General features: G+C 36.6%; 55 protein-coding genes, 3 long non-coding RNA genes and 1 other non-coding gene across 153 annotated transcripts; 24 read left to right on the top strand and 35 right to left on the bottom strand.

The window, feature by feature from the left end:
- Positions 1 to 18,010: 18,010 nt before the first annotated feature.
- On the top strand, positions 18,011 to 21,834 carry LOC123314599 (tubulin beta chain-like). Its single transcript, XM_044899977.1, has 4 exons — positions 18,011 to 18,067; positions 19,446 to 19,830; positions 19,999 to 20,661; positions 21,211 to 21,834. Exons 1-4 carry the CDS (start codon positions 18,011 to 18,013, stop codon positions 21,438 to 21,440), a joined length of 1,335 nt encoding a protein of 444 aa, XP_044755912.1. The 3' UTR covers positions 21,441 to 21,834.
- Positions 21,835 to 22,663: 829 nt separating this feature from the next.
- On the bottom strand, positions 22,664 to 25,732 carry LOC123314598 (actin-binding protein IPP). The gene is made up of 8 exons (XM_044899976.1): positions 25,235 to 25,732; positions 24,827 to 25,110; positions 24,481 to 24,749; positions 24,167 to 24,407; positions 23,872 to 24,048; positions 23,582 to 23,760; positions 23,287 to 23,504; positions 22,664 to 23,222 (listed from the first exon to the last, which is right to left on the bottom strand). Exons 1-8 carry the CDS (start codon positions 25,439 to 25,441, stop codon positions 22,992 to 22,994), a joined length of 1,806 nt encoding a protein of 601 aa, XP_044755911.1. The 5' UTR covers positions 25,442 to 25,732; the 3' UTR covers positions 22,664 to 22,991.
- A 2,235-nt stretch (positions 25,733 to 27,967) lies between these two features.
- Positions 27,968 to 32,783, bottom strand: LOC123314597. Of its 2 annotated transcripts, XM_044899974.1 has the most exons (10): positions 32,027 to 32,782; positions 31,496 to 31,910; positions 31,233 to 31,446; positions 30,263 to 30,384; positions 29,968 to 30,210; positions 29,657 to 29,841; positions 29,244 to 29,445; positions 28,964 to 29,096; positions 28,634 to 28,912; positions 27,968 to 28,262 (listed from the first exon to the last, which is right to left on the bottom strand). In XM_044899974.1, exons 1-10 carry the CDS (start codon positions 32,587 to 32,589, stop codon positions 28,096 to 28,098), a joined length of 2,523 nt encoding a protein of 840 aa, XP_044755909.1. In that variant the 5' UTR covers positions 32,590 to 32,782; the 3' UTR covers positions 27,968 to 28,095. The 2 variants fall into 2 exon arrangements, with proteins under 2 accessions (XP_044755909.1, XP_044755910.1); XM_044899975.1 differs by lacking the exon at positions 29,657 to 29,841 and having other exon boundaries at positions 30,108 to 30,384; positions 32,027 to 32,783.
- Positions 32,784 to 33,044: 261 nt separating this feature from the next.
- LOC123313420 (zinc finger protein 729-like) lies at positions 33,045 to 37,016 on the bottom strand. Of its 2 annotated transcripts, none has more exons than XM_044898295.1 (4): positions 36,249 to 37,016; positions 35,845 to 36,132; positions 35,010 to 35,372; positions 33,045 to 34,920 (listed from the first exon to the last, which is right to left on the bottom strand). In XM_044898295.1, the coding sequence occupies exons 1-4, from the start codon at positions 36,823 to 36,825 to the stop codon at positions 33,491 to 33,493; spliced, it is 2,658 nt and encodes an 885-aa protein (XP_044754230.1). In that variant the 5' UTR covers positions 36,826 to 37,016; the 3' UTR covers positions 33,045 to 33,490. The 2 variants fall into 2 exon arrangements, with proteins under 2 accessions (XP_044754230.1, XP_044754231.1); XM_044898296.1 differs by having other exon boundaries at positions 35,010 to 35,309.
- Positions 37,017 to 37,435: 419 nt separating this feature from the next.
- On the bottom strand, positions 37,436 to 44,189 carry LOC123313419 (zinc finger protein 709-like). Of its 3 annotated transcripts, XM_044898294.1 has the most exons (6): positions 44,051 to 44,189; positions 41,827 to 42,729; positions 41,464 to 41,766; positions 40,129 to 40,632; positions 39,206 to 39,999; positions 37,436 to 39,118 (listed from the first exon to the last, which is right to left on the bottom strand). In XM_044898294.1, the coding sequence occupies exons 2-6, from the start codon at positions 42,701 to 42,703 to the stop codon at positions 38,522 to 38,524; spliced, it is 3,075 nt and encodes a 1,024-aa protein (XP_044754229.1). In that variant the 5' UTR covers positions 42,704 to 42,729; positions 44,051 to 44,189; the 3' UTR covers positions 37,436 to 38,521. The 3 variants fall into 3 exon arrangements, with proteins under 3 accessions (XP_044754229.1, XP_044754226.1, XP_044754227.1); XM_044898291.1 differs by having other exon boundaries at positions 37,436 to 39,999; XM_044898292.1 differs by lacking the exon at positions 44,051 to 44,189 and adding an exon at positions 43,563 to 43,695 and having other exon boundaries at positions 37,436 to 39,999.
- Positions 44,190 to 44,498: 309 nt separating this feature from the next.
- On the top strand, positions 44,499 to 45,855 carry LOC123313423 (protein artemis). The gene is made up of 2 exons (XM_044898299.1): positions 44,499 to 45,355; positions 45,460 to 45,855. Exons 1-2 carry the CDS (start codon positions 44,503 to 44,505, stop codon positions 45,798 to 45,800), a joined length of 1,194 nt encoding a protein of 397 aa, XP_044754234.1. The 5' UTR covers positions 44,499 to 44,502; the 3' UTR covers positions 45,801 to 45,855.
- Positions 45,856 to 45,996: 141 nt separating this feature from the next.
- Positions 45,997 to 55,067, bottom strand: LOC123313424 (transmembrane protein 47). Of its 5 annotated transcripts, none has more exons than XM_044898301.1 (6): positions 54,841 to 55,067; positions 52,963 to 53,017; positions 49,036 to 49,222; positions 48,752 to 48,901; positions 48,454 to 48,516; positions 45,997 to 48,331 (listed from the first exon to the last, which is right to left on the bottom strand). In XM_044898301.1, the coding sequence occupies exons 2-6, from the start codon at positions 53,011 to 53,013 to the stop codon at positions 48,171 to 48,173; spliced, it is 612 nt and encodes a 203-aa protein (XP_044754236.1). In that variant the 5' UTR covers positions 53,014 to 53,017; positions 54,841 to 55,067; the 3' UTR covers positions 45,997 to 48,170. The 5 variants fall into 5 exon arrangements, with proteins under 5 accessions (XP_044754236.1, XP_044754238.1, XP_044754237.1 ...); XM_044898303.1 differs by lacking the exon at positions 54,841 to 55,067 and adding an exon at positions 54,656 to 54,759; XM_044898302.1 differs by lacking the exon at positions 54,841 to 55,067 and adding an exon at positions 54,415 to 54,622.
- A 126-nt stretch (positions 55,068 to 55,193) lies between these two features.
- On the top strand, positions 55,194 to 57,171 carry LOC123313422 (general transcription factor IIH subunit 2). Its single transcript, XM_044898298.1, has 7 exons — positions 55,194 to 55,325; positions 55,379 to 55,500; positions 55,573 to 55,774; positions 55,885 to 56,187; positions 56,242 to 56,495; positions 56,573 to 56,822; positions 56,951 to 57,171. The coding sequence occupies exons 2-7, from the start codon at positions 55,445 to 55,447 to the stop codon at positions 57,077 to 57,079; spliced, it is 1,194 nt and encodes a 397-aa protein (XP_044754233.1). The 5' UTR covers positions 55,194 to 55,325; positions 55,379 to 55,444; the 3' UTR covers positions 57,080 to 57,171.
- LOC123313421 (dynactin subunit 2) lies at positions 57,168 to 59,111 on the bottom strand. Its single transcript, XM_044898297.1, has 6 exons — positions 58,906 to 59,111; positions 58,376 to 58,848; positions 58,062 to 58,294; positions 57,809 to 57,972; positions 57,573 to 57,675; positions 57,168 to 57,480 (listed from the first exon to the last, which is right to left on the bottom strand). Exons 1-6 carry the CDS (start codon positions 58,939 to 58,941, stop codon positions 57,296 to 57,298), a joined length of 1,194 nt encoding a protein of 397 aa, XP_044754232.1. The 5' UTR covers positions 58,942 to 59,111; the 3' UTR covers positions 57,168 to 57,295.
- A 394-nt stretch (positions 59,112 to 59,505) lies between these two features.
- Positions 59,506 to 67,036, bottom strand: LOC123312860 (WASH complex subunit 2-like). 3 transcript variants are annotated; one of them, XM_044897413.1, is made up of 8 exons: positions 67,019 to 67,036; positions 66,274 to 66,700; positions 66,060 to 66,203; positions 65,731 to 65,834; positions 64,908 to 65,519; positions 64,566 to 64,782; positions 61,928 to 64,454; positions 59,506 to 61,741 (listed from the first exon to the last, which is right to left on the bottom strand). In XM_044897413.1, exons 2-8 carry the CDS (start codon positions 66,445 to 66,447, stop codon positions 59,799 to 59,801), a joined length of 5,721 nt encoding a protein of 1,906 aa, XP_044753348.1. In that variant the 5' UTR covers positions 66,448 to 66,700; positions 67,019 to 67,036; the 3' UTR covers positions 59,506 to 59,798. The 3 variants fall into 3 exon arrangements, with proteins under 3 accessions (XP_044753348.1, XP_044753350.1, XP_044753349.1); XM_044897415.1 differs by lacking the exon at positions 67,019 to 67,036 and having other exon boundaries at positions 59,506 to 60,560; positions 60,741 to 61,741; positions 66,274 to 67,005; XM_044897414.1 differs by lacking the exon at positions 67,019 to 67,036 and having other exon boundaries at positions 59,506 to 60,789; positions 60,880 to 61,741; positions 66,274 to 67,005.
- Positions 67,037 to 67,483: 447 nt separating this feature from the next.
- Positions 67,484 to 69,320, top strand: LOC123312779 (RING finger protein 37). Its single transcript, XM_044897266.1, has 2 exons — positions 67,484 to 67,498; positions 68,071 to 69,320. The coding sequence occupies exon 2, from the start codon at positions 68,102 to 68,104 to the stop codon at positions 69,299 to 69,301; it is 1,200 nt and encodes a 399-aa protein (XP_044753201.1). The 5' UTR covers positions 67,484 to 67,498; positions 68,071 to 68,101; the 3' UTR covers positions 69,302 to 69,320.
- A 155-nt stretch (positions 69,321 to 69,475) lies between these two features.
- On the top strand, positions 69,476 to 85,004 carry LOC123312777 (vacuolar protein sorting-associated protein 13B). Of its 3 annotated transcripts, none has more exons than XM_044897265.1 (41): positions 69,476 to 69,794; positions 69,845 to 70,022; positions 70,079 to 70,163; positions 70,213 to 70,394; positions 70,496 to 70,706; positions 70,883 to 71,019; positions 71,076 to 71,239; positions 71,419 to 71,650; positions 71,740 to 71,974; positions 72,031 to 72,346; positions 72,595 to 72,952; positions 73,203 to 73,337; positions 73,484 to 73,730; positions 73,792 to 73,973; positions 74,033 to 74,196; positions 74,252 to 74,381; positions 74,490 to 74,651; positions 74,711 to 74,973; positions 75,282 to 75,476; positions 75,529 to 75,749; positions 75,799 to 76,391; positions 76,473 to 76,689; positions 76,916 to 77,222; positions 77,278 to 77,478; positions 77,527 to 80,092; positions 80,178 to 80,439; positions 80,496 to 80,703; positions 80,761 to 80,925; positions 81,017 to 81,181; positions 81,238 to 81,434; positions 81,506 to 81,686; positions 81,751 to 82,045; positions 82,095 to 82,243; positions 82,296 to 82,391; positions 82,457 to 82,813; positions 82,868 to 83,102; positions 83,175 to 83,529; positions 83,591 to 83,775; positions 83,824 to 84,008; positions 84,059 to 84,245; positions 84,298 to 85,004. In XM_044897265.1, the coding sequence occupies exons 1-41, from the start codon at positions 69,708 to 69,710 to the stop codon at positions 84,936 to 84,938; spliced, it is 11,631 nt and encodes a 3,876-aa protein (XP_044753200.1). In that variant the 5' UTR covers positions 69,476 to 69,707; the 3' UTR covers positions 84,939 to 85,004. The 3 variants fall into 3 exon arrangements, with proteins under 3 accessions (XP_044753200.1, XP_044753199.1, XP_044753198.1); XM_044897264.1 differs by having other exon boundaries at positions 70,478 to 70,706; positions 73,795 to 73,973; XM_044897263.1 differs by having other exon boundaries at positions 70,478 to 70,706.
- Positions 85,005 to 86,231: 1,227 nt separating this feature from the next.
- On the bottom strand, positions 86,232 to 103,225 carry LOC123314209 (mycosubtilin synthase subunit C). Its single transcript, XM_044899347.1, has 14 exons — positions 103,058 to 103,225; positions 94,376 to 94,514; positions 93,827 to 94,111; positions 91,569 to 91,733; positions 91,275 to 91,501; positions 89,691 to 89,753; positions 88,793 to 89,003; positions 88,299 to 88,549; positions 87,893 to 88,193; positions 87,622 to 87,834; positions 87,429 to 87,564; positions 87,035 to 87,298; positions 86,649 to 86,832; positions 86,232 to 86,557 (listed from the first exon to the last, which is right to left on the bottom strand). The coding sequence occupies exons 2-14, from the start codon at positions 94,509 to 94,511 to the stop codon at positions 86,417 to 86,419; spliced, it is 2,577 nt and encodes an 858-aa protein (XP_044755282.1). The 5' UTR covers positions 94,512 to 94,514; positions 103,058 to 103,225; the 3' UTR covers positions 86,232 to 86,416.
- A 27,298-nt stretch (positions 103,226 to 130,523) lies between these two features.
- On the top strand, positions 130,524 to 235,158 carry LOC123313042 (QRFP-like peptide receptor). 2 transcript variants are annotated; one of them, XM_044897729.1, is made up of 4 exons: positions 130,524 to 131,196; positions 137,538 to 138,007; positions 211,245 to 211,425; positions 231,050 to 232,480. In XM_044897729.1, exons 2-4 carry the CDS (start codon positions 137,584 to 137,586, stop codon positions 231,939 to 231,941), a joined length of 1,497 nt encoding a protein of 498 aa, XP_044753664.1. In that variant the 5' UTR covers positions 130,524 to 131,196; positions 137,538 to 137,583; the 3' UTR covers positions 231,942 to 232,480. The 2 variants fall into 2 exon arrangements, with proteins under 2 accessions (XP_044753664.1, XP_044753665.1); XM_044897730.1 differs by lacking the exon at positions 231,050 to 232,480 and adding an exon at positions 233,063 to 235,158 and having other exon boundaries at positions 130,525 to 131,196.
- On the top strand, positions 235,016 to 237,567 carry LOC123313044 (mitochondrial enolase superfamily member 1-like). Its single transcript, XM_044897737.1, has 8 exons — positions 235,016 to 235,157; positions 235,214 to 235,315; positions 235,835 to 236,053; positions 236,113 to 236,386; positions 236,487 to 236,644; positions 236,698 to 237,004; positions 237,059 to 237,240; positions 237,330 to 237,567. The coding sequence occupies exons 2-8, from the start codon at positions 235,220 to 235,222 to the stop codon at positions 237,444 to 237,446; spliced, it is 1,353 nt and encodes a 450-aa protein (XP_044753672.1). The 5' UTR covers positions 235,016 to 235,157; positions 235,214 to 235,219; the 3' UTR covers positions 237,447 to 237,567.
- Positions 237,463 to 241,718, bottom strand: LOC123313037 (WD repeat and HMG-box DNA-binding protein 1). Of its 2 annotated transcripts, none has more exons than XM_044897711.1 (14): positions 241,455 to 241,718; positions 241,153 to 241,396; positions 240,852 to 241,098; positions 240,507 to 240,791; positions 240,206 to 240,436; positions 239,854 to 240,142; positions 239,469 to 239,758; positions 239,214 to 239,386; positions 238,897 to 239,154; positions 238,557 to 238,739; positions 238,406 to 238,505; positions 238,315 to 238,352; positions 238,052 to 238,261; positions 237,463 to 237,668 (listed from the first exon to the last, which is right to left on the bottom strand). In XM_044897711.1, the coding sequence occupies exons 1-14, from the start codon at positions 241,529 to 241,531 to the stop codon at positions 237,573 to 237,575; spliced, it is 2,721 nt and encodes a 906-aa protein (XP_044753646.1). In that variant the 5' UTR covers positions 241,532 to 241,718; the 3' UTR covers positions 237,463 to 237,572. The 2 variants fall into 2 exon arrangements, with proteins under 2 accessions (XP_044753646.1, XP_044753645.1); XM_044897710.1 differs by having other exon boundaries at positions 238,315 to 238,356; positions 238,410 to 238,505.
- Positions 241,719 to 242,451: 733 nt separating this feature from the next.
- LOC123313043 (C-terminal-binding protein) lies at positions 242,452 to 313,025 on the top strand. 5 transcript variants are annotated; one of them, XM_044897733.1, is made up of 7 exons: positions 242,453 to 242,751; positions 265,646 to 265,701; positions 300,703 to 301,763; positions 305,333 to 305,683; positions 308,445 to 308,617; positions 308,824 to 308,877; positions 310,882 to 313,025. In XM_044897733.1, the coding sequence occupies exons 3-6, from the start codon at positions 300,977 to 300,979 to the stop codon at positions 308,863 to 308,865; spliced, it is 1,353 nt and encodes a 450-aa protein (XP_044753668.1). In that variant the 5' UTR covers positions 242,453 to 242,751; positions 265,646 to 265,701; positions 300,703 to 300,976; the 3' UTR covers positions 308,866 to 308,877; positions 310,882 to 313,025. The 5 variants fall into 5 exon arrangements, with proteins under 5 accessions (XP_044753669.1, XP_044753668.1, XP_044753670.1 ...); XM_044897734.1 differs by lacking the exon at positions 308,824 to 308,877 and having other exon boundaries at positions 242,452 to 242,751; positions 308,445 to 308,652; XM_044897735.1 differs by lacking the exon at positions 308,824 to 308,877 and having other exon boundaries at positions 305,333 to 305,632.
- Positions 313,026 to 314,772: 1,747 nt separating this feature from the next.
- LOC123313041 (facilitated trehalose transporter Tret1-1-like) lies at positions 314,773 to 317,473 on the bottom strand. The gene is made up of 3 exons (XM_044897728.1): positions 317,340 to 317,473; positions 316,461 to 316,686; positions 314,773 to 316,399 (listed from the first exon to the last, which is right to left on the bottom strand). Exons 2-3 carry the CDS (start codon positions 316,672 to 316,674, stop codon positions 315,051 to 315,053), a joined length of 1,563 nt encoding a protein of 520 aa, XP_044753663.1. The 5' UTR covers positions 316,675 to 316,686; positions 317,340 to 317,473; the 3' UTR covers positions 314,773 to 315,050.
- On the top strand, positions 317,088 to 319,248 carry LOC123313052 (sugar transporter SWEET1-like). Of its 2 annotated transcripts, none has more exons than XM_044897745.1 (5): positions 317,088 to 317,222; positions 318,100 to 318,324; positions 318,380 to 318,662; positions 318,810 to 318,929; positions 318,991 to 319,248. In XM_044897745.1, the coding sequence occupies exons 2-5, from the start codon at positions 318,152 to 318,154 to the stop codon at positions 319,096 to 319,098; spliced, it is 684 nt and encodes a 227-aa protein (XP_044753680.1). In that variant the 5' UTR covers positions 317,088 to 317,222; positions 318,100 to 318,151; the 3' UTR covers positions 319,099 to 319,248. The 2 variants fall into 2 exon arrangements, with proteins under 2 accessions (XP_044753680.1, XP_044753679.1); XM_044897744.1 differs by lacking the exon at positions 317,088 to 317,222 and adding an exon at positions 317,652 to 317,794.
- A 491-nt stretch (positions 319,249 to 319,739) lies between these two features.
- LOC123313053 (sugar transporter SWEET1-like) lies at positions 319,740 to 320,771 on the top strand. Its single transcript, XM_044897746.1, has 4 exons — positions 319,740 to 319,999; positions 320,055 to 320,337; positions 320,395 to 320,514; positions 320,588 to 320,771. Exons 1-4 carry the CDS (start codon positions 319,830 to 319,832, stop codon positions 320,663 to 320,665), a joined length of 651 nt encoding a protein of 216 aa, XP_044753681.1. The 5' UTR covers positions 319,740 to 319,829; the 3' UTR covers positions 320,666 to 320,771.
- A 567-nt stretch (positions 320,772 to 321,338) lies between these two features.
- On the top strand, positions 321,339 to 323,025 carry LOC123313045 (protein CNPPD1). The gene is made up of 5 exons (XM_044897738.1): positions 321,339 to 321,516; positions 321,601 to 321,694; positions 321,755 to 321,960; positions 322,012 to 322,140; positions 322,200 to 323,025. Exons 1-5 carry the CDS (start codon positions 321,475 to 321,477, stop codon positions 322,947 to 322,949), a joined length of 1,221 nt encoding a protein of 406 aa, XP_044753673.1. The 5' UTR covers positions 321,339 to 321,474; the 3' UTR covers positions 322,950 to 323,025.
- A 342-nt stretch (positions 323,026 to 323,367) lies between these two features.
- LOC123313050 lies at positions 323,368 to 327,197 on the bottom strand. Its single transcript, XM_044897743.1, has 5 exons — positions 326,731 to 327,197; positions 326,315 to 326,440; positions 325,704 to 325,745; positions 325,409 to 325,476; positions 323,368 to 325,342 (listed from the first exon to the last, which is right to left on the bottom strand). The coding sequence occupies exons 1-5, from the start codon at positions 327,041 to 327,043 to the stop codon at positions 325,007 to 325,009; spliced, it is 885 nt and encodes a 294-aa protein (XP_044753678.1). The 5' UTR covers positions 327,044 to 327,197; the 3' UTR covers positions 323,368 to 325,006.
- Positions 327,198 to 327,706: 509 nt separating this feature from the next.
- LOC123313040 (nudC domain-containing protein 1) lies at positions 327,707 to 329,974 on the bottom strand. Its single transcript, XM_044897726.1, has 4 exons — positions 328,932 to 329,974; positions 328,538 to 328,736; positions 328,097 to 328,387; positions 327,707 to 328,039 (listed from the first exon to the last, which is right to left on the bottom strand). The coding sequence occupies exons 1-4, from the start codon at positions 329,855 to 329,857 to the stop codon at positions 327,773 to 327,775; spliced, it is 1,683 nt and encodes a 560-aa protein (XP_044753661.1). The 5' UTR covers positions 329,858 to 329,974; the 3' UTR covers positions 327,707 to 327,772.
- Positions 329,975 to 330,169: 195 nt separating this feature from the next.
- LOC123313047 (COP9 signalosome complex subunit 5) lies at positions 330,170 to 331,512 on the top strand. Its single transcript, XM_044897740.1, has 5 exons — positions 330,170 to 330,397; positions 330,450 to 330,684; positions 330,739 to 330,933; positions 330,989 to 331,256; positions 331,310 to 331,512. Exons 1-5 carry the CDS (start codon positions 330,249 to 330,251, stop codon positions 331,495 to 331,497), a joined length of 1,035 nt encoding a protein of 344 aa, XP_044753675.1. The 5' UTR covers positions 330,170 to 330,248; the 3' UTR covers positions 331,498 to 331,512.
- Positions 331,513 to 331,746: 234 nt separating this feature from the next.
- On the bottom strand, positions 331,747 to 369,215 carry LOC123313039 (actin-binding LIM protein 1). Of its 13 annotated transcripts, none has more exons than XM_044897714.1 (16): positions 360,664 to 360,805; positions 353,830 to 354,164; positions 344,591 to 344,811; positions 342,965 to 343,148; positions 339,911 to 340,167; positions 339,152 to 339,388; positions 337,888 to 337,956; positions 337,550 to 337,742; positions 337,150 to 337,413; positions 336,841 to 337,048; positions 336,616 to 336,785; positions 335,929 to 336,005; positions 335,064 to 335,130; positions 334,478 to 334,518; positions 333,581 to 333,760; positions 331,747 to 333,238 (listed from the first exon to the last, which is right to left on the bottom strand). In XM_044897714.1, exons 2-16 carry the CDS (start codon positions 354,014 to 354,016, stop codon positions 333,125 to 333,127), a joined length of 2,469 nt encoding a protein of 822 aa, XP_044753649.1. In that variant the 5' UTR covers positions 354,017 to 354,164; positions 360,664 to 360,805; the 3' UTR covers positions 331,747 to 333,124. The 13 variants fall into 13 exon arrangements, with proteins under 13 accessions (XP_044753649.1, XP_044753647.1, XP_044753651.1 ...); XM_044897712.1 differs by lacking the exon at positions 335,929 to 336,005 and adding an exon at positions 335,552 to 335,649; XM_044897716.1 differs by having other exon boundaries at positions 339,911 to 340,131.
- Positions 369,216 to 369,565: 350 nt separating this feature from the next.
- On the top strand, positions 369,566 to 387,353 carry LOC123313033 (vacuolar protein sorting-associated protein 13D). Its single transcript, XM_044897696.1, has 49 exons — positions 369,566 to 369,751; positions 369,895 to 370,081; positions 370,168 to 370,358; positions 370,413 to 370,595; positions 370,824 to 371,246; positions 371,315 to 371,656; positions 371,728 to 372,029; positions 372,080 to 372,560; positions 372,664 to 372,850; positions 372,903 to 373,641; positions 373,700 to 373,980; positions 374,093 to 374,380; positions 374,434 to 374,646; positions 374,699 to 374,867; positions 374,950 to 375,159; positions 375,259 to 375,513; positions 375,568 to 376,025; positions 376,093 to 376,229; positions 376,281 to 376,667; positions 377,029 to 377,182; positions 377,244 to 377,496; positions 377,633 to 377,985; positions 378,043 to 378,261; positions 378,323 to 378,477; positions 378,542 to 379,111; positions 379,167 to 379,337; positions 379,389 to 379,518; positions 379,647 to 379,819; positions 379,900 to 380,120; positions 380,176 to 380,579; positions 380,645 to 380,796; positions 380,856 to 381,003; positions 381,058 to 381,271; positions 381,331 to 381,517; positions 381,589 to 381,771; positions 381,822 to 382,037; positions 382,094 to 382,318; positions 382,383 to 382,561; positions 382,626 to 382,976; positions 383,029 to 383,240; positions 383,293 to 383,457; positions 384,395 to 384,843; positions 384,992 to 385,135; positions 385,188 to 385,360; positions 385,414 to 385,633; positions 385,689 to 386,176; positions 386,253 to 386,372; positions 386,450 to 386,587; positions 386,641 to 387,353. The coding sequence occupies exons 2-49, from the start codon at positions 369,988 to 369,990 to the stop codon at positions 386,891 to 386,893; spliced, it is 12,360 nt and encodes a 4,119-aa protein (XP_044753631.1). The 5' UTR covers positions 369,566 to 369,751; positions 369,895 to 369,987; the 3' UTR covers positions 386,894 to 387,353.
- Positions 387,354 to 388,076: 723 nt separating this feature from the next.
- Positions 388,077 to 389,202, bottom strand: LOC123313049 (E3 ubiquitin-protein ligase MARCHF3-like). The gene is made up of 2 exons (XM_044897742.1): positions 388,992 to 389,202; positions 388,077 to 388,937 (listed from the first exon to the last, which is right to left on the bottom strand). Exons 1-2 carry the CDS (start codon positions 389,112 to 389,114, stop codon positions 388,122 to 388,124), a joined length of 939 nt encoding a protein of 312 aa, XP_044753677.1. The 5' UTR covers positions 389,115 to 389,202; the 3' UTR covers positions 388,077 to 388,121.
- Positions 389,203 to 389,499: 297 nt separating this feature from the next.
- On the bottom strand, positions 389,500 to 391,140 carry LOC123313048 (sin3 histone deacetylase corepressor complex component SDS3). Its single transcript, XM_044897741.1, has 4 exons — positions 390,909 to 391,140; positions 390,244 to 390,801; positions 389,853 to 390,076; positions 389,500 to 389,773 (listed from the first exon to the last, which is right to left on the bottom strand). Exons 1-4 carry the CDS (start codon positions 391,000 to 391,002, stop codon positions 389,681 to 389,683), a joined length of 969 nt encoding a protein of 322 aa, XP_044753676.1. The 5' UTR covers positions 391,003 to 391,140; the 3' UTR covers positions 389,500 to 389,680.
- Positions 391,141 to 392,055: 915 nt separating this feature from the next.
- LOC123313046 (SH3 domain-binding protein 5 homolog) lies at positions 392,056 to 399,139 on the top strand. The gene is made up of 4 exons (XM_044897739.1): positions 392,056 to 392,480; positions 392,563 to 392,740; positions 392,799 to 392,917; positions 397,685 to 399,139. The coding sequence occupies exons 1-4, from the start codon at positions 392,364 to 392,366 to the stop codon at positions 398,426 to 398,428; spliced, it is 1,158 nt and encodes a 385-aa protein (XP_044753674.1). The 5' UTR covers positions 392,056 to 392,363; the 3' UTR covers positions 398,429 to 399,139.
- Positions 399,140 to 399,531: 392 nt separating this feature from the next.
- LOC123313036 (integrin alpha-PS2) lies at positions 399,532 to 503,226 on the bottom strand. Of its 3 annotated transcripts, none has more exons than XM_044897707.1 (22): positions 502,763 to 503,226; positions 476,384 to 476,505; positions 461,555 to 461,652; positions 440,374 to 440,494; positions 424,866 to 424,927; positions 407,002 to 407,050; positions 406,774 to 406,848; positions 404,976 to 405,361; positions 404,821 to 404,923; positions 404,499 to 404,769; positions 404,257 to 404,423; positions 404,053 to 404,204; positions 403,772 to 403,998; positions 403,489 to 403,714; positions 402,968 to 403,405; positions 402,539 to 402,911; positions 402,058 to 402,484; positions 401,837 to 402,006; positions 401,474 to 401,784; positions 400,961 to 401,413; positions 400,677 to 400,904; positions 399,532 to 400,435 (listed from the first exon to the last, which is right to left on the bottom strand). In XM_044897707.1, exons 1-22 carry the CDS (start codon positions 502,930 to 502,932, stop codon positions 400,343 to 400,345), a joined length of 4,722 nt encoding a protein of 1,573 aa, XP_044753642.1. In that variant the 5' UTR covers positions 502,933 to 503,226; the 3' UTR covers positions 399,532 to 400,342. The 3 variants fall into 3 exon arrangements, with proteins under 3 accessions (XP_044753642.1, XP_044753643.1, XP_044753644.1); XM_044897708.1 differs by having other exon boundaries at positions 401,474 to 401,781; XM_044897709.1 differs by lacking the exon at positions 406,774 to 406,848.
- Positions 459,458 to 459,541, top strand: Trnal-uaa. The gene has a single exon. It is a non-coding gene; the product is annotated as a tRNA-Leu (tRNA).
- Positions 484,466 to 597,312, top strand: LOC123313034. Of its 9 annotated transcripts, none has more exons than XM_044897699.1 (11): positions 484,466 to 484,527; positions 485,129 to 485,252; positions 510,697 to 510,896; positions 561,595 to 561,823; positions 584,852 to 585,043; positions 588,878 to 591,302; positions 592,708 to 593,250; positions 594,262 to 595,393; positions 595,454 to 595,599; positions 595,652 to 595,822; positions 597,006 to 597,312. In XM_044897699.1, the coding sequence occupies exons 4-10, from the start codon at positions 561,653 to 561,655 to the stop codon at positions 595,807 to 595,809; spliced, it is 4,767 nt and encodes a 1,588-aa protein (XP_044753634.1). In that variant the 5' UTR covers positions 484,466 to 484,527; positions 485,129 to 485,252; positions 510,697 to 510,896; positions 561,595 to 561,652; the 3' UTR covers positions 595,810 to 595,822; positions 597,006 to 597,312. The 9 variants fall into 9 exon arrangements, with proteins under 9 accessions (XP_044753634.1, XP_044753635.1, XP_044753638.1 ...); XM_044897700.1 differs by lacking the exon at positions 484,466 to 484,527 and adding an exon at positions 484,601 to 484,617; XM_044897703.1 differs by lacking the exons at positions 484,466 to 484,527; positions 485,129 to 485,252; positions 510,697 to 510,896 and adding an exon at positions 517,885 to 518,087 and having other exon boundaries at positions 592,741 to 593,250.
- On the bottom strand, positions 571,020 to 588,990 carry LOC123313054. The gene is made up of 3 exons (XR_006537709.1): positions 588,854 to 588,990; positions 574,817 to 574,895; positions 571,020 to 571,150 (listed from the first exon to the last, which is right to left on the bottom strand). It is a non-coding gene; the product is annotated as an uncharacterized LOC123313054 (long non-coding RNA).
- A 270-nt stretch (positions 597,313 to 597,582) lies between the features above and the next one.
- LOC123312952 (cyclic AMP-responsive element-binding protein 1) lies at positions 597,583 to 606,539 on the bottom strand. Of its 14 annotated transcripts, none has more exons than XM_044897566.1 (8): positions 606,386 to 606,539; positions 605,261 to 605,450; positions 604,836 to 604,982; positions 604,553 to 604,679; positions 602,950 to 603,021; positions 601,156 to 601,284; positions 600,713 to 600,847; positions 597,583 to 599,203 (listed from the first exon to the last, which is right to left on the bottom strand). In XM_044897566.1, exons 2-8 carry the CDS (start codon positions 605,429 to 605,431, stop codon positions 598,977 to 598,979), a joined length of 1,008 nt encoding a protein of 335 aa, XP_044753501.1. In that variant the 5' UTR covers positions 605,432 to 605,450; positions 606,386 to 606,539; the 3' UTR covers positions 597,583 to 598,976. The 14 variants fall into 14 exon arrangements, with proteins under 14 accessions (XP_044753501.1, XP_044753506.1, XP_044753500.1 ...); XM_044897571.1 differs by having other exon boundaries at positions 605,351 to 605,450; XM_044897565.1 differs by having other exon boundaries at positions 606,254 to 606,392.
- A 1,424-nt stretch (positions 606,540 to 607,963) lies between these two features.
- On the bottom strand, positions 607,964 to 610,251 carry LOC123312951 (glutathione S-transferase LANCL1). Its single transcript, XM_044897561.1, has 8 exons — positions 610,073 to 610,251; positions 609,859 to 610,023; positions 609,278 to 609,420; positions 609,072 to 609,219; positions 608,802 to 609,016; positions 608,640 to 608,748; positions 608,430 to 608,576; positions 607,964 to 608,238 (listed from the first exon to the last, which is right to left on the bottom strand). Exons 1-8 carry the CDS (start codon positions 610,220 to 610,222, stop codon positions 608,056 to 608,058), a joined length of 1,260 nt encoding a protein of 419 aa, XP_044753496.1. The 5' UTR covers positions 610,223 to 610,251; the 3' UTR covers positions 607,964 to 608,055.
- A 369-nt stretch (positions 610,252 to 610,620) lies between these two features.
- On the bottom strand, positions 610,621 to 708,804 carry LOC123312948 (serine/threonine-protein kinase tousled-like 2). Of its 15 annotated transcripts, XM_044897547.1 has the most exons (14): positions 708,379 to 708,804; positions 703,785 to 703,846; positions 668,369 to 668,601; positions 665,521 to 665,606; positions 630,149 to 630,239; positions 626,597 to 626,835; positions 620,607 to 620,735; positions 620,227 to 620,307; positions 619,638 to 619,978; positions 617,821 to 618,321; positions 615,949 to 616,096; positions 615,507 to 615,757; positions 615,226 to 615,445; positions 610,621 to 614,424 (listed from the first exon to the last, which is right to left on the bottom strand). In XM_044897547.1, the coding sequence occupies exons 3-14, from the start codon at positions 668,403 to 668,405 to the stop codon at positions 614,191 to 614,193; spliced, it is 2,358 nt and encodes a 785-aa protein (XP_044753482.1). In that variant the 5' UTR covers positions 668,406 to 668,601; positions 703,785 to 703,846; positions 708,379 to 708,804; the 3' UTR covers positions 610,621 to 614,190. The 15 variants fall into 15 exon arrangements, with proteins under 15 accessions (XP_044753482.1, XP_044753483.1, XP_044753486.1 ...); XM_044897548.1 differs by lacking the exon at positions 668,369 to 668,601; XM_044897551.1 differs by lacking the exons at positions 665,521 to 665,606; positions 668,369 to 668,601 and adding an exon at positions 642,192 to 642,241.
- On the top strand, positions 679,133 to 679,587 carry LOC123312954. Its single transcript, XR_006537707.1, has 2 exons — positions 679,133 to 679,352; positions 679,449 to 679,587. It is a non-coding gene; the product is annotated as an uncharacterized LOC123312954 (long non-coding RNA).
- Positions 698,222 to 699,489, top strand: LOC123312953. Its single transcript, XR_006537706.1, has 2 exons — positions 698,222 to 698,773; positions 699,429 to 699,489. It is a non-coding gene; the product is annotated as an uncharacterized LOC123312953 (long non-coding RNA).
- On the bottom strand, positions 704,896 to 707,918 carry LOC123312950. 2 transcript variants are annotated; one of them, XM_044897560.1, is made up of 3 exons: positions 707,710 to 707,918; positions 707,599 to 707,653; positions 704,896 to 704,997 (listed from the first exon to the last, which is right to left on the bottom strand). In XM_044897560.1, the coding sequence occupies exons 1-3, from the start codon at positions 707,842 to 707,844 to the stop codon at positions 704,981 to 704,983; spliced, it is 207 nt and encodes a 68-aa protein (XP_044753495.1). In that variant the 5' UTR covers positions 707,845 to 707,918; the 3' UTR covers positions 704,896 to 704,980. The 2 variants fall into 2 exon arrangements, 1 of the variants encoding a protein (XP_044753495.1); XR_006537705.1 differs by lacking the exon at positions 704,896 to 704,997 and adding an exon at positions 706,277 to 706,299 and having other exon boundaries at positions 706,391 to 707,653.
- A 514-nt stretch (positions 708,805 to 709,318) lies between the features above and the next one.
- Positions 709,319 to 713,713, bottom strand: LOC123314549 (late secretory pathway protein AVL9 homolog). Of its 2 annotated transcripts, XM_044899897.1 has the most exons (9): positions 713,648 to 713,703; positions 713,496 to 713,587; positions 713,196 to 713,393; positions 712,511 to 712,736; positions 712,249 to 712,438; positions 711,400 to 712,112; positions 710,917 to 711,088; positions 710,768 to 710,856; positions 709,319 to 710,710 (listed from the first exon to the last, which is right to left on the bottom strand). In XM_044899897.1, the coding sequence occupies exons 2-9, from the start codon at positions 713,562 to 713,564 to the stop codon at positions 710,442 to 710,444; spliced, it is 1,926 nt and encodes a 641-aa protein (XP_044755832.1). In that variant the 5' UTR covers positions 713,565 to 713,587; positions 713,648 to 713,703; the 3' UTR covers positions 709,319 to 710,441. The 2 variants fall into 2 exon arrangements, with proteins under 2 accessions (XP_044755832.1, XP_044755831.1); XM_044899896.1 differs by having other exon boundaries at positions 713,496 to 713,713.
- Positions 713,714 to 714,065: 352 nt separating this feature from the next.
- On the top strand, positions 714,066 to 726,469 carry LOC123314548 (diacylglycerol lipase-beta-like). 2 transcript variants are annotated; one of them, XM_044899893.1, is made up of 11 exons: positions 714,066 to 714,431; positions 722,410 to 722,522; positions 722,578 to 722,903; positions 722,988 to 723,169; positions 723,783 to 723,978; positions 724,034 to 724,326; positions 724,454 to 724,802; positions 724,859 to 725,013; positions 725,069 to 725,215; positions 725,908 to 726,020; positions 726,087 to 726,469. In XM_044899893.1, the coding sequence occupies exons 2-11, from the start codon at positions 722,428 to 722,430 to the stop codon at positions 726,289 to 726,291; spliced, it is 2,061 nt and encodes a 686-aa protein (XP_044755828.1). In that variant the 5' UTR covers positions 714,066 to 714,431; positions 722,410 to 722,427; the 3' UTR covers positions 726,292 to 726,469. The 2 variants fall into 2 exon arrangements, with proteins under 2 accessions (XP_044755828.1, XP_044755829.1); XM_044899894.1 differs by lacking the exon at positions 714,066 to 714,431 and adding an exon at positions 715,001 to 715,149.
- A 65-nt stretch (positions 726,470 to 726,534) lies between these two features.
- LOC123314550 (leucine-rich repeat-containing protein 40-like) lies at positions 726,535 to 730,068 on the bottom strand. Its single transcript, XM_044899898.1, has 11 exons — positions 729,797 to 730,068; positions 729,548 to 729,744; positions 729,296 to 729,499; positions 728,722 to 728,845; positions 728,494 to 728,663; positions 728,015 to 728,157; positions 727,669 to 727,875; positions 727,468 to 727,611; positions 727,224 to 727,412; positions 726,970 to 727,155; positions 726,535 to 726,895 (listed from the first exon to the last, which is right to left on the bottom strand). The coding sequence occupies exons 1-11, from the start codon at positions 729,954 to 729,956 to the stop codon at positions 726,787 to 726,789; spliced, it is 1,833 nt and encodes a 610-aa protein (XP_044755833.1). The 5' UTR covers positions 729,957 to 730,068; the 3' UTR covers positions 726,535 to 726,786.
- A 945-nt stretch (positions 730,069 to 731,013) lies between these two features.
- On the bottom strand, positions 731,014 to 746,523 carry LOC123313477 (verprolin-like). 7 transcript variants are annotated; one of them, XR_006537743.1, is made up of 10 exons: positions 739,442 to 739,620; positions 738,240 to 738,430; positions 737,662 to 737,808; positions 737,045 to 737,232; positions 734,053 to 734,290; positions 733,819 to 733,995; positions 733,484 to 733,731; positions 733,104 to 733,299; positions 731,997 to 732,067; positions 731,014 to 731,463 (listed from the first exon to the last, which is right to left on the bottom strand). XR_006537743.1 is itself a non-coding variant. In XM_044898377.1 (9 exons), exons 1-9 carry the CDS (start codon positions 739,468 to 739,470, stop codon positions 731,381 to 731,383), a joined length of 1,497 nt encoding a protein of 498 aa, XP_044754312.1. In that variant the 5' UTR covers positions 739,471 to 739,619; the 3' UTR covers positions 731,014 to 731,380. The 7 variants fall into 7 exon arrangements, 6 of the variants coding, with proteins under 6 accessions (XP_044754312.1, XP_044754313.1, XP_044754314.1 ...); XM_044898377.1 differs by lacking the exon at positions 731,997 to 732,067 and having other exon boundaries at positions 739,442 to 739,619; XM_044898378.1 differs by lacking the exons at positions 731,014 to 731,463; positions 731,997 to 732,067; positions 739,442 to 739,620 and adding exons at positions 732,266 to 732,419; positions 746,335 to 746,523.
- A 267-nt stretch (positions 746,524 to 746,790) lies between these two features.
- On the bottom strand, positions 746,791 to 748,230 carry LOC123313254 (40S ribosomal protein S15Aa). Its single transcript, XM_044898052.1, has 3 exons — positions 748,072 to 748,230; positions 747,489 to 747,788; positions 746,791 to 746,920 (listed from the first exon to the last, which is right to left on the bottom strand). The coding sequence occupies exons 2-3, from the start codon at positions 747,785 to 747,787 to the stop codon at positions 746,827 to 746,829; spliced, it is 393 nt and encodes a 130-aa protein (XP_044753987.1). The 5' UTR covers position 747,788; positions 748,072 to 748,230; the 3' UTR covers positions 746,791 to 746,826.
- An 845-nt stretch (positions 748,231 to 749,075) lies between these two features.
- LOC123313543 (protein sidekick) lies at positions 749,076 to 797,211 on the top strand. Of its 3 annotated transcripts, none has more exons than XM_044898473.1 (29): positions 749,076 to 749,622; positions 777,067 to 777,162; positions 784,753 to 784,929; positions 785,268 to 785,484; positions 785,557 to 785,760; positions 786,147 to 786,476; positions 786,535 to 786,662; positions 787,398 to 787,517; positions 787,571 to 787,726; positions 787,819 to 787,945; positions 788,001 to 788,302; positions 789,153 to 789,338; positions 789,397 to 789,575; positions 789,628 to 789,863; positions 790,007 to 790,227; positions 790,286 to 790,506; positions 790,561 to 791,001; positions 791,058 to 791,286; positions 791,345 to 791,641; positions 791,702 to 791,885; positions 791,985 to 792,397; positions 792,478 to 792,674; positions 792,733 to 792,972; positions 793,027 to 793,157; positions 793,216 to 793,430; positions 793,488 to 793,766; positions 793,829 to 794,149; positions 794,236 to 794,549; positions 795,271 to 797,211. In XM_044898473.1, exons 1-29 carry the CDS (start codon positions 749,472 to 749,474, stop codon positions 795,511 to 795,513), a joined length of 6,555 nt encoding a protein of 2,184 aa, XP_044754408.1. In that variant the 5' UTR covers positions 749,076 to 749,471; the 3' UTR covers positions 795,514 to 797,211. The 3 variants fall into 3 exon arrangements, with proteins under 3 accessions (XP_044754408.1, XP_044754407.1, XP_044754409.1); XM_044898472.1 differs by having other exon boundaries at positions 789,138 to 789,338; XM_044898474.1 differs by lacking the exons at positions 749,076 to 749,622; positions 777,067 to 777,162; positions 784,753 to 784,929; ... (2 more) ...; positions 786,147 to 786,476; positions 786,535 to 786,662 and adding an exon at positions 786,915 to 786,936 and having other exon boundaries at positions 789,138 to 789,338.
- Positions 797,212 to 797,336: 125 nt separating this feature from the next.
- Positions 797,337 to 805,568, bottom strand: LOC123313545 (retinol dehydrogenase 14). Of its 3 annotated transcripts, none has more exons than XM_044898476.1 (5): positions 805,409 to 805,568; positions 798,505 to 798,785; positions 798,210 to 798,446; positions 797,864 to 798,148; positions 797,337 to 797,639 (listed from the first exon to the last, which is right to left on the bottom strand). In XM_044898476.1, coding segments are annotated over exons 1-5 (1,011 nt in total). In that variant the 5' UTR covers positions 805,411 to 805,568; the 3' UTR covers positions 797,337 to 797,433. The 3 variants fall into 3 exon arrangements, with proteins under 3 accessions (XP_044754411.1, XP_044754413.1, XP_044754412.1); XM_044898478.1 differs by lacking the exon at positions 805,409 to 805,568 and adding an exon at positions 804,356 to 804,517; XM_044898477.1 differs by lacking the exon at positions 805,409 to 805,568 and adding an exon at positions 803,986 to 804,115.
- Positions 805,569 to 806,302: 734 nt separating this feature from the next.
- Positions 806,303 to 807,811, bottom strand: LOC123313548 (sperm flagellar protein 1-like). 2 transcript variants are annotated; one of them, XM_044898482.1, is made up of 4 exons: positions 807,608 to 807,811; positions 806,956 to 807,255; positions 806,746 to 806,855; positions 806,303 to 806,476 (listed from the first exon to the last, which is right to left on the bottom strand). In XM_044898482.1, exons 1-4 carry the CDS (start codon positions 807,768 to 807,770, stop codon positions 806,342 to 806,344), a joined length of 708 nt encoding a protein of 235 aa, XP_044754417.1. In that variant the 5' UTR covers positions 807,771 to 807,811; the 3' UTR covers positions 806,303 to 806,341. The 2 variants fall into 2 exon arrangements, with proteins under 2 accessions (XP_044754417.1, XP_044754418.1); XM_044898483.1 differs by having other exon boundaries at positions 806,971 to 807,255; positions 807,608 to 807,809.
- A 116-nt stretch (positions 807,812 to 807,927) lies between these two features.
- On the bottom strand, positions 807,928 to 810,207 carry LOC123313544 (SET and MYND domain-containing protein 4-like). Its single transcript, XM_044898475.1, has 3 exons — positions 809,622 to 810,207; positions 808,613 to 809,568; positions 807,928 to 808,497 (listed from the first exon to the last, which is right to left on the bottom strand). The coding sequence occupies exons 1-3, from the start codon at positions 810,012 to 810,014 to the stop codon at positions 808,158 to 808,160; spliced, it is 1,689 nt and encodes a 562-aa protein (XP_044754410.1). The 5' UTR covers positions 810,015 to 810,207; the 3' UTR covers positions 807,928 to 808,157.
- Positions 810,208 to 810,488: 281 nt separating this feature from the next.
- On the bottom strand, positions 810,489 to 812,988 carry LOC123313547 (leukocyte surface antigen CD53). The gene is made up of 5 exons (XM_044898481.1): positions 812,804 to 812,988; positions 811,791 to 811,979; positions 811,566 to 811,736; positions 810,944 to 811,183; positions 810,489 to 810,789 (listed from the first exon to the last, which is right to left on the bottom strand). Exons 1-5 carry the CDS (start codon positions 812,873 to 812,875, stop codon positions 810,616 to 810,618), a joined length of 846 nt encoding a protein of 281 aa, XP_044754416.1. The 5' UTR covers positions 812,876 to 812,988; the 3' UTR covers positions 810,489 to 810,615.
- A 393-nt stretch (positions 812,989 to 813,381) lies between these two features.
- Positions 813,382 to 814,782, top strand: LOC123313546 (ubiquitin-like domain-containing CTD phosphatase 1). The gene is made up of 3 exons (XM_044898480.1): positions 813,382 to 813,643; positions 813,703 to 814,232; positions 814,433 to 814,782. Exons 1-3 carry the CDS (start codon positions 813,484 to 813,486, stop codon positions 814,700 to 814,702), a joined length of 960 nt encoding a protein of 319 aa, XP_044754415.1. The 5' UTR covers positions 813,382 to 813,483; the 3' UTR covers positions 814,703 to 814,782.
- A 465-nt stretch (positions 814,783 to 815,247) lies between these two features.
- LOC123312823 (protein phosphatase PP2A 55 kDa regulatory subunit) lies at positions 815,248 to 819,826 on the top strand. Of its 6 annotated transcripts, none has more exons than XM_044897326.1 (4): positions 815,248 to 815,422; positions 816,491 to 816,843; positions 816,910 to 817,512; positions 817,690 to 819,826. In XM_044897326.1, exons 1-4 carry the CDS (start codon positions 815,317 to 815,319, stop codon positions 818,056 to 818,058), a joined length of 1,431 nt encoding a protein of 476 aa, XP_044753261.1. In that variant the 5' UTR covers positions 815,248 to 815,316; the 3' UTR covers positions 818,059 to 819,826. The 6 variants fall into 6 exon arrangements, with proteins under 6 accessions (XP_044753261.1, XP_044753262.1, XP_044753266.1 ...); XM_044897327.1 differs by having other exon boundaries at positions 815,249 to 815,422; positions 816,500 to 816,843; XM_044897331.1 differs by having other exon boundaries at positions 815,281 to 815,561; positions 816,500 to 816,843.
- Positions 819,827 to 821,230: 1,404 nt separating this feature from the next.
- Positions 821,231 to 822,718, bottom strand: LOC123312822 (transcription initiation factor IIA subunit 1). Its single transcript, XM_044897325.1, has one exon. The coding sequence runs from the start codon at positions 822,482 to 822,484 to the stop codon at positions 821,468 to 821,470; it is 1,017 nt and encodes a 338-aa protein (XP_044753260.1). The 5' UTR covers positions 822,485 to 822,718; the 3' UTR covers positions 821,231 to 821,467.
- A 1,255-nt stretch (positions 822,719 to 823,973) lies between these two features.
- Positions 823,974 to 826,010, top strand: LOC123313634 (BTB/POZ domain-containing protein KCTD9). The gene is made up of 4 exons (XM_044898601.1): positions 823,974 to 824,128; positions 824,196 to 824,949; positions 825,201 to 825,424; positions 825,484 to 826,010. Exons 1-4 carry the CDS (start codon positions 824,075 to 824,077, stop codon positions 825,598 to 825,600), a joined length of 1,149 nt encoding a protein of 382 aa, XP_044754536.1. The 5' UTR covers positions 823,974 to 824,074; the 3' UTR covers positions 825,601 to 826,010.
- Positions 825,879 to 827,509, bottom strand: LOC123313633. The gene has a single exon (XM_044898600.1). It carries the CDS (start codon positions 827,405 to 827,407, stop codon positions 825,980 to 825,982), a length of 1,428 nt encoding a protein of 475 aa, XP_044754535.1. The 5' UTR covers positions 827,408 to 827,509; the 3' UTR covers positions 825,879 to 825,979.
- Positions 827,510 to 827,748: 239 nt separating this feature from the next.
- On the bottom strand, positions 827,749 to 829,216 carry LOC123313635. Its single transcript, XM_044898602.1, has 2 exons — positions 828,937 to 829,216; positions 827,749 to 828,744 (listed from the first exon to the last, which is right to left on the bottom strand). Exons 1-2 carry the CDS (start codon positions 829,079 to 829,081, stop codon positions 827,780 to 827,782), a joined length of 1,110 nt encoding a protein of 369 aa, XP_044754537.1. The 5' UTR covers positions 829,082 to 829,216; the 3' UTR covers positions 827,749 to 827,779.
- Positions 829,217 to 830,124: 908 nt separating this feature from the next.
- LOC123314466 (VIP36-like protein) lies at positions 830,125 to 831,962 on the top strand. Its single transcript, XM_044899776.1, has 7 exons — positions 830,125 to 830,157; positions 830,228 to 830,395; positions 830,470 to 830,585; positions 830,860 to 831,057; positions 831,111 to 831,273; positions 831,329 to 831,495; positions 831,634 to 831,962. Exons 2-7 carry the CDS (start codon positions 830,260 to 830,262, stop codon positions 831,847 to 831,849), a joined length of 996 nt encoding a protein of 331 aa, XP_044755711.1. The 5' UTR covers positions 830,125 to 830,157; positions 830,228 to 830,259; the 3' UTR covers positions 831,850 to 831,962.
- Positions 831,963 to 832,271: 309 nt separating this feature from the next.
- LOC123314465 (inositol polyphosphate-5-phosphatase A) lies at positions 832,272 to 839,134 on the bottom strand. 7 transcript variants are annotated; one of them, XM_044899772.1, is made up of 10 exons: positions 838,791 to 839,134; positions 838,528 to 838,738; positions 838,205 to 838,435; positions 837,349 to 837,516; positions 837,049 to 837,297; positions 836,670 to 836,846; positions 836,207 to 836,449; positions 836,104 to 836,140; positions 833,601 to 833,780; positions 832,272 to 833,465 (listed from the first exon to the last, which is right to left on the bottom strand). In XM_044899772.1, the coding sequence occupies exons 2-9, from the start codon at positions 838,588 to 838,590 to the stop codon at positions 833,632 to 833,634; spliced, it is 1,317 nt and encodes a 438-aa protein (XP_044755707.1). In that variant the 5' UTR covers positions 838,591 to 838,738; positions 838,791 to 839,134; the 3' UTR covers positions 832,272 to 833,465; positions 833,601 to 833,631. The 7 variants fall into 7 exon arrangements, with proteins under 7 accessions (XP_044755707.1, XP_044755706.1, XP_044755709.1 ...); XM_044899771.1 differs by having other exon boundaries at positions 832,272 to 833,780; XM_044899774.1 differs by lacking the exon at positions 832,272 to 833,465 and having other exon boundaries at positions 833,562 to 834,046.
- Positions 839,135 to 839,257: 123 nt separating this feature from the next.
- LOC123314468 (calcium-binding protein E63-1) lies at positions 839,258 to 841,819 on the bottom strand. 2 transcript variants are annotated; one of them, XM_044899777.1, is made up of 5 exons: positions 841,335 to 841,819; positions 841,241 to 841,292; positions 839,976 to 840,119; positions 839,433 to 839,690; positions 839,258 to 839,378 (listed from the first exon to the last, which is right to left on the bottom strand). In XM_044899777.1, exons 1-5 carry the CDS (start codon positions 841,362 to 841,364, stop codon positions 839,356 to 839,358), a joined length of 507 nt encoding a protein of 168 aa, XP_044755712.1. In that variant the 5' UTR covers positions 841,365 to 841,819; the 3' UTR covers positions 839,258 to 839,355. The 2 variants fall into 2 exon arrangements, with proteins under 2 accessions (XP_044755712.1, XP_044755713.1); XM_044899778.1 differs by having other exon boundaries at positions 841,241 to 841,280; positions 841,335 to 841,777.
- A 1,491-nt stretch (positions 841,820 to 843,310) lies between these two features.
- On the bottom strand, positions 843,311 to 844,345 carry LOC123314110 (magnesium transporter NIPA2). Its single transcript, XM_044899227.1, has 4 exons — positions 844,196 to 844,345; positions 843,695 to 843,999; positions 843,504 to 843,641; positions 843,311 to 843,375 (listed from the first exon to the last, which is right to left on the bottom strand). Exons 2-4 carry the CDS (start codon positions 843,921 to 843,923, stop codon positions 843,311 to 843,313), a joined length of 432 nt encoding a protein of 143 aa, XP_044755162.1. The 5' UTR covers positions 843,924 to 843,999; positions 844,196 to 844,345.
- Positions 844,346 to 896,753: the final 52,408 nt, after the last annotated feature.

Here is an 896,753-nt window from a genome sequence, read left to right as displayed (position 1 = left end):
CATATTTATTTTAGCAGTCGGTTGGCCATGATCATGAAATAATTTTCTCAAGTTTTTGTAACTAGAACGGAGTAAGGTTGGTTTTTCTATTTTTCATTTGACTTGTCCTATACATTGTAAATGTCTGAAGCTACCAATAAATACCTTATTACATATTATTATTATATCAATGCATTAAGAATGACAGCCACAAATACGCGCCAGTTGTCCTGTTGATTGTTAATTCATGTGAAATTTTTGTGCAAAGATGAAGTTCATCTTGACTTGAAATTTCCTTTAATTCCTTTTGCTTTATTGATGCAAGATGATTTTTGTTGAAGAATTTAACATTCTTGTAATTATCTGTTAATTCCTTCGGGAGATACCCATTCCCAACCACTGCATCATATGCATTTCATCTTCGGGTTAATATTTTTGAAATCTACAACTGATTTAACGTATTCAAACCTTAGCCAAAGAAGATAACGAACATTAGTTCTCCTCAAGCTAGTGCATATTATGATGTTATACTGATCTCTTGTATTTTCCATGCAAATAACTGGATTTATATGCCTTCAATCAGTTTGTATAAACTTCAATTATGTTCCTCACATATTTTCCGAAGAGATTCAACATTGCGATAAAATAGGTAAAAACAGACACTTTCACGTAGAACGGGCAACATAGCGTTGATTTAAAACCCAAAAATGTTTTGACAAGCTTCATAACGCCACTTTTTCGTACTATACAGAGTGAAATGTGTCCAATTTCCATGGCCACCCGAGTGCTAAAATTAAAGTGAATGGAGTATATGTACCCCATTATGACAAACATTTGACTTGTACATATATTTGAGCAGAAAATTCCTCTGGTCAAAAGAAACACTTTTTCCCTCCACAATTTTTTTCAAATCGGCTCAGTTGAATACGTAAAGGGTTGAAAATCCATAAGAAAATGTAATTTTCAGTTATATCGAATTGAATGATTTTCAATATAGTTTCTCATTGATTTGATGTATCTTCTCCGAACACAAAATCCTATCCACATCCTCCAGTTTCTCATTATGACCATTACATACTGAAAACCTCTTTGAACTAACTAATTTTTCAAAAAAGTACCACATGACCCATTTACCCTATTAAAAAGTTTAGACGGTTGATGGGAATGGCAAAGGGTGCAACAAAAATACTTCAAAAATGCCTTAAAATTTGGTAAAAGTGAAACAGAAATTGACATGTTTCAGGATTTTTCTCTTGAGAAAATGAATTTGTTCCATAATTTTGACGGGCACTGTATATGATAAGAGTACGTACTCATTAAACACATTACAGTGAAATAGAAGAGTAGTTTAGGAGAGACGCTCTCTCAAAATACCGAATCCTCACACATATCTGTATGTTGAACCCAAAAGAGAAGAATAACATGAAGGTCACACTAATTACACCATAAAGATAAAGCTCAACCCTTTTATGGCTCCTTGGGGCTTGTAAATCATAAAGAAAGGATTGTCCTTCGATTTTATTGAGGTTGGACTTTACTTCAACCCGATTTCAAGCGGAACGTGCGGCGTTATTCAAAGGGTTTTAGGTGAAGGACCTTCGTCCTCAATTTGCGTATTTGGGGTGTATATATTTCTAACTCTTTTATTTCGGGAAAAATTATGCACAACCTTGAATTGCGTTCAGGATCAGTAGAACGGTCGGCGTCTGTATTCTCAACTAGAAAGTGATGTGTAGTCACGAAAGGATTGTAAATTCTTCGATTTGGGCTTGGAGTTGAAGGGAGGATTGTAAAAGGAAGAAGTCAAAGTCAGTCGTTGTGCAAATAATACTTGTACCATTGTTTGTTGTCATTATAATGGTTCTAGGATTCCTGGAAAGGTTTATGAGGCGAACTGGAAATTTCAGATGAGAAAAATATGATCTTCAGGAATTTATTTTCTATTTCGAATCCCTCCGGATATAAAGGGTGAATTTTTGACTCGCACGAATATTTCAACAGTAAATTCTTGAGGTCAAAAGATGCAATTTTTTCGTTAACCATTTTTTCCGAATCGGGTCGGGTTAAGAAATACAGGGCTGTTAAAAAACCATAAAAAAATATCACAAACGGTTTTATCGAATGAAATGAATTTCGAAATATGGTTTTTCAATTACTTGATGAATCTTTTTCGAACACAAGATATCACACATGTCTTATAGTTTTCTCTTTATGACCATTACGTACCATAAAAATACCAAAAATTCAACGAATCCAACTCTTGAAACTAAGTTGGACGCTATCTAATGAATATTTGAACGTTTTGTGAAATAAAAGTATTCTTCATATTGTCTCGTATAATGCGCCATTTTCGAGTAATTTAATGTTCAAAAATCAAAAGTATATCTGTGAAATTTTAAGAATTGGGTACTTTGGCTGAATACAATTATGTTTGAAAGATTCGCAGATGTGTAGTGTTACAGATTTATCTAGTTTTTCTGATGGTAATTTTGCTTTTCCAAGGGTGGCAGAGCTCATTATGAAAACTTAAAATGGCTTTATCTTTTTATCAGGGCAGAATCGGAAAAAATGATTCAGGAAAACAGTGTTTCTTCTGACTTCAAGAATTTACTGTTAAAATATTTGTAGGAGTCAAAGACTGACCATGTATAGGCTCTTGAACTTATTATTTTCGTTTATTTTTATAAATTCTAAACGACTTGAAATTAAAAAGTAGAATAACCATTGAATTTTTTTACTGAATTTTGGGATACCCTGTATGAACGTCTATGAATTAGGCAAAATAATATAATATAATGCACATTTATGCTTCTAATATACCTTCAATTTTAAATTCATGGCAAATTTCAACAAATAGATGCAGTATCATTCAAAATAACCACTTTCAGGTGATATATTTTCAAGGATTCAAAATAAAAACTCGAAGAAGCCCATGATACTGATCAATAAAATTTAAATTGTCGAATATAAAAGCTTCATTCCATTTTTATACCGCCAAAATTAAGCGTTTTCAAAAAATCAAAGAAGGAAAAATTCTGATTCCATACTTTGCTCTCACTGTTCGAGCAGGTATGGTAAATCAAAGTGTAATATTCACACCATTTTCCCTTTAATTTCACCTAGGTACCAAAGAAAGCCGACGTCACAATTTTACCGTAATAAAAACGCACAAATATTTATCCTTGTTATTTTATGAAGGTGGCCTCCATAATCTGAGCGCAAAATACCATAATTGCCTCTAATGGCCCCTTATGTCTGTTTATTTTTACGTATTTTTCCGAAACTTCATTTTATGACAGGGTCGTCACCGAAATATGAAGACCACGTGTTTTAAACAATAAAAAGGTCCAGGAATGGTCTGAAACCTACAGGGTCAGGTCCTGCCGACAGTGGGAAAAGATCATTCGCTTCAGGCTATTGCCGAAATATCTAAAAATAATTTCAGGAATCGTACAGATGATATACAGGGTGTAACAACTTTCTAAGGTCTTCTCAAAAATAAACCTGTTCCATGACTCTCAGAGAAAACAATTTTTTGACGATATACAGTCCCTGGCCAATTTATTAGACGCACTGAGGATTTTTTTTATATTTACTGGTATTGCTCGAGGAAAAAGCAGAATATTTGAATTTCATTTCCACAGAATGTTAGTTTCATCTACGACTCTCATTAAATTGTTCTATTTGGCATTTATTTTTGATGTTGTAGTATTAGTACTTGAGTATGAATCAGTACTATGTCTTCCAGTGGACGTCTTGCATTCTGCAGGTTCGGACGTTATTTCGATAATCCACATATGAAATCATTATCTTCGAATGCAGCAAACCGAACAATTCTGCTTTGATAGTATGAAGCTCTCATAGCTACACAGGGTGGCTCAGCAAAATATTAGAATTTCATGTTCAATCATCAATAAATCAATATTTTTTATTGAATATGATATATTATATGTGAAAACCATTTACAGATGAAGTATATGTAACATATACATTCAATTCAATAATTAAATATTGAGATTTTGCATCGAATCAATGCGTCTAATAATATGGCCAGGGACTGTATGTTCAATTTTTGCTCTGGGGTAATGGACAATCATTGTATGATGGCTTGGACAGGGTGTTCCGAAATTAATGCACCCAAATTTATTCACAGATTCTCTAGACAAGATACGATACCCCTTTTTTATATTTGCCAGCAGGCAAAGTCACAACCCCCTCAAAAAATACTCTTTTCCTTTTATCTCAGAATCCGATCATACTAAAATCACTAAATTTGGTACTCAGTATTCTGATGATATGCAAAATCACACAGTGTGGCCTATTATGGCGATGGAATTTCTTAAAATACTTCTAACTGATCCACAATGTCTTTGGAAACCGCGTAGGGGTAGTGGATTCCTTGAAAATTGTCAAACTGTTAGACAGCCCAGCTCATTCAAATGAAATACTTCCTGTCTTTTGCTATTTTTTCATGATCTATGGATCTTTTAAACATAGTTGTATTCAGCCAAAGTACCCAATTTTTCGAATTTCACAGATACTTTTTAATTATCAAACATCGAATTACTCAAGAATGGCGTATTATACGAGAGAATATGAAGAATACTTTCATTTTACAAAACGGTAAAGTATTCATTAGATAGCGTCCAACTTAGTTTCAAGAGTTGGGTTATTTGAATTTTTGGTATTTTTATGGTAATGGTCATAATGAAAAAACTGGAAGACGTGGGTGGAGACAACTATCCGTATTCTTCTTGTTACTACAACTATCCAGTTGTTACCCCATTTTTAGTTCCAGTACTCAACCAAAACCTCAAACTGCACCTCCATAACCTTCATGCTTTCATCGCTGGGGAATTGACTTCTGGGAATGAATTTATGGCGGAGACTATAAAGCTTTTTCAACGTCAGCATCCTTGAGAGATGCGGTTATCCTACCACGGGGTTGTAAATTCCGGTTGACCGCATTCAAAGTAACCACCTAACAATAAGGCTAGACACCCTGTAGAGCAACTCGGCAGTAGCGGAACGAAAGTAAATGTTTTCGAAACGTGACAATCGGTTACCATTGTTGATGCTTGCAACAATATGAAATGTTGGGAATGTATTAAGATGCCTCCATTTGTCGTCAGAAGACGTTGTCAAATTGAGGAAAAAGGTACATATAAAGGGGTAGTACTGTACTAAAGTCAAGCGGGGTAGTTATATGGGGTCTGTAAACTTCAAGAAGTACCTTGTAAATTCGTTTGGCTATAGGTATTAACATTCTATGTACCTAACGTTAAAATATGAACAACCAGTGAATATAAAAGATTTCAATAATGTTTCTTCTACCAGGATAAGGGGAATCTATGACTAGTGCATGGAAAATCAATTACAGAATTTCTCCACTTGAATGAAGACGCAAATAATCTGTTTCTGGGAGAAAAACCAGGTGATTGGGAAGTTTAAAAGTAGCTTTGTGGTAATTAACAAGAAATATTGGGAAAAATTACACTTTCCTTGTTTTTTCAAGAATATCTTAAGAAGTATTACCATCTACTTTAGGGAATTGGAAACTCATTAGATTCTTGGTCTGACAGAAAATCAGAAAAAAACCAGTAAAAAAGGACATTTTTCAGGAATCCTTAATTTGTGTCCATGAATCTGGGGAAATAATCTCAACGGAAATGACAGATAATATTAGGACTTACATGTGCCAATTGAAAAATATTCATTCATTTGAGAAAAAAGTACAAAACGAAATCAAATCAGATGAAACGATAAATGAAAAACACATGACATAATAAATGAATGAAAAAAAAAATTTACAACAGGTCAAAATTGTCTGTCTCGTGTTAGATATCTTGTATCTATTCGGAATTTTATAATCCATTACTATTGTGATTATGAATGAATACAAACTTTTCTCATTTTTTTTTTTTTGGAGATAATGCCTCATCTTACGAATGTTGCTTTGGAGTTTGTTAGCTAGACAATGTTTTCAAAAAAGTGCTTCTGTGAAATGGCAAACTATAAATAATATCATAAAAATTAATCATGTGTGGGGTCACACGTCAAAGAATGTTAATATAAGGCAGAGTTTGTCTCTGTATAAGGCTATAAAAGCCTTATCCACAGCATCCCTTGGTGCTACGCCACTGCGAATAAGCAATAAACATGTCCCGCTTCAATTGAAAGAACTTCATGACAGTAACACCTACCCTCTTTCATTGAAAATAATAAACCGATGGGCAAGTCAATAAATTCTTGAATGTCTAGAAAGACCAAGAAAAAAATTACTAATCCACTAGTACCCTTGCCAATATAATAATAACTGGACGTTCCAAGAAGAGTGCTTCAAATCTTCAACTAGGAAGTCTGGTTATATTACCCGAAGGTTCCCCAAACACAGACCACATGGGACAAAAACAGAAATTATGACTGGGGAGAAGCCATAAAATATGACCTCTACCAGTAGCAATAAAATTTCCGAGACAGTGTGTCAAATCGTCTAATCCCAAAGTTATTTGAAGTTTCCTGGAAGGCTGTTGAATTATTTTCGGTTGTTGGTCGTTCAGCCTTGACTTCAGTCTGACTAAATGATCCTAATATGTCCTCACAGATATAAGCCGTTCAACAATTCCTTCATAAATCAAGAACCTTCAAAGTTATACATAGTTACTTTGGTTCTATACAAGCGTTGTATAAATGCTACTTGTAGTAATCAATACAATGATAATTTTTGCTGGAAGACTCATATACCTGAAGAGTTTCGAATTCGAAGTCAGAACAGTTTGTTATAATTAGAAATGAAGTGAGGAAATAGTGGAATTTCATTTAATTTTGCCACAAGAATTTTCAATGACAAGTGTTGAGATGATTGATAACTATATAACATCATTTATCATGAATAGTTTCATGCTGTACAATGATAGGTAAATCCAGAATAGGTTGGAAATAAACATATTTGTTTTTCCATTTGGTTCCAGTCGTTATAATGATGAATATTGATTCACACTCTCGCATTGATCACCTGATATTTTTCCATCACAGGTCTGTCTGAAAGATGAGGGTATTTCATCCACGGAAGGTAGGTAATTGCTTTTTTGTATACACCCAATTAGGTAAGGTGAAACTGCATCCCATATAAAAAGACCCGAGACCTGGTTAACATAACAATACCACTAATCATGGTGTCTGCAAATGACTAGGTGGCGGACGATAAAAAGGTGAAGTCATCTGTTTTTTGCTCTGTTTGTTAAACTCCCATTTTTTCAAACAGGTCCGTTAATATTCGCTTATTCGCTCTTTATTCATCGCGGTATTTTTTTTATTATAGGCCGTAGCGGTTTGAAGAAACGCAGAAAGGATCTCGTAAAAGGGTTCGACGGAGCCAATAGGTTCGGAGGTAGTTTGGGAACGGTGCGAATACAGGGTGAGACATAGATGCTCGATAAATCTAGGAGAATGATACAAACTTTGGCAGAATCGACTCTAGATAGCACATAAGCTGAAATTACAAATCCAAATGGTATGCCATTATGGAAAAATTATATACAGGGTGCATTTAAAAGTGAGGATTCTTTTCAACAGAAGGTAGAACTGGTCTAAATACAGCGTTTCACAAAAAATCACCTATACAAAACTTTCAAAATGCCGAAGTTGAAAAAAAATTTAATATGATTACTGAAATAGATACTAATACGACCCTAGATCATTTGTTATCTGAATTATAGCAAACAAAGCAATGGAAAAAAACGTATCTCGTGATGACTGACTCAACAATATGGTTTTTACGTGGGAATGAAAAAAGGAACTTAGGAGAGCCGAATTTTTCTCATAATTTGAACTTTAACGATTTTATGAAATCGATTATTTCGATACCAACTTTCAGAAACAGACTCATCACACAAGGGTTAAAAAAATAAAATATTATTTCGAAATCTCACCAATAAAATTCGTCTGAATTATTCACAAATTTTTTCACAATGGTAATCACAATCTTCTTTTGTTCGAACCCTCTAACAATCGTCTTAAAAATGGGATGAAATAGGGTAACAATAATAGCACTTTGTTAACATAAACACTTTCAATAAACAGTCTCAATTTGCTACACATCGCACAATACAATAATTTTTTCAAGTGACCTGATGCCACTTACTAATCACGTAGACTAGGATGTACTGAACCATTGTCCAGGCATATGTTGTGCTTCGTTTTTCCGATGCCGTAGTCTTTTTCCACAGTCCCGTACTTGAAATTTAATGAAATTTTGACGAAAATGAATATTTTATATGGACAATTTTTGACTCATTTTGATGACTTCTACCTTCTGTCAAAAAAAAAGCCTCACCTTTGAAAATACCCTGTATAAAGGGCGAGTCTTGACAGTAAATTCTTGAGGTCAAAAGAAATACTTTTTTCCTATACCATTTTTCCCGATTCGGTCCTGATAAAAAGATATAGATATATATATACTTCATTCACTTTTATTTTAGCAGTCGGTTGGCCATGGAAATTTGACACATTTCACTCTGTATAGTACGAAAATGTGGGGTTATGACGATTGTCAAAACATTTTTGGGTTTTAAATCAACGCTATGTTGCCTGTTCTACGTAAAAGTTTCTGTTATTACGTATTTTATCACAATGTCGAATCTCTTCGGAAAATATGTGACGAACATAATTGAAGTTTATACAAAATGATTGAAGTCATACCAAATCCAGTTATTTGCATGGAAAATACAAGAGATCAGTATATTATCATAATATGCACTAGCTTGAGGAGAGTTAATGTTCGTTATCTTCTTTGGCTTACATCATTTGTAGATTTCAAAAATACAAACTCGAAGATGAAATGCATATGATGCAGTTGTTGGGAATGTGTATCTCCCGAAGGAATTAACAGATAATTACAAGAATGTTAAATTCCTCAACAAAAATCATCTTGCATCAATATAAGTAAAAGGAATTGAAGGAAGTTTCAAGTTAAGATGAACTTTACCTTTGGACAAAAATTTCACATGAATAAACAAGTAACAGGGCAACTTGCGCGTATTTGTGGCTATTCATCTTAATACATTAATGTAATAATAAAAATTATAGGTATTTATTAGTACCTTAAGACATTTACATTGTATAGGACAAGTCAAATGAAAAATAGAAAAATCCATTTTAGGGAACTTATTCTCCGATGACATTTATCGAAAACCCTGTGGTAAAGTTTTCTCATTAATTCGCTCAAACATAAAATTCTCAAATGCTACCACTTTTTTGGGTCTCCCAATAGAAGGAAATTCTTTGTCATCCTCTTCATTCACAATCTTTCTGATTGTGGAAATATCCAGCTGAAATATATGTCGTTTAGATTCAGATGAAACATTATATAAATTCTCTTACATTGAATATGTTCGCTACCGTCTGACGTATTGTGGATTTTAGAATATCAGGGTATAACTATTTGAATGAGCGGATCTGAATTCTAAATAGTACTTCCTGAAACCCTGTCGTTTTTTTTCAATCACTTTCGGCATTTTCGTAATAAAAATTGATATTAGTTGTGGCAACGGCGTTATGACATTAACGACATTTCATGAGTGCCAACCTAACTTCGTTCTAGTTACAAAAACTTGAGAAAATTATTTCATGGCCAACCGACTGCTAAAATAAATTTGAATGAAGTATAGTTTTCATCTTGAGCTATGCCACCCTGGAGAAACAGAATTCCCTAAATCTATGACAATACACATCTGTGAATCCTTTAAACTCAGTTGCATTCAGCCAAAGTAACCAATATCACAGATATTTTTTATCTTTGAACATCAAATTACTCGAAAACAGCGCATTTTATGAGAAATGAGAATACTTTCATTTTACAAAACGTTCAAATATTCATTAGATAGAGTCCAACTTAGTTTCAAGAGATGGATTCTTTGAATTTTTGATATTTTTATTGTAGGTACGTAATGGTCATAATGAGAAAACTGGAAGAAGTGAATGAAGATTCAACAAATGAATGAAAAACTATATTCCGAAAGTCATTTCATTCGACAAAACCGTTTGTGAGATAGAACTAAAAATAACATTTTTTTTATGATTTTTCAACCGCCTATATCTTTTGAACCAAGCCGATTCGGAAAAAATGGTAAAGGAAAAAAGTGTTTCTTTTGACCTCAAGAATCTGCTATCAAAATATTCGTACGAGTCAAAGACTCCCCTGTACATGAATTCGAGGAAATATTATATACCAGTGGTGGATCCTTTTTATTGAGACACCCTGTTCATTTCTATGAGATAATATAATTGAATTTTTCCTCTCATTATTCTACAGCAAAGTTCAATATCTCGGAATCAAATCGATCATTTTTTGGTGATTCTTTTCACAACTGAAACCATATAAAACAAATTCCTATCATATCCTTCTCGGCGCCTTTTCCATACTTATTCAATCTGAATTCCTATAAAAAACTCTGCATAATCAACCCTATACGTTCTAAAGAATAAATCGTTTTTCAGCATCCCTAGTAGTCCTTCATCGTTTCTTTGCTGATTTTTTGCGAAGATGGAAGAGACAATACCATTCTTTCTTCTGCGAATTAGCATCTCACACTAATCCTCAGCGACAATGAGATCTGATTGTGTTAAAAATGAGCAGGTAACGGATAGAAACTGTCAGGACCGTATCGAAAGACAAATTACATACTTTTCCCAATGCCTATCGAATGATTGAGGTGAAATAAAGGGAGGATTTTCATACAATATAAGGATTAACGTATGGGTAAATAAAAAACATTCTTTGTCACACAAAGAAACAAATTTTGGATCTTCGAACAGTAAATACTGCAAGAGATTGGAGATTTCAACATCTCTTAAAAACAGGGGGATTAGAAAAATTTGGTTATGAGTATCAATGGTATTACCAGTTCATGTTTGAGGGGTATATGTTACATTGTTCTACGACATTAAGGTCTTTTATGCCCAGCATCAAGACTAGGAATAATTTTTTTCACTACCAAATTTCTTTCTCGAAATGGTGCTCAGTTATCGCACTAGATTGAATCGAGTGGTTCTTGAGGAGGAGCAGTTGATGTGAGATAAGGAGTAGGTACTTCGTCCCCATTTTTTACAGTTGTTTACCCGTAGGCAATATTCGGAATTTTCATAATTGTTCGGAGAGATAAAACCGTGAATACATACCTGTAGATTACGAATTAAGTTAAATGGTCTTTCCTGTTAGTAATTTCGCAGAAGGTAGACCAGAATGATTAGCACCTCGCCGGGTCCAGGTAGGAAGATGATCTCTTCGAGATATCACCTATTCACCTATCCGAGACGAGATCTTTCGGTAGCCGTCCTTCCAATGTTACACCGACGTAGTTGGCCGTGAAGAAAACCGAGAATATTTGTTTTAATAGACTTATTCATGTGCCCAGCTCAAAAACTGAAGGATCCACTTGAACGCTTCAATTTTCGTTAGGTACATATTTTTCGATATCGAGAAAACATTTTTCTTTATTCACCACTGTTATACAGGTTGTCCCAGGATTAATAGGAATATATTCAGAAGAAGAGTTACGTTGCTCCGAAAATTACGATTTGATTATGAATTTATTCAATTTTATTTCTGTCCCTCTGAAAAAATTTAATAAATAAAAAATACAAATAGAGATGCACCTAGAAGTCAATTTTTCACTCATCCCCCATAGCTACAGAACACAATGTATGTAGTTCAAATCCGAAACAAAGGACTTTTTTACGAAAGCAGCAAAATGTGAGATAATAAATTAAGTTCCATACTTCATATTTGAAGTGAGGCTTTTTTTCAACAGAAAGTAGAAATGGTCAAAATGAAGCGTTTCACCATTGAGTATCAAACCCACTCAATACTCAATGGCTTCACCAAAAATCGCCTATACAAAACTTTCAAAATGACAAAGTTGAAAAAAAATTGGAAATGATTACTGAAATAGATCCTAATACGACCCTAGACCGTTTGTTAGCTGAATTATCGCAAAGCAGTGGCAAAAAACTTATCTCCTGATTCGACCATGTGGTTTTGTTTAGGATATTGGCTCGTTCGATATTCACGTAGTAATGAAAATGGAAACTTAGGATTTCCGAATTGTTCTTTTTTTTAGTAACTTACACGATTTTATGAAATGGCTCATTTCGATACCAACTGACAGAAGAGACTTAGGACACAAGTTTTAAAAATAGAAAAATACTTCAAAATCTCACCAATAAAATTCGTCCAAATTATTCACGAATGTTTTCACAATGGGCATCACAATCTTCTTGTTCGAACATTCCAACAATCGTCGTAAAAATGGGATGAAATGGGGAAACATCATAGCACTTTTGCAACGTAACTAACATAAGCACTTTCAAGAAACTGCCTCGATTTTCTACACTTTCTTTTCACCCTAAATTGCACGATACAACAATTATGATTCTCTCAAAAGTGACCTGATTCATCTAACCCGATGAACATTGTCCAGCCATATGCTTATGTTTTGTTTCGTTTTTGCGATGCCGGAGTCATTTTCCACAGATGGATATTTTACATAGACAATTTGTGGTTAAATGACTTATTTTGATGAATTCTACCTTCTGTCAAAAAAAGCCTCACCTTTGAAAACTTCCTGTATATCAAATTGACCCTTAATTCACAACTCCACTCAAAACAGATTCGGAAACTGCATGAATAGCTGTAAAACCATCCTAAAATGAAAGGGACAATGATTAACCAGATGATTTATGGTTTCTTCTGGTTCTTCGCATTCACAACTGAATAGGTACTATTGCAACAACCGTGACCTGTAACCATAGAATAGGTGAAGATCTAATAGTTCCAGTTATAGTTCTGATAGAAAGATTTAGCTGTGCGTCAATTTTTTGCACATGAGCACTATCAACCCAAAAGGGGCAACAATATTCAGCAGCCGAAAAAACCAAAACTAGTAGTTAGAAGAGTAGTTGCATCAGCACCCTATGAAGTACCAGCTAGTTTATGCAAGATCCAAGATATAATTCCTAGTTTTCAACTTCAGACGCATATTTTCCAAATGTTCTTTGAAATTCAGCGAGGAATCCAGGTTAACTCCTAGTTATTTTGGATTATGGTTATGTTCCAAAAAAGAATTACCCAAAACACTTAATTCCTCAAAATTACTAAATCTCCAGATAGATTATTCTCTATACATCTAAAATCAGAATGACGGAATGGATGGCAATATCATCAGCGTATATGAATTTCTCAGAAGAAGTAGTAGGGATATCACACAGATATAAATTGAAAAGAGGAGGTGTTAAACTGATCCTTGTGGAAGACCATTATTCAGAGTTTCGAAATTACTGCATTATAATCAACAAAAACACGAAACCTTCTATCTGACATCTTTCCACACTTCACATGTGTATATAAAGTTCGAAAATCACACCATACTATGTCATAAGCTGCAGAGAAATCCACAAATGCAAATATTCGACTTAAAATGTCTCTTATTTTCCATTCAAAATTTTCATATGAAATAAGAACACCAACTAAATATACTCTAGAATATCTGATAAAAAATAAACAAGGAAATAAGGCTAGTCATCCACATCAATTGTTGAGCATTTTTGCCGTATCTACAGATACGGTTTATTACAGTAAACACCCTGTATAATCTGTATATTCTCCATAGATAGAAAATGCATCAACGGACCTTGTAAACCTGCTCAATGCACCTCTCCCAACTAGTCCCTCGACTATTTTACCACTTTGAAATAACAGGGGATGTTAACCAAAACTAATTACGCCAAAGAAACACCGCTTCGAGAAACATCACTCATAATCACGGGGTGCCTCCAAATTTCGAGCCCAAGGTGCTGCAAATGTGTTATGTATAGCCGTCGAAGTGTAGAGATCCTCATAGCCGAAAGCCCGAAGAGCAGGTGCTCTGAAAAAACAAAATCATAATTGCCGATCTCCATCGAAAAAGCCACGGGGAAACGTATAATTTACAACGTGTAAATAGTAATTCCTAAATCCAATAAATTAACGTTCGGGTTTTAAACCAACATTAATGACAGATTGATGGTTTTGAATTTTGTTTGTTTTGCCTCCAGATCGGACCTGAGGGATGAGATGAGATGATACGAATGATAAGATTTCGGAAATTGGAAAGCAGGGAGAATTTACATAATTTCGTCGCCAGAAGTATGAACTGTGCCAAGTTGTCGACGAAGGTTCCCATTAAAACAGAGCCTCTCTAACTTGTAATGAATTCATTAAATCAAACACAGTTTTTTTTGTTATGAGTATGCTCAGACAGGCCCTTTTTGATGTAAGAAAATGCTATACAGCTCGAATAAACGATAATATCTGCAAAGAATTTTACCAAAAATTGAATTGAAGTGAAATTTATATCAAAAACCTAGCACTTATTCGAAAACTATTTTTCTACACTACTTTACTAAAAGAAATAAAAGTGGAGAATATTAAAGAGATTACATGACCGAGATCGATGAAATTTGCAAATTTATTAATGAGCAGAAGAGTTGGTCTTTTAGAATATGTATCACATTTAAGATCCACTTTGATATTTTCTGGGAGGTACAGTGTCAAAAATTGGTCTTCGAAAATTTCCAAAAAAGATGGGGTCAGTTAAAAATTCGTCAAGACTGAACGGTTGCGCCGAGTTGGATGAAATTCTCAGATTTATTACTAGAAGAGTTGTTCTTTCAGAATATGTATCACATTTCTATCTGCGGTTTCTTTTATTGAAAGATAAACTACTCGACAGCTGACCTTCGAAAAATCCTGAAAAAGGTTCAGTTAAAAATTCGTCAAGTCCGAACAGTTGCGCCGAGATGGATGAAATTCTCAGATTTATTACTAGAAGATTTGCTCTTTCAGAATATTTATCACATTTCCATCTACGGTTACTTTTATTGAGAGATAAAACGATAAACGACTCGAAAACTGACCTTCGAAAAATCCTGAAAAGGATGGGTTCAGTTAAAAATTCGTCAAGACTGAACAGTTGCACCTAGATGGATGAAATTTTCAGATTTATTAATAGAAGAGTTGCTCTTTCAGAATATGTATCACATTTCCATATACGGTTACTTTTATTGTGAGATAAACGACTCGAAAACCGACCTTCGAAAAATCCTGAAAAAGATGGGTTCAGTTAAAAATTCGTCAATAACGAACGATTGCGCCGAGATGGATGAAATTTTCAGATTTATTACAAGAAGAGTTGCTCTTTCAGAATATGTATCACATTTCCATCTACGGTTACTTTTATTGAGAGATAAACGACTCGAAAGCTGACCTTCGAAAAATCCTGAAAAAGATGGGTTCAGTTAAAAATTCGTCAAGAGTTGCTCTTTCGCAATATTTTATAATGTTTTCATAAAAATGAATGCTTTTCGCCATGGTACCATCAGGCATAAGAGTCATACCATTCGAAATCATACACAATTATCAGAAAATTGCAGTGTTTTCTTGAAAACACTGAAGTGTGATGATGAATCAATTCATCATAAAACGAAACACTTGCCCTGAACTAGATAAATTCTTCAGCATTCTATAAAAAAACAATCTTTTGTGGTAAACGCACCTGCCCACCTTTACGTCCTACGTCCATCTACCTGTGAAAAAACTTTCCAAACTACTTATTAAAAACCAATCTCACTGAACAGCATCTTTCCATTTGTCTCAGCTAGATAAAACATTCCGCTCGAAAGGTTTCTGTATTCGGAAATCGCATGCTGTTGACAGCATAATCGTGGTGTGCCAAAGTCAACACGAAGCAGATGCCGTAAAATGTTTTTGTCTAGACGAATTAGGGTGGATGATTTGATTATACGATGATTGAGAAATAGGCTCGTGTTTTTTCGTTTTTGATAAGCGCATCCGCCCTAACTCGTGTCTTATAATACATATGGAAAAGTCTCATCTTACCGGAAATATACCAGATGATCCTGAGGAGAAACAGCGAATTTTACACAAAGTAAAATGCTAAATGCTGAGTAAATGGCAATTACTCAATTTTTGTTCGTAACTCAAAATCTAGAAGTGATAGGCCGATTCTGTTTTCAGATTTGGATTGGTCAGAAAAAAAGAATGTATCATCTGCTCTCTTTTAGCTCGTATAGTTCTCGAGATCCCCTCAGTAGACAACGAATTTTTACCCTATACATATAAGAAAATTAAGGAAAAGACAAAGAACATTCTATACTTCTGTACACGAAAATTCGTAGAAAACGAAAATTTTAGATTGAAAACAAGAAAGAGTAACTGAAAAGGTTGAAATAAATATATATTGATCTGTTGGAGCATTTCTCTAAAACTCTAAAGATTAGTTAGTAAATACCGATGATATGATTTTCTTGCGTTAATTTTCACTGACTCTGTTAACTTCACATGACTGTTCTAGTGGATTATTATCGGAAATAATAAACAATCAACACCCTTTCACATAATCAGTGATTAAGTTGATTCGGACTCGATTTATCTTTTCGATCTACAAAACATGTGGGCGGTACCTGTTTACCCACCCCTATACAAATCCTACCCCGCTATAAGTCAATAACCACATCACTTTAACCCCTTGGAAGTCATTCAGATTCTTTCGACGCATTTTCTAGCCCATAAATATAGGCCCATTGAAGTCTATTGACTGTATGATTACCGAAATGGATGTTTTCACAGCTTGCCCTTATTGGTTTTGTGTTCTCTAAAGACCGATTAGCCCAGGGTGTAGAGCAGGTGTAGAAATGCATTAAACGTTTCTCGTTAGTTCAGATCGGAGCTTCCACGGAAGCAGCGGGAGTTAGAGGTAACAAATTCCGCATTGTGTTTTCTCTGTTTGTTGCCGAAGCAAACACACGATGTCCGAGAAAAAGTATGAAGCTGGACCAGGTATTTTCATCCTATGGAAGGGTTAATAAGGAAAAGGAGGCGCAGAGACTTAAATAGGACAATGAAGTGATTTTTTTATGTTACTCGTAATAGATTCAGCGTGTTCGAAAACCCATATTTGTATACCAAATTTTCAGATCTAACACACTATACTTCTAATCAACATCGTTTATGCGATTTCTTTTATTTCCTATTTTTAACGAATCAAAAAATTCCTCTTTTCTTTCATTTCCACCAAATCCAAACCAAAATCTAATCCTAAGCAGGTGTAAGGCACAAAAGTAAGGTCATTTATCTGCCGATTTAGACTGGTGCAAAAAGAGAACACATAAAGACCCCCATTATCACTTCGAGTGATGGATATTTCGCTTCAAGTGGTAAGTTTGCCTCCGTTATTTCGGTAATGAATGGTTTTTGAGGTATAAGAATTCCTGGTGGCTTGTAATTTGGCGATTTTGCTTTATTTGCTCACCGTTCTGGAAATGAGAGGTTGGTCTCTCGATATAATCTTGTCTTCGGCAAATGGGGATCGAAATAGGTTTTTATTTTTAAATTTGGTGGAATGACGAGATTCGAAAATGAGAATGAATCAATTCGTTGCTTCAAACTTATATTTCGAGTCGTTGTAGTGCCCTTTTAGATTAATGCTCTTATCAATCAACGTAGACAGACGTATGCGTATCCTTACGATAATATTCCATTTGAGAAAGGAAACACTTGGCAGGATGTAAGAATACCATAATCGGTAAAAAATATTCCAAGGCACGTTCGATAAATAAGAGCTCAGAAAGCATTCTTCCTTTTGATCAATATTTTGAACTGTGAAATTCATAGCTCAACCTAAGAATAAACGTTCTCAGTGTGGTGTGAAATGAACAGGATAAATAATAACAGAATGAATGTTTACTTTCACCAGACACCCAACGATAAATTTCGTTCTACAGGCCCACACGTTGGTACCTGGATCAAGTTGAAAAATATGGAACTCACAATTTGACTTGAATTAATGGACTGCGCATTCCCCATAGAGAATAGTTTTTTCTGTGGCCTTTTGTTCGAAATGTCTTTCAACAACATAAGAGAAGTTAAGAGATCAAACTACAACTTCAAAATTCCTCGTGAAAACAGTGTGTTAAGATGCGGGAAATTGTACATTTGCAATTAGGACAAGCAGGAAATTCAATAGGTTGCAAAGTATGTACCGACTGATCTAACATAACTTGGCCAATGTATTGCCATTACCTATATCTTCTTTGAATCTTCAGAGCTTCAGATTAAGAGAGAAGCTACAAATTCAACACAAAAGTTGGATATTCTCAATAACGCTCTCCAAACAATATTCCATCGAATTATTATTCATATTATGTGCGTTTAATGATTTTCAATATATTCAGAAAGTTTTCACAGATGGAATCACACTCGCAAGAAAAAGAAAATAATAAATAGTTTTCATAATACTGGATGGAGCTCTTCATCTTTATAGACGAAATTTTTGAGACTATTCGAGTGATTGAACAATGTAGACGAACTGAAGGAGCATATCAAAAGTACTGATGAAATATTTCATGATCGGAATGATATTACTACCGATTTTTACACCATTTTACCCAAATCTACAGTGACTTCTGTTAGAGTCACTGTACGCCGGTTTAGAGTGACTATACTTACTCTACAGAGACTATAACACTTGTTTGAGTCACTGTAAGCCGTTCTACAGTGACTACACTGACACTACAGAGACTGTAACTCTTGTTAGAGTCACTGTACGACGGTCTACAGTGACTACACTGATTCTGCAGAGACTCCAACTCTTGTTAGAGTCACTGTAAGTCGGTCTACAATGACTACACTGACTCTACAGAGACTCCAACTCTTGTTATAGTCATTGTACGTCGGTCTATAGTGACTACACTGACTCTACAGAGACTCAAACTATTATTAGAGTCACTACAGAAACTCCAACTCTTGTTATAGTCATTGTACGTCGGTCTATAGTGACTACACTGACTCTACAGTGACTCCAACTCTTATTAGAGTCACTGTACGTCGGTCTACAGTGACTACACTGACTCTACAGAGATTCCAACTCTTGTTATAGTCATTGTACGTCGGTCTATAGTGACTACACTGACTCTACAGAGACACAAACTATTATTAGAGTCACTACAGAGACTCCAACTCTTGTTATAGTCATTGTACGTCGGTCTATAGTGACTACACTGACTCTACAGAGACTCTAGCTCTTATTAGAGTCACTGTACGTCGGTCTACAGTGACTACACTGACTCTACAGAGACTCCAACTATTATTAGAGTCACTACAGAGACTCCAACTCTTGTTATAGTCATTGTACGTCGGTCTATAGTGACTACACTGACTCTACAGTGACTCCAACTCTTATTAGAGTCACTGTACGTCGGTCTACAGTGACTACACTGATTCTACAGAGACTGTAACTCTTGTTAGAGTAACGGTACTCCGCTGACCTCTAACTAATGGTGATAACTCTCTTTCTCCTCGAAAGCTTCAGCAACCCAGTGTTTCAGCACTTCAAAGAGAATTTTTTCCTCAGTTTTGGGAGGTTATATCCGACGAGCATGGCATTGATCCTACAGGCCGTTTCCACGGCGATTCGGAACTTCAGCTGGAGAGGATCAACGTTTACTTCAACGAGGCTATGGGAGGAAGATTCGTGCCCAGGGCCGTACTGGTAGACTTGGACCCGAGCTCTATGAATTCGGCCAGATCCGGACCGTTTGGTCAGCTGTTCAAACCGGATAACTACGTTTACAGTCAAGCGGGCGCTGGTAACAACTGGGCGAAGGGCAGGTATACGGAAGGGGCTGAAATAGCAGATGCTGTACTGGACCTGACGCGCAGAGAGGCTGAGGGATGCGACTGTCTGCAAGGTTTTCAGATGATCCATGCCCTTGGAGGCGGTACTGGTGCTGGCTTGGGTGAATATGAGTGCATTATTATACTGAATCTTTCTGGTGCCTTTCAGAAGCTCTTTAGGTACTTCTATAGTATGAAGAAGTTAAATTTTTCTACGTGTAGGCTTTCTTACTATGTCCTCGTCCTCACGCCATCTTAGGAGCTGTTTTATGATACAAATTTGTTCACAGGTAGTTTGCTGATAGATAAAATGAGAGAAGAGTATCCAGACAGAATTTTGTGTACCTATTCCGTGTTCCCCAGTCCACGTACCTCAGACACAGTAGTAGAACCGTACAACTGCGTGATGACACTAAGTCATCTGGTAGAAAACACCGACGAAACGTACTTAATAGACAACGAAGCGTTACACGATATATGCTACAGGACCCTCAAGCTAGCTGCCCCATCCTTGGGAGACTTGAACCACTTGGTCTGCGCCACCCTGTCGGGTATAACCACCTGTATCAGGTTTCCAGGTCAGCTCAACGCGGATTTGAGGAAAATTATGGTCAATATGGTGCCGTTTCCGAGGTTGCACTTCTTCATACCCGGGTTTGCCCCTCTGTACTCAAGAGGAAACGCTCCCTACAGGGCTCTATCGGTGCCTGAACTGGTTTGCCAGCTCTTCGACAACAAGAACTTAATGTGTGCCTGCGATATCAGACGAGGGAGGTATTTGACGGTTGCCTCGATCTTCAGAGGGAGAATGTCGACCAAGGAGGTGGACGAGCAGATGTTCAACATCCAAGATAAGAACAGCAGCTATTTTGTGGAGTGGATCCCGAATAATTTGAAGACTGCCATTTGCGATATTCCACCGAGGGGGTTGAAGATGTCGGCTACCTTTATTGGTGAGTTGGAGCCATCAAAGTTTGAATCCAAGCTATAATTTATTTCTTTTCGAGGACTTCTCAAGTCCTCAAGGAGTTAAACACTCCATTTACTTGTTACCAAGAGAAGTAGAGAGAAGAGAGAGTATCCTCTACTAACTACTTGCTGCTCTTTCTTAGGTTGAAAACGAGTGGTTCTGCATTTGCTCACGATTAGAATATCCATATCAATGGGTTTAACAGTCCAGTTCACTTCAGGAGACCTGTGAACACGCATATCTTGGCTTTTCTCATATTTTTTCAGATTCACACGATGCTGGATGATCGTTTTGCGTCAGGAGTTCAAAAACCAGTCTTCATTCTCCACTAAGAAGTAAAACACTTCATTTGTTTGCTACCCACAGAAGTTTTCTCAGCATAGCTATCGATCAGAGTATCCTCTACTTGCTGATCTTTCTCAGGTTAAAAATTAGTGGTTCTGAACTTGCTCGCTAAGATTTGAAATCATTCAAAGCTAAATTGATGCTATGGTCTAGCCTCACTCAATTATTTTGTCTTGTCACTCGCTAGGAAACTCGACTGCAATTCAAGAGCTCTTCCGAAGAGTGGGAGAACAGTTCAGTGTGATGTACAGGAAGAAGGCTTTCCTCCATTGGTATACCGGGGAAGGAATGGAAGAGATGGAATTCTCGGATGCGCTAGGCAATCTGAACGACCTCATTTCGGAATATCAGCAGTATCAAGAAGCTCAAGTCGACGTCGGTGATGATATCGTCGTTGAAGACGAGGAAGATATGTAACTGCGCCTAACAAATATGATGATTTTGTCTGAAGACTTCAGAAAATGAAATACACTGAATAATTATCAGAAAGTTAACAAAAATTTATTTTTTATTCTAACCATACAATCATTTCCTTAAGTAACACTCAACATATAATTGTCTAGTATCCACACATTCCCCATCAATAGAGAAAATGGAATGAAAGGATGTCGATGTTGGATTGATAGATATTTCTCGAATTAAAGTAAAAAAGCAGCACAAAGTTTCTGTTGCTTTGGGAATTCACGCCACTGCACACCTGAGAAGTCTCGAGAATTTTTACCTAACTATTATTTACTGGTAAATAAATGAAAAAACTGAGAACCCTAAGATTAAATGAAAGTATTCCAGATACAACTTAATCCATTGTCATGCAGGATAAAAAAAATTATAACAAATACAACTGAGAACTTCATTTTCAATTAGTAATTATTCACTGGTAAATTTAAAAAAATTCCAAGATTCAATAAATATATTCAGGATAGAACTTTATCTATTGTTGTGCTTGAGCAAAAAAAACTATTGAATGATTGATTAATTTAAAAACTGAGGGAATTCTAAGATTCAACATTGAAATTCATCTATTGTTAAGCACTATGAAAAAAATTATAAATGATAAAACTGAGGATTTAATTTTAGAATAGAAATTACTCACTGGTAAATAAAATACAAAAAAAAATTCAATAAATATATTCAGGATAAAAATTCATAAACTGTCATGCAAAATTATAGAAATAAATTATAGAATAAAAAGTTGAAAGAGGAATAAAACAAAAAAATATAAAACCGATAATTCCATCCTTTGATGAATCAAAAACAAGAAGGAATTTCTAAGATTCGATAAATATATTCAGTATCAAAGTTCATCCATTGTCATCAAGCATGATGAAAAAAATTATAATATATAGAACTGAGAAATCCATTTTTAACTGGATATCACTCACTGAAAAATCCAAAACTGAAAGATATGTCAAAACTTCAACAAATATATTCAGTATAGGAATAAATCTATTGTCATGCATGATAAAGAATTATATCAAAATAAAAAATATAGAATATGAAATTGAGAATTCCATTTTGACTAGTTACAAGATTATCTGGACATTAAAGAATAGAAATATATTTCTAAAATTCAACAAATATATTCATTTATCATTCATCTATTGTGTGGCATGAGGAAAAAAATATAAAACAGAAAGTTCTGTATAGAGATTCATCTATTGTCATGCATGTTGAAAAATTTAAAAAAAATGACAATATGTTAAAAAATATTTCTAAACATTAGTGAATGCAAAACATTCATTACAGTTAATATGATATTCTTTTCTCTGTCAGAAGAGTTCATTTTTGTACTATTTGTCGTGAGTCCAAACTAAATTCTGATAAATACAGTGGAAGCGACATAAAATTAGTTTGGTTAATTCAAACAAACATACAATTTGTTAACTTAGCCACATAGCGAAAATATATTGGCACTTGGCAGTAACAATATAAAAAAAATACATCACAACATCTGCTGAAAAAATAATATTATATCACAGCTGCTCGTCCCTCAGCTCTCGATTCTGTTAAGGGTGGACACTCCGACCAAGTATTAGTGATCGGATCGAAAGACTCTACTGAAGAAATTGTACACTGCATCCTATAAAAATCTAATGCATGAGTTCTAGTTCCCCCAATTACATAAAGAAGACCATTTAGTGATACAACAGCAGCTCCACTTCTGGCTGTGTTCATTGGAGGTATTAAATCCCATTTATTCTAAAAAGGGTGCCAAATTTAAAATTGCACTGTAGTGTATGATTGTAAAGAAGTGCAATTTTACCTGTTTTATATCATATCGTTCAACAGAATTAAGATACTCCTCTTTATTAGAACCTCCAACTACGTACAAATAATCTCCCAAAACAGCCACCCCCATCTGCCATCTGGGGGTACGCATACTAGGTAATTCCCTCCATTCTCCTGTAGCGGGGTTGTAACTCTTCAAGTCTTTCAAGATAATTCTGCTAGATGAACAACCACCCACTAGATATAAGAGATCTATAAAAAAAAAAAATTTTGCACTGGTCCACTGGCCAATTAGCTTATGCTCTTATGCATTATGAAATTGTACTTACCATCATGGGATACCAGACCCATACTGAACCTAGGTTCTGATAAATGTCCTATAACCGTCCATTGATCTGATTTCGGATCGTAACGTTCAATCGAATCACACATGTTAGGCTCTTTATCATTTACCCAACCACCCACAGCATAGAGATATCCATCTAAGGCACAAAGTCCGAAGTCGCATCTGCGAAAGACGAAAAAGTCAAACCGAGCACAAAAGTCTGAGCTGCAAGCTCAAGTTCAAAAATATAGGTACCAATCACACAAATGACACTTCTTCTATTTCTATGCCCACCTTGGTGTATGCATATTAGCAACATGATTCCATTGGTTTGTTAACGGATTGTATGTCTCACAACTTGATAAAACATACGAGTATGTTTCTCCCCCCACCACATAAATTTGGCCATTAAGTGTGGCTACCCCAGGCATGAGTCGGTCAATGGACATATCTGGCACACGTATCCACTTTCTGAAAACGCACTATATACAACTTCATTGCCTCATGACAGTTTTTAATGTGAAGATTGGAAATCCATCCCAATATTAATCAAAAATATTAACAAAATACTATTAATTTCATGACTCACTTGGCTGATATATCAAATTTTTCTAATCCTAAATAATCCACTATGAGTCCAGCTTCGAAAAAACTTTTCATTTCCCTTTTGGATCCACCAAGTACATAAATATATCTATTAGCCCATTCTCTAGGTTCTGAACTGCCTGACACTAAACAGAATTTTTTTTCCAGAATATCATTATAAAACGATTTGAGTGCTACCCTTACGCTACTATCAGAGCAATCCGTGAATGTTTTCTTCAGAATTTCTGGAAAAAATACTCATAAACACAACCTGAAAATGTCTTCTAAATCTAGTTGAGCCATAAACTATAAACATACCAAGGGGAATGAGGGATAACCTTATGTGCTTTAATATTTCAAAAACATACTGCCTTCTGTTCTCAATATCATGATTGATCCAACGCAGAGCAAAATCAAAAACTTGCTGCTCGGAATCAATTCTAAGGTATTCAGTTGATATGAATTTTATCAGTAGATCTTTAGATAGTTGTAAAATTTCATCCTCTCCACTGACTTTGACGAAATTCAGTTGAATGTATTTTTCAGACTCTGATTTGAGTTCTTTGGCATTCAGATCATCAGCGAATCTATAAATTCAAAAGACTTATAGATATCAAACTAAAGGCATAATAAAATTTTTATCAGAAAATAATTGTTGTAATACCTATAAAATCCTATAGCATTTTGGGGTTGCAATTCCCTGACTAGGAACTTAGTGCAGCTTTCAACAATATCTGTAAGTCCCAACATATCTCCAGCGAAAAAAACATCTTGTACATTATTTTGATTGATATGAACTGAACCAGAATAAATAAATTCAAGCAGGACTTCAAAAATTTCAGCTGAAATACCATGCAGTTCAATCTCATTTTTATTTTTCTCTGATAATTCACCAGTGAACATAGCTTGAAAGTAAGGACTACTGGCTGCTAAAATTGCCTTATGCACCTGTAATCATGGATAATTAATAATTACAGAGTCGTAGCAACTTTATAGAACACCTAATGATGAAATTTATGTGTAATTAAGGGGTATTCAGATGTTTTCAACATAAATGTATTGGGGAACAGACCTTGAAGGACTTTTTGCCAGCAATGATTTCCAGGTCACAGCATTTGCCATTAATTCTCATGGAATTCAAATTATCGAGTATTTTACATATGTATTCCTGTTGAAAAATCTCAATATCATCAACTTCCTCAACCATGCTAGAGAGATAGTGTTTTTTCTTCACATCTGAGTTGGAACTACTATTCATGAAAAATTTAAGGGGAGCCATCCTCAAAGAAAATACAATAATTGCCAAGTAATGAAATACCAGCTCTTTAGGGATTGCCTTCAAAATCAAACCCCTTGGAGAAAACGCCTATATTTTGGGCATCCACTAGGCAAAAATCTTGGTTGTTCCTTCTCTAACTTGAAGAAATATGTCCATTTATTTTGATAATTTAAGAATTTCACTTTTTTAAATTATTGTAATAATAATTATTGAAGCCCTGTTAGTGGAGGCCCAGGCAAACCTGTCAAATATTTGTTTACAAATTAACAATTAGTCATAGATGGTGCACAAAAAGAACAGGGAATTTGGTGTCACAGAACAGACCATTGACTTACTTTATGTTTGGTGTGATTAATTATCAATCACTGATTGACCCTTAGGGATGGGTGAAAAATATCGATACATCGAAATTTTTCCAGAAAATGGTCGATATCTGCAATTCCGATAATACTAATCTAATCTAATAATATCGATTATGGATATTTTTTTTGAAAGACGTAGATCTGATGACAGTGGTACAAACAGTTTGTCCATGGTACACCTATGTAACTGCGTTAAAGGGCATAGGCCCTTTTTCATGCTTTTTTCTTATTCACTATCACAGTGAAATAGCGATTTCGATATTAGTCATAAAACATATCGATATTTTTTCACCCTTGCCCATCCCTAATGAACGCAGATGTCAAGTCCTTTTCTTCTTCAGTTGTGCGAGCGACATGAAGTTAGCTATCCCGGACCATAAAGTAAGTCAAGTAAGTCATCGGTGTGTTCTGTGTCCCGGACGACCAGTGGCGTCGACCAACATTGTTCACCGTTATAGATTACTCGAAATTTTCGACGACTACAAATAATTTTCGCTATTAATGATATGAATTGAAAACGAAATATCTAGAATTTCTAGACTATATATGATTTTACATTTTTTAACAACGGTGTACATGGCTGCTTTGAAATAAGTTTCCTCAACTTTCATTTCAAGCACTAACGTATTTAATATGCCCTTTTGGAATTACATTCGGCCATGGGTTGTTATAGTGCCGGGTATTTTGATACAGCAATATTTCAAATCAAACACTTAAAAAAACAGGGAAATTTGAGCGAGACACGAACTTGCACAGGCCCGTTTATAGTCCATCAATACTTGCATCTCTGCATCACACAAGCATCAGAAAGAAATAGCAGGCGTATTTTCCGTACCATTTGGCAAAGTGACTCTTACCGATTACCGACTTGAAATCCGTGCGGAAAAGGTTTGAATGCGTACCCTTGTAGAACGATTGCAATGGTTTGTTATTAAAAATAATAAATCGAAAATTTTTCCATCCACTTCACGACAAAAACCGAAGGTAACACAATGAACTTTCTGATGGTTAGCGAAGAAAGATGTAAATAAGATAAGATACTGATTCAATAAGTTGTTTGTTATTTCTCAACGACTGAATCGCAAATAAAAGTCTCACATTTTGTCTTGAGAAAATGAAACGGTCATTGGTATCTGTTTTTATTTCTGAAATCTATAAAAGAATGCTGAGCAAATATAATAAATTTTTATATCAGAAGTTGGCACACTCGTTCAGGGAACAATAGCCAACGACATACATAAATACGAAAGAATATTCTTCAATACTCAGTAACTACACATCTTTCAATATCAAAAAGTCAAAAGCAGAAGATGTTCACTGAATCACTTTGTTGCTTGGTGTTAGTTATGATCATGAACTTTTACGTTCATGGTCAAGGACCAGAGTGTCGTCCAGGTTATTGTGACACAGTACCATGTGCATCAGAGGAAAACTGCCAGAAACCCAACCAATACATACAGGAAACTCCTTGTGGCTGTTGTTCTGTATGTTTCACACTCCTAGGTAAATATTCAATCGAAAACTGATATAAAATAAGACCGGCATTCGCCGCGCTCATAATGTTGACCACAAAAATCATTTCCAACATAAGCCACTATCCAGGGATGGATATGGAAATTAAAAAACTTCCATACCTCATAACGCAAATTTGACTGTCAACAGTCGATTCAGCGCAGAATAGGGAAGAAGGGGGTATATAGATGTACTTTAGAATGAGTAAAAAGTAACGCACATAATTCATATGTTCGGTATTTACTATTTTGTAGAAAAATAGTCCGGGGTAATTCTCTTAATTCTAACTGAGAGATGGTGTTGTGCTAGTTCAATTTAGATCGTAACATTGGTTGATTTATTAGCAGGTGTTTTGTATCTGAATTAGTTTCGTTTATTAATCACCAGAAGGCGCAATACATTTGAGATTTTTTTTTTATTTCAGACGAAGGGGAATCCTGTCCACCTATTCTTCTAGGAGGACCACCTGCTACTTCCGCATGTAACGATGGTCTACGATGTATTGATGGTATTTGCAGAGCGACAAATAATTGAAATTCCTTAACGAATTTAATAACGATTGTTGTATTTCTTATAACCTACAGGCTCTTAAAAATATCAGTATAAGGGAGGAATTAAAATTTCGGAAAAAATTTAATCAAAACAAAAACCATAAATCTTTAACATTTTAATAAACTAAAATAGAAATTGTAATAATACAATAAATACGTCTTTTTGGTGAGATATGTTAGAAACTATAATTCAATACTATTCAAAAGAACTACTGGAAAAACTCTGTTATTAAGTTAAGAGATTATTCTTGGAGTTATCTTCAATCAATCTAAGGATCAGAAATTCAAATATTTGTAAAACTATATCTTTGTTACATTTTTTCATTTGCAATGATAAAATAAAAGTACTCAGAGCATCATTAAGTATTGAATGGCTCGCTATTAGATTCACAGCATCTGTAAGAAAAATATTTTTCATAAATGGAAAATGGAAAGCCGTACTTGACATATTCCTTTAGATCTGGACTGAATATATTCCATGATATGATGGCACTTCCTAATAAACCTTAGAAGCGTTTTAAATTAATGATATGAAAAGCATATGCAAATATTTCATTCTGCAGTTGAAATTAAAAAATTAAGCTTTCAATGAAGATGAAGAAATGTAACAAAAAAAAAACAAAAATGGAACCTGATTAAATGAAAAATACTCAAATTATATCCCATATGTTACCCAAGTAATGAGGATGATAGAAATGCACAGTTCTAAAAGCAATCCCAAACCGATCAATCAAAGAAGTTCCAACCAATAAAAAAACTAAACTCACCTGGTAATACTGACATCAATGATTTCATATAAACATCGAAATCCATCGTTAAAACTTTACGCTCTACGCTCTTTGGAACTTCCGTCAAAGAAATATTTCTGAACAATTCCTCAACTTTCAAAATAATGATTTCATCAATGGATTTACCAAAAACTAACAGTAGAAATTTGATAAACGGCTCCTGCGTAACAAGCGAATCCGAATCGGCTATCAATTCGCAAATAATATCCGTTACAGTCCTGGCCAATGGCACTTTGGATTCAAAATCGTCAGTTTCCTCTGGAAATTTAGTCTATCACAAAAACGAAAACGATGTGTAGACTGACTTACCGAAAGAAACGTCTGAAATGAACCTTTTTACTTGTGGTTCTTGGGAGTCAAAAGCGTCGTAAGCTGTTTCAATCATGCAGAAATCTTTTCTTTCTTGTAGCAACTTACTCATTCTTGTCGTTATGCTCATCCCCTATAAATCAGTGGTAATGTATCAAAGAGCATCATATTCAAGTGGAACACTCTTTATATTTTTGCAGAATTTTAAAAGATTGAAAAATGGATTATTGCTTACTCATTCGAAGTAAAATGAATTATTCTTCTAATGTTAGTTGCTTACCTTTTCTTCAATAGTCTCAAACTCCCATTTTTCAAGTCCATATGTGATCATTTCATCGTCTGTTGCCGGCAAAGCAGTTTTGATTGTGTTTAGGGTATTATTAAAAACACCTGTTGCAGTTTTAGCACATACTTTATAGATACTGGGTATGAAACCATCAACTTCTTCTAAGTCCAAGAGAGACTTACTGCTATCAGCCATCCTAAAAGAAAAATATGTAATTTCTTCCATAAGATGTATTAAGGAATCAAACTTATTCGAGGAAAACATAAAAAAATTTATTTGACTAGAAGTGATTGATCCCTATCTTAAACAACATTTTTTTTTTGATTCAGAGCAAATTGGTGAGTTTTTTGTGGTAACAATTTCAATAGAGATCCAGCACTACAAATTGAACATAAAAAAATGCACACATGGGACTTGCAACAGGGGTTGTAGAAATAGATTCTGATGATTTTTGTTGGAGAAGAGACCTAAGTTTTGCTATAGTGGTCGCAAAATCAGCTCCTTCTTCATACTCAGGATCTGGGCTACCATACTCTAAACTATCCATCAAAATAGATGGTACATGATCAACTTCATCAGTATCTCCCATTACCTGGAAAAAATTTGGGCGATATCTGATCGAACCTATACAAAATTAGTTGAAATAAAAACACCATTCTTACAAACTAATCAGCATGCATATCTCTCTCAGGAAATATAAAATAATCTCGAAACTCACATCATCTTCGATATTGTGTTGTAAAGGATTCATCCACACACACTCCTCGGCAACTTGGTTGTTAGAATGGGATTTGGCTTTTTTGTTAGTGACGCTGGGACTAATCAGCGAATGTTTATTTTTACTCTCCGATATCATACCTTCTTGTGTAGAATTTTCCTGCAAACCAGTTAGCTTCAAACCTTTCCGGATACCAGCCATTCCAAGATCGAACAAACCCTCCACCATTCCTGCTGCTTCGTCCTTGTGGGGAAGACAATTCAGTGATTGTGTTTTGATCGACTAAATGGCCTACCTGAAAATCGCCGATTTTGTGCAAAGCCTGGGAAGTGGCATGTGAAACGGGTTTCACGACGGTGTTGACCGTGCTTTCTTGAAAATCTTTGATGTCTCGAAGAGTGTTAACAGTTGCATCGCCTGAAAAACAATTTTGATATTGTCGACCTTTGAAGATACAATGAATTGGGCACATTGATACATCGAGGTTCTAGCAGAGTGAGGAAAGAGTTTCATTTTGAGGTGTATCAAGTACATCATTTCTGAAGTTTTGGTAGAGAGGAAAGTATAAAGCTATTTGGAGTTACAATAAATTCGAACAGTCCATCTGATATCTGCATAAGACACAGATTGCTAAGAAATTGATCACCCAACCAACATACGATTCTTTGGAGACTAGAAGTATTTTTATTCAGCGCAATAGGAAAAAATGTTATACGACAAATACTGTAGCAAATTAGTTGTAGAATACTCTACTAGACGGATATCAATTTTAAGCCTGGACACCCTGTATATGTAGCCATCTTCTGGAATTTATGAGTATCGTGTCTTGTGTATCATAAATCTTATTTGGTTCCATCAAAATGCAACTAACATTGAGAAATACCAAAGCTGGGAAGTTTGTTGCCAACTACATAGTTCTATCATGTGGAAAATGCAAGTTGACACAATAATCCAGTTCATGCTAACTAATTTTTTCTGATACTAACCCATACACTTACTGAACGGTTTCATCGTACTTTTGAACCCCTCCATCGAAGTCATATGTTTCATCTCTCCCAATATTGTTTTGTTATTATTTGTCCTATTCACTGTACCTTCACATATTATAATAATAAATGGTATGAATTTCTCGAAGAAGAAGTCACAAATAGTTAAATAAAATTCATTACTTCAAAAATGAAAAAATACGGTATGAACATTTTTTTCCGCTCGATATAAAAGTGAAACGCAAGGAAATTGGACTAAATCAAATCTCCACAATTTACCTGCTCTCGAAGTTGCATCGCTTTTCACATCTTTCAAAACATCTATAGCTTCACTAATATTTTTTTTCTGGCTGGGACTCTCTAAAGGATCTTCACCTAAGGTAACTGTTGCCAAGTCTATAGTTTCGCTCCATTTTTCATTTGAGCTTCTAGGTTCGTAGACCTTTACTTCTTTTCTTTTTTTGAAAGGAACTTCTATGGCTTCACATACTTCCTGTAATAGCAAACTTTGGAATGGAAAATTGCATCGAATTTATTTCTACCTCAGATTCTCCGCTAGGCTGTATTCCACTATCACTACATGAAGGGACTGTACTTTTATGTTCATCAACTGGAACTGACTCTTTCTCATGAATATACTCCTCCTGTAGAACTTTTTCCTTTAAATCTACATTGATACAAGAAGGATTCAACTTGATATGAGTGTACTGGTGTAGAGTCAACTCCAATGCTTGTTCTTCAGGAAGTAAAATCATCAGCAAGTAATAATTTAGAAATTCAGGATCCGAACATACATCTATTAAATATGATAGTTTATTTGAAATGATAGATACTACCAATTTACATGGAATAGAATTCCACAATTCCCAATGAATAAAGTTCACTAATAACTTCTTCGTCATTTGATCTATGTAATACTCGCAACTCTTCTCATTTGGTATTGCAGAGAAAGAGTACCTGAAAGAAAACTCCTCAGGAACCAAAAAACATTTTTTTTATTAAATAAAAACTACCCCTATTGTCATTGGTTTAACTTGAGAATGATTGATTTTCTTTCATGTTTCTTATCTTACCTATACATGTCAGAGATTTTATCTCCATTCTTTTCCTTAAGTTTTAGGGTTCGTTGAAATTCTTTGAGATGCTTCAGAAATACATTAGTAACCACATAAGCAAAATGCTTTTTATCTATAGAACCTAGTGCTTTGCTCAGTAGATTAAGGGTGCTTTCAATTATTATCCTACTTTCAACAGGAAATTTATCATCTTCACTTATCTCATTGTACCATATTTTGACAAATTGATTCACTACATCCTCGGAAAGCTTATGTGCATTATTTCTATCACTTTGAGAACAAGTGGGAATTCTTTTAGTTTCCTCGAATATCTTCCAATTGCAAAGCTGGTTTTTGGTGAACAATTTCCTAAGAAATGATACTGTAACCCACACAGTAAATCCCCACAGAGAAATGATATAAACGATGGAGAGGATAATAGCAAACGTCGAAAAAACTTGACAAAAGGCTAGAATTCCGAACAGTATTATCATCAGAATCGCATAAGCAATTAGAAATTTCCAGTAATACTTTGAGTTGTGGGTTAATAAAGTGTAAATATATTTTTTGTTTGAAAGCATCACGAAGATATTAATAGTAGCACATCTGAATTATTCCTAAGAATTACACCAACATTTGGGATTTTTCATGACTTTATAGCCTCAGATAATTTCATTATCCAAAGTTAACACTATCTTGGTTTATTTCCATCCTTATCAGATGCTTATCATAAAAGATCTCTGCTTATCAATCTGTCACATCATTTGTTTATTTTGGTAAATTACTATCAACAGTGTCAAGTTTCAAATTTGACGTTTCTCATCACAGAGTACAAGATATCTTCTTGATCAGAAAAAGTACTCGACAGATAAAAAGTTGTCCCGCAGTGGCGTAGCTATCAAAGGGTAAGGGGGTGCCGAAACAAGGATGTAAGATGTAATGTTCTTGGTTGAACTCTAATATATTTGGGTTTTATTTCATTTCGAATTCAACGGGCGTTTTTCCTGAAACTTTTGAAAATAAACATCTCTATTTGTTTCCTCAATTTATTATGAATATTATGTTACATAAGCAGCATATTCAAAGGTGAATAAGAAATATCACAAACACTTTCAATCCTTAAATTACATCTTGTGACATTTGCTACTTCAATGAAAATATTTCTCCTTATTTTATCATGTACTTATTCTAGAATGGGAACAACAAATTCAACTAGAAATAAAAAATCAGATGGATTTAATTAAAAGATATTATCAATGCTTAAATTTTTTTGAATAAAAGTATATTTTAGTATAAAAAGGTACACACCAATCTATCGATATATTTTGAATATAATGAGAAAAAATCTTTGAAACCCTAAAATGTCAAGAACCTCAAAAATAATTTAATAATAAAAAATATGATCATTCCAAATATACGATGTCCAGAATAAATAAAAATAAACATAAAATTACATAGTTTTTGTTCAATTTCTTTTTGAAATCATATATGAATACGCACATGAGCTAATAACTGAGATCTTTCTAAAAAGACTGCGCTACACATTTCACATTGGAAAAGGCTCTTCGCATGTTGCATAGAAATTTCCGCAAACTCAAGGAGAGGATCAATATTTTGTTCCATATTATTAGTCACTGGTTCTAAAATTGTTTCTTGAGTTTCTTCAACATTGGTATTACCCTCGGAAATTGCATAGTATTCAGGCGTTTCATAAACTACTTGTTCTTCGCACTGTTCAAATTCCTGTTTGGTAATGGATTCATCTAGACTTCTATCCCTTGCATGTTTTCCCCTTTTTTTCTTTCTCGAAGTAGATTCTTCCTCGTTATCGCCATCAATAAAACGATTGCGTGAAGATAAACCTTTAGTCTTCCTCGAAGATCTCCGCGTAACAATTTCCTCCTTGAAGACATCAGTGTTATTGTATTCTATAGTTTGTTCCACAGCCACTTCCGGTGTTTCCATTTTATATGAGTTGAATAGCTCATTGTTCTCTTTCTCAAAAGGCTCACACAGTTTCAGTAGATTATCAGCGGCATTCACATCTTCATCGAATTTAGCGATTGGTGGCTTATCAGGAACCGTAATAAGATGACTAACATTTTTCGTCCTCGATTTTATACTACCATCTCCTCTTGCGGACGATTCTATGTAAGAGCTTTTCATGTAATAATGTGTTTTTCGCTGCTTTTGTTTAATTACAGGGGGTTCAATATTTTTTCGTTTTTTCTCTGTGTGAATCATTTTCGCTCTTGATTTATTTGCCGAGGTGTAATTTTTCGACTCTTCCCTAGGTTCCATCATATAATGTGTTTCCGAATAAGTGGGATTTGTTTCAGAAAAAGTACAAGGTGATTCCTGAACTGAAGTTGGGGGAGAAACGGTTTCTTTATCACTGTATTCCTCATACTGCATGAACGCCTGCTGTGGAGATTCATTTTTCATTTTCTTCGTCCATCTAACATCCATGTCTATTTCATATTTTGGTGGTATTCCGCTCTGTGGTAGTTGTACCTCTTCTTCGGACTCTTCTTCCTGAACATCGAAACAAAGTGCATCTTCCTCATAAGGTTTTAATTTTCTACGACGCGTGTATTTTCTTGGACCAATTCTGGGTGGCCTCTTCATCGCGGTATTGGTATCGCAATGTTCAATGAGATGCACTATAAGTTCTTGGGAAGTACCAAACATGTTCGGACACACAGAGCAACAGTAAGTATTTGAATATTTTGGATCAGGTCCAGAATGATGCGATCTTATATGTTCTCTCAAAACAACTCTTTGATTGAAAGCTTTAGGACAAATTACACACGCATATGGTTTCTCACCGGTATGAATTCTTTCGTGTTTCCTGAGGGTCCCACCATCGGTGAATGCCTTGTGACAAAAACTACAACCATAAGGTCGTTCACCTGATGATACAAGAAATACATATGTATATTAACTATCGAAAAATAATAAAATGAGATAGATACCAATAAAATGTATCGATCTATCTTACCTGTATGTATTCGCATATGAATTTGTTGCGAGCTTCTGGTAGTAAATTTCTTTCCACATTCTGAACAGGAGAACTGCTGATCAGAAGATTTAACATTACCATTTGAATATTCTTCATCGTGGCCATGATATCTGTTTCGACGAGATCTCACGTTTCTCTTAAATTTCTCTTTGGTCTTGCAATGCAAAACCTCAATTTCAGGATGGTGTTCTCGAACGTGTTCTGAACGTAAGTCTTCATCTATGAAGCTCTCCCCACACATCATGCAACGGTACTCAAATCCATCACTATGAACCTCATCTGTATGGGATAGAAGATCCAGAGAATTGATAAATGATTCACCACAGAGGTTACATAAATGTACTGTTGGAAAAACGACATTATTATGAAATGAAGACATGTGGAATTATTATTTTTTTATTGTTGTGATTCGACAGTGAGAAATTATAATCGCTTTAAGGATTATATTATTGATATCAAAGCAGACATAGAAAGACGCAGCTCAATATTTGGTTAAACCAGACATTATTTCCTATAATGTCTATACTCAAATCATGCATGTCAATAATCCTTGAAGGAAGTATAACTAACTAATCAACAGAGGTCATTAACTACATACTTAGTATAACTAACATTGGGAATTTTTTTTTTCAAAAAACCACTTTTACCACTGCTTATGTCTATTGTTCTTGGTTTTGAGATATTCACGAGTTTATAATAGAAATTTCAATCTGCTCAATGTATCTAACCAATTTCATTCATTACTGTTGATTGAATTTCAACAACAAATTTATCAAAGAAATAGCTCATTTTAAAAATTTCAAATATAACTTACCCGATTGCGAGTCATTGTTTTCTTCCTCAGCATGACTTTGGTGATGTCTCTTTAAATCATCTTGTCGATAAAAAGATATTCCACAGATACTACAGGAGTAATTACCATATCTGCCATCTTGCTTAGAACTAGTTCCATGAATATCATATATATTGCTGTGAATCATTTTCCAATGTTCCTCCATGGAACTCATGTCCCAAAATGTTCGATTGCATTTTTTGCATGCTAATGGTGAGTCTCCCTCATGTATCCGGACATGAGATGTCAATGCTTTCTCCCTGGAAAATCCTTTAGGAAAAAGAATACATAAGACCCTATATTTTCATACACGATCAATTTTTGACCACTTGGTTCCTCGATGAATCTGGTCTAATAATCAAAAAACTTTTAAAACATAAACTTACCCACTCCACAAAGCTGACAGACAAATGACTTTTTATGATCCACTTTCTTCCTAAGTGTTCCCGGTTCCATAGGATCATCATGATTTTTTTGATGGTCCAATAAATCGCTATTATTTATAAACCTTATTCCACATACGAAACATTCATAGTATCTATGGGACCTCTGATGAGCAGCCATATGATTTATGAGATTAACTTTTTTCCTGAATCTTCTGCTACAAAAATCACACGGATAAGGCCTTGAAGCAATATATTCATCTTGATTTGTTGGAAGCGGAATATCTACATCTCCTATATTATCCTGTTCGGAACCAACAACTTCTTCAGCAACACTTCCATCCCATTGCTCTATTACTACTTCATCGGTTAGCGTATTCTCCATCATATCTACAGCAACATTATCATGAATTGATACTTGTTCTTCTGTAATAACTTTATCTGCTTCACAGTCTTGAGGTATGAAGTCCAGTATTTCGTATTCTTCAGAAAGCCCCGTAGTTTCCGAACTATCTATGATTACCTCATCTTTTACAACATTCGTTGAATTTTCCCAAGTAAAGTTAAAACATTCATCCATTTTCAATGGTACACAGTCTCGTCAACATGAATCTTAACTCTTCAAAATTAATCTCGAATGTGGATTTCATTCAACAGTAAATAGAACTAGATATCTAAACGAGAATTAGGAATTAACGTTAACTACTTATTTATATTATTTATTTCCAATTCTGCACTTTTTAAAAAAAGTTAGGTAAAGCTCACACAGAATCTGACAGATGACATTTGACATAATTTTTTCTGCGATTGAAATGTCATAGTTCTCTTCTTCTTCTCGATAAATCATAATGACAATGAGATTGACCCAGAGACAACTCTGGATTGACTTCATTTTTTTTGGAATTTTTCAGAGGTCCACTTTCGACACGCGTATCTCCTAGAAAAATCATCTTTGATCTAAATGTGATACATATTGCTCTTCTAGCAATATACCTCGGAATTTTACTATGCAACAAACTGCTCAAACTACACTCCAACATGTTTATTACAAATCTCCCTTAGCAGTGATCTTTTAGGGGTCAGAATTTCGAAATTCAAATGAGCAAAATCTGTCTGTCCTAGCCTAAGCTTTTACGCGAAACTGCTCAAGATGGTTCATTAAAAATTCTGTACATCACTGAAAAAATTCATTAAACCTAACCAAATATTTATTTCCATCAATAAACGTACAGTAGACAGTTTTAGTACACTTCTACAGATTTTTACATTTTAAAAATTACTGATAATGTCAAATATATAGGGACACTTCAACTGAAATAGTATCAACAGACTAATTCTTGAAATGCAGAATTATTTACAATCTTTAACAAATACATTCCAAAATGAAATGCAAGGCTAGAATTTTTTCTTAAATGAGAATAATCAAATACAGAAATTCCATTCAAAAAACATTTCAAAATATTCCGTAAAGTACAATATATCTAGATATTAAAAATATAATGTGGAAAATTCTACCAAGGTTATATTCCTTCCTTTTGAAGTAAAACAGAATCTGGAATCGTCCACATATGTAAATATTTACAAATCAGTGAAATGTGATTATTCTAAAATCCTACCTATTTTCATGTAACATTATAAACACTGCAGGAAAAAAAACTGAAAAATTTACACACTGCTTCAAAGAAAATTATCTACAGATATTCCTCAATGGATAAAAAAATTCAGCCGCAATTAATTGAGGAGATATTTGTTATCCCAAACATGTTTTCATCAAAAATAGAATGTCTCGCAAAAGTTTCATTCAATGTTGATTTCCATCAGAAAAAACCTAGAAAATTGAGCAAAAAATGGTTAAGGGCAACTGATTTAAGTAGTACGGGTTTCTATAGAGCTCAAAGGTTTCATTTCCGTAGTTTTCAAGGTATGGGATAAAATTGTGAACTAAAAGTTCTCATCCAACTGCTATTGCCATTTATTGATTGATTGTAATTTTCGTTGAGCGTATAACTTCAGATGTTCACTTATCAACCAAGAGCCAGCTCAACATTCACATCGACCTGAAATTTTTTCTCAAACGTGACCAAATATTTCAAAATATACTTTTTTCCACCTGTCATCACATTCGCTTTTCAGTCAATCAATAAGAGGCATATCAATTTTCAACTTATCGATAACACAGAACTGGATAAAGTGAGGAATCAGAATACCTGTCCAAATCGGATCTGAAATTCCATTCAATCGATTCATTCTTCATGCATCGAACTCTTCATTCGATATCAGATATGTATGGGTACGTGTACCAGCAGCTGTGCCCTATCTGAAAAAACAGCACTGCACATTTCGCATTTAAAGAGGCTTTGTGCATGTTGCATTGAAATCTCAGCCAACTCGTGAAGTGGACTAGAATCCATTATTTCCTGTTTCATCTTAGCATCTTGGTCCAGAATCGTCTTCTCACTTTCCGATTCCGGCTCCTGCTGAATAGTTGTTTCTTCGATAACCTGATTGCCTTCAGTGATGACATATTCATCGGGAGTTTCGTGTACTATCTGTTCTTCATGCTGTTCGTAATCCACCTCTTGTTTGACGTTAAGATCGTCGACAATTTTCTCCTCTTTAACTTTCTTCTTCACGATCATTCCACTTTTAACGAGTCTAACCTTGCTTCCAGGACCAATAATGTGTCTACCGGGGGATAAACTATTGGTTTTTCTAGGAGATTGTCTTGTCGCTGCTTTTCGACGAACTCTGATCAAATTCGTGGGAACAGGTTCATTGAATTCTATGGTCTGCTCGACGGCTACTTCCGGCGTTTCGACCTGATCTAAATACAGCAGACCATTTGAATTATTTTCTTCTTGAGCCGCCTGATCCTGTTTCAGTAAATTATTGACAGCAGTTACATCTTCAGGAAAAGTGGCAATAGGTAGCTTTTCAGAGTTGAAAATATGATAACTTACATTTTTGGTCCTGGGCCGGATTCTTTCTCCCGAACTGGCTGCTTTAAATTCGGTCGGTTGCGTTCTTGTGATAGTGGTTCTTGTTTTATGCCGCACCCGTCCGATTTCACCCGGTTCAATGGGTACTCGGGTTTTTTGCGTATGAATCATCTTTGGTCTTGAGGGAACTGCACCCCCATCGTTTTTCAACTTTTTCTTATTCTTCAGGACGTTCTGGGTCTTAGAAGGTGTAGGGGGTGATTCCATGATGGAAGTTGTTGGAGGTATGGGTTCTTGATCGATATAGGGTTCTTCGAATTGTAACGGTTCACGTTTTGGGGAGGTCTTCCTCACTCTCTTCCGTCTCGTGTCCATTTCTATCTCGTATTCCGGAGGTTGCTGTGGCACCTCTTCTTGTTCCGGTTCATCCTCCATTCTGTAAGACAACAGATCGATTTCGTGCGGTTTCAATTTTCTTCGTCGTTTATATTTCCTCGGACCGATTTGGGGTTGTCTCTTCATCGCGGTGTTCATATCGCAATGGTGGATCAGATGTACTATTAGATCTTGAGATGTGGCGAACATATCGGAGCATACGGAACAACAGTAAGGGGTCATACTGTGTGTGTACTTAGGGTCGGGTCCTGAATGGTGCGATCTTATGTGTTCCCTCAAAACGACTCTCTGGTTGAAAGCTCTGGGACATACAGCACACGCGTAAGGCTTTTCACCAGTGTGGATTCTTTCGTGTTTTCTCAGCGTTCCCCCATCGGCGAAAGCCTTCCAGCAGAATCGGCAACCGTACGGTCGCTCACCTGTGAAAAAAGTGGCAAAATTTCAATCGGTGTAACACCTAGGCAGGTTCGGAAAATAATCGAATAAGAGAGCGAAAATCGGTCTGTTCTAGAACAAAAGTTTACTGTTAGAAATAATTCTAGTCTTACCAGTATGGATGCGTATATGTATCTGTTGAGAACTTCTCGATCCAAAAGTTTTTCCGCATTCCCTACACGGAAACTGCCTTCCGGAGACGTTACTATGGCTGTGTCGGTGATTCATGAGCGTCCTACCATCTGGAAATTCTTCTCCGCACACATCGCAAGAAACAACTTTGTTTCGATGCGACAACATGTGCCTCTTCAATCTGGCTTTGTTGTGAAAAGTTTTGGCGCATTTCGAGCAAGAGAACACCTTCTCCTTTGAATGCTCCCAGGAGTGTTTCAGGAGAGCCCTACGATCTTTGCACTGCCTGCCGCATAACATGCAAGTGTTGGGGGGTAGATTGTCGCCGTGTTTTTCTTGAACGTGCACAGCACATCCCTGGTCGTCTTCGAAGTCTTCACCGCAGATCATGCAGCGATGCTCGGAGCCACGTGCATGTACCTCCGCATGAGCCAGCAGCTCCAGAGCTTCAGGAAAAGATTCTCCGCAAACGTTGCAAATGTGTCCTATTGGAAGCGAAGTGAAAAATTAAAGACTGACATAAACTGAGGGGCTTTTGCGCGCTTGTTTAAATTCATAACCGACCACCCATTCCCAATATTTTGTACCAACGAACGGATTATGAACATCAACAAACTTAACCAGCACATTCGGACTATCAACCTACCCAGAAAATTTCAAAGCCCCAGCTCTTTTTCTTTGGACACACAAACGAAATTGAATTTGAACAAGAGAACTCTTCATCCAACCTTTTGGGGGCATTTTCGGTACAAAATTCCAATATTACAGATCTTTGGGCAAAATCATAACACTCTTGTTCCTAGAAACAAACGCGCAAAAACGTATGCAAGGTCAGAAAATCACACAAAAATTTTGATCGAACTACTGTCTCTTTTACTATCTACTCTCTAAATGCCGTCTTGTACAGTTTTTATAAATCCTTGTAACATTGTAGTAAGCGTCGATTCTATAATTCTGTATTTATTTTGAACACAGAACAATTCAAAGCCAACTATGATGCCACAATTATTCATAATGACAGTTTATGAATTGGTAGAAACATTTGTTTCTCATGATGGCCATATTTTACAGCCTCTTCATGCCATTGACATAGCCAGAAATACATAAGCATAATATCGGCATAGGACATCTTCTGATATATATTCATGCACCACAGTCTTTAGCTTGAAATTGTCATTAGTGTTGTGTCATTAATGTAATGTCAAGTGTCGTGTCATTCAGTATAGTGAAAATTTGATTCTTGTTTATTTATAGAAATGAAAACCAATTAAGATGATACATGTCAATTTTTGTAGATATCGAATTGCAATGCTCACCTAGGTCAGGATTATTTGTTAATTCTTCCCTCATATGAACCCGCTGATGCCTCTTCAGGTTATCTTGTCTATGAAAAGAAATACCACAAGTGGTACAATAGTATGTTCCGTATTTGTGATCTTCCTCTGAGTAATCCTCGTCTTCATCATCATCATAATCTTCCATATCGCCGTGCTTGGTCCGCCAGTGATCTCTCATGGATTTCATATCCCAAAACATCTCATTACATTTCTGACATTCGAATGGAGAGTCTCCACCATGAATTCGTGCATGGGAAGCCAGGGCTTTTTCTCTAGCAAACCCTAATAAAAATAAATATCATGTGAAAAGAGTTCGTCGAAATTTTTATTGTTTCAACTAACCTACTCCACAGTGTTGACAAACAAATGGTTTTCTATGATCTGTCACAGGATATTTCAATTCTGTAGTTTCTCCACTTTCAGCTGGAAGATAATCATAACTTTTAACCTCCAGCATTTCTTCATTGGAATAGTAACTTCTGGAGCTGGTGGCGGCCATTTCATCAGTTTCATAACTGGGGAATTCCTCCTTGACCCTTTGTCTCTTTCGTTTTTTATTGAACCCCTTCCTACTCTTCCTGAATTGTTCAGAATCAGAAACTTCTGGTTCTTGCTCTTCAGGTTCCATACCTTCTGCTTCAGGAATGTAAGCATGAATTTTGAGGTGGTTCATCAGGTCGCATTTCCTAATGTACCTGACCCCGCATAGGTTACATCCATGGGGTCTGTCTGTCTGATGAGCGACCATATGATTCATTAGATTAGCTTTTTTTCTGAATCTCCTGCTGCAGAAGTCGCAGGGATAGGGTCTTGCTGCAGTATATTCATCTTGGTCTGTCGGCAGTGGGATCTCGACATCTTCTGTAGAAGCTTGCTCCCCTGATAATCCTACTGCCTCCTCTGATCCAACAACTATTTCTTCTGGACAGCTTTCTTCCCACTGCTCTGTAACCACCTCTTCGGTTACCTGACAATCCATGAAGTGTTCGGCAAAGTTATTTTGATTCGATTCTTGCATGACCAGGACATTGTCCTCGGTAAAATACATGATGTTTCCATCTTGAATTTCTTCCCCATTTTGGGAAACTACGACGTCTGTTCCTTGGAATTCTTCTGTTTGACCTGGTAATATCTCTGTTTCTTCGGTGCCATATATAACTTCCTCATTTTGCACAACTGCACCAGAATCCTCCCAGGTTAAGGAAAAAGATTCCTCCATATTTAATTTGGTAAGGGCATTCTGGGCTGAAATGTCAATGTGAACCTTAGTGCCCTATCGCTCAGCGGATAATGATAATCATTATAACTAATGTAAGTAGCAACAATTTTACCAAAGCAACAAGAATTTTTGGAATACCTATGAATTTTTACGAAGAATTCTTGAACTTGCTTTTATTTCATTTGTCATTCTTCTAAATTGAAGAATGGAATAGGAAAAAAGTTGACCTGACACAAGCATACAAGTACTTCAAAATTTTCCGAGAAAAAAAATAGAAACTTTCGTGGGTCGTGGGTTAATAAAATAACTCCTTACTACTGAGGATTATTTGTTTCGATAATAAACTAGAAGAAAATTTCAACTCTCCTATAATACATCTGAAAATTTGAATTTTCAACCCATTTCTTGATTAGTTTCATCGCCTCTTTTTTTGAAAATTAAGGGAAACCAACGGTTGTACAATAGATTATAATAGAATGGACAATAAATATTAATGAACTTAAAAAAAGCAAAAACAATGGACTAATTCTTTTTTAATTCATTCAACAAGGTTGTCATGTCCCATTCAATCAAAGAAAAATTGTTATGAAAGTTCTGAAAAGAAACAACTCGCAATCTTTTTATCATTTTTTGAATAAAGGCTCTTTTGGAAATTCCAAGATGGGTTTTTCTTCTTCTTATTAGAGACCAATACATTTGCTATTGAAAATAAATCAATATTAGTTTCAAAATAACACCGAATGAAGAGTTCGGAACGATTTATTTTCAGGAAATAGGTAATAAGAAAATGCTGCACATATGTTTGAAAATCGTTATCATCTATTTATATGTATATTTCGTAATATTAAATTAACTACACCTAAATTATGTGGCGAATTCAACTCTAAATATCTTCGTTACTGAAGAAACCAATCTTTAGCAGTATTGCAGCTTATTTGCATAATATCATGATAAAACAATGATCCATCATAAAATGATAACAAATTTTTTCATTATACGAAATTATTCTAGGTTAACAAAAATTTTGACAAGAAGAGGTTAGAGAAAATTTATTGAGGTTAAGAATTTACAATTTTTGGAAGCAGTAAACAAATAGAAAACACTGAAAAATGAACCTCAACAAAAATTTACCTCATACTTGTAAGTTAACGCTACAAATATGGAATGAAGTATTCCGCGAATTTGGCTAAATACGTCCATTACGTCGGATGTGCTTCTAAAGGTTTTCCGTACGAAATCAAGAATATTAATTGAAGTGTGGCTCATGCAAATATAATGAGTAAAAAAATAATAGATTCGCAGTGGAAAAATGGAATGTTGTTGTAAAATAGCAAAAATATAACTTACAACAAAATTATTTGACACCTAACCAAGCAATCTTCGAGTTCAGCGTCGACCAACCTTCACTTCGGAGCGTAATGGCTGCCAATGTCGTTTTGTGAACGATTACAAAGAAAGTAACTAACAATTTTTGATAGATATCAATCACCTTAATTGAATTAAAAAATTCCTTTTTTGATTTGGAAATATTTAACACTATTTTTTCATTCTGGAAATTTCAGGAATAACCTATTTGTTCAAATTAGGTTAAGCGACTAACCTAACATCAACTCGTAGCCGCCAAAACAGTTGAGATTGTTTCCGCTTTGTTTGGCGGGAAATTCAAATTCGAATTTTCCTTTTCCACATCTGAACTTGGAAATATTGTGTAATATAGCTAGAGCTATTAAACAATATTTATACCAGTTTAGAAAAATAGAGTTGTTTTCCCCAAGTATTGGGGTAATTCTTATTGCAATATGAGTACATTCAAAGGAAAAATTGAAGAGATACCTGAAATAAGTGTGGACAGATTCGAAGAGGGAAACTTAGATTCAGAAGCTTTTTTTTTATCTCATTGCCACACAGATCACATGGTTGGGATAAATACCCCAGAATTCCGAGAAGTATTGTTGAAAAGAAATCGCTTTATTTATGTTTCACATGTGACCAAAGGTATCCTGAAGCAGATGCATCCATATTTAAAAGATCAAATTAGGGAACTCGATTTTCATACACCTACTCCAATATATTTGAAAAATAGATGTATATCAGTAATTCCCATTCCTTCAGGACATTGCCCGGGATCTGTTATGTTTTTATTTGAAGGAAGTAAAACAGTTTTATATACTGGTGACTACAGAATAAATCTGAAAGATATTAAAAAGATCAGAGCATTTTATGATGATCATGGTAACATGAAGAAAATTCATACAGTTTATTTGGACACAACTTTCTTTTTGAGGGATTATATGCAATTTCCTACACGAGAGGAAAGTTTGCACCACATTATTAGTTTGATTGAAGAATGGATGTCATTAGGTGAAGAGCACATAATTCATATAAGTGTTAGTGCTAAATATGGATATGAGTATGTTTTCAAGGAAATTTTCGATAAAGTCAAAATGCCAATTCATATCAATGAGAAAGCCTTTGATTTCTACAGTTTGATACCTCAATTAGATGGAGCTATAACACTTACAGGTGAAAACACAAGAATTCATTGCAGTTGTGGTGACTCTTTCAACAAAATATGTAAAAATAAGGAAGAGTATAATATCAGAACTATTAAGATGTCAGCTATGAGATGGAAGAACAAGGATTTGGAAGAAGGTATAATGAACTAATTTACTATTCTGAATTTTATTATTAGATGTTTGAAAAATGAGCAAGACCTTAGTACTTCAACGTTAATTTTCAAAGCCTAATTTTTTCAGGTTTCACTACAAACGAATCTGAATCCCATTTTGTTTGCTATTCAACTCATGCATCGTACACAGAAGGTGTGGAATTAATCGAATTCCTTAAACCTAAAGCCATTGAACCATGCGTTTTAAGATTTGATGAAGATTTAGACAACCAAATTTACTCTTCCATAAATGAGTTGTTGAACAGGGATAATGAACCCAAGGCGAAAAAGCCAAAGTTATTTGATTTGAAGAAACTTAAAAACACTCAGGAAGCGAAAACTGAAAAGTTTTCAGGGGTGGACCAAAAGTACAACGACATTTTTGATGAGGCATTAGATTCACCTCCAGAGATGACAATTCCTGATTGAATAATATTTAAGTGCACAGGCTTAAGATTTTTTTACCTAAAAATAGAATTTTTATGTGAGTAGGCAATAAACAGTTGTTTGAAATTTATATTGACTTAGTTCTTATTTACATATAAAAGACGGTATTTTTTCACACCAATTAAGTTGTTGAGCCATTAAATTATCTGAGAAACATGGGAAAATAAAAAAATATAAACAATTTTGAAATTGTATTTTATGCATTACAAATAATAGGTATAATGTGCTCAATTGGTTTTGAGTATTTCATCTATATCGAAGACATTATACTCAATATACACTTTGTTTTTGAACATATAAAAAACCATCATTCCACAAATGAGAAGCTACCTATTTTCTCAGAAATTGAATCCATTCACTTATGTACTATGTTGGTTTGATAAAAGGATTTCTAAAACATTTTCTATATTATAAATAATAATTTGGATGAGGAAACATCGCAAACATACTTTCATTTGAGTATTTTCAAGAAATTCAACTTTGTGCTGCTTAATATTTTGAATACTTATGTAAATCATCATGACACAACCTAGTTCTAAATAACGAAAATATTGAACAGAGTATATTCCAATAAATAAGTTAAAATTAATGAATAAAACACATTGAACACATGCAGATAGAATAATATTAATATAAATTAAAAACGTTAGTAAGAAGTGTTACATACTGGTTATGATATAAACATTAGTATCTATTTGTTGGAAGGAAGTTATTGATGATAATGATTCCATATCCATCAATGCTTTCATAATTATATTCAACAAACCTATCAGTTTACATTCAGTATTTACAAGTTATATATCACAAAACTAGGGTTAATATGCTCCTAATGTTTCGAAATTAAATATTTACAAGCGTTATATTTGGGATGAAACCGAAATTTTAATTCCCAAACAATCAGGAAAGATTGAAACCTTTATTGGGTTTCTTTTGTGAGTTATTAATGCAATTTCAATATTGGTCCAATAATTACATAATATTCGATAAAATAAATTATAGTTGAATCATTACAGGAATATTATGAGAAATTGAGGCTACGAGTGCAATAGCGGATAAACCAATCCTGAATTCGAAAAAAATGGGCTTGAAAACGCTGCCACTTCAGAAGAATAAAAATGACAAACTGAGTTCTGGCTCAGAAATAAAATATATTTTCTATTGGTCAATTCACTATTGCGTTATTAGACTCAATCATGAATACATTAAAAATTAATGAAAAATTTGAACAAGTAAAGTCGACTCAGCGATGAACTTATAAGTTGTCACTTAATAGAGAGAATGTCTAAGAAACATCATTTTTTCACTGTACATTTTAAATATACTATCAGTTAAAGTTCATTTCAAACCATTTGTGTTACTTTATGACAAATCACAATCTGCTAGGGTTTACGGAATCTTAATAATATTTCATTATGTATTAATTGATATTCAATTTTATATTCTTGCTGAGTAGAGGTTCAAGATGCACGAAATAGATAACCATGAAGCACCTTCATTAAATAAATTAGAGTTGAATAATTATTTCGATATGCCGGTTGTTGTGACTTGTCTTGAAAAATATTTGTAAATTAAATAACTCAATGAACCTCAAGGAAGAGGTTATCTATTGAATGTGGGATGATAATGCTTGCATATTTAGTAAAAAAAAGCTATGTAAGTACTGAAATAACAAGCATTACTCTTGCTTTCTCATAAGGATTGATTATGAATTGAACACTAAAAACAGAAATTTTTTAGGTTTCAATACGTTTTTGGGTTAATATTAGTAAAAAAAACCATATCATCATTGAAATCTCTTTTGTGATGGAAATGCTTAAAATCGGATATTAACAAAATCAGCCTCAATCCTTATGGAAATGTTTTAAATTTATTAGCAAAATATGTATTATTCTTTGATAATCTTTCAAACAATATCGACGATAACGCCTCGTAACAAATATTACAATCATACATCAGTCCTTAATTTACCTTAAAGTGTATTCGAGTCTTTTTTATCACGCACCATCAAGCCTACCCGGGTTGTCTCTCATGCACACCACATCATTCACGCTCAACAGAAAATACAACATTATACATCGGGCCGATAAATAAAATTTCAGTAATGAACATACCGAAGAATTTTCATCTAAAGCAAATTGGCAAATAATCGAAAATCCAGTCAGTTTGTTTTTGTATCATTGCCTTGTTCGAATACTCGATCAGATTTAACTTGAAAGTAATCAAACTGACCGGGAAAATTTTGATCACTCATGCATTTACACGAATCTTTCATTCTTTGCATATTCTCGGAGAGAGATGACGTCATTGCGTCCCTTACGATCAGAGAACAACATCGGGCAGACTTTGTGGCCACTAGGCACGAGAATCGTTATCTTGCACTATTTTCCTTTCCTTATAGTAAATCTCTTCACTTTCTTTATCACATAACAGCAGAATAACTCCACCGAATAAGAAGATAGCTGCGCCCCAACCCACTCCGTAGGCCCAGCCAAATTCCCAGACCGTTCTGTTACCTACGAGAAAATTTATTGAGTATATTGTTGACTGGTATCTGGATAAACATTTTTTTGGCGATTAACGAACTTTCGTTTGATGTTTTACCACGTAATGTATTTGAATATATAAATATGCTTACCTAGATTCAATTCAGCTGCAAAACAGACTGGGTATATGATGAGGGCTAAGATGATGGATACAACTGCAATAAAATAAAAATTGATGTTCCTTATTCTATTCAAATATCTCAAAATTATGAATTTGAGAGACTAAAACGGTAGTTTGGTGAAATGCTTTGCTAAATTCAATGTTCAAAAAAATACAATAAGAGCTGGTCTAAAGTTAAGGTTATTGAATGAATTTGTGTTTTCTCGTTAGAAATCCCCAATTTCCTTTTGAAATATTTATTTATGGGGTTCTTTAGGTAGATAACTTACGTGCAAGGGCCATAACAATGACGGCGAAACGGTAGTACTTGAATTTGGTATGATGGTCTTTCGATCTAAGACCTAATCCTGTTAGAATGGTGGCAACAAGGTCAGTCAATAATGTGATAACACAAAGTGCTGCCGCAGTTCTGATATATGCTGAAAAAAACAATAAATGAAACAGGCGAGCTTGAATTAAACGAAAATCAATTTTAACACACAGAAATAATTCATCAACTGCTAGAAACAAAGATGAATCTGAGATATGTTAAATATTCAACTCAAATACATACTTGCGTCTCTAGATTGGTAACAACCTGGTGGTTCTTGCATATTGAAGGGCAAAGGGTGTTTGGCTCCTTCCTCGATGCAATGCAAGAACAAACCTTGCCTCCAACCAGCTGCCATTAGCCAGTCTGTCGATGCCAAGCCCATTATCATCAGTATAATAACTATCAGTCCACATATAAAAGCAATAACCTAGAAGGAAAAGAAAAAAATTCTATATGAGCAATAAACAAAAGATTTAGAATTCTCAGAATAAGAAAATCTGCGGTAGTACTCAAACAATCTCCTTAGAGGAGGCATGTTTTTTTTTCAATTTGTTAAACCAAGAGGATAGATTAAACCTCGATAGTTTCTCATGTTTTTGGATTATCCAATAACTAATAATACAAAATCATTTCCAAGTGGACAGGATTCATTCCAACTGCGAATGAAGCAATCTGTAACTATTCAGTTCAGTAAAAAACGAATGATTTTTCACTCATTTGTTCAAGATTATACACACAAGTGTGCCTTGATGCACAGCCTGTATACGGGAGACCCTTTGTTCCCAATCAATTCATGGTGAATTATTTGTTTTCGAATAGAAGACTAGGAGTATCATCAAATGGAAACATTGAAAGTAAGGGATGCTACATGCCACATGGGGATTTACCCAAACATCGTGGGTTGTTAAGATTGGATGTTGGATGAAAGAAATAAGGTATGTCCTTTCATAAGTGGGGAGAATGCCTACAGGGGTTAAAAATACTTGAAGAAAAAAGTCAAGTGGACATACTCGAGCGGGTCAGATTTTGATACCGTTTATTCCCCACATGTCTCTGAGATGCCCCCAACTGACTAAACCAAAGCATGTACTATAGACCTGCCTTCGCGATTTTATGGATGACATTCATTGTCATGTATCTCGAAACGGATGAACGTTTAAACTTGTAGAGAATTTGAAGATATACAACTTTCATCATGAATGCAAAAATGATTGGAGGCTCATATAGAGGGTTATTTCAGACTGACTGATTTAAGTGAATTTCATTCGCGTTTTCTGTTGCTTCGTATATATTTTACGTTATTCTTGAATCGTGTCCTTTTCAATGAAAAATTCCAACACACTAGAGAATGTCCAGATAACTTTGTTTTTGCAAGTTTGGCTCACTCCATCTCCCTTTCGTAACGTTTAAATTATCAGATTTTCGGAATATACTCCTGTGATTAACTGGATGTATCTTAATCTGACACTTTCTAGTATTCGTTGACTAAAAAGCTAGTACTTGGTAATTCTAATAGATATTATGATAGTAGGTAGATGTAGTATGATAGTAAGTTTGGTGATATTTTTGCTTTTTGAAATTTTACAAGGTCCAAGACACTCGAGTGAATTATTCTAAATCTACTTCATGGGCTCCCAAATCAGAAAAAAATTCAGGTATATTTGCACAAAAATCGATCGCACCTGGCGTCGACATAACTCAATGCCTTTAACAGAAGGTCACCTCATAGGATTTCTTCGTAATCCCACGTTACCAGGCCGAAAGATACGGCACACCTAGCAATAGCATCCGATTGACCCAAATCCCCAAATAGATACACCGAACCACCCATTTTTTACCTGTGCTATCTGATTCTCCGCCATGGAAATTTCATCAACTATCATCATTCTGAATGCAGCGGCGACCCGTTCTGCCAAACAACATCAACAACCCCTATGCGAACGTCACAACGTATCAATATTTCCCTTTTGTATCAACACATGGCGGTCACATCAAAGGTCTCTCAGCATTGTCCGCGGAAATGCTCTCTGTTCGAAACCAACGAACCGGTCTGCACGTGTTAATAGCGAAATGAATGGCGGACCGTCACTAGTTTTTTATCGATACCCGGATAGGTAGCTTTCGGAAGGATCGGAAATGATATTTGGAGGGTTTAGTGAACCTCTCTTCCCTTGGTCGAGGGGCAAAATCGATAGAGAGATGCATCTTGCGCCGCCGCCCAAGCGTAGGGGCAGCTGCGTTGCATACGAAGAAAGGATCTGTTGTATTTGGTCCTTAGGAAATTTCGAGCATCGGCTTGCAAAGACTCCAAAGATTTTCCTTACAACATTCAATATTTCAACCCCAAAATTGAGAAATTGATTTTTTATTCATTCTTATTGGGTTTAAATTCAGAATTCTTATCTTATAAATGGATTAGGGTTCAAGTTGCATATATACAGGGTGACAATTTGAAAACTTGCCAGTCCAATTATGGCACGACAAGGATGATTTCAGAGAAAATGCCTGAACAGGTCAATTTCTATTCGTAGGGGGACATATTTTGAGCAGAATTGTAAGCCGAAATCTCCTCAACCCTAGGTGTAGGAGCTATGACCCCTAAATTCTTATTAGGGAATAAGGGGTGAGATTCACCTCAGTTGAAAGATCACTTATCCCTCTACATGAATACTTTGGTTTGCAAACTTTTATTGAGTCCTTGAAGTAGTTACAGGGGCTGACAATTTGAAAAACAGGTCAATTTTTATTCGGAAGGGGACATGTTTCTAGCAGAATTGTAAGCCAAAATCTCCTCAATCTTAGTTTTAGGGGTTGTCACCCCTTAATTCTCAATAGGGAATAGAGGGTGAGCTAAACCTCAATTGGAGGAGAATCCTCTACATAATACTCTATTCTCTATGAAGAATTTAGGGGTGATAGCCCTTGAACCTAGGTTTGAGGAGATTTCGGCTTACAATTTTGCTCAAAATATGCCCCCCTCCTTTAAAAAATTGACCTGTTCCGGCTTTTTCTTTGAAAACGTCCTAGTCGAGACATGACCTAGCAAGTTTTCAAATTGTCACCTCCTGTAACTACTTCAAGGGATCAATAAACATTTGCAAACCATAGTATTCATGAAGAGGGAAAAGTGATCTTTCAATTGAGGTAAATCTCGCCCCCTATCCCTATTAAGAATTTAGGGGTGATAGCCCCTACACCTAGGGTTAGGGAGATTTCGGCTTACAATTCTGCTCAAAATATTTCCCCCTTCGAATAAAAATTGACTTGTTCCGGCATTTTCTCTGAAAACATCCTTGTCGCGACATAATTGGCCTGGAAAGTTTTTAAATTGTCACCCTGTACAAGAGTACAAATATACAGGGCGAGTCTCTAACTTGGAACGAATTCAATGAAAAATTTAGATCGGATTCCTTGTCAAAAAATAGTGTGGGACTTTCATATAATATTTTTTGAGCAGCCCCTGCTTAGATACAGCTTCCGAAAGATGGCACCTGTAAAGCATTTTTTAATTTTCTTCTCAGAAACCGACTGAAATGAAAATTAGCAAACATTCTATGGGGGCGAGACGGTAATCAAAAAAATTTTGGTGGTGTTCCCCTACAATGTTAGCATATCCTTTCTCTACCCCTTGCAGGGGTGTCTTCTCGCTCCCATAGAATGTCTTTTCAATTTCATTCCTGATTTCTAAGAAAATTTTTTTTAAATTGCTTTTCATACTTATTTTCAAAAGTCGGTCTAATCTACAGACATGACTACAATTTTCCACCTTTAAAAAGTGCACAGGAAAATCCACCACTACAGACACTCAGAAGCGGACCTTTCTTTTGAGTAATGATTGCGGAAAGGGCCACTTAGCTTATTACGTTATTGGTAGACTCGCTTTCGTCGGTGGCCGATAATGGATTAATTTGAAATTCAATTTGGTAGAACGCTCCTAATCCATTGAATGGGGATTGATCGTGGGAAAGCTTATAGAAGTCGATGACTTTGTTACGGAATAACATCGAAATCACCCCCAAAAATGAAAATACTATGTGCAAAAACATTAAATAAGAATTATACAAATAAAATATATAGTTGCAGGTGGCACGGTAGTTCTTACAAATTCCCTCTGAGCTCTCAAGCACTTAAGGATATTTGAATGTTGTTTGAAAAAAAAGTACTTGCCTTCAAGGGCCTCACAATGGTAACAGTTTCAATCGTCGTCGTTTGCGCCATTTTTCTGAAAACAAAATAAGTAGGATATAATGTCACAATGCCTCATAAATTTTTCAATAATTTTCAAAAATAATTTACAATAAGGAGAGAGAATTTTTATTTGAAATGCTCCGTCAAAAATCAAGATCACAACACAATAACAGATGTTGGGGTTGCAACAATTCAACCACAATAAAACTTTGTTCAATTCCTCAAATCAATCGAAACAAAATAAGTATCAGCTATTCTCACTTTTTGCTCTGGCGTTCAAAAAGGACAAACGACTTCCCCATGATGAATTCGCTCCTAAACAAAATATTTTGCAACAAACTGAACCCGTCCACGACAAAAATTTATAGAAAACTAGGGAGAAAACGAAAATAATGAGGAAATAAATAGTTTCATCAGGTACCAGGAAATGGTATGATTCGATAGATAAAATTGGCATAATCTGTTTGATTTTTAATCAATATTGAATTGAAGTTAATATAAATATTCCGCGAATTGGTTAGAAGAGAGCCAGACGAAAATTTGAATATAAAGGGTGATTCTTAAATAGATGGCCTATAATTGCGTATATAAAAAATGAAGAAGAGTTTGGTTACATTTTTCAGTATATTGCTTTGCTAGAAAGATACAACCCCTCAAGTATCTATGGGTCTCAAAAAATAGTTTTTATTTTCTAAATTTCTATATATGAAACATTTCATAATTGAATTGAAAACTGAATCACACATAATTCAGTTATTAGCATCTGAATCTTTGTACAGTCTTTACCTATTTGGCAGTTGTTCGAATGATGAAACTGAAATCAAGGGGTTGTAAAAATGAGATCGTGTGGGGTTTTTAAATGAATTTTTGCCTTTCTGGCTTTAAATTATTCACTCTACTGAAAACAGTCCTCGTTACTTATTTTTGCCTTTGAGATGAGAATATCTGAAGAAATGTCAAAAACTTAGAGTTTATTCTCACTTCATTCGATTTAGAATCAAAGAAATTGAGAATATGAAAATTTCCAGTTTATCATTTCGCAAGGTTTCAACTTGAGGGACTGTATCTTCCTTGGAAGGCAATTTAGAGAAGAATTTTACTCTCCTTTTTCCAGCAACTATATGTGCTCTAAATTTTTAGATCATGTATTTTAAAATGATCTTGTAGTTAGAAAAATATAACGGAAATAATATAATAAATCATATCCTTCTCTATTCAAAGTTTATCCTGAAATGATATTTCATAATATTTGTAGCTTTTATCAAAAGTTTGGATCAACGTTGCACCTGTAGTGAGAAAGATAAACATCTTTCTTTAGTGTACATGATGATTAATAGAAGTATTTACCACAAGCTTTGAGGAATGATTAAATGTGCAAGTATTCAAATAATTTGGTGATAAATTTCTAAGAACAGTTCATGACATCCATACCTCAATTATAAAACACAAGTGGTGTTGAATAACAAAACACAGCATTCATAAGGTTACAACTAATATATACCGATTTCACAAATTCAAAACACTTAGAATTTAAGCCTTTCTCGGTTTCACAATAAAGCTACTGTTTGCTCTCTTCAAGGAATGAGGTGATATCCCTTTAATGGGTAATTTCTTATGAAAATACCAATAGTTCTCATGAACATAATATAAGTTATTCAAAAAAAAGAAACACATATGTATCAATCTCTTTCAGAGTCTCAGACCAGGAAGGAATAGATGAATAACACTCATCTTTCTCCAGATAACAAATCAATGACAAAGACTGAGTCACCCACCATACTACCCATATTGAGAAATATTTATTCGTATACATTCGTTATCTGAATTCTAAATAGAATTTGCCTATCAGTCACTCACCCAAAGTGTTGTGAACGTGAACAATATCAAAACAAACAGAGATTAGAGCCACTCCACTTCACCAAATATTCATTCTCATCGAAACCAAAACAAAAAGATTGGATTAAAAAACTAGTGAAACATTTCAAAACATAACCCTATTAATTTCTTTGTCAAAATTGTCAAAGTGAAAGTACTATGTTCAATCAAAGAGGAAGTTAATATTTTGTTCAAATGGCCATGTCATGTGAGAGCCGAGGGATTATGAGTTCATAAAATGAATGGAATTAATTACATAGATACAGAATAAAAAAAATAACCCTTTCCATCCAGAAATCAACTTTGAATCTTCGAAATAAAAATAAGCATATTCCTCGAAGGAATACATGTTATTTTTTCTTCTTCCATCTTCTCTTCTGTGAGTCAAGGTAACTTAACCTCACTTACGGAAGATAAACAAGTTATCAGAGAAAAATTCTTATTTTATTCAAATTATAAGCAGAAATGTAAGAATTATTAGGATATCATATATGAAATGATTACAAGAAATTAATTTTAGTAAATCATCTTCAAACTCTGCAGTTTCACCCGAAGAGTTAATAAATTAATCAAAATACAAAAAACCATGGATGATGGAGATCCCAAGGAATACCGCTGGGAAACCGGCTACGAAAAAACATGGTAAAATACTTGTGTATATTAATTGTATGATGTTATAAAAGAAGAGTTTGTTCATTGATATTTGGAATTCAGGGAAGCAATCAAGGAAGACGATGATGGGTTCCTTGAAGCTTCTGTTGCTGATATAATCCAAAGAGCTAAAAGGAAAAGACAAAATACAAAAGGATATGGAACTAAGCTTGGAATGATGAGGCACTTCTATATTATATTGGATTGTTCTGAATCAATGTCTAGTCAAGACTTAAAACCTACTCGACTCATTTGTACATTAAAGGTGAACAATGGGCAAAGCAAATCTAACTGTTTTGCTCCCACATTACATGTTCAAATTAATGTATACCAAGTCAGTTAAAATAGAGTATATGTGAAAGAATTGAGTTTCAGCTTCTGGAAGGTTTCATGGAAGAATTCTTTGATCAAAATCCTATAAGTCAGATTGGAGTTATCATAATGCATAACAAGAGGGCAGAAAAAATTGTTGACCTTGCAGGTAATGCAAAAAAACATATTAAAACATTGAAGACACTGAATAAAACATCATTGGTGGGGGAACCTTCCCTTCAGAATGGGTTGGAGATGGCTTTCAAATCACTGAAATTACTACCTACTCACGCAAGTAGAGAAATATTGATTATTATGGGAAGTCTCACAACGTGTGATCCAGGTGATATCAATACAACAATCAGTGTAAGGTGGCTGGAAATCCTGTGGGGGTTGCTTTCTAAAATACCCAGTTTTTAGGCCTTGAAAACAGAGGGAGTTAGATGTTCTGTTATAGGCTTGGCAGCTGAAGTACATATCTGTAAACAATTAGCAAAAGAAACAGGTGGAACATATAATGTTATTTTGGATGACTGTCATTTTAAAGACTTATTGTATCAGCAGATAGATCCCCCACCAGCTGCCAGCGGGCTGGAATCTAGTTTGATCAAAATGGGATTTCCTCATCAAATGTCTGTTGAAGGAACTGAAGAACCATTAACTATGTGTATGTGGTGAGTTCATCTTTCCTCTACGTTCTTGCATAACCAAGAACGATCATCAAACGGTACCATGATTTTTGTTTTTTCAGTCACGTTGATAGCATAGATGAGGGCAGCAAACTAACAACTGGTGGTTATTATTGCCCACAATGTTACAGTAAATATTGTGAACTTCCAGTAGAATGTCGATCTTGTGGACTAACTTTAGTTTCTGCTCCGCATTTAGCTAGATCTTATCATCACTTGTTCCCTGCAGCAAACTATCAAGAAATTGAGTATGAGAAACAATCAGAAATTTGTTTTGCATGCCAGAAGCTATTTAATGAATCGGATAAACAGGTAAATATACCATTTTCTAGAAATTATTCAGCATTGAAGTTCAAACTTTTCAAAATGCATAAATACCCATAGAAAAAGATTTTGTAAAATTACCAGAATGAAATAAATCTATCTATATTTATTTTCAGATATACAAGTGCCCAAATTGTCAGAATTTTTACTGCATTGATTGTGATATTTTTGTCCATGAGACGCTCCATACATGTCCTGGATGTGCCACAAATCCTTCTACATTCCAAATAACACAAACAGGTTAAATCGAATTGCAAGAGATTTTATTCCATCTCTACCTTTCTATTTTTCACCAAGGACAATTGTTGATTACTAGAATAGAAACCATTTGGAGAAACTTAAGTGGATTTATTTTAACTAAATAAAGCAGTATAATATTTTTCAACATAAATTAATAGCATACATAAAATTACACCTATGTTATTCATATATCCAAGTAACACACAGTAAGTATAAATAATCTATTTTTTTGCCTTCAAGGCTTTGATCCTATTATCAAGACTTAGGATCGTTTCATTTATTTCATTCAAATTATGTGCAAAACTCTCTTGGACACCTTGTAGTAATTCCTTGTTATTGACAACTGAACTAGATATTTCACCTTGAATGCTTTCCACTTTTATTAATGTTGTCATCAATTCTGCAGCTGTAAACAAAACAACACAGATTTATTTAACTGCTTTTTACACAAGAATGAAAATATAACATGAAATTGGTAGTTATGGTAAGTTATTGTACCTTTATTATGGAGTCCTTCGAGAGATTTCAATCTCTCAATAGTTTTTGGTAATAGCTTGATAATATTCTCACCACTTTTAACCATATCATACAACTCGTTCACCTAATAAAAATCATGATCAAGATTAGAATTCAGAAAGTCAACATCTTCATTCAAATTACATACAAGCATTACGGAATAATAGGTTATAATTCTACTACAGCTCAAATAATAAGTACAGTTTAGAGTGCCTCACCATTTTATTTCTTTCATCTTCTTCATCTATCTCTTTTGTCTTATCCTGAATTGCTTCTAATTTTTGCATCAGTGCTGTCAAACGACCTTCTATGTGATCTAATTGTGCCGAATCTAGTAGAGTAGCTACTGCTGCTAGATGCTGAGCCGTCTCTAGGAGACTATCTGACAAAAATTATTGAAACCGTGAGTTGAGCGTGATGTATAATAAAGATGTACGGTAATTAAAAACAAGTTAAATAACGATGGATTACCTTTAGAGGTTCCTGCAGATAGTCTATTCAATTTTTCATTAGATGCTCCAAGTACTGTTTCTAAGTGATGGACTCTTGCTTCCAACTGTGCTACTCGACTGGTTTGTTTAAGTTTAGCTAATTCAGGTTTATAATTTATATGATACACTATGCCAGATTCATCTGTCTTTTCTTCTCCTTGAGGTGGTTCCTTGGCAATTTTGGAAAATTGTTCTAGTTCGCTTTCCAATTTCCTTCAATCAACAAGGAAAGTGAGTTACATCGATATGATCTTCATTAATACAGATACTAGGATACATAAAAGGAATACTTACTTCAGAAGAAATCTTTGAGGATCATCCATTGTTGACAACATATCACTGCCAAGACTTTCTTCTAACTGCAAAGCTTTCAATTTCGACAATGCATCTTGTATTTGTGCCGGAGTAACCAAATCATCACCTTTATCACTCTTAGTAGATTGAATTTTGGTGACATCTTCCAACAATTCATTCAACTCGCAATAAAGTCGATTATATTTCTGTATAGGAGATTCATTCTGACCATCGCCAGTGAGTTCCCAGTTTCCAGAGATAGCATCATAACCTGTTCTATTTGTATTACTGATCCTATCAGAAAAGTCAGCATTTCTTTGATTCAGGTATTTCCCTTTAAATTTGTTAAACGCTTGGTCGGGTTCAATATGAATCCGTTCAATGACTTCACTGTCTTTTTCATAATAAAAATCACCTACTTGGTCCGACTCCGGAAGATCAGTCGTTTCATAAACGTCAGGTTCATCATGAGCCTAAAATTCATTAACATTATTCGATCTTATACCTCAAGTAGATTTAGGTGAACTCACAATCCCTGGTAAATCTGCATATTTAGAATCCGCCATTACTTATTTGGAAATCGAAGTATGGTGGGTATTTGAGAAAATACTAAAGAGATATTGGTGAATACTGAACCAAATGAACCTTGTTTAAGTTTAAAAACAAAAGTTTTATAATCTTTCGTAGAAAAAGGTTATTAATGACAGCATTGACAGGTGTCATTTGACGTCAAAAGAACGATCGCCGTTAGCAAAGATTTAAGATAGACATCTTACAAAGATTACAGAGTTAGGTACTCTGGCCGTTAGATGTCATCTTGATTGCGGTAGTTCAAATGTCTTAAAAAACGGAGGTGCTGCGACGGTGGGAAGAGTCGATAAAAAGCAGGAATTTTGGCGTCAAATATAAAATGAGCTGCCCTAATTTTATTAGGCAAAGGCGTCTCTAATCTTTGATTTTGTTGTTACTCTTGTTTCCATGTTTGTTATTGTCAGAAATGAGAATGCATTATCGATCTTCTTTCAGTGAACTAATAATTCTCAGTTAACTGAGTTCATACAATAGTTTTTTCGAATCCTGCTCGAATTCTAGAAAAAAATAGGGTTTGAAAATGAAAATAGAATTCTTTCCATTAATGACTGTTTCATGCTTTATAAAAATATATATTTAGATTTTATAACGCTATACAGCTGGACCATTCAATTCATTAAAGGGTATGCTAAATCTAACACATGCATAAAAATTGTGTATGCTCATATTTTACAGTGATGCTATTTCAAATACATTAAAAATCCTGTTTGATAAAGAATGATGACTCACAATAAAACATTTAAAAAAATTCTTATGTATAATCGTATTTTTCTATACATCAACATATACAACATATAAAACTAAAATATATTAAAATTACTACTTATAAACACTATCCTTTTTTCTGAACACCAGTTTTGGAATCTTCTTTTGGTGTTTGAAGTATTTCAACATCCTCGTTAAAATTCACCAATCGTTTTTTTTTAACTGGGGTATCCCATTCATCTTCGTTATATTTCTGATTTTTCCCTTTCCTGGATCTTGTACTTTTTTTAACTATTACTTTGTCATCTGTACTTTCATCATCTTCTCCTTGTGTTGTAGTTTCAGACAAATCCTTTTCATTCTTGGCTTGATTTTTCTTTTGATTTTTTCCTCTAGTATTTCGAGAAGTTTCTTTTTCAGTATCATCTTTAGTATTGGTTTTTGCTTTTTTTATTGATTGAGAATCTTTCTCTGTAATGGAATTACTTTCCTCAACCTCCTTTTTAGTATTCCTGCCTCTTCTAGTGGTTTTGGTTTCAGTTTCAATAACAGCACTTATCTCATCAATTTCCTTTCCTTTATTTCCTCTACTTTTTTTAGTTACTTCACTTACACTATCTTTGATGTTTTCTTCTTCCTCTTTTTTCTTCCTGCCTCTTCTTTTAGGAGCAGGTTCATCTTCAATGTTTTTACTATCTTGATCAACTTCTGATTTATTTGCCTTGCGTTTTTTATTTGGCTCAACTTCATCATTCAAACTCACATTAGTTTTACTTCTAGTATTATTCCTGGTTCTGGTATTTACAATGTTTTGATTTTCCTCTTTCGGAGGATTCTCACTTTCGGTTTCTTTTTTGCTTCTTGTCCGTTTGGTTGGCTTTTCCTCAATTTTGTCATTGTCATCATCCACTTGAATTTGTTTTTTTCCTCTCAATGACCTGGTTTTTGTTTCATCCAAAATTTTCTCATTTTCTTCAATTTTGTCATGGTCATCATTCACTTGAACTTGTTTTTTTCCTCTTAATGACCTGGTTTTTGTTTCATCCAGAATTTTCTCATTTTCTTCAATTTTGTCATTGTCATCATTCACTTGAATTTGTTTTTTTCCTCTTAATGACCTGGTCTTTATTTCATCCAGAATTTTCTCATTTTCTTCAATTTTGTTATTGTCATCATTCACTTGAATCTGTTTTTTTCCTCTTAATGACCTGGTGTTTGTTTCATCTGGAATTTTCTCATCAGAATCATCCTTCTTTTTAGCTTGTCTTGTGCTGCGGGTTGTTTTTTTCTCAATTGGAATTGGACTAGATTCATCTAATTTCTCGCTTACTTTTGTGGAATTCTTCTCCGGTTTGTTTCTAGTTCTTTTTGGGCTCGGTGGATTTTCTATTTTCTCAACCTGTTGTAGTTTTCTTCTACCTCTTGTTAATTTGACTTCTGTTTGAGGTTCAATTTCAACTTTCTCAGACTTTGAAACGTTTTTCTGGCGGGTTTGCCTTTTGTTAACTGATGTCTCAACTTTTGATGTCATCAGGGAATCAATTTTTTTAATTATGGGTGTAGAGGTTGGCTTTCCACTACAAGAAAGATTCAATTCTATTGATTTGTTTTGATCTTCTTTAGCATCAGCTGATCTGGTTTTAGGTGTTGGCTTGTATTTCTTATTAGGTGAGGATGAAGTTTCTTCTAATACTTCAGAGGCAACTGCCAATTTGCGCTTTCCCCTTTTAACTTCAACTTTTTCTTTTGGAGATATGTGTTCAATTTGCGATTGGTCTTCAAGCCATTTGAGAACATGTTCGGGAGTTTTTACTTCCTCCACGTGCACTTCTTGACTCTTATTGATCTTTGGAGATTTACCGTATGTTCTAACTGGCTTCTTGTCACGTAGTTTATCGAAACTGTTTTCTTGAGACTCATTAAACAAGATATCAATACCTGATAAATCATGACTCTCATCAGCAGCTTTGTTTTTTGGTGTCTTCAGTAATTGTTTGATACCTCTCACATCAATTAGGTCGTTTTTGGGTTCCTTTTGTGCTTTGGGAGTCTTGAAAATTCTTTTTATCCCTGAAATAAAATAAAAATTAAGTTAGAGGCCATTACAGACTACTAATTTCCAAATGTTTATCGGGTCAATGTTGAAGTATCAAACTAACAGAGTAAATGATTTATTAGTCAATTTTGCAGTGTTGCATGCGACATTAACACAATAAGCATTTGAGAATCTGTGGACAATGAGTCAATATGTATTACCTTTCACGTCAGCAAGGTTGTTCTCAGGCGTTTTTTGTTGTTTTGGAGAGGCCATCAATTTCTTCAGTCCAGAAATTTGAGTTAAATCATTCCACGGAGACTTTTGTTCTTTAGGTGTGGACATGAGCTTTTTGACTCCAGCCACATTTGTGAGATCATTCTTGGGTGAATTCTGAATTTTGGGAGTGGTCATCAGCTTCTTTACACCTTTGATATTAGTTAAATCATTCTTGGGCGATTTCTGAACTACAGGACTTCTGAGCAATTTTTTAACTCCTGCGACATTGGTCAAATCATTGCGTGGGGATTTTTGAACTTTAGGGGTTTTCAACAATTTCTTTACACCCTTGATGCTCGTTAGATCATTTTTGGGAGATTTTTGGACTTTAGGTGTTTTTAACAGTTTCTTCACACCCTTGATGTTTGTTAGATCATTCTGGGGAGATTTCTGGACCTTAAGGGTTTTCAACAACTTCTTTACGCCTCTAATATTGGTGAGATCATTGTAAGGGGATTGTGGGGCCTTAGGAGTTCTCAACAATTTTTTCACACCTACAACATCAGTTAGATCGTTCCTCGGTGAATTAGGAATCTTTGGAGTGGCCATAATATTTTTCACACCAACAACATTTGAGAGATCATTCTTTGGGGAACTCCTCATTCTTGGGGTTCTCAGCAATTCTCTCACACCCGCGACGTCGGTGAGGTCATTCTGAGGTGTTTTCACCCCAGCTATTTCCGTAGAATCATTTTTAGGCGTTTTTTTCCCTCTAGTTATGCTCATATTATGAGGAGTCGTTTTGCCAGCAGGAACAGATTTGAAGCTTTCACTGATGGATGTTTCTGATTCTTGATCATCTAAATTTGCCAGACTTTTCTCTAAAGAATTTGAAGAAGTGACTCGCTTTCTCGGGGATTTTTCGAGGGTTTTCTCGAATATTTTCTCCATAGAACGTACATCAGTTGGATCACTAACAGGTTTTGAAGGAGTGCCAGCGATGGCCAATTTATTGGGTGTTTTAGCTCTTGGTGATTTGAAAATTTTCCCAGGTGTGGATTTGTTTATATCCAAAGCAACATCTTCCACAGACGAAGAATCACAAAAAGAAACAGACTTGGAGACTCTCAAGGACTCAGAATCATTATCGGAAGTTATGAAAGAACTGCTGGACTTACTTTCCAAAATAGAAGGCCTTTTTGGTGTTTTGAAGACTGAAGTTGTAGTTGAATTATCTATGGATATGTCTGATTCGAGTGATGAAGTCTTGGAAGAGAAACTTTTTTGTGTTTTGCTCACCCTTGTCGATCTGCGCGGTGTTAATGAATTGACTGTGTGCGCTGATGAATCTTTGTTAGTTTCAAACAGCTTATTAGTTGAATCATTATAATCAGGTAACGAAGCATCTAACAAGGAACCAAAGAGTTTTTTGGTTGAATTTAGTGTTGAATGTTCACGTGATTTTGATGCGCTTGCAGACGGAGCTCTGCTTGAACCATTCCTCGATCTTCTCAGCACTGAAGAACTAACTGCAATCGGCGATACATTGAGAGAGGCTCGGTTGGTAGTTTTTGAGGAAACTGATAGTCCTCTCCTTGCAATTAAACTTTTTGATCTTGTTTTAAAAACTGAAGACTTGGTCTTGAAACAAAGACTTTTAGATGTAGTTTTAACTAGAGGTGTGGATGAAATTTGGCGTGCATTATCATCGGAGCTTTCGAGAGATTGGTCAAACAAAGAAGGCTGTAGGGAAGACATGCTCTCTCCATCAGAAGAAACCGGAATCAAATCATTCCCTAATGTTTTGGAGTGTTTATCAGATGATTCGATTTTTGTTCTGTCCAAGTTCAAGCTTTTGGATCTTATATTTGACTTAGTCTTCGTTATCAATGTTCTAGATCTGGACGACATGGAAGATGAGGATTCTGCATATTCTGCCAATTCATTAGATGATATCTCCTCGTCAGGCAATGTCAAATTGTCGCCCAAAGTTTTGGAATGCTTGCCAGTGGATCTGTTGATTTTTCTGTCAAAGTTCAAACTTTTTGATCTAACATCTGACTTTTCTACCTGAGCACAAGACCTCCTAGGTCGGGGTGATATAAAAGAGGAAAAAGTCATTGCGGTTTCTACACAATCAGTAGGATCATTTAATGATACCCCATGTGCCGAATCCAATTGGCCACCCAAAGTCTTAGAGTGTTTATCAGTAGATTTGCTTATTTTTCTGTCCAAGTTCAAACTCTTCGATCTTACATTCGATTTTCCCCTTGGTTTCTGAACACTACTCCTTCTAGATCTAGATGATATCGAAGATGCAAAAGTCATTGCAGAGTCTACACACTGAGTAGGATCGTTATGAGACATTTCCTCATGCCAAGAAACTATAGACTGATCTTCAAGGTCATGTCCATCTTTCAAACTATTAGAAGCTGATAAGTTTTGATTTTGATTTGAATTGAAGGAGTTATCAGACAGATTGTGTATTCCTGACAAACTTGAATCATGTAGAGAGTTCTGATCATGTTCCTGCAAATATTATATGATATAAATTTAGCTTGCTATACCAAATACATACAGGGTGAGTCAAAAGTGCTCGAAAATTATGAACGAAGATTCAGAAAATATATTTCCACTTACATCTTTATCAAATCCTTTGAAAGAGCTACTCCTCCTACGCTTTGCATTTTCAGGAAAGTCAAAAGAGCTTTCATCTCTGCTCCTTTTTCTTCCTGACAACGATGTTTCTTCTTCTAGTGCTAAATTAAAACTATCGTTATCTGATGCACTTGAAACGTTTACAGATCTTCTTTGTGTGAAAGCAGGTAATTTGAGTGAGGAATTTCTCAAGGAAGATCTAAAAACAATTGAAAATCCTAGTAATATTGAAATAAATTCATCATACAAGAATATATCGTAGGTATGAAAGAAGAAAAAATTTAAAATAAAAAGCAATGGTTCTTATTTGGACCCTTATGTTACCTTGGTAAAGGCGATGCTGGTGTGATATCTTCCACAATTGGTTTGTACAAAGAGCTAGATCTATTCATTTTAATAGCAGATTTTGGAGTAGACGAATTATCAGGAAAATCCACATAGGACAGAGTCCTACTCCTATTCATGGACTTTTTGCTTTTTTTAGATACGTTCAATGGGGTAATAGCAGCAGCAGTCACATTATTTTCTGGAGTGGTTACATTGTCAGAGACATCTGAAATATTTCCTGAATAGGTCTTGTTTTTAGAAGGTAGAGGACTTGTAAATTTTGAACTTCCAGCAAAAGTATTATTTTTCTTGGCCAAGGGACTTTCGACTCCAGCCAAAAATGAAGCCCTTTTCTTGGGAATGGGACTGGCAACGAAGTTAACCACTGGATTTTGGAAGTCATATACTTCATTTTCCTTCACAGAAGCCAGTGTGCTATTTCTTCTAGCAACCATTCTTTGAGAAAAGCGTACTTTAGTAGCACTTTGCGGGGTACTTGTGTGGCTCGAGAGAATTGAGGTTTTTTTTGTAATTTTAGGCGAACTTTTAACTTCTGTTATTTTACAACCAGTTGAAAATCTTCGTTTACTTGAGTTGGCAGCCTGAAAACTAAATAACAGAATATAAATAATAATAAACCACAGATTTGAATGAAAATGACCATTAATTAATAAGAATATTTCAAACAGTACTAATAATATAATACTTTATTGGCACAAGAAAATAAATTATAATTCCTAACCACTTTCTGGCAAATAACTAAAATGATTCTTACAATCCTACCATATTTATTCATGAACTTAAGGATAATAATAATCACCTTTTGAGTTGGATTGGCAACTTCGAAGAAATATCTAATTTTGTCCTCAAGTTCTCGGACATTCCATATTTTGTAATCAGAGTTTGCTGAGTTTGTTCTACATACTGAAACATCATAAACCAATTATTCAATAGGAGAACGAATCACAAAACACACATAATTTTAAAATTTCTTAGCATCACTTTTCCAGATGAATAAATGGAATGGGGGCTGAAGGACCTAGGTCGATGGCCATAAAATAAACTTTTTCTCTCTCTAAATGGAATGAACAGTGCTCATAATATTATATTTCAGACATTAAACTATCATCATAATAATGAATAACTTACTGTTTCTTTCAAAGAAGGATTTGAATATTTGAATTTCTTCTTTCCAAATTCTATATGATCCCCATCTTTCAATATTGTGTACTTTATAGTTGGAACATTATTGACGCATACAATTTCATTTTCGAATTCATTTATGAGAGTTGTCTAAAATTATTAGATTTTAGTGGAAATTTCAAACGATATACTGATTGCAAAATAACAATAGAATACATACCACCCCAAACTCATTGGTATCAAGCACACAGGATATTTGGTTATCACCTCTAATCCTGATATGATGATTGCTAGAAGATCCAACAGTGGTTTTTCCATAACTCAAAGAGTAAGGATCACTCAATCCATTTTTGCCATAAAATGTTAAATTTCCGAATGAAGACATTTTCTGCATTGATATTTTACTTTTATATGGGAACAATGAATAATTTCATTGATTTTGACGTTGTCTATTCGATATTAAACAATAATAATCATTTTGACATATTTTGACACCATTCTCTTTCACAACTGTTTAAAAAGCACTAACAAAACACTAAAAATTCTGAAATTTTTCCTTCGTAGGATTTAAATTACCAACGAATCAGCAGCACAGAACAACAGCCAAGACGCGTCTCTCGCGTTGTCGGTTAACGAATTCGTCAGGTCTGCCAAAACAACAAAAACAAAATTACTTATGTTTTTGGAATAAACATCAAATTTATATGTAGAAAAGTAAGATCAAAAGAACCGAGTGGTGGTTGATAGCATTATTATAGCAAGGCGAGCAAATTCTATTCATAAATATGAAACAACAAGCACTAACAGAAATCACGTTCAACAAAGATGTATGAACAAATTAGAAAAGCCGTTAAACACAAACTTCTGTGTTCTGTGAGCTGTGAATCAAATTTCAAAACGACGAATATGGGGAAGTTTCTAAGCACTGAAAATGTTTTTCTAAAAATGAGAAACTCTAATGAAACCTGAATAAAAAATATCTGAAAACTCGTTAAATATTCCCGCTCATTTTTTTTATCACATTCGCTATTTTATTGTCCATAGACTCGTCATTTGAAGTTTCTTCCGCATTGCTGCCAATAGAGAATTCTTATTTTTATTTATTACCTTGCTCCCCAAACAAAAAAGATTCGAAACAAAAAGGAAATTCTCTTTGAAAATTATTGATATAATTATTTGATTTTTCGAGCAACTCATTTCTATATATTATGTTTTGAATTCAGGAAAAAAATTTCATCATAACTTACTTTTCAACTCATTTTTGTGAGTTGACACCACAGATAACAGAGAAGACTCCTTATATTTCTCTGGTTGACACAGCTGGTTTTCGACATTTGTCGAAAAAAAAAAAACATCAACAAAACACAGCACATGAGGTTATTGATTGGCAATATTGACATATTTTGATTAATGTGTTTTAACTACCATCATATAATTATTTAGAGTTAGTGTTGTTCATAATCGGATTATTTCAATAATCGGATTATGACGATTCGAATGATCTCAATAATCGAATGATCATTCGAATGAAAAATAACCTGAAAGTCTGAAACCTGTGTTCTGTACTGAAACCTAAGAATCGAGCATTCGAATCGAATGATAAATTCGAATGGTGTCGCAGGTAGCAGCAGATTGTCGAGCAGACATTCGAATTATCTCATCATTTGAATGTTTTCGAAACGAAACCTCGAGCGAGTTTCGAAGCTCGGTAGGGACCGGACTAGAGTGGGGGGTTATATTAGAACCTTTAGAATCTAGATTTGCCCGGTTCTCGACACCATAACCTAATGCCGAGGCCCGAAACTCGAAAGGTTTCAGATTTCAGGTAATAACCTGAAACGATGAATGAAATATCATTCATCGTCCATAACCTCCATGCAACGCGGTTAAAGTTAGGTTCCGAAATCAGGTTATTTTTCATTCGAATTCTCGATTTCAATAATCGGATGAGGACGATTATTTCAATAATCGGATTACCGATTATTTTTAATTCGAATTATAACATCACTATTTAGAGTAGATCACTGGTCAATTTGTGAATAAGCAGTATGATAAACTTTTTGCATCCTATTCTCAATCCAAAAGTAATCTGTGATAAAAGTGCATTGGGTGGTTACGAGGCTAAGAATTTAATTAGTAAAAGTTATATAGAGAAGGCTAACGGATTTTTGGCTTATACAACTTTTAAGCCACCTATTGACTTGGATTTTGAATTGATTTGTCCTGTTGATATTCACTACATCATAATCAAAAGCACTGTTGGTAATCATAGATCTACTGGACTTGAAATTCTTGCGAAATGTTCCGAAAGTTTCGTTTCAATTGGTAAATCGTTTCATGATGAAGACGGAGTTGTGTTTCTTTCAAACGGTCGATACACTAAAGACAAATTGCCACCAAGTTTACCACAAAATTACCATATTTGTTTCTTGAGGAGGGTAGGAAATGTATCACATAATACTAAAAATATCAAGATCAGAATAATAAGGTCAGGTAAATTTGTACCTTGTTTAGGTTCTATAGAGGTTTGGGGACAAGTGGCAAGAAGTTGTGCTGAAGTAACAAAAAATACTGTTGAAACACTGTATAACAGACATAATACAGATTCTAGTTCCCTTTTATTGCCTCTGATAGAGAATGAAGCCAATGAAAAGTGTAAAGATACTGCTTCTGGAAACCATGATGGCATACCTGAGGATTTCAAAGATAATCTTACCTATGAACTAATGTCAGTACCTATGACTCTTCCTAGTGGTAAAACAATAGATCAAAGTACATTAGATAAACATATATCATCTGAAAAGCAATTTGGCAGAAAACCAGGGGACCCTTTCACTGGACTTAAATTCACAGCAACATCAAAACCTATTCTGAATGTTGCTTTGAAGTGTAGAATAGACATGTTTCTACTGAAAAATTCATCAGTACCTGAATATTTTAATAAACCACGAACTGTAGGTCGTAAGCAAAGTGCATCAAGTGATAATTGCTGTGATAATTATGTGAAGAAAATTAAGTTGGATGATGGGGATGAAATAACGATTGACACATTCAAATTAAAATTGAAACAATTCAAAGAAGTCAAAACTAAATGTTGTGTAGAGTGTGAAAGTTCGGAAGTACTGTTTGTTTTACCATGTAAACATATATATTGCAGAAAATGCTTAAATGGAATTTGTGTGTACTTGAAATGTAAATGCTGCTCTAAGAGCTTTTCAAGAAGCAATGTTGAAAGGCTCCATTTGTAAATAAATACTTCTCAAAGTGCATTTGAAATATATTTTATTTATTGTAATTGTACATTCGGAGGGAAATATATTTTGAAAAATTAATTTCCTACGTGGTTGCCTTGTTGTTTAGTACGCCACTGATCGTAGCTTAGGTTACCTAGGTGACGGGCCTATATAACCTTAAATTTTTTAAACTGTCAAATTTGGCAACTGTCGATGTAATTTGTTTGAAATGAATGAAAAATAACATCTAATGTGTGCCTTTTCATTGCATTACCAAAAATTTCAATGACTGAGATTCATGAAAATTTTAATGGACAAAAATGATGAAAATCAGAGAAAAAAACTGACGAATTAATTATTCAAAAGTTACTAATATTCAATCTGATTCCTTCACAATTATGTTTTGAACTCATATAAAAACATGTTCAAAATAGAATCTTATATCACACCCATATTACTGAGTTATGTTGACAAATACATCAAAAATTTTCGATTAGAAGATTCCACGGTAAGGGTATTTTCTTCGAGGCACAATATACTGAATAATGTGTTTCTTAGGTCTCATTATGGGGAGGTGATGCTTGTTTTCATAACTTAGATTTACGATTAGAAGTTTTGGAGCAAGAATTACATTTACCTGTTAGTTTTGTTTCGGGACATATAAGGGAACTTCTCATTCATGTTCCATGGACAAAATTGGCTTCTGAACCAATCACAGTAACAATAAACACTATAGGTATGGTGAACTCTGGTCCTTTCATACATACCATACATATATACCATTTTTTGTAGAATGTATTCTGAAGCTTCGTGGTTCAGATGTGAGTTCAGGTTCCTCTTCATCAGGGAAGTCGAGAGAAAAGTTGAAAGCTCAGAGGTACTGAGAAAACACTTTTTTATTTTATTTATTTATTATTTAATTTTAGTCAAGATTTAGAAGCACCTCCAGGTTATCTCGCTAGCCTTATACATAAAATCGTTGGGAATATAAGGATTTATTGTAACAACTTGATATTGAAATATGTAGAAGAAGATATAGTTTTATCGATGAATATCAAACATTTTAAATTTGAGTCTGCTAATGAAGTTTGGGAACCTTCATTTACAGGTATAGAAAAAGCAGTGGTATAATTTTTTATATAATGATATAGGTGTGAACAGATCAAGTTGCAATACCTAGAGTTTATTCAGAAGCATTGTTTTCTTCAGATCTTGGCTCTGATGAGGTGAAAATGAGAAAATTAATTTGCATAAATGATCTAACAATATGTCTTGACAAAAGAAATGCAGCTGGGAAAATTGAGGTTTATCAAGAACCTATGCTGTACAAATGTTCCATGACTATGCATTTATTGAGAACATATCATTCCGCCTCTGCATCTAGAAGTTCCACTACTCGTCTGGATATTTATTGTAATAGGTAATCCATTGGTATACACATATTTAATAAATTTATGATTTGTATTTGTATAAAATGTAGCAGATTATTTAGGTCTGTTTGTGTATAGTAACTACATTTTCTGAGATACCTTCTGTAAAATTTATTGTTCAACCAAATTCCCTACTCTGTATTGGCATTATTACTCATATTTTTAGTTTAGAGTTTGGTATGTCGGAACAGCAGTTGCCAATGTTTATTAGACTGATACTACTTTGCTTCGCTTTGAAAAGGAAAAAGAGAGAAGAAGATCACGAGCCAAACACACAGAGTTCTGGTTTGACAGAAATAAGAGGTGAATATTCAACAATATGGTGGAATAGAATAAATAATAGCTTTTCACTTTTGTAGATAACAATGATAATGCAGAAACATGGACTGGTTGGGCTTGGTCTTATGTTTCATCTGTGTTATCAGATCCTACAAATGAAGAATGGATGAACCAACAAAACGCAGAGACTGACCATATCTTACACATAGGATTTTATGTTGATAAGGCATCAGTGATATTCAAGGTAAATAATAATAAAAACTGTTCTGTATTGATGTCAATGGTCATCGACTGAAGTCCTTCAACCTAGTGAAGTACAGGAATAAAAAAAAAATACTCTTTCATTGTTATTTCACTGCAGTGTCTGTCCATCACACAAGCAAATTTTCGAGATTTCCAGTGGGACTATTCATTAATTTTCAGGTTACTGACGCTAGTAGAGAAAGAAACTATTACCAACATAAGAAACTGCGATATATGCCGGTATTAGCTCTTGAATTGCAAGGCATATATTCAGAGACAATTACCCATGGCCCGAAATGGCTCAATTCTACATTTGGAATAAGTGAGATACTCTTGAGTCCGCTGGGTTATTGTAGTTGCTCGGTAATGGAAAGTCCGGAAGGTTGCAAACCCATACCCTACCTGAGAATAGGTATGTCTTACATCAATTATTTGTTTAGTTTAGGGCTACTCGGCCATCTTTGTATCATTTGATTGATTGATTTAGCTATTATTTCTCAGGTTCTCAATCCTCTTACTACAAATTCAATTCGCTTTTTGACGCTGATGCTTTGGAGAACAAGGGGGCCAAAAAGCACTACAACAACTGCTGGGACTACCATTTGATAAATTTGACAGAATCTGTGCTGCTAGAAAGGACTCCAGCTTTTGCTGTTGATTATATCCACGAAATGGCTATCACTGAAGATCTTACACCAGAAAAACTGACTGAAATGACCTCCAATTTGGAATATAGGTGATTTGGTTAGACTTTTCTCATCTTCTTCATCTGATGTTTGCAATTTTCTTCAGTAATTTGCCGGAAAGGGATTATACAAGGATATTCATCGCACCTCTGAAATTGAGACTTTGTTCCGGATTTCACCATAGGATCTCTAGCATGATTATGGCTGCCATCAACTATGAATATGTACCATATTATATACCTGCACCAGACCCGGACTATCAAGATTTACTGCCACCCTCTGAGGAAGATTTCGATGCCCTTAACGAATTTATACCTCTAGCTTCAGTTAAGGTTACTTTCTTTGCACCAGTCATCGAATTTGAAACTGCAGATCACCCTCATTTCGTACCAAAAAAGGGAAAACTTTACAGAAAGCATAAGGTAACTAATAATGTGAATGTATATGAATATTAAAAATGGGTTTGGCGCACTGGAGCTTCACGCCTGCGCCATCGAGAATACTTCAAAATGTCAAATTTAACTAACCTAACCTATCTTGAAAGTAAGTCAACAAATAAGACAAGTTTGGCGTTTCGCAGCTGTCAGTGCATGCAGCCTTGGAAATTAGGGGCTTCCACTAGTAAGGGAGCCCCTAATAAATACACGATCAGTCAAGAATTTTGTTTCAGAAAGTTTCTGCCCATGCTCAACAGACTGTTCCACAGGCAGCTCACCAAGAAAGTGAAAATGTGAAGTTAGTTGTAGAGTTTCAGTGCTTGGATTTACTGTACATCACTCCCTTTTATGTAAACCGATTGGTTTATACCACCTGCCAGTTACCTGATCCTCCGAAGGGCTTGTTCGACGCTTGCTTCAAGAAGTTCGAACTAAAAGTTTTGGGACTCACCAGTCGACTTGTCGTGAGTTCACATTGCCAAACGACAATCCTGTTGCCGTTCAACGCTTCCTTCATGACGAGACAAATTTTGAAGCCGCAGTACTGGACAGATCCCAATGTGACCCATTTTGAGCTAACCATTGAATCTGGTGAGGCATTCTTCCTATGAATATTACAGCCAGACAACTTTTGTGCTCATATGAAAGGTTTTTTTCCTGTTTCCCTAAGCCAAGCAGCTTTAGTCTAGTTCAGTTTGGATTTAACATCTCTTGTTTCTTCATTTTATCATCTAAGGATTTATTTCTGACCCTTGAACAATTAATCAATCAGGGTTTGGTTGTATTTAAAATGACTCTGATTATTTTGAGGATGGGAGTGCATGATCTTATTTTTTCGCAGAAAATTTAACACTGAATGGAACTAAAGCCAAGATGTTACTCATATATGATTTGATTATGGCCTTGTTTCAATTGGATGGTGAAAATAGCAACTTGCAGAATTCCTCTATAATGACTGATGCCTGTAGGGATGCAGGTAATCATTTTTTAGTGATAGTCCTAAGAACTAACATGTCTGTTTCTTCATTTTATACGTACTTGGCATTAATTTGATTTTTTTCTAAGCGTATTGAATTTGTTAACTCAAATATGGAGAGACACAAAAAATGGTTACATTTGCAGGTTTTCCTTATATGGAATTGTATATAGAAGGAATAAGATTCAAAAAAGTTACAACTTACACCACAGTTTCCTTGGATATGAGTTTGGATAGTATCAAGGCTTTCATTTTCGAAACATTTGACCATGATAAATTATCAGAAAACTCTGCCGGCGCATCAAGCGCAAAAAAATATTTAAACGAGAATATTCAGCAAATTTTATTCATTTCTGGACCAGAACCTAAACACAGCAGTACTATATTCCAAAGGTGATAACGTAACTTGATTTATTCATGTTGTTGTAATGATTCGAATTGAAAACATTTTCAGTAGTTCACAAATAACCTCATTGTTTACTGCAACAATTCAGTATCCGATTAATCCAGATAATCAGGTTCATCCTACGATTGTAACTTATAACATCCAAGAAATCAGGATATGTGTTGACCCCCTAGTCTTCAAATGGTTCCTCTACAAACCTCAATTCTACAGGACCAATTCCTTCGCAAATTGTAAGGATTTATTCAACAATTTCAGTTTTTGTAATGTGATAATAAAATTCTTATTCAAGTTTCGGATACCCCATATAAAGTTAAAAGCGCAGACAGTAGCGTTTTCTGCGATTCCACAAGAAAGTCGAGTATGCTTTTGGAGTCGGTACACAGCAGTTCAGATCGAGAAAAATCTTCGATTGTCTCGAAAAGATCGAAAATATTGAAAGAGGAACCAATCGATGTGAGAGCTGATAGATTGAAGTGCATATTGGGATTTTGATGATTTTGGGTTTTAGATGCAAGAGAAGATTTATAATTTTTTGAGGGATTGGTTCAACGTGTGGAAGTCGATGATTGTTTCTGGAGAAATAAGCCAGTGCACTATTTACTTTCCCATGGTTTCACTTTCGGCTGTTGGTTCACAAGGTAGATACTGAAATTAATCTCATTGTTTAAATGATGATTTTCAAATGTATTGTTCTAAATAATATCCATAATTTTTTCCTGAATGTATTATTGTTATTTTTTGAATAGGTATTCAAGAAGCAGTGAATCATGCTGTTAACAAGAAAGATCCACCAGATATCATGGTGATAAAACTGCCAAATTTGCTAACTCATTGTACCCAGCGTCAGAATCTTAAGAAATACATGACCCACCTACCAATCAGTTTACCGGAAACTATTTGGTCGCCTGGTAAGGGAATTCTACGAATACGACTTCGACCCCTTCTCAATATTTCGTGACTTTTACAGATAGGTCTTGTTTTCCATGGACATTAACAATCAAAGACCTCAGCTGTTACACAATTCAGAATGGCTCAAAGATGGATTGCCTCAAACCGTGCTCCTTGAATGCCACAATTGGTTTATCGACGAAGAATTCAAAACCGGAGGAAAATACCTTGCATAAAGATGCACCTGCTGCTACTTCTGTATCCAAACATGATATTAGCAGTTTAGGTGTGTGTGTTCATGTCGATATGACCCCAGTTCTGATATCTACATGCGAAATTCAGGTATCTTGCTTTATTATTCTATGTGCAGGGTGGGCAAAATTCGTTGTTTACTGAGGGAAACTCTAGAACTATGAGAGCTAGAGAAAACGGATGATACATTACCGAGCTCTTTTTCAGAGAAATAAAGAATGGTGAAAACCGTAGCCTCCTACGATTCTTCGTTTTTGAGTTATTAAAAAAAAATTAGATTTTGACGATCTCGAATAGTTCTCATGAATTTTTTTGTGTTTGGAGTTACAGTCGACAGTACTATATAATAATAATAATTTACTACATTCCCGTGTACCATACACTCATATCGCTTCTAGGTTTACTTATTCGCTAGCATTCTGTATGGTCTTGTTGAAATTGCATCCAGTTTCGTTCCATCAGAAAAGAATAAACATCAACAGGAATATAACACAAGAATTCTGGAATCTATAGACAGTAAATCTGAATCAATAATGACGATTCCAGAAAATCCTGTAGACCAACAAAGCCAAAACTCATCTTCCATCAACTTGGTAAGAAAACCATCAAATAGAATCGTTTTCCTTTGACCCCGAATATTTTCAGACTGAAGCAGACCAAGATTCAAAACTCACTGCCTGGCTTCAGTGGACAATCACCAAGTTCACCATCGAACTGAATTCAATGACGAAGGAGTCGAGAAAAAACAAGCCTAAACTTAAATTAGTAATAGATACTGAAGACATTGTGAGTTCAATTGATTTTCAAAATGTTTATCTGAAAATCAAGAGTAAAGTAGGGTCGATGTCTGTGGAACATTTCAAACTGTGAGTGTTAATAAACAATTTGAAAAAACTCCTGATGATTATTTTGTAGAGTGAAAGATAAGTGGCAACCAGGTCCGTATTCAGGTCTTGTGATGAGACATCGTGATGACTACCTAAGCGAGGAGAGACACGAGGACAACGCCTTCATAAATCTAACAATAACCAGAGCTAGTTGCCGGCATACTCATACTTTATGGGGCACTCTACATCGAAAGAAGGATCTCAAACTTTCTTCCACCTCCTCAACTACCATACCGACACGTTTCATAACGGAAATTGTGGTATCAATCAAACCAACGGATTTCATACTGTCTTTTAAGACTCTCAGAAATTTCAATCTAGTTTTGGAACCCTTGTTCGCGATTCAGATGCCAGAGAAGAAGGGTAAAGGTTCGCAGAGCGTATCATACGTTACCAATCAAGCTCTCCCCTTGGCTTACTTGGAATGTCACGATGTTAGGGTTATTATTCCGGTGTCGATGTCGAAGAAGAGGGGCAATATGAAACTTGACCACGACGTGTATATGCTTCAAATTTCCAAGATATCCTTGTGTCCAAGTGCAGTGAATCCCATATGTAGGACACCTTACAGGCCGGATTTATACCAGCATGCTGCTCGTTCTAGAATATTGAATATACCAGGTGACTATAAACCTCCACTAGGTTTATGAGATTAAACATGAATATTTTGGATAATTTGGGTGAGGTTGTCATTCATTTCAGGAAGTGAGATGGAAGATCGTCAATACCAGTTGGATATCATCGGGACATCTTTGAATACAGGTGCCTGGGCGGATGTGGAACTTATTCTTAACATGCCTTCCGGTATTCTAACCAGTCTTCACGGTAGCAGCGAAAATCCGGCTGTTGAGTGGAATAACCTGGAAAAAGTTTGCATCAATTCTAATCCTAGTACGCATTTATGGGCTGTCCTCGAAAAGTATGTATATTTTTCAGTTTTTGCTTGCATCGCCTGAAAAAATTATAAAATATATTGCTGTTATGCTAACGGAAATGGATTGAAATGAATCATATACTTGAGTGGGCAAGTAAATACTTGTTGTTTTCCAGAAAATCCATCAATCATTAGCCTCATTCAAAATCGAACCTACTTGATGGATGTTATTGAATAATTTGTAAATTTGCGCCCCCTTCTTCATTTTCAGAATCGACTTATCCATTATCACCGCCCCTGCGATGGTCTACAGGGACGTATTAGTGTGCTGTAATTCAGTTGAAGTCAATATTGTATCAGATGTTGCCGTCAGCCTGTGTCTGTGCCAGATCAAGTTAGCGCTGTATCTTTTCGGGGAATTCAACGAATTTATACAGCCTGTGAAGACCTCGAGGAAGAAAATACGGTTTCCTTATTCGAAACTTGTTGGGGAACATGATGAGTCAGAGGTGGAAGCACTGAGAGATTCCGGTATAGAAAGCTCTGAATTCAAAAGTGTGGGATCGTCTTTTAAACACGTAAATAACTTTTTTCATTGGTGTTGCTGGTTAATCGACAGTGTAAAAATTTCAGGATATATATCGTTTTGATAGTGAAAAACACTTCACTGTCTTGAAAAGTTCCTCTATGAATATAGACAATGTACACCCTTTGGAAGTTCTACTTACTGGAGGTAAAATAAGTCTATCACTGTATCGAATCGGTTCGGACTATCCAGTTTATAATGAAAAGAATGCTCATGAAGATAACAGGAAACCTCTTCAGAAAATCAAGGTAAGAATTGAGTCGTATATTTTCCCTTGTGAAGTATTACTTTTGTAGGAGACTATTCTGGATGTGAAACAATCCATAAATACAATTGGCATAGTTCCGTCCATAACCAAAATGAAAAATAAAGTATCTTTGAAAGGAAAATTCAAAGGTTCCAAACAATCCCTGAGTGAAACTATATCAGAAGAAGAATTCGACAGGAGATTTATTCCTTTGTGCTACGTACTTCTATCCCAACCTAATCTATACATCTTGGATGAAAAAAACACCAGAAAAGTACACTTCTGTCTGTTTAACATCTCGATGAAAATCAGTGGTAGTAAATATTCGCCTACCACTTCAATTCCAACGGCTCAAGATTACCATGTAACTATTTTGGAAACTCTGGCAGGTATGCCACATCCGGAAACAGGCATACCACCCGCATTTCTCACTGTTAAAGTTACGACAAAGTTGAATTATAACTCGGTGCTGGATGTGGATTTCGCAAGGCCTACTAGAATCTTATGTTCGAAGGATATTTGCTACGATATATTAGGAATCCAACAGGCAATCATGGATTGTATTCAAACTGAGAATTTCCAGGTTGCTCCCATGAAGTCTAACATTTCCTTGTACAATATACCGTTGACCTTGATACCAGAAAGTTCAGAGAACTACATACGGTTTCAAGAAATTAAAACGAAAGTTTTCAATTTGAACACCATCAATATTACCTCAGATCAGTTGGTTTTGATCTGGGAAACTAATACTGATTATAAGCTGAGATTGACTGTGGGAAAAATAAAGAATAATTTCAGCCTGCTGAGCAGACCGGATAAAGTGACAAACTTCGTGAAACTGGAATGTGTTTCTTTGCTATATGAGAGTGATTACGTTTCCCAATTGGTGTTGAATCCGTGGACCATTGCCATTGACCTTTTGCTGTATTGGGAATCTTGGCAATATTTAGGGGACAATCCGCAATCTCAAATAATTGCAGAGAGCGATTCTTTGATGCTCACAGTTTGTCCGGAAAGACTGGAAGTTTTGAATGTACTAATGGATGATATAATCAGGTTTGTGAGGGACCTAAGGAAGAGTCGAGAAGTTCCTGAGCAGAGTGTAGATTTTCCCGAGACTATAATTCAACAACAGGATTCTGAACAGTATTACAAAGACGATTTGAGAGCGGGCGCTTTTCAATTTGTGGACTCTACTACTGATAACATCGATGAAATGCCTTTACCTTACCAAGTCATGTTTTGGAACAAAAATATCGCTGCTATGGCTTGGAGATATCCGCAACCCAGGTGTCTGACAAAAGTGAGGGTGTTCCCAGTGCCTCTAAAAGTGTCTATAGACGGAGAGTATGAGATTGAGATAAGTTGCAGTTTGGAGTATTGGTCAGAATGTCACGCTTCTTTCATAACATACACCCAATTTGTTTTACCCGAGGATGAAATTTTGCACTTGGAACTCCCCAAAGCAAAGCCACACCCACCTTTCGCATGCGTGTGGAGGGTGGAGCTTACGATCTCAAGGTCGAGCATAGAAGACGTCGATATATTCTCGATATTCTCCCCACATGCTTTGGCCGCATGTATGCGAATAGACTCGTATTTCAACCGATCTCTCATACCAGACTTCAGTGTAGCATTTTCCATTTCACGGTTTCGTATCGCTTTAAACACTAAATTTGACAAAGAAAGGTACACAATTCTTCCCCCATTCCTTAAGGGATACAATCCTGATATGCTGTTCCCTTCAAGCCAATGCTTCTCAGAAATAATTTTCGACAGTTTAAAACTTCATTCCTCCAGTTGGAATTTCAATACCTTCCTAGTAGACATGACGACATCACTGAAAGTCCTCGTGCTTGAATATGCCTTCTTGACAATGCAGCCCATGATCGATTGTTCCGGTTTTAAGTTCGAAACCAGTATCTCGAAGAGGTGCGATTGCAACTTCATTTCCAAATCTGTTGCCGTCAGTTTTTCACCGAGCATAGCCCACACGCTAGCCGTTAGTGCCCAGTTGTGGAATCTGAATTACTCCAGTTTCATCACTAACAAATCGGAAGATTTGAATTTCTGCGTACTAACACGCTATATAATTTGTAATGATACAAATACGGCCCTCAAGTTCGGTCAAAATGACACCGATGAAGAAATCATGCTGATGCCGAGATATTTCAATCTTTATTGTTGGAGGACGCAGAAACAAAAGCAACAAATGAGAGTGTCCTTAGAGGGTAAAGAGTGGTTATGGTCCCAGCCCTTCTCCTTGGAAGTTGGTACACAAATCGTTGAAATAAGTGAGAAAAAAAAGTTGTCTCTAAATTTGACCGTCATCGCTCTGTCTGCAACACAGCTGCAGGTCGTATTTTCTGGACAGTTGATTATTGCCAACATGTTATCGGAACATTTTGAGCTGAAGATCGTACGCGAGAACGTTACCGATAACAGGAAGATCGTGAATCAAGTGGTCGCTGGAAATTCGATGACTACGTCCATGGTAATCAATTACGATAAGGCCCATTTCCTCAGATTGAGATTTTATGGTTTGGAAACTTCTTGGAGCGGAGATATTCCTTTGATGGAGCATGCGAAGAGCGCCCAGCCTTGGCTTGTAAAAGGTAAACAATTTAATCAATTTGCTATGCATTGCACAAAAATTAGGCATTTCCTATATAACATCATTTCCGATATAACATCTTCCAGTCCCTCTGATGGAGAGAGGCCAATTTTTGAGTGTGTGGTGTCGGGTTGTGGTTCAAGATTTCTCAAATGGAAAAAAAATCTTGGCCATGTTGTGGCCACTGTTCTCTATAAAATCAAATTTGCCCATAAGCACCAAAGTTCACATTGAAACCCCTCTATTGAACTACCATGGGGATATTATGGTTAAAAGCCACGGGGAGGAACAACAGTTGTACTGCCCTGGTACTATTGACCATTCACATCAGTTGACTTTTCAATTGGAGTGAGTGTAGCTACTAATTTCCCTTTAAAAAGTTTTAAGTGTCGGTTTTTTCTTAGGAATGTCGCTCCAAGTCCAAACCCTTACGTACCTCTCAACTACAGCCTCATCGATCACGACACTTTTTTTAGAAGAATGGATAAAGTAGATATCAATGACATAATAGAGTATCTTAAAACACACAAAGAGAACGAATGGCCTTATTTCGGAGAAGAACTGAACAACGTAGAGTGGGTGGTTGGAGATCAGCCAGAAACTCATGTTCAGGTAGTTCAATCAGCAAAAATTTACCCTTCGGAAACCAAACTTCTAAACCTATTTCAGGTGAAATATCACAACTCTTGTGAATATTCAAGTACACTAATGGTTGAGCTTTTGCCTTGGTGTCTCCTAGTGAACATATGTGGTTGTATGATTGGAATCAAAATGGAAGGAGAAGAAGTGTGCACATTACAGCATAACGGAATTGTAACACCTCCCAAAATCGAGGTAAGCATGACACAATATACGTCTAGCCATTACATATTCATGAAATGTTATATCATCAGAACACTGCAAGATCAATTCGGTTGATTTCTAGGACACTTTCAACATTCTTATCTATATCAACGATGAGAAGTATACATCTGATCCTCTTCAGTTCGCAAAACCTGCAACTTGGTCTCAAAATTTCTACATGCCAAAAATTCTAGGTATAATTCCAGCAGATGGCACCATTGTGTGCAATGTGAAGTGCAAACGGCACGTAAGTGAGGATTAAGTGAATTTTCTTGCAACTTGCTGATTTCCGTTTATCTGCAGATTAGTAGGTTATCTATAAGGAGTTATATCGTCAATGACATAAGATTGCTAAAGATAGCATCCACCCATGTCCTTTGCAACAATACACGTTTTCCTATGTATGTTATATGCCTTGCCGTACCAAGTACTGATATGTATGCAATACCTGATCATTCCACATGTAATGTGGTTACTATACCTTCAGGCATGTATGAGAAGTGAGTTCATAACCTAGAATTATCAAATGCGGTTCAAGGTTTTCTGGGGTTTAATATTCAATCGCTTTCAGGAACCAAGGTGTATCTATTTTGCAATGGTTCAATCTTGAAGAAGACAAACAGAGCAGTTCTGCCGAACATGTACTTTACATGGTGTTCTCTCTGAATCCAGCTTTGGGATGGTCCAAACCTATTAGAGTAGATGAGTTTTTCGTTAGGAAAACCATATCTCTCATCAGTGAAACTGAACCAGTAGGTTAACCTTGTCAAAATTCTCAGGCACTTCAAATTTGACTTAAAACTAACCTTCTTTCAGGTACCCCTTGCCATCACAAGCTTTGAGGGTAAAAGTCAGAACTTCATCAGCGTTCATCATGATACTAGACCTCAAATATACATCGAAAACAATTCTGGTGTTACTTTGTACTGCGCTCAGTCAAGCGAAGGAGAAGGTTCAGAGATCATGGAGGAAACGGAACATTTCAAATGGTTTTGTGAAATTAAAGATGGTAACAGCAACTACTATTCAATGATGAGCTTTACAGATAAGTTCCCTGATATTCCACCCCAAGCCAACAAGGAAAATTTGGTGTTTGCGAAGGATCCTCTTGGTAATTTTTAATGATTTCACTTACCATAGCATCATCTTTGTATTTTTAGGGTTGTTACAAGGTTCTGTCTGGTCGTCAGAAATCAATTTGGCAGATGATTCTGAACAGTATGTGAAGATACCATTTCATGGAGATGTTAGAATATTTGTGAAAAACTCGTCCTGCCTCACATATATCAAAGTGGAGTCAGTAAGCAAAGTATGTTGATGAAAAAAGTTTCAGTATCAGATTTATTATGCGTATATTCCAGGTGGAGATTAATGCCAAAGATATTCGTTCAAGGCTTTTGCAATTTCATGAATTGTCTAAAGCTGGAGGTAGCAGAAGTCACAACGAACCACCAAAGGTTATATAAAATAAGTTTTCTCAAATAATGGATTTATGTGTTTATATTATTTTGTATGATTTCAGATTATTCATAGCTTCTCTGCAGAAGCTATTAAACCCTACGAGCAAGAATTTGGGGACGTCAATTATCAGACCCTATCAACGTCAAACATGAAAGATGGCATGAGTGAAATTGTAAATTTCCATCCTTTAACTAGAAGGAAGTCAGATTCTCAGATAATGATTGGACAAAAGCCCCATAGGATACTATTTTGCTCTACCATTCCGATGCTGGAACATTGGGATCTACTGAACGTAATGGTATTTGTGAACAATTTCACATTTACGCTGCTTTCGGATATTGATAAAAAGACTGCCGATGTGGATGAAATCACTTCGTTAATATGTGATAATATAGCTATATCTACAATGCAGTCCGATGTGGGTAAAAATTTATTATATTATGATCACCCTTGTATCTGAACGATTTTTCAGTGTATGGAAATGGAGTTGTATGTTCAAAATATACAAGTGGACAACCAGCTTTACTCCAAGAGAAATTATGATTTTCCGGTAGTTATGTTGATGCAAGAGCCAGTGCAATTCAGGAGGATGCATTCTTTAGATGTGCCCATTAAGAATCTTTTCGATGAAATAAGGGTTTCCTCTGCGTTGAAATTGTCCCTAACCATTGATACTTGGGTTGATCCAAGGAACCATAAAGTAACAGGTATGCATTGAATGAATAAAATCTTGCTACCTAGTAGCATGAGATTATTACACATTTTTCTCAATTTTGCAGGTATTCAAGAGCTGACTTTCAGTTTGCAGCCATTCAGTTGTTACTTGGAAGACACATACCTTCTTCTTATATCTGAATATTTGAATATATTCATGCCAACCAACCTGATTTTCATTCCTGAGTCGCCAAAATGTAAACCCACACTTGACAATTCATTATTTATTTACATTCCTGATATGGTATTGTGGCAAAGTGCGGTTCAAGCACATCCCTTGACCATACGTCGTATGCTAGTCGACCCAATTTCCGTGATGTTATCTGTACATTCCTCCATTAAGATGTATCTGGCTCTGGACCAGTCGCCTCTCTTGTTCGCCGAGTTCGAGAGAAAAAGGGTGTTTACTAATGCTTATAGGTAACCACAAAAGAAAAGTAAAGTGTACTCTAATCTTGGTATAAACTCTATTGATTTTCAGGTTAGGTCATACGCTTACAATGCACTATTTGTCTGGCGCCATATTCAGGGCAGGTTGGATGGTTAGTTCTCTTGAAATCCTTGGTAGTCCAGTGGGTTTAGCAAGAGCCATGGGTTCCGGATTGAAAGATTTTGTTGCTTTACCTTTCAGGGGACTCCTGCAAGGTCCCGTAGAATTTCTATATGGTGAGTTGTATGCAGCATAATTTCCATCAATCTAATTCCTTTCTGAAGGTGTCACGCACGGATCTGCGTCATTGATGAAACATGTAACAGCTGGTACTTTGCAATCTTTCACTAAAATGGCGTCTAGTGTAGCTAGAAACTTGGATTATTTGACACTGGACGAGGAGCATGTTAAGAGAGCTGAGGAACAGCGTAGACAAAGACCAGCAGGTGTTACTGAGGGACTCATGCAGGTGATTTATTGATTGCGATTGTGGCTTGTGTCTCAATTTCTCATTTTCAGGGTCTAACTGGTTTGGGTATAAGCATTTTGGGCGCTATCGGAGGAATAGCGCATCATCCCCTACAGTCTGTGATAGCCGAAGGAGGATCGCCCAGGTCCTTAGCTGCCGGTCTTGGTCTGGGCCTTGTCGGTATTATAACAAAACCGTTGAGCGGGGCTGCAGAACTGTTGGCTTTGACCGGACAAGGTAACTGATTTGTAACAGCCCAGTGTTTGGTTTAATCGTGAATTTCCTTCAGGATTACTGCAAGGTGCAGGCTGGAATAACCTGCCAGAACAGCGTAATCAGCCTATACTTCACAATATGTTCTCCAGTAATAGCTCAATCCTCAAATACGATTGGAAAATGAACACAATCAGCGAGAACAGTTCCAAGTTCCTTCACATGACCGATGCTACTTCAGTGTCCACGAATTTTCAATACGCTTCGGTGGCGTTAATAATAACCAACAAAAATTTGATAATAGTGAACGCAGATGAGGATGTTGTCCAGAACAGTATTATTTTATCGGAGGTGGAACCTTTGAAGAGTAATTCTGATCCAACCCTGTTGTCTTTGGAACTAGTTCCTACCAAACCGATTGTGTTGAAGGTGGAAGACGACGTGATAGTTGAAATGGATCCAGCGTCTAGAGCAAGAGTGGCGGATTACGTTAAAAATACGGTGGGAATGCTTCAAGTGGCTGGTGGAAGTAAGGGTCCTTCTGAAATGAGTATATCTCCTTTGTCTTCGCCAGGAGGAGGTAACGATAGTGAAGCGGAGTCGAAGAAAGTGCTTAGTTTCTATGTGAATCCCCAAGATCGTAACTATTTCCTCTGTTTGCTAGCGATGGCGAAACACGAGAATTTGGACATGTGCAATAACTACCCTGTATTATAAAAGTGAGACGTTTTATTCAATACCTATTCAAAGATGAGAAATAAAGAAGTTGTTTATTGTTTTTAATTTTTGTTTTATTGGAGATTTTCCCTGCGGTATTCATTTTATAGCAAAAAAATTAACTCATTTTGCTATGTTTATAGATTCTTCAGTGCATTTGGGAACACTTTCATAAAATTCCCATGAAGAACAAATTTCTGTAATTCAAGACTATTTTAAGTTCCCCGTCCATGTTTAATATCAGCGAGAGCGACATCATCGCCCATAAGGCGGATTCCGTTCAATCCCCAATGAGGCATTTCGAGATCGTATCAGTACGGTAATTTATCACTGGTAAAACATTTATTCGACGTCACCTGTACAGTGTTGGAGAAGAAACATTTTCCAACTGCCCTTGTACATAATTTCGTAAGTCCCGCCATCTAGGTTTGAACACTGAAAGTTACCTCAGGGGGTGCAGATTCCTTTTTGCTTCGGATCGCCAAGCAAATTAGTTCAAAAGAATTCTGATAGGTAGCGCCACACAATTTATAATACTCAAAGTCCTACATCGAATATACGGGGGCTAGTGAATAAGGTTTCGCTCCTAAAGAATTACAATAAGAATTTCTCCTAAACCATGGCTGTTGTAAAACCATTGTAAAACCAAAAGTAGGGTTTTTCACTTTTATTTCCCTGCAAAATTAATCACAATCACAGTATTCTATCAAAATGTAAATTATGTTAATACTCTGAATTATTATAAGTTCCCAAAAAGGGCGATCCGACAAGCAAAAATTTTGTAATATGTAATATCTTTGAACAAACCCCACCGGGGCATTCCAAAATCGCAATTTGTCTCTGGGAAAACATTTATTCGACGTCATCTGTACTGCTTTAGATTCCATATCGAAGATTATAATCTCTGGCTCATATATTCTCAGTTGCGCCCTGTATATTTATCGAAAGGAATTCGATGTGGAACTTTGAGTAATGTACAAACTGTGGCACCACCTATCAGAATATTCCTGAACTAAATGGTATGGCAATCCGAAACAAAGAGGAATCTGCATATCATAGAGTTACCTCATACGGTAGTTTTCAACACTCAAACTTAGATGGCGGCACTTACGAAATTATGTACAGGGGCAGTTAGGAAATGTTTTGCCTCTGATGCTGTAACGGTGACGTCCAAAAAAAATCTACCAAATTTGTATACACGGCGGCAATTGAAAATTTTGCTCCTTCCTCTCAACAAGAGGATTCACGTGTGAGAGGCAATCGATGGATATGTCAGATGTACAAATAAACTCCAATTTTACAAGTATTTATTCTTTGACATAAATATATTAACATTGGTCTCTTATTTCTAAAATACGTCCAAACTATAATACATCATGTAAATGTTCATAAAGAACAAAGATCGAACGACTATGTACAATAATTGAACTAACAAAATAAATAATAGATAGGAATAGAAATCGATAAAGGAAAAAGATTCAAATTACAGCTTTCCACTGCACAAGTGCTCTTTGAGAATCAGGAGCCAGACCAAACGGTTTTGTGTTATCAGGTGCTACATATTGGTTCACTTGGTAATCCAGCAGTACGTCGTATTTGAAAACATCCCTACCCAATTGCTGTCAAAAAATAGAAAAAATTTCAAAGCCTTGATCATACATATGCATATGAGGGATGAGTTGAACAATTTAACAAGTTTATATTATTCACCTGGGTAAGAGGGCTAGTGTTAACAGTCAGTATGCCTTCAAATCCTTTAATTTTAGCTAGCTTGTATACTTCTTCTTCCATAAATTGTATCACAAGAATGTTTTCTCTCGATGTCAAGGAACTGTGGGTACCCATCATATGACAATGGAGGGTCTTGTTCTGATCTTTAGGAAGTTTGGATTTCCTGAAAACGTTTGAGATTGTAGAAATTCTCACGAAGATCTCCAGAAAAAAATACAAAAAATGTTTGCATCTCAGAAAGTATTCTTCAAAAGACATTCATATTTATCGAGATAAAGACAAATAAAACGTTATCTTAGAGCCAAAAGTAACTATTTTTCTTGAAATTTAGTGGGGGAAGTCTTTAAGAATAATTGAATGAATACCTGATGGGCCCCTCAACAAAGTCCAAGAACTCGAAGATCTTGATCAGCCCAGAGTCAATCTCAACCTCGGGTTCATCCACTAGGTCGAAGTTGATGCAGGCTGCAACAACCTTTTGGTATTCATTTTTCACGATGAAGCTTAGACCTTTCTCCACCAAAGGATCCCAAATGTCACTTAGGTACTTTCTGTAATCGTTTTCAGATATTTCCGATAGAATCCACTGTTCTAAATCGGCTTTTCTGTAGAAACTCTCAGTTATTATCCTGAAAATGAAGAATTAAATAGAGGAAACTGAAATAAACAGTGTCCACTTTGATTTTGTTACTTGGTAAAAATTTTTTCATTCATTAGTAATGATGTAAAATTAGGCTAAAATATGAAAAAATTACATACGATATGACCAATTCCTTGTCGGAAGGTTTGCAAGAACGTGCTGTGAACTGTGGTGGTTGTATATTAACCACTGTCCCTGCTGTCATCCTCTCCAAAACCTCTCCGAGATCCAGGGCTGCTATAAAATCGCTTATACCTGAAATGAGAAGTGTGAAGGATCATTTAGGTATAACAATACGAACGAAATCCCTACCGATCCTGAAGCCCTTTTCATTCAACTTAGTTATAGTGTAAATGGAGTTCAAAGAATTCCCTCCAAGGCTGTAGAAGTTCGCGTCAACTGTTATAGCTGCTCTTGCGGCCCTGTTTAAAACTGCCGCGACAGTCTCAAAGAGTACCTTTGCTGCTTCCATCTGATGGGGTGGCACCCCTGTGTAGTCTATGTCGACCTGGTACTGATCATCATCTGCGGAATATATACGTAGTGAATTTCTTGAAGGTGTGAAGGAAATGGTTTCTCTTACCATTATTGTTTGTATTTTCGTACATTTTTAGCAAGGATTGCCTGTCTATTTTTCCGTTTACTAAGAGAGGAATAGCGTCGACTAGTATCACCTGTGGAATCATGTATGGTGTGAGCTTTTTCCTCAAATAGGCTTCTAGCCAACTCTCGCTCACGAGTTGTCTGGTGGTGACGAAAGCTAGGAGTGCTTGGCTCATCTCACCGGGCTTGTAGCAGAGAACCACGGCTTTATCCACTTCTTCTATGGAGGATACTGCTTTTTCCACCTCCGTCAGATCAACCCGGTGACCACGAATTTTAACCTAAAAGGGATACATTTAAGATAAAAGGATCTTCAGTGTAATCTTTCACGTGTCACTCTTATGGTGCAAAGAGTTGTTTTTTCTTCAAATTCACGGAACCTTTACCTGTGAGTCTGTTCTGCCCTCATACATTAGAACACCCCTTTCCAGTTTTGCAAAATCTCCAGTCCTGTATAGTTTTGCGTAAGTAGGGTCGATAGCAAGTGGATTGTCGAGGAATTTTTCTGGATCTCTGCCGTTGATATAGCCAGATGCAAGGTTTAAACCCGAAACGTACAACTCCCCAATTTCTCCTGCTTTCACTGGGCGAAACTCAGAGTCCAGAAGGTAGATGATGGTATTGTCGACAGGAATACCTGGTTGGAAACAAAAACTTGACAGAAGATGGTATAAAAAAGCGAAACTCTTTTAGTCGATGTAAAAAAATTAGGTAATTTAGTCATTTTAGTTGAAAAATGTAAATCATCCTAGAGCCCTTTGGTCGCAAGTCGAAAACGAGACATTTATCGGCAGTTTTAACCGTAGGCCAAGGGAAAACAGTTTTCCACAAGCTCCAGGACACAAAATTGCAATTGTACATCCATGTATTTCCAACTTACCTATAGGGACCTTCTCTATGGATTTCATTTGATCCAACCCCTTGATAACGTAGTATGTAACGTCACCCATGATTTCAGTGCTGCCATAAAAATTGCAGAGGCGATGTTCATTTTCAGGGAAGTACTTATAAAAGTCCAAGGCTGCACTCTTCACCAAGGTTTCTCCTGAACACACCCACGTTTTCAGTTTGGACAGTATTCCATCTTTTTTCTGAAAAAAAATCACTCTAATATACCCCTCAACTACAATTGAACAATTGATTTGTAAGGGAATATCCGTTTTCTTGCCAAACTACTGACCTGACGAGTTGGACTTTTCTGAAGAGGAAATTCAAAGACCTTTGAAATCAGGTGCCACAATTCAAATTCTTGGGGATGTAGCGCCCTCTCGTAGAGGGTTGCATTTTTAAGGCTTTCAAATAACTTATGAATAATTTTGAACCCGTTTCATTGAATTTAGCTAATCATTAGACAATGAAAAATATCAGGGGTGGTTCCGTTTTTTTCACTGGGACATTCTGCATATGAATTTATAGCAGAGAACATTTGAATGAATATTTATCGAAGTGAATTTAAGTTGCGAAAGCTGTGAAATACATAATTAATTCATTATTTCGCGATTATTCAATATTCCCCAACACGCTCTAGATCGACACCATTTTTAAAGAATAAGGTTATGTCGCGTGGCAAAAGTCCACCATTTTGATATAAATATTCGAGTTCGAGAAAATCGTTTGAAGGGGGGAAAATGTTTTCCGTCAATCATTTTTGCAAGAAGTGAACGCTGGATCGTTCATAGTACAGTTTGACAGTTCGGGGTCACATTTATACTACACCTACTGACTGACCTTGAGGGTCAGACAGTTGGGACTGAATCTGGTTCCTTCTACGTACTCACCTGTATTTCTAGAAACATCAGAATCGATCTCAACAAGGATGGCACCAAAACCAATCTTTCAACCTGAAAGAGATACATACTTTTGAATTTGGCGAACCTTTCTAGAACAAAGCGCAAAGGCCCAGTCATGTTGATATTCTTGCCTAGTGCACTTCTAGATTTTTAATTTTGTGTTTTGCGAAACTAGTTGTATGAGACAGTGGCGTAACTGCAGATCTAGACTCGCAAAGGTGAACATGGATATGCATGAAAGGACACAGGTGACGATGAAGAAATTATAATATATTGCAGCGCAATCCTTGCACCAGGAAAACGCTTTCAACAGTCTGGTATAATGAATATCTTTATTACGGTAAGAATCGAGAAACAGTTCCTCAATATGAAAGATATTCTTTAGCCTGTAGGTTCATTATGAATAAATAATAAATGATAAAATAAATTTTTGTCGAACATCAAAAAAAATTTCATCAAATTTTTTCGAATTTTGATATAATTTTTCAATAGAAACCACGAGAAAGGGACACTGTTTGAGTGTGCAAAAATGTTTTAAAATTCCATTGGTTTCAATGTGTCAGCGTGAGGTTTTTGGGATTCATTTTATACCTATTCATATAATCGAAATATTTCCAATTTCAAGAAGGGAAGGGAGTGCCTGCGAACTTTTTGTGATAGTACTCGAAGATTAAATCGAAATAAACCGAAAAAATTTTGGAATTAGAAAAAATTTCAATATAAAAAAATTTTCGTGTCTATTTTCCATTTTTATGAAATATTTTTCTCGAAAGAAGCTACTAGAATGAGCGAAAACATTCAGATTCAAAACAAGAATTTGATTTTTCGCTTCTGCCTAATTTAAAATTATTATTTGAAAATAATGTATTCTTCAGTTACCGAAAATTAGTTATAATATAATTGAAATGGATACCTGAACTTTAAGAGTACGTTGAATATTCATGCTTGAATTTATCATTTATTTTGAATTCGATTAGAGTTATTTTCAGCAGAATATTTAATAGTGATCATCGTTCTATGGTGTCATGCATTTTTTTCAAGTCTGAAAGTTCAAAATATGATGGTGATCAAATATCCCTTATTAACTTGCAGTATGTGAAAAATTTCGAGAACTGTATCAACTCCAATGGGTCAGCATAGAGGTTTGATGAAAATTTCGAAAAATTTGTACGACTTGAATGATCGAATACAAATGTGCTCTTTGAAAATTCCCGATTTTCTAACTTTTAATTAGTTGAACATATGCAATAGAAGATATGAAAATATTTCTAGATCGTCTCCATATTTTAATATTATTCCTAAAAATGTGATGGTTATCGAATAATCTGTCTTTGTGTGAAAAATATCGTGGAATGTATCAACACTAATGTGTCAGCGTAGTGTATTTGTCTAAAATTAGAAAAAATATCTATATGAACCACTTGACATGATATAATATTAGTTTCTTTTGCAAAAAATTTTCATATGCAACTGTTTTACGAAATGTGAAAACTCTTCACTTAGTGTAAATTATATATACTGCAACCCTGCAATCAGCAGCCACGAAATTTTTTGTCATAATCCAAATTTTACCTTATACTTCTCCAAGGCTTCTATCAATCTCTCAGGATCTTTAGTGACTTCCTTGGGTATGACAAGCAGAGACAATCCTTTCATCAGTGGTCCCCAAATTTCGGAAATGCTATCGACAAACGTCAGGGCTGTTTTGAACACACACACTTTTTCAGTATCGCTGTAGGGAAAAGCTTTGAATTGCCAGTTCAGTCGGTTCAGGATCACCTTGTGCGGTAGTTTCACACCTATGAAAAGTTCCGTTATGAAGTTTCTGTATCTGCGAAATGTTCAGCGGAAAATTGGAAAACCTACCTTTAGGTACACCGGTGCTACCTGAAGTGTACAAGGCAATGGCCAGATCACCACTTTGATGCTTGAGCCGTTCATTTTTCTTGAGCCCCAAGTCTGATTCTTTACTCGACTTTGACCACAGCTCATCGACTGGAAGTTTGAAGGCGTCTGCATAATAGTCCGAATCTGAAAACAATAGTTGTCGATGTATTTATTGTCACTCTTGAACGTAAGGTTGAGTCTTGTAGTCCTTACTGTAGGTCAGTATCAAAGAAGACCTTCAGATTTTCTGTCCCCAGTTGGGCTAAATAAAAACAATTCGAAATATTTGAGTTTATAAATCGATTTCCTACAAAATTTGGCCTTTCGAGGATAACAAGTTGGCGCAATTTTATTTGCAAAACACGTTCTGCCAACTTAATGGTGCAAAGTCACTTGTTTCGCCAAGGCTATTCAGAGTTATTGGGGTAAAAGTTGGTTGATTGCCTGCAATCACCAGAAATGGAGCTGTTGGCCTCTAAGAAGTCTCGATTTAGCATATTTGGTCTATGCCATCCACAATCCTCGAGCTCATGACTCTTTGAAATTGAGCTAAATGAAGTGGTTATTGACATTAAAAAAAATATTTTCAGTTTTATCTGATTTAAGAAGCATAAACACGATGCAGTTCATAAGGGAAATCCTTGAGTAAAATTTGGTCGTTTCATTATCCCTGTATACCCCTCTTATTCCTTAATATTCCAAAATATCCCTTTCATATACGTAGCTTTCGATTTTCTTCTTCCCTTTGATGGACCTTCATATCGTCAATCATCATTCACTGGCTCAATTTCACGGGCCAAAGCCTCGTCAAATATGCTTTGACGACTTGATGAAGCCGTTCTTATCTCGTATGGAAAACACTCAAAATCGATAGGCACTTATTATTCCTCCTGATCCTGATACCAATAAAAACGATACATCAAATGAAGTGGCGTTAATAATCTTTCAGCTGATCGAGTTATGAACTGGATGGGATAAAAGTTTAAGCATTTGCAATTCAATCATTCTTTTGTTGTGGATCTGAAGGGGTTTTAATTTTTCAACGTTCAACAACTAGGTTGTAAGTTGTTCAATACTCATTCATTATCTTTGGTGTTTATTTATGTATAACTATAGAATAAAATGTTCCAAAGTTTTCAACAATTGCAATGCAAAGTTTATCGAAAGGTAATCATAATCCACGATTAATCAAATAAACAAGATTCTGTCAGAACATAATTCTTCTCCAGCTTATCTTTCCTCAAAATCTAATCATGAATTTTCATCATTCCAGTTGTCGGTGCCAGAAATTCAACGGTTTAAATGACACCATCCATCAAAATTAAAACGTTCATGAATATTTCAGACCTCCTAAATCAATACAACCACCATTGAAACTATAATAATATGCGGTAGCAATTATTATGATTTTGACTAATTAAATTTATTCTATTGTGTTAAAGGATACGTTACCAAATCATTCGAAGGTTGATGATGAAAATTACACATGTTTACAATCATGTGCACATATCATAATATGCAGTTTTTGACATGGCGTTATCGAAACTGAGCTGAATACTTTGATTCATAATTAAATTATAAGAGGTGAGCTAATCTCCTGCTTAATATAATATCATGTATTATTATGACAGTACAGGGTATCCCAAATTTTCTGATTTTATGCTGTTTTTGGTAATTCTAGACTAGATAAGTAAAAACTTTGGGAGGAATCTTGGGCAAATTTTCGTGAAAAGTCCATCAGTGGAAACCGTTTCACGATATCTTCATTTGCCACAAAGATATAACCAAATTTTGATATTTTGTTGATTTCGAATACCTTCTTCATTTTAGAAAATATCTAAACACGATCAAAACTATCTACAGGTTTTTGTCTGGGAATACTACACTATTCATTTTGTTTTAATATTTTTTACTATGGGGAAAAAAAATTGTTTATTGGGATACACTCTACATATTTGAAGGTTTTTAGGTGTGATTTGTGTGCGATCGTTCGAATTGATAAGGTAACAAATGGATTTGAGCGGTTAAAATTGATGAATGTATGTAAATAGCGATGAGATAAGTGAAACCACCTTCAACATTAGAATTCACATGTTTTCTGCCACTTTCGAAGCAGCAGAACGTATTATATTTCAATCTAGTCATTCCAAATTGGTGAAAGGAATAGAAAATACTCTGTGAAAAGCAAAAACAACAGTTCCACAATGAATGACAAGAATTGTTGTAGAATATCTCACCTTCGTCGAAAATTACTATTGCAGGCTTAGCCTCTCTCACAATATGTTCAATTCTTGCACCTGGAAAGGCGTGGTCCAGGGGCAGGTAAGCAGCTCCAGCTTTCCAGATGGCAAGCAGGACCAGCACCAGACGATCAGTAGGCAGCAAATTCACTGCCACCAAATAATCTCCATCAAGATTTCTCTGAAGCTTCTCTTGGATGATCGTGTTTTTGATAACCCTCGCGAGCTTGTTGGTGATGATATTCAGCTCGGCATATGTGTGTTTCAGGGTGTTTTTGTCACCTGGAGAAATATTATTATGCAAAACTAGTTTTCTCTTCGAAATCATTTTTTGTTTTATTTTTCTTTTAAGAAAGAAACAGACTAGGATGCTGTCTTCGAGTGATGAAAATGATTTGGATAGCAAAAATGGTAGTAACGAAATTTGGGTTAGTCTTAGTCTTATGACTTGGTTAACAGTTTATTGGGGAGCACCTGATTGTGCCTAAACTAGTCTCAGTCGAAGAAGAGTGCAGTTGGATCATTCTATGTATCCACTCTACTCACCATCTTCAAAGATCAATGCAATTTTATCGGCTATGTTTGAGTCTGAAAGAGTAGATTCTATGATGTCGTTGATATATTCAGGATTATAACGTCTTGTAGGCCCTTTCAAAATGGAGAACTGCGGTAGGGACCCCATAGTCTGAAAAACAATAATCGACTTAAAGAAGTAATATACATAGGTAATAGATTAGGATCCAACATTTTTGAAATTTAAATTTTGATATTTTATTGTCACAATGGATTCCCTGATTGATAGGAATCACGTATAAATTTCAAGTTATCTGGATCATGTTTTATACAGGTGTTCTTTCAGGAAAAACTGGGATATTTTAAGGTGTTTTCATCATATTCTTTTTTCACTTTATCAAGCTTTTGTTCTCTGAAATCGATTAGGTATAGTAGGCTGCGGATGGTGACTTTTGTGCTAAAACTTAAACCTTCTAGCTATGAAAAACTCCTAAGCAGTTTGGTCAAATCTAATAACCTACATCACAGTTAATACGCTATCCCTTAAAAAAAAATTTCCTCAAAACCGTATTGCAGTTATCTTTCCATTCTGTAAGTGTTACTTGTTTTTTATTAACAACATAAAGAGTAAATATTCGCAATCAGAACCCTTGAGTCATAATCAATCACAAATTTCAATTCTCATGATGTTTTCAACATTTGGAAGCAAGAGCTGAAATGATGTGAAGAAATTTTGCAATCATTCTGTTGAGTACATGTACCCTGTGAGCACTTGAGAAAGTATATTCTTAGCGTTAATATTTTCCTAATTAAATTTCAAATTACGTTAGCTGCATTCAACGTTCAATAACATGTACCAATTGTTGTTATAGCCTCAAGGATTCAACTACTACGAACTTTTTCGATAAAATTTTAACCTCCTTTAGACAATCATATATTTTCATATTTCTTATTTGATTGACACGCTTTGCTTATTTACTTATGGAGGTATGAAATTAGTGGCTTAAACTATTACATCAATTTATTATTAGTACACTTCCGACAGTATATTGACCTAGACCTAGAGTTAGCAGTGTTATGAAGCGATAAAATATGTTTCTCTAGGTTATATTCGACCGTGGGTTATTTGTTAGATTTAATCGCAATTTTTTTTTGGTTGATCAACGGACAATCAAATTTTTGAAAGTATGGGACGCATGGAGTATAATGCGTTACGAAAACTATTCAAAATCAGATAAACTGAAATTAAAATATTGGTACAATTTAATTAATCTTGTAGATACACATAAATATGTATTATTTTTTAGATATTCCAATGCTTTACATGTGCCAACACTTTACATGTGTGCCTTAGATATGTGTTTTCTCAATGAAGAGACATGCCAATATTTTTCTAATATATGTTATAGTATGATATAGGATTTGATTACATTACATATACAGTACAGTACAGTGAGACTTTGACTAGTAAAAATATTTCAACAGTAGACTCGTGAGGTCAAAAGAAACACTTTTTTTCTATACAATTTTTTCCGATTCGGCCCTGATAAAAAGATATGGCCATTTAAAGTTTTCCTAATGAGCTATGCCACCCCTGAAGAAACAAAATTCCCTTCAGAAAAACAAGCTTAATATATGACACTACACATCAGTGGATCTTTTGAAAAGAGTTGGAATTTTCCGAATATCACTGATATTTTTTATTTTTGAACATCAAATTACTCGAAAACGGCGTATTACATTAGAAAACATGAAGAATACTTTTATTTTACAAAACAAATATTCATTAGATAGCTTCCAACTTAGTTTCAAGAGTTGGGTTCTTTGAATTTTTGGTATTTTTATGGTACGTAATGGTCATAATCAGAAAACTAGAGGACGTCGGTGATATCTTGTGTTCGAAAAAGATTCATCAAATAAATAAAAAACTATATTCCGAAATTCATTTCATTCGATGAAACCGTTTGTGAAATAAAACTGAAAATAAAAATTTTTTTTCACAATCATGTAGTAGTTCAAGTCAAACATTGCATCTATTTAAAATTCCATGTTTTAAAGCACGATTTTTGTTTCGGCAGTTGCGTTCAGAATTGCTCAGGCAAATAGTCAATGCTCCGGTTTAAAATCTGCTGGAGTCCACAGCTATATTAATTCGCGACATTATTAATAATAATTTCCCTTTCATCTAAATAGGTTTCGCTCAATCCATTCAATTACGTCATGAATTCAGGTCACAAATACGAAAAATTCGCCTACGAGGGCAAGAATATGTCCGTCTATTACGCTGATTTTTGACTTGCTCAAAATATATTACCAAACGAATAATATGAAACTTTTCCTGAATACGAACGCTCCAAGCATAATTGACTGAAAGTATTTCAAGGTGATTTTGCATGCATTCACCCTACAGTGGAGATAGTGAGAACAATAATTCATGCTCAATTTTATCATCACATATTGAAGAGAACATTTCAGTTAGCCTACTTGTAATTACATAGGTTGTAAAATTTATTCTCATTCTGTGGACTGTACAGAGAGCGATTAAAAATTAGAAGTGCTCCCTACTTATGCATTTCAAGGCTGCTGAAGTTGTCGTAAGGAAATTTTTTTCTTTGGCGAGGGAAAGAACAGATTCGTACTGAACCTTTCACCTACATGCCCCATTGACAATTTCACAAGCGAAGCACGACCCAAAATTGAAAAAAAAAATCTTACGACAGAGTCAATCACTGAACTTCAACTTCGATCCACCTAAACCTATAGAAAACAAAAATCATAACACCATGGAAACATTTTGGAAGATCAGTTTTGTTGAGGATTTCTTGAATAGTGAGAGGATCAATCTTCCTCCTTAGGAAGAACCTTTGTAACGGTTATCCTTCTTTAAAAGTGATATTTTTTCGATATTTGAAACTGGTCTCTTAATCTCCTCTGCTTCGAAATTTTCTACATGTTATTACTGTACTGACAAAAATAATTATATTTTATTTATTTACGCTCCTTTTTTTAATTTCGACCTCCCTTTGATTGTGATAAGACATTATCTCCCTCATAAGAGGGAGAAAGAAAGAAGAAAAAGAAAATATATAGCTCTCAGAGGAAATTGCATTTTATTTTTATCTCAGAAAGTATTTATCGCAGATAAAAACTTAAGACAACATTCTTACTGTGAATTATGTGGTAATTACGAAAGTGATTTTTAATTTGAAAAAAACAATTGGAGTACCATTTTTTCACCAAATTTGTTCTGACAGAGATCTGTACGGACGCCACTGGTGAATATATAAAAAATAATTTAAACTTGGAAAAAATTGCTGCAATGCTTACTCATAACCTAAAACTAAAAAAAAACGTTCACGGTTTCAAAAATATTCCCGAAAAAACAACTTCCAACAGCCTCTATCTCAGAAACAATGCATCAGAGACCCAGTTCATAGAATCTTTGTATCATAAAATCATCTGAGTAATTACTTAGATGATTCGGCATCTAATTAGATGACGAATTTAAGGAACCTTATTCTGAAACAACCTGTATAACTCCCTCAATAGTTTTTAGAGGCAATGCAGGGGTCAACATTTTGGTGGACTTTTCCAAATGACCTTTTGTTAAAAATCCTCCTGACCTAATTTTATTGCATTAACCAAACAGGGTGTTCCTAAATTGGAGGTACAATTAAAAAGAGGAGATTCCTTGAGTGATTTCAAGAAAAAAAATTCTAAACATGGGACCACAAACGATTTGTTTTCGAAATACAGGGTGTTAAATACATTTAAAATGTTTTCTCTTATAGTATCTACACTTCACAAGATATTCAACCGAAATTTGGCATGAATGTTAAAATTGATAGTTCACTCCATTTGACATGACAGTTTCGATAGCAAATCTACAGGGTGATATTTTTTTGGAACACTGTCCCCTTTTTTCATCGAGAACTTTTTTTGGTAAGCCACTGTTGATTTGAAAAATTGTAAAAAGAAACTTTGTTGTTATACTAAACTTTATGGTTTCTTGTAGTTTTGTCGTATATACTACCGATTTCGAGAAAAAAAATTCGAACGATTGTCTCGAAATTCTCAGAAAAAAGTGTCATAAAAATTGAGGAATTGTGGTGAATAAATTCATTGTTAGTTTTGACACATTAACTGACAAATTTAACTCGGTATTTCTAATAATAAATGTGTCTTCACAACCAATTCAAAAATTCAAATTTTGACACTCTGTATCTCGAAAACGAAACGTTTGCGATCCTACGTTAGTGGGACTTTTTTCCTTAAAATCACTTAAGGAATCTTTCCTCCTCGTTTGTACCTCCAAATCTTCAAAGGAACACCCTGTATATTGACTTTCCTGTAGGTTCTAATAAGTCCTTGTTGCAAAAACAACCTACGGCGTCATAACAATAGGAACGTCAAACGAAGCGTAATCCGAAGTGCAAAAAGCGAGTCGAAAATATCCAATAACAATAACTGGCGAAATCGTTATTGACCCATTTCGGAAATTTTAATTTCCGTCTTTTAGCGCTCTTTTGTCCTTCGTCTTGCCCAACCGAGGCAGCCTTCATTGCTGCAACTCCTCTAACCGTCGTATATGAGCCACGCTTGGTGGCTTCTGTGGTCTTCCATTGTGGCGGTCATAAAGAAATCACGAAGAACCTGCGACCATGAGGATTTCGCATTTTTTCCCACCGGGGTTATACAGGTGTGTTGTCATTATCTGTGCAGGAAGTGCCATAACTGAAGTTGTCCAGAAATGATCGCTTTTTATGGTGTTCCCTTGTTCTTGGAGTTGAAAGTGAACGTTTGGTACTTTCTTTCAATTATCTTCGCAGCTTGAAGCATTCTTCGATGATTGTAACAATACTGGGTCGAATATTGGTTGTTAGAAGTCAATCGGAAGACTTTTACTTCAGAAAATTAAATCGAAAAATAAGATTATCCAAACGTTGGCAATGTGTCTTGTACAAGAGTTTCATAATTCATAACGAGCTTCTGAAAGAACCCATTTCCATATAAATAGGGTCTTTGAGAAAGACAAAATTAGACATAATTTTGATTTTTGTCGCCACTTTCGTAGTCACAGCCATCTTGAATTTTACCCTTAAAATAGTCTTTGCTTTTTCATCTCAGAATCAGGTCATACAAAAATCACTGAATTTTTTTACACTGGAGTTTAAGATGTACGAAACCTCATAAAGAGCTACCTATTTTGGAGATGGACCGCTTTTTACTGGCTACAATATTTTTGCAACCACCGCATATTTGAATCCCATTCAATCGAAAACCTCTCTCGTCCCTTGCAATTTTTTTTTATAAGGAAAATCTAAAAAAGTAATTGACAAGTATACTCCATTCACATTTATTTTAGCAGTCGGTTGGCCATGAAATAATTTTCTCAAGTTTTTGTAACTAGAACGGAGTAAGGTTGGAACTCATAAAATGTTGTTGATGTCATAACGCCGTTGCCACATCTAATATCAATTTTTATTACGAAAATGCCGAAAGTGATTGAAAAAAGAGACAGGGTTTCAGGAAGTGCTATTCAGAATTCAGGTCCGCTCATTCAAATAGTTATACCCTGATATTCTAGAATCCACAATACGTCAGACGGTAGCGAACATATTCAATGTAAGAAAATTTATATAATGTTTCATCTGAATCTAAACGACTCATATTTCAGCTGAATATTTCCACAATCAGAAAGATTGTGAATGAAGAGGATGACGAAGAATTTTCTTCTATTGGGAGACCCAAAAAAGTGGTGGCATTTGAGAATTTTATGTTTGATTGAAGTAATGTGAAAAGTTTACTACAGGATACAGGATCTATTTTTCATTTGACTTGTCCTATACATTGTTAATGTCTTAAGGTACCAATAAATACCTAATTATTATTATTATATCAATGTATTAACATGCTCAGCCACAAATACGCGCCAGTTGTTCTGTAAATTGTTTATTCATGTGAAATTTTTTGTTCAAAGGTGAAGTTCATCTTGACTTGAAACTTCCTTTAATTCCTTTTACTTTTATTGATGCAAGATGATTTTTGTTGAAGAATTTAACATTCTTGTAATTATCTGTAAATTCTTTTGGGAGATATCCATTCCCAACCACTACATCATATATGCATTTCATTTTCGGGTTAATATTTTTGAAATCTACAACTGATGTAACGTATTCACACTTTAGCCAAAGAAGATAACGAACATTAACTCTCGTCAAGCTAGTGCATATTATGATATTACACCGATCTCTTGTATTTTCCATGCAAATAACTGGATTTGGTATGCCTTCAATCAGTTTGTATAAACTTCAATTATGTACGTCACATATTTTCCGAAGAGATTCGACATTGTGATAAAATACGTAATTAATTAGACATTCACGTAGAACGGGCAACATAGCGTTGATTTAAAACCAAAAAATGTTTTGACAAGCGTCTTAACCCCACATTTTCGTACTAAACAGAGTGAAATGTGTCAAATTTCCATGGCCAACTGACTGCTAAAATAAAAGCGAATGGAGTATAGAATTCCATACAAATCTCGAAATAACATTTTCGAACTTTTCACTTTTCTCGAAAATCTTGCTCATCTAATTATATTCTTACTCGTATAAATAAAAATCTACTCTCAAAATCGCTCTACGATGTTTTGAATTCCTTAATTAGATTATCCTTCACAGTAATAATTGAGCATTCTTCTGACTGCGCCACTGATTCACCGTTCATTCAATATTCGTATTGAGTAATTGCAATTGAAAATGTCCTCATAAAGCACACCGAAGACATGACATTTTCCATTTTTCGCAACATCAAGATATCGTGAAATCGCACGGTATCTATAAATCGACATAATAATACCATATCCATAGACGGAACACATACATTTTATTGAAAAAGTTGAAATATTAAAGAGTATAACTGCTCTTATGTCTTATAAACTTGAACTGTTTATTGTGAATCACTTTCGATAAAGTGTTCGAGGGACAGTTTTACTACCACAATGTATCGAGATCGAATGGAGATCAATCAATAAAAAAAAACTTTGATATTTTCTGGGTGGAAGAGCTAAATCGATAGACCATAATTTTCATGTCCACAGCTTATTATCGAGATCGTTCACTTTCATTTTGAAAGAATAATAGAATGTAAAATATCACTTGAAAATGGAAAAAAGTCTTAAAATTTGTATTCGAACAATTTGAATAATATCTCTATTTTTTTGAAGTACTCAAAAAACCTCCAGAATTGAAGGAATATATTCTTCCTGTTTCTGAAATTCCTTGGAAAAATTCCGACGATTGAAACCAGAGGTAGAAGTTGAAAAAATCGAAGATCAGATACAGTTTGTACTGAAAAATTATTAAAAATGATGAAAGAAAATGGCAATAAAGAGGATCCTAGAGTCGTTTCAAAAAAACGTAATGAATTGAACGAAGAATTGTTATACTGAAAAAAATTGCGATATTCAACTCAATAAAAATATTGAAAAAAGTTTCAAAAAATCAGTCAAATATCATTTATTCCAACAAAAAAGAATGAATATTTGAAACATAATCTTTAAAACCAAACTTCTCCATTTTTTGGAAAATCGAAATCGTTGTACCATAGTTTTCAATGTCCACAGCTTTTTATCGAGATCATTCACATTCAATTTGAGAAAAGATTCTAATGTAAAACACAACTTGAAAATGGAAAAACTCCCCAAAATTTGTATTCAAACAGTTTGAATAATATTTATATTTTTTTGTACTTCAAAAGCTTCCTGTACCTATATTTGTAGAAGGACATCCAATTGGAGGAATATATTCTTCCTGTTTGTGAAAATTTTCGAAAAAATTTCGACATTTTGAAACCAGAGGTAGAAACAATTTTTATATTGAAAAAATTGCGATATTCTAAAGATAAATTGGAATTGATTTATTCTCTATAATCTACGATTACCAAGAATTAGGATTGAGCAGCAGAATCGTTTTCATTGACAGACGCAAAACTCTATAAAAATATTGAGAAAAGTTTCGAGAAATGAGTGAAATATCATTTATGCCAACAAAAAAAATTAATATTTGAAACATAATCTTTAAAACCAAACTTCTCCATTTTTAGCATCAATAAATGCGTAATTATTGCGAAATAGTCAAACAAAACTTTTGAAAATACCTACTTCAAAATTGCTGTTCTAGAAACACTAAAAACTTTTTTAGAAATTAAATGCGGAAATACAAAAATGAGGGGCAAATTGCTCTGCAACTTTTCATACTGCCTTTTTCATTTCATAGCACGAAAATATTTATAATTGAAAAGATCAAAGTTAAGCCTGAAAAATATTTCGCAAAAATATACTTTGGACCAAAATATAAGCTTATCAAATCGAATTTTGGATAGGACAAAGTTGCGAAGCAGTTTGGTGTGATAGGCCGCTCATCCGTCCAATAAATTACTCAAATCAAATAAGCCCTGTTTGATTTTTATCGCCTTTATTGAATCCTTTTAGTTCTGCCCGTTCGGTTTCGATTCCGACTTGACGCAGCTGATAAGTTGCGGATCGAAAAAAAATGCCCAAAAAGGACCACCTAGCCTCATTTCTCCCTTAATGATGCCACGAGCACGGCATTTTCTCAGAAAGATCTCGACTAATGGAATAAATTTCCTGGTATCGGAATCTTAAGCGTGCGAGCAGGCAGGATCGGGATTTTTTTAATCGCAACAACTCACCGTCGTATCAACCAATTGACTACTTATTCAGGTAAATCCAGCAGTGACACCGTTGTCGGAGAAGATGCACATTCACCCAATCAATCTCCCTAAGAACAACGATGCGAGCAACACCGTTTGTTTAAAGATCCCAACACTGAATCGACATAGAAAAACGCAGCGTGGCGCGAGGGGGTTCAAATATATATATTATGCGTTTTCAAACGGTGGTATAGAAGGGGGGCAAGTGCATTGCATTATTATCCTTCCATGTCTTGACTTCCATCCATCCCTACTCTGGTTGCAGTGTTTGGGGGAAGGATGTGTTGTCCGGTAACTTGATTAAGAGCAATTAAACTACTTCCTTGATTTCATTAGGTTTGCCAGTTGCCCTTAATCGTAATTCGCTCAATTTAGAGCATAAATGATTCTTAATTCGGCGATCAAATGTTTGGAAGGACTCTCGAAAAGTTTGCCGATAGGATTCGTTTAAATGATTCATATAATAAAAAACCAAATAAAAGCCAAAGGTGCATCAGTTTCATGGTACATTGGAGGACTTGTTAATCATTTTTTTGAGAAATACTTAAATGATTTTGTGTGGTTGATATACTTCAACTATTTCTATTTATTTATACTACTACACAGAGTGAGACTTTGACTCGTAAAAATATTTTAACAGTAGATTCTTAAGGTCAAAAGAAACACTTTCAACCTACATCATTTTTTCAGATTCGGCTCTGATAAAAAGATACAGCCATTTCAAGTTCTCAAAATGAGCTGTGCCACCCCTGGAAAAACAAAATTACCTTCAAAAAAACTAGCTTAATCTGTGACACTACACGTCTGTGAATCTTTTGAAAAGTGTTGCATTCGGTCAAAGTACCCAATTTTTCGAAATTCGCAGATATTTTTTATTTTTGAACAACATCAAATTACTCGGAAACGACGCTTTAAACGAGAAAATATGAAGAATATTTCTTACATTCTTACAATTTTACAGAACGTTCAAATATTGATTAGATAGCGTCCAACTTAATATTAAGAGTTGGGTTCTTTGAATTTTTTGTATTTTCATGAAACGTAATGGTCATAATAAGAAAACTGGAAGACGTGGGTGATATCTTTTGTTCGAAAAAGATTCATAAAATAAATGAAAAACTATATTCCGAAGTTCATTCCTTTCGATAAAACCGTTTGAGAGATAAGTACCTAAATCTAAAAATAACATTTTTTAATGGTTTTTAAACATCCTGTATCTTCCAAAGAAGATTCGAAAAAAATAGTAAAGAAAAAAAGTCTCTTTTGATCTTTGTTGAAATATTTGTACCCTGTATAGATCATAAGTAGCACAAAAATATTAACCATATCATTTCCATTTATACAAAAAAAAATAAATGCAAAAAGAGGATAAAAAATCTAACATCCACACACTAACATTTCAGGAATACCAATTATAATTTAATGGTCCATTAAAATTTTAATTCGAACTTTGGCGAAATCCACTCTATTTGCAATATGAGTTAAAATTATTTTTAACTTATAGTTAAAATTTTATAAGATTTATAGGCTGGTCCAAAAGTAGTGGAATACTATCTTGCTTTTTCAAATGATAATACCAATTTTCAGATCATATTCTGAATCTACATTTGATTTCGTAATAATTCATTCTCGAAAATAATTCATCTGCGTGTTTTTGACGTAGGCCACTTTTCCAAAAAATTTCATTGTTATGATGGTTTTAAGTAGAGTTCATATCTTGAAAACTGTTCGAGATAAATGTATGGTTTTTTTTTTAATTCTCGAAGAACTTTCAGCAAATAATCGACCGATTGAGAAATACAAGGCTCTCAAGGAACGTCAATAATAATTTAATGGATCATTAAAATTTGAATCCTACATTAAACGGTGTATATACCATATATCCCATTAGGGGCCCATGATATTTTCAAAGTTTGAAAACAATTACATTCACTCTACTGATTTTTTTGTGATCAAATATTTCTTCACTTTGTCCTGAATGACTCAGTGTTCATTTATTTTACATTTCCAATTGACGTGTCATATAATTGTTTTTATGACAATATAAATAACTTATAAGTATTATTATTTATTATTTATGAGGGGCTCGAGCACATTAATGCCATATTCCATATTTTTTGAGAACTTTTTGATACAAAATCAAAGTATACTTTTCCCAATAAAACATCTATTTTGAAAAGGAGATTTAAGAATCATTTCATCAGAATTTCATACATTTCAACACTAAATACAAAGTGAACGAAATGAAACAATTATCAGGTATTAATTTTTGGTTCATTATTCCAAAAAACATAAGAAAATATTTCTTATAAATAAATAGAACGAAATTATAACACCTCCTTTAATTTTTTATGTTCCAATTTCAAATGAAGAATAAAAGGAGGTTAAAAATTTTCCTGTACAACTCTTGAATAATTGAATTCACTTCAGAGAAAAAATATAAACCCTTTTCAGAAAAATTCAGACATCAGGGATCAATAAAAATGCCGATGAACGAGTTATGTTCAAAGAAGAAGTATTAAGCACCAGACCGCAGAATTTAAGTGAACATAAAATAACCGAATGTTCCAATCGTTTTTTTATGGTACCGATATGTAGGAAATGAGAAGAGCAATTCCTTTTGATACGTCAATAAATCTTGTTTTTTTTTTTCTGAAATACTCGAGGTGAATGTTGATTCCATGAAAGACCTGTTTGTTTGACAACAATAAATATTATGTTTCCATATGATCCCCCAAAAACTTCCTGGAATGCGTTTGCATGCTCCGCTAATTACCAATAATATTTTTTCGCTTATAACATACAACCTATCTACAATTACCCTGAATGATTATGATTATCCACCTACAACTCTTTAATCTGAAAGTCGAGTTGTTTAATTTGATGTTACAACGTTCAATGAAAGTCGATTTTTAATTGCATCCGATTTTTTATTCTTGGGAATTGAATGGGTACGCCTTACCCTCAAGAAATAAACTGTTTATTGTATGGATGGTGACATTCGAATGTTGATTTCTACTGATTTGATTCCCTTAAAAATCAACAAACATTATATTTATTTTATACCTGGTTGCTTACAATAATTGTTCATTCATTATCCATTTTCTCAATTATTTTTATGAATGAATTGTATATTGGCAAATTTGTACAGACTGATTGGTTATAAGTACCCCGCTTTGTATTTTATATAGAAAGAAAATTCATGAATCATTAAATTTTTCAGAACTATTTGGAAAAAAGTTTGGTGAGTCTTAAATCTGTAGTGAAAGAACACTTAATCGAACTCCAAGAAATTCTGGCTTAAAATCTTTTGGCTGAAACTAAAAAATTCGAAACAATTACTTTGGAATTGAACAGCAGATTCCGCATATGAAATTACATGTGATCTACTGCAAAAAGCCGCAATCAGTTTAATGAACTGCTTTTCTGATGATCCTTCAGATATTCTTAGAGTTAGTAGTGAAATTATTGATCGTCAGGTATCTCTTTGCGTTGCTGTCATACTTTTGTAATAGGAATCTAGTCCTTATAATAAACCACCATAAATTTGTAAAACTGCACTACTCGCGAAGAAATTAACTACGTGTCCTGCATGGGTAAAACCAATGCTTTCTCAATGTGTAATGTGATTTAGTATTTTGGTCCATTATTTCCAATGATGAATAGGACATTACAGAACTATCCATAATGACCAATTGAAATTAATTCTGAAATGTTCCTTTTTCAGGATAACGCAGAATGACTGATACCAATGAACATAACTTTAAACCAACATGTATTTCCTTTAGCGAAAATGTCAGATATTGGAGGGAAACAGATAAAAACATGTCCGACAGGAGGTTTCAAAAATCGTTGGACCGGTTTGAACGTCATGCTCGAAATACTGTGTGATCTATTGCACCCACTTTCACATTTAAGACATATTTTCCTTTCACAAAAGTAACAATAACTTGGGAAATTAAATTCATTGTGAACAAGCTCGTTTTGGCTTTTGAAGGTTATATTGGAAATATCGGCTGTCAAACCAAATCATGAAATTATTCAAATTTTATGACGTCCATTGATTATTATTACTGACTGTTCTTCAAAGGAGTCAAGATGGGACCATTAGGATTCTGCGCATAATTCAAATCGTCCGTTCTGGAATTTTCCGAAAAAATACTGGAACCAAAGCCAACTCAAATACGGTAATGTTGATTGCGGACAATTTTATGTTGTTCTTCTAGAATTTTCAATCTCCATTACGAAATTTGGCTGATCTCCTTGGATCACCGATCTTCCACCTCCGCTATGCGAAAGCTTTCCTGACACGAAACTGGTTTGCAATGTTTGCATGCGTTTCTGGTGCTGTACTTCACGAAAAAAATTGAAGACGTCGCGGTGAAACAGTTCTCGAACTTTTTGGAAAAACGAGTCTGATTTATGGTTTCAAGTTCCAGAAATTGTCGACATTGTCGATGTCAACAAAATTCGCCATTTTCTCATTTCTGCGGTACGCAGAAACCGCTTCAGTTGGTCGGGTTCAGGTGGATTGCCTCGATTCCTTCGCTTTGATTGAACGATCCGGGGTTGCCAACATAAAAATTTGAATATGTTAATGGACGTTGAGAAATTTATCGACCGAAATTGATTTTCGAAAATTGTGGACATTTCGACATGTTTGCCAATTAAACCTATCAGTTAGAAGGTTGAACGGTGTATACTGCTAAGTAGTAGCAGTTTTATTTTCCCCCAAATGTTCTTAGTTCAATAGATTTCGCAGTGATCAAAATTGCCTTGATATCATACAGAGCTATGCTTGAAAAAGTCATGACAGCCATATTTGAAATGGCAGAAACGTCATATGCTGTCAATTTGTTCAGTATATTCGACGATTCATGAAGATTATTGAATAAGTATTTTCCAGAAACAGAAACAACTTAATTAGTGAAAATAATTGATACTTAATTGATATTGTTATGCTCGGCTTGAAGTGAGATTTGAGAGTTATTTAGATCGATATGCAAGATTCAAATGAACCTGAAGAAATCAGGAGCTACACCAACTTCAACTATGAAGAGAACCTCAAAGGAAAATTGGATCTTAATAATTCTTAAATCTCTTTCATTTACTGTTGACCCCGTGCAACCAATCTAAGTATTTATAAAATATGCATTGTTATGAAGTTATTGAATAATTTTATTAGAAATGTGGAAAGAAATTCTAACATTTCCATGATCTATTCTTTTCTGAATGTAGGATTATTGTCAAATGAAATTCACTCTTCTGCATTCATTAAATAAAAAAATTAAATTAGAACTGAATTAGAATCAAATTGAAATTGAATTAAAATTAATTAGAATTTAATTAAAATTAAATTAGAATTGAATCGAATTTAAATTGAAATAAATTAAAATGAATAAAATTAAATAAGAAACAGATCGAATTTAAATTAAAAAATTGGAATAAAATTGAATTGCAATTAAGATCAAATTAAAATTAAATTGAATTTAAATCAAGATTAATTGGAAATAAATTAAATCAAAATTAAAATTACATCGAAAATGAATTGAAATTAAATTGAAATTAATTAAAATCAAATTAAAAATGAGTTAATTGAAAATTAAAAATCAAACGAAAATTGAGTTGAAACTAAGTTAAAATTGAATAAAATTGAAATCGAATTGAAATTGAATCAAAATTAAATTTGAATTGAAATAAAATTGAAATAAAATCAAAAATTTCTCGATGGAAGGTATAATTCAGACGGAAATCGTAAACACGCTTCCCTTGTACCACACTCCTTCATTTGTATTAATCCACTTAAAATTTATGTAAAACTTTTCGACTAATAAAACATGCCTAAAAATTTTTCTTCAACTCGGGTTTTCAAAAGCGGTTTATCCCTAGATTAATATGTATTTGTATTTAATTTATAAGGCTGTTACTAAATTAATGCGAGAGATTTGAGGTGATATTTTTGTAGACAAAGCACCTCATAGGGAATAATTTTGAAGAATAAATCTAGGCTGTTAGCAAACAATAAGATTTATCATCATTGATAATATATTTGGCAGCTACCCACTAATTTTTTTCAACAAATTATAATAAGTTCTTTGAATTTTTGTAGTGAGAGTCTGAGTGTTATTTCCTTTTTGTGATTTAACTATCGATTTTAGAAGAAATAGTCGAAATATAGAATAGTTGCTGGTTGAATTTATCCAAATAAATTTATGTTTTCGAAAACTTTTCAAGCATCAAATGGTAATGGTGCAAAATATTGTAAGGGTCGGTCATTTCTCTCATTTATTTATATTATAATTCAAAAATTGTTGAAAAAAGACATTCAATTAGCGCCAGGTAACTGACAAAATTCATTCTTCTGAATTATTTCATATAGAAGCTTCTGAATTAATTTAGAAGGAAAGAGATTTACTCCAAAAAATTACATAAAATGTAATTTTCCATGAATTATCGATTCAGTGATTCTAAGTTGAAAATTGAATTCCATTAATGCTGTTATTTTTTCTCACTCTCGAATTCAAACATAATAGTGTATTCAGCATTCAAAAAAAACGTAATCGACTTCTTGTATCTGCCGGACACTCATCCGACGTCCTTTTACGCATATTCCCCTTTCGCAGATTGTTTACGACGTGAATACTTTCCATAAAAATCGCACAAGTCTGGATCCCGCATCAGAGCCAGAAAAATCAACGTTCATCTCGTTCTCTCGAATTTTCTATTTGGTCCTTCCGCGGGCCGGATCCGGCGACGGTACCCAAGAGTGGATCTACCGGTCGGACTCACTTTCCAGAGAATTCCGCCGTAACTGCAACCTTTATTATTTCGAAGTGAGCGGTTTTGTGTAATGGAGTAATAAGACTGGTCGATTTATCTTATCTCGTTCTCGAATAATAATTAACGATTGTTGGCTGGCGATACGTACAAAAAAGTAGTTGTCATTTTACACCGTACCGTAATGGTAAAATGCATGAAATTTGGTCGGTTTTTTTTACGACTTGAAATATGTTATTCATTTTTGAACGGTTGCTCGAATGGCGCTTATTTTAATGCGATAGGAAAGAGTAGTAACGGGAAAGGAAGCAAGAGTCAAAGAATGTCATTTATTCATTGACCATTCGATATTGATGATACTCCCTGCATGCAGACAAAATTTCTCATGAAAAATGCCATAATTAAGCAGTATAAGATGAATGTATCAACTGTGAATTTCACTTTACCCCCAAATGCTAATTTTAAAACAGAAAATTCAGAGTATTTTATATGGATCGTTTGACAACTTTTCTTTAACCAAATATTTCATATGTACAGGGTGGGCAAATTTCGATGTTTTAGCACTACAGCTTTTGAACCAGAGGAGATAGACAAAATCTGATACCCCATTCTCGTTCTCTTTTCCTGAGAAACTAACAAGAGAAGTAGTCATTTTTGGCCACCTTCTTTTGTTTTCGAGTTATAAGCGAAAATTGGAAAAATGGCGATTTCGAAATAAATTTATATCTCCGCTAATACTGATGATAGAGCTCTGAAATTAAAACATTATACAGGCACTTTTTTGAGTAGAATCCAGTGGCGTGCTTGCCTTTTTAGCAGGATTTTTAATTACAAAGCTATGACCCAAAGTTATGTTTTTTTAAATGGGAACACTAGATTTCTGTGCAATTTTTTGAAAGCTTAATTTTTACTGATTTCAAAAATATATAACATCATATGATTTGCATCAATATAAATAATAAAAAATGGTCAAAAACCTTTTTTTCTCAATATTTCAATGGTTTCAACTTTTGACGAGCACAGAAAAATAGAGCTTCCTATAATAAGAGCAGTCTCCTTCCGGCAATGTCATTCTTTCTATGCTTTTTACCAATTTTCATAGAATTTGAATCTTGGAGAAATTGAGTAAGAAGCATAGAAATGAAAGGACTAATAGAAGGGGACTGTGGTAATAATAAGATGCTACATTTTTCTATTCTCAACGGAAGTTGAAACCATAGAAATATTGAGAAAAAAGGTTTTTGACCATTTTTTATTATTTATATTGATGCAAACCATATGATGTTATATATTTTTGAAATCAGTGAAAATTAAGCTTTTGAAAAATTGCACAGAAATCTAGTGTTTCCATTTAAAAATACATAACTTTGGGTCATAGCTTCGTAATTAAAAATCCTGCTAAAAAGGCAAGCACGCCACTGGATTCTACTCAAAAAAGTGCCTGTATAATGTTTTAATTTCAGAGCTCTATCATCAGTATTAGCGGAGATATAAATTTATTTCGAAATCGCCATTTTTCCAATTTTCGCTTATAACTCGAAAACAAAAGAAGGTGGCCAAAAATGACTACTACTCTTGTTAGTTTCTCAGAAAAAGAGAACGAGAATGGGGTATCAGATTTTGTGTATCTCCTCTGGTTTAAAAGCTGTAGTGCTAAAACATCGAAATTTGCCCACCCTGTACACCCACAAAATCAATCAATCATAAAAAATTTGGAGTGTGAAGTTGGCACCCCCAAATGCTGATTTCGAAATGAAATTTTATCGTAGGTCCATGTTGTGAATTTTGAACCAATTTTTTTTGAATTTGTCCAGGCACCGTTCGAACGATATGGAAAAAAGTTTTTTTCAGTTTTTCCTGAGGCAAACTACAGAAAAATTTCCCAAATACATTCTCCTTTCGTCCCTCATGGGAAATTGTTTATTGTTGCTGTAATTCATCTAGTAATTTCTATTGAGGCAGGTACTCTGAACTAATTGGAGCAATCACAACTGTTCATTGATTTGACCTATAACAGACCTTACCAATTATTAAATTAAATTTGAAAGGAACTGATTTTGATTCGAACAATTATTCTAATTTTTCCATCGTACATTTATCATTGCTGTCCTTAAAAGATTTGTTTTTCATTCGAGTAGGTACATACGTAATTTGAAATCTTTTTCTTACTCGAACAATAAAGCAATAACTATATATCAAAACCGTTAATTGATAGAAATATAATTTCATTTTGTTATCAAATTATTTTAATAACTGTTGGGTATTATCTAATATCGAGAGTGAATATAAACATAGGTTGCTAAGAATTATACATGTTGAGTTTATGACTTCTATTTTAATTTTTACATATAAGATTCACACAAATCGACTATATGCAACATGGAACGCTTCAAATACCTGCGAAAAAAATGTTAAAAATACACGAAATATGCTTTCAACATTCATTAAATCATTTTGAAATTTTTTTTTTATTTTAACATCAGCATACAAGCAGTAGGTTATAAACAATAAATTTTTGTTTATTACTTTGAGCTTAAATCTTGTAATAATCCTGAGTACTTGAGAAAAGAGTGTAGGTACTTATTGCAGATATGTGTTTTTTAAAAGCCCAAAGCAAAATTGTGATGAAAATGAGCATCATAAAATTTGAAAGGGGCTTACTATCCAGTAGAATACTAAATAAAATTAATAGTTTTCTAATTAACATGCAGATGCATTCTCCATAAAACGATACTGGGTACTGTGAGTTTTATCTACTAATAACATTCTCATATTCATCGAAGTGTACAAAAAAAAGTGAACAATCACGAAGATGATAGGTATAAATTGATTACCAAGACCAAGTGTACCTTTTTCAGTTACCTACGATATCCTGTTACTTCATCCATTTCAACCCATTACCCCTTCTTGAATAAACTCAATGTATCCATGAAACCATAATATCTGTGAAAGGTCAAGCCATTTATATGAAGAATATGATTTTCCATTGTCTTCATGGTGAACGGTTGGGAAATTCTAATCAAAAGAAATCATAGGATATCGAAGAGGAAACTCCACTTCATATCATACAGTTTGTTGGAGATTTTAACTTTTCAAAACCCTACCTTCCATTTCTCCCCCTTGGAGTGTTGTAATTTTCGATGAATGTACAGAAGACTTAGCGAAATTCTCAAGAATAAGAAAAATAAATTGGAAAATAATACATATTTAAGAAAACGATGTTAGTCTTTTTTTATTTCCATTTCATCGGATTTTTCGTCATTTTCGATGACTTAAATGGTGCTCAATTTGCAATGTTCAAAAACCAATTGGTGGTCAGTCAGAGGCAAATTGTGCTACCTATTTTCCTTGATGGAACTTCAACAACAGAACGTTATAAAGAAAAATTTTCATGCCTCTTAGAGCTGGATTGAATTGAAATGAAATGATGAATAATCTAATAGTTATTTTAAACAAGTTGGAACCAGAGCACACACAGCTACAGGAAACCTAGGCTTCTCTAAGGTACTTTTTTCAGGATCAGCTCATAAGTTTCAATACCGAAAATGAATTTCCTTCAAGATCGCGTGATCTTTCAACATGTGTTTTTCCTATGGACACATTTGAAGAATTCTATCTTTCATTAAAATCATTTTATTCAGTTTCTTTAGTTTAGTTTTATTTTATTTCACCTGAATAAGTGACCTATCTTGAGCAGGTTAAATTGGGCTGGTATTTTTTAAAATTGCCTCGTCCTGAGACACAAATTCTTCAGTCATGTAACATAATTACCAGATACTCGATATCTGATTGTTCCGAACGCCAAAATCGCCTATCTTCTTGAATTAATAAAAACGGCATAAGACTGCTTTGGCCGATGCCTGAATTGAACGTGATCCGCAGATAAAAGTTACTGAGCATCGGTTCAATATTAAAAGGTGAGCTGATGGATCTGACGAAATGCCAATTTCAGGTTTCAGTTTCGATATATGAATTATAGGACATACATCTGAGGTTATGGCTGTTCATTCTAATGAGCCATAAGAAATCGATATACAACATCAACATTGGTCGTTTTATTGTGAAAATAATTGCTGATTTATGCCGTAAAACGGAACAGAACTGAATGTTAAAAGATCGTGTTTTTGCAGAATTTTCAAGGCAGCCATTTTAATGGAATTATTTTTATGGTATTATTATTAATCGTGTTCGAAACTCAGTCAATCACTTATTTAATTGTTCTTCTTTCATTTCTTTATGAGAAGGAAATCCTTCAGAAATGCATTAGCTGATATTTCACACTATCTTTTACATTACCCACCCTTATTTGGGCTCTATTTCAATAAAAATATGTGTTCCTCCCGTATTTTTCCAAAAAAGTCTCGACGGTGAATGTCTGTGGTTCCAGAAATAAATTGCAAAAATTTTAAGTTTAACTTTTTTCATTTTCAATTCCAGACTTCTTTCAAGAAATTAGAATTATAAGATGATGTATGAACTTAAATTCCTTGAAAACTTCACACCAAGAGTCTTATCAAATAATGCATCACGGAAATGTTAGATTATGAAACTCAATATTTATAGCCCCGAAGATTGCCTTGAGAATTTAAAATTACGCGAATCGTACAAAAAAAATTTGAGAAAATGGCTTACTTACATTTTTTGAATATAAACAAATATTTCAACAATTCAGGCCTCAATCAACTTTGAGTTATAGCTTCCCAGAGAAACAGTTGCATCGGGATTTACAATATGTTTGAATGAGGTAGATATAAAAAATATCAGAATGCTTCCGTCAAGGTAAAGAATTTTTAAACTTCTTAATGTTAATCCATATTCAGCGATTCTTTGATGTGGGATTAGTCCGAATTTTTTTGACCATATTTTAGTTGATCTTATCTTCTATCATCTTATTCTTTATAGGATCATTTATTTATTATTATCATTGTAATTATTTTAATTAGAGCAGAATTTATAAGACTTTTTTTTACAATTCTCAGAGCCACTTGAATATAACAATGTCTTTTATTTATTATACTGAAAAAGTGAAAACGTAATATGTATAGGTTGGGCAAAATTCATTGTGTACTGAAGGAATCTATAGCAGCTAGAAAAAAACGGATTCAAATCTGAAAACAGAACCGGCCCATCATTTATAGATACATATTGAGTAATAAAAAAAATTGAGAAATTTTCAATTATTGCTCCAGATGGAGGCAAATTCTGATTTTACTTAATCGAGTAGCTAAGAGAAACCTTGCATTAGTTCTGTTTTTTCTTTTCTATTGGAAATTAATTGGATTTTATTGTTAACAATGCTTCAACCATCAGATCTCTTGTTCCTTCCCGTTATCGGAGCATCCTTGATGAGCTGGTGTAATTTATTGGTTGAGGAGTTACAGTTGATATACCGAGATGTTCTTGGACACTCCGCAATGCATTTTAGGTTCGTTAACCTCCTTGTGTATTCCATTCTGCTTGTTTATTAATCAGGTGAAGGTCAGATAATGGAAGGTCCTTTAGACAATGAGTTCCACATCAATGATCTAATATTTGCTTGCAAAATTAAAATATTCATTTTTATGTAATTGAATTGGACCCTATTCGATATGGTTGAACACAGATCCTTCACGAAGGCTTCTTCTGTAGCTGTTTATATACAACTACAACTACGAAAGATTAGAACATTCAATGGTATATACTTCCAAAAATAGGAAGAAATCTGTAACTACTGAAAGGTTTTGTCATTTCTTACTTCAAAAAAAACTTTCGAGCAATGGATTATTCATGAAAATGGTGCATCCTAGTAACGCAAGTCTCTGTAGATTGTTCTCACACTTTAGAGCAACTAAAAATCTAAAAATTTACCTTCTAAAAGATTTTGTATTCAAATAATCGAAAATGTCCCAAGAAGGAACACGGTGTATTTTATCTCCACCCGGTATTTCTCGTCACTGATTTGATCTGTGTCAATTGTCGAATTCATTCAATAAAAGGCCAAAAATCTGGGGAGTTCACAAATTTTCAACCACTTTCGAACATCAGTTTCAAAAAAATTAAAATAACCGTCTTCAGACAATTTACAGCATCCTTTATTTGCAACAGAGCCTTTAGAATTTAGAGTGAAGGTTCATATAAAGTTTTCTTCATTTTTCGTATCTTTTGTCAACTTATTTTCTACAAGCAGTATTACCGAAGTACGGTTAGACAACAGAGTTTAGAATGAATAGGGTTATAATGAATTTCCCAGAAAAAAGTTCTGCAAATTGAGACAATTTTAAAAAATTTACGGAAGCGGAAGAAAGCCTTCCATCCAGATGACATGTAGCATAAGGAAAATCGAGCTTCTCCTAATTTGCGAATGATTATTATTATGATCAGAAGATATTATTTCTTGCCAGAAAAAAAAAGATCTTCTCTGCATCGAGAGAACCATAATTATCTCCAATCTGAATTCTGAACCATTCAAATTTCGTCATAGATCACTTAGATTTCCTTGAACTATAATGCACCTCGTACCAATCAAAAAGTCCAAATGGATATGATTTTAATAAATTAAACATTTGGCGAAGGCTGAAGATAAAAATAATGCGAATGTAAATACAAATTTGAATAGGAATACCATAATCATCATCAGAATTTTCATTTATCATAACATGAGATTGATTTTGATGATTTTTTGACAGACAATAGATTTCATCAAGAATAAGGAAAATCAGTGAAGTAAAATTTATGTTTGGGATTTCATCACAATATAAAATACGGTTATTAATTGTGTTGCGTGTGAAACATCAAAGAAAAAGAGTAAATCTTCTAGTGTTATTACAGATTTTCGTCTACTACTGCCTTTAGTTCACAAATGATAAAAATAGATAACCATCTAGATAAATTATCAAGTCACACCTGCAATTCAGATAGACCAGTTGATATCTAGGAAGCCGCCAAATACTTTATTAGGTATAAATCGATCAATTAATCACTGTTGAATTTGACATTTAACATGTTGTCTAGGACAAAAAAGCGGTTTGTCCACACTCATTACGAATGCTGAAAAAATGAATTTCTCAATCCATTTTTGCACGAAATTTTTCGAACTGACCCTTCTGGACGATATTTTTCTGGTAATGAAACTTGCTGTAGGGTAAGGTTATCCTCATGAGAAGAAATCGAGCAAGTTCGACTTAAAAAAATTAAAAAGTATGCTGAGATGATGACGAAATTATTCGTGTGTTTGCAGCATCGGTTTTATATGGATTTGTGACGTCAAGTTGAATTGATAATCCTTGTTTTATTGGGAATGGTCAGAATGGTCATCATCTAGCATGGAAAACTATGAAGTATGAATTAATACATGCTTTTTTGGGTTAGCTGCATCCATTCAGTTCAAGGTTTAAAAATTTAAGTGTTGAAAACTCGGCTAGAAATATTGTGTCTCTTGTGGTTTCTTCATAGAATTAGTCCAACTTTTTCAACGACGAAGTATACCGAGAATATATCACCTCATTACCTGAATTACTCTAAGATTTATTCCAACGCGTTTCCTGGCAACAATTCAATGAATGACACCGGCAAAAATGATATTCAAGAACATAAATAATATCCACTCGAAACTTTTGCAATTAATAAATTCTTGCATTTTGAGGATATGCATACTCTTGATTCCTGAAGACAATTAAGCCAATAATATTTCCTGTTGTGTTCGCATTGACCCAAAATTATTCAGTTCAATGAAATCGGATCATTTTCATAATCCTATCGTTTGTGAACTTTCGCCATATATTATTCCTGAAATGGGAATCACGACAGTATTCGAGTACGTACGTACCTGATAATTGATGGCGGATTTGAAAATCGATCAATAAATGAATGAATTATGCCATATAGGTGAGCTTACGAAGGCTACGAAGTACCTGCTCCTAACGTGCAGAAATAGTTGCAATTTTTATGGATTTTCCTGTACTGGGTGCCTACCCGTGATGAATCTGTTTTTAACGCGTTCTATCCTATCAACTAGAGCCTTATCGTTTAGCATAAAGTCTGAAATTTTCGGAATTTGGAACACTTATGTTCTAAAAATCATCTCTATTTTGTTTGAAGATACAAATGCATTAGGGTGTTTCACTGGTAAATGTACATACGCTAACCTGAGGTAGAGTTACCCTAGATGAGCCCAGAAAACCCTTATATGATAAGTCTAGTCAATTGCTGAGATACAGGGTGATTTATGTATTCGCCACTTTTTTCAATTGTACTATTTTCAATTGTTCATAACGTTCGAACCATTCAGTAAAATCAATTGATATTTGAAACGTGAAATACACTTCCATTGGTCAATTTATTCATCTTGGAACTGATCAAAAAATCCAGGTGCGTATCAGAAAAATATAGGACTTTTCCCAAGCTGAAATTTAACACCCTGTATGATATATTTGGAAAAGCAGAACTGTATGATATATCTGTTTATCTCCAGTAGGAATTGCTGAGAAGTTTTGGAAGAAAAAACAGGAGAAATTACGATCTCATCAACTTTTTTATCTCCAGTGAAAAGTGGTAGCATTTTCTTTTGATAGTTCATTTATCTTATTGATAATAATGACGATGGTATCGTCCGTTGCCTCTCGTTTCAGCTGAGAAGATACAAGCGGAGGAAGGATAATATGATGTGATATGTGACATGTGCTTAAGAAAGTACAGGGTCGAAGTCAGTTGAAGGTCTTTCTATTTTTGTAAATTTCGATTCTGTTTACTGAATCTGAATCAATCCTGATGTAACCTATGAAAAAGAAAACGAAGTAAGGAACTGCAAGTCGAGTTTTATTACTCTAGTTCATGATCCTACTTCCTACCATGACATCATTATTTATACTACCTTTTTCAAGATAGTTATGGAATGGTGAGGGAGTGAGAAGTAAAATGTGCCTTGAATCCTTCCTTGGAGGGACAGTCAAAGTACCTACCGTAAAATCAGTTTCGTACAAAAAGGCAGACAAAAATATCCAGAAGGGTTGATTTTGATTATGTTCAGAGAACGAACAAATAACCTCAAAAATCAAGATATTCGAAAATTTATTTATGAGTACCTATAGACATAGGTTAATTACCACAATCCAAAGCTAGAATGTCTCTTGTAAGAAATGTTCACATGACAATACGAGTGTGAAGTTTTCGAAAAATCATTTTCCACAAAGAAATCTGTTACCCATATTTTTATGTCCTTTCTTCAAATTTCATTATAAACTCTTATCTTGCCAAAAATGTGTTTAATTTTTTATATATTTATATTCGATCTGCGTCTGCTTATTTGTTTATACGAGTATTTTTTTGTTTTTTATACTAAATGTAGTAGAAGATGATATAATTGCAACAAACTTTGGCTGACATTTCTTATAATTGTCGGCTATACCTTTTGCCTCATGAATATCGTCCTATTTTTCATCCATACCCTGTACATACAGTGTGATTCTTTGACTCGTACAATTTTTTTAACAGTATATTCTTGAGGTCAAAAGAAATACTTTTTTCTTATATTATTTTTTTCGATTCGGTCCTGTTAATAAGATATAGCCATTTCAAGTTTTCCAAATTAGCTGTTCCCTGGAGAAACAAAATTACCTTCGGAAAAACTAACTAAATCTGTGACACTACACATCTGTGGTTCTTTTAAAAAGAGTTGCATTCGGTCAAAGTAGGTACCTAATTTTTTCTAGAAATTTTTTTATTTTCGAACATTTAGTTACTCGAAAACGGCGCGTTATACGAGGAAATATATATGAGGAATACTTTCATTTTACAAAACGTTCAAATATTCGTTAGATAGCTTCCATCTTACTTTCAAGAGTTGGAATCTTTGAATTTTTGGTATTTTTATGGTACGTAAAGGTCATAATAAGAAAACTGGAAGACGTGGGTGATATCTTGTGTTCGAAAAAGATTAATCAAATAAATGAAAAACTATATTCCGAAATTCATTTCATTCGATAAAACCGTTTGTGAGATAGAACTAAAAGTAACATTTTTTTATGGTTTTTCGACAGCCTGTATATTTTAAACCGAGCCGATTCGGGAAAAATGGTAAAGGAAAAAAAAGTGTTTCTTTTGACCTCAAGAATCTACCCTTAAAATATTTGTACAAGTCAAAGAGTCACCCTGTAAAGGTTTCATTGAAGTTAAGATATGTCACTTTTTTTTGTAGGACCAAATTGCCCAGGCAGTTGCATTCTCGGACTGCAGCAACATTGTGCGAGTGCCTCCCTGTATCCCGCACATCCCCTCATCGGAAATCCTATCCAGGTTACTATTTCATCGGACAAGATGAGTCGGGGTGATTCCGATGTCCAATTCATGGAAGAATTTGGGTCACTGGCCACGCAGTTTTGAAAGCGACGAAGTGTGTGCATCTCCCAACAGTATAAGGGTGAAGGACCTCACACGCACTTCCTGACATACGTTTCAGCCCACCCGCTATATTGGACGAGACAAGGCACTTCGAGTTTTCGCTGAAATTGAGATAATATAACATCTTTTTTACGACATTGCGAATGGCAAATATGAGGTTATATGAAATATTTTCAGATGCTTGGGCTCAAGCGGGGATTTTATGTGGGAGGCCTGCATTTTTTGCATTGATTCCGGGAGATTTATAGGGGTGGTCGGCAGACAAGGGTTCTTCGAGGGGTGCTTCAGTTACAAGAAGAAAACAGCAGCTTTTCTCTAATGAAATATTGGCTTTTAAAGCTTCGGAGCCTTTTTTCCTTGTTTTGAATAATAATACCCAACAATATGGTTGAATCTCACACTGTAATGCCTTTTCATTACGTTTTTTGTCTTCTACGTTAAAGTACATATGCCACAGCTGCTAATATGCTCTATGTCATTATTGTGCCATAACATAAAAAATTAAACGGTTTATTTAATAGTAGTAGGCTGCGTAAGTCTGAAAATTTGTAAATTCTCAGCACAATTTTCTAGATTCTCTAGAATTTCTCAATTACATATGTACGAATGGTTTTGTGGAAAACTTTTGAAATCTCTTTGCTCGTGGTATATATGTTTGTCGTTGCTCCTGATTGATGTGCACGATTGTGAATTCAAAAATAATAGATCAAGCTAATAAAGTTAGATGGATTCGTCCTAGAGAACAGGATCGTGTGAATCAGTCTCCATTTCAAAATTGCAGTCAAACGGCGCAAAATTGTCGAATTATCCAAATTGTTTCAATTCCTTGAAACTAATCGAATGTTTCGATTTTCGGCTTGTTCATGATATTGGAAGGAAATTTCCATACAAACGATAAGTAGGGTCATTTTCTACCAATATATTGGCGAGAATTGCAAATTGCAATATTATCAGCGAAATACTCGGAGAAAACCATTAATTTCCATAAGAACCTGACCAGATTTTCGTTTGCCATGCGTCTGGTATGGGGTAATAATTGATCAGTATCAGGAAATAATAATTGCCCAATGTAGCCGTACTGAATAAATTATAGGTCTGACATAATTGCAATCTTTGGAAGGATTAACTCAAATAAAAAATATAATTGACAAGTTGCTTTTCTAACCTACGATTGAGATGTCTGTAGTGTTAAAGGAATAAAAAAAGTACTAAGAATCTAGTTTCATATTGCAGTCAAGGATGCCATCAATCTAGAAATGTTAATGTAATGTTAATCTTATCATTTAATCGGATGATGATATATTGCAGATATGTTACAAATTTGGTATATAATTTCGCAATCAAAGAACTCAAAAGTTTTTAAATCAATGTAAGATTTTGTATGATGCTTTTTTCAGGTACTCTCACCTAGGAACAACTGTGGTCAAAAATTTTCTCCAAAAATCTCAAAATACCAAAGATGTTATTTAATTTGACTTGGCTTGTTCTTTTATCGAATATTAGTTATGATTTTATTGTAATAACATATAATTTTTTGGATTAATGAGGGTGATATCAATTTTAGGAAATAGTTTCGTAAATAATTATACAAGAATATGAAAATTCACTTGTTAATTGTAAAAGTTGGTACATTGTATACCTAGACAGAATAGTTGGGACACTTCAGATAAAGATCAAAGGTCAAATTTCAGCAGCTTTTCAATTGGATCAACAGGTGTCTTATTCGATGTTATTGAGTTCTGGTCAATTTTTCAAACAATTGAAATAATGATATTTAAGAACTACATTTTGTCATTGACATTTCGCTAAATCGTAGAAATTAACTAACCTAATTTCCTTCCATAACTTTTTCGTCATATTACCACAAATCTCGATGGTATCCTTTTTTATAGATCATACTATCCAACCAAAACAAGGGCTTCTCAATTATATACTCACCTTGAAAAGTGAACACGATAAACATTTCTGAAATGTCCGCAACTATGTTTTGAGGTATGAAAATCCAAAAAAAAAATGTATAAGAAGAATCTGTGAGTATCTAAGCTATTTTTCAGAAATTACTGATATGGTGCAAGAATCAAGTGCTAGCCAACAGTGACCCTCTTAGTCAAAAAACATTTGGATGACCGTATATGGAGAGAAACCAAAAATTTTTCATCCAAAAGTAGAAATAATGCTTGGTTGGTTCGATAAATGAATAATTTTTCCTGATATTCAATTAAACATTATTCGAAAGAAAACTAAATCAAATTTTCAATAGAAAAACTGATTCACAACAATCGAAACCTATTTTGCGAAGACTTAAATAAATAAAATATAGAAACGCAATGTCACAGAGTTTACGAGTATTTCATTAGTTTCAAAAAACTACTTGATGAAAAAGATATCGAGATGATATTTGACTTTCCAATTGAAAAATAAATACAGTAGGTTGAAATGACCCTTAAAACCGCAACTTCAAGAAATCAGCATGTTTTTTTCGTTGCCTACTTATTTATACCTTCAGTTTTAAGCACCTTCGCCATTTTGCAACTAATATGGTTTACGATTCATGAAGAGTTCGGAAGATTTTGCTCGATTTGAGATCCAAATTCCCATTTCACCAGCCACGAGAATGGAAAATTTCCTGTCTCAAAAATATTAATTCATATATCTTCCTCCAACTCGAGAACTTCTCTTGGTTTTTCAGTTCACTTATATTTTACTACCACATATCCCACATAAATTTGACTCGAATGTGAAGAATTCATAATATAATATCCCGAACAAGAAGCACATGTGTCAAAAACCGGAATCGCTTCAATAAAAATAGATTCGTAAAAGCAAAAACTTCGTAGGTCGTCAAACTATACGGAAGATTATATTTCAGACGTTAAAACGAATCCATTCGAACTTACTGGCTACGAAAGTGGAATATAAATTTCGGCAGACGACCGTTTGAAATTTATGTCCATTTAAAATTGATGCATCCGATATTTGGAGAGAGAACAGCGAGGAGATTATACTGACTGAAGAATTGTCTGAAAATCCGAATTTGAGAGGAAAAGATAGGGATAGAGGTTCACACTATGGGAAAAGTAGAAAATAATTAGCATAGTAATCAAGCAAATCCATATTACTTTGGGGAAAATCTGTTTTTTCAGCGTTTTAATAAAATGTACACTTCTTCGAAGAATTTTTTCTCAAATCGAGAAGATACTTTGACTTTAGATGCCTATAATTTTAATGAGATTCGAAAAGTGCTAACAGATTAAATATTCCTAGTATGAATTCCCCTAAATTGTGATTTGAATCAAATGTATCTAATCATTATTCATTTTTCTTAGTGAGGAAAGTTTTTCATTCGAAGAGCTCAAGTTCCAACTTGCTTCCTCAAATATTATTTTATTTTAAGATGAAAGGGAAGCATAAGATTGAAGAGACTAAAAATAAGGTCTTCATTGCCATTATACAATAATAATTGTCCCCAAATTCACAGATTTTTTTTATTTTCTTCCTCGTAAAATTTTCTTTTTTTTATGTATATGTTTACTTTCATATATAATTGTTATTTTCACTGTAGTTTCATAATCCAATAGTTTTTCATTTGGTTCTAGGAAATTGGCTGGTCTTTGGTTCTCAGAGACTCTAGGAATTTTGTAAAGAAGGCAGTTATAAGCAGTTTTGTATTAAGTAATAAAATAGACAAATTCTGTCTAAAATTATCACACGACTGTGTTGAATAACGAGAATTAGATGAAAATATTCCAATATCTGCACTCTCCAACAAGAATATTTCGATTTATATCGGAAACTATCGAACCTAAACAAGCGCATTCGCCATTTCGCATCGCAAGTAGGATAGTTACTACCTGGTGATTTCAATGAGAAAAATATTTTTCCGACAAATTCTTGAGAATCAATCAGTATTGATTGATTGAATTGACATTGTCGTTTTCTAGAAATTAGATTCCATTCTGCTGTTTAGGCGTAAGGGTTTGTTGATACATTCACCCTGAAGGATTTTGAGCTGCTTCACTACCATATGTTTGATTTATAGATCTCTCTATCGCAGGAGCCTGTCGTAGATTCGAGAGCAAGAGCTGTATAAATTGCAACTAATAGCCATCCTCTTGAGTTAAGCCTGACACAGAACGACTTTCCTAATCTTAATTGTCCCATTCTGTTTCGAATATCTACTAATATAAGGGATGCGGACAATCGAGAAAGATTATTTCTGTATTTTCCCTTTCATTTAGAGCTCGTTATCTGTTGGGAATCGCAGAAAAATAAATTATCAAAGATGCGTCTGCCCTCAGAGAGGATTTGGTTATTTCAATGAAAACTTCACAATCTTAATCAGGGTTTTTATAAATGATTGTAACTTCGCAGTGAGCGTTAATTTTAAAACCTTTTAGCCAAAAGAGTAGGGACAGACGAAGAAATCTGCAATGTTACGATAATTCATAAAAATTCCTTTAAGTGGAAAGAAAAGAAAAACCCCTGATCAAATTAGTAGTGATTGCTCTTAAAAATTCAGTATGGGAGAATAAAATACAGGGTGTAAATGACCCACACTATTTTTGGAAGGAATCACTATTACTTTATCCTGTATAACTCTAAATGTACTGAAGAGGTATATCTAAAAAATTTCCACTTTGTGTGTTTGTGTCATTTCAGACTTATTGCTCATTGAAAAACGAATCTTGTTATAATACTTAGTGCAAATTCCTTGAGTGAAGAATCAATCACCTAAACAAGTACTTAAAATACATCACCAGCTGAACCAGCTCATTTCTCTATTACAGCAGCATCTTCAGGTAGGTACATTACAAGGTACAATGATTCAAAACATTTGAAATTTATGAATAGTAGCATTATACCTACTGAACTTGAAGTTCTTATCATAACGAAACATAATGACGAAAATTGGAATTTTCTGTTGCTCTTATTGATATTTTTACAGTACGATACATACAAAAATTAGAAATGTAACGAACGAAAGATACAACTATTGGATTACCAAAACCAAAAACTGATAATAATGAGCCAGCCTTGATAATGGCCACGAAAACAAACAAATTTCACAACTCCAATTGTTTACGTCCAAAACTCCACATCTCAAACCATATTTATGACAATTCGTGTGTCGGGAATATTGGACACTTTGAAATTTGTAGAGGTCAAATTTGGTGTATGACCACGTATAAATGATGAAACTCTAATTGACTGGTATGAATCTTAAACCGGGAGAATTTCAAAACTAGCTATAAAATCTCCTTCATGATGTGTAGGGAAGGACTGTGATTGTAAACATCTCACGTTGTTTTTGTTGCTTCAGATTAAAAGAAGGTCGGAGAAATTTGATTGATTTTAGACTATCAACAAAAGATTTTACGTTGGATAAATAGCTTAGATTACTTACTCTATTTACTGACGCATATACCTTTTCCCATATTATGGGATTTCTGTAGAAAAATTACAATGCTTGCTTAGCCTACTGAATATAAGAGAAACTACAGTGTGAAATTTCCTACGAGAAATCTCCAATCTGTTGAGATTAGAGATTTCAAATATTGGGAATTTTGCGAATGCACAAAGTAGGTAGGTAGTTATTGCATGATGCAATTTCACACACACCATTTTTGAACCAGAAATGAACCTTCCATGTAAAAAAAAACAATTGGCTGTCAATATCTCCTGATTACAAAAACACATCTTCTATAACTATGTTATAGTCTAGATGGGGGTGGTTTCATGTTGCAAAGGGGGAAAAATCTCAGTTTCAAGATCGGCAATTCTGTAGCATTCCAGCAGATTCAATTCTCGACTATACGTAGTTTTCTACCGCATATTTCTGGGGCATTTCGAAGAGTCATCTTGGGACCTCTGAGTGAGTCCTCGTGCCACATAAGAAATGTATTCAAGGAAATGTATTTCCAGGCGTCCTGCAGGAGGTTGTGTACGATTGGTTTCGATCGAAAGAAAAACCAATCGTACGGCGATATCCAGCTGCTAGGAATATGGATGCTAAAGCTACAGGGTGTTTCCTGCACATAACTTCATTCAGTGTGGAACTATTTAGTACCTATAATAAATAAATAAATGTATTTTGAACAAGAAAAGTTGCTCGTACAGAAGTGGATAGTTCATTCCACTTAATATACAGGGTGAGTCCTTGATTCGTACTAATATTTCAATGATAGATTCTTGAGGTCAAAAGAAAAACTTTTTTCTTGTACTATTTTTTCCGATTTGGTCCTGATAAAAAGATAAAGCCGTTTTAAGTTTCCATAATGAGCTTGTCAAAATTACCTTCAGAATAACTAGCTAAATCTGTGACAATACACATCTGTGGATCTTTTAAACAGAGTTGTATTCAGCTAAAGTACCCAATTCTTTAAATTTCACAGATACTTTTGAATTATTGAACATCAAATTACTCGAAAACGGAGCATTATACGAGAAAATATGAGAATACGTTAATTCTTCAAAACGTTCAAATATTCATTAGATAGCGTCCAACTTAGTTTCAAGAGTTGGGTTCTTTGAATTTTTTGTACTTTTATGGTATGTAATGGTCATAATGAGAAAACTGGAAGACGTGGGTGATATCTTGTGTTCGAAAAAGATTCACCAAATGAATGAAATACTATATACCGAAATTCATTTCATTCGATAAAACCGACGAAAAATAACATTTTTTTATGGTTTATCAACAGCCTATATCTTTTGAATGGCGCTGATCTGGAAAAAATATTGAAGAAAAAAAGTGTTTCCTTCGACCTACAGAATGTACTGTTGAAATATTTGTACGAGTCAAAAACTCACCCTGCATGTATAATAGATTCAAAACATATATTTTAACAGACTGGTCCAAAAGAATTGCTTTGTCCCTTCACCAAATGAGCACCAGAGTGAGGATTCAGCGTACATTGAAAAAAAATTCCAAATACTTTCATCTTATGTATGTATATGATTTTTAGCATTTTTACGCAAATTTATGGATAAAATTGAATGTAGCCTTCATGGAACAGTTATATGCAAGACCACACAATGTACTATGTAGGATAAACGTTTTCTCATAAAAATAAAAATCCTTCAATTGGCAATGAAACAAGATTTGGGTTATCCCTAGAATGCTTCTTAATTTTGAGCAATCGTTTGAGATTATTCATTTCAACACTGTCAATTTCACGGTTTAGGACGAAAACTGATGATTCATCCATATTCTTGTTTAATTTCTTGGTTAATTTATAATTCCTAGAACAAAAAAATCAAATATATTTTTCGACATAATATTTTATCAAAAAATTCGATTCACTTTCTTATTCTTCAATTTGACCCAATAATTGTCAATTAGCCTTGCAGATTTGAAACATCCCAATGATATATCGTTCAATATGAAAATCACATCAACTCATTGATCTCAATATAATATTTGGGTTAGTGTCAACAGATAGGAAGAAAATTAGGCCATTCACCTGTTAGTACGAATCAGAGTCATCCTCTTAAATATATTGAACTGAATTTGAGAGTTGAGCTAATTATGAAAAACGTGAGAAAGTTCAGAGATAGACGAACTGTACCAGTAGATATGAGATTTCCTTCTGGAATCGTCTTAGAATAAGTCAAATATTGAAAAGATCGTTATAATTATTGAATACAATTTAATCTCAGTTGTTATTTAAGAAGCCAAAGAATTCATTAGAATTCTTAAAAGTTACTTGAATTGCTTTTATATGACAATGATTTACTTTTCAGAGTTTTTTAAAACTTTATTCCTCAACTTTAGGACTAAAAATGTAAACAACAATGGTTATGTTAGTTTACAATACTCAATTTCCGGCATTTTATAAACTAATCACAAAAGTAAGTACTCTTCCACTATTTCACCTGTCATTTGGTAGGGGTTGTGCTTAACCCTGTCCTTGGATTGAAGTTACGAGGATGAAAAAAGGGAAAAGTTGTTGTTGGACAACCCTGTATATATTTCTCATGACTTATGAGTCTCTGATCGAATCTCTGGCCATTTTCATTCGTTCATTTCTCGCTGACCATCCAACTGTCCATTACCTCGATCTCTAAACCATCAAAATTCCTCGGGAAACATCCCCCCGTCCGCCAATCTCTATTTTCCGCATTTCCCAACTCATTAAACAATCGGAAAACTCCTCGAGCAGCTGTTGGAATCCACGACAAGGGGATAAATCCCAAAAACAACGACGGTGAGCAAACTAGGCCACAAGAACGGAATCCCATACTTACGTCTACCGTAATTGATTTTTCTGGAGTACCCCCCAGACAGTGGCGTCCGGAAACGCGTGGTTTTCCGGCATAAAGGAGCGACATATTCCCGACGAAGATCCGGCCATCATATCCTTCGCGGATTTCCATAATAACCAAAAGGCGGTCGACATTTTTCATTCATAAATTGCGATGTAACGACCTTGTGCATTTGCATGAGATGTTCAAGTTGAAAGGGATGGAAAATTAATGAAGAGTTTGACTAAAATGCAGAGGTAATTCAGGGAGGGAACATTGGAATCGAATTTGGATGGAAATTCTTAGGAAATATGGAGTTTGATGAGAGGATGATTTTAAGTGAGATGGTAATTAGGAAAGACAGGCACCTATTTGCTATTTCATCCATCACTTTTTTCAAAAAATTATCTTCTATCTCTTTCAATAAGACTAAGCCCTTTGTCCTCTGTTATATCAATTCTTAATTTGCCGTTTGGGCAGTCATTTGTCATACATGCTTTTCATGTATACTCCATCAGTTGTAGATTTCAAAAATATTAACCCGAAGATGAAATGCATATGATGCAGTGGTTGAGAATGGGTATCTCTCGAAGGAATTAACAGATAATTACAAGAATGTTAAATTCTTCAACAAAAATCATCTTGCATCAATATAAGTAAAAGGAATTAAAGTATGTTTCAAGTCAAGATGAACTTCACCTCTGAACAAAAATTTCACATGAATAAACAATTAACAGGACAACTGGATCGTATTTGTAATTAGGTATTTATTGTTACCTTAAGACATTTACAATGTTTAGGATAAGTCAAATGAAAAATAGAAAAATCAATTCTCGGGAACTTATTCTTAGATGGCATTAATCGAAAATCCTGTAGTAAACTTTTCCCATTAATTCACTCAAATTCTCAAAACCACCACTTTTTTGGCTCTCCCAATTGAAGGAAATTCTTTGTCATACTCTTCATTCACAATCTTTCTGATTGTGGAAATATTCAGCTGAAATATAAGTCGTTTAGATTGAGATGAAACATTATATAAATTCTCTTACATTGAATATGTTCGCTACCGTCTGACGTATTGTGGATTTTAGAATATCAGGGTATAACTATTTGAATAAGCGGACCTGAATTCTAAATAGCACTTCCTGAAACCCTGTCTCATTTTTCAATCACTTTCGGCATTTTCGTAATAAAAATTGATATTAGTTGTGGCAACGGCGTTATGACATTAACGACATTTCATGAGTGCCAACCTTACTCCGTTCTAGTTGTAAAATTTTGAGAAAATTATTTCATGGCCAACCGACTGCTAAAATAAATGTGAATGGAGTATAGTCTCGTTAAAACTTGTTTTGATCCTTCAGAACACATCCTCTACCCCTGTTTTATCTCCAGTGTTCCTATATGAATATTGTCAACGTAATTGCAACTGGAGTTGTCGAAATTTCGAACCGCCAAATGAAAGTTCAATAAAAAACAAAGATTTTGATCAAATGTGGACCTCCCTTATTTTCTGAGTTGTCGAAAATGTTTATTAAGAAAAGTTGTATAGACAATTAAGAACGATATTCTAATTTGAAAGCTTGAATACCTACCTTACAATGTATTCTTTAATTTCCTTGGTTTAAACTTGAGACAAATTATGTATATGATTTTCACAAAATTTTTTTTTCATTTTTTCAACCAAATCTACGTTTTTATTGCAAACTTTGTGAAACTTGTTATTCTGTATATGTTAGGTTTTATTTTTTATTTAAAGTAATGAAACAAAACTTCATCTGTTTTTTTCTAATTAGTTGTTTATTCACTGAGTTAGTTTTTCATTAATGTTTTTCCATTAAATTTACGTCATAGACTTGAAAATTTGATTTTTGGTCTGAAACCATGTTGAAGTCTCGAAAGTAGTCGTCAGCCACCAGAATAAAGTTTTCGGAAAAAGGACTTTCTGTTTCTTTATTTATGAATTTTTGATGTGTCAAAAAAGCAACTGAAAAAAAAGTGTTCTATTCCACGAGTGTTGAAATTGATCAAGGAGTCGAAAACACAATCGGTATAATTGAGAGACATGAAAATTTATTGCACACCCATAATTTGCGATTGGAACCCTGAAAGCATTTTTATTTTGATACCTGTCACACCTCCAGAAGCTTTCAAGACCCTATTAATTAACCATTCCGTCGCAGTTAATAATATGTTGCAATAATTAACTCAATCTGCAGACTGTGACATAAATCATTGGAAAATCTTGAATTTCGCGGTGTACCCGCGAAATCCGAAACAAAAACAAACGTGATTCACGGCGGTCTGAATCTGAAACCGCGTGGTGGCTGAGCGTGCGCTCCCAAAACTCGAAACCCTATTGGCCGCTGATAAAAGACGAACAGCTAGATAGTGGGCTTGAATGAAAGAGCGGCTATTCAGAAAACGCTCTCCGGCAGTGCGTTTTCAAAGCTTGTTGGGCTTTAGACGGACGCGAAGGCCGCTCATAGGGCTCGAACTCGCGAACGTTTGGGCAGATTTTATCGCGAAAATTTCCCTGACAAAAATATGACTGAATTCGACATAAGTTGATGAAATTAAAATATTTTAGACTTTTTTGAAAGACTTCTATGATTTTTTAATGCGTGTGTGATTGTCTTGTTCTGATTAGTTTACGTGTTTTGATTCCTCAAAGTGCTTCGTTCTTCGAGGCTGAAAGAATTGATGTGCTTCTTCATAACCAAGTAGGTTTTGGATTGAGGAGACCAGAGGTTTTTCGGAGATTGAAATTTAACGAAAGTTTTGATTTGTTGAATGATCCAATAGATTTATATACCCATTTGTTGATATTTATTAGGACGTTCATTTATTAGCTGTCATAGGAACATTAGGTTTTGCAAGATTTGGAGAAATTCCAGCTATATATTCAGAATTGTTTCTGAATTTGAAATTTTTATTTTGAATGCTTGAAATGCAATTTTTTTTATTATTACATCGAATCCTTTCGGAAAATACTGGCTTTCCAATTTTCGAATATATCCAAGTGAAAAATCAATCTGGATATTAGATATAAAAATTTATCTTGAGAGAAATATGGATGAAGAAATTTCAAATACAAGGTGCTGTTCTTGATAATTTGCAATGAAAATATATTCTGTCAATTATCATAAACTGACGTGGAATGACTGAAATTTCATATTTTCTTTTTTCTCAATAATTTTGGATACTGTTTTGGGAGATTTTGAGGGAATGATAATGATGAAAATAAGGAATTCTATAAGCTAACTGTATGTAGATGACAAGGATTCATGAAAACACTATCATTATTATAATTTCAAATGAATCAAACTTTTTTGTAGTCAAATTTTTTTTACAAAAAGATGGTATCTCGAATGAAATGAAGAAAATGATGTATTATTATTGATTTTTAGTCAAAATTTCATGTTTAATTTGTGAAAATTTTGGAGGAGAACACAAGATCCATAACCAGTAAATTTCCCGCTCTAGGTTTATCTAATAAAATATGTAAACGATTGCGATACATTTTCTGAATTTTTTATCAGTGCTAATCTTGTTACTTCCAAATGATTCTTGATATATTCGCAATATTAGTTTCTGCCTCTCATTTCACCTTGCGAAGTAAAAGTTATTTGCTTATCTGTTTAGAATCAATGCAAAATCATAACCATCCTTTAAAAGGACTGATTGACGATTATATTTCCGCAATACAATAATTGACAGTGACAATAGCATTAATTTCTTCTCTATTTCTTGAATATTCTTTCATCTGATTAAAAAATAAATATTTCTCTATTTCTATCACTTTTTTTGTTAATTGATTTCAAAAGAAAAATTCACATGTACATCAAATCGTAACAATTCTTTGTAAAATATCAGAAAATGTGATGAGGAACTTAGCGTCTTCAGGAATGCGGATGTTGATTTTATTCATTCGTGCAGGCTGTATTTTAGGATTCATCATCCATTTATTATTTTTGCATATCTGGTATAGACGAATATTAATGACAGATTATCGATATCATTCATAAACATCGACATAGTGACATTATGAATAAGTGATTTTTTGACATTATAATACAGGAAGCATCTAGAAAAAAGGTTAAATTCATATTTTGGCAGAGAAAAATTATGAGTTTTGAAAAAGTTTCATCAGAAAATTAGGAATAATTTGACGTTCCAAAATGCTTTTTCGTTCCACTTCTTGTAAAATAGCCACAGCTAAAAAATATTTTTCCCTAATCATACATACACATTATATCGAGCATTACATTCAAGGCCAGTCACGGGGAACTGTACAGGGTGGGCAAAATTCGTTGTCTACTGAGGGCATCCCGAGATTTTGTCTCAATTTTTATTCATAACTCAAAATTTAGAAATGATAGACCGATTCTGTTATCAGATTTGGATTAGTCAGGAAAAAAGAGCTTGAGGATGTGTCATCTGTTTTCTTCTAGCTCCTACAGTTCTCGAGATCTCCTCAGTAGATAACGAATTTTGCCCATCCTGTACATATACCTACCAGGTATAGAGGGTGAAATTCAGGATGCTATAACTCCAAAACAGGGGTCTCCTGGCAAAAATGAATAAAGGTGGTCTTCTAATTTTTTTTCGAGAATCGGCGAACAAATTCTTTTCCATTAATTTCGAGGCAGCCTGTAGATTGTCCGCATCAGAAGTTATCAATCCGTTCCATTTCCCTATTTCCGATTTTAGGTCGATTTTGCAACGTTTCCTGTGCGAGAACGTCAAACATGTTAACTCTTCATCAGACCAAATGCTACCCATCAGCGACCGCAAACGGAATCTAAAATAAACACACGGTTGCCCAAAAATCGTTCAAGAAGCGACACCGAGGAAATTGGGCAACTGCAGGCCGCTAATTGATAAACGTTTCCTTCTCTAATGAGATAATAGTTTTTCTCTCGTTTGCCGCTATCAAAGGAAGATAAACAGCGATCGATTCCTTCTCCCTGATAGTTGAGAAATAGGATGGGTTTTCTAGGTTAGCGGCACGGTGATTTGAAAGGCAATTGGATTGCCTTTGAAGCTTTCCATTTCAGTTTGTTCCAGGAAAATTGGAAAAAGCTGTAAAGTTAAAACCATTATACAGGGTGAGTCTTTGACTCGTATAAATATTTCAACGGTAGATTCTTGAGGTCAAAAGAAACCCTTTTCTTCTTTACCATTTCTTCCGAATCGGCTCGGTTTAAAAGATACAGGCTGTTGAAAAACCATAAAAAAATGCTATTTTTAGCTATATCTCACAAACGGTTTTATCGAATGAAATGAATTTCGGAATATAGTGTTTCACTTATTTGATGAATCTTTTTCGAACACAAGATATCACCCACGTGTGCCAGTTTTCTCATTATGACCATTACGTACCATAAAAATACCAAAAATTCAAAGAACCCAACTCTTGCAACTCAGTTGGATGCTAGCTAATGAATATTTGAACGCTTTGTAAAATAAAAGTATTCTTCATATTTTTTCGTATAATACGACGTTTTCGAGTAATTTGATGTTCAAAAATCAAAAAGTATCTGTGAAATTTGAAAATTTGGGTACTTTGGCTGAATACAACTCTGTTTAAAAGATCCACAAATGTGTAGTGTCACAGATTTAGCTAGTTATTCTGAAGGTAATTTTGTTTTTCCAGGGGTGGCACAGCTCATTATGAAAACTTAAAATGGCTATATCTTTTCATCATGGCCGAATCAGAAAAAATGGTACATATAGGAAGAAGTATTTCTTTTGACCTCAGGAATTTACTGTTAAAATATTTGTAGCAGTCAAAGACTCACCCTGTATTAGAAAATTAAATGAAGGTCTGTACCTATATCAGAAGCTTTTGGTAAAAATCTTCAAACCTCTATTTTAGAGCAGATTTTCCTCGTTCTTCATTGCACTGTAGATTAAACAGGATCTTTTTAAAGAGATTACGAAAAATAGCGCGTACCTTGAATATTTTTCTTCCCTGAAATCAAAGTGTCATGGAAATCGGTTGGCTTCGAAGTAGGGTAGATTTCATTTGATGTCACATTCATTTTCTTATTAATTCCATGCCAGTCAGGAGTTCTCTTAAAATGAAGAATTATTTTACATTAAATTATTAAAAATGTTAAAATTGGCAATCGTAGGTTATCTTCGAAAAAGACTCATGCCCTCACAGTCTTTTTCATAGAATTTTCGAAGTTGAACTGGATCATGTTGTCCTATCTGTTATAATATCCTCCGAGGCTTATTCAGCGTCTGCCATAAAAGCTTGAAATAAATGGCTTCATTCAAGACTTGATTACGAAAAATCGATATTGTTCGTCATCATTAAAAACAATGAATTTTACTCTGGTATCTGATAAAAATATAATATTATTCGCTAAAAATATAAAATTCAAGGTCAACCACAACGCCTAACAAAATAAACAATTGTTATTGTGGTTTCACTTGAAGAATTATAGAAGTAAAGAAAATTTCTTTTTCCTCCATTACTGAAATATAACTTCATTTTGCTAGATCGTTTTTGGGTGGAACACCCCATTACTCAATTCAATACATAAATCTTGCATGGCAGAGTAACAAAAGATTGAATTTTTCGTTTCCCCACAATTCCATGAGTGATTATGTGAAATTCGTAGTAATCGCACTTAAAAAAAATTCCCCTATCAATCAAGCCATTCGCATTGGCAACTGCCACTGACATCTCATTCCTGACAACGAATTATACGATCATTGAGATTTATTTTTCCTCGCAACAAGAACCAGTCCATTCCCCAACTTTTCCTCGACATATTGCCACTAATCACACACTTGTCAGTGGTATCAATCACCGCTTAAAATCCCCCAAAAATAATCGTCTGAAAAATCTCCCAAATCGTTACTAATTAGTTCAGATATCCTTCCTGGAGAGCGAGGATTTCATCTAGTTGGCAACAGCCTGAATAACTGATGACACCGTTTGTCAAAACTTATTTACATTTCGGAATTAAAAGCTTTGGTTTCCAACGGTGTATTATAATAATTTTTCCGACGCTGGTTCGCGATTTATTTCGGGAGCCACTGCCTAAAATTAGACGTGGATGTTCGATTTTTTCGTGCAATGTTATCCGTTAATGTCACAGACTTATTATTCTAGCATAAGCTCAGGTGATTCACTCGAGGTTCTGACTTAAAATTATCACATTTTTCAATTCCCCATTTTCTGATATTTGTGCTTCTCGCACTGATCAAGAACTGAAATGGATATTCGAGAGGAAACTCATTTTTTGCACTCAAATCAAATTTTTGGTAATGCTGTACAGGGTGGGCAAAATTCGATGGGATTGAATGACAGCTCTGCAACTGATAGGGAAAAATGGATGACACGATGCCGACCTCGATTTTCAAAAGATTTTCAATGACCAAAACCGCACCCTTCTATTTTCTTTTGTTTTCAAGTTATAAGTGAAAACTCATTTTTCGGCTCTTCGTACTGATGCTTTTATTTCGTAAAGTATCAGTGATATCAAAAAACAAATGTTACATTCTATAGACACTTTTCATGTTGAATTCGTAGTCAAAGATTTTTTTCAGTCCGCCACTTCAGTCATATAGTAATAATTTTTATTTTTTTAAATATAAGCCCTGTGTTATTCTTACCTATTCCAGTTCTTTCTGATTCAGAATATGTAATATGAGTCGTCTCTCTAATTGTTCTTCCAATAAAAAAACTCAAAAACTTGTTCGGTCAAGTTGGCAGGTCATTTTCATTGATAGATAATGAACTTTATGCTCCTAAATTGTGTCAGCACTACATGCTCTTCAAGAATGTTCCTTATATACTTATCAGCATTCATAGCTCCATTATCAACGACCACTAGGTCTGTGCGAGCAGTCAAAGATATTCCACCCCATACCATAATCGATCCTTCCCCGAAACCAGTAGTATTCAGGAAATTGCACTGAGCATATCTTTCATGTGGACGTCTGTATACAAGGGAACGTCGATCACAATGGTAGAGGCAGAATCTAGACTCATCTGTGAAGAGAACTCTTTCCCAATCGGCCTCTTCCCAATGGATATGCTCTCTCGCAAAATCCAAACGCGCCCTTCGATGGGCTGGGGTAAGAGCTGGGCCTCTTGCCGCGACACGAGGCCTTTAATCATATTCTCTGAGGTGATTTCTTATCGTCTGAGTGCTAATTTCCACCTGATGAGTTTGCTCAAGCTGAATTTGAAGGAGGCGTTCTTGAATGGCAGTTGTTACCCGTGGTCTACCCTGTCCTGGTCTTCGGACATTCATACCTGTCTCCCTGAATCGCTGCAACATTCTGGACACACTTGTATGGGAAACTACAAACCTTTCTGCAATTCTTGTGTATGGTCCACCCTTCTTCTCGCAAAACTACCGCTTGGGCACATTCCTCTTGGGTCAAATTGCGTTTTTCGCGTTGCATAGCGATCGAGTGTAGAAAATCAAACGAAAGAAAAACTATTGATCACTAGAATTGATCGAGAACAACTGATTTTAGAATGGAGCCAATACATTCAAAATCTGATAATATCATCTTTTTTTATTCATGCTGGGAAAAAACATCTGTATTGAAGAAAATCGTAGAAAATGGATAACATATGCATGCATAATTCTGATAAAAATAATTATCATTGAGAACACCTTCAGTTGTAGGGGAGAGTTCCTTTGAATCGGACGGCCCATGAACCGGACGCTACAGTTTTCTACTACACTCGATAGTAATTTAGCATCCTTTACGTAAATCCTATTTTTGCAACATCGATCGATATCACTTGGAAAATGGCCGACCTTGTGGCTCGCGCCTTGTTGCAAAAATGGGATTTACGTAAAGGGTGCTAAATTACCATCGAGTGTAGTAGAAAACTGTATCGTCCGGTTCATGGGCCGTCCGATTCAAAGGAACTCTCCCCTAGAATAAGTTTGAGATATGGCCTTCATGAAACTCATGAGGGCGGAAAGTAAGAATCTATTGCGACATTTTTGGATCACTTTATCTCTATACATGTAAGACTCTATGGTCTTTAATGCATCTACTCCCTCCCTTCATCTTCCAGATGACGAACCACCCCCTCTGCGAGCCGTAACCACGAAAATGATGACATGATTTCAACACTGCTAGCCTTACCTTCGACGACCTCATCATTCAATCCAACCACCGCCTTCGACTTCAATGAGACCACCAGCAACTTCCTCTACCTGTCCACCACCGAGGATGACTTCTTCTTCAACGGCACCTTCCCCAACGGCACCAACTTGACCTTCACCAACTTCAAGACGCCGGTCTTCCCCACGTACCTAAGGGTGATATCCATGGTGTTCTGCATCATCATTATGTGTTTAGGTGTTATCGGTAACGTCATGGTGCCCATAGTTATTTTTAAGACGAAAGACATGCGAAACAGCACCAACATATTCCTGGTGAACCTTGCCGTCGCCGACCTCATGGTGCTGTTGGTGTGCACCCCCACGGTGCTGGTGGAGGTCAATTCGGCCTTGGAGACGTGGGTGCTGGGACGGGAGATGTGTGAGTACCTTTATTTTTACACGTTTTAGTGGTTGCGATAGTTTGGATGGACAATTTCATGTTCATTATTTGCTCGAACTATTTCCAAAATCAGATTCGAGTATTTGACCGTTTACTTTACAAGTTTCAACGTCAAACAATTATTATAGCATGTGTATGATATACAGTTCTAGCAGAGGTTAGCGTAACGGGGTACCATACAAATTGGAGTATGATACAAGAGCTTAGGGAGAAACCCTAGTAAAAAAAACCTTCCTTCTCGTAAGTGTAGTGGATTGAAAGAGATGAAACTGTCTACAAAATAAGCTGAAATATTTCATATTGAAGGCATCTTGCACTGCAAAAATGGATCCTTTCCTCGAAGCAAAAGAAAATCCAGGGAGTATTCTCCAAGTTACCAAAAAATTGTATCTGAAATGAAAAAAACAAGAGCAGAAAAACGTGAGATAATAACAAAAAGTTCTATATGTTAGGTTGACCTAAAATTCACAACCCAATTCAAGAAAGATGCGGAAATTTTAGGGCTATATATGCAATATAGCCCTAAAATTATCCTAGTCTTCTAGTGTCTGTTCTTGGTGAATACACATAATAATCACAAAATTCATGGTTTGAATCGAATACTACTTTCTGGTACAGAACAACATACAAAGTAGGTACCATAAGATCTTCTTTTTCCTGTTGAGTTCATGTGTTAATATGAATATTATTGGGTTGACCCCTTCTAAGGGTCCCATAACCGAATAACTGTGTCAATTTTCGGCAAGACGAAACTAATCGAATATGTAAAACGGGTATAGAGATTGAATGTGAGGGTCCCAACAGTTTGGAGATATCCTTGAAGCGGTTTCCACGATATTCCGTTGAATAACGATGAGGTTTCTCGGACAAGGGTTCGCATTGGCTCATAAAAATACTGGCTTCAACCCGCACTTTCACCCTTGTGTTATGAGTATCGAAGAATAATTTTGTCCGGTAGACAAATACTGTCGACATCATTAGACCAGGAGAATTTTTGTTTTGGTTCCTAAAAATTGCTAACAAGCTGGAAGAGATCTACGAGGATGTATTGATATCTAGTTAGCCTAGACCACTTCCATGCATAAAAAATATTGCGTTACTATAGCAACGAACAATAACTCATTAGAAGTGTCAGTGTAAAGTTTGAGGTTAAAAAAGTAAAACAGAGTTACGCAATAAATTAAAAGAAAGAAGATGTCCACCGAAATTGTGAAAATCGATAAATTGGAGTATTTAGCCATCATCAAGTACCAGTATTTAAAAGGGTTAAGAGGTAAGTAGATTTACGAAGATATGCCTAATACCCTTGGTGGTCAATGTCCTTCGTATGCGACAGTGAAAAATTGGAGTGCAAGCTTCAAAAGAGGTAAATTCTCCATTGAAAATGATGACCGATCGGGAAGGCCAGTTTCTGTGTCAGTCCCCGAAAATATTGATGCAGTTCATGACATGATTTTATCAAACCGTCGAATTGGGCTAAAACGGATATCTGAAGCACTGAATATTTCATACGAACGCTTTAATCATATAGTTCACGTCAATTTGGACATGAGAAAAATTGGATGAGACTTGGGCACATTTCTACTATCCAGAAACGAAGCAACAATCGATGGAATGGCGAAACTCTGGTTCTCGAAGACCTTAGAAGTTTCGTGTCCAAAAATCTGCTGAAAAAGTTCTTGCTTCAGTTTTTTGGGATTGCCATGGAGGAATCATAATTGATTTTTTGGATAAGGGTAGAACAATAACCAGATATTACTGTTCGACATTACTGACCAGTCTACGGGAAAAAAATTAAGGAGAAAAACACGGAAAGTTATCCAAAGGTGTTTTGTTTTTGCAGGACAACGCCCCCGCACACAAATCTCGTATTGCCATGCAAAAAATTCGGGTTTTAGGGTTTGAATTACTGTAACACCCCCCTTATTCACCAGATTTGGCTACATCCGACTATCATCTCTTTCCTCAACTGAAAAAAATATTTAAAAGTTCGTAAATTTTCTTTCAACGAGGAGGTAATGAAAGCTGTTCACGTCAATTTGGACATGAGAAAAATTGCTGCAAATTGGAACCCCAAATGTTTGAATGTTGACCAAAAGCGTGCAAGGGTAGAAGCATCGCGTTCGATCTGTGCTCGATTTGAAAACGATGTAGACTTCGTAAACCGAATTGTTACTATGGATGAGACTTGGGTATATTTCTACGATCCAGAAACGAAGCAACAATCGATGGAATGGCGACACTCTGGTTCTCGAAGACCTAAGAAGTTTCGTGTCCAAAAATCTGCTGGAAAAGTTCTTGCTTCAGTTTTTTGGGATTGCCATGGAGTAATCATGATTGATTTTTTGGATAATGGTAGAACAATAACCGGAGATTACTATTCGACATTACTGACCACTCTACGGGAAGAAATTAAAGAGAAAAGACGCGGAAAGCTATCCAAAGGTGTTTTGTTTTTGCAGGACAACACCCCTGCACACAAATCTCATGTTGCCATGCAAAAAATTCGTAATTTACGGTTTGAATTACTAGAACAACCCCCTTATTCTCCAGATTTGGCTCCATTCGACTATCATCTTTTTCCTCAACTGAAAAAAGTTTAAAAGGTAGTAAATTTTCCTCCAACGAGGAGGTAATAAAAGCTGTTTGGTCTGGTTTGCAGAGCAAGAAGAGTCTTTTTTTTTAAAGGTCTAGAGACGCAGGTTCGCTGTAATAAATGTTTCCAATTAAGAGAAGAATATGTTGAGTAATAAAACATTTTGACATTGAAATTGTTTGGTTCTATAATAAGCTAAGAATTTTTCAATATATCCTCGTATAACAAGTACGCAATTCTTCACTGTTGAGCAGTGTATTTTTGATACACGATATCTACATATCTTTTTTCATTAAGAGCCTCAAGTTTTTCCAATCCCTTCAACAGCATCCAGACATCATCCAGTATTAAATCCCAAAAGTTTAAACCCGCTTGTTTTTCTTCATTCACAACAGAAAGGAGACCGTAGTTCAGGGTGAGTTGTCTCCGGTAATGACGAGAAATAATTCATGTTAGGAATGTCCCTCAATCTTGGCGAATAAACATGGAATGGCTCTCAAGAATTCCTTGAAATTTCGTTTGGTTCTATAGTAGGCTAAGAATTTTTCAATGTATCCACGTAATGGATAACAGTTGCACAAAGCTCGTGAAATTATCGATTAAATTCATGTTATGAAAATTGGAAAGGCAGAGGATCTCTAGCTCTAGCTAATTCGAATAATCTCATCGAGGACCTCATTGCATAAACATTAATTTTTCCTGATTCCCGAGAGAACCAATCTTGAAATTCCAAGCACCTCAGACTTGAAATCCGATCGGTAAGGCGGTCAGGGGAGTACTCAAGGACAACGTCGTCTGATGCTTACATCAAGAGCCGACCCTGATTAACTCCCCGACCCCGGGGATGAATATTAGAGATAAATTATTCCCCGATGAAGGAGGAAGCTCCAGAGGGAACATCAATTCTCATCATTTTCCCGTTTCTCCGGTCCCGATGCGACGCTTTCTGACCTTGGTAACCTTTGATTCCTTGGATAGCACAGTCCGTGAAAAAAGCGTAGTCGCGGACATAAATCGCGGTTGGCCGTTGACCGAGCGAACTGGTCGCGATGATACAGAAGTTTTTCGCATCGGACGAAACTATTGCCACAAAATAAATCGTTTCCTAATCGAGATCTGATCACGCAGGGGCTCGTCGGCCTAATTTTCGGAGAGTTGGCCATATAAATCCCTTTGTTTCAATATGAGAGTATCGTTTCTGTCAGCTGACAAGGTTTTTCACTTCGTTAATCTGTTTTTTAGGGGAAAAACTGGGAGATACGAAAATTATTCGTTACTTCCGTTTGAAAAAATAATGGCACTATTGTTTGATCACCCATAGAAGATGACAGTTGAAAAAAGTGCGGCTGATAATTACTAAAGATGCGGAAACAATGTAGGTTGTGATGCCTTGCCAAAAACACTCATATTTCGTGAAGAAACATTAGGTCAAATATTCACCCCTTAATCTGAGATATGACGTGTTAAAAATGGGGACTTTTCTGAAGTTCTCGGTGATAAAACTCGAAGAACAAGTAATATTTCGATATACTTATTATTTTTTATCATTCTAAGCATAAAACTAAGCTCATCGGCCTACGATTTGCAGGTTTTGAGGTATACCGCCCCTCAAACCCACCACAACTTCTCGCAGAATGCAAATTTGCAGGTGAACTATGGAACTATGGAGTGTTTGTCAAAAAATACATAGAGTCATTCGGGGTAACTGAGCGCAGTGGGTAAGTGTGCGCAGTGCGTATATCTCGAATATGCAATGTATGAAAGAGGGGTTCATTTGGGTGAAGCAAGGGCGCAGAATCGCCATATAAGTTTTTCATAGGAGTGCCCCGTGCCACGTTTCTTCAACTTTTTATTTCGAGTCAATCAAATTTACTAGTTTTCTTGTTAATTTTTAGCATCTCTGCACATTCTGCCAGGTCCAAGTTCCGAATCCCTCAGTCTTAAACAATATTTTATTCGATCATGGGCATATTAATCTAAATATATAATAAAAAATTTTAGGTTTCTTAGCTGCTCAACTCTATAAGAACGTCAATTCAAATTTTGGCTTACTGGGGAAAGTGTGCGCGGGTAAGTGTGCGCATAGATTCATTATATGGGCATTAGTTCAGTGAGGAATAAATTATGACATTGTTGATTTTCTTGGTTAAGACTAGATCAATATTGTCCTATTTGTTCAGAAAAATATGAAGAGCCACCAACAGGGGAATGTATCAAGTGTTGTGTTCACCAAGAATTATGGCACGAACAATAATGCACTGCTTGTAAAAAAGCGCTTCTGTATTGACAAAAAACAGCATTTCTCTAATATCGTTACATTTTGATGACATTATTTTGTAATTTGTTTTGATTGTGTGGTTCACTAAGCACTGCGGTCACTTACCCCGTGAGGGTGCGCACACTTACCCGCAATACGGGGCATGTGAACGCACTCCGACTTTCTCTATTAAATTCTTTTTTGCGGAAAGAAAACGTTTTGTTTGTTTGCTTTTTGATGTTTTCTTCTAGATTAGAAAATTCTCTATCTTATGAATATGTTTTAATTTTCCTAGCTTCAATATTTGAAACAGGGTATGGCTTGAAAGGCAAAAGTGCGCACAGTTGCCCCGAATGACTCTACTCGTGCACTAAAATATGAAGTTTCCACAAAAAAGGGCCTGAAATAGTAGAAAACACTAAGCGTTTTCAACAGTTTTTTGATACTGGGTGTACATGGTGGGCAAAATACGTTGTCCACTGAGGGCATCTTGAGAACTATAAGAGTCAGAAGAACACGGATGGCACATTTCCGAGCTCTTTTTCAGAGAAACAAGAATGGTGAAAACCGTAGCCTCCTACGATTCTTCGTTTTGGAGTTATTAGCAAACAATGAGGTTTTGACGATTTCGAAAAATTGTCATAACTTTTTTGCTTTGAGGTTACAGATCTGAAACTTGAACTTTCTACAGTCACTTTTTCACGTAGGATCCACGAGCTCAAAATATTAGGCGAGCTTTCGTTTTTTGAAATGCAAACTTTAATTGAATTTGTTATTTTTAAATTGGAAAAAATGTTTTTTTCAGTAGATTTTACGTATAAAAGTGCCTAAGGAAGTTCAAGTTTTAGATCTGTAACTTCGTCAAACTCTCAATATTTGCTGATAACTCAAAAACGGAGTATCTCAGGAGGCTACGGTTTTTACCATTTTTTGTTTCTCCGAAAAAGAGCTAGGAAATGTGTCATCTATTTTCTTCTAGGTCTAATAGTTCTCGAGGTCCCCTCAATAGACAATGAATTTTGTACACCCTGTACAAACTAGTTCAGTCCGCTTTTTATTGTCAAAAATGCATTTATTCCAGAACAAATTGAATGAACATTATTCGAAGTAAAGTTTGATTCATTTTGAACAGATAAGCTCTCTTGTAGCTTCTTCTTAAAAGTAACAGTTTTGAGCTTGTTACTTTGATGTATTCAGTGGGAGATTATCATTGTGACATGTTTTTTTTGCCTTTTCTCTGGTTTATATTTAGACATAGAGACCTGGACTGAGCAATACTAGCATGAAAATTGGCTATTTTGTAGAAAGAGAGCTCGTCAGGCCAATACCTGTCTCTTTTCTGTTGACATAGACGTGAGTATGGACCAATCAAAATTCTAGAAAAAGACAACTAGCTGGCCTGATGTTCGGTTTCTCCCTGTCACTTTTTGGGCCATATTTTATGCACAGATGGAATGGGAATGCAGAGTCCATGTATCTATGTCTATGGGGTCATAAGAAAAAATATCTTAAAACTGCTTTTCAGATGTCATCTTAGAAGAGTGTATCTGAGCTGCTCAAAAAAATATATATGAAAGACCCACACTATTTTTGACAAGGAATCACCTCTTAAATTTGTTCGCAACTGATGTATACAAGGTGAGTCTTTGACTCGTACAAATATTTCAACAGTTGATTCTTGAGGTCAAAAGAAACACTTTTTTCCTCTACCATTTTTTCTGAATCGGCTAGGTTTGAAAGATACAAGCTGTTGAAAAACCTTTATAAAAATGTTATCAAATGAAATGAATTTCGTAATATAGTTTTTCATTTATTTGATGAATCTTTATCGAACACAATATATCATCCATGTCTTCCAGTTTTCTCATTATGACCATGACGTACCATAAAAATTCCAAAACCTCAAGGAACCCAACTCTTGAAATAAAGTTGGTCGCTGACTAATGAATATTTGAACGTTTTGTAAAATAAAAGTATTCTTCATATTTTCTCATAAAGTGCGCCGTTTTCGAGTTATTTGATGTACAAAAATAAAAAATATCCGTGACATTTGAAAAATTGGCACTTTGGCTGAATACAACTCTGTATTCAAAAGATTTACAGATTTGTAGTGCCACAGATTTAGGTAGTTTTTCTGAAGGTTATATGTTTTTCCAGGGGTGGCACAGCTCATTAAGAAAACTTAAAATGGCTATATCTTTTTATCAGGACCGAATCGGAAAAAATGATGTGGAAAAAAAGTGTTTCTTCTGACCTCAAGAATCTACTGTTAAAATTTTTGTACTAGTCAAAGTACTAGATCTCGGGGGTGACCTTTCCAACTTTTTTCAACTTCGAAATGAAAAAAGCTCGTTCAAAACGTTGCTGTTTTGCATTCTTTACCCTTTAAAATGTAAAATCAATAGAAAAAATATTTTTAAACCCGGCATAATCGATTTCAACCTTATCTACCCCCAAATTTTGAGATTCACCCCAAACTTAATATTTCAACAGAGTTTCTCCACATCACAAAGTAAAGGGGTGTACTATACAGTGTGACTTGAACATTGTTTCGAAGAAAACAAGGTGACGCGAAGAAGATAACAACATCGGAGCCTTCCTGTCCAAAATAAGGCTCGTATAATTCCCAGAAACCCAAATCCGAACGGCCCCTCGTTTCGACACGGTCTCAACGACCGTGAAACGCTGAAACGACGTGATTAAGTTTTACACCGTGACGTTTTAACAATCCAGAAAAGCAAAAGTAGAATAGATATCAAAGACGTGTGTGGGTATTTTTAGTTCTGGTTCTGCCTTGCAAATCCGCGCCGATTGTGTGTGTGTGTGTGTGTGTGTGTCGTGTAATTTACGACCACGCTTGAACAAACACGCATAAAAATTCGCCACCGTGAGGAAGTGCAGACCGCGATACGTTTAATTATGTAATTTCGAGAGAAAGATCGGTTCTGGCGACTCCTAAGGTCGTACGGAACCATTAGCGTGGCCGGCAAAATTCTCTCGAAGATTATGGCTAATCGTCTGATTCCACCCTTAGAAAAGCTTTTGCCTGAATCCCAGTGAGGCTTTCGACCAAATCGAGGTACGGTGGACCTAATTTCCACACTGCGACAGCTGCAAGAGAAGGCCCGTGAACAACAATCAAGGATCTATACAGCCTACATCGATTTAAGTAACTTCGACTCGGTGAATCGGAGAGCGCTATGGAAAATCATGGGACACCTTGGAGTACCCGAAAAATACCGGTGTAAAAGCCTTCATACCAACAACACTGCTAGAATACAGCATAATGGCTTTACGACCGACCATTTCTCAACCATCTCTGGAATAAAACAAGGCTGCTGTTAGCGCCTTTATTGTTCAATATTTTCGCCATAGCTGTCTCGATAATTGCTGACATGAGTATGCCTGTAAGAGGTGTTGGAATAAGATTCAGATTTGATGGAGGCCTATTTAACCTCAGAGCAGAAACCCGTTCAAAGTTTATCACGGAACTTCAATATGCAGAGGAATGCGCACTTATCGCTAGCAGCCCAGAGGATCTATAGATAATGGTGGACACCTATAAACATATATACGAAGTTTTAGGCCTCAGACTCAATATCGACAAAACCAAAATCCTGGTAAGTCCGCCAGAAAGCCTTCAAACACATATCAGCCTGGAGGATCAAATTCTAGAACAGGTCGAGCAGTTCAAATACTTGGGAAGCTTCATAAATACTAGGGCTAACCTAGACACGGAAATACACAACCGTATCAATTCGGCATCACGGGCATTCTGGAAGCTAAAGGACAGAGTGTTTCAAAATCACGACCTCAATCTGAAGTCCAAGACAGCTGTTTACAAAGCAGTGGTCCTCCCAACGCTTCTTCACGGAAGCGAAAGCTGGACGCACTACAGGCGACATATTAAACAGCTTGAACAAACGCAGCAACGTCATCTAAGACAAATAATGCACATCAGATGGTTCCATAAAGTTTCGAATGCAGAAGTCTTGCAACTCGCGAGTTGTATAACAATTGAGACTCAAGTAACGAGGGCCCGACTCAGATGGAGCGGCCACATTCTGAGGATGCAAGACACAAGACTCCCCAAAATAGCTCTGTAAGGCGAATTGACAGAGGGAGCCCGGAAACCAGGAGGATACACTACATCAATCCTTAAAATCAGTTAATGCCAATCATAACCGGGAACAACTAGCGTTAGACAGGTCACAGTGGAGGTCTATGATGCACATCTTCGAGATTATGAAAACGGTATATTATGATACCCCTGTATACATAATATGTCTTTACACCATTTATTCCCGTTTGCACCGTTTTATTTGAGGTAGACTCACTTATTTCTCTGATTTCTTGAGCAGTTAAGTACCGTAGCCCCTCTGGGTACGCCAATGCTAAGTGACCCAGATAACAGTTCAGGAACACCCACTATTAATGAATTTATTACAACAATTTTTTCGTATACACGTGTGTTACGTAAGTAATCGATCAAAATTTGATGAAAATCCAACTGAAGGAAGAAAAGGAAAATCAATAGTATGTAACAGACTTCCAAGATGTCTTATTATGCATTAAGAAACACTTCGCGAGGCATACTCCTAATGAGATGGTCGATTTCCTCTTGAGGATGAGGAATCTCAATTGGTACCTATTGTCAAAGTACCGCTAGAGTCCGTGGATCAGAAAGAATTGCAGCTAGAGAAGACCTCCACCTAACTTTTTTGGTTAGATACAAAAACCACTGTGTAGATATGGTTGAAAAACTGATCTTTCCTTATCCTGATTTGATCAAATATTATTTCTAGAAATTCCTACTAACTTCATTAATACTTGGTATTCTGTTTTCTATGTTAATATTAGTAAATTGCGAGGTCAATTGTATACTTAGTTTATCCAGGTTGAGTCTTTGATTCTTACGAATATTTAACAGTAGATTCTTGTGGTCAAAAGAAACATTATTTTCATACCATTTTTTCCAATTCGGCCCTGATAAAAAGATATAGCCATTTCAAGTTTTCATAATGAGCTCTGCCACCCCTGGAAAACAAAATAACCTCCTAAATAACTAGCTAAATCTGTGACACTATATACACATCTGTGTGTGGATCTTTCAAAAAGAATTGCATTCGGTCAAAGTACCCAATTATTTAAATTTCATAGATATTTTTTATTTTTGAACATCAATTTAGTCGAAAACGGTGCATTCATTATACTAGAAAATCTGAAGAATACTTTTAGTTTACAAAACGTTAAAATATTCATTAGAAAGCATCTAAATTAGGTTCTTTGAATTTTTGGCATTTTTATGGTACGTAATGGTCAAAATGAGCAAACTTGAGGACGTGGGTAATATCTTGTATTCAAAAAAGATTCATCGAATGAATGAAGAACTATATTCCGAAATTCATTTTATTCGATGAAACCGTTCGTGAGTTAGAACTGAAAATTACATTTTTTTATGGTTTTTCAACAGCCTGTATCTTTTAAACCGAGCTGATTCAGAAAAAATGGCAAAGGAAAAAAGTGTTTCTTTTGACCCCAAGAATCTACTGTTAAAATATTTGTACGAGTCAAAGACCCACCCTGTATAGTGATTTGACACATGAAAGAAAAGTTTATTTACCCAGTAACCCTTAAATCTTAAAACATCAACTCATATCTTGAGTTTTCTTGATCGTTTTGTTCGTAGAGCAAGGATTATAATGCAGGTATGATAAAAATTCTGTTCAGTCTTTGTCCCTCATTTCATACCAGAAAACCTCCAACTACGTGCATTGAAAAAATCCACACTTTCGTGATTCTCCCGCCCTGGTACCAAAAGATACAAACTTCATTATCCATATTTCGCGGAAGTTTGGCGGAAAAATGCAGGAAACAGTCTCTGGAGGTCTATTTTTTCTCGAACCGAATAATAAGCGGAAATTATCTCATATATTTCGGCGAAAAGCGAGGAAGCCCAACCGCTGAACGAAAACAAAATTGTAGCTATAAAGCCGCCTTTAAAATGGAAATATCCTTTGTACTTGTCAGGACCTAACTGAATATTGGCCTCAAGAGACATTAAAAAAATTATATAAATATAGACACAGAAACTTCCAAAAGTCACTGCTTTCCAGTTTTCTTATGGACACTTGGAGATCGTTTTCACTGGAGAAACTTCTTGGTAACCAAGAATGCAAATAGATCAACTCTATTATGAAGCAAAATTTCAACTCTATCACTGTCCACTTTTCAAAAAATTTTGCCTCTTTGAATAACACAATGTAAGCAGTAAATTGTATATTCGAAAAGGCTAGGAATTCATCTAACTCATACTATCTGCTGCATAAAAATTTCAAGGGCCACCAGGTACATAATATAAGTAGCAATTAATGCCCGTATTTATTCAGGTTTGCCTTCGATAAACAACTGCACCAGAACAAACCGAGAAATAAGCGAGTGCAATTGGAAAAATGGGTTAGTTATGTTTATCTCTATGCACCTGGTTCATTTGATGATTGGTTAATGTTTATGTTTGGCCAATGCATTATCTTTATCTCTCACTTGATGTTTATTTCGACACCTTCAAGTGTGTGTATTAGTTGATGCAAATCAGTTGCCTCTAATATAATTAATTGGGATATTAATTTTATGATAGCGAGTGTTCTCTGTCTTTGAAATTCGTCTTTTATTTGTGTATATTATTAATACTGCTACTTTGAATAGGTTTCACTATTTTGTGCTTCCACTAAGAGGAGATTCTTGGAAAAAATTTCGAATATTTACCACAAGATTTTGAATATTGTGTCATCTTCTAGCAAAGTTCATTGTGAATCTTGAGTCAGAGGTCATCTTCTCATCATCATCGAGCTATTAATGGGAAAACCCCTAAAAAGACTATCTTTCATTGAGAATTGATTGTGCAAATTTTCTTCGAATCATAAATTGCAGCCCACAGCTGAATCACTTTCCTCTTGCAATGTTGACGCCCCCATTTGTTGTTTTTATCGAGGTCTGCCATCAGTTCCATTGTGCCAGCTTTTCGAAATGACGTTTTTTTATCGATGTCGAAATTTATTCAACGGTAACCGCGGAAGATTTCATATTTCTCCTTGAAAATGAATTTTATATTCACGAAATTTTTAGCAATTCGAAATATATATCGTGTTATACAATATGTGTTCGGTTGGTCATTCGATGAACTGATTGGTCAATGAGAATAGACCAGTATCCGCAATTTCACTATGGATTTTAGCCATGAAATGAACAGCCAAGCTTCAGGAAGCCTCCTCGAAAGAACTATGAACTTTGTTGGTTTGATTTTGACCAGTTTTCGAGTAGATATATGATTTCCTTCTCTCGAAATATCATTCCTTCAGTATGTGTACTGAATCAATGAATTTCAAAGAAATTAACATATGTAGTCAATGGTAGCTGACAAGTCTAGTAACACAGAAAGCAGGAAATTACTTGTATGTGCATATAATCAACTTCCTCATCAACTTGCTGAGGATTGAGGCATGTTACTGCAAGATAACACTTGCTCCCTTTAGTTAATCCACCATGAAGTTCGTGGCACTATAACTTACAGCATATTCTTGATGATATTAACAGAGAACTTCAGGTTTGATGAACATATTGCTTTGTCTTTCTATTCTCAATTCGAGCATGTTCTAGCAATCTAGCGGAATTGCTTACTTACTTCGCCGGAACAACCAAAATAGAAGTCAGGTCATGGGCCCAGAAGCACTCGCGTCCACTTTCCGCGTATATTCCATTACTCCGAAGTGATGTCGCTTCGTAAAACTGTCAAATAGTCCATTTTTTAAATTGACCGTGTACCGTACGGTAAATCAGAGTTAACTCAAAACATTTGGTGTCTTGTCATTACTTAGAACACGTATATTTAGACGGTGTAGCGTTTGTGGTCCGCTAGAGAGATCGGTAATTCATCTTCGCGTATATTTTTTATGAATAGGCAGTCTTCTTTTCTATATTTGCCGACAGTACCTCAGATTTGTACCTGTTCTATTATTTGACACGTTTCACAGACATGAAATAATTAATGAGGGTATTTTTGGTGTATCATTTTCGAATTAGCATTTTGGATAGCTGAGTTTCACATATGTATTCTCCATTCACTTTCATTTTACCACTCGGTTGGCCATGGAAATTTGATACATTTCACTCTATATAGTACGAAAATGTGGGGTTATGACGCTTGTCAAAACATTTTTGGGTTTTAAATCAACGCTTTGTTGCCCGTTCTACGTAAAAGTTTCTGTTATTACGTATTTTATCACAAGGTCGAATCTCTTCGAAAAATATGTGACGAACATTATTGAAGTTTATACAAACTGATTGAAGGCATACCAAATCCAGTTATTTGCATGGAAAATACAAGAGATCAGTATAATATCATAATATGCACTAGCTTGAGGAGAGTTAATGTTCCTTATCTTCTTTGGCTAAAGTTTGAATACGATACATCAGTTGTAGATTTCAAAAATATTAACCCGAAGATGAAATGTATATGATGCAGTGGTTGGGAATGAGTATCTCCCGAAGGAATTAACAGATAATAGCAAGAATGTTGAATTCTTCAACAAAAATCATTTTGCATCAATATAAGTTAAAGGAAGTTTCAAGTCAAGATGAACTTCAACTGGCGCGTATTGGTGGATGTTCATCTAACACATTGATATAATAATAATTAGGTATTTATTGGTACCTTAAGACATTCACAATGTATAGGACAAGTCAAATGAAAAATAGAAAAATCAATTTTCGGGAACTTATTCAACGATGACATTCATCGAAAATCCTGTAGTGAACTTTTCGCATTAATTCACTCGAACATAAAATTCTCAAATGCCACCAAATTTTTGGGTCTCCCAATAGAAGGAAATTCTTTGGCATCCTCTTCATTCACAATCTTTCTGATTGTGGAAATATTCAGCTGACATATAAGTCGATTAGATTCAGATGAAACATTATATAAATTCTCTTACATTGAATATGTTCGCTACCATCTGACGTATTGTGGATTTTAGAATATCATGGTATAACTATTTGAATGAGCGGACCTGAATTCTAAATAGCACTCACTGAAACCCTGTCTCTTTTTTCAATCACTTTCGGCATTTTCGTAATAAAAATTGATATTAGTTGTGGCAACGGCGTTATGATATCAACAGCTTTTCATGAGGGCCAACCTTACTCCGTTCTAGTTACAAAAATTTGAGAAAATTAATTCATGGCCAACCGACTGCTAAAATAAATGTGATAGAGTATAGTTGCATGTTGTACTCGGGACAGCCTGTATATTAAAGGTATTTATGGGGAGTGGAGAAACAAAGTTGCTCCTAGGATATTCATGAAAATTCGGGGATTATTCGCAATTTTGCATTAAAACGGTCGTTTAAATTCTTACGTTGTAGAATCTCCAGTTCTGTATATCCTTATCTATCATCAATTTTCATATCTTCCGACATAAAACCTAACTGTCCACATGTGAACTTCCATGAACCTATTGCCTGGTCCTATCGCCAAGCCCATCAACTACTTACCCACAAAAAAATTGGAATTCGTCGAAGAATCGTACAAAAAAAAGTCACGTTTGTCAGTTCGGGCGTTATCTACGTCCCAGTTCCATAACAATCGGATATTAAATTATTAAACACCGACTAATTCGCCAGATAAGACTGCGGACAAATATTATGATTATTCATGGAGAGATAAAAGTTTTTCAGAGGAATTCTTGAGAGCCATTCCATGTTCATTCGCCAAGATTGAGGGACATTCCCAACATGAATTATTTCTCGTCATTACCGGAGACAACTCACCCTGAACTACGGTCTCCTCTCTGTTGTGAATGAAGAAAAACAAGCGGGTTTAAACTTTTGTGATTTAATACTGGATGATGTCTGGATGCTGTTGACGGAATTGAAAAAACTAGAGGCTCTGAATAAAAAAAGAGATGTAGATATCGTGTATCAAAAATACACTGCTCAACAGTGGAGAATTGCGTACATATTATACGAGGATATATTGAAAAATTCCTAGCCTACTATAAAACCAAACAAAATTTCAATGTCAAAATATTTTATTACTCAACATATTCTCCTCTTAATTGGATACATTTATTACAGCGAACCTGCAACGTCTCTAGACCTTTCAAAAAAAATGTTTCTTCTTGCTCTGCAAACCAGACCTCCACAGCTTTTATTACCTCCTCGTTGGAAAAAAATTTACGACCTTTTAAACTTTTTTTCAGTTGAGGAAAAAGATGATAGTCGAATGGAGCCAAATCTGGCGAATAAGGGGGGTGTTCTAGTATTTCAAACCCTAAATCACGATTTTTTTGCATGGCAACATGAGATTTGTGTGCAGGGGCGTTGTCCTGCAAAAACCAAAAACCTTTGGATAGCTTTCCGCGTCTTTTCTCTTTAATTTTTTCCCGTAGAGTGGTCAGTAATGTCGAATAGTAATCTCCGGTTATTGTTCTACCCTTATCCAAAAAATCAATCATGATTACTCCATGGCAATCCCAAAAAACTGAAGCAAGAACTTTTCCAGCAGATTTTCGGACACGAAACTTCTTAGGTCTTGGAGAACCAGAGTGTCGCCATTCCATCGATTGTTGCTTTGTTTCTGGATCGTAGAAATGTACCTAAGTCTCATCCATAGTATCAATTCGGTTTAAAAAGTCTACATCGTTTTCAAATAGAACACAGATCGAACGCGATGCTTCTACCCTTGCACGCTTTTGGTCAACATTCAAACATTTGGGGATCCATTTTGCAGCAATTTTTCTCATGTCCAAATTGACGTGAACTATATGATGAACGCGTTCGTATGAAATATTCACTGCTTCAGATATCCGTTTTTGCCCAATTCGACGGTCTGATAAAATCATGTCATGAACTGCATAGATATTTTCGGTTAGTGACACAGAAACTGGCCTTTCCGATCGGTCATCATCTTCAATAGAAAATTTAGCTTGCAATGCAATTTTTCACGGTCGCATACGAAGGATATTGATCACCTAGGGTATTAAGCATATCTTCGTAAATCAACTTACCTCTTAACCCTTTCAAATACAGGTACGTGATGATGGCTCGATACTCCAATTTTTCGATTTTCACAATTTCGGTGGACATCTTCTTTCTTTTAATTTATTGCGTAACTCTGGTTTACTTTTTTGACCTCAAACTTCACACTGACACTTCTAATGAGTTGTTCGTTGCTATGGTAACGCAATATTTTTTTCATGCATGGAACTGGCCTAGGCTAACTAGATACCAATACATCTTCGTACATTTAAAGGGAAATAAAAACGATTTTGTAAGACATATTTACCATTTAAGTTTCCATATCATATTGGCAATTCGGCTTTAGTTAGAGTCGATCAAGTCAGAGACTTGGGTATAATTCTTGATCAGAAACTCACCTTTATTCCACACATTGATAGTATTGTTAACAACGCCAACAGGATGCTCGGATTTCTATTTAGACAATGCAGAATTCTCAAAAGCTATAAGTCAATCCTCAGTGTTTACTACGCCTATGTGTTCAGTAGGGTCAGTTTTGCTTCGGTAATCTGGAGCCCCCACTATAATATTCATATTAATAGAATTGAACGTATCCAAAACAAAATGCTAAGATTTTTAAGTTTAAAATGTAATTTTACTGTTTGCGAAAATGAAAACTTCTATTGTCTGGCACGTAAACATTTCAATATTTTATCCCTTCAGGACAGGCGTAGATTGAACGATTTTCTCTGTATGAAAAAAATTGTGAGCGGTGAGTTGCAGGTGCCGAGTTTGTTGCAAGTTGCTAGCTTAAATGTACCAGCAGTTAATCTCAGAACTTTCGAGACTTTTTTCGTTCCTTTAAGAAGAACCAATGCATCGAAAAATCAACCTCTACTTCGAATGCTCCGTGCCTGCAATGAACTTCAGGAGGTCGTTGACATTTTTCACGGTAATGTTCTGAATTCAAAATTGCTCCTCAAAAGATACTACCTCTCAATGTGAAATCCATTTTTTTTTCTTCTCTTGTTTTTGTATGTTGAATTGAATCTAAATTTTGTTAATTAGTTTATCACTGGTTATTTCGTTTTGTTATGTTAAAATGTGAATACTGTTCATGGGTATATCCTGTTTGTATTCCTTGTTCAATAAATAAATAAATAAATAAATAAATAAATAAAAAAGTGTCATGAGGAATATATTTTGACTATGCAAATGCAGGATGTGTAAAGTAATACTGAAAATAATATTCAGTCAGTGCAAAGAGTAAATTTTCTCTCGAATATCCACATACATTTTTGAGCAGTGTATTTTTTTGATACACATCATTTGTATTCTTCATAGTTGAATACATAATTATGGTCGGTACGTAGTTTTGTGCTTGAAATTCACCTCGAATTATCTGGAAACACATAAATCAATTAGTTCGCGATTTTATGGGCTAGTTAAGACGTTTTTGGTCAGCGTTTAATGTCAGGAATTCCATATTTATGTTGATAAATCCGGATGGGAATTCACCGAGGAATTTCATAATAATTCATCAATCATTTGTTGGAATTTGCGAAATGGTGAGGCAGCGAGAAAGATATCAGACCGATTCTTGAAATATGCAAGAAATTTGCATACGTATAACTTTATCGTCAGTAGTTTGTTAACTAGCCGTTAACATTTATGTCGAGAATTCCGAGCGACTTTATAAGGAAGTGAGTAATGAGGATTGTGGCTTCGATTTACTCGTATATTCTGTCCATTGTGATGAACCGAAGAATTGATTATCGTTATGCCTTTTCTGAGGGTTCTAGCACCCTCAATAAGAGTGCTATCGTACATAAGCTCATTAGACACTTATTTTTTAATAATTTATCATTCCTATGAAGATATTGCTCGATATTTCGGATTCACCTTGTATAATTGCAACTTCTCTGCAACGTCTCCCCATCTTTTTCAGAATTTTCAACACGCATATCTCTCAGAAAAATCATCGTAAAGCTCAATGTGATATACAGGGGGCGTCTTTATACTCGTACGAATATTGTACCAGTAGTTTCTTGAGGTCAAAAGAGACACTTTTTGTCCTATACCATATTTTCCGAATCGACTCGGTTTAAAAGATACAGGATGTAAAAACCATTAAAATGGTATTTTTAGATCTATCTCACAAACGGTTTTATCCTCGGTTTTATCGAATGAAATGAATTTCGGAATATAGTTTTTCCTTTATTTGATTAATCTTTTTTGAAAGATATCACCCACGTCTTCCAGTTTTCTCATTATGAACATTACTTACCATAAAAATACCAAAAAATACCCAACTCTTGCAACTAAGTTGGACGATATCTAATGAATATTTGAACGTTTTGTGAAATAAAAGTATTCTTCATGTTTTCTAATGTAATGCGCGTTTTCGAGTAATTTTATGTTCGAAAATAAAAAATATCTGTGATATTCGGAAAATTGGGTTCTTTTGCTGAATGCAACTCTGTTTGAAAAAACCACAGATGTGTAGTGTGTAGTGTCATAGATTTAGCTTGTTATTATGAAGGGAATTTTGTTTCTTTAAGGGTGGCATAGCTCATTAGGTAAACTTAAAATGGCTATATCTTTTTATCAGAGCCGAATCAGAAAAAATGGTATAGGTAATAAGTGTTTCTTTTGACCTCAAGAATCTACTGTTAAAATAATTGTACGAGTCAAAGACTCGCCCTGCATATTGTGAATATGACCACATGTTTTTCAGAATTTTTCGAGGGTCAACTTTGGATGCACGTATCTCTGAGAAAAATCAACATAGAACTCAATGTGATACATTTTCTGAAAGGCCATCTCTTCTAGTAATGAATCTCGTAATTTCATGGACCTCAGTTCAAATGTTCGATCTTGACGAATTTTCAACTGACCCAATCTTTTCCAGAATAAACTCGGATAGCTGCATGTGTGTGTGTAGCTGCAAGCAGTAAAACCCAGATCTGTTGGAATCCCCCAAATTATCCGCTGTTCCAAATCACCCCCCCGAAGGACGCATTCATTCTTGGGAACAATTCGCCAAATCTCGCACTAGCCTTGCATTAATTTGTCGTTGGCAGTCAGCAAGGGGCTACTCGGTTCCGGCTTAGTGTCCAAACAGTGCAATAAGCTTATTACTTCACGTAATATATGAAGGCACCTACATAAACGCTGGATAGGAGAGCACTATCTCCAGGTCCGATATATCCGATCCTAATTCACTGGCCTGTCACATACAGATGGTGCATGTTTGTTGTTACCGAAATCATAATAGGCTGGGAGCAATCTCATTTCGGATTCTATCGCCGCTTTCGTTTACTGAAAGCCCTGTAGAAAATGTGGAAATGCATTTATGTAAAGCACGGACTGGCAGATATATGTGTTTAGGGGAAGCATGACTTTCGTTGGACAAAGGGGGATATTGAGTTTTTAGCCTTTTCGTTTTCTACTTCATATTCTATCAGTGAATGGATTCTTGCGATGCCCGAGATAACACCTCTAATTGAACCCTATTTTCAGTTACCCCTCAAATGGCAGTGAAATAAATGATGACATAGAAAACAGAACCAGTATCAATGAATTTTATATAATATTTGTTTATTGTGGATGAGAAACTGTCAGTTTATTAACCATTCTAAAGATTGTAGAACCATATGTTCTGCCTTATATTTTCAATTGAAGCAAAGCATGTAAATTGTCCTCCTCTGAGTGTAGTACGATACAATAGGCAGTGGGCCTTATTTTTTGTTCAAAGTAATAAAAGGCTATTAACATATAAGAAAAATTCCAATGAAATATCCCTTTCAATTTCATCAACGAAAACGTGAGAAGAGTTCTCAGAACTGTCAAATTTGAGCTGAGTTCAACTGTCTTGAACCTGAACTGTACGACCGTCCAAAGAAATATACAGAAGGTTGAGTCACCTATCGTCTAAAAGCGATAAAAACATTCTACAGGCACTTTTCCACTGGGAATATTCATTATTTTTCGATCTTTTGTATTGAGGGTGGAAAAATAACAACTTTGAACAACCTTTAAGTACGATTTGATTTAGTAACATACAAAAAAATTAGCTTTTCAAAAATATACAGGTTGAGTCTTTGACTCTTGCAAATATTTTAACAGTCGATTTTTGAGGTCGAAAAAAACACTTTTTTTCGATACTATTTTTTCCGAATCGGTTCTGTTTGAATGATATAGTCATTTTATGATTTGATAATCAGCTATGCCACCCCTTTAGAAACAAAATTCCCTTCAGAATAACAAGCTAAATCTATGACACATATGTGGATCTTTTAAACAGAGTTGCGTTCAGCCAAAGATCTCAAATTTCCGAATATCAGAGATATTTCTCATTTTTGAACATCAAATTTACTCGAAAACGATGCATCATACGAGGAAATACGAGGAATAATTTTATTTTACAATACGTTAAAATATTCATTAGAAAGCGTCCAACGTTGAATTTTTGGAATTGTCACGTGAAGGTCATAATGCGAAAACTGTGAGACGTGGGTGATATCTTGTGTTCGGAAAAGATTCATCGAATAAATGAAAAACAATATTCCGAAATTCATTTCATTCGCTAAAACCGTTCGGAGATATAACTTAAAATATTTTTTTTATGGTTTTTCAACATCCTGTATCTTTTAAACCGAGCCGATTCGTAAAAAATGGTAAAGGAAAAAAGTGTTTCTTTTGACCTCAAGAATCCACTGTTAAAATAATTGTACGAGTCAAAAACTCGCCTTATACAGGGTGTTCCTGAATTGAACGTACAAACGAAAAGGGGAGATTCCTTAAGTGAGTTTAAGAAAAAAAGTCCCATATACATGGGGTCGCAAACGTTTCGTTTTCGAGATACAGAGTGTTGAAGTTTGAATTTTTTTCAAGTTTTTTTCTCATAGTATCTACACTTCACAAGATATTCAACTAAAATTTGGCATAGATATTACATTTTAGAGTTCTCACTACGTGACATGGCAATTTCGATATAAGATCTACAGGGTGATATTTTTTCTGGAACACTGTCACCTGTTCTTCTGCAGAACTTTTTGGTGAGCAACTGTTAATTTGAAAAAATGTAAAAAGAAGCTTTCTTCTTATACTAAACTTTTCGGTCTCTTGTAGTTTTGTCGTATCTACCAACGATTTCGAAAAAAAAAATTTTGAACGATTCTCTCGAAATCCTCGTGAAAATCCAAATTATGATGGGAAGGCCACTTTGTAAGCTGTGGTGAATGAATTCAGTGTCAGTTGTAATATCTATGCCAAATTTCAGTTGAATATCTTGTGAAGTGTAGATACTATGAGAAAAAAACTTGAAAAAAGTTCAAACTTCAACACTTTTTTTTCTTAAACTCACTTAAGGAATCTCCCCTTTTCGTTTGTACGTTCAATTTAGGAACACCCTGTATAGTCTAGAAATACCAGAAGCAGCCAGAATCAAGCAATTTGTGCATCCTGTACTTTCATATTCAAGTTTTTAAGCATTCTCGAAACGCATCGAAGTTGATTTAATTTATGGCTACGCATATTACGTTCCCGAGTATCTTCCATACTTAGGACACATTATTAAATATCCTCCCTTAAGGAAAATTGGGATAAGACGATCCTCCAGTAAGAAATCTCTGAACCGGAAACGTGGCCTCTATTGTTCAGAAACTTTCTAAAAAACCGCGGCTTACCTCAGGACCCCAAATGCACACGAAATAAAAAGGAAACGCACAGATCTTATCCCGTTTCGTCCTATACAAACGACTTATTATATCGTTTTTCCGCCATGCCGCCGCTCTTATTGTTATTCCGTCTGACTCCGGTCAATAAGAAATTTCAAGTGCCGGCATCCGGCACGATTGAAGCCGAAGGCCACATATGGTCACCTCTTCTTTCTTTGGGTCGCACTCGGTCGCTGAAATTGCCCAACGGCTAGGGGTGTCCCACTTTCCTGGAGTTCATGGCGAGGATCTTCCCTGTATGTCACTCATGGCCGATTTTGTGGTCATTATTTCCGATAATGGACCTCTGAAACCCAGCACGTGAAACAAATTTAAATCTCACTGAAATTTCAAATTTTACCTTCCAGAATATTTCCCAGGAACTACTCCATAGGTTATAGTTTCCAAATATCGTAATTGTTGTTGTTTGTGGTCTGAATATATCTTTTTTCATTTCTTCACTATGTGCAAGGCAATACAGCCAACTACAAACTGAACACCTTTGTCCCAGTAGAGTACCAAAAATTAGACCTGTATATAGGGGGAATTGTCTAGGACAGCCTGTCAGAATAGTAAAAAAAAGATCATTATACATATTCGAGCGTGTCAGATTGAGATATACCTATGTGAAAAGTATATATTCTCTTAATCCGACAATTTGAGCTTGACGTAAATGTGTGGTAGGGCTCCAAACTACATTCTCGAGCGCGGTGGCTTTTTTTCTTATTTTGAAGCTAATGTTTCAAGAATAACAAAAAAAATATAATCTGACTGTTTCTGCAAGACGAAACAATAAAAATTAGCCATGAAGGTCACAAAAATCAGTTTTTTTGAATGATCTCCTCTCCTGGGCTTCAAATTGTTTTCGCATTCATTATAAAAGTTGTAGAGCGTAACATTTTCTACAAACTTTGTTCGAAACAATTTTTTCTATGTTTGAACGTTTCTGAGATATATATCGATGAATGTACCTCAGCCTGGGTTTCCACATTGACCTTGGCCTTTCGCATGTGTGGCTAAGCTCCTCGCTTTAATCACCCTCTAGCTCAAAAACGGTTGAGGGCATGAAAAATTGCTTCAGACAAAAGTTGTATAGAATTTTATTCTACAACTTTCATAATGAATGCAGAAACGATCAGAGTTACAGGAAGGGAAATATCTTAAAAAAATGCCTTGTTATCATCTTCAAACTACCAGATTAAGAAGCCCCCTCCTGATTATTGTCGGATTATTGGGTCAAAACGTCTGCAACACCGAGATTAACCATCTGTATGAAAATCTGACATGCTCGAGTATGAACAAGTAACGATTTTTTTTGCATTTTCAAAGAACAGCGGTAACCTTGCGTCACCTCCTAATTGTCAGTCTTTTGGAAAGTACCTTCCTTTGGGTCCAATTAACATATCCTCTTAAAATCTGACACGCTCGAAAAAAAAAACATTATTTTTACCATTTTCAACTCTTCTAATCTTCAAAATAGACTAGGTCACTATGACGCTCGAGTAAATCCTGATTTAGCATCGCCGGCTCCACAACTAGAACACATAAGGAAAAATGTACAGAGTGGGCAGAATTCGTTGTCTACTGAGGGCACCTCGAGAACTATAAGAGATAGAAGAAAGTGGATAACACTTAAGAGCTCTTTTTCAGAGAAACAAAGAATGGTGAACACCGTAGCTTCTTACGATTCGTCGTTTTTGTGTTATTAGCAAAAAACTGGAATTGACGATTTCGAAAAGTTCTCATAACTTTTTTGAAGTTGCAGATCTGAATATTGAACCTTCAACAGGCACTTTCTTATCCTTGATAATGAAAAAGTGTTGATGAAAAATCTATCAATCACCAAAGCATAAATTGTTTCAATACATTGACAACATTTTACGAATTATAAAGTCCTATTCCGAAATAACTAGATGACTTCATTTCAAACAAGCGGAAAATTCGAAGTTTATGGAAGTGCGGTTCTGCAGCGAGCATAACAGATCCCATTTTCAGTGGCAAACAGACCTCTCTCAGAAAACATTACGAAAAAGTTTCTTTCTGACGCCGAAACTCCAGTGAAAGTGTTATGGAACCACGGGGTGGCTGACAAGCACGTCCATATTCAACATCCTCAAACCTACTGCCGAAATTCCCCCCTCCACGTCCAACCCCCTTTCCAGGGAAAGTGAGCGTGGCAAAGGAGAAAGGAGCAGTCGGAACTTGTGGAGTGCGGTCACACAACGAAGTTCCGGCGAGGTAATGAAATTTATGAGTCGTATAATTGAAAGATGGAAAATAAATACACCCTGCGAAATCCTAACGGCAGGCCCCACCTTAATCTGCGGCTGTGAGATAAATTACGAAGATTTATCGCGGTCCGGGGCTGTAAACTAGAGCTATTGTAATTTATGTAACTTCAGATGTTGCCTAGAATTGGAAAAGTCCTTGATGTGTCAATGAAATCCAACAGGGAAAAACGTCCAAAGCCTGAAGCATTTATTTTCACCATTACATGGGCAATTCAAAGCTTGAGCTCTTAAAAACCAAAACGACAACAAAAAAATTCGACAAACATTAGATAAACAATAATACCTACATTTTTCATCGACTTAAACAACAAAGTACATTTTACGTACTGATTTACGAACGAAAAGCCGACGATTTTTGATGGCAAGTATTTTTCGTCCCCACAAACTTTTCGTCCGCCCTATTCCTCGCTTAATTATAGATGATGGAATGCCTATTTAATCAATTTAGAGAGCCAGGATTTGATATAAGCATAAGTGCCTTGTAACAATAACTGTCAATTGCACCTGTCATATTAATTCTTTATGAAAACTGTTACATTTTACACGTATTCATTATAATCAAGAATGGATGGTGATAGCTGTTAAAGTTCCATCAAAGAAAATAGGTCCCACAATAGCACACCACAGTACAATTTTTGTGTCCAAGTCTCGATGAAAAAATCTTTTAGTTTTAAGCTCCTCCACATCCTCATATTTTGAGAGTTGATTTATCTAAAAGGGAGAAACCAAGCTTCATCAGAAAAAAATTATTCAGGTTATCAATTAATTGGTTGGGAAACCAGAAGGCCATCTTCAAGGGTCAATATCTTCAATCTTTGACTCGTACGAATATTTCAACAGTAGATTCTTGAGGTCAAAAGAAACATTTTTTTCCTTTGCCATATTTTCCGAATCAGCTCGGTTTAAAACAGGGTTTTTTAACCTTTTTCTAGCTATGGACCCCTTTCAATATTTCGCATAGCTCACGGACCCTTTCTGAAAAAATAAAAAGAACGAGATTCGGATTTTGCCAGATTTTATTATTTACGATTGTAGTTAATATACATCAGTTTCAAACTTAATGTTGAGACAGAATGGTCATGGACCCCCGACTTTTGTTAAATGGACCCCTTAGGGGTCCATGGACCACTGGTTAAGAAACCCTGGTTTAAAAGATACAGGCTGTTAAAAAACCATACCATTACGTACCATAAAAATACCAAAAATTCAATGAACCCAACTCTTGAAACTAAGTTGGACGCTATCTAATGAATAGTAATTTGGTGTTAATGAAAAATATCTGTGAAATTTGAAAAATTGGTTATTTTGGCTGAATACAACTCTATTTAAAAGATCCACAGATCCGTAGTGTCACAGATTCAGCTAGTTATTCTGAAGGTTATTTTGTTTTTCCAGGGGTGGCACAGCTCATTATGAAAACTTAAAATGGCTATGCTTTTTTATCAGGGCCGAATAGGAAGAAAAGGTATGGAAAAAAGTGTTTCTTTGGATCTCAAATTTGCTAGTAATCTTGACAAATCTGGAAAATTGTACAGCAAAAGCTAAGAATTAGACTCGGAATATCGGCCTTCAAAATTCCATAGTCTACTTGACTACGAATTTTTTTGAACGCAAGTCAGAAAATAAATATTTGTGGCCAATATGGAGTTATATATGAGCTCCACTAGGTTTAGTTCGTAAAAATTAAGCCAGAAGTAATTTCGTGACTGCATTAATTAATCCTTAGCGAAACAGAGGAAAACTTCAGTAATGGCTGAATATTTGACGCCCACGCTGAACTAAAAAAACTGGTCTAGTGCTTCTGTTTTTGAAATGAGGGTTAAGCTCGCCCGCATTCTTCCTTCTGCTCTGCGCTTCCTTAACAACCTCGGTAGAAAATTGACCTCCCTGGAGCTCTTATCAAAGTGCTAAATTCAACCCAATTACGTAAATAATTTAACAGGTTCATAGGACTCATTACGTGGATGAATGATCACTCGGGTTCTGCAAGGCGTAAAACTGCCATTTTACCCTCTTTATACTTATTGGACCCATCTTCGACGCTCCTCTCGTGGCAGATAGGAAAACGACCCCTGTTGATGGGTCAACGTTTTGTAGGTTAGCGTAGACAGTGAAAATTCTTGTGGATTTTCCTTATGAATCCATCCATTCTGTGCAGTGGAGCTGGCTAATCAAATGAATGCAGAATTTTTCTTGATAACTCACGAAATTGATGATGTTATTTCGATCCCCACAAAAATGGTGTGTTCTTCAGGCAATCTGATTCTTCGGTGAATATTCATATTGATTCACGATTCATTTTTTATTCTCGTTATCTACTACTACTACTTCTACTACTTATATCGTTTAAAAGCCCATTCTCTTTTGGATTTCAATCAGCTTTTGTCCTTCACCACTTAGCAGAGTGTTCTTCACATTCGAAAAATGGGATCGTCACATATCGATTCATTACAGATAATTCGTATGAAAGAGAATTCTTTCGCCGCTTTTATTCCAATTTGTTGACCGCAAACATCAAAATGTGGGCTCATACAATCAGGGCTGTGACACTGGCGGTTCCCATTTGAGGATTATGGAAATGCAACCGAGTGGAAGCCCACAAAGGTCTCCAATATTGGGAATTTCCATTTATAAACTTATCGTTAGGGCACCGGGAAAAAATACGGTCTCTAAAGGAAAAATCATCGTTGCCATTCAGCTCCTATTACATCGTTCTATTTAATATTCAACAGGGTTTATTCAATTTGCCCTGCAGCGTGCCCTTCTACAATTATCTCGCTGTGCGCTTTCAGGTCTGGATATCATCAGGATTGAAAATTATCTATCTGTACTATTATAAAACTTTCAGCAAGCCGTTTTGGGCATTCAAATTTGAACATTTTGTGTTTGCGAGTCTCTAAATCCATATCATTGTAATGATATCTATTTACAGTCAGCTGATAATTAATTTCCCTTTAATTTTGAGGATTCCTTCAGTTTCTTATTTAGTAGGACTTAATGAAGCTTTAAAATTGTCGACTCAAAAAAAAAGGATTAAAACATTTCAGTACTACCTACAGAATGAGTCTTTGAATCGTACAAATATTTTGACAGTAGGTGCTTGGTGTTAAAAGAAACACTTTTTTCCTTTACCATTTTTTCCAAATCGGCTTGGTTTAAAAGGTACAGGCTGTTGAAAATTCTATTTCACGAACGGTTTCATCGAATGAAATGATTTTCGGAATATAGTTTTTCATTCATTTGATGAATCTTTTCCGAACACAAGATATCACCCACGTCTTACAGTTTTCTCATTATGACCATTACGTACCATAAAAATACCAAAAATTCAGAGAACCCAACTCTTGAAACTAAGTTGGACGCTATCTAATGAATATTTGAACGTTTTATAAAATAAAAGTATTCTTCATATTTTCTCGTATAATGCTCCGTTTTCGAGTAATTTGATGTTTAAAAATCAAAAAGTATCTGTGAAATTTGAAAATTGGGTACTTTGACCGAATGCAACTCTGTTTAAAAGATCCACAGATGTCTAGTGTAACAGATTTAGCTAGTTGTTCTGAAGGTACTTTTGTTTTTCCAGGGGCGTCAGAGCTCATTATGAAAATTTAAAAGGGCCATATCTTTTTATCAGGATCGAATCGAAAAAATGGTATAGGAAAACACTGTTTCTTTTGAAATATTTGTACGGGCCGAACACTCACTATCTCTCAAATAACTTCATTTTACTAATAGATTAAACATGACGATTTTCAGAGAAAGTCTTTCATTCGATAATTGCTACCCCCTCTAATGTCATAATATTTTGTTGGTTTAAATTTCAACTATAGGTACATCACATGAAACTAAATGACTGATATATGAATTTGAAAGTGTATGTGGAATGCCTCACCTCATTCCTCATTTTTTAGAACCTCCACGTAATCAATTTCATTAGCAGCTACACGAAATGCAAGAGGAAAGGGAGTTCACAAGTGTAGACATCAACGCCTAAAATTGCAGGAAGCGTTTTAATTTTCTCGGAGAGTAATTACGACAAAAATTTTTTATTCGAGTATTTAATGGAGCTCTCTGGAGCGGATGGCTAACGTGTAGGGAAAACCTGGACTAATTTCTACCGTCAGAGTAGGTGGTCAAATAATTCTGAACGGTAATTTACTGAGTGCAAAAAATTGGAAATGAATCCGCCAACTATGCGTTATCGATAATCATCACATTCAGGAGAAAGTTCTATAACAGCGAAAAAAATAATGTTTCGTTCATAATATTCGAAATCTTTATAATCCAATGAATAATGAATACTACATCGAGAATATAATAAATTTCTTTTTTCTTTGAGCCATTCAATCGAATAAAATGTACAACTGAAAACGAGATATTTTTAGTGGAAATTTAATGTGTTTATGTATCAGCATTCCTCAAATTTTTATGGATTCGCATTGGATAAACTGTTCGTGAAATTATGATCGCTAAATTAGAAAGAATCTGAAGAGAAAAATCGTTAAGACGATCATGAATAAATATGTGGAGTCCGAAGTAACTGTTCAATAATTAATTCCTCTACGCAGAATTGTCTCTATATGAACAGTCGTTTGGTCTTGACGAATTTTTAAGTGACCCCATCTTTCTTAGAATTTTTCGAAGGTCAACACGTGTATCTCCCAGAAAAATTATCGTAGAACAGAAAACCATATATATTCTGAAAGAGCAACTATTCTCGAAATTAGTCCCAAAAAAGTTTCGATGATTTCTGGCCAAATACCTATTTCTCTAAGTTCTACTCGGGCTTTAGCTAGTGGTAGAATGCAATATTCAAAGTTCGGCAATAATTTTCATAGAATCCTAACCGGTTGGCCGATTCAGATGATTTAAACACTTTTTTGCATTGTCTTGAATAATAGATTGAGGAAATCAATGAATTCGGAACAAATTTTTCAAGGTTCAGGACTTTCAATGAACTTGATCACCTTTTAGGTGATTTTGAGAAGATCAAGTTTGCGAATTCACTACGCAAAAGCTAGTCTTCGTAGATTAGCTAACCTATAAGAAACAGGGAATCAACATAAAGAGTGCCACAAAAATATATAAAACTATATGTCGACCCTTACTGGAATACGCCCATCCACTGTTTGCCAATTGCAAAGCCCCAGCAATTAAAAATCTGGAGGTGGCAGAAACGACAGCACTGAGGACCATCACTAGAATGAGGCACCCTAACAATGTTTTGCATAATCCCCCAAACCACCTGCTTTTCTCAGCAACAGGAATTGAGCCAATCAAGGAGAGGATCAATAGGCTAAATAAAAAATTTTATTCTAGATTGTTAGAGTTAGAAGAAGTGATCCCCCAATATCATAAAGATGTAAACATTTCAACTAGAAAACACCCAACAGAGACTCTGATAAACAAATTAAGTAATGTTTTATGTTAATATATAATTGTAAAATTTTTATATATTAAAGTGTAAATTTATAGGCTGAAGGACCACAGGTCGATGGCCAATTGCTTATATGCTTATATTTGCAATAAACGACTGTTACTACTACTACTACTCTTCGTAGAGAACTCTCGATTTTTTTCTGATCAGATAAACTGTTCCAGAATGTCCTCTGAAAATTTCATAGACCTCAATGACACCTTTTGGTCTTGACGAATTTATAGGTGACCCATCTTTTTCGGAATTTTTCGAAGGTAAAGTTTCGACACAGAAAAGAGAAAGAGTAGAGCTGCAAACGATACATATTCTGAAAGAGCCAACTCTTCTTGAAATAAATCATCAAATTTCAGCCATTTTCGATTAAAAAATTTACGACATTCTATAAAACTTATAGCTTTACAAGCTCTTTCAGCAGTATCCTCACCATTTTTGTAGCGAACTTTAACAATTCCGATGCATTGTTGAAGCATTTCTATGGCATAGTTGTCACCTGTCAACAAAAGACAGCAATCAATTTGACAGCTGCGTAATAGGCGGGTTATTCAAAGCCTCCAGTGGAAAAACCCTTCACAACGATCTTCAAACTGAAAAATGTGATGAAATTCAGTGTTGATGAACGAGTTCAATAAGTTCCAATGAATTTCTTTCACAGAACGCATCGATAAGAACAAGACCCATCTTTCTTCTCGCCGTTCTTTGCCGAGAAAAAGATCTGATAAGACAACCCGAGTTTTTCCCCAGCTTTTTGCTCCTTCGCAGGAATCTATCGCCCATAACTTCATCCAAATAAGTTACAGCCATCGGTCCCGAAGAGCTCCAGTCCACATAAACGGTAAGAATAGATTCCTGGGATACCTCCACATCCGAGTTGATTTACCAAGAGTTCCAGATACGTGGCTGTTAGATCAGCAATCGACTTCCCAGAACAATAAAGTCCCAGACAGGAAGGCATTAATCGAACTGCCCTGACAAAGAACAATTATCGCAAATCCACCGCAAAAAGCTTGCACGACGTGAACGACACAGCGTAATTGATCAATTTCGATAATATTTCTAGCGAAAAAACGGCTGAAATTCAATTACTCAAGTCGACAAACGATGTCAACAACTGTTGAGCGATGCTAGGAAGAGTTTCGTGCCGTTGAAGTGGAAATAGATGAATGGAAATGGAAAAACCCGCTGACGTGCAACTTTGTAAATTGTCCCGACAGTTCAGTTTGTTTACGGAGGATGATACTGCCATTCATTGGGCGTACTACGAAGATTAATTTTCGGATGTGCACGAGCATTGAGCTTTATCCCGGATAGAATGCACTTTGCGTGATGTTTGTTCTGGAATAACCGTAAAGTAGGGAGCTGACATCGGGTTTAATGACTTCTTAGCGGTGCGAAATGCTGGGGGTGTGTGGGAGGTCGAATGGACCAAAGGGGCAATGTTTACTTTGGCCCATAGGATGATGAAATGGGTCAGTACTCGGAAACGAGTGCAGCAAAAATACCCCCTTAGACATCGCTACCATTTTTACACTTTCATTCATTTTATTTCTATACTTCATTCACTTTTATTTTAGCAGTCGGTTGGCCATGGAAATTTGACACATTCCACTCTGTATAGTACCAAAATGTGGGGTTATGAAGCTTGTCAAAACATTTTTGGGTTTTAAATCAACGCTATGTTGCCCGTTCTACGTGAAAGTTTCTGTTATTACGTATTTTATCACAATGTCGAATCTCTTCGGGAAATATGTGACGAACATAATTGAAGTTTATACAAACTGATTGAAGACATACCAAATCCAGTTGTTTACATGGAAAATACAAGAGATCAATATAATATCATAATATGCACTACCTTGAGGAGAGTTAATGTTCGTTACTTCTTTGGCTTACATCATTTGTAGATTTCAAAAATATTAACTCGAAGATGCATATGATGCAGTGGTTGGGAATGGGTATCTCCCGAAGGAATTAACAGATGATTACAAGAATGTTAAATTCTCCAACAAAAATCATCCTGCATCAATATAAGTAAAAGGAATTGAAGGAAGTTTCAAGTTAAGATGAACTTCACCTTTGAACAAAAATTTCACATGAAAAAACAAGTAACAGGGCAACTTGCGCGTATTTGTGGCTATTCATCTTAATACATCGATGTAATAATAATAATTAGGTATTTATTAGTACCTTAAGGCATTTACATTGTATAGGACAAGTCAAATGAAAAATAGAAAAATCCATTTCAGAGAACTTATTCTCCGATGAAATTTATCGAAAATCCTATAGTAAGCTTTCCGCATTAATTCACTCAAACATAAAATTCTCAAATGCCACCAATTTTTTGGGTCTCCCAATAGAAGGAAATTCTTTGTCATCCTTTTCATTCACAATCTTTCTGATGGTGGAAATATTCAGCTGAAATATAAGTCGTTTAGATTCAGATGAAACATTATATAAATTCTCTTACATTGAATATATTCGCTACCGTCTGACGTATTGTGGATTTTAGAATATCAGGGTATAACTATTTGAATGAGCGGACCTGAATTCAAAATAGCATTTCCTGAAACCGTGTCTCTTTTTTCAATCACTTTCGGCATTTTCGTAAAAAAAATTGATATTAGTTGTGGCAACGGCGTTATGACATTAACGACATTTCATGAGTGCCAACCTAACTTCGTTCTAGTTACAAAAACTTGAGAAAATTATTTCATGGCCAACCGACTGCTAAAATAAATTTGAATGAAGTATAGAAACTGTTTTTTTTTATTTCTATTGCCACTAGACCAGATTATGGAAAGCTCAAGTTTCATGACATGAGCTTGCTTGGAATTATTGGAGCGAGAGGGGCATGATACCGGACACGTTTGCTGTAGAAGTCACAAAAACCCATATAAACCTCGTCAATATGAGAAAAGTCAGCAATCTATGTCAAGAGTGTGTTTTCAAAAGATGATGTTGAAGTCTTGGAGGTATTCCTTGTCCAAAAACACCAACATACAACCTTCAACACTACTTTCAATAGTAGATACTTGGAGAATCCTCAGCTCTGACCAAATGGACAAGTATAATTGAATTTGACCAACATTTCTCCATTAGTGATTTCAATACAATCGGTTTGAGACAATTTTTGGCGTATATTTTGAGAAAAATATGAGTCTTTTGCTCGGTCGTCAAGAATCTATCTCAAGGTTATCCTCTAATCTTTAACTGAAGATAATTATAGGAACCCCAAAGGTTCAGCAAAGGAAAATGATCAATATCAATAAGTGTTATAGTCTGAATTGAACTAGCCAATTTGCCAAGACTGGAACCCCGAAGACAAGAACTTCCAATCGAAGAAGAATATTAGAATAGATGCTCTTACAATGGTTTCGGTCTCATTCAACCTCGTCAGAGCAACACAACTCCCACTGCAATGAAAAACGGTTAGTATTGACGGTTCCTTAAAATAAAAACTAGTCTGTGAACATTTTACAAGAAACCATCGCCCAACAAGTGATCATTCACTATCTCATATGGAAAGTGATAGACAGTGCTCATTCTCATCTCAATGTCCTTTCCTTTAGGGTGGGGGTTCAATAAATGATCTGAATGTCCAACAATTATCCGGTCAACAGCTCTAGACGATCAATCAGCGGTCAGCGTAGGTACACATGTCCTATTTGTTCAATTTGCTCGGACGATGTAATAGATATTTCAGCGATCTGATCGATTTCGATGGGAGAAACATTTTGCGCGGAAAGAAATATCGAAAATTCCTCCTATAAATCCGCCAAACACATCAAAGTGAATCGTGAAGCGTCTCCAACCTCGGAAAGTTTAAAAATACCTACGTGGTTCAGTTTGGGGGAACACGTATCGCTGCTGTGTTTCTTGTGATGGAGCACGCCATTTCGCAAATGTTAACAACGACATAACAGTTATTATACACGACGAAACTGTTCGTCGTAATCATTTTGATAAATTGCTCGTTAGACGCTGAAATTTCGGACAATTGCTCTGACATTTACCAGCAATTCTTGTCATGAATGGAGGAGCATTGAAATTTTCGAAGAAATATCGATTTTATAATTTGTATGCAAAAATATTGTACCTTAAGTAGGCTTTAGAAAGTTGATTATTTGTGACAGAAAATAAATCTTTCCTGGAATCACTTCATGCTTCAAAAATCTATACTATACAGGGTGAGTCTTTGACTCCTACAAATATTTCAACAGTAGATTCTTGAGGTCAAAAGAAACACTTTTTTCCTTCACATTTGTTCCGAATCGGCTCGGTTAAAAAGATGCAGGTTGTTGAAAAAACATAAACGAATTCTTTTTGTTCAATCTCACAAACGTTTTTATCGAATGAAATGAATTTCGGAATGTTGTTTTTCACTAATTTGATTAAACTTTTTCGAATACAAGATATCACCTATGTCTTCCAGTTTTCTCATGATGACCATTACCTACCATAAAAATACCAAAAATTTAAAGAATCCAACGCTGTATATACAGTGTGGTCAACTAGAACTCAACACTGGTAAACTCATGTGTCGTGGTTTAAAAACTCATTTTTGTGAAAATCATATGATCTGTTTTAGGTTCAATTATGGAATTTCATCAAGTATCAGCCACATCAATTGAACAATGTTTTTTTATTTCAATGATCCCTATAATTGAAGTAGTGGCTTCAAATGTCCCCCTCTTTGCTCCAAACACTCCTCACATCTATTCTATTCTTTCTATTTTAAGTGGAAAGATGGAAAGTTAATTTGATGGATTTTTTCAATGATTCTAGCTTTTTATTTGTCTTTTACTATTCACTATGACATTTATGGTACTATCTGTACAATCTGCTCTATTCATGGAAGTCATGACGGGTGTTCCTGTTGTTATACTTGACATTTGGAATGACATTTCCAGTTATCATTTTATAAATTGTAAAATGATTTATCTTCATCACGAATGCAATGGAATTGTATCGTGGAACTCGAAGAAATTTCAATATAGGATGGGAAACTCCTGGTATACTAAATGCCTAGCTAATGTCTCGAATCAAATGGAAAACTATTCAATATTTCAACTTCAGAGCAGCAGTGATGCAAGTCTCTTGATACAGGATTTGGGTTAATTCATTCAGCCATGTTTTAACGGCCATCTTTAGCATTTTCAGATAAGATAAATTGTCCTGCTTATTCAAATAGACATAAAGGATATCTTAATGTTTAAATGGAATACCTCTTCATCGCAGATAAAAGTATGATAGCCGCCGTTTAGCATGACAGATAGAGTTAAGAGTTTCTAGGATTCGAGAATATCAGTAGCATTACCATTTCCAGAATGGTTCCTGTACGAGCATCGTTGTGTAAGTGCATTTATTATTGAAAAACACATTTGCGATAACATTTTCACATAGTAATTCCGTTGCTGGTATCGGCTTACAGGCTCGTATTCGGCGTATTCATACAGAGGAATTCAATTAGGCATACATACATGTATGTACGAGGATGTATTGATATCTAGTTAGCTTAGACCAGTTCCAGTTCCACGCGTAAAAAAAATATTGCAACGAACAATAACTGCAAAATGGATCCCCAAATGTTTGAATCTTGACCAAAAGCGTTCAAGGGTAGAAGCATCGCGTTCGATCTGTGCTCGATTTGAAAACGATGTAGACTTCTTAAACCAAATTTTTACTATGGATGAGACTTGGGTACATTTCTACGATCCAGAAACAAAGCAACAATCGATGGAATGGCGACACTCTGGTTCTCCAAGACCTAAGATGTTTCGTGTCCAAAAATCTGCTGAGAAAGTTCTTGCTTCAGTTTTTTGGGATTTCCATGGCGTAATCATGATTGATTTTTTGGATAAGGATAGAACAATAACCGGAGATTACTATTCGACATTACTGACCACTCTACGGGAAAACATTAAAGAGAAAAGACGCGGAAAGCTATCTAAAGGTGTTTTGTTTTTGCAGGATAACGCTCCTGCACACAAATCTCATGTTGCAATGCAAAAAATTCGTGATTTAGGGTTTGAATTACTAGAACACACCCCTTATTCACCAGATTTGGCTTCATTCGACTATCATCTCTTTCCTCAACTGAAAAAAAGTTTAAAAGTTCGTAAATTTTTTTTGAAAGGTCTAGAGACGTTGCAGGTTCGCTGTAATAAATGTATCCAATGAAGAGGTGTATATGTTGAGTAATATTTTGACATTGAAATTTTGTTTGGTTCTATAGTACCTAGGTTAAGAATTTTTCAATTTATCCTCGTATCTATTGAATGTAGTTTCCCAATTTCCTCAACTTTTCTATTACTGATTGCAACGGATTCGAGTTGGAAGAAAAAAATGTATGACTAACCAAGCTTCGAACACAATAACTTTATGCTGTGGGGTAAATATGAATGTACATTATCAAATCATAAACATTCGGTGCTGCTGATTTGCTCTACAAATTTAATCAGTTTTCCACATTCTCACTTGAGGGTTCAGTAGCAAATGGTGGTGAATGAACGCCAAACCTTGAATTTAGCGTTCTTCTTCTCGGCTCTCAGGTGCGCCTTCTGGCGTGAAAATTGACTCCGATAAGAATTAAGGGTGTGAAATGGGCCTAAGAAGGGAGAGGAAATGAAAGGATTTATTCTATCGTCGAAATACATGATAGGGGAGAGGGTGCCTACCGCTTCATTTTCCGAGAATGCGTGAAATGATGTGAAATAGATCGGAGGCGACAGGGCTGTATCAGCGATCTCAAAATTAGATAGTTTTTTTTTGCTACTCGATATAGAAAAATATCTACAGATCCCCAGACTCAAATATTGAAATCAGCTGTCATCAAACGCATTAGGATTTCCACAATTCGACGAAAAATAATCAGTCACATGTCTATTTGCTACAGCATATACCTATTCTCCGGAAGGATCAAGTTAATTTGGAAAAAATATAAAAAAAAACATTCTGACCATCATTTCTGAGCAATAAATTAAGATATCAACTTTTTACTTCCTTTTGCATAGTATCAAATAAAAATTCTCGTTATGAGAGATATAATATCTTACAAATTCGAAATATAAATTTGAGAAGATATTCAAGAGGCCTTTTAGATGAAGTAGATATCTTTGAACCTTTTCTAGGAAAAATTGAAATGAAAATTTCTTAATTTCTTCCCACAAATTTCACAGATTTCACAAATTTCAAAGAAAGAACTAAATTTTAATGATTCTGTTCGAACGTTATTACAAATGGTATGCTTGAATTTTCTTCGCACGTATTCCTGAATACGAGCCTGATATCGTAAAAGCGTAATTGACTTTCGATTTTCCCCAGTTTATCGTGACATAAATCCTCATGAAAAAATAGAAGGGGAGTGTAATGACTGTGTCAATACTTCTATTATTCGCAAATATTTCATTGTATTTTCGGAGACAGATTTCTTGGGTCAACACTCCAATAGAACGAGTTGACTGTCTTTGAGCTTGAAGTAGAGAATTCTTGTTTAGTTTCCTTATTTCGAGGACAATTTTTCTCTCGTAGAAATACGAGATATCATGAATTGCATGGCAATATGGAGTTCATATTTAATATGACAGTCAGGTAGATACTGTTTTCCTTTTTCGTTTCCATATTCATATTGCAGGGTCGGACTTGGAAGGCATTCAATTTTATATTATAAATCGTATTCATTTCTCATGGTATTCTACAGATATATTTGAATAAATACCTGGACGTCTTCTGAAACTTTGCTTCATTTACCTAGGAGCTTATGTAGCAAGAGTAAGTTGAACATATCAACAGTTTTTGATAACGACTTGGAATACAAATGTAATTTTTCAATAATATACCAGAAAATTGAATAAATACATAAGTTATTCAATCATATGTTATACGTAATTATTGAATTATTGCACCTCTAGTAAAAGCAGTAGTTCTAGATCTCAAAAAAGGTTTTTAACATGACCCATTCCAAATTATTTTTATGGTTTCATCCATCAACACCAACATTGATTTATCGAATTCCAAATGACGTGGAACACTGACCTGTGCTAAGAAACCGGCCTTTTTTCGATAAATTAATGACTTCACGTGACTTGAAATGAGTAATATCTGTCTGAAAATACATGCTTCCACATATTATTAATGTTTATTTCTCGAATTTACATATCGGTGCAATGAAGTCCATAGTGAAATACGCACGCAGTCGTAACGGAACAACTTTGTGTGTCCTGAAATAGTTTAAGCATCCCATTAGCGCTAATATCATGTGATGGTGGACTATGGTTATGGAGATGAAGATGATCATCTCGGTTGTATGGAGCGGAGCTAAGAAGATTAACATATACGCATATGTGCTGAAATGCTGGATAGTTGGAAGAGGAATTAGCGTGCTGGTTTTATGGATTGTTAAATCTGCATGATGAACTGATCAATAACTAATACCTTGTGATGGGTTCTCGTTAAGCGGCTTTGATTATTTGCTCTTTGTTCTCTGCAGTTCTGATTATTTTTTTGAAAAATGACTATGAGCGACCGGTGATTGCTCATCTCTTGAAATTCTAATATGAGTATTTGTTATCAAGGGATACACAGTGTACGAGGATATATTGAAAAATTCTTAGAACCAGACAACATATTCTCCTCTTAATTGGATACATTTACTAGAGAGAACCTGCAACGTCCCTAGACCTTTCATAAAAAAAATGTTTCTTCTTGCTCTGCAAACTAGACCTCCACAGCTTTTATAACCTACTCGTTAGAAGAAAATTCACAACCTTTTAAACTTTTTTTCAGTCGAGGAAAGAGATGATAGACGGATGGACCCAAATCTGGTGAATAAGGGGGGTGTTCTAGTAATTCAAACCCTAAATCACGATTTTTTTGAATGGTAACATGAGATTTGTGTGTAGGGGCGTTGTCCTGCAAAAACAAAACACCTTTGGATAGCTTTTCGGGTCTTTTCTCTTTAATTTTTTCCCTTAGAGTAATGTCGAATAGTACCTAATTTCCGGTTATTGTTCTACCCTTATTCAAAAATCTGAAGCAAGAACTTTTCCAACAGATTTTTTGACACGAAACTTCTCAGGTCTTGGCGAACCAGAGTGTCGCCATTCCATCGATTGTTGCTTTTTTTCTGGATCGTAGAAATGTACCCAAGTCTCATCCACAGTAACAATTGGGTTTGAGAAGTCTACATCGTTTTCAAATCGAGCACAGGTCGAACGCGATGCTTCTACCCTTGCACGCTTTTGGTCAACATTCAAACATTTGCGGATGCATTTTGCAGCAATTTTTCTTATGTCCAAATTGACGTGAACTATATGACGAACATCTTCGTATGAAATATTCAGTGCTTCAGATATCCGTTTTAGCCCAATTCGACGGTCTGATAAAATCATGTCATGAACTGTATCGATATTTTCGGGGACTAACAGAGAAACTGGCCTTCCCGATCGGTCATCATCTTCAATGGAAATTTTACCTCTTTTGAAGCTTGCAGTCCAATTTTTCACGGTCGCATATGAAGGACATTGATCACCAAGGGTATTAAGCATATCTTCGTAAATCTGCTTACCTCTTAACCCTTTTAAATACAGGTACTTGATGATGGCCCGATACTCCAATTTTTCGATTTTCACAATTTCATTGGACATCTTCTTTCTTTTAATTTATTGCGTAACTCTGGTTTACTTTTTGGACCTCAAACTTCACACTGACACTTCTAATGAGTTATTGTTCGTTGTTATGGTAACGCAATATTCATTTTATGCATGGAAGTGGTCTAGGCTAACTAGATATCAATACATCCTCCTATGTAAATCCAACCCTATACCACATAAAACATGCCAGGTTTATATACCCACTCCAGCCAACGTAAAACTTTTCATTCCATCCTCTATATAGAGTTCACATCTTCATTTCACGACTTACGTCTGTCTACCTTCACAATTCTCCCTCGTTCCGCCCAGACCAATCTGTCATGCAGACTGCAGGTCCAATTCTCAAGAATTCAGTTTCTAGAAGACGTAAATATGAATCGGGGAGTCTGCACGCCCACGACCGTTATCCGGGTAAGGAAGGACCTGGAAAATTTGCATGGATATATCAAGGGAGACCGATCACGAACGTTTTAGCGACTGCAGATGTTGAATTTCCCGGGGATAAATTCCACATTAGTCGAGTGTAATGAAACTTGGCAAATTTCGATGAGGGGGCGTAGAGACTGAGCTCATAATCGTCGTTTCATGTGGAATTGAGTTTGTCGCAAGAGTTGGAAGTCAACATGTCCGGGAGATTTCTTTATTGTACGAAGATGTATTGATATCTAGTTAGCCTAGACCTGTTCCATGCATAAAAAAAATATTGCGTTACAATAGAGTAACTCATTAGAAGTGTCAGTTTGAATTGAAGTTTGAGGTCAAAAAATGATACCAGAGGTACGCAATACATTGAATGGAAGAAGATGTCCACCGAAATTGTGAAAATCGAAAAATTGGAGTATCGAGCCATCATCAAGTACCTGTATTTAAAAGGATCAAGAGGTAAGCAGATTTACGAAGATATGCTTGATACCCTTGGTGATCAATATCCTTCGTATGCGACTGTGAAAAATTGGACTCCAAGCTTCAAAAGAGGTAAATTTTCCATTGAAGATGATGACCGATCGGAAAGGCCAGTTTCTGTGTCAGTCCCCGAAAATATCGATGCAGCTCATGACATGATTTTATCAAACCGTCGAATTGGGCTAAATCGAATATCTGAAGCACTAAATATTTCATAGGAATGCGTTCATCATATAGTTCACGTCAATTTGGACATGAGAAAAATTGCTTCAAAATGGATCCCCAAATGTTTGAATGTTGACCAAAAGCGTGCAAGGGTAGAAGCATCGCGTTCGATCTGTGCTCGATTTGAAAACGATGTAGACTTCTTAAACCGAATTGTTACTATAGATGTGACTTGGGTACATTTCTTCGGTCCAGAAACAAAGCAACAATCGATGGAATGGCGACACTCTGGTTCTTCAAGACCTAAGAAGTTTCGTGTCCAAAAATCTGCTGGAAAATTTCTTGCTTCAGTTTTGTGGGATTGCCATGGAGTAATCATGATTGATTTTTTGGATAAGGGTAGAACAACCGGAGATTACTTTTCGACATTACTGACCACTCTACGGGAAAAAATTGAAGAGAAAAGACGCGGAAAGCTATCCAAAGGTGTTTTGTTTTGCAGGACAACGCCCCTGCACACAAATTTCATGTTGCCATGCAAAAAATTCATGATTTAAGATTTGAATTACTAGAACACACCCCTTATTCACCAGATTTGGCTCCATCCGACTATCATCTCTTTCCTCAACTGAAAAAGTTTAAAAGGTTGTAAATTTTCTTCCAACGAGGAGGTAATAAAAGCTGTGGAGGTCTGGTTTGCAGAGCAAGAAGGAACAATTTTTTTAAAAGGTCTAGAGACGTTGCAGGTTCGCTGTAATAAATGTATCCATTTATGAGACGGATATGTTGAGCAATAAAATATTTTGACATTGAAATTTTGTTTGGTTCTATAGTAGGCTGAGAATTTTTCAATATATCCTCGTAGTAGTAGATTTTTCATGTCTTCCCGGGCAAATTAGGGTTTTGAAATTGCTAACAAGCTGGAAATGGTTTCAAACGACGGAGGACATCTCAAATATCAGTAAAGTGAAGTTTGCGACAATTTCATGCTAAGGCCTTTTATATTATGATATGGGCTTGTCAGCTCAGTTTTTAAACTGCGCAGGAAAAAATTACCAAATTTTGGCTTCTTCCATTTTCATTTATAATAATAATAATAATAATAATAATAATAATAATAAGTACTTTATTTCCTACAGGTTAAAACCCCCAATTACAGGAAATCACAATGAGAAAAAATTTTTTGATACAATTATGATACACTGGTATGGTGTACAATGTTTAGACATGAAAAGTAAAACAAAAATAAAATATCCAAAACAAATCCCTACAAAGAAAGCAAACAGCGGTGCGAATTATAGGCTCTCACTATGGACCGAGGAGAATCGTGGAAAATATCAAGTACACTGGCGAACAAATTGACAAGTCCACATGCATATTTAATAGGTGATCTCAAGCTCGCATTTGTTCTCCCCGCTTCACAGTAAAAAACCATTTCATTCCTAGAACCCAAACGGGGAACCAGAAACGGCAAACAAGACAATAGCCCGGAACAATCGATCTTATGATTGACAATTTTGTAAATGAACAATAATGCACATATGTTCACCCTATCCACAGTAGAATCAGCACAGTATTTTGAAAGTAAAACACCATGATGACAACCTATGGGAGGATACACACCTTCCTGCCTCCACATCAGAAACTTATAGAACCTTCTCTGCACCGACTCAACGCTCTTCCTATGACAGTCATATATAGGTCTCCAAACTATGTTACAGTATTCCAATCTACTACGTATTAAACTATTGAAAAGGGCTATCAATGTGCTCGAATTGTGAAAGCATTTAGTATTCCGGACTATGAATCCATAAGTTCTATTGGAGGCAAGTAACAATTGATTAATATGCGGTACAAAAGAGCAACCACTATCACACAAAATTCCCAGATCCCTTATTTCAGTCACCCGAGACAGTATTGTGCCACGGATATTATGATTGAAATTTACAACTTTATTCTTCCTGGTGTATGTCATAACATTACATTTAGATATATTAAGGTTCAATCTATTACCTTTGCACCATGTCGAGAGGCTGTCAAGTGCCGCCTGCAGCCTGAGACAATCATTCATTTCATTTATCAGTAATTGCAAGAATTTCTCTTACTGCATGAAAAGTTCAACTTTTCGCATTGCAGAACAATCGAAACAGATGATGAGGGTAAAAGTTCGTGGAGTTATCCCCGCATATGTGGTGAAAACAAGAGATTTCAGTGGTTATTTGATCCCTAATCCCTTTCTCTATGTCACCACAGAATTCATGGAATTCAACGAAAGGAAGAATTTAGTTTCAGAATCGAACAATGGTCAGCTAGAATTTGACGATGTAGAATTAATTATTTGATTACAACGGACGTTCATACAGAAACGTTAGTCATTGTCCAGTTACCGACAACAATCAAATATGTAAGTTTGTTATCTGCAGGATACACAAGGTTCAGTTTTTATCGGATTAGATCAGGAGACACCTTCGAAAAACGAATTAAGGTTAAAGTTGAGAACGTTAGGAGATTCCGTTTCCTTCTAATGAACTTAAACTTGCCGAAAAGCGTTCCCAATCTTAAACAACGACGAAAGCGAATTATCTTGGTCCCAGTTAATATGTTTCCTCCGTTTATTCACACTTCTTTGCAGTTCTGTATCTTTCTATGACATTTGCGTAGAGCAAATTGAAAATCTGAAAATACAAGCCATAACTTAACCTGAGTCGTCAAATAGGCTATGGAATTTTGAAGGTTGATGTATGGACGTATGTCTTTCCTTGAATTACTTTATATTCCCAAAATGTAATGTAATAATGATGCCATTAACCTATAGATATATCTTTATTCTGTATGGAAAGTGGAAAGGCACTTTTTAGGAAAAATAACCCGTAAACTTCACCCAACGTGCGAAAGGCATTCCTCTCATTGAGTTAGATCTCAAGAATCCAAACAATCTGCAGTCGTCAGAAAAATTCTCAACTTTTCATACGAAGAATGAGACATGAATCTTGAATGGATCGTGTTATAATGTTTTTTTTTGTGAAAAGCTTCTACCAAATCACAGTAAGAATCTCAATATCTTTATTAATTCTCTATAAATATTGAAATCCATGACTAAACTAAAGAATTTTCATAACCTCTAAGATAGAAGAACCAGAGTAAGCACAAACGGAGATTTTGCAAGGAGCTCCCAAAGCAGCAATCTCATAAACATCCAAAATTACGGAGACGAAGAGACTCCAAAGTAGATACAAATAGGCCCCAGCAATGTTCGCCACTTTCACGCCACATTAGCAGCGAAGGAATTCCGTATAAATTAAATAATTTGATACGTAGGCGTTGGAAACGCTAACAGACAGCCCTCGTAGGAATTCAAGTTGCAAAAAAATCAGCCAAAGTTTACTGCACGAAGATCGTTATCGCTCTTTCTCGAATATTTGTAGGTTGCGATATTATCAGAGGAGAGAAACATTCGGAATGCAGAGGAAATGGTAGATTGTCGAATTTTGCACCAACCTGATTCAGCTTTAGGCTCCTTGAATATGCGATCAAATGGAGATACCTACTTCTGAATAATTAGGGAAAAAACTTTCGTTTTCTCCCCCTAGTCCCTAGTTATACACATAAAGTCTCAAAATCGATCAGAAGCTAGATCAAATAGTCCTAGCGAAATTTGTAACCTTTCAGTATCCCTTAAAACCATTTTACCTCGTTCCATAAAAAAGTTTGACGAAATTGTAGACTGTCATTTTTGATTTATACTCCATTCACTTTTATTTTAGCAGTCAGTTGGCCACGGAAATTTGACACATTTCACTCTGCATAGTACGAAAATTTGGGGTTTAGCGCTTGTCAAAACATTTTTGGGTTTTAAATCAACGCTATGTTGCCTGTTCTACGTAAAAGTTTCTGTTATTACGTATTTTATCACAATGTCGAATCTCTTCGGAAAATATGTGACGAACATAATTGAAGTTCATACAAACTGATTGAAGGCATACCAAATCCAGTTATTTGCATGGAAAATACAAGAGATCAGTATAATATCATAATATGCACTAGCTTGAGGAGAGTTAATGTTCGTTATCTTCTTTGGCTAAAGTTTGAATACGTTACATCAGTTGTAGATTTCAAAAATATTAACCCGAAGATGAAATGCATATGATGCAGTGGTTGGGAATGGGTATCTCCCGAAGGAATTAACAGATAATTACAAGAATGTTGAATTCTTACATCTTACATCAATATAAGTTAAAGGAATTAAAGGAAGTTTCAAGTCAAGATGAACTCTACCTTTGAAAAAAAATTTCACATGAATAAACAATTAACAGGACAATTGGCGCGTATTTGTGGCTGTTCATCTTAATACATTGATATAATAACAATAATTAGGTATTTATTGGTACCTTAAGACATTTACAATGTATAGGACAAGTCGAATGAAAAATAGAAAAATCAATTTTCGGGAATTTATTCTACGATGACGTTCAACGAAAATCCTGTAGTAAACTTTTCGCATTAATTCACTCAAACATAAAATTCTCAAATGCCACCACTTTTTTGGGTTTCCCAATAGAAGGAAATTCTTTGTCATCCTCTTCATTCACAATCATTCTGATTGTGGAAATATTCAGCTGAAATAGAAGTCGTTTAGATTCAGATGAAACATTATATAAATTCTCTTACATTGAATATGTTCGCTACCGTCTGACGTATTGTGGATTTTAGAATATCAGGGTATAACTATTTGAATGAGCGAACCTGAATTCTAAATAGCACTTCCTGAAACCCTGTCTCTGTTTTCAATCACTTTCGGCATTTTCGTAATAAAAATTGATATTAGTTGTCGCAATGGCGTTATGACATTAATGACATTTCATTAGTGCCAACCTTACTCCGTTCTAGTTACAAAAACTTGAGAAAATTAGTTCATGACCAACTGACTGCTAAAATAAATGTGAATGGAGTATAGATCATTTATGATCTTCTGTTCCCATTGCCATTCTTAATCAATTCTCAGGGTTTCTGGTATCTCTATTTGACGACTGCCCTACATTACCGAGAGTTTTGGTCCAGCAGGTGTCAGGTACTCTTGGTTGCCATAAAAAAATGTTATTTTAGTTTTATCTCACAAACGGTTTTATCGAATGAAATGAATTTCGGAATATAGTTTTTCATTTATTTGATTTATCTTTTTCGAACACAAGATATCAGCCACCTTTTACAGTTTTGTCATTATGACCATTACGTACCATAAAAAAACAAAAACTCAAAGAACCCAACTCTTGAAACTAAGTTGGACGCTATCTAATAAATATTTGAACGTTTTGTGAAATAAAAGTGTTCTTCATATTTTATCGTATAATGCGCTGTTTTCGAGTAATTTGATGTTCAAAAATTAAAAAGTATCTGTGAAATTTGAAAAATTTGGTACTTTGGCTGAATACAACTCTGTTTAAAAGATTCACAGATGTGTTGTGCCTCATCAGATTTAGCTAGTTATTCTGAAGATAATTTTGTATTTCTAGAGGCTCATTATGAAAAGTTAAAACGGCTATATCTTTTTATCAGGGCTGAATAGGAAAAAACGGTATAGGAAAAAAGTGTTTTTTTTGACCTCGAGAATCTACTGTTAAAATATTTGTACGAGTCGAAGGCTCACCCTGTATAGACAAGTATTTCCTGCTTGAAGATTAGTGAAGCAGTCGCACATCTTCTCTAATACTCGTGGTATTCTTCCCTTTCTTTCCCCATCAGAAATAGCGGTCTCATTCAGTAATTTCGCCGAATCTGACGCAAAGCAAAGGCTGATCGGTACAGGCCGTAAATAACCATCGTTGAACTTTATTGCGCCGAGCGATCGCGAAAAATGACCTAGACGTAGCGCAGGAACTGCCAACTGCCTCCGTTTAAGGAATAATACGGCAGGAATGAGTCCTGGCAAGAGCGAAACGTCGAACGATGCCGTTTAGATAGTTTTCGAGCCGTGCATCATGGTAGGCGATTGGTTTCTGCCATCCGGAGTCTTGTTCATGATAATTTCATCGCTGGAGGAAGATGTTTATTTACAGTTTTATCATTTGATCGATTAATCTTCCGATAACGATCGGCTTGCTTGTTGGGTTCGGTGAATTCTGCGGTTTATGGAGATGACATAAACTAATGGAGATGTCGACGGTTTCTTCGGTTGGTGTGCTTTCACAGCCAACAGAGTTTGTGTCCAAAACATTCTTAATATGACACATACGAGGATATATTGAAAAATTCTTAGCCTACTATAGAACCAAACAAGATTTCAATGTCAAAATATTTTATTTCTCAACATATTCTCCTCTTAATTGGATACATTTATTACAGCGAACCTGCAAGGTCTCTAGACCTTTCAAAAAAAATGTTTCTTCTTGCTCTGCAAACCAGACCTCCACAGCCTTTATTACCTCCTCGTTGGAAGAAAATTTACGACCTTTCAAACTTTTTTCAGTTGAGGAAAGAGATGACAGTCGGATGGAGCCAAATCTGGTGAATGAGTAGGGTGTTCTAGTAATTCAAACCCTAAATCACGAATTTTTTGCGTGGCAACATGAGATTTGTGTGCAAGGGCGTTGTCCTGCAAAAACAAAACACCTTTGGATAGCTTTCCTCGTCTTTTCTCTTTAATTTTTCCCGTAGAGTGGTCAGTAATGTCGAATAGTAATCTCCGGTTATTGTTCTACCCTTATCCAAAAAATCAATCATGATTACTCCATGGCAATCCCAAAAAACTGAAGCAAGAACTTTTCCAGCAGATTTTTGAACACGAAACTTCTGAGGTCTTGGAGAACCAGAGTGTCGCCATTCCATCTATTGTAGCTTTGTTTCTGGATCGTAGAAATGTACCCAAGTTTCATCCATAGTAACAATTCGGTTCAAGAAGTCTACATCGATTTCAAATCGAGCACAGATCGAACGCGATGCTTCTAACCTTGCACGCTTTTGGTCAACATTCAAACATTTGGGGATCCATTTTGCAGCAATTTTTCTCATGTCCAAATAGACGTAAACTATATGATGAACGCGTTCGTATGAAATATTCAGTGCTTCAGATATCCGTTTAAGCTCAATTCGACGGTCTGATAAAATCATGTCATGAACTGCAACGATATTTTTGGGGACTGACACAGAAACTGACCTTCCCGATCGGTCATCATTTTCAATGGAAAATTTACCCCTTTTGAAGCTTGCAGTCCAATTTTTCACGGTCGCATACGAAGGACATTGATCACCAAGGGTATTAAGCATATCTTCGTAAATCTGCTCACCTCTTAACACTTTTAAATACAAGTACTTGATGATGGCTCGATTAATTTTATCAGAAGAAGACACTTAACATAGAATATGAATAAATAATCTAAGCTGCCATCCGGTTGGAAAAGTCAATTTTGATCATAAATATCATTAGTTTCAATGAGTGACCCTACTCTCATCCTACAAGGACCAGTTGTTCACTCTGTCAAAAACTTTCTGGAACCCTCATATTGCCCAGTTGAAAAACATCCTTGAAAGTACCCCTGGTTATCAGAGAAGTAACTTTTTAATGATGTGTTGAATAATAACGTAGTATATCCTTTCAAAACATCATAAGTGTGAGTGACGTTCGAGAAAACATTCAAGAATTACTTTGATGTTTTTATATCAGCCTGAGCTGGTGTTTACGTTATAAAATCCACAAATTGGGGTAAGCCCGAAAATATGCCATGATATATAACCAATCAGTGGCGTGACAAGAGGTATTTGGAGCTGGTAAATCCAGTGTGGAAATTTCCATATTTTGACGGATCCACACCAAAACTTTGCCAAATAATTTTCAACAAACGGTTCCGCTACTGGATGTAGTCGTTAACTATCCACTTCTACCTTTAAAAATCTGAAATAATGTCAAAACACATTCGGTGTACACCAGAAATGCTTCGCACTATCATAAAAAAAATCTCTTCTTTGACACCCAGCCAGTTCAAAGCGTAGGTTTATCGTATTAGGCACTTCCATCCTTTCTATTTGTTTCTTTCATGTGTGGAAAGGGGGACATGTAACATAATCCGAGTGTGTATTTATCACAAAGAAGTCTCGGAAGCTGGTTACCGAAGAAAATAGGGCAATATGAGATTTGTTTGCGGTTTTCTTTTTGGGGGAATCCGTCATACCTCCGGTAAAAGGTTTTTGTTGAAAGAATATACATCTTCAGTGATGTTCTCGATATAATTCGATACCCCTGTAAGGTGGGTGGTGGGATCCTGATGAGTTGACGAAAAAATTGAGATCGAAATGGTGAAAATGATATGCTTGAATGTGGCGTGAAAAAATCCTGAGGAAAATCAGTCAATATGTGATTTTCGGAGTTTTGGGAGGGTGGATTTTTGAGGTTTTATTTCCAATAATGAAACTCATTTCTTCAACCCTTTAGCCGCATCCCCTTACATCCTTCATATTTTCATTTCAAGTTATTCGTTGAAAAAGTACTTATTCAATTCTTTTGACAGCCCTTTTTTTATTCTAATTGCAACAAAACTAGAAGAAAATTAAAGATTATAGTGATATTCCATTCAAAGATTTTTTAACAGTACTAAGTTCTTGAGATCAAAAGAAACACTTTTTACCAATACCAATTTTCCCAATCGGACCTGATAAAAAGATATAGCCATTTTAAGTTTTCATAATGAGCTATGCCACCCATGAAAATACAAAATTACCTTTAGAAGAACTAGCTAAATCTAACAGTAACACTACACATCTGTGGATCTTTTGAAAAGAGTTGTATTCAGCTTAAGTACCCAATAATTCAAATTTAATAGATACTTTTTAATTTTCGAACATCAAATTATTCGAAAACGGCGCGTTATACGAGAAAATATGAAGAATATACCTTTATTTTACAGAACGTTCAAATATTCGTTACATAGCATCCAACTTAGTTTCAAGAGTTGGGTTCTTCGAATTTTTTGTATTTTTGTGGCACGTTTTGGTCGTAAAGAGAAAACTGGAAGACGTGGGTGATATCTTGTGTTCGAAAAAGATTCATCAAATAAATGAAAAACTATATTCCGAAATTCATCGCATTCTTTAAAACCGTTTATGAGATAAAACTGAAAATACCATTTTTTTATGGTTTTTCAACACGCTGTATCTTTTAAACCGAGTCGATTCGGAAAAGATGGCAAAGGAAAAAATGTTTCTTTTGACCTCAAGAATCCACTGTAGAAATATTTGTACGAGTCATAGAATCACCCTGTATATGTTTCCATTTGTAAAATCCTCAATTTAATTGCTAGAAAAGGAGGATAATAAAAAAATCATCAATTGGCGCGTTTCAGCATTTTCATTTTGAGCATTATTGGTTGAAGAAATATTAATTTTATTCCAGACTCAATCCTCCAACCCTGTATACAACAGATACTTCGAATAGCTCACTAAAATTCACACTATATTTCGAAAACGGAAACTTCAATGAAGATAGGAAATCCAGGGGTGACGTTTTCGAGCCATAACTCAAAAATGTACTCCACATAAAATGATATCTTTCTCCGTACCCGTCCTGAATATAGATACGAGGTGAGAAACGTTGCCGCCGTTCGAAAATTCGTCCTCTGGCGGCAGTTTTCCGCGAAATTTCCATGTGGGAAAGATTCCGACCACGTATCTTACACCGATAGGGATCATGCGGTTTCCCATGAGGATTTGGTATCTAATAGCCGCTGAAATCACGGAACTAATACAATATACTGCCGTAAATAAGGTTCCAATTTATTGGAAGACCGTTTGATGTATGTTAGGTCGGTTAAGAACCGGTAACTTGTCTATTTTCATCCGATTCTAGAAATATTGAAGTCTGGGTCGGTTTATTGCTACTAGAGTCCTTGTCGTGGGATTTTTTTGCTCCGTATCAGATGAAAGCGTGTGAATTGAGATGGAGATGATTACGAGGATATATTGAAAAATTCTTAGCCTACTATGGAACCGAAAAAAATTTCACTGTCGAAATATTTTATTACTCCACATATTCTCTTCTTAATTGGATACATTTATTACAGCGAACCTGCAACGTCTCTAGACCTTTCATAAACTTGTTTCTTTTTGCTCTGCAAACCAGACCTCCACAGCTTTTATTACCTCCTCGTTGGAAGAAAATTCACGACCTTTTAAACTTTTTTTCAGTTGGGGAAAGAGATGATAGTCGGATGGAGCCAAATCTGGTGAATAAGTAGGGTGTTCTAGTAATTCAAACCCTAAATCACGAATTTTTTACATGGCAACATGAGATTTGTGTACAGGGGCGTTGTCCTGCAAAAACAAAACACCTTTGGATAGCTTTCCGCGTCTTTTCTCTTTAATTTTTTCCCGTAGAGTGGTCAGTAATGTCGAATAGTAATCTCCGATTATTGTTCTACCCTCATCCAAAAAATCAATCATGATTACTCCATGGCAATCCCGAAAAACTGAAGCAAGAACTTTTCCAGCAGATTTTTTGGACACGAAACTTCTTAGGTCTTGGAGAACTAGAGTGTCACCATTCCATTGATTGCTGCTTTGTTTTTGGATCGTAGAAATGTACCCAAGTCTCATCCATAGTAACAATTCGGTTTAAGAATTCTACATCGTTTTGAAATTGAGCACAGATCGAACGCGATGCTTCTACCTTTGCACGCTTTTGGTCAACATTCAAACATTTGGGGATTCATTTTGCAGCAATTTTTCTCATGTAAAATTGACATGAACTATACAATGAACGCGTTCGTATGAAATATTCAGTGCTTCAGATATCCGTTTTAGCCCAATTAGACGATCTGATAAAATTATGTCATGAATTGCATCAATATTTTCGGGGACTGACACAGAAACTGGCCTTCTTGATCGGTCATCATCTTCAATGGAAAATTTACCTCTTTTGAAGCTTGCAGTCCAATTTTTCACGGTCGCATACGAAGGACATTGATCACCAAGGGTATTAAGCATATCTTCGTAAATCTGCTTACGTCTTAACCCTTTTAAAAACAGGTACTTGATGATGGCTCGATACTCTAATTTTTCGATTTTCACAATTTCGGTGAACATCTTCCTTTTAATTTATCGCGTAACTCTTCTTTACTTTTTTGACCTCAAACTTCACACTGACACTTCCAATGAGTTCCTTGTTCGTTGCTATGGTAACGCAATATTTTTTTATGCATGGAAGTGGTCTAGACTAACTAGCTATCGATACATCCTCGTATTTTATCTGAGCACGAAAAACTCAAATCGCTATATCCATGACAGAAGCTTGACTGGAAAATTAATAAAATCAACTCCATATAATACTGTGAAGGCCGGTTCGAAAGGGTTTAAATGAGAAAACCATATCCTTCCAAATTCTCCTCCTTTTTCAATCCTCCCAATTTCCCAATTTTCCTCAGAGCCTGAAGAGAACGGTCCTCTTCAGATTAATTATTGCTACGCGTGTTTTAATCTCATTCTCAAGGTCAGGATTTCCCCAAGAAATTGGGGCGAATACTCTTGGCGGTGGCGAAAGTCAACGAAAAGGTAATAACGCCTTATCTGAAAAGGAGCAGGAGATACCTCCACCCCACTTAACTAATTTAATATCCCTCCTGTCGTTTGGACAGAAGGTAGAAATTTTTAGCGAACGTTAATCTTGAGGACCAATTTAGGCTGAATTGGTTTCGTCATGAATAATTTTCGAACTGTGAGAAGATGGTGATCTAAAATGGTGAAGGATATAAGTGTCTCTTCTGACTTCAAGAATCTACTGTACTAATATTTGTACGAGTCAAAGACTCACCCTTCATATACACTGCGCAAAAAAATTAACGCACATTATGAAAATCTCAAACTTATTCTACAACTGAAGGTGTTCTCAATGATAATTATTTTTATCAGAATTATGCATGCATATGTTATCCACTTTCAACGATTTTCTTCAATACAGATGTTTTTTCCCAGCAGGAATAAAAAAAGATGATATTATCAGATTTTGAATGTATTGGCTTCATTCTTAAATCAGTTGTTCTCGATCAATTCTAGTGATCAATAGTTTTTCTTTCGTTTGATTTTCTACACTCGCTATGCAACGCGAAACACGCAATTTGACCCAAGAGGAATGTGCCAAAGCGGTAGTTCTGCGAGAAGAAGGGTGGACATACACAAGAATTGCAGAGAGGTTTTGAGTTTCCCATACAAGTGTGTCCAGAATGTTGCAGCGATTCAGGTAGACAGGTATGAATGTCCGAAGACCAGGACAGGGTAGAACACGCCGGGTAACAACTGCCATTCAAGAAGGTTACTTGAGAGTTTCTTCGTTGAGACAACGGTTTGCAACCGCTCGCCTACTTCAAATTCAGCTTGAGCAAACTCATGAGGTGCAAATTAGCACTCAGACAATAAGAAATCGCCTCAGAGAATATGATTTACGGCCTCGTGTCGCGGCAAGAGGCCTAGCTCCTACCCCAGCCCATCGAAGGGTGCGTTTGGATTTTGCGAGAGAGCATATCCATTGGGAAGAGGCCGATTGGGAAAGAGTTCTCTTCACAGATGAGTCTAGATTCTGTTTCTACCATTGTGGTCGACGTTCCCTTGTATACAGACGTTCACATGAAAGATATGCTCAGTGCAATTTCCTGAATACTACTGATTTCGGGCGATGATCGTTTATGGTATGGGGTGGAATATCTTTTACTGCTCGCACAGACCTAGTGGTCGTTGATAATGAGCTATGAATGCTGATAAGTATATAAGGAACATTCTTGAAGAGCATGTAGTGCCATTTGTCCCATACATTGGTGAAAATTTCATTTTTATGGAAGAAAATGCCAGACCACATCGTGCGCGCATCGTTCAGGAGTACCTTGAAGAGGTTGAAGTCTCTTGAATGGAATGGCCAGCAAGAAGTCCAGATCTCAATCCGATTGAGCAGGTTTGGGACAACCTCAATAGAAGGCTGAGAAGTTCAGAAAATCATCCAGCTACTCTTAATAACTTAGGAATCCAACTCGGAGAAATCTGGGAAGGATTAGATCAGAACATTTTAAGATCACTCATTTTGAGTATGAACCGTCGTTGCCGAGCTGTAATTAACGCAAGGGGTGGAAACACCCAGTATTAAATCACTTATCAGCATTTCAGTATTTTGAAAATTGTTCATTTCTCTTCTTTCACATAAGATTCAGTGAAATCCTGAAATTTTCTTTCATTTAATGTGTCTTGTTTCGTTCAAAACCTTCCCGAGAGAACATAAAAAATAAGTTACAAAGTCAATGTAGAGTTAACTTTCATTAAAATTGAGTTTTTCAGAATGTGCGTTAATTTTTTTGCGCAGTGTATTTCGTGTATGAGGCAGTACATGTTACATCAAATAATAAATATAAACTGCGAGTATAGTGTGTAGGACATCAGAAATATTCCATTTCTTGACTTCAACGTGTCGTGAAAGAACCACGCAAGAAACGTCACAATAATTCTTCCGGTGTTGTAGGTGTTTTTACTCTAACAAGCCGACTTATTAACGCAAAATTAAGCATGCTGGTCACATACAGGGAACTAACTGTACCCGATACTTTTCCATAAAATGTACCTACTGTCTTCCAACAAATCTCCTAGACGACAATTCAAAGAATAAGGGAATAAGAGAGCCTATTATGCCTTTTAAAGTCCTTTCAGATCTATTCAACGCTATCCTTACAGGGGAGAAGATGTATACAGGTGTACTTTTTGAGATTGTACATACTTTAAAGAAGTCTTTGCTTCATTAGTCTCATTAACGTTCGAAGTGAACCGATAGAATGCTTAGAAGTCGTTGGAAATAAAAACACGATAGCTTCTGTTGGCCTTCTCAACAAAATACTCTTTCTGATATTTTTCTGTTACCAAGTGAAAACTGGTATGTATCTTATTATCATCAATAAATAATGTGGAATGTGAGAATATACTGATTCAAATATTTTCATGATGAAAAACAGCAGAGAGTTTTAAATTATGTTTATGATTCCTAGGATTTTGAAATTTCAGTTCCTCTATACGAGGATGTATTGATATCTGGTTAGCCTAGACCTGTTCCATGCAAAAAAAAATATTGCGTTACCGTAGCAACGAACAATAACTCATTAGAAGTGTCAGTGTAAAGTTTGAGGTCAAAAAAGTAAACCAGAGTTACGCAATGAATTAAAAGGAAGAAGATGTCCACCGAAATTGTGAAAATCGAAAAATTGGAGTATCGAGCCATTATCCAGTTCCTGTATTTAAAAAAGGTTCAGAGGTGAGCAGATTTACAAAGATATGCTTGATACCCTTGGTGATCAATGTCCTTCGTATGCGACCGTGAAAAATTGGACTGCAAGCTTCAAAAGAGGTGAATTTTCCATTGAAGATGATGACCTATCGGAAAGGCCAGTTTCTGTGTCAGTCCCCGAAAATGTCGATGCAGTTCATGACATGATTTTATCAGACCGTCGAAATGGGCTAAAACGGATATCTGAATGGGAATGGATCCCCAAATGTTTGAATGTTGGCCAAAAGCGTGCAAGGATAGAAGCATCGCGTTCGATCTGTGCTCGATTTGAAAACGATGTAGACTTCTTAAACCGAATTGTTACTATGGATGAGACCTGGGTTCATTTCTACGATCCAGAAACAAAGTAACAATCGGGAAAAAATTAAGAGTAAAGACGTGGAAAGCTATCCGAAGGTGCTTTGTTTCAGCAGGACAACGCCCCTGCACACAAATCTTATATTGCCATTCCAAAAAATTCGTAATTTAGGGTTTGAATATCTAGAACACCCCCCTTATTCACCAGATTTGACTCCATCCGACTATCATCATATCATTTCTATAGTAGGAATTTTTCAATATATCCTCGTATTATACAGTCCTTATTAGTAAATTCATTCAGTCTTTGAAAGCTCATCGATTACTTTTTCCAATCCTCATAACACACAAACCGTGTGAACATTCACAGCTACATCATTATTCTGCTCATGCTCTTCCAGCACACGTGATGTAAATACTTCAACGGAATTCTCCATTAAATGGGCTATATTGCCATCCTAGACAGAGTCAAATATCTATATTTCACCACTCTGACTTCGATACCAACTGAATAGTCTCCAGTAATTAACCCTTGGAGACTGGATAGTAATTACGTGTTTCCGCATGTTGAATACTCGTGAAGGAATGCTTTTGTGAGCCTGTCCTGTTGGCTTTTCTTGAAGATGTCTCAGAATGCAAATTACCACTTGCCCTAGCATATGGGTTATATCTACTGCACAGAAGACGTTTTCGCTGTCATACTAAAATCGCAACTTTGTGAAGGGGTAGGAAACCTGGCGATACCTATAGCTCATACATGGAAGCTCCTTTCTTCGGTTAGGCATCACAAACTGGCCGAGTGAAATAATAAAAAATGTAGGTTGCAATTTTTCTCATAAGCACCCTGTACAATGTCGGTCCAAACAGCAAAGAGTGCTATATAATGACAGAATTAAAAATGGTGAAGATTTTTTCGAAAAAAACGTCCGTCACTCCTTTTTCATAAGAATTCCCATAACTTCGAAACCGTTTCCACTCAATGTATAGCATTTTGTTGAATTTGCAGTTAAATCAGTTATCTAACGATACGAAGATATAGTGGGTCTGCCATTTGAAATGAGGAATTAGTAGGCTGTTTTCGGTATAGAGGTTGGAAAATATTTCTGGAAGATAATTCCAGTACAAAATTGTGATTAGTTTTCTATAAATGTCTACTAGACCGTCCACTGAGTATTTTTGTATGCTAATAGAACGTATTTTCCTCGTCCGAACCTCTGCATTTCATTTCTCAGGCTTCCAACATACGAGGATATACTGAAAAATTCTTAGCCTACTGAATAACCAACCAAAATTTCAATGTCAAAATATTTTATTACTCAGCATTTTCTCCTCTTAATTGGATACATTTATTACAGTGAACCTGTCTCTAGAAACGTTTCTAGACCTTTAAAAAAAATGTTTCTTCTTGCTTTGCAAATCAGACCCCCACAGCTTTCATTACATCCTCGTTTAAGGAAAATTTACGACCATTTAGACTTATTTTTGGTTGAGGAAAGAGATGACAGTCGGATGGAGCCAAATCTGGCGAATAAGGCGGGTGTTCTAGTAATTCAAACCCTAAATCAAAAATTTTTCGCATGGGAACATAAGATTTGTGTGCAGGGGCGTTGTCATGCAAAAACAAAACACCTTTGGATAGCTTTCCCCTTCTTTTCTCTTTAATTTTTCCCGTAGAGTGGTCAGTAATATCGAATAGTAATCTCCGGTTATTGTTCTACCTTATCCAAAAAATCAATCATGATTACTCCATTGCAATCCCAAAAAACTGAAGCAAGAACTTTTCCAGCAGATTTTTGGACACGAAACTTCTTAGGTCTTGGAGAACCAGAGTGTCGCCATTCCATCGATTGTTGCCTTGTTTCTGGATCCTAGAAATATACTTAAGTTACAGCCTGTTGAAAATCACCTAAAAATGAAAAAAAAATCTGATCCCTTATTTTTTTTAAGTAGTGTTATTTTGTCTAGTAAGAATGTTTCTAATTTTGAGGATTTGATTTTCTCAATTCAATCCAGCAATGCATGCATAACATTTTCTTGGCCATCTCAAACAGACAGAATCATGACGCCGGCATCATGTTGAAGAGGTGGTCGAATATTTTATGGACAGAACGATAAAGTTAGGACATAAAATAAAACAGAATAAACGATCATAGTCACATCAATTTCGGTTCAAGGGCGTCCGATATTTTTCTCATTAATTCGACTCCCGATGAAATTGCGCTCCTTTTATCGGCTTTTTTGTTGTTTTTTCCACTAATACCGTAAGGAAGGACTCTCTGCAACTACATCAAATTACGGATTTTATCGTTCGAAATGTCATTAAATCTTTTTTCAGCTAACGGGCAGAATGTTTAATTTGTTTTATTCGGGGATTATAATCGTTTTTAGGACTTTTTACGGATTGCGGATTTTCAAGAATGCTCGTGAAATCACAGGATCTTTAATAACACGCAAGACATATAAGGCATTGATAGACTGTCTTAAAATCAATTTTTTTTAGAATATGAGATAATAACCAGGAATATCTCTGAGATATCATCGAGCAGAGCCACCTACCTGTGTAAACTAAGGCAATCCATGTACGAGGATGTATTGATGTCTAGTTAGCCTAGACTAGTTCCATGCATAAAAAAAATATTGGGTTACCATGGCAACGAACAATAACTCATTAGAAGTAACAGTGTGAGTTGGAGGTCAAACAAGTAAACCAGAGTTACGCAATAAAATAAGAGAAAGAAGATGTCCACCGAAATTGTGAAAATCGAAAAATTGGAGTATCGAGCCATCATCAAGTACCTGTATTTAAAAGGGTTAAAAGAGGTAAGCAGATTAACGAAGATATACTTAATAACATTGGTGATCAATGTCCTTCTTATGCGACCGTGAAAAATTGGACTGCAAGCTTCAAAAAAGGTAAATTTTCCTTTGAAGATGATGACTGATCGGGAAGACCATTTCTGTGTCAGACCCCGAAAATATCGATGCAGTTCATGACATGATTTTATCAGACCGTCGAATTGGACTAAAACGGATATCTGAAGCACTGAATATTTCATACGAATGCGTTGATCATATACAGTGCGCAAAAAAATTAACGCACATTATGGAAATCTTAAATTTATTCTACAACTGAAGGTGTTCTCAATGATAATTATTTTTATCAGAATTATGCATGCATATGTTATCCACTTTCAACGGTTTTCTTCAATACAGATGTTTTTTCCCAGCAGGAATAAAAAAAGATGATATTATCAGATTTTGAATGTATTGGCTCCATTCTAAAATCAGTTGTTCTCGATCAATTCTAGTAATCAATAGTTTTTCTTTCGTTTGATTTTCCTCACTCGATCGCTATGCAACGCGAAACACGCAATTTGACCCAAGAGGAATGTGCCCAAGCGGTAGTTTTGCGAGAAGAAGGGTGGACATACACAAGAATTGCAGAAAGGTTTGGAGTTTCCCATACAAGTGTGTCCAGAATGTTGCAGCGATTCAGGGAGACAGGTATGAATGTCCGAAGACCAGGACAGGGTAGACCACGGGTAACAACTGCCATTCAAGAACGCCAGGGCCGGCGTTAGGGGTGAAACAGTGAAGCGAACGTTTCAGGCGCCACTTTCTGAGGGGCGGCATGTAGGCTCAGTTTACCATCCGCCTTTTGGAATTTCATCTTCAATTTCAAATATTCACTAGAATTAAATTTTTTTACGCTCTTATTCAAAATTATTCATGGGAAGAAGAAATGTGTGTATTATCATCATCATTTTTTTTGTGGGGTGGGCGTTGTTAGTGATGAAGTACAGGGTGGGCAAAATTCGTTGTCTACTGAGAGGATCTCGAGAACTATAGCAGCTAGAAGAAAACGGATGACTCATTTTCGAGCTCTTTTTCGGAGAAACTAAGAGTGGTGAAATCCGCAGCCTGCTACGATACTTCGCTTTTGAGTTTTACAATTTCGTAAAGTTCTCATAACTTTTTTGTCTTTGAAGTTACAAATCTGAAACTTGAACTTTCTACAGGCACTTTTTTACGTAAAATCCACTGATGACCTCAAAATATTTTTTTCATTTCGAATCATTAGGTGAACTTTAATTTTTTAAATGAAAACTTTTATTGAATTTGTTATTTTTGAATTGGAAAAAAATTTTTGTCAGTAAATTCTACGTATGAAAGTGCCTAAGAAGGTTCAAGTTTCAGATCTCTATCTTCAAAGACAAAAAAAGTTATGAGAACTTTCCGAATCGTCAAAATCTCAATTTTTGTTTATAACACGAAATCTAAAAATGATAGGCCGATTCTGTTTTCAGATTTGGATTAGTCATGAAAAAAGAGCTCGAAAATTTGCCATCTGTTTTCTTCTAGCTGCTATAGATCCCCACAGTAGACAGCACCCTGTACAGGCTGGGCAAATTTCGATGTTTTAGCACTAAAGCATTCAAACCAGAGAAAATAGACAAAATCTGATTTCCCATTCTCGTTCTCTTTTCATGAGAAACTAACAAGAGTAGTGGTCATTTCTGGCCACTTTCTTTTTTTTTTCGAGTTATAAATTTATATCTCCGTTAATACTGATGATAGAGCTCTGAAATCAAAACATTATGCAGGCACTTTTTTACGTAGAATCCAGTGGCGTGCTTGCCTTTTTAGCAGGATATTTTATTACACGAAGCTATGACCCAAAGTCTTTTTGAATGAGAACACTAGATTTTTGTGCAATTTTCTGAAAGCTTAATTTTTACCGATTTAAAAAATATTCAACATCATATGGTTTGTATCAATATAAATAATAAAATATGATCAGAAACCTTTGTTCTCAATATTTCTATGGTTTCATTTGGACGAGCATACAGCTTCCTATACCAAGAACAGCCTCCTTCATGGCAATGTCATTCTTTCTATGAATAATCAGTAAAAATTGAGCTTTCGAAAAATTGCAAAGAAATCTAGTGTTCCCATTTAAAAAAACATAACTTTGGGTCATAGCTTCGTAATTAGAAATCCTGATAAAATCCAGTGTAAAATCAGTATTATCCGAGATGTAAATTTATTTCGATATCCCTATTTTTAAAATTTTCCCTTATAACTCGAAAACAAAAGAAGTGTGCAAAAATGACTACTACTCTTGTTAGTTTCTCTATCTCCTCTGGTTTAAAAGCTGTTGTGCGAAATTTGCCCAGCCTGTACATTTTATTATTGATATATTGATACATTTTGGCGTGGGCGCCGAAAATTTTTTTGCTTCAGGCGCCGAAATTACTCGCGCCGGCCCTGAAGAACGCCTCCTTCAAATTCAGCTTGAGCAAACTCATGAGGTGCAAATTAGCACTCAGACAATAAGAAATCGCCTCAGAGAATATGATTTAAGGCCTCGTATCGCGGCAAGAGGCCCAGCTCTTACCCCAGCCCATCGAAGGGCGCGTTTGGATTTTGCGAGAGAGCATATCCATTGGGAAGAGGCCGATTGGGAAAGAGTTCTCTTCACAGATGAGTCTAGATTCTGTTTCTACCATTGTGATCGACGTTCCCTTGTATACAGACGTCCACATGAAAGATATGCTCAGTGCAATTTCCTGAATACTACTGGTTTCGGGGGAGGATCGATTATGGTATGGGGTGGAATATCTTTGACTGCTCGCACAGACCTAGTGGTCGCTGATAATGGAGCTATGAATGCTGGTAAGTATATAAGGAACATTCTTGAAGAGCCATGAAGTAATCATGATCAAAATCGATGCACACCTTAAAAAGTTACTTTGGAGAAAAACTTCGTTTGCTAAATAGTACCTCAAATACCCTCTATGGATTCAAGCTGCCAATGGGTGGGCCTTGAACGAATATCTAGCCGCCAGTAGACAATAGCTTATAGAAGTGCGAACCGCATCGCACCAGATGAACGAATAGCACCGTATAATACGAATTCTGATAAACGAAAAGCGTAATGGTTCGTGAAATCCGAACTGAAAGGGGAAATCGAGATGGAGGACATCCCATCTCCGGTCCTAACACGTCCTGACAGTCGATCGGAGGACGTTGATGGAACGCATCAAGTTCCAACATGCATAATTCAGGGAACATTCGGATTATTCAGATTATTGCTGTTTATTTAACATGAAAAGAACGGATGCTCGCCTATCAATCCGCGATTATCGAACGGGTTCTCGTGAATCGAGTCGGTATATTCGGGAATTCGAAGAATGCCCTTCGAAATTATACAGCAATTCCGTTTTACCGGATCCGGTGGAGGATTTCCATCCGTGGAAATGAGAATGTTTAGACTCGAACGGAGTTAGGATGCTCGATTGTGAAAATGTTTGATTTGAGGTGGGTCCGGAGGTATTAGGATTCCTGGAATGTTCAATAATAGCGGAGAAAAGGCTGAAAATCCTACCCGAAATAAACATTCATATTCGAAGAAAGATATACTAAGTATACAGATTAAGTCTTCGACTCGTGAAAATATTTTGACAGTAGATTCTTGTGGTCAAAAGAACTACATTTTTCCTATACCATTTTTTTCGATTCGGCCCTGATTTTATGTTTTTATGATGAGCTGTGCCAAAAACAAAATTACCTTCAGAATAACTAGCTGAATCTATGACACTACACATCTTTGTATCTTTTGAACAGAGTTGCATTCAGCCAAAGTACACAATTCTTCAAATTTCACAGATATCTTTTAATTTTTGAGCATCAAATTATTCGAAAACGGCGCATTACGAGGATATATTGAAAAATTCTTAGCCTACTATAGAACCAAACAAAATATCAATGTCAAAATATTTTATTACTTAACATATTCTACTCTTAATTGGATACATTTATTACAGCGAACCTGCAACGTCTGTAGACCTTTAAAAAAATATGTTTCTTCTTGCTCTGCAAACCAGACCTTCACAGCTTTTATTACCTGCTCGTTGGAAGAAAATTTACGACCTTTTAAACTTTTTTTCAGTTGAGGAAAGAGATGATAGTCGGATGGAGCCAAATCTGGTGAATAAGAGGAGTGCTCTAGTAATTCAAACCCTAAATCAAGATTTTTTTGCATAGCAGATTTGTGTGCAGTGGCGTTGTCCTGCAAAAACAAAACAGCTTCGGATAGCCGTCTTTTCTCTATAATTTTTTCTCGTAGAGTGATCAGTAATGTGGAATAGTAATCTCCGGTTATTGTTCTACCCTCATCCAAAAAATCAATCATGATTACTCCATGGCAATCCCAAAAAACTGAAGCAAGAACTTTTCCAGCAGATAACTTTTTAGGTCTTGGAGAAACAGAGTGTCGCCATTCCATCGATTGTTGCTTTGTTTCTGGATGGTAGAAATGAACCCAAGTCTCATCCATCATCAACAATTCGGTTTAAGAAGTCTACATCGTTTTCAAATCGAGCACAGATCGAATGCGATGCTTCTACCCTTGCACGCTTTTGGTCAACATTCAAACATTTGGGGATCCATTTTGCAGCAATTTTTTTCATGTCCAAATTGACGTGAACTATATGATGATCGCGTTCGTATGAAATATTTACTGCTTCAAATATCCGTTTTAGCCCAATTCGGCGGTCTGATAAAATCATGTTATGAACTGCATCGATATTTTCATGGACTAACACAGAAACTGGCCTTCCCGATCGGTCATCATCTTCAATTGAAAATTTACCTCTTTTGAAGCTTGCCGTCCAATTTTTCACGGTCGCATACGAAGGACATTGATCACCAAGGATATTAAACATATCTTGTAAATCTGCTTACCTCTTAACTCTTTAAAATATAGGGACTTGATGATGGCTCGATACTCCAATTTCTCGATTTTCACAATTTCGGTGGACATCTTCTTTCTTTTAATTTATTGCATAACACTGGTTTACTTTTTTGACTTCAAACTTTACACTGACACTTCTATTGATTTATTGTTCGTTGCTATGGTAACGCAATCTTTTTTTATGCATGAAACTGGTCTAGGCTATCTAGATAGCAATACATCTTCATATGTACTCCGCCGGTTGATATGTGTAACATTGCACTTAATTGATGAGGGACAATAATCCCGAGACCGGACTACAGTTTGTGTTCATATGTTTCAGCCTCTCTGGGATTTCCAATTCTTTTAATTCGAAAAACACAGGACTCCTAAGCTCGGCAAATTCTAAAGGAAAATCAGCGTGTATTTTCATGGGCACGCTTTCAGACTTTTATGCGTCATAAATGCTTATAGTCATCTTTCGTAACAGATTGTTATAATGTGGAATTCAATTAAGGGCAAGGAACCCTTCATCGCCTATCAATTTTAATTAAACTCGGATACGGAATTGTTTCTCTGACTGTAGGATTTTCTCCGATGTCATTTGGGAACGTTAATTAATCGGAATGTCATAAAATAAAAGTCGCAATAATTGGGTTGAACGACTGCTGGATCGAAAAGAAAATATTGCGTGGGAAGAACAATTATTTAGTCGTTTATTTCAATATGCCGAGGTGTTATGTCGACCTGAATGTCGAGGATTATTGGAGATTGATCGGAAAACACTTTTAATTAGTCTTATTATGAATAACTCATGACCGTCATTTAGAAGATACGTGCAAAATGTTCAAGAAATACTCCGCTCAACAATTGATATGGATCACGTATATATTTTCGTAGCTTTTGTTAACATCTGTTTTACATGTGTTCTTTTGAGTTGTTTTTATCATTTTTTTTCACTTTATCAAGGACCTTCTCTCTGAAATTGATTAGTTGTAGTAGGCTGCAGAGGGTGGCATGAAATACTATGTGGTCTTTAGTGCTAAACCTGTTTTTTTCTCGTTTGAACGCATAAGTTCGATTTGAATTGAAGAAATTGAAGCAGTTTGATGCCAAGAAGAGGTTTGACTCTTGTGCTGCTTGACCAAATCATTGTATAAAGACCACATGTGGTCTTTATATATTTCTAATCAGAATGATTCAATTTGCATGTTCGTGTTTCAAAAGCACAAAGGCAGGCAGAGCATCCTAGTATATGATGAGTTTATGCAGAGTTACTAAGAATTAATACCTAACAAAGGGACCAATCTGATTGGTAGATGGCGTTCACATGATTTCCATCTGCCCTAAAATGAACCTAAAAATCCTACATGAACCCAGTATGAAAAAAAAATCATAATTTTCAATCAAACATTTCTCCTGCCACCCACTCACCAAAGTGCGAATTATTTTCCCTTCAAACGTCAAGAAGTTTGCGAGTTCTCGCCATAAATCCCTTCAAATTCCCACTTCTCGCCTTCGGCTTAGAAAAAAGTTCCCGAGCCTACTCTCCACCCATTCATTCATTCAGTTTTTCATTTATTTATGACTCCAGTGATGAGAGCGAAAGTTAACTCCACTTTCAGGCGCTAAGTAGCCCCCGGAGTTTCCACCCCCACCCCTAAATCAGCTTTTGGTAGCGATCTAAAAGGCTATAAATTACATTCGGCGTTTTCCTATATTAGGCGGTTTCCTTGGTTGTTTTGTGTCGAAGTTTCTATGCGAGGAAGGGTTTTGTGGAACGTTGTTTTGTTTGAGCAACTTCTAGACGATTGGAAAATTGGCTGAAGTTTTGAAACTGGATTTGGAGTTTGATCCTAGCGGGGATTAGGAAGAGATATTATGATGTTTATAATGGCTTTGATAAAAAATTAACAATCAATTAGATTGAATGAAATTTCAGCCGGGACAATTACAGAAAGTTATCGCAAAATTGGTTTCTGTGGCAGGTACAGGGTGTACCAAATTCGATGTCCAGTGAGGGTATCTCTGAAACTAGAATAGCTAAAGCAAAACCGATGACACATTTCCTAGCTCTTTTTCAGAAAAATAAAGAATGGTGAAAACCGTAGCCTCCTACGATTCTTCGTTTTTTAGTTATCAGCAAAAATTCAGATTTCGATGATTTCGAGAAGTTCTCATTACTTTTTGTAACAGATCTGAAACTTGAACCTTCTACAGGCACTTTTTTACGTAGAATCCACTGACGAGCTCAAAAAGTTTCTAGATTTCGAATTATTAGTGGAAATTTTGTTTTTTCAAATTCAAAATTTTATTGAATTTGCTATTTTTGAATTGGAAAATATCATTTGTCAGTAGATTCTACGTATAAAAGTGCCTTGTTGTTGTTAAAAATGGTTTGAGTCAGATCTGTAACTGTAACGAAAAAGTTATGACAGCTTCTCGAAATCGTTATTTTTATTACAGTTATAAGCAGAAGCTTATAACTCAAAAACGAAGGCTCGTAGGAACCTACGGTTTTCACTATTCTTTCTTTCTTTGAAAAAGTGCTCGGAAACTTGTCATCGGTTTTGCTTTAGCTCTACCAATTTTCGAGATTCACTCACTGGATATGGAATTTGGGACACCCTGTACAGGGTGGGCAATATTCGTTGTCTACTGAGGGGATTTCGAGAACTATAACTGCTAGAGGAAGACTTTTTTTCTGACTAATCCAAATCTGAAAGCACAACCAACCTATCATTTCTAGATTTTGAGTTATAAACAAAAATTGAGATCTTGACGATTTCGAAAAGTTCTCATAACTCTGTTCTGTCTTCTAAATTACATCTTCTTAGGCATTTTAATATGTAGAATCTACTGACAGAAGATTTCTTTCCAATTAAAAAATAACAAATTCAATAAAGGTTTGCATTTGAAAAAACGAAAGTTTGCCTAATGATCCTAAATAAAAAAATATTTTGAGCTCGTCAGAGGATTCTAAGTATTACAGTGCCTGTAGAAGGTTCAAGTTTCAAATCTGTATCTTCAAGGACAAAAAAGTTATGAGAACTTTTCGAAATCGTCAAAATCTCTACGGAAAAACCATAAAAAAATTTCTTTGCAGATTTCAGTGATTAAATATTTGTCTATTTCTTCTTTCATTTTAACTGACGGTTTTCTGAAATTCACAATACAGGTCGAGTCTTCGCCTTGTACATATATTTTAGCATAAGATTCCTGAGATCCTTTCAGAATCTTTTTCAAATCGGCTTTGTCGAAAAAATTCAATTCAGAGTTAGAATATCTCCATTGTTATAACTTCATTGATGTGATGAATCTTTTCCGAACACAATATTCCACCCACATTGTCCAGTTTCCTTATTATGACAGTTAAATAGCATAGAAACACCAGAAATTGAAAGAACTCAACTCTCCAAAGTGTATTAACGGAAGTTTTCAGATATATCTAGCGGTTATTCGCTGCTTAATTTGTGGCAGGGTGTGTCAACGATGTTTAAAGACCTTATCTTCAAGATAGCCCTAAAGAAAGAAGCCCTAAATGCTCAAATCTGATTACTGTGACGATGACATTTTCCTCCACGAAAAAGTACTGGTGTACGAGCTGCAAAGCCTTGTGCATTCCGGTCCAAATCATGCCGACTTATAACTACAAACCCTAAGGAACACTCAGAGTTCTTCCGGATCTACTTGCCTCCATCACAGCCTCAGCAATAACTCTTAGAAATTCGTCACTCTCTGCCTCAATATGTACTCGTACTGTGTATTGTTGGTAAAATAGTCCTCCACATCTACCAGGTTCTAATATCCGTACCAAACTCAACTCGAAATCGAAGCAAAAAAACCGCATGTCGGATTTAACCAGGGAACGTCTTCCCAGACAAGCAAGAAGCGCAAAAGTCCACTTTAAAACCTCATTAGAGCTCCGAACAAGACAAGATACGTATCCAACAACTCCAGGACACCGAGAAGGGGATTATTAAACTTATCTAATAAAATGCACTAGATACATCGCCCTTGGTCCCTTCAAGAAAAGCAATTTGTCAGGCATCTCCGCCAATTTCAATTAAACCATCAACTGTTCCAGGTCCGACGCGTATTTTTTTCCTTCTGTCCGTAATTTACAGTAGCGTCGTCGACGTCGAAAACTTCCGGGGTTTTGGCGAATTTGGGTTATCAAAATGGAGTAAGGGGGGGCGTAATGAGATAGTGCAGCTGGGAGATATATGGGGGAGCGCTTAAGCATCAATTAGCCGAGGATTGAAATGAGTTCTGGAGTTAATGCAGTTGGAGTTGGGAGGAGGAACAACGATGGAGGTGGGATAAGTTTCTCGTAAAGTGCGTCATAAGTGGCATTTTGACGAGGTTCCTTCTCCAGTGTTGTTCGTGTAAGGCTCAGTTGGAATTGCAGCCTAAATCAGCTATCATCTCTTTGAACTATCAAGGCTTTTTGACACAAATAATGACAAAGTAGGCGTATGCTCACAGCTTGTTGTTGAATATACAGTATGAGTCTCTAACATCCAATAAATTTCGGCACAAACGATGGCCTTGAGGAAATTTCAGCTCACCCCATCTTTTTGGGAATTTTTCGATGGTCAATTGTCGAGTAGTTTTTCTTCCAGAAAAATTATCGTAGATCTAAATGTGATACATATTCTGAAGGAGCAACTCTTTAAGTAACAAATCTGAGGATTTCACCCATTTCAATACAACCGTTCAGTCTTGTGGAAGTTTCAGCTGACCCCATCTTTTTGGGAATTTTTCGATGGTCAACTTTCGAGTAGTTTTTCTTCCAGGAAAATTATTGTAGATCCAAATGTGATACATATTCAGAAAGAGCAACTCGTCTTGTGATAAATCTGAGAATTTCATCCATCTCGGCACAACCGTTCGGTCTTGAAGAAGTCTCAAGTGAAATTCGCAATTTTTGAAAAATGCCATTTCTCGGATGAAAATCCAAACGATAGGAGATAGGCTTTCAAAATTGCTCGCAGTAGATTCAGCGTGTTCGAAAACCTCTATTTTCATGCCAAAATTTCAAATATCTGGTCCAGTTTAGGAGAAAATAATTTTTTTTGTTTTTCCACTTTTCATTTTCGTGTTGACTTCGAGGAGCTGTCTGGAGTGCAATTCTGTATTGAATCATCAACTGTTTGGTTTTCTAGAATCTTCAAAACAAACTTCATGCACTCCATATCCTAAGACAGTAATAGAACATCCTGATTTTCAGACAGAGTAGAAAATATTTCATTTTAGGGGGGTCTAACCCCTTGCTCATTTTTGACCCAAAAAATCGAGATTCTCGAAATTGAGTTTTTGTACTAGGGTGGAAGCCTTGGCAATGCTGATTATGGAACTGGATATCCCAATTGGATCAGGCAAGTATAACAGGAGATATCGCAGATTGAAAATTGCAATTTTTGAAAAAATGCCATTTCGGAGATGAAAATCTAAAAGAAGGGAGATAGGCTTTCGAAATTGCTCGCAATAGATTCAGCGTATTCGAAAACCTTTATTTTCATGCCAAAATTTCAAATATCTGGCCCAGTTTAGGGGAAAATAATTTTTTTTGTTTTTCCACTTTTCATTTTCGAGTTGACTTCGAAGAGCTCTCTGGAGTGCAATTCTCAAATGAATCATCAATTGTTCGGTTTTCTAGAATCTTCAAAACAAATTGTACGCACTCCATATCCTAAGACAGTTATAGAACATCCTGATTTTCAGATAGAGTAGCAAATAGGTCATTTTAGGGGGGTCTAACCCCTTGCTCATTTTTGACCCAAAAAATCGAAATTTTCGAAATCGAGTTTTTGTGCTAGAGTGGAAGCCTAGGCAACGCTGATTATGGAACCGGAAATCCCAATTGGATCAGACGAATATAACAGGAGATATCGCAGATTGAAAATTGCAATTTTTGAAAAAATGCCATTTCGGAGATGAAAATCTAAAAGAAGGGAGATAGGCTTTCGAAATTGCTCGCAATAGATTCAGCGTATTCAAAAACCTTTATTTTCATGCCAAAATTTCAAATATCTGGCCCTGTTCAGGATAAAATAATTTTTTTTGTTATTCCACTTTTCATTTTCGAGTTGACTTCGAAGAGCTCTCTGGAGTGCAATTCTCAATTGAATCATCAACTGTTTGCTTTTCTAGAATCTTCAAAACAAACTTTATGCACTCCATATCCTAAGACAGTAATAGAACATCCTGATTTTCAGACAGAGTAGCAAATATGTCATTTTAGGGGGGTCTAACCCCTTGCTCATTTTTGACCCAAAAAATCGAAATTTTCGAAATCGAGTTTTTGTGCTAGAGTGGAAGCCTAGGCAACGCTGATTATGGAACCGGAAATCCCAATTGGATCAGACGAATATAACAGGAGATATCGCAGATTGAAAATTGCAATTTTTGAAAAAATGCCATTTCGGAGATGAAAATCTAAAAGAAGGGAGATAGGCTTTCGAAATTGCTCGCAATAGATTCAGCGTATTCGAAAACCTTTATTTTCATGCCAAAATTTCAAATATCTGGCCCAGTTTAGGGGAAAATAATTTTTTTTGTTTTTCCACTTTTCATTTTCGAGTTGACTTCGAAGAGCTCTCTGGAGTGCAATTCTCAAATGAATCATCAATTGTTCGGTTTTCTAGAATCTTCAAAACAAATTGTACGCACTCCATATCCTAAGACAGTTATAGAACATCCTGATTTTCAGATAGAGTAGCAAATAGGTCATTTTAGTGGGGTCTAACCCCTTGCTCATTTTTGACCCAAAAAATCGAAATTTTCGAAATCGAGTTTTTGTGCTAGAGTGGAAGCCTAGGCAACGCTGATTATGGAACCGGAAATCCCAATTGGATCAGACGAATATAACAGGAGATATCGCAGATTGAAAATTGCAATTTTTGAAAAAATGCCATTTCGGAGATGAAAATCTAAAAGAAGGGAGATAGGCTTTCGAAATTGCTCGCAATAGATTCAGCGTATTCAAAAACCTTTATTTTCATGCCAAAATTTCAAATATCTGGCCCTGTTCAGGATAAAATAATTTTTTTTGTTATTCCACTTTTCATTTTCGAGTTGACTTCGAAGAGCTCTCTGGGGTGCAATTCTCAATTGAATCATCAACTGTTTGCTTTTCTAGAATCTTCAAAACAAACTTTATGCACTCCATATCCTAAGACAGTAATAGAACATCCTGATTTTCAGACAGAGTAGCAAATATGTCATTTTAGGGGGGTCTAACCCCTTGCTCATTTTTGACCCAAAAAATCGAAATTTTCGAAATCGAGTTTTTGTGCTAGAGTGGAAGCCTAGGCAACGCTGATTATGGAACCGGAAATCCCAATTGGATCAGACGAATATAACAGGAGATATCGCAGATTGAAAATTGCAATTTTCGAAAAAATGCCATTTCGGAGATGAAAATCTAAAAGAAGGGAGATAGGCTTTCGAAATTGCTCGCAATAGATTCAGCGTATTCGAAAACCTTTATTTTCATGCCAAATTTCAAATATCTGGCCCTGTTCAGGAGAAAATAATTTTTTTTGTTTTTCCACTTTTCATTTTCGAGTTGACTTCGAAGAGCTCTCTGGAGTGCAATTCTCAATTGAATCATCAACTGTTTTGTTTTCTAGAATCTTCAAAACAAACTTTATGCACTCCATATCCTAAGACAGTAATAGAACATCCTGATTTTCAGACAGAGTAGCAAATAGGTCATTTTAGGGGGGTCTAACCCCTTGCTCATTTTTGACCCAAAAAATCGAAATTTTCGAAATCGAGTTTTTGTGCTAGAGTGGAAGCCTAGGCAACGCTGATTATGAAACCGGAAATCCCAATTGGATCAGACGAACATAACAGGAGATATCGCAGATTGAAAATTGCAATTTTTGAAAAATGCCATTTCGGAGATGAAAATCTAAACGAAGGGAGATAGGCTTTCGAAATTGCTCGCAATAGATTCAGCGTATTCGAAAACCTTTATTTTCATGCCAAAATTTCAAATATCTGGCCCTGTTCAGGAGAAAATAATTTTTTTTGTTTTTCCACTTTTCATTTTCGAGTTGACTTCGAAGAGCTCTCTGGATTGCAATTCTCTATTGAATCATCAACTGTTTGGTTTTCTAGAATCTTCAAAACAAACTTTATGCACTCCATATCCTAAGACAGTAACAGAACATCCTGATTTTCAGACAGAGTAGCAAATAAGTCATTTTAGGGGGGTCTAACCCCTTGCTCATTTTTGACCCAAAAAATCGAGATTCTCGAAATTGAGTTTTTGTGCTAGGGTGGAAGCCTTGGCAATGCTGATTATGGAACTGGAAATCCCAATTGGATCAAGCAAATATAACAGGAGATATCGCAGATTGAAAATTGCAATTTTAAAAAAATGCCATTTCCAAGATGGAAATCTAAACGAAATGAGATAGGCCTTCGAATTTGCTCGCAATAGATTCAGCGTGTTAGAGAACCCATATTTTTATAGCAAACTCTGAGATATCTAACGCCGTATACAAGAAAATAGAATATTTTGTCTTTCCACTTTTCATTTTTCAAAAAAGATCAAATTTATGTCATTTTTGAAATGGCAACCGAAATACTTTTAAATGAAGGGCTTGTTGTCATCAAGCTCACAGGGTTGATAAAAATTGATTGAAACCAACCGTATAAAATGTCCGAGTTCCCAAATCCCTGGAATAGGAATCATCCCGATCCGTAGAAACTGAACACTACGATATATTTATATCTCCGATTTTCAAACAAACCACAAGATTGATTTCTATCGATTCTTTGTCGCCAAAACATGTCAAACAGTATGCTGTCGCCGTTCATCCCATATTCCCGGATTGCATCAGAACTTTGGGAGTTACAATGTTGGAACTTAAACGTTCCAGGTGAAATGTCATATTCGTTTATGTTCCTTGGAGAACTGCTAGATTTCAACTTGGGCAATCTCGCTGTAATGTGACATGTCTTTTATATTAACTGCTGTAATTACGTTAGCTGGTAAACATATAAATAACTGGTGCAGAATCGGGATTAAAATTAACTCGGCCAGTTGGTGAAATCTGTCGTCATTGTTACAGTAACTTATTGTGTATTGGGAGATAGATCAGCTTTTGTTTGAAATAGTTTCGACACAAGTATTGATGCTGAACAGCTGATATTTTGGCATATTGTCAGACCGGTGATCAATGTTTGGATATATCAGCTTGATTCGATTCTAGGCTCCATAAAATTGAGAGGTAACAATAGGGAATTTAAGTAGCATAAACATACAGCTCCACAAAAGTTCAGAAATTTTGCAGACTGTTTCAGAGGTTTCCTTTTTTCAACAAAGAGTATGGCCTCCTCTAAGATCAACCACAGCATGAACACTGCATTATTTGCAGGGTAGGATGACTTATTTTTCAACACAAGGCAGTAAGAAAAAACTTCCCTCATCCCCCTTTGAACAGAATTTTGCATTTATCGATTCATAAACGATAAAAAAGGCTATCCTCAAGTTTACAATCTACTTCCCTCACCCGTCATATTTTATTGAGATGAATCTAACATAAAAACTACGTTCAAAGTACCAGTTGATGTAAACATGTAAACTTTCTTAATGAAGGTTATGAACTGAAATATAGCATATTGATTAATGTCCCATAAATAGTAAGGTAAAGATGGTTCAGGCGAATTTCTTTATTCACAAAACTTACCGGGTCGAATCGTTTTATGGGATTCCTACAAATCTACATCTTCCTTGATCTCACTCGACATTTCACTTGAAATAGTCTCCCCTGATGTATTTACCTCATCTGCTTGAAACATTGTTTCAGTTCACTCCATCAAAAGTACGCAATGTAAATAAGACCATCGAAATAAGATTTATTTATGAATCGTACAACTCCCTCCTTGTTGGATACAGCAAAATTGACTTGTTCAAATATTTGATGGAGTTGAGGAACTAGAGATCTCACTGTGAAGCATCTAAAAGTTGATGAACGGTTGGTGAACTGTTTTAAGGCAAGTTTTTCTGCTCATCCTGGGTCCGATACACTCGGTTTTCAACGAAAAATAAATTGTTACTTCAAATGGAAAATGAGTAGAGAAATGGTGAAGTGAAACTTTCTACACGATCTGATCTGATTCTTTGAATTGGTTCATCCTGTATATCGCAGATTGGACGCAGGTACAACATGTGGGCACAACTAGTAATGAAATAAAAGTATATTTAGGTACTTTTTCATCTGACCGTATTTACATGGTAATCATCAAATTCCAAGGCGAAATTAGCAAGAGCAAAATGCATTCTGGTGAAAATTCGAGCCCATAAATTCAGTTCTAATTACCAAGCATCGGCCGTAAATCTTTCAAGAAAGGCGATTCCGATGGTAGGAACATTTATTCATCCAGTATCTCGTGTAGCTTTTCAAATTCTCATGAAAAATGGTGACAGTATGCGGCGTGGAGCGTAGATCAAACGTATGATATTTAGTATGGTGTTTTTTAGGTTTCATGCAGATGCATGATGTCTTCTTTGTGAATAATATCAACGGGCGAGGGTTGAATATGATTAATTTACGTTTTGGTGAAAAATATTGGCCTAGATTTATGCCTTCGAAATATTCTGCAAATCGGTGTGAAAGGCATTATGTATCAATCCCAACTTTTATTGATAAACTCGTTGACACAATGCCCAATCGAATAGAAGCAAAACGAAGAGCTAAAAGATGACCCACCAGGTGTTAAACTTTGTTTTAAAGGTGTTTCTAGCGGACTCATATCTCTTCTATTATGTTGTTGCTCTGAAGTAGTTGCTTACTGTTGCCAATTTCTAAACGACCACTATTTTCAATAAGTTTTTCGTTTCAGGCAAGGCAGTTCCATTTGTCGAGCTCACAGTAGCCCATGCTTCGGTGTTGACTATCCTAGCTATAAGTTTCGAGCGATACTATGCCATTTGCAAACCTCTAAAAGCTAGTTATATCTGTACTAAAGCAAGGGCGTCTCTCATATGCCTTCTTGCTTGGATCATTGCTGCCGTCTTCACCAGGTGAGTATTTTGCCTTCCAACATGCATGATTTACTTATTTCGGGTATATATTACTACAAAACTTGGTTATCCTAACACTAATGTTCAATAAATGACATGTTCTTCACTTACGGAAGTAAAAAACTAGAGCTTCACATACCTCTATATTCGAAGCACAAAAAAGGTCATTTTTACAGAGAAAGTCAGAATCAAATCGAAATTCAGGAAATTCAGCGTAAATCCATTTTCCATAAGGATGGGTTTTATATTGAATTGATTCCTCCCCCTCATATTTCATCACACAAAACGTAATTATGAGTTTTATGAAGGCATCAACCGATCAATTGTTGTAATATATACCCGTATCGGAAAAGGTGTATAAATGGCGTATAAAAAGTGATCACCATCATTAGCGGCGTATAATGATAACCTTCCTTCAATGAACGCAATATCAGACAAAATGGCAAAAAGCACCTTGTTTACAAGCAACCTTCGCAGTTGTATGGATTATATTAAATGCAAAATTTTGCATTTTATCTTCTTCCTTGAAACTCAGACTTACTTTTGGATATTTAAACACATTCGATGTAAAAACGCTTCTAAATTTTCGATGTCAAAGTGAAACAAAGAAGCTTGAGCGTTTTTGTAGATGTTGAATATTTTTGCATTCGACATTGAATCTAAAGGACTCCATAATTTTTTTTCTGAGACTCAATTCCTTCCTGTATTCACTGTCAGATATTTTGTATTCCTACTTATTCCTATGTAGCTCTTTGTATCTATATTCTCAAGAAGTATAAAATAAAGAAATTTGATAAAGATTGACTGAAATATATTTTTTTTAAGTTTAGATTTGTTAGTGATTTATATGAACCCAACGAGCAGTGTAGAAGTCATTGTCACTCGTATTTAATTTTATAAGAATTTGCACAATTAATTCCCAGAATACATAGAGATGTGTAAAAAAAAGCAGAGAATATTGAACAGAATATATAAGCTATATGTTTTCTGATAATTCATTTTATGTTTTGGTTTTTGAAATAGATTATTCATATCAAAACTTGTCTGAGCATTCTGTCCTTTCTGGTGATCATTGTGGAAATTATTCATTCTACACTTTAGGCAGGCTGCACACTGACGAAACTGGTTTTATGAAACCGGTTTTATGAAACTAGTTTCATAAAACTGGTTTCATACTCGGCAGTACACTGACGCAACTGCCACATAAGCAGTTTCTGAGATGTCGTCGGATTATGAGGATGTTGTAGTGTTGTGGTGGTGGTATGGAAACAGAAAAAAGAAGCGGAAGTACTGGGTTCATCCCCTAATACAGAACAGATGTCACAGCAATTATGTAGTGGGCAAAAAACTGCATCAAAACCCAGTGAAATTTCAAAATTTTTATCGAAAGTCGGAGTCTGCTTTTAATCACTTGCTACAGTTAGTAGGTCCCCTTCAGGCATCGCTTTTTGCTGCAAATATTAAATACACAACTCACGCCAACGGAGGTTTACAACAAACTGTAGTTACATGCAACCGTGCTAGCGGAGTTGCGTGAAATGCAGTTGCGCAACGTTATGAAATTATAGTTTCTTAAAACTCAGTGTACTCATCTTTCAATTTTCTTATCAACTGGTTTTACGAAACTTGAGTTTCATCTCTCATGAAACCGGTTTCATGAAACCAGTTTCGTCAGTGTGCAGCCTGCCTTAGGCTCACAGTTTCATATAATGTTATGAAACCCTATAGGATACTTCATAGACGTGGTGAAAAGAGTTCAACCCTCCTCCAAGTGTTATTATGTGTATGATCGTGCAGAAAGATCGTAATTGTTTATTCCAACCTCTCGTAATAGCATAGACTCTTCCAAATTTCCTGGGGGAGTTTTCTAATAAAAATTCGTATGCAAATATATAGGCGGGACAATAAACTTCGTAGGTCCTTCGTACCTTATTGCAGTATCGCACCCACGTACTATCTTACGTGAAATGTTGGTGATCACTTGTGCATTATATTTATTTATTGTTGAATTAGTTAGTTTTGGCTGTAAGACTGCTTCAGTGCATGCGTTTGAAATCGAGTTGATTCTTGAAGCTTATGGATGAATTTTCTTTCTTCACTCTACACTTCACTGTTTTATATTTTTATTTCGCCACAGTTTACTTTTTTTTACACTTCATCACTGTTTTTCAGTATTTGTATATTTTTCGGTAGGACAAATTCATTAGAGATATTTATATTGTGCTTTGAAAGACAATATTTGTAGGTATTTGCTACTAGTTGTATAAACTGATTAAAGAGCCTCTTTCAGGATGATTAGATTGGCTTTAAAATGATTCCCCATCACCTGATGATTCTTAACCTGATTGCTAATAGGTGTTGGAAGATATAAGACTTAGAAAGTCCAAAAAAAAATTTTACTCCGACAAGAAGCGAAATATCAGCTCCAACCTTTGGGTGCTCACTGCACTGAAAAATTTACGTCCAGTTGCATAATCAAATTTAAGGTCACTTTAAGCTTCCTTTACTGTCACTTTTAGTAGGGTTAAAGGAAACTTTAAAATTGAAGGAACTTTAGGTTTGATTATGAAACCGACCTTTAGATCTTTCAGATACCCTAAACAAATGAAATCAGGTGAACCTAAACAGCTAGCAAAATTTTGAAAAAAAGGCCCTTCTCTGTCTTCTCGAGCTAAAGCTAAAGCATTTATCACTGAAACATTTATTACAGCGAATCTGCAACGTATCTATACCTTTAAAAAAAATGTTTCTTCTTGCTCTGCAAACCAGACTTCCACAGCTTTTATTACCTCCCCGTTGGAAGAAAATTTACAACCTTTTGAACTTTTTTTCAGTTGAGGAAAGAGATGATATTCGGATGGAGCCAAATCTGGTGAATAAGTGGGGTATTCTAGTAATTCAAACCCAAAATCACGAATTTTTTTGCCTGGAAACATAGGATTTTTGAGCAGGGGCGTTGTCCTGCAAAAACAAAATATCTTTAGATTGCTTTCCGCGTCTTTTCTCTTTAATTTTTTCCCGTAGAGTGGTCAGTAATATCGAATGGTAATCTCCGGTTATTGTTCTACCTTTATCCAAAAAATCAATCATGATTACTCCATGGCAATCCCAAAAAAATGAAGCAAGAACTTTTCCAGCAGATTTTTGGACACAAAACTTCATAGGCCTTGGAGAACCAGAGTGTCGCCATTCCATCGATTGTTGTTTTGTTTCTGGATCGTAGAAATGTACCCAAGTCTCATCCATAGTAACAATTCGGTTTAAGAAGTCTACATCGTTTTCAAATCGATCACAGATCGTACGCGATGCTTCTACCCTTGCACGCTTTTGGTCAACTTCCAAACATTTTGGGATCCATTTTGCAGCAATTTTTCTCATGTCTAAATTGACGTGAACTATATGATGAACGCTTTCGTATGAAATATTCAGTGCTTCAGATATCCGTTTTAGCCCAATTCGACGATCTGATAAAATCATGTCATGAACTGCATCGATATTTTCGGGGACTGACACAGAAACTGGCCTTCCCGATCGGTCATCATCTTCAATGGAAAATTTACCTCTTTTGAAGCTTCAATACAATTTTTCACGGTCGCATACGAAGGACATTGATCACCAAGGGTATTAAGAATATCTTCGTGAATCTGCTTATCTCTTAACCCTTTTAAATACAGGTACTTGATGATGGCTCGATAATCCAATTTTTCGATTTTCACAATTTCGTTGGACACCTTCTTTCTTTTAATTCATTGCGTAATTCTGGTTTATTTTTTTGATCTCAAACTTCACACTGACACTTCTAATGAGTTATTGTTCGTTGCTATGGTAACGCAATATTTTTCTTATGCATGGAACTGGTCTAGGCTAACTAGATATAAATACATCCTCTTATATCGAAAACTGTCAGAATCTGGTTAATAATCCCAACAAATCTTCTCTTAATCTATTTCAACCCTTACTGAGCAACCCTTCACTACTTCGTATGAAGTAAGTAAAAGTTTCCGTCGATCCCCGTAACCTGGAACGTCAAATCGTCCAAGGAGCAGACACATAGACTCTCACAAGCGATTAACTTCCGCATATTCATGTCCACCTTTCTCTTTCATTACGGAAAAAGGAACGCGGGAGAAAGGAGCAAGGTGCTACAGTCGACAAATATCCCCCGCAATGAGTTCTTGGCACCCCATCAGCCCGGTGTAGGGGTCGACAGCCCCGTTTTCTTTTCAGGTTCTTCAGAAGGGGCACTTCCATCCAAATTAACGGAGGGGATGCACTCCGGCGCGGCGGTTTGTGTAATTGGGGGTGGTTGTGTGCAGCTTCGATTTCGTTTTGCCGGGGGTAAATTCTGATTAAACGATACCGATCGTGGGAACAATAGGATATTGGACAGATTTGTTGTAATGGGATATTTTAAGGCTCTATTGGTTTAATCTTTCCATTAATCTCTTTGGAGATTCTGGACTCGTGCATAAAGGAAAGAATACTGCAAAGTTTCACATACTGACGAGGATATATTGAAATCTGGTGAATAAGGGGGGTGTTCTAGTATACTGCATTCAAATTTATTTTAGCAGTCGGTTGGCCATGAAATAATTTTCTCAAGTTTTTGTAACTAGAACGGAGTAAGGTTTGCGCTCATGAAATGTCGTTAATGTCATAACGCCGTTGCCACAACTAATATCAATTTTTATTACGAAAATTCCGAAAGTGATTGAAAAATGAGACAGGGTTTCAGGAAGTGCTATTTAGAATTCAGGTTCGCTCATTCAACCCTTCTAAAATCCACAATAAGTCAGACGCTAGCGAACATATTCAATGTAAGAGAATTTATACAATGTTTCATCTGAATCTAAATGACTTATATTTCAGCTGGATATTTCCACAATCAGAAAGATTGTGAATGAAGAGGATGACAAAGAATTTCCTTCTATTGGGAGACCCAAAAAAGCGGTGGCATTTGAGAATTTTATGTTTGAGTGAATTAATGCGGAAAGTTTACTACAGGATTTTCGATAAATGTCATCGGAGAATAAGTTCCCTAAAATGGATTTTTCTATTTTTCATTTGACTTGTCCTATACAATGTAAATGTCTTAAGGTACTAATAAATACCTAATTATAATTATTACATCAATTTATCAAGATGAATAGCCACAAATACGCGCAAGTTGCCCTGTTACTTGTTTATTTATGTGAAATTTTTGTTCAACGGTGAAGTTGCATCTTAACTTGAAACTTCCTTCAATTCCTTTTACTTATATTGATGCAAAATAAATTTTGTTGAAGAATTTAACATTCTTGTAATTATCTGTTAATTACTTCGGGAGATACCCATTTCCAACCACTGCATCATATGCATTTCATCTTCGGGTTAATATTTTTGAAATCTACAAATGATGTAAGCCAAAGAAGATAACGAACATTAACTCTCCTCAAGCTAGTGCATATTATGGTATTATACTGATCTCTTGTATGTTCCATGCAAATAACTGGATTTGGTATGCCTTCAATCAGTTTGTATAAACTTCAATTATGTGTTCGTCACATATTTTCCGAAGAGATTCGACTTTGTGATGAAATACGTAATAACAGAAACTTTTACGTAGAACGGGCAACATAGCGTTGATTTAAAACCCAAAAATGTTTTGACAAGCGTCATAACCCCACATTTTTCTACTATACAGAGTGAAATGTGTCAAATTTCCATGGCCAACCGACTGCTAAAATAAAATTGAATGAAGTATAGGTTTGTTGACTATTAGAGTATAGAAGACCCAACCAAATAAAGACCAATCACATGATTCCCAACGATGTATAAATTAATGACATCGTGCATTCCGAACATCGAACACTGCAGAAATTGATTGGCCAACCTTTGCTTGGAAGATATCAAAACAAGATCTACCATGATCTGTGTCGAACTACTGGTTGTTTCCCGAGACAGAGGGCTTCACATTGCCATCCAGGATCAAGTGATTCCAAGAAGGAACTATATACCAGGATATATTGAAAAATTCTTAGCCTACCCAACAAAATTTCAATGTCAAAATATTTTATTACTCAACATATTCTCCTCTTTATTGGATACATTTATAACAGCGAACCTGCAACGTCTCTAGACCTTTAAAAAAAAGTTTCTTCTTGTTCTGCAAACCAGACCTTCACAGCTTTTATTACCTCCTCGTTGGAAAAAAATTTATTACCTCTTAAACGTTTTTCCAGTTGAGGAAAGAGATGATAGTCGGATGGAGCCAAATCTGGTGAATATCTAGGGTGTTCTAGTAATTCAAACCCTAAATCACGAATTTTTTGCATGGCCACATGAGATTAGTCTGCAGGGGCGTTGTCCTGCAAAAACAAAACAACTTTGGATAGCTTTCCGCGTCTTTTCTCTTTGATATTTTCCCGTAAAGTGATGTCGAATAGTGATTTCCGGTTATTGTTCTACCCTTATCCAAAAAATCAATCATGATTACTCCATGGCAATCCCAAAAAACTGAAGCAAGAACTTTTCCTGAGTGTCGCCATTCCATCTATTGTTGCTTTGTTTCTGGATCGTAGAAATTTACTCAAGTCTCATCCATAGAACCAATTCGGTTTAAGAAGTCTACATCGTTTTCAAATCGAGCACAGATCGAACGTGATGCTTCTTACCCTTGCACGCTTTTGGTCAACATTCAAACATTTGTGGATCCATTTTGCAGCAATTTTCCTCATGTCCGAATTTACGTGAACTATATGATGAACGCGTTCGTATGAAATATTCAGTGCTTCAGATATCCGTTTTAGCCCAATTCGACGGTCTGATAAAATCATGTCATGAACTGCGTCGATATATTTGGGGACTGACAAAGAAACTGGTCTTCCCAATCCCATCTTCAATGGAAAATTCACCTCTTTTGAAGCTTGCAGTGCAATTTTCACCTCTTAACCTTTTTAAATACAGGTACTTGATGATGGCTCGTTAGTCCAATTTTTCGATTTTCACAATTTTCATAAAATTTGATTGGTTAAGAAGTCACAACAGTGGATTCACACTTCATTTCGAAGATCTTTCAAACTCATTGACAGAAATGTTCAATTCGAGACTTTTATGTCAGTATTTTGGCAAAGAACTCTTCTGATCGTCTTATTTTATTTTATACAGAAATAATGAGAAATGAATCAAACTGAATGTTCGAATTGGACTCCTTTCGCTTCTATACAATAATACAAAAGCGAATCGTACTTTTAACACACGTTTTGAAGGACTTCTGGTGTTACTTGATGGCCTTTCTGAATTATTATTTCTCGTAAGTCTTTGACAGATTTCTTCATTTATTTGAACTTTTATGAAACTCGGGACTTTTCTCCATCCTTTTCCAATCACACCTTCCTTACTCTCCGAAAGTTACCCCCAAACGGCCCTTTGAAGAACTTCACAATCACAAAGAGGGTTAAAAGAAGCCAAATTCAATCATATCGATACAACACCGACCCAAATGAATACCTGCGACAGAAAAGGCGAAGCAATAGGATTGCAAATTCTAAATTGAATTCGCAACAGGTGATTCAACAGCTATTCCTCCTCAAATTGAAATAATAACCTTGCGACGACGTTATAATAACCTCCGAATAACCCCCGTTTTCAATCAGCCCCGATGGAAATCGAATCCAAGATTTCAAATCCCATACCCCCAAAAGCCCTATAGACCGCCAGCAATCGGGCAAACACAATCTTGGTTCTCCATTCTGAAATTGCGAGAATTGATTATGAGAGGACTTTTTGAGAGATGTTATAGATCGCTGGTTGAATCTATGTACCTATACAGGGTGAGTCTTTGACTCGTGCAAATATCTCAACAATAGATTCTTGAGGTCAAAAGAAACACTTTTTATCTTTATCATTTTTTCCGATTCCGCTGTGATAACAAGTTATAGCCATTTCAAGTTCTCATAATGAGCTGTGCCACCCCTGAAAAAATAAAATTACCTTCAGAATAACTAGCTTTAACTGTGACACTACACGTATCACATTCAGGGTTTTTAATGACATCATTTATTGCGAAGGTTGATTTGTCATACATTATCCAAAGCTCTCTGATCCAGAAGTTCTGTAAACCATCAGCTGCAGGTGTTTTCCTCCTTATATCATTATGATTATCCCTTAGAATTAATGAAAAAATGACTAAGTGAGAAATTACACTGGATTAGGACATAAATGAAGATGCCAGCAGATTTTAGTATCGTATTATAGTATAGTATACTTCATTCACTTTTATTTTAGCAGTCGGTTGGCCATGGAAATTTGACAAATTTCACTCTGTATAGTACGAAAATGTGGGGTTATGAAGCTTGTCAAAACATTTTTGGGTTTTAAATCAATGCTATGTTGCCCGTTCTATACAAAAGTTTCTGTTATTACGTATTTTATCACAATGTCGAATCTCTTCGGAAAATATGTGACGAACATAATTGAAGTTAGTTACATACAAACTGATTGAAGGCATACCAAATCCAGTTATTTGCATGGAAAATACAAGAGATCAGTATATCATAATATGCACTAGCTTGAGGAGAGTTAATGTTCGTTATCTTCTTTGGCTTACATCATTTGTAGATTTCAAAAATAATAAATCGAAGATGAAATGCATATGATGCAGTGGTTAGGAATGGGTATCTCCCGAAGGAATTAACAGATAATTACAAGAATATTAAATTCTTCAACAAAAATCATCTTGCATCAATGGAAGTAAAAGGAATTGAAGGAAGTTTCAAGTTAAGATGAACTTCACCTTTGAACAAAAATTTCACATGAATAAACGAGTAACAGGGCAACTTGCGCGTATTTGTGGCTATTCATCTTAATACATTGATGTAATAATAATAATTATAGGTATTTATTAGTACCTTAAGACATTTACATTGTATAGGACAAGTCAAATGAAAAATAGAAAAATCAATTTTAGGGAACTTATTCTCCGATGACATTTATTGAAAATCGAAAGTAAACTTTTCGCATTAATTCACTCAAACATAAAATTCTCAAATGCCACCACTTTTTTGGGTCTCCTAATAGAAGGAAATTCTTTGTCATCCCCTTCATTCACGATCTTTCTGATTGTGGAAATATTCAGCTGAAATATAAGTCGTTTAGATTCACATGAAACATTATATGAATTCTCTTACATCGAATATGTTCGCTACCGTCTGACGTATTGTGGATTTTAGAATATCAGGGTATAACTATTTGAAAGAACGGACCTGAATTCTAAATAGCACTTCCTGAAACTCTGTCTCTTTTTTCAATCACTTTCGGCATTTTCGTAATATTAATTGATATAAAATCTGGCAACGGCGTTATGACATTAACGACATTTCATGAATTCCAACCTTACTCCGTTCTAGTTACAAAAACTTGAGAAAATTATTTCATGGCCAACCGACTGCTGAAATAAATGTGAATGCAGTATAGCTTTAACTGTGACACTACACGTGTCACATTCAGGGTTTTTAATGACATCATTTATTGCGAAGGTTGATTTGTCATACATTATCCAAAGCTCTCTGATCCAGAAGTTCTGTAAACCATCAGCGGCAGGTGTTTTCCTCCTTATATCATCATGATTATCCCCTAGAATTAATGAAAGAATGACTAAGTGAAAATTACACTGGATTTCGACATACATGAAGATGCCAGCCTTGACATGTTCATAGAAGTCTCAGTGGCTGTTCTGTTCGCTTCCTTCCCATACCCATTTCAATATTCCAACAGATCGTGAAGACAAATAGCTCAAAGATCATGTACATAATCTCCATCGGTGCAAACTATCGACGTTAAATTTCCCACTGCATTAATAGACACATAAAGTCTGCCATTCGGGCACGGTTTCAGAGTTCGTTAACCTGTTCGAATTTCGCGCTGAGGAATCGTTAACTTTGTTGCGAACATTGTCAATTTGGCATGGTTTCAAGCAATCATCGGGGATTGGATGCAGCCTCAGACGTCGCTAAGACTTTTAAAAGGCTTGACCTATCCAGGGGACAGATGGTGAATCGGAGATTGGTTCTAAACTGTGCGGAAAGTTTATATGGGTGTGCGTGACATCCATAAATAGGAGAGGAAGGGTCTCAAGGAGGAATAGATGAGGATCTGGAGTGTGGGGTGTTATAGGAGGAAGATTGAAACTTGTGGAGTGGGTTTTCAGTTGTGATACATTTGCTAGTCGAAAATTGTTGTTTGTTACAATATAGTACGTGACTTGAGTTATAGTAGAAATATTTTTGTTACTCAAGAAGAATCAGATGACACTTGTTGATTTTCGTATCAGCGTGGTATATCTTATTATTGTATTCTTCGCCTCACTGATATAGATGTTCTTATTCAGCAGAAAATATGTTGTGGCCAGCCTTAAAAGCACACATTTGGATCACTTGTCAATCCTCACTTGGGAGACCCATGGTTTCTGGAGAAAATGTCAGATCTGTTAACACCATAGACGATTTTCTGACTGATTGAGCTTGAAATTAGAGCGAAAGGTCGAAATAGTAGCTACTCTGAAAGGCTCCAAATTATATCTTATCCAAACTAAGCAGAATGCAACAAACCCTGTACCAAGATACGAAGTCAAGGGAAACCTTATCAGATTTAAGAGGGATTCTAGGCATTTCCAAATTCGTTTGGAGATGTGTCTAACACACATATGAGGATGTATTGAAATCTAGTTACCCTAGACTAGTTCCATGCATAAAAAAAATATTGCGCTACCATAGCAACGAACAATAACTCATTAGAATTGTCAGTGTGAAGTTTGAGGTCATAAAAGTAAACCAAAGTTACGCAATAAATTAAAAGAAAGAAGATGTTCAACGAAATCGTGAAAATCGAAAAATTGGAGTATCGAGCCATCATCAAGTAACTGTATTTAGAAGGGTTAAGAGGTAAGCAGATTTACGAAGATATGCTTAATATCCTTGGTGATCAATGTCCTTCGTGTGTGACCGTGAAAAATTGGTCTGCAAGCTTCAAAAGAGGTAAATTTTCCATTGAAGATGATGACCGATAGGCAAGGCTAGTTTCTGTGTCAGTCCCCGAAAATATCGATGCAGTTCATGACATAATTTTATCAGACCTTCGAAATGGGCTAAAACGGATATCTGAAGCACTGAATATTTCATACGAACGCGTTCTTCATATAGTTCACGTCAATTTGAACATGAGAAAAATTGCTGCAAAATGGATCCCCAAATGTTTGAATGCTGACCAAAAGCGTGCAAAGGTAGAAGCATCGCGTTCGATCTGTGCTCGATTTGAAAACGATGTAGACTTCTTAAACCAAATTGTTACTATGGATCCGACTTGACTTGGTTACATTTCTACGATCCAGAAACAAAGCAACAATGGATGGAATAGCGACACTCTGGTTCTCCAAGACCTAAGAAGTTTCGTGTCCAAAAATCTGCTGGAAAAGTTCTTGCTTCATTTTTTTTGGGATTGCCGTGGAGTAATCATGATTGATTTTTTGGATAAGGGTAGAACAATAAGTGGAGATTACTATTCGACATTACTGACCACTCCACGGAAAAAAATTAAAGAGAAAAGACGCGGAAAGCTATCCAAAGGTGTTTTGTTTTTGCAGGACTACGCCCATGCACACAAATCTCATGTTGCCATGCAAAAAATTCGTGATTCAGGGTTTGAATTACTAGAACAACCCCCTTATTCACCAGATTTGGCTCCATCCGACTATCATCTCTTTCCTCAACTGAAAAAAAGTTTAAAAGGTCGTAAATTTACTTCCAACGAGGAGGTAATAAAAGCTGTGGAGGTCTGGTTTGCAGAGCAAGAAGATACATTTTTTGTGAAAGGTCTAGAGACGTTGCAGGTTCGCTGTAATAAATGTGTCCAATTAAGAGGAGAATATGTTGAGTAAAAAATATTTTGACATTGAATTTTTGTTTGGTTCTATAGTAGACTAAGAATTTCTCAATATATCCTCGTATATCACGTAAAATTCTGGATATTGTGTCCAAGTGAGTCTCGAAGAAACATAAAGCTGTGACGTACTTATCGAAGAAGTTCGATATTTAAATCACACAAATTCTTTTCAGAAGGTTCAGACATATGTCTGCGTTAATTCTGTCCATTTAAGAACAACAATACATTCCATATTTGGCCACTTTCTTAATATGATACCTGCAAAAAAAACTCCCATACTCAATCAAGTCCTCAGAATGCAAATTCCTCCAGAACACTCATTAGCGAAGAGAAATCGTAATAAATCTTCTCGGTATGAAAAGATAACTGACGATGCTGTCTGCGTAAATTAGCCAAGTCGCTCTTCTACCAAAAGCATATCTTGCACCGATAAATAGCTCTTAATGAGGAAGCCAAATACGTTGGCACTACAATAAGAGTACAACTGAATGTCTGCTATCTTTCGGCCCATCGGAATTCTCCGAGAAGGCATTCCTGACATTGTTACAAATGGCTTCAAGATGAGCATCGATTTTGCTTATGCTTACTTGTACCGAGGATAACGAAAAAGTTTGTTCTAACTGAGATAGACCCACAGTGAAGCAGTGGAGGTTCCAGGAGTTATTTTGGAGGATGCCATAATTTTATATTTGAAATTCTGTCAGGTGTTTGTTGATATAGAATAGGTTTATCTTTATATACAGGGTGTCTGTAAATAAATGTGAAGGGCTTAGGGAGATCATTCCTCGATGAAAATAAGCAGGGGTAGTAGATATTTCGAAATCGACCTCCTTTCCAAGATACAGCCTTTTTCTGCGATGATGAGTTGACACTTTTCAATTTTTTTTACGGGTTCTAAAGAGCACTGAGTCGTAAAACTATACATAATATGAAGCACTTAGTAGATGTTACTCACACAATTTTTTTAGATCTAATAACTTTATTATTAGGGATTGAAAATAACAACCCCTTGTGGTTTTCCTTCAAAAATTGTTTTCGTGGGATATATTTTCGAAAAATAAAATTCTTTCACGGTTTCCCATTCAATTCTAGAGAAAAAAGTCTTTTGCAGAATTTCGATACAGTCGATACTTCTCTCGGAATAAATAAAAACTTGCATGCAGTTGTGATTACTGTTCAGTCCATTTCATCGTATACAGCTTGTAAGTTTTAATTTATTCCGAGAAAAGTATGGTCTGTATCGAAATTTTGCAAGAGACTTTTTTTGTCCAGAATTGAATGGGAAACTATAAGAGAATTTCATTTTTCGAAAATCTATCCCACGAAAACAACCAAAGGCTTTATCTTGGAAGGGATGTCGATTTCGAAAAAAAATTATAGGACTACCCCTGCTTATTTTCATCGAGGAATCATCTCCCTTAGTCTTTTGTATTTTTTTACAGACACCCTGTATAAATCTCGAAATTTCTTCAAGCTCTTTGCAGTGGCAGTTTTGGGAGTGATGTTGGGTGGAGGCATCATAGTTTCAAAGAAACCTTTTTTACTCCCACTCTATCAAAACGTATCGTCAAATCCAGCTTCTCCTGATTTCCCAAACGATCGAAACAATCCATTCTCGACTTGGGAAAGTTTCATTATCCGAATTATCCTGTTCGCGTCTCAGATTAAGCTGTTACCTGAATTTTCCTAGCGCTTACTAGGGATGCAACCCAAAACTTGGCAGATAAAGTTGCCTCAGGCCCGAAGTTTTCTTTGAGCTCCATAACTTTTTCATGTACAGTCGGAAAAGCGTAATTGAAAACCGTGTTTCCCGTGGGATATCTGCTTTGTATCGGATGGCATCGTTTCGGAAGTGTGGAAATGATTATTTTGGGACTAGGAGCATTGGCGCCCGCTGAGGGGGCCAGCAGGAGATGCTCTCCCTTCTTCGAACTCGAAATTCCGAATATGAAAAATTGTACCAAGAGAAGACTCAGGTTTGAATACCATTCATTTACTGTAATTTGAAATTGTTTCAGGATATTGAACAAATACGAATGGTCATAATGAAACCTACAAAAAAAATCTTCGGTACAAGATATTTCATTAATTAATAAACCATACAAATGAACTTTGCTACTAATTATGTAGTAGCACATATTATCCCAGAGTGTAGAAGAATTGAAAGTGACATCACTCCGATAAATTCACTTGAAGTTTTACAAAGCAATTAATGATTCATAAAGTATCGATAAATTCGTATAATCATTACAAAAAATGTATTACTACAATCTCTTACTTCAACACCCTGTATCTCGAAAATAAATCGTTGCCGTCCCATGTTTATGAGACTTTTTCTCTTAAAATTACTCAAGGAATCCTCTTTTCGTTTGTGCATTCAATTTAGGAACAGCCTGTATTTATATCAACAAAATTTCCAATCTCTAGTGTTCAGTGATAATTACTTTTAGGAGAAGAAGTTCACTTTTAGAGACCAATCTATAGGAAATGGATGGAAAAGTCGAGTCAAACTGATGTGAACCAATAGCTGAGCTTCAACGTATATACAGGGTGGGCAAAATTCGTTGTCTACTGAGGGGATCTCGGGAACTATCAGAGCTAAAAGAAAACGGATGACACATTTCCGAGCTCTTTTTCAGAGAAACAAAGAATGATGAAAACCGTTGCCTCCTACGATTTTTCGCTTTTGAGTTATTAGAAAAAAGTGAGATTTTTACGATTTCGAAAAATCCTCATAACATTTTTGTCTTTGAAGTTACAGATCTGAAACTTGTACTTGCTAGAGGCACTTTTTCACGTAGAATCCACTGAAGAGCTCAAAATACTTTCGTTTTTTTGAATGCAAACTTTTATTGAATTTGTTATTTTTCAATTGGAAAAAAATCATTTGCCAGTAGATTCTACGTATGAGAGTGACTAGGAAGGTTCAAGTTTCAGATCTGAAACTTCAAAGACAAAAAAGTTATGAGAACTTGACGAAATCGTCAAAATCTCATTTTTTGCTAATAACGAAAAACGAAGAATCGTAGAAGGCTACGGTTTTCACCATTCTTTGTCATTCGTTTTCTTCTAGCTCTTATAGTTTTCGAGATCCCCACAGTAGACAACGAATTTTGCCCACCCTGTACAGGGTGAGTCTTTGACTGGTACAAATATTTTAACAGTAAATTCTTGAGGTCAAAGGAAACACTTTTTTTCTATACCATTTTTTCCGATTCGGCCCTGATAAAAGGATATAGCCATTTTTGGTTTTCATAATAAGCTATACCACCCCTGGAGAAACAAACTTCCCTTCAGAATAACATGCTAAATATTTGACACTACACATTTGTGGATTTTTTCAACAGAGTTGTATTCAGACAAAGTACCCTATTTTTCAAATTTCACAGATACTTTTTAATTTTTGAATATCAAATTACTCGAAAACTGCGCATTATACGAAAAAATTCAAAGAATAGGTACTTTCATTTTTACAATTTAGTTTCAGGAGTTTGGTTCTTTGAATTTTTGGGTATTTTTATGGTACGTAATGGTCATAATGAGAAAATTGGAAGACGCGGGTGATATCTTGTGTTCGAAAAAGATTCATCAAATAAGTGAAAATCTATATTCCGAAATTCATTTCATTCGATGAAACCGTTTTCGAGATGGAACTAAAAATAACATTTTTTATGTTTTTTCAACAGCCTGTATCTTTTAAACCGAGCCGATTCGGAAAAAATGGTAAAGGAAAAAAATGTTTCTTTTGACCTCAAGAGTCTGAATATTTGTACAAGTCAAACACTCTGAACGAGCGGGAAATTCAAATGTGTCTTGACATTCCCCAAACTATTTCCATCAACCGATCAGAAAACTCCAAATGCGACCACCAATTCGACAATTCACCCTTGAATTCCCCCTCATAATCGAATCAAAGACCTTAACCAGGACCCAGCACGAATCGTTGTAAATCAGAAAACTGAAACTTCCCACAGTTGGCCACCCTGAATGCGTAATAAAATAAGGAAATAAAACCGACCAGATCGGGGCTACCAACAATGCAGAACGAGAGTAGAAGACCGCTGGAGATCTTGTTTTATGTGGAAAACCTTTTTGCGAATACCGATTCGATTAGGATGTGTTCCAATGGAATTGATCAAACCTAATGGGTCTGATGGTGTATACCGGGTGCGCGTTATACAGCCAGTCGAAATAAATGAATGAATCAAATATAATTTCATGAAAAACGTTATAATTGGGTTTTCCTGAAGAGATAAAACAAATTAATTCAATATCCTCAACTTTTGAATGTTAAATTTTTGTGTGCCAGTCATGTTTCAACAATTCATTTATCGCCCACTAAGGAAGAAGTGTTCGTTCTATATTTTGATCCTCCCTACCACCTAATTTGCAATTACTCATTGTAATTTCACACTAAATCCTGGTCGATTTCATCACCCTAATGAAGACAAACCATAACTGCCACCTTCTGTGATAAAACAGGGAGGGGGAGTATCACCGGCCAAACTTTCATATGAAAACTTCGAAAATATATCTCGTTACATGATTCGGCAAATGTTAATGAGGTAAGAAAGTTTCGACCCACTTCTGAACACACCCCAATAGCCCAATTAACGGACAGGTCTCACGTTCTAAAGCCATTTCAAACTTTCCAAAATGAGAGTGTGAAAATGACACAATACTCTTCCAGTATTAGGCCTGAGTATGTGGTGCAAAATGGCGAATGCCCTTCGTACCTTCCTTTAATACACTGCGCAAAAAAATTAACGCACATTCTGAAAATCTCAATTTTAATGAAAGTTAACTCTACATTGACTTTATAACTTATTTTTTATGTTCTCTCGGAAAGGTTTTGAACGAAACAAGACACATTAAATGGAAGAAAGATTCAGGATTTCACCGAATCTTATGTGAAAGAAAAGAAATGAACAATTTTCAAAATACTGAAATGCTGATAAGTGATTTAATACTTGGTATTTCCACCCCTTGCGTTAATTACAGCTCGGCAACGACGGTTCATACTCAAAATGAGTGATCTTAAAATGTTCTGATCTAATCCTTCCCAGATTTCTCCGAGTTGGATTCCTAAGTCATTAAGAGTAGCTGGATGATTTTCTGAACTTCTCAGCCTTCTATTGAGGTTGCCCCAAACCTGCTCAATCGGATTGAGATCTGGACTTCTTGCTGGCCATTCCATCCGAGAGACTTCAACCTCTTCAAGGTTCTCCTGAACGATGCGCGTACGATGGGGTCTGGCATTATCGTCCATAAAAATGAAATTTTCACCAATGTATGGGGCAAATGGTACTACATGCTCTTCAAGAATGTTCCTTATATACTTACCAGCATTCATAGCTCCATTTTCAACGACCACTAGGTCTGTGCGAGCAGTCAAAGATATTTCACCCCATACCATAATCGATCCTCCCCCTAAACCAGTAGTATTCAGGAAATTGCACTGAGCATATCTTTCATGTGGACGTCTGTATACAAGGGAACGTCGATCACAATGGTAGAGGCAGAATCTAGACTCATCTGTGAAGAGAACTCTTTCCCAATCGGCCTCTTCCCTTTGGATATGCTCTCTCTCAAAATCCAAACGCGCCCTTCGATGGGCTGGGGTAAGAGCTGGGCCTCTTGCCGCGACGCGAGGCCTTAAATCATATTCTCTGAGGCGATTTCTTATTGTCTGAGTGATAATTTGCACCTCATGAGTTTGCTCAAGCTGAATTTGAAGGAGGCGAGCGGTTGCAAACCGTTGTCTCAACGAAGAAACTCTCAAGTAACGTTCTTGAATGTCAGTTGTTACCCGTGATCTACCCTGTCCTGGGCTTTGGACATTCATACCTGTCTCCCTGAATCACTGCAACATTCTGGACACACTTGTATGGGAAACTCCAAACCTTTCTGCAATTCTTGTGTATGTCCACCCTTCTTCTCGCAAAACTACCGCTTGGGCACATTTCTCTTGGGTCAAATTGCGTGTTTCGCGTTGCATAGCGATCGAGTGTAGAAAATCAAACGAAAGAAAAACTATTGATCACTAGAATTGATCGAGAACAACTGATTTTAGAATGGAGCCAATACATTCAAAATCTGATAATATCATCTTTTTTTATTCCTGCTGGGAAAAAACATCTGTATTGAAGAAAACCGTTGAAAGTGGATAACATTTGCATGCATAATTCTGATAAAAATAATTATCATTGAGAACACCTTCAGTTGTAGAATAAATTTGAGATTTCCATAATGTGCGTTAGTTTTTTTGCGCGGTGTAGTTTAACTTTTATTCATTATTTTAGCTTTGAAAATGTTAAAATGGTACAGGAGAAAAATTTGAAGCACTTTTTCGCTCTTCTCTATACCAGTAAAATAGTTTTTAAGCGCGAGGGTAAACATTTGTATGTACTAAAAAAGCATTTTTGTAGAGGCAATTGAATAACCTTCAAAACAAAATCAAAGGTGATTCCTTTCTGAAATCGACATCGCTGTAGATTTTCAGATTATAATTTTTCTTCGATTAAAAATATTCATTACTAGGAATAGTAAACCAAAAATGGGGTCTAGTTTTCGTTCCATTCTATCCTTTAATCTCACCATGTATTGTGAAAACTTTTTGGAAAATAAATTTCCAAGGAAAATAATCCGAATTGAACGAAATGCTCGCTGAACTTTCCGAAGCCAGCGCATCTATTTGCCCTGCACTTAAGTTCATCACATCCAACATACTATCCTCGTATTCCTCGTTGGTAAGACGATCTCGATTCAATTCCGCGACTATCCTAGAAGATATGCAAGGGGGCTTTCGGATCTGTCCATCTTATTGAGCGGTTGTATTTTCCCAGACTGGGTAAATATTTGAGGGAATGGGGATTTATTGTTTTTCTTGGAAAGTCGCCGGGGGAAATTGAAATGCTACGTTTGGGGAGGAGTAAATGACCCTATGACAGTGATATATTCTTCTGATATTGAGACAATATTTTAAAACACATCACATTTCTCTTAATACTCATAACTTGGCTATTGAAAAAATTTTGAGTCTTTCCTTGAAAGCACGAAGAAATGCAAATGCATTAAACTGAACTTTTCGTCAAAAGTTAAGGATATTAAATTAATTTAATAATTGAAAGTTCGATAAACTTGTGAAAAATGGCTCATAAATCACGAGCGATTTATGAATGTCATATGCTGGAGGAAAGATAGATAATGATCGTTGAAAAATCAAATTATACACACTCAGAAACCTATAACTCTGGAAATAATTTCAAAATAAAAAATGTAAAAACACCACAACACAAGAAATATAAATAAGTAGGTACACATTGTAAAAAGCCTCTTGTTACACTGTACATATACCTCTGTTTATAATTCCCACCTTAAATTTTCCACTCGTTTGTGGTGTTTTATCTAACCTCTGTTTGTGGTTGTCTTGTGTTTATTGAGCCTATACGCCTTAAGCCTCTGTCCCCTTCTCTCCTTAACCTCTGTTTATAAAATCTTTCTGGGTAAGCTCTGTACGAAAAACAAGAATAACCTGCTGCGTTATAGAAAATTTCGATCGTTAGACTTTGGTGAAAAAATTTTTCGAATATTTTTCATGCAGAGCAGATCAAATCCTCGGGTTGGTACTGGAGAGGATGCCCTTTACGCCTTTGGCCATCTGCTTTCATTTCTCGTACGCATAACAACGTGAAGTTTTCATTTGCAGCCCAATAATCATCATAGCAGAGTTCAAGGAGCAGGAATATCGTGGAGGATATGTACCAGTATGTCACACCATGGCAAACTCCGTTTGGTCCACTGCGTACTTCTTGGGGATCATAACATCCTTCTTCCTCATTCCCCTGATCATCCTTATCGTTTTATACTGTATAATCGCGAAAAATCTGATGACCAACGCAGTGGCGCTGACCACGAACAAGCACATCGACAACTACTCCATCAGGGCCAGGAAACAGGTCATACTGATGCTTGGTTCTGTAGTTGCAAGCTTCTTCATCTGCCTGATTCCCTTCCGAGTGTTCACCTTATGGATTATACTAGTCCCCCCCGAGAATATGCTCCATTTCGGCATGGACAACTACTACAACTTGCTGTATTTCTGCAGGATACTTGTCTACCTTAATTCAGCCATGAATCCGGTGCTGTACAATCTCATGAGCTCCAAATTCCGCAACGGCTTCATGATCTGTTCCAGATCCAAGAGGAAGTTCCGGAGGACCAGAAACGGCACCTTCAGCACCACCATGAACTCCTGCAGGAGCAGCACGCTGAGGAGCAGCAACAACGATTACAGGGTATCCTACAGACCGTCGAGAAACAACTCGCTGCTCATCAAGGGTAACAGCGAATCTCCCGAGTCCGTGAAGAGTACGGATTCTCCCAGTCATTTTAGGGAGATAAGAAACGAGGGTTTGAGGTTGAACGATGATTGCATCGATGAGGAATGCGAAACTGACAACTCGGATTGCACCACCAGGAAGGACAGTTTAAATTTGAACATTTTCACTGAGGAGGTGATTATTTGTGACGAGCCTTCTAAAAGGAGGATTTTTCAGCCTTTTGGGGAGCCTAAGAAGAGTGGAATTCAGAGTATTTAGAGTATTTGAGCTTGGCGTATGCGTTTATAATGGATTGTAAGGGACGTTTTGTATGGTTCGGCTATTTCAAGTTTTGTGAGCGATTAATGTCATATTAAAACAAGATTGATGCCCTAAGAGACTGTTCCTCTTCAACGAAAGTCATGAATATGAAGAACGAAGAAAGTGTGCCTCATAATTTTTTTGGAACACTCTGTATGACTCAGAATTGTGCATTTTCGTAAACCCATTGGAAATAAGGGTGTGATTCTTTCAAACCGCTTTTTTTATTGATTTCTCAATCGATAGTATTTTCTTGATGCTCATGGCTTTCTTCGAAGTTGAGAAAATAGTTTGGGCATTGTTTTGTCCCATTAGGCAACATATTCCCCCATGTATCAGAATGTTAGGAGAGATTTGGGGACAAATATCATTCTCTGCATGCTACACCCATAATTTCGTGATGAGTGGGTTTTTATCATAATCATAATTATATTGTATTTATCTTCGTCTGCTACCAAAGATTTAAATGTTAGTTGTAATAATAAAACAGCACTGTAGAGTTTGTTTGATTGAAGCCCTTCTCCATAGATAACATAACACGATTCAGAAACCTTCAGAATAATTTCGTTGGAGTAAGATATTCATTCATAGGTTTGTTTGTAGATTACTATGGAAAAAGTTTGAACCCAATTATAATATAAATTATCTTGATGGAAAACGGTGAGTAAAGTACCTGCACCTCAGGAAATTGAAAGTGGAGTAAGAGACTAGTATTTTATGTTGTGTAATTGATCAGAAAATCCTTCGTATCGCTACAACCAATGAATGACTTCACAAACAAACTTTCATCTGAGCTAGATTCAATGTTTTTGAAGAATGCCTCCAGAATCAGCTTAAACGATTCATTTTATCCATGTCATATTTCCTGTCAGCAAATGAAAGAATTCTTAATGAACACATGAGATATTTGAAGGTTTTCAACAAGTGTCTCAGAGAATTTTTTTCACCTGAGCCAAACAAATTGGTAGAATACGCTAGATTTCAGTGTTGCACAAATTTTCAGTGACCATACACTAGAAGCACCTAGAAAGCATGCAAGGGCCGATATTGGAAATATCTAACATGTTTTCATTTTACAGCCCAGTATTATCCATCACAAAGTACACCAGAGAGCCATATTTCGATGGTACACCAGTCTACGTTTGCTTCAGCTCCGCTATGGAACTATGGCCCTGCATCTTCTTCGGTAGCTGCATCGTGATCTTCTTCTTGATACCCCTAGTCATACTCATCTGTGTATACGTAATGATAGCCAAAACCCTGATAACCCATCCTACCTCGATTGCTTCCCTAAAGATGTCCTCAACATCCAACCAGAACGTTTTGAAATACAGGAAACAGGTCATCGTGATGCTTGGTACGGTCGTCTTATCGTTTTTCATCTGTTTGATGCCTTTCAGGGCTTTAACTCTCTGGATCATAATCGGTCCTCAAGGGTCCACTTACAGGTTAGGCGTCGAGAACTACTATAACATCCTCTATTTCTCTCGCATCATGTTCCATTTGAATTCTGCCATCAACCCCATCCTGTACAACATAATGAGTTCCAAGTTCCGTGGAGGCTTCTTCAGGATATGCGGGTTGAAACATTTCAGGAAGAGGTTCAAGAGGAAGCCGGAGATCCTGAGGAAGAGTACCACGAGTTCATCAGCCCACACGTCTTCTCAGCAGACCTCGGAAAGTTTTCTGAGCAGCAGCGGTAGACGCAAACGCAAATTTTCTACTAGTCTGAAGGAGGTTAAAGAACAAACTTCGACACAGGGCGCTGACACTACTACGGAACAAGGGAATTTGAAGGGCACAAATAGTTGCAAAGATTGTTATATCCGCGCACCTTTGTACGAACTGAATGGTGAAAAAATGCCATGTAATGAGATATTTGTTTGAGGGTTACATGTTCGAAAATAGGCGTAGCAAGCCATATCTAGTGGCTGTCCAGTCATTCCTTAATGTCAAAAGTTTCAAGAGAAAAACGTACAAGAAATGAAATTTTTTTAGGAGATTTATTCCTACCAAAAATTATTAATTTCTTCATCTTACTTTGAAGATTATTCGGCGAAATAACACACTGTGTTGGCCATTAGAGAATTTTCAATTTCCCTTAGATGCCGAAGTAAACTAATTCGTCAGGAATGTGTGACAAACACAAAAAAATAATACTGCAAAAAGACTGTTTGGTTAACTCCAAAACCTTGCTACGCTTATGTGTAATGTGGGTGTATAATATATATTCTTTGTATTTTGAGAAAATTTAACTGAACGTTAGGGTAACAGAGTTACTAGATTAATTTTCAGTCAAAAACATCGCAAGAATAAGGATATGAACCTTTAAATTAATTATTTATTTCATAGGTTAAATATTTACTTTTTTCTTCACGAATCAGGTCGAATGCATGGACAGAACATGTTTCAGATGAAAATTGTTAAAGAATACAGAAGAAATATTTATTTTTGCATAACAAAAAATTGATCCAGACATATTTCGTTGATAGACAATAACTGGAAATATATCATGTTCATCCGATAAAGAATCTAGGAGTAATATTTTAAATTCAATAAATCTAATAAATGGTTTGAAAGAATGACTGATTAGCAATATTGTTAGAGCAGCGGACAAAAGACGAACCTTGCAATGTTTTGGTCTAGTAGAGAATCATATTATAATATTCGAAAGACTTGTGATAATCAAAAATAGAAAAATGATCAAAGACAGTGGTATCAAAAGTTGTTCAGTGTATACATTTTAATTCGAATAACCAATACTGTTATCGAATGTTATATGTCTTCTAGTCATGAATATGTACCTTTTTATACTTCGTTTATGTATATCAATTTTTGATCAATGTTTAATAAAAAATGTGAAAAGATTTTGCATTTTACGCTTCATCAAACCCATCCTTAACGCACGCCATTGATTTTTAGCTCACTACTTCAAATTTGGTCATTGTTTTCAAATTATCATGTTGGAAAAATTATACCTTCTAAAGTAAAACTAACAGTTTGAATGTCACTGAGTATATTTTACATTACAAAATCACTTAACGAAAGCAATATTTAGCAGTTTCGGTTGGAAACGAGTCACAAGATAATATCACGAGATGTTTTGAATATGTGTGTGTTTATTCATAAATAGATAATAAAGTTTTAGTAATTTATGGCAGAAAATTCCAGTTGGTAAGAATCGGCGGACGAGAAATATCCTTAGGAAACAATTTAAGTGGTTCTTTAAGGACAAAATGAGTACTACAGCCGAAAAATTGAAAATTGTGGGTGTTGATGTGCAAGACATTAGGTTTCCCACCTCATTATATGCCCATGGATCTGATGCTATGGTAAGCAGTGAACTTTTTCTAAGTCACTTCAGGGCTCTACCTACCTAATACAATTGGTTTTGCGAGTAAAAGATTTCGCACACCATACAATTGAACTGTTAGAGCTACTTTTTCATTGATTTTACTAGTTTGCAAATTAAATAATACATTTTCAGAAACAACTGAATTATTTGCGTTCCTATAGTGGAAGATTTTACCTGTGTCCTAGGGTTGTATAGGATAGCACTATTAATAAAGGCATTCTCCCTTAGCCTCAAATATTCCCTAACTACAAAAATAAATAAATGAATTTCAATACCCTTTCGTCTCGGAATTGAAAAGTTACCTATGTTAGGACTCACTCCATGGGCGTAGACAGGTAGTGGCCAGGGTGGGCAAGAGCCCCACCAGAAATTTCCGTACCTCCACAGACCATGGGCTTTTGAAGCTTAGAAGCATATTACAAAAATGGTCAAAAACTGCGTAATCCATTTCAAAAACAACGAAATACTAAACAACCCCTGGTTTTTCCTTCCTCAGCACACAGATCCTGATTATTCAGCAGTCTACGTCACCATTAAACTCAGAAATGGTATGGAGGGAAACGGTATGACCTTCACTTTGGGCCGTGGGAATGAGATTGTGGTAGCAGCAGTAGAATCCTTGAAAGACATCGTGTTAGGTCAAGTGGTAACTGATATCTACAAAGACTTCGGCAACTTTTGGAGAGCGCTTACTAGCGATAGTCAACTGAGATGGGTGAGATTCAAATCAGTCTAGAGACAATATACACGCCGATAGCTACGAATTATTCACAGGTTGGTCCGGAAAAAGGAGTCATCCATCTGGCTACAGCAGCCATTGTGAATGGGCTATGGGATCTTTGGGCTAAGCTGCTGAAAAAACCACTCTGGAGACTATTGGTAGATTTGGAACCTGAGCAGTTGGTGTCTTGTATAGATTTTAGGTACTTGTCTAATGTTTTGACCAAAAACGAAGCCATAGAAATACTGAGGAGGGGTAGGGAAGGTATGGAATCCAGGATAGAGGAGTTGGAAGCAAACGGATATCCAGCCTATACCACACAGGCAGGTAGGCATAACAGATCTCAGTCCTTCAACCTTCTGCCAAACATAATCCCGTAAATATTTACCCGCAGTGAAACAAGATTTGACGTAATTCCTTCTTACAGGTTGGATAGGATTCAACGACCAGCAAATCAACGACGCAGCTGCCAAATACTTAGCTCTGGGATTTACAGCATTCAAGGTAAAAGTGGGGAGAAATCTGTATGAAGACGTGAAACGCCTAGAGAAAATAAGGGCGCTCATCGGCTGGGATAAAACTCTGGTAAAACAATATCTTCTCCTTCAAAGTATCTTGAACACAAACAGGTTTTCTAGATGGTAGACGCCAATCAAATATGGGAAGTTCAAGAAGCCATCGACTGGATGACTCAACTTGCCGTCTATAAGCCTCTTTGGATTGAAGAACCGACCTCCCCAGATGATGTATTGGGCCACGCAACCATTGCTTCGGCCTTGAAACCTCTAGGCATAGCTGTAGCTACTGGGGAGATGTGCTGCAACCGAGTTCTGTTCAAGCAATTCTTGCAAACTGGTGCAATGGAATACTGTCAGATCGATTCAGCGAGGATAGGAGGGGTGAACGAAATTCTTTCAGTTTACCTCATGGCCCGAAAGATGAAAGGTAAATAGTTATCATGGTTCACGTATGAGAACTCTTTATTACTTTTTGTTTCAGTTAAAGTTTGTCCTCATGCTGGAGGAGTAGGTCTATGTGAAATGGTTCAGCATCTACAGATGTGGGATTATGTAGCACTTTCAGGTACTAAGGAAGGAAGGATGATAGAGTATGTAGATGAACATCACGAACATTTTGAAAACCCCCTGGTCATGAGAGACGCCTGTTATATTCCACCTAAAGTAAGGGAAAACTTTAATAAAGTTCATGAAATTGTGTTTCATTACTTTCTCACACTTTCCAACTGCTACTTTTACTATTTTTTTCTTAGGCTCCAGGTTACAGCTCTACTTTGAAGCAAGAATCAGTCCTGAAATACAGCTACCCCAACGGATCGGAATGGTTGGAAATGTTCCAAAAAGGTTTATTCCCACGAGCAAAAAAATAGATAGAAAAAAAATAGATAAAAATAGAAATATATATTTACAACTAACGTACTTACATCCATGTAAAAAGTTACAAAATAGTTGGAAACAGTATTTGTGAATATTAAATAATTGTTCAGCTTTCTTTTTTATTGTCGTTTACCGAACATGAAACGATCCAATTTCCTTTGTTTAGCTTTCTGATTTTCCGTTTCAGATTCAGGCTGCTTCCTCTTTTCTGCCGCCTGAAAGACACCATTATAAAATATTAAAAACTAAAAATGATAGTGATCACTATCAATTATTAAGTGGTGTATAATAAATAAACTGAATGTTATATCTTGATGAAAACCCCATAATTTTTTAAAAAGGTTCGAGTCTCGCAGGAGAATAGCTATAGACCAGTTTCACTCTAATTGGAGCTCATCAGTAACACATAAGCAAAGCAAATGGAGGGCCTTATGTTGGACGCCAGACGCATCGAAATATTAAATAAATCCTTGCGACACCTAGCAGCCAATGACCTAAGTTTTCTCACACAATGCCACTCAAAAGAAGATCTCTGGATAAATTTCTTTTCACCCCTCACTATTTTAATATATACTCTGAAGTTAACTAGTGGACTCACCTCTTCTTTTCTGCCATTCAGTTTTTCCGTGCTGAAGCTTACTCCAGCTTTACTATCCAATAAACTCAAAGGATTTTGATCTACAGGTTTAGTTTTTTTCAAACTCTTCAAAAATGGATTTCTCGGAGCCTCCGCTAAGACCATAGATTCCTGTGAATTCAACACTATCGATGAATTCATCGAATCATTTATGGAACTTGACATCGAATCCTGAAAATAAAAAGATAGAATCTCGCTAAAAAAAGAGAGCTAAAAGCACTAACCGATAGTAAAGAGTTGTGTGTTTCTTGATTTTTCGACACTACCTGAAATTTGAAAACAAGAATTAAATAAACAGTATTTTGTATTATGAACTTACTTCTTCACTTCCATTAGTTATCTGATTTCGAGAAGTATTTTTCATGTTCAAAGTCAGTCTTTTAACTGGTTTTATGGTTTCAGGAACTTCATTATCCTAAAAAATAATGAAGTCAAACACTTCCAGTTTAAGAAATATTTTACTCACATTCACTGTGGCAGTTTCACTCTCCTGATCTGCTAATCTTGCAACTAGATCCGTTAATCTTTCAACTAAACGTTTCTTATCCAACTTAGAAGCATACTTAATTGCTAAATTGATAATGCCTGGATTTGCCAGTATCTCCATAACTTCTTGGGCTCTCTGATCTAAATTCGTTTTACATGCCAACTGAAACAGTAAAAGAAATCCATAGAAATCACAATTAAGAGTATCGATCAAAATAAGAGTTTTAAAAAATGAATCTGAAAATACCCACAACACCTGACAAATTTATCATTTTCACCTATTACAATATGTTTGTTATGTATATCTTTCAAGTTCTTACCGCAAAAGTTTTCAGAGCAGTTTCTTTCAACTTCTTTTCAGTATTGGGAATTTCCAGGGCAGACCATGTGAACATACTACTCTCCATTTGTCCCTTTTCAGTTGTCATTTCTGCAAATGGTGCCTCAAGTGGCACTTCGCACATGGTAGGCCTTGGTGTCACAGCTGGGTACATGGTACCCCTGCATTTTATACCACACAAAGTCTGGTTCGATTCCAATATGGCGGTGACGAAAAATGCATCAGATAGCCCTTTTTTCTGAAATTTAAGGGTGATTCGTCAAGTAGGGAGCACTTAATTCTCTCTTCTTTACTAACGTGTTTGTTGACATTGCAAAAGGGAATCCATGTATTGCAATGCAATGGATGCATGTGGAGCAAACCGCATGAATCCAAAACACCTGGAGTGCCAGAATCTGAAAATCCCATCCAAAGTAAAGTACTTTGGGGTCCCAGAGTACCTCCCAAATCTTGTCCTTGGAAACTCATCGCTAGTAAAAACAGATATTTTTTTAACACAGTTTCATAAGAAAGATAAGATAGAGAAAATTTAAGTGATTGAAATTTGCCTACCATCTAATCTTATATGCTTGAAACAAATATTTTGGTCTCCATTTCTCACTGGCCCAGAATGATAAGCAACTAAAATATCTTCCCTGAATGCAGATACGCAGACTATAGGTCCTGGTACTGAGAACACTGCTCTTTGGGTACCGAAAGGGGAGCATACTCTTATGATGTAATTTGCTAAAGCAATGCAAACTAATTGTTCTGAAGCAGCCACAGCGACAATTTCTTCATTATCATCCATCGTCAGAGTCCATTCCTTAGTACGGGAAGCAAGTGGAATAACATTGATCTGACTAAGAATAACAACCAAGTACACATTAATGACAAGTTTAAACAGGAAATGACAATATAACGTTGAAAATATGAGAATCTAAAATTCGACACTCACGTAGAGTTGGCTACAACAAGTGCAGATGTACTCAAAGAGCCCATCATATAATTTTGGAAGTTTTGCATCATCATACTGCTATGAAAGGTGGAATCATGAAAATCAACCTCAATTGATTTTGAGGTACTTTCATCTTCATCCAAAATACTGCCGTATCCTCTAACAATGCCCACTTCGTTCCAACAAAGATACCTTGGATCTAGGTGAGTTGGGGTCGATGACGGCATAAATGCTGGTTGTAATGGTATTTCAGGTGTTCTAGGTCTGGGTGTTGGACTCCTAGAGGCAACTGAAATGCAAAGTAATCCATCACATTCATCTGTTTGAGAACAAAAATTCACAAATTCCTTACCAGACCGGAGTTCCGGTTCATCATCATCAGCATATTGCTTTTTCAGTTTTTCCAATGAAACAGCATTTTCATTGTCTTCATCATCATCTTCAAACTGATAATCACCAAAATCTACATCGTTATTTTCAGCCTCCTCGGCACCACTTTTCTCTGCAGATTGTTTTTCACTTATACAATCTGACATCACCCCCAATTGTCCTTCTACATCTGTATAAACTATTTGATTCAATCCTGCAATAAAAAATATATTAAGGCTATACTTCTAAATAGTGTTTGCAAAATTCTAGTTTCAATTTTTCACCTGAGGGATTCCAAGCGAATGCGGATACTCTAGTTCCGTTGGGGTGTTTAGAAACATTGTGCACAATTTCTTCAGCAACATCCCAAATAACAAAATCTCCATCTACAGAAGATGCTGCCAAATATTTCCCGCAGGGTGAATACTGAACAATAGAAAATGGCTTTGTAACGTCATCACAGCTCAAAGTACAAACTTCTGACCAATCTGAAGTATTCAAAACAACAACGGATGACCCATCTGGATAACTAAGTTGACAGCCATTTGTTGGATTAAAATCAATTCTACCTGAAGAACATCGACAGTATTAATACTTTATGGGATGAAAGAAATAATAGTTGTACATACATAAAACTGTTGCATTAGAGAAACTATTAACTTTAGGGAAACAATTTATTTCTTTAACAAGGTTTTTATCTGAAACATTCCATATACGAAGCTTGCCATCCCCACTAGAAGCTGCTATCAATTTTGCTGTTGGACAAATTGCTACACTTAGATAAGGAGCAGTACCCTCAATACTTGAAATCTTTTTTTGTTCTCCTTCAAATTGAATGAGCTTTACTTCCATTTGCTCGGCAGCTAATGCAATCAGCTACAAAAAATGAACTGAATTCTTCCTGAGACAACCATATGTTCTCGAACTTACTTCACCACTTTTGGATATGGCAATATTATTAATTGGAGCAACAAATCTATCGAGTACACCTTCTCGGTCTCCATCAGGAAATGTGATTATCTGAACGTCATTATTGCTGGTTGCAATGTAGAGTTTGCTTCCTTTTTGCCTAACGGCTAGGGCCCATTCACCCACACAGTTGTGAACAGGGTCTTCATATAAATCTTGGGACCATATTCGAATGTCTCCATCAGATCCACAAGTAACATATTTTCTACGGAGAGTAAGTGATAATAGAGTACTATATAATACATCGGAATATATGTACTTACTGTCCATCTTCAGAAAAACAAATATCAGTATGTCCCTCATTATGTGCATATCTAAAAGGTACATGAGAAATAGGCATTTTTAGATCAATAATCAATTTTGTACTAAGTAGGTACGATGTCGGTTAGATAATTATCAAGAAATATTTGAATCAAATAATTTCTGTATTGTTATTATTACTTGAAATTGATATTTTCCCTTTTTTAATTCTATTTATTTTCAAATTGACAGGCAGAAGATTTTGGCGGGAAAGCGTTAATCTATGGTTATGACAATCTATGACATCTATGGTTAATGACACTAATGTCGACTACAGTGTTCTGTTATTAACACAAAACTTGAATTTTTTAATGTAAACTGTATTTCTTGTCATTGCCATGGACAATATTGGTTGAAATTTTAATTTACAATCAATGAAAACCCAACTGTGAAAATTGCATTTCACAACATTCCACAGAATTCTCTATGAATAAAGTTTAAGATATCCAACTTCAATATTCAGTTCATAGATGGCAGTCATACAGCAAGAAAATTTCAAAACTGAAATTTTATAAATTTTTCTCTGATATAAAAATAAATTAAACTGAATTGAATTTACTCATTCCGGCCGAAAGTTAGTTTAATATTATTCTCAATTTTTTCGAGTTCGACTCAGTTGAATGAAAATTTCTCCCGATATCGAAGAATGAAATGTTAAAAATTGAATTAAATTTATTTTTATGGGTTTTTTAGTTGTGCGATAATCAATACAATTTTTAATTGTACCGATAATCACATCAGCTAAAGATTGCGTAGGGCTAATTTATCTAACAAATGATGATCACAATTGAAAGTAATAATTCATTAGTGAAAGTTTTCAAGATTTTGATATGCGCGAAGAGGCGTGGTTAATCAAACACCACTTTACAAGTGCATTCTATTTCGACTTTTGTCAACAATTTTGAATGTGGTAACTTTTCAAGTCGATGGTGGGGGAAAGCGCCGTCTCTAGACCGAACACGGGCAAGCGAAAACAGCAAACGGTATACACAATCCAGTGCCGCGCCGCCATCTTGGAGTGGAATGAGTGGGGGCTACAGCTTAGTGAGCACCTAGCGTTGTACAAGAAATTACGAAAGTGGCCTATAAGACTGTAAATTTAAGAAAATAGTGTTTACAAATTGAAAATATACCTCATTGTGTCATATGAAAACCGAAACGTGTTTTAGTTTGTGTGTTTTTCCTTTGGCGGACTTTGCAGATCTGAAAATTTAACAGCGTGGCTACACTCTACAGCTTGTCTTTGTTTCTGTTATTAAGGTAAGCTTCTTCTCAACTTTCACATTCTATTTTAGGCAAATACTATTTGATTGATAACATTCGAGGTTTCATGCAGATTCATTACGTTGTATCAATCAAGATTAACCTTTTTGAGCAAGCATTCCGAGTCCCCTAATTGAATATGCGAATCATGTTTTTTACCGGCTTTCCACATTCGACTATAAATAACCCTGAAAGAACTCCAAGAGAGTTATAATTTCTCTTGAGACATCTGAAGCTTCACGAAATTAAACATTAACTGAACAATCTCCCACTTGTACTAAAATAGGTTATATTGTCCATTCTAGAAATTGATTCAATTAATAACATGGCTGCTTGTTACTTGATAGGTTCACGTATAATTTCAGTACGCTATTGACACTGACCGATTTTCTTGTTTAACGTTGTGTGACAGACAAAAATTACATTCACCATAATTAGTTGCCTCACTTTCTCTCCTGTACATCATCATATTTTATTTGATTTCACTCTTCCTATTTAACTGTTTACTTTGGGAATGAACAACCAAAAATTCATTAGCCCAATTTTGCCAACATGACCTTGATTTCTCATTCGAAACGTTTTCGCTCGTAATTTCGACGATCGAGTGTTGTAGTAGGCATCTTGAAAATGCAAGCTCGACATTTGATTACTTTACATATTGTGTCAGTAGGTAGGTTTTATATCGAATTGTTTTTGCACGGTCTCAAGGTCATTCTGATGAAATCTTGCTTCTGGCAGGAGACGGATGTATTGCGATCAATTAACACCGCAGAATAACGATTTTATATATATTTCTTTTCCTTATATCAGCAATTATGAACATTGAATCCATCATTCGCATAGAATTCGTGCATATGACAAATGTAACTGAATTCTTCCACAAGGAATATATTTATGATACAGAACTACTCATCTGTATATCAGTCCATGTAAGCATGTGATAATTACATACTTGATGACTGAATAACTTGAAATCAACCGAATGCGTAATTTCCTAGATTTGTGATGAAGATATTTGTCAATTACCTGTATGAGTCTAAATCAAGTTAGGTTATGTTATGTTTTATGTTATCCTGTTACTACCACATTGACCACTTTCATTATAATTATTAGTAACTGTATGAAATAGGATATAGCATGGTATAAGTACAAATATGAAGCTCCAAAGAATATTTGGCAAATTATCGAAATAGGAGACTCTGATTGTGTTACTCAGTCTCACTGATTTTTTCATAAGTTATTCGAAAACCAATTGAGACCATTATAGGTAGTATGCCTTTTGATTGAACATATTTGTTTGGTGGAAAGTATTTCGATACTTTTTCTTATCATTTTTAGTCGAAAACATCAATATAATGATGTTTCATGTCGAAATTTCATGACTGTCGGAATCATAGAATAACATAGAATCATAGACATAACACCTTTGAGTATAGAATAGTCTATGCATAAAAAAGCATAGATGATTGAACTTGTCATCATTATGTTTGAATCATAGACAAATAATCCGTAACAAGGATTCCAAAGGATCGATGATGATAAATCCGTACTCTGCGAAAATTCGTCGGACTTCATCCCCCACTAATAATTCAAATTCAAGAGGGGAGTCCGATAGCGGTTCGGGAAAAGGGCGTCGGAAGATCTTAAATGCATTTTTAATGATTCGGTACCCTTTTCCCGTTCGGAAAAACAATTAAACTTTTTTCGCGCGGGCTCTGGCAGTCGGGCCTGAGAAAACTTGTGGATTTATAACTTTGTTCATACTGCCGGTATAAATTTTTAACGAATTAAAACTTTTCGCATGGAACACAATTTAAACTTCGTAACTGTCCCACTTGGTTGAGCGGTGACGTTTCGGTTAATCCCGAAGTTCGTCCGTAATGAGTACTTGGAAAGTTCGCAAGGAGGCAGATCGAGCTCATCCGTTACCTCCGATATTCTCGATCTTCTCGGAGGTAACGGCTCATCGCTTATGGTTCTTCGACGACAAAAGTGAAATAGATGGCCTCTCGTCCGGCGTATTGATTAGCCGGTCGTTCGGCGACTGGAGGATCGGCTCGGCGTCGTGGCCATTCCGCTGGAATTTACATAATTCAATTGTGGCAACCGGTCTGCCGATAGTATCGACGATGGAAATGGCGCTAAAATCGCCCTGCGGAGTCGAGTGGGGTCAGCTGCGGATCCCAAGCCGATCGTCTCTTTCATTCTGCTTCGTTCGCAAATTATTGTCCGTGTCTTAATAATTAAGACATGTAATATGAACTCAATAATTATTATTGAGTTCATATTACATGTCATTACCATAGATATATGTAGGTCTATGGTCCAAATGGTTACCTCGTTCTATGACTTATCATAGAAATGTCACAGGTTTTTCAAACATAGAATATTATGATTTGATGGTGTTTTACTCAAGATCAGATATAATATCCATAAAATGGATCAAACAATTTTTATCCTACTGATAAATTACCTCAAATATCAGTTTTGTATTGTATCATCAGGAAATTATTTGCTTCCTAGCATCTCTGGGTGAGCACTGAATAAAATATCGAAGTCATCCTACTGATAAATTCAATGGACGCATAAGCTGATGAAATTCTCAACTTCGGCAACATTTGTTGATTTTAATCGACCTTTTAGGGAATTTGCAAGTTGCTATTATATGTATCCATCGAATGAAACTACAATTCTAGATTATACATATTATGTAGAAGTGGAAATTCCAGAAGGGATGAATTACACCACTGAAACTGTTCAAGCAGAGAATTTTGGTTAATTATTATTATTGTGTAGGAAAATTTCCATTTACGTAGCAAATGTTTTGCACAAAAGTGCAAGAAATGCATTTTTATAAAAATGAAAGCATTCAGTGAATATTCCAACACTTCCTCATCATTGCATTAGTGTCGTGATGAGTTCCTTTCAGGTGATAATAGTTTCAGTGCATGACGACGTGAGTAAACATAAGATACGAATCCTTAAAATATGTCCACTCCTATTTCCAAGTTTGAACTTGCTCAATTCTGAGCCTCGTTCCTTTGCGAATTCGAGGTGTATAAACAAACGAATTTCTGGAAAATTCCCACGTTCTCGGCTACGTGCTATAAATAAAAAAAAACACTCAAAATCGAGGTCATACATGGATTACTCATTACATTAGATAAGTCAAAGGAAAATTCAATAAACATTACCTTTTCGATAAGTGGTGCAAGTAAAAGAACTCTGTATCGCAATGCAAAAACATCAGTGATAACGTCTGAATTATTGAGAATCGAGTATATTGGGAATCTGCTCGAACTTTTCAATCATTGGAAATATCTATTCATATAAGGATTGAGGGGAATTCTGGAAAGGATAATTCTTTAAAATTTTATTCTGATCAGGAAGCGATAACGCTGTGTTTCCTTTCGTATCTCTCATGTATCTCTATGGTTTTTACTCTGTATGTGCATATTGATTTTATACGATTTTTCGGTCCCATGTGTATGTTCCTTCATTTTCATTGCCTAAAGTTCGAAGGGTAAATACTAAATAAATAGTATAACTTCCGACGAAGTCATGTGAACTGTGTCGTGTCGAAAGTGGTGTATTCCGAAATGATCGAAATAACGCAACCCTCGTTGCATAACTCCCTGTGAAAACGGCCAACTAAGCTTTGGCAACGATAATATAGTTTCCGCTGACTGTGCCTTTGTTTATCACCCAATTATTCCGTGAAAAACCCCATCGCAGTTTTATAGGTTCGACGTTTTTCATCCCGGTGGACTCAGCACTTTTTCCTGGCTGACTAGCCTCAACGAATACGCCTGTCGATGCGCTACAAGTGATGGCCGCTGTCACGGGTTTTTCCCCTCCGTCGAGTCACTGGCGTCCCCGGGATTAGGACGAAGATAAATCTTATCGAATTTTCATTAGATTGATTTCTTGTGATTTCTCCATAACTGATCAATATTATTTCTATGATCGTTCATCATAGAAATAATCTATGGTTGTACTCCATTCGAGTCCTAGACATAGAGATTGTTGGTGTATGTATGAGCATCGATAACTTTATTCGAAAAGAAGAGAGGAAGATATAAGTAATTTTTCATAATCTTTATTGAATAACGGGTACAAAAGTCGTCGACACAACTGTCCTCTTACATCCTAGTTCTAACTTCTAACTACTGACGCTAACCTCTGTTGGACGCGTCCCGCAGTTCGCGCCAAAATCGAATTGGAACATAGAGTTGTTTTGACTTACTGTCATGTCATATACTAAATCTAACAAAGAATAATTTTCTTTTCATTGGTGACAATCTGTTGACATAACTACATATGTCAGTTTTCTATGGTCAGTTATGTCGGAAATATTCTCCGGGTAGCTATCGAACGGCGCCACTGATTTGCTTTTCGAAGCTCTCTTCCCAACCCCGGCTGAAGGCAGAGCTACGTCAGCGATGTACGACCTCCACTCCAGACGGTTTTTCGCTTCGTTGACGCCACTTCACGTGTCAATTCCGAATTTCGCGATCAGCATTTTCGCATGCCGAATTTATCAGCCGCGATCATAATCATCTCGTGATCGGGATGATTTCAATTATGGAAACGGATTCCATCTACAGGAAAAAAATCTATTTCTATGAACGAAGGTATTTGTTCGGTCATAGAATATAATTTTCAATAGAATTCCGCGAGTTGGTAACCATGAAATATATCATAGAAATTGATCTTAAATGAAGGCGCATAGATTTCCATTGCCTTTGTTTCGAATTGAATCGATCCTTCTTGTTTTCCCAAGCATTTTTCATCTATGACTTGTGCTAACAAGTGTGGCGTGACGTGAGAGATTCCGAGAAGCGTGCCATCAAGGGTGTGACCGTGTGAAACGGTTGAAAGGTGTGAAATTATCATATCTTCACCGATAAAAGAACGCAGGGTGAGAGGCGTCGAGATAAATATAGCAAAATCGATAATATACGTGTTCTAACTGCCGATTTATGCAAATGTTATAAATAGGCACTGCGGTATCTTCGCATAATGTCGACTGAAGAGAGGTTTTAGATATTAATAGAAACACCTATTCGACATAATTCGTTGCGTGCAAATATAAAATTGCCGCGTATTCTACCTAGCATTCGTGGGCGCGAATATTCATCAACGAGATCGGAATAATTCAATCCGTTTTTGCGTTAGCGATTTAGAGGCCGTTTTCTTCAACAGGAACTGGATTTGGAAGGGAATTTGAGGAAAATTATGCAATATGGATGATTATGTGATCTCCAATGGAATTGACAGCTATCATGAACATAGATTTTGTGTCCGATCATAAAATGAAGAACAATGTGAAATGATGTCATAGAAATATCAGTCTTGCACATAATTCTTTATTCTCTGGTCGAGGAAAATTTAGGGTTAACAACAAAGAAGACATATTTATCGAATTCTATGTTGAAATATGTCGAAATACGTATTTCCTCTGGATGAGTTGAAGCCACCGAGAGAGTCTTATCTCCCACCCCAACTACATTCCTCAATTTCAATCCCGCAGAACTCGGCAGCAGGGCTCCATAAATTCGGACTAGAGTCGAGGAAAAAGGGGGATGAACGCAGCTCGGAAAAAGAGTTGTACCTTATTCCGGAATAACTTCGAACAAATATGGACATCGTCGATGTTCGGGGGAGGGAGGGGGGTAGTGGAGTGATCTCGGGGATCGATGACGTTTGACCTCAAACCGTGCTCCATTCCGTCGATCCCTCCTGGTTAACGCGGCCCGAAAGCGACCCTTGCGATTCCCCGTTTTGTGTCTCGGCAAATTGGGCGAAACCGGGAAAATTCACCAGTTCGGCAGGGCCGGACTGCAGAGTTTGGGGGAAAACCGACGTGATTTTGAATTTGTTAGCAACGGTCTAAATCTTTGATAGTAATGTAAGATACATTAGATATCAAAGTCTAGGAGGCCAGGATATCCATATTTTCGAGACGATTTGTCGTAAAAAAATGTTAAGAAATGAATTTCATACCGAGGCCAAAAACACTACTCTTCGATATCGATGAGTGAAATCGGTACTACCCACCCCTGTCTGTGATCCTCGCTCGTAGACATAGAGACGTATCTCTATGTCTAGACATAGAGACGTGTCTCTATGTCTATGTACTCACTCTTGTCACTTATCTATGGTTTGAGATTCTATTCAAGCAATAGAATGACGTTGCCAGATTGCCAAAATATTCCTGTTACTGCCTGCATTATCCATTTAGCGAGCATTCGTCTTATGAAATGGAAATTTTGTGATTCTATCTCGAACTTTCTTTTGTATACTGGAAGATTAATTGTGTTTTTTTTTTTTATTACGAATATACGAACGAAAAAAAACGCACAAGCAGAATCGGCAACCTGGCAAAGTGTCGACAACAGAAACGTTAGAAATTGCTCAGTTTTGTGAGCGGTGAGCTAATCTTTCCGCAGTGACGTCCTGCTGCTGTCAGTTTGTGATATAAAATTGGGTTCTTCTGAAGAAAAAACAATATCGTCAAGTTTCGACGAGCAGTTTAATAAATGGCCTGGTCTGGCCCTGGTGTATCGTCACGCACAACTCCGGAGGGCGGTTTATCCGGGACTTGGGTCTCGTCTGCCGAATCTCTCCTCTCCGATTTAATTTAAATTCAAATGCACTGTTTCTCCTAACCTCGCCTCCTCCTTCCCCCGCCGCCCCGCTCGCGCTAATCGTTACGAAGTGAATTATTGTTTTGCAACTTTATACGCTTCCGCCTCTTACCGGCCCGTCGGTTGGGCACGGTGAAGAGGGTTGGGGGAGTTATCGGACGGACACACGTGGAGATATCGTAATGAAAAAAAATTGTCGGGGATGTTCACCCTCGACGGGGGCCGGACGATCGGGAAATTGGAACGTGGGGGTTGTTTCGCGTGGGACGGGGATTTATCTCGACGTTGTTGGTTTGTAAATAGGGCGATCGGATCGTAACGAAGGGGGGATGGTAATTGTGGAATTAGTCTGACGTGATTTTGTACAAATGATACTTGAGGAATTGTGGTTGGAAATATTGCCCTTACTGACAGATCTAATCAGTCGGTAGATTCGTCGTCTGTCGATTTACCCATCCCTTGTGGGACCACAGATTTCCATACCTTCCTTCTGTGATATCAGTATAATGATAAGTGTCTATGATTCTGACATTGGTCTCATAGTTGCCAATATAGAGAATAGGGAACTCTTACGATTTGTCAAAATCAGCTGAGCGTTCGCTGTCGTGGGGCACACAAGCTTTTCTCTCCATTGATTCACATGCTGTTTTAGTCGAGTATTGTGTTTTGTGCATGTTTTTGGAAAAAATGTTGTTCCCTACGTTAGGTTAGAGTGATTAGACTATAACTTTCTAAGAAATGCCTCTTTACACTGATAATAAAAAGCTTTGTGTGCCCCACGGTAATGAAGGGTCAGCTGATTTTGACAAATCGTTAGAGTACTCTATAGGAGAACGATCGCCGTTCTACAAATATAGACATAGAGAAATGGACTGACGAATACCAGCATAAAATTGGCTATGTGAGTGTGGACCAATCAAAATTCTAGAAATTGACAATCAGCTGGACTTTATGTTCTGTTTCTCCCTGCCACTTTTTCTGGTCGTATTTCATGCACAGGCGAAAAGGAATTGCTCACTCCCTTTCTCTATGTCTGACCAAAACAACATGGGGAAAATAAGTCGCGGTCACTGGAAGTAAATTGTGGATTTCTGTGATCGGAAATTCTAATGTCAGTTTGGAGAGAACTGCTTTCAATTGCAGGTTAGGTTAGTTGTTTCTGATGAATTTTCGAATAGATTCCTCCGATTAAAATGAATTGAAAGTCAGACAAAGTCGATAAAACATCAGTATGAATATAGTAAAGGTAATCATTAGCTTCATTCATAACAATCAAGAAATGGATGAAATTCTCAGGAAATTTCTGAATTCAACAAATAGATTCTTCATTGCATGAAGTATGTCCATAAAATAATGAAAATAATGGCTTAATCTTCATGATCATATATGTACATATTTTGAGGAGAACACTTTTGGTATATGAAAAGGTCAGAAGGTGTTAGGTTAGGTTTGGTTTGGTTCAGATTTTCCACTAGATGGAGAAGATTCTGTTCCCAATAACTCAAAAAAAAATATAAGACCTTCCCTCCCCTTGAAGTTTTCCGCAAATATTCAGTACACCCCGTATACGAACCCTTGATTTCTTCATCAATTCGAGCGTAAAACATTTTTCACTAGGATAATAAATTAGCCTAAAATCATGGCCAGAAAAAAGCCTTTTCACCTGTGATAAGATTGTACATTGGTCACTCAGGAGCTCAAAAATTCATTTGGGGAAAGTCTAACTAAACTTCTGAAATCTTTCAAATTGCAACTTCCCACGTACTCGATCAATTTCCAGAAAACATTCTTCACGGTTGGAGACAAGCTTTAAATTTTCATGAAATTACTGACTGATTATATTCTTGGTATCCATTTACATAACTAATCAAACAATCGCTAATTCAACTTGTTAACCTCTAGATTTAAACTCCAGAAACAATTTATTGCAAAATAACGCCATCTAAATGAGCTGTGTAGAAAGAAAACCCTTGTACAAGTGAAAATATTGTACCAAAAATTGTTATTCCATTTCTGGGTATTTCTTTATCTAAGAATAGTTGGACATGATGATCCTGACAGAGAATCCCGACGCTTAGAAGTGTCACTCTCCCCATAAACTATGTCAAACATAAAACAAATCGCATTTCCCCAAACTAGGTTCGATGATGCATGAAATTGTATACAAAGGATGTAGCACAAGCCAATTAACTTCAGAAGGCGTCATAGGCGAGTATTTTCACTTTCGTCAAATGCCCCAGTTTCCAGCAGCAACGATTTACGACACAGATTCACCAGCTTCCAAATTATCAAACGCTAACCGGTCTAGAACGTGTCATGTATTTACGACCGCCGTAAAAAGTTTTAATATAATTTTATGATAGAGGCGAAGATGCCGGAACTTGTCACGATAAATTTTAGCATATCCATGGTGGAAACGGCGTTTCTATTGGGAAATTGAGGATTATGGATACTGTAGCTGGTGTCGACTGGAAAATTGTGGAAATTTCTGGGAGATTATGTTATTTTTCCGTGTTCTATTCCAACGGCTTGTTATTGTAAGTAATGATGCTGTGATTAGGCAGTGGAATCTTTCCTCAAGGACTTTTGTCCCTGGTACTGTTGATAGCAAAATAGATCATGTGTAAATTTCCAGCTCAAGCGAGTTTCTACAGTGAAATTTACAGAATTCCTGAATGCAGGGTATCTGTTAATGAATGAGAAGGAATCACAAAAGGAATCATGTCCTGAAGTCCTTTGCATTTATTCACAAACACCTAGATTCACCTCTCTCAAACGTCGTCTGTAGGGTTTGTTCTTGCCGAAACGGTGATGAAAACGATCCTGAGCAGGTGTTGTTTTTCGTCGCCCAACAAGCCCTGTTCTTTCCAACATGGAACCTGTCTCCCTGAACCTATTCCATAGTCGCGATATCACACTTTGGCTGACTACAACAACCTGAGTTAGGCCACCCTGTAGCATTCCGATAGCCCTATTAGCCTCAGCGTTTGTTAATTTACGTCTTGGCATTGTCAGAAAACTCGTTTCAAATCGAAGCCGTTGATAAACTGACTTCATTTCAAAATAAGAACATTCATGAAGCATATGCAAAGATCCAAGCCTCAGAAAAAGGGTGACTAGATTAACGAAATGTCTCATAATGATTTTTATTGGATCGATTCAAGTTGTTATTGAGTTTTAAATGATTTTACAGCGATTTTCTCGAAGATTACGTACTTTTATAAACGATTGAATACGATATCCCCAACTCTTGTGGAGCAGTTTATTTGGGCATATTTTCCATCCAATTTATCACCTTATGTCGATCGATATCGAAAGCCAAGAAATCCAGACACCTAATCGAGTTATTTCCGTCACCTCATAACGCCAAAACTCGAGAAGTGGCGATCGAAATGAGCACCCCCAACCAACCCCTATCGTAGCCGGTCGATACCTGTCTCTCTTCCCTTGTTACCGCCTGTAATGAAGCAAAATTGCCAAGTTTTGTCAAACTTTCGACGCGTTAGGGGAACTTTACCCGAAGTTGACACAGAGCTTTATGGCGGACGCGCATAAAACGGAATGTTCAATAAAGTTGATGAAAAGCTTCGTCGAGTTCGCGAGGAATCGGGATACTTGAAATTGTTTGCCAAGAAGCGTAAAGTTTGTTCCGTATATATCCGGTTTGGCGACGGGACAGGGCTCAAGGGGTCCAGATGGAAGCTGCCCTAACTTCACGTCGGTCAGGGGTGTTTTGACGATTAAAGTTGTGAGGAGTGTAGAGCGTTTAAGAAATTATCTCCTTCGACAGTTCTCCATCGATCAGGGTGTTATTATTTCATGTGAACTATACATATATAAAACCACCATAATGCCCATCAAGCTCAACCCCTATATGTATTTTGAATAGGGAAAAGAGGTAAGTGATAATAACTCATTTGAAAGGCCTTTCTATTCAGAGTCATAGTTAATTTTTTTCATTCAATCCTTGTTACATGCTATGTTGGAATGAATTTTCCTGGCATTGGTAATTTTTTAACATAAAGAAATTATTTCAATTCTTTCTGCCAATGTATGAACTATTTTTAACTCAATTGTTAATAAAAGAAAAAAAACGGTGATATTTTCATGTCTGGTGTATGGCAGTTGAAGGATATCGTCGAAAAAATAAATTACTGAATACTTATTTATTGATTCACACATTGGATTTGACCAATTCTTTACAAAATTTAAAATTGAATATCTCAAAAACCAATCGATCGAATGAAAAAAAAATTAAAAATGCTGGACTCAGAATAGGAAGGCCTTCCAAATGAGGCATCACTTACCCCATCTTTCCTATTCAAAATATGGGGGTTGGGGTTGTAACACTAAGGGTTGAAGCGATACGGTTTTGAATTTGTTCTTAGATTCTCTGTGGAATCAAAAACCGACTTGTCCGAGTCTTTTTATATATTACGGTTTTGTTGACTTACAGAGCGGCTGATTCGTTTTAGAGGAATGTTTATACTTATTTCTTAAGTAGCTAGTGGGAGGGGAAAAATCAGCTGATTTAGAAGGTTTGGAAATTGCTATATGTGAAGGAACCGCTAACCTCTACACATTGAGGGCCCAAAATATTTGAATGAACGGAATTCGTGACACCCTGTATAGAACATCAATAGAATTATTGATCAAAAAATTTAGTTATATAGTTGCCTACACAGGGGAGTCTTTGACTCGTACAAATATTTTAACAGTAGATTCTTGAGGTCAAAAAAAAAACACTTCTTTCCTGAACCATTTTTTCCGATTCTGCCCTGATAAAAAGATATAGCAATTTTAAGTTTTCAAGTTTTCATAATGAGCTGTGCCACCCCTGGAAAAACAGAAGCACCTTCAGAATAACAGCTAAATCTGTGACTCTACACATCTGTGGATCTTTTAAACAGAGTTGTATTCAGCCAAAGTACCCAATTTTTAAAATTTCACAGATACTTTTTTATTTTTGAACATCAAATTACTCGAAAACGGCGCATTATACGAGAAAATATGAGGAATATTTTTATTTTATTCATTTATTTTATTTCCTATATCATTTTTTCCGATTCGACCCTGATAAAAGGATATATCCATTTTAAATTTTCATAATGAGCTGTGCCACCTCTGGAAAAACAAAATTATTTTCAGAATAACTAGCTAAATCTCTGACTCTACACATCTGTGGATCTTTTGAACAGATTTTTATTCAGCCAAAGTTCCCCTCTTGACAAATTTCACAGATACTTTTTAATTTTTGAACATCAAATTACTCAAAAACGGCGCATTATACGAGAAAATATGAGGAACATATACTTTCATTTTACAGAACGTTCAAATATTCATTAGATAGAGTCCAACTTAGTTTCAAGAGTTGAGTTCTTTGAATTTTTGATATTTTTATGGTACGTAATGGTCATAATGAGAAAACTGGAAGACGTGGGTGATATCTTGTGTTCGAAGAAGATTCATGAAATAAATAAAAAACTATATTCCGAAATTCATTTCAATCGATAAAACCGTTTGTGGGATAGAACAAAAATGACATTTTTTATGGTTTTTCAACAGCCTGTATCTTTCAAACCGAGCCGATTCGGAAAAAATAATTAGGGAAGAAAGTGTTTCTTTTGACCTCAAGAATCTACTGTTATAGGTATTTGTACGAGTCAAAGACTCACTCTGTAGACCTGATGAAAACTAGAACATAAAAGCTGCTGACTCTGGTCAGAGCTTCTTTCCATTTTTATTAATGGAGAGCGTCGGCAGTTCCAAAGCTTTCTATCCCACTATCTAATGGCCAGAATCCTGCCCCGTACCTGCTCTTCGTACCCGATCCCTCGCTTAACATATTTCGAGGAACCGACGAACCCTAAACATTCGCCGAATTCGTCCGTTTCCGAATATCCCGGCAACGATATCATGATGTATTTTCCACCTGCTCGGTGCCGTTTCTATTTTCGTGAGTGAATACGCCTCGGATCTCTCTCGGTCGACGTGCGTTCTTTCCTTTTTTTTTTTATTTCTCTCGAGTTACATAACCTACTTCAACGCGAACTTTGTTGACAATGTCATTAGTTGGAACGAAGATAAATTCCGGACGTATCAGGGGAAAAGTTTGTGGAGAAACTTGGGAATTCTACCGGTAATGATAGCTCGGGTGGACTTGGAGGAGTTGGAGACAGTTATTAATTTTTTTTCACTCGGTCGGAAAATACGCTGCATTCTATATTATTCTTCTGTTCGAAAACGTGGAGTTTCGCCTTATATGGAAGTAGAACTAAATATCAAACAATTCATTGAGTTTTTTAAACGTTCAATGTGTGTGTAGATCGAACGTAAACTAATATTTCCAAAAGTTTGTTGATGGACTTGAAGAACTCGAAGCATTCCAAACTTTTAACGATCCCTTATATCCTCCTGCAGTATCTCGGTGAATAGTTGTACTTTCGTTGGTTTTTTGACCAGTTCCATGCAAAAAACAATATTGCGTTACCATAGCAACGAACAATGACTCTTTAGAAGTAGAGTTTGAGGTCAAAAAAGTAAGCGAGAGTTACGCAATAAATTAAAAGAGAGAAGATGTCCAAGGAAAAATATATTTCATACGGACGCGTTCATCATATAGTTCACGTCAATTTAGGCATGAAAAAAATTGCTGCAAAATTGATCCCCAAATGTTTGAATGTTGACCAAAAGCGTGCAAGGGTAGAATCATCGCGTTCGATCTGTGCTCGATTTGAAAACGATGTAGACTTCTTAAACCGAATTTTTACTAGGATGAGACTTGGGTACAGTTCTACGATCCAGAAACAAAGCAACAATCGATGGAATGGCAACACTCTGGTTCTCCAAGACCATAAGAAGTTTCGTGTCCAAAAATCTGCTAGAAAAGTTCTTGCTTCAATTTTTTGGGATTGCCATGGAGTAATCATGATTGATTTTTTGGATAAGGCTAGAACAATAACCGGAGATTACTCTTCGACATTACTGACCACTCTACGGGAAAAAATTAATGGGAAAAGACGCGGAAAGCTATCCAAATATATTTTGCTTTTGCAGGACAACGCCCCTGCATACAAATCTCATGTTGCCATGCAAAAAATTCGTGATTTAGGGTTTGAATTATAAGAAAACCCCCCTTATTCACCAGATTTGGCTTCATCCGGCTATCATCTCTTTCCTCAACTGAAAAAAATGTTTAAAAGGTCGTAAATTTTCTTCCAACGAAGAGGTAATAAAAGCTGTGGAGGTCTGGTTTGTATAGCAAAAAGAAAAAAAATTTTCTGAAAGGTCTAGAGACGTTGCAGGTTCGCTGTAATAACTGTATCCAATTAAGAGGAGAATATGTTGAGTAATAAAATATTTTGACATTGAAATTTTGTTTGGTTCTATATAATAGGCTAAGAATTTTTCAATATATCCTCGTACAGAGTAGGTGAGGCTTGGTCCATAGGTTGGACAAGTGACGCGTTGTGATGAGGATTGAAAAATATCCCTCGTGGCGGGCCTCCTTTCTCGCTTAGAGACACCGTCCTCCGGTTGAGATGTTACACTGCACTGTACTGATGAGGGACAATAATCCCAAAATCAGTCTACAGTTTGTGAATACATATATGTTTCAGCCACTCTGTGAAGTCATTCTTCGAATTGTCGTCTACATATAAATTTTCCTATCATTTGTCAAACTTCTTCATCTCAGAGAATATTTCCGATTATTTTCAAACGGTTCAGTTCGAAATTTTTGAAGTCAATATAGTTCGGTCCGTTTCAAAAGAACGGCTTCGACTGTTATTAATATGTCATACAGAGTGGACCATTGAAAAACAGCGACTCAACCTTAAGTGTTACAATCCCAACCCCTATATTTCGAGTAGGTAAGTTCTTTCGAAAGGCCTTTCTATTTTGAGTTCAGCATATTTATTTTTTTCATTCAACTTCATATGAAGCCTATTTCCGTGGCAGGTTCTTGAAATAAAAATTTGAAGTTGTCTTTCATAGGTCTTAGGTTTGGGCTCTGAAGTTGGCTAGAGCTGAAACATATGTCAGTGCAAATCAATAATTAGAAGTCCAATAATTAAGACTCTTCTTCTTCTTTTTTACATCCATTTTCATTCCACGAGGAGGTAATAAAAGCTGTGGAGGTCTGGTTTGCAGAGCAAGAAGAAACATTTTCTTTGAAAGGTCTAGAGACGTTGCAGGTTCGCTGTAATAAATGTATCCAATTAAGAGGAGAATATGTTGAGTAATAAAATATTTTGACATTGAAATTTGGTTTAGTTCCATAGTAGGCTAAGAATTTTTCAATATATCCTCGTACAGAGTAGGTGAGGCTTGGTTCAGTCTAGGTTGGACAAGTGACACGTTGTGATGAGGATTGAAAAATATCCCTCTTTTCTTCTTCTTTTTTGCATCTTTTTTCATTCCAATTCGAAACTGTTCTAAACGAGAACATATGGTTGATAATAACCGTACGGGTTTGAGGAGGAGGCAAACGTATCCCAAGGTGTATCGTTCACGACACACTCGCTTACCACAACTTAACTTTTACGGACAATAAAAGTTGGCGGAGACGACAAAGGCCCAGCAACAGCCAATTCAAAACTTCCACCGCAATCTTCTCGTCCTATTCGCGCATAAACCCAATTTCCTCCCGTGCCGACGTAAAATAACAAACTCATCTAACTTTCGCAAATTTTCAAAGTGGAATCAACAATTATTATCATTACGTGCGGTGTAACGCATGCGATAATTTCGATGTCGCGTTGCTGCGCTCGCTCGTAGTAGACGATGTTGGCGAGCCACTTGGCCGGAAAATGGCAATTTATCAACTGCACAGTTGAATTACAAACGACGCAAGGGACTATCGCTTTCGAAAGCTTCGAAATGTCACAATTTTCACCATTGCAGATCGAAATTGGATTAGGAAAGTATGTAATTTATGAAGAGACCGGTTTTAACCTCACTTTTGTCGGTTCTATGGAACTGACGTGGATTTGTTTACATTGGCGTTGTTGGGGCTGTTTCACACCATTTTTACGTCGGGTAAGATTGTTGGAGGGTTGGAACGAGAAGAATATTGTGATGACAATTGAGAAAAAATTCCTGAATAATTTAGACGAATTTTATTGGTGAGATTTTGAACTAATATTTTATTTTTTTTTTTTACTCTTATGAATGGACTCTTCTTCTGTCAATTTCTATCGAAATGAGCAATTCATAAAGTCTTCAAAGTAACTGATCAATGAGAAAAATGCGAGAATCCTAAGTTTCCATTTTTATCACTTGGTCTAAACGAAACCATAAAGGATGTTCTTAAATGGGAAGTACAGACGAAAAGAGGACATTCTTCGACAAATTTTAAGAAAAAAAGGTCTCACAAATATGGGAGCACAAACGATTCGTTTTCGAGATACAGGGTGTGAAAGTTTGAATTTTTTCGAGTTTTTCTCTTATAGTATCTACAGTTTACAAGATATTCAACTGAAATTTTGTATAAATATTATAATTGATATTTCACACTATGTGACATGTGATATTTTTTTCTGGAACACTGTCCCATGTTTTCCTTCAAAACTTTTTCTTGGTGAGCCACTGTTAATTTGAAAAAATGTTAAAAGAAGCTTTGTTTTCATACGAAACCTTATGGTCTCTTGTAGTTTTGTTGTATCTGCCTCTGATTTCGAGAAAAAAATTCTGAACGATTCTCTCGAAATTCCCAGAAAAATCCAAATTGTCATAAATATTCAGTTGGTAAGCTGTGGTGAATGAAATCATTGTTAGTTTTGACACATCAAATCAAACTCGGTATTTGTAATAATGAACAGCTTTTCACAACTTGTTTTGATACCAATCTAAAAATAAAAAATACCTCGTAAACGAAACGTTTGCTATACCTGTTTGTGGGACTTCTTTTCTTGAAATTACATAGGAAATCTACTCTCTTCGTTTGTACCGCCAATTTAGGAACACCCTATACATATATGGTTGACTCGGTCATCATTAGGTGAGTTGTTTTCTTGTTGCTTGGCGATAATTCAAATCACAAATGATCTAGGGTCGCATTAGGATCTATTTCAGTAAATATTGTCAAGTTTTTCTTCGTCATCTTTAAAGTTTTGTCTAGGTGGTTTTTTGTGAAATGATTGACCAGTTCTACCTTCTGTTACAGAGGCCTCATCTTTAAATACACCTTCAAATTTATACAGGCTGACAATTTGTAAACTTGTCAGTCCATAATGTCACGACAAGGATGATTTCAGAGAAAATGGCAGGTTAATTTCTATTCGTAGGGGGGCATATTTTGAGCAGAATTGTAAGCCGAAATCTCCTCAACCCTAGGTGTAGGTGCTATCACCCCTAAATTCTCAATAGGGAATAGGGGGTGAGCTATACCTCAATTGAAAGATCTTTTGACCCTCTACATGAATACTATGGTTTGCAAATTTTTATTGAGTCCTTGAAGTAGTTACAGGGGCTGACAATTTGAAAACTTGCCAGTGCCGGAACAGGTCAATTTTTATACGAAGGGGGACATGTTTCTAGCAGAATTGTAAGCCAAAATTTCCTCAATCTTAGGTGTAGGGTTTGTCACCCCTAAAATCTTAATAGGGGATAGAAAGTGAGCTATATATACCTCAATTGGAAGACAGTAGTGTTATGTAGAGGGACATATTGTCTTCTAATTGAAGTTTAGCTCACCCTCTATTCCCTATGAAGAGAAGGGGTTTGAGGAGATTTCAGCTTACAATTTTGCTCAAAATATGTGCCCCTCCCTTTAAAAACTGACCTGTTCCGGCTTTTTCTTCAAAAACATCCTTGTCGAGCTATAATTGGCATGGCAAGTTTTCAAATTGTCACCTCCTGTAAATACTTCAAGGAATCAATAATAATTTACAAACCATAGTATTAATGTAGAGAGACAAGTGATCTTTCAATTCAGGTAAATCTCACCCACTATTTCCTATTAAGAATTCAGGGAGTAAAGCCCCTACACCTAGGGTTGAGGAGATTTCGACTTACAATTCTGCTCAAAATTTGTCCCCCTCCGAATAAAAATTGACCTGTTTTGGCATTTTCTCTGAAAACAACCTTGTCGCGACATAATTGGTCTGGCAAGTTTTTAAATGGGGAATTCTCCTCAATTTCAAATCGCTTCGTTTCAAGTTTACGATTTGGCAACAGCGCCTACTAGAAAATAAAAAGAACAATGGCTTGTTCATAAACTGACAACTGTTGATGTACAGCCATCATAATGCGCGTATTCACTGGCGAGCCTCAACAGCAACCAGCCATAAAAATCCCATAAAATTTTACGACGTTCCTCGTTCGTCGCAGACTTCATAGACAGCCATCTTTGTCTATCTCATCAAGATAATGCATTTGTTGACCTTTATTATCAAGGCATATTTCAGTCGATGTTGCCAACTTGTGCAATAGTAACGAAACGCTTTAAATTTTAAATATCCATTTTTATTTTTAATTTTTAAGTGATTAAAATAATTTTTTTGGGGAAACGGTTGAAATGGTTATTTCAAAATGTGACGTTTCAAAGTAATTTAATAAAAAATACATCATTTTCGTCAGAAGGACTATTCCCTATTGTCACCCTCTTTGTATTTTGATTAACTGACCTACACTCAGGTGTTGAAGGAGAGGAATGTCGTAATATTTCAGTAATTTCGTAATTAATGATCCTCTGTCTGAAATGTTTCATGATTAAACGGAACTCCAAAGAATACTGTATTATCAACGTTCAACATTTACATACCCACCCACCCTTACAATCCCCGACGTTTTCTTCCAGCCTTGGTCCGTTGCTTCTTTCTTTCACCCCACTTACCTACCCCCGTTTGACATTAATTTCCACCGGATTCGTTCCTCGTTCTCGAAATCAATCCCGGACCGAGAACAACAAAGCGATCCGCCTCGCCTTTGATCTCCGAATGTCTTAGCCGATTTTCCCTTTTCCGAGGCAATTTCACCTCTCCCTCCTTTTTTTTTTCCCCGCCGGTTCCCGTTAACGAAGAACCCCATCGATTCAATTAAAAAGTGGACGAAATCCGTGGCGTTTTCATTACGGAGTTACGACTGCAACGGAATGAATTATCAAGTTTTCCCGGCGTGATCGTAAATTTAAAAACTTTCCCAACTTCACGGCACAACGGACAATAACTCGGAACGGGAGGGGGGGTGTGCGGGGGAGGGAGGCGTAGGAATAAATGCGCGTATTAAACGATATTAAAAGTAAACAAAACTAGTAAAAGTTCGGGATATCAACGGCGGGAGGGTGGGAGGGGGGTTGGGGCAGTTCAAATCGGAAAATTCCCGTGGAAGATAAACAAACGGGGGGAGAAGTTCGAGACGGGAGATAAGTTTCGTTCGGACTGGGGAGAAGTAATGAAATATACGTCGGTTCTGGCGCGGGGTAGTTCGGGAAAGTATTTTACACGGCTGACAAGTGGGAAAGTTTCGCTTGTTGTGGGAGTCCGAGGGACGTTTTCCGTTCCTGCGGGACCCTGAGGCCGTTTCGCACGTTTTTTCCGGGTTTAAGGGAAAATTAAGTGCTTCGTCATTTTTAATCTCATTCCTAACCACCCTTACCCACAGATAAACAAGGTAAAAGTTGGAAAAAACAATTTTGGCAACATCAGTCCCAAAACAGCTGATCAAATTTGGGCTGTGTGGGCTGTAGCCCCATCCTGATTTACCACCCCTTTTCCACACATGCATAGGATCAATTGATGATTTTCAAAGGGCTAAAGAATGTTAAAGTTCGAGGAAAACGGTTTTGGGAATGTCAGTCTCAAAACACTCAAAAAACTTGGCTGTCGCCCCATCCTTCTGGAATCAGAACTTACCCCACCCTTGTCCACAATTACAGAGGATCAATTGACGATTTCAAAGGGTAAAAGTTGGAGAATAACGGTTTTGGCAACATCCCCCTCAAAACAGCTGATCAAATTCGAGGCTGTGTGGACTATGTCCCTATACTATGTCCCTATCCTGCTGAAACCAGATATTAACCACCCTTGTCCACAAATGCGCAGGATCAATTGACGATTTTCAGAGGGTTAAAAAAATGGTAAAAATGAGAGAAAAACGGTTTTGGGAACATCTGTCTCAAAACAGCTATTGAAATTCGAGCTGTGTGGGCTGTAGCTCCATCTTGATGTTACCACCCCTTTTCCACAGATGCACAGGATCATTTGACGATTTTCAAAGGGCTAAAAACTGGTTAAAGTTGGAGGAAAACGGTTTTGGGAATGTCAGTCTCAAAACAGCTAACGAAATTCGAGCTGAATGGGCTGTAGGCCCATCCTGCTGGAACCAGAAGTTACCCCACCCTTGTCCACAATTACAGAGGATCAATTGACGATTTCAAAGGGTAAAAGTTGGAGAATAACGGTTTTGGCAACATCCCCCTCAAAACAGCTGATCAAATTCGAGGCTGTGTGGACTATGTCCCTATCCTGCTGAAACCAGATATTAACCGCCCTTGTCCACAGATGCGCAGGATCAATTGACGATTTTCAAAGGGTTGAAAAAATGGTAAAAATTAGAGAAAAACGGTTTTGGGAACATCTGTCTCAAAACAGCTATTGAAATTCGAGCTGTGTGGGCTGTAGCTCCATCTTGATGTTACCACCCCTTTTCCACAGATGCACAGGATCATTTGACGATTTTCAAAGGGCTAAAAACTGGTTAAAGTTGGAGGAAAACGGTTTTGGGAATGTCAGTCTCGAAACAGCTAACGAAATTCGAGCTGAGTGGGCTGTAGGCCCATCCTGCTGGAACCAGAAGTTACCCCACCCTTGTCCACAATTACAGAGGATCAATTGACGATTTCGAAGGGTAAAAGTTGGAGAATAACGGTTTTGGCCACATCTCCCTCAAAACAGCTGATCAAATCCGAGGCTGTGTGGGCTGTGTCCCTATCCTGCTGAAACCAGATGTTAACCATCTTGTCCACAGATGCGCAGGATCTATTGACTATTTTCAAAGGGCTAAAAAATGGTAAAAGTTTGAGAAAAACGGTTTCAGGATCATCTCCCTCAAAACAGCTTGTGAAATTCGATTTGTGTGGGCTGTAGTCCCTTCCTGCTGGAACCAGAAGTTACCCCACCCTTGTCCACAGTTACAGAGGATCAATTGAAGATTTCAAAGGGTAAAAGTTGGAGAATAGCGGTTTAAGCAACATCCCCCTCAAAACACCTGATCAAATTCGGGCTGTGTGGGCTGTAGCCCCATCCTGCTGAAACCAGATGTTAACCATCTTGTCCACAGATGCTCAGGATCAATTGACGATTTTCAAAGGGTTGAGAAAATTGTGGAAATTGGAGAAAAACGGTTTTGGGAACATCTGTCTCAAAACAGCTATTGAAATTCGAGCTGTGTGGGCTGTAGCCCCATCCTGCTGGAACCAGAGGTTACTCCACACTTTTCCACAGATACACAGGATCAATTGACGATTTTCAAAGGGTAAAAGTTTGAGAATAACGGTTTTGGCAACATCCCCCTCAAATCAGCTGATCAAATTCGAGGCTGTGTGGGCTGTATCCCTATCCTGCTGGAACCAGATGTTACCCACCCTTGTTACATATGCATAGGATCAATTGACGATTTTCAAAGGGCTAAAGTTGAAGGAAAACGGTTTTGGGAATATGTCTCAAAACAGCTAATAAAATTTGATCTGTGTGGGCTGTAGCCCCATCCTGCTGGAACCAGCTATTACCCAGATTGTGTTCTCCATCAAGCTCATCCAATTCATGCTGTAGGGAGGTTTCCAACATCGAAACGTAACGCTGAGAAGTTACTGTGGCGGTGAAATTTCGGTAAAACGTACGACAGTCAAAGCCCTGACGCATTTAGGTCCAAATAACGGTGCCGACTAAAAACTACAGACCCTAAGGAACACAAAGAGCCCTTCCGAATCTACCTGCCCCTACTACAAGCAGAATTTCATAATGCCCGAGGTCTAAAACACTGCTCTTTGCTGTCTCCATCTTCATAATGCTTAGTTTCAACTATTAGAAGTGTCTGCTGATTATATGTTATAGAAAAAAGAGAACCATAGTCTCTGGCTTTTTGATCCTCTCATAACGTTCTTGGATGGCCTCATGGGTTATCTGTACTGATCTCAAGTTAGACATTTCTATTTTTTCCACAGTTTTCCTGCATACCGCACTACTGCCCCATAGTATGTATACAGGGTGAGTCTTTGACTCATACTAATATTTTAACAGTCGATTCTTGAGGTCAAGACAAACACTTTTTCCTATACCTTTTTCCTTTTCGGCACTGATAAAAAGATATTAAGATTTTAAGTCTTTATAATGAGCTTAAGAATTTCGAGACTTTTGACGTTCACGTCAATTTGACAAAACTGACCTTTCTATTTCTATTTCAGACAGGGGTGGGTAGTACCGTTTCGCAGAGAAGTGTTTTTGGCCTCTGCATTTTAGGGTAAATCGACCGTAAAGGTAGATCTTAAAGCTCGTTTGCAACAGCCGAGAATTCTCTGGAGAATTCTCTACAAAATTCTCGCAAGAAAAGGGCGGAGACTGAACAGAGAATTCTACCGAAAGTGCGTATGTAACGGTACATAATTCACGGCGCATGAAATCTCGAGTAAATTTTCTAGAGAATTCTCGGCTGTTGCAAAAGGGCTTTAGAAAAGAATTTTGAAAAAGAGCTTCGTTTATAACAAAATTTTGTTTCGATTATTTTTTCTTTGTTTCATCATTATTATTCGGTTCGATCTGTTTTTACCATATTCACTCATTAATTCATACATGTTACGAATTGAATTACATGTACAAATATTTGCTGGAATGGACCTGCTCAAACAGCTAGGCAGTTGTGGACAAAATCTAGTAAACTTTCACAATCGGCTGTCCGAGAGCATCATAAATATCTTGTTACCTTGAATTTACCATTTGTACACGCATTTGCAACCCGCTCAATGGATTGAAATTTCGACCTCCCCACTGGCCTATGCTCATTGTCAAAAACCCTCGAAAATTAGCCTGCGTTACCGTTAGTTCCGAGAACCAGTCTGGGGTAAAAATCGTGAAGGCAGATGTGGACTGCCTTATCTGTATTCACTGCGAAGTTGAAATCAGATAGTGGATTTGTGCGTGGGGTTCCGCCTGAAGTTTCGAAGGGTGTTGCAGCGTGCTCGGAAGTTTTTTTCTTATTGAAATAGTTTTGTGGTTCGATTTACAACGATCTACTTTTGTTTGCAGGTTTCAGTATCGGCGTAACTCACAAAACTGGTTGGACTGACCGAAGTGTTGAAAAGGTGAGATAAAAATTGTTGAAATCTATTTAGGTACCACGTTTTAAGAGTATTGAGAAAGCTTCTTACAATGTTGAACTAGTGTGTGTAGAATTTGTGAAAATGGTAGAGGTAATGACCAAACAGTCGATATCCTTTAAATATGTAAGTGTTCGACTGTGTAAAAATGCTCATTTTTTTCTGAACGCATATCACCACACTACAACGACAAAATGAAGTTTAACAACTCTAAATTGCGCATTATTGCCATTATTCACTCAGTTTTGTAGTTCTGTCATCATTCTCATTATTTTAAGTTACTGCTTGGAAATTAGACGTTTCATGAATAATTGATATCGGATATATTTCAATGTTTATATGTTTTAATTATTGCATTTTGCGGATTGTTTATTTATTTCCTATTTTTATAGCGGTTTCAGCGTGCTATGCATCATACAGTAGGTTTCACCATACTTTTCGGCAACTATAAGTACACTTTCGCAGCTATGTACAGGATGTCCCAAATTCGATGTCAAGTGAGGGAATCTTGGAAACTAGAGTGGCTAAAGCAAAACCGATTTGTGAGTAACAGTAACGAAGAATGTTGAAAACCGCGACCTCCTACGATCCTTCGTTTTTGAGTTATTAGCAAAAAATGAGATTTGGACGGTTTCGAAAAGTTCTCATAACTTTTTTGTCTTTGAGGTTACAAATCTGAAACTTGAACCTTCTGCAGGCACTTTTTTACGGAGAATCCACTGACGACCTAAAATTTTTTTCCTGTTCCAGATTTCGAATTATTAGACACACTTTGGTTTTTTCAAATGCAAACATTCATTGAAATCGTTCTTTGAATTGAAAAAAAAATCGTTCGTCAGTAGATTCTACTTGTGAAAGTGCCTGTAGAAGCTTCAAGTTTCAAATCTGTAAATTCAAAGACGAAAAAGTTATGAGCACTTTTCAAAATCGTCAAAATCTCAATTTTTGCTAATACATAACTGTGAAATGAAGGATCGTAGGAGGCTACGGTTCTCACCATTCTTTGTTTCTTTGAAAAAGAGCTCAAAAACGGTTTTGCCCTAGCTCTTCTAGTTTCCGAGATTCCTTCACTGGACATCGAATTTGGGACACTCTGTACATTGTGATTCTTCAACCTTTCACCAATTACTGACACTTAAAAATATGCCCCAACAAATAGTGATGTATGGATAATACAATAATCATCTCGAGAGATTGAAAAAATGTTCAATCAGAATCCCTAAAGGTGCCCATACGTGGTCATACCTAAAATAATGAATGTTACAGATTTTATTCGTTATTATCTCTAACCGTGGGCATGTTATTGGGCCCCCATTGTTCTATAACTTCCGAGCCACCGAATCGATGCGTAGTATGTTATTTCGCCAATCGGCAATGTGGAATTTCAATCATTAAACCATATAATAGATGTAATTACCACAGGTAACATTTCAACAACCGTGAATAAATGATAGCGGTTTCGAATTTCTTTTCATGCTGAAACTTTACGACCTTCCTCGAAGATTCTCGGCGTGATATTGAGAAGAGAAATCCCTCTTTTCTTGGTCACGTGACATGGGAATTATGTACGGTGCAGAGGTCAATTTTTTTTCTTCGACTAACGGAGTGGTTTGGTCATACGGCTATTTCGCCATAACACGTGTAATGTGTCTATGGAGGCTCTTTTCGCAATAGGATTTTCATTCGACTAGTGTATGTAATTCAGAGGGGTATTGTGTGGCTGAAATATTTTCAGACCTCTGCAACTTCCGGTTATACCGGAAACAGCCTACTACTTTTTCATTGCAAATGGCACACCCAGTGTTCTGTCTTGTTAGATAGCTGATTTGATGGATCTAGACACTATGTCATACCTTGGATGAAGTCTCAACGGTTTATGTGTTATTGAGATTCTTATGGGAGGGGAGATACCTTGGACCCTGTAGAGTACCTTTTCCAAAAATTTCACCTGTATACAGGGTATCTGTAAACAAATGCGGTGGTCGTAGGGAGATGATTCTTCGATGAAAATTATCAGGGGTAGTTCCTATAAATTTTTTTCGAAATCGACCTCCCTTTCAAGATACAGCCTTAGGAAGGCGATGACTAGTTGATTTTAATTTTTTTTACGGGTTCTAAAAAACACTAAGTCATAAAACAATACATACTATGAAGCACTAATTAGATGTTTCACACACAATTTTTTAGGTTCCACAACTTTATTATGAGGGGTTGAAAATAACATCCCCTTATGATTCTCCTTCAAAAATTGTTTTCGTGGGATAGATTTTCGAAAAATAAAATTCTCTTATGGTTTTCCATTCAATTGTGGAGAATAAAAGTATCTTGCAAAATTTCGACACAGTCGATACTTTTCATACGGTGAAATGGACTGAACAATGAACACAACTGCTTGTAAATTTTTATTTATTCCGAGAAAAGTATCGTCTGTATCGAAATTTTGCAAGAGTCTTTTTTTCTCCAGAATTGAATGGGAAACCATAAGAATTTTATTTTTCAAAAATCTAACCCACAAAAACAATTTTTGAAGGAAAATCACAAAGGGTTGTTATTTGTTAATAATAAGTTATTAGATCTAAAAAAAAATTGTATGAGTAGCATCCACTTAGTACTTCATAGTATGTATAGTTTTACGACTCAGTGTTTTTTAGAACCGTAAAAAAAAAATAAAAACTGTCAACTCGTCATCGCCTTCCAAAGGCTGTATCTTGGAAGGGAGGTCGATTTCTACCCCTGCGTACTTTCATCGAGGAATCATCTCCCTAAGTCTTTCGCATTTGTTTACAGACAACCTGTATAGGGGGAATTGTCTAGGACAGCCTGTCAGAATAGTAAATAAAAAACGATCATTGTACATACTCGAGCGTGGTGTCTGTATTTCTTATTTTGAAGCTAATGATTCAAGAATAACGGAGAAAATGTAATCGGACAGTTTCAGAAAGCCGAAACAATAAAAATTGGCCATAAAGGTCACAAAAATGAGTTTTTTTTTATTATCTTCTCTCATGGGCTTCAAATCGTTCCTGCACTCGTTATAACAGGTATAGAGCATAATATTTTCTACAGAATTTATGTCCGAAGGATTTTTTTTTACGTTCGAACGTTTCTGATATACATGGCGATGAATGTACATTAGACTGGGATTCTACATTGACCTTGGCCTTTCGCATGTGTGGCTAAGCTCCTCGCCGTCTAACTCGAAAACGGTTAAGAGTATGAAAAATTGCTTCAGACAAAAGTTGTACAGAATTTTATTATCTGCAACTTTCATGATGAATACAAGGAAGATTAGAGGTGAAGGAAGGGAGATATTTTGAAAAAATGCATTGTTATCATCTTCAAAATCGACTTGGTCTCCATGTTTCGAATAAATCTCGATTTTAGCATCGTGGGCTCCTCAACTATAAGACTAGTGTGACTGGAAGACTCTCGTTAACTGAATGGAGTTACGGAGGAGATTGCTCAAGTAAAATACACATTCTGAAACAAAGTAAAAAGATGAATTTGAGTTCTTTTCCATGCAATGTTTACCATTCTATTTGAAGGCTATTTAGAACGATACTAGCCTCCAATAGAGAACATTCTCCTAGTGAGCTCTCTCGCCTAGGTGGAAAAACTACTTCCCGTGCCTTTCACGGTTCAACAACCGCCAAACAACGCAAATAATCATCTCATTAACAGCCCTCGATATTTACTCTATATAACCGAACTTACCGGGGCTGAGTTCGGAGGGCACGGCGGGATGTCAAACGCCAAAACCGAAACTTTAATAACTCAATTTGAGAGATAGCTCCCGAGTTTTTCCACCCCGGGGAAACGGCAAGACTACGGAGAGACGTAGGCGAAGGACAAGAGGGGTGAGAGGGATGGACGCGGAGAGAAGGAAGCTCGCAGATATTTAGTTCTTAATTAGGAAAAAGTTCCGCTTTGAGCGGGGGAACTGAACTTTTTGACGGTTTAATTTGAAGTACGAAATTATAAAGAAATCAACAATTCAGATGCCGTTGCGGTCGATGTCCGAGATTAAAAAGTTGGGGAATATGCCCGGGGGGTTTTGTAAAGGGGTGCGATGCAGGAATCGATCAGGCGTATCGAATTGGGATACCTGAAATAGTTGGGAGATGGAATTCTGATGTTTTCCGCCGTGTTGGCAAGATGAGAAGGTGTTGATCATTTGTTGTTGATTATACATACATTTAACAGAAATAACGCAAGAAACACTTTTTCTTTGGCCTTTTTTCCGATTCGGCTTGGTTGAGAAGGTACAGGCTGTTGAGAATCCATAAAAAATGTAATTTTCAACAACGATTTAATCGAATTCAATGATTTTCGGAATATAGTACTTCGTTGATGTGATGATTCTTCTCCAACAACAAAATGCCACCCACGTCTTCTAGTTTTCTCATTATGACCATGTCGTACCATGAAAATACCAGAAATTCAAAGAACCTAACAGTTGTAACTAAGTTGGAAGCTATCTTATGAATATTTGACCATTTTGATGAAAGTATATTATTCATATTTTCTCGTTGAATGCGTTTTAGAGTAATTTTTTATTAAAAAATAAAAAAGCGATTGAAATTCGAAAAATTGAGTAGTTTGGCTGAATACAACTCTGTTTAAAAAATCCATAGATATGTAGTGTCTTAGATTTAACTTGTTCTGAAGAGAATTTTGTTTTTCTAGGGGTGGTATAGCTCTTCCAAATCTGAAAAAAATGGGTATGGAAAAAAAAATTTCTTTTTACCTATAGAATTTCCTATTAACGGTAGATTCCTTGAGGTCAGCAGGAACACTTTCTTTCTTCACCAATTTTTCCGATTTAGCCATTTTAAGAGTTTATAATGAACTATGGAACTATAACAACTAGGTACACATTTTTGGAAAAAGTTGCCTTCAGCCAAAGTACCAAATTTTTCGAGTTATAGACTTGATATACAGGGTGGTCCGCAATTGGAGGAACAAACGAAAAGAGGAGATTCCTTGAGTAATTCTAAGAAAAAAAGTCCCATAAACATGGGACTGCAAACTATTAGTTATCGAGATACAGGGTGTTGAAGTTAGATTTTTTCAAGTTTTCTCGTATAGCATCTACTTCATGAGATATTCAACACAAAAGTTTAATTTGGTTTGTCAAAACTAACAATGAATTTATTCACCACAGCTTACCAACTGAATTTTCATGACAATTCGGATTTTTCTCAAATTGTGAAAATCGAAAAATTGGGAGTATCGAGCCATCATCAAGTACCTGTATTTGAAAGGGTTAAGAGGTCAGCAGATTTACGAAGATATGCTTAGTACCCTTGGTGATCAATGTCCTTCGTATGCGACTGTGAAAAATTGGACTGCAAGCTTCAAAAGAGGTCAATTTTCCATTGAAGATGATGACCGATCGAGAAGACCAGTTTCTGTGTCAGTCCCCGAAAATATCGATGCAGTTCATGACATTATTTTATCAGACCGTCGAATTGGTCTAAAACGGTTATCTGAAGCACTGAATATTTCATACGAACGCGTTCATCATATAGTTTACGTTAATTTGGACATGAGAAAAATTGCTGCAAAATGGATCCCCAAATGTTCGAATGTTGACCAAAAGCGTGCAGGGGTAGAAGCATCGCGTTCGATCTGTGCTCGATTTGAAAACGATGTAGACTTCTTAAACCGAATTGTTACTATGGATGAGACTTGGGTACATTTCTACGATCCAGAAACAAAGCAACAATCGATGGAATGGCGACACTCTGGTTCTGCAAGACCTGAGGAGTTTCGTGTCCAAGAACCTGCTGGAAAAGTTCTTGATTCAGTTTTTTGGGATTGCCATGGAGTAATCATGATTGATTTTCTGGATAAGGTTAGAACAATAACTGGAGATTACTATTCGATATCACTGACCACTCTACGGGAGAAAATTAAAGAGAAAAGACGCGAAAAGATATCCAAAGGTGTTTTGTTTTTGCAGGACAACGCCCCTGCACACAAATCTCATGTTGCCATGCAAAAAAATCGTGATTTAGGGTTTGAATTAGTAAAGCACCCTCTTATTCACCAGATTTGGCTCCATCAGACTATCATCTCTTTCCTCAACTGAAAAAAAGTTCAAAAGGTCGAAAATTTTCTTCCAACGTGGAGGTAATAAAAGCTGTGGAGGTCTGGTTTTCAGAGCAAGAAGAAACGTTTTTTTTTTTTGGAAAGGTCTAGAGACGTTGCAGGTTCGCTGTAATAAATGTATCCAATTGAGAGGAGAATATGTTGAGTAATAAAATATTTCGACATTGAAATTTTGTTTGGTTCTATAGTAGGCTAAGAATTTTTCAATATATCCTCGTACAGACTAGTACAGAGTAAATAAGGCTCGGTTCAGTTTGGGTTGGACAAGTGAAGCGTTGTTATGAGGATTGAAAAATATCTCTCGTCGCGGGCCTCCATTCTCACTTATAGGTACCACTCACGAGGCGTTTTCTCGGGGGTTTCAGGAAGGCAGCATCGTATTTTCGCCCTTTCTCAAGCTATATGGAGAAAGAAAATTTTATATTTTGGCGACAGTTTCTTGGACATAATTTTCCCTAGTTTCCGCAAATTTGTTGAATATTACGTGGAACAGTAAAATAAATTATATTTCGAGAGGAGGTATTCGTGAAACTCGACAGTGTCACATTTCGGCGACAGTTTCGAACGTTGAAAAATCGCCAAAGTTTCCCCCGTCGATAAAATCGAGGACAGCTCGAGAGAGGGTGGGAGACGTGCGCCATCTCCCAGTGGCGTGAGACGAAACAAAAGTTACGAAGCAGCAGACAGTCCCGGAAAAGTTGAATGAGGACCCCCGCCGCCTCGATCGCGGGCACACTCCCGCGCTTGTCGTCGACGAAACTCCGTCTCGAAACGAAATTATAGCCGAAACTGTGAAAAGTCGAGCAGAGCCGAATAATACTTACTCGAGGGAGTTTCGCAGGGGAAAAGTTCCGTTCCGCAGAAGTTTGGCGGTTTTCCCGAAGTTTCCCCCCGGAAGTTTTCCGGCGCGAGGGAAACTTTTCCAGTTTGTCCTACAAATCATATTAAATAAACCGGGCTCCTCTCTTAAGGACGTCGCTATCGTTCGCCGATTAATTGCAACGTTGCTGGAGGATTGAAGTTCGCGGAGGAAAAGTCTGGTGGGATGGGAGATACGCGCGCGCAGCCTTGCTCGCCCCTCGGCCGTCTACGATGATCGTGTTGGGTGATTGATTGCGATTTGAGATGTGACAGATCGGGGTTCGGAAGTTTGTCGCACCACAGCCAAATCACCCCAAGCCACTACGATTTGTAACATTTTTATTACAATAAGTCATTACATCAGGTCCGAATTTTATTACACTTGCCGTTCCCCAGTTATGCATGTTCCATCTGAAGTCACACCACCCACTTGTAACTTTCGAAGAGAATGTTATAACGAAATGGGATTTGGACTAGAATTTATCACAAACTAGCTGACCCGGCAAACCTAGTTTTGCCATTTAAATTATTTCTAGGGTAGATAATAATAACTAACTCATCGTGATTGCTCGATTGGTCGTAAGAAAAAGGAATGCCTTTTTTTCTGTTTTGTACAATTTTTTTGGGAATATTTTGTTATATAAACCTTGCCCTAACAATAATAAACACAACAAAAAAAAGAATTGTCCAATTTGGTGCGATCGTTTGAACAACAAAGCATTTTGAAGTAAACCATAGATCCTCTTACATTAATATAGATTTATAACAACTAACTGCACTGCGCAAAAAAATTAACGCACATTCTGAAAATCTCAATTTTAATGGAAGTTAACTCTACATTGACGTTATGACTTATTTTTTATGTTCCCTCGGGAAGGTTTTGAACGAAACAAGACACATTAAATGGAAGAAAAATTCAGGATTTCACCGAATGCGGTAGCAGTACCTTCCTACTAAGTCTTGCTTTAGTCATACCTCATGTACCTTGTGCCTCTAGTCTTTGCCAAATGAGCGTGGCCTGGCTTTCCGTTGTGATGTATACACAAGGATATACAGCTAATGTATCTTTCTGTGAAATACACTGCGCAAAAAATTAACGCACATTCTGAAAATCCCAATTTTAATGAAAGTTAACTCTACATTGACTCTATAATTTATTTTTTATATTCTCTCGGGAAGGTTTTGAACGAAACAAGACACATTAAATGGAAGAAAAATTCAGGATTTCACCGAATCTTATGTGAAAGAAGAGAAATGAACAATTTTCAAAATACTGAAATGCTGATAAGTGATTTAATACTTGGTATTTCCACCCCTTGCGTTAATTACAGCTCGGCAACGACGGTTCATACTCAAAATGAGTGATCTCAAAATGTTCTGATCTAATCCTTCCACGATTTCTCCGAGTTGGATTCCTAAGTCATTAAGAGTAGCTGGATGATTTTCTGAACTTCTCAGCCTTCTATTGAGGTTGTCCTAAACCTGCTCAATCGGATTGAGATCTGGACTTCTTGCTGGCCATTCCATTCGAGAGACTTCAACCTCCTCAAGGTACTCCTGAACGATGCGCGCACGATGGGGTCTGGCATTATCGTCCATAAAAATGAAATTTTCACCAATGTATGGGGCAAATGGCACTACATGCTCTTCAAGAATGTTCCTTATATACTTATCAGCATTCATAGCTCCATTATCAACGACCGCTAGGTCTGTGCGAGCAGTCAAAGATATTCCACCCCATACCATAATCGATCCTCCCCCGAAACCAGTAGTATTCAGGAAATTGCACTGAGCATATCTTTCATGTGGACGTCTGTATACAAGGGAACGTCGATCATAATGGTTGAGGCAGAATCTAGACTCATCTGTGAAGAGAACTCTTTCCCAATCGGCCTCTTCCCAATGGATATGCTCTCTCGCAAAATCCAAACGCGCCCTTCGATGGGCTGGGGTAAGAGCTGGGCCTCTTGTCGCGACACGAGGCCTTAAATCATATTCTCTGAGGTGATTTCTTATCGTTTGAGTGCTAATTTGCACCTCATGAGTTTGCTCAAGCTGAATTTGAAGGAGGCGAGTGGTTGCAAACCGTTGTCTCAACGAAGAAACTCTCAAGTAACGTTCTTGAATGGCAGTTGTTACCCGCGGTCTACCCTGTCCTGGTCTTCGGACATTCATACCTGTCTCCCTGAATCGCTGCAACATTCTGTACACACTTGTATGGGAAACTCCAAACCTTTCTGCAATTCTTGTGTATGTCCACTCTTCTTCTCGCAAAACTACCGCTTGGGCACATTCCTCTTGGGTCAAATTGCGTGTTTCGCGTTACATAGCGATCGAGTGTAGAAAATCAAACGGAAGAAAAACTATTGATCGAGAACAACTGATTTTAGAATGGAGCCAATACATTCAAAATCTGATAATATCATCTTTTTTTATTCCTGCTGGGAAAAAACATCTGTATTGAAGAAAACCGTTGAAAGTGGATAACATATGCATGCATAATTCTGATAAAAATAATTATCATTAAGAACACCTTCAGTTGTAGAATAAATTTGAGATTTCCATAATGTGCGTGAATTTTTTTGCGCAGTGTATTTTATTACTCACACCAGACCACCTGATGGTGATGGGTCACAACACTCCACAGGATGGGTCTTGACTTCTACAAATATTTTAACAGTTGATTCTTGAGGTCAGAAGAAACACTTTTGTATGATAGTTAGATTACACGAGCTCAGAATATTTGTTTACGAGGGTAGGACACCTTTAGAAATATCGATGTTGAATTTGAGTTCTTTAGAAAGATCGATGTTGAATTTGAGTTCTTTAGAGTCTCTCCAGTTTGGAATTCATCGCAGGGTAGTGAATTTTTGTACGGAATCCCATCGTGCTACCTCCAGTAGGTATGCATGTGCGAACAGGACACACTTCATGTCACAGGGACCCATCAGGGTGACTTTTTAATCACGCAGATAAAGCTGGCCGCGGAGTCGAGAAAAAACAGGAATAATGAAAGGGGCATGTGAATACACGGATCAAACAATGGATCCCTCTCCCCATTAGTCCTTCGTGATACGGCCCTAACCCACCGGCGAATCAACGAATAAAAATAGAATCCGAATCGTTATCGAGATCTTACTTCTAAACTTTGAGTTATTCAAACTTCCCGTCTAATAATTTATTCAACGTGTTGTAATCCAACCATTACGCGAAGTGCAAGGCGATCGACAATTTTTTTCTATCGACCGAATTCCCCGAAAACGTATTTGTCGAAAGATTAACCCACAAACGAAACAGGAAATTGCCCCTTATCTATAACGAATTAATATTGATCCAGAATGAAATTCTCGTATATTCCGACTCGTCGGCAAATATTTACACAATACGGGCAAACATCGTAGATTAGCTGCCGTCAAAACGATGAAACAAGTTGAATCTAAAAGGGGGAGGGGGAAAACGCCTATTTTTGCCGGATGAAAAATGTGGATTAGTTGGCGCGGTTCATTTTCGTGAATGGTTCGATAACGTTATCCGTTCTAGGAAATCGAACCGTTTTTCGTTGATTGCCGTTAAGGACGGTCCACACTACTCGTGGTCGTCTATCGAGGGCTGGTCTGACTCGCGGCCTGGTTCGTTCTATCATTGTTCAATTTGTCTCAGCTTGCTTTGATGTACCGACTACAAGCGTACCACTCAAGGCAAAGGGTCTCGCACTTGTCTCGGCTCGAGCCATATTACTCGCAAGTGTAGACCGGCCTTTAGGAAGGAAGAGTTGCCGAGAAATTGCCAGTCTTGTCATGTTTGGACAGGTATAGAACTTGAAACCAGAAGGAATTCCTTAGGGATGAGTTGTAGGGGGAGAAATTCCTGTGGTAGACTGAAAAACAGCATTCTCAGCGTTTAAGATTTTTGAAAATTAACATGACGCTTCTGGGAAGGGCTCAATCAATTTTCAATAGCAACAAGGGTGGATTGGAAAGTAGTTGAGTTTTTTAAACGGCAATCTAACTTTTTCCGTTCCAGACATGGATAGACCTATTGTTATACTGATGAAAGGAAACAACAAATGTCAGGAATTGGACAGTGTAATTTTATTCTCCTTGATGATTTACTTCAGGCCGACGTTTTAAAACGAAACTGTTCCTTGTTCAAGGCTATAAATACAGGATAGTCAAAATTTGGGACATAAAAATTGGAAATTTCACAAATATACCTCTTTTACCACCTTAGATCCCTAGATATCGAATATTCTGATTGCACAATAACTTCAAATACTACAAGTGGGTGGTGTAGCTTCATATCCCTAGTACTAAAAACCGACTATTTTTTGGTGAGTGAAAACACATTTGACAATGAGATGGCGCTGAAAACGTACTGTCAATACAAAATACTGTCTACCAACACTTTTCTGTTTTATAATTGAGGAGCGCCAAATTAGAATTATATTCCTTGTATTGAAATTCAATATCCATATTGTTGAAACCAGAAAACAAACATCATGAGCGACTTTTTTTATTTTCCAAACCACAATTTGACAGTCATTAGATTTCCAAATCGGAATCAATAAAACCTTTGTATTTCTGAATATACAGGGTGACAATTTGAAAACTGTCCTGTCCAATTATGTCACGACAAGGATGATTTCAGAGAAAATGCCGAAACAGGTCAATTTCTATTCGTAGGGGGACATGTTTCTAGCAGAATTGTAAGCCAAAATCTCCTCAACCCTAGGTGTAGGAGCTACCACCCCTAAATTCTCAATAGGGAATAGGGGGTGAGTTATACCTCAATTGAAAGATCACTTGACCCTCTACATGAATACTATGGTTTGCAAATTTTCATTGAGTCTTTGAAGTAGTTACAGGTGCTGACAATTTGAAAACTTGCCAGGCCAATTATGTCTTGACAAGGATGCTTTCAGAGAAAATGCCGGAATAGGTCAATTTTCATTCGCAGGCGGACATGTTTCTAGCAGAATTGTAAGCCAAAATATCCTCAATCTTAGGTGTAGGGGTTGCCACCCCTAAATTCTTAATAGGGAATAGAGGGTGAGCTATACCTCAATTGGAAGATGCAGTATTATGTAGAGGGACATATTGTCTTCCAATTGAGGCTTAGCTCACCCTCTATTCCCTATTAAGAATTTAGGGGTGATACCCCCACACTTAGTTTTGAGGAGATTTCGGCTTAGAATTTTGCTCAAAATATGTCCCTCTCCCTTTAAAAATTGACCTGTTCTGGCTTTTTCTTTGGAAACATCCTTGTCGAGACTTAATTGGCCTGGCAAGTTTTCAAATTGTCACCTCCTGTAACAACTTGAAAATTTGCAAACCATAGTCATAGTATTCATGTAGAGGAACAAGTGATCTTTCAATTGAGGTGAATCTCACCCCCTATTCCATATTAAAAATTTAGGGGTGATACACCTAGGGTTGAGGAGATTTCGGCTTACAATTCTGCTCGAAATATGTCCCCCTCAGAATAAAAATTGACCTGTTCCGGTATTTTCTCTGAAAACATCCTTACCGCGACATAATTGGCCTGGCAAGTTATTAAATTGTCACCCTGTATTGAAACAGTAGCAATTGAGAATCATTGAATGGACCTATAGAGGTCATAATTTCCCCTGAATGGACCCTTCATGCAAGGGATGCTTCACCATGCAATAATTTGGAACGAGATTTTGAGGTTTTCACTGAGAAATTAGACGAAAAAAATTTTAATAATCAGCAACTAGAAGGAGCAAACATTCAAAACCTCTTTGGTCAAATTGGCCATCTGAAATCTCACAAAATTTCATCTGTTTCTGCAAACGGCCCTCAAATTAATATTTTAATCAGACTTCGTCCAGTTTCATAATCAAATTTAAAGTCACTTTAAGCTTAAAGGTTCCTTTAGTGTCACTTTTACGGCCGGTTTCATAATCAAACCTAAAGTTCCTTTAATTTTAAAGCCTCCTTTAACCCTACTAAAAATGACAGGTTTAAGCTTAAAGTGACTTTAAATTTGATCATGAAACTGGACGTTAGGGTCTCAGGAACACATTTGAAACACGAGATGGCGCTACCATCACATTAGTCTTCAGTCGCTTCGTTTCCCATTTTTCTACTTTATAATCTTTGGGTTTTTTATTACTGTTTGTCAAACGTGATTCGCTTGGAGGAACTGAAGTGCTGAAGCTTCTGACATTGAATTGAATTGCTTGAATTTAGATTGCCGTTGACGTTCTGTTCGTCTGTGAGTACTCGCCTCTACCTCACACCCTTTAATTTTTGTACCCTGAGTTTTCCTACCTATTGAGCCATACCTTTAACTTGTGGCGGCGCGTGTTCTTGTTTTCCTTTGTCTAACCACACTTCAAAACAGGCCGCGCCCGTCCCTCCGAAGTTGGGCGTCCTCAACCGCGATCCCGACGACCTTCGTGTACCCCTGTCGCCATCCTCAAGAGGCAGGTGAGCGATAAAAGCGATCGCTCTCAAAGCGCTACACACACGCATCTCACGTATGATCTCCCCGGTGGTGGTGTTGCCGCCCCCCTTTGAAACGTTCATTCGATTTACGGGCGCCATTTAGGCCCGAAATTTGATTGTTACTTCCCGGGCGTCGGTCGGGAGAGCACACGCGCGCGTATTTTCGCTTCGCGATCGAATCCTTCCGCTCGGAACGGGGATCCCGAATTACTTGTAGCCGATGTTATAATTAATCAATTTATGGCTACTTCGCCGAGCGCTGTTGGGGCGAACGCGTCCCCGATTGGTATCGTCGCCGTCCCTTTTCTTGGTTGGCCCTTGGACGGGGCGTCGTTATCGGAGGACGCGAGCGTCGGCCGTTGGAGGCCGATAACGTTGGATTTATTAGCGGATGTCGCATCGGATTAAGTAATTTCTCGACGGACAGCGAGAACTGTTTCGGTGGACGTTAATCGTTGGGCATCATTGTAAGGGGGTCTTTGTGGATGGAAAGGGTTTCGGTGGTGCTATCTCCGGCGCTTGCAAGTTATTCGAAAGTTTTCCCAAAAGAAGGCAACTTATTTCCTTCAAAATTTTTGCCAAATCGGCCTAGACAAGAAGATATACCTATTTTGAGTTTTTATGTTGATCTATGCCTAACCGGAAAAAATAAAACTGCAACACTACACATCTGTGGATCTTTTACAGAGTTGCTTTCAGCCAAAATACCCCATTTTTTGAAAATGGCTCATTAGATTATTGCAATTTTTACTTCCAGGCATACACTTTCTTATATCTATGAAAACATGGTATAATTTTGGCTTATTTTTCATTTTCGCTGTTGGTACTTGTGTTCATCTGAATTTCGAAAGAATAACAGAATTTCCTTTTGTCATTATTGCCGCTAGTACCTACCATTATCTTGCATTGGTGAATGCTGCTGCTTTTTCCTTTCACTGCCGTTTTCGCAGCTACGGTTTAAGATTAAGATTTATCATTTTCACTCTCATTAGTCGAAGTCGCTCTAGTTTAACTGGTCAATTTACGAGGATATATTGAAAAATTCTTAGCCTACTATAGAAAGAAACAAAATTTCAATTTCAAAATATTTTATTATTCAACATATTCTCTTCTTAATTGGATACATTTATTACAGCGAACCTGCAACGTCTCTAAACCTTTCAAAAACAATGTTTCTTCTTGCCCTGCAAACCAGACCTCCACAGCTTTTATTACCTCCTCGTTGGAAGAAAATTTACGAACTTTTGAACTTTTTTCCAGTTGAGGAAAGAGATATGATAGTCAGATGGAGCCAAATCTGGGGGGGTGTTCTAGTAATTCAAACCCTAAATCACGAATTTTTTGCATGGCAACATGAGATTTGTATGCAGGGGCGTTGTCCTGCAAAAACAAAACACCTTCGGATATAGCTTTCCGCGTCTTTTCTCTTTAATTTTTTCCGGTAGAGTGGTCAGTAATGTCGAATAGTAATCTCCGGTTATTGTTCTACCCTTATCCACAAAATTAATCATTATTACTCCATGGCAATCCTAAAAAACTTTTAAGAAACTTTTGTGGCAGATTTTTGGACACGAAACTTCTTAGATCTTGGAGAATCAGAGTGTCGTCATTCCATCGATTGTTGCTTTGTTTCTGAATCGTAGAAATTTACCCAAGTCTCATCCATAGTAACAATTTGGTTTAAGAAGTCTACATCGTTTTCAAATCGACCACAGATCGAACGCCGCGATTTTTCTACCCTTGCACGCTTTTGGTCAACATTCAAACATTTGGGGATTCATTTTGCAGCAATTTTTCTTCTGTCTAAATTGACGTGAACTATATGAGAACGCGTTCGTATGAAATATTCAGTACTTCAGATATCCGTTTTAGCCCAATTCGACGGTCTGATAAAATCATGTCATGAACTGCATCGATATTTTCGGGGACTGACACAGAAACTGTCCTTCCCGATCGGTCATCATCTTCTATGGAAAATTTACCTCTTTTGAAGCTTGCAGTCCAATTTTTCACTGTCGCATACGAAGGACATTGATCACCAAGAGTATAAAGCATATCTTCGTAAATCTGCTTACCTCTTAACCCTTTTAAATACAGGTACTTGATCAATACTCCAATTTTTCGATTTTCACAATTTCGGTGGACATCTTCTTTCTTTTAATTTATTGCGTAACTCTGGTTTACTTTTTCGACCTCAAACTTCACACTGACACTTCTAATGAGTTATTGTTCGTTGCAATGGTAACGCAATATTTTTTTTTATGCATGCAACTGGTCTAGGTTAACTAGATATCAATACATCCTCGTATATGTTTACTTACTATTGCTTGTCAGTGAATATTCTGAGTCAGAATCGCTCAGCAGACGTTCAGTTTACTGAAAACTCATTGTAACTTATTGTAAAATAAGACTTCCACTTGCACTTGGTGATAATCAATAGTAAGTATAGAAAGAAGTTGCAATTCAGGTCAATGCCGATTGGGTGATGACGTAGGAGGTAGCAAAGTCATGTTCAATTGGCCGAACTGGGTCCGTAACCAGTGGCATATCGATAGATAATAATTGAAAAAAAGATAATTTAAAATAATTACAACTATTTTCTTGGTGATAATAACCTCACTTAACTAAACGGCAACTCCGTGACGTCTTTTTGAGGGTGTCGTCAAGACAAGAATTTTTGTCATGTCGAACCCTATGTGCAAGTGGAAGACTCACCGTGTATAGAAATATCTCTAACCTCTGTCTGTGTTTCTTAGCATGCAGTTTGATGACAAATGAAAAGCCCCATAAATCACAAGTGATAAACGAATATTTGCTAGGCAATCAGTGAATAATTGTTCGTTTATGCTAAGTGATTCATAGATGTATAACTCGTGAGGTAATTCATAGATTATGATCACTTTGTGTGGATAAAACAGTTTTCCATATAGTACAAGGTCTTCGAAACGCTCCTTAGCGATATTTTGAAATTATGACACTCTGACCTTTTGATATGCACTCTACGCGGTTCGGTTAAACTTAGAATTAGCTATAACGAGTTCCATTAGTAAAATTGGTTCTAGATATTCCGGAATTATTGTAGTCTAGAATATGTGCTGAGTGCGAACCACTTTCCGTCATGAAATTCACTGCGACTGAAAATTTTAGGAAGGATTCTAATGTTTTTTCGGTATGTTCGATACCATAGATTCGGCATGTTTTGTAAAGGCTTAATAAAGATAAATTTACAGCTCTAAAGAAGAACTGTTCTTGGCTTGACATAAAGTTCTGTTAACGATTTTATTGTCGCATTTATGTCATAAAATAACATCGAGAATTAAGCAGATCGTATTTCTTCTGATTGCGTTATAATGATCATAGTGTTCAACTCGTATTGTCATACTTTTGAGGTATCATTCTTACCTGCACATTATCCCCCATCAATTATCCACGATTATTTTAACCATTCTCTTCTTCGTTGCCCCAAATCGCAGTTAATTTTCTTCTCGAGGCCGATGTCCCTTTTCAAAGACGTTCGCTTTTTTCCGACGAAGCCAAGTAAGCTTTTCCTCCTCCTCCTCCCCCTTTCTCTGGCATCTCCCTCGGCCCCCAAATGTCTCGGCACCGTTTGTCGAAAAGCGAACGTTACGGTCGGTTACCATGGAGCCGGTGCTGCGTCCGCGTTCTCAAGAAACCGAGAGGTTTTAACGGCCCACCGAATGGCTCCGAGCTTATCGGATGACGTTTTACGATCGGAAAGGCAGATAGGTTATGGTCCGCGTGATTTTTTCCCGAGACGGCGTCGCGACGCCTCGGGCAGGCGGCGTAGACGGCAGCATCTGGGCCCGGCAATTACCGGCTGAATTTTCCGAGTTTACCCGGAATTTCTCGGTCGTAGGATTCTCGAGGACGATGCCAATATTGGGTGAATATCTCCTCGTCCGTAGAATTTCCATGGTGGAAAATGGGTCGACTGTGAGGCGTCTTTGAAAGCACTTGAAACCGTACGGATAAACTGCGAATCTGCGTTGAGCCGTGCTTAGGTCTTGAAAGCAGGAGCCAACAGACTGAAGTGACGCCAGTGTGGAGAAAATCTGGAAAATGGGGAGAACAGCAAACTAGACAATCAGGGCAGTCTTCCCGTTTAACAAGCGAAGAAAAGGACTCAAAGTTAGTTAGGAAAACCAGGCAGAAAATACGCAAGAATGCTTCGAAACGAAAGTTAGATAAAAGGACCTTGATAGTCAACTCATCAAAAGGAAATTATTGTAAGTTACGTAAGCTCTGTTGGCATTTTTTAAATGCCATTGTCAGATAACGAAGTCAGCAGTTAGGAAGCACTGAAAATCAGATTCTCTGACTCCTAATTGCCAATCTAACAAGGCTTCTTGATTTCTTCGTGGGGAATGTCATTCAGATAGGAACAAGTAGGGATTTATCTTGTGCAAACTACTGTAGGTTTCAGAGGTATCAGTGGAGATGAGAGAGTTTATTTAGTGATGGCGAAAAGAACTCTGTTATCGTGCTATGATAACTTGCCTTTTGTTTTTGTCTCGAACTGTGGTGAAAGCAGAAATATGCTGATAACCATTGATTCATTTTCACGATATATTCTTGATTTGGCTATTTGAAGTGGCCGCCAAGTTCTTCTGCTTTAGCACTTGTGGACTTTCGAGTGTGGGTGCTTCAAATCAAGAGCGAATTTACGAGGGAGGTAATGGGGGTAATTTTCCCCAATGAGTATCGAAATTAATACGATCTGTGGTCGCGTGAACTTTATTTCAAAAATTATCAGAGTTTATTAATTATTATTCTCGTAATAGTGTTCTATGTTTGTTAATTTGACGAAGGGGAAGAACGTTCAGTGAACATATCATTTAGGATATGGAATGAAAGATTGGATGGGTTATATTTGAATCTAGTAACTCTTGTACGAAATGAAGTTAACATAACAACAGTTAACGATGAAAAACGAATTACATCATATATTGATAGCCAACGGAACTACGGTAACTCATTAATTATACACTGCGCAAAAAAATTAACGCACATTATGGAAATCTCAAATTTATTCTACAACTGAAGGTGTTCTCAATGATTAATTATTTTTATCAGAATTATGCATGCATATGTTATCCACTTTCAACGGTTTTCTTCAATACAGATGTTTTTTCCCAGCAGGAATAAAAAAAGACGATATTATCAGATTTTGAATGTATTGGCTCCATTCTAAAATCAGTTGTTCTCGATCAATTCTAGTGATCAATCGTTTTTCTTTCGTTTGATTTTCTACACTCGATCGCTATGCAACGCGAAACACAAAATTTGACCCAAGAGGAATGTGCCTAAGCGGTAGTTTTGCGAGAAGAAGGGTGGATATACACAAGAATTGCAGATAGGTTTGGAGTTTCCCATATAAATGTGTCCAGAATGTTGCAGCGATTCAGGGAGACAAGTATGAATGTCCGAAGACCAGGACAGGGTAGACCGCGGTTAACAACTGCCATTCAAGAACGTTACTTGAGAGTTTCTTCGTTGAGACCACGGTTTGCAACCACTCGCCTCCTTCAAATTCAGCTTGAGCAAACTCATGAGGTGCAAATTAACACTCAGACAATAGGATAATCGCCTCAGAGAATATGATTTAAGTGTGGCGGCAAGAGGCCCAGCTCTTACTTACCCCAGCCCATCGAAGGGCGCGTTTGGATTTTGCGGGAGAGCATATCCATTGGGAAAGAGTTCCCTTCACAGATGAGTCTAGATTCTGCCTCTACCATTGTGATCGACGTTCCCTTGTATACAGACGTCCACATGAAAGATATGCTCAGTGCAATTTCCTGAATACTACTGGTTTCGGAGAGGATCGATTATGGTATGGGGTGGAATATCTTTGACTGCTCGCACAGACCTAGTGGTCGATGATAATGGAGCTATGAATGCTGATAAGAATATAAGGAACATTCTTGAAGAGGATGTAGTGCCATTTGCCCCATACATTGGTGAAAATTTAATTTTTATGGGCGATAATGCCAGACCCCATCGTGCGTGCATCATTCAGGAGTACCTTGAAGAGGTTGAAGTCTCTCGAATGGAATGGCCAGCAAGAAGTCCAGATCTCAATCCGATTGAGCAGGTTTGGGACAACCTCAATAGAAGGTTGAGAAGTTCAGAAAATCATCCAGCTACTCTTAATGACTCAGGAATCCAACTCGGAGAAATCTGGAAGGATTAGATCAGAACATTTTAAGATCACTCATTTTGAGTATGAACCGTCGTTGCCGAGCTGTAATTAACGCAAGGGGTGGAAATACCAAGTATTAAATCACTCATCAGCATTTCAGTATTTTGAAAATTGTTCATTTCTCTTCTTTCACATAAGATTCGGTGAAATCCTGAATTTTTCTTCCATTTAATGTGTCTTGTTTCGTTCAAAACCTTCCCGAGAGAACATAAAAAATAAGTTATAAAGTCAATGTAGAGTTGACTCTCATTAAAATTGAGATTTTCAGAATGTGCGTTATTTTTTTTGCGCAGTGTATTTATACGAGTTAAAGACACTTTCGATATCTCTTCAGTGCTTTATCGAAAGTGCAGAATACCCCGTTTATCATCTAGCTGATCTCCAGAGAAAAAGAACTATCGCGGAAGGTCCTGCCCCCCGCTAGTAGGACGCGTTAAAAACTCGGCAGAAGTCGAGAGAAAGCTTTATTGCCAACACAAAACATTTCGCAGTCGCAACTTTTCCCAACCCCGACCGACCGTCAGAAACTTTTTATCTGGTAAAAAGTTTCGGGGGCGATTACCCATGTATACGCCGGAGTTTGAAAAGCTTATTACAATATTTCAGAAAGTTGCCGCGCGCCGAACTCGCATTTTATACTTTTTCGAGAAACTTGTTCGGTAGACAAACAAGTTAATAAACCTATACATGCAGGGGCATATCCCGGGATTTTTGGAGCGGAGGGTTAGGGTCGGGCGGCGTTTTTTTTTTTCACCCCCGCCCCCGCCGGCCTGGAGGGATTGTAAACATGTCGTTGTCGAATTCGGGGCGGTGAAATATGGAGTAGATACGTGTACCTTGTCAACTTGGGAAGTTGGAAGGTGAGTTATATGGTATCGGGAAGTGGCAGTTTCAGTTGGAACGCGTGGTTTTATCCAGGGGTAGTTTCGCGGTTAGTTTAGGGGTTGAATGAGATGAAGGTATGCTGGGAAGTGTAAGCAAACGCCTAAACAGGGAGGCAATGAAGAAATGGAGAAAAAATATGGGGTATATGCTATTGTCTTCATCTGGGCTTCTAAACTTCATTCAAATTTATTTTAGCAGTCGGTTGGCCATGAAATAATTTTCTCAAGTTTTTGTAACTAGAACGAAGTTAGGTTGGCACTCATGAAATGTTGTGAATGTCATAACGCCGTTGCCACAACTACTATCAATTTTATTACGAAAATGCCGAAAGTGATTGAAAAAAGAGACAGAGTTTCAGGAAGTGCTATTTAGAATTCAGGTCTGCTCATTCAAATAGTTATACCCTGATATTCTAAAATCCACAATACGTCAGACGGTAGCGAACATATTCAATGAAAGAGAATTTATATTATGTTTCATCTGAATCTAAACGACTTATATTTCAGCAGGATATTTCCACAATCAGAAAGATTGTGAATGAAGAGGATGACAAAGAATTTCCTTCTATTGGGAGACCCAAAAAAGTGGTGGCATTTGAGAATTTTATGTTTGAGTGAATTAACGCGAAAAGTTTACTACAGGATTTCCGATAAATGTCATCGGATAATAAGTTCCCTAACATGGATTTTTCTATTTTTCATTTGACTTGTCCTATACAATGTAAATGTCTTAAGGTACTTATAAATACCTAATTATTATTATTACATCAACGTATTAAGATGAACAGCCACAAATACGCGCAAGTTGCCCTGTTATTGGTTTATTCATGTGAAATTTTTGTTCAAAGGTGAAGTTCATCTTAACTTGAAACTTCCTTAAATTACTTCTACTTATATTGATGCAAGATGATTTTTGTTGAAGAATTTAACATTCTTGTAATTATCTGTTAATTCCTTCGGGAGATTCCCATTCCCAACCACTGCATGATATGCATTTCATCTTTGGGTTAATATTTTTGAAATCTACAACTGATGTAACGTATTCAAACTTTAGCCAAAGAAGATAACGAACGTTAACTCTCCTCAAGCTAGTGCATATTATGATTTATACTGATCTCTTGTATTTTCCATGCAAATAACTGGATTTGGTATGCCTTCAATCAGTTTGTATAAACTTCAATTATATTCGTCACATATTTTCCGTAGAGATTCGATATTGTGATAAAATACGTAATAGCAGAAACTTTTACGTAGAACGGGCAACATAGCGTTAATTTCAAACCCAAAAATGTTTTGACAACCTTCATAACCCCACATTTTCGTACTATACAGAGTGAAATGTGTCAGATTTCCATGGCCAACCGACTGCTAAAATAAAAGTGAATGAAGTATATCTGGATAAATAGATAGATAGGAGGGGATTGAATCGGATATCGTTTCAAACTGGGTGGCGCTCTGTGTTACTGTATAGTACTCAGTAGCGCTTGCCAGTATTGAATAAGAGTCCATCAATTCCAAACGTTCTCCATCGGAGAAAAAGCTATGTTGTTCTGATGAGGTCAAATGAGACCGAAACCATCGGTTTCATGGTCAGCATCTTTTTTTATTCGATGGAGCTTACTCCATTTAGGGCGCCCTGACGATGACAAATTGGCTAGTTCAATTCAGATCGGAACACTTGTTGATGTTCATATCGGCGGATGGAATGTATCTGAATTAATCCTTATCCAATTACAATTCGCAGTCGAGTAGACGTGTCTAAACGTAATTCTTGTGCTCTACGATTTTCCAGGTTAAGTTGGCGTTTTGGATTTTTATTGTATTAGAATCGTCAGCAAATTATAAAGATGGTTTTTACAGACCTGTAAAAAGCATTTACTCTTAAGCCCGTTTGCAAGAGCCGAAAATTCTCGTTTGACGTTTAGTCACAGAACATCGACTTTTAAAATTCCATAGCCTTTTTAGAATTTTTTTGAACGCACGTTAGTTGTGAAATAACAGAAATTGCTATGGGTAATATTCTTCATCCACTTCCTGTATTCCCAGAAAAACCAAAAACAGCCTATAATTTTTTGTAATAAGTATACAGGGTGGGTAAAATTCGATGGGATTGAATGACAGCTCTGTAACCGTAAGAGCTAGGGAAAAATGGATGGCACGTTTCGGACCTCGATTTTCAAAAGATTGTTAATGGCCAAAACCGCATCCCTGTATCTTATTTTGTTTTCAAGTTATAAGTGAAAACTCACTTATAAACTCACACTGATACTCGTAAAGTATCAGTGATATCGAAAAATAAATGTTACATTCTACAGACACTTTTTCATGTAGAATGCAGTGGCGTAGTCTAAAGATTTTTTTCAGTCCGCCACTCCAGAGATATAGTGGTAACTATATATCTGCTATATGGCAGGTCATTTTCATTGATAATTATGATTATGAACTTTATGCTCTTATGTTGTGTCAGGTCACGAGAGAGAGAAGATGCTCGGGCGGGAAATGAGGAAATTATGAGAATTTCCATGACTACTTCATATTTACCAATTAACCTCTACTTGTAGTGGCACAGCCTTATTTGTGAAGGTGTTTGAAAAGGGGTTGGTACTGGTATTTAGATTATTTACTAGTCGAAAAGGTTTCGGAACATATTCAGTTGAATCCAGGTTTAAAAAATTTCCTGAAAGTGATTCATCCCATATTGGAATATTTTTTCATCCTTTCAAATATCCGGAATGAAAGTGATCTTCAAAGTCTCTCATAATAGTAATAATAATGAGGTTTATTCTTTGTAATCTACAAGGTTGTTACAATTTTAATATCTGCAAAATAAACCTAAGGAAATCCACTAAAGGCAAAGCCTGTGTCATTTAATAACCTGACACAATTTGGGAGCATAAAGTTCATTATCATATTATCAATGACATGGCCTGTCAACTAGACCGATCTAGTTTTTGAGTTTATAATTGGAAAAACAATCAGAGACAGGACGTATGTTATGCATTCTGAATCAGAAAAAAATGTGGGATTGGAATATGTAAGAATAACACAGGGTTTATATAAAAAAAATAAAAGTTATCACTATATCACTGAAGTGGCGGACTGAAAAAAATTCTTTGACTACGCCACTGCATTCTACATGCAAAAGTGTCTCTAGACCGTAACATTTGTTTTTGTATATCACTGATACTTTACGAAATAGAGGCACCAGTACGAAGAGCCGAAAAATGAGTTTTCCTTTATAACTTTAAAACAAAAGAAGATAAAGGGATGCGGTTTTGGCCATTAACAATCTTTTGAAAATCGAGGTCGGAAACGTGCCATCCATTTTTCCCTAGCTCTCACGGTTACAGAGCTGCCATTAAATCCCATCGAATTTCGCCCACCCTGTATACGTATTCTATATATAATATAATATTAACTTGTGGCCGATGAACTTAACCGCGAGGCTAATTAGATCGGGGCGAGTCCGGACCTGCGAAAAGTTTTAACTACCCATCCCGAGCGGGCGCACGACAACTGCAAACTTGATCGTCGAACCAAAGTTGTTACAAAAGTGTGAGTTTATATACTTTATGGCTGAAGTTAGTTGAGGGGAACTGGATCGATCTCGGAAAAGTTCCGGCGGTAGTTTCTAGTTGGCAAAGTGTCGGAATCAGGTCCGTAATTCGGATGGCGGAGTTGGGAGTTTTGATCTTTTTGGAGGAAGTTACTCCGCCGGAGATAAGTTGAGATGTCTGGGCTGAAATGACGACTGGGGCGAAGAAGGGGTGGAAGCTTCACGGGGAGGGTCATTCGGAAGTTCTTCATGTCACTGTGGTGACAAGAGCAATTGGACATCGAGTTTGTCACCTCATGACTCAGATGAAACATATCTGCATTTGGTAACAATGATATTCATAGATCTGACCCTCAAAGCTCCGTAGGTCCTGAAAGATATGGTCTAAAACCATCGGAGAATAACTTCACCCTTCAGGTAGAAAAAGGGAGTAGTCTGGCACAGGTCTATGAACCCATTGGGCAGGTATAACAAGCCAGAATCACCAGAGAGAGAATCAGTATCAATTTGACAAGTTACCATTCAGTCAACTGTTTCAATGATACCCGTGAACGTAATACCCTGAAACACTAACTGTGACAACACTACAACCTGTAGCGTTATTTGCCATGAAATGTTTTTTAGGAAACTTCCTAGCGATACAGGGTGTCCCGGCACTACGGGACTCTTTCTCAGGTGTGAATAAAGTATATAAAGATGAGTTAGGAATGTTTTAATTTTCCCCCCTAGCTCTCGAAGTTATTTGAATCGTCACATCGCATCTGTACCTCGGCGAGGAACAAAGCAGAAGAGAAGTGTTTGAGGGCGAAAAGTGAATGAGGACGAGAAGTACTTTCCTTCAAAAATAGTCTACTTCTCGTTGGGAACTTAATTCGTAAAGTGTCATTTTTTGTTTGAGTTGACGAAAAATCTTTCTTCATTTATATTACAAGCTATTTATTGGTGTTTATGATTACTACCACTTCTTTTTCTGTGATTGTTCATTTATCTTGAACTTCCATCGACAAAAAGGGAACAAAGAATATGTAAATATGATTTCAATATGCAGGTTTGCATTTAATTATCAGGTTAGGGCAACGGAGTTCTACAAGGAACACTTCTCAAAGAGAAATTTGTCGAGTGAAAATACATTCATGGCTGTGGATCCAAGACTTACAGAAACTGGTTAATGATTTCATAATTCTTCTAGATAAGTATCTATCTAGAGTCTTTTTAAGGGAGTATTTCACCAAAAAAGAGGAGGTGTAGGAGATATGGAATCATTTACCAGTTTTCACAGCCTCATGTATTTTTTCTTGACAAATTTCTGCTTAGGGTGTGTTGCTCTAACAGAATAACGAACCATTATATTATATTAATATTCACATATTCGTTGTCTTCTTTCTGACCATGGAATTTCAGAGATAAATGAATAATCACAGAAAAAAAGTTCTAGTAACCATAAAAAAATAAACAGCTTGCAATAATAATGAAAAAATATTCTGATATTCGATAATAAAAATCCATATAACTCGAAATAGGTGGATTTTTCGATGAATATCAATTTTTCTGCAGATTGATGATGAAATACATAGATCGAGGAATTTTTCCGATATCTTTAACCAAAAAAAAAAAAATTTCTCATCATTAGGTTCTGGGTCAGTCCGTTTCTGTCGATCCGGAAGACTTATGGGGTCGGTGTTGGAAACTGTAACAGTAGATCCTGTAGGTCAAAAGAAGCGCACTTTTTTCTTGTAGCATGTCTTCCGATTCGGCCCTGATAAAAATATATAGCCACTTTAATTTTTCATAATGAGCTGTGCCACCCCTGGAAAAACAAAATTACCTTCAGAATAATTAGCTAAATATGTGACACTACACATCTGTGGATCTTTCAAACAGAGTAGTATTCAGCCAAAGTACCCAATTCTTCAAATTTCACAAATACTTTTTAATATTTTAATATCAAATTACTCGAAAACGCAATTATACGAGAAAATATGAGGAATATTTTTTTTTACAAAACGTTCTAATAGTCATTAGATAGCATCCATTTTAGTTTCAAGAGTTGGTTTCTTTGAATTTTTGTTGTTTTTTTTTTATGGTTCGTAATGGTCATAATGAGAAAACTGGAAGACGTGGGTGATATTTTGTGTTCGAAAAAGATTCATCAAATAAATGAAAAACTATATTCCGAAATTCATTTCGTTCGATAAAAGCGTTCGTCAGATAGAACTAAAAATAAGTTTTTATGGTTTTTGAACAGCCTGTATCTTTGGAACCTAGCGGATTCGGAAAAAATGGTAAAGGAAAAAAGTGTTTCTTTCGACCTGAAAAACCTACTGTTGAAATATTTGTACGAGTCAAAGACTCAACCTTTATACTTTATACTTATAATGGGGAATTCTCCTCAATTTGTGTTATCACAGCATATGCAAGTTTAAACTTAATAATTATGAGTTTCATTCATGAATTTTTCAAATACACCGCGGAAACTAATCAAAATCATTTTTCAAATATGAGGTTTTAAAATTCAAATGGTTTCGTTTCTAGTTTACGATTTGGCAACAGCGCCTACAAGAAAATAAAAAGAACAATTGCTTGTATATAAAATAACAGCTGTTGATTTACAGCCATCATAAGTCGCGTACTAACTGGCGAGCCTCAACAGGTCGCTTGATCATTTACCAGACCCATTTTCACAAGGCTTGATTGGCTAATCAACGCTTGATTGACGATTTATTTTAAATCGATAATTGAGTTCTTAGCATTCAGAATATCGTTCTTGGAATAAATTAAGATCGATATAAGTTCACTTGATTCTCAATTGCTACTTTATCGATATACAGGGTGTCTGTGAATACATGCGAAGGACTTAAGGACATGATTCCTCGATGAAAATTAGCAGGGGTAGTTCAAATGATTTTTTTTTCAAAATCGACCTCCCTTCCAAGATACAGCCTTTGGAAGGCGTCAGAAGGAGTATTCCCCATTCACTCATGAGAAAGTAGCGCCGGGACACCCTGTTTAAAGTGGTTTATGGGTGAAAACAGGCGGAACACTGACCTAGGTTTAATCGGAGCTCGCTTTCCTCGTTGTTATCGTTGTATACCTTAGTTCGAAAGATTGAAAAATCTCCATAGTCCCAGGGCCCGGATTAGAAGCCCGCTTAGTCCCGCCTAATATCCAAGCAAAACAAGGGCGACCCCCCTAAGCCGTAAGTAACAAACTTGCGGCCGTAAACAGTCGGACACAGAGGAACGGCGGCACCCGTACGTGGATGGCCCTGGGGTTGGAGGAAGGGGGGCGGCGGTTGAAGTCAGTTTCCCCGGACAAGTAGAGTTAAACTAATTCCAACTTGGGGGGGCTGCTCTACGACTAACCGGCGGAAGTTGCAAACTATTATTGCGCGATGTTTGCTTTACGGCGGCGGGGGGAAGGGGGTGGTTGAGGAGGCGCGCGGACTTTGGGGGTTGTTTAAACTCAAGTTTGGAAATGTGTTTCGGCATAATATGGCGTATGTCGACATCTCTGTCCCATTTTATGGAACTTCCGGCTTGTTTGGCGCAGGGCCGGACCGGATGCCCCGATACACTGAGGATATTTTAGAAATAATGTCGATGTTTAAGTTGTAAATGTTCCGGGTTTTGACCAGGGTTTTCTGGGGAGCATGACCTGTCCGCCTAACGGGTTGTTGAACTAATATGTGTTTTAATTTCAGTAAAACTCAATGGGGAATTCTCCTCAATTTGGGTTATCACTGCATATGCAAGTTTAAACTGAATAATTATGAGTTTCATTCATGATTTTTTAAAATTCACCGCGGAAACTATTCAAAATCATCCTTAAAATATGGGATCACTCATTTTTAGAGAAACAAAAAAATGGTGGAAACCGTAGCCCCCAGCGATCCTTCATTTTTGAGTTATTAGCAAAAATGGAGATTTTGACCAACTTGAAAAGTTCTCTCTTTTTTGTCTTTGTGGTTACAGATCTGAAACTTGAACCTTCTTCTACAGGCACTTTTTTACGCAGAATCTCCAATGACGAGCTTGAAATAATTTTTCATTTCAAATCATTAGGCGAACTTTCGTTTTTTAATTTTGAATTTGTTATTTTTGAATTGGATAAAAATCTTTTGTCAATAGATTCTACTTATAGAAGTGCCTAGGAAGGTTGAAGTTTCAGATCTGTAATTTCAAAGACAGAAAAGTTATGAGAACTTTTCGAAATCCTCAAAATATAATTTTTTGCTTATAACTCAAAAACGAAGAATCGCATGAGGCTACGGTTTTCACCATTCTTTTTTTCTCTGATAAAGAGCTAGGAAATGTGTCGTCCGTTTTCTTCTAGCTCTTAAAGTTCTCAAGATCCCCTCAGTAGACTAAGAATTTTGCAAACCCTGTACATATATTTCAATAGTAGATCCTTGAGGTCAAAAGAGACACTTTTTTCTTTACCATTATTTCCGATTCGGCATAGATGAAGCGATATAGCCATTTTGAGTTCTCATGATGAGCTATCCGTTGAAACTTTATACTTTACACCCATCTTTTTCGGGATTTTTCGAGGGTCAACTTTTGACACGCGTTTCTCTCAGAAAAATCATCCTAGATCTGAATGTGATGCATATTCTGAAAAAACAACTCTTCTAGTAATAAATCTGAGAATTTCATCCATTTTGGCACAACCGTTTGGTCTAGAGCAAGATTCAACTGACCCCATATTTTTGGGAATTTTTCGATGGTCAATTTTCAAGTAATTTTTCTCCCAGAAAAATTATCTAAGATCTAACTGTGATACATATTCTGAAAGAGCAACTCATCTAGTGGAAAAACTGAGTATTTCATCCATTTCGGCACAACCGTTCGATCTTGAGGAAGTTTCAACTGGTCCCATCTTCATAAGAATTTTTCGATGGTCAACTTTCGAGTAGTTTTTCATCCAGGAAAATTATCGTAGATCAAAATGTGGTACATATATTCTGAAAGAGAAGCTCGTCTTGTAATAAATCTGAGAATTTCACCCATTTCGGCACAAGTTACACTTTTTGAAAAATGTTATTTCCAAGATGAAAATCTAAACGGATCTTCGGAAAACATCCTCAACCTTTCATTTCGCAATTGCAAGAAAAGTGTGTCCAAAGACTCTTTTCAACACACTAAAACCTAAACTTTTGACGCTAAATTAGATTATCCAAAGAATTGTGCAAGAATCCCAAGAAAACGAAACCTATTGGCTTCCAATTGTACGAGAAAGTTTTCCTATAAAAATAAGAACTGTCGTTTTGGTTAGGTTAAAAGATGTCAGCTTCCACTGTTGAATATTTGAAAATATAAATATTTTCACTTGATAAGTTGACAGGATTGATATAAATTACCTGTGATTTGCACTACAATCGGAGAAACCGAAGCTTAAATATGTAGATAAATGAATTAAACATGAACGTAGTTAGTGATTCATGATTGTGGAATATTTACTCCAGATTGAAAGCCCCACTATACAAAACGATACATATCTACAGGTTCACTTGTGTAGGCCGTTTTAGAAGTAGCTAAAGCATTTCGACTAGCTATCATAGCATTTCCATTAAAAGAACTTCACATTTTTTGATCAGAAGTGTTAGTCTTAGCTTTTCCAGTCTTTTCACTTCATATTAGCCCTGGTATTAGCCTTTGTGGCCTCCTAGAACTATGAAGTATGTTATACATGGACTTCTAGAGAACGGGTTCGAAACAAGGTGAGATTTTTGAGCGTATTGACAAAAGAAGAAGTCATCATTTCAAGGAAATATTGGAAATTATGGTCCCATGCGTCAAATATGCATCGTTTCTATTGTTGACTGTTGAAACCTTCCTCGAACCACGCTCGCATGTCCGATCAGCATATTTGTGAGGGAAATTGGTCATTGAATTAATGAATTAGCCAACAATTACGATGAGAACAGCTCGAGAAATGTATTCATTTTATGGGCTATTAACACGTGAATATTCGCTTATTACATTTTACGGAAGCTGTTCAGGAATTAATGCGTGGTTGGATAATTCCCCATATACGCTGTCGATGTTATTTCATCGGTTGTTGGAAACTGCTTGCTTTTGTTTCAAGTATAATTCGTGAAAGAAACTACCGTTAGCTGACGGTTCATTATTGGCAATGAAGAACTTCTTTGATTGATCCAAAATATCGAAAATTTCGAGCAAACATTAAAAGTCTTATATGAGGGGTTCAGAGCTGAAGTGAACATTGTCCATTGAGCCTAGTTTCGAGATGAATGGCTTAGAAGTTGTATATCACCCATTAATTCAAAAGTGACTTCTTCAGATTTCAAAAGGTTAGAATGTAAGCATATGCTTACATAAGAATAATAATAAATGAAGAAGTCACTTTTGAATTAATTGGTGATGAACAACTTCTAAGCTATTCATCTCAAAATTAGGCTGAATGGACTAAGTTCACTTCAGCTCTGAACCCCTCATATAGATCTCGAAATGCTCTCAGTGAGGACCAAATTGGAACACCTGTTGTATGTTGTATTTTTCATCTTTCTTTTTCAGAAACGATGATCAATATCTGTATCTTATAGCCCTGAAGAAGCAATTATATAAATATGTTTTCGAAACGTTGGCATTAGATAAAATTGTTATTACCAACTAGGTACATAATGTAATTTTCCTATATTATTTGCTTTTATTTACAGTGGCTTGTTTAGAGGTGCAAACGCTGTAAAACAATGCGCCATATTCTGATCATCTTGTGACCTTCACGAAACGCTATTCCTTATCCAGCTCGAAGGACCAAACATCGGATAATAACTCAGAATGGGCGAATTCATCAAATCCGCAGTTTCTTACGGATCATCTCTATCCCCCCCTCTCTCTCCCTCGAAAAGTTTGGACGAACGTTCGAAATTCAAAGCGACGAAACGAGCAATCGACGCGCGATCAATTTCCAACGGAAAGTTCCGGTGTCTCTCTCTCTCCCCGCCCGGACCTCTTCCGAACTAAGTCCGGCCGTATTTTCCCGACCCGCCTTTATCCGGGTTTTCGCAATTTCGCCGGATTCGGCGATCTCTCTCTCCCCCCTTGCCCCGTCCGTCGTCCACCCCATTACGCCGCGTTGTATCCAGTTTCTGGCCCTGCTTTCTCTTCATTACACGGTCGGGCGGAAAGTTAGAGCAACTCCGCGATTCAGGGGGTTGTTTTTGTTGCGTTCGCATGATAAGAACGCGCGAGACGCGTGTCGCGGGTTATGAATGATCGGGGGTTGGTGGGCGATCTGTCGCCCGACTTTGGGAGTTTCGGGAAATGGCTCTGGCTTTTTTACAATAGTTGGGGAACCCAAGAAGGAACTTCAATTTGCAGACGACTGCGCACTGCAGATTGATAATGTTGTACACTCATAAACATATATACGAAGCTTTAGGCCTTAGACTCAATATCGACAAAACCAAAATCCTCTTAAGTCCGCCAGAAAGCCTTCAAACAGATATCAGCCTGAATAATGAAACTCTAGAACAGGTCGAGCAGTTCAGATACTTGGAAAGATTCATGAATACTAGGGCTAACCTAAACACGGAAATACACAACCGTATCAATTCGGCATCACAGGCATTCTGGAAGCTAAAGGTCAGAGTATTTCAAAATCACGACCTCAATCTGAAGACCACGACAGCTGTTCACAAAGCAGTGGTCCTTCCAACGCTTCTTTACGGAAGCTAAAGCTGGACCCCTTACAGACGACATATTAAACAGCTTGAACAAACGCAGCAACGTCATCTAAGACAGATAATGCACATCAGATGGTTCCACAAAGTTTCAAATCAGAAGTTTTGCAACGCGCGAGTTGTACATCAATTGAGACTCAAGTAACGAGGGCCCGACTCAGATGGAGCGGCCACATTCTGAGGATGCAAGGCACAAGACTCCCCAAAATATCTCTGTACGGCGAATTCACAGAGGGAGCTCGGAAACCAGGAGGCCAGTATAAGCGGTTTGAGGATATACTGCATCAATCCCTAAAATCAGTTAATGCCAATCATAACTGGGAACAACTAGCGTTGGACAGATCACAGTGGAGGTCTTTGTTCCACAATTATAATAGAGAATCGAGAAGAATACAGCGGCTGCCAGATCTGTCCCAAGAATCAGTTTTCTTTTAATTGTCTCCTGTCCTGGGCTTCAAATTGTTTTCGCATTCATTATAAAAGTTGTAGATCATAATATTTTCTTCGAATTTTGCCCGAAGCATGTTTTTCTACGTTTGAATGTTTTGAGATATATGGCAATGAATATACATTAGACTGGGTTTCTATAATGAACTTGGCCTTTCGCATGTGTGGCTGAGCTCTTCGCCCTCATCACCCTCTAGCTCGAAAACGGTTAAGGGTATGAAAAATTGTTTCAGACAAAAGTTGCATAGAATTTTATTGTCTACAATTTTCATAATGAATACAGAAACGATTAGAAGTACAGGAAAGGAGATATTAAAAAAATGCATTGTTATCATCTTCAAACTGTCAGATTAAGGAAACTCCCTCCTGATTAGTGTCAGTTTAATGGGTCAACATGTCTGCAACACCGAGATTGGCCATCTGTATGAAAATCTGACACGCTCGAGTATGTACTAGTTACGACTCTTTTTTTTGCATTTTCAAAGCACCTCCTTTGGGAGGATATGTAAACCTGACGATTTTTTTTTGCATCTTTTAAAACCTGCAGACCCTTTCCCCACCGCTGAAAATGCATAGATCATAGAACCTTTTTTTTTCTTTCTACCATCAATCTTCAAAATCCACCAGGTCTCCATGACGCTCGAGTAAATCCCGATTTAGTATCGTCGGCTCCTCAACTATGTTTTCGTATCAGATTGCTCGATTTTGGCTGTTTCTCGTACTTCTAAACGTGATGGACAGAAATTTTGAAGGGACTTCCGTGAAATCCGGGTGTGAAATCCGGGTGTGAAATCCGGGTGTGAAAACCGTGGCAATTCAGTCCAGAGTCGGCGATATTGAGCGATAACTTGTCTCTGCAAAGGCAGAGACGAGTCAGATTCGTCAGGAAAAGTCTTGACGAATTCATGGTGTTTCATCTGTGCCACGCTGAATGCTATCCCCAGCGGATATAATGTCACACCGATGCGATTTGCATTTCATAACCTCAATTAAATCGTTCCAATTCCGTTTCGATCGCGAGGACGTTGTTTACTTTCAATTGTAGGCGGCTTGGATCGTTGTTTTTCAATATTATTCCAGTTCCTATGCTCCATACGTGATGTAACTATTGCTACAAAGAACTCGAACTACAACAATATTACACAATTCGAAAATAATCCACGACAGATAATTTATTATTTTCGTTTCTTTGCCGCAAACAATGTTTTCGCGACTTGTCATAAGTATATCGATCGATGATAGTGTTATTGTGATTGGAATTTTTCGAAAATAGTATCGGATATTATGATTTTATGTAAGTTTCATTTTCCGCTCATTTTTTAATGTGCTATCGCTTTTGGAATCCCCAGGGAGCTGTATACAAGGCAAGTCCGTAACTTGGGATGAATTCAGTAAATACATTTTGTAAATTCGTAGAGGTTGAATCAGATTCCTTCGTCTTGGAGTCAGTGAGTTTGTTGAATAGCTTTTCAAAGACAAGGAATAATAATTTAATATGCGTTTAGCATATGTCGTAAAGTTCTCATAACTTTTTTGCCTTTGAAGTTACAAACCTGAAACTTGAACCTTCTACAGGCACTTTTTCACGTGAAATCCACTGATGAGCTCAAAATATTTTTTCATTACGAATCATTAGGTGAACTTTATTTTTTTTAAATGCAAACTTTTGTTGATTTTGTTATTTTTGAATTGGAAAAAAATCTTTTGCCAGTAGATTCTACATATAAAAGTGCCTAGGAAGGTTCAAATTTCAGATCTGTAACTTCAAAGATTAAAAAGTTATGAGAACTTTTCGTTCAAAATCACGATTTTTTTTTATAACTCGAAATCTAAAAATGAAAGGCCGATTCTCTTTTCAGATTTGTATTAGTCATGAAAAAATAGCTCGAGAATGTGTCATCCGTTTTCTTCTAGCTGCTATAGTTCTCGAGGTCCCCTCAGTAGACAACTAATTTGCCCACCCTGTACATACAGAGTGTACCTGATTTAAAGGTACAAACGAAGAGGGGACATTTCTTGACTAATTTTAATTTAAAAAAAAAGCCTCAAAACAGTGGGATCGCAAAAGTTTCGTTTTCGAGGTATAGGGTGTTGAATTAGGAATACCAAGTGTCAAAACTAACATGCATTTATTCACCACAGTTCACTAACTGAATTTTTATGACAATTTGGAAAATCTGTAGCAGATACGACAAAACCACAAGAGACCATAAAGTTTGGTTCAATAACAAAGAGTCTCTTTACGTTTTTTCAATTAGCAGTGGCTCAGCAACTTCAACACCCTGTATCTCGAAAGCGAATCATTTGTGGTCCCATGTTTATGAGACACTTTCTCTTGAAATTACTCAAAGAATCTTTTTTTGTTTGTACCTCCAACTAAGGAACACCTGTACTGATGAACCATATTTTGTTATTGAAGCAAACAATCCTCAGTTCCAATTTGTATTTCAGAAAATATTCGCCTGATGTCGCTCATATTTCTCAGGAACCACCAAAAGGTTATTTCAGAGGCAATTGCTAGTTTTCAACTTCATCTGATGTGTATTTTTGAGAAAATTTTGAAAATATATATTTTTTTAATCAAGTAGCGTTGAGTGTGTTTAATACCTGGATGGGTGGAAGTTCGGTGCTTTTGTTATCTTCCTTTCTCGCTCAATTTCTTGGGTTTTTCATGTTGTATTGTATATTTATCGTTTTCATAAATTTTATTGTTATTTTTGTTGTTGCAGGTAGTCCTTATGGTTTACAATGGATCAAGAACGTGGTCGCGTAGTGTAACTTAGTTCTGGACGGAACGGTCCGCTGTGGGACAGGCGAGAGAGCAGCAGCAGCAACGGACCGAGTGTCGTTTGAACGGGGCCGTGTGAAGACGGGTGTGGTGACAAGGTCGCGTGTGTGCGTTGTGCGTGCGTGCTTGTTGTGTGTTGGTGTTGTGCCGTACACGTTAACTGAGAGTGTATGTCGCAATAGTGTCGTCTCCTCCAACAAAACGTTAGTCAACAAATGGACAAGCGCAAAATGATGCCAAAAAGGCCTCGGGTTGCTGGACCGATTTCCAACGGTCCCATGCAAACGCGTCCCCTAGTCGCCCTACTAGACGGCAGAGACTGTTCGATAGAGATGCCGATATTGAAGGATGTCGCGACGGTGGCATTCTGCGACGCCCAAAGCACTAGTGAAATACACGAGAAAGTGTTGAACGAGGCGGTCGGCGCCTTGATGTGGCACACGATCATACTCACGAAGGAGGATTTAGAAAAGTTCAAAACGTTACGAATTATAGTCCGTATAGGTAGCGGCGTGGACAACATCGACGTTAAAGCCGCCGGCGAATTAGGTATAGCCGTTTGTAACGTGCCAGGATACGGTGTCGAAGAAGTAGCCGACACGACGCTGTGTCTCATTTTGAATCTGTACAGGAGGACGTATTGGTTGGCGAACATGGTACGGGAAGGGAAAAAGTTCACGGGACCGGAACAGGTCCGGGAAGCGGCCCAGGGTTGTGCCAGAATACGTGGAGACACGCTTGGTATAGTGGGCCTCGGCAGGATCGGTTCGGCGGTTGCGCTCCGTGCCAAAGTGTTTGGTTTCAATGTCATTTTCTACGATCCCTACCTGCCAGACGGTATCGAGAAAAGTTTAGGACTTACGCGCGTCTACACGCTGCAGGATCTGCTCTTCCAGTCGGACTGTGTTTCTCTGCACTGTACGCTGAACGAGCACAACCACCATCTTATCAATGAGTTCACAATCAAACAGATGAGACCGGGTGCCTTTTTGGTTAATACAGGTACTATAATATTACTTCATTTTTATTCTAATCTAAGATTTCTGCCCGCTATCTACTCAATAGTATTGAGCAGTTGGGGAATTCCCTTGGGCTTGTTAGCTCATAACTTGCCCTGTGTACTTGCCACATATCACAGTAAAGGCTCAAGACGATTTAACAAGCCAACTCGTACGAAATGTCTTCATTGTTATCTAAGGTTTCTACCCGACATCTAGTTGGTTACTGAGCAATAGGGAATATTCCTTCTGAAAAAATGGTGTATGTTTTATTAAATATCTTTGAAACGTCACATTTTTAACTAACTATTTCAACCGTTTCCCAAAAAAAATATTTTAGGTACTTAAAAATGAAAAAAAAAAATGGATATTTAAAATTTGAAGCGTTTCGTTTCAATTGGCCAAGTTTTCAACATCGACTGTAATATGCGTTGATAATAAAGGACAACAAATGCATTATCTTGATGAGATAGACAAAGATGGCTGTATATGAAGTCTGTGAGGAACGAGGTGAGGAAGATCGTGAAATTTTATGGGATTTTTATGGCCGGTTGCTGTTGAGGCTCGCCAGTGAGTACGCGCCGTATGATGGCTGTGAATCAACAGCTTTTATTTTATAAACAAGCCATTGTTCTTTTCTTCTTCTAGTATGCGCTGTTGTCGAATCGGAATTCTCCTCAATTTGGGTTAGCACACCATATTCAAAGTTTTAACTGAACAATTGTGAGTTTCATTCATGAATTTTTCAAATGTACCGCGGAAACTATTCAAAATCATTCTTCAAATATTAAAATTTAAATCGCTTCGTTTTTAGTTTATGATTTGGCAGCAGCGCCTACTAGAAAATAAAAAAAACAATGGCTTGTTTGTAAAATAACAGCTGTTGATGTACAGCCATCATAAGGCGCTCACTGGCGAGCCTCAACAGCAACCGGCCATAAAGATCCCATAAAATTTTACGACCTTCCTCGTTCGTCGCAGACTTCATAGACAGCCATCTTTGTCTATCTCATCAAGGTAGTGTATTTCTTGTCCTTTATTATCAACGTATATTTCAGTCGATGTTGCCAACTTGTGCAATAGAAACGAAACGCTTTAAATTTTATATTCTGACGAGTCGTCTAGTGCGCTAGTAGTTGCGTATACCCAAAACTTTCCATTTGCTCACTACCCAACTATCAGGCTAGTAAAAAGTACGTGTGGCTAAAGGGTCAAATACACGGTACGACTCTACTAGACTACTAGCGCACTCGCCTACTTGAGGGCTTTTTAATAAAAGCCCACTAGTTTTCTTGTAAACTTGCCCGGTGTACTTGAGCCTTAAGAGGACTTTATAACACTGGACTTTCTCGTCATCCTTATAGGGCGTAAAAGGGGAAAGACTACCAGAATGTGGGGTGTTGCCAGAACCCTTGAACGATAAGTAGAATTTACGAATATTACAATAGTTTCCACTTTCGTTGAAAAGATGACAGCACTTATTTAACTAAGGTCTTCTTTCAATTTCACCAGGATACGAATTGTAGTCAATGGCGAGACTTTTCGACGAATGTTTTTATGTGGAAATTCATAGAAGACTTAATTTCACCTCGGAAAGTTAATAGCATTAATAAATATTTCGTTCTTCAATGAAAAAAAAAATTCCGTTTGACGAATAAAAAAATTTCTGACTTTGAGAAATGACGAACTGATTGAATTGAATTATAATGAAAACCCCATATGAATTAGTGGTTTCTGACGTAAGATATTCATTTTCTCTTTTTGAACTGACCACCAAAATGGTGTAGACCCCTCTTAAGCTTCCTTTGTCACGTAAGAGTTCTTTCGTTAAACTTCTCGATATGTTTACTGTTTGGTTTAGAGCATGAGTACCTTTTTAGGCAAACGTTCCAAGGTTTCAGGCAGTGAGGTTTACAGTTACTACAAGCCTATGGCTTGAAATTTTTTGTTGTTCAGAATAAAGAAAGACTTAAATTATCTGAAATTTTAATGAAATATATTCACCTTCCAATGTTCCAGACGAAAACGTGAGGAAAATTCACATTTTTAGCATAATCTCAAAAGGGGTTCATATTTATCCGCATATTTCTAATACAGCGTATTCCTTAATTGAAGGTACAAACGTACCATGTTGATGAGTCTTCTTTTCTTAAAATCACTCTAGGAATCTCCTTTTTGCGTTTGTACCTTCTATTTGGGAACACCTGTATATTTATATTGGTGCCAGGTCTCGGCCATACGACCAAAGAACCATTATTTCTATAATGTTGATCTCGTTAACGTCCATGAGAAAATTCTATTGGCTATGTTGGAACGTGGACCTAAAAAGCTGTCTCGTTTGTCAAATCTATCGATTACATCAGCGACCTTTCGAAACACGATCGTTTTTTTCAAGGCTTCCGGTTGTACCGGAAAGAAGACAGGTAAACACGCAGGTAAATTACCTCGTAATCCTCACGATTCAACACTATTCACATGCAAATGTTGGTTAGACCATCAAGGATCAACACTCCACGATAATCTCTGATAAAACCTCAAATCGACCGTGAACCATGAGAGAATTTGAAGGATATTCTGTGTAGGTCCTATAAAAGCTTATTTTTTTAGAAGATTGCGTCCAATATTCAATTTCTCCTGATTGATTCAAGAATTATCGAACTTCAGCATTAGCATTTAATTGTGGGACATACTGTATAGTATAAGTGGTTGTTTGGATCTGGAACTACATTTCTGTGTATGGAATAGTATTTTGCTTATATTGCGTCTTCATTATATGTACATATCTCCATCTCATTAATTATTTATTCAACCAAAACTGTAATTCACCTTCTATACTGTCATCAAAGTTGAGAAAGGAATTCCATTCACTGGAATTGAATAGATAAATTCTTCTTGGTATCATTCGGGAATATAGAGTTGTATACATACAATCCATTCTTTCAATACCTGCTGCAATTGAAAGTGCAAATTGAAAAATAATTGGTCAATGGTTTCCAAATATTTTTCACGCGAGAGTATGTATGATGAAATTATAGGGTTGCTTGATAGCAACCAACCCTATATAGGGAATACTCCTTCTGACGAAAATGATGTATTTTTTATGAAATATCTTTAAAACGACACATTTTGAAACAACCATTTCAACCGTTTCCCAAAAAAATCATTTTAAGTTCTGGAAAATGAAAAATGAAAATGGGTATTTAAAGTTTAAAGCGTTCCGTTTCTAATGCACAAGTTGGCAACATGGACTGAAATATGCGTTGATAATAAAGGACAACAAATACACTTCTTGATGAGATAGACAAAGATGGCTGTCTATGAAGTCTGCGACGAAGGAAGATGGTCGTAACATTTTATGGGGTTTTTATGGCCGATCGCTGTTGAGGCTCACCAGTGAGTACGCGCCTTATGATGGCTGTGAATCAACAGCTGTTATTCTATAAACTTTCTCCTTTTTTTCTCTAGTAGGCGCTGTTGCCAAATCGTAAACTAGAAACGAAGCGATTTAAATTTCAAAATCTCGTATTTTAAGAATGATTTTGAATAGTTTCTTAATTCCGTTCGATTTTTCAGCAAGAGGCGGCCTTGTGGACGACGACGCCCTGGCGCAGGCCCTGAAACTGGGTAGGATACGGGCCGCGGCGCTGGACGTGCACGAGAACGAGCCCTTCAACGTGTTCTCGGGGCCCCTGAAGGATTCGCCGAACCTGCTGTGCACCCCTCACGCGGCCTTCTACAGCGAGGCCTCTGCCACCGAGCTCAGGGAGATGGCTGCGTCCGAGATAAGGCGGGCGATCATGGGAAGAATTCCGGATAACCTGCGGAATTGCGTGAACAAGGAGTATTTCATGGTTTCCGGTGCTTATCCGGAAGGTAAGGACGCCTACCTTCTTACCCCCAAATTCGGAAATTCAGAGTTACCTTGTAAGTCTTGGTTGATGTCCACTGAACAACAAACGGCCTCTAGCTTTTGCGACAGTCACGATTTTTTTTGATCGGCTTCCAAAAGGGAGAGGTTATGCATATTTTCTTTGATATTTTATACAGGGTGCTCCAATTAGCTTGACCTACGAAATGTCACTTCTGTTATCTATGGTTTACAGTTTACTATGGTTTTGACGTTTATCGTACACAAATGTCATAGACAGGTAGACATGGACTGTGCCTTCCCTTTCTATCTATGCTTGAAATACGGTCAAAAAAAGTGACAGAGAGAAACTGAACATCAGGCATGCAGTTGTCTTTTTCTACAATTCTGATTGGTCCACACTCAACTCTATGTGAATAAAAAAGAGACAGGTAAATGCCCAACGATCATTTCTCTCTTTCTATAAAAAAGCCAATTTCATGCTGACATTGCTCAGTCCATGTCTCTATGTCTATGACAAATGTTAACAAATCACAGAATAATCTCCCTTCCATGATTCTTTCAAATACTGATTAACGGTAAAAATCGATGGGAGTTATTTGAAGCATCCTGTATATTTACGGACTCTGTCAACGGTTCGTCTAAGGGTCGGTATTATAATATCAAGTTGACCAGCATCCACACCAGGTGAACTGGAAATTTTTATTCAATAAACGTCACTCTAACAAAAATGTATGGTTAAATCAAGTCCTGGTTGAAGGAGGTCAATCATAATTTTATAATACTGTCCCTGAGTAAACTTTCCTTCACGAGTGATGTTCTCTCTTTGGGCGTCCTCAGCCTTCTGACAGTTGACATTATTGAAAGAAAAGTCCTTTTCTAACTTTCGTCGATTTACTTTTTCCATAGTTAATTTGTTAAATATGTATTTACAAATTTCGATTATATCCATTTCCCTACTAGTAGAAGGTTTTATATTGCTTCAGCATTGTACAAAGTCAGGATGAGTCTTCTTGTTGAAATCGATTTTAGAGATATAACCGTTTTATTAAGATAATGTACGTTCCTGAATACAGGTCTCATTGTAATATCATTAGAAATGCAAAAATGATGATTCATTTGATCTACTCATTAGTTGTTTACATGATCAATCACATTGCAGTACTTTTTTATTTACCCAGAAATAACAAAAACGTTGTCACGTTGCCAGATGTCCGAATAAATCTGAACTTTGATCGGTAATGTAACACGGGAAAATCTACAGAGTGAGTAAAAAAGAACTCACAAAATTCATATCTTCGGTTTTCATGATTTTTAGAAAAATGCTCGAAGAAGTACATTTAATTTTGAAATTGAGCAATTTTTTATGTATAATCGAGGTTTTTTTTTTTGCAAGCACCCTCTACGAGGGATGGAGTGAGGTTCCTCAAAACATATACAAAACCACACACATTTAGTGGGATTAGTCAGAAACGGTGGCTTACTAAGAGCCAAAGAAATTGATATAATCGAAGGTAGCTTGTGAGAGTAACGTGTTGTTGTACACAAAACTATGGAAATTATGCACTCGTGAAGGGTTGACTCCCCCTTATTTATTATGTTACATTGTAAAGTACAATTAGAGCTTCAGTCAGTGCTTGGAGGGACCTGAAAATCCCAAAAATAATGTGAAATGTTTAACATATTTTCTTTCAAATCGATCATGAAACCTGATAGAAATTCAATGAATATTTTATCGAAAAATAAAGTTAATGCCAATCTGGTTCGAAAAGTTTTGGAGTCTTCTAATAGGTAGAGAAATATTTTTTGTTGTTTGAAAAATTTCCAGAAGTGAATGTATTCTCTTTAAAACTTAGTCCTAATCCATTTTTCACAAGACTATCATGAATGTTTCACCAAGCATTGAAAAAGCTGACCCATATCCATAATTAAGGATTAAGAATTAATTATACATTTCTGAAGATACATTCTTCAATAAAGCGACAATTTTTTCCATGTACAAGTCTACTAAAACACGCAGGACTCTTTGTATTCTATAATTAGGGTCACAATTTCAAGAATTAGTAATAGGGAATATGAGTCGAGTGACACATTGTTTCTATCATGCATTAGTCATGTATGTCTGTTTTCTCTTGGGAGGATGCAGAGAAAAAACGTTTTAAAGCCATCTGGGCTTCTTTATGATGAATTGAGAAACTTGATTTTAAATTCTGAAACAGTTCGACTTCAATTACAACAGAAATAAAATAAAAACGTAGCTCAATATGTAAATTTGAAAGATTATCTATTTTTCTTCACTATCTACTAACAAGGACCCTCATTACCAGTATTAATGTCTGAGATGGTAATATGGGTCAAAAGCTTTAAAATCAATCAAATTAATACTGAAATTTTGAAACAATTAAATTATCTGAAGAAGTATTTCATTTCACTACCATAAATCAAAGATAATTTGTGATAGTTATGTTAATAAAAACATGGATGACCGTTCACAGTTAGGAAATGCTTTGTTTTCATACATGGCTAAGGTCTTCTTGAGTTTCAATTCTTGGAAATTATTGCTAGCAATCCCATCAGAATGTAAAATCATATTTATGTGTTTCTCGACCCGCATCCCCTGATCAAAAACATTGGACTCTTGGGGAATGGAATTGAACTGATCTCCTTATCAAGACACGTCACTCTCTAGAATTGGCTGCTCTAGGGGCTTTGGGATTTAGAGGCTTGTTATAAAGAGTGACCTGTTTTCGTTGGGACACCCTGTATAATATGACTATGTATTTTTTTAAGAGGCTCTTAATTTTTTCTTATCTGCAGTCACTCCTGCCGGCGTTAATGGTGGCTACTACCAAACAGGCGGCGCACTACCAGTGCAACAGGCGCATTCCACGACGACGCACGAGGCTCCACACCCTGTAACGCCGAGCGCGGCGCCACCTACCCCGCAGCCAGCCCCACCGGTGGGGCCTGTAGTTCCGCCCCATGCTCTAGTGAGTACTACCACAGCCATAAAGTAATCAAAGGTGTCAGTTTTCTTTTATTTTACATAGTTTAGTTAGTCATCACTTTCTCTTCACTTTTTCTTTTATATCAGACTAATTTCATTGTGAGGATCAGACTTATCTGGAAAAGAACTGACGTCTTATGACGAGTTATTGGCACAATGGGCGATCATTCTTCAAAATTAATTTTATAGGGCAATTTGGAATATATAAATTTACACCCGGATCAGTTTTGAGTTAACAATACGGTGAGTAATTGTATATGGACATCTGCCGAAAGACTTCTTCATCGAATACGATGAAGCAAGAGGATGTTTGACTGTTATCAAGCTCCCATAGAATATAGTTTCCTTGGAGAAATTTTCTCACGAAAGTCGTCCTTGTTGAGGTATGAAAATTACATGATTACTAAGGGTATTCTTGATACCATTCAATTTTTCTAAATTAACAACTACTTGGAATGGAATTTTATGTTATTTTATTTATTTTTTAAAGATTTTTTAACAACATTACAGTATGTTCGTATAATTCATCGCTCTTGATGAATACATATCGAAAATTAAATTTTGAACTCTCAGAAATGACCAAATTCAATACTGTGTGAGGTAAGTTATTCGAAATTTGAGACGATATCCTTGCCAATCATTTTGGAACAAGTCTGATCTTTGCGAACGAGTAGTTACTAATTCATTCTTCCTATCCTTGGTTAAGTAGTTGAGTATGGTTATTTCTAATCAGTGAGTAAGAATCTTCAGCTTTGTATGATGGATAGCCCAGTATATATAGAAATTTTCAGGACAAAATTTGCATAAATCATATTTTTCGATTAAATATTTTATTTTTTGAATATGTGTGTGTTTGGCATGTATGTATTGAGGTAGTTGAATTTTTACTCAAACAAAAATTGCTTGTATAATTTTACTATTCAATTTTCAAAAACTGTGTTTTCACAGCTCATGTTCATAGGTTTTTTCTATATTTTTTATAAATTTGATTATAGTTTCCATATGCTTTCTCTCACTTTCAAAAATCAATCAAATAATTGCCTCCATTGGTTCTGCATGTTTGCATTATAACTTGTACTTCGTGTTCTTTCAGCATGTTGTTTATATTTTTCTTTACCTTTTCTGTTATCAAAATTTATATTTCGCAATGCTTCTTTCACTTGATAAGATGCGTACAATATGAAAAATCAAGTGATAAATGTAAATGAACCTGATTTTTGTACATTTGAGATTCTTCCGAAATGTACAGGGTGGGCAAAATTGGTGATACCTGAACCACAACTTTTTAACCCAACGAGATAGAGAAAAATGAATGTGTAATTCATTTTTCAGAAACTACAACTACATTCCTCTATCTTCTTTTGTTTTTGAGTTATAGGCCAAAATTTAAAGTTGGGCGATTTCAACTTTGGTCATTATCTCCGTTTCTGTTTGTGCTAGGATGTTGAAATGAAGACACAATACAGACACTTTTTTGATAGCAAGTGGCGTACTATGATTTTATCCTACAGGTTTATTTGCTGTGCTATAAAATAAAGTTGTGTGTTTTCTTATGAAAACAGTAGTTTAAAATGACTTAGAAAGATTCGCCATTTTTTTACCTGTTCAGAAATATATTATACATCACCCTCAGTCTTTCTAAGTCATTTTAAACTACTGTTTTCATAAGAAAAAATACATCTCCACAGGATTGCTATAAAAAAGTGTCTGTATAATGTTTTCATTTCAGCATCCTAGCTTAAACAGAAACGGAGATTATGACCAAAGTTGAAATTTTAAATTCGACCTATAACTCGAAAACAAAATAAGATAGAGCAATGTAGTTGATGGCATTATTAGTTTCTCGAAAAAAGACGACCGTGATGTACCATGCATTTCCCTCTATCTCGTTGGCACCATTTTTGCCCACCCTGTATATTTGATCAGGACTTTGTGGTAGAGAAAATGTTGGGATCTCGTATAAATTTCTCTTTATTTGTTGGAATACCTGTTATACAGCATAATAACTATGAAATTTTTGATTATGTTCAAAATTTTAACGATTGAATGTAAAATGACATTTTTGTTTCTTCGATCTTTGCATATTTCATTATTTTCAATTTTTATTGGTAATATTTGAGCTTTGTGTAGTGAACATCTTTGAAATCAATATTATTCTACTTGTATATAGCCAATCTGTAGACCTGTCGCTTAGATCATTGTTGTCTGAATTAATTCACTAATAACCGTTTAAACGAACATCCACAGCCTCTAAGCACAGCGGATCCAGCCAATCATCACGTCCCCAAACCGGAGCCATCAGAAGTACATTAGCAGCAGCACCATCAACGCCGTTGTAGATGAGAAAAAACGTTTCTCCTCACCTTACGCCTCCTTCTTTAACAATTTCTTCGTATATTTCCAAAAAAAAAAACTGGGCTGGTTGGCTGCTGGTTGACTCGTTGACGAGAACCGAGATTCCGCCAATGTTGTCGCCCCATATGTGAGTGTGTATGTGTGTGAAGATACGGTCGACGAATAAATAAATTTTTTTCTTAAATCTTATTTGAGTTTCAGTGTTTTACAGAAACCATTTAGTGTTATACATATCGTGACTTCAGTAGGTTATCTGCGTGGAAGTTTGCTCGGAAAATTGAAAGATCCAATGTGGAGATCTTCGATGTTTTAGGGACTGCAACTCGATATAATTTCAGGAATTCTTCTCCTTCTTTATACTTGATTCACTTGAAATTTCAATCTGGCATGTTTGTTAGCATTGTTTTCACATTGATGAATTGAAAATGAAAAATTACTTGGATATATCCATTTTCTGAGACAAACCCATCGCATTCTTCTTTCTACATCACAAAATATTTTGTAAGCACTTGAAACGCATTTTTAGAATCCCTTGCTGTCCGATTGACTTTTGTTTAAAACTTGTTTTTTTAGTGATCTAAATCAAAATAATATTGGTGTAAATATAACTTAGGATTTTACGATGTATTTTTTTTTATTTCGGAATTGACAAGAGGGATTCCTTGAAAATGAGCTATGTAAAGTATATCTTGATAATATGACTTCCTGCTTCCAAACAATATCCTGGTGCCTAAACTAACAATTTGATGTAAATTTGATAGTTTAAACAAGAAACAGAGAGTTTGTTTATTTGAAAGAAAAATACTATTTTCGATTAAATAACACAAGCTATGTATTGTAAAATTAATATTTTTCTCAATTTGGAAGAAGGAAGTGATTCCATACAATTCAATCCTTTTTTGTAAAGAATGACATCTTAGCTTTTTATATATATACTCTGTTCTTGAAGTTTCGAACGATGCTCCTCATCTATCCAGATTTTTTTCAGTTTCTTTTTGTTCTGTGCTGGAGCACCGTTAGAAATTCGAAGTTTTAGCAACTTAGGTTAAATACTGAAATTTCATAAATAGTTATGTAAATCTTCCTTAGTTTTAGATCTTTTATCAAACAAGTGCATTATTTTTGAATGGAAAATGTATGATTAAGAGCCCTGCGATATTTTCCATCTGTGAATATTATAGCAACAGGTTATGAGGCAATTTCACTAGGAATCGCCGGTTTCTTTGCTCCCCCGAATTTCATTGCATATATTCCATTCATCGATAAGTTCATTACTTTATCTTTCAATTTTCTGTTTTTTGAATGATGGAAAATGTCGCAACTTGAGCGAATGAGAGAGTAGCCCATATTTTCTGTTGAAAACACTAGAAAAGATAAACTTATTATATTGATTGGTAATATATGAGATATATAATGAGACTTGTGTTTTAAAAATGTTGTAAACCAGTGTGGAATTGGTTTTGAAAGTGAACTTCTAAAAAAATTGAACAATTTTCAGGTGAAGTGCAGTTAAGTTTCCTTTCGTAAATGTAGAATAAATTTAGTGATAATTGTCGATGATTTCAGTGATATCTTTCAAACTGCTTCAAATAAAAATGCATACTTTTATTCGTTTGCTTTTTCTACAATTATTTTCAAGTTGGTTGGTGAAATTTTGAAAACTCATTATGTTTCGAAAGCTCAATAAAAATTTATTTGTCTTCTAAAATTAAACACAATTTCTTTAATATCCTTTGAATTTCAGGAAGACCCAACTTGCCGACAGAATATCTAATTTCGAACATTCCAACAGGGTTTCATAGATTAAAAAAAAAACAGTTATGGTGTGCTATTTGCTAAGTATATTTTTATATAAATCATTATTAATCTCGAAATGTAGAAAATGGTCCACCTGTGCTGATTAACATGTAAAAACCTAAAGAAATAAGTACGAACAAAGGTATGCATTTTTTTCAGGTACACAATAGATCAGCATGTCAAAAAAATGTAGGGCTAATGGACTTCCACATTTTGAAAATAAATATCTTTAAAGTGAACGATTTTTGCAGTGAATCCTGTTTTTCTTGACCATACCATTTTAGGTAGTTACAAAATGAACGCTTCAAGAGTGGTTTGAAGAAGAAAATGAATATTTATATTTTTGTTCACCTGAATTAGTTGATGAAAATGATACAAGTGAATTTTCAAGAACCTATCTACACCGATACTCAAGAACTGAATCAAGAAAGGCGAATTTTTTATTAGCCCAAACAAGAACACTCATAAAACTGAAAAAAATTAGAATATACGAATAGACTCTTTTTTTCAGGACCAAATCATGTTTCACCAATTTTGTTTCAAAGTTTTGTGGATGGAAACCCATTTGCAAATGTTTTTCAAATTGGTGGATGTTTTCAGTCCATATTGAATGAGTTTTTTGTTATACAGGGTGTTTTTTGAAGTGAGGTGTCCGTATTTTTTTAATCATCTTGTACCTTGCACGATTTTTTATGAAATGATTCCCTTCAATACGTTCTACCTAAAAAAAAAAATATCGAGGCAAGCATTAAAGTACTAGTTGTAATCATTTCTTGGTCCATCCCGTTTAACCAGTAATATTTGTAGGTAGCTCAGATTTTACTTCTTTTTGGAAGACAATCAAGAGCAGTTTCACAACAATGCAGCATTAATCAATACTCAATAGGAAGATGGGATTTCTTCTGGAGGTATGTAAGTTGTTCATCCACATTGCCTTTCGCCCAACTATACAGGGTGACAATATGAAAACTTGCCGGTCCAATTATGTCACGACAAGGATGATTTCAGAGGAAATGCCGGCACAGGTCAATTTCCATTCGTAGGGAGACATATTTTGAGCAGAATTGTAAGCCTAAATCTCCTCAACCCTAGATGTAGGAGCTATCACCCCTAAATTCTCAGTAAGGAATAAGGGATGAGATTTACCTCAATTGAAAGATCACTTGTACCTCTACATGAATACTATGGTTCGCAAATTTTTATTGAGACCTTGAAGTACTTACAGCGCTGACAATTTGAGAACTTGCCAGGCCAATTATGTCTCGACAAGGATGTTTTCAAAGAAAATGCCGGAACAGGTCAATTTTTATTCAGAGGGGGACATATTTCCAGCAGAATTGTAAGCCAAAATCACCTCAATCTTAGGTGTAGGGGTTGTCACCCCTAAATTCTTAATAGAGAATAGAGGGTGAGCTATACCAAAATTGGAAGACAATAGTATTATGTAGAGGGACATATTTTCTTCCAATTGAGGTTTAGCTCACCCTCTATTCCCTATGAAGAATTTAGGGGTGGTAGCCCCTACACCTAAGTTTGAGGAGATTTCGGCTTACAATTTTGCTAAAAATATGTCCCCCTCCCTTCAAATATTGACCTGTTCCGGCTTTTTCTTCGAAAACATCCTTGTCGAGACATAATTGGCCTGGCAAGTTTTAAAATTGTCACCTCCGGTAACTACTTCAAGGAATCAATAAAAATTTGCAAACCATAGTATTCATGTAGAGGGACAAGAGATCTTTCAATTGAGGTAAATCTCACCCCCTATTCCCTATTAATAATTTAGGGGTTATAGCCCCTATACCTAGGTTTGAGGAGATTTCGGCTTACAATTCTGCTCAAAATATGTCCCCCTTCTGAATAAAAATTGACCTTTTCCAGCATTTTCTCTGAATACATCCTTGTTGCGACATTGGCCTGGCAAGTTTTAAAATTGTCACCCTGTATATATAAAGTTAGTGTTGATGGTGTTATATAACGAACATTCACTTCATGAAATATAAACAGCATTATTTATTATCTGATGCTTATTAAATTAATCCATCTGGAAAAATGTAGAAAAAGCGAAAAGAATTTACTGCAAAATATAAACACGTTAAAAATATCACAAAATATCGTAGTACATAGTTTATTATTCAGATTCCCTAGGTTTTAAAGCCATTTTTGTTAACGAGTATAAACTTAATCTAAATCTTTTTGGTACATCTGCATTTTTTCTGAAAAAAAAAATTTCTTGACAACCTTTTTTCAAGAGTCGACAATCGAACTTAGATATCGTCACCTCCAGTTCTCATGCCAATAGCCGCCCTAGTTCCCACTGGATTCCCACCGATATCTAGTTGGATCTGAACTAAACTTCTGCCTTTTATCTCGACCACAAATAAATACACGTAAAGGGCGCCAAAGTATAAAAATATTGAAGCTATTAGAAACAGCAACCAACTTTCCATGTTAGTATGCCAGAGTCCATTAAATTTTATAATGAAAAATACTAAAAACCAGAATATCGAATTGACAATAGTCAGGGCGGTTTGATAAACCTGGAACGGAAGGTAAGCATACACCAAAATACCAGTGTAATGGTTCAAACCCATCTCGAAGCCGAAAATCACGAAAAAACAGCATACAAAACAGCACCATCGGAGATAGTCTGTTGATACACAGATTTTGAAGCTGAGAATCAATAATATGGAAGCAAGCATCAACTGACTTGTAGCTACTATAGTACAACTAAGGATGAGAGGAGTTCTTACTGGTAGTTTCAGCTTTAAGTGCGCTATAGACCAAAACAGTCTTGAGAAGAGAAGAACACACCCTAAGATTATCACATCTGCTTTCTCACTTATGAGAGGTACAACAGACCATATTATGGTGCCATAAAAAAGAAATAAATGGTACCCTGATCCTACTTGAAGAATTATAATCCCTATTATTATAACCATGCCTTTTTTAACAACATTGGAGTTCAACATGTATTTATCTTCTACATTCATTCTTCTATACTCGTAATCTCGTCTTATTCTTCTCATATTATCCTGAATATTCTTTCTACCAATGTACCAGCTCAAAGAGTCTTCTGCAAGCTTTTCTCCAAATTTATACATGTGCACAGGGCTTTCAGGCATCATGAAGAGCATAAGGAATGTGAGTGCGGTAATGGCGATACATGCAAGACCTCCATTTCTTGACTCGGCGAATATTCCTGTGAGTTGCACTAGGAATACTCCCATCAGCATGAATAAATGGGGTACAATTCTCATATATTTCAGTAGAGCTACGTGAATGGTGTCGTTCATTAGCATCTGACCACATACCACGTAACCTATACCAAAAAAACCTAAGAAAAACCTCCCAGCTTGTATAGACGCCTTATGCTTGACAAAAAAGAGGGTTAAACATAGGGTCAAGTAGATGAGGGTCTGTATTAGTAATGTTTTTCTTGGTCCATTTTTGTATCCCATAACTGTCCATACTCCAAATCCCATACATGCTCCTAAAGGTACCAATGCAGTCATCCAGGTGTAAAAGCTCGCAAAATCCTCATGTTTTTCTTTGTGAAACATCATAGGCGAAGCCCAACCTAGGCAAGTCCCAAAGCATAAATGCCCTGTTGAGACTGAAAGAAAAATAAGTAGTATAGGTATCCTGGTTGATTGTGTTATTGGTAACATGCTTACCAACAAGACATGAATAAATCTGAGTGCTTTTCCTCCCACTATCTGTTGAGGTGATCAAACGTTTCTGCAAATCTTCTTCTGTTATGGAATAAGGACTGGGCTTGTCTGGATTATCCTCAGAGTTTCCACCTTTGGATGAAACGCCATGGCTGCTTTCTAATCGGACCGACTTTCTCAATTTTTTGTCCGATTGGTGTTGGTCATCTTTGGACATTTTTTGATGCCACTAAATTTATAGATCCTCTCAGTACTTCACCTATCATCGTTTTGTCATTGTGATAGCTTTCAATTCCTAAATTTCGAAATTTCAAGAGGAGATTTCCAGAAATCAGGCAGCTATATAGCAAAGAAAAAATAATTCCGTATGGAAGGATAAATATTTAAAAATGGGTGCAATTTGTAATGCACTGCAAACATTTTTAGAGCCTGCCTGAAGACGCTCTTAATTAGGAAAGAATGCGAAATGTATCAAAATTTATTTCATTTCACACTCACAATAAACGACAATTTAGGAGTAATGAAGTGAGTCTTCAAAAATTTTTTAGTGCATATGTATATGCATAAAGAGAACATTTTGCATGTTGTATGGTTAATCTCTATTAGCATATAAATTTCAACCTTCAAAAGAAAATGCTTGCAAGCGAAAACCTGATTACAAAATTGTTTATTCATTACTCAATCACATAGCAAGGGGAAATGAAGAATATTTGATTGACAAATATGATCTAACGCAAGTAGTTCAGTGTCGATTGTTTTTTAAAGGTAATTATGATTTGATATATTCTTGCTGACTTTAAATTATTGGGTTTTTTCCTCAATACTGAATTATATTCTACCCTGAGCAAGTACTCTCCATAGTAAACTCAGTAGATAACTTACACACGTTAAAAACGATAGGTTCTCTGAAGATGACTGTCGAATATTCGACGAAACGTTGGATAGAAAAGTCCAAAATAATGAAAACGGTTCAATAAATCACTTTATGAGACAAGACATATTTGAAAGTCATTCCTCAATCATGCTTCATCCAAAGTTATCTCATTCTCAATGGTATTTAACTTTAAAATGATATGATTGAGTTTGAGCCTATACAGGCAAAGCTTATCAATAAAAAAAATTATCCGTTTTCGTTTCTTATCAATGAAATAGTATCCGCTTATCCTTGACCTTTTACATAACCTAAAATTAACTGATAGCCAAAAATTCAAGTGCCAATATTTTCTTTTAAAAAAATTAATGATACAAATTTTCTGTTAATGCGATTGTAGATTATTATTGTACAGAACATAAATTTATGCAAATGCGAACAAATTTTCGAATCTTTTTTACTATTGGTAAGAATTTTTCATTTATTTTTAGTGCAGGATTCATCTATAAAATGCTTAGGGGCCCCAATAAAAATTGTCCGAGTGAGCAATTGTCACATATATACTTCTTCAGTACTGTATTTTTAAGCCACTATGTATCCGAAGAACCATATTTAGCACTGATATAATATGTGGACTTTCAAAGGAAACCATATCATATCTCTAATCGCTGAGGGCCTTATCAAGTCTCAATACGGCCCTGTTTATTTTAGTTGAAATGATTGCGAGTCCTAATTTGGCTTTCTTATCAGTTCTAATATTATTTATTTTAGGATCAATCAAATTAAGTGAGAGCTGCAAACATATTAGAAGTTTCGACCAGCTATGATGGAGTCTCTACATGATCTCTTATTACCTTACAAAGAGGAAGTTGGAAAACTGGCTGGTATAGTAACAATTGCTCAGTTTTTTTCAGGAATATTCATCTGTCGAGACATTTACAATCAGGGAAGTACTAAAGGAATTAGTTCTATACCATTTGTTGGAGGTATAACAATGTAATGAACATGATTAACATATACAAGCATCAAATCTGATATTTGTTGTTTCCAGAGGAGTACTGAATCTGAAGTATGGGTTTTTATTACAAGACGAAGTGATGAACGTTGTGAATACTGCAGCCATAATACTCAATTTACTATACTTGTCATTTTATTTCTTGTACTCAAATAATACCTGGGGAGATATTTACAAACCAGGAATTTATGGTGCTCTCCTTGTATCAGTGTGTCTGGGATACACAGAAGTGGAATCTCCTGATCTGTTAGAATACAGATATGGCTTATTGGTCACAGTGCTAATGTTGCTTCTGATGGGAAGTCCTTTAATAGACATTGTAAGTATTGAGGTCAGGTGCTTGGGGTTCCCAAATTTTGAATAAACAATACAAATACACCATATGTAGAATTTATTTTTATATTGTCTGCCAGATTTCTACCTAAACTTTATGCTCTATAAAAATTTCCTTTTTTTTTTTTTCAAGAAAACAATCATATCTTCGAAAGATGCTTCATCAATCCCCTTCCCTCTGACTTTTATGGCAGCTATCGTTACATTCTTATGGTTACTGTATGGCATTATATTGGATAACACTTTCATGGTGGTGAGTATTTCTTTCCTATAAATTCAAAAAGAGTGCCTAACAGGTAAAATTTGATTTTTAGGTACAGAATGTTCTTGGTTTCTTGGTATGCTTTGTACAATTGGTGTTGATCTTCCTCTATACTCCAGTTCCCAAAGAAAACAAAGAAAAAACGAAAAAGAAGAAGTGAGATTGAAACCAAGGTAACTACGAAGGTCAAAATTTTATGGAAATCATTTAACTAAAATTATTTTTTAATAAATTTTCATTTTCATGAAAACTTCTGCATTCCATGCTGTGCATTTATATTTTTTATAACATTTCCATATAATTTAATGGATATGATAGAAACTGGTAATTTATAGAAGACTTTATAGAGAAAATATTAAATTAAATTTTATTTAATATAAAACAAACGATTATTTCATTGTTCATCCTGCTCAATTGTCTATTCAGCAATATTTATTAATTTATTTGCAGACAGGGTTTGTCTTTGCCCCTCTCAATGCAATTGACATTTTTTTTTATAAAAGATAGAGTTAGATTGGGTTAACTCTATAATATTTGATTATTTGACGTTCTGTGGGCATTACACCGAACAAAGATGAAGTACAAGGAAAGAAAGGCTAGTCATTCCAGCTCAGTTTAAACACGAGCATTCAAATTTCAAAGAAATTCGTCATCAGATAGCTTCATAGTGCCTAGCTTGGATCACCCCATCTTTTCATTATTGTTAGATTTAAAATTCGTACCGAAATATTATTAGCTCTATGTCACCTATTAATTCACAGATAAATCCTAACTCTGCTTTTTTCTTGCTCGATTTTGAGCATTTCAAACTGACTTTTCGGAATATTCTGTTTGAAATCAGTTGATATGTTCAAAATTCGAGGGTAAAAATTACATGTACTTCCTTGTAAAATGGAATCATTACATAATCAGTTATTGCCCTACAAGGAACTGGTCGGTAGTATTGCAAGTGTTGTAACAATAGCACAATTTTTTTCTGGGGCTGTTATGTGTAGAGATATTCATAAACGACAAACAACTAAAGGGGTAAGTGCAGTTCCATTTGTGGGTGCAGTAATTATGTGAGTATTCAAAAGAAATTGAAATGAAAAAATGCACGAGTAACCGAATTTTCAGAGGTATTCTTGTGTTCAAATATGGATTATTGCTAAACGATGACGCAATGCTTCGTGTGAACGTAGCCTCCGTAACGTTGAACATGTGCTACATAGCGGTTTTTCTATATTATTGTGAGAACTCGTGGGAAGAAGTTTACAAACCCGCTTCCTTCGGAATTCTTCTTGTGGCTATAATTTTGGGATATGCCGAATGGGAATCATCTGACAAGATTGAGTATAGATATGGTCTTTTGGTCACCATTCTTCAATTATTACTTTTGGCTAGCCCTTTGAGAGATTTGGTAGATATTGAAAAAAACGTATTGTTTGGTGTAATGAGCATATTACATTTGTTGTAGGCCAATATCATAGCCACAAAGGATGCTTCTTCTATACCCTTTCCTTTGGCTTTTATGGCAGCAATAGTCACATTTCTTTGGTTTATTTACGCCATTATTTTGAATAATATTTTTATGCTGGTAAGCTCACTGCAAAATATTTTATTTGATATACATAAGCTCAATGTTTCTAAAGTACAGATATATATTTCAGGTCCAAAATTTTATAGGATTTGTACTTTGCATTGTGCAGTTGTCTCTGGTATTTATATATGGATCACATTTAGAGTGAAAAAGAGCTATTTTGAATATATTATCATTTAAGGTGTCTGTATACAAAAATTTATTGTGAATATCGTTACATAAACACATTAAAGGACCTTTGGTAAATGAGCCGCTTATGGAAACTTTCATTTGAGGGTTTTGAGTGTTTGAAAACGCTCTTGAGATAATTCAGATATTTGATCTTGTTATAATGAAAGTCTTTATTTTAAATGAAGAGGATTGCTCATAGGGTGGTTCAAAACGGTTTTGAGCTGTACAAAGCAGAGCAGATAGATTTTCCTTACCCTAAAATGGAAATGCGCTTTTTCTGTACAGTTCACAACGGCCGCCACACCCTTAGTCCGGCTCTGTCAGAGTTTACAGTGCCGAAATGCCCCAAATGGGGTGAGATGTGTACTTTCAATCGACCATTCGATTCTCCAAGGGGTACTTTTCTCGAAAGGTCGAAAGATCCTCTGCTTTGTGCTTTATCAATTCCCAAATAAGTTTTGGGCCTGTTCCGATATTGCTGTTAGTACTGGCCCGCAATCGAATAACAATAGAACTCGAACGACTGGGCCAATAGGCATCGTTTCTGAAATACTGACAGTACTGTTCAGCAATATCGGAACAGGCCCTTTTTCTAAAGATTGCTGTGAATTTTTATTTGACGTCCTGTCACTGCTTTCTATGCTTCGAGTTTCGTTCAACAAGTGGGTTGTTTTTCGTTCTGTGGTTCCGTGCAACTGGCTTAATTTCGGGGCAACATTCCTTTATTTTTTGTTGATGTTTTTCTGGTAAAAATAAACTAACAGCATCTGTTACTTTTTTCCCAACATGTCGACCTTCTCCTTGAAATGGTCAAATAAAAATTGCGACGTAAGTAACTTGTCCTATTTTAAACTGAAATATGGGATTCAATGACTCATGTGAGTAGTTTACGGTAAATGTTCATTCTTTCAGGGAATCGATCATCAAAAGTACGTACATAGGATTACGAAAACGCTTTATTATGGAAAGTTGCCGAAAACCGAACGGCTCAGCTTGCCCGTAACAGGTAAGGTTTCGTTGGTAGACGATTTACAGTTTTATATGCTTAAAAATGGTATCGTTCTAGAGCTCGCCGCAGAACTATTTTCTGAAGCTCAACGTGGAAACTCTTTGAGCAGGCTTCATTTGAACACTGCGTCTGAAATATCGAGAAACGCCTGTGTGTCACCTTGTTCCCTTATACTTGCTATACTATATTTGGAGAAGTTGAAAATATGCAATCCAGAATACTTGCAACGAATAAGTCCCTCCGATTTATTCCTAGTTTCTCTGGTAGGTGTATGCTGATGTTATCCCAGCTCCAGAATTAATTTCTCATTTTAGATGGTATCCAGTAAATACCTTTTTGATGATGGTGAAAATGATGAAGTTTTTATGGATGAATGGGCTGCTTCTGGAGGTATAGCTGTTCCTGAACTTGCTAAGCTTGAAAGAGAATTTCTCAGTGCAATTGTATGTATAATGATTTCAGTTATTCTGTTCATTTGTCTTGAGAAGAACAATGTTTCTAGGGATGGGAAATTTTTGTGAGAGATACAATGTTTTGGAAGAAATTGAATCAAATTGAGACGCACTTAGCAGAACGGGAAGGTAAACAAAGGGGATTTTTCACTTACACTGAACTGATGAATTTAGCGAAAATTATTGAACTCCAAGCATTAATCCAGTGTATTGTTGCAATGGTGGCCATACTAACTATGACATATACTTTGGGTGTTTTATCTGTTGCTGGCTCATTTCATGCTGTTAAATTTATCAATGAAAATTCACTTAAGGAAGTTCAGATGAAAACAGAGGTTGTTAAGATGGATAAAATCTGTAAGCAAGAGTGTCTCAATGAAACGGGGAAAAATTTTTCACATTTTGAATCAAAAAATACAGAAACAGCACAGGTTTTGAGAGCTTCCTTATTTCTGGCTTCCATCAACACTTTTGTGATGCCTTATTGCGACTCCAACTGCTCTAGCGAAGAAAATGTATGCTTGGATGAAGTTGAACACAATTCTTGGGAATGGTGGAATATACCTACTATGAAATGGCTTACTGAGAACTCCCAAGAACTTTTCTACATCTCCGATATAAATTATATTTATAAATACTTCATAAGATACTTAGAACTATTATTCATAACATTCCACGACTTGGAAATTGGAAATCACATAAATATGAAAAAATCTACTAAAACTAGGATACAGGATCAGATGGAAAGTTCCTGGCACAAAGAATGGATTGATAGCTTGAAAAATGAAGCTTCCTACTGATCCCACTTTGTAACCCCCAGACAGAATAATTTTTTATAAAACTGTATCCATATCCTAAATAAAAAAATTCAACCTATATAGGGTTTCCTTAACTGTTCTCGGTGCGCTTTCCGCACTCGTTCGGAAATTTTTCATTACAGTGTCCAAAAGTTCCAAAAACCTTGCAACATGATGTTCTTCGCCTCATGACTTCTGAAGTTCAAAATTAGTTTTTGAGTATTTCCACCATAATTTAAGTAAAGAACACAAATTTCACTCCAGAAACTTTTGTTGCACTTGTGTAGCGTTTATAACATTACTATCATTTAAAAATTAGTTCTCAAGTATTGAAAGTTCTAATGAACTATAATAGCTTTAGCAATTATTGAATATTCGTTCAGCCTGAAATGGTGAGTGATTTGTGAATGATAGACAAACATAAAATTTGCAGCGTTTTATTTGATCTAATTACAGCATGGTAACACTTAACATTGCTAACGAGGAACAATATATAACATGAAATTACAGGGTTCAATTGTTTTTCGAATGGCTGGATTCATATGGCTTTGAATAACAGTACAGCATGATCTAAAATACATGCCTATCAACGAAGTCTATTTTAAAAATCTTCATTCGGTATTTACGGTACCTAGTGATTATCTCCATCTAAAATTCAGCATAGAGATAAACAATTACATTTTTAAAAAGAGCAATCTAACACGAATGAGAAATTAAATATTCCACAATACATTGGTTTAATTCCTTACATGTAAAATTAATAAGAATATAGTGCACCAAAACAAACTTTTTCTACAATCAAACAAACAGGTAACATCCTAAAATTCATTTATGTCATCTTGAGAAATATATCACATTCAATGAAGAAGGCAGAAATAGTTATCACAAGAATATTAGAATAAGAATTTGTCAACTAACTTTCATCAAGTATAAACAGAATATGTTTTGAAGCAAAATTGATACAGTCATTTTCTATTTGGTCTTTTTACTATCTTCTATGCAGCAGCCTTCCTTAACTTGCGACGCTAAGCTTTTTTGTGTGGTCCTCGTTAAGTTTACTTAAAGTGAGAATCTTCTTTGGGAAAAAGTGAATACGACTGATTCAATGTGAGTAAAAAAGATGATAAACATTTAGAATAGATAACACATAGTGGAAAACATATGCAGGGCATTTTCAAAGTCTTCTCAAGGTATCATTGAAAGAAATCCTACTAGGTTCGATTATGTATTTATAATCCCGTCATTCAGTTCATTTCCTAATGTAATTGCTAAAAACCATTTGGTAACTGATTCTTCTAGAATCGTAGAAATAAACAGCGGATACAAAATGCATTTCAAATTGTTGACAAAGTTTGCTTTATTGAGACTCAATGTTGCGGTGGATACACAAACTTTTGCGATTAAACCAAAGAGTTAATCTTGAACAGACTAGATCGTAACAGCTAGAATTTCATAATTGAAAGCTATGTAATGTTAAACAACTGTTGTCAATCAAAATAAACTGTATAAAAATTACATAACAAGAACGGAAGACCAAATATGAGTCTTACATACTGCCCCTGTGATGGATGAAGTACATGTTTCAAACATTTTTGATATTTCCCTCAAATTATAAATTTCGATTCCGTATTTTTAATTTCTATCAACACGTTTTGTACCTAAATCGCAAAATTCTTTAATGTATTATTATCAATCAATATGTCTGCTTGTGTATAAAAACAATTTATTGCACAGTAATTCAGTCAACATTACGCTGAATGAAAAAGAATCAGTACATTGAGCAAATCAAAAACAGTTATTATGATCACAAAGAGTTCAAATAATTGCAAAGAATCAAAAACTGACATATTCTACAAGAAATTCATATAAAATTGATAAATAAATAAAACAGCATAAAAATAATACAAATCAAAACATAATTATTAAAAGATTAATATGGCTTAAAATATATCGACTAGCACAAAATCGATATTAAACTAAGTGAAAAATCGATAAATTATTTTCAAGTTTCAGACGTCAAAATAGGAATCCATCATAGTTCCTTTGAAAATAAAAGTTGATCAATTTTGAGGATCAACCAGCAATGATGAGGTACTTTTTTTATCATCAGTTGTTTCTTCCTTTTTGGGCCTTCTGAAGAGTAGAGGCATCATGCCAAGCAAACATCCTAAAGTTACCCCTAGAACCCGACCAAGGTTCGCGAAATTTCTAGAGCAAGGCATGTCCATTTGAATGGGCGATAGCTTAGGTGGAGAAAATCCAATTCTATTGGCTATACGTTCAACGTAAAAGGCTGAACCTATTCCCAGAATATCGGACATCGTATTACCTAAAGCTGCAGCAGCCATTGTAGAAATACACAGATAGGAACCTAAGTACATGTCAATATAATCGCCCTGAAACAAAATATTCTCTCGTTGATTTTAATGTAAAAATTACGGAAGAAATAGAAAAGTACTTACAGCAAGGAGCATGAAAAAATTATCCAGGAACCCAAATCCTACGAATGGAATTGAATTGGCAATTGCAACTGCAAAAAAAGTTGTATGAAATTTATGAATTGGTAGTTTTGAAATGAATAACTGCTTCATTAATTGGAAAGCTTATGCTTTTTTCAACAATTGTGAGAAGAATGTATATCACTTTCAAAACATTGTATGTATAATGGACAAAACATGTTATTATTCAAGCAAGTACTAATTTAAAGTAAAATTTTTTGATTAATACGACTTTGTGGCAAAAATGAGCTATACTCACTATCAATTAAATTTTTGGTGGACGGCCTGGGAACTGCATCAGCTATATAAAACAGATATTTGCATAAATTATCAAAGATGATTGATATTATATATTATAATTTCATTCTACGAAAACCATATATCAATGAAAAAAATGTACAAAATAATATAATAATGAAGATCGAGAATATATAGTAAAACACTCAACAATCGTATCAACACCTAAGTGCATTTTATAATGCCACATTGATTACAACACAAAAAATGAAAAAGGAGAATGTGGTTAAATGGAACAAAGAAACAGAAATTACCAAATATGTTAAAATATTAGTAGCTGTATTGATAAAGAAAGCTTAGGATTCAACAAGAGAAAATGAGGAATAATTGTTTCCAGATAACATCATTGAACCACATTCTATTAGTTCTACTGCAGTGAACATCTATACACATTAGGACTAAACAAGGTGCTCTTCAAATGTGTTTTGGAAAGTAAAATAAAATAGGGAGTTTATACCTTCATACCTCAATCTATTATCATTATTCTGAACCTACAATGATGTTTAATGTCAGTGAATGAAGAATCAATGAAAATTAGACTGAAAAATTCTCCTAATTAAAAAATCTGCATACCACATTTTTTTTTGAGCCAGTCTTCTGGGACTGGACAATAAGTTCCAGTGGGATCAACATCGCCCAAAGTTGGTAATTTACTGGGTCTGCCAAATCTGCTTCTCCATCTTGATGCAGCTAGCTGTCCTTAAAATTTAAATTTACTATGTAAAGTAAAATTCGATTTGGCTGCAACCTTTTCAACCCCCAGCTGCACGATTAATTCGAACAAAACATGTTTGATGGAAATATGTGAATAAACATATGGTATTTAATTGAATATCACCTTAAAAACCATACAAAGATCAGAGAAAAAATACCACTAATATGTTAACTGGTTGAGGCACGAAAATTGAAACCAAGGGCTGGGTAATGCAAAATATATCCACACTAAAGCTGTATCTGGGGCACTATATACTACCATTCAAAGCTCCTACCTTCGTATTCTTCCTTCACTAATTTAGACTGATATTCTTGAAGTGCATTCAATAGCATTTGCCTTTCCTCTTGGTTCAATCTGAGCACCAATTCTTGTGCTTGTAATTTTGATAAACCCTGTGTAGTGCTCGTAGTTTCCGCTCTAGCACCACTTCCATAACATATTAAACTACCACTTATGTTCCTACTGTGATTTAAACTGTGTTTATTAACGAAAGAAACCGAAAACATCGGTTTATTTATGTACTTAAGTTGTCTAGTACCAACTAGGTTAGAAAAATATATACAATTTTTTAACACTTTATTTGCCATTCTATAACTGATGAATATTTACAAGTTGGTGATATGTAAATATTAAGAAGATTCACGTTACCTAAAGAATTTGTATCTCTTTAATTAGATTTAAAATCAAGACATTGCCAAAAGAAATTGCAACCTGCTGCGCGAATCGAACCAAACTAATCTATGATCAAAGTTAATGACGTAAAATGTGACCTTGAGCCACAGAGAACTATTCAACAGCTGATTAAAAATTTTTTTTTTCAACTTCCAAAGTTCCTCTTTGGAACTTCTCATCTTTCAAAATAAAATTACTGATAGTCTTTGGGTGGCTTTTTTTCCATACATTTCATACTTAGTTTACAAAAGGGGGCAACAAGGCCAATACAAAAACAGAAATTCTTAATGCTTAGTTAGTAAGGATAAAAAATAAAAATTTCTTTGATAATACCGTCTTTGCTTGCCTACTTGATGAATTTCGGTTGCCATTCAAAATTTTCGATTAACGTTTTTGTTATTGGTCCATTTACGCCGGCCGTTGCAATTGCAAAGTTTCTTATTCATAAGCACACAGCACAGTGCTTACAATATCATGAATAAATTAATGCATAAAAGTGAAACTATAGATGCTATAAAAACTAGTTGGGAGTTGGAATAGGTATGGATTGCAGAGGTATGTCAACATAAAAATTGAAGTATAGCTAAATAGTAAATTTTATTTGAACTTCAAATTTCAATAAAAAAAAACATAATACACAAATCTTAAGCCTCAATATACATCAAATAAGTTTCCCCTAATATATATATTCCCAAGGGAACTGCATATACACCTAGAATTTCTTCATTTGGAACAGAGAATACTCTCTGTTCAGCTTTTTTTGGCCTTGAACCGGTTCTACGATTTATCAATTCTCCTGATTCAATACTCCTGTTCTGTCTGTACAAGAAAATGTGTCTACTCATATCACAAATAACTGTAAATTCAAAATTTGAGGGACAGCACAGGAATTTTTTCCTTTCTGTAGTTGCCTGCAGAAAAAAATGATATAAGGCTTCTTGATAAAATTAAAAATAAAGAGAGCTCACTTGAATATATCCTAGTGCTAGAAGGGTTGTTGTATGTTTCAATTCAAAGTTGTTATCTTCAAAACAGGGTTCCCAAACACATAAATCCACATCATAACGAACACCAAAGCTGGGAGCTTTTCTGTTATTAGGTTCCATAGTCAATAGAACTGGGCTTGTGCCTAAACTACACCTATGAGTTATCTTATGAGTATTAGCACACATTCTTTCCAGAATTGTATGTTCACTATTAGCAAAATCACATTCTTCAACTGCATCTTTATTGAACAATGGAACTTGCTCTGGATTTTCCTAAAGAGAAAGGTGTGAAATTTGGTAACAACAAAGGCAAACAAAAAGTAAAAGAAAAATTTCTTCAACTCATGAGATTCAAAGCGAAAAACTACTTTGAATGGACAAATAAAGGGCTGCAAATCCGCTTGAATTCAAGTGGATACTTACACTCTCATCACTTGCTGAATGATCCAAGTTTTCACTTATTCCTCCAACATATTGCTTGCTTGTTTCAAAATCTCTAAGTAAACTTGACCATTCATCCCCTTCTTCAGTTTTGGCCATAGTAATTTCTAACAAATTTTTAGAAATAGAAATAGTTGTTAACTCAGTATGTATAACTGAATACAAGGCACCGTCTAGAAGACTGTAAAATGAGTGTTCATAAGCTAAATATCTATACTACAGAAGTCAACGAACACAATATTTTAAGTCAGCATTAAAGAAATTGCCAATCACCTTCTAGATAAAAAGGGATCTCATTATGACATTGATCTAACTCTAATTTTATGATAATTCTTCAGAAGGCTATTAAATATCTAAACCATCTCAAAATTTTTACCTTGAATTCTTATACTCCACTGTAATGTATGAGCTTGTACAGCTAACCTTCACATCCTCTCTTTCAATATCATTAGGCATAATAAAATGTATAGCTACATAGTTTGAATCTTGACTCCATTTGAAATTTAGTTTTGAAACTTGTTCTCTTTGTGCATCACTTGTATCCATTATAATATTTTCAGAATCAAAAACAAACCTACAACTAATAGTACTTGCAACATAAATTGCTTCACAGCTTCTCTCTAAATAGATATAACGTGCATTTCCTTCCACACAAAGCTCTTTCAATGATTTCTGCCTCCAAATATTGCTTTCATTGATCAATGTTATCCAATGAACAGCAAGATGACTTCTTTTACCGAATTCGATACTACACAATAAAACATGAAGCTCTAAATCTTTCAATACAGCATCTTGTATGTAGAAGCCTTTTCCTTGTAGTAATTCTTCAGAATGGAGTATTTCCCATTTGTTGTCCGTACTTCGATCACCAGTTTCTAATAAGAAAAAAGTTCTAACACCATCACTTGCTATAGCTAAATTTTCCGAGATTAATTTGATGGAAGGGTGATAAATGATATTATCATTATTAGTTACTTCTTCATGGTCAGGAAATTTCCATAATTTGCATATTTCTAGTTTGCTCAGAATAACATCCAATCTAGCCTTTCTTAAATTTTTATTCCTATCGAAGAAGTAGACATTTTCATATGTGTTTGCTTTCTCACCAACCAGACAATTATGCATGTCGAACACCATACCATGGAGGAGAGTGTAGTGTTTACGGCCGGGTATAATTCTTAAAACTGGGGTACTCAGTTGAGTTGTGATAATTTTTGTATTGTGAAGAGTTAACTTATAGCCTTCAAAATTATGGTCCAGCAGCTTTCTGTCAGGCGTAGGATCTAAGAATTGTGTTTCCATTCTGATGAAGGCGCAATCAAAGTTGGAACAATTAATAAAATGAGAATTCTAGAAATTCACTCTGCCCAATTTTGTTATTTTTTTCAGGTTAAATCTGTCAAGAACCACTTTTTCATTTGGTCAGGGATGTACAAACATCGATAAGTCCAAAAGTATCGCATCGAGTTACTTTCATTCATTTCATTTCATATTCATATTTCCTCTAGTGAGAATAAAAATTCGAAAAAAGTAATATCAAGCTTTTGGTAATATCTACTAAATCAGCATTATCAAATATTCTCTTTGAAAGCACAGAATCTTAGTAGCAGTGACAGTTATCAAAGGCATAAACAAAAAAGCGAAGATAAATTAAAAACAGTCTGTTGAAAAACATTTCTTCCACTTTTTCAAGATGTCGAAAGCGGAAAGTCAAAAACAAATTGCCCAAAAAAACTGGGAATTAACGAATAAAGTTGAAGTCATCAATACAGTAGATGAAATTTATCGTTATGACAAAAAACAGCAACAAGATATTTTGGCTGCTAAGCCATGGGATAAAGAGTAAGATTGTTTTCAATTTGTTGAATATTCATCTTTAATGTATACCTTTTAGTCCTCACTTCTTCAAAGATATCAAGATATCTGCTTTAGCCCTTCTGAAAATGGTTATGCATGCTAGATCAGGGGGCACGTTAGAAGTTATGGGTCTGATTTTGGGAAAGGTTGATGGAAATACAATGATTGTTATGGATTCCTTTGCGTTACCTGTCGAAGGTACTGAAACCAGGGTGAATGCTCAAGCTCAAGCCTATGAATATATGAGTTCCTACATTGATGCTGCAAAATTAGTAAGGTGCTAAGTGTTTTCTTCTTGCGTTTTATTACTGGTAATTTTTTCATAGGTTAAAAGGCACGAAAATGCTATTGGATGGTACCACAGTCACCCTGGATATGGCTGCTGGCTATCAGGAATAGATGTGAGCACACAGATGCTAAATCAGAACTTTCAAGAGCCTTTTGTAGCTATTGTAATTGATCCAGTTAGAACTATATCTGCTGGAAAAGTTTGTCTTGGGGCTTTCAGAACTTATCCCAAGGTATTTCAATTTGCCACCTATTCTCTAAGATAACACTACAATGATTGTTTTTTAGGGATACAAACCACCAAATGAAGAACCATCTGAATACCAGACAATCCCCCTGAACAAAATTGAGGATTTTGGTGTTCACTGTAAACAGTACTATTCCTTGGAAGTGTCATACTTCAAATCTGCCTTAGATAGAAGATTACTTGATTCATTATGGAATAAGTATTGGGTTAATACTCTGAGTTCATCTTCTCTCATAACTAATGCAGATTATACTACTGGACAAATATATGATTTGTCAGAGAAACTTGAACAAAGTGAAGCGGCTATAGGTAGGATATGATAATATTTGAATAATATGTTTTGATACACCAATTATTTCAAGGACGTGGCAGTTTTATGGTTGGAGGAAATGATCCCCATGAGAAGAGAACTGAAGATAAGTTATCAAAGGCAACAAAAGACAGCTGCAAAACTACAATAGAAATAATTCATGGCCTGATGGCTCAGAAGATCAAGGATAGACTATTCAATAGTACTTCCCTTAATGTGTGTTCTCCAAACAATAATTAAATTTGTATAATTATTTCTTTCAAATAATTTATATAATAGATTCCCCTTTTTTTCCCTGAAAGGAAGTGGTTTGATTCTAATTAACAAAATTCTATACCCTGCGTAGTGAACTGGGCAACTCAGCTAATGTTATGAATGGGGCAACACTTACTGAATATTTATTTCAGATTTGTGAAAGAAATATTGCCCAGCTTTTCAAGATTGCGACCTTTTCCCTCTACTAAGCTGTAGAATATAAATGAAATGATCTAGAAATCAATATCTGTTTATTGAAGGAGTGCTTGACAAATTTGAAGATTTTAGGTAGCATTCAGAATGATATAAGTATGTGTATAACAGATTTAATATCATTTACAGTAATAAGGACATCAGGAAAGTCTTCTGTAAACTCAGACACAAAACAAAACATAAAAAAACAAAAAGGTCAATGAAGTTCCATCCAAAGATTCCTCATGTGTCTTACAAAGTAAACGAAAGACTTCTGTTTATTATTCCAGTTAAGAGGACCTTTTTTATTTATCTGAAATCTGAGGAAAAATTTCACTGACCATTAAGAAACAAAATTTTTGAATATATTAAGATATATTATCAGTATAAACATAAATATACACCATAATACTAAATCAGTTACCTTTTACAGTTTTTTCTTCGACTAGCCCAGAAGCGAAAAGTACGATGAAAGCAATGCAATGGCAGAACTTCAAAAAAAAATTTACACTTATTGCTAGATACAAGTAGTACTTATACTAGGAGAGCAATGAAATATTTCGTACAAACTTGAATAATAGAAAATCTACTAGTATCAATACAGACACCTTCAGAACTTGAGTTTCTGTTTTGATATGGAATGAACAATTCTGTACAGCACCAAAAAACTTGTTTTAACTGGAAACTCAAATTTTGAGACCTAAGAAAAGTTTGATATATTTTTTCAATATAAATATCAAAAACCTTTTCATCTGCCTTTAGAAAAATGTTTGGTCAATATTGCACTACAATGGAAAAAATTTTGTCTCTTGAAATATAATAAATATGAAAATGTTTAGACCTCTGGGATATCAATAGGGTTAAGACTGTTTAGAGTTTCACTCGCTGAAAATATCAGTTTTTAAAGGTTTCATCTAGATATTACAATTTGGATAAAGTATCTCTTTCGATATCACTCAATTATAAATAAGTGTATACTGCAAAAAAATGAGTATAAAAATATCTCCAATCAACATTACATATATAGTAATAATAAAATAGTACCAGACAAAAACTAGATTAAGAAAATTTACCGACTAATGCTTCATCAACATTAATATATCTAAAATATACTCTATGTATCGTTTAGATACCATTATAGCTTGCCTTGGTGTTTTTGTTTCGTCCCCTGATCTGAATCATGCGAATAAACTTTACAAAACGTATTCTAAAATCATAGTTTCTTTTGATTACTTCCAATTTTGAGATCAAGCGACAAAACTTCCGTCATTAAAACTGATGAGTCACATATAGCTGCTTCTGACCCGAGTGAATGATGATTTTTTTTGTTTTCTATTTTATCAGCGTGAACATATAGCTCTGAAAGCTGTAGACTATAGTAGAGGCCTATGAATCTAGAAGAAGCGTGATGGTATGCATCTTAAAATAATCTAGCCCTTCTTTTCAGTTCGTTCCGTCGCCACTGGGGCAGCCTGTAGAAGTCCGTCCTCGACAGTTGGAATAGCGCCTCAAACTCGGCGTCCGACAGATGTCTCTGCAAAAGTTTGAAAACAATCAATCAGGTGAGAAAATTAGTTATATCACCAAGGAAGAAGCTGGAAATTGAAAATAAAATCAGTACCGAAATTAGTGTTCAATTTGGCATGGTAGCAAACCGCTCATATACAGTTTGATTCATAATGTCGTCTAACAAACTATGTGTAAACCAATGGGAGTAATTTATATGAATGACGTAACTGTTAAATCTGAGCGCGGTCATTTCAAAGATTCCATTTTCTTGTTTTCAAATCGTCAAATATGCCTCTTTGTTCATTCTAGCGTTTTATTCTTTTACCAAGTTCACACTTATGTTAGTCGTATTATACATTTAACCTACCTCTAAATTACACCTGTCGACATCAGATGGCAGTCTGTAGTTAGTGATCACAAGCAGATGGTAAGGGTAAATTTTCGCCGGTTCGTTTATCAGCATCGAGTGGGCCATGTTGGGTAACGATCTGCGCACTTGATATCCGCACCTTCCCGGGTAGCGTCCGTACGCGGGAGATTCGGTGTTCTACACAGACAGATGGCGTTAGAGGTAAATATACAGACTGGGTTATACAAAGACGAGACAAATATTACAGAGATTTTTTTGTCAGCTATGATCATTTTGTGTTCTGCTGATCCAAAACTATGGCATTGATTGAATTCTCCAACAACTTTCTTGCAAGAGTAGAATTGTAAGATTGAAAAAAAACTCTGTAATCCATGTCCCACCGTTTTTATACACAGAAATTCGACAACTAACTTTCGAAGCATTACTTTTGGAAAAAACAGAAGCTTGATACGATAAATTTCCGTTATGTACATAAGCCTTCACCAAATAGCGGAGACAATTAGTAGAAGTTAGTGAAAGAATTGATATAATTATACATTATTCGTGTTTTGAACCCTTTTTGAAAGCCAAACGAAACTTTTGCGATTAATGTAACTTTGAAACAACAGTTTTTCATTTATTGATGATAAAAACATGAAATCGCAAAAATTTCAATTGGCACCAGGAATAAATTTCAGTTCTTCCTCATGTCCCTTCCATCTCATAGCATCAACACACCTATAAAATGTTTGAGGAAAATAATTGAATACATATACTATGACGGCAAATCCATTGTGTTACGCTGAAAATGAAAAGCAGAATACACAGTGGGCAGCCATCAAAAGCAAAATATACAAATAAACGAAAAAGGTTAATAGATACGAAAAAAATTAGAAGCGTTTGATATTTACATACCATAACACGTCTTTCGACATCAGTGATGGATCCAGTGGAAACTAGAGGAAAAAGCATTATGTTTAACACGCCTCACTTCGACTATGATTTAATACTAAGAAATTTCACATGTTAAAGAGCCAAAATAGATATCAGGAAAATTTTAGTCTCAGCACACCGTTATTACAGCATGCAGAAGCCGTCAAATCGATTATAAAAAGCTGCATCACCACAGGAATTTTGAAGGCAATATTGCATATCTTTGAATGGAAGACGAAATTCAGAGGGTGTAATATATTATCCCATAGTTGGAATACTAGAGAGTTGTTAACTAATATTTCCAACTTTATTTCGATTAGAAATACCACTATAGGTGAGTAATCAGCAAAGAACTCTTCTCCCACAAAAAGAACCATTTTATTCAAGTCACGAGACTACAATCAATAATTTTCGAACAGTTAAAATGTTCCAACCCTATCACCACTTTCAAAACGAGTAACTCTCTTATTTCATGAAAAATCTTATAAATCTTACAAATACCCTTCAATCCCCTTTTACCTTGGGCAATTTGCCTTCGAAGCGAACATAAAACAAAAAATTTACTTACTATCTGATTTTCCACAACTGTCGGTACTGTGTGTTTTCATGCCCATTCCACTAAACGAGTAATCACCCTGTGGAGCATTTAAATTCGAATGAAATAATACCAGAGTACCAATTAGTTTGAACACACAAAACATGCTGCCACTACAAGTTTTTCTCAAAAAAAAAAAATAAATAAGGATAAACAATTCTTTTGATTCGCTACTAAAAAAAAATAAAATACCAATGTTGCTAAAATTAATTCTCATTCAGAACGATATCCTTCGAATACCGATTATTCGAATTAGAAAACAAAACTAGTACATCTAAATCAAAGTCACAATACTTTGTTGATTTGCTTAAATGCTTGGGTTAGTATGTATTTGAATAAATAAGTCAACACTAAACAAAGTCATGCTAGAAAAAATAAGTTAGAACACGAATGTTGAATATGATTGTTAGGTTCAAAAATTAAATTTGGGAAAAACTGATCCTACGTTCAGAAAAACTTACTGGAATTTGGGGGTAGCTACCCGCAGATGAGCTGAAAGTGTGCGATCTTGGGGCTAAACCGTAACCTGGCTTTGGTACATGACGGAGAGCACTGACAACTGAATAAAGATATAATGTACACTTAGGAGAAGTCATTACAGTCTTTTACAATTTGGGCGCATGGTTTTGTGTGTTTTTCGAAGTCAAGTACGTTTAGGAAAATGGGAAAATATGGCAACTAGATTATCAAATTATTTGTGTTGATGTGAGTCTCTAAGAATAATCGTCTGCTGGTAGATTAAAAAAAGATCACATCAAAAATTCTTGTTCTTTGCTGAAGATTTCTAGGACAATTGCCATATCAACACCAAGATTCCCAATTCACTGAAAATACTTACGTAACCGTTTCTGAGCGGTAAAGTTGAGGACTTCAGGCCATATCCAGGCTTAGGTATATGTCTCAAAGCTGACACAACTATTCAACACGCAAAAATAAATAAAATGCACTATCAAAAAAAAAGTGTGACAAAAAGCTCATCATGCATAAAAAAAAAAACAGTGACATTTATCCAGAGTGCCGACAGCAAAATATTCCCCGAGCTTGAAGTGAAAATCGTAAAAAACAGGTTATTATTTCCCTCAAAAATTATTCCTTCTCATGCCTATCATCAATCTAACAATCCATTTCATTGAGAAAAAAGTTGAGAATTGTTTCCCAGAAATAGACAGTATTTTATAAAATTTTGAGTCCATGCAATCCTCACCTGGTTGTTCGAAAATAGCCAATTAATATTCAAATGTTTGTTTGATTTTATAAAGATTTATTTATGGGATTAGGAACATTATTCATAATTTGAAAGAGCTGAGATATCCCTTAGGTGTAAACCAATACGAAAATATATGTTTGACTAACTTAATTTCGTTGACTTTCATCCGAATCTTCAAATAATCATTAAGAATAAATGAATATTTTCAATACATTTTTGAAGAAAACCAATATTGCATATATAATTTGTTGAGATTACAACAACAGAATGGATATATCAGCTCTTAATCTGCATGTTATAAGTTAGGATGTAACTCACCATTATAATTGGTTGAAGATCTACCACCAGTTGAAGATCGACCACTGTAAGACCTATCAAAGTCGTCATCCTCATACAGTTTGTGATGGTCCATATTCCTCGAAGGACTAGCACCAATTGGATTCTCGTACCTTAATCTATAGGTTGGCTCCTTATTTGCAGACGGTGTTCTAGGACAATTGAAAATCTTAATGTTACAAACAAAAATTAAATGGGAATATTCACCTGGAAGCATTCCTAGGATCTAAATGCGCAGCTTTATACAATTTAATCTTCTCCCTCTCCTGTACCTCCTTCAAAAATACTTTTCCCATACCACTAGCTATCTTGCTGAGTTCTTCCTCTTCTTTCTTCAACTTTGGATCGATTGCTTCTTTACTGTTAACAGCATCCACCTCGTCTTCATCAGAATCCTGTACACCTTTGTAAGAGCCTGGAAAAAACGAACTCTAAACGTTTTTCTTTTGCATTTGCACCACCTTCCAAAAGATGCAACTGTTGCAGCAGTTCTCGAAGAGTTGTTTCGTCTCTTACCTGACCATCTTTTCCTCCTCTCGGGATCGGTGTAAGGATAAGGGGGTGCTGGAAAATCGTCACGTTCTATTTTGGCTTGCTCGCCTGGTTTCGGAGGGTGCGCTGCAGGGTAATGCGAGAGCTCTATGGGCTCCTCATTGTTCATATGGGGCGATTTGGGCCTCGGAGTTTCTGACCTCATGGAATCCACCATGGCCTTCATGGCCGAGCGAGAACTGGATCTTTTACCGCCGGCTCCGATGCTACTCCTCAACGAGTTTTGAGCTGGAAACGATGTTAAATTACTAGGGAAGTAGTCAGGGCGTGAGACAACCACCCTAACCGGCAGGATATAGAAAGAAGAATTAAAGTTGAGGCGATCAACATAAACGAAGAATGCAAATGAGGATTTACTACTCACAACTTGGCCTATGGAAGTGTGGTGATGTAGGCACCTTATCATAGGGGTCTATTGGTTTCTTCAAGTATCCTAGTGTGGGTTCTTCAGTAAGGTAACTTATAGTGTGTATCCTAGAAACTGCATCATGATAGTTCGCGGATCTTCTGTCATCCCTTAGTATCAATCCAGGAGAGGAAGTTCTATAGCTGAAATGCTGAAAATCGTCGAAATTGACGTTTGTGAGAAATTTATAACCCAAAGAATATCGATAACTGCACGTAATAAACGAACCAAGCAACAATCGAAATTGTTAGAATGGTAGAAAGCTATGATAAATAAAAAAAGAAACAATAACAAACCTTTCTGGACATGCTAGTGGGGCTACAAAGAGAACCATTCAAGCTAGGTGTTCGCGAATGCATGGAAAACTGTAAAATAATACATACATGCAAAAATAAAATATTACAAAAACGGAAAACATAATACAAAGGAATACGGCCATTACTCAAACATAGGGAAACGATCAAATAATGTGGCAATTGTAAAAAAACTGTCGAATAGTTTTTCATGAAGCATTGGTTACAATTTTGGCTAATTTGAAGACAATAATACAATCAAACAAAAATATGATTGAAATATTCCAATATTGGGAAGATATTTTCTTACTATCCTGTCTAAACCGAATTAATATTTAGCCTAGGAAATAATAATTTCTTTTTTGAATAAAAACACTAATGGAATCATTAGTGTGCCAAATAAGCTAATCCAAGCAAATTGAAGAGAATACTATTGAAATGAAAATCTTGAACGTAATGAGACAAAAAATGAGTTGTATTGATAATACAAATATTGCTTAGTCAATGTATTATGATAACTGAACAATTTATAATTGGAGAAAAAACATCAAAGTTTGAATAAACTGTCAAATGTTTAGGATATTGATGTTTTCCGAAGATTATTTATTTTTCAATCATATAAACGATTACGGAAACGTCTTCTGGTTCATCGTGAAGCAAGTTTTTATCAAGTTTAATCATTTTCTCTTCAGTCAGAGACTTTTTAAATAAGATCAAACGGTTCTATTTGAAAATTGAATGTTCACTATACAAAAACAAGTTTTATCCTATGACAGGCTGGTCGAACTAAAGTGTGTGTTCCATTTAAAAAACATATGTTTGCTTCATAAGTAAAAAACAAAAAAAGGTAGGAAATAACTAAGCAACTGGATTCTATAGAAAAATTCTATTAGAACTCAGTGATACTTCAAATTCGAACCTGTATCTCAAAAACCAAAAGAGTTGTGAAAATTGTGCCTTTTTTTAAATTTGATAAAAAGTAGCACACTATTGCGAAAACAGCCATCCTCTATTTAGATGAGGTAGATACTCTGCAAAAGCAACCGAAATGCGAAACCCAGTTCTATTGTTGATGTGAATATATCATTTCTTTGAAATCTTTTCACTTTAGACTTCAACCTGAAAAATTGTACATATACATATTCATAAAGGAAATTGGGTTTTTCTGAAGCTGAAGAGAAAACACAAATCAATTCAATATCCTCAACTTTTGAACAGCAGTGTATTTTTATCCGGTCAATGTGAATAATTGAAATAATTGTGTTACCTGCATCTCACTGACGGCAGAACTGTCGTAGTCTCTCACAGAGATGTCGGTATCAGTCAAATGTCCATTCTCGTGTCCGCTACCGTTCAAAACTTGCCCGTTTTCAGTTGGACCGGGTCCGCATCTCGGATGCCAGATGGCGCCACCTTGCAGATACATCTCCTCGCCGTCACCAAAGGGATCGCCGCATTTTGTACAACGTGCGCAGGTCGGGTGGAAATGATGGTTATCGCCCGCCTACACAAATAAATAAACAATCTAATATTTAATGTAATGGGAAATAGCAAAACCAAACCAACCATAAACATGAGATCTATCTTCAGATGAAGAAAAAAAAAAAAAAGAAATTATATGAAACAAATTAAAAATGAATAAACAAGAAATACTTAAAGTACATACTCGGTGAGTCTTTGACTTGTACAAATATTTTAACAGTAGATTCTTGAGGTAAAAAAAAAACACTTTTTTCCTTTACCGTTATTCCGAATCTGTGAAATTTGAAAAATTGGGTACTTTGGCTGAATACAACTCTGCTTGAAAGATTCACAGATGTGTAGTGTCACAGATCTAGCTGGTTATTCTGAAGGGAAATTTGTTTTTCCAGGGGTGGCACAGCTCATTATGAAAAATTAAATCGGCTATATTTTTTTATCAGGGCCGATTCGGAAAAAATGGTATAGGCAAAAAGTGTTTCTTTTGACCTCAAGAATCTACTGTTAAAATATTTGTACGACTCACCCTGCATACAGCTTGTCTCACCTGCAAAACTTTTCCGCTGATGTATCTGTTGCAATAGGCGCACTTGACGCCGTACTGTTTTTGGTAGTCTCGTTCGCAGTACGGTATGCCGTCCCTGCCCATGTACTCTCCGTGCAGCACGGCGTCGCATACGCCGCATTTGAAGCACCATATGTGCCATTGTCTTTCTAGGGCTACCAGAGCTTGCCCCTCCTTGAGCTCCTTCTGGCAGCCGGCACATTCTATAACAGAATTTGTCAAGTTATAGGCAGTAGGCTCTGAAAAATGAAATGAATGATTACTGAACCAGGATGCACAATCTTATTTCAAAAACATCCCTCCTTATTTAAAAGCGAGTAAAATGGGACACAGAAGAATTTCCCAAACGGCATGTTATGTTTTTAAAATGTCATGACAGCCATTTTCGAAGTGGTAGAAATTTTACCGTCACTTACACTTAGGGTAGTACTGAGCATTCTCTATCTATGTAGAATCTAGATAACTAATAGAAGGTGAAAGAGAAAAAATTTAATATGCTGAACTCAGAAGAGAAAGGTCTTTCAAATGAGGTATCACTTACCCCATCTCCCCTGTTCAAAATATAGGGGTTGGGGTTGTAATACTTATGGGTTGAAGCGATACAGTATTGAATTCGATCTTAGATTCATAAATCGATGTGTTCGAGCGTTTTTATATACATAATTCGCTTCCACAGACCCGCTGCATCGTTTTGAATGGCCCATTCTGTATAAATATTATTATAGTAGGGTAATTCATAACTGCAGCATATAATATGATCCCATGATCACCTCAAAACGGAACCTTCGAACAAATCCCGACCTCCTTCGCCTTCGTCCAAGTTCATAGATCACATCGATCAAAATATACTCGATAGCAATCAATTAACAGCACACCGTCGATAACATCGAACATTGTTTGGGTTGGGAGCTGTTGTTGCGCGTCAATATTTGCTCCTTCAAATTATAAATATACCGATGAGCTAACGGCTGAAAGGTCGACCGCTCCATCGCGGCACAATTATTATTCAATTTTCGCTAAAAAAACTTGAATGGCCGAGTCTTGCGGAGTAACTATACAAACATAGAAGTGAACGTGTGTCGGTGTTGATTACCCGTCTGTGACTCACCGGTCAGAATTTACATAAGCCACATTTAAGTTGTTATTTATTCTGATTTGTTCGTTCACGTTGGCAGAAAAGGTCGAAATGGTTAGCGAGATTAATCCCGATGTATTTTATCGTTTTCTGGATTAGGGTTTCATAATTGTCACGAAGGATAGACTTACTATCCGTAATAGATGGTTTTCTATGACACTACATAGGCAAAAGTCAAACATTAAGAAACAGAGAGAGGTTCTATGTTTATGGCACACCCGCAACATTATAAAAGGTTCACTAAGAACTAAAACTCGAGGAAATAATTTAATTGATAAGTGCCGTTAAGGCGAACCTTCCTCTTAGGTAGGTACATATAATCATTGAGTATAATAACTCAATAATACTCAGACCCGTTTGCAACAAACATACTTAGTGTTAAGTGTCCCTTAAAATGAACTCTTAACTTAAATTACGTCGCACCAACTGTTAAGTGACATTTAAATGGCTAAAGCTAACCTTAAATTTAGGCGCTTCTGTAATGACCAATTAAATATTTGAGGGCGAGATTCTAATCTAGAATAATTTGTAGAACTGGCTGCAGAAGTTCCCATTTTTGATGGATTTTGAAAATTGAATGAATTCATTATTCAATTATTGAATATCAAGCCTTTTCTTTTGCCTTTATTGTTATGCTATCAGTCTTTCAATTTTCAATTTTGTGTCACAAATCATACAATAGTTGGCAACAAACTCTTTTCTTCTGTTGAGAAGTTGAGTACGCTTTGTAGATTACCATCACTTGCTTGGCAATCATTCATCGTATTCGTAATAACAAGGACATTTTCTTCACGTTCCTCTTCAACATTAATGAAACAAATTCACACAAGACCTTACAAAGAAAGTGTTGTACTTATATAAACTTAGGTACCCTTCATTTGACAATCCTTATCATTATCAATAATAATACTCATTCCACAACAAACAGTTGTTACCCTTTGATAACAATACAATAATTTACTTGAAACTGACTGACAGAACAATTAAATTAGGTAAATCAAATGACAACGATCATCGGCAACCGGCCAGCCAATGAAATAGCTTTATTGGACTAGGATGAAGTTGCACCAAAATAAAAAACAGAAATATCACTAGATATAAAAACTTAAGGGCCCCTTACTTAAGGTTCTGTTAAGCCACAGTCGTGCAACTGGGAATAAAATTAAGCGTCCATTAACTTTAAACGACACTTAGTTAAGTACTCGTTTTAAGAGGTATTGGTGCAAACGGGTCTCAATGGTATTAGTTAAGTTACATAAGCCCACCACTAGTATAAGAATCCTAGATTGAGGTATAGTAAGTACTACTAAGGTCTATGGCATCATTGTCATTCTCCTAGTCACTATCACAGTAATTGATTGCAACACATCAGAATAGTCTCAGTCGTTGTTTTAACGTTCAACGTTGCATAAATGTTCCAAGAGAAATGCACAGTTTCAATTTGATTTTATAGGACAGTGACAATGATGAAGACTAAGAGTGTGACGAAGATACATAAATAGACCCTAAAAGTACCTACGTGAAAATTTATCGCACAAATAACTACCAGATCTACATAGTAGATTAAGCTTTGGTCAAACTCATCCTAGCCCTTCGGGTAATGGTGAGTGTATGCAGAGTAATTAAAGACTAATACCTAAGAAGAAGACCAATCTCATAGAAAGATAGCAAACACGTGCACGCCATCTGCCAATTAGATTGGTGCGTTTCTTGGGTATTAGTTGTTAGTAACTCTACATGAATTCACCATAAGGAGAGGAAGCATCTATATGAAAACTATTGTGAGCCCAATATGTCATTGGAAGGTTCCTGGATGAAAACCATAGAAAGATATGACAAGTTCAAATGCAGACAGCGGGATTTACTGAGATGATAAATGATTACGCAATTAGTATACTCACCATTTGGATTATTTGTGGTGGGACTCACACTAGGAGTTCCATCTCTGATAGGTATGTGAACACATTTTTGGCAAAGCACCTCTTTGCCGGTATAGGTTACTTTATCGCCTGAAGGAAAGGGTTGTCGGCATCTATCACAAGTGAAACATTTCTGATGGTACGTTTTTCCAAGAGCTGTCACAACCTGAAATGAAACATTGATTGGTGAAATATACTTCGCAAGTGGATAATTTGCGTACAGGCAATATTATAAAGGGGAATAAAAGCCATTCTCTATATTAACTGATGGATCAAGTTAGGTGACTACGGTCAACCTACCTGAAATGGCAACAGTAAGCAAGTAGGGAAATTAATAAAAACCCCTGTGTAGTCTGCAGGTTGTAAAAAGGTTCATTCTCTTGAAAACACTTTGAAACCAAAGGTTTACAAGACAGACTTGTTGTCTGTCTTCCTCAAACTCTATTCCTCTACTATCCAGAGTGTAATCAACCGATTGCAATCTATTTTTTCAGATAGAATTTCTCCAGTCTCTGCGAAATCAAGCGGAAATTCGCCATCTCACGATGGCAACTTTCGTCTACGTCCAGAGATATGTCCGATCGTTGTCGAACATTGACTTCCTGATGACCGAATACGGTTACGCCTTCAATGAAAAAAAAAGTGGGCACACACGCTACAAATCGCTTTCGGACATTCCGGTCGCGTACGCTAGGAATAAATTACGAACGATTAAATCACCGGCAAGATTATTCGTTACTTTCACGAATATCAACGCGTAACATTTTTATTCGTCCTTTCTACTTTCTGTTTTTTTTAAATGAGACGAAAAAGCTTCGTTTTGGCTGAATTAAAGCTTAAAATGAAGAACATTTGTGACAGTCCAAAGGAACGATACTGACAGGCCAGTGCATCCTCCTACACCTTTACATTGTGGTCCTTGTGGACACCATCATCATCAGTCGTCTATGAGAGGACTATGGAATTTTTACAGATGATATGTGTCCGAGCGTAGTGCTTAGCTTGTAACGTAAGAAGCACACCAGATTGAACCACTGGGTATTAATGAATAATTTCAGGAACTAACGAGCAACTTCGATACAGGGTCTTCAATGATTGTGTTGGCTTTTACTGAAGGATTTTGAGCTTAGTATCATAGAATTCCAAAATTGATGCCCAGTTCGATGTTATGATCATTTAAAAAGATTCTGTTAATGTTTTTCCACCATTTCAAAACTATATATTGCTTAGCATGCCTTGCATAACGTGGTGCAATATTTCTTATAAGTTACAAATAGTTAATTTGGCATTACGCAGAACATCGACTCTCAAAATTCCATAACTGAATTGACTACGAATTTTGATGGATGTTCCATATACTTTGGGATCATTATGCTGTAGATTAAAAGTGGCTATTCACGAAACGGCAAACTGCAGTCAAGGACTGTCAATTTGAACTGAAACTCCAAAAAACTGTAGTGCACTTGCACTGAAGATCAACGTATCTGAAGTCCTGGACTGCAGTTCGCCGGTGCGTGTAGGCACTTTGACGAAGGATACATTACAATTATAAAAAAATCGAAATATTCATTTATGCGGCTGTATTGTATGCTATCTAGAGCAACTCACCTCTCCTTCAACGTAATCTTGGCAAGAAGCGCATTTTGTACCGAAATGCCTTTGGTAGTCGGCGGTGCAATAATAGAAACCGTCCTTTGAGAAAAATCCTCCCTGAGCTAAAGAATTGCCGCAAACTTTGCACTTGAAACACTGCGTGTGGAAGTATTTGTCCTGCACCCTTAGCACCTCTCCTGAACACTTTTTTTTGCAGGCCTGGCATAACGTTTTACCTGAAACGAGGAAAATAAATCGATTAATACTACCCAAATTCCAAGATTGAGGAACTAGATGCCCACATAATGAGTAAGTTCCTACGAACAAATATTCTATGCAGATCTCTTTTTTGATGTTTTGTGTTGCTAACTATTTCATAACAATGAAGTTGCTTCTTGGTGGACATTGAACATACAGATTGCTAAATATTGAGGAAAAAGTAACGTTACATTAATTTCGGGACACTCTGTATTCTAAGCAGATTCTTTCAAATACAAAATGCTAGCTTGATTTGAATCAAACTCCAAAATTTCACAGCCTACTTGACGATAAATTTTTTTTGAACGCTCGTTATGTGTTTGTTTGGGACATTCTGTATACAATTTAATTATCTTGCACAGTCATTTTATCCTCGGGGCGGAATAGAAAATGCAGAATGCGAGCTTCCTATACTTATAACCTCTTATAAAGCTATTTTTATGCAGGAAGCCTTAGGGAATAATTTTATTAGCAATTAAAGCCTCAGTAGATTGAACTGGGAATCGTATAATTTAATGTTGTTTCGTATAAAATTGGAGTTTATTGGTCCTTACGAGGGGCAGTTAAAATTTATTGAAATAAATAATGAAACAAAGTACATAATTCCAGTAATTATCGGTTTTTTGTAACAATGGAATTTTTTCCCAAGAAAACTCATATAAGCTCTTAATTAGGTTGCATTACTTATTTCAGATATCTAATGAAAAACAGGGAAATGGGTAGAGGTATTTTCAAAAGAAATAAAATCCTAACGTTAACCTTAACAATACGTGGTAAGGTGCGTCATATTTCTACAAAGGCACTGTTTCTAAACAAAAACCACATCATGAAAATCGATCTCTACATATACCCTAAGCAACAATGAACACTGACACAGAATAATGCAAAATTATTACAAATTATTATTATTAGATCTCAGAACATTGAAGAAGGAATTATGTTATTGTAAGACAATATAATAATTGTAGGAACTAAATGAATATTATTATTATTATTACTACATAGATCTATTACTGAGGTATCATTCTGTTTGATAGCTGAGTATTTTTCTATGCATCTGAATTTTTCTCAAAAAACACAGAATATGCATTCTATTTTATCACTACTTGCTTGTTCAAGTGTTTCCCATCCCAAACTATACTCTAAAAATAATCGTTCATGTCTGAAATGAAACCAAAACAATTACACAGCCGATGACTCCTTCAATGTGTTTTGTTTCTCTAAATAGATCGAATAAGAATGATGGGAAGCGACACGTACCTTTCTGCACGCAACACAAATCGAATTCTATGACCTTATAACCAGTGTTGGTAACGAACCAGTTTTTACATCTTCTCAAAAAAAAAAACTAGAATTCATAAATACTGAGACCAAAAACAATACTCATCTTATCAAATAGTTGAATCTGTACTACCCACCCCTGAGATCGGTGCTAACCTCACTTTTGTCAGACTGACGTAGATGTGATTATATTTGCGTTACATTTTTCATATTGTCGATCTGTCTCCAGGGTCGAGAGTATTTGCAGGGCATGCTACGTCTTTCGTTTGGCTTTTTTTCGTGGCCCTCGGGATGCAGCGGTTCGTTCATAGATAGTTTCTAAATCAGCTGATTTTTACGAAATTAGTATATACCGACAAACCAGCTTCTAACGTTGTACGAAGTTTATTGAATTATATCCAATGACCCTTGAAATGCAACGAGGTTAACTCTCATCCATAAACGAATACGTATAATGCAATAATTGATGATGCCCGTATAAATGAACGACCATCCGTAATTGGTATTATGCAATTCGCCGTTGATGGGATGGAATAGGTTGGCGACCAGATAGATGGTCGGCCTGCCAATAGAAAAATTTATACTCAGATGACCTAGAAACTGAAAATCGTTAATTTCGTGAGTCATAGGAAAATTCACCAAGGCCCTTTTAATTCAGCGGAGGATGATGAATATTTAACAAGATTTATGACGATCTAATGATATTTTCGCCTTCGAGACAACGATGTCATGAACATAGAATTTCATGTGAATGCGTTCCCATACTTTTACTCCTGTTTTACTCCACTAATTCGTCTAATAGAGGAGAAATTCTATTGTGAATCGAGATATCTGATATTCCTATGATGGTTCAATAAATCTTCGAAACCATTATCAGGACGCTTCTGATGCGATATCCGATACCCGTGGAGAAGTCCAAACCTTTTTGAAAGGCTTGTTAGAGTGTCTTAATTACAAACTCAGTTCAGCAACTATTGGAGTGGTTCTAATGGATATAATTTGTTTCCACTCTCTCGGAGTGTGTACTTGCTCTGATTTCCCATTTAAGTGTAGACTTGAACTTGCATAAATTAACCAGTTATATGTACCCTAGTCATTCCGTGTCAATGTTAAATAGATAAAAGTTATTGGAGTAACTACCAGCGAAATTTTCATGGTTGATTGAAATTGCATTCACGTAACAGGTACATTTATAAGTGAGTAATATGATAGAAATAAGGCATATATAATCATTGAGAGCAGCATGTAATTATCATTTGGTTATTACTCGATCATAGATTATGGCCATTGGATTGCAACGAGGATTGAACTATGATCATTTGAACTCAGTCCTACTCGAATATTAATTTCATGGACCCACTTCAGATCAATAATATAATCGTATGAGGTATGAGGACTTTTGTGTATTAATTTATTGATTTAATAAACATTTTTTTATCGAATTCGGTGCAACTGTTCGGTCTTGAGGAAGTTTTAACTAACGCCAATTTTTCGAATCTTTCGAGTCGTGTATCATCCAGGAAAATTATCGCAGATCTAAACTTGATACATAGTCTGAAAGAGCAACTCTTCTAGTAATAAATCTGAGAATTTTATTAATCTCGGCAAAACCGTTTTGTCTTGAGGAAGTTTCAACTGAACCCAACTTTTTGGGAGTTTTTCGAAGGTCATCTTTAGAGTAACTTATCTTCCAGGAAAATTATCGTAGATCTAAACGTGATACATATTCTGGAAGAGCAACTTTTCTAGTAATAAATCTGAGAATTTCATCCATCTCGGCAAAACCGTTCGGTCTTAAGAAAGTTTTAACTGACCCCAACTTTTTGGGAATTTTTCGAAGATCAACCTTCTACATGTGTACCTTATCTCCTAGAAATATTATGGTAGATCTACATATGATACATATTCTAAAAGAGGTACCCTTTCTAGAAGTAAACATTTGAAAAAATATTTCTTTCAAGTTCTCAAGACAGGGTCATGGCCCTCCCACTGAAACCTTTCATCTCTAGGAATTCTCACAACGTCCTTTTTTCCACAAATATAGTTCTCAAAGAGCCACCAACACACAATAATAATTTCCAATTCGAATCGGAGTACCTAAATGATAAAATGACTAGGTATTCGAATTCGACCTTGAAAACCAAGACAGTAGATGTGATGTGAGAAAACGAACAATGGCTCCTAGGAGTTTTTTTTACCTCACCGCAAGTAAACCATGAAATCGATTCAATTCCCAACCAATGGCGATTTGGGAAAATGCAAAACAAGTCGGTCGAATGTTACACAACACCACATATGAGACTGGTAAATGACGAATTTTATGTTACGTTCGACCTTGGTAGACGATGGAGTCATTTTCGACGCGATCAAATGAGGATGTGCTCGTTTCGGATCCGATTTAAGTGTGTATATATGGTAATTTACATCCTTTTCAGTAAATACTGGAACGATCTGATAACTAGCCATAATTTATACGGTAAAATGCTTCTGCGTTAAGAGCTGGAGTGATGCTACGAGCATTAACTCCAATCTGTCATTCACTCATACTTTTCTGTAACAACATAATTAATAATAAATGTTCTTCGGCCGTATTCCTTCAGCGATCATCATAATTAGTCGTCAAGTAGGCTGACAGATGAGGTTTTGCGTTCGAACGTAGTGCTTAGCTTATACCGTTTTGAAGATTCGTGAACAAACAAACGTCTATGTCGCGTAATTTCACAAGAAAATATCTAGCAGATTAAAAAACGTCCTCTTCTCAGAAACATTTTTAAATGAAAGAATCACTTATTATATTTTCGTCTCCAACTTTTCTCACAGAATGTGAACCGTGAATTCAACAGTCTGAGAGGAACCTCAGCCGTCTTTATAGAGGGCTGTGCTCAAAGATAACCACAAAATGGTACGCTACAAGCCATAGACATATAGACATGGACTGTACCTTCCCTTTCTATCTATGCATGAATTACGGTCAAAAAAAGTGACAGAGAAACGCACGTCGGGAATGCAGTTGTCTCTTTCTAGAATATTGATTGGTCCATACTCACCTCTATGTGAACAAAAAAGAGAAGGTAAATGCCCGACCATCATTTCTCTCTTTCTATAAAAAGAGCCAATTTCATGCTGACATTGCTCAGTCCATGTCTATGCTACAAGCCAAGAGCTACATACTTTCAAACATAGAACATCCGATGTCAAAATTCCAAAGCCTGCTACGACTAACGCTCGTTAAAATCCATAGACATAGAGACATGGACTGAGCAATGCCAGCATGAAATTGGCTATTTATTAGAAAGAGAGAAAAGCTCGTCGGGACATACCTTTCTCTTTTTTGTTCACATAGAGGTGAGTGTAGACCAATCAAAATTCTAGAAAAAGACAACTGCATTCCCGACGTGTTTTTCTCTCTGTCACTTTTTTTGACCGTATTTCATGCATAGATATAAAGGGAAGGCACAGTCCATGTCTCTATGTCTATGTTAAAATCGCATTAATCCATGTTTCTTAGATCTCACAGAGAAATAATGCCATGTTTCTATAAACTGACATGTAGAGCACGAAATGCCCTTGTGGCACGTTCCGTTCTGCAGAAATTTGCATCGAGCGCAAAGGGAAAAGGAAGTCGGCCGTAAAGTTGAATAATCTTGTAAATAAACTGTATATATCGCATGTTATGATCTCGCTGGCGAAGGCGCCTACACGTCCTACTTTAAAGGTAAAAATAATCCGCCTGAATGAACGATGCCAGCTCCATGCACCGACACTCTCTGGGAAAAGATACCAAATATTCAGACCAAAATGACGGGCGTTTTCAAGCAGTTTCCACTACCTACTACCAATATTTCAAAAACAATTCAAATGATGGGGTACTAGTAGGCTAGGAGTTTCATGAACACTGAGGCCAAAAACACTAACCTACGGTACAACGGTACACTACCCACCCCTATCTGTGATCTATGCTAACCATTGAACTCTAAAAGTTCACTGATGCTAACCTCACTTTTAACCTGTATCTGTAAGAAACGTCAACTGGGAGAAAAAATACTATATGATAGTTTATGTTAAATAAATTCTAATATAGAATTGGATTCTAATATAGAATCCAATTACCTGAAGGCGTTTAGGAATAATGCTCGAAGCCTAAAATGATACATTCGCTTTGAAATTTCCCTTCCCCAGTTGTAGAAAATCCTCAGTATTTTTGACTAAGCCCCCCATTCGAATTCCTCAGATATGATAACCTATATATTGGTGTCAGATCCAAAAATAAAGAGTAATGCGTTCAAGATTAACCGTCTCATAATACTGGTTGAGATAAAATGTTGCCAAAATTGAAGTGCTTATTAAAATGATTTATCCACAGTACATTTATGTTTTAATCCATTCATGATAGTCAACGTCCATGGAAAATTATCAGGAGGGATTTCTCCCTTGCCTATTGCCTATTTTAGATGGAGCCGTTCTGATATCGAAGACTTGGGTAATCTCTCAGATTTTTCAAGACGAGGGACAATAGGTTGTTGATAAATATTTGTTATAACAAACGATCTATCTACCTACGCTGGAAATTAGACAATGTGATCACGTTTAAAGCTAAGAGCTGAAAGGCTGAAATGTTTGTATTTTCAGCGCTTAATATTACAACGGTACATAATTATTGTTGGTTTCTTCATACTGCACCATATTTACAGCGTTTTGGTATCTAATTTATGATTATTATCTCAGTTTAACGAAATTTAAATGAGTCTTAAACTAGATTGAACAAATAGAAACTCTGGGAGGGATATTTTTTTCTCGTGCTAGATTCCCACAGTTCATTGACAATTGATAAAACTAGAAAAACTTAAAACATTTACTTATGTACAATGTATAGGAAGGAGAATTTCTTCCATCGAACAACTAATTTCGTTGATTTATAACCGAAATTCAATATTCAACCATTCTGTACCTCATTCGGTATAATATTCCCACACCTATATGAAAGGAACCGGCCGCTATCTTATTATTAGATAGTTGATTCATAATTGATTCTCAAATTATATTCCCTGTATAATCTGCCTGTTGATAAATGTTCGCGTATCTCCAGTTTATTTATGTGTGCGTACGAGATACTTGGAAACATTCAATATACAATTTGCTCATTGTGCAGATTGTCATGTCGAGTAGGAAGCCCCTTGTTATATCAAATTACTATTTATCCATGCCATATGATAACTGCAATGTACACATGACGGGGGTCAGCATCTGTATGGAGAATACACACTGTCAACCTTTTATAAAAGGTTTTCAAAGGGTTTGTCTAAGTTCTTTTGCCGTTGGGTTGGCACAACTTTACACTATACTCAAGTGGATTTTGGGAGTCATCTGTCATCTAGTTAGTTTACATTGCGCCATTTCACTCTGCGTTTGAAAAAGAAAATTGGTCGATGACGAAATTTTTCACCGAATTGAGAGGAAATCAGTGAAGATCCAAGAAAGCCGTGAAGATCTAAGAAAAACCGGGGATATCCTAGGAAATCCTTGGAAACCCAGGGAAAACCGAGGAGATTCATGGAAACCAGGGATCATTCAAGAAGATCCCTGGATTATCAAAGGATATTTTTAGGAATATCCAGAATTTCAAGGAAAACTAAGGAGATTCGAAGAAATCCGAGGAGCTCCAAGAAAATCTGAAAGGATCCAAGGAAACTGACTAGCTCCAAAAACATTGGAGGACAGATTTTAAGAAATATCTAGAGGATATCCAAGAAATTTTGCTAGAGATCTAAGGCCCGTTTGCACCAATACCCCCTTAAAACGAGTACTTAACTAAGTTAATGGATGCTTAATTTTATTCCCAGTTGCTCGACTGTGGCTTAACAGAATCTTAAGTAAGGGGCCCTTAAGTTTTTATATCTAGTGATATTTCTGTTTTTTATTTTGGCGCAACTTCATCCTAGTCCAATAAAGCTATTTCATTGGTTGGCCGATGATCGTTGTCATTTCATTAACCTAACTTAATTGTTCTGTCAGTCAGTTTCAAGTAAATCATTATATTATTATCAAAGAGTAACAACTTTTTGTTGTTGAATTAGTATTATCATTGATAATGATAAGGATTGTCAAATAAAGGGTACCTAAGTTTATATAAATACAACACTTTCTTTGTAAGGTCTTGTGTGAATTTGTTTTATTAATGTTGAAGAGGAACGTAAAGAAAATGTCCTTATTGTCCTTGTTAGTACGAATACGATGAATGATTGCCAAGCAAGTGGTGGTAATTTGCAAAGTGCACTCAACTTCTCAACAGAAGAAAAGAGTTTGTTGCTAACTATAGTATGATTTGTGACACAAAATTGAAAATTGAAAGACTGATGGCATAACAATAAAGGAAAAAGAAAAGGCTTGAATTCAATTTTCAAAATCCATCTGCAGCCAGTTCAACAAATAATTCTAGGTTAGAATCCCACCCTCAAATATTTAAGTGGTCATTACAGGAGAGCTTAAATTTAAGGTTAGCTTTAGCCATTTAAATGTCAGTTAACGGTTGGTGCAACGTAATTTAAGTTAAGAGTTCATTTTAAGGGACACTTAACACTAAGTGTGTTTAGCGAACGGGTCTAAGCCCTACGGCATTCTGAAAGAGATGCAGGGATGTCCAATTAGATTCAATGATATACGGGTGATCAGGTGGTAGAAGAAGACTAGATTTGTGGGAAGACAAGCGTTAGACCCGTTTGCATCAAACGCACTTAGTGTAAACTGTCCCTTAAAATGAACTCTTAACTTAAATTACGTTGCACCAACCGTTAACTGACATTTAAATGGCTAAAGCTAACCTTAAATTTAAGCGCTCCTGTAATGACCACCTAGGTATTTAAGGGCGGGATTCTATCCTGAAATAATTTGTTGAACTGGCTGCAGAACTTCCCATTTTTGATGGATTTTGAAAATTGAATGAATTCATTACTGAAAACCAAGCCTTTTCTTTTGCCTTTATTGTTATGCCATCAGTCTTTCAATTTTCAATTTTGTGTCACAAATCATACTATAGTTAGCAACAAACTCTTTTCTTCTGTTGAGAAGTTGAGAGCCCTTTGTAGATTACCACCACTTGCTTGGCAATCATTCATCGTATTCGTACTAACAAGGACAATAAACATTTTCTTCACGTTCCTCTTCAACATTAATAAAACAAATTCACACAAGACCTTACAGAGAAAGTGTTGTACTTATATAAACTTAGGTACCCTTTATTTGACAATCCTTATCATTATCAATAATGCTACTAATTCAATAACAAAAAGTTGGTACTCTTTGATAAAAATATTATTATTAATAATTTACTTGAAACTGTCTGACAGAACAATTAAGTTAGGCTAATGAAATGACAACGATCAACGGCAACCGGCCAACCAATGAAATAGCTTTATTGGACTAGGATGAAGTTGCACCAAAATAAAAAACTGAAATATCACTAGATATAAAAACTTAAGGGCCCCTTACTTAAGATTCTGTTAAGCCACAGTCGTGCAACTGGGAATAAAATTAAGTGTCCATTAACTTTAAACGATAATTAGTTAAGTACTCGTTTTAAGGGGTATTGGTGCAAACAGGCCCTAGTTTCTTGCACCTTCAGATGTCTGAAATACCCTAGGAACGTCATCATCTGACATTTGGAAAATGCAGAGAAACGTACGATGTGTTCTATGAACCTTTCCCTGTCATTTGCTCACCTTTTTTCAGGTTCTTCTCGGCTTTTTTACGTTCCTTCTCTTTCTCCTTCTCCAGTTTTTCCAACTTTTTCTTATCAACTGGCGCGGGCGGTTTCGCAGTCAAACCGTTGTTGTTGTTCTGCTGTTCCGATATGATCAACTGCTGGGTGGTCGTCTTACCATCGTCCAATTTATTTTTCGTCTTCATCGCGACGGCTGGGCGAAGGAAACGCGTCCAAAGCCAGAGGGTACGTCTTCAAAGGACGCACAACACTATAACGTAAAACTCGCACGACCACTTTCTTTCGGAAGACCGCCGATGACGCGTTTCGTATGTCACTTTCGTTTTCTGCGCTCTAAAAAAAAATGTATAACTTATTAGCGAGTGTGGTTCGTTGAAATATTCATGCCCAGAGCGATTAAAGTGTGTTCGATACAGATTGAATTCGGAGAGACCTGTCTATGAGGTTCTTCGGCTTTGTTAGTAGGATGTCTCTGCAAATTGAACAACTGTTTGTTGTTACGTAAATAAAAAAAGGAGGAATGTCGGCGTAATATCGTGAATCACGTCTTGATTATCTCATAAGCGGTCAGAGACATAGCGGTGAATGCCGTAGAGTTCTTCAATACAAAGTAGCTGCTCTGTCCTCGAACGAAACGCGGTGATGAATGCTTATGAAGCAGAAGAAAGTTCGCTGATAAACAACGAAGAACCAAGAAGATGTTTATCATTTTTATTATGGGAGAACAATCTGAATAACTTCCTAGACATTAGTAAAATGATCTGTTGACTTCTACGTTGTGTAAGAAGAAATAAGACACGATGGTGTGAACATTGGATACCATCAAATCATGGTCACAACAACAATTAGTTCCCTAAGTTATGTCAAGCACGATAAAAATGCAGTAGGAGAAGCTTCCTTCAAGGAGCTTTTTATTGAAGTATTACATGATGGTCTTCAATGGAGCTTTAACGATAGTCAGAATGCTTTTCACTCAATTATTATACCTGCAATGAAGATTAGCTAAGAATACCAGTAACCAAATTTGTTCCACAGATAATTATTTCCGATTGAACATGAAAAAAGTACTTTCTAAAGGAATTAACACAAAGTGAATTGGAATTCTAGAAAGTGTTATTATATCTCGATTAAGATAGTGTTCTCACGGAGTAAATCGAATATTTTAACCAAAAAAAAGTTATACGTAATTGGAATGGCGCGCTGATCGATCAGAGCATACTGAATGCGTAAACACTGTAGTTGTTAGGTCATATTCAAGCATCGAATGATTGATAATTATTTTTATCAGAATTATGCATGCATATGTTATCCACTTTCAACGGTTTTCTTCAAAACAGATGTTTTTTCCCAGCAGGAATAAAAAAAGATGATATTATCAGATTTTGAATGTATTGGCTCCATTCTAAAATCCGTTGTTCTCGATCAATTCCAGTGATCAATAGTTTTTCTTTCATTTGATTTTCTACACTCAATCGCTATGCAACGCGAAACACGCAATTTGACTCAAGAGGAATGTGCCCAAGCGGTAGTTTTGCGAGAAGAAGGTTGGACATACACAAGAATTGCAGAAAGGTTTGGAGTTTCCCATACAAGTGCGTCCAGAATGTTGTAGCGATTCAGGGAGACAGGTATGAATGTCCGAAGACCAGGACAGGGTAGATCACGGGTAACAACTGCCATTCAAGAACGTTACTTGAGAGTTTCTTCGTTGAGACAACGGTTTGCAACCGCTCGCCTTCAAATTCAGCTTGAGCAAACTCATGAGGTGCAAATTAGCACTCAGACAATAAGAAATCGCCTCAGAGAATATGATTTAAGGCCTCGTGTCGCGGCAAGAGGCCCAGCTCTTACCCCAGCCCATCGAAGGGCGCGTTTGGATTTTGCGAGAGAGCATATCCATTGGGAAGAGGCCGATTGGGAAAGAGTTCTCTTCACAGATGAGTCTAGATTCTGCCTCTACCATTGTGATCGACGTTCCCTTGTATACAGACGTCCACATGAAAGATATGCTCAGTGCAATTACCTGAATACTACTGGTTTCGGGGGAGGATCGATTATGGTATGGGATGGAATATCTTTGACTGCTCGCACAGACCTAGTGGTCGTTGATAATGGAGCTATGAATGCTGATAAGTATATAAGGAACATTCTTGAAGAGCATGTATTGCCATTTGCCCCATACATTGGTGAAAATTTCATTTTTATGGAAGATAATGCCAGACCCCATCGTGCGCGCATCGTTCAGGAGTACCTTGAAGAGGTTGAAGTCTCTCGAATGGAATGGCCAGCAAGAAGTCCAGATCTCAATCCGATTGAGCAGGTTTGGGACAACCTCAATAGAAGGCTGAGAAGTTCAGAAAATCATCCAGCTACTCTTAATGACTTAGGAATCCAACTCGGAGAAATCTGGGAAGGATTAGATCAGAACATTTTGAGATCACTCATTTTGAGTATGAACCGTCGTTGCCGAGCTGTAATTAACGCAAGGGGTGGAAATACCAAGTATTAAATCACTTATCAGCATTTCAGTATTTTGAAAATTGTTCATTTCTCTTCTTTCACATAAGATTCGGTGAAATCCTGAATTTTTCTCCCATTTAATGTGTCTTGTTTCGTTCAAAACCTTCCCGAGAGAGCATAAAAAATAAGTTATAAAGTCAATGTACAGTTAACTTTCATTAAAATTGAGATTTTCGGAATGTGCGTTAATTTTTTTGCGCAGTGTATTTTAATCTTCGATTACATGCAAAGTAGAAGTAGCAGAGGTATATTGCTGCTACTACGACTTTGTTTGTGATCGAGGATGATAATATAAACAACAATAATTCGATGCTTGAATATGATCTTACCCCCAGCCAGACACCATTACACACACATTAGACAGGAATTACAGACGAAATGCTCGGCCTAGTTAACAAATTCGCCTACCCAGCGATAGGTGGCGCACCTGTGTGTACGTTACTCAATGGGGCTTCTCAATTCGTAATGACATGAGAGTCCAACGAATTCGAATCTTCGCAATTTCTACGGTAAAATGACGATACCTTCAGCCAGTTCCCGAGTGAAACACAATGACGAAATGACACCAACTCACACAACGCCAAACAAGGACGGGGTTCTAGGTCGGCATCCTTCCAACTTGAACCCTTCCGAGTTCCTCGGAAGCATGCATTTTATTAGGGACGTTTATTTTTGAACGCGTTAGACGGGCGTCGGTAAAGACGCCGCAGGCGCCGCTGGCTTCGCCGTCTTCCGACAGTACAAAATAACCGTTAACTACACGTGGTTACGACCGGTATCATCGTGTTTACACGAACAAATTGGTATGGGGGACCGATACGCAATCACGGAAAAAAAAGCATAACATCCTTTGAATTCCAATTTGTACCGGGTACTGTGTGGTGTTGACAGGGGAGATACGATACGAAGGCTGACAACACGACAGACGTGATATATCGAGAACTAGATTACAAACGAATTTATGTAGCTACGTTTCTTTTCTGGAACGTACCCCTGACAAGAACAAGTTGCACAGAAATTATAAGGTCGGGTTAATCCCTAGTTAAACTTTGTTCTATGTTCCTCGATTTATTGCCGATTTCATTTTGAACTTTTTCAAGTAAAGCGTTGGGTTTGTTTTTTCAGACACATATCATGACCATAATAAATAGATAAATAGATGAAGTAACTATGGAAAATATTAATTTCGGAAAACACAGGAAAGTAATGAAGAAAATAATAATGTTTATGTCAGTCGTTAAGACCTTGTTTATGGTCCTGTGAAGTCATAGAGAAGGACGACTTTTCTATAAAAGAAGGGACTGAGCAATGGACCCACAAAACTGATCATTATGTAGTAAGTGAAGGAGCCAATAAATACCTATTCCGCTTCGGAAACGCCATCTTAGACAAGCTGGCTATACTGATCTCTCACTGAGTCCATAGAAGCCATAAAAGATTAAGATAATCATTTCTATGTCATTCGCTGGACGAAAAATTGAATGATACCATAGAACTCAGATGCTTATTTTTCCGAGAATCCTTAGTTATATAAATTTAGTGGGAAGGTTCCAATGATGTCTCCCGTTGTTCTAGTAAACGTGCCGGACACAACCTGGATTCTGTGATTAAATTAACCAGTAACTCGATCGACCTCATTCTTGATCTTCCTAACTGATGGAATTAGATTTGAGCGATCTTTGAACTTTTGTGTGGGACGAGTAGGAATGTTAGTCTCGGCTAATTTTCCTCCGATTATAAGCCTGCATTAGTGGAAGAAGAGATCTGCGTCCACGTATTTCTATGCAATATCAGGCTACAACACGTATAGGCAACGAATTTTCAACATATAACTACCAGAAGAGATTATAACCAGAGCTGTAATTTCAGAAAATAAATAATTGTCAAAACAACAAATAAAAATGAATACAAAACAAAGAAAAAAAGTCGAAGAAAAAAAAAATTACAATGATGAATTTCTGTGAATCCTCCACCATTGAGCAATGTCAGTTTCACTCGTTGCCAACCATCTCATTTCGATTTATCAATGGATTAATAGTCGAGAATTGATCGCCAGGTTTTATTTCGAGTTTTGCAAATGAACTTATTTCGGGAACGATTTACTGCGTGACGTCAGATTACATCCACGAATAATCCACAATATATCTACGTCTCCAACCTTCTATTGAAGCATGGGCAAAGCGCCCGCGCACTTTGACCTTGCGAAAAATCAAGTTGTGTTAGGTCATTACCTATTTTAAAAGCCGTGAAACAAAGCGATGAATTTATTAAATCTACACAGCCACAATGGCAGAACTTCAATTTTCGGAACATATCCCTGGTAAGTCACACTAGGAACGTGTCATAGAAAGTAATAAAAATGGACAAAGAGCTACGACATGATGGAAGAAGAACGTATATTTTGTCTGTGAACAAAATTGGTCGAAAGAAACATGTGTTTCCTTAACCTTTTTTTCCGATTTTCTCCCCAAACATTCGTGGACAAGTTTAGTATTCTACTCTCATGTTATGACAATTATTCTTTCATCAATAATATAGATACGATTTCAATTTCCGAGAGGAAATATCAAATATAGCCCTCTTGGAATCATAACAACCTATGGTATGATTTGTTAGAATCATAGGAGAATCAACTTTATGATGGGTTTGGTCGTTCCAAGGTTTTCCCATGATATCTTTGGCATGATATAATGACCAAGAACCGAAGTTGATACTATTATTAACATCCATTCGATTTCCCTCGAGTAGCTTTTTTTTCAAGAGAACAATTGCACGTGATTATAATTGAGACGATAAAATTGGAAATAATGAGATACGTCGACTTTTATGACTGAGTATTAAGCGGTTAAGATATACTTTTGTTCTGCATATTATGAAGGCGAAAAAAATTCAACGAAAAGGTGATCACTTCATAAAGAAGTCCAATAATATTTGTACAGAAAAATGTGACTTAAGTTTGAATATACGAAATGTGCATCGAAGTTTTTATCACGTCAAATTTGAAAAATCAGATTAGATACAGAACCGCCAGGCAAAATAAAAATGCAACAGGCAGATTTTTTCACGATGTATAGAGATATAAGTTGAAGTTCAAGGGTCACTTGAGAAATCAAACAAATTGCGAATACATTTTCGATGTTTGCTCGTGAATAATCGACGAAATAATGTTCTCATACGTATCTGATAAGCAGACCTACTTAATCCGAAGCGAAACAGTTTTATCTCTGATCAAACATTTATCGGTATAACAAACCCCCTATAGGCTTTCGTATCAGATGTTTTCAATTTCCGATTCATTTGATGATTCGGCTGAAAATTTATATTAGTATGAGTGTAATTTGTCAGATACTTGGGAAGATCGTAGGAAAACAAACGTTTTTTTCTACGATCTGAATCCATTAGTCGTTGAAGTGAGCAATGGATCATAATATTGTTCTTTTATTCGAATATTGGCTGATGCAAATGAGTGTCACATTAATTTTCATATCAGTCAAGAGCCTTCTTTCTTCAAATGGATCATTGTTTTGGATCGAATTGGTTATACTCAAAAGTTCGGACTTTTTCCTAGAACTTTTAGAGCTCTACAAAATTGTATATTACCGTTTTCGTGTATATATTAGTTTCCCCAGAGTCTATTCATTATGTAGGAATGAATTCAACAAACTTTCTGCAATAAATTCTCTTCACTATAGTGAAATCCCTGTCAAAATCGGACAACTGTTCCAAAGGTATGTGAAGACAAACAAAAAACTGACAAACACACGGACTTTCACATTTATAATGCATTAGTACTTCACATCGAAAAATAACAGAAATAATGAAGCTTTCTAATGTTGAAAAAATTTTCAAAATCGGTTTGGTAGTTCCAGAGATTACTTCCTAGAAATCCATAAAGTCGCGAACTATACCTCTATAATATTCTCAGTGTTGATTTCGAACTGAATACATTTTTCCTTATCTGCTTGGCTTCGAAAAATGTAAGTACCATAATAAGCTAGCCTTCGATATGCATAATATTGTGAATAACATAATCGAAAATTTTTGCGTTTTTTTACTATTTTAATTAAGAGGTTTTTTACACTTCCCCAATCTTATTAAATATTGACGATACATACTACCAAAATAAGTGATAAAGATACAGCCAAAATTTTCACGTCAAAGAGATGTAGAGAAGTATTTCGTCAACTCAATATGGAAAAAACTAGAAATCCTCCTGAAAAATTAAAAAAACAAGGGAAACCCTCGACTTTTCACCGCACCATTTTTGTATCGAACACACTTCGCTTGGACAAAAAAAAAATTACATACGTACTCGTTTCGAAAAAAAAAATATCCACTCGGAAAATATTCGTGTCGGATGCGCGGATTTCCACAAAACGCACACAACCACACCAAACTGACTTAACCAGAGTAAGTAAAGCACTGAGCGGTAACGAGTTAACCAATGAATTATAGGTGCCCCGTTGCCAAGCGTGTCGTTTATTACCTAGACGGAAGACGAATCGGTAACGAAGCATTGAAAGGAAAGGTTGGATTTTCTTCGTTACTGTTACTAGTCAGCTAGTCAGTTAATACTGAACTAGCTCTGGAAGGACACGATTCACCGCCATAAGTCAATGATACTTGGACCTTATGAGACTTAATCCAGTGATTTTTAATTTATTCAGTTTGTATGAACAAAATAAGTGTTTTGCTATTACAATAGCATCTTTAAGTGGGTGAAGGTACAACTTGAATTGTTTTGGCTTCAATATGTTGAAAAAAAGCATAAAAGTCACCATTTGAAGCAAGAATGATATTCTGTCTATTAAGAATTAATTCCGACGTATATCACCTGCATTAGTGCATTTTACTGTCTAAAGAACGTTCCATCTAAGGAGAGTAGATGGTTTCGGTCGCACACTTAGAACTTGTCTAAGGTCGCACATGACCTTGTCAGAGCAACACAACTCCGACTCCTACGGAAATCGATCATAATTGACGGATCCTAATCAAATACTAGTAGGAGCTTCTGAGTATCATTCAGTACTCGAGCGCCATCTAGTAGGCAACGAGACCCAAATAAATTTTCCCCCAGATCGGACCACATATGTCCCATTTTGTCCTAATTTTGTGCGCCAGTCTGCATTTCGCAGCTAGCATGCGTAAGGGAGGAGAGGTAGGACGCGTTCCATTTGGTCAGCTGAAATGAAATTAAAATAAGACACCGTTTTTCATTGGGAAACATGCACGCTCGTTGCTTCATTTGGACATGGAAAAGGCCGAAGCTTCGAAGTGTGCAGGTGGTGTCCAGTTAGCAGCACTGAAAAACAAACTCCATTTATCGGATGTTGATCTACTCGATAAACTTAATGGACCGATAACTGGTAAATTCAGTTGCTGTGGTTGACTCGGTGAGAAGAACTACTCTGGATCTCATCGACGATGGACGTTTATCCATTTGACGTTTTTGTTGACAGGCATAGATATCATATTAGCGTTTGGGAGTTTTAGTACTGATTTTTCGGAGAATCATCTCATTTAAGTGATATCCACAAGACTGACAGTTGAAGAAGCAATTAAATGACATCAGAACCTCACACAAAATTAACGACAGTTTATCCATTCGTTAAAGTTATCGAACTAATAACTAAATGCTGGTTATCTCAGAAACCGGGCATAACTCTGTAGTGCTCGAAGGTTTATGGTGGTCAAAAAGCCGTGTAGTTCGAGTAAAAACGAAATTTCTTTTTTGAAATTGGTCGAAATGTCAGTAAATATGCACGATCGAGATGTTTCCAGCGTTCCCAGATGGAAACATCCCAATCCAGCCGTCTCGATCCGACGCTCTGACAATTAGAGCGTGAATCTGTCTCACGGTCGCGATTTCGGGGAAAACCCTTCGGTAGAAGCGGCAACGTCGCCCGATGACTAACCCGATATCGACGGTCGAAAAACTCGTGAAAGTCGTCGGTTTATTTCGGGCTACGACGACGTCCTTTGGCAATTCGAACGCCGCGTCGACGTTTCGGAGACGGTGCGCCGTGACGTTTCGTTTTTTCGCGATTTGGATATTCCGCGTTGCCAGATAGATGCAGTCGTTGTTATTACGACAGTATTGTAAATTTCCCGACATAATAACGATGGACTCTATAAAAAACTGTTTTCCGCAAGTCAAAGACTCACCCTGTATATTATGATTTCTATGATGGCCCAAAAGAAGAAAAAGGAAAAAAGCAGAATTCGTGGTGTATAAAATTAGTGCACATTTATGGAAGATAGACTAACAACTAAGTTCGAATATTATCCTTCCAGTGAATCGGATAAAGAAAGATTAAAAATTGAATTCTGTCATATACAAAACATAGAATTGCAGAAACTTTATTGATTTAATCATAGACATAGAGTCTATATCTCTATGGATTTGATAAACATAATTGTCAAATCTGACAACTTTTCCGAATGAAATGTATCTCAGCAGAAAATCTTCTTCGACTAATAACAAGATATTTCCTGCAGAAGGCTGGCGAATGCTGTGGACAGAATAGGCCAAAAAAATGGAAAGATTGCCTGAAACATTAACTTTCCTTTCGCGTTCTCGGATACCCGACTTCAATCACAGAGAATTCTATGCGGCATTGTTTCGAATTTTTGACGATGGTGTCACCGCAAATCGACGCATCTCTTTCACCGCTCTCTTCCTGGTTGAACAAACTCGTTATTTCTATAGAGAGAATGGAAGGGTGAATACCAGGATTGATCGCCTTTTCGTGATGATATCCAGCGCCGTAATCGTCGTCTTGTCCGTCTACATCTGGCGAGATATACGTACGGAAAGAAAATCGACTAGACCGGACCAAGCCGTTTTAACTGCACACCGCAGTTGGGAATGTAGGTTCTTTTTGCTAGGAAGCAATCAGTTCCAAGTAACCAAACTGTAACGTTATGCACATAATTGATACGTGTACGAGGAAGTGTGTACACGCGGTTGAAAATTTGCATTCACAGTTATTTTTGGAAAACCTAACGGATATAGAAGTGTAAAGAAATTATAATGCAATTCTATGCAGACTTCAAGCATAAAAATAATAAGTGTCATTAATCATTAAACCATAGAAGGAAAATTTATCAGCGGATTAATTGTGAACATAGACATAGAGGCATGTCTCTATGTCTATGATTGTGAATGACGGGTTGATAACTTCAAGTTACAAAGGAAATATAATGAGAGTTATTACACACTGTAATGAGTTTGATCCAGGTGGAATAGAGTTATGAGAGTTCGATACCCATTAATTATTTAACGCAAATGACGTGCTGAAGTGGAGATATAATTGCTGTATAATTCATTCTTCTTCTTCAGAGATGTTAGATGTCAAAAAGCGTTAGCCTAATAGTAGTGAAAATCTAAGAAAAGTGTACATCATAATTACTTCGGAATGCTATTACCGAAAATCCGGCGTTATCGGAAAGTGAATTTGAAACTTCTTGGAGTATCTCTCGACTGGATGGCCAGAGGCGTTAAAACGATGAATCATCTTTTCTCATCAGAGATGCGAGATATAGAACCAAACAAGAATATCAACAAGTCGAACTAGTCGGATTGGAATAAATCGATAATGGTCGTTTAATTACGTTGTAATCAGTAGAATGCACAACCAGTTCATGTTATATAACTCGATAAATCCGAGACCTTAATCACCTTCCGTGCAATTTAAATGAGCAGAAAATATCTGCGAAGAAATGCGCAGATTCGCTTTTTGCCGAGATAGGATGTGAAATCTATTGAAGCGTTATTTATCTATCGGATATTTCTTTATTCGACACGGTTTTCGTTAAATTTTGTTCTTGCTTGTTTAAGTTCCAGAGCCTTTTGCATATGTAGGGTGTTCCATTTGAAATATCAACGTTTTGTCATTTTTGTATTTGTATTGTCCTTATACGATGGTAAAAGCTGGGCAATACCTTCGAGCATAGAAAATACACCTGAACTTCACTAGATTTTTCAAAGCTCGTTACCAAATGTCTTTTTTCTATGACCCAAGTCTCATGCCTCAAGAGGGAACTACATGGTGACCTTTAAAACTGTCAATTATAACTCTTGGAAAACGTAGCTCAGTATCGATCTAATAACAAACTTTGCTTCTCATCTTTACATTCATCGATCCTTGCTCCGACTCCACGAGAAAGGATCGCAACCCTTCTTTATTCAGCTAACGCCTCATGACTTTTACGACTCTATTTTCGACCGATTGTTTCACAGCAACGTTCGGTAGAGTATTCTGCCCGGAGTTTTTCCTGGAATGGTTTTTACGAGCCGATCAATCGATACTGAGCCTTGCGTTTTCTTGTTTAGACTGCAGCCAATGAATTTTATTGTTTAGACCTTCGATTTTTGCGATTGGTACTTTTGCAGAGGGGCCAAGCACGTTTCCGTGGGCGTTTATAGCGAGACCTCTGGAAGGTTTGGTATTTTGATAAGTTTTCAGGACAACGACTACTCCGGTCTAGACGGAAACCGGAGATGGAAAAATAATCGCTACCAATGTTCGACTTGATTAAGAGAGCAGATTATTGTCAATATATTGGGCTTGGTTAGAAAAATATGAAGTTTTGTTTGAATAGGGTTAAAAACTTCGGTACAAGTCACCCTGTATACTGACGAGGAATTCCCGTTATACCGGATCTAGACGTAGGCACTGCACCGACACCGAACAACATCATAGGTGACTACGGTCTGGATCTGGCATTAGATTGCATGTTGCAGTGGTCTGTATGAGGCCTCACAAATATTTTTCAAAGTTCAATGCAGTTCATTATTGATGTATCCTACACAATTCATACCGATATACTCCAGATAATACGAGGATGTATTGATATCTAGTTAACCTAGACCAGTTCCATGCATACAAAAATATTGCGTTACCATAGTAACGAACAATAACTCATTAGAAGTGTCAGAGTGAAGTTTGAGGTCAAAAAAGTAAACCAGAGTTACGCAATAAATTAAAAGAAAGAAGATGTCCACCGAAATTGTGAAAATCGAAAAATTGGAGTATCGAGCCATCATCAAGTACCTGTATTTAAAAGGGTTAAGAGGTAAGCAGATTTACGAAGATATGCTTAATACCCTTGTTGATCAATTTCCTTCGTATGCGACCGTGAAAAATTGGATTTCAAGCTTCAGAAGAGGTAAATTTTCCATTGAAGATCATGACCGATCGGGAAGGCCAGTTTCTGTGTCGAATTGTTACTATGAATGAGACTTGGGTACATTTCTACGATCCAGAAACAAAGCAACAATCGATGGAATGGCGACACTCTGGTTCTCCAAGACCTAAGAAGTTTCGTCTCCAAAAATCTGCTGGAAAAGTTCTTGCTTCAGTTTTTTGGGATTGCCATGGAGTAATCATGATTGATTTTTTGGATAAGGGTAGAAAAATAACCGGAAATTACTATTCGACATTACAGACCACTCTACGGGAAAAAATTAAAGAGAAAAGACGCGGAAAGTTATCCAAAGGTGTTTTGATTCTGCAGGACAACGCCCCTGCATACAAATCTTATGTTGCCATGCAAAAAATTCGTGATTTAGGGTTTGAATTACTAGAATACCCCCCTTATTCACCAGATGTGGCTCAACCCGACTATCATCTCTTTCCTCAACTGAAAAAAAGTTTAAAAGGTCGTAAATTTTCTTCCAACGAGGAGGTAATAAAAGCTGTGGAGGTCTGGTTTGCAGAGCAAGAAGAAACATTTTTTTTGAAAGATCTAGACACGTTGCAGGTTCGCTGTAATAAATGTAACCAATTAAGAGGTGATTATGTTGAGTTATAAAATATTTTGACATTGAAATTTTGTTTGGTTCTACAATAGGCTAAGAATTTTTCAATATATCCCCGTAACTGCAACTCACAATAAATGCGCGGTCCGATGATGACGTTTGGACGCAGTGTGAAAAACGCTCAAACAGAGAACCTTTCGCTTTCAAACATTTTTTCTAACGCGTCCGCATGGCACATCAAAGAGATCGGGTGGGTGACCGGGATGAAATGAAAACAAGAACAGGGAACCAGGGAAGACGTAAATAAATGCACCGATCTCACAAATCGCCCAGAATTCGATCATACGGGGACCGTACAAAAAATCGGGCTTCTTGAGCAAGAACACAGCCGTATATCCTTCTTCGCCTAGTGCCGTTCAACCCTTTTCGAATTCTCCGAGGACATCCGGTTTCGTCAGCGGATCTGGCGGAAGCCTCGATTACTGGCTTATAATTTATACGGTGATTACCTTTTCACGGTTGATCGACAGATTGATAATAATAGGCGGTTTATTTTATGGGAAATCTGTTATTTCCTTTCTAGATTTAGTGCCTTGTTCATCACTGAGAGAGCTCTTATACCAGAAAAGCAAAGAAATCCACTGAATATGCACAAGACAATTTTGAATTGGGAAAACATTTATTTTGTTTGAGTATAAGAGGGAAAAAGGCAGCCCTATGTCACCTAGTTGGTGTGTCAGGAAGTCAGTAATATCCGGTTCTATTTGAAGAGTTGATGGGTGAACTGTCCTGTAAACACATAAAATGATCATCGTCCAGATCGATAGAAGACAGGGAAATTTTAAGGCAGAAAAGGGCAACCTTTCAAGGTAATCGTGGTTGTTCATACATTTCATACGTTTCTGGCTAGGTATATCACTCTTAAAGACTGTATTGTACGGTACTACATGAACAATGAAGTTAGCAACCCCTTATTATGTCTCTACAGTGTTGAAGAATCTTCATGACCTCCTTGTCGTCGTATTTGATGATGATAACACAAAATATATCACATTATTCAATGCAGAAAGCAGACATCACACATTCACTAGATATTTCTTGATTGCTCCTTGTAACTTAATTGTTTTCTAGACTTTCTTCTAACGATCTAGTTTCTAGGACTAGCCTAGCTATACCTACCTACCCATTCTACAAATATTTGCTTTCCTAATGATGTAACCATACACTGTCATTTCTATTTTTACAACGAACTTCGAATTCAATATGCGATTGACAATGATGGATAGTTAATTCACATTGGTTTTCATTGCAACTCTGGTTTGTAGGTTGATCGAAATTTAACAACGATATTTCAGGATAAACTCATCCAATACATCTCCAAAAAGAATGATGCAGATGCAATTTTGTCAAACCACTTCTTTGTAGGATTAATAATAATGATGATAGTCCCATTACATGAAGTTTCCCAATTATATCGATGTCCTATAAAATGAACCTTGAAATTTAGCACACAGGTATATTATCGAGTTTATTATATTCAGAGGTTTCGCTAAATTATTGCTTAACACAATAATCACAATTCCTAATCAAAATGTATGAACTTATTTGTGCCCTTGCACTAACAAGGTTTGCGAATTGATTTTATCGTAGGTACTATACAGAATTCAAGTTTCCAATATTTGATAAGGGTGCTCCAGTTCAGCTACCCACATGCAAGTATCATATTGACCTGGATAATGACAATACATTCATTTTCCAAATTCAATCAATATTTGTTGATTATAGGACAGAAATTAGGTTCTTAGATATCATCAAATATTATGCACTTTAATAAGTATAGCTCCAACACTTTTGTCTAGAAAATGGATGAGCGGTCATTTACAATTAAAACCATCAGGATTTGATCGTTTTTTCATTATCAATTTAACCAAAAGAATGAAAATTTGATGCAATTCTAATGCTTTTAATTCCCACACCTTTCTCATTGAAAGGTCAAGCGTTTTTTTCAAACCTTTTCGGTATTTAACATATATGTATTCATTATTTATCTTCATTCAAAAAGAAAATACCTAAATTGGTTTGAAATAACACAATTCATGAATTCGTAATTGTTAAAACTTTGCTGTTATTATCAGCACTCAACCTCTTCTTATCTTTTAGGGCTAACGATGCTTTGAATTGAGTGTTTGATTTTTGATAAAATTGCTTTTGTTTAATAACTTTGGCATTTACGAAGGAGAAGAATGTTTCTCGTACTCTGACTGCCTGTGGCGGTGTAATATGGAATAATTAGTGTAAATACCGGCTAGGAGATCCCATTGTGAATGGGATTACTTGATTGCTGTTTGAATCAATTTTATGATACTTTTTCATAAACTCACCTTTAATTCACGTACATTCGTACTATTCAACTATAGGGCGAACAGATCAAATTTCATTTTTGTAACTTGATAACGTTAGTTATTGACATAGAATCAACAGAAACCATATTTTCCGATTTCCACGATTTCCTTTCGTGAGAACTGAGAAGAATTATGATATCATAGCACCTGTGTGTTTTATTGATTTTCTGATGTTTGATTGATAGGAATCCCAGAAGAGGAAAAATCATATATACAAGTTCATGAATGAAAATCATCGAAGAATGTGTTCAGATTCTTTCTCCCAAATTCTAATAAGGAGGTCACTTTTCCCTTCGAATAGCGAGTTGAATAGGGTTGGCTGAACGCTCTCCCCCTTCTTGAACAACCCCATTCGGGCAGGTCCGAAGTTATTCGGCATGATATCTACCCCCATTTTGATAAATAAGAAATTGCATTTTTCCCTTTTTCGACCTTACTTGAAACATTTTCATTTCAGCCCTATTTTAAACTGTTACGAAAATAGCGCAGACTTCAAAAATGGACAAAAAGGCCGGCTTACTTACCCATTTTGAATGGAATTGATGAAGATCCTTCCTTTCTCCTTGAGTTTTTCACCAGTGGTTAACAAATCACAAATTTATATCATTGTTGTAAAATCGTTCACCCTATAAAACGGCACCAAAATGTAAAATTTTTGTCGCTCTGACACCGCTGTCAAACACAACCACACAAATATCAAATATGGGCGAGTCCAATCCAAAATAATTATGAAACAGGGTAGTTCCAACCTTGTCCGATGCTCAAAATATGGCAGCACTATCTTCTTGCAGAACACATGGGCGTAGTATGTTAAATTTTCCTGAATCATTTACATTCAGTATCGGAATTATTTTAGTTTCATTAATCTAATACAAGAAGTTTATCAAATACAAAATTCACAAATCAAACCATATAATATTTTTTTTCTAATTTAATACTACTCTCCATTACAGCAAATTCCAATAATTAGCGTTCACCCTTTAAATGTTTTCTCTGCTACACCTATGTTTTTTATTCTCATGCTCAAGGACGTTGTTGTCAAAATTGTAATTTGTAATGCCTTCAAATGATGTGGTGAAGTTAATACCCAAAATTAATAATTATTTATTGATAAACTTGGGTTCCAAAGGCCAACTATAACAATTCTTGTTCTATTGAAGGCATATATTAGAAAAAGGAAAACTACTTAAGATGTCATCGTCGTATTATAGAGCGTCAAAGCAAAGTTGATTCACGTGAGTTTGTGGAAAAGAATCATTTATTGAAGTAATTGGTATTTGATTGGATTTATCCATTGTTTTTAAGTAAAAATATGATGAGAACCATCGAAACTACTACCGTCTATCAGGTTTCATGAAAATTTCTCTTTGATTTTTAGGTTAGATATGAAGTTGTGAAAGGTTAGGGTTTGTCATCAACTAGTCATAATATTATTTATTTTAATTCTATAAGATTCTGAAGAACAGGAAATATGTTGGAGGGACTTGCTGCTTGGATATTAAACACCTATTTAGGGAAATATATTGATTTAAATACAGATCAACTGAGTATAGCTCTACTGTCAGGTAAGAAAACCTTTTTCCTGGGAATAAATGAATCTTTTTATATCTCAATCTCATTAAACATCTCACTACTGAATTTTACCCTTTAGGTAAAGTTGAACTTGAGAATCTACCTCTGAAAAAAGATGCATTACGACATTTAGGCTTACCTGTTGAAATAAAAACAGGCTTTATTGGTAAAATTAAACTACAAATACCAGTCAGGCAAATACGTTCAGCACCTTGGGTTATTGCTATTGAACAATTGTACTTAGTTGCAAGTCCTTTGCCCATATCTGAGGTAAGGTATAACTTTCATTTAATGACAGCATAAAAAACATTGTTTCTCTTCTAGTGGGATAGTGAAAAAGAAGAAAATGCCAGACAAGAACTAAAATTATCTGCCTTAGACAGAATGGAGGCTCATTGGAGACTTGAGAATGATTCAAAAGATATCAATACATATTATTCAAATACTTACTCTTCTTGGATGAATTTTGGTGCAGGAGTTATTTCCGATATTATAGAAAATATACAAGTCAGTATTATTTTCTGGAAGCTTCAAACCTCAATTTTTACAATGGCAACCCATTCTTCTACTGGATTATTTCACATATTATATTCATGTCGTTCAATGAAAAAAATATATATTATATAAGAAAAATCTATAATCAAATTTTCCTGTAGAAAAACAAGCTAAAAAAAAATGAGGTTTCTGTTTCTGCATCTAGTTTTGCATCATTTATTGCATAACTTCTTATTACAGCTGAATATCGAGGATGTCCATATTCGATATGAAGATAATATAAGCGTAGTTGATAAGTTTGTTGCCTTTGGTGTAACAATCGATTCGTTATCAGCTCAAAGCTGTGATGCAAATTGGAGCCCAAGATTCTGTCATTTAGAAAAAGAAGGAGAATCCTTTAAGTTACTGGAAATGCAAAAATTTGGTATTTACTGGGAAGATTTGGCACCTGAAAGGATGTTGGCACAATTATCACTTGGAGATTTAGCAATTGCAATGTCCCCATTTGCAACCATGAAAAATATAAAGCATTTTATTCTCCCTCCTGTATCGGCACAAGCCCACATTAAAAATAATCATAGTGAGCAACCCTTAAGGTCAACAGATACTCCAAGATTCGCTTGTGATCTTGTTTTGGATGACGTACCTATTACACTTATTGATGTGAGTAGTTTTATACCAAATTTTTCGATGAATGCTTACATTTTCCATTCTTCACAATAAATTTTTAGTGGCAATATGATCAAGTGGTCAAATGTCTCCAAGGTCTTGATGACCTTGCCAAATATAGAAGTTACCGTATATATCAACCTTCTAAACCTGTCAAGGAAGATCCTAAATCTTGGTGGGTTTACGCTATAAACTGTTTATATCCCGGCCGACCACCTAGCATATGTGAACCTAAACCTTCTTGGGAGTCATGCCTCAACCTTGCAAGACAGAATGTTTCTTATGTCAGAATTTATAAAAAAATCTTAGCAACTCCAACCATCACACTCAGTTCTGAAGAGAAAAAATTGAAAGATGAGGTTGAAGAGACACGAGATTTTGAGGAATTGAAGGCTCTGAGGGAGGTAAGTTGAAATGTTATTTGATACATCCACATTAGCTGATTCGAAAATCGTTTTGGTCGGATTCTACATAGATTGCCATGCAGACTGTCAAACTTCCTAACCTCAAAAGTAACTCGAACAATTCAGCTGGGCGGAGTATGTTGGAGAATTGGTTTCCAGGTTGGGTGGGGTGGTATTCATCTGCTCCTGCAGAAAGCGAAGCTTCTGAAACATCTTCCCCAGAAGCGAAACAACTAGAAGGGGAAATTCTGCAGGTTCTTTCAGATTCGGTAGAAAACAACACAATATTCAAAAGAGATGCAGTTTTTGGTAAATTTAATTTTTGTCTCAAGAAAGGAAGCATCAATTTATGTACTACAATGGATGGGGAAACGTGAGTAATGTACACTGGGAATTAGATAATTCTAAGCAGATCTTTTTTAGTTCGCCGATGCTTGAATTAGAGTTCAAAAATTTATCGTTGAACATTGTAAGCAAACCTCGCACCCAAGCTCATCTTGTAGAACTATCTCTAGGAGCTTTGTATCTGAAAGATAAAATAACCCAAAATTCGTTATTCTCTGTACTTGTTGGTCCACCTGGGCTCGAAAGAGGTTTTGTCAGTAGATCTAGAGGGCCTCAAAGCCCTCGGGTCAGTGTGGTGAATCAACTGGATTCCTACAATGAATGTTTATTCTACATAGCCTATGAGAAGAAACCATCAAATTCAAGTGCAGATTATAGGTTATGCATTCAGTCAAAATGTTTAGATATTGTTTATCAACCAAATGCAATAAAATGGTTAATCGAGTTTGTATGTTTACCACATAAGAAAAACATCACTCAATCCAGAATAGAAGCAATGAAAAGTAGAACCAAAAAGGAGCTCATTAAAAATTGGGAGCAAATACTTGGCGGAAGAATAGTAAGTTTTTTTGAGTATTGTTTGAATAAAAGAGGGGAAATCAGGTCCTATTGAAAACCTACACTACATTAGCTGTTGATGTATACATTGTATAATTTCTTAGGTTGATAGAACTACTTGGGATTTGCAATTCGATATATCAGCTCCACAAATAATTTTTGTTGAAAATTTCTGTGATCAAGGAGCTTCCATGGCTGTGATTGATTTTGGAAGGCTCCAATTAAGAAACAACACTCAATATTCTACAGGAGAAAATGAACAAACAATCAGTAAAGCTAGTGAAGAAGAAGGTGAGGGGTCTGCAATCGAAACAATGAAATTCTATCTCAGAATTTTTTTCAGAAACTTTCTTGACCCCTTGCTCTACTCCACCACAGAGCGAGGCTAGTGATTTAGATGACCATACGTTAGATATATCGAACATGGAACCTTTGCCAGCTGATGTTGTGAACGAAACCACACTCCACCAAAAGATTTATGAGCAATATACTGTGGATCTAACGGATTTACAGATTTTAGTGGGAAAAGTGAAAGATAACTGGCGTTATGCGCATAATAAGGGCAGCTCAACGTTACACGTTTTAGATAGATTCAACATATCAATACAAGTAGAGAGGAGGGTGATACATACTGTGGATCCTTTATATCCCAGCTTAACCCTCAATGCTAACCTACCGAAATTGGTAGCACATCTGAATGAATCTAAAGTTAATTCTGCCAGAAATTTGTTGCATATTATAACATCTACAGGATTGCCCTCACCTTTTAAAAGTACCGAAACAGATGACGATTCTGTGTTTGAGCAAGGGCAAGATGAAGAACTTTCAATTAGTATCGATACAAGTCTTGAACTGTCAAAATTACTCATGGTGCAATTCATAGTTGATCATATGTCTTTGGAAGTACAGAGTAGGGGTAGAAGTGTTGCAGAACTTCAAGTGTCGGGGGTTAAAGTGGCTTTGATGAAGAGGTCCATTGATATGAGTGTAACTCTCACTGTGCATAGTTTGTTACTTGTGGATGCTCTGCAGACATTTGGAGCCGATTTTGAGCTCTTGGTAGCCAGTCATAAGCATGTTGGGTGAGTGATTCAATTTCTTAGATTTAAACAGACTAAAGTGCAATTCAATTTAATTAAGGATGGATTCAAAATCTGGGAGTTTGAGGGATAGTGAGCCAACATCCCCAGTATCACCAGCTAGTCCAGATCCAAACATTTCTAGGCCTGTTCTCACATCGCCTATGGCTCTTACACAGGCTCTCACCTCTTTGACAGCTTCTCCTCTGAACAATGAAACCACATTGCGGACAACCACTATTTTAGACGCAGAAGCACTCATCACAATCGAGGTTATAATTATTAGTGGTCAGGAGCCTATGCAAATTGCCAATGTGCAATTCAATAACCTGGATATAATAGGTGTGGTATTATTTGATTTGAGGGACAGATATTGGTCTATTTTTATGCTGAATTTTTGGAATTCGCACTCTATTTCCTCCAAATTATTGAGGTTTTATAATTTTTATTGCAGCAAATCAAGAAACATTAGTAGAACTTGTTGGTTTTGCCAGGAGAGTTTTTCCAAAATCTTACAAATCCGCAAATATCAAGCTGCCTACAGCAATGCCCTCTAGTGTAAGAGCGTCAACAGACTCTCTTCCAAGCATGTTAGAACCTAAAATTGGTAAAACAGAGCTTACCTTCGATTTCCACAGACTGAATGTTCTTTTATTGCGTGGAATTATGAAGGATGGCATTTTGCATGGCAAGAAAATCTGTACAGCTACAATGAGTGGAGCAAAGATTCAAGCTACTGTCAGTAAGTATTCTAAAATAAAAAAGAAGGCTTGAAAATAAGAGTTATCTTCTAAGGTTCCAAAGTTGAGATAGAAGGTTCTCTTGGAGGACTTCAAGTGCTGGATTTGACACCAGAAGGGCAAATGCATCAAAGAATAGTAAGCGTAGGTAAGGATTTACTTCAGGAAGATCAAATTCACCCCCTATACGTATCGTCTCAAGATAATGATGTGGAGAGAGCATTCAGTTTCAAAGTTGTGAGAAGTTTGGATCCTAAAGATGACAGAGGTAGTTTCAAACATAATGGAATATTTCTTTTTAACTCTAAAAGTGGTTCCAGATGTTGCTGATATAAGAATTAGAATGGCATCTTTATGGTATACTCATTCCCCACATTTTGTCTGTGAACTACAATCTTGTGCTACAGAATTCAAACAATACATGTCACATCTGGCTAGGTCTATCAAGAGTGCTGCAACAGATATGGCATTGGGACTGGTTCAAGCAAGGTTTGTTTTATTTCTATTCCTTTCCATTCTTTTTATGTTGATTTAAAAATATTGTAGAAAGTAACACTTTGAAATTTTTTAGGGCAGAGGCTTTGGCACAGTCTCTGTATATGAACGCCAGGCTATCATCCTCTATTTATGGGAGTGCTTTCTCCTTGTCAGAATGCTCGTCTCCAAGAAAAAGGAGAAGGAGCAGCTCTGTTGGAGCATCTGGATTTTCTTCAGCTAGAGATACAATACCTCAGACTCCGTATAGTCCCGAAGATTCTGATGACTTTGTCATAGATATCAAGTAAGAAATAATGTAATTCCATAAAAATCATTTCTACAACCATTGCTGTTATCTTGTCAAAGTTTTTTCGTGATGGCAACAACCTGTGTTTTATTTCAGATTGGATATTATTCTAGATAGTCCAGTTGTTGTCCTTCCTAGAGGACCAAATACTTCTGAAGTGTTTATAGCTCATCTTGGTAGAATAAATGTTTCTAATAAAGATGTGAAGGAGAATTCCACTAATGGCCTACATGAGAATTATTCGGAATCGAGAACAGAGTTTTATGAAATCGAGATAAGAGACATGAACCTGTTCTCACTTGACACTTCCTCTAGAAGAGTTAAGGAATCAAGAAAAGATCAGACTTCAATGTAAGATCTGGTGAAGGTTTTTGGTGAGTTCTATTAATTTTCTCTCAATTCAAGGGTTAGACCAGAAGTGCTTTACTCGTGTAATACATTAGCCAAACCAATCCTGCATGACACTTTGGTCAAATTGAATATAGAAAGAGAAGTTACCAGGGGAAATTTAGATTATAGCAACGAGAGTCTTTTACCACTTGAAGATGACGAAATGAGCGGCGAATCTGTAAAGAGTAATATACAGATTACCGGTTCTGTAGTAACTGCATTAAAAGTTTCATTAACAAGGTTGCAATACGAGCAAGTTTTGGACACTGTGCAGTGGTTGACCTCGAACCCGAAGATCTCTGAATCCGTTATGAGATCTTTGAAACCTCAGTCGGCACTTGGGGACATAACTGAGGAAGACACAGGTGTCACAACTCTCAATATGGATCCCCACGTTAGGGCTAAGCTGTTTCCAACCATGACAAATGTGTCCAAAACCAAGAGTATCGCTTCAAGAATGGCAAATATCAAAGGTGAAACAACAATCTTGGGTTGTGAAATGAACGAATTTCGAAATAATTTTTTCCTGATTTTTTCTAGTTTCCTTTGAACTTCCAATTTTTACTATTGAACTTAGAGGGAATATTCCATCTACGGAGCAGGGTTTGATCGATGTTTCCTTCAGAGATTTCGTATTTAGCTATGAGAAATCTCACAAATATGAAACTAACATTCAAGTAAGAATGATCAATTTCAGTTATCTGTTGTGTAATGGTTAATTTTTGAAGGTTTCGCTGAGATCCATTTATATGGAAGATCTTTTACAACCAGAAGGTTCTAGACAACGTGCTATGATGATTTCATCATCTGGCGGAGATCTCCCACCTAATGCTTCCTGCATGTCGAGATCATGCCCTGACATAACTTACAACCAGTATTATCCTGTCCCTGTACACGGATCTCTTCCTGATCATTTAGAGACTTCAACCATATTTGGAGTGACCAATAACAAGCATAATAACTTCATACCTCAGAGAATTGAGGAGATGTATCCATGCACTCCACCTCCTTCTCCAACCCTGAGGAGGAAATCCAGAATAGAGAAAAATTTGGTGTTGATATCGGTCCTTCTTGTGGATAAAAACGCTCCAAATTTCAATTCACAGTATAATTCGGTGAGTTTATATAACTTTTTCTGTATTTTTATTTTATTAGTCATGTGATAGAATCATAGGAGGCTGTTAGATAATATATCGATCGATAGTGGAATGATATTTTGTCGCTTATTGATCTGCTATTAATACGAGAAGTAATCGGAAATCGGGGAAAAGTTGAAAAAGTGTCTAAATTTTGATGTGAGAAGTGAGTTTACCTACACCCACCTGAAGATGCTATTCTGATACGAAACACGTGTCGTAGATTAAAAACTCATTTTGTGAAAATCGTATAATCTCTTTTAAGTTCAATTATGGATTTTCATCAAGTATCGGCCACATCAATTCAATATATCAAGTTTTAATTGCTTCATCCTTTCAGTTGAATATGAATGCCTCAGTTGATTTCAACTGTTTGGATTTGGTCATCAGTGTGGAGTCGTGGGTCGTACTGATAGACTTTTTCAGTGCCTCACCCACAAGCCCTACAAATGGTTTGGACAAAGTAAATCATGTGAATGATAACGTTCTTCCAGGTTAGTGAAATACTTGTGGAGCTTCGTGAAATTGTTATAAACTCCCAATGATCGTTTTCAGAAATCGTTACCGAAAATGTGGGTACAAATATAACAATAAGATCCTTAACGATGGTACTTGTTAAATCCGGATCCGACATCGCTAAAGCCAACATATCCAAGGTTGAGATCGGTATCAAAACGAGTGGTATGCAAAAAGAAGTTGAGGGTTCGTTGGGTTCTATATCTTTAATCGACCTCACATCACATGGCCATTTGTATAGAGAACGATTTTCCACGTCAGGTTCCAAAGCTTTGAAGTTCAAATATATAAGGTAAGCCACTTTTATCATTGTTTATGCATGAAACGGCAATGATAGATTTCCTCCAGTGAAATTGCTCCATAATATCATGCCTGTATTTTTTTCATTCACTCCTCAGATAGGATCCCACTACTTTTTGTTTTTTCAGGAATCCAACAACTGGTCACAAAAATTACGATGCTCATCTAGACATTGGGATGTCGTCTGTGATGTATGTTCACACCAAAAGGTTTGTTGCAGAACTACAAGCTTTCTTCAATCATTTCACACAGTTGCAACGAGTCATGGAGAGTATCAGAGCTGCAACCAGTGGTCAAAAGCTTCGTAACGAACCCCTGAAACTATCACTCAGTATTTACGCGGGTTCTCCTATAATATTGGTCCCTGTAAGTTCTAAAAGTTCAGATTTACTAGTTATAAATTTGGGGCAGTTGTTGGTCAAAAATCGCTTCAAAACGCACAGTGATCAAAATACAGGCAGTGTGGGAACTAAAAGTACAAGTAAGACATCGAATTATCAATTTTTTTGGGAACATCAATTAAATTTGAATATTTCAGATAAAAAAACTATTTTGGATGTCATGTCTTTAGAACTTCAAAATATGGATTTGTACATGGGTCGAAAGGAGAGTGGTTCGAAAGCTGCAGTCCCTGATAGTTTTCAGTTGGGCAGTGTTCGTGTTTTGAGGAATGGTCCTTCTCTTTTAACCAAAAAGTTTCAGGTTAAATTTAAGGTTGAGAGGAACCTGATGAATTTCCATCCGGAGTATAGAATCGGTGAGGAGAAAAATGTTCAACCAATGAAGTATATTTATCATGCTATATAATATTTTTTCAGTACCTGACATGAGTATTTATGGGCAACTATCAACTCTAGATGCTACAATAGATTCATCTCAGTATCGTCTGTTGAAAGGGATGTTCACATTCAATTTGGGAGAAGATACTGAGAAAATTTTACCGTCTGTGAATTCACCTATATCTAGCAGTACTGTAAGTATCAAATAGGTTATTTAACAAAGCTGAAGACTTCAATTTGTTTCATTCAACACTTTAGCCTTCGGTGTCTGATTCATGGACTCTTTCATCTCTTAAACTCGATCTTCAAAATGTCACCCTTCGTCTCCGAGAACACTCGGGGTCTCCACCGTTCACATGTATAAACTTCATCAAGTCTCGACTCACTGTCGAGACTTTCAGCAATCTAAGCCAAGATATAGACTTGGTCTCTCAGGAAATCCTGGTTATGGACACTAGGTTTGATCATTCACCTGGCGGTCACCCATCTAACGTCTTCACAAACATTCTGCAACCTGTTAAGAAGTTGAACCAGGTTGACATAGTTCAGGCGGAAATACACAGTAGGAAGAGGCAGGATCATTCTAAATTCACGGTTTTGTTGAACAACATGAGGTTGATGGCCGTGTTCGATTGGTGGGAAACATTACAAAAGTTCATATTTCAAAATATCGATAACATAGACTACAGTCCAGAACATCAGAAGATGCCTGTTACCAATTGGAAACCCGAACCAGGCACTTTTGAGGTTAAATTGAATATTACGGATTCTGAATTGGTGGTGGTTGAAAATACTGCTCAGTGGGATACTAATGCTGTAATATTGAAGGTAATATCTCAATTGTTTGAGAAGTGGTTGATAGTTCTGAGTCTTTTTATTCTAGAGCACAACTGTTATAACTTATAAACCCAAAAACATCCAAAAACCACTATCTTGCAACTTGAACCACTGTGAAATGTTCTCGTGTATTTTGGGTATGGAAGATGAAACGGCATTATCTATCATTGATCCTATAACTCTGAACATAGACATCAACGGTGATAACAAACTAGAAGTAAGTCTCCGGAGATCCCTTGAAAGTATTCTCTAAACTTTTTATTTTTAGGCACAATTACAGTACTTAACCGTGAGACTCTCTTATCATGACATGAAAATGTTTCTTCAGATATTAAATTCTCTTCCAAAGCAATTGCTATCAGGTCATGAACCACAAGGAAGTTTGAACTACTCAGCAGGTACATTTCTACCGTTATAATACACAACAGATGTTGTGTTATGCATCTGACTATCGTTCTTTTCAAATTTGAAGCTTTCCTAAACATAGGAAGTATGCTCTTGAGTATTTAATTGAATATACTTTCAGAGAACGTCAATAAATTAGTGACATTAGGGTTCAGTACTGAAGATTGTATAACAGCCTTGGAAAAAAGTGAGAATAAATTGGATGAAGCTGCTATTTGGTTAACAAAGTATGCTACACCGAGAAATAACACTGAGAATTTTGGAGAAATGAAGATTGTTGTAGATTGTATTGAGGTGAATAAATAATAATAATTAATACATAATGAATATATGTATATATACTCCAAATGAAACTGAACATTGGAATTTTTCAGGTCAAAGCAAATTGTTTATCAATATGTATTATTGACGACTGTGGTGATTCGGACGTACCGTTGTTAGAGTTTTCTCTAAAAGATCTATACTTGACTCAAAACCTTTCAGAAACAGAGAATAACGAATTGCTTTATAGAAAAGGCTCCCTTTGTTGTACTTTAGCAAGTGACTATTACAACAGGGTACTTTCTGGTTGGGAACCAGTCATTGAGCCATGGAAGTAAGTCTCTTTAATTTGGCGCCTAGAAGATAGTCCATGGATATTTTTGTTCTAGCTGTAATATTACCTGGCATAAAACATTATCTGCTGCCTTGGTGAAGAACAGGCTGAACATTGAAGTTCGTTCGAAGGAAATTTTGAACGTTGATATAACCTCGACACTCTTAGATCTTTATCAAAAAGTCAAAGACAACTGGACAAGGGATTATTACAGTGTGAAAGATAAGAATGGGGAGAACAGGGAAAATGATTGCAAGCAAATCTGTCATTCTCCAACTTTCAAACGTAGATCTCCCTTTGTACCTTTCGCGCTAAAAAATGATACAGGATCTACGCTATATTTTTCTACTGTAATTTCTGAAGTTGACGATCTTGAAGCAACCCAATCTGGACATCGAGATGATTCTGTGATCATCGTAGCACCAGGTGACACTGTCCCATTCTCCTTCAGTGGAAGAGGTAAAAAATATAACGCTTATCAAATATGTTGGGTTGGAAATTGGATAATTGTTGAATATTTTCAGATAAAATAAGGCATCAGGATTCCCACAAGAGAAAAATGCACCAACTGATAGTAAAAGTAGAAGGATGGCAGCAAGCCCTGCCTCCTGTTTCAGTTGATAAAGTAGGAGTTTATTTCAGACATGCCTTGGTGGAAATCAAAACTAGATCAAATGTATGTTTTATTCATACTTTACCAATACTACAGCTAAATGAATACCACGATTTTTTTAGATTCAGGCAGATATACCACCTGCAAGGATAATTTTCGATATTACCCTAGAAGGTTCTGCCAGGAAACTGATCACAGTGAGATCTGCTATACTGGTGAGGAATAAATTGCCAGAAACTATTGAATTGAAATTTGAGAGTCAGTATTTGGGTAAACAACAATTCTCAGAGCCTTAAATGAATTTTTAATGTGATATTATTGAAGGTTCTGGTTGGGTCCCAAGCAAGTCTCTAAACATCGAATCAGGTATGACCTTGGCAATTCCGCTGCAATATGCTCATTCAGATATAGATGTGAGACCTGTGGGCAATTCTAACAAATTTTCATATAGTACACCTTCGATTTCCTGGAAGCAACCGAATTCTGAGTTGGTGTACGATTTGTTGACATGCACCTCTAAAAAAGGATCAAATTACAGGTTATTAAACTGAATATATAATTACTTAACCTCAATTGTCTAATCATCTATCATTACAGATTTTGCTCTGATATAGTTAAAGAGAAGTTTGTAATTGAAGGAAACTACAAAAGTGACCAACCAGCTCATCGTATTACTCTGTTGCCCACTGTAAAAATTGTTAATCTGCTTCCGATTGATCTTCTTTATAGGATTAAAGGCGAACATGGGCGTATAACTTCAGGTTCTTCTAGTGCTTTGACAAGTGTGAGTATTTTGCAGAATATTTCACTATTTTATGAAAAGTCATATATTATGACTCTTTTTAATTCATGTAGGTTGATCCCGATGAGGTGATAGAAATGAATCTACTGGTGGAAAATTTCGTCTCCTGTTCCTCTGTGATAATACCAGCTGCTTGTGCTACAGATTTTGCATGTCGCATAAGGCTCGAAGATAATTTGGAAAGAAAACTTTTCTTGCAGGCTGTGATTTCTTGCAATAAAGGAGCAAAAATTAAGGTTAGTCTCTAAGCTCTCAAGCTCTCTAGATCTAACTTTAATTCTTACAGATCAGTATTTCTGCGCCATATTGGATCATGAATAAGACCGGTTTGCCTTTAGTTTTCCGACAAGCAGGTACCGGAAGTCTGGCTGCTGGTCAATTCGAAGAACATGAATTCGCTAGAATGTTGCTTCCTTTGCTATTCAGTTTTTCAGATCATGATGCTAGTCCTACAATAAGTGCTCGGGTTGGAAACCACGTGGTTAGGGATGGAACTCCACAGGTACACATTCGTTCAGTTCTGATGTTTTAACTTTTTCAACTCGATTTTTTTCGCAGTGGTGTTCAAATTTCCACGTCCAAAAAGGAATACAAGTTCGTAAACTTCATGTGACGATGACTGATGGTAGATCTGACACAGTTTTTGTAGTCGGTATAGAAATAAGACCTGGAAAAGGTAGATATAGGTCTACAAACATAGTTACCATTTCGCCAAGATATCAAGTACATAACAGAAGTTCATACCAACTGGTGTTCTGTCAGAGTTACTTCACTCTCACATTGGTGAGTGTTTGTGATACCAAAAAATTTATGTGTTTCTATCCTCTTTCAATAATTTCTCTTGCAGAGCGATCCAAACCAACAAAAGACCTCTTTGAGACTGATGCCAAACTCCCATATGCCCTTTCATTGGCCAAGGCTAGATCAAGATCAATATCTATGTGTTTCTATCAAGGACATACCTGATTGTTGTTGGTCAGGTGGATTGAAGATTGACGCAAATAGTTCTACTCATGTTAACATAAGGTAAATTATGCGAAGAAAAGTTGTATTATCTTAGAGTCGAATGTGAACCTAAAGTTATCTGTAGGGATACAAATGGCCGTGTTTACTTCCTTCGACTGGAAATAGTTCTTCAAGGTGCCACATTCTTCATTGTATTTACCGATGCAGACACAATGCCACCTCCTATTAGAGTGGACAACTTTTCCGAGGTATCCTTAACTTTTGCTCAGTCTTCCTGTAAAGAGGTACATCACAGCACAGCTAGAGCTCATTCTAGTATACCTTATGCTTGGGACCAACCCACTCAACCACCTCTCTTGAATGTTGTGGCTCCTGGAGGTGTTACAAAGACTTATGACATGAGTGCGTTAGGCCCATGTGCTGGTCTCACTTATGAGAACTTTATTTACATCGCATTTGTTGGAACTTTCAAAAGGTAACGCGTGAATTCGGTTAAAATGGTTCGAATTCATCATCTGGTTTTGCAGTGATATATTGAATCCTTTGGACGTCGAAAACCAGGAGCTTGTTCTCGATGTAACCAATGGGAATCAAGTGGTTCTTGCTCGTAAAAGACACGGTTTACGGTCGCAGTTATGGAGAATGACATCTACAGGACATATACAACATGAGGGAAGTAGCCCACCTTACCATCCTAATCAGTCTAGAAGTGATCATGTTTTAGTTCTGGATATTGAAGGTGAAAACTTGAAGAGTCGAAAAATTTTGTCTGAATTATAATATTTCTTTAGGTAACGCGCCACAACCAAACTGCTTTTCAAGACTTATGCTCAGAAGAATGGATCCTAGGAGAGTGTCAACTCAACTGTGGAGGTTCACAGATGACGGTCTTCTATGCTGCGCTCATTACAATATGTGTGTACAAGCCCAAGACGGATTTTACGGACTAAGACCAGGTAAAAGAGTCTCTAAGTCATAAAATATATTTCAGGTACTTGCATTTTCTAGGAAGTATTAGCAATTCTCTTGGAGTTTGGCAATCGTGTATGTATATCCTACTCTGCTCTTAAGTGTGTAGCCTTTTTCCTCTTATGATTTTGACCCTCCCATCCCTTTCTTATTAGAAACTTTGAGAGTTGAATGGACATGAGATTGTTTTACTGATAAGGATGTACTGAATACCTTCAAACGATGTAAAACTACTTTGCTCAAGAATTGAATCGCTGGTGCCCTCAAATTGAAGCTAAGCAACCTATTCCAGATTGTTTGACCATAAACTATCCTACCATTACCTTGCCGGAATCAGCTATTCGGGATGCTGTGCAGTCGGGATTTCGTCCTACAGTTGAACGTATTAGCCGATCTTGTGCGACGGTTTTAGTTCTTGCTCTACCACCCTCACGATTATATGCAACACTTCCACTAGTATGATTGCGATTCCACGCCTTCGTTTAACCATCACACTAATTGTTCATGTTGTTAAACTTATGACAATTAATCCACAATTGATACTACACAATACCAGATGAGTTGCAACACCCCATTATCGCACATATGGAGCACAAAGAAAAATTACACCTACAACAAATGAGTTTCTTGTGATTTTTTTTATTGAGTCATTAAGCGTCATGTCATAAGGACCATATTTTGTGTGTGTGTGTGTGTGTGTGTAATATGCAAGCATACGCTTCTCCACATGGTATGTACAGCAATACTGAGAATTTGATTCGAGTGCAAAAAGAATATCCACTTCAATTTTTGAGCAGTGCATTTTAAATTTACTGAAAAGTCAATTTTCGAGTGTTTTTGAGGATTATGAGTATTGGTACAATCCTAATTTTGAATATATTTCGTCACGAGCGAACTCTGATTTCGAATTCATTAACTTTTCAGGGAATACAGTCGTACTAGGTTTACCCTCGACAAATTCCAGAAAAATGACTGACAAAGGTGTTCCTATCGAGCAAGCTGTTGGTAGGCAGAGACTCAGACCGGGTTCTGGTTTTCTCTCAGTAGAGATAATAATGGATGGTCCCACAAGAGTGTTAGTTATAAAAGATATGAAAGAGAAGAACTTTTACGCCACTTCCGACGATAGAGAATGGGGCAGCATTGCTTTGCAACAGAGACCGCATTTGGATGTCAATCGCGAAGAGGATACAGATAAAAGGGAATTCCAATTCACGATGCATCTTCAAGGTCTCGGTGTCAGCGTGGTGTGCTGCAAAACGCCCGAAGAATTACTTTATGGTGTCTTTTCGAACATAGTGGCCGAGACTGTTGTGACGCCCAAATCGAAGACGTTTTGTGTGAGCGTCGGTAATGTTCAAGTAGACAACCAGGTAATATATAGCTAAAAATAAGAAAAGCCTTCATTTTTCCCTACAGTTCAAGAACACCTGAAATTTTTCACTTAAATTTAATTCACCTTATTTGTCGACTTAAATTAAATGATAATCTGCAATACCTGTTGAAATATGTTACTTGCAGTTATTCGAAACAACAACTCCTGTTGTTCTATATGTGACACCACCGAATATAAGAAACAGTGATGAGGGTGAACAAGATTTGCCTGCCATAATGTTTCAAGCAGAAATGCAGACGAAAGTTAATGAGAATGCGGTGATATTCAAGGTAACCATGTCACTACTTCGATTTTCAAACAGTACTAATCTTGCTCCTTTAGTATTTGATTCTGCGCTTGAAGAACATATCAGTTATTCTGGAAGAATTGCTACTGTTGAAATTCTGCTCTTTCGCTGGTTTTCACTCTCAAGAAGAAGAACTGATAAATAAAGATGAAAACGATTTCGAAACTCAAAGGCTGCTTACCAAAGTATCAACTTCACATTCCAAAAGGTAAGATGTTATATCAACACTTTGCAGAGCTCTCAACGTATCCTCCACTTCAGGTATTATTTTGGAGTTTTACAATTGGTTCCTAACGAAATAAGACTAAGTGTTAAGACTGCTAGTAAACTGAGCACCCATCTGCAGAGGATCAAGAAAAAGCTCGGTTTAACACTAATAAAATTCGAAGATGCAGCTATCGACCTACAGGCCTTCGACAGGAAACATCCCTTCGAGACTTGGCAGTTTCTTCTCGATTCAATTGTAAAGCACTTCAGAGATGTAAGATCTGTTGTTGTATCTGTCTTCTCCGCATATTCTATTTGTCGATTTGCAGGAGTTGATGTGGCAGGCTGGAATCATATTGGGGTCGGTAGATTTTCTCGGCAACCCCTTGGGATTCGTGAATGACGTCTCTGAGGGCCTGTCGGGTTTCTTCCTAGAGGGCAACGTGTCCGCCCTAGTCAAAAATGTCACCCACGGCATCTCTAACTCGGCGGCAAAAGTTACGGAATCTCTTTCTGACGGTTTGGGTAAGGTGGCCATGGACGATCGTCACGAGGAGACCAGGCAGAGGTACAAGAGGGTGGAGACAGGCCGGAGTAAAGATCATCTAATTGCGGGTTTTAAGGGGTTGGGCTTTGGGTTGTTAGGTGGAGCCACCAGTATCTTCAAACAGGTGTACGAGGGTGTGGCGAATGACGGTATACAGGGGGCTTTTTCTGGTATGGGTAAGGGATTAGTGGGCGCTTTCACTAAACCCGTAGTGGGCGTATTGGATTTTGCTTCAGAAACAGCGAGAGCTGTAAGGGATTCTAGCAGCAGGTAAGTGGTGGCTGAGTTTTTTGAGCCCCAGTTCTCTTCTTATCTGATTTCATTGATTCAAATGTTATTTTTGCAGTAAAATTATATTCGAAAGGCATAGACTTCCTAGGTGTGTTCATGGATATGGTGGACTACTACCAAGGTACAGTTTGAAGCAGAGTCAGGGACAGCAGTATCTTTACATGGTTAATGACAAGTAAGTTCTTCGATTTATAAAGAGATAATATTGTTATTGTTGCCACTTTACGTTTGTATGTAATACCTGTTTTGTAGAAATTACAACGAACAGCTAATTGCTTTCGAGGTACTTGGAAGTGCTTCAGAAGATTTACAGTGCATAGTTTCCAACGAAAGAATAAGGATTGTAGCAAACAATTCGGATCTTACTCCAATAATAGATTGTCACCTTATGTAAGGCCTTTTGATGCGCGCTTTCACATCGTTACTGACGAATTGATTTTCAGAAATTTGATAAGCTGTAAGGTGTATGAAGAAAAGGAACACTCTGAAAATAGATACTATATTGAGATCGTTCAACATGTAGCAGGAACTAGTAGTTCAATATTAGTGAATCCCGATCCTGTTAAGAAACCCCGAGTGAGATGTTGTAGTGTGGAATTGGCAAGGACGGTTGCACAACAAATAAATTATGCTAAGAGGCTTTACACAGAATACCTCTATACCTTAAATACAGATAATACAGCAGCAGAAGACTGATTTAACCCATATTATTTATTTCAGAATAACACAGTAATTCTTCAGTATTCGAATTAAACGCAATCCTTGCCAAAGTGCTGTGTGTCATGTATGAGGCAGATACTTCACGTTTAGTAATTTAGATTATTTCAATAAATAAAAAAATGTGATATACTCTAGCACTTCTCAAATATATTTGAATATCGAAATGTTATGGTATGGTTGTAATCAAAAATTTTTTCTTTCTTTTCTTTATAATTTTGCAATATGAAAATTGCAATTGCATTGCTTTTTCCCGGTTGTTTTTTTTTAGGGATAGTGCTTGCAAGCTTTTTGAGGACATGTGCAAATATTCCAGTATACAGTAATCTATGGAGTGTTGTTATGGTTATTTTTATAAAGGATTTGTATATAATGTATATAAGTTATCACTATTTTGTACCAAAAATGATTTTGATATCATTAAATTCCTTAAAGAGAGTGTTGCAATCTTTTATTTAACTCGAATTTTTTCTACCTTCTTTTTAGGTGGATGTACCTTCTCCATGATAATATAAATTCCCAAGACTCACATTTTTTCCCACTACACAAATTGAATTGTCCATCCAAGAGACTACAAGAGACAAGAAAAAGTAAGTTGATCAACAAGTTACCTCTAAACCTTGAGAGAATAGTATAATGATAAAAAAACTGATGGATAACAATATTTCACATTGAAATGAAAGATTGGTTCCTTTCTTAGGTCTTAGTGCTCAGGAACTCGGTTTCCAATATTAAAACCAACTAAAACGAATAACGCGAGCTCAAGTTGATGATTTCACGTCAAGAATTCCATTTAAATGTAGCATATATTAATTTAATAGAGGACAATATAATCCTTGATGTTTCAAATCTTTTCCACCCATTTTTTCGATAAATACAATTCGAAATGAAGAGACAGAAAAATGTTGATCAATTAGTTATATAAGAAGTTGATTTGGCTGAAGTTGTTGGCAAAGAGTTATATTAAAAACTTAAGTGAAATACACTACAGTTCAAGTTCCTGTCCAATGTTGGCGATGCACTTTTGCTGTCGAGTTTATCAATGCAATGAGTTTAATGAGATTAAGTCCAACGAAACCAGAAAAGGTGAGTGAACTTTCTTATTCATGAACATTTAATTTACTTTTAAAATGAACCTAGATGCGTTTAATCAAAACAAACATAAATTCGAACATTTATTTACCTTTATGAACATCTCATCTTCAGTCTAGCTTGACTCCTCCTTTTCTTCCTCATTCTTCCCCCCATCCAATTCTTCGTTTTCCATGACAACCCTTGAGGTGCTGGTGAGAAACAAATTAAGATTTCTCGAGGAACTCTGCACGATATTGATTACTGTTTCACTCTCCCTCTCTTCAATGGTGGGCAATATACGTTTTTTGCCCAGGAAAAAACTGGATGTTGGCTTGTGCGGCTTAGGTATAGGCCTGATGGACGGAACCATCCTAGGTTTTGAGTTGACTGTTTCAACATCAATGAATTCCGTTGTATCTAAATCTCCGTCTGATGGTGCGATGGTGATTACCGAGCTTTCTCTTCTTGTCGTTCTTAATGGAGCGGCGATTCTAGAATTCGATGTAGGTGCGATGTATCTTACGATGCATTCCCTCTGCCACCAGTTGTACCAAACTGTCATGTGCAGTTTGATGATGGAAAAAACCCACATGTAATAACCCACCAGCATAATACCGATCATTACCAGTAGGGAAACAGAGGTCCATTTGGCTGCGGTCAAAGCTTGGAATTTTTTCTGGTTGTAGTAATCTGAAGAGAATAGGCAGACGTAAGTTATAACAACCGCCATTGGTGTTATGGCAGCGCAAGCTAGCATATCGCCTATGATCCCACGGCCCACCTCATTAGCTGTAGGCTGATATCTGAGCCATCTCCATAACGATTGACACGTAGTATATTTCGGGGTTCTTTCAGTGTGAAAAGCTTGGTGGCATAGCTCGCAATTTGTGGCATTAGCTTCAGCTAGCCACGTTTCCAGGCAGCTCCTATGGACATAAGCTACTGTGCCCTACAAGGTGCAAAGATTAACGGATACAATATCGTAAGACTTTGAATGATTAACCTTACAACGACACGGTGTTATTAGTTCTTCGTTGCTATCGGCATCATAACAAATTCTACATATTAAAGAAAACACTGACCCTTGTTCATTTATGGCATCTTGATTCTGAGAGGTGTCGCTCATCTCGCAGGGAAAATTGAACAATTTTTAGACACTCTGAAATCGTTTGACAAAAATTTGATGACATCGTGTTTTGAAGTCCATAATTATATTTCTGACAGAAATCCCTAGTCTGTTCTGTGTGCCTAAGATGTCTAAAAACATCTTATGTGTGCCATATACAACAATTCAGTATTTTCTCCAATTTTTGACGTAACCCATGGGTTTTCACTTTTCTTGAGAGAATTGAAGCGACTACTCAAATTTTAGAATTTGTAATTGATCTCTAGGCTGTTGAATGCAATCTTCGATAAACTTCTACATCTACATACAATAATTATCTTCAAGGGATTATTGTGTTTTTCTCAGTTGATAGTGCAATTTTCAATAACTCAACATTTTCTACTAGTGATTTATTGTATAAATAAAAATTTCGTTAATAAATAACATTGCCAATTCTTTCAGAACATATAACATCAAACCAGTTCATAATTCTTTTTTTGAAAGAAGAAATTATAATTTTAACAAACTGTCTGTATCAGTTCCTATCATATCTCTTATTGATAAAATTCGTAAATTTACAGTAAGTACTATGAGGCTCTCCTTTTCAATGATATTTTGCCTCTTGCTAAATTAGTTAGGTAAATTTTCACTTTGGAACCATCTGATTTCTTCACCCAGATCTATAAAGAAACGATTTTTTTCAATGTTTCAATAAAAAAAATTGAATACAAAACTATGAGTTAATGTATGTATACTCACAGCATCACTTCCGATAGCTGAAATATTCGCAGGAAATTTGGACATATCCTTACTTTCCACAAATACAGACTGTCCCCTGTGAAACCACCTCCTCTCATAAAGTAGTTTCCCTTCTTCTATTCTGGTTTCTTTGGTTTCCCCCATTGATATATCGTGGAAAGGCATAGATGAATGAACAGGAACTGATGGATTTTGCACAAGAGCAGCATCAGAAACACTATCACCTAATAAAAAAGTAAAATTCAATGGGACTACTTCAAAATCACACTGTTAAAAATATCATAAAACTTCCAATTCTGAATGAAACTTTTATGATCTTATCAGGGTTTAATTCTTGAATCTTTCGAAGATTAAAATTTTTTTTATTTAATTTAAAGTATCAGGCACTCACTCCTTTTTCTGGTTGGCGTTAAGAGCTTTCCCCTGGATATTATTCTCAAATCGTGCTCAATTTCTTTTTCATCTAATAAATGAGTGATTTGAGTGGTCTGTATTTTCCTCCTTTTTTCTGGCACAGGTACAGGATCGTTAGGTCTTCTTCGTAACTTTCTAGTCATGACTGGTTTCACTTCCATGGGATCTCCTGTGAGTTCCCAAGAGAATCGTTCAGTCTCAATGGTCCTTTTTTTATCTTCCAAATCTGATATGAGGTTTTCTTTGAGGTCAATTTTTTTTTCTTCGAACTCTTTGACTGCAGCTTTTTTTTCCTGAACATATTCCTTCTCGATACACTCTAGAAGGTAATCGCGATGCAGTTTGTTCATTTGCAATCTCTCTAGAAATTCTTCTTTCAGCAACTGAATTTTTTGATTTAATTCGAAATGTGTGCCATCCTTCAATTGCTGCAGTTTTTTTTTCAAGCCAGCTAGCTTATCTTGATACATTTGCTCCTTGATTTCCACAGGTCCTTCGTTATGACCAATATCAGTTTCACTAGCATCTTCAGTATCTAGAAAAATTAAATGACTGTTTTCAATATCGCAAGTAACTCAAAATTCATTAAATTTCTTTTATTTACTTGTGGAATGATGTTATTTATAATTCTAATAAGCCTACCTTCATCACTTTCTTCTGGCTTATTATTTTCCCGGTCTTCATCATCTTCATATTTATAATCGTCGAAGTCAAACTCTACTGGAGAATGATTCATTTTGAATATTAAAATAAATCTTACACTCTGTTAAGATGACTTACAATAAAGTTTATATTTGTGAATTCTAGTATCCTATCAAGTCACAAAATCTGTTTACATTCAGCAAGTAGACACAAAAAAACTATTTCTCATTTCTGGCAGTTGACAGTTCACAGCTGATTATGTATTGTTCAGAGATTATAGAGCTCTATAATTTTTGGTATTTTGTACGTGTAGCAAGAAGAATTCTATATCTTTTTAACAGGCTAGAGTACAGCAAATTGAAGCTAGAGGGCAACACTGTATTACAAATGGCGACCCATCACCTTTACCATAATTAAATTCAAATTCAATTATTAACTCATTGAAAAGAGTACAACTATAAGCTGTCTGAAATTATTACTTATGATAATGCAATAGACATTCAAATATTTAGTAAAAATTATCATGATTATCTCATGGCTATTCTTATTTGCAGATCGATTAATGAATTTCCAAGAACTGAAATGTATCTTGAAACGATTTCAAAGAATATAATATGAAAATGACAGGATTCTCATAACTTTCTGGAATTAAAATCGTTTAGTTACTGATAAACTTAATTTAGTTAATTAATATTTCGTTCTTTAACTTTAATATTTTTCGTTTGACCTAACTGTTCTTGTAGTAGACTGGTAAGATCAACCGGCGTTTTTTGAAACTGAGAGTTTAATTTCGTTTGAAGAGTGGAAAGGAATCATAGTACCAGTTGGAGCCGTGGTACCACTACAAGATCAGAGATATTTGACCCACCTGGACAGGTGGGATCAGAGACGTCCGGAAAGTGCACTACAGATGTACCAGGTGTGTACAAAAACTTTTCTCCTTTTGCGTTAATTGGTACATATTCTTATTCTGTCGCTCACATGCAGAGGTATTAGTGAATAAATAAATAAAGAAAGTTGTTTCTTATTGGCTTTTCGTAATACTCGATATTTTTCATTCAAATCTCGTACTCCTACAAGAAAGAAATCATACTTGGCAATGTCGCAATAAATTTGACAAACACGGAATGAGGATTCTCTCCACTCAAACTTTTGCTCGGCACGGCACGCGGCAGTCGGTGTCAAATTATTTATTGATGCGTCGAAATGGTGCTGAATACAAAAGAGGCCCCTTATTTGTTTGTTTAGATTAGTGACACCCTTAATTAAGGATGAATTAGTTTCCAAATTTGTGAAAGCAATAGGTTAGGTTTCGGTGATCGAACTTCTGTGATTATTTACAGTGATTCACAGTGGTACAAATCAAAAATAAACACAACGTCATCTCGATCTCCCAAGCATTGGTTCAGTGTATAATTGGAATGCTATCAAATATTCACCCTTGTACTCGTAAAGATGGAAGACAGGGAAAACTCAGATTGTGAAGATTCCTTGGACCCCAGGATTCAAGTTGCTTTGGAAAAATTGAACACAAGTACTGATGAGATCAATAAATTGGAAATTGAATATGATGTGAGTATTCAATACAGTTTACTCATTTGCAAACCCAGCTTTTTGTTTGATCATTGGAACTTTGAATTTTGGTTTGTTATAGGAGGCTAACACAACATTTCGCATGCTGCTCAATGAATCTACTAGAAGATTGAAATTGCTGTTGAAGAAACTTGGAAATTGTATAGAACGAGCTAGACCTTATTATGATGCTGCAGAAGTTGCGAAGAAAGCCCAAGTTGAATGTCAGAAAGCAGCAGTAGCTTTTAGAAAAGCTAATGGTACATTGCTAATGACCATAGTGTGAATGCTTTGAATTTTGTCCTTTTTTCCTTGTAGAAATACATGCAGCTGCAAAGGAAACTGTAGCCTTAGCTGAACAACGTTTTATGAGCAATCAACACGAATGGCAGTTCGATAATGCTTGGCAGGAGATGCTTAACCATGCTACTATGAAGGTGAGTGAAGAATTTATTATCTGTATTACGGAAAAATTGGAGGAATCCTACGAAATGAGTTTATCTATGTGAATAATAAATCAAACATAAACTTGAGTCACTGATAATTGCAGGGAATAATATGTATTAAAGGTAATTCGTTAGGTTGAAGCTATTATATTGTGTTGATCACATAATTAATCTTGATCTATTCATTCTCTGCTAAGAAGGAAATCTGAGATGGTTCTTTTATTCGCAAAGATCATTCTTCTCAATTATATATAGTAAACAATATTACTTCTTCAAGGTTGTTGATATTTTTGTCTATTGGAATACTGCTCTTTGTGTTTTGTTCCAAGAAATTAGTCAGTTGTATATTCAGAATAGATACCAACTCGAATACCAAACAGAAAATACTCACAGCTATTTACATTGACATTCAAATTTTTGGGAAAACACTAGAATTCAGTTTTTAACATGAAATTAAACATTTATTAGACATTCCTTAAAATGTAGGTGAATTTGCTTTAATATGTCTGTAAATTTTTTTACAGTTGACTTGTTTGATGTATATAATGACCCTTTAAACATGAGTACTATTTGTTAAGAACTTATCTCATATGCCGTGCTATATTTCAGTTTATTATTAGATAATTAGAAACATTCAACCCAAACATATAAAGAAGAACTTTATATTGCCCCTCAAAATTTTCTTTTTCCTTTTGAGGCCTGCAGATTTTGAAAAAAATGAGTTACATACAGGCTTTCTATCAGAGAAAAAAATACTTAGAAATTGGGGAATGAAACATTGAAAACATGTAAGAAAATGTTGTAATTTAATTGGAAAAATTTCTATTTTTCAAGTTTGATTCGGATATTTGGAAAACCACGAATCTTTCTGTAAATTTTACAGCGTTTTTTGTTACATAAATTACGAATAAGGATGATCTTGTAACCCAGTAAGTCCTATTTGTTATTCATTTAGCGTTTTTCGCCTCAATATGGCATCCAAATACATACATACCACATACATATTCATTCATTATCATTGAATTTCATATGCAAAATTCAATCCTTTCTCAAAAGTAAAACAGAACTAAATTACATAAACGTAATAAGGGATATTTATATCCCGTCTGCATACCAATAAAAATTAAATTGGTGAAGTGGTTTCTCAATAAGATCATCTACAGGCTGGGAATGAATAAATACGATTATGATGGGATTATGAACCCACACAGGTCACCGTTATATGAGGACTCCTCGAGATATACTGGACGATCGTGATCCATTGGCGTTCCTTGTTTGTCGAATATTCCGGTTTTTATCGACAAAGCTGAATTCGTATGATGGCTATGTCTTGAATTTTCATTTGTCTTTGAATTTATAGAAGTCTGAAGAAATGCAAAAAGGGTGGTACCAATTTTCCTCCCAATTTCGAATATCGTTCTTTTCCGGTCACCACCGAAAGTTCAATCAACAGGCACCGTTTTAATAGTTTTACCGAGTTTTTTGAACCGCGACGTTAAGAAAGCGTATTTGTGACGTAGTCCCCGTTACGCCTTTATCTGTCTGTCCATTTTTCTCGAGTCATTTGATACCAAATTTTTTGAAGTGGTGATTAAAGGTCAGATACATCGTGGAAACTTAACGGTTTTTATCGATAAAACAATGTAATTACGAACGTTTATTTCTGATTAGTTGATGATATTTTGCCGATGATTTTGACCTTCAATTTGTTCAACAGGAAGCTTGACATGAGGGAAGGTATCATGAAATCCGTTTTCAGAGGGTGTTCAGAATCTTTTTCTGTCCCTGTGTCTGCTTGTGTGTAATCTATTGTGAACATGCTACAAGTCGCAATTTTGAAGCCATATAACTAAATTTCACCAGGATTATAATCGAAAGAAGAAATGCCCTTTTCGCAAAGAAAAAAATCGAAAACTACATCCATTTAGTAGATTTCTTTATCTCAGGAGATGATCAAATAAGCAGTTTTCTTTAATTTGGAATGCAACTGGTATCGACATTCTTATTTCTCAAAATACTAGTTTCATGTGATATAATCTTTATGGGAAACACTTGCATTCATTTCTTCGACCGCTGGTGCATTTTTAAACTATGAATATTTTCGAAACGCTGAGGAATTAACGTAAATTAAGTATGCTTCGTAGTCTTATAAATCCAAACACTTTGTTCGAAAGCTACGTATAAAGAAAAACAAGCACAATAGTTTATCAACATTGCGCTTACGTTCAACCGACTCTTACAATGCAAATATTGCCCGAATTGCGTAATATAACGAACGCATCATTCCCAAATTGTCCCCGTGCACGAATTCAATCGCCATTGTTGTTGAGTTTCGCTTTCTTTCTTCGATTGTACAAAAGTTGCGCAAGGTGGTACTGTTTGAGAATACTGTGTGGGATTATTTATTTATTTTTTTTTGCGCAATATGAGCTTGTTTTGTTTGTATTGTCGTTGTTTATGTGAGACCACGGCACTCCTTTGCCGATTTCTGCTGTGCTATTAGTTCTTTTATTAAACAGGCCTAATCTGATCTGATTAACGACACGAAGGAGACCTACCAAGAGCTCCTGATTTATTCAGAGTAGTTCATGGATTGATACGCTGTTATAAGTCTAAATTTCTTCTATATAGTTGGAAATCATGTCAAATAGTAATATCCATTTCGACAGGTTTTCAGTAATTGGAAATATCTACCCGACAATGCACATTAATTTGGCAACAGCTTCATGACAAATTTCATTTGAGTGCGAATATTTTTGAGATTTTAGAAATACGTTTGGTGCAATTTGTAACGTTTTTGCACGCTTGTTGCTAGTAATTGTGATTGATTGATAATGGCCAATCAATGGTTTTTTGCAACTAACTCTCGCTGACATGATCTACATTGAGTATTCGATAATGTGGTGGCCTACCAGACAAGGAATCGTTATACTTATCCAGTAGCTTTCTCCGTATTATATTCAATTAATAAAGACTAAGTTGAAACAAACGAAACGTTGATTTTACATAGTATCCTTGGAATGGATGGGTTTATATATAAGAAAAATCCGTGAAATTCCTCACCCTTGACCTTTGAAAGGAAGGTTTATTGAATGTATTGTTGAGAAGATTGAATAGCCGATTACGTCATTATATTCAAGTTATGGAAATATGATTATTGATGGGAGAACGAAATTGTATTTTTGGATTCCCAACATACGTGCCACGAAGAACAAAGAAACAAATTGATTGAGATGTTGTAGGATACCTGTAGTAGGTACTAGCATTGAGTATCAACATCGATACTCAATGTTACTAGTCAACTCTCATAAATTGTTTTTTTCTCAATAATCTTGAGATTAAACGATGTTACCATTGCACATGGTCCTTTTTTTTTTTAATTGAGTCGAATGCTTTCAAACTTCTAATACAGTTGAGTATACTTGTTAGAAAGTGATCGCAACATATTAGTATACCTTGATAGCCCTGAAGATTCCCAGCAAGTCCATCTCGTTCTAAATTTGTCTAGTTGAAAGGTAATCACTTGAAACTATTCGTTGAAATCGTTAAAATTCGATCGTGAGCCATACGATCGTTTTTGGAGAATGTGGGTCGTAAAATACGATACGATAAACAATTCCGATTTATTTATTTGAATGATTCATTTTCGCTTGTGCCGTAGAAATAACGTTTTCGCGTTAGGCGAAACAACAAACATTCCATTGTCCGTGGATTATTGAAATGTTCGAAAAATAATTGCTCCCATTAATATCGTGACTCATATTATTAACCTACAACCGTTTTGCAGAAGCGAATCGATACCATTTTGAGGCTAATCTGGGCCGTAGGAATAACGTTTTATCGTCGGTAACAATTTCGGGTCAAGGGAAAATTGATAATTAACGAGGTAACATTTGTGAGGCGTCTTCAAAATAATCGGATCAATGTATTCTTCCTTGCTGGGTGTTCTACATCAACCCCAACATGTGAGAAACGCGAATCACGTGGAACATAAAAAGTCAATATGTACCTACGTCAGCAGCTTGCGTGTACATCTAAGCATTTTTAGCAAAGTGATTACGAAAGAGAAGACTGAAACATCGATTTTATCATACGACCTGATCAGTAATCTGACCTCCAGACAACATTTTCAAGTTCGTTGGGGAGGTGGGGGTTTGAACTGGATACATACACAGGGTGTACGTCTCTTGATACTCTTTCATCTTTCTACTAAATTTTATCTGCCATCCAACGTCCAGTTTTATAATCAAATTTAAAGTTCCCTCAAGCTTAAAACTTCCTTTAGTTTAATTTTTAGTAGGGTTAAAGATGGGGTGAGACCTCTCAAGAGGAATTCGACTATCTTATGAGGAGTGTCAGCGTGTTTCTGAGTACATAAGACATGGAAGAGGTCCATTTTTCCCTACGGTTCGATTATTTTTTTAAATTTAATGAACCATAAGACACATTTTTGGCACGAGGGCCGTTGACTATAGTGACTATATACCCCCAACAGTGGCGACATAGGCTGTCTCATTTTCTATTGGTTGATACGCCATGTTTTATCGGACGTCAAAATGACTGGTATTTGCATTGAATTTCTAACCTATATTATTATTTATATGATTATTTGTCTACGTCCTGGACAAAACATGGCGGATTTTTGACAGTTTTATGACCCGTTGTCGCCACTGGGGGTATATAGTCACTGTACCTTTGACTATATAGTTACGCCTCTGTCTATTAGTGTGTTATTACTACTTTTCTCTTTTGTTAAAGGTCATGGAGGCGGAAAACGACAAAGCAGAAAGCGGCAGGGAACACCAGAGGCGAGCGACAATCTTCAAAGCCGCAGAAGAACGACTGAAATTCCTGGAAGACAAACTCCAACGCCACATCATAAAGGCGCGTCCATACTTCGACGAAAAAGCTCTCTGTCAGGAACAGCTGAATACTCAGAAGGAGAGGATAGACGCGATAAAGAAGGACATAGCCAAAGTGAAGAACTCCTATTCTCAAACGCTGAAAGAACTCGAACAAATATCGAACGAAATCCACATCAAACGGAACAACCTGAAGAGCGAGCATGACATATTGAAACGACCTAGAGAACCGGGCGTCGGGGCCGAGCTGACAGAAGAAGAAGACGATAAGTCTGTGGTGTCCACGGTGTCGAAATGCTCTTTAGATTTCAATTTGGAACTGGACAAGTGCGAGTTGAGGAGTTCGAGTTCCATGAGCGGCGTCTCCGACGAGGTGGAGGACATGGAGAGTTTTGACAACAACCTGGACGATCTAAAGCATAAGGTGAAACAGTTGTCTGTCAGGCCGGCGAACGGTTGCGAGGGAAAGTGTACAGATGGCGTTTGGGAATCTGAGCTCCGTACAGCTGTCGATAAGTTAGATCACATGATGTTGATGCAAGAGTGTGCCAGAGAACTGGATAATTATAAGTCGGAAATAAAGATGGCGGAAGGTGGTAGGAGCGGCTCAACGGACAGGGAGCATGTTCGGAATCAATAGGTTATAAAAATTTGTCGTTAAAATTATTCAGATTTTAAGGGAATCGTTGTTCTGCGGTCGAAATGCCGACTGCCTGGTTATCACGGAGAGCTGGCTCTCCCCAATTCGGTTCGGTGCTGTAAAATAATTTTTTCTCGAAACAAATTTTTTAGCGCCAGATCTGAACAAAAGCTGAGAAATAAGCACTAAGAGATCAACATTTTCGATGATATTTGCGGCTACAAAATTTCATCTAAAAAACAATAGTTCAAGTAACCTTCCAAGATTAGTGGATCGTAACTTGTAACGTTTTTCATCGCAGGTAATTTTAGGAACATTTGTTGTTCCCCAGATATTTGAAATCCTCATTTCAATCACTTAAAAATTTTCAGTTGTGAAATCCAGATTTGAATCTTGCGAAGTGAATTCAAGTTCTAAGATTTAAGTACAGGCTCAGTTTCACTAGACTACTAGACTCTAATACTTATGCTAAGTCGCAATCCCACCATTGAAAGTTGATTTTATTGTAATATAACACCATTTTTATAGGGTACGTTTTTTGACAATTTTTAGAGAAAATTATTATCAGTTTTTAATGTTGGAGAATATGAAGTATTATTTTTTAACTACGACATGTGATGTACAAATTTTAGTTTTTAGTTTGTGTGATCTACACTCATCTTGAGTAATTTGATTTTATTTTTATTTATTAAAATGATTTATTTCATGGAACTGTTAATATTTCCTTTCTGATATCACTTTTTTCAATCTATAAACTTTTACAAACTTCTTCTATATAGATAGGAAATATGTTTTTCTCAATAGAAGTTTCATGTTCACAATCAACAACATTCCTCTTATTTCTCTCCCAGTACTTCAAAAATCTTATAATGGTTATCCTTTGATTCACAACTGTGAAAATATTTTTTATCCTTTTCCAAATTTGAATAACACAATATACGGACTTGAGTGACTGAAAAAGGTTGAAAAATTAAATTCCGAAAATCATTCCATAGTTTGTGAGATAGATATAACTGAAAATGAAATTTTTTATGAATTTTCAAAAGTCTGTATTTTATCATCTCAGCCAAATAGGAAAAAACCGTAAAAAAAAAACAACTTTCTTAACATAATAATTCTATTTACATTCAATTCGTAAATACAATATACAATCTTTTCGTTTCGATAATTTTTGAATTTATTCGAATACATATTAGTCATCTGAAGAAATAAACAAGATATAAGTACATCTCGTGAATTCCATAATCTATAAATAAATTAAAACTCAAACATTATAATTTGTCAACAACTAAAGGGTTTTGTACAGTACTTGACACATTTTCTGGTTACTCAGTCTTGATAGTATTTTCTTGTCTAATCACTAATTTTTTATGAAATTTTTTGTTATTGTTTGCCTTATCGACTTTTTTCACTCAGTTTAGAAAATGTGTCAAATTGATTGTGTCTGCATAAAAATTCGGATTTTTAAGGACACTGTTAAATTATGGCATTAATCATAAAATTCACATTTTCAGGCATTATTACAGATTTAAGGCACTGTTATCTAGGATTAAACAATTATTTAATTAGTCTGTTACAATATCACTGGACCTATCAGGCTTAAGTTCTAAGTTTAAATCTACCAATGGCAGTGAAATCTATGTTGCACATTATTCTAATATCGGCGCAATTAGGCTAATGATGTTCGTTAACTGGTGTATTTATTCGTTATTTAAATTTTTCACGTTTTATTTTTCAAGGCTGGCCGAAATTTTATAGATTTCACCTGGAAAACCAGCCCTGGCTTTCAATATATGTCTCATCATTTTCTTAATTCATAAACATTCAACTATACACATCCACTCTCAAAATAAATTAATTAATATCAATCGTTCAAGTCTTGTTCAGGTTGTCCGTCGACACCATCCACACGTTCTATAATGCTTCATCTCCATGATGGTATCCGTTGCGGTTCAGGGGCTGCCTTTCTGGTGCACTGGAAGGTCTGTTTCTCTTGAAGAAACCGAGCTGTAATAAGAAGAAAATTAGAACCGAAGAATTTCGAATCGGCATGTTCATTCGTATGATGAAAAATGTTGAGAAGAATTGAGATCGGTGGATGGAATGAGAGATGATCGAGTTCTAACACAAAAATACCTGCTCGTATCCAGGATTTGAGCTTGAAAATTCCCAAAAATTCGGTAAAAAACACTTTCAAAATTGAGTACACTTGATTGTCTAACTCTAACCCCTAGAAAATTCAATTTACCTTGTAAAGTAACAGGACGGCCAACAACAAGATTAGGGTTCCTACAATAGCTGATAGTAAAATTATCCACAATGGAACAACGTCAGATTTAATTTCTGGTGGTGGTCCTGGGACATTGGTTTCTATTTCAAACGTTGTGACATTCGTTTTATCTGTTTTTCCAAAGAAAGGTAGTTTTGTTATCTTTGCTGCCATCATTGAGGAAAATTTGATCGAATGGTCTGTAACCTATCACAAAAATTATGTTTATCCCCAGATAAGTGGTTTCTAAGATGTAGACTTACGTTTTTCAGGACCTTCGCGCTTATCCTACCTCTGAATGCTACCACAACTTCTTTCTCAGGTGCCAGTCTGCCAACCACACACCTCACGTGGAAACACTTGGTCGAATGACACTGTATGGCTTGCAACATGGCTTTGTCATAATGCAGTGTCCTATGGTGATATGTGGCTTGTCTCTTCTTTCTACCCATATACCTGTAAGTTGGTCTGTTGGTTGGAACATTGTCCATTTCGATGGAGTTTTGAGGCGAAGAAACAGATTTTGAGTTAGACCAGTGTTCTTGTTTGGAAAAGGAAGAACCGCTAGCGCTCGAATGAGAGGTTTGAATCTTTGAGGAGTCTGACTTCCTCGAGGAACTTTTACGACTTTGGGATTTCGATCTAGAGCTTCTGTCTTGTCGGGAATCGGGTATGAAACGTCCAGTGTCTGGGTCGTAAGTGGCTGTGAGGGTTACCTGCAGAAAAAGGAGCATGAGAGTGGCATTATATTCTAGACATAATCAGTTTCTACTCACTTCTTCTGTGAAAGCGACTTTTTCTCTGCCAGCGCCTTGGCCAATGCTTCCTACTTGCATCTCGCTACCGCTGCCTACTTGGGAGAAGGTGGTGGTGAAGCCTTTATTAGCTGCAAGGTTCCCAAGGTCTTGATTGAATTCAATGCTTCCCCTAGAAAACCCATTTTGTTCGACGTAAGAATCGTTCGAATTGTCACCTGAAGTTGCCTTAGCGTAAGAATGATAGATTCCTTCTTCGTCGAAATATCCTGTTTGGGACTGGTCGCCTTCTTCAGTTGGTTCCAAATATTCGCTCTCGTAACTTGCGTCTGCTGATCATTTTTAGCTTAGAAATTGTTTAAATTTGTCAAATACTGAACTCACCTTTATTTTCTGCGTCGTAAAAACCATACGCCGCATTCCCGGAATAACCAGTAGTGTTCTGCCGGTATTCTGTCCTACTTTGGACTTCTCCAGAGTTTGTCTTTTCGTAGGTTCTAGCGTCCGGTATTGGTTGGTTCATTGGAGGTCCAATGCGGTAGTCAGTTTGGTACCTACATCCAAAAAAGTTATTAGGTGAAGATATTAGTATATTATCAACTCACGTTCTTCCTTCTTGTCTTCCACCACCATTCTTATCCCATTGAAATACCCTGCCGGATTGTGTGATACCTTGATTTGTTATGGAATAGTTTGTTCCTTCGATACGATTCACGATTGGCTTTCCATCAATTGGGTAGCTATTCAGGTTATTTATACCGCCAGATGCTGTGTTTTCGTAATAGCTACCACCTGAAGTTCTTCCAGTAGATAGAACGTGGGAAGTACTTCCTTCGCTTACAGTGTTGCTGCTCAATATTTCTCCTGTTACAGCATCTGAGATTGTGGTGGTGTTAGTGACTGTTGTAACAGGCACACCGTTCACAATCTTCGTTTCGTATTTGGTGTAGGTTGTGGTGATCTTACCACCTTCTACTTTGCTGGTTCCTTGGCTATTTCTCTGTGGGACCCCGACATGATGGTTACTGTTGCCTGCAAAAAAGGAAGTCAGTACCTAAATATCGATTTAAATCATGTTAAATTCACCTTTACGAACATAAGTATTCAATACGTTTCCCTTGGCATCTCTTACAGTGGTGGTGTTTGTAACTATTGTGGATGGAACACCATTTATTATTTGAGTTTCGTATTCTGAGTAGGTGGTCGTCGTTACGCCTCCAAAAGCTCCAGTAGTTGACGCTGATGTGTTATGTCGTTGCTGGTCTATTACAGATATGTCCTCAGATCCTCCTACAAGAGATGTTATGTCTTCTTGGCTTGGAGTAATAACAGCTCCACCTGTTACCCCCTTGGTGATGGCATCTGTTTCCAAACTAACACTACCTCCCGATAGCACTGAGTGGAATTCAATGGAAGACTCCTTCACATTGATTCTCTCCCAGCTGAAATTTTCTTCAATCTGCAACCAAGAAATGTTTAAGAACTATTCAAGCATCCCTAGATGCTGTAACTCACAGATAGATTGAGGTAGTTAGCTTCCGGAACATGATGGCATTTCACGTTGCCCAGAGTGTGTGGTTGTTCGATCAAATAAAGAAAACTCTCCCCCTCTAAGGTCGCATAAGGCCAAGAGAGCAACAACTCGGTCTCTTCGATGTTAGCTGGGCCCAAGTTTCTCAAGAAGTAGGTGTGGATGACTTGCGGACCAATGTCCTCTTCCTTGTAGATTTTGTCGTTAGGATACAGCGTCTCGTTGAAGTAAAGTTCGGGAGGATGGGACACCCCTCTTAGTTCTATGTTGGAATCGGCCCATACCGCTATGGAAATGTGCTGATGGTTGTCTTTGACGTCTTTTTTGAGTTCTGGGTTCGTGCTATTGACGTACATATCGAATTCGAAGGTATCCTCGAGTCCTTCTTTGTAGTATGGTTGTAATATCACGTCAAATTTGACCTAAAGAATTGGGGTATCAGTAAAAACGTGTGCTGGTTCCAAGGAACTCCAAAACTTTATTAATGTGTCTAAGATTAACTTACAATATTTCCTGCTGGTAAGGGATTTCCTATATCACAGTTAAGAGTTCTGTTTTCTGAATTTCTACATGTTGCATGCTGCTGGGATTTATCGTCAACCTTCTTGAAGTATATACCATCAGGGTACACCAAAGAGAAGGTTGTTCCAAAGGAATCTTCTCCATTATTGTTGACAATAATGGTAAAGTTCAGATTCTCTTTCGATCCAAATAGATATTGCTGGACGTTCCTATTAAGATTTAGATTTATTGAAAACAAGAAAGACGAATGGATCTTGTGAACTTACGGGGTGATTTCGATGCTTAGGTTGGGTATGCAAACGTTGTCAGGTCCACAGTTCTTTTGGATGATAATGGAGTCTTTCCTAACTGGTGGCGAGTTCAAATCCAAAATAGGGGTTAATATTGAGTTTGGATCTCTGGCTTCTCTGGTTCCTCTTTCACTGTTATCTTCTTCTCTCATCCAGTACTTTACTTCAGCCTCTAAAGCTGTTAGTTTGTCGTATAAGTCAGGCTAAAAGAATAAATAATTATCTCCTGATTTGATAAATTGTTGGGGTCAACTAACTCTCAAGTAAATTTTCTTGGTTTCACAAGTATCTCCTCTGTCTTTCTCCAAGCGAATTGTGTTGTTCATCGAATTTATGTTTTCGTGTTCCAAGAAGGACATTCTAGGCCTCTTGGGCTGCCTGGTATCCAGGATGTATTGCACTTCTAGATCTGTGAGGAAAAATTTAGTATCTTTGAAAATTTTTGGAATGGGATAACTCACTTATAGAGGCTGGGATTCCCTTGCCGCTGTACTTGACGCAAAAGTCTATGGAGGTACAGGCTACCTTTTTGCCATTCGACAATGTGCAACTCTCATCTTTGATGTCAATCTGTTTACCGGGTGTTAAAAACCTGACGAAAGCTTCAACTCTAACTACAGGCCGAGATCTGCAAGGATAATTCATTATTTGAGTCTGAATTCAATTCATTTGCTGAGAGATGAGTTCAAGAAGTTCAATCTACCTGAAGAAAAACGCCTTGTCCGATAAGTATGATCCTACAGCGAAATCTGGATAATCATTTCCATCCAAATCTATACCTCCGGTTAACGAGAAACCAAAAGTTTCTGGGTGATTCCCAAGAGCCAAGTTTGGTTGTATTGAAGGTCCATAAGAAATGTCTTCTGCGTGAATGACCTGTGAAAATGTCTTCCGTACTCCTTTCTCCGATCCGTGGTAAATATACACCGCACCCCGCTCCCTTGATCCATCGTAAGGCGCACCAACAGCAAAATCTAAAATAAACTTGGTTATTCATGATAAGAACACAATGTCGAGTTATTCACCTCCATAACCATCTTGATTTATATCTCCTAGACCGGCTAGAGCGTGGCCAAATCTGGATTTCGATTGGAAGCCTTCTATCACGTAGGACGAGCTGAAAGTGCCCTTTAATTCATGGAGTTAATAGAAGTTAATCAAATCTGTTTCTTATACTTACCCTGAAGCCTCCATGATATATAACATAGACCCTGCCGACCTCGTATTTCCCTTCGTTATTTGGAATCGTGTACATGGGTGCTCCAATAACAATGTCGTCCTTTTTGTCCCCGTCAACATCTACAGAGGCCAAAGCGTAACCAAAGTATGAACCCAGTTGATCGCCGCTGAAGTTCTTGAAGTTTGTCAGATCCCAAGTGTACAGGAGGACCTTTCCGTGAAGATTGGCACCTCTTGGCATACCTACAGCCACCCCTTCAACTCCTGTACCCGCAAAGTCTCCCTTAACAATTGAGTAGCCAAGGTAAGAGTCATCATCTTTCGCCAATCCTTCTTTGGTCGAGAAGACAGCAGGCCTTGTTTCGATGCTCTGTTGGATTACCTGACCTAAAAAACAGCAGCGTGAGGTCTTGGTAGCAGAGGTAACATAACGGAAATTGTAACATGAAGCTAGTACAGTACAAAAGCATGTGATAAGAACATCAGTGATTGATGAAGAACTATGATTTCATATCTTGGTTTGAACCGATTGTGATTTCTTTCTAAAAGTAACGGTTTTTGAGGAAAAAAATTATTTATCACTTATAACGTAGCATATCAGTCTTCTAGGGGTGAAGATGCCTGCATTATAGGAGAATACCACCAAAAATTCTTCGATTGCTATCTTCCGTGAGCTGATATTTAAGCAGGGTAGCAAGAGCTGCTTAAAAAAATCATATGAAAGACCCACACTATTTTTCAACAAGGAATCCCGCCCAAAAACTATCGTAACTACTCATTTACACCCTGTATTATGGCGTTTCGACAATTAACCCAATGAAGAGTCAAGCTCTATAAATTTCCCAAGTTCTCAATAATTCCTTTTTCAGTTGGAACGGTCCCATGAATTCATGCGAATACCTAGAGGTTTTTCCACCAAATCGAGTGTAAAAGAGAAATTTATAGGCGACAAAGATCAAGAAGAAAACGATCGATTAAGAATTTCCTCGATGAAAGTCAGACTTATTTATATGTCTATGATGAAAAAAGGAGTTCGATGATTCGTCGTCATTTGTGACTGCCATTTTGTGCAACTGATGATTCATCATGTGCTTGTGTGAAACGAAATTGATTTGAAGAAAAGTTTCAGAGTGCTTTCAACTAGTTAAGGTAAGAAACAATTCTAAAATTGAAGATATTATTGACCGTAATGTTTGCATAATTTCGATCGTTGGTATGTTGATGTTGATTAGCAGAGATCCATAAAGTGCAAAGCTGTGATATGAAGCGTCTAAACAAATACTTACTCATCTTGGATATGAAAAAATTGCATTAATTATCGTATTAAGTATAATAAGCAAACGATAAAAGCTTTGATATTATTCTGGTTTAATTAATTTCTTCAAATAACTGTTTATCGATGTATAAACGATATCTAATTAGTGATTGTGAGACGTTTAAAATTGCTCAACCACTGCACTTGAGATTATCGTTCATTGAAATGATGGAATGGAATTCAGAAAAGGCGAATACAGAAGATTTTTTTGTCGCTGATGAGCCGTAATGGCCTGTAATATCATCGTTTATAATGTTGGCGCCTTTGATTTGACATGATATAGTATGCATTCTTGGCTGTTTTAGCCTTTTTCTAAACTCCATCAGCCACTCTAGCGCAGCGGTTCCCAGCGGATGATTACGATGAATTTTAATTGATTATCCAACACCAAAACTTCATAGACTTATTTTAAATTAATGCTGGTTAAATTGTGAGATCGTTACGACGAATTATCGCTGTTTTATCTCTTGTTTTTTCTGAATACCTTTCCCGCCAAATCGTGAAAACAATCCAGGTGTAAAGACGAACTTGGCTTTTGCGTCGACTGAATACATTTGTCCTGAAACAAATTTTATATTGCATAATAATAAGGTAAAAGGGACGGTCTGGCTTGCACTACTGCCAACTAAAAGCCTGTAAATATAGGTATGTTCTGTGAGAGTGTTTGTGTCTTTGGTTAGGAAGAGTGTGTACTGAGACTGAAGATTCTTACCTTGCCAGTACCAGCTGCCTGGGGCTCCAATGAACAACCTGTCCCCTTCCTGAAAAAAAACTTCTATTATATTTTTCTGAATTGCTGTTTATACCTAATACGAAAATATGTTGATCATCGAGGTCCAACAAATTATTTATATTTCTCAATATTACACATACAAAAAAGTGTTAACTCTAGGTGTTCTCTTCTCTATGTCACGGTATAAATTGTGTAACTGACATCTGAAAGTAGTTACCAATAACATCTTTAGTTTGTATATTTGGGATATCTACGTGTAGGGTAGAAAAAGCGCTGAAAATTTCTCTTTTTGAGTATTCAGAGACATAATACCTACATCAAAGTCCCAAGTTACGATGGATCTGTTCTGATTTGTGACAACGGAACCATAGAACAAGTTTACAGGACCGTTTGAAGTCGACTTCGATAATGATTTGTCTAAGACCGTGTTTATTTATTTTTTATCGGCTGTGAGATAAACGGAGACCATTAATTCATGCGCCCAGTTTATAAATATCAAGTATGTGAGAGCTGAATACAAGCAGCAGTTTACTGCCTAACATTGGGGGTGTTGCACTTAAGAGCTTTCCTCGTGTTACTTCCATCTTTCTTCGGACGGATATCTCTAATTACTGTCGATATTTGGTCTGTTTTATCGCCCGCTTGACGTTACTAGAATTTGTGGCTTTTTTACGGGCATTCCATGTGAGCGAGCTTAAATGTTTCAAACGTATCGAAGAACACAGACTATCGCTATTTAACAATCTGTGTAATTGCTGACATGGGTATACCTGTAAGAGGTGTTGGAATAAGACTCAGATTTGATGGAGGCCTGCTTAAACTGAAGCGCCTCAGAGCAAAAACCCGTACAAAGTTTATCATGGAACTTCAATATGCAGAAGACTGCGCACTTATCGCTAGCAGCTCAGAAAATTTACAGATAATGTTGGACACCTATAAACATATATAAGATTTAGGCCTTAGACTCAATATTGACAAAACAAAAATCCAGGTAAGTCCGCCAGAAAGCCTTCAAACACATATCAGCCTGGAGAATGAAACTCTAGAACTGGTCGAGCAGTTCAAATACTTGGGAAGCTTCATAAATACTAACGCTAACCTGGACACGGAAATACACAACCGTATCAATTCGGCATCCCGGGCATTCTGGAAGCTAAAGGTCAGAGTATTTCGAAATCCCGACCTCAATCTGAAGATCAAGACAGCTGTTTACAAAGCAGTGGTCTTCCGAAGGGAAGCGAAAGCTGGACGCCCTACAGGCGACATATTAAACAGCTTGAACAAACGTAGCAACGTCATCTAAGACAAATAATGCACATCAGATGGTTCCACAAAGTTTCAAATACAGAAGTCTTGCAGCGCGCGAGTTGTATAACAATTGAGACTCAAGTAACGAGTGCCCGACTCAGATGAAGCGGCCACATTCTGAGGAGGCAAGACACAAGACTCCCGTAAATAGCTCTGTATGGCAAATTCACAGAGGGAGCTCGGAAACTAGGAGGCCAGTATGAGCGGTTTAAGGATATATGTACTGCATCAATCCCTTGAATCAGTTAATGCCAATCATAACTGGGAACAACTAGCGTTAGACAGATCAAAGTGGAGGTCTTTGGTCCACAGTAATAATAGAGACTCGAGAAGAATACTGCGGCAGCCAGATCTGGTTGGTGAATATCTATGCCCGGAGTGTGGAAGGATCTGTAGGTCACGGTTGGGTCTCTTCAGTCACAGGAGGGCGCACAGTCGCAAGTAGCCTTAAGAAACTATAAGTTTGATCGTACCGAAAGTTTTGTTGTTTAGTCTTTTTGTAGATTTATTCTAGGCAACGGGATACAGCAATGAAATGAAATGGAGTATCACAAAGTATAATAAGCTTATGAAGTCTCGAGTATTTGGTTCATACTTGTTACTTATTACTATTCAGTCTTGCAAATTTAAACCTATGAGAACCGAGGGTTCAAATGATGATAAGGATTTTGAACTTACAGTGGGATTACTAAGATCGAAATATGATCTTCAATTCAAGATATCTGCTTCCTGATATCTTATTATTTCGAAAAATGAGATCAGGCACCCTTGAAGATGTTTTCTCTACGCCTAGTTCTCAAGATGCTTTCAGTGAGCAATTTCGGACGGCCTGTACATACAAATAAAATTTGGGGGTCCAGCTTCTACCACCCATGTACAAGAGCTCAGTGCTCGGCAAGGAGTCATTTCCCGAAAGGAAGCCATAAATTCGCGTACGTTTCAACCTCACAATGCGACAATATTGCGGCGTTTTGGACCACATATGTGCCCCTACGGACATCGCGTATAATAAAAAACGCACATTGTATACCTTGACTTATTGGCGGACGTGGACGCTTACGGCTCGCCAAGTCCCGCAAAAACCTTTGTAGGCATATGATACCTCATGTATTTATGCCGGTGTCCATTGAATCAAATCTCCATAAGTGAATGTTCGATGTCTTTTAGGCGCAAAAAAAGGAACGCGGCGCATAATCTACGGATTGAAGGGGGCATATATGATCGGTAATGCTGCCTTTAGACCTTTAGATAGAGATAGGGGTCAGAGGCGTCTCTGGGGCATTGCAATAAATTCGAATAAAAATATTACTACCGATAATTAACGAATGATGGAATGATTTGGTCATTGATGAGGTTTTTATAAACTCTTCATTATAATAGGGGTGAAATTGTTGAACTTATAGGGTACTAATTGATGAATTATCTGCACATTCTGAAAATCTTCATTTTAATGAAAGTTAACTCTACATTGACTTCATAACTTATTTTTTATGTTCTCTCGGGAAGGTTTTGAACGAAACAAGACACATTAAATGGAAGAAAATTTCAGGATTTCACCGAATCTTATGTGACAGAAGAGAAATGAACAATTTTCAAAATACTGAAATGCTGATAAGTGATTTGATACTTGGTATTTCCACCCCTTGCGTTAATTACACCTCGGCAACGACGGTTCATACTGAAAATGAGTGATCTTAAAATGTTCAGATCTAATCCTTCCCAGATTTCTCCCAGTTGGTTCCTAAATTATTAAGAGTAGCTGGATGATTTTCTGAACTTCTCAGCCTTCTATTGAGGTTGTCCCAAACCTGCTCAATCGGATTGAGATATGGTCTTCTTGCTGGCCATTCCATTCGAGAGACTTCAACCTCTTTCTCCTGAACGATGCGCGCACGATGGGGTCTGGCATTATCGTCCATAAAAATGAATTTTTCACCAATGTATGGGGCAAATGGCACTACATGCTCTTCAAGAATGTTCCTCATATACTTATCAGCATTCATAGCTCCATTATCAACGACCACTAGGTCTGTGCGAGCAGTCAAAGATATTCCACCCCATACCATAATCGATCCTCCCCTGAAACCAGTAGTATTCAGGAAATTGCACTGAGCATATCTTTCATGTGGACGTCTGTATACAAGGGAACGTCGATCACAATGGTAAAGGCAGAATCTAGACTCATCTGTGAAGAGAACTCTTTCCCAATTGGCCTCTTCCCAATGGATATGCACTCTCGCAAAATCCAAACGCGCCCTACGATGGGCTGGGGTAAGAGCTGGGCTCTTGCCGCGACACGAGGCCTTAAATCATATTCTCTAAGGCGATTTCTTATTGTCTAAGTGAAAATTTGCACCTCATGAGTTTGCTCAAGCTGAATTTGAAGGAGGCGAGCGGTTGCAAACCGTTGTCTCAACGTTGTTACCCGTGGTCTACCCTGTCCTGATCTTCGGACATTCATACCTGTCTCCCTGAATCGCTGCAACATTCTGGACACACTTGTATGGAAAACTACAAACCTTTCTGCAATTCTTGTGTATGTCCACCCTTCTTCTCGCAAAAGTACCGCTTGGGCACATTCCTCTTGGGTCAAATTGCGTGTTTCGCGTTGCATAGCGATCGAGTGTAGAAAATCAAACGAAAGAAAAACTATTGATCACTAGAATTGATCGAGAACAACTGATTTTAGAATGGAGCCAATACATTCAAAATCTGATAATATCATCTTTTTTTATTACTGCTGGGAAAAAACATCTGTATTGAAGAAAACCGTTGAAAGTGGATAACATAATTCTGATATGAATAATTATCATTGAGAACACCTTCAGTTGTAGAATAAATTTGATTTCCATAATGTGCGTTAATTTTTTTGGGCAGTATAGATTCTTTCTTTCATCTTTTAACAATTACTATTAAGGTCTGTTCTCTATAACACTTCAAGCACAAGCTTGTTCAGGGTTGGTGTGGGATGTTTCTGACAAGTTTTCCTACGCGAATACCCGAATTTTTTCGGGTTTTTGCGGTTTTCGACCGAAGAGTTTAGCATTGTTTTTTTTTTATCTGTTCAAAGGCAAAACTATCACATGAAACTTTATTCCAACGAGTGCGCATAATAACAAAACAGAGGAACTTCTACAAATATGAACTCCCATTTCCTATGTCTCTCTTCATTGAAGAGTGCATGCTTAAAAGCAGTAAATGGAAGCCGTACTTTCCATCTGGTTGACTAGGAAATGCAAGGTCATTCATGGCGGGTTTCTGCTACATAGCAATATTCCAAGTAATCTGCCAAAACTACGTGGACTACACCAAAAGGCAGTTTGGGCTTCGATGCTTCTCCTTGTGGGATGAGCTAGTAAAGCACCAAGTGAGTAGAACGTTATTAGCGTTCCTTGGTGAACCCTTCTACTGAGTTTATGTCCTGCAAGACAACCTCAGTCAACCATACTGCAGGCAAAGTTTCTGCCGAACGATACAAACAAGATTAATTACATAGAGAATCTGAAGGGTGAATTGGAAGCCAAGGGGATCCTAACAGGTAGTAAAGAAGACGCTGATGAGCTGATCATACAGCCTGCTGCCTCAGTTGCTAAGCAGTACGACAGAGAAATACCCCAAGCACTATTTTAAACTCTGGTAGCAGTACATACTCTTCCCTCACGCAGTCAGTGGGTGCGACACCAACACAGCACCCTTTTGATATTGTGGTGATGCAGACTTATCAGAAAAACCCTGGCCAGATGTGAGACGAGGAACAATTTCTAAACTATTAACTCAAATCGCATATAAACCTACGCCGCTGGGTTCCGAAAGCAATATTGAGTGTTCAGAGCCGCTTACTACGGACTATATGTCGGTTATAATGAAACAGTTTAAAGAAATAGCGAATGTACCATGTCAGGTGTATCACCATTAAGCTGGGAAACATGGTGGATGCACATAAAAGCCTGTAAAGGCAACGGAAATTTGAAATATCGCTCATGTCGGCTGATATGAAGGAAAGGAAACGGCAAGTGCTCTTAGTATCCCTGGCGAACTGTTAGAGTGATAATGGAATTCTTGACGCATTACTTATGGTAACTCGAGAGATATGCGCTTTGTAGTTATCTCAGTAATCCTCCAGTCAAACGATTTGATTCTATTGTAGGCTTCCTCGGAAAAAGGCAGACGTAAAAACGTACTAATTTCAACCGTTACAAACTGACATTGAATGAAAATAATACAGCTTCGACTCTTCTGGGAATGGATCTTTTCATGATGTCATGAATTTTATCTAAATACAAAATTCCAATACATACCATAAAAATACCAGAAAGACAAAGAACCCAACTCTCTCAAAAGTCAATTGATGGAACTGATGGATATTTTGTAAAATAAAAGTACGAAGATATATTGATATCTAGTTAGCCTAGACCAGTTCCATGCATAAAAAAATATTGCGTTACCATGGCAACGAACAATAACTCATTAGAAGTGTCAGTGTGAAGTTTGAGGTCAAAAAAGTGAACCAGAGTTACGCAATAAATCAAAAGAAAGAATATGTCCACCGAAACTGTGAAAATCGAAAAATTGGAGTATCGAGCCATCATCAAGTACCAGTATTTAAAAGGGTTAAGAGGTAAGCAGATTTACGAAGATATGCTTAATACCCTTGGTGATCAATGTCCTTCGTATGCGACAGTGAAAAATTGAACTGCAAGCTTCAAAAGAGGTAAATTTTCCATTGAAGATAATGACCGATCGGGAAGGCCAGTTTCTGTGTTAGTCCCCGAAAATATCGAGGCAGTTCATGACATGATTTTATCAGACCGTCGAATAGGGCTGAAACGGATATCTGAAGCACTGAATATTTCATACGAAAGCGTTCAGCATATAGTTCGCGCCAATTTGGACTTGAGAAAAATTGCTGCAAAATGAATACAAAAATGTTTGAATGTTGACCAAAAGCGTGCAAGGGTAGAAGCACCGCGTTCGATCTGTGCTCGATTTGAAAACGATAAAGACTTCTTAAATCGAATTGTTATTATGGATGAGACTTGGGTACATTTCTAAGATCCAGAAACAAAGCAACAATCGATGGAATGGCGACACTCTGGTTCTCCAAGATCTAAGAAGTTTCGTGTCCAAAAATCTGCTGAAAAATTTCTTCAATAACCGGAGATTACTATTCGACATTACTGACCACTCTACGGGAAAAATTAAGGAGAAAAGACGCGGAAGGTTAGCCAAAGGTGTTTTGTTTCTGCAGGATAACGCCCCTGCAGATAAATCCCATGTTGACATGCAAAGAATCGTGATTTGGGATTTGAATTACTAGAACACCCCCCTTATTTACCAGATTTGGCTCCATCCGACTATCTTCCCTTTCCTCAAGTGAAAAAAAATTTAAAAGGTCGTTAATTTTCTTCTAACGAGGAGGTAATAAAAGCTATGGAGGTCTGGTTTGCAGAGCAAGAAGAAACATTTTTTTTGAAAGTCTAGAGACGTTGCAGTTTCGCTGAAATAGATGTATCCAATTGAGAGGAGAATATGTTGAGTAAGAATTCTTCAATATATCCTCGTATTGTTCATATTTTTTCCTGAATAAAAAATTGGGTACTTTGGATGAATGCAATCTTGTTTGAAAGATCCACATATGCGTAGTATTTTAAATTTGGCTGGCATAGCTCATTATTCTTAAACTTCTCAAACTTAAAATGGCATAATCGGGAGAATGGTTGAGGAAGTCTTTTGACTTCAAGAATCTACTGTTGGAATATATGTACAAGTCAAAGTCTCACCCTGTATACGTAACACAAAGTGGGTTGCAGAAATTGTAATGGCTTGTTTATTTTGGGGGGCTGGCAATATTGAACCTGCCAAACGTACGTTTGGATAAATAAATGGACATTGAAAGCCTCTTCGAGTGGGGAAACTCCTACCTAGCCCACACGAGGATACTGAATCAAATAGAGAGCACTCTTATACCGAAACCCTAGCTAGAGCCAACTGTATTCGATTCCAAAACACCCTTTACAAAGGTCATTCGAGACTTTCAGTGCTATCGGTTTGGTGGATCAACCAATAATAAAGTTCATTCTTCACAATCACATACTGCATTCCTTGATAGTCTTGAGACCCCTACACGGTCATCAATTCCCATCGACCAGGCCTACCCCACTAATTTGACATCATACCAGCCAAACTGGCGCGCGTTTTAAATGCTGCGCTTTCATTATTGAAACGTCCTTTTAAATCCTCCAGCATTCTTCATTAACGGTCATTGTGGGACCGGTAATGAACGCAAGCACTCAGATTTTACCGAAAGCCCCATTTGCTGTTATCGCCCCCGCGATCCTTCATCGACAACTCAATAAACGGGACCGAATCAACTCGTCAGGGCCCTATTCAGCGAGGTGTGGAAGTGGCCGAAGTCGATTTCGTTATGGTCTTCGAATTACGATACATCCACGATATGGAGGCGAGCAGGCCGGGGTCGTCAATCATGTTTCCGTCAAATTAGCCGTAGTCGTTTCGGCAAAAGGGCTGCACCTTTCGGCATAAATGGCCATATTGACTGACTGCAGTTCGTGGAAGCAATTTCCTTTCTTTGTGGGCGCTTTTTACGCGGAATATTAATCGGGAGATTCGTCGGTCGCTGTATGCCATATGGCGTACGGTGCGTTTTTTTTTTGGGTACGTTACAACGCGAAAAATACGAAATATCGCTTGAAGGGTGCTAAAAGGGGAGATGATGTGAATAGTAGATTGCTTGTATGAACATAGATTGTTATGTTTTGGTTCAGATATGCTTGTATCTTTCGTCCATAGAAAAAAATCACATGGTGGAAGATCACGAAAGTTCATAAAAATTGGCTTTTTTCGACTGACGATGCCGAGCTTATAAATTCAACAGTAACAAGGTTAGGGAGGTCATTTGACGCAGAATTTTATGCTCATCAGTTTTTAATACAGTGACATTTTCCGTACGGTCCATCGTTTGCAACATATGACCAGATGTTATCCGCGTTTTTCGACATGAGCTACGAGGCATGCAGGGTGAGTCGTACAAATATTTCAACAGCAGATTCTTGAGGTCGAAGGAAACACTTTTTTCCTTTACCATTTTTTCCGAATCGGCTCGGTTTAAAAGATACAGCCTGTTGACAAACCATAGAAAATGTTATTTTTAGTTCTACCCCACAAACGGTTTTATCGAATGAAATGAATTTCGGAATAAAAGGTCCTTTCGTTTACATAAAAAGTGTAGCACTTTTCTACACTCGATTTTAGTATTCGTTTGCTGATTGAATTTACACCATTGTAGAGCAAGTGTAGTTTATCTACATCTCCTTTTGACTATGTGTAGATAAACTACACTTCCTCTACACTGGTGTAAATCAAATCGAGTTTAGAAAAGTGCTACACTTTTTATGCAAACGAAAGGACCTATAGTTTTTTATTGATTTGATGAATCTTTTTCGAACACAAAATATTACCCACGTCTTCCAGTATTCTCGTTATGACCATTACGTGCCAAAAATTACCAAAAATTCAGAGTACCCAACTCTTGAAACTAAGTTTGACGCTATCTAATGAATATTTGAACATTCTGTAAAATAAAAGTATTCTTCATATTTTCTCGTATAATGCGCCGTTTTCGAGTAAATTGATGTTGAAAAATTAGAAAGTATCTGTGATATTTGAAAAATTGGGTACTTTGGCTGAATACAACTCTGTTCAAAAAATCCACAGATGTGAAGTGTCATAGATTTAGCTAGCTGAGGGTAAGTTTGTTTTTCCAGGGATGGTACAGCTCATTAGGAAAACTTAAAATGGCTATATCTTTTTATAAGGGCGGAATCGGAAAAAATGGTATAGGAAAAAAGTTTATCTTTTGACCTCAAGAATCTACTGTTAAATTATTTGTAACGAAGCTTTGAACACCGTTTGATCAGACTAAAAAACCATCTTCATAAATTTCTGATGATTTCAATACAATCTAGTACGCTAACATTATATGGAAAATGGCACAGCACAATCTAAGAATAACAGAATCTCGGTTTTCAAAATTCCATGGCCCACCTGACGATGAATTTTTTTAAACGAATGTTATTTATAACTGGAAAAGCTCTCTTTTCCTCCATCAGTGTTGAAAAAATTCTTCGGGTACTTCACTCCAACAGCTTGTATTTTGAAAATAGAGCCTTTCCGTTTTATTTTGAATTTTTTCATCTTAATTTCGGTATAAGGTAAAACTTTTTTGTTGAGTTCTCCTCTGATGCCTCATTTCTAAATTCTTGTTGTAGGAATTTCATTTCTTAGCTTGTATTATCGCCATATTTTTCTTCCTCTTGTACATCAGCTTTCACCACCATAAAGAAGAATAGGCAAACCCATTGTTTTATCAAATTTCAATGTTGTTTCTGGTCTAACTTACAGTTCTTGAATGTTCAGTTTATATAAAAATGGATTTCTGGTTCGATATGCCATTTTCCAACTGTTGGTTCTATATGAGCTGGTTTCAATTCCAACTGAGTTTATTGGAATATAAACCTCACTTCAGTATGTGGGTTAATATCGGTTAAGGATACCATTAATTTTCTTCGTATCTGATGTTTTAACGATTCAAGAAAATGGTCAATCTAACAGCTGCAATTTTTGTGGAATTTATTATTCTGTCGGAGATATTTTCTCTTGAATTTGACGATTTATAAGTGATCGAGTATTTTTTGAGGATATTTATGGAAGTTTCGAATTTTGGCTTCATTATCTCATGGTAGAATAGCTCTTCGCTCGATAAAAGACTTTTTACTCATAAAGTACAACCATTGAACCAGTAAACTAACATAAGGTATATCTTATCAACATAGAAGTAAACACCGAACTTGTATTCACAAGAAAGCATATATTATATATTATTCATTTAAGTAGAGATTAAACGGTTAGACTTAATAACTACAATTACTGGGAAGGCATTGTTAACGCATTAACAATTTACGCTAGATCACGAAGAATTTTACAGTTTAAAAGGTTTTCCGATGGAGGAATTTGAGCAGGAGCCTTTTGAATGAATCACTGATCGGAATGAAAACGGATATTGGGCGCAAGTAGGTTGAACACTCAACAGGAAACACTAGATATTAACTTTTGAGTTGCAAAATGTGAAAACATAAAAATGAAAAAATCGAATTCTAACTTTCTTTCGAACTTCAGCGTATGGCTTCCAAATGCCTACTTATTTATGACCCTTTCCAATTAAAAAATGATCATAATCCGACAGTCCTTATACGGAAGGTATCGCATTAAGTCTCGATCTCGTTAAATACGCCCCTGTTGTCATCGAAAGAATGATTCATTTCTTCCTTATGGATCAGATGTCGATTAGAGGCAAATTAAATAAATGGAAATAAGACATCGCGTTATTATACCATCCCGAAAGAATGGACGCTTAGATGTGTAAGCCTATTATGTCCAACATCTCTTTCGTGTTTTAAAGACAGATCAATCAAGAGGGCCATGTGCGCGGCCCTGTGATTTGATGAAAGATAGACTTATAAGGCCATATGGTGAAATTGTATTAATATCCAGAAGATATTGGATTAGAAAGTGATTAAAGACCGGCCAGAAATGCATCCATTTCAATTTGTATGAGAAAAAATCATCGAACTGTGATATACACTGCTCAAAAATTGAAGTGGAAAGAACATTACTTAGTTTCTTTTAAATGTAGGTTTAACTCAATAAGTTGCAAACCGCCTCCTGATATCACAAAGTGTACTAAGTGAAGCATGAAATCGCTATTTGATAGTACTCCACATATACCCGTGGAGTAGGAGAGCAAGAGCTAAAACGGTTGAACAAGATGGACTAACACGGTTAACTGCACCGCGAAATCCCTTCTTCACAACATCTTAATATGTGGACAAGAAGAAGTGCCAATTTTTATCGCTCTAAAGCAGTCACGGAGTAGATACATCAGTAGTCCCAAGAGGAATGTGCCCAAGCGGTAGTTTTGCGAGAAGAAGGGTGGACATACACAAGAATTGCAGAAAGGTTTGTAGTTTTCCATACAAGTGTGTCCAGAATGTTGCAGCGATTCAGGGAGACAGGTATGAATGTCCGAAGACCAGGACAGGGTAGACCACGGGTAACAACTGCCATTCAAGAACGTTACTTGAGAGTTTCTTCGTTGAGACAACGGTTTGCAACCGCTCGTCTCCTTCAAATTCAGCTTGAGCAAACTCATGAGGGTGCAAATTAGCACTCAGACAATAAGAAATCGCCTCAGAGAATATGATTTAAGGCCGTGTCGCGGCAAGAGGCCCAGCTCTTACCCCAGCCCATCGAAGGGCGCGTTTGGATTTTGCGAGAGAGCATATCCATTGGGAAGAGGCCGATTGGGAAAGAGTTCTCTTCACAGATGAGTCTAGATTCTGCCTCTACCATTGTGATCGACGTTCCCTTGTATACAGACGTCCACATGGAAGATATGCTCAGTGCAATTTCCTGAATACTACTGGTTTAGGGGGAGGATCGATTATGGTATGGGGTGGAATATCTTTGACTGCTCGCACAGACCTAGTGGTCGTCGATAATGGAGCTGATGAATGCTGATAAGTATATAAGGAACATTCTTGAAGAGCATGTAGTGCCATTTGCCCCATACATTGGTGAAAATTTCATTTTTATGGCCGATAATGCCAGACCCCATCGTGCGCGCATCGTTCAGGAGTACCTGGAAGAGGTTGAAGTCTCTCGAATGGAATGGCCAGCAAGAAGTCCAGATCTCAATCCGATTGAGCAGGTTTGGGACAACCTCAATAGAAGGCTGAGAAGTTCAGAAAATCATCCAGTTACTCTTAATGATTTAGGAATCCAACTCGGAGAAATCTGGGAAGGATTAGATCAGAACATTTTAAGATCACTCATTTTGAGTATGAACCGTCGTTGCCGAGCTGTAATTAACGCAAGGGGTGGAAATACCAAGTATTAAATCACTTATCAGCATTTCAGTATTTTGAAAATTGTTCATTACTCTTCTTTCACATAAGATTCGGCGAAATCCTGAATTTTTCTTCCATTTAATGTGTCTTGTTTCGTTCAAAACCTTCCCGATAGAACATAAAAAATAAGTTATAAAGTCAATGTAGAGTTAACTTTCATTAAAATTGAGATTTTCAGAATGTGCGTTAATTTTTTTGCCATCTGTCATAGTGATATGCTATTTATCACCACTCAATATTTTCTGTGTTTTTTTTCCGTATTAGGTGTTTCAAAACAAGACCTTTTCTCACATGTGATCTACATATCACGACGTCCAAAAAGGTGAAAAACAATCCTCTGTTCGAAAGTCGAGTGTGGTCCCAGCACATATTTCCGTTCTCTCCTGATTCACAAGAACGCCTTCTAAGAAGCAGCAGCGTCTTGCAGTCGACGACTCCAAATAAAGAAACTAAAAATTCTATAGCTGAAATATGTCGGTTGACATTTTTTCTCCCGACAGAAGAACGACTCCTATTTTGGGTCAACATGCGAACCGTACACAAAGAGGTGCATACATTAAATTTTAAGACGTACCAACTGAATAGTTATTGTGCAAAATATGGCACTGTTCCAGGTATGGTGGGGCCATTTGTATAAATTCTGCCTCATTTATCAGCGATTTCGTAATAACCGTTTTACAGCCTACTTGTATTATGCTGCTGGGAGAGATTTATTCGATTTAGAGATGATTTAGGTGGATGTTTCATCTCGATGCGGAGTAGAGAAAGGATTCGCATTTAGAACATGCACAAGGGTTGCCATATTCGACGAGGTACATGTTAAAGTCTGAATTCATGGCTTTTGCGGTTGTAAAAGGATAAACTTGGATGTTCCTCTATTGTGTTGTGCCTCCTTTATTCCTGAAACATAAATTTGTTGTTTTCCCTACAGGTTTCGCACCCGACAACATTTACTCCTTCATTATTTGCATTGGTGATGTTTTCTGATAGTGATACTAGGACTAGGGATAGGAAAATGAGAAGATTGTCGATTACTTGAAGTGGTGAAAAGGTAAGCTGTTTCTCAAATATGTAACCTTGGATTGGCAATTGAAAATTCCATTGAAGATATGATTTTGTTAGAGTGTTGGAATGGGGTAAACGAATATCCGAGGCATTCAATATTTATTATAAAAACTCCCATCACATGGATCACTTCGATCTGGACAAGGTCTTCAAATTGAATCAGCAAATGTCTAAATGTGGACAAGAAGGATTAAAAAGAATGATCGGTTTGAACAAAAATGTCAACTTTGTGCTGTTACTGTGGATGAAACTTGGGTCCATTTCTACGACCCATAAAAAAGCAGCCGTCGATAAAGGCACTCTAGTTTTCCAGAGCTTGAAAAGTTAAAAAAGGTTAACCTGCCTAAAATGTCAACAGTAAGCTAGATTGCTTTAGAGCGACAGTATAGTAGGAAAATGAACTGAATGAAGATACTTCCTCGTCTGCAGGCTTAAAAGAAGGTTCCTTCTGTTACAAACACCTTGAAATCAAGGTTTAATATCACTTAGAGACTCCTATAGCTTTTCGTAATTCTCTCACTCTATTCGGCATTGTATCAATGAAAGTGTCAGTCAAAGCATTGGCGAGCTGTTGTAATGTCTGCGGAGAGTCAGGTAGGCAGTGTATTTGCTGTAACATTGCAGACTAGACAGGTTAAGTACAATTATGGTCTGGAGATGTAGCTGTAGATAGGTACAGCAAATCTGAAAGCTCCTAACAGGGGTTTATACAGGGTGAGCAAAATTGGTGATACCTGAACTACAAGTTTTTCAACCCAACGAGATAAAGGAAAATGCATGGCACAGTACGGTCATCATTTTTAAAGAAACTAATCATGTCATCAACTGCACTCCTCTATCTTCTTTCATTTTCCATTTATAAGCCAAAATTAAAATTTCAACTTTGGTCATTATAACCAATTCGTTTAACAGGGTTGAAAGTCAGGTTGTTGGAATAAAAAACACTTCTCAGACCATTGGCGACATGCTTCGATTTTATTCTAAAATCTTCTTCAGGGCTCTAAAATGAATTACAAGATTTATCAATTAATAACACTTATAAATAAATTGTGTTGGAACATGCAATGGGACAATACATCAGTGCAACAAATGAATAAAAATCACATTAATATCTGCATATTACAATGCATAGACAAATTTAATGTTAAATCAGGTACCTGTATACTGAGCTGAATTATATTCAATGTTTCTCTCAATTTTCATATTTTCAATTTAGAATTTGTCTATGCATTGTAATATGCAGATATTAATGTGATTTTTATTCATTTGTTGCACTGATGTATTGTCCCATTGCATGTTCCAACACAATTTATTTATAAGTGTTATTAATTAATAAATCTTGTAATTCATTTTAGAGCCCTGAAGAAGATTTTAGAATAAAATCGAAACATGTCGGCAATGGTCTGAGAAGTGGTTTTTATTCCAACAACCTGACCTTCAACCCTGTTAAACGAATTGGTTATCAATAACAAAGGTCTCAAACCAAAAACTCATTTGGTCATTATCTCCGTTTCTGATTGAGCTAGGAGGTTGAAATGAAAACATTGTACAGACACTTTTTTTATAGCAATCTAGTGGCGTAATATGATTTTTTCCAACAGGTATATTTGCTGATCCATAACATAAAGTTGTGTTTTTTCTTATGAAAACAGTAGTTTAAAATTACTTGGACAGACTGAGGGCAATGTATGATATATTTCTGAAACGGGAAAAAAATTGCGATTCTGTCTAAGTCAATTTAAACTACTGTTTTCATATGAAAAAACACAATTTTGTGTTAGAGCTCAGCAAATACAAAAAAAAAATTATAGTACGCCACTGGATTGCTATCAAAAAGTGTCTCCATAATGCTTTTATTTCAACATCATAGCACAAACAGAAACGGAGATAATGACCAAAGTCCAAATGGCCCGAATTTTGGCCTATAACTCGAAAACAAAAGAAGATAGTGGAATGCAGCATGGCATAATAAATTTCTCGAAAAAATACGAACTTAATGTGCCATTCCTTTGTCTCTACATCGTTGGGTTGTAGTTCAGGTATCACCAATTTTGCCCACCCTGTGCAATATTTTTAGCGAGTGTATGAAGTAATCGAAATAATTTTATCTCATCTGTTGCACAAAGAAAGCGTCCTAACAACTCTTCGTATGGGCTCTGCGCGTCCAATTTACAGAATATCAATAACCCTTCCAGGCGTCAGGACTAATTTAAAATACATTCACACTTCGAGAGTTTCACGATGAACAATGAGAGGAACTCGAGGTATTTACCCGATATGGCGGCAGATACTACTCGAACAAGCCTCTTCATCGAATTATTCAATGAAATTTCCAGTCGTTCATTCTCTCGGAATCGAAGGAACTTGAACAGTTTTCGATTATTCCTCGAGATAGTCCATAAAAGAATACGTCGATTCTTGTACGTTTTCCTGGAAGGATGTTTCTCGGAATTTATGGCGGATTGACATCCAACGTATTATTCAGTATGCGAGATCGTAAGGAAGATGAAGAAATCATACGAAAAATGAACAGGAACGGTCCTAGGGGACAGCCTTGCGGAACCCCAAACCATCTGGACTTTTATTAGGATTCGTATCTGCTCAGACACTAATCGATGTTCGATAGATTACCAATTCAAAAAATCTAAATCCAATTCAACGGTTCATGCGGACACGTCCAAAAGGATATGATAATTTCCATAGAACATTGTGCGAAAATGTATGTAAAACACCACTTTATATTCACAGTGAACTGGTGGAATATGGTAGACGTTTGGCAAGAGGGTAAGAATTGTAGGATTATGGTGTCATTACTATGTTGATCGTGACACATAAAGAAAATCAGGGCAGTTCTAGATTTTATCGTATACAGGTCGCAACGCGAACATCTAAATATAAGTTTGTCGCTGTGTAAAGGTGTTGTTTTAGTAGAAACGTGAATGGTGGCGAACGGGAGAAATGGAAACGTTCTCACAACTGTCGGTAATCAATTGACAAAAGTAGGAAGGTTTACAGCCAAGTTCTGTATTAGTGGTTATTTCTTCATGCTAAGCTTGATGGACATAACAGCCGATCAAATTAGTGTTATCGATATTAAAGAATGGCCACATTTTCTCCTCTTTGAGTTATCGAATGAAATTTTCATCAGCATCATAACTCCAGCATTCACATTGAGACCAAATGAAGAGAGATCATCCAAACTAACATTTTTTTTTAAATATCTCTCTTCCTGTACCTCTAATCGTTTTTGTATTCATTATGAAAATTGTAGATAATGATATTCTAAACAACTTTTGTCTGATGCAATTTTACATACTCCTAACCGTTTTCGAGTTAGAGGGTAATAAGGTCGAGGAGCATAGGTCAATGTACATTCATCGCTATATATCTCAAAAACGTTCCGAAGTAGAAAAAATTGCTTCGGACGAAATTTATAGAAAATGATATGCTCTACAACTTTTATGATGGATGCGAAAACGATTCGAAGCCCAGGAGTGGAGATAATTCAAAAAAACTTATTTTTGTGACCTTTATGGCTAATTTTTATTGTTTCGGCTTGCTGAAATATTATATTTTTGTCATATTATATGTTTTTCGTTATTCTTGATTCATTAGCTTCAAAGGAAAAACCACATACAGGGTGGCCATTTGAAAACGAAACAGACGAGATTACAGACGAAATAAATTTTTTCGATAGAAATGCTCGGACAGGTCGATTTCTGTTTCGAGGGGGACAGTCATGGCTGTTTTGAAGCTCAAAATGTCGATTTTTCACAAAAAAACACTACAAGTGCCATGAAAACACCACTTCATTTTCAAATACTTAGTTAAGAATATTTCAAGAACTAATGCATAAAATGAAAAAACAATTACTGTGCTGAAATCAGTATGAAAATACCTTTCAAATGAGGTATCACTCACCCCATCTTCCCTATTCAAAAATTGGGGGTGAGGGTTATAGTAGCAAGGGTTGAAGCGCTATGCGTCCGTAACATACATCCTAAGTTGTCCCCTCGAAACAGAAATCGACCTGTCCGAACATTTCTATCGAAAAATTTTATTTCGTCTGTAATCTCGTCTGTTTCGTTTTCAAATGGCCACCCTGTATATCATCAGTAATGTCCATCAAAAAATTATTACGCATATTTTTCGACCTGAACTATATTGCGAATTCCTCAAAAATTATCCTGCCTTCTCGGGCAGTCAACTGCGAAAAAAATAAACGCGAGGATGTAAAATACGTACCGATTCCTCGAAAAAAAAAATACGCAAACCTATAAGGCCGTGGGTTGCATGCTCGAAATTCCGAGCATTGTGAGAAACAATAAGTGGACCCAACAACGTGAATAACAATTAGTAATGTATTCAGATGAAATGCGGGATACGCGTAAAGGCATCCGCATAAAAGGAGAGACTTAACTCCCGAAACAATAAATGAATGAAGGTAGATAGCATCGATTTTTTTTTCCCGAACGGAGCACTCACCTCGTTGATAGCTGCACTAAATCCCGCCTGACATGAACCTTGCCTGTGGTATCCCCATTGAGCTGAAAAAAGGATTAATTTTAATATTAGTTACTTCAACTTCGAATGAAGATATATCGGTGTCTATTTGAAGAGAAACAGAGCATCTTTGAAGGGTGTATTCTCTATCTCAATCTCCTTTTTTACTTACGAGAATGTATTGATATCTAGTTAGCCTAGACCAGTTCCATGCATAAAAAAGTATTGCGTTACCATAGCAACGAACAATATCTCATTGAAAGTGTCAGTGTGAAGTTTGAGGTCAAAAAAGTAAACCAGAGTTACGCAATGAATTAAAAGAAAGGAGATGTCCACGGAAATTGTGAAAATCGAAAAATTGGAGTATCGAGCCATCATCAAGTACCTGTATTTAAAAGAGTGAAGAGGTAAGCAGATTTACGAAGATATGTTTAATACCCTTGGTGATCAATGCCCTTCGTGTGAAACCGTGAAAAATTGGACTGCAAGCTTCAAAAGAGGTAAATTTTCCATTGAAGATGATGACCGATCGGGAAGGCCAGTTTTTGTGTCAGACCCCGAAAATATCGATGCAGTTCATGACATGATTTTATCAGACCGTCGAATTGGGCTGAAACGGATATCTGAAGCACTGAATATTTCATACGAACGCGTTCATCATATAGTTCACGTCAATTTGGACATGAGAAAAATTGCTGCAGAATGGATCCCCGAATATTAGAATGTTGACCAAAAGCGTGCAAGGGTAGAAGCATCGCGTTCGATCTGTGCCCGATTTGAAAACGATGTAGACTTCTTAAACTGAATTGTTACTATGGATGAGACTTGGGTACATTTCTACGATGCAGAAACAAAGCAACAATCGATGGAATGGCGACACTCTGGTTCTCCAAGACCTAACCTATCAACCACACAAAAACAAATTGAATATAGGACCTTAAAAATGTATAACAGCCTACCACGTGATATACAGGGCATAACTGATATCAAAACATTTAAAAAGAAACTTTTTAATTTTCTATTACATAGGGAACCTTATTGTTTGGAAGAGATTGTGAAGTAACACCATTGTTTTTGACACTATTTCATTTCATATTTTGTTATGTAACTGGAATTTGATCTGAAATAAAGACTGTTGTTATGTTATGTTATGTTATGTTAAGAAGTTTCGTGCCCAAAAATCTGCTGGAAAAGTTTTTGCTTCAATTTTTTGGGATTGCCATAGAGTAATCATGATTAATTTTTTGGATAAGGGTGGAACAATACCCGAAGATTACCATTGGACATTACTGACCACTCTACGGGAAAAAATCTAAGAGAAAAGACGCGTAAAGCTATCCAAAGGTGTTTTGATTTTGCAGGACAACGCCCCTGTACACAAATCTCTCGTTGCCATGCAAAAAATTCGTTAGGGTTTGAATTACTAAAACGCCCCCCTTATTCACCAGATTTGGCACCATCAGACTTTAATCTCTTTCCTCAGCTGAAGAAAAGTTTAAAAAGTAGTAAATTTTCTTCCAAACGAGGAGGTAATAAAATCTGTGGAGGTCTGGTTTGCAGAGCAAGAAGAAACATTTTTTTTGAAAGGTCTAGAGACGTTGCAGGTTCGCTGTAATAAATGTTGAGTAATAAAATATTTTGTCCTTGAAATTTTGTTTGGTTCTGTAGTAGACTATCCTCGTACTAATAATAGCTTCGGAATAATTTTATCGAAAGCCCATCTCTTAGAACAACTCTCTTCAACTTTCTTTTTTGCTTTCCCAGTCAGTCCCTGATCATGTTCCGTTAACAAGACGGCCCAATAGGCGCATCCTCATCCGAGAACAAAGGAAATAATCAACCGTTAATTTCTTCCACTCAATCTGTGCCGCAATAAAATCGTAAGATTAGTGATCGTCAATCACTTGACGGGAGGGGTGTATGAGATAGTCATCGAAATATGACTGCACGTCCGTGAAGTAAAGAGACAGATACGTACAGACGGCACAACAAATCCATTATTCAATTCGGGCCGAAGCGGAAATTAACGTAATTCGACTAATTTCATTCGATGGGGGTTGAGTGGACAGCGGCGGGTATTAGAAATCGTTGAAAAGGTATGATGGTCAATGTATAGAAGGACGAAAACCCACCGTGGAAAGTACGGTTTTTTTTCTATGATAGAGTCACCAGGGGACTGTTGCATCAACTGTCTTGCTACTCTTCACTTGGCATTTTTACGATATCTGACACCGTTCACGAGAATAACTAATGGAAATAGGCTTTCGAAATTGCTCGCAATAGATTTAGCGTGTTCGAAAACTAATATTTGCTTACCAAACTTTCGGATATCTCACACAGTTTACCAATAAAGCAAATTTTTTATTTTTCCATTTTTCAACCTTCGAGTTTGGTGGTATCTAGCGGAAAAATCATAGGAAATTTAATCGTGATATATACTCTACAAGACAAACCTTTCTGGTAATAAATCTGGACATTTCATCCTTCTCGGAACAACGGTTCGGTTTTGACGAATTTTAAAGTGAAACCATCTTTTTCAGGGGTTTTCGAAGGTCAGCTTTCGAGTCGTTTATCTCTCAAAAAAAGTAACAGGTAGATGGAGATGTGATACATATTCTGAAAGAGCAACTTTTCTAGTAACAAAACTGATAATTTTATCCATCTCGGCCTAATCTTTCGGTCTTGACGAATTCTAAAGTGAATTTCCCAATTTTTGAAAAATGCCATGTCCAAGATCAAAATCTGAACGGAAGGAGATAGGCTTCCGAAATTGCTGGCTATAGATTCAGCCTGTTCGAAAACCTATATTTTCATACCAAAATTTCAAATCTCTGGCCTAGTTTAGGAGAAAATAATTTTTTTTGTTTTTCCACTTTTCATTTTCGAGTTGACTTCGACGTGCTCTCTGGAGTGCAATTCTCTATCGAATCATCAACTGTTTGGTTTTCCAGAATCTTCAAAACAAATTCTATGCACTCCATATCCTAAGAGAGTAATAGAACATCCTGATTTTAAGACAGAGTGGCAAATAGGCCATTTTAGGGGGGTCTAACCCCTTGCTCATTTTTGACCCAAAAAATTGAAATTTTCGAAATCGAGTTTTTATGCTAGGGTGGAAGCCTAGGCAACGCTGATTATGGAATCGAAAATCCCAATTGGATCAGGCGAATATAACAGGGGATATCGCAGATTGAAATTTGCCATTTTTTGAAAAATTCCAATTTCCAAGATGAAAATCTAAACGAAGGGAGATAGGCTTTCGAAACTGCTCGCAATAGATTCAGCGTGTTTGAAAACCTATATTTTGATGCCAAAATTTCAAATATCTGGCCCAGTTTAGGAGAAAATAATTTTTTTTGTTTTTCCACTTTTCATTTTCGAGTTGACTTCGAAGAGCTCTCTGAAGTGCAATTCTCTATCGAATCATCAACTGTTTGGTTTTCCAGAATCTTCAAAACAAATTCTATGCACTTCATATCCTAAGACAGTAATAGAACATCCTGATTTTAAGACAGAGTGGCAAATAGGCCATTTTAGGGGGGTCTAACCCCTTGCTCATTTTTGACCCAAAAAATCGAAATTTTCGAAATCGAGTTTTTATGCTAGGGTGGAAGCCTAGGCAACGCTGATTATGGAATCGAAAATCCCAATTGGATCAGGCGAATATAACAGGAGATATCGCAGATTTAATTTTGCCATTTTTTGAAAAATGCCAATTTCCAAGATGAAAATCTAAACGAAGGGAGATAGGCTCTCGAAATTGCTCGCAATAGATTCAGCGTGTTTGAAAACCTATATTTTGATACCAAAATTTCAAATATCTGGCCTAGTTTAGGAGAAAATAATTTTTTTTGTTTTTCCACTTTTCATTTTCGAGTTGACTTCGACATGCTCTCTGGAGTGCAATTCTCTATCGAATCATCAACTGTTTGGTTTTCCAGAATCTTCAAAACAAATTCTATGCACTTCGTATCCTAAGACAGTAATAGAACATCCTGATTTTAAGACAGAGTGGCAAATAGGCCATTTTAGGGGGGTCTAACCCCTTGCTCATTTTTGACCCAAAAAATTGGAATTTTCGAAATCGAGTTTTTATGCTAGGGTGGAAGCCTAGGCAACACTGATTATGGAATCGAAAATCCCAATTGGATCAGGCGAATATAACAGGAGATATCGCAGATTTAAATTTGCCATTTTTTGAAAAATGCGAATTTCCAAGATGAAAATCTAAACGAAGGGAGATAGGCTCTCGAAATTGCTCGCAATAGATTCAGCGTGTTTGAAAATCTATATTCTAATACCAAAATTTCAAATATCTGGCCCAGTTTAGGAGAAAATAATTTTTTTTGTTTTTCCACTTTTGATTTTCGAGTTGACTTCGACATGCTCTCTGGAGTGCAATTCTCTATCGAATCATCAACTGTTTGGTTCTCCAGAATCTTCAAAACAAATTCTATGCACTCCATACCCTAAGACAGTAACAGAACATCCTGATTTTAAGACAGAGTAGCAAATATGTCATTTTAGAGGGGTCTAACCCCTTGCTCATTTTTGACCCAAAAAATTGAAATTTTCGAAATCGAGTTTTTGTGCTAGGGTGGAAGCCTAGGCAACGCTGATAATGGAATCGAAAATCCCAATTGGATCAGGCGAATATAACAGAAGATATCGCAGATTGAAATTTCCAATTTTTGAAAAATGCCATGTCCAAGATGAAAATCTGAACGAAGGGAGATAGGCTTTCGAAATTGCTCGCAATAGATTCAGCGAGTTCGAAAATCTATATTTTCATACCAAACCTTCCAATATCTAACATTGTTCACGGGAAAATAATTGTTTTTGTTTTTACATTTTTCATTTTCGAGTTCACTTTAAAGGGCTCTCTGGAGTGCAATTTCCATTGGCAGTCTTGGCCACTCAAGACTCTAGACTCGAATTCAGTTAAATTGTTTTTACTCACTCTGTAAAGCTACGCTGAAAAATTTCTTTTTATCATCAGGGAAAGTTTTTGCCACGATTTGCAGCCCCTAATATCTGGCCGCCCTAGGCCCGGGCCGAGGTCAAATCCGCCACAGTATACATGGTGATTGCGTAATTAGAATGTCCACAGATCTCAAAGGAACTCGATTCGATTAATTCAATATAAAATGTGATATTCATTGACGTTCGAACAATAAATCAACAATCATATTGTTTCCATAATAGCAAATCGATTAGGTATGCATCTATCTAGGACACTCGGCATGCCTATCGAAAAAGCAGAACGTTTGTTTCTCATGGCCCCCTGCCGCGTTTACAGATGACGTGGAAATTGAATAAAATTCTCGACATTCCTTTTTCTCTCATGCCGCCCCTGCCTTCAACCCCCATTCTTAAAGCTGGGAAGCCTTTTTTTCCCGACCAAAACGAGCGAATCGAATTACCAAAACAGATTAGGTAAATTGAGAAGTTCAACACTCGCCGCTAAAACAAACGAATACCAAATTAGACCTTGGGCCCCTAATTGCCCAGACTTACATCGAGTTGCCCGGGATGGCCACCTGTGAATGGGTCCTCGTGGCCGAATTCTTGTCCGAAATGTACCGACGTGATTCGGAAGAGCAGAAAATGGTTATTATAATAATAATGATATGAATGCACGATATGAATTTCGATAAATTTTCGAATTTTCACCTTATTTATGTAGCTTTGTTGTATATATACAGCTGCGGTAACCCTAATATGGACAAACTGCCGATTCATATACGAGGATTATTGATATCTAGTTAGCCTAGACCAGTTCCATGCATAAGAAAATTGGAGTATCGAGCCATCATCAAGTACCCGTATTCAAAAGGGTTAAAAGAGGTAAGCAGATCTACGAAGATATGCTTAATACCCTTGGTGATCAATGTCGTTCGAATGCGACCGTGAAAAATTGGACTGCAAGCTTCAATAGAGGTAAACTGTCCATTGAAGATGATGACCAATCGGAAGGCCAGTTTCTCTGTCAGTCCCCGAAAATATCGATGCAGTTCATGACATGATTTCATCAGACCGTCGAATTGGGCTAAAACGGATATCTGAAGCACTGAATATTTCATACAAACGCGTTCATCATATAGTTCACGTCAATTTGGACACGAGAAAAATTGCTGCAAAATGGATCCCCAAATGTTTGAATGTTGACCAAAAGCGTGCAAGGGTAGAAGCATCGCGTTCGATCTGTGCTCGATTTGAAAACGATGTAGACTTCTTAAACCGAATTGTTACTATGGATGAGACTTGGGTACATTTCTACGATCCGGAAACAAAGGAACAATCGATGGAATGGCGACACTCTGTTTCTCCAAGACCTGAGAAGTGTCGTGTCCAAAAATCTGCTGGAAAAGTTCTTCAGTTTTTCGGGATTGCCATGGACCACTCTACGGGAAAAAATTAAAGAGAAAAGACGCGGAAAGCTATCCAAAGGTGTTTTGTTTCTGCGGGACAACGCCCCTGCACACAAATCTCATGTTGGCATGCAAAAAATTTCTGATTTAGGGTTTGAATTACTAGAACACTCCCCTTATTCACCAGATTTGGCTCCATCCGACTATCATCTCTTTCCTCAACTGAAAAAAAGTTTAAAAGGTCGTAAATTTTCTTCCAACGAGGAGGTAATAAAAGCTGTGGAGGTCTGGTTTGCAGAGAAAGAAGAAACATTTTTTTTAAAAGATCTAGAGACGTTGCAGGTTCGCTGTAATGAAAGTATTCAATTAAGAGGAGAATATGTTGAGTAATAAAATATTTTGACATTTAAATTTTGTTTGGTTTTATGGTAGACTAAGAATATTTCAATATATCCTAGTACCTATGTTTTCACAGATTCTTCTTCTTCCAATAATAAACTCATGAAATAAGTTGAATTTCATTTGTAACGTGCGAACTATGAAAAGAAGATCTGAGAAGTGAGAGGGAGGACATTTCTAGCAACTACTTTAATTATAGAGTGGTTTATCTACTACTCAAAATGATACATCGATATTCTAAAGCCACTCCTGTTGTGTTTAGACTACAGACTACTAGCGTCAAGTGATCCGAGCTGCGTCATTCCACACATGACTTCAATTTACTCAAGGAAGACGTCACTCCACCCCCCGGTCGTTCCTTTGCGTGGAACCCTCGAAAAATTCCCCATTTCAACGTATTCGGTTTTTGAAACTGCGGAAACGCTGGTCGTAGAGTCATCGTGGGGTTGTCTGATAAATCGATTAGTCCGCATCTATCTATGCGATGTTTTACAAGGGTGGAATGACAAATGAGAACAGGAAGCGGAGCTGGATGGAGTATTCTATGCGGAGGACGTTGAAACTTTAATGGAGTAATGGGCAGTCTGATGATGATTCGGCATCTAATTAAAAAAACACTCTGCGAATTTTCACTTATACAGGCTGTTCCGAAGTTAGAGCAACAAAGTTTGGTTTCTCTAGATAAAACTTGGGGGCTCTTACTTTTTATTTTTACCTGGAGACTCCCTTTTCCGCAGTTTCCTCCCCCTGAATTTTACCCCTATCTTTTTGTCCCAGAATACGCAGGAGTTTTATGATATGAATGTCCCTTGAGGACAATTTTTACTTGATCGATATGTCTTTAAAATCACTGAACATTAATCAAGTATTTGAATTCCTTGAAAATTGTTAGAAAGCCCAGAGAAAAACTTTCTTGCCTCTTGTAATGTTTACATTGGACGCAAGATTTTTGAAAAGAACCTAGAAATATCGTGATTTTTTAGGTAGAAGGGTTTCCTGGATTGTGAAAACCTGAACACTTTTTCCTTGAGTGACCAATTGAAAGAAGGTGCCTGGTAACAGCTGGTAATTCTCCAAATCCCCTTTTTCTTCACCCTGCTGCACAGAATCGAACAAGAAACGTCATCAGGCAATCTCGCCACGTATGAGAACACAATCAACAAGAACTTGTTGAGCGTTTCGTGACTAATTTTCGAAACTGACGGCCTCTCCAACGCCCAATTTACGTCCGACCGTTTTTTTCTACGGTTCCGTACGTCGGCACATGTCACTCTCAAAAGGAAATAAATATAACGCGTCTCGTACGTCATAAAGAAGCCTTTTTACAACTTCCGGAAGTTGCGTCCGCTTTGGCGGCCGCTGACGCTAACCCTAGGGTTTCGTGGAACGTGCCAGCGTCATCGGCGAAGAGGTCTTTTTATCGAAGACACGAGAGTTTTTAAGAGGTGGAGATACCGATGATGACCTATTGTCTATAATAGTCCATTAAAGAAGGGAACCAGTTAAGCAAGTGCCTTTAAAAAATGATTTTTATTGTTTGTAATCATTCTACGAGGATATATTGAAAAATTCTTACCCTACTATAGAACCAAACTAAATTTTAATGTCGAAATATTTTGACATAACCTGCAACGTCTCTAGACCTTTCAAAAAAAAATGTTTCTTCTTGCTCTGCAAACCAGACCTCCACAGCCTTTATTACCTCCTCGTTGGAAGAAAATTTACGACCTTTTAAACTTTTTTTCAGTTGAGAAAAGAGATAATAGTCGGATGGAGCCAAATCTGGTGAATAAGGGGGGTGTTCTAATAATTCAAACCCTAAATCACGAATTTTTTGCATGGCAACGTGAGATTTGTATGCAGGGGCGTTGTCCTGCAAAAATACAACACCTTTGGATAGCTTTCCGCGCCTTTTCTCTTCAATTTTTTCCCGTAGAGTGGTCAGTAATGTTGAATAGTAATCTCCGGTTATTGTTCTACCCTTATCCAAAAAATCAATCATGATTACTCCATGGCAAGAACTTTTCCAGCAGATTTTTGGACACGAAACTTCTTGGGTCTTGGAGAACCAGAGTGTCGCCATTCCATCGATTGTTGCTTTGTTTCTGGATCGTAGAAATGTACCCAAGTCTCATCCATTGTTACTACAATTCGGTTTAAGAAGTCTACATCGTTTTCAAATCGAGCACACATCGAACGCGATGCTTCTACCCCTGTACGCTTTTGGTCAACATTCAAACATTTGGAGATCCATTTTGCAGCAATTTTTCGCATGTCCAAATTGACGTGAACTATATGATGAACGCGTTCGTATGAAATATTCAGTGCTTCAGATATCCGTTTTAGCCCAATTCGACGGTCTGATAAAATCATGTCATGAACTGCATCGATATTTTCGTGGACTGACACAGAAACTGGCTTTCCCGATCGGTCATCATCTTCAATGAAAAATTTACCTCTTTTGAAGCTTGCCGTCCAATTTTTCACGGTCCCATACGAAGGACATTGATCACCAAGGGTATTAAGCATATCTTCGTAAATCTACTTACCTCTTAACCCTTTTAAATACAGGTACTTGATGATGGCTCGATACTCTATTTTTCAATTTTCACAATTTCGGTGGACATCTTCTCTCTTTTAATTTATTGCGTAACTCTGGTTTACTTTTTTGACCTCAAACTTCACTCTGACACTTTTAATGAGTTATTGTTCGTTGCTAAGGTGAGGCAACATTTTTTTTATGCATGGAAGTGATCTAGGCTAACTAGATATCAATACATCCTCGTATGTATAGAATTTTCAGGGTGCTTTCTAACCAATGAGTCACCAGGCAGGGGGTAGGAGATAGAGAACCGTATGAGGAATCAGGAACTCAAACAATTCTTATGCCAACTAGTTTCTCATCGATCCGAACCAAATTCACCAAGCGGTTGAAAAATTTCCCATCTGAAATGGTTCTATGAGTTGGCGCCCCGCATATTAAACGTCGTTTCCATTTTTGGTGCTATCGCCAGAGAATTAACATTTTGCCTCGTCGTAAAACAATCATTTTACGCGCTAACTAAGGATCCGTAGACATTAAGAGGCGGCAGGTTAATCTCTAACGGGTTTCTCCATTTCATTCGCGGCAACGAAAGAATTGGAATATACTTAAAACTGCATTAACTTTCACATAAATACTGCGCGCCAGTCACGTTCGTTATGGCAGGAAAAAAAAAGGACCGACACATGGCTGAAGCGGGATTAGGAAATGAACAGAAACGTTATTCTATGCTCCGCGAGACAGGAAGAGGAATTATGGCGAGGAAGCTGAAATGATGGAGCGAGAATTAAGTTGTAATAAGACGTAATAAGTCACTCTGAGAGAGTAGGTACGTCATAATTTCATTTGTACTTGGCGTACTAGATCGATTAGTGACAGATGACAGTGATCATAGAGAACTTGGTGACATAGGACTGCCCATCCTCAGGTGGTTCTGATGAGATTGAGATCGAGGTCGATTGGCTAGGATCGAGCCTCTCAGCTCTCAAGAAATTATCCTTGATGATGACCCTCTGATAGTCTGATGTCTAAGCAGCTTTGGCTGTTTCGTCATGAGGATTGAGAACTGGCTTACGTTTCTTGAGCTGACAAACTCTGAATACTGTATACATCGACTGTTTCTTAATTCTAACGCAGTTCGAGTCCAGCAGATGTAATTTCTGCAAGTTCAAGTTTTTTTTATTTTTCTCGGTACTCCGATGTCTTGGTACTCATGAGAGTATCTGGCCAGTTTTGGAATTATAATATTTTTAGGTCAATAGTTGTGAGATTCCAGGACTCTCAGCATGGTCTGGTTTCAATTTATAAAGATGCGCCCTTTTTGGGTTCCCTTTCGAGGAAACAATTTGAATTTGACATATCAGCTCTAGTTTCTATACCTTCACTCAATTCACTACTGATTAACCTGCCTCCCTAATTTGATTAGCTTTTGCAAGTCAAGTTTTTTCTACTACCTAATCAATTATCTGAGCCTTAACCCAACTAGATTTATTTGGACATTTATGATCACGAATCCCATCCTTGTCGCCAAATGTGATATCTTGGGTCCAATAAGTTGAGAATAATACAGAGATAAAAATATATTTATTGCTGAGTCTGCATAATACAGACACGATTTACATTAGTCGCCATGACATTGACATGAAGTTATGTTACGTTGTTCTTGACATATGACATTTGAACTACCTCAATATATTACAAATGTAAAGGAAGCTAGGTTAGGGCCTGTAGCACAGAAAGTTCATTACCTGGTTTTCATTAATTAACAGGGTGGTTTTTCGAACCATCGAATCGCAATCGTTTTGGTGGATATATGCTCCTTGAAGCCACCTTACTTTTTTTATCTGATCAACATCTTTATTCGACGGAAACTGATGAACAAATAACTCTTCACATTATATATTTAAACTGCCCGAATTGTGAATTTCATTGAGTTGAATCAGATTCCTTCATTTTGAAATTAGTTGATGTTTACCTTCTTAACGACAAGGCATAAGAGATTGCTATTTCATAAGCACGAATAACTCATATATTCTTTAAGATTAGTAATAAAAAAATCAGAACTATCGATGACGTAATATCTCAAAATTGGGATACTGTGTATAACATTTTCTAATATATCAAAAAGAGTGCAATTTAAAATACTAATCGAACTGGCCGAGGATATTCACAACAAAAAACTTTACTACATCCGCACTGTATATGCAAAAATTGTGCCCAAACTTCAAACAAATTTCCAAAATCTTCCACAATGTGGATGAATTCTGTACGACGTTATTTCTGGTCGGAATTCGATGTATTGTCTTGTTGGTTAAATAATTTCTCAACAATTATTTTCATCTTGTTCAAGGTTTATGGAAATTCAGAAAGAGTAAGCGCCAAAGTTAACAGATGTGCAGCACTGTTTCAAGAGCGTCCAAAATGGTGAGTGTTTTTTTACTTTTGGGTGTAAGTTAACATCTTGACGAACTATGCGAAACTTCAGCAAATAATCCATTCCCTATGCTCGAACTCTTCAACAAAAAGAACCCCAAAACCCAAATACTTCATAACCGAGCGTCGCCCTGTACATGACTTCCCGAATAAACATCAAATTTGACGCCTGTCCAACCGGATAGAGTATCGACTGCGAACATCCGCATGTTGTTTTCTTCTCGTTACTTTCTTGTATGCAGTTATTGTTGAGGAGAAGCGACACATGCCTAACAGATGTACTGAGAGTGACGCGAGCTACGAAATAGGAGGCTGTGATTATTGTTACTAAATTGGTTCTCTATGGGCTACTGTTCTTGGTCTATTATGTGCCTAGCCCATCTCGTTGGGGGTCATGGGCAAGTTGACTTTCATTCACTTCGACGAAGGTCTATTGGCTCATGTGGGCCGCACGTTTTTCTTATTGAATTTGTATGCCATTTCGTCGACCTTGGTATTTTTCATTATTGCCATTGTGGCTGAAAGTGGTGGATATATTTTTTGAGAAAAGATTGAATATTAATGCAATTGGGTTGAGGAAAACAATTGCAGCGAATATTTTTTCGATAGACAGTAATTTATTACTGAAAATGGAATCCTAGAAAACTACAGCGAATGCAGAATGACCTTCAACAGTGAGGTTATGTAGATTTTGCCTTTCTGGCAGTCTGACATTTTTTGAAACTATCACAAACTTGTCTCCACAAGAAAAAAGTTTGCCAATCAATTAAATAAATCAATCAATAGTTGCACCATAAAGAATGAAGAATTACAGCGACAGTTGTTGTCGAGTTGTTAATTTTATTCTCGTGCCCATATGAGGCGACAGATTAGGTACTGATAGATGAAGATAAAGATCAAATATCATTTTACAGGAAATATTGCCCAGATAAAATACAATTTTCGGTAAATTACAGTGGCAATTGCGAGATGAAATATGTCCTTTGGCCCTACTTCACCTCCTTATCGAAACCTATACTTCAAAAATTGTAGATCTGACGCGAGCTCATTAGGAGTTACATCCGAACTACCCCCTTTAGGAGAGTATATAAAAACAGACGTTTCATCGGTTCAAGAAGGGAACGTGGGTTCTTTCATCGTGAAGGAGCACAGCTCCCTGATCATCCCCCCTTATCGTAAACACTTCTAATTATTAGGGCGCACCGCGTATATCTTTCGACGCCCAGCATACGCTCATTCTCGTCCCGTTCTGGGACTTCCTGACGTTCCGGTGTCAGGTTAATAATTCCAGAGGTTCATATTTAGACTGCCACGATGTGTACAAATAAACTCGTGAGACACACGGGAGTGGAGGGCTTCCTCTGCGAAACTAACGAACCGCTCTGGCTGGCTGGCTGGCTGGTGGAATCAAACGATACGGAAAGAAATGGGGTGTAACAGGAGTTTACCGGTCGTAGGGGGAAGGTGCAGGGCATCTATTTTAGTATCCGAATGTTTCGGTGTCAAGGTGGAGTAACCATTAGATGTTTCTGGTGCAATTAGAAGAGGAAATTCTAAAGAAATACGCCTGTGGAAGTGTGGAGTATATCAGAAAGTACTAGTAGAACTAGTAGATGTAAAAATATGAGTTAGACTACGAGAACAAGCATATGCAGCATGTCTTCCATGATAATTTCTCCATTTACCGTAGTTTCACGTCAGTAGTCAGTAGTGTTTCTACGAAGGGTGTTATTGTTAGACTACTGCCTTATAAGGCAGTAGTCCAAGCCCACAAAAAGCTTCCTGTGCAGCAGATGTAGATCTTGATGTCTTATTCGCAAGTTCATCAACTTTCTGAATTCTTTCAATATCACAATGCCCTGGCACCCATGGGAGAGTCATCTTAATTCTTCTGATTATGCAGTTGATTTATGGTAGATACTACGGCACTCCCCTGTCAGCCAATAACCCTTGCTTTGTGAAAGCAGGGCCATCAGCGTGTCCTGGCTGTCCTTTCTGACATGGATGTGAACCCTTTTAAAGCTCCTTTCACCACACCCTTGAGCACAAGTGTAGGCCGCTAGTATCTCTAACTGTAAAATAGAGGGCTTATGTCTCAGAGCCATGGTGATCCTTAATTGCGTTTCACATTCCCCAAAGCCTATACCTCTTTTTGATCAGTATACCATATGGATGACCATTTGTCGAATTCATTTACGAAGTTCATCGCACTAAGGCCGTTTCATAGAGTCTTTCGAAATAAAAAATATAAATTACAATAGCTCTGTAAAATTTTGTTATATTGTTTGAAAGTTCATAGGCTCTGATGCCTCCTTAATGGGTTAAAGTCAGAGGGATTTGGATGGCTAGTTAACATAGAGTGATGAGTACTAGATGGTATGAGAAGAATATAAGGTGAAGGTGAACACCCTAACAACTTGCAAGGCATGCCATGTTATGCTTAGTCCATGCTCCACCAGGATAGACAAAGACAATGCTAAATGTACCTCTAAACTAGAGATTGCAGCAGTTGTTGCAGGTTAAGAAGGATAAAACTTGCATATACTGGAATTATGCTTCTCCAACAACTCAAAAGATCCACACAATAAAGCTAGATATAGTGCTGCCAGACAAAGAGATCGAAGATTTTTTGTGTTCGACTTTTCTTTCTCTTCTGAAAATCATGTGGTCATAAAAGAAAACAGAAAAGGGATTGTATTTCGAACTGGGTACACACTCTATATCCAGGGCCTAAAGTAACATAATTCAAGAGTATTTCGCTCTGCAAAATTCTGGATGAGGTATTGGCAAGCGGAAAGTAGTGTTGCTCGGGTCACTTGGAGTCCTTATATCAGGTCCCATGTGAGAGCCACTTGAGTGTTCACCTTTTTTGTTGAGGGAAGCTGTAAGGGCGGGATGAAAAACTATACCAAGAATGTGTGAGAGGTTTTTGTGAGTATCCAAACAACAGCTTAGGAGAGAGAGAGAAAGATAGTGGTGCCTCCCAGAGTTTGCCCTCAAAAGGTTTTTCCTCCTACATGGATGACAAAAAAAAAGGAGACTAAATTAACTTTACGCTCTGGAATAGGATCAGAGGAAAAGAGGTTGTCAATGCATTAGCTGAAAAGGGGGCTGAAAGCCTAGGCACTATGAAAAGAATTCCAAAATAGAAAACCTTCCTTTAGCGTAGTAAAAACACGAGGTATATTCTCAGGGGCTCATATTGTTGCTTCTTAAAGTACACATGTAGGCATACGTAGGTGTGGAAATAAGTATATGTAGTACTAATTTCGTGAATAAACTTGAAGAATACAAGGATATGTATAAAAAGAATAAAGTTTGCCCTAGTTAGAAAGATATAATTGTCCAAAAAAGGAAAGAAAAACAAAAAAACCTACTCGATAATATTATAGGTCAAGAATTTTCGAAGGAAAGCTGTAGGTAACCTATTAAAAGAAATTTAAAAGAAGCAAACGCGTTAAGTGTGCCTGGAAATCTGTCAAATGTTGCCCGTTTGAAAGGCGCCGGTAATGACTCTATATTCGAACAATGGCCGATGAAACCGTGAAAAAGGCTGTGCCTCCACCGAAACCGCTGATCTAGAAACGATAGCGCACTAATGACAGTTTAATTGCCGAATTTGTCGGGCGATTTCACACCCAATTACCTCGGTACGCGACAAATATCGACAGGGAACAATGGACTGTTTTTTATGAATGACCATCCCAAATATCTCGTATCGAACGGTGATAATGAAGATACTTACATGTTCGGCAAGGCGAGTATTCTTCGAAGGATGTAAAGGCGCCGTTGGACACGTAGCAGGTTCCCACAGGATCTCTCCTTTTCTTCGTCAAAGCGTACCAGACGTACCTTGGAGCACATGCCTATAAGAAAACGAAAAAAGGAGAAAGTTAGCAAGTAGATTATTGGATGTGTGATCGAAGACTAGTTATTAAAGGGCTATGAACTAATTTCAGATGTTAGGATAGTATTTTGTTTGACATCTGTCAAAATTTCATGTAGATATGTTTGTTGAATGTTGTTTTGCATTGAAGGCGAAAAAATATATGGAAGTTTAGTAACAGTGAGCATCCAACGCTGTGATGAACATCTGCTATGAATGCATTGCTCCTCTTAGAGACCTACAAATGTGCTCGATACATGGTTTGAATTAAAATGTACCTACAAATCAGTTGTGGAAATCAAAATACACTTTCAGAACTATGATCAATAGGTGATAGATGCAATAGAAAAAACCGTCAGTCATGTTGAATTAACTGTTTGTGAAAGTTGACAGATAAGGAACGCCAATAAATTCGCCAGCTACATTCGTGAGCCAGCTATAGCAACTGCCTTTTTATAATTTCAATTATTTGCACTTATGCATGTCTTCAATTAATTTTACGACATCGTAAGATAGGAACGCGGCTTCCTATCTGCTGAGAATTCAGGAATTGATATTTTATCGCCAATTAAATGTTTTCGATTCCGCTATAAATGCGTGTACATATTACTATATGGAGGAAAATCCAATTGAGCATGTCTGGCATGGAGAGAACACAAACAACGGAATTGTACAAAATGTGAGAAGGAATTATGAAATTGGGAATTCATAAACATTAGATTGACGAGGTACCTACGAGATGCATTCATGTCTAGTTAGCTTGGACCGGTTTCCTGGATAGAGAAAAATATTGCGATACCATAGCAACGAACGTCATTGTGAAGTTTCAATTTAAGAAGTGAAAGAATGTTGATCGAAATTGTGATAATCAAAGATTTTAGCATTTATAAATCATCACGTAAATGGAAAGTATTATTACAAAGGTAAGCAGATTGATGGACATTAATGTATTCAACCGTGAAAAATTGAATGGAGAATTGTCATTCTAACATGAATTCGTTTCATTTCGAATTCATATGTTATCAAAACCGTTCATTTATGTATATCTGTCAGTTAATAGTTCTATAGGGATGATAATTGAACAGAATATTTGCTGATCAATATATTCCACAACGAAAATCACTCAATTATTAAATTTTACGGTATTGAAGGAAATTCACAACCATAGAGTTCGAAGCTTAGACTAGATAGCTGCAGAATGTGGAGTCATTTCTAAAGTTTGTTTCTTGATGAAATATTTCTGCTAATACTTGAAGTGATGGTGGTTTGCTATTTTATTATTATTATTAGTCATATGCTTTAATCTTGAAGTTATCCATATTATAAGTTTTGAATATCTTGATTGCTTTATACAAATATTCTTAGCCTTCCGTCGCTTCTGCCAGCAGACACATATTAATCAAAGATACTTGTACTAGACATAGAATAACGTGATAGTTAAAAGACAAAGAAGTTAGCTATTAATAATAATGACACAAAAGAAATTGGAACAGCAGAGATCCAGATTCAGAGTGAAGCATGAAGATTGAGTTGCGACAGACCGGTTTCGCTCTTATTACTTCTCATCAGTATCGTTCAACTCAACCCATGGTACAAGCCTGGATGTTTTTACACCAGGTGTGCGATTAATTCGTTTAGTACTTCGATGTGAGTGTTTGCTCTTAAAATAATACCCCCTGCTACACTTGGTCGTCATCGTTGGTTGAGTTATGCGGTACTGATGACCCCTCATAAGAGCCAAACCGTTCTATCGGTACTCTCCTTCGATGGTGGTGCGTTTTTCATGGTTTACTCTGAACCTAGATATCTGCAAGTCGCATTCCTTCTGTGTGATCGCGTATGTCCGTACAGGAAGTCGTAACGTGGATCCCAGCGGGAAGAAAATCACGGACAAGAGGAATCCTGAAAAATTTTCACGTAACGTTCGCCCAGACGGCGAAACACATGCGTCAATCGACGCCTCTCGAATTACGAGCATATGTCAGTAGTCGGAACTGGGACTAATATAGGCACAAATTGAGCCGGTAAAGGCGGACTCGGTAAACGGTCCATAACGCGTTGTCGAGTTGCAGGCCGTTACGGCGGACCCCGTTTCAATTAATTTCTAATATTAGCAACATCGGTAATGAAATTAAAACGATTCGAGAGAGCGAGAAACAGCGGGTAGTGGCTTTTAGCGACCGCTTCTAATCGCTGAATAATTGGCGTTCGGATCCGTTCTGCTTATTGCTCAGGTTCATAAGAACGGTGCTGACCCTGATTGAACCTTCCTAGACGAGGAAACTGAACATTTTTGAAAGGCGATGCACTCACTGGCCCTTAACAGTAGTTGGGGAGCCCAAGAGGAAAATTCGGGATTTACTCAAGCGTGTTAGATTAATATAAGGGGAGAGATACCTTGGACCCTGTAGAGTACCTCTACCAAAAATTGGGCCTGTATATAGGGGGAATTGACTAGGACAGACTGTAAGAATATTTAAAAAAAACGTTCATACTCGAGTGTGTCAGATAATATGTGGTTAATTACAAGTGGACAATCTCTGACAATTTGAGCGTGATGAAAATGTTTGGGAGGGCGCCAAACTTGTAAAAAAAAAGTCCCTCATAAAAATTGGCCTTAGGGGTCACAAAGACAAGTTTTTTTTGATTTATCTCCTCTTCTGGGCTTCAAATCGTTTTCGCATTGATTATAAAAGTTTTAGAACATATCATTGTCTACAAATTTCCTCGGAAGCAATTTTTTCTACGTCCAAACGTTTTTGAGACATATGGCGATGAATGTACATTAGACTGAGATTCTACATTGACCTTTCGCATGTATGGCTAAGCTCCTCATCTTAATAACTCTCTAGCTCGAAAACGGTTAAGAATATGTAAAATTGCATCAGACAAAAGTTGTATAGAATTTCATTATCTTCAACTTTCATAATAAATACAAAAACGATTAGAGGTACAGAAAATGAGATATTTAAAAACTGCATTGTTATCATCTTCAAACTGTCAGATCAGGAAAACCCTTCCTGATAAGTGTCAGATTAATGCAACACCGAGATTAACCATCTGTATGAAAATCTGACACGCTTAAAGTACAAGCACAAGAGCTATAATAGTCCATTCATTTTTATGAAGCAGTCTGTTGGCAATGGAATATTTCTGACCATGAATTATTTCTCAGTGAATCAGATAGGTGCATGTGCAAATTTGGACCAAGTTTTTTTCCCCTCTTCAAACAGACGATCGAATTTATCTTTTTGTCATTTCATCGACCTTTGTAGCGATTATGGTACGAAACATATTTCCCATGAGAGCACAGAATTGTCGATGAAAAAACATGTATCATAACTAGTATAACTGGATGAGTTCATAAGATGCATTCTTGGGAGTAACATCCAGGCATTTCAAGATGTTTTCATTATTGATGAGGTGTATTGACAGGCCTCATTTTTATTGTCGCGAACTCTTTTTTTTTTCCTCATCGGCGGTACGGATCTAAGGCGTCCGATGCGGATGGCGTATAAAAAGCGACTTAGTCTTCGTTATACTCGGCTGACGATTAAAGCTGAAGGATTCCTTCGACAGAAGCTCGATTCCTTTCGAGTTCACCGATGATCATTTTTCACGTCCCTCTGGGACGTCTTGTACGAAATTGAGTCACAGAGACGGGCAAGCCTGCTCGAAAAGGATAATTAATAAGAGGAGGAAATGGAGAAAGAGTCGACCAATTGCGGTCAAATGATACAGGATGAGCTTTCTGATTTATAGCTGAAGATTTCAGGGGTATTATTCAAAAACTTGGAATGAGTGAAAACTAATTTCGAGAAGTTAAACTTCATGAAAAGTTATCATGAAAAACAAACTGAACCTATGGAACCTAATTGAAAGAAATGTTTTTATAGTTTTTTGATAGAGCAGTACCTACGTTGTTGCTTGCGGCGATGGAATTGTTCAACAAATTGGTAATTGCCCCTCAATTGGAAAAACTAAAACGATTATTGTCTCGAGCATTAACGATGATTGCTAGCACCACGATTGAACGGAAGGCGCTGAGCGAGCACATATTCGTTTTTCAGTAAACGCTAAGCGCTTGGACGGAATTGGATAAATGGAGTTCGGAAATTATCGAGTTGAATGAGTATAATCTGCGAATCTTCCACAATTTGTCGGGTAGATTTAGGATCACTGGAATGAACGGCATTAGGTATTGTTAGTAGAGCATGCTGAATACAGGGTGTTTCTTCCAGGGAAAATGTGACACTTTTCGTATATTTCTACGAAATACGAGGATGTATTGATATCTAGTTAGCCTAGACCAGTTCCATGCCTAAAAAAAATATTGCGTCCCTGCAACGAACAATAACTCATCAGAAGTGTCAGTGTGAAGATGGAGGTCAAAAAAGTAAACCAGAGTTACGCAATAAATTAAAAGAAAGAAGATGTCCACCGAAATTGTGAAAATCGAAAAATTGGAGCATCGAGCCATCATAAAGTACCTGTATTTAGAAGGGTTAGAGGTAAGCGGATTTACGAAGATATGCTTATTAGTACCCTTGGTGATCAATGTCCTTCGTATGCGACCGTGAAAAATTGGACTGCAATCTTCAAAAGAGGTAAATTTTCCATTGAAGATGATGACCGATCGGGAAGGCCAGTTTCTGTGTCAGTCCCCGAAAATATCGATGCAGTTCATGACATGATTTTATCAGACCGTCGAATTGGGCTCAAACGGATATCTGAAGCACTTAATATTTCATACGAACGCGTTCATCAGATAGTATATACGTCAATTTGGACATGAGAAAACTTGCTGCAAAATGGATCTCCAAATGTTTGAATGTTGACCAAAAGCATGCAAGGTTAAAAGCATCGCGTCCGATCTGTGCTCGATTTGAAAACGATGTAGACTTCTTGAACCAAATTGTTACTATGGATGAGACTTGGGTACATTGCTACAATCGAGAAACAAAGCAACAATCGGTGGAATGGCGACACTCTGGTTCTCCAAGACCTAAAAAGATTCGTGTTCAAAAATCTACTAAAAAGTTCTTGCTTCAGTTTTTTGGGATTGCCATGGAGTAATCATGATTAATTTTTTGGATGAGGGTAGAACAATAACCGGAGATTACTATTCGACATAACTGACTACTCAACGTGAAAAAATTGTAGAGAAAAGACTCGGAAAGCTATCCAAAGGTGTTTGGTTTTTGCAGGACAACGCCCCTGAACACAAATCTCATGTTGGCATGCAGAAAATTCGTATTTAGGGTTTGAATTATTAACACCCCCCTTTTTCACCAGATTTGGCTTCATCTGACTATAATATCTTTCCTAGACTGAAAAAAGTTTAAAAGGTAGTACATAAATTTTCTTCCAACGAGGAGGTAATGTAAGCTGTGGAGGTCTGGTTTGCAGAGCAAGAAGAAATATTTTTTTTGAAAGGTCTAGGGACGTTGCAGTTTCGCTGAAATAAATGTATCCAATTGAGAGGAGAATAATAAAAAAATATTTTGACATTGTAATTTTGTTTGGTTCTATAGTAGGCTAAGAATTTTTCAATATATCCTCGTAGGGTAGAAAGATCTAAAATTTTTCCCGCTCCCAATGGACCACTAGCCTAATGCGCTCATTGAATAATCTGCGATACCGTGGATTTCCTTTGTTCCGCTCCATTCAACACCGAGTGTCTATTTACCGAAATAGCGTACCTAGGTGTCGGCCGAAAAAAAAAATCATTTCCCAGTTACACGTTCGCGATTTATTAGTACACGCGCAGCTGTTGAACCCGTTTCATAACACGAATATCTGTATTCGTCTGTGAAATGGAAACGGTAATAGCGCTGGGAAAATATGCTACTTATTACCGGTATATGGGGAATTTGAAATGGTTAATGTCGTATTAAATTACCAGGCATACTCGTCGACTTTTACAGGTTACTATATCCGTACATTGTAGGGTTGGATGCTGCGTAGTCTGTGCATGCGGAATTTTTATCGGATGCCGTCAAAGCACTAAACGTCAATTACGCGAAATGTCAACGTCTTCCGCGACGTGGAAATGGAGTTATGCTAAGTGATGTGATATATTGACCGGTGGGATTTTATTGGATTCAATACCGTACATTCCGAAAAAAGTACAAATTTCACACCTTTCCCTGTTCAGTTTGTACAGAAAATGACCAGAAAAACTTACAGATATGTGCAGGTATGAAGAGCCCAATTGTTACATTCAGAACACAAGCGTGTTGTTGCATAATTGTCGTTAATTTGAGAATGTAACAACAGAACACCTAGTATTAATGAACTTATTTGGGACATGCACTCCCACGTCACGTCAGACCAATTTGGACGCTTCCGCGCAAAATCCTATTTTAGATTTTTGAATCATGCGCATTATGACGTGGGCCCATGTCACGTCAGAGTTGTCTGTATATGCACCTCTAGGGTCAGAAAGATTTCTCCAGAGTAATGCTCTTTCGGATGAACACCAAAGGTGACCTTTTTCTATAAGCAATAGCGTTTTCCACCATGAATTATCCGTGCGGGATTTTTGCGGAAGTAAATTGGAGATAAATGGGAATTTGGGAAAAGCCCAACGATTGTTTATCGGATGTGCAATTTTAGACGAGAGGAAAGATAAAATTCCGTATGGAAGAGTCATGCCGTACTCTGCTTATCAGTTGGAAATTCTTTCTTGAGCAGAGAGTTGATAGGTGTTCTGATAAAATGTGTATTAAAATCATTCAAATCTAGTCGTGAATTCTTCATAAGATAAGTTCGATCGGAGAAAACGCACGAATCTTCTGAGTACTTTTCAACTTTCCATATAAACATATACCTGGTAAAAAAGTGAAAACGATAAAACTCCTAGCAAAACAGCTGTTGAACGATGACTTATCCATGTCCAATTTCGTATTGACATGACGAATAATGTAATTGTCATTGACGCAAAAAAATGACTCAAGACCTATGTAAAATAAAATACAGGACATCCGTTTCGACTTATAAGGTGTCCGACTCCAGTTGTCCTGCTCATTGATTGATCAAGAGCTCAGGACCGTATTCGTTCAAGGGAAGATGATGATCCTTCTACGTATACGATGGCGCACTTAACACTATTTCCATTGTGAGTATATTTTCTACAAAACGCCTAGACAGGGAAATTGGGATAATTCCCTGGAGTTTTTCGATTTTCTTTAGGAAATTTCCAGTATGTTTTCATTTCACGATGTTATCAAACTATGAAAGTGCCTCACGAATGAATTTTCGTTTCTGCTATAAAACTGAAAGACCTAAATAGAAATAAAAATGTGAGTGCCACACTAAAATTGCAGCTCGAGAACAGTTCATTGCGTCATAAAGCTTCGTTTTCACATAATAAACAAACTTTGACCTATAGAGGTTATCGGAGTTACAGGTGTTGAGACAAAAATTGTAACTCAAATTGAAAGTCACGATGAAAATATTATTAAACACGAGTTCTCGTCTTATATCTGATGAAGCGTTCCACGCAGAGAAATCTCTCAACGTCGTATAGACTATACTAACGATCTTCTAGTCGGACAAGAAACCCGCGAACTTAACCTCAAATAAATAAACTCCTTATCTAATTGTACGAAAGACATACTATATAATTATAATTGGAGGTGGGAATCGAACTTATAACACGATTGGTTTTGGGTTTTCGTCGAGATGGAAATTGTTTGAATGTGCGAATGTTGCTTTTGTACTATATACAAGGTGTTTTCAAAGGTGAAGCTTTTTTTTGACAAAAGTTAAAACCAAAAATTATCTATATAAAATATCCAAGATGGATGAGATACAATCCCTAGAAGTTCGACAAAATTTCATTGAATTTCAAGGATGGGACTGTGGAAGGTGACTCCGGCATCGCAAAAACGAAACAAAACATAAACATATGGCTGGACAATGAATGGTTCAGTACCAAGATCATCGGATTAGATGCATCGGGCTACTTTTGAGAGAATTATTATTGTTGTATCGGGCAATTTTTTGAAAAAAATGTAGAAAATCGAGGAAGTTTATTGAAAGTGCTTATGTTAGTTATGTTGAAAAAGGGTTATGATGTTTCCCCATTTCATCCCTCTTTTACGACGATTGTTGGAATGTTCGAACAAGAAGATTGTGATGAGCATTGTGAAAAAATTTGTGAATAATTTAGAGGAATTTTATACGTGAGATTTTGAGGTATTATTCAATTTTTTACACTTGTGTCCTGAGTCTCTTCTGTCAGTTGGTATCGAAATGAACCATTTCATAAAATCGTGTAAGTTAATAAAAAAAAAACAATTTGGCAATACTTAGTTTCCATTTTCATTACCACGTTAATGTCTAACGAGCCAATATCCTAAACGAAACCACATGGTCGAATCAGGAGATGCTTTGCGATAATTCAGCTAACAAACGGTCTAGGATCGTATTATTATCCATTTCAGTAATCATTTTCAATTTTTTCATCAACTTTTTCATTTTGACCAGTTCTACCTTCTGTTGAAAAAAAAGCCTCACCTTCAAATACGCCTTGTATATTGAACATAACCGCATCATGTTTTTTCGTAATTGCCATGTTTTTTGTATGGCAGTTGCTTCGACATTGTTGATAACTTCAAACCTTTCTTACTATAAGTTTGGTTCAACGTCAATGACCCCATCATTTCTTTATCAATCTACAGTTCCCCGTACCACTCAGAAATGCTTCGGTCACATGCTTTGTTTTCGTTATCGATTTTGTCACTCTTGAAAAAATAAGATAATGAGACACCCTCTGTGCGGCCTGAGTCTCTTCAACTTTATAGGCGAAGAAAAAAAGGGAATCAGGCCTCCGGTCAGCTTGCACAAGAAGAAGAAGAACCATCCTCATTCTCTACATCGACTCCTTACCATAGTAAGAGGTCTTTCTTCATCAAAACAAACTTGAATGACTCAAGGGCTTCTCTCTTGCGAATGAAATTCATCGGAAATTTCACGCCCAACTGTACCGGTCCATAAATAACCCCGCGCAGCATCCCCCATTGCGGATTCGGCCGATAACTCCTCGGCGCGGTACAAAAGGTCGGCGGCTTTACCCTCCTCGTTCTTATTAATTTCTACAACACCTCGCAAGGCACCGAAAAGTACGACGGTCCGGATTCCGTCGTGGTCTCGAAGTGGTACACGGGGCATTAAGTGGTTTTCGTCAGATCGTTATAATTCATGCGAGGCGAAAACGCCTTGTACATATCGATGTATACCGCCGACGATTCGCGGTAAGGTTCGAGAATGTCGAAAGGCGTAGATGGCGAGGCTTGTTGATACGAGATAATCGATCGGCGGTCTTACCTGCGGTGCCTTTCGGGATATCGATGTAGGAAACTCGAGATCGTTTTGGTGTCTTTGGGGACACTCGGATCGGTGTCGGCGGAAGATTTCAAAGGGCAGGTGTCGGCCGAACACCTTCCTCTTACGAGGATATATTGAACAATTCTTAACCCAGGTTTCATAAAGCTTGATCGGAGAATCAACGCTTGATTGACAAATAGACGTCAATTTGTTTTCGATCTATAATTCCATCATGATCATTCAGAAAATCATTCTCGCATTAAATTATGATATTTTTACGTCCATTCAATTATTCTCAATTGTTACTTCTTCGATAAAGTCAGAAATGAAGGAACTTCAGTGATTTCGTTTAAGAAATCGAGTGACTGTCAAATAGTTGATCAGACAATCAAAGTTTTATGAAACCTGCTGTTAGTCTACTATAGAATAAAACAAAATTTCAATGTCAAAATACTTTATTACTCAACGTATTCTCCTCTTAATTGGATGTATTTATTACAGCGAACCTGCAACGTCTCTAGACCTTCCAAAAAAATGTTTCTTCTTGCTCTGCAAACCAGACCTCCACAGCTTTTATTACCTCTTCGTTGGAAGAAAATTTACGACCATTTCAACTTTTTTTCAGTTAAGGAATGAGATAATAGTCGAATGGAGCCAAATCTGGTGAATAAGGGGGGAGTTCTAGTAATTCAAACCCTAAGTCGCGAATTTTTTGCATGGCAACATGAGATTTGTGTGCAGGGGCTTTGTCTCGCAAAAACCATACACCTTTGGATAGCTTTCCGCGTCTTTCCTCTGTAATTTTTTCAAGTAGAGTGGTCAGTGATGTCGAATAGTAATCTCCGGTTATTGTTCCACCCCTATCCAAAAACTCAATCATGATTACTCCATGGCAATCCCAAAAAACTGAAGCAAGAACTTTTCCAGCAGATTTTTGGACACGAAATTTCTTAGGTCTTGGAGAACCAGAGTGTCGCCATTCCATCGATTGTTGCTTTGTTTCTGGATCGTAGAAATGTACCCAAGTCTCATCCATAGTAACAATTCGGTGTAAGAAGTCAACATCCTTTTCAATTCGAGCACAGATCGATCGCGATGCTTCTATCCTTGCACGCTTTTGGTCAACATTCAAACATCTGGGGATCCATTTTCCAGCAATTTTTCTCATGTCCAAATTGACGTGAACTATATGATGAACGCGTTCGTATGAAATATTCAGTGCTTCAGATATCCGTTTTAGCCCAATTCGACGGTCTGATATAATCATGTCATGAACTGCATCGATATTTTCGGGGACTGACACAGAAACTGGCCTTTCCGATCGGTCATCATCTCCAATGGAAAATTTACCTCTTTTGAAGCTTGCAGTCCAATTTTTCACGGTCGCATACGAAGGACATTGATCACCAGGGGTATTAAGCATATCTTCGTAAATCTGCTCACCTCTTAACCCTTTTAAATACAGGTACTTGATGATGGCTCGATACTCCAATTTTTCGATTTTCACAATTTCGGTGGACATCTTCTTTCTTTTAATTTATTGCGTAACTCTGGTTCACTTTTTTGACCTCAATCTTCACACTGACACTTCTTCTTTTTTATGCATGGAACTGGTCTAGGCTAACTAGATATCAATACATCCTCGCATATCCGAGATTAAAAGTGCCAAGCTGAGATGATTTAACTTTATTCAAGACCATACATTTCCGATTTTGTATTACAGTCAGAAATACCTTACCAAGGATCAAAAATACATTTTTTCGAAGACGAAGACGATGGTAATCGTCGATGCGTCATCACTAGGAAACGCAACAGGCAGGCAAGCGTCGCGATTCAAACGTTTCGTGGACAATCGACATGAACACCAATGAAGAGAGCCATCCTGACAAGATTGAATGGGCTAATTGATCCCGCTAATCAATGGACCACTCTCGGCATTACCATAATAGTAGATCCTCCAAACGGATGGGATGATTATACAGGCTGGACGGATGATGGTCAGCTTGAAATGCGGTACTTTTACTTTCAATGAACGGACGGGCGTTATTTTCGAACTTTAGAAGAGAGCCTGTATATTCCGAACTCTTCTCTCGATTATTGGGTTGGCTCTCGCGTAGTCCATCACCTTTCCGGTCAGGCCGTGCTGTTTACATACGAACGCGCCGCTTGAATCCATTAAATTAGTCGACGGTAATTGCGGGTTTCGGAGCGGTAAGTCGATCGACTCCTTCAGGCTACACGTCCGCCGGTCCGCCTTCGCGGTCTTCATCTGGTCCAGGAGACCTTCGGGCTATCAAAGTCTCAATATGGATCGAACGTTACCGAACCAGGTCGAAAATCAGTTTTCACAGAGGCGTCCCTGGGGGTTACAGGACCTAGACCTAGACCGGTCGAAAGGTGAACTTAGAGCGCCGACGCGATCTAGAAGAAATTCCCCACTTGGTTAACTATCGCTCTTTGCCAGAAACTCATCCAAAATACCTTATATACAGGGTGAGTCTTTGGCTCGTACAAATATTTTAACAGTAGATTCTTGAGGTCAAAATAAACACTTTTTCCTATGCCATTTTTTCCGATTCGGCCCTGATAAAAAGATATATCCATTTTAATTTTTCATAATGAGCTGTGCCACCTCTGGAAAAACAAAATTACGTTCAGAATAACTAGCTCTATCTGTGGCACTACACATCTGTGGATCTTGAACAGAGTTCTATTCAGCCAAAGTACCAAATTTTTCAAATTTCACTGATACTTTTTAATTTTTAGACATTAAATTGCTCGAAAACGGCGCATTATACGAGAAAATATAAAGAATACTTTTATTTTGCACTACGTTCGAATATTCATTAGATAGTGTCCAACTTAGTTTCAGTAGTTGGCTTCTTTGAATTTTTGGTGAGAAATCTGGAAGACGTGGGTGATATCTTGTGCTCGAAAAAGATTCATCAAATAAATGAAAAACTATATTCCGAAATTCTTTTCATTCGATATAACTGTTTGTGAAATAGAACTTAAAATAAAGTTTTTTTATGGTTTTTTTACAGCCTGTATCTTTCAAACGGAGCCGTTTTGGAAAAAATGGTATAGGAAAAAAGTATTTCTTTTTACCTGAAGAATCTACTATTTGTATCGGTCAAAGACTCACTCTGTATATAATTTCATTTTTTCATTCGCTTCAGAAAGAAAACCATCGAACATAGTAATTCATTAGAATGACATTTATTTTGTCATGTTCAATTTCACGTGAATTTCATTTGAAGTGAATGGAATAGAAAAAAATGGGTCTAAATCGTTCAGATTTCTGAAAATATGGTCCCATATAACCTAATTCAAAATTCCACAATGATATTTCAAATCCAACAATGCAAATGATAAGTATAAACATTGGGGATTATTATTATTTTACATGCCACATAGACGAACGTCAAAAAACGGAAGAAATTTGACCTTTTTCAAGAAAATTGAAGCACTTGTGAGTTGGTACATATATCGAAATTTCATTCAGAGAATAACATATTCGTTCAAGCTACATGCCTATTATTCAAGTTAGAAGGCTACTAAACGTATGTTAAATTAGTGACAATTAATCATTCGCACACATGAACCACAGAAAAAAATCTTACACCTACAAGAAGTATGTTTCTGATATTTTTCTCCATCAATTAAGCCATATTTTGTGTGTTTAATACGCAAACATGCAGGGTATGTACAGGGTGGGCAAAATTCGTTTTCCACTGAAGAGATCTCGAGAAATATACGAGCTAGAAGAAAACGGATGACACACTTACGGGCTCTTTTTCAGAGAAACACAAAATGGTGAAAACCGTAGCCTCCTACTATTCTTCGTTTTTGAATTACATATTAGAAAAATTTCGAAATTTCGAAAAGTTCCCACAACTTTTTTGTCTGTAAAGTTACAGATCTGGAAATTGAACCTTCTACAGGCACTTTTTTACGTAGAATCCACTGACGAGCTCAAAATATTTTTTCATTTCGAATCAGTATCAGGCAAACTTTCATTTTTTCAAATGCAAACTTTTATTGAATTTGTTATTTTTGAATTGGAAGAAATCTTTCGTCAGTAGATTCTACGTAAGAAAGTGCCTGCAGAAGGTTCAAGTTTCAGATCTGTAACTTCAAAGACAAAAAAGTTATGGGAACTTCTCGAAATCGTCAAAATCTCATTTGTTCTCAGAAACGAAGATTCGTATGAGGCTACAGTTTTAGCCATTCTTTGTTTATCTGAAAAAGAGCTAGTAAATGTGTCATCCGTTTTCTTCTAGCTCTTATAGTTTTCGAGATCCCCTCAGTACATAACGATTTTGTCCACCCTGTACAGCGATTCTGAAAATTTGATGTGAGTATAAAAAGTTAGTTTTCTCTCGAATATCCACTCGCAATAATGATTGATACCTTTGTACCACGCCCATGTCGTCGTCCGTTCATCATATACCCAAGCCCATAGCCCCATATCGGATCTCGACGTGTAATTTTTTCACCCTTCCAACCTGTCCGCGGGTGTTCGCGTTTCTTCTCGAAAATCACGACGCGACGGCCAATCAACCGGACCTCCTCGCGTATCTATAAGGCCTTCCAGATAATTTTAATTGACTCGAATAACAATTTCCAATAACGGTTCGGATGCTGCGAACCGTACCTACCTACACCGCGTATATAGATTTTTCCCGCAACGGTAATTATTGCATCTTCTGACGGGCTGTCAGTTATCGGCGGTTGTTAGTGGTGAAATATGACGATGCGCGCGCGAAAAAAGGCAATTAGAAGACTGTATGTAGGTTTTTCTGCGCCGTGGATGTTTTTCTTCGGCGACCAGCGGAGGAGGGTTTGAGGAATTTTCGCACGCCGTATACGATGTGGCAGATCTTGATAATTAACTTGATTGGTCCAATGGCAATCATTTTTAGTTGTTCAGGGATGTCTATCCAAGCACTGACAATGGAGAAAATACTGAATTAAGACTCACGTCGGTCATTTAATGTGCACAACACTAAGCTAGCCTGTGCCTATTGTCTCGCCTGTCCACAGGGATTTTTTCCCTGCTCGGGCGCCATTTTTGTAACGCCTTTTTCTCGGTGTACTCGAGCGCCAGCTATTCTTTAAGGGAAAATAGCAAACCTATCCTGGTAACTACTAGCCGAAGACAAGGTTCCTCGGTGTCTGGGGTGTTAGGGACAACCAGTGAAAGTCAAAATCAACGCACACAAATTATATTTGTCGACCCGTACAAGGAAACACAAATGGCACTATTATAAAATTCGTACAGTGAAAGACTCGAGATCAGTGAATTTACAGGGCAAAACGGACGGAATGAAACAGGGGATCCGATCTCAAGACGTTATACGGGGGTTTACGGACGTGTTCGCCAGCCAGATCCTAAGACGCACACTTAACGGACTTCAGCCAGGTTAGGAGGTGAAAAATGACGACACAGAATTACGACGGCTCACCCTTAGGCGCGTTCGGCAGTCCCCGGGTATCCACACCAGCAGAGTGCTTCCCTAACCGTAGGGGTGAACACGGGAACGAGATAAAAAAAAGGAAAATGAGGGAAGGGTGAGCCACCCCAAGGTGCCTTCGGTACCCCCCGGGTATCCACACCAGCAGGGTACTTTAATGACAGTAGGCAGACTCAGACTGTGGCATAGGAGTGGTGAAGATGGGAGCTGAAGTTCCAACAGTGAATATAAAGAAAACGGAGTGTCGTCTTACCTCTGGGTTCTATTCGGCCACTTACACTCGTAAAACAGAGAGAAATCGCCCAAGTACGGTGTAATAGACAGTTTTTCGTCTTTGCTCCATAAGTAACTATTTTAAGAGCTCTTTTCCCATGAAAAGAACCATAATATGATTAAAAATCGACCGAAACCCAAATCCCAGAGGGATCCATCCAAGCCAGCGTCCAAGAGGACCCACCTCGAAGTTTTTACGCGTCCCCCTGTGTATCTGTGTATCGCCGGGGTTAAATTCCCGGCCTGGCGAAAAAAACCCGGCCAATTTCCCAGTCGACCGGTATCCGCGTGCGCGTTTTTTTTTTCGTCCGTGCGCGCCAGTTTTATGATCGCCACAGTCGCTTCTAATTTGTCACCATTAAAATATTACAAATCATTTAACGATCGGCCTGGACCCGCGATCTCAGGAATCTTAAACGTTATATCCGATGCCCGTCTAGGGAGACCGAACAAAAGCGAATCGTTGCGTGGCGAAGCGGAAAAAAAAAGAAGATCGATGACGATCGAGAGACGTACATGGAATCGTCTCCCAAATTTGTAAGCAACAAATCGCTCGCTGAAATACAATGTGGCGTTGGGAAAAAAGAAGCGGCGGCGCGCAGGGTCGGACGTAGGCGGTTTTGAGGTCTCTGGGTGCCAGAACCGGACTCGGCTAACCTTAGGATGCATTATGTGCACGTTGAATCTAGTGAAAGTTTGTCGATCGGAAAGTAGGTCAACCTGAAGATTGCTGATAGTTTCCCGCAGCATCTTTTGTTTTTTTTTTGTTTTTTTCCAAACATTAATTAATTTTTTTCCGAAATCTGTATTCTTGTGGGACGTAAGCCATGAGCCCTCTATCTTATTGGCAGAAACTTCGAAACTTGTAATCAAAAGTGGCTAAACAGAACCTTGAGCAGGTGCACATCTACATCACAAAGTATTAGTTAAACTAGGCTCTGGATTCATACAGCCAAGGCAATCTGCTGACGTGGAAATGCCTCGATACGATCCTATGAATCCTATGAATGCGGTATGTGGTATTGAAGGAAATGAAAAACTGATGAACTTGCGAAGAGGGCATAAAAGTAAACATCTGCTGGACCTGAACGCTTTTGTGGGCTTGGTAAAGACCAATATAAGGAAGCGGTCGAACATGGGAGGTGGACAACAGAACAACCCTCTGGACTATTATTTCAGGACTTACACAGGCAAATAGATTCATGGTGTCTTCATCGACCTATATTACGAGGATGTATTGATATCTAGTTAGCCTAGACCAGTTCCATGCATAAAAAAAAATAGTGTGTTACCATAGCGACGAACAATAAGTCATTAGAAGTGTCAGTGTGAAGTTTGAGGTCAAAAAAGTAAACCAGAGTTATGCAATAAATTAAAAGAAAGTAGATGTCTACCGAAATTTTGAAAATTGAAAAATTTGAGTATCGAGCGATCATCAAATACCTATATGTAAAAGGGTTAAGAGATAAGCAGATTTACGAAGATATGCTTAATACCGTTGGTGGATCAATGTCCTTCGTATGCGACCGTGAAAAATTGAACTGCAAGCTTCAAAAGACGTAAATTTTCCATTGAAGATGATGACCGATCGGGAAGGCCAGTTTCTGTGCCAGTCCCCGAAAATATCGATGCAGTTCATGACATGATTTTATCAGACTATCGAATTGGGCTAAAAAGGATATCTGGAGCAATGAATATCTCATACGAACGCGTTCATCATATAGTTCGAGTCAATTTGGACATGAGAAAAATTGCTGCAAAATGGATCCCCAAATGTTCGAATGTTGACCAAAAGCGTGCAAGGGTAGAAGCATCCCGTTCGATCTGTGCTCTATTTGAAAACGATGTAGACTTCTTAAAGCGAATTGTTACTATGGATGAGAATTGGGTACATTTCTACGATCCAGAAACGAAGCAACAATCGATGGAACGGCGACACTCTGGTTCTTCAAGACCTAAGAAGTTTCGTATCCAAAAATCTGCTGAAAAAGTTCTTGCTTCAGTTTTCTGGGATTGCCATGGAGCAATCATGATTGATTTTTTGGATAAGGGTAGAATAATAACCGGAGATAACCATTCGACATTACTGACCACTCTACAGGAAAAATTTAAGAGAAAAGACGCGGAAAGCTATCCAAAGGTGTTTTGTTTTTGCAGGACAACGCCCCTGCACACAAATCTCATGTCGCCATGCAAAAAATTCAAAATTCATGATTTAGGGTAAATATGAAAATAGAAAAAATGATTTCACTTCAATTTCTCAGCTTCCTCTCCTGTCTATAGCACGCGATTCAGTCTCGTTTTGCACAGAACGAAAATACGGATGAGTCGATACAGCATCATCTTATTTATTATGCACGACCGGTTGTATTTGCCAAAGATCGTTTACATAGTGATTCATCCGAGCTGTCATCGAAGAACTTATTTCGGATTATTATCTACCTCGTGTTGCGATTCTGTGAGCAATAATGCGAGTTTGCAACAACGTTTATCTTGAAAGCGATCAGTAGAAAAGGCTTAAATTGTTTGTACCCCTTAAATGATGATTTTATGAACGTTTACCGGAGTCCAGTGACTTCACCTACGTTATCTTAATGGATTGAACTCTAGTATCAATTGGAGAAGGTGATTTTCAGAACGTTATCTTGTTATAAACTCGAAGTGGAATGCGTTGAGAATATTCCAAAAATGAAAGAAATACATACAAACATACATGATTACTAAGACACAAGGTGTTTGGGGTATCCCAAATTGTTTGATTTTGGCTGTTTCTGGAACTTCTAGACTGAAAAGTGGCCGAGGCTCGATTTTTGTCCATCTGTGGAAAGAGTTTCACGATATCTTCATTTGTCTTGATATAAAAAAATTTTGATATTTTGTTGATTTCAACAATGTGCCATAACTTCTTTATTTTCGAAAATATCTGAAAAGGATAAAGACTCTTCGAAATCGACAAAATATCAAAATTATATCGTGATATCGTGAAGCATTTTCCACTAATGGACTTTTCACGAAAACTGAGCCCAGGACTCCCTTCCACGTTTTAACCTATCTAGTCTAGAAGTAACCGAAACAGCTAAAATCAAGCAATCTGGAATACCCAGTACCTATTTCATAAAATTCCCTACAAGTTTTGTACGGAAATTGTTTTTATACGTTCAACAATTTATGAGATAGGGGTTGATGAGTGCGAAGCGCTCAGGGGGAATGCAGTTTAGTCAGTTGAGTGTCTCTCAGAAAAACTTGTGGGGTTTAAACTGCATAAAAATTTGACACGATGAAGTATGTCCATTTGACTAGTTTCACTTTGGAATTTTCCACCCTTAAAGACGCTCACCCCAACAATCATATGATCTTTACAATCCACTAACTATTTACGACAATTGGGTAAATCCTCAATGGACAATGAATGGTCTAGTGCCAAGGAATTATATGTATCAGGCCACTTTTGAGAGAATTATAATTTCACCCCATTTTTGCGATGATTGTTGGAATGTTAGATCAAGAAGATTGTGATTCCCATTGCGAAAACATTCGTGAATAATTAAGACGAATTTTATTGGTGAGATATTGAAGTATTATTCTATTTTTTACACTTGTGACCTAAGTCTCTTCTGTCAGTTGGTATTGAAATGAGCCATTTCATAAAATCGTGTAAGTTACTAAAAAATGACATCCTAAACGAAACCACATTGTCGAATCGATAAGTTTTTGCTATTGCTTTGCGATAATTCAGCTAACAAACGGTTAGGGTCGTGATTTTTCGTGAAACGCTTCATTATGACCAGTTCTACCTTCTGTTTAAAAAAGCCTCACCTTTAAATACACCCTTTATAGTTTTAAGTCGCCATATATGTATCGTCAGGTTGGCCGAGCGGTCTAAGGCGCCAGATTTAAGCTCTGGTTCCCGAAAGGGAGCGTGGGTTCGAACCCCACACCTGACATACAACTTTTTATCCGTAAAATTTCCACAGAGAGGAACGCCGAACCTTCCTTCGACTTATATGCCCTTGGGTACTTCCGAATCGTAGGTGCGTTCCGTAAATGGAACGAGACCAAATCCCGAGAACGTTCCTCGTATGGACAACGGATACGTTCGCATTTAGGCCACCGAGAACAACCGTAAAAGAAACGCGCTCACCCGTTTGAGGTCGCACGGTCCCGTCTCTGGGAAAAGAGGGTAAGAATGGCCGTTGACACCGCTAATGGCTGATGGTACGTTTTCGGAATATCGAGTGTTGTGTTACCTATTGTAAAAAGCCCGGTCAATCGCTGCAAATACGGACATGGGCCGTTTGTGAAATGCGGTAAAGCTGGTTTCGCTCTACCGGACACATCTCCGATGTGTACGATACTCTTTGACGTTGTTTATGGACACCTGTAACACGAAGATGCCACCCTTTGGCTATCCTCGTATCGAATGCAGGGAGTGGAGCATTCAGGAAGTCAGTCAGCAGCTTCAAGTTATGTATCAACATCGTAAACCTCAATAGGGAATACTCCTGTGTATTTTTTATGAAATTTCTTTGAAACGTCACATTTTGAAATAAACCATTTCAACCGTTTCCCAAAATAAATTATTTTAAGCACTTAAAAATGAAAAATAAAAATGGGTATTTAAAATTTGAAGCGTTTCATTTCAATTGCACAACTTGGCAACATCCACTGAAATATGCCTTGATAATAAAGGACAACAGATGCATTATCTTGATGGGATAGAAAAAGATGGCTATCTATGAAGTCTGCGACGAACGAGGAAGGTCGTAAAATTTTATGGGATTTTTATGGCCGGTTGCAGTTGAGGCTCGCCAGTGAGTACGCACCTGTAAATCAACAGCTGTTATTTTATGAACAAGCCACTTGTTCTTTTTATTTTCTAGTAGGCGCTGTTGCCAAATCGTAAACTTGAAACCAAGCGATTTTAATTTTAAAACCCCATATTTGAAGAATGATTTTAAATGGTTTCCGCGGTGCATTTGAAAGAATCATAAATGAAACTCATAATTATTCAGTTTAAACTTGCTTATGCAGTGATAACCCAAATTGAGGAGAATTCCCCATTACTTGTCTTGTGGCTTACGATATTTTGTCAAAATATGTCGATAGCGTCATGTGCATCCTGCAATATGTGATATCTGTTTAATTATCTACGTTACAGTTGATATATTGAATTCAATCCATTTGAAACAAATATTGTACTGCCAAATTAAAGACAGGCAATTTTCTTTCGAAATTAATACAAATATTTTACGATTTGCGACGAAGATGGGATTCGAAATTCTAAGAGATCTCATATTCTCCTCTGCTCATATTCAGTCATAATTAAGTACTTGTGGAACAATATACTATACCAGAACTTGATAGCGAACAGTCTTCGAAGGATTGAATCTATAAGAATAATAGTAACAAAAGCATATATGCATGGGAATGCATTGAACCAACAGTTTAACTAGAAGATGGGGTTGAAAACATGAAAAAAATCATTGAATTTCTTAGGTCAGTGCGCCTAGACATAGTTTTCTGGAAGTGCAGTAGTACACGGAGATGAGATGTCAATAGACTCGATACAACATGGATCAAACTCCTTTTTATCCCCGTTACTTACGTGTATGGAAGAAGTATGAACTCGGTCTGGGTTGACAAAGTTCACAGAAGGAAAGGTAAAAATGCGGAAGCTTATGTTGACGACGCTAGAACGTGCCTAGTGCATATTGGTGCTAGATGAAGCCTCTCCAAGCTCTCGAATCAAATCCTTCAAAATTATTGAAATTTTTCAATAATGATGGATAGTTGTATTGAAAAGGACGATTGTTTATTTCTGTTCGGAACAGTTTTGAGCGGAATTAACAGTATTTCATAGGCGAAAAATGATGTAGATTTTATTAACGTATTTATACAGACAGAAATAACCTTTGATTTTGTGGATGAACTATCTAATGCTATGCTAATCAACTTACAACAATTGGCCCATTATTTCTTCCTGATGTGCTCAAAGTGGCACCAAACCACTGTCCATCTTTCTGGTCTATATCCGAACCATCTCTGATATTGTTCCCTGTAAAAAATAAAGTTTGTTAGATTCAACTTGCAGAGTGCCAACTAAAATGATGCGGATTAGAACAAAAATTGATTCGATGGGAGCTCAATTTATCAGATTTGCGGCAATAGAAACGGTAGTTGTGTCACATAAGCAAATTTCCGCATTTGATACAGCCATAATTTCATTGAATCACCTGCGAAATGGTCGCTAGTAACAGGGGAATGGGCGAGGAACCTTGGTGGCGTTATAAATTGCGACAGTAGCGAAATGAGACAACTTGTGACTTCTAGGAACACCGTACGGACAATACTATTTATCACGGTAATAATGGCAATTTACAGGTGGACATTACACAGACTGTTTCAATGGTGTCAGGATTAACAGGGACAGTATTAGAAGAATTTATCTGAAAGTATCTTTCTGCAGATTGCCGGAAATCTAGTGGCAACACTCAATTAAACGTATAAACATACATATGTGATTGGGCTACTCGATTAAGCAGCAAATGAAGTTGGACAGCTTAAGAATTACCTAAGATTGACTGACTGTCCCTGAGTTTCATAAAGCTTGATCGGGGAATCAACGAATAGACGTCAATTTGATTTCAATTGATAATTCAGTCATAATCATTCAGAATACCATTCTCGCATCAAACTATGATGTTCATACGTCCATTCAATTCTTCTCAATTGCTACTTCTTCGATGTATTTAGAAATGAGAAGATTCTTTTCAGAAATCAAGTGACTGTCAAATCGTTGATTGGACAATCAAAGTTTTAAGAAACCCGCTCTAAAACTTCGAAATTATTTGGGTGAATCTTTCAGGGTTGGACAATTCTAAAATTTGGATTCCAAAGTTCGATGGACTCTGGAAATATAATAGATGAACCACTGAATTTGTAGTGTAGTCGTTCCGGAACAGGATAAAATTACAATTTTACATTTTGCTCTAACTCGATATGTCGAAGTGAAGACAAAGTCTGCTGCCTGCAGGTTTCTCGAATATTTTATGCTAAAATTCTCAGATCCAATTCTAATACCGTCCCTGCACGGCTGTTGGAGAAGTGGCAATAATTCATGATGTCGGTAGTGCCTTCTTTACTCCATATGATAATTGATCAAGATTGATAATTCGTATGGCTGTACACGATCTTGTACCGAGAGTTTGTGACCAGGTTATATTATACCCGATGTCACGTATTCCATTTGAAAATATCATCTAACATTTTACGCTATCCGATATCGTATATTCTAGTCGTCGAATTGGCAGTAATTATCAATCTGAGAACGTCTTTTTTGACGCCTATCCTATTCGGCATGGTGAGTAGATGAATCATTCGGATTTTTGACGGTTGGTTGATCATCTCCAAGTAAAAATGGAAATGCCGCATTTTTTGGACGACTCCGGTAGATCGTGGTACTAAAATATCCGATCACAATTGATGCCTCTTGCCCAATAATAACAAGCAGAACCGAGAGATTGTGAAATCATCTTGTAAAATAAAAACATTCGCTGTTTATTTGAACTAGAAATAACCGTTTTATAATTAGCGATTTCGAATATTAGCATAATACGTCGGGAAAATAGGTTAAAAGGCGCCAGAAGGAGGAAGGAAGTAATATAGACTCAATGATTGAACTATTTCTAAACTACTATCGAAAAACGTCTTGAAAGATCTCGAAAATTTGTAAAGAATGTTGTATATTTGTTTTTGAAACACTGCTTCCACTGTGGTGATGGTTTTTCGGAATAACTGAAAGATTTTTGTGCTTTTGACATATTTTAAAAATAGTACTTAAAAAACATTGTAAGAGTGCTATTTCTGCTCACATAGGTTGCGTTCAACCATGAAGAATAGTATATTAGTCACCCACACACATAGAATAGAGCCGGTGGTCCGACCGCTTGAGGTTAAGCTACTGACAGTTGAAGTTGACAAGTGGCACCATATAAACGTCATTTCTTCTCTGTGCTCCATTCCACGGGAACGCAGCGATCTGCACTCGTTTATTAGACGGATTCGAGTGCAGTTTAACGATTATATTGCGGAATAGAAGTAATAAAATGCGCGTTCCATCTATATGGAGCACAAGGGATAAGCGTGCTGGATCTGCATACAATGGCTCGCAACTTCTAGCGGTGTACATTTTTCACGATTTCATGCCCGCGTCCCGGGGCTATGGATTTCAGCGACTCCTTTATCAATTGTATATGTGCTCCGTACATGTGTTTATGTGGAGATGTAAGAATGGGACCGTGTGAGTCGCCGCCACAATGGGAGCAGATAACGCTGGGACATCAATCTCGACCAGGAGTAGGTACCGACGACAGCTAGATACAAATTTCATCGGAGCGGACTGGACAGATGCGTATTCGCTGATTTCTATCTGCTAGATGGCATTTTTTACACGAACCAGCACTAGAGGCATATTTTGTGGGACCAAGCAGCGCCGAGTATGTTCAGTACATGGATGGGTGACCGTTCCTGACTCTACGTAGGTGCTTTCCTCATTTTAACTTTTTTTTTCCCTATAGAAGCAGCTCTTCTTGAACCATTTTGGGAAGAAAGGTTAGGTCAACACTGTTGGTAATCCTTACTAAGAACCCCTCCAATAGGTAATTCTCCTCAATTTGAGATATCACTGCATATGCAAGTTTAAACTGAATAATTGTGATTTTCATTCATGATTTTTTCAAATGCAACGCGGAAGCTATTCATAATCGTACTTCAAATATGGGGTTTTAAAATTTAAATCGCTTGGTTTCAAGTTAACGATTTGGCAACAGCGCCTAGTAGAAAATAGAAGGAACAATGTCCGATCAGCTTGTTTATAAAATAACAGCTGTTGTACAGTGAGTACAGGCGCGTACTTACTGGCGAGCCTCAACTGCAACCAGCCATAAAAATCCCATAAAATTTTACGACCTTCCTCGTTCGTCGCAGACTTTATAGAAAGCCATCTTTGTCTATCTCATCAAGATAATGTATTTGTTGTCCTTTATTATCAAAGCATATTTCAGTGGATGTTGCCAAGTTGTGCAATTGAAATCAAACGCTTTAAATTTTAAATACCCATTTTTATTTTTCATTTTCAAGTGCTTATTTTTTTGGGAAACGGTTGAAATGGTTATTTCAAAATGTGACGTTAGATATTTCATAAAAAATACATCATTTTGGAGTATTCCCTATTCAATCTATTTTTTCACATCAACTTAAAACTCACTGCAACTGGTGAAGAACTATCTTCCATCAGTAGGCTTCGCTTTGTTCGTGCGGTTGAAGATTTCGATAATGTCCAAAATACATACACAATGGCAACATCTTAAGCCATATCCCTTCATACTCTCCACATGTTATAACATTACCATTACCCAGCGCAACTGGAATGCGTAAGGCAGAGGAGTAAAACGAATTTTTCGTTATCGTAGGTCGATTAATTCCTTATTCCCGAGCGTTATTTTCATCCATAATTACATTTTCATTTCGTTCATTTTCTGTGGTCGTGCAGATCTTGAGCAAACAAAGAAGAGGTCATCACCGGCCATTTCCGATGCTTGCCAGACGTTGTGCATTATTGGAAGAAGCCGTCATTAAGGGAGACAATCTGATCGGAGAACATGCCAATTTGCAAAGTCCATTATGAGAATCAAATCGTTGATTGGATTATTTATGAGAGGATAGATTAGAGTGAAGCTTCGATTCTTTTTTGGTCGATTACCGCAATTTTTCTTTCGGTGTTGGCTGTTATTATTGAACGTGGGTGAGGTCTATGAAATTGGAAAGAATTGCTGGTTGGGGTATTTGGATCATTGAGCTAATTTTCAGTGTATTTGTCCTATGTTTAAGGTGTGAATTCGATAAATGCCTGTATGAAGATGGATGGAAATACCTCTTATTTACTAGAAGATCATTTGATTATGATATTTCATTTTCCGGATATAATGTACACGATTTATGATGAAATGATGGAACTTTTGGCCATGAGGGACATTCCGTTTCCACACCCCACCGGTAGGTACAAAAGGAGATGTATTCGATTCTGTAACTGGTGATTCCGTATTTAGTGGCGATTCATCCATTCTAAATAGTTCTGAAGTCTGTATCGAGTGTAGGTATAGGTCGTTATCAACCATAGAGTTTGCAATTTTCCCTTTTTTGTGCTTTTAGTTCGAGTGATTCTTGAAGTTACTTCTATTCGAACTTTTAATTTGAGGTAAGCCACCGTGATTTTAACCGCTCAAGTAGCTATACTTCATTCACTTTTATTTTAGCAGTCGGTTGGCCATGGAAATTTGACACATTTCACTCTGTATAGTACGAAAATGTGGGGTTATGAAGCTTGTCAAAACATTTTTGGATTTTAAATCAACGCTATGTTGGCCGTTCTACTTAAAAGTTTCTGTTATTACCTACGTATTTTATCACAATGTCGAATCTCTTCGGAAAATATGTGACGAACATAATTGAAGTTTATACAAACTGATTGAAGGCATACCAAATCCAGTTATTTGCATGGAAAATACAAGAGATCAGTATAATATCATAATATGCACTAGCTTGAGGAGAGTTAATGTTCGTTATCTTCTTTGGCTTCTTTGTAGATTTCAAAAATATTAACCCGAAGATGAAATGCATATGATGCAGTGGTTGGGAATGGGTATCTCCCGAAGGAATTAACGGATAATTACAAGAATGTTAAATTCTTCAACAAAAATCATCTTGCATCAATATAAGTAAAAGGAATTGAAGGAAGTTTCAAGTTAAGATGAACTTCACCTTTGAACAAAAATTTCACACGAATAAACAAGTAACAGGGCAACTTGAACGTATTTGTGGCTATTCATCTTAATACATTGATGTAATAATAATAATAAGGTATTTATTAGTACCTTAAGACATTAACATTGTATAGGACAAGTCAAATGAAAATAGAAAAATCCATTTTAGGGAACTTATTCTCCGATGACATTTATCGAAAATCCTGTAGTAAACTTTTCGCATTAATTCACTCAAACATAAAATTCTCAAATGCCACCACTTTTTTGGGTCTCTCAATAGAAGGAAATTCTTTGTCATCCTCTTCATTCACAATCTTTTCCGATTGTGGAAATATCCAGCTGAAATATAAGTCGTTTAGATTCAGATGAAACAATAGGCTTGTTCGTAGAGTGGTTCTCAACGGTTGTGAACTGTACAGAGCAAGCGCAAATGGATTTTCGCTACCCTAAAATGGAATTGCGCTTGCTCTGTACACTTCACAACCGTTGCAAACTACTCTACGAACAAACCTATTATATAAATTCTCTTACACTGAATATGTTCTCTACCGTCTGACGTATTGTGGATTTTAGAATATCAGGGTATAACTATTTGAATTAGCGGACCTGAATTCTAAATAGCACTTCCTGTAACCCTGTCTCTTTTTTCAATCACTTTCGGCATTTTCGTAATAAAAATTGATATTAGTTGTGGCAACGGCGTTATGACATTAACGACATTTCATGAATGCCAACCTTACTCCGTTCTAGTTACCAAAACTTGAGAAAATTATTTCATGGCCAACCGACTGCTAAAATAAATTTGAATGAAGTATAGTGCCAAAAAAAGCTAGAGACAACTTCTGTACACGCAGTCCCGAGGTTAGATAGCACTCTATACTTTTAACAGTTTCAACCCCCTATCCTGCCTAGTTGTACTACTGCTGGGAGTACGACTTTCTGGCTGGCGTGCAAACGCATTGGAAGCAGAAAACAGAGTAGGGGACCGTTTCCCAACGCCAACGACCTTATGAACTTAAAATTTGTCAGATAACATCATCGGTCGCCCAACTTCGACAAACTTTCGTTGCATCAATTTCTATACTTCATTCAAATTTATTTTAGCAGTCGGTTGGCCATGAAATAATTTTCTCAAGTTTTTGTAACTAGAACGAAGTTAGGTTGGCACTCATGAAATGTCGTTAATGTCATAACGCCGTTGCCGCAACTAATATCAATTCTTATTACGAAAATGCCGAAAGTGATTGAAAAAAGAGACAGGGTTTCAGGAAGTGCTATTTAGAATTCAGGTCCGCTCATTCAAATAGTTATACCCTGATATTCTATAATCCACAATACGTCAGACGGTAGCGAACATATTCAATGTAAGAAAATGTATATAATGTTTCATCTGAATCTAAACGACTTATATTTCAGCTGGATATTTCCACAATCAGAAAGATTGTGAATGAAGAGGATGATTAAGAATTTCCTTCTATTGGGAGACCCAAAAAAGTGGTGGCATTTGAGAATTTTATGTTTGAGTAAATTAATGCGAAAAGTTTACTACAGGTTACAGGATTTTCGATAAATGTCATCGGAGAATAAGTTCCCTAAAATGGATTTTTCTATTTTCCATTTGACTTGTCCTATACAATGTAAATGCCTTAAGGTACTAATAAATACCTAATTATTATTATTACATCAATGTATTAAGATGAATAGCCACAAATACGCGCAAGTTGCCCTATTACTTGTTTATTCATCTGAAATTTTTGTTCAAAGGTGAAGTTCATCTTAACTTGAAACTTCCTTCAATTCCTTTTACTTATATTGATGCAAGATGATTTTTGTTGAAGAATTTAACATTCTTGTAATTATCTGTTAAGTCCTTCGGGAGATACCCATTCCCAACCACTGCATCATATGCATTTCATCTTCGGGTTAATATTTTTGAAATCTACAAATGATGTGAGCCAAAGAAGATAACGAACATTAACGTTCCTCAAGCTAGTGCATATCATGATATTATACTGATCTCTTGTATTTTCCATGCAAATAACTGGATTTGGTATGCTTTCAATCAGTTTGTATAAACTTCAATTATATTCATCACATATTTTCCGAAGAGATTCGACATTGTGATAAAATACGTAATGACAGATACTTTTACGTAGAACGGGCAACACAGCGTTGATTTAAAACCCAAAAATGTTTTGACAAGCGTCATAACCCCACATTTTCATACTATACAGAGTGAAATGGGTCAAATTTCCATGGCCAACCGACTGCTAAAATAAAAGTGAATGAAGTATAGCTGCACACACCGTGATAAAACTCCGAGCAGAGGACCGTTTCGAGTACTATCCACCCGATCGTCAGTCGCCGAAAATCGTGATCGATACTGCCCACGTTTCGCTACCGATCTGTCGTCATTTCCAGGCCGAATACGGGAAGCCACGAACGTCATGTGAGAGGCTTCTTCAGGACCTTTCGACAACCTCATAATGCGGCAATATATCGCCGGTGGTATCGTACAGATCTGTACGCGGCCGGTCGCAATTGGTGACCCGGTACATATTAATTCCGCAGTCGGTCGGAAGATGAGTTGCGACATCATCGGTCCCGACAATCGCGGGGTCGTGGTGAGCGACTTCGTCGTTGCCCGATCGTGTGCATCGATTAATGCAATCGCAATATCGATAATACCGCCGGTCGTCATTATTTGTTCTTGTTAGTGCCGAACTGGGCGGAAAAATGGCGGGACTTCGTGACCGCGAGGATTGTTCCCGGGGAATCTCTACGTGTCGACGTTTCGTTCGTTTCCGAATCGCACGATTAACTGTGGGAGAGACGTGTCGCTCTCTCGAATCGAATCGAGAAAAACACGAGGAAATGGATGACACGGAAAGAAGAAGAAAAACTCTAGGAGATAGAGTAGGCGTGAAGTCGGAAGTTTTGGGCGTTTGTTCTAATTCATTACTAGGGCGGTCAACCATCCAGATATTGAACTCAATCGACGCTGCTTGGCTCCTAAAGTTATAGTCTTTATTTCAAATAGAGATAGCTTACACAAAACTCGAAATGAAACAGGGTCGAAGATCAAATATTTGAAACGAACTCTTTCATTGAATATGGTTCTATTTTCAGTAACTGTTGTAAGATCTGCTTCTTGAAGCTGTTCAAGGTCTTCTCTGCACTTATGTGGGCTAGCAGTTTATTGAAAACTTTATGCAGCAGTTAATACTCAGCATCGCGCTCAATTGAAGTCAATCTATGTTTTGGGTGTTTCAATTCAGTTGTACTTGTGTCATACATGTGTTATAGTACATACATGTATTTAGTAATACACTGCGCAAAAAAATTAACGCACATTATGGGAATCTCAAATTTATTCTACAACTGAAGGTGTTCCAATGATAATTATTGTTATCAGAATTATGCATGCATATGTTATCCACTTTCAACGGTTTTCTTCAATACAGATGTTTTTTCCCAGTAGGAATAAATAAAGATGATATTATCAGATTTTGAATGTATTGGCTCCATTCTGAAATCAGTTGTTCTCGATCAATTCTAGTGATCAATAGTTTTTCTTTCGTTTGATTTTCTACACTCGATCGCTATGCAACGCGAAACACGCAATTTGACCCAAGAGGAACGTGCCCAAACGGTAGTTTTGCGAGAAGAAGGGTGGACATACACAAGAATTGCAGAAAGGTTTAGAGTTTCCCATACAAGTGTTTCCAGAATGTTGCAGCGATTCAGGGAGACAGGTATGAATGTCCAAAGACCAGGACAGGGTAGACCACGGGTAACAACTGCCATTCAAGAACGTTACTTGAGAGTTTCTTCGTTGAGACAACGGTTTGCAACCGCTCGCCTCCTTCAAATTCAGCTTGAGCAAACTCATGATGTGCAAATTAGCACTCAGACAATAAGAAATCGCCTCAGAGAATATGATTTGAGGCCTCGTGTCGCGGCAAGAGGCCCAGCTCTTACCCCAGCCCATCGTAGGGCGCGTTTGGATTTTGCGAGAGAGCATATCCATTGGGAAGAGGCCGATTGGGAAAGAAGTCTCTTCACAGATGAGTCTAGATTCTGCCTCTACCATTGTGATCGACGTTCCCTTGTATACAGACGTCCACATGAAAGATATGCTCAGTGCAATTTCCTGAATACTACTGGTTTCGGGGGAGGATCGATTATGGTATGGGGTGGAATATCTTCGACTGCTCGCACAGACCTAGTGGTCGTTGATAATGGAGCTATGAATGCTGATAAGTATATATAAGGAACATTTTTGAAGAGCATTGGTGAAAATTTCATTTTTATGGACGATAATGCCAGACCCCATCGTGCGCGCATCGTTCAGGAGTACCTTGAAGAGGTTGAGGTCTCTCGAATGGAATGGCCAGCAAGAAGTCCAGATCTCAATCCGATTGAGCAGGTTTGGGACAACATCAATAGAAGGCTGAGAAGTTCACAAAATCATCCAGCTACTCTTAATGACTTAGGAATCCAACTCGGAGAAATCTGGGAAGGATTAGATCAGAACATTTTAAGATCACTCATTTTGAGTATGAACCGTCGTTGCCGAGCTGTAATTAACGCAAGGGGTCCTGAATTTCCTGGATGTAAATGGCAAATGCTGTTAATAGAATTAAAGTAATCGACCGCTGCCCCATGGCGCAACCTGTATATTTAAAAAATAGATTGTAATAAATTCAATGATACTGAGTGTTCTGTTTTCCATAACACTTATTATTGATAGAAAGTCAGTTGAATCTCCTTTTTCTCTATGAGCTGAAACGCTCGAGAACAAAACGATGGAATTAAGGTTGCAATTAAAACAGATAAACTCGTATCTGTCACCTTTGGATGCCATTATAAACGGTTCGCGATTGGTTCCTTTAATTGATCCACAGTATCTCCACACACGTTTCCGCTGTTTAAAGCATCTATGTTAATTCCTTCGATTCAATCGAACCCGTCGTCGGTATTGAGGAGCGTATCGTGCTTCCTAATTAAGGAAAACCTGTGTGGCCTCTACGTCGTCTCCACCTGGGCCTTTTCGAATACCAGCTAGATCGAATAATTACCAATTATGCACTCAATCATTCTCGAATCGCGAACACGACGATCAGCCTTCATGAGCGGACAGTTTATCCGAAAAATCTACCAACTTCCAAGTATACTCCATTCACTTTTATTTTAGCACTCGGTTGGCCATGGAAATTTGACAGAATTCACTCTCTTTAGTACGAAAATGTGGGGTTATGACGCTTGTCGAAACATTTTTGGGTTTTAAATCAACGCTATGTTGCCCGTTCTACGTAAAAGTTTCTTTTATTACGTATTTTATCACAAAGTCGAATCTCTTCGAAAATGTGTGAAGAATATAATTGAAGTTTATACAAACTGATTGAAGGCATACCAAATTCAGTTATTTGCATGGAAAATACAAGAGATCAGTATAATATCATAATATGCACTAGCTTGAGGAGAGTAAATGTTCGTTATCTTCTTTGGCTAAAGTTTGAATACGTTACATCAGTTGTAGATTTCAAAAATATTAGCCCGAAGATGAAATGCATATGATGCAGTGGTTGGGAATGGGTATCTCCCGAAGGAATTAACAGATAATTACAAGAATGTTAAATCCTTCAATAAAGAACATCTTGCATCAATATATGTAAAAGGCATTAAAGGAAGATTCAAGTCAAGATGAACTTTACCTTTGAAAAAATATTTCACATGAATAAACAAGTAATAGGACAACTGGTGCGTATTTGTGGCTATTCATCTTAATACATCGATATAATAATAATAACTAGGTATCTATTTATTTGTTCCTTGAGACATTTATAATGTATTTTAGGGAACTTATTCAACGATGACATTCATCGAAAATCCTGTAGTAAACTTTTCGCACTAATTCACTCAAACATAAAATTCTCAAATGCCACCACTTTTTTGGGTCTCCCAATAGAAGGAAATTCTTCGTCATCCTCTTCATTCACAATCTTTCTGATTGTGGAAATATTCAGCTGAAATATAAGTCGTTTAGATTCAGATGAAACATTATATAAATTCTCTTACATTGAATATGTTCGCTACCGTCTGACGTATTGTGGATTTTAGAATATCAGGGTATAACTATTTGAACGAGCGGACCTGAATTCTAAATAGCACTTCCTGAAACCCTGTCTCTTTTTTTCAATCACTTTCGGCGTTTTCGTAAGAAAAATTGATAGTAGTTATGGCAACGGCGTTATGACATCAACGACATTTCATGAGTGCCAACCTTACTCCGTCCTAGTTACAAAAACTTGAGAAAATTGTTTCATGGACAACCGACGGCTAAAATAAATGTGAATGGAGTATACCTAGACAGTGAAAACCGAAGAAAAATGTTCGGGGGCAAGACCAGCGTGCCCGAAATAAGTTTGCCGTCCTCATTTCGACGTAACGGTCGAAAATTCGACCGTGTCATGCGTCAAAATCGAAGTGCAACCATAAAAGGACGACTATACCACCATCGGTGCCCATAAAAATACGGCGAAAAATCGCTAATAAATCCCCTTCGTGGTAGCGTAACAGCATTAAGTCGAATTAATCACGTTTGGAAATTAATGTTGGTCGTAATACTTGTAGGGGCGATTAAAAGCGGATTTATGAACGACTTTTCACGGGCCGCCCGACGATTCATTACCCCCGTCAATGATATATCGACACGGAATCGAGGGATTTTTCTCCTGGAGGAAACGATCTACGTCTTAAGTTATGGCGGATTTCATCTTGAACTTTATTCATTAAGAAGACTACATATCAAAGCCTTAAGGTAAACACAGAAGGTTTTGGCGTGAAACGGTAAACGAAAATAAAAACTCTCAATTCAGGGTGGTTGAAAAGTCCAGGTCTAACTTTGGGAAGTGATAGTTAAAATAAGAAAAATCCCTTCGGTGATCCAGGCTGTTGAACATGACTTTTTTCATTTATTTATATAAATTCTAAACGAGTTGGGATACTGAGCGTTTGAATTTTGGATGACATTGTACTTAGGCCCGTTTGCACCAATCCCCCAAAACAAGTACTTAACTAAGTGTCGTTTAAAGTTAACGGACGCTTAATTTTATTCCCAGTTGCACGACTGTGGCTTAACAGAATCTTATGTAAGAGGCCCTTAAGTTTTCATATCTAGTTATATTTCAGTTTTTTATTTTGGTGTAACTTCATTCTAGCCCAATAAAGCCTTTTCATTGGTTGGCCGGTTGCCGATGATCGTTGTCATTTCATTAACCTAACTTAATTGTCCTGTCAGTCAGTGTCAAGTAAACTATTATATTATTATCGAAGAGTGACAACTTTTTATTGCTGAATTAGCATTATTATTGATAATGAAATGGATTGTCAAATAAAAGATACTTGACGTTATTAGAAAAACCACTGCAGTTCTGCAGCCAGTTTATGAGTTCAACAAATAATTTTAGGTTAGAATCCCGCCCTTAAATACCTAAGTGGTCATTACAGGAGCGCTTAAATTTAAGGCTAGCTTTAGCCATTTAAATGTCACTTAACAGTGGGTGCAACGTAATTTAAGTTAAGGGTTCATTTTAAGGGACACTTAACACTAAGTGCGTTTGGTGCAAACGGGTCTTAGAGAGATTATCCATGATATACAGGGTGACAATTTGAAAACTCACCAGTCCAATTATGTCACGACAAGGATGATTTCAGAGAAAATGCCGGAACAGGTCAATTTATATTCGCAAGGCGACATATTTCGAGAAGAATTGTAAGCCGAAATTTACTCAACCCTAGGTGTAGGAGCTATTACCTCTAAATTCTTAATAGGGAATAGGGGGTAAGTTATACCTCAATTGAAAGATGACTTGACCCTCTACATGAATACTATGGTTTGCGAATTTTTATTGAGTCCTTGAAATAGTTACAGAAGCAGTAACAGAAGGTAGAACTCATCAAAATGAGTCGTTTGACCAAAAATTGTCTATATTAAATATCCAAGATGGCTGAGATACAACAGCTAGAAATTCGACAAAATTTCTAGTTTCAAGAAACTGCCTCTATTTCCTACATTTTTTCATCCTAAATTGCACGATACAACAATTATGATTCTCTCGAAAGTGACCTGATTCATCTAATCCGATGAACTTGGTACTGAACCATTCATTGTCCAGCCATATGTTTATGTTTTGTTTCGTTTTTGCGATGCCAGCGTCACCTTCCACAGTCCCGTACTTGAAATTCGAAGAAATTTTGTCGAATTTCTAGCGGTTATATCTCAGCCATCTTGGATATTTAATAAAGACAATTTTGGGTTAAACGACTTATTTTGATGAGTTCTACCTTCTGTCGAAAAAAAGCCTCACTTCTGAAAACACCCGGTATAGTAATCTTACAAACGTAATATTATTATAGATACTTAGATTTCTTCTGAAAGTTCGTAGGTTGTTTAATATCGCCCATCAATCAAACCCGAACAATTGTTCGAGGAAGGACACACCTTTAAATATCATGACTAACGTCCAAAAATAAATCGCGAACCGTCGTTGTCTTAAAGGTCAACGAAAAGCGTCAATTTCGCTTTTCGGCAGCGAGCAAGAAATCGGGAAAGAACAGCCTGTTCGAAATGAGCCACATCCACCTAGGCTTATTTTCGGGTTATTGCCGATAAATCTAATTTTAAAACTTACGGAGCTTATATACCTACGCCCACTCATCCAGAGAAGAAAGTTGTTTATTCGACGACCCACCATTGTAATCCGACATCGGATCCGTGTATATTTCGATATTTTCGAATTGCGAAACCGAGAGGAAGCCATTCTTCATAGGTCGTAGGGGTTTGGAGATCTATTCTCCAAGTTGCTCAACAAGGATTAGCTGATGCATTTCTTCAACTCTTTGACGGAACGATGCTTATGTTCCAAGTGCTTATGTTAGTTAATTATGTTGAAAAAGTGCTATGATGTTTCCCCATTTCATTCCATTTTTACGACGATTGTTGGAATGTTCGAACAAGTAGATTGTGATGCCCATTGTGAAAAAATTCGTGAATAATTTAGACAAATTTTATTGGTGATATTTTGAAGTATTATTCTATTTTTTACATTTGTGTCCTAAGACTCTTCTGTGAGTTGGTATAGAAATTACTGAAATGAACCATTTCATAAAATCGTCTAAGTTACCAAAAAATAATGAGAACAATTCGGCAGTCCTAAGTTTCCATTTTCATTACCACGTAAATATCGAACGAGAGAATATCCTAAACGAAACCACATGGTCGAACCAGGAGATGAGTTTTTTCCCACTGCTTCGCGATAATTCAGCTAACAAACGGTCTAGGTATAGAGGAAAATAAATCACACATTACGTTAGTATTTTTTCGAGAAACTTATAATGCCATCAACTGCATTCCACTAGCTTTGTTTGTAATGTGCCATGCATTTTCCTTCATCTCGTTGGGTTGAAAAAGTTGTAGTTCAGGTATCACCAATTTTGCCCACCCTGTGACCAAGTGTCACTTGGTTCTTGACCTGTATATTCCAGCGCCAGCCCCTGTCATGGTTTTTGAACCGTCAGCATACCATTCAATAGTATTAACTTTGAAGTTTTGGATAGTGTATTCCTTGTTCCATTCTTCCCTTTCAAAAAGCATCGTGTTAAAGTTCTTCTCAATGCTTAAGGTAGGTTCGCTGATGAGATGTGCTTGTTTAGAGAAACTCAGGCTCCCTGACTTTTAATTCTCTCATTACCCATAGCTTCCCTAGATATTCTGAGGATGGCCTCATTGGCTACCCTATCTATCACTGATGTGATGTAAAGGAGTGAGATCTGTGATGACTTCAAGAGTTCTAGTTGAGCACGTTCTTATAGCCTCAGTGATGCACGCACAGACAAGCCCTTGTACATTGTCGAGTATTGCTCTTATAGGTAGCTAGAAATAATTAAATCATAGTTTCTCACCCTTTGTATCGAACGGTATCTCTTCACAGCTCTCGTCTCTATCGATAGGACATCTGTAAACAACTCCTCCAGTTCTTACTGGTTGATACCTCGATTGACCTTCAGGAGCACCAATCAAGATCCTGAAAAACAAAAATAACGTCAAATTGTCTCAATTTTTATAATACGTAGTTTATTGAGAAAATGAGGCAATAATTTGATGCATAGGTATGTGAAAAATATACTCGTTTATTCATATATTCACTTATGAAAAATTGAGAAGGAAATATTAGGTGAAGAGTTTATGATGTACCTAATTCTGATATTGTGTTTGGAGAATATTGCATCAAGGGAATTGATGACAAGATTAATCATTCTATAAGTTTCGATCCCTTGCTGTGAAGGGCACAGATATATAGTCATATCGACGGTTTCCTTTTCATAAAGCCAACAATGTATCCAAATGAATCTCCCTTATTTGGCTAACAAGGTGTCATAAAATAGGTAAACAGAGAAGTGGGTCAAATGGTTCTGGCCTATTATAAACCGAACGCCTAACAAACCCGGCTTGTAGGTCGTGAGGAGAACTATAACGTGTGTATATGTTTTGATGGCTCCTTTGAGATGCTCTTACGTCCAATAAGCATTGTGTTCGATCGTGATGCGGCATATTCGGATAATCGGGATAATTGATATGTGGAATCATCACCATCACTGAATATTGGTTTGAGAAATTATTGATATTCAATTGAGCTATAACGATTTATTCATTTCTCTAAAAGAAGCATTAGCAGAAGAAGCAAGGTATTTGAAATGGAATTGTTTCATGTAAAATTTATTCCCATAATTGGGCAGATGTGAAGTTTTATCTTTTTTGTGGACATGAAGGATTTACATATAGCACCTAAAGCAATCTTAGGAACTCTTTGACAGAATGAAAGGCTCAATTGGTAATGCTTTTTTTAGGAGATGATACTATAGGTTCATAGAATTATTGTATACACAGATAGCTAGCACCTGAAGGTTGAAAGAAGCGCGATACTAAGCATCTCCTGAATGAATCATACAAGTTGGCAAGCTCTCAAAGAAGACGGTATTTTTAGAAGCATAGTGATTCCCGTCTGAACTAACGAATATTGAAATCAGAGTTGCTGTTCATTTACATTTCCAATACAAATGGGTAGAAATTTAAGAGACATTAAAATCTCGGTGTTTCCCTCCATAATTTACAGGTAGTGGTTGCCATAGCCTAATGGTGAATGAGCTCAATGGTCATTAGATTCGGAGATACAGGGTGATTTATGGATTTCGGCTTGAATTTTCGATATCCATAACTCTAGAATAAGTAGTCCCATTTTGATGAAAATTTGTGGACTCTTTTATTTCCAATAGCCCTTTAAGATAGCACAGACAATTCGCAGATTATCAGGACATATGTAACTCAAAATTTTGAGATTTATTTTTCAAATATCAAAGTCTATGTTTTCTGGATCAGTTGAAGAATTTTTGTTTTCAGACTTGAAAAAAAAACAGTGAATAATGAATTTTGTTTTTATTTTTCAGTTCTAATGGAGAGATGCTATCCTACAGCCTTTGTGGCAGAAGGTGAGTTTTGACAATGTTTTTGACATTTTCTGAGTGTAAAGACCTGTCTTCAATTGATATTTTACCAGAGAAGATACTCCATATTAAACCTAAAATCCTCTTTTTACATTTCTTCGTATGAGTTTTTTCGAATGTATTGAACTGTGCAGGAAAGCTTTCTGCTTCTTAAGACGGTGATACGTCGGGAATAATCGCGAGTACGCCCCTGATCTCCGCGTCCGCGAAGGACGTTCTCCTAGTAAAACTGAGCGATCAGTAGAAAAACTCGTTTTTTAGCTATTCCGTCAAGGGACGTATCGTATTATCTTCTGGAAATAAAGAAACGGCTCGGCTGCCTCATAAGGTCGGCTAATTGTAAAGTATCATAAGTTCCAGGAGTTGAAAAATAAAAGTGGAATCGCTAAACGTGCGACGAACGTAATTGGGCAATCGAATCGCCATCGATTTGACGCTGTCGCGGCATCGGGTATTTAAAATTCGCCGTGTGTTGGGGCAGTTGGTACTACTGTGGGAACGTATGTATCTTTCATTAGGGACTCCAGTCGCTGGCTACGTAAAAGTTCGAAAAAGTATCAATTCTCGAATTGATTTTTTTCATGTCGCCATTCGAAAGAATTATCACACTAACTTATGTCTGCCAAAGACGTTTCATCACTTTTATTATCTCATGTAAGAATGTTGGATGAAGATTCAGATTTGATGGAGGCCTGTTCAACCTGAGGCGCCTCAGAGCTCAGCGCAAAAACCCTTACAAAGTTTATCACGGAACTTGCAGACGACTGCGCACTCATCTCTAGCAGCTCAGAGGATCTGCAGATCATGTTGGACACATATGAACATATATACGAAGCTTAAGGCCTTAGACACAATATCGACAAAACCAAAATCCTGGTAAGTCCGCCAGAAAGCCTTCGAACAGATATCAGCCTGGAGGATGAAACTCTAGAACAGGTCGAGCAGTTCAAATACTTGGGCTAACCTGGACAAGGAAATACCCAACTGTATCAATTCGGCATCACGGGCATTCTGGAAGCTTAAGGACAGAGTGTTTCAAAATCACAACCTCAATCTGAAGACCAAGACAGCTGTTTACAAAGCAGTCGTCCTCCCAACGCTTCTTTACGGAAGCGAAATCTGGACGCCCTACAGCTTGAACAAACGCAACAACGTCATCTAAGAGAAATAATACACATCAGATGGTTCCACAAAGTTTTAGATGCAGAAGTCTTGCAGAGCGCGAGTTGTATGACAATTGAGACTCAAGTAACGAGAGCCCGACTTATATGGAGAATGTGGCCGACATTCTGAGGATCCAAGACACAAGACTCCCCAAAATAGCTCTGTATGGCGAATTCACAGAGGGAGCCCGGAAACCAGGAGGCCAGTATAAGCGGTTTGAGGATATACTGCATCAATCCCTAAAATCAGTTTATGCCAATCATGACTGGGAACAACTAGCGTTAGACAGATCACAGTGGAGGTCTTTGGTCCACAGTTACAATGAAGACTCGAGAAGAATACTGCGGCGTCCAGATCTGCTTGGTGATAGTCCATGCCCGGAGTGTGGAAGGATCTGTAGGTCACTGTTAGGCCTCTTCAGTCAGGAGGGCACACAATCGCAAGTAGCCCTAAGAAATTATAAGTTTGATAGCACCGATAGTTTTGTTTTTGATCTTTTAGCAGATTTATTCTCGGTAACGGGATATAGCAATTAATGAATGAATGAGTAATACAATTCTCTGCTGGTGTGAAAACCCGGGTGGCATCCGTTTTTTTCCTAACTTCCCAGTGTCCACCACAACTGTTAGTACCAATCTCTGCTGGTGTGAAACCTAGGGGAAACAGAAAGCCCTCAGAGGTGGGCATCAATAGTTTTTGTAGCTTTTCAGCAATATCCCTTCAGGAAATCTCATATCTACTGAGCATTCCTCAAAAGAGGCCATTTCTACACTATCAAACCTAAATTTTCTGAGATAATACGCCGCACACTTTTACTCTCGTTATCTATCTAGAAATCGAAAGCCTGCTCTGTCCAGTCCAATTCCTCAACAAAAATGTATCTGGTAATATTGATACAACCTTGTCGTTTAACATTCGTTACGTAACTCGCATACATTTCACTCGGTCGCCTGTTAAACATATTAATTAGTGTGTCGTAGGAATCGTACATAACGAACACCTACATCTTTGATACACTGACGGTCTGTGGTATTCGGGCAGGATCCGATCGGGACTCCCACACGGTAGCCAGAGTTTAAGATCCTATATAAATGACTGCGAGTACCTCCTTTTATGAAACTAATAACAATGACGTTACCGGTAAGGTAGAAACCGATGAGTGGGTACTTGAATTATTATTCCTGGACATTCCTGGGCGTCGTTACTTTTTCGATGGTTCGAGGACTCTCGTGAATTTATTCAATACGAATATGAAGAGTATCATATCAGTATTGAGCATTGAGAACTGTCGAATCGAATGTTTCACACAGGGACCGAATATTTGAGTGTCGTCAAGTGGTCTTATTCTTGAAAAACTGGCGGAGTCTAGTGTTATTTCACGCAATCTGCAACACCAACTCATTTTTGAAGTCACTCCAGGGGAGTGACAAGCCGCATCATCAATGTAAATAGCCTGTACACTGAGATTAAGAGGAGTAAGCATCATTTCCTTTTGAAATGTTTGGTCATTATTCCTTGATTTGGATTCATTCGTTTTCAGCAGTAAAGTCCTCAATAATACACACCTCAGATAAAAAAATATGGCTTGCTTAACAGCGTTCTTCTTGGAATAAAAATCTTCACTGGACACACATTTGTCGCTTTTAAAACCGATTTAATCGCATTATAATCAGAAGAATGTAGGATGAGGACAATAAAAATCTTTAACGTCTTCACTACAACCAAGTTGGGAAAGAATGAATGAAGAAATGTAATAAAATATTGAAAATTTATTGAAACTCTGAAAATGTCGTACGTAGCAATTAAAATCCACTTTCGATAGCGTCTTTGTGTTCATTCGGAATGCTTTTTGCTTGTGGGAATCCCAGATGCTAGAGTGTTTTTCAAACAATGGGCCCGACGATGAGCATATCCCAAAAATAATCTGCTCCACAAGCGTTAGGGATATCATATTCAATCGTTTTTAAAAGTATGTAATCTTCGAGAAAATCGCTGTAAAATCATTTAAAACTCAATAACAACTTGAATCGATCCAATAAAAATCAGTATGAGACATTTCGTCAATGTGGTCGCCTTTTTTCTGAAGTTTGGTTCTTTGCATATGCTTCATGGATATTCTTATTTTGAAATGAAGTCAGTTTATCAACGGCTTCGATTTGAAAAGAGTTTTCTGAAAATGCCAAGACTTAAATTAACAAACGCTGAGGCTAATAGGGCTATCGGAATGCTACAGGGTGGCCTAACTCAGGTTGTTGTAGCGGAAAGGCTCCAAGTCAGCCAAAGTGTGATATCTCGACTTTGGATTGAGTTCAGGGAGACAGGTTTCGTGTTGGAAAGACCAAGGATTGGTGGGCGACGAAAAACAACACCTGCTCAGGATCGTTTCATCACTGTTTCGGAGTGAAGAAACCCTACATCTACGTGTAGAATGCTACGGAATACTCTTCAAAATGCAGATGGGGTCGAAGTTTCCATCGAAACCATCAGACGACGTTTGAGAGAGGTAAATCTAGGTTCTAGACGTCCAAAGAGGAGTTCCATTAACACGTGACCATAAGCGTCAAAAACTGGAATGGGCAAGGCAACATGTCAATTGGAACGATAAATGGCCTAGTGTACTTTTCACTGATGAATCCAGATATGGACGATTTTCAGATTATCGAAGAATAAGGGTATGGACAATCCCACGCATACCCCGTTATCGTCTCTATGTCCAAGAAGTTCATCCATTCCGAGGGGTAGTGTTATGGTATGGGACGGGATATGTTAAAACGGGCGCACAGATCTACACATTTGTCCTGGGAATATGACCGCCTTACTTGTCATTGACAATGTTGTGCCAAATTTTCACGCTGCTAGTGGTGAAACTTTTCAATTTCTAGACGCTAGACCGCACTGTGCAGCCATAGTTTAGAATGCGCGCGAGGAGCTTGGTATTCCACATTTACCAATACCTCCGCACTCACCAGATTTGAATTGTATAGAACATGCATGGGATATGCTCCAAAGAAGATTAGATAATCATCAACCTACTCCAGAATCCTTAAATGATCTGAGATCTGCCCCGTTTATGGAATCAAATTCCTCAAGAAATATTCAACAACCTCGTGTGTAGTATGCAAAGAAGATGTCAAGCTGTTATTGATGCCCGTGGAGGCCATACATTGTATTGATAGTCTTAAAATGCTTGAATTCTCTGGGAATAAAATTTCGTTATTTTATTCGATTTTTCTTAACCACCCTGTATACGCTGCAGACCTACAGGCTGAAAATAATTTGCAACTTGAAATCATATTAATATGAATTTTCATCCCAAAAATCTTATTTTAACTATATGTTTTTGCAATTTAAGTCAATATCCCTAACTCATGTGGAGCATCTCTTCATAAACTTTTTAGGGTTTTCACTCCCAATCTCTGAAACAAAATCAATTAAAAATGAAATCAACGATTTGCTCCTGCGTAAATTCTTGCACTAATTTGTCAGGAGCAAATTAACTAGAAAAAATTGTTGCCTGACAATGAACTCAAAATAAATAACGTTGAAATTATAATTCTGTTGACAATTAATGTCAAACAAAAACCACAACTCAGAAGATTTTCTAAAAAATAGATTTTTCGTCTGATGAAGGAGTCTGATATAGACTCCGAAACGTTACAGAATTATAATTTCAACGTTATTTATTTTGAGTTCATTGTCTGGCAACAATTTTTTCTAGTTAATTTGCTCCTGACAAATTAGTGCAAGAATTTACGCAGGAGCAAATCGTTGATTTCATTTTTAATTGATTTTGTTTCAAAGATTGGGAGTGAAAACCCTAAAAAGTTTATGAAGAGATGCAGAATCCTCCCAGAATAAATTTCAATCGATATCATGTGGAGCAGTTTAGCTATAGACCATGTACGCACCCCTGGGTCATCCTGTATCTATGACCCCAGATTAAGATCGACTACACTGAAGAGTGTAACGAAGGATAAAATTCAATTTGACTGGAACACAGATCTTAACATCTCGGGGCACATTGGTACAAGCCATAACTGATTCAAGATTTTATCAGTGAATGCCAGAACAGCAAAAATCGTGTCTCAAATCGATCTGATCAAAAACCGATGTATTCATACATCTAACGGGATTTTCGAAAGAGTAATATTCCGCGCTCTATCCAAAACGCTTGCGTGAAATCAACGATCAGATTACCGACCAGCGATCGTATCTAAACCGAAACGAAACAAATAACAAATTACCATTAAACGCCGTGAAATTAAACCACGTGCTTTTCGCTGCTATAATAGGGTCATATACGCCTTCGACAGTAAGGCAACATCAACCCACTTAAAACTGTGACGTACGAATCCTTAAAAGGATCTCTTGGAACGTTTCGAACATGTGACACCCAACGTTGTGTCATTGAGATTGTCTTCGAGCCGTGCTCTTTTAGGAAACATTTTGATTTTCCGTAATAAATGTAACGTGTTCGTTTCGGGTGATATCGAGGTCATCGAGATTGATTTCGATTTACGATGATGGTTGGATCGTGTAGGAACGGAAAAATATGAATTCCGATGGTTTATGGGCGAGATGAGAGGTTTCGTCTAGTGAAAGTTTTGATGTTGAATCTCCCACGAGTTCGAAGAATAAATTCTATGATACTTGGATCGCCAATGGAGATCTTTACAGATTTCGCATCTTTCCATCTTGTGATTAGCTAGATTAGCCCTTGGAGCACTCCTTTTATTAGCCTGGAACCTTTCTGTGTTGCTAGGCAACGCAAAAATTGCTGGGGTTCTCTGGAACTGGACCACATTTTCGCTGAACGCTCTTCAAATATAGTCTATGTCCGCGAATCTTGGATAACGCTCATGGGAGTTGCATTGTTTTTTTTATGGAGAAAACCTTATTAACCGAACCACTTGAAAATATGGAAAAAAGACCTTGACAAAGGGTATGTACCTACGCCACTCTTGATGAATCACTCTGTATAGGTTGGCACGGCGTGGCGGAGGAAAGAGATGTTCTGTTGAAGCAGGGACTTGAACCCAATGGTTTGGGACCATTTTGGTTCAGAATTCGAAAATAATTTACATTTGAGCAGTAGATTAGTAGCTTAAATACTTTCTATAACTGTCCTACTAACTAACTGACTAAATTACTGGCTACTCGACTGAAGTATTTTCCTAATTTGAAAAAGGATGAAATGCTTGTTCCGCCAGAATGAAAACATCTGTTGATAACTTGAAGCAGCGCGCAGTGTTTTCAAATTGTTTTTCGCATGTGACGATACACGATAATGAACATTCCGTAAAAAATTTTAGTCTCGAATGTGCAAGTGGTAGTGCGGAAGCGAAGTTATGCTCTGTTTCAACTGTCGGATTATTCGAATGGTGAGTGAATGATGTTAGGGTGATTTCGAATATACAGGGGAGAAATTATCCTATGATTTATTTGGAGAATTTCATAATTTTCAGCAACAGGTTAGATCTCATTGAGAAAAACAACGTTTTCATTGTTTTTTCAGTGAATTAATCTCGAATTCATGTCAATCGGCTGGAAAAATCATTGGTGCTCTTTCAAAATTCCTTGCTTTTTTGATAGAAAAATCATATTCAATGTTTTTACATATTTCATCATAGGCATTTCAGAATACATGAGAAAGATGTATACTTGGTTTATTAATCACACCTGGAGGATTGATATGAAACAAATAACCGAAGAGTAATTAGATACCATTATGTTATCTTTGAATAAAATTAATTATTTTTTGGTTATTTCCCTGTTTTACTGGAATGAAATTATTTTCGACCAAAAAAAAAACAAATAAATTCGCTATTTGATAGGTTTACGCCTATAAAAATGATTCGGCTTTCTGTATAGATCTAAAGATTACCATAAATATTGTCGAAATCGATTGGTGTCCATTCACTGAAATATAGGAATGTTATTCTGCTATCAAATTTCACCAGTATCATTCATCATACTTTCTAGATCTCACCCCAGATAGTCATCACACGCATGAATATGGGTATACCAGTATACCCAATGATCTGCTACCAAAATCTGAAGTTGAAATCTATATTCTCGCCTCGTCGGTGACGAAAAGATGCCTGTGGTGAGTTAAAATGCATGTATTCATTTCACGACAACGTGAATATATGGCCCGGACAGTTATTTCAAAATTTAAGAAGACGAAATTGACCATTAAGAGTTTTATATTGCCGTATTGAATATTTAAATGATGGGAGAAATTTGAAAGATATTCTCATAAAGAATAGAAAAATAAGATTGAGTGATTGAAGGGAATTTATAGATGAAACATAATTAAATGCCTGCGTTTCAGAAGGTTCTTCTGTCCACCGAAATTGTGAAAATCTAAATATTGGAGTATCGAGCCATCATCAAGTACCTTTATTTAAAAGGGTTAAGAGGTAAGTAGATTTACGATGATATGCTTAGTACCATTGGTGATCTATGTCCTTCGTATGCGACCGTGAAAAATTGAACTGCAAGCTTCAAAAGAGGTAAATTTTCCGTTGAAGATGATGACCGATCGGGAAGGCCAGTTTCTGTGTCATTGCCCGAAAATATCGATACAGTTCATGGCATGATTTTATCAGAAGGTCGAATTGGGCTAAAACGGATATCTGAAGCACTGAATATTTCATACGAACGCGTTCATCATACAGTTCACGTCAATTTGGACATGAGAAAAATTGCTGCAAAATGGATCCCCAAATGTTTGGATGTTGACCAAAAGCGTGCAAGGGTAGAAGCATCGCGTTCGATCTGTGCTCGATTTGAAAACGATGTAGACTTCTTAATAAACCAAATTGTTACTATGGATGAGACTTGGGTACATTTCTACGATTCAGAAATAAAGCAACAATCGATGGAATGGCGACACTCTGGTTCTCCAAGAGCTAAGAAGTTTCGTGTCTAAAAATGTGATGGAAAAGGGTAGAACAATAACCTGAGATTACTATTCGACATTTTTTTTGAATGTTCTAGAGACGTTGCAGGTTCGCTGTAAAAAAATTATCCAATTAAGAGGAGAATATGTTGAGTAATAAAATATTTTGACATTGAAATTTTGTTTGATTCTATAGTAGGTTAAGAACTTTTCAATATATCCACGTATAGCAGGTACGATCTAGGTCACGTAAGAGTTTATGATAGATTGGAGATCCTCAATTCCTCAATCCGTACAAGGCTCTGAAAACTCTACAATGTGGTTCATATTAAAAGGATTTTAATTCGACTCGACAAAAAGGGCCTCAAGACCCAGCATGTCCAGGTTGATCATTTCAATTGATTGGACCATCAGGGTGACATCACCTGATAGAATTTCATCTCGGAAATCCCCTGATCTCTAGAAACGGAAACTGCCCCTCGGAAAAGCGATCGACGACGTCGAAATTGGATTAACGAAGGCAAATAGACTGCGCCCAGCGGAGTCAACATTCTCGATCCTTCTCCACCATCGATTGCATCAACTTTCGCTCTTGGCCGACTTAAGCAATTCATAACGACCATAATGCTGCACTTGTTTGTCCATCGGTTAGCGGAATGGGAGGAAGGCCGCGAAAATCCTTTTACGGCAACGCACCGCGAGCAAATGTTGACTTACCTGACGGTCGCTAGGTATCGTCCCGAAATTCGAAGGAATTCGATGAGTCGAGCGAAAAAAAAGCACGACGCGAATTTTACACAATGGGATCTTTGGATAACGTCGGACGTGGTCCAGGCCGGCTGAAGTCGCTGTAACATATGTTCTTCAATCTTCTGTGTGCTCATATGGAGAGAGAAGGTTGTTTTTTGGAGGAACTACAACTTTCAGGATATAATGAAATTGTTCATTCGGTTTTTTCAGCTACGAATTGCAAAATTACAATGATGGCTGAATTCAGATAGGCAACAACTTCGTGTCGTAATTTTTATTGATTAACTGCCAGTTTCATAGTCAATTTTGCATCCTCCTTAGTTTTTGAAGCTTCCTTCAGTTCAATTTTTATTAGGACTCTGGGAGGCTTTAAAATTTGAGGAAATTTGGAATGGATTATGAAAGAGGCTGTTTAAGAATCTTCAAAAGACTTCAAAATTTATCAAACTGAGATGAAACTGATTAGATTTAGATATACGAGGATATATTAAAAAATTCTTAGCCTACTATAGAACTGAACAAACTATTTTGTTACTCAACAAATTCTCCTCTTAATTGGATACATTTATTACAGCGAACCTGCAACGTCTCTAGACATAAAAAAAACGTTTCTTCTTGCTCTGCAAACCAGACCTCCACAGCTTTTATTACCTCCTCGTTGGAAGAAAATTTACTACCTTTTGAACTTTTTTCAGTTGAGGAAAGAAATGATAGTCGGATGGAGCCAAACCTGATGAATAAGGGGGGTGTACTAGTAATTCAAACCCTAAATCACGAATATTTTGCATGGCAACATGAGATTTGTGTGCAGGGGCGTTGTCCTGCAGAAACAAAACACCTTTGGATAGTAGAGTGGTCAGCAAGAACTTTTCCAGCAGATTTTTGGCCACGAAACTTCTTAGGTCTTGGAGAACCAGAGTGTCGCCATTCCATCAATTGTTGCTTTATTTCTGCATGGATCGTAGAAATGTACCAAAGTCTCATTCATAGTAACAATTCGGTTGAAGAAATCCACATCTTGACGTGAACTATAATGATGAACGCGTTCGTATGAAATATTCAGTGCTTCAGATATCCGTTTTAGCCCAATTCGACGGTCTGATAAAATCATGTCATGAACTGCATCGATATTTTCGGGGACTGACACAGAAAGTGGCCTTCCCGATCGATCATCATCTTCAAAGAAAAATTCACCTCTTTTGAAGCTTGCAGTCCAATTTTTCACGGTCGCATACGAAGGACATTGATTACCAAGGGTATTAAGCATATCTTCGTAAATCTGCATACCTCTTAACCCTTTTATATACATGTACTTGATAATGGCTCGATACTCCAATCTTTCGATTTCCACAATTTCGGTAAACATCTTCTTTCTTTTAATTTATTGTGTAACTCTGGTTTACTTTTTTAACCTCAAACTTCACACTGACACTTCTAATGAGCTATTGTTCGTTGCTATGGTAACACAATATTTTTTTATGCATGAAACTGGTCTAGGCTAACTAGATATCAATACATCCTCGTAGATCACTCAGTAAATAGTACACTCAGTAGGTACACTTCAGTGGAAAGGAAAATGCCAGTTATTTCCGAATTTTGACCCGCAACGACACCTCTATGGCTGACCTGTCTTTTAAATGTACTTTACCGCATAAATATTGTTCACGCGTTCTCGAAAACAGGCTTCTTCGGTGACTTGAAAAATGTACTTCACGCTTTTATTTCCTCTTAAAAACGGAGGCCGCCGTTTGCGAAATTTTATAACGGTTGAACATTGGAATGACGATAAATGAAGTGGAGAAAACATCGAGCCCCAGAATTCCTGAGCTAACCGCGAATTGAATTTTTCATCGCGTTCGAATGGAAATGGAATAAATGTCACAGCTTTTCCTTGTGAAAATGGATTGGAGCAAGATGACAGGCAGAATTTACATGCATGTATGTGAACTTTGGGCTTATCCTCTGATGCATAACTCTAGGAATGGTGGGCCAACGAAAACTTTAAGCAACAACAAAAATGGAGGGAAAGAATTCTTATTTTCATCTGATGATATTTCGTTCAGCTATTTCATATCACATTGGGTTTTGTATCTTTTGAGTTTATTTCCTGCCTTTTATTTCATTTCTTGTGTAGATGTTGGATACTTCTCTATTTATCATTATATTCAATAAAATGCCAAGTTTGTCATCGTTATCTGATTCTTCTTTTATGTCCGACTTTTTGATGTATCTTACTCAAAAAAGGGCCTATTCACGATTACTTGTAGGCTTGTAGGACAAGGAATTCTTGCACTGTCACAGACATGCACAGACTGCCTACTTCGCTTCTGTGGAATTTCCAACGTTTTTATCAACATTATTCAACTGTGATCATGAAACAGGTGTAGCGCGACAAACTTTTCTAGCTCCACAAAGTATTGGTGATGCTGTTACAGTTGCTATTTTATCTGTTTCATGACCATATCGCTGTAGCAACTCTTATCGAGTGCATTCATTGTTCGCTTTTATGAACAATTTTTTCCTAACATTGGTTCGATCTGCTGTGACGTGGGTGACCCGGATTACTTATTATGGTAATCCCACCTACTGTTGTGTTCTCTTTTGCGAATTGTCTCGTAGGTAGAAAATCTCCAGATATGCCAGTATTGGGAAACTTCCTTCTTTTTTCCTAGAAAAATTTTCGAGTACACTCATCTTTGTTGTAGAGAAATTTTACGATGTGGGTTCAGCTAGTTCAGAATGATATCCATGCTCTGGAGTCTGGTCTATAGATTTTCAATCTGTATTGAGATGAACTTGAAACAGACTGTACGATTTTCACAAAATAGTTTTTATACCACGACACGTATCACGATAGCATCTTCAGGTGGGTGGTGGTAAACACCAGTTTGAGAATTCAAACGTGCAAATTTTAACATCCTGTATCTCGAAATCGAAACGTTCGCGATCCCATTTTTATGGAACTTTTTTCTTAAAATAACTGAAGGAATCTCCCCTCTTCGTTTGTACCTCCAATACCCAGTATACAGGGTGCTTTCAAAGGTGAGGCTTTTTCTTTGACATGTAGAACTCATCAAAATAAGTCGTTCAACCAAAAACTGTCTATATTAAATATCTAAGATGGCTGAGATACAACCTCTAGAAGTTCGACAAAATTTCATTGAATTTCAAGTACGGGACTGTGGAAGGTGACTCCCGGCCTCGCAAAAACGAAACCAAACATAAACATATGGCTGGACAATGAATGGTTCAGTACCAAGTTTATCGGATTAGATGCATCAGATCACTTTTGGGAGAATCATAATTGTTGTATCGTGCAATTTAGGGTGAAAAAAAAATGTAGAAAATCGAGACAGTTTCCTGAAAGTGCTTATGTTAGTTATGTTGAAAAAGTGTTATGATGTTTCCCCTTTTCATCCTATTTTCACGACGATTGTTGGAATGTTCGAACAAGAATAAGATTGTGTTGCCCATTGTGAGAAAATTCGTGAATAATTCAGACGAATTTTATTGGTTGAGAAGTATTATTCTATTTTTTACACTTGTCTCCTAAGTCTCTTCTGTCAGTTGGTATCGAAATGAGCCATTTCATAAAATCGTGTAAGTTACTAAAAATTAATTAAAACAATTCGGCAATCCTAAGTTTCCATTTTCATTACCACTTGAATATCGAACGAGCCAATATCCTAAACGAAACCACATGGTCAAATCAGGAGATATAACTTTTTTCCCACTGCTTTGCGATAACTCAGCTAACAAACAGCCTAGGGTCGTATAAGGATCTATTTCAGTAATTGTTTTTATTTTTTTTCAACTTAATCATTTTGAAACTTCTGTATAGGTGATTTTTGATGAAACGCTTCATTTTGACCAGTTCTACCTTCTGTTGAAAAAAAAGCCTCACCATCAAATACACCCGGTATATGAGTCAACGAGAATTTCCCCGAATATTTCTGGTCCCAAAGCGATGAACCGTAAACGGCAGTAAAACAAGAGTACCCACTTTGGATAACGAGAACCACATTCTGATTTATATCTCCTTGAACCAGATAATAAACCACCACCAGACCCCGTCCATTCGTCAAAATATAAAACAAACACATAACTCGACTTTACGACTCCAGTTGTTAAAAACAGTTTTGTAGCCGGGTTCGCACCACCCTGAAAACACGTGTTGTCACTGACTGCATTGTCCCACGTCCAGTGACTCCAGTGGGAAAACGGGATTGCCACATCTTCGAACTGAGGGTGCAGTAAATGAACTCCGAAATCTGAACGAAAAAAGGTTGAATGGAGCACGAAATAAACTGCTCCACAAGAGTTAGGGATATTGACTTAAATTGCAAAAAAATATAGTTAAGATAAGATTTTTGTGATGAAAATTCATATTAATATGATTTCAAGTTGCAAATAAGTTTAAGCCTGTGAGTCTGCAGCGTATACAGGGTTGTTAAGAAAAATCGAGCTAAATAACGAAATTTTATTCCCATAGAATTCAAGCATTTTAAGACTATCAATACAATTTATGGCCTCCACGAGCATCAATAACAGCTTGACATCTTCTTTGCATACTACACACCAGGTTGTTGAACATTTCTTGAGGAATTTGGTTCCATAAACGGGGCAGAAGCTCTCTCAGATCATTTAAGGATTCTGGGGTAGGTTGATGATTATCTAATCTTCTTTGGAGCATATCTCATGCATGTTCTATGCATTTCAAATCTGGTGAGTGCGGAGGTATTGGTAAATGTGGAATACCAAGCTCCTCGCGTGAATTCTCAACTATGGCTGCACGGTGCGGTCTAGCGTTATCGTCTAGAAATTGAAAAGTTTCACCAATAGCAGCGTGAAAATTTGGCAGAACATTGTCAATGACATGCTGCCTATAGTGTAAGGGGGTCATATTTCCAGGACAAATGTGTAGATCTGTGCGCCCGTTGAAACATATCCCGGTTCATACCATAACACCACCCCCTCGGAATGGATGTACTTCTTGGACATAGTGACGATTACGGGGTATGCGTGGGATTGTCCATACCCTTATTCTTCGAGAATCTGAAAATCGTCCATATCTGGATTCATCAGTGAAAAGGACAGTACGCCATTGATCGTTCCAATTGATATGTTGCCTTGCCCATTCCAGTCTTTGACGCTTATGGTCACGTGTTAATGGAACTCCTCTAAATGGACGTCTAGAACCTAGATTCACCTCTCTCAAACGTCGTCTGATGGTTTCGATGGAAACTTGGACCCCATCTGCATTTCGAAGAGTATTCCGTTGCATTGTACACGTAGATGTAGGCTTTCTTCTCGCCGAAACGGTGATGAAACGATCCTGAGGAGGTGTTGTTTTTCGTCGCCCACCAAGCCCTGGTCATTCCAACTTGGAACCTGTCTCCCTGAACCTATTCCAAAGTCGAGATATCACTTTTTGGCTGACTTGGAGCCTTTCCGCTACAACAACCTGAGTTAGGCCACCCTGTAGCATTCCGATAGCCCTATTAGCCTCAGTGTTTGTGAATTTACGTCTTGGCATTTTCAGAAAACTCGTTTCAAATCGAAGCCGTTGATAAACTGACTTCATTTCAAAATAAGAACATTCATGAAGCATATGCAAAGAACCAAACTTCAGAAAAAAGGCGACCAGATTGACGAAATGTCTCATACTGATTTTTATTGGATCGATTCAAGTTGTTATTGAGTTTTAAATGATTTTACAGCGATTTTCTCGAAGATTACATACTTTTAAAAACGACTGAATACGATATCCGTAACTGTTGTGGAGCAGTACCTATATTTCATAATGAAAAATTTTAGTAGGTACAGAAAAATTTACAAGAACCATTCTTCTGAAAATTCATCACCGCATTTTCGGGTGAAATCGCCTCGCCTGGCAACTGTGGCATACCGAGAAAAGCAATAAAGAGGGTCGTTGAGATGCTCCACACGTGCTCAGCATAAGGCGGCCAGTGAATTATGGCAGAAATCTCGGTCTATCATCTGATCTCGGGACGGTTGGTAGCGGCTTTGGGGTCAGATGATGAGATCCCGATGATTTTGGGAATCGTACACGTCGGCAGTTTTGTACCGATGACAGGTAGGTGGTCCAGACAGCGTCTACGGGATTTATGGTCAGTTCTGGAGGATTTCTCGACGACGATATCAAGGGACGTACAGGGTGGGTCAATGAAAAAATTGGAAAGAAGAAAACGACTTGTCTTCTTCGTAACTTCAACCCCTAACCAAATAAAAGCAAGAAACTGGAGTATGGCTAAGGGACGTCATCAGTAATAAAAGGTTAAATTCATTCGTTTACTGATTCATTTCACGACAGTCAAAAGACCTTTTCGAAAGGATACCAAGTTGTTAAATTTACACTGCTATTCAACATAGAATTCAATTCGAAATAATGTTCCGTTTGGAGAGGTCTTTTGATATTTTTTCTCTCATCCCTTTGTTGTGTAGGAAATAATTCTATACTCAGAATAAATTCTCTACACTATAGTGAAATCTACATGGTGGGCAAAATTCGATGGGATTGAATGGCAGCTCTGTAACCGTAAGAGCTAGGGAAAAATTGATGGCACGCTTCGGACCCCGATTTTAAAAGATTGTTATGGCCAAAACCGCATGCTTCTATCTTCTTTTGTTTTCAAGTTATAGGTGGAAACTCATTTTTCGGCTCTTCGTTCTTGTGCCTCTATTTCGTAAAGTATCAGTGATATCGAAAAACGAATGTTACATTCTACAGACACTTTTTCATGTAGAATGCAGTGGCGTAGTCAAAGATTTTTTTCACTCCGCCACTTCAGTGATATAGTGATAACTTTCATTCTTTCGAATATAAACCCTGTGTTATTCTTACATATTTCAGTCCCATATTTTTTTCTGGTTCAGAATATATAACATACGTCGTGTCTCTGTTTGTTCTTCCAATAAAAAAACTGAAAAACTAGTTCGGTCTAGTTGGCAGGTCATTTCATTGATATATGATCATGAACTTTATGCTCCTAAACTGTGCCCGGTTATTAAATGACACAGCCTTTGCCTTTAGTGGATTTCCTTAGGTTTATTATTGAGATATTAAAATTTTAACAACCTTGTAGATTTCAAAGAATAAACCTCATTATTTTTACTAATATGAGAGACGTTGAAGATCATTCATTAATTCCGGATATTTGAAAGCATGAGAAATTTTCCAATATGGAATGAATCACTTTCAGGAAATTTCATGAACCTAGATTCAACTGAATATGTTCCGAAACCTTTTCAACTAGTAGATAATTTAAATACCAGCGCCACAGCCTTTTCAAACACCTTCACAAATAAAGCTGTGCCACTACTAGTAGAAGTTAATTGGTAAATATGAAGTAGTCATGGAAATTCTCATAATTTCCTCATTTCCCGAGCATCTTCTCAAATATCCGGAATGAAAGTGATCTCCAAAATCTGTCGTAACCTGACACAACATAAGAGCATAAAGTTCATTATCATATTATCAATGAAAATGAACTGCCAACTTGACCGAACTAGTTTTTCAGTTTTTTTATTGGATGAACAATTAGAGATACGACTTATATTATATATTCTGAATCAGAAGAAAATATGGGACTGGAATATGTAAAAATAACACAGGGTTTATATTTGAGAAAATAAAAGTTATCACTATATAACTGAAGAGGCGGACTGAAAAAATCTTTGACTAAGCCACTGCATTCTACATGAAAAGTGTCTGTAGAATGAACATTTGTTTTTCGATATCAATGATACTTTACGAAATAGAGGCACCAGTACGAAGAGCCGAAAAATGAGTTTCCACTTATAACTTGAAAACAAAGAAGATACAGGGATGCGGTTTTGGCCATTAACAATCTTTTGAAAATTGAGGTCGGAAACGTGCCATCCATTTTCCCTAGCTCTTACAGTTACATAGCTGTCATTCAATCCCATCGAATTTTGCCCACCCTGTACAGAGTGGGTCAACGAAAAAACTCCTCATCATATGCTACCTAAGGCGACAATCCAAACACTTATTGGATCTAGTTTCAAACTCCTGAAGGGACTTTTTGGAATGATCTATTCCTAGAGTGTTTTCCTTTGGTTTAATCCTTCCTTACTCTTTCTTATATGTGGTATTTATTGGTGCATTTTCCTATACCACAGAAAGGTTCTGGCCCAGTGAGTGACGTTTGTGCTCCCTGTCTGGCGAGTGTGTTGTCCACTTGTTTCCTTTGATTCCAGAGTGATCCAGACTGATGAGACCTTGTCGTGGTTTTTATGCCAATTCCATTAAGGTTTTGAGTAATTCAAGGACAAAAAATGAATAAATACACAGAAAACATATTCATAATGGTACTAAGGATTCGATTTTGTTAACCATCAGATTCGGATTTGGGAACAAAACCTAAATTTCAAATGTCCACTGTATTCAGATAAGGCGACCTGGCTGGCCACTTCCCTTCTTCCAAGACAGCTTCGAGGTCAATGCCATGAGAAGTATAGCCGCGGCTCCCTTGAGGAAATGGATAAGTCGGCGAATCCTCTGCCTGCGTACGTAGCAGAAGAAGCTTTAAAAAGCCCCCGAAGTGATACATATTGCTCGAATCTGGAGAGTCCGCGTATAGTATCCGACATTCGTCCTAGATCGGATATTCCGCGGGCTAAATATACATCGGGGTGTGCCTTTCGGGGCTTGGCAAGATGCCACTCTCTTTCCCTCAGTTAGTGTCGCCTCCGAAAGCGTAACTCACTACTGTCACTCATTATTACTACTGAAATGCAGACTGGGAATTATTTTTCGTGCACGTCGCCTACACCTAGCCGCTTAATGAGCTTCATAACCGACAAATTTTATAGGCAACTAGGGCTAATGCGACCGCCATCGCCTTGATTGACGAGATTTTGTTATTAATTTGATTGAAAGGTTTAACCGGCCCTTATTTACCTACGCGTCGTGAAGTAGGTGAGGGATGGTATGGATTTTAAGCTTATTGTTGGTATCTTGAATATGGTGAGATGCCTGCGTAATTTGATGTGCAAGAAACCGTGTCTTCATTTGAAAAAATGTTCAACAATCGCAGAGAAATCTGTTGAATATTGAGCTACTCTAAAAGAGCAACTCTTCTAGTAATAAATCTGAGAATTTCAATCATCTAGGTGCAACCGTTCGGTCTTGACGAATTCAACTCATCTTTTTCAGTGTTTTTCGAAGGTTAGCTTTCGAGTCGTTTATCTCTCAATAAAAGTAATCGTAGATGGAAATGTGATACATACTCTGAAAGAGAAACTCTTCTAGTAATAAATCTGGGAATTTCATACATCTAGATGCAACCGTTCGGTCTGAACCCAGCTTTTTCAGGATTTTTCTAAGGTCAGCTTTCAAATCGTTTATCTCTCAATAAAAGTAACCGTAGATGGAAATGTGATACATATTCTCTTCTAGTAATAAATCTGAGAATTTCATCCATCCAGGTGCAACCATTCGGTGTTGACGAATTTTCAACTGAACCCAGCTTTTTCAGGATTTTTCAAAGTTCAGATTTCGAGTCGTTTATCTCCCAATAAAAGTCACCGTAGATGGAAATGTGATACATATTCTGAAAGCGCTACTCTTCTAGTAATAAATCTAAGAATTTCGTATATCTAGGTGCAACCGTTCGATCTTGACGAATTTTTAACTGTCCCCATTTTTTTTGGGGATTTTTCCAAAAGGGCAACCTCTTCTAGAAATCCCTGGGACTTAATAATCTGACGAATAACCACTTCATCTTGCTTTCTAACTTTATTCAGGGATCATCATCTTGTTTGCTCGGATGCTCGGGTTTTTATTAGAATATTACCTATATTCCTACTTCTACATAGAAGAACTAGAGACTGAATTGAAAGATTTGAACTAGGACGTGTTATTCAACCATTACACGTGCTATTCTATCGCAATAGATCATCAGGTGGGTGAAGGTATACCTATAAAGCTGGTATTCCAAACTCGTACATGCTCTTTGAGAATATATCATATTTTTGAAAGTATCGATGATGAATTTGAAGAAAATGGACGCTCCATGTTGATAGGTGAAAACTCGAGCCAAGCCCAATCATAATAACCGATTAAAATTTGTGTTTATAGTAGTGACATGTGAAAATCGATGTGTGGAGTCAGATTCTGTTCAGCCAATGGTCATCAATTGATGATGACGAAGGAGCTTTTTCGACAATATTCAAGCGGCTCTTAAATTGAATATAATCAGCATTTCTCAGAACATAATGAATTCACAGCACGCAGCCATATCGAATTCGGCTGAAAATTTAAATTAACTATCTTGTTTCGTCTTATGTCATCTCCTCGATATTTGCGAAAGGAACTCGTTGGAATATGACTAAAAAGCCCCTTTATAGAAACACAACATTCGTACTGTTAGTCATCAGTCGAAGGAACCAATTAAACCACACTTCGACGTAGGTGTTTATAAAGAAACGATGAAATGGTGTTGGCCAAGAAAGTAATTAATTAATCATTGTGGCCCTGAAAGACCACAATGTGTGGCGCTTTAAATGGCAAGTTGGCGTTGCGGGAGAAATTGCACTTTTTTCTGGACTAAACACGCAAGGTTGTTTACCTTTTCCCCCAGTAAAAATCGAAACAGTGGTATGGTAGTTGTGTTTGCAGAATTTTGCCTCAATTACGAGGATATATTGAAGAATTCTTAGCCTACTATAGAACCAAACAAAATTTCAATGTCAAAATATTTCATTACTCAACATATTCTCCTCTTGATTTGATATTTATTGCAGCGAACCTGCATCGTCTCTAGACCTTTCAAAAATAATATTTCTCTCGATATTTCTTCTTGCTCTGCAAACCAGACCTCCACAGTTTCTATAACCTCCTCGTTGGAAGAAAATTTCCGACCTTTTAAACTTTTTTTCAGTTGAGGAAAGAGATAATAGTCGGATGGAGCCAAATCTGGTGAATAAGGTGTTCTAGTAATTCGAACCCTAAATCACGAATTTCTTGCATGGCAACATGAGTTTTGTGTGCGGGGACGTTGTCCTGCCAAAAAAAACACCGTTGGATAGCTTTCCGCGTCTTTTCTCTTTAATTTTTTCCCGTAGAGTGGTCAGTAATGTCGAATAGTAATCACCGGTTATTGTTCTGCCCTTATCCAAAACATCACTCATGAATACTCCATGGCAATCCCAAAAAACTGAAGCAAAAACTTTTCAAGCAGATTTTTTGACACGAAACTTCTTAGGTCTTGGAGAACCAGAGTGTCGCCATTCTATCGATTGTTGCTTTGTTTCTAAATAGTAGAAAAATGTACCCAAGTCTCATCCATAGTAACAATTCGGTTTAAGAAGTCTACTTCGTTTCCAAATCGAGTACAGATCGATGCTTCTACCCTTGCACGCTTTTAGTCAACATTCAAACATTTGAAGATAATTTTGCAGCATTTTTTCTAATATCCAAATTGACGTGGAACTGCATCGATATTTTCGGGGACTGACACAGAAACTGGCCTTCCCGATCGGTCATCATCTTCAATGGAAAATTTACTTCTTTTGAAGCTTGAAGTCCAATTTTTCACGGTCGCATACGAAGGACATTGATCACCAAGGTATCAAGCATATCTTCGTAAATCTGCTTACCTCTTAACCCTTTTAAATAAAGGTACTTGATGATGGCTCGATACCTCGTATATGATTATTTAGTTTTCAGTTCATTGAAGACTTTTTGTCTCATTGCTGATTTTCCCTAGCGTATTTTATCTTATTTCAAAGTTCAAAGAGACTGATAGTCGTATTATCGTCTTGCTTGGCTGAATTTGAAAACCCAAATTTGGTCAAGCAAGTATGCCTAAAACTTCAATAGGGAGAAACATACATATAACTGATAAAGAATTCCATTACCTCTATTCGATCATGCCGATCAATTAACGGCACAATCACAATAGTTGTTATCTACATTGCACAAGCGTTTCCGATGCGTTTACAAATAGGAAAAAAAACAGGAAGATGCACATTCAGCTATCTCATATCTCGCGTGCACGATAAAAATACTCCAATAATAGAATAATGACAATTACATATAGAAATACCCGATTTCCTTTGATCTTTTTCCTTCCATTGAGTGACATTTCGTTATCGTACACAAGAATGAATAATTATTTCGATTAATTAATTCCGATTGAATTCTCACTTCCAAGAAAAGTCAATGAATAAGGTTCGTTTATTTATAGGGTGTTTTTGATAGAGAAGGTTCATTTGAGTCGAAGCTATCATTATTATCTTAATTCAGAAGAGTGGATTGACATTTAAACATAAAGGGTCAGGTGTTAAACGAAAAAATTTCATTTGGATTTTTGTTAATTTCCGAATATGGACTTTTATCATCGCATCAACAGAATAAAAAGTTGTTTTGACATTTTCACCTTACTTTTTGAGATGTGTAAATTCTGAAATTATTTGAAATCAAATATTACCTCATTTTTAGTCATTAGAATATTCCCTAGAGAGGGTCTTGATTAAAGGAAATGTAAAATTGTTGGGGCAAAATAATAGTTCGACAGTTTGAATCTGATCGAGCTAAATGTCCTCTTCTCGAATTCGTACAGAAACTTTATATGAAAGTAGGCATCTCCCTTTCGATCTCAATTTGAAATTTCCTCGATCTCAAGATGACGATCAAAAAACGATTACCAAAAATTATTTTCAGGCAGGGAAGGACGACGTCTCAATTGAATTGTCAACGAATTTCGATTTAAATTGGTCCGACCTATTGTTTGCCCGTTGGAAATTGTTCCCCATGACCTAATTAATATATGGCTGCCATAAATTGATGGGAGCAGTGATAATAAAGCGTGGCGAAAATCCAATTAATCTATTCAGGACCATGGACGCTGTTTGTTGTTTTTCAAAAAATATTTGGATATTTTATAAAAAATATCGTATAAAATTGTCCTATTGGGACAAGATATCGTATACAAAAGGTTTTGTTGTTTCCCATATAGTTAGATCCGAGGTCAGATCAGTAATTCTTGAAGAATATTGTTGTTTGATGTATGATACATTATAATAATGCACTATTTTTATGTGTGGTTGAAATTCAGAAAATTATTGGTACAAAATTATGCTCTATCAATAAAATTTCTTCAGTAAATTTTATAATTTTCAAATTGTGGAAGCTTGTGCTCGACCCGAGGCTCGACCATACACATATGAGAAAAGTCTTCATATAAAGAAGATGCATTTTGATTTTGATACCTGTACAGGGTGTGCAAAATTCGTTGTCTACTGAGGAGTTCTCGAGAACTATAAGAGATAGGAGAAACAGATTTTCTAGGTCTTTTTTCATGACTAATCTAAATCTAAAAACAGAATCGGCCTATCATTTTTAGATTTCGAGTTATAAACAAAAATTGAGAATTTGACGATTCCGAAAATTTCTCATAACTTTTTTGTCTTCGAAGTTACAGATCTGAAACTTGAACCTTCTAAGGCACTTTCATACGGAGATTCTACTGACAAAAGATCATTTTCGAATTCAAAAAAGTTTGCAAGTTCACCTAATGATTCGAAATGAAAAAATATTTTGAGCTCATCAGTGGATTCTACGTAAAAAAGTGCCTGTAGAAGTTTCAAGTTTCAAATTTGTAACTGCAAGAACAAAAAAGTTAATAGAAATTTACGACATTGTCAAACTCAAAAAGGCAGTATCGTAGAAGGCTGCGGTTTTCACCATTCTTCGTTTCGAAAATGAGGTCGGAAATGTGTCATCCGTTTTCTTCTAGCTGCTATAGTTCTCGAGATTCTCTCAGCCCACCCTGTACATGGTGAGTCTTTGACGAGGTCTTTGACTAGTACAAATATTTCAACAGTAGATTCTTGAGGTCAAAAGAAACACTTTTTTCGTAAACCATTTAATCGATTCGACCCTGATGAAAAGATATAGCCTTTTTAAGTTCTTTATGAACTGTGCCACCCCTGTCAAAACAAAATACCCTTCAGAATAACTAGCTAAATCTGTGGCACAACACATCTGTGGATCTTTTAAAAAGAGTTGCATTCGGTCAAAGCACCCAAGTTTTCGAATTTCACAGATTTTTTTCATTTTGTTTTTTGCGATTCTCGGAAAATTAAATCATCAAGGGACGACCTCTATACATTTTTATATCATATCGGCAAACTGCAATTCAGTTATCTCCCAAGCTTCACCACCTCGTCCATTCCGATTTCGGAATTTAATTTTTCTGGTCACGAAAAGGTCGGAGAAATTATGATAATGCATTTGACGCAGATTAGACACATTATCGCCGAATTTCTTCCGTGGCCCGGCCGGCCCGATAAAGGGCCATAAAAATCTTTTCAAGCATGAATTCTAATGATAGGCCTTATCGGAGATAGTGCCTTCTGTATATATTGTTATTCTGAGTGCAACTTTACGAGTCTGTTTATTTGATTTGGGAAAAAATTCGAAGAGGAGGAATAGATAATTGGTTTTGTTTGCGTTGCGGAGGTTTATCGCTTGCATAATGACTAATTTTTTGTAGGTAGGACTGGACGACGTTGGCGAGAGCCTAATGAATGGGTTATGAAGTGATTATGTGTTTATTTTTGTCGTTTCTTCGGAGAAATTTCTGTTAGTTTGGGCGAAAATCATTTGTATATTGAATATTTCGATTGTAAAATATCCAGTATTATTAGATTGAATCTATGAGGGCTCCTACTCAAAAGTGAAGTTTGTAAAAGGAAGTTGAAGATTCTCAAAACAATTTTTCTTTCAGATAGTTCTCATGTAGAAAGTTGTCATCTCTTCAACTTGTGTCTATTTGATTTCAGTGAATCAAAGTCAGTTTATCTGTTATAAATATGCTTGAAGAGGTTGATTAGTATATCCAATTGCGTTACTTTTGATGTCAGAAAATGTACAAAGTGTCCCAAACCCAAGATATGACATCATCGATTATTTTTTTGAATCGCAATTCAATTTACTATTCGACCTATCCGAGCATATTCCAAACATAAAAACTGTCTTTGATTTACTGAATTTATTTCAAGTTAGAGACTCGCAATGTGAAATCGATACCTATATCCAGGATCCAGGTAGTTCACACTGGAGTTGTATTGAATATTTAATTCATTTCAAGAATTCAACAAAAATCATCTTCAAAAGTTTTCTCATAATTCAATTCTAGCTTATTAATTATTAACTTCGTGTTTTTTTTTTATCGGAAAAAGCTTTATCATTCACCGATCATTTTCTGTGAATCCGAGAGTTAAATTCAGCAATCCTGGAAGGCGTTTTCCTTTGCAAAAATTGCCCTGATTTGTCGGCAGATAGTTCTGGAGATCAAATGTCTACCACATAATTATGTTTATTTTATCTTCTTCCGATTATGATTCAGAGATTGAATTTCAGCAAATAATGCAAATATTCCGTGCAATTTATTCGAAATCAACAGTGGGTCTCGATTTCTAGTTTACTCAGTTGTTATATCATTCTCTATGGGATATTCTGCATGAATAATAAGTCTTTATGTCGAACACAACAATACCAAGAGCGTGTTTCGGATGATGAAGTCATTTCGGTCGATTATTTCAAACTGGAACTTGCAAATGATCGCCCAAAGGCGTTATTTTTGCAGTTCGCGACAGTATCTGCTATAATATCCAGATTATCTTACTCCTCATTCGTTCTGAAAACCTTGAGTCGCATAACTTCTAAGTTTAAACGAATATGACAGCATGCAGATTAGGACGTGACCTCGACATTTAAATCTGACGAATATGAAGTGAGGTCAAGGAAGATGTGACAAAAAATAGTGCCAATTAGCGATAGCAGAAATGGTTTTCGAAATTGTCCCAAAATTTTCAAAAAATCCAAGTCAACACCAATTATACGTCACTTAAAATATCGAAAAAATTTATACAAAAGTTTCGCGAAAATTAAACTAAATTGTCTCAATTACCATCCAGTATTCCTTTCTTTATGCAACCCCACAGTAAACCCAAACATCGATTTGTGCTTGTCCGGTGGTCCATACACAGCATAGTGAAAACTCTCGATATTGAAACAAGTCACTGTGAGAACATAACAAGTCAACAGAACAACACTGAACAGAAAATCACACTGGCACATTTCGAAAAACGGAAAATTCACAACCAAAAAAAAAAAAACAATGATCGCTCGTCCAGAAAGATCGCTCGGACCGAAACTTCCCGCGCGCAAATACGAATTGCGATATTTTTTTAATGGATATCGTGTCTCGTTGGGCTATTTGTAATTCATTATCGACAGCCTTTATTGCCGTTTTTATTGACAGAGGAACTTTATGCGTGTTGCGAATTTAATGGTGTTCATCTGAGAGGCGCGCACATTTTGAATTTGTGGATCTTGCGTTCTTTACAAGGTTCGAGTGCTTATGCGACTGAAAATTTGTAGGAACGATGTTTTCAATCTAGCCGCCAAGCTATTTTGAAATAGTGACGTGATGCGCACCGGCCATCTGTTGGGAAGTCTGTGAAATAGATGGAGGCAACGATGGAATCTGTAAGCTGGAATATTTGTCAGTTGGGCGGCATCTATTTACGGATTGAGAAACATGAGCTACAAAAACAACAGGTTTCTAATTCTCCAGGTAGATGTTTTTTCGATAGTGATATAGATGTCACTACTAGGTGAAAAAATTCTACAGTGACTCTAACTCGCTGTAAAAATTCGAAAAAGAATTCTGATAATCGAATGTTACAAGTTACATTTTAGCTTAATCATAAATATAAAATATACTGTTGAAATTTAAGTGACTATTTACTAGAATCAAATTTTCACTATTGCCGTCCATACCATGTGGGGACGCGTATGTTTTGGGCATTACACACCCACAAATTATGGTCCTCATGACACTTTTGACGTTTGATTTAACAAATTACAAGAAACTCATATCTTTTAGATGTGATTAGATATTTTTGTGGTCCGTATGGGCCATAACATTAGGTATGATGAAGATGCATTCATTTTCTTTGGCGTTCGAAGTACAAACAGACGTTTGTCTCCCCCCATTCAAAATATATCTGTTGTTATATTCGGCTATCCCTCCTGACTCTATCTACCTTTCTTCATGCTGTCCTCGCTTGAAACGTCACAATTTCATAGCAGAGCCCACCGTCCGTACCCTGAAGATTCTCATCACTCGTGAGATCTCGCTAAACCTCGAAGTCAAACGCGATGACGACCATCTATCAGCGTGGGCTCGGGATTGTTGCCCTTACCGACAACGACGTCGACCTTGGGCTAATTTGCCGGCCCACAGCCTCACCAAGTGGCGGTCAGTATCTTTGCGAGGAGAAAGCGAAGTTGAATAAACTGCCGAGTTGCGTACAGGGCGATTCTGCAGATTGGATCGGGTACGAGAGTGAGGAATGATTGCCACAGAAGCGATGAAAATTTGAGAGAGAATATTAATTATTCTTTTTGAGGAAATTCTGCTCTGAGTGCAAGTCATTAATCTTGCAGATTTGTCCTACTGGTCTTTCCTCTCGTCTATACAGAAGTTCGAACGGTTTTGGTGTGGACGTTATTGCCAAATGCATCTGAACACTGTCCAAGGTTTCATGGTCGTTCGGTCGAGATTCGGAACATCTAAAGCTGCGTCTAGACCGAAGTTCGGAAGGCAACGAAGGCAATCTCCTTCGAATATAAAAATCAGTGTGACTTCGAAGAGATCTGAAGCAATTCGAAGTTATAGTCCTTTTCTGATTTAGTTTTGAGTTTGGAATTGTTGGATGAAGTTCTGTAATATTGTCGACGCCTGGAATTGATCTGGGTGCTCAGTTCAATCAAGAAATTGAATTCAGTGAAGAGTATACTTTCGATCTGTGTATCAACTTCTCATCAGAGTTGCGGTAAAGCCTTCTGAGTTATTGAAGTATATGTGGAGATGGTTGATGAGAATTCTGGGTACCGAGGTTAGGACCAAGTGCGGAAATTCATTAATTTTCAGAGTTCTATCGACAATTATCGCACGATGAAGAAGTTATCAAACGACCATTAAGATATGAGGGGTTCATAGCTGAGGTGAACCAAGTCCATACAGCCTAGTTTTGAGATGAATGACTTAGAAGTTGTTTATCACCAATTAATTTAAAATGGACTTCTTTAGATTTTAAAAGGTTAGTAATAAGCATATATGCTTACATTCAAACCTATAATCTAAAGAAGTCACTTTTGAATTAATTGGTGATAAACAACTTCTAAGCCATTTATCTCAGAACTAGGCTGCATGGACTTGGATCCCTTCAGCTATGAACCCCTCATATAAGAGGGTAAATATTTGATTTCTCATAAATAATAAACATTTGACAAGAATTGGCAACTTCAATCAACTATTGTGGGGCAGTATATTTCACAATAATGTATTACGATAGCTTGATGAAGTAGATTCATCCATTTTAATTCCCAATAAGTGTCATCGTGATTTATATTCCCTCAATATCAGGCTTTCTTCGCTTTAAGTGAACTTAAACCGAGGGACCTATGGCTTTCCTCTGGGGCGCAGCCAGTACGGCGGGTAACACCAGTAGCCTTTCATTAACATCGGCGTAACTAATGCAAGAGATGGTCTAGGCGAGCATATACGCAGGAAATAAAACTGGCCCGGGATTAAAAAACCGATTTATCGAGAGCCATTAACGTTCGAAAAGGAAGCGATCCCGCAACTGTGTGCCGTGTGGGACTTCTAATAACCGTCATCGGTACACGGACGTTGTCGTTTTCTATGATACCGGGTTACGTATAGAAGGCGGGGTCTTTTAGGTTAGGTTAGTTCGGATACCATGTTAACGTATCCATTGAGTTCATATGGGCAATATTGCGAATGCGAAGTCCGTTGCAAATGAGCTATAGGATAGGCTGGCTACATCAGATTCTTTTGCTCATATCAGACCAGGACTTTTCCCATGTGTGGAGCTCAGCGCTCCACAGCAGAACCACTGATTCACTGATTGACTTTTCTTAATTGGATACATTTATTGCAGCGAACCTACAACTAGATCCTTCAAAAGAAATTTTTTCTTTTGTTCTGCAGACCAGACCTCCACAGCTTTTATTACCTATGAGTATGTAACTCATTACATCAGTACATACCAGGATAAATTGAAAAATTCTTACTGCGGGTTTCATAAAACTTTGATTGTCCGATCAACGATTTGACTGTCACGCGATTTCTAAAACGAAACCACTGAAACATTTTCATTTCTGAATATATTGAAGAAGTAGCAATTAAAAATAATTGAATGGACGTATGAACATCATAATTTTATGCGAGAATGATATTCTGATGTGTGATCATGACTGAATTGTCGATATACAAATTGACGTCCATTCGTCCATCAAGCGTTGATTCCCCGATCTAGCTTTATGAAACCCTGGGTTAGCCTACTATAGAACCAAACAAAATGTCAATGTCAAAATATTTTATTGCTCAACATATTCTCCTCTTAATTAGATACATTTATTACAGCGAATCTGGAACGTCTCTAGACCTTTCAAAAAAAAATGTTTCTTCTTGCTCAGCAAACCTGACCTCTACAGCTTTCATTACTTCCTCGTTGGAAGAAAATTTACGACCTTTTGAACTTTTTTTCAGTTGAGGAAAGAAATGATAGTCGGATGGAGCCAAATCTGGTGAATAAGGAGGGTGTTCTAGTAATTCAAACTCTAAATCATAAATTTTTTGCATGGGAACATGAAATTTGTGTGCAGGGGCGTTGTCCTGCAAAAACAAAACACCTTTGGATAGTTTTCCGCTTCTTTTCTCTTAAATTTTTTTCCGTAGAGTGGTCAATAATGTCGAATAGTAATTTTCGGTTATTTTTCTACCCTTATCTGAAAAATCAATCATGATTACTCCATGGCAATCCCAAAAAACTGAAGCAAGAACTTTTCCAGCAGATTTTTGGACACGAAACTTCTTAGGTCTTGGAGAACCAGAGTGTCGCCATTCCATCGATTGTTGCTTTGTTTCTGGATCGTAGAAATGTACCCAAGCCTCATCCATAGTAATAATTCGGTTTAAGAAGTCTACATCGTTTTCAAATCGAGCACAGATCGAACGCGATGCTTCTACCCTTGCACGCTTTTGGTCAACATTCAAACATTTGGGGATCCATTTTGCAGCAATTTTTCTCATGTCCAAATTGTCGTGAACTATATGATGAACACGTTCGTATGAAATATTCAGTGCTTTAGATATCCGTTTTAGCCCGATTCGACGATCTGATAAAATCATGTCATGAACTGCATCGATATTTTCGGGGACTAACACAGAAACTGGCCTTCCCGATCGGTCATCATCTTCAATGGAAAATTTACCTCTTTCGAAGCTTGCAGGCCAATTTTTCACGGTCGCATAAGAAGGACATTGATCACCAAGGGTATTAAGCATATCTTCGTAAATCTGCTTACCTCTAAACCCTTTTAAATACAGGTACTTGATAATGGCTCGATACTTCAATTGTTCGATTTTCACAATTTCGGTGGACATCTTCTTTCTTTTAATTCATTGCGTAACTCTGGTTTACTTATTTACTTAATTTTGTGACACTTATGGACAATTTTTATTGTTTTGGCTTGCTGAAACTAGTCAAATTTTATTTTTTGCGTCATTTCTTTCAAAATAAGAAAAGTTCCACTGCGATCGAGAAGGTAAATGTGACGTTTTTTTGTAAGGCGTCCTCCCATACATTATCCTCACTCTGATCGTTTTTTTTTATTCTCTGATAGGCTGTCCTAGACAATTCCGCTTGTATACAGGCCTAATTTTTTTTAGAGGTACTCTACAGGCTCCCAGGTATCTCCCCTTATATCAGTCTGACATGCTCGATTAAATCCCGAATTTTCCTCTTGGGCTCCCCAACTAAAAGCAACGAAGGTAACTTTATGTGCCGAAAGTAACAAATCCGTTGGCTACGAACCGGTCAATCGAACAATAGCGACAAAAACTGACGGTCGTGACCAGAAAAACACACGAGCAATTAATCAAAACATCAAGGTGGCCAGTACGAATTTTTTCAACTCGTAGCTCTTTCTTATCCGACTGCGTCCAACGGTTTGGCATCGCCCGAAAAGGACTAACCAGCATTTGCATCTTAATGCCACAAATTATTATCGAAAGGTTGCAAGTCGAGGGTGTGGAAACGGTTCGTGGTACAGATGAAAGATAATTAAGACTGTACGGATTTTTTCGCTCGTATTGAAATTGCGTGTACGATTAATTGATACCTTTGTGGGCAACGTGGACGAAGCTGCGTCGTTTATGCTCACATCTACGAGGATACGTTGGAAAATTCTTAACCTACTATATAGAACCAAACAAAATTCAATGTCAAAATATGTTATTACTCAACATATTCTCCTCTTAATTGGATACATTTACTACAGCCAACCTGGAACGTCTCTAGAACTTTCAAAAAACTGTGTGTTGTTACTCTGCAAACCAGACCTCCACAGCTTTTATTACCTCCTCGTTGGAAGAAAATTAACGAACTTTAATACTTTTTTTCAGTTGAGGAAAAAGATGATAGTCGTATGGAGGCAAACGTGGTGAATAAAGGGGGTGTACTAGTAATTCAAATCCTAAATCACGAAATGTTTGCATAGCAACATGAGATTTGTGTGCAGGGGCATTGTCCTGCAAAAATAAAACACCTTTGGATAGCTTTCCGCGTCTTTTCTCTTTATTTTTTTCCCGTAGAGTGGTCAGTAATGTCGAATATTAATCTCCGGCTATTGTTCTACCCTTATCCAAAATATTACTCATGATTACTCCATGGCAATCCAAAAAACTGAAACAAGAACTATTCCAGCAGATTTTTGGACACGAAACTTCTTAGATTTTGGAGAACCAGAGTGTCGCCATTCCATCGATTGTTGCTTTGTTTCTGAACCGTATAAATGTACCCAAGTCTCATCCATAATAACAATTTGGTTTAAGAAGACTATATCATTTACAAATCGAGCACAGATCGAACGCAATGCTTCTACCCTTGCACGCTTTTGGTCAACATTCAAACATTTGGGGATCCATTTTGCAGCAATTTTTCACACTGACACTTCTAATGAGTTATTGCAGCAATATATTTGTGTGCATGAAACTGGTCTAGGCTAACTAAGTATTGATACATCCTCGTACATACCGACGAGAAAGCTGAGGACCTTGATCTTCTACTGCTAGATCTTGTTTGCTATGTTGGTCTCGTTTCCTGCCAGGTGGCGCTAGGGTATATTCATACACTGTAGCGTCTACTAGCATTGAATGAAGAGGCCGTCAATTCGTCCCAGTCTCGTCGATGAGGAAGATGTACAGGGTATCTCAAATTGCTTGATTTTGGCTGGTTCTGGTACATCTAGACTAGAAGGTCTAGAGAGATATTTTCCGTATTATGCTGTTCAATACTACGAAGGCGTAGAAGGGCCACATAATATTTTAAAAATATTTTTCGGAATTCAACAAAATTCCGAGTTCAAAGTCGAAATTTAGTAAAATTCCGACTCTGAAGTCGGAATTTTATATACTTCGAAACCGATACAGGCTAGATGCACAGTGTGTTGTTCTACGACAACATAGATTATTTCTTCATATATACAGAGGGAGGGCCTGGGAGCTCAATGTTATTTTATGGTTACTATTTTAGTACTGGGATTATTCAAAAACATGTACTTCATGACAATTTTCTCCAATAACAATACATCAAGTTCAATATTTATTAAAGAACAACGTGTTTATTTTGTGAAAGTTGAATCCTCCCATGAATATCTCAGTATATTTGGAAATGAACCAATTTGTCATAGAGCAGCCTATAAGAGGTTTTCTCACCGTTGTAATGACCTCTTCATGTAAGAAACATCAAAGCACACCAGGTGTACCTCGGCGTGTTATGATTTCCATTGAGATAGCCTCACGTGTACATATGAGAAGGACATTTTTTCATAAAATATCCTTAATATACCTAAAAAACAGTCATGTCTAAAAAAATATTCATGTCATGTCTCTAAAAGGTTATCATATCATTGTTATGACCTCTCATAGAAGAAAATTCAAATAATAATGTACACCCTGTGTACATAATTAATCATTCATCATAAATGTGGGAACACCTAGTATTATATGAATTTGAATATTTGTAGGAAAGCAAACTGTAATTCAGGAACAAATCTACGTCGTCATAGAACACCCTGTAGAAGTTCGGAACTAAATAAAATTCCGAGTTTGAAGTCGGAATTTAGTAAATTCCGACTTTGAACTAGGAATCTAACGAAATTCCGACTTTGAACTCGGAATTTAGTTAAATTCCGACTTCAAAGTCGGAATTTAAGGAAAAATATTTTTAAAATATAATGTGGCCCTTCTACGCCTCCGTACAATACAGCGAATTCTGTTAGAAAAAATTGTCGAATCCCTTTACAGAATGATGGTACTCAATTTGGGAACTTATTATGAGTTATTTTAAAATGGATTATAGAAATACTGCTCGATATATATTCAAATTGAATATAACATGGATTACATGATTTTGCTGAAGTTATAGATGTTTCTATCGCTACACTAGTGTAACTTCGTGATACTTCCAACAATCGATGATTTCGAATATAATTTTTCGAAAACAAACTTTTCTGTCGTGCCTCGTACAAAAATTCGTCGAGAGCACTTTGAAGTCGGTCTATACGGTAAATAAACGAGGTACACGTCCTGCCAATATTCTCGAACGCTAATCGGTCGTCTTTTTTATTAACAGCGAGTCCTTCTCGCGCCCACCACGTCGGGATGAATCGATACAAATTCGGAATTGATAAGCAGCTAGGAGCGGTTTTAATGCAAATCCATAAATGGTCCGTTTTACTTTGTAGGTCAGCCGAAAATTCGGTCGTTCTGATGCCGATCATGAAGGAGGCAGGAAGAGGTAGTTTGATCTTTGACGGACCGGGCCTTGGTGTTGGATCTTCCGCTGGTAACAATGGACGATTTGAGGCGAGAACCCTTGAAACGTCACGATGAGCGATTGGGATATGGATGAGCGTGTCAAAATGTCGAAAAAACGGTCGAAAAGGTGAGTGATGATTTGTTTTTGAGATCTCTTTCACTGTTTCTTTTAATTCCTGATAGGTTCCAACGAAGTAAGTTGAATTCAATTGTATATGATGGTTAATTTTTAGAATTTCGAAAATAAATATTTAAGATGCCTATAACTCCGAAAATAAAAGTTTAAGATGCCTATAACTCCGAATTCGTGGAGCGGATTTTGACCATTTATCGAACTCGACCTGTTCACTTGGAAATTTATAGTTTCTTTTAGAAATTAGAGTGTTTACTGACTGACAGAATCGAATTTACCCACGAGTTCGTCATCATCGACTTCAACCTAATCGTTTGAGATCATTTTCTGCTCGAAATTCATCAATGATAGACATTAGGGCAAAAAAGTAGAGCTTTTGTTTGCCAGCGATAATCATTCGAATGAAATGCAAAAATTTAGTAACATTAGACCATCTTTTTGTATTATTCATAATCCTGCATGGTTGCAAAATGGCGAAAGCACCGGGTAATGAAAATATACCTATAACGTTGGTTCCAAAAGATTTTCATCCAGAACTTTTTAAATTTCGTTTGAATTTTCTTGCGGGCTTTAAGAATAAAAGAAATTAATTTACACCGAAAAAAATATCACTCAGCTCGAAACACAAATGAAATACACTGCTCAAAAATCAGTGGATAATTTGCCTAGCTAATATACCAGGTGAATCCTGATAAACTGTACATACTTCATACAGTGACAGGTGACACTCGGGCGGTTTCAAAAATACCCCACATGATGGGTTTTGCCCTGTTCGTTTGATCGATACAGGGCGATTTCCATTTATGGGTCATATTTTCAAAGTGATCTATTTGACAAATGAATTATCACAAATTCATGAAATTTGGTGTACAGGGTGAACACATGGATCTCTGAATAGACGTGGTCAGTGGTTTTGAATTTTCAGGACCAAACTGGAATTTTCGATTATTTTTGCCATGATGAAAATCCCCTTGTATAGTGGAAAGTTGAAAATCTAATGTTTGATTTCAAACTACATTATACAGGGTGAGTCTTTGATTAGTACAAATATTTTAATAGTAGATTCCTCAGGTCAAAATAAACACTTTTTTTCTTTACCATTTTTTCCGATTATGCCCTGATAAAAAGATATAGCCATTTCAAGATTTCTTAATGAGCTTTTACAACACGTTAAAATATTCATTAGATAGCGTCAAACTTAGTTCTTTGAATTTTTGGTATTTTCATGGAACGTAATATACTGGGAAAACTGGAAGTGGGTGATATTTTGTGTTCATTTCATTCGATAAAACCGTTTTTTATGTTTTTTTAAGATCCTGTATCTTTCAAACCGAGCCGACTGGAAAAAAATGGTAAAGAAAAAAGTGTTTCTTTTGACCTCAAGCATCCACTGTTAAAATATTCGTATCAGTCAAATACTCAGCCTGTATACCCTTCACTGTGGTCTCATAAACTTTCATGGCACAGCCATTACCCACCCATAACATATATTTAATACAGACACTCGGGGATTTGATTTTTAACGGCTTTATTTCAAACAGTGGATTCTAAAAGAACTTTTCTTTAGAGTTCAATGATTTCGAAGGACCTGTACAGAAAAATGTGGGATAAAAGCAGTAGTATTTAATTGCATGTTGATCAATGTAAAATGAAAAAAAAAAAACAAGTAATAAAATAATCACAGATGTTCCAAAAAACTGAATATATGTTTCCTATTTCACATTTCACTGAAATATTACGTATTAAGTTTGTAACACCATTAATTTATGCTCGAAGTACTTAATTTTTAGGTACAGAATATATCGCAAATGGTTCGATTTTCTCCGTCTCCTGCAATTCAACGTACACTACGTAAAATCACCACGCGTGTAGACCGTTTATTTCGTCATTGTCCAGAACTGATCATACGTGGCGTATAATTTTCCGCTCTCGGCCTTAAATATTCTCGGAGCACTACGATCTGGGGCGATTTTCGAATTGTCGAGACTAGGACGAAATTATGGGGATTAATTCGCTCCCTCATTATCCACTTCGGCACTCTGCATAATGAACAATTTGGTCGTTAAACGCGTCGATCATTTTCATGGATAAAATCGAAGGCCGTTCTTCGGCAGACGATTTTTCGTATGCGTATGCAAACACGGCCTCGGCGAGGTGGATTTTTATGGGCTTTTGCTCCTCGTTTAACTGCCCTGTAAACATTTTAATAATACACACCGTACTGCGTCTGTTTCGCAGATGAGATAAATCTTTTATCTCCATTGTTCGTTTTCCTATATTGATGGCGAAAAGATCAGTGGCGAGGTGGATCTGTGGCACTAATTCTGTTTTGTATCCAGAAGTTTCTATCAGTGGAATATGAAGAGATAAAATTTGTTTTTTCAATGAAAGTTGAAATACACTCCTGGACAAAACATCGGACGGAAAAATTTTTCACCAAATTCATTTTGAAATAACTTTTCAAGTTGTGCATCGATTTAGATCATTTTGTTGTCTATTTGTAGCCTATTTCATCTAGTTTATGACCTGATGTCCAGTCAGCAGAAATTTCAATTAAATTTGATGGTATACAGGGTAGAAGTGAAAGTTGCAATTTCATTTAAATTTCTGAACACCCTGCGGAGGTAATTAGTGACGCAATGATGGGTCTTTAAATGAGTTTTTGGAACCTGATCTTCTCTCAACATTTTCCTGTTCAATTCACGCGTAATTGCTCCTTTCTGAAGGGAAATTCTGTCCTGGTACGCCATTGCCTACCAACTAGCTGTATGACTCTCTCGTCTACAGGATAATTACACGGTAGTCGGATTGGAGCTTTTCGATAATCGACGATCTATTTAACTGAAAAAAGCCCAAGAGATATGGAGCAATAAACAATGCCTCAATACCTTCTCTCCAGAGACCGGCAATCAGAGAGTCAAATTTTACGTCGTATATATACGAGACATTCAATTATGAGGCGTGTACACCACATTCCCACGATTTCAGCGGCTTTTTGGATATTTTTTGCCGAAACCACACCGATGATGCCGATCATTGGAAATTGAATTATTCGGAATTGTGGATCGAAGATATGACTCATATTATTCGGCTCATAACATGAAAGATTTTAAGCCGAAGAACGATTTACTAGAGAAGGTTTTTATTGCAACAAAATTGGGATACTCAGACACTATTATTTGAGAAAAAATGAGTGGTGCTTGTACCGATAACTTGCAGACTTTGGAACCAATGAATTAACTACGAATAAACTTGTCGTACAAAATTTCAAATATCGAAATATCATTCCTTCAAAAATCGTTGAGATAAGGGGTATCTCATCGAATATTATGGTAATACAGGTTTCATAAGGACATCTCCAACATTTTCAGGAACATGATCTATGTTATCTTTTGTCAATTTTCAACTTTCGAAATAATTGATGCGAAAAAGAGCCCAAAAAATAATAAGATCAGTCAACCGACAACCTATGACTGCTATGACGTACCTGATGAAGATAGTATAGGGAAACGATTTCCCTCACTGAATTGAGATGAATATCGTCAAATGAATACCGAAAAAATTGGAAACATGTTCTGAATGTGTAACCTTATACTGTTGAAATTATTCTCGTGTTTCCAAAATCAGAATTTAGGAATGAAGATTGAAGATGGGATTTAACTACTAATTCCTTTTCATCTCATAAATATTCCAAACGTTAGCTTAAAACGAATAAACATAGACAAATCCTTTTAGAGAAGCACAAGGAATTCCATCCACTACTTAAAACCCATTAAAAACACCTATTTATTCGTTGTAGCCGCAAAAATCCCAGCAACAAGTTTCTTCCTTATGCGGAAAATGCAAATATAAGTGAAAACTGAATCTTCGAGCGTATAGTATGGGACAACTAAACCGGCGTCGTTCGTCATGGAAAAATATTTGTTTTTCAGCGAGAAGGCCGCATAAAGCACGCCTACCTACGCCTTGATTATTTTGATGTATCTGTTCTCCGGTCATTGTGATGGTAATTTTATTGCCCCTGCATGCGGCTAATAACAATTTGGGGGTTACACGTTTGACACACGTGTTCTGGTCACGCCCCGTGATGAAGTATGGGGAAACAATGACAGATAAACGTCCTGCGACGACTTTTCTTTGTCTCGGTTTCTTGCACAATATAAGGACCATCTGGCGGCAGAAGTCACAGCGGAAGAGATCAAATGATTCTTAGCACAGTATTTTGAGTTCATTTCATTCTGAAGTCGAAATCTTTGAGAGGCAAACTGTCTGTGAATCTCAGGTCACGTTAACGAAAGTTATAATGAATAATTACCTGAAAAAATTTATAAATTTTGTAAAAAAACGTACCTAATTATATTCTGAGTGTTTGTGATGAGAGTTTCGCTGAAGTTATAGGACAAATGATTTCCGAAATACGTCCTGTCCCCACTCTTAATTATTATATGTCAGTTCTGGAGAGTAGTATTTGCCCAGAATTGTAACGTTTTGTAAATGGTGCAGCTGATAATTATGTGAGAATTATGTACCTGACTCGACTGCACCAGTAGGTATAGGTTAGCTGCGGAATCGAAATGAAAAAACTATAATTCGGCAATTACAAACGATGAATGTTACAAGTCATGAAGGAACAACCTTGTGTCTATGGCAGGATTCGCGTTAATTCTCAGCAATCTTCATCGGAACTCCTGGAGCGGAAGGAGATCAAGAGCCGCCGAAAGATGAGGATGTATATCCCATCGTGAAAGAAGAATACAATCTGATGTGTCATGGAATTTGAACGTGATAATAATACATTATCGAATGAGCGAGACGATTCACAACAATGGTAGTCCACATCATCAACTAGGGTAAATGACTAAATGAAATTCGTTTTCGAAATGAAGGTTTTTGTTACCTGTTTTAAACGAAGATTGTTTCAGAGACAAAATGTGACGTGCTATGATAATATTGCTCTCACAAATCGTCTTCGAAAATTCGATCATTTCAATCAGCACTCATAGTTACTAAAATCATCAGATGGTTAAAAAACCACGATAGGAGCTGGCGCTGGACTATACGGAGCAAGCAACAAGTGTACACAATCGTTAGGCTCCTGTTCGAGTGTTTTTGAAAAACAATAACTCATTAGAAGTATCAGTGTGAAGTTTCAGGTCAAAAAAGTAAACCAGAGTTACGCAATAAATTAAAAGAAAGATGATGTCCACTTAAATTGTGAAAATCGAACAATTGGAGTATCGAGCCATCATCAAGTACGTGTATTTAAAAGGGTTAAGAGGTAAGCAGATTTACGAAGATATGCTTAATACCCTTATTGGTGATCAATGTCCTTCGTATGTGACTAGGAAAAATTGGACTGCAAGTTTCAAAAGAGGTGAATTTTGCATTGAAGATGATGACCGATCGGGAAGGCCAGTTTCTGTGTCAGTCCGCGAAAATATCGATGCAGTTCATGACATGATTCTATCAGACCGCCAAATTGGGCTAAAACATATATCTGAAGCACTGAATATTTCATACGAACGCGTTCATCATATATACTTCAATTTGGACGTGAAAAAAATTGATGCAAAATGGATCCCCAAATTTTTGAATGTTGACCAAAAAGGGTAGAAGCATCGCGTTCGATCTGTGCTCGATTTGAAAACGATGTAGACTTCTTGAACCGAATTGTTACTATGGATGAGACTTGGGTACATTTCTACGATCCAGAAACAAAGCAACAATCGATGGAATGGCGACACTCTGGTTCTCCAAGACCTTAGAAGTTTGGTGACCAAAAATTTGCTGGAAAAGTTCTTGCTTCAGTTTGGATTGGTTGGGAGTGCCATGGAGTAATCATGATTGATTTTTTTGATAAGGGTGGAACAATAACCGGAGATTATTATTCGATATTAGTCCACTCGTCGGCAAAAAATGAAAGAGAAAAGACGCGGGAAGATATCCCCTCTACACAAATCTCATGTTGCCATGCAAAAAATTCGTGATTTAGGATTTGAATTACTAGAGCACCCCCCTTATTCACCAGATTTGGCTCCATCCGACTATCATCTCTTTCCTCAACTGAAAAAAAGTTAAAAAGGTCGTAAATTCTCTTCCACCGAGGAGGTAATAAAAGCTGTGGAGGTCTGGTTTACAGAGCAAGAAGAAACATTTCTTCTGAAAGGTATAGAGACGTTGCAGGTTCGCTGTAATAAATGTATCCAATTAAGAGGAGAATATGTTGATTAATAAAATATTTTGACATTGCAATTTTATTTTGTTCTACAGTAGGCTTAGAATTTTTCAATATATCTTCGTAAGCTAACTACCTAGAGGTTTGTATGTGTCGAGAGAGTTCTCTAGAAGCATTCACGAGGCCATGGCAGAATTGGCAATTTCAGTTTTAACGCGGGGGGTTACTCAGGGCTCAATATTGTCACATTTGTCACCTGCATTCTTCCTTATCTATAAACGATTCCTTTGAGGACCATATAAGGTCTGCGAACACAAAGTTTCATCTTTATCAAATCGATTCTTCAAACGAAAGCTTCAGAAAAACAAATTAAGCTTCTAGAAAACATAATGTTTTCTTTCAAGACCAAATTGGGGACCTCATATTTGATGTTGGTAATGATGCAGGACTAGGAGCTTCGATCAGAAGACTCAGTGAACTATATTGACAAGACTATCAACTCGGGGATCTATTGAGGTGAACACTACAGTCCGATTCCTGAAAATATCTCAGACTGGACTGAAATACCGATCTTATGTTTGAAGTGCGGCATTTGGAGATTCTTCATCATCCTCACCCAAAAGAGAGATTGGGGTATTCTTTCCGAGAACACAACAGAGTGGATCCACAAAAGGAACCACGTACACCACTATCTAGGGTAATTAACCAAATAGTAAGGTCACGGTCCGCCGTAGTAACCAAGTGAGTGACCTCTATGGCAGGAAGAAAGGGGGGCACCGTTCTTCTGCGACATGGAGACTGAGGAGACCGCAGCCAAGCTCCGTTTTCGCCTGAAACGAATCGACTCGCGGTCCACGGTACCAATCGACTCGGCGCGCGCGAAGTGTACGCACAGGTGTCAGTAGCGTTTGTACGCGGTGCTCTCGTTCGGATCGCGTACTATGAACGGATTGCACATCACCTGCTGGTATCCTTATTGTACTTAATTGGACTGTGTTTGCTCTTATTAGGTGAGTTTTACCGTCTCTGACCTTCTTTCGGGTGGAAAATGATCGTTGCGGAGGAAAAGGGCCGGGGAAATGGCAGATCGCCGATTGACAGATGTGTAGAGCTATCGATCTGTGCGGGACGTACGTGACGGAACACTCGGTGTGTTGATTTATTTATTTGTCGATGTTTACGGTTGGGTAAATTAGTTTAGGGTAATCAAGGATTGTTGACATTTCCGAAATATTTACGCTCGTTCAAAATCCTTTCAATAATAGGTATTGTTTTTCTTAGGAAGGTATCAATGGAATTAATAACAATTGAACAAAAACAACTGCTATATTGTGTAATTCGGATCTCATCTCTGAAAAATTGAAGAAATTAGAACGTGTGTATCATTATTTTTTCCAATATAGGGTGTATACAGGGTGAGTCTTTGACTCGTACAAATATTGTAACAGTAGATTCTTGAGGTCAAAAGAAACACTTTTTTTCTATACCATTTTTTCCCAATCGTTTCGGTTTAAAAGATACAGGCTGTTTAATATGTTATTTTTAGTTTATCTCACAAATGGTTTTTTCCATTGAAATGAATTTCGGAATATAGTTTTTCATTTATTTGATGAACCTTTCTTGAACACAAGATATCACCCACGTCTTCCAGTTTTCTCCACGTATCATAAAAATGGCAAAAATTCAAAGAACCCAACTAAGGTGGACGCTATCTAATGAATATTTGTACGTTTTGTAAACGTTAAAAAGTGCCTGTAGAAGGTTCAAGTTTTAGATCTGCTACTTCAAAGACGGAAAAGTTATGAGAACCTTTCGAATTCGTCAAAATCTCATTTTTTGCTAATAATTCAAAAACGAAGAATCGTAGGAGGCTGGTTTTCACCATTCTTTGTTTCTCTGAAAAAGAGCTCGGAAATGTGTGATGCGTTTTCTTCTAGCCCTTATAGTTCTAGAGATCCCCTCAGTGGACAACGAATTTTGCCCACCCTGTACATTACTTACGATGCTTTTTTCGATATACAGGCTGACTTGTAATACATTCCTTCCTTATCTTGTGGTGCGAAGTTTCTCTATAAATGTTTGGATAATGCTTTTTCCTTACAAGATAAGATCCAATAAATAAAACAAGTTACTCGCGTTACTCGTACAGGTTGACAAGAATTTTTCATTATGAATACAGAGTCTGTTCATTCATTCAAATACAATACAAATATTTGATTTAATCTGAGATCATTATTCTCATTCACCGAGTATCGTCAGTGAAAATCAAGTGATTTAGTTTTTTTACTACAATCGATTCTTTTTCTTATTAGGTGTAGAGAAAAATTTTCCTTTCTCCATTCATTGATTGTAGTTCACATGAACCAGATAAAGTACAAATAATGTCTTTGCATACATATTGATTAAACAACGAATAATTATTATTTCAATAATATTTCATACTCCCCCTGGTACTCCAAAAAGAATAATAAACAACATTATTCAAACGCAAATGAAAATTATTCTTTAGATGAAATTAATTTTCCAAAAAATTACAAATATTTTTTGCTTCTAGACTTGACACGAATTATTTGTTCTATACTACGAATTCTCATTTTCATTACCGGATTATTAGTTGAGTAAAAAACATTGAGGAGGTAACTATGTATATGTTGAGCAAAACTGTGCCAATTTACTTTTTGACATTCAAGAGTTTTGTGAGTTGCGACATTATTTTCAACCCTTAAAATGACTCTATCGTAACCAAAAGCTTTAAGGATCTTCAACGATTGAAATTTGATTTTTTCACCCAAATTTCATCTCTGGTTGTTTTCTAAAAAGAGCTTGAATCTATTGAGAGTACGGATAATTTCGATCCGTTTCAAAAAAATGGCTTTCTATGATGTTTATGTATGCCATTGGCTACCAACTTGGAGCTTGGAGCGCCTCAAAAATTGATCATTTCTTCGAAATGGAATTGAAAAATTGCCTGAGGGGAGAAAAAAAGTAGAATCCAGCAATTGAGAATACGTTGAATATTGTTCATTCATTTTGTTCTGAAATAAATGCATTTTTGACCATAAAAAACGGACCGAACTAACTTTTCCTGCGGTATAAATTCCAGGACAGGCTTTTAAATCTTTTCCTTCCATGATTTCGAAAATCATGACTACAAGCAATGAACCAGAACATGATATAAAATCCGAAATATATCGATTATTATTCTCGATCATGACGCACCTAATCTCATTCTTATTTCTCCTCAAAGAACCCCTCGGATTTCACCGTCTATCAATCGTAACTTGAACCTAATCGAATTGGGAAGCCTCTCTGGGACCGTTGAAAAATTCAAATTACCGAATGGAATTGTTAACACCGCTTATTTTAATCTAATTTCGAAGCCAGACCACGTCTCTCCGCGTTAATTCCTATCCGCCATCATTACCATGTGGCCGGTGTGAAACACCAATAATTATGATTACCATTTCAACACAAATTAATAATTACTGATACGCTAATTCACCAATCGTTACTTTCATTATAGGTTATAAGGTGATCAATCATTATTTCGATAATAAGTGGTAGTTTTCTTGAAGAAGCTTCGGTATAATCTGGAAAGCGTCATGCTCCAAGGATGGAGGATTATGGTATTTCAACATAGTTTTTTTTCGGAATTTGACAACGCATCCATGTCTGATTCATTCTGTGCGATGTTTAACCGAGTGTTTAAGGAACGTTGAAATTGAGGAAATATGGTTCTTTTTAAATAAAGGGTGAGTCTTTGACTCGTACAGGGTGTTAATGTTAGATTTTTTTTAAATTTTTTCTCTTATAGTATCTACACTTCACAAGATATTCAACTGAAATTTGGCATAAATATTATAATTGATAGTTCACACTATGTGACATGCTGATTTCCGGAACACTGTCCCCCTGGTTTCCTCTTAATTCGAAAAATGCAGAAAGAAGCTTTGTTCTTATACTGAAATTTATGGTCTCTTGTAGTTTTGTTGTATCTGCTACCGATTTCGAGGAAACCTTTTTGAACGATTCTTTCGAAATCCTCAGAAAACTCCAAATTGTCATAAGAATCAGTTAGTAATGTGTGATGAATAAATTCATGTTAGTCGTCAAATTGAACTCGGTGCTTCTGATAATTGTTATGTGTTTTCACAACTTGTTTTGATACCAATCCAAAAATTCAAACTGTAACATCCTGTATCTCGAAAAATAAACGTTTGCGATCCCTTGTTTATGGGACTTTTTCCTTAAAATTACTCAAATGGATGAGTCTTTGCGTGAAAAATTTCATGACTGAATCATGAATTTGTGGTACTTCCTAATCATGGGAAACATTGTCACTTAAAAATTAGGAACTGATCCTTTCTGATGGAAAATGGTGGACTCGATGAATTGCTAGATTTCTCCTTTTTTTCGTTCTTAATCACAGTCCGCCGTTAGACCAGACTAGTCCGCATCTAGAATCAAGAAATCAACGAGCCTGAACACGGACAACAATCGTAAAAACAGAAAAAAAGAATTTGGCTCGACGTGTTCACGGTTCTTCGAAGACCTACCTAACTGTACATTTCGCTATCTCTATTACTCACACATGCAAAATGAATTTGTGTGATGCAACCTTGCGAGAAGGATGACAAACGGTTATTTGCCATCCTATAGGCGCATTCTCCGCGCCTCCTGTTCGATAAAAGTGAGATTTTATTGCTCGAGAGGTGCGTTTATCTGGTAGGAAGACGCGCTAGATGCGTTTCGTTTTCTAGTACGGGAAATCGAAATTTATTTGCCGTAATGATACAGGCCCACACTCCGAAGTAACGGCGTATTGCGGTTCTGATAACATATTCATGTCGGAATAATCTAAGATCAGTGTTTAAAACTGAAATAACGAACGGTCCGATTGAAGAAGATGAAATGGGGATTCCAATACAAACAATAAGCCGCAATACTTCGCGTAGAAGCTCATTAATGATTACAGGTCGATAGTCAAATCGAAATAATTGTTTTCAATCCTTCATTATGCGCTATCTACACTCTCAATCGATATCTGAAATAAATACAGTCATATTCCAAAACAAATTCAATTTCAAGAAAAAATTATTTATTTTTCCACATTAAAGGCTACATATATCCAAATTCTTGTTCATAGAAATGAGTTTGCTTCTTCAAATCATTTTCAATAATTCCTGTCGATTTCAATTAATTTTCATACCGTCTTTAACCTTCTTCCAAGAGTGTTGAGATGATTTGCAAAGATTATTATATCCAGATCCATATTTCTGGTAATGATGCCCTATTGGTCTCCCCTCGCATCTGTAGTATACAAAGTTTGTTTACTATATATGTATTCATGCATTGTGTTTTCAAAAATGTTCATTCGGTAAGAAAACAGAAAGAATAAATGCATGAGGTGAAAGACAGTGCATCCCCCTGAAACAAAAAAAAATCATAAGGTAGGCAAATAAGCATTGAAAATATTACAGAAGTGGCCAAGGATAAGCTAAACAGTGCGAATCTTTAATGTGAAATATGCATATTTTCTAGATATACATACAAGGTAAGTCTTTGACTCGTACAAATATTTTAACAGTATATTCTTGAGGTCACAGGAAACACTTTTTTTCCTATATCATTTTTTCCGATTCGGCCCTGATGAGAAGATATAGTCATTTTAAGTTTTCATAATGAGCTGTGCCACCCCTGGAAAAACAAAATTACCTTCAGAATAATTAGCTAATTTCCACATCAGTGGAACTTTTAAGCAGAGTTGTATTCAACCAAAGTACCCAAATTTTCAAATTTCATTGATACTTTTTAATTTTTGAACATCAAATTACTCGAAAACAGCGCATTATACGATAAAATATGAAGAACACTTTTATTTTACATAACGTTCAAATATTCATTAGATAGCGTATAATTTAGTTTCAAGGGTTGGCTTCTTTGAATTTTTGGTATTTTTATGGTACTTTATGGTCATAATGAGAAAACTGGAAGACGTGGGTGATATCTTGTGTTCAAAAAAGATTCATCAAATTGATAAAAACTATATTCCGAAATTCATTTCATCAGATAAAACCGGTTGTGAGATAGAACTAAAAATAATTTCTTTCAACATCCTGTATCTTTTAAACCGAGTCAATTCGGAAAAATGGTAAAGAAAAAAAGTGTTTCATTTGATCTCAAGAATCTACTATTTAAATATTTGTTGGAGTAAAAGACTCGCCCTGTATAGTGTATAGTCTCTAATGTCGAATAAATTCAGTAAATGAAAGACAGTTTTTTGGTCGTAAATAAAGTCGAACAGGTCTGTTATTATGTGTATCTCCAGTTTCTGGATTTCCTTTTCTCTCGAGGTACTTGTGTAACTTGGGAGCTTCAATTCAAAAATCTTTATTAATTAATGATTTTCTGTTGTAATATTTTATGTAGACTTTTTTTGATGAGTTGAAGGACGTTTTGATATCACTGTGCTTTTGTTTCCTCAATCAAATTGTTCTTTCGATTAAGAATAATGTGGAGTTTCAATGTCTATGAGAATTGACTTCATAATTTTGACTGTTTTTCATCATTTTTCGGTGAAATTCTTGACGCAGTGCAAAAACGCCGCTGAAAATCATGAATCATTGAAAAATATTTAATATATGCAGCTGACTGACAGGGCTGGTTATGTTGAGGTTAGGTAGTACAAATACTAAAAATGAATTTTCATATAAAACTGTGAGACTGATGAAGAAATAGACAAAAGAATGATGGTGGAAACTTTTGAAACAATATTAAAATTTCTGAACTTCCTCAACTTTTGTGGAGCATTGTATTCATTTATTTAGGTATTCATAATACGGGACACAAACATAAACAATGTATTATTGTTATTATCATGGATGTGCTGTTAGTTGTGACATCCTGAAACTGATTGCCCTCAATACAGTCTATATTATACCATCTCCATACGAATAGAGCAATCAAAAAATCCGCTTATAATTTCTGCCTAGCATATGACGATTCCTGATGTTACCGTTCCTCCAATTTCAGCAATTACCTCGAAACGGAAAACAATGGACAGACGATAGATACCGTTGTTCTATTCGTTACCGCTATTCTAATATCTGACCAGATGTAAAAAACGGTCTCATTTTTCTCGGAGACAAACGATACCCGGTCCGCCTCTCCGCTTCTGCGGCACTGCGGCTAACCCCTGCAGGACTCGCTTTTTCCGCTGCACTTTCCGCAATTAATTGTCATTACTCGTCATTAAACGGTAGCAGCAGCAGCATTTTTTTAAACGGTTTCGGTTGGTTTTCAGCTTTCACTATCTGCGCTATTTCGCGAAAGTGAAAAAACTGCGCGGCATTAACTAAATCGTCGTTTTTCACGCATCGGTGCGCGAGATGTTTGAGATGCCCGGGGAAAATTGCATGGGAATGTGTTGTTGGATTTGTTGGCGCAACAGAAGGCTAATGAGGTTCTCGGTCCATTAAATGCTACGTGTCTTCTTTATTTTCTCTCCATGTCCTCGGGTTCCGTACAGATTCGAATTGATTTATGATCGTCATTTTTTGACTGTTTAGTTTTGAACTTCCCCTACTTCTCGTATTCCCCTCTGAAGAGAGCCCAAATAAAATTTAACGTCGTTTAACCTCGGGTATTTTACAATTCTTCAAGACTAACGTCCAGTTTCATGAATAAATTTTAAGTCACTTTAAGCTTAAAGCTTATTTTAACCCTACTAAAAATGACACTAACGTCCAGTTTCATAATCCAATTAAACGTCACTTTAAGCTTAAAGCTTCCTTTACTGTCATTTTTAAGTAGGGTTAAAGGAAGCTTTAAAATTAAAGCGACTTTAGGTTTGATTATGAAACCGGCCGTAAAAGAAGCTTTAAACTTAAAGTGACTTTAAATTTGATTATGAAACCGGCCGTAAGTCCCTGTATAGGGTATGTAATATGTAAGATAAAATTCAGGGCATAAACATTCATCATTTCATGGTAAACACAGGCTGTTCCGATACTACGTCACTCTATCTCAGGTGCGAGTAATGTATACAGGGTGAGTCTTTGACTCGTACAAATATTTTAACAGTAGATCTTCGAGGTCGAAAGAAACACTTTTTCCCTATACCATTTTCTCCGAATCGTCTCGGTTAAAATATACGGGCTGTTGAAAAAACCATAAAAAATGTTAATTTTAGTTTTATCCCATAAACGGTTTTATCGAATGAAATGAACTTCGGAATATAGTTTTTCATTTATTTGATTAATCTTTTTCGAACACAAGATATCACCCCACGTCTTCCAATTTTCAAATTACGACCATCACGTACCATAAAAATACCAAAAATTCAAAGGACCCAACTGTTGTAATTAAGTTGGATGCTATCTAATGAATATTTGAACGTTTTATAAAATAAAAGTATTCTTCATATTCTCTCGTAGAATACGCCTTTTTCGAGAAATTTGATGTTCTAAATAAAAAATATACAAGTTGTATTTGAAGGTGAGGCTTTTTTTCAGGTAGAACTGGTCAAAATGAAGCGTTTCGCCAAAAATCACCCATACAAAACTTTCGAAATGACAAAGTTGGAAAAAAAAATTGAAATTGATTACTGAAATAGATTCTGATACGACCCTAGACCGTTTGTTAGCTGAATTATCGTGAAGTAGTGGGAAATAACTTATCTTCTGATTCGACCATGTGGTTTCGTGTAAGATATTTGCTCGTTAGATATTCAGGTGGTAATGAGAATGGAAACTTAGAATTGCCGAATTGTTCTCATTATTTTAGTGACTTACACGATTTTATGAAAAGGCTCAACTGACAGAAGAGACTCAGGACACAAATGTAAAAAATAGAATAATACTTCAAAATCTCATCAATAAAATTCGTATAAATTATTCACGAATTTTTTCACAATGGGCATCAGAATCTTCTAGTTCGAACATTCCAACAATCGTCGTGAAAATGTGATTAAATGGGGAAACATCATAGCACTTTTTCAACATAACTAACAAATGCACTTTTAAGGAATTGCCTCGATTTCCTACATTTTTTTTCTACCCTAAATTGCACGATACAACAATTAGGATTCTCTCAAAAGTGACCTGATGCATCTATCAGATGAACTTGGTACTGGTCCAGCCATATGTTCATGTTTTATTTCGTTTTTGCGATGCCGCAGTTACCCTCCACATTCCACATTCAATGAAATTTTGTCGAACTTCTAGGGGTTGTATCTCAGCCATCTTGGATATTTTATATAGACAATTTTTGGTGAAAGACTTATTTTGATGAGTTCTACCTTCGGTCAAAAAAAAAGCCTCAACTTTTAAAATACCCTACATGTGAAATTCGAAAAATTGGGTACTTTGACCGAATGCAACTTTGTTCATAAGATTCACAGATGTGTAGTGTCATAGATTTAGCTAGTTATTCTGAAGGTAATTTTGTTCTTCCAGGGGTGACCCAGCTCATTATGAAAACATAAAATGGCTATATCTCTTTATCAGGGCGTAATCAGAAAAAATGATATAGTTAAAAATTGTGCTTCTTTTGACATCAAGAATCTACTGTTGAAATATTTGTATTTCAGATGAGAGAGAAACACTTTTTTGTTTTACCATTTTTTCCGAATCCATACAAAACGGAACTTGTTATTCTCTTCTGTTTAGTGTTTCGTCATAAATGGAGCTTGCTGAGTCTTATTATTCCAAGTATCGAACGGATAATTTGCGGTCGAAGGATATATAGGTACACAATCGAATAGATAATAATGAACGTACTTCCGAGAGCGTACCCGAAAATTGATTGACATTTCGATAGGAACACGCCATTGTACTTAACTAACAAACCAGTTATTCACATCTCCATAGTTAATTAACATGCCGATAAAATCTGATTATTGTAATTAGGTTCTGGTCACCGTCCGTTTTCGTCAGGTATTATCGTTTTTTTTTCGCTCTTCCGAGGATCGGTCTGACGATTCGCGACTAGAGAATACGTTTTCTATTCCGCGGGATGATCCAACAGCAGGTGACCCTTCTTCTGCACGACCGTCGAAGGTCAGCAGACGCGAAGGTACGATCGGCGAAAAAAAAAATCATCTCCGAAAGGTCTCGCTAGGCACGTCTCCGCGCTCATGACACAATGGGGATTGTGTTGAGGAAAACGGTCAGGCTCGATGTTTCCGTCTTTTGTTGAGTCAGTCGGATGAGTGTGGGGATTATTTTTGGCCGATGATCAGGAAATGGAATTGACGATGGAGGAATCGGTGGGAAACGGAGATTTTTACGAATCCGCTGTCGCAGGTTGAGGAGCTACATGTTTCTTGCGTTTTCTTTTCCGGCTAGCTGATCTGTGGGGGCCAGGGTCGTGCGTGAAGGGCTCCAGTTTCAATGACACCTGGTAGAAGCCAATCTGCACATGTTTATTCGAGAAAACGTAAAACACTGATAGAGGGAAGGTTTTTCGATGAGCTTGTGTTCTCTGATTTTTTTATGAAACGAGATTCCAATAGATTCGTTCAGAAAATCATACAGTCTAATAGAGCACTCCTATGACCACAGTAAAATCTAACTCATCTCAAAAGGTGAATTCGCCATGTGTGAAAATCAAATGAGAAATCCTGTTTCAACTTTTCTAGGTGTTTCTCAAAACGTTGAAAGGCTTACAAAGACTGAATATATTTTTGAGTTGAGCTAAAATGCCTCTTCTGCCTCGCCTTTTGAGGCGTTTCAAGTTTTGAGTCTATTTCTGCGAATGAAATGAACCGGTAACCTGCCAGATCATTCTGCAGGTATTGTAAAATGTTTCACTTGAACGTTTCTAAATAATTTTGAGGTAAGCGGCCTTTCAACTTCTCTCACTCTTAAGTTTGAGAGGTCCCTATTGCAATTGCCTTGAAACAATCCACATGATTTTACAAGCGCTCCTTGCGTTTGACCATTGAGTATTACACCCCTCATATATGTACATAGTGACTCTTTGAGTCGTACAAAAGAAACACTTTTTTCCTATACCATTTTTTCCGAATAGACCCCGATTTAAAAGATGAAGCCATTTTAAGTTTTCATAATGAGCTATGCCACCCCTGGAAAAACAAAAATACCTTCAAAATAACTAGCTTAATCTGTTACACTATACATCTATGGATCTTTTAAACAAAGTTTTATTCAGCCAAGGTAAACACTTTTTAATTTTTAAACATCAAATTACTCTAAAACGGCGCACTATACGACAGTTCTTTAAATTTTTGGTATTTTCATGGTATGTAATGGCCATAATGAGAAAACTGGAAGACGTGGGTGATATTTTGTGTTTTAAAAAGAATCATCAAAAAATTGAAAACTATATTCCGAAATTCATTTCATTCGATAAAACCGTTTATGAGATGGAACTAAAAATAACATTTTTTTATGGTTATTCAACAGCCTACATCTTTCAAACCGAGCCTGTTGGGAAAAAAGGGTAAAGGAAAAAAGTGTTTCTTCTGACCTCAAGAATCTACTGTTAAAATACTTGTACGAGTCAAAGACTCACCTTGTATACACAATGGTTTGACTGACTCGTACCTTCATCGTGAAATGCCTCCAATTCTTATTTTTTCGACTTTTTGCCTGTCTAGGAAGAAGCTTCTCTTGAAACGTCGAAAACATTCCCCTACATGATTAATCTGTTGCAGAATTGTTATCATAAACTTTCACAAGTATTCCATGCATATCATCTGCACTTGTTGTCTTTCATTCCATATTCCAAATCATACTGAGGGAAGTCTTTATTTTTCATTGGCGTTGAATATAAAATATTCCATCGTTTGAACACACTCCTGAATGGTTCCTCGGTGATGCACAATGTTGCACAGTGCAGACCCAAATTCGAAAGGCATGCAACAGCTCATTTTTTATGCAATCGCTACGAGGAAAATGACTCATCGAACAATCGCCTTCCCAGTGATATTTTTCTCGAAATGTCTCTGCTTTACGGGGAAAAAATATGCATCAAAAAAACCCGATCGATCAAGTCATCGAAAATCGCTTCGACTGAGAGGAATTCATTGAAATTCGACGGTAATGTCGCGTCTTGGGTATTTCGGACGCTTGGAAAAGGTAGCCTGAGGTATATTGGAATTCACCGTTTTTATTGGATGTTAATGAGATGTATGCTTGCCGGAGACAACCGGAGTTGAATGGGTCTATTAGTATCGATTAATTAGTCTGGTCTCGAGGTCCATGTTGGTTTGTCGAGTTTGTTTTCGAATGAAAACAATCGTTAATCGATGATTTCAATTTATTATTCGATTCTTTCGAGTCGATAGCCTTTCAAAAAACTTGGAAGAGTGTTATCATGATGGTCATTGGGAGTGTTACTCAATATACATTTTCGTCATACGAAAAACCCTGTATATTCCACACAAAGGCGGTTCAAATATTCCGATTGGGCAGATTTTATCAATTCGTTATCGGAAATAATGAAACGAAAGCAAAAAATTTCAAACTATGGTTGCCATTTGAAGAATTCAAGTTTTTACCACTCGTAAATATGAAATTTGTGCATTACTTTCTACTGACTATATTTCTGAACATAATATTGAGCAAACAAGAAACTGGCAATAATAAATTCTCTGATATATTTATATTGTTCATGGAGTTACCCGGACGTAAAGTAGCTATATCAATTGTTCTGCTTTCTTCTCAGAACGGATTAACGATAGGAACTTTTGCAATTAATTGAATTCTGTAATTAAAATCGATCATGAATCTGTCGTTACAATGAAACATATCACTGGAACGACCAATAAAATACGGTAAATATAACTCTCTCCTGTTCAGTGGACCAGAAAATGGAGTCTCATAAATTTCGTCACTGCCTAGATAAATAAAGATTAGGAAACCAGCAGACCTATCAGAGAGCTTCAGAATTAACATCGCTACAATCCATACATTGAAATTTTTCATACTGACGCAAAATTTCCACAGAAAGATGCTCGAAAAAAGGATTTCCCGTCTACATGTTTTAAAATAGGAACTTTGTGGAATTTTGAGAGTCTCAGATTAATTTCGTATTCGACCCTAAAGGTTAATTATTGGAACTGATAACTGATAACGAAAAACTTGTGGTCACAGAGTTCCTTACACGAAAAAAAAAACCATATCGAAAGTAGCTTGTCAGAAGGAAGTCAATAGTGAATAATGACAACATTCTTCACAGAGTGCCATCCTCTTCTATGTCTCGAGCCCAAGTGCCGGGCACACCAAAGTGTTGTTCGTGGTCGCAGATAAGATCTGGAACAGTCGGACACACTCCCACAATCACATCCAAAGACATGGAACTATATCTTGAAACGATAAAACCCCTGCTGCACAGCAACAATAGCATCGTCCTTGATCTCCCATCGCCCTTCGGTGTCTTCTTTATTGGTTACGTAGCTTTGTGTTGATTTTATCTCATGCCCTCGTCTCCGTAAGCGGAGGTGTGATGTTCTAGGTGTCTTTATGTGGGCCGGCTAATGCAAAAATGTCAGGAGAAATACCCATCATATCTCACGCGTGGATAAAACAATGCGGTCTTATACATTGGCCATCTCCTCCACCTGGCTTATAACCCATTGATTTTTTTTTGGTGCCACAAATCTCTGTGTAGCATAGATGGCATAGATAAAGAACTGTCAAAGATCATCTCGAAAATGAACTCTCCATCCACATTTCGAAGTTTGGTTTCTTGCTTGAAAGTTAATAGGTTTCATCATTTTTCAAGTTCAGAAATGGATATCGTTTCTTATAATTCAGATACAGCACACAAAAATTCAATACATAATGAGACTTCATCGAGTAATTGGACTTTTCTTCTTCTTCAGTGATTCTTTTCTTTCACATAGAATAATGCCGATGTTTTGGTACACTTCTCGCACCTTTTTGAAGACTAATCTGGTTATCAAGGAAAAGGAAAAATGAAACTATGAAACATCATAACTCCACCTTCAGAAATTCTCAAAATATTTTATAAATTAAATGAATGATCAAGTACCATTAGACGAAGCATGTGCCAATTTACTATTTTGTTCAGTAGTGGAATTAATTAATGTCTGTGAATTAAATATCAATAAATAAGTTATTTAGTAATTGATCACCGACTCTTGAAGATGAAAAGTAATGTGAAGGGGAAAAGTTATGTTTTCCATTATTTCGTATCCTTCAGTTCTAGAATGAACCCAACCATATGATTTTATCCATGATCTGATATTACCTTGGGGATAAGAAATAAAAACTGTGATTTGAGTTTTGTATCATAGTATCCTACAGTTAATTTGCAATTGCAAGCCTAGCTGGCGCAATTGTAGATTATCGGTCTCATAATGTGAAGGTCACAGGTTTGACTCTGGTTTTGGTTATAGTTTTTTTCATTCGACAAGGCAATATAGGAAAATCTCGTTATTTTACTCTGTCAAAGAAACTTTCAATAGATTCTCTAAGTAGGATGTCATTTTATTACCATCAACAGATCCATATCAATTTCCTGAGAATTTATTTCTTCATTATTGTCAAAAGGCAGAAATAGGTGTAAGAAAAATTATTCGAATGAAGCTTGTGAACCTTCGACTCTCGGTTTGGTATTTAGGAACGTTTCAATTGACAATTTTCTGTCCAGTATTGCAAGATAGACATCTACACCCAGAAGAATAGGGAAAGTAGCAATAATCACCAGTATAGTCCTAATTTACGAGCATCGTTGTGAAATTACATCTGAACTCAAATTGATATTTTATTCGTTTTGTGCGATGACAGCGGTTTTATTGTTGACAACAATTTATGGTCTTATAAATATGTAACGACTATCAAAGTAACATCTTCTCTTTCGAAAGGTCGTGTTGGATAACCGGAGTGAAAGATACTTTTGTTGTTTTCGGTCAGGTCGACTGCTTGTTTAGAAACCGTAAAAGACTAATCAGCGGTATAAATTATCGTATTTGCTGGTTAGACGATAAGGGTAAGACTCGAAAATACTAATTCAAACAACCATGAATGAGTTTGTTCGAAGTTCCAGATCATTATTTGCAGTGCACTAATTGTAGGTGAATTTTCATTGAGTCATCGAAAAGTGTTCTGGTGCAGTATTTGTTTTGGAATGACTTAGAAACTAATTTTATCACCTGGGAAGTATGTCATTATGATGTTATTGTTATCTCAGTCAAATTTAAGTGACGAAAGTGATCTTTATCTAAGCTCATAGCGAATTCATCGCCTTTCATCAATACATCAAGTAAATTATACAGGGTGTCGTCGGAAACGGTATATTCTACCGACAAATGACAAGTTCACCTTTTTTGTATTGAAATTTACAAATAACATCCAGTTCTCTGTTTCAACTAGACTATTTGTTATAATTTATCTCGTTCATATGTGATAGTCTGAGGGATGTCCAAATTTTCACTCACTTTGCTATACATTGAACTTCTGACAGCAATGGTATCTTTGTTTAAATGGCTCAGAACAGCTCGGATGCATCTCAAAAAGCAGAAGCAACGAGTTAACTTTTCCTCGTATATGTCCTTCTCCCAGCGATCCATCTCTGCGGCTAGATTCAGCTGTAGGTTTTTCCACTCGCAAAGGAAAAAAAGATCGAGCCTTCTGCGATCGATTTCAGTCGATGTTCTGCGTTTCTATGACTTCTCTCCCGTCGTATCGATGTCTGCGTAATTAACGATTCAATCGATATCCCCATTTTTACTTCGCCATCGTTTACCGTGTACCGTTTCGAGAAAAAAAAAAGAGGAAAGAAGCCGAACGAGAAACAGGACAACGTGGTCGGGTATCTGGATCTGGTTGTGGGCCGGTCCAACTAACGCCATATATGGTGCCAGTATGATAGGACAGCTGCTTTATGACCAACTTGAACTTTGGTATTCCGATGCACATCGTATACGACGTTCGCGATGCAGGGAAAGAGCAAGAAACGACAAGTTACCTACTTTTTTTTGGAATATGCGAAAATGAATCCGCAATAACCAGTTTCTTTTCATAGACCATCAGAATTTGAATTTTTTTTGACGATTTGGTTCTCACGGGGGTTGAGCTTCCTTGGTACGTTTTTAATTTTTTTTGCTCAGCTCTAGTCAGGCAGGTGATTTAGGTGTATTCAGTTCAAAAATCAACGAACATATGGCTGTAGTTTTACATCCTAAAGAAGCGAATTATAAAGGTTCCTTGGATGGTAGATCATAATCAGCTACCACGTTTTTAATGTTACCTTAACAGGTTGTGGTTATCGCTAATGAAATACGGAGATTACTTAGAATCATCAGTCATCCATCCTAAATTATCACAATATGCATTCCAATATGAATTGCAAAAACACTAACCTGAAGTCAGGAGCTTTAGACGCTTAGAACGTAGAACAAATATGAGGCTGACTTTTTATATTACTCATTTTATCGATGCCCTACATGTAGACACAAGATTTCAGCAGAATTTGACGAATAAATACAGATTTTTCCAGTGATACGATCTTCACAAAATTTGTAGCAGAACTTCTTCTATATGGTATTCTCTTATTCTCACAAGCTGAAGAGATTTTTTTCCTGACAATGTTTATATATTCGGCAGTTAAAAACATCCTATGTGGTTTTGACATTCATGTTTGAATTGTAATCCAGGATTAGTACAAATCAGCTGTCAAATTGAAGTATCTCTGTAAAAAATGTTGCCAATTCCAAGAACTAAAAACTGAAATTATCCTTTAGAAGGCACACGCTCAATTTAGTCCAAATATCCGATCTTGAACACAGTTTCCGAGGATTCGAACATAGCAGCAAGATGTGCATAAGATACCGGGAGCTTGTTACGGTAACAAACAATACCAGCGTCTTATCCTTGATCTTTGAATGTGAAGTTCAACCCCATATTATCTAGCGCAGCGTTGCCCTTCGTTGCCGTAGATGGTCAAGCCTTGGACTCTCGACGCAATCATAGAATATCCCAATATTTATTGTCGTCGTCGTCGGTTTAATCCTATCTATGACATCATCCTGTTTGTTGTTTTGTCGTTGGAGATTTTCAATGAATACGCGCGCCCGCTTGAACGGAATTGAACGGACTCGTTTTAATTGGGATGATTGGGCAGGAGGTTGCTTCAATTCGCGCAATTTGATCTCAGATTCGGAGACGCCAGTCTTGTTAGATTTTTTTTTAAAGATATTAATCATGCGAGTCAGGCTCCCATGCTAGAAATTCGATGATTTAGATACTATAATTTATAATTACTCTCTAAGAAGAGTCATCGTGACAAAATAGGTATTCTAGGGTCCGTTTCTTGATGCAATAACAGCTAAAAACTGTAAACTTTCTGTAATTTGTTGAAAGAAACATTTGAAAGCATTTTAATTTATTGTTCTTCTTCTTCTGGTCTTCTTAGAGGACGCCTGCCTGGTGGTTTACCATGTTCATTCCAATATCTTCTCCTCTTTCTTCCTTATATCTTACTATTGTTGATTTCGCAATGTATTATGTTTCATTTTTACTTTTCGAAATTTTAAATTTGGCTCTCAAAATTTGAATAATCAACAATTTTACATGCCAATTTGTCTGCGAAGATTACCTACTTTTCTGACTCACTTCACTTGTGATATTCAAAGCATTGAAAATTCGGAAAAAATAATGACGATGTGTCCAGTCTCTCTCGATCTTGATCGCCTTTTCAGCTAGTTTTTGCAAAGCTAGTTGGAAAACTAACGATAATAATTGAATTCAGAATCAAAGGCAAAGTTATCAATTCTATTCCGAATTTTCATGAGGTATTTTGAATGCTGTTGGCTCTGTTGATTTCAGTTTTTTAAAACCTAACATCCTGTAAAAATCCAGAATAGAATATGATTTCTATCGGAAATGAAATATCAGTCATTCACTGAGAAACTTTCAGAGTTGGTTCAGTGATCTATTGATGAATTTTTCATGCGTTTTCTATACAGGGTGAGTCATTGACTCGTACAAATATTCTAACAGTAGATTCTTGAGGTCAAAAGAAACACTTTTTTCCTACACCCTATACCTTTCTTTCCGATTCGGCTTTCAAAAAAAGATATAGCCATTTTAAGTTTTCATAATAAGCTGTGACACTCGTGGAAAAACAAAATTACCTTCAGAATAACTAGCTAAATTTGTGACAATACACATCTGTGGATCTGTTAAACAGAGTTGTATTCAGCCAAAGTACCCAATCCTTCGAATTTCACAGATACTTTTTAATTTTTAAATATCAACTCAGTTTCAAGAGTCTAGTGCTTTGAATTTTTGGTATTTTTATGGTACGTAATGGTCATAATGAGAAAACTGGAAGACGTGGGTGATATCCTATATTTGAAAAAGATTCATCGAATAAATGAAAAATTATATTCCGAAATTCATTTCATTCGATAAAACCGTTTGTGAGATAGAACTAAAAATTACATTTTTTCATGTTTCAACAGCCTGTTTCTTTTAAACCGAGCCGATTCGGAAAAAAATTATAAAGGAAAAAAGTGGTTCTTTTAACCTCAAGAATCTACTTTTAAAATATTTGTATGAGTCGTTGACTCACCCTGTATATTTATCTTCATCTCACAAAACCGTATTTGTCACAAGAATCACATGTGTGTCTAACTGGTCGGAAAGAGTGGTGCAGATTCGAAATCTCCTGTTGGCCTCGCAATACAAATCATCGACAGTCCTGCGGAAGTACCAATCGCTAGGGTTCCCTGCATCTCTGTAGCGGCCAGTTACTATAAGCGCTGGCTTACGACTTCTGGTTTTTGCGCCTTTACGGCATAAATCTAGGGATTTTATTGAACCAGCTCGGCCTGCCGAGGCATTTCATTTCTTCTGGAAATAGAATTCTACATGAATAAATGCATTATTAGGTACGTAGGCTACGGTAATCGATCTGCACCAGAGATGGGAAGCCAGTGGAAACAGGGTCGTCGTAGCCACAAGAACTTGTAGATAGCAATACTTGATACTGCTAGTGTACAGGGTGGGCAAAATTCGTTGTCTACTGAGGGGATCTCGAGAACCACAACAGCTAGAAGAAAACGGATGACACATTCTGTACTTCGTTTTTCCTGAGTAAAAATCTGGAAACAGAACCGGCCTGTCATTTCTAGATTTTGAGTTGAACAAAAATTGATTGAGACACTGTAATTTCCATTAATGCTGGTATGAAAATAGATGCTAAGGAAAAGTGTTGCGACAATCGGTAACAGTTAACATAAAGACGTTCATTAACTTCAAGTCCATGCGAATGCATGGAATATGATAAGAGTAAATTACGAATTGGTTTATGCAGTTTTTGAATTGAGAGCGACAAGTTATTACTTTCCCTAAGCCAAGGAGTAAATTATGTAATGATCTACTACTTCTACTTCTCATTTCAGTTTTAATAGCATAAAATTTATGAGATGAACTTTATTAGTTTCAATTTTAGAGCAACAGCTCTAAGTTATGATTGAATTATCGTCACTTTATAATTTCTAAGAAACTGAAAAAAAGCGTATCTACTCCTGTTTGTAACGATACCATTTAGATACATTACTTGAAAACATTCCGATATCGATTCTTGCGAGAGCAAACTGGCGGAACCGCCCCTGTACAGTCTCAAGGTTGGTACTCCGACTTTTTATTTCTCCATCGCATTGTATACGCCAGAAGCAGCTTTTATTTTACGACCACGACTGGCTGTTACAGCTGTTGCTGGAATGACTACGGCAGACGACAGTTTTTCCCTTCTCGGACTCGATAATTAATTCGTTATTACCGGAGCTGGTATAGGGATCGATGCCCAATCTGGGAATGGAGTTCGTGTCCCCTTGATCGAAACCAAGATCCTAGGCTGAACATTATTATAATGCCTCCAAAGAGGGATTGTCTGTTATTCTATGACAAGTGAATTGTGATTTCAAATTGTCGTGGAGTATGATTTCTAAAGAATGAATTGTTGATAATTCAAGAGGCAATCCTCATTTTTATAACTATTCTTGAAGGGTATATCAAGCGACACATGAGTAATTTTTTCTTCTCCTCTCTGCAGCCAATAATAATTAAAATATAAATCTTGCATTTTGTCAGATTTTTCAAGAAACGCTAACTAATACCTAAATAGGTATCCTCGCTATTCTTCACTCTCTTTACTTATACAGTTTATTATAATATGTATACAGGGTGAGTCTCACTTACTAAGTATCCGAGCACAACATAAAACTGCCATGGGTTTACTGAATTTATTCCAAATTTGAGACTGGCACAGTAGTTTTACTAGCTCTTTCTGTGAAGATATGTTAACTTTTCTGTAATTAAAATCAGTTTCAACTTTCGCCAAAAGGAAATTTATGAATTGCAAAATTCGTTTTCCGGAGTGTGATCAGTTAAAAACTAAAATAAGATATTTCTCCTGTAACCATACTATGAAAACTTTAAAAATGTTTGTATTATCTCGATTTTTGTACTAAAATTATCTTTTTTTTTCAGGTAAGATCTTCATATCATCGGGCCTTATTCAAGTAATTTTATTGCTTATCACATATTTCACACATATCGTGATTGGATATGATGAATCGTGAATGAAAATTCCATGTAAGTAAGGGATATTTCACGAGTAAATGTATTTTTATTTGAGTTACTTCTATGTTTCGACATATTGTGGAAGACACTTCCTCTTGATGTGTTTCCGGCGTAAAAGGTGTATCTTCCAACTAATTAAGTAAAGGATAAACCGGATTTTACTGCTTCTTTACTAGACGGTTCTCTTTCTAATTCCAGAAGTGACTATTGTTTGTTTTCGTTTTGTTTCTAAATTCGATTTTTAGCTGAAATAAATAAAAAGAGACCGCCAATTTTTCGGCAAGAACATGAAAAAATTCAAAACTTTCAGATATATCAGTTGGTGATACATTCGAAGCATTCTCTTTGATTTACGGATATCTAGTTCACCCAATTCTCGTGATCATCGACTTACAGCAAGAGATAGAATATTAACTGTCATTTCCGAATGCAGAATTTCGAATTTCATTGTCAATTTGTTTTAATTGCGTTTGCTAGTAAATCAGGTGATTCGCCTAGTAGCCTAGTAGTTTTTTGCGTCAAATATTTAGCAAGAAGTGTAATGAAAAGATTAAATATACATCCAAATCAATATTTCATGGAATTCAGTCTATGTTCACCTATTATTTCCTCTCGTTTCATATACGAGCTAAAATCCATGCTCTTTTGTATGAAATTCTGTTCGCAAAACGTTCTCATTACCCATCATTACAGATATATGTTAATAGAGTACCAGAAATAAAACATAGATATATAAGAAACGTCGTACTTGTGAAAACCGTGGGTGGCTCATTTATTCCATCGAAAATAATTCGTGATTTATTTATCTACGTGTGGGTATTCAGATGCGGGAGCAGATGGAAAAATTAATTAATATTCGAGTTTGATAATGGAGTGAGTTGTTTTATGGTTGCCCCACAGCTCCGACACTCCTGCTGTAGAATACGAGATCGAAAATCCAACTGCTTTTATGGGTTTGGCCGAATTTTTTTCACCGCCAAAAAAAAAAAAGATCAAGTAGGTACCCTATAAAGAATTTGAGATGACTATATCTACAGAAATAATAGGTCAACATTAAACAGTAGATAAGTACTTATCTTGGTGATTTAACTCAATTTATTTTGTATCGAAAGTTGGAAAGGCATAACACATATTAAGGTATTCAACAGTATGTTCCTTGAACTCCATTTGATTGAAACTTGTCCAAAATTCTTTTCTAGAACATCCCACCAAATATCGAAATAATTTATCTCAATCTGTTTTCGAAAATATTGAGACTTCCTCAGTGTTTTTGATGTGGCTGTATACTCTTCAGAAATAATAATGAGAATATTTTCTTATCGCCAGAAAAATAATTCTATGGTTTTTGTAGGATATTTCACACATGCATGATAGATATTCAAGATATTAGAATCTGTATTCGAACATGTAGGGAATATATAAATATAAAGTTATTTTACTCATCGTCCATTCAGGAGGAATGCTTTCTTCGTATTGCAAAAAGATTCTTTCACTGTTTAAAGAAAAAAATGCTGTATCTTGCCCAACTTTTTACGATCGCCCATACTACATACAATGCCATACGAGGTCCATAAATTACGTTTGACGTGTTTTATCGATCTCGATTTATGTGTCTGGGACGTACAGTTAATCTCTTGGGATGTCGATTTACATTTTCTGGCTGACCGAGTTTTTTCTCTCTCTCATCTCTCGTTTACATGCTCATCATTCAACAACTTGACAAGTATGGAAATTATTGCATTTGTTGGTGGGATTGAGATAGTATGCAGTCGTATAAACAAATTTTTTGACTAACGTTTCGAATGGTAGATTTTTGAGGCAAGTTTCTCCTTTTCGAGTAGTTTATGCGCAAGCTAATAAAATTTTTTCCCTTGACAAACCACCACCCGGAATGATGAGTAGGCGTTTCTATTTTTCAAAGCGTCCCGTCGTAAAAGGTAAAAAGTCGTAATGTCCCATAAGAGACGCGAATGAATCAGACGATTGTACAAGGACTACATAAAGCATTCGAGCGCCTTGAGCGTCTTTTATTGTTGGGTTAGGACATTGGTACATAATGTATGTGGCGAGCCTAGGTGAGTAATATAATACTTTCATTTTCTGATATACATCTTTGCGTCTGTAAAAATTTCGAAGGTGTTTGTGCGGTTTATCGGTGGTATTTTCATCGGTTATTGGTCGTTCTAGGAAAGTTTCGTTGACGTGGAAGCAATAGGTGTTCATACAACGACATTTTTCAGGACTTGTCGTGTGGACTAGTGGTTTGAGCTTAAGTGAGCTTGTATGAACTCAAATATGATGTCTTTCAAAAATTGTCACCTAATTTCCTGACCGATTCGAATCGAACTATCCTCATCGCATGGACGTCAACCTAACTCAACATCTCCCCCAGATGAAACTCTGTGTATCCGCCAGCAATAAACCATCCGTGCATTCAGAGAGTTGACATACGGAACCCGATATGGGTGAGGAGGAATGAATTGAGAAGTTTCACCGATCCGTGTAGGTTCCAAAAGGTCGAGGGATCGGATCGATGTTCCTCGCTTGGTCGATCATTGAGATCTCCGACGTTTGTCTCTCGTTTCCGTACCCGCGTGGATGTAGTACTTCGAGATAACTCTTCGACTCCTTTGATCGCCATCATGCCTGATGTTCATCTTTATCAGATATTATTTCTTCATGTAGACAATTAGCTCTAGGAGACCGTTTTTTACATCATATCAAATCGATGTGGAATGATTTGCAGAAAAAGCTATGCACTTTTGTCTCCTCATTTCAGTCTTTTGACTTTTTCAAAACGTCCACTTTTTCAAAACGTCCACGACTTTCAAGCAATTTCATAGATATTTGAACCGGTTGAAGGGCTCTGCCTTGAGAGGCATGAAGGCTTGAATGTCGTCTTCAGGGACGAATAATTCTGTACAGTGTGTCCTAGTTTCGATGTCCAGTAAGGAAATATCGGGAAATTAGAAAGACTAGAGCAAAACCGATGACGTTTCCGTGATGATGGCGAAAATAAGATAGGGTGTTTCACTTTTTCGTAAATTTGGCGGTTGATAATTTCGAATGGAATTAATTTGGTGAAATGAGATTTTGGCTGTGAATACGAGAATAATGGAAATATACACTGCATCTATCATAATTATTCCAAACTATACTGGGTGTTCGGAATGAGACAACGCATTGACGCCTTGAGAAAAATTGCTGTAAAATGGATCCCCAAATGTTTTAATGTTGACCAAAAGCGTGCAAGGGTAGAAGCATCGTGTTCAATCTGTGCTCGATTTGAAAACGATGTAGACTTCTTGAACCGAATTGTTACTATGGATGAGACTTGGGTACATTTCTATATAGGATCCAGAAACAACGCAGCAATCGATGGAATGGCGACACTCTGGTTCTCCAAGACCTAAGAAGTTTCATGTCCAAAAATCTGCTGGAAAAGTTCTTGCTTCAGTTTTTTGCGATTGATAAGGAGTAATCATGAATGATTTTTTGGATAAGGTAGAACAATAACCAGAGATTACTATTCGACAGTACCTACTGACCACTCTACGAGAAAAAATTGAAGAGAAAAAACGCGGAAAGCTATCAAAAGAAGTTTTGTTTTTGCAGGACAACGCCCCTGCACACAAATCTCATGTTGCCATACAAAAAATTCGTGATTTAGGGTTTGAATTACTAGAACACCCCCTTATTCACCAGATTTGGCTCCATCCGACTATCATCTCTTTACTCAACTGAAAAAAAGTTTAAAAGGTCGTAAATTTTCTTCCAACGAGAGAAGGTTTTAAAAGCTGTGGAGGTCTTGTTTGCAGAGCAAGAAAATATCTTTCGAAAGGTCTAGAGACGTTGCAGGTTGTATCCAATTAAGAGGAGAATGTGTTGAGTAATAAAACTCAACATTGAAATTTTGTTTGGTTCTATAGTAGGCTAAGAATTTTTCAATATATCCTCGTATTGCCCCAATGGGGGCTACCTTTTTTTTGCTCACCAGTTGGCGCCTTTGTAGAGTGAGGTCCTGAACATAGACAAAATAATGCAAGATTTGTTTATCTACGATGACGGGAACTTGTCATTTCACAGATCATAATATTGGAGAAATTGAATATATAAATATTTGGTTACTAATCAATATCTTGTTCGTCATGTGTGTAAGTCCCTTTCTGACAATGATTTGGCTTCACTTCTTTTATAGCATAAAACAAGTAATATCAACAAAAGTATTATAGATGTATGGAGACCATAAACTTAATATTAATCATATAGTTGAGTCTATGATTTGGACCTCACGCTACACTAGCACATCTAGCGGCGAATTCACACGCGGTAGCCCTCATTGACTTTGATGATTTCGAGGTGAAAAAAAAAACGAAAATTTCACTGCTGAAGCGTAATCGAGATCCGTGTCACCGGTGAAACACCCTGTATAATTCTGTTGTTGAATTACGGATTCCAATCAAGTATCGGCCACATTAATTCATTATTTGAATGAAACAGAAAGCAGCTTTTCGGCCATCTGGTATTTTAAGAATTACCTTGACTACAAAACATAGTTTCGGTTTGATATACCGGGGAGAATCAAGAATTCCCCAAAAAAAAAAGGGGGAAACGCTCCTTGGAATGCACGCTACATCGAGCCGAATTTCAGGGGGATTCGAACCAGATAACCCGTGAAATTCGACTCGTAAAACCGGAAACTTAAACGTCCGATCAAGCGAGAAACCTCAAAAAAGGCGTAAAGAATGGAACCGGTAATTTATGACTGCCCGTCTCTCACGATATAGCGAATAATCCAGGAAGTCGAGCTCGAAGATCTGAGATGAGCGTGAACTCACAATTATTATTATACCAACACATATACGCTGCCACCTCGGAAAACATCCTCTTTTTAGTCGTCCTTTACGACTCTCCCATTGGCGAGGAACACACGAGTTCTCGCGTTTCGTATCGATCAAGACCTATTACTTGCAATTTCCGGGACTATTTGCAACGCCACCGTTGTAATTTGAGACGAGGAAGCGATCATTAATGAACAGAAAATCCGCAGTCGTTTGGCTTCTATCCACGAAATTATCAATTCGACTAACGCTGGTCAATCTAACGGACAAGCGATTATGCTACGTCGTCAAGAAGACGTTAAAATTCTGACAGATGAAGTTATGTTGCGGTTTAGCTTAGTTTATAGATTAATAATACGTAACAAAATGAATTTCAGTGATATAAGGTGATAAAGCTTCATCACAGTCATCCGAACGTAACGGTCGAAAGCGAAAAAAAGCGGACACAATCTGGATCGATCTAAAACGATCGCCCTGTGACGTCCCGTCACGACGTACCGCGTCTTCGGACGCGAGGCGCCCCGGAGGGTACAGATAACGTCGGCCGCGGAAATGGAATGAAGAAATTACCATGGGATAAATTGAAACGTTGTGACTCACGAAAACGTGTCCGTTGCCCGTATCGCGCGCACAAATCATCGTCGGTCTATTTCCGTGCGCCGAAGAAATGGAAAGCGACCTCAGGTCTGTCGGCTGCGCGCGCGTCGGTTATGCAAGACGAGGAAATTCGGAATCGACCGAGTCTCTGGGCCAATATACGGTGTAGTGCTACTGGTGTCCAGGAAAAAGCACGCCGTTAGAACCGCGCAACGGTTGATATGGATTCGTTCGCCAGCAAAAACCAAGGTTCACAGCCAATGATGTCGGAACGCAGCAGGGTTAGGGTTTGAGCAAAACGGTACAGAAGCACGGCGGTTCGCCCCCGAGTGCTTTCTGTTCCCCACGGGTTTCCACACCAGCAGAGATTCGCACTAACAGTAAAGTACGACTCTGGAAAGTTAGGACAAAATAGGACGGCAGTTCACCCCTGAGTAGTTTAGGTTCCCCCCGGGTTTTCACACCAGCAGAGAATTGTACTAACAGTAAGGGTAGAACATAAATTGCGGCAAAAGATGAGTTAAGGTGGAGGCTGAGGTTTCCGGATAATAGTACTCATCTAACAGAAAACGGTAAGTGTAGAGATTCAAATGTTTTGGATTAGAAACTTGAAGATTCGAGAAAGTAACCTCTCTGAAGCCATCCCAGATACTGGAGTTCGTTCTCTAGAACAGAAGGGAGAGATGTAGACTCCGTAAGATCCAGAACAGAGGTATAATAGACTTCAAAGAAGCAATGCAATTTAACCCCCTTTAAATGTACAATCTACATCTAAGTTTGTGCCTAAGTGTCTAGTATCATATGTCTTGAAGATGACGAAGTATCAGGTTCTACCAGACCTTGCAGTTGTAGCTTAAGTGAATGAAAAAAAGGCTACTGAACAAGCAGGAAATTTTGTGTGTACAGGTCAACTACAGTGTACTCGCCGACTCTCTAGCTTGTTAGCTTGCAAACTCCATGCACTTCAACTTTTGAATTCGGGCCCATCAATTAAACATACTCATCGGATATTCTTTTCAAAGCTGAAGCGTCGGGATGCAAATCACTCTTTGGGAAAACAAGAATCTCAAGCCGGAAATGGTTCAGTGGTCATTTACCACTTACCAGTTGCAGAAATTGCAACAACTGACCTATATTGGTGTTACAGCAGCTATTTATACAACTACTTGATTTGCCTTCCCTACACCTACATACATGTAAGGAAATGCGATCTACTGGAAGCAATCAGAATATGATTCTGGGTGGTTCATATGAGGACCTTGAATCAACTTGAATCTTGGATGTAGTGCTAGATGTTTTTGATTCTTTGAAACGATCATTGGCGACAGTCTTATGCGATGAACTTCGGGAATCAATCAGACGAAAAGGTAGAGACACGATTCAAAGGTGCAACCTAACAGAAATACACTCATGTGGTCAAATACTCGTTGAGCAAAAACAACAAAACGCCATCTTCCACAAATTTCGACACGTCCTGCGATAAAGATCGGAGTTATGTCAAGGATTTCTCGAAATCCAAAGAAGAGATCGATCCGTCGTTAGGAAACAGTTGAATGGACAACACTTCGTTAACCTCCGATGGACAGGTGAACATCAATTAGCTCTCCTCGTGTAATGAGTGCCGGAATCGCTGATAGACGATACCCCATATGGATCTGTAAGGTCGAGCAATTTGTTTCGCAATCAGTAGATTGAGCCGTCCCGTCCAAGAACATGTCAATAACCGGAAATTTCCAACACGTCCAGAATATGTGAATGTGAAGGGATAATTGGTGCTCGGTAATTGAAGGAAAAAATTGTGAATTTCACAATTTTCGTTCTAGGACAAGTTGTCCATTTTATTACTATAAGATATGTTACTGAGTCTCGTACGTGTTTCTGTGGGCAATATTTATGCCCAAATGTTGATGACGAATTCGAAATTGAAAGATATAAAATAAAAGGTCCTGAGATATTGGACAAATGCAATCCCTCGAGAGTATCACATGAATTTTTCATGGGAAAGTGTAGAAATAATGCCGAAAAACATAATCTGCTGGAACTTTAGGTTAACATTCTCAATTCGACGAAATCTGCTGTTGAGACACAATTATCGCTTTTAAAAGCATAAGGAGGGGTAGAAAGTCGTCGTAAATGTTTTCATGACCTGAAATTGAGGACATTATCGAAGGAGAATTCATGCCAATCGCAAGAAGAACAGACGATACCACTAAAACCATTTTTTGAAACATTTCTTTAAGATCAACTTTCGACACGTGTTCAAAATCAAGGTTGTTCAGATTTTGTAAAAAAAAAAATAGTGGACTGTATTACCAGATAGTTGAGTTGGAGGTGGTATTGTGAAAACATTTATTGTACATCGTTCACAACCATACAATGAATAAGTCACCTGCATGAAGCTATAATACAGTAATAAAAACAAATATTAACAACATCTATAGACTCAGAGAGACATTATTCAACTAAAAACAGAGGTAATGCAGAATAGTTCAAATGAGAAGTCCCTTGAGGTCAGACTTAGAGTTTGAGAAAGGAAAACCCTGAGAGTGGGGCTGCTGCTTCGGTCAATTAGCGCACTGCAGAATTGGGGTACTTTACGTGGCCATCCAGAGCTGCCCAGGAGCGTAGACAAGAGCAAGGTCAGAGGGGAGCTTCGCTCAATTTTTTAGCAACATGCGTATCTCGCAGAAAAAATCATCGTTGATCTGAATGTGATACATACTCTAAAAGAGCAAGTCTTCTAGTAATAAATCTTCGAGATTTCATCGATCTCGATGTCTTGAAGAATTTTCAACTAACATCATATTTATGGAAATCCTTCCAAAATCAACTTAAAATGAGCTTAATGGGGATCACCTTTTGTCGGAAAAGCATCCGAATGATTTCACGATCCGATAACGCCGACGACCTTCGGGCCATACAAAAAAAATCGCGTTTTCCGCGAAACAAGGATCGAGAATGATTGATGGCTGGATGACGAGGTTAATTTGGGTTTCGCCGTATTCGGGACTTGGAGGTGGACCCAGTTGGGTCTGTGCATCACTCTCTCGGTCCTCCTCTTGATTAATGGCGTGAGAATTACGGGCCAAACGTGACGGTGTAATTGAAAACACGGAAACCTACACCTCTTTTTTCGAGTTATTTTTTTATGGTGTTTACATCTTTTCGAGTCTCGTTATGGGTGGAACCAATATTTAATTCAATCCACGTTTCTAAACCAACATTTGAGTTGGCAAATGAATTTTAGTCAAATCCTGAATATTGTCAACAATTTTTTTCTGAAATGAAAAGCTTCCAAACGGAGTGGCTCCATCAAATGAACGCATCTCCTTCAAATACCAAGAGAAGACTTGAAGCAATCGCGGCCGGTGATTGCAGAGGACATCGACACCTGATCTCGGTGCTAAAGACCAGTAGCGCTTCGCAGTTGAACTCGAATGTCCGTAATGAGTGTTGAATTAAACTAGTTCCCGAGGCGACGATGTGACCTAGTGGCAGCTCGGAGGAGACGTTGCGTGGGTCATACGCAGGGAGCAGCACCCATTTCGTAACTCGCAACGATATTTGGGACGGATTTTGTGACGTTCGAATCGAGATCGTATGTGGTTTCTAGCTACAATTCACATTTCTTATCGTCGTTCAACACGGTGTGAACAGCTGCCTCAAATGAGCTCACAAATAAAATAAAATCAATGTACAGGGACTCCCAAATTCGATGTTCAGTGAGGGGATCTCGGAAACTAGAAAAGCTAGAGCAAAACCGATGACACATTTTCGAATTATTTTTCAGAGAAACAAGGAATATTGAACTTTTTTGTTCTTATAGTTATAGATCTGAAATTTGAACCTTCCACAGGCACTTTTCTACTAGAATCCACCGACGAGCTCAAAAAACTCTTTCCTCTTCTAGATTTCGAATTGATTTAGTTAGGCCATTTCAAATAGACTCCGATGATGAACTAAAAATATTTCACACATAAGAAAGCAACCTACGCTGTGTAAATCTGAATCAAGATCATGTGTAAAATCGATGATTCCTAAAGATGTAAATTCTGAAAAAACGAGGCGCGACTATCAAGTTTCTGTCCTAGATCCGGGGATGAGTGACATATTGTACGTACGATGATATCAGGCGCTGAGAACCAGAGCGGACCATCCCATTGCTGATACGAATGGAGATAAAAAGGTTTGCAAAAATAATGATTTTTTAAGATTTTTTCAAATATTTGAGAATACTCTATTACGATCCAATTCTTGTCAGAATACTTGTGGTGGGATGTTTTTCGCTGCAAGTGAAAAAATAACATGAAATCTTCAAATGAAATGGAAATAATGTGGGTTGGTCCGCATTGGTTCTGATATTTTAAAATTTTTTCATATTGGATCATAACAAAAAAAAAGCAGATTTTAAAATTTTTTATTACAAAATTAACATTCTTCTGAGAAAAATGACACAAAAATAGGAACGAACGGATTTTACAGGAAAATGTATCTTATTTTGAAAAAAAAAATTATACATAAGTTTTATCAACGAGAGGATTCACATCATCATCATTTTTGACCACTATGGAAATTTCGTCCCGTGCTGCTGACGAACATCTCAAAGAGTGAAAAAAATTGTGAAAAATTGGCGGAATAAATTCAATTAACTGTAGAAGATCTTTCTTTTTTGCAGCAGTCACACTGTTTCCATTAGGGTATAATAAAGGCAGAGGTCCTTGGAAGCAATATTTCGAAGCGTTTCTTTTTTGAATATCGAATTGTTGTAATGGTTGAACTTCGCTTATTCCATATTTGAAGTAAATTATAAATGGATCCTCTTTTTTTATTACAATCGAGTGAATTTTCAACCATTCAACTTTTCTAGCATCTGAACTTATCTTTCTGTTCGTAATCGATTTCTCTAAGTTGACTGTAGAATAAAACATCTCCTTCTTCATCAAAACTACTTTAAAAGGATTTTTTTTCTTCGCTCCAGTGATGACATTCACCCAATCATTGGGGACATAAATATTCGGAAAGAATTTTTTATTTTTTTCAATGACACCAAAATCTCTGTCACACACAAGAAACGAATGGCCGCTAACCAAAAAGTTGTGCTGAATTTCGTCTACCTCAAATTCCTGTGATTGAGCCATGTATTGGCAAATAAGAGCCATCTTAATATTTCTGTTCTGACCACCGCAACCGTCAGAATACATTATAACTTTTTTGGTCTTCACGTTGTGTCTTATATAATTCATCAGGCATGATCCTATTTCTTGAGCACCACGAGATGCTATAGATTCATCCCATACAAACATTGTAGCTTCAGTACTCTGCAAGTTGTGGACTCCCAAACAGTAGGTCCATAATTGCCTCTTATAATATGTTATACCGGTGGAGATAACAGGCGTAGGCAATGTTTTCATCAGGTCGAAAGCTATAACTGTAACTTCGTCTTTTGAAATTCCCGCATCTTTATTCATAGCATCTCGTAGTTGTTGTGCTTTGCGCTGATGAAGTTCTAGTTGAAAATTTAGTTGTTGTTTTTTTCCTTCATCAACTTCATATTTTATTTTATTTTGTAGAGAGTCACATGTCTTACAGGAGTCAACAATAGGTGGGTGAAAATGAAGATCAAATTTAGTGTTGAACACATCGCGAAACTTGAATTCTGACACAGGATTAGCAGTTTTTTTCTTATACTCAGTATACAGAATTCTAATATTCAAGTCAGGACTAAGGTATTTTCTATCCGTCTTATTCCTCGAGTAATGAGAAATATATGTTGGAAATGATCTGATGAAGTCACAAACACCTTCAATTTTTTCTACGGGGGTTTTATTCGCAGGAGGGTGACGACCTCGTTGATCCTTAGGTACCATTAAATTAGTTTTTTTTTTTAGGGTTCTATCAATTTTACCGTCTGATACCATTAAAATTTTCTTGAAGAGATTTTTGCAAATTCTTACGTCACTTCCTTCGCTGTTTGGTAAATAATATTCCCTCGTCAAATATTTCGATTTGTTAGTAGAACTGGCAGCAGTTGAGGAGTAATGACGAGCAACTGGCCTAACTTTGACTTGCGAAAATATATATCCAGTCTGCGAGTCGAAATTCGCAAGACTATAAAATTTATTGTGTATATCCGTTTGGATTTCTGGACCTATTATCTTGAAACATTCTAACTTACAGCAGTTATCTGCAGGAAAGAATATTTTAGCGCGGACAGTTTCGCCTTTGACATTGGTATAACTTTGACCACTAGCTCGTAAATATTTCCGTTTGTTTTTTTTCCATTCAGTCTCGCTTCTAATCCTCTTTCTTGATTTCAGTTTCTCCTCTAAGTTTTTCAACTTCGTTTCTTGTTCAACAATATTCGTTTCACTCTCAAACTCTGAATCACGCAGCAGGTTATCCTCAGAACTTCCGTAATTTTCAAAGTCTAGGGGTTCACGACGAACATCTGAGTTTGTGCCTAAATATTAGGTGCGAATTGATTGAATATAAAATAACTTTATTTCAAATAAAAAAAAACTTACCTCCTATCTCGTGGGATGTACATTCAGATGAGAAACTTGATTGCATAATTTTCGAACTGGTACTTCAATATTTCAACAAATAAACAACTCAAAATAGCGAATTTTAGCATTCACTTTTCGTTAGCTATTGATCACTGTCAGAAATGCCAAAGCGGACCAAGCCACCTAGTCCGATATGGTCCCGATTTATAATTAGGATCGAAAGGGTGGACCATCCTATCCGGTGGCGATAAATTTTATAGCATTATCGTATCTGAGAATATTCAATGTAACTCTATAATATGTATCATAACTTGTCGAAAACCAATCTTAGCTTAATATTGAAGATTTTGTGGGATGGTCCGCTCTGGTTCTGAACGCCTCATATATCATCGAATTCATTCACTCACTCAACATTCCCATAATCCTTCAGTTTAACGACCTATAGGCGCCTGAGTGAGCCTTGACGATCCCCCCACTTGGAAATTACACGACTCGACTCGAAAATCACCACTTCGATCGCCGTGAAAAAATGCATCCTCTTCCTTCGCCAGCGTCTAGTTAGCCTGCAACAACCCCGACGTACCAGCAGGAAACCGGCGAATATTAATTATCTCATTTTGACCAGAACGAGAACCTGCCCGATCCTAATTGATAGACATAAATCCTAGCCAGTTACGGAACCCGGTGAAGGATGCCTCTAATAACTCCCGAAGGCGTGAATGATACACTCTTCGAGAACTATCATCGGGAACGTTAGGCCTGGTCTGCATCTGAGCGAGAGAAAGGGCATTATGAAGATGAAGATTGTCAACCTTCCTTGGCTAGTCCAGTTTGGATCTACACTGCCCAAAACTTCAAGTGGATAATTTGCGTACATGTGATAATGGATAAAAGGAAATAAATAACGATTTTGGGTACAGGGTGTTTTCAAAGGTGAGGCTTTTTTTGACAGAAGGTAGAACTCATCAGAATGAGTCGTTTAACCAAAAATTTTCTATATAAAATATTCAAGAAGGCTCAGATATAACCCCTAGAAGTTCGACAAAATTTCATTGAATTGCAAATACGGGAGTGTGGAAGGTGACTCCGGCATCATAAAAACGAAACAAAACATAAACATGCTGGACAATGAATGTTTCAGTACCAAGTTCATCGGGCTAGATGCATGTAATTGTTTTATCGTGCAATTTAGAGTGAAAAAAATATAGGCAAATCGAGGCAGTTTCTTGAAAGTACTCATGTTAGATATGTTGAAAAAGTGCTTTGATGTTTCCCCATTTCATTCCATTTTTTTTTTTCATTACCACGTAAATATGGAACGAGTCAATATCCTAAACTAAACGAAACCTCATGGTCGAATCAGGAGATTCGACCACTGTGTTTTCCCCACTGCTTTCTGATAAATCAGCTAACAAACGGTCCAGAGTCGTAGTAGGATATATTTCAGTAATCATTTTGAATTTTTTTTCATCTTTGTCATTTTGAATGTTTTGTGTAGGTGATTTTAGGTGAAACGCTTCATTTTGACCAGTTCTAACTTCTGTTGAAAAAAAAGGCCTAACCTTCAAATACACCCTGTATAAGTATGTACTGATGTTATGAGTTAGGTGTCTACACATACGTTCAACTGGGGACGCAGCCTTAGGAGAAGCCCTCTCGACCCATTGATGTTGATGCTACGCACCTAGGGGAAAACTCGTTATTCTAATTTATGCTTATTTTCTGTTCAATTTCCTCCCGTTTCGTCCGCGAACAGAGGAACGGATCTCTGCCTCTTGACTTGGTTAATGAAATTCATCGGGGTTATTAGGAAACGCAGTTGTATCGTGTGGGAACGGTCTAGAGAAAATTACCGCCCCGATGCCAGTGGATGTCAAGGACCTGCAGGAGTCGCTATTGGGAACCTTGAAGGAGTTTTCCGGTGGGCGCGAGTTTGTCTGGAGATTTTAACGATCGACCGAGCGAGAAAATCGCGATGAAGAATATATCAGTGTCGAAGGAAGATGAATAAGATGATGTAATCTCTTAAGCCTTGTTCAGACTGAGTTTGGTCGAGTTGTGAGTAAAGCAAGTTTCACACCTGTAATTTCAAATACAAAGCAGTTATGAAAACTCTTCGAAATCGTCAAAATCTCATTTTTTGTTAATAACTCAAAAGCGAAGAATCGTAGGAGGCTACGGTTTTCACCGTGTTCTTTGTTTCTCGGAAAAAGCTCGGAAATGTGTCATCCGTTTTCTTCTAATCTTATAGATCCCCTCAGTAGATAACGAATTTTACCCACCCTGTACACATCTGTTATTCTAATAAAATTTATAACCATATATTTCAAAAGTTATTTCAGACATGTAGACAAAAGCTAGGCATTCCAACCTTTCGTACTGTTGAAAAAAATTGGAGACTATGGCTCTACTCAAACTTGACAATATCCGATTGTTATGTCCCTTGCATCGATCGCCTTCCCTTCCTTAGATCTTTGTTTTTATATTATATCCTTGCAACACGACAGCAACGTTTTTTGATCGACCAAATCGAGAGCTTCATTAGCACACAATGGTTCGAGAGTCAAGTAAATACGACTGGTCAATCAAAAAGTTAACGCCCAATTTTATGTATTGACATGTGAATTTACACTGTTTTCTTTTGTCATCTGAATATCTATCTGTCGTTGTGTGACTACTGTCGATAAAAATATGTCATTACCTTTACTCGAGTGATAAAATATCAATTCTCCATGCAACTCTTTCCTTTGCTTCTAAAATTCGATAGAAAAATTCACACTATCCACCATATGGAATTTACGAAAAATTCTGATTCTCACCTGCCTTCTCCATTCCTTCGGATAGGTCCGATTGAAAATAAAAGCGTTGATAATTGCACATGGTAAACAAGCATTTCTGCTCCCAGGCCACAGGTCACGCCTAGAAAGGTCATAGCCATGAACTTGACATCTAGAAGGGAATAGGGGACCTATCACGGTTAAATTGCATACCGTGCATCGTCCGAGATGCTATACCAGTGTACTACGATGGATGCTACAAGTTGTTTTTGTTTCGTTGTATGGTCTCGGTACGAATTGGAAAAATGTCTGTCGTACACATAGCGAGTATTCACCCAGGATTGAATGTATTGTGGAACATAATGTCGATGCTCATTTGGAAAACGAAGTTTTTTTTTCGACAGGCCTAACTTCCTTGTTCAAGAACTTACTTATTATCAAATTGTAGATAAATTCTTTGGTATTAAAACAAACCCTAAAAAAGTTTTTCAAAAATGCTGATAGCTTATTTACACAAGGTGAAAAAATACCATGTATTTGTAGTCTTAACGGAAAATGGTGAATAAAAACCGTGAACATGATTTTCGAGCCAGTCTTTCATATAAATTATTCATATTGCTTCGAACCGTTTTTAATCTATGTTGTCGAAATGGCGATCTCCTGTCGCAACAACCAGAAATACCAAAATTTCCTCCTCTGGAGCATTATCATAAAACTTCGCTTATCTACCTTCCCAAAAAGGCGAAAGATCTCGAGGAATCCTTCTCGGAGTGCTTTTTCGCATATCTCGTTCCGAATGCATCTGTTTATTTATTTTTCACGAAACTCGTTTAAGTAAGCGCTTCGATCCCATTAGCAATGGGTGAAAGTCACTTTCCATTCGACGGACTGCACTTCAACTCCGACCTTAAGGTCAATTTAATAACAGTAAAACTGTTCGGATGCGGAATAAGAATAACATTTGAGCGGCTACCTACTGGGCCGCAGAAACGTGATCTGGCGTCCTGAAGCAAGTCGGCGATTGTTTTAATTTGTACAAACCGGACCCTTGATTCATGTTGAAAAGCTTGCCGACTTCAGTTTGGTAACGCGGTGCTTTTCCCATGTTTCTAACATGGATCCAGACAGAGGTCATCACTGATTGTACCTTTCGGTTGACTGACTCATTGAAATTCTGTATTAACATTAAAATACAGGGTACGAGAGAAATACTTTTGCCTTATGATTTGCAGGTGTCCCGAAAGTGAAGGGTCATACGTTAACCATGGATTCAAAATCGAAAAATAACCCTATTTTTCATCAAATTATAGGCCGAAAAGGCTTCGTTTCGAATTAACATTTTAAACCTAAAATAAATTCTAAAAACTATTTTTTTCAAATGCAAACTCTTATTGAATTTGTCATTTTTGAATTGAAAAAATCAGTAGATTCTAGGTATAAAAGTGCCTGAAGGAGATTCAAATTTCAGAATTGTCAAAATCTCAATGATCGTGGTCTATGGTTTACACTATTCTTGGTTTCTCTGAAAAAAAGAGCTTCAGTCATCGGTTTTGCTCTAGCGCTTCTATACTGCATTCACATTTATTTTAGCAGTCGGTTGGCCATGAAATAATTTTCTCAAGTTTTTGTAACGAGAACGGAGTAAGGTTGGCACTCATTTAATGTCGTTAATGTCATAACGCCGTTGCCAAAACTAATATCAATTTTTATTACGAAAATGCCGAAAGCGATTGAAAAAAGAGACAGGGTTTCAGGAAGTGCTATTTAGACTTCAGGTCCGCTCATTCAAATAGTTATACCCTAATATTCCAAAATCCACAATAGGTCAGACGGTAGCGTCTTACATATTCAATGTAAGAGACATGGGTGCCCGCAGAAATTTTTCTCAGGGGGGGCAAAATATCATCTACGATTAGTTTTACTGAAAGAAAAATTTCTCTAACGGTGTCTATCAGAATCTCAGGGGGGCCGTGGCCCCCCTGGCCCCCCCCCTGCGGGCGCCCATGGTAAGAGAATTTATATAATGTTTCATCCGAATCTAAACGACTTATATTTCAGCTGAATATTTCCACAATCAGAATGATTGTGAATGAAGAGGATGACAAAGAATTTCCTCCTATTGGGAGACCCAAAAAAAATGGTGGCATTCGAGAATTTTATGTTTGAGTGAATTAATGCGAAAAGTTTACTACAGGATTTTCGATGAATGTCATCGTAGAATAAGTTCCCGAAAATTGATTTTTCTATTTTTCATTTGACTTGTCCTATACATTGTAAATGTCTTAACGTACCAATAAATACCTAATTATTATTATTATATCAATGCATTAAGATGAACAGCCACAAATACGCGCCAGTTGTCCTGCTAATTGTTTATTCCTGTGAAATTTTTGTTCCAAGGTGAAGTTCATCTTGATAGAAACTTCCTTTGATTCCTTTTACTTATATTGATGCAGGATGATTTTTGTTGAAGAATTCAACATTCTTGTAATTATCCGTTAATTCCTTTGGGAGATACCCATTCCCAACCACTGCATCATATGCATTTCATCTTCGGGTTAATATTTTTGAAATCTACAACTGATGTAACGTATTCAAACTTTAGCCAAAGAAGATAACGAACATTAACTCTCCTCAAGCTGGTGCATATATTATGATATTATACTGATCTCTTGTATTTTCCATGCAGATATCTGGATTTGGTATGCCTTCAATCAGTTTGTATAAACTTCAATTATGTTCGTCACATATTTTCCGAAGAGATTCGACATAGTGATAAAATACGTAATTACAGCAACTTTTACGTAGAACGGGCAACATAGCGTTGTTTAAACCCAAAAATTATTTGACAAGCGTCATAACCCTACATTTTCGAACTATACAGAGTGAAATGTGTCAAATTTCCATGGCCAACCGACTGCTAAAATAAAAGTGAATGGAGTATAGTTTCCGAGATTCTCTCACTGGGGCATCGATTATGGGACACCCTGTATTTGCCCCTTTTACCATGCAGTGAAATGAACCATATTTTGATATCCAGCTCCATGTTCATTCCATATAAGTTTGTTTGTGTGTAAATTCCGAACGACCTGTGAGCAATCTCGAGATCCCATTTCGGAATTCTTGTAGCGTTTCGAACCGTCCGAATAATAACTCTCGAACACGCCCATAAATCGCAACGCGGACAATATTCTGTCGCATAAATCATTTGCGTCTCACGTATCGCAAAGATCCCAGGACAGGTACGTACCCGATCGCTCCATTTACGCGCCCATTACCTAACCTCAATCGACAACTGTCGCGCAAAAATTCCCGATAGTACACGACAGGTATCACCTCCGAGGAAATGGCGATTGATTTACGCGCCCATTCGACCATAAGGCTCCGATGGAAGGGAGAGAGTGACTCAACGAGGCGAATTTTTCCATCGGGTTCGAATCCGAATATCGAGAAGGCCGAGACGCGCCCACCCATTAGGATTTTTTCGCGTTTAGTGCGTTTCCGCGTGACAATGATGCATGTAAAGGTCGTGTCGTTGTTTATGTGTTGGTTAATGGGCGACAATTGTCGTAAATAAGCTGCGATGAATGAAATGAAAACGAATAGGATTGCGTTGGACATCTAAGGAAATCGGTGACATCGACAGAGATCTCCTTCAGAGTAATACGTCAACACCTCGCACAGTTTTGATTGAGGAAGCAATCGGACAGATTCCAGAAGATACATTAGCGACATTTCATGAATCTCTGACGATCTTACGTAAAAGACTGTAAATTCTGTGAAATCAACGATTTTCGAAATATCAAAATGATTTAGTTGAAATGTAATGTGAATATACATCCATCAATCCCTGTCTGACACGGTAGTAACGTTATTTTCAACTGTTTTATGTTCCGGCCCCACGTTGACGCCAAAAATAAGTGTCAGAATATATTCACTCCTGAGTGTGTAGGAGCAGGTAATTTTTAGCAGTAGTTTTTTTGTCGTTTCAACTAGTACTCATTTTATGAACTAGAAACTGGATAACATAATTTTCACAAGGATGAGCTGTTTTAGCCATCCCGGGCTTCGATCTCGACGGTCTTTACCATTATTGAAAGGGCATTTCTCGTAGAGGCGAACTCTCGCTTCGTTCGAGTCCGCCGGGGACCTACGGGCCCCCAATATCCGCGATACCATTTTTTTTTTACCACTTCTATGACTCCAATTATAATATAGATAACGTATCCTAGTGAGAATCATGTAATTCTGTATCTAAACTGCGCAAAAAAATTAACGCAATTCTGAAAATCTCAATTTCAATGAAAATTAACTCTACATTGACTTTATAACTTATTTTTTATGTTCTCTCGGGAAGGTTTTGAACGAAACAGGACACATTAAATGGAAGAAAAATTCAGGATTTCACCGAATCTTATGTGAAAGAAGGGAAATGAACAATTTTCAAAATACTGAAATGCTGATAAGTGATTTAATACTTGGTATTTCCACCCCTTGCGTTAATTACAGCTCAACAACGACGGTTCATACTCAAAATGAGTGATCTTAAAATGTTCTGATCTAATCCTTCCCAGATTTCTCCGAGTTGGATTCCTAAGTCATTAAGAGTAGCTGGATGATTTTCTGAACTTCTCAGCCTTCTATTGAGGTTGTCCCAAACCTGCTCAATAGGATTGAGATCTGGACTTCTTGCTGGCCATTCCATTCGAGAGACTTCAACCTCTTCAAGGTACTCCTGAACGACGCGCGCACGATGGGGTCTGGCAATATCGTCCATAAAAATGAAATTTTCACCAATGTATGGGGCAAATGGCACTACATGCTCTTCAAGAATGTTCCTTATATACTTATCAGCATTCATAGCTCCATTATCAACGACCACTAGGTCTATGCGAGCAGTCAAAGATATTCCACCCCATACCATAATCGATCCTCCTCCGAAACCAGTAGTATTCAGGAAATTGCACTGAGGATATCTTTCATGTGGACGTCTGTATACAAGGGAACGTCGATCACAATGGTAGAGGCAGAATCTAGACTCATCTGTGAAGAGAACTCTTTCCCAATCGGCCGCTTCCCAATGGATACGCTCTCTCGCAAAATCCAAACGCGCCCTTCGATGGGCTGGGGTAAGAGCTGGGCCTCTTGCCGCGACACGAGGCCTTAAATCATATCCTCTGATGCGATTTCTTATTGTCTGAGTGCTAATTTGCTCCTCATGAGTTTGCTCAAGCTGAATTTGAAGGAGGCGAGCGGTTGCAAACCGTTGTCTCAACGTAGAAACTCTCAAGTAAAGTTCTTGAATGGCAGTTGTTACCCGTGGTCTACCCTGTCCTGGTCTTCGGACATTCATACCTGTCTCCCTGAATCGCTGCAACATTCTGGACACACTTGTATGGGAAACTCCAAACCTTTCTGCAATTCTTGTGTATGTCCACACTTCTTCTCGCAAAACTACCACTTGGGCACATTCCTCTTGGGTCAAATTGCGTGTTTCGCCTTGCATAGCGATCGAGTGTAGAAAATCAAACGAAAGAAAAACTATTGATCACTAGAATTGATCGAGAACAACTGATTTTAGAATGGAGCCAATACATTCAAAATCTGATAATATCATCTTTTTTTATTCCTGCTGGGAAAAAACATCTGTATTGAAAAAAACCGTTGAAACTGGATAACATATGCATGCATAATTCTGACAAAAATAATTATCATTGAGAACACCTTCAGTTGTAGAATAAATTTGAGATTTCCATAATGTGCGTTAATTTTTTCGCGCAGTGTAGTTTGATTATTGATAAAAATCAAGTATCGGCCAATTCATCGCTCATTCAAATTATGAACGTGCATAAATCGGGCGAGATAGGCAGTGAATTGTGTAAGAATAGGTAATCCATATATTCCAAAGTTCAGCGTAATGTATATCAACCTTTAGAGTCAGCTAAAAAGTAGCAGTGATCGATTTATGCATTTTCCTTTCTCCTTCAATACTCGCCGAAGACAGTTTGTCTAATGGCGTTGATCGAAATGGGTTAATAGGGTTATGCGACTTCGCCCACTTCGATCCAGGAAACGACTTTTGCGGCAATCTAACCACTAACGATTTGTGCCCGGTTAAAAACGTGAAGATTGCCGGCAATATATCAACGTCCCGTCGCCATGAGGAAAGTGATCAAATATGATTGTTCTGGTTTCTCGGCCAGCCTCTGTTCCATCGATATGATCTATTCTCGTTAATCAGTCCCCCCGTTCACGATTTACGAATTGTGTGTCGAATTTACACAATGGCTTTCTGTTTCGGTCCACTCCGAAACATCTTCGAAAAGATCGCTTGGCTGATCGTTGAAGTCTCTGATATTGATGACTTTATCGAATGGTGAAAGCAGACTGAAGTACCTACTTGTTTGTACATTCTCAAAGTGGTGCCCGTCGTTATTTTATTTTCATGCAGCACCAAAATGTTTTCAGATAATCATTACGTCCTTATCATTTTTGAAAATGTTCCGTATACAATGCAATAATGATTGTCTCGGACATCCATTGTCTTCAATTGGCTACCCTGTGTAATCATCCAAAATAGCCTTCATGGTCTTGGCAACCTTAGGAAGTATAATTTATTCGATTCGACAATAATATCAACCCACCAATTATCCAAATCTTCAAATGGAACATCATTTTCGCTAATCCCCGTATTAATTACCCGCCTTTTCGAGAACGGGCAGCTTCCCAGAAAATCGTCCTTTCCTCGAAACTCAGACAAAGGAAGACGAACCTTCCAGCCATTCTGGTGCCGCCTCTTGACCGGCTCTGGGCCGTAGGTTTTTCTTCGGAAACAACTCGAGTTGGGACGTACCAGAACCGCGAAAATATAATGAAACACAACCCGATTTGTTCGCTTTGTACCCACGCGTAGTCTTTGCGCGATAATGAGAAAAAGGAACGACAGAACTCATTGATTTCATGAATATCCTTGATGGCGTTAATAACAAAGAGATATAAAGCCGGTTAATCACGTGTGTTGCGTAGGTAAATGCTTCGTTATACGTTGAGGTGAAAAAAAAAGGTTCATTTGTCGTGCATTTTATTACTCTGAGACGACGTTTAAACGTGGAGAAAGATAAAAATGTCGATGTTAATGAGAGCTTTCTGAGATCGAGAAAAGTGGAGGAATTTAAGCAACACTTAACGCTTATTGGTTTATTAGTCTTATTGAACCTTCGCTACTTGGGGAAAAAAACGATTGCTGAAATTTTTCGTTTTTAGATCGATAAAGGTGAGTGGGAAAGTATATTCGAACGGAAAGAATAAATGAAATGATCTTTGTATGACCTACAAGAAAAATTATGTGCAACAGTAGAAGCATACATAGAACATAAAGAGCAGCAGTCTGCACTTATAACTGAGAATAGTTTGATTCGAATTGTCGCGTTTTTTCGTTTAATACAGAGTAAAAACCGAATAATTGGTTCAGCTCATGGCCTTCAGTCACGAACATGCATAAACTCTACTTTACAGCAATCACACAAAAATTACAAGCTGCGCCAATCTCAGCTCCCACGCCCTATCCTTCTTGAAATTGAAAATTGTTCAAACAAAAGTCATTCATGGGCGGGATTATGATTAATACCCCGATTTTTTCGCCATCGATATGATTTCCTAGTCGGGGAAAAATCAGATCGATTAAATCGACTCTCGCTATAATTCACGCTCTATCGAAGTTATCGAATGTCTTTTTTTAACGAAGACAAAGTAATGTGGAGACCTTCGTGCCAATGCCGTACGTTCCAGAAGTTGCGGTCAATCTAACAATCATCGATCACGGGTGTTGCAAGATGTCAACTGTAATAGGTTCCATTCAATTTTATTCGGTTTTTTGATATCTTATTGAAATATTAACATTCATTGGGAGTTGAGTCTTCTTGCAATAAATACTTCGAGATGGACGTAAGATTGGGTAAATGATCGTATGTTTATCGAAAAAAAAAGACAAGTAGAGTTTTTCTTCTTCTCCTACTACCTGTTCCAACACGCAAACAGGACGCTCGACACAACGCATCGTAGAGTAATCGAAAAATTACGTACAAGTAATAATACGTGGTCACGCTTCGTGTTGCTCGACGATAAATAAGGGGAAATATTCGCACCGTTGTTGATTTTCTACATTAATAAACTTTATGTGGGGAATGGAGTGAGAGAACATGGGGATAGTTCGTGCCGATAAAGAACATGACACTGTGGCGTGGATGAAGAGTATTAGGATGCTTCAGTGGCGTGTGAAGAGTTGAAGGTCTGAGTCGTTACGTTCTTGTACTTTTAATTTAATGAAAATTGTAACACTAGGTAGTGGTAGGGATTTTTGGTAGATATGTTTAACTACTGAAAATGTTAGCCGTTTAAATGGCCATAAAATCTGTCGGATATTAACAAATTTACCCTGATTTAGTACTTTCTTTTCTCATCGACACCTAAAGAGTACATCTTACGGATAATGATCTGATTGATTTGAACTACACCCGCTCAACTACCTAGGAGCAAACACTCAAACAATGAAATCTCCAATCTAGATCCGCTCCACGTATCCGATTACCAGATTGCCCAATCCGACTACTCGAGCAGAAACCTCGATCGGTAAGAAAGAAAAAATAGTCATGTCAATCTCCTAACAATTGAGATATTAGCGGAGGGACGGGGGTGCGTTCCGTTGTTTGCTCGCATAACTAGATCGATCCTTTCGTTGGATTTGAAGCGTGGGTGCGCTTATCTGGGACCATGTCGTTGTACCGGGTTCATAATATGCGAAGATTGTATCGCCGACGCTCTTAATTGCTGCATTGGTAACACTGCCAGGGACTTTCTCTGTCCGATCTTGATAATGGGGCATTTCTCAATCAATCACGCCGCGATTATTGCCCAGGAGTTTGGCGGATTCTAACCTTGTAGATTCGATGAAATGAAGTGATTACCCTAACGTGATTTTTGGTATACATCGTGAATTGTACCAGAAGCACGATTTAGAGACTTATTGCGTGAAAAATTTTCATCAACACAAACCAATATAGCTGCTCGAAATGGACATTTATCTTTTTAGAGGTTATGTGAGAAATATAGAGTCGTATTGGCAGTATGCAGCATGTCATCCACTCATTAAGCTCTGTTCAGTTATATTATTTTAAGTAATGAACGAAACCTATTAACCTGATATATTTGTTGATTCCAGGTTGTTTTTCTAATTCCTGCTAACACTTTTCTGAAAAACTGGATACCGTACCAACAAAATGGAAGTGGCGCAGACCCCCTCGAACGGTGGCTTGCCACCACCCTTCCATGACCACGACGTACACGAATGGTCTACTTTGGATAGCTTGACAGGTGTTTTGGAGAGGGCCAGAATTGAGACCGACCACTGGGCTGCCAACACCACCAATACCAGTCATAAGTACGGCAAGGTGAGTAGTAGTAGCATCCATCATTCTCCCAGACAACACGGGTTTTATTAAAAAAAAACATCGCCTCATAATTCGATGTCTGGAATAGGAAAAAAATGATATCCCCTCACTGGACACCGGACACTAGAACACCCCGTACAAGGTGGGCAAAATTGGTTATAGCAGCTAGAAGAAAACGGATGACACATTCTTTATCTCTTTTTTCCTGACTAATCCGAAAATGAAAACCAAACTCATTCCTAGATTTTGAATTATAAACAAAAATTGAAATTTTGACGATTTCGAAAAGTTCTCATAACCCTTTTGTCTTTGAATTTACAGATCTGAAACTTGAACCTTCTTTGGTAGGTACTCTTATACGTAGAATCTACTGAAGAAAGATTTTTTTCCAATTCAAAAATAACAAATTCAAAATTAAAAAACGAAAGTTCGCCTAATGATTCGAAATGAAAGAATATTTTGAGCTCGTCAGTGGATTCTACGTGAAAGAGTGCCTGTAGAAGGTTCATGTTTCAAATCTGTAACTTCAAAGACAAAAAAAGTTATGAGAACTTTTCGAAATCACCAAAATCTAATTTTTTGCTAATAACTCAAAAACGAAGAATCGGAGGAGGCTACGGTTTTAACCATTCTTTTTTGCTTGGAAAAGGAGCCATGGGCGCCCGCAGGGGGAGCCATGGGGGGCCACGGCCCCCCCTGATATTCTGATAGACACCGTTAGAGAAATTTTTCTTTCAGTAAAACTAATCGTAGATGATATTTTGCCCCCCCTGAGAAAAATTTCTGCGGGCGCCCATGAAAGGAGCTCGGAAATTATCATCGTTTTCTTCTAGCTGCTGTAGTTCCCAAGATCCCCTTAGTAGACAACTTTATTTTGCCCATCCTGTATATTCTTCACAACCTATATTTGGTCGATCTCCCATTTAGGTAAAACCAACAAAATTCGGCCGTTAAAAGATTTGTTGTATGCTTGCTGTATGGTTCACCTTTCCCAAGTCAATTTTTCGAATATGTCATTTGATGAATTTGTGAAATTTTGCTCACTTCTCCCCGCCTTCTCCAAAATCGCCTTCTGCGTTTATTCTTTCCCACGACCACAATAGCCCTGTCTTGTTTTGCTACCAGAAATCTGCAGCTGGCTGCTTAGATCTCGGCAAAACCTAAATTATTCCTCGCATCCGCTAACACCGCTTCTAAATCAGGTTGCATGCGCCGTAAAACCATCTCGAAGTGGAGAAAAAAAACCCTCGAATTCGCACCAAGTGCGAACAACTTAATCGTAAGTAAACCGCTCGGATCTCATGCGTTCCAGACACGCCAACCCATTAGCAAGCGCTTTCAGGGTTCTCAACGTCGCGTTTCTCCCGGAAAAAAGACGATCGATGGCCATTAAAAAATGGGCGATAATTGGTTATCGATGTAACACGGTGGAAAACGGGCAGAAGTATCGCGCCGCTGATGCCAGAAGCGGATTAGTAGTGTTTTGCATAAAGTAAGTCAAGGGTCATGGGTCTGTTCTGTGGTGTTTTGCTGGTGCCGTGCCGGATAACTTGGCCGATTGGTGTTACACGGTATGTGAAGTGAGCCTCTCCTCTAGCGTTTTGACGAATACGGAAAACAATAATAATTTTAGTCGCATGGTCTTTTGAAATCGTTATTCCTGATATGAACCTTCGGAATCGGACAACAAAAGTCTAACTGTTCAGTAAAACATCAAAACGTGCAAATGATCACAGGGTGGAAGAAAATTTTTAATGGTTGATTCATTGCCAAGAAAAGTGTGAGTCTTTCTGCTTCCCAGATGAAGTGAAGATTTTTGAGAAAAATCTTGAAAATTATGATTAACAATTAGAGTTCCATACGAATCGAGAAATATCTTCAAATCAATTTCTGATTTTGGCATTCGAAGAACTGCGAAGAAAAAATGACGCTTCCAGAAAGCACTTGATCCTTCTCACAATGCCATATTACTATATCGCATCAGCCATAAATATTGCGAAAGAGGCACGCAAATTAAAAATGAAATCTTTCCGATTGTGTAGAATAGATTTCATTGACCATAAAACAGTTTACGGCATATTAGATTCTCGAATAGGCAACAACTGGATAGTTTTTATTGCGGTTTTATCAAATAATCCGTATCTTATAGATATCCGATGACTTTTATGTCATTTTCTTTTTTAAGGCTTCAGCGCCCACTCATGACTCATTTCAAATGGGTTAGAATGATTAGAAGATTATTTTTGAGTCATTTCATCTTTGTGAAATTTGCCACAAATATTACGGTCGCAATTGCAATGCAATTGCTTGTTTCGGAACGAATTGAAATGTTTCGTTCGAGGATAACAATAAACAACTGAAATAAATTAAAAGGAGGTACTAACTTTGTTAATTTTCGGTTTCGATTAGCGTCGTTTCGAAGTTTCTCAGCTCACGATTTCTACTTTTGTCGAAACTTGTGCAGGCGAATTGAAACAAACACGCAAGCCTCGGGGTTTACAGAGTAATGGTTGAACATTTTTTAATTTGATGTCTTGAAGTTGGATTGATTGAATTTAGTTATTCTACGAGGCACTAGTGAATAGAAATTTACGTTTCAAATTTTTCTACATATTGTGGGGCATGAATAAATTACGTGAATTTCTCATGGTCACAGTCATAATATACTTGACGTAGGAAACAGAACATCCAGTATTAGGTAATGAATTGATTATATAGTCCATTCAAGAATGATTGACATCCCAGTAGGTCTTGAAAGTCCAGACGCAGCTTAATATCTGATCACAAAATATCTTCAATCATTTGTGTAGTTTCACTCACAGAACAGGAATATACAAATATAATCTAAACAAGTATTTGGAAAAAAGAAATATTCGAATTCAGAGCATATTAATCAGCAATCAAAATTGAAACACTTACCGTGGGTTTCATAAAACTTTCATTGTCCGATCAACGACGTGACAGTCACTCGATTTACAAAACGAAATCACTGAAACCTTTGTATTTCTGAATATTTTGAAGGAGAATCAATTGAGAATCATTGAATGGACGTATGTAGATAATAATTTGATGCGAAAATGATTTTCTGAATACTCATGACTGAATAATCTATTGAAAACAAATTGACGTTTTTTATTCGTCATTCAAGCGTTGATTCCCCGATCAAGCTTTATGAAATCGGGGGTTATATTTCCAATTTGTACGATTAAATTAAGAATGTAAACAGTTCTACAAAACTCAAATTACCTTCGGTCAGTACATAGATTCACAATAATTGGTCTATGGATCGACGTTTATTCACAATACCAACTTGAATTTCGCAAAACAAAATCTCAACTTATGAGCTATTACCAACCTAAATTCGATTTTTCATAGCCACCCAAGATGTCAATCATTCTTGAATGGACTATACAGAATTTTCAGGGATATTTTTGTTCAGTGTGGTTTTTGTGTTATCTACTGTTTTCATGAAACTCAATCAAATAAGTAACGTTGAGCCTGCCTAAAATAAGTCATCGCAAACAGGCATGAGTATTTTTTCCTTCTCCGCCACTGTCGCCACGCGTTTTAACTCCCAGAAGTTCTTCGGGCTAGTTCCTCCTGCACTATCACGGGTGGAATTTATAAATAGAACCTAGGCCAGCGCACTAACCCATATCGGTCGTATGCAAATCCCAATTAGCGGGGCAATTAAAATTCGAACGCCGCCATCGTCCTGAAATGCAACCGCTGCTGGTTAAATGATAAAACTGAGGCTTTCGGCGCTAAAATTACTCCGATGAGAGAGTGCTGTGCTTGGTACGAAGCTGGAAAAAGAAACGCGTTTCCTCGCGAATAGCGAATTCTCGAGTATGTATAGGTATGTGTCTTTAAGCGGGATTATCAATGTAAATTTTTTTTCGGTTAAGAATTTGGTGAACAAGATTGGAGGTGACCTTTATGAAGTAAGGTAACAAAATGTAGGAGTAATTTAGTTGATGTATGGAAATACTGAATATTTTGAATATTTTTCCAAATCGAACTGGTAGTTCTGTAGCACTGTAGCTCATAGTTTTGAAACTTGCACACCCTTAATTTATTTAGTTATAGGACAAGATTCGTTATGCATGCGCCATTTTGCAGCTTCAACGTTGAGAAAGATAGACGATGCAGACAGTCATCTGTCTGTATTTCAATGATTACCGGAAATACCCTTCTCTCACAGCTAAACTTGAAAAGTGTGCTACTGAAAAAACTTTGAAGTGATTCAGCTAACATTTCTTTTCAGAGGGTAGCTTCGGAAATTGGAGAATCGAAATACGTCATTCAATTTCACGAGGCCGAGGATTTTCCATGAAGTCCGACTCTCGCAAATGCATGATTGTTGCCAAATCCTTCTATGCAATTCAAAACTTTCCTCGGGTCGAAAAATCCGTCAATTAAAAATAAATAAATTACGATCGCCGATTGTTCTGGTCAATAAAAATGGAAATTTTTCACCGTCGCGAAAATTTCAGTGAATTGGTTGTGGGTTTTAATTGCATTATGTAAATCGTTCGCCTTAAACACGGGCTTCGAGAATATTATTAAATAATTTTAATTGAGATTGGGCGCTTTAGCGTGGGTACCTCGTATCGACACTGGTGGATATGGCACTTCTGAAAAATCCCGATAAATTATGTCTTTTTGCACCAACACATGCATTTAACTGACCAGACTGAGCTTAATGTGAGGTCAATCAAGCAACTGAAGTGTTAAAATATGTATTATGTGATAGAGGAAAATCAAAGGATGGAAGACGATCAAGTAATAAAGATGCTTGACGTTCGACGAAAGTAATGAAATATTTGGGAAGGACGTTTTCAGATAATTAGGTAGTTTATGGTCCTCATTTAACTCGAGGAATGCTAGATAGATGCCGCACCGTGTCGATTCGTTTAAATCAAAAATTCAGTTCAGCACTTGTAGTAAATCATTATCCATAAACTGTGGAATTTAACATATCTTTCCGCATTCGGTTAAAACGAAGATAATCCTTGAAGAAGGCTGTAAAATGGTTACTTGCCGAAAAATTCTTACATACAATTTTCCGTCTTCAATAATTTAATGTCACCATCCATCAACTTTTGAACCTTCGTTGTTCCATTTTCAATCGTCATAATTCCACATTATTTTCGACTGATGTCATTCTGGAAATCGATTAGAATCAAAACTAATGAACCAGTCCGATTTGAACAATCGTGAGTAAATGGTGCGGATACAAATGGCGTATCCGATGAAAAGGCCCCGTCAATAATAGCGAGTTGCCGTAACCTTTTCTTTCTCATCTTTTGACATTTCGATGCACACAATGTCTCTCCTCCACGTAGAAAATGCAAAATTTTGCAATAATCCGTATTACGAGGAACAATGAGAATCGCGAATCATTCCGATACATTTATTGTCGACCGGTGTCGAAAGAGATCGATTTTAAATATTGCAATAATGGTTGGATTCGCACGCTCAGGTACCTACAACTCCAGAAAAAGAAATGTTCGTACCCTTTTCAACATTTTCATTTTGTAATCCCTCAGTTTCTGGCTTGAAATATAGATGATGAAGTAAAATACGTCACTTTTAGAGCACCAGTCAACCTAAGGCTGACAGGTTCAAGATCAAACAACCACTTCAGGTATTAAATGAGAAAAAATTCTTCCAAGGCTTCTCATTCGAATTATAGCTCCATAACTTTGATTATTCAAGATTCTTCTTTGATGAACCACGCTCGCCGTTAACTTTTTATCGTCGGATTTTAACGATTTCGAATAACGAGGTGTTTTTCAGATCGCCAAAGAAATAACGTATACATATGACTCATAGGGTTTGTAGCATTGACGGTTTTCTTGGTGGTCCCTTCTCGATGAACCTGTTACTTTATCTGATTATAAAACGTGATAGTTCTGAGTTTCAAAAAAAGTTCGTTACGGAAATGCAGAAATACTATTCCTCTCCTTTCTCAATCAATTTTTTACTCATTTGTACGTTATATTTACGACAAAAGCTTTTACCTTATTTTTGTAGAAAGCGTGGTTTCAGAATGAGCAGATGAAAATTTTTCTGTTTCGAATTTATAATCAAAATAATTGGAAAGCACTGAAGATGATAAAACAAAGACTATTGACATATATATTCAAGAGCCTGAAAAGGAAATATCTATCGGAAAGCACTCTTTAATCACTAAGGATGTATGTCGTTTTTCACTAATGGTTCCGATATAGCCACCCAGTTCCATAAAATTTAAATTTTTTGGCATTTACTATACATTCCGAATCCAGTGTTTAGTATTTCTCATCAGCGTAATTCGAGACCGATGATAATTTCTCAGAGGGATGAGCTCGCTTCAGATATCCGGTTTTATCTCTTCGAACTCGACTGCATTCGATAACATTAAAAATGTCACCTGCTGACGCACCTATGGAGAAATGTCGCCAGAACACGTTTTTGCGGAAGTGCTGAACAGCGCGGCGCCATCAGTTCGCGACTGCAGGTCTTGAACTATAAGCCAAGTCTCTAACCCTGATGGTGCACTGCATCACAGTCCACCACCCAGGATTGTAAATTATCCAGCTGATATGTGTCGTGTTCGCGGGGCCTTAATCTCTGTGGTTTCTCGATTGTTTGTCTCATGATAAGGGAAATAAATGAGACCGGCTATCGAAGCTACGGGGTGGCTTCTCTTGGTTTAAGCTCGGAACGAATACTTCTACACGCCGTGTAGATATCCACAGTTTTTAATATTCGATAGATTAACAATTGCTAGAATTATTCAACTTCTAACGAAATTCCTTTTCACATCGACTATTTATTCAACATTTATCTGAGGTTTATTGGATTGTATACTACACTATGGCACTCTAACTACCACATCACACTTTGTGAACAGAGGTGTAACTTGGCATCACTCAACTTATTCACTCTTCGAGGAACTGTTTCAATTAAAACTCCAGAACATTCAAAAAGCTTATTCGACTAGTATCAAAGCCTCTCAACGGGTAGACACATAAACCGATCTTGTGCAGGAGTGGTAGATCTTGAGCGTCCATTTCTCGGTCACGTCTCGATATCAACAATGAACTTGCTTAACTTTTGTGGAGTATTTTACTCAGGAGTACTTTTGTACCACATGACCTGAATCACTGGGTGAGAGATTAGAAAAGATCCCGGCATATATAGATTTTGACGAACCGTTAAGACGCAAAATTCGCGTGTGTCCCGAATAAACGACGCCAATCCAAGGATATGCTTTCACCGTATGCGTGTCGAATTGCGCGAAACACATCAATCTCGAATTATCTCGTCATAATCACTCGTATAAATTAATCCGTCGTAGAAGTCATGCATGCTCGTACTAACGTCCCGTTCGGAGAAGATTCCGTTGCGCAAACGTACTAAAAAAAAAACAACAAATGTCAATTACAACCTGTCATGGGGAATAGAAATCTGGTAGGATTCTAAAAAGAGAACCTGCAATGGAAAGTGAGCAAAAGCAATTCGAGGTTATCAACTCTTACTGCATTTGCACAATGTTAACTGAATACAGGGGATCGATTTTTCTCCATGTACAGAAAGCTTCTGAAAGAGGGTATTCCGTTTAACTCAAATCATTCGGATTCTCTTCATATATCATCGTTTGTTTTTTTGGATTTACACTTGTATTATATCGGGACTTTCCTCGTGCTCTTCTGAATTGTCTTGGTATGACAGAAGAGATTGCCCCACAAGTGAACATCTACTGGTCTCACAATCAAATGTACAATGTACATTTATTGCAGTATTTTTGCTTTACTTCACCATATTTTATCAGGGTAATTTCTGCACGCAATCAAGGCCTCCATTGCTTTAGTAGCACCGAACCAAAAACCCAATACATATATTAATCCACAGAAGCTTACTACTACTACTATTCAGTGGGCTTAGAGTATTATTCGAAAGTCGAATACGAATTACTGAATGCGTTTGCTTTTTTTTTGTCTAATAATTCTAATACGTCTCTGGTCACTCAAATACAGAACTATCATTATCTGGGCTGCCACAATGAAAAAGACTTTCACTGCCCGATTAGAAGCGTGCCATAATTAATATCATCGTCATGCAGCTCGCGTATACGCGATGACATAAAAGCTTATCACAATTGTTCGGCTTCATAATAGGTCCTTTCGTCTGTTTCTCAGTGTAGTGTAATCTACACTGCTGCACTTTAAATCAGCTGATTTTCGGTGTAATTGCGCAAACGAATGAAAAAAAACTGATGTTAGGTTGTCACGCTCATAGACTCATAATTCGAATTCGAAATATGGTTACGTTTCTCAGAAGATGTGTTATTTTTTCATCCTCTTGTAATGTGATGAACTTATCGCAAATTTTAAATTCAATCTTATCCATTTTGAAGTGGATTACTGTAACGTGACATTAACATCAAATTTTGCATTTACACCATAGAACACTAATATTACACCCCTTTTTGTCTAGGTGTAGATAAACTACACCTCCTCTCCACTGGTGTTAATCCAATCAGCAAACGAATTCTAAAAATCGAATGTAAATTACACCGAGTGTAAAAAATGCTACACTTTCTATGCAAACAAGAGGACCTATTAAGGGACCCTGCTAATTTTTCAGAGGGTAGCGCCGCCCTTTTCCGGGAAATCTGGTTTGAGGGTTAAAGAAAACAAGATTGAAAAATAAAAATAATGATTTTTTTATTTTCAGAATGTTTTGCTTGGATATTATTACCGCCTGCTATAATTACGTATTGGCGTTTCTTTAATGTAACATTTATAAATTTATTTATAATAAAACAAACAATTTCGCATTATACTTATGTTTTCTTTCCTAAGACAGTACGAACTGAGCAATGTGCGCATGTATTTGATTATGGTCGCGTTAGTTAACTTACTTACGTACGTTTTGTTTTTTATGTTTCCTTTAGATGTGGGTATTGCCCAGACCATTCTGTCTCAATGACTTAATTACCCTGTCACGAACAAGAACATTACCTCTCTTAATCCAAATGCAACGTCGGATATTGAATTTTTTCTCTGTGTCATTATAGGTCCTTTCGTTTGCATAAAAAGTGTAGCATTTTTCTACACTCGATTTTAGTATTCGTTGGCTGATTGAATTTACACCAGTATAGAGGTGTAGTTTATCTACATCTCTACTACTATGTGTGGATAAACTACACTTCCTCTACACTGGTGTAAATCAAATCGAGTGTAGTAAAGTGCTACACTTTTTATGCAAACGAAAGGACCTTATTTCTTCGAGTTTCCAGGGGAAGCATAGATGAACGCACATTTTTCGCTTCACCTGTTGACAAAACGTGATGATTAAGAAAAAGAATGTTATACGTCGAATGTCATATGATGCCGTCAATTTATTGTTCATATCTCTCGCGATGTTTACATGTTTCTTTCGCGTTTTTAATATAATTCGGGGTGGTATTAGGGGTTGAGAGTTGTTTTAAACAGCGGTTCGTTCTTCGGAGATCAGCTTTTGGGCTGTGATGACGTCGTGGGCACTGCCGTTTTAAAGGAGTACTGGTTTTAAGTTGAATAGTATTCATCTGTGGTTTTGTTATTCCTTCAGTAATATAACTAGACAAGGTAAACAAACCACTTAGAATATTGAAAAAGATGGGCCCGGCCGCCATAGTGGAACGAGGGGAGATTCAACTGGAGTAGGTTCGTTAAGTTGAGTGAAATATTAGTTGGGTAATAATTATACAGATTACAAAATAGTTGTTTGTACCACTAGTTGAAAAAAGGATTATTTTCGTAATGATGTATGTATATGAACTGTTTGTGTAATAATTTTCACCTTTTGATTACGCATTTTTGAGGTATTTCAGGGTGGTTTTAGGGGATGAGGTTGTTTTAAACTATGGTTCGTTCTTCAGAGATCAGTTATAGCTACTACCGTTTTAGAAGAGAAGTGCTTTCAAGTTGAACCATTTTCACATCAATAAGTCGTGGTTTTAATTACTTTAGATAATATACATTAGTGGAATTGGGCCAACGACCAGCCTCCGGTTATGTGGGACAAGATTGATTTATCGCCCAGCGTTCGATACGACCCAGAAGAGTGTCGCTACGAAAGTACGACTATACGCAGTGGAACGCAAGCGACGACCATATAGAAGGACAATTTCTCTGATTTACTGGTCTACAGAAGATGTATTAGTTAGGTTATAACATTAAGATGTCATCTTCGAAAGGACAAATGGTACATTTTGGCCAATCTGAAAAAAATTGGCGTCTTTTAGTCTTCGATTACGTTCCATTGATGCTCTCTAACTGGTTTCACTTTAAGAGTTCGTTGTTCAGGAGTAACAAGCGAAAAACTGAACAGAGTCAGAAAATTTCGACGTTTTTGGGCCATCAAAAGCTATGCCCTATTTTTTTTAAACATCGAGGACCGTCACGTCAAATTTTTTTGTGCAAACTGCGTTTTACTTTACTATACTCAATGAGAAGAGAACAGACACCGATATAATGAGAATTAAGTGTCATAAGCTGCGAGGTTGTAACCGCAAGCCTCAACTGGCTGGTGAATTGAAATCGACAATCTGTACCTCCGAGGATCCGATCACGATGGGGGAAAAAAAAAGTTCAACGTGAAATAGATGGGAAAATAGTTGCCGAGTCAATGTCACGAACGATTCCTAATACCGGCTTACGTAAGACCGTACCGTAAGTTCGGTCACGAGCCGGGGTTCGAAGTCGGTCTTTCCCGTAATGGCTTTCGCCTATTTTGGATTTACAGTTGGCCATTTTTGCCCGTATCGGCGTCGCAATTAAGCGCGCGTCCCGTCAATTACTGCGACCGTCCGCTAATCCGCCATTGTGATAAGGTCGTTTACCAGATCTAGCCCAACCCGATCGACATTGCTTCGGTCACGGATGACGAGAGGATCCTGCGAGAAAAAGTCGACGTTAATTGATTCGATTCGCGACGCCGTAAAGGTGGTCAATTCGGTTTTTGTCGCGAAACGTAAAATTGCTTCTTTTCAACCGCCTCCGATATTTCCTACGGGGTTAGGCAAGGTTCGGAATGTGGAAACAATTACGGAATGCGCTGCAAAAAGTGTTTGTTTTTATGTTATTGAAAAAATCATCCCCTTATGATTTTCCTTGAAAAATTGTTTTTGTGGGATAGATTTTCGAAAAATCAAATTTTCTTATAAGGTTTCCCATTCGAATCTGCAGAAAAATCTCCTACAAAATTTCGATACAGTCGATATTTTTCTCCGAATAAATTAAAAAGTACAAGCAGTATACGAAGGTGTATGAGGCAGAGAGTTGATGCATGAATTTTAGAGGGAGGTTGTCATTCTTTGGAACACTTAGAGTCATTCGGGGCAACTGTGCGCACTTTTGCCTTTCAAGCCATACCCTGTTTCAAATGTTGAAGCTAGGAAAATTAAAACGTATTCATAAGATAGAGAATTTTCTAATCTATAAGAAAACATCAAAAAGCAAACAAACAAAAACGTTTTCTTTCCGCAAAAAAAATTTAATAGAGAAAGTCGGAGTGCGTTCACATGCCCCGTATTGCGGGTAAGTGTAAGCACCCTCACGGGGTAAGTGAACGCAGTGCTTAGTGAACCACACAATCAAAACAAATTACAAAATAATGTCATCAAATTGTTACAATATTAAAGAAATGCTGTTTATTGTCGATACAGAAGCGCCTTCTTACAAGCAGTGCATTATTGTTCGTGCCACAATTCTTGGTGAACACAACACTTGATACATTCCCCTGTTAGTGGCTCTTCATATTTTTCTGAACAAATAGGACAATATTGATCGAGTCTTAACCAAGAAAATCAACAATGTCATAATTTATTCCTCACTGAACTAATGCCCATATAATGAATCTATGCGCACACTTACCCGCGCACACTTTCCCCAGTAAGCCAAAATTTGAATTGACGTTCTTATAGAGTTGAGCAGCTAAGAGAACCTAAAATTTTTTATTATATATTTAGATGAATATGCCCATGATCGAATAAAATATTGTTTAACACTGAGGGACTCGAAACTTGGACCTGGCAGAATGTGCAGAAATGCTAAAAATTAACAAGAAAACTAGTGAATTTGATTGATTGCAAATAAAAAGTTAAAGAAACGTGGCACGGCGCACTCCTATGAAAAACTAATATGGCGATTCTGCGCCCTTGCTTCACCCAAATGAACCTCTCTTTCATACATTGCATAGTCGAGATATACACACTGCGCACACTTACCCACTGCGCTCAGTTACCCCGAATGACTCTATACGATGAAGTGGACTGAACAGTGATCACAACTGCTTGCAAGTTTTTATTTATTCCGAGAAAAGTATCGACTGTATCGAAATTTTGCAAGCTTGTTTTTCCAGAATTGAAAGGTGAAGAAAATTTTATTTTTCAAAAATCTATCCCACGAAAACAATTTTTGAAGGAAAATCATAAGGGGTTGTTATTTTCAACACCTAATAATAAAGTTATGAGATTTAGTGCTTCATATTATGTATAGTTTTATGAATCAGTGTTTTTTAGAACCCGTAAAAAAAATTTAAACTGTCTACTCCTCATCGCCTTCCAAAGGCTGTATCTTGGAAAAGAGGTCGATTTCGAAAACAATTTATAGGAACTACCCCTGCTTATTTTCATCGAGAAATCATCTCCCTTAGTCCTTCGCATTTGTTTACAGACATCCTCTGTATGTGAACTCATTTTTTTACAATTGTGTCGTAAGTATTTTTCTGTTAATGAATACAACTCATCGAAATGAACCAATCCATAAATAATCGTCCAAGTTTCAAAATAACGAGAAAAATACGGACATCCCAATTTTCCATTTTCTGTCCCTCCCAATAAACCGTTTGAAGATATAACATATAACACTGATTCATGCAACATTTAATGTTTATAGGTGATTTTTGGTGAAACGCAACTTAAGGATAAATTAATAATGTAAATAATGTACTTACATCTAACAGGAATCAAGATGACGAATACTCAAGACAGATAAGACCAGAAGTCACTCCAGACAATTACTTCAGTACTTCCCTAGAAAGAAACAAGGAGGAATAGACTTTTTGTTCGGTTTTTGAAATCTACAAAGTATCAAAACAGAACCTATAAATTTTCAAAAGGGGGTTCCTAATTTTTTAAAGAATCAAAATTTGGCGGCTCTTGGTGTATGAGTCATCGCTACCGAAAAATCATCCGGCTTTCGGTTCAGAATTTCCTTCCTGGACGAACTGCGTGTCGACTTACACGAAGTGCACCGTCTGCGGTTTATGAACCTTGATCGTGTTCGGGCAACCTCGCCCTGTACCTTTCGGAGAATAAACTCGGCGGAAAAAGAAACGAAAACAAGCGGCGGAAATTGACAACGCACCAAATTTTCGGGTCGATAAATCATGATTCACGGCGATTTAAAAGCAACAAAAAAAAAGACGGACGAAATCGTTCATTTGTACTCGGATGGGCTGGTAGCAGTGGTCGCCCACTGCCGGTATATACTGCTCGACCCAGAGCATTACCACCGAAAGTTGAACATCGACCGAAAATACCAGTGTTGTCTCTGATTTTTTTCCATTTCAATTTTTAATCTAATCAGGGCATCGGAGCTGAGAACTAGAAGATAAATACTGCGGGGATCTTTTGTTTTGCGTCCACTTTCGATATCGACCCTTCCAGAGTGCTGAAGATAAGTCCTATTTGTTCTTTGAATGAAAGCAGTCGTTACCTCCAAGTGTCACTGTAAAGTAACATTCATTATTGCGCTTTAGCCTCAACTATTCTTATCTCTCTCGACATTTTCAAACAGTTATTATGGTACAAAATCCCTGATGACAACCCACACAAGTTGTGTGCAGTGTATATCGTGCGCGAAAAAATGCATGTCCGGGAACAATGAAGAGTATTCGGAGGTCGTTGGCTCCTTTTTCTTCTTCTCTCAACATCAGCGGGTTCCTCCAAGTGTAACAACATCCTTTCTCGGTTCAGACGGCTCAAGATTCGTTTGTTGGCCCGTTCTCACATCTCTCGGGTAGCCTTTTAAATAACCCACTAATGACGTATGATTTTTCGCGGGGGCATCGACTCAAATTCAATCGGCAATGGTTCGCCGCCATGCGGATCTCATCTATTATTCATTTGGTGTCCTTAATGCCCCTTCGCTCACCAGATCAGACATCTGGAGACCTAACTCGAGTCGTTCACGTCTGGGCTAAATGATACGGCAGATGCAGCTCTAGAAGCTTGGCAAAATACATACATAATGTCGATAAACGATATCGAACTGATTCCGAACCGTTCAATGTAAGATTTTATTACCCACTTTAATATGTATTTCTAGTAAAACAGTTTCGAATCATTGGATAGACAGTAACTCCAAACTATCACAGCACTTCATTGCTTCAGTACTAACAACACTTTGCGAAAACTGGAGACAGTTAGCAACTTCTGGTTGAGTTAAATCTTCGTTTAACTAACACGAACGCGACCACGGCTTCTACACGTATGTTAAACTCGTGACAATCAGTCCACAATTGATACTAAATATCACCAGATGAGTTGCTATAGCCCATTATCGCTCATACGGACCACAAAAAACTATCATACACCTTTTTGAGCAGTGCCTACATCGAAATTGATATACAGATTACGAAAATTCAACGCCGAACATAGGGAATGCCATGAGAAAGAAGAGGAGTGTAGAAATGCAATCGCTTAGTGCTTGAATAATTTTATTGCAGATGATAAATTATCGAATGTTCATATGGACCTCTCTCTGAATCATTTCTTACTACGCTTTGTCACTAAATTACTGCTAAGACAGGCGGAGCTCACTTAAAAATACGTAGGACAGATCAAATATGGAGTGGTCCAGTTGAATATGAAATAATCTTTCACCTTTTATCGCACTGGGCGATTGCATTTCTACTGTCCTCCTCTTTCTCATAGCATTCCCTATGTTCAGCGTTAAATTCTCTTAATCTATATACCTACTCAATGGAATTACTGAATCTCCATTAGCAACCGATTCAGAATCGATTCAGGATTGACCCCGTCAGCCAAACTGATTCATTTCAGAAGCAGTTTCAATCATAAATCTCCCTTTTTAAAACATGAAAATTAAATAATTACTCACGTTAAGGACCTACATTCGATGATATAGGATGCTCCGTGAAATTCCTCTCAAACCGTTCGACATAATTCTCTTTCGTCCCAACCTATCCGATGTAATTATAATGTTATGTAATCTTAGACATACTCGGCACAAGACGACGAAGTTAATCCCCGTCTGCGACACGCCTTTGCCTAATTGAGAAAATTTCGTGATCTCGCCTCGAATGTCAGAAACTGTTATATCGAATTAATGCTGTGGTAGCTTGAACTTATGACAACGGTATATATGATAATAATAGGCAATATTTCCATTGTTGTGCCATGGCTGACTAATTACCCTGCAACCTGAGCATTCGACGTCGGTCATCGGTCTGAAATGATGTATATCCCACAAGGAGAAATTATTCATTGCACTTCTCCACTTTCTCGCTGTCATAGGACACGCGGAAATTATTAAAATCTCGAAAAAGCCAACATTTGAACAATTTTCGATTTTCGCATCGTAACTTTCGTGTTATTCCGATGCGGTGTTCTCTTTGGAGTCAGTTCAGGTTGTCGTTAACATGCACACTTATGGAGATACCCACATACCTTGCCTGATCGAAGACAGGCCGTTTACGAAGCCGCTATCATGCCGATGGATAGATATTGCGAAAATTTATCGAAGAGTGTTGGAGTGACTTATGGTCGGCTTTTGCAAGAGGCGCACTCGCGGTTCGCATTAATATTCGAACATAAATGTATATTTATGTTGGCAACACTTCGCCATATGCGTTCGGCGCATTTTTTTCGAGCGACGTTGATCAGTCGGTTCGTTGCAGTTTATGTTTATCACCTGGGAAAGCATCAAAATCAAAGGCTCGTTATTTCGAAGATAACTTCATTGTATTCGGTTATGTGACGTAAAGTTTCCTCGTCGATTACCTAGTGGGGAGCGTAAAATGGAGCACCAATTCTAGTAGAAGGAGAAGAAACATTTCAAGCAAGACCTTAAGATCTGAAAAATCAACTTTATCTGCTTCCCCATTTTTTTTGGAAGACGGAGAAACAAACAAACCATCGAATTGATTTCCACGTTTAAGATATCTGATACCAAGGTTAAAATTTCCTAAATGATCCACCGATTGGAATAGCTTCTGAGCCGTCTCAGTACTAATCTACTTCCCTTTCACGAAAAAAAAAAATTTCTCGGTGGAGGAATCGAGGTCGCGAAATTGAGCGTTCACGTCACTCCAGTTCGCTGATTTAACCGGCTCGGCCGTCGGCCCTGATCCATATTGCGATGTATAATATTCGGTATCGCTTTCGTCGGTACAATATGCACTTGATGATAAAATTACTACCGTACGTTGTTAGATCGCAAAAGGTGCCATTCAATATGCACGCTGCACTGTCCGATTCACCATTAGAAAGCGCAAAAATCGCTGCTGCAATCAGGCCGTGAAGCTGAAACATAAGAACCACAGCCGCAGCGATTGTACGAGACCAGTAATTCTCTAGATTAGAAATGGTGGCGTTCTATTTCGTACTACCATCGAGTATTAACCAATAACCGAATGGGATTGAATACTCAAAGGTAGTACAGGGAAAAAACCAATGGCAGAGGACCAACGTCTTATGGACTTCAGTTCAGCCCATTTGAAAATTATCAAGAATGGTGATTTCAGTGTTCAAGACAAGCCTTTCTCCACGTATTTATTTGGTATCAGACGAAACAATTTCCCCCGATTCATCCCATCGATCCAAACGGTCCTAAAGCAATCCTGATTATGCACAACACACCGTGCAATTATACGTCCCGCACGCCGCACCCCTTCCTTGCGATTGCATAAAATATCAAGCAGATGACGAACACACCTGGCCGAGAAGAAGAGGAACAAACGAATCCTCTACGGTTTCGACATGTTTAAAAACACCCGCGTCTCCTGATTCGTATTCAAAACAAATCGTGGGAGGCGCGATAATCAATTAGAGTGTTAGAACCGGACGGAACATTTGCATATTCCGGTCTACGTTTACGGTCTCGTACGATGATGTACAGGGTGATTTTCCTAGAAGTCGCATTTCCAAATGGCGATCGTCATACGAACGGTCCCACAGAGCTCGATGAAGTTTTGAGATTTGTCACGAGAAGAAGTTGCTCTTTCAGAATAGGTATCGTATTTAAATCTACGATGATTTTTCTGGGAGATACACGGGTCGAATGTTGACCTTCGAAAAATTCCCAAAAAGATGGGGTAAGTTAAGACTTCCTCAAGACCGAACGGTTGTGCCGAGATGGATTAAATTCTCAGATTTATTACTATAAGAGTTCCTCTTCTAGAATATGTATCAGGTTTACATCTACGATAATTTTCCTGGAAGATAAACTACTCGAAAGATGACCTTCGAAAAATTTGGGTTCAGTTAAAACTTCCTCAAGACCGAACGGTTGTGCCGAGATGGATGAAATTCTCAAATTTATTACTGGAAGAGTTGCTCCTTCAGAGTCTGTATCACAATTCCATCTGCGGTTACTTTCATTGGGAGATAAACGACTCGAAAGCTGACCTTCGAAAATCCTCAAAAAGATGGGTTCAGTAAAAAATTCATCAAGACCGAAGGGTTGCACTTAGATGGATGAAATTCTCAGATTTATTACTAGAAGAAATGCTCTTTCAGAATATGTATCACATTTCCCATCTACGGTTACTTTTATTGAGAGATAAACGACTCGAAAGCTGACTTTCGAAAAATTCTGAAAAATATGGGTTCAGTTAAAAATTCGTCAAGACCGAACGGTTGCACTTAGATGAATGAAATTCTCAGATTTATTTCTAGAAGAGTTGGTCTTTCAGGATATGTATCACATTGCCATCTGCGGTTACTTTTATTCAGAGATAAACGACTCGAAAGATGAATGAATAAGAAATCGTCAGCACCGAGCTCGATGTAGTTTCGAGATTTGTTACTAGAAGAGTTACTCTTTGAGAACACGTTTTCGAATATCGAAAAATAATTTTATTTCTCCCTTCAAATAAAAATAAGTTTCAAAGTTGTTTTCTTTCAAACATATAACTTATATTATAATTATAGAGATATACCCATTTTATATCAACAACCACAAATTACAGAATTTTAAATATAAAATTATGCCCCTCCCAAAATCACTTCTGGAACCGCCACTGATTAGTTCTCGTTGAATACGTGTGCATTTTATTGGACTTGTTTGTATGTAGCTCTATTTCATGTTTCAAATTATGTGTTGTGACGGTAAAGCATAATAAATACGAAAAAAAAAATCCGATCCTCTGCCGTATGATGCCGGAAATCTATGATAGATGAGTTGCATAACCGTTTAAAAATATGAGAAAGGAGTTAGTACCATATTTAAACAGAACCGTAGGTGGACTCGCCTTTATTACTTTCGACAACAGTCGCTAACATATGGCATTAGAGGAATATATAAAGATCTGGCATGCAAATCCGTTAGCTTATATCATCTGACATGTCTATTTAGCTGACAAATCATTATAATTCCTTGTACGAACGTCAACGATGCTTGACATGGGAAATATTTCATGATTATGTTTTTATTCTCTACTTGGAAAAGTGGGCAGATAGGTATACCTTTCGAACATCTTGAACAAACGTAGACCATTACTTGAAACATTCTCAGTTCCAGTGAATACTTTCTTCGCGTGATTTTTTTTACTGAAAAAAATTCAATTCTGGACTAAAATTTCGAGTAAAGTTGGAAATTAGGGAACAGAATTTTTTCATTGAAACTCCTGAGCTTTCTAGTTCCGTTATCTATCAAAAAAATGCCTAATTTTTTTTAGAACATTTATTATACAATAATTAATGTTTGAAATCGAGCTTTGAGAAAAATAAGAAACTGAACGATTGAGTATTCACATAGGCTTTCTCCTGCCCTGCAAACAATGTAAAAAGAATAGGATTTGAAGTAATTTCCGGATAAGAAGCCTGACAATTCAAGAAAATATTACCAAAGATTTTCACTTCATAGTCGGGTCTAAATCATTAACGCCCAGTGGCAGAAACGTCAATTATAATTTAATGGACCAGAACAACTTTAATCCTTCATTAAACAAGACATATACACAATTTAATGGACCATTAAATTCTAATTGACGTTTCTGCAACTGTGTCTTAGTCATAGACATAGAGACATGGACTGAGCAATGCCAGCATGAAATTGGCTATTTATTAGAAAGAGAGAAAAGCTCGTCGGGATATACCTTTCTCTTTTTTGTTCACATAGAGGTGAGTGTAGACCAATCAAAATTCTAGAAAAAGACAACTGCCTTCCCGACGTGTTTTTCTCTCTGTCACTTTTTTTGACCGTATTTCATGCATAGATATAAAGGGAAGGCACAGTCCATGTCTCTATGTCTATGGTCTTAGTCATCTATATTGTTCACATATTATTCGTTATGCAATTCGTTTCAAAAAATTGGTTTTGATAATTATTGCACAATTACTATTACAGGATCAGTATCCACGAACAAAATTTCTTTACTTTCATTACTTTTGTTTCAGATTTCGGGAGAGCAATGTAGTGAAAGTTTCAAGAAAAATGAAGAGTATATTTCGACGATTTTGGGAATAACGAATCTTTGTGTAAAATCTGCAAGATTTTTTACAAATTCTGCTATTATTATCTGAATGGTTTTCACCAGAAGAGATATTGAGAATATTTTGTCAACCAATAAAATCATTTCAACAAAAAAGTTAGTTATTATTAAATGGATGCCAATCCGATAAACTGGCCTTGATGTCAGTTTTCGCTGTATTTCCGAATAACGATTTGCGACAATTCAACTCGCGTTAATGGCGACCTTTAATTTCCCGGATTAAAGAACATCGCGACCTTGCGGTAATTACCTCAATGTGCAGGCAGAAAATGTTTTTGTATGGTCGGTATCATCCGATGATGGATAGGTGGGTCGAAACCTTCGAGATTGTCGTTTTCGATTTCGTTTAGTCGGTTTTTACGGTTGTTGATCTCTAATTCGATACTCCCTGTACGAATTTTGTTCACTGAACAGAAAATTAACTGAATACAAACAAAATGAGTTCCTGGTATCAGGAGTCATACAAATTCCATGACGAGTTCATGAACACTTATAATCGCACTGTGTGTATGCTCAGTGTACTACCATTAATGGATTTTCAATGAATTTATTCAGACAAGAAAACTCCTGAAAATCACTGATCGCGTTGATACCACGCTCAGCGATGTAAGTAACAACTTCGAACACTAAAAAGATCTTTGACCATCCACATCAGCCACGGAAAGGGTTCACGGAGTTCATCGTCCATCAATGCCCACCTACCACCCCTTTCAAGAGCCCATCCCGAACCATACAAAACGTCTTTCTTTCTCTCTCTCCGATTTTTTAGCGGCTCGACCTGCAGTGTCATACACCTTTGCATCGTGTACACCCATAAACCGCCCATGCTCGTGCCCATTTTTTTCACTCCGTCGGCAATGCATGCTCACACACACACACACACATATTGTACATCCATAATGCATATAAGCTGACTGATGAGTAACCTTCGCCGATTGGTAATTAAACAACGTTGCGGCGACCGGAAAAGAATAATTCTCGTGAAGTACCATCTTCGATAGTCTGGCCAGTGAAACTTGACGTGTTTGAAAATTTTCGAATGATTCATTCGAATAATACACCCATAAGCTTCCTTTAGGTTTATTTGTTCAAAAAAAGGAGAAAAGGGGAAAATATTATTTAACTGAAATACGGACAACAAAAAACCTAGGCAATCGTATACAGGTTGTCCCGAAATTAGGTTAAAAATTCAATAGTATATTATACTACGTCGAAAAAAGTCGGTGAAAATTTGTCCAGAGATTTTGCAGCCTCTATGGAATGAGGTTACAATAAATGACTTCCGGCATAAATTAAGTTAATTAAACAGACGTTGTTTTCCGATAAAACTAAAGGTCTATTCATGCATCATCGTCACTATTATATCATGATCTTTATTATTGTCGCCATCTTAATCATAAAATCGAATTGAACCTGTGCATTTCTCAAGAAGCATTTATGAAACGTTGAAGGTTAAAACAAGGACTATGACTATTCTGATACAATGCTCACTATGACAATGAAAATCATGAATAATTAGACCCAAAGACTCAACTCACTTATAACTCGAAAATAAAATAAAATAGAGCAATATTTTGGTATCCATCTTTAGAAACTCCAGATAGAAAATGTGCCATCCATTTCTCCCAAGCTCTTAAAGTTACAAGTCTATAGGCTGTCCTATCTTAGAGATAACTCGATGAAATTTGCAATAGTTAATGTTGGAATATTTCAATGATTCTTGAAATAATAAGCCATTTCACATTGACGTCACTTGAGGGGAACAATAAACTATGTAATATTGTCAGTTTTCTATCATACACTTTCATATCACCACTGAACGATAAATAATATTCACGGAACGACATTTTCCCAGAAAACTGACAAGGATTTATGAAAACCACTCCAGATGACAATAACATAAACATAACCAACATTTGTGTACCCCTGTTGACCTGTTTATGTCAGCTGATCCGAAATACCCAACTAACTACCTACTCAATAGCTTTTTACCGTCCGAAGAAGTTATTTCAGTAAGGTTCTTTTCTGATTTGTTGTTATTTTTCATTTAGACTCGTTTGCACCAAATACACTTAGCGTTAAGTTTCCCTTAAAATGAACCCTTAACTTAAATTACGTTGCACCAGCTGCTAACTGACATTTAAACGGCTAAAGCTAACCTTAAATTTAAGTGCTCCTATAATGACCACTTGAATATTTGAGGGCGGGATTCTAACCTATAATAATTTGTTGAACTGGCTGCAGAACTTCCCATTTTTTATGGATTTTGAAAATTGAATGAATTCATTACTGAATACTAAGCTTTTTTCTTTTGCCTTTATTGTCCTGCCATCAGTTTTTTTTATTTTCAATTTTGTGTCACAAATCATACTATAGCAACAAACTCTTTTCTTCTGTTGAGAAGCTGTGTGCTCTTTGTAGATTACCACCACCTGCTTGGCAATCATTCACCGTATTCTTACTAACAAGGACAATAAGGACATTTTCTTCACGTTCTTGTTCAACATTTATAAAACAAATTCACACAAGACCTTACAAAGAAAGTGTCGTACTTATAATAATTTACTTGAAACTGACTGACACGACAATAAAGTAAGGTTAATTAAATGACAACGATCATCGGCAAAAGGCCAACCAATGAAATGGCTTTATTGGACTAGGATGAAGTTGCACCAAAATAAAAAACAAAAATATCACTAGATATAAAAACTTAAGGGCCCCTTACTTAAGATTCTGTTAAACCACAGTCGTGCAACTGGGAATAAAATTAAGCGTCCATTAACTTTAAACGACACTTAGTTAAGTACTTGTTTTAAGGGGTATTGGTGCAAACGGGACTTAATGAATACTTGGGCACAATGTTATAGTTCGAACCAATTTAACAGTTTGAAATGACAAAATAGCCTATCGCAAAACAATAATAACATATCTACACAACCAGCCTTTAATGAAAGGCCTTTGTGAAGAAAAATAATAGGTAATAGTCGAACATTCAATAAAGCGAACGGTGGTTCGGAAGAAATGATCCAGGAAACTTGCAATTGGCGTAGTCGACGCTAAAGCTAAAACAATCGAACGCGTTCGGACTGATGATGGTAGAACAGTAGCTCTCTATCCGCGAACTTCCTCTTCCTCCGTCGGTTTCCCATACCAACCTTCGGCGGCGGCAGTACGACATCGTCGTCGCCGTCAGTTCACCAGGTACTTACACCAAGTTCAGTTCTCTCACACACACACACTCTTCCGCAGGTAGTGGATTCGCGGGCAAGGACAGACGCGGACGGGGCCCTCCGTCAGCAGGCCAGGAGACAGCTAGAGGTCTTCCAGAGCCAGGTGCCAGGGGGGCACTTGCAGGTCATCAAGTCGCACAGTGTGAGCAGCAGCCGCTGGACCAACAAGAGGATCGAGGAGGCTAAGGGCGGGGAGTTTGAAGGGTTGCAGGTAGGTGATATCAAAAATCCGAACATTCGATGGAAAAATGCAGAGATTTGCTCACACTTTTTCGATATTTCTCCATTTTTCGCGTCTTTTCAGTCGATACAAAGCACAAAATAATCAACATAATTGTCGAAAGAGTCCCTGCTTATGTTTTTATGAGAATTTAGAAAAAAGTAAAGCGTTAATTATGACTAAATCATCGAAATTCCAACTCTCTCACCATTCCAAATACGAGTGAAAAATTCTCAGGCCTAGTGTTTACCAATGATGAGGCTAGAATGCAGGTGATTCCTTGTCCGAAAAAATTAAAGTTTCGCACCCTTTTATAAATATGGGGATACTTCTCACGTTTCCTTTGATGAAAAGGAAGAAGAGATATTTCATTAAAATTTCCCATATGCTATTAGCCTTATATTATTCTAAACAAAAATATAAGGTCACCGGTATACCAATAAAAAATTACTATCGGATGTTAGATCTACCTGCTAATTAGTTTCACAGAGTATCTCTCTTCTAGTTGTGTATTAAGAGAACTATGTACACTAGGAGCATGACCTTAATTTCTTTGTGTTTAGAATGATGAAAGGCTTCACTTTTTTGACAAACACTCTAAGGTTTCGAAGATTGAGGTTTTCCAGTTGCAAATTTCAAAAACTATTCATTTTAGGTCCAGAATGTTTTTATAAAAATGAAGATTAGGGTATCCAACAGAAAAAATTGGCATATTGGCATTTTTCAAAGATCATTGTTGAAAAATCTCAGTTTTTTCGACCACCTGTGAAGTTATCCGAAAAACTGCAGAAGACTAGAAAAGTAATTCATTAAAAAAACTCTTAAATTTATCTCGAACAATACAATACAGGTTGACGATTTAAAAACTTGTCAGGCCAATTATGTCGCGACAAGGATGTTTTCAGAGAAAATGCTGGAACAGGTCAATTTTTATTCGGAGGGGACATATTTTGAGCAGAATTGTAAGCCGTAAGCTCCTCAACCCTGGGTGTAGGGGCTACCACCCCTAAATTCTTAATAGGGAATAGAGGGTGAGCTAAACCTCAATTGGAAGACAATATATCCCTCTACATAATGTCTTCCAATTGAGGTATAGCTCACCCCCTATTCCCTATTAAGAATTTAGGGTGGCAAGCCCTACACCTAAGATAGAGGAGATTTTGGCTTACAATTCTGCTCAACATATGTCCCCCTCCCTTTAAAAATTGACCTATTCCGGCATTTTCTCTGAAGACATCCTTGTCGAGACATAATTGGCCTGGCAAGTTTTCAAATTGTCAGCCCCTGTAACTACTTGAAGAACTCAATAAAAATTTGCAAACCATAGTATTCATCTAGAGGGTCAAGTGATCTCTCAATTGAGGTATAGCTCACCCCCTATTCCCTATTGAGAATTTAGGGGTGCTAGCTCCTACACCTTGGGTTGAGGAGATTTCGGCTTATAATTCTGCTCAAAATATGTCCCCCTACGAATAGAAATTGACCTATTCCGGCATTATCTCCGAAATCATCCTTGTCGTGACATAATTGGACTGACAAGTTTTCAAATTCAAATTGCCCTGTATATGATCACTAGTTAAAACCATCATAACCAAGAAATTTTTCGGCAAAAGTGGCCTACGTCATAAAGGCACACAGATAAATCAGTTCCTAAGGTCAGAATTTCATGTAGATTCAGAATATGATTGGGTATCCTCATTTGGAAAAGCAAAAATGTTTAACTACTTTCGGATGTCCCCATAAAATGAAAAATAATTTTTGGCTTATGCGCTAAATAGAGCCGATTCCTCCAAAGTTTGAATCATTATCCTAGCACAAAATTTAAAAGAGTTATCAACCCATTTATTGCTGTTGAATCACCTTGTATAAGGCAGCGCTTGAGTTCTCGCCTTCTGCGTGACGTTTTGTAAGAGGACGTCTAGTCTCTGGCGTTCGCCTTTAACTTTGCACGTTCACCTCGTTCTTTTCTCACTTTTTCATTACGTACTGGCTTCTCCGACATTATACATTCGCGAACTCGTTCGCCATCCAGCGAACTGTCAAACGGTCGTGATTACACGTTGTGTAAATATCAATTAATATTTTGTTTGTAGCGATCGTTAGCTGCCCGTTCCCGAGACCATCTACATTATGTTTAAACATATATCTGGCACCTTGAACCAGACAACCGCGAAGATTAAATCCCTGGTTATGTTTAATCTATGCTCGTTGCACAGGCACAGTGTTCACGGTGGAGTGTAAACTTGCGGTTTCCAAGTAGAGCATAATTGATCGTTCGATTTATATTTGTGGAAAGTGAAACTCGGTGGATGAGGTAGATCGTAGATTCCAATATACCCCCTTTGGACCATGAAACGATGCGCTCCAAATGGTAAATATTTCAATCGTCTATGATCAATGTTGAAATAAGCTAAGCTACTTTTATTGTCTGTTGGATACCGTGAAGGCTTAGAGGGTAGTCTTCATTTTTTTGGCCTGAAATGTATTTTTGAACTATTCATTTTAGTTGTATAAGGGGGTATCTAAAGGTTGGGCTTTTTTTTAACAGAAGGTAGAACTAGTCAAAATGTAGCGTTTCATTAAAAATCACCTATACAAAACTTTTTAAATGACAAAATTTAAAAAAAAAATATTCAAAAGGATTACTGAAATAGATCCTAATACGACCCTAGATCATTTGTGATTTGAATTATAGTAAAGCAATGGGAAAAAACTTATCTCGTGATGACTGACTCAAGCATATGGTTTCGTTTAGGTTTAAGATATTGGCCCGTTCCATTTTTACGTGGGAATGAAAATGGAAATTTATTGTAGGGCTCAGCCATCTCATATATTATATTTTATACATAAAATTTTTGGTGGAATGACTAGTTTCGACTCCCCAACTTCTGTAAAAAAAAATTCTCACCTTTGAAAACACCCTATATAGTCTGAAAATAAAATGATTTTAAAGAAATTTCGGGAATGTATTCGTACCACGAAGAACTTTCTCTAAAAAACAAGAATCTTTGGCTCTCGACAAAGCCTGGTTAAAATACACAAATCTGTGTTGGCATTTCGAACGAACCAGTCGTTTCACTTAATTTCGTTTGAAAAGTGAATTTTTTCCAGTTTTTCGTATAGAAATTGCATCCAATCTGCCCAGAAATTACACAACGGGCATAAACAGTTTCATAATCACGTCCCCAAAGTTTGAACTCGTGATTTACGCATAGGTACAGCAATAATTTCTAACGTGGAAAATGTGATGGTTTGAGAAACTTCACATCAAGTTAACCATGAAGTTCAGTTATTAATAAAGGTTGGATTAGAAGAAAACTCTGAGCTTGAAAATGTTAATTTCAACTTGCGCAAGATAACTTAGGCGTAATAATGATAATTAAACAGCTGCTATAGGTAGGTGATTGAGGTAAGATTCTGTTGGGTAATATGAAAATATACATCTAATTAACTCGCGTTATAAACTTCACAACAATAGATATGAAAGAGCTAAATGTGGTATAAATAAAACGGACACATCAGAATAAGCTGAATAAATTGTTATCCGACATAAAGTTGATTTTTAACGATTCACATCCTTCAATAATCATTATTCCCGGCACTAATCAAGTCGAAGTGCAGTGACTGTGGTTTCCCCTCCACCTTTACATTGTCGTTCGTATCATTACTCATTCAAACAGGTATTCTACCAGATATAGTAGTACCTACTGCATAGCAGATTATTAGTCATGCTCGGACACAATGTGTTACGCAATGGATTCGTATTAATCGATCGCTTTTAAACTGACGAAATACACTGACCTTGACAATTATCGACTGTTACAGATTCCTTCCAACCAGCTGGACCTCAGCTTCCAAAAATCCAGGGCGGTGATTGGTAGAAGCGCGGCTAGACGTCCGCCGACTAGGATCAAAAATAAAGATGACACATCGCCTATAAGACAGGACAACCTACATCGAGTTGCGTCAGCTAACCTACAGAAAGTAACGCGTCTCTGTCATCAGATCCACGAGAACGCCGTCAAACAATCCTTCGGAAAATTCACCAACGGCTCGCCCATCGAGAACCGACTCAAAATAACCAGCGCGTCCGAGAAAAACGACGAAGCGACAAACTCATCGAACGGTCATACGAATTTACTAAGGACCAAGAGTAGCAGCAGCGAAGATTTCCTAATAAACTTGAACAAAGACAAATCCACGAAGAGCATAGAAGATTTGGAGGACCTCGAACATCTCCAGACCTGGAGGCGAACATCGAAGATCAGAAGGTCGTTGCAATACCCCAAGTTAGAAAAACCGCTGCCGAATAAACCTATTGACTTGCCGGAAACTTCGGTCAGCGTGAGGAAGATAACCGAGGATTTTGAGAAGGGGAGGAGACTCAGTACAGCTTTGAGAGGAAACAACATAGACTTACAAGCTTTGGATCAAATTCTTCAAACAATTTCGAGTTCAAGCAGCGAAAAAAATTCAACGCTAGATGAAGAAGCAGAAAGCTCGAAAATCAATAGTCTTCAATCCAAGAGAAACTCGTTCGTAACTGTCGAGAGCATACAAGAAATTAAGGGAAGACTCAGGAGGACGAGTTCCCCGGATAACAACCCTTATCAAAAAGTTAAAGATCAAGAGATAGACGATGGAATTGTGACGGAAGATTCATATAAAACAGAGGAAAAGATGATCGATTCTGGTAGAGTAACCGGGCACGCCAAGGTCAAATCATACGTCTTCGGTATGGATTATATGAAGAAGCCCATGATTGGAACAGGAAGCCTGGAATCTAGGTCGAAATTGCTGAATGGTACAACCAATAGGAGTGAGGATTGGTACAACAGGAGGAAGTCGTACGGGTTCGAACCCGTGCACAACCAAAACGAAACTATGTCTTCGAATAAAAAACTTGTGGAATCTTCTACAGACAGTGGAATATGTAGGTCCAGTGAAGTGATAATCATACCTTCAGCGATCAACCATGTGGATCCCAAAGGATACGCTAGCAATAACAACGGTGGTTTGAACAATAACATAGAGAAAGACGCTAGTTTCGGTAATGTGAGAAGGATAAGTTCATTATTCGATAACCCAACGACAAAAACGAATTCATTCCATCCAGAGTTTAATTCTTCCTGGACCAAGAAAAACAAAGAAAACGATTGGAGCTTGAACCCAGGCATCACCATTAAAATACCTATAGTATCTAATAACAGCCACTGGGACGACCATCCAGAGAGAGATATCAAACGGCACTCCATAGCAGTGGACGAAACCAAGTACGTTTCCAAAAGTACGGTGAACAATGAAGCGCGAAGGACGAGTTTGGTGATAAACGAAAAGTTCCTAAACGCGCCGACGACTACAGAAGGCTGTGATAGTGATTATTCCGGACTCGGCAAGAAATCGAAAAAAGTTGAGTTTTGCAAAACTGAAGTGCATTTCGCGGCGGAATCGGGAAAAGTTAATATAGTGGAGACTGACGAGAAACCGCCTCCGACGCAAAATTTCAGGAGGAGGAGAAGAAACCCGAGTTACCCGAGCGATTTCAACAAAAACGGTCTTCCGGTTCTTCATTTCGGCGAGAACTACGTGGAAAAAACGCTTTTCGCGAACGGCAACCAGCAGTACCCGGAGGAGGTTGCCAGCGGAGAAGAAACAGAACCTAGTACCATCTCCCGAACGCCCATATCCCACGTGGTTACTGTTAATTCCGATTTCAACAGCCTAGGTGCTTTCGACGACGACAGACGAGAATCGGCCGAAAACGAAAGCATCAAGGGAATCTTGAAGAACAAGATGGTAAAACCGAAACCGTACCATCTCGGGCAGAATCCGATAGACTTCAACTTCTTCGACGACGAGAATAGAAACTGGAGTTCGGAAAAATTTCCAGAGAAAGACCCTCCTCCAATTTGGAAATCCACGGTCACAGTCAGCAGCACCATATTCGATAATCGGAAGGTTGAAAACAACAACTCGATTTTGAATAACCAACCAGATCTCATAAAGGACCAACTGAAGAGGTTGGAAGACTACCATCACGATTTGCGCAGGGTGGAACCTACGGAACGAACCAGACCTTTTCTTTCTGTGGCCGACAGAATAAGGAATATGGAAGAGAGTCAGAAGGTGGACAATCACAGGGGGTATTCCACGAGGGTGAATATTGGAGAAGGGCAAGCCATTGTGGTACAAAATAATGCGTTGAACAAACACGATATGTTTACGGAACCGGTAAAACAGGAGCCCAAAGGTCAGTTTGCATGCTGAGAATAAAGATATCTAACTGTAACTCTCCATTCTAGATTCTAGAGAGAAGGAAAAAAGTAATACTCCACTAAGAATTCTAGGCTTCTCCATATTACCTAAATTGACGAGTAATTTTTTCACCTCCTCTACAAAACGCAATCAAATTTGATACCTTTAAATAAAAATTTATGAATCGCTTCTGTAGAATGTTACCAATTTTCCTTCTTTCATGAATTCACCTTTCTTCAACATCACAAGACGAAAAATTTTCGACTTCTTTACTGAGTTCTGTTTCATTCAAAGTACTCCATAGTTCGTATATTTCATCAATATCGCAAAAACTTTACTAACATACTCTCAATATTTTCTTTTCTCTCTTAATAAAAAATTTCCATGTAGAAATTATGTAGTTTTTATTTTCATTTAGAGTAGACTAACCTTCAACTGAAAATAAAGTTTGTTCCAGGATATTGTAGTCATTTCATTGTATATATGTTTCCTTTTTCTATTTGTGCATGAACTATTAGTAAACTGTATATTTCATGGCTTCTAATTTTATCGAATACCATGACTCACAATCTACCAGAAGTGAAATATGAATTGATATTGTTTTTTTGAGGTGCATATTTATGAGCTGACCTACATTATAATCACGACTCTTTTTCGATAAATTGTTAATTTTTTGATTTTATCGTCCAAAAACGAATTTTTCATCATTAAGAATATCCCAGCTCGTTTCAATTGGAACTAGGTACACTTGGCTGTTGACCAAGCGTCAAGTTTTTCTGAAAAATCCTCAATTTTCCCTTAACTTCCTAACATTTTCGTAAAAACAGCTACAGACTACGGTGTGCCAGATTTATACATTAGGTTGTAAGAGAAAATTAAATGAAATAATCAAATGTTGCCTTCGTATTACGGCGAGCAATAAAAATAGAAATTAATTCAGAGAACATCTATTGGAATAGAAATCAACAAATGTTACGATCTGAAACGAACTAGCCAACCACCATAACTCCGAGCACCAAGAAAAAGACCTCACCAAAGCAATTATAATGATAAAGGGTCCATCGATTGGTTTATTTTCATCGAGGTGGATGTTGTGTTGCTCTGACATGGTCAAATGAGATCGAAACCATGGTCCGCATCTACTCTTCCTCGATGGAATGGTACTTCTGCTTATGCACCAAGTGATAGAGGGGTGCTAGTTCGTTTTAGATAGTAACATTTGTTAATTTTTATATCAGTGGATGTTTTATCTATCTGATAAATGAAGTATTTTCGAACAAACTCTTTCCCCGCCAACTTTATCGATATGTACCTAGTTCCGACCCGAAAAACCCACCAAAACTCAAAAAAACACTCTTCAATCAATTCCCGAAATTCACCATCGCCTAAACACATTTTAGAATCGAACCAAATACTCAAGAAAGGCCTTATAGTCAGGATAGGACGCGAAAATTCCACATCCAAACACATGGTTTGCTCCAAAACGACCACCGACGAGAAATCGTCGAACACGACGACCACCACCAAAATAACCATCGATCTCTCGCCGACCGAAGACGAGGACCATCATCCAGCCGCCTATCACAATGCCAAACAGAACGGATCTCATAGTTTTAAGTCTACGTCTCTAATCCTTAACACGATCAAGTCACAAAACGAACCCGAAAAATTGGAGAAGGTCCCGTATCGGATCCCCCAACAGCTGGAAGCCCTGAAGAGGCTTTACGAGGACGAGAACAGCGACAGCGATGCGGACAAGGAGGTGCAACTGTTGACCAGCAGGATAGCGGAGAGGCAGAAGTTGGAGGAGGATGCGCACAGTAGCGTAGTTTCGGGCAGCTGGAGTAGAATGAGGGCGTATAAAAACGTTCTTGAGAAAACTAATCAAAAGAAGTCTAGCGATACTAGTTCGAGTAAACGTTCACTTGCACAAATAGAAAAAGGTACACTGGAAATGAAAAATCTAATACAATATCCTTGAACTACATATTTCATTTCACATAACGAATAGTTTTAAGTTTCCAATGCTCTCTTTGCTAAAAGAGTAATAGTTAATCATATACAGGGAACATGTTTTTATAGCAATTTTTTGAATACATTATCCTTTTTTTAACATCCTTCCCGAATAGGCTAGACTAAAAAGATTTGGTTTCGAATTTCCGTTCTGTGATGCAATAAAATGACCTTTCTTTTATTGAAATGTGTAAACGAGAGTCGGAACAATTCCATACTAGCCTCAACGAAGAGAGTAAATAAACTGCTCAGCAAAAGTTAAGCATATTGAAGTAATGTGCATTGTAGCACGAGGTTTACCACTTCTAGGTTTTTGATGAGCTTTGATGCAGAAGCAATGTGTTCACACATGCTAAAAGCACTTGTGTTCGACTACCCTGAGAAGCTTCTGAAAAGCCTTGTTGTCATCGTCATCGGATAGAACTTATCTTGGCATAATAAAATCCGATAATAATTACTTAAAACCGTTTGATCTTGTTAAAAACGAAATATCGACTGGAGAGAATATCAACGAAAAGTGCAGTCATCTTACACATGAGCCAAATATGTTTTAAGTTGGTTAAAACTTGCTGTACGTTGAACCAGAAGACGTTTCTATAATCATTATAAAATTATGGAATTTAAAAATATATTGAGAAGCCTCAGACAATAGGCATCATCGGAAAACATCAATATTCTTAACTTTTGAAAGGCTGTTTATTCTCTTGAATTGTAAGTTTCCTATCAGAACATTAATTGTCATGGTTGATATTATGAAAATCACAGATTAACTTTACTCTGAAAATTGCCATATTGTTTCAACATTGTTCAATAAGCCACATTGTTTAAAAAAAACGAAACGTAAAATGGCAGATCATACAAGCCCCAATAAAACAAAAAACCTTTCATAATTGAACCCCATTTGAGTATAAATCTCTATCAATAATCCTTTTTTTACGCAGACAGCAAACTTCGACAACAAACAGAAGCTACAAATCGTTCCGAAGAACCAATTAAAATCAAAGCGGAAATTAAAAACAGAAAATACTCTCCAATAGTTCTACGGAAGCATCCGATTGTGATAAAAACAGCTGAATTGAAATCTGCTAACACCTCCACAAAACTTTCCAGTCCACTTCTCGTTGGAAGAAGCTCAAACAATATAGAAAACAAGGTAAAAACCAGACCCCACGATATCAGGACAGCTAAAGCTGACGCTGAAAGTAAACCAGTCCACGACTTCAATACTATAGAGGAGAATAACCAGAATGGTTTCGTGTCGAACGAAAAAATCTTGAGACAGCCAAAGAAGTCGGAAATGGCCTATTTCGGAGTTCCTATATCATCTCAAGTCGACAAGACAACATGTGAAAATCATATCAAAGAAATCAGAACAAGCACTAACAAAACGTCGTCGTTGAAGAGAGAACAGGTTCACTCTGCTAGGACCGATTCGCCTATTTACCAAAATATCTCGCCGACTCAAAATGAAGAGTCGAAGGAAAATTCCAAATTCGATAGTTGTATTCTAGAAGAATTAACTAAAGCAGCCGATGAGATCCTTCAAGCGGTGAAGGATTATAGCGAAGAAGAATCGCGAAAACAGAAAGAACTGGAAGAAACTAAAACAGAACTCAGTACGATAACAGAAAATAAAACTTGGAAGCAAGAAACTAAGGTCAAGTCTATAGAAAGGCCTTGCAAATCAAAGTTGAGAAACGCATCATCTAATTCTTCTCTAGAAACATCTCCTAAAGATTCGAAACCTACTCACAGATATATTTCTAATACGAAGGCTAGTGCTGATAAGATTAAAACAAGAACTTCCAGTAGTGAATCGAGTGGACTGAAAGCCTCGACTAGAGCTAGAAGATTGCAGAGGGCCAGCAGTAGAGAGGCCTTGTTACAGTCGCATGGTAGTTCTTCTGAAGATTTAGCAACGAACGAAGTGCCAGTGAGGAAACCCAGGTTGGTTAGAAAAACAAAAACAACGCAGCTGACCGTCACCAATGGTATGGAAATGGCCAGGAAAGGTACTATCGCCACCAATGCTAAGAAAAAGGTCGAAACTACAAAGGCCAAAACTGAAGAAAGGTATAATTTTTCACAAAAAAATCAATAAAACTGACATTTTTATCAATCATTTTTCAACAGACTTCCAGGAGCTCTTCCGGAAATACGACATAAAACTGCAGTATCGACAATCAGAAGTACTGCAGAAAAAGCCGCTAGAGATAGAAGTAAACATAGAGGAGATGACGTGAAGAAGAAAGTAGCGCAATGTAAAGAAATAACTAAGGGTGAGAATAGGAAGAATGCATTAACTATTTTTTTCAATAACAGTTTTTTCAGTTTCGGCCTCGCCGACCACGCCCGTTAAAAGCAAAAGAGAGACTGTGACTCACCGATTAGCCACTGCGTACGTACCTGCTTGTAGCCCTAGTCACAGAAAAACGCACATATATGACTACTATCAAAGTCAGGATCAGTGTCCCTGTCTATGCTCTTGACGAACTATGTTAGGTAGTGGATCGACAAAGGTTCATTTTTCAAGTCGCTTGTTCAAAACATTTCTCTTTTTTCGCTTATTATCGCTCGTATGAAAAAAACTCGCTTCGCTGTTTTTCTATGATCTATGTTTAAGGAACTTAATGCTTGCGAAATAACCTTATGACTTTATGGAATACTTTTTTTTTTACTCACCTAAATAAATTTCCATTGTATCTCCTCCAGAATTTGCTGCAAACAATCAATCACCTCTATCTGCTTCTGCTTTTCTTGTTATTTGAATAATATAAAACGATAATGAATGAGGGATCATCATTTTATATTCTCTGAAAAATTACCAACAGTTGATGCTTGCAAGCTACGTAACTCGAGAAAGAATTTTGTATTCAAAATCACGCGTTTTCTTACCATAGGTTCAATCTTCATGTTCTGCGTTTTCTTCGCAATTCATCATTAATTTCTCGACGTAGATAATATTAGAAAATTGCAACTCAAACTGTTGAAGAAATACGTATCGCAACGTAATGTCGAAGTGTACATAGACTGACCATCGATAGTTTGCATCCAAACTCGCGCAATGAAAATTTTCTATGTGCTTATTTATTCTTTGGTAGGAACCGCCGACTACTCTCATATTTTCATTAACTGGCGAACTCTCTCTTTTGATTACGTGCTAGAATAACAAGAATAATAACCTGAAAAATTCGTATTAACAGAAAATGCTTTCAATATTAATATTCTAATAAAAGGTGAGCGAACTAAAAAACTTCAAATCTCATTCATGCGCATAATGTAGATCTGATATTGTCGATTTCACATCTTACGTAGTTCGTAGTGTACAAAGATCGTAGTTTTGTATGTTTTACTAAAAACATGTTTCCCGTAATCCACATAATTTATTTTGCATTTCGGAAACTCCCCTTTCTTCCTGATTCATGATTCTGATTTGAAGAAACTTTTCAATAATTTGAATTTGCACATTCCAACTCGTTTTCCTTCTCCGAAATGCAAAATGTATAAACACATACACCATGGGATCAAAATTTTCATTCATCGATTTGTGTCCCTTGGGGTATAAAATTATTTTTGCTCATTCTCATTTGAGTCAAATGGAGAAATTCCAATAATTACTGCAACAAACGAGAGCGTATAAAAAGAAGGAAAATACCAAGATATTACCAAATTTTTAACTTTGCAGGAATATCAAAAAATATCGCCCAGATAAGCACTGACCAACGAGTCTTGGGGTCGTTCCACTTCATACTACTGGAAAACGAACATTAGATATAAGTTCCTAGATACTCCTCATCTTAATTTCTCCTGATTTTTGAGGATATGAAATACTTTATACGAAAATGATAACACATGTACATTACTTTTTGCTTTTCTGTTAATTAAATTAACATTTGGTTAATTTTGATATAATTTATTCTTAACTCTCATGAATATTGTGATCTGCATTGGTTTTGTGATCTTTTTCCTTGAATAATAAACAATTATGAATCCACAATTGTTTGATTTTGATATGACATCAACCAAACTATGTAATTGAAACAAAATGACATATTTTCATCAGCCACGTCTAGTACTAAAGCAGATTTTAAAAAATTTTCGAGAGTTTCTCCTTCATATATCGCCAAACAGATTCAAGTTATGTATTTATGTTTCACTTTAAATGAAGCAATCTACAAATAATTAATTAAATACCAGTCATAAAAAATTTAGGTAATCTATCAACAGCAAATGGCAGGTGAAATATAAATAAAATACATATAGGTAATTAAAATATTATATCGAATTTCATACAATAAATCTTTCAACTGATACTTTAACAACTATGATACTTTGTACAAATTAGCTATTAAAACAAGATCAAGTGAGAAATTTACAAAAATAATGGTACCTGGCAACCAAACATCACCGATCATTACCGAAAACTCAATCGTTCAATCGTAATTTTATTTTTGATATGTAAAAATAGTCGGTTATCGTTCATAAACCTCAATAGACCATATGATTTTTTTCAAGTTAACTGTTGTACAATTACACAAAACCAAGAAAGATTCTATATGGCACTAGTTTTGTAGAATTGCACAACATATTTTGGTTTTCTTTATGAATACCAAGGCACTCCATTCATATTATAAGAAAATAAATACTACTCTGCCATTTTGATGGGGTGCCCTTTGTTGACCCAGTTATCAGTACAGAATGAGGTATTTCGAAAAAATTCTTTCCCATTTTTTTTTGACACAATTTTGAATCAGTTTTGAAAAGTTCAAAACGGGGATAACTATCAATAGGCACCTCATTTTTGTGGTTCAATTTATATACATCAGCTCTTGCTTCACAACCCTCCTCTCATCCTTTATCTCACTATACATAATATACAATTTTATTTACATATTTGTTTCATAATATGAAAAATAAATTCTTTCAATCTCCCATTTTTGGTAACTAAATTGAATTCAAGTGACATAACTTCTAGAAATAATCTTTTGATGAGGATAACTCCTTATTAAATATTTAAAAACAAAAATAATTTGATAATTAAAAATGTAAGATCAATGTTGAGCCCTATGAGCTCATTTTAAAATTCATGACTAGTTTTAAGAATTCGCAATCAATTGAGTTACAATAATAATGAAAAATTCGAAATAAATTCTCCACACACACCAAAATTACTAAAAATTAATAGTTAATTTTCCCATTTGTACCGAGCGTACAAACCACTACTCAATAGAACAACATGTCTAGAACAGATCTTGAAATAATAATAGTAACATATCGATATTGTCAAACCATTCAACAAATATAAACTTTAAGTACTCTAATAACATTCTTTGGGTAAACTTCTACTCGTCAACAGCTCACAATCAGATCTGGACAGAAACCAATCCGAAACGTCCCTTGTCTTTATTCGAAATTTAAAATGTAGAAAGCTCTCACTGATTCTCGAAATTTTCGATTAGTTGGCAATGAACCAACAAAGTCAATGTAACGCGTCTTCATCTTCCACCCTTCTGGATCCCTCATCACTTTAGGCACCATTTCTAACGTGTAGCGGCTGTGATTGCACAAGATCTTTTGTTAAAAAGCACAATTTCCCTCAGTAGCCTACTGAAAATACCTTGGCAACGTCCAACACCAATGCAACTAAACTCGAGTTTCATTCCACCTTCTGGGAACAATATAGATCCTTGAGCGCCTTAAGCTCGTCCATGAGCGTCTTATTTTGATTCTCCAGGACTGCCACCCTGTTCTCCAGGCACTTAATGTATTCCTTCTTCTTTCTTCGGCACTCCCTTGCCGCCTCCCTATTTTTCAACAAGCGCATTTCCCTTTTACGTGATTGGTCTTCGCCCTGCCCTGATATGCTGCCACTTTGAGCCACCACTGCAATAGTATCGGGATTAATCAGGGAGTTTTTAAGGGACTATTCTACAGGGTGCTTTTTTTTCTAAGGGGGTTCCCGACTTCTATAACCAATTTAGCTGTATCTGCGTGAATTTTCAGAACGTTAAAATATCAACACAAATTTCGAATTGACCATCAATGGCAATATGCGCCTAGTTCTATTCAATTTTTCTCCACTTGCCAATATTCACCGTCAATCTTCTTCTCGCGAAGATGTTTCAATTCTTCAGTTCAAGGGAACATTATTTTTTACTTCGAATTTCGACCTATCCGGATCATGCACACGTCATAATAAAAAAAAATTGAATGATATAAAACCAATATCATCGAATTCAATTCGAGGACTAGATACGGACATCATCTTCAAGTCAGTAAAAATCTCGAATCAAAAGAAAATCTTGAGAAAAGCGTAACCCAATAGGCTTCCAGTGCTTCACATCCTAATTTACACGTTGAAACTCCATTTATTTCGTAATGAAAGACTCAAAAAAATTTCATGATCCACAGACCAAACGATCTGAAGCCTCGTTTGTATTTTTTAACACGTGCGCCAATATTTTATAATTAGTTTCCGCGTCTAAGGATATTCTTCTTCAAGAAATATATTTTTGACCTGGAAAACTCTTTTGACCTAGTGTGGCAAAACAACTTCTTATTGTTGTCAAGATCCAGATTTTAAAGGGGGTTGCCCTGTAATGAATCCAGTAAGGAGGTGTAGCATATTCTTGCTAAGATCCAGATACTTCTCAGATCTAGCAGAGCTAAAGTTCCCAAGGAACTTTAAGTGTTCCTATCTCAGAAGATTCCTCCAGAGTAGTTCTCTTTCGGTTTTTTCCTTCTTCTGAAACATTTTCTTCTTGGTACATTTTCTTATACCACAGAAAGGTTTCAGGCCCTTGTGCTCCCTTCCTGGCAACTGCATTGGCCTCTTCATTACCTTTGATTGGGTTACAGTTGTGTTTCGTAAAGGTCAAAAAATCTAGACTTTATAGAGCTCTTCATAGTCACTTTTGATCTCTTTCAGGGTCAAGAGTGGTACCTTGTTACGGTCCAATTACTGAATAGATGAATAGGACATTTCTCGAAACCTCTAAACCCGCTCATCGTTCCCCTTAGTAGGTAAATGCCGAACATTGATCTGTCTTTAGCTCTTAGAAAAGAAAAAACTTAGTGGGTCACATCTTCCAATGCGGATTTCAAAAAACTTCAAACCAATATGGAGGACAACAAAATCACTACACATTAAATTAGTAACATAAAAATTTGAACTACTGACTAGATAATGTTACCCTGTACACCAAAACGATTTGCAGCCAGATAGTACAAAAATCACTTACACTAACTATTGTGTCATCCAAAGAATTGTACGAAATGATTTATTATTTGCAAACTATTCATATTCTATATTAAGACTAAATGAAATGTATTCGATTCGACTGTTCAATGAGCAACATATTTGTAGCAAAAAATTGTACTAACTGTACTCACCAGGTACATAAAATTCCTGCCCCTGGGCGTATTGCACAATAGCTCCACCTTGCGTCGAATTCGTCATCGTTAACGTATGCAAGCCGTGACCTCCCCCTTCACCACTTGATATCTGAATTGCCGTCGCTGGCAACACTGAAATAAAAAGGAAAATTCAATAAAAATTGTCCAATTGCAATCTGAATGATGTATTGAACAAAATATTCGAAAATGATGGGAACTAATACCTTCCACAATTATTTTCACGAAAGGTATATCTATTAAGGTTAGGATAAGTTAACGTGTAACTGGTTAGAATACATGAAAATGAGGTTAAATTGATTTCCGTGACCAACCAATTTCGATGGATTTCTATTTGTTTTTCTATCGGCTGTCAAGAGCTGCTCTAAAATACCGATCTTTACCTGCTGTTTTCTATCTATTGATTTCAAAATAAAATTTACCTGAAAACTCGTAGTCTACTTTCTCCGATTTAACAGTTTTAACATTAGGCCATTCTTGATCGGTCAACCTCAATCCATTCAGGTTAGAGGTATTTTTCGCTTCTATACTTTCTGCCTTGACTGACATGCCTTAAAATAAATAACACTCTTCAGCCATTTTCCCTAACTGTGAACCTAATTTGAGTTAATATGCAAAAAATCTCTAGCCCAGAATGTTCCCAACTTTTCTTTGGTGGTTTTCAGAAATTATACTTTTCTCTGCTTATTTCACGCTATCATAATATTAGGTTAGTAGGATAATGACTTGTAAAGGAGTTATGTAACATGCATTTATGTATAAGAGTTTATCATGCAATAAAAAATGCAATTATTTATAAGATACATAGAATAAAAGTGAAGGTTCCATGAACGACGACGTAATATGTATTTGAAAACAAAATAATACCTGAACGGAAGATTCATCCTCATTCAATGGGTGGGTTGTATGAAGAGCGATTTTGAAGAGTTGAAAAAAAATGCCATAATTATCCTAATCTTTCAGTTACATAAAAAATCATCACGATTAAGTTCGTTCAGTAGTTCTGATGGAAATGACGGAATATCACAGAGCTCAGCGACACAGAGCTCTCCGCGAACTAAATTTCTTCTTTTTCATGAATTTCAGGAGATCGGAGAAGGTGAAGAAACACTTGTTTGAATTTTCATTTCTGCTTTTTCAAGCTCTTCGCACAACCCACTCGATAAAAAAAAACCGTATCTTCATGATGAAGAAATGGGGAAACTTTTTTACACAAAAAAAAACTATCCATTGAACCATTTCGAAATTGGTAAACATTAGATGCCAGTCGTGGTACTGAGCATGCTAATAAATGATGCAAAATCTATCAACAGCCAGTTTCATAATCAATTTTAGGGTGTGTAATTTGTAACTTCCTTCAGTTTCTTTTTGAGTACAACTAAAGGATCTTAATATTGGAAGGGGCTATAAAATTGACTAAGAAACTGACTGTAAGTATCAACACCTATATACAGGGTGTAAAAATAGTTATAGTATATAGCGAAATAATTAAGGGGGTGATTCCTTGTCAAAAAGTAGTGTGGGCCTTTCATGTAATAGTTTTTTTGAGCAGTCCCTGATTAGATACAGCCCCCTGAAGATGGCACCTAGAAAGCAATCTCAAATTTTTTTCTTAGACAGAAATTAAACTTAGCAGAAATTCTATGGGAGCGAGAAGGAAATCAAAATTAAATTTGGTGATGTTCTCAAATAATTTCAGCATTATATCCGCATACTAGGTAAATTTAAGCTACCTGTTAATAATTTTTTCTTCCCTCAAAAACCATTATCTCTAGCAAGAAATAAGAAGAGACCTTATTTATTCAAAATGAATGAAGCTGACTTCTCGCTCCCATAGAATGTATGCTCAAATTTTTTTATGTGTTTTCTGGTTTCTAAAGAAAAATATAAAAATTGCTTCTCAGTTGTCATCTTCAGGGAACTGTCTATAAGCAGAGGCTGCTCAAAAAACTTTTACATGGAAGACCCAAACTACATATTTATGACAAGGAAGCACCCCTTAAATTCTTTCGCAACTATTCATTCTCGCCATGTATAATATTTTTCATCTCCTCCAAAACGAATAAAACTTCCATTAGGCACATCGAAATATCGTAGATAACATGCAACATTAAGAGATGCCGTTGTCCAAGTATGTATTTCCTTAAACTCGTTAGAGAATTAGGCTTTACACAGAATTCAAGTTAAGCTGCACAGTCCAAGTAAAAGAAACTAACCTGTGTGGTATGGGATAGAATGTGAGGATAATTCACTGTCTGCCTCTGAAGAAGTTTGCTCCACTTTTCCTTCTGCGAACATTACGTGAGAATTCAAATATTAATTCCCGTGATAATATAATTTATCGCCGAGTTATAATTTCTACGGACGCCGTGAATAGACCGAATGAAAATTTGAAAAGAATTCAAACATCAATTTCCATACGACTTAGTTTTCATATCAAATGGAATTGAATTTATACAATGAACTTCCTGAATGTAATGAAGTTCAGAAAAATCAACTTTTTATCAATGACGTCATTAGTAACTTGAAAGAATCAATTTCCTAACGCGATACAAAACGACTACTTTCGAGTCCGTGCAAGAATTTTCAAATATCATCATGTCTGACACTATATGGGAGCAGTCATCATATTTTATTTTCAGCAGTTTCAATGCTTCTAATGACGTCATTGAAACTAATATTGAATTTTATATAGGAAGTAGAAAAAATTCTATATTATTGATCAAAACGTCAATCCACAGCGCCTCTATGTTAGATATTTGTGCCAGACATTTTACAGCAATATAATTTACAGAGGGGAAGAGAATGAAGAATCCCATACCACAGGTAATGATAATATACAGGGTGAGTAAAAACGTACCAATTCATTGTAATTGATACTGTTATAGGAGACAAATGATGAGGGAATAAAAAATAAGGGATAAGAGTAAATCGAGAGCATTCATTACTACAATGCAGGGTCAAAAAGCTGGGGTTTTCTCAGAATAACAAGAAACTTCCGAACGGTATAATTACATTCAAGACTTTCCAGGAACTATGTTCTGAAGTTCCTTGAAACCTTGAATACCTAAAATCAAAGTTGAGAAACTTCATTCAACTACAAATAAAAAGAAAAAAGTCCTCACTTTAGAGAGGGAGTGCCAATTTCTATTGAAACCTGGATGTAGCGACTAGTTTTTCCTACTAATATTATCCATACAAGTAATTTGTAATCGGTTATGAACAAACTGAATAGATACCAATTCTAATGGTGTCAGTATGAAGAAATTTAGTTTCTTCAAAATCTAGTAACTTCATGTAACCTACTCCCTTACCAAAAAGTGAAAAACGCAAGAGGTAGCTAGAAAAAAGGTTCACCACTGATAAATTTATTGAATTTCAGAGACAATAAAGCAAGTTTGTCTAAAATTACAACCTAGGTAGATGTATCAAACTGCCAATAAAATTTGAAACTATTGCTGAAGTGCTGGCCAAAATTCCTAGAACTGAAGTCACTAGAGTTCACAAATTCACCTTGTGATTTTTTTGGTTTGTATAGTATAGATACTTCCAACCTTTTTTCTGACTACTACTTAGAAAAATTTAGATAAGAATATTAGTAATAGTATCTGCAGTATACTTTTCGTCACAAGTGAAAAAAGGAAATGTGAAATTAAACTAGAAATACCATGCAAATAAAAATAAAAAAAAAATACCTCAATGTAATCTTTCGCATGATTTGTGCCAAACTGTGAATAGTGACAACTAAAAAAAATTTCAAAAAAAGAATGGATAGGTTGAATAACCACTGAGAACCCCTAGCATGCAATAAAAACATACCAGCTATCTCACCCCCTCCCAAATCATTCAGGATCTTCCTGTAAGAAGGTCGTCTAGAAAGTAGATCCCTGCGTTTCTTTGGACACTCGTCTTCCGAGAAACTTTCGTCGCTTGCTGTCTCAACTACCTAGTGAAAAAAAGGGTATACACTAGATTTGAAATGATCCCTCATTATACTCAGTAATAAACTAGTATATTTAATATAGTTCCCTGTAAGATCCATTCTGGATCAAAATAAAACGACTTTGTAGAATTTTAACCAACAGAAAAAAAATTCATTTACTTGTAATGTTTGAAGACTCCCTTGAGTAGTCTGTATAACAGAGTTTGGTTTGCTGACAAGAATCACATTCCCTTTGCTCAGCATGGGTTGTAAATTAGCAGCCGTTTGTATTACAGACTGTTGATTAGGTTGAATGACACTCTGCACCTTGAAAAAATATTTTCAATTACTCCTAAGGATTGAGAAGAAATAATAGTATAGAAAGATTACAAATTTGAGGTGTTAAGCTAAATCCATTTCATAATTTGAATGAAATGAGAAATGAAGACTCACTAAGATTTGCATGCAGTATTAAACAAACTGCTTATTATTAGGTGACATATGAAATAGAAGTCACTGTAAACTCATCATAAAAGCTAACTAAACATATCAACGAAGTTCAACTAAAAAGTAAAGCATGCACAGAGGGACATGGAGTCCCATACCTGTGCCTGGGTTTGAGTAGTTGGTAACGTGAGCTGAACAATGTTAGTGGCGGTCACTAGATGTGGTTGCGAGTTGTTGGAAACCCCTACCGAGACCGAAATGGGAGACTGTGGATCAGGGGATGGTGCCAAAGGGTCAACAGAACCATTCTCGTCGACCATACTGTCCATTGCACAATAAAGGGTACTCCTACAAAAAAACACTGCCTTAAAATACCACTTGACTTCACTGTCCCGAATAAAAAAAATAGCTTCAACTGATACATTGCTCTAAGGGCTCTATGAAAGGATATTTCATTTATAAGTGGGGAAATGAATTAATTCAAATTATGTATATAAGATTGTATCAACTTTGTGCTTCAGGTCACCAACCTTTCTGAGTTAAGTTGAATCATGTGGGTTAATTTATCTTCTGTTTACATTCTGCTGCACAAATCAATTGAAGTCGATTTCAAAAATAAAAATTGAATATTTATCCTCGCAAATGCGTTACATGATTTATCTTAATTATTCCTTTTAATTCCTATGAAATTTCAAAAATACAAATCGGTGTTTCACATTGTCGTCAAGTGCATGAAAATATTGCACCATGAAAAACATCGTAATTCCTCTCTATAGACATCGTTGAGCCTTCTTGATCTATTAATAGAAACTTATAAACTTCATGTAACGATGTTAGCCAAATGTTGGCATAAAATGTGTGAATCTGAATCAGATTATAGTCGTCATTTCTAATATTCACGATTCGTTTCAGATTTTCCAAAGTGCAGTTAACGTCACATATTATTTGTGCTAGTCATCTTCCTAACCAAAAATTTTCTGCATTAAAAAGGACAAGGACATCGAACGTCCCTTCTATTATTCGAAATATTCAAACCACAGGATTCACCTTCTGACATTTGATTTTGTTACAAAACAAATTGTTGTGCCCTATTTTTCAATTCATTTGTAAATAGTTAGGTTTGAAACGAAAGAATGACGCCATATTTCTACCTTTACATGTTGCACCTCGAAATGGCATTTACACATTTTAATTGCTTCACTAGAACAACTCAAAATACAAGACAAGCATTTGAAGGGATGACTGAACCATGTCGTATTGTTATTCTTCGGCTGGGTACTTACCAGTTACGTATTTCTCGTCACCAGCTTTGCAGCAATCGGAGTGGGCAAACGGGGTATACGTAGTAGCCACGTCAAATTTTCTGGGCGGTCGTCACTGGTCGACAACTTGAAAGCAAGTGCGCGTCATGAACGCAACGGCGACGTTGCCAGATTTCCCTTAAACTAAGTGTTTACTTATTATCTTGTAAGCACAAAACCGAGTCCTTACTAAATCCAAAGCAAATTTACACTGTCACATGCAACTTATCATTTATGAATTACACTCTCCACTATATGTGTTCATTGCGATGATCAAAGTATCGAAAAAATAAAATTTTGCTGTGAAATAGAATTTTGAACTCATCTGACTAATAAAAATCGTATTACTCGTACCTTTATAGTAAAAAACAGTCGTGCCGTCAACCACACAACATATCGAAAACCCTACGGTTCTACTTCATGATAACTTTCGACAGACTCCGGAAGTTTCAATGAAAATTGAATCTCGACTGGAAAATCAAGTATTTATCCGACTACTCGGCAACAGTGTACGATCTCGCTGCGTTCTTCACATTCGTTTTTCGAATTATTCATCACCTTGGCCCAAAAGAAAATGATATTTTCTGTTTTATTTTCATGTAATTTTTGTTAGATTTCATCTATATGCAAACCATTACGCCGCGTAATCTCGATTTTCAGTAGTAACTCATAGAAAATGCAGATAAAATTTTCGGAAGAATTTAAACCAGAACGGGGCATCATGTATAGGAAAATTTTTCACACATTTCATGTGACAACGATATTATAATTTTCAAGAAGTCGACTAACTCGGCAATGCTCAACCATATATGAAAACAATTTCTTCGAATTAATAGAATGAACGAAAAAAGAGTAGCAAATAGTGTTTTGCACAAGTAACCATGTAACAAGTAACATGTTTTGATCGAGTTAATGTTTAGATGGAAAGAATAATGAAATACAAGGGTACAAGTTTCAGCGCGGTAATTTTCCTATCCTGATTCACGATGACGTCAGAGCACCCACATGATGTAAGCTGTTCTCAAAGTGAAGCTTACGTCATCGCATTATAAAACCGCGCATTTGAAAGGGTTTAATCAATATACTTCGAATAAACAACATGTGAAATTCAAACAGACACGGAAAGAAATCGTATATCATCAAAAGATATTCAAAATCATCAATCATTCGAGGTGAAAACCTTAATGAATCCATTTCTTTTTACTTCAACTTCCGAAAAAAATATTAATCTGGTCAAATGAATGCTAGAATTGTGTACTTCAAGGTCTTCGTTTACGTACATATAGTTGACCATACTGAATAGTAGACATTGTTATGGAAACAACGTTTATCAACGATTTTGGATGGTTGGAAAACACTTTCTGGAATAAGTTATCATACCAAATTCTCCCAATTAACCCACAAGTGCGCGATTTATGTAGTAGAAAATATATAATAATTCTGATTTCTGACGTACTGAACGCACTGGACATCTAAATAACAAAATTATTATTTAATATGATTTGATATTTTGAAGCAGTTTGATACGGTTTTTGAATAGTACAAGGAAGATCACAGAAAAAATTATCACATCAAATTTATTTACGCTAATACTCATAAAGCATACATAAAGGAAATTCAATAATCAGTTCTATTCCTTTAAAAAAATCATACTACAATGTATATCCAGGAAATTTGGCTTCAACCGGATTGAGCATATCCAATAAGAAGTACATAGGTCCTGCAATACCCTCAAAGAGAGATATTGGCCGGTCAGGTGGATATTCCTCATGGTTTTTCTTGTAATCAAGACACCATTCCGCGAATTTGAACGCTCTGTATAATTGTTTCTCGTCCTGTTGGAGTAAAAATAAATGTTTACTCTAATTGAACAAAGAAAAATTATACAGCGACACTTTCATGCGATATGTAAGAAGTGGGATTCATAACGATCAGTTAAATTTCATACATGAATTTACATTGATTATGAAATGAATTGTTGGTTGATACTATTGTTTCTCTTCTAAGAAATCTCGGAAAATCCTACCTGTGTGGTTTGGTACAATTCCAAAAAGCAGTAAGCATTGCCTGAAACTCCATGGCAAATGCTATAGCCCTTCCTAACCAATCCTCTCTGCCAAACAATTTCACCAGCATCTAGAGCCAACTGAATGTATTTGGGATCTCCAAAGACCTATAATATTTAAATTTTGAAGAATATGTTCATTGCAATGCTCGAATATTCAATTGCACTCACTTTATAGGCTTGACTGAATAAATAAACAAAGCCTGGAGCCCCATGGCACCATTGAACATATTTATCAACATCTCTTCCCATTGACGAAGGATAATTTCCACTAGGAAATCTACAAGAACGATTCTTGTTATCTCAACAAAATTTTGTGGGAATTATATTTACCTGATTGTACTCAAGTAGTCAATAGTGGGTTTTATCAAAGTATTCATCTCTGATTCCATCAAGTTCTCCTTAATTTGAAGCAATAAATATAAAATGCCAGACAAACCATGAGCAGCGCCAAGGTAATAGCTATCATGCCATTGGTACATCAATGGGCATTTAAATTTTCCTGCTTTTGCCTCATTTTTACCACAAATCAGAATGATTTCTACAATCTTCAGAGCACTTATAGTATGTAAATTTGAATAATTCATATTCCAAGTATATTACCTTTCTAATAAACTCATCAGGGAAAGGCGGAGGATGTACATTTTTGTTAACAAATAAAACAGCATATAGATAGCCTGCCCGACCATATAAGTATTCATTGGGTAAATCAGAATTGATGTTGAATACATCATCCTTCATTGAGAGTAATCTAAAATCCAGAATAGTTCTGAATTTGAAAATCATTTGTAAAATAAAATAAATTTTACCTCTCAACAACTAGTTTTGTCTGATCATGGTTGCCTAGTTTATAATGGACAACTGCTGCAATAGCTAGAGGTCCAGCGTCACCACATAAGAATGTATGTCTCTTATTTTTCAGCCTCTTAAGAGGTATTAATTCAAGTATTTCCTAAGGGAATAGTGCGATTTATTCCCAACAAATTTCAATCCATTTTTTTATTTACAATCTAGCAAATAATTCTAATGTAAAGGAGACTCATAGTTCAGCAGCTATGATTTTTTTGAAATTTTTCCACAATACATTGACTTCATGACTTGTGATATTGGATTTCATTAGGAATAGAAGAAAAAATGCAAACATATTTGTGGAAGTTATTATCATTCCCCTTCGAGTGATGTTTTTAAGAGAGTTAGATATTTTTGGTTGGTTCAGTGAGCAACAATTCGACAGATTTATGTCGAATATTCGCTATTCTTATTGAGTAAAGAATCTTATCTCTAAAACCATTAGTCCCCTGAAGTTGAGACTTGTGCCAACCAATTTTCAATTAACAGAAGATCGCAATTGTCGAAGTTTCCAATTGATAATTCATAGGTTTTGTTTTACCTTCAAATTTTCAGGATTATTTGGATCCTTCTTGAGCTTCAAAAGAGCCAAACCAGATGTTCCTGTGTAGACTGAATAATCATGTTTGTCAATATAGGGAAATTTACCTTCCACTGCTTCCCATCTTTGATACACCTTCGCCGAAAATTTCTGATTCTTCTGAACCTTGAATAATTTTCTATCAGAAGTTTTTCCGGAAAAGAAGTTAACCTACCTTCAAACTTTCGACCAATTCATGGGCGTTTTCTGGAGTGAAATCTGGAAAGGGATTGGAGAAAAATCTGTCCTTTGACATCTTATAAGATTGAAAACTCCACCTGGAAAATTTTCGCAGATCAAGCAATCGTTTAATCAAATCAAACATAAAAAAACATAACACATTTCTGCATTTGAATGAAAGTGACAATTGACAGATCACAGAAATAAAAAAGGTTGAATTAATGAATTTCTGTGGTACATATCATTACGAAAAGGTCCATTAAGATTAAATGCCCCATTAAAATTTAAAACTATAATTTTTGAAGATAATAATAGAAGATTGAAATTTTAATATAGTATTAAATTTAAACCGACTTTCCTGCAACTGAGCATAAGTTATTTCAATTGAAGGTATTTCCTAATATATCTATTACCTGATAGTAGCTTTTCTTCCAACAGCCAGCTTCCATCGAAGATTGACTCTTTGCTTTCCACTGTCCTCACAGCTCTCTAGCAAGTCTTCTTCAAGATCCTGTTATTATGTAAAGGATAATGAAAACTCAATTATGAAGGAAGCATATTTAATGTTGATTCAGACTCTTTTGATTTAATGAAAACTACTCATTTCAATATCATGGTGTACCATTCAGAAAACAATTAAATTACTGCTGCTTGGTTAAACTTAACCAAATTTATTTCACCTAATATCATAAATACAATATATACTTTTTACAATAAAATTGAAATTTTTACAATACTATTCCAGCTTTGTTTTTGCAACAATAAAAAAAAGTAGGAATAAATCTACAAATACTCAAAATAAATCACCTTGGACAAGTAGGAATTAGAATGAACTTCTTATAGTTATAAAGATGATTCATCTTAATAAAGTATTTGTATTGTGACGATATCATAAAGTTGGTGTACCATATTTTCAACCACATGTACATAAATTTGAATATCACTTTAAAAATATGGTTCTAGATACAGTAAAACCTTTTATACAAGCATGCGGAAATGATAAATAAAAAACTTCAACAAATTTTCCAAAATCCTACAAAATAAGTCGGAACTCGTCAAGATATTTAATAACATTGTTTAAATTCTATCTTGATGAATAGATGATACAAGTATTCTGATAGGAAGCACCAAAAATTTATCTGTGTCTTTTCTCAAGGGTCTAGGATGAGACATCGATTATAGATGGAAATTATTTGAATGTCAATATTCCATTTGCAAAATTTTCCCTGGCAGCTTTTGAACTAATATTTTCTGCATTTTCGATGTACTCTTGGTGCAATACCTACTCCCTTTGTTCAAGATCCTAAGGGAAAATTTTTCAAGTGTTACAGAAAAATTTAGATTTGACATTGTTTGAGACATTCTGGAATTCCCTCTAGTTCACAATTTAATTATTTTTATATATGTACATCCAGCTACTATAATTACTTATTCTAAGTTTAATTTCTTGAATTATTTAAGTTTTATGATATTGCATTTATGTCTTGAACAATAAATATTACAATAACAACGTTGATTTAGCGTGGAAAATTCACAAATATGTGATTATATTTGGAAAAATGAAATAACTTAAATATCTTCTAATTAGTTCTGCTCCACACTAGAAACAATAAACCTGAACAAATAATTTATACAGAGATAACGCCTAAAGTCAGATGTATATCAAGTTATACAATATAGGTACAGTAGAACTGGTTCTTCAAAATAATAATTGCTGAAAATAAAGAATTCGCAAAAATGTCTCAAAAGCAAAAAAAAAAAAATAAAAACAAGATCCACATGATGCTAAGCTCCAAATATTGAGCATGATAATTTATGGCCTTCTGTACATGTTACACTATTATTTATAAGATCTTAATATGGGGATGTTGCAAACCGAATCGAATACATACTATGGTACAAAGCAAGGTCACTTCCAAAAAATAAGTCGAGGCTCCTTGTTTCCATAAAATTTTTAGTTTGCATTCATAAAAATGGACTGTGATACAAGTTCCTGTAACTTTTGAAGATCTTCTTTCTGAATATTATCGAAAGAAGCTCAAAAATGTTCACCCCTGGGGCTGTAATGATTAATGAAGACCGTCTAGGTTAATTTTCTTTTAGCACCCCACATAATGGATAATTTCGAGATCCTATTCGTGTTTTGTTCTTTTCTTGCAAGGTGTTATTTAATCCTGTTGTTTTTTCTTTTTGAAGAAAGGAAATCATGTTACTTTGGTGAACAAGAATGGTGAATTCAACATGAAGAATCAAATCTGTTCATCAATGTGGTAACCATTTTTTTAATGAGAAAAACAACATATTGGAAACAGTCCTTTCGTTACATGACAAATAGCTGCCTTTTCCATGTACTCCAAAAGCTAAAAGTGAAAGAGATGTGCATCTAAATAATTCAAAATAGGAAATAATCATATAAAAAGAACATCCTAGAATATAGAGTGAGGAATCAACCAATCCAATGAGTCTGAGAAATCTGAAGAATATACGAGTAGCCAATAATGCATGCTGATTATTTGAAAATTCCAGAAATTCCCGTAAAAGCTGCCAGCACTTCACGCAATGAAGTTTTTCTGATCTTATTTCAAATGTTCTGAAGTGAAACCGATTTTTATGCTGGAAAGAGATATGCCACCAGATAAATAAGAAATAGTTATTATATTCAAATTCCACAAGTAGAGAACTTTGAACAAAACTAAAATGTAATTCGAAATATTTTCGCTAGGTCAAGTAAGTTCTTTCAATAAAAAAGCCTCAGAATTTGATTTCATCAGTTTATTTTACCATCTGTATCACTTCAGTTATTCTTGCCATATGGACTACGTCAAAAACTGTCTAAGCTAATAAACAAAAAATCAAATACAAATATAATTGTAAAAAAAAAGTAAATATTATAAAACAAAAAACAGTTGATAAATGAATGAAAAAATACTGAAGATTGGAAAGTATCAAAAATCGCACCAAGAAAAATATAATACAATTCAACCTTCTTGAATCCATAATGTTCTGAAAATAGATCATTAAAACAACAACCTTCAAAATATAATTCTGAAATGTTTCAAATAATTTCCATTCTTTTGGTATATCCAATCTATTCGTTGAAAGGTTTTGATTCCTTTGCTTTCGGAAGTGAAACTCGTGCAGCATGCATTATTTCACTACATTCACTGCTGATTCTAATCGGCAGATGTTCAACAAAAATTTGAACTTTATAGGAATAACTTCAATAATATATTGAAAACGCTGACAACAAAATTTGAAATCTTCGAATTAAAAAGTTTTACGGACGTGTAACTTGTAATGCCCCGTCAAATTTAATGATCACAACAAGGAACCCAGCTGGAAAAATGTGCCGCATAAACAATGACCAAATAAACGAGTACGGAACCTTTCCCAGACTGGATCCAGTTGCAAGAGACTAGAATAAAAAAGTTTCTTATAGCAAGTACCTTGCTACCTAGAAAATAGCGTTAAAGAGATAAACGTCCAAGAGGGCAACAGTGTATATAACCTATTCAGAGTTCTTCTTCCGTTACAGGAACTCCACAAGGAGAAAAGCTTAAGCAACAAGAGGAATTAGACTAAAACAATGTTACCATTTCGCGAACTTTCGTCCCGGTCCGTTTCATTTTTCAAAGTATTCACTTCAAATATACAACAAATTCCGTTCATACCGGATAAGGGGAAAGGGGGTGGATTTGAAAACTTTTCACTTCCTGTCTATGATCACATCACTTTTCGTTTTCAATAACTTAAGAGACTGTTTATGTATAGTTAGATTCACTTTTTATATATAGTTAGTTATGTTATAAATAATTATTATTATTTTTGGAGGCGAGCAGAGTGGCGGCAGGGGCCAGAGACGACGAAGAAACATTTGGAAAGAGTTTCCTTCATAACGGGAGTTTTCTTCTAGTTTGGCAATCATATTTCATCAGAATGTCCACAGAGAGCCTGAAAAGGAAACCATTCAAAATCGTTCAGTCTCAGTCATTTTGAACTGGCTCCTTCACCATCGTAGTTCCAAACCTCACAGCCTATCAGTCCCGGGGGTCGTGCTCGCGCTCCGACCGAACGGACAATTAATTAAATAACTTATTTTAACACAGCACTGCACTAAGACGAAGAGGAAGCGTTCATGCCGCCGAAGAGACCCGTCGAAAAGGTGCCGGCGACAGACTGTTGGGACTGTTGCTGCTGGGCCGCCTGCTGCTGGTGCTGTTGTTGCTGCTGCGTGGAGGTGAGCCTCGAATGTTTAGGCATCGGCGGCTGTAGGTATTCGTGTTTTGCCAAGGAGAGAACATCGATACGATCCTCTTTCCTGTAGGCTAAGCAGGCACGGATGAAGCTCTGGAAAAAAATCACAATTTATACGTATTCCTTTCGAATTTCAAACATTACAGGAATTATTATTCTCCATTGATAAGCTTTACAAATTTTGCACATTGATTGATAACATTCAGGCAAACCTAGACCAGCAGCCGATTGTACAATTGTCCAATCATTCTGGTATCTCGGAATAATTTTGTAATCAAGTGTTGTAAACTATTCATTTTCCCATTCTACTTCAAGACAATTGGTTTAGATAGAAACCTAGAGGGTAATGAAATTAAAAAAATGATGATTAAATGGGTTCGAAACTGTTTAGACGTTATATCTCACCAAAATGGTGTATCATGCAGGGTAAGGTAAAAAATGTGTAGAAAGAACGAGACAATGACATCAAAGGCCATTCGTTGACAAAGTATTGTTATTGCTATCCTGTTTTCGCCCATTTTCACAACGGGTAAGACTGTGTGGATAACATTGAACAAGAAAAGACTTGCTTGTAGGGTTTTGGATAAGTAAACCATTTTCCAAACCCTCTGAATCTGCTCATCTTCCCCCCTTGCCTCTCCCACTTGCTCCTCACGAAATTATAATTCCCAAACCCTTCAAATCAGTATAATATACCGATAAGACTTCGAAATGAATTATATAGGGAAAAACTGTTCCAGAATATACGGAGCTGAGTATTTAATTAGTAATCAATATCAGCACGGGATTCTGCGTATAATGTACCTGTGTGCATCAAGACGTTCTATATTTTGGACAAGAACACCTCAAATATTCACAGGCCAAGACAATGCACAAATGACAAAGAGTACTCACCTTAGCCTCATTTGTGACTGCTGGTTTATTCGCGAACTGAACATCAGTTGCCTTCAATATAGTATTTTCTTCTAAAATCGTCGCTTGGGACTGGTTGTGGCCGAAAGGTTTCTTGCCATAGAGACACTGATAGAAAATCACACCCACACTCCATACGTCCACCTTGGAGGAAATCTTAGGCGGATTCTTTCCAACCACGAAACACTCCGGTGGGAGGTACCTGTAAAACAAAATTTAGATTAATTCAGCGTGAAAAACAATCGTCAAGATTCCAAACTAACCAGTAAGTGCCGGCTCCTTGGGACGTCAGATCCATTCCGTGATCCGGATTGTAATTTTCCTCATCCATCACTTTACTCAGTCCGAAATCCGTAATTTTGATTTCGCCGCAGACGTTTCCCTCCGTCAGCAAAATGTTGCCGGGTTTTAGGTCGTAATGGATCACAGGCGGTTTAATCTCGTTCAGGTACTTCAGGGCCGACACAACTTGCATTATGATCGATCTTGCTTCCCTTTCCGCTATCGTTTTATGCTGAAACACGGCAAGAATAAAAATAAATACAAAAATAGAAACAGCTTAACTGGCTAGGATAAATCGCGAAACACTCAGTCCCGTCTTGAAACACAACCAACACAGTTTGTTCTGGTGTGAGTTTTTCATCACAGGTGTATCGATTTGAATTTTTTTGTCAAGTACTTCGAGATAAAAATATGAACACTCACCTGCTTCAAGTAGAAATCTAGATCGTGGCCATCACAATATTCTAAGACTGTACAAAACGAATTTGCATCTATTTCAAAAACGTCATATAATTTGACTACCCTCGGGTGATCCAAAGCTTTATGGATGTTATACTCTCGCAGCGCATGCCTGAAAAAAGTTTTCGTTTTATAAAAAAGCTCCAGAAACATTGCCGAACGTTTGAGCGGAAAAGGAGCCACATTAAAGGAATATTTTCATTTATAAATGAAGGCGGAGGCCTTCTCTGCTCCTCTGTCTCAAGATTCTTGAATAAATATTATGGGCACAGTGATTTCTGAACCTTGTATTTCCAAAACCTTAAATACGAAGATGTATTGATATCTAGTTAGCCTAGACCAGTTCCATGCATACAAAAAATATTGCGTTACCATAGCAACGTACAATATTTCATTAGAAGTGTCAGTGTGAAGTTTGAGGTCAAAAAAAGTAAACCAGAGTTACGCAATAAATTAAAAGAAAGAAGATGTCCACCGAGAAATTGTGAAAATCGAAATTGGAGTATCGAGCCATCATCAAGTACCTGTATTTAAAAGGGCTAAGAGGTAAGCAGATTTACGAAGATATGCTTCATACCTTTGGTGATCAATATCCTTCGTATGCGACAGTGAAAAATTGGACTGCAAGCTTCAAAAGAGATACATTTTCCGTTGAAGATGATGACCGATCGGGAAGGCCAGTTTCTGTGTCAGTTCCCGAAAATATCGATGCAGTTCATGACATGATTTTATCAGACCGTTGAATTGGGCTAAAACGGATATCTAAAGCACTGAATATTTCATACGAACGCGTTCATCATATAGTTCACGTCAATTTGGACATGTAAAAAATTGCTGCAAAATGGATCCCCAAATGTTTGAATGATGACCAAAACCGTGCAAGGGTAGAAGCATCGCGTTCGATCTGTGCTGGATTTGAAAACGATGTAGAATTCTTAAACCGAAATGTTACTATGGATGAGACTTGGGTACATTTCTACGATCCAGAAACAAAGCAACAATCGATGGAATGGCGACACTCTGATTTTTCCAAGACCTAAGAAGTTTCGGTTCCAAAAATCTGCTGGAAAAGTTCTTTCTTCAAGGTAGAACAATAACCGGAGATTACTATTCGACATTACTGACCACTCTAAGGGAAGAAATTGAAGAGAAAAGACGCGGAAAGCTATCCAAAGGTGTTTTGTTTTTGCAGGACAACGCCCTTGCACACAAATCTCATGTTGCCATGCAAAAATTCGTGATTTAGGGTTTGAATTACTAGAGCACCCCCCTCATTCACCAGATTTGGCTCCGTCCGACAATCATCTCTTTCCCCAACTGAGAAAAGGTCGTAAATTTTCTTCCAACAAGGAGGTAAAAAAAGCTGTCTGTCTGGTTTGCAGAGCAAGAAGAAACTTTTTTTTTTTTTGAAAGTTCTAGAGACGTTGCAGGTTCGCTGTAATAAATGTATCCAATTAAAAGGAGAATATGTTGAGTAATGAAATATTTTGACAGTGAAATTCTGTTTGGTTCTATAGTACGCTAAGAATTTTTCAATATATCCTCGTATTATTGAAATTGAAAAATCAGGATACCCTGATGCCGACTGCTATGTTGCTATCGTTTATACATATTTCTATAAATGATACTTTGAAGGAGTGATACATTTGATGATTACTATACAGCTTGAGTCTTGGACTTGTACATATATTTCAACAGTAGATTCCTTCACCATAATAATAACAATACAAGTCAAAGACTCATCCTGTATAACTCATCGGGGAGAATAGTTTACAGTCAATGTGGCTCCGATGGTAGGATTAAGTATTGAAAAAAAAATCGATTTTTACCACTCACTTTATATAGTTAGCCTTCTTGTCCTCTTTCCAGTCTTTGTTCAATTGGTGCACCTTGCAGGCGACATACCTCTGCTCCTTCAGATCGAAAGCCTTGTGCACCTCGCTGAAACCGCCCTTGCCCAGCAGCATCAGCAAAAGATACCTCTCGTTCAGTACGGGGTGATTGTTGAACCTTGACTGATCCTCGTTATGGATGCGTTTCAGTTCTCTGATGTGCAGATTGCGTTCCCGTTCCAGTTTCTCCATTTCCAACTGAAGATCCGCATCCTCTTTCTTCAGTGCGTTCTGCCTTAATTTTAATATCTCGTCAGCCTCATAGTACTCTTGTAATGTAAAGGAACCCGGTACGGCGTCTGGCTTCAGGAAGCCCGAATCGGTGCCGTTGTGCAAGTTTGAGCTTCTCTTACGACCGCCCTCGTTCGTCGACGGCCTCTTCTTCATAAGCAATTTCTTTTGTCTATCTATCTCTTCCCTTTCGGCAGTTATTTCTTCCTGCCGCCTGCAGAAACGAAAAAAGAATTAAGAGATTTCAACGCCATATTGAAAAGAGTGTTTTGAATTGTCCGCCAAAAACTTCTAATGCACGAGAAGTAAGGGATACCCAGACTGGACTGTCAACGGACTCAATAGCTAGAGAAAATCATCAACACTGGGGAATGCTGCGTTATAGTATTCACCAGTGTTGATAATATTCTCTATACTCCATTCACATTTATTTTAGCAGTCGGTTGGCCATGAAATAATTTTCTCAAGTTTTTGTAGCTAGAACGGAGTAAGGTTGGCACTCATGAAATGTCGTTTAATGTCATAACGCAGTTGCCACAACTACTATCAATTTTTATTACGAAAATGCCGAAAGTTATTGAAAAAAGAGACAGGGTTTCAGGAAGTGCTATTTAGAATTCAGGTCCGCTCATTCAAATAGTTATACCCAGATATTCTAAAATCCACAATACGTCAGACGGTAGCGAACATATTCAATGTAAGAAAATGTATACAATGTTTCATCTGAATCTGATATACATTGTAAATGTCTTAAGGTACCAATAAATACCTAATTATTATTATTATATCAATGTATTGAGATGAACAGCCACAAATAAGCGCCAGTTGTCCTGTTAATTGTTTATTCATGTGAAATTTTTGCTCAAAGGTGAAGTTCATCTTGACTTGAAACTTCCTTAAATTCTTTCTACTTATATTGATGCAAGATGATTTTTTTTGAAGAATTTATCATTCTTGTAATTATTTCTTAATTCCTTCGGGCGATACCCATTCCCAACCACTGCATCGTATGCATTTCATCTTCGGGTTAATATTTTTGAAATCTACAACTGATGTAACGTATTCAAACTTTAGCTAAAGAAGATAACGAACATTACTTCTCCTCAAGCTAGTGCATATGATGATATCAAACTGATCTCTTGTATTTTCCATACAAATATCTGGATTTGGTATGCCTTCAATCAGTTTGTATAAACTTCAATTAGGTTCGTCACATATTTTCCGAAGAGATTCGACATTGTGATAAAATACGTAATAACAGAAACTTTAACGTGGAACGGGCAACATAGCGTTGATTTAAAACCCAAAAATGTTTTGACAAGCTTCATAACCCCACATTTTCGTACTATACAGAGTGAAATGTGTCAAATTTCCATGGCCAACCGAGTGCTAAAATAAAAGTGAATGGAGTATAGCAATTGACTTCCTGACTGGGTGTTCCTTACTTCGTGTGTATTAGGAAAGGAATGTTGAAACTTACATATTTTTGAGTTTTAGAAGAGGTGAATAATTTCGAAAAATTGTGCATACCTAGCTAATTCCTGGAAAGCATGTCCATCGGTCCAGTTCTCCTGGAAGGTGGCTCCCACCCTCTGCGTCACGAACTGTCCCAGCCTAAGCCTGTTCTGCATGCACCTTTGCCTAGCCTCCTTCTTCTCTATTGAGCTCTTCTCTTTGAGTAACTTCTTAACGACCTCTATACATTTATTTATGTGCTGCTTCTGCTGCTCGATGGTCTTCTGCTGCGTGCTGATCTGATGCCTCAGCTCTTCGCCTTGCCTCGTCAGCTCTTCGATCTTATTGTTGCGGGCCTCCAAATCTGACGACGTATGCGTCTCGTATTCCTGTATGGCATGACACGTTAAGTCAGTCTGTAACACAAAAACGAAAAACCCTGTACGGAACACCTGAAAAGTTTCACTTGAGACGTAATGAACATAGGCTCACTACTATCTAAAATTAAGTTTTCTTGCTTCATCTACAACATCTAGCGGATCAATGAAATTCTAAGCGAATGAGCAACTATGAATTAGGACTTATGGCACTACAGATACCGTACAGCAACATTCTTTCCTAATTCAGAAAACTTAAGTTTTTGAGCGACTCTTGTAATATTTACGTGGGCATGTTCCAGAATTAACGGAGCTGAGCATCTAGAAGCGTTTTTCGATGTCAGCACGGGATTCCGTGTACGCTTTACCTGTGTGCATCAAGACATTTCATATATTCAAACGAAACCTCTCAAATATCACAGGGGAATATGATTATTTCTTATCGAAGAGATGCTCAGACTAAACAGAAAACAATAATTAATAAATGATTGAGATTGCTATTGAAGTTTCAGTGTGAATTTCTCACATTTTTATGGAGTGTGAATCATTCTAAAAATCATTCAGTGTTTACTTGAAGGTTACGGGTGCAATCTACGTTTTTTTTTTCTCTGAATAAACATCGATCCATAAAAAATAATCAAGACAATCGAAGAAAGTTTTTTTTTACCTGTACGTATTTATTGGTATTGGTGTTGATGGGCATTTTCGGAGTTTTGCTCAAAAACTCGAAAGGAACGGTGTTTGCAGGCGGCATCTGAGGGCTGGGAAGTCCCACCTGTTGAGGTGAGGGGGGGAACTATAAAATAAAGAAACAAGAATTACGGAAATTCACAGTGATTCACGAAGATTCTTGAGTATCGACGACAACATGATGAATTACTCATATCCTTCTTATTCACCCCATGAGGAATGATCGTTTCTAACTTTTTTTACAACTAGAGAAGATCGTAACAATATGCCACTAACAATTGTTGATATGTTTCTCGATCGAAGAAAAAAATATTACTGGCCGAAGCAATCAGTCGATCTTGATCGTGAAAACACATTTATTTCCTTCAGATTCACTGTAGATTATTAGAAAAACCTACAGGAAATTACTTGGTGGTTTCCGCTCTTCTTCTGGCCAGCAGAGATAACTGTGGGACACCAAATCGCTGATAAAGATAATAATGAATGAAAACGTGGAATATTTCAATCTTTGTTGTTGGTCATTTCAATATATTCAATTGATTGCTGAAGCTAAGTGTTTTCTTATAAATATACAACCGTCTGATCCGCCTGATATAACACCGTTTGTTTTCTGACTCTCAACAAACTTCAAGGAACCGGGAGAGATCTTTCGATGGGATTTAGGAAATATAAACCGAATCAAAAAAGTATTGAAGGCTATCTTCGAAAAAGACTAAACAGAGTGCTATGAGAATGGGGAATTCTCCTCAATTTGGGTTATCACAGCATATGCAAGTTCAAACTGAGTAATTATGAGTTTCATTCATGAATTTTCCAAATGCACCGCGGAAACTATTCAATATCATTCTTCAAATATGGGGTTTTAAAATTTAAATGGCATCATTTCTAGTTTACGATTTGGCAACAGCCCTACTAGAATATAAAAAGAACAATGGTTTGTTTATAAAATGACAGCTGTTAATTTACAGCCATCACAAGGCGCGTACTCACTGGTGAGCCTCAACTGCAACCTGCCATAAAAATTCCCATAATATTTTACGGCCTTCTTCGTTCGTCGCAGACTTCATAGACAGCCATCTTTGTCTATCTCATCAAGATAGTGTATTTGTTGTCCTTTATTATCAAGGCATATATCAGTCGATGTTGCCAACTTGTGCAATAGAAACGAAACGCTTTAAATTTTAAATACCCATTTTTATTTTTCATTTTCAAGTACTTAGAATATTTTGTTTTGGGAAACGATTGAAATGGTTATTTCAAAATGTGACGTTTCAAGGATATTTCATAAAAAGTACATCATTTTCGTCAGAAGGAGTATTACCTATTGGGATGAAACGATGTCATTAGGGCATTATGTCATATTTGAAGATCTCGAATTTCAAATGACCCTATTTTGATGGCTCAGCTATTCTATTCTTCGAATTTCACATAATTGTGCATGACAAGCTTCAGATGATCCGAGATTATTTCTGAATTCTGAGGTCATTCTATTTTAAATGAGTCACTCCAACAACATCTATAGCTGAACGATGGAAAACAATTTATTGTGTTGTTTCTCGAATGCTTTTAAATCGGTACAGATTCAAAATGACTTTCTAATACGAATAAAGGAGAAGATTTACAGGCTGGCCAGAAAATACGAATACTTTGGATGCTTTTGAATTTTTATTTCATATATTTAACCATCATTATGAAGTAAGCGTCTTCTTCTTGTCATTGAAGATATGAATTAAGTTTCGTACATTTTTCTTTCAAGACTTCATCTTCAGAGTAAGGAACCTACCGTGAGTGACCTAAAATAACTTTCATTCAGTTCATAATTCGAACGAAACCAATCGTTGGCCATCTTCTCTTCACGACCTAGAACCAGTTATAAATTTAGAGATAACCGTGGAGACAACGAACGCACAGAGTACCAGATTCATTGTCTCTCGTTCGCCTTACTATCCTGCATGAAAAAATAGACTTGGAGAGCTGATTAAAAGTCAAATCGGCCTGGTAACGCTGTGCCCGATAATGATAATATCGTGTATGTTGTGTATACCTACTACACGCCGAAAACGAAGAGTCCGCAACAATGTAGAGATTTCTCAATCGAAAACGGTACACGTGAAATAACGATTTTGGTCGAACCGTAACAGCTCTATTTGTTCGTTTGCGTCGAATTTCGAAACACGGATCTCGTAGCTAGCTTCGTACACGCAATTTCGCGTTGTCAAATCCGACGAATGAGCGCAGGCAGAATACGTCAATAACATCGAGCCCTTGCGAATTCGAAGAATGTTAATTACGGGATGGAATGAAGATGGTAAAATGGTAGTAGATATCGATTCAAAGAGAAATGGCCATGTACGTCTTTTACTGGCGTCCGAATGAAGAATAACTTTTCTGCGGATCTAACCAACGTTCCTGAAGAATAACTCAAGGTCAAAAAACTATTAGACGTTTATAGAGACCTAAACACCACTTTGTGCTAAAAAATGTCCACGTCATTCAACAATGAACTGCCTCTCTAAGATATTTTCAGACCTACACAGCTTCCCGCTATACTGGAATTCAAAAGACTCACCCAGTATACCTTGGGTAAAAACTCAACGGTTAAGGAGTGATCGAGATTCTTATAAAAAATAATGGTGAAAAGTGGAGTCACACTTGTTTGAAAATTTCTGCTGGGGACATTCTTTTCGAAAGTATCTTCAATTTAGATTTTGCAGTATTATATTTGATGTTTGGGCGAAGAGCGAAGAACATACAGGGAACATTTATGAGAAGAACATCAAAGTAAGAGGTAAGAGGAGAAGAAGAGCTTTAGGCTATCCTTCGCCTAATGATTGTATTTCATAAATACAAAATAAAAGCTCTTTATTATTATTAACCCTTGACTTTTTACCCAAATTATGGCATATTCTTGCAATTGCCATCAAATCAGCTATCCAGCGATTCAAGTTTATAGTGGGTGTGCCATATGAAATAAGAAAGTTTCCGGTATATTCTGAAGGAGTAGAGGTTTGAAAATATTTCAGCAAAAAAGTGAAGAAATGGCTAATTGAAATAGACTTAAATTCAATTCATAGGATCGTGAATTTTATTTGACAAAGTATTTTAAAAACAAAAACCGATGAAGAAATGAATTAATAATATCAATCTTATTACAATCGAATCAAAAGATACAAAAAAATTGAAACCCCAAAACAAGGCTATCACAGAATGAGACAAAATTAGAAAGAAAACCTATCAAGAAACATAATTAATAGAGACACAAGCCCCATTTGATTGTAAATATTGGATACTACCCAAATCGTTCATTTGATTTTAGTTGTAAAAATAAAAGCAATTAATTTTGGCTGTACAGGGTGAGCAAAATTCGTTGTCTACTGAGGGGATCTCGAGAAATATAGCAGCTAGAAGAAAATGGATGACACATTTCTGAGCTCTTTTTCAGAGAAACGAAGAAAGTGAAAACCGTAGCCTCCTACGATTCTTCGTTTTTGAGTTATAAGCAAAAAATGAGATTTTGACGATTTCGAAAAGTTCTCATAACTTTTTTGTCTTTGAAGTTACATATTTTAAACTTGAACCTTCTACAGCCACTTTTTCACGTAGAATCCACTGACGAGCTCAAAATATTCTTTAATTTCGAATGCAGACTTTTATTGAATTCGTTATTTTTGAATGATAGGCCCGTCCTGTTTTCAGATTTGGATTACTCTGGAAAAAAGAGCTAGAGAATGTGTCATTCGTTTTCTTCTAGCTGTTATAGTTCACGAGAGTCGCTTAGTAGACAAAGAATTTTGCCCAGCCTGTATAGTTTCCACATCAGTGTGAATACTTTTCAGCTGTTATTCTGAGTTTCACCGCGATACATTACCAAATAAACTATATTATGTTCTATACTCTCAGTAAAAAATAATATGGTACAAGCTTAGTATAACTTTCGAACGAAGATCCTGTCCATAGTCTACTTAACAAAGAATTTGTTGCAACGGTTGCTAGATTTCCTATCCATTTGTATTCACTCACTCACTTGACGCAGAAACAAAAAATACCTAGGTATATATTTCCAACGATTTCTTTTCGGATTTTCAACCATGCCTCTTTCATTATATCTAGTCCGAAAGTCAACCAAATAAATATCTGCTAATCGATAAGCTTTCACCTGCGTAATTATTTATAACAAAGCGTACGAGAAGTGAATAACTAATTCCCATAGCACTGCCAACTAAAAGCAAGCCGAGTATTTTGAATAAGGATTTGTCTTGAAATCTTCATATACAAAAATTAGTCAAAGGGTTTAAATGTAGAGGTACTAGTCAAATGCCATGTTTTGACACAGAACATCAACCTTCAAAATTCTGCTTGACTTTTCATTTTTTTTATACTATTCTATTATCTTCTCAATCTAACAGATGTCCACTGTTCAAGATTATGCAACACAATCTAATATAATAAAATGACCAACCTATAAATCTGAAGCATATCGAAAACGAAACAAATTCCACAATATTTATACAATAAAACACGTTCGCGTTTGCCTTGAATGGATAAACTAGTTTCAAAACTTCATATTTCTGTTCGGATATCGAGTGATATGTAGCGAAAAAAATACGATCAATTTTCTATAATTTCATCAGTATATCTATCTAATGCGTATGCAATATAAAATGTTCCAGAATATACGGAGCTCGATATCTAGAGTGCAAGCGATATCAGCACGGGATTCTGAGATATGTTTTACCTATGTGCATCAAGACATTTCATATTTTCGACAGAAATATCTCAAATATTCATAGGAGAATATGGGACTCATCATAAATGTCAAAATCATTATATCCAATTAAAATTCACTAAAAATCACATATGTCTCCGGATAGTCTCCATCGAATGTAATATCATATGTCATTTCAAACAATAACCGACACCTAACATACAGCATGAGTAGTAGACTTGCACATATGTATATTATTTTAACAGCAGACTCTTGAGGTTTAACGAAACACTTTTTTGCCTTCAACATTTATTCCGATTCGGCTTAGATAAAAATATATGGCCATTTTAAGTGTTCATAATGAGATATGCCACTCTGAAACAAGCTAAATCTATGACACTACACATCTGTGGATCTTTTGAACAGAGTACCCAATCACGAAATTATTTTTTTATTTTTGAATATCGATTAACAGGTGCATTATACGAGAAAATATGAAGAATACTTTTATTTTCCAAAATGGCCAATTATTCATTTGTGAGCTCTAATTTACTTTCAAGAGTTTGGTGTTCAGAATTTCGAGTGAGTATTGTTATGGTATGTAATGATCATAAGGAAGAAACTCGAAGACCTAATTGGAATTTCGTGATTATTGCTTCATCTTCAGTACAACTGTACGGATATTCTATTCATCAGCGCCATCTGTCTGAACCATCGGAAAAACTACGACACACAGTATTCTACAACTGCAGGATCAGGGGGCTCGCATCCCCCCAAAATGGGAATTCTCCCCAATTTGGGTTATCGCAGCATATGGAAGTTTAAACTCAATAATTATGAGTTTCATTCATGAAATTTTCAAATGCACCGCGAAAACTATTCAAAATCGTTCCTCAAATATGAGGTTTTAAAATTTAAATCGTTTCGTTTCTAGTTTACGATTTGGCAACAGCGCCTACTAGAAAATACAAAGAACATAATCATAAAAATTCCATAAAATTGTACGACCTTCCTCGTTGGTCGCAGACTTCATAGACAGCCATCTTTGTCTATCTCATCCAGATAGCGTATTCGTTGTCCTTAATTATCAAGACATATTACAGTCGATGTTGCCAACTTGTGCAATAGGAACGAAACGCTTTAAATACCCATTTTCGTTTTTAAGTAGTTATAATAATTTTTTTTGGGAAACAGTTGAAATGGTTATCTCAAAATTTGAAGTTTCAAAGATATTCCATAAAAAATACATCTTTCGAACTCACCATCAGATGATAGGGTTGCTGCGGAGACGGACTCTTAGCCCCACCGTGCCTTATGGGGCTGTTGCCAGAATGTTTGAAGTATTCGTTGATTTTCTTTTCCGAATTGGCGTTTCGCACACCTTTACCGACTGGTCCACCGCCAGAATCCTCGACTTTTCTTTTTCTCTTTCTTTCGCTCGGCGTCCTTGGCAACTTCTCCGGAGTATTCGGGTCCACCTCTTTATCACTGTGAGACGAACCTGGAAAAAAAGAGAGATAGAACATAGAACATTTTCCGACCAGATACTTTCACTATAAACAGTATTGAACAAAGCAGGCGCTTTGAAATTCAATACATAATTACCACAGTAAAAATACACCCAGTGATAATTGTACATTTCAATTTTTTTTGTTTTCGGCTTTCACTTACTCGTATTCTCGAGGATTTCGGACATGTCCGATAAGAGACAACGTAATGTATGGTAGCGATTAGGATCTGGTGATATTGTATACGCTTATCAAAACCGTGGTTGCATACGTACCTATTCTTTGGTGAAAGATATTCATTACAACGGAAAATATGGTCGGGCCCGACAAGATATGAATTCAAAAAGAACGGGCATGTTGGAGAGAACTAGTTTAACGGGTTTTATGAGACGGAATGTCATTATTTCAACTGTAAATTCGCCTTATTGATGATATTACTGTAACTAGAATTCTTCATTAACTGAAGTTTTTCCATTTAACGATCGATTACGCTAAACATTCGTCGATAAAGACGGAAATTGGAAGTTTTTGAATTTGCTCCACGATTTTTTTAATTTTTTTTGCATAGCAACTACTGAATCTATCGAAGATGATTCCCGATATAAGCCCTAGGGTCCTGTTGCATCAAACTACTTAGCAATTTTTCGTTTACCACGAAAAACATTGAAAATTCAAAAAAAGTTAGTAAAACTTGAGTAAAAGCACTCGGCAAAAATAATAGCATACTTTTAGGTCAAAATATGAACTATTCAAATCAATTTTCAGACAAATTTGACGAAATATAAAGTGCCACGCGAAAATTTTCAAAATACTTTAGTACATGAATCTCAATATTGCAGAAGATTTGAGAATAGTCATACTGCTATTGGAGAAAAACATCGCAAAAGGAGGAGGAGGAATAAATTTAAATTGCCTGAATTATTTCATTGAATTCAATCAGCTTCCTTCATTTTTGAATTAGTTGATGTTTGTTGAATATCGTATCAAAGGAATAAGAATTTGATATTTTATACGTATACGAAACTTCATATACCCTTTAACAATGGTCATAAAAAATAAAGATGACGTCATATTTCTAATAAAACTTTCTCACATCGAAAAATATTAACAGACAACAAAAAAACCCTCTTGAATTCACTTAAATTCCAAGTATGAGCTAGAAAAGGAAAAGAAGTAAAAAATGAAGAAGTAGAATTAAACGGTTTGTAGATGTAATTTCAGGAAGAACAAATGGAATAAAAAACCCTTATTCTTAAAAAAAAATCCTCCAATATTACGTGCGTTAAAAAACATCAAATTAATATGAAATTGATTTTCCTTGTTTGAACGTAAACTTAGCTACTATAACGTTTTTCGAGAATAGCCATTCGAATAGTGCAAAAATCTGCTAAGATTTTTTTTAAACTGTTCATTCGAAATTTCAAAACCTACTTGACGAAGAACGTTAAATAGGTTTTCTGTTGACAAACTCAAAATCAGTTTTTCTTGATCCACCTTCACGTCCTCTGCTAATACCAAGATTTGTATCAAGTTATACAGGGTCTTTATAAAGGGTTATTGACTGCGATGGCCTATCAAACGTTTATGGTGAACTAATCATAATTTTGTGGTGTAGTCACTATTTTGTGGTGAAAATTTGCATGTAGCGAATTTCGTATAAACTTTCTCTCTTCTCAGTTATATACTACTTTCCTATTTCAAATGGCACACCCAGTATATCTTTGCATCGTTAGATAGCTGATTTGATTACAATTTCAGCTGTTTACCACACCTTATTGGGTGAAAACTCAACGGTTTATGTATTAGGATTCTCATGAAAAAAAAAATGAGAAGTTTTAATATTTTTGTTGAGGAGGTTTTTTTCAGAGATATCTTCACCATTTTCAATTTTGCCGTTATTAAATATTATAACGCACGGTGTTTATGGGAAGATCATCGAAGAGAAGATGTTCCCTAAATAAACCTTATACGTAAAACGAAAATTTTCAGCGTTATCAAAGAAAAACATTGCAAAATTATTTTACCGGGACATCGAATTTCAGTTTTTTTCTATAGTCACAGTATCAAGTAGTTCGAAATTGCTTTCAGTCTTTCTTTTATAACTCTGAAAGGGTTGTAATTTGAAATTCTTGAGTTTTGAAGAATTCGTTTGACCCAATTTGATGATCTTCTCCTGAACACGCTGTACATTCAAGTCCAAACAGCGTTATAATGCTCCATACTAGAAAAATTGAAAATGGTAAAAAAAATTTTGGAAAAATCCTCCTCAGCACAGTGTAACCTCCCGTTTTCACATTTTTTTTCATAAGAATCCCAATAACTCATAAACCGTTGAGCTTTCACCCAAGGCATACCTTGGGTGACCAGACATATTCAATATTTGAAATTTAAGAAAGTAGTGGGCTGTTTCCGGTAAAACCTCAAGTTTGAAGGGGGCTGAAAACATTTTTCGTTGTTGAAAACATCGACATGAAAATTTTCCATACAGTTCTCCATAAACGTCTAATAAAATATTCATTTCTTGTCGCCATTTTTTTGATCGATACCCATTCAAAGGGGCTGTATAACATGATAATTTTCAAATTAACGTGAATAATTGAAATTTACAGGGACCTTCCTTCCGAAGGTTAATTTTTATCAAAAATTTCGAGAGGCCATATTTCCCCAAACCGTAACCATAAATTTCGCGAATTTGAGCGATAGATAATCATTTCGGACTGCACGTCACCGAACGATTTTCAAGGAAAGATTCATATCTCGTCAAGCCGATACCGAATATCGAAATTACCAACCGAAAAACGAACCGAACAACTTTTCCAACATAGATAAGTTCGAATTCGGATAAAGAACCCAAAGCGAAAACACCTCTCGCCGTACGAATTCATCCTTATGGCCCCTCAATCTTGACGATTTCGAGACCCCCATTATGTAGTTAACAAAATAATAAGTCGGCGACGTTGCCGGATCCACGTTTTTCGTACGCGACATTCGACAATCTCGCATCTCATCCCAGCACTTCGGCCATCGAAATTCGTCGAAGTGTGCAACATTTTATCTCCGTCCTTGACACCAACAACGAAAAACAATGCAGAAATCGATCGATGAGATCACACAACCACGACAATCGTCGCCTATATACCCCCCCAATCCGGCAACGTCGATTGTCTTAGGTCAGCCATTACAACAATTTACAATACGAACGTGGACGTTACGAAACTCTGAATGGAGTTGAGGTAAGCGTCGCCCAAACTCAAAATAAGGAGAAATTCGTCGTCGTCGAATTTCTAACCTCAAACAAAATCTCACCTGTACTCATATTGGAGTCCTGGCTATGAACGGGTTGGGTTGTGTTGACAATAGACTGTGGTGCCATCTGTATCTGTGATCCAGCTGACATCTGTAACAAGAAAAATAAAACGTATTAGAACACGGAGTTTCGAAAAGGAAGGGAAATTAGACTGGGTGTAGATAGAGAGGATCGTACGTACGTAACGTACTCGAAAAACGAAACTAAGGAGCTTTATCGAAGGAAAAAGAGATATCTTTCACCTTAGAGCGGCCCGACGTTTTCGGAACGGACAGTAGGTACACGTCGGAGTTTTAGCGCTCGCAGAGCAGAAAGAAATCTTTAGAAATGCGAATTCGCACACGGGCGAACTTGGATCGGAACGCGACCGCACTCGATATCATAACACGGCAACGTTATAAATATTGTGAATGCGAAAATTGAACACAGAATTAGGAGACAACAACGACTCGACCTGATCGAAAATAAAATAGTCGATATAATGGTCGGAGGAAACGTACATTACACTCCTGCCTAGAGCATGATGACGGGTACGAAACTGCGTGATGTTGAGGGGACCGGGGGGGAAAGATTTATTTGTGTGTGCACGTCACCAGAATGGATGAATGGGAACGACTATATTTTGGTGAGGATCTAGGAACATCGAGCTGCTGCTGCTGCTGCAGCTGATCATTTTCTCGTATGGGTACTTCGTGGAATGCAGAGACGACAATGCGGCAGAAGCTGCCTGCAGTGCAACATGGTTCTTCGAGCTTCCAAAACTTATATAAACAAAATGATTGGGCGAGATGCCAACTAAATAAACTGAAAATGTGCATCTAAAGCACGCATAAAAGTAGATTCCAATAATCGAATCTCAGAAGAATGCACAGTTTAAATGATCATTTATCCCAGGATAATATTTGACCATAGTATTCCTAAACATTGTGGTTTGAAAATTTATTGGATTTATTTCCCAATTTTTGAGGTATTTCACTACTGAGCGAGCCAAATGAAACTGGAGCTCGCTGAACCATTTGGTTAGATTCTTCCATTATTCTATATTATTATTTTCTCATATATTGGAATCCAAAAGATCAAGAAAAGAAACTACAATACTGCGGCAGTAGCTGGCGTGAAGATAAATATATACCTTTTTATGGAGCTTGAAAGCTTACAAAAAAAATTATTAGGTTAAGTTTGTGGGTTTGTAGGAAGTAATAGATTTTAAAAATTATCTCACCAGCAGAAATCTACGTTATCCCTATGTGACATAATACGTCCAGTTGCAGGAAAGTCCATTAAGATTTGATGTCCCATCAAAATTTAAAACTGTCATTTTTGAAGGGGAAAATGGAGGATTAAGATTTTAATGAAGTATTAAATTTTAATGAACTTTCCTGCAACTGGACGTTTGTCTGTATTTGACTATGATCAATGTCATTTTTCAATGTGAAAAAATGTATTTATAACAAATGTTATGATTATGTCATGATTTGAGTAAATTACTAAACCCGAAAGAGGTTTTAGAAAAGTTGACTTGGAATCTTTACCATTTTGCTGATCCTTCAAAAAATGTAATGTCTTGAATAGTTCCTAAGAACTAAGACCTGAAAAAAACCAATCTAATCGGCAGACAGTGATCACGTGAATGCCATCTGCCAATGAGATTTTTCCTTTCGTAGGTCTGCATAATATGAATGGTTTTCTGAATATTGCTGCTAGGTCTCGTTCGTCCTAGGTACCTAATAATGTTGTTGGTCGTCAATAAATAAATTCCAGACGTAACAGTAATAAAAAAAAGGTGGGGTAGTGTTCCAGAACATACGGAGCTGAGTATCTATGGTGAACAGATATCAGCACGGGGTTCTAAAGATGTTTTACCTGCGTGCATCAAGATCTTTTGTACGTTCAACGAAAAGATCTCAAATAGTCACAGGAGTGAGGTATTTATCCCCAAATTTCCAAGAATTACTCAAACAGCTATTCAAGAGGGACCATTACAGTCATCCAAATATGTAAATCCTTTCAAAAGTTTCGAGTAATTTGTAGATTGGATGCCCATTCAGAAATTTTTTCTCATCCTAAGAAATCGAATGATCAAAAATCGACTCATGAAGTTTGAGGTTCTATGTGTTGTCAATAATGGTTTCTTCCAGCATGCAAGTGAATACAAGAAAGATAAAAAATTGGAAGAATAATTTTTACAGGTGGATCACAATATTATCCAACAAATGTAGGTATTTGTCTTATTTTGAATCAGGCTTAAAAATCTTCAGTGTTGGTGGTTAAATTAATCAAGAATTCCCTTCTTAACGTCACTAACAGAAAGAAGTTGAGCATAGATAGATATGCAAATAAGCCAGTAGAATCTGAATATAAAAGTTCTCGTAGTAGGTTCAATATTATTATGCGTAAATCAAAAAAAAAAAAGATTTGAAAACTATTCGAAATCGTCAAAATCTCATTTTTTGCTAATTACTCAAAAACGAAGGATTGTAGAGTACTATGGTTCTCACCATCCTCTAGAAACGAGCTCAGAAACGGTTTTGCTCCAGCTCTTCTAGTTTCTGATATCCCCTTACTGAACATCGAATTTGGGACATCCTGTACATGAAGTTTTGGAAATTTTTCAGTTCGAGACGAATCAAGAAGATGATTAAAAAAACTAAACAACAAAAACCATGGTTCACTTCACACCGATTTTAATGATCGCTCGTTAAGAGTAGAACATTAATAAAATAACATCATGTTATGAACAAGAATAAATCAAGACCACCGACAATATATTTTTGATTTTGTGAAAGAACTGAAACCAAGGTCTCAATTTTACCAAAATTCAATTGAAAACAAAATTTATGTTTGTACACGCAAAAAAATTTCGATTAGCTCAAATTCCAAGCCAGGAATTTCTAAATTACGAGAAATGTAAAATCAATTGTATAGGTCGACTATCGTTAAGCCAAAACGGCACAAATTTGTTGGGAAAAAGGCAAAATATCGAACTACATATTACATTGGCTAGCATAAAATAATCAAGTAGCAACTTTTTTTAGACAAATCCTCAAGAAGAAATATTCAAACAACTTTTGCTATCGCAATAAACTCGTCAAATTTTTTTCAATAATCGCTACTACAGGCTTGCTATGATTCGTTTTTTAAGACATTCCATGGAAATTTCAAACTTAAATTAACTCCAGATTGAAGCGAGATAAGATTCCTTTTCCGCTAATAATACCATAATAATCATTATTCTCATTTCTAATAACAATCATTAAATGTCAATAGCATAAAAATATTGACGAATGGTGCGCATTTAAATTGACAAATTACATGCACGTTAGACAGGCGACCGTCAATTTCAGAATTAATCGATTGACATTTTAACGACGACACGATCCAACAGATTCACTTTCCTTGAAAGGAAAATTTTTTCAAATATATAATCCAAAGTATCAAAAATAGTCAATAATAAACATTTCCCATGTTTACCCAATTTATTGCCATTTAAGAAAGATTGGTGATATCGAAACAATTCAGTGAATAACATCTACACTCGTGACTCTTATAAATCTACTGAATAAATTCCAAGAAACTTGGCAACACTGCCACCTCGTCTAATTACCTGTGAAACTTTTTGGGACCGGTCGACATGAAAACAACAAATGGCGAGCCACAACTACCAGGTGGAGTGCATTTGTACCGACACAGGCACATAACAACCCTCACAAAACACTGAGAAAGTTGTAATTCGAAACCGTTCGCTATTACTACACAGACAAACACTTCACTAGTCGAAGAAATCCGAAAAGAAGCACCAAGATGAAATCACGCTGTTGCCATCGGAATCGTCAGACGAAAAATTTACGACCAAATACAACGTTGACGATCTACCTGACACGACCTGGGGTCGTTCCGTCTTGTTCTGTGATCGTTCATGAATATTTATAGAGTCGACCATCGAACCGCACACATGTATCACTTTAAAAAGGGTGCACACAACCCGAAACGATACACCGTACCGTACTACCCTTACAGAGGGAAGGGGGGAAAGGAATCAATAAAAACCTCCCAACAAAAACGAAATAATGAATTATTAACTCACCGTCTTGATAACAAGAGTGGAATAAAGCAGAGGCCGCATCAAAACTTACTTCCCCCAGATGGGTGTGGGCAATGCACAGAGAACGAACGGATTCTTACAGAATGAGCTTAATATCTCGTGTCTCAAGGATTGAGATTCTACCTGAAAGCCCAAAACTCCGTGTATAATTGATTCCTGAAACGTTACACACCGGTCGGTAATACGTCATCAATCTGACTGAACGAAAATTTCGAAAACGCACACTATCCATCCGATAGGTATTCTTCTTCTTTACCGACACTATCCAGATTTCGTTCTCGATGAAGACGTTGAAAGGCTCGGCGGCAGCATATACGAAATCGCCGATTTGAATATAGATGTGATAGCGAACAAAGCTGTCGAACTATAACGATTGCTTCCACTTTTGTTCGAGGTTTGCGTAAGATTTGCGTTTCGACATAATTTTCTCTATATACGCGAACGAAATTGTTTAATTACCTCATCGATTATTTCAATAATACCGATGTCAACTTATCCATCGATGTCTATCGACAACTTCGATACTCATCCCTGATCACCGTAATCGAACATAGAAAATAACACCTCTTTCTACAACAATCAGAGATTGTCCTTTTTCACTCGACGATTCAAAATCTGACCATGACTAGAAGAACCAGATCTTTCTAAGAACATAGATCGGAATAAACTTCCACTAAAATAATCAGATTTGAATTGCCAATAGCCAGGGAATCGGAAGGTCACGCAAAAATTCCGTTTTGAGCTAAAATCTCGCTATACAGAATTAAATGAACACGTTGTTCAGCGCTAAATACAATCGTAGTGATTGGAGATGTTTTCACGATTCGATTTTTATCAAGGTCGAAATGTCTAGGTTTAGTAAACGAGGATTTATATACATATCGTTTTCGTATTGAAGCGATCAGTACGTAAATATACTGAGTGACGTAGAAAAGAGAAGCCCAGTATTTGTCACAACGATTTTTAGTTTACTTTTGTCTCAGGTTTAGGTTACAAATCGATCAATATTTGGGAAAAATCGAACAGTATAAAAAAATAGAAAAATTCAAATGTGTTGTACCTCAAAGATGCAGTCTTATGCACCCAGAAATTGGTCACTGAAATATGCCGCAGGCGCCACGAAAAATTCTTGCCCGAACAGAACAGAATAAAAAGATCTTCCATTCAAGGTCCTAGTTCAGCCACTCTCTGCACCAAGCCACGATCACTTTAGTGCGAGGTAGGATAAACTAAGGACGGTAAAAATTCAAAGCTTTAGATCCGGCGATAAGCAGTTGTAATAATTGGCCTGCCAAGCTCTGCAACCCAATGATCCTTGTGGACGTGAAGCGTTCCCGAAAGCCTCCGAATTACAGTGGGGTCGTTGTTCTGAGACGTCCTGTATCTCTAGCTCTTCGTTTAGGCCCATGCAATCCACCTTCGTATTTACAATAGGGAATACTCTTTCTGGCGAAAATGATGTATTTTTTATGAAATATTATCTTTGAAAGGTCACATTTTGAAATAACCATTTCCAAATAATAAAAATGGGTATTTTTAATTTAAAGCGTTTCGTTTCTATTGCACAAGTTGGCAACATCGACTGAAATAAAGGACAATAAATACACTATCTTGATGAGATAGATAAAGATGGCTGTCTATGAAGTCTGCGACGAACGAGGAAGGTCGTAAAATTTTATGGGATTTTTATTGCTGTTGAGGCTCGCCAGTGAGTACGCGCCTTATGATGGCTGTAAATCAACAACTGTTATTCTATAAACTAGCCATTGTCCTTTTCATTTTCTAGTAGGCGCTGTTGCCGAATCGTAAACTAGAAACGAAGCGATTTAAATTTTAAAACCTCATATTTGAAGAATGATTTTGAATAGTTTCCGCGGTGCATTTGGAAAATTCATGAATGAAACTCATAATTATTCAGTTTAAACTTGCACATGGTGTGATAATCCAAATTGAGAATTCCCCATTCTGTGCCTATTTCTCTGAAGGACAAATTCTCGTCACCAAAGTCTGGGCATAATTAACAAATTGAATCAGTTCCTCACCACAACCTATTGTAGGACTATTGAAAACGAATCGTAGCTATAGTTATCACGTAGGTACTCACTTTATTGTGAGAACAGAAATCATAAGAACCACCCTATAGATATAGTTGAAGAACTGATCGTTCAATATCCTGACTCAAACAAATGAAATTCAAGGAATTCCTTCCAATAAATACTGAGTTTTCTGCTTTCCATGGCACTTACGAGTAGAACAAAAACTTAATGTACCTAATGCAGTACTAATACTGGACAGAGAAAAATAAATAAGACCTTGATCGAGAAATAGAGACAGAAACAAAAGAACAAAGAGCATTCGAAAAGTCATATGACAAGAAAAGGAGGAGTACCTATACATGAACCTATATTTTGTGAAACTAATTATCTTAATTTTTTCACATGTGTCTTAGCTTACCACAAGAGTACCGAATTCAGCAATAAACTTTAATATAAACTGCACGCCCATATGTGATTTATGAATATTCCAATTTCTGCATTTTTGCCGCATCCTCAGTAAACAACCTGTATAATATCTATTTTGCCCATTCTTGTCAGAATGAGGCAATTGACTGAAATTTTCAGACCAATTTCATCCCTGATAAAACCGTATGCTCAGCAGAAAAGTTGCATCCTATTTGTCCAAACTCTGGTCGGAAGTGGTGAGGTAAAGAACGTTTTTTCATGCTACTCTTTCGGGAATCCACACGTCTCAACACGTTCATCGTCGCAAAATGGATAAACACCAAAAACTAAACGGTCCCGTATCTAACAAACCTCCTTACGTCATCCGGTGTGCTATTTTCGTTACAATTTCGTTCGTAACAGTCGAACAGAAGAATCGACGACAATGGAAATTTCCCAATGTCCGCTCGGTTACATCTATCTCCTTTACCAAATCGGATTTTTTCCGCGCCACAGAAACGTGGACGCAGGCAATTTCAAGGGCGTGTGCCTCTATATTCCCGCTAATATAAATAAATCGAAATACGCCTTGGATATAATACGACGGAATCGAAATGTTCGATTTTTTTTTCGGAAAACATCACCCGCGACCCGTCTCAGACGAAGGTCATCTCCGGACGTCCGTCATTGAACGATTCCTATACGACGAGAGGAGAATTATTATTTTTGTATGTTTGTTTGACTTTCGATACGATCGTGCTAGGAAGTTGAATGAAGATAAAAACGCGAAAACAATTATCTACATAAATATCCTTCGCGGACACATGACAATAAACATTTTCGTTTCGGCGTTTACGATATACAAGATGGCGTTGCAGGTCAAGTTCATATCAAAGAAAAAAACAATTTCACACTGTCAATCTTGAGGCCCAGCTTATTTCATTAATTTCAAACTCTTACAAACACTATTTATATTATATCTCACCCTGTTGAACATCTCAGCACTTGCTACTAAAGATTAAAGTCTATAATCACTGCTTGCTCTATGCAAATCGAATTGAAGAGCACTGATAAGGTGTTTCTCGAGACGTCAACTCAACTGCTGACATAAAATTACATTTTCTGCTGATTCTTCATTTCTTGCAGATCGAAATATGTTCTTAAAATTGGAATAGGCCAGTAGTAGATACACCTATTCGATAGATACCCCTTACCGGGCCAAAAATAATACAACAAAATTCATAAACACCGAGGCCAAAAATGTTAATCTACGCTGAATCAGTCGAATCGATGTAAGACAGCGCGCTCTGTGATCGGTGAAAACTTACTTACGTCAAACTGAAGTTAACCTATATACGTCGTAATCTGACACCCATTGTCAAAATCTTATGACAAATTTGGACTGACGTCATACTAGGGGAGAAAATATACCGTGATTCCAGTTTTCTATTATACTACACTTCCATATCATCATCGAGGAAAAATAATATTTTCACTAAACGACATTTTCGTCTTTTGGACTAACATCTTAGGAAAAAAAGATAGGGACTTGGTTTGGTATTGTCGTTAATGCACAAAATCAGCGCAGACTTTTTTTAAATACTTATTTCAGTGAATACCGATTGAATGGACAAATCCGAAAACGTTGGACAACTTTGTATACTCGAAAAAAATCTTACAATAGAAACGAAATTTTTTAAAATTAAATTTATGTCTTTTGGTTGCCAGAGTCATTCAACAATCCCTGAAATTGAGTAGATTTTCAGGTATACGGGGTGAGCCTTTGACTCGCACAAATATTTTAACATTAGATTCTTGAGGTCAAAAGAAACACTTTTTTCGTTTACCATTTATTCCGAATCGGCTCGAAGATACAGGCTGTTGAATAATCATAAAAAATTTTAATTTTAGTTTTATCTCATAAACGGTTTTATCGAATGAAATGAATTTCGGAATATAGTTTTTCGTTTATCTGATGAATCTTTTTCGAACACAAGATATCACCCACGTCTTTCAGTTTTCTGATTATGACCATAAAAGTACCAAAGATTCAAAGAACCCAACTAAGTTGGCCGATATAAATATAATGAATATTTGTTGTTGTTTTGTAAAATAAAAGTATTATTCGTATTTCCACGTATAATGCGCCTTCAAAGACTCACCCTGTATAAAAAAAAATTCTTGTTTCAAAATATAGTTTTTTGACATAATTGGGGATATTTTCGTGTTTTGTTCCTAACACTATTCGTTTCGCCATAGAACAACTACTAAGTGTTACAATTATTGAAACTTTCGACTTCACATAGAGATGATGCGAAGCTTTATTGGTACTACCACAGAACACTGAACACTTTAGTAGAGGTATTCTGTGACTCGACCATATGTGACATAAATGTATGAACAAAACAGGAAAATCTCCCAAATAAGGTCAAAGCATTACCTGAAAACACAATATAAATTTCCTCTGATCACTTGGATTCGATAACCAAGGATTGTTGAATGATGAAGACATCTGAGAGACAAAAATAGAATAAAAAATAAAATAATTTTCTTTGTAAGAGGTTTTCCGAGTATGTATTTATAAGGTTGGCAAGCGTTTCTGAATTCGTCCAATGGATTGTTACTCAGTCTATATTGTGCAAATTTTCTGGGGAGTATCACCAAGAAAATAAAAAAATTGTAAGGCGATGAATTCCCTCAACAATGAGTTAATTCATTGTCGATCGCTAAAATCACGAGTCATCGACAGTCCCACCCATACGACATCGATTCTGGGTAAATACCCAGAATTTTTGTTGTTCTCGTCATTTCCCCTGGATACTGCACCACATATCGTGATACCGATTCTCAAACAAACTTTGACTGTATACCCACCGTATGACAAATCCATTTGAGCTCACGGCAGACCGGCCAGCCGCTAGAAATAACTCGCTCCTACTTCGGTAGGTTGCACGTTTGATTCTCGTTCTTTTCCTCTTTTTTTTTTCACGGGCAGACTAATCAATGTTAAATGCCCGTATGTGTCCGTCTTATGTGTGCCCTCGCTGCCTACTTGATCTCTTCGCAGGGCACATACTGCGAGAGATCTATATTTTTAGAACGGCTAATAAACCCCTCCTCGTACACGGTCGAATATACTTCTTATATATATCTCTCTGTTCTTTCTTCTCTGTGTTCGAAGTCGTGCCACCATTAAAACCAGGTACACACACAAGACGTGTATAATAGAATGCTTAATAATGTAGGTTATCGACCCATAGGTACGCCATTACGCTCTCGCACACTTCGCCTCTCTTCCTCTCGCCATTTTTCGTCGAGGAAGAAATTGCGCCACCCCGACGGCCACGTCGTGCGTCACGTATTCGAACGCATCCGCAGACGAACTCTATGATCCTAATCACAGAACGACCCCGAGCGTCATCTTGACAGCCGAGAGGGCGAACCACAGATCGCGTCAATTCCTAAATCAGGGATGTCCAACGACGCCCGAACGTTCGCAAGTCGATTTCGGACAGGAATCGGGCGATTTACGGCCAATAAAAATCAATACGTCCTGCCGTGAGAGTGGATTAACCGCGGTTCGCGTAGAACTCTCTTCGTTTTCAAGGTTCGTCGGGTGGTACGTTCCGAAAGCGTCGCAGCAGCACACAATGGCTGCGTTGCGAAAGAATCCATAACTACGAATTCGAACATTTGAGCCGTACGGATAATAGAAATCGCGGGGCAGGTTGTTGACCCCTAGTTACTTGCACTAGTCGGTCGTTCGGATTGCCTCTGCAACGTAGATTTTTCGTCCGAATGGTCGATAGCGAGCGCGGATAGCGTAAGTCACGATCGCCGTTCTAAAACGGCGTATTATATTCGCTTTGAAGACGATACCCACGAGCAGTAAAAAGCTCTAACGAAGAAGAAAGGCATTCGGTACGAAATTTCTCGAGATTACTCTCAACATTCGAGAAAATGGAAGAAGTCGTGCGTTGTATTGTTCAGACCAGTATGAACTGGGCCAATAGAGAAGTATCCAGTTGGAAAAAATGCACCTATTGAATACCAAATTCTTCATTTTACATTGTGATGAAGTAGAATTGTTTCTGTACAGGTTGTTCCCATAATAGTAGTTCGACACCATCTAATTTAAATTGAACGTGACATCGATAGAATCGATTTGGCCTAAGGGTGCTTCTTGTTTGGAATTTTGTGAGAAAAGACTCCAATACACAATACAAACGTATTTTATACAGATTCCACAACATTATCAAATTGACAGTAAAAACAGATCAATGTATCACTTGCGGAATTTTTGAGAAAATTAAGACCCTGTAGTCTTCTGTCAAATGGGCGTCAATAAGGAGTAGTCTACATACATATTTAAAAAAAAACCCAAAGATATCGAAAATGAGATAACTGATCCACTGTCGAAGTGTAGCATATCTGGTTTAGTCGGATGTTTAGGACTTTGGGCCGGGCTGTATGAATTTTGGCGCCTCGGTCATATCGAAACTTATTTCGCGAAAACGTCGGTCCAGGTCCCTGCCTCTTTCTCCCGTCTCCACCACCGCCACCACCCCTCGTCGCTCGGCAAAACCGAATCGATCTGTTATCTCGAAAATTGTCCGCGTACCAAATGCGCCCAACGCTGTTTCGGTGCATTTTAGCAACCGTACCGGGAGCCATTGCCGGCTTTACCCGTTCTTCCCCGAATCTTCAGAAAAAAATTATACATTTTATCATAAAAAATTAAAATATCCCATATTTGATCAGATGGATCTTTTATTATCAATCTATACGAAAATTCAGTCGTATTTAGTGAGACAAAACGCCAACTGAAAAAAATTCTACAGACTTTCAACAAATTGTTTACAAGGACCAACCTATTCTCAATTTTTCTTTTTTCCATTGTGATCTTCCCAATAAGGGCCACGTTAATGTCATTTCTGAACTCGACCCTTCAAATATTTCGCATTACAAGGATTTCTATTTTTACAAGAAATGACATTCGTTACAACAACATACACATATTTATCGTGAAAAAAAGATCTAAATAAGGCAGATATAGGCTGTTCCAATTCAAGTGCTACTGTGGAGGTTTTGTTTGGCACACCTGTTTTAGTCAGAGAACGGGTCCAGGCCCTAGATCGATGTATAGAGGGGTTGATTGGCCCCTAAATCCCAACACAACCCAGGGAAGGTAAATATTTCATCTCGAATTATTGTCGTATACGCGATACAAAGGGGACGAATATATGTAAGTGATAATTTTTTATGGAGATTCATACGGTTCATTTTATAAAGCCGCAACACAATTCCGATTATTTGACAGGGCAGTACAACTAAATTCATGAGTAGATCATTTACCCATCCACGAATTAGATTATAGCTGATTATCTGGATTCAAAATGGACCTGTCGTGGTCCACAATGCTTAAATATTGAACGTTGAAAAACGCACGTGATATTGGATTGAAAAACGGTGAAATAACCTTCACAAGGTGACACTCACGTGATGTTTAGGGACTACATTGCATCCGAATATATGGAGTTGGATCTTACCTGAAAAAAAAAAGTTATATTAATAATGGAATGAAAGATAATAAGAGTAGAAAAAGATCGATCATTTTGCACCGCTGGTTTACTACAGGACAATTGAAATACCGGTTTTTATAGATGTATCATGAAAAATTTCGATAAATGAAACGCGCCATACAATATTATGTTTTGAATATAGCTGTATGTATATCAATAATAAATAAATTTCAACACCTAAGAAAACTTCAAGAAAAGAGAGAGATTATGAAAAAAATAGAAAATTACTAAAGAAAAACAACAGAAAACTGACAGAAATGAAATTGAACAGACGTACTATGGGAACAAAAAGATGATCAAACAAAATTTTCGTGGTTTTTCTTCATAATTGCCACCCATAGCATTTGTTTCGCAAGAAACTTTTACCTTATTCATGTTATACTATTGAAAAACTAATTTTTGATGGCCAATTCCATGCATATCCCAAAAAGCTCATGATATAAACAAACAGAGCAAAATTGATATTAAGATGCAAAGAAAGTATTAAACGTGTTTGTCAGCATCGAACAAAGAATTTACTGAACAGGCAACCATGTATGTAGAAGGTCGACAGTTCTCGAAGGTATTGAAGCCAAGACCTCAACGAATGTCGGGACAATACCAGAGAATATTGATCAACTCAGGGATTACTCACCCCCGGGTAAAAAGGGCGAAACTTCGTCGAGAAATCTAGAACCCATAGCAGAAGCGACTCGAAACCAACAGACTGAATACAGTATGTAGTTGACTGATCGAAGAATCTCGAATTATTATTAGTGGAATAAAAGTTTAATTTTCTATACTTCCAACAAATCGCAAGTTTACTGAAATCTTGCATGCATGAACTGGCAACGTCGCAAATCTGATAGAGTTCCAGCTGTCTATCCAACATCCATAGAATCAAACGAGGATGGAATCCCAGTGTACAAAACCAACCAATCAAGATAATGTAGCTCAAATGTGGTACTTAAATGAATATTCTTTGAATGTAATTGAATTTTAAATTGAATTATAGGAAATTTAAAATCTTAGCCTTAGTCGGTTATCATGAGAATTTCGGAACAGTCACAGACAGGTAGCTTAACCTTGAATATGGTTTTCTGAATTAGAACAAAGAAGTGTGCTCCCACTTATACCAACCAAAGTCCAAGCGAAGAGTATTAGGGAAAGAATTATGATCATTGATTGTATTAACCAGATTAAAACTGTATGAACAGGAAAATTGAGCAGCTGCGTTCATTACAGTATGAAAAATATACCAAAATAACGTATTCCATATTAATTAGTATCGTTGACATTTCGAAACAATTGCCATTTGACAATCGACGAGGTCGATACCAAAAGTGCAAAGTATGTCACAAACACACCATACAACGTGATTTATACTTTCTAATTCGAAGTAGATTTTTATTCGCGTGTTTACTGGGTTATGGGAGAAGTTTTAAAACGTAATCGACTAATTGATTCGGATCGACCACAATTTAGGTTATCGAACTGTGCGAGATTGCCTCGTCGTATCGGTACTAAATTGCGGGTTATTACATCGATCCCGATAATTCGGATAAGCTGGATAACGTTCAATTTATCACCGAACGTTTTTAAAATCGAAATTAATCGAATAACAACAGGACGAAATTGAATCATACCTAGTCGGTTAAAGCACCCAAGAAATAAAACGACATCGTAAAGGACGGAAACTATCATCGGGAACGTGAATTCCAACCTCAAACGTCAAACACAAAAACATAAACAAACCGCCGCCGCAGGGATGTACAACATCGTCGCGTACTTGATGAAAATTGAGTAATCCGTCGTGAACTACATACCGCTATCTGAAGACGACGTGCATCCGGTGCTTGAAAATTCTAAGGATGAATTGAAGGAAGGTAAAATATAAGTTAGAGAGGGAGGTCGAAGCCCGATCTCTGTTCGGAAGGAACAGAAAAGTTATCAACGCTCGAAACAGAGGTAAAAATACGGACGAATCCGTTCAAGTTATAGATGACGCAAAAACGTAAGAATTAATCTCGACGGTACGTTCCGGTCCCTTGTCTGGCGCGCCGTAAAATCAATGGGGAACGGAGAGTAGGTCAGGCAGCTGGCTCAGACATAACCATCCACTAGAACGACCACGTGGTGGAGAACGTCGCCGTGGCCGGGAAGTTCGTTTCTGGACGTACCTGGTGGTTGAAGCGGTAATAGACGAAGAGAGCCTGAAAAAGCCCTTCCATCTCGCGATCGGCACCCGCACATGTCTACATCACCGCACAGAGCACTGCATTGCACCGAGACAGACCTTGCAATGCCATTCATCGAGGCCATCGGTCTACGGCAACATCGCCTTCGGGTCCGATCAGCTGGCGCCGATCGACGTTGCCGGACCGCGCATGGTCACACCACACTTCCGATCCCGATTATATGCACAGGAGATTCCAAGCCAGCTCGATCGCTCTACGCGTTCATTCTCGATCGTTTAGCTGGCGCGGCGCGTCGTACCTCTATGTTCCGCGTATCGTTGCGATTTCCGCAACGTCCAACTTTTACCTTTATGCAAAGACACCGAAACGTATTGGGCGCATCGAATCGCGACTAGTGGTGCGTTCCGGACCGAGAAGAGATCATCGACACGCGACCTTTCTTCGACGAGGTGGATGGGCAGACTGGTTCTTGGCAACGGAAGGACAGGAAACAAAGAGGATGAGCCGGATCGAGTCAATTTTAGCTAATGGTCTGATTGCGGCCTCTCTTCGCGGAACCCGACAGCCTGCTGGCGTTATTGTGTGCATTCTCTCTCTGCGTTTTAGAATTGCGTTAGCGCGAGTTACTCCGATTCGTCGTCGGTTCGGGTACATTCTGTGGATATTTATGTATGTGCGAACTGTGTTTCGGAGAACGAACACAGGTGAAATTGAAAATAAATAATGGATGAAAGTGCGGCCTAAAGACAGTGGGATTAGTGTTATTTTCAGGAGAATTGTCACTGGAGGAATATGCGTTCAATTTCGATAGAACAACCACTCTGTTGCCCCCTAACTCAAAAAGTATTTGAGAATATTACGAGATAATGATAAAACGTCTAGTAAATTTTGACGAATTGACATTTGATCTTGGATCAACAAAAATTCTTCCCTTCGAACCATCAAAGAGGCAAATGATACAGAATATCCTCACAACTTCAATATTTACGATGATTTAGAAAAGTGTAATTATTGATCCAGAATATTCTCAAATTTCGAAACTAGCACCAGAATGAACGTTGTAACTGACACCAAACACGTTTAACTGTTGAATTCGTTAAACAGATACATTCTGTCAATAGCGATAGTATTTTTAATTCTACTGAAAAAACCTGACCTACGATAACGGTGCATTTTCACAATTTGAATAACGATAAAACGAAATACCTATTTTCTCCAACCGTCTATTCTCGTATGTGAAACGACAAAAGGATACGACGCGATTGAATCATCGAAATAATAAATCTGTTCAAAGAAAAACATTGAATTAACGAGCCAAATTTTACTGAATGAGCAGTACCGCTATCGCTACTCGTTATCAGAAACGTTAAAAGTTAAACCTGACAGCCATCACATGAACTTGTTAGCTATCCTTCCTTTCTTTATTTCAAGTCGTAAAATTCGAAACGACGGATCCAGAGAATTTCGTAATCGAAATAAATCCGGGAGTAACACGACAAAATTTTAAATTGTCAATAATGAAAAACCAAAGAGAATACTAATCATGTGTTACATCAACTATGTATTTATTTAACCACCTACCAAAAGCATAGACTTCTTCGGAAGCGCCACTCTGTAACATCTCGGCGTTTCACTAAGGCCCATCGCACACCGCGAAAAAAAGCAGGAAAGAAAAGGTATTTTCCCTTACATAATCTGAGGAAACGAGATCCAATATGGCGGTCGCGACGACAGATTGTTGTGTTGTTAATACACCGAGAGGGAACCGAATCGAAGGAAACAATCGCGAAACGTCGACCGAGTCGAAAGTCAAAGTACAGTCCCGTCGATAACACGAAAATACATATTATACGTACACACACCGGCTGCCGTGCCGAACCCACACAAACGACTACTTAGATATTTCGAGCGGATTGCGGTAAATCCGAACTATGTGTACAATACAGGCGATAAATATAGCAACGTCGCAGGCAGAAAAAATTAATCGACGGTTCTTTAAATAGATAAAGTAATAGGGCGACGTGGAATGCGAGGGTCCGCTGACGGGAGTGTACTATCCGAGGTGAGCTGTGTTGGTTTTCTCTTGGACACACTTGTCATACGTCTGAATATTTATGATGCAGACAGGTAATGGATTCGAAATGTCTCGAAACCATCGAAAGGAAGAATAAGACACGTTCATAGAAAACTTTTCAATACGTTATGATGCATCTGTGCAGTATGAATGAAAGAATCGCATATTGTTCAACACGTACTAAAGAATAATAACTGATTTTGACACGAGTATGATCGTGAGGACAATCCTCACGAGATAATTCATCATTTCTCCTTCTCATCATTACTTTTCAATAATAATATTGTCAAATCCAATTTGTCCTCATTTTCTTATATTCTCTGTGGTCTGTGGAGTTTAACAAGACCATCTTTAGAAAACCTTACTGCTAGATTATGAGCACTTTAACAAGAACAGTTTTTCATTATAGCTGTAGGGACAAGTGATAAAACGTATCTTTGAAATTCAAGATTAGATTTTTTCCAATCGGTATTTAATCTATCTTGGTTCCTTAAAGATCATAGAATTTAATCCGTCACAAAGGTGCACAACTACATGTGATCTTGCACTTCTATGATATTTATGATCACAAAATTATGAATAGTCAATAGTGTCAGTAATAGTAATTTTTCATCTATCTGAATCATATTAACTAAACATTCTCTCAAAAAAATGTAAGGAATGTACAAAAACATGAACTGAACCAACACTTATATGGCTCTCAGTCGTCCTGTCTTAAGTCATCAGCTGATCCGAAATGCCAAATTCGATTATTTGATGCCTATCCTTGGGAATACGAATCTTTAAGGTGCATGATTCAATTGACGATTAGAGTGCTATTAATAATGGTCAAGAATTGAAAAAAATAGGCGAAAAGTTGTTGAAATTGTGTATTCTCTTGGCTTGATGGAACCAAAAGCAAAACAAACTCAATTGTTTGAATTGTTCACCATCTACTATACGCTTTTCTGTATGAACTGAAAATTAATCGGATACACATGACGTACGTCCAGCCAGGTACCAGAAACTGGATCGAAAATTCTCGACCGAGTCCGTCAAATTCAACCTTCAACTGACATAAATTTCGTTTCGGGTTCTGTGGTCATTGACATAACAATGAATAGGCTTGCGTCATTTCAGAACGTCCATTTCAAGTGTCGACGTGAAGATTCGGCACAGAATATAGATATAGCGACGAGCACAGAAGAGAGGACACGGTGTTACAATTTATACGATCGGATCGATTACGTTACGTTTTCGTGGCAGAGCGAGCAGAGTGGCGTGTAGAGTAGACGGGGAATTAGCGCGGTGCCCTGTTGCCGGATCGCAGGCGTTAACCCGGAGGAGACGGGGCTTTATCGAGTTTATCAAGTAATTTCGTCCGTCGAACAGGGACCGACATCGGATAAACGATGCTCGGTGACACACGGCACGTTTGCACACACACAAAAGTGAAGGCTCACTTGGGTGGTGTGTGTGGTATTGATTTCGGACCCAGGAGAGAGAGATAGAGGAGAGAAAATGTACCGGGAGGTGGGAGAGGAGAGGAGTGTAGGAGGAGGACGAAGCAACAAGACCGGGAGGATATTGCGAAACAAGATTGGAATATAAATGGCTGCTACAAATGCTCCTCGGATGGGTTGCGAACGAAACATCCTCGAAAAACTGAAGATCGCCAATTTCTAATACCAACGACGCAAGAGCAATCCACTGGGGAGTGCCAAGGATCAAAGGAGGACTTGAAGTCATGCTAGTCAAAGCAAAGGTCCAGTGGTAGAGAGTATAGCCCTCTGCGAGACTGAGTAGTCGGGCACTGCGAGCGAAGGATGTGCTATAGCACCCCAAATATGGGGGTAGTATTCTAATCCAGACTGTATCTTAGTCTGTAAAGTATTTCCGAGATAGGGTGGGATATATTATTTCTTTACATCAGCAATGCCTATTACAACAAGTGGCAAGGTAATTCATTAATGTTGGCAGGGGTGGGTTTTCAACTAGCCATTTTCAATTTTTTGAGTTGAAGCTGCCGTTTGGCATCTCGTGTTTCGCGAGCGAGTTTTTCCCAAAACACCGTGTATAATTTAAATACTGAACTATCAAATAAACCTTCTCTGCATTACGCGAAAAGTCGCTGACACCTCAGAGAGATAAACGGAAAACGTAAACTTGACGTCAATGGGAATAATAAAGCACGTTTATTGACAATCTTATCGCACAGCCTCTGCCCCCTGCCCCTCCTCTGAAAAATGCCGCGTAATGAAATAAGCATCGGTGCTATGGCGATAAAAAACCTTAATAATCCATATTGGAAATTTGAATGGAGTAGTTAATGTGTATTATCATCGCCTATTCCGAATGGAATTGATAATTTCTTGTAGAATTTTAATGTTTCCATTTTAATTCGCTTTTTATCCCTTGAACATCTACTTCACATTCCAGGATTTGTGAATATCTAGCGATGGAAATATAGAACGTACAAAATTTTTGGGGGCTACCAAAAAATGCAATGAAAAAAGTACCTACATAAGAATTAAAAAAAAAACTCGTACAAATATTTTAACAGTAGATTCTTGAGGACAAGAAACATACTTTTGTGCTATAGGTACCACATTTTTCCGATTCCGTACTGATGAAAAGATATACATAGTCATTTTAACTCCTCGTAATGAGCTGTGTCACCCCTGAAAAAACAAAATAACTAGCTTACCGCTTTGTTTTTCCAGTTTTGGTACATGCAAATGTTGCATGAAAATGATAATCTCTCAAGGATAAAAGATTTTTGAATTTCTGTCAGTGTCCTCATTGACATGCCCTGAAACGATTGAAGAAAATGATTTGAGCCTCGCTGATAGGATATCTTCTTTTTGAAGTGTATGTGTGTTTGATGATATTTTTGTTCAATTTCTAAGCCCTATATCCAGTACTTTCAGATGGAACACTGTTGATCCATGTTTATACGGAGAATTTTCTTGAAAATGATCGAGAGACAATAAGCCGAATAAGCATCACAATATGAAGCACCCTGTATTCCCTAATCAATGAACAGAATGATTATGATCCTGTATTATCTGATAAAGAAACAATAATTGGGATTACCCTAAAAGTATGTATGCAGGTATCATGTACCTAAATGAGCTTGCGAAAATTCCGTACATGGGCGTCGTATCTACTACATAGGTTCGACGCGTCCTATACAGCGACGTTAAGTCAGGACAGCGAGGGGAGAGGGGCTGCGGGGGTCGAGATACACGCTATCTTCCGATGCTCATTACCTAATATGGGATATGCATCCGCGGCCATTGTGAAGTCGTGGATGTCGTTGCCTCCGTAACAACACAACACATACGCGAGAGGAAATAATTCATGCCCCTCCTTCCCCGGTCCCTCTGGCAAGATTCTAGGAACTGATCGTATGTAAAGCCGGCCACAGACACAGAGAGAAGACGGAGTACATCATGCAACATGCAGATCGTGAAAACCATCAACTTTCGCACTATTTCCCACACACATGAGGGGAAAAAACGCGGAATATTGCGCAAAGAACACTAATGTCACTGATAACAGTAGTAGTGTCGTCAGTGGCCAGTGGCAGATAAGGAAGGTTTGTTCGTAGAGTGGTTTGCAACGGTTGTAAACAACTGTACAGAGCAGGCGCAGTTCCATCTTAGGGTAGCGAAAAGCCATTTGCGCTTGCTCTGTACGGTTGTGAACCACTACGAACAAGCCTGGAGATGGCAGTGGCGTGCGCTTGGTTAGTGAAAAAGAAGCAATTAAAACCGCTTCAAAAGAGGAAACCAAGGAGAGTTAATGGATTAAAGAATATCTTTTGAAAAGAGATCAATTTTCCCATATCCATTCAACCTCCTGATCACTTTCCCCTTCATTATCACTGCCTATATTCGAGACAGAAGTACGTGGCATTTCATGATCCTCGATAAAAAAAAAAGATCATAATACCATAAATTTCACAAAACGTTCAAATATTCGAGACAAAAAGTGCATCTATTTCCAGGGTGTTCCCGAATTGGAGGTACAAACGAAAAGGTAAGATTCCTTGAGTAATTTTAATAAAAAAAATCCCATAAACATGGGATCGCAAACGTTTCGTTTTCGAGATAGAGGGTGTTAAAGTTTTTTTTATGATTATACGGGTTTATCGAACCTTCAAGAATCATTGCTACAGATCGGGAAAATGACCGTAAAAAAAAATTTCACCACAGATTATTAACTGGATTTTTCATGAAAATTTGGATTTTTTTGAAGATTTCGAAAGAATCGTACAGAATTATTTTCCTGAATTCGGTAGCAGATATGACAATACTACAGGAGATTATAAATGTTAATATAACGACAGAACTTCTTTAAACCTTTTTTTTTTCAAATTAACATTGGTCGGCAAAATTGCAAAGAAAGTTTTGGGGACAGTGTTCCAGAAAAAATATCACCAAACTTGCTATCGAAATTGGCATGTCAAATGGTGTGAAATAACAATTATAATATTTATGCCAAATTTCAGTTGAATATCTTGTGAAGTGTAGATACTAGATGAGAAAAACTTATAGTTCCACCTTTAACACCCTGTATCTCGAAAACAAATCATTTGGCGTTCCAAAATTACTCAAGAAATCTCCTCTTTTCGTTTGTACCTGAAATTCAGGAACAGCCTCTATATATACAAGTCAAACGACTCCTCCTGTACAGGGTGAGCAAAATTCGCTGTCTACAGAGGGGATCACTAGAACTATAAGAGTTTTTCAGATAAACAAAGACTGGTGAAAACCGTAGCCTCCTACGTTTTTCCGTTTTTGAGTTATTAGCAGAAAACGAGATTTTGACAATTTCGAAAAGTTCTCAAAACTTTTTTGTCTTTGAAGTTACAGATCTGAAATTCGAACCTTCTTAGGCATTTTATACGTAGAATCTACTGACAACAGATTTTTGTTCAATTCAAAAGTAACAAATTCAATAAAAGTATGCATTTGAAAGGATTCTATGCAAAAAAAAGTGCCAGTAGAAGGTTCAAGGGTCAGATCAGAGAATTTGAAAACTTTTCGAAATCGTCAACTCTCATTTCTCTCAAATAACTCAAAAACGAAGAATCACAGAAGGCTAGGGTTTACTCTTTCTCTCTGAGGAAGAGCTGGGAAATATGTCATACGTTCTCTTATAGTTCTAAAGATCCCCTCAGTGAACAACGAATTTTGCCCACCCTGTACATACATTTACGCATTAAAAAAAAAGAACGGACTAAAATCCTTTCTTCCATTCGTTATTTCCGACGCTAAGAATCTAAAACGAGCATAAAGCACGACCGAACAAAAAAAAAACAAGTCGAAGAAACATATTTCCCCATCGAAAAACTTCCCAGCAGACAACTTCGTCCGGCATCGAAACTTCCGAACCACCGCCGGCCGCGCCGCCACCCTCGAAATCGATCCCGACGGGACCCCGTGTACATCCGAGCGGGCCGCGGCCGCCTCGAAACCGGGCCAAGGTGCCGGGACGAGAGTCTGTGGGCTCATTTCGCACTCTCGCCAATCCAGATCCGTAGCAGCCGCATTGTCGCGCGATCGTTGAACCTGCCGCCGCCGCCGCGGCTTACCGATCTGCGATCGGGATCGAAAACGCCACAACGCTCTCGCGCGTTCGGAATAGGCCCAGCCGTGAACGTTGTTGGTTCACGTTCGGAAACGTGTGGCGTTTGATGAATCTTTCGCTCTGGATGACGGACGCGTATTTTCGTCGAAATCCAGACAGGGGTGTATTCCTGGATCGTCCTTATATATGGATTGTTGCTATTGGGAATTACAGACAAGCTAAAAAAAATGGTTTACGGCCGGTTTCATAATCAAACCGAATGTCGCTTTAATTTTAAAGCTTCCTTTAACCCTTTAACGGCCGATATCATAATAAAACCTAAAGTCCCCTCAATTTTAAAGCTTCCTTTAACCCTACTAACGGCCGGTTTCATAATCAAACCTAAAGTCGCTTTAATTTTAAAGTTTCCTTCAACCCTACTAACGACCGGTTTCATAATCAAACCTAAAATCCCTTTAATTTTAAAGCTTCCTTTAACCCTACTAAAAATGACAGTAAAGGAAGCTTTAAGCTTAAAGTGACGTTTAATTCGATTATGAAACTGGACGTTAAAATGACAGTTAAGGAAGCTTTAAGCTTAAAGTGACGTTTAATTGGATTATGAAACTGGACGTAAAAATGACAGTAAAGGAAGCTTTAAGCTCAAAGTGACGTTAAATTCAATTATGAAACTGGACGTAACTAAAAATGACACTGAAGGAAGCTTTAAGCTCAAAGTGACTTCAAATTTGATTATGAAACTGGACGTTAGTGCGGACAAAGCATATTATACAGGGTGGTCTGTTGAAAACGAAACAGACTAGATTTTTGATTCAAGGGGGGATCAAATTCTAAAACGTTTCGCTTCAATCCTCAGTGTTACAACCTCAACCCCTGAATTTTCAATAAGAAAGGCTTTTGTTTCTTGATTTCAGCATATTCAATTCTTTGTCATTTAATCCATTCGTTTTCTAAGACTACGTTCGGCCAGTAAACACCGGTACAGAGCGAGTAGAACTAGAGTTTTATCACAGATCAGCTAGGGCTAATGGAGCTTGTACAAATTGGCAATTTTTGAATGAACGAATGACAAATGTCAACCACAAAAATCATGGGAAAAATTTGAATTTGAATGCAATTTGTTCGAAAATGTATATGAATAGATAATTCTTAGTGTGGATTGAACGGAAATTCTACAGTTTTATGAATAGTTTGTTTATAAGTTGTTTTTTTTATGGTTTGTCTCGTTTCATAACCCTACTTCTACACAAACTCCTTTCGCGCCCCACCTTGGGAGCTGGGGCTCATAGAGTTGATTCCGAAAACTCCACTCCGTCTAGAACGAACGACAACTATTGACACTTTTTGTTCTGAAACTTCGAGCCCGAACGACACGGAACAAAAAGTGCTTATAGAGTCTACTGGCCGAACGCTCCTTAAGTATTCACATTTGAATTTTAAACAACGTTGTTTTTCCCTGCAATCATTCTGTGTGAATCGGTCCAATTTTCACTCATTTATTCGGTAATTTTGGTGATACAACTGCTGCACAGCGTGGGCAAAATTGAACTACGACTTTTTCAACCCTACGAGATGAAAGAAAATGCATGGCACATTACGGTCGTCTTTTTTCGAGAAACTAATAATGCTTTCACAGTTGATGAACTGCATGTCTCTATATTCTTTTGTTTTCGAGTTATAGATCAAAATTAAAATTTCAACTTTGGTCATTATCTCCGTTTCTGTTTGTGTTAGGATGTTGAAATTTAAACATTATACAGACACTTTTTTGATGACAATCCAGTGGCGTACTATGATTTTTTCCTACAGGTTTATTTGCTGAGCTATAACAAGTTGTGTTTTTCTTATGAAAACTGTAGTTTAAAATGACTTAGAAAGACTTGGGGCGCTGTATGATATATTCCTGAAACGGTAAAAGAATGACGATTCTTTCTAAATCATTTTAAACTACTGTTTTCATAAGAAAAAACACAACTTTATGTGGTAATTCAGCAAATAGACCTGCAGGAGAAAATCAGAGTACGCCACTGGATTGCTATCAAAAAAGTGTCTGAATAATGTTTTCATTTCAACATCCTAGCACAAACACAAACAGAGATAATGACCAAAGTTGAAATCGCCCAAATTTAAATTTTGGCCTATAACTCAAAAACAAAAGAAGATAGAGGAATGTAGTTGATGGCATTATTAGTTTCTCGAAAAAAGACGGCATGAATGGTACATTCATTTTCCTCAATCTGGTTGGGCTAAAAAGTTGTAGTTCAAGTATCGCCAATTTTGCCCACCCTGTACAGGGTGTGTTTGCAACAGCCGAAAATTCTCTAGATAATTTACTCGTGAATTCAAGTAGGTACCGTGAATTATCTGCAGTTACATACGTACTTTCGGTAGAATTCACTGTTCAGTTGCATACAAAATAATTACTGCCGTTTTCTTGCCAAAATTCAGTAGAGAATTCTCCAGACAATTTTCGGCTGTTACAAACGGGCTGAAAAGATAGTCTTTTTTTAACAGAAGATAAAACTGATCAAAATGAATTGTTTCACCAAAATCACCAATACAAAACAGGCAAAATGAAAAGTTGAAAAAAAAATGATAAATGAAATAGATCGTATAAAACCTAAAATAGAATGAAAAAAAATATATGCAAAACTCATAATAAAAAGGCCTTTCAAACGAGGTAACACTTACCCCATCTTCCCTATTCAAAATATCTATATTAATAAAAGAGGATCTATGGTTTACTTCAAAATGCTTTATTGTTCAAACGATCGCACCAAATTGGACAATTCTTTTTTTGTTGTGTTTATTATTGTTAGGGCAAGGTTTATATAACAAAATATTCCCAAAAAAAATTGTACAGAACAGAAAAAAAGGCATTCCTTTTTCTTACAACCAATCGAGCACGATGAGTTAGTTATTATTATCTACCCTAGAAATAATTTAAATGGCAAAACTAGGTTTGCCGGGTCAGCTAGTAATATATAAAGCTTGATCGTGGAATCAACGCTTGATTGACGAATAGACGTCAATTTGTTTTCAATCGATAATTCAGTCATGATCATTCAGAATATACCTAGTTCTCGCATCAAATTATGCTGTTCATACGTCCATTCAATTATTCTCAGTTGCTACTTCTTCAAATATATTCAGAAACGAAAAGGTTTCAGTGATTTCGTTTTAGAAATCGAGTGACTGTTAAATCATTGATAGGACAATCAAAGTTTTATGAAACCCGCTGTAAGGGTTGAAGTGATATGGTAGCGAGTTTTTGGTTTTATTCTGCTTTTCATCTGTAAGTTACAAATCTGTAGCGTACGATCGATCTGTCAGTGTCCGATTCACAGATTCGTAAATAATACAATTCTGGAAATGTTCCTGTAACTATCTTCTTTACAGTGTTACTTTTGAACTACTTATGGGATATAGTTACTGATTCCTGTAAGCTACAGATCACTAAAAACGTCCAGAACTGCAATTTCCTTGTAAGCTTATGAAGAGTTATAGATTGGCTTACAGATGAAAGCAGAATACCACCATTCATCTTGAAAGTTGCCACCCTTAAAGGAAAAATCGACATGTCGGAGCAATTTCTCGCAAAAAGCTCATTCCGAAAGTACCAAACACATAAGCAATAAGTTGTTTACATCCTCATATCGATACATTTTCGACAAAACTTCGAAAGCCTCAATTACTTGCCTTGTGGCTCAAGATATTTTGGAAGAAATGTGTCAATATTCGTCGAGGACCTAAACCTGGCCTAAAACACCAAGAACGAAGGGTCAACTCTTCCTCCACGCCTTCAAATCCCAACGGCAATCGTCGGAACGCGCATCGCCGTCACCTCGTGACCTCTACATCAACCAGAAGAAGACAAAGAGCATCCATATCCATCCATCGCGCATCCGAACCTTCCCCGTGTTCCATCTGGCGAAAAATGAACGCCGGCCGAAACGGAGCGGTCAGATCGCGGTCGGCCGCGTTCACACGGTCGGCCGAAACAAAAGAGCAACAGCCTGCCGCGTCAATTTCGCGAACCGGGGTCATCGCGACACTAAAAACCCGATCGCTTAACCGCCAATGGAACACGAGAATGGTCGTCGTTATTGGCGCGGAGATCGCATAACTGGATTGTTACCATGTCGCATCGGGAGTTGTCGACTAAATTAACCGTGAAACGTTCGCGCCGATACGAGCACCTGTGCCCAAAAATTGGGCGTTTTGGGACGATCGTCGGATTTAAACGAACGCATCATCGTGTGGGCGTACGTTTCCCTTTTTAAAATTCATTATATTGACTTAAACCCCATTGCAATATACGAGGATATATTGAAAAATTCTTAGCCTACTATAGAACCTAACAAAATTTCGATATCAAAATATTTTATTACTCAACATATTCTCCTCTTAATTGGATACATTTATTACGGCGGACCTGCAACGTCTTTAAACCTTTTAAAAAAATAAATTTTCTTCATACTCTTCTTCCTCGTTGGAAGAAAAGTTACGACCTTACAACTTTTTTTCAGTTGAGGAAAGAGATGATAGTCGGATGGAGCCAAATCTGGTGAATAAGGGGGGTGTTCTAGTAATTCAAACCCTAAATCACGATTTTGTGCATGGCAACATGAGATTTGTGTACAGGGGTGATGTCCTGCAAAAACGAAACACCTTTGAATAGCTTTTCTCTTTAATTTTTTCCTATAGAGTGGTCAGTAATGTTATATAGTGATCTCCGGTTATTGTTCTACCGTTATCCAAAAAATCAATCATGATTACTCCATGGCAATACCAGAAAACTGAGGCAAGAACTTTTCCAGCAGATTTTTGGACACGAAACTTCCTAGGTCTTGGAGAACCAGAGTGTTGCCATTCCATCGATTGTTGCTTTGTTTCTGGATCGTAGAAATGTACTCAAGTTTTATACATAGTAATAATAGGGTTTAAAAAGTCTGCATATTCTTCAAATCGAGCATAGATCGAACGCGATGCTTCTACCCTTGCACGCTTTTGATCAACATTCAAACATTTGGGGATCCATTTTGCGGCAATTTTTCTCATGTCCAAATTGACCTGAACTATATGATGAACGCGTTCGTATGAAATATTCAGTGCTTCAGATATCCGTTTTAGCCCAATTCGACGGTCTGATAAAATCATGTCATGAACTGCATCGATATTTTCGGGGACTGACACAGAAACTGGCCATCCCGATCGGTCATCATCTTCAATGGAAAATTTACCTCTTTTGAAGCTTGCAGTCCAATTTTCTATGGTCGCATACGAAGGACATTGATCACCAAGGGTAATACGCATATATTCGTAAATCTGCTTACCTCTTAACCCTTTCAAATACTTGATGATGGCTCGATACTCCAATTTTTCGATTTTCACAATTTCGGTGGACATCTTTCTTTCTTTTAATTTATTGCGTAACTCTGGTTTACTTTTTGACCTCAAACTTCACACTGACTCTTCTAATGAATTATTGTTCGTGGCTATGGTAACTCAATATTTTTTTTATGCATGGAACTGGTCTAGGCTAACTAGATATCAATAAATCCTCGTAATAACTTTTTTTACAGCTTTACGAATAGGGTCTAAGGAAACAGCTGATCGGTAAACGTCAAAGTTACGAAACTTCATTTGTCATTGATCGAATATCTTATGATTTATTTCTTAATTGAAATGACTGACTATTTCATTTTGCTTATTACTACTTTTTTGAACGTCTTGCTCGAAAAGCTCTGAAAAATCATGAGGATAAATAAACGATGTAGGAAAAAGGATTCCATCACGCATCACTCCAAAGTCCTTTGAGTCGAAAAAACGTTCAATAGCAACAGCCATAAAAGTAACTCGATTGAGTCATCATTTCGTGCAGAGATACCTCAAGAATTCCACCGAAAATCGATTTCCTTTGCCCGTGCGTCAGCATTCTCACGAATGCGGGAATAATACACGAACGATTTTATTAATAGCGGGAGGTACAATTGAGGTGAATATTGTAGTATAGGATCGACGATATTCCACATCCTTCTAGCTCACATTTCGTATAATGAAACGGGGCCAACCTACGCGGAATTATATCGATTTAACGAATTTTATTCCCGACAACTAGCGCTCTTAGTAATGACAACACATGTCCCTAAAAGGTCATATTAATTAATCAATTTCGATCCCTGACTAATATATTTACCAAACGCAACACGCGATCGATCCTATTTGGACATCCCTACCACTAAACTAAAAAACTTCGATGATCCCCCTCCAACCATAGATATGTTCCACGTCAAACGAAATCATTTTCGATGAACTAAGTATCACGGAGTGACAACGTCAAATCTGTCAACCCATAAATTGGGATTTGCAACGCCCGCTCTCCCTCTAATATCTAATATTTACCGAGGGGGCGATCCCGCAGAGATTGAAATACCACTCACCAGCTTGTCGTAACGTCAATAAGGGGACTAAGGGGAGGCCAACAAACATCGGGCTAATGACGGGACTGACGGGAGGCCGATTCGAGCCGCGATCACAGAAACGACGATTTTTTCTTCCCTCTCGCGCTCGCTCTCCGTTCTCGTCTATCTATGGCTACGTCGAGCGCGCAAAGTAGACGTTGCGGAACATCCGTAACAAGATCTCGACGGTTACTAAAAAGGGACATGCAAATTACGGAACAACACCCCGGTAAGTTGGAAGATGCAGATACGACGCGATAGATACGTCGTAAACGTCGATCCTACAGGGTCGTCGGGGAAGGAGGATCTCGTACGGCAACAGGTTATAACGTGCAACTAATTCCGTATCTAATCAGTGCTAACCTAACATACTCTCTTCAAGTTTTGGCATCGTGTCTAGGCCATAGACTAAGCATTCCCTCTTCTTCTTTGCTTGAAATATGGCCAAAAATGTGACTGGTTGAAACTGAACCTCTGGTCAGCTAGTTGTTTTTTTCTACAATCTTCATTGGTCCACACTCACGTCTATCTCAACAGAAATGAGACAGTTATTGGCCTGACGATCTCTATTTCTATAAAATAGCAAATTTCATGCTGGTATCGCTCAGTCTACGTCCCTATGTCTATGGTCCAGGCAAAGCTTAATGTTTGGTTACAAACGATCACTGATTATTTCTGTAGTTCCAATCATAGAAATACAAGAGAAAAATATAACATAGAAAAGTATTTAAACTGATAAAGATATATGTACTCGAATTCAGAGCAAATGAATAGAATTGAAAAGTGAACAAGAACATAAACAGTAAAAAATTCAAAACATCTTGGGTCATTGCATAGACCACAATGTCTTCTTCCCTATTCAAAATCAGAAGAACTGCAGAAAGAGACAAACTTTGATTCTCAAGGTTGGTTCCAATCAATTTGTATCAACCCTGTGAGCAAAGGCGGTTCCAGTGTGGGGGCCCTAGCACCCCCCTTACCCCCTTTGAGAACTTGGGAGAAATATTTTTTTCGAATATTTACTTCTAGCAGAGGTTGCTCCTTTAGAATGTGTATCACATTTAGATCTACCATGATTTTTCTGAGAGATAAGCGTGTTGAAAGTTGACTTACGGCCGGTTTCATAATCAAACCTAAAGTCGCTTCAAATTTAAAGCTCCCTTTAACCCTACTAAAAATGACACTAACGTCCAGTTTCATAATGAAATTTAAAGTCACTTTTAGCTCAAAGCTTCCTTTAGTGTCATTTTTAGGGGGTTAAAGGAAGCTTTAAAATTAAAGGGACTTTAAATTTTGATGGGACATCAAATCTTAATGGACTTTCCTGCAACTGGGCCATAAGGTTTGATTATGAAACCGGCCGTAAAGGAAGCTTCAAGCTTAAAGTGACGTAAAATTAGATTATGGAACTGGACCTTATAAAAAGATGGGGTAATTTAAAAAAACGTCAAGACCGAACGGTTGCTCTGAGATAGATGAAATTTTCAGATTTATTACTAGAAGAGTTGCTCTTTCAGATTATGTATAACATTTCCATCTACGATTACTTTTATTGAGAGAGAAACGACTCGAAAGCTGACCTTGGAAAAATCCTAAAAAAGCTGGGTTCAGTTAAAACTTCAAGACCAAACGGTTGCGCCGAGATAGATGAAATTCTCAGATTTATTACTAGAAGAGTTGCTCTTTCAGATTATGTATCACATTTCCATCTACAATTACTTTTATTGAGAGATAAACGACTCTAAAGCTAACCTTCGAAAAACCCTGAAAGAGAAGAGTTCAGTTAAAAATTCGTCAAGACCGAACGGTTGCACCTAGATGGATGAAATTTTCAGATTTATTACTAGAAGAGTTGCTCTTTCAGAATATGTATCACATTTCCATTTATGGATACTTTTATTGAGAGATAAACGACTCGAAAGCTGACCTTCGAAAAATCCTGAAAAAGCTGGGTTCAATTTCGAGATTTATTAATAGAAGGAGTTTTCCTTTTAAAATATACATCACAATCAGATCTAGGACACAAAGTAAAAAAAGGTCATTTCCTCTCATTCGTTGGCCAATAAGAAACTCAGTCGATCAAACGGTTAAAATTGATGAAGCAAGACTTCCCGTCCGTGGACACCTTTAAACCTCCGGTATCCAAGACACAGCGCGAACGTAACACAACAACAATGCACGAAATCTATAAATACGCGGAGATGTGTATCTCGGTATAAACACACAAACCGAATATATATGAACATATATACCTACTATCTGTCACAATAACATCGGGTTCGACGTTCGATATTCCGCTCTCGCTGTCAACGTCGACCGCCGCCCGTCGATGATGTGCCTTCTCCTCCTGGTGGATTTGACGGATTCCGTCCAGGACCCGTCGACCTTGCCCCGGTACACTTTTACGACGCGTCGAACGCGCTCGATTTTCGACAATGGCAACGGCGATTAGCGCTGCTGCGATTCTCGAAGAAATGAGAAATGGTACGGTTGCCACCTCGAAAAATATCATCGATTCGATCGCAAACGCCACGTTGTGTAATGTCGAACGGAGCCGGTCCTGGATCGGCGCATAGATATCACTCTTGTTCACAATCACTGAATAGAGTGATCATAATCTGTCAACTTGAGAATTACGACGTTCATGAATCACAAGTGGTTCACGAGCCGTCATTATTCAGTGGTTTATAAAACTTAACGTTCACAACAAGAGACACGTCTATAGTCACAAACATAGAAACTCATCTGGGAGGGAGTCATAGACATATAGACTCTCTATGTCTATGGAGGGAGTAGAGCATTTCCGATTGACGTCACGCTGAGGGGCCAACAAACCATCTATGACATTTATGACCACAAAACTTTAAACTGCACGAGTGAAAATTGTCAGTTTTCTATTTTACCGCACTTTCACGGCAACACTGAAGGATGAATAATATTCACCGAAGGATATTTTCTTTCACGAGCCGTCATTATTCAGTGGTTTATAAGATTTAACGTTCACAACAAGAGACACGTCTATAGTCACAAACATAGAGACTCATCTGGGAGGGAGTCATAGACATATAGACTCTCTATGTATATGGAGGGAGTAGAGCATTTCCGATTGACGTCACGCTGAGGGGCCAACAAACCATCTATGACATTTATGACCACAAAACTTTAAATTGCACGAGTGAAAATTGTCAGTTTTCTATTTTACCGAACTTTCACAGCAACACTGAAGGATAAATAATATTCACCGAAGGATATTTTCTTTCACGAGCCGTCATTATTCAGTGGTTTATAAAACTTAACGTTCACAACAAGAGACACGTCTATAGTCACAAACATAGAAACTCATCTGGGTGGGAGTCATAGACATATAGACTACTCTCTATGTCTATGGAGGGAGTAGAGCATTTCCGATTGACGTCACGCTGAGAGGCCAACAAACCATCTATGACATTTATGACCACAAAACTTTAAAATGCACGAGTGAAAATTGTCAGTTTTCTATTTTACCGCACTTTCACAGCAATACTGAAGGATAAATAATATTCACCGAAGGATATTTTCTTAGAAAATTGGCAAGGATTCATAAAAACCAATCGAAGTCACAAAAACTCTAACTTAACCAACATTTGAGTGGGCTCTGAACATAAAAATATCGCTACATTGCGAAACGTCAATAGATGGACCATTTTCAAGATTTTAATGTCGATTTCTGCATTGAATTCATTCTTTCATCTGTCATTTTTTAAATTGAAGAATCCGATTGGAAAAAATAGAGCCTCTGGTCCATAACGACAGTCTTGGACATAGGTGTTAATCTTCACTTAACATATATCTCTTAGGACGAATTTGTTTTGCAATTAGTGGAAAAATAACTAAAACTGTCGAGTTTGCAACAGATCTGGCAACGTTCACTGCCGAGAGCGGGCGGCTGTCAGGCTCTGTTAAATTGGCGTGTGTGTAAATTTGCCTTATTCATTGTCCTGGACAGTTTACAAGTGAGCTCTAATAGTTTGAATAAACACTTACATAGTAACGTAAGTCGACACTCTGACGCGTTATGAAATCGACAAATACATAAATGAAAGGTTAGGGGGAGAGACAGAGGCAGGAAATAAGCCTTATCTCAACAGATAATGTTTCAGAAAAAAAATTGTAACTACGTTTTCACATCGAAATTGCAAGTTGAGGGAACACCACCGAATTTACACTCTAGCTCCCATAGAATTTCATTTCTGTCAGTTTCCTTCAGGTGCCATCTTCAGGGAGCCTAATCCAAGCAGGGGCTGCCAAAAAAAATTATACGAAAGACCCAAACTATTTTTCGACAAGCAATCACCGCCTTTATTTATTTACACTCTGTATATGCCATTTTGAGTCCAACTGATCTCTGCTCAAGACATCATCGTATCTATACCATGAGACCATGAGGGTAGGTATAGGGTAGGTATAACTGAAATATTCTAGTTATACACTAAAATTGCAGTCGTCACGTCTATGCATACCCTTACTTTACCCAGATTTTTGTACAATTTTGCTTTCCGCATGTTACCGCAGAAACAGAATGGATCAAACCAATTTATTGTTCCTTGAAATTCAGTCAAACTGAGGAATATTTGTGCATAGTTTTCCTTCCTGCATCAGCTCAATAGCATCGAAATTGACGGAGGTCTAAAGTTTAATAAATAATTCGTGAAAAATACCGATAAGATAACGACAAGAAATGTAACGAAACGTTCAGCTATTCACGTGAACGAAATGAGACTATTAACATTTCTACAAATTTAGCATTTTCCTCCACGAAAAAAAAATCTGAAGGTCGACCAATAGGCGATTGCCTAATTGCTATAGTGAATCCGTGGTGTGGATGACGAGTTTTGGATTTTTTTTTAATAAAACGATTATCGATCAGATAAGAACCGAGTTAGTTCGATGGGAAACATCAATTTCATTCTGAGAATCAAAGAGGACGTAACTACTTTAAAAAGATCTGTAAATTATATTGAATGCAACGTTAAGTTATCGCATTTCAAGTTGAATGAGATACTGTTGATCATCGTCAGTGAGCGATCATTACTTCAATTAATCGGCTAATACTAATTTCGTATTGAAATATAAGTTCTTAAACTTAGGTGCATACTACACTGCGCAAAAGAATTAACGCACATTATGGAAATCTCAAATTCATTCTATAACTGAAGGTGTTCTCGATGATAATTATTTTTATCAGAATTATGCATGCATATGTTATCCACTTTCAACGGTTTTCTTCAATACAGATGTTTTTTCCCAGCAGGAATAAAAAAAGATGATATTATCAGATTTTGAATGTATTGGCTGCATTCTAAAATCAGTTGTTCTCGATCAATCCAAGTGATCAATAGTTTTTCTTTCGTTTGATTTTCTACACTCGATCGCTACGCAACGCGAAACACGCAATTTGACGCAAGAGGAATGTGCCCAAGCGGTAGTTTTGCGAGAAGAAGAGTGGACATACACAAGAATTGCAGAAAGGTTTGGGAGACAGGTATGAGTGTCCGAAGACCAGGACAGGGTAGACCACGGGTAACAACTGCCATTCAAGAACGTTACTTGAGAGTTTCTTCGTTGAGACAACGGTTTGCAACCACTCGCCTCCTTCAAATTCAGCTTGAGCAAACTTATGAGGTGCAAATTAGTACTCAAGCAATAAGAAATCGCCTCAGAGAATATGATTTAAGGCCTCGTGTCGCGGCAAGAGGCCCAGCTCTTACCCTAACCCATCGAAGGGCGCGTTTGGATTTTGCGAGAGAGCATATCCATTGGGAAGAGGCCGATTGGCAAAGAGTTATCTTCACAGATGAGTCTAGATTCTGCCTCTACCATTGTGATCGACATTCCCTTGTATACAGACGTCCACATGAAAGATATGCTCAGTGCAATTTCCTGAATACTACTGGTTTCGGGGGAGGATCGATTATGGTATGGGGTGGAATATCTTTGACTGCTCGCACAGACCTAGTGGTCGTTGATAATGGAGCTATGAATGCTGATAAGTATATAAGGAACATTCTTGAAGAGCATGTAGTGCCATTTGCCCCATACATTGGTGAAACTTTCATTTTTATGGACGATAATGCCAGACCCCAACGTGCGCGCATCGTTCAGGAGTACCTTGAAGAGGTTGAAGTCTCTCGAATGGAATGGCCAGCAAGAAGTCCAGATCTCAATCCGATTGAGCAGGTTCGGGACAACCTCAATAGAAGGCTGAGAAGTTCAGAAAATCATCCAGCTACTCTTAATGACTTAGGAATCCAACTCGGAGAAATCTGGGAAGGATTAGATCAGAACATTTTAAGATCACTCATTTTGAGTATGAACCGTCGTTGCCGAGCTGTAATTAACGCAAGGGGTGGAAATACCAAGTATTAAATCACTTATCAGCATTTCAGTACTTTGAAAATTGTTCATTTCTCTTCTTTCAGATTCAGTGAAATCCTGAATTTTTCTTCCATTTAATGTGTCTTGTTTCGTTCAAAACCTACCCGAGAGAACATAAAAAATAAGTTATAAAGTCAATGTAGAGTCAACTTTCATTAAAATTGAGATTTTCAGAATGTGCGTTAATTTTTTTTGCGCAGTGTAGTTCTGAGGGAGGCTGCATGAACTTATAGCGAACCATCAGTTGCAGAGTTAAATCGAGTTATTTTTCCAGACAGTTCAGTAAGTTTCATCATCGGAAATTATCACACAGGACTATGTAAACTTCACACAACGATTTGGTATTTTCAAAACCATCCGAGACCGTTGGTTGTTTTTGCTTCACAAAATACAAGTAATTACAATAATTATATTCGCTAGAGTACTCGTATTATCCAAATAATTTTCCTGCACCATCTCTCTCAATTCCCAAACCATCGAAAAAACCGACCAGGAGGAGCGCTAAGCGGAAAAAAAAGATCTATGCATATGTGGACTCACCCTAGCGCCCATGAAGCGCGCCTCTAGGAGCTCCTGTTTCCGGGGGTCGAGGGCCGCCTGGAAATGCTCCATTTTCACACCAGCGCCTGAAAAAACCGAAAAAATCATGGGTCAACATGTGAAGACCGAAACCTGCACTGTATATTCGAACGATAGAGAAAGGGGTTGGGGGAGGACGAGGAAGCGATCGTTCTTGCCGAATTCACCGAGGGGGGCAGATTGGACTTATCGAATCGGAAGAACGCGAGACGTTAACGTCAAAATGAATGAAAACTGTCATTCTTGCCGGACGGGGATCGCGGTAATCTTTTCGAGGGACGTTTGTATACGCCCCCTGTATTAGTGCGCCTCTGTACTCTACAGAAGCTTTAAATACTCTTTCAGTCGTTTCTTCAGTAAAAAAGAGGCACTAAATGCTTCTTTTTATTCATCTGCGTGATGAAAAATCATATTCATCTAGAGCTGCTACCCTTCGTTTTAATTTTCCCAACCAATTCGAATTGCTTGTGATTTTCGAAGTAGATATATCAGGTGAGATATATAATTCGAACTATTTTTTCAACAACATCTCGTAGCTGAAAATATTCTCAGATATTAATAGAATAAATTACTGGATGTCGTAATTTTTTTGGAGAAGAAATCATTATTTTGCCAATTATCAGAGTTCCGGACAATTTGTTAGGAATAATTGGGCTCAAAACTCAGGACATTCCGATTTAATAACACTAATGGCGGTGTTTAGCATTTTACGAGATGGAGAAATATCTTAACTCCGATACCACTTGTTTTCCTATGCAAAATAAATAAGGTATAGAAAAATATCCTAAAGGACTTTTATGGACAACCCCCGTTTCATGAGGACTGTAAGTGAGAAGTAATAAGACGAGACATCATAGATAGGGAGAAATGACAATCTTCAGAAGAGCTAAACGAGGACGAAAACAAAAAAATAATTGGAGAATGTGGAAAAAATTGCTTAACAAAACAAAACGTATTCCAATAAACCCTTTTAGAGATTGAACAAAGTTATTCCTACACGAAAACCTTTTCGACGAAGTTGGAAAGAAAAATTGTATGAATATAATATGAATTTCCTGTCATATCACTTGGATATTATAAGCGAGGACATTCCAAGGATTGTAAAATGATAAGAACTCAGTTTAAGGAAACCGAAAGGTAGATGTACCAATTCATTCAAGTCATTTGTATCCAGTGGAATCATATCGTACCTTCGAAGCATATACATAGCATGAAATATCCAAGAATCAAGACAGCAGGCAAAAAAACCTTACCTCCAAAACAACTAACAATTACATCACCATAAATGATGATGAAATGATAAATATTCAAGAAACAATTATTGACCAAACAATGAATGATATTATTTCCTTACCGTCCGAATTCAATATGGAATTGTATCCACTCCCCTGAAGAAAAATGATTCAACAGGGTTATATAAAAGTTTAGTCGAAACCTAACCCTAACTATCGTGACAGGTAAACAAGAGTTCCACAAGTCACTGTTCGAACATTTTCGGTGTTATCACAACAAGACAAATCGTCCTCACCATCTGACATTTCAGACAAACAGAAGGGATATATTGAAATTCGGTTTATTTAGTGGTATAAATTCACATCAAATATTGATTCTACTATTCGTTGACGTTTGCATTGTCTGCACATATGTTATATTCGGTGATACTACTTGCTTTCGTGTTTTTTATTCTACCTTATAATATATCATAATTTGTTAGTATATAATTCCCCCTTCTGAAGTAATTCAACTTTCGCATATTGGCAAAACTGAAAATCATTAAATTGGTTTTCAGAATTGGGTTCTATTTAAATGAGATAGATAAACAGTAGCAGGCCACCGATATTCCTTAAAAAATTAAAATAAAATGAATTTCATGAATACCGACGCCAAAGACACTACTCTTCTCTATCGATAAGTTGAATCAGTATTACCCACCCCTGTCTGTGATCGGTGCTAACCTCACTTTTGTGAAACCTTCGGGGTTGCGTTCACAAACTTACTCAGAGCAAGCTCTGATTACTCGAAGCGTTCACAAACGTACTTTTAGTTCCTCAGAGTATGCTCTCTGAGCATGACCATACTCATACTCTACTCTCGGAGTAAGTTTATGAACACACCCCAGGTGTTCAACCAATTTGACTCTCAAACTGACGACTGACGTAGATTTGTTTACATCTGCATTTGGTAAACGTCAAAGATGTCGAATTTCTGAGGCTTTTTTTATCGATTCTCCGAATCTGGAGTATTTGCTGGTCATTCGTCTTTCGTTTAGAAAAATTGGGTTCTATTCAAATGAGGAATTTCAAAAATATGACACTTTGTACACTTGTTGATTATTTTTGGAGTCTTCTATGTGACCTTTTTCCTTCAAGCTGCATTACATACGTTTTCAGCAGCGACCAAGAAGCTCTTCAATGTGGCAATCTCCCGAAAAAAAAACCTTGAAAAGTCATCAACGTTTCTGATAGATTTTTATCGAATTTTAATTCACACTGAACAATAAATGTAATTTCATTGGTCGAATTCTGGAATCTTCAGCATTTTCAGTACTGGACTGATGACCTCACTATAAGAAATGATAAATCAATAGTTATTTCAAGACAGTGATCATATGTGAATGTGTTCATCACATAAAATTAAAAGAAGCTAGAACTTTCCTCAAGACCATTTCGAAGGAGGCACAAAACCCGTCCAAAATAGAACACTTCCTCGTCCAAATTTAAATGAGATACACAGCACACTCATACACACAAAAACAATCATGCTGTGAACAAGGATCGACATAATTCGACAACATAAAAATAGCTCTTACCATTTGCTGATATCCGAGGCATACAAATTCCTGCCATACAACGTAATCACACTCTAGCCGGTACACTCGTTCCAATACAGTACAACACAAGTTCACACTGGTTCTGAGAACACACTCTTTCCCCTCACTAAATGTACCTCTTTCTCTCTCTCTCCCTCACGTACACTCAACGATCACGTGGTTCGAGACGAGTCTTTCTCGGGGGTTAGGCCAGGATTTTACAGGTGGGATTTCTGGAACAAGACAAAATAAAAACGTTAAATAGACAGAATTTGGAACACTGGAGAGGTACTACGACGTGGGAAAAGGAAACTAGCGTTACATCCGAGGAATGAATGAGCATTTTCAATATTCAGCTAGGACGATAAAGCACAAACGCACTGTATCTTCGTTCAGGGAAATACTGTAGCGATTAGGCGACGACGATCAGAGTACTTCTGATAACAAGCCACTTTTGCAGGGTCATTAACATCGTAACATCATCTAATGACGTCATACGTAATAGTTATGGAAACGAAAATTTATTTAAGTTTTTATCCATACAGGGTGAATCTTTAATTGGTACATCTACAGGGTGAGTCTTCGACTTGCACATATACTTTAACATAAGATTCCTAAGGTTAAAAGAATCATGATGAATGTTTGCTCTACGAGGATGTATTGATATCTAGTTAGCCAACGAACAATAACTCATTAGAAGTGTCAGTGTGAAGTTTGAGATCAAAAGGTAAACCAGAGTTACGCAATAAATTAAAAGAAAGAAGATGTAAACCGAAATTGTGAAAATCGAAAAATTGGAGTATCGAGCCATCATCAAGTACCTTTATTTAAAAGGGTTAAGAGGTAAGCAGATTTACGAAGATATGCTTAGTACACTTGGTGATCAATGTCCTTCGTATGCGACCGTGAAAAATTGGACTGCAAGCTTCAAAAGAGGTAAATTTTCCATTGAAGATGATGACCGATCGGGAAGGCCAGTTTCTGTGTCAGTCCCCGAAAATAGCGATGCAGTTCATAACATGATTTTATCAGAGCGTCGAATTGGGCTTGAACGGATATCTGTAGCACTGAATATTTCATACGAACGCGTTCATCATATAGTTCACGTCAATTTGTACAATGAGAAAAATTGCTGCAATATGGATCCCCAAATGTTTGAATGTTGACCAAAAGCGTGCAAGGGTAGAAGCATCGATCTGTGCTCGATTGGAAAACGATGTAGACTTCTTAAACCGAATCGTTACTATGGATGAGACTTGGGTACATTTCTACGATCCAGAAACAAAGCAACAATCGATGGAATGGCGACACTCTGGTTCTCCAAGACCTAAGAAGTTTCGTGTCCAAAAATCTGCTTGAAAAGTTCTTGCTTCAGTTTTTTGGGATTGCCATGGAGTAATCATGATTGATTTTTTGGATAAAGGTAGAACAATAACCGGAGATTACTATTCGACATTACAGACCACTCTACGGGAAAAAATTAAAGAGAAAAGACGCGGAAAGCTATCCAAAGGTGTTACCATGCAAAAAATTCATGATTTAGGGTTTGAATTACTAGAACACCTCCCTTATTCACCAGATTTGGCTCCACCCGACTATCATCTCTTTCCTCAACTGAAAAAAAGGTTGAAAGGTCGTCAATTTTCTTCCAACGAGGAGGAAATAAAAGCTGTGTAGGTCTGGCTTGCAGAGCAAGAAGAAACATTTTTTTTGAAAGGTCTAGAGACGTTGCAGATTCGCTGTAATAAATGTATCCAATTAAGAGGAGAATATGTTGAGTAATAAAATATTTTGACATTGAAATTTTGTTTGGTTCTATAGTAGGCTAAGAATTTCTCAATATATCCTCGTATGCAGTCGTGTTTTTTGTTAATTTCCAACTGAAATAGCTTGAAAGGTGGATTTTTAAGAAGAATTCGAAGCATTTCTCATTAATTACTCTATTACTCTGTTGAAAAACATAATTCTTTCCCTTAGTTTGAAAAAAGATTTATCGATATTCCTGCAGAAGTGTTTTCGGTGGCGACACCCTTCGGTCGTCCTCGACATCTAACCAGCCCTCCTCCATCCCCTTTCCCGATTTATATGCTCCTTCTTATCTTGAACTTTCATTCGGAACCGACTAAGTGTATGTGAAACACCCTGCCGCCCCTCCGCCCCGCCACCCCCTCCGACCCGGGGTTGGTATTTAATATTGATCTTTGGATAAAGAAAATCGGATATTCTCTTTCTCTATAAATAATTTCAGACGTCTGACGGCACGGGTCACGTGACCCCTCGGTCTCGTTCGAGAAGGCGTCCAGGAGGAAGCCTGACGACAAGATTCTCGATCATGAAGCGGTGAGACCTGGTCAGAAGTTTTCCCTCGATATCGATGAATGTGTTTATTTTTGGAAAAATTTCGCGAAGAGCATGGATCATTTCATCTTAAACTCTTCAGAAACTGAAAGAGGAAAACTTGTTATCCAGGTGAACCCCAAAACTTCTTTCTAGTAAAGAGAGAAATAGGATTTCATTACTGGTTGAGCAAAACTCACCATTTATCCTGTCACAAGTATGCAGAATGCTATTTTCATGAGTCTAAGCTGGACTCTTTCGAACATATGATTTTTTTTCTGGTTAAAATAAAATTAGTTAATTGTTCGGCAATTTCGTTGGCGATAAATATTGAAAATTTTTCCTTGATTTGTTTTTTATTTTCGATAATGATGACGAATTCAGATTGCAAACAACCACATTGGCTATGTATTCATCCCCAATATGTTTTAATTTATTATCGTTCTCTATTTCATAGTAGAACAGTTACCAGATTCAAGTATAACCCATTTAACCTTTCATTCCATATCACAAATGACTTTTTTCTTCTTTGGCAAGTTAACAAACCTAGAACACTATACTGACAACAAAATTCCCTTCAAAATAACAAGCTAAATCTATGACTACACATCTGTAGTGTTCCTAAATTGGAAGTACAAACGAAAAGAGGATTCCTTGAGTAGTTTTAATAAAAAAAAGTCTCATAAACGTAGGACCGTAAACGATTCGTTTTCGAGATACAGGGTGTTAAAGTAAGAATTTTTCTCTTATATAATAGTATCTGCACTTTACAAGATATTCAACTGAAATTTGCTCTAAATATTATAATTGATAGTTTCTACCATGTGACATGCCAATTTCGATAGCAAATCTACAGGGTGATATTTTTCTGAAATACTGTCCCCTGTTTACCTCCAGAACTTTTTTTTGGTTAGACACTGAACTTGAAAAAATGTAAAACGAAGCTTTGTTGGTCTCTGGAAGCTTTGTCGATTTTGAGAAAAAAATCTTGAACGATTCTCTCAAAATCCTCAGAAAAATCCAAATTGTCATAAAAACTTGGTTAGTAAGCTGTGGTGAATTCATTGTTAGTTTTGACACATCAAATCAAACTCTATATTTCTTATAATGAATATGTTTCACAAAAATTCAAACTTTAACACCCTGTATCTCGAAAATGAAAGGTTTGCCATCCCATGTTTATGAGACTTTTTTTCTTAAGATTACTCAAGGAATCTTCCCTCTTCGTTTGAACCCCCAATTCAAGAACACCCTGTATACAGGGTGTTTCATTGGTAAATGAACATACAGTAGCCTAAGCTAGAGCTACCCTAAGCCAGTCCAAAAAACCCATATATGATAGGTCTTATCAATTCCATAACCGAGATACAGGATGCTTCATGTATTCGCCTAAAATTTCAATTTCTCGTAACTTTTGAACCAACCAGTATAGTCGGTTGATATTTGATATATATGATTCACTTGCATAGGTTGATAGATTCACATGTAAATTTCCAAGAAATTCCAGGTCCGTAATTGAAAAATATGGGACATCTTAAAAGCTGGGATTCAACACCCTGTATAAGAAAATTTTTGAATTTGATGGAGATATCTGAAAAGAGCAAAAAATTTTCAATGAGGTCAGTAGATTCCATTGTCCCGCACGTCATTTTGCTCAAAGGAAACTCCACGGAAAGCGAATTGAGAAATGTTTTCTTTGCTCATTTTGGTTACAAATCGTTCCTAGACAATCTGTTTTTGTGTAAGTGAATCATATATTTCAAATATCAACCGATTATACTGGTTGGTTCAAAAGTTATGAGAAATTGAAATACATGAAGCACCCTGTCTGTAACTCGGTTATGGAATTGATTAAACCTATCAATCTATCTATCTATCTATGGGTTTTTTGGAGTCGCCTAGGGTAGCTCTAGCTCAGGTTACCGTATGCTCATTTACCAATGAAACTCCCTGTATGTTTTGAAGTGTATTTCTGTGGATCTTTTAAACAGAGTTGCATTCAGCCAAAGTACCCAATATTTCAAACCAAAATAGTCAATTAGCCATTTGTGAGCGTTCATCTTACTTTAAAGGGTTGAGTTCTTTGAATTTGTGGTAATTTTAAGTTTTAAGGCATGTCATGGTCATAATGATGATGTGGGTGGAATTTTCTGTTTTCAAGCTTTTGCCGTTCCAAGCTTACTCAAAAAATGCTCTGAACAACAAGCTTTATAGGACCAAGGAGTGACTTCCTTGAAATCTTGAACTGGATGTCGAGCTTTAGATGTTGTAGCGTCGAGATAATGATGGGATACAACATAGGTATCAAGCTCTCAATACGATACAACTCCCTTTTATATCCACATTCTACAAGGGTTAGCCACAAGGGAAGTGCGAACCTTGAGTCTCAACTCCTTACGACAAAAATATATCCTTCCAACAGGACCTCGGCTGGCTCCGGTACCATATTCATCCGATCTCCGGCGTTCGTAACCGAATATAGGTCAGAGCTTTAGTTTTTCGACATCCTGCGGACCCTTATCGATCGGTTCGCGATGCAGTTTGTATCCCCGGTTTCATGCTCTCGCAATTGTGGATTTCGCTCAAAGTTGCCCTCCTACACGGGCGGGCGAAAAGCCACCCCCTCGTTCCTACCCCCCTCTCGTCCCTGCGTCCTCGTACACCTCGAACGTGGGCGGTTGAAGGCGCTCCAGATGACAAATATTCAGCACCTCCTGTACAGAGCTTACCTCCTTTTCCGATCCGGCCCCGACGGTGTTGCCTCTCTACATATTCACTCTATTTTGTGCGAACGTATTGATTTATTCCCCGTTTTACGAGTGGGATTCTGACGTGGTCGAGTTGCGCCCGAAAACCCGTTCGAACCGGTTGGATTTTTCAGACTTGAGACAACGGTCGATGCCGGATGGCGTTCGTTGTATAAAAACGTCGGAAAAACTTCAAACATCTATAATAATCTATAATAATGAACATGATAAAATTCGTAAGAAACCAATGTACAGACAAAAGATGTTCTGTACTACAACAACATCTATGTTCCCAAAACTTCAGATTCTAAGAAGGGATGTAGGAAATTTCGGTTCCACATCACGCTGAGGGCCAAACAAACCATCTATGATCAAAAGCCTCCGAATTGTAAATTATAACATTGTCAATTATAGTCAGTTTTCTATCATACCATCTTTTCATAACACCACTCAGGGATAAATTAAATTCACTCAATGATATCTCAAAAAACCAGAAGGATTTACAGAAAAAAACACTTGAACAACCACATGTGTAGATATAAGAACCATCTGATTTCGTTTCTATGATCTATCTATAGATAGGTTTATTGAAAACGGATGTAAATCGATATAGCGTCATAGAGGGAAAATATGAAAATCAATAGTCCTTTTCTGTGACAAAATGTCACGATAAGTTTGAAAGAACCATAGACATAGAGACATCGACTGAGCAATGCCAGCATGAGATTGGCTATTTTATAGAAAGAGATAAATATACGTCGGGCCATTACCTGTCTCTTTTGTGTTCACATAGAGATGAGTGCGGACCAATCAAAATTATAGAAAAAGACAACTGCATGCCCGATGTTCAGTTTCTCTCTGTCACTTTTTTTGACCGTATTTCGTGCATAAATAGAAAGGGAAGGCACAGTCCATGTCTCTATGTCTATGGAAAGAACTGTTAAACAATGTCAGTCATAGAGGAAACGATTACCAACCTTGTAATACTCGACAGATGTTTTACATGGAAACTTTTTTTTTTTTCATTTTCTATTTCTAATATCCTTGTTACAATTTTGATATCCGAATAATAAACCTAAGGAAATCCTCTAAAGACAAAGCCTGTGTCATTTACAAACCTAACATAATTTAGGAGCATAAAGTTCATTATCATATTATCAAAGAAAATGACCTGCCAACTTGACCGAACTAGTTTTTGAGTTTTTTCATTGGAAGAACAATAAGAGATAGGTACGACTTATGTTCGATATTAAATCGTTTGTGGGATATAACTGAAAATTATTTTATTTCATGGTTTTCCAACAGTGCCGAATTGGAAAAACTGATAAACAGAAAAACCTTTCTTTCTGACCTCGGGAAAGTCAAAGACACGCCCTGTAAGAATGCTCACAATAATTGGAGTGAGATTCGAAAATTCAAATTTTTCATATAGTCATCTAGTCCCACCCTAGTATTTCATGAAAATTCGTGGCGGCCCGCCGATGTCTCCGCAACAGAAGCGTGCAGCTTCCATGCCGTCGGTCGGTGGAAACGTGATCGATCCCCGCTTGTTAAACGGCATCGTTGGAGGTTGTTTCCCGGCTTCACGAGCACCTGACCTTGCCCGCGCTTGCCGACACGTCGCTTTCCGATTTCGCCCGCTACGCTCGTCGGCTGTTAAACGGCCAACGACGAGGTGTTCGTGGACTTTTTTCTGGATTACGCGGGCGTTCTGGGGTTCGCGAGAAATCCTGGTTTATAGCTTCGATTAATGAAACTTTGGACTACCAACGAAGAAAATTGTTCGATATAATAATTGTCCTGTATCATCTAATTTCGAGAATCTATCGATCGGTAATTTTTTTGTAGAACACTTTTTATGCCTATATTCGATATTTTTTTTTGGGTAGTTCGATTTTTAACCTAATCAGGTCCAAACGATTGCGTTGGTTAGATGAGATGAGATAAATATTTCAAGAGCACCACTTGTGGAAGGTGCATGATAAACTCTTCGATTATACATGACAAGTTGTGTAATTTGAAATGAAAATTGGTTTGTTCGATGATTTTTCTTTACAATAGGAAGACAATAGGAGGCTTTTTTCAACAGAAGGTAGAACTGGTCAAAATTTCACCAAAAATCACCTATACAAAACTTTTTAAATGACAAAATTGAAAAAAATATTAAAAATTATTACTGAAATAGATCCTAATACGGCCCTAGACCGTTTGTTAGTTGAATTATCACAAAGCAGTGGGAAAAAACTGATCTCCTGATTCCACCATGTGGTTTCGTTCGATATTTACGTGGTAATGAAATTGGAAACTTAGAATTGCCGAATTGTTCTCATTATTTTTTAGTAACTTACACGATTTTATGAAATGGCTCTTTTCGATACCAACTGACAGAAGAGACTTAGGACACAAGTGTAAAAAATAGAATAATACTTCAAAATCTCACCAATAAATTCGTCTAAATTATTCACGAATTTTTTCACAATAGGCATCACAATCTTGTTCGAACATTCCAACAATGGTCGTAAAAACGGGATGAAATGGGGAAACATCATAGCACTTTTTCAATATAACTAACATAAGCACTCTCAAGAAACTGCTTTGATTTTCTGCACTTTTTGTCACCCTAAATTGCACGATACAACAATTATGGTTCTGTCAAAAGTGACCTGATGCATCTAATGCGATGAACCTGGTACTGAACCATTCATTGTCCAGCCATATGTTTATGTTTTGTTTCGTTTTTGCGATGCCGGAGTCACCTTCCACAGTCCCGTACTTGAAATTCAATGAAATTTGGTCGGACTTCTAGGGGTTGTATCTCAGCCATCTTGAATATTTTATATAGACAAGTTTTGGTTAAACGACTTATTTTAATGACTTATACCTTCTATCAAAAAAAAAAAGCCTCACCTTTGAAAACACCCTGTATACCGAAGATATTAATTTTATTTGTTTTCCACATTTTTCTTTTGAAATCTAAATTCTTGTTTGGATCAGTTGACTTGGAGAGGATCGCCATTTTACCTGAGGGCTACACATGTGGTTGCTTTTGTAATTTCAAGTGTTTTTGTAAATCCTTCTAGTTTTCTGAGAAAATATCGTTGAGTGAATTTCATTTATCCTTGAGTGGTGTTATGAAAAGACGGTAAGATCGTCAGTATAAGTGAAACGGTGGATAGATAGATAGGTTTATTGAAAACGGTCATTAAACTACCAACGAACTTTTTTTGCCTAGAGCCTAGGCGTTTACTATCTCAGCAGAATACTCTTAAACGTATTGTATCCATGGTCACTCCAAACAATGGTGGATGAATGAGCAGACTGCAGATCTTTGAATATTCTTATGTAGGTACTCTTCGGAATGCTAAACAATACGAAAGTGCACATAAAAGCGAACAGTTTTACTAAGAAAAATATTCAGATGAAAAAAAAAATGAGAAGTAGGTCATTCTCCGACATTTACAGCGAAAACACCCGCATTCCCCGATTCTCCCACCACCTTCTAGTCTATTCTGCAAAATAGCGCGGCAGGTGTTCTATCTGACATGGCGGATTCCAGCATTTTATGGATCTGCATTATCCGGAGAGTCGACATTTTCATGAAAGCGTGTAGAACAAATCCGGCAATGGAAGCTTGGCCTGGGAGGCCAGGTCGGGCCCGTAGTTGAAGCAATACGCGCGTATACATGTGCACGGGAATTCGTCGACCGCTTTCAGCAGCGCGTTCGCATAAAAACCGGGAGAGATGGACACCCCTCGGTCAGGAAAGGTTGCCGCCGCCAATCAACCGCGGCTGCTCCCGTATGAAACTTTCCCATATGAATATGTGAGTCAACTGCAACGCAACAACGGTCCCTCGACCGCCTACCTAAACAGGTTACGAGCCCCGGGTCCTTCAGGTAACGATCTCATTTTTTTATGACGACCTGATGAATAAGTTCGAAAAGAGAAGACCAAATAGGGCGCTTGGATCGAAACTAGTTGTCGTCCCACACTTTTTTTTTCCTCTGGGAACAACAAATGATGTCTCTCACGACCCATTCAGATTCAGCCAATGGAAATTCTTTGAATAGGGATTGAAAGTTGAAGGGAATAATTAGAAACGCAGAGTGATAATTATATTGGTCATCCCTGCACATCGAAAGATGCAATTTTATGAACATCGAGGTAATGGACCTTGAAAAAACTCCGTAAAAAGATTATAGAGTAGAAAGATGGGAAACGAAGCGACTAGAGTGATGTGAGCGCCATCTGTGTTTCAAATGTGTTTTTAAGGACCTGAGACTGGTTAAAATTTCAATTCATATGAAATTTTGCGAGATGTCAGAGTCATATGGCCATTTTGATCAAACAGGTTTTGAATGTTTTGATTCTCGTATCATTAGACAACCTCGTATCGCCTTTTGTTTTTCGAGCCCGTTCTAGTTGCTGATTATTGACATTTGTGTCTAACTTCTCGGCGAAAACCTCAGAATATCGTTCAAAAATTATTGTATGGTAAAGAACTGTGGATCAAATCAAACGAATTTTACTAAGGAAAATGGGAATGTAAGTATTAAAACTGGTAACATATGACTCGGTTATTCATTGATTTTTATTTTCAGTGCTACGAAGTGGATAAAATTTTCAGGGTTAGAGGCCTGCAGACACTACTGACTACACCATGTGCAATGAACATTTTACTGCAATTCGATTGAGAACTGTTCATCCATGTAAATTGTTGTATGCAGGAAGCATCCCTTGCATGAAGGGCCCATTTAGGTGAAATTATGACTTTTATACGTCCATTCAAAGATTCTCAATTGCCTGCAATAAATTCAGAAATGCAAAAGTTTTATGGATTTCGATTTGGGAATCGGGCTACTGTCAAATTGTCGTTTGGAAAGTCAAAGTTTCATGAAACCTTCTGTGAGTGTTTTGTTCATTCGTCAATCAATTTGTATATTGTGCCATAAAGAGACCATACCATGAAGAAATCATAAAAAAGCATGAAGAAATTATACTGACGGGTTTGAATACAGGTCTTGTATACCTCTGTAAGGTTTTTTTCAATTGTGGTTCTGAAAATTTTGTGAATAATATGTAAGTAACGGAAATGTGTTTCCTATGACGGTAAATTTAATATTGGTGCATATCAATTTCTGATATAAATTGTACAAATTCAACTCAGTTTATTAATTCAAAACGTTTTCACAGAAAAAACACCTTTGACGTACCTAACCATGTACTCTTGTATCCTAGTCAGAGCTCTATTCGTTATCCCTAATTTCAAATTTTTGTAAATTTTTATAGATTGGAAATAAAAATTTATCACATCCAACAGCGTATTTCATTGATACCAATCGATTCCAAACAATGTTCAGATGAAAACTAACATGCTGGTCACAAAACAAAACCATCCTCTTGTTTTGTCGCTCAGGATGTTTGTTTACCGATCACAACAAGGTCAATATTGAAATTCAATACAAAGAATAGAATTCGAATTTCGCGCCCCTCAATTATAAAACAGAAAACTGTTATTGAACAGTTTTTCTGTATTGATAATGCGTTTTCAGCGCCATCTCATTGTCAAATGTGTTTTCACTGACCAAAATGTAGTCGGTTTTTAGCACTAGCGATATGAGGGCGTTTCCTATCTTTCTACTCTATAATCTTTGACTCCGTAGGCTATGGAACCAAAACGTCAACTTCCGAAATGCCATTGGCTTCTCAACGAGGAATTTTTCGAGCGTTGGATGTCTGCCCTATATGGATTCTATTCGTTCAGATCTTGTTATCCTTCGCCTCAACAACGATATATTCTGTGAATAAGGATGACAAATAGAATGAGACGTGTATAGAAACTACACCTTATGCCAACATCAATGGATGGATGTACTCGGAAAGTATAATATAAAGTCGAGGTAGGTGACCTCCTATAGAATCTCCACTCTTATAAATGATTAAGCTCCTTGAAAATTCCAAATTTGATCATGATCCGGAGATCCGGCTATTTTCAGATTTATGCAAGGAGGAAAAACGAATTGATATTACCTGATAATTTCTATGTACCGTCTTTGACGAATAATCTGTAAATGACAACAAAGATCATCGAAGCGAGGCAAGCAACAACTAATAGATATTTACACTACTGCTTCATTATTATTATTATTATTATGTGAACACAATGAACACCAAGAGACATTAGTTTAATTATGTAAAGCATAAGGAACTAAAGTCATAAATGATATATTCAACCGAAACTTCAAATTCACGGTATACATTCCATAGACTTATAAGTCTATGGTATAATACATTCCAAATCTGTGTTATCCACGGAACAAAGATATACTCTCTATGGTTCACCCTATTCCGAAATCATAGATAGTTCATTGAACGTGAAAACATAGAGGTATAAGATTACTAACTCTATGAGCGTAGAAATCGTTAAAACATAGAGCCCGGGACCAATACTATCATAGAACATCAACTGTCGTCGCGCCATGTTCGTTCTAACCGGCATTCTCGGGTCTCCGGAGGAAATTCCACGCGGTGTTTCTGAAAACATACACGTTGCAGATGAGAGGCCTACCTACTGCCTGATAACGTATTGATTTCTAGAGTCGACAAGAAGGGGTCAAAGGGCATTTTGCCCGATGTATCTTCCCGCTTCGTCACGATTTGCTGCAATGAAGCCCTCCAGTTGGCTCGTGTGCAAACCGCGCCTGGGGTCTCGTTCAGACGTCGTCGAGATCGGAAGAAAACGAGTAAACGCTGGGACAAGGCGGTATCTGAACTTGCAAGGATATGTCATTGTGTAATGTTAACATAATCTCGGTAGATAAGGTAGTTTGTGCAAACAATTGTTGTAATACATCAATTTGGCGTCAATTGGCAGATAGATGAAAGACGTCTAATTGTTCGATGGTCGTACGTCATTTCTGTCAATTTCTTTCAACACGATTTGTTTCTGATATGCCAATTATCTCGTTATTTGGCTAACATAACGTTGTTTGTAGGAAGATAAAGAGCACGTTTCGTCATATTGATTACCATTAAAAAAAAATTTATGAGGTTGCCGAGTTTAGAACCCAGAATCTCAACGCTAGGTGGCAAGCAGCCCATCATCCCAGAAAAAAATATGCTGTTTTGATGCCCGTTTGCACCAAAAAATTCGAGGCAGGCCATAGTCTCGGTCATAGTGCGTGCGGTATTCAATTATTTACCATCCAGATCATAACTATAAATGTATGGACTACCCAAAAAAAAAACAAGAAATACAAGATTTCAGTTGAAATATTCATGAACCTCAATTGGCAACATATGACTACTTGCTATGTTACTATGGTGATAACTTAACTAAAGATGGCGACGATAAAAATCCTTTTACTCCATTGTCCTGCGCCATTGATGCTTATTGAAGACGTTGCCATATTGTCAACAATAATTTCTCAATAATCGCTCTATAAAAGTCGAATTGAATTGATATAACCCGCACTCTCTGATCGTCACCGACTTATGTCAAACTGACGTTAACCTCCATGTCATAATCATCATTTCCTTCTTCATTTTTCCTATCATCGATATTTTGGTTTTTATTAGCATTTCTCATTATTTTAGGGCTAGTAGGCTAGGACATCCGCCTTGACAACCGTACGGTCTTAAAAAAAACCATAATGAAATGAATTTCACAAATACAGAGGCCTCGATAACGATGAGTTGAATCAGTACTACCCACCCCTGTCCATGATGCTAACCTCACTTTTCTGTAACTATTGACAATCTGACGACTGTCGTAGATTTGTTTACATCAGGGACCCCTGACCTTAGACATATAGACATGGACTCTGCCTTCCCTTTCTATCTATGCATGAATTACAGTCAAAAAAGTGACAAAGAGAAACTGAACGTCGGCATGCAGTTGTCTTTTTCTAGAATTTTGATTGGTCCACACTCACCCCTATGTGAACAAAAAAGAGACTGGTAAATGCCCGACTATCATTTCTCTCTTTCTATAAAATAGCCAATTTCATGCTGACGTTGCTCAGTCCATGTCTCTAGGTCTGTGGTACTACCCACCCCTGTCCACGATCCGTGCTAACCTCACTTCTGTCGTTTGACCATAGATATAGATCTGATAGGCAATATCGACTGAATTCGATGAAACTGGATCTAGGTTTATTGTTTTTCTTGATTGTTCCCCCTATATACCTAGATCCAGTTCCATAGACATGTAGACATGAACTGAGCAATGCCAGCAAAAATTGGCTATTTTATAGAAGAGAGAAATGATCGTCGAGCATTACCTGTCTCTTTTGTGTTCACATAGAGGAGAGTGCGGACCAATCAAAATTCTAGAAAAAGACAACTAGCATACCCGATGTTCAGTTTCTCTCTGTCACTTTTTTCGACCGTATTTCATGCATAGATAGAAAGGGAAGGCACAGTCCATGTCTCTATGTTTATGTTATTGACAAACTGACGACTGACGTAGATTTGTTTATATATATATTACATCAGGGACCCCTGTCTCATTTCTGTTGACATAGACGTGAGTGTAAACCAATCAAAATTCTAGGAAAAGACCTGGCCTGATGTTAAGGTTTTCATGTGACTTTTTCCGACCGTATTTCAAGCACAGATGGAAAGGGAATGCGCAGTCCATTTCTCTATATCTATGGTTTACATTTGCGTTTGGTAAACGTCAAAAATCTCGAATTTCTGAGCCTTTTTTTTTTTACTTTTTTCCGATCTGACTCTCGGATCGAGATATTTGCTGGACAAGCTTCGGTTATTCGTCTTTCGTTGGGCATTTTTCGCGGACCTCAAGATGCTCGTGTTCCCTCACAGATAGCTATTTTCCAACTCTCTAAATCAGCTGATTTTCCCTTCTTGCCTCCCCCACTAGGTGCTTATACGGATATATCGATAAGATAACATCCTCGAATATTGTGGAATGGCCACACGAAATTATTCTCTCCCATTTTTGATGATAAAGATCGAATAGCCAAAGTCCACGAAAAGGTGAGTTGAAAAAGATAAAATAAATGAAAAAATCATATAAGGCGTTTTCGAGGAAGTTACTTGAACTGTCAACATGTGTATTATTTGTGTTCTGTGGTCAACATCTTCTCGATGACACATAATCACAGAACTGGATGATCATTTTTTTTCTGTGAGGTTTCTTCCTTTTCTGTCAATATTACAATCTCAATTCGTCTCAACTATACAAAAACTGCTCAAGAAGGGGTGTAGGATAAAAAGTCTCGATAAATTTTCTCAATATCACCTATATCTTCTCAATCCCTCAATCAATCAACACGACTGGAAGATTTGAATGAAAAAATACTCTTGTTCTTGTTCGCGCATTTCTTCCCTTTCTGTGAACATCCTCGATCGAAAACTAACGCCCCAGATCCGACAATCCCAGCGCCACAGAATCTAATAATAGTCACAGAACCCCACACCCCTAATTCCGACGTTGTCAGATCAGCCGTGATCTGAGATACCCGGCGTATTTCCTCGCGCCCTGCGGGAAACTCCGGCAATCGAGAATCCGGACCCTTTCGCCGTCGTACCCCGAGCGTCCGGAGACCGGAACATAACGTAAACTTACATGACTTGCCGTTCCCGTCGTCGAGCTCTCGCATCCACCACATCGGAATCGGGTCACATTTCGAACGTCGAAAAATCGATAGCGTTTATTGCGACTCGCCGCTATCCACAGAGCACCGGACGCAAAACACTACGCGAACTGCACACGCACGCAATCCTGAATAAAATCAAAGGGAAGGTGGCGAAGACGCGTGAGGGTGCCAGGGGGGCGGTAGGAAACAAACTTTTCTGGGAAAGAGAGTAACCGGATGTATACGTGGGTTTCGGTCGACATCCAAAGACGGAATGGGGAGTAATGGAATGGAAGAGCATCGCAATTCGAAGTCGAATTGCGATATCAAGTTTGCTGCTTTGTGTACGGGGGTTTCGGGGAGCGTATCGGAATCCGGATAAACCGAAGGATAGACCCTATACGCCAAATTCTACGCCAGTTCTTGCGCGGTAGGGTCAGTTCTAAATTTGGAAAACTATCCATGAAATATATTCGGTAGGGTCTTCATAAATGATGCGTCACATAGGAGTAGATGTCAATTTTGAAATTCTATGGCATCTAGTTCAAAGTACAGAATAATTCAAAGTCAACTAGGGTATTACAGTCCTTTACAAAGACACTGATAATGAAAACATGTTCAGAAAATGGACTTATCCACCTCCATGATTATAAATTTCAAAAAATGTTCAAAGGTTCCTACAATTTAATTTATTCCGAACTAATACATTTTTACACTTAACTCCGCCTCTGGCTGGCTCATTCCAATTCCAGGGGCTCCTCGAAGATTCTAAAATAATCCCGAGAAGACAGAGGAGAAGTTCTCCTGGAGAACTTACAGTCTTTGGTAACAATACCGTTCATATTAAGACTAAAACTTTATACTAATTTCTTACACCGAGTTGGGGAGACCAGGGAGTAGACTAGCGGATACAGTGGTTTAGGAAAATGCTCCATTTGCCAAAACCGTACCAACACTTTCTAGCCAGATCAAAATAACCAGAAATAGATCGAAAAGTTCGAGATTTCGACGCTTACAAACAAAACACGAATTGATTCAAATCCACGATCACAGAATAAACTCCCGCCTGACGTTTCTTATCAATAGTGAATAGAGGTTAACGTCAGTGTAAAAAGAGAGGTTGGCAGCAATCACAGACAGGGGTGGGTAATACCGTTTCGAATAATAGGGCCTCAGTATGTTTGAAATAATAATAATTAATTTCATTATAGTTTTTTTTAAGGCAAATCAGCCAAGGAAGGTGGATTTCCTTACCCACTGGTACGCATATAAATACTACATACATATATATACAGGGTGAGACTTTTTTCTCACACAAATGTTTCAACAATAGATACTTGAGGTCAAAAGAAACACTTCTTTCCTCAACCATTTTTTCCGAATCGGCTCGGTTCAAAAGATACAGGCTGTTGAAAAATCATAAAAAAAAAATTATTTCGTTCTCCCAAACGATTTTATCGAAAGAAATGAATTTCAGAATATAGTTTTTCGTTTATTTGATGAATCTTTTTCGAACACAACCCACATCTTCCAGTATTCCCATTATGACCATTACGTACCATAAAACTACCAAAAATTCAAAGAACCCAATTCTTGAAACTAAGTTGAATGCTATCTGATGAATATTTGAAGGTTTCGGAAAATAAAAATATTCTTCATATTTTCTCGTATAATGTGCCGTTTTCCAGTAATTAGACGTTCAAAAATTAAAACTTATCTGTGAAATTCGAAAAATAGTGTACAGTGTGGGCAAAATTCGTTGTCTACTGAGGGGATATCTCGAGAACTATAGCAGCTAGAAGAAAAAGAAGAAAATGGTTGACACATTCTCGAGCCCTTTTTTCCTGACTAATATAAATCTGAAAACAGAATCGGCCTTCCTTTTTTAGTTTACGAGTTATAAACAAAAACTGAGATTTTGACGATTCCGAAAAGTTCTCATAACTTTCTTGTCTTTGAAGTCACAGATCTGAAACTTGAACCTTCTTAGGCACTTTCATACGTAGAATCTACTGACACAAGACTTTTGTCCAATTCAGAAGTAACAAATTCAATAAGTTTGCATTTAAAAAAATGAAGTTCACCTAATGATTCCAAATAAAAAAATATTTTGAGCTCGTCAGTGGATTCTACGTAAAAAAGTGCCTGTAGAAGGTTCGAGTTTCAGACTTGTAACTTCAAAGACAAATAAGTTATGAGAACTTTACGAAATTGTCAAACTCACAAACGAAGTATCGTAGGAGGCTGCGGTTTTCAGCATTCTTTGTTTCTTCCAAAAAGAGCTAGGAAATGTGTCATCCGTTTTCTTCTATCTGCTATAGTTGTCGAGATCCTTTCAGTAGACAACCAATTTTGCCCACCCTGTACTTTGGCTGAATTCAACTACTGTTTAAAAGATCCACAGATGTGTAGTGTCACATATTTAGCTAGTTATTCTGAAGGTAATTTTGTTTTTCCAGGGGTGGCACTGCTCATTATGAAAACTGAAAATGGCTATATCTTTTTATCAGGGCCGAATCGGAAAAAAATGGTATTGGAAAAATGTGTTCTTTTTGACCTCAGGAATCTACTGTTAAAATATTAGTACTTACGTGTCAAAGACCCATCCTGTATAGTATGAAATTCTGTTCGAATTACCTATTTCGTTTTTACTTCTGAACAAAAAGTGGCGTAGAGAGTTTATAGTTAATAAACTCGTAAATTCGTGTTTTTAAATATTCCAAGGTTCGAGAGTAGTTCCAGCTTTTCTCGTCTCATCTCAAGAGCCGCCTGTAACTCCAGGACGAACATCAGCTCTCAGCCGAGGTAAGCTTACCGAAATCGTCAGCCAAGTCTTTGTTTCCAAGCGCGAAACATTTCCCTACGCCGCGTTTCAATTACTTCCAACTCTACGTGATCCCTTCAGTTCTCTACTCCTTTTTTTTTGTACCCACGTTTCCCGTTCTCGTCTTTCTCCTTCGAGTTTTCTTGTTAGCGGACCGATTCGCGAAGATCTCGCCCCATCGGCATCGGTTAGAACTCCGCACTTCTCTTTTATGCCGATATAATATGTCGGTCCGCTTGTGATTCCGCCGCTGCTTGCTGCTACTCCTTCCTTCCGTCTTTCTTGTGCCCGTGGCAGGACGACGTTTTCAGCGCGGATAATACGAAAGACGAGTAGTGTGTTCCGATTGGACGAGCCGTTAATGAAAAAAATGAAAAAGAAGAAGAAAGCCAGAGAGATTTCGTCGACGACGACGTCGAATTTAGGGGTGTGCAAACGAGGGCCAGCATACACGTATTCGTGGACGAATTCCTTTTGGAAGACACTACATATAAGTCTCCACACCACATTCACAATCTAAATTGTTTATATTTCAATTTACTCACAACAAGCGCGATGAAAATTTTTCAATTCCCTCTCAAACATATTTTACCGTCACCTATGCCACATGGTGATGTGCCATAAATTGACGTAGAGCTGGCAACGTTGATCGAGTTAACAGAATAATCACCAGAATACCCTTATTTACAATCTTGAAATCAAAGACGTTTAAAATTAGCTTGGAAATTGACGTCCTCCAAAAGTGTACGACTGCAATCTTTACAATTTTCAATTTTTCATTGGACATATTAACTCTGAATGAGTCATCTTCAAATCACACACTGAAGAGCTCAAGTTTTCAATTTATTGAAACAAGAAGCAGTTCGCAGTGGTTACGTTGTATATTTCTGAAACCGTAGTTGGGCAAAGATCTCAATTTTCCTGCTTCAACCATCTGCATCAATTTTCGGCTTTCATGGGACACCATGTATAAAACCGCAACCTGACCTCTATTAATGAACGAAGTTCGTTGAAGTCGTGTATCCCAGACAGGAAACGATAACATCTGTTCCTAGTCTGCACTATACACCTTGTGTTCAACCGTTTCAGGGTCCATTTTTGTCTTTCATAACGAAGAGAAAAATGAATGTTAGGGCGCATAATCATTTGAGCTAAACGGTCCGAGCCGTACGCATAAGAAGCATGTTCAAACGATCTCTGAAAAACGGATTATTTCGTAAAACGTTAAGCATGAAGAGGTCTATCCTACCATAAACTTTGATGGGTTTTTCACAAGCAGCATTGAAAATATTCAAGGACATGATTTCAGACTCGAAAAAAATTAAGAAGTGTAATATACAGGGTTGAAATGAATGGTGCGAGAAAATTTGAAATGCATTTTTTGAGCAGCCCCTAAAGATGGCACCTGCTAAGCAATTGTTAATTTTGTTCTTGGAAAGCAGGTAACTGACAGAAATTAAATTGATCCCACATCGTATGAGGGGGAGAAAGCTACGACAAAAAATTTCCTGGCGTTCTCTTATAATTTTAGCATCATATACGCCTACTTGAGTTCGTAGATAATTTCAGCCAATACGTGATTTTTTTTCTCAAAATCTTCACTTTTAACAGGAAATTTCAAAAGATCTAATTTGTTCAAAATGAATCAAGCTATCAGAAATTAATTTTTTGAATTATACAACATGAATGAGGAAAGAAGGTTTTTGTGAAACAAATTTTAGGCTTGGCCCTCTACCATCTACAATTATAGAACGCCATCAAAATTGTATTAATTGCCTCATCGAAAGTTTGCCAAATTTATGGTTGTATTCTGCTTTTCACCTGTAAGTTACAAATCTGTAGCGTACGATCGATCGTCAGTGCCCGGTTTACAGATTCGTAAATAATGCAATTCTGTAACTATCTTCTTCACAGTGTTACTTTTCCTGCAAGCTTATGAAAAGTTACAGATGTGCTTACAGATGAAAGCAGAATACCACCATTAATCCCTGAGAGTTTTTTAGTTTCCGAGAAACAATAAAAATCTACTTTTCAGGTGACATTTGTCTCTAAAACAAAGGTTGGGCAAAAAAAAAACTATACAAAAGACCTACACTACTTTCGGTCAAGGAATCCCGCCTTGAATTTCAAACGATCGATCCATGTGAAAAGCAGTTGAATAAATATGGCGAAATATTTTACTAACTCTCTGCATCTTATGAACATGGTGGACTGGAGGAAATCACTGTACTTATAGGTGGAATAAATGATCAAATAGCCTCCTGTTCACACAATCCCTATTTACTTCTGTAAGATAATAAGCGTTCAAATTTGAAAGGATTCTTCCCAGAATTCCATCAGACTTTTCGAATTGACAATCAGGCCTCGAATCAGGCTTACCTATTGATCAAATTGTTCGCACTTCAAGAGAGTCAAGCAAGTCTCACATGATATATTAAATTTTTATCGACATAAGCATGTTGAGCTTAATCTGCTGAGTTAATCGATAGATAACTCTATATAGGAGATAGAATACAAGATAAATCAACATAAACTGTTACTTAACCATTCGAGATATCCCCCAAAGTAGATACGAAAAAACCTCTTACCAACAAAACGTTCAAGCACAGCCATGGCATATCACAAGTGTCGGTGGTTCTCTAAGTAATCCAACAAGAACCCAAAAAAAATCACCAAACAACAACAAACACCACCGACGATAAATCCCGTGAATCACGTGAGCCGGCGAAGCGAGCCGACAGACGAGAAGAACCCAAAACCTCCCGCTCCGCTCGGATCGGAACTGCGGAAGTTTCTGATACTACTGACGGGGGACCCCGCGAGCTGAAAAACGCCCGATACTGGCTCAGCGGCCGGCCGCGAACCCGCTAATAAGCGCCGTATCCGCCATGTTCAAATCGCAAATCGCCCGTCCGGCTAGGGTTAACATACACGCGACAATCGAGCCGGCACGGTTCCGCGTAGGTACACTCCAGCGATCGATCGGTCGTTATCTCGCAGGCCCTTCGGCTTGCTTCTCCCGCAGTCAAAGCTCTGGCGGCGGCGGCCTTCGATTGAAGGGGGAACGAGCGCCGTCCGCCAGGCTATTTATACACGTGACGGATATTTTCGTGAACTTTACGCACTTGCCCAGAAGGAGGAAAAACCCATTGTTGGCCAACCTGCGATCGGCCGATTGATCACGTCACCCTGTTGACTGCCGCGACGCGGTTTCCATAGAATAAACACAATAGTAACAAGGGAGTAATCCAGGAGGTTCCCCTATACTGTACAGACAGATCTACCTGTCCATCTTTTTACCCACCCCTGACAGGAACACAGATTTTCATTCTTCTTCTGTGACACATATCCACGATTCATGTCTATGATGCCGTCATTACTTGTCGTTGTTCGTAGATATAGAAACATGGACTGAACAATGTCAGCATAAAATTGGCCTTTTTATAGAAAGAGGGAAATGATCGTCGGGCATTTACCTGTCTCTTTTTTTTTTCACATAGAGGTGATTGTGGACCAATCAAAATTCTAGAAAAAGACAACTGTATGCACGATGTTTCTCTCTGTCACTTTTTTTGACCGTATTTCATGCATAGATAGAAAGGGAAGGCACAGTCCATCCATGTCTCTATGTCTATGTCGTTGTTATGGAGAGAAAATAGAAGGAGAACGACCCCTGCTTTCAAACCACAGATAATTTATCCTCTAAAGTATGTACCAGTAGATTATTCATTTTTTGTACAAGTGTGCGCGTACAACCCTTTTCCCACACGCATTTCAAGTTGCAAAATAATCAATTTCCTAAATAATCCCGGAGATTCCAGGACGGATCTACCTTTCCATTACCTTATCGTTCATCTTTTTACCCACCCCTGACAGGAACACAGATTTTCATGCCTTCTTCTGTGACAGATGTCCCTGATTCATGTCTATGGTGCCGACATAACTTGTCGTTGCTATGGAGAGAAAAGAGAAGGAGAAAGATCCCTGCTTTCAAACCACAGATAATTTACCCTTTAAATTATGTACCAGTAGATTTTATTCTACAAGCGTGCGCGTTCAACACTTTTCCCACAAGCATTCAAGTTGCCAAGCGTCGCTTTCCCAAACGGTGCAGCAAAAACACCAAAAGGCGTATACCCAAAAACAAATTCATATTTTCAAGGAATCATACAGTCAAGAATAAGCCTTCCTAAAATTCTTGCTTACATACTCACTTTGCCAAAATTGTATCATTTGATTTGGGAAAATTCATCAGAAACTAAACTAACCTAACCTAATTTTGGTTACCACAATTCACCTTTAGCGATAGCAGAGACTCACTTACTTTCCTCATTTTCGGCGACACTTTTTCAGTACATCGATGGTTCTCTACTCTCCATATGATTACCCACCCCTGATAGGAACACAGATTCTCATTTCTATGATCATGTCCACAATTCATGTCTATGATGGCTTGTCATTGCTGTTGTGACATCAACTGTTCTCTGGTTTTTCAGGAAACTCGATAGACGTCAAAATTTCGATGATCATTTTCTACGAGCGTCATCTTGATTTGAGAAGGATCATTTTGCTCGGATATATTTGTGAATCATTCAAATCTGAACCCTTATAAGCGGCGCCTCCATTTCGAGTCAAGCATTTCCGACTGGGGAAGGCGACTCGCCGTCAGTTTTCAATAAGACTTATACGAAAATCAATAATGGCAACACACAAATTCAGTGGGACATCGGCGGTATTCTCTAGCTTCCCGGCGGCTCCTTCGACGGGGTGTGACCTCCCTATCTCTCTTTTTCGCCCCGTCCTTCCCACACACTAATTCCCATATGCTATGCGATAGAGTCGAGAGATCCAATTCACACGTAAGCGCCGCCAATCTCTCCATCGCTCGAGAGATTTTTCACGAGGAAACACGTAGAAATCCTGTTTGCCCCTCGACAACAAGGACAGCAAGGATAGAGGGGGTAGATACACTTTCCGGTAGTCGTAGAGGCGTTTCGACATTTTCGAATTCTCAGTGAAAGAAATGCCAAAACATAGCAACCGCTTACTAAATCACTATACAGGCTGTTCCTAAATTCGAGGTAGAGACGAAGAAGGGAGATTCCTCAAGTAATTTCAAAATTTTTTTTTCCATAAACAGGATGGCAACGTTTCGTTTTCGAGATACCGGGTGTTGAAGCTTGAATTTTTGGATTGGTATCGAAACAAGTTGTGAAAACACATTCATTATTGGAAATTCCGAGTTTAATTTGATGTGTCAACACTAACAATGAATTAATTCACCACTCCTTACTAGCTGAATTTTTTATGGCAATGTGGATTTGTCTGAGAATTTCCAGAGAATCGTTCAAATTTTTTTTCTCGAAATCGGTAGCATATACGAAAAAAGTACAAGAGATCATAAAGTTTAGCATAACAACAAAGCTTCCTTTTATATTTTTTCAAATAAACAGTGGCTCACCAAAAAAAAAGTTCTGGAGGAAAACAGGGAAGTGTTCCAGAAAATATCACCCTGTACATTTGCCATCGAAATTGGCATGTCACATAGTGTGAACTATCAATCATAATATGCATGCCAAATTTCAGTTGAATATCTTGTAACGCGTAGATACTAAAAGAGAAAAACTTGAAGAAAAACTTTAACACCTTTAACACCCTGTATCTGGAAAACGAATCGTTTGCGGTTCTATGTTCATAAGACTTTTTTCTTAAAATTACTCAAGGAATACCCTCTTTACATTTGTACCTCGAATTAAGGAACACCTATACAGGGTGATTCATAACTATTGGGACATAGGCTAAGGGCAGATTGTTTGGACCAAATTATGGCGATAGGACCAAATATACCTCAATAAAATATTGCTGTGGAAAAAGATAGAGGGCGTTAAAGTTGAATTTTTCATAAGGAGACAGAATAATATTTTCTTCGAAGTTCGAAAGTCCTTTATTAAAAGAATAAGAAAAGGCATAGAAGTCGGAGGAGGCCACGTAGAACATTTAATTTAAGTTTGCTCTTTTTATGTTACATTGTTTTTAATTATGCTTTAACGTCGAAATAAATAAATAAAATAAATAAATCGGTACTTCAAATCTCCTTCCGATGCTCTGAACTGTTTTCCTCAAAAGCGGATGACAAATATATAGAGAAATTATTAGCAAAAAACGAAAAAAAATTCAACTTTAACGCCCTCTATCTTTTTCCACAGCAATATTTTATTGAGGTATATTCGGTCCTATCGCCATATTTTGGTCCAAACAATCTGCCCTTAGCCTATATCCCAATAGTTATGAATCACCCTGTATAATCCGGTATTTCGTGATTCAACAGAAGGGGTCCTTGACCGACATTAACCTCTATGGTCCTTACGAAATAAGCATATATACAGAGACTAGGTAACTGACTGAATGTTCTGGAAAACGTCGAAAAAAGATTTTCCGGATTAACGCAACCCCAAAAATCGACAATCCAACCATCCCTAACCGCTAAAGCGCAATTTTTTCTGACTGAAGTGGCGCCATAATTGAATCGCAGTTGCAGAGCCCCCCCACGGCTCACGAGCTAATGGGGTGTGATCCACACGGCTACTTGTCGAAAACGGGGGTGAATTCCAGTCAGTGGAGGCTGCAGACTGGGAGCGTATTTCCCGGTTCTTTTACGATTATTATCGGGATATCGTTGTGTGTAGGGGGAAAGGGGGTTGGAAAATTTCAGGATGAACAATAATGTTTTAGTTGATACGATTATCATAACATACTAGTAGGCTATTTTGGCTTAATTTTGGGTTGCCCGCATTTACGGTCGCCTCCCAGACCCGTACAGCAACAGCATTGGACTTGGAGGGATGATAACTTCGCCATCTTGAATAATTGCAGATGATGTTTGGTAAAATGCCCAACCTGTGTGTGTACAGTACCTATGTTCTTATATTGTTCTTTTGTTTATAGAAAATGGAGAATTCTCCTCAATATCACAGCATATGCAAGTTTAAACTGAATAATTATAAGTTTCATTCATGAATTCTTCAAATGCACCGCGGAAACTATTCAAAAACATTCTTCAAATATGAGTTTTGAATTTGAATCGCTTCGTTTCTAGTTTACGATTTGGCAACAGCGCCTACTAGAAAATAAAAATAACAATGGCTTGTTTATAAGATAACAGCTGTGGATTTACAGCCATCATACGGCGAGTACTCACTGGCGAGCCTCAACAGCAACCGGCCATAACAATCCCATAAAATTTTACGACCTTCCCCGTTAGTCGCAGGCTTCATAGACAGCCATCTTTGTCTAGCTCATCAAGATAGTGTATGCTGCCCTTTATTATCAACGCATATTTCAGTCGATGTTGCCAACTTGTGCATTAGAAACGAAACGCTTTAAATTTTGAATACCCATTTTTATTTTTCATTTTTAAGTACTTAAAATATTTTTTTTTTGGGAGACGGTTGAAATGGTTATTTCAAAATGTAACATTTCAAAGACATTTCATAAAAAATACATCATTTTCGTCAGCAGGAGTATTCCCAATTGAATTATACGATTTTTTTGGCCTTTCAACTAATTCGGTTTTTGCTGAACGTCAATTCTGTTAGCCAGAGTGACGTGTGAAAGATTTTATAGAAGGTTAGTCTTTGACTTATACAAACATTTTCGAGCAAAAGCTTCTTGAGGTCAAAAGAAACGGTTTTCCCTTCTTTTTTTTCAATTCGCCTCGGTTGAAAATATACAGGCTGTTGGAGATCTATAAAAAAATGTTATTTTGAGAAAGCTCCCAAACGATTTTTTCTTATGCAATGATTTTTGGGATATAGTTTTTGATTAATGTGATGAATCTTCTTCAATTACAAAATTACAGCCACATCTCCCAGTTCCTTCATCACATACCATAAAATACCAGAAATGCAAAGAACCTAACACTTGTTTTCTTCATATTTTATGGTATATTGCGATTTCTTCAACAAAAAAAGAGCTCGAGATTATGTCATCTGTTTTCTTCTAGCTGCTTTAGTTTTGGACATCCCCCGAAAAGACAACGACTTTTGCCCACCCTGTACAAGTCAAAGACTCATCCTGTATATTATAATACATACATATGTATATGAAATCTTTTTCGCGTCATATTCTGAGATTTATGTTTCAGTTCAATTTTGTTCTTAACATTTTTATTATTTTCAGTTCCTCGAATCGGAAATCTTCAGTGGTCCGTCCCATACACGATCTGCGACATCCCTGGACGATATTTGTAGATTTGTACAAATCCGGACGAGCGGCCAAGAAGCATCATCAGATGAGATGGCGGCGTTCGCCATCCGTCCTGTGTCATTCCGAGGAAAACCATTAGCGGCCGGCGGGGGAGTAGAGCGGGTCAATATTTGGAAACCGAGACTGCGGAAGCGTGAACTATGGCCCGGTGCTAAGGGAAAACGGTACCCCCTGTTGCCCCTCCACGAGCGGCATGCAAGATGGAGAAGATTCAATTGAAACTGAAGCCAAATCGGCCTCCACGCAAATTTTTTGATATATAATCGTCGAATTCGCCCGTATCATAAAAGCTTCATACTACAGCAACATGTCTACATAGCAGAGGAATCCTACTTCTCGTACGACCCCCGTAAATGAGCGAGTTTCGCGAGAGCGAAGGGATAGGAAGAAAAGAGTAACAGCGCCCATGGATCAATGCAAGGTTGGCCGTGCACGGGTGCCAAATACAATTTAGTTAATCTACCGCCATCTGCCCGCATCCACAATCACTACAAGCCATCTCACTCTATCCACAAGGCCCGGAAAAGCGAATTCGACAACAGTATACAACACATTCCCCAAAATCCCCGGGATCTCGATCTGCAGCTTATTCTCGAACGTCAACACGTCGAAAGCTTCAAGGGTGTTTCTCCCTCAAATCGGTTCCTACTGCCTCAATATTATCATTATATAACGACGAGAAAGACACGGAGGCAAGAAAGGGACAGATTCGAGTATTCCGATCCGCAAACGCATTCCTGAATTGCATTAAACGAAACCAGTATTCCGAATAAAAAAGCAAATGTGGCAACCGGTAACGAAACGGCGCAGAGATCCACCCAATACGGCCACGATCGAAGAGCCTCAGTTAAAAGCGAATCAATTCCCGATAAATTGCAAATGTGAAAACCAAAGAGTATCAAGACTTTACATTCTGTGGTGAAAACACTCACAGACTGATAACATTGTTTGAAATTTGATTTATACTCTATGTTTAGCATTTCATTCTTTTCTCGAACCAGAGAAATGGAATTTTCCAGCACAGAACACTTTTCTATGTTTATGCTAAAGAGTTCTCTCCATACTCTGTCACCTACACCATCGTTGCCAACCATGCGGACAATATGGGCACAGAACAACATCACCTCGTTTGTTACGTTTGCGTTTTGTTTGCAAAACCCGGATTTACTCTGCGTTTTTTGTCATCGAGCTTCATGTCACTGAACACAGTAACTACACCTGACCTGATGCAACACAAACAGGAGCATATCTACTCTATAGCAGATAAATCTCTTCATATTCCAATTTGGATAATATTTCCAAAAACCACAAATACATAATTGTCATATTGGTACAGGATCCCATGACCAAATAAGTGGTAATTTACAAAATCTTTAGAAACAATTCTTCAAGTATCCAATATGACCAGAGAATTATTGTAGAAGTGGACATGATAATCGATACGTATTCATAAATTCTTGTGTACATGAAAGGTGCACAATGTCAGCTCCTAGTAACCACGACACCCGTGTTCATAAATAACGCGAAATGAAAAGCGATCGATATAATTACTGAAAACTTTCTGGCAACGACTCTAAAACACAGGACAATTTGTCGAGGTATAAAATGAATACCTTTCATGACATTATAGAAGTGCACGATGCATTTTAAATAAAGTACATTCGTTCGTGGTCAACGTTCGTCTAGGTTAATAATTCCCTTGAATTATTGAGTGGTATAAATTTCATAAATTGATACTTTCGACCATCGTTTGAAAAAAAAAACATCAATATCCTTTAGAAATCATGGCACTTCAGCTTCAACGAGTTTCGACAACTTGGATAACTTCCTTTCGAGGATCATAGAATACGAACAAATTGTTTTCAGCTCAATTCTTTTTATATTTCATGAAACATCCGATTGACTTCACATACAGATTGTTCGATTTCAATTATTTGATAATCCACCATTATAGTATTTCAAAGGTGGGTAGGTATTTCCAAAGGATTTATTTACATACTTTGTCTTATTTTCGTTGAATTCAATGATCCTTGGTTTGCTCAGAAATAACTTTTCTTCTTGCTAGATCGGGAAAATCCCAAACCATCCAATAAAGAATTTTTAACCGAAACGGATATAAACACACAGATTTCAAGAATAACTAAATATTTTTGGAAAAAGTAAGTATATATTCGCCATTCCAATATCAATAGATCAACGAACGCGGGCATAAATTCGAATAAGTAGCGACACCTACCGAATGGTCCCGTCGAACAACAATCATAGAATTTTGAGAATAAATAGTTTTCTTCTCCGATACCGCGATTCTTACTGAAATTTCGTGAAAACTTACGTAGTAGCAGTGCTCGAGAGTTCAAAGACTCCATTCTTCGTCTTGGACATGCATTCCTCCCGGTGCAGATAAGAGACGAATCCAGTCGACCACACCCTGCCTCAGTCTATTCGTGACATTTGTTATATATCCAGATTACGAGAGAGAGACTTTCAAGCAAATCCCCCCCGCGCTCCCGCGGCTCACTAGTGAGGTCCAGGTTATCCCCACCTCACTGCACGGTGCCGGACTAGATGAAATATACATAATACGACGCAGAAACGAGGAATAAAATCAATAGTTAATTCTGTGGAAAGTAACCTGACAGGAGAATCAGCTGGCCGAAGTCGGTGCGAGCGAGAAGATCCACGAAAAATAATTCAACTTTTTCCAAGCTCGAGTCGCTACGACGCAACCTCGACAACCTCTACACCAGGGTTTCTTAACCTTTTTCTAGCTATGGACCCCTTTCAATATTCCGCAGAGCTCACGGACCCTTTCTGAAAAAATAAATAGAACGAGATTTGGATTTTGCCAGATTTTATTATTTACAATAAGTACGCAATGTACATCAGTTTCAAACTTAATGTTGAGACAGAATGGTCATGGACCCCCGACTTTTGTTAAATGGACCCCTTAGGGGTCCATGGACCACTGGTTAAGAAACCCTGCTCTACACAAATTAACCAATTTTCTAATGGACGGTTTCACGCTCTAGCAAGCACACAGAGCTTCTATGTAACTAGCGTTCAATATAAAAATTCATCGTCAGGTAGGCTATGGAGTTCGTGAGGATCGATGTTCTATGCTCAAACTATCCATACGATTTTGTGGTTATCGTCTTTCAATTTATGCATACGCAAACTGTCAATATTGCGAGTATACATCTGCTAGTGTTTTTCCTTGAAAAGCGTATCTACATCGAAAATTAGAGGTTCATGACATCAATATTCTCGATCTGCTAACAATGAAGTGTCTCGTAGTCTCGTACAAAACAAGAAGATCGACCTTCAAAATGGATAGCCTACTTGAATGACAGAATATTGAAAGGAAGGTCAAAATAATGCCACCTGTGGGCTCCAGAACAGTTTCAAAATAGGAAAAACGCAGTTTTACTCTAGGTTCAAAATAATCTCATATCGCAGGAGTAACAATATGGTGAATAGAAGAAGATGGATCAACGATGAGGGCAGGATATTTTCCTCTTCTATGACTTCTATGAATAATTCTGACAGACGGTTGTTGAAATTGAACCCCATCTTGGGAACACAGAAGTAGACTTTATCGCAAAACTGCCAAGCAAATCCGAAGTTTTCGCTCTTCAAACCAAGCGAAAATATTATTTCGCTGAAATTGAGATTGCAACACACCAATTTCAGTCGTGGGTTAACCCGATTAAACAAACCAAACCAACAGCGACTAGCGTTGTATATAATTGCAACCATTCAGCAGGCTGGGAACGAGATACTCTCGAGAGCAATGTTGTACATTCTCCACTGGATAACCGTGGCACGCACGCCTCATATAGTTTCAAGTGCACATAGAGCCAATGGTATTAAAGGTGTAACATGTAACCGTGACCGGTTGTTAAGCGACGCTGCCATATAGTCGTCGAAAAAAGTTGGAAAAGGAAATTGATTATCTATCCCCAAAGGCAAACAATATAAAATTGGAATTGTCTTTTTTTCTAATATCATTAATTTACATAAACTATAAAGAATTGCAGGGTTGCTGAATGATATCTGTTCAAAACGTCAAAGGAACCCTAAAAAATTGATTTCATTTCCCCAATGAAAAAAAATCCCAGGTAAAAATTGAACATCCCTCCGTGGAAGATTTACCGCACCGTCCGGCAACGTCGCGGAACGAACAGCTGTTGGATCGAATTGACGAGGCCACGCGAGGAGGACGGAGCGATAACAAAGAGAGGGAAAGAGACGTCTAAGCGGCGCATAGAGGAGCACGCCAGATTCCCGAACAGCCGGTGCTCTTGTGCCGTGTTTTTGTAGCACCGTGGAAGTTGTGAGAGAGTGAGTGAAGTGGAGTGCATCGATCGTGGAGCGTTTCCCTGGTCGTCGTCGGTGTCCCGACCCGACAAAAGAACGGACACTTGTTGCGCCCTCGAATCACTCCCAAACACACACAGAAATGGTAATTCGGCGACAGGGTCGGATCGAGGTGAATTTTGGTACTTCGGGAAATGAATGAGGGGAAGTGGACTATGCGACTAGCTTTTTTCTTTTAGAAATTTCGAATTAATCGCGAAACTACAAGTTTTTGAGTGTCATGATTGAAGGGCTCCAACTCCCAAACTACGACGTAGGTTGATGCCAAGGTTTTCATCATATTTCACTATCTTCAATTAAGGAGGTCCTGAAAATATTGAATAGATTGATTTTACGAAGAATTTTTTAATGCTGAGACAATAAATGTGATTTTTTTGCCATGTGAAGGGGAACTAGTACAATGAAAAATAGACGAAAAAATGTTGGGTTAATCAGTGAATTTAAACACGATAAAATTTTAGATTCGAAAAAATGCAGGTTAGCATATCTACTTGAATATCCTTTATTTCAGAATACATAAGTAAATTTCAATTTTATTTTCAATAACGCGATTATATTGAGAGTTAACGAATTAAATAGCATCTTTGGCATTGAATAATTAATATAGTTACAGAGATTAGACCACCCATTACTTACGCGCTAAGTCAGGAACTGCTACAAGACAAGATAAACCAAAAACATCTAGAAATCACCTTCCAAACTTTGGGGGTCAATAATGCTGGAGTAATTTTAAATGTAGAAAACCCAATATTACAACATCGGTAATCCGGCTTCGAATCTTCAACAATAATTCAGTTCTGTACCAGAAATTCCCCAAAAACTTAGTTTTAGACAGAGAGCGATTCTTATAGATTATTTTTCTGAAAATAGATAACAAATATTCAGATATTTTTTGTATGCCTCTCCAGGAATGGAAGCTGAGTGAGACGTACAAAGCCACACCTTGGTTATAAGCAAACAAAACATATATAAAAATAAACGAGATATATGCTTTTGATCATTGGAAACATTTATGTCCAAAAGTTCCTGGATCCGGCCCTGCCGCTGAACCGTAAAGGAGCGCTGAGCCAACGAGTCGACCGAGTCCGCAATGGCGGAATTCCACAGATATCATCATCTCACTTACCGAGTCACCGCACACAACAAGCGGGCGGAGGACTACGTCACCGACATGGCCTGCTTTGCGTTCGGATTATTCAGCGAAGAGTGGACCCACAGCGCACCACGCGGCCGAACAATCAACTATATCGGCGGCGGACAGCGATTACCGTGCTAAGTGACTGGTTTGAGCCTTCTTCATTGAACCTAAAGGGGGCCATTGACTGAACGATTTTCAGACGCATCACGTAATCCAGATGGATAGTATTTTTATCACACATTCGTTTCAGAGGATCACGTTATGGTTGTGGGAGTGCTACAGATGGAGTGTAATGCAATGTGTAGAACTAATTTTGATACTGCATATATTCGAATCAAGATGGCGTCTGAATTTAGACGTAATTTTATTGTTTTTGTAACAATAAAGTTTTGAATGTGTTTCAAACAGTAGGGGGGTATATACTTCATATCAGTAGTTCATCAGATTTTAAGGTTTATCTAGAGAAATAGTATTCAACCGATTCCTAAACTTGCAAAAAATGGAGTTTAAAATTTGCTGGCATCCACACTAACTTCATTTCTAATTCAAGTCTTGAACCAGAACATTTTTCGGCGTTTTGCTATAGATTTGACTCAAGAAAGAATTATTTTCTTTCTTTATAAACCACATTTTATACCTTTAAGATGCATCAGATATTTCCCGAATTGTAACATTAACTTCTGTATTCTTATCATGGGAAATTTTTCGAAGATCATCTTAAGAGTAATTTATCTTCCAGGAAAATTATCGTAGATCTAAACGTGATACATATTCTGAAAGAGTAACTTGGCTAGTTATAAATATGAGAGCTTCATCCACTTCGGCACAACCGTTCGGTCTTGAGGAATATAATGAAAAATACAGAAAAAATATCCCTGGAATATTCCAAGAACTTCAATGGTGAAAAATCTTTAAAATATCATTTATCAAAATATCACTGCACCTAAAGAAGTTCCCAGGGAAATTTTACAACTACTACTGCTTAAACGTCAAACTATAATTTGAACAAAATTGAGAACTTCTTTACCGAACCTGACAATTTGTTTTGTTCATGCACACATGTAAAAATGCCTTACTAAGTACGACATTAAAATTCCCATTACTGAAAACCTGTTTGAACCATACTTCAGAAAGAGTTTTCTACTAAGCAACGTAGAGGCGAAAATTTTGCATTATTTGCAATGACGTTTATTGATGGTATCAGATTTATGAACCAAATTTCATCAGTCATGACTAATTTTCGAAAAAAGCCAGTACATTTCTGATATTTCATGTCCAACCTGTCACGAAACACTGAAAATTTAATTTTGTTCATAGGGTTCGTTTTCAAACGTTCATTGTTCTAAATAATAAAAAAATGTATCCTATAAAGAATGCACCTATCACATTGAAAAAAGCTTTATTTCCACAGACTTATGTAGAATGTATTATTATAATCTGTCTGTGTTCATTTCAAGTACTCTACAACCATATTAACTACGGAAAAATGTTGTATCCTTACTGCCTACGATTCAAATGAACTACGAACATCCGTGCTTTCAAATTAAAAAACAGGATATCATCCACGCTAGTCCATAGCTGCCAACGTGAACGATCGAACGCAATTAAAATCCCTACTTTAGATTCTTTAGAATGAGCCATAGAGAGAGATCTTCGAGGCGCAAGATGTCCGCTCAACTCCGCCGTGCGGGCCTCAATTTAAAGGTCAACTGTAAACGAAACGAACAATGGATATTGGCGAATCCAAAAATCTAGACGCCCTCTGCCGACTGAATTACGAAACTACTTTGTCAGTACTGCAAAGTCAAAACAAGTTTAGTTCCTTATGATTTTTCTTATCTCACGTTGTCCAACAAAGTATTAAAACAATTATTTGGAGAAGTTATATTGGGATTATTGTCTGGGTTTCTGAATAGAAATATTGATTCCGAAAAAATATTGGAAAAGGTATTTATACCAGTGCTTTCAACATGCAGGAGTTAGGTTAAACGATTTTTCTTTGCGAGAGTTTTCAGTTTTCTGCTAAATTCAATTGACGATTTAGAAATACAATTTCATAATTTTCGTACTTCCAAATGAAAGCTTTATCTCATCTGTAGAACTTGTTCCATGAGCTGAATCATATTTATGTCTCTTGAGATTTCAGTATGAGGAATACCTATATCATAACATGGAATTGAAATACTTTAAATAGAAACTTCACAAACTCAGTATATGCTGCCTCAACATTATTAGCTAGGTTTAATTCAAGAAAGAATCTGTGAAATAATAGGATTTTGTGTCTAGGTACGGTGGATCACCAATATATCGCTCGATTTTATTCCACAATTCATCCTTTTCCAATGAAATATTTCCAAATATGTTGGTCTTTCTTTACGAAACTAAATCAATCAATTCAATTCCGATAAATATCTAGATTTTCTAGAAAAACTCTGTTAGGCCGTACAAATCTCGAAAAGAGTACTGACAAACGTCAAAGTTTGTTTTCATTTCGCAGCGCCCTCAACGGTAATTGGATTCGCGAATAATGACATTAGTGAAAACATCGACCGTCCTCTACACTCCGGTGGCAAAAATTATTTAGAACACAGAGGCAGAGAGCACTCGTCATATCGATCGGTCAGGATCGTGGCGTTCCGGCCCAAGGAAGTTTTCCTTCTTTCGTTCTCGCAGATTAAATCGAAACGTACGGCTTTGTCGATTGACGATTATCGCCGATGATATCGAACGAACCACGCCTTGGAACCGAGCGCTGCGGAACTGGGAAATATGCAGAAAAATTCATGAGGGGTAGCTGAGGAATGAACTTGACTTTTTCAGAAAGCAAGAAGGTTTTGAGATGTAATTTCCACCACCTGTCAAAATATGGTGTCATTGTGACAGATGACAAGTGAATTTCAATTATTCATACCTCATTCTGTTCCAAAAATTCACATAAATTGCCTAATCTAATTCTATGTCTATAGATACGCCATAAAATGAGATGATGTCATCTTCGTTGAAGAAAAAAGATCTTAATTTCGATAAAAACCATGAGACATTTTTGTATTATACTTATCAGCACGCTAATAACTGTAGTCTCCCTCGGAATCTTGAACATATATCGTTATAATTCCATTCGCATTATTTACTTCCATTCTTTAAACCAGCCAATGTTAGAGTAGAGTATTCGGCAAGTCAGTGAATCCTGATCGAAACATTTCCTCTTAGAAAACAAGAAATTAGACAGAATTATGATTAATCATCCCTATTACTAAAGGAACGAAAATCTCCCATGGTAAGTTGGCAACATTGTAATTCCTCCTGGGGACCATTACGACGGGTGCAACCGCTGCATCCTCGCGCTTAGCTAAGTTGGCTCTGATATGTCGCCCCCTCCGACATCCCGCCTCCAATATTGATTTTTAGACGTTAGAAAATCGCGTTGCTAAATAAAAAGTTCACAAACCCTATCTCTATCTCCCACGTACTCCAAAATGGCTGTAAATGATGGAAACTACAAGTTCGCATAGATCTTGGAACATAGATCTATTTATCAATTCGATGATTGACACATAAATTATGGCTACGTTCAAGACGAGCTTTCAGGTTATTTTTTTTTCGCTCTCAGGTTTCGGACACTGAAGACTGCGTTACAAAATACCCTCTTCCTACAGTTATAGAATCTAATTGCTTTTTCAACGATACCAAGAGGACACCTATTTCAGTTTTACATCACATAATTCGTCTAAAATTAGATGCAAATGGATGTTTCACTTCTACTCGGGATATGTAATTGCTGTCTTGATACGTTAGATCACTGGGAAATTTTATTTAAGCCAATGAACACGCGACCATTATCCAATTTGTTTTGCTCCCAGTTCCTTTTGTCGAATGATGTTTTCTACAATTAAATATTACGCTTCTAGAGAGGATGAACACCCCCAATTGCCCCTGTTGTCAAACTTATGAATACTTGAGTTGAAAACGGTAGAAAGATAAAATTTTTCCCTACATGTCAGCAATTCGAATATACAGGTGTTCAATTATACATTTAAATTTTTTTAAGTTATCATTAAAGATTCTGGATATTCACCCAGCCATAAAACTATTGGACAAAACGAAATATTGAACGGAAGAAACTTACCACCTCCTGTGAAGCACCTTTTATGTCCCATTCCTCTTTTTAACGTAATTCGCCATTCAAAACTGAAAACAGAAATTTCAGAACCTATAAATATTTTAAAAGAGAGGAACCTAAAAATGTAAACACAATTCCTGAATATTCTATGTATTTTCCTCATTTCATTTCAATAAAAATACTACTAAGAAAAGATAGACATTGAATGAATTCGTTAATATTTCAATTGAGGCGATGAGATTTTTATCCTCGAGCAAGATGACTATAAATAATCAGCCATGTTTATGAATAAAGATCTCAGAATGTCACGAAGTTTCGTTACATTAGTTGATCACAATAAACAAAGAGAACGATCACAATATACGTACATTTCCAATCTAAAATGGAACCACCCAGGAATATTAGGATACGTTATCACGTCGAATATCGACACTGAAAGGAATGGAAAATACCCACCTATACTGCATTCAACTTTATTTTAGCAGTCGGTTGGCCATGGAAATTTGACACATTTCACTCTGTATAGTAGAAAAATGTGGGGTTATGACGCTTGTCAAACCATTTTTGGCTTTTAAATCAACGCTATGTTGTCCGTTCTACGTAAAAGTCTCAGTAATTACGTATTTACTTAAAACGCTGAATTAATTCGGAAATATGGTAATTTACATAACAAACGTTTATACAAACTGGTTGAAGGCATGCACCAAATCTAGTTATTTGCATGGAAAATACAAGAGATCAGTTTTTAAATGTATTTATTTTCGCTATGGAAGAAAATTAATAATATGCAGTTGGTTGAGAAGAGTAAATATTGGTTTCTTTGGATAAACGTTGAAGACATTACATCACTTGTTGAATTCAAAAATGCGCGAGTTCACGCAGAATAAATGAATGTGCGACTGTTTTGAACCGTTCTGGAATCATCGTAAAAGCGAAGCAAAACAAGCCTATACCAAAGATGAAATGCATCTGATCCAGTGGTAGTGAATGGGTATATCTCTCAAAGTAATTAATGGATACTCACAAGAATGTTAAATTCTTCAACAAAAATCATATTGTATCAATGGATATCAAAATAGTGAAAGGGAGTTATAAGGCAAGAGGAACTTCAGAAAAATTTCACACAAAATATTTATTGATCCCTTAAGACATTCACAATGTATAGGACAAGTCAAATGTAAAATTGACCTTCTAGAACTTATTTAACGATGACATTTATTGAAAATCCTTAACACTCTAGTAACTTTTTTATACAAGATACATTTGATTGTTTCTTTTTTTATTTGTTTTTATTGAGCAACTCAACAGTGATTGGCAGATGATCACACAATATTATGGCCTGATACACCTGAGCAAGAAATTTCATATGGAGATGTTAAAGTATTGAATAACGACTATTTGAACCTTAATAATCTAGGCACCCTGAACCCAACTTATCTGGGCCACTCACGCCCTCTAACAGAAAACCATCTTATATATATATATATATATATAAATGAATACATAGCAGTTTGTTTGGAAATTTCAAGCTTGTGTTTACCTCCGAGTAGTTTATAGATTGTTTTTGGGCAAATTGAATGACATTTTGCTTGTATGTACAATAATTCTTTTTGAGATTAAGAAGATGAGAAGAGAGATCTTTTTGTTTATACAAAAATATTAAATATTCTTGAATATATATAGTACTAAAATGCCATTCCCTCTGCCTTACTGCGAGATTTTATTTCATTCCGTTCAGTTCCAACATTCTTGAATGTATATAGTGTTAAAATGCCATTCCCTCTGCCTTACTGCGAGATTTTATTTCATTCCGTTCAGTTCCAACATTCTTGAATGTATATAGTGTTAAAATGCCATTCCCTCTGCCTTACTGCGAGATTTTATTTCATTCCGTTCAGTTCCAACATTCTTGAATGTATATAGTGTTAAAATGCCATTCCCTCTGCCTTACTGCGAGATTTTATTTCATTCCGTTCAGTTCCAACATTCTTGAATGTATATAGTGTTAAAATGCCATTCCCTCTGCCTTACTGCGAGATTTTATTTCATTCCGTTCAGTTCCAACATTCTTGAATGTATATAGTGTTAAAATGCCATTCCCTCTGCCTTACTGCGAGATTTTATTTCATTCCGTTCAGTTCCAACATTCTTGAATGTATATAGTGTTAAAATGCCATTCCCTCTGCCTTACTGCGAGATTTTATTTCATTCCGTTCAGTTCCAACATTCTTGAATGTATATAGTGTTAAAATGCCATTCCCTCTGCCTTACTGCGAGATTTTATTTCATTCCATTCAGTTCCAACATTCTTGAATGTATATAGTGTTAAAATGCCATTCCCTCTGCCTTACTGCGAGATTTTATTTCATTCCATTCAGTTCCAACATTCTCAATGAATGATGATCCTATTGAAATTTTGGATTTCTCGTTTACAACTGCCTAGTAGTCTGGCCGATGGATATTCAGAGAGATCAATTACTTTTCAAAACTTGCTTCACATGTATACTGAGGGTGTAGGTACCTGAGAATAATAATTTTCATTGAACAGTGTGTAAATTCACCTCACTTTATGGAGTTTTAAAAAAGAGATTCAAATTAAAATATTTACATACCTCAAACATTTCATCTTTTGTAGCAGAATGGACAACCTCAAAATTTCCTCTACATTATTATTCCACATTCATTAGGTCATCGATTGAATCAGACTCATCATCAGAAGAATCTGATTCTCCCAATGAAATAATGAATGGAGGAATATCTGCTATTGGGAGATTACCCATAAATTTAGCCCAGTCGTCAGTTATGAGCCTATCACAATGCATACAAAAATTTTTCCACATTTCCGATGTACATTTTGAAAGAGCCAAAGTCCATAAATTCAAAACCCTATCTTTGGAATAGGGAAGAGAATTTATGTTCTTGTTGTAGAAGTTCTTAGAGAACGCCCAGGCCATTTCAATAGGATTATACTGACAATGGTATGGGGGTAATCTAAGAACATCATGCCCATGCTCTTTCAAAAGGTCATCCACTAAATATTTTCGTTGACTTCTATTTCGAAAGGGTAGTATTAATTGCCAAAGTTGTTTTTTATTTGAATTTTGACTGAAATTAATTTTGTTTTTAATCAACCAATCCTGCATTTCACTTTTCTTACTGGAAAATGTGGGTGGCTTGTCCAATTGCACCGAATGATAAGGGGCATTGTCCATTACAACCACACATTTTCCAGGAATCTTAGCTAATGCAGGAATCAGTTGATTAATGATCCAATTATGAAATAATTCACTGGTCATTGTATTGTGATAGTCTCTGTCATTGTTTGCCGAATTTAAAATTAAACTACACCCCTCTAAAAATCCACAATTACTTCCTGCGTGTAAAACCGTAAAACGTTTTCCTTCATGTTTAATTTTGGATGGGTTGCTCTTTATATCAGATTCGTGTGTCCATCGACGAACAGAAGAACCATTTTGGTAAATCCAAGTTTCGTCGAGGAACACGAATCTGATATCTTCATCTGAAGATTTATATTGTAGAAATTTTCGCAGGAAAGTAATTTTGGCTGCAACGACATGCTTTTGTTCACATAAAATTTTGCGTTCATCCACCCTTTTGTATTTGTAACCCATCGATTTTAAAATTTTGTAAAGTGATGTCCGTCCCCCGGTATATTCCAAATCATTTTTTGCATAATTAAGTAGAGTGTCAACACTAAAGTATTCATTTTTCAAATTATAATCCCAAATTCGCCGTTGCAGGTCTTTTCTAAAAATAAACTTCTCAATTTCTTCCACCTTTTTGGGTCTCCCAATAGGAGGAAATTCTTTGTCGTCCTCTTCATTAACAATGTTTCGGATTGTGGAAACGTTCAGCTAAAATAAAAGTAGTTCAGATTGATATGAAACATAGGTATTAAAAATTTACTTACATCGAAAATGTTTGATACCATCTGGAAAATGGTAGATGAAAGAGTATCAGGATTACTTTTCAGATGAGCTGCCCTCAATTCTGCATAACATTTCCTGATACTCTTTCTTTGCGGCTTTTCCACTATTTTCGGCATTTTGTCGACTTTAGAATATCTGAAACAACTCTGAAACTCTGAACAAATATTTTGTTTAAAGAAACAAAATATTTGTTCAGTTGTTCACTTGGTTCCTGGTTTCTGTATTTGTTGATATTAGTTGTGGCAACGGCGTTATGATATTGATGACATTTCATGAGTGCCAACCTTACTCCGTTCTAGTTACAAAAACTTGAGAAAATTAATTCATGGCCTACCGACTGCTAAAATAAATTTGAATGCAGTATAGGTACAGTTTGACTGAGTTATGTACATATCTAATTGAAATCAATCAACATCTGACATAATAAAAGGGAAATATTCAAGAATATTGTTAATTATCCCAAAGTATGAACCAATTTATCGTTTGAAAAATATAAAATTCCATGTTATGTCCATGAACTGCCTTCACTTTCGGATTTACATTATTTGAACTCTTAATATGGCTACATTCTAATCATTCGATCAAAATTTGCAATACTAAAGATAAAATACCTCAGAATGCCAGAAATATACAGAAATAATTTCCCTTACCTCAAAATGGTCGGATACAGATCGAACTGAATAAGTTTCCAGGGGTTAAGAGCATATCACTTCGATACCCGAAAAAAAATACCACTTTATGATAAATCTCATGTAATTACTACAGAAAAACTGAGTAGAAAGATGGCGACCGTAGGATGGTTAACGACACCGATAATTTATCTTGTGTTACGGTCATTTTGTTTGTTGATCAACATCTCACAGTTTTTACGACACTTCATTTATTTCACGGACGTATTTTGTCACTTCTACACGGAATAAAAGGTATATTTTCGTTGGATATTTCAAAAGGGTTTTATTGACGTTACTTCAAAAATCACAGAGTGATCTACTTTGCTTTGTATTTTGCATAGAGAGAGGAGAGCGATAAGCGAATACGATTGTTTTGTACGAAAGCAGAAATAGTCGTAGACGTTTGTGACATGCCTATCGGCATGCCGGGAAATGGTCGGTGAACGGTGGGAAAATAAACAAGCTATTATACCGGCTTGATGGCGCGATGAACCGCCCTCTATGGAGATTTAATTATGAATTATAAATTTCATTGTTACAATTAATTTTAAAGTTTTTGAGGAATCACCTTAAAATAGTGAAGTTTATTATTAATCATCTGATGAAGACTGTTATTTTTAGTTTTTTTCAACATTCCTCTAAATAATGGATTAAGAAAAGAATAACATTAGTAGAAAAATTATGGTTTTCAGAAGTTTATATAAGAATCTACTTAAAAGCAATTTCTCATATAATAAATTCTTTTCTTCAATAAAGAAATAATCGATAGCTAATCTTTCAATATAAATTAAATCAATTGTAAGGTGATTAAAAAAAAAACTAGTGAATACCTCATTACAAATAAAATAAAAAAGAAACTTATTTCAAACAGAGCACTTGTTGCCTGAACCACAATACAATTCTGGAATAAAACAACCGCAACAATAAAAAATTTATTAACAAAAATTTGATTGAATAATCATTTTAGGGTATAATTCACAGCTGGTTAACTTTCAGTGGAAACAAAACCACGCTCCATTGAATTTTGGGAGAGTAGTGTTGAGCAGCACATTCAAAAAATCATACAATCGTATAATCTCTAATAACCTAAAAATTATACTATAAAATATATACAAATTGAAAAAAGTTCCATCATCTTGAAACGTTCAACTGAATATAAACAAAAAATAAATGTCTTTACCTTAAGTACGAATATTTCAATAATAATATTGATATATACTGATCTAAAATCTACGCTCTAAACAAAGATATCACGAAAAATATACCAGGAACTCAATATTCAAACATGGTAGTCCTGGAAAATAAGAGTGGCACTATTTCCGTCCTACAGGTGCGATTATATCATTCCAAAATATTTGAAACACCCTGTATATATTGAAAGATTGCACATAATTACTGATTAATCTAATTTCAGCCTTTTGCAGTGGGGAGGCTTGGTTTCAATTGACAGATTTAAATGAAAATTAATGAATAAATATGAATCTAAAACACCTAGGAATTTTATAATACTGACGAATAGTAGAGCTGATGAAATGAAGAAATCTTTATTAAAACACCCTCATATGAGAGCTCATATCAGTTGACAGAATAATAATCCATGGAGAATATTTTTTAAGAAAATGTAATGATTTCTGAAATAAAATCATGTTGACTATGCATATATTTTCTCGATCAACCACCAAAATTTGAAAAAAAGCAAGCTTGTGGCAGGATATTTCAGAAATATGTTACTCAATGAAAATTCGAATAAATATTCAAGTTATTCACACTCACATTATTCCTCTCGGAATCAAATAGATTCAAAATTTTTCGAATTGTTATTAAACTGTGGAATCACTTTTTTACAACATACACATATTTACAACTATTCTAAATCTAATATTTTCTCCGTTCTATACAATAAAACGAGGCAGTCTAAAAATTGATTCAAAAGATTGTGAACCTTCTTTGATTGAATAAGAAAACCGATGAATGTATTAGAAACTTTGGTTTACGAGAGGAATACGCTGCTGAAATGTTATTCCAATCAAACGAATATCCTTTCAAACAGTGTGCACTTCTCCAGGATGATGAAAATCATTTTCATTCAAAATTTTTGTTTCAGTCATATCCACAGTTTTGATTACACCATTTCTATTGTTCTCATTGCTATCAACAATATTGGATAACTTATGTTCTTTATTTACTATCTCAAATTTAGAGTTATCGAGATCTTCAGTTTCTTCTGAATCTTTCTGTATAGATTCAGGACTCACTAATAAGTTATTCCACCAACTTGAAAATGCCCCTTTGGCTTGAGATATTGCACCGCCTGAAATAGATGATTATGAAAAGATATAAATATTTTTGAAAAATTGTTGATACTCACCTACTGCTTTACTGGTTGTAGCTACAGCTTTACCAGTAGAAATCATTGCCTGATTAATTTTCCTTCCACTTTCTGAATTTTGCATAGTGCTAAGGAAATCAATTGAAATTATTACACTTTAAATAGTAATTTAATAATCTCCAACTTACTGTGCAAATCTCAGCTTCATATCCGATACAGAAAGTTGCCCAGCAAAAGGATGACCGGCAGAGACGTCCAAAATACCTGGATTTATACCACTTAGCCACATTTTGTAGTTATGAGTCTCTCTCCAAGCGGTTACAAAATTGAAATTGAAGTGATTCACCTCTATACAATTATCTATAAAGAAAGTTATTTTCAGAACAAAGAAAATCAATATGTTACCTTATAAATTCGCTTCAGGAATCATTGACATCCAAGCAGGCCAAGCAGCCAATTCAAAGCCCAGAACATAAACAGCAATAACAAAAGTAAAAATAGTTTCATCAGTGCATAGACTCCATATAATTGCTCTATGGGTCAGTGTCTATGAATGTAGAATGTTAAGCTTTCTGATTTATGATACCCGCTGCAATATGGATTTAAACTTCTCTACTGGATCAAAAAATGAAGAAAACAAAAACAAAGCATACCTTTTTTCTTCTTCTTACCGTGTATGAGTGACGTTCTCATCAGGCACATTAGATATATCCTGAACTGAGTTCTGATCCACTCATCACCACCTTCCCAACCCACCCCATCCAAAAAAACATCCTGTTTCTCTTCGGCAACATGTTTAACTATGTAATCAGCAAACCTCAAATCCTCAGTGGTTAGATGCAACAATTTCCTCAATTCCATGTCTTGGCATTCAATCTTGCTGGTTTCCACATCAACAAGGACGTCATACAACTGATGTTTCTGCTTGAAGAGTATATTGGTGGCGCCCACCACATACCCCCTAACATTAACATCTGTCAAAAGATCTAGATATGGAAGTGAGAGGTAAGGTAAGCAAAGAAATCCTTTAGTGAAGATATAAAGAGGAAAGCCACAGGTTTCACTAGATAAATGCGCCAAAAAGGACATATTTCTGTGCGCTACATCAGGAGACACCAAATCAGAATTGCTGGATTCCCTTCGAGCATTATCATTCACACTTTCAGAGCTAGAATTTTGACCATCCATCTTGTTGGGTTCACCTAGTTCCTCACCAATCTCAGGAGAAATATCATTGACACCATCATCATGGTCACTTTCACCTGTTTTCTCAATAATAGGTTCTTTCTCGATCTTTATTTGTAGACTTGAGAACTCCTTTATGGTTGTTGGAGAAAGTTCATCATCGGACAGCTGAGGCATTGGCGACATAGGTCTTGAGAGCCTGCAAACATTTAAATAGGGAAAAACATCAGAAAAAATTTAACATTCAAATTCAAAAAAGTCGCCATCAGGAGAAAATTATGCAGAAACCAATACACAACTTCATCCTAAGCACAGTTTATTCAATATTATCTCACCTAACACAAGCAGATTCTTCCAATCCATCTTCAAGCATATGAGGAAATAGTGAAACTAATGTTAAAATGTTACAACAAAGGGGATGAACAGGTGACTTGAAGAAAACTGTTCGTTTTTCAAGAAGTAATAATTTGAACAAGAGTAAGGCCTTATGCTTCCACTGTAGAACGAAATCTCTAGCAGATAAATCTGAAATAATACTTCAACTTAGACGTCTGTTATTTTCATCCATTTGAATGAAACACAAAGTTCAATACTGACCAACAAATAACTGCTGCTTCAAATCACTGTGCATCAAAACTGAATTCAAATGATGGTAAGTATCTTCCAAAATAGAAATTTTACTAAAATCACCCTCCTCAAAGTAGGCATGTGTTATTAACGACATTTTAACTTGAATTTGACCAAATAAAGGTATTCTACTCAGAACACAAACAGACTTTTGCACTGTTCCTCTTGTTATGTCTGAAGTTTTATTCTTGAGTTTCTGTAATAAAATGGTCCATTGAAGTCAAAATTGGAGTTTCATATCAAATATCGATTGGATATGAGAATTAGAAACTGGCTTCTCATTTCCTAATTGAAAAAGTAACAAGAGTTGAAAATTTATGACTAATTAGAGTGAACAATACTTGAAAGGAAAATTTAAAATTGAGCTGAAGAGACTGAACTATATCATTTCCACTACAAGTTCAAAGAAACACTCTTAGAGAGTGAAGGTAAAACTTATTTGAACTGATGTGGTGGTGTGATGAGGCGAGATAAAAATAAATGTAATTTTATATCAGAGAAAGAAAAATCATGTCTCCTTAGTAGTACTGGCAAGGTTGGAAATATTATTCAGGATGTAACACTGAACTTAAGGAATATTATCAATAAATAATACTGTAGAATCAGTCATTCAGCAACATGAGATAAGCTTTCATAAACAATAGTCATAAAATACCTCAACTGGTATTTGCCTAAAACATGATATCCCATATATGGTTTGTTTTGGCTTAGTAAGGCTTGGTAAATGAAAATACACAGTATCCTCATCAAAATTGTGAGATCCATCAGGTAAAGCAAGAGTTGGTAAATATTTCCATCCAGGGGGGCATTCATTAGGGCAATCTGGTACAAGAGGTGGAAACGAGAACTCGACCTGAAACGAATAGTAAAGGATTTTAAGCATATTTTATTCATAAAATTGAAGATGTACTTATGAGAGAGCAATGTGATTTGTTATACAAGTGTGTTTACTCACTTGGCAGCCTTTTTTATGGTGAAAACCGACCACAATTACATGCAGAATAGGAGCTTGATCACTGCTCATTTTCAGAAGCTTTTATGATTTATCTAAAAGTGTAATTTGATATGACAAATAAAATTACAAAACCTTGACCAAGTGCTTCTTACAAACGGAATTTAACATGTTTACTATACGAAATGAATATTGACAATGTAATTATGACAGTATTGGCACTGATAACCATTAAAATTGACATTTTTCATAGAATATAATGATAAGCGTTTTTCTGCGAACATTCACCTTGGACATTATAATTAACTTATTTTTTATTCATATTTTTTTTATTCAAAATGCTCAAGAAGCAGTGCAAACTTTCGAACCAAATCATTTGATCAATTATTCGATCATTTCAGTACTGCAAGCGGAGACTTTTTAATTATTTCCTGACTGCTACGTCATGGTCCATTCAAAACCTAAATCACTGAAAAACGCTTCAACTAATCATAAGAAAGCACATTTGCGCAACGTACATATAGCACCTGTACCTTGGCTGAATAGAAGAAAAGGCAGGTTTTATGAGTAGGGATAAATTTAGAAGTCAGACGAAAGGAGAGAGTTCATTATCAGCCGAGAGAGAGAGCCGCAGAGCTAAAAGTCTGACAACCGTGATCAAAAGAATCAAAAAATCAAGTCGGCCGTGGTGCATCCGTCGCTATGAATGAACATCGAGTATTGTTTTCGTACTGAAAAACGGCCGTTCATTCGTATTGTTATTACATGTTTTCTATAATTCCCAGAAAACCCACCTATATGACCCAATTTGTGATGTAAAACAAAGATTTCGTTTACGTTAGCTATTTTTCAAATATATAATGAATGTAAATAACTACCGGCCTACAGCGTATTTTAAAATGTGAATGAGGATCCTTTTTATCGGAGCAGATTCGAAAGGTAAATCTTTTTTTTCTAACATTGTCATCCCTTAATTAAAATTCTGTGGATTGAAATCTCAACTGGTGATTTGTTTGATTGTTGTGTACAAATCTCAATTCGAATAATTCTATGTAACTGTTGTCAGAAATATTAGCATGCTAGAAATATTTGGTATAGAGTTCAGAAGTGGAAAGCACTTGTTGCAAAATTCGTAACTCACTCGTGAGTCCCGAGGCAATAGTGAATACCTCAGATTCCTCAAATTATCAGTTCTTTATCTCAAGAATTGGAGATTTCTCCATTGTACATTTCCCATTCTTGAAAGTACTTAGAATTAATTCGTAGTTATCGAACCATTCAAAAATATAAAGTGAGCCCACTACTTACCTTGCATCGCATTGACTGGATGAAAAAAATGTGAAAGCAGATTTGAAATTATAATCTTGCGTTTTGACTACAATCAACCTCAACGATATATCGCGTGATCAATTTTCACTGAAATATCGCTACTTACTTAAGATAATGACAGATTTTTTCCAGCGAAAATGCATCTGTTCTCAATAGACTCATTTTATTTGTTATTACCTATATTGACTATGATTATTTCGTCCGTTTCCCGAATTGTTTAATACATTAATTAGAAAGTGGCTATATACTGGAGTGAAAATATTTGCTGAGTGTTATTTTGTTGTGAGATTGATGGAAATACTTCTAATAATAGAGTGACCGCACGAAGTTATATTCATTGCTATTGCACGTGAAAAAATTGCCGCAAAAATTGTTATTGTAAAATCTTGCAGAAGACGGAACAACATCATTAAAACGATCATCCCACATCCATGAACGGTTTTCCATGACAATTTCATGAGACTGAGGAAAGTGAAAATAAAAATTGGATTAGGTATTTTCCAAGATATTGACGTCATAAATGCGTAGAAATACGTCCAATTATCAAAAACACCGATCTATCGCTTCTTCTAGCTCAATATAAAATTACTTAGGTCATAAGGTCGCTTTATCTCTGAAAAAGATTCGGTAACCCTCAGATTATCGATGCAAAAATTTTGTTTAGACTGTCTCGAAATTACATCCTGTATAAAATAGCGTGAAGCTGATCGACTCAGATAGCAAAATTTTTAAACCAATAATAAGAAAAACATCTGTTATTATCTCGAGGAGCGCGTTATCGTCGTTAAGAAGTGGATTATTGCCATTATAACAAAAATGAAATTTATTGGGCTTGTGACCATGTTTCTAGATTGTCCGCTAATTATCAGTGTGATTCATTAATTATGAGGACCATTTAATGGTTCACCTTTACTAACTCATGATTACTGAAATTATAGCCGATGTTTTCATTTTAAAATAGAAATAGTACCTTGGCTCGGTTTCTGATGATTTTTGATTCATAGCTCATTTAATTGTTAAACATAATACATCTCAGTCAACCCCAAGCATGTTAATTTTTTCCCAAAAATCTATAATAACATGAATATTTTGTGAGGAGTTATGGTTTTCTTTTCAACAATTGGTTGCTGTAACACGATAAATTTTAGTTTCAAATACGAATACCATAGGACAACAATTTCTCCATGTCAAATGAATGTGATGTGTGATTCAGAAAAAAGGCTTCAAAAAATAGACTTCAAGGTCCTACCATTTATTCGAACGGTCGATATAATATGGTAGCGCCAATTTTGGATGTCCTCGAAATTAACAAAAGAAAATGAAGGCATGTATATCATTCAATTGGAAGATTGGATTTGAAGCATTGTTGGATGAGCGTGTTTAGATGGATTCAGGATGATTTTTTTCAGCTATTATTGTGACCAAACAATATTATACGGTGTGTTGATATATAATAAAACTTCAGGTGAAGAAGCTAAATACGTGTAATGGTAAAAACTTAGTGCAAATTATGTTATTCACTTTCTTCAACTTTTTAGTGTTGATTACTAACAGACCAGGAGATACCTTCGATTTGCCATCATAAAATAAATTTCATGAATAAAGAGTCTAAAAAAACACTACTCTTTGCTATCGATAAGTTGAATCGGTACTACCCACCCCTGTCTGTGATCGGTGCTCACCTCACTTTTGTCCATAGACTAGACGCTTTATTAAGTCTATGGTATTGTCAAACTCTATGTTTGTTTACATCTGCGATAGGTAAATGTCAAAAATTTCTGAAGCTTTTTTTCCTTATTTCCGATCCGGCTCCCACGTCGAGAGTATTTGCTAGGCAAGCTTCGTCTTCAATGTGTAGCGGTTCGCTCAAAGATAGCTATCACCCAACACTGTAAATCAGTTGATTTTCCCATCTTACCTCTCGAATATCAAAAAATAAAAGAAGTTGTTCAGCATAAGCATTTAGAACGACCATGCGTACGATACTTTCGTAGGAAATTCAATGACGCAAATGAAGGAGATTTTTTCGCAGACGTTGATACCGACGTCTTATTATTGGAAGAGAGCATAATTGCCTAACCAAATAAACATAAATAATTTACCGAGTCCGTATTCTTGCTGTAATTTATGGCATCTTTCTTTGCTTGTAGGCCCCTTATATTGTTTTCATAAACACATGGAGTCGAATTTTCTTTATTGTTTCCACGTTGTTATGAGCAACAGCGATGTTTTTCAAGAGTTTGCCAAACAACCGTCCGAAGATACAGGAAAACCCATAGCATTCCCGTACAACGAAATTTTCCATAAAAGATGTCTAATATTTCAACACAGAATTGTATGTTTTCGCAGCAATTAATGATTTCGGCCGTCAAGAGCCAGTGGAACACTTGTTTCGTTTGCGCGCGGAAAGTAGTTGAAAAAAATCGAACGCGATAATTTAATTAAAGATCAGTAATGCGATTATCTTGTATGGACGTCGAAGGTACCAGATACATTCATGAAAACGAGGAAAATAGCAATTATCTTTTACGTAGTAGGTGGCTCTGCTGATTATCATTTAATTCTTGGTTTCGGAAGCTCAGACGGTCAATATAATTATGTTTTTTGCTTGTTCAATTTCGGACGATCTTCAGTTTAGTCAATTGATGTCAGGGATCTCCAATACAAACGCCATGAGTTCATATGGTTAAATAAAAAGTTTATGATTCGGTCAAATGTACAGAGTTGAAAAAATGGCGACATGTACTCTATAGATATCATAGACCCAGTAAACACGATACATATATGAAATATTTCAAATTTAACCTATTTGATACTTTTTGAAACGTTTATCTGCAATATTTCAGTAATGTTGTTTAAACAATCTGTTGAAATGTGACCTACATGAAACATTTCAAATGAAATCTATTCGATACTTTCTGAGACATTTCGTCATATGTATCAGAAATGTAGGTGAAATGTTTGGCGGCATTGCGCAGGCGCGATTTCATTCTAATGCCAAGAAGCTGGCAAACCGCAAACTCCGCTGACAGTCATTAGATAGCTGGGCATGTGTATTTTTGGTGATGTTGTGTCTAGTCTAGTTAGTGTTATGTGTTAGATAGTGTTATAAATCATGTCTGAAAAATCAAAGGTAAGTTATTTAGATTACATTTCATAAGATGGATTCGGTAAAGCTTCAAGATAACCTCAATTTTTGTTCATTGTGTGTTACGCTCATCTACCCCATGATTGGTTTTATAGTTGATTGTACTGATATAATAAGAGTTTCGTAAAAATACAATGGATAGAAGGAAGAATAAGTTTCGTTTATCCAAACGCCACATAAGAAGGTTGGTTAATGAAAATTTAAAACGGCTCAGAAGTACAAATGAGAATTCAAATATGCTACGACTTGAAAACCCATCGAATCAGAGCGAACTGCAATCAACAAATGCTGAGACAATAACATCAGATATACCAGTTGAGATGGTAACAGATATGCCAGTGAATATTACTGAACTATTAACTGACGGGGTGTCTACACAAATTGGAAATATTCCGGATGTTCCTTTTACTGCTCAAAATAAGCGGAAGAATAATGATAGGGCGTCTTCTGCAAGTGAGACCATAGACATTTGTATAGCAAGCAAATACATAAAACAAAGACATGGTACAGTACCTGATCGAATTTTACTGTGAAATTTTATATTTTTCAGATGCAGCAATACGAGGCTATCAAACAACGGATAAAGAATTTGAGGGTGTTGTCAGCAGCTGGTTACGGCAGGCAAACCTCCGGTACATCAGGAAAAATCATCAGGCAGAAAACAATAATACATGAATGATTTATATGTACTAGAAAAATCCATTTCATTATAAAAATATAAATTTCTTGAATTTGTTATCAGGTGTTTTTATCCCATAATATTTTGTTGTTTGAAGTAGAATATAGTGCACAGAAAAGTTACAACCGATACATTTCATGGAAATGTGTTGATTATTACTAAGTTCGAAAAATACACTCCGTCGCCTCTCTCTACTCCTATTGTTCTTTTTATCGAGTTTAGTTTAGAGATTCGATTAAAAGAACGATAGGAGTAGAGAGGGGCGATGGAGTGTATTTTTCGAACTTAGTATTATATAAACTAAGTGGATATTTCAGAAACATTTGAAAAACACGTTCCGCTGCAAACGTTCCAACAACGTTTCATTAAGCTATTTATAATTATATTCCAGAAATGATTCGGAAGCGTTTCGTAGATATATTCTTTTTCCATGTCTTTGAAATGTTCCATTGATGTTTCGTTGGTACGTCTATGAAACGTAAAAATCGGCGGACATTAAGGATCTCATAAATGTGTCGGATATACTTCAGAGCTTTACTTTGAAATATTTCATGTTCCAGTGCAATGTTTTGGAAACATTTGTTAAATATAAAATTGTTTACTGGGGACATAGAGACATAGACTCTATGTCGACATAGAGACATAGACTCTATGTCTATGACTAGAGATCATTGCCCCGCCAATAACTAGTGTTTCGAAAATTATTTTGTGAAGTATGAGAAAATGGACTTTTTCCCCCAGTAATTCAAATCGAATTCGATAAGAGATGACTACATTGGCACATTATTCATCTGTATTTTTGACGTAATAAGTGTAAAAGTATTGTGAAATCCCCAGTTCCAAGGAGACCTTCAATATCTACATGATCCACCTCCGACTTTTCCGAAGAACATTCAAAATCTTGTTGATACAAGACCTTCAAATGCGCCCACTCACCATAGTGTCGTTCGAATGTCAAAATTTCCGACAATTAAGGATTTAAGATGCGATACCGAAATTCCCCAAAATAGTGCGGTTTTCTTGAATCATATTGATGAAATATCGTCCAGCATCCAATTCGTTGGCGTCAGATGACCGCCGCCAGAGGAAATACCTGCTACTACCCAAATAGTATAATCCGGGCAATTAATTCTGCCCATATTCTTTTTTTATGACCTTGAAATTAGCGCGATCAAAAAGTAGGAATGCTGATAGACGCGATATTATTTATCGCATGCAACTCACTGGCGCTTTGTTGTTCGTCAATGAACTTATCTCCGACAAAACAGAGTTTTCACAACAAAAAACTTGAAATCGTATTAGGATTGCACCCCAGTCGAACAACGTTCGATTTGTTCCTCATAGTTCGAAAAAACATTTCTGGTACAGAAAGTTATGGTTGACAAAAAAATGTTTGAAATAAAAATAGGCTTATTCGAGCGTGTTTCTACAAAATAACTAAAAATTGAATTACAGTAACATAAGTATTTAAGCACAACACACGTGTTTCGTCATCACAGTAGCATCATCAGATGGCTGAAGATATAGGTTTTTAGCCGACGTTTCCCTGATAAGATTATCCTTTTTTCAAAGCCTCGAAATTTCTTCATTATAGAGACATTAAAAAACTATTTGGACGCACTATGATCTTCAGAAAACATTATTTCTGAAGTAGTTTATTGAGAAAAAATATAGTCTAATTAGATGATATTTGTTTTATTGTTAGTAAATTATAACGGATGATAATAAGAGCTTGGGTATTAGGTCAAAGTCTTTTTCCATAAGCCATTTTTTTCTGTCAAGATTTGTAATTTGTAATGATCATTAGTAATTATAAAAAAGCTTACTGAAAATACGTTGTGCGCTTTTCAGTACCCAATCAGTAATAAAATGTGGTTTATAATTGAAAATTATATGTGAAAAAAAGATTTAATGAATGTGAAAAAACGAGGTTAAATTTGCCATTGGATGGACAAACTAGGCAGAGTGCATAATTCTCAACATCACACATCATAAATTACGGTTTGTCACTATTGATTTTTATTAATTGTGTACCTCTAATATACTCAATGCAATAAGAACACCTAGTAATAATTGAATACACATTTCAATTTTGTCGACAAAAATGTATATCACATATTAGGTAGGGTGTTTGTCGTCCGTGTTAAACTATACAGGTAGAGTTTAACAACATATTACCGTACATCTTCGAAAATATATTAGGCAAACTACCAAAAAGGGATATTGGATATTGCGAGCCATACTTTGAAGACCAACCGAACAGTAGTACATTATTTTATGTTAATCCGAACCACTTTTCCATCTCATGGTGATGAAGCGGCCCAATAACAAATTTTTCCTCGATTGTTTACATAAACACTAATTCCACAAAGGCAGAAAGCCCCCCGAAAAAATTACAAAGCTTATCTCATTCAAGCAATTAAAATGAATCTAATGATACCTCCCACACTAAAATGTACCTATAGATTGCCAAGAATATTACCACTGTAGAAGTACATTGTGTGTTGTAGCTATAATATGGCATCACAGGAAGATAATCTATCTTCCTTTGCACATAATGGATTTATGGAAATTCCTCTAGAAGCACCTCTTACGAGACTCTGTGCGGTCAATATGTAGCACATATTTTTTATTAATTGCTCAACAATTCACGAGTGAAATACCGTTCAAGGCCGACGAAAAAGTTGTATCGGAACGCCTAAAAAAAAATTGTAGTGGATCGCGTGCTGTTCTACTAAATTTACATAAATCGATACCATGTCCCATTGCTCTCCTTGTCCAGTTATCTGAGGACTATTAACTAATGTAACATTACGATTGAAATCGATGTCGTCCATTGCAGCCGTTAAAACAATTAAATCGATATTCCTCACATGGTAAACATGATGATGGATTGGAAAATTTTAAAACCGTAACCATGTCCCTTGTAAGAAACTACATGTTGAGATTTAAACAAAAAATACCGATAGATTTCCTCAACTTGGCGATATATTGCGTTAAACATTAAATCATTGGAGATAAAAGCCTGCTTTGCCACTTTGTTTATATTATTATTTAGAAAATGTTACTGAAAGAGATTCTATGATCCGCCAATCCAAAATTAAAATTTTTGAATGTTGCAGCAGTATGTTCTTATCCGTAATCAATGACATTGAATTTCGAATTACACCACTTTCGGGGCCGCAAATAATAAGATAATTTATTCTTCTATCACTTATTTTTGTGTTAATAAAACGGCTGCAAACGGCAGGAAAGAAGTTGACCTTCCGAAGTGTTATTAAACCATATAGATATACTTAATGAGTATCGTCGTCAATAAATATTATCTAAGATATCTGCCAGCAGGATTTCGATTTTTTTTTCCAGATGAACATTCATTAGTTAAAAACGACAGTTACGTAAACAGATGTAATGAACTTGCGAAAACTCTTCGATTATTTGTTTTCAACGATATGCACTCGAGGTTTAATTGTATAAAAAACGTAGCATTCCTTATAGACAAATATATTGTTTTATCTTCTCTTTTTTCCACGTTTGTTTGAACTAACAACGTGCCAGTTCTTTTTCGAGATATATCTAAGAGGAGGCTTTTTGCAATGGCCATCATCATTATCTTCTCGTCGATAACTGTTTTTCACGCATGAACGAAAATAAGTGAAGCGATGTGCGATATCTCATGCAATTCAGGTTTTCCAAACAAATTGTAGAATTTTGTTGCTTGATTAAACTTGTTTTTAATGATTCCAATTTTTTTCCTTTAGGAGCACAAGCCTCAAGCTATGCCAGCTCTCCGTTTCTTCGGTAGAAAATGGTTAATTGCCTCTGACGATCTTGTATTTCCTGGGCTGCTCGAAATCGTTCTGAGAATACTATGGTCTGTATGAAACGCCCTTTGAGTGTCCACAAGACTGAACCACGATTTTTTCCAGGCTCTCTCTAATCGTGGTGGTCTACGTGAAGTACTACCATTTAACATGGGCCTGTTCACACGGCGGGATCTTCGTTCGTACTTATATCCTAGGCATGATGGCCCTTCTCTTCCTCATCATACTCATAGTGATCGCCCTGGTGAACAGGAGCGCCAAAGGTTCCATCTCCGATGTACATGCGAGGCGGCATGTGCCCCCATTATTGTTAACCAAACTGTTCCTCATCATCCCAGAAACCATCATCAACGTGTTCGGGACCATGTGGGCCTTCTGCCAGGACGTTGTGGTGTGTCCCCAGGAGAGTTTCGTCAAAGCAGTTATTGAAGGTAAAAATAATTGTTGAGGAATTATTAAAACCTCAACTATCAAAAAAAGGAAATTTTACTAACATTCTCTCATTTGCATTTCAGCCCTTGTAGTATTCAATTGGGTACTATTTGGTCTAGCTATCTTCGTAGTAGTTTTAGTTTATGATCCATTGGGATCAAAAAAATACAGTGACCTCCAAGAAAGTCCAAGCACTGGGGAGTCCTTAAAACACAGGAAATCGACCAGCCTTTGGCAGAGGCGTTTTCGCTGGGCCTTTTGTTGGGCAAGTACAATATTAGAGATTTAAAAATGATGTCTAAAAATAAGTTCAATTTGTCACAACAATTTTTCATCACAGGTAGTAACTTATCACTAACGAACAAAAGTACCAATTTCATTTTTTTACGATCCACTAACACCTCTTATGAATAGACTGTTGAGAGTTTACTGCTCCAGAATTGAAGTGGATAATTTGCTCACATGCCTGAAATGGCAACATTAAGCGAGGCTGCTTAAAAGAGACTACATAATAAAGAAATCAACAAAATTAAAATTCCAATTGTCCACAGTATTCTTACTCTATTCAGCATTGTGTCAAAGATATTATCAATGAAAGTTCAAAGAATGTTTCCCTGTTATAATGTCCGTGGTGGGTCAGGTAAGCGGTGTTATTCCTGTGACATTGCAGACCATACATTTGCAATAAAGTTTTGGTCAGGAGAGGCAAATGCCACATGCCCCAATCCATAATTGATACTACATACAATGTGTCCATGGTATATACATATATAATTCGATTGAAGCATGAAAAGTGAGTTTTCTCTCGATATCCACTTCAATTATTGAGCAGTGTATTTCAGATCTGCCCAGAAAGTACAACATAACGATGATTTTAGGTCAGATCTGATGAGCACGGTCACGAAGCCTTCCAACAAGTAGCCGCTCTTCTAAGCTCCCTATTCCGTAGCACAGATCTGGTCCCAAGCGACATACTGGCCGGTTGCGTCCTTTTAAGGGTGAAACAAAAGCGGGAAACAAGGGAAATGAGGCGAATCTATTTACTATCGGACGATGAGCCAAAATATTCAACAGGTAATTTAAATTGACTAACTTTAGCCTCAAATCCAACACTAGACGTTCCTTCCAGATGTAAATCGGGTGTTTTCTATGGCTCCTCGCTGGATGAATCTGGAGGACGCTGCACATTTCTTGAAGCTTTCGATGGCAGCTTACGGTTGGCCGTTTGTTATGTACCAATATTGTATGACGGGCACTTTTAGATTATTGAGAAAAATTACTTGTTGCGCCTGTTTCACACGTAGGAGTACAATAGTCACCGATGACAATTGTTGTTTATGCCATTTGGCAGGAGTTAAATACATATCTAAACTGGAAGAGGAGCATATACTATTCGCCTCCTTCAGAAACCATGTCTTCGAGGTTGGTATTAAATGTCGTATACATAGAATTCAATTTATTCTATTGCAACCACCAGAAAAATCCTGAATCATCTGCTTCCTCCCTAATTTCATTATTTTTATGTATAAATGTTATGCTTGCTTTTCAGTTGCCCTTTTGTGTGATAGCAGATCATAAAACTTGTAATATTGTCATAGCGATCAGAGGCTCCATTTCGCTAAGAGATATCTTCACAGATCTCACAGCTACCAGCGACAAGTTTGAGGCTGCGGGAGTACCACCCGATACCATGGCTCACAAAGGGATGATCATAGGGGCCAATTACATACTTAAAAGGTTAGATCAGGCTGGAGTCCTCGAAAAGGCATTTGCGAAATATAGTGACTATGGTTTGGTTCTAACTGGCCACAGCTTGGGTGCTGGCGTGGCCACATTATTAGCATTCAAGTTAAGGAGCAGATATTCCGATCTCAAAGTGTATGCTTTCTCAACACCAGGTGAATATTTTATGTCTATTTTAACTGCCGAAACTGAAACTTTCGTTTTCTCTAAGCTGGACTGATAAGCCGAGAAGCAGCTAAGGTTTCGGAGAGCTTTGTGTTTACCGTAGGGGTAGGTGATGATTTCGTTATGAGATTAGGAGTGGACAGTGTAGAAAATTTGAGGACTGGAATCATTCAGGTCCTCCAGGCCAGTAGGTTACCGAAAGTAAGCCTTTTTCCTTAATTTCTTTTATCATCGATTGAAATCAATTTTTTTGCAGTACCGAATACTTCTCAACGGCTTCGGGTATGCTTTATTCGGGGTTCCTCCAGGTGATCTAGAATCTACGTGGCGAGATGACCTCACAGCACCAGGTCGTTCTCCGCTATTAGGATATCAATTCATTCCTACAGTAGCTGCTTCCACGGTATGAAAATTAAGGATATGACGGTTTGTTGATTTTAGGAAAACACTTGAGGAATGACATGAAGGAATTGCAATTCAAATTCGATTAATCTATTCTTGTGGTTTTTATTCTGCTTTGTGCTTATAATAGTTTATCCTCAACATTCTGGGACTAAAAGTGACTAGTACGAGTTTTCTTAAAATTAGTCTTAATATCTGTAAGATTATGAAAATAATGTAAGCCACTTTATTAATTCAATAATAGGTGAATTTTAAAGTGGTTTGGCGATGTGAAAATTCACATTGAATACTTATAATGAACATTCAAAAATATTCCTCAAGTAGGCTATGGAATTTTGAAAGTTGATATTCAGAGGTTTAACATAATGTTCAACTCCTACTATAACATTCTGTGGTTTTCTTTCAAATTTGATGAAACTAAAAAAAAAGCATTTCAGATTCTGCTAGAGCAGGAATGAATTCATCATTTATATAGATTTCAGTCTTCAAAGGTGGTGGTAGAAGATAAGCGCCATGTTTAGACACATAATGTCAACCTTCAAAATTCGATAGTCTACTTGATGACAAATTTTTTTGAACGCACGTTAGATAATAGATCTAGCATCACCGACATATTCAATCTCCCACAAATGCTCTAGCTCATAGCTTTTTTTATGTGCATATGCCAAATTACTATGTTTCATCTCATTTCAGGAAGCAGCTCTTTTATCAAGAAATATAACGGTTAGGCGATTTTCAAAAGCAAGACTTTTCACAGCCGGAAGAATACTTCATATAGTCAGTAGAAAAAAAACCAAATCGGAAAAGTGAGTAAATTGAGCCTCACTAGGAATACTTTGGGATTTCATTCAAATTTTTTTTTTCAAACGCAGAAAACACGGCAAAGGGGGACCTAGTTTCGAGATGAGGTGGGCCACAGCAGAAGATTTCATGGAACTCAAGGTTATGCCGAAAATGCTTGTGGACCACCTACCGGACAACGTTTACGATACCATTCAAACAGTCCTAAACGAACAAAAAGAGGCAAAAAACGATACGCCGATAGCGCCGCCCACGCCTATCACGGAAATAATTTGATCCAGTGAAAAATCTGAATATCAGTATTTTTTTATCTAAAGTACGAGGTGCTCGATATTTCGAGCACCCTTTTTTTTATGTTATGATGTTATAAAAATATGTATATAAAGATGAGTTATTTATACAATTTGGACAATTTTCAAGTAATATTATTAAAATTTAAAAAAAATTGCATTTATTTTAATATTCCTTGATAAAAGAACCATTGAGATACTTCAATTTCAATAATTTTTAAACACAAACTATTGCTTATCTAATATCATTAGGTTTGTGTTGAAAATATCATTAATAATAATTCAATCATAAATATCAATAATATGACTAGTTCACAGGTGAACAAATTACACGTAATAAAATCTTTCTCATAAAATATAGAATAAAATCAAAAAACCCATGAAGAAAATAAGAATATGCAAGAATAAATAGTGATGTAAAAGTTAATAAATTAATAAAAAGAAAAAAATTTACATCGCACACAATTTTGACAAACCATTCTCAATTTGTTGGAATCCTATCCCTCAAATAAGCAAGAATTGATTCAGTCCCTTGCTCTAAAATAGTGTACCTCGGTTGTCGGAACAAGTTACCTTGAATTTCTAAACTTCTGAAACATTTTTCAGAAGTTAGGACAGAGTTCTTATGATTACGTTGGCGGGAGGTAATTCTGTGAAGACTTACCTGAGCTGCTTAAGAAGTCCCAATTCAGGTGGCACATGATTAATACTGTTATTTGATAAATCTAACACAGCCAGGTTGGTCAGCTTCTTGAATCCTTCTACATTTATTGCGGATAATTTATTGTCATTAGCAAGTAATATTTCCAAACCTTTCAACTCATAAACACAATTCGGCAAATCTAAAAAGCTTTACAAAAAAAATAGTTTGTTGAGTTTGATTCAGTAGTTTATAATAATTTTATTTAATTTACCTACCCATTATTTGTCAAAACCAATTCCCTCATGTAGACCAAAGAACTCAAAGTGAGAGGTAAATCGGTCAGTTTGTTGCTGGCCAAATTCAAGTACATAAGATGGGAAAAATCTCCAATAAAATGAGGTACCTCTCTAATCATGTTTATGGACATATTGAGTTCCTTCAAATGATCTTTTGTGAAGATTAAGCTGAAAGAAATAAACAATTATTTAAAAGATGAAATATCAATGTTGACTGAGTTACCCCGTTGGAAATTCCGAAAATTTGTTTCTGCATAAGTCAACACATGAAACCTCAGCCCACTGAGCATCCTTGAATACCTCTTCAGGAACAGTTTTGAGTTCTTTCATTGAAAGATTCAATGTATGTGCATTCCTCATGGCAAACCTGTTTTGAAATGAAAATAAAATGAATAGAAGTGAGTCATAGAAACCATAAACTTACTTGTCCGGAAACTGTGCTTGAGGTATGAAAATTGAATCCTCAGATAGATTCAAATCTTTGATTTCTTCAGCCAACATGTTTTCTCGAAGATGCTTCATTATTCTCAGAGTACCAGCTTTTATAACATCATTTCTGATTTTTTTCAGTTTGTTGCCTTCTAGCTGCAGATTTTGAAGATGAGCCAACAGACAAAGAGAACTTGGAAGGCTAAAAAATTATAATATGTTGAAATATTAAAAGTGAAAGTGTTATAGGTCATTGTTATTGCTTCGAATAACTATTTAGAATTGCTTAGATTAGACCTAAAAAAGCTTGGCATAAACTAGTCAACAATTAAGTTACTCACGAATCAAGATCATTATTAGTAAGATCTAGCCTGATTAAACTTTGTAGGCTACCAGCATTGCTTGGCAATTCTTCAATTTTATTATCCCTTAGATCCAAAATTTTCAAATGATGAAGACTCTCACAAAAAGCAGGGGGAACTGTCTAAAATACATCAACATCTACTTTAAATCAAGAAAGATTGAAAAAACTTTACTCATTTTGATTCATACAAATTGATTTAAAATAATAGACTTTCCCAATGTAATGATCATATCTCAGATACAATACTTATGGTTCAAAGATTTTGTTGAGATATGTAAAGAAAATGATTATTTCTTAGTAAAGCTGCATAAACCCACCACACCAGTTGCCTATCTTTCTGGCTTTACCACCACAATTGAAGACAAGCTTTACTTTCATTTGTGTATTTAATTCAAAAGCATTGAGTTAAATGAAATCTCAATATGAAAAATCTGGAGGAGAAAAAAAAAGAGTTACCTTGATATAATTGTTTCCCAAATAAATCTCTTGTACACATTCAGAACCTTCAAAATCTGGCAACTCCTCAATATTATTGTGCTGAGCAAATAGTAGTTCTAGCCTTCTCATTTCGCCAATTCTTGGTAAAAATTTCAATTCATTATGGGTAACATCCAACTTCCTCAAACCTTATAACAATTTTAAAACCTCATCTATTGAACAAGAGATTATATTGAGTATTTATACCTCTCATGTTGACTATGTCAGGTGGTAATTGTATTAGTTTATTATTAGAGACATCTAAATCAGTTAATCGAACCAAAAAACCAAGTCCTGCGGGTAATTTTGATAAACAATTATGAGACAAATCCTGTAATATAAATATTAGTTTTGATACATATCATAGCATGCACAAGCTGGTTTTATTTTAATAGAATTATTTTGTTCATATCCATTATATTCAGTTGCTTTTGTTAACTTCATTCTAGCTAAACTAAATACCATCTAGGCTTTACTTTATAGTTAAAAATTTAGGAAAGCTTGGGAAGGGGTGTCAGATTTTAACTGGTTCTATTTTTCACTCGAATATTAAAATAGATGAACAAGGTGAAGAAAGAAAATAAACAATAGGCACCTAGGATATATCCTATAATTCAAATTCTGGGAAAAAACAATAATTATGAAATGAAACTTGATGAAAATAAAGAATATTGAAACATAATGGTTACAATTAAACTTTCAGACCTTCCCTTTAAATTCAATCATTTCACAAACCATCACCTGTCTTAATATTCAGACACTACCCAGTTCATAAACTTACCAAGTGTCTTAACATAACCATATCGGATAGTTTCTTATCAATCTTTTCCAAGAAATTATGAGCCAGAGAAACCCATTCTAATTCAACCAAATTGAAAAATTCATCTGGTAATTCCTTCAACTTATTTCTAGACAAATTCAATTTCTTCAACCTCTTCAAGTTGCCTATATTTGAAGGTAACGATATTATATTATTATCCTGCAACTAAATTCAAGCTCATTTATATAATCATATTCATCGCTTTAAACATACAATGAAAATTTCCAAGCTTTCAAACATCCCAATCTCGGATGGTATCTCTTGCAACTGATTTGAACTGAAATCTAAATAGTTCAGGGGTTTGAAATTCCACCACGAATCCTCATTTTCATCGGAATTCCTACTGAAATCTACATGATCTGTGTAATCTTCATCAGTGAATTCATAAATTTTGAAAATCCTTGAAGGTACTGAAATCAATGTTGTTTCAAGGGAAGCTCAAATTGATTGTAAACTTCTCACCAGTCGTCAGGCTACGTCCAGATAAATTCAAACTACCAGTTTTCCTGACTGTTTTGATTATTACTTTAGTGAGAATTTTTTCCTCTTCATCTTTGGTTTGTAAATGAAAAACTGGAGTAATTAATTTCCTCTTGTTTTTAGCCAGAGACTGCTTAGCCATATTCAATGGTTCATTGAATCAATCACGGTAATTTACTAATTTGCAAGGTCATTTGAAATAATTATTTGTTCGTTAGCAGCCGCGCGATAATTTAATTTTTTGTTATTGTTACTGTCAAAAACTTTGACAATTAATCGAGAACCATAGAAAACTCCTTACTCTTTTTCTGAAATGTGTATCACAAATTTATTCAATGAGGGGTGTGTAATGCTAACGAGTGTTCCATCAAAACGGGCTGAAGTTGAAGTTTGCCCTCAGATCAATAAAAAACATCTGAGAATTTACCCCACCTTGCTACCAAAGATTATATAAGAAGAAAAGTTATGGGCAGATCGCAGCTTACGTAAGGAGCATCTGTTATTTACGTAATGGATATTCATTATTCAAAGACATTATTCTCGGTGTTGTCGATATTATTTAATTCCTAGAAATCTGCGTCCAAAAAACATTAACACTTTGGAATAATTTCCACTGTGATAATCATCAAATTAAGATTTAAGGTGCGCTGGATCGGCTTTCGGATATTACCTACAAAGATATTGATATCTTTGATTACCTATGCTATGCGACCCTGCGCAATGAGGTATAATTTAAAAATCTTCCGAATTTCGAGCTGAAGATAACATATTCAAAACAAAACATAGAAAAAAAAATTATTCTGTTTATATTTTACAAAGTTTGAGTCTTTCCGAAATAAAACGGGTTTGAAACAAGCGTCTATAACTTAGGATCCGACGCTCGTGAAAAAGGATTGTGGAAATAAAGCGTTAGTGCATATAGTTTGAAATATTGGCTTGATAGTCAACTTTATTGGTAATGCTAGTTATATTCTCAATTCAAATAAATCCAATAAGTTATCAATCAATTATCATCAACAAAACAGAAAAAGAATCTTGCCTAATTCATATACACAAGAACTGAATACCTTAATCTTTTTTTTTGAAGGTATATATACATATTTATTTGGTATACAGTTGAAAATTGACTAATAGTTCGAAGTTAAGGCACTACAAGATATTATTAATATCTTAATATTATTAATATAATATTACTAAAAAATGTTTCACAGTATTATTTGATCAATGTATACATGAAAAGTATAACAGTATAAACAACTACAGAAAATTGTTTTCTTGATGAAAAAAAAAGCTTTGACGCAAAGGCATATTAGAATGTACATTTAAAAAGGTAGTTACTAAATAAAAATTAAATAAAATAATAAATAATGTTTTAAAAATCAACTTACATGCTAATATATTAATAGCTCAGAAGCTATTTTATTTATACACTATTAGGTATAACTTGACGACTACACTTTCAAATCACCATTTCATATCACGTTTATCTCTATCTTTCTCCCATAATTTTCTGCTTACATTCGACAGAAATAGACTTGAGCAAAAATAATACTAAAAAATTTATTTTCAACAGCTGGAAGGCACATCCCAAAGTCTGTTGTTTGGAAGTAATGGCGATGGTGGTGGGGGAGCCTGTTGTTTATTAACGACTAGAAAAAACAATTGATAACAATAAACAATTGATCAGGTTATATATTTCATTGTTGCTGAAGCGTTAAATGGTGCATTATAAAATATGATTTCAATACTTAATTAATTTAATTTATGCTAATTAGCGGATTCTCATAACCTAATTGGTTATCATTATTCTCCTTTTCAAAGAATAACAGTTTTAAAATCTTTCGATGAAAATATTCTTCCAGGCACCATTCTTAACTTGCTTGATTTTGATGAAATGATATTCACAATGCAGACCAACACAAAACATGCAAAAAAGAAGGAAATTATGATGCAAGTGACAAATAACTGTATTTACTGAAACCTGAACGAAATTTTTGGAAGGAGGAAATTCAAGTGCAATTGGTATTTTAGGACCAATCAAAAAGTGATTAATTCACTAAAATACATTCACTTGACGAATTAATGCATCATTTTCCTTAAAAAAATTACAACGTATCTACATACAAGCTAACGATGCCTACAACTATGAAACAAGCTAAAGAAATAAAATAAAATCAATTACTTATATTGTAGTTAGAGCTTGCTCACAGACAAATGAACATGCAAGATGATGATGTATTTAGCAGTCCGATCCTGTAGTGGAAGAAAAATATAAATAAAATGTAATGTAATGAAATTGAAAAGTTAAAGATTGATGAATGAAAAGATATGAAATGATAAGAAATGCTTTCCAACCAGATCAGTTGTTATAAGTTTTCATATTTAAACTCATATCATGTTCTCAATTAATATCTCAGCACCAAAAATCTGTTGAATTCAAGAAGTAACAAATAAAATTTCGACATTTGTCTATTGAAATAGAACGCTTAATATACACAGCTTGGAGGACGAATCTCCCCGCCGTATTTAAAATGATAATGTCTAACCCAACGCTTGGGTTCACATCCTTTCCTCCTATTCCAATTGTTCCAGATGAGTTTCAACCCTGCGGTGGGAAATGAAGTGTCAATTTTCACGTTACACTTACGTATCTGTAATGATTTTTATGAAAACCAGAATGTTATAAAATTTCGATACAGTTTTTCAATGCAGAGTATAGATTTGAGACAAACATTGCACTTAAAATTAAGATGTATAAATATCATGTAATTCATATTATGTTACTAATAAGCTTCTACATATAATTTAGGATGTTTTAAATTGTACGTAAAAAGCGTTTTTGTAAATTTATTCAATTGCAGTCTTTGCATTTGTAATTAACAATTGGACATTTCTTTTATGTATATTAGTCATTGTTATCAGGTGTCAGTTGGAAGAAAACTATCATGTATAATTACATGACACTTTTCTGAAAATTTTGTGAATTCCAAGTGTACCTTATGCATTCAAGACTATACTATTTGCCTAGTTCAAAAAGATATAATAAATAATAACACAAATGAAAAATGCACAATGTGATTTATTGTAAAATGGCAATATTATAGACAAGATGTGGAAAAACAACACCTGAAACTTCCTAGAAAAGATATAAACAACCGGAAATATAAAATGAAGTAGACAGGACATGCATCTGTTCACTCGTTTTTTTTTTTCAATCATATGTCATGCTTTAATAGTTCCAATTCATCGACAAGACAAATACCGGTGTTAGTTTGCAATGTATACTGACCTTGTCTGTTGGAATAGATTTTAAGCACGTTCCTGAACGGAGGAGGCTTTGGAAAAGACGTGGGGGACTTAAACATTTCTTTGAATCTTTCGTCGAAATCCAATATGGACGACTGCTTCTTGTAAACGCTATTTTGATCTCGCATGGAAGAGTTTCTCGGTGGGGGAGGGGGTGGAGGTGTCTGACTAGACGAGAACTGCGAAGAATAAATAGATGCTCAAGTTACTAGATTGAAATATAGATGGAGAATACGCTACTCAAAAAATCAAGTGGATAATTCGTGTACATGTGATAATGGAATAAAAAACAATTTTCTATCCACTTCAATTATCGAGCAGTGTATATTTAGAATATTCCGACGCGTAAGTAAATCAACTCACACTCATTCCTGAGGACTTTGCTGGTAAAGTTTTGTGTGGGGGTGGCGGGGGTGGGGCATGATTGGGAGGTTGAGGTAAAGCTCCTGGAGGTGGTGGAGGAGCGTGGTTTGGTGGCTTCATCAACGCCGTCTTAGATGGCGGGGCAGGTGCAGAGCCTCCATGGTGTGGGGGAGTTCCTGGTATCGAAGGGGGCGGTGCTGAGGGGCGTCCGTTCAAGGTCATTTTAGACCTAGAGTTCAGGTTGTTGCCTAAATTACAAAAAAAAAATAGAACAATGATTTTGGAGAAAACTGGTTGGGATGCGATTAATACATGTAATTCACACACACACCCACCTATAGAATGACTCAGAACAGAGCTCATATTTCGTACAGTGCCGTACTTGATGGCCGAATCGATTGGCGACTCCAAAGGTTGGACAGGTGGCGATCTAGGGCTCTTTAAACTGTGCGCCCTACCTACAACTTTACCGTTGGTCACTAACCTCTTAGGAGGATTAGCCTTCGGTTTACCTAGACAAAGAAAAGTCGTCAAAATTGAACATCAGTAATGCACGAGACACTGATTACCGTTCAATATAGGCGGTTTGGGGGCCAAGTTCGGCTTGCCGTGATTCACTGATCTCGTTGAGGTGGAGAGGGTGGATGCAGGCGATGGCGATACCCCGGTGCTATCCAAAGAACTCAAGTTGACGTTGCTCTGCGTCTTCCTATGCAGAGAACTATGATTGGCTGTTACACCTTGTTGCACGAAGCTACCGCTGGAATTGCTCTGCTGTATGGACAAATGACTCAGTTCTGCAGTTACCTGGAATTTTTTTAGTTTTTTCACGTTTATATTTCACTTTTGTGTGCGTTCAGTAGGAGTTTTTTCGTATTATATTCAACAGCTTGTGACCATACTAGGAACAATAAACGATTAATCACTTATCCTAGATTTGATCATCAAAATTTTGCGAAGGCCGGTATAAAACTCCCATGAATTAAAACTTGAATCCTTCTCAACTGGCAGCACAAGCGAAAAAATAACAAAAATATTTGGAAAATAATCATCATATTGTAGTGATGTTACTCTGAACTATTTAGCATATTTCATTATCAATATATAGACTGAACATAAGCAGAAACACAGTCTTGTGTCTGAACTGATTACTTTCAGGGAATTTCCATTGTGATGACTGTGTTAGGTACGTGAAAAGGAAAAATTCAAATTTTGTGTGTTGGCGCATTACGTCAATGATGTATTTTATCTTATTAGTAGGGTAACAGCTTAAAAATTTTCGCCTCTAAGGGAATTCTTGTTGATATGACGATAAAACTACCTACAAGTGTTTAGGGTTAGTGAAGTAGCGAAAATCTTCAACGTTCTTGTAATAACTGAGCATTTCAGTGAGAAACACTTTATCGATGACAGAATCCTCGAGATTCAACTATGCGACATTGTTTTTCTAATCAATATTAGAAATTCCTGCGATAATTTGAAAATAGGCATTATCCTTCTATTCAACCACATGAATAATCTGAATTAATCATCAAATTGAACAAACATTGATCGACTTTCAATGACTCACAAGAACGTTATCCGAAATAGTAACAACATAAATTACACCGAACTACAAGGAAAAATCATTAGAAAACATCTTGTTATCCACAAGTCGAACTAATAGAAAAACCATTCAGCAGACTCGATCATTCGATTATCTCATTATGGGACACAGTAATTTTCAATAGATATTTCGAGATTGGTACCATCAATTATGATTCTTCAACTTTGCGCTGTTCAATATAAGAGCGATTCATTAAGTCCTTTCGTTTGCATAAAAACTGTAGTTAGTATTCGTTTGCTGATTGAATTCACACCAGTGTAGAGGAGGTGTAGTTTATCTACATCTCCTTTTGACTAAGTGTAGATAAACTACACTTCCTCTATACTGGTGTAAATCAAATCGAGTGTAGAAAAGTGCTACACTGTTATGCAAACGAAAGGACCTATAGTAAACACATTTTGTGGATCTTTCCTATACTACTCAGAATCAACCCCTTTTAGATGGCACGCGAAGAGAAATTTTTAATTATTTTTTTTTTGGAAACCACAAAACAATAGGCAATAAAAAAATTTAGGTGGTGTTCCCCCATAATGTAGAATGATATCCGCCAACTACATAATTAGAAGATAATTGCAGACTATACAACTCACGCTACCTACCAGTTCATAAATTATAAGAGTGGTATAATATGAAAAGGAGAAAAAGTTTCTTGCGAAACAAATTTTAGGGGTAGATACTATTCACTCATATAAAAGTAAAATCAGCGAAATCAGCATGAATATTACAAAGCCGAATTAAGTACCCTCTTCATTTTTCGACATTAGCTAAAAAGTCACTCTGGATCAGTTACATAAGGAACAGAAAAAAAAACTCAAACATCACCTAGGTTTATAAAGGCAACTCCGTTTATAATGAAGAAAAACATTACCTGTCTTCACTGTACGAAGAACAATACCGCACTGCCGCAATCTAAATCGAATATGAAAAAATCAGCGGCTTAAAACAATGGCCAAATTGTTTAAATCCGCAGATAGCGCGGGATCGGGAAATTTTGGTCGGCATAATCAATTTAATGAACAAAAGAATGGCATATCCTTTTGCAACTCGATAGACACATTTTATGCAGATATGATGTAACGATAGTGAATTATCGCGTCGTAACGCAAGTCGACGAAGAATTTCAGGATGAACGTTGCATACTCTCGATTGTTTCGTTTCAATTATTCAATTCTGGTTCGGCAGACGACTCGTTAAAAATAAAAACCCTACAAAGCACCGACTTATAGGTGGAGGGTATAAAATAGGAGACCCGATCTATAGTTTTCGTCGTCATTCTTTTGAATCATTGCGTAGCGAAAAAGCGATCACTCTAACCTTTCAAAAGAGGAATTTTTATACAGAGGGCATCAAGTAAAGTGGTTTATTGAAGTTGAAAGGGAACAAGACTAACTTCAAATTTAAAACAAGTTTTCATGGTGAGAAATTTTATAACTGATTCACTATATTCGTTGTTATTTAGTCTAAAGAATTTTGGTAGTCAATTTTATTTGTTTGAACCTGGTGCTTAGCAAATACCACCATATTATTCGCAAATGGATTATACAGTTTCTTCATTAATTATTAGAGATTTTTGTAGCTGCGTCTAGACTTTCAAGGCAAGAAGATATAGCAGAGGCGCAATTTAGTTCAGAGCCGATTGGAAGAGTGATGACGTATTAGGTGGCAGAGTTAAGCTGAATTGGCAAAACTGGGTTCGCTGGGCATAGATAATAGATAATAGGCAAAGTTAAAAGCAAGATTATTCAACATAACTTCAACTGTTATAGGAAAACGTTGTTTATCTAATGAATGAGTGCTGAAGATACTTCATGAATTAGTGGATTTGATTTAAATTACTTAAATTTATTGCACGACGCCACCATGTTATTCGGCATTGTGTAGAAAAATAATGATTAAAATTATACGCAAATATTTCTTGAGTTTCTTTTGATAATGATTGTGTTGTGTGGACTCACGTTGTCAGCTGAGGGTGTAGGTGGGGGTGGCCCCCTGTCCCGGTTATCGTTGGCCAGCTTCTTCTTAACTTCGTTTTGAATGCTGGTGAAGTTGAACGATGGGGTAGGTTGTACAGGCGACCTTTCTCTTGTGATTTTTGCGTTTCCATTTTGTTCGAGGTTACTTGCATTGTTTGTAGAGTTAATTCCTGAAAAAAATACTATATCAACAAACAATTTCAAATATAAAATTCTTAAACTACAGAAATGATCTTTTGTGACCAAATATTAAGCTGCTGGATTTTCAAGGACTACTGGGATATCCAATGAATGTTGTTGAATTCTGGGTAGATCGTGAATAGAGTAGGGTCAGTTACGAATTCAACAAATTGTCATTAAACTAAATAGTAACTAGGGATAAAAAAATTGAGAACGGGTGAAAACTTCAAAAAGAAATGAATAATAATTAAAAGAATGTTTGTTCCTGAATTCACATGATTTATTATGTGAATCCATATAATCACAGTTTGCAATTCCAAATAGTATTTATTTATGGTCATAGTGAAAATAATGTTTCAAACATGAATGAACAACTGGGAAGGCAATATATTTCAAGTTCTAATATTATAACCACCTACCTAATCTATTCTTTGTTGGCTTCAGCTTAGGCATTCCGCCAGCGAACAGCCCTCCCAACCCCATCCCATTGGCCATCGAAGGTCCCCCATAACTACCGCCGCCGTTGTTCGTAGTTGGCGTTGGATTCGAAGAACTTGTCACTTTTCCTAAAATATGAAAGAATTTTCAGTTAATGCCGTTTTGGAAATATTTTCAACATACTGATCCGACAACCAAATAAAAAACCAAATTCACGTAAACACATGACATCTGAACATTTTACCATCGGCCGTCTTTTTTGAAAAAGTTGCATAGAATTCAAATTAGGCGCATCGAGCTTGAAGAGATATCAAACCTCTATGACCATACTCCGATGTAAAAGAAAAGTTCTTCCTTGTTTTAGAAAATCGGTAAGGATCATAGACATTAACAAAATTGCTCTGTTGGCACCTCTATCTATTTTATTTTTGTGGCGACTTCTTCCATTTCTATGCAGCTTGTTTCAACATAGAGACTCTATGTCTATGAAGATTCATAGAAATATTTTCTATGCATCTGCCAATAAGCATAGAGTTGCAAACGTTGAACTTCGACTGACCTATCATGGGGGCGCTCTTGTCGTTCGTCACGGTTTTCTTCAGTTTGGCCCCCTTCTGGATAGACTTCAAAAGGGCGGCGCGATCATCAGTCGAGGATTTCGGCTGGCTGAAAACCGGTGGCGGTGCTCCCATCATAGGCGGCGGCGGTGCCACCGGGGGAGGTGGTGGCGGTCCAGGCATCCTGGCCAATCTGAAAGGCAACATGGATCAGTCAAAGAACACTCAAATTTTCACATTAAAGGGGAGATGAGCACCTCCTATGATAAAGTAAACATGTTTAAGATAAATTACAAGGGGTGCTCTTCTGGGGCATACCCAGTGACGTGTCATTGGGAAGCTCCTGATAATCGTGTTTATAAAGCGCAATACTGGAGACACAATTCACAAATTGTCGTTCATTAATGCGAGCCAGTCTTGTACCAGAGCAGGAATCCCTAGAGAGGCTGAAATATCTATCACAAAAAAGGTATCAAAAAAAAACCTAACCTAACCTAACCTAACCTAAAGTCGCTTTAATTTTGAAGCTTCCTTCAACCCTACTAAAAATGACACTGAAGGAAACTTTAAGCTTAATGTGACTTTAAATTTGATTTTGAGACTGGACTTAAAGGTAGTAGGATAAAAAGGGCTTTTTCGTTTATATGAGTGATATAAACTCCTCCCTTCTCAATATTGTTACTGAACAGGCAATGTATACAATTATGTGATTTTCTTCAAATGATGGATTTGCGGATTATCTTAAAATGATAATTCTATTTTCCGCAATATCATAAGATAGTGGAGGAAATTACACAAGAATGCGAGCTAGCTGAAGAGATAACGCTAGATCCCTTGTGTATGTGAATTCTTTTGTGAAAATAAACACACGCTTTCTGACATTGTTATTAACAAGTTAAAGCAATTACTTCTTTAATGACGTTGATCCTTGCAACTTCTTTTCCGATCGAATCTGTTCGAGCGTTGAAAATAAAGGAGTGAAATACATACATACATTATTGTTAGAAAGAGGGAAGGTACAAAAAAAAATTGAAGTCGAGTAGGGTGAAGAATAGGAGGGTAGAGCAGACTATGCTCAAGTGAAATAGAGTGAATTTATGTCAAGTAAACTAAAATGAAATAAGTAATGCTTCAATGGAATGAACACCTCAAAATTACCCTAATGATGAAGTGTTTACTTTCACCTATAATATCATCAACATACCTTACACGTCGCTTAGGCTTTTGACTCATCCTCAAGACAAAAAACTAAAGATACACAAACGTGATACAATTTCAAAAAACACAACCTGAAACTACACAAACAAAACGACGTATACTACAAAATATACGATAACATGAGGACGTAGTGCCGAAGAAAGTATACACATAGGTACTGCCATAAGACATCGTAAACACAGATGTTCGGATGGCGAGAAATAGACAAACGACAAAGACCATTCATTTTCAATTACCTGTCTGCGGATCTGTCGCTTTTTCAAACTTTCTGGACACTGGATGGATATCGGTATTTCGACCTTTCTGCGAAACGCTATAGGTAAACAATAAGGAGCCAACTTAACAGGTTGAGTAAGTGTAGAAAAGACTACCTACTTGTTTTGGATTTTTGAAAAATATAAAAATTCAAATTCGTAAGCCTCTTCGGGAGACCGATGTATTTTCAAATTTTTCCAAAAATACAGATCCAATCCAGTTGAAAACTGGTACTAGCTCATAAATGGCGTATTGAAGGTTTTTGCGAAATGTAAGTTTCATCTGGTATAGTTACTGAGATGCGGAAATATTTCAGAGGTTATTTTCCTATTTTCTTTCTCCACGTAATCATATACTTGTACACATATTTCAACAGGCGATTCCTGAGGTCAAAAGAAACACTTTTTCTTTCACCATTTTTTCCGATTCAGCCTAGATAAAAAGATATAGGCATTTTTAAGGATCCATAATGAGCTATGCCACCCCTGGAAACCTGACACTCAAATTGCCGGAATTAACCTTCAGAACCTTAAACTACCCTGGAAATTTCAAATTCCCAGCACTTTTTTTTCGGGAGTGTTTACGGCGAACAGAACAAAATTTGACCTTTCCGATTAGTTGAAGTTTGAGACCATTTTCAGTTAGAAATTCGAAATATAACAGACATTTGGACAAAATGGAAAAAGCGCGCAAAAACTCATATTATCTGCCATAAATCCCAATGTAAGGAAAAAATGCTTGATAAAATGTTGGATTTTTCAACCATAGAGTTCTTCGTCAAGAAGCCATAACAAAGATCTAAGCAAGAGTTAGTGCAGGGAAACTTAAAGCAGTGGAAAGGGTTTTAAATGAGAAATTATAGTATAAATGCGAATTTTTAACGATTTGAAGTTAAATTTTTCTAGATTTTTTACTCACCACTTTCCGAACGCACCACCTAAACAGATCTTCGATCGTCGACGGGGGAACCAAAGATCATCGAATCGAAACAGAAGTCCACAGAATTTTAATCATAGATTAACTTAAATTTGACTATAATATTAATTAACACCGCGTTGGAAAGTGTTTCATGCTAATCGTGTTGATGAACATTATTTGTCAACGGAAACGATCAACTGACGCACAAAATTCGAAACGGGAAACGTTTTCGCAGATTAAAAACCTTCGGATATCGTCCGCATCCAGACGTCCGCGTTATCGAAGAAGAAAAACGAGCGATTCCAAAGCCGTACGAAACAGGAGATAGACTGCAGAAGAACTGAGTCACACGACGAACTATTTTGTTTACGTCCACAGGAAAAAAAAACGACGCGTGGGGTAGGCTTCACCAAAGGTCGCGATATTTATACGGAGGCTAACCGATTATTTTGGGTCTGATAAGCTGCGTAAGAAAGTTTTCGGAATTTTGTTCTATGACCAAACAATTCAGAAGAGGAAAAAGTGACCCATAAGAAAAGCACTGAATTGAGGTCAAGACTTCTAGCGCTTTTCTATGGAGGGTAGACGCTCCATACGCTCTTCGTAACCATGCTGATGATATAGTCATTCTCAATAGGTCAGACGATAGATCTGAATTGCATGAGAAAACAAGAATATGCGAAACAGACGCACAGAGGTGGTTTTCAAACAACGGATTACTGATGAATGCAGCCAAATCCCAGAAGCTTGTTTTCACGAGCAGAGAACCAGCTTGTTCATCGCTGCTATATCTGGGGCTCGAATTTCAGTCATCACTAAAATGGAGCAAGCATATCGACAATCTGTGTAGAAAATTATCAACATCTATATTTCTGATCAAGAGAATGAGGCAAATAACCGACGTCAATACCGCAAAGTTGACATACTTTTCAAGCTTCCATAATAAGGCAACATATGGTATACTACTCTGGGGACATTGCTCAGATGCTCAAAATGTCCTTATCAAACAGAAAACTGCCCTAAGGACCATATATCAGATGAAGAGGACTGACAGCTGCAGAGAAGTATTCAAAAGAGAAGGAATACTTACCATCACATCCTGTTTCATACTCACCTGCGTTAAGTTTGTTCATCAACACAAGGACAAATTCCCGAAAAACTCTCAATATCATAATTATGATACTAGGGGGAAAAATAATTATGCGGTCCCATACACAAGAATGAAAAGAACCCAACAAGGTCCAAACCATCTGTGTCTGAAGCTTTATAATAAGCTTCCTAGTCATATAAAAAATAAAAATCTTCCTGCATTCACGAGGGCGGTAAAAACTCTCCTCCTGGAAAAAACGATATATGACCTGACCGAGTTTTGAACTGGCTGTTTCACAGTACAGTGTTGATTATCTGTTGTGATGTGTTGATGTGTTTTTCTACAATATTATGTGTACTCATTGATTTTACATATTTCTATCTTATACATGTTTTTACATAACTATACGTGTACATACCTTATTTGCACATTTTATGCAGGTACGATGATGCTAATCTATTTTACAATATTGTATGTGTTCATTGATTTTGTACATTACTTCATATACATTTTGACAAGCCATATATCATTTAATGGCAACTATTTATACATGTAATAGTATTGATTGTGACATGTATGAATAAATAAGTAAGTAAGTAAGTAAGTAAGTAAGAACGATCATCCATCCATACACTGAACTTGTCCAACACTGCTTGGATCCCAGAGGAAAAATATATTCCCAGATATGCAAGATCGGTCAAACTGAAAACTAATACTTGCCTCTAAAATAAGGTGCTGAAGGCTCTTGCAAAATATTCCCATTCCATCATTAACGTCTCAGAACTTACAAGGGAAATATTGTTTTTTGGTCTCGTTAGGCAGGGTAAAAGTCAATAAATCATGTAAATCAATAAACCAATGTCCAAACCCCACAAATTTAATCAAATGAAAACTGTTCTCCTTTTCAAAGATTACTACATACATTCTTCGCATGTACACGATGTTGTTGACTATACAGGGGTGATACAATAGAAACAGAAAATCTAATTCCGGCAACACCGCTCGAATGTGGGTACATTTATAATTTTGCTACGTAGGAGGTGAAACTATTTATATGTATATGTATATTCTAAGATGCCCATATGTGAGGTGGATTTACCAAATTAATTTAGAACGAGCTGATGGTTTCTTACCGTTTTAAGCGTTAATGATATGAAAAGAATCCATATGGGATTAATCAAAGATTATAGAGTAGAAAGATAGGAAACGCCCTCATATCGCTAGTACTAAAAACCGACTACATTTTGGCCAGTGAAAACACGCGTGACAATGAGATGCCGCTAAAAACGCACTGTCAATACAGGAAAACTTTTTTATAACAGTTTTCTGTTTTTTGATTGAGGGGCGCGAAATTCGAATTCTATTTCTCGTATTGCATTCCAATATTGACTTTGTTTCTATCAGAAAACAAACATCCTGAGCGACAAAACAAAAGTATGGTTTTGCTTTGTGATCAGGATGTTAGTTTTCATCTAAATATTGTTTGGAATCAATTGATATCAATGAAAAACGCTGTTGGATGTGCTATATGTTTATTTGCAATTCATAAAAAATTTACAAAAATTGAAATAGTGGGCAATAAATGAAGCTTTTCCTAGGACACTAAAGTATATGGTGATCTGTTATACGTCGAGGGTGTTGTTTCTGTACAATAGGTTGTTCTGAATCAATGAACTTAGTTGAATTTGTAAAATATACATATATCAGAAATTAATATGAACCAGTATTCAATAAACCATCATAGCATACACATTCCAGTTACTTACATATGTCGGTATTATTTAAAGAATTTTCAGAACCACACTTAAAAAAAACTTGCAGACATATGCAAGACCTGTATGTCAGTATAGTTTCTTGGTGCTTTTTTAATGATTTCCTATGATATGGTCTCTTCATGACACAATATACCAATTGATTAATGAACAAAACACTCACAGCAGGTTTCATAAAACTTTGACTTTTCAAACAACAATTTGACAGTCACTTGGTTCCCAAATGGAAATCAATAAAACCTCTGCATTTCTGAATATATTTAAAGAGTAGCAAGTGAGAATCATTGAATGGACCTATAAAGATCATAATTTCCCCTTAATAGGCCGTTCATGCAAGGGATGCTTTCTGCATACAACAATTTACGTCGATGAACAGTTCTCAATTGACCTGCAGTAAAATGTTCATTGCACATGGTGTAGTTAGTAGTGTTTGCTGAAATTTTGTCTTCAAGCCCTGAGAATTTTATCCACTTCGGAGCACTGAAAATAAGAATCAATGAATGACCGATTCACATGTTACGACTTTTAATACTTACGCTTCCATTTTCCTTAGTTGAGTAAAAAACTTAATCACGTAAAATACATTTTATTATTTGATCCACCGTTCTTCACCATTCAATAATTTTCGAACAATATTTTGATGTTTTCACCAAGAAATAAGACAAAAAACTCCAAAAATCAGCAACTAGAACGAGCCAGATAAACAAAAAGCGGAATGAGAATCAAAACATTCAAAACCTCTTTGATCAAAATTGACGTCTGAAATCTTAAAAAATGTCATATGTTTCTGCAAATGGCACTCAAATTAATATTTTGACCAGTCCTAGCGTTTTAATAACACGCGTGACACACAGATGTCGCTCAAATCGCTTTAGTCGCCTCGTTTCCCATCTTTCTACTCTATAATCTTTGGGATTAATTAGTGCAAATATTAATTCTTATTGTAACTGCAATAGAAATCTGAGGAATAAAAAAGTATTAACGTTACACCTGAAGTAGTAGGTTGGTTTATTGTAGCATCACTGTTAAAATTTAACAGCTGCAGAGTGGAACAAATCGTATCAAAAAAATTTCAAAGGATTTAGGTATCTTCTTAATTGTATTGCCAGGGGTGGATTAAGTCAGACGACATCATCCCAGTTCCAAACAATAATAGCCACCCCTCGTAAATCAACTGTTGACAGCCTTCTATACAAGACAAAAAAATTATCGCTGTATTTGTCACCAACATAATGAATCATACTGATCAAGGAAGTCGCGGTCGCTTGAAGTAAACAGAACACAGAACAGAACACAGTGCCCACCAAGAAAATAACAGAACCTACCCAGATTGCCATAGGGATAAGTTTTTGGAAAAACACAGAAATGAGAGAGTAAAACATGAATCATGGCGATATACGATCGTGATAACGTTTATTTTGCATCGTTTAGAACTTCACCGAGTATATATGAATCACTAGGATTTTAGAAAACTTTGATCGTCTGACTAAGTATTTGCCAATCGTTCTTTTGATCTACTATTTCCGATAATGAACCTTTGGAATCAAGCACTAAGAAGAGAATTGTAATGAGTAAATCAATATGATATCAATTCGAATAACGACAATGGTCAATGAACATGCATTACTTTAAAATTGAATTAACGGTTCAAAACGTACATGTAGATAGATCTTCATCAATGAAAAGTGTGTTTAATCGATCGAGCTTTGTTTAACAATGCATAAGAATGTATCCGTCTTCAAAACTATCAATGAAATCATTATGAATAGTCAGCAATTTAAAGGCCCTATGACCCTAGGCACTGTCCCAGATAGGGGGATACGGACCAGGAGAGAGGATAGGGCAAGATTATCTTTCTGTTAGAATAAAAATAAAAACTATACAAATACTATCGATTTCAATAAAGTGAGACATACATAAGTTATCAGCCCTTTCACTGTTTTGAAGGATGTTTTTCTTACAAAAATGTGATGTTTTTCACTAGAATTTTAATCCACTCTATTTTTTTCCGTCTCAAATTCTCTTACAAAAGAGATTTCCTTACATCAGTATTTCAGTGGAATTGTATTTTTTGAAATATTATCATAAATTAGAATGTTGGTATGACATATGTAAACTCAATCTTGTCTTTGCAAAAGTTGAAGAACCATCAGCAAATAATTTTTCTATAATACTTCGATTCAAATCCATATCAAAACAATCCAATTTTAAGTTTTTTGGCCTTTTAGGAGATGAGAAAGTACAAGGTCAACTAGATTTTAATATTCTGCTTGGAAGAATATAGGATTAATTTTTTCAGGCGAAAAATCTTCGGAGGTTTCTCTTAGAATCTACAGACGACGGGATTATTCTTCTCAATTCTGGCTTAAGCATACAGTCAAAGATTATATCTATAATCTTTGCATACAGTTTATTTCACTACAAATCAAATTATTGTTTCAATTTATGTAGACCTGTTCTTTGAGTGAAGAATTTTAATTGTTCGGCATAGATTTGGTTGGCTATTTAATGCAAATATGAATGTTGAAAGAAAGGAAATAAATAAAGATAACTACCTGATACTCAAGATAAAACAGTTATTTTTAGTAAATAGGAAACATATCCATAAACATCTAGATGGTTTAGAAAACAAGGAATTGATATCGGAAAGATTTCCTTCAATTAATAAAAACCTGTATCCAACAGTTCTCAATTCAGCTGATCAGTTTCACTACCAAATTGATTTCTTATTTAATCGATAAAACAATACCAATCTATTGGGAAATTCGCTTAATTAGCTTTCAGGTGCTTGATCCTACTTTTCCCACATATGACATGTAAATATGGGTTGACAATGAGACTCACCACTTTCCCAAGTTTCCTCAACTATTTACGGCCACGGCATATCGAATAACTTAACTCACTTCGTTGAGTAAAATCATTTGTTGACACATACGTAAAATTTTCAATTTTAACGAAATGTACGAATCTTAAAACTCAATTCACTCGTCTTTACGAAACATGGCAGTAACAGATCAAGACAAGTCAAGTCCATAAATGAGAATGCGCAATCGTCTAGAAACAGACCATAGAATCAAAGAGCTTCCTCTTTGATAGAATCGAAGATTAATTCTTTGAATCAACACAGTATAAAAATGTTTCAAGTGGTAACCATAAAAATTTTGCAGACACTTGCGACATAGAAATTTATTTAAATCAATGAAAAATTTGCACTTCGCACGTGCCACATAAATTGAAAAGAACGATTTTATTTTGAGGTTAGCACCCGTTTAATAGAAAATTAACAAATGAAAGGCTTTGTTATCTTTACATTTTTTTTATTTTAATTATAAATCACTAGAAGAAGAAACCAAGAATTTTGCCTCCCAGATGTTTCCTCCTAGCTTCTTCGTGATCCATAATTCCACCACTTGTAGTTAGGACTACATATCTGCAACAGAATTTGAAAATAGTAACTATCTAATGAAAAGTTATTGAATTTCTGTATGAATCCTTCATGAAATTCTTTCGTGTGAAAGAAAAAAAATAAATTTGAAAAAAACAACTCCAAATTAGCAACATATTTATATTAGATACTTTGCTGTCCAGGTTGAAGTTCAATATGATCATATTCTAAAACTTATTTTTGAAAATAAAACAGATTTGTTTTACAGAGAGGCTTTCTCTAAAGTTGACAACATCTTACACCTCGTATTAGATCTTCAAACTCTAGGGACAATTCAATAGAAAGATCTCATACAACATTTAGAATTATTCTTTGCCACTACCATGAATTAAAAAACCTAATTTAAAACTAGAAAATATATCTTATGAACTGTATTAAGCCTTTATCATACTATTGATGTAACAAAATTCTCTAAGCTGAGTATACATTAAAAAAATACATCAGCACAGAATTCTGTGAATTATATACCTGCGTAATACAAGAGATTCTTATAAGGAAGACAGGAATCTCTCAAATGCACAGGATAAGTTATTCTTTTAAAATTGTGACTTACCCGAACTGTCTTGAAGGGAGAAGATTGTTTGTCCATTTTTCAATGTGTGTGATTGGGACATCAAATCTAGGGGAAATAACTCCACATTTGTTTAATCTACCAGTTAAATTAACGATAATTTTTCCACTTCTGTGATCATCGACAATTTCGAATTCTCCAATGTAACCCTTCTTCATCATTACAGTTAAGAATCTAACGATGACTTTTGAGCATGGCCTGATCATGACCTGTCTTTTGCCCCGCTTTTCGGCATTGTTGATGGATTTGAGTGCATCACTCAATACGTTCATTCGCACCATCCTAAAAAAATAAATCAGATATGCTTAAAATGAAAGAATTGCTTTTGCACAAAAATCAGAATCAGAATCAAAAAAACATATAACGTTTATTAGTAGACAGAACATCATTCTCGATCATCGCAGCATCTACAACACTGTCTACAATAAACAATACTAAAGTTGCAGATTTTATATGGAAACAGAAAGAAACTGGGAAAAATACCTCAGCAATTTGCTTGTAGATATACATATTGTAGAGAAATTGTGGATTCTGCTGATCGATGTATTATTTTAAAAGAAATTACCTGAATTATATTTTGTATAACCTCCAACACAATTATACCCGAATAGGCGAGCTCAAGGAAAAGACATAAAAATGGAAGACATTTGAGGTTTATGTCATGTGTCAATCGAAATTTCATTATTATTCTATGGTTTTCGCCATTCTTTTTCTCCACGAGAATAGTTGTCACTAATATTCATTAAATATGAAAATTAATTCAGAGTTGGTAGGTTTTTTAAAAATCAAATTGGATTGCGATTAACGTCAGGTACATCAGAAATGTTGATTTCGTGAAAGAAATCAAAGAGAGGAAATGTTGAAATTTTTTGTTAGGTTTTCTGTTTGAGCGCCATCTATTGGTCACCTTCTACATTAATATGTGAGAATTGGAATAATTCAAAAGATATTTACATAAGCTTATGATTACAGAAATCTGTAATATGTTTGAAACAACTGTTTTCTAGTTTTGGTTGCTAGAGGACTCGAACATACAAATACAAAATATCGGGCATAAATTCAAATGAAATGGGACTCATTTATTAATTTACAAATTTGAAAAGAATATAGAAGATAATAACAATACATCGTGGGAAGTTATTTATTGTTCACTGGTATAGAGAAACAAATAGTTTAAATTTTAAATGATAGATGGCCAAATATTGTTTTGTTTGAATATTCAAATTTCCGAAGAATTGGTCTCGATTTCGATATTTTTATGTGTAACTGAGAAACAGCAGAGACTACTTAATTTAATGAATATTTTCTAGGATATACCATTGAGTATTTAACTCAATGGTTATATATGTATATGAAATAGTTAATATGCCTCCGGAGTAGCTAGGATAAAAAGAAAATTAGAATTGAATTTTTGTTTGTATTCATAAAAAATATTTCTCAACACAAAATTTTAGAAAATGGAGTTAGAAGAAAAAATAAATAATGCCTCAACTTGAGTGAAAACGCACATATACATATAGGTTGCGGCATTTAATTTGGTTAACTTGACAACACCGCGCTCGCGCCACCGTCAGTTCGTCAGTCCGTTGCCGTACTTCGTAATGTGCACGCGCAGCATCGACGAACTGCTGTCGAATTACAAACTTTACAAAACTTCGAACCATTACGAACGAAGAGCAAAAATGTGCATTGAAGATTGAAAAAATAATTCTTTTCCGTCAATTTCACAAAACTAGCGATGATAACCAGACCGAATAGCACTATTCTGTGAGAATGCGAGAGAATTCTTGGAATACTTTGGATTTAACGGTGCATGCAGCATCCACAGGTGTCTAGATTCGCCTTCGAATATTCCGCGATGTAAGTTGAAAATTCAGTTTTGTGAATAAAATCGTGCAAAGTGAAATTACACAGACAATAAAAGTTTTTCGAGATGTGTCGATAGAATGAAGTTTTGCAAGAATAATGGCTAGGAGTGTACTCTCGATACCTTTCGCAGGTAATACGAGGATGGTTACTAGACTCAAGTGCTTGAAAAGACTCAATATCGGCGTTGACTACCTAAATTATGTAATTTTCTGCCTTCTGCTGATTTATCCGACAAGGGTCAATTCAGGTGAGTCAGTGCTTCTAACAATTGCAGTATCATTGATCATTGTTATTCTTGAATTAGGTATTTGTTGTGCAAGGTCTGTTTTTCGAATAATGAATGAAACTCGTGGTGTGATTATTGTTGGCTGAAGGACAACACAACTTTTCGCATATGTTTATAACCGTTTGTTTGGATTTTTTTTGTCAAAATGAAAATAAAGTTCTTCTCTACCTCTAGCAATTCAAATAAATTTGTTAATTAATTGTTTTCTTAATTTTTTATTTAGGTGAATATTGTCATCAAAAATATGCCTTGAATATCTCAACGGTTAGCAAATGAAGTGATTCCTACAATGGAATGAAACCCAAAATATGATAATCCTCCAGCAGTTATTTTGCGAAGTACCAAAATTTCTCTATTTAACAAAAAAAATCGGATCTTCTGTATCAAGATGTCGCAATAAACCAATTGATTGATTATTTGATCGTGCTTTCGTGTTTGTAAGTATTCTGAAATCACCTTTAACACCCCTGTGCTCCTAATCATTATGCGTTCGCATGTCGATTCGGTAAATAAAACAATAGCGCAACTTAGCAGTCGTCTCTTTCTCGTCAAAATGCAACTTATGAACTCTTATCGGATTCATTCCAAAAAGTGTTACGATGTAACGAGTGCAAAGACCTATTTCACTCCAATTTCCCTATAATTACCATATTTGAAAAGGAATTCGTTGTGAAACGGAATGGCAAAGGAATATCCCATGGGAACAATGAGCTCTTTGGCCCAATGGTCGTTTTGTTTCTTTGTTCAGGTAAATAATAGAGCAGCGTCGAGTTTTTAGAGTACTGCAGGTACGGGGGGTTGTTTGAAACTGAAATGTGTTGACACTGTTGGCCTCGCAGAAGTAGCTACGTGTTTTGGCCTTCAATTATAAAGGCATAATCCTGCAGGAATATTGGTTTTCCAGGTTTTTCTACGTCTATAATTTGGAAATAGAGAATCTTTCTTCCAGTTCTGTTTGGCAATATCACGAGATACGTATTACCGAGCATATTCTTTTTTTTGTCAATTGAAAAAAACATCATGCCCTCAAAAGCAAAACTTAACAGAAAAAAGTCATGAAAATATGCGAACAATGGGGTATTTTCCTAAATTTCAAAATATATGTCATTGAAATCCTTATAAGTCAAATATATCGAAATATATTTTTTTAGAATTTTAACATATTGCGTTTTGTCTGTATTCACTCACGAAAATTCTGATTTCAGAAGTGCTCTCTTATGAACATTCTACGTCATTTTCACAATCCGGCAACGCAAGTCGAATCAATAAAGGTCATGAAAGTTTTATGATCATCATAGACTTAATAAATATCAAGTTTGGTGATCACATTTGACAAGGAAAACAAATAGTGCATAGAAATATCAAACAATGACACAAAATGTCATCGTTTTTAAGAATATATAGACACACATTACAGAAACAATTTTTTGAAATGTGTGGATATAGAATTCTATATCTTCTTGATCAGTTCCACTGTTGTCTAATTAACAAAAATGACTAGACTTTAGTAAAGGCATTCTACGTCACAAGCCTTTACATACTCGAAGTTTCGAAGGGTATATTTCTGAAATATCTTAATTTTGAAGCGAATCTTTTACGTGTTGGATAACTAATGGAAAAGGGTTTCCATAAATAATTTTAAATTCGATTTTGGAGTTTCAGGAAACTTGCCCATTCTGTACAACTTAACACTAATGAACAGAAAACCCCGGAATTGAAATATGTATGTAATACGGAACTGGGGCTAGTGGCTGTCGTTGGTGTCATGAATTCGATGAGACAAAAATATTCAAATGACACCAATACAATACGTACGTTATGTATTCTTTCTTCCTCACTCGATATGGTCTTGTTATTCGTGCCAGAAAATAACGTTCTTTGGACGGTCTGATTTGAACAAATGTTCGCGTGACGACAATTGCATATCAAAAAGGTCGCTGAAGCTGGTAAAATGCTGGAATGTAAATTGGAAACCGCAATGGCGATTATTCGAGACACATCAAACGGCTCTAGAAGGGGAGCCGCCACCGGTCTACGCGTTTTTTGGCATATTCGTCGGTTATATGCAAATTTCAAGGCCAGGCGGTTTTAGAAGAATACAGTTTCTTTTGAGGTTCTGGGAAATCCTTCGGAAGGCATGGACTCAACCATAGAGCTGACCCATGGTTTGCCATAGTTAACATCGATACTATATTTCTGAAATATCGATGTGTCTTTTGCATCCCTGTTAATAGACTCATTCTATGTCTATGAACATAGCATCGAGACTCTATGTCTATGGCTATGTGAGGGCGCTTTCTATGCTTAATGTATGTATGTATGATTTTGAATGGTATTTCTATGGAAAGTGTTTCTTCAAAAATTTGAGGATAATGTCGACTAAACTTTCAGGAATAAAAAACCTTTCTCCTATCGCACTGATCGTAGTAAAACTACCAACACATGCCCGCTCTGTGGATATTCCCGACACCAGATACTGACGAGATCGCTTCCGGAACGTCGAAAAAACGTAAACGCATCCAGGGGAAGGCCTCGATAATCCTAATCCAAGTGTTATTGCATATGGTAATGTGGAATGGCGTACGTTACGTACGCTGCCCGGTTCTTCGAGCGTGTTGAATTAGACCGGTGGTAACGAATGACAAACGCCGATGGAAGCCCGAGGCAGACGGAAGTTTCAGGGTAGTCCGAAACCCGATCTCTGGGGCATTTACACTTTGGTGGCTTCCAGCGTCTCACGAACCGATGAGCACGACGACGATGCAGTTTTCATCTCATTAAAGGTGTTCGCGGATACGGGGTATGGACGATGGAGGAAGTAGATGAGGGGCCTAACATTCTGTGTCTATTAATGTTCAATCCCACGACCGACGTCCAAGTTTTTTCAAGCATACTCAATTCTAGAATTTATGACATCGCAGGCGATTGTGGAAGATCGAATTTGAGTTGGCCCATAGAGTAAGATTTTAAGTTGCGGAATTCGGAAATGACTCTTAGACGAGCCCATAGATGGACACATAAGTCTATGACTGACAGAAGATATTTGAATTTGGTGTTGGTGATGTTATTGGTTTAATCGAACAAATTGAAAAAATTATTGTGCCAATTTTGAATGCTGATTAATTTATTTCGAATTTGACTTCAATTCAAATACGCGTACCTATAGGTTATATGTATATATTTATATATTTATATATTTTATTTCTATGATTGAAACTACAGAATTATGTAAGTGATCTTTCTTGTCCGTTTGGACTTCCAAGGCCTACTTCGATGTCAATAATTCTTGAATGGAACATAAGATGTAGAATTCGACATTTTGTGTTCAAACTTTGTGTTAAGCTTGAATCACCTGATTATTAGTCGGGGATTGAGAATATTTATAGTCCATTCAAGATATAGACATCAGTGCTATCCTGCTATTTATTTATTTTTTTTTTATTTGGAAAGACATACGCATTTCTTTCAGGTTTTTGTCGGTCAAAATATTCGTGTAGGATAATCTTCCCCCATTTCAGGTGATCAGGAAACGACATATGCAAAATGATATTCCTCCCCCTCTTCCGCCCATTCAATACATCCACATGGCCCAAATTCGACCTCATCGTGGTCCAAACGGGGTTGCAAAAAACGCTTAGCTAGGTGCACCCTTGATCATCTCAATGAAACCAATCACCGAATTAGGGTTACCATCGCTCCATATGTTCAGGCGGAAACTATGTGCACAATCAGATCCAGATTAGATAAATTATTTTAATTGTTACACCCCGAGGGTGTTGTCCGATAAGGGGGTGAGGCATGCTGGGGTGGGTTCGATGATATAGGGATCATCGTGCCGTATGGGACACTTGTAAGGTCATCTGTCCTCTAGGGTCCTGTTGGAAAAACACCATCATCGCATCTGTTTGGTTTCGGGGGTGGTTCTCGTAGAGACAGGTGAATATGACAAATAAAAATGTGAGGCGAATAATACACAGATGAAATGAATAAAACTGTCATTTCGCTTTCTCTCAACATCTTTATTGTTTGGGAAAACTCTATGCTCCGAACGATTGTCCATATTTCTGTGGGCGCTACGTAAACAAAAGAATTATCATTGATCCTTTCAGAGCGCTATACAAGGCCAAGATGATTATTGTGCAATTAAAAGCCGGACACATCTGAACTAAGACGAAAGCGTGAGAAACTATTCGTATCAAATGCACAAATTGCACTTTGTGACTGCCGGTCATTATCCAGTACAAGTAAAATACAAAGATGCTATCATCGAGTTGTTCGAGAAGACTGTCACACACTATCTGGAAAATTGCGTTGTCAGGGATGTAACAACGATTACAGTCCAGAGCGAAATTGATACTGCAATTGTTGCCTCTGTGGTCGAAAGCTGACGTAGTAATTATCGATGGTTACCATTGTCAATTATCGGTGGCTGTTGGTTGTCCAATACAATTTGAAGTTATTTATACCCCATTTATACCTGTCTTTTGGCATTCAGTTTCGAAATAGGCTTTTTTTCAGAATCATTCCCAACTCAACGATTTCTGTCATTCACTAAGTAATTGAGGCGTGAATCTTGTTATTTTTGAAATAACCCTCATCATCCTTTACAGCGAGGAAACAAACTGAGTTACAAATTATAACATCCAGAGTACAAAAAAGACAATATCACCTTGTTAAGTGTGAAATATATCTTCCATTGCACTCACGCCGCGGAGTGAAACGGTGCTATTTAAGGAACTTCAACCCTCTACTAAGTAATTCCGTGAGCAATTCAGCCAGCTTACTCTTCAGAAAGGGATATTCGAGTGAATAAGAAATGGGTAAATAAATTTCGACTAAGCCCATTGAAGAACGTGACTACAAAACACGTGTCCTTTGTTTTCGAACGGAACACGCCCCTAACGACTTTCTATGATCACAGAAAAAATAATCCGTGTTCAAAATTAAAACACACACTTCTTTGACACTTCTTCGAGTTCCGCTCTGAAGATGTGTATCTCGGTAAGTATACCACTCAAGGAGCTGTTTCGCGTCATAATAAATGAGAAAATTTTGCACATGCACCTGCTCATAGAGAGGAAATAATTGCCGCTTCTGTGGCTTTTCCTTGCCAAGGAACAGCGAAGCATTGTTGATAAGAAGTTTGCGGGATTATGGTCCCTTTGTTAGTATCGAAAAGGTCACGCTCAATCGAAGACCCGTTAGACGTATCGCATTTCTGTGTTCCCCGAACTGGATAATTGAAACATTGTGGTCCGTTTGCATTTCTGTGTACAGGGTATGTTCGAATTGGTTTATGATATTATAAATCTGTTGTTTTTCGTCCTGATCAAGTTACCATTTGTAACAAAGAAAATTCCATCAGTTGAAAATGAAAAATAGTCAGTGGTAATATACGAATTACTTCAGAATTTTCGAAAATTCTTTCCTTTCTTATGATATACATAAGGAACGAAAGTGATGGACGAGTACGTTTATCTGTTGATGAAAAATGTGACACTGACAGATGCCAACTTCATATTATCACAGCTGTCTTCGATATTTTCTTATCGGAAATTCACCTGAATCGATACAAACATTGTTGCCATTGACACAAAATTCGGATGCATAACGATATCAATCTGAAAGTGAGGAAATTCAGATTCCGATCAAAAGTACACAAAATTCAAAACCATAGAATGCATGCACGACGCAGTTGCATTATTTAACAGATGTATATCGCCGCTGTTTCAATGTGGGTTCTTCCGTAATCGCCTATAATTTCTGAATTCGACGAAAATGACTGAAATATGGGCTTGGATAATTTATAGCCGCTTGATTTCGTTGAATGAATAACGGATTGGAATCAACATTTTGGAAATCGATATCCTAACAAATGAGTTTTGAATAAATTGAAACAATTATTCGGAAAAACAATTGGTAATATTTGGGAATTATGGTAAATACGAACGTTTCAGTTTCGATTGATGTTGTCAACAAACGATACAGGGTGTTCACAATCCAATTTTGTAGCTCTTTGTCGATGTGGGGTCAAATATAGAAAAAATAAGTGACTGCGTGTAACCATCCTCTAACTACATAAACAATTGAGTTGGCTGTATTGTATTAAATTATTGAAGACGGATTTATCCCAAAAACTACATGAAAATTTTTCTGCAATTTCTATACTCTATTCGCTTTTATTTTAGCAGTCGGTTGACCATGGAAACCTGACATATTTCACTCTGTATAGTACGAAAATGTGGGGTTATGACGCTTGTCAAAATATTTTTGGGTTTTAAATCAACGCTATGTTGCCCGTTCTACGTAAAAGTTTCTGATATTACGTATTTTATCACAATGTCGAATCTCTTCGGAAAATATGTGACGAACATAATTGAAGTTTATACAAACTGATTTAAGGCATACCAAATCCAGTTATTTGCATGGAAAATACAAGAGATCAGTATAATATCATAATATGCACTAGCTTGAGGAGAGTTAATGTTCGTTATCTTCTTTAGCTAAAGTTTGAATGCGTTACATCAGTTGTAGATTTCAAAAATATTAACCCGAAGATGAAATGCATATGTTGCAGTGGTTGGGAATGGGTATCTCCCGAAAGAATTAACAGATAATTACAAGAATGTTGAATTCTTCAACAAAAATCATCTTGCATCAATATAAGTATTAAAGGAAGTTTCAATCAAGATGAACTTCACCTTTGAACAAAAATTTCACATGAATAAACATTTAACAGGACAACTGGCGCGTATTTGTGGCTGTTCATCTTAATGCATTGATATAATAATAATTAGGTATTTATTGTTACCTTAAGACATTCACAATGTATAGGACAAGTCAAATGAAAAATAGAAAAATCAAGTCGTTTAGATTCAGATGAAACATTAAATAATTTCTCTTACATTGAATATGTTCGCTACCGTCTGACGTATTGTGGATTTTAGAATATCAGGGTATAACTATTTGAATGGGCGGACCTGAATTCTAAATAGTACTTCCTAAAACCCTGTCTCTTTTTTCAATCACTTTCGGCATTTTCGTAATAAAAATTAGTTGTGGCAACGGCGTTATGATATTAACGACATTTCATGAGTGCCAACCTTACTCCGTTTTAGTTACAAAAACTTGAGAACATTATTTCATGGCCAACCGACTGCTAAAATAAATATGAATGCAGTATATGGTTCAGACCTGAAGTTGGACACTTTTTACGTATCTTTTCCGTATTGTTTGTATTTCGAACAAACTTCAAGTTATACTACTTCACGAATACATGTTCTCTAAATCGAAACTTCAATTCCAAGCCTAGTCAAACACACCCCTTCCATGTACCATTCTGAAATCGAGCGAAAGTCTGAAAACTTGATAGAAAACTCAAATATCAGATTAAACATTCCATAATACGAGTCTACCTTCGTTCTTCCTCCATCTTAATTAGCTCAGTTCCTGGTTGACGTGTTAACCGGGGGTTAAAATGCCGGTTGTGATACCCCAACGCCCCACCCCTGCACTTACCATTACTCACAAGCGCCTGTTGTTTTGGAAACGGGTGAAACTTGCCCGAGAAATTCGAGATAGACATGTATAAAATATATCCCGCCATTATTCTTATGTGAAATTAAGGTGAATGGCAAATTGCGTTATAATAATTTCGTTCTAATGAGTCGGTGCAGTGGCGTAGATGAAAAAGATGCCATATGTCAGCGTCGGAAAGTACGGAATGAATCGGTGTTTTTGTTTGTGGGATATAATGCATCACCATCACCATGCCATAATTTTGAGAAAGTTATAAAGTCCATCCATTTGAAAATCTTCCTTGTCTCATGCGAAAGATTTTTGAGAGGAATCTATGAATGATTTAACGCATTTCGAGACTCGTATATGGACTTCTTACCTATGTTGAGCACATGCAGGTGGCAGACACGTTCAATCACATTTTTAGGTTTTCTGAAAAGTCTATACATGAAAAAATTGAAAGAGACAAAAGATTTTTTCAATTGAATGGGTTTTTTAACGGTTCAACAATTTTCAAGGATTTAAAACAGGCGATTAATGTTTAGTGGTTCCAAAGACATTGTGACCCAGAAAAAGTTGTCTATCGCCAAAATAGTTAGCTTTATGAGGTTTCCCATGTTATAAAAGTGCTGTTCAAGGTGCCTGTAAGTCCAAAAGAGAAGGCTGGCAAAAATAGGGGTCACCTAATTTTGTCTAAGAATGTTCAACCAAATTTTGTTGCATTGATTGTGGGACAGCCTGTATAATTGAAAAATTTTTAATCATGAATACTCTGCACGCAGCATTATCCAAATAATCGTCAAATTCTAGAAATTTACGTGTTTTAAAGTGAGGAAGTCGCTGTGTAGGTACTTATTTAATTTAATTATAAGTTCATGACATTTTTATGAGATAGGAGAAGGTAATAGGCTTAGTGATTCGTTCGGTATGAGACCTAGAAATGGAACGAGGCGAAATATCACGACGTGTATCTAATGTATTTACATACAGGGGGTGTTCAAAAAGATCATTCAATTATATCAAAGAACTTCTGTAGTTATTTGGTATACAGGGTGACTCTTTGACTCGTACAAAAATTTTAACAGTAGATTCTTGAGGTCAAAGGAAACACTTTTTCCCTTTACCATTTCTTCCGAATCGGCTCGGTTTAAAAGATACAGGCTGTTGAAAAACCATTAAAAAAATTATTTTTAGTTCTTTCTCACAAACGGTTTCATCGAATGAAATGGACTTCGGAATATAGTTTTTCGTTTATGTGATGAATCTTTTTCGAACCCAAGATATCATCCACGTCTTCCAATTTTGTCATTATGACCATTACGTACCATAAAAATACCAAAAATTCAAAGAATCCAACTCTTGACAATAAGTTGGACGCTATCTAAGGAATGTTTCAACGTTTTGTAAAATAAAAATATTCTTCATTTTTTCTCGTATAATGCGCCGTTTTCGAGTAATTTAATGTTCAAAAATAAAAAAGTATCTGTGCAATATGAAAATCTGGGTACTTTGGCTGAATGCAACTCTGCTTAAAAGATCCACAGATGTGTAGTGTCACAGATTAAGCTTTTTATTCTGACGGAACTTTAGTTTTTCCAGAGGCGGCATAGCACATTATGACAACTTAAAATGGCTATATATTTTTATCAGGACCGAATCGGAAAAAATGCTATAGAAAAAAGTGCTTCTTTCGACCTCAAGAATCTACTGTTAAAATATATTTGTACGAGTCAAAGACTCAACCTATAAACCTGTAAACAACCTTGTAAAAGATTTTTAATTGTGTTCTTAACATTTCTTAAAGATCATAGCATTGTGATCTGTGCTTCTAAAGCCTGTTTGTAACAGCCGAGAATTCTCTACAAAATTTTGGTAAGAAAACGGGAGAGATTATTTTGTATGCAACTGAACAGTGAATTCTACCGAAAGTGCATATGTAATGGTAAATAATTCACGGCGCATGAATTCTCGAGTAAATTCTCTAGAGAATTCTCGGCTGTTGCAAACGGGCATAAGCCACCATATTCTTGCAAAATTTCGCCAATGTTTTGTTAGACTTTTAGAGTCACTGTGGGGCCAATGTAACAGGGGTGACATCTAGCACAGTACCAATTGCTAAATTCGCTTGCTACGTACGTAACCTCGTCCCTTACCTATTGGATCGATTAGCAGTAATCTCAATATCGCCATTACATTGTACATTTGATCTACTATCAACGAATGCTTTTGTTATGCGGTTCGTAACGGGCGAAAGAAAGTGTTTGTCTGCATTACCTGCCACGGCCTACCTCCCCCTCCTGGCCCCCTTTCTTTTGTGTCTACCACGCCGTTACACACGAGTAAGTTTGGGTCATGCAACGACTTTTTATCGGTTCCGTTTAAGTGGCTTTCTGAGGTTATCGAGTGAAATTGCTCGGGGGTGTCTGCTGCCGGCGGAGAGAAATAAATGTAAAACTGCTAGTACGGGTGCATCGGTTGGGGGGCGAGACTGTTTCGCACTTTTCACCTGTGCCAGGCTTGACCTGCGGCGCTGCTGAAGCCGACTACGACTGATGAGGGTTGCGAAACGTTTCCCGATAAGAAGTGAGGAATTTTTCACAGCTGACGGTCATCATTATTTTTAAATCACGTACCAATGGATATTTTCAAATTTCGGAATGGCGAATTCTCCTCAATTTGGGTTATCGTAGCGTATGCAAGTTTAAACTGAATAATTAAGAGTTTCATTCATGAATTTTTCAAATGCACCGCGGAATCTATTCGAAATCATTCTTCAAATATGAGGTTTTTAAATTTAAATCGCTTCGTTTCTAGTTTACGATTTGGCAACAGCGCCTACTAGAAAATAAAAAGAACAATGGCTTGTTTATAAAATAACAGCTATTGATGTACAGCCATCATAAGGCGCGTACTCACTGGCGAGCCTCAACAGAAACCGGCCATAAAAATCCCATAAAATTTTACCACCTTCCTCGTTTGTCGCAGACTTTATAGACAGCCATCTTTGTCTATCTCATCAAGATAGTGTATTTGTTGTCCTTGTCCTTATCAACGCATATTTCAGTCGATGTTGCCAACTTGTGCAATTGAAACGAAACGCTTTAAATTTTAAATACCCATTTTTATTTTTCATTTTTGAGTATTTAAAATAATTTTTTTGGGAAACGGTTGAAATGGTTATTTCAAAATGTGACGTTTCAAAGTTATTTCATAAAAAATACATCATTTTCGTCAGAAGGAGTATTCCCTATTCGCTGTGAAGATTTGACGTAGAAAACAGCAATTTCGTTCTGCTCCATAGTCTGAGACTTTCGGGAAACCACAAAAACAAACTGAAATTCGATATTCTAGCATAAATTTGTATACTAACGAATAATCTTCTTTATAACTTTATCAATTGTCTGCCAACGAACCGAGTTCTGTCAGTGACCTTGACATTGCCACCTTCTACATAATCGCCCTTCAAATCGGCTTTGAACTGAATTGCACATTCTTGCTCCTTTCTATATCTTCTTGATATTACCGTACCTACTGAATTATTTGATGGGTCTGTTGAGAGTCCATAAACGATTCTTGAATTCTCAAAATTATTCGTAGTAACATCTAATTTTTGTTTCTTTCTCTTGTTCCCGGAAGAACAAACACACCAAGCAGTTCGAAATTGCTGTTTTCTGTTAGTGCAAGTTTTACCTTGGTATCTCCTGAAAGTTTTCACTTCAGAAATGATAAAAAATATGGGTTATGATTTGTAAATCTTGAGTTTCGATGAATTCTACTTGTTCCACTTGGCGATCTTCTTATAAACACCCCGTACATTTTCGGTCCGAACAGCTAACAGTGTTATGATTCTACTAATTGTCAAAATGGAAAATGGTGAAATATTTAAAAAAATTGACCTGCGTTTCCACCATTTTTTCCATAAGATCCCCAATAACTCATAAACCGTTCAGTTTTTACCCAAAGTATGGCATACTGTTGACATTGCCGTCAAATCAGCTATCTAACGAATCGAAGACATACCGGGTGTGTCATTTGAAATAAGAAAGGAGTAAGCTGTTTCCGGTGAAAGGGCTGGAAATATTCTAGCATGAAGTTCATTGTCGCAAGCCCCAATATACAAATTTTCATCAGAAAAGTTGATTCTAGTGAAAATCATGTATCTTCAGTCTTTTAACATTGCTTTCTTTCGATGAAAGGTGAGAAAAAGTTTTACCATCCATCATATATACATTTTCAAAGAGAATACTAATAACAATTGTATCATAAATTGAAACCTGTGGGTCTCAGGAGAGGGCGATCTTGACACAAAGGAGTCACGAGAAGAATATCGACCTCCAGTACCTCGATTCCGATTTTGTATAGAACTCTTCATAGCCAGCGGTGTCAATGAAACCATCGCATCGAGTTATGGTAAGATAGAAGACGTAATAGAAGCCAGATATGGCGCTACTGCATTTCTTTCATCATCGTCCAGTAGGCATCCGATGGTAGAAATGCCGTGTTTTCTTGTGCGTCTTCACCAGGTGTCCTTGATAGGTCGTGGACTTCAACGAAGGCCCATTGTATTAATGGGACGCCAGGTCCGGAATGCCGGGTGGAGAAATGTATTTTTTACATTGTGCGATATCTGCATGTGGATAGAGCACTTCTCGAGGATTTGGACAATTCTCCAGACCACAGAATTCGTGACCAAAATGGCCGCCGTGGGTCTAATCCATAGACATAGAGAAAGGACTGAGCAATCCCAGCATGAAAGTGTCTACTCTGTAGAAAGAGAGAAACAATGAAACGGTCGAAACTGATCCCTTTTCTGTGGACATTGACGTGAGTGTGGACCAATAAAAGTTGTAGAAAAAGGGTTGTCTCTTTAACAATTTTTGCCATATTAACTCTACAGATGTCTAAAACAAGGCTGTTAAGGAAAATTTTAAACATGATCGTACTACTCTGCTACTAAGCAGGCCTTTGTAATTCCGATACAGAGTCGGATTTTTTCAACTTTTTTCAGGAGGTTTGAGGAATAGTAGTTATCACAGAAATGTCAGTTGACTTTGACAGGACTCCTGAAGGGTACACAAATGTTGGTTAGGTTAATTTTATTGAGATTTCGAGTAGTTTTCATAAAGCCTCATCTATTTTTTGAGAAAATATCGTTCAGTGAATATTTATTTATCCCTCAATGATGCGGTATGGTAGAAAATTGACTTCTACGGATAATATTGACGTGAAATATAAAGTTTTGTGATCATGAATGTCATAGAGAGGGTTTGTTTGCCTCGAATGACATCAATCTGAAACCACTGACAGCGGGAGTCGGGAAATTTTACAGGTTGGATCACAGAGCGCGATGGGAGCGATGCATAGAAATTATAACTGTTAGGTTTGTATATCTATGGAGCGCTGTCACACCAGTTCGAGCCATAGAGCGGGACGAACTGTTTTTGGCCTCGGTAATAAATATGAATTTCACTCTATTTTTATGTGAATCGAAATTATGTTACAATTCGCATCTGACTACTGGTTGGACAATGTGCACAACCTGTTCTTTTATGCAAAAATAATAATCGATCCATTCCGGCCCTGGTTTTATACGTTCCGTTTACCGGCTGTTCTACGACCTGGACGTTGCATTTCGGTTTTACGCTGAAGAAGTTCCCTTACAGCAACGTATCCACATACCACCACCGTTGCGAGAAAGGCAAGAACTCCTGGTAAGACATACGTATACAATGGGTGCCTTCTATATGAGTCACCTGATATATCCGTCACCGACATTTCGTAACGTAATATCGTGAAATACCTCTTCGTCTCAAGACCTTCCTCTCACCATCGAGAACGGTCGCTATGATTTCGGGTACGTAGAATTCCGATCGGTCTCAGCATTATCCAGATGACGAATCGTGGGCGAATGCCGAAAATCAAGCAGGCCGATCACAGATGTCGAGAACTGTCAAACCAGTTTTCGATGGTTAATGTAAATTGACGTCCAGATCGTATTGATGTTCTCGTTCGGTTAATTAAATAATCAGAATCGAGAGATGTAGTAATTAAAGGCTCCTCAATTACGGAACTGTTGTTCCACGACTATAATATCAACCTGTTTGTGGTTCAACAAAAGCTGATTCAAATTTTTCATTTCCGTATCAGATACTATCGCTTATAGTAGCTACCTATGACCATGAAATCAGTCTAATCGATTTGTATCCATTAAAGGCTGAAAATTTCAGGTGTTTTCTGGTTTTCATGTACTACGCCACTGTCAACCGGAAACATAAGTCAACCATATATAACGACCATCCCAGCCATACCAGTTTAATCTTATGTTCCTTTCTGTGGATTTATGTTCTAAGTATTGAAGATTGCACGGATCACAGATTATGGTAGGTGCGAAGCATAGACTTATTATAGAGTCCATTTGATGTTTCTATGGTGCTAAGTGACATCCGAGTCATAGAACGGGGACGATAATTTTGACAGCCAAACCGAATATTCATGGAAAAAATGGACAAATGTCAAAGGTTAACGGCGCAAAACCATAGACTTATAATACATGGACTCACTGTCACGTGACTTTTCAGTAGATCGAGGGGTTGTATGCATTAGAGAGAGAAGGGCTTATGCGTTTTGATCGAACAAGAAAGAGATGAACTGATTCCGTGTGGGCAATGTCAAAATCATATGATGGATATTAACGCAGACGTTGCCCACAAGGTGTTGATACGTTGAGTATTATTCTCATTACATCTATTTTTGACTAAAACTCACATATTTCTTGACATAATTGATTTCGAAGGAATGCTATGGAATTTCTGTGTGTCTTCTCGGAAGCTTGTTTAAAATTTATTGAAGAAAATTTTCGCATAAACTTGTGTTCTATAACCTTTTGACAGCTTGCCCACAAACTCTCCATCTTATTCAACCAACCGACTTCTCTCTCACATGCGGAGTCCATGTTATTTATAAGTCTATGCGCAAAACATACAAAATATCCTGTTATTAGTGGGTGGCACAACACCACTGGGGTGGTTTCACCTTGATCGAATATCACTTTGGGTTATTAATAAAAATATCAGTGGAGGACATTGACTTGAATTCCTAATACACGGTTTTACACCCACATCCGAGCCCTCGAACTATGAACTACCAAATGTGGCAGTTAAGCAAATGGAAAATTGGGAATGAGAATAATTTTCTTCGTCCCACGCTTATTCCCATAAAATTTGTGGGATTATTTGCTCGACGTGGCAACATTCGATGGTTATCGATAAGTAGTAAAGAATGACGAAAGTTTTTTCCATTAGTCATCGTATAGTTAGAGGAAAATATTGCGAAATACCTTCGTCGATAAAATGATATGATTAAAACTAGTGAGAGATATAAAAGAAGACGAAAAATACTTTTAATTTACCTCCCGTTGATTTTGTTAAATTATACGTGGGTTAACCTTAAATTCACGCACAATTTAAATGAAAAACCCCAAATCTGACGTCACGTAGAAATAATTTTTTCTCCAGTGCATTCAAAAGATAACTGTTCATCTAAAATTCTGAAGGATGTATTCTTGAGCTTAAGCAACAAGCGGATTTCTCTGTGACGTTCTCATATTCGCCGTAGAATTTTCTGCGAACACTCAGACTGTATATTACAGCGACTTTTCCTAGAAAATGGTTGATTCCGATAGTTGAATGAGGCAGTGAATTGTTTGTTGCTCATCCAACCTCATCCGGTACACCATTTGTGAATTAGCTGCCTTGTTGAAGGTCTCACTTGCCGTTTTCAATACCTGGACACCCACCATACCTTCAAATTATCATATTTTAGCATAGCTGCATAACATCATGAATGGAGTTGCAACATTAGATACGAGTTATCGGTTTGGAAGTGAGTTTTGATTGAAGATGAGCATCTTTTAAAATTCATTCATCCCGGAACAGAAGAAGTTCACATCGAAGGTTTTGAGTGAGATATATTGATTTCGAAACGAAGGTGCATTAATTTGATGCATATTAACTGAAGTAGACAGAAATATAGGTGTCTCTCATAACTCTACCGAATCTATCGAAAATTTCATGGGATATGAAGCTATTGAAACCAGACACCTTTATTTTCTAGTACACAATTATTGGTGAAAACTAGAAACAAAATTATTTTACGCTATATTCATGTTACCATTTTTCCGCTTTACGGGCTTATTTGCCTTAAAAACCAAAAACAATAATGAAATTCAGTAATATTCCTCCCTCGATGAGTCGAATGGCCACTACCCACCCCTGTTTGTTTTCGGTGCTAACTTCACTTTTGTCACAGCCGTCTGTGACAACGGCTGTGCTTTTGTCATAGACATAGAGACATGTCTATATGTCTATGGCTTTTGTCAACTAACGCATAGAGCATTTCGGATTAGCTGACTATGACAGGTCCCTCTGAGGGTCACACAAGTGTTGGTTAGGCTCATGTTTTGTTGTGATTTAGAGTGTATTTTTAATCCTTATGAATTTTTTTAGGAAATTCAATTTGTAAGAAACTTGGATTGATGAAATCTATGGTAAGAAACCTCAGGCAAGAGTTTATTCTGTGATCTTGGATTTGTTTACGTTTTCGTTTCGTAAACGTCAGAAAATTTAAATTTTATTACTCTGTGTTAGGAGGGTTGTGAATATGATACCAGGAGATCCACCTTATAAATGCCCCTGCTGGGCCTACTAGTTCAATTTCTAAATAAATATACCTTATTCTGAATATTTCACCTCAGACTTTTATACGGCAGAAACTGGTAAGGTAAAATTCAGTTGAGCTCGTAGAGTATCATCAACCACATCCTCACATCATTTGAAATATTTTCATTCATAATTGATACTAATTTTGTTGTGACGAAAACGGAATAATTAAAGTCTTCACTTAGAAGATGTCTGTCGCACAATGGTCACAATTGGACTCTTAATTGTCTTATTTATTTATTTGTTTTTACTACTTTCGGTTGTTGGATGCAAATGAATATTTTAAGCACTGATCATTTGCAGAATAACGACCTTATTAATTTTATGGTGATGAATCTACCCATGCGTTTTTATTTCACTGGGTTAATCGTTCTGATTCTCTTGTTTGGCAGTGGAAAAATGCGAAATAACTTTCTATGCATAGTTCATAAAATGAACATGACGTTGAATGTCAATAGTTGATGGATTACCGCGAAATTCTATTTAATTGAAATGAAACGGACATACGAGGTTGATATTCAACTGATTCGGTCTGTTTATGACGTAATATTCGATTCAAATCTACCTGATGCATTTCTCTCGTTGCATTCTAGTTCATTGAATTGTCAATGTTTCGAATGATAATTATCAAACACAACAAAATCGTAGTTACACGCTGCTAAATTTGTAACAAGGACAGGAAGCAAACTTTTATACTGTAGTGTCATCCATAGAAAAACATTCAATATGTTTCATGGGAAATTCTCAATAAATATGACTCAAACGCATATGGCACTAATACGTTCCTGTAACCTTCTGACCCAGTTAACCAAAATCGTTAGTAGAATTTATAATTTTTATCGAATATCTCAAAGTCTGGCTTGGCAATCAATCAATCCTTTTAAGTGAGCGAATTCAATACGTTCTGGATTATTGACGCCTCATAGAGCCTCTTTCAACATGTAACCTCCTTGAAAACCTTCCGAAAGTCGCGTAATTTTCGAGTGTACCCTTCCTTTCAACATCCAAAGCGAATTTGAATTAATAATACCGTAGAAATATTTCATTTGGGTAGTCATAGAAATTGAAAATTGTTTCAGATTTGCATAGAGTATGTAATGGCGACATGACATGTGATGAACTGTCACGATATCATAGAAAATATGACACGATTTTGAGTAAACAAGTGTTCTTTGAATATTTCTGGTCTGAATTCATTCCAGAGTATCCAGCCAGCCACGCAACCGGAAAGGGATTCGAAAAACTTCCACTTTCATTTTTTTCCAGGAGTACATTCTAATCACAACCCGCTTTTCAACACGCAATCTTTGTTGCGGCGCAAAAAATGGAGGTTGGTACTATATTTGATTCAGATTGGAATGGTTGGTCAAAATAAATAATATAATAACAATTATATTATTGAAAGGATTTATTGAAATATGAGCCCCAGGAAGTTCAATGATTCGAATTTCTTCTGAAAATGCGACATTCGTCATTGTTAAAAAAACCATAGAGGGTTGAAAAAAGATGGGTCCTCGTAGCGGGCCATCGAATCAAGAAGAACGAAATTGTCTCCAGTTGACATTATCACCCCCTTAAATGACCCAGACATCATAGACTCTATGTCTATGCCAGACATACATGAAAAATGCTCAAGAAAAGGGTGTAAATTCTGACGTTTCCCTAAATTAATTTTTTTCCTGACAGACATACATCGATTATCAGAGAAAATTACAGTTTTGACAATCACTGTGACGATCGATGTCAAATTGCGGTATAGGTTAAAACGTCAGTTTTGACGGAAGTTATGTTGACAGCGGATCACAGATCGATCTACTCATAGAATATTATTTTTGGCCTAGGTATTTATGAAAATCATTCCATTATGATCTACCTACATGATGAATCTCCTGGCCATACTAGTGAAAGAAATATGATAACATTCGCATACTGCGTAGATTCTCAACCCTCAAGGTTCTCCCCGCTGTTGTAGCGATTTGTTACCATTTTGACCTAATGCGAAGGCTTTTGCCGGCAAATCTGATAAGTCCGTTTCGAAGGACTCACTTTTACGGTGTTGCATTAGTACATGTCCAGGCATGTGTTTAGGGTCGAAAAATATAAGTCGAATGTATAATTATTTCGCATGGTCGTGTGGGGTTGCGTCGTATGCTAATCAAGTCGGTAAAAGCTCTGCGTATCTGGACAATCTTCCAATAACAACTCGGGACCTCGCTATTGAGTGGCGTAATCGCCATCTCCATCTATCAGCAGGGAGGAATCCAGGCAAGGAAATGGAGAATTTCAAGAGGTAAACAAAGTACCCTCCGCGCCACAGAACTCTCGAACACAGATTTTCAAGGCCGTACACGAAGAGCTAGTAGTACTAGAGGTACAGGACCTGTCAGAATAACGACCACTAGCTCGTGGCCTACGGCACCGCTTCACGTCCACAAAGTCAATTGTGGAGCAACGGTTTGCAGAGCATGGCCACAAAACTGTTTTGTAGTTTACCTCCACCCACCTGAAGATGCTATGGCTAGCGATAAATGTATAGTGGTTAAATAACTCATCCTAAGAAATTATGTTTCTAATTTGCATCATAAGTTGTTAATTACATGTGGGGAACCTACAGTTCAAATTGATTGATATGCAAAAATAAAAGAGGAAAGAAAAAAGATCAAAAGTTCTGGAACTCCCATCATATCAGTTCAACCATAACCAAACTATAAAGATATCTATAAAAACTAAAACATTAGAGTGCCTGTTACAGTCCGTAAATTCCCATATTGTTGTGTGAATACTGAGATGATTTCATGTTCCCACATTAAATTCAGGTATTTATAGTGAAAAAGACTGCTCCAAACTATGAGGAGAGTGAGGGTCATTAAATATCACCGAGGAAATAGCTCTGCGGAGTGGCTGGGAGAGAGAAGTTTTCTGCTAACTTTCTTCAAGAATTGTTCATGGCAGGCCTTGTGTCAGCGTCGATTAAATTTTATACGAAACGTCGGCAACAAGCGCCGAGACAAAAAAGTTCTGTGGTGGGTGTCTGTTTTGCGACTGGATGAATGAATGAACTCATGAAAAAATTGATGTGATTATTTAGAGGTTGCATGGGTCAAGGACAAATATTTCAACCGAACGAATAACGCCAGAAAATTATAATTGAATTCTCTGAAATTTTCGCGTACCCATAAAATAAACGTAATTGTGGGACATGTAGATTCGTTCTTTCAAATTGCTTATTTTCTCATCATAATTTCAGCTGCTTGAGATTGAACTAGCCACGGATGATTATTTTCACACTCTTTACTTCATTTTTCCTGTGTATAATTCACGATTTTTACCTCCTTTCTTTCAAGCTTCTTTCAAACAGACAGTTATCTATGACTGGCAGCCTTGACAGCCTGGCGAGGAGCTTTCAATTTTTATCACAGAGTTACTAGATTCCCAAAAAAGAGAAGAATTTGATAATTCATGACAGACAGTCTATGCCTATAATTCTATGAATATGTCACTGGTAAAAATTTACCTAATCATAGATATAGAAGATTATTTCTTCTTATATGAAAACGCGAATACATTTGCTCGCTTATCCCTTATCCAGTCATTTATCTCCTTCTGTATAATGGACAATTGGTTTGTTGTGTCGCTCTGTCACTTCTTCGCGTGACAAAAAGAAGGGAGTGAATTAATTTCTATGCTCTCTGGTTCCATCGCGCGTCAGATGTCAAAAACTGACATTGTAGTCATAGAAAAATAAGTGGAAATTTTAAGTGGAATCTGATCATTAAAAATATACACCTAAATTCGGTGAGTGAGCGATCTCGGCCCCTCTCTAAAGATACTTATCGCATTATTCTAAAAATCCGAATCGATCCCACACCGCCAAGAGTGCATTATCGATGCCGCGAACAACTCGCGTCTTCGCCACCTGGTCCCGCTTCTCGTTTCGCGACCAGGAACCCGGAAATCCCAATTCAACAGTTGCAACATACTTCGTTTCGGGGATCCGGATGAAAAAAGGAATAACGGAAGCCCGCCTCCTCTTTTGACAACTGCCACAGAGACGGAGTAGATTCCCGGAATAAATTGAACCGAATTGAAAAGATGAGTGTGATATTCAAATTACTACATTCAATAGATGCCGCCGACTGTTCCTATTCGGCCGTCTTTTTCCACGTAAAAAGAGTAACGCGGTTTAGCGGGAACGCTCCTTTATGATGGGTTTTCAATTATGTTCAACAATGACGCGCGACTGTGGTCCCTTTTGACGGATTAAGGATCTCGCGAACGCAACACTTGAAGACCATCGAGTCTACGATCTGCGAATGGACAACAGGGATTATTCATAGAAATCTCATTTTGAAACGTCACATATTCATTTTATGCAATATTATTCTCTGATTCAATTCGGTATTGTTTATGGACAAATCTGACATTTGTAGTAGGTTCATAGATCATAGGCCGCAGTGCAACTCCTTGAAGTCTAGTCTGCTGTAGGTCATCCCTTCGTAATTGGAATTGATAATAATCAATCAACAAAAGAATAATTGCTAATCGTCATCCTCAATTTTTACAATGAAGATCGCATATCCGCACCTACCCTCGTACATCGTTTCGTTAACAAGTCTTCTCGACCATAGAATACGAGTGTCCTAAACGCTTTACGCTCCTATTACTTATCCATATCACATTGGCACGAATTTATCCAATTGAGCGAACTGTTAAACGATGCAAAGCAAAGTGTTGTTCATGCTGACGTTCCATCCTTTCAACGGTGCCTGAGGGAGTGACTGACCCATTGATTAGATCGAGCGCAAGAAAATTAAATGCATGACATCCATCAATTGAGAATGGTACGCATCAATAGACAGATCATACGAACCAGATATGTTCAGATCAGTCGGGATGGAAATTCTATTCTCACTTTTTGCGCGTGGTTAGAGTTCATCATAAAATATCATATCATATTTTTCATAGAGTCATGAATTTAGTAAGGAATATGCACTGGGTATGAAGGGGCTGAAACTATGGTCGTCAAACGGCTATCAAAATTTCTATGAATTCCACCAAAGAGACGGAATATGATTCGACTATCTAAGCAATGGAATTTATTCAAAAATTTATGTTTTGTTTTTACGTAGTGCATAACTTCAAGCATTCAGCGGTTAAATTCAAGGTTCACCACGAAATAGCTAATTTTTTTCATAATTTAGTTGATTGATGGAAGGACATAGACATAAAACATAAGTCATACATTTCTGTGTGAAATATTCCATTCTGTGGATAGGGATTGCCATCTAGATAAGAAGGATGTACAAGAAGCATAGATCCGAAACGACGATATTCATCTGTAAAACAGACGACATTGTCGATATTTTTTTTTTTCGAGCGAAACCTGTAACGAGCTAAATTGACGTACGGCATACCGAAGCGTTTGCAGTGTAATAGAGACCGGTTTTGCATCCGATCGAAAACGGAATCTGGCAGAAATACGCGTAAACTTCAAACTCGACCGTACAATAAATCTCTGGTCGTCGATAACCGAAACAAATATCTGCGAGCTTTTTTTCTAAAGCATCTATTCGGAATGATGAATGCAAAGCGATCATTCTTCCGTACTTCATGAAAAAATCATTCGGACACGTTGATGTTAGCTTTAAAACACCGACAGATACGAATTCAGGCCTACCACCCTGACATAGTAGACCAGAAAATATCGAAGTAGGTTTTCAATCGAGTGGATTCTGTCTAAATAAATCACACTTGGTTCTAGCAAAAGGTAACTGGAACAGGAGTGAAATATAATTTGTGTATTCCATTAACTGAAACACGAATATTTCATCATCAACAAAATGACTCGAAGACATTTATGTAAATTACCGAATATCCTCATATTTTAACTATTTAAAAATTTTATTGTATGTTAATGAGAGACCTGCATCGTGTACTAAAAATAACTTAGTCAGAAGCTTGAGTTTCATTTCCTGAGTAGAAGAGGTAGACAACTAACGTCGTTTTTGATACTTACATATTTGACGTAACAAAAAACTTAATATATTTTTCTCTTCCGTTGTCAATCCTGTTATTTCTTATGACAACTGCGTCATTGAGTGAATTTTAAGAACCTCGACGAAACATAGATATTTTTTCCATTGCTTGTGGGATTAATTAACGGACTAACCAAAGATCATATCAGATTTCGTCAATGCCCATAGAGACCGTATACATGAAAGGGAGTGGGTGATTTCAGGGATGTACTTATAACCCTTTTGTTATTCGATCGTGGTATCGTCACGTACATCCTTGAAACGCGACCAATAATGAGAAGGGATTAGTGGTTCATCGAATGAGCATTCCGCCATAGAGATTCTTTCAGATTTTTTTGTTTTCGCGTCGGATTACGTGCGGAAGGGTTTTCAACGACACGAAAATATTAGATCTTCCTAACTACTTTGTTCATCTAATTTCACCTGACTCCACGTCGGTTATCCCGTCGGTCGGCCCATACACCCGTCAGCGTAATTATTTATGTAACTGATATAGCGTTGAAATAATGCACTAGCTTCGCATTTCAATCATCATATATATTTCGATGTTCAACATATTGAGTCGATCGTCAAATTTAACTGAGCATAAAAAAAATAAGAAGCATCGTATCTTCGAGTTGACAGCTTGAAGAGCTGCTCTCTATGACCAGCGATTATCCGGGACGCCTACTCTTTCGTAATAGAGAAGATCTAAGATCTAATTCAGTGGTTCAAAATTGATAGATGAAGCACAGAATTTAAATAGTAAACATTTTCGACGTTTATTGGAACCAGAGAATATAAATTTCCCATCTGTTGCCAATCGTTGAAATAATCAATTTTTGCTTGAGTAATCGCCGCCAGTTTATCCTGTTTATAAGTATACCATAGGATAAGTACTCTTAAAATAACAAAATACACCTTACTACATACGTTAACAAAAATAATGTTTTGAACGAAATGCCAAACAGAAACCTTCTTCAGCTCGTAAATGAACTCGTTGACGGACGGAATTATCTATGATTACGTTGTCGAGCTTAGACAATTGAACATCGGCCGTCGAATTCAGGCGTAACAATTTGAGAGCAGTCAAAACACCAGAAGTGCTGAAATGCATAGACGCCGAAAACAAACCGAGCTCATTAAACACAGTCCATGTTTATTTTTGGCCACTATAAGTCAATAAAGGCTATATTTGATCGACTGCACTGGCGAGGCTTTCATAGAATACGCATATTGGAACTATGCTCATAATGGCGCACGAAAAATAAAGAAAAAAATATTGCGCGCAGTGTTGCCAACTGAAATACTCCTCTTTTAATAATACCAATTGAAACATTCAACCTTCGAAGGAATATATTTGAAATAAATGATTCAACGATCGATTCACTGAAAAACTGAAAAATGTTATCCGGTTTTTCCTTATACGATCTCATTATTGTGGAATATTGATGCCATAATTCCAGAGCTGCTTACTTAATCCTCATCATTTCTCTGCATCAGCAGTCCGATATTATAGATTACCATCTAAAGCGTAATTGCAACCTTTGCCATGTGGGTATTACTACTCTTGGTACACATTTAATCGCATATACGCATTATTTTACGTTTAACCAACACTTCCAATCTGCCCTTTTCATTACTCATCCTTCAAGTGGTCTAGTTCCATTATTTGTATTCAGAAATTGTAAACTATATTGTGTTCCCAATGGCATTCTTCCATCACTTCAACCATAAAAAGAAATACGGCTGCGTTCCCTAAAGTAAAAACAGGTTTCTCCAGAATCCCTGCAGTGAAATCAAATGAATGTGCCTCGAAAATTTGATGAGAAATTCGATGGTTAATAGCACAACAGAATAAATTCGATTATGCTAACGATCTGTTTACGGAAATAGCGTATAGCGAGATGCAAGAGGAACCGCACAAACCTCTCTAAATAATACTTGAGCAGGATATATGCCCGAGTGGTAGCAAAGTCCCGCGATGCCACAAGTTTATCCTTCCGAAATTTAAGGAGATGTTGTAATTTATTTTAATGGCACCGTATTTTTGGCGGCTGGTTAAATTGTAACAAATGAACAGCCGAAAGCGACGCACGTTTGTGCGGACGCCATCGGGGCATGGTGGGACGGTTAATAAATCTGTTCTGTCGGAATGTGTCCCTATGTGAGATTATTGGCTGTAATTCATTTCGAGGAAATTGATTCAGAATTAGGGATCCTAACTGAAATGTCATCCTCGAAAGGAATTATCGTTATTCTCTGTGCTTTCCCTTATTTTCGATAGTTGAAATGAATATGAATCATAGAAGATTTTCGGGGATGTCCAAACAGAATTTCGTATTGCGAAGGAACAAAGAAATTTTTCCGGAATGTGAAGGTTGTGTATGAAATATGATATTTCAACTCCCTTTTTATCAGATTATTACATTGAACTATATTCTATTCGTTTACAAATATATATTTTCATAAATTGGAAAAGAAAGAAACATCTGATATGGAATAAAGAGAAATCTTATTCACTATTTTTAAATGATCTCAAAGAAATCATTTTAACGATTCCAATGATGTCGAAATCCAGGAAAGGTCAAAGATGAAGTGGCCTTATTCAGATTCTATGAATCGAGTTCACAGACCTATTCCATAACACAAGCCAACTGAAATCTAATGGATGGAATTGAACAAATATCACTTATTCGTTCAGGAATTCGATTGAAAAATTATGAAATAACACCTCTGCCTTACATTTAATGACGGAATTGTGGACAGTTTGGAATCAATTAAATCCTGGACGAATATAATGTCACGTCACGTTTGGATAAATCAATTCCATAGAGCTGTCGAATTAGCTTTTGATAATTAATCATCTATGATATCGACGAACGTTCCTGTCAAGTTGAATTTCATTTCATCAACGTGTTTGAACGAAGAAAATTAGCGGGAAAATTATAGGAGGTGATTCGTTGACATGAATTTGGATTACTTTAACCAAATTGAATAACTCGATTAGTTTCATTGTGTTCATTCTTATAAAAACCACTTCAGAAGTATCAACCATATTCAGTGTATTTTATAATTTCGATTATATTTATTCGATGGATTTGAGCAAGGTACCTACATAGAAATGTCCAAATGATATTTTGACAGACTTCACAAATTGACAACTCAACTAAGTTCAGTAGTTTTCCTTTCTTTTAAAAACCCCCTCATCGGCTCAATTTCAGGTTATGTACCCAGCCTCTTTAGTTTAACAATTCTTTTGCTTCTTATTCCCTCTTTGACCTGTCTACTAGGTCATGTGATCAAGTCATAATGCGAAAGACAAAAAGATATCTGGATTTATTTCCAACTCCAAATCTTCATCACTCCATAGAAATATCACTCTATCAAATGTCTTCTTCTATGTTGTTAATTTTGTGGTTCTTGATATCTGAATCACAGACACCAGGCACATAGAATTTTCGATGAATCTGTCAAATATCCACGTTCGAAGCTTTTTTTGTCGGATACGCGTATAGTAGCTCGATTTACGAGTACACCTTTTCTATTATTCAAGAATTTCAGTATCGTAAATTCGGAATCGCGACAGACGCATTTTTTAGGTTCGTCCACGCCTCACTCCGATACGTGACGGACGTGTGTGGTTGTAGAGTTAATTCTGAGGAAGTTAATTCGATTGCCCTGCCGAATATAAACAACCGGCCGAATCTTCTGTGGTCCGTGTAGCGGGAAATTTAAAATTTCAGGGGGTTCCTGACCAGGAATTTACGTGTGTTCGGGCGTATTTTGTGAATACCGTAAAATCTCGGGAACAATGTGCGATCGAGGGAGCGCGGGGGGTGTGTTGTATTGTTTTCTATATAGGTACGGAAGGATTTCTCCGGAATTCTGCAAGGGTAATATTGTGGGCAGCCCGGGATACGATGTTATTGAATGGACAAGGCTTTCGTCGCCTGACCGTTACTTACTACGGGCACAAATACGCCGGGCGGGTCCTTCAGATTCCATAAATTGTTGACGGAGTACAGATGGCGATCCGGTTACGACACCACAAAATAGAGCTTCATATTTTATGTGGGATTTTTTGGGGACCTGTGCCCTGTGTCCGTTTTCCTTAGATCCTTCCGATTTCGAAAATTTACAATGGTGTTTTAAACCCGCAATTGGCAATAGCTATTTCTTTGGTCTTAGAGGTACGATAATGAAAATTTTTCGGGAAAGAATGAAAAAAAAGTTCAAAAATTGATTGAATCTTCTCGGGACATATAAGTTGAGCATTACGTTCAAGCACATGTTAACAATCTTCAATATTTCATGTCTTGTATGAACACCAGTTTTTTTTTTTTTTTTGAACTATACTTATACAGGGCGAGTGTTTGACTCGTACAAATATTTCTTGAGGTCCAAAGAAACACTTTTTTCCTTTTTCATTTTTTCCGAATCGGCTCGGTTTAAAAGATACAGGCTGTTGAAAAACCATAAAAAATTGTCATTTTTAGTTCTATCTTACAAACGGATTTATCGAATTAAATGAATTTCATAATATAGTTTTCCATTTATTTGATTAATCTTTTTCTAACACCCACGTCTTCCAGTTTTCTCATTGTGACCGCATTACGTACCATAAAAATACAAAAAATTCAAAGAACCCAACTCTTGAAACTGAGTTGGATGCTATCCAATGAATATTTGAATGTTTTGTAAAATAAAAGTATACTTCATATTTTCTCGTAAAATGAGCCGTTTTCGAGTACTTTGATGTTCAAAAATGAAAAAATATCTGTGAAATTTGAGAAATTGGGTACTTTGGCTGAATACAACTCTGTTCAAAAGATCCACAGATGTGTAGTGTCACAGATTTAGCTATTTATTCTGAAGGTAATTCTGTTTATCCAGGGGTGACACAGATCATTATGAAAACTTAAAATGGCTATATATTTTTATCAGGGCCGAATTGGAAAAAATGGTGAAGGAAATAAGTGTTTTTTTTACCTCAAGGATCTACTGTTCAATCCCATGGCACACATGAGCAAGCCTTCTGCCAATTAGCTCGCTCCCTTTCTCAGTTATTAGTTCTTAGTAACTCTGCGTAAACTTACCCCATAATTGTGCATTTGTCGTAGGGCACTGATATTAATTTATTGATTTCCTTGCAGAAAACCTCCTTCAAGCACCAAGGTTCACCACGTCAACGTCAACGAGTAGCATCACCCGTTTAGGAACAGTCAAAATTTTGCAATGTCAGGCATTCGGTAAGTAAACCACTGTTTTCCGAATTGAAGGAAATTAACAAATGGAATAATGGATGGAGTAAATAATATTTCTTATAGCGGCCAGATCCCTTCATCATAAACAACAAGACTGTAGTCTCGGTTGCATTAATAGCACTTTGACAAATTTTACAAGCACAATTCAATACACTACAGTAGATAGACAACAAGAGTTCTGGCGCAATAAGGGTCATTTTTACATGTAAATCTCCACAATGAAGTCGATTTTGGAGAAATTGGTCGTTTTCTAAGTCCAACAAGGGTGGAGTGTGAGGTTGAGGAGTGGAAGGGTGATAGGTTGAGAGCATTTCTTAAGTAAATCTGTCAATTTCAGAAGATGCTCAAATATAATGGTTTCTTCTGTTTAGATGACTTCACAGAGCGCCACTTGGTGTCACTTTTTGTAACTAGAGTTAGTATGTACTAAGTTGTTTGTTTGGAAGATTTTTGGTGTTCCAATAAGAATTTTCATGAATTCTTGAAACACTCTGCTGGGACGAAGCCAATGTATTTAATCTACCGATCTTCTTACCCACTTCGAAGAAAGATCTACTTACAGTATTTTCACGAGTTTCACCTTCTCTTCATAAAAAAGTTATTTTTGAAACAAGAAATAAACTTCAATTCGATATTCTCAGGTATTGAAGTTGCGAAAAGACACATAACCTTACCGTAAAATTCTGTGCCTTTAAAGCCCACATCGGGGCCATATTCAGCGATAGCCGTACGAGACAAATCCTCTTCCTTTTTTTGCTACAAAACCGAAAAAATTATCCTCGGACTGACCGTCAAGTCGGTCATAAAGCGAAGGCGTGTATTAACCGCGCTTCTGGTACAGAGTCCGGGCCCGGGACCGTAAAGAGCTAAGTACTCCTACCCCAGGCGCGAATCCATCTACCGACCATCAAAAATTCATCCGATCTCGAAATCTACAGCCGCCCCCCGTTTTACGACGGGGTGCCGCGAACCTCATACGACATTAAAGAACCGGCGAGATATCTACCTGTCCTAAGGGATTGATGAACAAGCCTTATAATTTCGGTGTTGATTCCGGTCGTCATCCGAAGATACTGCCTGTGTATTATTTCTCAATAAAATCTGGGGTTTATGCTTTCTCATCGGTCATATACCAAAAAAATTAAGAAATAGGTCAAAATTTTGACCTGACAGACATCGATGATCACAGAAAATAATAATTTATGTCAGATTGTGGTTAACGTCAGTCTTGACCATAGACTTATTAAACACTGTGTTTAATATATCTATGGTATTAAGATGAGCAGCGATCACAGAGCGGGGTAAACTCCGATGACGGGCAGGGGTGGGTAGTACCCATTCGACTCGTCGATAACGAAAAGTAGTATTTTTTGCCTCGGTATTTATGAAATTGATTGTTTTTTCAATGCAAATAGACGTAAAGGTGAAACTCGTGTACTACTTGTATAAGCTATAATATTTTGATAGTAAATTTTAAGCATTTCGAGATAAGTTGTTGAAGCGTATTGTGTTAAATTTAATTAGTAGTTTTTAGTTGTCATCTGTCTAAAAATCAGTTTACAAATGACAAAAATCTTGAAATGGAGCGCGGGGGCATGCCTTCAACAATAAAAGTAGTTGTGGATGCAAAAAGATGCCTCTGCGTCATGAATCTAGTTTAGCTATTCTCAAAACTCCTCTTCGCCATTTCTTGCATAGGTACCTCGAGCTCTCTGGTATCTCATTAATTTCGGCGTATAAAAACCCAATCAATTCTTTCTCGGCCGACTTATAAGAATCTCTCACACGGCCATAAAATCCCATTCTGGACTTGGCCGAGGTGTTGTAAGACTGATTGGAAGGAAGATTAGTTCCAGCGATCAATAAGGCCAAGGAAACAGCGGCAAAACGAGCCTTTATATTAATTTTTTGCGGTTCCACATTTATGTTTCACAGGAATAATGAACAGTAAGATCGTCCAACGCTGCATTTCGATTGGCCAATATTCATGTACAGGCTTCATACATGTACATATGAGAACGTAATAAGTTGTGTACAAATGTAGGTACTAAACTGTATGATGATTAATTTCCATACATTCTAAATCATTTCATTTCCCAACAATAACTAACATGAATTCTTCGACCGATTTATCGTCGAATAAAAAAAATTGATACAAAATTACATAACTTATTAGAAAAGGGCATCCATATTCGTCATTCAGCATTCACTTTATCTTCCCTTGACACGATAACGGTGCACTTTCATTAACCTAATACCGAGTCCGATAGTATGTTTTCTAATTCACAGAGTACGTTATAATGTTAACGGGAACTCTATCTGGATAATGAATTTTGAAATAGTTGCATCAGCCCGAAGATGGTTTACACGAATTGCAAAGCAGCATGAATTTTTAAATGGAAATCGATGACACAAACTTCGCCCAACTCGAATTTGAAGAATCGGAAACGAGAAGGGACGCCGTTGAAAGCTGTCATTAGCGACAATTTACGATGTTGAATTGACGACGGCGATGTGCACTTTCTGGGAAAGCTATCGATAGACACTTTTAATCCCTTATTGCAGTATCTTCAAACATTTCAGCTGAATTTACGTTGGCTACGGTGGTTCGAGAAGTGCCGAGTGAATTCGACACATGTCAATAGTTTCCGTCTTAAATCTGACATTACTCGATTTAGATGATTTATTGAAAAGCTATATCTTCTTGTTAAATCATATCTATGTTCCGCTTGAAGTCGATTCTAGTGACCATCGATACTTTTTGATCAATTGGGCACTCGTAGCTAATTATGTCAAAAAAAATCTCAAGTAAATAGCTGTCATTTCACCAATATGAATGCTTCTAATATAATAAAGCATGTTTATTCTTCCCGATCCCTAGACTTTTTATTACTACCTACCAATAGTTACTTTATATCCCCAAAGAACCGAAAATTTTCGGATCACCGTGACATATATGTCACTTACATGCTTTGAGGTAAGATTGCCAGCTCCGTCACTCGAAGATTTTCTCTCGAAAATAATCAGTCTGAAGACGGATTCCCAAAGGCGCTTCCTGTCTAGCAACAAAGAAATTATGCATGAATGAAACGTTGATTCCTAAGGCACATCAACTTCACACATTAACATTCACAACGTTGTTAACTGCATAGTTTTATGCCAGGCGATTATTAAGTAGGAGACGTGAAGACTTCTTGAAACAGCCAGGGGATTGGTATTAACAGTTTTGTGTACCATTTTCATATTATTTTGAACTCAGTGTTTCCTGAAATTATTTTCTTTTCGTGAAACTCTAAATTTGCGAGCTGTCGCATTGGTCCTCTATCTCAATGGATAACCAAAAACTTTCGATAATTCTCAACTTTATTAATCTATGAGACTTGTCAAGTTGTTACATTAGTCTTCTATGTTCTATGATGCCTGATCATAGACATAGAGACTCTCTCTGTGCCTTATGGAACCTGATGCTTTATGTTCATATTACATTTCTATGAGTATCTCAAAGGATAACCAAAAACTTTCGATAATTGGTCAGTCGATGGGATATTATCGTTATTATTTCATGGGAAAAAAGTTCATTTCAATTCAGTTAATCCCTTAGTTTTTTTTTAGTATGATTCCAGGTCGGTTCAAAAGAGTCCCATAATCGAAGTGGGATCGTGTATAGATTTCCATGTCTCTGCTGTTCTTCAACTTTGAACCGATTCGCAAGTGCCCTAAGTGCGTATCCAAACAAAGCCTATATTTCTCATCTTATTGTGTTTTCTCACTCACCTTTAATCTCCCATGTGGGATTCGAACCCGTACTTCCGTTTCCCCCTGAAATATAATATTTTCTCGTTGTATAAGGTTTGGGGCCAAGCCTTCTAAGACAATAATCCGGAAACGAATTGAAATTTCTTCAGCCCCATATATTCGTGGTGTATCTTCGATAACAGGGATGAGAAAAAAATAAAATGGATCCTGTCCAATTAACTCAGACCCGAATCTATCCGAAAGATGCCACGTAACTTGTCCTGACAAGTTTCGAATCCTAATTAAAATTTAGTGAGGGAGAACTTTTGAATTTACCACGATACAGTGGAAGTTTTACAACTGTCTTTTTCATCCTGAATGATCGTGTGTGCAGTGCACGGAAAGAAATATTTTTGAAATCACAAGCAGTATTTTTCAGGGATTCCTCGATGACTAAAAATTAATTATTCCCTTTTTATCGACTAGCCTTTTGTCAAAATCGGCTGGAGTTTCCATATTCATGTACGAATGGTCGCATTTCCATTCCTTACTCGGAACCATGAAAAATTCACCGGTTCATTTACGCCTTAGGATTATGTCTTTTGACCTCTTTGGAGTAACTGAGGGACCGTATATTCAAAGATTGAAACAGGATTGAAACTGAGGTCAATTAGGTGACATCATTAATATAAAGTGAAAGATGGTTCATAAATATAGACAGACCTTGATTCCACCTGTAGCTATGTACAGGAAGTGACTTGAAGAAGCTTTGTGAATACTTTAGTGCGAAATGGTCGGAATTCTCGAGGATCATAGAATATAGATTTTTGTTTTTTTGATTTGACATTCTGTAGTCATTGAAAACTATTTAATTAGGGGTGACCACTGATGCCAAATCGATCGATGCCATTAATATAAAAAATACACGTGGGAATATATACCGTGGAAATTTCATTTCTTTATGGGTTGCGTTTTATATTGTGGAGGACGGTCTGAATGAGAGTCTACCACCTGTAATTATCTCCAGGAAACGACATGATGAAGACCGAAGACGACTTCTTCTTCTTCATCCCATGGTTACGTGTTTCGTCGATGCGACGAGTACTAACCACAAGAAGGCAATGAAGGGGCAATGAAAGTATTGAAAAAACTACGAAACAGTTAGTTCTGGTTCAAGAATGTGGATATGTTTGTTTTATGCTGTGAAACTTAAACCATTTCCTGTCTTGTAATATCTCTTTTTCTTCATTATCGGCGCTAACTCGTTATTTCATTGACGCAACAACAGCATGCCCTTTTGATAGACCATAGACATAGAGACATATGTTTCTATGTCTATGTGATAGACTTATAGCGATGGAATATGTATGAAGTTATTATTGCGAGGTCCATCTTTTCAGCTCGAATCAAAAATGAAAACATAATCTGATATTTGCGGTTGATTAGAAAAAAAAAGGGTTTGGTAAGAATAATTGGAAAACTCTCTCGCTCATTTGTTGTGACAGGTCTCTCATTCTTATGTCAATGTGTCATTGCAGCCACAATGGCGCGAAATTCAAATCTTGCCTTCTAAATATCCAAAATATATTTCTATTTCTTTTTCAACGTGCATTCTACAGATGTAGAATGCAAAGAGTAGATACTCTTTCCAAATATTTGTTGAATAATTGGAGTCTCATTCAACGATGAGCATTTTTCGTCTTGCCTATTCCTAAAAGCTCAGCTACATAACGTATGACCCCAATTAAACAGAATCCCTCAATTTTATTTTTAATCTCACCGTGTAGCGGGCGGAGCGAACAAACAGGCCTAACAGATAAGATTGTAAACTTGATTATCTAGCACCGCTATTGACTCCTATATGTTTGGAGCTGCACCAAACAACGATGTTTATAATAACGCATTTCCCTGGGGTATTCAAAGCGTCTAATATCCATTATAATAAATATTTGGACGGAAGAAAAAACATTCGTGATCCATCCGGCCTCGTCAGCGTCATCAACATTAAAGAAAAGCTGAAAAACAGGCGTGATTTTTTTTGTTTTCTTACCGGTGACCTGAGCATCATGTTCGGAAATTCATGGATCTTTTGATTTATGGGTTTAATTGTTTACTTTTATACGTCGTATGAAGGCATCTGCGGCCAGTGGCGTAGTCAGTTTCGAATGTTCAGACACGTCCCTAAAAATCATTCAAACAGTGTGGCATTCAAAAAGACGCATGTCCAATAACCAAATTGTATATTATTCAGCGAGCCTATTATGCGAGTAGAATATTATTTCTAATATATCACACCTCATTTTCAAAAACATCTGTATTCGAAATGAATATCTCAATATTCCCTACTACAACAGACATTTCATTATTGAATCGTTCAGAGGCTCCTCTCTGCAATTCTGAATATGAATTTTAAAAATCAGTGAATAATGGCTCATAAATCACAAGGGATTAATGAATTGATAGAAAATCAGTGCATAATGGTTCATTAATCACAAGTGATTTATTTTATTGCCGCATAGATTATTATCATTTCATGCGTCGATGGTGAATGAAAAATTTTGGTGAAGACATTCGTTTTGAATATGAAGGTTGATAATTTTGATGTGCTACTACTATTTCGTCTAATTTGCCTTGCTGATGTCACTTCCGTATCTGAATCTGAATAATAAATTGATTTGACAGATGCACCCCTTTGGATAAATCATCCAAATGCGAGGTGTGTGGCCCAAATTGTTGAAAAGTTTCAAGAGAATGGTTCGGTGGAAAAAAAATTCAAATGGTCGTTGGTTTGTAAAAGTATCGATGAAGAACCTGAAATATCCATTAGCTGCGACGTTCACAATAAGTTGGACCCCATAGCATCGCGTATTTTATGAAAGTGATGCCTATTAGGTCCATTCATGCAGCAGCTGTAATACTGATTTGTTCATTTCAAACGCCGTTCGTTCGCCAATTTCATAAGTGGGAAAACCAGCAATTTTTCAATCATATTTCAAACTTGATGGCTTGGTTAATAAACCTAATTGGTGTATCTGGGACTAATTATTCATTTGAAATTCTCTTTCGTTTATTATTTGATCGGGCTCCAAAGGTTCTTCATTAGAAAAAACCAAAACGGACGTAGAACTGCTTTTGCCTCTAATAGTCTAAAAATCTGTATAAACAGGGTGAGCCTTTGACTCGTACAAATATATGTAAACAGTAGATTCTTGAGGTCAAAAGAAACACCCTTTTTCTTTGCCATTTTGCCCGAATCAGCTCGGTTTGAAAGATACAGGCTGTTAAAAAACCATAAAAAAAATGTTATTTTTAGGTCTATCCCACAAACGGTTTTATCGAATGAAATTAATTTCGGAATACAACTTTTCATTTATTTGAAGAATCTTTTTCGAACCCAAGATATCATCCACGTCTTCCAATTTTTTTATTATAATCATTACGTACCATAAAAAACCAAAAAGTCAAAGAATCCAACTCTTGAAACTAAGTTGGACTATATCTAATGAATATTTGAACGTTTTGTAAAATAAAAGTTTGCTTAATATTTTCTGGTATAATGCGCCGTTTTCGAATTATTTCAAGATGTGTTGTGCCACAGATTTAGCTTGTTATTCTGAAGGTAATTCTGTTCTTCCAGGGTTGGCACAGCTTTTTATGAAATCTTAAAATGGCTATAAATTTTTATCAGTGCCGAATCAGAAAAAATGGTATAGGAAAAAAGTGAAGAATAATGTTGAAATATTTGTACGAGTCAAGGTCTGACTCTGTGTAATGGACTTCTGAAATAATAAATAATCGAATGTATTCATAGGATTAACCATACGTTGCATGTTTTTATAGGAAACCCTCCTCCACAATTCCGATGGCTGAAAGACGGGGTCATGATCTCAGACTTCTCCACGGACCCCTTCTACAAAATAATATCTTCGAAAAGGACTGACGAAGGCAGCTATAGATGCGTGGCCGCAAATAAGATAGGAGCCATACTCAGCGAAGAAATGAAAGTCACTGTAGCATGTAAGTATTAACCGAAATAAATCTATATGGGCAGTATGCTGATTGAAAGCGAACGCAGAAAAACATCTCCTAATATTAAGTTAGCGATTCATACAATTTTCGAAAAAAACAGGAGGAATCCACTTTGAAGTGGATTAGTAGGAATTTTTTTTAAGAAACATGATTTTCAAACACACAAAGACCACAAACGCGCACGCGCAAACACTCACGCACAAATAAATTTATACAAACACACACGCCCAAATAAATTTATACAAACACACACACACACACAGTGTCGTCTATACGTCTAATCCAAACTTGGCATATTCATTTCGAGTAATTCCCCATTTTTGCAGACATGAACGTTTTCAAGGACACTACAGGGAAGAATGTCACAGTGGAAGAAGGGGACGCAGCAATCTTGGATTTGCCGGATATCGAGTCTACCCCACCGCCAGACGTGACATGGCAGACTGACGAGGGCGGTCTGCCCTACGCTCAAAAATATGCCAAATCAAAAAGCAATCAACTAATTATTTTATCTACTGACTTAACTGACCAAAGAGCTTACAGGTAAGGACTAACCGCCTCTATTTTAGTGTTTTAACTACTCAGAACATTTTTCAAATCGATTCCTAATTACAGGGCGGTTGCAATAAACACCCAGGAGGGTAATAAGTTCAACAGTCCCTTCATCAAGCTGAATGTGATCGAAAGCAATTCTGCCAAAGAAATAGAACCTAAAATAATTGTAGGACCCGACGACATGGAGATCGTGCGCGGTACAGCGCAGGCAAGTCTGGATTGTATTGCGAACGCCAAACCGTTACACGAACTCGAGACGCTATGGTGAGTATCTTGTTCATCTATACATGCGGTTCAATGATTCCGATCGCACTTGCACAAGTCAATGATATTAAATGGATACTTAACAATATTCATGGTTGAGCAGTTGGCACTTTGTAAATAGGTTGAACTGCACTACGACCTCAAGGTCGGCTCCTCTTTCAGAGCTATCCAAAGTAACTATCATCGTCTTCCCTCAACGTTCTTCTCAATAAAGGGTTGATTATTGATTGCATGATACTTTTATTCGACCCTAGTAGCGGTTGGTAGAAATGATACTTGAAAAAGCCCGTACTTTTCCAATATTATCAGAGTATTTGCTCGTGGAAGCCATCAAATGACCCTCAGAATTGGGGAACCATAGGATTTTCAGTATTTTTTGTTCATAGGTTCAAAGATGGCATCCTCATCGATGACGCGGTGATCACATACGCCCTAAGCGACCCATGGAACCGCAGCTTGTCCCTGGTCTCCGTGAACACCACCCATAGCGGCCAATACGAGTGTAGAGTCACCTTGAGATCTGGTGGTTACCCTTCCGTATCGGCCTTCGCTCAAATATCAGTTTTGGAGAAACCAAGGACGGTTAGTACCCTTAAAGCTGAAACTCTAGCAGAATATGGATCACCTGTCACCCTATCTTGTGATGTTGTCGGACTTCCTAAGCCTAACGTTACTTGGTATATGAACAGCGTCGCCATTGATTTCAACAGCAATAGGTAAATGGGTTTTTTCGATTTTGTACAATTGAATCCCTTATTTTTGGTTAATTCTCAGGTTCGTACTGCAAGAAGACAACTCTTTACTGATTAAGAAATTGAAGATAAGTGATAATGGGATGTACCAATGCTTTGCTACAAACCCAGCAGGAGAATGCTCTTTATCCACTTGGCTCAGAGTTAAAAGTAAGTACACATTCCCTACTTAAAGGATCTGAATACCTCTAAAGGTGTGTGAAAACTAACATTACTTCTGCACCTTCAATATCATTCTAAAGCTAAATGGATGGAAAGTTGTTACATTTATTACCTATTTAAATTTCAATTGAAAAATTCACTTATTCTCGAAATTAAGTAGACCTTTATGATCCCCTAGAATTGAGAAGAAAAAGAAGTCTAGCCGCAAACGTAGTAAGACTGAGGAGTGACCGGAGAAACAAATTCGTATTTCTATCACCATGTAAGAAATTGGACCAAGCTCCTGTAGAAAACTGAATGCATTTTAAATTATGAAATCGGTGTGCACAGGTAGAACGTAGTGTGATTTTGATGTGTTACACAAGAGAAGGGTTTTTTTGAGCACATTCTGCTACACAGGTGTCAGTTACGAATTCGACTGTGTTGAAGTCGCATTAGGATTTCATTGCAGTAGCTGAGAGTAGATTTCCTTTTTTTTTGTTCGGTGTTTCAAGACACATTTCTGGAAAAATACGACATTTTTTGTAGTTAGTTCACAAGATGTATTTTCGAATTTTTCCAGTATTGTTCCAATATTCTTGCATGTGAAATACTTTGCAGCAATTTTTGAGCTTGAGGTTTCCTTTGATTTTCCATGGACAGTTTTCGTTTTTAGATATGGATCTATATTTTATGATTTCCATCGAAATGTATCTTAACCAACTACAATTATGAAATTTACAGCATCTACACCAGTTATGGAAGTTTCTCCACAAAATGTAACCGTGCTGGATGGAAAAGACGCAAATTTAAATTGTAGAGCGGTTGGGGCACCAACTCCAAATGTCACTTGGATCTTCGATGGTAAGAACTCTGAAAAATATAGACAGGAAAGGTTCAAAGTGTTATCGTTTCAGGAAATGACGTTATAGAGCCTTCTGCAAGAGTTCAAATATTAGAGTCTGGTGATCTTCTGATCGTATCTGTTAAAGAGACGGACGCTGGGCATTACACTTGCATAAGAAGCAATGAGGCTGGTACTGTGAAAGGTTCTGCTTATCTGAGCGTTTTAGGTAAGGAGAATTCATTTTTTTATGTCCAGGAGATGAGATACCCTAAAATTAGTTTCCTCATGGTTCGTTTTATTTCAATGACTAATTTCCAGTGAGAACACAAATCATCAAACCCCCAGTCGACACGAGTGTATTACTAGGTCATACTGCCACATTACAATGTAAAGTTTCCACCGATCCAGCTGTACCCTACCGATTACTTTGGTTCCATGATAACAGGTAAATTATCATCAAATTCTCACAGGACTACTGACTTATTCCATGCCTCTTGTAGACTGATTAATCCTATGCTGACTTCCCGTGTTAACATCTTGGAAGATGGTACATTGGAGATCCAGGCTGTTAGAGCAGCTGACGTAGGGGAATATACCTGCAGCGTGACATCCGCTGGTGGTAATGACACTAGATCAGGTAGTTTGAAGGTTGTGGAACTGCCTTTCCCACCGAATAATGTCAAAGCCGAACGACTGGATTACCAAATGAAAAGAGTGGTTAATGTGAGCTGGACACCAGGTTTTGATGGTAACAGTGCTATAAAACAGTATGTTATTCAAAGAAGGGAAGTTCCTGAATTCGGTAAGTTTGGTAGTTCTGGGTTAGATGTTTTGTTTTTGTGTTACATAACGTGTATACTGACAATAGCTAGTTTTGCCAGTGGAATTTGTCATTCATAACCATCCCTTCCGGAAAAGTACATTATTACATAATATAACTTTTGAATAGCAATTTTTTTGTACAATATCATCAAACGCCGATTGCTTCTTTGGAAAAAGCTTTCATCAATGTTGATAAATATGCTATTCAAATGTGTGGACAAATTCTTTCCTCTGCTCCTCCGAATAAATAGAATAGGTACATGTGCACCCTTTACTAATATTATCTCAACTCCAATTCTTCTTTCGTTTTATCTCTTCTACATTGGAGTATGAATGACAAATTTTTTATGTACATTTTTTTTTAATGTTTATGTGGAATGCTGAATTTTATGAATATCAGAGTTTATGTAACGCAAAAACCTTAGGTGAGCATGTATTGTTCGTTAATGGGATGTACGTTAATGAATTGTTGTCTCTGTATGACCTGAAGCTACTCTTTGTTGTTTGAATATTAATTTTTCTGTTTGTAATGCATCATTTATGTTAGTTACCTTATTTAAAAAATTTTTTTTTTTTTACTTTGGGTTATACAGTGATGATCTGTATATTATTCGTAGTAGGACCCTTGGCTGATCGTTAAAGCATTCGATGCTTATGAATGATTTTAGCATTTTGTCTTCCATCAATGGAAATTGAAAATGAAGGTAATGATGTCTCGTAATCTATGTGGAATAACATGCATGCTCATTGGAGCACCTAATTTCAAGTAGTTCTCTCTGCTAACGAACCAATGCGGTATTATTTTGTTTCATAAGTACCCCCGATTATAGGTCCAATACCAGACCCGCTCATGAACTGGGTTACCGAGATAAGTAACCTTTCTGCCAGTCAGCGGTGGGTGCTGCTTGAAAATTTGAAAGCTGCTGCTTCGTATCAGTTTAGAGTGAGCGCCATCAACAGTGTAGGGGAAGGAAGCCCTAGCGATCCTAGTAACATGATCAAATTGCCGCAAGAAGGTAACGACGACAACTCGCTTAGCTTATGAACATTTTTTAAAATCCAACCCGATTTCAGCTCCATCCGGACCGCCAGTAGGTTTCGTTGGATCCGCCAGAAGTTCCTCCGAAATAATAACTCAATGGCAGCCGCCCTTAGAAGAACACCGCAATGGTCAAATTTTAGGTTATATAATACGTTATCGCCTATACGGTTATAACAAAAGTCCATGGACCATAAGAAACATTACCAACGAGGTACTATTTCTCGACAAATATGAAAGACACCCCATTAAACCAATTTTTTCAGGCTCAAAGGAACTATCTCATTCCGGATTTAATTACTTGGAAAGATTACATAATTGAAATCGCTGCTTATAACAATAAGGGAGTGGGCGTGTTCACCAAAGGTGTCAAAATAAAAACAAAAGAAGGCGTGCCTGAGGCCCCGCCCAAGTTACAGAAAGTTGTTGCTGTCAATTCGACAGCTGTCCAGATCTGGTGGGATCCCCCAGATCCGCAAAAAATCAACGGTATCAACCAAGGGTGAGAAATCTTCCCAGTTTCATGAAATCATTTCAATTTCATAATTTTTCTGTAACTGATAAGAGGATGGCACTGAACCACGAATGATTGATATGATTTCAGTGTGAGGTATTGACCGTTGTTGATAAATTTTTCTTGTGTAGGTACAAAATTCAAGCATGGCAGTACAATGCAATGAGAGAAATGTACGTAGAGAAGAAGATGATGACGGTACATCCAAATTTGTTGGATCCTTATGCTCAACAAACTGTGATAATGAATGGTTTGAAAAAATTTACAGAATATAATATTACTGTGTTATGTTTCACCGACCCAGGTGATGGAGAAATGAGTCAATACGTTTATGTTAAAACGAAAGAAGATGGTAAGCAAAAACTCAGATATTTCGTGCCTCTGGTGATCTAATAACAACTCCGCTTTAGTACCTGGTGAAGTAGCAAGCTTGCAGTTCGATGAAATTAGTGACAGATACGTTAATGTCATATGGTCTCCACCTAAAGAACCAAACGGCATTCTAACCTCATACCAAATCACTTATCATGTAAGAGATAAACCGGAAACTGTAAAAATGCTCAATTTATCATCTGATACTTTGAATATTGGAATCAATGATCTTCAAGCCATGACCCACTATCGTTTTGAGGTAACATCATAATACCATTCAGGAGTAACTTTTCCTAAATTGCATATTTCTTAGGTTACTGCTTCAACTAGAGTAGGAATCGGACCACCAAAAATTGCTACAATTCAGTCCGGAGTAGAGCCTGTATTACCCCAGCCTCCGACAAAATTGGCACTGTCTAATATTGAGGCTTTCTCGGTTGTCCTTCAATTCACCCCAGGATTCGATGGAAATTCTTCAATTACAAAGTGGACAGTTGAGGCTCAGACCACAAGAAATGTCTCTTGGTTTGTAATCTACGAGGTCTCAGATCCTGATGCCAAATCTATAACTGTAACTGGTCTTGTCCCGTTCACACAGTATAGGTTGAGATTAATTGCAAATAACGTCGTTGGGCATTCACAACCATCGGAATCCTCGAAAGAATTTCAAACTATCCAAGCACCACCAGCTTTTCCACCTAAAAATGTGACAGTCCGAGCAATCAGTGCTACGGAACTGAGAGTTAGATGGATTGTGAGTTACTTTAATTCGTAAGGGTCTCGCAGCCTAATTTAAACCATATTTTACAGCCTCTACAACAAATCGAATGGTTTGGTAACCCAAGAGGTTATAACATAACCTTGGTAGAAGTGTCTTCAGGTAAATCTCGAAGTGCTTCCATTGACGATCACACAGCTAACTCGCATGTGGTTACAAATCTGGAGGAATATGAACTGTATGAGATTTCAATGCAAGCCTGCAATGATGTAGGATGCTCAAAATCGAGTTTAAAAGCGCTGGAAAGAACAAGAGAATCGGGTAAGATCATTTCTAGATCATAAAACTTTACGTGATTAAAAAAAAATTCTTATTTCAGTGCCATCTTTTGGTCCGATGAATGTAGAAGCTAACGCTACATCTTCTACGACGATTGTGGTAAAATGGGGGGACGTGCCAAAAGAACATCAGAACGGTCTTATAGAAGGATTCAAAGTGTATTATGCCCCAGATAAATCCCCGCCTCAGTACAAACAAATTCCTGGAAACTCCACTTTCACTACTACCCTCACGGAACTCAAGAAGTTTGTACAATATCGAATACAAGTTCTGGCTTATACCAGACTCGGTGATGGAGAACCCAGTAAACCAGCCACAACTAGAACTTTTGAAGATGGTGAGATGCGTGTGTTTTAGTTTTTGAAAAATATTTAATAATTAATTTTTTCCATCACAGTTCCTGGAGTCCCATCTAATGTGTCTTTTCCTGATGTGTCCTTATCATCTGCTAGGATAATATGGGATATACCCGAAGAACCAAATGGAAAAATTTTAGGCTATAAAGTGACATATCACATAAATAATTCAAATGGGAACAATAGATATTCCAAGGAATTTGAACCGTTCATAAGGACGTTCACGTAAGTACTAGCCATTTTTGTTCATCAAAACATCTCTTTCAAGTGACTTTTGAAATTTCATTACATGTACCATGTATTGAATACAATATTTATTATCAGGGCGACGCAATTGGAACAAGAACAGTACTACTTATTTTCGGTAACTGCTCGCACTAGACTTGGCTATGGTAAAACTGCCAAAGCTATTGTACTAACCACCAATAATAGAGAACCTCCGCAACCTCCTTCGACTCCTCAAATAAGCAGAAGCCAGATTCAGAGCAAACAAATCACATTCAGTTGGACCCCAGGAAGAGATGGTTTCGCACCTCTCAGATATTATATCGTACAAAAGTCAGAGAACGGAGGACCCTGGCAAACATTACCGGAGAGAATAGATCCCCAGCTAACCTCTTACACCGTTTCTGATCTGAAACCTTTCACAGCCTACAAGTTCAGAATACAAGCCACCAATGATATAGGTCCTAGTGGCTTCAGCCATGAATCCAGTGATGTTAGGACTTATCCAGCAGGTAAAATTTCAAAAATACTAAACTCTCAATTCGATACTGTTTGACAATGAATTCAATCGACTGATCGAATGATATTTCAGCCCCTAGTAAGGGAGTTACAGGAGTTAAAGTTGTACCAATAACAACAACAAGCGTGAAAGTATTTTGGTTGACCGTGGAAAAAGAATATTGGAGCGGAGATACCAAAACGGGGGGTTATAGGGTTGTATTCCAACCAGTTTCTGATTATCCAACAGCTCTTCAAGCTACCCCTAAGGAAGAAGTCATGGGTACAGAGGTAACTACGAAAACACGTAAAAATCTTGAAATGAAGCTGATCATCCTTCTGTTTTCAGTCCAGTGAAATAGTTTTGCAAGATCTACTCCAGGACAGAAACTATGAGATTGTTGTTATTCCATTCAATTCTCAAGGTGAAGGTCCAGCTAGCCCTCCAGTCACTGTATATGTTGGAGAGGCTGTACCTACGGGGGAACCAAGGGTTTTGGAAGGAGAAGCCATATCTTCTACCGAGGTCAAATTGAGATGGAAACCACCGCAGCAACAAATGCAGAATGGAGAATTGTTGGGGTACAAGGTATGTGGTTGTTTTGAGTTTTCGAATTTTTTTTTATTATTCTCAACATTGCAGATTTTCTATCTAGTCACTTCTTCCCCACAAAAATTCGAGAACGGGACTAAATTCGAAGAGGAAACAGAAGTCGTTCCAGCTTCCACCACCTCACACAGCTTGGTTTTTCTCGACAAATATACAGAGTATAGGTTAGTAGTCTATATTCATTTGAATTGTACAAAAGACTTCAAACTCATCCCTTTTCAGAGTTCAAGTACTGGCATTCAATCCAGCTGGGGACGGTCCCCGTTCCAAATCTATCACAGTTAAAACTCTCCAAGGCATTCCAGGACCTCCGGACAACCTAACATTTTCTGAAATAACTATGAATAGTCTAGTTGTGTCTTGGGAACCTCCCAGAAAGCCAAACGGAGACATTGTAGGTTATGCAGTGACATACGTAACAACAGAACAAAATGATAGTGAGTATTTTTCACTATTGTAGAAAGCCGATCATCCATAACCATGGCAATTTACAGGTTTCAGTAAGTTGGTCAGACAAAAAGTCACTTCAACTTATCTCCACATCCAGTCTCTGGAGGAAGGTATCACTTATACTTTTACTGTAAGAGCCGAGACAATCGATCTAGGTCCACCAATCTCGAGTAATATAACTACTGGACCCCAAGAAGGTTCTCCTGGTGCACCGAAAGAACTGGCTTTGGTTAAAACGCAAACAAATATTGAACTGCATTGGTTGAATGGACCTACTGGAAAAGGTCCCATTCTTGGTTATTACATTGAGTCGAAGAAAAAAGGTAGGATTTTTATTGATCATATTTCCTTAAAACCTTTAGTTTAACCTAACCTTAATTTTCAGATGATAACATGTGGCAGCTTGTTGCCAAAACAACAAACGGCCCACTTGTGGATTTCGCCATATCTTATCAAAGCCTGATCGCCTCAACTTTCTACAATTTCCGAGTTATACCATATAATCGTTTTGGAATCAGTTATCCTGCTACTACAGAAGAATTAGTTCTGACCCCATCCAAACTATACATGGAATATGGTTATTTGAAGTACCAACCCTTCTATAGAACCACCTGGTTCATGGTTATTTTAGCTGCTTTATCAGTGATCATCATCATTATGATTATAGCAGTTTTATGTGTCAAAAGCAAGAGTTATAAATATAAACGTAAGTGATGTTTTTATTACATTCCATAACTTAACCTAAAAAATTTTGACATAAGAAAGTGGCATAATCTATTGAATGTTCAACAGAGGAGGCGCAGCGCACCCTAGAGGAATCCATGGCTATGTCGATTGGAGACCATCAAGAATTAGCCATGGACTACTATAGAGCGCGGAACGGCAACGCAAACATCAGCACGCTCAGCAATATGAGCAAACGGAGCACTCTAAACAGGAAACCCCCACAACCACCCCCAGCTATGCTGAGCAAATCGCCACCAAGGCCTTCTCCTGCTTCAGTGCCATACGATTCTGATGAAGGTAGCCTGAAAGGTTACGATGAGAATCCTGATGATAGCAGTGTCACCGAGAAACCATCAGAGATGAGTTCTTCTGATTCGCAGGTGAGTGGTAGTCGACATTAAGTTTGTGTTTTAAATGTTGACCCAAGTGTTTGTTGATCAGGTCTGGCGTAGGACACTTTTTTACCACTACATTGATAACGGACTCAATGAAACACTCAAATTTTAAGCACTGAATACTTTTTTCATTTTAGTTCTGACATTAAGTTCATCTAAAGCTCAAATGTTTTGGGTGAAAAGTTAACTGGAGAAAAAATTTTCTGTTTCCAGTTATTTGAATTTGAAAAACTCAAAAAGTGTCATATCCTATATTACAAAATATTTGGTTGAAAGTAATAAAAAATCGAAAAGATGATTTGAGATTTGTACGTGAATGATGAAAAATTCGTGCATAAAGTTTTGAGGCAAAAAACTCTTGAGTTTATTGTTTGTCAATAACCATTTCAATTTTTCTATATCCCAAATCATTTGAAAGATCTTAAAATTTCATTTCACCAACTTTAAAGGCACATCTTCTATGAGTTATCCAAAAATCAAGTCTTCTCTTTCCATTAAAACTATTAGTTTCTTTCACTCTTTTGTTTACTTTACTATTTTGGATAATTCATCTCTTTTTGACCACACCCTCATTGGTCTTACTTCCTAAAAGTTCGTCTGATTAATGCATCTGTTTGTGCAGTTGCGAACGGAAATTAAGAAGGTAAATATACCTTTTGGAAGTTTTGCGAAGATCAATTCTAATTCTGCATTCATTCTCCTTCAGGAATCTGAGAGTGAAAACGACAGTGTCAGATCCGATCCTCATTCGTTTGTCAATCATTACGCTAACGTGAATGACACCCTGAGACAATCTTGGAAAAAACAAAAACCTATAAGGAACTATTCGAGTTATACAGACTCCGAACCGGAGGGTAGTGCAGTGGTGAGTTTAAATGGGGGCCAGATAATAATGAATAATATGGCTAGGTCTAGGGCCCCATTACCTGGATTTTCATCATTTGTGTAGCATATAGCATAATGAATGTGTCCTAAAAGTCAATTTTATGATTCTGTGAATACGTATATTGTAGCCGATACCTTTTTCGAAACGAGGATCACTTTCTTAATTCAAAGAAGCTTTAAACTCTTTTTGGAGTGCAATAAATTTCGAACACTAAATTTGAGATTTTGTGAAAATTGAAGACGTATGTGTCACATAAATTTTCATTTGATTCATGCAACTTGAAGATAGCCGAAGATTTTTTACCCTTCGTTGAACTGTTTTCGTTTTTGAACCTAATTGTAAAAATTGGCAAAATATGTTTTTCATTGAATTTTGCGGCGATATTATTTAGGAAAGAGTTTATGAAAATATTTAATCTGACGCTGATTTCTCTGCTTTTGTATAATTTCGGGTTTAGATTTAAGTTTTTCAGAAGACTGTACATACGTATTTTTTTTATTAGCAAAATATTATACGTAATTTGATTGTCTCGACTCATTTCCGTACATACATGCATTGAATATTTAATTATAGAAAAAAAACATATATAACGTTAAGAGATGCCAAATTTCATCAATAGAGAATTCGTTAGATATCTATAGAGATTTTAAAAGAATAGACATTTCCTATTTAGAATGTTGAAACATGGAACCAAGGTGTCTTAAAATGATATTTTTATGATATGTTTTATGTTGATTTGCTGATTTCTAGATCTCTTTTTCTTCTTTGAACTGTATTCTTCTTTCAAGTAATTCTTCTCGAACATATCATGAAAATTAAAAGTAGCTTAGAATGTTTCTTTGCGCTGTCCATCATAAATACTTTATACAATCAAAACGATGCGGTAGGTTTTTTTCAATGTCACTTCGGACTGAATTCAGAATTGTTGAAGACTTATTTGAAGAAATGCTGATTTTGGAAAAATATCCACCGTCTACCTAATTAGATGGATAATGTAATCTGAGACATAACTCTCATAAAATGATAAACATAATCGGTGTTGACAAAAATGTATAAAACATTATATCGTTAAATTTGAGTTACGAATCTTTTGGTGAAAAGTCTGGAGAAAACATCAATGTTGTCACACAATTATTATTGTCACCTTTATAATAATTTGGTATGTTATTCTTGCAGAAACTTCGTGATAGAGTTCAGAAGCTCTGAATCTTTTAGCAGTTGCTAGAGCTAATTTATAAGATAAGCCTAGAATTTTTTATTCTAAATAAAAACCAAAGAGTAACAACAACAACAACAGGTTTACGAATGTTCTCTATGGTTTCAACAGTTTTTTCATATTCTTTACCGAAAATGCGATTCAGCTTTTTCATTTTTACTTTTTTCACTTTACATCTTATCAGTTGTCATTTCTGCATGAAAAAATAATCAAATTGCAAAGATACTCGTAAACGTAGGCACTGAAAAACTAACTGTTCGTTTTTTCTGCAAGAATGGTAATGATGAACCGAAATGCATTTACTATATTGTTATAGTGCCATTACAATTCAGTTTTCCGACATATGTATTTTTAAAATTCGACCAATGGTGCAGTGGTAGGACTTCGATGAAAAAATTGCGAATTTTGTTTGTTTTCCTCCATTTTGTTTTGGGGGGAAGAAAACAGAAATAACCTGATGTACTGATTAATGATAATATCACTGCCTTTATTATTTATTGTAAATAGACTACTTGTAAAATAAATCTGTGATTACTTCGACTGTACTTTAATTGTTTTATTTTTCCTTTTGTTTTGTTCATAGGAGTATTCAATACTTGGAAGGTAACAAGAATGGAGGGTAGGTGATGAGAATTTGATATAAAAATTGATTCTTTGTTCAAAACAATAATAAAATTTTACCATTTATTAAAAACATGCAACATTTGGCTTTTGAACAATTATCTGGAAATAAAATTTCTGTTAGAACATAACAAGTACCTAACAATTCATATTTTGGGATCTGTCGATTTGAGACCAGCTAACGTTTCTGACAGTTCCCATAACTTCTTAGCCTTATCCTCACTTTTGCAACCACTGCTAACTCCTCTTTCTGCACAGTCCATGAAATATCGACCTGTAACACCTTCCAGTTCTTCTGATACAGCACAGAACACAGTGGTCTGACAACCCTGCTCGGGTGTTTTGAAGAATGCTGCAAAATATTTTGTATTGAAATCAAGTAATAATTTTAACATCGTATAGTGGGCATCAATTTTGAATTTCTATGATTCAGTTCCAAACCAGAAGCAGCACAGAATAATTCAAAGCCAACTAGGATGTTACAATCATTAAGAAAGACCTTGTTGTTTTGTTCTCTCTATTTTTTCCTTCGTTTTGTGATTATCACTTATATTTAATCGAAGTTCAAAAGATTACCCCAAATAATCAATCTCAATCCCCAGCTAAGTGGTGCGGCGACATTTCTCCAGATGCCAGTGTCTATTAGACCAGGATGTAGACAGTTGGCTGTGACTCCTGTTAGTTCCAAACGTTTCGCCAATTCCATGGTGAAAACAATATTTGCATATTTGGATACGTAATAGAGGTAAGCTGGAAACATACTCGAAGTGGGGTTGATGTTATCCAAATTCAGGGATGCCAACCTGTATAATTCTGAAGCTACCACAACAATCCTGCTAGGTTCAGACTTTTTCAAGAGGTCTGGAAAAGTGTTAAAAAAGATATTGAGGTCGCCTAGGGAATATGATAAGATGTTCATTACCGATTAGTAGATGTGTCAGCAGAAATGGGCCGAAATGATTGGTGGCCATTGTGGTTTCTACGTCGTCTTCAGTGCGGCTAAAATTCCACTCGGCAGTACCAGCGTTGTGGATTAGGACATCTAAACGAGTGCAGGACTTGTTGATGTCTGCTGCGAATTCTCTTATGGAACTCTGGGATGATAAATCTAACTTTTTCACCGACACTTTATCGTTTTTAGTTACCCTCACGATCTCATCTGAAAATATCGTTCTTCACTGATCAGAATGGCGTCATAAAAACGCGAATTTGCTTACCTCTGGCTTTGTTCGCGGTCGTCATATTCCTGCACGCCATTATGACTGTGGCTCCTCTCCTTGCAAGTTCTTTCGTGGTTTCGAGACCGATGCCACCATTCGCACCGGTAATTATGACCACTTTACCATTCATTTCTTCCGGTCCTCTGTAGAATCCGCAGGTCAAGTAAGCGAAGAATTTTATGAGGGTGCAGGCAACGAAAAATGCTATAATTCCTAAGATTATCAGAGCCTGGAATATGGGATCGTAGAGGTCTATGTTCACCCCTAAAATCTGTAACCTAAATTAAAAAATCGTAATTTAAATATTAATTAAACTTTGAAGATATCATCAAAGGATTTATTAACTTTCAGAGAGTAGTAGTTTAAGGGGAAACTGAGACTAAACGGTTTAATTAAGACAGACAGTGTTCACTTTCACGTTGTAGGAAACACTGCATGCAATTTTCTAGTTCTAGACATAGCCAGAATATCTCAACAGCTCCTATTGATCGAACTTCGAGGAACTATTAATATTTAAGAATAAATATCGGATAATGATTACCTTAACTACTTATTCGGGTTTATTTGAGGATAAAATGCGTGCAGTTATCGCTCTAAAAGGTGAATCTATTCGGTCAATGTAACGTCTTTCATATTTCTTATTTACTTATAGGGGGAGTCTTCGTAAAATATGAAAATGGAGATAGGGGTGCCTATAACTCCTTCGATTTATTGTGTAGTTCTTAGAAAGTAAATTATATGCATATAAAAGATTCATTACTTTTGTTATTATTCCAATTATTGTTCTTTCGGTTCATTACTTGCACGAAAAATGTGTACCTACCATCCTAAAATCGTCATCTTATAGGTTTACGAAGTTCAACAATTGATAGGGTTGAAGTATTAGGTAATTTTTCTTTTTTCATCGCTTTTGTCAAGTTATCCCTGGAACATCTATTATATACATATAGGTATGCATGTATTAATTCTTTTAGGAAGAACTGATGAAATGTTTGAGTTATTTTTGTCATATTTATTTTTCAATTTATCAAGCTCTTGTCCTTAAAAATCGATCGTATAGACTAGGCATGGGCAAACTACGGCCCGCGGGCCAGGTCCGGCCCACGTGAAAGTCTAATCCGGCCCGCGTCAAGATTTTGAAACAATCAGCAGTATTTTTGTTTTCTAAGTTTGACCGCCTGATAAGGAAAAGCAATGTCACCTAATACCGAGTTGTCTCAAAGCGTAAGTTCCGTACTGTTTATTATCATCTTAAAATGTTGAAGATTATACATCGAAGACGACAAATTAGCTGGAAACGTATTAGGTGGAAGAAGGACTGTTAAATGAGGGCTTCAAAGCTGCTGAAGTGAACCAAGTCCATGCAGCCTAGTTTTGGGATACATGACTTAGGTTAGAATATAAGCATATGCTTACATTCACTTTACACAAATCTAAAGTCACTTTTGAATTAATTGGTGATAAACAACTTCTATGTCATGTATCTCAAAACTAGGCTGCATGGACTTGGTTCACTTCAGCCCTGAATCCCTCAAATGAAAGTCCACCAATTTGTTATTCAAATTGCATAGAGTTGTGCTCGAGGCTCAGCCTTAGTACTGCGTGTGCATCTGGCAGCGGCTGGCATTATTTCTTGTAATCCCCAGAAAAAGCAAAAGTCGCCAAATCTCCTTCGATGTTCGACTGCATCACAGAACACAAATAGTGATGCATGGAATCCAAAACTTGCAACGAACGGCTTGTTGCTGAGCTCCAAACATGAAGGCAGTATTCAAGTGTGATTAATACATGAAAATTTATTCAATTATTCGATTCTGCGTAGTTTGAATTGATTAAGTAACGGTTTCCTTCTAAATGAAAATTTTTCAAGAACGGTATTAATTATTGGATCTAACATCAATTTTAGTTTAGCAAAGTTTGCGCGCAACTTAGCATAGGTGTAGTGTTCTAGTTCTCTCAATTCTTAACTAAATTATTTTGGATTTGCTTGGGAGTCTTGGGACCTCGAGTTATAGCAGTCAACAGCACGGTTACTGAGATGATGATATTATGCTCGTGGTGGTTAGTAACGAGTCAAGCATTAAAATTTCCGTTTGGTTCGTTGTCATAACGTCTGTGTAATTCGAAGTATTTTTGACCTTTTGATTTTCATTGATGAGAGCAACAAAAATATCACATATTTTTCAAAAATTTCAAGAAACAAACAATCACGTCCTTCAAAGTACCTTTGACTAATATTTACAACATTACTACTGGAGGGAGGAGCTCCAAATATGACGGGCGGAATCTGGTATCGTGGGCATATTTAATGAATAATCATAATATCTCGGGAACAACTGCACATTGTTATGTGAAGAGGTGTTTTCCACTATGAAACTATGAATAGCAGCGTAAGCAACCGACTATAAATGTGCCTACAGATTACTCTAACGTGACGTGGGCCCATGTCATAATGCGCATGATTCAAAAATCTAACATCGGATTTTGCGCGGAAGCGTTCAATGTGGGAACGTGGGAATACACGTGTCAACGTCACGTCTACATCTGACTAATTTAACGCTTCTGCAAAAAATCCTATATTAGATTTTCGAATAATGCGCATTATGACTTGGGCCCACGTCACGTCAGAGTAATCTGTTGGCACCTTTAGTGACCAGCTTTTAGCATCGTCACGGCCAATTTCTACCAGAGTATGGACAATTCTTAGAAGCTCAATCACAGTTTCATTTTTCACATACTCTTTCGTATCCTACCGAACAATAATTAATTTTTGTCATTTTTTTTCACTTTTCTAGGATGTTAGTCATGTTTGATGTAAAAATCGAAAAAAGGTTAATCACTTGTAAAAATGTGTATTTTTTTTTGGCCCGCCTAGGTAATTTTTCATTTTATCTGGCCCTTCCCTCAACAAGTTTGCCCATGCCTGGAGACGGCTGTGCTGACATACAGAACTTGTTTTTTTCACAATACTGGAAAGTATAAGGAATAATATTAATGCATCAGTCATTTCGAAAGCCCATCTCCCTCCATTTAGATTTTCATCTTGGAAATGGCATTTTTCAAAAATTGCAAATTTTCCTTGAGAATTCGTCAAGACCGAACGGTTGCGCCAAAATGAATGAAATCTTGAGATTTATTACAAGAGGCGCTGCTCTTTCAGAATATGTATAACATTCGGATCTACGATGATTTTCCTGGAAAATACGCGGCTCGAAAGTTGACCTTCCCAATTCCCAAAAAGATGGGTTCAGTTAAAACTTCCTCAAGACCGAACGGTCGTGCCGAGATGAATGAAATTCTCAGATTTATTACTGGAAAAGTTGCTTTTTCAGAATATTTTCTACATTCAGATCTACGATGATTTTCCTGGAAGATTCGCGATTCGAAAGTTGACCTTCCAAAAATTCCCAAAAAGTTTGGTTCAGTTAAAAATTGAATTTCGAGATTTATTACTGGAAGAGTGTTGCTCTTTGAGACCTTGAGAGAAATAGTTTTTCAAATATGGAAAAATTATTTCATTTCCCCCTTAAAATACGGATAAGTTTCAAAGTATTTTTTTTCAATCAGAGCTTATATAACAATTATAAAGATCAATCATTTCTCTAAATGATAATTGAATATTTATTTCAGCCTGGGTAGTCATTGCGCCTTTTTGTATATAACCAATTGAATGCATAAAACATGGTAAATCTATAGCATAAAAATAATAGTGCACTCAACCGAAAACTCTCGATTATGTAGGATCTACTAACTATAGATCAACTTAAATTTCAGCTTTTACAAGGATCAATAAAAACATTTCCTATTATTTATTGATTCAGGTGGAATCCAATATCTTTATATTTTCCTATTGAAGAGTAAATATGAGCAAAGATGGATTCATCAAATAATTCCATAGAAAATCGCCTACTTATCCATTGTCTGTTTATTTTATCCTTTACGACTGTACAATAATTGCGGGATAGACTTTGACTCTCGTTATCGAAGAGTTGAATGCCTGGATATATTAATTCAAGAGTTCATTTCTTATTCCAAGGTATCGGATATTGCCACGATATTGCCTATCGTACATGTCAGGATGCTTACTGAAGATGTGGCAAAATGCAGGATGTGTTTCCTTGTCCGAAAACAATTATACAGGGTGGGCCATCCATAACTTTTCACTCCGAATTTTGAGCTTTGGGATGGAATAACGAAAAAACACTCAGACAGATCAAATTTGTTGAAAGGGGGGCAAATAAGGGTGTTCAAATATGAGTTTGATATCACTACCCCTCTAGCCGAAACCCCTAACAGCTCTCATAATTTTTAATAGGGAAAAGGGGCCAAGCAGTTGGAAAGGCAATTCAATTTCCTGCATGAATGTTTTTTTTTATCGCTTTATTATTATACAGAGTGACTCAGTTTTTTTGACCCGTCCGAGCGTTTTTTCCATCTCAAAGATCCAAATTCGGCGTGAAAGTTATATATTGATGGAATATTGAGTTACTTTGATAAAGCGATGAAAAAATACACTCATGCAGAAAATGAATTGCCTTTCCAACAAGATGCTGCTCGACCCCTTTTCCCTATTCAAAAATGAGAGCTGTTCACAGATTACAGAGCTGTTAGGATTGCTAGAGGGGTAGTGATATCAAAATCATTTGAACACCCTCATTTGTCCCCCCTCTCAATGAAATTTGACCTGTCTGAACGTTTTTTCGTTATTCCATCCCAAAGCTCAAAATTCGGGGTGGAAAGTTATGGATGGCGCACCCTGTATAACATGAGGAAATATCTCTGCACCCCTTCGAAGATATGGGATGAAAAAGTGGTTTAACAATACAACAGATGAGATAACACATGATACAGAAGCAGGCACGTAAATGCTCAGGCCTCATATGCCAAAATATTAAAAATGTGTCAGTATTTTTTACTTTCAGGCCTCCATTTTTGGAAACGGTTGGGTTTAAGGAGCATCAGACCGTGAGTTTTTGACACTGTGGTTTTCAGTTGAAAATTTACATTTTGCAAGAAGTTGGAATGGTAACCCCCAAACTATATACAACACGCGGATAACTAATATTTTTTTCACTGAACTTTTTCATTCTTGAATGGATTGAAGGGGTGTTATATAGAGAACCATTAGATGAATCATAAATTTTTTTGACCCAATTTATTTACAAGGTACAAAAAAAGTGAAAATGTTGATTGGAGAACTGCAACAAAAATTTGAAACCTGTTTATTCTTTTACTCCCTGAAGAATTTATCAGTAAAAAAGAGGAACTAAAATATGTTGAGAAATTCGGTGATATTCAAACTTTCTCCTTAATTAATGAAGGTCCAAAACTATCTGAATAATCTTAATCGTTTCGTGTGTATCATGAATATGATATAACATGCAGGTACCCATATTTTTGATATCTTCATACCAATTAAAATATTTCCTACTTAAGATTACACGTTCTTCGTGAATTACTATGCAAATATTAACATACCTTAAAGATGTTCTTTTGAAGACGGACAAATTACAACTAAATTCTTCTGTTCAGGCAATAATGGTAGTAATAGCTACTATACTTTATCTTGTTTGAATCAAGGATATCACGATCGTTAATCATGCATATTTTAGTGGAACAAGAAGACAATGAAAGCTTTTCATTTCACAATTTAAAATATAGCATCATCATATCTCCTATCGTCAGAAGAGAAATTTAAATAATTATTGTTTAGATAAATAATAATATAAAAAATATTTTTTTCGCGCCCCCTGATGAGGAGAATGTTTTGAACCATTTCACGAAACAGAGAGCAAGAATTGAAAAACGTTTCTGAATAATTCATTTTTAGAGATGCTAAAAAACTCACTTATTATCGTAAACACAAACAAACGTAATTGGTGGAAGTCGCACATTAAATTTAATATTCCTGGATCTCCCAACTATTGATTACACGGATGAATATAGATCTATGTACGGTACTGAGATCGAAAAAATGAGATGACGATTAAAATTGTTATTACACCGGTTGAATTTCCAGTGATCTTGAACGACTAGCGTGGATAAAAAGTTTATGATCTGTAATTTGTGGAATGGCTTACGTTATAAACTAGTTAGCACTTTTTTTTACCAGATCATCGTGGTCCAAACGACTTAAATGCGCAGGAAATGAAGCTTTTCGTTAGTTTGATGACACTTTTTTAATAATCTTTTTGTGTTCACCACCAAATACACCTTTAACGATGAAGACTACCAACTGAATAGATGTTAATTTCATCACAATATAGAAATACAGGGTCTTTATGAATGATGGTAACATCGTGTAGCGGGCGTTGAATTTCAAATATAGTTCAAAACCCTTCAGTAAGGGCAGCAGAGAATAATTCAAAACCAACTGCGATGGTACAATCATTTTAAAAGAGCCTACAACGACCCTACGAACTTTTGGAACATTCAATTCTGTCATGTTCTGATGTATATTGTGTATTTTGTTAAAAATCCACACGTAATCAATTTTCGAAGTACCTAAGTAACCAATGGTTACAAGTAAGATTGAGGTCGTGCACCCTTTAAACGTACAAAGAAATCACTTGATCTTATACAAAAACTTCTTGAATAAATTGTGAGAATAGGTAAATAGTTCCCTTTTTATTTTCAGCTAATCTATTAAGTTGTATTTGAAGTGGGGATAAGTTTATTTAGAATTCTACCCGTATATTTTTTCATTTCTTGAAAGTCATCATCTCTAAAATGCAGTTTTATTTGTTATATTATTGAAAACGTTGACGAATCATAAAAAAGCCGCATCTTCCAATAAACTAGTTTCCAAGTTATACCTTTTATAGATTAAAATATATAGAAACAAAAATAACGAAACTCTTCTTGTAAATTTAAGTAAACGACTGCTTATGTTATCACTTACATTTCTGAAGATGTGTGACGACCTTGTAAAATAGGAAGAAGAGATTTCTTCTAATTTCCTCACCGCTGTGATCAACTGGCCGAACGAAACTGTAGAGGCAGAGTACTTTCACCTTTGAAGGGAAGGGATTCGGTGTTTGACTGTCCACGATACGTGGAAATCATTGCTTACTTGCATTTAAATGAGTAGGTAGCCAAGATAATGGTCGAAATTCACGAGAGAACTTGTATTCGACGTTGGGAAAAACCAAAAATCATCGACCAAGTGAACAATCTCGAAGTTATTTCCGACAGAATTTATGGTGATTGCGGTTGAAAACGCTAAAAATTTAGACGTTAGTTCACATTGCTTCTTCGATATACAGTTGCGAAAAAATTCAAACTGAAAACAGAGAATGTTCGGCGTAAAGGTGATTTTTGGTGAAATGGTTGGTTTTGAAGATTTCTTCCCTCTGTTGAAGAAAGCTCCAGCTAAAAACACCCTACCAATTCTGGTAGCGTCCTTGAAGTGTACGAGCATAAAACTTTTTCGATAACTGAAGATCTCTTTTATCTTTCTCATTTTCTCACAATAACATGTTAGGAATATAGGTATATTTTATTCCAAAATCTTTTGTTACATATTCACATATTCATCAACTGTAAGTGTATTTCATATTTTCGATTTCAATAATAAGTTTCTTTCGTTCAATGAGAAATGAAAACGCTTAAGGTCCCTACAGATTACTCTGTTTTGACGCGGGACCACGTCATAATAATGCGCATGATTCAAATTGTTCTGACGTGGCGTGAAAGCTCTCGCGCAAAATCGTATGTTGGATTTTTGAATCATGCTCATTATGACGTGGTCCCACGTCACGTCAGAGTAATCTGTAGGCACCTTTATTTACACGGATTAATGGAATATACTCTCGAATTTATTAGAATAATTTACTCAGAACATTCTCGTGAAAAATCTTGTTCTTGGAGATGAACATGCCATGTCCTCGTTCGAGTAACTCTCCAATTGTCTTGTCAGATCGTTTATTCTTTCATCTTTTATCTTCACCAAGCTCTCCAGATGCTCAAGCTGAAACAGGATAAACAAAATCACAGGTGACGACAGGTATTATACAGGTTATCAAAGGTGATGAGGAATCTTTTTAAACGGGACGTCAATTGAAGCATTATGTACATTTCTTGGGGATACATTTTGGAATTGTTTTTGAATAAACAGGTCTCGGGAAAGTAGTGAGAAACAAATTTGAGTTTTTTCTTATGTAACACCTTGCATTTTACCAAAGAGTAATAACAAGAGTTGTTACTCTTTGATTTTACTGCAGATTAGATAGGATTTACCTTCTGCTGGAGCGTTTGAATAGTATCTTCTTTTTCTTGCAAATCTTTCTCTAATTTTTCATATTCTGGAATTGGAATTGTTTTGAATCCTGGTTTTCGTTTCGCACTGTCTGCAAAAACATTTTCTTACAAACTATATATATCGCAATATTGGAACTAATATGTCTAGACATAAAGGCAGAATCAATTGGCATTGTATTCCGGTGATACCTTTTTTTATCTCACCTTCTGATCCAGAGTTATCATAATAACCCTCCCCTTTCTGATCCCCGGCAGCTTTAGATTCGATCTTTAGTTTTATCTCGTGCAAAACGTTCTCAATTACGCCCTGTTTGGACTTGGCAAGGTTTTGCATTTTTTCTTTCGATAAAGGCATGCGGATTTTGCTCAAAACTTTCCTGTTCAGGGTCTCCCAATTCGTTACCTTGCCGGTGTAGCTGTTCGTTGGCGTGTAATTGTGCAGATCTACCAATTTTGGGTAATGCTGTTTTAAAATTTCCGCCAAGGGCACTAGAAGTTGGCAGAAAGAAATCTCAAAAACTTATAGAGGAACGGGAAAGAAAATCAATAGAAGTACCTTTGATGGATATTAAACATTTTGATCTTAATTTTGTGAATAATATCCCTCAGGTATGATTGTATTTTCCTTATGGGGTTCACGCAATTTTGCGTTTTACGTTTATATTGCTTAATTATGAAGAATAAAAATATTTGGACATTTTGGAACCCAGGCAAGATTTCATCTCGCATTTGCTTGGCAGAGAATCATGAAGCGCACATAATTATTTTAGCAATTGTATAATTTGTTTATATAATATTCCGCCAAAAAGACAAATCTTGTTCGGAACTCCACTTTTCTTACCTGCATCGGAAAAATCTCGATGAACATTTCTCTTTTGTCTTGTTATGTTATGGCTATCTACCCAACTAAATATTTCCTCATAATCGAAATCGGCTTTCAAGTTCTCCATCTGCGAAATTTCGGATAAATCGAAAATAAAACCCTCAAAAATGTGAATTAGCATTTAATTTGAAATTGTCAAATTTATGACATAATCTGATGGATGACTCAAGTTATAAACTTGAGTTTTTTTGTTTAACGATCTTTCTTAAACATATTTTGCCTCTTCATATACAAAAGGATCAGGACGGAATGGAATTCTGTACAAATAATTTTATGACTCATTTTTATTGCAGTTTTTTATTTATGCTTACAAATGTTCTAGCAGCAAGTATACCATGTACCATTGAGTATTAACTAGAATACTCAATGATAAGTACATTGAAATACTATCAAGCACTCAAAATAAGCAAGCATCTATATATCTCTATACATAGCACCTATAAATTTATGTATAATAAGGTAAAAAATTAGCATAAATAACTCAAAAACAAAAAATACTTCTGTATAATCAAGTGAAAGAATCCGAATTCAGGCACCTTCTCACATTTCCAAATATTCCATCACATTGCTTCAATATTTCTTGCACTTGACAAAACTCAAAGCAAGGTATATTTTTTTCTAGTTCTTGTAAGGCTTTGATAACAGAGGGTCGAATTTTCTTAGCAACCTCCACAACTGCATTTGCCAGACTCTCATGATATTCCACAAAATGGAAAGGTTCATCTTTGTGTTTTAGATCTTGGACTGTGGCCCAGTTATTGCTACACGCCTGACAATTGCAGTCAAAATGGTATTGTTTCTTAAGGGAAGCCTGCCGCATCGATTTGGGATGAATACCATAATGAAAACTGAAAATACCACCTATACTATCAACTGATGTTCATATCAATAAAAAGCCAATAAAATAATTACTGAGAAACATAAATCAAAACTATCTAACTTAAGAAAGAATTTTTGACTCACCCATAGTTGTCGAACAGCTGTTCTCCTTTCCTGATAGTTCTGACTGCTGAAACAACTTCGGTAGTGCCATAACTTGTTCTACAAACATTGGGGTTGCATGAGTGGTTGAAAAGGCTCAAAAAATTATAAGCACCAGCCCCTAACTGAGTTGATTCATATATACCATCTGAATTGAGACTTAATTCATTTATATCATGAAAGTTACAGGCCATTGTTTGAAGATGTTGAAATAGTAAAGAGTCAAAAATAAGTTTAGCATCATCATCACTTTCAAAGAAATCAGTATGCTCCTTGAGTAATTTGAAGAACAAAGCGGTACATGTAACTCTTTCAAAAATATCTGATGGTGTACGATGTTGCTGGTTCGTAACTAGATGATGCAATTCTTTATACCTCCCAGATTTGTATACACTATCAAGTTTTTCAAGTTCTAATTCTTCCAACGTTGCAAAATGCTCTTTCATGGAAATGGCTACACGTAATGGTAGAAACCGACATTGATTATAACCCAAACTTTCTATTGTAGCTAAAACAGGACATTCATATTTATGATAATAATTAGACTTTACTCGACAGTTTGAACTACAAAAAAGGGCTTTTGTGCAAGTTTTACAAGGTAAAAGATTATAACACAAAGTTAAGCAGTGATAACAGTGACACCACCTAGCATCAGTTAAAACAGTAAATGTCGGATGTTCTACTGCAATTATTTCCCCTATTTGGATATCTTTTGTTGCTACTATAAATCTTCCCTGCTTTGGGTCATTCCTCAGTTCAACAGAATTTGATGCACACTCTATAAGAGGATTCTTTTCATTAACGTCAATAGAAGGTATGTTCTGGTAATACTTCAAGGATTTTTGTTTGGACTTCAAACACAGAGCTTTCTCTTTCCTCTCATTGATTTTTTGCTTTAACGTAATTGGATAGTTATTTTCTAGAGCTCTTTCAATATCCTACAAAAAAAAAGTGGTACAAAATATCAAAAACCAATTTTGTTTTTAAATACTTTCAAACATTCTTCGAAAAATCCTAATCTGAACAATACTGCCGATCTATTTGCATATGCTAACCCTAAATATTCTGATTTGTCTTCCGCAAAGGCAATGCTGTAAGTGTACATTTTTAGGGCATCCTCATCTTTTTTCACTGAAAATAACTTATTTCCACTAATTCTTAAATCAGAAGATTTCTTGTTATTTTTAGAATCTCTTATATAATGCAGTGAAATATTATACTTAGAGAGCAATTCCAATATAAAATCTACTTCTTGTGTTAGGGTCTTTAGGTTCAAAAACTGCTTAGTTATTCCTCCATTTAGATCATTATCCGAAGACCTGATAACCCGAGTTAATTTTTCAAATATATCTTCATTCTCCATACATCTCTGCTCGTTGTTCATCGTGAAATAAGAACTGATCAGGACAGTTGTTTCCAGATCAGGCTGTAATAAAGGTGAAAACAAAAAAAAGGGAAAAAGTGTTGCAGTCAGTAAACCCCTGCAAACAGTAAACTTTTAGGATTAAGAAAAACCACTCTTGGAAAAACCGAAAATTAACCTCTTTAAAAAACTCTTGCTACTTGCCACAGATATATGTGTTTTCTATGCGCTGCTGTACTTCCCCTGCACACAGATAATTGACGTTCAAAAAGATTCATATACGACTCAACATCTGATAACTTTACGTTCAGTGTATGGAGGGTTCAGTGTAAGAACATTAGCTCTTTCCTTTTTGGAAAAAACTATGGACGTGTATTGAAGTATTCAATCAACGCTATGGAGGCTCTCTACACTCCATAGTAATATTTGCGAATTCAAATATGTAATAAATCTTAATTGCAATTTAGATTTGTTTTGGAAGACAAAATTCCAATAGCAGAAATAAAAACTTTATTTGAAAAGGTTACGTCTATAACTTCGTACTCAAGTGTATTTACACGAGAATTCTACAATCTTTAGGATTCACATATTTGAAACTTATGTATATTACTTTGAGATGTTATTAAGCCTCGGACGCAGCAGTTGTGTGAGCTTCGGCACAATCCCCATTCAAAGTTGCCCCAAGAATAATTTGCGAATATATCTGTTGTCTGCGTAATTCAGCTTCAACCAACCTTTCCGTCTTTAACTTCCTGATGGTATTAGACAGCAATCGGGCGAATATTATTCCAATTATCTGAAAAATTATGAATAAAATGACAAAAGTTCCAATTTTGACATAAAGTTTTTCGAACTTTCTGAAGAACTGAAGATTTTTTTTATTCTTAGATGCGTTCGAATGATAATCGTGATAATTCTAAAGAAGATTTTTAATAATTTCACCATTTTACCTGAATAAATGCAACACATAATGCTCCAGTTGTGAGAAGGAAAGAGGTTTGTGAAACCAATTCTGTGACCTGCTTTGAACAAGGAGTAATGTAAAGTTTGTGATTAAGACCGGATGGGCAAGAGAAATTGTTGTTTCCATAGAAGTCGTATCCAGTACAACAGCTTTGGGGGAAATTTCCCAATTTATAACTTGGTAACAATTGCCAGTCAGAGGGTCTTAGTACACCACAACACATCAGCTATAAAAAAGGGATTATCGAGTTATGAATGTGTGCTGATATTGTGCCTAAACGTTGTGCTTAGCTTGCACCATCACATTATTCATACATTGAAAATGAATTCAACTTCTAGCTATGGAAGATTCAAATGTGTTCTTATTTTTGAAGCCCAGACGTTTTTGAGATCCATACATAATGTGATAATAGAATTTGGAGACTAGTTCAAAACGATAAAAACGGCGCAATAATAAATCTTACAGTATAGAACGTTGATTGAAGTATTTTGGTATACTTAATCGACGGTAGAAGCTAAGCACTATGTTCGAGCACAGAATATCGGTCTAACAAATTCCAATACCAACTTTACGAATTTTTTTGAAAGCTCATTGTACTTTTCACTCACCTGGCTTTGTGTGAAATCAAACGCACTTCGGACTGCTATATCAGTTTCCACAAGGTGGAAAGTTTCATTCATGTTTCTGGTAATTGTACTTCGGAGATCGACTCTCATGGTAACTGCATATATTGCAGCAGTTATTTCCAAGAATAGAATAATTATTAAAAAGAGGGCATACTGAAAATTTTTTTGTCTCAATGAGAAAGATTTTTCTATCGCAATTCAACTTACGATGTTGACCAGTAGAGTACTTTCTCTCATCGCACTCCAACATCCAAAGAAGGCGACAAAGAAAATGACAAAACCACAAAAAATTAGAATATCAGATGGACTGCAATAGTCTGATTCCAGGAAAAATTCAAAGTCTTCATACATTGCCTTGATAATTGTACCAATAGATATTAGCAAAAGAGCGATCATCTGAAAGTTATACATATGACATATGAAATTTAATACTTTTGGGAAAGTTTATTCAAATTATCCTTTTAAAAAATATACAGACTAGCGGAAAATCTGAATGCATATTCTCCAATTCAAAAGTATTTTACCAATCATTGGTAAGTCTGGTTCTAAGTGCAATGAAGTACCAAAAGAACATTTTGGCTCTCACATAATCAACGTCCTGGCATTCTGATTAAGTTAAGAAAATATGTTAAGTTTAAGACTCTCCATCCTTATCTAAAATTAAAATTTAATGACATATGACACTAACTCTCTAGTTCGAACTGACACCATTCTGGCGCTGCCATATAAATTTGAATACAGTGACTGCTTATGTTTGTAATAAGATAAATAAAAAATGATGCAAATACATTAATATGTTTTCAATCAGGCCATTTTCAATTTCTATTCCCGAATGACTTAAAATATAACTGAGATCATTGGCTTGAACTAAATTATTCCTAGTTATTTACAGATATCTGCCTGTGGATGGCTATTCATCATTTAATTGTATTTTTTCATTTCCAATACGGAAAGTATGTTCTGAATTACAAGAGACAATTTTATATTTTTTCTTACATGATGAGGTCCAAACTATCCATTTCCGGGACCCCATCATCATTCAGATTAAAAAAATGCGCATCTAAAACATAGGTCACTTTCACAATATTTTGAAATTTTCACTACATAATTTTATGAAAACAAAACAAAGTAAAATATGTTAATCAATCTTTTTCTGATGAATCACAGGGTTATCGATAGAATAATCTATCTACACGGTCGTAGATTCTTGATTCACTCACCACAAAAAGAAAATTGGATACGAACAGCATGTACTGCACGCATCTCATATTCACATCCAATTCTTCGCTCATTTTTGATTTTTTGCACTATGTTCAGCTGAATGATTGATTTCTTCTAAAGCTCCCAATTGTTCTTGCCACTTTATCTGGTGTCATACATTCATTTGTGAAATCATTTCAATATCCATATCATGATAGTGAATTGATAACAAATGCTCGAAATAAGGTATCATTTTTATCTCTCTTCTATTGTTTGCGTAGATATAAAGTTTGCTTTTTATAAATAAGCAAACAGAATTAATTTGAATTTGCGTTTTTGATCTTTTTTTAAAAAGAAATAGTAATAGTAATAATAATAAAAGGAAAAAAAAATTGATCTCATGTTTCACCAAATATATTAATGGAGAATTGCGTCGACAAAATATTTCTTATGATCATTGAAAATTATGAATAATATCACTCAACTGACTCCACGCATGTGGTTGTAAGACCTTCTTGATAAAACGAAGAATCATAATAAGTCTATGAACCAAAGAGAATGAACCATAGAGTAAATAATATTTATTTTTCAGCAGAGACTCTATGTTCATCTGAATAAACATAGATCATAGATGTTATAAACAATTGAAGATTTCATTAGAAATACAAATTGTCTGCCTATAAATTTATGAAAAAAAAATATGGAAGGTGCTGAATCTAAAGTACTTGTGAAATGGAGCGGTCGCGAGATCGAAATAGAATATGGTCCAAATGAAACGGTGTTGGACTTGAAAAATTCCATTTATAAACAAACAAAAGTAAAGCCTGAAAGACAAAAATTATTGAATTTGAAATTCAAAGGTGGGTCTTATCGAATTGAATGTGACTATTACATGCAAACTGAGAATACTTATCCACAGGTAAAACACCAGAAGATTGTTGTTGCTTATCGTCATTGAAATTGAAATCTGGTTTCAAAATAATGATGATGGGTTCTCTGGAGGAAGAAATTGAAAAAGTAAATGTGGAACCTCAAGATATGCCAGAGGTTATAAATGATCTTGATATAGAGGAGGAGGAAGTAGCTATAGAAAATCAAGAAGTTTATCTTGCAAAAATTGAAAAGAGGATAAAAGATTATGAAGTCAAAATTCTAAATGACCTCCGTCCAGATAAAAAATTACTTGTACTAGATATAGATTACACACTTTTTGATCATAGATCTTCTGCTGAAACTGGAAATGAGTTAATGAGACCCTATTTGCATGAATTCTTAACATCTGCATATGAAGATTATGATATTGTAATTTGGTCTGCAACTGGAATGAAATGGATTGAGGAAAAAATGAAATTATTGGGGGTATCATCTCATGGCGCATATAAAGTTGCCTTTTACCTAGATTACCTGGCTATGATCTCTGTTCATATTCCAAAATATGGTGTTTTAGATGTGGGTGAAGTAATATTATTTAGGATAAATCATTGTTACATTGGTTGGCAGTGCTTTTGAAATTCTATGATATAAAGCTCAAATTGCCTCAGTAAAAATAAGCACAGAGTAATTCATAGCAAACTGTGATGTTACAATTATTTATCAAGACCCTGTATTTAAACAAATAGTTGTGCCGTCATTTAACCCTTTACTTTCAGGTTAAACCACTAGGAGTAATATGGGGAAAATTTCCCCAATTTTCTCCCAAGAATACTATTATGTTTGATGATATCAGAAGGAATTTCATAATGAACCCTAAAAATGGGCTTAGAATACGTCCATTTCGGCAAGCTCATTTGAACAGAGGAACTGATCAAGAGCTTTTGAAGCTATCAAAATATTTGAAAGATTTAGCTGAAAATTGTGATGATTTTTCATCAGTGAATCATAGACATTGGGAGAGATACAATCCTAAACGAAGACGCTGATGATAACTTTTTAAACAAATTTTAATACTCCAAAACATGAACTATGTTCTTACAATTCAAAATAAATTTTTTCTGAAGAAGCATTGATTTCTCTTTTTAGTAAATCCCTTAATTTCTCACTGGGTGATGTGATGAATACTGGAAAGAGTCAGATAAGAGAAGTTATCTTCTCTTGTCCCTGGCAAAGATTATAGAGAGACCTAACCTAACCTAACTCTATAATCTTTGGTCCCTGGTTAACTCTGTAATCTTTGAATTTTTGCAGAGGAGAGTACATAGATTATAGAGAGTAATCCTTAGGAGAGTTCTGTTTATGGTTCCTCTGTGAAGATATTCTGTGATTCAAACAACAAAATGAAAGATTTGAAATTTATAAATTTTAAAAGGCTGATAAATTAATGTTGAATTGTTGCAATTTCAATTCATTCAAAACTACCCTTTCATTTTCAATAAATTAACAGATGAAACATGTATATTATTTAGAGGCCATCGAGTAGAGAAAACTTAGCCGATAAAGTAGTTTACATTTCCATCAGCTGTGACATCGTTTTGTTGCAAATTCCGAATCCTCGTGCGGTATCCGCCATTTATAAGAATACGCGAAGTTTGTGCTCATGAAGTGGTATCGCCATAATACCATTGTAACTGATAAATTAACTCACGAATCGACGAAACGTTCGCGAAGTTCAAAAAGCCCGCCCGCGAAACGTGTTATGGCCGGTAAGTTGTGCATCAAATACCGTCGTTTGTTTCTGTTACATCTATGAGCCGTGACCCCAATGAGGGCTATGTGAATATCTTAATTGCTACATTCTGCTACTTCTTACTTTTCTTGACTGTTCTTTCGTAAAAATGGAAGGTAAATGGTTGTTTGTTAAATATTCGTTTTCATTGTCTTGTGGAGTTCTTCATTTCATCAGTAAATCACTTTGCATCACTTGTTTGCTTTTGAATGAAGTTTAATTTTTGTTTATTAAACAACTGACTGATTCACCTGTTCATATGTATGAATATCTTAAACGTGAGAATCAATTTCAAAGGCTTTTCGTGTTGTAGTTTCGATCAAAATTATTTATTAATGTAAATAATAATATTACATTGTTTTTACCAATGGCCCTTTGCAGTACAGCGAATAGTCGATTAATCTATATGGCGGAAGAAATTCTACTTTTTTTAATGTTTTCTAGTCGTTGAAAGATTTTATTGAATGTTTTCATAACACTAGCACAGTTACTAAACAGGGAACTCATTGTTAATAGTTGCTATTGTTAATATTAATATTGGCATACCTTACTTTTTCTCAGGTATTTTTGCCATTTTTGGGACATTTCAAATTAAAAATTTATTAACAGGTTGTCATATCATTTTGGAGGTTAAAAATGTCATTTATAGATGTTCCATAGAATTTAAAGATGGCAGAGTAATTCCATGTTATTTCACCTGAAAAGATATTCCTTTAACAATTATTAACTTTGAATTATTAAAATCCTGTTTTATTTGATAACACTTATTGTTCTTTAAAGGTTGAACTCGGCAAGCATGTGTAGGTGTCGATGTTCGTCTGTGTGTTTTGATTGCATGTAATTATTTAAGTAGTTTTATAGCAGAGGGTTGAATTGATCTTGGAATTGATGTACCTAATGGTAGAAAATGAGATTCATCTATTGCACGAAAATATTATTTTTAAGTTTATAATATCTATTTATGAATTTTACTTCACTAAAGCTTTCACATTTTCTGAATAGCTGAAGTCTATATGGCAAAACAGATTATCTTCCAACTTTACAGGTAATGCAGATGTTCAGTGGTGCTTCTCTCAAGTGAAGGGTACACTTGACGACGATGTAACTGAAGCTGATATTATATCTTGCGTAGAATTCAATCACGATGGGGAACTTTTGGCTACAGGAGACAAGGGTGGGAGGGTTGTTATATTTCAACGTGAAGCATCAGATGAAGCTGTTCTTCCCAAACGAGGAGATTACACTGTATACTCAACTTTCCAATCTCATGAACCAGAATTTGATTACTTGAAAAGTTTAGAGATTGAAGAAAAGATAAACAAAATAAGGTGGTTGAAAAGAAAAAACCCAGCTCATTTTCTCTTGTCAACTAATGACAAAACGATCAAATTGTGGAAGGTACGTATTTTTATTTCAGTGTTGAATGCTTCAAATAATACCAACAAATATTTTTCTTGATTCTAGGTATCTGAGAGAGATAAAAAAGTGGAAGGTTATAACACGCGCTTAGAGAACGGTTCCATGGTTGATCCTACCACTGTTAGTTCATTACGTGTACCAATAATCAAACCTATGGAGCTAATGGTGGAAGCATCTCCAAGGAGGATCTTCGCCAACGCACATACCTACCACATAAACTCCATTTCAGTAAATTCGGATCAAGAAACTTACCTATCTGCTGATGACCTTCGGATCAATTTGTGGCATTTGGAAATAACAGATCAAAGTTTTAACATAGTTGATATAAAACCTACAAACATGGAAGAGCTTACAGAGGTTATAACAGCTGCAGAATTTCACCCCGTAGAGTGTAATTTGTTTGTTTATAGTAGCAGTAAAGGAACAATTCGGTTGTGCGACATGAGGTCCGCGGCTCTGTGTGATAGGCATAGCAAATTATTTGAAGAACCTGAAGATCCCACGAATCGGAGTTTTTTTTCTGAAATTATTGCTAGCATTTCTGACGTCAAATTGTCGAATAGTGGCAGGTACATGATTTCTAGAGACTATTTATCGGTGAAATTGTGGGACTTGCACATGGACACCAAACCAGTGGAAACTTTCCCAGTGAGTACAACCTTCTTATATCAAATTTGATTATGAATTTTAATTCCCATTTTATACAATACGAATAAAATGACTAATTCAAAAATTAATTTGATCATAGAGGTAGATCAGTAGAAAATGCATATACTTGTGTTCAAGAGGATGATCTATAACATAATTTTGAAATATTTGTTTTAGGTTCATGAATACCTACGAACAAAACTGTGTTCTCTATATGAAAATGACTGTATATTCGACAAGTTTGAATGTTGCTGGAATGGAAATGATACAGCAATAATGACTGGTTCCTATAATAATTTCTTTAGAATGTTTGAGAAATCATCAAAGAGAGAGGTAACATTAGAAGCATCTAGGGACATTGCAAAGCCGAGAACTTTGCTCAAACCGAGGAAAGTGTGCACCGGAGGCAAAAGGAAAAAGGATGAAATAAGTGTAGATTGTTTAGATTTCAATAAGAAAATATTACATACAGCTTGGCATCCATCAGAAAACATCATCGCAGTTGCGGCAACTAATAATTTATTTTTGTTTCAAGATAAGTTTTAGCGTAATTAATTCTGTACACTCAAAAGTCATTTCATTTGCTTCCCATGAACCTCCAGAAAATGCCAGTTTCAATTTCAGTTAAACACCATTTCGGGTGTGGTGCAGTGTATGTCAAACCTCAAATTTTATACATTTATTCACATAGATCACGGTGAGATATGGTAAAATCTGACCTTCATTAATAGTTAATAAATTTATTAGGATTTTAGTCCTTTTTCTGTGTTGAAATATATTATTCAGAAAGCAAAATGATGCAGGTTTTTTTTATTGGTTTTACACTAAAAGTTTTCTTTTAGTTGATGTTTCAGCACAGAAAAGTGAAAAGCTGTGAAATTTAATGGGTCGATTTAACCTAATGAGCTCAGTTTTTTGAGAGATACAATGATGATTATAAACTTCGATGTTGGAAGGATGTCGTGAATGGCAATAAATGTTTTTGTGTATCACAAATACAATTATTTCTACTTAAAATCTTGCTGATGTATTGGAATTTTTTCCTGAATAAGTAAGTATAAAATGAAAAGGATTGATATCTTTCTCACTGATATCTTTGAACATTCACGGCAGAGTGTGTAGTTTTTAACATTGCCATATTCCTATGGTCTGAATTGCTATTTATTCAGAAAATTTCCTCTTCCATTGGTTTGGTTGGTTCAATTAAAATTGTTAAAAATAGTGCACTCTGTGAGCAGCAAAATACATTTTATAATGTTTTAATTTACATTGTGCCATATCGGATTTTTTTTGATGGGCTGCAGCTTTTTCCGTTCTTGATCTGTTTAGTCTTCGCTTATCAGGCTCGATATGTGAAGCATTACCTCAGAGATGAGTCATTTTATACCGAGATGAATGTATTGAATTGATTGTATTATATATATTAAGTTTTATTGATTCATTTTATTTCTATTCTTGTTTAAAGTGTATTTCAGATGAAATGTTATGGTACAGATGATTTACTGTGACTGTATTTTATTTTCACTAAATTTAAAACCCAGTGAAATGTAACATATAAGGATATATGAGGAAAACACAATAAACATCTAGTACCAATGATTCTTTGTACCTTCAAATATGTTCCATCTTTTTTTTACTTTTAAAGGAATTATTTACTCACAAACCTTATTTTTAAATAAAAGAAGATTCAAAAATAAAATGATATACTTAGTTGACCAACGTAAAATTCTGTCTCAGAAATAACAATACTGGGTGCATCAATTATACCATCAAAGCTTGCTTTCTCATCAAACACAATACATCTCCATGGAATATGCGGTTTATTGAGTTCTTATAGTTTCTTTCAACTGGCTTCAAATGAAGAAATGCTCATTCCATTTGTCTATAGAAATACAAGATTGTTCTTGGTTTGTAATGATTTTTGACAAGTTCATACCAATAAGATCACTAAAGATCTATTATAGAATGAATTGAGAGTGTGACATGCATAATCCCAAGTCCCAGATATAGCTTCTATCCTATGATATCCACTAAGTTGAAATTGAAGTGTATAACGGGTATTGATAATATAAATTTTGGTTTCTTACTGTTCTGTTGAATGGATTAGTTATAGAATAAACTGCAGATCCTTCCATATAAATATGATATTTATGTCAACCTATGTTGGAGGTCTCAGATTATTTCTATGCTATTACTGTTGCACTGCTTAATTCTTATCATTCAATATAAATAATTGCCCAGAAAATGTTCGTTTAAACTACAATATATAAATCAATCAAACTGTATAGTTTGTTGTAATAAATTTTAAACTTAATTTGAAACTCAATGCACCAAAATTGCAAACTTCCTATTTTTGGTTCAATATTCTGAAAATCTTTTTGTGAATATAATTTTTTTATTTTACATTGAATAACTTGAAAATGTGTTTGACTTAATGTACTTACTGTGAATTTTTGCAAAATACTGATAGAAGCCAAAAATTAGTTTTTTTTATCTTAGAGATGGCTAAGAATATTAATTTGCATGTTTCTGTAATAACTGGATAATATTTCGCCCTTGATATTGCTCCTTTTTTTTGACAATATTTCGGAACTCTAATCAGGATCCTTGTGGAAAATGTTAGTTAGCATTTTCTCTTACATTTTATTATTGTGTTTTTATGTATATGGTTTTACAATTATTATGAGGCATCTTATGAAAACATTTAACAAGAGTGAAATATTTTTTTATATTTTACATAAAAGCTATTTCAAGGTGGTAAACGTTTTTATTAAATTTGAACGAAATTTTTTCCAAGACAGAATTTTAAATTTTATGTGAGTCTAACAACTAAGGACTACAATGGTATGATGAAAATTCGGTACCTTGGCAGAATATGAAAACTGTTGAAAAAAGATTTAAGATTAGTACCAGGTACAAGTAATTGATTAGAACGGTGCTTTTGTTAGACTAGATTCGACTTCATAAACAAAAAAATTGAGAATTGCAGCAAAATAACGGTGGCAGCATCATTTGAAAACAGCTGGGAAGACCAATCAAATGAATTCCAACCATTGGAAGGCTTTCAGTGTATATTTTATTGGAACCTGATACTACAAAGAAGTTTAGACTGTGGTTCCAAGTCTGCTCTACACATTCCTCTGAGGATTGAGTGGTATATGATAAAATTGTAGCTTGAACCCAACTATATCACTGTATAAACGAGTGACGCTTTATTAAGTTACATACTACCCTCAGTTTGTGATTAATTATACTTCAGAGTTGAACATTGTGGACAATAAAGTAAAGATTTGTATTACGCATGATCTGAATTTTAATGTTCGATTTTCATTTTAACAAGGATCTATTGGTGTCATGAAGCAGATTATATATATATTTTTTTAAGCATGTGAAGAAGGCAAAATGATTTTTGAAGTAATATCAGAGAAAAACTCTGGTAATATTATACATAATCGACTCCTTTAATTTGAACAGACTCTTTCATTCCCCCACATATAAAATTAAAAATGACCTGACAAGTCTGTAATGTAATTGTAAATAAATTCAGAATATTGGAATTTATGCTAGTCTTTTATCCAACCTACACAGCATTGAATTTCTTGATCATCCAATGCAAATGACTGATTCCAAGTGAAATTATTTTAATTGGTGCAGAATAATACCAAGAGAAATCATTAGTTCGGGATAAGTTGTTAGGAAGACAATAAATACATATTAGTTCATGCTTCATTTTTTTTAAGGGTTTTCCAATAATTTATTTTAGTTCAAATTACAACTTCATTACTTAATTTTCTTAAAGGATAAAATATAACATTGATAAGTATACAAGGTGATAGATACATTTTCCATCAGCTTGTTAACATATATACTCAAAAACAATAAAACATAGTCTTTAGCAAAATAATAAATCACCCTCATATAACTGAAATGTTTAAACTATTACTGTTAATTCACTTCACCATTCTGCATCACCATTTGCTTTCTGGAAGACGTAATCTTGGCCTGACAAATTCATTATACCATCTTTCAAGTAAAACTTCCACTTATTTCGATTTCTAATAATTTTATCATACTGACACACGACAATGTTATCTGTGTCAAATAAATCTCCTGGATCTTCATCAGATACATCATCCTCGGAATTTAAAGGTTCTTCTTCACCTATTTCATCTTCCATATCATTATCCTCATCCTTTTCTTCATCAAAGTCCTCATCTTCATCATCATTATCATCAGATGGTTCTTCATCTTCATCTGAGGTATCTAAAGGTCCATCTACTTGCTTAGGTCGTCTATTAGTGAATTTGCGAAGTTTTTTCACATTTTTTTGACTCCTACCAATTTCCTGTCCTACAGACACAGTGAATTCTACTTGCAAGTTGCTGCTTCCCTCTGAATCATCCTGACCATCAGTTTGAATAATATTTTGTTTTACAATGGCAACAGCTTGCTGTTGACTGCTGAAAGCAGCATTCACATGTTGTTGCAACAAAGACGATGCAATATTTGCTGGTAATCCCATTGTAGCAGTTATAACAGGACCAGTTAAGACTTTCTGCAACTGATTCCCGTGGAGAGCAGTATTTGGTACTTGTATAGTGAGAACCCTCTGTGAATCAGTTCCAGGTTGGGGCGGTAAGGTTATCTGAATTGGTACCATTTTCGTTTCAACTACTTGCGTTACTTGATGCTGATTAACTAGATTGGGATGATGCATTGGCTGTGCTATGATTTGTTTAGGAAATCCGTTCACCGTACTTACTTCAGTCGGCTTTTGTTTTATTTTCTCTTCTTGTTCATTATGTACAGCTTTACTAGCAGCCAATTTTGCTTCCCATGTCTGTTTCAATTCTTGGAGAATTAGTTCATCTACACCATCATCTTTAAAAACATCTCTGACAGAATTTATAACGTCCTCAATTACTTCTTGATATACCCTAGGGACTGAATTTCTACAGAGCGAGTTCGACATTTTGTAAATATTCAGAAGATGATCTTCGACGATTCAGTTTATACTCAAAACATAAACAATTTCAGTCTGGGAAATTTTGCACTCATATCCGAGAAACAAGAAGTATTCGAAAATTATAGATAGCTACACGTTCTACACAAAACTTACAGACAATTTTATGGGCATTAAAAAGCAATTTATAATTTCGTGATTGCATATGCCAGAGGTTATATTGAACAACACAGAACCAGAAACCACAGATTACAGAGTAGAAACCAGAAACACAGAACTAAAGATTGACAGAGGTTCCTCTTTGATTACAGAGTTATGCCCGTTTGCACCGTTTCGCTGGTAACCATGGTTAAACTAATCGATGTTTAATATTTAAACGTTGCTTAGCGGTTGACGGTTTGCACCGTGGAATCATAATCGTTGTTTACTTTAATCATTGATAGGTTTGGCAACACCACTCACACCATAAAAAATTCAAAATTTCAGCCAAGCACATCATAGAAGATAATTTAAAAAGAAAAAGAAGTCAAGGTTTTCTGACTTAACTTCTGCTGTCAAGGTGGGAAATTTGAACATTTCTTTTGGAGTTTCGGTGTTGAGTTTTGAATATTCGAAGTGCGAACATGGATAGCATCAACACATCCTATTACTCGAGGAAAAAGAGCCTTCTTGTGAAAGGACTGTTGAATTTGCACCATATCCTCATCTTTGGTCATTGTAATGAATTCGGAATATAATTTACCAATTGCTAATGAAACTGCAGCAATAATTCTTGATACTTTCGATACATCTACATTTATGAAATTATCAACAGAAGCCAACTGACCAGCACTAGCATAAAATCGCAATGTAGGTAGCAATTGATTTATTGGGTCAACAATATTATTCCTGAAATATCCAAATATGTATAATATAACCAATTATTAAATTCCAAATCATTCTCCATATAGGGCAAAAAAATAACACGGTTTCTTTCGTTGAACGAAATCTTCTGAAAGAAGTGAGGTCCATTCTTTCGAAATAATTTCTTCTACGGGGAAAATATCTGGGAAATCCAAATTCGATATTGCCAAGTGCATCAAGATCATCATCAAGTAATATCTCATCTTCCAGATCATCCATTATTAATTCGAATTTTATATCGAAACAAATAGAAAACACAGTTGTCAATCGAATTTGAAGTATTACTTCAATCAACGTTTTAATCAAGCTTTAATCGAGCAAATTTCTGCGTTTAGTTTAAACAACGTTTAAGGGCCTTATAATCAACGTTTAGTAACGGTGCAACCCGGTTAAGGAATTAAACGTTGTTTAAGAATATAATCGTTGTTTAGACAAACGGTGCAAACGGGCATTAGCTTTATAATCTTTGCACAGAGGAGAAAGCTCTTTTTTCTTGTTCTTTTTTTTCACTATAATCTTTGCTCTCAAATCTATGGTTGTATCATAGACAAAGGAAGAGAAGAGAGAATTTGCATATTAGTGTTCTATGGAATTTGCTGAATTTGTCTCTGGTCATTCCATTTGAAAAACAGAAAAAACTTGAAAATATTCGTGTTCTGTGCTTGAAACTCCCAAGACTCAATTCACTCAAGCAGTATGTCCGAAAAAAAAATAACTGCCTACAAGAATGGTCAAATTGCCAATGGGGAGGTAGAATTTTTTTCTTCATCTTCGTACTTAAGCTGAATCTTATTACTTACAAACATTACTCTTATAGGAATTCGTCTTGCCAAGTTCTTGGGAAGAACTCAAAAAAGAAATATACCTCAGATTGAATATATTACCTGAAAAAGTATTCTTAAATGATGGTACTGAAATTAAGGATATTACCCTTATTAGACATAAAGATGATCTGTATGTCTCGATGGGAGAAAATTTTATAAAGCCAAAAAATAAAAAGCCTTCTGATTGGATAACATTGAATGTTGGGGGAAAGTACTTCACAACATCAAGATCAACTTTGACTAGTAAAGAACCCACAAGTATGCTGGCTCGTATGTTTGCAGAGAGTGAGGATAATTATCTCTTCATTCCTAGTAATGTAGATGCTAATGGAGCTTACCTCATAGATAGAAGTCCAACTTATTTTGAACCAATTTTGAACTACCTACGAAGTGGTCATCTTATATATGATACTAATGTTAATCCAAATGGAATATTGCAAGAGGCTAAATTTTTCGGTATAGATTCAATTATTCCCCAGTTGGAAAATTTGATTGTTCAAACAAATGATGTTCCATTAACAAGAAGAAATGTAATAGATGCTCTAATAAAGAGTCCATATACTGCCGAATTAAGGTTTCAGGGGGTTAATTTAGCAGGAGCAGATTTAAGCAAATTAGATTTGAGATATATCAATTTCAAATATGCTAATATGCAAAAATGCAAATTGACTGGGTCTAATCTTAGTTGGTGTTGTCTTGAGAGGGCAGATTTGTCCTATACTAATATAGATGGAGCACAACTTTTAGGTGAGTAGTAAATCACCATTTATTCTAGTAAAATATACCTACTTAAAAAAGTACTTTCGACAAATTGTATAAGGAAAGAATTAGGAATGTTCAATTTATAATTGTGTATATGAAGAGTTTGGCTCAGATGTAGCATATTTAAATTCAATTTTATTTTTCATCTACAGCACTTGTTTTTCCATGTTGTCAGTATTTCAGTGTAACCTTCAATAAAATTGAAGATCTAATTTGATCTTACTTATCTCATATAGGTGTTAAAGGACTTTGTGCAAATTTTGAGGGAGCTTCAATGAGAAATTGTAACTTCAATGATCCTGGAGGTTCCAGGTCCAACATGGAGGGAGTTAATTTAAAATTTGCTGATCTGGAAGAAAGCGACATGTGTGGTGTGAATCTGAGAGTGGCAACTTTGAAAAATGCTAACCTTCAAAATTGCAACTTGAGAGCAGCTGTTTTGGCGGGTACTGATTTAGAGGTTTGATATTCCTTTTATTTTTACTCAATAAGCACTTATTAGACGCATAATTTTTTCAGAAATGTGATTTATCTGGAAGTGACCTACATGAGGCAAACCTAAGGGGGGCCAATTTAAAAGATGCTACCTTCGAACTAATGTTAACTCCTCTTCATATGTCCCAAGCAATACGGTGAATTTTACTCAAGTTCAAGTTAAATATTTTATTCAGAACATATAATTTTCTGGTGCCCTTTTTTTATGAGTATTTGAGTATTCTATTCATACATTGAATAGATTTGGCTGATATTTGATGGAATTTCGTAATTTTTTTTTATCCTTGTGAACTTGTACTTTTTGGCTGTTTCATTCAAAATATTTTATCTAGGAAAACTTGTAAATATTTATATTTATTATATTTATTTATTTTATATTGAAATTTTATGTATCTGAAGAAATCTAATATGAAAAAAAATTTGAATAAAATACTGTTTACTGGACTTAGATCATGAATAATCAAGAAATATCCATTTCTTATACAAACAATGATGAAAACATGGTGAATGTGTGATTCTGTTAGCTCGATGGAATAAAATCTTGAGGAATATTCAGTTTTTTCAGTAACATTTCCATATCCATATATGAATGCATATTCAGTTGCTTCAACAAATCTTGAAGTGCATCTATACAACCATTTTTCCATATTGAGGTCAACTTCTTCAAGTCTTCTGCACTATGCATTTTCTTGCACAGCTTGGCTCTTTCTAATTCTTCCACAATTTGTCTTTTTTTCTTAACTTCCTCTTCTAAAGTATCCAAGTTTTTTATTCTGGTTTCTTTTGGTGTGCAAGATAAAACTTCGAAGTCATCATCACTTTGATCATGAGATTCTTTCAGTTTTTCTAACTTCACGAAGCAGTTATTCTGTAAGTCCAAAGTAGATGTATTGTTTTTTATTGAACTGTCTGTTAATGTTCTGGACCTGCTATCCCCAGCAGACAATGATTTCTTCAACTTGTTCTTATTAGATTTTTTTTCCTTCTTGATGATTTCAGTTTTACTTCTTTCTAATAATCTATTTGGTTTCTTCTTTTTTGGAATAATATCAAAATCATCATCTTCCAAGAGATGAGTAGAAAGTTTTGTTTCTTTCTCTTCTGATTTTTGTTTTCTAATTTTATTCGGATTTTCTTTTTCGTTAAAATAACATACTTTTATGAATTGAGTATTGTTTCTAGAACTAATGTTTTCTTCAACTGATAATTGTGAAGAATTCTCTGAAATGAATTCTGCACTCAGATTTTTATCACAGAGGTTTTTTTGAGCAGATTTCATAGAATGCTGTTTTACAAATTTCTTAGTTTTCACTGCAATATTTTCACTTTCTGTAGAAATAAGAGAAGGAGAATTTCCATTCTCAATATCTGACAAGTTTTCACTAAATGGTTTTGATTTTACTAATTTACATACACTATTTTTGGGATTTTTTTCCACACTTTCTTTATCATAATCGGTATCTGATATAATGCTTAGTTTATCTTTGGCACTTGAAGGGGAAGGGAAAAGACTCGATAATTTTTTTGCACAGCTTAAATGAGTCTTATTGTTTTGCTCAGAATAATTTGAAATTTCATTTCCCACATTTTGTTCCTTGACTGACATATGGCTCGATCCAATATTACTATTTCGCTCATTGTATTCTTGATTGTTCTTTTCCTCAACTCTACTTGGAGTACAAAAATTCACTTCTTTTTGGGAACTCACCAGTGAGGTTGGTGTTTTTCTTTTACGCGACAACCCAACTTGTCGACAAGGTGTATCACTGTTGACTTCAATTTTTAAAAATGGTTTGGATTCCGGGATATTCTTCAATATTTCAGGGGTATTTGTTACTTGATTCTCATTTTTGTTTTCACTCAGCAAACTTTCCACCGTTTTCAATGAAGTAATTTTTTTTCTTGATAGACCTACTTTTCTACAAGGAGTTAATTTATTGCGATTCATAATATTTGAAATTTCCTCAAACTGAACTCATTTCTTATTTTATTTTTTGTAATTTGAATTATTTGAAAAAGTGGGTTATATAAATCATAGAAAATCACCCTCTTCAACCATAGAGAAAGTCTATGTCTTCAACTGTCTATATGGAGAGCACAGAACACTAATATGCATGGAGAGCAAAGATTAGATAATTTTTGACTTCCTCTTTGTTTTTGATGAAGAGTAAATCGATAAAATCTTCAAGGACCGTACTCAGGTAAGTATGTGACCTCTGAGTCTTTAGAGATATTTCTCTATTTTCTTATACGATCGTTGTTTACGAAATTATTGGGTATGGTGAATGATTCAATTGAAATGATTTTTATTACAGAAATATTAATGTACTGCAATTCTAAGATTCAAATCACTACCTTCTCTCAACAACCCAGCTGCCGAACCATAACCAATATAAAGACAATTAAATTTTTTTGCGACTTCATCAACGTTAAGGTTTTCTGGGATGCCGTTGATTTCACTGAAACAGGAAAAACTCACGTTGTCATTTTTAGAGGATAGTTCAATAGTACTATGATATTTGTTGGTACTGTTGGAGAACAACCAGATAAGGATGTAGGACTTCGTTTTTTTCTTGGACCTGGAACCACTCAGCATAACCCAAAACGAATCGACAGGCACCTTCTGGCAGAATTTCCGACATGTTTTAATCACGCTATGTGTGCTTCTGGATCGCACCAGATCAATTTTATTGTTCTCGTAAATTGTGATGATGGCGAGGCATAAACTTCTACCGCATTCAGTTAGGGATATATCGAAAGGCAATAAACTGTCCTTATGCCGTTCTGTGGCGTATTTTTTCAATTCAGGATGTTCATAACGGAAATGACTGGCAAATGAAGAAACTGCGATCATCCTATTGCACAAGTAATGGGGGCAAACCACTGGTTTATGGGACGAAAACTGTGACAAATTGAGATAATTGCAATTTGGTCTACTGAAAACTGAAACTTTTCGATTTCCGGAAATGTTAGATTGTGCCTTAGTCAGCTTCTGTACGACCAGGCCATCTCCTCGATTTTTTCTTTCAAACAGCTTATTCAGATCTGATTTTGGAAGACCAAAAAGATATTCCACTGTTAGAGGTTTCGCCGATTGTTGACAATCTTCGCTTTCAGCACTGCTGTTCTTGGTTGTGTTAGATCGTGGGTTTGAATCATAGCGGTGCGGCCTTCCTATACCAGGATTTGATTTTAGTTTTTTTAAAAATTCCGGATTTATTCTGGTTTCTCTGAAAGTCATTGGTGATTCACACACTTCACAGAAACATTGGTTCTCTTCCAAACCTAGAAACGAGCAAATTGTACTAGACCAAACAGGTTTCAGTTTACTTCTAGTTTTTGTTTTTGAATTTCGTACCAGAAAATTTTCGACCAAGCTTTTTAAGGAAGTATAATCGAGCAAATTAAGCTGTAATTATTCATCAAGAAAAATGGTTTAGCTTTAACAATTTGACATCGATTCAACATAGTACCTACCTCGGTGCCTCTTTTTGAGTTCTAAAAAGCAACTGTTACAATATTGATGCTGATATGGACAATGGAACAGAGGAACGCTCTCAGGTATATTTCCACAAAGGTTACAGACACATACAGTTGCCCAGTGGTCAACTGTATCGACCATATTGAATATTACATAAAAAATAAAACTATTCGTTTGGGTACACTTATATCACATCATTATACAAAAATTTGGTGAACACTACTAATCAATGTGACAAATAAATCATCCTATAGCGAACAACATGACAAGAGTCATGATGGTTTGAATTACTAGGGTCGTAAACTAGATAATCGATGAGGAAATATTCACACCCATAAATTTGAATTTTGCACGAAACTAAACATCGAATGGCAAAGAAACAATCATAATCAATGATTTACATCATTATGATATTTTGTGCTCAGTGGAGCGCATATGTAAAAGATGATTCCAATTATATAAAAAACATCCGAAGATGAACTGAAGAGAAAAATGTTAACGATCGCTGAGAATTAGCGATGACGAAATACCTAATTTCTCACTTTGTCTTGACGAATTTCTAAGTGACCCCATTTTTTTTCGAATTTTTCGAAGCTCAACTTTCGATATGCGTTTCTTCCAGAAAAATATTTTTCCAGCTAAAAGTGATACATATTATGAAAGAACAACTCTTCTACAAAGTTATAAATTTTCAAATTTCATCGACCTCGGTGCAACGGCGTTTGGCCTTGATGAACTTTGAGGAGACCTCATCTTTTTGAATTTTTCGGAATGGAGGGATGATACATTTCTCTTTGCTCTTCACCAAAGATTAGTGTATTCCAGAGATATAGAAGATTCCAGAGATATAGAAGATTCTATATCTCTGGTGTATTCTAGTGTTTTGTTGTGTGTAACTGTATATACTTTCCTTTCTTTCTTTTTTTTTCATGCATGTTCGTGTAGACCATAGGCTAAATAAATAAACCAAAGATTAGAGAGAAGCTCTAATCTGTCCATTCCTGTACTCTTCACCTTATAAGAGTGTTCTGTGCTCTTCACTATGGAGTATGCAGGATACTCCATACGATACTCCCTCATACTCCCACTTCGCCACAGAACACAATTCAACAACAGAACATAGACAAACAGAATCCAAAGATTTAGCGAGGGAAGAGTGACGTATTCGAGGTTCGAGGTAACCTCAAAAAACAAACAAAATTGGCTTATCTATGTTCGTGAGTATTCCTCAGATTTTGAGACGTATATATATACGATGAGAATCGTTATCAATAAGTTCTTTTTTAGCTATAAGTGATCACTTACCAAAAACGTACGAAATGTTCGTGAAGATGAACTTCAGCCAAAGTGTTTTATATTTATTACTAGCAGTATTTAATCTTAGTTACGTGAAATCGGAATGGAATACGAAAGACTTCATGAAAAGAGAACATTCTCTAATAAAACCCTATTATGGTAAGTGATTCAAAATAAGGAAATTGAAGTGGGTACTCAGATTTGAGAGTGTTATAAAATATTCTGATTTTCAGGTTCAGGTATAGATATACCTTTTTGGCAATTTATGGGTAGTACAATGGTAACTCCCAATTACATTAGATTGACCCCTGATCTACAGAGTAAAACCGGGGCAATTTGGAATATAGTGGTGTGTAGTTTTCTTTTATGTCTTTTCTGTTTGATCTTTGCCTGATTGAGTAAATGCAGTACCTGCTGTGAGGACATTCTTTGCATAAAAATAGCTGCTATAATTTCAACTGCATTTGTTCGTAATTTTCAATTGATTCTTTTTCAAAGTAATTTCACAGTTGATTTCCTCAAAGGCAACAATTTTGATGAATTGAATTCTTGATGCAAATTATACTGAAATTTACAATTCATTTAATTTACACACATACATATTCAAAAGTAAATATTTTCAGCCAGTCACAGTAAGAAATTGGGATTTGCAAGTTCATTTCAAGGTCCATGGAAAAGGGAAAAACCTATTTGGAGATGGGTTTGCTATTTGGTATGCCAAAGATATTTTACAAGGAGGTCCGGTTTTTGGAAATAAAGATTTCTTTCAAGGGTTGGCAGTTATTTTAGATACTTACAGTAATCATAATGGACCTCATAACGTGAGTTCTTTAGGGTGGTTGTGTATGAAGTGCTCATTGTTTCAAATTTATAGCATCAACATCCATACATTTCTGCCATGGTTAATAATGGTAGTTTGCATTATGACCATGATAGGGATGGCACACATACTCAGCTATCAGGATGTGAAGCAAAATTCAGAAATCTAGACTATGATACACACATATCGATCAAATATGAAAAAGACGTATTAATAGGTAAATATTTTTTGAAGTTACAAAATTCATATATTCAAATTTTAATTTTTGTTAGTGTCAACTGACATAGAGAACAGGGCTGCTTGGAAAGAGTGTTTAAGAGTGGAAGGTGTTATTTTACCAACTGGATATCACTTGGGGTTGTCCGCAAGTACGGGTGATTTATCGGATAACCACGATGTAATATCAGTCAGGTTGTTTGAGTTAGATCTTCCAAATGATGTAAGTATTGTAGTTATCGTATAGGTACATTGAAATAAAATTTAATTGCTATCATTGAAAGGATATTGAAACATGTGTCATTAACCTTACAATCAATCGTGTTGCTGAAGCTATATCAATTAGTTCAATAATTTGCAGCCTAGTCCAGATGAGGACCGAAGCAAAGTACTACCATCAGCAACCTATTTTGAACCAGCAAGAGAACATGTAGATGATGCTAAATCTTCTGGCTGGTCCGGAATAAAACTATTTCTGGTAATGCTCTTAGGTGGAATTCTCTTGGTAGCAGCTGTTGTGATAGGTATCATGCTCTATCAAAAACATCAAGAAAAGAGTCGCAAACACTTTTATTAATTTAAAAAATTTGTTTTCATTTCATCACAGGTTTGAGTTGAGATTGATGTAAAAGAACTGGTAAATATAAAATATGGTTTTTATATTTTGTAATTATATTTATATGTAAATAATTTGTGTTTGTTTGATGGTCATTTTCAAACAGAAAAATTTGCATCACATTTCTTTATCAAGTTCAATGTTCAAATTAAACCACCTAACCTAACTTTCTCAACTGCGAGATAGCAAATGTGACAAGTTTGAAGTTTCCCAGCTGTCAGTGCATGATGCCCAGGAAATTTGGAAAACTCGATAGTGGTGCATTACCGGTGCAACTGAAGACTGGAAAGCTCTTGATTAGGGCAAGGTCTATAGATTTATTTGCTTTAATTGGACTGATTCAAATGAAAATGTAGCAAGTTTATTTGCATGAAAACGAAAAATTATGGATGACTAGTACATTTATTAACATTTTGTACATCTTGTTTGTTTTGCATAAGTACAAAGAACTGAGTATACATGTAACATAAACCTACTTAAGTATAGAATATATTACCAATTAACATCAATTAAAATTCGAATGAAAATATCAACTTTTTCTTGTTTTCCAATTTGGAATTCTGTTTCTATATTGGATAAAAATACGGACAACATTTTACACAGCCACAAGATATTTGGGTACAGTTTTATTTTCAAAATGAAAATTAAGTTTATTCTATGGATCGAAATCAAAATATTTTTTATGGTAAAATGACGAAGAATTATCAAGATACCAATGGGAACTAGCTTCTATACAACCATTATAATGGAATATTTTCTACATAAAATGTCCACAGTATAAGCACATAGATAATACAACATTTGTATAGAACGAGATATATTTTTGTTTGAAAATTAATTTTTTTTTGGTGAACTACACATTAAGTCAACATCAAGTTTCTTTGCTAAGTATTATAGAATAACGCTGGATAGCCTTTTCAACCAAAATTATGAACGTTGACAAGTTTTGAGAATCGAGAGGTAAAGAATGCAATAAAAATGGCAAAATCGAAAATATAAGGATGGATTTATGCAGCCCAAAATAAAAAATTTCAAGTAACAATGATCAATTAGCAAGTATAAGCTTAATGTCTTATTTTTCAATGAGAGTGTTAATGCAGCCCGGTTACAAATTTATCATCAAGTGAGAAGATAGTCCACTTACGTTAATTGAACGCTATTTTTTTATTTTGCGCAACTTAATGCGCAGATGAACGTGGATTGGCCCAATCAACCAGTCGCGAAACTTAACCTAAAACTTCTGTCAAACCTGCCTTATAGGGTACCCTGAAGAGTAATCAAAATCGTTGGTTAACGTAGAACAGGTATTTTAGAACCAGTGTGTGTAAAAGTTTGCCTGCGCATACATAATGCTAAACACTGATTGCTAATTTTTAATTTGGTTTGCACAAATAGTAACTATTTGTTACATGGTGTTATTTGATGTTGCATAAATCCACACCGAGTGCTTTACAACAATGATATGAGGGTGTAGTTACAGTATGAATGGATCAAGTAGGTTTATCCTTTCTAAGAATCGTCTCTACTCCTTGTCACGATGCTTTCATTTTCAAAGGCAGTGTTCATCTCGACAAATGCTGAAATTATCAGGAATGGTTCTAAGCACAATAATTCGAATGAAAAATTTCATATTTTCATGAAAGTGCTAGGAAGATATAAGAAGAAATGACAAACTAAGATGCAATGCACCTATAAATAACACTCAAACTCACATAGTGAATGCTTCGTAATTTTCAGTTTCCTTCAAACTGCTGTTTCTCGGAATACTTTAATGGGTTGTTCAATGTTTTGTATGTAAATGTATCTTGTTACCGTATGTGAATTAACTTCCTCTGACCGAAGATTGATCTTGTTAACATCTTTAATGATGTCATTTGTGAATACTATTTTACCTACATAAAACATCAAGATAGTTGATTAGGAGAAACGATAATTTTCATATTTGGAGGCAGATCAAATTAACTGGTTTCCTTCAATATCATTCGGAATAGGATTATTCAACACAGTTTTTCAAATGATATGCTTCCAATTACATCAGAATTCATGAGTCAGCTATTCATACATAAAAAAATATAAATTTTCCCACGAAAAAGAAGTGAATTCAAGGAAATTGTGACCAGATCCTATTTCTTATGCAGAATATCTTCTTAGACCGCGCCTGTAGGATACACAAAGTCAAAAAGATATGATAAACTATTTAAAAACTACTCTGGCAGCTGATAACAGGTACAAAATATGAACCCAATAAGATCAAACTTAACTGACAATTGACTCATACAAAATAATAAATATTGTGCATAAATAAGTATCCAATCTGCTTCGAATTCTCTCAAATGAAAGTTACTTTTATTTCAATCTAATTGGGCTCTTACTAAAAAGTATCAAAGTTTTTAGTATTCTCTACAAGGAAACTCCTGAAATAATTCTGATAGTTGAAGAAAATTTAACCGTATATTTTCATAATGTATGAATGTGAGTGAAACACAGCTAAATGCTAGTTAGAGCAACACAAAAATCTAAGACCAAATGCAACATAACACAAAAACTGCAGGGGAATAGTGCATAATTCTTGCAAGATAAATTTTTCTTTTCATAAACTGAATCTTCAATATTTGATCCAGGGATATACAATGTGTTTCATTAGACATATCTAGAGACTGAATGAGATTTTTTCCTGAAAATTCGTTAAACGTAATGAATGAACAGCTACTATTAAGCTTGAATAAATTTGACCTGAAGGTTTTTCCGTTATACAGGAAGTTGAGCCAAACTTTCTTTGATGTGGGACACCCTATATCTTATTACATTTCATGAGTTCATGAAATTTTAACTACTGTTTATTTAAACTCAATTGCCACTAAACCAAAGCTTCTTCATTGGTTTAGGTAGAAGTTCAAATAAAGTGTAGTTAAAAATTTATGAAAAATCTAAAAATTTAAGAAAATATAGAGTGTTCCATTTGAAATAACAAAGTTCCGGTATGTACCTCCAAGCCTGAAATATTTCAGCTGTCAATCATCAAATTCTCAGGAAAAGTGACATGCATGAAACACCCTATATACCATCCACTTAAACAACCATTAATCGAATATTGTCCGCAAAAATAATGTTTTTTAGTATAACTTCGTTTAAGGTGCTGGGGGAGTTTACATAAAACTTCAAGCAGAAACGGGATTTATACGATATAAAGCGAAAAATTAAGTTCCTCGATGGAAGCAGTGTTTGGAGTTAGAATAATTTATTGACTTAACAAAAACCTTATTCTTAACGAGTAATAAATATTCAATAATATGCATTTTTATTTGTATGTGAAACTCTCAATTATTGTCATCTATGCGAACAATTATTCTTTTGTTACTTTCACAGACTTGCATTTGTTTTTTTTACTTTATTATCGGCATATAAAATCATTGGTTGTGAAATTATTTTCTCAGTTTATCTATTCTTTTTTGTGAAGATTTCTTGCGACACCTTTCTTGAACTATTTCCTCATGTACCTATCAGTGGGAAAATATTGTCATGTTTCTCACATTATATAGGTTCATTTCTTCAGGTAGAGCACAAACTTCAATTTTTGCATTATTCAAGCGTGATACTAAGATATGGAACAACATTTTTTTCTTATATTCCAGTTTGAAACGTGCAATCGATCTTTTTTTCTGTTCTGATTATCATCAATTTCTCCTTCCCTTGCGGACACTTTGTCCATCGATTGTTCCTGAGTGGAACAATTCAACTTATCTTCTGGTTGGCATCTTTGTAACATGGGATTTGCTTGTGGTACAAGAGACATTGGTATTGATTTACTTCTATCGCTGAGAAAATCACCTATTTGAATATCCTTTTGATCAATGTCGGATTTTGAACGCCCTAATACTTTGGGTTCAGTTTTCGTTTCCGACTCCAGTATATATTCCAGTTTACTTTTGAGTAAATTGGGCGGTACAGGATTTACTTTTACGTTTTCTACTTTATCGGGCATGGGGGAGTGAGATTCTGTACTCTCCGGTGTGTAAGGTTCATGCATTAACATGTCTTTGGTAATGGGTTCATGCAAAAGCTTCGAATCTACTTCTGCGAAATACTGATAGCTCCCGTACGATTTATGATCGCTCATATCAGTTATGTTAATTTGTACAGAAGCTATTGAACGACAACATTGACAAGGGCCAGGCAAACATTGATAACGCACATGGTCACAACACGGAACTGTACCTGCATTACCCTTCAATATGGCACTTAGATACACTGGCTGCAAAAATGATATCACTCCAATAACTGAATATTTTCTAAGTCGAAACAATTGAAGATGACTCACCTTATGGTCCCCCATGCAGGTATCCATCCCCATCAGTTTATACCCCACAGAGTGATCTTCACTAATCAGTTCTTTGGCTGTATGACTAAGTAACACCCTATCACACCATGAGGGACATCGGGTTGGCATATATGTAGACGGCTTTTCTATATCTTCCTCAAATGGATATGAAGGGGGGAAATCTATAGCATACTCTGTTATATAATCTTTAAACTGTTCTACTTCCACATCATAAGGTTTCAACTGAAAATATTACTCATGAAATTTCCAACCTTTCACATCAGAGAAAAAATTAAAAATGTACAACCAGTAAACTACAAAAACGTTGAAGAATCACACAAATTTATCTTACAAATGTAGAATTCTGACCGTCAGGTCAGAATTCTGAGATATAAGTAAGAATTTTTAGTTACAAGTTTTAATGCTTTCGTAATAAACAGTAAAGTTATGTGGAAAAACTTACCCACTTAGGATTTAAATCTACACAACTAGGCTTGCAACTACTGAGATCAGAATGACTAAACTCCTTTTTACCAATGATCAAAACAAGCTTGTCTTCGTCATTTATATATTGGATTTTGGTGTGGTCATTACTTTTATTGTTCTGTACCCTGTTAGTCTGAAGGCCTTCGGTTATTTTCTGAACATAAAAAAGGATCAACTCGAAGCTGTTGAATCATGCTCGAGTACCAAATAGGACGATCTTTTCAGACAAACATATTGAAAATTATAGAATTTGGAAAACCGCTACTGAAGCTATGAAAAAAACAATAGGCAACCAGGAACGATGTAACGATGAATCTGAATAGATCGTCAAGTTTTATCATCCAATAGTATAGTACCTTAACAACTGAATTAGTATCTGTTCGAAAATTGAAGTCGCCAAATAAAAAATACGGTATTTTACCATCGTTAAATCTTTTCAAAGTATGTTCCAGCGCTCTTTTACGGTTTTTGGAGTATATGGAAGGTGAGGTCTCCATTGCTACAAAATTTGAAGCATCGTGAAACAGATGAATGTTGACTAAATCAAACACTGTCCCATTTAAAGACCATCTAGTTCGTAAGTAGCCTTTTCTCGACCATTTACACTACAAAAATTTGAATTTGTTTTTGCTCTCCAAATGATGCATTTTTCTCACCTCTGGAAAAAAATCTTGGGGGAATTTGGCTTTTTCTTTGGTAGGTACAGATTCAATATTTCCAGAATGTATTTCTTCACCTCTAACTGGCAAGAATGAATTATTTTTAAAGTCCCAAATTGAAATATCTTCAATAGTATTATGAATAAAATAGAGATTTCCTAATGCCTGTGAAAAATGAAATCGTAAATAGATCATCAAAAATACAATTATTAATTATAAATAGATTAATTAATATATTTATCCATTCAATTTTCAAAATTGTTTCATTATATAAATTTTCAACCACAAATATATTTTCCTGTAGAACGAAGGAAATTCTTGGAAATTGTGCGAATATCAATGGAAAAATGTTCTTCCTGCATATTTAATTAGTACTTTTGACCTAAAATAAATTGATTAGATAGGGAAGGAAGCAATGAAGGTCATTATGATTAGTCAAAACCTAATATTTATATGGCATCAAATTAGTTCACACTGAAATAAGATTATTATCTAAATTAGAGAGATATTTAGATCTACAGTAATTTTGAAAAGGATGGTAAAGTAATGTAAAATCCTTGAAGGAAATATTGAAAATTTCTTATCTTGACGAGAATTCTGGCTGCTAAGCTTAATATAATTAAAGGTAATCCTCTTCAAGCTATCAAGTTCATAAATGAGCTAAACAATCTTATATAATTGCGTGTTGTTTTAAAAGAATATTGCATGCATTTTTATGAATTCTTCTCTGAAAAATTCATATGAATACATAATAAAATTAGGTCAAAAGCATACTACTGTAATGGTCCAAAAAAAACTTAATTTAATCGAGTATCTATATATCCAATAAGAGCATGTAAGGAACAGAACTTACAGTAAAATGCTCCACGGAGCTGTAATCTTCATCCAAAAAGACTCGTACTTTATCGAAAAGCCTTAGTTCATTACTAGACATAAGAATTTTGACAAAATGCTCAACATGCTTCATACTGTTCTCGTAATTCTTTCCTCCAACTTCTTGGCAATGTAAACCAATAAACTTACAATCTAACTTCTCTATAGTGTGAAGAAATTCTTCACACCAAATTTTCAACATATCATTAGGCTGAAAAGCAAGTTATTCAGTTTATAACCATTGATGGGACAGTTGCAATGATAAATTAACTAAAAGAACATTGTAGGCATAAGAATACTCACAGCTTCAAAAATAGAGCCAACATTGGCAGTGACTAGAAGAATTGGAACTGTCTTTGAATCCATGATTTTTGGATTTCAGCTTTTAATAGGATATATCCAATTTTAGAAATTTATTTGCCGAGTTTTTGAATTAGGTACATCCTCTTCACTCTGAGTCGTTTGAGTAGTATACATTTTAGTCAAAAGTAGACTGTGCTAGTTGTTCCTTGAACTTGAAAAAATATTACTTTGAATTTTCCTGTTTGCAATCAATTGATTTTTACCGGAAGGCACTAACCACTTTCGATTAATTTATCAAATTGCGCACGCAACACTCCATCATTTCAATACACAACCAACCTAATCGATTATTTATTCAGCGGTTTGTTTAATTCACAAATTAATCTAGTTCTAAGGTTGTTTTTGTTTACCATTTCGTCTGAACATCTTCCGAAACACAGAAAATTGGTACCGAATAATTAATTAGTTTTTTCTATGGTGATAACCACAGAACGGTGGCCAATTTCATTCAGATTTCACTCCGGAGCGAATCGACCGGAAAAAAAAATGATTTACAACATTCATGCGCAACCTTCGCGGATTCTTGGACGAAGGTAACTTCGCACGTCACTAAATTCCTTTGGATAATGGATTTGGACAAGTGTTCAGGTGTAGACAAACTTGTATCTTGTTGTTCGCACACTATTAAAGGGGCAATGCGTATTCAGGTTTGAACAATAAAACAACTACGTCCGATATTATAAATTCTTTATTTGAGTAGATACACACACAGTTAACTCTAATGAATTTATCACATTTGGGTTTGTATTGCGGATTTCCAAGTTTTCATCAAGATAGCATCTTCACGAACTCTGAAAAGATGCATTGAGAAAGATTTCTTTCGGCTTGTTTATTTGTTGGGTTACCTTCATAATTAATTTTTCCATCTTTATCTTTGTCGGCTTTCACGATGAAATCATCTATTTGGTCGTCGGTCGCTACTTCACCGATGGTTTCCATGGCAGTCTTCAGCTCATCTTTCGTTATGTAACCGTCTTTGTTGAGATCAAAAACTTTGAAGGCAGCCAAAAGATCCTCGCAACTGTCCGCTTTCAGAACAGGCCTCAAATTTTGAATTTGCTTGACCCAATTCAGAAAGTCGTTCTCGTCTATCGTTTCGGATCCTGTTGGGAAAGAGAATGTCAAAAACACAGAACCGAAATAATACCATCAAAATATCATAATCAAAAATAACGATTTTTTTTTTGAACGCCCATAGAAGTGTTAATATGTCTACAGTGTAGCCAAACATAAAAACTTTCCAGGAGGAGAAAGTTTTGGATTTTTAAGGTTCTTGTAATATTTTCTTTTTTTTCGAAAATAATTGTTAATGATTTTTCTTAAATATTCTATAGATGTTCAACTGATACTATGTATACTATTAATGTATAGATCAAGTATGTAGGTACCATCATGACTAGCGTTATTCATAAGTTCTTTTAGAATTTCATCCTTTACATCTATACCCAAATTGCTCAGCATTATTTTGAACTCTCCTCTAGTTACTTCACCATCTCGGTTTCTATCGCAGAGTTCGAAAGCCGTACGAAGATCTGAAAAAAGTTCATGTTAATGTAAGGAATTCTAAAGATTTACAATATTTGTTAAAACTATGGCAAGAATTACTTCACGGGACAGCTTAGCAGCTGCTATACCCGCTCATTAGTTTTTACAAGAAATCACCCCTTCTGCCTTCATTTACACCCTATATAAATAAGGTCATACTTCGAACTTTTGGGTAGTAAAATTTGAGAGGCTTTTTTAAAGGAAACTCTGAATTTTGTCGATTTTACTTTGGTATTATTAGGTGTGAGGCACAAGTACATATTAAAAACTTGTTAATCCGTCGAACAAATCGATAGAATTAGTTTTTACACCAATTTTAATGAGAAAAAGGTTCAACTTGAATTCTGTTCAATGACCAATACCTTCTCCAGATAAGCATAAGCAAGTGTCCAATGGTGTAAGAACTAAAGATTTTGAAGGCCATCTAATTGGCAATTTAACTCTGTGGAAAATTTTGACCCATGAAGTCAACTCCAACCAAGTATAGTGGCTAAGAATGGACAATTCACTGAATTGAAAATTAATGATATTCATGGAAAACGGAAAAATCAATTTCAACTCCTATTAAAATAATTGATAATTAAGCATATAATAATCTCTCATAATTAACCAGAAAAAATCGGTATCTTTGGTTGATGAATAGTAATTGATTTTATGATCTAACTGAAAATTGATCGAAGATGACAATTTTCTAAGTGTTCTTCATAAACAGAGAAGTAGGAGATCTTACGAGGCCAGATTTATTGCACCACAATACATTGTCACGACATAAATCAGCACGTCAAGGCGTTTAAAAACCCCGATGATTCCTAATTTTAATCGCTTTATTTTTAGGAGAAGGCGAATAAACAAGAACTATAAATAAACACGTAGGCAGATCTTGTAACGATTTCGACTAATCAATAAGGTGTTGTAAGAAGATTTTTTTTCAGAACAGTTTGTACAATCACCGGGTCTTAAATCTGCAGATAAATCATTGATGGGATGAACGATTGATTCTTTATTGATCCCGCTCAAACGGACTATGAGGACCGCGATGGGCGTGAAGACCAGTCGCTCCAGGCACATCAAACACGTTTATCTGCTAAAAACGAGATCTACAACTTACCTCTAAGTTCCTTTTCCGTGAATTGTTCCTTGATCGAACTCTGGAAAAGAGACTAGTAAAGTTTTCGCGATAGACTTACATTTCGTATACTCACGCTCCTCCTGGACTCCTTCAACTTGTTCATTTCGTCTTATTTTCACATAATACGGGAAGATACAACACTATCACCTTGATTTACATCATAACGGCTTATGATTTATCAGCATCAAAGACGGCCGCGACTATCGTTTGTTTGTCATTAGATTATTCTGTCACTAGCGCTCGCGATTCTCCGTTGTCTTAATTTTCCCACTGGTCTCTTGATTACGACGTTTCCATAGGTACGAATATTTGGCAGTATGACAGCTGAATATTCGTCGAATGTGCTTCAAGTCGTGATCTCGCGTACGAAACCAAATTGGTCGGGGGACCGATGACCAGTCAAAAGGAACGGGTTCAAATTGACCAAAAACAGAAATTCTTGCACCGTTGTTTAGCGTCCTACAAGATCAAATTAAATGAATGAATGTAGTTAATCAGCAGAATTATTCCATAACGTTATGAGTCATTCGCATTTAGTGTTTCATGGAAGATGTACAAGATTTCACGCATGAATTTCTTTTTGGTGAAAGATTTCATGAAAATTCATTGAAAATCTCCTGAATTTCTGCACTTTCAATGTGTTTCGAAGCGCCATTCAAAGGTGCGATAATATGATAATAATCTGGTTGTCCCCGGAGAAGAGCATACTCGTTTGAAGCTCCAGACAAGGAGTTTCCCTAATTGAATACGTCTTATGACCTTGAATTTTAAATAATTTGTCGGAATAAAATTATTTGTTACGACGGTCTCAGGTAGGAGGAACGAATCACGGAATACTGACGCTATTCGGTATTTTTAGAATTGTGGAAGTCACAACTACATCGGTAAAATTTATATTCAAATGCTGAAGGTATTTGAAATTAGTTTCGAAGATTTTATAGTATTCATCTTTTTTTTGACATACTCGAGAAGTGTGACTATGAATTTCCTTACTCATGAAAATAGCTCTCCGAGAAGGCAACCCAAAAAAAATATCGAATTGCAATCTATGGATCCCGATTTCGAGCATATTGGCTCTCATCAGTGTAGGCTGCTTTCGAATTCGAAACGCACCGTCGCGCCAAACACCATCTGTCCGCTATACCAGGAACTACACGCCTTTCCTGCAGATCCCTACACCAACTTGAAAAATCCTATTATAATTTTTCAGACAAAATCATTCTGAATTTTCAAGAATAACATCTTGAATTAAACCTTTCGAGTGAATAGATATGTTGAAGGAAACCCGTGGAAATGAACAATAAAACAACACCAATTTTACTGTTTCGAATTTTTTAACTGACTAGTATTTCGGACAATACATAAGAGAGCTACCAAAAAACCTTCATGCAGTATCAAAATTATTTTGAATTGTACAAAAGGAGCAAAGAAATGTCATTTCTGTATTCTTCATATAAATAACACATAAATTCAGTTATCACAGCTATAGAGTACAAGGAGATACTATTTTAAGTATATCTACATGGGTCATTTCTTAATAAGAGATCGGAAACTATATTTTCTTTTTTGGTATGTAGTAAAAATATGGCAGCGAAAGCAATTAACAGACCTAGAAATGTACCTAAAGTATTCAACACACTCATGTGTTTCCATTCGTCAAACAAAATAGCAGAAAATAGGAGCACTAGACTAGTGAATGCTACATAATAAATAGGAATAACAACTGTGGTCCCAAAAATATCTAAAGCCTTATTGAGATACGTTATTTGTACACAAACACATATCACCAACACCACAAAGCTACCGAGAATCAATTGATAACCTACATATTCTCCTTGAAGTTCCCCTTTAATCGACAATGCAAATACTTTGCTAGCCATAACAGTGAAGCTACCAACTTGGGAACATAAAATGACGTATACTAAAATGAATTTGTGGCCATACCTTGGACCAATAAAACATATCAGGAAAAAACTCAAAAATATTACAAATATTGAATAAAAGAGAACTGGAGCTTTCTGAAGATTTTCCATTGATATAGATTCGTGATCAACTTCTTTTGGAGCACTGAGTATGATGATAACTGAGCCAACAACACATAGTACGCAACCCACCTGAAAAGCAGTGTTGTTTATCGCTCCATAATTTCAGAACCTTTAATCAAGTACATATATTCTTCATGATCAATAAGTGAAAAGGTAATCATAATCATAGACTACTATAACCTCGGAACATACCTTACCAGAAGACGTCAGGCTTTCTTGCAGATATTTAGTAGCTAAAACTGTTGATATTAGAACACTTAAAGCTCCAAGCGGAGTTACCAAAGAGGCAGGTGCAAAACCATAGGCAATTAAATTCAAAAACTCCCCAATGCCCACTGAAAATATGAATTTTAAGAAATACTAGAGTGAGATTGATGTTTCGACTCACTTGAAAGAAATCCTGTCCACCATATCCAATCTTTCAAATAACCAAAACCCCCAGCACTAGCTCTCGATGAGTTAGACTTGCTTAGTTTCAAGAGAGATAACTTTTTCAGTATATAGCTACCTCCAATGAAAAGTGACGAGCTTACAGCAAGAATAACACCAATCAAATAATTATGATCCTCATTATTTTCATGGACATTATGTTGAGGTTCATTCACAACTAAATCCATCACAGCGAAATTTGTGTTTCAGTTTTGCAATTTAAAAAAATTCTCTCCATTTCTATGTAGGCTTTTGGTATTTCAACTGAAAAAATTCCCAAGCAAAGATTAGATTAGATTAGGGGGGTGAAACTCTCTTAGTCATTATGACTATGATAGATAAAAGATAAACAGTTCAAACACCAAATGATAAACACCAATGGGAAATATTAGTGAGAGACTACGTATTCAGGTGATTATATCAAAGATTATATAATCTTGGTACGTATTATTATACGTACTTCCTAACTCTATAATCTTTGGTTTTGAATTTTGAAATGAACCATGATTTTTCAGCTATAATTGACAAATATTCAAATTTTCAAATAACCTATTCACAAAAGTCATAGAATCGATAATATTCAGTGTCGCCAACTATCCTCTGGTTCAAACTGTTCTATCGTAAAGAGCGTTTGGAAAGAAACTAAATTCATTTCTCTATTTCCGAAAGAAATTATTTTAGAAAAGCAATATAAATGGCTAATTCTCACGAGAATCAGGGAGAAAAATGCAAAAACAGGTGACTCCGGTCAGTTCTGATCAGATATATGTTCGCAACTGATAGACGATTTTTATAGACATCCGAAAACATGTTTATTCGACAGTTTCAGTACACGGTTTTTTATAGATACAGGGACACTCTTATTTTGTACTCTGTTATTTGGGGTTCACGAAAGCAAAGAGGAACTCCTCTTTGACGAAAGTTCTGTGATGGCCACCACCACAGAACAATATGGGAACCCATAGAGTTCAGTGAACCACCACCATTGAACTCTATGGGAAACTCATAGAGTTCAATGACCACCACAAAACATATGTCATAGAATCTGTGTTCCTCTCAGGGATGGGTAAACTGATATACGACGAATATGACGATGCGCCGACTATCTAATTGGCGACTCTCCTTACCGATTTTTCAAAACAAAGTTTCGTATGGTGGAATGGTGGCAATTGTAGCTTACAGAGTTGAAGTAATATATTTCGGGAAAAGTCAAACCTTCGTGGATCGCAAAAAAGTTAAGGACTCTCATCTTTGAGATACCAACTCAAATGTATAGTAACGTTTTCTTCACTTAATTAAAACGTCCGACTATTTATTTACACTGATACTAACACTAATAACTAACTATGTCAATACTATTTATTTCCACTTGTATTATTTATTTCCATTCGCTTGCACTGTAAACTATACTGTCAGAGACAAACTCTGTTGTCTCTGATACTGTTCTGTCTTGCTCCTCCGCTGGGCTTATATAGGCGCTTGGAACTTTCTAGCGTCTTTTCGCACTTTACAGATCGAACAAGGCCAGACTGGATATAATATCAATGAATTTCATTATGTAAAATTTTCCTTGACTGATACAATATTCAGTTCTAGGAAAATGGCAATGATGCTTCCCAACGTGCGCAGGAAACGGTCGTATAAAATTTGCAACCGGCAGCAGCGACATAGCAAATGTTATGACAACAACTTCATTTGGGGCTGAAAGCGCTTCTGCTGCAACCCTCACTCTACTGGAAGCCTGGAAGCCTGGAAGCTAGAAGCAGCTTATTTTGAATTCTGTTATTCGTGGTTCACTCTGACAGTAGATGTCACGAAAGGTTAGGAATAAGACATTTTAGTTAGGAAGTGGTATAGACATAGAGACATAGACTCTATGTCTATGAGAACTGATGTGAGAATCATAGACATCACAGTAAACATTAAAGTTCTATGGTTACCAATATATGACATAGAATAATGGAAAGAAATTCGGTGTTTCTGTCAGGGGTGGGTAAATTGATACGACGTCGAAGGTGAGTCGAATTTTGGAGGACTTGAGGAGCGAATCTCTCTGCCGATTTTTCTGAAAAAGTTTCGTATGGTGAAATAGAAGAAGCTGTAGCTTTTAGAGATAAAATCATATATTTCAGTAAAGGTGGAAATCTTCATGGATCGTTTTAGCCAGAAAAAATCATGAAATTTAGTCATTGAGATACCAATACAAAAATTTCGATGAACTCCCCGCAAGATCTCGTTGTTCGAATACCTCCGTGACCGATACAAAGTTCGATTCGGGGCAAATTTGCAACCGGGAGCAGCGAAATATAAAACGCAATTCGACTAACGTTATCGCAACAAATTCAATTCAGGCTATTCCTGATTCGTAGTTCTAGATCGAAAACGCTCCTGCTGCACCGGAAGTACCCCGGGAAAGGGCAGAGTGGCTGGGAGCACATTCGGAAGGAAACGTGCATCATATATACGTATTCTCAAATGGAATAACTAATGGAGCGGGCAACAAAGTGCAACAGCGCCCCACGTCCCTTTCTGTGTATCCCATTTTCCAAACGGTTTAATTAAGGCTTCTTTTCTGTTCTAGAACGAATCGCACGTGAGGATTTCCGCTACTGATAATTATTTTAATCGACGAATGATTAAGTATAGTCCATTCAAGAATGATTGACATCTCGAGTGGCTATGGAAAATCAAATTTAAGTTGGTAATAGTCCCAGAGTTAAGATTTTTTGTTGCGGAATTTAGGTTGGTATTGTGATTAAACATTGATCTATAGTCCTATTATATGTGAATCTATGCACTGACCAACAATAATTTGAATTTTGTACTGTTGTTTATGTTCTCAATTTAATCGCACAGATTGAAAACATAATAATTGTTTCAAATATTTTTCTAGGTTATATTTATATATTCAAGTTCTGTGATTGAAACTACAGAAAGTATTGAAGATCTTTTGTGATCAGATATTAAGCTGCGTCTGGACTTTCAATGCTTACTGGGATGTCAATCATTCTTGAATGGACTATAGTGATAAGACTTGGGGAAGTAAAAACGAGATATGGCGCAGAGGTCGCAATCCTATCTGTCAAGTTGCACAGAAAAGAAGCTACTTGGAATATTTTTGAACTTCGAAACTTCAGTGACGGAACCAGAGAACATTAAAATCATCAATGTTATGCGCAAACCACAGAAGAATCCGTCAAACAACTTACTCTCAAAACACAATATAAATTCGAATACATAACATTTGGATTTGATAGTCGCAGCCAATGCCTAGCCACAAATTCAAAATTCAGTCAGAAACATCGATTTTCGGTGCCCCAAGGGATGCGGCCCCCTACCACGATATCTGTTTCTATATTTCGTTAGCAGGTTTTTCGCATTGCGGCCCTTTCTTCATGATAATTAAATTGAAAGATGAAAAGACATCACGTCTAAGCGATTTTTCGCGTCTCTCAAAGCCGTCCGTGAGTCCTCGCCGTTCTTCTGTGCGAAGTTGCAACGTAATTTAATTTGCCTCAAAGTGGAAACGCAATTTTGGGTACTATCGGGAAGATTTAGGATCATCCTGGGCCCGCAGGGGATCCGGTGAATCGCATGTAAGGCGAGGGGACGGTTTGTTAAGCTAACAGTATACGATTTCCTGTTTCGCCTGAAGAAATCACGTCATTTTTAGTATCTGTCTACGTGCATCGGTCTGAAAAATGATATTAATAATGGAGACGACAATCTACAGAATTGACCATTAATGCAATCAACGCAGGAATTCCCAGAGAGGCTGAAACGTCTAATCACAAAGTGTAGAACGGTTCCGGGATCAATGTCCCTCATCAGTACAGTGTAGTGAAAAACGTTTTAATTGGAGGATGGGGTCTTTAAGCCAAACCGGCGCGTCGCTGTGAGAAATATTTTCATCACGATATGCCATACGCTACCTATCCCACCAAGCCTGAACCAAGCCTCACTTACTCTGCAGAATCCTACACTCATCCATGATTCCCAGACATAACTATTACCTGTAGTCAACGAAAGTACAACTATTAGTCAAGAGGCTGCAGGAGAGTATAAGGGTTCACCCGCTCTGTTGTTCCAATTTAGAATTTCCTCTCATTCTTTTCTAAAAAAAAAACAAGAATATCAACTAAACATAATCTGTGGTATCTGATCAAATAAAAATTCTTGAAATAAATATTCCAAAAATAAATTGTTGGGAGAAGGAAGGCCAGTGATCCCTATGAATTGTTGTGTAACCGCTTCATTTATTTTCTTGCCCTACTGAAGGGCCAACATTTTGTATACCCAGGAGCATCCTCATCATTGGCATAGGCCTTTCTATGCCGAGTCCAGGTGGAAGTTATTGAAGTTGAATCCTGACTGAAGGTTTCCCTCACGTTATTCAGTTCCGAAGATTAAATGGCAGGAAGTTTCTTAAGCTAGAGTGACATCGCTGCGCTTGGATTTTGGCAGGAATATGAAAGCAACTCCCAACAAGTTTGTAGTTGATCTGTGTGCTTCCAACCTTCCGCCAACATCACGTATCGTGTAACCCGGATCCAGTAGCTAAACATGAAACAGATGACGTCTTGCAAAAACCGATAGTTTAGGGGACAAATCGTTGCTCCAAGTACCTACAGTTAGGTCGCGAGCTAATTAGAAACCCTAGCGGTGACGCGTTTCAAGGGCGCCTCTCACGTGCAGATGAAATCTGCGGTCTGGCAGAGTTTGTCGCCGTACCGGTTATAAATATTTATTTATTCACGGTAAACGAGGCTGGGCCCTATCTGCGCTTCCTTCATTATCCCTTCTTCTACATCTAGCCGCCTAGTTTATGCCGAAACAATTACCGGCACTATGATTTATTTTATTAGTTCGACCCAGAAACAGCCAATGCGAGGCTTAAAAACTTATATCTTTCGTATACTCCTCTCTGCTTCAGCCCTTGCAGCGAAATGTACGAGAGGGACGCATGCACAGCCCCCGTTTTGAGATTGCCGGCGCAATAGGGATGGCTGATCCAAACAATTTCATGGATCAGTTCCGACCTGATCCGGTCCAGAGATATAACTAGTCCAAAGATCAGTTCCAGTCCAGTTTCTAGTTCGGACATATTGAAATTGGCTAGTCTATTCCAAAACTCTAACGTCAGTTGTCTACTCCGCGATCCAATTCATAATCCGACAATCCGAACTCGAACAAATCGAACAACTAGTCGGCTGGTCCATTCTCTGTCTCGAGTCCTCCAGTCCGTAACTCCAGAATCTGTTTTCGTTGCTCGTTCTCGACTCGATTCAAATCAAAGTAGAGCGTACGCGTACAGCGAACTGACACTGGGGGTCGCGATCCGAACCGAATGGACTGGTACTCGTACCTGATTAAATTGTCAGTAAGGATCAGTTCCATTAGTCCGACCAGCCGGACCTGTTCCAAAGTATCAGTTCCGCGTACGCTTAGCCATCCCTACGGCGCAATAGATGTAATCGTTTCCGGATGAAGAACAACTCCCTGATTTCACTCACCTGATTCGCTTTGTTTTCGTTGCCGTTAATAAGGGGAGTGACACATTTATTATGTCGGCCGTTTGTGTTTCCTCATTCACCGCTTCCGACTAGGGGGATCTTTGAACTGATATAAATGCTGAGAGTTTATGATATTATATGATTTCTGCTCTGCTTGGAACATAGTAAAAGTGATGATCTTTCTTGACAGAAGGTTGAGTTCAAAAATTGTCTTTACAAAATATTCAAGATGGCGCTGAGCAACAAACCATCGAAGTTCGACAGAATTTCATCAAATTTCAAGTGAGGGACTGTGGAAAGTTACTCCGACATCAAAAAAATGAACCAAAACATAAACATATGGCTGGACAATGAATGGTTCAGTACTTCCGAGTCTATCTGATCAGTTGCATCAGGATGTATCGTGCGATTTAGAGTGAAAAAAGTGTAGAAAAATGCGACAGTTTATTGAAAATGCTTATGTGGACAAAGGGCCATATCACCTTACGTCATGAACAAGACCTTCAAAAAGTTCAACGTCACCATGTTGGACCAAAGGTGACCGAATGTCTTCATAGTCGAGAGCTGATTTGAACTTCTGGTTATTGACGAAGCAAGGTTAGAAGTTGTTCAAGGCCAAAAAGCAAATAACTAAGGGTAAAACCACCAATAACCCCGGTAATCACCGGTTACTCGCTTGAAACTGATTTATATTGACGTAGTATTGTTGGTCCAATATGTATAGGGTCGGCAGCTGTCATTTGCTACCGAGAGATCATTAGCATCTCGATTCACACAGCTGAATGCATTGTAATGACCCGAAACCTGTTTCTTGGGAATCTAAACATCATTAATTGATAAGACAAAAAATTTGTCATTGTTGTGGACAAATTCAAGTTGTCCTAACAACACAATTACATTCTAGGGCATCCCAGGGAATCCAGGGCTGTTTCTCACAAAATAGGAGGGTGTCCCTGGGACAGTTTTTATCAATACAGAGGACATACTAGAGATGGTCCATGGACATTCCTTAGCTGCTAAAACGGACATATTTGGGACGAACCTTTAACCTTTCAGTACTTCCTAGGGATAAACCGGTTACCACCTACAACATCCCAAAGTTGATTGGGTATATTATTACCAAAATGGTCCCTTGGACATCTCCTGGATGTTCCACGGAAATTTTCCCAATATTATGAAGACATCCATAGAATGACACTCTTTTGGGTCATACTGCAGACATCCGATTTCTTCGAAAAAGGCGATTAAAGGATTTCAAAGAAATATAATAATATATTACAATAAAATATTGAAAATTGACTGAACACAATACATACATTTTCATGAGTTGAAATCACTAATATCATCAAGCGAATAACCAGTACTTACCCCACTTATTGGTGGGTTTGCCCTTGGTTAGGTCCCTTGTGGCCCTTCAGAACTTATAACCACACCTATTGACGTTATTTAACCTGCATCAGTAATCTGCCGGCCCTTGATGATTATTCACTCCAATCACCTCCAATCCCGGACTAAAAATTAATAGAAACGCATTGTACTTGGGGGGATGATGACTCCGCCATCTTGAATCTGCATATGAGTCATCTCTCGTGAAATGAAAACGGTATTTCGCTTCCAATAGAATGACGATATCTATTAAAGATAACCTCTGGTCCTCGTACTTATCAGATTTTTTAGCAGACGTCAGAATCGATTATTTCTTTCACAATGTCGTGGCAATCACGTGTTAATTTTTATTTATTCTTTTGAATGTAAGCAATATATTTTTGGTTATCAAACAATAAAGCATATGTAAGAGTTTAAGCAAAGGTTAGTGTAACGGGGTAGGTACCATACAATTTGGAGTATGATACAAGAGCTTAGGGAAAACCCTCAGTAAAAAACCCTGTCTCCCCGTAAGTAGTGTAGTGATGACAAATTTTTTTACAGAATAAGCTTTTAATACTGAAGGGAGATACTCCACTATTTCATCGTGGACTGAATTTTTCTGTCTACGCCAGGGGGGTGTAATGAAGTTTCATTTTTTTTTGCAAAAATGCACCGCCATTTCAGAATGATTTTTCGTTTTGATAATCTGAATACTTTCAATTTTAAATTTGTGATTCCGACATCACAGACAGTGTTCACTAAAGGACTTCTTTTCCATTGACATAAACATTTCTTTATCCCCTCCTCACCTCGAAATTATTTCTGAAACAATGAAACAAAGCAGAAAACGAGAAAAAAAGTGAATAAAAAGTCTTTCATCGAAACTTCGAAACATTCGAAGACTTGATGATGAATGAAGGAAAAAATAAATAATCATAGGTACATAACTTGTCCAATTGCCAAATCTTGCTTTTAACTGGGAGGGTCTTTCGACCAGGTCCAGTCTTCCAAGTGATGATTCTTCTTTTCATCTGTGGTTCAAGGAACGCTACAGGACTCTTATGTTGGGGAATCATCTCCCATAGATATACCAGTACTTATTCAGTAGAAAATTGAAAAAGGGAGAAAGAAATTAGAGAAAACTTCTGACACTGTGTTAATAAAAATATCATAGTTTTCCAACAGGCCCTTAACGATTTCCGGCAAAATACCGCTAGGAAAAATTACGCCGTCGGTTTTCCCGTCAGGCTAATCCCACAAAGAACGCACCGCAACACGGCACTCCCACCCAGATGATAATTTCCACGGTGAAAACGTAATTTGCAGCGACCGTGGCATAATTGGAAGTGGCAGAACATATTTCAATCAACGAAACAAATATAATAATTGGGCGCGTAACAACGGATTAATGCCGGTTGTCGGGAAACAACATAACAATAAATCCAATAATCCGACGCCACGGTTTCGGTCAATCGGAATTTCCAATCACCTGGTTTTAGGGGTTTGAAGGGGGATTTTCTGAAAAGAGGAGGGTCGGGTTCAATGGCTCGAGATCGCCCTAAACTCCGGATGAGTTTTCAAGAGGTGTAGCTGGAGGCATGAAAACGAGTGTTTTCATGAAGTCGAGCGTACCAATTGGGAAAAACTCGGCGGATTTTGTATAACCCGTTTCTTTTGGTGCAATACGTATTGGAAAGGAAGATGAGGATAGTCAGGGCGCATCAAAAAAAATTTAAATTTGAAAGGTTTGAAATGTATTGTTGTAGCTGTATAGATTAGGGAGGAAAAATACAGCTTTTCCCTTGTTTTCGATTAGATGATTCAATTCAACTAATTCAAGTGCAGGTATCACAATTGTAGAGTTCCCCTACAATCCGAATGGGTAGGTGTGAATTGATTTTCCGAGACATCCAAATTAAATCAACCATGCGATGAAAATACATTCATCAATATGACTTTGTACTCGAAAACGATTCATTGCTGTATCCCGTTACCGGGAATAAATCTACAAAAAGACATAAAAATAGAACAGACTTATAATTTCTTAGGGCTAATTGCGACTGTGTGCCCTCCTGTGACTGAAGAGACCCAACCGTGACCTACAGATCCTTCCACACTCCGGGCATGAAGAGTCACCAACCAGATCTGGCCGCCACTGATTTGTTCTCGAGTCTCCATTATAACTGTGAGCTGTCTAACGCTAGTTGTTTCCAGTTTTGCCTACAACTGGAATTGATTTTAGGGATTCATGTAGTGTATCCTTGAACCGCTTATACTGGCCTCCTGGTTTCCGGGCTCCCTCTGCCAATTCGCCATACAGAGCTATTTTGGGGAGTCTTGTGTCTTGCATTCTCAGAATGTGGCCGCTCCATCTGAGTCGGGTCCTGGTTACTTGAGTCTCAATTGTTGTACAACTCGCGCGTTGCAAGACTTCTGCATTCGAAACTTTGTGGAACCATCTGATGGTCATTATCTATCTTAAATGACGTTGTTGCGTTTGTTAAAGCTGTTTGATATGTCGCCTGTAGGGCGTCCAGCTTTCGCTTCCATAAAGAAGCGTTGGGAGGACGACTGCTTTGTAAACAGCTGTCTTGGTCTTCAGATTGAGGTCGTGATTTCGAAACACTCTGTCCTTTAGCTTCCAGAGTGCCCGTGATGCCGAATTGATACGGTTGTGTGTTTTCGTGTCTAGGTTAGCCCTAGTGTTTATGAATCTTCCCAAGTATTTGAACTACTCGACCTGTTCTAGGGTTTCATTTTCCAGGCTGATATGTGTTTGAAGGCTTTCTGGAGGACTTTCACTTTCATTCTGTATTTTTGAAAACAAATAAGTCGTAAATGGTGCATTTTAGGAGAAAATATGAAGGAAACCTTCATTTTCCCAGTCAAATATTCAGAAGCTTATTTTTTAACTTATACCTTTAAAAGTTGGGTTTTTTGAATTTCTGGTATTTTTATGGTATGTAACAGGCATAACGAAGGTGGAATTTTGTGTTCGAAAAAGATTCATCACATCAATGAAGAACTGTTTTCCGAAAATCATTTCATTTGATAAAATTATTCGTGAGATATAACTGAATATTATAATAAATTTTTTATGGAGTTTCAACAGCCTGTCTCTTTTTAACCGAGCCAAATGGGACAAAATGATAGAGGAAAAAGGTGTTTCTCTTGGCTTCTTGAAATAAATTTACAAATCAAAGGCTCACCCTACACAGAGATTTGTCTCATATCACCCCACTTCCGTATTACATTTCAGTAAACTCGTATAAAAACCACATTCCGTACTATAAAAAATTCAAATGATGCTTCAATTAAAGCATGAAATATTTCCTATTCACCCCTAATGAACAATCAACTAAATTCGCAGAAATTAAACCGCGACAACGGTGATAACGTGAAAAACGAATTTAATTATGTTAACCTTAATATATATACATATCTCCCCTAGCCTGCGTCGCTTTTAATCACCCCCAGTGTTTATTACCAGTGCAACCCCTTGATGAACAACTACACGGATTAGGTAACCACCAAATTTGATAATAATCGACATCACTCTTTACCCCCACTAGCAGGAAGCATAACCCGAATTTTACATCACGTAAAAATTTATCACATACCCCGTAAAAAGGAACGAATTACCTGGGGCGGAATATGCCTAATTGGATAATTTTCGGGCGTGTTTATCCTGCGGAAGCTGTCATAACCGTAAAAAATTCAATTTAGACCTGACGCGGATATTTCATGATAGGAGAGTTCTGGTGCGGATTTTAAATAACGGAAACGCTAGGATGGAAGTCGAATGATGGGTTAGGTAAAAATTAAAATTGAATTGTAAAGAAGCAGCAACGAAAGGTGAAGCCAATTTATGATGGACCTATCAAGTTCAGCAAGGAGAGGATATCTGTGATCTTGCCGACCTTAGTAGGTCTGTTAATACCAGAGCTGCAAAAAAATACTTCAGAAAACTTCATGGAAGCCACTAAATACAAAAATGTACAAGCAATCAGTTGTTTTGAATTTATTTGCGATATCTTTTGATAACTACTACCTGCAGTCAACGAATGTGCAACAATAGGGAATACTCCTTCTGACGAAAATGAAGTATTTTTATGAAATATCCTTGAAAATTCACATTTTGAAATAACCATTTCAACTTTTACCCAAAAAAAATTTTTTTCAAGTACTAAAAAATGAAAAATAAAAATGGATATTTGAAATTTAAACTGTTTCGTTTCAATTGCACAAGTTGGCAACATCGACTGAAATATGCGTTGATAATAAAGGACAACAAATACACTATCTTGATGAGATAGACAAAGATGGCTGTCTATGAAGTCTAGGACGAACGAGGAAGATCGTAAAACTTTATGGGATTTTTATGGCCGGTTGTTGTTGAGGCTCGCCAGTGAGTAGGCGCCTTATTATGGCTGTAAATCAACAGCTGTTATTTCATAAACAAGCCATTGTTCTTTTCTTCTTCTAGTAGACGCTGTTGCCAAATCGTAAACTAGAGACGAAGCGATTTAAATTTTAAAACCTCATATTTCTTCTTTCTCTTCTTTTGAAGCAATCTATTACGGTGAGGGAAACTTGGACTACTGATTATATCTCTCAACCTTAACTTGGGTCAAGTCTCCCGCACTGCCTTTCAGCAGATCTTTTCTTGAAACTTTTACAACTATTATTATTGAAAAGGCTCATCGTTTGTAAAACAATATTAATCAATGAAAGCGATGAAACTAAAAACACTACGCACCTATTAAACTTTTCATACAGCATAACAAAAAATATTTTTCAATTTCTTAACAACAGAATCACGTTCACTCCCGAAATGTTTTGATGGCGGCCAAAATGGAGCCGCCACTAGTTGTGCCTTGTTACGAGTATGTCGCAAGCTATTTACGATACTGGTAGAGCGAAATTTGAATTGAAATATTTGAGGTGGTTCAAGTCTCCTACCTGAGCAAGTCTCCCTGACACCCCCTACTCCTCCAGAACGATAATTCTTCAATTTGATATTTCTGAGGTGAACGTTTGACACCTTGAGCTCTTTTTCGGAGAAACAAAGAATTATGTAAACCGCAGCCTCCTACGATACTTCGTTTTTGAGTTTGACAATTTCGTGAAGTTCTCATAACTTTTTTGTCTTTGAAGTTACAAATCTGAAACTTGAACCTTCTACAGGCACTTTTTTACGTAGAATCCACTGATGAATATTTTCTCATTTTGGATCATTAGGTGAATTTTCATTTTTTTAAAGGCAAACTTTTATTGAATTTGTTATTTTTGAATTGGAAAAGAATCTTTTGTCAGTAGATTCTACGTATGAAAGTGCCTAAGAAGGTTCAAGTCTCAGATCTGTAACTTCAAAAACAAAAAAGTTATGGAAACTATTCGAAATCTTCAAAATCTTAATTTTTGTTTATAACTCGAAATCTAAAAAAGATAGGCCGATTTTGTTTATAGATTTGGATAAGTCATTAAAAGAGACCTCGAGAATGTGTCATCTGTTTTCTTCTAGCTGCCTTGGTTCTCGAGATCCCCTCAGTAGACAACGAATTTTGCTCACCCAGTACTGTGTACTCCATTTCCACAGTAGCTCTGGTTTCATCAAGCTGAAACAATCAGCTTAGGGTCAAGCACCACAAAATTCTGTTAATCAACAAAGTTTTTTGAAATTCTCTTGGCTGATACCTCAAACTGACCGAAACAGAGTGAGTTCATTATCTTCTGAGAGCTTTTCCATGGGTTCACATTCTACACTCCATTGATCCATCGTACTCCTCGTATTAAGGCCTAACGTTGGTCGTTTCAGTGAATAAATTTCAAGATTAAATAAAATTCTTCATGCAATGAGCATCATACTCCATTAGAAAATGAAGTATCCTCAGTATTTCTGTTCCACCAGCTCCAGATCTTCGTCCCTTGATGTCGGACCACCCTGTGAAGACGCTGTTAAGCGCCCGACGCCCATTTCGACGTCGTCTTGCACGTCTGGAGATAGCGGGCCACTTCCTCCACTTCCATCGTAATCCTCTGGTCGATTGTGGCGGGTCTACATCGTCATTAGTTCGCAGTTAGGTCAAACTTATCTCAGTCAAATTGCGACAGATAAGCGACCACCCTCATGATCCGTACGACGCTCCGTCCGGAGCATCAATCGAGCAGGCTGCTGAGAATTCTGCGGTTTGGGCTCTGGAAAATGGGGTTGTATCTTTTATGAGGCACTTAAGGGAGAGGACTAAACACGTTAGTGTTTGAATGCGTATTGGTCATCTCGAATGGAATTTCGTGCACTTTGATGTGAACTGAGATACAGGGTGTCCTAGGGTGGGTGGCCTTTTATGCAGAAAACGCATCATAGGATAGTTGGGAGCCCAAGAGGGAAATTCGGGATTTGCTCGAGCGTGTCAGATTAATATAAGGGAAGATACCTTGGACCCTGTAGAGTACCTTTACCAAAAATTAGACTTGTATATAGGGAGAAGTGTCTAGGACAGCCTAGAATAGTGATAAAAAACGATTATTGTACATACTCGAGCGTGTCAGATTGAGATATAAGTGGTTAACTACATGTTAAAAATTATACACTCTCTTAATCTGACAATTTAAGCGTGAAGAAAATGTGTGGGAGGGCGCCAAACTTGCAAAATAAAACGTCACGTGTACATTCTCGGGCGTGGTGGCTTTTTTCCTTATTTTGAAGCTAATGATTCAAGAATAACGGAAAAAATATACTCTGGCAGTTACAGCAAGCCGGAACACTAAAAATTGGCCATAAAGTTCACAAAAATCAGTTTTTTCGAATTATCTCCCCATCTGGGCTTCAAATTGTTTTCGCATTCATTATAAAAGTTCTAGAGCATAACATTTTCTACAAATTTTGTCCGAAGCAATTTTTCTACGTTTGATCGTTTTTGAGATATATGGCGATGAATGTACATTAGACTGGGTTTCTACAATGACCTTGGCCTTTTGCATGTGTGGCTAAGCTCCTCGCACATATCGCCCTCTACCTCGAAAACGGTTTCGAGTATGTAAAATTGCTTCAGACAAAAGCTGTATAGAATTTTATTATCTACAACTTTCATGATGAATACAGAAAGGATTAAAGGTACTAGAAGGGAGATATTTTGAAAAAAGGGCCTTGTTATCATCTTCAACTGTCAGATTAAGAAAACCCCCCCTGATTAGTGTCAAATCATTGAGTCAACATGTCTGCAACACCGAGATTAACCATCTGTATGAAAATCTGACTCGAGTTTGTACAAGTTACGATTTTTTTTGCATTTTCGAAGGACCGCTGTGACCTTGAGTCATTTCCGAATTGTCAATCTCTTGAAAAGTAGCATCCTTTGGGTCCAAGTGACATAATCTGACACGCTCGAAAAAACATTCTTTTACCATTTTCAACTCTTTCGTACGGCTAGCCCCACCACGCAAACTGTCAGATTGAGATAAATTTAGGGCATATCGAGTACGCAATTTGACATGTATGCTCACCTGTAGTTTTTTTTACATATTTGAAAACCTGTAGGCGCTTTCCCCACCGCTGAAAGTGTATACATCATAGAACCTTTTCATCATCTAATCTTCAAAATACACTGGGTCCCCACAACGCTCGAGTATATCCCGATTTAGCATCGTCGGCTCCCCAACTACAAGCACCTGATCCAACTGACGCAGGCGCTATCATTGCAACCATGTTTTCACACTTTTTGAACGCCAGGTGAGACTCTACGGACATCAAACAAAGTGCGCATCATCGTTTATAGTCAACGGTACTCAAAAATTAGCCATTTTGTACATATAGATTTGTAGAATCAGACGACTATTCTGTTTTCCTTCTGAAGTACGACAATGGGTAATAAATTAGAAAATGAAAACATTTAGTTACCCCACCATCATTCACAAAATATCGCTGCTCCACTAAAATGGCACCCTTGGATATCGAGAAGTTGAACTTTTCAAACGACCAGAACTCTGCTTATATATTTTTTTTTCTCAGAGGGAAAGTGACCCTTTTCCGAATCTCCTGAACAGCTATGTGTCCCCAGCTCTCCCTCCCGATTCAAATCCTGAGGCCCTTTGATCCAGACGCTTCCTCGGGGTCACAAAGCGACCGCATATCTCGCAGACAGCGCCGAACCCCCAGGATTGGTGTCTGAGCAGATTGTTTGATCTAGCATCGGACTCAGTTATCTTCCAAAGGCGCCGCCCAGTATAATTCGATGTTTCCGAGCGCATTTTTGGCATTCAGTGGTCCCAAATTACGCATTACCCGAATAACGAACTCAAACTGAAAAGAGGAACATTGAAACGAAAATATTTCATCAGATTGGTGCAGAATAACTAAACTGATCGTCAAAAGTTAAGGATATTGAAGTAATTCGTGTTCTTTTTCAGAACAACGCATATGTAGAGTTTTTCAGGCGACATTCCGAAAATTCCAAAAATTCCTAGTTCTATTCACCCTCAATATAAAGTATGACCTCCATGTTCATCAACAACTGCTTCCTCTCTTTTATGCATATTTTGGATCAAGTTATCAATAAAATCTTTCTCAATTTGTTAACAAAGTTGTGGCAAAAGATATCACAGCTGTTGAAGTCTTTCCAGCTGTGATCTGTGAGCTTTTTGCGATTGGTCCAAGCGTGCTCGATTGCAATGAGGTCTGGAAATCTTGGAGGTGATGCTTGATGTGGAATATCCTGGTTTGCTCTAGCAGTCATCACCTGGTGAGTTGTGGCAGGGCATTATTAACCACCAAACATTGGATCAATTGGCCACTTGCATTAAAATGAGCAATTCTGACACGCAAATTTATGGATGATCAAATGTATTTTTCGTTGAAAAATTTCATAAAAAGGGCTGGGAGATAATTCACGTTTTTAAAAATTCCACAGCTCTGAACGGTGTAAAGTGTCTAGTTGAAATGTCTATCTATTGTATGAGGGAGTCTGGGAGACTTGCTCAGGTAAAAGACTTGAACTACCTCAAATACATATTTCAATTCAAATTTCGCGCTACCGTAAATAGCTTGCAATATAGGTACTCGTAACAAGGCACAACTACTGGCGGCTCCATTTTGGCCGCCATCAGAACAGTTCGAGAGTGACAGGGTTGAACGTGATTTTGTTGTCAGGAAGTAAATTTAATAATTTTTGTTTCTTACACTGTCTGAAAAGTTTAATAGGTGGCTGGTGTTATTTGGCTTTATTGATTTCATTGATTAATATTGTTTTACAAACGATAAGCTTCTTAATAATAGTTGTAAAAGTTTCAAGAAAACATCTGTTGAATATACTAAAAGGGAGTGCGGGAGACTTGACCCATGTTAAGGTCGGGAGATATAATCAGTAGTCCAAGTTTCCCGAACTGAGCTTAGATAATAAATTGCTTCAAAAGAAGAAAATTGAATAATAGAAATAAATAAAAAAATATACAAAGATTCAAAAAAGTAAAAAAATCTCGGAAATAAAGAAGAGTGAATCTAAAATAGAAAATTTGTATTTCATACGCTGATACATCTGATGATGAAAACTTCGACATGGACAATTGTTGGTCATTGGAAATTGTTTTCTTTCAATGTTTATCCTGATAAACAAACTTATGGTCAAGTCTCTCTCGCCCCCTGTTCATCTTTTCCATGGGTTAGGGAGACATGAGCCAATTTTCGGTTTCTAAAAAAAGAATTGCTGTACCCAAAATGTTCATCTAATCATCACTCTACTATTATCTATCGTTACCTATTTGGGCATGATATCTTCACGCGAAAAAATTAGTTGCTACCATTTACAGATAAAATTTAACCCTCTAATGCCCAAGTTTTTTTTTCTTTTTTAAAATTATTTCCGTATAGTTTCAAATTAGCTTATGTAATCTACATCTTTTTTTCGCAAATAGTTAACTGATTTACATTAACACCTGTATACTCACAAAATGAACCTATACTGAAGGCGGACATGGGCAGAATAATTTTGTATCCACTTATATGCAACCAGTCTCAAGGCGGACTTGGGTATTAGAGGGTTAAGTGGCTTCAGAGTGAAAAGGGGTTCAACTCTCCCTTAACTCATATGATAGCTCAACCAAAACCAAAGTTCCTAGTGTTTTCTATAATTGTTTAAGAACAGTTCATTGAATTATTTTTTCTGTTTAGTGATTGATGATGAGGTGTTTTGACTAGAACAAATTCTTTGAGCTTTTAATTCTCCCAAAAACCTTTTGCCATGTTTTAGGTTTGACAAATCCAATAAGCAGCAACATCACATTAATAGAAAAAGCAACAAATATTCTGTAGCTACACAAGTGGGATATCTACGACTTCAAGGAGGAATGCCTGGTATTATTTCTGATAAGGAGGCTAGAACCAGATTCTAACTCCCAATTCAGGCATCACACACAATCGGGAAGATAGTAATTAAGTTACAAAAAGGGGGAGATCCAGCATATGTCCCAGCAAATCCACCATAATCTCCTCTTCTCACGATATGATCAAGCCTACATCATCAGAACGTCCTCACAGGCGTCTTAAACGCAGCCTTAATGACGGCGTCGCTGATGCCGCATCCATCATGACGTCGTCACATGGGTCCCATTCGGTATACGATAAGGACGGACGTACATCCGAGTTATCACGTGGCTTCCGGTGAAAGCATTTTTTATATGGCTTAGGACGTTCGGCGAGCACGTGAGCGAGATTCTGCAAGCTGGGGCGATTTGATTTTTCGTCGGCTCATGAATCTCCGGATTTAGCCTGATGGACTGGATCGTCGGCGAGATTTGACGATGTAGACATTGATTTTTATTTTTTCGTTTGGCCAGCTATGAGGGCCTAGACTTTGAAGTGGAAAGTATCAGATTTATACTGATTTGGAACGAAATTTATTTTGCAAAGTAGGATTTACTATGAGTTGGGAGACAACAACAAGATGTGTTCGGCTATTTCATTGCTGAACCTTTGTTAATCTCGAAGAGAATGAATATGGATGGAAAAATTGTTTGCAGAAAACATTACGAGGATATATTGAAAAATTCTTAGCCCAAACAAAATTTCAATGTCAAAGGTCAAAAGAAACCCCATTTCATCCAATTCTGATTTGCTCCTGCTCTACAAATGCTTTTGAATTTTCTGGAAACTACGAGAATATATTGAAAAATTCTTAGCCTACTATAGAACCAAACAAAATTTCAATGTCAAAATATTTTATTACTCAAAATATTCTCCTCTTAATTGGATACATTCATTACAGCGAACCTGCAACGTCTCTAGATTTTTCAAAAAAAATGTTTCTTCTTGCTCTGTAAACCAGACCTCCACAGCTTTTATTACCTCCTCGTTGGAAGAAAATTTACGACCTTTCAAACTTTTTTCAGTTGAGGAAAGAGATGATAGTCGGATGGAGCCAAATCTGGTGAATAAGGGGGGTGTTCTAGTAGTTCAAACCCTAAATCACGATTTTTTTTTGAATGGCATTATGTGCAGGGGAGTTGTCCTGCAAAAACAAAACACCTTTGGATAGCTTTCCGCTTCTTTTCCCTTTACTTTTTTGCCTTAGAGTGGTCAGCATTGTCGAATAGTAATCTCCGGTTATTGTTCTACCCTTATCCAAAAAATCAATCATGATTACTTCATGGCAATCCCAAAAACCTGAAGCAAGAACTTTTCCAGCAGATTTTTGGACACGAAACTTCTTAGGTCTTGGAGAACCAGAGTGTCGCCATTCCAACGATTGGTGCTTTGTTTCTGGATCGTAGAAATATACCCAAGTTTAATTCATAGTAAAAATTCGGTTTAAGAAGTCTACATCGTTTTCAAATCGAGCACAGATCGAACCCGAGGCTTCTACCCTTGCACGCTTTTGGTCAACATTCAACATTTGGGCATCCATTTTGGAGCAATTTTTCTCATGTCCAAATTGACGTGAACTATATGATGAACGCGTTCGTATGAAATATTCGGTGCTTCAGATATCCGTTTTAGCCCAATTCGACGGTCTGATAAAATCATGTCATGAACTGCATCGATATTTTCAGGGTCTGACACAGAAACTGGCCTTCCCGATCGATCATCATCCTCAATGGAAAATTTACCTCTATTGAAGCTTCAGTCCAATTTTTCACGGTCGCATACGAAGGACATTGATCACCAAGGGTATTGAGCATATCTTCGTAAATCTGCTTACCTCTTAACCCTTTTAAATACAGATGTACTTGATGATGGCTCGATACTCCAATTTTTAGATTTTCACAATTTCGGTGGAAATCTTCTTTCTTTTAATTTATTGCGTAACCCAGGTTTACTTTTTTGACCTCAAACTTTACACTGACTCTTCTAATGAGTTATTGTTCGTTGCTATGGTATCGCAATATTTTTTTTAAGCATGTAACTGGTCTAGGCTAACTAGAAATCAATACATTCTAGTATACTGATTTGAAACGAAATTTTGCAAGATAGGATTTAGGAGACAACAACAAGATGTATCTTGGCTGTTTCATTGATGAACCGTTGTTAATTTCGAAGAGAATGAATGTGGATGGAAAAAATTGCTTACTGAAAACATTATTTATGAATTATTTGACCAATTTCGGTATGTAAATTCGCCGATATTGGAGTGGGAAATGGAAAACTCGTTGGCCCAAACAGGAATTAGCTCCAATTAATTTTTTAACGTCTTCTTTCAGTTGTACCATTTTTTTGCATATTTCCCCCGAGTCGCTGGATGAAAAAACCGGGAAGAAGCCACTCTGAAATTCGGAAAAATGGTTGAAATTCGCCCCAGGACCTACCGCACCCTCTCGAGACCACGGATAACTCCAGAACGTTAATAAAAACGTAGGCACTCTCGATTCAATTTCGTTCTAACCGAAATATCACCCATTCCTCGTTTTCGTTCGAATCATAACTGGCGGAACTTTGTGCCGACTTCGGGAATGGGAATCAAACGGAATTAGCAAAAAATTCGGCGACCCAGAAAATTAAAACATACCGTCGAAATTTCGCGCGTCAACGAGGGGTTTCACACCAGTTAAACGCGTTTTTTCGATCATGATGTGAATGAGATGTTTGCGAGATTAGTTTAGGCTTATTTTGCACCTTCGACTTCGGGAAGTTGCACATGAAAATGTCTAGCGGGGTTATCATTTTCAACTCGTTATGAACCCCTGTATCTGGTGTGGCTTCAATGAGGGTATCCCAAATTGCTTGATTCTGGCTGTTTTTGGTCATTCATTCATTGCTGTATCCCGTTGCCGGGAATGAATCTACAAAAAGACGAAAAAAGGGAAAAAACAAAAAGAAAAGAAAAAAAAACAAGGAAAAAAAGAGGTGCGAACAGACTTATAATTTTTCAGGGCTAATTGCGACTGTGTGCTCTCCTGTGACTGTAGAGACCCAACCGTGACCTACATAGCCTACCACACTCCGGGCATGGATAGTCACCAACCAGATCTGGCCGCCGCTGTATCCTTCTCGAGTCTCCATTATAACTGTGTACCAAAGACCTCCACTGTGACCTGTCTAACGCTAATTGTTCCCAGTTATGATTGGCATCAACTGATTTTAGGGATTGATGTAGTGTATCCTTAAACCGCTTGTACTGGCCTCCTGGTTTCCGGGCTCCCTCAGTGAATTCGCCATATAGAGCTTGTGTCTTGCATCCTCAGAATGTGGCCGCTCCATCTGAGTCGGGCCCTCGTTACTTGAGTCTCAATTGTTGTACAACTCGCGCGTTGCAAGACTTCTGCATTCGAAACTTTGTGGAACCATCTGATGTGCATTATCTGTCTTAGATGACGTTGTTGAGTTTGTTCAAGCTGTTTAATATGTCTCGTGTAGGGTGTCCAGCTTTCGCTTCCGTAAAGAAGCGTTGGGAGGACCACTGCTTTGTAAACAGCTGTCTTGGTCTTCAGATTGAGGTCGTGATTTTGAAACACTCTATCCTTTAGCTTCCAGAATGGCCGTGATGCCGAATTGATACGGTTGTGTATTTCCGTGTCAAGGTTAGCCCTAGTATTTATGAAGCTTCCCAAGTATTTGAACTGCTCGACCTGCTCTAGAGTTTCATTCTCCAGGCTGATATCCGTTGGAAGGCTTTCTGGCGGACTCACCAGGAGTTTGGTTTTGTCGATATAGTGTCTAAGGCCTAAAGCTTCGTTTATATGCTTATAGGTGTCCAACATTATCTGTAGATCCTCTGGGCTGCTAGTGATAAGTGAACAGTCGTCTGCATATTGAAGTTCAGTGATAAACTTGGTACTGGTTTTCGCTCTGAGGCGCTTCAGGTTAAACAGGCCTCCATCAAATCTGAATCTTATCCCAACACCACTTACAGGCATACTCATGTCAGCAATCATCGACACAGCTATGGCGAAAATATTGAACAGTAAAGGCGCTAATACGCAGCCTTGTTTTATTCCAGAGTTTGTTGAGAAATGGTCAGTTGTAGAACCATTATGCTGTATTCTAGCGGTGTTGTTGGTATGAAGGCTTTCACACACTGCTAAGAATTTTTCGGGTACTTCAAGACGTGCCATGATTTTCCTTAGCGCTCTCCGATTCACCGAATCGAACGCCTTACTTAGATCGATGTAGGCTGTACATCGAAGAAAAGCAGATGCTGACCTCTGATGAGGTCAAGTGAGACCGAAACCATGGTCAGCATCTGCTTTTCTTCGATGGAGCGTACTCCATTTGGGGCCTTGACGATGGCAAATTGGTTAGTTCAATTCAGATCATAACACTTGTTGTTATTCTTATCGGCGGGTGGTATGCATCTGAATTTATCCTTATTACTAATGTTTTTTCTCTTTTCTCCCAACACCAGAATACCCTGGCACTCAAGGAGACTCACCTTTATTCCTCTGGCCAGTTGCTTGAGGGTATTATGGCATTCCCATATCAGCAGAGAACCCTGGATGAGTGAATCTAGAGCTGTCAACGTGGTGGTGACATCGACGTCCATTTTAAGACACTTTTGAGCACCAGTGTTTACACTAAGTGCCTCTGGCTATAAGATATAGGTTCCATGTCTCAGAGGCCTAGAGGTTCATCAAGATGCTTGGATCAAGTTGATTCAATTATGTTCTATTCAGTTTCCAGAATTGTAACTTGTTTACCCTAGGAATCTTCTCCTGAACTTCATAACTGTCTCGTGGACAACCCTGTATATAAAGAAGAATATATTGTGTAAAAATCATTGATTACAGTCAGATTATCGTGAGTCTATTGCAAATAAACTTAGGGTTTTATTATTGACGATGAAAAGAACGGAAATATAGAACAATTTCATACTACATCGAAATCCACCCTACATTTCCATAAGTATTTGATTTCACTGAAACGATTTTTGCCGAGTGGAGAGTGTTCTAAGACAGAGGAGAACAGAATGCCGGAATTGCAAACGAACTCATATAGTCAGAATATTTGAGAAGATCGATCGTTTCGAGTCATGAACCGAGGGATGAAAAGTTTCCAATGGCGTAGTAAACCTCGATCGGGCGCTACGAATTATTTATCGCACTCAAACGGAAAGATGGTGCCCGAACTGTCATGCCTGTCAACCATTTCACGTTATATCCTGACAAATTAATAATGAGATTTGGTCGGAATTTGTTAGTTCTGGACTAGACAGTTCGATTATTTTATGCTTGCTCATGGGCGAATAAGAAAGGCGGGTAACTCATTGATTTGAATTAATCGTAGACAGTTTTGACAGGTTTCTCTTCATATAGAGAGCTGTTCAGCCCGAATTTCTTCGGTTATTTGCTTCTTGAGTTGTGTCAGGATGTGTGGACGATGTTTGAAGACTTTATGTTAACAGTAGCTCCAGAGATGGAAGTCGCAGATGCTCAAATCAGGTGAGCGCGCTGGCCACCCCACGTCCACACTCAGTAAGACAGGGAACATCTCAAAACAGAAATTTGAGCTGTTTGGGCTGTAGAACCATCCTGTTGAACATCTTTATTGGGGGCTACCTTGAAGATAAGGACTTTAAATCATCTAATTCATTTGAAAGGTTTCTGATCTGCGAGATGGTTTTACATCAATATCGTTCTCCGTCTCTATACTCCATTCACATTTATTTTAGCAGTCGGTTGGCCATGAAATAATTTTCTTAAAGTTTTTGTAACTAGAACGGAGAAAGGTTGGCACTCATGAAATGTCCTTTTTATCATAACGCCATTGTCACAACTAACATCAATTTTTATAACGAAAATGCCGAAAGTGATTTAAAAAAAGAGACAGGGTTTCATGGAGTGCTATTTAGAATTCAGGTCCGCTCATTCAAATAGTTATACCCTGATATTCTAAAATCCACAATACATCAGACGGTAGCGAACCTATTCAATGTAAGAGAATTCATATAATGTTTCATTTGAATCTAAACGACTTATATTTCAGCTGAATATTTCCACAATCAGAAAGATTGTGAATGAAGAGGATGATAAAGAATTTGCTTCTATTGGGAGACCCAAAAAAGTGGTGGCATTCGAGAATTTTATGTTTGAGTAAATTAATGCGAAAAGTTTACTACAGGATTTTCGATGAATGTCATCGTAGAATAAGTTCCCGAAAATTGATTTTTCTACTTTTCATTTGACTGGTCCTATACATTGTAAATTTCTCAAGGTACCAATGAATACCTAATTATTATTATTATATCAATGTATTGAGATGAACAGCCACAAATACGCACCAGTTGTCCTGTTAATTGTTAAATCATGTGAAATTTTTGTTCAAATGTGAAGTTTATCGTGAAACTTCCTTCAATTCCATTTACTTATATTGATGCAAGATGATTTTTGTTGAAGAATTTAACTTTCTTGTAATTATCTGTTAATTCCTTTATGAGATACACATTCCCAACCACTGCATCATATGTATTTTATCTTCAGGTTAATATTTTCGAAATCTAAAACTGATGTAACGTATTCAAACTTTAGCCAAAGAAGATAACGAATATTAACTCTTCTCAAGCTGGTGCATATTATGATATTATACTGATCTCTTGTATTTTCCATGCAAATAACTGGATTTGGTGTGCCTTCAATCAGTTTGTATAAACTTCAATAATGTTTGTCACATATTTTCCGAAGAGATTCGACATTTTGATAAAATACGTAATAACAGAAACTTTTACGTGGACCGGGCAACATAGCGTTGATTCAAAACCCAAAAATGTTTTGACAAGCGTCATAACCTCACATTGTCGTACTACATAGAGTGAAATGAGCCAAATTTCCATGGCCAACCGAGTGCTGAAATAAAAGTGAATGGAGTATAGCAACTCAGTTTTCTCATCGTGTGTAAAAAAGGGCCAACGAATGGAATTGAAAAAAGGCAGATTCGGAACTCCTCTTATTCCATATCACAGACAGATCTCCCCAGTCAAAGCTAGTAGGAAACGCTAAATTATAACCCGATTATTCCCAGAGTCGGTCCGAATTCATCCCGTCTTCATCGGGATGAAAAGATGGTCCCGATTGTCATACGCGTCGCTCTCCAGTGAACCCGAGGCCTGTTCCAGATCCTTCGAATAATTAATATCCGAAAAGGGAGGCAAACAGAGAACACGGACCACACAATAAGTTCTTTCCGTCTGATAACTGACAGCCCGGAGTGAACTCAACCTTTCGAATAATCCAGGCCACTCCGGCGGGCCTGTCAACTAATGAAGCTACTCGAAATGTATTCGATAAACTGACTACATCCTGCACACAGCCATCCGAACTTGTTTGCGCTGGTTAGGATCGCCGTCCGTTCTAGACCGGCTAAATTGTCTCCGATATGGCGTTTCTGTTGTTGCGTTTGTTAACGACGTATATTCGAGATGGTTGCAAAGTTTCTCGACTATATTTAGATAGTTTACTGCGATTAGCCGTCGTAGATGTTACATTAGGTTACCATTTAACGCCAGAAATGAACCCTGATGAACTTTTCCACTTCTCCTAGATTGTAACTGAAATGAATTTGAGTTCATGGACTCTCATTGACAATATATATGAGAAATTCTAGGTTTGAACAAAATTGAAAAAATAATTGAATGAGGAGATGACTATTGAAATAAATTCTAATACGAACCTAGATAATTTGTTATCTGAATTATCGCAATGAAGAGGGAAAAAACTTATCAAGTGATGACTCAACCATACGGTTTCGTTTAGGACAGGGATTCCTCACCTTTTCTTGGCCATGGACCTCTTTTATATTATTCTTGTTAGCAGGGACCACCTGTAATGAACCTGTAATAAATCTGATAATTTTATGGAACTCGATGCAGCCGTTCGGTCTTGACGATTATTTAATTGATTCCATCTTTTTGGAAATTTTTCGATAGGCACCTTTCGAGTGGATTATCTCTCAATATCAACAGCCATAGATGGAATTGTGCTACAAATTCTGAAAGAGCAGCTCTTCTAGTAATAAATCTGAGAATTTTATGGAGCTCGATGCAACCGTTCGGTCTTAACGATTATTTAACTGATTCCATCTTTTTGGAAATTTTTCGATAGTATCCTTTCGAGTGGATTATCTCTCAATAACAATAACCGTAGATGAAAATGTGATACATATTTTGAAAGAGCAACTTTTCTAGTAATAAATATGAGGATTTCATCCATCTAGGTACAACCGTTCGGTATTGACGATTATTTAATTGATTCAATATTTTTGGAATTTTTTACGTATAATCACAATTGTGTAATGATCTCCAGTTTTCTGAGAAAAATTGGAGTTCATTTTAGTGCATTGCTTTTATTTCAAATTTCCGCCTTTGAAAATATTTAATTCTCAAATATTCAGTACATTCATTCCGACAGGCAGAGTAAATGTAAAAAACCGTTTATCTGTGTTTAACGTTGTTTTTCTTGCATGGCGTTGAAGATTTCGACGTTTTTCTGATGTTGATATGCGATAAACCGGAGCTGACGACGTTTTTCATTCTTGTCGCATTCTGGAATTTTCAGATTTTTAACGTGTGGGGGGATTTGCCTATAAAAGCAGATTTTCCCCCGCGACGGCCTCCTTTTACTTTTTGATTTCTGCTCTTTTACTTCAATCTCTTTAGTTAGTTTACGCTCCGTACTTTTCTGCGATTCGACTTTAATTGTGTGCACGACAAGCCGTTCAACAAATTAATAATAATTTTGTGTTGCGAGTATTAATGCTCTTAGGAATTAATTTTTAGTTTTCGTTTGTTTTCCGCGAGTGCCTGAAATAAAGGAGGTAGGTCCCCGTCTTTACCGTTCAGTTTCTTAATTAGACCTACACCGGTTACTTCTTTGACACTGCTGCTTTCTGTTATATTTTATCGTACTTTACCCTGTCTCGCGAGTCTGACTTTTCCCTTCGCTATCAGTCATGGCGCGTAAGCCCTTGGGGTACTGAAGGGAAAGTCCCGTCAACCTTGTCCGCGTTCCGCGTCATAAGTGTTGAATCCGAAATCTCTTCTTTTATATCAGTCATGGCGCGTAAGCCCTTGGGATAGAGAATAAGAGATACCGCTCGTCGTCAGCGAAATCCCGTAGTTGCGCTAAAAATAGACCTTTTCTTCGCTATCAGTCATGGAGCGTTAGCCCTTGGGGTAGCGAGTGAAAGTCTCGAATAGATCCGCCCTGGTTGTGTTTCTTTTCATTTCTGGAGAAATACAATTAATTACATCCCGATACCGTATAGCAAGTCATTTCACTTCGCGAGGTCATCCTTAGTGTCCATTTCGTCAGTTCTGGTTGGCGCATTTTATTGAACAACCTTTGATTTTTTCACTGTACCCGGTATAAAATTTATGAAGTGCTCGTGATCGGATAGAATTTCCAGAATGTATGTTTGCTGATCGATTCACACATATTTCATACCTACACATATTTCCGTTGTACATATAATCAGTTTCCGAAGGTGTGAATAAACTGGTACATAATTTGATTTTGACTACTTCGTTATCGCTACCACCCTAGATAACAGCGAACTCTGTCTCCGACTAGCAGCTACTCTGGTAGGTTTGCAATTCTTCCTAGTGAAAAAAATAGCTGGCACTCGCGATAAGTTTTCTCCGAGGTAACCACGTTACAATTGATTGCAAATAAAAGCTCGAAGGTTATCTTCGAAAATGAATATATTTGCGACGTTCTCAAATTTTTCAGCAAGTTTGTATTGACTATACTACTGACTCTATTCACCAACGCCATCTATTAAATAGTTTGATCTGATAGCAGCGGTTAAATAAAAAAAAACCAAAATTACAATGTTTTCGAAGTGCTCTACCCCACAGGTTCCTCTATAAACTCAAAGCATAACGGTTGCAAAATGGCGTACGCTCCACCCACAAGTATAATTATATCCTTCTCGATACCGGATTAATTTGAGAAGCTACTTCAACTGACTGACAATCATGAAATTGTCCAGTTTGAATAGACTATAACCTATCGTTTGTGACGTATCAGTTTCACAGAGTCCAATTAGTGTAGGGATGTTTACACGATGATTACGCTATACACACACAATGGGGTCTCTCCGATTGTCTTATGATCGTTAAAGCATACGTTATCACATAATCAACATGTTGATTAAGAGAGCAGTTAATGTAAGACTAGGTCGTGCTTCTGGTAATCCCTCTGTGTATGTGTTTGAAGACGTCCAGGACATGAATTCATATGAAATCAGATTGTTTTACTGTGTGGGTCTTTACTTGGTACCTACGATTTCATTTTCAATAACAGTCAATAAGAGTTTTTTTAGAAAATTTCACTTTCATTGAAACAAACAACAAATTTGGTATGCCTTCAGCATTATTCCTTTCTTTGTGACATTCACTTCCTTAATTTTCCTGCTTGCAGTTTATATGGAAATTTGTAAACCGGCTTGATGACTGGCACCTTCACCATTTTGTAATTTCTACCTTGCATTCAAATTGAAGAAGCTTTTTTTCTTTACGGAGAGTAGTGCGAAAGTTCCATGGTTCCAGGGGCTCTAATGAAGCTTGATCCTCAGTTAGCTGTGAGTGTGCAAGAGCTAAAAGGCTAATAACTCTATCAAAAGAATAAATGGATACTCAATTTTAATCGATAATTCGAAAATATGAAGCGAAGGATCTTACGTAAGAAAAGTACGTAATGAACAAAATAAATATGTAGTGAAGTGAAGGAAATGTGCCGTCATCGATATGAGGAGTACCAGGTACACCGGTTTCTGGCTTGTTTGACGTCATCAGTACCGCATAACTCTGTCGACGATGACAACCAAAATGACAGACACTTCTCAATTTATATTTTCACCAGTACATTTATGTTATTCAGAAATATATCGAGAAAGAGAACTCCATTAAAAATTTAAAGAGTTCCATTAGCCCTGTTGATGTTTAATTCACCTGTGTCACCCCATCCCCTTTGAGATTTTATGACACCCCAGACGTAATGGGTAATTTTGGGAATTTCCTACCTCAATAGCTTCTCGTCGTATATTTATGGGATGACGAATTATCGGCAAGCGACGATCAGAATTTGAATGAGCATTATTCGAGTTGAAGGTGTGGAAAATTTAACCGGTTGTTATCCGAGCGAACCTGAATCCAACAAACCGCAGAGGGACCATGATCATTACAGGACAGAATGGAACAATAAGGGATGATTCCGGAGTTTGATTTGTGGTTACTGATTCCTTTGCTCCACGATTAGCATAAGGATGAGGTATTTTTTAAAGTCTACAATATGGGATGGCATCTTGAAATACTTTTTGATGGTCTACGGACTACTAAAGACAGTACGTGTTGTTAATTCAATGAAAGTTAGCTACCCGGTCCGGGTTTTACACATGGTCATGAGAAATGCTTCGAGATTGAATTATTACCCTTTGTATCTTTGTCAGAATATGAGAAAATAATTTTTCCTCCTCAACAACTTCTTTTCGAGCTTGAACCATAAACTTTTTTTATTCTTCTGATCTCACCATGTGTAAGCAAGCAATTAACTGTACTTCTACTCATCTAGAAGGGGTAAAAAATACGAGGATGTATAGATATCTAGTTAGCCTAGACCAGTTCCATGCATAAAAAATATTGCGTTACCATAGCAACGAACAATAACTCATTAGAAGTTTCGGTGTGAAGTTTGAGGTAAAAAGTAAACCAGAGGAACGTAATAAATTAAAAGAATGAAAATGTCCACCCAAATTGTAAAAGTCGAAAAATTGTAGTATCGAGCCATCATCAAGTACCTGTATTTAAAAGGGTTAAGAGGTGAGCAGATTTACGAAGATATGCTTGATAACCTTGTTGATCAATTTCCTTCGTATGCGACCGTGAAAAATTGGACTGCAAGCTTCAGAAGACGTAAATTTTCCATTGAAGATGATGACCGATCGGGAAGGCCAGTTTCTGTGCCAGTCCCCGAAAATATCGATGCAGTTCATGGCATGATTTTATCAGACCGTCGAATTGGGCTAAAACGGATATCTGAAGCACTGAATATTTCATACAAACTCGTTCATATAGTTCACGTCAATTTGGACATAAGAAAAATTGCTGCAAAATGGATCTCCAAATGTTTGAATGTTGACCAAAAGCGTGCAAGGGTAGAAGCATCGCGTTCGATCTGTGCTCGATTTGAGAACGATGTAGACATCTTGAACCGAATTGTTACTATGGATGAGACTTGGGTACATTTCTACGATCCAGAAACAAAGCAACAATCGATGGAATGGCGACCCTCTGGTTTTCCAAGACCTAAGAAGTTTCGTGTCCAAAAATCTGCTGGAAAAGTTCTTGCTTCAGTTTTTTTGGATTGCCATGGAGTAATCATGATTGATTTTTTGGATAAGGATAGAACAATAACCGGGGATTACTATTCGACATTACTGACCACTCTACGGGAAAAAATTTAAGAGAAAAGACACGGAAAGCTATCCAAAGGTGTTTTGTTTTTGCAGGACAACGCCCTTGCTGACAAATCTCATGTTCCCATGCAAAAATTCGTGATTTAGGGTTTGAATTACTAAACCTCCCTCTTATTCACCAGATTTGGCTCCATCCGACTATCATCTCTTTCCTCAACTTAAAAAGAGTTTAAAAGGTCGTAAATTTTCTTCCAACGAGGAGGTAATAAAAGCTGGGGAGGTGTGGTTTGCAGAGCAAGAAGAAACATTTTTTTTGGAAGATCTAGAGACGTTGCAGGTTCGTTGTGATAAATATATCCAATTAAGGGGAGCTATGTTGAGAAATAAAATATTTTGATATTGAAATTTTGTTAGGCTCTTTAGTAGGCTAAGAATTTTTCCAGAAATTTCAAAAGCAATTATAAAGCAGAAACAAATCAGAATTGGATAAATGGTGTTCCTTTTGACCTTTGGAATCTGCTGTTGTCAAAGACTTACCTCGTATAGTGTGTAAGCATTTTTTGCATTCAAAATTTCTGTGGAATTATTGTGAAGATTTCTGTCTTTATGTGAGATTCCTGGCGTTTTTCTGCATCAAATGGTGAATAAGTAAAGCTCTGTTTAATATCCGCAATATTCCCATTCGAGGTAGAACCAACCTTCTGCTGCCAACCCTTTCGGATACAATAATTTTTCCATTTTTCCACGAACACCCAATGAATATTAATCCACAAACCAATTCTCTCGAATAAGCTCCAATCCTAATTCGAATCAGGCCGAACCTTTTAGCCCCAATGTTCGTTCGCTGAAAATCCCCAATCCGGGGAAAGCAAGACGTTCACTTAGACCGGAACGCCCCAATAAAGAGCGTGCATGACTTGGCTGTTTGAGTCAACGTGTAAATTTCGGGATTAAAGGGAGCGAAATGGTCTGAAATTAAAATTTTATTATGATTCCGCACCATGGAGAGTCTTAGTCGGGGGGTGGCCAATAAAGATGGGTGGAATTGCGTGGGAGGCTACCAGGATCAGGTGCGAAACAGTGGAAATTAAGGATTTCGCTATCTGAAATATTAACAGAGTTGGGGAGATTGCCCAATTTGTTCTGAAACATGTGGAGGTTCATTTTTCTCGCAGGGTGATTTTGGTGTAGTGGATGTAGTCGGAACCTCCAAATTTAGATGATATTATGAATTCGAAAGGGAGGTTTTTTTTGTGACACTTTTACTTGAATTTGCAGCAAAGTTACTGCTCGTTCAGGAATAGGTGTATGGGCTTAGAAAACTGTTAATATTCGAGATCATGTCGAGGTTTCTGAACTGAAGATTCATGATATCACGAAGGTATCAGTATCTGGAAATTTTAACGTTTAGTCACAATGTGTCTGTCTCTTTTTTGAAGGTATATCTATCTACACTACAAAAGTTTCTGGAAAGATGATAGGAGTTTTTGCTCCTTTCCTGGCAAGTGCATTGTCCTCTTATAGTTGCCTAATTCTTTGAATTTTCTTTGGTACTTCCATACTATCTGGAGAGGAGTGATATACGAGGATATATTGAAAAATTCTTGACCTATTATAGAACCAAACAAAATTTCAATGTCGAAATATTTTATTACTTAACATATTCTGCTCTGGATACATTTATTACAGCGAAACTGCCACGTCTCTAGACCTTTCAGAAAAAATATTTCTTCTTGCTCTGCAAACCAGACCTCCACAGCTTTTATTACCTCCTCGTTGGAAAAAAATTTACGACCTTTTAAACTTTTTTTCAGTTGAGGAAAGAGATGATAGTCAGATGGGGCCAAATCTGGTGAATAAGGGGGGTGTTCTAGTAATTCAAACCCTAAATCACGAATTTTTTGCATGGCAACATAAGATTTATGTGCAGGGGTGTTGTCCTGCAAAAACAAAACACCTTTGGATAGCTTTCCGCGTCTTTGGTCTGTAATTTTTTCTCGCAGAGTGGTCAGTTATGTCGAATAGTAATCTCCGGTTATTGTTCTATCCTTATCCAAAAATCAATCATGATTACTCCATGGCAATCCCAAGAAACTAAAGCGAGAATTTTTCCAGCACATTTTTGGACACGAAACTTCTGAGGTCTTGGAGAACCAGAGTGTCGCCATTCCATAGACTGTTGCTTTGTTTCAGAATCGTAGAAATGTACCCAAGTCTCAGCCATAGTAACAATTCGGTTTAAGAAGTCTACACCGTTTTCCAGTCGAGCACAGATCGAACGCGATGCTTCTACCCTTGAACGCTTTTGGTCAACATTCAAACATTTGGGGATCCATTTTGCAGCAATTTTTCTCATGTCCAAATTGAGTTGAACTATATGATGAACGCTTTCGTATGAAATATTCAGTGCTTCAGATATCCGTTTTAGCCCAATTCCACGGTCTGATAAAATCATGTCATGAACTGCATCGACATTTTCGGGGATTGACACAGAAACTGGCCTTCCTGATCGGTCATCATCTTCAATGGAAAATTCACCTCTTTTGAAGCGTTGATAACCAAAGGTATTAAGCATATCTTTGTGAATCTGCCTCTTAACCCCTTTAAATACAGGTACTTGATGATGGCTCGATACTCAAATTTTTCGATTTTCACAATTTCGGTGGACATCTTCTTTCTTCTGAATTATTGCGTAACTCTGGTTTACTTTTTGACCTCAAACTTCACAGTGAAACTCCTAATGAGTTATTGTTCGTTGCTCGTTCTTTGAACTTTTTGCAACTTCCTTATCTGTCCAGTGGTTGCAATGGGAAAAAGCAATAAAGTTTTTTGGCAACATTACACATTTGTTCACAAATCTAATCGAGAAATGGTGCTCATTTTCCACATGCATGTATTTTTATGGTTATGATGATTTTTTGAGAGCAGAGCAGGTTTGTTCTTCTCCAGATTTCTTTCTTTCTTTACCGAAGACAAAAAGGGTGCCCTGGAGAGAAATTTTGCTTATGACCTACCGATTCCCTAAATAATTCTGTTGATTTATGAAGGTAATGTCAGCAGGGAAGAAACGTTGCAAGTGCCTTGGTGGCGTTGTATGGCAAGCCCGATGAGTTTTTCGGAAGGAAGGGTGGGCTAGATTCGATAAATATTTCATGGTTCGAAACGGAAGGGAGAATAAATTGCGTTTGGCGTCCAGGGGTTAGTAGGGGGTATATATACTAGTAATGTCAGGGTGAGCTGAAATAAGCAGTGAATTAGGGAGTATCAGAGGATTTTTAATGAATTCTTCGCTTAACTATTCTATTTTTGAGACTGAGTCTTGTAAAATTACAGCATTTTTCTTGAGTCTGTTGTTACTGATTTGGAACTAACTCTTACTGGCAATTAATGGCCATAATATACAGGGCTAGTTTTTGACTCGTACAAATTTTTTAACAGTAGATTTTTGAGGTCAAAAGAAACACTTTTTTCCTTCACCATTTTTTCCGAATTAGCCCGGTTGAAAAGATACAGGCTGTTGAAAATCATGAAAATTTTTTTATTTTTAATTCTACCTTACAAACGGTTTCATCGAATGAAATGAAGTTCAGATTATAGGTTTTCTTTTATTTGATGAATCTTTTTCGAATACAAGATATCACACACGTCTTCTAGTTTTCTCATTATGACCATTAGGTACCACAAAAATACCAAAAATTCAAAGAACCCAACTCTTGAAACTAAGTTGGACGCTATCTTATGAATATTTGAGCGTTTTGTAAAATAACAGTATTCTATATATTTTCTCGTATAATGCGCCGTTTTCTAGTAATTTGATGTTCTAAATTTAAAAAGCCTATCTGTGAAATTTGAAAAGTTGGGTACTTTGGCTGAACACAACTCTGTTAAAAAGATCCACAGATGTGTAGTGTCACAGATTTAGCTAGTTACTCTGAAGGTAATTTTGTTCCTCCAGGGGTGGCACAGCTCATTATGAAAACTTTAAAAGGCTATATCTTTTTATCAGAGCCGAATCGAAAAAAATGGTATAAGAAAAAAGTGATTCTTTTGACCTCAAGAATCTTTTGTTAAAATATTTCAACGAGTCAAAGAATCACCCTGTATAGGTAAAGTTCCCCACGAAAATTCTTTTATACATGATTAATCTGTTGATAAAATGAATTCATTCCTTCCAGAATAATATAGTGATGAGTTAAACATAATGAGACAAAAACTAAAACCACATGAATAAAATTAACAGAGCCAAACAAAAGTTTCGCAAAATAATTCAACAGGAAGAACTAAGAGGTCAATGAAATAGGCCTGAATGCTGAGACCATGTTATTTCCAATACATAATGAATAAAGCCCATTCGAAGAGTTCATTCATCATTGATGCAATTCAATTTTTCCGATCTGGCATAATCATTTTTACTCTTCAAAATAAATTATTCAGACAGCCCGGTTGAGAATCCCAAATCCATTATCCGCTCGAATGCTCATCCCACAATCCGTACAAATATCGATTTCCGGAAATATATATTCTGCCTCTTTGTATTATGTGCTGTATTATACATTTTCGGGGCATCATCTGCAGAGCGGCCTGGCTGCCTAGGTATTGTTTTGTCGTGTTCGTTTCTTCCGGCGAAATATAGATACCAGATATGTTTTAGATAGAAAGGCTTTCCCATTCGACGTTATATTCATAGGTGTAGAACGTTCATCGATATCGAGTGTGCTCCGGAGAGTTTATAGGTGAAATTCTGTACTTCAATGTAGCCATGTATTTCTGGGGGCATAAAAATCATCGTTACATCATTAATTTTCCCTTTATCCTTTAAGTTGTATTCGTTACTCAAACCTGAGATCCATGTTCACAAGGAATTCTTGTAATCAATTAATGTATACTGGGTGTACTGTTTTCCATGTCACTAAGTGACATAGACGAAAGACCAATTCTAAGAGTTCAGGTGACAATCTCGTGAGATACTATACTCCATTCAAATTTATTCTAACAGTCGGTTGGCCATGAAACAATTTTCTCAAGTTTTTGTAACTAGAACCGAGTAAGGTTGGCACTCATGAAATGTCGTTAATGCCATAACGCCGTTACCACAACTAATATCAATTTTTATTACGAAAATGCCGAAAGTGATTGAAAAAAAGAGATAGGGTTCCAGGAAGTGCTATTTAGAATTCAGGTCCCCTCATTCAAATAGTTATACCCTGATATTCTAAAATCCACAATACGTCAGACGGTAACGAACATATTCAATGTAAGAGAATTTATATAATGTTTCATCTGAATCTAAACGCCTTATATTTCAGCTGAATATTTCCATAATCAGAAAGATTGTGAATGAAGAGGATGATAAAGAATTCTATTGGGAGACCCAAAAAAAGTGGTGGCATTAGAGAATTTTATGTTTGAGTGAATTAATGTGAAAAGTTTTATACAAAATTTTCGATGAATATCATCGTAGAATGAGTTCCCGAAAATAGATTTTTCTATTTTTCATTTGACTTGTCCTATACATTGTAAATGTCTCGGTACCAATAAATACCTATCATCAATCATTTTTATTATATCAATGTATTAAGATGAACAGCCACAAATACGCGCCAGTTGTCCTGTAAATTGTTTATTCATGTGAAATTTTTGTTCGAAGGTGAAGTTCATCTTGACTTGGAACTGCCTTTAATTCCTTTTACTCATATTGATGCTAGATGATTTTTGTTTAATAACTTAACATATATTGTAATTATCTGTCAATTTCTTCGAGAGATGCCCACTCCAACCACTGCATCAAAGGCATTTCATCTTCGGGTTAATATTTTTGAAATCTACAACAGATGTAACGTATTCAAACTTTAGCCAAAGAAGATAACGAACATTAACTCTCCTCAAGCTAGTGCATATTATGATATTATACCGATCTCTTGTATTCTCCATGCAAATAACTGGATTTGGTATGCCTTCAATCAGTTTGTATGAACTTGTTGTATGAACTAATTATGTTCGTAACATATTTTCCGAAGAGATTCGACATTGTGATAAAAACGCAATAAAAGAAACTTTTACGTAGAACGGGCAACATAGCGTTGATTTAAAACCCAAAAATGTTTTGACAAGCGTCATAACACTCATAACCCCACATTTTCATACTGTACAGAGTGAAATGTGTCAAATTTCCATGGCCAACCGAGTGCTAAAATGAAAGTGAATGGAGTATAGTTTCTTGATATATTTCATAGGTTGTTTTTCTATAAGAGACAGGCCGAATTCGTCACACATAAATTGGGGTTGCTTTAGTGAGGGGGCCATAGTTTCGGCAATCCGTTAAACGAGTAAAGTTTTCCAATAAAAAACGTAATCCTCCTAGAGAGTTCCGGCAGAAATTGTGATGGAAAAGTTTGTTGTTCTTTTCTTGTTCGGCAGTCTTTCATCCCTCTAATTAAAATTTTAATTACAGTTACGGACCGCCACTGATGCTTCTCCCAAATCCTCCCTCATTTCCACTTGTCATCGGGGATGTGAACCAAGCCGTTAACGGAAAGGGATATCGAATACTGACGCAAATGAGGAATCTTATAGACGTTGTTCTCGACTTCGGTTCATTCGTTTGCGTCGTTTTCGATTTACGTAAAGGGAAAAGTTTTGCATTTCCGCATCGAAACTTTATACTAGACCTAATGGGGGACGTTTCCAAGACTTGTGGCAGGGCATTTTGAGGTCTTACAATTCGAAAGACCTGCGAATGTTACACAGGGTTCATTATCCCCAAAGGCTTTGAAATATCTCAACTTCAACTATTCCAATTCGAAACAACTGATCAATCCCCAAAACCTAGGCTTTATGTTGGGTTAGCTTAGGTTAGGGGAAGTTATGGATGCACATCAGAGGTCTCATGCACAATTTGGAAGATCTGAGATTGGTGCACAGTGTTTGTAATCTTGAAGGGCTTTGAGGCAGTCCAAAAGCTACTAGTTTTAATCGAAACTATATCTCCGAAATTATGCATCAGATACCCTTCAAATTATGCGAGCACATTGAAAATGTTGCATACAGGGTGAGTGTTTGACTCGTACAAATATTATAACAGTACATTCTTGAGGTCAAAAGAAACACTTTTTTCCTATACCATTTTTTCCGAATCAGCTCGGTTTGAAAGATACAGGCTGTTGAAGAACCATGAAAGAATGTTATTTCTAGTTCTATCTCACAAACGGTTTTATCAAATGAAAAGATTTTCGTAACATAGGATTTTATTTATTTGATTAATCAATTTATAACACAAAATATCACCCACTTCTCCCAGTTTTCTCATTATGACCATTACGTACTATAAAAATACCAAAAATTCAAAAAGCCAACTCTTGAAACTAAGTTGGACGCCATCTAATGAATATTTGAACGTTTAATGAAATGAAAGTTTCCTCATATTTTCTCGTATAAAGCGCTGTTTTCGAGTAATTCGATGTTCAAAAACTAAAAAGTATGTGTGAAATTCGAAAAATAGTGTATGATGGATACAACTCTGTTAAAAAGATCCACAGATGTGTAGTGTCACTGATGTAGCTAGTTATTCTGAAAGTAATTTTGTTCATCCAGGGGTGACACAGCTCCTCATGAAAATTTAAAATGGCTCTTTATCAGGGCTGAATCCGAAAAAATAGTATGGTATTTCTATTTTCTTTTGACCTCAAGAATCTACTGAAAATAACTGTATGACTCAAAGACACACCTTTAGAGACAGTTCTAGTTTTCAATTCGATGGAATTTTTGCCCATATTGAAAAAATATTACTTTTTTTTTTGAAGCAGTGTTGGGTGAGTTCAGTGCATGTACGGGTGATCGCTCTGGTTATGATTTTCCACAACTACGCAAAACTCTTCAGGTCAGTATTTTCCACATTCTTTCAAATCGACTTTTGTTCAAAACTCTGCAATTTTTTCACTCCCATACTATTGGCAATATAAAAAAAAAACTTCCATCAAAATTGATGAACCCGATTATGAACCATGCAGTCATCCAACTTCATCCGAAAAATTCCAACTAATTTTCAACGACTACCGAGGAGGGAAAATGTGGGGGCGGAAATAAACTGAGAACTTTTCCTATTTCGATCTCTAACTCCAGCGGCTTAATTGGAGAATCGAATTCGCGAGATTTTCCACTATATGGCAGTTACGTCCTGGATGGTTCGGGTCGTATCCTCGTTCTTTTTATTTCTTTCGCACGATTGCCTCGAAATTGATATGAGTTATGGCGTTGCGATTACAACTTCAGTTATTTCATTGCTTGGTTTCGGATTTGTTGGAAAATCGCAGTTGAGGAGTGAATATGAAGGCTCAAGGATCTGTTGAAAGGAGAGGGAAATGTTACATGCTGCTTACCAATAGGTTTCAGAGGATGGTTTCATTGTGGATTGGAGGTATTTCAAGATCTGCCATTTAACAAATCTCTTGTATCTCTCGTTGATTTTTTTCAAAATAGTAGAGTGCTCGGCGAGTCAAAAACTCGAAGGATCTTTAGGTTATAATTTTTTCTTCATGTGGAATAATGGAAGTTGGCATAACTTGTTTGTATAGGGCGACGACATTCGATCCAGTTCGTAAAACGATCCTGCATCACCACAATGTAAGAATTTTTCTTCTTGGACACACCTCTTCGAAATGCGCATTCGGCATACTGTATGTTTTCATTTTTTCAGGTGTTTTATGTTGTGATACTTTGTACCTTTGACAGGATGGGCAGTTTTGTCATGTAATTTGCGACTTCTTTGAACATACCTGGCAAGTAATAATTCCAGGCTAGCCGAGATATCGTCTTGGTGATTCCCAGGTGGACAGCTAAACCAGAATCATGGTTTTCTTTCATATATCTGTTTGGTGGCCACACATATTTTCGATGGTAGTCGGGATCCAACTTCACTAAAGCCTGATGAGTCGCAGAAGTTTCCCATTCACAACAGAAAAGTTGGGGAAATCCTCTGGGTCTCTTTGTACTTCCTGGAGCCACAAAACATCCTCAAACTTTCATTGGTAACCTGATTGACACAATGGCAAATAGAGTATTAGTACTACGATGAGATAGAGGAGTCAACACCAGACATTGAACCTTGATTTCAAGGTGTTTGCAACCGAAGGAACCCTTTTGAAGCCTGCAGACTCAACCAAACAATCTTTATCTTGTTCATTTCTCTACTATGTTGTCCCTCTGAAGCAATCTTGCCTACTGCTTCAATTTCAGGCATGTTAGTCATATGTAGACACTTAACTTGATACATCGGTACATATACAAAATCTTTCTTCATTTCCCTTCATATATTATTATGTGTACGCAAATTATTCACTTAAATTTTTGAGCAGTGTATTTCGGTCCTTATGAGTTATCTGAATCGTGATTTTCATGAGAGAGTCGAAAGTCACTGCATTCTTCAACTCATTACATGAACGACTTGTTTCCTATTTGGTTCCAACAGATGGAAAAATTTAATTACCAGACTTCGCCCTCGATATTCGCTGATTTTTAATTTCCGGGTACATTTTCATCATGGGACTTAATTCAGAATGATCCACTTCAATTACTCCCTTTTTTATTGATGCGAAAAACGGCGGAAAAAATACGTTTCCACATCTCTTGTGTCTATTTGTCCCGTTATGAAATTCTTTTAATGAAAGATCGTTCAACAAATTCGTATTGAATATTATGATGACACATAATTAAGAGAAGAAGAGAAGCCAAAATTTTTCTTCGTCTTGATCTGATCCTTGTCTTGGTAAAGCTGCATGAAGGCGATACATTATTGTTCCAGCAATTCACACCCAGTGTTCGAATATCTGTCCAGCAGATTATACTCCATTCACATTTATTTTAGCAGTCGGTTGGCCATGAAATAATTTTCTCAAGTTTTTGTAACTAAAACGGAATAAGGTTGGCACTCATGAAATGTCGTTAATGTCATAACGCCGTTGCCACAACTAATATCAATTTTTATTACGAAAATGCCGAAAGTGATTGAAAAAACAGACAGGGTTTCAGGAAGTGCTATTTAGAATACAGATCCGCTCATTCAAATAGTTATACCCTGATATTCTAAAATCCACAAAACGTCAGACGGTAGCGAACATTTCAATGTAAGAGAATTTATATAATGTTTCATCTGAATCTGAACGACTTATATTTCAGCTGAATATTTCCACAATCAGAAAGATTGTGAATGAAGAGGATGACAAAGAATTTCCTTCTACTGGGAGACCCAAAAAAGTGGTGGCATTTGAGAATTTTATGTTTGGATAAATTAATGCGAAAAGTTTACTACAGGATTTTCGATGAATGTCATCGTAGAATAAGTTCCCAAAAATTGATTTTTCTATTTTTCATTTGACTTGTCCTATATATATCCTATACATATCTTAAGGTACCAATAAATACCTAATTATTATTATTATATCAATGTATTAAGATGAACAGCCACAAATATGCATCAGTTGTCCTGTTAATTGTTTATTCATGTGAAATTTTTGTTCAAAGGTGAAGTTCATCTTGATTCGAAACCCTTTAATTCCTTTTACTTATATTGATGCAAGATGATTTTTGTTGAAGAATTTAACATTCTTGTGATTATCTGTTAATTCCTTCGGGAGATACCCATTCCCAACCACTGCATCATATGCATTTCATCTACGGGTTAATATTTTTGAAATCTACAACTAATGTAACGTATTCAAACTTTAGCCAAAGAAGATAACGACCATTAACTCTCCTCAAGCTAGTGCATATTATGATATTATACTGTATTTTCCATGCAAATAACTGGATTTGGTATGCCTTCAATCAGTTTGTATAAACTTCAATTATGTTCGTCACATATTTTCCGAAGAGATTCGACATTGTGATAAAATACGTAATAACAGAAACTTTTATGTAGAACGGGCAACACAGCGTTGATTTGAAACCCAAAAATGTTTTGACAAGCTTCATAACCCCACATTTTCGTTTTATACAGAGTGAATGTGTCAAATTTCCATGGCCAACCGAGTGCTAAAATAAAAGTGAATGGAGTATATCTTCACTGCATTGCGGAGATTCGTTCACGATATTGCTCACGCATGTACGGGAAAAACTAGCTTCGCAAACTTCATCTCTTCCCCATATTGCAACGTCAACCCCAGAGAAAACGTCTCGAAAACAATGCACGTTCTCGTAGCTCACTGCATTTGATAATCTTGCACGTGCATCGAAACGTGGGCGAGGGCGGTTTTCCGCACATTTAATCTCCGAGAAAACCGACGTAGTTGTTGGACCATTAATATCTCCAGCTTGTCTTCGCAAAAAACCGAGATGCGTGATTTTCTTCTCGTTCGAAGAGTCGTCTACAGATGGCGCGGTTGCTCCTGCGGCTACTCGATTTTGATGTCTTCCATATACATGCTCACGTGGTGCATGGGAGGTTTTCGGGTGGTGTAGGTTTAGTTTGACTTAATTAGTGTCTGAGGTTTTGGTTAGAACTTGATAAAAATTAATTTATCGGTCTCAAAATCGATAAAAATCATCAGAGAACTACTCCATTGCAGCTTTATTGAGCAACCAGAAATTAACAATCAGATGCAATCACAAATCAATGCAAAAAACGAGTCATCTGAGAATTATACAAATTGGAAAAAACACAGCTGAATACCTGACAACAAATACATCAAATGAAGTTAAATCATTTAAAATATAAGAGAAAAACAAACTACAACTATTACAAAATTACCATGTGGAGAGGCGAATGCTTGATAAATAAACGCACACAAAATATGGTCCTCATGGCACTTAATGGCTTGAGTAAAAAGATTAGAAGAAACTAATTTCTTGTAGGATCGAAGTTAACATGTGTGTGGGCCAAAAGAAGGTTTGATTTAAGAAGAAGTTGCTAATTGTCTCCGGGTCTCGCAAATTGCAGTAGAGGAAGTGCTGCATATACCCATGGGGGTGGAAGAGAGAGGTGTCAAAGGAATAATCAACGTTTCATGACGCCAACAAATTTTTTCAGTGGTAGATGAGTGTGCGATTGGAGAGCATTTGTTTTAATGGACGCAAAGATCTCATTATCCACACCAGACTGTAAGAAACGTATGGCATTAACCGAATGGATTGGCCCACTGTCTTTCTCGACCAAAATTGTATTGAACATGTCTGGTCTGCAATGTCATGGTAATTACACCGCTTACCTGACCCACCGCAGACATTACAATATGTCGTAGATGCTTTGACGAACATTTGGCAAAACATACTCCAAACATGCATTGACTCAATGCCGACAAGTGTATTAGCATTACGGAGAGCTAGAGGAAGCCCCATTTGTTATTAAATCTTGATTTCAAGGTGATTGTAACAGAAGGGACCTTTTTAAAGCCTGCAGACCCCACCAGGTAAAATATTCAAATTATTCATTTATTTATTGGAATGATGTGACCCATACTTGATGAAGTTTCATAATTGAACTTAAAACAGATTACCTATACGATTTTCACAACAATTTTAAACCACGACACGTGTTTTGCTATATCACAATAAGATGTTCAGGTGAGTGAAGGTAAGATACTGTATTATTATATAGAGGGTGAGTCTTTGACCCACGTCTTCCAGTTTCCTCATTGTGACCATAACGTACCATAAAAATACCAAAAATTCAAAGAACCAAAATCATGAAACTAGGTTGGACGCTATCTAATGAATATTTGAACGTTTTGTAAAATAAAAGTATTTTTCATATTTTCTCGTAAATGTGCCGTTTTCGAGTAATTTGATGTTCAAAAATTAAAAAGTGTGTCATTTGAAAAATTTCGTACTTTGGCTGAAAGAACTCTGTTTAAAAGATCTACGGATGTATAGTGTCACAGATTTAGCTAGTTATTCTGAAGAGAATTTTGTTTTTCCAGGAGTGGCACAGCTCATTATGAAAATGTAATATGGCTATATCTTTTTATCAGGGCCGAATCGGAAGAAATGGTATAGGAAAAAAGTGTTTCTTTTGACCTCAACAATCTACTGTTGAAATATTTGTACGTATATTTTTACCCTGTATACGTAATGATTTACTCGACGATTTCATTTATAATGTTCGGCATTCAGTATCTGGCAGATGAAAATGAAATCTTTTGAAGGACAATTTATCGATTAACGTGGTTGAATTTTTTTGAGAACATTTCATTTTTTCAGGTTAGTCTGGGATATATCTGTATTAAAAAAATGCAGACCAGACCTTCACCGACCTAGTTCCCCAATGCGACTCAAATCCCAGAAGATTGAAAACATATTCCGAATACCGCGCAAAATTACGAAGTCACTCAAAAGAATGAGAACAAAATAATAGAACAAAGCCCTCCTCCCTTATCTGACGCGAAAAATTCCGGACATATCCAAGAGACGAAGGGAGTTCGGTGCCACGTCTGATGCCATAAACGAAATTGTATACTGTACGGGTTTGCAATATCATCCGAACTTAGCGACCGTGAAGTGAGCCCTTCTAGCTGATATCAAGTGGTGCTGGGGGGCGAACGGAGCGAAAGATGAGGAAATACAAAACGAGTTAACAGTTTCCCTTTGTATATATGACGCCTGGAGTTAGTATTTGGCAGGAAAACACACCGAAGGCGCGCGACGTGGATGCGCGACTTCTGTTTCCAAATTCGCCTTCGATCGTGGGGGCGTTTTTGCGACATATCCCGGGATAATCGATGAGGGGATGATCCCCTAGGAAGGTGAAGAAGCATTTTATAGACAAAATTTGTATACTTTGTGTATAAAAGTCAACTTTACATCAGCTGTAGAAAAAAACCCAGGTGTGATATCTTTACTGTATTTGGAGAACACAACAAACAACACTTGTTGAATATACTCTGAGAAAAAAAAGAGACAAAAAGTTGTCGACATTATGTTATTTCCGTCTTCCAAACCATAATACCACCAGGTTTGAGTATGCACCTCCATATCAGTGTATCATACTTTTCAATCATCTTCCTAAATGCATTAATGGCCATATGCACCGTTTCATTAAACGAGATTAATTCCGTAAACATCTTTTTTTTCCATAGAGATTCTATGCTTAAACGTCGTTTTAGAGCTTGAGCTTCGTTCAATCAAACGGTGCATACGGCCATAAGTCTCTCGAGCTCAAAGAATTCAAAAAGGTGTTCAAGGCTAAACGAACGAAGCAATACTGAAGAATGATCACGCCTAAACAGGGAGGCAATGTATACAATAATAAAAATTAAATTTAGATGCATACCACCCGCCAACATGAATATCAACAAATGTTACGATCTGAGTTGAACTAGCCAATTTGCCATTGTAATGAATCTGAGAAAATTGGAGTTCATTTTAGTGCATTCCTTTCATTTCACATTTCCGCTCTCGAAAATATTTAATTCCTAAATATTCAGTACATTCATTCCGATAGGCAGAGTAAATGTAAAAAACCGTTTATCTGTGTTTAACGTTGTTTTTCTTTCATGCCGTTGAAGATTTTGACGTTTTTCTGATGTTGATATGCGATAAACCGGAGCTGACGACGTTTTTCACTCTTGTCGCATTCTGTTATTTTCAGATTTTCAACGTGTGGGGGGATTTGCCTATAAAAGCTGATTTTCCCCCGCGACGGCACTTTTACTTTTTCTTTTACTCTTTTACTCTTTTGTCACTTGACGCTCTTTACTCTCTTTTCTCTTGTCTCTGCGATTGTGTGCCCGACGAGCCGATCAGCGAATTTAGAATAAATTTTGTGTTACGAAGGTAGTGCTCTTAGAAATTAATTTTTAGTTTTCGTTTGTTTTCCGCGAGTGCCTGAAATAAAGGAGGTAGGTCCCCGCCTATACCGTTCAGTTTCTTCATTAGACCTACACCGGTTGTTTCTTTGACACTGCTGTACTGTATCTATTATCTTTTTGCCATACTGTACCCTGTTTCGCGAGTCTGACTTTTCCCTTCGCTATCAGTCATGGTGCGTAAGCCCTTGGGGTAGTGAAGAGAAAGTCCCGTCAACCCCCCTGTTCGCGTTCCCGCGTCAAAAGTGTTGAAATAGAAATCTCTTCTTTTCATCAGTCATGGTGCGTAAGCCCTTGGGGTAGAGAATAAGAGATACCGCTCGTCGTCAGTGAAATCCCGTAGTTGCGCTCAAAATAGACTTTTTCTTCGCTATCAGTCATGGAGCGTAGCCCTTGGGGTAGTGAATAAAAGTCTCGAGTAGATCCGCCCTGGTTGTGTTTCTTTCGTTTCTGGAGAAATAAAATTGATTACATCCCGATATCGTATAGCAAGTCATTTTCAGGTCATCCTTAGTATCCATTTCGTCAGTTCTGGTTGGCACATTTTATTGAACAACCGTTGATTTTTCACTATACCCGGTATAAACTTTATAAAGTACTCGTGATCGGATCGAATTTCCCGAATGTATGTTTGCTGATCGATTCGCTCATATTTCATACCTACACATATTTCCGTTGTTCATATAATCAGTTTCCGAAGGTGTGAATAAACTAGTACCTACATAATTTGATTTTGACTACTTCGTTATCGCTACCACCCTAGATAACAGCGAACTCTGTCTCCGACTAGCAGCTACTCTGGTAGGTTTGCTATTCTTCCTAGTGAAAAGAATAGCTGGCGCTCGAGATAAGTTTTCTCCGAGGAAACCACGTTACAACTCATTGAAACAATGCGGAATAGAGCACTACGAAGAGATAGAGGAGGCCCTATCCGATATTAGCCTTGATTTCGAGGTGTTTTCAACAGAAGAAACCTTTTCGAACATCAGAATCTATTTTGTCGCCATAAAGCATCTTATTTACTGTTATTATTTCAGACAGTTTAACTGTATGCAGATTGTAGACACCTAACTTAATACTTCAACCTATGTTTTCGCCTCATAAGTTATTACTTGTGCGAGAACTATGCACCTCAACTTCGAGCAGTGTATTTTACATCTTCATTAGAAAAGAATCTGCTGATCCAGCAACCAACCGTCTGAAATTAAGCATTATATTCGGATCAAATCGTAATTGAAACCATTGTTCTAAGAGTATTAACAAAAACTCAGCAAACCGAACGAAATACTCAACAAAAGCTATCACCCCGTTTTGTCCCGTAGAAACCTCGCTATGTTGGAAGATGCTTCATTCAGCCCATGAATAATTCAACGTCCCTAACTGCAGTTACATGTTTTCCCTCGACGACAAACGAACAAAAAAAATAATGGTGGGCCGAACTCCGGAACTCGAAACAGGAAGACACTTTCAGAAAGGGAAAATGGGAAAGATTGAAAGGGATCCCCTTCAATATGTCTTTCATCTTTCTTGGAAAAGCCGCAATTTGTCTAATGATTCAATTTCCACATTCTCTTTTTTTTCCTCGTCTTTACTAAATTAAAAAATTAATCGCCACCGGGGGATTATTTGGGTCTCAGTGGAGTCTTCGCAATTTGCAACACAAATTGGGAAAGATTTTTTTTCCGCTTTCTCACCTGGATGGTGGATGAGATCGAGTAATAGGGAAGTTGAATCTGGGACCTCGAAGTCGATGATTGATTTTTACGGAAAAAACTCACTTGCTTCTACTTCACGCTTGGTTTTTCATTATATGACTTTCACTAACGATGAGTTTTTGCCACATGCTTCGCTATCTTTGAAACCTGATTGAATCCTCTGGTTTGCTTCAATGTAGGGTGAGTCTTGAGGTAACAAGAACACTTTTTTCTCTTTTACCATTTTTCTGATTCGGGCCTGATAAAAAACTATAGCCATTTTATGTGGAAAAACAAAATTACCTTCAGAATAACTAGCCAAATCTGTGACCCTACCCATCTGTGGATCTTAGATCTTAGACAGAGTTGTATTCATCCAAAGTACTCAATTATTCTAATTTCACAGATATTTTTCACATCAAATTTCTCGAAAACTGTACATTATACTAGAAAATATGAAGAATACTTTTATTTTAAAAAAATTTCAAATATTCATTTGATAGCGTCCAACTTTCAAGAGTTGGGTTCTTTGAATTTTTGGTACTCTTATGGTACCTAATGATCATCATGAGGAAACTGAATTTTGTGTTCGAAAAAGATTAATTAAATAATGAAAAACTATACTCCATTCACTTTTATTTTAGCAGTCGGTTGGCCATGGAAATTTGACACTTTTTAATCAAAGCTATGTTGCCCTTTCTACGTAAAAGTTTCTGTTATTACGTATTTTATCACAATGTCGAATCTCTTCGGAAAATATGTGACGAACATAATTGAAGTTTATACAAACTGATTGAAGGCATACCAAATCCAGTTATTTGCGTAGAAAATACAAGAGATCAGTATAATATCATAATTTGCACTAGCTTGAGGAAAGTTAATGTTCGTTATCTTCTTTGGCTAACGTTTGAATACGTTACATCTGTTGTAGATTTCAAAAATATTGACACGAAGATTAAATGCATATGATGCAGTGGTTGGGAATGGGTATCTCCCGAAGGAATTAACAGATAATTACAAGAATGTTATATTCTTCAACAAAAATCATCTTGAATCAATATAAGGAAGTTTCAAGTCAAGATGAACTTCACCTTTGAACAAAAATTTAACATGAATAAACAATTAACAGGACAACTGGCACGTATTTGTGGCTGTTCATCTTAATACATTGATATAATAATAATAATTAGGTATTGATTGGTACCTTCAGACATTTACAATGTATAGGACAAGTCAAATGAAAAATAGAAAAATCAATTTTCGGGAACTTATTCTACGATGACATTCATCGAAAATCCTGTAGTAAACTTTTCGCATTAATAATTAACATAAAATTCTCAAATGCTACCTCTTTTTTGGGTCTCCCAATAGATAGAAATTCTTTGTCATCCTCTTCATTCACAATCTTTCTGATTGTGGAAATATTCAGCTGAAATATAAGTCGTTTAGATCCAGATGAAACATTACCGTCTGACGTATTGTGGATTTTAGAATATCAGGGTATAACTATTAGAATGAGCGGACCTGAATTCTAAATAGCACTTCCTGAAACCCTGCCTTTTTTTCAATCACCTTCGGCATTTTCGTAATAAAAATTGATATTTGTTGTGGCAACGGCGTTATGACATTAACGACATTTCATGAGTGCCAACCTTGCTCCGTTTTAGTTACAAAAACTTGAGAAAATTATTTCATGGCCAACTGACTGCTGAAATAAATGTGAATGGAGTATAGAGACGGAGAACGATATTAATGTAAAACCATCTCGCAGATCAGAAACCTTTCTGCTAAAATAAATGTGAATGAGTATATATCCGGAAATTCCTTTCATTCGATAGAACCGTTTATGTGATAGATAGAAGAAATTGTGAAGGAAAAAATTTGAATAACTCAGCATATAATAGTACAATCCTCTTTTTTGTCTTCTTCAACTTGTGGGAAAATTATGCATTGAACATTATTCGTGAATCCCCTTAGTCCAGGATCAACTCCATGTGAGCTGTAAAGTCATCTGTTAAAAGACAAAAAAACTAATTGAACGTTCGCGTGAAAACTTGGTGAATATTCACAGCGGGCTGGTATATATGTAATCTGCGTGAAAAATCTGCACGGCAGGGAGCTGAATCGCTCGCATTAAGTGGGCGTTGAACAAAATCCATTATAAAAAGCGGCGAATCTATCCAGAGATGAATAATATATGACCCCAGGAAGAAAGGCAGACGTGCCAGACCCGCATAATTCAGTTATCCTTTCGCGAATTACAGCGAGACATTAAGTTGGAGCTAGTTTAGTGACCGCCTCACCTAGGGCAAACCACCTTCGCAATTCCTCTTCCAGACTTCTTGCAGCGGCAAGATTCGCCAAGTCGTTGCCTTCGTTTTGCTACAGATCCAAATCTACTACTTTCCCGCACAACAATTACTCGGAAACACTAAACCGCTTCTTCGAGTAAAAAGCGAGGTGGACGATGACTTGATGAGCTTTCAGTATGCACGAAACCTCATGATCTTCTATGCCGATAAAGAAAATTACACAGGAGGTGTGCTCTTCCATTTCTGATTTACTACACTGCATAGGCATCGAGATAGCCGAATACGTTGGAAAATTACACACTACGTTGTGTTTCGATCAGGAAAACAAAATTGCTCATGACATTTCACCCCCAGGAGGAGTTAACACGTGGAAAAAACGAGAACTTTTACTCCCTGAGTGATTTCCTGTTGTGGTTTAAGAAGCATCTTTTAACAATATTTCTTTCCACCATTTGGAGAGTGTGTGCCATTCAATTTCAGGCTCTAGAAGATAGGGTTGCCATTTACAAAACTCAACTTTCTTCCATACCACATGAAGGGTGCATAGAAAACTATTCAATTGAACATGAAAAACTGAAATCTTTATAAATAAATACTAACTTGTTCGAACATTATCCTACAGAATAGTGAATCTTGAAGGTACAAGGAGTCAGTGTGAAGTTTGAGGTGAACCAAGCAGTAAACCAGAGTTACGCAATAAATTAAAGAAAAAAGATGTCCACCGAAATTGTGAAAATCGAAAAATTGGAGTATCGAGCCATCATCAAGTACCTGTATTTAAAAGGGGTAACAGGTAAGCAGATTTACGAAGATATGCTTAATACCCTTGGTGATCAATGTCCTTCGTATGAGACCGTGAAAAATTGGACTGCAAGCTTCAACAGAGGTAAATTTTCCATTGAAAATGATGACCGATAGGGAAGGACAGTTTCTGTGCCAGTCCCCGAAAATATCGATGCAGTTCATGACATGATTTTATCAGACCGTCGAATTGGGCTTAAACGGATATCTGAAGCACTGAATATTTCATACGAACGTGTTCATGATAAAGTTCACGTCAATTTGGACATGAGAAAAATTGCTGCAAAATGGATCCCCAAATGTTTGAATGTTGAACAAAAGCGTGCAAGGGTAGAAGCATCGCGTTCGATCTGTGCTCGATTTGAAAACGATGTAGACTTCTTCAACCGAATTGTTACTATGGATGAGACTTGGGTAAATTTCTACGATTCAGAAACAAAGCAACAATTGATGGAATGGCGACACTCTGGTTCTCCAAGACCTAAGAAGTTTCGTGTCCAAAAATCTGCTGGAAAAGTTCTTGCTTCAGTGTTTTGGGATTGCCATGGAGTAATCATGATTGATATTTTGGATAAGGGTAGAACAATATCCGGTGATTACAATTCGACATTACTGATCACTCTACGGGAAAAATTGAAGGAAAAGACGCAGAAAGCTATCCAAAGGTGTTTTGTTCTTGCAGGAAAACGCCCCTGCAGACAAATCTCATGTTGCCATGCAAAAAACTCGTGATTTAGGGTTTGAATTACTGGAACACCCCCCTTATTCACCAGATTTGGCTCCATCGGACTAAAATCTCTTTCCTCAACTAAAAACAAGTTTAAAAGGTCGTAAATTTTCTTCCAACGAGGAAGTAATAAAAGCTGTGGAGGTCTGGTTTGCAGAGCAAGGGAAACATTTTTTTTGGAAGGTCTAGAGACGTTGCAGGCTCGCTGTAATAAAGGTATCCAATTAAGTGGAGAATATGTTATTTTGACATTGAAATTTTGTTTGGTTCTATAGTAGGCTAAGAATTTTTCAATATATCCTCGTATGACTACGGTGGGATACTTTTTACCCTCTCTGTATATACTTGACGACAAAAAAAGGTGATCCTGATTCCGTGCATCTATCCCCACAGCTCGGTCTCTCAAAATAGACCCCATCTATCTACCCCTCGCTTTGAGTAATCTCTGTTTCCGGACATGGGCAGGGCGTTGGGGGCTACGTGATTTTCCTACAGGATTAATCAAATCAGGTAGCTTTTAGCCAATTTTGAACGACATGTTTATGCGCGTCATTCGTTTCCGTACCAGTTCGTAATTGATTTTATCAATTATGTATTCTCTTTATCATCTTCATTACTGGGGCACATCCCTGGCAATATTTCCCCCAACTGTGATGATATAACTGAAGGGTATATTTCTAGATGAGTTTGCAATTTTAATTTGGGGTTATTTCCTCTGATTAACAGCGAAATCCGTTTCATTTCCGATGATAGATTTAATAGTTTGACTCGTAGTAAGTTAAAAGCATTTGTTGGGCATTTGTATTACCCATTCTATAAGTGTTTTGTCACAACAATATTAAGTTCGCCTGATTTCATTGTATAGATAAACCCAATTTTCAATTTCGAGAAAATCGAGTTTATTGAAGTGATGTGGGCGATCATTGATGAAAATCTATAATTAGAGTTTAAGTGAATTATTTCATTTTCACTCATCCTATAGTTAAATGGAGATAATTCGGTTTTCAATTCAAAATCGAGTTAATTTCTCACTTTCTAGTTTGAAACGCTCTTTGGCGCCTTGCCCGGGCACAGTAAAAACAAGTAACAGTAAATCTTTGATTTACTGAACTTATTCCACGTTGAAGACTTGAACAGGGCGTCAATTCAGAAATTCTATTATATACAGAGTGTATTTAAAGGTGCAGCTTTTTTTCAACAGAAGCTAAAACTGGTTGAAATAAAGTGTTTCACTAAAAATGAAATGAAAATGGAAACTTAGGCTGGCCGAATTTTTTTCATTATTTAGTAACTAAGTTTTCATGAAATGGCTCATTATTTCTATACTAACTAACAGCAGAAGACTGTAAAAAATAGAATATTACTTCAAAATCTCACCGATAAAATTCGTCTGAATTATTCACAAATTTTTTCACAATGGTCATCAAAATCTTCTTGTTCGAACCCTCCAACAATCATCGTGAATATGCGATGAAATAGGGTAACAATAATAGCACCTTGTCAACATAAGCCCTTTCAATGAATTGTCTCAATTTTCTACAGTTTTCACCCCAAATTGCACGATATAACAATCTTTTCGAGTGACCTAATGCAACTGATCAGATAGACTGGATAGACTGGATGTATGTCGAAGTCATCGTAAACAGTCCCGTACTTGAAATTTTATGAAATTTTGTCTATAGGGTTGTAGCTAAGCCATCTGGAATATCTTATATAGACAATTTTGGACAGAATGACTTCTTTCGATGACTTCTACCTATCAAAAAAGCCTCATTTTTTGAAACACCCTCTATGGTTCGGAACCCTTCAGTTAGAAGAGACACAAAGTGTTTCTGGCGCTGTACAGGGTGGGCAAAATTGGTGATACCAGAACTAAAACTTTTTAACCCAACAAGATAGAAGAAAATAAAAGTGTCATTCATGTCGTCTTTTTTCGAGAAACTTATAATGCCATCAACTGCATTCCTTTATCTTTTTTTGTTTTTGAGTTAGAGGCCAAAATTTAAAATTTTGCTATTTCAACTTTGGTCATTATCTCCGTTTCTGTTTGTGCTGGGATTTCAACATTCTGGCACAAAGAGAAACGGAGATAACGACCAAAGTTGAAATCGCCGAAATTTCAATATTGACCTTTAACTCGAAAACAAAGTTGTAGTTCAGGTATCACCAATTTTGCCCACCCTGCACAATCATTTATACAGATCCTGTATTACTGGGAAAGAATTCAGAATTTCGAACGTGAATTGAACTTCACATGCTTACGAGTACCTCGACTGACGAATGGAGTTATCAATAAAAGATCAATCTTGATGAAAGTCGAATCAGTTCATGTGTGAAAAGATTTCCTTTGCTGGAACTCCTCAGAGCGGAACACGGAAAAGATGACTCGCCTAAAAATCTCAGCTCGAACAAATTGATAAAAACGACGCCCATTTTTCCTTGTTACCGAGTCGACGGATACCACACGTTGATTTCGACGTCGACAGGTTGAAGAGTTAGGACATGTCCGCACCGGTTGAAGGCAACGTAAATATTTCAAAATGCGAGCTGGTATTAGTTTCACGTGTTGATATAGAAGTCCCCAAGCTCCCTGTTGCTGGCTGTAACTGGTGTAACAAAATACGGGACTTGTAATATTGGGAAACTGCGGTCAGTGGCGGTGAGCAGTGGAGAATAGTTTGTGGAGCTTTTAAGCCTTGACCTCTGGTGTGGGTAAAATTTTCCGAATCAAATTAGGCCTTTTTTGTGGATGATCCAGAGGACTGACGTCCAAAAATACACGAGATCTTGGAGAGGAAGTTTTTATCCTGTATACAGGCTGAGTCTTTGACTCGTATTTATACAGTAGATTCTTGAGGTCAAAAGAAACACTTTTTCTTTCACCATTTTTTTTCGAATAGGCTGGGTTTGAAAGGTGAAATGAATTTCGGATTATAGTTTTTCATTTATTTAATGAATCTTTTTCGAAAACCCTACGTCT

Source organism: Coccinella septempunctata, chromosome 5, assembly GCF_907165205.1.
Source record: "Coccinella septempunctata chromosome 5, icCocSept1.1, whole genome shotgun sequence".
Lineage (NCBI taxonomy): Eukaryota > Metazoa > Arthropoda > Insecta > Coleoptera > Coccinellidae > Coccinella > Coccinella septempunctata.
Note: the sequence above shows the minus strand (reverse complement) of the source record. Positions and strands in the feature narration are given on the sequence as shown.

Excerpts from the sequence above, each read along its gene's own strand:
- LOC123313423 (XM_044898299.1), top strand. The coding sequence starts at position 44,503 with ATGAGTACATTCAAAGGAAAAATTGAAGAGATACCTGAAATAAGTGTG. Across the intron at positions 45,356-45,459 it reads GAACAAGGATTTGGAAGAAG|GTTTCACTACAAACGAATCT; the intron begins GTATAATGAACT and ends TAATTTTTTCAG.
- LOC123313048 (XM_044897741.1), bottom strand. The coding sequence starts at position 391,002 with ATGAATCATTCTCCAGTAGAGTTTGACTTCGACGATTATAAATATGAA. Across the intron at positions 390,802-390,908 it reads GCCAGAAGAAAGTGATGAAG|ATACTGAAGATGCTAGTGAA; the intron begins GTAGGCTTATTA and ends TAATTTTTCTAG. Across the intron at positions 389,774-389,852 it reads CAGCTATCGGAAGTGATGCT|ATCTGGGTGAAGAAATCAGA; the intron begins GTGAGTATACAT and ends GTTTCTTTATAG.
- LOC123313053 (XM_044897746.1), top strand. The coding sequence starts at position 319,830 with ATGGAATCATTACATAATCAGTTATTGCCCTACAAGGAACTGGTCGGT. Across the intron at positions 320,000-320,054 it reads TTTGTGGGTGCAGTAATTAT|AGGTATTCTTGTGTTCAAAT; the intron begins GTGAGTATTCAA and ends CCGAATTTTCAG. Across the intron at positions 320,338-320,394 it reads CTAGCCCTTTGAGAGATTTG|GCCAATATCATAGCCACAAA; the intron begins GTAGATATTGAA and ends CATTTGTTGTAG.
- LOC123313546 (XM_044898480.1), top strand. The coding sequence starts at position 813,484 with ATGGAAGGTGCTGAATCTAAAGTACTTGTGAAATGGAGCGGTCGCGAG. Across the intron at positions 813,644-813,702 it reads ATTGAATTTGAAATTCAAAG|GTAAAACACCAGAAGATTGT; the intron begins GTGGGTCTTATC and ends ACTTATCCACAG. Across the intron at positions 814,233-814,432 it reads CAAAATATGGTGTTTTAGAT|GTTAAACCACTAGGAGTAAT; the intron begins GTGGGTGAAGTA and ends CTTTACTTTCAG.
- LOC123314466 (XM_044899776.1), top strand. The coding sequence starts at position 830,260 with ATGTTCGTGAAGATGAACTTCAGCCAAAGTGTTTTATATTTATTACTA. Across the intron at positions 830,586-830,859 it reads GGGCAATTTGGAATATAGTG|CCAGTCACAGTAAGAAATTG; the intron begins GTGTGTAGTTTT and ends AAATATTTTCAG. Across the intron at positions 831,274-831,328 it reads TGAAAAAGACGTATTAATAG|TGTCAACTGACATAGAGAAC; the intron begins GTAAATATTTTT and ends AATTTTTGTTAG.
- LOC123312777 (XM_044897263.1), top strand. The coding sequence starts at position 69,708 with ATGTTCAAAATAGAATCTTATATCACACCCATATTACTGAGTTATGTT. Across the intron at positions 73,974-74,032 it reads GACCAATTCCTTCGCAAATT|TTTCGGATACCCCATATAAA; the intron begins GTAAGGATTTAT and ends TTCTTATTCAAG. Across the intron at positions 74,197-74,251 it reads TGAAAGAGGAACCAATCGAT|ATGCAAGAGAAGATTTATAA; the intron begins GTGAGAGCTGAT and ends TTTGGGTTTTAG.
- LOC123313034 (XM_044897699.1), top strand. The coding sequence starts at position 561,653 with ATGGAAGTGGCGCAGACCCCCTCGAACGGTGGCTTGCCACCACCCTTC. Across the intron at positions 585,044-588,877 it reads GGGAGTTTGAAGGGTTGCAG|ATTCCTTCCAACCAGCTGGA; the intron begins GTAGGTGATATC and ends CGACTGTTACAG. Across the intron at positions 595,600-595,651 it reads ATGTAAAGAAATAACTAAGG|TTTCGGCCTCGCCGACCACG; the intron begins GTGAGAATAGGA and ends CAGTTTTTTCAG.
- LOC123312822 (XM_044897325.1), bottom strand. The coding sequence starts at position 822,484 with ATGTCGAACTCGCTCTGTAGAAATTCAGTCCCTAGGGTATATCAAGAA.
- LOC123313040 (XM_044897726.1), bottom strand. The coding sequence starts at position 329,857 with ATGGAAACACAATTCTTAGATCCTACGCCTGACAGAAAGCTGCTGGAC. Across the intron at positions 328,388-328,537 it reads ATTCAGCAAGTGATGAGAGT|GAAAATCCAGAGCAAGTTCC; the intron begins GTAAGTATCCAC and ends CTTTCTCTTTAG. Across the intron at positions 328,040-328,096 it reads TAGCACTAGGATATATTCAA|GCAACTACAGAAAGGAAAAA; the intron begins GTGAGCTCTCTT and ends TTTTTTCTGCAG.
- LOC123313421 (XM_044898297.1), bottom strand. The coding sequence starts at position 58,941 with ATGGCGGATTCTAAATATGCAGATTTACCAGGGATT. Across the intron at positions 57,973-58,061 it reads ATCTGCAGGAACCTCTAAAG|ATAGTCTCCTAGAGACGGCT; the intron begins GTAATCCATCGT and ends AATTTTTGTCAG. Across the intron at positions 57,481-57,572 it reads CGAAGGACTCCATAATAAAG|CTGCAGAATTGATGACAACA; the intron begins GTACAATAACTT and ends TTTTGTTTACAG.
- LOC123313046 (XM_044897739.1), top strand. The coding sequence starts at position 392,364 with ATGGAAGACAGGGAAAACTCAGATTGTGAAGATTCCTTGGACCCCAGG. Across the intron at positions 392,481-392,562 it reads AATTGGAAATTGAATATGAT|GAGGCTAACACAACATTTCG; the intron begins GTGAGTATTCAA and ends GGTTTGTTATAG. Across the intron at positions 392,741-392,798 it reads AGCTTTTAGAAAAGCTAATG|AAATACATGCAGCTGCAAAG; the intron begins GTACATTGCTAA and ends TTTTCCTTGTAG.
- LOC123313477 (XM_044898376.1), bottom strand. The coding sequence starts at position 739,470 with ATGAGTCAAAAGCCTAAGCGACGTGTAAG. Across the intron at positions 733,732-733,818 it reads TGTTCTGAGTCATTCTATAG|GCAACAACCTGAACTCTAGG; the intron begins GTGGGTGTGTGT and ends TTTGTAATTTAG. Across the intron at positions 733,300-733,483 it reads CAAAGTCCTCAGGAATGAGT|TTCTCGTCTAGTCAGACACC; the intron begins GTGAGTTGATTT and ends TATTCTTCGCAG.
- LOC123313424 (XM_044898300.1), bottom strand. The coding sequence starts at position 53,285 with ATGGGGAAGTCGTTTGTCCTTTTTGAACGCCAGAGCAAAAA. Across the intron at positions 48,902-49,035 it reads TTACCAATCTAGAGACGCAA|CATATATCAGAACTGCGGCA; the intron begins GTATGTATTTGA and ends TGTTTTTTTCAG. Across the intron at positions 48,332-48,453 it reads TGCAGCTGAATTGAATCTAG|GTAACAGAACGGTCTGGGAA; the intron begins GTAAGCATATTT and ends ATTTTCTCGTAG.
- LOC123314110 (XM_044899227.1), bottom strand. The coding sequence starts at position 843,923 with ATGGATTTAGTTGTGAATGAACCTCAACATAATGTCCATGAAAATAAT. Across the intron at positions 843,642-843,694 it reads GTGGACAGGATTTCTTTCAA|TGGGCATTGGGGAGTTTTTG; the intron begins GTGAGTCGAAAC and ends TCATATTTTCAG. Across the intron at positions 843,376-843,503 it reads AGAAAGCCTGACGTCTTCTG|GTGGGTTGCGTACTATGTGT; the intron begins GTAAGGTATGTT and ends ACTGCTTTTCAG.
- LOC123313052 (XM_044897745.1), top strand. The coding sequence starts at position 318,152 with ATGATGGAGTCTCTACATGATCTCTTATTACCTTACAAAGAGGAAGTT. Across the intron at positions 318,663-318,809 it reads GAAGTCCTTTAATAGACATT|AAAACAATCATATCTTCGAA; the intron begins GTAAGTATTGAG and ends TTTTTTTTCAAG. Across the intron at positions 318,930-318,990 it reads TGGATAACACTTTCATGGTG|GTACAGAATGTTCTTGGTTT; the intron begins GTGAGTATTTCT and ends TTTGATTTTTAG.
- LOC123314597 (XM_044899974.1), bottom strand. The coding sequence starts at position 32,589 with ATGCTTTCAAACAAAAAATATATTTACACTTTATTAACCCACAACTCA. Across the intron at positions 28,913-28,963 it reads CATTTCAGACGTTTCTTTCG|AGGAAACTGACGATTTTGAA; the intron begins GTAAGTCAGTCT and ends CTAAATTTCCAG. Across the intron at positions 28,263-28,633 it reads ATTGATGTCAGTATTACCAG|ATGCTGTGAATCTAATAGCG; the intron begins GTGAGTTTAGTT and ends TTTTTCTTACAG.
- LOC123313047 (XM_044897740.1), top strand. The coding sequence starts at position 330,249 with ATGTCGAAAGCGGAAAGTCAAAAACAAATTGCCCAAAAAAACTGGGAA. Across the intron at positions 330,934-330,988 it reads CTTTCAGAACTTATCCCAAG|GGATACAAACCACCAAATGA; the intron begins GTATTTCAATTT and ends ATTGTTTTTTAG. Across the intron at positions 331,257-331,309 it reads ACAAAGTGAAGCGGCTATAG|GACGTGGCAGTTTTATGGTT; the intron begins GTAGGATATGAT and ends AATTATTTCAAG.
- LOC123314549 (XM_044899896.1), bottom strand. The coding sequence starts at position 713,564 with ATGAGCAGTGATCAAGCTCCTATTCTGCATGTAATTGTGGTCGGTTTT. Across the intron at positions 713,394-713,495 it reads ACCATAAAAAAGGCTGCCAA|GTCGAGTTCTCGTTTCCACC; the intron begins GTGAGTAAACAC and ends TATTCGTTTCAG. Across the intron at positions 712,737-713,195 it reads TTAGGCAAATACCAGTTGAG|AAACTCAAGAATAAAACTTC; the intron begins GTATTTTATGAC and ends ATTTTATTACAG.
- LOC123312779 (XM_044897266.1), top strand. The coding sequence starts at position 68,102 with ATGATAAACTTTTTGCATCCTATTCTCAATCCAAAAGTAATCTGTGAT.
- LOC123313420 (XM_044898295.1), bottom strand. The coding sequence starts at position 36,825 with ATGGATGAATGTTTTAACTTTACTTGGGAAAATTCAACGAATGTTGTA. Across the intron at positions 35,373-35,844 it reads AAACAATGACTCGCAATCGG|TACATTTATGTAACCTCTGT; the intron begins GTAAGTTATATT and ends TTTTTCCAACAG. Across the intron at positions 34,921-35,009 it reads TCATATGCGAATACATACAG|GTGAACGACCTTATGGTTGT; the intron begins GTAAGATAGATC and ends TTGTATCATCAG.
- LOC123313036 (XM_044897707.1), bottom strand. The coding sequence starts at position 502,932 with ATGTGCCAGTGTGATTTTCTGTTCAGTGTTGTTCTGTTGACTTGTTAT. Across the intron at positions 424,928-440,373 it reads ATACTCGCCTTGCCGAACAT|CTCAATGGGGATACCACAGG; the intron begins GTAAGTATCTTC and ends TCCTTTTTTCAG. Across the intron at positions 403,715-403,771 it reads CTAAGCATCGAAATCACCCC|GAACGTCCAGCAATATCTAT; the intron begins GTAAGTTCACAA and ends AAATCTTAATAG.
- LOC123313543 (XM_044898472.1), top strand. The coding sequence starts at position 749,472 with ATGGCTAGGAGTGTACTCTCGATACCTTTCGCAGGTAATACGAGGATG. Across the intron at positions 790,228-790,285 it reads TGTTAAAACGAAAGAAGATG|TACCTGGTGAAGTAGCAAGC; the intron begins GTAAGCAAAAAC and ends ACTCCGCTTTAG. Across the intron at positions 791,002-791,057 it reads AACTGAGAGTTAGATGGATT|CCTCTACAACAAATCGAATG; the intron begins GTGAGTTACTTT and ends CATATTTTACAG.
- LOC123313050 (XM_044897743.1), bottom strand. The coding sequence starts at position 327,043 with ATGGCAAATAAAGTGTTAAAAAATTGTATATATTTTTCTAACCTAGTT. Across the intron at positions 325,746-326,314 it reads CTGGCTCAAAAAAAAATGTG|CTGATGCAGTTCCCAGGCCG; the intron begins GTATGCAGATTT and ends TGTTTTATATAG. Across the intron at positions 325,477-325,703 it reads CACCAAAAATTTAATTGATA|TTGCAATTGCCAATTCAATT; the intron begins GTGAGTATAGCT and ends CTTTTTTTGCAG.
- LOC123313033 (XM_044897696.1), top strand. The coding sequence starts at position 369,988 with ATGTTGGAGGGACTTGCTGCTTGGATATTAAACACCTATTTAGGGAAA. Across the intron at positions 383,458-384,394 it reads ATTTTACGGACTAAGACCAG|GGAATACAGTCGTACTAGGT; the intron begins GTAAAAGAGTCT and ends TTAACTTTTCAG. Across the intron at positions 386,588-386,640 it reads ATAATAGATTGTCACCTTAT|AAATTTGATAAGCTGTAAGG; the intron begins GTAAGGCCTTTT and ends ATTGATTTTCAG.
- LOC123313634 (XM_044898601.1), top strand. The coding sequence starts at position 824,075 with ATGTCCGAAAAAAAAATAACTGCCTACAAGAATGGTCAAATTGCCAAT. Across the intron at positions 824,129-824,195 it reads GTCAAATTGCCAATGGGGAG|GAATTCGTCTTGCCAAGTTC; the intron begins GTAGAATTTTTT and ends TTACTCTTATAG. Across the intron at positions 825,425-825,483 it reads TGGCGGGTACTGATTTAGAG|AAATGTGATTTATCTGGAAG; the intron begins GTTTGATATTCC and ends TAATTTTTTCAG.
- LOC123314550 (XM_044899898.1), bottom strand. The coding sequence starts at position 729,956 with ATGGCTAAGCAGTCTCTGGCTAAAAACAAGAGGAAATTAATTACTCCA. Across the intron at positions 728,158-728,493 it reads TGGGAAACAATTATATCAAG|ACAGTTCCCCCTGCTTTTTG; the intron begins GTAACTCTTTTT and ends GATGTATTTTAG. Across the intron at positions 727,156-727,223 it reads TTGGTTTTGACAAATAATGG|CTTTTTAGATTTGCCGAATT; the intron begins GTAGGTAAATTA and ends TTTTTTGTAAAG.
- LOC123312952 (XM_044897562.1), bottom strand. The coding sequence starts at position 605,655 with ATGATTCAACTTAACTCAGAAAG. Across the intron at positions 604,983-605,260 it reads CTACTCAAACCCAGGCACAG|GTGCAGAGTGTCATTCAACC; the intron begins GTATGGGACTCC and ends TATTTTTTCAAG. Across the intron at positions 601,285-602,949 it reads TTCTATCCCATACCACACAG|GCATGTCAGTCAAGGCAGAA; the intron begins GTTAGTTTCTTT and ends ATTTATTTTAAG.
- LOC123313422 (XM_044898298.1), top strand. The coding sequence starts at position 55,445 with ATGGATGATGGAGATCCCAAGGAATACCGCTGGGAAACCGGCTACGAA. Across the intron at positions 55,501-55,572 it reads ACCGGCTACGAAAAAACATG|GGAAGCAATCAAGGAAGACG; the intron begins GTAAAATACTTG and ends TTTGGAATTCAG. Across the intron at positions 56,823-56,950 it reads TTAATGAATCGGATAAACAG|ATATACAAGTGCCCAAATTG; the intron begins GTAAATATACCA and ends ATTTATTTTCAG.
- LOC123314209 (XM_044899347.1), bottom strand. The coding sequence starts at position 94,511 with ATGGGGTCCCTACCGCAGTTCTCCATTTTGAAAGGGCCTACAAGACGT. Across the intron at positions 91,734-93,826 it reads AATAGTAATTTTCGACGAAG|ATTCGGACTATTATGCAGAC; the intron begins GTGAGATATTCT and ends TATTGTTTTCAG. Across the intron at positions 87,299-87,428 it reads GACAAGGAATTGGTCATATC|GATAATAACTGAGAGTTTCT; the intron begins GTATGTAATTTT and ends CTTCATTTTCAG.
- LOC123313635 (XM_044898602.1), bottom strand. The coding sequence starts at position 829,081 with ATGGTCGATACAGTTGACCACTGGGCAACTGTATGTGTCTGTAACCTT. Across the intron at positions 828,745-828,936 it reads ACTCAAAAAGAGGCACCGAG|GTTTGGAAGAGAACCAATGT; the intron begins GTAGGTACTATG and ends GCTCGTTTCTAG.
- LOC123314548 (XM_044899893.1), top strand. The coding sequence starts at position 722,428 with ATGCCAGCTCTCCGTTTCTTCGGTAGAAAATGGTTAATTGCCTCTGAC. Across the intron at positions 722,904-722,987 it reads CGTCAAAGCAGTTATTGAAG|CCCTTGTAGTATTCAATTGG; the intron begins GTAAAAATAATT and ends TTTGCATTTCAG. Across the intron at positions 723,979-724,033 it reads TGAGCCAAAATATTCAACAG|ATGTAAATCGGGTGTTTTCT; the intron begins GTAATTTAAATT and ends CGTTCCTTCCAG.
- LOC123313049 (XM_044897742.1), bottom strand. The coding sequence starts at position 389,114 with ATGAGCGACACCTCTCAGAATCAAGATGCCATAAATGAACAAGGGTCA. Across the intron at positions 388,938-388,991 it reads TAACACCGTGTCGTTGTAAG|GGCACAGTAGCTTATGTCCA; the intron begins GTTAATCATTCA and ends TGCACCTTGTAG.
- LOC123313548 (XM_044898482.1), bottom strand. The coding sequence starts at position 807,770 with ATGCTAATTCACATTTTTGAGGGTTTTATTTTCGATTTATCCGAAATT. Across the intron at positions 807,256-807,607 it reads TCGAGATTTTTCCGATGCAG|TGCCCTTGGCGGAAATTTTA; the intron begins GTAAGAAAAGTG and ends GCCAACTTCTAG. Across the intron at positions 806,856-806,955 it reads AGAAGGTGAGATAAAAAAAG|ACAGTGCGAAACGAAAACCA; the intron begins GTATCACCGGAA and ends ATGTTTTTGCAG.
- LOC123313045 (XM_044897738.1), top strand. The coding sequence starts at position 321,475 with ATGTCGACCTTCTCCTTGAAATGGTCAAATAAAAATTGCGAC. Across the intron at positions 321,695-321,754 it reads GCTCAGCTTGCCCGTAACAG|AGCTCGCCGCAGAACTATTT; the intron begins GTAAGGTTTCGT and ends GTATCGTTCTAG. Across the intron at positions 321,961-322,011 it reads ATTTATTCCTAGTTTCTCTG|ATGGTATCCAGTAAATACCT; the intron begins GTAGGTGTATGC and ends TTCTCATTTTAG.
- LOC123314598 (XM_044899976.1), bottom strand. The coding sequence starts at position 25,441 with ATGGCTCCCCTTAAATTTTTCATGAATAGTAGTTCCAACTCAGATGTG. Across the intron at positions 25,111-25,234 it reads CTGGCAAAAAGTCCTTCAAG|GTGCATAAGGCAATTTTAGC; the intron begins GTCTGTTCCCCA and ends CCATGATTACAG. Across the intron at positions 24,750-24,826 it reads AATGCTATAGGATTTTATAG|ATTCGCTGATGATCTGAATG; the intron begins GTATTACAACAA and ends TTGAATTTATAG.
- LOC123312951 (XM_044897561.1), bottom strand. The coding sequence starts at position 610,222 with ATGTTTGATTTGATTAAACGATTGCTTGATCTGCGAAAATTTTCCAGG. Across the intron at positions 610,024-610,072 it reads AATTGGTCGAAAGTTTGAAG|GTTCAGAAGAATCAGAAATT; the intron begins GTAGGTTAACTT and ends AAATTATTCAAG. Across the intron at positions 609,017-609,071 it reads CTGATGAGTTTATTAGAAAG|ATTGTAGAAATCATTCTGAT; the intron begins GTAATATACTTG and ends AGTGCTCTGAAG.
- LOC123313039 (XM_044897712.1), bottom strand. The coding sequence starts at position 354,016 with ATGAAGACGAAAAATAAATTGGACGATGGTAAGACGACCACCCAGCAG. Across the intron at positions 339,389-339,910 it reads TCAGCGGAAAAGTTTTGCAG|GCGGGCGATAACCATCATTT; the intron begins GTGAGACAAGCT and ends TTATTTGTGTAG. Across the intron at positions 335,131-335,551 it reads GTAGCTACCCCCAAATTCCA|GGTGATTACTCGTTTAGTGG; the intron begins GTAAGTTTTTCT and ends AATGCTCCACAG.
- LOC123313044 (XM_044897737.1), top strand. The coding sequence starts at position 235,220 with ATGAGTACTACAGCCGAAAAATTGAAAATTGTGGGTGTTGATGTGCAA. Across the intron at positions 236,054-236,112 it reads GCGATAGTCAACTGAGATGG|GTTGGTCCGGAAAAAGGAGT; the intron begins GTGAGATTCAAA and ends AATTATTCACAG. Across the intron at positions 237,241-237,329 it reads CCTGTTATATTCCACCTAAA|GCTCCAGGTTACAGCTCTAC; the intron begins GTAAGGGAAAAC and ends TTTTTTTCTTAG.
- LOC123313042 (XM_044897729.1), top strand. The coding sequence starts at position 137,584 with ATGATTTCAACACTGCTAGCCTTACCTTCGACGACCTCATCATTCAAT. Across the intron at positions 138,008-211,244 it reads GGTGCTGGGACGGGAGATGT|GCAAGGCAGTTCCATTTGTC; the intron begins GTGAGTACCTTT and ends TTTTCGTTTCAG. Across the intron at positions 211,426-231,049 it reads ATTGCTGCCGTCTTCACCAG|CCCAATAATCATCATAGCAG; the intron begins GTGAGTATTTTG and ends TTTCATTTGCAG.
- LOC123313419 (XM_044898291.1), bottom strand. The coding sequence starts at position 42,703 with ATGGAGGAATCTTTTTCCTTAACCTGGGAGGATTCTGGTGCAGTTGTG. Across the intron at positions 40,633-41,463 it reads AACAAATAATCCTGACCTAG|GACACATTTGCAACGTTTGC; the intron begins GTGAGCATTGCA and ends CGCTTCCAATAG. Across the intron at positions 40,000-40,128 it reads ACATATACGCATCCATACTG|GTGAGCGACCGTACGGTTGC; the intron begins GTAAGACTAGAA and ends CTTTTTTCACAG.
- LOC123313545 (XM_044898476.1), bottom strand. Across the intron at positions 798,447-798,504 it reads GACCGCGAACAAAGCCAGAG|ATGAGATCGTGAGGGTAACT; the intron begins GTAAGCAAATTC and ends CGATATTTTCAG. Across the intron at positions 797,640-797,863 it reads ATTGAGATTGATTATTTGGG|CATTCTTCAAAACACCCGAG; the intron begins GTAATCTTTTGA and ends AATATTTTGCAG.
- LOC123313633 (XM_044898600.1), bottom strand. The coding sequence starts at position 827,407 with ATGAATCGCAATAAATTAACTCCTTGTAGAAAAGTAGGTCTATCAAGA.
- LOC123312950 (XM_044897560.1), bottom strand. The coding sequence starts at position 707,844 with ATGCCGAAAATAGTGGAAAAGCCGCAAAGAAAGAGTATCAGGAAATGT. Across the intron at positions 707,654-707,709 it reads TGGTATCAAACATTTTCGAT|CTGAACGTTTCCACAATCCG; the intron begins GTAAGTAAATTT and ends CTTTTATTTTAG.
- LOC123313037 (XM_044897711.1), bottom strand. The coding sequence starts at position 241,531 with ATGCCTATTTCTCATGTACCTTTTAGATATGCACATAATGAGGGACAT. Across the intron at positions 239,387-239,468 it reads CAAGCATATAAGATTAGATG|CGATGAGTTTCCAAGGACAA; the intron begins GTAGGCAAATTT and ends TGTTTTTACTAG. Across the intron at positions 238,262-238,314 it reads CACACAACTCTTTACTATCG|GATTCGATGTCAAGTTCCAT; the intron begins GTTAGTGCTTTT and ends TTTTATTTTCAG.
- LOC123312860 (XM_044897413.1), bottom strand. The coding sequence starts at position 66,447 with ATGCAGAAAATGTCTTCATTCGGAAATTTAACATTTTATGGCAAAAAT. Across the intron at positions 65,835-66,059 it reads ATCCTTCTTTGAAAGAAACA|TATGTAGAACAAACTCAGCA; the intron begins GTAAGTTATTCA and ends ATGATGTTTCAG. Across the intron at positions 65,520-65,730 it reads TTGCCAATCCAACTCAAAAG|TTTTCAGGCTGCCAACTCAA; the intron begins GTGATTATTATT and ends TCTGTTATTTAG.
- LOC123314468 (XM_044899777.1), bottom strand. The coding sequence starts at position 841,364 with ATGAACAAGTTGAAGGAGTCCAGGAGGAGC. Across the intron at positions 841,293-841,334 it reads TGAAGGAGTCCAGGAGGAGC|TCTCTTTTCCAGAGTTCGAT; the intron begins GTGAGTATACGA and ends AAACTTTACTAG. Across the intron at positions 839,691-839,975 it reads GAATAACGCTAGTCATGATG|GATCCGAAACGATAGACGAG; the intron begins GTACCTACATAC and ends CTTTCCCAACAG.
- LOC123313544 (XM_044898475.1), bottom strand. The coding sequence starts at position 810,014 with ATGAACAACGAGCAGAGATGTATGGAGAATGAAGATATATTTGAAAAA. Across the intron at positions 809,569-809,621 it reads TTTTCGAAGAATGTTTGAAA|GATATTGAAAGAGCTCTAGA; the intron begins GTATTTAAAAAC and ends TTTTTTTTGTAG. Across the intron at positions 808,498-808,612 it reads CAGCTGTTCGACAACTATGG|TTTTCATTATGGTATTCATC; the intron begins GTGAGTCAAAAA and ends TGGTATTTTCAG.
- LOC123313254 (XM_044898052.1), bottom strand. The coding sequence starts at position 747,787 with ATGGTGCGAATGAACGTATTGAGTGATGCACTCAAATCCATCAACAAT. Across the intron at positions 746,921-747,488 it reads CTCCCTTCAAGACAGTTCGG|ATATGTAGTCCTAACTACAA; the intron begins GTAAGTCACAAT and ends ATTCTGTTGCAG.
- LOC123312948 (XM_044897544.1), bottom strand. The coding sequence starts at position 661,078 with ATGATATTTTTCGAGGTGGCAACCGTACCATTTCTCATTTCTTCGAGA. Across the intron at positions 620,308-620,606 it reads ATACCAATAAATACGTACAG|GTAAAGCGTACACGGAATCC; the intron begins GTAAAAAAAAAC and ends TGATGCACACAG. Across the intron at positions 614,425-615,225 it reads CAGTCACAAATGAGGCTAAG|AGCTTCATCCGTGCCTGCTT; the intron begins GTGAGTACTCTT and ends ATTTTTTTCCAG.
- LOC123314599 (XM_044899977.1), top strand. The coding sequence starts at position 18,011 with ATGCGGGAAATTGTACATTTGCAATTAGGACAAGCAGGAAATTCAATA. Across the intron at positions 18,068-19,445 it reads GAAATTCAATAGGTTGCAAA|TTTTGGGAGGTTATATCCGA; the intron begins GTATGTACCGAC and ends TTTTTTCCTCAG. Across the intron at positions 19,831-19,998 it reads CGGTACTGGTGCTGGCTTGG|GTAGTTTGCTGATAGATAAA; the intron begins GTGAATATGAGT and ends ATTTGTTCACAG.
- LOC123312823 (XM_044897326.1), top strand. The coding sequence starts at position 815,317 with ATGAAGTGGTATCGCCATAATACCATTGTAACTGATAAATTAACTCAC. Across the intron at positions 816,844-816,909 it reads AAACGATCAAATTGTGGAAG|GTATCTGAGAGAGATAAAAA; the intron begins GTACGTATTTTT and ends TCTTGATTCTAG. Across the intron at positions 817,513-817,689 it reads AACCAGTGGAAACTTTCCCA|GTTCATGAATACCTACGAAC; the intron begins GTGAGTACAACC and ends TATTTGTTTTAG.
- LOC123313043 (XM_044897731.1), top strand. The coding sequence starts at position 300,977 with ATGGACAAGCGCAAAATGATGCCAAAAAGGCCTCGGGTTGCTGGACCG. Across the intron at positions 301,764-305,332 it reads TGCCTTTTTGGTTAATACAG|CAAGAGGCGGCCTTGTGGAC; the intron begins GTACTATAATAT and ends TCGATTTTTCAG. Across the intron at positions 305,684-308,444 it reads CGGAAATTCAGAGTTACCTT|TCACTCCTGCCGGCGTTAAT; the intron begins GTAAGTCTTGGT and ends TCTTATCTGCAG.
- LOC123313547 (XM_044898481.1), bottom strand. The coding sequence starts at position 812,875 with ATGAGCGAAGAATTGGATGTGAATATGAGATGCGTGCAGTACATGCTG. Across the intron at positions 811,737-811,790 it reads GTACTCTACTGGTCAACATC|TATGCCCTCTTTTTAATAAT; the intron begins GTAAGTTGAATT and ends AAAAATTTTCAG. Across the intron at positions 811,184-811,565 it reads TTGATTTCACACAAAGCCAG|CTGATGTGTTGTGGTGTACT; the intron begins GTGAGTGAAAAG and ends CCTTTTTTATAG.
- LOC123314465 (XM_044899769.1), bottom strand. The coding sequence starts at position 838,590 with ATGGATTCAAAGACAGTTCCAATTCTTCTAGTCACTGCCAATGTTGGC. Across the intron at positions 836,450-836,669 it reads TAGATTTAAATCCTAAGTGG|TTGAAACCTTATGATGTGGA; the intron begins GTAAGTTTTTCC and ends TAATATTTTCAG. Across the intron at positions 836,141-836,206 it reads CCTGCATGGGGGACCATAAG|CCAGTGTATCTAAGTGCCAT; the intron begins GTGAGTCATCTT and ends TCATTTTTGCAG.
- LOC123313041 (XM_044897728.1), bottom strand. The coding sequence starts at position 316,674 with ATGTCCAAAGATGACCAACACCAATCGGACAAAAAATTGAGAAAGTCG. Across the intron at positions 316,400-316,460 it reads GATTTATTCATGTCTTGTTG|TCTCAACAGGGCATTTATGC; the intron begins GTAAGCATGTTA and ends TTTTTCTTTCAG.